This window comes from Myotis myotis, unplaced genomic scaffold (genome assembly GCF_014108235.1).
Source record: "Myotis myotis isolate mMyoMyo1 unplaced genomic scaffold, mMyoMyo1.p scaffold_m19_p_11, whole genome shotgun sequence".
Classification (NCBI taxonomy): domain Eukaryota; kingdom Metazoa; phylum Chordata; class Mammalia; order Chiroptera; family Vespertilionidae; genus Myotis; species Myotis myotis.
This window is the reverse complement of record NW_023416315.1, coordinates 29,864,902-31,018,334: the sequence shown is the minus strand read 5'-3', so window position 1 is coordinate 31,018,334 and position 1,153,433 is coordinate 29,864,902. Positions and strand designations below refer to the sequence as shown.

Sequence of the window (1,153,433 nt, the reverse complement as noted above, 5' to 3'; positions counted from 1 at the left end):
TAGTTTCATAAAGGAATTAATTGAGAAGAAACTAGAAAGAACCCAGTCTGAGGATGTCACAAGGATTTCAAAAGGTTGAATGTGAATAAAAAGAGCAAAAGAGTAGGTGAGGGCTACTTGGTAGGAACAAATTGTTCCCTGAATTAATAACAGAGTTTGTATATTTCTAGGCAGAAAGCTAGGGAAAGAGAGAGCAATGGAAATGGAAAGCCTGTAGGAAGAGTGTAGTTTGGAGGGCGAGAAAAATGTGGCCCCAGAAGCTTTGAACTCATGAAGCTGAAGCATAGCCCAATGAAAGATTCTTTAAATTTGAAAGACCAAGTTACCAGTCACACCACTAACCCGATGCAAAGCAGGGTCTCTTAGGGGCCGGAGCATTGCCACCGTTACTTTTACCGATACAAACAAAGTATAAGAATTTATAATGATACTTATTTTTTATAATGATACTTATAAAACAAAAATGCAAACAAGGGTGAATTTGAAACGCAGGGAATGTAGTCCCTAAAATGCGATATATGTATAACCCATTTCCTTAATTTCATACAGAATTTTAGTCTCTATTTATTCATTTTGTTTTGCTGTTTCCCCTATGCTTTTTCTCTTCTTTCTTCTTTTTTAAAAAATCATTTGAGATATTTACTTTTCAGAGCACCAGAGAAAAGAGTTAACTGAAAATTGAGGAATTAAGCAAATAAACAATGACCTCCCCTCCCCTCAGATATATACACATAGCACATTTACATGCCTTATTGTAAACATTCTGCTACATCTTTCCTCCACCTGCTACAAGGAGTTAGATAATCTGTTTTTAACAGGAAAGATAAATGCACCAAATGTCACTGAGCCTCAGGGGGATCAGAGATGGTAAAACAAGTGCTTTCATGTTCTGATTTCCTTTTTCTAATGTATGTGCTGCATTATATTTTCAACCCAATCTCTGAAACCACACAGCGGAGTCTGGCCCCTGCGTGGGCTAAGGAACATTTGCACCGATGAATCAAGCAGATATTTAATCATCCATTCATTTGTAGGCATGTGAAGGGTTTGGAAGGAATGACATCACTAAATGAGGATGAGATATGATGACATTGGGTAAGGGCTATTTACGCACAGTCTAATAATGGTAGTACTTGTATTATTTCTAAGCTGGATTCTTTTAAGCCCTAGGTATCTTTGTTGGTGGTGTTTCATAGCCGACCTTCAACATAATAAGGCAGGCAATTAATGAGCACTGATAAGCTTGAAGACTATAGTTAGTGTGCTTCACAGATCTCACAACTTACTGCCATTAATGGATATAAAATTTACTTGAAAGGGAAGCAGAATTACAATGGTGATGAATGATATTTAGTCTGCAGGAAGAAGGAAGCAAGAAAGAATTAAAGCAAGACATCCAGAAAGCAAGCTACAAAAATAGAAAGAAAGAGAAGGAGGGAGAGAAAGGGGGGGGGGGAGTTAGAGAAGTAGGGAGGTAACAAGCTACAACATGGAGGATTCAATTTTTTTGGAGCCAGAATGGTGAAGCTGAAATTTACATAAAGCTTTGAAAGATTGTGATAGCCTTTTGACAAGTGAAGAAAATAAGAATCAGTAGCACAAAGGTGATTAATTTCAAACAACATTAAAACTTCTGTGGTAGATAGTGTGTACCATGATTTTGCCATCTGTTTGACCAGTGTCCAGCCTGACTAGACTGACTTGATGCTTTGGGAGTTAACGGGCAAGGGAATGTCCCGAAAGAAGCCTGGCATCATGGAGACAGGAATATGCTTAAAATAACTCAAGTTCAAAGTGGCTTCTTTGAGGTCACTCTAGATTATTTAGATTATTGAGTCTAAAAGACCTAGGCTAGGATGATGCCACTTAGTTCAATTTTATTCTTTATGTAATATGAGTTTTTAAAACTGTATTTAAAGAAAATACTTCTGACAGTTATTTGATGAATGAATTAGAGAAGTAACAGGTATAGAGATATCAGTCAGGAGAATAATAAACCATAAAAAGTGTAAATAAAGACGGAATACTTTTTCTTTAGCCATCATTTAAACTTTCTCAAACAGGAGTGTTTTAAACAAAGTAATTATAGCTAAGTCCATAAGTAGATTTCTTTGTTAGTAAAAAAAACTAAATATATATTAAAATATAATTAAAATGTGGCAAGGAATATATTTTTACATAAAGGTGTGTGTCTATAATTTGTGACTCTATCAAATGTTTTAAGGGCTGGTTATGGAAAATACCAGTAGGCAGACTTAACAATGATTAAAAATCAAACTCACCTTTGCTAGTACGTTAATATTTAAATGTTTATCTCTCCATAAATTAAAATATTTCAGTGTATCCTGATTGCTAGTGTCTGACTCATTTACTGAAATGCTACTGTCATCAGTTTGTTCACCTACTTTCGGTGCCTCCTCACATTTTTTCCAATAAATCCGTATTCCACAACTCAAAATTCTAGGTTCTTCTAAAGTTATACTAGTCTGTAATACCATTTTATTCCTACAATTAAAAACAAACAACACCTTCTGGTTAACTCAAGGTAGCGTTTCAGTATTCACGGACTATAGCATGTGCTTTCTTGCTTACTCTGTGCCTATGCTCAGGTAGTTCTCCGTGCCAGGACCTTTCCCCCATCCTCATCTCTGTCTTCTAGATTTTGGTCCATGTGCCCTTCCATAAATACAATGACTCTTCTTGCATGACCACTTCCTGATCATCCCAGACCATCCTTCAAAATTCTGCACGCTTTGTTTGGAAACCCACAAATGGTACATTGATTTTCCTTTATGTAAGCCAGGGTATATGTAGTACAAAGAGAGCTTTTTACAGAGTGATAACTAAAAGTTTGAAAGTGGGGGCAAATCAGTCTTTTGTTATTTGTAAATATATTTTAGGAGGTTTTTTTTTTTCCTGTATGACAGTCAACCTAGAACTACATGGTGTTTGTGTGTGTGTATACATGTGTGTGAGTGTGTGTGTATGTATGTATATTTGTACATATATTGAACAAGTATCATCCAAAGTCAAATTTTGCAACTAAACTCCTAGTAAACTGCATCACGAGATGAAGATAAATATCTTGATATTGTCTATCCTGACATGTTAAATATGCACAGTTATTGTTAGCACCTTTCTTACTGTCCTACCTCAACCGCAGCCATAATTGTCCAACTAGTCATGCGCCTGGCCTCAGCCATCAAGATTTTTGTACTTGGAAAAATTCAAGGTTCTGCCTGGCTGTGGGGTCCCTGCCCTCCCTGACTGCCATGGAAGTTCTCACTGTGCTGATTGCCAGAGTGATTGAAGGCACTGCACTCTCCATTACTAAAGTTCAAAAACGTTCCGTTCTCAGATAGTAGGTTTTCTGATAACAGGGAATGAAATGTAGAATTATTAGAGAAACACTGTAAAATTAAGATATTCCTGACTTAATAATCAGTCTGGTTTTGGTGATAAACAAAAAGAATGGAACTGTACACAATCACTGAAAAAAATGTTTTCCAGTGAGTCAGTGACTATTTTAATTTATCTCAGAACCAGAATGCTCCAGTAATTAATTAAATAGCGAGACTTAGTTCTTTGTCAACACAATCTCTTGCCTAATAAGAGTTATAATTCTCCTTCTTTCATAATGCAAACATTAAGTGAGTAGCTGCTTTAAACACATCATTGTGTTTGGCACTAGAGATAGTAGAAACATAAAATAAAATTTAAAAAAACTATTTGCACAGCCTGGATTTTAGACCACTTTATTTTGATTATGTGTGCATTTATATAATATCTGGATAAATTATTGGATATCTGGTGACAGGAATTTTGCCATAGTAAAATTTTTTGGATCCCAGCATATTTTCTGGCACCTGGCATATAGAAATCCTTTGTTTTGTTTGTTGAATTGATTGAGTTGAGTGGACTCAATTTCAGTTAAGAAGGGGCTTTCAATGTTTATAGTAAAGGGGCACACTGGTATATATTGAAATATGTATCCATTTCTTTGGGTTAGTTTTCCATTTACTCTTAATCCATCCGTAAACAGCATAATAATATCTAGATGGCATAATTTTAATTTTCATCTTCATGCTATTATTTAAATTCTGCCTATGTGAATGTTTTTCTTTGGTATTTAGTCTTATTAAGGGTATCAGTCCCTCATATTTGACCCATCCTTGAACCTGCTTTATTAAAACTTATGTCATTCTATATGTGCATATCTATAAAGCAATTGCCATGAAGGACACATTGCCAGCTGACTACTTTAGAGATGCTTGGGGCGACATATGCACTAAGTAAAAGTGTTTCTTAGAATACAAGATTTATATTTCAAATCTGTTTCCAGCTGTTCTATTGTAAGGGAAAGTGAATGATACTGAACCAATTATGAAATCATGTGTCACTCTCCTGGTGATGAAAAATGTGCTAGACATTGAATGTCATCAACTCTACTAAGTACAGACATTCCATCAACCTTACAAACTTAGTGTTTCGAGGCAACCAGGGTTACCTAATGGCTGTCAGGTGGGCACAGAAAATTTGGTACTCCCTGAGGGTAATCATCTATAAAGATTTAACTGGTGTACCTGTCAACATGCATAGATCATTTGCAACATCCTCTGTCTTGTATACTGTCAGTTGGGTTTTCACTGGATCACCGTGATTGAGCAAGGCTTTTTGTCTGGACCACAGGCTGTAGTGGAACTGGTAGGTTCTTTCATACTCACCAAATATCTTCATGGTGGAACTAAGAGTAAACAAATGGTTAGAGGAAGACTGAAATGATATCAGACTCTATGGGGGAAAAGCCTATCAATGTTTAAAATAAATACAACACCAAAAAGCTTCCTCCATCAGCATGAAGGAGTAAAATATGTCTTTGAAATATCTGTCAGTAGCTAACCTTTCAGCTACATTTTAATGTCCATATGCCTCTCAGGAAGCCATAATGCCTCTATTTTTTCCATTTATAATTGGGGGAAAATAATGGAAGATTTAAGATCAACCTCAGGAGTGGCAATGGGAAAGTAATTGGAGATTCTGTAACACATACAGTTGTGTTTATCTACACTAATAAACGACAAACATGCAAATTGACCATACCTTCACTATGCCTTAAGCCATGCCCACCAGCCAATCAGAGCAACTATATGCAAATTAACCCAACCAAGATGGCGGCCCGCAGCCACAGAGCTGGAGCAAGCAGGAGGCTTGGTTGCCCCAATGATGGAGGAAGCCAAGCTTCCCACCTGCTGTGGCCTGGCTCTGAGCTCCACTCAAAGCAACAAAGTTTCAATTATAGAAGATAAATAAACCCCAGATACCTGCTTTCAGCCGGCCGTGGCCACTGAGCTGGAGCGAGCAGGAGGCGTGGGTTGCCCCTGGCGATGGAGGAAGCCAAGCTACCCTCCCACCTTCCCTGGCCAGTTCTGCGCTCCTCTCAAGGCTACAAAGTTTCAATTATAGAAGGCAAATAAATCGCAGAATAAAAAAAAAAAAAAGAAAAAAAAGAGAGGCTGGGAGCTTCCGTGGCCAGGGGGGGCGGGGGGTTGGCTAGCCTGAAAATGGCCCTCAGTCCCTCACCCAGACTGGCCAGGCACCCCAGTGGGGACCCCCACCCTGAAGGGGGTGTGACCAGCTGCAAACAGCCATCAGCCCCTCACCCAGGCTGGCCAGGCACCCCAGTGGGATCCCCACCCTGATCTGGGACACCCTTCAGGGGAAACCAGCCGGCCCCCACCCATGCTCCAGGCCTCTATCCTATATAATAAAAGGGTAATGTGCAAATTGACCGTAACAGCAAAATGACTGGGAATGACTGGTCACCAGGGGCCAGACGCTCAATGTAGGAGCTGCCCCCTGGTGGTCAGTGAACTCCCACAGGGGGAGCTCTGCTCAGCCACAAGCCAGGCTGACGGCTGCCAGTACAGTGGTGGTGGTGGGAGCCTCTCCCGCCTCCTCAGCAGCGCTAAGGATGTCTGACTGCAGCTTAGGCCTGCTCCCCGCTGGCAAGTGGACATCCCCCGAGGGCTCCTGTGCTGCCAGAGGGATGTCTGACTGCCATCTTAGGCCCAATCCCCCAGGGAGCAGGCCTAAGCCAGCAGGTGGTCATCCCCCTAGGGGTCCCAGATTGCGAGAGGGCACAGGGACCCCCCCGAGTGCACAAATTTTTGTGCACCGGGCCTCTAGTTTTTTATAAAGACAAAAAGACAATGCTTACAAAAAGGCTTATTCTCATGTGCACATATAAAAATATGTTAAAAGCTTAAGGCAAAATTTGAATTGAATTTTGTCTAAAGAGTCAGTTCTATAGTTCTTTCTGGCACAGTTCAGATATAATCCAAAATGTCAAACTAAATAAACATTCATGATGACAAATCTTTAAAAACATAATATTACAGTCATATCAGCAATATTAATAATATGAAACATTTGAATACATATTTCTATGTTCCTTGCTCAATAATATGTGCCATTATATTTTAGATTAATTCTTACAACACCTATTGAAATAGATACTATTTTCCTCCCCATATTTTATAGATAAGCACACTGAGGTTCAGAGGATGTAAGTAATTTGCCCATAGCTAACTAGGTGAAGATGGAGTTTTAATCCAGACACTGTAGGTCAAGAAGCTGTGGTATATCCTCAAAAGATAGATCATCTATTGTTATTAATTAATAAGATAATTTGATTCTTCTATTCATGTGCAGACAGAAGAGCTGATATGAAACCTCTCAGGTATGCGTAAATTGTCTGTCTAATCCCTTTCTCTGAAAGGCATTAGTACCTACACTAAATTTGTGATATTTAGCAGCGCTGATTTAAATGTATTTTTCTTTTATTTCATTCATTTATTTAAGAAATAGTTATTAAGTGGCAGGTAATCTAACTGGTGCTGGAAAAACACTACTGAAATAAGCATAGCGCAACCCTCGTGGACTCCGGGGGAAGGCAGGCATCGGAACCCATTTAGGTAAGTGTTACACAGGAAAAAGGTCTTTGAGAATATATACTACTCGGACAAATTTAAATGAAAGGCTCGCAGGAAAGGTCTCTCCAAGGAGGCTGTATTTAATTAAGCTTGTGTTCAAAGGATAAGTTAGTGTGTTAGTTAGGCATTTTGTTTATTACATAAACAAAAGAAGCAGTAAAGTCACCAGAAACCACGTCGCTGCTGAATTCAGTGGACATTTTATCCTTTGGTTTTCCTGGCTTCTTTAGTTTTTATCACCCTTGACCACATTCATCACCTTATCCAAGCACTGCTATCAGGTTGCTCCTTTTCAGGTTCCTTTGTAAATATTTTCTTTCCTACACCCACACTGTAAATATTGTATTTCCTCATAATTATCACGTAGGCTCTTTTCACAATTCATTCTCTCTTACCTAGGTAAGTCTGTCCATTCCTATAGCTTCAGCTGCCATTGCTGTATTGATGACACCCACAACTAATCTGTGTTCTATATCTTAAAGCATGTCTTTCATTACTCAGTGGCTTATACCAGACATATGAACATCACCCTTGACTTCTATTTCTTCCTCTCCCTCACTCATATCTAATCAGCCTCTAAGTCCTAAATATTATATTTATAGTTACATAAATACTATTTTTATTCCCACCTGCCATTACCGATCATCTCATGTCTAGAATACCACAGAGCATCAAATTGTGGGTTTAGTTTTATCACCTAATCATTGCTTTCCAAAGAATCCAGAGCAATGTTTTAAAAGCACAAATCTTTTGCCCTAGCTGGTTTGGCTCAGTGGATAGAGTATCAGCCTGCGGACTGAAGGGTCCCGGGTCAAGGGTGCATACCTTGATTGCAGGCTCAATCCCCGGACCCTGTCAGGGTGTGTGTGGGAGGCAACCAATCAGTGTGTCTCTACATTGATGTTTCTCTCTGTCTCTCCCTCTCCCCTCCACTCTCTCTAAAAATAATGGAAAATATCCTCTGGTGAGGACTGGAAAAAAAGCACAAATCTTTTGTTACAATTTGCCTAACCTATCATAACTATATTAATTGGAAATATTTCAGTTATACATGAGAGAAACCAACTCAAATTAGGTTCAGCAGGGAGAGAGAATTTGTTGGCTGTCATAACTGAAAATTTTTAGGATGATTTTCAGCTATCACTAAATTTAGAAAAACAATTAATTAATTGATTAGTTTAGGTTTTTCTCCTGGCTCTTTATTATGTGCCAGCTTTATTCTCAAGAAAGTCCTTCCCAAAAGAGGATAAAGATGAACATGAAAAGCTATAAGCTTTTAGTAAATCAGTTTATAATGTTTAGCAGAAATAGTTACCCTTTTTCCAAGTTATTTTAATAAAATGCTAGCCTAATTGGTACATATTTATTTAACCAGGCTGGGATAAGCACCCGCTCAAAAAACTTGGGAATGACGATGAACTCACATGAAACCCATGAACTGAGATTAGAAAACTATTGTTCATTGAAAATTACATTTCTAATATATGGGCATTAATATGCAATAGCCAAATTGCCAAATATCTCCAAAGACCCGCTGAATTTTATGCTCTTATACCTGCTCACCTGTCCAGCCCATCTGTAACTCTTATCACCTCCTATCTCCTGGTCCACCCATAATGAGCTCTTTGCTGTTCCCCAAACATGTCTCATATATGCAGACATTAACAAACACAATTGTATTGGTCAGAAACAATTTTCCAATTTTCTCAAACTCCCTAAACTTCTTTCATGTTACTATTTTGATATCATTTCTTCCAAGAAACCTTCCTGACCCTCTATTTATAGGTTAGCTGCTCCTTTATTGCCTAACTACCAGCCTGTCTTCCCCTTATAGGTATTAAAGTCAGGCCAAGTGTCTTGTCCATTACTGCATTCCCAGCTCTCAGTACAGTTCTTGGACTCAATAAATATAAATAAATAATCCTGGAAAAAGTAATAAAACTTTCTGGAATTTCTTCATTTGCAACTTCACTGTAACAATACATTACTAACAAGGTTATTTTATGCTTTTAAAGAGACCATGTCCATAAAGTATTTAATCTATTGCTTCATGGAGCTAGAAGTTATATAACTATTTCCTTTCTTCCTTCCTATAAAATGGAAATAACTTGTCAATTCATGTCATGAAGCTGAAAGCCATATAATATTTTAAAGTGTAATTGTTGTTGTAGAGCAGAGTTCTTCAAATTAAAGGGAGAGGAGCCAAATTGAGCCTACTGCCTAATTTGAATTTTATATTTTTAAAATGTTTACATTTTAAATAGTTATATATTTATCTATACAATATCCTTAATGCTATTGCTTGTCTCCCAAAGCCTAAAGTATTTGCTATATGGTCCTTTAGGAAAAAGTTTGCTGACTCTGCCCTGGAGTATTCCATAATTAATTTATATGCGATTGAAAAGTAAAATTCAGCAACCCTTTGGAGGGCTGGGCACGGTAAGTACTAAAGCCCTTTTTGTCATTCAGTGTAAAATTTTTAATTCAAGCCAAAACCGGTCTGGCTCAGTGGATAGAGCATTGGCTTGTGGACTGAAAGGTCCCAGGTTTGATTCTGGTCAAGGGCATGTACCTGGGTTGCGGGCACATCCCCAGTGGGAGGTGTGCAGGAGGCAGCTGATCTATGTTTCTCTCATCGATGTTTCTAACTCTCTATCTCTCTCCCTTCCTCTCTGTAAAAAATCAATAAAATATATTAAAAAATGTTTTTTAATTCAACTTAACATATTGAAAGTCTTATCAATAAAATTATTAAAAGGAAAAAGGAATTTGTTAGTGTGCTTTGAGGCACTGGCTCTTTTTGTAAATCTGGGATTTCTGCTCAGATAAAGGCATGTATGCAAACACAGTAAAATTTTCATAGATTTCCATCCGAGCCTAGCCTTCCTGCTTCCTATCTATGAACTATGCAAAAAAAAATTCAAGGACCATGAACTTAAAATTTCTGCTCTATTTTTGTTGCCAAAAATTTAGTTGTATATTAAGAGTGAAAATGAATGCAAAACCCACAGAGACAGACTTTTTCTATTTGTATCAGATGTTTATTTTCCTTTTAGAGAGGGGAAGTGAGCTGGCCTCAATAAGAAACTGGCTGATAGACATTACTGACTCTGAAGTTGATTTTAGCTGCTCTTCTTCCTTCAACAGCAAGATATTTTAAAAAGTAAATTATAAATATGGGCTATATAGGAAGCTATATTATAATTCTCCAATGGGATTGCCATACCTCATCTTTCATTTGAACATTGGGGAAGCGAAATATTCATGTCAAAGTAAAACTCTTGATAAAGCTTTCAGGAATTTACTTAATGCACTCCAACCTCATGGGTTTGGCTCCATGCTCTGGAGCTGAAAATAGCTAACAAATGGCTTTCCAGCATTGCCTAGGTTTGATTGTATTTCTGTTCTGTTTGTTGGCATGCATGATATAGAGAGATGACTTCATATCTATTTAATTGTTCTCTCATTAAGAAATTTATTTTAAGTGATTCTTAGTCAGAGATACTTTCATTTCATCTCATCCATAGTCTAGACATTGCAGGGTTAAAAACAAATTAAAAATCCCTTCCAAAATGAAAGCAGCAAAAAGACAAAAAATCTGGAATAAATGTTCAAAGTTCAAAACACGCACACACATGTTGAAGTACAGGGTTTTGCCTAGGGATGCTGTACATACCTGGGTAGATATACATGCATGTTTCTCAAAATTAAAATTAATTTATTAACTACTTGAAGGAAGTATGGTCATTTCAAAAAAATGTTCCCAAAACAATATTTACATTGAATTCTCCCTGCCCTGGGGGAGAACTCAGGAAGATGGATTTTAGATGAAATAAGTTTTCTAAATATAAGGTGAGCTCTTCATTTTGCTCCACGGTGGGTGAGAAGAAATTTGGGGAAACTGAGAATTGCATTGAGACACAGGAGGGTTCATGAGTAATGCCTCTGGCTGCAGGTCAGAACAGAAGGTTTCGGGAGAACACAAGACTGTTTCTGTGGGAGTGGTCACTCATTTCCTGTCCTAAAAGTTGTAATGCAGCCTTGGCTAATTCAACCCACAATTGTTTGAATAAACTTTTGGTGAAGTATCATTGAAGGTTAGTGTCAAGATAAATACACAAGCCTTTGTCTTCAAGGGGCTAACCAGGGTGAGAGAGAGGATGCATGTGACTAATTCTAACAGAAGGCATGCTAGACTTTTTAAAATTAAAAGCAGAGATCTGCCTCAAGTCATAGTAGCAAATGTGTCCCCCAAAAGAAGGAAATCACCCAGGATAATTTTTATGCACTCTGAACATTCATTCCTCAGTGACACCTTAAAAATTACATGCTGTGGTTGTTATATTTAGGATCATTTATTTTTACCCCAGAAGGTATCCAACTTATAGTAGAGTCGGTTTTTCAGCATTTTAATTCTCCAGTATCTAATGCCAATTTAGAATCCCTGACTTAAAAGGTAGCTCCTTACTTCTCAAGTTTTCAGAGAAATGTTGAATGTTATTTATAGTTAGTTTTCATTCTCCCACTTCACAATAGATACCATCAATACAAGAAAATTAAAATCTGTCTGATGATTGGCCCAATGCAAACAAATCGTTCAGTAGTATCCTGTAATGATGTGGAAAAAGACCCTCAAAGAAAACAGACTATTTTTCCAACTCCTCCCACACATGGATAGATTTTCATAAAAATAACCCAAATTTTTTAAGAATTTATTAAATAACTAGAGGCCCATTGCAGGAAGATTCCTGCAAGAATAGGGCTTCCTGTGGCCGGAGCAAAGCAGAGAAGGGAGCGAAACTCTCCGAGGCAGGCTTCCCTCTCGCCTCCACTGCCCCACTTGCTTCCCTCCTATCTCTGCTGCCCTGCTTGCTTGTCCGCAGCTTCACTCCCTTCTGCAGCACTTGGCTTCCTTCTACATTGTCTTCAGTCTTCGCTCCGTGCCTGCATATGCAAATTAACCGCCATCTTTGTTGGGTTAATTTGCATACTCATCTGATAGGCTGGTGGGCGTTGCAGAGTTACACCAATTTGCATGTTTCTCTTTTATTAGTGTAGATTTTCATTATCTTAAATACTATGAGCTGGAGAAATACCTTCTATGTTATTGAAAAATATGTACCAAAATATTATTAAAAACACGTTGGAACTGGAAAAGAAAAAAATTAATTATCTGGAAAATTAATTTATGCAGAATACTTTACAATCCAGTATACCAAAAACATATATTAGAAAGCAGGATTAAAGAGAGTGATCACACAGTGATATGTTATTTGATGTAATCCAGTAGATAGTGGGAGTTGGACTTCTCAATGTAATTTCTCTTGAAAACTAAAAGGCATGTTAATATTTTAAAATTCAGACCCTATTCAGCACTACTTTGAAAACAAACAAACAAAAAAGAACTATTGAATCTTCATCTCTAAAATTCAGTGCCTTTAATATAAACAGACAAGTGGTCAGGTTCCTAACCTATATCTCATCTTCAAGGTGAAGAACTGTTTTTATATTTATCGGAGAAACTCATAATGAAAAGTAACGTGCTCTTCTGACACATCAAAGAACATTGTGTGAAGAGCCACATTCCAAACCTTGGGTCTCTTTAGAGTTTTGTTTTTTTCACACAAGGAATTTTGTGATTTGACACTTGTGAAAATTATACCTTGAGCTTACTTGGGAAGTTGACTTCAGGGTGGACTAAATTCAGTGTCTTCCCACTATCCTTTAAATACAGTTGTATTTTTTATAATTTGTAACTGTGATTAATAAGTAAATAGAATGTTTACTCTATTTTATAATGCTCAAGAATTAAATACTATATACCAAATAGACAAATGCATGTAAAAATAAATACCATTCCCTTTTTATTTTTTTTGGAATGGGTGCTAACTTAGATGTTACTGATATTTGGTGAAGAGATTAAAAAATAAAATTTACACATTATTTTTAACAGCATTTTACCTTATATAGCTTTTAAAGCAAAGCTCTCTTCCAATTATCCTGTGAGGAATGTGTGTATGAGGTCAGACACATGATAAACTCTAGGTAGAAATGAAAAATGTTCCTTAAAATGTAATGACATTTGACTATATTCAGTGTATGCATATGTTTTTGATGGGATATACTTGAATTGTCTCAATGGTAAATAATTTATTAGTTTTATATGAAAGCTAGCATATGTTTTAAGTTTTCTTCCTTCTCAAATATTTATATCTGTCACCCTATACCCCCTATCTTCCCTGTCAGTCTCAGTGGATAATCTTTACCAGAAAACAGGTTGGCAATTTATCCTAAAGATAAACATAATGTCATATGACCCAGCAATCTCATTTCTGCAATTTTACTAAGATGTATGCTCACACAAGAAAATGGCCATGAATGACCATTGTAACTGTATTTGTAATAGCAAAACCTGGAAAGAGCTCATATGTTCTTCAGTGGGTGAATGAATAAGCAAATCATGGTTCATTCTTACAGTGGACAGCTACTCAGCCATACAAAGCAAACAAATAATTGCTAAACATAACTTGGGTGGATCTTAAAAGCATTGTGTTGAATGAAAAGAAATCTCAAAAGGTTACATATTGTATGATTCCATTTCCACAACAGTTTTTAAAAAAATATATTTTATTGATTTTTTAAAGAGAGGAAGGGAGAGGGATAGAGAGTTTGAAACATCGACGACAGAGAAACATCGATCAGCTGCCTCCGGCACACCTCCCATTGGGGATGTGCCCACAACCAAGGCACATGCCCTTGACTGGAATCGGACCCAGGACCCCTCAGTCTGCAGGCCAACACTCTATCCACTGAGCCAAACCAGTTAGGGCACAGCAGTCTTTTTTAATGATTATAATTTATTATTTTTGCCTCATCATTCTTTTAGCAAGTTATTTATTTTTGAGCATGTTATTTTTTTTGCCATGTTTTGCTTTTTCTTCTTTTAATCTTTATTGTTGAAAGTATTACATAGGTCCTCCTTCCCCCCCTTCCCATTAACCCCTTCCAGCCTGCTTCCATCCTCCTCTCCCCCTTGGTAAGTCAGTTATAGTAATGGAGATGAGAACATTGATTGCTGGGGTTAAGAAGAGGAGAGTAGTTTATGACTATGTAGGAGTAGCCTGAGGATGTCTCCTTGGGAGATGGCTCATTTTTGTTTTCTGGTTCATGTCAGTAGTTGTATTAATCTATTTATATATGTGATAAAATTTGAATGAACTATACAACTATTGAAATCTAAATAAGCCTGTAGTTTAGTTACTAGTAGTATTGTACTGATGCCAGTTTCCTGGTTTTAATAACGGTACTTTGGTTATGTAAGATGTTATAATTGGGAGAAGGTGGGTGAGTGAGTGATACATAGGAACCCTCTACTATTTTCTGTTGCAACTTCTCTGTGAATCTACAATTTTTTAAAATTTAATTAGAAGCTTGCATAGTGCTCTCTCAGTGTCTCACCGTTAAGCATAACACAAGTCTTCTGACACTTGCACCCATACTGTTTTCCTTCTATCCTGTAAGAGTAGAGGAGCACACCTCTCCCATCTAAGACGTGGCTCTTCAAATGGCTTCTCATCTCATCTCTCCACAATTTATCAACAATCCATCCTATATTTTTTATGTACATTTTGCTCTCCTCTAGATCTTTCCCAAGTGTTTGTAAATTTATTCAGAATATCTGCCCTCAAAAAAGTGTTTTCTTTATTTGACAGCTATATACTATCAGTTTTCTGCCCATTTTCAAAACCAAACTTACCATTTGCGTGTCAATGTGTATACACACAGAATCTACCTCCTCACCTACCATTTTTATTTCAACCTACACCAATGCTCATGCATCGTGTGTTCAATAATCATGGAAGGAAGGACTGGTAGAAGGCAATCAATAACACCCACATCACTAAATCCAATGGACTGCCTCCTACTGCTTGCCCAGGTCTTGTTTCATACTTCTTTGTGTGATTATTTGATTATTATCTATCTTGTCATTAGACTAACATAATAGATTATGTTTTCTTATTATTACTGTACTCTTGAACATAGTAGATGTCCAATTGTCTAAGCCTAAAGTTAACATCTATGCATAATCAAGCAAGAACAATTCTTTTACTTAGACAAATCTGTTACTCCAGTGACATAGATCCACTATTTGAAATATCCACTTGGTAATGGATGCATATACACTTAGAATGCATCTCAAGATGATCATTTTCAAAACTGAATTCAATATTTTTTTTCCTAAAACTTATATATGTCCAGCGCTCTCCAATTAAAAGAATTGCACCTCCATGTATCCAGTTATACAAGCCTGAAATGTAGAAACTATTCCTACATTTATGAACAATAACATCCAAAACATCTTTGTCTTATAAATTTATCTCCTAAATATTAAGTGAATGCAGCTTTTAATTTTCTGAAATGCTAGTATAATTTCCCACCTATCAGTTCTCATTCAAATGGCGAGTTCCTCCTAATTAGTCTTTCCACTTCTACATATTAGTTCATAAAATATATTAATAGATATTATATTAATGTATATCAATATCTTATGTGATATAATCTATTGTGATGTTATGTATTCTATAATAATATCTAACTATATTACATCTAAAATACAGAATGGGGCAATAGCAGTTTTACAGTTGTGACTATATGAAACAGTTCATTATTTTATTACTTATTGAATTATTTTCATATGAACCACTGTAAACCTTCTTTTGCCCCACCCTATATTAAAAATATTTTGTAATGTATATTTTAATTACATATAATATATTATACATCAGTATGTATATTAATATATAGAAGTATAAAGATCAATTCATAAATATACTCATATATGGCTTCCTACCCAAATCCAGTTCCCTTGGGCTCTGTATATCTAACAAACAGGAACTGTGCTTACTCTGTATAAGTCCCTGTGTAAGATATTTGAGATATTAAAAGTGTTCAAGATTCATTTCTAGCCCACAAGGTCCTTAGTCCTAAACTCTACTATAGGTTGTCTGACTGATCTTGCACTTCCCTTTATCCCTGATAATCCTGACATTCTTTATAATGGGCTGAATGTGTCACCCTAAAGTTCAAATATGAAAGTCCTAACCCTCAATACCTCACAATGTGACTTCTTAGGAGACAGGATCTCTAAAGGGGTAATTAATTTTCAAAAAGTAATGAGGGTGGGTCTTAATCCAATATGACTGATGACTTTATATGAGGAGATTAGGACACACACAGGTGCACACACAGAAAGGCCATGTATATACACAGGGAGAAAACAAACATCCACAAGTCATGGAAAGAAACCTTAGAAGAAATAAACTCTGCCAGCACCTTGATATTGGACTTCTAGACTTCAGACCTGCGAGGAAATAAGTTTTTGTTTAAGCCACTAAGTCTGAGACACTTTGTTATGACCACTCTTAGCAAATGAGTAGATTCTCTCTCTGTATATAGGTCTTTATTGTTCATATCTCAGCATGATTTGCATAAAGCTGCCTTAAGACTTTAATAACAAGCACTCAAGCTTGGTGGAGGGCTTCAGAATGTACATTATTGTATATGCGACACCTTATTTAATCTGAACACCAGCCTGAGGACATCGGTGCTTTATCTTCTTTATTCACACGGTTTTCCCTAAGGTCTCTCAGTGAGTGATGGAGCCTGGATTAAAACCTAGGGTGTTTGAGTCTCAACTTGATGAGTGTCTAACAATCGCCTGAATATTCCACAAAGTGTACAACGAGCAACACAGAATTAGCTATAATTGGCTTTCTTCACAAAAAGTGGTTAACACAATAGCTTTCTTTTATTTGTTCTCATCAAGGAGTTCAGTGGTGCAAGTGTGGAGCTGTGTGTGAGTCTGTAGCCTCTGGTGACTAGCTGAAACATTTACCATCAATCGGAATCAAACACCTCACAACAGTATTCTTCAAATGATGTTCATTAAGTGAAGCTTCCTTCTCTCACAACCTAAAATAATCTTTGATTTGTAGAAATAAGCAAGTACAGAGGCCTGGGGATATTCAAAGTAGATTCCACCACAGAAAACAGAATGTGGAAGTTGTTAGTCTTTTTGGTTTCTATGAGCTCTTATGATAACAAGTGATTAAAATTACAGTCTGGTTATACATAGAGATTTTTATTTCCATCCATACTTATTTTTTTTCCCTACATAAACCATTGATATATATGGGTGGGTAAACCGAATTATGGTTGGATGGATGGATGGATGGATGGATGGATGGATGGATGGATGGATGGATGGACATAGAGAGATAGATGATAGATAGATAGATAGATAGATAGATAGATAGATAGATAGATAGATAGATTTAATAATCATAAAATATGTTATCTCTTAGATAAGTTTGGGGTTTGGTCATTACCTGATCTCAGGTGAGAGATTCCATGTCTCTCATCATGCATTTTATTTTTATCATCATTGTAATGTCAATCCCTATTTGGTGAGCTCTTACATCACAAGTTCTTGCATTATCTATACTATTTTCTTATATAGAACAAGAAGAAAATTTTCTTTGTTTTGTGAAAAATTAGACCCCATGTTGTTTCAGAAAGTCATGTTGTTACCCATTCAGTCACAAAACTCCAGTTAAGAGCATATTGTGCAGCTGGTACCCAGTTCTTAGTTGCTTTAATAATCTTAACATATTACAAATTCAACTACCAAGTTTGAAGTTATCTGAAAAATGTAATTATGAATCAATATATTGAACATCCCAATTGACTTTTTAACTTAATTGTCCACTAATAAAAACAATGAACCTTTACATTTAAAAAATGAATTAGAGCCCTAACCGGTTTGGCTCAGTGGATAGAGCATCAGTCTGCGGACTCAAGGGTCCCAGGTTCAATTCCAGTCAAGGGCATGTACCTTGGTTGCGGGCACATCCCCAGTAGGAGGTGTGCAGGAAGTAGCTGATTGATGTGTCTCTCTCATCGATGTTTCTAACTCTCTATCCCTCCTCTCTCTTCCTCTCTGTAAAAAATCAATAAAATATTTTTTAAAAAGTGTTTAAAAAATGGATTAGAACAGTCACATATATGAGCTTTTATTTAGGAGCAAATTTTTGGAGTCAATTATATTTTACACTAAGAAATACATATGCACATGAATACAAATTTATTAGTGAATATTGCACATTTGTACACAGAAATGTAAAGCAGAATGCTTTATGAGTATTGTGAATACATTGCAGACAAAATAATTATATTTTACTGACTTATTTTCAACTTTCACCTGAACATAATTTAGATTGTTGGTGAGAGGAGGCTTAATTATTAGATTTTTCATTACTTAATTTGTTTCAGTTCTCTTTAAAAAATACTGGATTTCAAAAGGCAACTTGCACTTTCCTCTTTTAGACCTAGACAACCCTGTGAACCTTAAAAGAATGGCTCTAGATGGCACATTATTGATGGCTGCCTTCTGATTATGGTTTGCTATTGGTAATGCTCTTGAAAAGCTCTTGATCTGAGAAGAACAAAATGAATTCAGTCTAAGTCTGGGCATCAAACTACAACCAAGTAACCCATTTATACTCACAATCTCATCTGTGCTTCTCAAGCTTTTTTCCCCTAAGCAAATCAATGTATGTCTTGTCTGGCTTTACAGAAAAAAAAAAAAAATTATCCAGCAGTTGGCACTTCTAGTGCCTCTCATATTGATTTATAGGTTCCTTTACTTACAGAGATAATAGAAAAGGAAAGGGAAACTAGTGTTTTTAGGTATCCCATGATGCTTTGTGTCATAATTATAGTTGAACTATTGTATAACTTATGTTTTTTGTTCTGGTTTAAAATAGCAGAGTCTCAGAATTCAAGAGTTTAGCATTTCAAAATATTCATTTCAAAAAACAAGAAAATTGCTTGTTTTTTACTTTTAATCAGATACATGTAATTTACTTATTTATAATGAAGTAAAGACATCACTTGGTTGCCTTTTGAACTCATCTATCCATGAAATGGAAATCAGCTCTCAGTGGCATTATATTGTGTTGCCTGTCTAATTAAATGAAGCTTGGTATGGCTAGCTAAAATAAGAGTTCAAATAAGAAACCTATGAGGTGAGAGTTTTATCAGGAAAAAAAAGCTTAATTGATTGAAAAATTGAGTTCAAAAATTTAATATTTATTCAAATACTATAAGATAGAAAAACAAAAATTTGCTTTGGCTATTTCAAGAGTTTAGAGGAGAAATCATATGACCCCACCCAAACAGACTCATTTGAATTTTAATGCAAGCTTTAAAAATTACTAAATTATTATAGCTCTCAATAAATGGGTGGGCAGAAGAAAGCAAATGATAGGGATTAATGTTAATTTATTTTTGGTCTGCTTTTGCTTTTGCTAGATTTCCAGCGTTTTACTCTCACTTGGAAGTTCTCTTCCTGTAGTTTATCAATAGAGGTAAACCAAAACTTCTCTACTCATAATAAATTATTTTTTAAATATATTTTATTGATTTTTTTACAGAGAGGAAGGGAGAGGGATAGAGAGTTAGAAACATTGATGAGAGAGAAACATCAATCAGTTGCCTCCTGCACACCTCCTACTGGGGATGTGCCTGCAACCCAAGTACATTCCCTTTACCTGAATCGAACCTGGGACCTTTCAGTCCGCAGGCCAATGCTCCATCCACTGAGCCATACCGGGTAGGGCCATTATAAATTATTTTTTCCAGTCAACCTTCTTTCTCTTATTTACAAAAAAAGCATTTTCTAATATATTGATTACTATCATTCCTGGATGAGACACCTGAATTCTATAAATTGAAACTCTCTTTTCTAGATATAGAAAGACTTGTGCTTTTGGAAGTAAATGATAGAGAAAGTAAAGTGCACAGGACTGGAAGGCAGGAATCTCTTAGTTCCAAGTCTTTAATTGACATTAAAACAATCTAGATTTAGACATCTCAAAGTCCAGGTGTTACATCAGAAGAATTAAATTCAGAGATCTTCAGAAGAGAAATCAGATATCAGTATTTTTAAGAAATTTTTAGAAAATACCCTTTACCATAAAATTTAGAAACCACTGTACTAGGTATAGTTCTATCTTTATTATTGTAATGAACTTGGGCAAATCAATGAATGTTATTAGACCCCCAGCTCCTTATCTGTAGAATGAAGGTCAGTGTATTTAATGGTGGTGGTAATAAGAGGTACTAATGCATTTTTTTCTCAATAAAATCTACTTTATATTAGTAAAACATGAATTACAAAACTAGGAAGAATATATTTCTAATCTTTATTCCAGATTAGGGATGGGAATTGAAATTTCATCTTTAAAAACATCTATGGATCTGGTTCTTCATTTAAAAATCTTCCTGCTGTTGCCAGTGTGGCTTAGATGGTTGGGCATGATCCCATGCACAAAAGGTTGTCGATTGGACTCCAGGTCAGGGGGTCCTGCAGGAGGCAGCAGATCAATGTTCAGTCTTACATGGATGTTTCTCTTTCTCTCTCTTTTCCTGCCTTTCTCTCTCTCTAAAAATCAATTAAAAAACAACAACACAAAGAAACCTTTCTAGTTACTCAGCTGTAATTGCCACATCTGTGCACCAATCCCAAATTATTTCCAACCCATTGCCATTTGTTATTTGTGTTGCTCTTTTTTCTTCTTCATAACTCATCACATTTTTTATATTATTTATACATTTACTTATTTAATGAATGTACTGTCTAGTTACAATGTAAGTTTCATAAGAGTAAGGATTTATTACTTTGTCCACTTTTGAACCCAGTATGGTGAATATTTCACATATTTTGTATTTTTATTGTATTGACTAGAGGCCTGGTGCATGAAATTCGTGCACGGGGGAGGGGCCCTCAGTGCGGCCTGTACCCTCTCCACACATAAATACTAGTGCCACAGTGCATGGATTCATGCACAATGAAAGGAAATTAATTAGAAGGTGGCCTCTAATATATATATATATATATATATATATACTAGAGGCCTGGTGCACAAAAATTTGTGCACTCAGGGGGTAGAAAGGTTCCCTCAGCCCAGCCTGTGCCCTCTTGCAGTCTGGGACCCCTCGGGCGATGACCACCTGCTGGCTTAGGCCCACTCCCCGGGGGATTGGGCCTAAGATGGCAGTCAGACATCCTTAGCGCTGCTGAGGAGGCGGGAGAGGCTCCCACCACCACCACTGTACTGGCAGCCATCAGCCTGGCTTGTGGCTGAGCAGAGCTCCCCCTGTGGGAGCTCACTGACCACCAGGGGGCAGCTCCTGCATTGAGCGTGTGGCCCATGGTGGTCAGTGTGTGTCATAGTGACCAGTCATTCCCAGTCCTTCTGCTGTTAGGGTCAGTTTACATATTACCCTTTTATTATATAGGATAGAGGCCTGGTGCATGGGAGGGGGCTGGCTGGTTTGTCCTGAAGGGTGTCCCGGATCAGGGTGTGGGTCCTGCTGGGGTGCCTAGCCAGCCTGGGTGAGGGGCTGATGGCTGTTTGCAGGCTGGTCAAGCCCCTCCCCCCAGTGGGGACCCTCACCCCATGGATGTTTGGCCAGCCTAGGTGAGGGGCTGATGGCTCTTTTCAGGTTGGCCACACCCCCTTTAGTGTGGGGGGGGTCCCCACTGGGTGAGGGGCTAAGGGCCATTTTCAGGCTGGCCAAGCTCCCCAGTGACGGAAGCTCCCAGCCTCTTCTTTTTATCTTTATTTTTATTCTGGGATTTATTTATATGCTATAATTGAAACTTTGTTGCCTTCAGTGGAGCTCAGAGCTGGCCGCAGCAGGCGGGAAGCTTGGCTGCCTCCATCACTGGAGCAACCAAGCCTCCTGCTCGCTCCAGCTGCGTGGCTGCTGGCCACCATCTTGGCTGGGTTAATTTGCATATAGTCGCTCTGATTGGCTGGTGGGCATGGCTTAAGGCATAGCGAAGGTATGGTCAATTTGCATGTTTGTCTTTTATTAGATTAGATAAAATGCAAAACAATGGATATAAACCATGTCATGCTATCAGTGGTATAACTGGAACAGTTAGATTAACAAATATGCCACCATTTTTTGGCATGCTTAATATTTTGGATGTGAAATGAAGTTACATGACATTGTTTAAGTAATACCACATGATAAATAATGAGAAATTATTAGCATACAATGAAAAAGATTAATTTGTAACTAAATGATCTGAAATGCAAATGTGTAAGACCTATTTCAACTTGGTGTAGACTTCCTTCCAAATCTGCACTTCTTTTTTTATTATTATTATTTTTTTATTGCTTAAAGTATTACAAAGAGTATTACATAGGTCTCCTTGTTTTTTCTCTCCTTGACATTCCCCCGGGCCAAATCTGTACTTCTTCAACAGAAAATAAATGTTAAGGATTTATAGACTGAATCTACTGACATTTTAACTAAGAAATGATTATATTTATCATTGCTATCTCCATTTGCCATCAATTGCCATATAACTAACTTTGTGAATCTTTGCAGACTTTTTACAAGAGAAACACTTGCTGCTTCAAGACTGATTATTTTATAATCTGATTATTCACAGCTTGCTAATTTGTAATTGGGCTTTTATAAGTAGAAAACTGCCAGATTTCAGAAAAACTAATTTATTTTTTTCTTTGGTTAATTGTAGTGTTCACACAAAACAGTGGCGTGAGATGACTTCTAGTGGGTTTTGTGCAGTGTTCTGGAACCAATAAAATATATTATTGATTGCCTAATGAAAAGCACCATGTTAATACAAATTTGCTGTGTCTGGGCAGGGATACAACTGCTACTTTTATTCTGTTTAAGGAATCACCTGCCATTTTACCAGGGTCTCTTGCTACATATCAAGCATGCCTTAAATTAGGTTGGGGTTACCTACAGGGTACCTTGTAAGCTGCCCTTTATCCTTTTCCTTTCCTACAGAGCTACCCATTGCTTCTAATTTAGACAAAGATCATCAAAATTAATTATGATTGAGTGGTATTACAACTGAAACAAAGAACAAGTCAAGCACCAGTGACTGTTTTGAAATGATGAAATAGAATCATGTATTTGACCATACTATCATTGAATATTTAAAGGGAACTCATTACATTGGCAGGTTGTATTTGCTTACTTAAAAGTCAGAATTTAAAGAAAATGCTTTACAAAGAGATAGTGCAAAGAAAGTTTGATTTGTAAAGATCAAAGAAAACTATTTTTAAATGAAGATACTCTCTTAAAATTTTTGACTAATGATCTCAAAATACAGTCAACATAGAGTTGTTACATTTGGGAGAATAAAAGCAAATTTGGTATTGTAATCATGGTTCCTCTCTATAATTGCTACAGAGATGCATGGATTGTTATGTACATAAAGTAGTTACTGAAGAATGACTTGGATCTTATACATGCATATGCATTTATTGCTGTGTATCCTGAGCATTTTTTTCAAGTTAGCTTATGTTGTGATGCAGGAGAAGATCCCCAGAGTTACTGAGATTTGGAGAAAGATGAAGTTCTGGCAGGCAAAGAAGTAAATATTTAAAATAGAGTATGTTGGGACAATAATAAATTTTTACTACTAGAAATAATTTGTTTCTCCCTTTTATTCTCTATTGTCCTTTACCTGCAATGTGATTACTTAGTACCTCTATGTAACACACTAGAAGAAAAAGAATGTGAGAGGGTTCCAGTGTCTCCTGAGATAAGTTGAAGAAGGTAGTCCTATCCTATATAATAAAAGCATAATGTGCAAATCGACCAAACGGTGCAATGACTGGACACTATGATATGCACTGACCACCAGGGGGCAGACACTCAATGCAGGAGCTGCCCCCTGGTGGTCAGTGTGCTCCCACAGGGGGAGTGCTGCTCAGCCAGAAGCCAGGCTCATGGCTGACGAGCCCAGCAGCGGTTGCGGGAGCCTCTCCCACCTCTGCTGCAGGAAGGAGGTAAGGAGCAAGGGGTCCTGGACTGCGAGAGGGCACAGGCTGGCTGAGGGACTCCCCCCTCTCACGCCCGTGCATGAATCTCATTCACTGGGCCTCTAATATTATGATATTGTGGAAGGAAGGATGGATTTCTCCAAGTAGCTGGCAATGGTTGTGTATTGGGATGCTCTATTCCCCTCAAAAAATTCATGTTCCCACAGAACCTCGGAATGTGACCTTATTTGGAACTAGAATCTTCACAGATATAATTAGTTAAGTAAGAATGAGGTCCTACTGGATTAGAGTGGTCCCTAAATCCAATATTATTGATCTCCTTATAAGAAGAGGAAAGATCCAGACAGACAGAGACACACCAGGAAGATGGGAATGTAATGAGGGAGGCAAAGATTGGAATTATGCTGCCACTAGCCAGGAGCTCCTGTAGGCCCCCGAAGCTAGGACTAGGCATGCAAGGATTCTTCCCCAGATTCTTCAGAGGAACCATGGCCTTGCTGATACCTTGATTTTGGCCTTCCAGTCTCCAGAACTGTAAGATTAAATTCTCTTTTAAACCACCCAGTTTGTGAAACTTTGTCATGGCAGCCCTAGGAAACTAGTACAGGTGAATGTTTCTGGTAACATAGTTTGTATAAATCAGTGGAAAATTCTACTTTTTTTTTCATAATGTATTGGGTTATCTTTAACTTCATTTCTAAATATAGTTCTATTTATATATTTATTTATAAAGAAAATGAGCTACTACTATATGTGTTTGTTGTCTATGCATATTTTAAAAGACAATGTATAAATCTGCACACTCATCTAAACAGGTAGCTTTATGGACTATTGGGTAATGAATCCATGAATAGTACAGCTGAGCATTCTGAAAACAAAGATTTAATATCTTAATAAAAAAGGACGGTATAATAGGAGTAGTACTGGAATAAAAGTAAAAAGACGGTTCCAGTCCTGCGACTACCAGGTATCCACGTGTGTAATCAGTACCAACGATGTGAGGATTTTTTGAGGAAAAAATGAACCTAATTGGACTACTTTATTAAATTGTTACAACAATACAAAGCATATTATATTTATTAGAAAATTGTTTAAGAAGATACTCAAATAAAATGAGTATAATCACATTTGCAAGCAGTATTTTCTAATATGATAGCAATTCACTGTTTAGCATAATGCCCATCTCAATAGATTAGAAAGGAGCATTCTAGGGACAAAATTTATTTTAATCATTCAGGGTATTATTTTCACAAAGTCATCCAGAGCCATTTTGTAGACCTGAGAGCAGGGGGTGAGTAGCATCTGGACTGTAATTTATAACTGATTGGCTTCACAGTCCACAAACATGTAACCAGTAATTCGCAAAATTTGCAAGTCTTCTGCATACTTCATAGAAACAGCTCTCAAAAGTTCTCTATAAATAATAAGAGCTCATCTTCCCAATCTGCTTTTAAAGAGGAATGAAGATAATGGTGGTGCTACTAGGCATTTTCCAGCCAAACTGCTGAAATGACAGCTCGGTCATCTGGTTGCTCTGTTGATCACAGAGGGAGCAATTTTCATTGTTCATTTTTATACTTTTCTAAAACTCCATATATACCATGATAAAGAAGGAGGGGGACAAATGATATCTTCCTGCAGGCAGAATTAACAAAATTTTGGAATAGATAATTTGTCTCCATTTCCATCATTTTGTGTGCACTACTGGCATTTTGACACCTGCAGATTTTGGCTGGGCCTGCGTTGAGCAGATGCGCACTCCAAGGCACATGGGTGTGGTTTCCAGGCACTACACTTCCCTTCACAAGCGCTTTTCCCCTGGGAAAGGGCTGAACATTGCCATTTATCTTGTGTATTTTTTCAAATCATATTCTGTATGTGATTTTGTTCATTAATATGATAAACAGAAAATTTATCTTCTGTACCCCACCCTGTTTAAATCTAGAATGTGATATTATTTACTTTTTCCCAGTTATTTTTTTATTTTTTATTGTTAGGGAGATGTAAAATGTGACAGAAAGAGAGAAGAAAAAATGAAATACTTGTTTAAAATCTCTATTAATGCTCTTGAACATATTTAACAGCATAGAGATAATTAATGGCCAATTAATGTCAACTGATTTTATTTAAAATGTAATTCTTTATATTTTCAGATCTATAATTCACCATAAAAATTTTAGTACTTTGGAAATGTTCTATAGCCAATGGTATTTAAAACTGCCTACAGTAGAAATCACATGTCTTCAATTAAGTTGATAGGCCTGACATAAAAATTATGCTATATAAATCATAAATTGGAAATCATTCAATAATAATCAAAAGACAAAGCTATTACTAGAGACTTACAGAAATTTAATTATAATCATGTTATTAAATAATTCACTCATTCAATACAATTTTGTTTAATATCTACCATGTGCCAAATTTTGTGGTATTTGTGTGGAAATGAATTATGTTTACTTTCTAAAGGCTTTTCATGATCACAGTTTAGTCAAACCTACAGTATTTATCTATCTCCTGAAGACAATGTGATTTATAAGATCAGTTTTAAATTTTTTTTTCTGATTCTAGTTAATAGTTTTGCTAAAAATAATCCTATATTTTGTGTACTATTGAAGAGTGACTATGAAAGGTATAATCAAGTCAAATAAAAGACAGTATCTCAAAGGCACAGAAGTCATGCATAGGTTACATATGGCCACAGAATTGCTTTCCAAGAACAATAGATGCATAATAAGCTGGCCAGGATTTCTATCACATCAGCTTCTTAGCTGCAAGTTAACGTTTAATTCAGCAATGTTGAATCAAATCAAATGAAATAAACATTTTGGTATGTCCTCTCTGTACAGAGCATTCTTCTGTGTACTATGATGGAATATGTCATATCTTGCAAAGTCCTTAGTATATGTCAATATCAAGATTCAATGAAATCTAACATTTCCTGAGAATTAAATCTACATTTCAGGAACTTTTCTAGGTATTTTGCATTCATTATTTCGGAATACTGAAAAGCTGAACTTTTTTATCCCCCATTCATAGATATGAATTAGCACTCACTCATTAAGATTCACATACAGACTGACTCCAAAGCCTACCTCTGAAATCTTATATATAAGGGAACAGAGCCCTAAATAAAACACATCACATTTAGGAGACAAATAATATCAACAGAAAAAAATCCCCCACATGGTAGCATATGAAAAATTAACAAAATGAGTAGTAGTAACTACTGTGGGAGAACTCATTAAGAACTGGAATGTTCAGAGGAGGCTTCAAGGAAGAATTAAGGGAGAAGTGTTTAGGTTATAGATAAGTTGTTGGAAGCTGGTTAAAATCTAAGCAGACATGATAATATGCCTGGATTATTTGGCACACAGTAGAGGCTGTTTTGTAAGTTCAAAGCTTGTGGATATATTTTGTGGACAACTTTGCATGATAGGGTGTAGAACTTGGACTTTTTTTTCTTGTAGCTAAATGGGTCCAATAAAGGCTATTTAGCAGACATCTGCTAGAGTTTTGGAGGAGAAATGAGACACTGTTATTTAAGTTTATGAAAACACTAGAGGCCTGTTTCACAAAGAGATTCGTGCAATGGGCCTTTCTTCCCCTGGCTGCTGGCACCAGATTTCTTCCAGCACCCGGGACCCAGGCCGTTGGTCCGGCCGCAGCAGAGAAGCCAGGCCTCTTCAGTCTTCAGTCTTCAGTCTTTAGTCTGCCAGAGCCTTCAGTCTTCGCTCCACGCCTGCGTATGCAAATTAACTTCCATCTCTTTGTTGGGTTAATTTGCATAATCATCCTGATTGGCTGGTGGGTGTAGCAAAGTGACACCAATTTGCATGTTTCTCTTTTATTAGTGTAGATGAGACAAGCAGACCATTTAGAAGACAACTGCCACATTCTGGGCATGTGGTCATGAGGTCAGGCGAGCACAAATGAATAAAAGGGGAAGAAATATATCTGTAGAAGGATCAGTGGTACTTGGGGACTGGACGTGGGGTGGGAGGAGTATAATGTGGTTCAGATGAGTCCTGAGCTTTCCAAAGGATATTAAATGCTTCCCCTCTCCCCCAATTGGCTGTGACATTCTGATCCCCAGCTAAAGAGAAAATCTGCTAAAATCCCTGTCTGCTGAAGAAGCAGCTATGAATTTGTCCCAGGTGTTGGGGAGTGCGACCGAGTGGGAGTGGTCTTCAGAGAATATAATCTGAGATACTTTGTCTTAGTGAAACACTTTGGTTGTAATGTGATAGGAAGCTTTCCTCTGACTAGAGATTAAATGAAATAGTAGTTAGGCTTATCATTGCATTTGCTAAGTGCAGGCCAAATGAGTGGGCATCAAATGTGTTAAAATATTGTCTAGTACAGGGGTGGGCAAACTTTTTGACTCAAGGGCCACAATGGGTTCTTAAACTGGACTGGAGGGACGGAACAAAAGCATGGATGGAGTGTTTGTGTGAACTAATATAAATTCAAAGTAAACATCATTACATAAAAGGGTACGGTCTTTTTTTTTTTTTTAGTTTTATTCACTTCAAATGGGCCGGATCCAGCCTGTGGGCCATAGTTTGCCCACGGCTGGTCTAGTATATATGCTGATTTATAGATTACTAGGGTCCTGGTGCGTGACATTCATGCACTGGGGGTGGGGGTCCCTTCAGCTCGGCCTGAGCCCTGCAGGGAGTGGGCTTAAACTAGCAGTCAGACATCCCCTGAGGGGTCCTTAGCACTGCCTCGGAGGCGGAGCAGCTCCTGCCACTGCTGCTGCACCACCAGCCATGAGCCTGGCTTCTGTCTGAGCGGCACCCCCCCTGTGGGAGTGCACTGACCAAGGGGAAGCTCCTGCATTGAGCGTCTGCCCCCTGATGGCCAGTGTGCATCATAGCGACTGGTCGTTCTGCTGTTTGGTCAATTTGCATATTAACCTTTCATTATATAGGATATTGCCCAGTAGAATGGGTATAAAAACAAATGTGACTAAATTTCCTTTTCTTTTTCTGATAGTTCCTCAGGTGTTCTGTGTAATTGAAGCCTAGGTTGGGAAGACATGCTCATAGGAACTGGAAGCACTGCTCATTTAGGTCATATCTTAGAGTGCAATTATATTTTCCCTTTTCTCAAAACATGACATATTCTCATATTTGTCTGCCTTTAGCTTTAAAGGCTCACTCTCTCTCTCTCGTTCTCCTTCTCTCTTTCTACACACACACACACACACACACACACACCATAGAAAGTCTTAGTATTGTTGAATCTAAGGTTCATGTCCTACCTAGTCCGCTATTTGGCATCCACACTGGAACCAGGAGGTAGGTTATAGCAATCACTACTAATGAGATGGGCTGTACCAGGGTTCCTCTAGTTCAGCGGTTCTCAACCTGTGGGTCGCGACCCCTTTGGCAGTTGAACGACCCTTTCACAGGGGTCACCTAAGACCATCCTGCATATCATACATTTACATTATGATTCATAACAGTAGCAACATTACAGTTATGAAGTAGCAACGAAAATAATTTTATGGTTGGTCACAACATGAGGAACTGTATTTAAAGGGCCAGAAGTTGAGAACCACTGCTACTGCAAGTTAGTCAGTCATCGTGAATATTGAGATTGGCTATGAGAAAATTTCTAGTGCTCAATGAAAAATGGCCCCACCTCAGGTCATTTAGACTCTTGCCTGTAAAAGTGTGGTCCATTGACCACTTGCTTTGAAATCATCACATGGCAACTTGTACAAATGCAAAATCTGCCCAGCTCACGGGTTGAGTGTTGACCTATGAACCAGGAGGTCATGGTTTGATTCCCAGTCAGGGCACATGCCCAGGTTGTGGGCTTAATCCCCAGTAGGGGGCATGCAGGAGGCAGCCAATCAATGATTCTATCTCATCATTGGTGTTTTTATCTCTCTCTCCCTATCCCTTCCTCTCTGAAATCAATACAAATATATTAAAAAAAAAAAAACACAAATGCAAGATCTAGGACCCACCCCAGAATTACTGAATCAAAACCTGAAATGGACAAAACCCCTGATGATTCAAGTGCATATTAAAAACCAAGGAGCATGATATTTCTTGTCACTTTGATCATCATATTTTCAGCATATATATATATATATATATATATATATATATATATAATTTTATTGTTTAAAGTATTACAAATAGTAGTACATATGTCTCCTTTTGACCTCCCCCCGGCCTCCCCTATCCTCTGGCACTTGCCCTCACCGCCCCCCCCCCAATGTCTTGCGTCCATTGGTTATGCTTATATGCATGTATATAAGTCCTGCAGTTTATCTCTTACCCCCCCCAACCCTCCCCTGCTTTCCCACTATAGTTTGATAGTGTGTCCAATGATATTTTCAACAAATACTCAGTGAAATAAGTTCTATCCCTGATTTAGTTCACTTGTCAATCACTCAGGACATATCTTGAGGCAATGTAGACACTTATTACAGATTTTATAACACCATTACTTATAGTAATTCTGCTATCAAGGAAAACGCATTAATTGCTTTTCTTCACACCCTAAAAGAAAGCTCAAATCACTATGATGAGAAGGAGAACAAGGCACATACTGCATGTTTTTCAAAAGACCATTTGCATATCTAGGTCTCATGGCTGATGAAAGTAGAAATTTATTTGACACACTTCTAGTTCAGTGAAGTCAGCCTGAGATATTTCTTCAGAAATGTGTCTCAAAGTCGAAACATTTAATCTAAAATATTTATGGAAAATTTATATTTTTGTGGGGCTAGATGGATATTGATTTGACTAAATTAAGTCTGTTAACTACTGAAGTAAAAATACTTAAACATTGCTTGTAAATCACATTAACAATGAATAATTCAGCTGGATTCCATGTAAGGAAGATGTTGAACTTGAAGTATTTGCACATGAAATAAAAATAAGTGTATGTCAAGGAAGTCAATTTCAAAGAGCAAACACCAAAACTATCCTTATCCCTATGTAAAAAAATCTAGTGAAATTAGAAGACATGGGAATAAATTACTGAAACATATCAAATAGCTAATTATACATATCAATTACACATATTCTTCCTATATATTTGCTAAAACAGGTTGCATGGAGAATCAGCATTTAAAGGAAGATGTAGGTCACAGAATGACCAATGGGAGAGCAAGATTCCAAATCATCATGCCCCACATTTCAAAACCGGCTGCTGGTAATTTAACCAGTTTCTATTTCTTTGGCATCGGTGGCAGTTCTGCTAAGGCAAAGTAAATGTCATCAAATGTTTTGTTTTCCAGCAGCCATTGGCAAATAATTGGCATCTGTTCTCTGTTGTCTAGCTGAAGTTGTGTTTTCTGAAACAGAAGCTTCCATTCCTCAACTAATAACTCGTTGATTTAGAACCCTCTAGAGACAAATGAAAATTGTTTGAGGGAACAGAAAAAAGAAAACCTGAAACATGTGGACTTCAGAAACATGGATCGATTCATAATACATTCCCTTATAAGAGTGTATGGACTCATCTGTATCTCCAAAAATAAGTAACAACAGATAATAAGTAACTCTTTAACAAACAAAACCTCAAGCAATGGAGTTTCTATACTTTCTACATTATAAAATTGAAAAGAGACAAAATGTCCTGTGAAAATAAATGTTGTTCTTAATTACCTTCTACTAAAGCCAAAAGGAGTTAGTTGTTATAAAGAAAAGGAAGGGGAAAAACCTCCAGAGTGAAGAAATTGGGTTTGCCTTACATTTAAACATTCTTAAAAGCTCAGTTAAGTGGGGGATGTGATTATTTGTAGAGCAGGAAAGGTACTTACAAATGCAACTGTAGGAGGCTCTCTGTTTTTCATGTTTAAGAGCAGATAAAATGCCACTTTCACTGACTTTAGGCGTTCTTCTGGCTGAGGACTAGGCCATTAATAGTCATTAACACTCTTTCGATGTATTGCCAGAGTGGTAATGAAATCAACACCTTCTAATTTTTATACTGAAGCTCTGCCAAAGCGCATGTGGTCTTGTCACTACACAGCAATGTGCGATGTGCTTGCTACTTAAGATACCAACATAAACACTGAATAAAAACATAAATCTTTTATGACGTCTGGATCTGTTGCTATTTTATTGTAAATCAATATAGATCAATAATTCAAATCTAGCCCATTGTTTACTGGATGAAGGGAGGACAAGCCCTTGACAGGATAAACTGGGGTCTGTGTTCCGATTCTAAGTTGACCATCAATTTAGGTTTTACAAACAAATCATCAACTAAAAAGCTGTCTTTAGAAGTCTGATTCCATGCCATGTTCCCACCATTTGTCATTTAGAGAAATGTCAAATAGTCAGTTAACACAGTGAGCATCCTTTTTTTTCTCATGAAACAATGCTTAACCTGATCTTAAGTGCTGATGGTCGGAAGTTTTACTAAAGTGAACAGACAGATTTAGCAGTTGATAATGTACCCTACCCTCCTTTGTAATTATGTAATAAGAAAAATATTTGTTGTATTTGTTAATTCAGATTATTCCTTCTGACATAAGAGAAAACTATATTGACACATGAACAGAAGAAAATGAGAAAGAAAAAGGAAGGAAGGAAGGGAGGGAGGGAGGGAGGGAGGGAGGGAGGGAGGGAAGGAGGGAGGGAGGGAATAAAAGAGTTCCTTTTTAACCAACTTCATTCAGAATTTTACATTATTTTCTTCCTGACTTTTCTTCATCATGACACATATTTGCAGGGTGGAAATACACTTTCCCTTCACTATGTCCCACATGCAAGCTGTGACTGGTTGAGAAAGAAACAAGTTAGCAGGACAGATGGAGACATCTGTGCCCACCCCTTCCCAACACAGACCATAGCTGCTTCCTCAATATCATCCCATGGTATTCCTGCCCTTCTTCATCTCATTCCTGTCTGTCTTCTTCTTCCTCCTAGCCCCACCAAGAACACAGTCCACCTCTTTCTGGCAAGAAATGTCTAGGAGACTCAACGAATTTATGTAGTTCTCAGAAGAGAAGGTGAATCTTATTTCTAATCTGCATGTTTTCAAAGGCTAATCAAAAGGGCATTACGCTTTTCCAAAGAGGTTCAAAACTATAAATGGAGAAGATTGAGGAACATAACATAAACATTATATTCCCATCTGTTATCCACTCTAGCTACAACAATGGCCTCAGAAGAATTATTTTCTCATTTTATGGGACAGTAAGATTGGGAAGCTACACGAGCAGTAAGACAAAGGTAAAAGGCCTTGTTTGACAGAAGGCATTTCTCCTATTGCCACTATACAGTTCGTTGTTCTATTGGTAGAATGAGTTGCAGATAAAGAACAGGCAGCTTTGGAGTGGGAAGAAAACTGGTGAGTTGGAGAACTAGAGCCAACATTTTGAGAAATGTCATCAAGTAAAACAAAGAACCTGGTAAAGACCCCGAGTCACATGCATCACTTTAAAAATGTACACAAAGGCTCTGCCCTACGAGTGTCAGCAATTAAGGCAAGAGGGAATCAGAACTTAAAATCAAGGAAAGATGAGTTTTATGAATGACCACCATCTTTCAGTACAAATAAACTGGGTCTGGTTATCAAAACTCACTCCCTATCCTTACTTTATGGAAAGTCTGTAGTCGCTGCTCTATGCTGGAGGTCTTTAGGATTTATCCACTTAGAAACCAAGAGTGAATACATTTTAAAAGGACTTCAGGACTTATACTAAAATGGACTAATTTCTTTTCAGATGGCATAGTTAGTTATAAAATGAATTGTTACTATTATGACTGGCCAACAATGTTGGAAAATCTCATAGAAAGAATTGTGGATTTAATAGTTTTCAAAGTCTGTGTCCTTCTACCATCCTATATAGAAAGAGAGGGATATGCTAATTAGCCCTGACATGCTAATTAGTCACAACCAGTATGCAAATTGACCATCACTCAAACACACAAGATGGCCGCCCCCATGTGGTCAAAGATGGTCACCACAAGATTCCTGGCAGGGGAGGGCAGTTAGGGGTGACCAGGCCTGCAGGGGAGGGAAGTTGGGGGTGACCAGGACTGTAGGGGAGGGCAGTTGGGGGTGACCAGGCCTGCAGGGGAGGGCAGTTGGGGGTGACCAGGCCTGCAGGGGAGGGCAGTTGGGGGTGACCAGGACTGCAGGGGAGGGCAGTTGGGGGTGACCAGGCCTGCAGGGGAGGGCAGTTGGGGTGACCAGGCCTGCAGGGGAGGGCAGTTGGGGGTGACCAGGCCTGCCGGGGAGGGCAGTTGGGGGTGACCAGGACTGCAGGGGAGGGCAGTTGGGGGTGACCAGGCCTGTAGGGGAGGGCAGTTTGGGGGGACCAGGCCTGCAGGGGAGAGCAGTTGGGGGCAACCAGGCCAGGATGGGAGGGCAGTTGGGGCGATCGGCTAACAGGGGAACAGTTAGGCGTTGATCAGGCTGGCAGGGGAGCGGTTAGGGTCAATCAGGTAGGCAGGCGAGCAGTTGAGAGCCAGGAGTCCTGTATTGGAGAGGGTGCAGGCTGGGCTGAGGGACACACCCCCCTTCCCAGTGCACAAATTTCATGCACCGGGCCTCTAGTAGATAATATTTTTACCTATTTTATACTGTCATTTCAGCGGAAGAGCTCACATTTTCAGAAACTTCTAGTTCTAATACTAAAGTATCTTCCAGCTTTATTCTGCATCTTATCAAAGTAAGATTCTCCCCCACCCCCAACTTTTACTTGTTCTGTATAGAAGTGATATTCCATGTTTTGTTTTGATTATTAAACAAAAAAGGAGCAATGTTAAGAAAATAACCTGGTAAAAACAGTTTAAGACCTGGTAGGACATGAATATTATAAGAGATATGCAACAAAATTTTAATGATTTATATTTTATATAACTTTTATTATTGTCCTGTTAAATAAAATAAGCTTGACCTAAGGAGCCTTCCCCACAGACATTTCTCCTGATTTTATTCTTACCTGTGATTCAAGTACATGCACTTTACCTTGGAGTTCTTCCTTTTCTTGAGCTGTCTAAGTGAACAAATTTCAAAGAAGAGAAGAGTCCTTCAGGATAATCTTAGAGGGTATCTACTTAAGCATGAAAAAGAGAATACAGTAACTCTAATATATTTCCTGTAATTATTAATAAGTTACTGAAAACTCAGAAATAGGCATAATGATGTTCTCTTCCCAGATACAATATTCTTGTGCGAATATTGGGTATAGTTTATATTTAAGTGTAATTTAGACAGTTGTGTGTGGCAAGGAAGCATGTGTATAATCTCCATAAATTATGCACATGTCTATTTTTCTAAAACATTGCCTTATGGGTACATTTTTATCTTTATTTTCATTAAAGCCTGTACTTTAATTTTATAAACATATTTGTCTTAGAGAGCTTCTAATCATTTTATAGAGGTTATTTTCAGTAAATACATTCATTTTTCAACTCTTATTCAAGGGAATGGTAGATTTAGAAAAGACATTTGTTTTTTTAAAAAACAATTCTCTGTGAAAGATATTAAATATTATTTAATATCTGTCTACCTAAACATGCCAATCACATATCAGAAATTTATGATAAATTTAGATATAATAGATCACAGAAAGTAGCTATTTTTCCACAATGTGACTATTAAAATTATCCTAGTATCTGTGCCTGGGAGAATCTCTGCCTTCATTTTATAGTTGACGAGAACCAAGGAAGGTTACAGGACTCCAATGGCCATACAGCTAGTTAATGGAGTGCCAAAAATAAAACATGGTTTCATTGTATTCTTTCCATAGTAATGCACTTTTGAAAAAAAATGATAAATTATATTGACCCACTTCAAAATTTGTTTGGTGCATTAATACACCAAAGTTATTTACCATTTTTGTAAAAAAAAATATTTTTAATAGCTGTTCATATTACAAGTTAAATGTAAGAACCTTGTTGAGGATGATCTATATTCAGTTAATTCCCTCATCTATTTATCCAGTCATATGTATTAAGTATTTAACCATATTCCAGAATAAGGTACATGTATTCTCTTTAATAAGGTTACATAGTTAATAAGGGAAGTAAGTAAGAAATTATAACAGAGGGAGTGATGTGATTATATTACATTTAAAAAAGTATGGTGAGTGAAGAATTTAAAGACTATGCTAGATATTCTAGGGTCACCTACAATGTCATGCTGACTACTGTGAACTTTATTCTGAGGCCTTTGGCAAACTGTTGACAGGTTCTAGTTCAAGACCAAGATGATTTGGTGTGTATTCAGAAATATCTGTGCTGTCAGCATGTTGAAGAGGAATTTATTGAATCACAACAGCAAGCTGACAGTGTGAGTGTAAATCCAGGCAGCTCTCCAGGCATAGATAACAATGGCTTACAGTTATGACAGTAGGTTGAGTAGGGAGAATAGAAGGAAGATTTGATAAATATTTTTATGTGATTTTGTTTATCTCAAATACTTTATTTGAAAAAGTGGATGCAGACATTATAAGGTTTTCTTGAGGTTGGTGATAACCAAGTGTTTAATGTGTAGACTTTCTCAGAAAGTACCCAACTCTTAATGATCTTATCTTTTTTTGTTTGTTTGTTTGTTTGTTTGAGTGTTAGTGGAAATTTACATACCAAAGTTAAAATTTATGAATTTTAGAGAGGAGCAATCTAGCCAGACCCTGAAAGGTGAGTATTTTACTTTGATTGTTATACCCAATGTTTCAATTTCACATTTTTATTTAATACTAAACTCAAAGACTTGGTGGATGATTCATAAATATAAGAGGAAAAATCATAAGTAAATGAATATGTTGCCTCTGAGGAAAAGTAAAATAATTTTGCTTTGTTAAAAAAGAAACTTCTTAATGTGGTCTTCTCAATGTTTTCGGAATATGTCTCTTGAAATGCAGTCTTAAGTCTACCTAATTTTATGTTTTAGATTTTTGCATTATTTTACATTTTTGAAGATTTTTTTTAAATCATGGTGTTTCAGCTTTTCTTTTCTTTATGTCCATATTGTCTTTTCCCACATATTTTCAAAGGTTATGAACATGAGGATTTATAATTTTTCTTGAATAGTAACTGAGCAGGCTTCATACTTGTTGCAACTCTGAAATTATAATTAGTTTTATATAAGCTTGATATATTGGTTTCTTAGCATTTTTTTCTTAGAAAATTCAGTGTTTTAATTAAATTTATTGGGGTGACATTGGTTAATAAAATGTTGTTTCAAGTGTACAATTCTATAATACATCATCTGTATATCGTATTATGTGTTCACCACCCCAAATCAAGTCTCCTTCCATCACCATTTATAGTCCCTTTACCCTCTTCTACCTCCCCTCTGCCCGCCCCCCTTCAACCTTTCTCTCTGGTAATCACCATACTGTTGTCTGTGCTTATATGGTTTTATTTGTTTGTTTGGTTGTGTTTTTTTTTCCTCAATCCCTTCACCTTTTTCACTATGATAGCTGTCATTCTGTTCTCTTTATCTGAGTCTATTTCTATTTATTAGTTTATTTTGTTCTTTAGAGTCCATATATAAGTGAAATCATATACCATTTGTCTTTCTCTGACTGGCTTGACCTAGAGAGTATTATGCTAAGGAAACTCAATGTTTTTTTTTTTTAGTTAATTTACTAGATATAAAGTTGATTTATAAATAATATGTTGACTCTCAAGGGATTCACTAATGATCTGTTTCTCAACATGTGCATTTTAATCTGGGCAATTCTCTATACTAAACTTTAAATTTCAGAGCAAATATTTAATGTTTTATAAAATATATTCCACATTAGATACTGAATTATTTCTTATTTACTTTTGATTACACATAATTCATTTGTGTCTTTGATAAAAAACTTGTTCACCTATCTATTATTTCTTTTGTTTATTCAAAAACTGCTTGAGCATCTACTATTTGTCAGGCACTGAAATAGGCACTAGACGTATAGTGCTGAATAAAATAATACTCCTGCTTCAGACTGGTTACACTCTTATCTATCACATACTGAAACCTTTTATTGTTTCAACAATTATTTTTGAGTACCTTCTATGTACCAGGCATTGTCAGCACTTTGAATACATCAGTGAAAAGAACAGTTGAAGATATTTGCCCTCATAGAGCTTACATTCTAGCAGGAGGCCATAGTAAATAAACAATAAACATAAATATATAAGTTATAATAAGTCAAGTGTCAGTAAGTGTTATGGAACAACAGCAACAAAAAAGACAGAACTGGTTTAGAAGACTTGAACAGACATGGGAATTAGGAAGAGAGGGCAGGATACAGTAAACTAAGGGGATTGGGGTCAGTCTCACTGGGATAGCTGAGGGAAGAGCATTCCAGCCAGAGGCAGTAGACGGTGCAAAGGCCCTAATGCAGGAATATTTGGCATGTTCGCGTTACAGCAAGGAAGTCAGTGTTCCTTGAGGAGAGTAAACAAGAAAATGGTATCAAAGAGCGTGCCCGCAATGTTTAAAGTTACAGTTCAGTATATACCTGTTTCCCCTCTAGAATCTTTCACAATGTCTTGATCTCTGATTTTTGTGTCTTAGGCTGTGGTCAGAAGAGCTTCCATAGCTTATGTTATGTTGGATTTGCCTTCCGTTTTCACTTTTATCCACAATACGGTGCACATAACTACCTTCTTTAAAAATAACACGTTTGAATGAATTTCCAAACTTTTCTCTGATACATAATGGAATATGAGGACATAGACTCACAATTCTAACAGAGCACGACTTCTGAGTAAGTCAGAGAAAAATAGTAGGAAGATAATTAAATCCACCTGATTTATTTTTAGTAGTGCTCTAAGGACAAGATATGTGTTGGGTTTTAGGCTGAGCCTGATATGTTTATTGAACTGTTTTTTTGTTTTTTAATTCCATGGGTCTGGAAAAAGTCCTGCCACAAGGACCAGTGGCTTTTAATTAGTTACAAAGCAAAGAAGACATTAGCTTTTCAAAGCCCATGGTTTAGTTCCTTGCTTTTAGTGTGAGCCAACAACAACAACATAAAAGAAATCAATGATAAGATCTGGAAACTCAAGTATCTTATTATTTTGGTTGGACTTGAAAGAAATTTTTCAACTGATTATGAGAATAAAGTAGTCAATGGAGGATTTACATCCTATGTAATACAGCCTCAGTTTCCCTTTAGCTACCAGAAGGAGACATACCAGCAACAATACTCATGGACCAAACCTCTAGGCATGTAACTCATTTCCTCTTATGTTTAGCAAAGAAGAATAACACACTGGAGGAAATCAAACTGACCTTCACTCCAAACTCGAATTCCAGCTCTGACTGCCATCACTTTATGTCTAATAGCTGACCCATGTTTGTTTTTTACTCTGACTTCCTCCTGAGCTTTTCAGCCCCTTGACTTTTTCCTTCCTGGCAAACTGCGGTTCCTTCTCAAGTCCTTGACATTTCCAGTGAGGGTCACTGTATTTATTCAGTGCCGATAACTGAGGAATAAATTCTTACATGTTGGGTAGGATCTTCACTATTGTTTTGCAAATTAGCCGACTAAAACATAAGAGTGATAATGTGTTATTATGGTTAAGGTTAATAAGCTGCTGATTACCTCTAGAGGATACAATTGCAGACACATTATTTAAAAGGCCTATTTTGTTTAGCTAACTGAGAAAAAGCAAAACATTTATGTGTATGGTGTGTTAACATGAGCATGGAATATTGAGCCAGATAGAACTCGCTCAATTTCTCTTTGTCTCCTTGCTGCTACTTCTCTAATGTCGGTTTCATATTGAGATCTGGCCCCTGTGTTGTTGTAAACTATCTATCATTTATAATCCATGATATGTCCAGCAAATTGCCTCTTTGAGCCTCAGTCAACTTACTTATACAGTTTGAAAGTGTTTACCTTTCTTCCATTGTTGATAGTAGAGATTGCTGTTTAAAAGACTTGTTCTCCATCTGCAATCTAGCATGATAATCTTTCCACGTCCTCATGTGCCATTTCCAAAGGATACATTTAACCCCTTTTCACTGAAAACAAGGTTTATTAGTCTTAACCAAAATTATATTGTTGCCACCAGAATACTAGTCCATGAGATGTGATTAAGGCATTACTTATAAGATGTCCTGGACTTCCTTGGAATTACTATTTCTAATTTGCATAGCCAGTCATTGATCTATTCCTCAGGAATATCACACTGTTATGGAGAGAGAGTGGTTCCTACCAGGTGAAGAATGCATTCTTCAATTTACCCCCAAAATAATGACTTTGGATATTTTACTAATCCCATTATATAGGTACTGAAAAACTGATTGGACATTTCCCTATTCAAAATTGCCAGTGATGCTAAGTAACTGGCTGTTTTGAATATGTGATGCCATTGCTGATCCAATAATTAACAAGCAAAGATTTAAAATCTATGAATGTGAAGTGTCAGAAGAAAGCATTGCTGGCATGTCAAAAATAACTACTAAGCTTTGGCAGACAAGGATTTAAAAAGAGCTATCTAATGAGTTAAAGATAGCTGTCATTGTCAACTTGGGCTCCCGATTGTATGGGGAGATTCAGTAACCTGGGGAGATATCGGATGAACATTTTATGACAAACTATTTTAGTTTCTCCCTTTCTTTGATCCTGAGAGCAGATCATTTCTCTGGTATAATGGATGTTGTTGAATGTCTATTCCAGAATCAAATCCAGCCCTGTACCTTTTGTAATAGCACACCAATTTCCCTTTAGGGTTTCACCTTCCCCAGGTAGCCTCTACATTTCTGGATGTGGGCTTGATGCCTTAAATCAATCAGTACATTTCATGCCCCAGGAAAGTCATTGGCATGTGACCTGACCCAATTAGGTGATTCAAGGGATTCGTGCTTGTTATTGTGAGGCAGAAAAGCTACCTTTCTAACAGGAATTAAAGAAAAGAATATGAAGCTCCATTCACTCCTGGAAAAAAAAGCCTAAAGCAAAACAGGCAACCAACCGTAGGATGGAACATGTATGGGAGAGGGCAGAGAAGTGACTGGAACAGAGAGTGAGTTCTTTATGCTTTCTGGAGCCTCTGGGCCAACCCACCTGGAAGCACAGTAGAGTTCTGGAATTATAGCTAGGAATTCCTTTTAAATCACCTTGGCATAACTGGGCACACCTACTGGGGCAAAAAGACAAATTCTATGTGTGTACATGCTTGTGCATTGTTGAATGGGGACTCTGGGGAGCAGAACGGCTGTGAAGTCTAAGTGTTGAAACAGGCTCTTCTGTATCTGCACTACCCAATTTGGAAAAATAATTGTTATTCATGAGCAACTGAAATAGTTCCTGGATTGGGAGTCACATGGCATGCTTCTTCCTAGAAATTTCCACATGAAGGGGGAGAATGAACTCCCCCGAATATCTTAGAATTTTCTAAATTAACAAAGTGATGCTATTCATTCAATAATCATATAATTATGATGAACATATATGACATCATTAATTATTATCTTTATTGAAATTCTTATAAAAATAAGTGATGGCCTTGTGGCCCCCATTTCCAAGCTGACCTGTGGCTCCTGATATGGCTGACATACTTTTATTCACACATTTTTTTACTGTTTAAAACAACAGCAGCAACATCTGGTTTAAGGCTTAACCAGGTTGATATAGTCTGTAGAAAGATATAGGGATAATACAACTTAGACAGAAATTTGAGCATAATAACCACCAATTTTGGAAAGCCTCTAGTGACTTCTCGATAGTACAGTTTCCTCTTAGATTTGTTCTAGCTCTGTGTACCACTCTTTCCTAGCATATGTTTTGTATAATTATAGAAATAATTGGTTGATGCCTATTTTATTAACTAATTTCAGATTTCCCAAAAGTAGAGACTATGCATAGAAATACTATTGGCTCCCCAAATCCTAGCACAATGTATGACATTTAGTGGGCTTCATATGTATTGGTATTGGATGATTTGGGAAGAAGGAAAGCTTATAGTAGAGTAGTAGATAGCCAAATGATAGGTAATGCCAAAAAGCAAGTTCAGTGATATTCCCAACCTGAAAACCTGAGCCACTTTTGCTTAATGGTCATTACATAACTACACATACAAGCAAATAAACTTTAATTCACAATCTAGCTACAACTTGAAGGCAGTAAATACATTCTGTTAACCTATTTTTTTTTTTTTAATGTTAAGGATAATTTCAAGTGGATAGTGGTTTTTTTTTATATTTCTGTGTAAATCACTTCAAATATTAGCTCCAGATGGTGCAGTCTCAAAGGTTTTATATATACACACAGTTCAACATTCTTTTCCAAGTCAAATGTGAAATCAGCATTTCATACAAAAACCAGTCATAAAACTGAGCAAAGGTATGGCAGTCCTCAGGCCTAGAGACTACTAGGAACTTCCTTGGTATTTTCAGGATGCAAAAGGCCCCTAATTCTATGACTTTCTCATCCATCCTATGAAAGTATTCAGATATCCCTTTTCTCTCCCTCTCTTTCTCCCTCCCATCAAAAGTAAAAACTAGATAATTGGTTAGTTGGGAAAGGTTTTCTTATGCTAATCCTTTATTTACCACACCCACCCTCACCTATAGGCACACTCAAAGAGAAAGGGAGAAGAGAAATATGTGAAATGAGTTTTGAAATGTGATTAGCAGTAGTTGAAAAATGTTTCATTTCTCTCTGAATTAAAACTTCTCATTGCTTCTTCTTTGTATGTTTTAAAACATTCTACTCATGGTGATAACTCTCTATAAGTGCAAGCAGTGCTCAAAAAATCAGTTACTCCCCAGTGTACCCAATAGCACTATACACAAGAAGGATGCTCTCTGATTTGGTCAGTAGCAACTGCTTTGCAAGATCTTCCCATATGCAGTTGTGCTTCTTAGGCATTTATGAAGTTTACTGATTTTGCTAAAAACAAACAAACAAAAAAAACCACAAACACAAAAAAACGTTGCCAATTCCTTACACCCTTATGGCAGCTTGTTTTTTGTACTACTCCCTACCTCTCAATGCAGATAATACTTGAACATTATGTACAAACCTATGACAGTTTTAAAGCTATAAAAATACATTGTTTTTCATTTAAATGTAAATTATCAACATTGACATAGAAGTTACAAATCTAAATTGACTCTATCACCAAAATTCAGATTGGTAAAGGGCACCAGCATCAGATGAATTCCTAGTTATGTCCCATTCAATCTTGAAGGACAGATAATTTCAAAATTTTTGTAATTTTTCAGACCCAAACTGGAGAGCCTTCAAATTTATTTTATGAAGGCAATATAACTTCAAAATCAGGACCTAAATAGAATAAAATAAACAGAAAATAAAGACAATCTCAATTTTGTTTTTATTGAACCCACAAAATAAATTATCATTTTAAAAGGTAATTTACATTAAAATGATAAATAAATACTTATATACTTTTCTTAATTATGAGCCTTGCAATATAGTATGTTCCAAAATTCAGACATCACAATTAAATTTGACCAGGTATACTTGAACTGTATCAAGATTTCCTAAGCTTTATATTGTAAGAGAAAATTAACAAAGACAAGTTGCCAAAACATACCTTAAATATTCCAATGACTAAATCAAGTACCAGGTTTGAAAGCTGAATTACACTAGTTTGAAATAAATTTTTAAAAATCCTGTTTAATATTGCATAGTGTCCCATTGTACAAGATGGGTCACCATTAATATATACATTTACCCTTTGAAAGACTTTGAAAAATCAGCTTTTGACAATTAGGATTATAAATATAGATACAAATGCATTTGCATTTGTTGTTTATTAGTTTTCATTTTTCTAGACTAAATTATCTCAAAGGACAATTTCCATTTTGATAAAAATCTATATATATAAAAGCCTAAGCAACTGAACAACTAAACAACCGGTCAACCAGTTGCTATGACACACACTGACCTCCAGGGGTAGATGCTCAATGCAGGAGCTGCCCCCTGGTAGTCAGTGTGCTACCATAGCCAACCTCCCAAGGCTGGCCAACCTCCCACAACCCCTCCCTCTGGCCAGCCACTGCTCAATCCGATTGGCCCCAATCGCTGGAAAGGCTGAGGGACACCACCCATGCACAAATTCATGCACCAGGCCTCTAGTACTCAAAATAAAATAACAGAATTCAACCTAAACATTAGGGCCATTAGGTTTACTTCCATCATTGGCAGGGATGGTTCAGAATGAAGATACTAAAGTTGCCTGATACACAATTATTGCTAAGGCTCCCCAGCTAGTGAGAAATGAAACCATTTACACCAGGGGTCCTCAAACTACAGCCCACGGGCCACATGCAAATACAAATATTGTATTTGTTCCCATTTTGGTTTTTTTTTACTTCAAAATAAGATATGTGCAGTGTGCATAGGAATTTGTTCATAGTTTTTTTTTTTTAAACTATAGTCCGGGCCTCCAACGGTCTGAGGGACAGTGAACTGGCCCCCTGTTTAAAAAGTTTGAGGACCCCTGATTTACACCTTTACTAGTTAACTCATAATAATAATGATGATAATAATAATAACAACAACAATGAAATGGTATTATTAAATAGCTAATTTTTATTGAGAATATTATAATTGAGCTATGTTTTATTTTTTAGAAGTTAAAGATTTATCTGATAATTTCGCCTTTAGACATTGTAACTGTGAGAAGAAAGAGGAGCTGCTATATTCGGGGTAAAGCTGTTTTTGAGATTAAGTGTAAAAAAAAATTTTTTCTTTTGCTAGAGAGGAGTATGTGAGGTGAGAAAAAATAGAACAAAGAAAGACAGACTTTTTAGATTTTAACTAGACTAGATACTCATGATCTACTTTCAGCAAAAGTGATAGAGGGAAAAATATACAGGAAGAGGTTTCCCAAAAAGTCAAGGGCTAGGGTAAAGAGTAGCAGAAGTGGCAGTATTATCACTGTGGAAGATGAATCTAGTGGCACTTCTCATTTACTTAGTATTCAGGATTTCAACCTTAATTAGGGTTCCTTTGTCACATCATTCATCAAATATACTTGAAGAAATGGAAATTAACCTCAAAGTTTCTGTCGCCTCAGGCATGCTTTTAATACTTGTACTCATTTCAGTGTATTGTGAAGTACCGCGAGTTGACTTGGAAATGTTTTAGTTGGAGTAAGTAACATCCAAATGAAGAAATAGCACGTTATAAGCAATTCCGGCAGAGTTATCAAAAAGCCACCATTTAAATAGTTACCAACTTGTGTTTCTTTCAGCCAGTGCTAAAAAACGGTAAGCTTTTGTTCCAAAATTGTCTGCTATTGCCACCCAAAGGTTTGCAAAGGTCCTTTTAAAAAAATTACTTTATAAAGGAATCTTGCTTATGCTCTTCCTCAGATGTTTTGTTAACAATGTAACTGTATTTTCAAAGGAATTTGTCTATTATGATTATAATTTACCAAGTCAGATATAGAAAATGTAGGATTGTTAATTCAATAAGAATGCTGGCATGTGCAGAACTCTGCCAGCATGACAACAATCCTTTTTCAACTTTCTCCTCTCTAGCAGTGATCCACCCACCACTCAAAACCTTGTCCTATATGTAATGCCCTTACCCTGTCTTTACCAAATGTGAGGCCTTCTTTGATAACTGTGACCAGGCAGAATAAATACTCTCTCCACTTCTTACTTGTAGCCCTGGGCACACACATATGGATCATCCATGTGCGTAAATGCATTATATATACATAGCATACGTGTCTCCCTATAGAATATAAGCATGAAAAAGGCAGGGACAAGGTTATATATATTTGTACCTCCAAAAACTAGACCTCAGACATTTATTATATTAATCATCTTTTGACTTCACAAATTAATAAGTGAATAAATGAATACAATTAAACGTAAGTCATAGTTCAATAATTATTAGATATAGTAACAAATACAAAATGTGGGGTTCGGGTCTGAGTTCATTGTCTCTCAGAAATGAAGAATGGATTTAGGGACAAACACAGTGATCGGAGGCAAAGTTTATTAGGGGATAGATGGATCCTGCCACAGGGGGCAGCAGGAAGGGGGCCCAAAGCAGGTTACCAGTGAAGCTTTTTTGTCTCAGGTTCCAAAGTCCCATGCCCCTTCTATCAGTCCTGGAAAAGGTGTAGCTGGGGCTCCGCCAGTGTCTAGAGCTTCTGTTCCATGTTGTAATTGGGTATAGTTTAGTATTCAAGCTAATCAATGTCCAGTAGTCCATGTGTGGAGTCCCACAGGGCTATAAGCCACCTGAGCACAGAGGGTAGCACCCCTGCTCCCCCCCCCCCCCCCCGCCACTCAAGCACCTGCCAGAGAGTATTCTCTGTCTAGGGGTAGATAAATGCTTACTAGTTTTTGATTGGTTCTTCCAAATAATTTTGCCATAGCAATATCCTTGGGATTGGTTACAAGTCTTATTGCCTTGTGAATGTTCATCTGTAATCTGTTTGTGTTACCAATATCTGTATATTTTAAACTCATGTCTCCTCTATGTGCTGTTCTTTCCCCACCCAGCTGGGTGCCTTAGCAATTCCATCTAGCTTGGTTCCCCAGTTCTGCTTCCTCCCACTATGGTCCCGGCCCTGACTACCTAGCTTCCTTCTGTCTTCTTAGTAATACCGTATGTGTTTTATTGGGTGACTGTGAAATAAAATGATCGTTTAAGTCTTTTTAAAGTGATATAGAATGTGACATGTTGTTGTTGGTCTCCTCATGAATGCTCTTGGCCACATTTTTAAACTTTTTCTACACTTGGTTTCCATAATATGATATATTTCACAGGGCTGTTTGTTAAAATTAAGTGAGGTAAGTAAAAAATATGCTTGAAAGAATGTTAGACATAAAATATCTTCAATAACTTTTAGTTAATTATTAACATTGTTTGTCTTTTTTAAAATCCTCACCCAAGCGTATTTTTTTCCAATAATTTTTAGAGAGAGTGGAAGGGAGGGTGAGAGACACAAAGAGAAACATCTATATGAGAGAAATACATGGTTGCCTTTTGCATGCACCCTGACTTGGGGCCGGGGATTGAGGCTGCAACCTAGGTATGTGGCCTTGACTGGAACTGAACTCAGGAACCTTCAGTTCATGGGCTGACACTCTACCCTCTGAGCCAAACCGGCAAGGGCTCTTTGGCAATTTTATAGTTAGTTCATTCTGCTGGGCAGATCCCCCTTTTCTACCTATATTTTAAAATAAGAGGCTGGATTCTTAAGGCCTGAATTAGAAGTTTTTCAGATTATTTTAGGAAGTATCATGAACTCCTTTTCCATAGTGAATTCTTGCATTTTAACCCCCGAATACTAAAATAATCATGAAGACAAATAATCACATTAATTTTATTGAAGAAGCACTACAAGTCTATATGGTACTTTCTAAAATAGAATGAAAGCTTCCTATATATGAATATCCAGTGGGCAAAGGCTTTGTGGGGTTGTTAAACCAACTTTGAGTGTTGACTGAAGAAACCCTGAGAATATCCTCACTCCTCTGAGAACCCGTTCTGTGTTTCATACTTCAGAGCTGTCAGTCAGTATTTCTGATCATTAGCCATCTGTGATTATTTTAATGTTTGCCAGCAGGTGAAGGAACTCTTCTCCACCCAGGAGCTCTGCTATTACAATATAATTTATATGTAAAGAGCTCATTTCATCAGTGAAACTTTTACACAGTTTTTTTTTTTTAAGGTTTGAAAGAAACTCAGGGTATCTTGTTTTTTTCTTTCTTTCTTTTTTTTTTTCTAACTCTGCACTACTGTTTCCCTGTCATACCTCACATTTATCCAGTATCTCTCCATACAAAATTCTCCAGCACCTACTCAACAGTTTTAAGAACAGGATGCAGTTAAGCTGATTTCCATATGTTTTAAGTACAAAACTTATTTCTTGTAGCTGCTATTTTAAATTTTTAAAACTCATGAAGAAAAATACAATTTCACTTCTCAAAGATGTTTAGTATTGAAGAGGAAGCCTCTAGTTGAGATTTCCTTATTAATAGTTTATTAAATGGCATGATGACATTTGAGCTATAATTATGTAATAAGAGCAAGTTTGGAGGGAGGCAAAAAAGAATTTAAAAGTACAAAAGTTGGCCTTTTCTGCGTAATATCATGAGTTAGGATTTAGAGTCATGAATAATCACATTCATACCTCATCCACTTCTGCCTCTGATTTCAGTTTGACCTTTGGCAAGTCAAAAACTACCCTCAATCACTTTCCCTATAATGTGGGATAATAATGCTTAAGAGAATATGGTTATTGCAGAGATTAATGAGTTACTGGTCATAAAATGCAATCCTTGTATTAAAAGTCTCTGCATGAAGAGAAGACTGAATTCCTGGGTCATTATTGCAGGGTAGCTTTGTGAATTATTGATCAACTACACACAATTTTAGGTCTTGAACTTTATAAAGCAAGCTTCAAATCTCAGGATAGATTCCACTAGAAATAAGTACATTTTGAGGCCCCATGCCATTTCTTGTAGAATCAGGAAATATATTGTTGTTTCCTTTCCTGATGAAGGGCACATTATCTTCTCAGCAGAGTTGACTCCTGAAGAAATTACTGGTGATCTGAAAACACTCCTATATTTTTGTTCTTTCTTTTCCATTTACTACTTTCTTCTCTCCCATTTTCTAATCCCTAATCTCTTCCTTTGCTTCCCTTTCTCTGTTTTCTTTGAGAAAATGATCTTGGAGTCTTATTCACCTAACTTAAATTGAGGAAGCAAATAATCTCCATGAACCAGGAGGAAAAGTGCAGCAGATGCAACAAACCAGTACTTCCTCTCTGTGGGCACTTAGATGCCTACTTTAAAAGGGTAATTGAAAAGTGGCATCGTGTGTTTATTCAGACAGTTTTAATGATCTTTTGAAATAATCCCAAGAATAAATGTAAATATTTCCTTGTCATTCATTTGTTTCTAGCTAGGAGTCGAGGATGGTGAGGATGGTGTGTAACACATGCACAGGCGTGCGCGCACACACACACACACACACACACACACACACACACGAGGTATGGGGGATGGTTATTTCCTGAAACAGTAATCAGCTTGGTGAGGAACCGCAGCATCTTCTGAGAAATAGCGGGGAAGGTAGCCAAGTACCCAAATAACCCTGAGTCACTAGGTCCGGTCCCATTGAAAACTAACCTAATCTGTATCTAATTTGACATCTGAACTTAATTTTCCTGGCTCTAATCAACCCAGAGCATCTTGCCCATAGAAGCCTTGAGATTAGTAATAACATGCAGAAATATCAAGAGTAATGACAGCCCTGGCTGCCTGTGTGGCTCAGTTGGTTAAGCATTGTCCTGTGCAAATAGGTTGCTAGTTAGATTTCCAGTCATGGCACATACCTGGGTTGCAGCTCAATTCCTGGTGGGGGCAATGCAGGAGGCAGCTTAAACATGGATGTCTCACTCTCAACTCTCTCTCTCTCTCTCTCTCTCTCTCTCTCTCTCTCTCTCTCTCTCTCTCTCTCTCCCCCCCCCCTTTCCTTCCTCTCTCTCTAAAAAAATTAATAAGAGCATTTTAAAAATATTAATGTCAAATAGTTGCTACATATATCTTCATACAACTTGCCTATTAGAGATGGTTTCTTCATTTTAAAAAGCTTTGAAGCATGGAGCTTCATGATGCAACAGAATCTGTTTCAAGCTAATTTTTGCCCCAATAGCAAAACCAAAGGTGACACTTTAGATTAAAAAAAACAAACTATAGCTTACACACTGTAGCCGTCGAAAGATTAAGATATTTTTGCTCATTGTAACATGAGTTTTCATGACCCTGTCCAGGGCTGCTAAAATCATGTGACTCATATTCTAGCTATACAGCCCTGGAAGCAATGTGATACATGGCTTTCCCACAGCAACTTGGGTTTATGACCTGGAAAGCAATTCCAGGCACAAGTAGTCAGAATCCTGAGAACAACTCCCTTAAATCTGTTCTTCTGAGAGACAATCAGGTCAAATAGCAAGTAACTGTAATTAAGCTTTGGAAAAATTTAAAACACAAATGAGTTAATGATTTTATTTCTATGCAAATAACAAATCTTTGGGACAGAGCAAATGCATTTTTTACTTCCATATTGCCAAACTTTGATTTGATTGATTCCATATTTATCCCCATGTGGCAGCTGGAGCCTTACTTTAGAGGGGAACTTTCCTAATTCCAGGCTATCAAGGAAAATCTGCAAGTTAAAAACTCACTTTTATCAGCAGGCATTCGGAGAATGGCAGGTGGCAAATAAAGCTTTCAGTGGATTATTCTAATTGCATTTTCTTTTACCTTCATAGCTTAAAAAGTTGTAGGAAAAGGGAGAGGGCAACTTTTTATGGTTTTGACAGTTGTTTTTACATCTTTCTCTAATACACATGTGTTTGAAGTTTTCATAGTCTCTAAGTACAAAGCAAGTTTAAGAGTATACCTTGTACAATGGATGTATAGAAAGAGGAACTAGTAATAATTGGATGCATTAGATATATTAAAGTATTGATCAATGATATTACAATTTATTTTTATAGCTCTTTTGAATTCTATTTATTTACACAATTTTATTTACTGATTTACCACTTTATACTGAGGGCAGAAAAGTAAAACAATATAATAAAGCATAGAATTTAAATAAAAGAATTTAAATAAAAATTAAGATGGGGCAAAATTTAGGAGCCTAAATGATGCAATAATGATATTTACTTGGATCTTCTCCTTAAAACAAAATATATTTTATTATAAATCAAAACCCCCTAAATCTCAGTTTAAACTGTTACTCTGGGTTTTATGTAATATATCTGAAAGGAATTATCACAGACTAGAGGCCCGGTGCATGAATTTGTATACCAGTGGGGTCCTCAGCCTGGCTTGCGGGATCGGGCCAAAACTGGCTCTCTGGCATCCCCTGAGGAGTCCTGGATTGCGAGAGGGTGCAGGCCAGGCCAAGGGACCCCACTGGTGCACAATCAGGGCCGGGGAGGGACACAGGAGGATGACCAGCTGAGGAGGGACCGCGGGAGGGCTCCAGGGCATGTCCGGCCCATCTCACTCAGTCCCAATCAGCTGGACCCCAGCAGCAAGCTAACCTACTGATCAGAGCATCTGCCCCCTGGTGGTCAGTACATGACATAGTGAGTGGTTGAGCGGCCTTAGCATATTATTAGCATATTACACTTTGGTTGAATGGATGACTGTATGACTGGACACTTAGCATATTAGGCTTTTATTATATAGTATACCAATTGGTTGATGAATATCTGAATATTTCTGAGAATGAAGCTCCAATATATGATAATGATAATTTTTTTCAAAATTTATAAAACAACTGAAGCAAAGAAACTTGAATTTATCAAAGTGACAAATTTGATCATGACCACCTATCCAGTAAATGTAGTTCCTATTAAGATTTTTAAAGCAAATTTGCATATATGGTATATTCAGAAATATGCAAATACCACAAATAGGACTGGAGGAACAAAGAAATAAAATTAAACATTTTATTAAATGTAAAAGTTTGAGGCTAAGGCAGGGCTTCAAATCTTTGAGAGAAACTGTATGATTTTGTTAACCAATGTCACTCCAATAAACTAAAAAAAAAAAAAAAAGAAGAGGAATAGAAACTAGAGATCTCACACTCTAAAACTGAGAAATCAGAAATACAGGTGAACCATGTGGGTATGTGGAAGTTGGAATGAAAAGAGAAGATTGCTGCCTTAGCCAGTTTGGCTTAATGGATAGAGCGTCAAGCTGCAGACTAAAAGGTCCCAGGTTTGATTCTGGTCAAGGGCACATGCCCGGGTTGCAGGCTGGACGCCTAGTGGGGAGCGTGCAGGAGTCAGCCAATCAATGATTCTCTCTCATCATTGATGTTTCTATCTCTCTCCCTCTTCCTTCCTCTCTGAAATTAATAAAAATATATTTTTTAAAAAAGAGAAGATTGCCAAGGGAGATAAAACAGTATACATGGACTTGAGGATGGAGAAAATTGAAGATTCAACACATATTTAGCAAAATTGTTTGGTTAGATCTGACCACACTTAATTAGCAGAAAGACTAATTTTGTGTCAAGTGAAGACAGAATGATTGGCTTTGCCTGAATATTCTAACAACCTTAGTTTCTTCAGAAGCCTAATTTTATGTCTAAACCAGAACTTCTTGTTTAGCTTCAGGGGAGGAGAGGAAAACAATGCATGTGGTTGTTATTTCCATGCACCTGATTAAAATAATGGTTTTCTTTATGTCCATTCAAATGAACAAGTAAATGTTAAACAGTATATTTTTAAAGAGTGCTGCTCAGCGGCTACTGCTTTGTCTGAACTCAGAAGAGAGACCCTGAGGGTGAACAAAGGCCTCTGAAAAGGTATCTGCAAGTTTGGGGAAACTGTGAATTGAAGTTAACTGCTGCCACTGGTACGGACAGCTGCTGCAGCAGGGTTGGAGCACTGATACAGAAATAAGCCAGAGTAAAAATAGCAAATAAAATAAGAGTAGTCAGCAGATACAAAGGAGCACGTCCCTTCTTCCTATACCAGTTACCCAGGCTCTTTCTAGCACTCTGTATTGGCAGAGCCAAAGCGGGTCAGGTGCACAGGAGAAATGCGGTTTGCGAAGTTCCTCCTCTAGGATCACACAGCAAAGCTAGGCGGGTGGATTTAGAACTGGCATACCATAGATTAATAAGTGGCATATCTGCCAAATATATAACTGTCCACATATGCTGTCTGAAATATTAACAGACAGGTTTTTTCAACTAATATAATCACAATGATTTAGGCATAATGAGACAAAAATCAACAGCATTTCATGATGTGATATCCAACTTGGCTATCTAAAAGATAGGACAGATCACACAGTTTAATAAATGACTATGATCCTATATATAAAAATAACATATAATATAAAATACTTATATTTTATAATACATAGCAGTTATAATATATATTATATATTAATATGTAATATATAACAGTTTTATGCCTATATCTATATATAGAGAGATTAATATCATTGTTTCTTTTTCATGTTCTAATGATAGATAGGAAGTACATATAATCCTATATAATAAAAGGCTAATATGTAAATAGAACAAATGGCAGAACGACTGGTCACTATGACTCACACTGACCACCAGGGGGCAGATGCTCAATGCAGGAGGTGCCCCCGTGGTGGTCAGTGCACTCCCCCTGCTCAGACAGAAGCTGGGCTCACAGCTGGGAAGTGCAGCAGCGGTGGAAGGAGCCTCTCCTGCCTCCGCAACAGTGCTAAGGACTCCTCGGGGTTGTCCACTTGCCAGCTTAGGAGTCCCAGACTGCAAGAGGGCTCAGGCCAAGCTGAGGGACCCCCCTCCAGTGCACAAATGTCGTGCACCAGGCCTCTAGTCTATATATATACAAAAGCCTAAGCGACTGACTGACTGACCGGCCGGCTGGCTGGTACCTATGATGTGCACCACCACCAGGGGGCAGACAGCGCAGGAGCAGAAACCACAGGCATGGAAACATGGAACAGACCGATGAATCTCGGAGGGAAGAAAAGAGGGGGGAGGGCAGGAAGAGATTAACCAAAGATATTATATGCGTACTAGATGCCCAGTGCACGGATTCGTGCACCGGTGGGGTCCCTCATCCTGGCCTGTGGTGATCAGACCGAAACTCTCCGACATCCCCTGAGGGTGCTGGATTGTAAGGGGGTGCAGGCCAGGCCAAGGGAACCCACCGTTGCACAAATCTGTGCACCAGGCCTCTAGTTAATAATAAAACCCTGTTAAAAGATGTAAAGAATGTCTATTAAAGAACAACCACATGGATTGGGAGGCTTACTATTATAAAACTATCAATTTTCTGTAAATTGATCTAAAAATTTAATGCTGCCCTAGCTGGTTTGGTTCAGTGGATAGAGCCTTGAAGAGTCCTGGGTTCAATTCAGTCAAGGGGACATGCCTGGGTTGCAGGCTCAATCCCCAGTAAGGGTGGGGGCGTGCAGGAGGCAGCCGGTCAATGACTTTCTCTTATCATTAATATTTCTATCTTTTGCTCCCTCTCCCTTCCTCTCTGAAATCAATAAAAATATATTTGAAAAATAAATAAAAATAAAAATTTAATGCTATTGCAACCAAATTCTCAATAAATTCTTTTCAAGAAACTTAAAATAGAACAAAAAATGTACAAGAGAAAGAAAAATGTAAATTTTACTTTTTAAATACATTTTTATTGATTTTAGAAAGAAAGGAAGGGAAGAGGTAGAAGAAAAAAAATATTGATGTGAGAGAGAAACATCAATCAGTTGCCTCCCGTATGCACCCCGACAAGAGATTGAACCTATAACCTGGGCATGTACCCTGACCGGGAACCCAATTAGAGACATTTTGGTGCATGGGATGATGCTCAACTTTAGAACAGAGCCACACAAACTAACTGAGCCACAGCAGCCAGGGCAAAACATTAACAATTTTAAAGAAAGAAAACAAGATGGGGAAACTTACTTTACCAAATATAAAAATATTTTTAAGGCAGCATGATTAAGATGTTATGATACTGACGTGTGGGTAGACACACCGACATATAAAACAGAAAGGATATCTAAAGTCAGTCCCATGCATACGTGGAAGCTTGATCCATGTCAGAGGCAGCATTACAAATGAAAGGGGAAGAGATTTACCATACTGCAAATGCTATTAGGGCAACTGGGAAAACAATGAAATTGGATCACTATTTTATAGCATGCTAATGACTAATTTTAGGTCAAAATAAAAACATTTTAAACTTTGAGAAGAAAATATAAAACATTTCCAATGGCTTCATCTGACTCTATTCGCATATACAGCAGAAATCATGTAAAACGTGACAATATTATCTGGTCACATTACAGGAGACATCCTGTATTCTGAGTTTCCAGATGTAGACTTTTTCTGTCAATTGAGGGAGAAAAATTATGTTGTGAATAATTGAAATCTGGTAAAAGTAATGGGCTTATCAGAAAACTTTCAGTAGAAAAAAAGAAAGAAAAAGTATATACTATCCCATGTGATTCACTTGTCTTTGTTCTACACTGACTCTAAAATATAGGTTTCCATGGGCTCTAGGCCCAGTATTTTTAAGCAACCATCATAAAAGCCTGCACAGTTTTTGGAAGGTGAGGGTGAAAGCAAAGTGTGGTACCTAACCAAATGACTAAAATAAGCAAGACATAGAGCAGATGAATGCTACATGTTAATGAATGAGTAATCTATTGCATCCAGACTTCTATTTAGATTAATAGATAAAGCTAATTAAAAATAGGTATAATATGATAATGAATTTCAAAAAAGAACACTGATATTTTTTGGAAACATTACATTTTATTTGTGTGGTTTTTTTTTTAACAAACACTGTTTTTGATAGACATTCAAGCATCTTTCAGAAAACACAGACATTATTTCTTCATATGCAAACCTAAAGGGAATTTGGAATAATTTTCTTGCTCTGTAGGAAGATGTTCCTTAGGGAAAGCATATTTAATAGAGGAAATATGTTGATTTCAGTAATCACAGATGTTTATTCCAGTCTATTTATATTTGACTACATTTTTTATAATGTAAAAATAAATTTCATAAAATGTGGTGCTAATGAGAGTATGTGATGCCGATAATCTTGACTACAGTTAGAAAAAGTGCATATGGCTATTCTCCAGGTTTGCTCACACATCTCTACCCACACACACTTTCATACCAAATCTGTTAACAGTCCTGCTATTCAGTTTCTTGGCATGTATTGTGCAAAGACTGTAACCTTACTAAATTATATAGTACTTTGGGGGGAAAAAAAGACAAATTTCTCTCAAGGAATAGCTTGAGATCACTGTGCTTCAAAGCTATTACAGACTTGTTTCTTTCTTTATTATTTTTTAAATATTTTTTTATTGATTTCAGGGAGGAAGGGAGAGGGAGAGAAGAGATAAAAATATCAGTGATGAGAGAGAATCATTGATTGGCTGCCTCCTGCATGCCCCACACTGGGGATTGAGCCCATAACCCAGGAATCAAACCAGTGACCCTCCTGGTTCATAGGTGACACTGAACCACACCGGCTGGGCTGTTTTCCTACTTTAAAAGGTAAAATGTGTCAGTGGCAAGCCATGGTTGCATTCCAGTGTTGATCTGCATCAGATTTATGACAAAGGCGGTATTGCAGGTTAGTGGAGAAATGATAATATTTTCTATATATGTTACTGAAAAATTTGGACATTTGTATGGAAAATATGAAACATGATTTTTTTCTTCATATCATAGAAATGTAATGCTAGTGAGACTATTAATGATCAAGTGAAAGAAAGAATGATAAACCTCTTGGAGATTAAATAAGGAAAAAATCTTTATAAGCTTATGTAGATAAAAATGTCCCAAACAGACATTAAAAACACTAAATGTAATGATTATAACTTACTTTTCATTAAAACCAATAATTATTGTTCACAGTAGACAACCATTAAGAATGAAAAGGCTAACAGCAGAGAGAGCGAAGGTATAGTGTTTAGGAATGTGTATTTACATTGGTAAACCTATAATCTATAGGATGTTACACAGTATTTTTGTTTTATCTTTGTGTTGATTGAAATGTTCTTTTTGTGAACATTTATTGAGCATACATTTCATTTTATATCCATTAATTTATGAGCAAATATTTTACTATAAAATGTTTCATGAATAAATTATACAATACTTATTTCTAAAATAATAAAATTTAGAGGTTAAGAAGAAAAATATAAAATGAAAATTTTTGAAAGTGAGATAAAATAAAGTTTGAAATTACCTGTAATTGTAAGCTACGAACACTAAAAGAAAATTTAAAAAAATAGTTTGTTGGAAGCAAAAGAAAAATATAGCATCCAAATAATAACTTCATATACAAATTATAAAAATGAAGAAAATAAATTCATTTTCATAAAGAAGTTATAACAGCTTTGTTCTTTCCAATATATAAATGCTGTAATATATTGACTGGAATAGTAAGACATTTTGGAAGTTTAATAAAAAGTCATGTTGCACTAATCAGATTCAGAAAACAAAGATATATCAATTATGACAAGTGTAGATAATTAAGTTATAATTATAAGTTATCAAAGCAGAAAAAAATATAGTTTTCATTTCTCTGTAGCCAAATATCCAGTTTCGCTTCCCACTACTACCACCACCAGAGTCAGTTTAAAAAAATTGTGATTTATTTACCAAGCTTAGCAATTTTTATGAAATTAGTTATCGTAAATAATGCTCTTTAATCAATAGAATGTTCCAATAGAGTGTCGTTCTGTTGAACAACAATTGTTATTTGGTATACACCACCACCCAGTACTGTGGGTGTAGTTTCCAGAGAGTTTTCTCTGTTACAAACTTGAATTTGCTTTATTTTAAATCTTAAAACAGAAAATGAATCTGCCATTAAATTTAAAAAAATGAATACCTACATATTTTCTGTGGGTCCATGTCGAGTAAGACTCCCTCCACGTTCTGCGTGGAGTAGGGTTCGGTATCTGAAAGAGGAGCCACACAACAAATGAGAGAAAAAGACACGAGATAATTTTGCAATATTGGGGGACCAGGCGGCAAGTCCCGAAGGACTTCCTCTGTGCTCAGGCCTCACCAAGCTTTTATTGATCTGGGATGCCCCCATAGCATAGCCCTTAGGCAGGTGACCCCCTAGTAACAAGCGGACTAGCCCATCAGCAAGGATTTACAGAATAATAAATGGGGGAGTAGTTTCAGCTACCACTGTCTGGACAAACAGAGGTGGCGCCTAGCTCTGAGTTTTGCTAGGGCTTCAAAGGCACCCAGCCTTGGGGGGGGGGGGGTTTCGGGGAGTTCTCTGTCTATGCTTATCAGATAGTGAAGGCAATAAACAGTTTCCCACATCTCCCCCTTATTTTTTCTTTAAAAAATAATCAAGTCCCAATTTCAATGTCCAAAGGTTCTGAGTCCATGTTTCAATGTCCAAAAGTTCATGTGTACATGCCAGCAATGAAATGCTGGTTCTGGATGGTGGACAAATGCAGGTCCGGTCCTCTCTGGTTTGGTCCTGGGCACCCTGCAGTGAAGCACAGCTGCTGACTGCTAGCATGGCAAGGCGTCTTCCACCAGGTCCACCATATAAATATTAAAACATGATACTGGAATTGGATGAAACATAATTATGTATCAATTAGCACTGCCATTTTAAGGAAACACACATCTTCTTGGATGAGCAAAAGAGATGTTCTCTCCCAAAGTAAAATGAGTATTGATAGGTTCTTTTCACTTTGATTGCCGTAAAGGTTCTAGAAATCGTATAGAAAAATACTGTGAAGTGGTCCTTTTAAAATTATAGGCTATATCTAAATGTGATGAGTTAACTCTTCTCATCATATTTTTGGGGTAAAAGATTTTGTGGGCTTTATCATGATGGAAAGAAGTATGTTTCCAGGGCTCTCCCAGTGGATCAGGCTGAGAATAACCTATCTTGTTATTCAGAAAAGCTCAGGAAGAGGTCTGAAGTCTTGAGGGTCAAATCAGCCTCATAATCCTATTTTTATATTTTCACTTTAATCAAAAATAGAGTTAAACCTCTATCCACCTTTTTTAAATACTCTTTTTCAAATTTCTTTTGAACATATATTTTTGTAGTCCACTGCTTCCCCCCCCCCATTTACCCATTTAAAAAATATAATTTGGTGATCCCCTAAGAGAAAGTGAAATTTTTGTTGAAAGTAAAGGAAATCTGCCTCGAAAGGCAGGACTTAAGAACTTACCTTTAAGTTGTCATCATGTGCCATAGCAAATATGTTTACAGCATAAACTATGTACTCTCTCAAATTTGCCTTTATCTTGTGTTCTCAGTAAGACATCAGCTCAACAGTGTGTGGTTTCTCTGTTTTTGTTTGTTTATATTTTGTTTTTCCTCTTACTAAAGTTCTACTTTATCAGGCAGGACAAATGTCATATCCCCTGGCCCTTTCCGAAACATAATGAAAATAGACCAATTTCCAGCTACACCTTGCTGATTACTTCCTACCTACTGCGCAGGGTAATTTGTTCTGTGTAAATGTAGACTTCAGCAGTTATTGAAGAAAAAAGGCACAAGAAGATACTGTTGTGCGGCCTCTATACGAAGCTGTTGATATAAAACCAGTCCTGATTGAGCCAACCTATTGAAGTCTATATGAGGTCTTTAGGGTTTCACAATTCTAATTAGAGCAGCCATCATCATAATTGCTACAATCTAGAAAATTAATGATATCTGGCAAATTAAAATGCATTTGTTTGCCTGATTTTGTAAATGCATTTTTTACTTTCTGATTTCAATGTCTTGAAGTCAAATGCATTTGTTTTAAAAATCGTTCCTAAAACTGGCCCAACCTCTGGCCCAATAATAAGAGTAATCACTGAGTTGACAAAATCTTGAAAATTTATGAAAAAGAAGCAAAGTGATTAAAAGCATTTAAAGCAGCAAACAGCATAATTTTACTTAGTAGATTCCAGGAGATGATCTGTACAGTAGACCCCCTTACCTGACGAAAATATGTTCTGAGAGCCCCAGTTGATGCCTGAAACCATAGATAGAACTGAACCCTGATATACTATTTTTTCTATACATACATATCTATGATAAGGTTTAATTTACAAATTAGGCAACTTAACAATAACATCTAATTATTAACAATAATATCTAATAATAATAGAATAATTATAATAATATACAATAATAAATGTTATGTGCATATGATCTCTCTCTCTCTCAAAATATGTTATTGGTCTGTACTCACCTTTCTTCTTGTGATGATGTGAGATGATAAATCTGTGTAACCATCCCCTATCTGGCAGTTAATGGCTTGCAGTCACTTGTTTCAGGGGATCTCTTGCAAAAGTCTTTGTTTAGACTCAATGCTTTCTGGCATACTATGTTGTTATCAACTGGGACACAACTTCCACCCTCAAATTTAATGTCTTTTCTATCTTAAGTAAGCACTTATCATGTACTATGGCCATAGTTTTTACACTTTGAAATGTGAGGCAAAACTAGCACAAATTTCTTTTTCCTTCTTCATTTTACTCTTTAGAGAACATTTGTGATTTCAATTTGGCTTAATCTTAATAAGAAATATTATTTACTATATGCAGAAAGTTCAAACCAACATATTTTGAAAAAATCATTTTTAAAAGGTCAATGTAATTAGAAAGCTCAAAAACAAGGGCCATCTGATTTGAGTGAAAACTCTAAAGAGAGAATTCATAGATCCTAAATGAAATGTTCTATATTTGCAACCCAATAAAAAGACTGACATATTTTTTTTCTGGGGGAAATTTATTTTATTTATTTTTATTTTTTTTTAAATATATTTTTATTGATTTCAGAGAGGAAGGGAGAGGAGGGAGAGATAAAAACATCAATGATGAGAGAGAATCATTGCTTGGCTGCCTCCTGCCCGCCCCCTACTGGGGATGGAGTCCGCAACCCAGGCATGTGCCCTTGACTGGAATCGAACCTGGGACCCTTCAGTTTGCAGTCCGACGCTCTATCCATTTAGCCAAACCAGCTAGGGTTTTTATTTTAAATATATTTATATATATATTTATTGTTGACAGTATTATAGATGACCGCCATTTTTCCTCATTTACCTCCCTTCACCCAGGCCAAGATTAACATATTCTTAACCTAAATCCATTAATACTCATTGTGAACTTGACAATGGAGAGGGTCCCTTAGTAAATATACTAAGTTTCCTACTTTCAATGTATATAATTTTATGTGGGAATATATGTAAAAGTACTTTCTACCAGTAGTGTTGAGGACTACATAATATTTTTACACTAAAAATGACTTTTCTGATAGAAATTAAACTTTGTCTATGCAATGAATCAATACTAGGAACATAATCGTGCTGTTTGTAATAGTCTTTGTTTGACTATATTTTAAGACAACATCAAATAACCTCACTCTCAGTTTCCTGACCTAGTCACTTCCCTAATTATTTAGAAGACATAAGCTCAATTTCAAGATACTGTAGTTAATGATTTTTTAGAAAAACAGTCACCTTGTTTCCTAGCATTGTTTGGAATAGTGTAAGTCTAATATTATAAAAACACATGATTCACCCAACTTACAACTAATAAATAAATAAATAAATAAATGGGACCTAGTCTTCATCTAGTTTTAGTCTTTTCCTCAGCGTCAGTGCAGAAAAAGGTATTTGTTTTAGTCTAGCGCTATTAATCCAGGTTATTGAGTGCTTTCCGATTCTTTTACTTTCACATATACTATGAGAGGTAGAAAATAAGCAATTCTTTGAAAAGCCTTGTTCTATTAGCTATGCTGTCCTTTTGGATTTGTTATATGTATAATAAGAATTTTCTTTAAATATTTGAAATTAGACTTTGAGTCTTCTCAGATGCTGGCAAAAAAGTGATTCAGTTTTCACCAAAGCCTCCCTTAGGACCATTCTAAAGTCTCAGGTTATTCTGCAGGGCTGAACCTTGGGCAGGCCCTCTGGTGGTCAGTTGTCATTCATTGATGCTCAAATTCCTACTGTCACAGTGCAGTATTATAGTAGCAGTGTGCCCTGCCTGATTTGTAGACTCCAATTTAACCTTTTTGGTTCTTTCATCCTGATATTTGAGGCCTTGCCAATTGTCCAACATTCTAAGTGATACCTCTTCACCCACTAGACATGGATCCCAATCTCTGAAAACATTCTCTTGCTTCCTTCATCAAGGCATATTTTTTCATTACACATTCTCTGAATCCCCATACATAAACCAGGTATGATCTATACAGAGAGTTTAAGCTTTTACAAAGTGAATGTGTTTCCTTGTAAAATACGCCCTGAAAAAAAAAAATCCACAGGCAAAGGAATACAAAAGACAGAGCTAACCGGAGAGAACGTATCCAGATATCTCTGTTTGATACCATTTATGGAGGCAAGTACCAGGAAATAATAAATTGAGGGCCCCATCGTACACAGTAGCAACAGACCTTTCTTCCCCAAAGAAAATATAGCAGCACGGAAATAAGTTACTTAATAAAGATGTAAAGATCAAAATAGGAACAATATAATAAAAATGGTTATGGACAGCTAAGATCAGTTTTGTTCCCTAAGTGTCTTTAGCTTAGATTGGCTTTATAGCTTGTTCTGGTGATTTAGATCTATAGAAAAATGCAGTTTGAGATTCATTTAGCCACCTTACAAGAAGAAGACTAGAATGCAACTAGTTCATAACATTGAAACGGCCAATCTACATATGGGTAGATGAGCCACAAAATATTTTATGAGCCACAAAAGAATTTTATTTATTCTTTGTGTTTGTGAAGTTGTTTCAGCTAATAAATGTATTATTTAAAATTTCATAATTCCTATGGAAGATATCTTATTTAAGAACCTAGATTAAGGAGAAATATGCTTAGAAGCCCAGAACAATAAAAGGAGGAAGGGAAGGTGACAAAGCAAAGAAGGAAGTATGAAAAAAGTAACTAAAACACAAATATCAAACTGTCTGTAAATATATAATTTCTAAAAAAAAAAAAAAGCAAAAATGTTAAAATGAGGATGGTAAACCTAGGAAAAAGAATAGACAGTCAAGGAGGCAATGTAAAAATCAATTACTATATTCATTTTTCACTCAATAAAAAAGATAGTAAATGTTATAATAAACAAATTCTATATGATTTTATGATAGGGAGACCATTGGGTAGAAGCATCACTAAAACAAGGAATTAATTATAAGTTAAAGAATAATCATTTACATGGTTTTTATAGTTTCCCTTTTCCAGTGTCCATAGTTTATAGTAGATACAAATAATAAAAATGAATCCAAAAGTATAAAAATATAAACCTTCTTTGTTGTTGTTGTTGTTGTTGTTGTTGTTTTGAGCTAAATTCTGTTCTTGGATGAGTTTTATATATTCTATCTAAAGTCAGTAGGGGTGGTGAATGTCCCGCCAAACATTTATTTGGCCTCTGATTTTAAGGGGAAGCAGATGTCTATGTTAGCATTCAAGAAAAATGATTACATTTGTGAAAATATTGTAAAACTTACATAACTTATATGGCTAAACATACTGGAAGAAAACATGTAGGCATAAATTATGCCCAATGTCTTTATGTTAGAAGCAGACTACACCTAGTTATTGTAAATAACGAGGAACAAATGATAGCTGGAAAAAAATATAAGCTTCACAGGTTAGTGACATATGTGTAAAGTCTTATTGGGAGCCAAGGTAATGAAATCAGTTGACATTAAAATAGTAACAGAAAATATTTTTGTACTATTAAAAATTTAGCTACAATTGAAAATTATGTTAACTTGTAAAACATGTATTATTTTATTCCATAAGTTCCCACTAGAGTAAAAATACTACAGGTTAGCATTTGAAGAGGCAAAAATATGTTTTAAAGATATTTGAAGGACATGCAATCTCCTTCATAAATTAATTTCTTCAAAAATCAAATTACCATATAATGAAACATTTAATTCATATATTCATTTCTTCTTCTTCTCTCATTTTTAGAGAGAGAACAGCTGACTATTATGCATTTATTTATACTTAAATAAATAACTTCTGTTATTAAAGTTAAGCACTTACATGTTATCTCTTTTATACATGTTAAAATATGATCTAATAATATAATTAAGTATAATGGGAACATATTAGTCTAATTAACTCAATTTTTCTAAGTATAGAAATAAAGCAGTGAATGTATTGAGGATTTATTTGGAATGATGTGAGATTAATAAAAAGGATTATTAAATTGACAAAAGACATAAATACGTAGAACAATGGTAGAAGAGAAATATAACTAGTGAAAACTGCAGAAAGTCTTTAATACCACTACAAATCAAAGAAATATAAATTAAATGGTTACCCTTGTATGTCTGTCATTGTTAAGTGGCACATGATTCTACAGTGCTGAGAATTTTCAAATATATCTTATTTAATAAAAGAGAAACATGGTAATTAGCGTATGTCCGCTACCTTTCCCATAGGCTAATCAGCGAGATATGCAAATTAACTGCCAGCCAAGATGGCGGCCGGCAGCCAGTCAGCTTGAAGCTAACATGAGGCTTGCTTGCTTCAGTGATGGAGGAAACCAACGTTCCCCGCCTGCCTTGCCGGCCTCTGAGCTTGCAGTTTGAAACATAGTTACAAATATAGAAGCTAAACAAAACCCCAGAAACCTGCTTTCAGCCCACCGGGATCTCAGAGCTGGAGTTGATACAGTGTTTCAACTCTAGAACCCAAACAAACCAGATACCTGCTTTCAGCAGCAGAGGCCTCAGAGCTGGAGCCAGAGCTAAAGCTGGCCCAGAATAAAAAAAAAAGAAAAAAAGGAGCAGTTGGGAACTTCAGTCACCCGCCAGCCTGAAAACAGCCCTCAGCCCCTCACCCAGACTGGCCAGGCACCCCAGTAGGGACCCCCACCCTGAAGGGTGTGTGATCAGCTGCAAACAGCCATCATCCTCTCACCCAGGCTGGCCAGGCACCCCAGTGTGGACCCCCACCCTGATCCAGGACACCCTTCAGGGAAAACCAGCCAGCCCCCACCTGTGCACCAGGCTTCTATCCTATATAGTAAATGGGTAATATGCCTCCCAGCACCAGGATCAGCGGAGCTGAGAGGCCTCCCGGCACCAGGATCAGTGTGACGGGGCAGCGCCCAAACCCCCTGATCACCCTGTGGCTCTGTGTATGACAGGGGGCGGGGCCACAACCTCCCTATCGGCCCTGCTCTGTTTGTGACAGGGGAAGGCGCCCCAACCCCCTGATCGGCCCTGCTCTGTGCCTGATGGGGGCAGAGCCCCAACCCCCTGATTGGCCCTGCTCTGTGCGTGACAGGGGGTGGCACGGCAACCTCCCCATCGACCCTGCTTTGAGTGTGACAGGGGAAGGTGCCCCAACCCCCCAATCGGCCCTGCTCTGAGCCCGACCAGGGGCTGCACCTAGGGATTGGGCCTGCCCTCTGCCAGCAGGTCATTATCTCCTGAGGGGTCCCAGACTGGGAGAGGGCACAGGCCAGGCTGAGGGATCCCCCCCACCCCCCGAATGCACAAATTTTTGTGCACCGGGCCTCTAGTAATATGTATAATATGGAAAAATAAATTGTCAACTAGTTATATGTGGTACTGATGCCCCCAAAATACATTATCACCTTAAAGCATCTGTCTTGATGCTAACATACATGTTAGCTTCACATACTTTATCATATATATGTATATACATCTGTATCTTATTATAAATATATGCATATGTATACACTTATAGGAAAACTACCATATATACCGTCTTAGCCATGGAGAGAGCTTTGATTTCATCACTTACACATTACACATAAATTAAAAACAGGGTGTGGATTTATTTATCAGGTGCCCAATCACAGGGATAAGAATATGACATTTGCCCTGACCGATTTGGCTCAGTGGATAGAGCGTCGGCCTGCGGACTGAAAGGTCCCGGGTTCGATTCCGGTCAAGGGCATGTACCTTGGTTGCGGGCGCATCCCCAGTGGGGAGTGTGCAGGAGGCAGCTGGTTGATGTTTCTCTCTCAGCAATGTTTCTGGCTCTATATCCCTCTCCCATCTTCTCTGTAAAAAATCAATAAAATATATTTTTTTAAAAAAGAATATGACATTTGATGGTGGTAGTTCACTAATCCCCTAAGGGCATTAGATCTATGCTAATTTTAATTTGAAATGGTATTTTAATCAATTACCAATTAACTTATCAATACATTTTATTTTCTGTACTCCAAGGACACATCCCACATTTACTCTGTGGATCTGTACGCGCCGCAGCACAATATCATATATCCCTGGGGAACAGGTGTTCCAGGTTTCCACTACTTATTTTTAAAATAGTGAAACGTTGATTGATGTTTATGCCACTGTGCTGTTTTACGCCTGGTTCTCGGGTCGGGTGTTCTTTCTCAATCACAGTGCGTCCTAATTAGTGTTCTTCTGGGAGGATGACAGGCTTCCCTCCAGAAGCAGTGCTCCCACTTCTGTGTAAGCCCGGGCATTAACATGAAGCCTCCCCCACACACACCCACACACAGGGTCTGAGAATAGCTAGGAAGTGAAGGTAAACAGGTGCACATCTGGTTACCGTGTGCTTTTTTCAAGAGTTGAACCAATTTGTTGAAGATTGATTCCATTTTCACTGTCAAATTGAAGGACATGTCCCAGAGGACTTGGCCCTGGATTCGTATTACCTGCCTGTGCGTTGAAGGCCTTGTGGCGCATTGATTGTCTTTCCTTTCTTTCCAACTGTAGCCTTTTGTTGTATCTGTGCAGACTTGGGTGGGAGAGCTTCGGGGCATTGCTTAAGGAAATGGCCAAGTCCAATAGACAGTTTATGGGAGTTGGGTATCAGCCAAGTCTCTGAAAACATATAAAAATTATAAAAGAGCCAATTTTTTGTGTTTTCTTCTTGGCACAATACAGCTCAGCCGAGTGAGAACAAAACGAGAACTAGGAGTAGGAGGAGCTGCTTCAATGAGTGAATGTGTACAGAATTAGCACAAAACAAGATCAAGTAGCATGTGAAGCCTTAGGCAGGATGTCATTCGCCTTCCTGAAGTATTTTCTCTAATTCCAAAGCCTAGAACACAGGAAAGTTGTGTTGGGTGCACTGGGAGAGAAAGGGGTTCTGGTCACATTTAGTGGAGGGTCTTTCTGTTTGTGTTACGATGTATTATTTTTCACAACTGAAAACTTCAAAAGTCCTAATGGGGTATCTAATGACAATCACACCTAGCACGACTTCACATTTTCTCCATGTCCAGACATTTAAAAGAAGAAAGGAGTTTATGCCATTTTCCTTATTTTTTAAAAAAATATGAACATGACATGAAAAATCTTAAATAAGAAACTTATAAATCTTAGAATCCATGCAATAAATATATTTCTGAGGATATGATAAGCTCAATACAGAGAACTTTAAAGGAACATGAAATAAATAGCTTTACATTAAATTTGAATATTCTGAATATAATTTGAATATTATTTTTACACATATTTTAGATAGTTCTAATGAAAAATAAAAAAGAAATATAAGCATATCCTCTAACCATAATATAACAAATTATATATATCTTATTATTTTCTCAGTGTATTTACTTGAGTCATAAATACTATATTTGTAAATAATATTTTAAAATTCTGTATTACATTTTCTGATATATATTAACAGAAATGCTCTGTATAAATTAGGCAAAAAAAAGTTATTGAATTAAAGCAGAACTTTGCTGATTAACTGTTTTAATAAAAAATAATTTCTAATTTATTTTTTAATATGAAAAATTATTTGTATTGTGCAGAATTAAAAATAAGACATAAAAAATTTCAGATATAAGAAAAAAATAGCTGTTTAAAACATTTTCATTCTCTCTGGATTCTGTGATCTGAAAAATGCATTTGAGAGATTTAAAAAAATCTTTCTTTTTTTGAGGACACAAATAGTAACCTATGCTACCTTAAGTGACTTAAACTCAAGTTTCAGGACCAAATTGTTTCAAAGCAAAAATACCTTTACTCTTCTTACTGTACTCATTAGTAGATTTTGAAAAGTATTAAGTTCAAACTAGTGTTTTGCTTTTAAAAAAAGATGAAAAAGATAGTGGACTTGCTTTCTAAAGAGGAAGAGAATGTATAAACATTTCAAAAATTTAAAAGTTCCTATAGACATGTGACTTATTCCTATTAATAATAGATCCATTAATTTGTTGTGATTGTGAAATTTCGTAGAGGAAATAAATGTGCACAAATAAACACAATACAAAACTAATAAGTGAAAAGTGCTATGAGAGTTATAAAATGTCAAGGGAAATTGGAGGAAATAATAAAATAAGCAAAAGCAAAATATTGGTGAGGGGAAAGAATGAAAATATGTAGGAACAAAACATTTGATAACATCTAATATAAGCCAGAAAAAATATAGAGCATGTGACAAATAGTCTGAGATATAATAAAGAAACAAGATATCATAATAGGTATTTTGAGAGGAGAAGTTTTCAAAGAAAATAGAAAAGTAACCATGTCAAACTTCAGATGGACTTGGGAGGACAATAGCAATAGATTCAGTTGGTCATATATTTGAGAATTAGAAGGGCATTATGACTTTAAGGAGAGTAAATTCAGTAGTTGGTTAGGATATGTGAGATTGCAAAGCATTAAAGAATGAATACATTGTGACCAAATAAACATAGGCAAAGTAGACATCTTTTTAGAGAGGTTTCTGAATTGAAAAATAATTAAAAAATAGCCTTGACATAATGATGCACAATTAATAGATTTACAAATCAAATGTGTCAGCTCAAAACATTTTTTATTTTAATCTGACAATGCTGAACAATTCCAATAAAGTGCATATTATTAGCAGCAATGGCATTGACTTCAACATAAGTTAAAAAAATAAAGCACGTTTCCCAATTCACTTTACTGTAATCATTTTAAAATATGATTTTAAAAGGATTTTTATCTAAACACATGTATATTAACTCATACTATTTTGCATTAATTTGCATCATATTTGCACTTGGCAGTTTCTTTTTTATTTCACAAATATTTTAAACTAAAAATATTGTTTCTCAGAAAATGCTATGGATTGTTAGACAGTGATAAAGTATGGTATCCTTCTGTTATGTCTGAAACAAGACATGTCAAGTATTGTGAGTTTAACCTTGCACAATGCACCATTTTTTTTTCCAGGCAGCACCAGAAACAACACATCACGAGTCATGCCTAGCACTCATTTAAATGAGACCTTGGAGTCACACTGCATGTTACAAATATCTGGGAGCTGTGTGATTAGTTAACATCTTGTGCATAACCCTTAAAATTATAGCAAGTTCTCAGGAGATAATTAGCTTACTCTGTTTCTATAATAAAATGAACTATGTTTTAGCAATGACTCTTAGGAATAGTAGCAGGAAAATGCCTTCAAATCAGATAAATTGAAGAATCACTAAACATTAAAATGGAAGAAAATTTTTTGTTAATAAATTATAAATTATGGCAAAAATTTTTTGTTAATAATTATAAAATTTATTCACATATTTTAAATCCTTTAAAAAATATCATAATGAATATTTTCTTTTCCTGATACAGCTGGATTCTAAGGCAGTGGAGAAGCGAGCTGCTAAATATAAAGCAATTCATATTTGACTCCACTACAGTATCTTTTGCTTCAGGATGAGAAAGCTAAGAAATATATAAGAACTTAAATTCTTCTGTTCTACATAGAACAGAAACCTCCAAGCTGAATGATGCTTTACGTTCACAAAAGAGTCTGATTCCAATGAGAATGAAGTAGTCATTTCCAGAGACAACGTGCTTCAGGTTCCACTCCGTTGCTACATCTTGAGAGTGAGACAGATACAGTGTTGTCATAAGAATTGGAACAATACTTGAAAGGGGAAAGAAGATAGTTAGCTATTCACCTGCCATTCTTCTTACCAACATCTTATGTGGTTGCTTTGGGACTTCAACATCTCATGACACACAGCAAGAACAAGAGCAATGCAAAAGGCAAACCAATAAACAAAAAAGTAAATGTCACATATCATACAGATATATATTAGAGGCATAAAAGGCTTAGAGGAAACATTTGTGCAAATCTGCTTGAGTTTTGTGAGTCTAGAAAAATGTGTGACTTTTTCCCAATCACAGGGTAAATCCTTTAAAGAAAAGAGGAGGTTTGATAAAAAAAAAATAAGTATAAATTAAAGGCTCAGTAGCATGCTTCCCAGTTCAGTTTCCTATTTTTAAGTAACGAGAATTCATCATAGCATCTTTTAGCATTAGAAGGTGAATAGTATTTACACTTAATGGCATAACACACTTAATAGTGTGAGATTTATTCACAACAAACAAGCCACTAGACAGCACTAACCTAAGGGCTCAAGTTACATCAGAAATCAAGATACCATATAGTCTAGTTGCAAAATTTTCACTCAGTCCTGGCTTATGTGGCTCAGTTTGTTGGGCATTGTCCTGTGCATAGAATTGTTGCTGGTTCAATTTCCAAATTTATGAGTGATGGAAGTAAAGCCCAGAAATAAGAAAAATTATGACTTGAGTTGAAATTAACTTGGAGAGTGTTTGCTACACTAAGTGATTGACTCACTTTTAGGTTGTTTCTAGTAGTTTTAATGATATCAGCCACTAACTGGGCTACATTTAACAATATTTATACCCATTGCTTACAATGAAAGGACAAGTCTCTGTTAAGTCTTTAATGAATAAAAAATGCTACAAACTACACACATACGAATTGACAGAGACTTGGATTTAATTTGGTTTATGCCATTTACTGTCTTGTGAATGTCTCTTATTAAAATGATGGAGCTCAAGAGTTTGTGCATAGCTCATTACTTTCATTCTGAGAAGAATAGTAGAATTCCCTAACTGCTTCGTTATATATGGACATTCAATGTGTCTAATATAAAACCTTATAATATTGCCTAAAAACTTACTTGATTATAAAAAAAATTTTATTGATCGGTTAAACTGATTGATCATATATTACCTTTCCCCAAACATGGTCCATGGTTTGATGTATCAGGCCTATGTATTGCCATTCTATGTTAAGGTGTAAGTTTGTTAAGATATGTCTGAAATGCTATAAAAATAGAAACAGTAATACATGAAAGAAAAAATGCACTCAATTATAATAGTTGGCCTCTTCCCTAGCATTTGAAGTTCAAGTCTGATATACAACTCTATTAAAATATTTAGTTCATCATGTTTAGAGTACATTGCTATACTGTCACCTCATTTATGATTTAATATGAAGATTTCTATACATCAATACATACTCATTGAATTGTACTGATATTTTTATCAATACATATTCTTATGAAACTAAAAATGTGGCAATGCAATTCATGTGTTTGACCTATGCCTTTGTTAAAAAATGCATATTTGCTGATTTTTGATTTGTTATGGCTAATCATTTATACAGGGGAGAGCAAAACCAGGTTTACATTTGTTTGAATGGGAAATAATGCAATAATTAATAAATAATAGTAGAAGAATAAACTGCTTTGCATACTCACAATTGTAAACCTACTTTTGCCCACCCCTGTATTTTTAAAACCAGACACAAAGTTCAGACACTTAGGAATTTATTCTCTTCTCAGACCTCATACTTTATAGAATAGCGCCTTAAGCTCTTATTTTTTATAATCTCCTATTTTTAAACATAATTTTAAAATGATACTTATAATCAATATCTGTTTTATTTTGTTTTCTTAAATTACATTTCATAGAAAACTGCATATAAAATTAGTGGGCTTCAGATTAAATAAATATCATTAGAAGATGATGAAAAATGTGTAGACTTAGTCACAAAAATACACCAAACATCTATAAAGAAATACTCCTGTATCAATTTTGTCATTTCATCAAAGACAGTTGAGTTCACAATGAATTAAAATGACAGACTCAAGTCAACCTTTTATTTAAAGAGAAGGCCTCATTCCTTGTATTGTTAGGTTCAATGACTAATGAGCACTATGCCTCTACATCATATCTTACTTTTCTCTCATTTACTCTGTTCAACTTATATTTTATTATTAGGAATTTTAAGTAAAATTTTTCACTAGAATTGAAAGTTCTTACATACGGCTATCCTATGGGGCAGAGTGCACAGTTTCCAGTACCTCTGCTTTGCTCAAAGCCTGTGCTGAAATATTTTTGTTTCATTTCAGGGTGAAGGGATTAGTAGTGTAGTTCCCCAGACAGAAAATGAAGGGTAAGGAAGATTGCTTTTCTCAAAAGGAGAATCGCAGATCTTCCCAGAGTCCAAGGAAAAGGTGTCAAGTTTCCAGGTCACATATGTAAATTATTCATTTTTCTCCTCTTAAACCTCCAACTTTTCCAATCATCAATTTTCCCCAATAAGTTATCAAATTTCAAGATAGCCTTTACTTCCCAAAGATGCTCTTACACATTATTTGTAAACATTTCCATATACTTTGCATCACTGAGCCATTTTCACAACCCCCTGCCCCACCCCCAGGACAAATGTATCATTTTTCCATCTCTAAGTGGCCATAAGAAGAAACACAGATTGACAAAGTCTATTATAATCCGGAATAGCACCAGACAGAAGTAGAAAGAGAGACACCACCCCTTTTTGTTAAAACAGCAACAAATCAAATTCATTAAGAAAAATAATATAAGAAAAGTACATGCTCATAAGTAATATATTCATATGCAAACATTATGCAAATGACTTACCAGTAAATAATGTCCAGTTCTATCACTGATCATTTTGTATTTCTTTCCTGTGATTCTGTCTGGGAAATGAATTTAAATTCATTATGTCTTTGAATGTATTCCACCCTGTAATCATCTTCAATGAAGAAGGAGAAGAATTTGCCCTTTTGTCAGTTTTTGTCTTGACCATGTGACATTTCTTTACTAAAAGGCTTTTGTTGAAGAAAGGATTGGGTGACCTTATGTAATTAGAATCCCTTAGTACATGCCTAAAGCAAAGCAGAGCCGATATGGAGGAAATATCCATGTATGATATTCCTAGGGAAATGCATCAGCTTGTTTTCAAACACATCTCGATATAATTGTGGTGAAGCCCATTCGGAGAAGCACCATTGACCTTTAGCTTCTAGATCTACCAAACCAGTCTAATGGCTTTTCATCATTCATTCTTCAGCCTGCGCGGAGGAAGTTGTTTAACTTTTTTGTCTTTCGGTTTGGGGCATGCATTAGATAGTTGTCTCCCTCCTCCATTTTTATTCTTAACATTTTAAAATAATGTTGTTGTTTGGTGTATTAAGAAAATAGACTTTTGGAGGAACTGGGAAACTTACCCAAATCTGTCAGCATAATTCTGAAGCATTGAGAAAAATATTATAGTCAGACCTTGTGGTTTAGCATATGTAGCTAAAATATATGGGTAATTGCTTTTTAAATATTCATTAGAGTATGGGTTGTATAGTTGTCTAGATTAATAGAAAAATTATGTATGTTAATCTTTTGTCTTTCCCATAATCAACTAATCTTCTATCAGTGATCTATTTATGTTAAATTATTGAAGAAAACAGGCCCAGAGATTTATTCAGCATGTGAACATACCAATAACAACAATAAACACTTGGGATTTACTGAGCATTTTCTATATTCCAGATTGTGCTAAATGCTTTCTAAAACTACCCCTTTCATTTTATCTTAGCAATGGTTAAATTAATTAGGTTGTATATTTACCCATTTCTCTGAAGAAAAAACAGTTACAGCTATAAAATAATTTGTTCAAGATCATATTGATATAGTCAGTGTAGTGATTAAATACTTTTTTTTAGTGGGTAGTAAAAAAAAAAAAATTTTTTTTTTTAGTGGGTGGGAACAAAATTTCTGATCAGTAGATCTAAAGTAAGAATAATTTAATACATATTCAAATTAAAGTATTGCACAAACACATTTACACACACAGTAGAAATGCCTGGATGTTTGGTACAAAACTTTAGAAAACAATGTAGTATTATATTTTAAAATTGAACATTCATCTGCAGTATGCAGCAAATCCATTTATATTTATGTACCTAAAGGAAATTGCATTTGTGCATGAGAATATTATATAATGTTCATACTAGTACTCGTCAAAATAAAGAATTATTTAAAAAACCTCAAATTTCCACCAAAAATAATGAAAAAATAAACTATGGTACATGTCCACAATGAAATTTTATACAGCAGTATAAATGAATAAACTCTATCTACATGTGATCACAAAGAGTTTTAGATCGATAATATTGGTAGAAAATAATCCAAGACTAATAAATTATGATACCATTTTAAATACTCCTTGATAGTTATATATCATTATGTATATTATACACTAAGTAAAGGGAATAATAAATAAGGTCAAAATAGTGGCTACCGCTTAGCTGAAGGCAGGGTGATGGGATATGGGAAAACTGTATAGGGAGATGCATTCTTATCTATAACTATATAGCTTTTAGACAAATCTTAAATTCAGGGTGATTATTATATTTTTGTGATTCATAATATTGCATCTACCCTTTCTTTGATTTTGTTTTACTTATTGATTTTAGAGAGAAAGGAAAGGTGGAGAGAGAAAGAGAGAGAGAGAGAGAGAGAGAGAGAGAGAGAGAGAGAGAGATCAAATTGTTGTTCTACTTATGCATTCATTGGTTGATCCTTGTATGTGACCTGATCAAAGATCAAACCCCAAAACCTGGCATATGGGGACAGTGCTTTAATCAACTGCGCTATCCAGTATCCAGCCAGGGCTGCATTTATTCTTGTTATGAATCAACTATGATATTGTGGGAGGTGGGTATGAGCCAGAATGCAAAAATTCTATAATTTGTGTGGGGGAAATGTCAATAAACATTTTTGGAATAAAAGAGAGGAAATGTAAAGAATCAGGGACTTGTCCTGATATATATTAAAATATATCATAAAGCTTCTGAAATTAAAAGCTTAATATATTAATAAAGAAATAAGTAGATAAGAGAACTAGAATAGAGATGTCAGAAGCAGTTAGATGTATATGGGAATTTAATATATAAGGAGTTTTGCAAGTAAATCTAGTGATTTATGCATGGGATAAATGATGTTGAAAACTTATCTATTTAAAAGAATATAACATTAGATTACTATATCTATTTTTTGAAAAATTTCCAATAGATTAAAACTATAAATATAAAAATGAAAACTATAAAGGCTAGGAATAAACAAAAGTAATATTTTTATGATCTCCATGTGGAACAGTTCTAAGAAAAGCTAGAAATTTAGCAGCTATTAGAGAAAATAAAAGGATTAATCATGCAAACATTTTTAAAATACATCTATTAAAAAAAGAGAAGCTAGGGATGCAGTAAAAAATAAGCTTAAACAAATATTTTTGTTTTAGGCATTAAACAAGTTGCAGTAAATCTTTCTCCTGAAACATTTAAAAATAATGGCTATTTAAATTTAGTGAATTTATTTCTATTACTACAAACATGTGTGTTGATCTTATTAATTAAAAGGAATTTTATTTCAAAGAATGAAGCATTTTTAGTATTGAGAGGGAGTATTTTTGAATATACCACTTTTATTGATTAGAATGCTGTTAACTGAATTTTCATAAATTTAATCCAGCGAGGTGTTAGAGTAGTTTTACAAAGATATGTACAAATTATCCCTATTTGGGCACCAATTGGGTCTTTTCAACAAATAGCTATTGTAAATAACGGGTCCCTGAATAATTAGTCTGTCATAAAAGGGACCAAATTCTAGTTAATAATTATCTGCAAAATTAGGGCTAGTGTAAGAAAATGGGGAGGGTCATTTCAGATTAGGACTTGAAAAACAAAAGTTTTCAACCCCAAATTTCTACTTGATTTTGGAGGGGCAGCATGAAAATAGTGTAGACAATGGCACCATCAGTTCAAGCTGTGCTCTTACAAGGAATACCCAAATTTCTAACACCTTCTTTGTCACAAGTCATCTGTTTAAGAATTAGAATCGAAGTGTTTTACTGACAATGATTTTGCTGTTGTAAATTAATGATCAAAGTGATTTATTATTCAGTTGTTCAACTGCTGCTTTCTTTCTGTTGATCTTTGTTTTTCTGCTTAATTTCTATAAATTACTGTATAGTTTCCCATAAGGTATAATTAAGCAGAATTGCCTAAGTTTTAATTATTGTGTATTATAGATGTTGAAAGCAACATTAGCACTTGGCTTTTAAAAATGTGATCGTATATTTATAAGAGAGCATTTATAAACACATTTACATATAGTTAAGATGAAAAAGGTATTTGAATTGTAGTCATTAGCATTTCTTCAAACATATGGCAGAGCAGCGGAGGCCATGGGCCATGCCTTCATTAACCGAACACTGTTTCATCAGTGTCTCAGCTTCCTGCTGTGCCACCCCGTGGAGTCCCCTTCTGTCCCCGAGGTTTCAGTGACAAGGGACAATATGTCCCCAAGGTGAAAATCTGGAAAATATAGCAGATTAGCCCTTAGAGAAGTTCTTATGATTATTTAATCGTACTTAGAGAATAAACACAGCACCATTACACTGGTTTCGACGCTTTCCTGTCAGTCTCCATTTCTCAGTTGCAGTGGTTGAGACTGTCTGTAATGCACAGGGAACACGGTAAGGTACAATGTGACGTACTTTTGCTGCCATTAGAAGGCTGACCTGCTTCAAATTTACTTGCCTGATGGTCAAGGCCGATGTAGGTACTTACAAGTATCGTTGGTTCACTATAATGTATTTCAGATGACAGGTCAAGGTAAAACTTTCCTTAATAGTGTCACATATGACAATTTCACTTGATTCTCTATAAAAAATTAGGAAATTAATAAAACCTTGTCTTATAAATGTCATGATTATGTTTTCTATGTACGTTTCTCTGGCACATAGAGAGCAGTAAATAAATCTGAGAGACACAGGCATCTGTCTCCTGGTATGAGCCACATTCATGTTGCGTCTGCTGAGCACCTCACTTTATTAGCACCTGTAATATTTCTGATTATAGAATATACACATATGTATCGTTTTTATTAGCTTTTCATTTGAGATTTAAAATTTTAATAAGCTCTGATGACACTTGAAAAAAATATATATTTTATATGTGAATATTTTGACCATATGTTTATATTATCAAGCAATTGTCATTAGTTTTCAATAGTTGGGAACATAAAATCTTAGAAAATTATCCTATTTCCCCTTTAATGAATATTCTTATTATTCTACTTAGGACATTCTTAGGGGAAATGAAGTAATAGGAATAAATGGAATCATTCTGAGGTTTCCCAAAGAAAGGGAAAGAAATATTGATCCTCTACTTCTGATTATACAGGTTTTTAGGATTAGATTAGTAGCAATCTAATCTTAAATTCTGGAAACTTTCCAGTGTTACTTAAACTAATAGTCCTATCAAAAATACTGCTAATGGCATGAGCAGATTCCAATTGTATGCAAGACATGTGTGGACATTCAATGGAATAGCAAGTTCTTACAAGAAATTGTCACATTATAAAATAAATTATTGTCTTGCTATTTTTTTCTTTCACATTCTCCTATACAATACTATATATTATAATACATATTTTGAATTTTCCTTTTGATCTGTAAAATTTCTTCCTTACTGTTCTGGTCATTGAATTTAATTTAATTTTAAGGCAGCATATTATACTATAGAGAAAAAAAAAGAAATATAAAGACAAGGAATACAGCACAATCCCTTTCTTCAAAGAGGTTTTACTCTTCTGTTAGATGCTAAACCAAATATGTAAGTCTTTGTTAACAGAAGTCAGATGATAACACTTCACTTTCTTGTGTCTAGTATAGTAGCTAAAGCACAAAATGAAACCAAACGGCTTGAGAGGGAGAGGAAGAGAGAGATAGAAACATCAATGATGAGAGAGAATCATTGATCAGCTGCCTCCTGCATGCCCCTACTGGGGATTGAACCTGGAACCTGGTTATGTGCCCTTGACCAGAATCAAACCCGGGACCCTTCAGTCTGCAAGCTGATACTCTATCCTCTGAGCCAGACTGGCTAGGGTGAAGCCAAATTGCTTCACTTTGAAACCCAGCTCTACCACAAACCAGGTTTGAGACCTTGAGCACGATATTTAAGGGTCTTGCACCTCAGTTTTCTCACAGAAACGTTGTTATCTCCCACCTCATTCCTTTGTTCAGAGCATTGAATGAATAAATTAACTTTTGTAATGTCCAGAAGACTGCTTGGAACATGCTAAATGCTTTATCATTTAAAAGCTCATTCTTCCATTAAAAAAAATCTTCCTGTATCATTACTTGCCCTCCAGCCCCCCAACTAGGCAACCCAGTTTTGACCCTATCTTTTTCCTCTTTCTCCAAACCAAGGTTCTGATGGAAGCCACTTCATGGCTGCAGGCAATGTGAGGAAGAAGAAATGTACTAAGATAGAATGAAAAGTATAGTAACAGATGCTCTGTAGGCAACAACAAATTCCAGAAGCTAGGAGCAAGTAGGAAAAGTCATTTAGAGTCATCAATTGAGAACTTCATGAAGGTGAACTTTTGACACAGCAAACTCCACCAAGTCCCCTTTCACTGGCATAATCGTTGGTATCCTCTGTGAAAGTACAAGAAGTTAGCACTAAGGCGGTTCCATTTGCATATTTGAACAAAGGTGAGGATAAAGAAAATATAAACAACCAATGGGCATATGATATTAACTACCAGTGTTCCAAAGTATGCTCAATGGTACTGTTAATATTTTCCAGAATATGTTTAAATGAAACATTAATTAAATGTAATATATATGATGAATGATGAATCAGTAAGATAGAGTATCAAATCATATAAATACATTTGCTTTGGGGAATTCCCTTTTGGACCCTTTTATTTTTCATCATCTCATAGCATATCACAAGTCCCCAGAAATATGCCATGCTAATATTGCCAACTGAGTTCTTGCAAGCAGAGATGACATCAGCCATCTGTCACACAGTACTGATGCTCAGAAGCAAAGCCAACTATAGAGAAAATAACTACCTTTCATATCGATTAGCTAAATATTTATGCTGAGAATGAAATGATTAAAATATCACTATTCAAGCTAATTACCCTAAGTGAATATGTGCCTCCAAGTAAATGACATACCACCAATGTACTTGCCTTATTACTTCCTAAAACCACATTTTATTGTGCACATGTGTAGAGCATGAGGGACCTGTGCTAGACTTTGCAAGGTGTTGCAATACACTAGGGTAGCAATCTTTCAGCCTGCAGGTGTGTCTCTTGCTGCCTGGGAAGATTCGATCTCTACCCTGTGCTGCATTGGCATCCAGATGGCTGCTCTCGGGTTTTATTTTAAGTTACTCAGTCTCTGGAAGTCTGATATTTTGCAGTTGGTCATTTCAGGGTTGAATAGTCCGTGTTCCCTAACTCTGACTTCAGGTTGAAGCATTTATTTTTCTAGACGTGCTTATTTCAAGATAGGCTTAATAGCTACATGGCTTGATTATAGTAGATGCGTGCATTATTTTCTAAATTGGGTAATCCTACTCAAAGACTTGAGAAGGTTTTCTAAATTCACTGCTCAGTTGTGGTTACACTGAGTCATCCAGTGTCAATTAGAGAAGACATTGCTGACTGCTATGGCACCAGAATACAGATATATATCAGGGGACAGAATTTGTTTTATATTACATGGGGAAATTAGCAATTTCATAATAATGTTATTGTGTATTTTTCTCTTGGAAATTAAGTGAAATTCAGTGTTTTATGATTAGATTAAGCAGTAAAAGGTGTTTTGAGCCCTTTCCAGTTGACTTAAAGGTCCCAGTATAGAATGCTTCTGTAAACTCAACTATTTCCACTTAGCTTGGCTTGAAACAGTATCATTTTCTAAAATAAATGAAACATGATGATCCAAAAATATTTTAGGAAAGTCTTAAGCTTTTTATAGTAACCAAAGTCAAAGGGTTATGTGACCAATATAAAAGATCAATTACACTTAAGTCACTCTGGGTAGCTAATTTGTATAGTTTTCAGGGGAACTCCAAATACAATTGAATTAAATAAACACTTATGTCATCTACTGTTTCTTTTAAGCATTCAATTCTTCTGATGTATGAAAAATGTGAGTAAAAGGATCACCTTCTTAAATATTTGTCTCAGCCACTAAACATTTCATTGAAAAATTGAATGAAGACCTGCTTAGATATATTTGAAAAATCAATTTTATGAAATATCATATCATTTTGCCTAGCAGGATGCTACTAATTATTATAAGAAGGGCATTAACCTATCATAAAATATATTTGCAAACTATATATTTAAGAATTACTTTGTTCCTTTTTTTCATGATCTTCCATGTTTCTACTAGTGTCATACAAAGAAAGGAAGGGAAGTACAATGCATTATAAATAAAGACATTAAAATGGTATATATAGCAGGAAAAAATTGAAACATATCACATTATTATAGTTTTCACTGTTGGGTTATAAAACATTGACATTTTAAAAAACTTTTCTTCTATACATTGACCAAATTTTCAGAATAAGCATGTTTAATTTTATTAAAAATATTACAATGTCGGTTACTTAAATTTTTTCCAGAATTTACTAATAAAATCTTACTTAAATAACCATTTTTCTATTTCTTTATTTTGAATTATCTATTTTTTTCAAATAAACATCCAATAAATTTTGAAATAGACCTGCAAGAATTTACAGCATAGGATGTATTTTAAAAGACGTTAGACATTTTTAGAAGAAGGAGAGAGCGAGAAAGAGAGAGAGGCTACTGGAATCTAAAATAAAAAAAGAAGTAAATACTACCAAGAGCATTCCTTCTTTTTTAGACCATTTTTTTTATTGTTTTCAGAGAGGAAGGGAGAGGGAGAGAAAGATTGAAACCTCAATGATGAGAGAGAATCACTGATCAGCTGCCTACTGCACACTCCCTACTGAGAATTGAGCTGCAACCTAGGCTTGTGCCCCCTGCAGGAATTGAATTATGACCTTCTAGTAAGTTCATACATCGATGCTCAACCACTGAACCACACTGGCCAGGCAAGCATTTCTTCTTTTTTAAGTTAAATTTATTGGCTAGAATTAGTTAATAACATATAAGTTTCAGGTATTCAATTTTATAGTGCATCATTTGTATATTGCATTGTATGCTCACCAACCAAAGCTTAGCCTCTTTCAGTCACCCTATATATGACCTTCTTTACCATTTTCCTCCTCCCACCACCCTCTTCCCCTCTGGTAACCACCATACTGTTGTCTGTGTCTATGAATTTGTTGGGTTTTTTTTGTTGTTGCTCATTTGTTGCTTTCTGTTTTATATTCTACATATGAGTTAAATCATGTAGTTCTTATCTTTTTCCATTTGACTTATTTCACTTAGCATGATATTCTCCAAAATTCATCCATGTTTTTGCAAAGGGCAATATTTCATCATTTTTTATGTGTGTTTCTTTCATGTCTTGGCCACTGTTAGTAGTGCTGCAATGAGCATAGGAGTACCTATATCTTTACAAATACATGTATGTGGCTCACCAATTTACATCCACAGCAGCAGTGAATAAGGGTTCCTTTTTCTTCACAATCCCTCTAACCCTTGTTATTACTTCCCTTGTTGATAATTGACATTCTAACAGGTGTGTGGTGACATCTCATTATGGCTTTGATTTACATTTTCCTTGTAGCTAGTGGAATTGATCATCTTTCCATATATCTGTTGTTCATCTATATGTTTTCTTGGGACAAATGTTCAAGTCTTCTGCCCATTTTATAATGAGATTGTTTGAGGATTTTTATTGTTGAGTTGTGTATGTTCTTTATATATTTTGGATATTAGCCCCTTAGATATATCATTTTTAAATATCTTTTCACTTAAGTAGGTTCTCTTTTTGTTTTGTTGATGGTTTATTGTGCTGTGCAGAAGCTTTTTAGTTTGCTGTAGTCCCAATAATTTATTTCTATTTTACTTCCCTTGTCTTTGTGATCAAGTTCACAAACCACCCCCTGAGACCAAGGCCCTTAAATTTAGGACCCATGTTTCCTTCTGTATATTTTGTCATTTCAGATTTTGTCTTTAATCCATTTTGAGTTAATTTTTGTGGATGATGTCAGATAGCAGTCTAGTTTCATTCTTTTCAATATGGTTTTACAATTTTCCCAACACAATTTATTAAAGGGTCAAGAGCCTTTCTTTCTGTAAATAAATACTAAATTTAGCTCAAGAGCTGAAAGTTAAGGTAGTTAGAGACATAATCATCTTATTTAATTGTTGTTTTCTCCCATAAGTAAGGAAATATTTTTGTCTATATATATAAACCCTTTCTGGAATCAATCTCAAGTAAGAATTATTAAATCCTTATAAGAGAGACGATCAAGTAGAACACATTACATAAAAAATAAAACAGATACAAAAAAACCAAAAAACAAAAAACAGTGAAATGCTGTCTTTAACCTCATGACACTGAATTTCTCTTCAGGGCACTAAGATAACAGAGTCCTAGATGTTTACTTTGAAATGACTTAAGAATATGAAGAAAAAGTTTGGGAAGGCCAGATATTTTTCCTATAGTGTGTCTTTGTCATCATTGTTTTAAATCAGTTATCAGCTTATGATCTGTTTGTCACTGATTTATATTTCAAGTAACTTTAAAATAAACAGTTGATCTCTCTTGGTTAAAATGATTGTTACATGTTTTAAATGTTTTAAATATTATATGTGGCCTGGTTTTGACTCTAGGTTGCCATCGACAACCCTGTGCAATAACATGCCTTCATTGTGACTCTATAAAATAGTGTCATTTATTCATTCATTCAACACATATTTATTGATTATTACACCTGTTGAGACAGGATGGGTTATGCTGTGGTCATAAACTCCCTAACTCTCAGTGGCTGAACACCACAAGTTTACTTTCCTGTCTTGCAAATCCGTCTCGGTTTGGGCAGTTATCCAGCACAGCTGTCCTCCATGTGTACACTCAGCATTCCAGGCCGCTTCAAACTTTTGGCACCTCCACATGAACATGAGCCTCAAAGATCTTCACGCAAGGAGGTTAAAAGAGAGCTGAAGAGGCAAGAATCGACAGAATCTTCACTCGTGTTTCTTTGACAAAGCATGTGCTATGTCCACCTACCTCTATCTAGTAAATCCCCCGTGTGACAAACAACAGACTGGCTCTCATTGGGCAGTAAAAGTTCTCACCACAATCGCTCTAAAGGTGTTAGATGCTGATCTTAATTTAACAGATAGAGCGGTGAACAGAAAAGTCTAACTCTTTGTGCCTCATGGATCTTAAGTTGTAGAAATGGTGATGTGGGCAGGACTATATATACAATAAACAAGTAGAAATCTATAATACATCACAGAATTCTAAATGATGTAGAGAAGAGATATATGGTCTTAACAGGGGTGGCATGTAAAAGAATGAAGTGGCAAAGGGGCTTATATTTTCCTTTCTATAGTTGAAAGGCATGGAAAACTGTTCTAAGGTGGTATTGCAATACGGACCTAAAGTAAGTAAGGCAGAAAACTGCAGACATTTGGGAGAATGAATAGCAAATAAGTAGCTAAGACTGTAGCTTAGCATATCAAGGAGCAACTTGGGTAGAAATGAATGAGTGAACAAATAAGAAATGAGGTCAGGGTGGCAGTGGGAGGTGAGATCATGTACAGCTTTCGAGGCCTTGGTAAAGCACATTGCTTTTCCTTTGAGTACTACTGAGAATTTGAGCAGAGAAATTACATTATTTGAATTAAATTTAAAAGGGATCACTCTTGTGTGGAGTATAGATGTTGGCAGCACAGTAGAAATGGGAATAAGAAGCTTGTAATAAGGTAAGTAAAAAGTGATGGTTGCCGAAACTGGTTTAGCTCAGTGGATAGAGCGTCGGCCTGCGGACTGAAGGGTCCCAGGTTCACTTCCGGTCAGGGGCATGTACCTGGGTTGCAGGCACATCCCCAGTAGGAGATGTGCAGGAGGCAGCTGATCGATGTTTCTCTCTTATCGATGTTTCTAACTCTCTCTCTCTCTCCCTTCCTCTCTGTAAAAAATCAATAAAAAATATATTTTATTGATTTTTGAGCGACTGACCTCAAAATTTCCAAATTCATCAGGATGCTCAAGTAAAAGAATAATGAAAAATGATTCCAAGTTGTGTGATAAGAGAAACTGGAAAAGTGGAGCTGTCTTTCATTGAGACGAAGAAGCCTACAAAAGTAGATTATGAGGGTTGGAAAGGAAATGTTTCTTATTGGACATGAGCTGTTTGAAATGCCTACTAACTATATATGTAAAGATGTTGAGTAAGTTGCTAGTTTCACAAGTCTAAAATTAAAATGAAAGGTCTATGGGAATCACCAGCATTTCAAATATATTTAAAGCCAGGAGACTGAATAAGATTATCTAAGAAGTGATTGAAAATAGAGAAAATATTTGATAAGTAAGGCTTCTTATACTTCAATGTATACCAGTATAACAAGAAATTCTTTTGGGGGGGTGGGGAGAGTAAGAAAGGATATGAATAGACAGTAATGCCTGGAAAGATATTTCAAGGAGGTTGCGATTAACTGTGCTAAATGCTGGATAACTCAAATATAGGCAAACAGCGAAGTCATCAGTAATAATGGCCAGATTATAAATATTCTTATGGCAATAAATTACATGTTACATGCAAATCACTGTCTAGCATTTAGTAAGCAAGAATTCAATAAATGCTTATCATTATTACTATTTTGAGGCTGGTCTTACTGTATTCTGCTTTGAAAATTTACTCACATACTATGATTGATCCTACTGACATTCAATGGAATAAGACTCATAGAACTAAATAGAGAGAATGCCAATTTCAGCACATTATTTTCAATTGGTGCAAGTACATTGAAGGAAAAGAGAAGTTATGATTTTACATAGAGGACAGATTTTACATGCCCTACCAAAAAAAAGCTTGACATTTGTCCTTTAATGCAAAGGAGGACCACTTGAGGATTTTAAGTGAGAGCAAAGCATAACCTCTCCTGGTGAGTTATTAAAGATTCACTCTAGTAAAAAGAAATAAATAAATAAAAATGGAGAAGGTATTTGAAATATTAAAAAATGGCATCTAAAAGTTAAATATGATTTATGGCAATAATTCAAGTAAAAATATTTAGTACAGAATTACATTATTAACAATACTAGAGGCTCGGTGCATGAATTTGTGCACAGGTGGGGTCCTTGGCCTGGCCAGCTGAGGGGGAGGGACCACAGGAGGTTGGCTGGCCCTGGGAGGTTGGCTATGGGAGTGCACTGACCACCAAGGGGCAGTTCCTGCGTTGAGTGTCTGCCCTCTGGTGGTCAGTGCGCATCATAGCTACTGGTCAGTCATCTGGTCCTCCGGCTGTAATGGTCGCTTAGACTTTTATATATAGAGAAGTTTGAAAAAGAGAGGAGAGATTTGAAAGTATTTACAAGTTAAAATCAATTAGATTTGATAAATTGGGTATATGTAGATTAAACAAGTGTGAAGAGAAAGCTTCTTAGACAATTTCTAAATTTCTAATACATTTTATGGAATAATAATTTTATGCCTCAATATAAAAATACATTAAGAAAAACTGTAAGTTTAGAAGGGAATAAATGAATTGTTTTTTTGACTGATTGACTTTAAAAGAGCCTAGAGAATGGACAGAACACTGTTGGGGGTATGAATTTTAAATCCAGGAAAGAAGATGTGGTATGTGTTGATTATGGTATTAGGAGACATCAGCAAAAGAGTGGTAGCTGAGGCAGTTTTTTTTTTTTCTTTGAGGAAGTTGCCCAGTATAGGTAGTGTGACAATAGAATAGAGTCAGGGATGAACCCCATTATTAAATCTTTTCTAAGACAGGCTATGCCACCTCAACTTGTATATTACTTATTGATTAACTCCATACTATTCTAAGAAAATAGTTTTAGTTCTGAGTCACTAAGAATCAATAATTGAATATTTTAGTTAATTTAAGAATAGATAGTCATTGGAAAGGTAACCAATAGATGAGTATGTTATAAAAAAGGATAAAATACCAATCAGAAAGAATGCACCCCTATGTTCAGAGCAGCACTATTTACAATAGCTAGGATTTAGAAACAGCCCAAGTGCCCATCAGTAGATGAGTAGATAAAAATCGATGTAGTACATTAATATAATAGAATACTATGCAGCTATAAGAAAGAAGGATCACTTACCCTTTGAGATGGCATGAAGGGACCTGGAGAGTATTATGCTAAGGAAATAAGCCAGTCAGAGAATTATAAGTATTGCATGATCTCACTAATATGTGGAATCTAATGAACAAAATAAACTGATGAACAAAATAGATCCAGAGACATGGAAGTTTGAAACAGACTGATCTCAGAGGGAAGGGGGGTGGGGGTGGGAAGAGATTAACCAGAGAACATATATGCATAACCCATGGACACAGACAATAGTTCAGTAGGCCTGTGGGGGGAAGGGAAGAGGGAGAGGGATTAGTGAGGGAAATGGGGGATAGGAATGTCTCCCTATGGAGCACTATTCATTTTGTATTATATTAAGAGGAAAATTATTTCTTAAGAATTAGGAATTATATCCATCTGTTTTCAAGGATTCTCTTTGGCATTGATAAGTTTATTCCATATGTCTAAAATTAGAAGAATATTTTCTTATTGGCTAATGTAGAAAAATGCATATTCAATGTACTGCACAATAATACTAGATACTCAGGATATCACTGCTGTAGGAATGGCTATCTGGATTTAAGAATACAGGCACAGAACAGAGATGTGACTTTAGCTGTTAAAGTGATTTATTTTTTTGACTATATTGAACAGGTCACTTTAGAAATCAAAATGTGTGAAGAGTTTCTAAGAATATTAGATAGTCAAAAGGGTGGAATGTGTGGAATAATTCTCCCCTCTCTCTTAAACACACACACACACACACACACACACACACACACACACACACGGCAACCCAATCATAATATTAGTTCATTCAAAGAGCAGAATAGGTCATGAGGTAAGCCAGCTGGACAATTTGACCATAATTAGGGCAGTGATGCAAAGGCCAAATAAACAGTTGTCTTTCATGCTTAGGTCAGTGTTCGCATACAGAGGGTTATTTGTTCTGTGACGTTATTGTTGTGGTTCAGGCTGACTAAGTTTCCAGATGTCCCTGATGTTTTGACCATTTTTTAGTTTGGGGTTCAATTAGTTTGTGAGCCACCAACATTCTCCTTATTGGTTCCTTTTGCTTAAGTTAGCGTTACTTTCTATTCCTTGGAATTGAGACATAGCTAAATGGTTAAATATTCAAGCATTTGTGCTCTGTTGTAAATAAAAAAGGATACATAATTTATTATTAAACTTAATTTCAGAAAGAGGGATATTCTTAAAAGTCACATCCTACAATATTTCTCTCTGCTAAATTTGCTTTGCAGGTGAAAAAGGAGGTGCTTTCGTCAATCAAAATATAGATTGGTTGATTATTGTCCCTATTTTAGAAACTAAATAAGTAATAAATACTTTTTTAAGTGGGCCAACAACTGCTATTCAATTGTAATGAAGCTATGGTTTCAAAACATATGTCCTGAGATTAATGGTTATTTTGCCGTTCTCTCTGAAAATCTGCTTTATTTGGAATCAGTTGCATAGCTAGTGTTCTGATTGCTTTGGAGCAGCAGAGTTTCCTTGGCTATTTACAAAAGTCTCAGAATGTTTACCTGGGGGAGCCAGGCAGATTTGGTAAAGAGAATGTATCTAAATTCAAATGATTTTCTAGAGACTTTACTGAACTTTTTCTTTGGACAAGGGTTTGTTTTCTACCTTTGTTTTGAGGCCAAATTGAACTACCAAGGGATTAACTGGTATTTCATTAGCTACCATTCACAGCAATTAACTTTAAATACTGGGAATTTTTTGTGTGCGTACAAGTTATCTATTCAGTTTCCTGGTGGGTCTCAGATTTCTAAACTTTAAAGATATGCTCCGTATTTCTATAGAGAATTTTTTTTCTTAGTTGCTTAGGGGAGCAAATTTCACCCATGTCTTTGAGCTTAACACTTCTACTTCCTGGGGTGGGTTTCTGGGGATGGAATGGGTTTTGTTCTTTTCACCTACAAGTAACATTTTTTGTTTTTCTCTTTTAAAGTAACATTTTTTAAGTGGAGTAAAAGAATTTCTTTTTGTTGTTATTGTTGTTTTTATCTTCAAGTACAATATACCACCATACCTATAAGAAAAAAATTTCTTTAAATAGTGAGAATTATTCTACACAGCTTTGGAGGTCACTTCAGAAAACTACTGCTAACATTGTATCTGCAAGTAAATATGACTTTTAAATTTACACATTATTTTAAAATACAGCTCCTCATAGAGGACCCTTAGATCTGGATTCATTTGAAAAAGATAATTCACCTTACTTAGAAAATAACTAATATATGCAGACTTCCTCTTATTGTGATGATCTGTTCCTATTTGGGCAATATGGAGGACTTTTGCAGGTCTTGAGCGACAAGGGCTGTATGTGGAGATAAGTTTTAAATGACACCATTTTGCCGATGATTAAGAACACAATTTGAAAATATTTAGCTTTCATTCCATTCTTAATAAAAATATTCTCATTTTAACAAAAGTGTGATTTAACATACAATTAACTACTATCTCTGAAAAGAACTAAAATCAGTCTTCAATTGGCTCATAAAATTTAAATGTAAAATGTAAATTTTACAACAGCCAAACCACTGCCCAAATCAGAGTAGCTAGCTGTCATGATAAGCAAACTCTAAAATCTTAGTGGCCTGAGATACTGCCTCGTCCTCCTGCTTGTAGTGATGTCCTCTGGGACCAGGATGCTACAGAAGAGCCTGGAGAATGAAGCACAGGGGCTCCTAACCGACTCAACCTCCAACCCCGGAGTGACAAACATCACTTCTGTTCACTCTTCACTGCTCAAAAATACTCAGGTGGCCCCAAACTTACTCTAAGGCTGCTAGGAAATTCAAAAGAGTACATGCAAATTTCTATGAGAACACCAACATTAAGAAAGTCTCTTTCTCCAAAAAAGCTGTCCCATTGACTGAAAATTTTTCATCAAAAAGGGATATGGTACCTAACCCCACAAATGCAAGTAAAACATTGTTTATTAGGGCAAATAATAGAGAGGAGAAAACACTGAATTAAAAATATCCAAAATATGTGATCACTAGTTTTATCTTTATCAGCCTGGAAGAGCAACCTATCAGTACTTAAAGTCAACTTGAGTCATTATATGAACTCGTTTTATATTAAATAGTTCAGTTCTTTTAGAATTTGACATGCTACCCAATATGTTCCAGCCATTCTGAAATAAGATAATAAGATTGAAAAACTGGGAAAAAAAGATATTTGGCAAGTTTAATATATATTTATATATACTAATAAATGAGAAACATGCAAATTGGTGTCACTCCGCTATGCCCACCAGCCAATCAGTGCGACTATGCAAATTAACCCAACAGAGATGGTGGTTAATTTGCATATGCAGGCATGGAGTGAAGACTGAAGGCTCCTGCTGGAATAAAGATTGAAGACTGAAGACTGAAGAGGTTTGGCTTCTCCACTGCGGCCACAGTGGAGAAGCCAAGCCTCGCTGCGGCCTGACCAAAGGCCTAGGTCCTGGGTGCTGGAGGAAAAACAGTGCCAGCAGCCAGGGGAAGGAAGGCCTATTGCATGAAGATTCATGCAATGGGCTTCTAGTATGTATATAATTACCTTGTATTTTAAGGAAACTATTAACGCAGGACTATTCAATGAAATTGTAGCTCAGACCAAGATCAATGGTTTACTCAAAGCAGGAATTACAGAATACCTGGGAATTTTAATAAATTAAAAAGATATTGCATAGACACAATTCTTTTTAATTACCTCTAACTTCTCTAACTACTTATAGAGGAGGGTAATGCAAATAAATATATTGAAAACCATTTTCTCAAAGGGAGGGAAAAGCAAGCTAATGTTTAGTAGGGTCATTACATGCTAGCACAAAACATAAATCTTCTCACATAAACTTCACAGAAAGTAGTACTGTTATTATCATTAGTGTATTTTAATAAATGAAAAAAAAATACAATTAGGCCTTAGAATAAGTAACCTGTCCTGAATGGGTAATGAAAATAGAGGTTCTAATATTTTCCTACTATCTGGCAATAGGTTTGCTTGCGTACTTTTTGACAGAAACGATCTGAGAAAAAAGATTCTCTTTTATAATTTTTATCCTGAAATAATTGTAAGCTCATAAGAAGTTGAAAAAACAATAAAGAAAAGTTCCAGGTACCCTTCCAGCTTCTCTTAATAGTGACATTTTACATATCAAATTAAGGAAATGGCACTGACACACTGCAGTTATTTTAAACAAAATGATCTGGTCATTTAGAGAAATAATAAATAATCCATGACACTTTGGGAACGTGCTTTTTAATTCACCAAGCCCTTTGTAACTTGCCAAAGCCCTTAAAATATATAAACAACCAAATGAAAGTGAAGCGTTCAGGATGTTAATACTTCATAGTTTCTGGGAGCATATGCTCTGCCTTAGAATGAAACCTCCTGTAAACACATATTCTGTGCCTCAGGTTATTCACTCCATAATGGAGCTAATCATCATATAGACTTCACAGAATATTCTATCATAGCGGTAGTAGTCTCCAAGTTACAGGTAAAGAAATGTACTCAGAGAGTCAATCCAATAGCTGAAATCCAACCCTTCATTAAATTGAAAGATGGACTGAAATTTGGTTCTTTCCACCAAGTCATGTGTCTTCTACCCAAACAAGGAGGAAGGAATGACTAAAAAAGACTACACAATAACTCTCATTTCACATCGTACAGGACATTTTTAGACCTGTGTTTCATAGTTTATTGCTTATTTTTTGTTAATTATCCCTACTGAAAACTACAACATTTCTCAAATAGTCAAAGGTCAGTTTGAGTCAATTATTAATAAAATACATTATTGTAAATAGTATTCTCCTGATCTAAGAATCACGCACATTACAAAAGTAATCAGATATCAAAAACATTTTATTTTTTGGGATTAATTATATCCTGAAAAATCTGTTTTTCCATTTAGAGAAAAGGTTCCAAATATAGTTATTTTCATTTAATTATTTTCTTAAATATTAATCTTATAAATACTTTCCTTTTCAACAACAATAAATCACACATACAAAACAAAACAAAAAACAACTCATTATTATTACTCAGAGGCATTGTCTAAGGTTGCTGGGATACTAGTATAAGTTCTAAGTTAAAGACAAAAAGATTGCTGTAGTCTAGATCAATATGAAAACCAGAACATTCAGCACCAATTTTTCTTGTACAAACTTACTCAACCCGAGGTTTTAGGAACACATTTGTATTAAACATAGGCTTATCTGTTTAAAGCCACAGTATGAAACTAAAGCCAATTTCATTTCAAAATCACATGTTGAATATTTTTTCCAGTCATAGGGATAATTTTTATTTAATTTTTGAACATTTTCTTAAAGTAATCTTCACATTGTTTTGATAAATGTAAACATTAACTGTTGCTATTATCCCAGTTTTATTTTAAAAGAATTATATTTACTATACCTACAAATAGTTCACATGAAGCTAAAAATCTAATATTTATATTTTACAATAAATATTATGAATATCTCTCTCAGGAAAAGAAACTGTTTAGATAATCTGCTTTTCACAGAAAATCTTGCTTCTAAATTTTAGAGACTATAATTTTTCTTTTTAACTTTTTTATATTCAAGACAGTTTTTACTCTAAAAGTAAAATAGTGCCTTTTAGCTGTGGTTAAGGAACTTTTTTTTTATTTGCAAAGGGGGGAAATTATGGAAGCTGTAAATAAGTAATGATTGCCAAAGATCAGAGGAATTATACATAAGACCAAAGCAATTTAATCTGCTGCTTTGATACAAGTTTGTAAATAATTCAGCATAATGATAATAATGACATCTTGAGAATTCCTAGCAGCTGAATTGCCCTTGAAGGCATTTAGAAGATGATTAGAAATTGAATAGTTTTAAGTCCTGAGTTAATTTTTGAATTTTTTCAATGTGGGGGGTGAAGTGTATTCTTTTAAATTGTTGCTACCCAATCTCTTTAGTGTAAATACAAAAAAATGTTAATATACTGGTCCTTTGTGTAGTAGCAGAATCCACTTAGCCAGAGGCAGAGAAGTATGGTTGTTTCCCTAAGAGTCAAGAATTCAAAATCCACAGGAGTTTTTAAACTTCTACTCCACACACACTGACTTCTTCATCTAATTTTTCCTTATCTTAGAAATATGCCTGCAGATTGATCCAAAAACGACTGGTTCTCAGACTAGAGTAAACCCATCCCTGCTCAATGGATTAGCGTTGCCAGTTTTCTGACTAGTTTCATCTTAGGCAGGTAACATTTGTTTTTCCCAGTGTAGATTTTCTCATGGGTAAAATAAAGAAGTTGGACTCTGTGATCGCAATGATCTCCTCTAGATCTGAAATGCTTCAAGCCCATTGCTTTCTGAGTAATTTCTAAGAAGAGATGTCCGCTCTTTATCAGCCCCTTCCTATTTGTCCAGCCAGCCAGCCAATTGCTGTCAGTTTTGTAGGCCTGAAGATGCGTCATAAACCTATGTTGATTCTTGTGTAAATGGAAAGTCCTTGCTGCTTTACTTCATAAATAAAACACCTACTCATCTCTTAAAACTCCCTTAATTGCCTTCCCACTGGAAAATCTCCTTATTCTAGCCTTTCAGAGTTCATCATTTCCTCCTTTAAACCAAAACTTTTCCTGGTGTATCTCTATTTTTACACCAATTGTTCCAGGTGTCAATACTCTTTTAATATCAATCCCTAAATAAATTATCATTTTCAAAAATAATAATCATATGTTTGAATCTCCACAGACATTGGATTATATATTGTAAATACTCAATACATCTCTGGTAAATGAAAGATGATTGAGTGGCTCATAAAGCAAGAACATATGAACGATGAAAAGACTGGGAAACATAAGATTTTTATGGTATAAGTTCTACTAGTGATGAATTTGGTAACTTTGTATAATTCACTTCAATTTAGTGAACCTCTTTGGTTAAGTATCACTAATAATGCAAACAATGCCTATCTTATTAGATTGGTTTTATAATAATGCAGCATAATAATTAAATTACATAAGTAGATGTTAATTAAAATGATATACTTATAAACTACTTTAAAACTGCAAAGAGATATACAGTTGTAAAGGATTGTTATCATATCTGGTCACCAGTACGAGGTCATATAATAATGAAAATTCCCTGCTTTTGAGCTATCAATTATATATTTATTCTTTAGTCATAAAAAATGCCTTTTAAACATGTAAGTGGGAAAAACAAATTCAAAGTTCCCACAAGTAAATGAGTCAGTAATAACTGAAAAGTCATAGTAGTTTTTCAAATATCATAATATTCTCTAGAATGGACTTTCCAGCCAGATCAGTTAACACTGTTCCGTTCTTCCTTAAGAAATCATCATCTTCTGCAGGCTATGAAACTGAACTTTTTTTAAAACCTTAGTTTACATATTTAACTAAAAAAAAACCTATTCTCTATGAGAAAGTGACATTTTCTCCATAAGTTTATAAAAAGCTGAAGAATAGAAAACGTGAACATGGTTTGTTGAATTGTCACAGGCAGCTTAATGGAAGATTACAACTCCACACCAGCCTTCACATTAATAGCAAGCAGCAGAAATGGTCAGAATGCCAATGCCCAGGAGGCCCAGCCAGAAGACATCTCCACCTTAGGGTGCCAGACTCGCAGTTCTGACTAATCATGCAATGTGTTTGCAATTAAAATAGCACTACTTAAACTCTGCCAGTGTGAGCTTCCCAATCCTTCATATCACACTAAAATTAAAACAGTGGATGTAGATATAATGAAATAAACCAGGTGATTAACAACATGAGTTTTACTTAGTACCATCTTCAAGATGATATTAATAATCTGAACAATAGGAACAATTAGAGAGTTACATAAATCCATGTTTCTCATTGAAACAGAAGCAACAAAATATATGCCATTTGTAAGTAAAGATCTTTCTCACTCCAATGCAGAATATTATGTTAATTTTAGAAATACTTCATGGATGTGCTCACTTTATATCTAATGAGAAAAGCCGTTCTCATAATGCTATTTAAAATGAAAGTACAACACACACACACACACACACACACCACTTTAAAGTAAGGTGATATACCTGTATATGTGCAAAAGTACAGATATATAGATAAATAACTATGGGTGTAGTTATAGAAATAAATATAGACATAGATATTCATTACTAAATCAGTGTATAACTTTAGAAATAGTGTTGAGCTCCAAGCTCCATCTCTTGTAACATTCTATAGATTCTCAAAGGCCATGTGACTTTTCAAGAGTGCCTTCTTTCTCTCCCTGAGCTCCCTGTTTTCACTTCAATGGCACTCGTCTGTTCCCATATAGACAACACTTTCTGATACGTTGCGGGCATTTGTTTTCTCTAGTATTGCTAAACTACTGTTGGATTGCATACCAAGAACAGCGTCATTGCTCTTGACTCTGCCTGAAAGCCCACTCAACCTTTATTTCCTTCTCCTTGAAAATGTTATAGATGGTGTAGACTTTCTAAATGCCCAAACTTAGGTCCTAAAGATTACTGCCTGGCAGTCTTTCTCACTACATAAGAAATATCATATCTGAGAGAAAATCACTTTTTTATTTCTATTTCACTGAAGTGTTGCAAGATCTAAATTATAACCATAAGTTGCTCCAAGTTATCTTTCATCACATCCGAGTATTTCTGTTGGTGTCTGAGAAAACTTCAGGTTATTTATTTTTAATTTACCCAAAGACATATCCATGCTTATTCTCATTTAATAATCAAATATTTTAATCAGCGGCACTGTCTACTCTTAATTATTCAAAAGAATAAGAGAAAGATTGTCCTAGAACAGCAAATTAAAAAGACCAGTAAATAAATGAAATTTTTTATTTAACTTTGAACTCAATGTATTTTTTTCAGCAGACTTGTCTTCATAATTAGGAACTGCTTAGGTTAAAATTAAGCCTAATTTTTCTCTTGGAATGAAAAATGATACAATAGGAGACAACTAAAATATACTCCACATATCTTTTTTGAATACCTTATTTTCCCTACTATGAGCAGTTAGCATATAAATCACACACCCAATCCTATTATATACTAGTAAAGTCTGCAAATAAAGATCCATTAGTGTTTGGTTGTGGGTCAGGTGAGGGCGGTGGCACTTCTTTTTCTCCCTTCATAGTTCCCTTCACCTGGAGCAAATCCTCCTTGGTTAATCTTCCAAGTCTCTCTCTAACTCCCTATTTCCATTTTCACAGGGGGAGTGAGTGATTGGCTAGTTGGGAAGGAGAAACAAGTTTGATTAGCCTAACTTTTTCTTCTGCTCTTTGCAGGAAGGGCACACGTTCTACTCTACTCATCCATGCCATCAGTTTTATGGGGGCCATCTCTGCCTCTGTGGTGGAAAGTCCATACAGGACTCGGTAGGTAAGTCTTTCTAGTTTTGGGTTTTATTATTAGGAAGTGCCTTTGTCTGCAGATATAACCCATCCTCCCAAGTTCTTACCACTTCCTCTTATCTGCCTTACATAGTTTGTCTTATTTTTCCAGGTAGTTCAACACTCTTGTAAGGAGATGAAGGGTAGTAATCTTTGAACTCCAAAATCCCAAGAATTTAAATGTGTGCTTTTATTTTTAATACAACTTTTCTTTTGTATATAGAATATGAATTTAAAAATCATCTGATAAAAATACTGATTTAACTCAAAACTGCATTTATATTTACTTAGATGACTGCTCTGAAGTGCAGAATCATTCTATATTCTCTGCAAGTGTAGCAGATATGGTTGATAAAAATACTTAGGTCTCCAGGCTCTGACTTGTCATATTCTGCTTCAATCCTTCAGTCTTATTTCTCTTTTTCCTCAAGCTCTAGTGTGAGAAAGAGAGCCTTAAGGGTCCCATCTGCATGAGTAAACTCTAGACAGGCTCGTTCTTAACTCTAGGACCCTAACTCCCTTTTCTGAGAACATTTGCTTTAGACAACTTGTCATTGCACGTTTTTTCTCTGCCCCTTTGAGATGTAAATCTTCTCACAGCCTCTTTCCCATTTTACAACATAGAAATATCTTTTCTCAAGAAACCCTTTGCTTTGAAATGTAATTATTGAAAGTGATAATCTGAGTCCAGTCTCCCTACCATATTGCAATAATCTTAAATATGGTTTTCTTTGCCTGTTGAACTGGTGTTGTGCAATTTTTCTTTCATACATCCCACAGGGAGTATTTAGCTCCCCACAGAGGCCAACATGCACACTGTAGTGGACATCAATAGGTAAATTTCCTGCATGTTTGCAAAAGCAGCTTTCAAAGCTGACATGGCTAAAATCAAACTTTGCCAGAAAGAAGATATTGTGAGATAAGCACCTCTTTTGTATGAGACTAGTCCATTCCCTGACAAATCTAGGAGCTCTGTTGAAATCTGAAATTCAGAATTAATTTGCTAAGCTCAGCTCATCTATACTAATAATAGAGGAATATGCAAATTGTCCGGGACACTGTCAGAGTAACAGTAATGACCAGCAGGCTGCATGGGGCGACCAGGCTGGCAGGGGGATTAGTGAGGGACGACCAAACAACTAAACAGCAGTCTGTGTGGGATAACCAGGCTGGCGGGGCGGGGAGGGGGGGCAGTTGGGGGGGGCAGGCTGACAGGGAGGCAGTTAGGGGCAACCAGGCTGGCATGGGGGGCAGTTAGGGGCGGGCAATCAGGCCAGTAGGCAGAGGTGGTTAGGGGTGATCGGGCTGGCATGGGGTCAGTTGGGGGCGATCAGGCAGGCAGGCAGGCAGGTTAGCAGTTAGGAGCCAGCAGTCCTGGATTGTAAGAGGGATGTAGGACTGCCGGTTTAGGCCCAATCCTGGGGATACCCCTAGGGGTCCTGGATTGGAGAGGGTGCAGGTTGGGCTGAGGTAACCCCCCTCTGTGCATGAATTTCATGCGCCGGGCCTCTAGTCCTATGTAATAAAAGCCTGCTACGCTAAGTGTCTGGTCATCCGGTCGGCCGTTCAACCAAACATAATATGCTAATGATATGCTAAGGCTGCTCAACCACTTGCTATGATGTGCACTGACCACCAGAGGGCAGACAGTTGACTGGTCGACCAGTCGCTATGACGTGCAGTGAACATTAGGGGGCAGACACTTCGACCAGTAGGTTAGCTTGCTGCTGGGGTCTGGCTGATTGGGACTGAGCAAGACAGGCTGGACATGCCCTATAGCCCTCCCACAGTACCTCCCTGGCTGGCCAACCTCCCATGTCCCTCCCCGCCCTGATCGTGCACCAGTGGGGTCCCTCAGCCTGGCCTGCACCCTCTCACAATCCAGGACCTCTCGGGAGATGTTGGAGAGCCGGTTTTGGCCCGATGGTGGAGCGACTGGTGGCTATGACATGCACTGACCGCCAGGAAGCATATGCTCAGCACAGGAGTTGCCCCCTGGTGGTCAGTGCGCTCCCACAGGGGGAGCACAGCTCAGCCAGAAGCTGGGCTCACAGCTGGTGAAGGCAGCAGCAGTGGTGGGAGCCTCTCCTGCCTCCATGGCAGTTGGACATCCCCCAAGGGCTCCCAGACTTCGAGAGGGTGCAGGCCAGGCTGAGGGACACCCCCCTGCCTCCCTGAGTGCATGAATTTTCTGCACTGGGCCTCTAGTTTCTTATAAGAGTTGAAAGATATCATAGAAAATTTGATTTTTCTTTTGCCTAGGAGGAAAATAGCTCTCAGAATAGAGAGAAAAATCAAATGATAAGCACTTAGTCATTTATACCTGAACATTGACCTCCTTCATGTATATGGTATAATGAATTAGTGTTCTAACTCTCCATTCCCTCCTAGGTAATAGGATTATATATCCATTTATTTTGTCATGTAATTGTGAAGGGACCTACCATTTCACAGAGTATCCATCCGAGGCCCTTGATTCTGGACCCGGCCATGTGACTTTGTCCAATGAATTTAACAGGCGTGAAGCTAGTGGAGACTTAACTATGGTTGTGTAGTTAGGCTTGTTCTCTTTCACCTCTGTCACCACCATGAGAGGAACAGCCTGCAGGTAGACAGCTGGTATAAAGACAATAGAAGCACCTTGGAAAGAACCATTTGGTCATGTCCATCAATCATCAATGAAAACAACCGTTTCCCAGTTCACATCATCCTAGATCAATTAAGCCCCAGGTGACATAAGTGTTAATGACAATTAATAAACCCTGCAGATTTGGGGGTTGACCATTACATACACAGCATAATTATAAGAATAACTTACTAAGAAAATTTGCTTCAGAGACCATCATTATAATAATGAAAAAAAATCCTTCAGTTCTTTTCCAAGAGGACTATTATTCATTCTGCAGCTGACATTAATGTGAGGGGCCTCTGTATTTTACACTGAAAGGGAGATGTTTCATGTGGTTTACCTTTCTCAAAATGATTATATAAAATTAATACACTAATGCTGGCCATACAGTTTGAAAGGCCATAAAAAATTAAGGATTTGGAGGAAAAGAATGCACCTAATAACAGTGTTTAGTGGCATTTGAAAATGAGAAATGGACCGAATAGAGAAAGAGCATCAGGTGGGGATCAAATCATGTTCTGGTGCTGATGTTGCTACAGCAGTGTGGCTCTGAGTGACTCAATCTCTTTAGACCTCTGTAAGTTCTATCACCATCTTATATTCCAAGCCTAGAGAATTAAAAATGAAGGATTATTAAATATTGACTCGCATTTTATTCAAATATATTGAGTAAAGAATATAATATATATATATATATATATATATATATATATATATATATATATAAAATCTGTGTACATATCTGGCATGATATTTGTTCACATTTTTCCAATTATATTAAGGCTGGGCTCTATATAGAGAGACAGCTACAGGGACTGAGCCAGATATACATATGCAGATATTTTGATGGTGACATGGTGGTTATAAGACAAGATGGCAGAGTAGACATGAGGGATAAAATTGGAATTTATAAAACTTAAATAATATTATTCGTCAAATCATAGATGAGGTTTGCCCCTTTTGTACATCTTAATCTTAATTTCAGTTTGCTCTCCTATAAAAACAATAACAGAGCTGCTCAGGCTATTTCATTCCCTGCCTTGAAAGTAACTGAGGCCACATCTGTTAATGTGCTTTGTAAATCAAAGGCAGTACATTGCTGTTATTGTTTTTTAAAATGAGAATACAATATAGCTCAGGTGTGAAGGACCATTGGCATTTTTCTATAATCATTTTTTCCTAAGAAAAATAAAATTTTCTATCATTCTACAAAGGCAAAAATAAATCCTTCAAGAATAGTTTATTAAGAATAAATATACTTTGCTTTTTATATATTTCTCCAAAGTACAGTACTCACAGTGAAATATATATATATAATATTAAATTTATTTCATCCTTGAAATTATAACCCGATGTGATTAGGCTAAAAATAATCCAATTCAAAATAAATAATTAGAGACTCCACAAGCAAGGCTAATAGGCATTATGAGATTTTTTTCTCTTCAATTTAATCAGAATTCTACAGATTGTATTCTAAAATCCACAATGTTATTTTCCAATCAGAGCAACTGGTTACAAATATTTGCAAATGATTTGATTAGAAATAAATTTCTATTCATGGAGAAGCTTACAATATAATCACTATCCAATTTCTGAAAGACCAATGAATTCAAGTTCCAAACAAGGACTCTTTCACTGAGATGCTGCCGATAAATTGGGCGTACTCTCTAATCTTATATTTTCATTTTTATTGTGAATCAGGAAATATTTAACAGCTAAACTTTAAATTTAATTTTATTGAGTGTCGTATGATTTTTTTATTTGCAAGTTTATGGAACATCTGGTTATGTAGACATTTTCTCTGGGAACAAATTTCAACAAAATCCCATCTGAGTTACAGGAGATTTAGATTGTCACATAAACCTGTGATACAACTACGGATTCAGAGATAAACATGGATTCTTAGGTGGTTCTTTTCACTATGACATATTTTATATACATAAGTGGACAAATTCAACTTGTTTCCAGGAATCTACTAAGAATTATTCTGTGACATGTTGTAAAGTTTTAAACTGAGTTCATGATGTGTTTAATTTTTGAAATGAAGGATACAGGAGGTTAATTGTAGCTTCAAATTTTTGAATGGATATCTTTAAGAACTCAATGCTAACACTTGTTATGATTTGCTAATATTTTAACAAGCCTGTTTTTAAATTTATTTCGTTATACTATCACCTGCTGTGGAGGACTTCCACTCCAATTCATTTGAGCCTTATGATTTCTGTCTATATGATTCAAATAGTAGAGGAGACTTTAGAGAGTGGGTCATAAATTTCCCTAAACATCATAGAAAAGTATTTTATTATGAGGATTAAAAGGAGAAAAACAAGTAAAAGAATCTTTGTAAGCTGGTCCCATAATCAAATTCCCCATTTCTATGACATTGGCCAAGAAAATAAATTTGAAAAATGTTGAGGGTCTATAACAATATCATGGTTGAGTTGTAAAGTGTGTTAAAAATAGGAGTTATGCTTTTTATGACAGTATCTTGGTGTATTCCTTGGGTCAAGGCTATAGATCCAGTAGTTACATTCCTGGAGTATAACGGTTATACTGCTTACTAACAGTTCAGTAAAGCATATATAACAGTTAGTTGTTTTTGTTTGTAACCAAGGGAAAGGGTTGATTGGATTGGTCATTGTCAGAGACAAGGGAGATGCTCGTGTTGCAGGCGGGGAGGAGAAGGCACTAGCTAGTGGGAGGTCCCGTCTCCAGGGCGCAAGGTCTGGACCAATATGAGTCAGTCGCCTCCTGGAAAAAGCAATATTATCTGTGCCATTATTTTTTAGAATGCCACAGACAATAGTACTCTCTACAAGATTTCCCTTTAAGCATGGAGATATTGGAGTGTATCTTTTGACAGAGAGCATACCAAGACCATATTTATGAAACTTTCTCCTCCCTTGTCCCAGTTACCAGATCCCCTTATCGCTAGGTCCCGGCCACTTGCTCAATGTAGAGTCCTTGGCTACCACATTGTTGACTCTTTCCCTAATATCACCAGAAGTTTGAGCCTCCCCCATAGTGAGTGCTGACCTGCGGAACAGCCCCACCTCAACTCTCATGAAGGGACTGGAACAGGTGAAAGTTTCATCCACCCTGTCTGAATTCAGGTAGATCACAACACAACTGAGGTGTGGGGTCTCTTCGAAAGAGCACAGCAGCATGAACCAGAAATGTGGGCAATTGAATATCCCCTTGAAAAAAAGAATATTTACAAGTAAGAGATAAGAAACCGGCCAGCACTCCTCTATGTCTCTTTCTCTTTAGTGATAAACTGCTGTTAGATACAAAGTCCAATAAGGTCTACACAGAGACATCTCATGTGGCTGAGCAACCGGCTGTGTTGGCATGTTAGGCTGTGGTCAGCTTGGTAAAACATCCCCTGGTTTTGCTTTCTGGCCTTCTCTACCTCACTTACTTTTTTCCCCTTACATTTTGTCTCTAGAATTGTACCCACCAGTATTTGGGATGCCAGCTTTGTTTTAAGCACTGTGTGTAGGAAAACTTAACATCAAAGGTCATATAATAAGACAAAAAGAATTGGAGGAGAGGGTGGATGGCAGCTATCAAGACTATTAAATGTAGCAGCAAGGCTTATAGGGATGAGGGGGCAACAAGACATTTAATATATTGATTAGAAATCCCTCAGAGACATGTGAAAGAGTTGTTTTAGAGTTAGATATTAAAGGAAGAAGTGATTCAATATGAAAGAACCTAATAGTACTTATTGCTTTTTTTAAAAACCCACCTTATATTATTCAGGAAATTCCTCTATATTCTACTGATTTTTCTTAAATAGTAGAAAAATATATTTTTATGAGAATGAGACTTACCTAATTTGAAAATAATTTATTATCTTTTTATGTTTCATATACAAGGTAGCTTTTATTTTGTTTAAAAACACACATACATACAAATAAAGAGCATTTATTATGCTCAACCAACATATATATTATATACATAAACATACATGTGTATATGTGAGTAACTAGCCCATGTACAAATTAATATTTAGGTTCTCATCAAAAGTAGAAAAAGAGGGTTCAACCACAAATTTATTTAAACAAGCAACACATTTCTTGATTGCCTCCGAAATAATGAAGTTCAATGGTTGTTCAAGTTTTATCCAAAATTTCCATATTAAATTAAATCATTTTAAGAATCATTGAAAATAATACCATCGGTGTATCAGAAGCAGCATGTACATGTTACCTTGATGCTTGTTAAAGACAGAACCAGTGATGGTAATAGCCAATGCATGTGAACTTGGTCTTTCCCCACAGTGCACATGGGCTTGCAGCTGCAGCTGCTCTTTGCAGAGCCTGGTACTATTTATGCCTCTGCCTCGTGTTCTCTTCAGAGACCTTATTCTCAGTCACCCATCGCTGAGTGCCAAATGCCAGGTTAAGCTGTCTGCGGCTGTTTTCCCCAACCACTCTCATCTCTTCCCTGACTTTGAAGCTGTACTTCAAATGTGCCGTTAAACCTATTCTAACCTCTTTTATGTCATAACACAGCTTATCATGCAGCCATTACCAGGTTATCTTGCTGTCATCTGTCCTCTACACTCATCCTGAGTTAACTGCATTTGACTTAATATTAAATATGGAATAACTACCCTTCCCCTTCATATAGTACTTTATACTACACAAAGTTCTTTGAAATATTTTATTACCATTATTTTTTGATTCTCACAAATTTGTAATGTTAACAGTGAATTGTATATTTTTTTTAACATTTATTGAATTGGCAGATACTGTGGCAGGTAATTTCTATGTATTATGACATCACATTGAATTTAGTCTTTTCAATATACCACCCGCCACTGAACTAGTGAGGAGCCAAGAGACTAGCAGGTTCACGCAGCCTAGAACTAGGACCCAGATATTTGGTCACCATTCTCACTGCTTTCCCATGACTCCAGGCCACCTTCTTTGGCCTGCACGTGATTCGCTTAAACCAGCCAGTTATAAAACTTAAATCACTGAGTTGCATAACAATGTATGTGCATTTTCTGTAGTATTATTGCAATGCATAATTATTATTTGGGGAAAACCTATTTCCTTTGAAATTTGGAGTATAGCATTGTTATCTTTTATCTGAAGTACTTAGAATGTGCATGATAAATATTTGATAAATAAATGAATTAATGACTATGACATAGAACAGCACTTAATCTAAATACTTTATTTGGAATGAAAATTTAGAGCTATGTTGACAATCTGCTTTTTAAAAAAATATCCCAGCCAGGTGTGGCTCAGTGATTGAGCATCAACCCAGAGGTCACCAGTTTGATTCCCAGTCAGAAAATATGGCCAGGTTGCAGGCTCAATCCCCAGTAGGGGGCATGCAAGAGGCAGCCAATCAATGATTCTCATCATTGATGTTTCTATCTCTCTCTCACTCTCCCTTCCTCTCTGAAATCAATCCTATATAATAAAAGGCTAATATATATATATTGACCAAACGGTGGAACAACCAGTCACTATGACACGCACTGACCACCAGGGGGCAGATGCTCAATGCAAGAGCTGCCCCCAGTGGTCAGTGAGCTCCCACAGGGGGAGCACCACTCAGCTAGAAGCCGGGCTCATGGCTGGTGAGAGCAGCGGGTGATGGCGGGAGCCTCTCCCACCTCCGCAGCAGCGCTAAGGATGTCCGACTGCTGGCTTAGGTCCACTGCTTGGGAACGGGCCTAAGCTGGCAGTCAGACATCCCCTGAGGGCTCCTGGATTGCGAGAGGGTGCAGACTGGGCTGAGGGACACCCTGAGTGCACAAATTTCGTGCATCAGGCCTGTAGTAAAAATATATTTTTTAAAAATAACATATTAGGCCAAAGCCGGTTTGGCTCAGTGGATAGAGCGTCGGCCTGCAGACTGGAAGGTCCCGGGTTCGATTCCGGTCAAGGGCATGTGCCTGAGTTGCGGGTACATCTCCAGTGGGGGATGTGCAGGAGGCAGCTGATCGATGTTTCTCTCTCATCGATGTTTCTAACTCTCTGTCTCTCTCCCTTCCTCTCTGTAAAAAATCAATAGAATATATTTTTAAAAAATAAATAAATAACATATTAGTTTCTATTAGTATAAGTCAAATCAGGAAAATGACTCAGTAATTTGAAAAGTGAAAGTTTCATGTAAAGAATTATTGACTATACAGGGGATTAGAGTTAGGAGAGATTGGCAAATAAGAAGTAGGAGATAGTCTAAAGAATACAGGCAGGAGCAGACATTATCCCCAGAGAGAGACCCTCTGTGTCCCAGGCTGACATCAAGACCTTGCTGTAGAGGGCACAGTTGTGGCTCACTGGTGACAAAGAAATCACTGTGGTGTCACACTAATAGGACTTGCTGGAAATGTGCCCTCAGACCACACAGGAGATCAGCCCTCTAGGGTGCTGGGAAAAGTGTTCAAAGGGAGATGTCTTACCAGAGGCAGTCAACAACGAGCTCTTTGATAGGAGGTGGACCAGGGAAACTTCTGGAATGAGTATTGCTGGCCTGTCTATGCACTGCAGGAGCTAGGCATTGGGGAAGCTGCTGGAGAACCCCTCACGCTGTAAGAGTCCGGTGCTGGAATAGTAAAAATCTTCAGGACCTTCCTAGTGAGCACACCCAACTAGCAAGAAAACCCTTTTTTCCTTCAGTGTCTCTCCATCGCCCTCTACTGACAAAGCTTAACATCCTGCAGCTGACAATGGAAACACACACACACACACACACACACACTCACACTCACACACACACACACACACACACACACACACACACACACACACAGACTAAAAAGGCCCAAATCCATTTTCACAGAGCAGGCAAAAAGGGTGAGTTTATAGCTGAGAGGCAATAAACTAATAATTAGTATCATCTTTCTGATATCACTTTGAAATATTAACACATTTTGATGCCATAAGAGCAGAATGAAGTGAGGGTTTTTGTTCTTACTATTTTAAAAAATGGTGAGAAAAAATTCCCTTTTATTGTTAGTCTTGATACAGATTATTCATTAAAATGATAAAAATGAAAGTTTATGAGATTTTGATTCAATCTTAGATTTCTTTTTGATTACAGCTAGTTTGATTTTGGATCAATTAACTTTACTGAACCATAAATTGTTTATGTAATAAATAAAAATTTCTTTATAGTTGGTAGAGAGATTTAAATAATCTTTATAAAGTCCATACCTAATCTATGACACATAATATCCCCTTCCTTATATGGCTCATGATGTTACTTATATTGTGTTTACAAACGTAATATGAAAAGTCATAATGTTCTGGTTAGTTTCTCAAACATTTTATTCAGAGAACTCAAATATATTTGTTACCAAATTTGTCTCCTAGCCAAAATTAGATTAATTTAGACTGGGTTAATTTAGACATTGTATTCCCTTGTTAGTGAAAGCGCCAAAGATATTTTGAGATTAGGGATACATCAGATCAGCCAAATCTGTTAGGTAACTTGGCAGGTTTAGCATATCATCAACAGGCCCCTGTGTTCAGTGGCTACACCTCTGAGATCGGTATGTTGTTCTTTGCACCTTTCTTGTAATTGATATAAAACATGATACCACTTTGTTCCGTAATGTCATATAACAACCACATCAACATTTGGTGACTTATGGTACCTGGGATCTTTTCCAGAAGGGAGCAAATTAAAATGTTAATGCAACTGATGGAAAAGGATGTGCTATAATTTGCATATGGGTTGAGTCAGATAAATCTGCTTTGGAGAAATGGATATAGAGCTGAAAATGTGATATCTTATTGGCCAAACAAGCACAGTACCCACAAGTATCTGCATATCAGGAAGGATGACTAAGCAAGGCAGGAGAAAATGTAATTTATCTCACTCTAGTTTCTCTTGGCCTCAGAGCTTCTCACATGGAGCATATCTGCCACTGCAAGGGAGAGTCTCACTGGGTCTGGAATGCTAAATACTTGCTGAGGCACTCTTTTTATTTTCAGGGTCACATCACCATTCCAGAAAAATTTACACTATATAATCTACATGCTTTCATTTAAGGTGATGATTTAAATGTTAGCCTCTCTTAGTGCATTAAAACAACAACAACAACAACAACAAAAGACTACCAATAGTGAAACTCTATCCCCAGAGAGTCAGGAATAAAGGAGTGGAAACAAGAGCAGGTTTGGTGGTCTAGTGCCTTTGGATAAGAATTTTGCCTCTAGTTTTCCAACACCTATTGCTCACATTTATTTTCCAGACAATTATAACAGGTATGTGAACCATACACTGAAGATAAAATTTATACAGTTGCAAATTGGCAAGTTTCCTCTCATTAAAATGAGTAGTCATCTGCACAGTGATAACTGGAATATTGAAGATCATGAAAGTACTTTTTTTCAAGTTAAGATTTCCTTTTGGACAATTTATTAAACAGGTTAAGTGTCAAGTACTAGGATGTGCACCAGGCATAATAAATAATAACAGCTTCTGTTCTCAAGATCTTATAATCTAGTTTCTGGACCATAAGTGTATTGAGAGATTGGGACAAAATAGGAAAGGAGGATACCATGTCTTTCTATGAACTGTGGCAGGAAGAGGAGTTATTAAAAGAGATAGTCTCTACACAATGTCATGAATCAGTATTATTACTCTGTGTTGCCCTTGCACCTCCCAACTAAGTGTACCCAAGCTTAATCCTTATTCTTTTTTTTTTTTCACATGTATGTTCTTTATCTACTTCCCTGGAACATCGTAAGTGTTGTTGGATTTATCAACTGTATTTTGTGCTTGCAACATAATTTACCTAAAGCAATGTTGTAACCACAGAAGTATTTTGAGATTATCAAATATGTCATAACATAAGTCTAATGTCATAAAAATAATTACATTCTGACATCATTTCTAAAAATTAGGCCAGGTTATGATGCTAAGAACAGCATTCCGGATATGATTCTTATCCTTATATCTATGGTTTAGCACAGCCAATCTGAATGTCTATGATGTGATTTCCAGCTTGTAAGAATATGTGTTATATTTTTCAGCTTCTCCTGTTGGCAACGGTTATATCAAGCCTCCAGTTGCACCTGTGTCTGGCACACAAAGAATCCTTATTCTTTTCTCCTTTATCTTTACTCATGTTTCCTGGCTATATTCTAGTTTATTACTGGTAATTGTTGGCATCCTATAATATATATAATCACAATTCCTGTAATCTCACTTAGGGAAAGCACTAAAGCACCCTAGATTTGTGGACACCTAGGGCAATTTTTTGAATACCTGTTTCTGTGGAAGAAACACACTTAAAAAGAATCCAGTTTGGAGATATTTAAGAGGTTTAGGGTTTTAAAATCCATTCCCATTTAGCCAACAGTTCTATAGCTATAAGCTGTCCAAACTCCAAATTTTCCTATCTGTCCAATTGACTTATACTGGTCTCCAAATACTTAATACATAATAAGCACTGAGCACATGTTGTGTGAATTTATGAGCTCTATTTCTCTCTCTGTTGCTGTCCCACTCAAGAGGTATCAATGACTTTCTAGTATTCACAGACTATTTTATGACTTTTAAACTACTCTAGAATATAGACTCAATATGCTTATCATTCTCAATATAGTCCCTGTACTAGTCTGCCCAGTCTCCTTTTCTGCATTTTATAGATCATATTCTCGTTTTACACTAACAATTACAAGTATTAGTATGTGCCACCGCCACTAGCCTCTTTTTTCATGTTATTCCTCATGAGGATAAAAACAATCGCTAACCTTTATAAATTGGTTACCATTTACCAGGCACTATGCTAAGAATCTTAATGTCTCAGCACCTTTAATCCTTGAAACAACTTCATGAGGTCAGTATTTTATTTTTCCTGCTTTATTGACAAGGAAATTGAGACAAAAGAGGTTTGATGACCCATCAAAGGTTACCCAGGATGTATATAATAGAGCCAGCATGACCTTAGACAGGAGTATCTCAAACACTTTTGCTTGTTTGTTTGTTTTTTTAATCCTCACCAGAGGATATGCTCATTGATTTGAGGGAGAGGGGGAGAGAGAGGGAGAGAAAGAGAGAGAGAGAGGAGGAGAGAGAGAGAGAGAGAGAGAGAGAGAGAGAGAGAGAGAGAGAGAGAGAGAGAGAGAGGCCATAGATTGGTTGACTTCCATGTGTGCCCCAACTAGGTATCAAAACCAGGGCAACTGAGGTATATGCCCTGACTGGAAATCAAATATGCAACTTTTCAATATACAGAATGAAACTCCAACCAACTGAGCCAGGGCAAACCTTTTACTTTTTCCTTCTGTGTTATTAGCTTTCAAAGATCAATCCAAAGCCCACCTTCCCTTTGAACTTTAGTCCACATGTAACATCTTCTGTCCCAGTGTCAAGGGGCTCTGTATATCTCATAGCCTAAAGATAATCACCTAACTTCTCAGCTGTTAATACAATTCTACCGGTGTTGAGTCTTGATTCCCACCATTTTTACTTGTGAGCAAAATTAAGTCTATAAGAATCACCTTAAATTTGTGAGAAACTTAACAAGGAGAAAGAGAAAGGGAGACCCTGTGTATTTGAATATAATGTATCTATTGACTGTCAGTACCATTGGTCAAGATTAGTAATGTCAAAAAGTTAACATAGGGTAGAAAAAGTCTTTCTGTCAGTAGGCCCCAGTTTAGATGAGTCCCTCATAGAGTGTCCATTGTTAGTGTGATATACCATTGTAACATTCAGTATTGTGCTCCCCTGTCAATGCTATGCAGTGAACTATAACATTAAAATGTTGTGTAAATTCTGTCTTTCCTCTTCCACCCTCTTTCTATCACCTGGTTGACTGACGAGGTTTATGAAATGTGTTTTCGTGTACTTTTCCCAGACAGGCTTCCTTGAGCCACCTCTTGTTTGCTTTTGGCTGCTGTTCTGGGTCTCTCCCCCAGCTTCTCCCTCTTTCTGCCTGTGGCCTTCATTGCTAGCTGCTCATTCTGAGCACAGCTCTGACATTTCCTCAAGCAGTGTTCATGCACTTTGCTGGAAAAAGCAAGATAGCTTATGTGACAATCAAGTCTCCCACAGATGTTCAAATGAGTGTAGGCAGGAGATGTTGGTTAGCTTCATTATTATTGCTGTTTATTAGGCATCTGTTTCCTAAACGACACCAGAAGTGCTTGAGAATAGGGGGGACTGGCTTCATTTATTTACCTGGACTCTCTGGATCTAGTTCAGTGATTTTCAACCTTTTTCCTCTCATGGCACACATAAACTAATTACTAAAATCCTGCAATACACCAAAAAGTATATATGTTTTGCTCCTATGACAAAAAAAGTATAATTTTGATTCATTCAAACTGGATGGCTATTGTTATTGGCTATTGTTATTTTTTTATTTGACAATCTAAGGCAAAAGAGGTCAGTGCCCCTGACTAAATAGTCAGGTATTGCATGTTTTAAAAATTCCTGAGGCACACCAATGTGCCACTGCACAGCTGTTGAAAAATTGCTGACCTAGTCCATTATAGAGGTTTAATAAATGTATAAGCATATGAAAAATTGTAGGCTAAAAATTATTTTATTTTGTCAGTGCAAAAACAATTATTCCATTAGCTTGATTTTAAAATTAGGAGATTTTAGAAACAGCATACCTTTTCTAGATCCTTGGTGGGGGTGGACTCTTTGGTCAGAAAGTTGAGTTCCCTTGTGTTGGAAATTTTAGAGCCCGAGAAAGCCTGTTTTCTACATTAAATATGTAAGTAATTCAGGGTGAGCCTAGAAGTATTACTAAATGTATAATTAAAAAACATCACAAAATACACCATTGAAATAATTCACAAGATATTTAGGCCAATAGGAGGTAAACAAAAACAGGTTTTAACCCAAGAATGATTTTCATGTTCCTAAACTTTCTCCAAGATGAAAGGTAAAGAATCTTGTAGAATATAGCACGTTTCTGTGTCCCTGTTTCTGCATATAGAATATAAGTATAATAACATCCATCTGGGAGGCTGCTGCAAAGATAAAGTTGGATAATGCATAGAAAGCATTTAGCATAATCCCTGTCAAAATATAAAGGCCTGTTAATTGTTAGCTTATTATTAAAATTAATATTCTCTCAGAAAATTCAAATTAAACTAGCCTTTCTTAAGTCCATACACTGGAAGTTGACTTCTGATCCTGGCACCCTTTATTGGAGTTCATTTTCTTTCCAGCCCTGTTGTATAAGAAGTGTCTGAGGTTTATTAGCTGACTCTTCTATGAATAGTCAGGTCCTGTTTAGCATGTTTTTCCAGGAAGAAAACTGTATTTAGTTTTCATTCGTCTCTATGTACAAAATAGCAGCTTGAAAGTTTAAATGAAAATGACTTTTTTTTTTAGTGAACATATGTGTGTGTGTAAGAGTGTTTTGTTGTTGTCATTGTTTAATTTCAACTGCATAGATATTTTTCTTCCAAAAAAGTTCTATTATAATGATAGATCTGATGTTGACTTAAGTAACTTTGGGACCATTTTATGATTTATTTTTCATTGTACCCTTCCCTTTCCCTCTCCATTAATATTATCAACTAAAAACCCCTCTTTTGAAGCAAAGAGATACTTTGACATAGACACAACTGGTCTGCTCTTCCATCAACTAAGTTCTCTGTGAACTTGTGCAGATATTCTTCACATGTCGACAACCTTAATGTTCTGGAAGTCATTTTAGAAGCCATTTAAGGAATGGAAATAGCATTCTTGCTTCTAAGGAGGGCATGATTTACTTGCAGTGACAACACTGACATAGACACACAATGAACTCACTGTATATCTGTAATAATTCTGTGTTGTAGAGCAATTCTGTTCATTAATAATATTCTTTGTCATCATTTTGGAAGATGAGTCTTTGCATTCCCAGATAAGACCATGTATAGACATACTTCTTGGATAAGTCACACGCCCGTTTCATTTATGTAAATGAATTTATGTATTTATTCAGCAAATGTATCTCAAGTCTTTCTAGGACTTGTCCCAGGAAGAACTTTCTATCACATCATATATTACATTTAGTTTATGACAACTTTTGTTTTGTTTTGGTAATCCTCACCCGAGGATATTTTTCCATTGATTTTTAGTGAGAGTGGAAGGGAGGGGGAAAGGCAGAGAGAGAGAAACATCGATATGAGCAAGACACAATGATCGGTTGCCTCCCACAAGTGCCCCACAAGGGCCAGGGATTGAGCTTGCAGCTGAGGTTGGTGCCCTTTACTGGAATCCAACCTTCAACCCTATAGTCCGAGGGCCAACTCTCTATCCACTGAGCCACACTGGCTAAGGCTAACAACTTCCTTTATAACAATTTTTTTCCCTAACTTCTCACTCTGTCAGAAGAAGAATGAAGCCCTTCTACAGCCTCTACACATTTGTCACCCAACTTGATGTTACCTTCTCTAGAGAAGTTACCCTCACCGCCACCCACACCTTTTACAAGGTCTGGCTAGGTTTTCCCCTGGAAGTCATGACACTGTACTTGCCTTCTGACACTCCGCGGTCATAAGTTCTGCTTATGAAACTGTCTCCTTTACCAGACTTGAAAATTGTTAAGAAGAGTTTCTGTGTACTTATGAACATTATATTCCCAGTGCCTAGCACAGAGCCCAAAATGTAGTAGGCTTCCAAAAATGCCTGGTAACTATACTAGGTGATGCTTTTGTCTTTCTGAATATAGATTCTGGGTCATGCACGACCCTTTCTTTATACTAGCAGATAACAGGTAAGGCCAACATTTACTTCAACTGCATTGAAAACCACCAAGAAGTTCAAAATCATGGAATCTGGCTGCAGAAACCATATTCATGCCTCAGAATGCAAAGTCCACATAATCACTCTAATGTTAATTCTTTGATTTTAGGCTGTTTTATTTTCTCACTTTATACTCCTGAATAGGTATGCCCCTAAATGCTTTGATAACTTGAAGTGCAAGTGACACAAAACTCTTGTCTCTATATGCTTGAAAAAAATGGCACTATTTTTCCTTTCCTAAATCAAAGTTGAGCTTATTCATACTTTTATCTTTCTTTTTGCTTATTTAGTTTTTGGTCTTGTCAATGACTCTAGATGAAAACCACATCTGTTTTTGTGTGTGGCTGTGTCTGAGAGATGTCTGCACATCTCTTATGTTAACAATTGAATCAATGTTTTATTTTAAGTTTACCCTTATGTCAGCTTTGATGATATTCACTCACACATCTTAAGGGATAAAATGAAAATATTGGACACTTTTTGAAAACTCTCTATCAGCTTCAAGTTTGCAAATGTTGATCTTGAGGCTGAGGGAGAAAAGTCTCTTTGCCCATTTTGTCACTGTTGTTAAAAATTCCACCCCCACCTCCATTTAAATCTCAGAGGTGCCAAAGAGTCAAGCTTTTTAGGATAAAAAGAAAAACTGACTTGTTTTCTCTGGTTTTTGGCCGTGACTTTAACTGTTTCTTTGTTTTATTGTAATCGGAGACATTGGCATGGAAGTCGAAGTGGATTCCAAGAAGTATATACCGGGCTTTTTATTGGCATATGAAACAGGGAATCATTCAGGCCATACATTTGCAAGCAGCCAAGTAATTAATAATAACACACGTGGAAGAAAATGAATGTTTTGGTTAAGAAGGAGAATGAGAAGTCAGACAAAGGCCCGAGCTTCTTGTCCTTGCCCTCAGCAGCAGCAAAAATAATGTTATGAATAGCATTTAACTTGAATTTGCAGCAAACTGCTGCTTTTATCATAAACAATTGCCAGATGGTATACATTATCTTTCTTTTTTCTCCTTTCACAAAAGCGGCATTAATTGCAGAGCAGCCCAGGGCTCCACTCAGCTCATCAGTGTGATAACACTTCATGACCCTGATTAGCCGTCAGTCTCCTCAATTAAAAAGATCATTTAGACATTCACCCAATCATTTGCCTATCGAGCCACCTGGGCCTCAACCAGGGGCTCCATTTTTAACATTCTCCTGCCCTCTCTCATCTTGCCTCGCTTTTTTACATATCTCCAAAAGACGTAATTGAATTAAATAAAGCATCTCAGGGGCAGCTGCAACATCTGCTGTTTGTGGTATGTCAAGCCTTCAGCATTAAAAACAGTTACATATGCTCCAAATTAGCAGGTCGCAGAGATGAAACAGTCGATGATAGTGTTTTCGTGCCAGCGTGAGAAGCAGCTCACAGCTGTGTGCAATTTACAATTAAAGGCTTTATCAGAGCGCAATTGTACTAGTGAATCAAGTGGTGAGAGGTCAGTTAGTGAATTAGGCCAATTAGAGCTTGTACAGTTAAATTATCTGTCTTATTACCTACTGATAAACAGCCTTGTCATATCTTTACTGGAATGATGAAGCCGAATGAGTTTTATGAAGTGATAATACATGTTCACTATAGTGGAACTTAGTGGTTTGTGAATTCAAAATCTATAGCAACAAAACTGCTTCAGAGAACCTTTTAAAGCAGCCATAAAACAAAATCGTGGAATTGGTTAAAACACTTAAGTTGGTGATATCTACTTGTAAATTCATCTCCAAAGACAAGATTTAAAAAGCATTTTGCAGCAGAATGATAAATGGATCCCCAAACTTTATTTTTATTTAATATCAATTTTTATTTCAAGAATTGACTTCAATGCAGAGGCCAAAAAAAAAACACAACTGAGTCTGATAAATTTAATGAATAAGCACTTAAAAACAGTCCATAAAGAGCAGATTATTTTATAAATGCAATAATTTATCTCTTTGAGGAATACAGATTAATCAATTGTTCTTACAAGAAAAAAAGTATGCATAGTTCAGAATATCAACAAGCCACACCCATTTTTAGCTTCTATAGAGTAAGGATGGAAGTCAATGAATAAAATGTGTTTAAATGTTCTATGGTAAAATCATCAGTGAATTATTTGTATTATGACTTTCCATTGAATGAATGCTTACCTTTAATCTGCTTTTACTCTCTCATGATTAGCAAATAATAGGAAGTTTTCATTAATACTGGTACCATGGACTAGGGCAGATCATTGATATCAATCAGACCAAAAAAGCTAGACCCAGATTCCTTCTGGAGAACACATCTTATCTAGTACGTACTTATATCTCTTAGAACACTTTTTCCTAGAAAAGCAATTCAAATATTTAATATTTGAAAAAATCTCTGGAGACAGATTTTAAATTATATTTGTGAATTGATTCATTATTTTCTTAATAATTTTAAAAATATTTATTTTATTAATTTAACTTTATTTTTATTGAAGGTAGAGAAACAGTTATATTCCTAAAAAAAAATACAAGATTTTGCTTTGTAACAGGTTTCCACTTGGAAACAAAGTTTACTAATTCCAACATTATGGATTATAATGAACATGTTCAATGATATACATGAGACAAAATTACATCTCTTTATTTAAAGAAAAGTATTCCAAAGTTATTTATAATTAAGAACCAATAGCCTACTTATGAAATATGTTTATAGAGAAGCCTGATCAATTCTTTCCTCTGAGACATTATAAAATTTTTTTCAATATTAAGTAAATCTGTGAATATATTGTAGTGCTAATTACAATCATCAGAGTGTTACTGAAATGTATTAGGATAACTTTAAAATTTATCTGGAGGAAAAAATGTGAATAAAGCACCATATAAAGTTTTAAAAAGAAAATTGAGAAGGAACATAAACAACAGCCACAGAGGTGAAAGCAGTATATAACTGGCATAGGCAAATTTAGAGCAAAATAATAAATTTTAAAAGTAAAAAGCAAAACAAAAAACAAACAAAAAAGTAAAAAATCAGATGGAAGTTAATTTAAATATTATATTATAAGAAAATGTGTTTTTTCAAATTCATGGAAAAATATAATTTTTAATATGGTATTAGAAAAATGACAATTTTAAAAACAAAGTTAGAATTATATTTTTTAACAAAAAACTTTTAGGTGGATAAAAATTTAAAGATTAAAAAGAAAATAATAAAGTCATAGAAGAAAATATAGAAGCCTTAAATATTCTGGGTTAGATTACCTCTCCAGGTATGACACAGTAAGAAAACAGAATCGGATTGGAATATAAAAAATGTACTCATATTTATATAAAATATACTGATATTTTGTATAAAAATATACAAATATTTTATTAAATAGGTATAAAAGCAAAAAGGACAGTACTCTTAAAAACATAGATCAGGCAACATTTCAATACTCTTATCATGAAGAAATTTACTGTAAATCATATAAATTTACTTTTTAAAAAGGTAATGGAAAAATAATTTGAAAAAATATATACATAAACACATAAAAATAAGTAAGTAGAAATTCCTTCATTAGTAATCATAGAAATGAAAATTAGGACAAAGATTAGATGACATATTTTACTTTATATAAGGCACACTGTCTGATATAAAAATCTATGTCTTGACTCAGCAGAGAAAACCTATCATTAAAGAGGGGGTGAAAAAGTAAATTTGTAATAAACTGCAAAAGAATAGCTATTTTATTATTGAAAATGGTGCAAAGTACCTGGCATATTACCACATCCTCACGACAATTTTAAAAAAGATATTATTAATGAGTCTCAGTATTTTACAAATGTAGGAACTGAGATTCTAAAAGATTACATGGTAAATAGCGCAGCTTGCAAGTTAAAAAAGCTACTTTCAAATGAAGTGTTAAAAACACTCTCCCAAATAACATGCATTTGAGCAGTACAGTGTTCACTTTATAAAGTATGATTGCCTGATCACTATGTTGCACACCTGAAAGTAACCCTATATAATAAAAGGCTAATATGCAAATCAACCGGACAGCAGAATGACTGGTAGGAGGCAGACACTCAATGCAAGAGCTGCCCCCTGGTGGTCAATGAGCTCCCACAGGGGGAGTGCCGCTCAGCCAGAAGCCAAGCTCATGGCTTGGGAGCGCAGCTGCGGTGGCAGGAGCCTCTCCTGCCTCTGCTGCAGCACTAAGGATGTCCGGCTGCTGGCTTAGGCCCACTCTCCATGAGGACATCCCCCAAGGGCTCTTGGACTGCGAGAAGGCACAGGCCAGGCTGAGGGCCACTCCCCACTCCAAATACAAGAATTTCATGCACTGGGCCTCTAGTACAAAATAACATTGCATGTAAGCTGTAAATGCAAAAAAAAAAAAAAGATTGCATCAAATACTTAAAAATAATTAAATGGTACACTGTTCAGAAGTGACTTGCACACTCACTACTACACACTGTCAGAATTAGTTTTAGAAGAATTTTGTATGACTCTTCTAAGATGACTGAGCCCCTCCAAAAAGGTGTCAGTGTTATATATGAAAACAATTTTAAAATCAATGTAATTCTTTGGTTTTCAGGGTGTTTTGTTTTTTTTCATTCAAATGAAGAGGTATGCAAAAACATTGATTAATCCCTGATAAAGACCCTATATTATTATGACTGTGCTCACTCTGTAAGGCACTGGGAGCTTATGATGCAATTAAAACAAAGCCTTGCCCTCGTAAACCTTGCAGCCTTTGGTGCCATTAGGAAAAATTCAAATGCCCCTGTTTATGAAGAACTGTGTGTGCTCCTTAAAAATCACATGTACACACATATATGGAAATTTGTTTTCTGTGTATATGTGTGTGTGTGTGTGTGTGTGTGTGTGTGTGTGTGTATTTTTCTGGATTAGAAATGGAGATAGTTTTAGTTCAATGTACAAAGCAAGAACTCTATTTCAATGACCTTCCCCTAGTGGCGATTTCGCATATGTCACACATGTTCATTATGGCTGAAGAATAGAGACAAGGGTTTGCAAACTACATTCTATATTGCACTGACATTTTTTGTCAAAATGTGACTTAAGAATAGCAATGTTAATGTGATGATTCCTTTGGGCTTATTGTTCCATTTATTGTAACTGTAAAAGTTATTCTGAACTATTTTAATAATTGGACTTCATCAACAAATTGTTAGAAATTATGTTACATTATTCTTATTTTTTTAATCATTAGTTTTGCCTCCAAACTCTTGGCTGGCTTATACAACTCTATTTGCTTCTTTGGAGGTATAAGATCAAGGATTCATATTGCACATAAAAAATTAATTCTTGGTCCATTATTATTTTCAGCCTGTGTTAATAATGTATTAGATGGGCTTATTGCATAGATATGGATGTATAGATGGGCATACTTTGGGTTAGGCTGGTCAGATGTGATTCTGAGATCACTCTTATTCCAAACCAAATCTATTGCTTATTGTTTTAATGTTTTAAGAAATATGACTCAGTTCATAATAGAGGTTTATTCAAAGTGTACTTATCAAAAACATTGCCCTGGTAGAAACTATATTTCTGATATTGATCAAGCTGCCTTTCCCTGGAGTACAAGTGATGAATATACTATTAAATCTTACATTATGAGTAAGCCACAGGACAACTTTTTAAAAACTATCAAAGTACAAGTACAATTTCAATTTTTTTATAAAAGGACATAAAAGCCTCATGTACATCTTTCCTATTATGCTTATTTTTACAGTATGTAAAATAAATATTTTTAAGATCTAAAATGTTGCACCACAGTAATCTAAGAACACATTTTATATATCTACCTTATACAACAGTATTTCCCTTTTTTCCAAGAAAATCTAAATCTTTTATTCCAAGGAATAAATCAGCAGACTAAAAATAAACGAAGTACAAGGAAATTTCTGACTTTAATAATGAACTCACTTCTAAAATTTTATTTTAAATGAACTTGTATATAAAGAAGTATTTTACTTTTTCCACTGAATTATTTTATAGTTTGATCAAAACACATAATATTAAAATTATATTTTTAAATTTAAATGCTTCTGCTAATCACTTTTTAGAATTTTAAAATGTAGATGTTATTAGAACAAGTGTAAATGAATGATTTGTGAAAATAACTCCTCCATATCTAGGCTACTGTGTGTTGTGCATAAAAAGCCATGTCTATGAAGATAAGTCCATCTCTGTACTTATTATCTGCATGAATCCTCCACACAAGTAGAGCAGCACAAAATCTTCTCTATTCCCTAATAACCTCACCTCTCATCTTTCTTCTATAGTGTCTAATTCAAATATATTCCCTCTCCTAAAATGGTCAAGAACACTAGAACTATACTGATCTCACAATTCCTTCAATAAGTTTTTATCTCTCACCTCTAGGAATTTATTCCAGGTTTGCACACAGTCTCCTATTTATTCTTCAACTTCAAACTAATTTAATTTATAAAGTCTTTAGATCTCTCATTCATTCAATAACTAATTCCCCAGCACCTATAATATGCTAAGTATTATAGCTTCTGGTTATACCATGGTGGTCAAAGTATCTGCAGCCTCTCTATTCTCACTGAGATTTATCATTTAGTAAAGAATATAGCAGAGTTCCATATTTGCCAGTATGGAATTTTCTGAAAATATTATCTGATAAAACTGGTGCTGACTATCTGAGGACTTTGTGAGGAGCTCAACTTGCTATTAACTGACAGAATAGTGGTAGGCAATTATGCCATTGAATCTTGGTTCCTCTCAGCTGTCTCCTGTTTTACAGTCCACAACTAGTTTTTTTTTTTTCTATTCCCTTTGCTCTAAGATTAAGAATCTCTTCTGTACAATGGTGACTATGACAGGATATGATGGTATAAGTGAATGGGTACCAGATTTCCAAAGTGGATGTTCTTTGATAATTCTGTTTCTCCCACTAATCACAGCTAATGTGTGATGGCCTTTGACTTGACAAGAGATTACCAGTCAATATCTCATCTTCGACTACTTCACCTAGAACTTTACACTCCATCAACATGGAAGCTTTTAACTCCCTGGCATCACACTTTGTCACTTCAGTACCTCTAATCATGCTATATCCAGTTCCTGAAATATCATTTTCCTTCTTTGTTGATTTATGGCCTCAAGGCTAGTTTTTTGTTTGGGGATATTAAGTTTAACTCAAGCCCCCTATGTCCACTCTTTCCAGTCTTTCGTGATCCCTACATTACAGATCCTTGCTTCTTGGAGTTGTATCTGTAGTCTTTGTTTCTGTACTTACTGCACGGCAGATAAATAATCCCTTTTGAAAGGAGCCCCTCAGGGCAAGAAAAGGCATTATTTACATACCCCCTCCCTCAATCCTCAATGCCTAGAATGATGGAATCTCAATAGAAATGTGATGAACTGAGTAAAGCCCACATAAGTAAAGCTAGCCTCTGAGTTTAATCATATCATAATGGGACCACTTTGTCCAGTGTATGTAGTGTGTGTTTCTGGGGCTATAACATGGAAAGTTTATCCTTCACAAAGCGTGTTTTGTGTGCCAGAATTTGAAATTATTCCCTTGATCAGATGTTTACTTTTTATAATCTAAAAATAGGAACTCATTTCCTAGCTCAAGTATAGGTTTTACAAATGTAACTGAACCATTATCTTTTATCTAGAACTAGTGGCCCAGTGCACAAAAATTTGTTCACTCGGGTTGGGGGCGGGGGGTGGGGAGATCCCTCAGCCCGGCCTGTGCCCTCTCGCAGTCTGGGACCCCTTGGGGGATGACCACCTGCTGGCTTAGGCCTGCTCCCTGAGGGATTGGGCCTAAGGCAGCCCTCAGGGAATGTCCACTTGCCAGCGGGGAGCAGACCTAAGCTGCAGTCAGACATCCTTAGCGCTGCTGAGGAGGCAGGAGAGGCTCCCACCACCACTGTTGTACTGGCAGCCATCAGCCTGGCTTGTGGCTGAGCAGAGCTCCCCCATGTGGGAGCACACTGACCACCAGAGGGCAGCTCCTGCATTGAGTGTCTATCCCCTAGTGATCAGTGTGTGTCATAGTGACCAGTCATTCCCTGTCTTTCTGCTGTTAGGGTCAGTTTGCATATTACCCTTTTACTATATAGGATAGAGGCCTGGTGCATGGGTGGGGGCCGGCTGGTTTGCCCTAAAGGGTGTCCCAGATCAGGGTGGGGGTCCCGCTTGGGTTCTTGGCCAGCCTGGGTGAGGGGCTAATGGCTATTTGCAGCCAGTCACACCCCCTTCAGGGTGGGGGTCTCCACTGGGGTGCCTGGCCAACCTGGGTGAGGGGCTGAGGGCCGTTTTCAGGCTGGCCAGTGACTGAAGCTCCCAGCCTCTCCTTTTTTTCTTTTTTTTTAAATTCTGGGATTTATTTACCTTCTATAATTGAAACTTTGTTGCCGTACTGCTCGCTCTAGCTCTGAGGCCGCGGCTGGCTGAAAGCAGGTATCTGGGGTTTGCTAGCTTCTATAATTGAAACTTAGTTGCTTTCAGAGCTTAGAGCCGGTCGCGGCAGGCGGGGAACCTTGGTTTCCTCCATCACTGGAGCAAACAAGCCTCCTGCTCACTTCAGCTGCATGGCTGCCGGCCACCATATTTTTTGGCAGTTTATTTGCATATCTCACTGATTAGCCAGTGGGAAGCATAGCGGAGGTATGGTTAATTACCCTTTTTGACTTTTATTAGATAGGATATTTCATTTCTTGTCTCTTTATCTCCCTTTTCTGAGCCAATAGATGATGGAGTCCTTCAAGACCAAATTGTGTTCTCAGCACATTTGTAGTGATTCTTACTATGATCACACCTGTACTTTCCAGAAAAAGTGGCGTCTTGCTGAATCAGTCAACTTGCACTGTATTCTGTTTTGACTGGCCTTATTGTCAAGGTGTATTAGGGCACTGTATGGCAGGATTGCCAAGCTTTTTCCTGCTTTTCAAGGACACCATTTTAAGAGAAACAGTGAGCCTCTGTATGTCTCAATGCCATTGTTTTGCACAGGGATATAAAGCTTAATTTCAGATATTTGGCAAGTCTAAAAGACATTTTAGAAATGAAGGATTATAATTACCAATGAGTCTCTCCCTTGCCTTAGGCAGAATAAATGTGTTGAGAACTTCGTGACATTTTAAAGCCAAGTGCCTCCACTATTTCTTCCTCTGTCATTGAATAACTTATCTGTAATTTTTTTATAAAAAGTGTGAAGCATATACTATATTAAAATTAATCTATCTTACTTTGTACAGTTATAGTAAAATGTTATGTTAAGATTGCCATAGGTGAAAATTCTAATTTAATCCATTTTGTAACTTCAGAAATCACTACTTAACATTAATCACTCCTTTTATTAAAAAAAAAAAACACACCTATTTTTTTACTATCTGCTCTAAGCTAGGAATGCCTTCCCAGAACTTGCATTCTAGTGTGAAAAAAGAAATTATATGCAAGTGTCTACATTTTTAAGAAATCATGCTTGAGAGAATGTCAAGTGCTATGATGAGAACATTGTTTAAGTGGATCAAGTATAACTAGGATAAAGGGTGGTCAAAGAAGCTCCCTTTAAGCAGATGATGCTGAGCATAGATATGAATGAATAATGAATAACAGCCAACAATTAGAATTCCTGGGAAAAACAAATTCTGGTAGAGAAAAACAACAAATTAAAAGGCCCTGAGGAAGGAATGGGTTTGATCTGTCAAAGGAACAGCAAGGAGGCAAGTGTGTCTATCAAGCGAGTGTGAAGGGACAGAATTATAAGTGAGATCACAGGAAGGGACAAAGATGACATAGATGGCTGTACATCATGGAAATCAGCTTGGAATTTACTAAAGTAAAATAAAATAGCGTTGGAGAATTTTAAGTGAGGAAGTTTTGTGATATGGTTAAAGCAAATTTGGCTGATCTACAGAAATGGTCTCTAACAGTTGAAAGGGAAAGACCAGTGAGTAGGCTAGTTCAGTAGCTGGACAGTAATGAGAGGCCTCAGAATAGGCAGCAATGGCATAGGTAGGCGGTAAGAAGTAATAATTCCAAATGTGTTGAAGACAGAGACCACAACTTCCTGATGGATTGGGTTAGGGAGTATTGAAAAATGAGAGTTAAATTGTACATTTAAGTTTTTGGACTGATAAATCGGATCAAGCATATTGATGGGAGAGGATAAAAGATAAAAATAAGATTCAGGGATGGGATTGGGCAGGTTCAAGGGTTCTGCTTTGGACATGTTAAGTATTCATAAGCTTGCATTGAACACAAATGTTCATAAGATGTCATCAAAAAGAAATTTAATTTTTCTAAGCCACCTCCAATGACTGCTTGTTCAAACATACTCTAAGAGTTTCTGTTTACCCACTATTTGGATAAAAACTAGTGTAAAGTTGATGACTTTGCTAGTCATTCTGAGACTTAAAAACAAAATCCTCATTACTTCATACCACACACACACACACACACACACACACACACACACACACACACGTACACACAATATAAGATAATAATCAAAACCATAATCAAAACCCTAATTTCCTCAAACTTATAACTTCTTGCTCCCCCACATCAATGGGAGAATGAATTCGCGGTTGCCTTCTTTCTTCCATCATTCACTCCTCTCCACCCTGGACCAGCTGTGGCTTCTGACATATTCAAGGTCATTGAGAAGCCGTGATAGCTGCCATCAACTCTCTTAAATATAATTTTCTGGAGGGCCAACTAACAGCCACCAATTCCCCTAGTTTCTTTGACTTCACTCCTTTTAAATCCTTTATGAGAGTGACTTATTAAGGGATATAAAACTGATTTTGGGTACTTGTCTCACCATTACCACGGGGCTACCTAGCACCTTGCTATGCAATGAAAGAGTCATTGGTATCTGTTCTTGGGAGTTCAACAAAACAAAAACCTGAAGAGTCCTATTTTAACATCCCATTATACCTAGTTTGATATCTGAACAGATAGAAGAGAGAGGTAAATGTGAGGTCCTTCCCATCATGACTATTCTAAGATTTGCCCTGATGGCAGGCCTTTCCCAATGCTCATTGAACTTTAACAAGCATCACAGCACAAGCAGCTGGGAAACACCAGATTAAGTGTGAAGAGATATGGTTTCACCGCTTCCTAGTGCTGTGACTGTAGACATATTGATTTACATCTCTGATCTGATTTCCTTGTTGGTACTCTAGAACGTTCTTTAGAAATTCCTTATTTCTGTTATTGTTGGTAAGTTATCAGTGTTGTGTTTACCTGAACATTTATTTATTTTATTCTCTTTTTGAAAAATTAGTTTTGTTGGATTCAGAGTTCTAGGTTGACAGTGATTATCTCATAATGAAACTCTTATTTCATTATTCCACTGGCTACTAGCTACTCTTTAAAAGTCTCTTTTATTGTTTCACCCTTGAAATTAAGATGTAGTGAAGACATTTTTTACTTACGGAAAGCAATTGAGATATTTTTTATATCCGTTATTATTTTCAGTTCCTCCAAGTGAGTAAAGAATTAGTCCTTTGGCTATGAAAGAATTAGATGCCTGTGAAAGGAGGGAGAGTGTCCCTACCATCCATGGAATTAATTAAAAAGGATAAAAGGGAAGCAGTGTCAGAGTTTGGGCTCTGTCATATTAATAGTCTGGAAATAAGTGTTAAGCAAAACTGATTTCCTCTTAGTTAATTTTTGTACAATGGAATTTTTTGAGGGTAAAATCCTCTGGCATTCACTTTTTTTTTCATTGCTATTTGATATGACTGAAGTATTGAAATCTTAAGTGTTCTTGTCAAAGGGAATCTTAAGTCATGCACATTTAAGCAGATTTATTTAAAGAAAGGCATTTTCACCTCTTGCTAAAGAAATATTCCCAACTCAATAACTGATGTTCAACAGATGACTAATGAAGGTCTTACAATAGAAATTAGCCTCTACGCTATCTCCTGGATTCATTTGCTCCACTGAGACCCTCTCAATCTGCCTTCTCCATTCAACTGGTTCCCGGGAGAAAGCTGGAAACAGGTGCTAGGGATCTTGTCATTAATTCAGATCAGCAGTGTCAGTTAATTAAGTGGAAGTTCTTTAATGCAGCCTCTAAAGGCAAAGATGGCTAAGGGTCCAGCTCCAGAATGTTGAAATAAAATACAGGTTTCTTTCCACCTCTCAAGTCAATTTTTCCCCTAATTATATTCCTTACATTATTTTCATCATAACTAATTTTTTTAAAAAATAAATGTGGCCAATACAATGGGGGGGGAGAGATACCTCCTAATCTTCTTATATTTAGAATACCATGAAAACACAAATTTCACACATCATCCCTTCACAGGATGTGAATAGATAGATCTTGGAAGGAAACAAGGTGTCATAAAGCAAAATAATAACAGAAATACTGGATTTATTGAAGATTTCTTGGTTGTAGAACTTTACCAAGCCTAAAATATAACATAATGTATATCATATCATTTTATTATTTTTAAATCACTATGGATACATTATGTTGTGCTTCACATTATACATGATAAAAACATATATGTATAAATACATATATGTGTATTTAAGCATGGTATTATTTATTTAAGCACATCTGTATGTATGTGTGTGTGTGTATATATATGTATATATGTATTTTTTAATTTTTGAGCATTTCAGCAATAGAATTTAAATGGAATTTAAGAAAACCCTGGATTGTTCTTTTACAGAAGGTTATGCAAAAAATTTTGTCCAATAAATATACTTGAATTCTTTTTTTTTCTTTAGAAATTTCCCTGGTTATTCTTCTGTGAATGTCACATTAAAAATTGGAGGAGCCCTGGCTGGTTTTGCTCAGTGGATAGAGCATCAGCCTATCCTGGGTTCATTCTGGTCAAGGGCACATGCTTGATTCCCAGTAGGGGGCATGCAGGAGGCAGCTGCTCAATGATTCTCTGTCATCATTGATGTTTTATCTCTCTCTCCCTCTCCCTTCCTCTCTGAAATCAATAAAAATATATTTTAAAAAATACAAAATTGGAGGAATTTCAATATCTATATTTCCCTTAGTGCTAAGACTCTTTTCTGATATATGTGCTTGTCAAGGCTGAACTGTCCACTTTATTTTCCAATCTATTTTTCAAGTGTTTATTTGACATCAAAGGAAAAATAAAAGGGAAATTTTCCTCTAGCAGTTATTTGAATGCTATGAGATTTCTTTGAAGAGTAACCTGGGGCCTATGTGCAAAATAGAAAAAGGCATTCCTTCCTCAACACACTACTCCAGCTGTTGAAATACAGCAGTAATATGGTATGTGAAACTTTCCTGCTGTCTTCTGGAAAAGTACCCTATGACGTGAATCATACAGTGTGAATGAGGCCCGTAGGGTTGTACACTGCACAACCTGCACGTATACACAGTGGCTCTGGGTGCACAATGTTCTTCCAAAGGCCATGCTTAAGACCATAGTCTTCTCCAATGTAGGAGCCTAAAGAACAACAATAAAATCCCGATTTATCAAAATTGTCATTTTTAGCTTTTATAGTTATCCTTAATAACCAGTCCCTTCCTTCTTTGAGCCCCATAGTACTAACCTGTTAAGAACTCAGCATTTCACCTGCTGGTTGGTGCTATGTGGTTTTCTGCACAAACACCTATTCCCTGGAGTCCAGTAAGAAAAGGCTGAAATGTTAGGCTTCCTGGGTGACCTCCTTTTGCTTTGGGCCTGAATCTCATGCTAATTCACATTCCCATGGACAACTTTCCTTTGCAAAATTATACTTTATATCACTTTTTTGAAATATAGCCCATTTGATTATCGAGATGTGTGTCCATATCATAGTGTAAAAATTATTGTGGAATTAGTTTGTTTCATATAAGTATAGCAGTCAAAATGATCAGCTGGAATTTATCTGATCAATTTAACACAGATTTAGAAAGTACTAACAGTAGTACCCTTAGCCCATATTCTGCTGGGCTGGTCTAAATTATGGATGCAAAATATATACTCTCTGAATCAGAGAGTATAGCTATTTTTTTGAGGGGCAGGAGGAAAAAAAAACTCCCAGCATAATTCTTGTTTTGACTTGAGCCGTGTGGATCTAAAATGTTAACCATTTGCTCCATTTGTCTCATATCTGTGCTTCTCCTCCCATTATATTACCTTCAAGATTCTTATATGATTGTCTACACGACTTTCTTTCCCCATTGAACTCTGAACTTTTAAACTTGGGAACTCTCTTCATTTTCTTAGTACCTGCATAAAATGTGGCATAAATGCACATTGAACGGATAACTGATGAAATAGCAGTTCCGGGTGAGAGTTCATCTTTAAGAGCAGAGTTCTAGGTACCTTTTAAGAATCCAGAGAAAACACCAGAATTGTCTACTGATCTACCATACCTTTAATTCCATTTTAAGTTTCTCACCTATAAAATACTTATACGTTACTTTCATGAGGCCTCTAAAGTAAAATTAATAAAATTATTATAAATTCTATGTTTGACCAACAGAAACACTATAAAAGAATATGTTCTATTTCATTATGTGTGTGGTACAAAAGACACAGATGAGGGTTGTTGTTTTTTTTTTTAGAAATTCATGTAGAGTAATATATGCTGAATAATTTGAAATAAATCTGGGGAAATGCTTCATGGTTGTGTTAAGTGAAAGAAATTTGTTCAGTTTAAAATTATTTTGCAGTTGTGCTTGCTTCAGCGGCACATAAACTAAAAAATAAAGTTTTTTAGCAGTTGAAAAATCAATAGCATTTACCCAGATGTCATCTGCTCTCTTCTCAAAGTGCTGAAAGTCATGTTTTCATGTTGCATCACAAATCACTGTTTATTTAAAATAACTTGATTAAAAATAGCAGTCCTTCACCTTATCCTTTCTTATCATTTGTGTAGAATCTCTTCGATGTTTTACACTTAAGACAGATACTGATTTCTATTCTCCCTCTTTGCCTTTTAAATGCTGCTTTATTTTGAGTCAACTCTTATAGGCATGAAATCAGCATATGATGGGACAAATAAACCCAAATGACTTATGTTTAAATAAGCAAAACAGGAGCATCTTCAAAGCACCTAGAGTTTTCTGTAAGGTGTCTTTTACTGTACAAATAATGACATGGTAAAATCCAGACACATGCACAGGTTAGTTGTTTTTATATTTCTAAGTAGTCTACATAATTTAATAGTTGATGCTTTCTTTAGGTCCACTGAAAGTTTTGTTTTTCTTAAGTGTCATTTGGGGAAGAGTATTCCTAGGGCCAATTAAAATAGTCATAACATCCTAGCATTCCAGAAAAAATAATACAGGATGTGGAGAATCAAAGAAATTAGTTCCTAAAATTTCTTTAAACGTTTTTCAATGTGACCATGTCACATTTTACATGCTAAGATTTAATGTGTTGGTTCAGTGGGCGCCAAAGTCATGGGCTCGGCACCCAGGTGTCATGATCAAGCAATTCAGTTAAAGTCAACAAACCAGCAGCTCTTTTACCACTAAAATGTATGCAGTCTCTTTGAAAGAAGGAAGCGTACAGAAATAATTAAATACAATTTTGAGAAGTGCCTACATGAAAGTCATAACACTGCCTTAAGAAGAAGAAAAACATTAGCTAAGAAACACCAAGTTGATTGAGGGAGAAAAATCTGTAAAAAAGAAAAAGAAACAGACCTCGTTCTTTCACAGCAAAGTCATATACCTATCAGATTGCAAATGGCAGCTCTTCATTATATTTTTCAAGGACTACTTGAATCAAGGTGCCCATGGCAGGCAGAAGAATGGCTCCTGAAAAATGTCCACGTTGCGATCTCTGGAACCCGTGACCATGTTAACAGGGAATCACGGTTACAGGTGGAATCAATGTCCTCAATAAACTGACCTGGAGGTGGAGAAAGTATCCTGGATTACCCAGGGCCTCAACCTAATCATGGAGTCTTTATAAATACAAGAGGGAAGAAGGAGAGAGCCTGAGAAATGGCCACACTAAAGGACTCGGTCTGATCTCGCTCTGAATATCGAGAAATGGAGCAGTGAGCCAAGGCACACAGGCAGCCTCTAAAAAGAGGAAATGGAGGGAAAGGTTCTCCCCCGGAGCCTCCAGAGAGGAATGCCACCCTAGAAACCTGGAGTTTTCCCAGCGAAACCCATTTCAGACTTCCGATCTCCAAAACAGTAAGATACCAATTTTGTCTTGTTCTAAAACAGTTTGTGGCAACTTGTTGTAGCCTCTATAGAAAACTAAAATAGTGTCTAACAGCAAAATGATACCAGAGCAGACCTCAAGTATGCCAGTCAAGGGAAAATGAAATTTATTCTCAGTGAAATGTGCTATCATTCAATGAATCTCCTTGATGTTTCTTTGTCCTTGGTCTGATTTAAGAGGAGTCAGGAGCAAAGGGGGAAAGGGGCTCGAAAGGCTTGTTTACATGATCCCTCTATCTGGATTACACAAATGACCAATAAGTTAACTGAAGTGTCCTTTAGCTTCTGCATAAAAAGCCTCTAGAGTTGATACTTATTCTCACACCTTCACATTTTTAATCTCATTACTTGATGAATAACAGGTGGGTTCAAAGAGGCTTAAAAATGTTACTTATTAATATGTATGACTATGATTCTACTTTTGAAGGAAAATAATTGTTTTATAGATGAATTAATTGCAAATATTACTTATAAGACTGTTTTGGAAGTAATGTAAAAGCTTTCAGTGCTTAGGCATAATAACTATATACTCTAACTTCAGAAATGAGTATCAATGACATATGCATAGTGTCAAGAATACAACGAGTTAAAGTCATGGGTTTTCTCTGAAAGCTACTGAAGTTTCCTAAACTAAAAAATAATTTAAAAAATTCATTGGTTAGAGGAATTATCTGCTGACTTAACTGGGACAGAGAAAAGCAGCACAGACACGATTCCCACTGCAGGCCTGTGCACTCTCTGTTGTTTTTCCAGAAGAAAATTTCCCTGACTCTTTTGTGGTTTGGGCCCTCAGTGTTTCCAGGTCAATTTTGCTAATGAGTCTTCTGTAGTTTACCCCATCTACAAGGTCACTGTCTTACGGTGACTTTCCATATTCCCTTACTAGGCTTATTTGTTCGTTTTGGTATTTATTACTATCTAATATACTAGTTGTTTCTTACCTTGTTGATTGTTTTTTGTGCTCATCTGATATGTTCACTATGTGTTATGCTCAACCAGAGTCAGTGATGCTGTGTTCAAAGTTGTAAAGCTCAGCAGACTTCACTTGGTACGACGCTTGCTTAGGCGTGAAAAATAGATATATAGGCTAGGCAAATCGCCATGACATTAACAGCTTAGCCAGTGACGGCGAACCTTTTGAGCTCGGCGTGTCAGCATTTTGAAAAACCCTAACTTAACTCTGGTGCCGCGTCACATATAGAAATTTTTTGATATTTGCAACCATAGTAAAACAAAGATGTATATTTTTGATATTTATTTTATATATTTAAATGCCATTTAACAAAGAAAAATCAACCAAAAAAATGAGTTCGCGGGTCACCTCTGACATGCATGTCATAGGTTCACCATCACTGGCTTAGACAAAGGCTTTTGATTCTCAGGCTCAGTTTCTGAATGTCCCTCATTCCGCACTCAGAATCTGAAGGGTCATGAGATGAGACTGAATGGGTGTGGATCACCTCAGCTCAGGAGACCATGGCTCAGAGCTCTTGTCAGTTACTTATACCTTGCTAATCCTGTCCCTTCCGGGGTATGTGATTATTTTCCATTCTGTGGGGAAGCTTCTTCCATCAATTAGAGCTTACAGGTGCACCCTTGGTACATTGTAGGTTTGGTTCAAGGCCACCTCAATAAAGTGAGTTATACTCTTTTTGCTGGTGAAGGGTCTTCCTTCTATTTATTAAAAGCAGGGTAGAGGGGGTAACATCTGTGAAGCACAACAAAGCAAAGTGCAATGAAACAAGGCATGCTTATATTAACCTGATCTTTACAGTGACATACAAATTAGGTGTTGGTACATAGCATTTAACTTGGATCCTGAATGCTTCTAGAGACTTCTTCAGTTTATTTTTCAAGGGAGGTTAGACCTAAGGTCATATTCTAAGGATAAAAGAAAGACCACAAAGCTGACTTACAATATGTATGCTGTCTCAATGACTAAGAGACTAATAACCTCAACTCTAGGGGATTAGGCATTGAAAGTTTATAATCGGATCAAGAGTGTTTGAGACAAATAATTTATAGTAAAGTCTATTTAAATGAAATGGTACACAAAAAGATCTATAAGTGTCCCATTGGGACTTTTATAGGAATTTGTGCCAATTTAGCTAATAAAGAAGAATCATATCTAGGTATATTTGTGTTAGTTGCATGTTACGGGTTTTCAGTAAAACATTTTCTATCCCAATGTTTTCTTTTTTTTCTGTCTGAAATATTTGGTAAATCATTGTCCATAGAAATTACATTGTCTTCAAGATTATAACACTTTCCGAAATGTCACATATTTATTTCATATATTTTACATTTCCAACTGTTACGTTGTAATGGATTTTCCCTGTTCTTATAAATATTATTCTCAATTTAAGTATCATTTTGAAAATAAAATTCTAAATGTTCTTCACTCTCCTTCCTTTTCCTGGGTATACAAAAACTGCATTTCCCAGCCTCCCTAATAATTTTGGTGCTTTGTGATTGAGTTTTGGGAATGTAGGGCGAAATGATGTCACATCAAGTCCAACACAATTCCTAGCATTGTACTTTTCTCCCATGCTCTCACCTGTTCATGGATGTGATTGAAAGTGAAGGACCCTAAGATGGCAAAGTTGCAAATGAGGCATCCTGGGCACTGATTTCCAGGATAGCTGGAAAGCTAAGCAAGAATTTTACTGGTTGTTTAAAGTCACTGCCATTATGGCATTTGCATGTTTTGGCAGTTTGTGTCAATTATCCTGATTAATAGAATAATGGCAAAGGGAACAATTGACTTAGAGGTTTCATAGAGAGAAGATTTGTCACTGAATATGCAGAAATATTTGAAGGATTGCAACATTATTACTCATACTTTGTGTAATCATGGCATCATTAAGAATAAAAGTTTTAAAAAATCAGTTTTTTAAAGAAAAGACATATTGCATATCAACATGCATGCCTATAGTATAACTATATAAATTGATGCCATGTTTATTTGCACATTTGTTATATACCATGCATATGCAACTTACAAAATCTGTGAATAAATATATTAATTACACTAACTTTAGAACAGCATTTCATAGAAGAGAATACTAAAGGTAAATGATGATTAATAACAGCCTATTTCACAGATAATTGGAGTGATAGACCTATGATTCTAACTTGGGTCTCTGTAATTACAAAGTCTTCACTTTCTCTAGTAAACTATACTGTGTGTGGTGTTTTGTTGTTCTTACCACAAATATGAATGCACACAACACACACAACTAAAGGGGACATTAATTATTACACTTGTTTATGAATTTAACGTATCAAGAATATGTATATTTCTGCCCTAACTGGTTTGGCTCAGTGGATAGAACATCGGCCTGTGGACTGAAGGGTCCCAGGTTCAATTCCAGTCAAGGGCATGTACCTTGGATGCAGGCACATTCCCAGTAGGGGATGTGCAGGAGGCAGCTGATCGATGTTTCTTTCTCATCTATGTTTCTAACTCTCTATCCCTCTCCCTTCCTCTCTGTAAAAAATCAATAAAATATTAAAAAAAAGAATATGTATATTTCTAATCAGGAGTATTATATTTATATATTGAAATGTTTTTGGGGGGATATTAATATCTTTAGAATATATGAACGATAACTTTTCTATCATTTCCATATTTACTATTCCTATTATTTTTATCATTATATATTCACACAGTTGTGGGGGGAAAACAGTAGATATTAGTATTTGCTATGTGGCAATAAGCACATTTTCTGATCTGGTTGGAAGTTTGGGATAGAATGCATCAAGTTGTCGAAGTGGCATTTTCATCAGTAAATTGGGTACCAATTTCAATGTCTTGATAAGAAACTGTTGTTTGGATTTTTATTTTATAGTTTTGGGTCTGCAAACTTACATCTGTTGGTTGGTCTCCTGTTTTTGAATTAAATGCTCATTGGAACACATAATCTTCTTCATTCATGTATTGTCAAAGCTGTTGTTGTGTGTGAAAGTTGAGTAGTAGTGACAGACTGTGTGGCCCTTTAGGAAAAGATTTTTGACCTTGCTGTAGATAAATATTTCTGAAAACTATGTTTAAGCTTCTTTTCCCAGTCACCTCTTCCTCGATGAAGCAACCTTATTACCTGAAATGTTCCTTTTGTGACATTTCCCAGCACCTCACTAGTTAGACTTCTCTCTTCCGTCCCCTCTCTCTTTCTGACTCGCATTCTCTCCCATGCTTGGTCTCACCTAATACCTCTCTGGGAATTTCAGAATTGGAAATAATACTGACATAGAATATAATCACTTTTTTTACATGAATGTGGTTTTCTCTGTATTGCAGATTTGGCAGGGGGAAAAAGTCCTTTCAGCATAAATAATCCTGCCAGTAAAATGGTCTTCATCTCTCCTGCTTCACCAATGTTCTTCTCTCTACAGGTACATTGTCATCAGCATATCAGTATGCCCTAGACGCGTACAACTCAGCCAACCTTAGACATACAGACAAAAATTTGGCCTCATGTCTTTCTCTTTGTTTATTCTTCTGTTCTGTTTTAGAACGAAATTCCTTACAATAGTTGACTATGCACACTGTTTCCATTATAATTCCCCTCCTTCTCTCTTGAACCCAATTCAATTAGATTCACTCTATGTAGAGGAAGCCCCTGCAAAGTCACCAGTGGTCTCCACATTGTGAGGTGGGGTCCCGTCTCATTTTATGTAACCCGTCAGCAGCTGTTGAAAGAGGTGCTCTTTCTCCATTCATTTAAAAACCTAATTTCTATTGTTTCTGGAAGCTCTTTGGTTCTCATCTTACCTGTTCAGTTATTATTCTGAGTCTTTACTGGTTCCTTATAGCTGCAGACCTCTAAACATAGGAATGTCATCCAGAGCTTGATTCCCCCGCGCCCCCCCCCCCAAAAAAAAACACAACAACAATCCTTCTCTAGATGATCTCAACCCAGTCTTATAGCTTTAAATAGTGTCTCTAGGCCAAGGAAATGCACATTTGTATGTGTAGCCAGACATTTTGCTGAAATCCACACTCATAAATCCAAAGGTCTACTTGACATCACCACCTGCATGTGGTTTTGTGCTCTGTCAATTTAGCTAAACTGATATGATGTCTCCCAGAATTCTCTTACCTGTATGACTCTGGGTTAGGGTTGGTTCTAAGAGAAACTGTGAGATATTAAAGGTGAAAATGAATCAGTGGCTTTTACCCTATAATGTCTCTGTAAGGTGCCAATGCTGCTTCACCTTGTGTATATAGCCTTGGCTGCTAGTGTGTGACAGCTGTAGTAGAGAAGGCCACAGAACCCAGTTTCCCTACTTTTATCCAATCATCATCACCTGTAGCTTTCCTGCAGTCCCACTGGAGAGAGTGCCACCTTCTGTGGCATATAATCAAGGTTGAATGTACTGAGAGACAAATGTGGGTTCTAGTATGTTTTTATGGATTCCAACATCTTTTTTATTCCAAATGGTCCTTACACTCTTCTGCCTCACATCCAGATATTTCTCCCAACTGTTAGCACTGCGAACAAAGAGAGACTTCAGGCCCACCACTAAATGCTAAAGCAATGGCCTCTGTATCAGCTTCCGTAACTGTGTCAAAGCAATTAATACTTATTAAGTTCCTATAATAAGCCCTTGATTCTGCATCATTTCATAGAAGTTCTGCTTCCCTTCTTGAACCCTAAAAAGTATCCCTGGTTTTATTTTTCCTTAGAGCTAGGACTACTTGACATGATAAATAATTATTTATTTTCTGATATCCTCCAGTAAACTCCATGGGGCTGGGGAGGTTTGTTTGTTTTTCATGGTCATATCTATAGCATGTATACCTGTTCCTGGCCCACAGTGAGTACTCAATACATATTTGCCTAATCCTATATAATAAAAGGCTAATATGCAAATTGTCCCCTCGGGAGTTCAACTGACTGGGAGTTCAACTGCTTACTATGACGTGCACTGACCACCAGAGGGTGACATGGAATGAAGGAAGGCCCTGGGCAGCAGCGGGAAGGAAGGCCCCGATTGGCCCTGATTGCTGGCCAGGCCTAGGGACCCTATCCAAGCATGAATTTCATGCACTGGGCCTCTAGTGGATAAATAAATAATTATATAGTGTGTGAAGAATGCTTTTGGTTAAACAGAATATTATTATATGAAGAAGAACAGTGATCCAGGATAAGTAAAATGCTTCAAATATGGCTCAGAAATATTAGCATGAAGAAAATAAGCCAATCAAGAAGTAAAAACCAGACAAAAGGGAGTTTTGTCTCTACTAACAACTTAAATGATGAAGAATCCAATTCTATGCATTACCAGGTGCTTGTCATACAACTGGGAAGGTTCTTTTCTGAATGTGTAACCTGCACAGTTTTGTCAACTGCTAAAGACTAATCAGCAGTGGTTCACAGTCAGGGACTGAAATTGCTAGGAAGGGAAAGAGCCTGTCAATTATGCAGTTATGTTTCACTTAAAAAAAAAAAAAAAAGCTGCGTAGGTGCAAACAATGTGGCAAAAGAGTCGAACAAGAAACAAGACAAGCCATCACAGGCACATTATTTTCTTTTTCTTTTCTGTAAAAATATGGGTTCTGCTTGAAATGTGTTTGTTTTGTGAGATAAATCTTCTTCTCAAAAAGGCAGTGCTGTTATTAATTAAGCAAAGGCAGAGGCAATGGAGGTGGGAGCATGCTAAGCCAGAGTTGTTAAATGAATCTGAGCTCTCGTACAGAAAACTTCCCCAGTGGTTATTGAAGCTGTCACCATTTTAGTGCATCCGAGGAAATGTGCTCCAAGACTTGTGTTAGTGTTGGCAAAGAAAGGAACTAATTTTAATTCTCAGCTCCTAAATCTGACATCAATCCAGAAACTTTGCAGCTTAACTTATCTCAGTTTGCTGCACAGGCAACAACTCCATGAAGAATATTACATGAGAAGATAGCAGTCTCTCTGGTATAAGTGGTAAAAGTGGAATTTAGGGAAAAAATTATTTTTACTTTTAAAAATGTTCAAATCTGTTTAAAGTTCTGATTCCTAGAAGGTCATGAAATAACTCAGAAGATTTGTTTTCTCTGGTTGCCTCGCTGGCTACAAAATTAGATGACTTCCTCCCTCTTCTGCCAAAATAAATGTTATTAAAATACTATATTCCCCAGCTGCCCGTCAGAACCAAATGTATGTGAAAGATGGTGTTTATTTGAACATGTGCACCTCTCCCACCATAGAACTCACATGAAATGTTGCAACACTTCAGCTAATCGCAGCTCAGTTTTGAAAAACTGGTTTTCTCACATCTTCCTCCGCATAACATGTAAGATCTTATTGTCTGGCCTAAAATGATAATCCTTCTCAGCAATTTATTAGAAATGAGCTTTTCTTCTACCTCTGATTAAATATTCAAAGTTTTTTTAATCACTGAAATATTAATGGTAAGATTAACTGCTGATTTTGGAAATGGTAAGATACTTCAAAATCTCCATTTTATTAGAATTGCTTCAAAGAAGAGGGAACATGCTGGGAACAAGGAAAAGATCCAACTAGTTTTCTACTGAAAAGAGGGGGATGATTCAAGTAGATTTCGAGTGAGGGAGGAGCAATGAATGCTCTGTAATTTGATGCTGGAACAAAGCCCCAAACCACACTTCCCTCGCTTAGGTGATTCTTTTAAATAGCTAGGTTTTGACGGAACATTTAAAATTTTGATTGTAAAAAAGTTTTTGAAACTTCTGATGGTGTTACCTTATGACCCAAAATGTTAATATTGTTTTAAAAAAACAAAAATAAAATATATCTCTGTTTTTACTGCTGCTATCTTTTAGATTATACCGGAGCTTGAATTTGCCAATAGAGGGCAATAGTCAAACTAAGATAGACTGCATCTATCATTTTTGCAACTTCTAATGAAGTAAAAAGACACATAGAATCCTCATCTGCTTTTATGGATATTGCTGTGTAATTGCAGTGTAATTATGGTACACAACAGCTTCAGAAAATTATCTTTCAAGAAAACAGCTGGTTCTCTTTAACAAACCAGGATGAAATCTCATCAATTAAAAAAAAATCCAAAGAATTCCCTCCCCCCCCCAAAAAAAAATATAAGCTGATACTAAACAAGCCACAAAAAATGAAAGAACATAAAAAATTTAAATGGATAAATCAGAGCTGCTGATATGAAATAAAACAAATGTACAAACACAAGAAAAATATGATGGTAGAAGGTATTTCTGATATATTGTTTTATATTATAGTATAAACAGACTTCTTGGAAAGATTTTCAAATGTTTTTCCATTTTTCTCTTTTCATTTATTTGTGTAATTATGTAAATGCATGGGTATATCTACTCCGTATATGAGATACACACATGCACAGTCACAGATTTAAAGTGTAATGGTTTTGTATAACCAGTGCTTTGGAAAAAATTACAAAACAACTAACATTGGGCATTTAGCATGTAAAATTATAAGTTGATTAAACTTTGATGTGGCAGTAGCCCAATACCTGAGTTATTGCTTTAATAAAATCTCCATGTATAGCCTTGGTGGATGTGACTCCATTGGTTGGGTGTTGATTGTGCACTGAAAGGTTGGTGGTTCAATTCCCAGTCAGGGCACATGCCCAGGTTATGGGCTTGATCCCCGGTAGGGGGCATGTAAGAGGCAGCTGATCCATGTTCTGCTCTCACTTCTGTTTCCCTCTCACAGCGATGTTTCTCTTTCCCTCCCTCTCTCTAAAAATTAATTTTTAAAATCTCTTAAAAAGTCTCCATGTACAAAATTTAGAAGGCACTAAACAGGTCATTAAGAGAATGATTACCCATAATTCAGTTGACAAGTGATTTATTTCATTATTACCTTAAAAGTTAAGTCACTTAGATTAGCTTAGAGATAAATGAATTTATAAAATAATAAAATTTACAAGTTAGAAACCTAAATAGTAACATTTACATGTTCTCATCCTCCACTTGATTAGATATTTTCAGGTGGTCATTTATATTTAGACTCTGATGTCTGCATGAAAAATAAGAATTGAAGTTTTCTTTACTCACAGAGCAGCACATCATGACAGTATTAGAGCTTCGCTGGCAAGTATACCTTATGAACCTTACATTTAGAAACTATTTTAATTAACAACAAATATTAACTGAGAGTATATTATATACAGAATTAGATACTATGTAGTTAAACTTTAAATAACTAAATATTTAACATTAAAACTAATGTATACAGATATGTTCATGTATATATGTATAAAACAGATAAAAACATATTTATTAAATTATGTGTCTTTTAATTGTGCAGAGTAAGTTGAAAATCTACCAATAATACTCTTAAGTGCTCTCAAAGTGAGGCTCCTAAACCATTATCATTAGTATCCCTTCAGAACTTGTCAGTTTCTACTCTGGCCCCATCCCAAACCTACTGAACCACAAATTCTGGGATAGGGCTTCAGCAAACTTCTAATTGCAGTATTTCATAGTGATGTTTGAAATAAATATATGGGTGAATCTTGAGAGTATGGTGCTAATGAAATAAGTCAGATGGAAAAGAACAAGAACCATATGATTTCACTGTTGTCTACTTATACAAAAACCCCGGGTGTAACATCACATCCAAAAGCGCAACCAAGCTGAAGGAAGTCAGTCCTGCAGGGGTTGTCTTGGAAACGGCTGTGCCCTCCCCCAGCTGTTTCCTGGAGGACAAGGTTTCAGGCAGGAACCCGCCTTTGGAGCAGAGCATGGAAGTACTGAGTCTGGCCTTCAAACTAGACCCTGACAGTAGGGAGGAGGTAGCCCCATTCCTCACAGAATCTGCTGTTGGATAGCTTGCTGTCAGTGGCCTGCCATCCAGGAACCCCATTCACCTGCACCCCGGACCATGTCAGGAGGGAGGAGGGAGCCCCATTCTTCACAGATTCCACAGGTGGCCAGCTTGCTGTCAGGAGCCTGCCAGCTAGGAATCCTATTCACCTGCATATCTGTATAAAGTTTTAATACATTATATTAGAGGTCGTGGTGATACTGTTTTACCCACAGCATCTACAGGAATTGCTGCAAATTTACTTCTCAGTGGAAGCACCTTTCCTTCCCAATATAAATTACCGGTTCCATTAAATGAAACTTCAATTTCTAGACTCAATACAAAGAGTGAACTTGCTAAAACTATTAAAAAGGTCCAACTTCTCATTATTGATGAATGCACCATGGCATCCAGTCATGCTATAAATATCATAGACAGATTATTAAGAGAAATTTGAATGTTGTATTTGGTGGGAAAGTTCTCCTTCCTGAAGGAGATTTTTGACAATGTCTCAGTATTGTACTGCATGCTATGCGATCGGCCATAGTACAAATGAGTTTAAAGTACTGCAATGTTTGGGGATGTTGTCTCTTACAACAAATATGAGATCAGAGGATTCTGCTTATAGTGGATGGTTAGTAAAACTTGGAGATGGCAAACTAGATAGCAGTTTTCATTTAGGAATGGATATTATTGAAATCCCCTGTGAAATGATTTGTAATGGATCTATTATTGAAGCTACCTTTGGAAATACTATATCTATAGATAATATTAAAAATATATCTAAATGTGTAATTCTTTGTACAAAAAATGAGCATGTTCAAAAATTAAATGAAGAAATTTTGGATATACTCAATGGAGATTTTCACACATATTTGAGTGAAGATTCCATTGATTCCACAGATGATGCTGAAAAGGAAAATTTTCCCATCAAATTTCTTAATAGTATGACTCCTTCGGGAATGCCATGTCATAAATTAAAATTGAAAGTGGGTGCAATCATCATGCTGTTGAGAAATCTCAATAGTAAATGGGGGTCTTTGTAATGGTACCAAATTTATTATCAAAAAATTATGACCTAACATTATTGAAGCTGAAGTATTAACAGAATCTGCAGAGATAGAGGTTGTTCTGATTGATTCCAAGAATTAATTTGTCCCCATCTGACACTGGCCTCCCATTTAAATTGATTGGATGACGGTTTCCCGTGATGCCAGCATTTGTGATGACTATTAATAAATCACAAGGGCAAACTCTAGACCAGGGGTGGGAAACCATTTTGAGTGCGTGCCAAAACCAGCAAAATCTCTGACTCAAAATTCTTCTGCGTGCCAACCCTAGTTTTTTGAGAACATATTACGCCTACTTGATATCTCTTAAGGTGTACGTATGTGAAGAACCTTGAAGAAATAATAAAATTCATTCAAGCAACAAAAACACAGTATATGATGATGAAAAATACATTTATTTTTTAATGTATACATGTACACTGATAGTCCGACAGAAAACTTTATGACTCCGTTTGATATTATCAGTGGGACTTTTGCTGCTGCATCACTGATGACAGAGATTTTACAACAGGTTTATATTTCGTGAACTTCAGAGATATTCACGAGCTACTACTTTTATCCATCAGGCTACTCTTATTATGAGACTTAACAAAATTTATCACTGAGGACAAAGATTCACAAGCGTATGTGGATGAAACCAAAACACTGGTCAGATCTAGGAAGGCACAGAGAGTTAAGGCAGAGGCATAGAAATTGCTCTTCCCCCCTCTTGTCAATCCATGCCTATGGTTTTTAAGATAACTTGTTATGTAAAATTATTTATTTATCTAAGATGCACCTACACTGAATTTATCTGAAAAAAATGGAAAAAGTCGATATTAAGAAAAAAATTGTAAATAGAAGATTATAAGAGAGGGTTTCGTGTGCCAGCAAAAGTTACTGGCATGCCATGTTTGGCACGCGTGCCAGGGTTTGCCCACCCCTGCTCTAGACAGAGTAGGCATATTCCTACCTAAACCCATTCCTAACATGGTCACTTATATGTTGCTTTCTCTCGAGTTTGAAGAGCATGTGACGTTACAGTTAAAGTTCTAAATACTTCATCACAAGGGAAATTAGTTAAGCACTCTGAAAGTGTTTTTACTCTTAATGTGGTGTACAGGGAGATATTAGAATAAGTTTAATCACTTTATCAGTCATTGTTTGCATCACTGTTGTTTTTATATCATGTTTTTGTTGTTTTCATATCATGTTTTTGTCGTTTTTATATCATGCCTCTCTTCTTGTTATATCCTTTTGTTACTGTTTATTAATAAATTTATATATTATTTTCATATACATTTTACTAATTTCCTTTCATCTCTCACACTTCTATTATAGAGAAAGGGCAAATAGCAATATTAAAAAATCTCCACTAATTAATTCCCTTTTGATGTGCACGAATTTCGTGCACCGGGCTACTAGTGTGGAATATAAAACAGAAAGCAACAGACCAATAAAAAACCCTATAGGCACAGGCAACAGTATGGTGGCTACCAGAGGGGAAGGGTCCTGGGGGAGCATGAAAAGAGTAAAGGTGATCTAATATATGGGGACAGAGAGAGACTAGACACATAATGCAATATACAGAAGATGTACTATAGAATTATACACATGAAACATAATCTTATTATCAAATGTTACCCCAATAAATCGTTTAAAAAAACAACATAAATTGCTAGTGATTTTAATGCATGTTAAGGTTTGAGAACCACTTCCCGTAGTGAGCATAAGTTATTTTCATGATTATTATAATTTGAACAGATCCTACTCTCTTATCTAGGCTTGTTTTCAAGTAAGTTTTGCACTTATTCAATTCAGGAATAGTTAAGATGCTCTTATTAGGTAGGTTGATTTTTTTTTTTACTACAATTGACTGAACTTTTAATAAACTAAGCATGTGATTTAATCTTTACAGAAATTTGCTTAAAATTAGCTGTGGAACTTTAGCCTTAGGAGTTACTAAAAATTATCTAATCATACAGAAATTGGAAAACTGAGAACCAAAAAAGTTAACAATATTTGCCAAATATCAAAAGGCAATTTTACAGTGAACTTGATGTCAAATCCAAATCTTTTTAACTTCTAAGTTAAATTTAATCAGATTAGGTTGGAGGTCATGATTTTCAACCTTTTATCTGTGTCAGTGATGAGATAGTTATCAAATAACTCAGGACAGACAGCTTTAGTACTGGAACAGCCTCATAAGTATTTCCCAACACTAGGAAACCAAATTTGCTTCACCACCAAGAGTGCATCCTCCTCTGCCCTGGCTGGGTAGTTTAGCTGGTTAAAGCATCATCGTGATATGCCAACATTGCAGTTTTGATGCCCAGTCAAGGCACATACAAGAATCAACCAATGAATGCATAAATAATTGGAACAGCAAATCTCTGTCTGTCTCTCTCTCATTCCTTCCCTCCCTTCCTTCTCTCCCTCCCCTTCCTCTCTATCTCTAAAATCAAATTTATTTTTTAAAAAGGAATTGTCATCCTTTTCAATATACTAGTATGTGGTTGGTTTTTTCTTCTAAAAGCTATTATTGGGTCCTTCAATGAGAATGCATTCAAAGAAATGTTCTATAATAAACTACAATAAAATATATAAACAATAATAGATATATTAATATATTAAACCATTAATATAATAAACTGCAATATTAAAAACATTGTAAGGAATTTTTTAAATGACAGGATTTTATCAACATTAATTAAGCAAAAAAATGCTTATGTATAATGACTTGTTGCACAATACTGGAAAGAGTTTATGAGAGATTTCTGAGAAACAGGTAGGCATTGCTATAACCTTACATATCCTTTCTGAGAATGCAAGTTAACAGAAATATTAAGTGGATAAATATTTAATTCTTGTCTAGGGGATAAAATAAATTAACTAGAATGATAGCTATATGAAAATGCACTTGGAATGATGCACCACAGTGTTTAATATCACATGAGGGAATATAGGCAAATGGTTTAATTGAACCAAAAAAAAATGAAATTGCATCAAAGTTTACAGTTCTAGAATGTCTAAACCAAAGTCAACTTTTATTGATATATAAAGCAGTGAAACCACTTTCATTGATCAATTTGTGTGGTAGCTGATGCACTGTGAGAGACACATCTATATAATGTGCTGTACAAAGAGATTATAAGTACTGTTGGCAATATATTAAAAGTAATGTTGATGTTCCAAACAAGTTTTGACTGATAGTTAAATTTTGAAACATATGACTTTCAATGAACTTATTTCACTTTGGATTTAACATTAAAAACAAAACTTGCATTTTTAAAAACTTACCGTTATTCTATTATTAGGTTAAAATTTCCTTTTGATGAAGAGTATTAGAAGTAAAATGCCAATACTATGTGAAACAATATTCGAGTTCCATCTGTGTGTAAAAAACTAAATTATTTATCTTGAAGATTTAAACAAATATTCAACATGGCCTTTCTGGATTAAATTTAAAAGGGACATTACAAGGTACGTGAAAAAAATAAATATATATGTTTTACATAAAATCACACATTATACCTGACCTCATGTGAATAAAGATGTTGCTAATTTTTTCATCACTTTGTTTTTAAATTAGAAAGAGTATCACTAGTCTATACTAGTATTACAATGGGGATACATAAAGTATACCCATATCATTTTTAAAATTCATTTAATCCAAATTTTTTATAGCTACTAGATTAATACAATTTTGATTCAATATAGAAAACATAAAATTACAAAATAAGATTTCATTTTTACCATCAAACAATCACACCTTTATTACATAATCTCATACCCAACATGCTTTTCTCTGAGTTGAATCTGGCCATATACATAAATTTTCTGTTTTCAGCTGTCAGTCCTTCTTCCAGGTTCTCCCACTTGTTTCTTCTTTGTTCTACTAATCATTTCTCTCTTTTTTTCTTTCCTCCCACTTATATTTCATACAATTCACCTGTAAAGCAGAGCTCCCACTGCCATTTGAGAATGACAGTCTGGATTTTGTAGACAATAGCTTTTACAAAAGTATTGCCTCTATACAGTGAGTGAACCTCATAGACTTTCCTTGTAGACTATCTCTATAGACCAGTGGTTCTCAACCTGTGGGTCGCGACCCCTTTGGGGGTCGAACAACCCTTTCACAGAGGTTGCCTAAGACCGTTGGAAAACACATATGATTTCATATTGTTTTTGTGATTAATCACTATGCTTTAATTCTGTTCAATTTGTAACAATGAAAATACATCCTGCATATCAGATATTAACATTACGATTCATAACAGTAGCAAAATTACAGTTATGAAGTAGCAATGAAAATAATTTTATGGTTAGGGGTCACCACAACATGAGGAACTGTATTAAAGGGTCGCGGCATTAGGAAGGTTGAGAACCACTGCTATAGATGCCTCTCTCTCTGCCATTTCTTCTGGCTTCAACTCTGCAGATGCCCTCGCTGGTGAAACGTGCCATCATGAATAATGTTTGCAATGTTACTCTTCTGGAGTAGCACATTCAAATTCTGACTTTGCCCTCATCCCCCGAAGACAATGAATGAATCTAATGGTTTTATTTTAATGGCTGAAGTGGGCTTATGGGAGGGAATTAGACTTTTCCCATCAGTTAAAATCAGATTTTTAGGCAATTTGCCTTAGTTGCAACCACATTCACATTCATTGAGACTGTTATGCTCTCTGTGTTCCAAGCACTGTGCTATGTGTTTTACACAATCAAGTATCACCTTTAAACCTGCGTTTGTAAAATTTCAGATATTACCAACCTCACTGTTGTACCTTGCACTCTTGGATTTTCATCTGCCAAGAGGTCTCATATGCCACCCATTCCTACCTACATTTGTCCTTCTTGCCTTTTATCCCCAGTGCAAAACATTTGAGGTTTGATCAGTACTATAGAAAGTCAATGATTTGTCTTCTCATTCCAAATGGCACAACCATGTGATCTACTAAAAGCTCTTCTGTGGTAATTGATTTATCACTCTTATCATTTAATTCAATGCATAGAGCTGAAATTTTGGTTTAATAGCTAAGTGCACTCAAGAGATTTTCCATATTAATGTAGGGCTGTTGCAATTCCTTAAAGTTCTGAACTTATAATATTGACAAAATAAAAGTACAATCATTACATGGTGTGAGTTTTCTGAAGGAAATATTTTAATGAAAGTTGATATATTAGATCAGCTTTATTATAGTTTGTAAGTATCTATGGATAAAATAAAAACAGAAAGCAATTGAAAGAAATTACCTAGTTCTTAAGCTAGTGAAGAAAACTTGGTGTCTTAATAATATGTGATATTATGAACTATGCAAATTACCACCCACATTTTTAAAATATTGATTATGTTCTCTCTTGTCATTTTACAAGGGGTTAGAAAAAGTGTATCTCCTCATTTGATAGAACTATCTCTTCAAGCTGATGTTAAATATTATTATTTTAAAAAACACTTTAATTTCTTTGTAATACTTTAAATTAAAGGTTTAATTTCTTTGTAATACTTTAAATTAAAGATATATATATATCTTTAATTTGACCAATTATTTTTTAAAGTATATATAAACTTGATTGTAATGGTTTCTGTGCCCTATTGTGGCAGCTTATGATCTAAAGGGACTTTGGGGGGACCATATTATAGTATGAATCGCTCTAGTACTGGCCCAGAAAAGCAGGGTGAATATGCAGAAACTCATGCTCCTTTACTCCAGGTTCTCTTTTTAGTACTCATCAGTTATCTAATTGTTCTCTTCATTATTAGCACCAGAGTCACAAAAGAAAACCTGAGTATTGGGTGATTTAATACGTAAAGATAGAAAAAACACAGCTTGGAAGTTTTACTTAGTACATTTTACATATAATTATTTGAGATCAAATTAGTTAATTTTTCATCATAGTTATAGCAGTCATTCCTCAAAATGAAATTTTTAAAAACAAAAAAATAATTATTTTAATAAGTGTTTATTTGAGATAATTTCTTGGAAGTTCAACCTTATCTTATTGATTGCAAGGTGCACAGTTTTTAAAGTTTAAAAATCAAAATATTTCTCCAGATACGTATGCGCCAAACAACAAAAGCATCTTTTTAATTATATTCTTAAGTACCTGGATATATTAGAAGAATGCAAAATGTTCCTAATGCATTGGATACTTAAAGATAAATAGCAAATTCATAAATTGTTGTGTTGCTAAAATATGAGTTGAAGCGTTATTAAAGAGAATATTTAACAGATTTCCTTCATTATTAAAGCACCATTGATTATAAGATGTGAAAGTTTAGTAACATCTGTTTAGAAAAATGATTATAATAAATGAACACATAAATTATTGCTGTATCTGGATTTCAAAAAATATTCAAGTATAGATATACAATGCACACTATATTTATATAGACATACATATACACACATACATATACCTGTGTGTGCATATATAAATAATATATTTAATATTTAATACACACACACACATACATAGTCAGCCCTCTGCATCTATGAGTACAACATCCATAGATCCAACTGATGGAGAATGCAAAATATTCAGGAAAAATGTGACGTTGCTGACATATACATTGTTGTGTCTGTACTAAATATGTACAGACTTTTCTTGGCATTTTTTCTAAATAATACAGGATAATAACTGTTTACATAGTATTTACATTATATTAGGTATTATAAGTAGTCTAGAGATGATTTAAAGTATATGACAAAATTTGTGTAGGCTATATGCAAATACTATAGCATTTTACATAAGGAACTTGGAGCAGTGCAAAATTTGCTCTTCTTGGGGGGTTTGGTCTTCATGGGGTCCTGGAACCAATTCTCCATAGATATGGAGGAATGACTGCAGGAATGGCTGCATGTATATGCATTGTGTGTGTGTTTGTGTGTGTGTGTGTGTGTGTGTGTGTGTGTGTATACATATGTATAAAGTCTTACGTGTAATATTATTATAATTTTTAAAATTGTAATATTATTATAATATTTTAAAATATTATATGTAACTAGAGGCCCAGTGCATGAAATTCGTGCACTCAGGGCGGGGAGTTCCCTCAGCCCAGCCTGTGCCCTCTCGCAGTCCAGGAGCCCTCAGGGTATGTCCAACTGATGGCTTAGGCCCACTCTTCATGGGGAGCTGGCCTAAGCCATCAGTCACACATCCTTAGCGCTGCCACAGAGGCAGAAGAGGCTCCCGCCACTATGGCTGCACTCGCCAACCGTGAGCTGGGCTTCTGGCTGAGCAGTGCTTCCCATGTGGGAGTGCACTGACCACCAGGGGGCAGCTCCTGCATTGAGTGTCTGCCCCCTGATGGTCAGTGTGCATTATAGCCACTGGTCGTTCCGCTGTTTGGTTGATTTGCATATTAGCTTTTTATTAATAGGATATTCATATTATATATAAAGCCTCCTAGAATCCCTTGCTTATTATTCTGGATCCCTGAACTCTAAGAAAGGATGAGAAACAGGTTTATATCGTTTCAAATGTAAAGCAAACAGGCATCCTGTCTGAATGGACCTTGTTTGAAAAAACACTATGATTAACATAATGTTTAACTAATTGTACATATTATTAGGAACATACATATTATTTAAAGTAATGCATAAAAGAAGTTATTCTCAAATTGGCAATTTTCTTTCTATATCAGTGAGATCTATGAATGGTCTTATAACTCAGAAGGTTGTCTTCTTGTGAACTCAACTGTTTGTTTTTTTGAATTTAATGTGCTTCGGATGTTTGAGTTTGTTCTGTCGCCATCAATGTCTCCACTGGCCTAGCTACAGGTTTTCTTTTCCAAAGAGCCACATGTGCTACCTCTTCCGGGGCCTAAAAAAGTCACCAACTGCTTCTCTTAGTGGAAGATACTGCATGCAATCGGTGGGCTCATTGTGGGATGGCTTCATAACAGGTAGCCATAAAGTAATGTTCTGAAATCAGTGAAGATGGTGGCTCTGCCAAGGTGTTCTTTCCATCCAGAAGCAGAGGTGTCCTGCTTGTTACGGCTGCTAGCATATCTTTTGTTGCCAGCCAAGTAAAAGCATTCCCTTCTGCTCCATAGGCTACTTAAACTTTATGCCATCATTCTTTGAAAGTCTAGTTGTGCTGTCTTAACTGAACTTCTGAAAGTTTAGCTCACTGAAGATTGATTGTACAGATTGAACCTGAACAAACCAATAGACAAGCCCCTATTGCAAAAAAAACGAGGGAGGGAGCAATGAAACCTATTAAAACACAGCAAACATTCATTTAACAATGATTATAGTTTCCTCAAAGTTTAGAAAAAAGGTATGTCAGTGAAACAGAATTTATGTGCAGTGGATACCATTCCAATGTTTCTATAAGATAATATTAATTTAGCTTCTAAAACTTTAAATATGCTTAAAAATATTTACAAACTGAACAAGAAACAAGGCAAATCAGTAATATAACAAAAAATAATTTATAATGCGCTCAATATCCATTCAGGTGAATGGCTCCTATTATTTAAGAGCCAAGCAGAACAAATGTATTTTTAAAATTAAAAGTACTTTAGAGTTAAAGAATAATGGTTTGGCCATCTGGTATAATTTCTTCAGATAATATACCAATTTTAATTCAAGTACAAAACATTATAGTGCATCTGATAAACTATATAAATGAAAACTATTGTCATTTAGATGGTAGGAATATTCTTAATCATGTCAAGTAAAGCATTTAGAGAGATCAGATTGGGAGCTATGGCTTTATTACATACTTAACCCATTTGTGGATTTTGCTAAATTAATTAGTTCAATCATATCCTTCAGCTGGAAAGCATTTGGGGTTAATTTTACTTTCTGAAAACCTTTTCCCTTACCCTTGTTTTAAATGGTTGCTTTTCAATGTTAGTGGATATACTTTATTTTGTAGAAAGGATATAATCAGTTGTGTGTTGATGGGAGGGAGGGAGGGGAGGGGAGGGGAGGGAGCCCTGAGTTTTAGCAGTTTTCCAGTATCTATGATGTGCACAATTGAGTATTGGGAGCTAGTACTTGCTGGCTCCAGCACACCGTTGGATCTAAGTGTTATTTTCATGTTATGGAAATGTCAACATAATAAATTGAACTTAAGAGTCTAAGAACTTTATAAATTAAAGATTTCCTGATTTTTATAATTAGAATTATAACAGATCATGCGCTTTTATTTTCAGAGCACTTTTAATATCTGAAATTATCAATTTTATTTATTGATGAATGTCTTCCAGCCCACAATAAACTGAGGAACACCAAGAAAAGAAAGTTCACATCTGTCTGTTAGACATTGTGTCCTCATAACTACAAAAAATTCTAGTACATAATGGGCCCTCTATAAACACTCTTAAATAAATGTCAACCTTTTTAAGTTAAATGTTACATATTGGGTTCCAAATTAAATTAATAAAGTTCAATTTACAAGCCATTAAGGTTTTATTTAACCCCTGTCCCTCTGGCAACTATTATTTCTCTGTTTTTATGAATCTGTTTTAGTTTTGTTTGTCTGTCTGTTTTTTAGAATCAACATATAATTAAATTCCTACTATTTGTCAAAATATTTGTCTTTTTCTGTTTGACTTATTTCACTTAGCATATACCTTCTTCTGTGTCCATGCATATTGTTGCAAATGACAAGATTTAATTCCTTTTTATTACTGATTAATATTCCATGGTGTGTTGTGCATGTGTTTGTGAGTGTGTGTATGTGTTACCCTTTCATGTATTGATAACGCATAGGTTGCTTCCATATCTCAGCTTTTGTAAATAATACTGCAATGAACATAGGGTGCATATATCTTTTCAAATTATCATTTTTATTTTCTTCAGATAAATAACCAGAAGTGGAATTGCTGGATTTTATGGTAGTTTTGTGTTTAATTTTTGAGTAATCTTTATATTGTTTTCCATAGTGGCTGTACCAATTTATAATTCCATCAACAGTACATATGAGTTTCTTTTTCTCCACATCCTTTCCAATATTTGTTTTTTGTTGACTTTTGATACTAGTCAATAAGACAGGTATCAGGTGGTATCTGGTTGTTGTTTTGATTTGCATTCCCCTGATTATTAGTGATGGTGAGCATTTTTCCATTTGTCTATTGGCCATCTGTATATCTTCTTTGGAGAAATATCTATTAAGGACCTCTGCTCATTTTTAAATTCAGATTGAGTTTTTATTTTATGTTGAGTTGTATGAGTTTCTTACATGTTTTGAATATCAGATATATCATTTGTAAGTATCTTCTCTCATTTAGTAGGTTGTTATTAAACATTTTATTTTATTTAAAAATCTTGGTAATATAGATAAGTGTGAATATATAACTTGTTATTAATCTTCAATCTCTTCTGTTATTAATTTTCCATCACCTCTTTTATATATCTCCTTTGTAAAGAATAGCTTTATATTGAGTAAAAAGAAACATTTTTATGAACAACAAATGCAAATTTGTATACATATTCTGATAACTACCTAAATAACATTTTGACAATAAACTCCTGCAGAAATCACACTGGATCATCTGACTCTGAAATATGGAAATATAGAAGAGAAAATGATTGAAAATTATTTTATTACCACCTGCCGGGGTCCAGCCCCAGCAGGTCCAGGGGTCCCCAAAGGTGTGGACGGAGTCGGCGAAGAAGGAATGACATGGAGACAGCGTTCAGTTGATCAGCAGCCTAGCCAGGATCTCCAGCCAAGTTCTGGTCTGGATCTCCAGCGAAGTTCTGCTTAGGACCTCCTGCCAGGGTCTGTGTCCATGTTCTCTTGCTAGGTTCTCCAGCCAGGTTCTGAAGCCATGTTCCCTCGCTAGGTTCTCCAGCCAGGTTCAGTCACCAGGTTCTAGTCAGGTTCTCTTGCCAATTTCTGTAGTCAGGTTCAGTCCAGGATCTTTTGCCATGTTCTCTCGCTAGGTTCTGTCTCTAGGTTCTGAGGCCAGTTTCTGTCCAGGATCTTTTGCCATGTTCTCTCCAGCGAAGTTCTTCTGTCTCTAGAGAACGTTCTGTGTAGGTTCTGTGCCTAGGTTCTGTCTCTCTTGGTTCTGTATTCTAAGTTCTGTGTCTTGCTGTCTTATTACATCTGTATTTATACCAGTTGATTCAATCCTATCAATCTCTATTACAAAGGTTAGGGCCTTTCTTATCTCCATTCCAGGGAGTAAAGATTATGTAGCTTAAGCATGATTGTTCATAGTTAAAGTGATTAATTACCCACCTGGCACTAGTTAAGAGGTTTTATTCCCTCCCTAACTTCAGGGGAAAATCCCTACCTGGGGAAACAACCTTTCTCAGAGACCTTGGTTAAAACACATAGTGCCAAGAAGGTGAGCAAACATATTAAGAACAGTATGCCATATATGCCAGGTCCTTTGAAACAGCAAGGATGGACCGGCTCCCGGCAAATTCCCCCTTTTTTATTTTTTAAAAGTGGGCATTAAAAAGAAAACCCCGAAATGCTCTCTTGTATCCATTTTAAGAGTAGGATTGGCGCTTTCCGCTATTACCTGAGTCCTGATCTATCACCCCAGGGAGAGCTTGCCAATCCTGCACTTTCCCGGGGTGGAAAGGCTGCAGTGGGGTTAAGGATAAGGCTCCTTGGGCCTACCTCCTCCCATGCCTTTACATTTACCTTTCCTTCCTCAGAAAAGCATGGACATACCTCCTGCATAAAACGTTCTGTCTGACTGGGAGTAACCTTAATTCCTCTGCTAGCAAGCATATGTGTTAAAAGATCAATACAGAGTCTTATTTCTTTAGACTCAGTATGGCACATCTTCTTAATCTAAAGATCAATACAGAGTCTTCTTTCTTTGGACTCAGTATGGCACATCTTCTCAATCTGAGAATCAATACAGAGTCTTCTTTCTTTGGACTCAGTATGGCACATCTTCTCAATCTAAGTTCTGTACTATCCACCTTCTTACCCTACTTATCCTCTATAGGGGGGTCTGCAGTACCCTGGTGGAGTCCTATCCGTCCCGAGTGTGGGGTTCTCAATGGGGGGGAGGGGCTTACCTAGGGGAATCCTGTTCCAGGGGTTCCCAAAGGTGTGGACGGAGTCGGCGAAGACTCTCCACCCTCTTCCTATGGTGGAGTCCTATCCATCCCGAGTGCGGGGGGGCTTACCTAAGGGTGGTACAATCTTCCTAGGAGTGACAGGTAAATGTATCCATTCTAATGGTCCTTCCTGCCACAAGCATCCTGTAGGAGTATATTTAGTGGCTAGAATAATTAAGGCCCAAGATATAAAAATAATCTAGATACTGTAGTTGCTGTTTATTGATGGCCTGCTCTATTTTTGCTATAGCCTTTTCTCCTTCTACAGTTAATTGTCGGGGAGACTTAGGGTTAGAATCTCCCTTTAAAATGTCAAATAGAGGTTTTAAGTCAAGAGTGGTTATTTTTAGATATGGCCTGACCCAGTTGATATCACCTAATAGTTTCTGATAATCATTCAATGTGTTTAAATGATCTTTTCTTAATTGTAGAGGCTGATGGGTGATAGTAGAGGTATGTAATATTCTGCCTAAGTATGAAAAAGAAGGTTCAGTCTGAATCTTTTCTGGGGCTATTTTTAGACCATGTTCTTCTAAAGCAAGGATGGTCTGAGTAAGAATTTCCTGTAAAGTAGCCCGATCTTTATGAGCTAGTAAAATATCATCCATATAATGAATAAGATATAGATCTGAAAATTTCTTTCTAATAACTTGCAATGCCTGATCTACAAACTTTTGACATAATGTAGGACTATTTTTCATCCCTTGTGGGAGAACCTTCCATTGGTATCTCTGATAAGGCTGTTTAAAGTTTTCTGATGGTATGCTGAATGCGAATCTTTGACAATCAGCTGGGTGAAGAGGTATAGTGAAAAAACAATCCTGTAAGTCAATAACAACAACACAATACTCCTGTGGAATTGCCACAGGGGAGGGCAATCCAGGTTGTAAGGAGCCCATATCTTCCATGGTGGCATTTATGGCTCTTAGATCTTGCAAAAGTCTCCACTTGCCTGATTTCTTTCTTATTACAAATATGGGCGTGTTCCAGGGACTATTTGATGGCTCTATATGTCCCTCTGCTAATTGCTGATCAATTAATTGTCGGGCTGCTGATATTTTCTCAGATGTTAAGGGCCATTGCTCAACCCATACTGGTTGTGACGATTTCCAGACTATGGGATCAGCAGTCCTAAGGGCAATGGCCCCAATTACAGATCCTGTCGAGGAGTGTGAGGTATTACTTTCCTTTCCTAATCCCTTTCCTGGATTAAGTCTCGTGTCTAGCATCTGTGATGTTACTCTATCACTGGGGCTATATAATACAACTCCCATTTGAGACAAGATATCTCTTCCCCATAATGTAAAGGGGATAGTCGTAATTACATAGGGACAGAATGTTCCTGAATGTTGATCTTCATCAGTCCAAGTTAGAATCTGAGAACTCTTTTTTACATTAGATGCCTTGCCTAGTCCTACTAGGGAAGTGGAGGTGGTGTGCGTGGGCCATGAAGAGGGCCCGGTCCATCCTTGCTGTTTCAAAGGACCTGGCGTATATGGCATACTGTTCTTAATATGTTTGCTCACCTTCTTGGCACTATGTGTTTTAACCAAGGTCTCTGAGAAAGGTTGTTTCCCCAGGTAGGGATTTTCCCCTGAAGTTAGGGAGGGAATAAAACCTCTTAACTAGTGCCAGGTGGGTAATTAATCACTTTAACTATGAACAATCATGCTTAAGCTACATAATCTTTACTCCCTGGAATGGAGATAAGAAAGGCCCTAACCTTTGTAATAGAGATTGATAGGATTGAATCAACTGGTATAAATACAGATGTAATAAGACAGCAAGACACAGAACTTAGAATACAGAACCAAGAGAGACAGAACCTAGGCACAGAACCTACACAGAACGTTCTCTAGAGACAGAAGAACTTCGCTGGAGAGAACATGGCAAAAGATCCTGGACAGAAACTGGCCTCAGAACCTAGAGACAGAACCTAGCGAGAGAACATGGCAAAAGATCCTGGACTGAACCTGACTACAGAAATTGGCAAGAGAACCTGACTAGAACCTGGTGACTGAACCTGGCTGGAGAACCTAGCAAGAGAACATGGACACAGACCCTGGCAGGAGGTCCTAAGCAACCACCTCAACATAAAATTAATTGGTGCTTATTTTAAAAATCCTTGAGCATTTTAATTATAATATCAAATGGTAATAGTTATTCATTTTTATCATTAATGTAAAATATTTTGTTAGTATTTTCCATGCATTATTAACTGTTTAATACGCAGATTCCACAGTAAAAAACCCAACATGCTAATCTTGGAGTAAATATATTTTAATGTCAGAGAATACAAACAAGAAAGTAAACAAATAGCAATAGTGATTTGTATCCTGAGGAAAATAAATAGGATATAGGGGTAATCCCATATATTTTAAATTGGATGAGCAGGGAAATTTTTCTAAAGGGTGATATTTCAGGTTTGACTCATCTGAAGGGGAAATTGGTAAACTACAGGATATATCAAAAGAAAATTCTCTGTGAATTAAGCTTATAAATAAACAGTACAAAACCACAGAAAACATTCTAGAAAAATAGTAAGAAAATCTAACATATGTATAATTGGCCTCAAAGAGAATGACCAGAATTCCAGAGGGGGGAAAAAAGCAAGCCAGGAGATTGGAATAAAGAGATGGCATATTCTGGGACTTACTGACTTTGAGGCTAATGTGGAGGACCATGAGTTTAGAAACAAATGGCAGTTCTATTCTTCAAAATACCAGATAGGACCTATCGTATCAGCAGTGACCAGGTTGGACTTAGACCATAAGGTAGGGCAGTCATTCCCCTCTACACTATTATTGCTTTCATTAGCACCTAAGTTGTTGACCATAATAATCTTTCAATATACGTTCGCTCATTTGAGTTGTATATTTCATAGGAAGACAACTAGATGAAATAAAGTTTAGATGAATAGTCAATTTTTCCTTGGAGGTAGAAAAAAGTCTAACAAAATATTTAATTGATTTAATGATTCAATGCTTTTGTATCATTTTACAAAATTTTAAAATTATTTTTACAGAACTAAGAATGTTATCTATACTGTTAGAGACAGTTAAACTTCATTTAAAATCATTTGTTGAATCTTTTACATAGCTCTACCCTAGTGGTCCCTTGGCTGACATTTCAAAGACTTTCTTGACATCTGGTCTTACCAGCACCAAATTTCTCCTACTTCCAACCTATGTTTACAATTGTCTATACTCTTTTCTTCAGCAGTTTTCCCCCCCCATGCAGTATTTGCTGCTTTGAAGACCTTCCCACTTAATTTCCTCTTAGCTACATATGTCTACATTATGTCTTCAGTTTCTTTCTCCATCCTAGCATTCCTATATAAAATTTTGCCTATCCCAATAAGTTCCCTAGTTACTCCATTCTCTCCTTCTTTTCACATAATACAATTAAAATCTATATTTACTTCCATGCTTTCCTCTAGAAACTTTTACATTATTATTAAACATTTTATAACTTTCCTTTTATTAAAAAAATACTACTTATAAAGTGGTTGCCTGTCTAAATCATGAGCTTGTAAGACCTCATCTTAGTTAATTTTGTATTTCTCAGGGCACCAGAGTGGTTCTAAATTGCATTGCAGCTTAAAATTTAGCTAAACTTATTTGGCTTAACTGGGTTGAATTTGTAACAATACAAAATTTTTACAAATTTTGAAATCCCGAGGAAGCTAAAATACCTGGTTATCTGCATCTTCCATTAAACATCTCTATTTGATTTTTTTCCACATTTCTTCACTTGACAATGTTCAAAATTGGCCAGGAGCCTGATTACTAAAAGATCTTCTTTACCAACATATAACTGTATCTGAATGATTGCGCTGGACTTGAGTGTGCTCATTTCAGTCTAATGAGGTCCACAGAGGTGACCATATGACTCATGACATGAAGTCATTCTTCCAATTAGCATTCTGACAAATGCATTAGAAGGAGAACCCTTTCAATAGATTTCCACAGCTGCTGAAGGGATCAGGTGTCAGAAGATTTTCAGCTTTGTTCTGTGCTGGTCAAATAACTTATTTTTACCCAGACTCTGCCTCTTGATGCAGCTGGCGGCGACTGTATGTCATCTGAGTCTGAGCAGAGTTTAAAAATGATCTTTGTTACAATACTACAGCTGAAGAAGTTTTAAGAGGGAACTGCTACAAGTTTTGGTTGAGTCATCCATCTTTTTTTAAAATGAGCTTATTACCATATAGTAAAACACACATTTTTCTTTTTCAGCACTACCCCATTCATGAGGTTTAACACTTGGTATAAGACATGTATTTGCAAGCATAATAAAAAGGACTAGAGACACTTCCATTATCCTAAAACTCCTAAATTCACTTTGGCCTTTCACCACCTTTGTATTAAAGTCAGAACATATGTTCTCATTTGGATAAAAAAAAAAAAAAGAAAGAAAGAAAAAGAAAGGATTTCAAAATCACTAGCCCCTCTCAAAACAATCAAATGGCACTGATTTATAGGAATTCTCTTCTGAGTGAGGCCAGGGGTGCTGTAAGGATGGGAAAGAGAATACCACTGAGGGAATGGTCTCAATTCTTCAATGTTTAAATGCTCACAAATATACACTGAGTGGCCAGGTTATTATGATCACCTGACGTTTGTAGGCAAATTAGCTATAATTTCACACTGAAGTTGCTAGAGGGCCAGACCATTATAAATAGGGAAGCAGGTTGTTTACCATGACAGAAGTGATTTTTTTCTGAAAATATGGATAAACAATGCAATTTCACAGCCTTTGAACATGGAATGAATATATATGTGTGTGTGTGTATATATATATATATATATATATATATATATATATATATATATATATATATATATATATTATACATATTAGTGCCTTGGAGCAACTTGAGTTACATACTTTTAAAAAAGAACCATAATTTCTTAAGGTAAGTTTTTCAAATGATTAAGGAATTCACGATTATCTGTTGCATTTAGGATATCATCCCTCAGGCATTAAAAATTTAAAAAAATAATTGTGGTAAATTCACTGACTTAAAGGATAAGAATAAATGAAGAAGATGTGTAATTAACCAACTTGCAGAGAGATGGGATAGTCAAACACAAGGAGATTCTTATTTCCTTGCATGTAACTCACTTAAAAAATGGCTTCCAGGGCTCTTCCACATTAAACTGAATTCCACCTCTGGTCATACACTGTAGGTGTTGTGTGTGTGTGTGTGTGTGTGTGTGTGTGTGTGTGTGTAAGGCATTTCATTTTTTTTATTTTGCACTGAAATTATTTTTAAGAATTTTTGATGCATTATAGTAGCAATTAAGAGTTGCCTGCACCATGTTCCCTTAGGATTTGCAGCAGTGCTATACATATTTCTTGTTCTAGTTATTTAAACACTACAGTACCTATGTGTGGGAAAGGAAAATTACACTAATCTATGTACTCTATATAATTGTTCTCCAGAATGGGATTTAAATTTTCTATAAAGATGTCAAAATATTCCTATATACCATCCTCTTGCCTCCCCTAAAATAAAATGATTTAATTCTATTTTTAAAAGTCTCTTTAACAATAATTTAAGGATTATTATTTGGCTCTATTTTACAGAAGAAAACTAGTGATTCCACTGAGAATGGAAAAGAGGAAATAGAATATATAGAAAGCAAAAGGAGTTTTCTTAAAAATAGGGTATACTTTGAACTCATATACAAATAACTGACTCATTCACACTGTTCAAAACAAGTTGGAGAATTTATCAAAAAGAAATGTAAAAAATAATAGAAGATTGTTCACTATGATCCTTATTTTATGGGAAAACTGTATAAATATATTTCAATATCAAATATAATAATAGACTATAAATTTGGACATCTTTGACATAATATGTAGTTTCTTTCAAGCTATTCTATCTCAGACATATATGCATGCATCTCATTCTTTTTATGTGCTACTCTTCTACAATGCTAGATATTAAGCAAATGTCTACACCTATGAAAAATACAGTGGTCTAAAAATCATACCAATTGTCACATATTTAAATTTTTTTTTCAATTAAGAAGAACTCAATTTGGCCTATTAAGACTAAAAGATATTTTTAATTCTGACTAGAAGTGAGGTCTCACATTACCCAGGGGTGAGAATGAAATTAATTCTGCTTCTGCTTAAGCACTGGACCCATGCTGTCCAGAACCAGAGTCCCAGGCAACATTTAGACCCTCTTCGATCAGCAGCCACCTTAAATTTCTGTGAAAGAGCCAAATCTAGGGAAATTATTTCACCTACTCCTTGAGCCACATTTAGACAACTTGCTTTCACTACTGAGGAAAACTGTTTGCTCACATCTTCTCCTCAATGCCTTCACCCAAGAGTTTCTTATATTCTTAGCCAAACATACTTCCCTCACCGTGAAGAAATGTTATTTATTTTTTCCTTTTCTAAGACTGAGGAAGTACAGAAGGGGAGAGCCCATTTTGTCTCTATTTTTTTAATGGCTATAAATTAGTTGGTATTCACAGTTGTACACATAGCAAAAATATAATCCTATAAAGACACTGAATTCAAATTACTTTACCTATAATTAAACAATATACCAAACTGCCTAGTTTTGTGTTGCAAGAGTATTACCCTGCCAGTGGTCTTCCTGAAATTTAATTAACAAAGTTTGAGAAAGAAAGTTCACAAGTGCTCCCCAGCTTCTTTTATTTTATTTTATTTATTTATTTATTTATTTATTTATTTATTTATTTATTTATTTATTTATTTATTTTTTACAGAGAGATGAAGGGAGAGGGATAAAGAGGGATAAAGAGCCAGAAACATCGATGTGAGAGAAACATCGATCAGCTGCCTCCTGCACACCTCCTAGTGGAGATGTGCCCACAACCAAGGTACATGCCCTTGACCAGAATCGAACCTGGGACCTTTCAGTCCGCAGGCCGATGCTCTATCCACTGAGCCAAACCGGTTAGGGCTAATCCACCTCCTTTAGTTGAGTTGTCTCTTAGGTATGACTTAAACTTAATTTTAAATCAACACTTGCCTTAGGCTGTCAAGATGATATTTAATAGGAATAAATGTACAGTATGGACTCTTAATGATCAATAATTGCCCCCAGAAACACCATGTTAGGGCTTTCTAAATTCAAGGCACTTTAAATCAGATATGACATACATGGTTGTTGTAACAATGCTAAGGGTGGGAGGGTTAGAAAGATCATAGTAACCCAACTGAATTATGGGACATCAGAAAATCATATTACGATTTAACAATCGTATTAACCGAATGGAACTAGAAAAATGAAGCTGGTATTATAGTTGATATCATAGTGCACACCTATAATACCCTGTATATAATTTTTAAAATCTTTATTGTTGAAAGTATTACATATGTCCCCTTTTTTCTTTTTGACAACACATTTAGAAATGAACATAGGCAAAGTAGAGCAAATGTGGTGAATAATGATGTGACAGATATAGATCATTTTAAAAGTCATTTTCTATGAGGAAAGTTTGAAAGAACTGGGAGGAGTCTGTTGAAGAAAAGATTTAGAGAAGACAGAAAAGTTGTTTCTAAATTCCTAAAGGTATGCCATCTGAAAAAGAGATTGCTCTTTAGGGCTCCGAGTGAAAGAAAAAAAGAGTGATTGCATAAAAGTTTCAGGTAGATAGATTATTGTTCAGTGAAAAAAACACATATACTCAGGATCAGGAATGTTCAAGGTAGGGAAAAGCTGCTTCAGAACCTAGTATCACCAGTCTCCTCTCCTTGAAAGTGGTCCACCAGGTGGAGAAGTGGCTTGAGAAGGTTAGTTTACTGGCAATGAAAACCTGGGAGGGATGGTTAACCTAGATGGATTTTAAGATGATCTAGACTTGCCAATTTATCTTCCAAGTTATTTCTCAATAAGAGCGGACACCTATTTCAAACTGAGCAAGGCAAAATAGTAAAATGTAAACTTAAAAACTGGCAGGGCTAATTTTGCATACTGATGTGGAGGTCTAAGATAAAACAAGGAGAGAGAAATATTATGGAGTAAATTTTTTGTATGACCCAGTTTAACTAAAAAATATAAATGGAACATTGCAATGTTATAAAATAGATTATAAGAATTTACTTATTTTCACTTCCAGAAAATATGCACACAAATAATAAAAACTTTCCCTGAGTAGAACATAGTAAATTTTGTAGCTATTCTGATAGGCACTTTGCCATTAAAATCAAATCTGGCTCCAGAAACCTGAAGCAATAAAAGTGCTTTAAATAGTGACAAACCATTTAACTCATAATTGTGCAGAAAAAAAATGACACTTTCATTATATATATGTAACAGCAAAAATAAAGTAATTTAATAGCATAGTTGATTAGATCAGCAAACATCTATGGTCTGGATGGCACTAAATGAATGCAAGTGAAGGCTCGGAGCTTTCCTTTTGCTCCGCATGTGGTGTAGACACTTCCTTCTTATCACCTCAGTCCTGTCCACAGCATTACTTTAGACTGGGCACTAAGACTAGAATTATTGAGTGGTTTTGTGTTTGGGATTCTGACTGTTTCACTAAATGCTTTTTAATGAATATCTTAATGCACTTCATAATCTATAGTTTCTTTATTTCTCTTTTTTTTCCCCACCTGGAGATTAATATCTAAGAAATAGTATATTTTTTTAACTGCCAGGTTTTATTTTTATTACCCTTAGTTAACTATTAATCCTTTAAAATAGTTATTCTTGGATTCCTGCTAAAGAAAGATTCTTATCATCAACATTCCTATGAAAAGGATGACTTATTGAAGGAAGTACTGGAATTTACTAGTACATTAAAGCAGGTATGAATTTGCAAATGGGTTTTACTTATGTCAGGAATACAATGCAAATGCAAATATTCCCCTGTGTAAAATAATAGCAAATGAAAGGAAATGAACATAAACTACTGATTCAACTGATTGCAATCAATGCTAGTAAGGATGTAGAAATAAATGGTTTAGAAATTTTCAAGAAGGTTAAACGATACTAATCCACTGTCTTCAGTTATTTAATATGTCTTCAATAGATTCACCTGCTGATGGACCTATATTTATAGCCTATAATTAATGTCCTGTTTAACATACATATTTTATTACCTCCCTACTATTGAAAAAAGTTCATAGAAAAATAATTTTTTAACTTCTCATTTTCATTTCATTTTTGTGTCTTCTGCTTTATTTCTACAGCCCCCCTTTCCCTTATTAAAAATTGAAGTCGGCTTCTAAGCATTAGTAGAATAATATGCTTTGACCAAATGTAGTTAATAGACTATTGTGTTCTTTAAAAAAAATAACCTCCTACCTACACATTTTTTACAATTACAGTATTAATAAGAAAAGGTAATACAATTTGGTTTATATAATTATTATTGATTTGCTTTCACTTTTCAAATATACTTTTGAAGTAGGGCAGTACTCTGGTGCTTCTACTTCATCAGGTTTAAGTCAGTTTTGCAAAGTGATTTTGATCTTAGTCAGGACTGTTCAGATAAAGTGGATTGATAATCAATAAAAGAAAATCCTATATGAATTATTTTGATCTATATATTGGTTTAAGTATTTGTCCTAATAGCACATTCTCAAAGAACATATCTGAGGCCCATGCTTCACTTTTTAAAACTGTACATTAGGGAAGTAAGATAGAGTCTGTTATGTATTTATAAGGTGCATAACTTTATACCCAGTTATACTGCTTGTGTCTTCAGAATTCCTTACTTAATCATGTTAGGTGAATTCTTAATGATGTACATAATCAAGGTATTAACACCACACATACTAAAAGGTAATGAAAAAGTGTTTAGCTTATCTAGTGAGCATTGGCAAATGGGCCTTGGCTAATGTGATCAAATAAAACCAGAAGAATTCTTAAACAATGCGACATAACAGAAAAGAATAGGAAAATAATATTCTTTCCACCATTTTAAAATTTGACTGCACTAGTCTAATACATTTAAGAAATCGATGATATAGTATTTTTATAAACTTTCCTCTTTCTGGATCCATTCATTCAAATACTATAGCATTGTTGTTTGTGGTTGTTGTTTTAATATGACAGGGTTTACTTTTCTTACATGTTCACAATGACATTATGCTACTCTTGGACTGTAGTAACAAGTTTACCTTGCTTTGAAAAATATAGATGATGAGATAAATTCCTGAAGTATTCCTATAAGTACTTTCCCCTTTATACTTTGTCCCCCAAAATGCAGTTTGTCTGTTTGTGGGGTCCTACACAAGGGCATCTGGCACTAGGACCTATGTGAGCTGAAATCCGATCTGTGTCCCATTCACCAAGCCATGTAGCTTCTCATGAGGCTGCACTGACTTGAAGGACAATAAACTTTTTCTCTATTGAAAAGCATTGTCCCTTTGCCAAGTGCTGTATCCAGGGGGAAAATAAATCCACCAGATAATGTGTGGTTTCTACTGCGTCCCCCCAGAGAGGATGCCTTTTTCTGAATTGCACAAATATGACATAAAAATTATGGTCATCAGAGACTATTCTAATGACTCAGCAGTCTGCATTGCCAAAAGGAAAGACAAAAGAAATCCAGGGAGAAGTAGAAGGTCGGATAGTTTGATTTTGGATGAAATAATAATCTTTGAAATTCAAGAAAGATATTATAGCTTTGAGAGGAAGAGCTTTTATTATGAGAGCCTAGTTGTTTGTTTGTTTTTGAGTTTCAAAAGGCTAAGACCTGAAAAATAGGGGGAAAAAGATTAAAAATATAGTAGATGAAAAACTGAACTAACCAGAAAAAAGGTTGAGGAGACCTTTGTTCTCCTCTTCTCATATTGAGGAGAAAAATATTTAGATACTGGTAGGAGCTTCATAAAGTACATCTAACTTGTTCTCCATTCCAGGCTCTAGTTTCAAACAGGTCAGGAAATAAAATCGTCAGAAATTTGGTAGTCTCAAAAAGAATAAACTGTACCTCAACTCCAAGGGCAAGTCTAGAGATATGACAAGCCCTGCAGAGTTTCGATGACACCCTGATTCAGTACAGCAGCTATGGAACTGACATGGTCATAGTGCTCCTCGTCATGGGTGGCCTGAAATAGTTCTTTCTTGCAGCTACCCCAAAAGCTTTACAGAAGCTTTTTATGTTCAAATATGTTCTGTGTCCCTGGGAGAAGAATCATTAGGGAGCAGAGAGAAAGCTGTTGGACGTGAGAAAGTGTGACAGACTGAGAAAGAGGTAGTGACTTCTGAGGACCTAATGACTCGTCAGTAGACAGTCAATGCAAGTAGCTTGAGCTGCTGGTTGGGATCAATCCCAGGTACAAAAACAACTCAGCAGATGCCTCCCTGTGCTAGTGTCTAGAATCTATTTTATCCAAAAAAAAAATTAGGTGGCTATGGAGGAACTCATTCGACTATGAAAATTCTAGATAAATTACAAGTCTTTCTTCTACTTGAGCTTGCGATAGTCTTAAATTTACTTATTATGGATTTACATAAAGACAGTTGTAGTTTTTATGCCCCAATTTGTGGCTTTGATAATCAAGAGACTACAAAAGAATGCAAAAATCATTGCAGGGGAAAAAAGCTAGAGTGTTACTCCTACTAGTAAATTATTTTACAATAGCCATTGCAATATGACTGCCTTTTAGAAGATTCCATTTTCCTACAGTGTTTTGGGGGATTCAGTTATTGACATAGTTTATTCACTTATAATTGCAACTTGAGGAATCTTATCAATTATATCTTCCCAACTCAGGTGAGAAAAATGAACTGAGACAGATGAAGTGACTTTCTCAGTTTGTTTCTGAGCCTCTAGATTAAGACCTAGTAATGCTTTTTCCAGTTTTCTCTGACTCTCCCAGAAGTGATGAAAGCCCATCTTAAAATTCTAGCTAATATTCCTTCTTTTAAGCAACAAGCAAGCAAAAACATTAATAAAATAAAGCTTTTGGATGAGAACCAGAGCAATTTCTTGGGTTTATTAATATCAAAGAAACACAAAGGGATTCAAATGTATATATTAGTTTGGATATGTATATAATTATATGGATATTTATCTATATATTATATATGTGTGAATAGCAAATACATTGTGAAGATTCAAATATTTATATCTGTGGAGCATTTAGTAATAATTCTTCAAGGCTAAGTATTGATTAAAAAAGAATAAATGATTCTCAGCTTCAGTAAATCACACTGTCATAGCAAATAGATCTACATAAAGGAACCAAATTCTCTTAGTGTCTCAATGTGTAAAATGAAGTATGGCCTTAGGAATCATCACTTCATATTTTAGAAAATATAATTTTTACTTCTTGGATGTATTTGGATAGTAAAATCATGTAATTATAAAGTGTGAATGTGTATGTGAAGACATCAGTGAGAACACAGAATCTCTCAGAAATTTCACCAAGAGTGAGATTGTAGATAAAATACAAGGCATTTTTATGCTAGTGTGAAAAAGCTGACTAAAATATTTACGTATTAATATCTCATTGCAAAGATCATTGTTAGCTCATTGGCCTTAAATTATTCACCAGGTTCAATGGTTATTATTTTTGGCTGCTGCAGTCAGACCTTATAAATACATTTCTAAGGTCACACACTCTACTTTTCATCTAAATCTTTCTCCTTCTTTTCTCTTTTAAAGCTGAACATTAAATGAAATTACCTGACATGAGTAACCTTAGTGAGTCAAACACTTTTTAGACCACAAATGAAACTACAATGATATTATTCTTTATATTATTCAAAGGGTGATTCAGAAGTCAGGAAATAGGGGATTTTAGTATCAACTTTAATAAATATTATTTTTAAATGGCAATCACAGCAGTACCTTTTTTGTTTGAGAACAAAAATTATCATATTGAAATGTAAGTTTCAAATATATTTTTTTTTAGATTACTCAGTGTTGACAATCTTCAACAGAAACTTTATCTTTCTTATTAACAGATATATTAAGGAATTCAGTCCATTAAAAACACACACAAATAATTCTAATCCTCAGTAAATCACACTGTCCTACATGTAAAATGAAACATGGCCTTAGGAATCAGATATATTAAGGAATTCGCTCCATGTTTCTTATATACTGACTGAGCTATGATAAATAGTTCTCTGCAATGTGGGCATCTCACATCACTGTACAACTAGAAGGACCCTTTTTCTTTTGCACCCTTTAAATTTCACTTTGCTTTAAATTCAAACACAGGGAAAGATCAATGTTCTCATTGTAGGGGTGCAGTGGCCTACTAAGCATAGTCTGACTCAGATTAAAGAGTCAATGTAGAATTCAGAAACATGTGTTCCTTTGACTTAAAAACAAGTTTGGGAACCCACAGATGAAACTAAACTCTTGACCTAGAGTTAATCTTGGGAAATCAGTTTCCATTTATGTTTCAGTCAGATTTCCTGTGACATCACCTGACCTCACATCACCAACCACAAGGGAATTTGGCCAGTACCCAATGAACTGTTCCTCAGCCTAGAAAAGTGCAATACGCTGTTGGAGTCTTGTTTTGGACATTCTCTCTGAGTCGAATGCTGTGTCAGTTTCCCCTGCTTCTCTATGAATCTAAATATTTCTGCCTGATTGTGATAAACTTTCTTCCATGTTCAACCATCAATTTTTACCTAATCTTTAATTCATTAGACACATAAATATGGCTGTCAGTTAGGTAGTAGACATAATATTAACTATGCTTCTAAAATCCTTTGCAGGCCCCAAAACTTCTAGAAATGTTTGTTCTTCGGTTCAATCCTGTTTTTCTCTTTCGAATGCAGCGTTCTGCCCCACTGCCTGCAGCCAGACCTCATGTTGACTTCCTCCTCTCCTCTTATTTTCAACTACCCATGGCCACCTTCTCAAACTTCTTTCCTGGTCCTGGAGCCTCATTACCATTCTCTTCTTTGGTTCTCTAAGGAGCAGTAAGACCCTGGCTGCCCCATAGATAGGCCACTTTTTAAGGCACAACTTTAAAAGAATGAACACTTGGTGGGTGAGAAAATCAAATCCTAAAGAAGACTTTATTAATGTGCTTTGGGAAGTGGGAAAACACTAGCATCTCCACAGGAGACAGTGGTAGAGTGTCTAGAAGGCAAGGTACTATTTTAATGTGTTACTTCATTGAAGAGCCATACAAGGAGAGACAAGACTAAATAGAATCTGGAAATCTAAAAATAGGATGACAAAAGGGGAAGAATATGGGAATCAATCTTAAAAATAATTATGGAGTACCTGCTGGAGATATAGACTGAAATAGCCAGGGAACATAACTTGGGTGTCAGAAAATGCTTCTGGATCCTTGATCTTGAAACTAAAATTTTATGTCAACATACAGACACTTTTAAAAGCATTGCAGTGGATGAATTGATGTCTATGTATAGATTTTCACTGGGTCATCCATGCCTTGGATGAAATATCCCTTAATTATGTTTAACTACATTTACTCTGATTGATGATTTCCAAATAGCCACATAATTATTAATTATCACCTAAGATCATGAAACTGGAAAGCAAACACCTTAGAATACACACAAATATCCTAGTTCCTAGAATTATATATTTATATAGCTAATAAATTAAGCAGACAGCATGGTTCATCTTCACTATTTGCATTCTCTAATTTCACTATTGAGTACTCTGTTACCATAGGGACTGAGCACTCCTTTGGCAGAAAACATTTTAGAGATAAAGAGAGCAAACTCTGGTACAAAATCACCTGAGTTATTCTTGCTTTAGCACCTAAATACTGGATGTCCCTAGGCAAGTTACTTGACCTTTCTTTGTTTCTGTTACCTCATCTGGAAAGGGGAGTAAACTGTTACTTTGATCTTTGGGTCGTTATGAGGATTAAATGGTGTAATAAATGACTTGTTTAAAAATATTCCTGTATATAACATTCGATATTTTTTGGTTTAATTGATCACAAATATCTATTTACAAGTTTATCTCTATAAATTCCAAATTCTCTACAGGAATTTTGGTCTAATCCCAGATACTTCTTATAGTTGTGTAGACTTTAGACAGGTTATTTATCCTCTTTCCTTTGGCTTACTCATTTGTGTAACAGGGATAATAAACAGTACTTCATCTATAGGATTGTGAGAATCAAATGAACTAACATATAAACACTTATATGTTAAGTATCTCATATATAAGCATTCAATCAATATTAGGTACTTTATTATTGTTATTGTTACTATATATGTCAAGTATCTACCAGAGGACAGGGCCCATAGTTCATTTATACATGTAAATTACTTTCTCCGTCTTCTCCCAGGTATACTAATTATTTTTGGTCAAGGTATATGAATCTATACTTCTATGCATTTTTTAAAGTAACAATCTTTGACTTCTTATATCCACAGTAACTTTCTCTTTTCAGTCAAAATTTCCTTATAAAAGCAAGTATTAATGGAAAACTTAACCAGACTACACAGAACATCTCAACATATTCATTTCACATGAGTTCTACATAGTCAGTTTTCTGTTCGTGTAATTTCTAACATTTGTCTATACTAATAATATGAATAATAATAATAATGTTAAAAATATATGACTCTGTATAACACATTTATAGAGGATAAATGAGTATACTTAATTTTATATTATAAACTTGGATATTTATCTGAGAATTACATGTGACTTTCATGCATTGGACATTTTCTCCCTGATACAGACTAGAGAAGTATGGGACAAAAATGAACAAAGTGAAAATATTTGGTACTAGTCTAAGCTCATTGACCATATGTTTTTCTAATTGGGGTGGTTTTTTTACAATTAGGTTATGTTATATTATATGTAAACAACTTTGTGGATCTGCACATCTAGGACTGTTTTATAGGTCAATGAAAATATATCATCAGATGGAAATAGATCAATTCTAGGCAAGCTTCCTGTTGACAAATTTTACAATACCTCCAAGTTGTACTTTGATATTTTATTTTCCTGCTTCTATATGCTTTTTTTTTATTCCATGTGTATTTTTCAATAGATTAGTTTATCATCTTTTTCTGCCAAACTCTAGCTGAATTTCAGCAAGGCAGAGAGACATTGGGTAAGTATTGTACCATTCATTTGGAAAAAGTCAGGAGTACAGTAAACTCACATACATTCCTCAGCATGTTCTCCATCACTAGCCTGAAATAACATCTTCTGAGGCAGCATGGCCATCCTCTCCATTAATCATGCCAAATTTGGCTCCTTAGGAATACAATAAAGTTCACAGTGACTGCTATTAAAAGAAAATTAATATCATCGGAGACATAATGTCATACAAAATTACCCAGCCTCTAACATATGTTAGTTCCTCAGTATGTGCAAAGAAAAAAAGACAGAGCTTTTTCTGAAAACTGAAAATAAAAATACTTACTCTCTGTTAAATTTCTACTGTGAAACTAATAACTTTATGCACTTGCAAAGAATAGGCCATCAAACCCTTTGCATCTAAATATCCATTGGCTTAGTTAATACAAAATACTGGAGAACAGAATTTTAAAAAACCACATTTATATTTTTCAGGTAATTTAAGTAATATTTTTTCCTTAAGTGAAGACAGAATTTCTACTAAGCAAAAGCGAATTTGCTACTCAGATTTGAAAGGTCTGACTTTAGAATATAAATGGAAAACTATGATTTGGAAAATCCTGTGACTCAGCTCTAAGACACTTTGGCGCACAGGAGCCATGGAGTGTCATTTTGAATGTGTAAGTGGCTTGATAAACCTCCCACTCTTCTAAGAATAGAGCTATCACTGGACCCTGTTATCTCACCACCCCAAGGTACAATATGATAATGATACCACTTAACATCAGTGCTGAAGGGGGGCGGGAGGGGTGGAAAAGCTGCAAGCATTTTAACTAGAAAGAATATCAAATTGAAATATTAATTTACTGATTAATATAACATTAGCTGACCTATTTTCTGCAGCTTGTTAAACAACAAAGACTTGTGAAGCTAAATAACTGCCTAAAAGATAAATGTTTTAAGAATTCCCAGGGAGATGTTTAGCTCTTTTTTTCAACATCATTAAAGATATGCCTTGCATATATCAGGCAGTTTTATGCTTTCTGTGCTGAAACATCCTGTTTACATTTATTAATGCAGTCTAAAGAATTGGGATTTACAGAAGAGTTCCCCCTTGTCTCAAAACTAAGACCAATAGTGTCAGTTTTCTTACCCTGAGTGACTGTAGAATTTACAAGGATGCAAATTCTTTCAAGAAAGTGAATCAGGTCACTCTCAGAAATTTATTTTCTTAAACTATTCATAAATTGAGATAATATTGATTTTAAAAATAGAAACCAGCAAGTTGCTGCCACATGCTCATAGCCCAAGGACCTTAGAAATTCAAGCTAATCTTCAGAGAAGTGTACTAAAATGAAAGAGAAATAGCTTTTCTGCTGAAAGAGAGGAGCTCCTAGTACAACTTGGTTGCTAATACCATGCGCTGATAGACTGTATTTTTCATCATAAAGTTAAAGATTTTTGAACAAAGTTCTGTCTTGAATTCCAAAAATGCTAGCAGTGTTTTCATTCAAGAAATGATATAAAACTCACTTGGAGCCCTGGCTGGTGTTGCTCAGTTGGTTGAACATTGTCCCATGCACTGAAAAGTCGCCAGTTCAATTCCCCATCAGGACATATACTTAGGTTTTGAGTTCGATCCCTGGTTGGGCATGTGCAGAATGCAACTGATCAATGTTTCACTCTCACACCGATGTTTCGCTCCCTCTCTCTCTCCAATTAACTTTAAAAAACGTATTAAAAACTCACTTTGATTTGCTGAATTCTGATGCATGATCTGAAGAAAACTGAATGGTTTTCTTAGGTTAATCCAATGGTGATCCATGGGACATGTAAATGGTGATGATGGGTAGAGTTAATAAAGTATAGTTGCTAACGGTTTGATAGGAAATGAAGTAAGGTTTCCCATGTAATAGGTTGTTGAGACTAATGGAAAGAACAGTTCTAAGTCATCTTAACTCTTTAGAATACATTGTTGATTAATTACTCATTAATGTAATTTGGAAGAGAATGCTGACTTTTGCTTAACATTTTTATTGAACCTACATGCTTTAACATAAAAATTTATACATGTTTGGGTTTTTTAAAGCCCAAATATGACCTCCTGAGTTAATGGAGGCTATTTGAGTCCATCCCTACATTTTAGTAACTACATTAAGTCACAAAACCTACAGTTGTAATTTTCCTCTCTTTTTTCATTCAGTCTTTCTAAGTTTCAGTTCTGTAATATATGTTTTGAAGCATCACTTTTCTGTCAACTTCTAGAACAGTTTGTTGCCTTTTAAGTAAACATTTCATTTAATTTCAATGCCTATATTCTTTTGGACCAGTTAATAGAATATCCCTGGAATCCCCTGAGATGCCAGGTTTTGTGTCAACTGCTAAACTTTTCTTCAACAGTAACCTCCCTTTATAAATTCATTTTATGCCTCTCTCTCTCTCTCTCTCTCTCTCTCTCTCTCTCTCTCTCTCTCTCTCATCTCACTGTCTCTCACATACACAAATATATTTTGAAAATTTATTAGAATAGTTACCTGTTATGTACAGTGTATGTTCACTTACACTACTGTTCAAAATGATACATGTTTAACAAATTTAATATTTGCTGGTTTTCCAGGTATAAATACTCTCAGCAAGCCTGATCTCTAGCTACTGAGGTGACCTCAGTTAATGTGGGTTTGAGATGAGATGGACATAACTGGCTCATGTGAACTGATAGAAGTTGGATGACTGTTCTTTTACCTGGGTCTCTTAAGGTTTTCCATGCAACTGGTAACCTTAAGAAATATGTTACTCCCTCCTGCCCCCCATCCACCAACCAGGAGTAGGCTTGTTTACTGCATAATAAAAAAAGGATAGATTCTCCAAGCTCAGGCACCCTGATCTGTGACAAAAATCAAATGTGTGTATAGCCTTTTTCTGTGTTATGTCACACATTTAGGACTTGGGTATAAGAGAAAAAAATGAAGACAAGCTGGTGTTCATGCTGACTTCTGTGCCATGACTGATAAAATTTTTGATATCTTACCCAGAAGTCTCTTGTCTTCTGACAGTATACATGAAATAGTTACAGAATAACTTAGTATCTCATAAGTGGGGTAAAATCCAATTCCATGCTTAATGGACATCCTATATGATGAAATGGATGGAAACACACATAGTGAAAATAATCTCTTTATAATTTGGCAATAAATAGGAATTTATTTTCATTGATCAGAACTAATAGAAATGTCTTAAATAATTTTATTAGTAAAAAATATGAAGTTTTAAATTCTAATGCTAAATTTTTCACTTTCAAGCATTCAGTTACTGAATTCCATTGGACTTTTTAAACCTGCTCTAAGCTGCTTTATATCAACATGATGTATTTTTATAGAATTTAGCATCTTCCAACATTGATACAGAGAATAATCAATTGTGTGTTTCAGTTTTAAGTCAGACAATTGACCATCAAAACTTGAAGTGCTTATTCTGTTAATATATCTGGATATATTTCTACCATGTTGAGGGTTCCTCCCTATAATCTTCAGAGTCATATTTGTAACACTAATGATTTTCTGGCAATATTAAGCTATTGTAGGTAATGTTATAATAAGTTCTGGATCAAATTTATTTAACAAATATATATGCAAGATAGCAAGGACGGTGAGATAAATTGACGCCAGAGAAAGGGGCCTTGCTTCCATGCTATGCCCAGGCTTTGAGGCACACCAAAGTACATTTATTTCTTGCCTTCCCCTCCTTTTCATTTCCTTCAGATTTTTCTCTCAACACATTATGTAAAAGATTTGAGGTTTGAGATTTGGTTATTACTAATTTTTTTTTTTAAATCACTGCATACCTGAGTGTAAAATAAGATATCTTTGTTAAATTTTCAATCAATAGTAAAATTTGAAAAATAGTTCCTTAAAGACATTAATAAGGTACTGTTTCTTTATTAGAATATTAAATGTCAAGATCTTGATAAAACAGTGGAAAAAAGATACCTAATAAGCAATAAAAACGGTTAACATATTAAATTCTAAATACTACTCAACTCAAACTAGCAAAAACTGTTGTTAATCAAGTAATGTTAGTTCATGATACTGTGAAAAACCTTCATTTATCTCATATTACCAGATGTAAATAAAACAAATTATATTAAAATAATATAATTTAAAACAGTTATAGATATTAGGATCGTCTCTGGTTTCCTTCAAATGTCTATTATCATGATCAAATGTAGTAATGTCATCTTAAGTGACATTATACCAAATAAGAGACATTTTGAAATGAACAAAAATAAAGTGTGAATTTAAAGATAAATGTCGTTCTATTTTTAACTCCTTGAGGAGTTCACAGTAAGTAACTTCTTCATTCTGTTTCTTGTTTGACAACATCCTTCTCACCCACACTCAAAACCTACTTGAGTTTCATCCTACTGCTATGAAAACATCTTGTGGTATTCTAATAGGGCCATGCCCTTTACCCATTAGAGATAGTATATAGAGAAATGATGCCAAAAATGTGCCATATAAAACTCTAATATTTATTTCAGTTGCTCATAATGCATATGAAAAATGCTAGCTCTTAGTGTCCTTTTTATCAGGGTCTTTGCCCTAATATTCACTCTTAAGGCTAATTTACTCCTTTTTATTTTTTAACTCTATCCAGCTTTATTTGAATCATACTTCCTCATGCCTTAATGGCAGTTAGCCTTCTGATATCAAGTACCCTTAGAATCCATACACAAGATGGGATCTACCATGGAGAGAATTTTTGTACCCAGATTTTAGGAATAAACTATATGCCAGAAACGAATTTTAAAGAAATTATTCAAAAGGGGAAATATAGATTTATGAAATACTTCTAGTATTTAAATATCTATGTAGGTATTTAAACATGTCAATTTTAAGATACTTCTCATACTACATTGGAAGACTACATTTATGGTCAAGTGTAACCCTAAGAGAAAATCGTCACTAACTGAAAGTATCTACATTGTACCTTTTTACTTGCCTTTTTATCTTCTGGATAATAACAATATTTATTCCCTTTTAAAACCTAGAGTTATTATTTTATCTGTGTATTCTTGCCTAAAATTCCACATACATGTTTTAAATTTAATATAAATTTTATAATGTATTAAGGAGAAATCCTGTATTTTCATTAGCATCTTGCTAATTAAGGTTCTCATCTCTGTATGTAGCTTTACGTTGCCTTTCTGGAAGAATATCTGAAGATGTATGTCCACACTCATTTCAGCAGCTAAACAGCTCTGTTCTCTTTTTGTTAATTTAAAAGTAGCCTTTCAGTTTCAAAAATGGAAAGACTTTTAACATTCAATTTTTTTAAAAAAAGAGCACTTTTTATGAGTACTCTACTTGAGACTATCTGCCTCTATAGCAAATTTATTTTACCTTTTCTAAACCAGTACATCAAAGACAAACATGAGGAACTAGAGACTCAAGTCTACTTACTTCATATAGGTTAGCGAAGTTCAGGGTTTATCACCTAAGTTTTGATCTAAAAATAAAATAGAATCCATACAGCTCAATGGGTTTTTCACATGTAAAGACTGAAACTGAAGGGGAGAACAAGAGATGTGACCATTTTTTTCTGGTAATTTCTTTATAAAACCTAAACGGAAGGAAAAATTTATCCAACATAAGGCATTTCAAGCAATAATACATGAAAAAGATCTTAAGAGAACCGGGAAATAGGCAGACAAACCTTCCTGGCCATCAATAGTCATTTTTCATTGAGCTTTTATATGAAAATAAAATAGAATTAATGCACCTGCTTATCGACAGAAAGGAGAGCATTTGTAAAAAGAACAATGAGCTAAAATCAAGGTTTTTCAGAACATCTTTCTCTTATGCAAGCTGGGATGCCACCTTCGCCCTGCTTTTTGTTGTTTTACTCCTCCTCCCTGTTCTACTTGTTCTCTTCCTCTACTTCCTCCTCCTTTCTTCTCTTTTCCTTCTTTAATGCCTATAGTTTTTCGCAAATATAATTTAGATGTACAATAATAAAGTACTACTATTTTAAGTTCTGCTCATCGCTTGCCTATTTTGCCTCTATCAACATAACAATTTTATTTCATCATTTTCCTGTTAGAATGTCAAAGGAGAGCCTAAGATTCTAAAAATATTTGAGAAACATTTTCAAATCATCTTAGGAACAAATTTTATGACATATGACAAGAAACAGTTGTGTGTCTATTTAAAGGTTATATTCTGGATATTATAAATGGGTACACACAAAAAAATCCTCATTCAAAAGGCAGACTGTTAAACTCCTGGAACAATACTTTATTGAGGTGATCTTTTGTGTTGTTTATTGATATTGTGAACCATATTGGTTTTTCAATGTTAAATCAAATTTGCATTCCTGGCAAAAAACTCCCTTGGCCATGATACATAATCCACTTTCTATTGTGTTGAATTTGATTTGTTTAAATTTTGTGTAGAGTTATGACATCTATGTTCAGAAAGGTAATAGCCTGTGGTTTTCTTTTCTTGTAATGTCTCTGTCAAGTTTTGATATCAGGATAATGCTAGCCTCATAGAATAAGTTAGTAAATAATTCTTTCTAGTTTTCTAGAAGATTTTGTACAAATTTAGTGTCATTTCTTTTTAAAATGTTTGGTAGAACTTGTCAATTTAGCCATCTGGGCCTAGAGTTGTCTTTGTGGCAATGTTTTTAACCATAAATATAAACTATGTAATAGTTTGGTTGATTTTTACTATTCCTTTTCTGCATTCTATTTAATATTTGCTCTAATAATTATTACTTTCTTTGCTCTCTTTACTTTGAGTTTGATTTGTTCTTGTTTTTAGTTTTTAAAGTTGGAAGCTGGCGTTATTAATTTAAGATCTTCCTTTTTTTCAAATATTGGCATTAAGTGCTTTAAATTTTCCTGTAAGTATTGTTTTTTGATGTGTTGTGATTTCATTTTCATTTATTTAAAAATGCTTTCTAATTTTACTTTTTATTTTCCTCTTTAACTTAGAGGCTATTTAGAAGTGTACTTAGTTTCCAATAGTTGGGACTTTCCATTATCTATATGTTCTCATTTTCATTTCTAATTTCATTTCATTGTGACTAAAGAACCTACTTTGTATAATTTGATTGTTTTGACATATGAGACCATGGTTTAGAATAGAGTTTGTCTTGGTAAGAATAGAGACCAGAGCTTAGAATAGAGTTTATCTTCATAAGATATTCTCCCTGATTTTCTTTTTTTGTCTACTTCTATCATTTGTGAAAGAGATTCTCAAAATATAATTGTGAATTTGCTATTACTAGTATAGTTAGATCAGGTTTTGTTTGATATATTTTGAAGCACTTTTGTTAGATGCATTAGCACTTAGGTTTTTTCCCCCTCTGATTAATTGAACCCTTTATTGATATAAAATGACCCTTTGATCCTGGCAATAATATTGTCTCTGAAATTGACTTTCTCAGACACTATTATTATCACCTTAGGTTTCTTTATGTTAGTGTTAGCTTGGTATTTATATTTCCACCATATTATTTTTACTAGTAGCCTTTTTGTGTTTTATATAAATATTTTTCTTTTTATGTTATGCATAGTTAGGCACTGCTTTTTTATTCAATGTGAAAATTTAGACCATTTAGATTTAATGTGATTTTTGACATTGTTAGTGTTAAGTCTGTTATTTTGCTCTTTGTTTTCTATTCGTTTCCTCTGTTATTTGTTTTCTTTTGTTTTCCTCTTTTTCTGAGTTGTTTGGATTTCTTCTTTTTTCTCCTATACTTGTTTGTTGGCTACAGTTCATTCTTTTGATAGTTATTTTAGAATTATAGTAAATAACCTTAACTTATTATAGTTAAACCATTTAAACTCCTGAAGTCTTATTCTTCCAATAAATTCAATGAAGGCATAGGTTTTTTCTCTTTTATGTCTTATGCAATAGTTGGCAAAATTACAGTAGTATAGATGAAGTTCCTTTTATACATTGAAAAATGTTTTACATATATGTGATATGATTCTCAACCTTAGCCTGATAATTGTTTTGTTAAGGTTTATTGCTATTTTTTAATTCTACTTTACTATATGTTCCACTTTTCCCAAGTGAGCCATTTCTGCATGCAAAGTTATAAAGTAAGGTACTTAAAATTAATATTTATAGGTTTTGAAAACCTTTCCTAGCTAATAAAATTTTAAAAGTTAATAGAAAAGTTGATTTAAAAAAAAATCTAGAACTAAGTGGAAACATTACAATATCCTTATGCTAATTTATAAAAATAAGTTCATGACATATGTTACTATAATAATTACAGAATATGTTCCCATATTAGGCATGTCATATATCCACATGTTGGAGTATTTAAGTTCATTATGCCCATGATACCCAATAGTGTTTATATATGGTAGAAAGACTCTGTGTTTTACAGTGGTCAAGATAGTTATGCTCCAAGGGACTTCGGTTCTAGAAGTATAATGGTACACCCACAAAAGCACATGCTTATTCGAAATATAGTCCCACTTGAATTAGGAATACTTCACAGTTAACTACAGCCAGACTAAATAGCTGTGTAAATACCAGAAGCAAAGCTGCAGGTACAGCACTCCTTTAGACTGTCTATCAGAAATGGTAAATGTCATAGTGCATAATTTATCAATGCTAATAGCCCTCTGTACAGATCTGAGGGAATTAACCTATACAGCCAAACTATTTATCACATTACAATATATAAAATGCACTTTTAATTAATAAATGGACAATCTATTGTTGTCATGGATGCAGCTGATCAATCTTTTTTTATCTTCTGTCTACAGTTTGGGTCTTTTAAATGGGTTTTAATGGGTTTTCTGAACACTTGCACAGCCGAGTTTTGTACTTACTTCTTGAAACAGTTTCTGTGATTTGTAGCATACTCTCACAGCCTCTTTGGTATTTTTCCACAGCGGTATCAGTTTGAAAATAATCTTGCGTCTTGGTATTTTAAAATGGTATTCATTACTCTTGAGCTGACCTCACTGGCACTAACCTATCTGAAGGTCATAAAATTAGTATAATGCAGTTCCCATCAATATACTAAGTCTATAACGGCCCGAGTTAATAGTTTACATGTGCAAAAAAATTTAAGTACAGTGGCTCACTATACTCATGAAAAATGAAGCAAGCAAGTAGAACAGGAAAGCAGTTTTATACAAATGTTACAAAAGCATCTAATATATTACTTAACCTATTAAGGTAACTACCGAATTCAATTGTGTATTTACATTTGGCATCAAATCAAATTTAGTAAATTTAATGATACTGACTGATTGCCTCATCCAGTTTTACAAATAGGATATGTGCTTTCTAGAAGTTTGATTTAAAAAGATAAACAATTACATTAGAAAATAAATTATTTTGAAGTCATTAATGGTTTCAGTATTTTATACTTGGACAGTCACACATATTCTTATCTGAAAATAGAGACATGAGTTAAAATAAACAAAAAGATACTTAATATGAGGTTTTTATATTCCTAATATTCTCTGAAACATGTTGTTTTGACTCAGCATTTATATACTTATAGAAAAATGATCTTAAACATTTTATCTTATGTAGAACTTAAGTTTAGTAAACACTAAGTAATGAAATGGCAAGACTGTTTTCCCATAAATAATTTCAGTATAATAATCACTTGTCTCATAAAGATATTAATCCTTTTCATGATGCCCTATCATGTTTTTATATGTCAATACTCCAATTTTCATATCCAAATACCAAGGAAGACAGAATGTCTTACAATGATCTCCCTTTACCAGATTTAATGCACCTGAATGACATTTTTCCTTATTTAATATCCCTTACTCATTTCCTCTCCTGTTATATGGATAGCACGGCTGTTTATCTGGCAATTATCTTTGAATCTATTATTGAAAATGTCTAAATTAATCAGACAAAGACAAGTGCATCACAGAATGCTTGTGCTACAAATACAGGACCTCATATTCCTTCTGTCATTTTCACTGGTTCTACATGGCAGCGTTGGTTTCTTGATTCTCTAAACTGTAAATTTGTTTCAAGTAGAGAAAATCCATACAGATTTATTAGGGTCTACTACTTAGTTCTGGTAAGCATATAATTTACCCTAACAATTCAAATATTCTTAATTTAATATACATAATACTTCTAAATAGTCAATAAGAAGGTGTATCTGGGAATTGTGGGCAATGAACATGCATGATCAACTTAAGTAACATATCCAAAAGTTTGACAGATTCAATATTTGGTTCAATGTTAAGGAAATAAGTTTTATTACATTTAATAAACATTTACTGTTGGCTATTTAATATATGTGCCATGGGCAGTCTAAAGATGAGGGAGGAAGATGAAGCATGTAAACTGGCAATGAGAGAATGAAGTAAAAAGTGGAATGCAGAATGTCCTAGAACATAGGTGTACACCAGGTTGTGTCTCTAATCCATTCATTCAATTAAGGAACATTAGAATTTACAAGATGAAATTTATGTGGCATAGTTTAAAAGAATAAAATTTAACCTCAGGGAGTTCAGAGTCTGCTAGGGATGTCAGGTATATAAGGTATAAATTTTAAATACAAGTATAAGTGATGTTGTTGTGACAATCAAAGTGCTATGGGAGCACAAACTGAGGAACCCTTATCAATGCCAGGTCAAGACTGGTAGACATATGATATTAAATATTCTAATGCAATTCATAAGGTCACAGGTGAATTAAAAGGAAGGATAAAACACAACATAACTCAAGAATTAGCCCCCAGGAAGGGGAACCCTAGCGCCCTTACCAGCAATTAGAGAAAGGGAAGGAAATAAGCTCTTCAGACGTTTTAGTCACATCTTACAAACAAAAGTTAAGATTGAGTGACCTTTCAGGGTTCACCCCTTAGCTGGTGTGAGTTGAGAAATGGTTCTTACCTGTTGTATGTATTCAGGATCTCAAAAGTTACAGAAAAAGTGAAAGAAATCCAAGCATTCATTTTTGTGCACACAGAATCCTGATTCACTATTGTTGCTTCTCATACTCAATTATAATTGCTTTATTTATATGAAGCTCTGACTTACTAATGTCATTGTGCCTGCATTGTTAGTGGTTAGGAGCAGTTTAGAACAACACGTGGATGACAAAATGGTTTCCCTCCCACACTGAAGGGGCAGTGCCTACATGGAGGTCTATGTGGAGAAGGATTCTGAGGACATGGGCAGTAACCAATCAGCAATGTGTGGAAGAAGAGGATAGCAATACAAGGGTCCCATGTTTACTAACTTTTAAAAATGCATTGAAAACTGAAGAGTCTGGAAGATTTGGATTCCAATCTGGACTCTGTCACTTACTCGTTGTATATGTTTAAGGAAGTTGCTTAACCTAATTAAACCATGGTTTCTTTTCCTGTAAAATGGGACTAATAATTGTACCTACTCCATATATGCTTATAGTAATAATCACATGAGATAGCATAGGTAAAGCACCACAGTGCCTAGCACATATTATCATCCTATCAATATTAACTTGCTATGCAATTAAATGAGACACTGCTTATAAGAAGATACGATATTGTAGTCCAGATGGTATGACTCAGTTGGTTGAGCATCATCCCATGAACCAGAAAGTAGCAATTCAATTCCCAATCTGGGCACATGTCTGGATTGCAGTCTTGATCCCCAGCATGGGGCATGTAGGAGACAGCTGATAGATGTTTCTCTCTCATCCATGTTTCTCTCTCTCTCTCCCCCTCTCCCTTCCTCTCTCTAAAATCAATAAAAACATACTTTATTTAATAACTAGAGACCCAGTGCATGAAATTCATGCACTCAGGTGTGTGTGTGTGTGTGTGTGTGTGTGTGTGTGTGTGTGTGTGGAGTGGGCAGGTGCCTCAGTCCGGCCTGTGCCCTCTCAGGGCCCAGGAGCCCTCAGGGGATGTCGGACATCCTTAGCCCTGCTGCGGAGGCGAGAGAGGCTCCCACCACACCACTGCGCTCGCCAGCCTTCAGTCCAGCTTCTGGCTGAGCGGCACTCCCCTTGTGGGAGTGCACTGACCACCAGGGGGCAGCTCCTGCATTGAGCATCTGCCCCCTGGTAGTCAGTGCACATCATAACTACTAGTCATTCTGCTGTTTGGACGATTTGCATATTAGCCTTTTATTATACAGGAAGAGTTAACATATTATAGAGCAAAATAATTAATAGGCTTAGTACTGAGTAGACATTTTTAAAAATAAAATGAACATTCTTCTCCCAGGGAAACACTGAGGTAAAAGTATACTGGCATGATATCATTTATCCACTCAGTCATTCACTCATGCTACAAATATTTATTGAGCACCTACTAACTATTCATTCTAAACACTATAGGTGAAATAGTGTGACTGAACTTTTGCCCTTGTGGTGCTTCGTCTCTTATAGACACCTAATCCAGTCCTACTAGATGCCTTGTTTTCTAATAAATGAGCTAATGAGATAGAACTACATTTTACATTTAGTTTTGCACTGAATTCCTATAGGCACTGTACATCCTCATCTTGATTGCAATGGAGGCTAGATGCTGCTAAACCTTCACTGTAAATACACATTTTTAAAAAATTATGTTCACTCAACAAAAGATATACTAGTGTTAAACTTGATCATTTTACTCCTTGCTGTTTTGATTTTCTCTAATTTGAAAAGGAGAATTTCAGAAATAATCTCCACTGATGCTGTTTCCCCACAAGTGATTATAACCAAGTTTTGATATTGACTTTGTAAAACTCTATTTATTCAGAAGTATTATTTAAATTCTATCAATAGAAAAATAGATTTTAAAATTTATTATGTACTGTTTGTAAGAGAATAAATTCAATTATCACAGAAGAAAATCAGGTACACAGCAGAAAAGATTCATTGAGTATGTTTCTAATAAAATTATAAATGCTTATATTATTAACTTCAAAGTGTGGATTAAGGCTACTAGATGAACGTGAGTTGTAAATCAATATTAATTAAAAATAATCATGATCAGACAGCTACACTGAAGTCTGTATTACTGAAAAAGGGTTTGCCCTAGTGACAGATTATTGCTACAACCTCTCACGCCATTGGGTGATGCTTACCATATGTCCCATGATTGATAGTCAAATTTAATGAGTTCTTACAAGCAATTAAATAATCAAGAGTTCCTGCTGTTACATGGCATAGCTTGATAGAACAGTGACAAATGAGAGAATATCTACAACCTAATCAAAGGGACATATTTCCTTGGGAACAAAATAATATTATCCACCAGTGCAATCAAAGGACAAAAGAACATAGAAAGGACACAAACAGAATGAGATATATTATGTTCTCTTTTCATTATTCTGACTGCTCAGTTTCCATTTATTGAATCCTATTAAGTTGAACCCTATTAAATCATAAAGAAAATTAGGCTTGTTAGATGTTTCACTTATGTATTGTTGGAATATATATATCCCCCTAGGCAAAATATAGCAAGAATAAAGACTAACAGGCCTGCCAAAAAGTGCTAGCTGTCTTAGGTAGTTTTCCTTTGGGCTTCAATGTTAAATGTTATTCTACTGGACCCCTTGGTGTTCAACCCAGGTAAATATAACACAATTTTGTTTTTGTCAGTTCATCTGTAAGTGTAAAGTTACAATAAAAGGATCCATTACCTTTGAGAATTCTGTACTTAGTATTATTTCTCTACAGTAATTTCCTATAAATGTCAAATACAATGCCTCTATTGTGAATAGTATTTCATGATATGACTGTTTTATTTCCCATATTGTTAGGAAAGCAGAGGGTTTCTGATCTATTAAATTCTGGTGAACTATGAACTTTTAAATCTATTCATGATATACCAAGTGATCTTATATTTTATACTCCCCATGCTTGGGCTGCTAACATTTAAGTAAATAAGTAAAATAAGAATAATGACAAATATTTATTATAAACTCTATGTTGGTATAGTAGATTTGCTTATTTTATCTTTAAAAAAAAGTCATCACATGTATTACCTTTCCTTTTTGGCAGATTGACTCATGGTTTTTAAAAGAGGTCAAGTAAAACCTTAGTCTGGCAAAAGACAGAGTTCGAATTTTAATACTTCCACTTTCAATGTAGCTCTGTGGCAAAAGCAAATGTTCTGGAATCAGATATGCCTGAAGTTGAATCTGGCTTTGTTACTTACTAGCTGTTTGTCTTTGGGAAATTTATTTATCCTCTCTGAACCTCAGTTTTTTTTTTTTTTTTTTGGGGGGGGTTCCAGCCAAAGGGATAAGATAACTCATAGCATATGTAGCAAATTATTTCATCAGTAAATATTATTATTATTGATTAGCTTATTGAAACAGATAGTGGACATTTAAAGTGGGTTAGGAGATATTCAAGGCAGTTCCAGCCCTCAAGAAAGTCACAATTTAAATAAAGAAATGCTTATCTATAGATTAGAATTGCCTATCTTTAGTCTGTGATTAGAGTAGGCCTAGGGCAACCTGAGCAAAATAATACAAAACAAAGCAAAAAAAATTACAAGAAGCATAACAAGTCTTGGTTGGAGTTAGGACTGTTAAGATGGGGCCTACTAGAAAAGCTGAATCTTAAAGAACATACAAACATGAGTCAGAAAGAGTAAATTTAATGTTTGCTCATGCAAAAGGAATGAAAAAGACCTAAAGGAAGTCAGACAGTGGTAGGTAGATTCAGGAACATGACTTAGTTTGACTGAAGCTCAAGTCACCTCTCGGGGAGTAGTGAATGCTTGAACTGAAAAAGTACACAAAGCACAAATCATGTAAAGACATGTCTACTTGTTTGCTTTTCATCCTAAAGGATATGGAAACAACTGAAGAATGTTAAACACTAAAGCAAGGAGGAAGTTTAGTAGGGAGTCATCCAATTAGAAGTCTGTGGTAGTAATCCCAGCTAGAGATGAAGGTGACCCACATAAGCATAGTAGTAATGGGGATGGAGAAAACTAGATAGAATCAAAATAAAAATTTTTTAAATCATCCCTACTCCATGAATATTGGATATGGGAGGTGAAAGCTAATGGCATGTTATAAAATACAGGAGACAGATATTCTAGGAAGGACTAAAAATTACTCAACCTTAAAAAATGCTGAATTCCACCCTAACCGGTTTGGCTCAGTGGATAGAGTGTCGGCCTGTGGACTGAAGGGTCCCAGGTTCGATTCCAATCAAGGGCATGTACCTTGGTAGCAGGCACATCCCCAGTAGGGGGTGTGCAGGAGGCAGCTGATCAATGTTTCTCTCTCATCGATGTTTCTAACTCTCTATCCCTCTCCCTTCCTCTATGTAAAAAATCAATAAAATATATATTTTTTAAAATGCTGAATTCCTACAGAACATCCAGGTAGAAATGGAGAGCGTGCCTTTAGATTTATGGGTCTGCGGATCAGTAGAGTGATCTCAGCATGAGATGCATTGTGGGACATTGAGCATATAGATGCCATTTGAAGGTGTGAGAAGAAAATAAAATTAATAAGACAAGATGGTCAAGGATAGAACTTCAAACAATATTTAAGTGGTATATAAAAGAAAAGGTACCCACATAGAAGACACCTGCATAAAAGATGGATAAGTAGTCACTAACAGAGAAGAGCAGAGTCCACAGAGATTGTTTCCTAGAAGTCAGGGCAATAATGCATTTCAAAGGCAGAAAATGTTTACCACTCTCATAAGATGACAGAAGGAACAAGGAAGAGAATGTTCTACAAGGAGTATTATATCATCTGTTACGAAACATTTTACAGGCTTTTAGCCTCATCTATTTCTTAGGCGTCTGGCCATCTGTACCTATCCCAGCACTAGGGGTAACCTGTTTTCTTCATGACCTCTGAGCACCATTTTCTGGGCAAAAACCTTGGGGCTTTCTTCCCTATTGATAATGAGTCATGGAACATCAAAACCTGTTGTGTTCCCAGGTGCACAATTAGGACATGCAGGGGAATTTGATGCCTTGTGTGGCTCACCTTTGACCAGTAAGAGAAAGAAGCTGGTGTATATATTCCCCTGCTTCTTTTTGATGCACTGCCCTAAAAAGCAGTCATTTATAATACCTCTTGTGAGACAATCCCAGGCGGTTTTGTGATCTGTGCTTCATACCCAAGTGCTGGCAGGTTGAAAACCTCCTTCTCAGCAACACTCTGTTCTTCTTATTTCTGCTCCTGGAAATGCATTCCTCAGTGAGGGTGTAGCACTTTATCCTTGATTTCGGGCTCTGCTTTCTGATGAAACCAGGCTAAGAGAAATACATACATATTACTGTTGTCGTCAGAAACATTTATTTTAACTGTAGGTGTTCCATACCACAAAATGAAAACCATTTATTGTTGCTGTTGTTGATTTTAGCCTACTATCTAGGATCCTGAAGTTAAAAACAAAAGTTGGTGAATAGATTACCATGAAACAATACAAACTGCAATTAGAAAAAAAAAATAATGACAATATTAAAGTTGAAAAGCAAGAGAAAATATTTAGCCAAAAGGGAACTAATGTCACATTTCAAGGGAATTCAATATAATATTCAGTTATTTGAGCATGATAAAGGAGAAAGGTGACAATAAATTAGGGAACGATTTGGAAATATTGAAACTAAGGTTTCCCCAAGAATTAGAGGTAGTTTAGTCCAGTTGACTTTATTGTCCAGTTCTATGGTATTTTTATGGTTCCCAAAGTGTAGTATCCAGGTGAGCAGCATCAGCATGGCCTGGGAACTTGATGGAAAGGTAAATTCCCAGATCCTATCTCGAGCCTACTGAATAACAAATTTTGAGGCTGTAGTGCAAAAATCTGCATTTTAACAAGCCCTTTAGAGATTCTGATAAATGCTAAAGATTGAGAACCACTGCTATAAGTGAACATGATCTATTTCATTTGGGGTATAGGGTAACTATCTAAACACTAATAGGCCACCTCCTCCATGAAGCATTCTGTGATTTCCCAAAATAAAAATAACCTTTTCTGCCTCTGAATTTCCAGGGACTTCATTTATCCACTTTTTCTTTACATAATTAAAACAAGGAACTTTTGGGAACAATTTGATAAAATATCTGATATATTTGAGTGGCCACTATATATCCTATCAGTTCCCAAAATATCCTGAAAGGCATTCTTTGTAATGGTCACCTAGCAGAGTATACTATGATGGGTAAGATCACAGAATGCTTTCTTAAGAAAAAAGCAATTTAATTTCTGCAAGGAAAAAATGCAATTGTACAATTAGAAGAATAAAAGAGTGAAGAGTAGATGCAATTTACTCTGACTTTTAAAATGCCTTAGACAAAGGTTCTACACTAAATGCTATTGATCATAATGAATCAATAAGAGATAGAGGGGATGTTTGGTTATAGGTAGGAAACAAACATTAACGCCATCAACTTGCCATTAGGTGTGCATATAATTTCTAGTTTTTTAGCCATCTATATCAAAGTATCAATTCTGGACTGGTTATTCCAGTTTTAATTGATAGATCTCCAAGGAATTAAAATAGGTATCAATATTTATTAAACCAAAAGTTTTTAAATCTTTTAAGCAAGGGAACAACCTTTCCTCTACCTTGATTTTTTTTTCTTAAAATAAAAATGTACCCAGAATCACTTTTTATAAAAATTAAATAAAAGCAGAATTGTTCTGGTCTCTATTATAATTACCAGCAAGATCACATCTCATTAGGTATTTTCAGGGTTAACCAGGTGATAAAATATGTCCTGTAGTCACTAAGATTAATTCTAAGCAGCCTATGAGCTAGAACTTGAGCATCCTTTCTTTGAATAGTTTTATGAATATATTAAAACTTGAATGTTATCAATATATAAATATAGATATCACCCTTATATAATTCAACTAATTCATTATAAAATAAAGCAAACACACCCAACATTCTTTGGTTTGTGCTGTATAAATAGCCATTAATGCTGTGATGTGGATAATCATAAAATGTGTGATATAAAACTGATTTTCAAATTACATGTAGTATTTTTTCATGTAAGTTATTGAAATATTTTATGATATCAGACCTTTTAGACTACCAGAAGAAATAGAGAGTAGACTAGTTTGTCCTAGTGACTTGCATGCTTTCTTAAATGGCTCAGAAGCTGTCTTAACTGTCAAGAGACAAGGTATGAGGTTCCTTCTTATACAGATGAAATAAGACATAATACGTCTGCATATTAATCTAGGAGTTCTAGATGATGCAACTCAAAATAGCAAATTAGTTAAAACTATGAAATACCTGAATATAAAATATGGAAAAATTTTAATATGGAGAGGGGCAGGTTAATTTGTATATTCATCTGAAAACATGTCCTATATACGTTTAGAGATAAGTAGTTAAATGTATAAGAGCAATACAGAGAGATCAACAGCTGGCACTAAAATATTATTGTCTTTGTACAAGATAAATGAAAGGTAAAAATACTAAAGTTCAGTAGCATTAAAATCTTTGAATCTCTCAGAATCAATAAGTTCTCAAAAATTACACACCTCATTAAATTCTACACAGATTGCAAAGCAAGCTATAATGTAAAAACAGGCAGACAGTCTGTCTCAATATTATTACAGGAAGGGTTGGTTAAATTAATAGCTTCTCATTGATTAAAAAATCTTGCATTTTACATGTTCTTAAGTTGGTTCCCACCATTACTTTCAATAACAGAATGAGTCTTTGGAGAAATGTGGTTATATTGAACTACTGAAATACAAAGGTAGGCAAAAGAAAATATTTACAATATCCTATCGTTGTTTCCTGTTATAAAATGCTCTTACCTGAAAGAGAAAAAAATGTTTGCTTCCATATACTCTTAGTGATTTTTTTGTGCTTAAAATCGCCAGCTAAAATGCAATTAGTCTATAATGATAACTAAGCATAAAATATTATTACTCCATCAGAATATTCCTAGGCAAGACATCATTTTTCCCAGGTAATATAGTATCACATTGCATGTGATAATGCCACTGGGGTCTTGTCCATTTGAAATCACTGTACATTAGGAAATACTTGCTTACCAGATTACAAGTCAACTTCATTTTTCATATATTCATTCAGCTAGTTTCCGCTTTTATTCACTTAACATGGTACTTATATGACTTAGAAATATTTTGTTATGCATGTGAATTCTTATCAGTTTATATGGTGACTTCTGTCCAGTAGAAGCCCAAACTTTTAAAATGTACATAATCTTTTATTCATTATGTATTCTGCTTCTTCCCTAGAAGGTTTCAATAGGTAGTTTACCTTTGGTATTGTAAAAGGTATAGAAACATGTATATTTATTCTGTACAGCTCAGTTCAGTTAAGTTTCAGAAGGCTTCTTCAATTAGAATGTAGTTGATGATATTGTTATTAGCTCATTGTCACAATAAGGGAAACAGGTGTTATCAATAGACATGGAATCAATGGCATCAAAGCATAGAAAAAAATAAAGAGGGGAAAATTAACTCTGATTTTCCTCAGTGATGGAAATTAATCAAAGCCTACCCCATCTTGGTTGAACACTAAATTCATTTATCTTTTTTTCTTAATTTTATTTTTCACTTACAGTTTACATCCAATATAATTTTGTATTTGTTTCAGATGTACAGCATAGTGGTTAGGAAATCATCCTATATAATAATAGAGGAATATGCAAATTGTCCGGGACGCTGTAATGTCACATAATGTCCTCAGCAGGAGGAATGCACAGCAGGAGTGGGTGGGTGGGGACTGCCATTACCAGGAGGGCCTCTGCACAGCCCGGCCTGGGGTGGCCCCGGCAGAGGCAGCCCCCAGCAGAGGCACATGCAGGCCTGCTGTGCTACCTGGCCCAGGACGGCCCCCAGGGAAGGCGTGTGCAGGCCTGCCCAGTGCTAATGTGATGCTGCCTGCATGCGTCCCCGCTCAGTGCTGATGTGACGCTGCCTGCATGTGTCCCTAGCCTGGGATGTGGCACTGCCTGCATGTGTCCCTGCCCAACGCTAAGGTGAAGCTGCCTGCCTGCGTCCCTAGCCAGGGACGTGATGCTGCCTGCCTGTGTCCCTGACCTGGTACATGGCGCTGCCTGCATGCATCCCCACCCAGCACTGAGGTGAAGCTCCCTGCCTGCATCCCTGGCCGGGGGCGTGACACTGCCAGCCTGTGTCTCGGCCTGGGATGCGACACTGCTTGCGTGCATTCCCACCCAGTTTATTAATAAATTTATATATTATTTTCATATACATTTTACTAATTTTCTTTCATCTCTGACACTTCTATAGAGAAAGGGCAAATAGCAATATTAAAATATTTCCTCTAATTAATTGCCTTTTAATGTGCATAAATTTTGTGCACCGGGCCACTAGTATACTTTATAAAGTGGTTCCCTAGGTACTAGAATTCATGTTTCAAATTAAAATAGTAAAAATTGTTAGCATCAGTATATGAATAAGATAAAAACAGTGATAACTATGATTTGTTAGCATTTATTGTGGGGTATTGTGCTAACTTCTTTACATGAATTATCTCACTAAATTTAGAGAAAATATGAAGTGCCTCACTCAAATAAGCTGTCCATTTTTGGATGAGGAAACTACAGCCGAGGGAGTTTAAACAGCTTCCAAGGAATATGCTTCTTGTAACAGAAACTCGGGTGAGCTGATTCCAGAATCTGTACCCTTAACAATAGCTTATTTCCTTCACCCCCCCCCCCCAAAAAAAAGTGTTCTCACTAGAATTTTGGCATTGTCACAGTGAACAGAAAAAGAGATGTGAAATGGAAATAAGATATCTTCTCAGACTTTTATGGATAGATCACCAAACGCCTTGGAATCAGGCCACCATGGTGCTCAAGCAATGATGTGTTGATCAAGGGATTCAGAAGCCCCACCTTTGTACCACCTTTTCTAACGTTGATTCCACTTGTACTACAACTCCTATAGCATGGAACAAAACCATTTATTGTACAGCGAGAAGCATTGCTTTAAATGCAAGAGCCCCCAGCACATATAGCATATTGAATTAAATATCTCCTTTTCATGAATGGCAGGAGAGTTGCTTTCCAGGGAGCAGATTATGATGGATAATGCAGAGCAAAGAGTGAACAGAGAGAGAGAGAAGTCTGTATGCTACAACAGGGGAACTAGAATGTGAATAGAAAAGGCCAGGTGTGCCCAAGATAAACTCAATATGGCTTGTAATTGAGCTCAGAGACAATCCAGTAAAGAATAATTGCATTATGAGAATCAAATTCAAAAGCAAAGTCAGTAAGGACTACATGTGTGTTTTTTTGGAGGCATTATTATAAATACCTTGGAAATAGTTGTGTGGGATGGTTATTCAGACATGAGCAACAAAAGAACACTATGTGAGCTTTAGATATGCAGCACTTGTGTTTTATTTCAAAAGAGCTTGCCAGAGAAAATTGTGATATTCTCTGGCTTGCTTTTGCAGTTATACCAGTCAGCAGGCCAAGGATAAAGACCACTTAAGTATTATTTAGAAATGAAATGGCTACTAAAAAGGATATAGTTGCCTGTTAAAGAGACACTAAGCCATTTTGAGTCAACTAAGTTAGCTCTAGGGGCAAGAATAAATGAATATAAATGTGAGGCAATATTCTGGTAGATACAGTATTTTCACAATCTTATGTCTGACAATACGGAAAGGCCACTGAGGAGATAGTGAGCTGTCAAGTCCCTGCCATAAATGTATATCTAAGTAGCATTTAAGTTGCCTGGTACTTGAATACATCAAGTGAAAGATACATCTTAGGGTCAAAGAAAAGCATATGGTGTTTAATTGCTCAACACAAAGGAGAATGAACAGAAAAAGAAAACAGTTAAAGCAGCAGGCTTAATCAAAACAGTCTTCAGCCTTGCAGAGAGATAAAGGAAGAGAGTTCAGAAATGACTGGGTTTCCTCCTTCAAGTTAGATAAATTAGAAAGGCAGAAAGAGGTGGGGGTAGGGAATACAGAAATCTACAACTTTGATACACAAAAGGAGCATATACAATGGGAAAAAGGAGAAAGTAAAAGAACAGTTGATGACCAAAATTTTCTCACCAGAAGAACATGATTATAATTTTAAAGAGGTTGTAATAAATATACTCTAAGATTAATTTCAAATTCCTAAAGTCACATCTTTAAAATCTGAAAACCCTCCTCTTTGACTCCCCTTGCAGTGGGCAGGATGGCATGCTACCATATTATGTCTACTAAATACTAATTCCTAGAGATTTCCCAGTATATAGATAAGGTTTTCTGGTTAAATAGTTGTGTAAATAAGGCAATGGCCAAGTGGGCTTTGATATTTACATTAAACATATACTTAATTGTTAAAGAAATTTAAAAATCTGCTTTAATCCAGGGTTTTCCAAATGAATTTGGTCAAAGTCCCCATTGTGAAAATCTACAAAGATCTCAAGAATTATTGGGATATTTTAGTAGTTCTAGGTTAGGAAAATACATTAAAAGACATCCTAATTGATCTAGTCTTTTGAGGAAGCAATTTCTAAAAGGTCAAAATAGGACTTAATTTCTAGGTCATGGGGGGAGAACATTTCCTGCTATAATTATCCAAAACCTGTGGAAAGTTTTCAATCTTTCAGACTGTACAAAAGGCAGTGGAGGAATAATGCTTGTTTCACCAGGGCTTTATAATCTTTTACCTATATGAATGCATTCCTTTATTCATTCACCCAATATTTATTAATCACCAACCTCTTCCTTAGACCCATGCTAGTCATGAGAGAAGCACCATCATGAAAAATGTAAACATGGTCTCTCGTGCATGACATTTATGTGTTGTGATTAACAGTGTCAAGTATTTAGGCAATTATAAGTACAATGGTGAGGAAGAACAGAATCTTATCAAAGTCCCGAGAAGAGTAATATATTCTAAGCTTAAGATATTGGGCTTCTTGGGAGAATTAGTTCTAAACTAAAATATGAAATATACAGTAAGAATAATTAGCCAAAAAGAATAAAAAGACTTAGATATAAAAATGTAAAAAGGGACAACAAACTAAAAATTATTTTTTATGTGTCAGAATAAAACACTTAAAAATAAAACATGAGGAAAAAACAATTTCAAATAGTATTTTTATCCTAAGGACGTGTGCATGCAATGTATATATATATATAATATATACTAGAGGCCCGGTGCACAAAAATTTGTGCACTCGGGGGGAAGGGAGCGTCCCTCAGCCTGGCCTGTACCCTCTCGCAGTCTGGGACCCCTCGGGAGATAACGACCTGCTGGCTTAGGCCTGCTCCCAGGTGGCAGCGGGGAAGGCCCAATCCCTAGGTGCAGCCCCTGGTCGGGCTCAGAGCAGGGCCAATTGGGGAGTTGGGGCGCCGCCCCCTGTCATGCACAGAGCAGGGCGGATCGGGAGGTTGCGATGCCACTCTCAGTCACGCTCAGGGTAGGGCCGATTGGGGGGTTGGGGCACCGCCCCCTGTCACACTCAAGGCAGGGTCGATGGGGAGGTTGTGGTGCCACCCCCTGTCATGCACAGAGCAGGGCCAATCAGGGGGTTGGGGCACTGCCCCCTGTCATGCACAGAGCAGGGCCCATCAGGGGGTTGAGGAGCTCCCCCCTGTCACGCACAGAGCAGGGTGGATCAGGGGGTTGGGGCACCGCCCTCTATCACCCACAGAGCAGGGCCAATCAGGTGGTTGGGGCACCGCAACTCTCACACTCAGGGCAGGGCCAATGGGGAGGTTATGGCTCTACCCCGTCACACACAGAGCAGGGCCGATCAGGGGGTTGGGGAGCTCCCCCTTATCAGGCACAGACCAGGGCTGATCAGGAGGTTGGGGCGCCTTCCCCTGTGACGAACAGAGCAGGGCGGATAGGGAGGTTGTGACCCCGCCCCCTGTCACACACAGAGCCACAGGGTGATCAGGGGATTTGGGCGCTGCCCCCTGTCACACTGGTCCCGGTGCCGGGAGGCCTCTCGGCTCTGCTGATCCCGGTGCTGGGAGACATATTACCCTTTTACTATATATGGTAGAGGCCTGATGCATGGGTGGGGCTGGCTGGTTTTCCCTGAAGGGTGTCCTGGATCAGGGTGGGGGTTCCCACTGGGGTGCCTGGCCAGCCTGGGTAAGGGGATGATGGCTGTTTGCAGCTGGTCACACACCCTTCAGGGTGGTTGGTCCCCACTCGGGTGCCTGGCCAGCCTGGGTGAGGGGCTGAGGGCTGTTTTCAGGCTGGGACTGAAGCTCCCAACTGCTCCTTTTTTTCTTTTTTTTTTTTAAATTCTGGGCCAGCTTTAGCTCTGAGGCTCCAGCTCTTAGGCCTCCGCTGCTGAAAGAAGGTATCTGGTTTTTTTTGGTTCTATAAACGAAACATTGTATAACTCCAGCTCTGAAATCCGGGCTCACTGAAAGCAGGTTTCTGGGGTTTTGTTTAGCTTCTATATTTGTTACTATGTTTCTTAAACTGCAGGCTCAGAGGCTGGCAAGGCTGATGGGGAACGTTGGAGTCCTCCGTCACTGAAGCAAGCAAGCCTCATGTTAGTTTCAAGCTGCCTGGCTGTCGGCTGCCATCTTGGCTGGCAGTTAATTTGCATATCACCCTGATTAGCCAATGAGAAGGGTAGCAGTCATACGCCAATTACCATGTTTCCCTTTTATTAGATAGGATATATAATATATATGGATGTATATACCTATATATATACATACACACACAAACATATGTGACTATACTCATCTGCTTCTTTAGAAACGTGTATTTGGATATCTAGCTACTGAATTTTATATAGCCAGGACATATCTTTATACCTAGAAAGAATTTTGGAGGTAAATGAATGCAAATTATCCATTTGCAGGGACAATTTGGAACCATATGGAAAACCAACAAGGTAACTAGGGCAAAGTTCTTCCTGTGTTTGCTGACGAGTAAGAGGGCAGTGCCAGATGCTTTCATGTACATTACCCCAGGAGGGCAGTGCCAGATGCTCACACGTATGTCACCCTTCGTGGCCTTCTGTGTAAGTCAGTGTCCCAAGGGGTATGCTGAAATGGAAAAGAGAAAGCAGCTACAACATGAGTATGAGGGTGTGGTGTGTTTTCTCTGTTGACAGATTTTGTTAGACCATCACTACAGTTGGCAAGCACCCAGAACAGCTGCTTTATCCTGGAGTGAAGGTCTTTGTGATGCTACAAAACCTCCCCAATAAGTGAGGCAGTGAAGTGAAGGTGATATGCCCTTCGGGAGTGGACGTTTCCTCCCTAGAATGGCATAATGAAAAGGCAGGAATTACATCTAAGACTTAACATTCACACAGAATTTTGTCCTCCTCTCCCTCCTTTGCCACGACGTTCTTATAAAATGAATGAACATCTCTTTACATTGAACTGAAATTCTTCATATATAAAAGAGCAAGACTGGGAGGATAAGACACTTAAAGAACTTTGTTGCTGAAAGTTTGTTTTATTATAATTTAGTGATTAAATATCTATGTTGATTTCTGACTTCTTGGGTCTATATCAAGGCTGTACACATGGTATCATTTGGTTTGTTTTTACAATCTATATCTCAAGAAGTGGTAAAAATGAGGAAAAGCATTTCACAAACTCATAGAAGGTGACTCACCATGATTCACAGCCTCTGAAGAGCCTGCTGAAAAGTTACATGGTTTTATTCATCCAGGCATCAGGAATAAATGAAAAACATATTGTAGAGCCAATCTCACATTGTTGGTCTCTTAGCTATATTCTTTTATAAAACTTATAAATACATTAACTTATATTTAATATTACATTTGGCTCTTTCTAAAATTAATTCACTCAAATATGTTTAAAGAATTAAATTATTTAATGCCATTTTTAATGCTTTACATTATAGTCCTGCTTCTATTTAAAACATATAAGATTAAAACAGTAATGAAGTTAATACTTATTTCAATAATTGAATTACAAAAGAAAAGTTTGAATCTCAAAGTAAATTATTTTCCTTTTTGCTATTTTTAGGCAAAAATAATTTGAGATACATACTTGGAAGAACCTTTTATTGTTGGAAAACTCTGAAGTAATTATTCATTTTTAAAAAAAATTGATTTTAGAAAGGGAGGAAGTGAGAAAAACACACATCTATGTGAGAGAGATATATATTGATCAGTTTCCTCGCATATGCACCCCGACCAGAGAACAAACCTACAACCTAAGTATATGCCCTGACAGGGAATAAGGAATCGAAACCATGACCTTATGAGTACAGGACAACATTCCAGCCAACTGAGTCACACCAGGCAGGGCATTATGAGGGTTTTTACTAAAAAATAAAATAAAAATAAAAATTAAAAATAAATAAATAAATAAATAAATAAATAAATAAATAAATAAAATAGTAGTACCCTTTACTTTACACATACATGCCAAAATTCTCACTACGGTTTTTGCTTGTCTGTTTAACTATTCCACATAGCTAAAATGGGGGCAGTACCAAGATATAAACCCAGGTCCATTTGACTCCAAAACTGAAATTTATTTTCCCACCACACCATGCTGTGTGTTAGGTAAATGGATCAATGTGTCTACCTTTGTTTTCTCACATAGACACAGGGACAGGGCTGGATTGCCTCTGAGAAGACTCCTCAGAAGGCCCTGAAATATGGAGCCCCAGTTATTCATCCACCTTAATAATCAATTCCTGTGTGTCTTCCTCCTTTCTTGTTTCACTTCTACTCTTCTTCACTCCTGTTACTTCTCAAATAAAGTACCTTCAAGAAAGCCTTAGTCTCAGGTTCTGCTATCTTAGATAGCTTCTCTTTCCTCTCTCACTCCTCAGTTCCCTTTCAGTGCCCCCCAAATTATCGCCTACTACATCAACTACTTGCAGATGAATCTTCTCAGAGTCTGTTTCTGAGAAAGGTTAAGTAAAATAAGTACATTTCCTTTTCTTTAAAAACTTTCTTCCATTTCTCTCCTCCTCCAACCCCATCCCCTGCCGGAGCCCCGGGGGCTCAGGGGTTCCCAAAGGTGTGGACGGAGTCAGCGAAGAATGTTTTACACGGAGACAGCGTTCAGAACTCTCTAGCTCCGTGGCCTGGCTGAGGCCACAGAGAAAGATCCTGAGGCAAACTGAGCCTTTATTTTATAGTCAGAGGTAAACAAGGTAGTGGTTATCATAGTTACACTGTTCTTGTGAGTTTCACTTGTTTTTGTTCTTGTTGCACTTCCCTCAGCCCATTAGCTTCCCAGGTAACATCTAGGGAGAGTTATAAGGTCAAGCCTAATTATGCTTAAGAGGACTGTGCCCTCTAAGCTGGGGCTTGTTTGTGACTTTGCCAACAAGTCAGTCCGAGGCTTAGCCCTATACCTGCTCCCCACAATCCCCTAAGTCCTGCCTCCCATTTATTGGCATCCTTTACCTTATTGATAGGCATTCAGGGTCCTCACAATCTCTCTATATTCCTTTTCAAAAAAAACCCTGCCCTCCTAAAAGGATATATGAGTCTGATTTGCTTTGAAGAGTAAATTACTAATAGAGACTATCTTGTGCCTCTTTGTCGCAGTTGTGCTTTAGCATGGGGGCTAGACTCTACCCAACATTCTGAAACTTTGATTATAAAATTTTCATTTTTAATATTGAAGGTGGAAGCTTTTTAAAGGGTGGTAATCAGATGGGTAGCTTGTCCAAAATCGCGACTAAAAAATACCTAGTCTTCTTGCAATACTCTATGAAGTAATTTAAAACAATATATGTTCAGATAGCTTTCATAACAGACATATACCTACAGTTTTATTTTTTTGTATTAAAAATTTCATTAACTCAAAACTTTATAAAATGTATTTTATTTTCTGTAGCACAAAGGCCATATTTTCTCAACCAACCTGGTAATTTTGTTCTGAGTGGTTGTAATTTTCTCTAGGTAAATATAGTTCTTTCGTGATACATGACCAACTCTCTACCATAACATTACTTTTTAAAAGAACAATAAAAAGTGCTGGGAAAAGAAAAGCAACTCAGGTGGATAAAAAACAGACTCCCTAACATATTCAGGATGATTAAATAGCATTAAAAAAATCATTGCATTTCACTTGAAAAAACTCAGATGGCCAATCTGATGCCACAGTTTGTATGCCGAGTAACAACTTAAAATCTGGGTGGTAAACATGGCATTCCTCTTACTATTGGCAAGAGAATGAAACGTGGAAGAACCTGTTAGATCACACAGCCTGTGAGGCTTCCTCACTGCAAACTGACTTGCTGGATTAGCACTGTGACAGAGTAAACAGGAAATCACTCCAAATATTATCCGAGCATCTTGTTCCTCAAATGCCTAGCAGAGTTTAGTAAATACAAACAATACTTTGATCGGTTACATTCAGTGAAAGTCAAAAGCTTCCATAATTTCTCATTAATTTCTATCTGATCTCTCAATAAGCCAAATGGAAATCAATTTGCTAAGTTACAATTTTCTCTCAGAGTTGAAGGTGCTTTGACACAGATGCTTAGAAATCAAGTTCAAAAGAGGATTTAAAATACCTGGAAGATCAATAGGTTCAAAGGCTTAAAGTAATTCGCTGTGACAAATGTAAGTTTTTATAAAATTAAACCCAAACATGGCAAATTTGAGAACATCTCCTTACTCTGATGCTGTCAAAGAGATGCTCAGGGCCAATGATGATCTCTGAATAGTTGTTCCGGTTTTTACTCTCAAAAGTTGAGAGTAGAAACTGATGTAAAAATTGAGTTTATGAACTTTATTTTGAGCATTACTTATTTTAAAAGAAAATTCTATCCTAAGTAGTTGAAAACTTATGTCCAACACAAAACCTGCACATCTTGTTTCTTGCAGCTTTATTAATAATTAAATGAATAGATAAATAAACTGGTATACATTCAAACAAAGGAATATAATTTTATGCCAAAAATAAATGAGCTAGTAAGCCATGAAAAGATGTGTAGGAAACTTAAATGCATGTTACTAAGTGAAAGAAGCCAATCTGAAAAGGCTAAACTGTATGATTCCAACTACATGACATTCTAGAAAAGGCAAAACTATGGAGATACAAAAAGATCAGTGGTTGCCCTGGGGGTGGGGAGTAGGGAGATATGTAGGCAGAGCACAAATGATTTTAGGGCAGTAAAAAAACAGTATGATTTTTTATGATAGATATATGTCATTATAAATTTTTCTAAACCCATAGAATATACAATACCAGGTAAACTATGGATGTCAGTTGATTATGATGTATTGGAGAATCTATGTATCTGTGGGGACAAGAGGTATATTTGAAATCTTTATTATACCTTGCTCTCAATTTTGTTGTAAACCTAAAAATGCTCTAAAAAATAAAATCTTAAAAAAAAGTTAAACTATTTAATTACACTGTCACCTGCATAACCGAATGTTATTTAGGCATTAAAATAATGATGAAGATTTACATTTGCTGGCCTAACAATATGCTCTCTTAATAGTATAAATGAAAATAATTAACTTACACAAAAGTTGGGTACTACACAATTCCATTTTTGTTAAAATATATGTGTGTGCCTAAGAAAAATATATAAGTGCTATTTCTATACAGTATGGTTACAGAAATTTTTCAAAATTTTTAATATTATGCCTTTTGTGCTAGCTAGATTTTTTATAATGACATATTTATATTAGAAATTGTTATGTTTTTCTATTATAGCTAAAATTAAAAATATAAACCTATTTTTATTCTTAATATCATTTTAAAAATTACTAATTCATGAGGGAGGAAATAACTCCAGCTTTAGGACATTTTGATCTTTCTATACAAACTGTCATTTTTTTATGATTCTCAAAATAAAAAATCAGCTAATCAATACATAAAGTCATTGGGCTTTTATAAATGGTTGTCACAATTGTCTGGGTTCACTTTGCAACCATTTCTTTTGTTTGTCCCAACTAGTGTTCTGGAAAAGGATAGTGATTAGCCCAGTTTGGGTATTATCACCTCATCTGGACCCATCGGTTATATCCAGAGGGAATTGTACATCAAAGAAACAAGGCTGCTAAAACCTGAACACTTTAGAAGAAGCAGGTAGTTTTCAGAGAAAAAGTGATAGTCAACTAGATTGTTGTTCAGGACAGTTAAAGGCTTCACTCTCGGCCCTATCTTTTTCTCAATGGGGATAAAGTGAACATAGTCTCTATTTTACACAAGTCTGTAATCCTGTTAAGGAGAGAATAACATGAATATGATCAGGAGTTACATCTAAATAGTTAAATTTTTTTAAAGAGTTCTAAAAATAAGCTGTATATAATAATTACCTAGTATTTTACAATGTCTAGAAACCTCATTAAAATATTGAAATGGAAGGTAATAACATTTCCTTTATCAACAGTATTCAAAGAACTATCAAAAGATGTCCTAGGTATACCTTTCTGACTTTAATGGGCACTGCATGAAAAAGTAGTTATCTGTCTAATGAAATGGAAGGGTTCTGATATTTGAAGCTATAAAGTTGTAGATATGTGAAGAGGGACTCGGTTTATGGATGTCATATAAAATATGCTAAAGACTGAAGTAGTATGACCACTTATTAATCAATTTCTTAGCCAGTGAAATAAAAATTTAACAACATTATACATCCTTTAATGTTTTCTTTGGTTTTGAATCGATAATCATTAGCCTTGAATACACATGTAATAAAAACTCCTGCATAAGGACTACTTTGCAAATAACCTCAGCTCTCACACAGCTTGTGATATCTATCCTGTCAGAAGAGAGGTATCTGAAAATGACTTCTAAAATCTCTGTCCTAAAGCAGGGCCATTATCTTAGAGGATAGAAGTGTGTGACATTGCTTAGGACTAAACTTACCTAGGTTTTCCATATACAATGAATTGTTCTACAACAATGTTCTACAATAATGAATTGTACATCAGTATCAGTATACAAAGAAAGGCATTACCTTTTTATCATAGTAGACTGGGAATATCTGGACAGTTGGGTCTTCTTTTTCTGTTAATCCCAGTGTCTGGCACAATAATTGCTCAATGGGGGTCAAGAAATGCTTGCTGAATTTTTAATAAAGTTGTGAGCATACACTCAATGAATATCAATAATTTCAACTGATTTTGAGAAATACTACCTTTAGTTATCCATTGCTTCCATACTTCTTTTTTAGGATAGAAACATCAAGAAGGTGAAAGCAGATATTAGACAAAAAAAATGCTATCATATTTACTTCCTGCCATTCCTTAATAAAATTATAGCCCTGCAGATCAGAAATTAATACTGGGGAAACAAAAATATTTTTGAAGAAACTGAAAAAGTATTGATTAGGAGTGTTCAGATATCCTTAGATGCATGGAGAAGTAGTACCTATAGCTGGTGAATTAGATTATAAATACCATATTTTGAAATGATACATATTTTACTTTATCAAAATCTTTAGAAGTTTTAATATATTTATTTACAAAATAAATAATACTACATTTGTTTGTGTTTATACATTCAAACTTGGTGAAGTACTTTGGTAAACAATGGGCTGTTTCATTAGTCACTTATGGTATCATATTTCTTTTATTGTATTTTGTATGATTTTCTTCCATAAAATTAAAACTCTTATTTTTTTTTAAATAAAAATTTCCCAGGCAAGTAATACAAACCATAAACCTATCTCCAGTTTGCTAATCCTGAATTGCTCAATTTCCAATTGATTTACATTCAGTTTAGTTCTAGCTCCACCCCACCCCCACCCCCATTATCAGTAGATTGATGTTGGATTAACCTATGGATTGATTACTTGTGTCAATTAAATGTGTTAAATATGAAAATTTAGGTAATAAACCAATGTTTTCTGAGGCATAACAGGATACTAACCTACTTCCATGGAAAGGTCAATATATAGTCACTTTCACTGAAGCATCAAGAAATTAACCACCTTACTCGAGCACACACATCTTTCTGTTTCCTAAAGAGGTAGCAATCATTTAAGATTAGTAGAGTTGAGAAAATAGGCAAATGCACTTTTAAGGACCTGAGATTCTAGTGATGACCTCGTGGTGATCTAATAAAATTCTAGAGATGAAAGAGGTTGAGGATGTTGGTAAACTTCTCAGGTGCAATTCCCAGCTGGCAACACAGGAAAAGCAAAATAAACAGTTCTTTTTGTAACTCCATCTGTTGCTAAATCCTCCATTTCCCTCCTATAAAAAGCCTAAAAATCCCTTTTCAAAATTCTTCATTCCTATTCTAATCCAGGCCAAGGTAATCTTTTAGTTTAAATATTTAGTAGACTATCTGCAAAGTGTACTTTTGGTGTCAACCTGTCAAAGCAATTTTTAGTGTCACTGCCAAAAGTCTCAAATAAAGAATGATGATAATATGTCACACCAGAAACTCGCCTCTTTCATAAGGCAAAGTACAGGCCCATGACATTTAGTGAAAGTAGTGATACAAGCTGACTTCATTTTTTCCTGAGCCTTGGTTGCCCCTGGTTGTACTGGTGAGAAAATCCAATACCTTAGCATAATAGCCCAGGGAGCAAGAACCGGACTCTGGCACTGGGCTCTCTGGGTTAGAAGCATGGTTCCTTCATTTACTGGCTGGGTAAACTTGGACCCATTTCTTAGCTTCTCAGTTACTCAATTTCTCTATAGAGGTTATGTTGTTATTTACGACATAGCATTTATTCGGTTTAACAAATTAATCCACATAAAGCATTTAAAACAGTGCCACTTTGTATAGTAAGAGCTACTAAATGTTCAATGAAGTAATTAATGTTATTTCCTCCCCCAAATTGTTAGTAGTTTTTCTCGCTGGAAGTTCTATAAAATAGCTATAAAATGTGTTGGTCACATGACCATTAAATACATTTAGTAACATGCTACTCCTACAATTTCCCATTCTTTGTAAATGGGAAAAGAGTACATGTCCTTCGGAAGGTTGACATTGCTTCAGAGTCCTTCCTTCTTGCATCACTTCACCTTTTCATGTAACTTCAGGTCACATTATATCAGACAACTCAAGAAGAATACCAGTGACTTTCACCTTGTTACACCTTTTTGTTGATAACCCCTTTAAAGACACAGTATACTATTTACTAAGTGAGCAAATGGGAACTGGCAGGTGAACCGACCCTACAGGGAAGAATAGGAGAGTGGGAGATAGCCTCTGCCACTTCCAATGGATTGGTGTCTGTCCATGTCCCCTTGGTAGCAAGTGCGTCTTTCTTTTTTCTGTTTAAGCTTAGAGAATGTGTCCACTCATTCATCTAACATCTCTATTTTTTATCTCCAAGTATATGCTTCCACAGCATATACAGAATTTCAAATGTGAAAACAAAATTTTATTAAATTTTCTTTAGAGCTGAGTCACATTAAAAAATCAAAACCAAAACTATCAGCACAATTAAAGAAAAAATTATAGAAACTAATATCCAAGTTTTGAAGGATTACCTGAAGTTTCAAAATCAAATCATCTCACTTAAGCACACACAAGCACACATACATTCCTATGGACACAAAATGGAGAGTGCGAATATATTCAAAACTATTGTTATCATTACTAAGTATGAATGAGCACCCAGCACGATCCCACTGTTCTTAGTGATTCTCATTGTTTACTTAGCCTCGGAACACATCTGCCAGATAGTTATTTGCAGTTCAGTTTCACAGGTAAGGACCTGGTCTCCCGGGCTAACAAATGTCAGTAGTTCCACCCCAGAGTTGTATTTTTCTAAAGTTCATCAAACCACCCTAGGAAGTCCTGCTTTCTCTTATGACACCAGAACTAATGAAATAATATAATTTGAAACAATAAAGGAAAATCAGAGTGCTGGTGTACACCGGCTCTGAGGAAGGAAAAAGATCAAAGCTTTGCTTTTATCTGAAAGTTTTTGATTCACATTAAAAATCTGTGAAATGGGAAAATAGGATGGCTGCCAATATTAAATGAGATTTAATATAGAGAAGTGTGTATGAGTGTGTATATATAATTAGCTCAACAAAGAGATAACATATGTAAATATGGTCTAAAACTTAGAATCAGGTGAAGTTTAGTCTTACTCTACCATATCTGAATTGAATTTGTGATGTAATAGTTTATTCAATTATTTAATTTACTTTGCTGTAATCCCTCTAGTTATATAGATTTCACTAAGCTATATTCAAAAGTGTGTGTGTGTGTGTGTGTGGTGTGTGTGTGTAACAACAACCAGCATTTATTTCCAAAAAGAATTGATATATTTTACACAGGAGAGTTTGTGTTGTTTCCATTCCAGAAGAGTCTGAAAATACATTGTTATTCCATCCTGTTCCCTACTCTGTCCTTACTATTAAAAACAAAAAAACATAAATAATTTTGAGAAATGGGCATGAAAAATTAGGGGACTTTAAATGTTAATTTAGCAGACATTTATGATATATGTAGTCAGTGTTTATTATACATATATTACATATTTATATTATATATATTGTTTTATATGTAATATAAAATCATTATTTGGAAAAATAAGTAAATGAAGCTGGAAAAGTATTCAGGACACAAAATGTACAAAAACATTTTTAAAATAGAATTGTTTGCTCAGTTTTTCAAGAATAGTAATTCTATTTTATGAGACATGATTGCTTTTTTATACTATTACTGCTTTATTGGTACAAGAACATTGAAAAAAAGAACATGTAGTGCCTTGTTTCCAATAAGTAACACAAAATGTAAGTCCTGAAAAATACAAAATGTAATAATAAAACAAGTGAAAAATCATGCACACCAACCCCCCTCTCCAGCAGACCCCATTAGAGTTCAGTTTTACTGTCTGTTTAAAGCTTTCTTTGAGTTTTATTTTGCTCTGTTTTACATTTCTTCTGCTGCTGTGGTATCTCACCAGTTATATTTAAGATTACTTTGCTCCAACAAGGATTCTAACTATAACTTTGAAAAGCCTCCTATATAATAAAAGGCTAATATGCAAATCGACCAAATGGCAAAACAACCAGTTGCTATGGCTTGCACTGACCACCAGGGGGCAGTTGCTCAATGCAGGAGCTGTCCCCTGGTGGTCAGTGTGCTCCCACAAGGGGAGCACTGCTCAGCCAGAACCCCTGAGCCAGACTCACTGCTGGCAAGCACAGAGGTGGTGGCAGGAGCCTCTCCCAACTCCACAGCAGTCGGACATCCTCCGAGGGCTCTCAGACTGCAAGAGGGCACAGGCTGGGCTTAGGGACAACCCCCCACTCCAAATGCACAAATTTTGTGCACCGGGCCTCTAGTGTTAAATAAATACCAATTACACATTAAGGGACAAATTTTGCTCTTGAATTTAAACAAAGAATTCATACTTCCTTTATTTAAACCTGAATACCTAACACATTTATTACCAAAAATCTTTAATATTGAGGTTCATACAAAACATGATGATATAGCTGCCCAGGAAATTTAAAATTTTTGTGAAGTATGATTTGAACTGGGCAGTAGGTGTCACAAAAAGTATAGTCCATGAGCATCTTTCCATTTTACATTGAGTCTCTCAATACTCAAATTCAAAGGCTAATCGAATTTACTTATAGAGACCTAAATATCATGTGTCAAAACTTTAATTTTTCAATTACTTGCTTTCATCCTCATGTCTTGATATTTCTTTAAAGTATGAGAGATTAATCCCAGAGAAAGGATAGAAAGCTATTGCCAAGTGACTTTGGCCTTGTCCATGGGAATCCTAGCAAACTATGGGGAAGCGGGGGTGCCTGATAATACAAATATCTTGAAATTCTAACAGATAAGGTTTAAAAAATGATAATAGTCTCCCAATAGGATATTTATATAATAAGATACCTTTTTGGTTTTTTATTACATTTTATTGGGGTGACATTGGTCAACATCAACATATAGGCTTCATGTGTGGATTTCTATGTTACAAAATCTGTATAAGTGTCAGGTAGAATAAGAGATACTCTCTCCTCACAAAACTTATGACTTTAAAAAATGAAACACTAGAGAAGTGAAAACATATGTCCACAAAAAATGTGTACACTAATTTCATAGTTGCACCATTCATAATAGCCAGATCTAAGGGGAAAACTCAAATTTCCATCAACTGATGAATGGATTAACAAAATGCAGTATATTCATAAAATGGAATATTATTCATCCATAAAAAGAAATGAAGTACTGATACATGCTACAACATGAATGAATCTTGAAAACATTATACTCTGTGAAAGAAGCCAGATACTAATGACTACATATTATATTATTCGTTATGAATGATCAAGATAGGAAAATCTATAAAAACATATAGTAGGTTACTATGGGCTGGAAGATGGGGTATAGGATAATGGGTGATAGCTAAAGGGTATGGGGTTTCTTTTTAAGGTTATGAGAAGACACTATAATTTGTCATGATGACAAATTGCAAATATCTGAATATACTAAAAATTATTTAATTCTACACTTTAAATAGTGAACTGCATAGTATGTAAATAATATCTCAATAAAGCTGTTACAAAATAAGATAATTTTAAAAAGTTACATAATAATAGTTTGATCCAAGTTTGATTTGTAGTAATGATCTAGGACATTAAACAGTACTAGAGATTGTGTGTGTGTGCATGTATGTTTAATTTAGCTGTAATTACTAATGTTTTCAAGAAGCCTAATATTTTGAATTGTTATTTAAATAGAGAATTCCCATCTTATAACCCTCTATTTTTAGACTAGAAAACATTAAAAAATGCCATTAGATGTTGAACACATCAAAATGTCCTAAAATGCTTTCCATAAGTAACTATTATTTGTCAATATGTGCTCCATTCTACATAATAAATTATCAGACTCTAATATTCTGAACTGTTACTCCACACCATGCTATTTAAAGCTTGAAGCCCAGCAGGGATTTTTTTTTTAATTTAGTGTAATTTTAAACATTACAAAAATAGCTCTCCTGCAGCTCCCCTGCTGAGTCTCCGATCGTTGCCAAGGCTTTTTTTTTTGTAATATGTTATCACTAGAGTAACATCCTTCTATAAATATTGCACCTTTGACTCTAATGTCACCCAAAATAGCAATGTGGTCTAAAGGATACAGAGAGAAGGAAAGTAAAGAAAGAAACTAAATTAAGTTTATTGTTCTTTAGTTTCTAATCATTAAAAGTCCCATATTATCTTGCCTTCCTATTTTTCTGCATACCTTTCAAATGTGAAAGTCTCCCTTGGGTTTCAGGATTTTTTTTTTCAAGGCCAAAATAATTTTTCTTAGAAAATTAAACTCAGTTGGATAGCTGATGTACCATTTGAAAAAAAAAAAATGTCATTGAACTTTGTTGAATACTTGATAAAAAAAAACCTAACCAAGTCTCAACTGCTTGCAGATTTCTCATTTCAATGACCCTATCCATGTACCATTTTCTTCACTGTACAAATTTTAAAGACATAAACAAAGAAGGATTTGGATATAGTCTAAATATTGACATGCATTCTAAAGAAGATGGAATAAACATAGTTTATTTTCTTTTTTTTTTACTCTGAAATTTTAATCCTTTATGTATTATGATGAAAATTTAGTTCACATGTAACTAATTGTTAATCATATTTTATTCATTACAGTTTATTTTGAAAGAGCTACTTGAGGTGCTAACTCAAATAGCTTTTGAAATAGACTTTGGAAATTGTTTTTTTAATGAGCTTTTAAAATATTGTTCTTGCAAAAAGAGAAAGTCATTATTCTGAGCCTAAAGTCACAAACTCAAGTTCAACTTGAAATGCTCAATAATTCCTACATTTAATAAAACCAATTTGAGTTTCCATTCTAACATTCTGCCTCTTTGGAACATCCCTCAGCACATAGGGCCATGTTAACCGACAACTTTTGCATGACAAGAAGAAAGTGTTTTGTGGTGACTACAAACTGACTTTTAATCTCCAGATAATAACCTACTGATTGTCTCAGCTTGATTAGTCAGCTACAGAGGCCAAAAAATTTTCTCAAGTTCCCACGGAGTTTCTAATAACTCATTTTTGTAGCCTTAAACAATGCATTAGCAAAGTTAACCCCGCAAAATACAGCAAGAAAATGAGTTCTCAGGTGATACCCTCATTGATTGATAACATTTGACTGGATCCTAGGAGCAGCTGTAGACTTATTTGAAAGCCCATCACCACCATCCTCCTATACTTTATGCATAAAACTATAGGAGAATGGCAATTTTTAAAATACAGAAAATGGAAGGCACAGTAGGCAGGGGAAAGATGAGGGAGTGTTGAAAAAAATAAGCTTGAGATTTTAAAAGACCTCAACAACTGTAGATATAAAAATAATCTAGAACTAAGAGGGGCAGATATATTACACACTGAAGAAAATTTGAGAATTGATAACTTACCCATAAGTAGTAAGGAAAGATGTTTCTTGGTTATAGATATAACTGTCCTCTCTGAAGGATCTAATCTAGCTCATAAAAGCAGCAAACACAGTGTCCTACACTTGCTCATACCGCTCCTGCTTTCTTGCTCAATGGCAATTTCACATACATCTTTAAGGCTTTTAAATCCCATGACATTGAAGTCATTTTTTTGGTGTATTTTTCCCCTTACTTTTGGGCCCTTATCGTTTTTACAACTCATCTTCTGCTACTTACTAACTTTAGTTACATGAACCCTCATCGCTAAATGTTTTCTTAGTTCCGCTGCATTTCTTCACCCCGTGGGACCCACACTGCAGAACCACCTGGCCACCCCTGCTGTATGTGGTGAAAGAATATGACTTCCAAAATGCCATGACTTTTCCGTGTTAGTACCAACATCTCTAGACTTACCCTAATTCAATAGCTACCTCCAGTTTCTGGAATATTGAAGTGAATGTCCAAAGTATGGGGGAAATAATAATGTTATTGAAATTAGGTTTGTTTCCTTACATTCTTTGTGAAGAGCGGTACTTCAGAAGGATATTTTGTGCTTAGGAAAATGATACCTTCCAGAGTTATTGTTCATAGATGTGGAAGTGCTTAAAACTGAAAAAATATGAGCTGTAGGAACAAGATTCATTTTGGATGTGAGTGTTCTATTCCCTATAATATTGGCAATCCTGTGTTAGCTGAGGTTCCCAAAAAAAAACTGAGCCTGAGGCAAAATTCACATGCTAATGTCTTATTAGGAAGTTGCAATCTCGGGAACATAAGGATGGGGGGAAAGGGCAATGAGGTAAGGCAACAACAAAATACAATTCCTTATGGAATTGACCACTGTTTCCACAAAAAAGAACAGTTGGTTGCTCCACCACAAAAAGAACAGTCTGGTGAGGTAGAGTGGAAAAGCTGTTTCTCAGAATATTCTGTTAGGGAAAAACTAGGGCAGCATGCAAGACACATTCCCATTACTGGTCTCTCATTGGTCAAAGTCATCACAAGGCTGTTAACCTCCCCTCAACACATGTACGCGCGTGAGCACACACACAGCACTACATTACCATGCCTCTTTGTGCCATGAAATCAACATCCCCTGGCAACATCAGTGCCATTTTCTTTGCTGTGAGTCATAAAGGTGCAGGGTGAGCCAGCAGATGGCCATAAGACAATACCACTACGAGCCTACCTGAAGCCTGGGGTTTGATGCAATAGAAAAGCAGCAAGGCCATAGGCAAGGCACTCTGAGGTCACTACCCAGGAACCTGGAGTAGCTGCTGTATCAGGCCCCATAGACTGAGCACTCAGAATACTGCAATCTATCACCTCTATGGAGATAGTGATGCTGCAATGAACTTCTTAACAAAGATCAATACCTCCTCTCTACGGAGTGCCAAAAAGGGACTTATCCCAGGTGACCTTCCTAGAAGGCCATGAAAGAATTATTAAACATGGGAATAAAAAAATCTAGAGGGTGTTTGGGGAAAGACTTAAGAAAACAATTCCTTTGACCATCCTACAAAATTACCTATTGGCTTGCCACCCTCCACTGTCATCCGGCATTCCTAATCCTCTTTTCTTAGCTTCTCTTTTTCCATGACACTTACTACTTTTTATTGTACTATAATATTGAGCATAATTACTGTTTATTGCCTGTCTGCCCTACTATGCTATAAAGTCCACAAGGGCATAGTATTTTGTCTGTTTTGTTCACTGAACAATATGAGAAATTAGAATAGTCCCTTTAACATAGCAGACATTCAATAAGCATTTACTAATGAATGAATTAATGAGGAGAAGAAAAACGTTATATTAAACTCAGATATTTTCTGCTGAAAATTGAAGAAAATCCTACCTAGAAGCTTATGTAAAATGGGGACTCGTTTGGAACTGAAAAATCCAAATTAGGTCTTATTTCATGTATAGCTTGAGAAGAACTTGAAAAGCTGCCACGGGGCTCTGTTTTCTCCAGTGTTTTAATCTCCCCTCTTCTCTATTTTTCATGGTCCTGAGCCCCTCACAGCTTCCCAGGTCCAACTCTGCTGTGAAAGAGAAAATGCTTTTCCCATAATGCTCCGAAGCCCTAGGATTAGCTGTGACTGAGCTCAGTCCAGTCCCTTGGGGCCAGACAGTGTAGTGGGTCTACTGGCAGAGGCCTTGGCCTCATGCCCAGGATGGCAGCATCACCAGAAATGCATTGTTAAGAGTGGTGCATTAGAGACTTGTATATTTCAAATGTTTTAAATAAAATCATGATTAGAACCTAACAATATAGGGAAGGCCTCTCTAGTTAAACTACAAATTATTTGAGAGATTGAGCAGAAATACCAGGTAGGTGTCAAAACAGGGAAGCCTCAACCAGCCTCAATATCCCCTACCCTGAAGTCTCACATTTAATCCATGGTGTCATCTCATATATGTGTCTATAAAGGCATTATGCAAAAGAAATTGTGGAAGTGCGTAGGACTAGCAATTATAAAGAAAAAAAAAAAGATAAAGAAAAATTCTATCCAGCTCAGTATTCTAAGTATAAAAATAGGAGAAATTTGTTTATTTTCCAAAGTATAAATATATACTTTTAAATATGCTGACTAATATTTATTGCCATCAACCTGTAAGCCTTTTGATCATTTGTTAATCGAGTGTTCATTAAAAAAACCTCTAATTTTAAAATACGTTAAATTCTTACTAAAAAAATATAAATGATGAATGAGATAAACTTTCCCCAACTCATTTGAAGTTCATTTACTATATTTACCTTTTCCTAATAAGAAACCTTAAACTATTTTTAAAATAAAGCAAGATTAAACAAATAGCATGCATAATGCTTCATTTTCTGGTATGATTTCCCATTTTCTAAGATTTTGCATGCATATTTGGAATTTCACCTTATGGTGTTCTATTTTAAGGTTACATAACCAGGAACAGATTATTTCTAATTATAGAGACTAGCTCTATTATCTTTATTTCAGCTTTAAAACTATCATTCAAATTAGAATTACAAATCAATTTACTTATTCTAAAGTAATATATGTCAACTAAATAGTTTTTCCTCTATAATTATCACATTATAATCATTCAAATGAGTATTAATTATTTTGGCATTATCTCCCACAGTGATTTCTTTTTTTTAGAAGTAAAATTGTCTTTCTTTACAATGTTATCATGTACACAGAAAATTCTAATGCATTTAATAGAACTATTAGAAGTAAAAAAAGGAATAAGCCAGTTCACAAGATACAGGGTCAGTGTACAAAAATAATTGTACTTCTAAGTCACTGTGTTAAAAAACATTAGTTTTAAAAATTATATTTTTCTAGTTTAAAAACTAAGTGATATAAAATATGTGGTCATATATATTATTTCTTTAAAGAAATAAAAGCTTTCACTTTCTTCTTGGGCTAACTTACTTGAGAACCAAATTTTTAAAAAATAGTTTCAATTGAAGAATACAGAAATGTATATACATTATAAGTATCTCAGTGAATTTTCACCAAGGGAAGATAGCTGAACACCTAGAACCTTGATCAAGAAATAGAATATCACCAGCACCCAGGAAGATGCCTCATGTCTCTTCCAGGTCATTACCCCCACCCCCACCCCCACTCTGAGTTGGTGATCACTATCTTGACTAATAACACCATTTATTAATTTGCCTATTTATTTTTACTATTTTTTACTATCTACACTAATAAAAGAGAAACCTGCAAATTGGCATCACTCCACTATGCCCACCAGCCAATCAGAGTGACTATGCAAATTAACCCAACAAAGATGGCAGTTAATTTGCATATGTAGGCGCAGAGTGAAGACTAAAGGCTCTGGCCAGAGTGAAGACTGAAGACTGAAGAGGCTTGGCTTCTCTGCTGTAGCCACAGCAGAGAAGCCAAGCCTCACTGCAGCCAGACCAAAGGCCTGGGTCCTGGTGCCAGAGGAAAACCTGTGCCAGCAGCCAGGGGAACGAAGGCCTATTGCACGAATCTTCGTGCAACAGGCTTCTAGTACACAAATAAATTTACATAATAGGCACTCCTTTGTTTCTGGCTTTTTTCACTAAAGATTACCTTTGTGTTATTTACTGTGTAGTGTTCCACCATATGCATAAACCACAATGTATTCATTTTACTGTTGATGAACTTGTTAATTGTTCTCAGCTTTTGGATATAGCAATAGTTCTGTTGGTTACATAGTTAGGGCTGTCTATGCTTGGTTTTACAAACGCTATGGGTTGTATCATAAGGTTGTATATTCTTGGTTTTCTCAGTGGCTGTACCAGTTTAAACTCCATTTAGCAATATATGAAAGTCTTGATTATGCCGTACCCTCACCACGAATTATTGATATTTTCCTGGCTTTTAACTTTTATCCATTCTGATACATTTAGAGTTGTATATAATCATGGTGAATTTGGTTCGGTTTTGTTTTATTGGAGAACTACCTTTTTTCTTTTCATTTAAAACAACAGAATACAGTTCATCAAGGCAAACATTTGCATGTCCTATAAAAACCAAGAATCTGAAATTACATACTAATTATGGAAAAAGTGTTTTAAATAGGGTGATGATATAACATCATTCAAACAGTGACAGTAGATTAAATAAACTAAGATAGTCCCTGACATTTATTGCCTATATCCTCAAACTAGATCTTTTCTTAGAATACCTTACAACAAAGTTATTGCCATGAATTTGGGAAATGTTAATATGTAAATCAACCTTAAAGATTAATAAAATTTCCTTAGAGAACATAGCAGTTAATTTTAGAAGTGGCAGTGCTGCTTCTTGAATCAATAACAATAGAGATGTTTTCAAAACCAATTTATTTGTATTTTTCAAATAAATGTACTTCAATTTTGACTTTAATGTGCATATTGCTGGTGAAAAATGAAATTCAGCATCTTTTCATGCTGATTGGTCATTTGGATATTCTTTTATGGAATGATAGTTCAAGTCTTTTAAATTTGAACAGGCGAAATCTAATGCATTTACACCTTTTTCATTGATTTATAGGGGTTCTTTATGTTTTATTTGTATGCATTATCAACTATACACATCACAAATATTTTTCCCCGCCTTGTAGTATGTTGTTTCACTCTTCTAGTAGTGTTTTAGTAAATAAAGGTTGCTATTTTATTGTAGGCCAATTCATAATTGTTTTTCTTTATGGTTCATCCTGTTTCTGATCTCTATTCAAATGTCAGATATCTTTTTTCCCCCTAAAATCCTTATTGTTTGACCTTTTTACTTTATATTTTCATGTAAAATTGATTTTTGTTTATGGTATGGGGTAGAACTTAGGATTCCTTTTTTGGTATGTGCTTATCCAATTTACACAGCAGCATTTCTTAAACAGACCATTTTTTCTCTCTCTTTTTTCTCATCTCAATTAAGAGATATTTAAAGTTTAGATCCATTTCTGTTTCATTGATTTAGTTGTCTAATTTTATGCTATTCCCCATTTTCTTCATTATTGCAGTTCCATCTAAACTTTGATAGCTGACAGTACATATCCTCCACTTTTCTTTGTCTTCATGAGTTCATTAGTGCTTTTTATTTACAGAACTACCTCCTACCCAACTGAGCCACACTGGCCAGGGCTCAGTTCTAAAGTTTAAAATCACCTTGATCACTTGAAAATAAAAACCTTAATCACCATGACAACGTGAAGGAAAAAAAACCTGAATAAAATCTTTGTCAGGATTGTATTGAAGCTAGCAATTTGTTTATATATAAAGTACATGTTGACAATATTGAACTGGCAATCCATGAAAATGATATTTTGTGACATTTATTTGTATCACCTTTAATTTCCCTCAATATGTTTTTTAGAGCTCTTGTAAATATTCTATGAAATTTTATTGGAGGTATTTAGTATCGTTGTGATTATTATAAATGCTATTTTAAAATTTTATATTCTACCCATTTGTGAACTGGAAGATAAAATGTTTTATATGTATCTGCAAATTAGGATTTAATTTTCAAAATTTGTGTATAGGCTCTTTTGAACTTCTTACTTACAAAGTCACATTCATCTGTGAAGAATGGTGATTGTACTTGGTCCTCCCCATCCCTTTGCATGGCTTTTCTTGCCACGGAGAAGCTATGATCATCAGTGCAATGCTGAATACAGGTGGCAGGACAGGGCATCTTCATCTTGTCCCCAGCTTTGGTGGTTTTGTTAGTTTGTTTGTTGTTTTTCAAAATGTATGTTTGTTTGGTGTTTTCTGTAGAATTTTTGTAGATATGTATTTTTCAGATTAAAATGATTCCCTTCTTATCCTGGTTAGCTAAGAATTTTCATCATAAATGGGAGCTTTATCAAATGATTTTGTTTATATTAACTGTATGCTTTTTCCCCTTTGTTCTTCAAGTGTAATAAGTTAGACTGATTTTTTCAGATGTTAAACCAGCCTGACATTTCTGAAATAGAGTGCTGTACTACACTTTTTATCAATTACTGGACTCAAATAGTTATTTTGGAGGAGGGCACCATAGGAGAAATTGGCAAGCACGGCATTTCCCATTGCAAGCTAATTTGATATTAAGTGCATATTTCTAAAACATTTTTTGGGTTATATGAGAAGTCTATCAGTCATCTGGTTTGCTTCTGTGATAAAAATGCTGTCTTAAAGGAACAAAAAGGTCTTTTAGCAACCCCCTAGTTACTCTCCCAAGCATAGCAAGGTTATAAACATGGAAACACTCCTGTTACTAGGGCAATAATAGTTATTTAGACTCTTAGATACACTTCTACTTTCCTCTGCAGATGGTTTAACTAAGTGCATTAAAATATTGAGGCATAATAGCAGGTAGAATTGTGTAAGGTTATTTTGCAAAACATTTGGTATACAACATTTTTAAAAGCTAATTATAAAGTGGAAGATCTCTGAATGTGAAAACTTTATAGAGAAGATTGATATACAATTTTTCACTAGAAATTGTTTAAAATGTTCTTGTGACTTAAGAAGAAACACCAGAACAAATGTCAAAGGCAAATTACACACTGGAGTATTTCCAGCATCTGTAACAGAGGAGAGGTAAATATTACTCCTAAGGAATAAACAACTTTACAGATACATTTAAATTAATCACACAAGTAGAAAAATGAACAGCTGAAATAAATCAGTAAGACACAACATAAGAAATTAAATAGCCAATATATGTATGAAATATATTTTTCACAATCAAAGGAATATAAGCCAAGGAAAAGAAACACCACTTTTCAGCTATCAGATTGCAAAAATTGTCACACAGTTGACAAGTAGAAAACAGAAATTAACATGTTCAAATGCTTTGTTCAAATGCTTCCTATAGAGATAGAAACTGTGAGGACATTTTTTAATGCATGCTGGAAATTTGAATAGAAAACCTTAAAATTCTAATGCATTTACCAATACCCAGTAATTTCACTTAAACTGATAAAAGCAAATCTCTTTTAAACTTATAAAGAATGGTTTGAAACAATGATGCTTCCATAGTGGAATTATATGTATTAAGGTGGAAAAGCTACAAATGCTTATTATCACATTAAAAAATAAGATATCTGACCTGACCCGTTTGGCTCAGTGGATAGAGCGTCAGCCTGTGGACTGAAGGGTCCCAAGATCAATTCCGGTCAAGGACATGTACCTTGGTTGCGGGCACATCCCCAGGAGGGGGTGTGCAGGAGGCAGCTGTTCGATGTTTTTCTCTCATTGATGTTTCTAACTCTCTATCCCTCTCCCTTCCTCTCTGTAAAAAAAATCAATAAAATATATTTTTTAAATAAATAATAAAAATAAAAAATAAGATATCATTTTCATTTTCTATTGCTGGGTAACCACAATTTTAGCAGCTTAAAACAGCATCCAGTTTTAGCTCAGTTCTGTAAGTCGGAAGTCTGGCATGGCATAACTGGATTCTCGGCTTAAGGTTATCACAATTCTGATACCAATGTGTTTGCTGGAGGTTCTGGGGAAATACCTACTTCCAAACGCATTTTTATTCATAGCCAAGTTCAGCTCCATGTGACAGCAGTAGAGTCCTCTGTAGCCTGTTGTCTATCAGCTGGGGAGTGGGGGACATTCTCAGCTCCTCTAAGGCACCGCCTCCAAACTCTAGCCCACAGTGGTCCCTCAGGTTTCTGACTTCTACCTCTGACCTCTAGATTCAGATTTAAAGGGCTGAGAAGATGATGGTAAACTTACTAAAGATCAACTGATATAGGATCTTAATTACATCTGCAAATCCCTTCACAGCAATAGATGGATTGGGATTTGATTGAACCTAAGAGGTACGTATACCAATGGCAGAAATTTTAATAACTACCCTAGAATTCTGCCTACCAGATCCAAGACAGAATGTTTTGGACCCCCATTTAACTATAAACGAAGGAATTCCACCTACATACATACTTTCTGTAAAGGCAGACTTAACATTGTTTACATATGTGTATATGAGATGATTTTAGATGTGATTTCAATATTCACCTTCTAATTATCAGCTTGGAAGTTTTTATAAAACATTCTTTTTTTAAAGAAGTAAACATTTTTTTTAATCTTTATTGTTAAAAGTATTACATATATCCCTTTTTTTCCCCCAGTGACTCATCCTCCCCCCCCCCCCCCCGCCACCTCCCACCCCAGGCCTTCACCATCCTATTGTCTGTGCCCATGGGTTATGCATATATGCATACAAGGTCTTTGGTTAATCTCTTCCCTCTGAGATTCCACAATCTGTTCCATGCTTCTATATCTCTGTATCTATTTTGTTCATTAGATTCCACATATGAGTGAGATCATCTGATACTTGTTTTTCTCAAGTATTTCACTTAGCATATTTCACTTAGCATAATACTAAAAAAAAAACCCACATTTTTGAGCATGTCTAGAAATTCATTTTTACACAAATAAGAGAATTTTTTTTGAACAAATTATTTATCAAATGGTGTTACCAATGTTATGCTTCCAGAGATTATATTGACAGGATCAGAGCAAGCTTATGGAGAGGCACAAAAATACACTTAGAAATTTTGCAGTGACTCTGAGCAGTTAAAATCCCATTTTGATGCACGCTCAATTGAGAATTAAAAGTTCAAATATTGCTTTGCATAGGAAATTAGCAATTAAGTACCCATATAATTAACTTGCACCTGCCAATTGATGCACCAATTAAGTTGGCAGATACCTTAAAAGAAACTTCTTGAAAATAAAGTTTCTGATAGTTTTTGACAATAATTTGTTGTAGATGTTTAAAAGTACAGAAATAAAAGAAGTCTACCTGTGGAGAGGATTATATAGTTTTTATCCTTCATTTTGTTAATATAGTCTATCACACTGATTGATTTGCAGATATTAAAACATCATTGCACCCATGAAATAAATCTCACTTGACCATTGTGTATGATCCTTTTAGTGTATTGTTTAATTCAGTTTGCTGCCATTTTATAGAGGATTTTTGCCTCTGTGTTCATCTGGAATATTGGCTTATAATTTTCTTTTCCTGTAGCATTTTGTTTAATTTTGGCAACAAGGTAATGCTAGCCTCACAGAATGAGTGTGGAAGTTCCATTCGATTTTTGGAAGAGTTTGAGAAGGAATGGTATTAAATCTTCTTCGAATGTTTTGAAGAAACACTGGCTTCTTCAGAAATTATCTTTGGTTTTCTAATACCTAGGTTAGTGCGGATGGGGGAATGTGTGTGTTTGACTTATCCTTCTTAGCATTCTCTGTGCTGTGGATTGGTGTCTTAACATTAATTCTGAAAAATTTTTAGTTTTTATTGTATGATTTCCTTTCTCTTCTCCATCTGTATTCTCTTTACATGTGTGTTATACCTTTTTGTAGTTATCTTACAGTCTTTGGATATTCTGTTCTCTTTGCTTTTCAAATTCTGGAGACTTTTATTGATTTATCTTCAAATTCAGAAAATTGTTAGCCATGTCCTCTATTGCTAAGCCCATCAAAGGCATTCTTTGTGTCTGTTACAGAGTCTGTTACAGAGTTTTTGATCTCCAGTATTTCTTTATGGTTCTTTCTTAGGATTTTCATCTCTCTGCTTAAATTGCCCATCTGTTCTTGCATGCTATCTACTTTATCCATTAGAGACCTAAGCACAGTAATCATAGTTGTTTTAAATTATTCGTCTTATAATTCCAACATCCCTTCCATGTCTGGTTCTCACACTTGCTCTGTCTCTTCCAATTTTGTTTTTTTGCCCTTTGGTACACCTTGTAATTTCCACATGATAGCCAGACGTGATGTAATGGGTAACGGGAATTGCTATAAACAGGCCTTTACTAATGTTTTGGTAAGGTGTGGAGGGAAGGGCAGCATTCTCTAGTTCTAAGATTAGTGAGTAGTGCTTTAGTGATCCTATGCCACTGGATGTGAACATCACAAGAATTTCTCAATTATTTTCTACCATCTTATGTGGGACAGGACAGCACAAATGGGTTGCAGTTGGGTATCTCCCTTCTTCCAGGTCTATTAAAGACTGAAAATACTCCATTAAGTTAGGCTCTGATGAACTGGTTTCTCCTTGTCAAAAAGGGTCCTCTGGTGTATTTGAAAATGGTTCTTTTTCCCTTTCCCCTGCTGGAAGCATGAGAGGATTTATCTTTTATATTTACTGTGAGAATCAGTTTGAGTTCCTGGAGATAAATCTCACAATAATATGAAGCTCCCCACCCACCCCCTGTGATTGCATCCTCCTAAAGTTTTTATCTCCCAAACTTGTCTGCACCGAGCATCTTACAATTCCTCAACTATATTCAGGTTTTCTTACACTGGCACTGATTCCATGAAAAGTTTCCACTGGTAAGTCGCTGTTCTGTAAGCCATAACTCCTAGAATTTGTCTGTCTCTCTAATCTTGGGAACGACAACTTGTCCTGTGTCCTCCCCTCTCTTATGGATCCAAGAAGTTGTTGATTTTTCAGCCTGTTTACTTTTTTACTTGCTAGGATGATTGAGTCCCACATCCCTTACATGTGGAACCAAAAGCTGGAAGTCCTGATGCTTATTTAGAATTTTACAACTTTCAAAGCTTCAGTGCAATAGACTTCACGCTGGTTTCCCATCCCACCTCCATAATCTTTCAGGAAACTGTTTAAAAGACACCTGACAATATTTCTTCCTAGTTTAAAATATCTTCATTCTTCATTGCCCTCAAATGATGTCCAATGCATTTATGATGGCATAAAAGAGCCTTCAAAACTTAATTGCAGATGATATAATCTTCCACCATAAAACTCTTTTCTATGCACATTATAATCCAAGTTCTCTGAAAGAACTGTGAATTTTAATATCTCCGGCTGTTTTATATGCCTAAAAAATCTCATCCCATTTTTCATTGTTAACATCTTCCCAACTTAAAAGACCCCAGTGGAATATTTCTCCTCAGATCAGTTTTCTGTAATCCCATAGCCCTTGGTAAGTATCTGCGCCAAGAGATACTTTAGTGTACGATTCTCTCCCTATGTGTCCATCTGTTCCACTGGGGCTTGAGTGTTTTAAGGTGAGTCATTTTGTTTTCACATCTTTTGTATCACTACTCAAACATGCTTAATGAATGGATGATGCACGATTTAGACTTTGAAGTTTAAGAGGGAACATGACTTGGTTTCTCATCCATACAACACCATGAAGTGAAAGAGCGGAGGCTACCTGAGTGTGTGTCCAGTAGCAGCCTAGGACAGTGATGGCAAACCTTTTGAGCTCGGCGTGTCAGCATTTTGAAAAACCCTAACTTAACTCTGGTGCCGTGTCACATATAGAAATTTTTTGATATTTGCAACCACAGTAAAACAAAGATTTATATTTTTTATATTTATTTTATATATTTAAATGCCATTTAACAAAGAAAAATCAACCAAAAAAATGAGTTCGCGTGTCACCTCTGACACGAGTGTCATAGGTTCGCCATCACTGGCCTAGGAGAAGCCTTGTGAAACAGTGATAACTTGCATGCTCCTGATTTGGGAAGTAATGACAGGAGGGATAACGACTGGCCTTGGATTATGACTTTCTAAATATCCAGGCATTCTTTGGTTTTAAGGGAAGCAAATACTCTTTGGAAGTAGTATTTCCTACTGAATTATTGGAGCTAGGCATGATGACCAATTCCATTTGAAAATAAATTACAAGAATAACAGTTCTCAAGTATTCTTGGAGAATGAGACACTCTGATAGGCCATCTGTCTTTACCTCTTTGCCATCAAAACTGTAAGACAACTCTAATGGAAAGCTTTCTCTGTCCACCCTGGGCTGAGTTAAGTGATCTTGAGTTACTATGTAATTATGATATTTCATTCACATTGCTATCACTACACTTACTACTTTGTATTACATAACTATTGTTTATATGTTGTGAAATTCTCAAATGCGGTTGTGTCTAGTCATCATTTATTCCTACTTTCTAACACAGCTTCAGGCAAATTATCATGTGTTAGATGAAAGCATCAATTAATTGGTATTATAAAATCTACTAAGTTATTTGAAACTTTAAGAAAAATGTGTTATATCCTGTTCCCAAGTTCAGGATTTAAAAAAATAGAATTCCCAAGTGTAAGAGTTAAAATTTCTATCTTTAGCCTATACTGGCATATTATTCATTGTTCCCATGCATTGGCTAGAGTGCTTAAAGGTAAAATATTCTGTTATTATGAAAGAAAATATTCAAAATGACAATGTATCAAATGCATAGAGGAAAACAAATAACTCTCTTCAAAAGTTGAGAAAAGTCACCAGCACAGAAATATTTTCACAGTATGTTGCATTTTTGAATATTTGGTGCACAGTTTAGTTTATATTTTAATTTCTAAGTTTTCTGTTTTGTGTTTTTTGCTTTATACTGTGTTCTTCGACAAGTATAATAATCTTTGGAGTTGTTCATATACCACATTTTGATTCTATAAAAAACCTTTGTTATGACAAAGAGGCTAAAATTACATTTGGAGAAAAAGCATCTCATAATAGATAAGCAGTTTCTATGAATGAGACTAGAAATACTTCTTTTTATAAATTCAGGTTCTCTGAAAGTGACTATAGATTTGATACCAATATTTTTCAGACAGACCCAATAAAATAATGAAAGAAGTTCTTGTATAATCCTGTTGAAAGCATTATCCACTCTCCAAAATTGAGTCCTTTCTGCCTGTATACACTGACCTAAATAAATGCATGAGCAGGAGTTTGCAGTGGAGGGAGGAAATAATTTATTACAGGATTGGCGGCAATCCAGAGAATGGGTGAGCTAATGCCCTACAAGACCAGACTCCCTGATGGTGTGTAGGTTACAGATGATACAGAGCTGTGGTTAGTGGTTCTGGGTCCTGGAAGGAGCTGATTGGTTAGAGGTGAGCTAAGGGTGCTACATCATTTATTTAGGTCTTTAGGACAGCTCTGAGGTTTTTTTCTTATGTCTTTCTGATTGATTTCAGGGAAAAGTAGCCAAGAGGTCATTCCACCTTAGGAGATGAAACATAACTTAGGTCAAGATGCTTTTAGCCCTCCAGAGGGCCAGCCTTGCGACCATTAGTCAGGTCTGGGCTAGTGTGTGTTGCTGCCTCAGGTGTTACTGATTATCCAGGGGAGAGTCTAGGTCAGTGATGGTGACCCTATGACACGGGTGTCAGGGGTGACATGAGAACTCTTTTTTTTTTGGTTGATTTTTCTTTGTTAAATGGCATTTAAATATGTAAAATAAATATCAAAAAATATGTCTTTGTTTTACTATGGTTGCAAATATCAAAAAATTTCTATATGTGACACAGCACCAGAGTTAAGTTAGGGTTTTTCAAAATGCTGACATGCCGAGCTCAAAAGGTTTGCCATCACTGATCTAGATCTATGAATGTAGAGACAGGAGGAAAAAAAAATGACTTCTAAAGCTATAGTCACAAATTAAATCAACATCGTGAGGACCTTCCTTTTCAAAAGATACTAAGGTAGGGATCTACAACCCAAAGATATGAGTGTAGGATCACAGAAATAGTGTGTTCTGTACTATTGATATAAAAAAATGTGGGTGTTTTGAGTCCAAGTTCTTGTCTCAGGAAAATCAAAGAATGAAGCCACGGACAAAATGAGTAATGGAATCCAAGTTTATTGGGGAAGCCAGTCGTGGAAAAGGCGCAGCTAGATGAGTTCCAGGAGCAGGCCGGTGTCTAGCGCTCCCTTTCCATGTTACAGTCAGGAGTATTCAGCCTCCAAGCTACAGTCTACTAGTCCATGCGTGGAGGCCCATGAACCTCGTGGGCGCTAGGGGATGGGCTCCCCTGCAACAGGAAAGTCAGGTATCCACTGTGCACAGCTGGGGGGCGGGGGACGGGGGTGTAGGAGGCAAAGTGGAGGTAGGAAACAGCCTTGCTAGCTCCTGATTGGTTATCTGCACGCTGTGTGCCTTAGCAATAGCCATACATTTTAAAGTGCATGCCTCCTGCGCCTACTCTTCCTTCCCTGCCCAGTTGGGGTGTCTCAGTAACTCCGGCTAGTTGGGTTACTTCCTTTCCTGTGGTCCCACCCCTATTTACCTAGCTTCTTGCGGTCTCATGGTGAAAATAAGATTTCATTGTTCTTGGTAGTTTACAACCGGGATATACAGAATAATAGGCAGCCTTCTTTCAAACATCTGAAAGAGGCGTTGTTCCTCTTAGGACATTTTTGAGCTCCCTGATAACCATGACAGTAAATTTGTACTGATGAGATACATAGACCAGTTCTCGTATAGATACATAGACCGCCCTTTTCCCTCAGTCTATTATCTAGGAGAAAAGGGGAGGGGGCTTATTTCCTCTTTGAGGGTCAGTGCTCTGTGCTATATTTCAGTCAACCTCCCTCCAGATGTAGTTACACCCATGCTTTATAGAACAGTGAAGGCTCAACTTTGCTATTTTTAATAGCAAAAAGGATTTGGTTTCAGAATTTTAAAAATTTGAGCTGGATTACTTTCAGGCAGTTGGAATAAAAGCTACTGTATTGTTAGCAAGTGGAACTAAAATTCTTGAACTGTTTCTTTAATAGACATACTATAATGGTGAAATGAATAACATAAGAAAAAAAGTTAGATTCTTGTTATGGTTGATAAGAAGGCGTGTGTTACTAACTTGGAACTTACAGCAAAAATACAATTCCTGCAGGAGAGCCCTCTAGAAATGGAGCTGAAAGGTCTGCACACCTTGAGAGGTATTTGGTTTGCTTTCTGTAGGACACAGTAATCACTTGTGACTCTGGTTTACTCTGACATGAATTTGGAAGCTGCCACTCTCAGTCTTAAAGTAGATGTGAAGTACAGAGATGAATGGTTCTTTTAGTACTGAGTGGTTCTAAAGATATCTTTGTACAGGATAAACTTATCTGAGTGGCAAGTAATAAATGAGAGTTATTAAAAATTAGGAATCTTTTACTTACCCTAATTGATGGCTCTCAGAAGAGGATTCGTAACTTTTTTGCAAGTTGCTCTTTACTTTCTTCAGTGTCTAAAGACTTAAAATGGCAGAGCATTTGGAGGGGGTTTTGTAAAGTTAATTAATGTTAATTGGGTCATGAATTACTTTAAGGAGTCTGTTGAGTGATGGACCCAGTGAAGGGGTCGATACCATTTAATGTTCAAGAGGGGATAATGCTGGTCTTTGGCACCGTTTTCCGAACATTAGGGCCGTGCAAGAGCTTGTCAGGAACAGCACTAAAGATCAGTTGCTCATGGCAATTAAAACAATTGAAAATGACCTTGTATTACATTATACATGATGCAACACTGCTCCCCGTATGAACAAACTTTCATTCCATTAGTGATTTTCAATTTTATACAAAGCACTGCAATTTATTTTTCTTAGTTACCTTACTATGGCTGTCTATGTACTTCTAACAGGATATTATTAATATTTATCCTATTATCTCATACAACATTTTATGGTTAAAGCACTTTGCAATCTTAACTAATTAATCTTCATATCCTGCCTAAAAGGATAGTAAATACCTTTTTAGAGTTAGGGAAACTGAGTTGGGAATAGTTAGGAACTGGCCATCAAGAAAATAATCTGAAGGTAAAGGGAGGGGTGGGATGAGTAATAGTGTCAACAATAAATTTAGAAAATAAGCTGATAAATTCCAGAGTCTTGGTTTAAGACTCCCCACCCCCCTGGCACTAAAATTAATAACACTTTGGTCCTGAAGGTCATACTCTGAAATCTGGATAACTCTCCCTACACCCCCATAAGAAAGGTAAGTGGAATTATTTTTAAATGAGAACACAAAGTTTAGTGATTTTTAAAAAAATGTTAAAGCTATTTAGTTAGCAAGATGAGTGAACTAAAGTTTACTGAAAGCACATGAAAATGTGTGTGTATTTTTTAAAAAGATGTTTCAGAGGAAAGGATAATATAAACATGACTAAATGGGTAGTGTTGTCAGGTACTTTACAAATATGATCAACCTATTGTAAATAGGTTGGCATTTGGTTATTCACACAAATTTACTGATAAAACACAGTTTTGAGTAATTTGCTGATGAGCATATAGTTAAAAAAAGACAAAACCAAAATCTGACTCCTTAGTTTTTACACTAGAAAAAGAGCTAGTAATTAAGTAAATAGAAATGGATCTCCAGTTAACAAATCCCATCCTTGATCAACAATAATCTAGTCTTTCTAATCCACTAAAATGCTAGCCACATTACTGAAGACCTCTCTAGATGCCCTGAATTCAGTCCACAAGAGTGATTATCTCCGGACAGCAACACATCAAAACATAAAACGACTGAGTGAGTCTAGTAAAGTAGTGCTCCAATAACTGTTAGAGTCTTGGACTACTATTGAAATCCTGAAAAAGCATGCTCGTGACACTTGTGTGTTTATACTTTTATGATAAATTCAAGAAAAATTAAAATATTTAAATGTATTTTTAGTTTGAGCTAATTAAGGTAGAGATCCAAATGTTAGAATCAAGCTCATATACTTTCTGTGGGAAAATATACCTGTATAATCATATCTGTGTCCATTTAAATGTTAAGAGAAATTAATGAGTCTGATATGAATGGCAGATATGCAACTGTGTTTTGGATTTGCATTGACTCTTTCTAGTTTTAGGCTTGGGTAGCAAATACATGCCATTGCATCCTAAAAGCTGTGATAAAATATCCCAGAGTATTACACAGATGAGTCCTGTTAAAAAAAAAAAAAAGTGCATTGCTGTCTTAGAGTAACCATGTCAAGAGGTGATTTTTGGCTTAGTTTACTTCTTTAGAAAGTAGTCAATGTTTACAACTGTGATGGCCTAAGATACTTATAATTGAACCTGAACTATTAAATCTAACACACCATATTATACCTCATACTAGTGAGGATGGGGTTAGACATTGCTTTCCTTAGACTCTCTTGACTGGCATGAAAAGACAAGTACAGATGTATACATAGCATCTAGCATGTATACAATGCAAATGGTCTTTAAGCCTTTTGACAACAGCAAATATCAGGCTAGCTAAAGAAAAAGATAAATCCCAACAAGTTAGTTTTTCCCCCAAATCTTCCAGTTAATATCAAATATTATTCTCATATTTGATATCATTACCTCCTTATTCAAATTTATTTTGTAATTCATGTTCAAAGCCCAATGGTGTCTAATATATGGGTTTATATTTGATTTCCTAGAGTATACTAAAATAGTAATTTTCTACTATGAGATGTTGTTTCTTTAAAGCCCTGCTTCCTTATAGAGAGAGCCAAGTAATTTTTAAGATTACAACACAGAACATGTAAATTACTCAAGACAAAGTGGAGCTCATCTTCTGAGGGAATTTGGAGCTGCCCATTTGTCCCTTCAGTAATACCTAGTAATGCACAAACAGCTCTGTATTAGATTATTTGTCAATGTTATTTTATGAAGAAATTTAATAAAATTTACTACTCTGCAATCCATTGAGCACTTCCTAACTTAATTGTCATATTCTGCATTTCCTGAGATTTACAATTAAAATTGTGATGAGCCAGACATACAAACTATTCCTAGTGTGACAAGACAGGTTATTTGTATTTTACCAAAATTATCTGAAATATATGGTTTACCAAAAATTGATTCCACTTATCCATAAGTACTTATATGTGATGTAAGTCTGAATATTTTTTTCAGCCCAATTTTCTCTTAATGTCCACCACTACCAAAAAAAAAACCAAAAAAACAAAAAAACCCATAGTTCAATTTACTATTTATGCCCATGCCAGATCCAGTTAATAAAAAATAATGGCTCTGACATTTTATGTTTTCCAAGGATGATCAAATAAGGAATAGTTTCCAGACCAGAATAAACATTTATTTTCATTAAGACATGTTTAGTCTTCCTTATGTTATTGTCACCAATATTACTTCCTAAATTTTAAGACTACATAATGCAATGTATTAACTTACAATATTTTGTGCCATTGTTTTTTTAAGCATAAGTTTAATCGGTACAAAGACCAATAATAATATATTACCAGCATGATTCCAATTTTGTGTGGCAGTTGTGTGCTTTGAAAATAGGAAGCAGTATAGAACTAAAAATCAAGTAGTTTTACTATATAATTTTGAAAACAAATTATCTTTAAATACTATATCAACTTCCAATGGCTAGTGCTGTAAACTAAGAAATTTGAGAGAGGCCAATTGCAAGTAACACTCAAAGTTCCATTTTAGAAATATTTTGACTAGTTTTGGACTTGCTTAGAGAAATTTAGGACACATTTAAATATCTTTATGCAAATATTCTTTGCTTATTTGACTTGAAAACTTAATCTCTTTGAGAGTCAGTATCCTAAATATAAAATAGAATCAGTAAAATAGTACTGATGAGGAAAAACAGGCACATACACGTTGGGGCAAAATTAATGAACAATAATACCAGAACAAACTGTTTCTGTTTCATGTACTCACAACTGTAAACCTACTTTTGCCCCACCCTGTAGATAATATATAAAAAGGTGCTTTGTCAACAACACAAACACATAAATGTTAAGACATTTAACTTGAAATATACAAAGGGCTTATGAAACTCCATGGTACAGGACTATACATTTATATATTTCAATTGTAAAGCAAAAAAAATTTTAAAGAAATCTTAGGAGAAATTAATCTCTCCTACCCAAAAAAAGGAGCAGAAACCACAGAATTTTAATAAGAAAAAGATATATGAAGAGTGAGGTGGCATCAAAAGGTAAATGAGAAATAGAACAGTGTATTCATGGAGCCAGAGATACCAAACTTACCCAAGATCAGGTCCAGGATGGAAAATTGCAACCTCAAGGACAGGTATGAAGGTGTTCTCTTATATTGAAGAGGTTGTGTTCAGCAGAATATTCATGAGGAAAGATTAAAAAATTCAGGTGGAATAAGAGATGTTGTTTTGCCTTTATCTCTAATGTACTCCCTCTATCCTTCATAATTGCCATGAGAATTTGAGAGTGGGAAGGTTCTAATGGATGCTTCTTGTTTCTCATGCTTCAGAGTTAGAGAACCATGCCCATAGAGAGAGGAAAAGAAGCAATATGGAACTTAAGCAGATTTTTACTCTAGGCTTATATTAGTCTGTTCTGGCTACCATAAAATACCACAGGCTGGGTATCTTAAACAATAGAAACATATTTGCTCACAGTTCTGGAGGCTAGAAGTCCAATGTCAAGGTATCCTCAGGTTTGGTTTCTGATGAGACCACTCTCCCTGAATTGTAGAAGACTACCTATCCTTGTTTCCTCATCTGGCCTTTGTGTGCTCACATAAATAAAGATCCCTGGTGTCCTTGTATGAACACCAATCCTACTGGATTAGGGCCTCACATTTAGGTGCTCATTTAACCTTAATTACCGCCCCCCTCAAAGGACCTATTTTCAAATACAGTCTCATTGAAGGCTGGAGCTTCAGCATATGAATTTTTGGGGACACAGTTCATTCCATAACATGATGAGATTATCAAGGTCTAATGATTGATAAGCAATGATTAATGAAAGTTGTTCTCATCCAACATCTAGGATAGTGGTTACCAAATAGCATTGAATCAGTAGTAAAAATACGTCTATGTAAAGAAAGCAATTCAAAATAAGATGTTTAACTAGCATTTCTTCCGTGGTTTGTCTTTGACTTTCCTACCTGTCCTCTACATAGCTATAAGTTACCTTCCTAAACTTTAAGTCAGACCTCTTAACACCTCTCTTGAAAAACCTTCAATGACTCCCACTACTTAATGAGTAAAATCTTTTAATTATTTATTCAGCTCCCAAAAGCCCAGTTCCAACATGTATTTTCAGTCTCATCAAGTTCTCTATTCTTTAGACACAGAGGATTATTCATTGCTACTTGGACTGTTCTTGCTTTTTAATGACACAATGCCAGTGCTAACTCAGCCCAAAACGCCCTCTCTTCTCCAGCTCACTTCTAAATTCTAGAATCTAGAGCTTCAGCAAAGCCTTCTCTGATCTTAGTGAGAAGAAATCAATCCCAAAACTTTTTCAGTATAAGTTAGTTGTTATATGTCTTTTTCCCAAAATACTCTGAGCTTGTTAGAACAGAGAATGTTTTATTCATATTTTAACCAGCATAGTTTTTTTAAAATCTTACATACCTATCATATAAAAAGTGAGTAATTGCTCAATAAATGAAACGATGGTGAGGAATTGGGGAGGCTATGCAGAATATTTATTACAAATGTCTAATAAGTAGAGAAAGGTAAAAAAATAGAAAAGATTCTTAAGAAATACATGAGTTGGCAGTTCCTCTTCATTTTGCAAAAAGAAGCTAAGGAGCTATTAACATGTTTCCTATGACCATCTACATGAAATTACCCCATCAATGAAAGACAACCACACTGTAATTCAGTAGGCATTACAAAATACAGCCTATCTGAAAAGGGTGCATAGATCCATTTTCCTTTTACAACCAGAACAACCACAAAAGAAGTAGATATAAGGGCAAAACACTTAAAATATTGCCTAACTTCATTGACCACATAAAGTAAAAATCTCTATACCTCTCTTTATAACCCAGGAAAGAGGGTAAAGTATTCCTTGGACAAAGTCTGTTGTCATAAAAAAAAGTCTTGTTCAGAGTTCACACGGAGTATCTTTTCATAAGAAATTATACAGCAGCACAATTAAAATGAAATACTAATTGTAACAAGAAAAGATGGTGGCTGCAGCATATAATTCAACCTTAATAGATTTTCTAATGCCTTTCTTTATATCAAAGGGGAGTAGCCCTTTAGCCAATAAAGTAAATTTTCTGATCACCAAATGGGTACTTTATCCTCATTCAGGCTGATATTGCAGCAACATCATGAATTTCTCAGACAGCTTTGTGAATCAGCAGAGTATTTCAGAAGAGAGCATTGACTGCTAAAAGCAAAGTCGTTATTTTTAAACAGCCTTTAAACTGGTAGATGAAACACTTCATTTTGGGGCAAGGATGTATTTGCTCTCGCAACCTGGAAGAGCAGAGAGGGCTGAACCATTTGGGAAGTAATAGAATAATGTTACTGTATCAGCCAGACCTCACCTTATACAGTTTTGTAGGTCAAACTTTTTTGACTTTGTCTTTTTAATATCCCTGTCTATAATTCTTATTTCCAAAGAGCTTAAACATTAATATTCCATGAACTATCACCCTATATTTCCAAAGAATCTTTATAAAGGCATTAACCAACTTGCTCATATTAAACTTTGAGATCTAGAAAAGAACTGGTTTTCTTTCTATTTAAATAACCTCAAAGAAAGAAAATTGTTGCCAAAAAAAAACCAAAAAACAAAAAAAAACCAACAAAACAAAACAAAATAAAACAAAAAAACCTGTGTCCTAATACATCCATTCAAAGAATGTTCTGAATGCTACCTTTTCCCAGGCTGTGTTAAATGCTTGGAATACTGAAGCAATTAGATCCCTTTCCAGGCTCCTAGTACTACTAAGAACAATGGCTCATACAACAATATACAGTGTTCAAAGGCCAAGGGAACTGAACTCAAGATATCCCCACCCCTCTTCCTTTGTATTGGTGCAGTCATGAGTGTTTTTTATTATCTTCAGGGGGTAAAATTCAGATTTAAGTCTGCCTCATAGCTTCTTTCTTTACACAGCAAACATTATATTTTAATTATTTAGACATAAAAGGTATGATACTTTCTAAATAACCTGGTATCAAAATGCATTTTCAGTGGCCACTTTTGAATCCTTCACAAGCACACACTACTCTAGTTCTTTTGATCAAACTTTTCCTCTATAACTGTTTCTTTAGTTTCCAAAAGTAAGCCTACTTTTCATTAATTTATGATACACAACAGCTATTAGATTTCAAAAAAGAGACCACTGTTCACCCTCCGTTTTTACTACCTCATATGCCATCCTTAGTAACCCACGAATGGTTCTACTCACATGAAATTCTCATTCTCTCGGTGCCCTAGCCTGCACTGTTTCATGAACATCTGCTAAAGTTATCCTTTCTTAGTCTTCAGCAGAGGCCCTCAGTCATACCAGCAAACCTAGAGAAGGAGCCATGGCCACAAAAAGCTTGATAATTTTAGGTAACTGTTTTATATCTATACTCTACTACTCCCTAGGCTCTCAGTTGTACCATATTAGATCATAAAATTAGTGCACTCATTTTCTCAGGTTATATAGATCTGAATAAACCCCACTTACTGAAGTAGTTCCTTTCATGTTAGTGATACCTTCCCTAGATCATCATGGTGACTAATGAAAAGCATGTATTGAAAACATACCATCAATAGATTTCAAACTTCTATTGCAAATCATTAATAAGAGTGTATTGTTTTCAAGAAACCACAAACGATTGAGTAAAAACAAATATGAGACTATTCCACAGATGTCCTTCCATCGACACACAGCATTCTCATGAGTTTTAAACAGTTAGTTTTAACTTCTAATTCCCCCTGGAATTTTACATCTGAGGTTGTTCATAGTCTTAAATTGCTTAATAGAGATTTACTTTAATTCAACCTTTGGATATATTTTATTTTCCACTTTTTTATTGATGTAAAATATCTTCATTGGTAGCTCTTTATTCATCAAGCAGTAGCTTTAAAATGTATTGCATATAGAATATACATAGGATATTTATTTTAAAAAACTAATGCTGAAAATGTGTGGTAAGGGAAAACATTTCTTACAGAGAATTTTTCTATGTTACGAGCAAGTACATTGACTGATTAAGTGCTATGGCTATGTGTATCCTTCAGTCTTTTTTTTTTTTTATGCAGAGAGGAAAGGAGAGGGCTAGAGAGTTAGAAACATCGATGAGAGAGAAACATTCATCAGCTGCCTCCTGTACACCCCCCACTGGGGATGTGCCCGCAGCCAAGGTACATGCCCTTGACCAGACTTGAACCTGGGACCCTTGAGTCCGCAGGCCAATGCTCTATCCACTGAGCCAAACCGGTAAGGGCTATCCTTCAGTTTTTATGTGTGTATTCTTGTGTCTTTTCTCTCACATGTTTATGTATGTATCCAGTATAAATAGTTTAAACCATAGATTTCCTATGTCCACAGAGAAATCTGCCTTTAAATCATTATTCTATGCTTTTACTGTTGCCAACCTTTTAAACTAATATAAATAAAAAGGGCTTATACTGTAGAATATTTATTCTGAAAATAGGTTTCTCAATTTAATTTTATTCATAATTTTCAAATCTAGGTATCATTTGTACCATTATTTATATATTTTCAACTCACATTTTATTCTTAAATAAATTTAGCCTTATCCACACAATAATAAATTGCAATCACTTTGATATTATACCTGTACACACACACACACACACATATCCTGTTAAGCAATAAAATTAATATATTACCATAAATATGTGCCATTTAAGCCAAGGATCAAGAATATTTTTCTATAAAGAGCCAGGAAACAAATTATTTAGGTTTTGCAGGACATAGAATCTGGGTCTCACCTACTCTGCTGTTCCAGTGCACCAGCAGCCATAGAAAACAAAGGGGCATGGTTGGGTTCCAATAGATATGTGCATGTATGTACATACTTTTTTATTTTATCTGATGAAAAAACTATGGACTAAAAATAAGATAGAGAATGTATTCATAGTCATTAAAACAGTATTTATATATTTTAATGTCATATTTGATAAAGAGTAGACCTTCAGTTGTACAATATTACTAGAAGCAAGTGGTTAGAAAATAGAGTATTGGAAATAATAATATTTATTATCTAGATATGCCAAAAACTCTAAAAATTAAATAGGGCAAATGGATTACATTATTTAAAGAAAAAGTGAAAAAAAATAAAATAGCAATGATAAAGACATTTCCAAATGAGGAAAATATACTATAATTATTAAATACTCATAATATTAAGTATATCAATACTTATAATGCACTTTCTAGTTTTAAAAATATAGTTATATGTAATCACTATACTATAAGACTATTTCAGGACTAATGAACGGAGTATATTTTTTTTAAGTGAGCAATATATTCACTTGCTGGACAGCACAATTAGAGATAGTTTTTCTTAGTTATTTTTAAAATGTTATGTGCCAAAATATTGGACAACCTGGATAAAATGGATAAATTCTGAGAAACATACAATCCTTCAAGTCTAAACATGGAAGAAACAGAAAACCTCAACAGACCAATCACTAGCGAAATAAATAAATAAATTAAGTAAAGCAGTAATCAAAAACCTCCCAAGAAACAAAAGTCCTGGAAAAAGATAGACAAGAATATCAAGAGGCATTAAAGGGACACTAGCTGAGCTAAGCCATAAGTGCACCATGAGAATATGAACTACCAAACCAGGATCTCCCTAACAGTGTTATCACCCCTAGTGCCAAGAGTGCTAAACCTACACGTCTCTCCACTCCATGGCCAGTTCTTACGTGTGCTTCCAAATGCTACTGTAAGAGCCAGCAAGCTCTGCTAGGAAGTTAGCTCATACACAGGCCATGAGAATGGAATTCCTGCTGTTTGCAGCATGGATAGACTTTGAGGACATCGTGCTAAGTGAAATAAGTCAGACAAAGACATACTATATAATATCACTTATATGTAAAATCTAAAAAAGCCAAGTTTGCAAAAACAGAGAATGATGGTTACAAGGGGTGTGAGGGAATTGGGGATATGTTGCTCAGGGGGACAGTTTGCAACCAGTGAAAAACTAGTTTGGGAAACCTAATGCACAGCACAGTGATCATAGACAATACTGTATTGCAACCTTCACACCTACTAAGAGGAAGATCTAAAATGTATCCACCACAAAAAGAAATAATTATGTGACATGATAGTGATAATCATATTGAAATATTAGAAATGTCTGAAATCAGCAGGTTGTACACTTTGAATTTATATAATGTTATATTTCAATTATTTTAAAATTTGTATTAGTTTTTAACATTAAACAAAACTATATAGTATAAAGTTATTTAATTTTGTATAATCATAAATCAAAAGGAAAGATTTAATGAGCACCTAAGACTACCTCTGGCCATTTGGCATGGATGCATTATTATGTTCTCCAACTTAGCATGAATATAGAGCATTTGATGGTAGAATCAATATATTATAGAAGGCTACCCCTAGAGCACAATCTCAGTATAATCTGACACATATACACACACAAAGAAGTGAACTCACATAAGCACCTGAACACAGCACACAAAGAGTCAAGAATACACAGCCATTAAATAAATAAATACAATTGCTATTAATACAAAAAATAGTTGATAGTTTAATAGTTTCTTTAATACTGGATACTTTCTATAGATCTTCTATAATGAGCCTTTATTTCTATTATATATTCAAATTTTTTATTTGAAATTACTTCTATATTAAGCTATTTAAGATGATTGAATATCATTCCTACAATGTTGAAAGTTAATGAACTCATAATTTCTCATTTAGAAACTTTAAAATATGGAATTATTTTATTAACGGAGAAAGAAATATAACTAGAAAGAAGAAAAAAATGAGAAAATATTTTTTTAAGTTTATAGAATAAATCTTTCCATCATTTGGATAGTGGCTCACTTTTTCCTACCTATCACTGAATGAAGACGTCGAACCAACTTTAAATATATATATTTGTATTTATTTCAGAGAGGAAGGGTGAGAGAGAGAGAGAGAGAGATAGAAACATTAATGATGAGAGAGAATCATTGATTGACTGCCTCCTGTGTGCTCCCCACTGGGGATCAAGCCTGCAGCCAGGGCATGTGCCCTGACCAGGAATCAAACCATGACCTCCTGGTTCATAGGTCAACCACTGAGCCACACTGGCTGAACTGAACCAACTTTTTGTTATAAATTTAACTCAAGTTGAATTTAGTTTGACTGAAGGACTATAAATATAACAAAGGTATTGTATTTGACTTTCAATTATGAAGTATGTCTTTACCAACTAACCAGATATAAAGCTGGTAAATATATTACAATCAGCTCTCTGGAAAGACAGGGAAGCCTCAGTTGCAGTTTTGCTCATTTCCATAGTATAAATACTCCCATTATGGCCTATGTATTGTACAAAATATTGGCAAGAGATGTTCACAATCAGATCCAATAGAAGTCAGCTCTGCTACTCACCAAACTACTGGCCAGTCACACACACACACAACTTTAAAAAGCTTAAGATTTTAAGGAAGAAAAACTTAAAAATCAACTTTTGTATACATAAAAAATATTTGACATCAGAATAATTGTATAATGCTTTTCATAGAATTCAAGTCTTAACATAATGAAAAAATATTAGATTACTCTAAAAGGCAATTTATATTATCTAAAACCAAGTATCACAGTAGCTTTCAATTTACATATTTCCTCCCTTTCCTTTCTTGTAGGCTCAAGTTATTTATAACTTCAAAAGTTCTTTACATTAAATATATTCTAGTTCCCATTTAACCTGCTTACTTTTGCTTTGATGTTGCTTAGTTGATTAAAAGCATTTAGAATCTCAAATGCTATGAAATCTGATTAGTAGTGTCATATTTCTTAAGCTTATTTTGTCAACACTTTGCACATTGAATTTTGATCAAGTAATAGATAACATTATCTTGTTTGCAAATCTGTCTATGATAATTGTCATAAAAATATAGCTCTAGTTTAAATTAATAATTGATCTAGTTACTGAAGAAATAGCAAATCATTTTACCTAATTATATCCTTTCCAAAGAGCTGATGTGGAGAAATTAAAAAATGCTGCTTCATACTGTAGGAAATAATAAGGTACTTTAAACTTCACCAATTGATTTGTTACTAGATGGGTAGATTGGGGGAAAGTAGGTTTAAAGTAAAAATTCTAAGCAAGAGATCTGTTGTCACTAGGTTACTGCAGCTTAAGATTGGTTAACTCTGTCAAATCCATGTTTCCCTTCAAAAATAAGTAAAACTGTAAATAATTCGACAGTTAATATTATTAAAATTATCTAAATTGGTTTGTTCCACAAGACAGTCCAAGGCACTGCCAGTAAAAATGCACTCTCCGAATCACAAACTCAATTGTGTACCTATGAAAATGTTAATTAAGAACTGAGAAGAATTTCAAAGATGTGCCTCTTTGAAACTTTCTTCTAGACAACAGGCTTCTAAGTCCAAGGTGGAGAAGGGCCTTTTTTCAAATAAGTTTCTGTCTCTTTTTTCTAATAGAATGAACTGTATTTTGATACTAAGGCAGCCCACAAAGCTTCTACAAGGGACAATTACAATTCAGAATGAAAAGACGATTTTGAGACCCTCAACTGCCAGCAAGCCGGACACAGCCTGAGAAAGCTACTCACATGTGGGTGCCCTGAGGGGTGGTGAGAGTATTTTGCATGTAGGATAAATTTAAATAATGTATAGCTAGACTTAAGATGGCCAAATACTTCTCATGGCTGATCCCATCAACATGTGGAGTTCATTCCCCTTCCCTCTTGAATCTGGGTTGGTCCTGTGACAGCTTAACAAACAGAATGCAGTGACAGTGCCCCAGTCACAGACGTACTCTTTAAGAGAATTTACAGCATCTATTTCCTCCCTCTAGGATTTCTCATTCTTGGAACACTTCCTGGAACTCAGCCACGATGCTATACAAAGCCCAAACCACATGCACAGGACACATGTTGATGTCTCAATTGATAGTCTCAGATGAACTCCCAGCCACTAGCCAGGATCAAATGCCAGCCATGTGAACAGGCTATCTTGGCTGTCCACCATATCTGAGCCACAGATGATGCAGCCAAAGATGATATCAAATAAAGTAAGAAAGCCAGGCATCCTAGCCCAGTCAACACCAAGACTGAGAAATAATAACAAAATAGTTGTTTTAAGCCACTAAATTTTGGAATTGTTTGTTATGCAACAGTAAATAACTGAAGTAGGAGTCTTACCAGTGTTGGGTGGTAATGAGACCGTGTAAGAATGAAAGAGACTTAATAGGCAAGTTTGTGACATAAAAGAATAGAGGCTTAGAAAAGAATCCTGAGAACTCCAAAATTGCTAGACAGAGGAACAGAAGCCAGTAACAAAGTCTGTGAAATAGGTTCATAAAGGTAGAAGGAAATCAGTGACCCGTAAGCCAATGCAAGGGAGTGGGGCCATGAAGGTGAGTGCTAATGAGAGATCAAATAAGACACAGCTGATAATTGTTTGCTACATTTAATGACAGGGAAGTCAAAGGTCATCTTAGCTAAAATATATTTGCATACTGACAAAAGAAGCCAGATTGGTAGAGATAGTTGAAAAATGAACAGTAACAGAGTAGGGAGAAACAGAGTGTAGATTCAATTGAAGAGTCAGAAAAGATGACAGGAAGAAGCTGGTGTGTGTGACATAGAAAGAGAGAGAGAGATTTGAAAGATTTTTCCTTCTCACCAGCATTAAAAGTATCAAAGTTAGGGGAAGAGAAAAATGTAAGTGAGTAATATTTTACTCTTTCCAGAAAGGATCCTCAAACCACAAAACATCCATTTAGGCACTATCTATGTCCATTGTCTATACACACAGTAACCTCAAAGTAACATTTGCTACAGAGCAGTCTGTAATAATTTAGCTGTATCATGAATCCAAAGGAAATTATTCATTGACATATCAGAATGACCTTGCTAAAATGCCTGGAATAGAATCTATGGTGGAAATTTAATCTTAAGATTTTATAGCTCAAAAAACTATCTTTTTAAATTCTAGGCAAATTCTTCTAATGTCAACAGTGACATTTATCCCTTGAGGAGACCATTCCTTATGTTGGGAAGAGCTGCTGGAGCACTATTCAGAAGCTAAAAAAAATAGCTACTTACAGGTATGAGAAAGAGTTTACAAAAGATTTGCTTGACAGGCTTCTGAAGTAGATTGTGGGTAAAGTTAGATATTGCTCTTCCCAAATGTACGTCTGTTGGTCTGTGAATTTACACACAAACAGTAGAGTCTACTGGGAGGAAGCTGATAACAGTACCATGGTTCTTTCTCTAGGTATTTCAAACAGTGGCAGCATGTCTGATAGTTGCTGTGCTATATTCAACTAAGATCAAAAAGTTGCAAAGAAAAAATGGCACTGGAAGAGCTAAATGGAACAAAAGATTCTAGACTAGTGACTTGGGACCCACACTAAATTAGGGTACCGAGAGAACTTTCTGAGTACAGCATGCGGCTTGGTGCAATAAGACTCCTGACTCATACTTATACCTGGTACTGTGGGGATGGAGGTTGGGAAAAGTACTATGTTACACTAAAGATCTGTAAGCCATTCTTTGGGATGAAGGCAGTTTTCCTAGAAAAATCCGGAGAGAAAGAAGATTCATTCTCTCATGCTCCTTAAAATTCTTTGCAGCCTGAAAGTCATGATGCCTGAACTTGGGTGAGTCAGGCCACCAGCCAACTTTTATTTGTTTATCCCTCTCCTGTTCTGCCTGCCTAAGTTCCACTTCCCTTGGTCAGGTTTTTTTTTTTTTTTTTTTTTTTTTTTTTTTTTTTTTTTTTTTTTTTTTTTTTTCCCAACCTATTTTCTGCTTTAAATTATTCTCTAAAAAAAAAAAATAGCAAAACAGGATTTTCATCAGACCACAAAGAATTCTGCTTTATATTATTCTTTTAAAAAAAAATAGCAAAACAGGATTTTCATCAGACCACAAAGAATTAGATAAGTAAAATTCTCTGACTAGTTAACAAGAGCATCTATAAATTAAAAGCATAATATGCTAATTAGAATGGATAGCCGAACGACCTTCTGGACGAAGCCACGGTGGTGGGGGCCAAGGCAGAGGTGGTTAGGGGCAATGAGGCAGGCAGGCAAGCAGTTAGGAGCCAGCAGTCCCAGATTGCAAGAGGGATGTCCAACTGCCTGTAGAATCAGGCCTATACAGGCAGTCAGACATCCCCTGAGGGGTCCTGGATTGTGAGAGGGTGCAGGCTGGGCTAAGGGATGCCCTCCCTCCCCACTCCCTACTAACACCCCCTGCCCCCCTCCCCCCCCCCCCCCCAGTGCATGAACTTCATGGACTGGACCTCTAGTAGAAGATAATGTTTCCTTTCTTTTTTTTTTTAACCCTCACTCACGGATATGTTTTTATTGATTTTTTTTTTTTTTTAGAAGAGAGAAACATCTATCAGTTGCTTCCCATATGTGCCTTGACCAAGATGGAACCCACAACCTAGGTATGTGCTCTGACTGGAAATCAAACCTGCAATCTTTTGGTCTATCAGACAACTTAAACCAACTGAGCCACCAGGCCAGCACAATAATTTGTTTCTAAAATAATCTTATGAGCCCTAGCCAATTTTGCTCAGTGGATAGAGCGTCAGCCTGCAGACTGAAGAGTCCCAGGTTCAATTCTGGCCAAGGGCACATGCCAGGGTTTTGGGCTTGATCCCCAGTGGAGGGCATGCAGGAGGCAGCCAATCAATGATTCTCTCACATCATTGATGTTTCTATTTCTCTCTACCTCTTCCTTCTCTGAAATCAATAAAGAAATATATATATAAATAAATAAAATAATCTTATGAGGCAAAAGCACAAACCAGAGCAAAATTATTCTTAATGCATAAGCAATACCTTCCACCTGCTTCAACTGAAGAAAAGTAAGCAAAGGGAACATGGGCAAAGTAATTCTTTCAAGCAATAAAATCAAAATTAATTTATAGCCCAGGTAGAGCAAATCAGCACATTTTCATAAGTTCAATGGGTCTCCAAAATTTGCTTTTGTGATGGCTCAACTGCTGCCAAGTATCACACTCCCTATGTGTCATCGGTATTTTGACAATAATTAAGTGCTTGCAAAGTTAAAATGTGTGCATCAAAAATATGTACAACATAGCTATACTTGAACACTTTTCACTGGGCTAACTAATTTTTGGTTTGTGTCCTACTTATTAGCATGAATCAAACACAATAAACAAAAATGTACCAAATCACCAATAATGAGAAAAAAACTTCAAACTATATTAACCAAATGCCCTCAAATTAAAATGAATCCAATCAATTTCCAAATTGTAGAAGATGTATAATCAGTCATTCTCAACTGGGAGGTTTTTTGCTCCCCATGGAACACTTGGCAGTATCTGAAAACATTGTCACAACCAGGATGGTAGAGACAAGGAATTATTCTAAACACCCTCCAATAAATAGGCCCACCCCCTCAAAAAAAATTATTGGCTCAAACATCAATGCCAGATTTAGGAATCTTGAGTTAGAATTATCATAAAGTTCATAGAATAGACATGTAGACAGAAATTTATCTTCCAGTCCATTATGGTTTTCAGGGGATAGAAAGAATTACTATTGTCATATCTGAAAACAATACAAGGTCATTAAGGATTTAAGGGAAAAGACAGTGCCCAAGGCACTGACATCTTTGTACAACTGGATCTTTTAGTTGTACAAAAAGATCAGTATTTCATGCCTTGAAATACTGATAAATTCTCTAGTATCTTCAGTTTACAATGAGCTTTCTAGAATATAAGCATGTACCTTGCTCATGCAAATGAAAAGCAAGACATTAAGGTACTTTGAAACACACTGACTCCAGATTTCTCTATAGGAGTCCAATATTACAATGATTGGTTAAAGGTCTAAAGAATTAATAAGGGAGATTACAGTAAAAGACATACCATTTCAATTAATTCAGTTAAACATTATTAATGGTACCCACTTCCATTAATTTTATTTTTCCAACCATTTGGACTTAGATGCTAGTCTTCAGAGGCAACAAAGAAGGAGAAAAGGATATAGAAATTCTTCACATTGATTCTGTGGCAATGATCTCAAAAAGCCTAGTGGGAACAAGCAATTTAAGGAGGTACGAAAGCAAATTGACTCCATGGGAACTTTATTAGGTAAGAGGCAGAGAGGCTTAAAAAAAATGGCTCCGTCTCTGAAGAGAAGGAAAAGCTTCCCTGGCAACATCTTTTGCTTTCCAAGCATTTCATTTAAAGGAAATGTCATGCTGAAATCTTGGAGACAAAGTCTGTAACCTATATGTTTTATCATTTGTTGACAACTACCTTAAGTATGAAATAATAGGCTAAGGGTTAATCGATACTGGGCTTTAGCAAGGTGTAACTGGATTACAAAATTCAATTTTCTTTATAATTATAAATTTTAATTCTACAGTGGATAGAGTAATCATTTTGGAATTTATGAAACCCTCCATTAATAGAGGTACATTTATTCTTGTCAAAGTCCTATTATTTCAATGTCAAATTAAAGTAAAAATACTCCAGAATGTCTACCACATTGTTCTTCTAACACCATTAAATTAAAATAACTTGAATTAATTTACCCAATCAGGTCTAGTAGCAGATTCCTAATTTAGAGAGGGGAGGGTAATAGATTTTTAAATTAGGATGATGATTGACCCAAAAGTTCCTTTTCTAAAGGGGATTCTTTTTTTTAATTAAATCTTTATCGTTCAGATTATTACAGTTGTTCCTCTTTTTCCCCCCCATAGCTCCCCTCCACCCGGTTCCCACCCCACCCTCTGCCCTTACCCTCCCCCCCCACCAACTGTCCTCATCCATAGGTGTACGATTTTAGAACACTACTTTCTTAAGTTGCCAAATGGAGGGAAAATAGTTCCTGAGAAGTTTGGAACACACTGCTTATGATAACTCAGAGGTTCACAGTCCATATTAGAAGAATAAAGCCCTTGAGAAACCTAATTAACAGTTTGCAGCAAGCGGGCAAATATTTGTTCAATTATCCAGTGTGGTCTGTAACACCAGTTAATATACTTCAGCATTAATACCCTGAGTAAAATTTGGGAAATAGATGTCTGTGACATGGATAATAGTGTTGGATATATTAATTATCCATTGCTATGTAACAAACTTTATTATATCCTGATTTCCATGGGTAAGAGGTCAAGGACAACTTAGGTAGGTACTATCCAGGGTCTCATACAGTTGTACTCAGGGTTGGGTCATGTCTGAAACTCAGGATAATCTTTCAAGATTATGTGGTTTTTGGGGTTTTTTTTAAATATATATTTTATTAATTTTTTTTTTTTACAGAGAGGAAGGGAAAGGGATAGAGAGTTAGAAACATCAATGAGAGAGAAACATCAATCAGCTGCCTCCTGCACACTCCCTACTGGGGATGTGCCCACAACCAAGGTACATGCCATTGACCAGAATAGAACCTGGGACCCTTGAGTCCGCAGGCTGACGATCTATCCATTGAGCCAAACCGGTCAGGGCGATTATGTGGTTTTTTAAATAACTCGTTTTCTTAGAGTTGTAGGGCTCACAGTGGCTTTTTCAGGGCTAGCAGAAGACATAAGATATCTGCTTCTTCAAGTCTCTGATATGAGTCCCTCCTAAAAGGGTTACCTAATTAGATCAGGCCTAACAAGAATCATCTCCTTTCTGATTAATTTAAATCTACTGATTAGGTAGCTTAATTGTATCTGCAAAATCCCTTCACCTTTGCCATAACACATAATCTCATAATTCCCTGGAGTGAGGTCCCTTACATTAATAGGTCCCACCCATACTTAAGGGGAGAGGAGGTGGGAATCACTGGGCAACCAGGTGATTCAATCTACTACATGGGGGAACTTTAAGGAAAGCAACAAACATAGTAGGGAGCTTAAAAGAGAGGATAAGAAATCATAAAATGGTCTTAGACTCACAATTAGTTATGTCCCAAAGACCTTTCCATAACCAGTGTCCCAATAGAAATAATAATGATGTCAAAGACTGTCTTTTAAGTGAAGCGGCCTGAAATATACAAAGTAGTAAAGACCAATGGAAAACAGACCATGTGTGTTCTCTTGTAACTATTGCTAAAACTTTTAAGTCAGGCCTAAATAGAAGAAAATAGCATATTGGAAAACTCGAGAAGGTGACAGAAAATATTTGCTCTCATTTTATTCTACACAAAGAAGGAAAAATATATTATAGCAAGGCTATTTTGTAATTAAACAAACTATCATTCTTTTCTTAAGAAGTGGAAATTATATAAATGGGTAGTTCATAATATAACTAAAAAGCTCAATAGAATTTTTTAGAAATTCTAGAATCTAGAATTTAAAATCTGGAATCTAGATTTTAAAAGTCATATTTTATCAAACTTACCTTCATTAATGGCTGTAAGGTTTTTCGGATTATAATCACCATTTAGACTATTTTACTATCTTGGCATTTATGAAATAATTGTTTTAAAATAATTTGTCTAACCTTTACATTATATTCAAACTTAAGAGAAAGAAAGGGATCAGTATCGCTTCTCGGCCTTTTGGCTAAGATCAAGTGTAGAAAGGGATCAGTAGAAAAAGGAGGTAAAATAATTTTTATCATAATTAACTTTCTTAAATAAATTTACAATTTAAATTCAGAAACACAAACCATATAAAATAACATAGACCTAAGTCTATTACTGCCTTTGTTGTTTTATTAAATCATGCATAATATACTTTTTAAATGAAAGTAAAGTCTCATTCCTGTATTTACAACCATGGTTTTTAGCCTATTGATTTAAAAAATATTGTGCTTCTCTTTTCAACAGGAAATATGAGATCACTGATAAAGCTTAAGCCCATATGTCTTGATAGAGCACTATTCTTTGTACCAGTTATTCTCTGTGCTTATTGTATACTTTTAATTATTTATATTTCAAGAGGAAAGGCTTAGCTACCTGATTTACGTACTAGTTGTAAATCCCAGTCCGTAAAACTAGCTGTACAGAAGACAACTAAAGCTTACTTGTGGATATTATAGGTGGTTCTAAAATTAGGGTAATCATGTAATTCTGAAGAATCACAGTGAAAAACAAAAAACAAATTTTCTTTTGGAGAAATAAATTAAGAAAAAAGAGATTCAAGTTTCAAATCCCCCTGGACTAGGACATACATCAGGGAGAAAGATATAATTTCACATAGAGCCAGTTCTCTATTAGAAAGGGGATGTGGGCTCTGGGAAGCATGCACTTAATTCTGACTTATGCACACCACATTGTTGTCCATAGAATTGTACAAATCACCCCGTGAAAAAGGTTAATCAAATGTGTAGCGTGACTTAGGATAAAATGCCTGGGATGGCTGACCAATTCGATTCATATGTCCTGGTGGGGATCCATAATGTCTCAATTCTTAATTATCTAGTCTTTTGTGCATTAAAAAAATGGCCAATAAAATGTCAGCTGAGAAACACACTGTTCATTCCTTTCAGGTTTATTTTAAACCTATTGCACTTAGGCTAGAGCTAAATCAATTTTTCATGAATATCTACCCCGGTAGATTGCACCTCTAGCCAGTTCAGATCCCCAGAGAATTTTAAAAAAGAGATTTATCAAGTAACAAGTAACACCTCAGGAAAAAGAAACAGGGTTTTTAATTGCTTTATGCGCTCCATAATTGAAGGCAGGCACCTTCTTGAGGCACTGGCTGCCAGGCGGAGTGAGACTCCAGTTGGCCCTGCCTAATTAATCCTGTGATACAAACCTTCTGGCTTCAATTTTCACATTTCTGTCTCTTTTTAGAGGTGATAATAAAACTAAAAATTTATGTTGGTTACTGTATGACTATAACTGTGCCAGCAGAACACAAATAAAACCATATGGGCTAAAGAGACCTTGTCTCCACATTCCTGGTTTCCCTGTGGTCGGAGGCACGGGGGCAAGCTTTGTGCAAACAAGAAAAGGTAGGGAAAATTCAGTGGCGGGTGGAAGTACAGGTCAACTCCTTCTGCCAGTTTACTCTGTTAAGGTGACTCATTGAAGCATATGCTTTTTTATTGAGGAAAAAAAAATTCTCAAAATAGAATTGTGCGCTCTGAAAGTTCAACAGCTCAGTGACTACAAATCACAAAACTACAGTAGAGCTTTTAATGAAAGACAAATTGGGCAGCTTAGCCTTTTGAAAAAGCTGTCAGAGTGACAAGTGTGGGGTCTTGTACCTTAATAGCTTACATATGAAAACTGGTGTAAAATATCCTTCAATACATTTTCTGTGATACAAGCAATGTCGTGAGGCATAAGCATCCCACATCAAGAGCTGACTCCATTGTTGGCACAGCTCAAAATTACCTCGCTTGTATGAAGAACCTTGATTTGTAATGGGATATTATTTTTAAATGTCCTGTGGGATGATACTTATATAAAGAGGTGGTATATTAAAGATGTCGTGTCAATAATACATAGTTAGTCCCAGGGAAAATTTTATAAGCACAAAAGCATATGGATTTGTCCTTAAATTAATGAAATATGATATTTATATTGCTTAAATCATAGTATGAAAACACTAAAGTTGTTCTATTATATGATATTTTGAGCAGTTTTTTTTTCTACAGAATATTTATTCTTCTGTCTTGAAATACCAGTAGCATGGTATTTTCAAAAACTGGAGTAAAAAACTGAAAGGTACATCAGATCATGCTGTTCATTTATACTTCACACATTTTTTGGGAAAGCAATTTTTACTGTGCTATGTCACTCTCTTTAACTTTATCCCTTTTAAATCTATATTTTTTAATAAAATTTCCACTATTATTGCTGAATTTTTAAAAATATGGGAGATATCTGGTGGTCAACAATTATATTTTTTTCTTAAAAATAAAAACAATTTTGTGTCTATTTCAAAATAAAATGTTCTATTTTAAAATTTGGCGGGTATTTTTCTTTCTTTTTAAGCAGAAGCATCTTTTGGTGCTTGGGACTACGCTCCAACCAACTGAGCCACTTGGCCAGGGCATGCAGAAGCATCTTAATACAGGCTCTAATACTCCACTCCCATACACCTAGTTAAATAGATACTAACTTTTAAAATACTATTTTCCACTGGTTATGCTTATATGCATGCATACAAAGAGGTATGTAAAAAAAAAAAAAAAAAAAAAAAAAAAAAAAAAAAAACTACTTTTGTTGCTACTTCATAACTGTAATTTTGCTACTGTTATGAATCGTAATGTAAATATCTGATATGCAGGATGTATTTTCATTGTTACAAATTGAACATAATGAAAGCATAGTGATTAATCACAAAAAAAAAAAAATAAAATAAAAAAAAAAAAAAAAAAAAATAAAATACTATTTTCACTAGATAAACCACCCAATTTTTATAAAAATCAAATGGTCTATTCTTTTCATGTATTTACAGATAAGTGCTTTAAATTTTGTAGATCTAGAAAAATAAAAATATGTTCATAAAAAGCTTTATAACATGTGGACTTTCATACTTTATAAACAATTGAATTTTATAGAATATTCTTCATATTATAGAATATTCTTCATAAAGGGGAAGCTTTGGGAACTAGGTTCAGGATTCCATAAATATAAACAGATATGAACAATTTTAAAAAGGAAAAGTTGCAATGTAAAAACTATAAAGGTTCAAAGTATGGCCAGTGATATCAAAAACATCACAACAGAGCTGACATTAATAGCAGTTGTTGAAATTCTACAAGTCTTGTTCACACAGATTTGAAATAAGCTGTTCAACCTTTTAATGTTGAATATATATATTATATAAGTGTACATGTACACACATATTATAAAATGAGGCCATATACTAATATATGACAATTTTACTCTGATTTCTACTTTATGATTTCTACCTTATAATTAAAATATAGAGGTCTTTTTTTTAACCATTTGTTGGTTAATTGTTTTTACTATTAAAACGAACTGAGTATTTACTATATGGCAGTTTTTGACTAAAAGCTTTTTATATGATCTCATTGAATCCATGTAAATTCCTACCTCAGAGTCACTATTATTCTCACATTTAAGTAATGAGTCATATGGGGCTCACAGAAGTAATGAAATCTCAGTAAAAGTGAGTGGCCTTGGCTTAACCTCAATTCTAACTCCAAACTCTATCCTTTTATCATTCAAAATCAAAATGACAGCTACACACCTAATTGTAGTTTTCCTGTGTTTTCAACAAAACTATGTCTCCAATCAACTTTGAATCAGCACGTAAGGTACCAACCTCATAAGCCAATTCTGTTACTTATCTACCAAGTGATGTGGGAAGTAATTAGTATGAAAAGTCAAAGGATGGCTGTGAACTGTCACCTGCTGTTTTAGTTCATCAGGCACTCTTTCTTCTTCCTCCTGGGGAACCAACTCATCCAATTCCTTCCAGGCTCAACTCTCCTGTTGTCCCATCTCTGGATTTGGGGGGAGGGTGTCAACCCTAGTACTCAGGGGATTAGGCATGTAACCCAGGCCTGGACACAGTGACACATCCAGGAGAGGGTAGGGAGTTCAAGCCAGTACAAACAGAGGCATTCCCTGGAAAATTCTACCTTTGGTCTGGGTGTAAGGATGAGTGCTCTTTCCTGTCAGACCCCAAAACTGAGATAATACACTATAGGCATGAAATTGTATTCAGTCTGGGCCCCTTGCCAGTCCCCTGATGCACACACATTCCTCAATACTTGAAGGAATAGAAGAGAATGAGGGCAACACAGGAGGAAATACAGAAGAAGAAAAGCAGAAAGCCTAGAGACATAGGCTGCTTGTCTGTTCTTAAGAGGGCTAGGGGTAAGGGTTAGGGTTAGGATTAGGGGTAAGGGTTAGGATTAGAGCTAGGGTTAGGGCTAGGGTTAGGGCTAGGGTTAGGGTTAGAAATTAGGGTTAGGGTTAGGGTTAGAGTTAGGGTTAGTGTTAGAATTTAGGGTTAGGGTTAGGGTTAGGGTTAGAAATTAGGGTTAGGGTTAGGGTTTGGGTTAGAATTTAGGGTTAGGGTTAGAATTTAGGGTTAGGGTTAGAATTTAGGGTTAGGGTTAGAAATTAGGGTTAGGGTAAGGGTTAGAATTTAGGGTTAGGGTTAGGGTTAGAATTTAGGGTTAGGGTTAGGGTTAGAATTTAGGGTAAGGTTTAGGAATGTCACAGTAAAGGTTTTGTACAATTGGCTTTGGTACTGAGCCAGCTGGAAAGGTTGCATTGAAGTCAAAATAAGGCCCCTTCTGTTTGGTGGCACCATGGCTGTCCCTGCTTAAAGTTTCCCTGCCTAGGCTGCATTAAATTATCATCAACATCAGTCTTGAAGGAGCATTCACTTACCCAATGCTTTCCTCTCCTGAATCTTGGGCATAGTCCAGGTTGCTTGTTTCCACTCCCTATAACCTTTTGACCTGCATTTCTAGCATTACTTCTTTAGCACAATGCCCTAGTTTACCACAGTTAAGACATCCCCCTTTCCTATTCTGCTGACCAGTGAGCAACATCTCCTTTAATGTGGCAGCTAATACCATTCCCTGAATGCAGGCTGGTCCAGTATCAGCACAAACACGGATAAAATGCTTCCATCTCCAGGTGAGAGACAAGCCTCTGGGACAATATTAAGCCTCTGGTAACCTTCCAGTATTAGTTCCCCTGCCACATAGACTTAATTCAATTTGCTAATTTAAATCAGTCTGAAATAAGGTTTATTGTCTAACTTTATTTGTCCTAGGGTGTGGACAGTAAATGACACTAATTGGATTTCTGCTATCAGTCTTTTTGAGTATATAGACATAAGCTTTGGTTAGGGAGGCAAAATGCAAATTATTTATGTTTAAATGTCCTTGGTTTAGGGAAGATAATATTTACTAAATGGCCCCTGTTTGGCATTTTTTTTTTTAGATGGTTGCAAACTGCTCTTACATGTGAGCCACAAAATTAGAAAATTGACTCTGTAGGTCTTCGCATACACTTAATACAAACTTTCCTAGGATTCCTAAGTACATGGAATAAATTTGTCATTTCTCTCATAGAGATTTTTAGATAAGGTCTTAACTAACATCCTTTAAAAGTCATTTAAGGTCTTGAGGCAATCCTTTTGTATTTCTACCTTTTGAGGCCTAATACATTGATTTATAAGTACAGTTCCTAGGTATTTGAAGGGCATTGCCCACTGTATTTTTTCCTAGAGCAATCTCTAAGTCACATTTAGAGAGTTTCTTTTAAAACCTTTTACTTTCTTTTAAACATAATCAACTTGGCTGCTTTTCAGAAAAACTAAGAAACATGCTGGCCAATACTTCAATGCATACATCTCAAGTAAAAGTAACTTTTTCTTTATGGTGTCTCATTAATGGTGAGATTTAATGCCCGAATAATAACTTTTGGGTTACTTTGTGAAAAGTAGTGGAAGAGATTTTAAAATTTCTCCTTTTTAAATTTGCTTTTAAACAGTATTCTTTTTGCAAATTTTACTGTGGACTTTGTTAGAACCAATTGCTTATATGTATTTAAACAGAACACAGTTATTAATTTTTATTTGATAAAGCTTTCTATGTGATTTTGAGTATATTAGGTCAGCCTAATTTAGTTTAAAATATTTCTTTTAAGAGGAGAGAATAAGTTCTTGAATCATTCCAGGGCCCTTGAAATGTCCCAAAGATATCTCTCAGTTAAAGTCTTGAAATTTAACTTGAAAAGACTATCAAATATACATAACCCAAGGATTATTGTTGTAAATGTTTCCCTCCACATCCCACATAGTTCAGGGTTCAGGGCCTGGAAGAGGAGCTGCACACAAATGAAAGAGAAAAGACACGAGATAATTTGGAAATATTGGGGGACCAGGCAGGCAAGTCCAACTCAAGGAGAAGGACTTCCACTGGTGCTCAGGCCTCACCAAGCTTTCATAGTCAGAGGTAAACAAGGTAGTGGTTACCATAGTTACACAGTTCTTGTGAGTTTCACTTGTTTTGACCATAGTTACACTTCCTGCACTTCACTCAGCCCATTAGCTTCCCAGATAAGATCTGGGGAGTGTTATAAGGTCAAGCCTAATTATGCTAAGAGGACTGTGCCCTCGAAGCTGGGACTTATTTGTGACTTTGCCAACAGGTCAGTCGAGGTTTAACCCTATGTCAGTTCCCCACATCTCACCCTTTTTTTATTATTAAGCTACTATAATGAAAATAAAACTTAAACATCAAGAACAAAATTCTGGCTTTTAAAACAATAACAAAACAATGCCAATCTGTAACATCCTTGAGAAGGCCCTGAGCATTCCTGGTGTTAAGCTGGATTTAGATATAGGGTAGCTGCTGTCAGCCAAGTCTCTGTTTTCTGGGTACCGATCTCAGCTGGGCCAAGTCTCTTTCTGTTATCTGGGTCCCGATCTGAGCTGGGCATGGGAAGCGGGAAGCAGCCATGGGGGCAGGAGACCTCCCACAGAAGGGACGAGTGTTCAAGCCCCTGCATAGTTGGGGGGGTGAGGATCTGTGCCCCACCTGTTGACCCCCAAGTTCTCTCGTGATGGCCCCTCTGCGACTGTGCCTGTCTTAGGTTGTTCCTTCCCTGAGGAATCTTACCCATCTCTGGCTAACCAGCCACCCCCCGGGGCCAAGCAGGGTGACATGAGGTTCAGTTTTGTCTCCTTGGTAGCCTATGCCCCTGTGGCCTCCATGCCCAGCAACTGCCTTGGGATCCCCTTGCCTGCCGTCAGGGCCCTGGCATTCATCACATATCTTGGGGAACCCAGGTTTCTTCTCCAGATAGGGCCCATCTCACGCCATTGGGCAAAAGACAGATCCATGGCACTGGCCACCATGACCTCAGCAAGAACAGAGAGCTCAGGCAACAGCTGTGGGCAATTGTAAGAGGGACCCCCTTGGTAAAAAGGGCAAGAGAGGCCAATATAGAATGCTCAAGTGCCTTCCCAGGGGGCCTTCCACACGGAGGAAGGAATTAAATCCTTTCATGTCCTTATTAAATTGCTGCCAAACATTCAAATAACTAGTTTGTAAGTTTGTTTGGGATAAATGTACAATATGCTGTTGTAAATATCGAAAATTATTAATGACATTGTAGAATAATATCATGTAAGGATATTCTTTGCTCTAGGCCATGGCAATTCAATTTTAAACTGGCTGTCAATTTCTTTTTGTATAGACAAGCTCTTAGTTACATTTTCTGCACCTCTCCCAGGAGCAAATAGTGATAGTCCCCTACTTCCTTGCCCCACCCATGTTCCTACATTAGGTGGGGGGTCAGCCCACATAAGGGTTCTTACCCATGAAGGGTCAGGAGCATAAGTCTGAAATACTTACACATTTGCCCTAGGTAATATTACCGTACAGATGATTACTGCTAGCATAGCAAGAAAGATGTTCTCAGGCATCCGACTTCTGTACCGTCTTCTTTACCATGCCCCAGGTGGTCTCCGGGCTGTTTGTTGTCTGGCTCGTCCTCCTCCTGGATACACTTGGAGAACTTCAATTTAAAAAAAAGATATCTTTCTTTTTCACTAAGTAACCTACAGGGTTACTTCCTGGATGTTGACTGATAGTGCCGCAAGGCCATGTATTTCAAGTCAAAGTCATTAAACATTTATGGTGACTGTACTTATTTTCAGATTTGGTATTTTAACAGCAAATCATTAGATTATCCTATAAATATTAGTGGAAGATATTTCAAAATTTTAAAATTTCTTCTTTTTATTCAATTTAAGATAATATTTTTAAACAGCATTCCCTTTCAGCTTATTTGCATATACAGAGGGATCATGGGAAGCCTTCAGTAACTTTTTTAGAAGAATTTTACTTTACTAGGATTCAACTGCTTACAAAGATACTGGCTTCTTATAGTAGGTACTTTTATTAATAAAGTTAGTAAATTTAGTAAAGTTTTATGTCTGATTCACGAGGTGCAAACGCTGCCCCACCTCCAGCCTAATTTAAAATGCAGCGGCGAGGAGCTTTTGTTATTTTAAATTACATCTTAAAATTCTACTGCTGTATTTTAAGAAATATTAAACAAAATGTTTTTCCCTTTCTTAGAGGCAAAAACTTAAAATATATTTATTAATTTTTATTTGATAAAGCTTTCCATGTGATTTCAAGTACATTAAATTGGCTTTATTAAAAAATCCTTTAAGAAGAGAGAATAAACTTTTGAAAACATTTCAGGGCCCATGAAATGTCTCAAAGTCATTCCTTGGTTATAGTTTTGAAATCTAACTTGAAAGACCATCAAATATATATATGTGTATATATGATTTAAAGATTATATACTTTTTATAATTATTAAGAGATATCAATTAAAACTGATCTTTGTATATAAAAATTGTGGTTGGGATCACAGAATGTATCCTCTTTTTCAATTAGACAAATGTTGAAATTTTACTATAATTATATGATTTCTCCCAATTTATTTAACCAGAACTTTAAACTCTTAGCTGGCAAGTTAAATATTTAGCATTTCTTTGTGTTGATAACATCTTATATTCTTAATAATAAACTTCAAAAATACAAGACACAATCAATAGATTTAATTCTGTCCTCTAGATTTTTCATGAGGGAAATTTAGATTAATATTTTAGCATTTTGTTATTTCAGAATAACTAATTCAATTTAGCAAAGTCCCAAAGCCTTGGGCTGCCATTGACTGGAAACAGGTAACCATTAAAATGCAAATTAGTTACATTCTTTCTACCAAGGATGGGAAACTGGAAAGCAAGCCTGTCTTTAGAAGTTGCCACTGGCGGGAAATTTTTGGCCTACCTGCTTGTTCTGTTGGGGGAAGGGAGGCTAGCCCTTCCTCCATTAGAAATTGCCTTCGGAAGCCAGCCTTAATTAAAGGGCATAGCCGTCTTTTACCTGGGCTACTTAGATTTTTATAATTAATATATTTCAATAATTCTTGAGATTCAAATCTAATTATTATTTTAAGGCATATTCTTTAGCAAATTTTTGTAACAGAGACAATTTTACTGAATTTTCTTTTACCCTTTTAGGTTAACTTTTTAACACCCTTCATTAGCATTTAAAAACTGTTCTTTACTATGGAAATGCAAATCCTGCTGCTAGAATCAGGTGCATTTCTTCCATGGGTAAAATTCGCCATTTTTCTTAGGAAATAATCAGTCTTGGGTTTTATTTTGTACATTTGTAAAGAGATTTCAGCTCAAAACTCTATTTAAATGTCCAAAATTGGACGATGCGCGCATTAGTTCCAAGCCAGTTTTTCTCTTTACATGTACACAGAAATCCCCGACGCATTTTTAAATTTTGTAAAACTTTCCAATTACGAGAAGGAGATTTTAAATTAGAATACTTGGGGAGGGGGCATCCATATTGGATCGCCATGTGCTCCCTTCTTCTCTTCCCCCACATCCTGCTTTGGGGGAAGTTTCAGCAAATGACTCAGATGGCGTATTTTTCCCAAAGTCATGCTTAATAGAAAAAGACATTTTAAATGTTTTCCTATTTCGCTTTCCAAAGTTATAGCTAGCACCCAAGGTTATCTTGGCCGAAATTTGGTTATCATAAGATGTTCTCCGGTAATTTTTAAATAAATCATTAAGTAATCTCATTGTGGGAGAGCTTATAGCTCTGCCCTCTCCTGCCACCTTTGAATCTCTCCACACCAGAGGCGGATTCAGCAGCAGGGTTTCATTTCTTATTACAGATTTTAGATTCCAAATATAAATTACAATTTTAATTTGAACAAGAAACCACATTAAGATGACCATGGCACTCTTTTTTTTTTCAGCCTGATTTAAAGGAGTACTTTTTAATATTCCAATTTCTTTGTAATTTGGCATTTTTGCACAGGTGATTCTATTAACGGAGAATTAAACATTTAAAGATTAGGACATGGAGGTGGAGGGAGCCATGAAGGCCATTCGTCCCGTTTTTTTCTTTTCTTTCTGCTCCTCTTTAGGAGCGGAGGGTTCAAGGGGAGGAGATTTATCCTCCTTGGCCTCTCTCAAAGGCTCTAGTAAATGAAATACTGTGTTCCAGAAGGAAAAACAGTTTTTGGAGGCAAGTTCTTTCCCTGCTGCTGAGCTTTTTTTCAAGTTCTGACTAATTTTTTGGCAAGCATTCAAGATCTAATGTACCTTTTTCAAGAAAACAAGGGTTATGTTCAATAACAACATGCAAAAACTATAAGAGATTACCTTCTAAAATTTTAACTCCTTAAGCATGCAAATCAAAAGTCTATAATAAAGTTTCTTACTTTTTTTTTAAAGCCAAATCTACTTTTTTAAAGCTGAATCCTGCCCCATTAGCCTGGTTAAGAAAAATGTTCCCACCCCGCTTACAGATCCGGACTTCTGCAGCTGATTGTGGGCTTTTGTGTGCAATGAGATAACCCCCTACCTTTACGGTGAATTCTCCTACCTTTATGGTGAATTCTTTGTTCCCCACCTTGCTGGTGAAACTTCGTTTTTTCTCTCTAGCGAAACCTTCACTTCCAGATTTCCCATCAGTGCCAGATGTTGTAAATGTTTCCCTTCACGTCCCGCGTGGTTCAGGGTTCAGGGCCTGGAAGAGGAGCCTCACACAAATGAAATAGAAAAGACATGAGATAATTTGGAAATATTGGGGGACGGGGCAGGCAAGTCCAACTCAAGGAGAAGGACTTCCACTGGTGCTCAGGCCTCACCAAGCTTTCATAGTCAGAGGTAAACAAGGTAGTGGTTACCATAGTTACACAGTTCTTATGAGTTTCACTTGTTTTGACCATAGTTACACTTCCTGCACTTCCCTCAGCCCATTAGCTTCCCAGATAAGATCTGGGGAGTGTTATAAGGTCAAGCCTAATTATGCTAAGAGGACTGTGCCCTCTAAGCTGGGACTTGTTTGTGCTTTGCCAATAGGTCAGTCAAGGCTTAACCCTATGTCAGTTCCCCACAGATTATATTACACACTTTTTGCAATTATTTTGAAAAGACATCAATTAAATTCAAACTGGTCTTAGCATTAAAAATTTGGTTCAGACTATAGAATTAATCCTTATCCTCTAATTAGGCCAACAAAATACTATATATCCTAGGTTGAAATTCCACCACATGCAATACACATAAGGACCACAATACACTCCAAACCACCAATCTCTCCAGAGAAAACACAAGAACCATTCCTCATAAAAAATGAGCCTCCACAGTCCATGCACTCTGCCTCACAACCATACAATTTCTCCCAACCTAACCTGAACGCCAAACGCCCAGAAACCTCAAACTCTAGCCATCAAGCCAAACACCTAGCATTTCTCAAACTAGCAACATTTCCACATCTCTAAGGATATATTTCAAACTAAACACAGGGCACATTCAATTAATAGATTCAATTCTATCCTCTAGATTTTTCATATGAGGCTAACCCTAACCCTTACCCTAACCCTAAACCCTAAACTCACGCCCTAAACTCTAAACGAAACCCTAAACCTAACACTAAATCATAACCCTAACCCTACAAGTTACCCTAATTCTAAACCTAACCCTAAACCATGACCCTAACCTGAACCTAAATGTTAGACCTAACACTGAACCCTAAGCCTAACCCTAAACCAGTGATGGCAAACCTTTTGAGCTCAGCATGTCAGCATTTTAAAAAACCCTAACTTAACTCCAGTGCCGTGTCACATATAGAAATTTTTTGATATTTGCAACCATAGTAAAACAAAGACTTATATTTTTTATATTTATTTTATATATTTAAATGCCATTTAACAAAGAAAAACCAACTAAAACAATGAGTTCGCATGTCACCTCTGACACACGTGTCATAGGTTCACCATCACTGCCCTAAACTAACACTAACCCTAACCCTAAACCAGTGATGGAGAACCTATGACACGCGTGTCAAAGGTGACACACGAATTCATTTTGGGTGACACGCATTGACAGAGACAAAAAATTGCATAATTCAAATATCTGTCTCTTGCAACAGCCAGAGTTGGGCATCACTCGAGTAATATTATTACTCACGTTACTCATGCTCAATAATGCAATTCTAAAACCGGATGTAAACATGTACATCAGTGTTGTGTAGCAAAGATACATAGTGAAAACATCCAAGATACATTGTTCCAATATTGATATTAATATAAAAAGGTTAAGAATTGCACTATAAAGAGATTAATCTTTACTCATGACATTTTATTTTTACTCAAGTGACAAAATGCCCAGTTCTGGAAACGGCCTCGTTATTATCAACATGTGCCTCAGGTAAGCTTCCCGTGTGTTCAGGTGCATTAGGCAAACAGATGCACTTGATCGCATGTTCGTTAGGAGACAGGAGTGGGAGGGTTAGAAGAAAAAGATAAGCACAGTGCAACAGTGCTCAACGGGACATTCTGCATGTCAGATAATTGATTACAGCACCATGTATTTGTTGGCTATACATACTATCTTTGAATTGTTTTGCACCAGGAGTCAGTGCAACAACACTGCAAAAAGTTAATAGGTAAGAAACCTATCAACCTTTTATACAAAATGCTGTGATTAATATTTATTTATTTTTGCAACCTTGTGTTGGAAAATAAAAATAAATAAATAAAAAAGCAAGATTGAATGATAAAGGAAGTGGAAGTAGCAGTAGCCGACCCTTTCAAGACATATGGACTGAGATGTATGGGATTGTCGACAGAAACAACAGATCATTGTGCATCCTGTGTAATGAAACGGTAGTAAGCAGAACATGGGATGTAAAGAGACATTTTGAAACTAATCATTGTCAGCTCTTGAAAAAAAGTATCTATGAAAGGAAGGAATACATTTCTAGGCAACTATACCTCTATAAAAGTCAATCAAATTTCATCATTAAATTTGTAAGATGCTCTACAAATTTAACATCAGCAAGTTACTGTATTGCTCACTCCATAGCTCAGCATGGAAAAGCCCTCAGTGACGGAGAATTTATTAAGGAAACATTTCTAAGATGTGCACCAGCTCTATTTCACAATATGAAAAATAAAGATGATACTATTAAAAGAATTTGAGTTACCACTCAGTAGAAATACTATCAAAGACAGAATAATAGATCTTAACAAAAACGTACAACATCAATTAAAAAAAGACAAATAGTTGTAAAAATTTTTCAATTTCTCTTGCTGAAACTACTAATGTCACATCAAATACTCAGTTGGCCATTATTGCTAGATATTCTGATGGTCTCACAATGAGAGAAGAGTTGATAAAGTTAGAATAAGTGCCAATAAGTACATCAGGAAACGAAATATGTAAGGTTGTTACAAAAACATTCAGTGACCTAAACATTGATATCTCTAAAATTGTGTCAGTCATGACAGATGGGGCACCAAATATGGTGGGAAAAAATGTGGGATTCCTGAAATTGTTTATGGAAGCTATTAGACATCCACCTGTACCTCTTCAGTGCATTATCCATCAGGAGGTGTTGTGTGCCAGATCGGGATTCTCAGAATTGAATGATTTAATGTCAGTTGTAACAAAAATTGTGAATTTTATAGCTTCTCGACCCCTTCACAAGCGAGAATTTTCTGCACTTTTACAGGAAGTTGATTCAACCTACAGTGGACTACTGATGTTCAATAACGTGAGATGGCTGAGTTGAGGTAAAGTACTTGAGCGATTTGTGGAGTGCTTTGAAGAAATTACGGTATTTATTGAGAAGAAGGATCTGGCAAACTTTCTTCAGATTAATGAGAATAAGAAGGTCAGCAATTTGATGTTTTTTACAGATCTCTCTGTTCATATGAATGAACTGAACTTAAAATTACAAGGTTTTGGAAAAAGTATTGACATTATGTTTGGATACATCAAATCTTTTGAAAGCAGACTTAAAATTTTCAAGCGAGATATTGAAACTAAAACTTATAAGTATTTTCCTCGGATAAAAAAATATTTTGAGAAGGCCACTACAACAAGTGAATGGAGTCCCTACTTATGTACCAGAATATAGTAAACTCATTATTTGAACAGTTCAGAGAAAGATTCAACCAATTTCGAAGCCTAGAAAAGATCATTAAAATAATTAAGTATCCAGACATAATTGTTTACAGTACTTTGGAATTAAAGGATTTCCAATGGATGCAAATTGACGATTTAGAGATGCAACTTGCAGATTTTCAAGGTAGCATTTGGATTCATGTGTTTGTCGACTTAAGGTCGAAACTTGAAAATCTGGAACAAAATCATTTGAATAACGAAGAAGAGTGCAACTACGAACAAGAAATTTTGAGTGCTTGGAACAGAGTACCTGACACTTTTTAGCGACATAAAAAATCTAGCAATGGCTTTGCTAACAATTTTTTCATCAACATATTTTTGTGAGACTTTGTTCTCAGCATTAAATAATATTAAAATGAATAAAAGAAACCGGCTAACAGATGAAGTTAGTGGCATTTGCTTGGCCTTGAAGTGCACCAAGTATGAACCTGCAATCGAAGAATTAGCAGACAAACTTCAGCACCAAAAAAGTCACTAATTTCTAGTTTTTGTACCATTTGATTATCATTGTTTTTATTATTTTTTCCTAAATGTACATTGTTTTTCTGTTTTTGTTCATTTTATACATATTTTTTGGTTGATTTTTCTTTGTTAAATGGCATTTAAATATATAAAATAAATATCAAAAATATAAATCTTTTTTTTACTATGGTTGCAAATATATAAAAAAAATTATGAATATTTCTATATGTGACATGACACCAGAGTTAAGTTACGGTTTTTCAAAATTTTGACATGCCGAGCTCAAAAGGTTCCCCATCACTGCCCTAAACACTTACCCTAACACTAACCTTAACCCTAACACTAAACTCTTACACTACACCTAACCCTAACCCTAACACTTAACCCAAACCATAAGCCTAAAACATAACCCTAACAGTAAAACCAAACCATATCCTTAAACCCTAACACTAATCCTAAACCCTTACCCTAACTCTAAACCATGACCCTAGCCCTAACTCTAACCCTAACCCAACCCTAACCCCCAAACCCTAAATCTAACCCTAACCCTAAACTCTAAACCTAACCCTAACCCTAAACCCTTACCCTAACCCTAACCTTAAACTTAACCCTAAACCCTAACCCTAATCCTAACCCTAAACCCTAAACCTAAACCAGCAGTCAGACAACCCCTGAGGGGTCCCAGATTGGAGCGGGTGAATGCCGGGCTGAGGGACACACACCCCCTGCCCCTGCCATGCACGAATTTTGTGCTCCAGGCCTCTAGTTGTACAATAATAATATAATATTAGATTCTGGATGGCAGAAAACAGGGATAACCACTGTTTAGCCAATAGTGTCTTCTGAGTGTGATTTAAAATAAACAATTTCCCCAGGAAAAGAGCCAATGGGCCTGCATATGGCAGGGAAGTGTGACACAAAGCAGCAGACTGGCTGTAGCAAACACAGGAAAGAGCCAATTTCCAAACGCTCAACAGTTTTAAGCCCTACAAGCATCTCATTTTTGTTTTTATCTCACCCTTACATGTGTAAAACCAGACTCAAAGTTTGCTCACTTAAAACCACACACATATATGTACACAGCCCTTCCGGATTTTCACATGACCAAATTAAAAGTCATTCTTAGAATTCTATCTTCATAGTCTACTAAAAAGTGGCAGATGTACTGGAAAGAATAGTAAAGTTGGATAAAGTATAAACAAACAGCTATTGTGACTAGATGAAATAAGGATGAAATAAGCTAAAAATCATATGCTTTCAACTTTAGCTTAGTATCTCAGCTTTGCCACTTATCAGTTATGTCAGTTGATTAGTGTTTCTAAATTTCCATTTCTTTTCAATACAAGAGAGGAATATCAAAGTCAATTTCAATAATGGAAACAAGCTATGAAAAGAACCTAAAATAGATGCTCAATAAATTGAAGGTTATAGCTATTTTTTTATTATTATTATTGATTTTTACAGAGAGGAAGAGAGAGGGATAGAGAGTTAGAAACATCAATGAGAGAGAAACATCGATCAGCTGCCTCCTGCACACTCCCCACTGGGGATGTGCCCACAACCAAGGTACATGCCCTTGACCGGAATCGAACCCAGGACCCTTGAGTCCGCAGACCGACGCTCTATCCACTGAGCCAAACCGGTTAGGGCGCTATCATTAATAATATATTAAGTCTGTGTATATTTCACTAACTAAAGCCCTCGGGGGGGGAAACACATGGCAAAAGGGAAAAAGTTGATTTCATGTACTAATTTTTATTTTTCTGACTAGTCACAATAAGCCTCTTCTAAAGATATTAGCAATCAAAATTAATAGATAAAAAACAATGAAGTATCACATAGTATTATCACTTTTGCAAACATTAAATATTCTATACAGATCAAATGTTCTATTGTGACTATTTTTTTTAGTGAATCTTATAATTTAAGTGTATCATGTTTCCCTAAATACTCCTATTTGTCTTCTGTTTTCTAAAATATGGTGAGAGAAATTTTATGGTCTCACATTCCAGTCCCACAACATTCATCATACGCAGTCTATATCATATAATCTCTATTCAACCTTTGTTATGTATATGTTTGGACAAAATATTACATGAAAATATTTAATTGGAGGAGGATTCATTTTAAATAGAGTGAAGGCAAGTTTGAAAGTGACACCCATCATATATGATAAAATAGCTCAGTGGTTTCCAAACATTATGCTCATTGCAATCACTAGAAAACTAGAAAAAGTACTGATACCCGTACTTAGTTATTTATTAACTAGTGGCCTGGTGCACAAAATTCATGCACATTAAATGGTTTAGTGGTTTCCAAACATTATGCTCATTGCAATCACTAGAAAACTAGAAAAGTACTGATACCCGTACGTAGTTATTTCATGCACATTAATGGTTTAGTGGTTTCCAAACATTATGCTCATTGCAATCACTAGAAAACTAGAAAAAGTACTGATACCCGTACGTAGTTATTTATTAACTAGTGGCCTGGTGCACAAAATTCATGCACATTAAATGGGGATTAGAGGAAATATTTAAATATCGCTACTTGCCCTTTCTCTATAATAGAAGTGTCAGAGATTAAAGAAAATTAATAAAATGTATATGAAAATCTTCCTCCTGTCAGAGTCTCACTCCCCATCCATCTGCTACTTTATCATTTAATTGTCTTGGGTGTGGCCTTGGCTTTGAAACTTTTCAAAGAACACCTAGTTATTCAAGCATTCAGCAAGTTTAGGAAACAGTGGACTAGCTTATTCAGTTTCTGGCTATTTCATTTCTTTATCTCCAAGCCCAAATATTCATTAGAGAAACTTTTATTTTGTAACAGAAATTGAAAACAGACCAAAAAACTTTTTCAATAATTAATCAAATTAATATGTCTTATTCTCCAATATTTAACACACTCTGGGACTAAAAAGGAACAAAAAGGTATAAGACACAGATTCTGTCTTAAGTTTTTAAAAATATTTTTTAAATGCAAGTAGGCCACATAACTACAGCCGTCACAGAAATTCCCAGATAATTTTCCTATACCCACCAAATTTTATTTGGCAAATTTTACTAAAGCTTTGTTAATACTCAGATTGATAGCTAGAAACTCCTTAACTGATATCCATCCTCATTGGACGTGACCAGAAAGTGACATAGATGCAGCTTTTTCTGACTCATAACAATACTCTATTTTTTTAATCTGCCAGCTAGGCCCATCTGTGTGGACACATCAAATTCAGGGTGGAACAAAAGTAGGTTTACAGTTGTGAGTGCCTGAAACACAGTTTATTCTTGTGTTATTTATTAACTAGTGGCCTGGTGCACAAAATTCATGCACATTAAATGGGGATTAGAGGAAATATTTAAATATCGCTACTTGCCCTTTCTCTATAATAGAAGTGTCAGAGATTAAAGAAAATTAATAAAATGTATACGAAAATCTTCCTCCTGTCAGAGTCTGGGGTGCATTGTGGGACCTAGAGTCAAATCCCTGCCCACCCACAGCACCTCAAAATCATGTGAGACCAAGACCCAGTCGGCCCCACCCCCATTGGGTGATATCCAGACCTGGCCAGCCCCAACCTTGTCAAGACCCGCCGGGCAGGGGGCACAGCCTCAGGTCCCCCATCAAGCCCCACCAGGTGAGGGGTGCAGCCTCAGGTCCTCTGCCAAGCCCTGCCAGGTGGGGGGCGCAGTCTCAGGTCCCCCGGCCTGGCGCTGGACAGGGGGTGCAGCCTCAGGTGCCCTGGTGCACGCAGGCAGGGGGCACAGCCTTAGGTCCCCCAGCACACCCTCAGGTCTCTCGGCCCAGCGCTGGGGCAAGGGGCATAGCCTGAGGTCACTTGGCTCGGCATGGGGGCGGGGGTGCACTTTGAGGTCCCCTGTCAGGCCTTGCTGGGCAGGGGGTGTGGCCTAAGGACCCCCAGCCTGGGCCAGGGCAGGGGAGGCACCTTGAGGTCCCCTACAAAGTCCCTCCAGGCAGGGGTTGCACCTTAAGGTCCCCCATAAAGCCCCGCTAGGCGGGGGGTGTGCCTTGAGGTCCCCCATCAAGCCCCGCTAGGCGGGGGGTGTGCCTTGAGGCTCCCATCAAGCCCCACTGGGCAGGGGGTGCAGCCTCAGGTTCCCTGGCCTGGTGCTGGGCGGGTGGCACAGCCTCAGGCCCCCTGGCCTGGTGCCAGGGCAGGGGTCCTGGCCTGAGGTCCCCCGTCAAGGCCTGCTGGGTGGGGGGCATGGCCTGAGGTCCCCTGGCCTGGTGCCACAGTGGGGGGAATGGCCTGAGGTCCCATCAAGCCCTACCGGGTGGGGGTGCAACCTCAGGTTCCTTGCCCCAGCCCAGCGCCATGTAGCCTCAGGTCCCTACTGATTGCTTGTTAAAGCTCGTTATGGGAACTTGGTCTCCACTGTGGGTGCAGCCATCTTGTGTTACAGAAACATCACCTCTGTTGTGGGCGCCACCATCTTTGCGATAGTGTGATGGTCAATTTGCATATTCCCTCTTTATTAGGATTATTGTATTATTTTCCATATGAACAACCATAAACCTACTTTTTCCCCACCCTGTATTTATGCTTAAACTTCGGTGACCTGGAGGCATTAATATGTCTATAGTATTCATATTCTTCATCATCAAAGAACAGAGGGAAAGTTCCACATTTGTACAAATTTCTTTACTACTTTCTAAAAATCCCAACTAACATTGCAACTAGACATTATTCAAAGATGTCCAAGTTTTATGTTCTGAGAATGCAATCTTTATCACCGGCCTATGATGAGGATGAAAGTAATATTGCAAGACAGAACATTTAGCACTATTGCCTAGGACAGTGGTCGGCAAACTCATTAGTCAACAGAGCCAAATATCAACAGTACAATGATTGAAATTTCTTTAGAGAGCCAAATTTTTTAAACTTAAACTATATAGGTAGGTACATTGTTATTAACTTAATTAGGGTACTCCTAAGGCTTAAGAAGAGCCACACTCAAGGGTTAAAGAGCCTCATGTGGCTCAAGAGCCACAGTTTGCCAACCATGGGCCTAGGACATGATAGCCACTCAATGAATGTTTTTTAAAACAAATGTCTAATTCCAATGTCTTGAAATTACTGTTTTTATTTTTATTTTTTAAAATTTATTTATTAAGGTATTACATATATGTCCTTATCTCCCCTTTACCACCCTACCCCCCTCACTAATGCCCTCATCCCCTGTAGTCTATGTCCATTTGTTATGCTTATATGCATGCATACAAGTCCTTTGGTTGATCTCTCCCCCTTACTCCCACCCTCCCTATCTTCCCTCTGAGGTTTGATGGTCTGATCTATGCTTCTCTGTCTCTGGATCTGTTTTTGTTCATCAGTTTATGTTGTTCATTATATTCCATAAATGAGTGAGATCATGTGATATTTATCATTCTATGAATGACTTATTTTGCTTAGCATAATGCTCTCCAGGTCCATCATGCTGTTGCAAATGGGAGGAGTTCCTTCCTTTTTACCACAGCATAGTATTCCATTGTGTAGATGTATCAGTCCCTTTAGCATTTCTTTCATTGCTGGCTTGGTAGTGATAAACTCCCTTAGCCTTTGTTTCGGTTTTTTTTTTTTTTTTTTTTTTTTTTTTTTTTTTTTTTTGTCTGTGAAGCTCCATATTTCCCCTTCAATTTTGAATGATAGCCTTGCGGGATAGAGTATTCTTGGATTCAGTCCCTTGCTTTGCATCACTTTGTAAATTTCCTTCCATTCTTTTTTGGCCTGATGTGTTTCTGCAGAGAAATCATTTGATAATCTAATTGGAGATCCCTTGTATGTAATTTTCTGTATCTCTCTTGCAGCCTTTAAGATTCTCTCTTTGTCTTGAACATTTGCCATCATAATTATAATGTGTCTTAGTGTGGGTCTTTTCGGGTTCATCTTGTTTGGGACTCTGTGCTTGTGTGACTTTTTTCTTCCCCACATCAGGGAAGTTTTCTGAAATTATTTCTTCAAATAGGTTTCCTAACCCTTGTTCCTCTTCCTGTTGTTCTGGAACCCCTATTATTCATATGTTGCTTCATTTCATGATGTCCCATAGCTCCCTTAGGCTCTCCTCCTGTCTTTTAATTTTTTTCTCTAATTGCAGTTCAGTTTGGGTGGGTTTTGCTTCTCTGTCTTCTAATTCGCTAATTCGATCCTCCACTTCTCCTAGTCTACTGTTGAAACTTTCCATGGTGTTTTTTATTGCAGCTATATCACTCTTCATTTCTTCTTGATTTTTACATAAGTTGTTGATTTTTCATCCATCTGGTTTATGAACTGTATGACCTTTATTCTGAATTCTTTTTCTGACATATTTCATGCCTCTGTTTCACTTAGCTTGCTTTTCTGGCAATTCATCCTTTTCTTTCCTTTGGGGGTTTCTTTGTCTACCCAGTTTTTATCTCACCAACTGATCTAGATGTCGAGTCATACAGGGGCTGCTTCTTGGGTGGCAGTGGCTCCTCGGGCTGCAGTTGCTCCTTGGGCGGTCACGGTAGCAGTTGCTCCTCAGTTGGCAAGGGCTCCTCTGGTGGGTGCTGTTCACAGCAATGGTGGCTCCTCTGGCTGTTGTAGGGAGGCTGCTTGCACAGCTACTGTTCCTCGGATGGGGGTGGGTTGATCACAAGGCTGCTTCTCCTCAGGTGGGGGAAGGCTGCTTGCGTGGCTGCTGCTCCTTGAATGGGAGCAGGCTGCTCATGTGGCTGCTGCTCCTTGGATGGGAGTTGGCTGTATGCTGCTGCTTTTACTTGGATGGGGCGGGCTGCTCATGAGGCTGCTGCTCCTTGGACAGGGGCAGGTTGCTTGCAGGGCTGCTGCTTCTCATACAAGCAGGCTGCTCAAGCAGCTGCTGCTGCTCCTCAGATTGGGGAGGTCTGCTCATGTGGCTTCTGCTCCTTGGACAGGGGAGGTCTGCTCGTGCAGCTGCTGCTCCTCGGATGGGAGTGAGCTGCAAATGCAGCTGCTGCTCCTCGGACAGGGTTGGTCTGCTCACCCAGCTGCTGCTCCTTAGATGGGTGCAGGCTGCATGTGGCTGCTGCTCCTCAGACCAGTGTGGGCTGTGCAGTGCCACCGCTCCTCAAGACATGGGTGGTCTGCTCATGTGGCTGCTGCTTCTCGGACCAGGGCGGGCTGCTTGTGGCATTGCTGTACATCAGATGGGGGCAGGTTGCTCACACAGCTGCTGTTCCTTGGACAGGTGCAGGGTACGGGTTGCACGAAGCTACTGCTCCTAGGATGGGTGTGGTCTGTGCGGAGCTCCTGCTCCTCAGTGTGGGCAGGCTGCTGATGTGGCTGCTGCTCCTTGGACCAAGCAGGATGCTCATGTGGTTGCTGCTCCTTAGACAGGAAAGCGGACCGCTCATACAGCTACTGCTCCTTGGACAGGGGCAGGCCACGTGAGGCTGTTGTTCTTAGGTCTGGGGCGGGCTGCTCTCAGGGCTGCTGCTCCTTGGACAGGAGTGGGTTGCTCACGTGTCTGCTGCTCATGTGGTCGCAGTGCCCAGGGCTAAAGCATTGGGCCGGTCAGAGGGAAGTGCGCTTCAGAACTCACAGGAGCCTGCACCTGGGGTGGCTGGAGTCTTGGTGACCATGGGACCACAACTGAGGTAGCAGATACCTGGTAGGGGTGGCTGTAGAGTCCCAGGTGTTACCTGAGGGCACCCTAGGTGGAGGTGAGGCTGGGCTCCCAGTTACAGCAGCTCTCCCCTTCAAAAAGGCAAGGCCTCTGAGGAAGATCCAGCCTCCCAGGACTGTTTGCCATGGTAGCAGAGGCTACCTAGTTAGGCGAGCCCATTTATCCTGCCCCTAAAGGTCTTGCAGGATCTAACTCACACATACAAACACACACCCCACACTACAACACAGTCCTCTTTTGTTCCCTCACTCACGCTCTCTCCCTCACTGCCACCTTTTCCTGCCTCTGTAGTTGGGTCTGGGGTGTTATTGACCCATTTGTGGATGGAGTTTCCTCTCCAGGTATCTGGTTATGAGGCTCGCTCTCCAGCACATTGGCCAGACAGGATAAAATTCACCTTGACAAGACATGACACAAAGGGAACAAAGCATGAATGTACTCACAACACTAATAACCCCAATATAAGTGACCACCTGAGAAAAGAGAATTAGGGGAGAGAAAAGAGAGCACAAATGATATTGAAGAGAGAAAAAAAGATGAGGGAAGAAAAAGGAGAATATATATATGGAGAAAACACCACAGAACCAATAGATAAACCCAAAAAATACAAACACCAAACACCCAGCAAAGAGGGTGGGGACAGAATCTGTAGAGGCTGAGCTTATATATAGAAAATAAGGTTAAAAATGGGATGAATATGGGGAGGACCTCAATTCAGTATGGAGGAAGTAGAAAGGGGATAAGTGGATAAGAATTAAGAGAACGAGAAGAAAATAATCATAATCATAATCATAATCATAATAAATTTACAAAAAATTGATTAACAAAAGCTATAAAAAAGAAAATAGCAAATAAAAATAAAATAGAATGATAGAAAAATAATGCAAAAAGAAATAGAAAATAAAGCAATGAACAAAAAAAGAAGAAAGAGATAACAAAATAATAAAAAAATAAAAATGAAAAAGTGAAGTGTCATTCCTTTGGCTGGCTTAAGATCCCAGTCTTCTGTATTGTCTGTGGTTTCTTGGTTTCCTGTTGCTGGGACTGAAGGCCTCTCTTCAGGCCAGACACTGTGGACTCTCAGGGACTATTCAGATTTTTTTTTATTCCTTTGTACCATTCAGGGTGGAATCTGGGTGTGGCTTTATTGGTTGCCTAGAGACTGGAGGGAGGGGCTATCTCTTCAGGAGAAGATGGCTGCCCAGGTATGGGCTCAAGTATGACTCAGTGCCAGTCTCACTGCCACTTCTCCTGGACCCCCTTCTCTCCCCAGACTCCAAAGTCCGCACCTTCTCTCGCACCTCAGCATGGGTGTTTGTATCCAAAATGTCCTATGAACTAGGTTGAGTGAAGAAAAGCACAGGCCACAGAGAAGGGAAAGGCTTCATCTCTGTGTGCTCCTCTCCTGCCAGCACTGCCCGGTCTGGTCAGCCCTTCAGGCTGCCCCCTCTGGGCTCAGTCTTTCGTCATTGTGGACCCAGATCTAGAATGTCCTGCCTCCAGCAGTCCTGCGGACCTCCTTCCATAGTCAGATGCTGTGCCTGTCCCCAGGGGCGCGGCTTGGTGCTGTGAGGATTCCCTCTGACCCTCTGGGCTCAGAGGTCTGGCACACTCTCCTGCCCAGATCCTTGATTTTACCTTTCTTCAGGGGTCCTCTGCCCTTCCCAGCTGCAAATTGTCTCACCAGCTGAGTCTCCTTCACCAATTCAGGTTGGATGTTATTCGTTTCAGTAGCTCATTCTATTTGCTCCGGGACAAGGCTCGGGACACATTCATCTATTCCGCCACTGTTTTGTCTCCCCCGACTGTGATTTTAAAAGTGTTCATGAAAAATTCCTTGAAGTCCTTTATTAGAGAAGCACTACCTTAGTTTCCTGTAATCAGTACCAGCTACTCCCAAACTTACTGTTGTTTTGTGGGGGGTTTTTTGTTTGTTTTCTTCCCACTTGGGGTAGATTTCCCTTAGTTCAGGCTTTGAAAAAAAATGAATTATGAAGGTATCCAAAGCTATTCTTGCCTACAGGAAGTTGTGAAAGACATGCATAAATAATCGGAGGTAGAATAATAGTTTACTTCTTTGCCCTCATTACATCTCACTCTTTCCCAGCAAAGACAGAGGAAACCAAAGTCATATGACATCTGAACTCTGTCCAAACTTCAGTTGTATTTCAAAATTTCAGGTTAGAATGAATAATACATTAATGCTATACAACTTTTATTGTGCTCACTTTAAAATTTATATTAAGTAGATTGCTACATTATGGTAATGTACTAAATTACCTAAAGCAAAGTAATACAATGATTAACTGACTATAAACATTGGTTTATGGTCAGATTATAAAGTATTACAATGATTAACATTATGCATTTTCATAACAGAAAATTGCAGCATGAAATATCTATGGATTGACTCAGTGCCATTAGGAATAATAAAACAGTGGTATAACTCAGTCTCAAGTTACATCTTGAGAGTAAACTTAGTTTTAAATCTCCTGTCAAGTGGTTGAGAAATTCATTAATTTAAAATGCCCAAGGCTTGCCAAACACAAGGTAGAAAATGCAAGTATTCATCCAAATTTATGATATTAAGAAAAGTAGGGCTTTACAGCTTTTAAAAGTCTTGATCTCTAATACTTGGCTACTTGAAATAGGTTACAATGTTTAAAAAAATACACTCCTTGCTTTAGAGAAACCTAGTCCATCAGTCCTACAACAATGTGACAGATCAATTATTTGTGGAAAAGATAAAGGTCTTTCTCTTCCAAGGAAAAAGGTTGGGAAGCAGTTAGGCACCAATCTAAAGATTTGGACATCAGGGAGGAAGTCTATAGAAAAATCACAGTGATGGACTAATGTTATAGAATACTGTTGCAACACTGTCTCTGCTTGTTCACATGTTGCTACATAACTGCTGTATAATCTTAGATAAATCACCTTAATTTCATCATCTGTAAAATGTGCATATCTCTCAGTCATTGAATGGATTACATAAAAATTGCAGTGAGTAGCCAACATTAGACAGTCAAGAAATCAGAGTTATTTTATTAACATTATAATTATTACTAGTTCTTCACAAGTTGATTATTATTAGATTCTAATGATCGGGAATAATCCCAACAGGAAAAGAAGGCAAAATTGGGAAGACTGGTGCAATCAAAGATTCTCTCTCATCATTGATGTTTCTATCTCTCTCTCCCTCTCCTTTCCTCTCTATCATTAAAATAATATATATATATATATTTAAAAGAATACTGGCTGATGAAAACTGGCCAGTTTAAGAATAGAAGCTTGGGAAGTTAGATTAAAACCTAAAATACATATGTTGACCAATATATATATGTCATTGTGGAAGTCAGAGGCTCTGCAATATATCTGCCTAGTCCTTGGAGAGGATGTGAAACATTTTGACTCTTTTCTGAAACAGAACTTTCATTATAAATACCGTTTCTTCAATGGTTCATATCCAGCAGACTTCAATGTTTGTCCATTTTCCCTAGATAATGAACAGTTTCACACTCAGGCTCATATATTCCATAATCCTAGCTCCCGGCACACTTATAGACTTATAATCAATGCTCAATAAAAATACTAGTTTGAATTAACAAGTAAATTAATGATTGACCAAGGAAAAATAAACATTTTTAAAATAATAAATTTTAATGTTGGTCTATATTTAATTAATATTTTAACTTCCATTGACATCCATATTTCCATTTAGCTGCTCATTTGAAAACCACTTTCCTGCTGTCTATGATCTAACATATTAAAGCAAATATTAACTAAACAGTACAATCACCAATTTCCATGCTGTATTTCTGAGTATTATTAGACTTTTCAACATGGCCACTCTAACACAATGTTCTAGAAAATAATATAAGTAAAACTCATTGGCTCTAACTGCCTTCAAAAATATGTCAATGTAATGTTCTGGGTTTGGGTACATTGTGTGACAGAAAAAATTACACTGAAGTCATTTTATATCCAGAGATAAAAAGAAAATTTTAGTGTTCCTTGATAAAAATAAAGCTATTCAGGGAAAATGTTTAGATTTTTTTTTTTTTAGTTCCATGCCTCTCTACATGTTATCTCAATGCCTCTTGCTGACCTTAATTTTGTTCCATTTTTCTTACCCTAAACAAATGTAGAGAACATATTTTTATACCATTATCAGTATGTAAACTTATACTAATGCAAAACTCTGTCAAAATCTGGTTTGTAACCTATTTTTTATTATTGGTCTGCAAAGAGATAAGTACAGACATTTTAATCACCCACACCACACTTGCAATGAGCAATGTGTCCAGGCTTCTGTGACTCTTTCCTCTCTCCCTACATTATGCTTGTTCTGATTATACTTATGGGAATGCAATTTTATGTCTCTTGAATCTAATAATACAAAAATTGAGGCTCATATTGCATATATATATATAATGTTTTTTATGTTTATTTTCTAAATAATTCATCTGTATTGCATTTCATAAAAGTGTCAGTCTATGACAGATTGGGAAAAAAAAGAAGAAACTAGTCCTCTACCACAGATTGTTTGAGAAGTACTGTCCTAGAATATTATGAATATTATGGCCTTTTCTTCATGTTACATATTTCCTTTTTTAAAAATCTATTTGAAACTTGTTAATTTTCTATGCTGATTTGTATCTCCTCTCAGTGCTGCATCCCACTTGTTATTTATATGGTTGCAAAGTAGATATTACTTTAACAAAGCATAGAGTTATCAAAACTGAGTTTAATAACTATAACAAAAATCTGAATATTGAAGAAGTTACAATGAAGAGCATAAAAATCAGCACAAATCTCTCTAAAGATACCATTAAAATTCCAATATAAAATGGGATTGTACATTATATATGACATAACTAAATTAAATAAAACTCACCTGTCAAACAGAAATAGACCATAAGAAAATAAGTAAATATGTCAATTTAGGCAAGAATATAGTTTTTTTTTTCTCTCTGGTAGTATGCACATGTCATCTCTGCATAGTACCTTAATGTGAAAAAATTTCAGTTCTTTATCCTAACCAATTTACCAAGGTTCAACTCTCCAAAAAATGGGACAATCAGCAAATATGTATCCCTTTCTCCCAGAGAAGACACAAATTTTGTGGTTGAAGTCATAAGACTTCAAAAGACTCTGGTGTCATCAAAATAAAATAAGCACACTATCCTATCCGATATAATAAAAGGCTAATATGCAATCAACTGAACAGCAGAATGAACAGTTGCTCTGATGTACACAGACCACCAGGGGGCAGATGCTCAATGCAGGAGCTGCCCCTGGTGGTCAGTGCACTCCCACAGTGGGAGTGCCACTCAGCCAGAAGCCAGGCTCACAGCTGGCGAGGTCAGTGGCAGTGACAGGAGCCTCTCCTGCCTCCAGAGAAGCACTAAGGATGTTAGAATGATGGCTTAGGCCCACTCCCCACAGATATCCTCTGAGGGCTCCCAGACTGTGAGAGGTCGCAGGCCGAGCTGAGGGATACCCCCCACTCTGAGTGTACAAATTCCGTGTACCAGACCTCTAGTCTATATAATAAAAGCCTAAGAGACTATTATGGCAGAATGACCAGAATGACCAGTCACTATGATGTGCACTGACCACCTGAGGGCAGACGCTCAACACAGGAGCTGTCCTCAGGTGGTCAGTGTACTCCCATAGGGAGAACACCACTCATCCAGAAGCTGGGCTCACAGATGGTGAGTGCAACAGTGGTGGTGAGAGCCTCTCCCACCACTGCAGTAGCGCTAAGGAGCAGCAAGATGAGCAGTAAGGAGCAGCAAGCAGGCGGGTGGTAAGGAATGAGGGGTCCTGGACTTCAAGGGGAATGTCTGCCTGCCAGCTTAGGCCCACTCCCCGAGGGGGTGCAGGTATCCCCCAAACCCCTAATAGTGGCATGAAACTGTTTAGTTGAAATAGCCTATCTAATAAAAGAGAAACATGGTAATTAGCCGTACATCCACTACCCTTCCCATGGCTAATCACGGAGATATGCAAATTAACTGCCAGCCAAGATGGCAGCCGGCAGCCAGGCTACCGACACGAATAGGAGGCTTGCTTGCTTCAGTGACAGAGGACTCCAACGTTCCCTGCCTGCTGCTGCTGGGCTCTGAGCTGCTAAGAAACATTGTTACAAATATAGAAGCTAAACAAAACCCCAGGAATCTGTTTTTAGTCAGCCAGGATCTCAGAGCTGGAGTTGCAACAAAGTTTCAAATACATAAAGTAAACAAAGCCAGAAACCTGCTTTCAGCAGTGAGGTCTCACAGCTAAAGCCGGCTCTCAGCTCCAGTGACAGCCATAAATCCAAGAATAAAAAAAAAAAAAAAAAAGGAAAAAAGGAGCGGTTGGGAGCTTCAGTCACCTGCCAGCCTGAAAACAGCCCTCAGCCCCTCACCCAGGTTGGCCAGGCACCCCAGTGGGGACCCCCACCCTGAAGGCGATGTGACCAGATGCAAACAGCCATCATCGCCTCATCCAGGCTGGCCAGGCACCCAAGCGGGACCCCCACCCTGATCCAGGACACCCTTCAGGGCAAACCAGCCAGCACCCACCTGTGCACCAGGCCTCTATCCTATATAGTAAAAGGGTAATATGCCTCCCAGCACCAGGATCAGCGGAGCCACGAGGCCTCCTGGCCCCTGGAGCAGCGTGACAGGGGGCAGCGCCCAAACCCCCTGATCGCCCTGCGTCTCTGTGTGTGACAGGGGGTGGGGCCACAACCTCCCTATCCGCCCTGCTCTGTTCGTGACAGGGGAAGGCTCCCCAACCCCCTGATAGGCCCTGCTCTGTGCTTGATGGGGGGAGCTCCCCAACCCCCTGATCGGCCCTGCTACATGTGTGACAGGGTGTGGCCCACCAAAGCCCCCATGGGCCCTGCTCTGTGTGTGACGGTGTAGCCGCAACCTCCCCATAGGCCCTGCCCTGAGTGTGACAGGGGGTAGTGCCCCAACCCCCTGATCAGCCCTGCTCTGTGGGTGATGGGGCGGCGCCCCAACCTCCCCATCGACCATTTCTTGAGTGTGACAGGGGGCGGCGCTGCAACCCCCCAATTGGCCCTACCCTGAGTGTGACTGAGGGTGGCATCACAACCTCCTGATCGGCCCTGCTCTGTGCATGACAGGGGAAAGCTCCCCAACCCCCTGATCGGCCCTGCTCTGTGTGTGACAGGGTATGGAGCCCCAACCCCCCTAATGGGCCCTGCTCTGTGCGTGACAGGGGGCAGGGCCCCAACCCCCTGATCGGCCGGCTCTGTATGTGACAGGGGTGGCACTACAACCCCTGATCTGCCCTGCTCTGTGCGTGACAGAGGGTGGCGCCGCAACCTCCCCATCGACCCTGCCTTGAGTGTTACAGGGGGCGGCACCCCACTCCCCAATCAGCCCTGCTCTGAGCCTGACCAGGGGCTGCGGAGCAGGCATCTAGGGATTAGGCTCGCCCTCTGCCACCCGGGAGTGGGCCAAAGCCAGCAGGCCGTTATCTCCCAAGGGGTCCCAGACTGTGAGAGGGCACAAGGGCTGAGGGACACCCCCCCGCCAGTGCACAAATTTTTGTGCACCGGGCCTCTAGTATATATATATATATATCTATATCTATCTATCTATCTATCTATCTATCTATCTATCTATCTATCCATATATATATCCTATATAATAAAGAGGTAATATGCAAATTGACCATCATGCCCTCACACAAGATGGCTACCCCCATGTGGTCTCAAGATGGCTGCCACAAGATGACTGGCAGGAGAGGGCATTTGGGGGTGACCATGCCTTCAGGGGAGGGCAGTTGGGGGTGACCAGGCTGGCAGGGGTGGGTAGTTGGAGGCAACTGGGCTGGCAGGGGAGCAGTTATGTGTCAATCAGGCTGGCAGGGGAGTTGTTAGAGGGTGATCAGGCTGGCAGGCAGAAGTGGTTAGGGGCAATCAGGCAGGCAGGCAGGCAGCCAAGAGGTTGGGAGCCAGCAGTTCCATATTGTGACAGGGATGTCCGACAGGGATGGCAGTTGGACATCCCCTGAGGGGTCCCAGATTGGAGAAGGTGCAGGCTAGGCTGAGGGACAGCCCCCCACCCCAGTGCACGAATTTCATGCACCAGGCCTCTAATACACACACACACACACACACACACACACACACACACACACACACACACACTGAGTGGCCAGGTTATTATGACCACCTGAAATTTGTAGGCAAATTAGTTATAATTTCGTGCTAAATTGCTAGAGGGACAGACCATTATAAATAGGGAAGCAGGTTGTTTACCATGACAGTAGAAGTGATTTTTTTCTGAAGATATGGGTAAACAACGTGATTTAACAGTCTTTGAATGTGGGATATATTTGAACTTGAGTGGCCAGATTATTATGACCACCCCATCAGTACCTGGTTGGGCTACTTTTTGCCTTCAATACTGCGGTAATTCTTCTCAGCATTGACTCCATGAGATGTTGAAAGGTAATGCTAGGAATTTGACACCATGCCTGATGAATAGCACTGTCCAGTTCTGTGAGATTTTATGGTTGTGGAACCAGCTGCCCAATGGCTCTTTTAACTTTGTATAGAGATCTGTCTGCCACCAGAACTACGATTCCCAGCATTCCCGTGCTCTGGGTTTCTGCTTCTGGTCCTGGGGTTGCCATCAGAACTATTATTCCCAGAATTCCTGGTGCTCCCTGCACTGGGAGCAACTGAGAAAACCATGACCCCCCAGGCCTCCAGTTCTCCTGCTCTGCTCTCCGCCCAGTGACTGAGGGAGCCACGTCGTCCTAAGGGAGCAACCAAGGGAGCCACATATGCTCAGTTGGATTGAGATCTGGTGATTGTGGGGGCCACCTAAGCATGGTAAAGTCTCCCTCATGTTCTTGAAACCACTCCTGCACAATACGAGCACCGTGTCATGGCACATTGTCTTGTTGGAAGAAGCCATCTCCATTGGGATATGCCATCAACATGATAGGATGAACCTGATCTATGATACTTAGGTATGTTGTGCTATTCAGACATTGTTCCACACAAATTAAAGGGCCCAAATCATGCCAGGAAAACATGCCCCAAACCATAACACTGCCCCCACCAGCTTGAAGGGTTGTACACATGCATGTGGGGTGCATACTTTCATGCTGTTTCCACCAAATTCTTACTCTGCCATCTGCATGATGCAACTGGAAACGTGATTCATCGGACCACATGACTTTTTTTCAGTGCTCGACTGTTCAATCCTTGTGTTCCTGTGTGAATTGGAGATGTTTTATCTTGGTAACTGCAGACAGCAAAGGTGTTTGAATAGGCCTTTGGCTTCCATATCCCATACAATGCAGTGTATGGTTAATTTGCCTACAAATGTCAGGTGGTCATAATAATTTGGTCACTCACGTTCAAATATATACCATGTTCAAAGGCTGTTAAGTCGCGTTGTTTACCCATATCTTCAGGAAAAAATCACTTCTACTGTTGTGGTAAACAACTTTCTTCCCTATTTATAATGGTCTGGTCCTCTAGCAACATCAGCATGAAATTATAGCTAATTTGCCTACAAACATCAAGTGGTCATAATAACCTGGCCACTCAGTGTGTGTGTGTGTATGTGTGTGTGTGTATCCTATATAATAAAAGAGAAACATTTAAATTGACTATCCCTTTTCTATGCTCACCAGCCAATCAGGGTGAATATGCAAATTAACCCACCACCAAGATGGTGGGTTAATTTGCATACACAGGCGCCAGGCGGAGAGAAGTGGGAGAGCCACCAGCTTGGGGGGACGTGGCTCCCTTGGTTGCTCCCTTAGGACGACGTGGCTCCCTCAGTCACTGGGCAGAGAGCAGAGCATGAGAACTGGAGGCCTGGGGGGATCTTCGCTCCCAGCGCAGGGAGTACCAGGAATTCTGGGAATAGTAGTTCTGATGGCAACCCCAGGACCGGAAGCAGAAACCCAGAGCACGGGAATGCTGGGAATCGTAGTTCTGGTGGCAGACGGATCTCCTAGACACTAGAGCAGCAGTTCTCAACCTGTGGGTCACAACCTCTTTGGCGGTCGAACGACCCTTTCACAGGGGTCGCCTAAGACCATCCTGCATATCAGATATTTACATTATGATTCATAACAGTAGCAACATTACAGTTATGAAGTAGCAACGAAAATAATTTTATGGTTGGGTCACAACATGAGGAACTGTATTTAAAGAGCCAGAAGGTTGAGAACCACTGCACTAGAGCAAAGTGATCCTGGAGCAAGTTACTGTTGCAGTGGGGGATGGAGTGAAAGCAAAGATGAGAGACAAGTAAAATCACAGTGTCTAGGAAAAATTAAAGGGAAGATATCCTAAAACTTCTAGGAAATCTCCACCAATGAAGCAAAGAAAAAAAAAAAATGCCTCTACTATTCTGTGAGCAACAAACCAAATTGGGTTGGGGGTCTCCAACAATTCGTTCATATGACTGCAAAGACAGAAACTCCTGGATTGGAGAAGGCTCCCCTGCCAGATTGGAGAGGGTGCAGGTCAGGCTGAGGGGACACTCCCACCCCACCCCTGAGCACAAATCTTCATGTACCAGGCCCCTAGTATGTGTGTGTGTGTGTGTGTATATATATATATATATATATATATATATATGTGTGTGTATTTATAGAAACACACACACACACACTAGAGGCCCATTGCATGAAATTTGTCCATGGGGTGGGGGTGGGGATGTCCCTCAGCCCAGCCTGAACCCTCTCTAATCTGGGACATCCCTCTCACAATCCAGGAATGTTGGCTCCCAACTGCTCACCTGCCTGCCTGATTGCCCCTAACCACTTCTTTCTGCCAGCCTGATCACCCCTTAACCACTCCCCTGCCAGCCTGATCGATGCCTAACTGCTCCCCTGCCAACCCAATTGCCCGTAATTGCCCTCCCCTGCAGGCCTGGTCACTCCTGTCCTCCCCTGCCAGCCTGGTCACCCCCAACTGCCCTCCCCTGCCAGCATGGTCCCCCGCAACTGCCCTCCTCTGCAGGCCTGGGTTCCCCTGCAACTATTCTCCCCTGCAGGCCTGATTGCCCCCAACTGCCCTCCCTTGCAGGCCTGGTCCCTCCCCTGCTGGCCATCTTTGATCACATGGGGGTGGCCATCTTGTGTGCTGGAGTGATGGTCAATTTGCATATTAACTCTTTATTATATAGGATACACACACACACACACACACACACACACACACACACTAGAGGTCCAGTTTCATGCCACTATTAGGTGTGTGGAATTTGGGGGGGGAAAGCAAGTTACATAGATTTTAAATGTTGTTTTAAACCAGTGAGTTTGTATACATTTATTGAAGTTGGGATGGTAACATAATTACCCAGATCTTGACAAAATTATCTGGGTCAGGAATTTTCAGCATTGAATTTAAATCCATGAATCTAATACCAAACAACTTAAATAATTTTGTCCACTTTTTTAAACCAAGGAATTTTTTTTCATGTCATCAAAATCAGGGAAAAAAACACACCAAGTAACCTAATTTTTGCAAAGCTTAAAATGAGCTAACTCTGTCTCAAGCATTTAGTATTTCCGAATTTATTTTTTATAAATCACATTCTATTTTTTAAAACCTTTGTAGAAAATTTTATTTTTAAAAAGCCCCAACTTTTTTTTCTTTATAATAAGTTGAGCTGCTAATCAGTAGTATCTTCATTGACATATTATTCTCCCTGTAGTTGTTTAGAACTTAATGAAATAACATTTGAGCAATAAATAATATATCAAATGCTTCTCTTCTGATACCACAAACCTTAAAATATACCACCTTGGAAAGTCCAAGTGAGATTTAAGGTGACTCCCAGATATTTTAATGCTATGATATAAATTAATGGCTTCAGCAAATATTCTTATGTTACATTTGTCCTTACAGGCATTTTTTCAACAGTTGATGAGTCCTAACCAGAGCTGATATGAAAATCATGCTCTGGAGTAACATAATTTTAACCTGTCAACTGGTTCAGATTCTTAAGATAAAATAAGAATTCAAGGCAATAAAATTTACTGCAAAAACCAAAACTTTGCAGAAATTATATGATATTCACTCTAAGTCTTGTGTCAGGATGCCTTTAGCATAAATGGTCTGCATTACCCCTTCCTTTTCTGTCTGCTCCAGTCCTTACCCACAATCCATGGATGGGCTTCCCGTCAGGTAGGTGTCTCAAACAAAGGAAAGCATTTGAGAGTTTTTTTATTTTAATGAACAGATAACAAATATGAACCGTTATTCAGCAAGTATGTTGTCATTTCAATACCAACCAATAAAGAATCATATGATTTCACACATATGTGGGATACAAAACTGAAAGGAACAAACAAGAACTCAGACATTGACAAGAGTATGGTGGTTACCAGAGGGAAGGGGGATGGGTGTGAGGAAAGGATAAAGAGGGTCAACTATAGGGTGACGGAAGAAGATTTGACTTTGAGTGGTGGGCATACAATGCAATATACCAGCAGTTGGACATCCCCCAAGGGGTCCCAGATTGGAGAGGGTGCAGGCTGGGCTGAGGGACACCCCTCCCCCCTAGTGCACAAATTCATTATATGATGTATTATATAAATGTACACTTCAAACTTATATAATTTTATTCACCAACGTCACCCCAATAAATTTAACTTTTTGAAAAAAGAATTTACTTATGTCTTTTGCTGCTGTGGGTTAGCTCATTTTTAAAAGAGGTGTCTCTACTGCTGTAGATATTATTTGCTAAAGTATTGCTTGTACAGTATTGCTAGTTGGTTGGTTGTTTGGTTAGTTGTTTTTAGTAGTGACACTGGGAAGGTAACTGAGATTTCTTATTTTCAGAACTTCCTACCTCTTTAAAGCCTCTGGGTATTTTGGTCCCATCAGGACTCAAATTATAGTGGGAGATGGGGGCACAAAAAGAAAAAGGGGGGGTGGGTGGGTGAGGGAGCTCCATCTACTTTATCATAGTTATCCCATACCTGTCTCTGGAATTTGACTCCTGTTTGAACTTAGAGCAATTAAAATGCAATCCTGCCCCAGCTCTCAGCCCAAGCCAAATGCTTTATACTTTTCTATTACAGGAATGTTTGTCTCTTAAGCCAACATTCCAGCTACTGTTTGTCCCTAAGCTGGACAGGCTCTTCATTTACCCAGTTGTTTAGATGAAGCAGAGATAACAGAATGGAGTCCTGACCTCTCACTCCCCACTCCCCATCCTGCGCATATGCCCTCACACATTCACACACACACACACACACACACACACACACACACACACACACACACACACACGGCAGCCCGTAGAGCACCTCTGTGAAACTTCAGGACTTAGTGCAGCACAGTGTGAAAACCACGAGTCTAGAATGGTCTTGCAGAGTTCTTCTAGGTCCTAAACCCTTGGATTCTGTATAACCCAATATTATTGTTTTCTTTGGGTAACAGATGTCCTTCCTCAGTTATTTAGAATTTTAGTATGGTCCGTCATATTCAATTATATGAGGGGTTACATTAGGGACCGAGTTTCTAATACATTCACCATGATTTGGGAACACAACACAGAACAGATTATGATACTAGATTGATACTCCATCAAAAATGCCAAAATGTTTTTACCTCCTTAGGGAGAGGGTAATAAAAGATTATGGTAATAGGTGAATATAAGTAAGCTGCAGGAAAGGAAGTTTAAAGGCATTTATCTGTTGAATATACTAGCAAACTTCCATATTCTTTTAGATTAAGATGAAGATACACACACACCACCACTGATGTATCACAGGGCCTGCTCCCTTGGTGTAGAGCTAGATGAACACTTAGCTCTAATCCTGTAATTGGAAAGACAGCATATTTGTCTGGAGCTGATACTGCCCTCTGGCTGCCAATTTGAATTAAATCCTTACAGAAACAGGTCTATCCTGTGTGAAGCACTTAGGAACTAAAATTCTCTTTGCTGAGATTCTGAGAGTCAGTCCTTACATTTGAGTCATGAAGTCAATCCTCCCTCATACTCTCTTAACAGTATAGCACTGCTAAAGGCCTCGTATTAGCTCTCTCTGTTTTGAGTATTCAGCGTTTCTAATGAGAGGAAGTTGGGTGCTTTCTTTAAATCGCATTCCCTAAAAATAAAATAAGCCTCATAGAAAAATCACAATGAGACAAATTCTCTTACCAGCCTCTCTGAGATGGCTTTCACATGTTTTTGCATAATGAAAGGGCTAATATAACATAACAAATCCTAAACTGTTTTCACAAGGAGTGGAAAAAAGATGTGTAAAAGTATGCTCTGTCTTGCTTCCTTCTGTTCACGATGTATCTAAATAAAACAAATGGTGTGCTTGCTCTTTCTGTCTGTTTCCCAATCTGTTTGGATAGTAGCCACCGTTCCGCAGCCAACCATAATATCTGACACTTCCTGACATCATGAAAGCCACCATCTGTCTGTCACCAAAGCCCTGTACTTTTTAAAGACTACTGGCTTGCTCCTTAATGAGGCTTCATGTTGAATGCACTGATCAGTTTAGAGGGAATACAGGGAATAACCCACACAAGGAATCTGTATAAAATCACATTTCATTACATTCAGTCGGAAAACACAAAATGAAATATTCAGGTCCCTTTGCAGGCAGAAAAAAAGGAACTCCGTTTAGTTTCAATTGTGTTTCATTTCCGATTTGCCTGTGAAAGTTTAGACAGGGTTGAATACCAAGAATAAACCTAAACTAAAACCTAAGCTTTAAATCCAATATTCTCAGTCTTGTAAAATTAAACAGTTAGACATGACTTTGCAGTGTGTATATTTGAGCTCTGGAAAAAGAAGAAAATCCATCCTTGCTTTTCCAAGGCTTGGGAAAATCATGCCATTTAAAATTGAATCACCCTCTTCTCTAACACCTGAGCGATTGTCCAGGAAATAAAAGGAGGCTCTGTATGTCTTCACTTGCAAATGTCACAGGTGAACACAAACAACTGAGCGCTGGCAACGTCAAGTCCCTCTTTGTTTTACTAAGCTATTGTACCTCTATTATATGTGCAACAAGGGAATACGTTAACAAGGGAGACTAAGCAAGAATATTTTCCAGGATGATATTAAGTTCTTGCAGAAAAAGTAAAACTTTCCAGGAAGAAGACAGAATAATGTTTCATATACAAATTTCATTACTACCCTCCACTGTTGGGTTTATACGATATGTTGATTTTCTACCAATCTCCTTTTTCCCTCCTCTTATCCCAATATTATTACCATGCTGCTCTTTTAACAATCTTATAAATCCAAGTTTTGTGAAGTCATGTAATTTTCTCTAGCAAGCAAAAGAAAAAAAGTAGATAGATGGATAAATAAATACATAGGCGATAGTTATTTTTATATATGTAAACATATAAATACAGAGACTGAGACAGACAAAAAGAGAAAGAGAATATGCCAGTAATGTCTTGAGCAAACTAAATTTTAATTTTAAACTGGGGAAAGCTACTTATAGAGTTCTATATGGGAGTTGAAGTTTCATGTCTCCAGAAAATATCTTAGTAAAATAAAATTTAAGCGCTTACTCTATGCCAGGTATAAGGTCAAGAAATTGATAAGTTTGATTCCATTTGATTCTGTGTGTTGAGCACTATTATCCCATTTTATTGAAGACAAAGTTGAGGCTTAGAGAGGGTAGCTAACTCACCCAAGATCCCACAGCTAATAAGTGCTAGTTCTAAGTTTCAAATTAAGGTGGCTTGATTCAAAGTTTGTTCTCTCTCCTACCATCATCCTATATTACCTCTTAGTTAGACTGCATGCCCTGATGTGTTTCAGGTGTGAGATGATAAATCTTGGGGCAGTCAGTGGTAGGAGGGGTGTAGAAAAATAGTGTATACGTATCAGAATCTCTTCATCCACACGAGTGCCAACCTTTAAAAGCCTCACTGTGAATGACCAAACACTTTTTCCTGCAAGGATGCTGATGCTCTGGAAAGGCAAGTGACTCTCAGGCGAGTTATGAGCCTTAAAAGAAAAGATCTTATTGTGCTTTGCCCACATTGTATATATAGAAAGATCCCTGAGTTCATTACAAAGCAGGTTCGTTGCTATTCTTTGCCTGTCCCACTCTACATCCGTGTTTTCAGATGGAAAGTGAAGAATGAATTATCCACTTGAAGTAATAGGGAGGGAGGCAGAATCATTCACTTGAGGAGATAGCCTGTCATAACACTAGACTTACTCCACTCAGACAGGGACTTACAACCAACAGATGCTCAGGGGAACTATATTCAACATGTTACTCAAGGCCCTTCCCAACTTGTCCTGGATATAGCCATGTTCTGAACAAACTCGGAATAAACCATGTATCGTCATATCACTGCATCTTTTTCTTTTTGCTTCTCACCTTTCCTCTTAAAAAAATAAAGTGAAAGTAAAAATATCCAGCCTTGAGCTGAAGCAGCAAAACAAAGATAGGCCGTTCATTGTGTGTGAGGACTGAGTAGTATGGTAGTGTTGGGACTCTCTATACCAGAGGTCCTCAAACTTTTTAAACAGGGGGCCAGTTCACTGTCCCTCAGACCGTTGGAGGGCCGGACTATAGTTTAAAAAAAAGACTATGAACAAATTCCTATGCACACTGCACATCTTATTTTGAAGTAAAAAAACAAAACGGGAACAAATACAATATTTGTATTTGCATGTGGCCCGCGGGCCGTAGTTTGAGGACCCCTGCTCTATACCATTTAACTTTACCCTTCAGTTTAATAACGTCACTCCCTCTCATTTGTTACATACAAACCCATATTTATTTCATGTCACACTTCCCTGTGCTGGGGAATTCAGATTCGTATTTCACAACCTGGGGATGGGGCATTGTAGCTTTTAGAATAGAAATAACACATAAGGAAAAAATGAAAGCAGGTTGCTTAAGTAAAAAGTGAATAATTATTCCGACCAGCTGTCTGGATTTGGAAAGGACTTTTCCATGTTGATTAAAACCTCTTAATTTGTTGTGTGCTTCTGCGAAAGAGCAGGGTATACATAAGTTGGGACCAGAGTGCTACTGTCTACTGAAATCATCTGGTCCACCCTGAGTAGATACGGTCACCTCAATATATCTTAATCTTTCAAACGTGAGAAAAACAGCTCTTCATAATGATGGACATGTTTACTTTAAAAAGGTCCAGGGCGTTATGAAAGGTTGTGTTTGATATTTTAAAAGGGTGGGAAGGTTCCAGGGACTACAATATGTAGACCTATAATAATTTTTAAATCCCATGAGAAACAGAAAGAGACAGAGACAGAAACAGAGGCAGGACAGTGTTGTTCATTGTTCCGCCTTCATAACCTGTGAAAGGCCTTCTATGGTGGGAATCAGTAAATTTAAAAAAGCATTCTCCTCTCCATACAAAGGGCCTCACTCTTTAAATCGCATCTTAATTTTTTTTCTGCATTTTTATTATGTTTTGATTCATATTAATTATAGCCTACAAATAGGAGAATTAGATTAAGAGATTCTCATTTATATATGTGATACCATAAACTGACCTTCTTTATAGCCTTTTAAAAAATATTCATATGATGGATGATCTCTAAGTAAAATCTCTCCTGTAAAGCAATGAATCTCTTCTGACGCTGAATTCCTATGAAATTATTACTCATGATACGTGAGATTTTTCAAATACTTGTTTCATAATTTTTTAAAACTTAAAAAGTGGAATTATTTTTTAACCTTTTGATGAAAACAATATTACAATTCACACTGTAGTGATAACTGTCAATTTTTGGTTTTGCAACTTTTTTGATGGTATTAATATGACTCAATGATAAAATAAAAACTTTGATTTTTCCACCGAGACATGTCAGAAGGATCCTTGCACCTAATATTCCTGTTTGGAGGAAGCCACTGGAAAAAACATCTGTCATCAACCCACCAGGGTGGGTTCTTTTCCAGTAAGATGTACAAATGCCATTTATTGGGTATGCAGGCAATTATAACAGTGCCTACAGTGTAATTGTGGGCTAGAAAGAGAAAGAAAGAAAACAGCATTCATAATTTATAAATAATATTCAACATAAATAGCCCCAAAGATATTTGTAGAAATACCTAGAGTATAGGGAGTTGTGTTGTAGGCTGTTTGTCTTTCATTAGTAATGCAAATTTATCAAGCCAAGTTATATGAAAAAAAAGCCTACATTAAGGAAGAATGTTTATACCATTTAAAAATAAAACCCAAGCTTTGATATAGTACATTTTTAGGCTTCTTTATTTCTTAACCACATGCAGCAAATTGCAACACAGCTATTTTGTAACAAAATTATAGATGCTGATGTTGCTTCCTTCATATAACCAAATACACATAGCATTAAAGGCAAAAGGTGAAAAAAGGTATAAAACACTGACAACATTTAGATTACTATTACCATTTGATTTAATTAAGTAGAAATAATTATCATTGTTAAGAAGAGGATTTAGATTTATTAATATGTTAGAATATTAAATGGCAAGGGAAATAAAGTATATTAAGTGAAAAGCAAAATACTATACACGTAATTTTTAAAAGAATATTCAATAAAAGATTAGATTATAAAACAGAATACAAAATAAATATTCAAAAATTGGTTGCATATTTATACACCAATAATAAACTCAGAATGCAAACTAAGAAAATAATCCTATTCACAATGGCATCAAAAAATAAATAAAATACTTAGGAATAAATTTTTTAAAAACCTTCTATCAAGTAGATTGGATATCAATGTTTTTCTATACATGGATATGCAACATGTGTTTGTGTTTTCAATATGTAGCTATTATTCTTAGAGATAAAAATATTGTAGTGCTATAACTGAAAACACTGCATCTTACAAAAGACACACCCAAACCGTAAGTGTCTACAATGTTTTATATTACTTTATTTAATCTACGTAAGCAGCAAAATACAAAAAGAGGTTTCCTATCCAAATTTTACATCTCCCAGGTTTTTTCTTCCTTCCTCTAATATTGTTTCATTTTACAAATCAAAACAATGCAATGTGGACATCTGCATGCAGACACTCTCATTTGCAAGAAACTACATTTACAAGAACAAACCACCAGGAAATGTGAGAGGGAACAGAGCTGCCACCCAGAATCGTGTAGCTAAGCAACTGGATGTCTTCTTTTCAGTAACCACATTATCCAATCACCCCCTGTGGGCCCCAGAGCTCCACAGGATTTCCATCACTTCACTCTAACTCAAGCCACTTCTGGGCTTTTTCACCTCAATCAATGCTATCCTGTCAAGCTTATGAGATAGAGATTTCCATCCCAGATTGGTCACGACAGTCCAATTGGATGTTCTACTTTAACACACTGTCCCGTGGAATACTCGTTAAAACTGATAAAAATAACACGAACAACAAACATGATTATCCATGAAAGAACAGCTGCACTGAATAGGGATTATTTACTCATAAGATGAGTTACTATTAGTTCTAAGTCTCAATGAATTGTTTCCACACACAAATTTCTCAATGTCAAAAATAAAAAAGAATTTTTTATTCCCAAAATTATATATTAGTGACAGAACTGCCTGTCGTGACCCCATGAGTGAAACTGTTCTCTAGGAGAAAACACTGTGAGCTAAGTTCCCTTGATTTTTTTTTTATTATTATTCTGGAAAATACCTTTAGAAATGTATACACATGCCAGACACCTAGGACTTCTGGAACCTGACAAACCACGTTTTTTTAAAAAAATTTTTTTAAAGGAACAATGCCATCTTAACAGATGGGTGTTAGTGTAGGCATGCCAGGGAATCAAATGTACATCACATTCCACTACAAGGGGGAGAATCTCATCCAGAACTGTCCGTCTGTGCCACTGGCTGAAGGAATATTCCACTTCAACTCCACCTCTGAGCCAGATTACTTAAAACAATAACTTCTCAAGCCACAAAAATGTTTTGTTGTTGTTGTTGTTGTTGTTGTTGTTGTTGTTTTGGCTTTTGAGTGTAAGAATTCACACCACACAGAGGTACATATGACAGGAGCCATTGCAAGGAAATCTTAAGCCCCCAAACTATTATGGTTCATTTAATTTTTTTGACTGATTGGCTTACCTCAACAGAAAAATTATTTTGTGGAAGCCAGCATATAATTTTTGTTAAGTAGCACCCCAGAGACTCTTTCTGACAAGAATTGTTTTGAAATAGTTTCCCCTTTTGGGACCTATGGAAAGCTATCTTAAGTTGTGAATTACTACTGAGTAGAGCTGTATTCATGGTCATAATTGAACATATCGTTCAGGATTATCCTCTGGTTCAAGGATGTTCACCAACTGTAGTATTAAATAAAGATGCTATCCACAGATTCTCTAGCTTTGACCAGAGGATAAGAGACATTCCTGCTGAAAGTATCGGGGGATTACTTAGTAAAGTATATGACTGTCTAACCACTATGCAGTGCACCTGAAATCAATATAAAATAATATTGAATATAAATGGTGATTTTAAAAAATTATTTTCAATTGCTATAAATCTTATTGTATATTAAAAAAAAAACTCAGTCCCCTGAACTGTCTTGGACGCCTTAAAAAATTCATTTTTCCATTAATGTTATCCTTCCATTGTATCAATCAATATTATTTTATTTTAAAAGGCTATTCAGTCTTTTATTTCTGCATTTTCAAAGTACTGTACAATTCTGCCTGTCAATTTGAAGATAATACTCTCATGTTCAACCATCTTTTATAAATAAAAGCCTGAAACAAAAAAAGAAGACATTCCTGAAAGCATGAAAATTTTGAGCTGTTATAATTTAGGTGCCTTGTCTCCCTTGAATTTATGACTTTGTAACACCTACCAAAGCTATCTTGCATTGATATCATACTAAGTCACTCATGTGTAACGGGTTTTAATGCTTGCTGATCATGTCACAAAAACTACAGGTTTGGTTGTGTGTGACAATAGGAGCTAGTATCAATTACAGAGACAATATTTTTTAATTAGGCCTAAAAATAATTTCATTTTAAAATTTGTACTGCTCATATAGATATTTACGTCCCTACAAGTCATATTATGCCAGTTACTAGAATGTTAAATTTTACTAGATATGAAATGTGACTTTTCAATAAATTATTTTAAGAGGTCATTAATTAACATACATTTCCTAATCACTGTTAAGATAAACACATTTTTTAATTTAAGTATAGTAAATTAAAGCCTTTTGGAGACACGAGGTCACAGAATACCAAGGAGCACTGTAATTTTATATGCATAATCACTTCACACAGCCTTAATGTGACTTTTTCATTTTTTAATTTTTTCACTTCTGCAAGTTTTTATTATAACTTATTATGTTAATAAAGAACAATATTCCTTATTATAAACATAGCAACAAAGTTCAAGTAAAACAAATTCACCAGGTAGCAGTAATATTGAAACCATTATAATAAATATACTTGGTACATGTTGTAATACTACATTTACAAGTTCAAGGGAAAATGATATTCAAAATTAAGATACATGGAGATTCTTTGGTTTTTAAATTAAGAGCAAATCAGAGAATGTTGATGAAGCTCCCAAAACTATTACCTTTCTCATCAACCTAATTATAAATTAAATATATTGAAGAATTTTTTTAGAATGACATATTATGTTGTATAAACTATATAAAGGTATTATTCTCCTTTTTTTTTTAGATACACATATCCCAACTAAATTTCTTTTACAACATGAACCATAAAAGTCACCTTGTGATTAATAGCTATAAAACAAGGCATAAGTTTTTCACCATTTCCCAAATATATTACTCCTTTTGGTAAACTACTATGAAAAAAAAATGCAGCTGTCACAAACACAAAGCTATCTCCCATTGGCTATGAGAATTATCTAAATGTTACTTGCTTTCATTTGCTCTTCTCATTTGCAAATGTGCCAAGTTGACTAGCCTTTCTACTGAAATAAAGACTACCTTAGCCAAAGTAGAAATTGGACAGATTCTCAGTTTTGTCTGCAAACATGAAGAGCAAAAAATACACTAATGGAAGCAGCATGATTCTTCATTATGGACCCCTCCAGGTCTTGAAAATCATCCAAGGAGCTATCTCATCAACAGTTGAAAATCTTCCAAGGATCCCTTCTCGCACACCCTTTTTAAGTGGTGAGTTCTGATCAAAGATTTTCTCCATTGAAAGGGGCTTCTGGAATGATTTCCATTTCTGGATCTTGTACAAGTTCTAAGCACAGAAAAAGAGGGGGTTCAATATACCACATTTTACTTGTTAAGGATGGAATACCTCCAAGGAAGAAGTGTCCTATTACCATGATTTCCAAGGACATGTCTTCTCTATCGTTTGGTGGTGGAAATTGTCCAGTGGAGTCTGTCTTTGCTTCTAAATGTATATCTCCCTTCAGTCCCAGGGAAGACCTCTTTCAGTCAAGAATTTTCTCATAGTTACATACACATCACAGACATATGCCCTTTTTACTACTAAAATATTTCCAACTAAGAGCCTGCCAGTTATGAAAATTTTTGCTAATGAAAACTTATTTTCAACCATATTGTTTTTATATTGAAGTAGTATTCATGTTTCAAGTACTCTAACTTTAAATATATAATGAAAATATGTAGCATTTATCCATGTATAGCTGATTATCAGTAATCCATTATAATTTTTATATTTGTTTAAAAGTTTTATTTAACATATTTCTATTCTAAATGATGTGTCTATCAACAAATAAAAATTGGAAGACAAAATGGAAATTATCAGATTTTATTACCAAATAAGAAGCTGATTTTTAAAAATATATTTTTATTGATTTCAGAGAGGAAGGGAGAGGGAGAGAGATAGAATCATCAATGATGAGAGAAAATCATTGATTGGCTGCCTTGTGCATGCCCCCTACTGGGGATTGAGCCTGCAACCCAGACATGTGCCCTTGACCAGAATCGAACCCCAGACCCTTCAGCCCACAGGCCAAAGCTCTGTCCACTGAGCCACTTGGGATATAATTTCTGGGAACAAAAAGGGGACATTTGCAGGTGTTGGGAGATAAAGGTCAGCTCCAGGAAAACCCAAAAGAGATACTGGTGACAATTTCAGAATACAAATACTCAAAGAGAAAGAAAAGGCATGACTACTTTCTCCACGTTAATTCCAGAACCACAGTGTGCCTTTTGATTCAATCACCCTTTGCAGTGCTACCTCTAATGTGCACATGTTCCTTCTGTCGCCAACTCTTCCTATGTGAAGGTGTCCAGGTAACAAGTTTTGAACAGGGCTTTAAGGCACTCTCATGGATACAGGTAAAATTACTTTTGTCATCTAATAATTTTTTGACAGAGTCTTTAGGGTTTTCTATGTACAGTATCATGTCACCTGCAAATAATGAGTTTTGTGTCTTCTTTTCCAATTTGAATACCTTTTATTTCTTCTTCTTGTCTAATTGCTATGGCTAGCACTTCCAGTAGTATGTTGAACAGGAATGGTGAAAGTGGGAATCCCTGTCTTATTCCTGTTCTTAGGTGAAATGGTTTTAGTTTTTGCTCACTGAGTATGATGTTGGCTGTAGGTTTGTCATATAAGGCTTTTATTATGTTGAGGTATGATCCCTCTATTCCCACTTTGCTGAGGGTTTTTATCAAGCAATGTAGCAGGATACAAAATTAACACCCAGAAATCTATGGAATTTTTATACACTAATAGTGAATTTACAGAAAGAGAGTTGAAAAAAAAAACAAACCCATTTACCATTGCAACAAAAAAATTAAGATACCTAGGGATAAACTTAACTAAGGAAGTAAAAGACCTGTACTCAGAAAACTACAGGACACTGAAAAAAGAAATAGAGGAAGACATAAATAGATGGAAGAACATACTGGGTTCATGGATTGGTAGGATCAACATCATTAAAATGTCCATACTACCCAAGGCAATCTATAGATTCAATGCACTCCCCATTAAAATACCAACAGCATATTTCACAAACCTAGAATGAACTCTCCAAAAATTCACCTGGAATTAAAAAAGACCCCGAATAGCTGCAGCAATCCTGAGAAAGAAGAACAAAGTAGGAGGGGATCTCAATATCAGATATAAAGCTTTATTACAAAGCCACTGTTCTCAAAACTGCCTGGTACTGGCACAAGAACAAACATATAGACCAATGGAATAAAATAGAGAATCCAGAAATCGACCCAAACCACTATGCTTAATTAATATTTGACAAAGGAGACAAGAACATACAATGGAGTCAAGACAGTCTCTTCAATAAATGGTGTTAGGAAATTTGGACAGATATATGCAAAAAAATGAAACTAGACCACCAACGTACACCATACACAAAAATAAACTCAAAATGGATAAAGGACTTAAATGTAAGACAGGAAACCATAAAAATACTAGAGGAACCCCCAGGCAGCAAAATCTCAGACATATGCCGAAGCGATTTCTTCATTCATATTTCTCCTAGGGCAATGGAAACTAAGGAGAAAATAAACAAATGGGACTCCATCAAAATAAAAAGCTTCTGCACAGCAAAAGAAACCATCAACAAAACAACAAGAAAGCTCACTGCATGGGAGAACATATTTGCCAATGTTATCTCCGATAAGGGTTTAATCTCCAACATTAACAGGGAACTCATACAACTTAACAAAAGAAAGATAAACAACCCAATCAAAAAATGGACATTGGACCTAAATAGATACTTTTCGAAAGAGGGCATACAGAAGGCCAAGAGACATATGAAAACATGCTCAAAGTCACTAATCATCTGAGAGATGCAAATCAAAATAACAATGAGGTACCATCTCACACCTGTCAGAATGGCTATCAACAAATCAACAAAAGACACGTGGAGATGATGTGAAGAAAATGGAAGACTTGTGCACTGCTGGTGGGAATGCAGACTGGTGCAGCCACTGTGGAGAACAATATGGAGTTTCCTCAAAAAAACTAAAAATGGCCCTGACCAATTTGGCTCAGTGGATAGAGCGTCGGACTGCGGACTCAAAGGTCCCAGATTCGATTCCTGTCAAGGGCATGTACCTTGGTTGCAGGCACATCCCCAGTAGGGACTGTGCAGGAAGCAGCTGCTTGATGTTTCTCTCTCATCGATGTTTCTAACTCTCTATCCCTGGTGGTCAGCACACCTCATAGTGAGCGATTGAACTCCTGGTCTCCCAGTCGAACTCCCCAGGGGACAATTTGCATATTAGTCTTTTATTATATAGGATTCTACAGATTGAGCCATAAATTAAGACACTGTGGTAAAGTAAATTGCCCAGCATTACACATCTATTACCTTGTGATGCTAGGATTCAATACAGACATTTTGACTCCAGAACACATGTAAGTTAAATACATCATTATAATTTTACTCAATATACAATAGAAATTTGTTGACTAATACTTATATTTGAAATAATCTACAAAAATATAACAAACAGAAAACATTATGTACACATTCAGAGAAACAATGAGAGAAAACAAAAATGTTATAAATTAGCAGATGTTGACACTAATTTTGAGTCAAAGCCAATGTTATATTTTTTTTCCAATTACTCAACTGTTTGTGCTTATCTCACATCCCTGCAAAGCAACTACCATAGGTAGCACTGTGAAAGGCGTTATCCAAATGCATAATACTCTCAGTGTTTACTTAAATATTTGATTCCATAATTACAATCTCCCCTGTTAATATTTCACCTTTAGTGTTCTTTATAGGGGTGCATTTATTGCTTGAGTACTTCTGAAGCTTGTTAGAAAAATATATATTACATGTACATTAAAGTGTTCTCCACTCTGCATACTGTTTCAGAAACATCCAATGCTGTATATGCTGAAATGAAACACACCTGGGATTTGTTGACAGTTCATTTTGTTCAGGTAACTGCAATCGTATAAGTGGTCCATTTAATATTCTTGTTGATAGACTCTGTAAGGCTAAAATATGTTTCATTTATAACATGTTTAAATGAATGAATATGATCTTTGTGTATTTTCTAATGGAATCAACCAAACAAGTACAAATAAAGGAGCAAAGACAATAAATGTTTTAATGTTTGCAATTGAGTGATAAAATAATCCACTATTATTAAATACAGTACAAAGAAAAATATTTTTTTATCTCTAATATTTGTGTTGGTGACTTAATGATTAACCCCAAATTTCTGAATACATAAGCGGTATTTACTCTTGGGTTTTTCTTTTCTTTTGTTTCTAAGTTTCCTAGTAATCTGGACATAGGCAACAGTCAATGATAAAATATTTAATAGTCAAAGACAGTTGCCAGAATTGAGCTAACTAGAGCATGGTAGATGGGTTGAGTCATGTACCTGGTCTGTGGAGTCCAACTTTCATAGTAGAGATTATCTAAAACAAAGTCTTTAGAGCATTCTTGCTAGTGATAGTATAAGACATGACTCTGATAAACCTTTGGAATCATATTTTTGACCTTGGAGATACACAATTATAACAAATTGAGCAAGTTACTTAATTTTTAAAATCCTCAGGATTTCAATTTTATCTTTTTTAGTTTTCTCATCTATATAATGGCAATAAACTTGAAGGGTGGGTATAACAACTAAATGACATCAAACATATTAAACATCTAGCACATATCTTAGAAATTATAATATATTATAGTGAAGACCTCAAACCTGTCTTCCACTGTTTGAGCCTAAATTCTAGCTGCAACCTGAAGACTATATAGAACTTAAACCAGTGCTAAGATTGACACTCAAGATGTCATGACTTCTTCACATTCTACTCATCATCAAAAATCCTATTCAACTTAGATTATTATCCTTTCCCTACTCTCTCTCCATCTCTTCCTTTCCTCTCCCTTCCCAGAACAAAATATATAAGCCTTATCCCTCCTGAAATAGTACAGCTTTGACAGTTGTGCCTCATTAACAGAAGTTGTGCAATTTTAATCTCCTCCATTTAGTTCTAACTAGCCAGATGTTTTATTTGCCGTCATCACTGGACAGATCAACTGAAAACAAGAAATGCAATCCAAACTTATTGCCCAAGGGACATCGTGTGACTTTCAATTAGCAAAGTTAGCAATGGGAAAACTAATGCTAGGTTATAAATGGTTAACTATGGAATACTAGTTGACAATGTAGTTTTAAAACAAATCTTTCCAAAATCTATTCACTTTAGCTTCAGATTTCATTGTTCAAAGCCAATTATTTCCACAGACAACCTTATAAAAGAAAAGAGCAACATAATCTATTTACTTAGAGAAGTTAAATGATGCATGTACCATCTCGGTTACACAGTACACAACAGTGACTGACATCAGCCCTTAAATCACACGTGGCACTCACTCTGACTGCAGAGGTCTATTCTTTTTTATGTCAATTTACATCAGATAATGCCCCTCATTTTTCAACTAACACTGAAAAATAAACACTCTCTGGTTAAACAAGAAAAAATCAAATTTTCCAAATTAGCCAATCACCAAAGCAAGAGTTAGTTCACAAATGTACAGTAGTACATGTGTTTACAGAAAGCAAAGCGTAAAATAGTGGCTTCTGGATTTTTCCATTACTTTCCCTCCTTCCTTCATACTCAGTGAAAAAAGTTTAAGTTTTTTTACTCAGTTTACAGGTACAAATCCCATCTCCATTACTTAATAAAATTTTAGTCTTTGACAAAATACATTTCTCAGTACCTGCAATTCTTCACCTATAAAATGGAAATGACAATTATAGCAATATCTTGAGAGACTTGTTGAGATGATTAAATGAGATAATACACTTAAAGCTCTTTAAACAATGATTAGGATACAATGAGTGCTTAATAGATGGTAGTTATTAATACTCTCAATAACATTATCCTAAAAACTTCATGCAGTCACCATGGAGACATTTCTAGCTGATAAGAGTAAGAGGAGAATAATTTATTAAATCACCTAATTATTAGACTCTCCTTAAATAGAGCCAGATGTTAGGTTTGTATCCTGAAGTTGCAACAGAAGGTCAGGAATCAAATGTGTGACTCAGAAAGATCCCTCTGGCAGTAAACAACGAACTGAAATAAGCCTAGATGTGAGATTATGGCAATAACGCTTCTCAACCTGTGGATCGAGACCCCTTTGGCAGTCGAACGACCCTTTCACAGGGGTCGCCTAAGACCATCCTGCATATCAGATATTTACATTACGATTCATAACAGTTGCAACATTACAGTTATGAAGTAGCAACGAAAATAATTTTATGATTGGGTCACAACATGAGGAACTGTATTTAAAGGGCCAAAGATTGAGAATCACTGGAAGGAAAGATTTGTTGATCTTAGGTACAGGCAATGGCAGCTACTGTGCAAAGAATGGGAGACACATGAGATGTTTAAAAGAGACAAAAAATATAAAAGTATATCACTGAAGCAATATGGGTGGTATCAAATAAATCAGACCATATCAAGTTCTATTTTTTACTTTCTAGAGCAGGGCTGCATCTTACTTTTTATGGTATGTACTTCAGATATAACAATTATTACCAACTCAAATTTTATCTTGGTTCTCTCATTTTAAAAATAATTTTAATGTCTCACTGTGAAAGATAGAATGTTTACAGTTGGTAAAATATTATTAGCTTCATTAGTATATCAGCTAACCTATCCACATATTAATTAATATATTTGTGTTAATTGATAATTTTCATGTCTCACAACCAACGTGCAAACTGGCATCATCTGACCTTCACAAGGCACATATGACACCAGAGATGTTTTTTATTCCCTTCTTACCAAGTTTGCAACTGCTAAAATTAATTGCACCCCAGGGCTGTTATATTATGCATGGATTGTCACCCAAATAAATGACAATTTTTGAGAAGGAGTGAAAGAATAGGGATTTAGATATGTTCTCAGTGAATGATGCCAGCTACATGACAACTGACATGATACCAAATACAAGACCACTAACTAATTAAGGCTATCAAACAAGTCCATACATTTTTGACATTGGCTTTTGAATTTTCTTTTAGTAAATGGGGGGGGAAAACCCTTTCAGTATAGTTTTCACTAGATTTCTGAAACTAGAATTTATCATTTAATAAATCATAAGGCATGGTAATTTTTCTGTGTGCATTTTTAACATGAAATGAAATAGCAACAATATGCTTATATGTTATTTTTCCTATCTTGGAACTCAAAAGGAGCTAAGAAAGTCATGTTTACAATAGACAGGTAGAACTTTTGTATGAGTCAAGGTTAAGTTGCTAGACTGTTTTATCTATAAGATGTTTAATGTAAGTTTCCTGGTAACCAAAAAGCAAAAGCCTAAAGTTGATTCACAAAAGATAAAGACCGGGGAATTAGAACATACTACTACAGAAAATCACCAATTCACAAGGACAATGGGGGAAAAGAGAAGGAACAATGGAAATACAAAATAGCATGGAAATACGAAATAGCCAGAAAGCAATCATAAAATGTTATTAGAAAGTCCTTACATATCAATAACTACTCTAAGTGTATAGATTGAATTCACCAATCAAAACGCACAGGGTGGCCCAGCCTTTTTTTTTTCTCAATGGTTGCACCTGATCCCCAGTAGGGGGCATTCAGGAGGCAGCTGATCCATGTTGCTGTTTCTCTCTCATCAATGTTTCTATTTCTCTCTCCCTCTCCCTTCCTCTCTCTAAAAGCAATAAAAACCTTTTTTTCTTCTTCTTCTTCTTAAAGCACAGGGTGACTGGTTGAATTTAAAAAGCGACTCAATTATATGCTGCCTACAAAGGACTCAAGCTTTAAAAATGCACAGACTCAAATTGAGGAATGAAATAAAAAAGATAAATGCAAGTGAAAACCCATAAAAGCAGAGGTAGCTATACTTGTATCAGACAAAATAGACTTTAAGAGCAAAATGGTAACAAGCAACAAGGGGGTCATTATATATGGCTAGAACCCGGTGCACGGATGGGGTCCCTCAGCCTGGCCTGTGCCCTCTCGAAACCGGCAGTGTCAAAGCGGCAGGTGGCCAGGAAGGAGCCCCAGTGGGGCGGGCGCAGCTCTGCTTCTGCTCATCTAGCCCTGCTGCGCCTGCCACCACCACTGCTGCGCTCGCCAGCCATGAGCTGGGTTCTGGTTGAGCGACACTCCCACTGTGGGAGAGCACTGACCACCAGGGGGCAGCTCCTGCATTGAGCGTCTGTCCCCTGGTGGTCAGTGCACATCATAGTGACCGGCTATTCCAGTCATAACGGTAGTTTAGGCTTTTATATATATAGATAAGTGAGTCAATTTATCAAGTAATATAACAAACCTAAGTATATATGCACTCAACATTGTAACACCTTGCTTTATTAAGCAAATACTAACAGTTCTGAGGGAGAGATAGAAAACAATACAATAACAGGGGACTTAAGAAATCTACTTTCAGCAATGGGTACACATCCATACCAAAAATCAATAAGGAAACACAGGACTTAAACTACACATTAGATCAGATGGACTTCACAGGCATTTACAGAAAATTCTATCCAACAGTAGCAGAACACACATTCTTCATAAGTGCACAGGGAACATTCTCCAGGATAGACCATATGATAGGTCACAACATAATTCTTAGCAAATGAAATCATACCAAGTATCATTTCTAACCATAATTGTATGAAACAAATCAATAAGAGGAAAGCTGGAAAACTTACAAGCTTGTAAAAACTAAACAACATATTGCAGAAAAGCGAAAAGATCAAAGAAGAAATCAAAAAAGGGAGAAACTTGTCTCAAAACTAATGAAAATGGAAACACAACACACGAAAACCTATGGGATGCTGCAACAAGCAGTTCTAACAAAAGTTTATGGCAATAAATGCTTGCTTTAAGAAACAAGAAAGATCCCAAATAACCTAACTTTACATCTCAAAGAGCTTGGAAAGTAAGAACAAACTAAGCCCAAAGTGAGTAAAAGGAAGGAAAAAACAATGACCAAACTGGAAAGGAATAAAATAGATACCAGAAATATAAATAAAAAATCAACAGAACTAAGAGCTGGTGTTCTGAAAAGATACACAAAATTAACAAAATGAAAACCACAATAAAATATCTATCACCTCATACCTGTTAGATTGGCTATCATCAAAAACACAAAAGATAATAAATGCTGGCAAGGGTGTGGAAAAAATGGAACCCTCTTGGTGGGAATGTAAATTGGCTCAGCCACTATGGGAAACAGCATGGAGGTTCCTCAAGAAATTAAAAATAGATCTACCATATGCTCCAACAATCCCACTTCTGAGTATATATACAAAGAACATGGAAAGAGGATAATAAAAATGATCTGTATTCCATGTTCATTGCAGCATTATTCACAATAGCCAAAATATGAAAAAGATGGGGTGTGAGTGTGTGTGTGTGTGTGTGTGTGTGTGTGTGTGTGTGAGAGAGAGAGAGAGAGAGAGAGAGAGAGAGAGAGAGAGAGAGAGAGAGAGAAATATCATTCAGTCATGAGGAAGGAAGGACATGGTGAACCTTGAAGACATTATGTGTGAGATAAGTCAAACAAAAACAAATAATGACATCATTTTCAGAATTTAAAAATGTCGAACACACAGAAATAGAAAGGAAAATGGTGGTTACCAGGGGCTTAGGTGGGAAAATTAGGGAGATGTTTAGGGAACATATGAAAATCTAATGCACAGCATATTGATTATAGTCAATAATACTGTTATAAATTTCAAAGTTGCTAAGAGAGTAGATCTTAATTGTTCTCAGTAAGAAAAAAAACAAGAATTATGTGGGAATCATATTGCAATAGATAAATGTATCAAATCAACACACCCTATATCTTTTAAAATATATATATATTTTATTGATTTTTTACAGAGAGGAAGGGAGAGGGATAGAGAGTTAGAAACATCGATGAAAGAGAAACATCGACCAGCTGCCTCCTGCACACCCCCTACTGGGGATGTGCCCACAACCAAGGTATATGCCCTTGACTGGAATCGAACCTGGGACCCTTCAGTCTGCTACACCCTATATCTTAAGATTACTGTTATATTTAAATTATATCTCAATAAAAGATAGCCAGTTAGCCTGGAGGTCAAATCACCCCGGTATTGCCGACATCAATCAAGGCTTAAAGGCAACAAGACTGCGGACAAAGACCACTAGGGGGTGCACCAAGAAAGCATAAAAAATGCGGAGACAAAGAAACAGGACAAAACTGTCAATGGAGGATATTGAGTTCAGAACCACACTTTTAAGGTCTCTTAAGAACTGTCTAGAAGCTGCCGATAAACTTAGTAAGGCCCTCGAAAAGACTGGTGAGACCGCCGATAAATGTAGTGAGATCCTCAAGAAATCTAATGAGACCCTCGATGTTGTGATAAAGAACCAACTAGAAATTAAGCATACACTGACTGAAATAAAGAATATTATACAGACACCCAACAGCAGACCAGAGGAGCGCAAGAATCAAGTCAAAGATTCGAAATGCGAAGAAGCAAAAAACACCCAACTGGAAAAGCAAAATGAAAAAAGAACCCGAAAATATGAAGATAGTGTAAGGAGCCTCTGGGACAGCTTCAAGCGCACCAACATCAGAATTATAGGGGTGCCAGAGGATGAGAGAGAGCAAGATATTGAAAACCTATTTAAAGAAATAATGACAGAAAACTTCCCCCACCTGGTGAAAGAAATAGACCTACAGGTCCAGGAAGCGCAGAGAACCCCAAACAAAAGGAATCCAAAGAGGACCACACCAAGACACATCATAATTAAAATGCCAAGAGCAAAAGACAAAGAGAGAATCTTAAAAGCAGCAAGAGAAAGAAACCCAGTTACCTACAAGGGAATACCCATACGACTGTCAGCTGATTTCTCAACAGAAACTTTGCAGGCCAGAAGGGAATGGCAAGAAATATTCAAAGTGATGAATACCAAGAACCTACAACCAAGATTACTTTATCCAGCAAAGCTATCATTCAGAATTGAAGGTCAGATAAAGAGCTTCACAGATAAGGAAAAGCTAAAGGAGTTCATCACCACCAAACCAGTATTATATGAAATGCTGAAAGGTATCCTTTAAGAAGAGGAAGAAGAAAAAAAAAAGGTAAAGATACAAATTATGAACAACAAATATGCATCTATCAACAAGTGAATCTAAGAATCAAGTGAATAAATAATCTGGTGATCATAATAGAATCAGGGACATAGAAAGGGAATGGACTGACTATTCCTGGGGGGGAAAGGGGTGTGGGAGATGCGGGAAGAGACTGGACAAAAATCGTGCACCTATGGAAGAGGACAGTGGGTGGGGAGTGAGGGCGGGGGGTGGGGCGGGAGCTGGGAGGAGGGGAGTTATGGGGGGAAAAAAAAGAGGAACAAATGTAATAATCTGAACAATAAAGATTTAATCAAAAAAATAAATAAATAAATTATATCTCAATAAAAAGTATTATTATTCTGTATTTTATTGGAAAGCAATCATACCTACCTCTAGGATTAAATTTCATGATTAGGGAGATCAAATCTAATTTGTACTTTCACTTATTAAAAATTGGGTGTTTTTTTTCTTAAAATAGAGACCTATGCCCTGGCTGGTGTGGCTCAGTTGGTTGGATTCTCCTCCCCTACGGGGGAAAGTCATAGGTTTGATTAGTGATCAGAGCACAAACCTAGGTTTCAGGTTCGATTCCTGGTCAGGGTGTATAGAAGAGTCAACAGACTCATATATCTGTCACATCGATGTTTCTTTCTCTCTGTCCATCTCCCACCCACTCTTCTTCCCTCCCTCCCTAAAATCAATTTTAAAAATGGAGCCCCGTGATTATTCAATACAATGCAATTGATATATTCTTAGTGGAATGCTAGTTCATTTCCCAGGCCAAGCTCCTTAAATTAGGAGTGGAGGATGAAAGGGCATAAGGAGAAGAGCAAAAGATAGGAAAGGAATAAAAAGGAGAAAGACAGACAGGGAAGCTGTGAACACCTGCCTTAAAGCAGAGACCTGATTAACAACAGTTGTCTACCAATGATGTGGAAGCAACGCTGCTGTTGCTGGTTGGATACGCGCCTTGTCCTAACAGAAAGCCCTGTTTGGTGCCTTCGCATCCAGCTCACCGTAGAAAACAGCCATCCTGCTCCAGACTAGACTCTCTGCCGAGCTGACCCACAAAACGAGAAATAATAAATGTCTACTGTACGCCCCCGAGTGTGGGGATGCCGGGTGAGAACTGATACATGACACTCATCCACTGAGATTGTTAAATTGATTCAGCAGGTTTTCTTTGGCTGAAAAATAGGACCAATAACACAACTAACACAGCAGAGTGCCACCGCCCCATGGCTGAGTAATACTGGCCTTGATGACAGGAGATCCAATTCTGTAGCTGAAGGTGCTGTTGGTAGAATTTAATGTCAGTGGCATTAAAACTATTTTGTGGGTGCCCTGGTTTTTAGAAACAGCTTCAAAGGCTGTGTTGAAAGAAAGGCCAACATTCTGCTCTGCTTCTCCTGGCCCTACATGTGTTAAATATAGCTCTTTCCTTTCGGGGAAGCTTTCATTTCAAAAAGAGGCCCAACAGAAAATAAAGTTTTATAAAGACAGGAATATCATTAATTTTGTCCAACTGCGTTAAGTATTTCTAAGCCAAGCCCCAGAGAAGTAGGGTGGTTTGTTTAAGTTCCTGTGAGTGGAAAGTCAGAGGAGGAATCCAAACTCCCTTCTCCAGCACCGGCCCCAGGGCTTTGCCTCCTACAACATCCTGAGACTTGACTTGGAGGTCGACAATGGCTTCTGAAACCCCGAAGCGCTAGGACTCCATGAACCAAGTGACTAAGCATCTGCAGTTTGATATTTTTTCATTTAATCAAGTATTTATTAAGCAACCATCATTGTCACCCACAAGTAGGTCCTATTCTGTGCATGTACCATTTTAAAGGAGGAAGCCAATCTAAATATATAAAATAGCAGGACTGAAGTAGCATTTTTACCAATCTCTAAGTCTCAATTACCACTGTGTGTTTAGTAAGGTAAGCAAAAATCCATTCCTCCTCCTCTTCCTTTTTAAAAAATATTCAGTCCTTTCTACATATTCTGTACATATCTTTTAATATTGAGTGTTTGGTTTTTTAAATATTTTTTATTGATTTCAGAGAGGAAGGCAGAGGCAGAGAGAGACAGAAACATCAATGATGTGAGAGGATCATTGATTGACTGCCTCCTGCACACCCCACACTGGGGATTGAGCCCGCAACCCTCATGTGCCCTGACTAGGAATCAAACCTGTAACCTCCTGGTTCATAGGTTGATGCTCAACCACTGAGCCACGCCAGCCGGGCAAGTGTTTGTTTTTAATGTCATCAAATAGAAAGAGTGGGAACTTTACCCCAATACTAAGCCATCATTTTATTGAATTGCCCACACACGAACATACAATTTGAGTATTGTAAATGAGCTCTATTAATTTTGCAAACGGAGAGCAAGTCAATAGTGCTTGCTCACAAGGTCAAGGCTAATGAGTGCACTTTATTTTTCCCTTCTACTCTGCAGTAAGCAATGAACTCTCAGGTGAAATAGGTTCAAAAATAACTATTGAGTAGATGATAAAATTATATATCAAAACAAAACCCCCTTTTTCTTTGATAAGGAACCTCCTGTCTCATGGTAAACTCCATTATCTGGTTTGCCAAAGGTGAATCTTTATCAAACAGCTTTCATTAAAAGTGAACATGCAACCTTTTTACTCACTCTGCTATTTCAAATACTGATCTCATCCAGAAACTCCCTAACAGATACACTCCCAAATTTTGTTTAACCAAATACGTGGGTACTCTGGGACCCAGTCAGGTTGACATGAAATTAATCATCACAATTAGGTTAATCAAGTTAAAGATAGGGAGATGTATGTGTTCTTATTTTTTGAAATTTCCACTTCTCCATTGATTCAACAAATATTTGTTGAACACCTCTAGTTACCAGGTACTGTTCTGCATAATAGAGACAGAAAAGTAAACATAAACAAGACTTCTGATGTCGATGGGGCTTACATCTTAGCTAGGAGCAGATGACACATGCCCTTAAACATCTGTAGTGCGGACAATTAAATAGGCATATTAGCAGAGCGTGACAGGTGGATCCCAAATTGAATGCATGGCCAGGGAAGCTACTCTAAGAAGCTGACATTTGGGCTGAGATCTGAGTGACAAGAAATGGATGTATGTGTTCTTCATATGACATTTTCCATGTTCAGAGTATCCTGAGGACTTTCAAGCTCTGGGATACTGACTTAAAAATTCTGAAACTGTAAAATGTCGTAAGTGATTTATCAACTTTGATGCAAATTGACTTTTATCAAATTATTACTCTAAATGGTAGTAATTTTTATGTATGTTATCAGTAATAGTGGATTAAGTAATTTATCAATGTCATCTCCATAAAGTTTACATCACTTTGGTTCTCAACTTTCTTTTATATCCCAGACACATAGAACCTAAAAAGGCACAATGCACAACTATTTTTCTAAAGAATATTTCAACAAGTGTATAGGATCAAGTTATAAAGCAAACCACTAGCTTTGTATGAGTATATGTTTACCTGGGAATGGGGAGACACCCTGGGGAAACTGATGACTTACGAGTGGAAAACCATGAAAATAAATCCAAATTGTGCAACTTTAAAAAAAAGTGCACATGCCCATTTTCCTACACAGGGTAAATGAATACACACACGAATAACAACTTTACACATAAGTAATCATACTGATCAGTTCAACAAGACATTTTGAAAAGGCTTACCAGAAACCATCAAAGATAGAGCTAGAGCAAATTTTTAAGAGTCATACATTTAAGCCCCTTGGCTACTTCAGAATTGTTAATAAGGAACTTGCTACATGTTAGATAAATGTGGACAGTATGCTTCTCTCTGGTACCCATAGAGACATCTTCACACATTTCAAATGTAATAAAATTGATGCAGATCTTTCTTTATATTTCAAGAATTGATCCCATTCCAGCCTTGGAAAAAGATGTAGAAAATTCCTTAGCTTCAGCTTCAGCTACGATTTTGGGGATCAGATGCCACTTTTACTACATTTGGTCATTTAAGTCTGAGCAGGCTGACAAGGCAAAAATGACTATCACCTCCTTTCCACAGATAAGAAAACTGAGAATCAAAAATATGTCAGAAAAATAGTAACTAGTAGAACAACCTTAAAGATACTACCTGTAGTTGCTAGAGTAATGCCTCCCCACCCCCCTCCCCCCAAAAGATATCCACATCCTACTTATTAAAACCAGTGGCTGAGGGGAGTTAAGATGGCAGATAGAATTAAAGTTGCTAATCAACTGACCTTAAAATAGGTAAATTATCCTGAGTTAATTAAAGTGGGTCCAATGTAATCACAGGGTTCTTAACAGAGGAAGGGGGAGGTAGGAGATGTTGTTTTTCAATAATTATATATGTGAGTCAGAGGGAGATTAGAAGATGCATAGAACATGCCCAAAAACGTGCGGCCCCTGGTGTATGTCTTAGAGATTTCTATGCGGTACGCAATGTGTTAATCAATAAAGAAAAAAATAAAATAAAAAAGAAAAGAGAGAGAAGTAGAAGGAGGTGGAGGAGAAAATGAAGGGGGAGGTGGAGAATGAGGAGGCAGAGATGAAGGAGATTGAGATCACAATGTAGGAACATTAAATAGCTATAAGGTGATTAGAAATGAAGATTTTAGAAACTTTGTATTCCAGTGCTATTTCTAATTCCTCCATCTCTGCAAAGCTGCTAACAAATCCCACTCTCCCAATAGTTATAATTTCATCTTATCTTTAAAAATAAACATGAGAAACTGTCAAATGCCATCTTCTTTCCAAAATCAAGCTATATGTCTATAGTAGAGCATTCCCCAGATTTTCTAGTCCAGTAAACATTGCCTAAAAAGGAATGACGCTGGTCTGGCATTAATTCCTAGAAAATTTATCCTATGACCACTGCATTCTTTTCTAAGGATTCATGAAGTGACTATTTAATAATGCATTTGAGAACTTGACCAGGGGATGATGTCATGCTTGCACATCAACCCTAGTTTGGAATTATCCTATTCTTTGATATTTCAGTCTTTGACACCAGGTTGTTAATGACTTCCCATTGGTAAACAATCCCAGTGGCAAAGGCCATAAAAACTATTTCTGCATGAATTTTTCACTGTTTTGCAATATGAAGATTATTTTCTTAGTATGAAAAGGTATTTTCAAAATAGCAGAACTCCCATCCACATAAAACATTGGGTGCTTCCAAGTCAGGGGATTAAGTCCTGCTGCTTTCTTTTTGTCACCCATGGATTTTACAGACTTTCCAATGGAGTGCCACCCCTACTGCACAAATGTAATGAATTTACTCATTCAACAAATGGTTACTGAGAAAAAAGTTCTTACTTGATTACGATGTACTAAATACCAAGCTGAACACTGATGAGACAGAAAAGGCAAAATCTGAGCCAACAGAGTTTACTTTTTTTTTTCGTCATCACCAAAACAAATTTTAATCTATTGAAAGAAATTTTCTAAGAAATTGTAAATCTATAGGTTAGAACCGAAGTATGATGTTCATTATTAACAGTAACACAAAGGATCACATATTCCACTACAGGACTTCTCAGAGCCTTGAATATGCTAATATCCAAATTTACATGGCCAGGGATTCCCCTTTTGCCCTTGAGAACTCTGTTATCACTGAGCTACTCAAAAGGAATTCTAAGGCAAGCAATGAATAAGTGCAAGAGTAAACAATGCAGATCATATGCACGAGAGAACCAACATAAGGATCTTACAGGAAAAAGAGAAATTAATCTTTATACTAATGTGAGTAGCTTCAGAATATATTCTATATATATGTACATTGATTCCCAAATTTAAGAATCCTGTATACAAAACTGAATGGAGAATTTTCGCATCACTCAGATTTTTTCTTTTAGTAAATTATTTTAAACTCTTCAAATAAAACCCAATGCTATCCCCTAAACAGGGATTCTCAACCTCTAGTCTAGAGAGCACTTATATAGAAACTCTTAGAATGTTCATTAAAAAGTATACATTTATTTTTTTAATATATTTTTATTGATTTCAGAGAGGGAGAGAGAGGGAGAGACAGAAACATCAATGATGAGAGAGAATCATTGATCGGCTGCCTCTTGCATGCCTCCTATTGGTGATCAAGTCAGAAACCCTGGCATGTGCCCTGACCAGGAATTGAACTGTGACCTCCTGGTTCATTGGTCCACGCTCAACCATTGAGTTGCACTGGCCAGGCAAAAAAAAAAAAAGTAAATTTCTTAACCTTCAATCAGAATCTCTGGTAGTGATATCCATAAAACTGCATATTTTTAACAATTCTTCTAGTGATTCATATGCACAACAAAATAGGAGAGGCACTGAACTAGAGTCCAATCTGTCCTACACTTGTTCCGTTATTTTAAGAAACATCTTCCTATGGTGCATTATTTTGAATTTCCCGGGCAATGGGATAAAATGGTACTAGAACTAATAGGAATCCACAGGTGACTGAGAAGCACTATTGTGTCAAGTGTGGCAACCTTATTAAAATTCAAACCTTGTAATGGGTGGGGAAGGTAAGCAATAACAAAGAAGGCTAGTTTGGGATTAATTTCCATCTCATTATTGCAAATTGGAAAAGCTAAGAAGTCAGAGGAAGGAAGATAATGAGATTGAACATAATGAGATAATATATTTCTAAGCATCTTTAATACATATTTATTCCTTAAGAAGTTAAAAATTAGTTTCTGGAATGCAAAGAAGATTCTGGGAAAATGGCATCCTGAACTTAAATTCCTGGGTCCCTTGTCCTTCCCTCAGCTCCTTGTTAAAGAGACTTAACTGTGGAGGGCAGCTACAGTGTTTGGACAGGTTCAAGCCTCAGACTAATGAGAGGGCACAGTCCTCTCATGGCCACATGCAAGTCCCAGCTTGGAGGGCAGAGCCCTCCCAGCACAATTATAGCCAACAGCTATAGTTGTAAGCTTGAACCTATGGTCCGAACACATGGTCCCACGTGTCTGAGTGATAGGGGCTTGATAGAGTTCAGGTGCATGTAATTGAGTAGGATCGAAACCCATGAGAATGTTGTAAACATCTTGACCACACCCTTACTTTGCCTCATGGAATCTGGCTATAAAATAAAGACATGGCTTGTAGTCCATGGCGCTATCTCTCCATCAGAGAGGGCAGCGTCCCACTCAGACCCAGCTTTATTCTCCTCTTCTCTAAATCCTTCACCACCCCCACTCAGGGTCACCCTTGGCCATGCCAGTGTGGCACACTTAACAAATTAATCTGGATGGTAAAAGCACAGTTAGGTATTTCACTGTTGATAATGTCTGAGGAGAACCAATGCTATCAACAAAACTTAGGGTTAAGGCTCCTGAGAGGTTAGGTGGCAGACACTGGTAGGCTGTTTTAGGGGTAGGGAAACAGATATCTACTCTTTGATTTCTTTTGAGGGTGGCCCATTTAATCAATTAAAATAAATCCAGAAGACAGTATACTCACAAACTGAGTCATCTGTGGCCCATTGGTCAAAATGAGCCATTTCTCTTTTGCTTGGTGCTAAACAGACCTAAACGAAGAACATCTCCCGGTTTCCCAGGAGAATACTCACAGTTTTCTGCCTTCCCACCTGCAGAAGATTCCCAGGATTGCCACAAAGAAGTCAGCAGATCTGTGTGTTTCTTATACCTCAGGGGCAGGAAATGAAAAATTACAAATCACCAATGTAAACACCATAAAGACATTGACTATAAGAAAAAACGTGAAGTTACCCAAAAGAAAACATAGTCAAGGGATGTGAAAAAAACAATACAGAAACACCCACTTAATAAAACCTCTAGCATGTGCGTACAAGACAACATGTACTGAAATATGCATTTTATTATTACCAAAAAATGAAAGTAACCCTTTTTTAAATTATTGTTTATTCATGTAGTTAATATGGAATGAAACTGAATTAAATAGAAACATGAATCAATATGGATAAATCTCAAAAACCTAATATTACATGAGAAAAAGCAAAGACGGATTATAAATGCACTATGATGCTATGTTCATAATTTTATAAACCATATAATACCATACAGGGTGGGGCAAAAGTAGGTTTACAGTTGTTCATATGGAAAATACAGTAGTTAATAATAATAATACAAGAATAAACTGTTTTTGAATAGTCTCAAGTGTAAAACCACATTGGCCCCACCTTATATTTATGCATATATATAGACAAAATCTGCATAGAAATAACAAAGAACAAACTGAGTATTATGATTATCTCTGAAAAAGGAGCCAAGAAAATATGACCAGAGAACTTAATGATTTCAGAGACTCACTACTGAAGCTCTACTGTTTTATTTGTACAAAACAAACCAGAATAGGTGGTAAGGGAAAGAAAATAAGGAAAAATTATGATTTCAGTAATGTGTTCAAAGATGTTTATTATATACATTTTTTTCTATATGCTTAAAATGTATTATTTCATTCAAGGAGGATATATATAAGAGACCTTAGCTTAGCAGAGTAACAGCTCAAACTTTCAGTTAGGAAGAAACTCACCAAATCTCCATTTTGATAAATGAAAAAGTCACATCTAGGTCAGCTAATGAAATAACTATACGCTAAAGCTAAAGACAAAATTTACAAGCTTTGAGACAGAAAGAACACACTAAAGCAAAGATAGACTAGAAACAGATTTCTAAACTTCGACCCTGGACAGCAAAATATATCATTTATAATCTGTTTTGAGGAAAAGAAATGTTGATTTCAAAATTCTACTCTTGGCAAAGATATAATTATTATCTGAAAGCTAAAGACTTCTGGTTTCCTGTTCCACAAATAAGGAGCTTGGAAGATGCCAGTCCGTCCTAATAATAAGTGAAAAGCTGAACAAACTGAAAAAAAGCAACACCCTTGCTTGGATGCCTCAAAGGGGAGGTCACATGGCAAAAGTCCGCCCCAAGAATCGAGAGGAGAAACCAATACTGGGCGTCCTGGCTCCTGGAGCAGAGAGATGCACCAGGGGAAACCACCCCAAGAATCCCAGCAGGCAGGGAGGCGAGGGAAATGACACACTGAGTTAAAAACTCTGGGGGGGCACATTCAGAGGGGGCCCCACAATATTGTGAAATGTACCTCCAGCAGCTGACCGGATCCCCACAGCAGAGAGAGGAGAAAATGCTCCTCCAGCATCTGGCCAGGGCAGGGGAGAAACCACCTTTAAATAGGTTGTTTTCTTAACAAGGCCTGAGCACAGGGGGAACTAGTTCACCGAGCCTACAGCCTGTCATGCAGGCACAATCAGAGCTTGCCTGAGCTGGGGGAGGGAACACCAACCCCAGCCCCTTACTTAGCCTTCCAGGCTGGAGAAGGAAAACACCTAGCTCCAGACCTCTCTCGCTGAGGAAAAGGGTAAAAGGAAAAGAGCTGAGAGGCGCTGATGAAGTTCACAGGTGAGGCACAGGGGCTCACTGAGAGTTTGACTCAGTGGGTAGAGCATTGGCCTGCAGGCTGGAGGGTTCCTGGTTCAATTCTGGTCAAGGGCCGTGTATTTTTTTTCTCTCCCTCTTCCTTCCACTCTCTCTCTCTCAAAAAAATAAATAAATAAAATAAAATAATGGAAAAATATCCTTGGGTGAGAATTATATTTAAAAAATTAAATAGAGTGATACCTAATGATATGACTAGATATGGGTAAACAAAATTCAGTAACAGTGATATACACTGAGTGGCCAGATTATTATGACCACCTGATGTCTGTTGGCAAATTAGCTATAATTTCGTGCTGAAGTTGCTAGAGGGCCATACCATTATAAATAGGGAAGCAGGTTGTTTACCACAAGAGTAGAAGTGATTTTTTCCTGAAGATATGGGTAAACAACTTGATTTAACAGCCTTTGAACGTGGGATATATATTATTATGAGTGGCCAGACTATTATGACCACCTGACGTTTGTAGGCAAATTAGCCGTACACTGTATCATATGGGATATGGAAGCCGAAGGCCTGTTTGAACACCTTTGCTGTCTGCAGTTACCAAGATAAAACGTCTCCAATTCGCACAGGAACACAAGGATTGAACAGTCGAGCATTGGAAAAAAGTCATGTGGTCCGATGAATCACGTTTCCAGTTGCATCATGCAAATGGCAGAGTGAGAATTTGGCGGAAACAGCATGAAAGCATGCACCCCACATGCATGAGTATAATCCTTCAGGCTGGTGGGGCAGTGTTATGGTTTGGGGCATGTTTTCCTGGCATGATTTGGGCCCTTTAATTCGTGTGAAACAACGTCTGAATAGCACAACATACCTAAATATCATTGCTGAACAAGTTCATCCTCTCATGTTGATGGCGTATCCCAATGGAGAGGCTTCTTCCAACAAGACAATGCGCCATGACAAGGTGCTCGTATTGTGCAGGAGTGGTTTCAACACATAGAACAAACTGTCAAACTACAGCGGGAAGGCGGGGGAGGGTTTGGGGGGTGGGTAAGAGATCAACCGAAGGACTTGTATGCATGCATATAAGCATAACCAATGGACACAAGACACTGGGGGATATGGGAGGCTAGGGGAAGGTCAAAGGGAGAAAAAAAAGGAGACATATATAATACTCTTTGTAATACTTTAAGCAATAAAACAATTTAAAAAAAAAAAAGAACATGAGGGAGACTTTACCTTGCTAAGGTGGCCCCCACAATCACCAGATCTCAATCCAATTGAGCATTTGTGGGACGAAGTTAAAAGAGCCATCAGGCAGCTGGTTCCACAACCATCAAGTCTCACAGAACTGGACAGTGCTCTTCATCAGGCATGGTGTCAGATTCCTCGCTTCACCTTTCAACATCTCGTGGAGTCAGTGCCAAGAAGAATCGCCGCAGTATTGAAGGCAAAAGGTGGCCCAACGAAGTACTGATGGGGTGGTCATAATAATCTGGCCACTCAGTGTGTATATATATATATATATATATATATATATATATATATATATATATATACACATACATACATGTATATATTTTTTCAAACTTATATGGTTGGAAATTATAATAAAAGTATTAAGTAATGATTCTCAAAATATAAAATTACTAAATTCAGAAATAAATATTCCAAACTACTAAACTTCAGGAACTGGGGCAGTAAATGCATTGCAAACATCTTCCTTTGTAGAGATTTGGGAACTCAGTCATGTGAACTGTTCTGTACAGTTTTAATAATTATTTAATGTTGCTCTGATGGTAGATATACAGGGTGAGGCAAAAGTAGGCTTACAGTTACCTGTATGGAAAAATAATACAATAGTTAATGAATAATAATATAAGAACAAACTTGTGTTTCACAGAGTCACAACTGTAAACCTACTTTTGCCCCAACCTTTATGTGTAGATAGGTGGTTACAATGGGAATGTAAGCAGTAAAAGAATGAGAAATGCAATAATATTTTCAATTTAAAGTAGACAGCAAAAGAGAAAGAAAAAAAAACACAAATCAACATAAGAGAAGCACTTTAGAACTGGACAAAAAAGAAAGCAAAACACAGTCAATAATTGACAAAAATATATCAAAAATAGCATTAAGCACAATACATAATGGATTGAACATATACGAAGGCAAATTGTATCAGATTGAATAAAATAAGGAACTCTAGCGACATGCCATTTGCAAGTGATTCGTGGAAAACCACATTATTAAAGACAATTTGAAAACAAAGAAATGAACAAATCATAGAATTACAAACAAAAAGAGGCAGAGTGATTGTTAACATCAGGTAGTGTGCAATTCAGGGGGAAAGGAAGGAAAAGGGATTAATCAGACCTAAAGCTTACTGCACACTTGCTATTTAAATGGAATAACATGGCCCAGTTGGCATAACTCAGTGGTTGAGCTTCAACCTGTAAACCAGGAGGTCACAGTTCCATTCCAGTCAAGGCGTGCAGGAGACAGCCGATCAATATTCTCTCTCATCATTGAAGTTTGTATCTCTCCTCAATTACTCTCTGAAATCAATAAAAATATATTTTAAAAAAAGATAAATTGAATAACATAAAATTGTCATTTTAGGTAAAAAAAAATGGTCATATATTTGCAATATCAAAAGTGTCAACATATATAACTATTAAAAGACTTTACAAAGTAAATCAAACACATTACTACATTATAATTCTAGTAACGCAAAGATTATTCAACAGTGGGAAATGTTTGACATTATAAAAAAACAAAAGAAATTTGTAAAATTATATTAATAGATGCCAAAACACATTTACTGAAATTCATCAACCATTTATAACAAAACTTTTAAGAAAAGCAGAACTGGGGGGTGGGAGGGGGAGACAGTAAGCTACAGAAAATATTTATATAATTTAATATCAAATAGTTGTTAAACTATAAGACAGACCAAAGAAAATTAGAAATATATGAGATTACCACTATCATTAGATTCATTCAAATTTCTTTAACTAAATAAAATAGGAACAATTTTTTAAAAGCAGCATAAATATACAAAATTGAGAAAAAAACAATATTTTTATTTCCTGTTTTATGATTGGTTTTGGAAAAGAAAATCAAAAAGTTTCTTCTGAAAATTTAAAAACTTAATAAGAGAAGAATTGCACTGAAGCTGAATAAATTTGCAAATATTAAAGTCACCTTAATGTAAAGGTTACTTCTAATTCTATTAATCTGTGGCTGTTAATGGTTTTCTATCTCAATCAAAATTGTAAAATCCTTAAGAAAAAATTGAATGATAAGTACAATACATATAGAAACTTCTATAATATTTCATAAAAAAATTGGGTGGGATCATGCAAATAATTAAAATATGTCCTTTTCTAATTATTTCACAAATTTAATGCAGTTCTAATCAAAATTCTTAGAGAATTTGGTGGGGAGAATAGATTCTAAAAATTGATTTTAAGTTTCTTATAAATAAGTATATCAGTAAAAGTTGATTTTAAAGTGTTAAAAAAAATGAGGAGTCATTAACTCTACATGTAGTTAAGATTAGTCTAACTCTATTCAAAGCTGCGTGAAATTGACCCAAGAATAAATAGCTAAATTAGTAAATGAACTAGAGAGTCTAGAAATAGATTTAATTGTACTTGGGAGGTTAATAAGTTCTAAATGTGGCATTTTAAATGAATAAGAAAAAGATCTTTAATTTGCTATATTGTTCTTGTGCAGTAGCTCTCCACCCCAATATAAACTAAATAGATCACTTCTTCACAATATTCAGTAACATACTCTAGATGACATAAAATTGTAGGTGCTCCCCCCAAAAACAGTTCGTTTAAAAATAAAGAAATTTAGGAAAATATTCTTGTAAACTGTTACCAGGCCAGAAACGCAAAACTAGAAAAAAAAAATTACATATTTGACAACTTTTTTAAAAATTGTATTTAAAAAAGATATAATTATTAGAAGAGAGACTGGGAGAAAATTATGGCAACATGTGAAAACAAAAAACTTAATCTTCATAATAAGATGAAGAGAAGACAACACAGCAGAAAAATAAACACAGGATATGAGCAGGCATTTTTAGAAGAAACATGGCAAATGGCCAATAAATCTGAAAGAATACTTACTGTAGTCATCAGGGAAATGCAGTGAGATACCATTTTGCACACATCAAATCTGTAGACACAGAAAGAAAAACACTCAATAGACCACCTGTGAAAGTAGGCACTCCTTCAGTGGGTAAGGTTCTAAACCGCCACAACTTTTTGAAATCTAAGTTAAAAAGATACACACTTTAAACAAGCAAACCCCCTTTTGAGGATTTACCACACAGGTACAAATGTACAAGTTTATAAGTGATTTTCAGTTGTATTTAGAGTAATGCTATATATTTACAGTATATTTTTATGTATTCCATATCCCTTCCCACTTGAAAAAAAATAGACACAAATAGGACAGTCATCTAATGATGAACAGCTGACCACATTCTGGTACATTTTAAAGACTATCAGAAAGCTATTAAAGGGGAGGAAAATGTCTCTACTATCTTAGGGTCCCTGACTAGCCCCAAGATTTAAACTGACTTAACATGGAGAAACAGGAGAAAAGCATGCCATTTTTTAAAATTTGTACATGTACTAGTACATGGGAGCCTTCACAAAATAAGGAAGAGCCAAAGATGTGACCAGTACAGAAAGCTTTATACCTTTTAGAAAAAGAAACAATAAATTTGTGAATTGACAAGACTAAGGGGTTTGGGCTAGGGGTAGTAAGTGGAATATAAAGATTCGTTTAATAAAATTTGCTTGTACAAATATCCTGGCCCCACATTTCCTATCTCTGGGGATAAGACTAACTCCCTTCCTCCTGATTTGGAGAGGGTACCTTTCACACGAAAGTTTTACCTTCTGCTTTCAGGAAGAAAAACACACCACTTTCATAATAACTACTTTCATGTTGGTTATTTATTAATTCTAAATAACCAATATGTCAAAATGGCTTAATTGGGGTGACAGATTTTGGGTTCTTTCATTATTTAAAAAAATTATGGAGGTTCATATGCATTGATAAGAAGCTATATTTGGATTTAAGTGTAAAAGGATTGCAGTTTAATTTTTACCCAATGATTACATTAAAAATAAAAGAGAGGAAACAAATATATTTGAATATTTGTGTGTGAAAGTTCATTTAAGCTTAAATCAAAATGTGAAAAAACTCACACAGCAGTATCATTGTTTTCCTAGGATATAGCAGGGGTATCAAAGAGAATTGAGGCAAAGGGAGTGTCTTGGGTTTTTCCTTCTAATACATCCTTTGTGTAGGTATCCAGGGTGATTGTTCTACTGGCTAATCTGCCTTTATGCATAAACAGAGGCCTGGTGCACGGATTTGTGCACTGGTGGGGTCCCTCAGCCTGGCCTGCAGGATCGGACCAAAACCAGCTTTCCAACACCTCTGAGGGGTCCTGGATTGCAAGAGGGTTCAGGCCATACCGAGGGACCCCACCAGTGCATGATCGGGACCGGGAGGGACCGCGGGAGGGCTCCAGGGCATGTTGGGCCCATCTCACCCCGTCCCAACCGGGACCCCAGCAATATGCTAACCTACCAGTCAGAGCGTCTATCCCCTGGTGGTTAGTGCATGCCATAGCAACTGGTCAAATGGTTGAACAAACAGTCAGACACTTAGCATATTGGGCTTTTATTATATAGGATTCTTTTTACCTCCATATTCCTGCTTTCTCCCACATGGAATGCTTCCCTCTTTCCTACCCACCTACAGAAATGCAGTATATTCACAAGGACTGGCTCAAATTTCTCTCTCACTTAAAGCTTGTTCTGGCTAAGTCAGAATATATTTCCTCCTGTTAGCAAATTATTGTTCTGTTTCTGCATCATCAATGCCAGTTTCGCCTCTTGATCAGGATGCAAGCTGCCAGGGATCAGGCCCTGTTTCCTTTCTTTTGTGTCTCTCTAAACACATAGCACATGCAGTGTCTCAGAAGAACCTTGAATCAATTGAATGATGCAAGCCATGACAGTTTGTTTGACAGATCAATGTAAAAAAAGTTATAACCCAAAGTAAACATATCTTTTTTATTTTTAATAATTTGTACAATATTGCAAAACAGCCCAATTTTAAATAAAAAGCAATAGACTATTCATTATTTACCCAATACATTTGAAAGTATCACAGTAAAATGGATTATTATATATTTAAATCCTATTTTCTGCCCCAGAGGTACTAGTTCAAACTGTCTAAAATTCAAGTGTTTTAAGAAGGCTCTTCCTTTATATTTGAAGACACCTAACAACTAGCCATTGTGTTTCAATTGTAATAAATGATACATGATGGGGAAATGTAGGAATTCAAGAAATGCCATGGAAGAAAGAAAACAAGGTGAATTTTCCATTAAGAGACTCTACGCTAAATGTTTCTTATATTTTAGATATTCACAGGAGTGCTAGAGGGGAGAATTAGCCATCAGCGATGTGTTCATGAACATGCTGACCTGGGAAATTCATATCAGAGCATATTGACATGAATGTTATATAACAGCTCTGAAAAATTTTTCAGATGGATTTATCTATTTGAGAACAGATGTTTCTTCTTCTTAATTTTTTTCTTGTCAGCATTGAAAAACTGACTTTGAAATTTTAGGTCAATTTATAGATTTCCCATAACGTTAATTCACTTTCTATAATGTTCTATTTGAAGTAAAAATAATCTTTATTTTTATGGCAATGGAATATAAAATTGGATAGTCAGTATAATAAGGGAGATAGTTAAGTAGTACATTTTTCTTAGGGACAATCTGTTTTGTTTGATTTCTTAGAGAAAAAAAGAAAAGAGTCAATTAGTAAAAATTATATTGTAAAACCAGTGCTAATTTAAAATTCTTTTTGATATCAAAAGAACTGAAAATTTTAAGTAAATACATAAAAGTAATTATTTCTTTTTTTCAAAAAAAAATTTGTTTTTAGCTCTAGCCAGGTTGCTCAGCTGGTTGGAGCATTGTCCCATACACCAAAAGGTTATAGGTTTGATTCTCAGTCAGAGAACATACCTAGGTTGTGGATTGGATCCCTGTTGCAGAGCATAAGGAAGACATAACCAATCGATGTTTCCCTCTCCCCTGCTCTCTAAAAGCAATCTTTAAAAAGTAATATATCCTTAGATGAGGGTAAAAAATGTTTTTTTATTTTTTCATCAAGTTTCTAGAATTCTTCTAATATAGCTATGCTTAAATTATTTTTAGAATCAATTTTCATAACTGTGCTTCTAAACTTAGGTTTAACGGTTCAAAGACTGTGGTAATTACAACTAACAATTTTTTAATAAATACAATATTTTAAAACAAACACTAGTGAAAAAGAAAAAAAGGAAATGATGTAGAAAATCAATGCAAATGAAATTGTACCACAAAGTGGAAAACACCCACATTGAATTACAAAACATGGATAGGACAAGTCCATGGTTTTACTGGTTCTAGTGAAGAGTATACATATGCTAGAGGCCTGATGCATGAAATTCATGCAAGAGTAGGCCTTCCTTCTGCCCTAACCAGTTTGACTCAGTGGATAGAGTGTTGGCCTGTGGACTGAAAGGTCCCAGATTCGATTCTGGTCAAGGGCACATCCCCAGTAGGAGGTGTGCAGGAAGCAGCTGATCAATGTTTCTCTCACATCAATGTTTCTAACTCTATATCCCTCTCTCTTCCTCTCTGTAAAAAATCAATAACATATATTTAAAAAAAAAAAAGAGTAGACCTTCCTTCTCCTGGCTGCTAGCACCAGCTTCCCTCTCGCAACCGGGACCTGGGCTTCCCTCGAAACCCTGGCTTGATCTGGAAGGTCGTCCGGGAAGGACATCTGGTCTAATTAGCATATTATGCTTTTAATGTTATACTAGAGGCCTGGTGCACAAAAATTTGTGCACTTGGGAGGGGGGGGTCCCTCAGCCCAGCCTGTGCCCTCTCGCAGTCTGGAACCCCTCAGGGGATAACCACCTGCTGGCTTAGGCCCGTTCCCCGGGGGGTTGGGCCTAAGCTGGCAGTCAGACATCCCTCTGGCAGCCCGGGATGCCCATTTGCCAGCGGGGAGCAGGCCTAAGCTGCAGTCGGACATCCTTAGCACTGCTGAGGAGGCGGGAGAGGCTCCTGCCACCACCACTCTGCTGGCAGCTGGCAGCCTGGCTTGTGGCTGAGCAGAGCTCCCCCTGTGGGAGTGCACTGATCACCAGGGGGCAGCTCCTGCATTGAGCGTCTGCCCCCTGGTGGTCAGTGTGTGTCATAGTGACCAGTCATTCTGTTGTTAGGGTCAATTTGCATATTACCCTTTTATTATATAGGATATATCAACACAAGTGAGCATTTTACTTAAGTGAGGGTTTTCCTAATAAAGTACTAGATGTAACAACACAAGTAGCACAACCTGTAGTAAATAAGTTTTGTTCCTTTTCTACAATAGGCCTTCTCCTTCTGTAGTTAGTATTATGTTAATTAAAACTTAGGTTTGACACTTTCTGTGGCTCATTTTTAGATGTAAAATTCTATGACTATATTCACTGTTTTACTCCCAAAAGGGAAATCAATTTTGTTGATTATTCCTCATTTTTCAGAAGATAAATACCCATTATAACCATCAATCACTTATTGCTTATATATTTTTTCAAATATACATTTTTTATTTTAGAGAGGAAGGGAGATGGAGAGAGAGATAGAAATATAAACGATGAGAAAGAATCATTGACTGGCTGTCTCTGCCATGCCCCACCTTGGGGATTGGGGATCGAGCCCACAAACCCGGCACATGCTCTGATTGGGAATCAAATCATGACCTCCTGGTTCATAGGTAGATACTCAAACACTGAGCCATGCCAGTCAGGAAAAGATATTTATAAGATTTTCATTCATTTAATGATCACTCAAATCACATTTTAGTTAACAATTGTTAAAAGTTAAAGATAAATCGATTGTAGCTTTTAGAATTTTTATAATAAATACAATTAATTTTCCTTAATACTGCTATTTTCCTATTTACTTTTATTCTTTTAGCAATATATATTTAATTATGCAAAAGTAGTTCCAAATGATACGAGGAAGGTGGAAATCTATGCCAGTTCTAACCACCATTTAATATTTAAAATCCAAGAATTCATGAGACCATGTTTTTCCTGACTAAACAGCTTCCACCTTTGGCTGCTAATTGATCACAATGTAAGCAAGAGCAGAGTAAAGATCAATTATCACACTGTGGTACCCATAACATAAGGATAACTGCAATTAGGAGTCTTAAAACCCAGATTCAGTCAGCGTATGTTTTCCTTCTCTTCAATGACTAAGGACAAAATCTTTCTACTCAAACCATGTTTAATTAGCCTAAAAAAGTGACTTATAAGAGGCGAGGCATATAGTCTTTAGAATCTAAAACTTACTTCATTTTATTGCTAAATTCCTTGATCCTTTAGAAACTTTAGTTCTCTTTTTAATGGCATAATCAAACCCATAAGCAACCTTAGAGATATATTAGAGAGAAGATATTTCTCAAATGTGTGAAATCTAAGAATTTATTATAATCAGCACTGCAGTACTTTATGAAAAGTTTAATAGAAATAGATGCTCACATGCATTTTTTAATTTAAAAGAGTAAGCATTAAAAAAATGTTTTAATGGAAAAAATATAAAAGTTGACCCTGGCCAGGTGATCAGTTGGTTAAAGTGTCATTCCGATATACCATGCTTGAGGGTTCCATTCCTGATCAAGGCACATACAAAAATCAACCAATGAAAGTATAAATAAGTGGAACAACAAATAGATGTTTATCTCTCTCCCTTTCTCTCTCTCTCTCTAAAATATTTTTTTTTAATTTTAAAGAAAACAGAAATGACCTAGGCAAGATAAACTTTTCATGGAAATAAACATGTTTCTGGTGGCCTATTATTCCCATTTTCCAAATTATAGAAATATAAAATATTACACACACTTCCAGGTCTGCAGACCAAGCTTAGGTTATGGATTGATAAGGAGAAAGGGCAAATGTCTTGAGTTTAGCCAAAGCAGAGGCATTGGTCATATGTAATGATATAGGAAGGAAAGGAGTAGTCAAAATAGGAGGGAAATGTATTATTCAGTATGTCCATGCAGGTGCGTACAGCAGTCAAAAGATCAAAGAGTGAACATCTGACATCTGATTCTATTTCCTTCTTGGAGTAGGCATTCCTACGTCTAAAAGTATTCCACAGGGCCAGACACTGGTCAGAAATCTTCAGTTCAACCTTGCCCCTTTCTGAGGCAGGGTAATGATAAATAGATTCATTTAGCATTCATCCAACAATTATTTAATGAACATTCATTGCCTATGTGCCTGGTACTCTGTGGGGCACCATGTATACAATGAAGGGCAAAGCACTTTTGATTCCTGCCTTCAAGAGTATAATGATCTATACCAGTCTGCTATCTTGTATTATTTTCTTTAGCTACGCTGTACTACCCAGGTACAGTACTAACTGTACTGCTGGTATAAATAGAGGGTCAATTAATCTTAACCCAAGTTAATGATTTGGCTGGATGCAATGAATAGGTAAAGGTGCAAGAGAGTTAGCTCACTGGTGACAGAGTTATTGAAATAGAATAGAATGCAAACTGGACCAAGAGGTAATAAAGAAAGGATGAGGTTACAAGTATGGACAGAGTGAGGCATCAACAGACTCAAGCTACTGACTGGGAAGCATAGAGAGTTTCCCTACCTGCTGTGTAGAGTTAGTCCAGTTGTTGTAATTGTGAAATTATCCAAATTAAATGAATCAAATTTAATAGCAATAAATCCCTGGAAGAATACATAAAGAAAATTAAGGATACTTTTACACAGGAGGAAAAGTTTGGTTATCCACTATCAGTGTAGACTTGGTTCAACAATGTAATGCAATGGTACTCAAAGCAAATTCGTCCCTGAGAAGGTGGGCCGAAAAGTACTGCATGCTAACTAGGTATCAGTTAGCCAATGTGCTCATCATTAGCACTGTGCAGTACATTCCTCACTGCAACACTAAAACAGATTTTTAAAAAATTGGAAAACCACTAGAGACATACCAAAAAAGTCAAAGTTCATCTTGAGCTGTGCCAGGGGATGAATTGTGAGGTCATGGTGACCTCACTGTTTGATCTGAATGGATAAGTGCTTCAGTTTTTCATTTTTGAATGTTATACACACAGACTTTTGGGTCTTGTGTACATTTTGAAGTCCTTGAATTCCACTACTCTCAAGTAAATGGAAACAAGAGTGGAATCAGAAGGAGAAATCTGCAGTGAGTTCCCTGGAATTGATTGGAATAGCCTGACAGGCTGTACCAATTGGCGATGTTGGATGTTGGAGTAATGAAAAAGGCAGCTGTGTAGACCAGGGTACAGATCAAAGGTTAGAATACCTATTTTTATTTTAATGTTGTGAAAAATTCCCTGGTCCAAGAACCACAGAGATTTTGATTTTTGACATAAAGGCTCCATAGAGAGAAGTCAAAGGCCTTCAGTTCAGAAATCCCTTGGAAGGATCACATATTAGTGAATGGGTGGAAATGAATGGGCTCGGATTTTTCTTTTAAATCATGTAAAATTGCAACATGAATTTTGGAAGTCTAAAAATACCCTTAATGCAAGCAGAACAGATTTTAAAAGTTTCCATACTAAACTTTTACCTCTGAAAATAAACAACATGCTGTATATAGCAACAGTGGGTTGTTGTTCTGTGTTTCTTAGAAGTGATTATAAATGTATCCAGACTACATTTAGGGTTCCAGAAGCAGAGTTGATCTATTGCTGGGTTTAGCCTGCCTCTACATTAATTCTAGTTACGAACAAATAAAGTAGAAAACTATGGTAAGACTGTGACCTGTGCTACTAAAAAAAAAAAAAAAAAATATTTCTTTACAAAAGGGAACAGAGCTGCACTAACCACTTCATGTCCCTTTTCCCTAATATGACATCACATCTTCTCTTCCCGCTGCCTTTTGCCTCAAAATATATCTTCAATGGGGGAAAAAGGAGACATAATACTTTCAACAAGAAAGATTTAAATATATAATCTTCTTAAAGCCAAAAAATGCTGTAAAATTATTTCTGATGACCAGACACCTAATTATTTATATCCACCTATGATAACCTCCTGCAATTGTATAAGCCCCCATAGTCCAATACCCTTTTCTGGCTGTTGAGCTTGTATTGAATTATGTTACCATATAGGCTGTGGTCAACACTGACAGGAAGGACCTCCAGCAGCTGAACACAATAGAACTTTCCAGAGCTTTTGAGGGGGGCTGACAAATGTTGAGAGACTTCACCTGAGTAGCTTTCTGTCTCATTTATTTTTATAGGTTCCTCACTTTTAGCAGAATTTGGCAGAGGAAGGGGGAGGGGTGATTTAGATTCCAAGTGAGAGTCAGTTCTCAAAAATATCTGTTAAAATGTAAAACAGTGCAGGAAGGGCAATGAATTCTTTTAAATAGTTTCTAAAAATGTCCTGTATTTTTTCTGTAATCTATGAGTTATTTAGGGAAGTCATCATAACATTTTGAGGGTATCCACATGCTAATGGGGGTGGACCTTGCATGCATTAGAGTCATATGTCTTAGCAACTTGAGTATATACTATGCCTTTAAACTGACATGTGTATAATAAAAGCAATTTGCTTTTAATTTGAATACATTACTACCAAAGCAATGTATAGTTAAGAGTTTTATCTATAGTTAATTATTTAGCTCAGGGCTTAAAGCTGTGTGGTAAATGGGTTTCTCATTTTCTTAACAGAAGGTTGGTTCAGGCTTTTAAACGCTATCACAAGTTGGCAGCCAGGAGATCTCTAGTTGCCTCCATTCTTTCAATTTGTTCTGTGCTACCTGCTATCAGCTTCAATATCCAGGTTTGCCAGCTGCTCTCAAGTATTCTGGGTAGCATCATGCAACGCAGCTATTATCTACAATTACACAACCATTCCCAACCACTTAAATCTCACATTACCCCTGAACAACAGAGGCAAATAGGTTCAAACCTACCCCACTCTGTGAGCGTACCAGTGTGTCAAATGACTTTAATAAAGGTTTACGTCAAATTGATTAGGTAATTGTGAGAAAGATAAAATGTGACCCTGTCTAAAATCAGAATGTCTCTCTCTCACTGTGTGAATTTGAATATTCTACTGAAAACGAGGGTAGCTGTTGCTCTCTAGTACGCCTGTTTTCCAGGCCTGGAACAGATGGTGCACCACCTGACTCAGAATAGTCTAATGTAAGATTCATTGTGCTTCACAGGAAATCAAAGATCAAGCAACATTACAGAAGGTGACGCAGCACCTCAACAACCAATAGCCCAGTATGATACAGTCAAGTGGAGAAGGGAGTGGAGGAGGGCAAGAAATTAAAAGGAAAAAAAGAAAATAGACAAAGAAGAAAAAAACAAAGAGAGAGAGAGTGCAATCAGTACACCTACTTGGAAAATAAACCTCGGCCCTTGAAGGCTAATATTTGAAAATACTATCAACCTCTATCTTCAACAATTAGCCCAAGACAGTAAAAGCTTTCTCACCAAAGGATTTTAGTTATCTGATTGTTGTCAACACTAAAAGATTGTTCTGAGGTCCTTTAAGAAATGTCTTAAATTCAAATCACCTTTAAGGAATAATAGTGGAGGATGACAGTGAAATGTACATTAAATTTGCAACTTTATCAAAGCTATGGGACAGAATAATTTGGATTACATGGGCTAAGGGCTCCTCCCTGCTTTTTTGTTGTAGTTGTTGTTTTGTTAATTTTCATCTGAGGATATTTTTCCATTAATTTTTAGGGAGAGTGGAAGAGAGAGGGAAAGACAGAGAGAAACACCGATGTGAGAGAAACACAGATTAGTTGCCTCCTGCAGGAGCCATTACCAGGGCCTGGGCCGGGAAGGAGCCTGCAACCAACGTATGTGCCCTGGTCTGGATTCGAACTTGGGACCCTTTGGTCTGCAGGCCAATGCTCTATCCACTGAACCAAACCAGCTAGGGCCTCACTGCTTTTAAAAAAAAGATAATAAGCATAGTAGTGCAAGCATCTGCAAAGCCCTCATCACTTAACCTAGAAATGGAGATGGCAAACTACAACCTGTGCACCAAATTTGGCCCACTACCTGTTTTCTCTAAATAAAGTTTTACTGGAACATAGCAATTCTCATTTATCTGTTTATTGTCCATGATATTGCACATTAGCAGAGATAAGTAGTTACGACAGAAAACTTACAGTCCACACAGCCTGAATTATCTACTATCTGACTCTGTACAGAAGTTTGCACAGCCCTGGCCTCGAACATCTTTTCTTCTTATATTCTGCACATGAACACAAATTGTCACCAAAGCCAAGCAGCCCATGAAAACTCCTATAACAAGAGTATCCTATATACTTGACTCAGTTTCTTTATCTTTTAGAAAGAAATTAGTTCCCATGAGAATATATCCTTTGTCACTTGGCAGTGAGATTGTCTCTCAGGCTTTTCCACCCACTCCCACCAGGCGTTCAAGTCCCCATTAGCAGAAAGGTTGTAAAGGTGGATTCTTCATGCCTCAATGTCAGCTTCTGCTATATATATATATATATATAATAGATATGATGCCTTATGGCAACTATATGCTAATTTGTAGCCTCCCTACCCTTAGGCTGCTAAAGCTTGTTGAATAATTTTTCCTGTGAAGCTGTCACAACAACAAAAAAGTTTTAGTTTTTAGACAAATACCACTGAGCATGTATTCCTAACCTTGTTATCTCAGTAACTGGTTGTCACACAGACTCACCCCCAGAGACAGAGTGGCATTAAAGTGCAGTCAAGACATTTACAAATAAATTACAGCCTGAAAAAAAATCATAATAAGTGAAACAGCATTTCATCCACAAAGAGCACACTTGAAAATTTGTTTTCAAAGTCAATTTGCTATTTCCACCCTACATTAGCCTAATACAATGCACACGAGGCACGGTCGGGGGTGTTCCAGCGCAGGCTCTCCAAAAAATAAGCCTTGAAAGATTTCCAAATATCTGAGAAACGGCATTACTGGTCAAGATAATGGCATTTTTGCAACAAATGAAACATAGCAGCTGAAATGCACAAGGGCATGAGGCAGGGCATGAACAATCTGGTTCCAATACAATCCCATCATCTGCCACTCTATGCATCATTCAACGCTTTATCTATTTTATGTTTTAAATCAGTATTAGCTAGAAGGATGACCATGAGACACAGGAATGCCTTTTCTTTCAACCATCCTTCTCCCACATTGCATTGATAATGAGAATACCACCTTCTGGGCTGACAACCATTCTTCCCCCCAAACCCAAGTCATTTTCTCCTAAAAGAATAAAATAGTGATGAACAGGTAGGTGACTAGTTGGAGTTACTGAGGACAATTTTGTCTTACAGAAAACCTAATACACATGAGGGGAAGAAAGTTTTAAAAATAATTAATTGAATCACTGATAGTACATGTATTTCACTCTGCCGATTCAGCATTTACTCATATTAGGTAATAAGAACATCAAACAGCATTGCAGAAATGGGGAACCACCCTGTTTCTCTCTTTGAGCCTTTTCAGCAGGTCCAGTAAATCTAAGTGAGTCACTATACTGTCTGAAATGAAGACGGGTACTAAAGGAGTTTTCTTGCCAGTAAGGATCACCCTGTCATGGATGATCACTTTAATAATATGCTCCATAGCATAAATACACACATTAATACAAAAAATGCATTCTTTTGTGTATCAAATATTTCATAATAAAATAGGGAAAAAGGAAAATTTTAACAGTTTTTAAAAGGCAATGATTTGACTCTTTTAACTCACTGACCTAATTACATTGGCAGAAACAAATCTGAGACAATTTCTTCAGCATCACTATCCTTGCTGAAATGGGCACAGAATCTAAAAAGATGTTTGCTTTTCTTCTTAAAAGAATCATAATCTATACATTGTTCATTCTATAAGACCCAAGACCTTTTAGGATATAATCTAAAGAGCAAACTTTTTAATAAGTTAACTCAAAACTCAAATGGCCCATCAATATTTTCCTCTATAGTAAGAAGATAAACTGCTGAACCTATCAATATAATTAGGGACAAATGAAAAGTCATTGGTGTCTCTGTATACACTACCTCAATGAGGCATTCATAGCTTCATTTCAAGATTAAGCCTACTAAATGGCTCTTGCTTTTCCCAGCAAAACAAAGGAACCAACTATTTATATTACAGCTTTTAGCAACAAATTCATCTTTGATTCCTTAAATTTAAACAAATGTATATATTTAATTTGTATTTTTTTTTGGAATTTTATACAAGTATTTTCTATTTATTCAAATAATAGCACAGAAAGCTAACTTATGATGCTATAAAGAGAAACTAATTATCAAAGGTTAGAAAAAATTATTCCAAAAAGAGAAGAGAGTTCAGTCTCTCTTTCAAAGCCCCACATGAAATAAATCATTGCAGGAATACTAATGTCATATTGACCTGAAAAATATTAGTATTAGTAGTTCTAATATCATGTTGGTATGTTTTCGGATTGTCTATGACTTAGATCAACAAAACGAAGTGGAGTAATTCATTCAACAAATATTTACTGAGTACTTGCTCTCTCCTGTGAGGAACAGGAGATAGTTCGCAATAAAAAGCTTCTGGAAAAAAGGGGCACCAAAGTGAGTTTTCAGAATTAGCAAGGTCAAGGGTAGAAAAGAAGAGGGTCTTCTCAATAGTACGAGCAAAGACGCAGAGCAGAGGGACTAAATGGTATCTACACAAATGCAAGCAGTGTGGCTTTGCTAAATAAAAAAGGGCAAAACAGTGGGTAGCTAGATGCGTGACTGGAGGTATAGGCAAGGACTAAAGGAGAGAGCTTTTGTCCTCAATTAAGAAGCTTAGGCTGTAGCTCTTAAATTATAAGAAGAAACTGAGAAAGTCTTTAAGCAGAGAGTGTTGTATTTTTAATCTGCATTTCTGAAGGATCATCTAGTAGCTGGGATGAAGATAGATTTGATTGGTATAAGAATGGTGAAATGAGACCAATTAAGAATCTAATAAAGAGCCCTAGCTGGTTTGGCTCAGTGGATAGAGCATCAGCCTGCGGACTGAAAGGTCCCAGGTTTGATTCCGGTCAAGGGCATGTACCTTGGTTGCGGGCACATCCCCAGTAGGGAGTGTGCAAGAGGCAGCTGATTGATGTTTCTCTCCCATTGATGTTTCTAACTCTCTATCCCTCTCCCTTCCTCTCTGTAAAAAAAATCAATAAAATATATTTTAAAATAAATAAATAAATAAATAAATAATAAAATATGTGTGTGTTTTTTTAAAAAAAGAATATAATAGAGAGAAAGCAGCCAGATTAAAGATGATGAGAGTGTGGACCCAGGGGATGGCCATAGGGATGGATTAGAGAGGACAAAAATCAGCAGTGTTCTATAATTAATTATATATAAATGGTTGGTAAAGGGAAGGAGTAAGTTACAAATTTCTATCCAAGTTACCTGAAGGATCTAGAAAGTATAGGATGAGGAGAGAGATTTGGTAGAGGGAGGCAAATTTACTTTCTGACATATTACAGGTCAGTTTTCTATGGGGCAATCACTTAGAGGTTCCCAGTAGGCTATGGGATATGTAAGTCTAGGGAGAGGTTTGAACTTCAGTTTGGGAGATGAAACTATGTGAGTAGATGAGATACTCCAACAAGCATGAGAAACTGAGGTGAAAGAGGAGATGAATAAGAAGACAAAGAAGCAGCAGTTAGAAAGATAGAGAAAACCCAGGAAAATGCCGAATCACAAAAGCCAAACAAATAGGCCATAGAAGGATAATGGCAAAGATAACAGATAGGATCAAAACATAAACAGTAGGAAAGGCTTCAGTTAGTCAGTAGGAATAATTAGAGGTCATATCATAGTGGATCAATGATTAAACAGGATGTAAACATGGAGCACTATTATGATTGGGCAAATTCTCAAATATCACTAAAAAGAAAACAACCCCAACATCATTTTTAGTTATTTTTGTCAGAGACCCTGGTCTGTGTGATACCTCTGCTAACAGGTACTATGTCGGACTTTTCCCAAACCTCTGACTCTATGCTTAATGCATCGTTGGGTACAAGAAAAGGAGTTTTGAATGACAAAGATAAGAACATTAGGAGGGAGATAATCTTGCTACTTAGAAGAGATGGCATCTAAGACAATGGGAGTAAAAAGGAAAACTGAGCTAGGTAGATCAGGGCTTGGAGTGTGGTTAATGTCCACATTATTATTCTTGAGTCCTTTGGAAACACTCCTCCATGAGGGCATTCTCACAAAGGGCCAGTTTCTGTTCATCCTCCACATTATCAGGAAGTGCTTATTTCTAAACTAGGTCAAGGCCAGCACACTGCTTGCACTGGGGACATGTGGCATTCTGAATGAAAAGGGCAACAGTTATCAAGCCACAATATGTTCTAAACAAAAATGTCCTCTAAAATGTGACTGTAAATTATGAGTCACCATGCATTCTCCCATTTCTATATTTTATCAAAGAATAATAGAAGACAATAATAGTTTAAAATCTTATTCATAGGCAAAAATAGCTTCCTTCTAAAAGAACCAATTTCACAAAACCACTGATGAAGTTCAGATGATTCAATCACCATCTCAACCTTACTGTGAAACTCATACTTTTCCCTTCACTTTGCCCAGAATAGATTACTACTGCAAAGCAATTTGCACTTTGCAATTTTAAAGTGAGCCGAAAGGACTAGACTTGCCAGAAGGCACTTGGGCGATTGTCACAGGCAGATTGTTTATTCTACCTAGAAGTTTATTATTATTTTCATAGTATTCTGCAAAGATCAAGCAAAAGTGCTAACAGGCTCTGGTGGGTTTTTTAAAAGGTGGCATTTAAAGTATTAGAAAGCAATAAACCATCAAGTTGCTTGGCAGATCATACACATAGATAGTTCATGTATCAGCAGGAAATACACTTAATTGTCATTCATTCCAGAACCCTGTGGCCCAGCCCACAGAACAATCTGCAGGGATTTTCTTAAACTTTTCCCCAGATTTTTGGGAGAGCTGTGCAAGTGATTCAGTGCTGAGCTGTGGTAAACCAATAACATCTGAAACAGGAATCAATATTGACACTAGAAATCATGATTCTGTCCTTTTTCAACTTCAAATAAATTGGTAAGGATAGGAAAAGTTCACTAATGAAAACAGCAGTCTCAGAACTCAAGCAAGAGAAAAAACAGGAGCTTCTTTCTTCATGACACATAATGAGACAAAATCAAGTTCATGTTTCTTACTAGAAAATAAAATTGCTCAAACTAGGAACCTGAGACACATCTATATTAGTTTCCTGCGGCTGCTGTAACAAAGTACCACAAACTGGGTTGTTTAAGCCACCCAGAAATTTATTCTGTCACAGCCCTGGAGCTAGAAGTCTAAAATCAAAGTGTTAGAAGGGCTGGCTCCTATTGAAGGCGTGTGGAAAAATCTATTCCAGGCCTCTCTGCCAGCTTTAGGTGGTTTGTTGCCAGTCTTTGGTTGTCCATTGGCTTGTGGACAAATCACCTTGCTCTCTGCCTTCATGTTCACATGGCGTTCTCCCTGCGTGCATGTGTCCAAATTTGTCCTTTTCATAAGGACACCAATCATATTGGATTAGATGTCCACCCTACTCTCGTCTGACCTCATTTTAACTATTTCCAAAGTAAGAGCACATTCTTAGGTTACTGCAGTTAGGATTTCAACAAATTAATTTGGGAGAGGTACAATTCAACTCATAACAACATCCTAGATGTTTCTATCCTCCCACATATTATTGTCTCAATGTACAGTTCACCCACTTTCAATCTTCCGCAGAGATTAACTCATTTTTCTCCAGCTCTGCTCTTGCCCTTGTCGTATTGTATTTCATCCTCATTGAACTGCGATTCCATTAAGGCAGAACCCCTGGCCACGATTCTCCTCCATAGATACACAGTGACTCTTGTGCGCTGACTTGCTCTTAAAATAATATATTTAATGAGTTTCAAGTGAAAGACTTGTCATTGATTTTTTAAAAGTTTATTTCTCATTAGGTTTCCTGTTTTTTAAACTTACTCTCCACTTCAACCTGTTCCCTTCACTGTTAACAGAAACATCTTTGAAATCGCTTTACCATGCTCCAAAATTTTCAATGGTTTCTCATGATTTACAAGATCAAAATCGAAACTCCTTAGCGGCACATAAGGAATTTAATCCTTGCTTCAGTTTACCCCTTCAGTCTTATTTCCTCAAATTCCTCTTCTACCCCTTATCCAATAAAAGCAACAATTGCAGCTCTTTGAAAACCATATACTCTCTTAGGCCTCCAAGGAGAAAATTTGTAAATCATCTTTGCCTAGAATATGTTCCTGATCCCATCGGCTTAAACACAACCTCCTGTGTGAATTCTTCATCAAACCCTCTAGTATACCTATATGTACATTTATGTTAGAATGATTTATATATTGTCCACTTAAATACTTTAGTGTCTTACTTTCCACAACACTCTGAATTCCTTTTGCTTTATTGAGGACCAGACACAAGGCATTGTTTTCATCACTGTATTCTTAGCATATAACACAGGGTAAGGGCAGGCACTGAATAAACATTTGCAGAAAAAATAAACACAAATGCATAGCAGAAAAACTCTATGTGTCCAGTGTTCATTTATAGAGCTTACGTGGGACCCTTTTGTTGGAAATAGGATATGAAAGTGATTGTAGCTCTTCCAAATCAGGAGCCAGAGTCAATAGAACACACGCTTCACCAATGACCTCAATGTTAGCATTCTACCTGTCATACCCAGCCAGGTAAGCCAGCAAAGGCAGAGCAGCTTAGAAGTCCCTTTTGTTCCTAATACTTTGCAAATGTTTCCTGAGACTGAGGCAGGGAAAAAAGCTCAATATTCTTTGGCTTATAATCTAAGAATGTTGAATAGAGACCATGACTCTAAAAAATAATATGGAGATGTGGGCTATATTCGCTTTTTCTTTCTTAAACCAGATTGAGTCAGTAATTACTGACTCTTGACTCGGATAATAAAACCAAATTAAAACGACTAGAATTAGCAATAGAGAGGAAAGTTTTCAGTGTGTGTGTGTGTGTGTGTGTGTGTGTGTGTGTGTGTGTGTGTAGAAGTAGTCTGATCATGGGCCATAGAAGTTTTTCTGTTTCGTACCAATTTTCAGATGTAGAGGTTTGAGTTTACTAAGGAATACAGTGGACTTCCTTACATGTAAAGGAAGCAATGACATTAGAAAAACATTTCAAGGGGGTGGAAAATCTGAAGGTGTGTAGCTATGAAACACAGGAAATTGCTACCATGGACGTTTAGCCTTCTATTTCTAGCTTGTGTCATTTAGGCATCATTTAATTATGGGAAATGGTGAATTAATTTTTCATACTTCTCTGTGGTATATACAAGATGATATGGTAGCCATTGCAAATGAAAAGATGGCTTCCCCCCTCAGGAAGAACACAACCTATTGAGGAAGGCATATCTTCAAATAAATAATTATGACCAAACATGAAAAACTTTTGCAGAAAGTATATTGTAATCTCAGAACAAAAAGTAAGTGATGTTATCTCCACTGCACATAAAAAGATCAGAATTCCATGAACATCCCTTATTTCTGCACTGTATCACTGGCAACCTTCCACAATGTGGGAGAGAAGGGACTGGGCAGAGTAAACAGGTGCTGCTTCTGTCTGATATTGATCCAGCTGCTTGATCAGTGAATAGTGGACAGTGGGAGACTGGAGAGCAGAAGGAAGACAAAAGCCCAGTTATCTTCAGCAGTGACTATGTCTCCCCCGTAGCTCTACACAGGCCATGCAGTCCTGCCATGTTTTCTAAATTCCACATTTCCTGGCCCTCCTGCTGGTACTGTTCTCTGGGTAAGGAAAATATTTGGCTTCTTAGCTCATCCATCAGCTATGTAAATTATTCTGTATATTTAATTTTCTTTTTTAAACAATACTTTGTGATTTCTACTTGTTTCTGCACTCACATCGATGTTTCTCTCTCCTTCCCCCTTCCTCTCTCTCTCTCAACAAAAAAAATAAAAATAAAATGCATCATGATTTCTACTTTTCTGTTGGACTTTGGTTGATATACATAATACAAAACAAACCAAAATCAGAATGGGAAATGTGTACTTCTTTCTCCAAGTCTGGGATATTCTATGTACAAAGAATTAAATAGTCAAAGAGGTTACTAATAATTATCTTATTTCACACTTATATTCTTTAGAATCAGCGTTTGAGACCAAATTACTAATATATTTTGTGAAAAATCAATGCCAGAAAATTTGAGATATTTAAAAAATATGGGATGGCACAAGTCAGTAAAAAAAATGGGATTCAAAGGCTATGTGAAAAAGCTAGCAAAATATCACCACAGAAATAAACAACAGTTGTCGTAAATGTTTCCTTCCACGTCCCGCGTGGTTCAGGGTTCAGTATCTGGAAGAGGAGCCACACACAAATGAAATAGAAAAGACAAGAGATAATTTGGAAATATTGGGGGACCAGGCGGGTAAGTCCAACTCAAGAGGAAGGACTTCCACCCGTGCTCAGTCCGCACCAACCTTTTATAGTCTGAGGTAAACAATGCAGTGGTTACCATAGTTACAGTTCTTGTGAGTTTCACCTGTTTTGATCATGTTTACACTCCCTGCACTTCCCTCAGCCCATTAACTTCCCAGGTAAGATCTGGGGAGTGTTGTAAGGTCAAGCCTAATTATGCTAAGAGGACTGAGACCTCTAAGCTGGGACTTGTGACTTTGCCAGCAGGTCAGTCCTAGGCTCAACCCTATATCAGTTTCCCACAAACAGTCTAGTCTTCATTAATAAAAAATGCTAAAAATTTATCTTCTAATTTCAAATTTTGCTATAACTTTGATATTAATAATAATCACCAAGTTACCCTAAGAAGCGGTACTGAATTATCTTTATTATCCCAATTTAATAACAATAACAGAAATAATATGCAACAAAAGTATAATACTAAGATCAATAATAAAAAATAATGATTAAAACCCACTTATGTCATTAACAATAGCAGTACAAAACAAATATTTATGAGTTACTTTTTATGCTAAACATTTACCTTTAAACAGTCGGCTAAGGCATCACTCTTCGTGCCTCAGTTTTCTCATGGGGGAACTGAAGGATTTGGATGAGACTAGTTTGGCTCAACCATTGATTGGTTCACAGGTCTAACAGGTTGCTATCATTAAATATGATATTGATCTCTATTGAAATTCCTATTACTTTAATAAAAATACAATAATTATTTGAGAAATGTTTTCTTTAAAAATAAGTAGTTTAAGACCCTCCATGTGTCCTCAAGTGAGCATATTTGGTGCTCAGTGGAGGTCAGATGAGCTGGCTCATGATTCAGTCACTTAATTTCTTACTCAGTTGGTAATCCTAGCTGGTACATTGGTTTTAAACAGCACATTGCTTTTTGAAATTCTCAAATATTGTTTAATTTATATCCATAATTGACTATTTGTTAAAGGTAGGAAGCACAAGGAACACTGATATGAAATGCAAGAGGAAACTAGGAGCATAATGATATAATTCTGCAAATTTTGTTCAATTTTTTCTTCATCAGATCAAAATTTGTGTGCATGTTTGGTACTTCAAAAATCAATTGTAAAAGCATAAACTAATCTAATGATATTACAATATGGCTTATAATTATGGGAAATAAAAGATTATACTGCATACAACATGTTATTTAGACTTTTCAAAGAACAGCTTGAACCTCCTCTCTTATAATCCAGTTAGAAACAAAAAGTAAAAGATATTTTAAAAGTCAATTATTTTTTAAAGTAAATAATTCTACATATATGAACACAACTATATTTTTTCATATTATAACATGCATTTTAAATATGTTTTTATATTTATTCACAAAACCAAATGTGATACATTATTACATTTTTAAATTTATTTTTCAACAAATGATGTTTAAAATGAAATTTAAATTAAAAACATTTATTTTTACTAAAAAGATTAAAATTTATTTTTTAAATAATATTTCTCCTCTTAAGATTGTATTAAAATATTTTATATTATGGGGTAATGTATGAATCCAAAACTGTGTGTGTGTGTGTGTGTGTGTGTGTGTGTAAACAGAAAAAATTAAGAACCTTATGATTTCATTCATATGTGGGATATAAAACTGAAAGCAACAATTGAACAAACAAGAAAAACAAACAAACCAAAACCTCATAGACACAGAGAACACTATGATGGTTACTAGAGGGAAGGGGGTAGGAGTGTATTAAAGGGTAAGGGATCAAATATATTGTGACAGAAGATGATTTGACTTTGGGTGGTGGGCACACAATGCAATATACAGATCATGTATCATAGAAATGTACAATTGAAACCAATATAATCTTATTAACCAATGTCACCCCAATAGATTTAATAAAAAGAAAAGAACATACATTTTTCAAATTAAAAAAAAATATAATTCATTTGTAAAGGAACCAACCATTGAAAATCTCTGTCTTCCACTTGCTTCTCCTTTTTCTCTCTCACTGTGCTGCCTTTCTGGACTGTGTGATCAAGTTTTATACAGCCTGACACAGTCTTATGAAAACATTCATGTCATCCAACTTTTTTTACAAAAACTTATATTTTTCATATTCAGAAGAAGGATTTTTGTTTGAGATATTTGAGAATCTGGTACCTGTTATTTACGATGGCCATTTGCTCTTTTTCTCTTTCATTTCTAACTGTGCAGAGACCAAAGGAAACTGAGTCCTAATCCTTAGTTACAATGGGACTGAACTAGAGGATGGTCTATATCAGCGGTTCTCAACCTGTGGGTCGCGATCCCTTTGGGGGTTGAATGACCCTTTCACAGGGGTCGCCTTAGACCATCGGAAAACACATATATAATTACATATTGTTTTTGTGATTAATCACTATGCTTTAATTATGTTCAATTTGTAACAATGAAATTGGGGGTCACTACAACATGAGGAACTGTATTAAAGGGTCGCGGCATTAGGAAGGTTGAGAACCACTGGTCTATATAGAAAGATGTTAAATGTTCTTGACTTGAATGTTTATACGGAATTCATTTACATGAAAAAAAGAAGATAATTCTCACAAGCAACATGATCACTCTTTGGATTTCAATCATTGTGTGTTAATTAGAAAAAAAATATCAATGAATATATAATTGAAATTTTTCTGCTTGCTAATACCATTCATCTATTCATCCTGCAAAAAATTAAAATGAAATTTTTTAATATTGTGCTTCTAATGCTGATGACCCTTGTACCTTGAGATCACAGTTTAAATCATGACTCTAATGTAAAATTGTCACTCTTAGAGTTGAGTGGAGATTTGCTCTGTCACCTTCTTGGAAAATGACAGGAAAGCAGCTGTGTACCAGAACTATTACCCATGTAGTTGAGACAGTAGTTTGGTTTCACATTTTTGCATTTAACATGTTTTACATGTAATAATCATTACAGCATCTAATCTGCAGCGTTTATTTTTTAGTAAATGGAAATTAGGGCAATAGTGTGCTTCAAGAGATGGCTGGAGATGTTTGTGCTATCCCCAAAATTATGTATTGAAGTCTAATCCCCAGGGTGATGGTAGTTGGAGCAGGGTTGCTAGGAAGTTATTAGGTTTTGATGAGGTCATAAGGGTGGAACCCCCATGATGGGATCAGTGGCTTTCTGAGAAGAGGATGAAACCAGAGCTCTCTCTCAGCCATGTGAGAACACAACCAGAAGGCATCCAACAGAATCAAGGACCAGGGTTCTTTCCAGAACCTGGCCATCTGGCACTCAGATATTGGACTTTTCAGCGTCCAAAACTGTGAAAAAAAATATATATGTTGGTTATGCCATACAATCTATGGTATTTTGTTATAGCAGCCCAAACAAAGACAGGCTACATAGGGATGAATTATTCTTTGAAAATGGCCCTCTGCTCAAAACATATTAACATTCTTCTGATGAATCTTAGTGAGATTTCAAAATGTATAAAAATATTGACACTGTATAAGGGTATAAGACCTTCTTGTTATGCAAATACCAAGAAGAGAGCATCCATTCCACTAATGAGGAAGTGACATCAAAGTATCTGGGAGAAATAAAATGCATTTAGTGCTGATGCTATATTGAACTGCTTCTAAAACTTGCAGGACCCAGAGTCATCATGAGTATATATAGTACCACTCTACTGATTTACAGAATTTATTGTATTTGTTATATCCTATATTCATCATAAAGAGGATCTTTTGTAGTAATCATTTGATTAGTTCAATACTAAGTAATCCACATATAGCTATACTTGGAAATAATAGATCAGGAAAATACTGTAATATAGGCAATATTTTTGCAGAGATATAATTCTTTGGATATGTGAAATCCCTACATTCCTTCAATCTTTATACTTTAGCTTTACCTAACATTTAATGTATACCTATTTATTCTAAAGTAGACAAAGCCATGAATTGATGTTTATATAAACATCATTTAATTTATTCTTCATAACACTCATAGAGCAGGGACCATAACTTTTTTTTTCCAGAAAGCTTAATACTTAGGAGGAAAGCGATAAACGTTCTCTAAAGTTCTAGCCTTATATTGTTCTTACTGCTGGCAATTTTCTAGAAAGGAGTGTATTTTCCCAAGCGTTCCCTCTGATTTTCCAGATCTAACTCGAATCACTTTGTTTGAGTACTTATATCCATTCCCGAACCATTTGCTGTTGGAGGGGATATACTCTTCCCTAGATGAGCCTAGGCCTTTTACTCCCGCTTCGAACTGGAGGAGGGGAGGGGATTGCCAGTCTACATAAACTCCATGGGCTAAGAGGAGGAAAGGGGTTTTCCCCACAGAGATTCTGGGCAGCAGATCGAAATAAAATATGTCTTCATTATGTTCTGCTCCTTGATTGTCAGCATCTATGCATGTTACTATCTTAAAATAAACACTCAAAGTTATCTGGCCCTCCCTGATACAACTACCCCATATATGACCAAGAGAGTCTCACTCTATCCCACCAGGAGAAAACTCAAAATTGTCCAGTTATTACATCCTGATATCTCATGAACAAACCATGAAAATGATTAATTTAACCACCCCAACCTAATCAATATACCATGGTGGAAGGTAAATAGGGTATCTTTGTTAACAGCCATCTTGGAAGGGGAAACAAGGAAACCGTAATTACAAGTCCAAAGTGGAGGCTATAATCTGGGCATGGGAGAGCAATGATTCTCTGTCCTGACAATGAATAAGTTGCTCAGTTAATTGGGTTTCTCAAAATTCTCTTCCCTGGTAAAATCTCCCGTGACCTAGGTTTTTCTTGACCAAATATAAGCTGTTTATTGGAGAAAGATTTTCTTTTTGGAGGTTGGACTAGATCCTATTGAGCTTTATTTAAATGCAGAGCAATAACATGCTTTGTTTGTCAGTTTTGGGATTTTTTTCACAATATAATCTCGTTAATTTCTTAACTCTTTAATTGCTTATTTTCAAATTCCTTATAAGTGCTATTTATTTAAGCTTATTCAATAGGATCAATCACACATGCTAAGTCTATATAGTGCATTACACATAAGAACACATAAATATATTCTAGCCACAAATATTTAATCTTGTTCAAATACTGTTTAGTTTTTCTATCTATAATAATATCAATATTGCCTAATCCAAGTTGCTAAATGTTACTTTTTAAAATGTGAGCTCTATGAATAGAAAGTGTTACTTCTCATTCTACTTTGTATAAAATGTAAGATCTATGAATGGAAAGTATTACTTTCCACTATACTTTGTACTATCAGCTGATTATTTCCATAAGTTTAGCTATTTTTATTATCATATTATTTCTCTCCAGCCTTGTTCTTTCATTGTCACCGATAAAACATGCTCTTCAATATGTCTTAGAAAAACTGCTGTTTTTGAAATATTAACACTACTGATTATTTTTAAAGAAATAAATCAGCAAATTTGAGTTGGCATCTCCTTAGTAACTGGAAGGAAGCTCCAAGGTTCCTAAAAGATGGCATTCCTCATCAAAACAAACTTCTAGAATGAGCCTGTTGAAAACAACAGTGAGAAAAGAAACAAAATGTCTAAGAACAAGAATCATCTACAGGGACTAGCTTTTTAAAAATAAGAATAAAAAGCTGTAAAGACCAGCTGGTGTGACTCAATGGTTGAGCATCGTTGACCCATGAACCAAGAGGTCACTGGTTTGATTCCTGGTCAGGGCACATGCCTGGGTTGAGGGCTTGATCCTTAGCATGGGGCGTGCATGAGGCAGCTGATCTGATTTTCTCTCTCATCAGTGTTTCTATCTCTCTATCTCTCTCCTTTCCCCTCTCTCTAATATCAATAAAAACACATTTTTAAAAAGAAAAACTTTTAAAAGTCTAATATGCCAAGAAGTTTACCCCTTAGAAGGATAATTTAAACATCTTTTCTATTTAAAAGTAGACCAGGTTCATGAAATGATTAACTTGTACTACTAAACCCTGTTATGTCTTTCCTTGGCCTTTGTTTTTCTTTATTATCTCAGTCTTCATCCTGGACTTGTAAACATTCTACAATGAGCTTTAAAACTTCATTTTTGGCATCAAAGCACAATGTTCTCTCCTATACCTGAAACTGTTGTTTTTGTGAGAAGGTGCTGAGGGAGAGCTCAGCCCAGAAAAAGACAGAACAACCTCAAGCTGGCCAGAGACCCTGGCTCCCACAGAGCCGCTGGGGTGTTCAGTCAGACAGGGGACTCCACTGTGGTTTCCCAACAGCAGGGTGTTATTTATAAGATTTTCAACTTAATCTGTTTATCGCATATATGATTTTTCACGTATTAGTCAATGAAACGTCAGCTGTATGATCATATTGCCTCCCTTAAGCTCCCACTCCATTCTACTTGCTCTGGCTTTTCTCACTGAAATTCCCTGTTTACAGGGACACAAAGAGCTGTTTTAAATAGGAAGCCAACATTCGGGTGCCAGACAGCATGCTGGTGCCACATAGCACGCATTCCGTAGTGAAACTGCAAACCAAGACCTTTCTGTGCTAAATGGCACCGTATCTCCCATCCTACTTCATTAGAGTAGATTTCCTTCACAGTGCCAGCTGCTTTTCTGGCACCAGACATGAAGACTCGGGCTAAATGATTCCACTCAAACTACTGCCGGTGCCCTTGTGCCAGACGCGCCGCTCCGACCGGCCTTCCACCAGGCTATGTTGGAAGGCACATCTCCTCCAGGCCTGGATTTTTTCTAGATTTCCCTGGATTTTGTACTTTTGCGTCCTTTTTGTGGGCGCCGGGTTAGATAAACGTGTTGATTGCTGTTCTGATTGCTGTTACTCACCAAAGTATTTCACAGCTCTTCATGCAGAGACTTGCTGCCTTTTCTTCCCGACTTTCCCCATAATGAGAATACTATTGTTCAAAGAATCACAAAGAAATAGGGAATTCATAGTTTCCATTCAAGGTGAGATAAAAGTCGTTGTGTTGCAGGGAATCTAGCTCTTTGCAAGGGCGTATCTCTATGAATGATTTTGAACCAGTCTTCAGTGTAAATTACTGGTATACTGAAGTTACTTGAACTGTTTTGAGAGTATATTATAACCCATTTCCCACAGGTGGGAGTATTTCATCATGTTCACTTTTTAAAATTTCAGCATTATTGATGTATAATTGACAAATAATAATAATAATGTTTACTTCTTTACCCAACTTAAAAAATGTAATCCCTTCACTGTTCCACAATGGTAAGATAATGGCAAAGAGTAAGAATGACCATCCATCACCAAAGTTGGACACAGGAAAGAGTACAGGCTCAATGATGGCAAAAGAGGGAGAAAGGACCACACTACATCTAAAAACCAGTCCTCACCTAAAAACTCTTTATTTTGAGATAGAAAATCAAAATTAAAATGATTTAAGCAAAAAAAGAATCCACTGATTTATATATGTGGATGAGGCAGAGGTGGTGGACGAGGCAGAGGTAGTGGCAGAGACCAAGGAGATCATTAAGACGCTTCCTTTTCCCTATTGCTTCCCCAACTTCCTTCGTGTCCTTATTCAAAGACCATCTAAATCACTGCCACAGTTCCCTTCCCAAATCCATAGCCACATATCATACCATCCAGAAAGACAGAAAGAGGTAGCTGCAGCCAATCCATCCTCAGTCACTAATCAACATCCATCATGTTTTGTTGGCCCAGATCACCCATTCCTAACCCAGTTTCATCGACACATGGATATCTCTGGAAGCTAGACTTAAAACAGAGCTCTCTGAAACCATCAGCATGGCAGAAGGGAGGACATTTTCATGATAGGATCAATAAGGGCACAGTTATAGGTAGGATGCAAAAGAGGGACCTCCACCCCACTCCAATTCTTTGCTCCTCTATCAATGGAGAATTATGGGAGGGGAACATGAGACAATTGCAAGCTTAATACTTCTAGCAACTACTAACAACACATCATCTTCCCTAGAATCCCTTTCCAGGGCTGCTTTGTGGGAATGTGCTTGACCTAAAGACTATGCAAATCCTACTTTTAGCAGTGAGCTCTCTCAGAACTGAGGAAACTAAGCTTCTGTTCCATACTCAGGGCATTTTTGAAATGGAATCAAAAATTATCTTTAAATATTTTGTTACCTTTAATGTACACAATATCTCCTAAACAAGTTGACAAACACAAAATTCCCTATTTGAGGAACTATCTTGAGCCAAGAAATATTTAAAAAAAAATATATCTACATATATATACACACATGTATGCACTCACATATACATATATACTCATACCCACATATATGCATGTATTTACACTAATAAAAGACAAACATGCAAATTGAGCATACCTTCTCTATGCCTTAAGCCATATCCACCAACCAATCAGAGCGACTGATTGGTTGGTATTCAAATTAACCCAACCAAGATAGCGGCCAGCAGCCACGGAGCTAGAGCGAGCAGGAGGCTTGGGTTGCCCCTGGAGATGGAGGAAGCCAAGCTTCCCGCCTGCCCTGGCCAGCTCTGAGCTCCACTCAAGGCTACAAAGTTTCAATTATAGAAGGTAAATAAATCCCAGAAAAAAAAAAATGAAAAAAGGAGAGGGTGGGAGCTTCCATTGCTGAGGGCCCTGGTTAGCCTGAAAACGGCCCTCAGCCCCTCACCTAGGCTGGCCAAACCTCCATGGGGTGAGGGTCCCCACTGCGGGTGGGGGGCTTGACCAGCCTGCAAACAGCCATCAGCCCCTCACCCAGGCTGGCCAGGCACCCCAGTAGGACCCCCACCCTGATCCAGGACACCCTTCAGGGCAAGCCAGCTGGCCCCCACCCATGCACCAGGCCTCTATCCTATATAGTAAAAGGGTAATATGCAAATTGACCCTAACAGCAGAACGACTGGGAATGACTGGTCACTATGACACACACTGACCACCAAGGGGCAAATGCTCAATGCAGGAGCTGTCCCCTGGTGGTCAGTGCGCTCCCACAGAGGGAGCTCTGCTCAGCTACAAGCAAGGCTGATGGCTGCCAGCACAGTGGTGGTGCAGGAGCCTCTCCCGCCTCCTCAGCAGCACTAAGGATGTCCGACTGCAGCTTAGGTCTGCTCCCTGCTGGTAAGTGGACATCCCCCGAGGGCTGCCGGGCTGCCAGAGGGATGTCTGAATGCCAGCTTGGGCCCTATCCCCCAGGGAGCAGGCCTAAGCCAGCAGGTGGACATCCTCTGAGGGGTCCCAGACTGCAAGAGGGCATAGGCCAGGCTGAGGGACTCCCACCCCCCCCTGCCCCCCCGCACAGCACCGAGTGCACAAATTTTTGTGCATTGGGTCTCTAGTAAATAGATAAATGCAGATATGAGTATATATGTGACAATGCATATGTAAAAGCACATATGTGTGTATATAGATATATACATGCATACCTATACACTTTAATCATTAGCGACATTTGTCTTTATAAAGAAATAAATCTTAAAAGTCTCCTTTAACTATTGTGACTCTCAATAAATTATTGTTTTAGTGCAAGTATCCATCAGAGATTATAAACTGAATGTGGCCCACAAAAATGGCCTGTTTGATGCCTATCTAGGCAAGTCAGCCTTTCTCCTCTTTGATCAAAGGCCACAACTCCCTGCCTTACACCTGGCCAAATTCACAATTCGCTGTTAATCCAGCTGCTACAGATGTTAGCCTTTATCCATTAGAGTTGGGATCAAGATGTGGTCACAGCCTGTCTTAACATGGATATCAAAGTTAGATTAATAGTCAGGCAACTCCTTGGTAAGCAAGAAAAAAGAAATAGGATTGAGTGTTCAGGCCAAAATGAGGAAATTCAAAACTAACAGATATTTTTGTTGTCACTCTACTTTTTTAAGTGCTCTTATAATGACAGACTTTTTTTATTTTTAACAGATATGGTCAAGTAAAATTGAGTATGTGATAGCTTTAGCCATGCTAAGACAGTCACCCAATAATTGAGTCATGGAAATTTGTTGTTAGGTGTTTCTTGTCATGGATTATTACTTTAGATCAGTTATTTCTATAGCTGACTGATCTCAGTTGTTTCATGATTATTGTGTCTAATTTCATTCTCAGAGGGAAACTTTAATTCCAAGAGCCCAGATTACCTAGCTGTTACCTCCAAGGTACTCACTACAATTTTCACTATGGGTGTTAAAGTCAAGATTTAAAATGTTGGTTCAGTATCACGACATGATATTAAATTGATACTGAATTCTTTTCACTCTGTTAAACATTTTCCTAGTTTTTTTCTCTCTGTAGGGTCATGTTTATTCTTCAGATGAAGTATGATAACATTTTTAGAATTTCCATGCATCATACTGTGTCTGACAGTCTTGGCATTAAAACAATCAGCATTGGGTACAGCAGCATTTGAATACTGCCTCACTTGCAATGCTACATTCAGGGGTATGACAAAGTGCAAAAATCTATACACCTTTATCAGTTAAATAATGGCATAAAGTTTTGTGGGCCAAAAAGGACTGAACTACATTTCTTCACGACACTTTCTTATTCAACTTTTTATTCTCCGTACCTAGGACAGCGTTTGGCACATACAAAGGGTTTGATAAATACTTTTGAATTAATTAATCAACCACAAAGGTTGGAAAACAAGCTCAAAGAAAATATATTTTCCTGCTAAGTTACTTAACATGCAGGGAGATTTCTTATAGAATATCTTACCCAAGATGAAGATACAGATCCCAGCAAAACAATGAAGTAACAACTGTTTCCTCTATTTGAACTGATACTTCCAAATTATTATTTAATAACTAATATTACACTTCAAAATTCACAGTAGAAATACTTGTTTTCTATAATTTGTCCTAAAACAAAGTTAAATATTTTTGTTTAAAAAGCACATTGTTAGGAAAAGCTTTTTGTGAACTTAGCCACTAAAATATTTTTCTTCTTATAGACTATCTTCTTAAGAGAAGGGAGCTCAGTGATGAAAGTAAAACATATTTCTGAAAGTAGAGATTGACATTGAAGTGTCCCAAGATTTACCCATGCGGTTATCAAGTTCTTTAGATTTCTTTTGCTGTGGCATACATGTGGGAGAGGACATTTTACTCTACAAACTTTAAGCATACTCTTAAATACATGGGGAAATTAAAATAAAAGCTAATGATATTAGCTATTACATAATTAGATTATTTAGGATTTTGGTCCATACACCTGTTTCAACTCAAAGAGATTATAAAAATCCAGTAAATCCAGTAAATCTTTTTTCAGGGTAATGAAAGTTAGTTGAACAATAATTGGACCAGAGCAACATGACAAAATAGATGGCAGGCCAACACCAATACCACCTGTAACTTTCCTGGGAGTAAGCAATGCAACTTTATTTTACTTCTAATAATACAACTTTATTCTACTTCTAATTCCAGCTTGAATCAAAGCATCTACTACCCCAAGCATCAATGCTCTTCAATATCTAATTTCACAGTTTTCTTAACACGTATCTCATGTTATTTATTATAGTCAGAGGAATCCCAACACCTTTGACTATCCTTGTTACCTTTTAAATGGCTTATCTGGCAAACCATCAATCACAAATCATGAAACATTTTAACTCAAGGAAGATCAGTTAAGAAAGAAAACAAGGCTTGTACAGCCTAATTGGAAACATGACTCACATCAATAAGTGATAAATGCTTGTTCTGAGGAAGAATAGTTCCCCCTCAGATCTGTCTGTAATGTACAATATGGACAAGATTCTCTAATCACCTTCTAACTTGAGGCCATAAAGATATTGATAAAAACAATCCAAAGTTTTGTAAAGATAAAAGTTTCAAAAACTCAATTTCAGGTTCAGAAGATTGCTTATGTTACCTAACAAGTGAGAATATGTATTTTGTTTATTATTCATTACCTGATTAAAATTAGAGCTCACAAACAACTTGAAAAAATTGCTCCATCAATATATGCAAATGTTTTAGTTATGTTACCAAAACCTTGATAAATTGGTTTTATCCTGCATGTCATGGGCTAGAAATTTTCAATAATCTCTTATTTGATATCTAAACTATTCATGTAAGTTTTATTAATGATATTATAAAATGTCTAATTCAAATTTTTAAAATATTACATATAATATTTTTGTATCTTGTGGAGGAAGTATTAAATATGTCCAAGTAAACATTCTCAAAATAGAAAAAGTCATATCATTTCTTTTATAAAATTTTAATTTAAAGAACATAGATGAGCTCACTTATTCCATGATGTCAATTGCACTACCACAACCACAGTAACCAGGTGATGTTCACTTCACTTTCCAGGTAATTTATTATAACTGCAGCACTGTCACAGGGATGGTTCACACAAATGATTTAACTTAAGTAAATACCATTTTCCAGTAATGATAGGACAAAACAAACTTTGGAAGCGTTTATGAACAGTAACATCTTATTCTCAGTACACATTTGCCCACTGATCTATGTTGTTTGCAAATGAATTAACGATGGGTTGGAAAATCATTAGAGCCATCTGCTTTGAGGGTAAGGAAGAACTGCTGGGATCATTTTAATATAGGAGGAGAGGCTAGGTATTATTTTAGCATGCTTTTAGCATCATTTACTCTAAATTTCACATACAATCTAAAAAAAATTACCAGGATTATCCTTTCTCGGTGAGGCTCCTTATAAATCCATTTACTGAGAAACCACTTTTTTTTTTTATAAATGTTGAACGTGGGAAATATCTTTTCTCCCCCTATTAAAATCAATCATTATGGTTACCAAAAGGCTTGACTTTCCATATGTTTTAATCTCTCAAGTAAGCACTGTTGAAAGAAATAAAATCAGATTAACAAATTAGTTCCTCTGGTTGTTTTGAGTCAATGGATTCAAAAGGTACTTTTGTTCAATGTATTTGCTTGTGCAAACAACTTACATGAATGTTACTTTCGATGCTACCAACATTTGAATACCTTTCACTTGCTTGAAAAGCATCTATTGCCGAAACCGGTTTGGCTCAGTGGATAGAGCGTTGGCCTGCGGACTGAAAGGTCCCAGGTTCGATTCCAGCCAAGGGCATGTACCTGGGTTCCGGGCATATCCCCAGTGGGAGATGTGCAGGAGGCAGCTGATCGATGTTTCTCTCTCATCGATGTTTCTAACTCTCTATCTCTCTCCCTTCCTCTCTGTAAAAAATCAATAAAATATATTTTTTTTTAAAAAAAAAAAAAAGAAAAGCATCTATCTATCTTTACTTTCCTATGGATATTTGATTCAGGAACATGTTTGTAATGTAACTTTGAGTATTTGCTTGTATTTGTCAGGTTTATAAACACAATGGGAATCACATGTCCATACACACTTGCAGACATACAAATTAAACTCATTATTGTGTATGTGACTCTCAAGGAAACATGTATTTTTCAAAAGAAAGAATAAAGTAAGAACAAAGGTGGGGTTAGAGAGAGGGAAGGGAGGAGGGATAGAGAAAAAGTTCACTGATGTTTATCCCTGATGGAAATTTTGCAATAACCACCAAGTTTAAATCATGTTTGATGCATAATATTAAGATACATGCTTTATCTTAAGAATCTTTTTTCTTCTCTTAGGGTGGTGGTGGTAGAGAGATGACTGTAAACGAGGACCTGCCCATTTTTAAATGCACTTAAATTCAGTAGACATTCAATAACTAAATATATGTTGAACAATGATGGATGGATAGATAGATGGAAAGATACATCAAATGGTATACTATCTAAAGCACAATTAAAAGTTAGAGGGAATTGTTTATTGCTTACCATAAAAAAAAAAGTTAGAGGGAAAAATCTGCCTATGTATTACGAAGCAGTTCTCTTCAACTTAGAAGAGCATCTTTTCCCATCTGTGTCTGCATTAAGAAGGGGACAAATAAGTATATGGCCATAATTCATCAGATTTGCTGACTCAAGACTGAATCTGTGGGGTGAGAAATACTCTGAATATATCTTCATCATAACTTCATTTAGAATTGTCTTTTTCAGTAGGATATAAAAACTGGTAAGCAGGTAAATTACACAAGTTTCTCATGATCCTAAAAGTAGATAACAAAATGGCAGATATACTTGATTATGAGAGTGAATATTAAAGCATCTTAAAACTTAGGTTTATTTATTCAAATTGTAATTTCACAATCTGGTAACTGACTATTTTTTTCTCTTTTTACATTATTGAGAAAGCTAGCATTACACTACAGGGGAGGTTTAAGTCAGTGAAGCCAAGAGCTGGCCATAGACTGGTAGTAACTGTCTGGTTTCTTCCTCTCACTGGACAAACAATGAGAGTGAGAGCAAGAGAGGAGGCCCAAGATGGGAGCCACTGTCTTTTCACAACCTAATTTTGGAAGCAACACCCCGTTACTTCTGGGATATTCATTACAAGCTAGACACTAGGTCCTGCCCATACTCAAAGGAAGGAAATAACTCAAGGAGGTAAGTATCAGGAGATGAAGATAACTGGGGGCCATTTTAGAAGCTGACTACCCTTGCTCCTTAAATCACAGTCAGCCCCTTCTCCATTGGTTCATTCCAAGGTAACACTCATTTTAAAATTGGAACCATTTATTTTAAATCCAAACCTGATGCCAATTAACCTAACTGGAGATAAGCCATCTCTTCATCTTTTTCCTAGATCTTAGAAAAAGATCTTATCCTATCTACCCTATAGGATTATTGAAAATTTGAACTATGATAATGAATAAATCATCGGCTAGAGCACCTATGATATATAGTAGCCCTTACTTGGCTATCTTCCCTCCCGCTACATTATTGCTCAATATTAATTTCTAAGCCTCTATTCTGGATCTTATTTCTACAAGTTCTTTCAACCCCTCTGTGAATGAATGGTGATAAAGAAACCAATGACTGCTAGTACTACTTGGTGCCAAGGACTTTAGTTGTGCTAAGACACCAGAAATTTTATCCACCATTGTTTGTCTATCATAAAGTTTTCAATGCAGTGAAAATAAGTGGATAACAGATAACCTATTACTGTTATTTAAAAAATTTTTTGACTTTGCAAACTTCCTGAAAGTATCTCAGGGATTACCGCCATCACCCTAAGGACTCTACAGACAATGCTTAGCAAATAGCCAATCTAAGCATTGTGTCTGCAAACCTCATGCCCCTATTTTTACACTCACTGTCCTCCCCCTTTTGAACAGTTATTATGGTGGAGTTGCTAGAATGGCGAGAAAAGCAATACAGAGTTGCCTAATTATAGTAGATAGAGGTAAAGGTTAGTAAAGAGAAATAAAGATCCAGAAAGATTAAACATTATTTGTTTAATCAAAGGTGTGGACAAAAAAAGGTGCTTAATAAATCTAATAAATGTAACCTCACAGGGAGATCTGTTCATAAATTCCTAACTGTGCAGGTCATGGTAGCTAATCAGGCCCCACATATATAATTTCTTTAGTAAAAGGTTTATCTTTACCGTAATCAAGCCCTGTCTATTGTTTCTGTGCATCTAGGTTAGCATGTCTATGAAACCCTATTTTTAAGAGTAATCACCTGCCCTGGCTGGTATGGCTCAGTTGGTTGGAATTTTAGCCCAAACAAAGGGTTCCAATTTTGATCATCAGTCTGGGTACTTATGAGAGCCAACCAATTGATGTGATGTTTCTCTCTCTCCCTCTCTCATATCAACAATAAGTAAATAAGTAAGTAAGTAAATAAATAAATAAATAAGTGAGTGAGTAAAACAAAGGCTATATAAGAAGAGATAAAGAAGCAAGCAGAAATACCCATTTCTGGGTATTTATCTGAAGAAACCCCAAACACTAATTCAAAAAGGCATGCATCACTTATTTCATTGCATCATTATTTACAATCGCCAAGATATGGAAGCAACCTAAGTGTCCATCAATATATAAATGGATAAAGAAAAAGTGATACATATACACAATGGAATATTACTCAGCCATAAAGAAAGAAATCTTGCCATCTGCAACAACATGGATAGACCTAGAGCAGCGGTTCTCAACCTGTGGGTTGCGACCCCTTTGGGGGTCGAATGACCCTTTCACAGGGACCGCCTAAGACCATCGGAAAACACATATATAAGTACATATTGTTTTTGTGACTAATCACTATGCTTTAATTATGTTCAATTTGTAACAATGAAAATACATCCTGCATATCAGATATTTACATTACGATTCATAACAGTAGCAAAATTACAGTTATGAAGTAGCAACGAAAATAATTTTATGGTTGGGGGTCACCACAACATGAGGAACTGTGTTAAAGGGTCGCGGCATTAGGAAGGCTGAGAACCAGTGACCTAGAGGATATGCTAAGTGAAATAAGTCACACAGAGAAAAGACAAGTACAAAATGATTTCATGTATGTGTGGAATCTAAAAAATATAAAAAGAAACAAACAAAACAGAAACAAAATCAAAGATACATTTTGATGGTCCCCAAATGGGAAGGAAGTTGCGGGGATATGCAAAAATGGGAATTAATTAGTCGTGGAGATGTAAAGTACAGCATAGGGAATATAGTCAATAATATTGTAATAATGATACATGGTGTTAGAAAACTAGATTTGTTGGGGTGATCACTCTGTAAGTTATAAAAATGTCTAATCATCCTATATAATAATTGCCTAATATGCTAAGTGTCCAGTCAATGGTCGACCATTCAACCAATCAAAGCACAATATGCTAATGATATGCTAAGGTTGCTCAACCGCCCGCTATGAAGTGCACTGACCGCCCAGGGGGAAGACTCTCTGACCGGTAGATTAGCTTGCTGCTGGGGTCTGCCCAATCAGGACTGAGCAAGACAGGGCAGACATGCCCTGGAGCCCTCCCGCAGTCCCTCTCCAGCTGACCAGCCTCCCATGTCCCTCCCCGGCTGGCTGGCCCTGATCAGCCCTGACTGAGACTGGGCAAGATGGGCTGGAATGCCCTGCAGCCCTCCTGTGGTCCCTCCCGCAATCCTTCCCCAGCCACCAGCCTTGATTGGCCCCAATCAGGACTGGGCAAGATGGCGCTGACTGGCCCAGATCGCCAGCCAGGTGGAGGAACCCCACCCATGCACAAATTTTGTGCACCAGGCCTCTAGTCCTATATAATAAAACCCTAATATGCAAATAGACCAAACAGTGGAATGACCAGTCACTATGATTCGCACTGACTACCAGGGGGCAGACACTCAACACAGGAGCTGCCCCTGGTAGTCAGTGTGCTCCCACAGCGGGAGCGCCGCTCAGCCAGAAGCTGGGCTCACAGCTGGTGAGTGCAGCGGCAGTGACGGGAGCCTCTCCCACCTCCACAGCAGTGCTAAGGACCCCTCGGGGAATGTCCACCTGCTAGCTTTGTAAGAGGGTGCAGGACCCACCCCCATCCAGTACACAAATGTTGTGCACCAGGCCTCTAGTTATGTTATACACTTGAAACTAATATAAAATTGTATATCAACTATAATTGAATAATAAAATTATTCCAAGTGTATAAAAAAACTATAAAACTGTCACTCTCCAGAGCATTTGAGATCTTGCTTCCCAGCACTTGTCCTCAGTTTGGCTCAAATAAACTCATAAAAATTCTCTACAGGTTTGGGTGTTTCTTAATTGACACAGGACTGCAAAAGCAAACAAACATAAAACAAAACCTTGTGAAAAAATCAAAGTAGGGAAGTAATGTTCAGTGGGATTTGACATTGACTCTTGCCAATCTTAAATACATACAACACATACACACACACACACACACACACATACACTAACATACTCTCACACATATTCAAGCATCTTTAATATTCTTCAGGATATTCAACTGAGGCTTTGTGTGTCACAACCACACCCGGTCTCTACTAACATTTCCTATGGGGAATTCCTATGTGCAAGATGATTCATGGAGTATGGGTAGAAAAAGATAAAACATAGATTTATAACTGAATTTTCTCAATAATGAGAAAGGGTTAATAAAGCACCTATTGTATAGGGTTGCTTCCAAGCATATATAAGTTAATTCACAAAAAGCACAAAGAATTACTTGGGAGAAAGTCCCTTGATCAAAAAATGATAGCACTTATTGTTGTAACCATTATTGTTGTTGATTTTTTATTGAATTTACTGGGGTGACATTGATCATTAAAATTCTCTAGGTTTCAGATGCACAATTCTATAATACATCATCTGTATACTGTATTGTGTGTTCAGCACCCCAAGTCAAGTCTCCTTCCATCACCATTTATCCCTCCTTTACTCTCTTCTAATTCCCTTCAGCCCTCTTTCCCTCTGGTAAGCACCATGCTGTTGTCTGTCTATGAGGGGTTTTTTGTTTGTGTTTTGCTTAATCCCTTCACCAGTTTCACATAAGCTGAGCTATACCTATATTTACAGAATGGAACAATAGTGATAACTACAAAAATACATATATTTGGATATTCATATTCCAAAATATTTACTGATGGGTTTCACAATAAAATTTTTGGAGATTATTGACATACAGAAAGAAGACCAAACAAAATCTCACCTCTATCCAAAATGTGCCTAAATTCAGCCAACTTGACAAGGTGTTACAGGAGAACAAAACATCCACACACAAATCTAAAGGGCAAATCTACCTATTGTATTTGGTATGTATTTACATTATATTTTTGTCTCCTATAGTATATAGGTATGTGTATATTATATATATTTATTTACTTTCTTTAGTTTTATTTAGTTAGTTAGTTAGTTAGTTATTTAGTTAGTTAGATGTTTCTCCCAGATCTTAGATTATTAAAATCTGGTCAGAGATTGATTTCCTAATATCTATCTCCCTGGAAATGAAGACCTTACTTTTCCTTCACTTCTGCCTGACTTTGATGTCTAAGCAAGATGCTCAAACTGCTAACCTGGCTAAGGATCCTAGGAAGGTCACATGGTGGGGGGGCGGGGGGGGCGGGATTTAGATATACTTTACAGTCATAGAAAACCTCAGTTTGTATGTTGGCTCTACTACTTGGGAAAATTTGTCCTTCCTTTATTTCACTATTTTAAAAGGAAATTATAGCCCTGGCCAGTGTGTCTCAGTTGGTTGGAACATCATCCAATACACATGAAAGATTGTGGGTTTGATTCCCAGGCACATATCTAGGTTGCAGGTTTGATCCTCAGTTGGGCCAAGTGTGAGAGGCAACCGATTGATGTTTCTCACATCAATGGTTTTTATCTCTCTCTCTCCCCCCCTTCCTCTCTCTAAAGTCAATTTAAAAATATCTTTGAGTAATGGTTGAAAAAAAAAAGAAAGAAACATAAAGTTTAACCCGTAGCTTGCTTTAAATTTTCTTTTTTCTTTTAAGAATTTAACATCCCAGGCACACTACCTGGCATAGATTAGTTTCCTTATACACTGGAGATATCACTGACACCCTGAAATACAATCACTCTCTCCTAAATTGGAACTTTTAAATTATTTTTAATGTTAAATGATTACCTCATTTCTTTAATATAGTGATCTCCTTGATGGCAGACTCAATCTCTTCCTCCTCTTTATTATTTTTCAATGCTAAACCTGGGACAGAGCTTACTGAATCAATATTTGTTCCTTGAATTGAACTGAGCTGGGTGGTAAGATTTTCCTCCCGTTTTGGTTATTTTCATCGTGTGCTAATGTAAGTTGGAGTCTGGATGATCCATTCCCTCAAATATACAGTACATGTGCCCTTGCTCAGCCTGCCAGGCTGTGATCACCAGCCAATTTTCAGCTGCAAGACCACATTTTTTTTTTTATTCTGGGAAGTTATAAAAATAACAATTCTGCCATCACTTTCTAATTCACAGAGTGACTTGAGTCCCTGCTTTCTAATTCTTTTCATTCTCCTTTATAGGGCTGCCAGGAGCCTTGGCCTTTGCTGGCCTCACACACTTAATCAGAGTAACCAATGCTGATGATTTTTACAGGGAATTAAGTTTGATTTGTTTTGAAACATTTATTTATTCCATATGGCATTTGAAGTGACTGAATTATTTTTGGTGTTGGAATGAGGTTGCATGAACTAGATTAGGATGTTCTAAAAAGAAAAAGAAAAGGGGCGGGGGGGGGGGGACACACAACCCCAAAGCCCAGGAATTTTGTAGAAAACATCCTCTGTAAAAGAAATTAACATACTATACAGGGATCAGATCAGGGATTTGGCAAAATCACAAAGGTAATTTGGCAAAACCTAAATCCCCAACATAAAATCTCAGGCTGAAACGTGGTCCCACAGTACAGAGAGCACTGTGGACTGGCCCTGGGAGCACCCTGCGGTCCCTGCTGCTGTCCTCTGCAATGTCAGTGGCACTGGAAGTGACGCTCTCTTAGCTCTGAGGGTGAGGGGCGAGGGCCAAGCAGCCCAGTCCAGTCAGTGCAGTGCCTTCGTTCTTACGCAGCTTCAGGGGAGCCAGGGGCCCAGGCCTAAGCCCCAGCATTGTGCACAGTGACTGATGGTTGGGTCAGACTTAGGGATATGACCTAATTTTGTCCGCTCAGCAAAGCCTAGTATTTTTATTCAATGCTTGGGGAAAGATAAACACTGTTATTACAGATCCTGAGGTTAGAAGACGGGCATCCTGACGCTCCTGCAGCCATTGTCCTACCAGGACCCGACCAACTTAGAAAAACTAAAGAAGCAGAGTCCGAGCCTGATCTTCAAGCACTGCCTAGAGCTCACTAACCTGGATGGGGACCAAACTATTGTCTTTGTTGTTTAAGCCAATGTGAGTTGATTTCTTTGTTTGCATTTCCAAAACAATAAATGATCCTGATGTGCAAGTAGAGATGCAGACTAACACATGCATAGTTCGTAAGTCCTTGTGCTGGGGTTCTTCTGCTGGGGGCCAGTAAAACATGGTGTGTTATTTTACACATTCCCAACTGAGGGAGGCAAGACTGCCCTTCAGCCTGTCGCCATGCTCCAGGGGAAAGGCAGTGCTGGGAAGACCACCGTTCCTAATGTATGCTACAGGGTGATGCTAACAAGCATTTTAAACCAGTTATGTGCATCACTGCTGTTTCCCTTCGTTTGCAGTTAGGGGTGTGAGTCATGCTTCCTGTTAAACCCAAAGACAGTGCCTCTGTTTGAGGTTTTATTATTTGGTAACAAAATGGAAAGCACGCTGGGGCTGTGTCAGTGAGCTGGAAGCAATCAACATTGACTGGGCTTACACACATGAAAAATGCAAATATGTTCGTTTGCAGGGCTATGGGTTGGTGGCTAGACTCAAACAGTTTACACCCCCAGGAAAAAGGAAGTTAAACCACAGGCTTAATCCTTGACTAAATCTTGAGGCATTTCGAACCACAAATTAGAAAATTAAAACCAAAATGTGTCCTGCCATTCCAAAGCTGAAGAGCTAAGCTCTTACTTTAGAGGCTGGTAAACCCCACCACCTTGGCCCATTTCACTGGATTCTTACCCATGGGTTTATTTTACGGTCTACTGCCAGCCTCTGTAACACAGAGCTATGGAACCATCACTTTCAGCTCCAGAACCAGAGGCTGGGTTGCAAGTAGGCCTGAAAGGTCACCAAAAGCTTCCAGTGAGACTTGCTGAATTTCTAAGGTCAGCTACAGGAGGTCTCTGGGCTATCTTGAAAAAAATACTTTAACGCGAGCAATTGGATTTCCAGAATTGAGAATTTCCTAAAATGCATGTTAAAAACCCTCTAGAGCAGAGTTTGGGGGTCTTTTTCTGTAAAAGACCAGATAATATGTATTTTCAGCTTTAGAAGCTTAATGGTCTCCATCACAACTCTTTGACTTTGCCATTGCAATGCAAAAGAAGCCAGGAATGATATGTATCCACAGGGGCACGGATGTGTGCCAGTAAAAGCTTATTTCCAAAAACAGGAGTCAGCTAGATTTGGCTGACAGGATGTAGTTGACTGACCTCTGACTCCTTTAACTGCTGTGGCAAATGATTTGTTCAGTCACGAAAACCTGGCATTTAAACCACACCACCTCTCTGTCCTCCTTTGACTCTTAACCCCTGTAAAACTGCTAGATGTTACTAATCAGCACTGATTTGTTTCACTTAGTGAGCTTAGTCCCTTTTGCTAGAATCAGATGCTTGATGTGAATTTTCCACAATAAATTTTTGCACCTCCTCGGTTGCACCTGTTCATCGCCTGTATGCTGCTGGCCTACATTTCCCCTCGTCTTTTCCTCCACCTGCACTGGCCCATCTCCTTTTTCCCTTTACTTCTAAGCTAACTTCTACTTATGTTTCTGCACTTGACAGTTTTTCTTTAAATCCATGACTTTATTTTTCCATTTATGTCTCTACTCCCTGTATAAAGACACCATGTAAATTCCATAAAGACGAAATGATTAGAGAATTAGCACTGAGTGGGGGCAGCTTAAGAGTTCAGTGTTATTCAAAAGTTTGTGTTAATATAGCCTAAAGGCTGAGAAAGAAATACAAGATGTAACAAACAAAAAATAATCTAATGCGAAAATAAACTCATCACATTCCTTAAAGAGACTCTACTACAGCTGAAAGGGACATGACTGTCTCCACCACTTTCTAAAACAACAACACTGAAATCAAGAAATTTAGAGAAATTTATTGTGCTGGTAACAGAGTTTATCGAGGAGCTGACTGTTAAACCCAAGTCTTCTAATTCACCATTTAGGCTTCATTCTAGTTACATAAGACCTGAAGAGGTGAAGAGAGAAAAAGCACTTCTGAAATGTTCCTCCTTGCACTGATCTAACATATTGCATCATTATTCCTGGTTCCAGTTCCTCAGAGAGAATGACTGAGGCTCCTTCCCTTCCCTACAAAGATAAAGGTCAAAGTTGGTTACATCTTTTTTTCTTAAGACTTGCTACTTTCTATTTATTTTCTTTTTGTCAACCCTCAGTTGAGGATATTTTTCCATTGATTTTTAGAGAGAGTAGAAGGAAGAGAGTCAGAAAGAGAGAGAAACATCGTTTGGCTGCCTCCTGCAAACACCCCGACCAGGGTCAGCATCAAGTCTGCAACCGAGGTTCATGCCCTTGCCCGGAATTGAACCTGGGACCTTTCCGTTTGTGGGCCGACACTCTATCTACTGAGCCAAACCGGCTAGACCAGAGTTGGTTATATCTTTAAAGAAAGTTCAGTTTGAAATCCTCATTGCAAATCAAGCATCCGTCTCTCCTTTCTTGATGACTTCCACCTGCAAAAAATTCCAGGCCATGGGAGATCTGTCCTTCTTTCCTACTTCCGGGCTGAGTCCCTTAGTGACAATTCCGCCCCCCTACTTTATGGCAAATTTCTTGATTTCTTGAAATCAGGGATTGTTTTTTTTCTCAACTTGCTACTTTATCCCCAAAATCTGTCATGCTGCGTGACCTAAAATAGAACTGCCCCTACCCCCCGAAATGTTTGCTGAACTGAGGAGATGGTTTGTACCCATAGGTGACAGGAATGTGTCTGTAGTTGGGACCCAAGCAAAGGTTTTACATCTTCTACCACACATTTACCCCGGTGCTGAGACAGCACAGCATTGTGGGTAAGAAGATGGACTCAGTTCAAATACCGACTTTGTCACCTATGTTTGTATGTAACCTAATGGTGTTAACCTTTTGCAAATTTCCCTCAGATTTCCACATTTCGAAAACATGACCTATATTCCATACCTTGAAAGATTTGACTGAAAGTCAAGAGCATACGTGCAGCCTCCTAAATAGTGGCAGCTAATAATACTGCTGTGTAGGCCGGCTGCAAGCTTAAAGTGCTGACACATTTTAAAGACTGCAAGCAGTTTTTAAAGAATTTAAAGAATGTAGCATGGCTATAGTTCACATAGACTCATAGGAACACTTTTTGAGCCAGATTCGTGAAGAGGAAAACAAAAAAAGAGCCACTTTGTACAATATTAAGGAAATAGTGGTCACTACTAGTCAAGGAGAACAGACAGTAACTGTGCCGAATAAAGCTATAGATCCTACCTTTGACTTTTCTTCACACCACACAATCAGAGGAGCCATTTTCAAATATCAAGGGCAATACAAACAGAGTTATTCTCATCACTCACTCTTCAAAGCAGTGACCTTTACTTTGGGCTAGTTTCTTTGGCAAGGAAGTCTGGCACGAAGCTGCTACAGTAACCTTAAACAGCAGAAATCTATTCTTGTAACTACGCTCCTTAATGGCAATTTAACAAAAAACACCCAACGTCAGGCTCCGTGGTCAAAATACTTAAGATAACTCACCTGAGGCCCTCAGGCAGCCTATTTATCAAAACAAGTTAAAGTCACCTTCTGAGTAATTGCTCTGGAGGTCTTTGAACATAGCACACAGGCACATTTTCTGTGGGTTGAGCAATTGATCACTAAGTTCTAGGAACAGGTGCATCTTGCTTCTAGGGCCCTGAAACATGACAGCCTGGAGGAAGGCTATTAAAATCACTTTGCTAACAAAGAAAAATCAATTGTTCTCCACAAGGAGGTGCCTGTCGGCACAATCGATGTACACTAGTACAGTGCTGGGCGGTAAAGAATGTGAACAGATTTAAGCTTTTGATTAGGTGAAAGGTATAAAGCATCGCTGTTTTTCGTCTCGCCGATGGACTAAGACAGATAAATGCTGCAAGTGGTATTCAGGTTTTCTTCAGTTGATCCACTTGGTAAGAAGGCAGTTTTTTGGATTTTTTTTTCTGTCTTTTTAGTGCATTTTTTTTTTAAATTTTTTACTTGTTTTTAGTACAAAGTTTTTGGGAGAGCGTCAGAGTCAGTAAGAGATATACCCAAGTCTGAGACGAATCCAAGAGTAAAGATGGAGAGACAAATGGGAACAGTGACACTATCAATTCCATTGCTAAGAGCTCTAGTTAGAAAAGGACATATTTGTGATTTTTTTTCTGCTAAATGTAAGAGATATATGAGTTGAGGTGTCAGTAAGGTTTTGGTACTTTTTGTGCATTTTTTTTTACCAACAAATTAAAAATCATTTATCAAGAATAGAAAATGGCATTTTCAACCTCCGTGTATTTTCATAAAGCTTTACCCGGGTGCCAACAATCTTTGAAGCAGGTACAAAACTCAAAATAAAACTCAATTCAGGCTTTTCAGATGGGGGAAGCATATTCACAATAACAAAAGAACTTTATTCTGAGAACATGAAGTGCTTTTTACTCAAAGGGATGCGACAGTTGAATAGTGCAGACAAAAACCATGGAACGATTGTCAGGAACTTTTTATACTTAGAGTGTGTATATGTTAACAGATTTGAAATTTAATGTAAAAAATGTTAAATGGTCTTGATTTTATAAAATCAGTAACATAATTCAGTATTTTCATAGAAAATTATATGCACTGATTGAGCCTAAAACAGAAATGTTGTCATTTAGCTAGTGTTGGGAATTATGCATTATATAGAGGGTAATTTTGTTCAACATATATCAGCTAATAAGTATCGTACACTAAAACTTCCAACCTCATGAGTTTGAGTTTAACCGGGTTAATCTCTTATTTATCTCTCTGGGAAGCTGTTTAGCCCTAGAGAAGTCAAATAGATGGCCAGACAGAAAACCATGTGGTTCTCAGTCTATGAATCCAAAGTCAAGACCTGGAAGTGTGACGGGTAGTGTTAGGAAGTGAGACCAAAATGGAAAGACAGCAGAGAGCTGTGGCGTCAAACACCAGGAGCAGCCTGTGGAAGTATTTGCTCTAACAGCCACATGGATCGCTGCTGCCAACTTTCAGCTGGAATGAACTAGACAGAGCTATGAAGTATCCCTGATCTGCATCTCCAGAGGAAAGCTGGATTCATCCCGGGGCAGATACTCCCATTGTTCACATTCAAACGTCCTCAGTTGTTTCAATGTCTTTAACCAGGTTTCCAAAGTTGGATATTTAGGTTCCTCTTTCTTTCAATACCCATTTCGGTCCTCTACTTACTGTGCCTGTGTACCACAACAGACTATTTACCTTCTGTCTCCTTTGTCTTGTTGCCCGCTGTTATTTTCTCCTCCTTCCTTCTCTGTGTTGCCTCCATGAGATCCAAAGGAGGGTGTCCCCTCCTTTCTCCTGCTGCCCAATAGTCACGCCACTGTGTTTATCCCCTTCTGATACCGACAGTTATGCCCAGCAAGTACTTTGGAATTCTATGATTCTATGGACATGAGATGTTATTCATCCTAAGAATTTTTTTCTTTATAAGTAGAAAGAAGACAATGCCCTCGAATCTTTATCAATATTCCTAAGTCCAGAGTATATTCACATCTTCTCATAGCTAGAAAGAAGTCAACTATGCTAATATTTAATATATCACCCTGAACTTCCAGTCACTTACCTTAACTGAAAAAGTTCATTGATTTGTTTTTGCATGGTTACCTTTTGCTCAGGAATATGGCTTTGTTATTTTCTCTAAAATGACCTTGGTATGATTTTTCTGCCGGTTGATTAAACTTCAGCAAAAGTTAAAACAGTGGCACAAAAGCATATCCTGTGACCCAGCACTTTCACTTCTAAACAGGTAGCAACAATAAGACAAATCCTATAAGATCAAACTACAAAGATAAATCTAGCTGAAATTTATAATAATGCAAAACAAACAAACAACTAGAAGCAACTAAATGTCTAAATTGGGAAAGTAAGTGTTGCGTGAGGTTGTTTGTTTTACCACTGTCCTTTGGTTGGATAGCTAGAGCTGAAGTGATGGGTTAAAGAAGAGGAATATAAACTGTATACACTACTGAGACAGTCTGGTCCTCCCGCTGAGCTTGGTAAGGTCCTGAGTGGACTCTCTGTGGCAAGCACAGAAGCTGAATTGGGGAAGCTCTGAATCTGACAGTCAAGTGGTCATGAGGAAGCTAGTCTTAAAAATGTATAGTTTTATGGAAGGGTCTTAATATATAAGACACTGTATCAAGACTGACAATATTCTCTCTTCCTCTCGCCTGCCCGTCCTTATTATTGGCCTCAAATTGTCTTCCAAATTTATATGCAAGGGTCATCTATTATTTTATCTATAAAGATGTCTCCATATCCATATTCAAACATGATTAACTGCTCTTATAACTGTACTCAGCTATGTGTCAGATATTCATAATACAAAATTTCACACGCTGAGTTACAGTCAGTGATCTGTGTCTTTCTTGCATACTAGCCTAAGCTCCTCAAGATCAGGGGCGGTGTCTTCCTTATTTCTGTCATCTCCAGAGCTAGTTCAATAAATATTGAAGTAATCAAGAATCACACATTTTATAAACACAAAAACACAAAGATCTCAGTAACAGTAATAGGGAAGTCAGTGAGACAAGCTCTAGTGCTGTCTGTCATTTTGACCCTCTCTTCTCCAGACAACTCTACATGGCCAGATGCAAAGCAGTTATGTTCCGTGTTTTCCTAATGTTTTTATTCTGAATGTCAGCTTAGTGATCATAACTTCCATTGAGTGGTACCATTTCCACTTTGGGAAACTTTGTGATGAATTTCAATATGCTGTTCCTTGAAATTCAAAAAGACGATTAAATGACAAAGTGAGTTTATTTATTCATATTAAATGCCCCTCCCCGCAGAAAGGTTACACATGCCCACTCTCTGGAACTTGAGCTGCCGATTGCATTCTGGGCCAGTGGCAATGAGCAGAAGCAACAGAAGCAGCTCCAAGAGCCAGCAGACAGATACCATGTACTTTTTCCCTATGTCATTATGACCATCAGCGTTCTGGCTTGAGAGTGTACCATCAGAACAGAGTCTGAAGCAGGAGTATAGCTGACTCATGGCAGATATGTAGAGAGATAAAGAAATAAACTTTTTTGTAAGCCCCTTAGTATAATCTTGTCTATCCTGATGCAAGGCTCTCGTGACATGGGACTGTTAAACAAGCATAGGTGTCTTAGAATTCCCAAGCTGGTGTGACAATTAGCCTGACTACGGAAACCTTAACTATTGAGCTGACTTTGGTGAGTATGTTTACAATTTCTCCGCCCCTCATGCCCCAAGCTTATTGAGATAGGGGATGCCTTGAGGAGCACTTAAAAAAGTGTGTATGGTATTACACATCCTGGAAGATGTGCTGGCATGTAGTGTCTGGGGGCTACAGATGCTATACAAGCACAGAGAGTCTTGTTCAAAAATCATCTGGCCTACATGCCCGCCGCTCTGGTGAAGAGACACTGGACCACACCAACCACTTGAAAACAGGTGGGTTAATTATATCTAAAAAAAAAAAAAAGAAAAAGAAAAAGAGGGAGAGAAAAAGAGAGATAGAGAACATGCAGATTCAATAGTTATATTTATAATGAACATATGAAAAGTGTATATTGGGATTTGAATTTTTATTCAAATAAGTTATTGAATCCGTTAGTTTGTTAAGATTATTCTTGGAAAATAAAGGCTGTCCCAAAATTCACACAAGAAGTAATTTTGATAGAAAACACAGGTTTATAATTAAAAATTATAAATTGTTTATTGATTCATAAAGCATACAGGATAGGGTTATGTTTGGAATAGCACATTGGGTAAATGGCCTCCACGGCTTTGCTGGCACACACACACTCTTTTGTTGAAATTTTCCATGACCGTATTGCATAAATGTGGCTGAATTTCGATGAGGCTCATTTTCATCTTGATGGCTTGGTTAATTGACAAAATTGTCGCATGTGGGGTTCAGAAAATCCACAAGTGATTGTTGAGAAACAAATGCATCCACAACGTGTCACTGTTTGGTGCGGATTTTGGGCTGGAGGCATCATCGGACCATTCTTCTTCAAAAATGCGGCTGCTCGGGCAATAACAAAAGAGTGCGTATGTGCCAGCAAAGCTGTGGAGGCCATTTACCCAAAATGCTATTTCATACATAACCCTATACTGTATATTTTATGAATCAATAAAAAATTTTACAACTTTTAATTATAAACCTGTGTTTTCTATCAAAATTACTTCTTGCGTGAATTTTGGGACACCCTTTACTTGTTCAGAAAGCCATCACATTTCTAATTTTAAGGCATATTTTTGAGTCAATTCTTTAATCAAAAGGTGAAATTTGAAGACTCATTCTCAGATGTATACTCTACCCCTCCCAGGATGTTAATGTTTACTGTGGGTATAAATTCATTCATTCTCAGTTTTTCCAGTTAAGTGTTTTTCCTGCACTTTAGAAAATATTTTCTGTTGCTTCTCACCTTAACAGGTGTTACACACCTGCAGACTAACTTTATTGTCTCCCTTTTATTTTTATTTTTTTAAATATATATTATTAATTTTTTACAGAGAGGAAGGGAGAGGGATAGAGAGTTAGAAACATAGATGACAGAGAAACATCGATCAGCTGCCTCCTGCACACTCCCTACTGGGGATGTGCCCACAACCAAGGTACATGCCCTTGGCCGGAATTGAACCTGGGACCCTTCAGTCCGCAGGCCAATGCTCTACCCACTGAGCCAAACCGATTAGGGCTCTTTCCCTTTTAATAATACTTTGATCTTTCTTCATGAGTCGAACCTGCCACTTCATAATCATTCCTTGTTGCTTCCAGAAGGGACATGAGCAGTATATTCTGAAATTAATAAATCATTTTCAACTCATCTAATAGATTAAACATCCTGTGACATCTCTTGGGTGATAGCTGACATTGCAAACTCATATACGAGTTGTGGTTTTCTGCCGCTGTCACCTTGTTGCATCCTCTGGCGTGACTGCTGAAGGCTGTTCTCCGTTCCGAGTTACTCTCATGCTTTTCAGTCCATATATGCATTTCTCAGTTGTGCCAGGGTTCTATCATTTTACTGGCCTCCCTACTTTTAGTAGAATCTCACAATTTAGTTTTAACTGTGAAATTTGTCGGAATGCTTCTACCCTTTCCTATTTATTGAATTAGGTATATTTAACTTGCCCCTTGAGGACAGTGTCTAACATGAAGTCCACACACTGTAGTGGAATTCAAGTTTCCTGAACATGAAAAAGTCAGGCCACCAAGAGAGCTTGTGCTACTTTCTTCATGAATCGCTAGCATAAGGCCAGGTAGATTGGGGGACTTAAAGAATTGGCTTGTTATCTGACACAGAAAAAGATCAAATAACAGCAGCATGACAGACTCTTAGAGCATTAAATGAATTAAATGATGCAGTGGTAGAAGTAACTATTTGCAAAATCATTAAAAATGTTTGAGGCCAAATCTATTTTCTTCTTCCTCTAAATCTGAATGGACTGTATAGAATGTCTGAAATCATGGGGTGCATTCTGAATCCTTTATTCCGTTTCTTTTATCAGGTCTGAGAAAGCTGTGTGAATGTTAATACGTGCTGAATAAATCCTGTGATCACTGTAGCACCTTATAATGATGTGTTCCCAAGCTGCCATATCACGGTTGATTATTACTTCTTTTTCTTTGCAATCCTTCATTTAATTTCCATTCCTCACCCTGGTGTTAATATTCCTGACGATTTGAATTCATTTTAGAGTTCATGAGATGCTGTATCAAATGTTTTGCTAAAATCCAAATGTATTACATCTCCCACATTGCATTCATCCACTAATCTTGTAATTCAATAAAAAAAGCAATCAGATTTGTTTGGCATGATTTGTTCTGTGTAAACCCATGCTGCTTATTGCTCAATGGTGCTTAAATGATAAGTAGTGCTCAATGCAAATTTCCTCATCCAACTTCTCATTTAAGCTCAGAAAAGTCTATAATGTTTTTGTTCATAGATTTTCTTCTGGCTTATAGCTAGCTTCTGGTCCTAAAAACCAGAGAACAGAAAGAACACACTAGTTATTTTTTTTATGATAACATTTTTCTCTTTCTGAGTTTGTATTACTTGTTTTTCCCATTTATTACCCATACATTTTTAAATTTAGATTTTCATTAAATTTATGATGGGTTTAATCCCTCTATTCCTATTTTCCTAGTTAATTGATGGAGGGACAAGAAGACTATAAGAATAAAATTTATTTCAGACATCACTATTGAGAATATAGGGCAATGCCTTGGTTATATTTATGCAATTCATATATATATATATTATACAAAGTGTCCCCTTGGGACTTCAACCAACCAACCAGGAGTTTGATCACTTGCTATGACATGCGCTGACCACCAGGGGGTGGCATGCGCTGACCACCAGGGGCAGCCGGCAGCCAGCAGCCACTAGGACTCCACCCGTACACGAATTTCGTGCACTGGGCCTCTAGTATAATATAATAAACAAATAGTTATAATTTACCTCTTACATCTGAATCTCTCATGTAACAGATGAGACATTTCATTTTAATAGATTCTTTCACTTTCATATGATCATAATATAAACTCCTATTTTGGGTTGAGTTGTGTCCTCACCCCATGTAGAGTCTTAACTGCAGCACCTCAGAATGAGACCTTATTTGGAGAAAGGATCTTTACCAAGGTAAGTTAACACGAGGTCATGAGAGTGAGCCCTAATCCAATGAGACTGGTGTTATCCTGAAAAGAGAAATTGGATACAGAGGCAGATGCAGTGGGAAGAGGATGTAAAAATATAAGCGGAAAAGAAGGCCAACAGTAAACTAAGGAGAGAGGCCTGGAATCAATCCAGCTCTCAGAAGGTACCAGCCCTGTCAACACCTTGATTTTGGACTTCTAGTCTCCAAATTTGAGATAATAAATTCTGCTGTTCAACCACCATGTTCAACTTCATGAGGACATATCTAAAGTTCATAAACCTTAAAGTCTAGCCACTTCAGCCTCATAAAAACCCAGATAGATGCCTATGTCCCTTGTAACTGTCCACCATTCCTTGAGTGATAAAATATGATACAGGAATATATAAAATAAAATTTACGAAAAATATTGTGGACCACCACAGATGTAGAGGAGGCGGGAACGGCTAATTGTATGAGGTCTAGGGAATTTTCCCTCTCAAGGATATCTGTCCTGAAGGGAAGTTTTGATGTTTCCATTTGGGAAAGCTATCATTCAAGGCAAACTGAGGAGAGCATTTTAACCAGGCTTTCTTTTCTAGGGCGCAGGTAAAGAATGAATTTATTTTCCAAACATTGAGAGTAAAATTGGGCACAATTAATAATATGCAGAGACAAAATAGGTGAATTGGCCAAGGCCCCCAGGGACTATCCCATGCAAACTGGGATACTTAGGCAAGTATAAACGTATGAGCTTCCTGCTGTAAGAGTCACAACAATAGACTATTGAGTGGGATGGGTCAAGAACTGGAATAACTCAGAAGTATCCTATAACACCTATTGCCCCTTTTGAACACCATTAGGAGGTTTGCAACAGAGGTGCAGCTGTTAGGGTGCGTACCAAGGGTAGCTATAGTGTCTACAAAATGGGGCCCCTTTGGCTTTGAAAGCCTTCTAACCAGTTGGTTATTGTTGCTTGGAACCATCAAACACTAATACAATGTTCCTTTCATAATACAGTGAGGAATCCCAGTATGTATACCAGTACATACATAGCAAGTGGGTGTTCGATAAATGTTTTCACTCACGATGCTCAGAACCAAGGCAGTCTAGAAGTTACTGACTGGGTAGTCTGCCCTGCCTTGATTTTTAGCTAAATTTTTAACATCCTCCTGTATTATGGGCCATGTAGACAAATGCTTCACTTTATAGTACATGGTTGAAGTGAAACAATAATCATATTTGAATAAAAGTATCCCTGCTTCCCACTGTCACTAGCATTCTTAAGGCTACATGTTTACCATATTTCTTTTGCATAGAGTCTATGTACTATATGATAAAATATTGCAGCTTAATAAATATACCACATTATATATTTCTCTAAGTATGTGTTAAATTCACAATGGCTAGTCTACCTATTGGGAGGGAGAATAATTTAGATGCAGAACATATATAATCAACTGATTTTAAAGCAGTATTTAATAACAAATTGTAGAAGACTCATATATGGGGATGTTAAAAGATTAAATCGATGAATTTCCCAACATAAAACAAATGAATAATCCAAAGTCTGTCTACTATGAGTGACTTAATAAATCTATGTGGAGCCGAAACCGGTTTGGCTCAGTGGATAGAGCGTCGGCCTGCGGACTGAGAGGTCCCAGGTTCGATTCCGGTCAAGGGCATGTACCTGGGTTGCGGGCATATCCCCAGTAGGAGATGTGCAGGAGGCAGCTGGTTGATGTTTCTCTCTCATCGATGTTTCTGGCTCTCTATCTCTCTCCCTTCCTCTCTGTAAAAAATCAATAAAATATATTTTAAAAAAATAAATAAATAAATCTATGTGGAGTGTATTTCTTCTTTGGGAATCTAAATTATCATAATATTTATTTTCATATTTTTCCTTGTTTTAGTTTTAGAAACACTGCCTCAGGGTTTCTACATAATCACAATTTTTTTGGTGAAAATAAACAGTAAATTCTGGTGAAGTCTTTTTTTCAATTGATTCTATTTCCTAATATTCTTGATACTGAATTTCAGAGGTAAGCATGTGAAATAATTAAAATGACAATTTTATGGGTTATTTGTAACAATTCCTATTTACACCTGCAAAACCAGCTCCTCATGTGGCAAACACGTAAAAAGCCAACAAATGAATTTGGAATGTATGACATTTGGGCCTGGTATTTCTATCTGAAAAAAATTAAATAATAGAAACTTACTTCTTCAGATGCTGCCTTTTCAATAACAAATCATAATTTACTCTGTAAAATGATTCTTACAAAAGGCACCTTAATCTATATGTGATTAAGTATCATCTTTCAAGGAACAAACTTTGAAAGGAACCTATAAGAGACTTGAAATGTCACAAAAAATATTTGGTTTATTTTAATCTAGCAAGTTCTTAGACTAAACATATGGGCAGGGGGTGGTGGAGAGTTGCCCGATTTATCTTGATAGACTAATTTCACATTAATTAAATACTGTTATTAAAACTAGCATGTTTCTGTTTGGGAATTTTTGCCATAAACTATATCTGAAATTACCACCGTGTTAAAGAATTTAAGCATAGCTTCAGTATGCTTGTGTCTTTATGACACATTAACCAAATTCTTCAATTCAAACTAAAGAAACAGGAGTGCAAAAGATCAGTTCACTTTCATGAAGCTTGTTTTAAGGGGCTATTTTTATTTTTTAATACATTTAAATAACTGAGTTATTTTAAAAACATCCAATAAGGTGGTTACCTAAATGAACTTTTTCCCCTGCAACAATCACTGGGGCTTTGCAGAAATAGTGCTTATACATAATGTTTATTTTTCTTAAATAAAACTATTAAACTCCACTATAAAATTAAGGCCAACCATTAATAAAGAAACCACAAGTAATGTAAATTATTAGAAAGTATAGTTACCTTTTTTACATTTCTAATTCTAATATACTTCAGTATCTCCTGTAGTATTTTTAATAACACTTTAAGAATAAAAGAATCTAAATGTGTTAGAAGTAGTAGCCATAGTTGTACAACATTTTGAATATAATTAACTAGAGGCCTGGTGCACAAATTCATGCACAGGTGGGGTCCGCTGGCCTGCCCCAATCGAGGCTGATCAGACTGGGCTAGCCAGGTGGGGGGCTGAGGGTGGTTGGCAGGGGTGGGGGGAACCGATCAGGGGTGGGGCCGGACAGGGGAAGGGTCTGCAGGAAGTTGGCTGGCTGGTCCCACTCCCTGGTTGAACTCTCAGTGGAATTCCCAGTTGAGGGGACAATTTGCATATTTATTAGCCTTTTATTATATAGGATGCCACTGAACTATACACTTAAAATGACTTAAATGGCAAATTTTAAGTTATAAATATTTTACTATATTTTAAAGTAGAAAACATGTAAACAATTTTATTAGGAGTATTTTTAAGTATAAAGTAAAATATTTCTGTAGTGTTAAAAGGACAGAATGTTTCAGTTTCAAAAGTAGTGCCACATGCATTATCATTTTTCTTCCACCAATTAAATTTACATTAATCTTTCTATAGGGCAATATAGGAAGTTTTACTGGCTATACAGGAAATTAAAAAGGTGTATAAGATGTCACAGTCCCCTTTGCAGCAATGTGACAAGTTTTAAAAATTAAAATTTCATTATAAAATAGTTCCTATGCTTTCAGTTCTACTTTCTACTTTGAAAATCTATCTGTTACTCCTTCTGAATCACATGACTTTGAATCTACTATGCTTTAAACGTTTTCTTGGAAATCTATTCCAAGGGCAGTGTTTACAACTTTCCAAAGAATTTGATCAGGACATCTGTCTTTTGGGAAACCACTAAGTTATATCCCTCCCCAAGAGGAAAACAAAGTGGACTTCAATCCTTTTCACTTCTAGATTCTGAAATGCTCAAAGTAACTACATACACAGATACTTACTATGGTTTGACTTTGGTGTTAAGTAGCACTTCAGTTCTTTTTCAGATTTTTCTATAGACTATTCAAAAATGGTCAAAAAATAAATTTTAAGTAAGACTTTGTTTAAGCAAAATGTGAGTCATTGTTACATACATTTTTAAGTCGTTAAAAACCTACAATAAGAACATAGCAAGGTCCAGGTTACACGAAAGAGTAAGGTTTATGAGTTTGCCGGTGATCACATGACATCAACACAATGACATTTTGGTGTTGCCATTTGCCTCAGCTTCTCAGACTAAGCCAATTCAAGTGATGGGGTTGGAAGCATATGTCATGTTGACTGGCACATGGGAGTCAGTGACATAATTTAGGTAGTTCCTTCAACAAAATTTCTTCCTGACATAGTTACCGAAGAGATTCATTTTCTCAGAAAAGTTTAAATGATTAGATCATAGAACTAAAATAAGTTTTATCAGGTGTCTTGGGACCTGTTACCAAAAAAGGAATAATACCTGGGAATTGATAGGAGTAAAGACATTACTTAAGTGACTTGATTGTAAATTAAATGATTAAGATCTTTTAGATAATTAGAAGCAAGTCAAAATTAGACTACATTTACCAGTTTTAAAATGTTCCACATTCCAGAGTGATCACGATAGTCCAATATTTTCCATTTCTGGGCTTTTATTTTAGATTTAAGTTTTGAGCATATTTATTTTGCTATAATTACATAAATTTCATAGCATGTTTCTCAAACCATAAGTATAATTTTAATACATCCAAGTGAACTAAAAATCTTTCCCATGAAAACATAAATATAATTTTAGAATGGAAGTAAATAAGAATATTAGAGCCTATCTGCCAAAAAGCCTACCTTACATGTAAATTCATAAACCATAGCTATTGTAGATATCTTTTTAATTGAACACTCTAAAATTATCAATATTTCTATAAAGGCATCACTACTCTCATCAAATTCTCTCTTCTTAAACTATATTCTTCCATAAACTGATTTTTTTTTTGTAAATAAATCTTTATTTTAAAAAAAATGTTAAAAAAAAAGTCAAGTCCTAAATGTGCCAGTTGCATTGAGTAAACTGGGTCACATTCTTCAGTGTTATGCCCCACACTGATACCTCATGGAAACTTAGCTATTATGCAATTCTTATCACAATTGCTCAGTGTGTCCATTTGCCTTCTTTAACTTCCTTCTATTATTTTTATCCAAATTCTATTTTTTTTACACCTCTATTTTTACCCTCCTTCATATCAAACTGCAACTGGAAAATGGCTCACACTCACTTCTTATTTTTAAATTTTAGTTTTTCTCTTTTAAGATACCAGGTAAGAAACATTCAAATGGTCTTCTCTGTGATGTTTTGTCATTATAAGCTCTGAAAATGCAAATAGACAATGACTCATTCTTGTAACTACTATGATCTCGCCAAATGGTATATTATTGAGTAATATATTTCTTCCTTATCATATAATGATAAGTTGACTCATATTTCAGAATTGTTATCTTAGTATCAGAGATATTCTATACTAGAGGCCTGGTGCATGGATTCATGCACCGTGGGGTCCCTCAGCATGGCCTGCAGGGATTGGACCAAAACTGGCAGTTCAACGCTACCTGCCGGTCCCACTCACCCAGGCCCGGCTGTGCCTGCTGTGAGCTCGCGCTGTCAGTTCCGACTGCGAAAGGCTCACGCAGCCTGTGTCTGGCGCCTGTTGGTCAGCTGAGCAGTGCTCCTGCTGTGGCAGCACAATGACCACCAGGGGGCAGCTTCTGTGTTGAGCATCTGCCAGTCACTGGTGGTCAGTATGCATCATAGTGACTGGTCATTTGGTTTTTTTAGACTTTTATATATATAGATATCAGTCAGACCTAATAGTTAGTTGCAGATATTATGATTGCATAGTAACAACTCAACCTAGCACCAAAATAAATTTATTTTTAAAAATACCTGGCTTGGACAACAGAATTGTGCTACTATGCTGTAATTATCATGAAGGGGAATTAAATAATCTAAAAGCTTGCTTCAATTATCATTACTTTGACAGAACAGGTGAATTTTAATAAAGAAGGCTTTCAGTACCATTTATGCAGAGTAAAGTGAGACTATTTCAATGGTGATCAAAAATGTTCTTTAATAATTTCTAATCATAGCTCATTCAGTAAAACGTATTTGTCCATCGCTAAGTCAATAAGTATTTTTACTATACAGTGTCTTCATCTGTGTGGTAAACAACCTCCCTCCCCTCCATTTCCATGTTCTAATCCCAGGAACCTGTGACTGATAACTGATCTGGCAGAAGGGACTTTGAAGAGGTGATTAAAGATTTTGAGGTGGGGAGATGACCCAGGTTTATCTGGGTGGACCCTAAATGTAATCATAAGTGTCCTTATAAGAGGGAGGCAGAGCAAGATTTGTCTGTAGTAAAGGAGAAAGGAATATGGCCACAGAAGTAGAGATTGAAGTGATGGAGCCAGAAGCCAGGCAGGTCAGCAATCTCTAAAAGTGGAAGATGCTAAGATGGGGTTCACCCCAGGAGCCTCCGGAAGAAACAAGCCAGGTGGACATCTTAATTTTAGCCCCTTTAGACTTATTTTTGACTTCTGATCTCCAGAATGATCATAGGATAAATCTGTCTTGCAGCCAATGAATTTGTGGTAATATGTTACAGCATCTATAGGAAACTAATACTGGCATACCTCAGAGATATTGCAGGTTCCATTCCAGACCACCGTAATAAAGCCAGTATCTCAATAAAGCGAGGGGTAATCTTTTTGCTGGTGGAGGGTCCTGCCTTCAGTTTGTAAGAAATGCAACACCTGTGAAGCACAATAAAGCGAAGCCCAATAAAACGAGGTATGCCTGCACAATCTGTAAAAAGGTTTAATTAAATAATCTCTGAGATCCTCTATGACTTGAGAAAACTGCTCTGCACTGTCAGCCTTATGAATTTTTATTTTAAGCTTTTTTAATAGGCATAACTTAAGAAAAAATATTTTTCATTAACTATTTGGGACGTAAGGTTCTTTGCTATTATTAGTCTGTTGGGTATCAGCATGTCATCAACAAGAGGCAGCAAACACTAGGGGAGATTTTTTTTTATTTATTCTTACTAAGTTGAAGGAAAATGTTATATGACTGATTTTTATGTTTGAGTAGCCAATTCCGTTAGAAATTCAGAACACAAAATCTTACAGAAATCAGCTGCCAGATTTATTAATCTATCTGAAAATAAAAATACAACCAAACAAAATTAGAATAAGAACAGAACTTAAAAATAAAACTTTAGATTCATTTCCCAAAAGTTCATAATGCAATGTTTTAAATCCTTCTGTATTAGAAATATCCTTAATGTTGGCCAATTACTTATTTCATTCAGTGAGTCACTACCATAAACAGCAAAATATATAGTTTGTCCTTAAATAGTATATAATTAAAACCAATTCTTCCATTGATTTCTTAAGATAACTCATAGCCCAATTCTCCCCACTGGCAAACTATAGAATTTTACAAAGAAAAAAAAATGAAAAATGAAAAGAGAAATTTTAAAAAAAAATCCTTAATACAATTTTCATTTACATCATATTTTAAAGATCCACTTCCAATTTCTCCAAATATGTCAATTCTCTTTCCAATAAAACTTTAGCTGAGTATTTTAAAATCTGTTTTTATTAAATGGCGGGGGGGAGGGAGGTTTCTGATTTTTAAGGCATATTTATTAGCCCACAACGGGTCTAACGATATATAATGTATGTGTAGAATAATCATTGAAATCACAGGTTACATACATATGTTGAAATTAGAATTTTTTGTAGGATTAAATGTAAATAATATCGATTCAGAGATGTGTGGGAAAATGGGTAGCCAGGAGATTATCTTTCCCAATCTTTCCTGTGCTCGGCAAAATGCTTTCAGAGGTTGATTTTGGATTTGTGTGTAAGAATTTTTTTAACATTTTGATATAGACTCTAAAAAGGTTGTTCTTCTGGGATATGGATGGATTGAACAAAATTTATGTTTCTTGCTTGAATTGTTTAGCAAGCTATTCAGAGATGATATAAAACCACTTACTTATGGTTTTTTCAAGGTGAATGGTACAACACAACCTGCTTTAAATATTTTCCCCAAATGCAAAAACAAAAACAAAACAAAAACCTTTGGAACTTTAAATCTTTAAATCTTCTTTCAAATAATCCAATCACATTTATACAAGTGTCCAAAACAAGAGGAGGGACAGATATCAGTGCCAGCACTATGTCATACAGCAACTCCCTCAGATCCTTTTCGACAGTTTGTAAATCATATTCCATTTCACCAAAGTTACAAAAGTTTCCACAGTTTCCCTTAGCAAGCTGAAGCTTACTCTTCATTTGTCAATGTGCATAAAAGCTGCTTATAGCATAGCATGGCGTAAGCTATTTTTTAAGCAATAAATGGTTTGAGTCATCTATTTTGTCCTGAAATGCTATCTGTAGTTAACTGCATTGCTTATAAATGGTCATAGTAAATTCAGCATGAAAGAGAATATTACAGAAAAGACAGCAGCAGAAGCATTAGCATTATCTAATATTTATATATGTTATCAACATAACACAGCAGTAAAAGGTTTAAATGCATATCAATGGGTACCATCTCTAAAAATTACTATAGTACCTATTTAGTGTACTGGATATTTTTCTTAAGGAGTGCCTGCCGTATCTAGAACAGCATAATAAGTGATTTAGTACAGTTAATTCTTACTGATTAAATAATGTTTTCATGTACTAAAATAAGTGAAAAGACAGATTTTTTTTTTTTGCTTCATTGTGATCCCAGATTTAACATTTAAATGCAAGTCCCAAGGCCCGCGATGAATCATTATTTAACTGAAGTGGGCTTCAACGTATTGGAACAACAGTATGATTTGTATCTAAATAGCAAGGTGGCACCAGATACATGTAATGCTACTGGCCTGGGACTCGGTTTGGAGCCAGAGTCCAAAATTGTGCCCCTCACTTACAGTCATGGTGATTGCTCAACTGCAGAGAGAATTACCCATATTATGGTCACCCTCTGGGTGTCCTCTATAAAGCAAAACAAAGCAAAACAACAGCGAACGCAATCTCTACACACCTTTCTACAAGAGGTGCAAATACAGTCATTTCTAACATGAAACTGCCATGTACAGTAGATTTTTTTGTACACCTTGCAGAGACTCCGAAACGATAGGGGAAGATGCCCAAGGCAAATAGTCTCCAAGTGGATATTTACACAATGTGAACTAACTGTACCATAGATACCCAGAGGAAATGAACATCCTCTTATGTTGTTATCAAAGGAACATGATGTAGTTTCATCAAACTTAAAACCTGTAGGACCCCCTCCCGAGCCTAAGTAAAAAGTAATTCCCCGCTCCCCCCGCCCATTCACCCTCTATCTTCCTGTTACACAGAACAAGTGTTTAGATTACTCCCACCCACCCACAAATAAAGTGCGCAGTCCATGACAGACCATAGAATAATGCAACAGGAAAAGCCCCTTTTGTGTATTATTATTTAAAAATAAAATACAAACAACGAAAATCGAACAAAGACTGGAGAGAATGCAGAGATTCTCTGCATCTTCCAAAGAGAGGGCCAGTGCGAGAAGGCCCTGCTGGACGGTCCCGAGTGCCAGTTAGTACACATAGCCTTCGTTGTAGGGGTGGGGGTTGCAGCAGCCCCCTTCGGGCATGTAGGCCATGCTCTCGTCAAAGTGGGACAGGGGCACCGTGTCCTCCTCGTTGATGTGACGCTCCATGTCCGTCTTCAGCAGCGGGCGCTGGTTATCTGGGAAGGCCATGGAGAAGAGGGCTTCTGGATCACACACAAATTTGTAGACATATCTCTCGCCGGCCACCTGATGAGAACATGGAAGAGAAACACCCAACCTTATGTATGTGGTACCGAATATTAACCAGATTTACTTTGGTGACTGCACAATATTTACCAATATCGAATCTTTGTGTTGTATGCCTGAGACTAATATAATATTAAATGTCAATCATATCTCAATACACACACACACACACACACACATCTTCACCATCCCAGATGGAGGACAGGGAAGGAAAAAAAAGAAACATGGTTTCATACATCAGAATGGATGTATAACAAAAGAAAAAGCCACCAAGTATACATAGATACACATAAAAGACCGAAAAAAGTTTTTACTTGGTGGGATAAATTATAGTTCGATCGGAAGAAATGCAAAGTGTTGACCCTGAATAATATCTGCATTCATTCCAGATATAGCTAGAAAGCTGAGCTGGTTTTAATATAAAGGTAAGCTTATATTGTCATTTAGAGGTTTAAAAAAATCAGTGATTGCATGCAGGCATCTCACATTAAGGGTGTTTTTTTCTGTTTTAAAAAGTAATATCTCTAATTGTAACTTAACTGGACCTTTAAGGTGCTATGTCTCCCTCTTAATACTACATTTGTGAAACTGCAGAGAAAGTAAGCTTCCAAACGTAAGAAAAATGTGTTGTGTTCCTAATAAGACCAGACTAGTGATTCACTGATTCACAGGGTGAACTGTGGTGGTTTTTTTGTTTGTTTGTTTTCTCCCTGCTGTGTATTCTCATTGAAAAAGAAAAAAAAAAGACACATAGCCTTATTTAAATGAAAGATGGATCAGGAGGACAGCATTATCCTGGGTACATCACTTTAAAAAATGAAGGCGAGATGCATTAGACAGAAGTTAAGGATGTGTGTAAAGTGTCAGATTGAAGCAGGAGGTGTAAAAAAGTGAAAGGAATTTAAAATACACAATGCATAAGGAGGAAATGAGAGCAAGAAATGTGACAGCTGCTTGAAATAAAGGAGCAGCATAATTTGTATGGAATGAAATGTCCCAAACTTAAATTCTGAAGAGTGATGCTTCTCCAGGAAATTATAAACAATTGAGTGAAACAAATATGGCCCTCCACCCCCTTCCGCTATTAATAAAGAATGTCAAGGTTCTCAAAACCGGGGTGATGAGTGGTGTAGAGATCAATACAATTCATTACATGAACTTTGGTAGTAACTTTCTGTGTGTGTATCCAGAGTTCAGTAATTTTCAAAAGGTGAAAATTAATCACCTCTGGGTTTCTATGCATCGGAAAGGCACTGCTGGTTGCTTTGTGATCTGGGGAACGGTGAGTTCATGGTTTGTGAACTATCTATATGTTTGGAAATAAAGAACTAACTAAGCAAAGAGAAATGCTGTTCTGGACCCAGATTTAGAATAATTTTGCCCTGTTTTTTTGTCTTGCAAGGAAAAACACTTTGCAGTGGTTCTCAACCTTCTGGCCCTTTAAATACAGTTCCTCCTGTTGTGACCCAACCATAAAATTATTTTCGTTGCTACTTCATAACTGTAATGTTGCTACCGTTATGAATCATAATGTAAATATCTGATATGCAGGATGGTGTTAGGCAACCCCTCTGAAAGGGTGGTTCGACCGCCAAACGGGTCGCGACCCACAGATTGAGAACCGCTGCTTTTGAGAATTCTAATAATCTGAATATTCTTAGGTTTGAAAAGGGTCAATGCTCAATTTGTATGAATTTGGATACATTTCTTAAATGGTTCTCAGCTCCCCCTTTTTGGGTGTAAATGGAGGAAGTCGGTTGTATGTAAGATTGAGATGGAGGTCTATGGTACCCAGCAAGGCAAACTGAGGAGCCTGCATAAATGCATTCACTTTAGTCCTTCAGGAAAAGGAAATTACGTTCATAAAGGTGAAACTGTAGAAATAAAAATAGGCAATATCAGAAACAAAGCTAAGATACTAGGTCCTTTTGTTGTTGTTGTGATTTTTGTTCAAAGAATTTTGAGTAAAAAAAAAAAAAGTAAAATAAATGGCTTTCCTATCTCCGAGCGTTTCATCACCTGCTTTGTTTTGTTTGGGGCCGTGGAGAAAAGGTCTCTGCTTTTGGCTACTAGAGCTTTTTTGTCCAACCTGTTGCTATTGGTTATAATTAGAAATAACGTAAATCAATGTGGGGAATTAAACTGTATACCATGCAATCAAGATTATAAAATCTGTTAAGGACTTTGCCTTGATTCACTACTCCTTCTAGTTTTCTTTTGAATAAACATATCTAGAGCTAGTACTATATTTATTAGATGACATTAAGTGCACAGAGCTCACAATAAGGGCTGATAACCAATGTAAGGAAATTATACTTTCCATTATTAGTAATACAATTACAATATGGAAATTGCTATACTTTAAGTATACTCAAATTGTAATGCTGAGATAAATAAAACATGAATTTTGCAGGAGCGATCAATCAGAATTAAATAGAAAGTTCCTTTGGAACTGTGCTTTTTTTGGAAGACTAGATATTTAAATTATGTGTAAACTTAAAATGTCAGAAGTAACACAGGGATCCTGGAGGAAAATTAAAAAGTATAGATTAAGCCAAAAGAAATAATGATCTATCATTTATATCATCCAGAAGTAACCACTGTTAAAACATTTGTATATACTTTTCTAGGCATTTCTAAATGTTGAAATAGAAGTATATACATATATTCTCTGGGGTATAATCATCATTACTCCACTGTTTCTTATTTCTTTCATAACTACTGAAATAATCAGTTAATTTTCACCTGTTTACATCCACTTGGTTATTTTTATTTTCAAATCTTTCCAAACTTGTTTAAACTTAAAACTATATAGTTTTAAGTTTAAACAAGTTTGGTCATATAAGAATTTTCCTACACATCGAAATACACAATTCTACATCATAGTTTTTTTTTTAAAGACCAGCATAATTTTCCTCTGAATAACTATACTAAAATGTGCTTACCCATTAGAATGGTACATATTTTAATAGATCAAGAGGAGAAGGCAGGACATTCTAAAAAGTGGGAACAAAAGTAGAGCAGTGAGGGAGTCACAGGGGTGAGAAGAGTGTCAAGAGGATGACTCAACACGTGTGAGGAAGAGTAAATTCAGAAGAACTGTACAAAGCCTCGAATGTGCTAATTACAAGTACACATTGACTTTTGCATGCTTCATCATTAAATGCCCTACCCTTCCTTACATTATACAATGACACCCCAAAAGGCCTGTCATACTTGCCACTTGCTATCTCATATTAGCTGATGAATAAAGAGTTGCAAATAATTTTCTCTGACAACTACAGCCTAAAAGGGGGAAATGTGAGGAGCAACATTTTTATCTGTATTTCAGCACCTATGCCATTATTTGGTTACTTGATAGCATATCGCCCTTATTAATTTATTAAAATAAAATACGGGATATGGATAACTGGATGAATAAATATGAACATGGAAGTGCTTATAACAGCAATAAGTTTAAGTTTGAACACCGTTGAGAATATTTAAGACCAGGCATGACAGCCTGCCAAATACTGTGTCTAAAAGCTGAGGTGTGATTAGAGATCTTACAATACGTTTTGGCTCTCTGTGAATGCTCCCTTTAACAAGGGGCACAGGGATCAAGACACAAAACCCAGATATGCCCTGGATCACACTGGCTTCCGGGTGTGAGATGCATTCAGAGCTCCATGTGTTGACAACTTTTATTGTGCCAGGTACAATGCCAGTGTCTCAGATCATTAATTTTCATTTAAAAACTGCACTGAGTCTATGAGGTCAGAGTGCACCATTTAGTAGGAGAACCTAGCAAACCTAGATCATGACTGCATTTTCTTTTACTGCTGATCAACACTGCCCAGGGGAACTGCTGAGCACCTCTGTGCAGCCCACCACATGTGCAGGAACTGGGAAGATGGTGATGAAAATGAAAGGAATGCAATGTATCTGAAAGGATGTGGCTGTAAATGGGAGTGGTGAGTAAAAGGCGGGAATTAAAAATGAACTGAGGGTTGTGATCAAATAAAAGGAACAGGTAGTAAATGGTTATACATTCTGAAGGTGAGGTTCAGGGACCGAGGAAGCAATGGAGAATCTAATTCAACCTTATCTTTTAAGGATCTTGGAAGTTTAACTTCTAAGCTGGCAAACTCTGGAGCCCTGACTTGCTTTTGTCCAGCAAACTCCATGATGCTGTTCCCCTCTCTTCTAGTAAGTTTCATGCAGCAACTGGCCTAGCTTTTCTTGGCATAACTACGGTGACATAAACATATGCCACAATCTGTAATAAATAACTATGTTCACGTCCTCCCAAAGCATGCATAATAAAACTGCAATGTTCACAATGGATAAATTGTGAACTTAGTTCAGTAAAGACAATTAAATTGAATACACATGTGAGGCTGAAAATGTAATAATAGCAAATATCCAAATATTTTATCTTTATTTGCTCATGTATTCATTTCCTTCTTCAAAAATTATATATCATGTTCTAAATGTAATTTATTTGTTTTATCTCATTCTTTTTTTTAAAAAAAGGCTACTTTCAAATATTAAGGGAAACTCATTTGAAAGAAAATAAATTTAACTTCATTCTACCAATAAGTAAGATCAAATACTTATTTTTAATAAATGGTTTAGGATGCTAAGCTGTCTGATAATGAAAGCCGGCGAGGTTTCAAGCAATAAAAAAATGTTTTCCAGAATGAGAACAAGAAATATCCTGAATGCTTTAAGAATCAGAATAAGGAATAAAAGTAAGAATTGGGTTAGTATTAGAATCTAAAAGCAAGGGGATTCAAATTTATATAATTCTTGAGACTATAGTTGAATATCAACAACTTTTTGGGATGTATACATGCAATATTAGTGTACGGAAACAACATTTTTACCAAACACAGTGAAATAGGAACTTCCAGAAAGTCTACTATTTTCTACATGATATTATTACATATTTGTCTATGATGCCCATAAATTTATACATAGAAAGTTTTATAATACCCAAACCAAGAACTACGCATATGTTAAAGTGAGTGAAAACCCTGCTTCAGCAATGCAATGTGTGGCTTTTAAAGTATGACAATGCACATTTTATGGGCAACATTTCAATGAATCTTAATGTTCTATTAACTACTCACCTTTTGCATGATACCTTTCTCATAATAATAGCGGAGTGAACGGCTAAGTTTATCATAGTTCATAGCTGGCCTGTTTTTCTGAATGCCCCAACGCCGGGCCACCTGCCACCAAAACAGAATTACATTGTAGTGTTTAGGTATTAACTTATCAAAATATTTCACTAAAAACATAGCTAATTCATTAATTACTTCCAACCCCTCCAAAACACATACAAATGAAAGAGGCAAAAGCCACTGTCATCTGCATTTCCTGTGGCCTGGTTTGGTTTTTAAACCAGGCGTGCAGTAAGCCTGAACCACCACAATAGAATTCTTTGTCACCATTGTTTTGGATACAAAATTAAATGGAAATATGGGGATGTGTTTACAACTGGAATGAACAGGCTGCAATTCACTAAAATGAGGCAAGTTTCCCATTCTGAGAGACACTGCGGTTTTTTCCTTCTCCGTTTCCAGATAAACACTATAGATTAGGAGCAGCTTAGTGATCTCTCTGTGAAGGTGTCTTCTGAGGTTATGATACACCGAAGGAAAAAAGATACCCTATGATCAAAAGATATCCTACTCTTTTAAAGAAAAAAGACTGAACAGTGGCACTGTGTGTGTGTAGCAGAGGAAACAGTATACAAATTAATAATCTGGACTGCAAATAATTTTTATTGCCTGAAGCAGCATCACAATAAAATTGTAGCCAGTACTAACTGGGGAATTAAACATTCATTTAGAGAACAGTAATTGGATGCTCAAAATAAAAAGGAAGTGGAAAAGGTCAGCATGTATATCAGTTCACAAACAAAAATCTCTAAAGCAGACTGTCCACTTTGTTGTTCAGTGAAAAATCATCACAGCTCTTTATAATGTGGCCTTGGAGGAGCAACTTCTCCGGCAAAGACAGTCTCCAGTGGAGCTTTAAGAAAACCCCCTTCCTCAATGTGTAGGTATCCCCCACCGCACCCCCCTGGGCTAGCTAAAGCATTATACGGAACAGTGCCGCCAAAGTCACGTTCTCATTAATTCCCACTTTTTAACTAGTCTGAGCAGAAACTACAGCTGCCATTCATACTTCGCCAACCCCAAGAGAGTATTATGTAATGGGGACGGTGTTTTCTTTCGTGGCCATGAAATTCCAAGTTGTTGCCATGTCACATATACTAAAATGCAATACTTTCTGGAGAGATCGTTCTGTCTCTGCACTTCATTAGATTAACCATTCTCCAGGGTGTTCTGTTTTTTTTCTTTTCTTTTCTTTTTAAAATACTGATCCTTGCTAATTTCCCTCTCACCAATTTGTATTCCCTGAGGAAGATATGATATAATCTAGTCGCATGCATCAGTATACTTTTTTTAAGGCACAGGACTGTGGTGTAACAAGAACAGGACTATATATCCAAGCAGACAGTCACAGTGGCAGGTACATCTTAATTTTCCAAAGAGAAACTGGATATTGATGGAAATGTTCTGAGCAATAGTGGAATGGGAAGGTGGCAATAAGAAAGTAAAGCAATACTTTCTAAACAGAATGTTTTAAGGACCTAACAATGGGCATCTGTACATTCTTAATAGACAAGGCAACTCAACTGCATGCAAACCTGGATGAGACGTGGAAATAAAGTACTAATATCTCGTGAAATTAAACTAAAATTTCTGGATATTTATTCATTTATAAATGATTCCTTTCTAGAACTCAGCAGGATGCACCTGGAAAGTAAAATATTTGCAGCAACAAACTTTAAGATGATATTGTGGGAGAGAAAGATAATTTTGTTGTTGTTAATCCTCACCTGAGGATAGTTTTCCTCCCATTGGTTTTCAGAGAGTGGAAGGGAGGGGGAAACACACAGAGAGAGAGAAACATCGATGTGAGAGAGACCCATCAATTGGTTGCCTGACTGGGTGGGGATCCGGGCAGGTATTCAGCCTGCAACTAAGGTATGTGTCCCTGACTGGAATCAAACCCAAGAGCCTTCATTCCAAGTGCTGACACTCTAACCACTGAGCAACCAGCTAGGGCAAAGATGACTATTTTTTTTTAATGCTAAAATCAGAGTTTAATTTTTAGGACACCAATGAAGTCTCAGCACTGTGGGTATTAGTAAACCATATTCATCATAGAGTTGAGGGAAATGGGACATATCAATATGCTTCTGTGATACAGACAAGTTCTAGAAGCCAACTGTACAACACAGTGACCAGAATCGAACCTGGGACCCTTCCGTCCGCAGGCTGACGCTCTACCCACTGAGCAACACCAGCTAGGGCCAATATCATTTTAAACTGCAAGAAGAAATATAAAGAAATGGAACCCCTGAGTACTTCCAACAAGGATGGCTTCACAGCCATCTTTCATAAGTGTGCTGACACAGACTGCCCAAGATCTGCTGTGTAACAGAGGGAGAGGGTGATCACAGGCCACACAGGCTGACTAAATTTCACTAACACTTTCCAAAGAAATTTGAACATAAACAGCAAAGTCATGGCCTGATGGAAGCAATTGCAAAAGTGAACAATACAGCAATCAGAAATGGGATGTTTCGTTCTGAACAAAGGCCTTAGGACACAGTTAGTGCTTATTGCACAACTGCCATTCAGTTGCTTACTATTTGGATATGGCCTGCTGGCTCTGAATTACCCAGCCCCTTTTGATTTTATGCGTCTGCTACAGACAAGGAGTCCAAATGCCGGTTTGCTGTATGGAACACATGTAACTGTATTGCTTCCTTGTGTTTAAAAAAACACACCCAGAAATTCAGAATTTAATGGAACTTAATGGTCCTCTGGTCAAGTCTTCTACTTAATTTAAAGCTGATTATCATAAAAGTCAACAGCTGCTATATATAGAAAGTAACGCTTGCCTATGAATTTTTACTTTCCTGAATGGATCAATAATTACTGACATAATTCAACAATTCTCCTAACTTAACAAATATATAGAAAGAAATTTAATAACCTGTTTCTCCTCAACTTTGTTTTAATTTCACATGGAGGGGAATAACTGATATAAATTCCAGTTGAACATATTCAGTTGTAACATGAACCAACTCTTGCAATTATTATTAACATCTTTCATGAGGTGGAGAACACATATTCCCATCAAGTTAATGGGCTTTCAGATTACTTTAGGTTAAGTGTTCTCAGTCTCGGTTTATTTCACATTTTTATAATTCTTATCATCATTTAAGCATATCTACATAAAAACTAATTTCCTTTGACAAATTTAGCTTTAGACACATTACAAACTTCAAACACCCAAACATCTAGCCCATACTACATAATGGGCACTTTCACATGGTGATGCTGAGCCCTCTGTCTGCGTGTGTAGGGTGTGGGCAAAGATAATGTTGCCAGGCTAACTCTCTAGTGTCACTACTTTTGACTTGGAGTAGACTTAGTTGTGCTAACCAACTCCTCTGTTTCATACTTCTCTTAATACATATTTGAATCAGATAATCTCCTAAATCTTAATGTGTGAACTAATCTCCTGGCTAACAAGTTAGAGCATGTTATCTTATTATGACTGAGTACATGATATCCTAGCGTAGAAAGTTTAAGATATATAGATGCATTAGCCTAGATTATAGATGTCCAGTCTATATGAAACTAATCACTGTAAGTGTAAAACCAGCTGGATATCTTATTGAATTTTTTGACCTTTCTGAGGTGTTTAACATGCTATAGTCAAATGATCAGTCACAGATAGGTATGTTAGCTACAAGTCTTCTATTGCTTTCTTGGCTAATGTAAATCAAAGTCAGTTTTTTTTTTTTAAATATATTTTTATTTATTTCAGAGAGGAAGGGAGAGAGAGATAGAAACATCAATGATGAGAGAGAATCGTTGATCAGCTGCCTCCTGCACGCCCCCTACTGGGGAGAGCCTGCAACCCGGGCATGTGCCCTTGACTGGAATCAAACCCGGGACCCTTCAGTCTGCAGGCCGACGCTCTATCCACTGAGCAAAACCGGCTAGAGCCCAAAGTCAGTTTTAATGGTAGCAGAGCAAGCCACTTTAATAAGACAAACATTTCATAGAACAGTCACCTTTCCATAGCGCGTCCAAAATGCTATTCCTGAGTTACACTGTAGTAACAACAGTAACCTTCAGCCTAAATCTAGAGCTGGGAAGGAGGCGGGGAGGGGTGTGTGTGTGTGTGTGGAATTAACTGAGAAGTTCTTCAAGAAAATACTCCATTTGTATAGGGGTGGGGACCAGTGGGGAACAGCGACAGCTGAACAGTTAGTTGAATGTGTTTTGCATTTATGCATATTATCTCTATCCAGAGTCCTCTCATTTTGTTAATTTCTATGCATTATGGTGAGTTTTAAACTTCATCCCTACCTTCCAACAAAGTGTGCCCGGGCCCAGCTGACTTGAAACAAATATCACCAAAAATCAAAGGGGAAATAATGTTCCTACCAGGCCTGTGTCTCCTAAGAAACATTTAAGAAGTGACAGTGCCCCACTGCAGCTCTTGCATGTGGCTATCTCCCACTGCTGTTTCTCCTCCATCCCCTATGGCAGACACTTTGGTCTCTAAATATTCCTCTCCAACTCCCTCCATAACATCAAGATTGTACAAATAATAATTGCCAATTAGCAACAACAACTCCTCCTCCTTCAAACCAGTTGAGCCTCACAGATTTCCCCTTTCTGCCCTAAAGACCATCCAACACCCACACACTTAGATGCTCCTTTAGAGATTCCTAAAACCCTGCGTCCTCGAATAAACACGTCTGCTCATGATGCTCTGGTGGATTTTCTTCACGATCCACGCGTAGGATGGTATTCGCCTGGAACCATCATGCAACATGTTTTATCTTAAATGTACACCTGCTTCCCCCCAACAATTTATAATTTGGAAGGATTCCCTAAATTTTAAAAGTTAGAAAAACCTCATATCTGGCATATTAATCACATATGTTTCTTTATATGGTAAGATCGACTAAACCCACCTCTTCGGGCTCAATCAGTTTGAATTCCATGCCGCGCCCAGTCCAGGCAATGAAATGGGAATTGGAGGGGTCATCCAGGAGAGCTACCAAAAACTGCCAGAGCTGAAGGGATCCCCGCCTCTGGTATGTGGGTCCTTCCCGATACATTCCTGGTTCTTGCTTGATGTCCCCTAAATTAAAAGGAAATTAAGTGTCTATTATTAGCAACATGATATTTGCATACATTTACATTAAACCAGTGTTCAATGGCTAAACCACAGACACTTTATGGGTTTCTACGACATGTGTTACCCTTAAGTAGGGCTTTAAAATACTTAGGGGATTGAATGTAAACCACAAAATCTATCCAAACTTACAGACAAATGTATATAACACATAAGGGTCAAAATAACTGCATATAGGTGTGGAATAAACGTATGGCTGTCATTTACTTATAAAAAGTGTGTACTGCTATTTTTTTCATTGATTTCTTTAAAAACCATAGCATCTAATCACACTTCTTTGCTTTTATTGTTAATATCATTACTCACTGCTCTAAGCAACACTGAAGATGGAGGAATCAATTTTCAGCTTTTGGGCTTTTTATTTGTAGAAATTAAATCCTGCAAACTACAATTTATAAATATCTCATTGACCTGGACATGACGAACTTGCATATTTTAATGCAAACATGTCAAAGCAAATTTAATAGCATCTTAAACTCTGAGTTAAGTAATCTGCACTTTATACAATTAGGCAAATCTCAGGGGCAATTAAGGGCAAGCTGGTTACCATCATAGCATCTTTCGTCCACCTCTTCATACAGGCACTAACACTTTTGCAACTGACAACAAATGAAAATTCTTTCTCATTTTTCTTTTACTTGCGTTTCACTCACTTAAATTTAGCTTGCTTCTCTTTTTGTAAAAGTCCAACTTAAAAATGTATATACCAGAGCTTTCAGGAAATTTATATTTTTAAGCAAGAAAGGTTTGTTACATTTATTTGGCAGTCATACATAGTGCAATAACCACTGAAGCAGATTACAGCAATAACAATGTTATTATTGAAATGCTTCTGGTGTAAGATCAGATATCTTGGTTTTTGCAAAAACACAAAAACAAAGTAAAAACAAATAAAAAAAACTACTGATTATTTACTTCTTTTTCCAACCAACTGTCTTTAAAATATATAGAATAGGTCACACTGGAGGTTTAATGCCTAATGCCCCACGAGTATATCATTGTTAATGGATGAATTTCTCTTCTCCACTAAAGGAACAATTTAGACAAATATATTCCAGCTGATCTACTCACACTAAATGTGAATTATAAAACAGACCAAATCACAAGCTTTTAAAAAACTTTCCTTTGATCAGTAAACAGAGATACACCTCTTAAAATAATTACAGCAAGAACACCACTTTAAAAACCTAAACCAAAGTCAAATGATTGTCAGTAGCTGCTAAAAATCATTATGTTGTCTTGGTCTAAGCTAGGTAATATAGGAGTGCCACTCTCTTCATATTGATTCCATGACAGTTTTATTTATCTTTTTTTTCCTCCTGAGATTTACAAATTGTTCATGGGGGCAACTGAGCAATTATGCAGACAGAGTGAAAAACTGTCAAATTTTATAATCTTTAGATTGCTTCTGCCTATAAATGTGACTGACTGTACTGGCCTGGTACAATGAAAAATAAACAACCTTTGTTATTCTTTCTTCTTGTTCTCTACTTCCTATAAAATGTAAGACTCTTACTATCTTCCAGAAAATATTTTCTACTATAAAATTGACTAATATTTAAAAGTCAAAGGTAATAATCAAGACAGACAGCTGCCCTGACCATTAGTCTGATATTGGCCTGTTGGATTATATCATAATCCTGTCCATAGTTTTGAGCTATTTTTCTTCCTTATATGCCCACACTGACTACCAATATTTCTTAAAATGTTAAGCTTGCTAATACTGAACAAAACTGTAAAGGTCATTCCAAGAAGTAAAGGACTCTCAGGGGAAAAAGTTGTATTTTAAGAATGGTGATGCTCTACTAAATGGTTAAAAATAACACAGATCATGCCTCTGAGACTCAATGCTTTAAACAAACATCTATTGTAAAATAAAGTCAAAAAAGTGACCCCATTAGAGTTTTAACCCTGTGACCTTGCATGAACTTAACAATTTAAAGGAAGGCAAAGGAAACAGACCTTCTCAAGACTTGGCATCCCATCCCTTCTGAGAGGCGTAAGAGTAGCAGAAACCTTGAGAACAGAGGAGTCTACAGGCAACTAATTAGAGATTGAGAAGCAATCTGAGCATGACTTTGCTGTTTAAATAATGACAATTAAAAACTTCTGAGAGCTACCAAGTCATTATGGCCACGATCCCCAAAGTTTGTGCAATCAGCTAATCAGAGGGCCCCTGCTCGTTTCCTGTTAAACAATCCAAGCAGGAAACATGGAGACCACTCTGAAGAACCACTAAGTCAATTAAGTGTTCAATTTTTACCCAAGCTGCCTCTGGAGCAGTGGTTCTCAGCCTTGGCTGCACATTAGAATCACCTGGGAATCTTTTTAAACTCCTGATTTCTGGGCCTCATCCTCCAGAAATTCTGTTTCTTTGTTACTAATGTTGTGGCCCCACCCCATGACAAAGAAACAGAATTTCCGGAGGATGAGGCCCAGAAATCAGGATTTTAAAAAGATTCCCAGGTGATTCTAATGTGCAGCCAAGGTTGAGAACCACTGCTCTAGATGCTGACTTCTGCCACCCTTGTCAAGAAAAGAAGATTCTATCTAACTGGCACTCCTTTCTAACACCTGGAACCTTCTCCCGGCAGCAATGAATGATGTTAAAAAGGCAATGCTTTTCCAACTCCTTTTCAAGCAATTACAAAGTAATGCCACTAGTAATGAACATCTTCCCAGAAAAAAAAAAAAAAAAACACCAAAAAGGAAGGACTAGCAATCACTAACCAAATGGGCAGCTATGCTGGTCCCATGTTCCATAATGCATCTTTTCATGAACAATAAAAGGAAAGAGGCCGCATTAGTCATCTGTGCATCCACAGTAGCATGCTTTCTGTTCTGCTTTGTTAATTACGGGATCAGCTTTCAATAAATCTCCAACAACAAGCTGCATGAGCTCAGCAGGGCAATGGAAAGCCCCTCTTACTCTACGCAGAGCTTAGCAAGAAAGGCACTCTGGCTATAGCTCTAAGAATGAGATCTCTTATGGGACAAAAGAAAAAAAGCCTCTTAATGGAGACAGGAAAGAGAATTTATAAAAGGTAAAAGTTTAGCAAGAATTGAGTGCATCATAAATGACGCGTTCAGAAATGTTTACATAGGGATGTTGACTGTTTTCAAGAGAAGCTAGAGTGATCTCTAGACTCCCACTACAAAAAGCAAAACTTGAAGCACAATGAGAAACCTACCATCGAATTTCTCAGGGACAACACAGGTGTCATCATAAAACTGCCTGGGGCCCTTTTCAAACATACAGCCTGTGGGAGAAAATGAGACACATTTAATCATGATAGAAATGAAGCTCACAAACAATTTAAAATAGAACCATGAACACAGTAACTGAGGTAGGACATAACTGCCATTTTTCAGCTCTGTGACCTTGGGCACATTATTTAAGCCACGGGCCTTAGTTTCCTCATCTATAAAATGAGAACAAGAAACCATCTATCTTTTAGGTATTTTGGGAAGATTAAATGTTTTAAAATATACAAGTTTAGACTAGTGTTTAACACACGGTGATATATGAGAATTAGCTATTGATGTTATTACTAACCAAGCATAGCGTTCCCATAAACACTAGGGAACCTAGGGTTTATAACAGCCATGGGCAAACTACGGCCTGCGGGCCGGATCCGGCCGGTTTGAAATGAATAAAACTAAAAAAAAAAAAAAGACCGTACCCTTTTATGTAATGATGTTTACTTTGAATTTATATTAGTTCACACAAACACTCCTTCCATGCTTTTGTTCCGGCCCTCCGGTCCAGTTTAAGAACCCATTGTGGCCCTCGAGTCAAAAAGTTTGCCCACCCCTGGTTTATAACCCATCATCTCCTTTCCCATTTTCTTCCGAATTTTGTTACTCAATGAGACAACAGGGAAATCAAAATAAGTTACTGATATTTGCTTTGCATTACTGCCCTAATGAACTAGTCCGAGAGTCTAGCCTAGATATTTCCTTCCGTGGAGAAATATCTAGGCCAGTCTCTTCATGTTTTCATCTTTAATAGCCAAGGTAGTTAAATAAAAATTTTTAAACTTTCCTTTTTTGCTGTAAGGCCACACACACACACACACACACACACACACACACACAGTGCAAACTCAAGTGACAGCTTTTCACAATCATTTTGTCCTCCAAATAGTCTTAACTGTGGACCTTTATTTAATTGTTATATTTAATCACCAGGAAGAGATTTCACATAGTCATGGTTTTATTTCCAAAATGTATTAGTCTCTATTGTGGATACATAAGATTAACAACAGTAGCAACAATAATTTCATTGCATTTGTGCGGACTTTTGTTCTCAAATATTTTGGACATACTAGCTCATTAAACTATCTCCTAAACACAGGAATTTACTTCTACTAATATAATTTATATTAAACAACCAATATTAGACCAAACCTAGCAGGATACACCTGCATCATGTCACTGAAAATACATATACTGTCACATCAAGAACCATGTGACATAAATATTTTAATGTGAATGATATCCAGATAAAATCATTTTTATTCTTTCTTTTAATATCAAAGTCCTTTAGATCAACGCTTTTCCACATGGTTACCATAAACATATCCACAATAAAAACTCCACCTCTAGTCCTCTTATGCGAATTTCTATTCTTAATAACTTGTCCAAAAATGTAAAATCCCAGATTTTTAAAAGTAAATACCGTGTTTTATTTTTAAGAGATTAACTTAGGTCTGTAAAGCAAAACTGAAAATTCCTCGAAGATACATTTCAGTAGAGAGCAGCAAGGCGGGGTAATCTATAAAGCACATGTTCTGTTTAAAAAGGATGTGGTTGTTGGCAAAAAAAGAACACAGAAATCCACGTTCTAGCTGCTTATGTGCACATGACTCATGTTAACAACCAAATGCAGGATAGCATGACCTGAAAAATCATTCTTTTACTTTAAAAAGATAAAGTTGAAAAGTAATGGTTTAGGGAACATCAGTTATTTTCCCCGTAAAACATCGTCATTAATTAAGTGACTGCATCCTTGGGATGTCTGATGATTGTGACAGGTATTTGCCAGGAATTTCAGTAAATGGAAAACTTAACTTCTGTTCTGCTGGGATGAGCCAGGAAGCCTTCTTGCCTCATATAAATGGAGTGGCAGCTAGGCACTTCTGAAAGAGGAAACAACATCCATCAGGGAGCAGTCTGGAGTTGAAACCTGCTGTTATCAGTGGACACAGTGCAGATAAGAAAGTAACAGGAATGGACACGAGTCTCCATGAGGGGAGCTTGTCAGCACAGTTAACATTTCAGGCGGCCACACACAAGAAATGGGAGAAGCATGTTGAACCAATTCCCTTGAACACATATGGGAATTCCGAGTTTTATCCACATTAATCTTGCTAAAGACTGGCTCTACCTGCAAGTCCCCACATGAATGTGATGGTGTCCCTGAATCAGTGCTGTGAATTAAAATAAGCGTCAGGCTCTTTATGGAATAAATGTATATATCCCATGGCAGTCACAGCAAAAATCAACAAAAACTAATTCATAGCTTATTTCATGAACACTGGATAGAACTTCCTATGACAAGATGAAATTGCTACATCTCCTAAAGTTACTCCATCCCTTTAAGGTAACTGCTATTTTTTCTCCCCAGATAAAAGCATGACTGGCTTTTCATTTTGTTAAGCGCACAGGTCATATTCAAGACTAATTAGGCTATAAAACAGACATCCAAAAATTTCATAGCAAACACTATTATTACCCAAAGAGTGAAGCCTTTACTATGCGACCAAGTTAACTCATCACCAAACTTGGTTAGTGGTTAAACTTGAATCATACTGCGTATTTAATATGTTAAGTAGCTTAGACAGGGAGAAAAGGAAAGAAATGTGGATTATGAGACAGATTAAAATTCCAAGTCCTTCATTTACTACTAATTAAGCTACATACTTTAGACACACCATTTTGTGCTTGTATTTCTATAAAATAAAGGGTTGGGTCAGATGTTATCTAAACTCTATTACAGTCCCAAGTTCTCTGATTCTGAATATAGAAGTTCACTTTCATAACCAGAGGGGGATTCAGGTGAAACCAGTGAAGTTTAAACTGTAGAACCCTGTACTTTCAAATGTCTTCTGAGCCCTGAACCTAATGTTTGTCTATGCAGTTTCATTTTCTTTTCCTTTAAGAAGATTCACCAAATTTTTTAAGTTTTAGTTCCCACAAACCTGAGCCCAATGCTGCAATATATATATATATGTATATATATATATATATATATATATATATATATATATATATATATTATAAGAAGGTATAAATATAAGTGATTAAATTAATTCTATCTTCTGTATGCATTACTAAAGTATTTTGAAACAACATATACAAAAGTAAATTTAGAAAATGCACGCAAGTGTGCTATTTAATATAATAATATGTCCTCTTTTCTACCACTTGCAGTAGGCCCATCACCTAACAAGTAATAAAGAACATTTAAATGAATTGGAATCTAAGGACCACGTCTCCTTTTAATGATCCATCTATAGACTTTCATGTGATAAATAAGTAGCACTCGGTGGCCCAAATGTCATCATTGGCCTGGAATGTTCCATTTTTAAAGTCTATCTGATTTATTTTTAAATCGTTGTAGTGATGAATGGCAACCAAAATATGAGGATTTTTTTTTTCCACAGAAAAAAGGTTTATTGTATATGGTCTCGGTAAAATATATTTTAATGGCAACCCATCATAGCAATCTATAATTATAAAAGTGTAATATGCTAACTAGACTGGACAGCCTTCCGAAGTCGTGGTGGCGGGGGCCGAGGCAGAGGCAGCCGCATGGCGGTCGGAGGCTGAGCCCCTTGCATGAATTTCGTGCACTGGGCCTCTAGTAACATATATAAGTATGTAGGAGTCAATAGCTTACAAGTTGAAAACAGCAAGAAAGTCCTCATCAAACATCTTATTACACCATGCCTTCTTTATATAAAGTATTACATGGTAGACAATTCTGATCCTACAAAAGAGAGTTAACCTTGTTCCATGCTATTGGATTTATAACAGGGTGGCGATGTAGTTGATCTTTTGGGTTGCCAAATTCAGCAATACATTTTATTCCAACTTTTTAACCAATGGAGCCTGAACATACTAGTAATTTTTAGCGTTATTTTGATTTATTGCCAGGTATAAAGTCCCTCCAAGCAGCTGGGCCTGGAGGGGATGGTGTTAGAGACTCTGCCGTCAACTCAGCAGCTGCTTGGAGGCAAGCATTTTGTCCTACCAATGTTGACACCCAGCCACAAAATACTTTTACTGACGCTGCCCAGCTGGAGTGTGGCTGCTTAAAACAGCTGGCTGGCTCTGGAGGCAGCGAGAGGAAAACATATAGGCAAACTCTATTACATATAAGTGCGTGACTAAATGCAAGCTTTCCTCCCCAGCAGAGGAAAAAAGAGTGAGAGAGGAAAAACACAAGCATTTCTAAGAAAACTACTATTCAAAGTTGAAGGAACATCTTATTGAAGTGCTCTAAAATAATACAAAATAAGTATAATCCTTGAAACTAGACACTTAACATCAAAGATAGTATTTGATAGAAAATTTCATAATACTCATGTATCTACTGAATTGGCTGCTTTCATTTTTTAAAAAAATTCTTTATTGTTTAAAGTATTACATATGTCTTCTTTTTCGCCCATTGACCTGTTCCCACTCCCCAGCACATGCCCTCACCCCTCTACTGTCTGTGTCCATGGGTTATGCTCATATGTATGCATACAAGTCCTTTGGTTGATCTCTTACTCCCTCCTCCCTGCCTTTCCTCTGAGGTTGGGCATCTATTCCATGCTTCTTTCTTGATTCTGTTGTTATTATTCTGTAATATTTATTAATCTTTGATATTTAAAGTACTCTTATTTAAAATGTAATAAATTAATGACATAATAAAGGTAATGCCAGGCCCTCTGTTACATTTCAAAAGACCCAACTTGTGATGTAATTTCTAAGGGGGAAAGAAAACAGCACTGAATGGCAATTTAGAAAAAAAATTTCATATGAGAATATAATTGTGTTTTTGTCAGTCCTTAATACTATTTATTATACCCTAGAGTGAATAAAATTAGCATCTAGCTCTTAAAATTCAGACACTTGGCTAGCACTGTTTAAATCCAATCTATCTTTAAAATCGGTGTTCTTTATATGGTCCAGGGAAGCCTGAAAAAGCTAAGAGGAGTTTATTCCCCTAAAGTAACTAAAGTCATGTTATCCTAAAGTGATATCAGTTAATTTATGACTGTCAGAGTAGGTCAGACTCTAATCAAATTGTAGAAACATTTCCAAAGTGATTATTCAATCAAATGACTAACATGGTTAATTAGGAGCCATAAACATTGCTCTGAAGTTCATCAAAGTAATGACTTGCCCAGAAAAATTACTGCTAATTAAATTGCCTGCTGCTTTCATTTCTACCTTATCTAATAAAAAATCCAGCCAATGAAGTTTGGCATTACATTTTAACTTCTGCTAAATGCTCATCTAAGATCTCAACTAGCTAAGCGGTGACTTCAAAGGCAAATGTTTCGTGGCAGGGAAGAGAGGCATTGCATATACATTCACTTGTGTTTTTCTATGAAATAAAAGTTACAAAATTCAGCAATAATAATGAGCTGTCGTTTAAGCTATGTACAAATGTTAAGATGGCAGCATTTTTACACTGTCCTTGTCCATGGATTATACTTTTAAGATTAGTACAGCACAGTGATTACAAACATGTACCTTGTCATCTAATAAAACTGGTTTTGAATCTTAGTTCTGACATTTCAGGGTAGTATGACATTTTATTAGTCCTTTAATATGTCTAACTCTCAACCTCTACATCTGTAAAATGGGAATAATAGTGATATCACCAAAGGGTTGTTGGGAAGATCATATGGGGTAAGTTTGAGGCAACATTTCACCCAATATCTGCAAAAGGTGACGATTCAATATATAGTACTTATTACTAATAAAATAATCGATTTTTAAGTGAACTTCACAAGTATGTAAACTGAGTGAACTACAGTACCTGAAACTAGAATTATGTATCAAAACAGTTTATATCTTAATTTGCTATGCTTAAATCATATATCTATTGAAATAGTTGGTTTGTTGCTTATTACTGTACTTATTCTGTAATAGTCTTCACAAATCTATCTAGTAACCTATGATATTTAAAATATATTGATTACAAATTCACTATAAATTGATTATTTATAAGGTTTAGGTGAGAATTCCCAATACATTTGAAAACTATTTGGAGGAACCTCGTTTGAACTTCTTTTTACACTAATACCTCTTGATATCGGGTACTAAATAACTTTGGTTTTAAAGTTTTCAATTCAATATGTAAACTGAATTATGCAAATTTAACTTAAGACAAAGGATTTTTTTATTACTTAGAAACTTATGTATCAAAGAGCTCTACAACATGGCATTAGTACTGGGCCAAATCAGCTTGCAGAAACTAAATTGCCTGTAATTTGTCACTGATGAGTTCATGGTGATGAAAGCTGATCTAACATGCTGCAAACATTCAAAGCAGAAAAACACTGCTGTCATTTGAATGTACTCGTCAGTGGAGGGGAAATCAAGAAGAATAGTAAACTAACACTCCAAATGGCCCGTTTTGATTATTCTTCATCTGCAGTGACTTTGTTAAAATTCTCTTTAAATTAAGATGTGCAGGTATGAAACAAAAAAGTTGTTTTCTCTGTCTCTTGACCTGCATTGTAAGGCTGTTTTGTGAACCATATACTGCTTTGGGACGCTGCCCCAAGTGTTTGACCACAATGTGTAGTTTTGAGTTTGCACATGTATTATTCTTAGGTGCTGTTCTGATTCGCTTATTTGCTGTCCAGTAGTTCAGAATGAAGGATTCCCTTCAGGGCATGGTTTGCTTAAAGTTTCTAGGAGCAAATCAGGCCAGATCAGAGAGAAAATATTTGTCATAGCCACCTGAGATATGCCTGTAATCTGTTGAAATTTCTTATTATAGAAACCTGGAAATACTCCAGATTGTAAACTCAGAACAAGGGGGGAAAACACCTCTTTCATTTGATATTTCTGCTTACATTCTTGTAGCAATAATCGGTGTGATAACTTAAGAGTAAATCTGTTGTAAACTGTAACTGAAAAATAAAATTTTAAATAAGTAAGTAAGTAAATAAATAAATAAATAAATAATTTTTTTTTTAAAAAAAGAGTAAGTCTGTGAAAGTGAATGAGAAACCCCAGCAAACCAGGAATAAGTGTAACGTATTTTATTTTATTTTATTTTATTTTTAAATACATTTTGTTGATTTTTTACAGAGAGGAAGGGAGAGAGATAGAGAGTTAGAAACATCGATGAGAGAGAAACATCGATCAGCTGCCTCCTGCACATCTCCTACTGGGGATGTGCCCGCAACGAAGGTACATGCCCTTGACTGGAATCGAACCTGGGACCCTTCAGTCCGCAGGCTGACGCTCTATCCACTGAGCCAAACCGGTTTCGGCAGTGTAACGTATTTTAATGAGATTTTGCTTTCATATGTGTGTGAAAAGCAACGATAGAGGGAGTATACACTTGACTAACTCTTTGAGGTGACAAAAGCAATACCTAAACTTGTGTTTTGTACATTGGTGGTGGAGGAAAACTTCGCACATTAAATGCCCAGAGGCAAAATGTGTGTGTTGACATATACCTAAATTATCGGGTACTTGGTGAAAAAAGAATGTATGTGCATGTATGTATTTTGATGTATATATAGGAGCTTTAACAAGTTTTTCAAAAACATATCTATTATCTAAAGAAATATTAAGTTGCATCTAGAGCTAATTAATGACACCAATCTCATTCAAGATGGGCATTATGGCATAATGTGCCAAAGTCTTATTTGTTAAACTTTATACTTCACAGTTTTGTTTTTCTCATTTCCTGGTAATCTCACAGCTTACTATTCAAAATCCAAAGGTTTTCTAGAGTACATAAATAGCATGAGCTTTATGGAGATAAGTTTCAATGAAACGCATTCATGGACATTCTGGTATAGCAAGCATCCTTTTACTCTGCATTTCTACTTGCCACGGGAGTAAATTTCATGTAGCTAATCGAGAGGACTTTATTTTATAATGTTTCCTGAAAAGGATGCTAATGGGAGGTAATTTTCTATACCATATGATCCCTCTATTATAAAAATCCAACTAAAAGGAAATAATCCTACAAATAAGGCCCAGTATTATATGTCTGGATTTGCTTGAGAAATAAAACAAGTGTGACACCAAAAAAGTCAAATTTTATGGGGCCTATGTGTTGTCAGTCACAAATGCATTAAGTGAATATAATAGTTTATCTCACGGGCAGAAGCCAAAAGGTTGGAGTGGGCTGAAATCTCCAGAGAGTGATGACTATAGTATTACCTTATTCACACTTCGATGAGATGGTTCTCATTAGGATTTTCAGTAAACTGTGAATATAGATATGTAAAATCTGGAGAGATATCACTTCCACCACAGCTCACATGTACTGCCTCTACCATTGATAGCCCAGAGGACAGAGAGAGAACTACAATAGTCTGTGTATGCCTAGCATAGCTTTTGCAAAATCTAAAAAAAGAAAAAGGAATGCATCTGCAATTCAGATGCTTTTAAAACTTCAAGACTACCTAACGTGAAATAAGTGTAGAATTTTATTTACAAAACCGCAAGTTTTTGTAAGAATCTGGGTTCCTATCCAAATAATGACCAGATTCAAGTAAGATTAGTTTATATGATCTAATAGGCTCACAGTTTTACAAGTTCGACATGCTTGTGAAGGTTTTATTAAGTTAGAGTTAAAAATAAAGTTGAAGTGGTAGGAAACATAAGCACAACCGTTATGCTGACTATTTATTAGATAGTGGTGTACTCTGAGAATTAACATGATTTTCAAATAAAATATGAGGAAAGATGCCATGAGCTGCCAAAATAGGCCACAAAAAAAATTAAAGAGAAGGAAGTTTTAATGTTGAGCTTTAATACTAAATTGTTCACCTTCTAGAATCTACATGATTTGAAACAACTATATCATGGATTGCTCTGTCTTCTCACTCTCATCTCTCCTTGGATCATCACAATATTCTACTTGCTTCCTACATGAATAATACCAGCAAGAAGTTCAGTAGTAGTACAAGATCTTGTTTGCCTTGCACAATGATTGTTCTTACTTTAAGAATATGTCTCTCATTTTGCCTTATCTCCTTTAGTCCCCCACCCCCAAACGTGTTTGTAAATATTAGACGTAAGAATGGCATCTTATTTAAGGACTAGCAGTCTGAGGATATCTCTAGAAATTGAAATAAATCATAACAGAAATCCTTTATTATTGCCTCTATCCCTAAGACTATATTAGTAACTTTACAAACATATTTAATCATATTTAAGTCATAGTTAATCCTTACAGAAACAGAAAAGTAGGAGAAGTACTTGGTCCTTTTCATAAATAAGGACACTGAGGACAAAAGAGGTAACAAAACATGCCCACTATGACCCAGTAAACAGACGGCAGGCCCAGTCTGTTATTGCCCAGTATAATATTGCCAGTGTCATTCAAAGTGGGTGGTTTTATTTTTTAATGCTAAGAATAACAAAAACATGTGGATAAGGCAGATAATGGTGCCGGCCCGCTGAATGGAGCATTCAGAGATACTTTCCCAAATTTGAGAGAATGAGAATAGTAAATAAATCACAATAATACATGCTTGTCAGTCTTTCAGTTTTGTTTTGTTTGTTTTTCACATGTGTGATATATATATATATATATATATATATATATATATATATATATTCCAGAATTAGAAACATTTAACTGGAAAATTCACATACACTCAAACAACACATGATAAAAACAATATCATCTAATTAACAAAAATTTCTTGAAAAAGGTTTAAGTTTTTCATATGTAAGGTTAAAGTATGTTATTAAATAAAGTCTCCCTTTTTCTCTAAACTATTAAGTAGTTAACTCAAGTAGAGAAATAGTTTAAGTGTAGAAAATTCTGTAACAATTTTCTAAATCTGAAATATATCCAATAAATAATATTTATCTCTCCACTCCTGTTCACATTCAAAACACACACACACACACACACACACACACACACACACACACACACACGGAGGAAAAGATCCAAATATGCACCCTTAAACTGTTTTATTTTATTTCAAATCTTACTTGCACATATAAAAACAGTTGTATGCTCATTTGATCCATGAGCAATAAACAGTTCTGGGCTTAAGCATCCGAGTCGTTTTCTTTAAAAAGAAACTAAAATTCTCACACTATAAAGTACACTCCCTTCCCCCTTCTAATTCCCTTTTTTTCAAGCCAGTACAACTCACAAGCAGATTAGCTCCCCCTTCCCCCTTTCCTGCCTGTAAAATCCAAGTTAGACAAACACTGGGCGGCTGAAATGACATATTTGAATGGAATTCAGACCCACCAGTTCCTGTTTATGTTTCTGATTTGAGAATGTTGTCTTCTCATTCACTATACATTAGGAACCCTGCAAGGCCATAAATAGTGTCGGGTTACATGCAGGCAGGGCCAATGAGCATTAATCATTACTTCCAGTCAACTGGCAAAAGCAGCAGCTGATGGAACACTACACCCTTCAGCTCTGTATAAATGAACATTCCAGAGAAAGAGAGTGAGTGAGTGTGTGTTTCCTTTCAGTCTCCATTTTATGAATGAAACTCCAGGCTCTATAGAGTCCATTCATGTAAGAGAAATGCTTACAGGGCTCTGCCCCTAGGGATCAATCCGTCATGGGTAAAACTGATGTGATTGGTTTAAGACAGCCCTCAGCCTTCCATTACTGACTTAAATGCAGTCCCTGTCCATTTGACCTGTGTTAATGCATAAAGAGTAAATCCAGACCGTAGTCTCAATTCTCAAATCAAATCACTAGCCAATGCCACTTACTGTAACTGTAGATTTAGAGCATATTTAAGTATTTCTTAGAAAAAAACTGATATAGTAGACCAGAGTACTGTTTGGGGATATTTGCTATTTTAACTCAAAAAAAGAATAAGGAAAACCCGTCTGAGATAGGCTAAGCAATAAAAAAACAAAAGTTAAATTGTAAGGCCAATCCATGGCCTCTATTACCATAATAAAGTCAATTAGAAAGACATCACTATCACTTTTTACAATTGAAGCACCTAAAAATCAGAGATTAAGTGATCTGCTAGTCCACAAATCACTGGCTGAGTAAAAGAAAATTATCTTTAGATGTTAGAGAAATAGATAAGATGTTAACATTTTCTGAAGGATCAATTCCTTTAAATTCCCAAGTGATCTTCCACTTGGCTTTCTTGAAGCAACAGTTGTAAAGTTAGAAGAGAGAAAAATGAGCTGCCATGTTTCAGGAGAAAATGTGTCCATAAGAAAATGACGCTTAGTAATTTCATGAAATGGGGCCAGGGCTCAGCACTTGGGAATGCTATATACCAGGCACAAAGAGCCACAGTTCTCGGAAACATAACCATCACTGTCTTAGAAATTACTAATATCTAGAGTTTTGAGGAGGGAAAAATGCTATTTCTGAGCAATTATGAGAATGATTTGTGGAGAGTGATATAATAAGTGTTATCAGCCATCTGTAACTTGATCCTTGACTACAGAGGAAAGAAAACACTTCTCTTCCAGTGACCTGAAGCCTTATGGGAAAACAGATGCAGTAAATACCCCAGTGTATATCTCTGTCTACACTGTTTCTCATGGGATCTTTACCATGCCCACAGCAAAAGGAATGAAGAGAAACATGATAAATGTCTGGGTTTTTGGTTTTAAACCTGTGAAGGACTGTCTACAATGGTGTTATGGCAATTTAAACTTTTCTTCCAATTTCTAATATCTGGTAAATAAAATGGCAGAGCATAAAGTTACCATCATATTTTGCTTTTGTTCAAAATTAAAACGTTTGGCCCAGCCAGGTGGGGAGATGGTAAGGAATCCAAGACTCTAGTATCCAGAGACGATATGGAACTGAGCAAGACCACTGAAGAGTGAACATATATTGGATTACTGATTCCCAAATGCCATTCTTTTCTCAAGGCTTAAGAAAAACTTCAGTATTCTTTTAGGGGTTCCTTTTGTAAGGCGGTTTGAAGACAGGTAGTAAAAAATGATAAGGCAGAATGTTTTCAAATATAATATTTCATATTTTTAAAATTATAATGATCAATTATTGGGGCCTTCCATTTTGAAGTGTATAAGCTGTTAGTTATTATAGACCTCACATTCAAAATAAATATCAGTAGCCTCTCCTTCTACTCCCTTTGTTCCATCTGGGTTTAATTAGCATTTTTTAACAGTTGCCTTTTGTAATCACTGCATTCCTTGTGCTTCTTGAACAATATTTTTGGTTGATTATGCACGTATAACTCAATTGTTCAGAAAGGATGTAAGAAAATATATTAGAAAAAATATATAATTTACCTACAATATATCTCTTCATAAATTAATAAGTAGAAATCATTTTTAAACATAATATACCCCGATGACAGAATTTCTGAGCTATTACATAGTAATAGTAACTAACTATCATAATCGTTTAGAGATTAACTACTGGGTGATTTCAGCCTTCTGAATTTTGTTGTATGTTTTAATTTTGTGCAAGCTGAGTCAGCTGCATGAGACCCTAATAAATCATCCCCAAACACATAAAGCACTGCTTATTCATATTCCTGTGTGGCTAATTCCTATGTGAATAATCATGTTCTTCCTGATCTGTCATCCACTGATCACATCCTAAAACTTTCACTTTAAAACCATATTATAAACCCTATAAGGAGAATCCCAGGCAATGCTTACTAGAAGCAACATTAGAAATTACTTCCAGGCTCTCCCCACTATATGCCTAAGTTGAGTACCCACCAACACAGCAAAACACAGAGTGGCATTTACAAAAAGTTCCCCTCTTGCCATTCTAGAAAGCCATGACTATGTAACTCTCCTGACTAAAGGGCCAGCTTGGGCCTATGTGAGTACCAAATACAGTAGTGAAGAATACATTAATTTAAAAATGGAGGATAGGAAAGGCACATCTTATTCTTCCAAGTGTAAAAATTCCTTCCTTTTCTTTTATATACTGCAGTCCCTCTTAAGCTTTCTGGTGAAAAAAAAAATGGATTTGCTGACACATGTTTGAAAATGACTGCTCTAGTTTAAATTTTAAGCCATCAAACTTAAAGACTGAAGTCCCATAGAAGGCTCAGACAAACTCAAAGCTCATTTCATCACGGAATTTTAGAGCTGGATGCCATTAATTTGCCACTTTTCCTTCCAATTATTAATTCAGACTTTTCCAGAAGAACTATTGGGAAAAGTCACTTCCTTAACAATCTCACCTCTTGTGCAGATTTATAAAAAAACGAAATAGAATGTATTCTAAGCCTAAATATCACCTGAGGTCCTCTATTTTCTTATCTCACATCAGTGAACACCTAACAGGATAAATTTGAGGACTACTAATGTGAAATATACACCTCCAGATTAGAAAAAGCATAGCTCTGGTAATAATACAAACACTTGTATTTCCCTGAATAATGTAGAGCTTTTAAACCTCATAGAAACGTATTTAGTCCAAAAATTAGAGAAAAGGATCAATGATGTATGTAGCTAATTATGGATTAAAGTGTTTATTTTGCACAATTACCTAGAAAGATACACTGTTGAACGTGCACTGAACTAAGAAGAAGAAAACCTTGGTTCTAATTTTGGCTGCTTCAGAAATCATCTGTGTAACTGACCAGTCACCTCGGATGAGCCTTGGACAGATGACAGGTTCAACTGGGACGTGGCGAAGGAATCTGAATGAGGTGATCTCCAAGAGCTCTTGAGTGTAAATATTTATAATTCTATGAAACAGCTACTTGTGTCAATTTCCCAGTCTAAAATCGTGCTGACAACATTTGCCATCACATAAATGTTACAGGCCTTCAAATTGAAAGAAGACCTCATCAGTACCAGCAGGACTGGCTCAGAAAGCACACTTTAAAAAAATACAAAAAAACATTTTCTTCTGGAAACATATGTCAACTTTTTTTCCCACACCCTCCACTTTATCCTCCTCCCCTAGAGCTCAAGCTACGTCCTTTCCTGTACCTTCTCATTTCAGCCAACTTCTTCATGTCCCTGAAAGTTCTCCTTCCTTGTCTTCAACCCCAGCTCTTATGTTATAACTCTAATCAGTTAGAAAGATGCCACCCCATCATGAAACTTTAGTTTCATCTGCCTATCACCCCTTAAAAGTACTACCCTAGGCTAATAACAGAATAAGAAATGAAACAAAATGCCAAACAATCAACGAAAACAACTCTAACAAAATTTTGTGATGAAATATCTAAAATATCTGTTTCAGTGAGTATTCGAACCAGCAAAGCCTCATAGATAAGCATGAAAATGGGAAAATAACTCTGATTCTATGAAAATGGGTACTGCATAAGCCACGCCAAATGAGGCACTCAGTGTATATTCCACTATTTGGCCATAGAGGAAGAAAGAGAAAATCATGTACAATTCAGAAAAAAGCAACCAACCAACCAACCATAAGCTTGTATATTGCTTTGTGCAGCACCATTCAAATAGAGATTAAGAGAAGGAAAACAACAATAGATGTAATCGGACTATTTAGAATTTAATATAATATAATCATGATCACATTGTACTGGTTCACCAAATTGGCCCTAAATATCAATTGCTTATCCCCTCAGTTTGTCTTCTGCTCCAAGCTTTGCTCTTTTCTCCTGAATAAAAATTTCTACTCTACTATTGTGCATTTTTTTAGCTTAAATACTCTGCCGTTGAAATTGCACTCCTGTAATTACAATTATAACTAATAGACCTTCCATTTCCCATGTCATAATTAATGTCAGGCTTTATTAGAAGTATAATCATGCAGCCTTTTCACTTGTAAAGCTTACTTTATATTCACAACATTTACATTATTTTGAATTAAGCAATAAAGAGTTCTAGAGGCCTTCTGAAAAGATATCCTTTGATCACAGACCCTGAGTAAATTGACTATGAAACATTTTTTACATTGTTTGTAAATCACATAAGATATTTTCTAATGTGTATGAGTTCACCATTAGTAAGTGGACCAAGAAATCAATGGTTCAGAGATAAATACGTTAGATTTCCTATAAAGGTCATTTAATGTGTTCTCTGCAAGGACGGAAGAACTACTGACAACAAAACAAATATCTGGACATCATACTTATTGACTGTAATGTATGAAATATACAGATGTGTCAACTTACTTTCAGCAATTCCATAGCCAGTGGAATACTTTGATTCCCACTGATTAATTTTTCATCGGCTCCGGTTACACTGCTGCTACAGTTCTTTTTAGAGCATATCCAGAAGATAAACCCTTGCTAGTCAAGGCTTCAAGCCAAACACTGTATCCTATTGGCAATGTTGCAATTAGAATTCAAAGGTGGTGTAGTTTAGCAATTGGAAATGTAACTTAGGGGGGAGAAAGTAACATAAATTAACTGCTTCTCAAATATTAAACAGATATTTTACCTGTACTTTACAAGGTGTATGGTCTACTTACAAGAGATACCCTAGGTATCTTTAAAATAGGATACTGTTATGGACTGAATCATTGTGTCCTCCACAATCCATTGCAAAAGACATAGTGCCTCATGGGTAGTATTTTGAGGTGTGGCCAATGGAAGGTCATTAGTTACATTAGCTCTTCAGGTAGGTGCCCATGGTGGGACTGGTGTTCTCACGAGAAGAGGAAGAGAGACCAGAGCTCACTCACTGTCTCTCTTCGCCATGTGAGGACACAGTGGGAAAGCAGCCATCTGCAAGCCAGGAAGAGGGCCCTCACCAGGAACCAAATCTGCTGGCATCTTGACCTTGCACTTCCCAGCCTGCAGAACTGTGAGAAATAGATGTCTGTTGTTTAAACTTCCCAATTGATGGTATTTTATTTAGTATAACAATCTGAGCTAAGGCATGGACTATGCTTTTTAGATTATAAGTGACTAAATCTGTGCTTTGAGAGTCAGACAGTGACTAACTCTGAAGTTCATATCATGTATGGCCCATAAGTAATGCAATTAAATCTTATAGCACCAGCTCCTATTTTTGCCCTCTTTGGATTATTTAAATTGTTTCCTTGTTTGGTTCACATCTTCTCAACACTATGTTACATATACTATATATAACCTCTACAAAATCAATAAAATTGTTTCAGTGTTAACCTTGCTAGGATTAGACAAAAAAACAACAACACCACAATCTATAACACACAAAGAAACTTTTCAATGTTATGCTCTACAGTGCTTTTGAACCATTTATTTGAGCTATTTTATATGATTTCCACGTAAAATTTCTGGAAACCATGGTGAATTCAAAAACTATGCAGCAAATTAAAATGTCATTTGGAATAAAGATAACATCAGTTAACAGGATTTGAAATTTACAGAGAAAAATGAATCCTATCTGTAATAAAGTCCATTGTATTGCAGAGTTCTTAATTATGGACGTAAAGCATGGACAAATAAGAAAGATTCTAAACTGAACACATTATGGTACATTTTGGGATATTCTCCAAATTATAAGGTCTGGGCAAGAATTCAAATAAAAGCCTTCCCACCATATGTTTAATTTTTTTAAATAACTGAACCAAATAAACTGATAAGTAATTAAGCGTATTTATCTCCTCTCATTCCTTGAAAATATACGACCATTACAACCTGGAAAGCTAGGTTTAACCTGAAACTTGGGAAAATGTCTAAGATTAGCCCTAGGATAGGATGATTTGGAGCCAGCTTCCAGTCTTCAGACCCCCATCTCACCCCATTTCTTGCTTCTCTTCCTATCCCTCAAGCCTACATTTTGCAATAAATACCATGGGGCCTCACATGTGAACATAAGGGCTAACCCAAGCTCCATCTTCATCCCCCTACAAACAGCTGCCTTTTGGCCACCTCCTTAGACTTACGGGTACACACAGAAGCACTGTGCTCTGCCTTCAGAAAACTAGGCCTGGGAGGGCTGATGGGCAGAGAATTCATGGGTCTTGGGTAGCTGGTGCACTGCCTGGAAATGGAGGCATGGCCTCTGAGTGGGCAGTTCCTCTTGTTAAGTTTCTTTTTGAGTTTCTTGCTCAATGAGGAAGGGTGGCCAGAGGCCAGGGGGAGATTCTCAGTTATAGGGCTCCCTCTTGCCAAGCTTTTAGGGTAGTTTATAACAAAGCAAGTGGTTTTATGCAAGTTGGAAACTCAAGACTCAGACACAATGTTCTTTCCTTGAACAGAACTGAGAAAAACTCAGCAATTATTCCTAGAGAAGCAATCGTTCCTTCATAAAGAACTTCCATAATTTAGCACCCTAACAAAAGAAAATTATTTTGTTTTCAAACATTTCCAAGTCCACAACCATCTAATGACCACGTTTCAATGTTAATAATAAATATCTTGCAAATTCATATAAGCAATGGCCTTTATTTTATACTTTTTTTAAAAAAGTCCCTGAGATGTCTGAAAAGCAGATGTCCTGATTTCGAGGAGAAACTACACACAAATGAGTTAAGTAATTTTTCTAAAGTCTCAAGGTCAAATTTAGCGGTTAACATCTGCAAAAGATTTAAAAGCTCCTTATTTTTAGGAAAACCCTTTCTCTATCTTGATATACTACTTTGTGGGGTCTTTCTGCTTCAGGAAGACTAAAGCTAAGCTCTATGAATAACTCAGAAATCTGTATTTCTGTATTCCTCTCCTAGCATGTAAGAATCTTTCATTCTGGGCCCTTGGAATCTTGCCACCAATAAAGGAAAAAACAAACAAAAAGCTATAAGCAATAAGTGACCCAGTGCAGAACATTACTCTCTGTAAACACTGTTAACTAGATCGTGCTTGAGTAGCAAACAGAAAAGAAGCCCAGAATCCAGAAAAGAATTACAAGGTTACTTACTCTCTTGGGCTGAGAATGTGTCTAATTTTACAAATTGTACTCTTCTTTGTACTGGTTTCACATCTAGACACTATTTCAACCATCAGTTCATGACAAAATGGTTTGATTGCCCCATCCTTCACATATAAAGATTCAAAGAAGTGGTAAAATCAGAAAGATCCCACCCAGAAATAGTCAGGAGCCGCCCAGTCTGATGCCAACACTACTCCAAGGAGCAAGCCAGTGAAAATGTGTCTTAAATGTAACGTAAAACATGGGCCTACCTGAATCATATGCAAAATCTCTGGGTTCCTGTTTAATCATCAGAGGTGGGGGGAAGCTTTGGCTGGGCGCGCCACCAACCATGGTGTTGTGTTCATACACTGGGTCGTGGTACTCCTGCTTAAAGCCTTGAGGTGGGAAGGGGATGTTGGGCTCAGACATCTGCCGTTGGTACATAGGACGTCCTTCCCTTGGCATTGTTGGCAAAGGAGGAAAGGAATTACAGGGTTCAGAAAGCTGGCGGCGAAACCTGGGAAATCAGAGAGCATGTTTCAAATAAAACAATAAGAAGAAATACTCTTTAAAATACTGCACAATTTTTAACTGTATAATGAACATGATACCAACTGATCTAAGACATAAATGTTTAATAATTACTTCATTTCTCCCTCCTGGGTCAGTGGCGCTGTGCTTTTTAATCTTAATATGACAGGTGCTCCCCTTCTAATTAGTCACTATCAGCATCATTTTGGTCCAATACAATACGTTAAAGGTGTGCTCTGAGTAGGCCTAGGAGAACAGTTTATTACTTTGAGAACATACATACCCTTAGAGTAAAAATACCCAATCCTAAATCAATTGGATCATTTACCAGATTTTCATATTAAGAGGGCCTCAAATAATTATATACTAGGGAAAAAACAGGAAAATTTTAAAGAATCTGATCTCAAACTACATCCTCTACCTTTTAATTCTGTTACCTAACTAATCCACAAATAAAAGTAACCAAATAAAAAGCTACCTACTGGTTTTCCTTCCTCCTCCATCAGTTACTGAGGAAGCAAAAGACGAATGACTGTCTTCTCAATGGGGCAGGGCTCTTAAATCTTCAACTATGTCCTAAAGAATACTATATCTACTGGTAAATAAAACTAGACCATGTAGAGACTAAACCAAACTTATTTTTAAAAGACCATCTCATTACTATCAAACAGTAACACAACACATTGGCTTCTAATAACTTCTAATGAAATCTCAAGTTGATCAAGATAAGCATACAATATACAGCAGAGCTCCAAAGATGGAAATAGCGTGGTGCATTGCATAGGTTGAGGACTGGTTGTGCTGTTAGACCCTGAAGAAGTTTGGAGGTCTTAGAAGGAGGCTGAGAGTGAGTCTCTGCTCCTTCCTGCTTGGTAAACTCTATAATGATTGGCTAATCTTGTGCTCGGTCAGTTCCGTGTATCTCATCCATAATATCATTGACCCACCACAAACATGTGGATTAATTAAAGATTTAAAAGTGCTCTAAAAATGCCCAGGAGTGCTTAAAAATAACCAACCCAACATTACTATGAGCAAATAGAAGCCTATTAAATAACTCCCTTCTTCCCCCTCACTCCACTAAAAGCATTTTAGAGGCTTTAATTTGGAAAGTTAACATTTAATTTTGGTAACGTTAAATGAAAATAAGGTAAAAGCTAAAGAGTTACAAAGCAGTTGCTTTAGCATTTCTAAGAAGCCTGAACCCTGGTAAGTACCAGAATCCCACCTACACCTACAGAAAATAAACTTAGAAACCCCGATATTGCAAAAACCATGAGGCTGAATGGCAATGCACTCATTTCCCTTTCCTTGCTTATTTCATTAGTCAAAAAAAAAAAAAAAAAAAAAAGAAACAGAAATTATCATTAAGAATTGTCAAGGAGTGAATCAGAAAATTGTAACTTGAAGTTAAAATAAGAACCCAGCTCACCCGGGAAGCCTTGAAAGGAAGTTAATAACACTTGTGTTAAAAGCTTTGTAAGGAATCAAGCCATTTGTTTTTAGGAATGAACCTGATTCCAGTTGGTACAATCCGAGGACCACATCTTCTCTCACACACATGCTTCATAGGGAGCTAGCTACCAGTTAGTGGTGCCTGGGGATGCAAAGGGGACACATGCTAACTGACTAGCTTAGGGAAGGTCTGCATGGAGGTCTGGCAAACTCAGAGCCCTAAAGGGTGGCCCGGAAATAAAGCTTTTTAAACTAAAAGCAGTTTATGGTGGGTAGTCATATCATAAGTCAGTATCTTCCCTGACAAAGGTCAATCTTTACCTTAACTAAGCCTGTCTATTGTCTTTTGCATATATCATAACATTCCTTGGGAATGTCAGGGTAACTCTCCTTTTCCAGACCCCTTAGGGCACAACCAATATACCAGGGCCAAGACCATAAATTATCTTTGTTTTATCATGTTCACTGTTGACGTAACTATCCTGTACCCATCTAGGTAAAAGATGTATTGTCTATCATTTGACTTTTCATCCAATTCCACTCTCCCCCTCTGCTTTGCTTCCTCCCACCTCCCTAGTCTATCACCAGTGGATTTCACGTAACTCACTTGCGTCATCTCTTTTGATTGCAATGTATAAAATAAGGTGTAAAACTGCCACTCTCCAAGCATGATCTCAGAGATTTCACTTCCTGGCAATTGTGAACAGTTTGGCTCAAACTCACAAAAATTCTTCATAGGTTCGAATGTTTCTTACGTTGACATGGCATTCTTATGAGCAGCTGACCTACTATAAAGAGAAGGTGACTCAAGAAGCTTCTGGAAGAGTGTTAATAGGTAAGGGCAACATGGTGAGGAACTCTTGGATAAAGGAAAACAGTCTATAACGGGTGGGAAAGAGTGAGAAAAGAGACCAGGCTCCTTCGCAGCGGGTTCAGAAAAAAGAGCCAAAGGGCTGACCTGAAGAGCCGAATGAGCCATGCAAAGAACGCAGGGGGCAGCCCAGAGTGGGGCGAGGTGCCCAGGCTGGAGGGGGCTATTTGGGGAAAGGATCTGTTCCCAGAGAAAAGTTGCCATTTATAACTGAGGGACTGTCATTTGTTGGCTCGAGCCCTCCGAGAAATCCTCCTCAGAAACATACGGCTTCAGAGATTTTCCTGGGATTGGCCAGCTGGTACTGTCCTCAAAACACGATGGGGGGCAGTGGGAAAAGACCCTGAGCTTCCCTCTGGTAGTTCCGGACCGGCTGTTCTCAGTCTCAGGTATTTGACTTCAAGTAGAGAAACTCAAATGGATTTGGCTAAAGCATTTCAAGTTAGGTCACCTGAAAACAGGCTCAGTACTTGGTCACGACTCACCTTCCATAGAGATAGCTTTTCTGCACAAAGAGCCAACTCTGCAACCTAGAATTCTGGCACGCGTTCGGAGAGTGAGAGACTCAGGTACGAAGAATTCTGGGAAGTCATCAGAAGTGGACAAAATACAACTGGCTTCTTTTTCCCTCTCAGCCCTGCACAATGTGCATCTGTTTAATGGCCCACCCTGCAGTGGGATTTCTTTCATCTGTATTTACGAAACTGTTTACACAGATGCACATACCACTGCGCTCTGACGAGGTCTCAAGTCTATCGGGTGAGAAGGCAAAGATCACTGGGAGCATTTGGTAACGAAAGCAAGAGAGGGCTGCGTGATGGAAACAAAGGTAGAAACGATGCGGCTTAGTTTCGCATTGGAAAGAATGCTTTCATCTTAGCCCTTCACACCAACAGAGTTTGACTGAATGTGAGACTGAGTTGGTTTAAATAACCTAGAAAAAGCAGATCTGAGTAGTCCCTTCTTTTCAGCGCGTTGCACATCTGCTGATATAGAGGATGACTTTGGCTGAGTTATTTTCCTAATGGTGTCAGAGCCAGTTTGTCCTGGCTTATTATTACATTTTCAGAAATTCTGTAAGTCAATTGTTAAAGACAGCCATTATGAAGAAAATTATGTAAATTTATATTTTTTTAAAAATTACATTACAAAGGCTATTCATATTCCAACCTCATCACTCCCTAATTAATAGTGTTACTATTAATTTTGTTCTTGAGGTTATGACTAGAGTATCTATATGGTAGAAATACTATAAAATGGAGTGCTACTGAGCCTCTCTTTCCAATTCTACAGTCAAGGTTGTCATATTGATAGCCTGCAGTCAGCCATGGGGGGTATTTGTATCAAATGCCTACAGATCAGGTCTTTTGGGTTTTCTCCCATAGAGCCTGTTGTTCAATATTTACCAGCATACTACTGGCTCTATGCAAGTACAAGGTAGAAGGGGAAGGAAAAATGAAGTACATAATCAACCTGTGTTTTAAGTTGTATTAAGACCTTTAAAAGTCTCCTAACGTTTTATTCAAATGTAAATTTCCTCATCTCTAGGAGTCAGGAATAATCTACCACAGCATTCTTCCTAGTTCCATGCTCTGGTCCTTGCTTTCTCCTTTCTGAGTAATAATAATTTGACCTCTATCTCTTTAACTTTACATTCTCAGTGTCCAGGGTCATGTGTCTACTGGCATTAAATATTCATAATATGGAAAGTATGGAAAATGATTTAATCAAATAAGTTCTGCTCTGCAAAACTGTGTACAGCTACGCTATCCAAACTAAGGTAAAGAACCTAATTCCATAAGCCACCTACTAAAATTAGTCTCCCAACTTTATAGAACAAGTACACACATATGCTCATAAAAAAATGCCATGATCTGATTTAAAGTGTAAGTGAAGCAATTTAATTCAGGCAAAGCAAAGGGGAGGTGTTCAAATGTCAGTACATAGATTAATTTTCCATTTTAGCAACAAATTTAAATATTTATAAAAGGACTCTTTATAAGTGACCTTCTTCACAAATTATTTATAACTATAGAGAGGCAAGCTCTTTCTAAAAATATTTTGCCCAGATGCGCAAAATTAATATGTTCACCCTAAATCTACTATAGGTCTTAGGAATTGGTAACAGAGGCTCTTCCACGAATACTAAAAACAATTTTGACAAAAACAGTATTTGCAATATACCTGTGATCCATGGGGTATCTGCTGTCTTGCATGGACTGTGATGGAGGGAGGTGAGCTGGGAAGGTGTGGTCAGGTTTTGGAGTGTGAGTTGAGTTTGGAGATGCATGATGTAGTGGGGACACTGGAGTGCTGGATGGGGTTGGTGGGTTGGAGGGCCTCATTCCCACTTGTGGCTTCTGATCATAGGCACTATCCAAGGCATAAGAAAAAAAAGAGAGAATATTTGTTTCTTTGGAGAACTTTAAAAAAAATTCTAACCTAAGGAAACAACAAAACATTTTAGGTGTAAGTCATAAAGGAGTTAGAATTTCATGTCTTTTGGTGTTTGTAATTCTAGAACATGTAATCTTCAAAACTGGAACACACTTTAACAGAAAACAGAATAAGTAATAAATTGGTAACAGCATACATATAAAATGTATATGTTTAATATATATACAAACAACTTAATATGAGGAAAAGCACTATCTATGAAAGCAGTGGCATAATTTCCATCTATTCTTGATATGTTTCTTGGAGCAAGTTTCATAGATCTTTTCAACTTCATTAAATTACCCTGATATTATAATTCTTCTATATTACATTAGATTTCAGAACAAGAACATCAGTTTAATAAGATGGAGACCATACCTGGCTTGACTTTATTTGTGGTAGAATTTTAAGAAGGCAATGCTTTGGCTTATTTTCATTTTTTATATAAAATAAATGATGCTTGCTATTAACTTCCTCATATGGGATAATAAAGATTAATGGAGCAAATTAAAATCTCTCTGATATATTTAAACTTTCTTAGAGTATAAGAACAAAATGATGTTCTTAGGAATAACATTCTATTGTCATAATCTAAATTCTAAACACTTGCAAAGGAATAAAATGAGTAAGCTTGTTTATGAATTTCAGTTGATTTTCCTATGTGTGCCTTTCAAGGATGTGATCTAACTAATTTTTGTAATCTAAAAAATATTTTACTAAAAACAAATTTTACTTATATTTCCAAATTAAGAAGATATTTCCAGGTTAAAATACTGTATTTCCTTGTAACAAAAAGAATTCATCAATACATATTTTTATTTTAAAACAAAAACATTTCTTTTAGCATTGATTTATGAAATAATTTATTCTGTTGCTTCATCTATACAAGAGAATTACATCCAAATGTAAAAATACTTTTCAGAAGCGAAGTTGTATAGGCTGTTTAAGTCTGTACTTGCCTAAAAGTACAGCTAATGGTACTCACCATGTTCGGTTCTACTTGTTTTCTTTACCAATATTTCTAAATGAGAATCTACTTTTATAAAATCACCTCTTTCCCATGTAAAAAGAAAAAATGATCTCTCCTTTGTTCTAGGATATTACTTCCCCCCCCATGAAATGTTATATTTACAGTTTGTATATAGAAGGAAGTACCAGAATTTAATCCATAGATCCCTGTGGGAATTATTGGTCCCCAGGAAGAACCTCAAAATAGTCAGGCAATTCCTCTACTGTTGATTTATGGATATTAGATATACCATATTAAGCAGTGGTTATTTCATAGGCACACTTTTGATCAATGCTGAAATTCAATGACAATTCTGTATCTTTTGGGCTCATTAATTAAACATTCTTCAATATGTTAAATAATTATTCTGTGAACACATAACACTCTTGAAAAAATATAAACATGAGGAACACTATAAAATGAAACTCGGATCAATACTGTTTTATCTAAACTGAGTATGCTTTAATAGTTAGCTTCAACAGGACATCTTTTTTTATAACAGCTTTGTAGTTTTAATTGAACTGGTTCATAATTTCAGGCTCTGGTAACTCCTAGAAAAGCAGATATAAAAGACAAGTTTGAGTGTGCATAAATAGTAATAGAATAAATAGTAATAGAATAAATAGTAATAGAACATGTAAGCATTGGTCAGCTGCTGAGCGATTACACAAATCTAAGTTTCTTGAATCTTATATACCCTGGTATAGAGTCTAAGTAGTAAACATATAAGAAAATGTAAGATCCACTTAGATCATAACGTATTATGAACTTGAATCAACCTAACTTACAAAACTGCAAATATTTATAATTATTTTTTAAGTTTCCAGCCTAACTCCTTTTAAGAACCAAGTTTCTACTATAATTGAGAGTAATAATACTCAATACACAGAGCCAACTTCTTCCTTATGCAATTAGAGGCCAATGTGAAAAGTAGCAGAATGCAATTTACTGTGAAGGGTTTTTAATGAACATGTATGTTATCAAATTTTCTAACAAATGAACAATGTACTTTTATTGCTCCACCCTTTATTATCATCAGAAGGAACAACTGGCTTTTTAATAGATAATAGCCTCTGCGAGGCCTTATAAAATTCTAACTTTATTACAATTGTCCATAAACACATCTTATAGATCATCTGCAAAGCCTGTCAGATAACTAATGTACTGCTGAGACATGCCAAATGTTTCTTTTTTTTCTACAAACTCTATCTAAAGTGCATAATGCACTCATTCTAATAAGAACTTTCAATAGCTGCTTAGGCCAAGTAAGACCCTCTTTTCCCACCCAGGATACATCACTGAGTAGGAAAAGCAACCAATAATGTGGATGAAAATTATTGCTTTAAAATTATCCTAAAAGTGTGTGACTGGATGGTAAATGGTTTTTTGGCGTTCTTCTAAACACATTACCTAATTAGCTTGTTATATGCTGACAAGATGACTCATAAAAGTTGATTTGAGATTTTATATTAGGTTCTGGACTTTTTGTTTTGATAAGAACCACCATCCTATATAGACACCTGATTGCTTTACCTGACATTGTACAGGCACTTTTCTCCATAGCTGAATTTAAAGGGGTGTTCTTGACTGCAGGCTGAGCCGAGTTCTGAACATGGACTGTGGGGTTCTTTCTTGATTTTCAGTGGTAGGCCATGAAAAGCCACTAGAAAACAAAACAAAAATACAAAAATGAAATGCAGTTAAGAATTAAGTATATTAAGCTGCTCTACTTCTCTTGGTTAAAATGTCACTAACATTACATATTAACTGCCCTAGAAAAGAAAAATCACGTTTCATTAATTTCACCGAAGAAGATTCTGGAGAATCTCTGTATCCTCCTTTTCTGTTTATTGTCTAACAAAATTCATGCTTGAACTCTCCTCACTTTAAGGGAATCACTTGTAATTTGCTTAGCTGATATTAATTTAAAAAGCTCTGCTTTCAGAAAGTATGTTTTGAAAACAGTTCAGGAAGGTTTCCAAGGATTAAAACAGAAAAAAAAAAATAGGAAGGAATTAACTGAAGACTGGAACATAAAAAATACGAAAGAATTAACTGAAGACTGAAACATAATTTTAAGCATTATTGAAAGGAAAATAGCTCAAATCCATCATTAGTAATGGTTTAGTAGAATGGCAACTATGAGAAAGAAAATTTAGGTGCAGGTCCACTGGAAACCGGTGATAATTGGGGCAAAAATCTCCACATCTTTGAAGGGAATGCTTATCTGTAAAATAGACATAAAGTGTCTGCCTATCTACTTACCAGAATTGTGAGGATGACATATGAAAGATATGTGACAATTATTTGTCATTTGTAATCCACCATAAAACAATTATTCTCTATCACGTTTTCTCTTTCTTCATATGACAACATATGGCGATGCTTATATTCATTGTTTTATACAAATACAAAGATCACATAAAATATGAAGGCTAGCAGACATGTATATTTGAAGGAAACCATAGCTTTAAAAACAATTCTTAACACTACATATGTTTTATTCTTTTATATGAAATATTAAAATTACCTATGAGAGATCCTGTCAGACAACTGATGTTTTAGTATACGTGGAAAATTGGTAAAAAGAGAAAACATAGACATGAGAATGGAAAGGGCACCTGTTGCAGTGCTGGAAATATTTTATATCTTGCTCTGTATGGTGCTTATTTGATAATATACACCTGCAAAATTACAATAAATGCATATCTCAACAAAAAGCTTAAAAATGTGAGGGGCATCAAGCAATTCTATACAAATTAAGCTATTTCAATGCACCTGGCTTCCTGTTTCAGCAGACACCTGAGAATGTGCTTCAATGCACAGGATAAATAATTCCTGATGAGGAAAGGGAGGAATGACAAGTTTGGGGCACCATCAGGAGAGGTTGCTAGCATGCCAGTAGCCTCCTATCAAAATGCCCAATAGTATCAAACTAGAAGCATCTTGGTGGTGATCATCCCACTGTCTGTCTTGAGCTCTAGGGCTTTCAGAAGCTTTCAGGCACCTCCTGAATTGACTTTAGAAGAAAGGATATAAGGATTCCCCGCTCGCCGCACCCCCCTCCCCGCCACCACCAAGTGCTATCAGAGGCAAGTTGATACATACACTCAGAATTCCAAATCTGGCCAACAATCTAATTACCCAGGTAACACACACAAAAAAAAACAACGCAAAACAGAGATTTCCAGCCTCCATATTATAGGTTGAATTGTATTCCCCTAAACATTCATATACTGAAGTCCTAACCCTAGTACCGCACCTGTGCCCTTATTCGGTAAATAAATGAAGATGAGGTCATTAGGGTGAGATCTAATCCAATACGATCAATGTCCTTACAAAAAGGGGGAATTAGGATACAGACACACTCACAGGAGGACACCATATGAAGATGAAGGCGGAGTTCAGAGACTGATGCTTCTCCAAGCCAAGGAATGCCAAGAGATTGCCAGCAAACCACCACAAGCTAGGAGAAAGGTCCAGAATAGACTCTCTCACAGCACCCAGAACCCTGCCCACACCTCCACCTCAGACTTCTTGCCTCTAGAACTCTGAAACAATACACGGGTGTTGTTTAAGCCACCCAGTTGATGGTAGTTTGTTATGGCAGCCCTAGCAAACTAATGTACCATTCCCAGAAATTCTGATTCACCGAGGCTGGGATATATATCAGGCTTCTGTATGTTACAAAATTTCTAGGAGATCGTCATAACTGGGTTAACTTCAAACCCGTTGTGATACTCGACACCACCTGGATCCAGTGTGAGCGGCACTGAAATGGGTCCAGTGCTTGAAAAGACTTAAACAAAAACAAAAACAATGTCTTCCTTTTCGTTAGATGCCAACACTCAAGAATTCTCACAGGTTCTCTACTTCCGGAACTTGAGGGTTTCCCTACCCTCTGGATAACACATTCAACGTGTGTGGGCCTCTTCATCATTGTGGGCTCTTGGAACTGTGATTCTATTTTTCTAATCGTAAGCCAAAGAAGTAATCCAATGAATCTGAGTTGGCTAGGATTTTTTTTTTTAATTGCTGCGTGTGAGAAAAACAAAGAGAAGCTACCCTAAAGAACTTCAACATTTTACACAAGGACCACACGCTGCTTTACTGTCCTCATTGTCACTTTCCTGCTCCCTGGAGAGTCTATATCACAAAAGTGACTTATTTATTCTTAAATCAGGGTGATATAGAGACTCCCACGAAAGGGGGCCAAGCTGAGTGTGTGTTGGGTATTTCATCACGGGCCTGAGAGCCTGAGCGTCTGCTAACAGGCAGTTTTCCAGCTCACTGGCACGGGCACAGGCAAAGCAGCATATTCATTTTGTGCAATTTGCTTTACCTTGCCACATGGAGTTGGTGCATGTAAAAGGCTGTTAAGTACTAAATTATTCCTTATCAAATCACCATCATCTGGAGTCATGATCAACACTAATTAAATTAACTTGCGCTGAACACGGCTCCAGCCTGCTGCCGAGGCTGCTAGACATTTCATTTCGCTTACTGTACGGTCCGTGCTGGGTCTGGAACACAGAGCTCCCGGCATCTGCATTGTTTGTAGTCTTAATTAAAGTGAATCATTCCTCCTTCAAGTGTATCAAATCAAGGGAGTTAACTCCTTCATTTCATTTACAAAGAAGTGACGGTTCAAAGGGATGTTCCATTACGTCTGGATCCCTGACTTCAGACTGTTCAGAATCATTTCGGCAGCCTTCCTCAGGCATCCCTCAAACATGTTTCAAAGCAAACTTAAATGACCCACAACTCCTCTGGCCGGCGAGATCTTTACGAGAAAGAAGCAGAAAGAGGACTGGAGAGCTAGCTGCCTCTTGCGTTTCCCTTTGATGGCTGCTGGACCTTTAAAACCACATCTTAAGGCTGACTAGTGATGACTGTGTTCTCCTAATGGTTAAATCTAAGAACTCCAGAATACCAGGGCTTTTAAAAATGCACTTCCAAAATAAACTTAACCACTTCTTAATTCAAAACGTTTACTTGGGGTTATGGTATTCATCGCAAACTATTTGTTAAATCAGTAACTGCTTCGCTTTTAGATTTATGAACTATGAGGCATCATCTTGCTCCCATTTATTTCCGCGGACATTTTAGGACTCAGGCACAATCCTGTCCTCATTCCCCCGGCGCAGAGACATGCGCTGCGCTTTCCAAGCGCAACAGTGCTGGTATAGGACCACATCTTTGGTTGCGGGTAGACAGATATTAAATCACATTTAAACACCTAAAAAGACAGATGAAGATCATGTATTTTTTAAATTTGCACATAGCAAAATAATTTCCTAAACAAACATGGCGCAAGAGCATTTTTTCGTACCATTACCATTAGAATGAAAACAGACCATGTTTGTTATAGCTGACTGGTTCATGTTTAGCCCAAAGACTAAACAATGAAATCTATGAATCAAATTTTGGTTTATATTTCTTACTGTTTTTTTGGGTTTTTTTTTAGTTTTTTTTTTTTAGAGAGAGAGGAAGGGAGAAGGACAGAGAGAGAAACATCAATGATAGAGAAACATCATCGATTGGCTGCCTCCTACACGCCCCCTACTGGGAATCGAACCTGCAACCTGGGCATGTGCCCTGACATAGAGTCAAACCCATGACCTCTTGGTTCCTGGGTCTATGCTCAACCACTAGGCAACACCGGCTTGGCTCAGTTTATATTTCTATAATGAAGAGGATGGATGTCTTGTAAATTTAAGAAAGGTAGTATGTCTAACTATGGGTGTTGACTTAATGAACTGTGGTTGAGTTTGGAACTGTGATAGAAAGCAGTGGCTATGATGCTTTAAAAGGAAAAAAAAAAAACCTCAAATTTACATAGTATTATAACATTTTCAATCATCTTTACCTATTGCATTTTATTCTCATCATTTAAGACAAGGATATTTATTTTCATCTCCCCATTTTGCAAATATCATTAAAGCATTAAGAAACTAAGCTTCATGTCAAACCAAAGACCTAGAACTTACAATGGGTTAAGAATTAAGAACTCTGAGCTTTTGGCTGCAACTCTTGAACCCTTAGCATATAATTCAAATAAACATCCTTATGATTTATTTCTTACATGAACACCACTATAACATTATATCAGATGTTTCTTTATCCCATCCTTTTCTTATTAATCCATTCATTTGCTATTGGCCCAGATACTGTGCCAGGTACTAGAGGGGGCGGGCAGTGCATATGGAACTACAGAGAGAACACGTAAAGATACAGTCTTACCATCAAGAGCTCACAGAAGTTCAGAGTTTTACTTAGGTTTTTCAAAAAAGAGGTTTTCTCTAAAAAGCATAGAGGCAAATCTTCTTTAAGTTCTATTAATTTGTATGTATGAATGCATATTTCTGTATACATGACCTTAATAATACATCCTTGGCACCTGTATCTAAATGCAAACAACTTTGCAGAGCATTTGTTCTTGCTTTTAGGCATTCTTCCTTCTTTCAATTTGTCACTGTGACCAACACCATTTAAAATTTCACACCAGTCAGATTCCACTGAAGGAAATTTGTGGCTATCCAGCATCTACAGCCTCCCCTGGACTCTGGTACCTAAATGTCACAAGTGATGGTCCCCTTTTCCATGTGGACAGTGAACGTAAATACAATGATAAGTTTTCTTGGGGCTGACCTTTCACTCTGCTTTCAACTCATCATAAAATTGAAATAGAGTAGCAATTTCTGTGAGTATAAAACAATTATCGAGGGATGAGAAACATACCACATTTTTAATTGCCTCTCTAAATAGAACCAGGTCTCTGAATCAAATCTGTAGGTTTTCTTTGTTTGTTTTTTAAAATCAAATCTAGCTAGGAATACAGAACCTTGCTGGCAGTCTCCTGATTTTGACGTTGAGATGTCTGGTCTGCTTAAAAATTCTGTTTTAGAATAGTCTACTGTACAAGCTTCTAGAACAGAGGTTTGCAAATTACAGCTCAGGGCCAAATCCGGCTTCCCACCTCTCTTGGTAAATGAAGTTTTATTGGAACACTGCCCACCCATTTGTTTAAGGATAGTCTTGGGGCTCTTTGAGTATCAATGGAGTACAGGCAGTCCTCGGGTTCTGTCGGATTCGACATACGTCATTTCATGGTTATGTCGCCATCTCCCTTTTATTTATTAAAAAAAAAAGTTCTGTCATTTCGACGTACGTACATATGTGCTGTTTTTTATTATTTATTTACCACAAGTAAAGGTCAGGGATTGTTATCTTTCTTTTAAATGTTTTTTACTGTTTCACTTCATTACTGCTGTGTACGTGCGCCATGTGAGTGACATAGGTGCTTATGTAGGTGGGTTCCCTCTTAGGGCAAGAATCGCGTTATGATGCTGTAGGAACGGATCTCCCATGTAACCTGAGGACCTACTGTATATGTGACAGAAATTCTTTGCCAGTAAAGCCTAAAATACTTATTATTTGACCCTTTGCAGAAGAAACTTTGCTGATCCTTGTAGGTTGTGGTCTAGAATGAAAAAGGAGAAAGAAAATACTGAAGTGGAGGAATGGTACAGTGACATCTGCTAGTGACAGGGCACAGCTACATTCACTAACAAAGGACATTTAACTGTGTTTTATTAACTCTTTACTCTGACTCTCAAAAGCTAGTGTGTGGACTTGTGTAGCCAGTCTATGAGGATATACACAAAAAGATGATGAGAAACATACACAATATTGAGGCTCTAAAACATTACAAATGTATGTGCTTTGAGGAATTTCAAGGCATGTACTTAGAACATGGTTATGTATAATGTGGAGAATTTTTTACACTTGTCTGCAAACTATAACTAAGAAAGTCAAAACAAATCATTCTGTGGACACTGAAGTGCTTATAAAAAATTTTTCACTTGGCTAAAGCAGTGCATTTTTTAAAAAATCCCTGTAAAAAGATATAAAGAAGTAAATGGTATACATAAATTAGATTATTTAAGACCAGATACAAGCATGGCATGAAAAATGCATGCAGCCTTCCATGTAAATATATGTTGTCAGGAATACACTCTCTAGATGAAAGGCATTCACTTTACGTTAATATCACTTCAATTTCAGGTGATAAATGGAGAGCCGTGACCTCAATTAGTACTCAGTTAAATTCCAGAAGCAAAGGGGAAGGCTTGTTTACAAATAAGAACAATCGTGTCACATCCTCTTCCAAGACACAAAAAAAGGAGCACGCACAGCTGCTGCCTCTATCAGAGCCGCTCACAGGTCCTTTTCCAGTACATTTACCTCTTCCAAGCCTCCCCACCCCCGCTGCACACACACCACTCACACATGCACACACCCAACATCCATTACTAAAGGGCCTAATCTCAGCCATCAGCAGAGTGCCTTTATGGGGCCATTAAACCATTTCTCTTGTTTACAGTGCCTGAAGAAAGATGTGAATTATGTCTGTGACAAAACAAGCGATAACATTTCTAAACTGCTATCAAAATGCAAACTGAAACACATGCAAGGCCAGAGACCCTGATTCAAGTTTTCGCGATTTCCCATTATTTGAAGCATCTGGAAATACATTCGCCTATACTATTTCTGAGACAAATGTAGACCCTAGCACCGCAAGTTGATATTTATTTTTTCCTTAAATAATATTATGCAAGTAGGGCATTTAGAATATAATCATGTTTTTAAAGGACTGTTATCAGTTGGGATAAATACCATGCCTGGTTTGCCCTTTGATGTGATGCTGGCAACACATTATAGGCAGTCATCGCAAAGGCAGACTAAGAGAGGCTCTCCCCTTGTAGGGAACCTCTGAATTTTTGTATTGAAGAGGACATTAGAAATGAACAAGTTTTAGGGGCTGAGTTAGGTACGCAGGAGCCTTTGTACTAAAGGAGTCAAAAGTGAAAGCCTGAAGGCTAAAAAGATAGAAAGGAAAAGCTACTTTTATCAGAAGGGAGTCATCCACCCACCCCTACACCTTGCTCCCGAAAGTAAACACTCAGCATCTGTAAGGAACTTCCTGGGCTGTTGAGAAACCAAAACCGAGTGTCGGAGAAATCATGCATTTCTCAGAAGAGGATATCAATTTTTTTTTCTGATGCCAAATTCCTATCAGTAATAGCAGATGCACACTCTATGCGGGGACTCCTGAACAGTCTTCCAGGGGCATGCCTGAATGAAGGTGGGGGCAGGGAGAGCTTGAAAAAGTCTGAGGTCAGCCCACGCGGCACAGCCCCATTCAGGACCAGGTGTCCCACAGACTGGGACGCCAGAGCGGAGGACACACTGAAATCAGAAGCCAGGACTCCTTACAGTCCACAGAGTCGCCAGGACTCCTTACAGTCCACAGAGTCAAGCCTTCTGGTTACGTTACAGCCTCACAAGACAGTTATTTCTTAAAAGTACACGTAATAATTCAACTTTCTCTACACTGCAAAGGACCATGATGCCCCCTTAATAGGCAGAATGGACCAGGAAGACAAAGGTTGGGCCTTTCTTCTCTTTAAAAATAGTGGTGATAACAACAGTTTGCCAATGTCTCTGATTGGTTCACAGTGTGGTTTGAAATTACTGGTTCAAATAGTTTTAATTAGTTATGATGATTTAAAAATCAGCTCTGAAACAATTTTCTGGTTTTAAAAATCTAAACTTCTGGTTTCTCTAGAAAAATGCAGCAGCACTGAGTCCATTTTCCAGACTGAAAAGCAAGGCAGCAGTTGGCTGAGCCCAGTCCATGATCAGCTACCCCTTTGGTAAGGGCCTGTGTTTTCCTGTTTGCCATAGTCTCCACCATTCCCAGTTCACACCTCATTATCTCCTGCAATAAATTCACTTCTCTCGTGTATATGCTTGGAATGAGTGTTGACCCCTCATCTAACACAGCTAAGAAATCATTAGGAGTGTGTTTCCACATGTGAACATGCATGTTTGCAGTAGGGGGTATGTACACACACACACACACACACACACACACACACACAATCTCTAGCCAGCAAAAATAAATAAATAAATGTTACCAAACTCACATTACACTGTGGTACAGATACTCGAGTACTCATTCTTGGGCAACAAGGCATAGTGGCAAAGCTGGCAGGCACTTAGATCGGCCTGGTTTCTCATCTTTCTACTGCCACTCACCAGCTGTAAGACTGGGCGAGCCACTCAACCTCTCTCTGCGTTTCAGTTTCATCTATAAACTGAGGTTGATAATAGCTCCTGCCTCCTGATAGGATTAAATGAGACTATTGTGTGGTATGTAGTAAGTGCTCAAAAATGTAGCTCTTGGTTGCCACTCAAACCCAGAATCTTCAGGCTTTACAGCTAAAGAGAGCAGGTAGATCATCCAGAAAAGAGGGTAGACAAGAGCATGGATACTGAATCTTGACTCTGCTACTTGCTAGCTAAAGGACTTCTGGTAAACTAGGTCACTGGTGTGATTTAGTTTTTCCCACGTAATATGAGGCTTATCACCCAGATCTTCCTCATGGGGTTTGTGTGAGAATTAAATAAGGTAATTCACATCAGAACTTAGAATAGTCCCTGGCACATGGTAAGTACTCAGTAAATGTTAGTTATTACCATTATTCATCCAACCACATCCTTTCACAAAAGGTAAACTGAGGCTCAAGGAAGTAAAGTGACTTATGATAGTAGCAGGACTTCCAGCCATCAGACTGTTAGTTCACGTCTGTGTTTATTTCATCTTGCTCTCAATATATCTTTATGTCTGTCAACTACACATTAAGAGCAACAACTTTACCCTAGCCTGTTTGGCTCAGGGATAGAACGTCGGCCTGCGGACTGAAGAGTCCGGGATTCGACACTGTCAAAGGCGCGTATGTTGGTTGCAGACTCCTCCTCCGCCCAGGCCCTGGTCAGGGCTTGTGTAGGAGGCAACCAATCGATGTATCTCTCTCACATCAATATTTCTGTCTTTCCCTCTCTCTTCCATTCACTCTAAAAATCAATAGAAAAATATCCTTGGGTGAGGATTAAAAAAAAAATTACACAAGGAGAAGAATCTGTAGGTAAACAGTGCTGTCTGGTAGAATGACCACTGGATTGGGAGTAAATTAACCTTTACTTAGTTCCTACCCCAGCCCTAACTAGCTGTGTGACCATGGGCAAGCAGTGCAACCTCTCTGGGCTACCATCCCTAATCTACAAAATGAAGGCATTAGACTAAGCAATCTTTCCTTGTAGCTCTAAAATTTAATGTCTGGATCTAAGTACCAGCCAACTTACTAGTATGTCAGAGAGGAGAAAAGTGGAAAGAGCTAATATAAGGATTTAGAGGGCATAACATTCTGAGGCCATACTGAGCTCTACGCCTCTCAAGGGCATTACTGCATTCTAGCAAACAGTGGTCGCTGAAATTTATAATAATGAGCCTTAATCATCATGAAAAAGCAAAGTTGGGTATAAGCTACTGTATTCAAGAAGGGAGGGTACCTAATGCACATTAGAAAGGTGTGCATGCAATATGGTGAACATTTAAACACATTTGGTGCAATAAAGGTGTTCCAGGGACCACCTACTTCCCAGCTGAGGGCAGAAAGTAATGTTCTAGCAATAAAACAAAAAGCAGAATGAAAGAGAGTTATTTCCTCATTTTAAAAGCATCGCACAAACCATTAATTGAAAAATAAAGAAACCAAAGACAGAATGTGTTGATTCATTCCTCTAAATTTTAAAGCCCAATCCTACTATCATAGTACTTCAGCATTTGTGGTACTAAACGATCCTCGTCTTCACAGTCTAATTGCTAGGAGAAAGTACTCTGGGAGGAAACTGGTTCTTCCATCTGGAAAAGGTTAAGAACAGGGAAAGAAAGGCCTAATGTATGAACAATCCAAATCTAATCAGTTTTGCATTTTGCATTGGCTTCAAATCAGATCTTCCTACCCCTACTGGTCCAGTAGATGGAAAGCAGCACGACACTGTTTTTTTGGAAACGAATTCTGTACAGTGAGCCCAAACATACAGTACTTCATATCCAACTGGCAGGAATAAGCCCTGAACAAGCTGCAGCTATGTGGGAAACAGACCTAGTAAATCGAAATGAAGTCTGAGTCAAGATGCCCACCCAAACCTACACCTTTCAAAAACTGCTCTACTTAATAAATTACCTACTTGTGACTTTTATGAATATGGAAAACACCTTTCCTGCAGAAGTCATTCCACTTCGCTTTAATATAAATAGACTTTGTAGCTCTATAAAATTACAAAAATAAATATTGCTTCTCTGCCTAGTGATTCTGTTAATTTCTTTCAAATAATGGACAACACTTTTTGGAAAAGACTTCAAAGTAACTATTATTATTCCCAGCTGAGGAGGGGCTGGAAGATCCCATCACTATCTGGTGTTTCTCAGTCTAACTCGAAGAAGTTCTGAGGAATGCTATAATGGGGGGCGGGGAGGAAGGACAGGGGCGCAGAATACTCAGACACCAAGGTGCTCAGTCCACATACTGTGTCACCATGTAGACAGTCGTTTCCACAGTTAGAACATGCTAAAGGTGGGCTTCCCCTGCCTCCTCCAACTGTCTAGAACAAACCCCAGAGCTCTATCCTCTCTACACATCTGTATGGATCGCTAACAAATGGTTCAGAAAAATAAGTGGTAAAAATATTATTTGAAATCCCCTGACATAAGAAAAGAAGGCAGATAATAGAACACAGAGAAGAGTCAATGATATTTTGGTTACAAGCAGTAAACGATAAATGTGACCTTTAATTTTCCTTCTTTCTTGAATCTCAAACACAGGAGCTCCAACCTAAAGTTTTACATTAGTTACTCTATAGGCCATAGTAAGATTAAAAACTAAATAAATAAAACATGAAACGAAGATAATATTTCATTGCCAAAGAAGAATGACAATTCTGCCATCGCTTTGGAAAAATAATTACTAAAAGGACCAGCAGTTCCTATGATGTATAAATTTAGTCACCAAGAGCAAGTAGGCAAATACATAAGATTTTATGAAATAAAGTATAACCATTTTCTCCAGTATTGTTTTTAAAGCAATGAGCTTTAAAATAAGTAATGTAGATATTTAAGTTTATTTATTCTTGTGATCTTCAGAATTAGACCAGTATCATTTGAAATTGAGACTGCAGCTCAATGCATTAGCATGATTTTGAAAAGTCTTTAAATAAGCCCAGAAATAAGAGAAATGATTGATACATGGCCTACAGAGTCAATACCACTTTCAGAACAACTAAAACTCCAAACCTACATACCACACTCACAATTCTAACAAAACCTTATTGTTCCATTTCTTCAAATGTTTATGCTTTGCTTATTTTAATATTTACCCCTGAATAGGATTGTTCAGTGTTGATTTAGTGAATCTGTACTGCTTGAAAAATTCTATTTTCTTCAAATTAGTGAATCCTGACTTTTGATTCAACATGTCAACATACCTTTTTTTCTAGCCTGTATATGAAAAGAGCCTATAATTTGCATGGTCTTAAATTGTCCACTTTAGCACCAAAATGACACCTAGCATCAATAGGAAGCAACACCTGCACGGCTAAAGTCACCTGTAGCATTCCAGGTCACTCTACTGAAGACACCATTAAGCCAATTCAGACATTATTAGCCTCTTGGCTCCTTGTTCAAAAAGAAGCCATTGGTAGACAATCAAAGTTGAAAATATGTTCTTAATACCAGAGCTAGAAAAGTTTGCCCCAAAAAAGAAAGCCAGCTGGCTAGGCAAAAAAAAAAAAAAAAAAAAAATAGTGCCTTTCAGTAAATGCCAATAAAACTTTACATGCTGCCAAAATAACAAAGACAGAGTAATTACAAAGGAAACTTTGAAATTTCCCTGACAATAAACACCTTCTTAAAAAGAAATTATCTGTCACCTGGCCTCAATTGTTATAGCTGTTAAAACTAGCTAGGGTAAATGCTGCAGACACATTTTATTGAAACCAACTACTAATCTGACATAACATTTTTATAATTTCTTCACCAAAATAAATGTATAGATTTTTCTTTAAAAATGGCTTGTAATCTTTAATATAATGTACTTTAGAGCAGTTTCCACAAGGAATTACTGCTCTAACAGAAAAACTTTTAGCGAAAGTATTTTGCTTGTCTTGAAAAATAGTCATCTAACTCTATTAGATTAAAAAGTCCTTCAAAGGAAAAGGGACATGCATGAGATATAAAAGTAAAACAAAACAAAACAAAAAACCCACTATGACTTGAGAGCCACATTTTTAATCCCAAAATAGCCTTTGTGAAGAAAAAAAAGTCGTTATTATGTGGAAACATTTTTAAAAGTGCACTATTCTTCATACAGCAGACAATATTGCTGTTGGCCAAAATCTCTTATGAAAATCCATGAGCTTTTCTTAAAAAGTAAGACTTATAGCTAAGTAACAGTGTTTGCGTCCTAAACTGTTACAATACCACCAACACTGCCAGATACAAGCCAACCGTTCTGTCATTCCTTAACAATAAACACTGACTTAAAAATATCGATAGCACAAGAATATCAGAATGATGAAGCATAAAACGTCTCTTCTGACACAAGCCCCGCCTTCACCAATAAAACAAGAAGCAAACGAGCTGAACACTGACAATGAAAACCAGCCAAGAAAGCCCTGGACAGGCTTAACCAAGGCCATGAAATAAACAGTCAAGAGATACCATGTCAGATACATTACAGAAGGAACTGATTTTCCTGTGTGTGTCCTAGGAAGCCAATGTAAATGATCAGTGTGTACATATCACATTTCCATAGCTAAAAGACACAATCCCAAGGAAACTTATTAGAACTAAGAGCTCTAGAATTATATTAGCATTTTTAAAGTAATTGTATGATTTCTTAACATACTCATGTTCAATAAATTATTTCCTTTATAAACCTTTTTTTTTTAATGTGTACTCTGTACAGGAACACATCTTCAATTTTTCATTGGCATAACAGTGGGAATTATGAATAGCAAATGAACCAAGTCAGATTGCAGCATTTCATAAGGAGTTGAAGAGATTATTCTTGTCTACCGTCAACAGCCTTTTACAATGAGCAGCTATTGAGAAGGACTTTAATCATGGAAGTACATACAACCTGTTAAATCTGACTTATAGACCCTGCAGCCCAAATTGTTTTAAGACATTCAAACGAAGTTACAAGTCTATCTGACCTAGTTGATATGATATAGGGATATATAATTGTTAGAATATCTGAAAAGAAAGAAAAATCAAGTATTCATTATTTATATACACTTGTAAACTCTTTCTCCATTTTCATCCTATTTACAATATTCCAGAAGGGTTTCTTAAATGTGTAGAAAATTATCCTTAAATTTTAATTACGCATTACAGTTTTGATGAAACATCATAGCTGCTAGTTCAAAGGATGTCTGTTTGTTCTGTTTTTTGCTTTGTTTTGTCTTTTCCTACTCCAGAGCCTTCCTACTGCACTGTCCCACCAGGGCATCCTTGAAACTACATTCCAGAGAAAAGCTCCATAGTAAGATCATTCGGCTCCTCCAGGAACCAGGCGGGCCCTGCCTGCGAGGAACCAAGACACTCACCAGTTACTAAATTTGGCTCCACAGCAATAGTGTCATGGCAACATTCCAATGTATATTTTTTTTACTTCAACTTGCTAACTGCAAATAAGGGGAAATTAGATTACCACATTAAACATAAAATGTAGAGCACAACTAGATAGCAGTGCTGTACAGGTGTTATTGGAAATAGAAAATTGCAGCACGGAGGCAATAATATTTGAAGTTATAATTTTTTTTTACATCTATCTTAGTCAGAGCATTTCGTGGTAACATCAAAATACAAATCAAATCATAGTAACTAATCATAACTAACCAATAAAAGTGTTTATTGAATTCTTTCCTTCCCCTCCCCAGGCCTTCCCAGCACTATTGTCTTTCCAGGGGCTATGCATTTATGCATACAAGTCCATTGATTAATCTCTCCCTGCAAACCCCCACCTCCTTTCCTCTGAAATATGGCAGTCTGTTGCATGCTTCGATATCTCTAGATCTTTTTTGTTCTTCAGTTTATTTTATTCATTAGATTCACATATAAGTGAGATCATGTGATACATTTACTTCTTTGTCAATCTAAAGTACATATTTAAATTTAATTTCTTGAGACTCTTGGATGTTAACAGCATGTCCATATAAATGCACAGATATTACAATGGCTGTTATAAATTACAGATTATACAGGAATAATCATTTATCGATAACTTCGTGACCAAAGAGGATGATACACAATGATGGCAAACAGCATTGTTTCAAGCCCCTTAATGGTTTACCAACACAACACACTGTAGGAAACTCGGCTGTAAAATGGATTTCTTTTTTCTATTTCCATTTTATTTTATAGTCTAAAATATAATCTAATTCTTTAGAACACAGAGCCCTGCTAATGCATTACCTGTAACTCCAGGTGTAAGGTGACTACTAGGTGTGTCAAATACTGTAGCTAGCTGATATATTCAGCAGCTTAGATTAGCACTTCAATAGACAAAGAAGATTTATACAGACCTCCTTTGTAACTGATAGTTCCAAGAAACTAGAAAACTATGAAGATAAAAGAGTACTTTGCTCTCCTTCCATGTGTGCAAATAGAAAAGATAAGCTTTGCAGAAACACATGGATACCACCTGCAAAACAACTGCATGAGCACAAACATAATAGATCTGGTGTGATGATCCTCCTTGCCCCTTTGAAGTTAATAGGAGCTTTGTAAATTGAGGGTGTGCATAGGGATAAACATTAAGTCAGATAAAGCTTGATTCTCCTTCCCTTACAATGCATACGCAAGTTCCTAGCCAGTGTACATTTCTTTGAATTGCCACATTAGATTCCACTGACATAATTATAATGCCTGATGTATATGCATTATTTAATGTCTGTTTTAAATATGGTTTAGTACAGTTTGCCTATATGCTAAAATACCTTTACAAAGAATATGCTATGCTCTTTTGTTTTTTTCTCTCTACTGTCTCTTCTTCAATAACATGCGATCTAATTTTTCACACTGAGAAATTTCTAGGCTGGGGCATTTATTCTTGGAAATAAACCCCAAATATATCTGTTTGACTTTTGCAGAGTCACAAAATTTGACTGATTTTAACCTTTCAAACTTCATCTCTAGCACTATCCAATGCACACCTCTATCTCCAAACACTGCCTCTACCTGTGGACAGGAAATAAATCCTCACGCTCTCTTCAGAGCAATTAACACCTGGTCTTCACCTCAAACCATACTAATCTTAAAGAGACAAACGACTGTAGTTAACAGAGGTACTGACCATTAGGTACCAAGAAAGATTAAGTTCCACTTCTGTCATTACAGTACCTGTCACGCTGGCAAACCTGTTTTGCCTCGACCACCTTTCTTAGCACATAGCTCTACCTAAAACAGTGTAGAATCGTGGTTAAAGTGTAAAATCCAGATTCAGATCTGCAACTTGGCCACTGCATGACCAGAAACAATCCATTTAGCTACTCCGTGTCTCAGTTTTCTCATCTGACAAAGGGAGAGAACAGTACCCACTGCACAAGTTTGTTGCGAAGACTGGATACATAAAGGCATAAAGTGCTTAACGGAGTGCTCAGCACCCTGTGAAACTATGCAAGTATCAGTTATTACTGTCCATTAAGGGTAGATCATCTCTAGGTTCATTTCATTTCTAATTATTTCATGAGCCTGGGTTTCTAGTTCCAGGTTAGATTCATTTTCTTCATGAGGCCATTCTCAACTATTCCAATCTATATTGACCTCTTAATTAAAAAAACAAAACACAAAACCAACAACTATAAACTTTACTGTCTGTAACATTCATCTAAGTTGTAGTCATATAATATTTTTATTGTCAATATTATGAAAGTAATGGTGTTAATAATTATGACCCTGGCTTATTTTATTCTTGTTCCACACCTATGACATCCTCATTATCGGGAGCCCCTTGTAAGCTGAAAAAATGGAAGTATTGGAAGATTAAGTGACTAACCAAGGTCACCCCCTAAAAAGCAGTAGACAGGGGCATGTGCCTAACTTGTGGAAGCTGTTCTCTGGGCTGCTATGCTAACTCCTCACTCTACTGTAGCCTAACTGTCCTCAGGATGGTTTCCCCTTCTCTTCCAAACTTCACAGTGTGCTTTTTGAAAACAGGGACAGTGGGTCTTTTTTTAAAAAACAAAACAAAACAAAAACACACACATATTTTATGCATGCAAACTTTATCCTATATAAATACTTAAATATTTGTCTATATTTATCTTGACATTATAACTATGCAAGTAATACAATTCCTAAAATAAAATGACTCTGAGCCATGTGTTTCCCCCCCAGCCAGCCGCATCCCCTCCCCAGCCCCATAGGCCTTGATTGCCGGCCAGCAGAGGGACACCACCTGTGCACAAATTCGTGCACCGGGCCTCTAGTATTAAACAGATATTGACAATTTCTTACTTCCATAGAGCTACTGAGTTATTAAATACTAAACTGTGTGACAAAATCTTGACATAAAATATCTTATTTAATCGTTACATCAACCCATTTACTCTCTCCCTTTACTTGCAAGTATTAAAGACATTAGAGAATTAGTTCAAGATCACAAATATGGCAATGGAGGAACTAAGATTTGAACTTACACATATTGGGCTCTAAAGCTGACATGTTGCCTTGAAGGTTATAGCTACTTTAAGATCTTTACTTCGGTGCTGAACAAGCCTCTGATGTTAGTAATTCTAGCTTTATGGTGTTGTTGTTGTTGTTTTAGGGACAGTTAGAATCTACTTTTCTTAAATGTAGCATGCAGAGTCCAATTGTTGGGTCAAACATACCTGGTGTGGTAGAAGCTCAGGCACTGCTAATAATTCATTCATTGGAGTAGTAGCTATTTTATAAGGATGATCTTAGGTCATTCGCAATTTAAGCAGCCAATTACTTTTAAATGAGCTTCCAGAGTCCATCTCTAAAGTGGAATACAATTTCATTGCAAGTAGTGTTACAGCAAAGGTCCCATCAATTAATTTTTATTATTTAAATAAGAGATGAACATAAAATTAGCACCCTTCTACTATAGTTCTCATCTTGATTATTGCTATTTAGTGAAAATTTTTCTTCAGGCTGAGTGAACACTGTAATCATTATTGCTTTCCATTGTAAAGGTTGCATCTTAGTTAAAAAATCAACATGTTTAGCCTTTCAATGAATACATCAGCTTCAAAATCAACAAAAACACTGAAGATGCAGTCAATTTTGCTAGAACCACAAATTCAGGTGTCCTTGATCAACCAGAATTCATAACCCATAATCTTAAACATAAGATGTTAACTGATTCTGTAACCAGACCTATACTTCAACTTCCAAATATTTTCAGCTCAACTTTCTGTTCATGAATCCTCCTTGTCAAAAATGACAGTTGGTTTGAACAAATAACACTTCGGAGTGTCTTCTGACTGTATTACTAAGGACGTGCACCAAAATGCTTAGTGTTGTCAACAGTAAAAGGTCAAATTAGTCAAACCATTTTACAGTATGTGTAGAAACAGCCTATAAGTTGATACCAACACATATAATTTCTGAGCATGGAAAAAAAATACACCACAGTAAGTTAAGGTGATCAAAGTGAATGCATTTATGATACATTGTATAAATTATTTATTTTATACATATTTCATGCATATTTGTGTACACATAGAATAAAAGTTTATATATAGTGCTTTCTATATGCCAGACATATACGTATATTTTATATAAATATACACCAGTTACCTTAATACTTAAATTGCTCTAGAGCAGCGTTTTTCAACCTTTTTCATCTCATGGCACATATGAACTAATTACTAAAATTCTGTGGCACACCAAAAAATATATATATTTTGCCAATCTGACAAAAAATAGGTATAATTTTGATTGATTTACAAAAAATAATAATAATAATTACCTACCCTTCTTGCTCCAAATTGACTTAAAAAAATCATATGCCTATACTTGTATATAAGGATTTCTGGTACCAAGAATTAACCAATCAAACACAACCTTATTATGTGACATGACCAATAAGATGCAACTCTATTATATGACCCATATATTTCTGGTTCAAGACAGGGCATTCATACCAGAAAGCTATTGTTATGTTGGCTGTTGTCATTTTTTTTATTTGACAATCTAAGGGAAAAGCAGTCAGTGCCCCTGACTAAATAAACACCAGCTGAAAATCACTGCCCTAGAGGAAGGTACCATTATTATTCCTGTCTTAAACAGGAGGAAACTGAGGCACAATGACCTTAACTTGCTTAAACACGGTCACACACCTAGTAAACAACAGAAATTTGAATTCAGCTGTCCTAGTCCAATGCTTTGCTCTTATGTACTACACTGACTATTCAGTCCCCTGAAAGAATCACATCATGTTTATATGATATGGCTTTAGTTTTTGCAGCATTAATACTACAAAATAGCATGGATAGATATTTAAAAAGTAGCATCAGACAAAATGCCAAAGGTGATGTTCAATCAATCTCAGTATAATCTTAGCAAATGTTTCTGGTCAAATTATACAATGCCCAAAGCTAAAGTGTCCTAAACCAAAATTTAAAAATCTTCTCTTGAGAGCATTTTTTTTTTTTACATAAACATTCAGGATTCCTGAAGCTCAAAGCATGAAGATTTTCATAGACTAACTAATAGGGAACTTACCGGGCTGTCTACTCCAACCTTACTTTATATGTGTGTTATTTTGAACAATATATTATAAATTAGAAAAATTTTAATAATAAATATTATTAAATAATAAATATTTTGAAGTTTTCCATTTTTCCTTGATTTATTATCTATCTATATAAAAGCCTAGCAACCAGAAGGGCAGAATGACCAGAACAACCAGAACAACCAGTGGCTATGATGTGCACTGCAGCAGCCAACCAGCCTGATCCGGGCCCTGATCGGCCCTCCGCCCCCAGCTGACTGGGCCCCCAATGGACCCCCCTGCCTCCACTGGGGGAGGGGCCCACCGGCCAACCGCCCATGGCCCCTCCCCACTGCCAGCCCAGTCCAATGGGCCCCCATCGGGGCGGGCCGGATGGACCCCACCAGTGCACGAACTCATGCACCAGGCCTCTAATATTCTATAAACATACAAACTTATGTATGTGTATAGGCAGGTGGCCAAAATACTTAAATGTTAGCCTTAACATGACTGTTGTTGGGATGCAAACAAGAGGAAATGTTACATGCTGAATCTCGATTCTGCCATTCACTACCTACCTGTGAAACTTTGAGAGTCTCAATAAACCTATATGAGCCTTGTTTGCCCTGCCTACATCCCAGGGTCACTATGAGAAGTCAATGAGATGTGGGACGTGAAAATGAACCCTGAATTCCAAATTGCTAAACAAATATAAGGGATTAGTATTATCACGAATATTGTTTTTATCATCTAGCATAATGCCTGGCACTATGCATGCTTGTTAACTAAACTTATTTTTTGTTATGGAAAAAAAAATCACTGTAGGCATTTAACCAAAAGAGCAAACTACGTTTTTCCAAAATAAAAATGCCCATCTTCCGAGTCTAAAACTGTTATGCATTTTACTATGAAGTTAATATGAAAATAAAAGCAGTTTTTTTCCTGATTTCATAATCACAGCATTTGTGTTTATTTTTCACTAAGTTTACAATTATTGAAATTTTATATTAGGCATTCAGGAGGCATTTAATACCAGTCCTAACAAAAAAAGGTTTTAAGTATTTAGAGAGAAAGGGGTTTGCTGATGATTAGAAACTGACAAAAATGTTAAATGAGAAAACATTATTTTATATAAAATAGAGACGAAGCCACTTGTATATATGGTTCTGCTTCCGTATACACCACACACATAAATTCCTATGACTCCCTCTAAGTGTACATTAGAGGCTAGGTCTATACAGTCCATAAGCACATTATCCAAACCTTCAGAAACTGCCATGTAAAAGCTAAGGGCCTAAATTTCCACTTTGATCAATGGTACAGCTTTATCACAAGAGGGGATGACTGAAGTTTATTGATTAGCTGATAACCTTCTAATGCACCAGCCTTTAATCTACAATAAAACGGTGAGTGGAAGGAGAGCTTTCAGAAAGGCCAATGGGGCTTGATTATCCTAGAAGAAAACAAAAACGTGGAGAGGCTCAGGAAGGCAAAAACATCCAGAAAACCAGAGCAATGGCATCCAGTTACTGGGCTCCCCCCACAGCCCCGTGAGTGGTGATAACTGTCACCTGACATTCTAGCCCCAGTGCCAAGGACTAGGCTAGAGAGTAACATCAAATCAGCATAATGAGGCCGTTGTGTCCAGGAGGACGAAGAAAAACAACCTGGAACAGCAGTACAAGTTCATTTCGCAGCATGACTGCCATTTCAAAGGAAAAGCTAACGCTATTGAAGGGTTTATGTAAACATTATCCATACATCTTGATAGGAATGAGTGGCTTTTAACCACGGCCAGTGGCCTTGATAGCATCTGACAGAACTTTTGCTGACAACTCTGTGGCTGGAAGAAAATCTAAGAGCATCTTATGGTTAAGGACTAAAGTCAGTGTTGAAAAGTTCAGGGGGAAAAGCAGCCAAAGGAGGTATACATTTCTCTCTGGTCAAAATGTATCCAGAATTTTATACTGACTTATAAAACTGGATCATACTTAATCTGAAAAAATGAAATCACGGTACACTAAGAATTACGTAGAGACACACTGAAATTGGTAAAGTAGATAAACAAAAGCCTGGCATAAAGATGTGTCAAACTGAACTCATTCCTTCACCCAGCAAATACACATTTATGCTAGTGAGGCGGCAAAGTTTAAAAGCACTTCTTTAATGAGAATATGGTTGAAAAATTATTTCTTATTCTGGTATTACAAATAGAGATTAGATAAAAGGTCACTAGTAAGTGCAATTATCTTGATTCATATCATGCTTATTTGCTAGTTTCCCAACACACAAGTAAGAACATACAATCTTTCTTTGAAAATCAGAGAGCCCAGTAACCACTATGAATTTAACTTTTTCATCTTTAAAATAAAAGTTTTGGTGTTATTAATCTACAATGTCTCTTCAAACTGCAGCTTTGGGATTTCCGTGAATACTTACTACTATTGAGGAATTCCATGATACTACTGCTTTAAATAGCAACTAGTACTCTACTAACTTCTGCTGCTACAACTATTACTGTCTTTATCACCCAAACAGATCTTCCCCCAGTGAGGAAAATGTGCCATGCCTGAAACATTTCTGAGGTCAAAGACTGCACATAAACAACATGCAAATATACAGTGTGGTCATAAATCTCTCAATCCCTGGATAAGATAAAATAGTAGAGACAGTGTAGCTTAGATGAGAGTTGGCGTAGTTCCCAAGTTCTCCCCTTTTGCTTTTCTACAACTACTATCTTGAACAAGTCCACAAAACATCGCTTTTCAGACAAACACTTAGTCATCTGATTATTTTATGTCCTAGATTTCTCTCTATATAAATGGAAACAATACCAAGTTATCTCAGAGTAGTTGTATTAAATAGAGATTACCGAGACATGTACTGTGAATCTCAAATAATATTTATTAGAGAACCCTAATCTGATAACTGATACTAAGCTCTAATGTTACATAAATGCAAACAGTTTTCCATTACCCTTCAAAAAAAAATGAAACATGGGAAAATAAAAGCAGATATGTGAATTAGATTTCAGACAACTTAAACCATGTGTACATGAATAAGTGTTGTTATTTTTTAAAAAGATTCTAAAAACCCAATAAACTATTCATTCAATTCAATTCAATTCAATTCAATTCAATTCAATAGTCACTGAATACCTACAACATGTGAATTATACAAGCATGAGTAGGACATGATCCATCCTCTACAAGCCAATTGGAATAGAATTAAAATTGAGATGTGTATAAAGCACTTATGGGCACACTAAGAATTATGTAAAATTAATTCTGACCAAAATAATCTAGGAGTAATAACATGGCTCACAAGCATTCCAGGTTTTATTTGTTTGATTTGAATCCTCACCTGAGGATAGGTTTATTGATGAGAGAGAGAGAGAGAGAGAGAGAGAGAGAGAGAGAGAGAGAGAGAGAGAGAGAAAGGGAGAAAAGGAGGGAGGAAGGAAGGAAGGGAGGGAGGGGGGAGAGAGAGAGAGAGAGACATCAATGTGAGAGAGAAACATGGTTCAGTTGCCTCTCCTATGTGCCCTGACCAGGGATTGAACCTGCAACCTTTTAGTGTATGGATGACACTCCAACCAGCTGAGCTACCTAGCCAGGGCATTCCAGTTTTGCAAACAGAAATATAAATATAAGATTTCCCTACAATAAGACATAAATAAAGGAACAATCACAAGTTAAAGCCTCTCTTCCTGGATCTAAAAATCACTCCTAAGAGGACCGTAAAGCCAAAACTAGGAGTAATTGTGAAACCTCTGAATGATTTAACAATGTGGCATCTATAGCAAAATGGACTTCTTTGCTAAGCCTTAGATTTAAATAACATTCAAATAAGATTGCATACAAAATGATTACGCAAACTTATTTTTAAAGTTTAATCAGACGTTAAACTCAATTATTGACAATTTATCCATGATAAATTGAGAAAATGGTTGAGAAGGTAACATCGCCCTCAGCTAATGTCAAATGCTAGTAATTGTTGAGGAATAATTTATTAGATTTAAAAAAACAACCACATTAAACCGACCATTTTTACTAAGTAAGACAAAGCATAAGCTCTCATTAGGAGAAAATTCAATAACAGACAGAAGCAAATATGTCCTGTCCATATTAAGTACATGTTCAATGTTATGAAAGAAAAAATGGGAAAAGACTTAATCTAAAAACTCCTAAAAACACTAAACATAGAATCATGACATAAAGATTCAGTTTAGCTCAGATTATTTCTTCTTTACATTTGATTTCATGAAATTTACATATTCTATGAAATGGTGTCCCCAAAAGGTACTTATTTTCATGACTGCTGTTGCTTTATTTGCAAAAACTAACAAATGTGTTTGCTTTTTTTATTCATCACTATACGTAAGTGTATATATTAAAAATACCTGGTTCTGCAAATAATGTTCTACCTTCATCCCTTAGCAAATTTTCCAACAAACACTGTTTGGCTATTAGGCTAATGAGTCCAGTTACTGCACAACAACATGCTTATTTAATATTGAGTAAAGTTCAACCAAAGATGGCACAGATCGCTTTTCTCAAAATAATTTGTTACTAATTATAGGCAGGGTGAGTGGAAAGTATTTGTTGACTTACTTCCTTTGAGCATGTTTCTGGAGTCAATTTGTAGGATTATTTGTTTTGCTAACGGCAACATTAAAGAGGGTAAAGAAAAAATAAGAAAGAATAAACTAAAAACTTAGGTGAGATATATATCACTTTAGTTTTCAGCTTTAAATGGACCAACAAAGCCCAGCTTTGCAGAAAGGTTTTGTTTTGCTGTTGTTTTGTTTGTTTTGGTGTTCACTTGGCAATTACATCTGAACTATCTATCTAAGGAAGAATGAGCTAGTAAAACCCAAAAAACTGACAGGATCTACTAAAGCAGACTTCCTTAAATTGATGTAATTTTCTAGCTGTGAGTATCTTGTCATTTATAATGATTTCTATTTCCCCATTCTGTTTTTTTCTAAAGTCCACTTTTAAATTCGAGCGAGAATTCACCATAATTAGAGGTTATCCTTTTTGAGTGTTTTTGTCAGAGTGTTGAAAAAGTGTCCTGGGAAATCGTAATGAGTCTTGAGCCTGAGAGATGATTTCCTTGTCATCAATAAATGAAGGATAGCTGACATGCCCAAGGTATCGGCGTCAGACTTGGTTTCTTCTCTTTAAGCGATCGATTTCAGAGAGGTGGCCTAAAACAAAATTCCTTGCAAGATGTAGCTTTTTCCCCCTCTGAGTTTCTATTTTGATTTGAAAAATATGTCGCTTGTGAAACAATCAAGCGCAACCTAAAATGTCTGTTTTGTTGAAAAGGTGGCCGCTGGACTCGGTGACAGGCCCAAGGCAGATGTGTACCAACCGCAGAAGAGCCAACTGTCTGATGACAAGACTCCCTGCTGGATGCCCCTGGAACAGAGTGAGGCACCCAGGGCTTGAGTCTAACCCACATTGACAAGAGTCACAGTTTCCCAGGTGTCCTCCTAAACTAGAATCGATTCTGGCTGGGCAGAATCAACAGGCTGCAGTGACCTTCTCACAGCTGCTTGTCAGAGAACACAAGCAGGAAAATAGTCTGTGCAAGTGGAAAATACACATAACTCTAGCAGAGGCGCCCAAAACAAAGAAACTATTTTTATATGAACTTCCTTTTTAATCCTCTGGTATATTTAAGTAGTAAAATGACAACGCATTACTTACAGAAAAAATTTCAGAAAATCTATTGCATAATGAATTGTAAATAACAGTGTCCATCATACCAATTCATTGCAAAAGAGTGACAGCGCCATCTTTATTCTACAAATGAGCACAATGCCTAACCCTGTGCTCCATGGAAGGCCAGCAGCAGAACCACCTTCCAGCGCCTTAGACATCCCGAGGCCAATTCCAGACCTGAAAAGTCAAACTCTCACAGGATCGGGAACGTGAAGCTGCATCCGAATAAACCCCCCAAATGCTCTTCATTCATACTCAAGTGTGAGTAGGAGTACAATGACACAGCTGATTACTTTCAGAAAAATCATTAAAACGAATCCAAAATGCATCCCTCTCTGAAAAGAGCAACAGACAACATCTAAAACTGACAAATCAAGAAGTTGTAGCTCAAACATATTGTTTAGTATAAGAGATAAAAGGGAGAAAAAGTGGCTGTGTCTAGAGAACCGGGCTGTATGAATTGGAAATGATCTGTGTGTTTTCTGACTCTATGAATGTATTGCTTTAATAAATTATTTAAACTGCAGAAAAGAAAAAAACACACACAAAGCATCAAACAAACCAAAAACCATCAAAACGATAATAAAAAGCATATAAAAAGACACAGAACCTTCAAACGCTAACTATTGCTTGAATCTCAGGTGTACTACCTCAGATGATGAAGGCGGCAGACAGTTCATCCTTGAATAAATTTGTGTCTGACCACATTGACATGTTTAAATACGCCTCAATTTTTTTAAAAAAAATAAAGGAATCAAAACACAGTAACAAATTTATGTTCTCAAATCCCAGAAATGGACTTCCTCTTTCAATGTGTGCTCCACTTCTGGTAAATAAAATCAGAGAAATAAAAGACCAAGTCTTTCTAGCCAGTCCTGTCTACAAATTTAATCAGGCAAGAAAGGTTTCCAAATCAGTATTGAAAAGTAAACTTTTGTAAAGTACTCAGATGTGCAGAAAGGAGCAGAGGGCAGGAAGGTGGGTTAGTAGTAAGTCAGAAAACTAAGAAACACATCAGAAATGGAACTTTTCTCTCTCGGGCAAGTACATGTTCCTATAACAGAAATCGTTCAGTCAGGGTCCGCATAGACCTGTCTGATTTTCAGCTTCTTAAGGAGATTTGTAACAGTAACCTAACATATTTTCCCCCACTTCACTGCTAAAAAAGACCCCAAATGGGATTCTTTTGTAAAACTTAATGCCTAATAAAATAAAGCATAGAAGTAACATATATATACTTGGACAGAGTATCACTGGGTAATAGTGGCTTTAAACATTTGAGTTCCCACACACCAATTTGTCTTGATTATTTTAAGATGGGTCACTAGGATTGCATTACAAAGTTCAGTTCAAGTACAGAAATTTGCAAACTTTTTAAATATTTAATTTCATAAACATATCAGAGCCAAGGTTATTATTCCTTTAGTGACATTCTCATTGACTTGCATTCCCGTGTTCTATCTTAATTTTAAGAGAAAGGAGAAAAGTTACAAGGATCTATCCTGCTGGGCATTTTGCAAAACCCTGGCTCTACCCCTGGGATGCACTGTGTGAATCACGGTAAACATCAAAAAGTATAAATGGGAATAAACTAGTTAGAAAAATCATAACACATAACTTTGTAATGAAGAAATGAGAAGTGGGAGATTGAAAAACAGTAGTGATATAATTAAATTTAAAGCATATCATTTAAAATATGCACTTATTGGTGTATTAAATTTAAAACAAGATTTAGAAAAAACCAGTTTGTATATAAATCTATATCGACTTAGGAAAAACAATGCTTATGTTATGTTCCAAATACTTTTAAAATTCTCTTTTCTGAAGATATATAACTTTACTTCCTCTGGACTAAAGCATATCCTGAAGTAATTCTTTATTTTTCTGCAGAGTGTCTGAGTTCCGAAAAGATTTGTCTGTCAAGAAACTATTTGCCAGAGCCACTTAATTGTCTCTCTTAACCTTCACTCATATCCTAGGAGACACTTATAGGGAGTTTTTTGTTTGCTTGTCTTCAAGTCTCTGTATGTGCTTTAAAAGTCCACGTCTTTCAAAGGTTAGCAAGCTACAGTATACATCCTTAAATTCTAGATTTCCAGTTGACATATTTTTTTCAATAAAAATAATGAATGCTTGGGAATGTTTTTAGAGGGTACCCAACTCTTGTGGCTTAGTCTCACTTTCACAATTTCTGAATGCTCTATTCTCTACTTTGCTACACATACTTATCCATGTTAAAGTCAATTGGATGTTCTATAATCCAGTATTGAGCAGAATTTTGCAGTTCATTCTCCTAACCTACATTTTACCAAAGGGCTAAAGCAATAAAAGCCAAAACAGAAGCATTTTATTTGATTGAGGTATGTAAGGAAATCTGATTATTCAGGTTTGAAAAGATAGCCCCATAGGATTTATAGACAGGCCACACAAGGGGGATGGAGTTTCTTTCTATTCCTAGAGATAGGATCCCTCTGCCCCACTAAGCATTCCCAGACGAGAATCAAACATTTGTAAAGGGTATTTAGGAGACAATATAAGCTTTCAGTTCCAATATTTGATAACCTTCTCCATCCAGAAATCCTCCTTAGAATCTAATCCATATACCCTATTCCTCTTTTTAAACCATTTCCCTCTTGTTCCGTCCGGAATGAAGACTGAAACTGCTGGTCACCATCATCAGAACAATAGTCCTTTATGTCAGCAAAAACTTGAAATAAAACCTCCACTTTCTTTTCATTAAACTATTTCAGATTTCTTTTTACCTTTGTTTATAAGTCGCCGTTAAATTGAGGTGTTATATTCACAGTCCCAGAGCCATATTTGTTAAACTGTAAATATCCACTAATTGAAGTAAAATAAAATTTCAGCATTCTGAAAATGTTTAGCTAAACTTTCATGGTTTCAGCATATTTTTTGCAGAACGAGACCATATAGATAGATAGATAGATAGATAGATAGATAGATAGATAGATATCTATATAGATAGATAGATATATATCTATATAGATCTATATAGATCTATATACATCTATATATATGTATATAGATCTATATAGATATATATATAGATATATATAGATATAGATATTGCTTTAAAGCATGGTCATATGTTTCTACCTTAAGAAGGGAATTAGGACTTTGAAAATACCTCAGAGAAGTTGACCGTGATTATGATGACAATTTTAGTTATTGTGCTTTTAGAACAAGCAAGGCATGGCTACGACACACTACTGATCCTTAAGAGTTCGCAGTCTTATTGAGGAAAAACAAGTATCTAAAATATTATAATATAACAAACACAAGAGACAAGATGTTAGAGTCTAGTTCAGCAGGGTAAGGATGGCAAAGAAGAGGTCAAGAAAGATTTCAATGAGAGGAAGCCTAAACTGAGTCGGGAGTAGGAGTAGGCGGCTCACCAGACTGCAAAGCAAAAGTAAAAACTGCTAAAGCAAAATGAGCATGTGCAAAGGCAAAGAGGCATAAGAGAGCTCACTGTGGGGAACTGAAAGATTGGAAGGGCTCAAGCTCAGAGAATGGGGAGGGACGGGGTGCTGGGATGGCAGGAGTTAAACTGAAACAGTCAGTAGTCCAGGGCTCAGGTTATAGGAGGATGCTCTGGACAGCGAAAGCATTAGGACTTTGCACTGAAGGAAGTTGCAGCGTTGGAAGTAACAAGGTCAGGTGGCTGTGCTTTGATGCCTCTGCAGGGAGTGGACTGAAGGGAGGGGAAACTGAAGGCAAGGATGCCAATCAAATGGCTGGTTCACCAGTTCCTTTGAGGCAGAATGTGGGTGTGAACTAAGGAAGTAAATAGGGGTGAACAAAGCCACGAAATCAAGATAATTTTAAAAGGTGGAATTGGCAACTTGGTAAGCAATTTGAAGTTAATGGTAAAGAACTGGGAGGACTGAGGATAAATCAAACGTTTTTCCCACGTGGGTGATGATGCCATCAACTTAGAAAGGCAAGAGGAGCAGGAGAGAAAGGCAAGGGGAGCAGGAGAGAAAGGCAAGGGGAGCAGGAGAGAAAGGCAAGAGGAGCAGGAGAGAAAGGCAAGGGGAGCAGGAGAGAAAGACAAGGGGAGCAGGAGAGAAAGGCAAGGGGAGCAGGAGAGAAAGGCAAGGGGAGCAGGAGAGAAAGGCAAGGGGAGCAGGAGAGAAAGGCAAGGGGAGCAGGAGAGAAAGGCAAGGGGAGCAGGAGAGAAAGGCAAGGGGAGCAGGAGAGAAAGGCAAGGGGAGCAGGAGAGAAAAACAGTGATGTCAACATTGGTCTTACTGAAAGTCAACTGTCTGTGGGCCACCACACTGCAGACCGGGGTTGCTGTGTAAATGCTATTTAATGCCGACAATGAGCTGAGGGCTGAGGGGGTGAGTCCAGAGGGGCCGCATTTTTCTAATTGCATAAGGACCCAGTGGTGTATGAGGGAAGAAGCCCAGCAGACAGGGCAGAGGGGAGACCCCGGCTAGAAATCACAACGTTGGAGACCTCGCTATACAGAACTGCGCTGGCCACCACAGTAGCCAATAGCTACATGTCTATATAAAGTCACAATAATTAAATTTAAAAATCCATTTCGTTAGCCACAGTTATGTGCTCAGTGACCAATGTGATCAGCGGCTCCTACATCAAATGTTCATACAGATTTTCCCTTCATCACGGAACGTTCTATGGGATTGTGTTGCCTTAACAGATGGAAGATAAGAGGAAAGGTTTGGGGACAGGACCTCAGGAAAGAGAAAGTGAGGAAGATGAGTGGAGTGAGAGGGAGGATTCAAAGGCATATAAAGACAAAGGGAAAATCATACCACTGTGACCAAGAGAGGATACTTCAAGGAGACGAATAGTGAAGAATAAGAAAAACTAAAAAGAGATCAATTAAGAAAAGGAGCAAAAAAAATGACGTTAGGGTAGTTATTTTACCCTGGCATTTGGCATAGTGTGTTGGAATCATTACCAATTTTTCAGATGTGAAATGACTCAATGAGAGGAATTCTCCCACTCAGATGACACGTTTAGCTTTTAGAAAAAAACTCAGAAGCCCAGAGGAAGGGAAATGTTGGAAATATGACCATTCTCTTCCCACACTTTAATGAAGGGGAGGCTTTCCTTGCTTAGCCATCATCCAGCTATCATCCTTCTGGGAGTTTCTAAGAGTCTCTAATTAAGGTCTACAACATTGCCGTATAGGTTTCTTGAAATAGAATATCTAATAATTATACTCAGACATCAAGCAACACAATTCTCTTTTCATATCAAAAAACCAAGCTGATAGAACAGCAGTTACCAGGGGCTGTGGGCAGACTTTTCTTTGTGAAGCTATTTTTTTAGTAAGTACGGAGCTTCCCTCTGGGATGGTGAGAGAGTTCTGGAGATGGGCAGTGTTGATGTTTGCACAGCAATGGGAGTGCCGCTGAACTGCACACTTAACAATGGTTAAAATGGCAAATTTTCTGTTACATAGATTTTACCGCAATAGGAAAGAGATTTTTAGTGAAGCTGAACTAAAACACAATATGGGAGAGAATCTGGAAGAAACCTCTTACAACTCTTGACCCATGGGACAGTGAAGATACCAAACATAAAAGCTGAAAACAATGCTGGCAAACACCTGTTACTTGAAGCAACATGGGGATTTGCGTTAGATTTATGATATTAGGTGGGAAAACATGGGTTTGTAGGTTGTAAGGTATTAAGCATACTTGGTTGCTGCGGATGATACAGCCTCCTGTGGAAATGTCAACGGTCTGGAAAAATGGAATTTGGACCTTTAAAGGGTGCTAACAAAATAACAATGTATTGGGTCAGTTTCATCAGCAAGATGGCATTTATACCCCTTTCTTTACTATTTGCACCTCAGGTCAAGGCAAAGCATAAATATCAGAGGTAAATCCCAAGGCAACCATGTTTGCACAGGCGAAATGCTCACTCTGCAGTCATAGGAGGGAGAAGAACCGAGAATCACTCGCCACGCAGCCTCTGACAGTCCGGCCTTGCAGCAAGACTCCCGGAAAGAAACACTGAAGGGATCCTAAGACAAACTATCAGGTGCTCCCATTTCTGTTACTGCAACCAGGAACAGACTGTGAGGCTAAAAATGCAATCCAAGCAGGTCAAAGTTCATGAGTGCAAAAACTACAATAAGCCAATGAATGTTTGGCCCAGAATTTTTATAAGTTATATAATAATCGTCTCATGGATTTTCACTACTGACTGTCTTCCATCAGCATCTAGACTTGTCTTGGTGAAGATATTGAAAGACTGGAAGTAAACACTTGCATGCCCTGGGCCTCCCCATTCCTTCATCCAGGATATTGACCAAACATAGAGAACAGGACCATCTTTTAATCCGATCAGTTTTCCTGAGCTACTATTCGGAGCTCTGCACAAATCACACGGGGATTCTGCTGATGCCACAACGTGACAAATCACATCACCTCGGGACTGCAAGCTAAAAAGGCATTAACACAATGCAAGAACAGACACTGGAAGTGGAAACAAACCAAAGAGAAAGAATGGAAGAAGGAAGGAAGACAGAGAAAAATTTAAGAGATGAGTCAAACTATACTTACAACTTTCAGCCTGATAGTCTGGCACAAACTGCTCATCATTGTCAGGTACCTGAGCTGAAGGGAAAAAAGAAAATTAAAAAAATAATTAAGAGAAAAACTGCCAAGACTTAAGGAATGTCAAGTAAGATCTTCCATGCCAGATATTTTTAGGCTGGGATAAAATTTATGATTATTTGCCAATTAGCTTCTATTTAAAGTGGCATTGGCAGCAATACTTGAGAGGGGAAATTTCAGCAGCATCATTGTTGTCAACTAGAAAACATGTATGTTAGAAATATAATGGTGGCAGTGCCTCTGAATTTCACCTGCCAGATGGAAATAAAAGAGACATGCAAAGTAAAAGAAGCCATAGGATTTCTATTAGCTGCAGTGTTTCTTTATGAAAGTAAAATATATGCTTTTGGAGTAAAGGGTATTCCATTTACCCACTGCCAGTGCTTAAGGGGCCCGTTTGAAGTAACCACATAATTCTTTCAAATAATGTGCAGTTATTACATCTCTCAGGGATTCTGCTTTCTAGAAATCATCTGATTTTGGTAAGTTCCATCTATTGCAAATTAGACTACCATAATTAAAAATGTTTGCCCTAAATTTGGCCAGAATATGCAACTAAGTTTCTTAAATTATTGTCATCTATCTTGGCCCTATATTATAAAATGTTACAATTCAATGACTATGGTCATATTAATGCAAATAAACTCCATCTTTTCATGCAAAATATTTTCCTGGTTACTAGTGAGAATTAACAAAAAGAACATCATTATTTCATCAGTCTTAATGTCAAACAACTTCCCTATTTTTAGTAAGGGAAAAATTACCGAATAGCAAGGACTTTATGCATTCGGCAGCAATTAAAACACAAGTAAACTTTTTCAGTTCTATAATATTTTCATCATGGTTGATTGAGACATCAAAATAGGCTGCTCCAAATTGACAGAATATTACAAAAACAAGTTTTCACATGCACACTAATGTGCACACTCACACATATATAACTACCTAAAATAGAAGTTAGGTTACTTTTAATTTGGTAAAAATGTAATGAACTATCATCCTAATTAACATTAGTTGTGATCTGATTAGCTAGTATTACTTTACTAATATTATGTAATACTAAACCTTTTTATCCAATCAAGTCATATTTAAACAGATGTCAACTGATTTTTTTTTAAAGAGCCTATTCTGTATGGGGGAATGCTTACTAAAATAATCAGTCTGTTGAAAAAGTTTTGTGTTGGTAATTCAATTGAGTTAAGACAAATTAAACATAAAAAATAAATTCTATATTTTAAAAGTTTAATAAAAAGAGGTTTACAACATACATATAATTAAAGGTTTTTTATCAGCTTATTTAATAATATTTTTAAAAACAGAATTATTTGGTTAAATAAAATTTATATTATTAAGAACAGAACCAATGGCAATTTTGCCTATTATCAAAATATATGGAGCCTGACACCCATTTTATAACAACTTTCCTCTGGACACCAATATTTAAACTTATTAAATACAAACCCCATTCTCTGCCACAAAATGAAACCAAACAAATTAAGGGCATTTTCCAGATTATAACTGATGCCTATTTCTTCAGCCTATATTTGAAGAAGGGTATTCTCTTCATATTCCACTAATATCTGATACCTAACTAACAAAAGTCGTACAAACTTCAAATCACAGTTTTGTAACTTGCTAGCAATGTAAACTGTGTAACATTATTTAACCTGAGTGAACTCCATTTTACTCACCGGTTTCATAGCGATAATAGAGATTTCTGGTGCGGATTAAATGAAATAGTCTAAATAAAATGCCAGACAACGCCAGATACTCAAGAAATGTTGTTTTCGTCTTTCCACCACCCACTCATTTTTTTTTTCATTTCACTCACAATAAAACTGCTTCAATCATTACAATGCAGGTTTAATATCTTGACTTCTAATGAATTATATTAGACATGGAAAAAATTAACAGCTGAAATTTGTACATTGGCATTCTCTTAGCTACAAACATTTTTCTTGCATTGTAGGCAGCTTGGGTTTTCTTATAGACTCACAAATTATAACTAGAAGAGTACCCTTTAAAATAAGTCTCTACACCAAAAAATTACAAGAATGTTTTTGATATCTATTTAATAACTAACAGCAGGTAGACAGAATCAAATCCTACATATTTTTCCAATCATATCCACATGTTTTGGTTTTCCTTCTAAATTAACAGCTAAATAGACATAACTATTGAGACGCAAAAATTATCAACCACAACAATTATTATGCTTTTAAAAAGCCTATACTTACAAGAATTTAATAAAAATGTAATATCGCTTTACAGGAATACTAGTTAAAAAGTATATTTGCAACTGAAAATGCTGGTATGAATGTCCTAAAGGCCAGACTTTTTTTTTTTTTACTACGATAAGACAAAGTTGCGACTCCATAATATGTATCACTTCAAGAAAGGCACAAAAATCTCTGATGAATGTGAGTTGTGTGATGGGAAATGTATGCAAAGAAAAAGGCAAAACTTTAGGAGCAGAAGGAACTAGAAGTATACAGAAAATAGCTGCATACTAGTTATTTGTAAAAAGAATAAAACTTGCTATTTCTGTTCTAACTCTTTAACATACTGAATAAATACTTCACACTTATGCTTGAACATATTACAGAATTTTAACAAAAAACATATGACTCACATATTTCACAGAAGCTAATCTTCAGAAACTGAATGGACCCAATGAAACAGCAGGCTACTTAAATAGACAAAGGCTTAAGTCTACCTCTAATATGAAGTTAGAGTGAAAGGAAAGCAGTTAACAAAAAACACAAGCTGGATCTGGACAAGGAAAATATGACAAAGTATTGCCACACTCGTAGAATACATTTCATTTCTTCCCCTCAATTCATGGGAATTCTGAGAAGCAGCACACTATAGCTGCTAAAAATTCGTGACAAGTCATACTAACTCCAAAGTGGAAAGTTAACAACAGAGGCCAACCTAAAAAAATTTTTTGAGAAGGGTTATTTTTTCCCAACTATCTATTATAACTACGCTTGGAATAATCACCTTCGAGGAATGAATATGTTTCCACACCCTCCATAATTAAAGAGGAAGGGGCAGAGTAGGACATAAGGGGAAAGTAGATACCCAAAGACCAATAAAAGGCTTTCAAGAAGAGTGAGCATGTGGATTTGATTGGTAATAGCTGCAGCGGCTCTATCTGATCATTGCACGTTAATAGACAAGTTGCCATCAAGTCTCAGGACTTCTGCTTTCAAAGGAGAGTATCTGCACCCTCAGCTATTTGCTTTACCTCGATTATTATCCAAAGGTGCGTTTCTCTCTCTCTCTCTCTCTCTCTCTCTCTCTCTCTCTCTCTCTCTCTCTCTCTCTCTCTCTCTCCTACATAGCAACACATATCATGCTAAAGAGACTGATGAACATATCTTTAGCATATCATGCTAAAGAAACTCATGATGCCACAGAATCACTAACCCTAATGCTTAATTTTAATATATTTTCTTAACATTTCCCGGGGAGGATGGGGGGCAGGGCAGTTTTTAGTTTGCCTTTATTTTATGCATATTTTAACCTTGCAAATGGAATAATAATCGTTACTTAAGAAAAGGTGAGCATTTACATATTTTCCAAGGTTGGCTGCAGGCAAGGGGAAAAAAAAGCCACACCTTTTACTTACAAACTAGGAGCCTGTAGGGTTTCTCTTAAAGCGAGAGAGAAAAGTGGAAACATTACAAATGAAACAAATGTCAAGTATCAAAGGGGTTAATATTTAATTAAAACCAGTTCTATCCACTGTTACAATGACCTGGAGCCAAACAAGGCGGAAGATGTATGAGTCATTCTTTCTGCCCGTGAATGAGACAGCTGATCTCCTCAGCAATTCCTCCAGACAAGCAGGCAGAGCTGGAGTTCTGCCTCCATTCACAAAAACACAGTCCAGCATGAGCCATGCGGCCCAACCACAATCTTTTCATGTCACACCCTTCTGTGGGCCGAAAGCTAGTCAACTTGAACTTACAGTATAAACACTGTTTTCCAGCTCTATCTCCAATACAGTGCAGATCCAGGAAGGTACGCGTTTAAAGAAATGACAAGTTTAAAACATGAATCCCATAGATATATTCTCCCTACTTCATAGGGAACTTGCCACAGATACGTAAATGTACAAAACTAAAAAGCAAGGAAGGAAAGAGGCAAAGGAAAAAAAGGACGAAAGGAGGGAAGGAGAGAGAAAAACCATTTTGAAAAATGCTCTTTTTTTTTTTTTTTTTTTTTTTTTTGCCTGTTATTCAAAGTTTCTCTATCCTAAGATTTTAACAGAGTGCTGCTGACTTTGTAGTGTTTCACTTTGAACAAAGGGTTAAAAACAACTTTCTTCAAAGAAAGTGAAATTCTAAGTAAAAGCAAATCAACAAGAAAATCAACCTTCGCACAGTGGTATTCTGTTAAATGCTAAAATGAAGCTGCAGGCCATGGAATAAAATAATCATGAGGCCACTAAGCCTGGCTTTATACCACATCCGCTTTTAACATTAAAATGATTGCACCAGTGTGTAAGCATTAATTAATGCAGAAGTATAAACATATTCAAACAGATAAATAAAGGGGCTATTTCCCCAGGATAGAAACATCATTCATCCTTGCTAAAGACATTCTGTATGTTCTAAAAGAAAGAAAACAGTAAGTTTTAGTTGTCTTTAGTCTAAAATTAGCTTCAATTTCTAACTCTAAATTGACCTGTAGTGACTTAAAAACTTAAGGATAGCTCAGAGCTGTTTCTTGCCAAATATTTTCTCTACAGAGGTCTGATGGTGATGATGATGATGGTGATGGTGATGATGATGGTGATGATTTTCTTAACTACAAGTTTATACACAGGTCAAATGGAATCAAGTCATATTACAAACTCTAAGAAATTACACATTTTCAGTAACTGAACTGGAAAAGCTTAGCTGTATTTCATAAACATTTACTACAGCCCTCTGGAAAACTATATTATGCTACAACATATCCAAATTCTACTCTTGAAAAACATTATTTTGCAAGTAGACCTTAGATGAAAGGTATTTATTTAATTCCAAAGAATACTTAAAAATATAATCCATTACTCTACCTGCTCTACCTGCTCTCTTTTAATCAAGTACAAAAGATAAATCTTTCTTTCACATTTTAGAGAATTTCCTGGTACAATGCAAAGAGGAGTGGTAGCCCTCCTAAAAACAAAAAAAAAACTCTTGTTCAATTATAATAAATAATATAGACTTCCATGCTTTAATGCTTCAATTCTCAATTCCTTTTTTTTGTAAACCTCATAAAAAAATAATGCCATTTTAAAGCTTTTACTTCTTACTGCCTCACCTGAAAACAAAAAACATTCAAGAGCACATCCAATTTGTTCCATTTTAAAAAGTTACAGTATAATTTTTTAAAAATGAAAATGAGTACATTATGATGGAATATTATTGCATGACAATATGTATAACATATTATTTAAGAAACTTCGTAATAAATGTCTCTACTTTTAAGTCAACCTGGTTATTTGAAGGTCAAGGAGTAATCAAAAGAGAAGAAAGAAAAAGAAAAACAGCTTTATCTGCATGATGTAAGGGCCTCTGGTGTAGGAAGGTTGTTCTTGGAGATAAAACTCTGACTCAAGTGTGGTGGCAGTGTGAACCCTGACCTACTACAGTGCCACTGGAGAACACTTTACCCTGAGGGCAGCGAATCACTGTTGGCTTTTCTCCTTAATATTACTGATGAAAGGGAATCTCAAGAGCGTGTAACAGCAAAAATAACATTCAAAAGTTGCTATGTATTTACATTTAATATGCATGAAGTGTATGACGTCTTTCTGGTGTGTTAGTAGGTAAGCTTTAATAACAAACTTTAGAGGAATGCAATCCTTTTAAAACTCAGTTTTACATCCTTCACTTTCTGCCAACCTCCCGCTTCCCCCCACCCCCCTACACACAAAAGGGTCCATTTAACTATGAATTTCTAGGACACCATTCGCTGAGGCACCACTTAAAGCAGGTTCTGAAGAATAAGACATGACCATGATGTTGACAGGATTGATATTTGAACTCATTATTTCATGGGATCAAATAATTGAAATTGCCTTTCTGTCAGTAGCAATCTAATTCAAAAGACAAAGGATCAATAAAAAATTGTACATAGTTACAATTACAATAGAAAGTAGCTATAGCAAAATTTAAAAGTAGGTACATTCTTTTTTTAACTGTTACTGTGTCACTGGAAACATTGCCTTTTCAGTTTTTTTCAGAATGAAATGTGATTATTTTAAATCGTGGGATATATGTTAAAAATCTTTCAACTGTAGTGTTAAGGGCAGTGTTAGTACTTTGAAAGTGATACTAATATAAAGTTATAGTCTTCACAAAAATATTTTTGATCTCTGGAAATGAATTTATTTGAGAATGGAATTCTATTTTTAGAGATAACTAGTGAATTGAAAACAACTGGTTCCAACCCCACCCTCAAATAGTCCTGCCTTATCCCAATTTCTCCTTAGACATAAAACACATTTCTTACTCCATAATAATTTACCTATGACTAAGCCATATATTGCTCTTTGAGTCTAATTCAGAAAATTCTTACAGGGAAAAACAAACATGCTAGGATATATCATCTTCCAAGTATTTAAGGACTTTGATAATTTCTTAACATGATTTTCATATGACAACTAACTTGACTCTCAGGTCCAATAAGATTTTTGGACCTGTTTAACTTCCCAGTGGAATTCTAACTCATGGAAGAAACTGGTTAATTGCCAATGATCTTTTTTAAAAGGGTCAAGATGCTTTAAAATTCCATGGTCAGTTTCTTGGCTACAAAGCATTATAAAAAGAAATATGTAAATGGTTCATGTCAGCCAATTTGGCAATGTTTTAATTTCTGGATGTCCAGAGGGACATAAATGGACAAATCCAGCTACGAAAAAACTAGTGTAATTTTGAGAACCTCTTCTTAGCTAATATTTTTCAAGATGACAATAAATCAAATTAAAATGCTAATGCAAATGTAATTTTGTATATGTAATTTTATATATATATTTGTTAAAAATAAAAATATGCAGTCTACTAACAAATAGTGTTAAAAAAATATATCTCCTCACTCTTCTATTCAATAAATCAGATTAACCACTTTTTTGCTTATATCATGATAGGGTAAATTAATGTGAACTATTTTGAAAAAACTGTATCCATAGTTTGTTAATAGAAGCCCACCCTGGTATTCAATACAACAGTCTGAGGACTAATTCCTGAACTTACTTAACCTTATGAATTCTTTTCTAAGTAAAAGTCCATGTTCCTCCAAATACATGAGTCATTTTCTAGGTTTATTTTATATAAATAACTGAGTAAGAATAGTCAGTGAAAAGATAAACTCAGATAAATTATGCAAATTACTTATCGAGTGACAAACAAAACAAGTTGAAAGGAAAAAACTGTACTAAAACTGACTATAAAATGGTAGGAGTCTGTCACAGATTCCACATTTTAAAATTCCAGGAACAGAGTTGCTATGCACATTCAAAATCAGCCAGCAAGTGCACTGACTTGGAATCAATGAGACTTAAACATCTTGAAGAACAAACCTACCTTCCCGGATAATTTAAATAGAGTATTTTTAATTATTTTGGATAAGTGAATAAATTCCTTCATAAATATAATGGTCTTGCAAGCTTCAACTTTGCAAACTAACAGTAAAAAGTTAATACAAGAACCTCTGTGCAATATTTTCTTTAAAAAGTTACATTGAAATATATGGCTTATGTTGCAATAATAAGTAGTCTATTGCAATAAGTTTCATTTACAGAGACAAGCAGAATGACCTTTAAATATAACTAAAACTTTTATTAATACTTACCTTTCATTAATATACAAATACAATCACCCTTTTGGATGGGCTACCAGGAAAGCTATTTAACTTAAAAGGTTAAAAATATAGCAAAAAGCTCTTTGGAGAACTAGAATATCAGCAAAACAAAGAAACTTATTTTACATGCTAACAGCAACTTGATCAACTGAAAGCAAGACTACTGATAAAACACAGCAGTCAGCTCCAAATAGCAACAGAAAGACTCGGCTTCCACTTAAAGAGACCCTCTCTCTTCTTTTAACCATCTTAAAAATCTGTTCCAAAAAGTGCATGTATCCCATATAATGTAAAGACAGAACAAAAGAAAAAAAAAAACACAATTATACACAATACTTAAGTACCTATAATTGTCTTTGTTTCCCACCAAGTAGATCACAGGATAAACTTAGTATTTCACAAAGCCAAAAGAAAAATTTCAAATTATGAATACCAGCAAAAAATCCCTCAACATTAGGCATTTCTCAAGTTGTATCAAGCTGTACTGAAGCACTATCTCACTGTTCCTATAAAGTTTACACAATAAAAGGTACAACAGATTGCAACACAGATTTTTAGCAAAAAGTAATAAAAAATAAAAGTCATGCCTTTAAAGGGCCCCTTGCTATCTTAGATAAATCCTCATAAAAGTAACAGAACAACAAAGGTCAATTTCAACAAACATCACATAACAGTAACAAATAGAAAACAGTTTAAAATTCCTCAAAGCCACAAAGATTTATTTTAAAGCCATAGATTTCCTCAGTATTGGATACACACCTATCGTTCTGTGTTGCGAACAAGGTGGGAAGAAGACACTTGCACTTAAATCCTGAAGCATCCCGTCCTGATGAACCCAGAGAAACTAATTTCTGCCATCAGAAAAGTCCTCCACCAGAACACCAAATAATGACATGCGCTGCTCTAAAGGAAACAGCTAGCCGGGTTCTGGCTCTAGGAGGTCTCTGGAGGTACAAGAATATAAACCTGATCAATTGCAATTAAAATCTGAACAGAGGCTGAGAACTTGAAGTCTTGGTGCATTAGTTCTTGCCAAAAGCAGATGTGATTGTGAGCTGGAAGCAATTTCTCCTGGTAATTTGTGATGACACTGGGTAGTGCAGCCCCAGATTCCCCAAAGACAAACTCATCAGAGGCTCTAATGTATGCATGACACATGAGGTGGCTCTTTTAGAGCTCAATTAATTGGGCTGAACATTAAGACAGCAAGTTCAGGTCTCTCCCCCCCCCCTCCCCTTCTAGAGGTGCGTTCCCCTCCTTTTAAAGCATTTTTTTTTTTACTTACCTTCTGCAAGCCATGTTTCCTGTAATTGACTTAGGTCTTGAAAGAGTTCTAAAAAAAAAAAAAAAAAAGTCAAAGAAATAAACAAAAGATTTGCAAACCTTTAGGTTTCATTAAATGGAAATGTTTGTCATAAAACTTTCATATATCAACTTAATTTGGGGAAGGGGTCAATAAAAAAAGAAAATATAATTCATACCTAACAGATCTCAATAATCCTGCTCGTTTTGGTGGTTATTAAGCAATACTTCTTTAAAAAATTCTTCTGGTCAACTACATAATAAAGTCAGTATCTACCCCCCCCCCCCCCCCACACACACACACACTTTTTTTTTTTTTTAACAAATAGCTTAAAAAGCTCAGGAACACCAAATATCATATATACAATAGGATTCCAAAAAAAGCTTAGGTAAAGGGATGTCCACAGAAACCTTTTCTAAACATATTCAACTTTGGTAAAATAGGGATAAGTTTAGAAAGACTGAAAACTATTGTATTTATATCTTCTGAATTTTATATCAGAGATATAACAACAGATGGTATAAATCTCAAAGTACTGTATGTTTTCAGGTTCAATGCCTCAAAGAAAATAGGAACAACTTATAAATGCAAGTGTTCAGAGAAAAGTTTCTCTATTAACAGGTTTACAAAAGTCAAAGAAAGATAATTCCCTCGCACCTGTTTATTATCAAGTCCAAAATTTTGTATTCTGTCACAGTGGGGAGAGATGTGTCCTACAATTATGAGGATTTGAGGAAGTTTCAGAATTCACTATACTTTATCTAAATGGCCAACTGAATTTTTTAAATTAAATCTAAGTATATGAAGTCTATTATTAATGCTCCATATGGCTGGAATAATTTATAACCGATTGACTTCCTATGAACAGTTCATAAAAAGAATCTGGAACCTAATTTTCCAAATAAGTATTATAATTATTAATTAGGCCTTAATTATAATTCAGTGAACACTTTACGACCTATAGAACAAGATATAGGACCTCACCATGGAGTCATCAAAATCATCCATGAAAAGTTTTATAACTTTATATGGTTTTCATCTAAAGGGGATGGAAAAATTAAATAATCATCTACATTGTTTAACTTCTAATGAAGAAAGTGGAAATTAAGCACTTTGCATAGTTGCTTAATTTGTCCCACTGGGTTGAATTTTTAAAATTGTTGCCCTAGTGTGTGGGTTACTTATATGCCATATGCACAAGAGTTTTTAAACATAAAAGGATGCCTCTGTTAACTTTTTATTTTCTTCTTTCATTAGTTTGTGACGGGGCTATAAAATATCCTCCAGTGCAAACTGTCACACTATGTTAAATGCTCAAAGTAAAAGTCTTAGTTAAATACAGTAATTTGAATTTGTATTATTTTTAAGGTAAGATTGAACTGCTGCTCTTCTTTATGAGGGTAGGGAATATAGGTAAAGAGAGGGATTCACCCCCAAATCAAACCTCACCTTCTGAATCATGAGCCAGATCTCTGTTAATGAATTTTCTTTTCCTGACATTTGTTGGTTTCTCGTTACAATTTCTCCCACGCTGATTCTACAAAGGGAAAGACAAAATCCTTTAAAAGAAGGTAAACCTCAAAAGTCACACACAAAAATACACATGCATACATACATTTGTGAGGATCCTCTCTCTACATAAAAAAATTAAAGTCTATGGCATCAATTCTAATATTCATTTTCTACATTCATTTCACAGTGAAAGGTTATGCTGAAAATTCGACAGCCTGGAAGAGTAGCTTCCCAGCGCCGATCCTAGCATACTATTTGCTAGTCATATATTCATGGTATCTCAGTATCAAAACAACATGAAGCAGTTATATTTAAAGTCGATTTTAGGCTGGATCAAAGCTAGATTAAAATACAATGGATTTTATTCTGATACTCCCCACTGGAAACCAAAGAAGAAGAAGAAGAGTGGAGAAATAAAAAATATAAGATAAAATGAGAGGGGGGAGGAGAAACAAAAACACCCCATGTAAACAAAAAGTGTCAGCATTTGTCTCAACTTCATTCTTTTCAATGTGGCAGACAAACCCAGCCAAAAACTTTGAGTGCAGCAGCTGCTGCTGCCCTCCATCTCCTCTTCCACTCATCTTGGGCCCTTTAATCAGAAAAGGAGGTCTTAAAAACAAAACTATGCCTTATCCAAATCACTGAAAGGTAAGCTCATTTTGAAGACTGGGCTTCTAGAAGCAGAGTCGCCCTACAGTGGCAACAAAGCAGATAAAGTATCTGCAATCCCAACCTCCTTGCCCCCTCCTTCTCCACCGCTCCCCCCCCCCCCCCCCATCAAGTTTATAAACAGCAACTCTCGAACTGATCACTCACATTGGTGACCATGTAAGGCACTTGCTGGTCATAAAATCCATCCATTCCGCTGCTCTTCGCAAATCTCAGCCCAGTGTTTTATATTTTGAGCATTTAGCTGCAGATTTCCTCGGGATCTGGACGTCTATCAACCTAGAGGGGAACAAGATGGCTTTTAGGCTAAAAGGGAAAAAAAACAAACAAAACCATGAATGAAGCTCTTGAATTTGCATAGCTAATTACCCTCCGACTGTCCCATTCACAAAAATAACCCTCGGTACACCAGCCTCCTTCACCTGGATCAAAAAAGAGCCTAGAGAGTTCACAATTTACATATTTTCGGCTGTAGCAAAAATCCGAACTAGAGGAGATGTATTTATTTACACTCTCGCTGTTTCCCTTCGCGGTCGGTTGCACCCCGGGCAGCTCTGATTCGCAAACGTGTGCAAAACTAGCAATGGCGATCAACGAGGCTAGCTTTGCACCTAACGGGACTAAAGAGACGGAGACACCTCTTTCATAAGGGTAGTTTTTGCAACCCACAACCATGCAATTATCTGGAGAGAGAGAAAAAGTTGCTGGAAAGACCCACCTGAAGGCCACGCTGGGCGAACTGCGGCAAAAAATTCCCTCCAAATTTAATAAAAACATTAATTATTGCCCAGCACTTCCCCTTGGAAGCCGAAAGCGCCTCTGACAGAGCTCAATTCGGTGGTTTTTCCTCTACTTCTCCTCCAGGGGCCTCCAAGCCAAACTGATGGATCGCTGCCTCCCATTGGCTCCGCGTCTCTTTCACAAGATCAGATTTCGGGCTGTCAATCAGGCGGCTGGCTGCCCCTTCTCGGGGATCTCCCGCGCCCCTCTGCCCAGGCGGGTGCTCGGAGGGCTGGCGCAGGGTCACAGCCTGGAAACGCCACACAGGAAACCCGACCGCCTTCCTAACCCGCTGCTTATTGTTCAGGCTCCCGGGGAATGAATCCATGTGTACCCAGTCGCCGGTTCTCCTGACTGGTGTGTTAGGTCCATTCTTGGGCTGATTTCCTAAAGCACGTTTTATTCGGTTCAGGTAGATACCTTGAAGCGTGATCCACTAAACCCTTGCCTCCTTAAACTCTCCCCCCCCCCGCCCCCAAGATCGCCAGCCTCCTACCCCCCACTTTTAACCTGATAGGGAGCCCACTAGCTCTATAGCTTCGTCCCCGCTAAGTTTTTGGCCCAAACTCTTTTGCCGTGTTTTGTGTGTGTGTGTTTTTTATAACACCCACCACCATAACTATGGTTTATCAAAAACATTTTTTAACGGCCTTGCTCAAGTAAGACAAGATCCAACTCCTTCATGGGACAGTAAAATAAAGAATCTATGGGGTCAGTGCCTGAGAAAAGCAGAGAAATTGCTTGTTAGGAGGGGAATTGGGAAGGCGACGGGACAATCTAGGTGAGAAAGAGTATAAAAGTCAAATTTATCCCAAGTGTACACTGGGACAAGGTGCTTCCAGTCCGCCTTGCAGGTGGGGCGGAGCAGGGAGGGGTGTGTGGGCTCAGATATCCTAGGGACCCGCACATTTCCTGAGCTTTTGTTATGTATACACGGAGACAGAGGGTGTCACTTACTGTACTTGATGCTTCCACTTCCTCTTCTGCTTTTACACAGCCACAGCCCAGAGTTGGGGAGCGAGCCGAGAGGATGCTCGAGTTTCAAGGACAATGACTGAGGCTTTAAAAAGTGAGGGTTGCAGCTCTGAAATCACTTGCCCTGACCCTCCTGTGGGGCTTGGAGCTGTAGGGTCACTTAAGAAGCCTCGGCCCAACAGGATATGGGAGGCCGCGGGGATGGGACCAGGGACTCCGAAGTGCTGAAACTCACTGGTGATCCTTATGGCGACCAGAGCTAGAGACCAAAGGATCCGAGCTAGAGACCAAAGGACGCTTCCGGCAGCTGTTGCTTCAGTTCTCAATTTCTATTTGGAAGTTTCCTTCCTTAAATGGAACGGTATGGAGACGCATTAAACTGGAGTGTGAGCACACAAGACTCCACAGGAACTAGGAGAAAGATCAATGTTTACATTTTTTTTCTTAAATAAGTTTTAGAAAAACGTATTACTAGAGAAATCATTGTAGACAGCAAGGACCTAAGTGCAGTCTCTGAAACCCGTAAATCAGAGTAGCTGGTGCTAACGCGCACCTACAAGCATTTTGAGCGGGAACTGCACTTTAACCCCAGCCAGCGAGGCTGCAGGTCTCAGCCCGGACCCGGAGGCTGGGATAGTGAGGCTCCTGGGGACTCTCTGGGGGTGCAATCAGGCAGAGAGCCAATAGCAAGGGTGTCCGGCCGCCCAGCACTCCGGGGATAACCCAGCCTCTGTAATCTGAGCAACAGTTTCCAAAGACCTTCTCTGCAGCTGGAGCCTGACAGGTATCCAGGGTAACCGGGAAGGGGCGGAGCTTAGGCTCAGCCAGCGCTCCCCCCAACCCTGGGGTCCTCGCCTCAGCCAATTACACGCCGTTTGTTCCCAACCCATTGTTGTTTATTGCTGACCCCGCAGCGCTCCGCTAAGAGATTGGCCACTTTAAGGAAGGAGGCGGAGCCTCCCCGCCCCTGCAGCCCCCTTTCAGCTCCATTCACAAAATTCCGGCCTCTCCTGGTCACGTGGTTGGGGGAGTGGCGGGCAGGGGAAATGACACAACAAAGGCCCAAGTTTCCCAAACCACAAAACTTTTTTTCTGACTTGCAACCTTTTCTCCGTCCCTGTCCCAGAACAAATTCTAGGAGATGAGAAAAAGGAGCCTGAGGTCTGGGAGCAACAAGAAAGGGAAGAAAAATCGAAATTAAAGGAAGGCTCACAAAAGGGGGATGATTCCAGGGTGCACTGCATACGAGAAAAGCTGCGAAAGGAGAAAGGAAGAGAATTAAGGAGAGCGGGGCGAAAGCCTTAAGAACAAACTAGTTAACTTCTGATTCATGCTTTTGGACGCGCAAACAGATTGGATTTCTATTTTTCTCATTTAATGTTTTCTAGTTTTCAGTTCTACCTTTGCTTTATCCCACAGGTCCTTGTTAACTTTTCAAAGCTTTTAGGAATAGTGCAGGTTCGCTGGCTGACAGTTTTAGTTTCCATTTCCCAAACCCACACCCACACAGGCCTCAGAGCACTCCTCCTCCCCACCAACTGGCAAACCGCAGCAGTGCACCAAGCCTCCGATTTACTACATATTGCAGCGGCTCCATATTCCCCTTTGGATCCACTCAGCCTTTAACTATTTGATCTTAACAGTAATAGAAAATTCTGTTATATGAATTACCAGACAGCCAGTCTCAATGCAGCTCAGTTTTGTTCAAACAGCGTGAAATTTTGAGAAAAATGAGCCCTTCTAGCAAATACGCTATTGGACTAAGCCCTCCTCTCTCTACCACTTTCTCTTCTGTCTTCTATTTTTGTCTTGTTTGTACCGTGACACTTAATGAGACACTAACTTTTAGTTTGGTTGTCGCTTATCTTCTATGCTTGGCACTGGGAAAACCAATAGATCTCGAGAGGATGGGCTGAAAATTCATTTTTCAGAAAACGTTGCCATTGTGAAAAAATCTCTACAGAAGAGGCTGTCTGTCCACTCAGAGGGACATCAAAAGTTGTACAAAGTTTCCACTACTTTTGAAAGTGAGTCCCTAAAAAAGCAGCTTAGTAAATGCCAGTTCCATCTTGAATGGAAAATTTCTTTTTGGCAGGATTTCAGGCCTAGAATGGCAGAGCAGAGGCCAGGAGGCTTTGACATTTATTTACTTGTATTTTGAAATCCCATTTGGGTTTTGAAATAAGAGCTCTTGAGAGAAAGCCTCCCCCCACCGTCCAGAAAAAAATCATTTCTGAGTTTGGAAAGTTTTAACCTTGCATATAAAGCTATTTAACTCTTTATAGTTCCTTTGCTGTTATGTAATAAGGTAAAATAAAATTCATTAGTGGCTTTTCTGCAGTTAATTTGTATTGAAACATTATATTAAAAATGCATGTGTTAAACCGCTCAAATTTCTAAAAGCTGCAAAAAAGGGGAAGAAACCTAAAGTTAAAATAGTATTATTTGTTTAAATGGTTAATATGATTAAAATTTAATAAAATTCATTCAGGTTGGATTAATTATTAAGTAAAGTAGTAACTTTTATCACCTATATTTTTTTAAAAAATACTATGGAAAGCAAATTGCTAATGGCCTAGTTTGCACTGAACTACATCAAATAGATAAGGAAAAGGTAGACTATTAAATAGCCAAATGGGTAAAGGAAATGAACAGGTGAATATAACTCCAAAGGAGAAGTTAGAGGCCTGCCAGAATGGTAAGGAATAATTAATGGTTTCAGGGAGTTCCCTTTGGGAAGAGAAGCAGAGACTTGAGAGGAGGATAGAGCTTAAGAAAGAGGTAAGGATAACAAGGAAACTGACACTATGCAGGTATTGGCTCCCACTTTCAAGCCTGCCATTGTCAGCCGGAGAACACCCACAAATTCCCAAGGAGAGGAAATGCAAACATGTGATAAAAAAGAAAAAAATTCTTAATTGCACTAGAAGTCAAGCTATACATTAAAAAAAATAAAGAACCTTTTTATAGCATCAGGTTGGAAAAACATTTTTAATACCCAGGATTGCCAGTGCTGTGATAAAGGCACTCAGAAACTGCTGGTTAGAATGTGACTTTCTGCTACCTTTTAAAGTAAGTTTACAATATCAGCTTGATTTCTTGACCATGATTAAAACAATTTCCTAACATTCCAACTAGATGGGAGTCAATTCCTGGTCCCCAGTACCTATCCTGCTCAGGCAGGGGACTGGCACTGGTGGTCAGCTGGCTTGATGCCTGACACAACCAGCCAATTTATCTTGCAGTTAAGATCTCCCTACTGAGTTCAAAAAGTTACCAGAGGGGATGGGGTGGGAGGCAGTAAAGGGTAATGAGAGCCAAATATATGGTGACAGAAGATGATTTGACTTTGGGTAGTAGGCACACAATGTGACAGACCGGCCATGCATCATATACATCTACATAAACTTATATAATCTTATTAACCAATGTCACCCCAATAAATTTAATTTAAAAAATTTCTAAAAATAAGTAAATAAAGGTAAAAAGAAAAAATAGTCTAGCATAGCCATTCGAGGAGCAGAGAAAATGGTGTTTGAGGAGAATGCCCAACAGATGAATTAGTCTCAAGAAAGTGAAGCAGAATAATGGTCCAAAACAGCAGTTTCTGAAAAGGGGGCAAAAAAAATGGCCTCACATCCATCACTTCCGTAAGAGCCAGAGCATCTTCCCTGAATGAGGGTCACCAAAGCTACTTAAGTCAGTTTCTTGGTATTTGAAGAAAAATATGTCTTTGAACTTTGTAATAGTGATTTCACTTCTTTGTGATCTTCCTGAGGTCCCTTTTATATTTAAAATGTTCCTTTTGTCCCGAATTTCTTCTCAACTTTAAAAATAACCATTTGACTACAAGCATTTCATGTGAGCACATCAAAGAAAGCTACAAATCTTTGTATCTGCATGACACATCCTAAATAAAACTCAGGTTTTCATTCTTGATTCCCTTTTGTATTCTAAATTAAAATTACTCCCTGTTTCTATTGTATTAAATAATATTAATGATCATTGGTTTGTCAAATATATTTGGGAGCAACATAGTCTGACCAGAAAACAAATTATTTATGAATGAGTTTTAACCTTTGTTATGAAAGCATTGTATCTCACACTCCTGACTAGAAAGCCATTCTGGAAGAACTCCATTGCTTCAGACATGTGTAGGGTTGAAACCTAAAATAATCTTTGCATTTAGAGTTAAAGATATCCTTTCCTATTTATACACCCATATTCTCACACCCACTCCTACTGAAATCTACTCAGAATTCTTAAAATAATAAGCATTATCGTTAAAATCGAGGAAAAGGCCATGACATTCATTATAAATAGCTTGTTATTTGAATCATTTATGAAGTAATGGGAGCTATCAGTGCTTAGATTCTGGATAACTTCATCTTACAGCAGGAAGAGGCATCAATAGTTCATCTATTTTGTTATCAATGCCTTAACTACTCTTCTTATTTTCTACCACATGGAGCCATACTTAATAAGACTTGTCAATTCTTAATTAAGCCTTCAATATCTGACCATTGATCAAGAATACTCTAGATCATTGTTTCTCAAACTATCTGCAGTCAACAATGCAATGGAACAACTTAAATCATTCCACCTTTATTATCTCACTGCTTCAGTCAATCAAGCATCTAGGAGCACCCTGGCCGGTTTCTCTCAGTGGTTAGTGTGTTGACCTGCAGACCAAAGGATCATGGTTAGATTCCAGGTCAAAGGCATATACCTCAGTTGGGGGTTCCATCTCCCTCCGGTTGGGGTTCGTGCAGGAGGCAACCAAGTGATGTGTCTCTCATTTGGTGATGTTTCTCTTTCCCTCTCTCTCTCTCTTTCCTCCCTTCCACTCTCTCTCTAAAAACCAATGGAAAAGTAAAGATTTAAAAGGAGAGAGAGAGAGAGAATCTAGGAGCAAGGTAGGTATTTCTAACTCAGGGTCTCTAGAGCAAGCGTGTCAAACTTGCAGCCCACACCAAATATTTTTGCGGCCCAGCCAATATAATGACATGTCAGAAACGTTTTAGTAAAATTTCGTAACTGAATTTTTACAATATCCTGTTATACATAATTATTAATAACGAGCTACAATGTTCGCTAATGACTGATGACTATAATCGTGTTGCATTCATTTCCCTATGCTCCATACATGCAGGCGCGCCATTTCTCTCCACTAATACCAGCAGTGAATATTTCAGCAGCCGAATGCCACGTCATTCATCTTGGACTGACTTGTTTGGGGTGCGCAACAGGAAATATTTCACTTTCAGAAAACAGGAAAAATAGGTTTATTTGTGTTACGCTTATTAATCTGTGCAATTATTCAGTGCCTGGTAAGTTAATGTTCAAGAAAAAAATAGTAATTTTTATTAAAATGTTCTACTCTTTTATGTTAACTATTACTCATTTATTTCAGCCCTTTGTATTCAACATGTCTCTATCTAAATAAACCTACGTTTCTATCAAAATTGGAGCTTTCGTTTTTTTGCGACTCACATGAACTTAAAGCTTGTGTATTTGGCCGTGTTAGCCTTTGAGTTTGACATGCTTGCTCGCCGTGGTCAGCAAACTACAGCTCACGAGCCACATGAGGCTCTTTGGCCCCTTGAGTGTGGCTCTTCCTAAGCCTTAGGAGTACCCTAATTAAGTTAATAACAATGTACCTACCTATATAGTTTAAGTTTAAAAAATTTGGCTCTCAAAAGAAATTTCAATCGTTTTACTTGATATTTGGCTCTGTTGACTAATGAGTTTGCCGACCACTGCTAGAGCAGTGGTTCTCAACCTTCCTAATGCTGCGACCCTTTAATACAGTTCCTCATGTTGTGGTGACCCCCAACCATAAAATTATTTTCGTTGCTACTTCATAACTGTAATTTTGCTACTGTTATGAATCATCATGTAAATATCTGATATGCAGGATGCATTTTCATTGTTACAAATTGAACATAATTAAAGCATAGTGATTAACCACAAAAACAATATGTAATTATATATGTGTTTTCAGATGGTCTTAGGCAACCCCTGTGAAAGGGTCGTTTGACCCCCAAAGGGGTCGCGACCCACAGGTTAAGAACTGCTGCTCTAGAGGTTTTACTCAAGCTGCAAGTGAGAGCTGCAGTCATCCGGAGCTGGAAAATCTGCCTCGGGCTCACTCATGTGGTGGTTGGCTATCTCAGTTCCTTGTGGCCACTGGTCATAGTGCTTTATTTTTTACCATATGGTTTCTCCATAGGGCTTTCCGGTGCATATAATCCAAAAGGGACAGAGCCCAAAATGGAGGCCACAGTCTCTTATAATCTAATCCCAGAAGTGGCAAACCATCAATTCCACCATACATTGTTCCCAAAGACCATTATAATGCGATAGAAAAAGATGTGAATACAGGAGGCTGGGATCAGTAAGTCCATTTTAGAGACTGAATATAAGAATTTTTTAAATGTCCATCACAGATTGCACAGATTTGCCTTTCTAATTTATGCAAAATGGCTCCCACAATTCAACCTAAGGCTTCAGGAGAACAGAGACTATATCAATGGTTGTATCCCCATCGCCTAGCTGAGTGATAACCATTGAAGGAATTAGTTAACGTACCCTATATTTAAAGCTGCTATAAAGAAAGTGTTATGAACTGATTGTGCTCTCCCTGCCCCCAACCCCACCAAATTCATATGTTGAAGCCCTACTCCCCAATATGATGGTATTGAGAGATGACACCTTTGGGAAGTCATTAGGGTTAAATTTGGGGCTCTCATGATAGGTTTTGTGGCCTCACAAGAAGAAGAAGGAGGAGGAGGAAGAGGAGGAGAAAGAAGAGGAAGAGGAGGAAGAGGAGGAGGAGGAGGAGGAGGAGGAGGAGAAGGGATCTTCTCCCCACCCACCTCTCTTCTGTCTCTCTGTCTCCTTCTCCTCTCTCTCTCCATCATGAATGCCATGTGAACACACAATGAAAAGCCAGGGTGGGAAGAGAGCTCTCACCAGAACATGGCCTTGCTGGCACCCCGATCTTGAATTTCCAATCTTCCAAACCAATACATTTCAGTTGTATAAGTTGCCCAGTCTGTGATATTTTGTTATGGCAGCCAAAGCAGACTAAGACACAAAGAAAATCCAGAACTTTAAGTTAAAATACCATTTAGGGATTTAACACTTCAGGATTGCTATGTGTTTAGTAATAACTAAACTAAATTCCTTATGTTGAAGTTTAAATTATTTTCTCAAATTATTAATTCCTCATTCATCATCACAGTGTACCAGGCATTGTGTTATGTTAGGGGCACACAAATAATACAGTACCCCCCACAAAATGAAAAGCATAAACTACAAGCAGAGATATAATCACAGCAAAACACCCCGTTAGAAGGGCCTTCTGTGACCATCCCCTAACTCTCTCTCTCTAGCATATTAATTGGTTTTATTTTCATCATAGTGTTAACATAAAAACATTCAAACCTGTAAAGAATTTTTGTGAGTTTATTTGAGCCAATCTGTTGACAATTGCTGGGAAGTAGAATCTCATCGGATTGGGATAATGCTCAGGAGAACGGCAGTTACATCTATATTCATACATTGCAATCAAAGGAAGGGACATCTGTGGATTGCATGAAATCCATTGGTGATATACCAGAGGGGCGGGGGGGGGGGAGAGGGGAGGGGGGGAAGCAAAGCAGGAGGGGGGGCGGGGAATGACCCCTGGGATTGGATAAGAAGCAAAATGATAGACACATTCTTAGGTGGTGCAGGAACAATTAACATGATAACAATGAAGGAATTTGTGGTATCTGTCCTGGCACCCAGGCATATTAAGGTGTGCCCCAAGGAGTCCAGAAAAAGGGAAGTTACAAGTTACTCAGACATTTCAAGGGTATGTTATTATAGATGCAAAAAGACAGATAGGCTCAGTTAAGGTAAAGGTTGACCTTGTCCGTGAAGATACCAGCCTAGGATATAACTACCCACCATAACTGTGTCTAGTTAAAGCTTAATTTCAGACCATTCTTTGTAGTTACTTTAAGTCTCAGAGTTTGCAAGACCGTCACGCAGGCCTTCCCTGAGTTTTTCAGGTCAGCCTGTGGCCCCTTTCCTCCACAATAGGTTTTAACTTGTTTAAACTTTTCTTGTTTAAATATATGCCCCTGGTGTTTTTTTTATCATTTCCTGACCCTTTCTTCCTCCTCTTACCCCACTATAAAACATAAGCTCTAGGGATGTAGAGGTGATCCTGGTGGTCTTATTCATTATTTAATTTACAAGCCTACATAGAACTGAAATTGGCTCCAACTAAGCATTCACCAATCACACATAGAATGAATACAGTTAACTAGAGGTATGTTCATGGCAAGATGGAACCTATTGTCCTAACCAGTTTGGCTCAGTGGATAGAACACTGGCCTTCAGACTAAAAGGTCCCAGGTTTGATTCCGGTCAGTGGTATGTACTGTGGTTGCGGGCACATCCCCTGTAGTTGCGGGCACATCCCCTGTAGGAGGTGGGCAGGAAGCAGTTGATCGATGTGTCTCTCTCATCAATGTTTCTAACTCTCTCTTCCTCTCTGTAAAAAAAATCAATAAAATATATTTTAAAAAAAAGATGGAACCTATTACTCTTTTCAGTAAATCCTGTCTCAGACTATCCTGAAGTTCTCCCTTTTCAGTTATGCTTTCATTTAAGGTCTTGCCTTTCAACTGTTTTGATCAAATTTTTTTTTGTTCCTCCACTGAATTCTCTTCTCCCAGCTTTATAAGCCATGGAGCTACAACATGAGCACAGTATTCTTGTGCCTGTTCAGTGGCCCTGCTTTTATCCTTTACATTACCTAATTTAGTTTAGACCTAAGTGATGTTGATGGGAGTTTTGCATGAATGAGGACTGCAAACACATCTGTTCAAATTAAATGAAAATTAAAGAGACACTTTCAAGGACATTTGCTCTAAAAATTGATCTGCTTTGCAATTAGACTCATGTAAAGTTATTTTTCAGTAGCCATGGAAATCGCAGGTAGCCCACAATCCCAAGATGAGTAAAATAGATAATTTCTTCAGAATTTATTAAAAACTTGAATGGAAAAAAATTTTAATTAGATTTTTTTAAATATTTAACTATTTACTTGCAAAGTGTAGAGGGGAGAAACGGCTGAGAGAAAAAAATCATTTATTGAGTTTTCTGTGCCAAGCTGTGCACTGGGCCCTTAAGCAGCATGGATGCTCTGATTTGGATCTTTAGAACATTGCATCAGCAGTCCTGGTGTGAGGGAAAACGGATACTCAAGAAAGGGGAAGGATTCACCTTCACCCAAAGTCAGAGAGACAGTGAGTGGAGGAACAGCCAAGAACCTCACTGCATTTGACTCCACTTCTCCCGCAACACCATGAATAATTGCTAATCGCTCAAGTCTGATTTTAAGCACTTTCCGATGTGTAGTCTGAACAACTGTGGTTGCAAAATAATAAACAACAGCAACAATAGTTTCCCAAAGTTAGTCTTGATGGAAGGACATGAATACTAAGAGGTGTCATCCTGGAAAAGAAATAGAAAAAGTTACCAGGGTAGGCTTGAAAGTTTGAGAAATGCTGAGTTGAACTGAACACAATAAAAATCAATGTAAAACAAAACAAAAAGAATAACTGCTGGCCGTTATCAGAGGCTCCCATGTGCTAATGTTCCCTAACAATTAAATTGAGGTGGGGGTGGGTTAGTGCCTCCTAGAGATGGGGATAATAAGAGGGTTGCTGAGAGAGTACACTAAACTTTCCAATAATATTTGACCATCTAACATTTTTCCCCCCCAGGTAGAGTATTTTGTAGTAGTAAAACTCTATGGATTATAGGTTGTGAAATACTTTTGAAAATTATTAGAGCAAAATCAAAACAGCAATTTGAAGCAGTTTATTACTAGGGCTGCTAATTATGCTGATTCAATATTACCATGTGGACATAAAAGGTGTTCTTCCCTAAGAAAAGGTTGTAATAAGGACAGTAGAAAATGCTATCAATTAATGTTATCTGAAGTCATAGTTGGAGGGGCCCACCCCCTGCCTTTTCCCCATCTCCATTTCTGTTTTTCTTCTGTGCTGCCCTAAGTCTATCAGGCAACTATCTATAGCCTTGATGAGCTCACCTAGGAAAATGGGGAAATTGTTTCATTGTTTCTCACTTAAACATGGCAGATGGACCACAAGAATTCCCGTGTTTTTATATTACACAGTGTTTTACAAAGTATCATACTTTAAAAAGATATGAGCTTGTAAAAACATGTAATAAATAACTTCAAAAATGCAATGGGTATTTAATTTTAAGGCATGCCTTTAACATTTATGTAAAACGTTTTTTGTACTCATTCAATAGAAACTCATCTGGCCACTGGGTAAAGCTAGCAATAAAACTACTGGTCCACAATGTGTTAAAATACCAGGGAATGCCCTTTATAGAGATTTGATGTGTGTTTTCTTTTATTTATTGATTTTTAGAGAGAAAGGGAAGGAAAGGAGAGAAGGAGAGAGTGAAACATTGATTGTTACACTTATTTATTCATGCATTGGTTGATTCTTGCTTGTGCCTGACCAGAGATTGACCCACAACCTTGATGAATTAGGACAACACTGTAATCAACTGCCACCTTCCCTCCCCAAGATTTGATAGTTCTTGAGTAGCTCTTCAGATTTTGAAATGATAAAATTAAAAAAAAACCCCACCTATTTAAGCTAATAGCTCTTTATTTTGCCAGATAAGAACACAAAAACAACAACAAAGGCAGGGTGCAGTAGTCAGGGGAGATGTAATGGGAACACCACATATAGGGGAGTCATATGCCTATGAATTGCCTATCTCCCCTTCTTGATTGAGGAAGACAAATGTACCTCATTTTGCCTCACTGTCTTTGGAATGTTCATGCTTATGTTAATTCCCTATGCTTACCTATTAAAATTTGATTTTCTCCTATAAATGTGCTGTATGTTGTTTGAATAATTCGACCCTAAGAACTAAAGTCATAGGGAAAAATTTCTTAGCTCCCCCAAAAGTTTTTCACCTTCACATATTCCCTTCTATTCCCCCACACTTTGGAGAGAAAATAAAAAGAGGTGGAATGTATACCTATACTTGGTATTTGTAATCTCATTCTAATGGTTTTGTTCACAAAAAGTTCCAACTTTAATGAAACAGCCCATCTCTAATGGAAGAATAACAAAAAAGGGGGACTTGCATGTTCTGTTTGGTAAAGTGAATACAACATATGGAATTTAGTAAGTGGCTGCTAATATTATCAGCAGGTGGGTTATATAATATTACAAAATATTTGCTTTCCAACTGAAGTTCTATAAATGGTCTTAATTTGGGGGTCTCTAAAGGAAAGAGTTGAGAATTTAAAAACATGGTTACTTTAGGGTATGTGCATACATATAAATATAAAAACATTTTTAAATATAGAGGGGGAGAGAAAAATATGTATGACATTATTTGTTCATATAAGATTTTCCTACAGTTTGACTGCTTAGCTTATTTTATACTAGGGGCTCGGTGCATGAAATTCATGCATGGGGGGTGGGTCCCTCAGCCTGACCTGCACCCTCTCCAATCTGGGAGTTTCTGTCTGTCTTAGCAATCATATGAGCGAATTGTCTGAGACCCCCAACCCAGTTTGGTTTGGTGCTCACAGAATAATAGAGGTCTTTTTTTCTTCTTTGCTCCATTGGTGGAGATTTCCTAGAAGATACAGGATATCTTCCTTTTAATTTTCTTTGACACTCTGACTTTACTTGTGTCTCTCACCTTTGCTTTCCCCCCTCCCCCACCTACAACAGTAACTTGCTTCAGGCTCACTTTGCTCTAATGTCTAGGAGATCCCACAATGCGTCTGCCACCAGAACTATGATTCCCAGCATTCCTGCTGTTCCCTGTGCTCTGGGCTTCCACTTCCAGTCCAGGGGCTGCCACCAGAACTACAATTCCCAGAATTCCTGGTGTTCCCGTGCTCTTGGTTTCTGCTTCTGGTACAGGGGCTACAGAAACCAAAAGGACTGGGAATTTCAGCTGCCCTAGGCTGGGCTGATAGGACCTGACACTCCACTGGCCACAGAGAGCTGTCTGACCAATGGCTGATTCTGGCTGATTCTGTGGGGGTGGGACTTCCCCCTCCCTGCTGTCAGTCTCCACAGCAGCAATGAGGAAGCTGGGGCAACTGAGGGAGCCAAGCCCCTCAAGCTGCCCGCTCTCTGCCCGCTCTCCTACTCTGCTCTCCATCTGGCAGCTTGAGGGGCTTGGCTCACTCAGTTGCTGGGAGCGGCCGAGGGAGCCAAGCCTCCCAAGCCACCTGCTCTCTGTCCGCCCCGTCCCACCCCATCCCTGGATGTTTGGCACCTGCATGCATGCGTGCTGCCCACAGGCCCACCATCTTTGTTGGGTTAATTTGCATACTCACTCCTGATTGGCTGTGGGTATCACAGAGGGGCAGTCAATTTACATATTTGTCTATTATTTGTCTAGATCAGGGGTGGGCAAACTTTTTGACTCGAGGGCCACAATGGGTTCTTAAACTGGACCGGAGGGCTGGAACAAAAGCATGGATGGAGTGTTTGTGTGAACTAATATAAATTCAAAGTAAACATCATTACATAAAAGGGTACGGTCTTTTTTTTCAATAGTTTCATTCATTTCAAATGGGCTGGATCCGGCCCGCGGGCCGTAGTTTGCCCACGGCTGGTCTAGATAGTTAAGAAAACCAAAGATATAATTTCTTTGGTGATTAGATGTAAAAATTTCATAGATATTTCATAAGACAGGCTATATCCCCACCTCTATGGTATTATCTATTTTGTGTCTATTGTTTTGTATTATTTCTTTAGAAGTGGGCATGAACTTGCTTTATTGGTTAAATATTCTTGCCCTTAAGTAAGTACAAAATACAGAGAGACATTTTACTGAGATAATGAATTTATCTGATTTTACCTATTTTCATCGAATAAAAGATAATTGGCTTCAGATTCTTCATGTTCTAGACTTAACATTACTACTTCATGACTTTGTGGAAGTCAGTTAATGATATTCCTGCTTCAGTTTTCTTAAATATAAAATGGAATTACTACCTTTCTCTTTCATTCCTGCCCTTAAATCCTGAGACAAAGTCCAAGTATTCCAACTTCAAATGAATGCCTTTATTTAGTCCCATTAAAATATTGCAAACAATTCCTAATGATGAAGGCTATTGTACAAAACATTTCTATGCATGCTGAAATTGTACAGTTACTGAGCTGATTTCCAGCAAACATTCCAGATCTTTAAATTCAAAAGCATGCTGGCACTTTGATATTCTGGGTCTTTGGTTAGCAGTGAGCACATGTCTAACAGATGTCTCTAAAAAAGGGATCTTCTTTAAGAAAATCATAAATAAGACAAACATACATTCCCTGTGTTTAGTGAATGAATATAATATATAGACTAAAGGATGATGCTTATTTCAAAGACATTGCCATTGTGTGAAACACTTTCAGATCTCATCCTTTGTAGCTGGCATCAATGCTGGCAGCATATTCTTATTGAATAATTTTAATATAAGGGAGTCTTTGTGGATTTTCTTTGAAACAAACCATTTGGAGAGCATCCTGTGAATAAAACAAGGTAGTTAATGTTGCCTTTGTTCAAATATTGGTGTAAGTTTAATGTAGTAGTACTGAATTTACTTTGTGGTGTAATTCAAATGGACTCTGAAGACGATAAGAACAGGAAACCAGTATAGTAACTTCTCCGTCATCTAAGTACATGAATGACAATAAAGATGGCAGTTCATAGGATATTTGACTAGAGGCCAGGGAAATAAAGTATTTGCAAAATCCTATATAATAAAACCCTAATATGCAAATAGACTAAACAGAACAGTCGCTATCATGCGCACTGACCACCAGGGGGCAGACGCTCAATTCAGGAGCTTCCCCCGGTTGGGGGCAGCTTCTGTGTTGAGCATCTGCCCCCTGCCAAGAGGGAGGTGACTGGCAGTGGCAGTGGGGGGAGGGGGGAAAGAGTCAGGGCTGACCAGTGGGAGGCACCAGGCCACCAGCCAAGGCGGGTTCCAGCGGGGACACCCTAATCACCCTGCCCACTGGTCACCCCACAGATGGCCCTGATCGCCAGCCAGGCCTAGGGACCCTACCCTATATATTGGGAACAGTCTCTTTGATTTAAAAATTAAAACCTGGCAAGGCTACTCTAACACAGAAAAAACAGGATGATTCAGCAATGACATGCATGGACTCTGGTTTGCACATTTTGTGGTCAGCCCTGATTCTGACACTTATAACTGTGTTACAAAGCCAATTAATTAACTTCTCTCTGCTTCAGTTTTTCCACCCATAAGATGGGGAAAACAGTACTACTGCCTCAGAAGGATCATGTTATGTACTACTTTTTATAATCAGGGCAAAAAAATGTAGCTGCCCATACAACAGCAAGATGCCTTTCATCTGTATGAAAAGTATGGTCACCGGTGCATGCAGCGTCCCGGATTGCGAGAGGGATGTCCGACTGCCAGTTTAGGCCCAACATTCCCCAAGGAGTCCCGGATTGTGAGAGGACGCAGGCTGGGCTGAGGGACACCTCCACCCCCGGGTGCATGAATTTTGTGCACCGGGCCTCTAGTTATGAATTCGAGTTGGCTGAAACATTGGAATCTCTTATTACAACCTTTTAAATTTATAAATGATACCATTGAGTTAAGCAATTTAACCCAGTGCACAGAATGGAGATCAGAAATTGCTACTCTAGTCAGGATACTTAACACACAGTACAATGTTTTCCCATCACTATATCATAAATGGTGACAAGTTCACCGGGCTGTCTTTTGAAATAACTAAGCTTCATAGAGGCAAATCTCTGGAATGTGTAGTGATGTACAGAAATAAGTGGTAAAGAATGCTGTACTTTGTTTTAAATTTAGGTTTTATCCCTTGTGTTTATAAAAGCAAATTTGAGAGCTTTAAATTTTTTTGTGCATTGAAAAATTCTGAGAATTTGTATCTACAATGATGCATTCTAACACACTACACACTATTTTCACTGTATTGCAACATATACGTACATTTGACATACATAATTTAAACTACAAAAAATGTTTATAGAAGAAAATCATTCTAACTTAATTGTTCAAAATTCTGTTCATAGTTCATCTGCAGAAGAATTTTTATTGCTCAATACTTGCTGCCATTATAATTGTCTGTTCCTAAACACACAAGCAAGAAATGTCACATTATCTCTCTTGTCATCAAATTCAACTGAACCTAATTCCCAGCCTCTTCTTGCTTGGCTGATTAAGAAATTCAGCTTCGGTCATTTTGGCACCATTCATCTGCCTCTCTGGGACCACACAGGAAGCCAGAAGTTTTACAGGATGACTGGAAAACGGGGGAAGCCTCAGTTCTTCAGCCAAGAATGATGCTGATGCTACGCCCAATAAACCTAAGCCAATCTTCTTGAAGATAGGTAGTGCCAGTCAAAGGGATCTTTGTCAAGTCTTTCTAGATCAGCCTTCCTAGAAGAGCCATGGACTTAACCATCCTCCCCCACGTTCTTTCTTACTCTTGGGGGTTCAGTGAAGACTAAGGCATGGATTCCTGTTAATCATGGGTCTAGCCAGCCCTTCATCCCCTCCCTACTTAAGACAATCTCCTCTCTTTACTTCAAGGCTTCTGCATCTGTGCACCTTCCCGCACTCTTCCGCCTTTCTCTTCAGCCTCCAGCATAACCCCTCAATAAATGGGGGCTTTAATAAAAACAAAATCTGGGAAGAGACTTTATCTGTGGGTAAAAAAGGAATACAAATTCTGACTACTTTTTGTACTGAGAAAGGGAGTAAGATAGAGATGGCAAAAGTAAGTAGCTCTTGTTTTTCTAATTCTTTCATAGCCGTGAAAATGAAACACAAATTAACATCTCAATAAATATCCTGACCCATGCTCTATACTTAAGACTGCCAGCAATATACTCTGTATTTTCATCATTATGAATACTGGTATATATAAATAATGACTAAGTACAATCCTTTATTACTATAATATCCTATTATCAGAGGGGACCTGGAAACTGATCTAGTACCATTCCTCATTCTGTAGGATGTTAAATTTAAATACTTTTCCTTGTAATTAGGAATGAGTAATTCTAAGAAAAGCCAACGATTTTTTTAAAAGCACTAATATCACCAAATTTGACAACAGTTTCAGAGTAATTTGCACATAGCTCTTGCATGATACAGACCTGAACCCTAGTTAAAATCAATCAATAAAACATTGGGTAATTATATGAACAACTTATATTCATTGCAAATTTTTTTAAATTAGAACATTCTTCCCACCTCTCCACCTCACCTACGAGAGACAGCAGAAAATCAAAATGTTAAGACAGGAATAAATGACTATTGGTGTTTCTTCTTAAATGACACAATGATAGTTTTGGTGGCCCATTTCCCAATGGGATCTCTCTTACCTCTGCTCCAGCCATGGCAACTGCAGGCAGATAACACACTTCATGGGTCACCCGCTTCAGAACTTCTGGAAAAAAAGAGAGAGAACCAGCAATTATTAGGCTGTATGTGGTAAAAGAAAAACAGTCACAAAGTGGGCTATGGATTTTGATAGCCAGGACAAACAGATATAAAATAGCAGAGATCATTCAAGAGTGAGTCATTCAATTTACTACCTTAATACACTTTAACATACTCTTCATTTTGAGTTTTCAGACCTGAGTTCTTATATGACCTTTTTACAACAGTTACTAGTTACATATTCATTTTCAAGAAAGAAAGAAAAACAAAGAAATAGTTAAGCTCTAAATTTTGCTTTTTATTTTGAACTTCCTAAAATGGTTCCATCTTGTATATAAGGGGATTGAAAGTATTTTAAGGATTTGACCCTTCTAGTATTATTAACAATAAGTAGAGGTAAATGTATAGTTATAGATTTTATTAAGTATCATGATGAATAGTCAAACCGGCTAGGATAGTAGTGAACTTTTTGAAATAAGATTGCATAATGTAGCCTAACACAGTGTTCTTATATAATATTTTGCACAGACTATGGCAGTTCCTGGCAAACACTGAGAGAGGCAAAGATTTGGTAAATTAATAAACCTTGAATATTCTGCTTAATAATGCCACTTTTTACATGGAAGTCAATTTAAATACATATGTTCCAGGAAGTTTTCATTAAGGAGCTTTTTTCAGAAACTGATTTTGGGCAACAGGCATCAGAGTCAACCACTGATATTGTTCAAAGTTCAGATCTTATGCAATTCTTAAGAATTTTATTACAGCAGATTAAATGTTATACATTTTCATTCTTCTGTGTCGCTCAAATAGAAAACAAAATCAAAATCCTTTAATAGTTTTAAACATAGTTTTACTCATTTAAATTACTAGCATGGGTGAAATCATTATAATTTCTTACACTAGTAGAAAATGAGTATTAAAGAGTAATTAGCATAGATCACTCATAAACATTTTGTTAAATCTGAAGATAAAATTGAATATATATTTTTCCAGTTTTATAATGACAATATAGAAACTAAAATTCTACATTGGTTAAGTTGCACCTGTTATAAGAAATATCTATAATTATATCTTTATACATTATTCTGACATATGTTCATATTTCAAATATCAAATATAAATATATACATAATAAAAACTAATTATAAAGTCACATATTGTAGGCAGATCATTGTTCTCAATTCTTTACATTCTTTTTACACATTTATGCACTTCCCCATGTGCCTTTGAAGTCCCCCTATTAGAAACATTGATATTGGGCCTAGCAAATAGAATGTGAGCAGAAATGATAGTGTGACAGTCAGTCTATTGAGGTCCAGTGACATACCAAGAGGAAATAAAACAACAACAAACAACTCCCCAGTTAGCTGCTGCCCCTATTAGTTTGGCCCCAGAAAGAAAAGACACCAAGACAACCTGAATCCAACTGTGTTGCTAAGCCCAGATGGTCCAAAGCAGTACTGAACATAGTTCAGCTGAAGCACAAAGACAGTCTCCTAAGCCTGAAGATCAATGCTTCTTGTTTATACAATATGCTTATCCAAATGTGAGAAACGCACTTAATTCATAATGAAATAAATGTATAAATCATTTGGACAGAGAATTAGTCCAGCATACTTCTGGACCTATGTCTTCCTTAACAGTATGATTTAGGCAAGTCATTGTGATTCTCAGATTGCCCAACTGTAATGCTAATGTTGGATGGGGTGGTTTCTAAGATCCAAATACATTCCATAAAGTAAGAACACCTCTGCATTCCAAGAACAATTACAAGGGCCAAAAGAGAAATAGTTCATAAGTTGAGTGTCTCTAAAAACCATTATTGCAACTTATGTGTTACTATCATTTATTCATGTAGGGGTTACTATAAAATAATAATATTGAGTCTAGATTTTATGCCAGGCACTATAAGGGATGAAGATGAGATGGTATTTTGTAGGAAATGAAAAATCTAGTAGGGGTCATAACACAAAAAGAAAAATGTAAGTGTTGTAAAAATGTGACTAAGGGCTTTAAGAAGGTAATCTCTTCCAGCTGGCGAGATTAGGAAAAGCTCTTTGGAGGAAGTGGTCTTCAAACTGGATCATGGAAGAAATGTAAAGTCATTTGTTGACTAAAGGAAGGACATTGAAGCAGGGCAGAACTTGTTATTTGAAATGGTGAATTTTGCTCTTTCAGTGGAGTTTACTCTGTCAGGGACAGAATGGAGATAGGCTAGAAAGAGTTAGGGGTCTATTTTTGAACATAGGTTTCTATGTTCAGGAACTTAGAATTTATTATTATGTAGAGAATGATTAAAAACTAAAAAAAAAAAAAAAGAATGAAAACAAGAGTGTATAATGAGCTTTAGAAAGATCCAACTGGTAATCCTCAAGGGAGAAAAGAGATAGAGAAGATTCAAAGAAAGCTGGAGGCAGTTTTGAAGGGGCCTGAGCTAAGTTGGGTGGGAGAGGGCATGAGCACTTTAAATACAAACCCCAGCAGAGTGCATTCATTTTGAGCACACTGATAAGATAAAATGATGGAGTGAAGACTGATTTAACTGCTAGATGATAAGAAAGTAGCTTTTTAAAAAAATAAAATTTAATTATTTAAGGAATGTTCTGAAATTTTCAATGTGTATAAACATCATCTAAAGTTCTTGTGAGATATACAGATTTCTCAGCTTCAACCCTAGAGAACATGGATCAGTTGGTGCTGAGAGAGACCCAGAATTTGTGTTTTAGTAAGTGCCTCAGTGATCTTGATACGGGTGGCTTGCAAATCATTCTTTGACACTGGTTGGAAAATATTTTTTAGATTAGAATTATTGTTAGCTTTAGTTTAGGATAAGGGTTAGGATGAGCTTTAGTTTTAGGGATAGGGTTTGGGTTGAAGTTACAGTTAGGGTTAGGGTTGGAAAACAGCAACAATAGAAGGAAATATTTATTGCCCACTTCCCATGTGAGATATTTGGCTAAAGGCATGCATACAGTATCCTTTTTCAAACTCATTGTAAGCTTAAAATATTGCTATTAATATTATTTTCCAACTTACAGAAAACCAAGAATTAGAGGGGTTCCACAGCACTTTGAAAATCACAGAGCCAGTAAGTGATGAATTCAGAGTATAAATCAAAGACTGTCTTATTTTAGAACTCATATTGGAGAAGTGCATGATATTAAAGGCTGTTGCTTTTGTCTTTATTCCTTTACTTTCCCTTTTCAAAACTTTCATCGAATTGGGACCAGTGCCACATTTAACAAGATTGTCTGATTAAATTTACGCCAGTAAAAAATTTCATTCCTAAGTAGAGAAAGACCAGCTGGAACATAATCAGTCATCACAGTGGGATGCCCTAGATATGAAGATGCCCATCCTACCAAGAATAATACATATGCACATAGCAGTAATTTTAAAATAAATATAGAAAATTTCTACAGCATGTGTTATTATAACCATTTAAGTAGACTCACAAGAACTTTAAATTGGGACAATATCATTGCCTTGAACATTTTTCCCCGTCTTAAATTGACATTTCAAAATAAATTTATGATACTAAAGGCTAAGCATTAATTGTCTAAAGGACTAGTCTACAATAAAACATGAAGATCATATTTAACTTTATTCTTCTTAACTATCTTTTAGTTCAAGCTATTTTATTTTTTTAGATTGAAGGACTAGTCACTTATTTACATTTCCTATGACAATGGAAGCAGTGGTAGCTTATGTTGCTTCCAGAAAAGGAAATGAGTTAAATATGTTGTGGGCCATATTCAAAGTCCAATTATCCCAGCACAGATATTAATCCTCCCCACTTTGAGAAACAGGCCTAAAGAGGGAACAATTAATAGTTTTTTTCCCTCCTAAAACTTAAGAACAAATGCACAAAAACAACTTCTAGAGTTGGAGTAGCAACTCATATGTCATCAGTTGTAATTTTCCAATTTTAAACTCTGTTCATTGTTACTTGTTCTTGAAGATGTTGACTGAGCAAGAGGTGATGGTATTATGCTGTCACTTTAAACTGATAGCAGAGTTTTTATTTGCTTTTTTTAATCAGTGACATTCTTTCACATAGTGCCTTTTCTCTTTTGCTCCTAGAAGATGATAATGTTAGAAAAAGTTCCTTTTAATTTAAGAGTTCATAGTCAAAGTCAATTTACAAAGCTTTAATTATTATTTTGTAGGCCTTTATGAAGTGGCTTTTATTGCAAGTTTATTCTGAACTGACTGCATCCCAGACACTATGCTAAACTATATGCAGGGCACCAGTAGGTACTGATTTCTCTGCTTTTCTTTCCTTATGAATACACCTTGCTGTATATCTTATGTCCTCAAGGAACTTATTACCCTTTAAAAAATAAGGAAAAAATAAAAACCTACTCAGTACCATTAGCAGAAAGTTGGATGTATGATAAAGAATATATACTTCAAATGAGAGTTGCATAATTTCTATAATTCCCTTGAAAGAATCATTTATCACAAATGCTAGGCATTTGGTCCTGAGAGGAGATACATTAGATAACCCTATAAGGTCACATTTCACATATGTCCTCTGGTCTCCACTTCAGTATAAACTTTTTGATTGCTTGATAGAGTGGAGAGAGCCAGGTAGTTGTCTATAGAAATGGGAGACCGAAGAGTGTGCAAAAATTATTTATTTAGGATATGGTTATTTATTGGAACACCAAAGAGAATCAACTGAAACTATTTAAAGCCAATGTATAAATACAAAATGTATAAACAAAATAAATCCACCTAAATCAATAACAATCTTGCATTTAATAAAAATACTTTGAGAATATCCCACTCCTAATAAAAATAAAATATGCAGTAATAAACTTTAAAAAATGGACAGAACTTGTATAAAAAATCTATAGAAAATTAGTATCTTTTTATATAACTAGTTTGCATAAATGGAGAGATAACAGATGTGAATACTCAATATTGCAAGGATGTCGATCCATTCCAAGTAAATCTATAAATTTAGCACAATTCCACTCAATATCCCAATTAGATTTTTCTTATAAGAATATGTCCAAATTTTCTGTGTGAAGAAGAGCATTTGAGGTAAAATTTAAAACACATTTTATATTATTAATTAATACATCACCATATGAACACACATAACCTAACATATATAGTAACTCAATTTATTGAAGTATTACTTGAAGTAGAAGAAAATATAATCAAATATTTGGTATTGAGATAATTGACTAATCATTTAGAAAAGCATACATCAATAGTTCCCAATCTCATGCCTTATACCAAAATAAATATAGATTAAATAAAATAAAATCACTATATAACAACTATTTTTTTCTATTAATGAAATTTGACAAAAAATAGAAGAGATGGCAAATATAAATTTGTTGAAAATTTTGAGTAAGGACTTTAGTGACATGTATCAAAAACTTTAAATCACACACAGAAACTAATAATTCAATTTTTAAGAATTTATGTCAAGGTAAGAATGATAAGTGTTATATATGTAAATGGATGCCCAGTGTGGGTGCCATTAGGAGGTGAGGTCTTTGTGAGGTGCTTAGGTGATGAGGGTGGAGCCCTCATAAATGGGATTAATGCTTTTATAAAAGAGAGCCTAAGAGTCCCAAAGCCCCTTCTACCAGATGAGGATACAAGAAGAAGCCAATCTGCAACCCTAAACCAGTCACAGGAACCTGACTATGCTGGCACCCTGACTTAGACTTCCAGATTCCAGAACTCCGAGCAATACATTTTTTCTTTTTATAACCAGTCTATGCTATTTTTAAAAAACAATTTCTTTGGGGGAAAGAGACGAGAGGGATAGGGAGAGGGAGAGGGAGAGGGAGATATACAAATTTATTGTTCCACTTATTCATTGGTTGGTTCTTGCATGTGCCCTGACCGGGGATTGAACCCAAAACCTTGATGTATCGGGGTGATGCTCTAACCAACTGAGTGACTCAGCCAGGACCCAGTCTCTGCTATTTTGTTAGAGCAGCCTGAAAGGATTAAAACTCCTTTTGCTTATGTCATGATTCCCCTACCACCATTCCCCATGAGGCAAGAGTAATCCTTTTAAAATGTTAAGTCATAACTCCTCTCCCTGAAACTTTCTAATAGCCTTCCATCGCATCTAGAGAGAAGAACCGTAATCATAATGACCTAGAAAATCTCAAATGTTTTATATCAACTTCCCAGGAATCCCTTAGCTTAAATTCAGTAGCATGTTTAGTCTTGTTGCTGAGAGTGGGGTATGTAACATATTACCATTAATTTATAGGATTGTGCATGATGAAGAATGTCTGAGGAGTCAGACAGAGTTGACTTTGTGAACAAAAGGATTCTAGTTTCAATTTCATCAGTAGGTAGAAGTGCATCTCAACTATCCTAGATCTTGTTCATTACTTAAGATAAGAATGTTGTGGTGGCTGCAATGGACAGAATGATCAGAAGAGAAATGCTATGTAAAGAGTCAAAGTAGAAATTCAGATAGAAAGCAAAACACTTTTAAGGCTAGACATAAAAAGAAAACAACAACAACAAGAAAAAAACTACTGTAAAAGTTAACTAAATTGAGCTTCACCTGAACTTAAAGGGAAAGCTATAGACAACTAGGAAAATGTTTATAAATGAAGTGAAAGCTTGGTATGATAGGATATGGGTAAAATGTACCATTAATATAAAAGCAAGGCCAGAAATATGGCCCTAAATTGTGACTGTAAATCAATATACACAGTCAATCTGTTTTGATGGAACAGTGATACAAGTAAAGAAATTCTAAAGGACAAAAATAGTATAAAAAGATGTCCATTTTAATAAAATAGTTGCTTTTGCACTCCCAGATCTTTCCCTTTCATTAGACATTTCTTCCTAAGGTTGGCTATGTTAGCATGCACTCCTTCAGACAAAGAGCAGTTCCATTCATAGACACCTTGTAACAAATGATTAATTTCAGCTCAGGGAACAATGATAGGGTCTTCAAAAACAGCACTAAGTTTTCTGACCATTATACAGGCGTTGGCAAAGGTATGTTTACAGTTGTTCATATGGAAAAATATAAAATACAAGAATAAATAGTGATGCAAGAATAAACTCTGTTTTTTTAACTCACAACTGCAAACCTACTTTTGCCAACCCCCGTATCATACACAGATAAGTGGATTTCTAAAAAAAACAACTGACTACTATGTTTATTTAGAGTATTTTTCATTAATATACTGTCTCCCACATTTAAGCTCATTTAATGTAAAAATCATCTTTTCTGCTTAAATATCAAGATAAAATTTGAGTATTATAATTACTAATATAAGTCATCAAACACTAAGAAAGAATATTTAAAAAGAAGTAATTTTACCATATTATTGAAAGGTCTGGACCTTTCAAAATTCTTATTATGTAAAACTTTTACTCTAAGTTAGATTACTAAGGCAAACATTCCCAATTGCTATATAGTGCATAAATAGTAAGGTTTTTAATATTATATATTAATAGGAAGGAAATCATGGCTTTGATTAAATGTATTTAATACTTACTAATCATATCTGGAGTTCTCTTTACCTAACATTGTTTACCTGACATTTAAAAATTAAATAGGAAGAAATGCATCTAAACCTATGCTACACATTCGAAATGGATAGTTTATATTTGGTATAAAAGGGATAAAATTTATAGTCCTGAGTGACAATTTTATGTAACAAGGCATGAGAATGTAAAATTCCATTCAAATTCCTTTCTTATCACTATTCATGAAAACGGCATTTCTCAGCTGGGAAAGCTAACAGTGATATTACATGGTGACATTATTTCAGAAGAGTTGTCTACGATGCAGAATATCTAATTTTTTCACACATGAGCAAGGACTATGCAAAATTTAGCATTTAATTTGCATTCTATATGCAATATTTTAAAGGGCAAGATTAGGTATTTTTTTGAAATATTATAAAAACCTCAACTTAATCTAAAACCAAAAATTTTATATTTATATACCTCTTTGATCCCAAGTGTTTCCAAATAGTGCAACCCCCTCCCCCCCAAAAAGAGTATATTTTGATATACTAAGATACAAATGCTATTATTGCTGCTTTAGTAAAAAGGAAACTGGAGCATGGAATTGCATAAATGATTTTCCTAAGGCAACCCAAATAAAGTAGAGAAGCAGAGAAATCATAACATTGCTACAGATTCAGTATTCCTCATTTTAGTGCTTGACACTGTTCTTTTAAATATTAAAACTAGCGGAACAGCCTAATAATAGTATGTGCAAGGGGCCAAACTGTTAACTGCACTGTTTTCACAACCTTATAGAATCACAGTCCATGCAAGACCATGCAATTTAATCACCTGTCTTTATGGACAAGGAAACTTAAATCTAGAGAGATTGTGACTTGCCCAAGGCCATAGAGTATATTAATAGCAAGATGACTCAAATTGAGGTATCCTTTATTCCCTGCAGAGTGTTGTGTCCACAATGATTAAAGCGAATGAAGATAATCAGGTTGCCAGATCCTTTGATTCTTTATGTAACTAGATTAATGATATAACAAGTTTAGCCCATGTATGAATTTTGACTTTAATATGTTTCAAATATGACCTGTAAATAAGGCATTGTTTTTACTTGCCTTTTATACATAAGAGGCAACATAATTTAATAATCTTTTTTACTTAATTCAGAAATAAAGATAAAATGTTTGCTACTCTTCACATATGATTCTCCACTTATTTATTTTTAACAAAATTGCCATTAACTCTTATATCGCTGCAGCTTAGCCATCTAAAGCAGATGTCAGTAAACATTTTATGTAAAAGACCAGGTAGTACATGTATATTAATAGGAAGGAAATCTGGCTTTGATTAAATGTACATGTAACTCCACAATTCCAGTGTAACTAACAGTGTTTGTAGCACCCAAGCCACCACAGACAATAAGTGAGGGAATGGAAGTGTCTGTGTTCCAATAAAACTTTGTTTACAAAAATAGGCAATTGACACATGGTCTCTCATTTGTTGATCTTGATCTAAATCACAGTGACTGCAGATGAAGGCCCAAGATAATGACATACTGTGGCATTTCAGTTCATGAATATTTCAGTTCTGTAATAAAAATCAAAGTTTTAGTTTTTCTAAGTGATATCTATAGACCTGCTGAGTTGCCATATCTCTTTAAAAATAAAACTTATCTCAACCTTTCTCAGACTTCTTTCTTGCTTTTTAAAAAATGTTGTTTTGCCCTAAATGGTTTGGCTCAGTGGATAGAGCGTCGGCCTGCGGACTCAAGGGTCCCAGGTTTGATTCCGGTCAAGGGCATGTGCCTTGGTTGTGGGCACATCCCCAGTGGGGAGTGTGCAGGAGGCAGCTGATCAATGTTTCTCTCTCATCGATGTTTCTAACTCTTTGTCCTTCTCCCTTCCTCTCTGTAAAAAATCAATAAAATATATTTTAAAAAATGTTGTCTTAGTGTTATCATTGGCATCATTATTTTTAGGAAAGAAAATTGAAGAATTAGACAATATATTGAGTTTAAAGAGCATGCACGTTATAAGCTTTCTTAATGTAAACACAAATATTTCCATAACTTTGACCCCCGCATCCATTTGTCTCATTACTCATTTTTGTCTCCTGAGAATCCTGCTGATATGCCAATAAAGGAATTTATAAAGGTATAAACCCACAAGGTTGAGAGAAAACTGGAGAAGAGAATCGATGGGCTAGAGTTCTTAGCCCATGTTTGGAGGATAGGAAGCAGGAGTGGAGGTAACTCACTCGATTAGTGGAGGAGGCTAAGTGTTTATGAATCTGCTGAAGAGAGCACAGATAAGAAATCGACCAATCCAAACTCCAAACTGTAAAATCTGGGGGAGACTCAGCACTTGAAGTTGATAAGGAATTTACGATGTGAGACATGGGAGTGAAGATAGGGATATTGGTTTAAAGTCTGCACAAAAAATGTGTAGCTGCCTCCTCCCCATCCCGGATTTCCAACTCTCTAACAGCCCTGCATCCCTTCAATGCCTCCATAATCAGGAGTACCAGAAGTTTACTCTAAAGAAACTGTGCTAGAGAAGTTCAGGGCTTGGGGTCACCCAGTCTGATGGGGAGCAGGAGAGAGGAATGAATGGAAAGCAAGATCAAGTTTCAGTCAGCACTCGAGGCTTTGTCTCCTACCTTGCTCCCAGAACACCAGCCATACAGCCCTAAGAGATTTCTCTTGAGAATCCAACAGTCCTGGAGAAAAAATAGGAAACACAGAAACACTATGTAATGATGGATGAGGCTCCCAATTAGCCAACTTAAGCACTCAGACTTCTTTCTTCCTGCCTCTACTCTCCAAACTACCATTTGCTTGGGATGTGGCAGAAGGGATCTGTGTACAGAATGACTGAAGGCTACATGGCCTTTTCTGCTTCTTCCAGTTCTGGACCTCCAGGAATCTTTACAATTTGTAGGAAGTGTAGGAGAGTGATTGGGACTAGATGTTGTATTTGAGAGTAGCTTGTGAAGAAATGACTTAACTCAGTAAGTTTATGAACAGGGAGAAGAGTGAAAGAGAGGAGCAATAGAACCTTGGGAGACACTGAAACCCCAGGGGAGGAAAAAGAAGCAGTGCCACGGAAAGAAAACAAGTATCAGAATCATTGATTTACGTAGTATGTCACTTCCGCATTTGTCTCCACAGGTACAATTTTGTATTGTATTCAGAATATCTATCTCATCTTATGCCTCTCTGATACATGTCTTTTTCATCTGAAATTCCTATTTGTAAAGTTATTACTTGGTTTCAGAGTTATTCAGGCTCAGATGGTTCCCATCCCTCAGAGTTTTCAATTTATAACAGCAACCTAACTAGTATATCTTTCCTGGGAGAATAAATTACTGTAGCTGTGGGTTTAAAATCTATGGTTACCTTCCAACCTCCTGCATTTTTAACTGAGTTTATATATCTGACTCTTCAGAGAGAAATATGAGTAAACAGCCAGGAGAAGTTTGCATTACCTAATTCAATTGCACATTAGTGGCAGGATAAAGATGAACTCTAGGCCCCATAAGCAAGGTAGACAATTTCCTGGAGACTATTGTGTCTCCTGCTTTTCTATTTAGCTTTTACCTGGGACCAACTCGAGTATAACAATGGTGACAGTTACTAATAGAGAGATATCCCATTTTTATAAAATGTGAAGACCCTACTAATATAGTAACAATGTTTGTATTATAAATTTAGTAGATGGAAGACCACAAAAAGAATAAAAAAACTATCAATAGAAGATGAATTGTAAGGAAGCATTTTTCAAATGGAATCATGAAGCCTGCAGGTAAATCAGGTTAATGTAAAAAAGATGACTTTAGTATAAGGAACATTATGAGCAAACAACTTCTGAATGGGGTTCCTACTAAATCAGATTATTCCTTGGATATCATGTCACTTAACTGAGGTGGGGTGAGCAAGGAGGAGGGAACTGCTGGGGCTTGGGAAGAGTGGTTGTCTTAGTCCCATGTATCCCTCTAGCTTTACTGGAGACGAGGCCATGATGTAACAGTGTGCCTGCCTGCCTGCCGGCCTGCCTTGGTTTCCCTACATAGAAATCACCTACTTGACACAATTGGCAATTATTTCCTTGAGAAAGTTCTAATAATGCAGAAATATGTCATAATATACCCAATACTAATATTTTTCTATATTCTCCAACCTGGACACTCTGTCTAAAGTATTTACAGTCTTCTGAATTCGTATGGGAATCTTTTGTGACAAGGTAACCCATTCAGTGCTCTTTTCCATTAACTTTTTAAGTGAATCTGTAAGATAAGAATTTATATATAGATTAATCAAATTTTATTTGTATATTACATATTATTTTTGTATAAAAAGTGATGTAGACGTGTAAGCATTTGGCTATATAATCACACACACACACACACACACACACACACACACACACACACACACATTCACACATGCACACATTTCTAATTTATTTTTCTACCTTAGGAGGTTTTGGAAAATCATTTCTTTCCTGGCTGCTTTTGCCTTTGGCATTTGCCTCAGTAGTCAATAGTCAAAATGCCCAGCAATTTTTTCATGTTAACAATACAGACAAAATATTAGAAATAAAGAAAGATGATGATATTTCAATAACTCCCCCCGCCGATGTACGCAATTTTTTTAAACACTTGAGTAAGCCATGCTTGAATACTTATGCATATTTTTCAGAATCAGCAAGCATACTTCTCACTTATTTGAGAAGCCACTAATTATTATTTTTGTTTGTCCATGTTTTAATGTATCATTACTTAAGGTGAACAACTATTCACCTTCCAAATTTTAGAAAAATATATCAAGTGAAAAGTAAAAATTCCCTACATTCTTCTTCTAACTCCGAGCATTAAAGACAATCACAGTTAACTATTTCATGTCTACCATAATTTCCAACCCCCACCACTGTTTTCTATCCCTCTCACTAACTGGCATTATTCAATATATTTTGAGTTTGATAACTATATCACTGACATTATTCCAGATCAACATAAATAAATGATTCTATCTCCTTATTTTTAATATTTAATAGCTTACAAAATATTCCCCTATTTAATTTATTTATTGATAGAATTGTATATTTTTAATATTATTAATAGAACTTCCTTATGTTTATTACTTTCATCCTTTATGATATCCCTGGTTATGTCCTGTTTCCAAATTGTTTTTTTTTTTTATTCATCTTTTATAATTTATTCTTTTTTAATCTTCCTTATTGGAAGATTATATATTTCATTAGTTTTTTCCCAAAGGATAAAACTAATGAAATATATAAAAGAAATATTGTTTTTTGTTGAGCCTCCTTTGCACTTCTGTTTTTATTTCAATAAGTTCTGTTTGTATCTTAGTATGATATTTCTCCTATGTTACTTAATTTTTATCTGCTTTTAAATAAATTTATTCCTGGTATATTTTATAATAAAGTTTTTAAAAAAATTTTATCAATAACTTTTATGATTTCTGAATTGTGTGTTATTTAAAGGAAGCTGTTTCACACACCCAAGGAAATAAAAGTTTCATCAAATATTTTCTTCTACTACTTTTATCATTTATCTGTTGTTGCTACTCATGTATTAAATCACTTGGCATTTACTTTTGTTATGGTGTGTGTTATTTTTTTTTCCAAACTGATAGTGAATTGTCCCAACATGTGATAGTAAATGTTTTCAATCCTCTTTTGGAAACCATATTTTAAATTCCCACCTCTATCTGGATTTATTTCTGGATCCTTTTCCCATTCCACCTAGCTAGTTATCAATTTGTCTTATGATAATACACTGTTTTAATTACAGTAGCTTTATAGATTTTAATATTTTATAACACAAGTTTCTTCCCATTATTCTTGTCATTTTACTAAAATTTTCTTAGCTATATTCACACACTTACTTTTTGATGAGTTTTATTTCTTTTAAGATTTGATAATATGTGCATATATTCAACATTTACAAAAGGAAAAACAAAGAAAAGTAAGTTTCTTTGTAAACTGCTCCCACAGCTCCTTAAACATCAGACAACTCCTTTTATCAGAGACATTCTATGCCATAACAAAACAAATATATTTTCCTTTTGTCCTCATGAAATAATATCATTTATAATGTGCTTTGCCTTATTTCACTCGCTATCTCGGGCATTTTGTCAACATCAGACATAAGGAGTTATACCTGATGAACTTCAGAAATAAAATGGCAAATTTTCAACAAAGTTTATATCATTGAAAATTCAAACATATGGCCAAATGCCATTTTCAAATGCTGTTTCTAGCAACTTAAGTCATCACATCGTATTGAGGATATGCTCACTTAAAATACCTTTTCCCCCATAAATTTGGGCAAAGTTCTTATTTCCTCTCCGCTTCAGTTCCTCTCCTTTAAAGGCAGTTTTGAAGGAAATAACTGAGATCACTGTTAGTTCTTTAAAAAGTCTACTATTTTATTATATTCTCAAAGTAATTATATTTTTTGAATTGATTTTTAGTGAGAGAGGAAAATGAAAAGAAAGGGAGAGAGAGAGATGGGGGAGAAAGAAAGAGAAACATATACGTGATAGAGAAACACGTCAATTGCCTCCCGCAAATACTCTCAGTAGTGATCAAACCCACAACCTGGGTATGTGCCCTGACCAGGAATCAAACCTGCCCCCTTTTGGTGTGCAGGATTTTGCTCCAACCAACTGAGCCACCTGGCCAGGGCCCAGAGTAATTCTTTCTTGTTAACCCAAACATGAAAGGCAATGTATTGGAAGGATCAGGTAATATATCTTTGACTTCCTAGAAGAAGTGAGTAATTGATACTTAAAAAATTTTGTGATTATGGAAGCTTCAGTGGCCTCAGCCATAGCCAGCCATGAGTGCTCTACAAAGTATTGCCATTATTATGATTCAAGCCTCTAAACCTCCCTTTTCCACGTTTCGGGGTTCAAATTCCTGTGTTTTGGACTGACTTGACTTGAATCTCCAGCCACCTCTGGAACAAGGTAGCAAGATATATAGAATAGCTCCCATTGCTGAAGTACTTCACTGTGAAGTAGGACACCATTGTCATGACCTTAGCAGCTATACCAAGAGGTGTTTATTCATCCAACATGAAGGGTACTCTGAGTATAATTCAGCATACTGAGCATATTCCAACTTGTATTACATTAGGGCACAGTTATTAAGAAAACATGTCGATTTCACAAAGGGAATTTGGTAAACTAAATTTGCAGATATATATAATATATATATGTTATATATATATTATATATACAAAATTCTTGATTTTTCTTTTGAATTTATCTCTTTCTTGTTTTGGTGTGGGATTATTGCCAAATGTACATTTGATTCCTTAAAAGGATATCGGAGTAAGTAGTATTGATTCCACTAGGAACTCAAAACTTATAATTTCTAAGATAACACACTTATGTTTGTTATACAACTATTTGTTTAATGGATATGGCATTGGGATTGAAAATCATGGCAATGTTATTTATGTATGAATGAGGACTAGTAATGTTGACCTATGAAAAGAGAGACTGTGAGGATTTAAGTAATGTATTTAGAGGAATTTAGGAATAAAAAAATGTTAAAAATCTGACATAGTTTTACCAGATAATTACTAGGCTGTGAGCTCCCTATGGACATGCATCGAATGCTTATCACTTGTTATCCATTAGAAATTGTGGCAAATGATCAATGCCTGTGTATTTGACAGAAGGAAAGAGTCTTAGGGCCGAGGGCAGGGGGGTGGGGGGGTGGAGGAAGAGAAATGGAATTACAATACAAAATATACTTACAACGAGACTAATAAAACCATAATTGTAAAGGTGACCTGGCATAGAACCCGAACAGGAATGCACACACAGGGGAACCGGAGTTGGGAATATGAATGTCAGAGCCGGGCTGACCCAGATAACAGGCACTTGGAGAAAGACTTGACTAGCCCTCAAACTCCACAATCCCAGGCACACTCTATCTTTCTCTTGTTCTTGTGCCAGCCTGTCACTCTCCTCTGATTCTTTGAGACCATATAGATCCTACAACAGCCCAAAGAATATTTCTTTTTCATGGCCTTGAATCTTTAAATCATATTCGGTTGATATTTGACATACTTGTCGACAGCCTAAATGGATTTTTTAATAGTGTAGCTTAGATAAATCTTTCTTCTGTTGTAAGGGCAGCCAAAAATGTTTTTATGGCTAACTCTAGCTTAATAAGCAGCCAGAGTTTTAAAAAACTGCAACCATTTAATTTTTAATATGGATTGGTTCCTTTTGGTAATTAAAAACAAACATTTTGTAAAACTGCCAACACGTTAATCAAAATTATATAGGGTTATGTGCGTCAGGCACTTAAACATGTTTTAAACCTTTCTGAGACAGAATCATGAAGTAAAATTAAAACAGATTGAAACAATGTTCTTTATGGCTTATGTCTGGTATAGACCAAAGGTCATAAATAAAGTTCAGCTAGGGCCATATTAAATTTCAGTAGATACTAAGGTTTACTTGGTAATACATTATCTAAGTGTGTGTGTGTGTGTGTGTGTGACTATACTAACATGTAGTACCAAGAACTAAAAGGCGTATGTATCACCTTGGTTATGTAGGCCTCAAAGTTTTTGCCACTGGTCAAGTTTGGTCAATAATGATCGAAATCTCTTGTGCTTTTCACATTAGTAACAATGCTAATATGCTGCTCTTCAGTCAGGATAATAATGTAGCTAGACCTTTCTTGGCAACATAGAGAGAAAATGTCTCTATTTTATCCAGAGAGCAAATAAAAGAGCCCGAAAGGTGAAATTTCTTTCTTTTATGCCTAGATGGATATGTTGTTAGTAAGCCCCCAGACAAAGGGTTATCTCTCATTTCAAGGCCCTTGAAGTGGTTATACTTTGCACAGTTCTCTGCAGTATGCTGGCATTTCATTCAGTTCTATTATTTTTGTAAAGCCTGGGATATTCCAGAATTTCTTTTACCATCTTAGCCATTATATTAGTAAAACAAAAATTAAATACTAGTTATCTTATATTGGTTTGTAATAAAAAATCAATATATTGACATTTAATATTAAACATTATATATTTTACTCTTTTAATAATAACTTACTAATTTTCCAACATCAACTTCTAATACATAAATGTACAGGATGTCCCAAGAAATGTATACACACCTCAACAGGTGATAGCTCAATTTTGAAAATCAAATGTATTTTATTAAATACTGTCTTTATAATTATTCTAAGTGTGTATACTTTTGGACACCATGTGTTTGTGTGTGTGTTATTATGCTACCCTGGCAGCTCTTTGTTTAATTAAAATCTTAGAGTATAAGGACATTAAGAATGATGAGACATTGTACAGAACCACTGAAGATTCCAAACAGCCAAAGCAATCTTGAGAAAGAAGTAAAAGCAGAAGGCATCACACTTTCTGATTTCAAAGTATATTTAAGGATATAGTAATCAAAATAGGATACTTTTATCATAAAACAGACAGGTAATCAATAGAACAGAATATAGGGCCTAGAAATAAATCCACACTTATATGGCCAGTTGATTTTCCACAGAAGAATCCAGGATATACAATGGGGAAAGAATAGTCTCTTCAGTAAATAGTGTTGGGAAAACTAGATAGCTAAATGGAAAAGAATAAAACTGGGTCCTCATCTTACTCCAAAGCAAAAATAAACTCAAAATGTTTGACTAAAGACTTGAACATAAAGCCTAAAACTGTAAAACTCCTAGAAGAAAACTGTAGATAAGCTCCTTGATGTTGGTCTGGGAATGATTTTCTGAATTTGACACCTAAACCAAAGGCAACCAAAAGGAAAAATAAACAAGTGGTACTATATCAAATTAAAAACTTCTGTACAGCAAAGGAAACTGTGATAGTCATTGTCAGAAAAAAAAGATAGTCAATGTCAAAAAAACCAAACAACTCAATTACAAAAATGGACAAAGGGCCTGAATAGATCTTTGTCTGAAGAAGATATGTAAAGGGTCAACAGGTACAGGAAAAGGTGGTCTACATCACTAATCATCAGGGAAATGCCAATCAAAACCACGAGATATCACCTCACACCTGTCATAATGGTTTCATCCATAAATTAACAAACATGTTAGAGAAGATATGGAAAAAAAAGGAACCCTGGTACACTGTTGGTGGGAATGTAAACTAGTACAACCACTATAGAAAACAGTGTAGAGGTTCCTCAAGATATTAAAAATAAGAACTATTATATGATCCAGCAATCCCACTTCTGGATATATATCCACAGAAATTACAATCACTATCTTAAAGAAATGTTTCTACTCCCATGTTTATTTCAGGCAAGATATGGAAACACCCCAACTGTCTGTCCACAGATGAATGGGTAAAGAAAATGTGATATATTATTCAGCCTTTAAAAAACAAGGAAAGAAAAATAAAATAAATAACAAAGAAGGAAAGCCTACCATTTGCAACAACATGAATGAAACCGAGGTTATTATGCTAAGTCAAAAAGCCAGCCAGAGAAAGACAATACTATATGGTATCACTTATATGTGGAATCTTTAAAAAAAAAAGTCACACTTATAGAAACAGAGAGTAGAATGATGATTGCCAGGGGATGGGGTGTAGGGAAATAAGGAGAGGCTCGTAAAAACTTTTAAGATGAATTAGACAAGAGGATCTAATATATAATATGGGGATTATAGTTGATAACACTGTATTGTATAACTGAAATTTGCTAAAAGCTTAAGGTTTTTCCTACATTAAAAGGAAAGTTAACTATGTCAGGTGATGTGCTAATTTGTTAGTGGAAATCCTTTCACAATGTATATAAATAGCAAATCACCATGTTGTGCATGAAATATACAATGATTTTGTCAATTATACCCACATAAAGCTGAAAAAAAAAAGAAGAATGAGACAATTCTGACTACGTCAATCTCATGCTTTCAAAAGTTTAAGCGGAGAATGTGATAAAGTTCTTGATTCTGAACTTAATTTTCCTCAGTAAGTAAAACTAGTTTAATAATATTACATGATGATCACCCAGGAAATAATGAACTCAGTGAAGTTAATTTAACAAACTGAACCGAAAAGGACATTCCCTCTGCTCAAAGACAATGCAGTGTCATTCATTTTGAGAGAAGAAATCCGTTCCAAGTGTTAATAGTTTGGCCCACATAACACTTAGAAGTTTAAAGCACTTTGAAATGTGAAAGTGTATGTGGAGATGGACTTGGTCTGAAACTTGAACTACCGTATAGATCTGTCTGCTTCCTCTGATTGTTAGTTTTTCCATGTATTTTTGCAGGAGTATGAAGGTGAAGATCACTAGACTCTCATTTTCTTTATGTTGATGGAGCCACTGAAAGCCCCAAACTACCACAAAGCCAGGAAATGCAAAATGTGGTCACTTTCCACAACCTATTATGAAACAGAATTGCTTAGTATTCTTGCGTTATGAGAGGTTTCAGTTATTGATCCAGAGCATAGATCATCAACGGTGAATGTGGCTGTCTTTCCCCCCTTTATTCTCTATAAAGAATCAGCCTGATATTGTAGCCAACCACAAACTTCTCGGCCCCCTAAAGATTAGTGTACATGCATTATGAAAAGCAACAATTAATGTGTTTTTTATTATTGTATATTATTAATGTGTAGTTTATTTTGGTGATGAGAGTCTAAAATTACTTCTGAAAGAATGGTTTCCTGTAGTTCTGTGTTTGGAAAATAAAAGTAGCAACATTAAGAAATACTTCAGCTAAAATAGAATGTACTGAGTTTTTGGCCTTTAGAGTAGAAGGCTAAGATGACTTACATTTTGCCTATTAATGCAGCTTTCCAAGTAAAAAATATGTCCTGTATCAACTACTAGATGATAAACCTGTTGAAGTCAGGATCTATGTTTCTTAGCTCCCCACAACCCAGCACAGTGAATAAACTCAACCCCATCATGTTGTGTTCATTGTCATCATCATATCATCATCATCATCATCATCATCATCATCATCATCATCATCATCATCACCATGTCAATAGCATTTATACAGCTACCATTTATTGATCACCTACTATCTTGCCAGTAGCTGAGAATGGTACATGCCATATATTATCTCATTTAATATTCTCAAGACCTGTGCCAAATAGATATTCACCTATTTAAAGAAGATAAAATGGCTGCTGAAAGAGAAGAGCAGATTATTAAAGTTCCCACAGTTGGTGGGAGAGGGGAATTAAACACATTTCTTTGTCTATGCAGTTAGGGCCTCGGTGATAATGCAAATGTTCTTTTGTAAAGCTTTTCTAATTTGTAGCTGCTATACATTCCAGGATCTCATCTATGTTCGGAGTTATCCAAAATGCCCTTACACTTTTCTGTGGGAACTGTGTTATCCCATTAAATGTTTAGTGATTAGATTAGTAATGCTGATAGCTCTCTCTTTTCCTCTCCTTTCACCTCTTCATACCCGCTCCCCTTCTCCACTCCTCTCTCTTAAGGTTAGGCGAAATAAAGTTACTACTTTTTCAATATTATGTAAAATTAAACTTTCAAAAATAAATGTTCATGAATTGGATGATTTAGGCATTAGCTATTTTTATAATTTCCAGAACAAAATAAGGGCTCCCTTAGAAACCGTCGGGGCAACCTTGACTAACTTTCAGTCTCAACTATGAACTAAAGCTGCTCTGTCATTGTTTTCTCAGAAAATGCTCCTTTTATTTCCCACACTAAATCAAGGTTCACTTTATATATTGGAGTAGTACCATGCCCTTAAATCTTTTGTAGCAGTTATTATTAATTTTTTGAAAACTAGTTTGTATGACTCTCCATTACTCTGTAAATGTCATGAGGGTATTACAACTTCAACTTTTATGTTCACTACTGTGTCCCTGGTGACTAGTTCAATGCCTGGTAGGTAAGTATTATTCTAAAAATTGAATAAATGAATGAACAAATGACCCTATGTGCACTGTCCCTCACTTTTTTCAACCTTCATTCTCTTTGGACTCTGTATAATTTGAGCAATTGAAATCACATTGAACAATTTCATGGATTTCAAAGTCTGTATGAACTTGTAGGAGAAAAAAAAACTTTATTTTCATCAGCCTCCAACTGAAATTAAGTATTTCCTCCTTTTAAAAGCTATCTTTATTGTCGAAAGTATTACAGATGCCCCCTCCTCCCTTCCCTTCCTTTTGACCCGTCCACCTTGCACCCCTCCCTCCAGCATTTTCTTTAATTAGGAATATAGGCAACTACCAATAATTTAATCACAAGAAGAAATCAGAGACATTTTAAAATAATATTACAGTTGTTGGTAACATCACAGACTATTGTTAACACTCATTGCTGCTTTGATAGTTATTTTACATATTGCTAGGTCCTGTTATTTAATGTGTTACTAGAGTCACACCATTAAATAACTGCATTTCGACATAATTGGTTACATTTATAAGACTATATGTTTTGTTTTGTGAATTTAAAATATCATTCTGAAAACTTAATCAACTACCAAAAAGGACCGTGGCACAAAAAAAGATTAAGAATATCTCATAGGTTGATATTTTGTATTAAATTAATACTATATGCTAAGATCTGTCTATTAAACCACTTACAGGGCAAAATAAAAATAACTATTAGAATAACCATTTTCTTAAAATCATAAAAATGTGTAATGCAGTCAATATTAAAAAAGCAATATTGCTAAGGATATAAATTAAACTTAGAAATTGATATATTACAAAATGGTGAAAGGGTCACTCTCTCTCAATAAGGTATACCAATATAATCCCGAAAACTGAACCTGCACCAAAAAGGAAAACTTTATGACTTCTCTCAAGCAATTTCTGTATGAATATTTCCCTCCCAGAGAACACAAGCATTCTATTCACTTGACATAGGCCTCAAAGTTACATGTGTAAAAATTATCTAATGGACGATTTAGATATTTTTATATGTTTAACATCAATGCCTATAAGATTTGTACATGTTTGTTAAAACATTTCTTGGACAATATTGCCCTTGTGACAGGTTTTCTTTTATAAATTAAAAAAGTTTTAATTTTAACACTGGATGTGGAGCACCATAAATATGATTCCTATCAATCTCTATTTTTAGGGCCATCTCTACTTCTAGAAAGAGATAACTTAGATTTTTTCATTTACCTTTTTAATTTCTGAGGAATTATTATGTTATTGTTTCTTTCCCTGAGTTTTGCTTTTTAAAGTGGAGGTAAAATGTGTTTTATGTTACCATTGCATTTTATTATTTATTTATTTTAACCTTGCATTTTAAAAAGCTCTCTAGGCAGTGAGAAATCACCAGATTGGTTCTGAAGATGAAAAGAAAGCATATTGACAAGCAAATATAAGCCCCAACATCAATAACAGAAGTGATTGATAGGTCAAATAGTTACTAAGCTAATTAAAAAAAAACCCACACTGGCTTAAAAATAGGGTTAATAAATATTATTTATTTTAGAAAAGTCATACTGTGTTACTAAGTGATTTGCTTATTAGTTGTTATTTGTACATGAATGTGACCCCAAGGTCCTCATTTCTTGTTTTCTACATTGATCTTTCTTGAACTTGTGGGGTGGAATGAGGGCTGAGGAGGACTGATGACGAGATATTTTAAAAGGTCTCTTGGCTCTTACTTGAAAAGTTTAGGAAACAGTGGACAGCATCTCTTTTAACCTTAATTGATATACCAAAATAGATATTATGATAACCTTTAATCTCTCCCTAGGGATTTTTAAGAAGTACCTTTTATGGGAGGTCAAACTTGAAATAAATATTCCCTTTTAAATAATAGGGTAAATATATTTAGAAATTATACAATGAAAGTCACATGTTTTAAAGAACCATCTTCTAGCCTATATTTATTTCTCCACTTTGGTAAACAACACATGAACCATAATATGATAAAATTCATAGAATTCACCAATATGGGTTACTATCTATGCAAAGTGAAAAAAGATGTCACTTTTTGAAGTGTTAGTAGTTAACTCTTTTTCACCATATCTCTTATTGTTGAATGCTACCCAATATTCCAAAAATAACTGATTTACAACTTAAAGGATTCTTTTAGAACTTTTTTAGTTGGTCCTTCAATCTAAGAGAAAAGCATATTTAAACAGTAAAGTTACAAAACAGAAAGATTAGACCTTGACTGCAAAAACAGTTAGTCTTTCTCCATTTTTTATGATCACAAAGTCTTTTCTCTATCTCACCTAAGTGGAAATTTAACTTCTTGTTCATTAACTTGTTAATCATTCTCTGTTTGAGGACACGTGGCAAATTCCAACACAAATAAGACTGGAACTGTACCTTTTGCTTTTCTTACTTCCTCTTAAACACCTCAAGGTAATAATACTTGGCATCTGTATAGTTCTTTACCAAATTTAAGCTCTGCCTCCTACACTTTTTTATTCAACCCTTACTAAAGTGTAGGATTAGATATAGTGCTATCTTAGAGCTAGCTTGCTTCAGCTTCTATTACATTTTCAGAAATAAGTTGAATAAAATGAAATATTAAGTAATATAAATGTATCAATACATAAATTGTATTAGATACAAAGGTACTCAAGACTCATCCTTTTCTAATTACTTTACCATAAATTCTATCACTCTTTCTCTCTCCACTAAGTAGCTAATATTACCCTAAATTTACTAAGGAGAAATGAAACCTTAAAGAATGGAGGAAATAAATGACTTAGTTATCATGGTAGGGACTAGAATGGGGCCTCTGACTCATAGCTACTCTCTCTTTTTTTGTCAGATACATAGTCAACACCCACTGAGTACCTACAATGGGAAAGCCATCATAACTGGAAATTTACAGTCAAAACCTAACACCTTCATCTCCATCCTCACTCTCAGCTGATGACTTTGCTCTCTATTTCACAAAGAAAACAGAAACTCTCAGAACTTTCTCAAGCTCCCTCAACTATATTGGATCATCTTTTCAACATCTGCCCCTCATCTTAGGTGATTTATTAGCATCTGTTAGTGTAGATTGTTCTTCTTTGAAACCCTTTCTTCTCTGGGATTCCAGGATATCACCGTGGGCTAGTTTTCCTCACCAACTTTCTGATGCCTCAACTCATTTACTTTCCTTCTCATCTCACTGGCCTCTAAATAGAGGATCTCATCATGTCTCATGGCTTTATAATCTTTCCATCTGTCTATTTATTTGTCTTTCTGACAATCTCTCAGATGTATAGATCACCATCCCAGACATTTCTAGACCTCAGTCTCTCTTTCTCTGACCTGTTTGAAATTTCTGCTTAGAACTCTAATAAGCATCTCAAATTCAGCATGTCCTAAGCTTAAAACTGAGCCCCTGGGGTACCTGCCCTTGCCTAATCCTACAGCAGCTCCTCCCACAGTCTTCCCATTTCATGCCCCAAATATGAATTCCTGGCTTTTACTCACTCCCCAAATTCATCAAAAAGCAAATTTTTTCACAGAAACTTATTTTAATAAATTTTAAAATTTATTATTTTAAAAATGCATAATTTGATTGTTTCTCCACGCCACCAGTGCCACCACCCTAGTCTAAAGCAATCATTCACTTTCTACTTCCAATACAGTAATAGCCTCTTAACTCATCTGCCTTCTCTTCCTTTAGGCACTTGTAGTCTGTTACCAACATTGTAACTAGAGTGATCCTATTAAAACTTGTTGGAATATGACACTTCTCTGCTCCGAACCTCTCAATGGCAACCCATCTTATTTAGAAAAGAAGCCAAAATCTGTGCTATGCCTGAAAAGGCTCATCCTGCTCTGTACCTCCTCCTCTCACCTTGGCTCTCTGACCTCCGATCCCAATCTTTCACCTTGTTCTTTAAACATACCTGTTCTTCTTTCCCATCACTGGGCCTCTGTGTTTGTTTTCCCCTCTACCTAGAATTTTCCAAGGATGCTTATCGTAATGCTCTTAGTTTCCTAAAGTCTTAATTCAAAAGCAACCGTGTCCCTGTGACCTTCCCTGGCCATCTTACAAAAAATTCAACCCTCCTTTCCCCCTTCATTATTTCATATTGCTTTAATTTTTTCAATTCCCTTTTCTTTTTAGTATTACTATTGTATAAGTATGTTTAATATATTCATCTTCTTTATGGCATCTCCATTTCTATTAGATAAGTTTCAGGAGACCAGAAACTTGTTTTTGTTCAGCATCTTATCCTAAAACCCAGAAGGGTGCCTAATGCATAGCCATTGCTAAATAAGTATTTGCAGAATAAAAGATTAAATGACAAGATAAAATATGGGAATTGGAACACTGAACCATCTAGTTAGTCTGATATTGGTATAAAGAAAGGAAATCTAGCCACGCTTCTGCAAGTTATGAGGAAGTGATTATGAATACATACACCTAGGAAAGCAGGAATTTTGAGGTTTATTACCAGGTAATTCCAGGTCAGTTAATTATAATTTTGTTTGGAAAGAAATTGCTTTTTTTCTAACCAAGAACATAAATTCCAAACTTATACCAAAGTAAAGAGTAATATCATAAATCATTGTGTTTCTAATATTCACTTCAACAATGATCAACACATGTCCCAACTTGTTTCACCATAGTCCCACTTACATTCCCTTCAGCGCCCAGGTTATACTGAAGCAAATCCCAATCAATATATCTTTTAATCTGTAAGTATTTTAGCAAGTATCTCCGATTCTGGGGTGCTGCATTTTATCTTGTGTTTTATATTTTGCTTCTGTTGTACTTTCAGTGTTGGGTGTGTAGGGTCATCCATTGGCTCTCTGTCCCACTTGTGCCCCAGAACATATAATCCCTCAGTCACCTTGTAACCATGGTCCTCTCTCCTAGAATACCACCTCCACACTCTGTGTGCCTGACCACCAACCTGTGCTCTGGACAGTTGTCTCCTACAGCCAACCCCATAAACACTGAGCATTCCAGAACTTGCAGTAGTACTCTGACCCTCTGTACACCTGCCCGGTTGTTTGTGCACCTGTAAGGTTTGTTTCCATGGGCCCTCTTTACATGTACACCACAAGCTCCAGTTCTCCAGTGAAAGCCCCAGCCCTGTACATACTCGCTTAGGAACTTGGCTAGCTGCAACCTTAATTCCTGCTTAGCTAGCCACTGTAGACTAGCTCTGACCTAAGTAACCAAGCAAAGTTATTGGGGGATGCAACCACACCTTTCCTAACAAGGTCTAAAGCTCACCTTGGAATCCCCCTTCCAGCCATGTCTTTCATTGCATACTTTCCCTCAGCCTTGAGTAATCTGTAGAGTTCTCTTCACATCCTTATGATTGATCTCTTGTCATAATTTAATAATTTTATACTAAAATTTTCCTGTTCAAATTGATGTCACTTCTTTGCCCTAATAGAACTTGGATGGATATAAACTATTTATAATAAATTCCATTTCTCTTGGACTAACTTGAATAAATTTCTTCTTGTGATCACAAGATCTGGGTTCAAACAGCGAGGACACACCAAGTGATTTTTCTCTCCATTTGAGATTTAGATGTTTCTGCCCTTGTCCTTTGACTTCCACGAATTTTCATGAAACTGACCTCAAGGTTTAGATCTGACTGCCCATGCCAAGGTGCAGTACACTTAGGTCAGTTTTGATGGACACAAGGTTTGACATATTTGTCAATAGCACCAGGAATAGTTTCCATACTATAATATTTAATAACCACAGGAGAAGGGCAAACCAATATAATTAAGGTTAAGGGTATATGGAATAACCAACTCAGAAAAGCTTAATGTGTCCCTATTTCTATTTTAACTCTATTCAAGTTCATGAATCAATGAGCCAGAGCAAAGATATATAAAAAGAGTAAATATCCTGAGTTTTCCCAAATGGATTGTTAGTCATTCAGGTTAATTTTTCCTTTGAGAAAGCATGTCATTTTCCTGATATACACATATGCTTTGGGGCTGCTAGTCAATACTCTCCTTTAAGAAAAAAAATCACAAAATATCTTCAATGGTTATTTAATGATTGCTTTCATTAAGATATGTGCCCAACAAATTTCTGGAAGATTAGATTTATTGATGTTGGTCCACTTTGGCACAGAAAACTAAAAAAAAAAAAAAAAAAAAAAAAAAAAAAAAAAAAAAAAAAAAGACAATAGAAATGAAGCTACTATAATATCTCAACCCATTCTGTATTTAAATGTTTTGGCCATTAATTACATCACTATTAGGCTACAAATTGGCTATACAATCTCCATGTGCTGTTTTTGATAAGCATTGATATAAAAATATTGAGGAGAATTAGAAAAAAAAGGTAATGAATAGAATGCAATAGATTTCTGGAATTTTAATATAAGTATTTTTTTAAATTGTCTATATATTTTTTAATTGTCTATATTAACAAGAGAGAATTAAAAGTAGTCTGACAATCAATAATTATGCTTAATGCTGGAGAAAGCAAAGTACAATGATTTTCAGTATAGCTGACTCTTTAATTACAGATACACCATCTTATAGAAAATGAAAAGAAGCATTCTGCTTAGGAAAGCTGATTAAACATTAGTGTGCAATCAATATGGTATTTTCAGATCATCAAAAATTAGTAACTAAATATTAACCACTCAAAGAAAATTATGGCTAGGTCATGACACATTAGAGAGTGTCACTGAAAGAGGGCATAAAAAATATCCTCCTGAATTATTTACTGTTGTAGTTGAAAATTATAAGATTAAAAAAAAATTCCACATTGAAAACAAAAGAAAATAAAATTTTATCTTGTGCACACAAGAACCCCACATATATGAGAGGCTCAGAGAAAGAAAAGGGGCTTGAGGTACATAAGACATCCTGAGCTAGGGATGAGCAAGGTGCCTTGGGGGTGGGGAGCATCAGCAGATATTTAGCAAATAGATTGAAAGAATTTCTCTCTGATAATCTCTTATGGGCAAGGCCCCTGATTAAAGTTCTTCCAGGTAGTTTAAAAGGAGGGGCAGAAGTTTCTTTTGAGTCTGAAGCTACAATTGCCTTTAGCTCAAAGTAATCCGCAGACCACTGAGGCACATCTTGGGGTGGCTCATTTCCACAGGGGAAAGGGAAACCAGCAAAGTGTTTAACAACCGTAGTCTTAAGTTATGAATTGATACTTGAAGGATTCCAAATGCCTGACCAGTTTACATTTTGGGATATTTGCTGACTTGGGTGGGGTGGGCACCTGGGACTGGGCTGGAAGCATTATCAAGGTAGAGTGAAATAGTCTGTGGCTTTGTGGTACTTAAAGTTCTGCTAGGGACTGCTTCAAAGTCATGGCCATCTCTGAATCAAGACACATGTCATATTTTAGATCTCAAGGGTTTGAAGGTTAAAAAGCTAAGCTGAAAACCTATTAATGGTGGAAATTAATCCCCACAGTGTTCAGGGCCAAAAAAGCAGAGATCTGCCAGACTCTCAATCAAAACCCAGATGAAGGTGTGGCTGAAACACAAGCTCACCCAGACTCACTTTAAAAAAAAAAATTATATATATATTGAATTCAGAGAAGAAGGGAGAGGGAGATAGAAACATCAATGATGAGAATCATTGAATGGCTGCCTCTTGCACGACCCACACTGGGGACTGAGCCCACAACCCAGGCAGCTGCCCTCGACTGGAGTTGAACCTGGGACCCTTCAGTCCACAGGCTGATACTCTATCCACTCTAACCACTGAGCCAAACCAGCTAGGGCCAGATTCACTTTTTTTTTTAAATCCTTACCAGAGGATATTTTCCCATTGATCTTTAGAGAGAGTGAAAGGGAGGAGTGGGGGGGGGGGTGTTGAAGAGAAAGAGAAGTGGAGAGAGAGAGAGCGAGAAACATCAATGTGTCTGACACGTGGACTGGTTGCCTCCTGCATGTGTCCCCACTGAGGATGGGGAGCGAACTCACAACCGATGTACATGCCCTTAATTGGGAATCAAACCTCAACCCTATGGTCCACTGGCTGATGCTCTAACCACTGAACAACCAGCCAGGGCTCAACATTCTTTTCTTACTAGAATGGTTTCCGAATAGAAATCTAAGGTAAATCCTGTCATGTACCTGTATAGGTAAGCAATATTTTTCCTTTCTGTCTTCTTTCAAGATTTTCTTTTTCCCCCTCTTTATTAAGGTATTACATGTGTGTCCTTATCCCCCCACTGCCACCCCCCACTCATGTTCTCAGCCCCCTAGTGTCTGTGTCCATTGGTTAGGCTTATATGCATGCATACAAGTCCTTTGGTTGATCTCTCCCCCTTACCACCATTCTTTCAAGATTTTCTGTTTGTCCTTGGTTTCCACAGTGTGAATATGATATGCTTAAATTTTCTTTTTCATTTTCAATTGACTTCCCAGTTGTAATAAGAAGGCTGATGTCAATTTTATTTTCATTTTTTTGAAGGTAGGACATGCTATTTATTTTTAAAAAGACTTTAGAACTTCCTTCTTATCTTTATACTTTTTTAACCTTAACAGTAAGTATGTATATAAATACATAAATATATTTTTCCTATATTCAAATTTTGTCTTTGATATGTCCATTTTATGTTGAGACTTAAGTCTTTCTTCAGCCCATGGAATGTTATTTAGTCTTTCACTCTCAATCCTTTCTTTCTTCCGTTAAAAAATTTCTTCCTTTGTATTCTTCCTCTTGGCATCTGCTGGGGATAAGATGCTGGAGTTTCTGAAAAGATTAGGTCTTTCAACTTGATATATATATTGCCCTTTACTCTAAAAATGTCTTTGCCTTTACTTTCAATAGTAATGATTTGTTCTTCATCTACTTATTCTATGATTTCACTCGAGTAAATTTTTACATTGGCAATGATATTGTAACTCTCCTTTATTTATACATTGATTCTTTTCTTTATCCCATCTTTTCTTTTTAATTTTATAGTTCCAGTAACTTCTCAAATGACTATGAAAATATAATCCTTGAATTTTTATTTCTCAAATTAGATCGAATTTATGAGCTTAATTGTTTTATTTAGGCATCTTGTTCCTTCTCTTTCCTGTTGCTGATGTTTCATAAAAATAACCTTAATCATCTATGTATTTTTGCATAAGCACCACATGGAATACCTTGACTTTCAAAAAAGGAATGTCTGGGAGTGATTAAGCATGCTAAAACAAGAACTCTCCCTACCATTTCTAAACTCCATTTTCTTATAGGTTTTTTAATTTTCAAGCAACGATCATTCACTAGAGAGATGCCACAACAATTCCAGGCTAACATAATACCACCTGCAAAACTCCAGCTTGACTTTTGAAAACTTCAGCAAATGCCCCAGAAAATAATCTGCTTAGCCTAATTTAGATCACATGCCATTTTTGAAGAATTACCAAAGAAATACATGTTAATTATAACACATTTCAATCTTAAATCAAACATACTTTTTAAAAATAGACCTCACACTCTTATTCCAAACTATAAGATATATTTTTTCACAGTTTTGGGTTATATGATGTCAATCATTTCTTTCCAATGAGATTTAAAAACAATTATTTTAAAATTGCTGTCACTCTTTCTCATGTAACTGAAGACTTTAGAATTCTGCCTTTTGAGATATTATAAAGTTATAAGGAAGCTTTTAATCTTATTAGAATAAACATCAAGAGGTGACACAGCTATCTTGGTGAACACAGATAAAAGGGCACCACCCTGTGAAAATACGGGGTGATACTGTTTATTTACATCTTCTAAATCTGAGTTCATTTTTGAACATAGATGAAACATTAGAGCAAATATAGAATGAATGAAATTGTAAGATATAATTATTTTTTTACTACAATTGGTTTGTAAGCTCACATTTATCATAGGGATTAGTTTGAGATCTATACATTCAAAAAGATTACATATAACTTATGACCACAAAGAAAAGCTATTTTGCATGATCTAATCCACATACTACCAAATTTGTAAATTACCCAAAGTTCTAAACACCAATACAGTTATAGATTAAATTGTATTGATAGAGCATGGGAGGACTAGCCTACTGGCAAGAGAAATATTTTCAGTACAAAGACATCACTACTAACCACTGAGAAGGAGAAGAAAGAACCTTGAAGATCAGCATGAATCTGGGACAATTGTGTAAGAATTTGGAGAGAAGACCTGTAACTTAGAGATAAAAAAAAAGCCTGTTTTAGAAAAGGATCAAAACCCAAACAACAGAGAGAAAAATTGCAAAAGAAAAATTGTTGGAGGTGATCATAGGAATAAGCTCTCTTTTTTGGGAATGAATTTAGCTGAAATTTTGTTGCGTCATTTAAAAAAAGACTTTGAATACATCACTGAAGTGTTTCTTCAGAGGCTCTCACAGCTAAAAGTCCCTTAGTTGCAAGAGGCAGAAGTAAGGGTTTTGTTATGTAATGTGCTACGCTTGATTTAGAACACTTTGCAGGCCTTGAGATGTCTATTGTGCATATATACAGGCTAGAAAAGGTCCACAGAAACACACACTGTCATCAAATAATACTAAGTCAGTTTCCACCTGTGAGATTCTGAGGTGCAGGATAGAAGATGGAAATAGTAAGGTTACAGGATACTCTTAATATGACCGATTTATCACACAGCCTTCGGTGATTTCTGAGACATGTTGTACACCTACATTACACAGCAATATGGAATTTTGCTAGTTGTGATACGGAGCAACTCACAGCACAGAGCTTGAGGGTAGGAATGGGCGTTAGTGAGTGAGATGACCACCGAGCATTCACATTTCATTGTGGCTTTGTGTTCTGTCTCACATTTATAGCGGATAAAATCCCAGCGAAGTGCTGCAAAACTATGTTTCTTTCTAAAAAATGACTTTGGAAAGAAATCCAGCTGCCAGTGGTAGAGAGTCATTAAAAGTATTAACGTTTTTATCCAGAAATTACACTTTGGATAAATTAAAAATGGATTGTCAAATTATATGTTGGCTTGGAAATTTGAAGTTGTCAAGCCCACCATGAGTTCTATGTGAAGACAAGAAAAAGTGATTTGTGAATCTGATTCAGCAAATGTTCTAAATAGTCCAAAATTTGTTCTTATTGTGAAAGATAAAACTTTAGTAAAATCTGCAAAAGCAATTAACTTGTAGAATGAAACATGTAACGTTAGAAGGAAATGTGCTTTTGGAGGCATTTATCGTAATGGCTGCATAAATAAACCAAAGTCCCATATTATAGATGCATTAAAAGACTGAAGGTGTCATTGGCATTTTTCAGTTATACTTTATTGCATTTGAAAGAACAAAATATGTGCTCAGAGCTGTATTCTTGAATTTGAGAAGTTCTCAGAAAATACTTTACCACAATATAAAGGCTCTACTGTAGTTCACTTAGAATTCTCAGGAAGGTTTCCTGATATAATAGAAATAAAAAAAAATGATTAGAATCCAACAAATCTGGAATCTAGTCTTGATTTTAGTACCAGATAGATGTGTGATTTTGTTCAGGGCATTTGATCTTTCCAATGTTTGGGCCCTTTCTCTTTTAACTCACAGGGGTGAGGGGTAGATGAAGAAATCCAGGTGTGCTCCTTCTAACTCTAAGCTGCCCTGTTTCCTCTGATGTTCTTTGGGATATTGATATTTTGTGGACAAAGTGCCTGCAGATAATTATACATCACTTCAGCTGCTCCTACTTTATATGTTGGCAGCACTACAATTCAAAAGACTTTCTGCCATGAGATGAGTATGAGATTGGGATCCACCTACTCTTTGAGCAGACTGGCTTCTCTCCGCCACATGTCCTCGGAGTGAGTGAGATGTCACTGCCAAGCCAAACCTGATGACACTGTGGATTTGCACATTAGGCTAAACTATAGAAAAAGTTTAATGCTATTACAACTGTCTATGGTTTCAGGTACCCTTCAATTAAATATTCACTGATCTGGCTGTGCCATTTATATACATTTTCGCATTCAAGTATTTCTGTAGCTTTTCCTCCAAGAATAATGCTTGTGGCATTTTATCTGTGAAGAAATGTAAGAAGGGGGAAATGACGGGTTTGTTCATACAAAAATCACTTATGTGCTGTATCACCTGTGACTTTTGTTAGAATTAAAGAAGAGTAAGGCATCCAAAGCTGGTGTGAACTCCATGTCTCCAGTTAAAATCATGAGAGAGAGGTTAAGATGAAGTTCCATTATAAATTTCATTTTAAAAGGCAGACATGTTTATCATACTTCTTGATAGATGAGGTGTTAATTACTGAAATAGGCTGGGGTTTTCAGTCAGGCTTCAAGGCGTATTCAGTTCTGCCCCACTCTATGAGCTTGGCCTGCCTCCATTGAGTGGACCCTTCTGCTCTTTGCCCTCTTCTCTCTCTCTGTAGTCCATGTGGCACATATGCATCCTAGCACTCACCCATCACTTTTTAATGCAATCTACCTTTGTTACATGTCTGCAAATATGATAGACCAGTCTTTGAGGGCAGACTTGTTCACTTTTTCTACATGAGATACTAGGAGCTACCAAACACATAATAGGTAACTTAATAAATGCTTGTTGAATAAATGTGTGAGTTATGTTCCCCAGATTCTACTTGTATGCTCTGAAATTTCTTTGCCAGAAGTTTTGCAATAGGCCATGGTGGAACTCTGCTCAATAAATTAATTGCCACATTTTAAAAGTTGTCATTTCAAAAATTAGAGAAAAAGATTTTCTTCTAGCTAATGTTTATTCCAGTTAATATTTAGACAGAGCTTAATTCATGCCAGGCTCTGTCCTAAATTCTTTACAGACTAATTTAATCCTTACTCAACAATAAGTGAAAGATATTTTATAGGTGAAGAAACAGAGGCACAGAGATGCTAAGTAACTCCACAAAAGTCCTATAGACATTGGCAGAGCCAGGATTCAAAGCCAAGTGGGATCGAGGCAATGTTCATCTTAACTATTATATTATTGTTCCTTGGAACCGTAATTTAAAAACACACAAAAAAAATATGATTTAATTAATTAGGATTGCACGATATCATCCAGAGGAATCTTTAATCAGCTTTACTAGTAAAAATATCCCCTTTGGTCTTATTTTTATAATTTTTTAAAAGTAATTAGCTCTGTAAGATAAATGTAAAGGATTGCCCCATTTAAAAAGGTGATGGGTTTAAAAAAATTTTTTTGACATTAACTTTGGTTACTAAGTCTGAGGAAGTGTGCTACTCAGCTCTCCTACACAGATCTATTGCAGCTAAATTTGTTGAGACAATAAGCAACTCAAGGAAACTTTACAAATTCTCATATGGCTGACCAGCGTAAATTTTGATTTTTATATTGCCTTACTGACCTCCCAATACTGTTTGATAATGTATGTATGTATGTATGTATGTAAAGTATAATGATGCAGATTTTTGTGGTACTGGAACTGAAAATAACCTGGAGTCTGATTATCTTTTCTTTTATTTTTAAGAGAGAGGAAAGAAGAGGGAGAGAAACCTCAGCTTCCTCCTGCATGCCCCATACTGGGTATTGAGCCCAAAACCCTGGCATGTACCATGACTGGGAATCAAACTTGCAACCTCTCAGTGCATGGGATGATGCTAAACTAACTGAGCCACACTGGCCAGGGATGTATGGTCTTAACTGAGAGCTAGTATCTGGGCTTCCCTGTAACACACACAAGCAGATTGCCGCACTGCTTCTCAGCAGTGGGATAAATATATTATAGGGAGAAAGGCAAAAAGTAGATGTACTTGGCATCAGGTTCTTCATTGTAAAACACATTTTGAATGTGTTGTGTCCAGAAGTCTTACGGTACTGAACAAATAATGAATATGCATTTGTGCTGTAATTTTTGTTTGAAAAAGAAAAGTAGTGTTAATAAAGCTGGCAGACTTAAGAGAGACATTTCCTAAATTGTCAGAGGATTTCCTATTGCTTCAACTTCTCTTTGGTAAATTCTGATTATTGTTAACCAGTACATGAGGGCCTAACTGAATCAATAGTAGTTTAAAGCCAAATTCCTTCTGGTTAATAAGTTCTACTTTCTTTACTTTAAGTGGTACTTTTGTTATAGTTTTTGAAAAAATATAGTCACTTAAGGTGTGTTTACTATATTGTAATGATTGTGTTTTATTAGGAAATGAAAATTTATATTACTAACCCAGGAAGTTTTATACTCATTTTTCAAAGATACTACATTTTAATAGAAGCTGCATGAGGACCTTCTGTGGTATATTATTGTAGTTTAAAAATGATTGGTGAGTATTTAGAATATACTTCAAATATTTGAACTAATATCTGTACTACAAATGCCATTTGCAGAGGTTAATATATTAGTTTTAAGCTAGTATAATTAAACATACTATCTAATAGTATTGTTATTTAATTTACTATACTGATACAAACAATACGCACCCCTATGCTCATAGCAGCACAATTTACCATAGCTAAGATTTGGAAACAGCCTAAGTGCCCACCAGCAGATGAGTGGATTAAAAAACTGTGATACATCTGCACAATGGAATACTACACTACTGTAAAAAAGAAGGAGTTCTTACCATTTGCAACAGCATGGATGGAACTGGAGAGCATTATGCTAAACGAAATAAGCCAGTCAGAGAAAGATAAATATCACATGATATCACTCATTTGTGGAATATAATGAACAACATAAACTGATGAACAAAACCAGATCCAGAGACAGAGAAGCATCGATCAGACCATCAAACCTCAGAGGGAAGTTAGGGGAGGGTGGGGGTAAAGGAGAGAGATCAACCAAAGGACTTGTAAGCATGCATATAAGCCTAACCAATGGACACAGACACCAAGGGGGTGAGGGCATGAGCGGGGGTAGGGTAGGGTGGGGAGGGCAATGGGGGGATAAAGACACATATATAATATCTTAATCAATAAAGAAAAAAATGGGCAAAAGAAGATAAAAAACCAATATTTTAAAAATAGATTATGCACTCAGTAGTGAAATTAAGGTATACCTGAGTATAATAGAATGACTTACAGAAAAAAAAATCTAGTAGGGTTTTATTCCAGAAATTTCTATGTAATTACCGCAGTAGGAAATACTTGTGTCTCAAGTCATACAAACTAACTGACACTTTTGAATCTTCTTTCCTATTTAGCTGTCATCTTTTCACCCTACTGATTTCTCTCTCTTTCTTGCAGTATGATTCTTATAGCACAAATCTCTTATTTCTCTGGCTGCTTCTTCTGTCATTTTTGCCTTCCCCTTCAACCTAAATCATAAGTGATGATGTTCTTCTATAGCTATAGCCCACACATCTCTCCCAAACTTCTTTGCAGATATTTAACTCTACATCTCCACCCACATTGGAGTGACTAATTTATCCTTTCCTCCTTCAAAAACAAAAACAGACCATAATATCTGTGCTCCTTAGGCAATGTTTCCTGTATTTGATGATTATACCAATAGCCATTCCATTGCTTACATCAGAAATAAGAAAGTCATACTTTTTTTGTTCTTCTTCCCTCTTACAACCAACACCAATAATTCTATATTCTATCCTTTAAATATTCTCAAATCTGTCTTATTTTAAAAACTTTCCTCCGTGTTCTCTACTCATGCTAGGAGCAGCTTAGAAGAACCCAGAAGAATGCTAAGAGTATTACTTCCGTACAATCCTATAATTGTACCATACTTTCTATCTCTAATAACCCAATTCACACAAGATGTTGGATCTTCCCAGGTTATTCATTATAATTCTAGCCCCATATCCATATGACTGTAGACATCTACTAATCTGACCATAGCACCCACACACCCTTTCTCACAAACCCTCCTACAGCAACTGCTAGATAACATACTCTATTATCAGAAAAATCCCCAGTATTTTACCTGTTCTTGGAATATTCTCTCGTCCTTCCCCTAAATGAAACCCAGATACCTAAAGGAGTAACTTTTTCCTTTTCTTAATGTAAGGTTGTTTCATTTCTCACTCATCACTGTGTATAGATATATTACTTAGAATTTCTTACTTAACATGATTTCTTACAATCCATTTACTTCAAACCACATTTTTTAGATTCATTTCTGTGGATAAATTACCTTATTCTTCTCATTCAGGCTGTCATCTAACAATCTCTGTTTTTAGGCAGCTCATTCACTGATGGCTAGAATTTACAGCTAATATTTTTGTTCCCTAGTCATGTCATTTTCTTTATTACTTTGATATGTACAAATTCTGGCCCCTGGCCTTTCACATTTCTCCTTTTTAATGATCTTTTTATCATTCTATTACTGCCATTCTTATGGTAATATACATAAGACCTGTTATCACCAAAATCTTTTAAAATAGAGATTTAAAGCAATTCTCCCTGAGATAAACAACTTTATTTTTATATCTTCTCTATCAAATATTTTTATGGCTGCATATACCTGACTTTACTGAGATCCCTATGTGCTAACTCCAATATCCATCTCAATATTCATCTGCTTCCTAGATCATTCCCCAGATCAGCCTTGTTTCTCTGGACCATAAATAACATTTCTCTTTTGAAAATATTTTCAGTTAGTTGCTTAACTCTCCCTCTATTTTACTCACTTAGGAAAATAGTAGGGCTAGGTAAACCCTACCATCTCTCTTTTCTGTGTCTAAACTAAGCTGCAGATTAACTATGGAGGAAATAACCCAACTGAGTCAAAGAGATTTTGCTATAGATTTTTGATTAGCACATTGACATTATTAATTTTAAATTTTTTGATTTGCACTCAGTGTGGCCCAACAATCATATTACATTTCCAGTAGGCCGATTTCCACACTACCTCAAATTATTTTATGCAGTTGTCTTGAATGCAGAAACTGCTTAGCTTCTCTCCTAATAGTTTCCTGTTTCAGCTGGACTTAACAAAAGCTGATTGTATTTCCCAGCTTCTTTTGCAATTAGATCCAGCCAAATTCCTGAGTTCTGCCCAATCAAATGTAGGCAAAAGTTATATCTGTCACATTCATACCTATCCCATAAAAAAAAATCTACACACAATCCTTCTCTTCCTTGGTCTTCTGGTTGAATAGAAAACCACTAGGAGGACCCAGAAAATGGTAAAGCCACCAGTTGGAAAGAACGTGGCTCATGAGTGACTATAAGAAGGTAACTTTCTCCTACTCTTCCTTTTAGTTCTGTTCTCAATGGTTGGATGAAGCCCATCCACATTGGTAAAGGCAGATCTTACTTACTCAATCTATTGATTCAAGTGCACTCTCACAGATGCATGCAGATATAATGTTTTACCAGAACCTGGATATACCTTAGCCTAGTCAAGTTGACAGGTAAAATTAATCATCACGGGGGGTGATGAGATCCATGCTTTTCCACTTTACTCTGCTATACAGTCCTATACTTTTACTGTTTCCAGTTTACTGATCTAGGTTATGATTGCCTGTTTGACTACTACTTGTAAGTTTTATTGTGGGTTTTACTATCTGAAGAGACAACAGATATGTTTTATAAGGAATTTCTCAGACGCATGTCCTTCCTACCTTCTCCATGTAATCACAATCCTGAATTCTTTTGATTTTCACTATGGTTATTGCATATACTATTACATATGTATCTGAATATAATTTTATAATTACATACATACTCTTTCTTTCTCTCTCATATATAGATATATATATGCATATATGTATATATATACACACACATACATACATATGCATACATACATACACACTTTTTTTTTAATCCTTAGAAGAAAAAACTCAGTTGGTTTCTCTGCTTGAAGTCTCCAAAGTTTTGAGGTTGTTTTCATGTACAAATAAAACCCATGCCTTCCTCAGGAAGTTTTTTTACAGTATATTAAGCATAATATATATATATATATATATATATATATATATATATATATACACACATATTTATATATATTTTTTTTAATTTCTTTTTTTTTGTTCATCCTCACCTGAGGATACTTTTCCATTGATCTTTTTAGAGAGAGTAGAAGAGGGAGGGAACGAAAAAAAACATTCATGTGAGAGAGAAACACATTGATTGGTTGTCTCCTGCACATACCCTGACCAGAACCTAGGCAGAGAAGGAGCCTGCAACCAAGATACATGCCCTTGACCAGAATCAAACCCGGGACCCTTTGGTATGCAGGCTGATGCTCTATCCACTGAGCCAAACTAGCCAAAGCCATATATTTAATGGGTATTTGGTCCTCAACACTCAGGAGCATGAAGCACCATATTATTAAGATTTAACTTCAAGTTAAGGCTGACTGATATTCCCAACCATGACAGGTTTGGATCTCTCTGTCGCTCTACCACAGACTCTTTGAAGTTTACAAGGTGCTTGGAATACAGGAGGGTTTGCTCCTTAAACCATGGTAAATCCCATCATGCTGTCTCTCCTTGCAATACACAAGCCCTGAACGCCTCTCTTCCTATTGCTCTCATGCTATGGTGCCTCTGAGAGGCTCAGACTAAACCTCTCTCAGAGCAGGCACCGCCATAGAGAAACATTTCTGTTCTTGTCAAGGGCGCCCGTTTAGGAGCTAGGGTTCATGGGCATCATGCCTCCACCTCCCCTCAGGCCTGCTGAGAACAAACAGGAGCTGTATGTCACCAATGAAGGAACTACACTATCCCACAAACCCCTCATCCCTTCCAGGCTCAGGTAAGAATAAGAGTGCTGCCTTTCAAGCCTGCCACCTATGTGAGTCTAGTAGCATCTGTAGAATGTCTCTCCACTTTCTGCACACACATAAGTTATATATATTTAACCTAAATGAAGGAGAATTGCTGTCTCAGAAGTTAAATATCTCCTCAATGGGTCCTAGAAAGACAAAACTATTGACCTTCCTCAAGAAACGGCATAAAATAAAGACAAAAACACACCTTTCATTCCTTCCATCTCTTTCTGTGGTGAAATCAACAGCTGAAGGAGGCGTCTATGTAAACATGATAGTCTTACCAGAATCCCTCTTGTATTTCTCCCTAGTTTTGTGCTATTGACCAGTCCACCTTTGTGTCTCTCCGTGCCAGTGTTCCATGGCAGCATATTTCTGCAAGTGCTGAGACCGGTCACCTGTATTTCTATGGTTCCAGCTGCTCTGGACACTATTGGATTAGTGACACCATCCACTCCTTCAGTGTGTACTCTGCTAAAAATTCTCCTGGCTTTTACCCTTGGGAAGTATAAGGTCCTTTCTCCTTGTCTGCCTGTGTCTTTTCTTTGAATTTTTTTCTTTGCTCTCTTCTATCCTCTTCTCCTACTCAGAAAAAAAAAAAAAAGGCAGGAATAGTATGGTCTGGCCTGCCTTTTAGATGAAAGAAAGTAGCTTTCAGATTGACTTTGACCCTAAGTCTCCTTTCACACTTCTTGAATTGCCATATCAAAAAGCATCTCTGTTCTCCACTCTACTTTAAATGGTACAAAACTTTCCAGCATAACTATTTTCTGCTCACTTTGCTGTCGGCTACATCAGTAGGTCCTAGCGTCCTTCCATATTTTGCCAAATCTTGAAAAAATTTTAATTAGAAACTTACACTCATCAAGAAAAGCTTCCATTTTTATTATCTGGCCCTGTTCTCTTTGTGAAAAACAAATGAAAAACAATGTTTTCGGTTAGCGATGGACTCAGCTCTCAGTCTGACAAAACTCAGGTAGGGCTTCTCTGGTCTTTATTGTATCATCTATTCTTAGGTTTTTCATTGTTCTATGTTAGAAAAAGGACTGAGGAGGAAAAAAGCAATGGCATTTAGATCCTGGTGTTTTAGAAATTATCTAAAAATTGAAAATTGTTTTTATGCTAGAATAATTTTCTGGGTGCCTAAATTATCATTTAATTCCAGTATTATTTTCTTCCAAAGAATTTTTACACTATCTAAAATCTGCCTTCTGGCACATGCTTAAAATTAAACTCAGTGATACTTTCCTATCAGTAGTTTGTTCTAGCCCTCTGCTCCAAGAGACTACAATTCTTTTATTCTTTAGAAACTTTTGAGTGAACCTCTGCAATTTCTTCACAACCTTCTTAAAATCTAGATCCCCCAAAAGGAGGATGAGTCTAAAAATCAATTATCTGTGGTAATTTACTTTGCATAAATCACAAAATTATTACATTAAAACATTTAATATGAGGATGTACTATGCTGTAACACAAAGTTTGTGCTGCTTTCATGCTTACAGGCCATTCTTACTTTTATAAATTGCATAGGCCAAATACAATCATGTTGCTTTTCAGCAATTGGAATTCTTAAACATTCCACTTAAAATGTTTCCCAATGTAAATTGGGATGATAATATCTACTTTATAATTAAACTATGGGGAAATGACTCAGCTGTCTGGATGTAAACTATACATAGACATTCCTGGATAACACCTTTCTGTTATTTCTTATTCTATTAGCATTATTTTTGAAGTTTCTGATCTTCGCTGTCAAAAAAAGTTCTCTTGAAACTAGTCTTTGATCCATGTGCACTAAAATTCAGGAGGAAAGTGCAGCTGATCTTGGCTAAACATTTTAGCTTTCTAATCACATTTACAAGAATTCAAGTATAAAATATGTTAATAATACATATTATAATTATAAAGAATGACTGTATTATATACTTCTTTAAATAGCTAGGCTATGATATTCTCTGAGCTTCTGAAGTAATATTTTTTCTTTGCTCTGTTTTGTTACATAAAGAGAATGACTCTCAATATCCGCTTCTGCCCACTATATAATTTTACCCCCTTATCTCAAAAAATATGACATGACATCATCTCTTTGCATAAGATAAAAATGTGTCCTATTGTTACAGAGAGGTTCAAGAAGCTAGCCACACTGTATACGATTTTGGTTTTTATTGCATAACAAATGCCACAACCTGTATTGACAGCATAGTCCCATCTCTGCCCTGCAGAAGGAAAATGAGAGAACTGGAACTTGCTGTGCTAACTGCTGAGATCACCATCATACATTATTAATTAAAATAAATAAGAAATAAAAGAAAAAATGACTTTTGCTCCTGCTGTTTGAAAGGTCTATAGTGCATTATCTAGTTACCAATTCAATTTCTTTTACCACATCATGCATCCAGGCTTAAACTATGTGGGTGAGAAAGTTCTCTCGATGACCTTGTCACTTGATGTTTTCATAAATCCGCCCCACTTATTACCCTTCTTGTATTCACTGGAAACTCACTTCCCTGAACCTTATGGGCATGATCACAAAACTTGGAATAAAAGTAAAGCTGCTGTCATGGATGGGTTATTTCAAAAGAACTGAAAATATTGTGAGTGAATCTGTCACTTGGAAAACTTAAACTGAGTTCTACATTTTGGTAGGTGACCTAGGCAGAAATATCTGGGCTGTATGAAATATTAAGACTGTATCTACTAGATTTCAAAGCAGATAACTGAGAGGGTCTATTGATCAAAAGAGCAGATTTTTTTAAGGAAGAGGAGGGGGATTAAGAGGAGGAGACAGAAGGAAGGAAGGAGGGAAGGAAGGAAGGAAGGAAGGAAGGAAGGAAGGAAGGAAAGCTAATTATGTTTTAGTGAATTTACCAGCTAGTATACTAAAATAAATAGTCTTTTAAGTAAAAAAAAAATAGGAAAATCATAATCTCCTATGTATATTTGGTGATTTAAAAATATTTCTGCAAACTCACTGACATTCTTTTCTTTAAAAGGAGGAGCCTAATTTCCTGCCATTCACTGTTAGCTGGACTTGTGAACCATTTTTAATAAACAAAATGTGGCAAAAATCAAGGATAGGCCAGACAAAGGACACCTGGCCCTACCTCTTTTATATCACTTCTAGGAGAAGCCAGTTGCCATAATATGATTACACTCAAGGAGCCCTGTGAAAGGTTCATGTGGGGAGCTGAGGCCTTTTGACAACAGGCGTCATCATCATGCCTGCCACGTGAGCGAGCCACCTTGGAATGAAACAATTCAGCTCCAGCCCAGAATTCAGATGACCATGTTTGACCAATATCTGACTGTAACATCATGAGAAACCTCAAGCCAGAATTGCTCATTCAAGCTGTTCCTGAATTTATGACCCATCATAGAAACTTGAAGAAATTAAAAATATGTATTGACCTTTTGAGACAAAGTTTTGGAGTAACCAGAAACGGACACTATAAGAAAAGAAAACTACAGGATAATATAGTTGATGAACATAGATGAAAAAATCCTCAACAAAGTTTTAAACTGAATTTAACAATACATCAAAAGGATCATACACCACAACCAAGTGGGATTTATTCCAGGGATGCCAGCGTGGGTCAACATCCACAAATCAATCAGTGTGATACACCATATTAATAAAATGAAGGCTAAAAAGCAAATATAATGATCTAAATAGATAAAGAAAAAGCACTTTACAAAATATGGCATTATTTCATGATAAAAACTCTTAACAAATAGGGAGGGAATAGAGGGAACGTACCTCCCCATATTAAAGGCTATATATGACAAGGCTGCGGGTAACATCATACTCAATGGTAAAAAGCTGAAACCTTTTCCTCTAAGAAACAAGGCAATGACCACTCTTAACATGTTTATTCAACACAGCACTGAAAGTCCTAGCAACAGCAATAGACCATTAATGCCTAGTCATGATAACATTTTTATTCTTGAGCATCTACACTTTGAGTTAACAATAGAGATAAATTTCTATTTTATATGTGTTCTATTACAAACTTGGTTCTTCTCTTTCTCTGCTTAATTGCAAAAGAAAAACTGTAATTGAAACAAATAGGAGTTCATATGAAAGATGGCTTTTGTATGCGGTGGAGTAAGCAGTCTCAAGAATAGTGCTTATTTCTTTTTTTTTTTAAACAAAATTATTCATTCAACAGACATTAATTAAAGGACATCGCTGTTCCAGCTACGGGGGATCTAGCAGTGAATACAATGGACATTATGGAGTTTACAGAGAAGTTAATCTATATTAGTAGTTAATTTATGAAGAACTTGGAGTGATGAAGCATGTTCACATTGTAGCAAGAAGAGAGGCCCTCTGCACTTAATCTCTTAGGCTGTGCTACTCAAAGTTCTTGTCCACGAGGAGGTCCATGAGTGTGCCTGAAAGCGAATCAACGCACTGCTGCCTTCTTTGAAAAAACTCAGCTTCAATTCTTCAGGAAGTTTGGCCAGATCAGTGTAAGAGTAGAATAGAGAGAAGACAGAATCTCTCAACTCACATAATAATAAAACATCTATTTCTGGCACTCCAAGAGTAGTAATGGTTGCATCATTCTCGTTAATTTAACATTAAATATTCAGCAAGCATTACCTCATCATATAGGTTCAGTTGCTATAGAATTATCAGTTCAACTGTGTTCTAATCTATTTAAATGTATTTTTTTTGAGCAGAAACAATGGCGAAACCCAAGTAATTTGTAGATATATAATGTTATTTTAAGGTTGGAGAAAAAAAGCCACATGATTAATTTAATATAATTGATTAGGCTAAATTTCATTACTCTCAGGGAGTAAATTTTGTTCTTGTTAACAAATATGAATAAAATTAGTAAAACAATTTGATCAACATTGAACAATAAAAATACAAAATCATATAAAGTTAAAAATAACCTAGCCCAGCATTTAACACAATAATGTCCCCTTCAATTTGAATAGCAGGTGGTCATCGATCAGCACTGAGCAAACTTTTTTTTCTGTAAGGAGCCCAATAGTAAATGTTTTAGATCTGAGGGCCACACACTCTTCCACAAGTACTTAAATTTGCTTTTGTAGTGTGAAGACAGCCATACACAATACCTGAATTAATGAGCATGTCTTTGTTCCAACATAACTTTATTTATAAAAATAGGCAGCTACCTGGTGTTTACCCATGAGCCATAATAAGTGTTCTGACCTCTGATTTAGACTATGGCTCAGATACAGCAATCCAGACCTACTGTGAACAAGACAGTAGTTTTCTTTGATTAGTACTGAAGCCATGTTTTCAAAGGATGAAATGCATTAAACAGGTTCTTGACAATACAACCACCTTAGACTCTGTTTCAAAATCAGTCTGCTTTGAAACAATAGTGTTTGCTATACACGTCCAAATGCACTTGAGTCCAACTCATATTTGGCTCGAATGCCTTCTGTGCTTGGTATCTCAGTATTTCTCCAGGTAACTCATTAACTGATTGACTATATTTAAAGTAGAGGCCTGGTGCACAAAATTGGTGCACAGGGCGGTGGGGGAGGGGGTGTGTCCCTCAGCCCAGCCTGCACCCTCTTTAATCCGGGACATCCCTCTCGAAATCCAGGACCACTGGTTCCTAACCACTCAATGCCTGACTGCCTAATGCCCTCAACTGTCTTCCCCTGCCAGCCTGGTCACCCGCAACAGCCCTCCCTTGCAGTCCTGGTTGCCCCCAATTGCCCTCCCCTGCAGGCCTGGTCACCCCCAACTACCCTCCCCTGCCAGCCCAATTGCCCCTAATTGCCTCTGCCTCAGCCCCAACCACTATGGTTTTGCCTGGAAGGAAGTCGGACATCCGGAAGATGGCCGGTCGAGCCTGTCTAATTAGCATATTACCCTTTTATTAGTGTAGATGAATTAATCACCACATTCTCTGTTTGTATTACTTTATCACATGTTAATTTTATAGGTATTAAAGTACATAATACAGTATTGTTCATTATAATCACCATTCTGTACATTAGATCCCCAAAATTTACTGATCTTATAACTAGAAGTTTGTACCCTTTGGCCAACAAGAGCTAAAACTAGTTAAAACAGCCAGTGCCCTCTTTTAGGGTCCTCATCTATTTTTGACTTAAATTCAGGCTGGCAAATGAGTTTGTCAGATGCTACTGGGACTCCTCTGGAATACAAATGAAGTAAGATTCATTCATCTGTAACACATATAACTGACAGAAGATTACTTTTCAGGATATGTAAAAATAATGTCTACAGATCCATAAAAAAGAACTAACAATCAGATTGACTATAAGATTTTAATGATGATGACTATAAAATTCACAGAAGAGGAAATCTGCATGGTCAATAAACCTTAGTGAGAAGGGAAGCCCTGTGACACTGATGTGGGCATACATAGTCACTTACGGTAACATTTCACGTTCATCTTATTTCTCACTTCCTAGGTATTTGTGTGTAAGAACCTCATACTAACATTTGTGTTTTTGACAATCTTTTGAGTTATTTCTATAATAGTTACTCTGTGTTTTTCTTTCTTCTGTGTCTTTTTTTCCTGTGAATTTTTACTCCAGCCATCAACTTTTAATTTTTTTCTAATTATATATACAATTTCTAATTTCTCATTTCTGTATTTTCCTTCTAACCCCCCATTTTTCCCCAACAAAAAAGTTTGAAAGCATCAACAGTGCCCACATCCCAGTTTTTAATCATTAAGAGATGTAAGATGTTCTCTTCTGAAAACATTCCGGCCTTCAGGATTGTGGAAATACAATCAATATTTGTCAAAGTCAATTGAGATACACTATATACATTTTATCTTCACATGATATCACAAAAGGAGATGGCAGCAAGTGTACACAGGGATAGAGAACACTTTCCTACTACCTATCCTTGGCCTCTTGAGGACCCTTCATCCGTGGGTATTTTACAAAGATCTCTAATTAATGAGAATCTTTCACCTCTACCATAACCGAGGAGTCAAGCTTCTCACTTGGATTCCCCTTCTTCCCAAGGCTGAGATGGCTGTTTTCACAAATTACTAGTTGGATCTTACTCTGTGCCAGGTATTGTCCTCAGCTCTTTACATTAATATTTTATTTCTCATAATGTAAGAACTATTATGATTCTCATTTCATAGATTTAACAAAACCAAGGGTACTAAGAATTTAGAAGCCCAGGGTCAAACTGTTAGTAAGTGGAGGAGCTGGGGTTCAAAAGAGAAGTAAGTGTGAGGAAGTACCAAAGAAATAAAATCCTTTATTCATCTTACTCTTCCCACCCAAAGCCCTCTAGCCACGAGTCCCATCATGTGGACCTCAGAGCCGTCCTCTGGAGGGCATGGTGCGGACAATTGGAGAATTTGGCCACAGAGGACAAGTCCTTAAATGTTATCACTTATTTTTTTTTAACTTTTTGGTTCTATTATTACATTTATATTCTCTTCAATTACAGACTCTTCAGATTTCCAAGGAGGGAAAGTCTTAGGTTTCTTGAGAATGGAATCTGTTGGATTCTGTATATTTACTGAGGTGTTTCTACAAACAGCGAGCTTCTGTTTGATACCAGTGTGAAAACATTCATGTATGCTCCCAGAATCATGCGCACCTAATCATCTCAAACATTACTCAGAGCCCGTGCCAGGGAGGCGGTCCTATGAGACTGCCTCACTTAGGATGCCCTTTTGAAGGGGAGAGGTATTTTACCAACTTTGTTTTTTTCATTTCGTTCACTTTCCTGACGAACTTGCTTTTCCGAATATTCTCTAAGGACAGGAGAAATTAATAGTAATGAGCTCACTGGGAAAGAAATGGGCTCCTGATCATTCTGGCTGTGTTCGCTCTGCTGCAACGGCTCCCGCTTGTTTTATTTTAAGGGATTCTGCTTAGGCAAGGATACTGAGTGCAGTAAGGAGGTGTTCACTAAATAAAACTTATTGAATTTTGGTGAGTCTCTGGGACAAAAAAGGAAAGACAATTGACTATAAAACTCGGAACTGTTATCTCTTGGCAAAGATCGGTAGGTGTAGGCAGCCTCTAAGTAATAAACATGTGCGCTTCTAACTTCACTTGTACACCTGCCAAGTCTCCCCAGCAGCTGTCTTCCTTACAGCCATCTGAGTACTAACAGAACAAGTCCCAATTTCCCAAACAACATGCATCATAAGTAAAATTTTAAAAGGTTTTTATGTCATCAGCTGGAAGGTTTCTGACGGTATGTATAGTAAATTTGAGGGTGTAAAGTTTGTGGAGATTTTTATTTCTTTTGTTTTACATAAACACTATGGTTTCAAAGGAGAGCAGGTTTAATCAATGAGAATAAAAATGGCAACAGCTTTTCTCATGTAATGGAGTATCTGTTATTGGTAACACTATCTTGACCTAACAGTCTAAGAAAATGATCCAATCATATCACATATTACACAAAAATAGGTTCCTATTTTTGATGCACACAGCTCTGAGTGCCTGCTTCCTTGTTTTCTTGTAGGGAAAAGTTGAGGGACATGGAAGGCAGAAAATATTCCGTTTCTTGGGATTCTTCAAGGTGATGATCCTAGGCTCACGTTGGACTAGCTCAGGGGTATGCTTAGCCAATGGAAGCATTATAAGGTAGAACGTGGAAAGATCCTTACTGGGGAGGCAATCCTACTGGTTGTCATCCTGGATCTTATCCTAACTCCATTTCTTTGTGTATTTCACTTTACCTCTGAGTTTGCCCATTTGAAATATGGATGACGGCCAGCATCTATTGCATACAGTTAGTAGAACTGTTAATATAGTTAATACAGTTAGATAATACAGTCTGTGCAAAGTGCTTAGCATATCACCTGACACATATTGCTAAATGAAGGAATTAATCAGCTCACTCATGTGAAAACTGAAGAAATTTTTTCTTAAAATGATTCTCAGTGTTTGAAAATTAGGACTCATATGAGTAGGTCTTAACAAAAGGACTGAGAAAGTGTCCTTAAAAGGGACTTGGTAGAAGATCTGGCCATGTTGCATAGTGAGGTGTGATTCTTACTTATCATAGAAGAAAAGCTCTAGCCTCTCTAGAAGGAAATGAGGTAGATGGATCCGTGTGTGTGTGTGTGTGTGTGTGTGTGTGTGTGTGTGTGTATGTGGTATAATGTAGTGTAGTGTAGTGTAGTGTAGTGTAGTGTAGTGTAGTGTAGCATAGTGTAGTGTTTGAATCTGGCATTTGATTGGGGGAAAGGGAATACAAAATCATGCAAAGGTATAACAGCCAGGAACTCTAAAGCCCTAAGTCCTACTTCATAATGTATAGTCCGGCAAAGTTGGGAACAATGGTTAGAAAATGATTCTCAGTCTGTTGTTCACTGATATTACATGACATATTGGGGTTAAGTTGTATGTAAATTAAACAAAACTTGTTTTTCTACCAGAAGAGTAAGTAAAACAGTCCCTTTTATTTTTTGTTTTTTTAAATATACTTTATTGATTTTTTACAGAGAGGAAGGGAGAGGGATAGAGAGTTAGAAACATCGATGAGAAAGAAACAATCAGCTGCCACCTGCACACCCCCTACTGGGGATGTGCCCGCAACATAGGTACATGCCCTTGACCAGAATGGAACCTGGGACCCTTCAGTCTGCAGGCTGACGCTCTATCCACTGAGCCAAACTGGTTAGGGTTATTTTTTATTTTTAAAGTTGCATGATCTTTTGGATTTTGAAGTTACCTGTTATACTAGAAAATGTATGGACTTCTAATGCAGCCAAGTTCAAATTTAGCTCTCATATTGCTAAGGAGTTTTAGTCAAGCCACTGGCTTTGAATTGAGTTTCCAAGCTTAGACAATGGGGTGGGGGGTTGGGGGTTAAGATATCCCTGAGAGGATTCTTATGAGAATAAAAGTGAATAATATATGAAATACCTATGACAGTGCTTGCCTTATTCCAGGTGTTTGAGATATGTCTTTCTCCCTTTAATAACAGAGTTATCGATGTTAACTAGGGAGATGTGGCAGCCAAAACATTTATGGAACTGAACAAGACATTTCATGTAGCCCTGACCAGTGTAGCTTAGTGGTCAGAGAATCCACCCAAGCACCTGAGGATTGCAGGTTCAATTCCAGATCAAAGGCACCGATCTGGGTTGCAGGTTCCATCCCAGGCCTGGTAGGGGCGACTGCGGGAGGCAACCAACCAATGTGTCACTCTTACATCAATGTTTCTCTCTGTCTCTTCCCCTTCCTCCCTTTCACTCTCTCTAAATATACTTTAGATTCATTTATCTAATTAAATTATTCAGATTACCTATAATTTCCTTTTAAGATTTCTCTTCACGATTCTTCTATATTTTTCACAAATCTTATTCATTTAGCTTTAGAACAACTTACTTTCCTTTTCCCTTAAAAAATGCATCTCCATACCTAATGCCTTCTATTACCAAAACCATATACTTTTTTCCAATTAGTTAGAATTTTTAACTTTTTAGAAACCTTAAATTTTAGGTGGCAAGTAAGTACTTAATATTTTTTCAAATTAGCAATACACTCACATTTTAAGAAATATATTTCAGATAAAATACAAGACATATTCATTAACAGATTCAAATCTATTCTCTAGATTCTCTGTATTAGGAAGCCCAAAGTAGAGAAACTCAGATTAATATTTCAGTATCCTGTTACTTCAAAATACCTAGATATTAAATATTTTTACTATTTAAACCAGCAAACTCCAAAGTTTTAAATGACCAAAGACTTTGGAAAACTATGTTTAGGCATATATAATTATCACTGAAAAGCTTTATCAGAAATCCTTCATTTTAGTTATATTTATTTTGCCTAAACAATTTCGAGATTTTAAAGCCAATTATCATTACCCAAGGCATTTTCTTGACAAATTCTGTAACAGATATAACTCAACGACCTTCAGTGGCTTTAATGTGAAAGTACTATTTTCTTTTCTTTTTCCTTACAAAAATGGGAGTGGCTCCCACTGCTATTTCTGCAGCCTGCTGGAGGGCACTTATGCAGATCAGGCCCTCCAGGATAAAGATTTGGTGACTTAGAAAGTTTTATTTCCCAAAATTTTCTTTCTGAGTAGACTGTAACAATATGAAATCCTGGATATAAGAGATCTTAAAAACAGAAATGACAACAACAAATCCTACAGTATATAAATGAGTACTCTCAAAGGAGGGACTGGGAAGTTATCCTTAGACTCTTACCTCACACTAACCCAGCACAGCAAATGACCTTTGGCTCTGAGTGGCACAAAACTCACATTGCAGAAACAGAGGATTCTCTGTGTATATGAATCCGTGAAGAGCAAACTAAGTCTCCAAAAGATAGAAAGCAAGCAAAGAACACCAGTGACCAAAGGTACATTACAGGCAGACAAGAGCTTCACTAGCAAGAGTTTCCAGTGGCTGATGCCTTGACAGGAAGAGCGGGAAGGATCCCCAAGATTAAGAAAGTTTGGCAGCTGCTGGGAAGTTCCTGCAATCCCTGCCACAGGTTCAGCCTGCCAAAAGCAGCTGGGCCCCCAGCAAAGTGGGATGTGCCCCATCTTTAAATAAATTAAACCAAACAACAAAGAGACACAAGACAATGACCAACAGAGACACCCTTACATACAATATTTATAGCTGCACACCAACTCCAGACAAGAACTTCACACCAAGCTCCTTGTCTGTCCAGCCACAGACACCACAGAATGCCCTGCATAGAAACACCCACCGAAGCAGGGCAAGGCCTCACATCCCAGAGTGGATCAGACTAAGGGCTTGGAGACCAGGCTAAAGACCACTGGAGGTCTCTTGTCACCTGGAGCTGATCAGGCTCGCCCAGAGGAGAGGCAGTAAAATGCCTCCCATGCCATACACAGTACATGGTTCCTTATAAAGAAGCCCAGACAGAAAGCAGCACATGCTTCTCGTGCCATACAAACATGCTTGGTTCCTCCTCCTGTCATACAAAAATGCTTGATTCAACTTAGGTCTCAGGTGAGATGACGGGGATTGCTGAGGCTGCAGCTGGGACTCAAAAAAGGAAAATTCCTGGCAGTGCTGCAAATAAGAATCCAGGCCTCAGTTCCGGGAACCCCCAGTGCAGGCAGCAAGTGGAATCCCTGGTACTCACCCCAGAAGAGTCCCTCACTTACTTATTGGTGGCCAGAATATGTAACTGAACAATCAGTGGGTCCATGCTGCCTGTCACGACTTGAGCCAGTTAAGCAGAGACAAGGGTTGAATAATATATGAGCATTTATTCCAATACTCCACAATCAATTCTATATATATAGAATATATATATATCAATATATATATCAATATATATATTATTGATTTTTTACAGAGAGGAAGAGAGAGGGATAGAGAGTTAGAAACATCGATGAGAGAGAAACATCGATCAGCTGCCTCCTGCACACCCCCTACTGGGGATGTGCCCGCAACCAAGGCACATGCCCTTGACCGGAATTGAACCTGGGACCTTTCTGTCCACAGGCCGACGCTCTATCCACTGAGCCAAACCGGTCAGGGCTCCACAATCAATTCTTACTAGAATTTGATTTATTCTTCTACCACCTGACAAAAGAAGGTTTAGACTTGGCATACCCATTATAAGAAGACTTTTGTTTAAAATTAGAGGGCAAGTGAACTGGTCTCAGATTTTGGTTGTATGAGGGAAACATGAACAAATGAAATAAATGTGATTTGGAGCTTTCTAGCACCTAATGGCCTAGTTCACTCTAAATAAGTTATGGCACAAAAACAGACACTTGGTAAATAACAGGAAAGGGATAGAAATCAAATGCAGATTGTGGTATTTGCTCACTTTAATATTGAATTAGCAAAACTCACACCTGGTGGCTATTTGTTCTGAATTACTTCCCAAAGAATAGTTATATTTCTGATGGAAAAAGTAAATCAGGTCATTAACAAATGTCTAAAAAAATTTCACAAGGAAAACAAAAATAATCTTTCTGATCTGATGTTAAACCGAATTGTAGAACGCTGCCAAGAATCTAAAAATCTTTTTTCTTAGAACTGATGAATGTTTGATAAATAGCCAGTCTTATTTCAGTGTAAGTTAATATGTGTTTGTAGAATGAAATATACTACTACCAGATCAGTAAATAAGTAAATACAGGAAATTTGGAAATCTATGTGTGTATATAAATTATTAAATATCTAAGTAAATAAATATATATGTATGTATAAAACATATAAATTTGAGAAAGCTACTGACACACACAAAAAAAGGGAAGAGAATCAAACACTGTGTAAACTACCATGAATTACAGTCCATCTATTCCAAACCAAATTGGAGTTACAGAAAATTTGAACTCCTGAATTATCTCTTTCATTTAATGCATGTCAATCTCCTTTATGATATGCAAATATTCTTGTTTTTAGGCATTTTCTTGTAGTATTCAAGAGATTCTCTTTTCTTTTTACTTACATTGGTTTCTACTCCTGGATTGAACCTCAGACACCATGAGCTTGAATCCCAAGGATCTGGGCAGCCTCCTTTTTCATGGAAGGAAACGGTCATAGGTGATGATTCATTCTATTGCATTCAGCAGTGAACCCTTTCATTGAGATCCACTCCATTTGCTTTATTTGCTATGTAACTGACAGATTTACTTTGTAAAAAGGATGAAGTCATAATAATTTTTTCCCTAGAATTTTCCTTAATGTTTTACTATGCATACTTTCCTAAAAATTTAGTATTCACTATTTATACATCTCAAGTTCATGGCAAACTCCTTTTAAATATAAAAACCACATCATTCATTTCAGTTTCCAAGTGGTAGAATCCAAAAATAATAGTAACTAGAGCATAAGTTCACCTTTTACTTCTTTTCTCATTCATCATAGCACATTTATTGTTACCGCTTTTCCTTCTCTCATTATTTTCTTTTTCTCAGGATTTTGGAATTGGGTCAGGTTGACCAGAAACCCACTGAGCTTTCTGCTACCTAAGTGCTCAAAGAAAGCACTTGGTAAAAACGAAATCTATAACTATATATAAAAAAAATCTAGTTACAAATATTTAGTTTAATCATTATCAATTTCTTGATCCCAAGACAATAAGATCTGTTTCAATGGAAGACATTAGGCATTTTTGATAGAATGCAACCATTTATAATTGGCATTGGCAAGGAAACCCTGGAAGAAGATGAGAAACACTGAAGGAAGCTAAGCTTTGCTGATTTTTCCCTTTGGCCAAGGTCAGAGCAGTATATATCTACTGATTTTAAAAGGTACTTGATCAGGCAGGCCGTATGTACATGTGCATTCTCCAAGAAAGGCTGCAGCAAGTAGACACATACATTATGGAATGTATAGAGGAGATGCCGAGAAGGGCAGAAAACTTTCAAAAGTACCTGTGACTTCCTCATGACTTATTTTCTGAGGTTGTTGCTCTTCCTCACTGGTCACAGGTAATAAGAATAATGCAACTGGCATAAGAGTGGGAGATTGCACAGAAATCTCAACCCCTTCAGATTTAAAGGTAAAGGGACCAGGGTAGAAGAGATGTTTTTATGAAGATCTACTGACAGGGCAAGGAAACCTGGCTCCGAAAAATAAATATCATTGAGAGAAAGTAGAGTCTAAGCTGGTGTTTAAACTTAAGAGATAGGTCTAAGCAGTAATGAAGGAAGGTTGTTGAGAGCACAGCATTCACCTGAAGGAGAAAACCCATCCCAAATACAGCATACTATTATTTTTTTTTGTGGGGGGGGATGACAAAACACTGTGTGTGAAGAAAGAGAAATATAACTTTAGAACCTATGCTTGGGGTGCGGTTAACACTACAGCATCCACAAGAGTCTAGACCAGCATAGGCATCACCACCAGCTTGTTGACAACTTTTAATGATGTCATCACGTGGCCACATCATACAATGGCACAGCTGTATGTGTCAAGATTAATTTTGCTGCCAGGTGGGTTCTGGAAATATCAGAGAGGATGTTTGTAAAGTCTATGATTGTCTAACCACTGTGCTGTGAACCTAAAACTAATACAAAATATTGAATGTAAACTATAATTAGAAATTTTTTTAAAGATGGATATATTTCAAAACACACAAAAGAGATTAATTTTGGTCCCTTTCTGCACCTTCCCTCTACATCCCACTTCTTCTCATACTACAGTGTCCTGGTGATTGATTCCTGCATCAGAAGATATCAGTTAGTTTCTGTGCCAACAGGAACTGTGAAATCATGAGCAATCAATTGTAAAAATAAATATGTGACTATATTTGAATCATGAGTTGATGGAGAAGGTCAAAGATTAAACACATACCCATTTTCTTCCCCATCTGCCATAAGACTCTGTTAGTCCACTGAGAGCACACTAGCAAGTAGTCCTGACACTGTAAGCAGAAGAAAAGAGTAGGACCATATAGAGCATAGGCAATGATGTAATAGAAAATGTGTATCTTTCTGTCATTTCCATGCAAAACTAAAGGTTGAAAAAGAGTCTTGTGATGGCTTTTTACTATAATTTAAATTCCAAGTGAAGCTGGTAGAAAAAAGCTAGAAGTGAGTGAACATATTCAAAACATATGAGATATTTTACTCTTTAAGTGAACTAAGGAGCTCTGTATTATTGCTAAAATTGCTCAAATCCATCTATATATATAAAAGCCAAGCAACCCAAATGCTGGAATGCTGGAACAACCAATTGGGGTCGGGACCAGCCAACCTCCCATGGCCCCTCCCCCTGGCTGGTCTAGCCCTGATCGGCCCCCATTGAGGCGGCTGGGTGGACCCCACCTGTGCACAAATTTGTGCACTAGGTCTCTAGTTTTTAAATAAATAAACTTGTTTTTCTATTAAAATAAAGAAAATATCATCCTTTTTATCTAAAATTAAATTGTAATACAACTTTAGCCACTTTTTCAGATCACTGTGGCTAGATAACATTATACCTGACTATACTGTTGCTTAACCAAGGTTTCTAAACCAAAAGACCTTGAAGGAATCTGAGAGCCTTAACTTTTTTTTTTTTTTTTTATTAGTTAAGGTATTACAAATGTGTCCTCATCCCCCCCATTAACCCCCAACCTCCCCCCCACACACACTCATGCTCCCATCCCCCTGTTGTCCATGTCCATTGGTATGGCTTATATACATGTATACAAGTCCTTCGGTTGATCTCTTCCCCTTACCCCCGCCCGCCCCTACTTTCCTTCTGGGGATTGATAGCCTGATTGCTGTTTCTCAGTCTTTGAGTCTGTCCCTTTTCATCAGTCTATGTTGTTCTCTATAATCCACAAATGAGTGAGATCATGTGGTATTTATCTTTCTCTGACTGGCTTATTTCACTTAGCATAATGAGAGCCTTAACTTTTAAAATACTATTTCAATAGTGAATTTGTGTGTACATGATCAGGTTTCTTGTTATTTTTAAATATTTTGATTTGAACTTTCAATTACCTACATGATTTGCAGTTTTGCATTTTACTCAAGGCATGTATTATTATAATTCTAAAAAACTTGCTAACTCCTGTCAACCCCCCTCCTCAATTATCTCTATTATCATCAGGCATTGTTTCTTTAGGAGAAGCAAAGTACTTTTAATATTTGCCTAATAAAACACAATTATGGAAATTGCCTCTAAAATTAAATGTTCTCTAAAACCAAATATTGTGGAAATAACTATTCTATCATACATATGCTTTTTATTGGATAATTCAGATTTGATGATAATTTTTTTATTTTAATCTCACAGTATTATTTTTATTTATTTATTTATTTTTTTACCATTTTGAACTACTTATGGAGCAGGCGTGGTGCTGGAGTATATGGGTGGTCTAATTCTAGTTGACTGTGAGAATGTGGACAAAGAGCTTAAGCTACGCAGGCATAATTTTTCAAAATATATATTTAATGAGAAGTTCTTTAAAGCTCTAATAAATATTTATTCAAAGTGTTACTGAACTAATTTAGAGAAATTAAAAATATGATAGAAAATAAATAATACTTTTGTTCAGATATAAAGATACCAGAGAATGAGGATCATCTTCAGATATTTAAAATATACATTTCCAAGATATAGAAAAGGAATACATAATTTAAAAATTAAAATGGGATATTGTAATTAAATGTTCACATTTGAAAAAGTCAAATTTGTAATAGCTCTAAAATGAAAGGGAAATTCCAATATTTCAAAAATAGTTACAAAATCAGAGGTTATTATGCTTTTCAAGAAAAATAAATTAAAAACCACATGAATGAGAAACAAATGAAAGATTGAGCTCTAGGAAGGAGCATTGCTATTATTTTCTATTTTCAAATTTCATTGGTCCTTTTCTAAATTTGACAGGGAGAGTTAGTTAAGCACTTATAAACTAGGAGAATAAAATCAACATATGATCAAAGACCTAAGAATTCACAAATTTGAACTTATAATTTCACTCTTATAAAAAGCTAATATTATGTGTTTGGCAGCAAATATAAAAGGTATTTGAAATCAAAGGATCAATTAAAAACTGTAATTGGTGCATTATTAAGCAGGAAAACATTTTTAACTAAGGGTCACCATCCTTCAGCAACATGAATAAATAGGAACCTCTACTTTGCTTTTGTGTTTTCTTAAATGAAAATAAAATAATATATAAATTAACAATCAAATGAGCAGTTTAAATAATATTTTAAATTCCTTTCCATAATATATATTGTAATGCCTTAAAATTAATATAGGCTATATGTTACTCTTCTATCCTTCAAAAAGTTTATTTTGCCAAGTTGTATGTGATGTGTCATGTGTGATGTGTCATGTGTGATGTGAATAAATGAGAGACAAAAATTGTATTTTTCTCTAAAACATGTCTAAGATAGAATACACATGCTAAGAACAAGAAGAAAACATATCTATGATGTAAAAAACTTTAAAAGAAATGTCAGATATTAGAACTACATATGTTAAAGTAATATAAAATATCACAAGCCAAAATCCAACTAATTCTTCATGGATGTGAAAATAGTACTCGCAGCCTGTAATTACTAGAGAGCACAGACAAAATTACAAATATGTACACATATTTTGAAAATATTTCTTAGCCCATCTGCAGAGCTTTATAGATGCTAAGAGCTTCAATGCCTATTTTATCCCTTATTCTTTACATCAAACTTTAATGACTGGATAAAGTGAAACAACCTTTGAATGAACAAGTTCTCCACTAAACAATGTGATATTAAAAGCCATGTATTTTTGAAGATTGCAAAGATATTAGAGGGTAAAGGAAATAGGAGGGCTGTGGCCTTAGAATTCCTTGAAGTGCTCTGAGTTGTTCTGTAAGTCTTCAAGGTCAATATCATTCAATACCTTTCTCTATTGATGTGGTGGATATGGCCCAGGCAGCATCATCACACAGCTAACTTGATGCTGGACTGTGGTTTGGATAAAATATTGTTGGTGTGTGTTTCTATTATTCTTGTCCTTTCTTCTCTCACTCAAAATAGCTCCATTTTAATGCAAGAGAGTAAAGGCATTATCACAAAAGTTTTGAAGCCATTCACATTTACACAAAAATTAATATTTTACCTTATTCAGTCTTTGATCATTTTTAGAATATATTAATAGTAAATTAGTAATATATTTGCATTTTAGAAAAATTTCTTACATCATGTGGTAGGATCAACTGAAATCAGTACAAACTGAGAGCAGATAGATCATTTAGGTTATTATTGAAAAAGTTCAAATGAGAGAGAAAAAAACAAATATTAGAGAATAGCAGCGGGGACAGAAGTAGAAGATGAATGAAAAATACAGTGGGGCCTTGACTTACGAGTGTTCCGACTAACGAGTTTTTCGAGATATGAGCCGTCTCTCGGCCAATTTTTTGCTTTGAGTTGCAAGCTAAAATTCGGGTTATGAGCTAGCTTCAGATACCCCACCACTAGTTGGTGCAGCGAATGTCACAGTGATTTGACATACGAGTAATTTGAGTTACGAGCTCCTTCACGGAACGAATTAAACTTGTAAGTCAAGGCCCCACTGTATATGAAATAAATTGAATGGAAAAGAGGTGGTGACCCATCTATATATATAATAGCTTAAGCGACCGGAACGACTGGTCGTTATGATGCACACTGACCACCAGGGGGCAGACACTGAACACAGGAGCTGCCCCCTGGTGGTCAGTGTGCTCCCACAGCCAACCTCTCCCTGCTGGCCAACCTCCTGAAGTCCCTCCCCCCAGATCTGGGCCAGGCCCTGGCCTGGGACAGGGAACTGGCGGTGGTGGCAGATGTGGCCCCTTTCCCAGGGGGGCCAAGGGCCGGCTCCCTCATCAGGGCTGGTGGCCAACCTCTTGCGCCCCGTCCCTCCGCCCAGCTTGCAGGCCCTGATTGGCCCTGATCGCCGGTCAGGCCTAGGGATATCACCTGTGCACAAATTTCGTGCACCGGGCCTCTAGGTTTCTATAAAAGACTGGGTCATACCTCATTACATGAAAAGCAGATAACAGACAGGAGAGCAGGTTGTCATGTGAGAATGTGAATGAGTGGAGTTTCAGGCACATCGAACCCATGATGCAAATAGATACCAGTGGGCAGTTAGACACAGGTCTGCAGCTTAGAAATGAGATCCAGGCTGTTGGTAAAGATTGGAGTATGGGGCAGTGCTTTCTCCAAAGCACCTTCCAATGTTCCAATTGCATAAACCTGGGAGCTTGGGCAAACATTTTGTGAGTTATGGCAAATCTGAGGTTTCACTTTAATGTTTGAGTCCTTTTACGTAGACATATATATGGATTTGTGTTGGATTTTACATAAAATGTATTTTTTCCAAATTGTAGATAAATATGGGGATCCAAGAAGATATTCTGACTGTTACCTAACCCAACCCCCCATTAAGAGGCACACATGCAGTGGGTAGCGAAAAGCACTTTGTAGAAGGTAAGCCTCTATGCAATCCCTAGTATTTAGCTCTGCGACCCTGAGATTATTGTCAGCTCCACTATTAACGAAGGCATCAACATATAATATAAATAAGCCACCTACCACTTTTTATCCATTTCCTTTTAGTACATGGTAGTAAAAGTTCTGAGTAAGTCAATGAAATTTGATAAAGAAAATTAAGTAGAAAGCAAAGAATAAAAAAAATTCTAGACCTAATACTATATGAAAGTGATTTCTTCTGCTGTAAAAAGACTTGACTGTAAGCTTCCCAAGTATAGAATAGCCTCATGAATGTCTTGAATTGTAAGTTTTAGATATTTCCCTTTTAAATGGCTTACAGAGATGGTTTAATGATGACATCAGCTAGAATAATACCCATCTGAGGACAATGGACTTTGTTTTATTCATGGATGTTTTCTGAGCTCCTAAGCATTTAACAAACACGTATTAAATTTGTTAAAGGAATCAATAAGAGATAAACAACATTTTTGTCCCTTCAGTGTTCTGGCACATTCAATCTCAATTGAAATAATTCACAATAACTATTATTTCTAACCAGGGAAATGGAGGATGATAAGGCAGTAGTGCACTTTATCATTGTCAGACTGTCTTTTACAGAGGAAAAAGTTTCTCAATGAAAGATGGTGAGAACTTCAGGCCCACTGGCTGGGTGATATTTACAGAAGTGTTCTTGCTTGCTTGTTAGACACAGTACTTTAAAGTTAAAAGACTTCATATAAAAATCTTAGTTTGCCACTTCTCTTGAAGAGTGGAAGAAATGACATATCAGTAACTTTCTCATGTAGCAGCACGTGGTTTGCCCTGGGTGGTCACAGACCTCTATACACCAGGTAGGTGTGAGTTGGCTAGTCCAAACATAGTTCTCACCATCATCTAATCGTACCCGTGTTAAAAAAACAAAACAAAACACACACACACATCACCAAAAACTAACATTAAATAAAAAGTAGTAAATTACATCATAAGGAAAACTTTATTCAAGGAGGGACTATTGTGATAAATTATAGGGACCACTACAGTGGAATTTTGCAGTAGGGGAGAAAGGTTGGGCTCAACTTAAATACAGCTAAAGAGCAGGAGAGGGGTCAGTGGATGAAAAATTACTAAGAGGAAACCATAGGGGCAAGAGGGGATTCTTGCTGAAGGCAGATCGGGGGAATCAGACATCACCTGGGAGGTGGTGGAAGGTGAGAAGTCAGATTAGATCCTGAGGGTGATCAGATATGCAGAGTGGGGGGTTCTGGCTAACCTGATTGAGCAGGATTCTTGCTAAAAATGTAACAATGCAGAGAGAAACACGAAGTCCAAAATGAAGGCTTATTTGATAAACAGTTCAGAGGAGACTGAGTAGAGAGTAGTTGAGGAGAGAATCTTTGTCACTAAACTGTACCAAACAAACCACTGAATCGATCAATTTCTCCCGTGTGCGTGAAAGACAATGGAGTCTCTGGTAGCAACATAAACTCGGTTACAAGAGTGAAGGCTCTAGAATAGGAAAAGGACTCAAGTTATAGACAGACATGCTCAGTTTTCATGTGACTGGCAACCTTCCTTGGACTCGGGAAATTCTGATCTAAAAACCAAAAAGTCTTTACACTCTAAAGTATCTCCGAAGTACTTTGATTTTCCCTTTCAAGCACCTAGTAATTGAAACATAAACCAGTTTAAATCCATTAGCATTTGCAAAGCACACTCTGGTTCAAGAACTTCAAATTGGGATAGCGAACCAAAGGCAGGCAGGGCTCTGACCCAGCAGGTAGGGGCCTCTTCGTTAGCTTCCTCTGCTCAGCTGTTGCTCCAGCTCAGCTAAACTTATAAAGCAAATGTGTGGGAAAATGTGGGCAAAGATAAATAAAATTAACTGAAGAGGCGTATTCAAAACCTCCCCTGCACTGTCACCTTTTGTTATTCTCTTATCCCTACAGACCAAAATAGAAAGTGTTCTAAGAAAGGAAAACAAGCATTATTATTCTGCAAATTTCCAAATAACTAAAACCAGGATTATATATATCACTGAAAAATGTTATTGAGATCATTGTCTCCCATGAAATAGATTTTTATCATGACAAACGCTTTTATTTTTTTTCCTTTTTAAAGTGATATCAAAAATGAATGAACTAGGAAATAACCTCTCCCCCTCCCCCCATCAATTTATCAACATTAGGGTGAGAATATGTACACTGGATTTGAGGAATCCACACGCTTTTTAAAGAAGATTAAGCAATTCAAATGCATTAAGGTTTAAAGAGAGGACTTTTGCTCTATTTTTTAATCCTCACCCAAGGATATTTTCCACTGATTTTTAGAGAGAGTAGAAGAGAGAGGAAAAGACAGATAATGATGTGAGAGAAACACATTGGTTAGTTGCTTCCTGGGAGCCCAACCAGGGCCTGGGCCTGGGAGGAGCCTGCAACCTCCTGGGAGGAGGTCTGCAGGCTAATGCTCTATCCACTGAGCCAAACTGGCTAGGGCCTTTTGCTCTATTTTAAAAGGCATCTAAGTGCAGCCACAGGTCCGAATGTGGATAGTCCACCTTCCTACCCACCTATATTTGCTTCCTATTCCTGCCTGAACAAATTACCACTCATGTAGTCACTTAAAACAACAGAAATTTCTTATAGTGCCATGGGTCAGGAGTCCACAATGGGTCTCAGTGGGCTAAAACAAAAATGGTGTGATCCTACTGGAGACAATGTTCCCTTACCTTTCGCAATATCCAGAGGCACCGAGTCTGTGGCCTGTAGCCTCCCTTCCGCCATCTTCAGAGGCAGCAGCAAAGCACTTCCACACTCCCTCCGACTCTGACCACCTGTTCCACCTCCCTCCTTCATTTTAAAGACCCTTGAGATGACATTGGGCCCAGCTGGATAACCCAGGCTACTCACTTAAAGCCCGCTGATTAGCATCCTTAATCTATCAGTAGTCTTAATTCCCTGCTGCCAGGTAACACAAACTACTCACAGGTGTCAAAGTTTAGTGTGTACAGCTTTTGGGGGGCAGGAGTTATTCTACCTACCAACCTACCAACATTCCTTAGAGAATAGAAGACACGTGACCACGTATCCACTACCCCCAGTCCCTTCGGAAATGTAGACCCTGTGCTGGACCAACCATAGCCTTGAGTTGAGTTTTAAACATTTCTGTGCCTCAGTTTTATTGTGAGTCAATTGAGCATGGCCTTGATAATTATAGGACTCAAATGAGTTATTCATTTATGTATAGAACTAGAGGCCTGGTGCATGAAATTTGTGCATAGTGTGTGTATGTGTCCCTCAGCCAGCCTGCACCCTCTCCAATCTGGGATGCCTCAAGGGATGTCTGACTGCCCGTTTAGGCCTGATCCTACTAATTGCTGCAGCTTCTTCATAAAATATCCTGTACCTATCAGTGCCCATGAGATATGTGTTGAAGTCTGTTACACAAAATAAAATTAGAAATTGGTTTAATCCAGAAAATTTTGCTTAAATCCTCACAGACCCCCTGACGTAGTCATTCAATCCCCCATCCTGAAATCTCTGAAATTGCTAGAATAATGTTCATAGCAGCAACTTGGGCCAAAGTACCACAAAGTAGAATGATCTGGCTCTTAACAACACAGACTTCAGTCCCCAAATACTCATACTCCTTCCTCCCCAACAAAAAGCAGGGTTTCTGGCTGGCCTGGTGGATATTCTTTATATGCTTGAAAAGTTCATATATGGACAGAATATGACCAAAATGGCAGTAAGGAATGACACTTATCTGAGCAGTTAACATTTTTATTTCAAAAACAGAATACTATATATAACACTTTCTGAGAAAATAAGATATTATAATTAAATGAATAGCACATTCTTAAACACAATAAGGATGTACAGAATCCTTCCAATGTGGGTTTATCCAAAGTTTATTTAAATAGAATGCAATTTAACTGAGGGATTTAAGAAGTGATTGCTGCCTTTCACAAAATAAAAGCTCTTTTGAAGATTTCTGTTTGCTTTATTTATTTAAACTTTACATTTAAATATATAAGGGCTCAATCTTTTTAAATTTAGAATATATGTACTGGATTTGAATAACTATTTGGGGCTATATGTACCATGAAAATTACATTTTTCTTTTTGTAAGTAATAAGCAGCGGAACTAACTTTGACACAAAAAATGAATGGAGCCATTTAAAAGTTTTGTCTCATTCAAGTACAATATAGTCCAAGATTAAAAACAGATTCTTTCTTGAAAATTGCAATTGCTTCCCATCCCACTAAATAAAGGGGAAAATAACAAGATACAAATCATAAACATGATTTATTAATTCTCATTGGATTTCAATTTCTGCCTATGGTAGGGGTCGCTAAACATCTGAGCCTTTTGCTTTATTCTGGTTATATTCACGATAACCTGTTTAAAAAATAAAATTTTTAAATGTTATTTTTTCTCTTCCTACCATATATCTTCTTCCTCCATAATAAGCTGACATGCACTTTTTGAATCAAATATACATGATATATATATCTAAGTAGAAAAATACATCCTTTAAAATTTCTGGCTCTACATAGAGACCTCATTCCCATTAGAAGCATGGCCATTCAGGTTTATTTTGGAATGTCTTTCTCTGTTTATCAGCTAACTGTATGACAATGCTTCGCACAGTGCATATCTCTTTTTCCCTTTTCCTTCAACCCTTATAAACTCAGGGCTTACTTAAGAGCTTCATCCACTTAAAACTTTATATCACTATGTCTAGCCAACAACTCAAACAGTCACCCACACACATAAGAAAAAATTGTATCTTGTAAAGCTAACATTCATTATTCAATATTTTAATATACCATAGAACTTTCTGTTTAGAAATTTTTTTTAAGTAAACATTCTTCCCTTGAAGCTATCATAAAAATGGGAAGAATATTTTAAAACCATCAAAGTGGGCTTTTATAAAACTGCTTCCCAAAAGCCCAGGAGTAGTGTACTTGAGGGGCAAGCAAATGAGTATCTTTAGAAAATGAGTTTTGAAATGTAAAATTTGATCACTATTTGAATATCTATTATTGATACCAGTGCTTCCCATTGACTGAAAATGTAACTACTAGTAACAGTAATTATAGTTGTGTAGCTACATTGAAGTAAATCTGCATCCCATTATTTCAATTATTGAAGTCTCATGGGCCGATTGTTTGATTTGTCTCATCCCACTGTCTTTTCAACAGCTTTCCACTGCACAGATTGTTAAGAATGATTCACAAAGTGTTGCTGCCTTCAAACTATATACTCTAAAACGTGGCCAGGAAATAATTGCATGTTGTACTGAACATAAAATAATTTGTGGCTTCAGAATATGTATTTGACACAAAGCTTGCCTGACCATTGTACACAATTTTCTCAGTTTATGTGAAAATATTTATTACCTGCAACCGTACATACCACACACAAAATGTGTGTGTTATGTAACATTGTATCAGTAATGCATTTTTTACTGTTTTGAAATTTCTTTTGGTGTAATTTACTGTTCTGCCAAATACCATTTAAAAATATATGTACTAGGGAAAGGGATTTCTGTGCTACATTTGCAATTGTAATAATAATTTTCCTGGGAATGCTAAATTATGTATTAATTTTATTCAAAAGCTTTTATTTTCAAAGCAATTAAACTTATTGTTGATTGATATTTACCACCTAATGTTCCTGGAACACAAAAAAAGAATATGTTTTACACATAATCTTCCATCACAACACAGTGCTTGAGACTAGCTATTTCATACAACAGCATTCACATGAGTTTTCAAACCAAAGAATGAAAATTATAGCAATTTTACTTGAAATCCATAAACCCATGCACAGGATTGTGTTCAACAGAATCACTAAATGCTATTTGTTATGCAAAGATGAATGAATCAATAAAAAAACAGAACTGATAAATCATTAGTACTTTAATGCCGAGCGTTGAGAGAAACTAATAAATCATGCATTTCAAACACTTGTTTTTCTTATGGCATGTTTGAAAACATAACACATGCAAAGATGAGACGCAGGTCAATATGAATGAACAACACTGAACTGCTCAGAATAGCATTTCACTTTATATCGCAGGTTAAATGAAACACTAAGAAAGTACTATTCCAGAATTTCCTTAGACACTCAGAAAATCCAACAATGCCATGAGTATATTAAACAACAATCTAGACCGTTATTTCCAAACACACATTTAAAACGTCATAGAGATGGGTGTGGAGTAGGTGAGGAGGCTAATTGCATGCATGTTTTTCTTCAGTGAGCTCAATATTATTACAGGTATCAATTTATATTAGAAAGAAACTGATACAACCATATACTTTCTCAAATGGACTTAACTGATCCATGAAAAATTACAGACACTTATACTTACAAAGGACCCACAAAAGCAAGAAATCAGCTTTTTGTATATAACTTCTGTTAAGTTAATAATATTGAGCTTTGATTATGTTGTATTGTCCCACTGTCTCTGAACGGTGAGAATTTTAATTATAATTAATGGGTAATTCACTCTCTTCCACAGTTTTAGTCATCACAAAATTAATCATAAGAACCATAAATTTTCTCCACAATAAATTATTAAAACATTTCTCTCAGGCATCGCTTTGTGAATCTTTGGTGGGAAACACAGCTTGTTAGGCACATAGTTTAAAACACCTATTTGGTTACTGATGTGGTTATGAATAATCTCCTAGATTCACATGCAGAAAGGAATAAGGCTTGTCATATTACCACACTTTACTGCCAAGTAACATGTTTTCACTTATTTCTGGAATAAAAAACAAAATTAAAACAAAATAAAAAACCACTTTCTCTTTTCAGCACAAGAAAATTTTATGCCTGACATTTTGAATTCCACTCAGAAGCATTAAAAGTTAAAGAAAAAATAGATACAGCAGGTATCATATACCACTATTTAATAAAATCCTTCAATGAAAAGTTTCTTCTCAAGTCATAGGTCAAAGACTATTGGTACACTGATTCTAAAAGGGAAAAACTAGAGCAATCTGCAACTTTGATCAGTGTAGCATTACTGATCAGTGCTCATTGATGACTGAAATCACACTGAGAGTCACATTTTCTGTGATATTTCCTTTTTTATGTTTAAGCTTGTTTTTGTTGTTGTTTTAATCACAGATTAGGAAACAGAACTTGAGGAGGAATGGATGGTAGTCATAAAAACCTATGGGAATGCATGCAACTAAAATATGCAGTATCACTTCACGTAAACTTCTGCTTTCTTCATGCAATGATGCCCATAAAAACTGAGACAAATTTTCTAATAGATGAATTTTACATGAACTCAGTAACAGAAACCGTTAAACCAATTCCATGAGTTTGCATGAGTAGGAGACTTGAAAGGATTCAAAGATTTCCAGCATAAGTTTTCCATGGCCCAATTATGATAATTAGATCTCTAAGAATGAAACGACACAGGGATTATTCCTTGCTTCGGTTTCTTGTTCTTTGGACGAGGGAGCAGAACAACCCAGTTTTTGGAGGAGGGCCCATCAGCATTGGGGCTTGGTTCTTGTGTGTAATTTTTATCTAGGAAAAAAGAAAGAAAGAAAGAGAGTAATCTCTAGATATCATATCATAGTATTCTCAGTTTCTGAGAATCTGAAATGAATTACTAAAACACCACAAGTATAAAAATGTAGTTTCTGAGTTTCTATTATTTTTTTAAAAAATATTTCTAAGAGAGATAAAGCTATGCATTTGAACCATATTCCAATGTTCAAGGTATAAACAAAACATTAAAGTTAACTGAGATTTCCTTTTAATTATCACGTTACTTCTAACCTCGCTTGTAATGATAATCCCAAATCCCTTGTTTAGGTTACACAATTATCTAGTATAATTTATTAACCACTAGTTATGTATCATTTATTTAAGGCAGGAAAGGATGCATGATTATAGTGTTCGGAATCCCAACTATAGCCAAACATCAAGATGCACTTGGTATCAAGGCAAGCTTTATTTATCTTACTAATCAGATTGTTTCTCTCTTTCAACACGAACTGCAAGGCTTAATTTCCAAACAATCATTAGAACTGAAAGTCACAAGCTAACATGCATAAAAGGTCAGGAATGATGAACTACTTTTCTAATTTGTTAATTAATTGGTAATAGAATAAAATCAAATATTGAAAAGCCTGCTTAAAACACTTTGAGGAACTGTTCTAAAGCTGCTCGTTTTGATTTCTTTGATATAAAACTACGAATCACCTTAAATGAGACAAGCTTAAAGTAGATTATGTCTGTAATTTTCTCTAATTCAAGTCTAAATTAGAGAAGACATTTTGTGAATATACGCTATGCTCAAAGCTAATTGAAAGCAATTATCAAAGTGGCATTTTGTCTGTGACTTTAAGATACATTGGGAGATAATAAATGATTATCATTATGTAATAAAAAGGTCACATCTTGCCTTTGGGCTAGTGATGCTAAGAGTTTTTCAAAAGCAATCTGAGACATTTTCTTTAGAGAACTGTGACTAATACAAGAGCCATCGCTTATTAAATATCAGTTGTCACACCTGCATAGCACCTACATCAGAGATGAGTATTTCTTTCAAAAAGAAACACCACCTCATTAAAAGCTGCAAAAATATATCTCTTAAAGTGCATACCTGACATTTTCAAGTTAAAATGAATATCCTTCACTTGTCATTCACTAATAGCGATGAAATAAAAAAAAAAATGTATGTCATGTGGACAGGATCATTAAAATCAGTACAGGGGCTTTTGGGAAATAGAGATTTACTTCACAGTCTCCAAAGACAGAAATATGTCAAAACCCTGGAAAAATGAACAACTTTGTTTAACTCTGTTGGAATCAGGTTATTCTGGGAAGATTCAGTGTTCTTCTCTTCACTGTAAAAATAAATTGCACCTGTTAAAGGCCACCAGGCTAACCCAGCCCCTAACTCTCTGGATATACAACTTTACTTTATTTTTATCTTATGAACTGGGAAGTTGATAACCATATAGTTAAAATATGAGTGCACTTATATATGTAGGTTCCAAGATATCTCTATCAGATTTTCTCTTAATAATTCAGCTTTGGATTACCATATGCTATTGATTTTATTTTATTTAAAATGTTTTTATTTGTTTGTTTATATTTTTTTTTGAGCAAGAGGAAGGGAGAGGGAGAGAGAGATAGAAACAGTGATAGAGGGAAACCTCAATCGGCTGCCTCCTGCACACCCGCTACTGGGGATCAAGCTCGCAACCCGGGCATGTGCCCTGATTGGGAATTGAACCAGGGACCTCTTGGTTCATGGGTCCATGCTCAATCACTGAACAACATTGGCTGGGAATGCTACTGATTTTAAACTCCTCTGAATCTTAGCTTTATACATCATAGCTAATACTACATCATTCATTCATTTACTCATTTCACAAAGTTGTTTGAGCCCTTACTATGCTTCAGGGACTTAAAAAAATACATAATACACATTCTCTGCCTCCAAGAAGTTACAGTCAAGTAGGAGAGAGAAATTTAACAAGCACAGCAATAATGATTTAGATGCTGAAATAGGAGGCTAAGCAATTTCTTAATGTTGAACTTGAACATGAATCTTTTTACACAAAAATGTCATGTTTTAGATAAGTTCCTTGGGAAGAAGTTGTCACGTATTACTTCTATAATAACCTTCGCTTCCAATAGAACACTAGCAGTTAAAGTAAGAAGGTATACCTTCTGATTCACAGTTGCTGTCCTAAATCCTTTGGAGGGTACAATGGTATTAGGACATGTTGGAAACAAGATCATTATTATCAATGGAAGAAATATACCATCGTAGTCAAAGCATAGCCAAAATACCACAAATGATTGTGTGCGAGGTTTTGTTTGGCTTTTAGGTATTTGAATTTTGTTTGATTATGGCTATCTTTACATTGGCAATCCTTTTTTTAAAAAAGGGATCACAGGGTGTTCTGCCTTCAAAAATAGCACAGATCTCATTCAGTGCTCTTGACACAATGGGACACTTAGTCCATGTTACTGATGAATAGGGAGTTCTAGTTTTTAGTTTCTAAGCAGGAGAGCACCAGTCCTATTTTTAAAATTATCCATAACCTGTCCTCTTTGTTGTTGAATCAATCCTATGGTCAAAGTGCACAACCCTTTCTCTTTATTTCTGTAAAAAATTAAATTTCCACCTTTTATGTCTGTTATTTATGGAAATGAGAAACAATTGGTTGTTACTTAGGGGAGTAACATGGAGGAAACAAGCATCCATGAAATGTCTATTATGTATCTGGGCTCTTTGCATATTATATTACATTGTAAAATTACATGTCTTTTCTATTTGGGCAGAAGGAAAAACCATCCCATTAAGGTGACAATCATTCCAGTCCAGGTGAACTGTTGCTGTGGTAATCACAGAAAGTCCAGGTGTAGGCTTCAGAAAACTGTAATGACTTAAGTGTAGCTTCAGGTTGGAGGTAAACCTGGTTAAGGGACCCTCAGCAGGCTGGAAGAATGACTCAGATGCCTGTTTTGTATATATTCCATACTTTCCATACTCTTACTTGTTTGTTTGTTTGTTTTTGTTTGTTTGTTTGTTTGTTTTGAGAACATGCTATCTACTAGAAAAGCAATGGGTAAGGAGCAGATTCCAAACACTTCAGAATGTATTGTTTCAGCAATCAGAAGACTTGAACCGATCATCAGGCTACCTTTGAGCACTTCCTTCTTTTAAGATGCAGGTAGTTATTTCTTAGTTGTTCCTCAATACATCAGATATTTATTGGGCACCAGCTATGAGCAAGGCATTTTGCAACTTGATTTTGATTATTGAGTTTGGAAGAGAATCTGAGATGATAAATGAGAGAGAACTGCAGGCAAACATAAGCAACGGTGATGGGGCGCCTAGAAGCTGAGTGGCTGCATGGAGGTAGAAAAGCACTGCTGAAAAGAGCCAAGGCAAATATTGTCAGTAACAGAATGGTGTCCTCATATAAAACAACTCTCCATTTCTACATGTCACCCACTCCCTTGGAAAGCCACAGAGGCAGAAGAGAGTCACTTCTGTCCCATGACTCTTTCTAATTCCATCTTCTTATGTCTAATTAAGATGAGCACATCAAAAACTGTAAACATGCAAACATTTGATTTCAGTTTTATAATTAGTCAATATGAAATAAAGGCGTACAAGTATAAATCAGATCAAGAAGCAGTTTTCCTGTTTCTATGACATTGTCAGGGTTGTATACTTTTATAGTTCCACCTCATAATTATAATGTTAATAATAATGACATGAATAAAAAGTAACAAGCTTTGGCTCTGATTGTGGGCTGACCATTATGCTACTAGTGTTTTACACATGTTATCCAGATGCTACCTGTTTCAGCCATTTCTTTGAGTGGCTCTCAGCAAAAGTCTACTCCCATAAAAGTATTTTTATCAGAGTGTAGAATTGAAGTATTATTTCATAAAATAGACTGAAGAGAGAGGATTTATGTCTGGCACCAGACAGTGTCTATTCCCATTAGGCATTTAGGTGATCTCCAAAGACCTTCTTTAGCTCAAATAAAATCGAGGGAAGAGAAGTGGGTCTTCCCTGATTCATACTCCAGGCAGGTTTGGCTCACCTCATTTTCTTTTTAAAAAATTTATCTTTATTGCTGAAAGTATTACAGATGTCTTCTTTGTTTGGGTGTTTTTTTCCTCATTGACCCCCTCTACCTTACACCCACCCCTCCCAAGCCTTCACCACACTATTGTCTGTGTCCATGGGCTATGCATATATGCATAGAAGTTCCCTGGTTAATCACTGGTATTCCCTTTCCTAGCCCCCTGTTTCCCAGCATTGAATATTCCCATCACCCTTTATTGTTAAGGGCAGAATGTCTCTCCCTCAGGTTATCAGAGGGAAAGACACAGCTCAATTTCCAGTCCCTAGAGACCACCTCTACCCACCTAAGGGCCTAGCAAAGCATTCTGATAAGATTAAAATAGAGGGTGGAGCTATTCTCTCTTCAGGGAGTTCTACCAGCTTCCAAAAGAATAATTTTCCCATTTTTAAATTTTTATTTCATCTAATTTTATTATCTCAACAACTCTGGGAGGTAGGTGTCAACATCCTTAATTTTCAATATAAGACAGAACGTATACAGGTTCTGTAACCTCCCATTACACAGCACAAGTTGGTAAGTTCTAGAAGAGACCTGATAGCTGACTCAGATCTCCTTATTTCCCACCCCTGTGCCAGTTATTGCCCTGGAGAACAGTCCCCCTCTTTTCTGCCAATCAAACTTCTGTCTAGCCCAGCTCAAATCACACATTACTGTGAAATTTCAAAGTACGAGGATACAAAGAAGATTCTAAATGCCCTCGGAAAGGAAAAACAGGTCATTTACAGAAAAAATAAAAATCAGCATGGCACCAGGCTTCTCAAAAACATTAGAGCTAAAAGAATATGGAGAAACACCTTCAAACCCCAGAGGCAAAGTTAATTTTATCCCAGACTTCTATACTTAGCCAGTGTATTGATTAGATGCAAGGGTACAATGAAGGCATTTTCAGTCAGAAAAGGATCTAGAGAGTGTACCTTTCCTATGCCCTTTAAAACACATCTGGGGGTGTTCTCCAGCAAAACAAATGAGTGAGCTAAGAAAGAGATTCAAAAACCACAGGGCCACACTGGCAACACCAAAGCCTGGTGAGGCTGTAGAGCAACAGTCCCACACACTGCTGGTAGAAATGCCAAAGGACACACACAGCCACTTTGGAAGACAGTTTGGACCAATGGCGATAACATGTGCAATGAACGCTACAATGTGCTACAGAGATTTTCCCAGGGTGCAATGGGAGCACAAAGCATGACATTCAGATCACGGTGGAAGGACAGGGCAGAATTAAACCTGATTTTAGCGACATCACTCTGGAAGCATAGATTAGGGGCTGGGTGCCATGCCAGAGGCAGGAGAGCAGATGGAAAGTTAATAAAACCCAGAAAAGCCTGCAGTGGACTTCAGTTATGGCGGTGGCAGAGTGGAGAGTTCCCAGGGAGGCATAATTACAGGATATGGTCCTAGTTGATGGGCTCTGTGGAGTATGGGAAAAGGAAACAGTTCTAGTATGCTTTACATGCTTTCAGCTTTATTTGTTGCCGGGAGCCGGTCCATCCTTGCTGTTTCAAGGGACCTGGCATATATGGCATACTGCTCTTAATATGTTTGCTCCCCTTAGCGCTATGTGTTTTAACCAAGGTCACCTCTCTGAGAAAGGTTGTTTCCCCAGGTAGGGATTTTCCCCTGAAGTTAGGGAGGGAATAAAACCCCTTAACTAAGTGCCAGGCGGGTAATTAATCACTTTAACTATGAACAATCATGCTTAAGCTACATAATCTTTACTCCCTGGAATGGAAATAAGAAACCCCCTAACCTTTGGAATAGAGATTGATAGGATTGGAATCAACTGATATAAATACAGATGTAACAAGACAACAATACACAGAACCTAGACACAGGAACCTACACAGAACCTAGACACAGAACCTAGACACAGAACCTACACAGAACCTAGAGACAGAAGAACTTCGCTGGAGAGAACATGGCAAAAGATCCTGGACAGAAACTGGCCACAGAACCTAGAGACAGAACCTAGCGAGAGAACATGGCAAAAGATCCTGGACAGAAACTGGCAACAGAACCTTGAGACAGAACCTAGCGAGAGAACCTGGCTGAAGAACCTAGAGACAGAACCTGGCTACTGAACCTGGATAGAACATGGCAAGAGAACCTGACTAGAACCTGGTGACTGAACCTGGCTGGAGAACCTGGACAGAACCTGGCTGGAGAACCTAGCGAGGGAACATGGCTACAGAATCTGGTAACCAAACCTGGCTGGGGAACCTGGAGAACCTAGCAAGAGAACATGGACACAGAGCCTGGCTGGAGATCCTAACCAGAACTTCGCTGGAGATCCTGGCTAGGCTGCTGATCAACTGAACGCTGTCTCCGTGTTATTCCTTCTTTGCTGACTCCATCCACACCTTTGGGGACCCCTGGACCCGCTGGGGTTGGACCCCAGCAATTTGTGATGTGTGTGTTAATAATCTTACTAGAAAGAGATGCACTTTTGGCAGGGGTAGGAGCCAGGAAGGTGGTGAATGCAGTTTGAGAGTGACTCAGTGCTGGTGAAGGAGCTGTTCAGTCTAGGTCTGGTGTTCGTTCAGAAGGGAGAACAAGTCTTGAGGCAGGTTTAGGTGTGTGATGAGCTTATAATGATATCCACTGAGAAGAGACTACCGGGCAGTGTGGCAAATTCACCTCTCAGCGGTTAGACTATGAAACTAAGGAAACAGACATTTTAGGGGAAAGCGGGGAATGATGTCCTGTGAAGGAATCTAAGCACCAGGAGCCCGAGAAGTGGGAGAAAAGCTAGAAGGAAGCACCAGCATATAAACTTTGCAAATCAGTCCTCACTGTGGCTATGCCTCTTCTATTAATGAGGTTGAAACCATCAAATTGCATGTGTACAAGCTAGATGTGCCTCAATTTGCCACAATGTTTTGCATAAAAGTGATTAAGTTACTGGTGTAAGTTCTTACACCATTTCTAATTTCTTACTGGTGTAAGTTATTACATCATTTCTAAATATAGGAATCATTATATCTGAGAGACATATATTACAGGATGGTTAAGTAGTTGCTCATGTAATTCAGAGGTTGCCAAGCATTTTCTGTAAAGGGCTAAATGGTAGATATTTGGGCTTTCTGGGCTAGAGGGTCTCTGTAACTACTCAACTTGGCCACTGTGCTAGGAAGTATCCACAGACTATATATAAGTGATTGGGAGTGGCTGTGCTCTAGTTCAACTATGGATGGCATCTAAAATTTGAATTTTAGCATTCTTATTTTGACATTTTCAGCCACTTAAAATGTAAAAATAAATTCTTAACTCTTTGGTTATACACAAACAGGCAGCTGTTCAGATTTGGCCCAAAGAACATAACTTGCTGATCCCTGATGTAATTACAGTCAAATATTGAAAATTACATCTAAAATTATTAGGCATATGGTGGAAGCAATACATTTTAATTTAAAATTACAACCTAGTAGGTCAGTAGTTAAAAAATGGGTGAAAGTGCAAGTAATTTAATTTGCTACGCTGAGTGCCACCATTCAGAATTCATTTGGTGAAAATTCTGAATTGGAATATATACTAGCTTTCCCAGTTTTGATAATGAATGCATCAACTGATCAAATTTGGCTTAAATGCATAATCTCTTTATTGCTTTGCACCAGGGTGGGCTTAATAATATTGTAGTTCTTAGAAAGCACCTCAGCAGGTAGCATTTTTCTTTTTAAATATTCTCCCTGAATCTAGCCAATATTTTCCCCTTGCTTCATCTCTCTTTAAGAGTTCATTATCACTGGATTTATTCAGCTACCTTAAAAATGAATGGGGTTTTCAGAGCAAAATAAATGCCATAAAATATCTGTGGGAGAGCTTAATTTAGCAATTATCTGGAACATTAACGGTTACCTAGCTTGATTCTGGAATAAGATTATCTCCTTCCAATAATGGAAACCATTTTGAATTCATGCATGTAGCTGAGCCATATGACAGTAGGAATAAAGAGCATGCTAAATTTTTCAGGTCCATAACTGCCAAAAAGCAAAGCAATGAAACATAACAATTTTCGAAAACTTCAGTGCCAGCTTCTTTATGATTCCAGCCATTATTTTCTGAAATGATAGTAATTTCCAACTTTAATGTTATAGACTTTGATATAACATCAAATCCAGAGAAATCATTGAGGAGAATTTACGATAAATCTTTAAAATATGGGTTTGAGAGGTTTACTTGCTGATGACATTCACAGGAATTTTAAATATGAATCGTAATGAGAAAAGAGGAACTTTTCCCTAAAAGTGAAGGGCTATTTGGCCACACTGCAGGGGAAATACTAGTATTCATACCTGGGTCTGAAATCTCTTTAAAGATAAAAATTTGGTTCTCCCTTCCAAAATATTTTATGTTGTAAGTTGGTTGCCAGGGAAGGTCAACATTTTTTAAAAACTACTTTTTTATAATGCCCATGTCTCTGCAGAAAAATTTAACCCACAACTTTAACCCAGTCATTGTTTTTCTTTTCCCAGGGCCTTCCCAAAAAACAAAACAAACAAAAACACAAAAAAACAAAACAAAAACAAAACACATACACACACAAAAACAAACAAAAAAACAAACCCAAAATACCACAAAGAAATTCTCATCCTTGACTATAACTGGAGAATATTCACAATATTTACTACTTACTGAATGACATTACAGACATCTTTTGCTTTATGGGGTTAAGATCATGAACTTGAGAAATGAAGCAAGGGTTTGAGTGCCAGCTTGGCCATTGGACAAAGTAGCTCGCATTTTTGAGCTTCACTCTCTATTTACTAACGGAAGATAACAATGCACCTACTTTACAGGACTACTGCAAGTACCAAATGAGACTATGCATGTTACCTACTATTTTTAGTGGAATTATGTTTAGTCCAGTGGAGAGCACATTTTGCTCACCCCTCTCCTAGCTGAGACAACCAGGCTTTCAGGATTCCTTGGGTGACATTGGGAGATGGCTTATTACGGCCATCTGCCTGCTCTCTGAGGAGGCCAGAAGCACCTGGTAGCATTCCAGCCACAGGCCTGGTTCCACCTCTACCCAAATAAAAGAGTAGAAAATAGACCCATATGCGACATTTATTAACTCACAGAAAGAATGGGTTTTTAAAAGCAATGGAGACCAGTAAGCACATACTGACATATTATGAAAAGAAAGTTCCTTAATGAGCCAATTGCTAGACTCAGCTATACCCTTGGCTGTTTGGAACAGCATATCACTGATCTTAAAGATATTCTATCAATGTTAAAGTATTTAATGGTAATCCAGTAAACACTTTACATGCTATCCATAAAAAATTGCCATCACAGAGTGTAGTAATGATTGACTTTCGTAACAATATGCCTAGGATATTGATCAGGGAACATAATTTAGTTGGGTTAAATTAGAATGGAGAAAAAAATAACCTACATATTATCCAGATTCTCCTCTTCCAAAGAATTGTTCCATCACTTATTCAATTGTTCAAGTCAGAAATCTGGATCATCCTTGGCACCTCCTCCTCACCTCACATAAACAATCTAGCAATTTTATCCTTCAAATATTTTCCGTATCTCTTGGTTTTTTTTTGTTTGTTTTTTTGTCTTTCTACTACTACCGTTCTCAAGCCTCAACAAATTTACAAAAATCCTAAACCTTCAACTCATTTGAATTTAAGATCATTCTTGCCAGCTAGGGAAATGTAATCTACTTCACATCAAATCATTGACTGTGCATTGTATTTATTCATTAAAGTGATCATTCAGTGGAAATACATTTTAAAAATATATTAAATAGTAAAAGTGATGGGTTCTAAAAGAAAAAAAAGAGTCTCCTAAATGGTTTAATCCATTCCCCACCAGAAATGATTTTATCATCATGCAAATCTGATCACATCACCCTCCCTCCTTCTTAAACTCTCTTTAGTCCCATATGCCTCTTAAACTAAAGCTAAAAATCCTTCCGTGAGCTTCCAGGCCCTGCAGCTCTGATACCCACTAAATCACCTGCCTTACCCCACACCACCTGTCCTTCTGGTCCATATCTATCACATCAGCTTTCAGGTCCTTGTGCACACCATGCCCCTCCCCTCCTCATGCTGTTCCCTTTGCATAGGACAGTCTTCCCTCCCTTGGGTTCTCAGGTCTGTTTTGAGTTCCTTTGAAAGTCTTCTTAGACTTCCTTTGAGGTGGTCAAATTCCTGTATTACACCCTTTCATGATACCACAGCACCATATTACCACAGTGCCACAGTGTCTCAGTACCATGAACATATGTTCACAGAACTTATATCATTACTGGAATTTTATATTTGTGTGACTCTGGGGAATGTATATCTTCACCGAGTTCAGAGGGCATGTCTGTTTTTGCTTTGTTTCCATCTAGCACTGTAAGGCAAAATGTCAGCACCTTTGTCGAGCAGGAATTCAGTAAGTATTTGTTGAAGGAATGACAAAATGATTCTGGCATTCCTGACTAAACTTGGATAACACAGTTGTATTCTATTCTAATTTTAACCTATGGACTTGAAAATCATGTCAAATGATATCTATTTTGTTCACTCCATGGGACTATCATATGGATAAAACAATGTGATATGTAAAATTCTTCAAACTTTTTGTCTCCTCAAATAAAATATGTGCAAATATGTTCTGGATATTCCAGGAAATAAAAACAATGAATGACTAAATTCTATTCAGTGTTTTTTTATTAATAGTTTTTTTAATTCAAATTTTTATTTGAAGTTGGTAACTCACCCTGGGAATCTCTCTATGAAAACATGGAACCCCGTTCTCTGCTGGTGGATAAGAACGCTTATTCTTTTTTTTTTTTTTTTTAATATATTTTATTGATTTTTTACAGAGAGGAAGGGAGAGAGATAGAGAGTTAGAAACATTGATGAGAGAGAAACATCGATCAGCTGCCTCCTGCACATCTCCCACAGGGGATGTGCCCGCAACCCAGGTACATGCCCTTGACCAGAATCGAACCTGGGACCTTTCAGTCCGCAGGCCGACGCTCTATCCACTGAGCCAAACCGGTTTCGGCAAGAACGCTTATTCTTTACAACTTACAACAACTCAGGTTGTTGCTCTTTGAGAAAAAGCTTAGAATGTGTTGGCCATCGTTTCTTATTTTAATCCACAAAATCAGATGAAATGACAAACTAGATAAAGTATGACCACAAGGCAAATGTGGGAAGAAAGTCGGGCTCAGGTCTTGTGATTCTATAGTTTTCATCCCAGGAGAGAGACTTCTAACTGCTCTGGAAGAAAAGACATCAAACCTACTGCTATTAGTCTGACGGTGCCCATAGACTAGGAGACCACCCATTCTAGAGCAATATATTCCTCTTGAACCAGGTATAAATATTTTTTAAATTGATCTTTTTGAAAGCTAATGACACAATTCTGTTAAGCGCATACAATTTTTCCACATTTAGACTGTGTGACAGTCCTGGATCAAATCAATATAAATGCATAAAATATTACATACTTGGTACACTTTTCATTTCAATTTTTTCCCTTTTGTATTTTTGGACATTGTGTTCAGTTTGGGTTAGGAGCTCCTATCAACGAATACTAAGATGAGACACACTATTATATATTTTAGCTGACATGAGACAAATTTTTCTAAATTAAAACTAATGACTAAATTCTTTTGATTTTCAAAATGGATAAAAGAACAATTTAGATTGACTTTGCAGTATTTAATTAGAATGTATTAAAGAAAAGAATGGTACAAAGGTAAGTCTATCTGCAAACATAACAAGTTTGGATTAACTCTTTTCAATATAGTATGTTAAAATGATTTTAAAAACATCTTTTTTGTGTGCAAAATGCAATCAAATTTAATCAGTTTGGCTTTAATTAAGCTCTAATAATGTACTTCAGTGTTTTTCCTAAGTAGTGTGATCCGTTTCCCCATCATCCAGGTCGATTTGTGCACATTATGGTGTCATCATAATTTTAAAACATACTGAGAAAATGACAGAGCTGCAGAATTAAAATAAATGATTAATGGTATTTTTTTCATGTTTTGTACTAATAGGTATTACTGAGCCTTTAAATTAATAGAGCTGTCAAGCTCACGGGTGTTACAGATCCAGCAATGAACCAAAATGGAAATTATATATTCCACAGACACCTAAAGATGACACTTCGGAATATTTTAAATTTTAATTAGTAGGTGCAATTGTTTTGTTCCCCACAACCAGTGCAAATTAATTGGAAATTAGTCACAACCAATCCCTTTTTTAACAGTCTGAAATGAAAGAGATTGGTGCTTTATACCTTAACATACTTGTTTGGGGTCCAGAAAGCACACAGGCAGTAAATTGCATTGTCAATTACAAAACAACAACTGTTGTGAAATTAGGAAAAATTATGCACAGGTAAACAAAACTAATTAATGCATAAGTAACTGGGGAACACACAAAATAACGTCCAACTAAACACTAAAGTGCCAGTCTTTGAAAAAAAAAATGATGGCTTTAGAAATGCAAATTTATGCTCAGCATTTACCAATAAAGTCTTAGGTAAAAGGATGTTTTTAGTTTATGTTTTATTTAATTGCTTTTGGAGTCTCACTACCACTCACACTTTAAAAAATATACCCATCAGAACAGCAGTCTGCTTATTCAAATATGTGTCAAGATGGCAAAAGACTGTTAATTTTCTATTCCTCAAATATCAAGATAAGACTCATTGAATAACAAATGATGCTATTTCCTTCCTTAAGATGTATCCTTATTCTTTATTTAAATAGTAGGCAAAATGCAATTTCTACGCACATCAGGAAAATATTTATTATCTACACAAAGCATTTTCCAACTGATAATTTTTTGGTTACTCTTTGTCTTTCATCACTAAAAATACAAATGTTCCTTTGCTGGAACATTGGTACGGCTTAAGATTACTTGAAAATGGTATGTCTACAAAGATAGCAAGTGCCAAGTTAAAATAGCTGTGTAACTTCTAATGAGAAAATAATATTCGCATCAAACTTTCAAAACAAGACCAATTTCCAGGAAATCAGCCAAGTGTATTCAATATTATTTCATACTATTTAAAGGTAATCTATTTAATGAAAGGATCTTGGGAAATTCAAGAGATAGATAAACCTGCAGGTAACTTTCACAGCACTGCTATTTCCTTTGCATAGTAATTTTCCTTAAGCTGTTTTTCCCTCCCTCTTTATGAAAATGCCATAAAACGTGGCTTTTATGGAGTGAAAAATATTTTAACTTCAGACTTTAGTGAATGTTTACAAAAGTGCTAAAAATGTTGACTATTTCACAAAAAGCTGATATATGGAAGTTGTAATAAATTGGTTGAGATTTTATAATAAAATAGTTGTAAGGCTGTATAATTTCTAATCTGTCTTCAATTCCCCAGTCTGTGATCAGTTAATTTAGGTAATAAGTATAGAAATGCCCACCTATCATATAGATAAGCAAATTCCAACTATTTTCTTACTTCTCAAATTCTCCCTATTCTCCCCATAAATCTTCCCATGTACTATTTATGTTTAGGTTTTGGTAGCTTCTTGTCAGGAAACATAGTTCTCTTCACAATTTCCCTTTAAAATTGTCTCATATCTTTAGTAATCAAGAGAGATATAAACATATATAGTATGAAAAAAAATCCATCTGACAACTTTGCAGTTTCTAACACAATATTATGTGAAATGTTCATTTAAATGATATACCTCAGTAGAAAGGATTTTCATGGTAGTTAACTCTAGAAGTGTGTTGAAAGGGGCATTAAAACAATCTCAGTTTATTTTGATTCTCAACTGTAAGCGCCCTATACTGGGTGTGCTCTAGTTAGATCTGCTAAAGTGCCAAGAGGTCTCATTGGCCTGGCAACTTGTTTTACATTTTTGCTCCTGTACTTAATACTGTGCATCACAGAAAGCTTCAGTCATTGTATTTTGCCCTCTGAACTTTTATCTGTAAGAAGACAAGCTTAATGGAGAGATGGCATGTTTGGGAGTAGAAAAACAAGTTAGGAACAGTTAAAGTCTTATGACTTCTTTGCCTAATGACCTTGGACATTCATTTAAAGTCACTGCCACAATCTAAAAGCCTCCCCTATGATTATGTAACTCACTTGCAAAGTCTTAAAATATGTTTGCTTATATACAAAGTAATCCAAAAAACAAACTCATGTAGTCATCTGTGTCATTACCGGTCTAGAGAAATATCTGAAACTTAACATTATCCTCATAGGTGAGCCTTTTTGGTTAATTATTTTCATTCAAACTGAAAGGTAAATGTTGTCTCAACTGCTTAAATGAAGGACACAAGAATGGGGAAAAAATTTAAAGAAGTTATCTCAAAATGTATAAGATGTAAGATTCAAGGTTTAGGGCAGTGGTTGGCAAACTGTGACTCATGAGACACATGCGGCTCTTTGGCCCCTTGAGTGTGGCCACGAAGTTTCAATCACACTGTACACGCGTGCCCGCACGTGGTATTTTGTGGAAGAGCCACTCTCAAGGGGCCTCAGTTTGCCAACTACTGGTTTAGGACATTTCTAAGACTTATTTAGTACTAGAGGCCCAGTGCACGAAAATTTGTGCACTTGGGTGGGGAGGGTCCCTCAGTCCTACCTGCACCCCCTCTCAGTCTGCGACCCCTCAGAGGATGTCCACCTGCTGGCTTAGGCCCGCTCCCCAGGGGATTGGGCCTAAGCTGGCAGTCAGACACCCTCTGGCAGTCCCGGATCCCTCGGGGGATGTCTGACTGTGGGGAGTTGGCCTAAGCCATTAGCCAGACATCCTTAGTGCTGCTGAGCAGGTGGGAGAGGCTCCCACCACCACTGCTGCGCTTGCAGCTGTCAGCCTGGCTTGTGGCTGAGCGGAGCTCCCCCTGTGGGAGTGCACTTACCACCAGGGGGCAGCCCCTGCATTGAGCATCTGTCCCCTGGTGGTCAGTTTGCGTCATAGCAACCCATCATTCCAGTTGTTCCACCCTTAGGGTCAATTTGCATATTACCCTTTTATTATATAGGGTTTTTTAAAATATATTTTATTGATTTTTTTACAGAGAGGAAGGGAGAGGGATAGAGAGTTAGAAACATCGACGAGAGAGGAACATCAATCAGCTGCTTCCTGCACGCCTCCCACTGGGGATGTGCCTGCAACCAAGGTAGATGCCCTTGACCGGAATCGAACCTGGGACAATTCAGTCCTCAGGCTGACGCTCTATTCACTGAGCCAAACCAGCCAGGGCTATTATATAGGATTTTTGTAAGAGATATGAAAATGCAGACTATACAGTGAAGTCTCAAAATTGGCAGATAAGCAATTTGCCTAATAATATGCCAACTCAATGGGGACAATTCAGGCAGATCTCAAAGTAGCCACACACAACAAACTAAGGAGAGTGGTGAAGTTTTCAGTTCTGGTTAAAAAGAAGTAAGCGCACTCCACCTGGTCCTTCACACTGAAAGCCACCACAAACCCTGCACATGGAGCAGCTACTAGAGGATGCTGAAAAGAGATGCAGGCAGACTGGGAAGGAAACCAGTGCAAGAAGTACCACTGAACCAGTGATGCATTTCATAGGTTTCTCCCATCTCGTATTTCCTAGCCTGACTTAAATGCAGCCCCAAACCTGAAACTGCACACCAAGTACAGAGAGTTCTGTGAAAAGCCTGGTCTTTCTGTTTTAAGGGGTAGAAAATTATAGCCCCAAAAGTCAGAGAGAGTGGGAAAATATTTTGTCCTATTTAGCCTACCAATCTCTTCCATCAGAGTCCCTTGCAATTTCTTAGTAGTAGGTGCCTCCAACTACAATGAAGGAAAGCCTTTCTCCCTGATCAGTGCAACTGTGGTCCCAAAAGCATGGGTGAATGCCTGATAATTTTTCTTTCTCTATCCGCTTTCTAGATGGCCCTGGAGGCAGGTACTATATCAGGAAGTACAGGGAAACTAAGGCCTTAGATTTCTAGGCAACAGAGCAATATGAAAGCCTTGGGAGGCAAACAAATAAACAAACAACAACAACAACAACAACAACAACAAAATACACACAAAAATACTTCCAGGAGATTTGGAGTGACGGGAGACATAAGAAAGCTATCTCTAAAGTTGTATATGATCTCCTCAGTATATCTCTGAGCCTGATATGCATAGGTTTGACCTTGAGAAGCATACTAAAAATTTAGAGAACTGAATTAGGGGGTAGCCTACAACCCAGGTTCCAGACAGGTCTATGGATTGTGTATATGTAAGATAAATCTGATAAACATTGCAAAGGCTTTGAAAACTGAACTGATATCAGAACCACAACTCACAGGAAGCAGATCAGAATTTGTGATCTGAACCTAACTGGGTCAATTACCTACTGAAAGAACAACAACAAGAAGAAATCAACATTCCCTACAAGAATTAAAAAGCACCCAGAGTAAATGTGATATTTAATATATTCAGGATATAATCTAAAATGTCTCAGCATGTGCTGATCCAGGAAAATCTCAAATACTTCTAAGAGGAAAGATAGCCAATGATGTGACCCCTGAGATGATACAAGTGTTGAAATTATCAGGCAAGGATTTTGCAACAGCAATGATAACCAAGCTCCAATAAGTAATGGCAGACCCTCTTGAAAGAAAAGATAGAGACTATTGGCTGAGAAACAGAGGATTTAAAAATGGAATCAATTAAATATTTTACAACTAAAAAATACAATGAAAATTTTAAAAAAGGACTGGCCCAGCCTATGTGGCTCAGTGGTTGAGCATCGATCTGTGAACCAGGAGGTCATGGTTCATTTCCCGGTCAGGGCACATGCCCGGGTTGTGGAGCATACATGAGGCAGCCAATGAATGATTCTCTCTCATCACTGATGTTTCTATCTCTCTCTCTCTCTCCCTTCCTCTCTAAAGTCAAATATATATATATATATATATATATATATATATATATATATATATATATATATAAATTTTAAAGGACTGGATGAACTCAAGAACAGAATGGAAACGACAGAGGAAAAAGTCAGTGAACTTGAATATAGATGAAGATATTATCCACTTTCAACAATAGAAAGAAATAAAGAGGGAAAATTAATAAAGACTCGGAGATCTATGAGATAATACTCAAAATATCTAAAATATCATCAGAGCTTTAAAAGGAATGGAGAATGAGTGTAATGCTAAAATAAATAGTTGAAGAAATAATGTATGAAAACTTCACAATTTGGCAAAACATAAACCAACATATTCATGAAGCTCAGAGAAACTAAAACAAAATAAGCTCAAGGAAATTCATGCCAAGACTCATCAAAATCAAATGACTGAACACTAAAGACAAAGAAAAAATCTTCAAAGCAGCCTGAAGTGATGCATTACATATTGTGGAGCAAAGATTCAAATGACTGGATTTCTCATCAGAAACCACATTATGTAAGACAGTATGCGAGGTATGAAGGGGAATTAAGGATGACTCTTAAGATGCTTACAATGAAGTCAGAAGAGCTGGATGCATATATGTATAGCCAAAACACAGGGCCATGCATTGGGATGCCATTAAGACAATACCAACAGAAAGTCACAGGAATACAAAGGACCAGGCAAATATTTCAGACAGATGGAGAGTTAAAAAGACTTCATGAGGAAATTGCTGCTAAGCTTAGCATTGAGGGAAGGGATTTTATTTTATTTTTAGTATATATGTATTTATATCCCATAGTCTTTCAGAAAGATTTTGAAGTCACTTACAATACATATATGGTGTGAAATGAGTTTTGAGTCCTAGCCAGTTTGGCTCAGTGGATGGAGAGTCATCTGAAGGGTCCCAGGTGCAATTCCAGTCAAGGGCACTTACTTCAGTTACAGGCTCCTCATTGGCCCAGGCCCTGGTTGGGGCTCGTGCAGGAGGCAACCAATTGATGTGTTTTTCTCACATCAATATTTCTCTCTGTCTTTCCCTCTCTCTTCCACTCTCTCTAAAAACCAATGGACGATTTGGCTCAGTGGATAGAGCATTGGCCTGCGGACTGAAGGGTCCCAGTTTCGATTTCAGGCAAGGGCATGTACCTTGGTTGTGGGCACACCCCCAGTAGGGGGTGTGCAAGAGGCAGCTGGTTGATGTTTCTCTCTCATCGATGTTTCTAACTCTCTATCCCTCTCCCTTCCTCTTTGTAAAAAAATCAATAAAATATATTTAGAAAAATGGAAAAATATCTTATGGTGAGGATTTAAAAGAAATGAATTTTGACATCAGGGAGTAAGATAATCATAGTTGTGTTATTCATAAATAATTCTGGCAGTAGTGTGATGGATGGCTTTGACAACTGGGAAGCAAAAAATAATGTATTAAAGAGGAAAATATATGTCTTTTGGCCACCTGTATATCTTTTTTGGAGAAGTGTCTATTCATATCTTCTGATCATCACTAATCATCAGAGAAACCACAATGATATACTATTTCACACTTGTCAGAATTACTATCATCAATAAATCAATAAACAACAAATGTTGGCAAGGATGAGGAGGAAAGGGAACCCTTGTGCACTGTTGGTGGAAATGCAGATTGGTGCAGCCACTATGGAAAACAGTGAGGAGGTTCCTCAAAAAATTAAAGAATGGAAGTGCCTTATGACCCAGCATTTCCTCTTCCAGAATATAACTAATGAAACCTAAAACACTAATTTGAAAAAGTATATGCATTCCCAAGATATGGAAGCAACCCAAGTGCTCATCAATAGATGAGTGGGTAAAAAAGCTGTACTAAAAGGAGCACTACTTGGCCATTAAAAAGAATGAAACCTTACCTTTTGTGACAGCATGGATGGACCTAGAGGGTATTATGCTAAGTGAAATATGTCAGGCAGACAAAGACAAATACCATATGATTCCACTTAGTATGGAATCTAAAACACAAATCAAAACAAACAAAAAAAGAAACAGACTTGTAAATAACAGACTGACAGTTGGCAGAAGGGAGGGGGGTTCGGAGACTGGATGAAAATGGTGAAGGGATTAATAAGTATAAATTGGTAGTTAACAGAACGATGGAATACTATGCTGCTCTAAAAAGGAAGGAACTCTTACCATTTGCAACGTCACGGATGGAACTGGAGAGCATTATGCTAAGTGAAATAAGCCAGTCAATGAAGGAAAAATACCACATGATCTCACTCATTCATGGATAATAGAGACCATTATAAACTTTTGAACAATAATAGATACAGAGGCAGAGCTGCCTCAAACAGATTGTCAAACTGCAGCAGGAAGGCCGGGGAGGGTTGGGGGGCAGGAGGTAGGGGGGTAAGAGATCAACTAAAGGACTTGTATGCATGCATATAAGCATAACCAGTGGACATAAGACATTGGGGGATAGGGGAGGCTAGGGGACTGTCTAGGGCAGGGGGATAAAATGGACACATATGTAATACCCTTTGTAATACTTTAAGCAATAAAAAAAACAAACAAACAAAAAAAAATAAAAGAAAAAAAAAGAAAAAGAAAAAAAATAAATTGGTAGTTAACAGAATTGTCACAGAGATGTAAGTTATAGCATAGACAATATAATTAATAATATTGTAATAATTATCTATGGGGCCAGGTGGGTACTGGAGAGTATATGATTTTCTAACCACTACACTGTACATCTGAAACTAATGCAGAATAATATTTAATGTAAACTGTAGTTAAAAATAAAAACTAAAATAGTTGCTCCCTTATAATACCTTGCTATATAAATCAATCAACCTTTCCCTTTTTGACATGTCTATACTTCCAAAAAAAGAGAAATATATAAATATATTTAAAAATGAATTATGTTATAAAAGTTGTAATTAATCACTAACATTAGCGGTACAATAGAAGCCCTGAGGAGTGACTGAATGAGGCAGTAAAGCATTATAATTAAGAGAAGTGCATTAGAGTCCCTGGTCTGCTCTGCCTCTGAGTGGCCTTGCCAAGTTGCTACATTTACCTGGCTTCAGTTTTTAGTTATTTATTTTTAAAAATGTATGATATGTGGATTATAATAACTTCACTGACCTCTCAGGGCTGGTTGTTGTAAGGATTACATAAAGAATGAATATGAATACACAGTACAGAAACTGGCACATGGTAAACCCTCAATAAACAATAGGCATTATTACTATGGTTTCCTCCAAACATCTCCAGGACAAATGTCTTGAAAATTCAATCAGCCTTCATTTAGATAACATTAAATATCTGGGACTGAAAATATTTAAATTTATAATTTTTTTCATTTTCTGTGTCAATGGCATGAGATTAATTTGTAATTAGCAAATGATTGAATAGTAACTTACACTTTAAATTTATGATTACTTAAAATACAATAACAACAAACACACAAATCAACATTTAATAGGACTCAGAACAGTATTCCTCTTCATAAAGAATTTGCATTTCAAAGTTGTGCTGGAAATCCTCTCTTTGCAAAAACAGTTGTCAAAATGAAGTTAACTCTAGATAATGGCAGTGTCTTTGGGCAATGAGAAAAAGATCCGGTCTTCACAGGAGAGGGTACAAGCAAAGGTGAGGCAAGTAGCCAGTGTCTGAGTCCAGAGGATGCTAGTGCCAAGGAAGTAACCTGGCATTCAAGTCAGAAAATAACACGCTAGAGAATGGCCCACCCAGTGGAAATGGGGATAGCAGGAGACAGTTACATTCAGGGCACGAAATGATCAAGTATCTGCCATTGAAATACCAGGGATCAAGCGTAAGGCAGCAAGACAGCCAGTACCAGGGATTGGCTCGGTACCAGGTCAGACCACAGTTGCATGTTGAAGGTATTTAATGTTGGAAGCTAAGAATGGGCAAATGGATTCAGGGTTCTGAAAGGTATTGTACCAAGGAAGGTATAAAAAAGGCAAAGCTCATGCATATGCTTTCCAGAAGTTGCCTTGACATCAGTTATATGTAATATAGTTAGCTATTTGATAGCTATTTGACATGGCTATGAAGTACCCAGGCTGAACTATTGGATTAATTGAGGTCAGGAAGGAGGTGGAAGAGTGGAGAAAATGATGTTCAGTTATGGAGGGAGGGCAGCATGAAATGAGTCTCAAAAGATAAGTTGTGTTACTCAACTAAAGAATAAAGTTTATTTTGAGAAGAGGAAACTGCATGACGAAATGCAAAAGAAGTAAGAGGAGATATTGGAGAAACAGGAATTATATTGGTGTTTCGAGGTACATTTTATCAGATTGAAAAAGTAAATGATTTTCAGTAGAAGAGTGTCATGGTGCAATTAGTATTTTATGTGATCATTCTGGCAGAAAAGTGAAAGATGAATTTAGATTAAAAATCGAGATAGGGAAGATTGATGTGGTTATTGTTAGGAATGAGAAAGAAGTAAAATGGGAGTGAGAGAAAAATAAAATCTAGAATAGTGGTATTTGGGATGAAAAAAAGGAAAAGATTTCAGAAATATGTCATATCACTAGGTAGGCATGGTCATTGAATGTGAGGCTATGGAGAAGAATAATGACTCTCAGATTTTTAGCTTAGGGAACATTATATACCTAAAGGTAGCTAATTCAATATGGTAAAGGGAGGAGCAGGAGTTTGGGGGGAGGAGGTACAGGGGCTTAGGTGATGAGTCCAGTTTGGTTATACTGAACTTGAGGTTTAGTGTGGTCATTCTCACTTAACAAAACTTTACCAGGCACCCATCACTTGTAATATTGGGGGTGAAAGGGCCGCATATGCATTTGCTAAATATAACCTGACCTTGTTTATGACCTCTTATATCTTACTGTCACCTGCTCCTCCCAAAGCTGCTCTTTCCACCTCCAGACATGAAAGAAACATATTGACAACAGAGTCAGTATGTTGATGTGCTCAGGAGGAAGGATTGTGAAGGAAGAAGAGAGAGAGGGGAAAATAGTTAGGCTCTGGAGTCCAGCCTAAAGAAAGGCTCTTGAATTATTTCAGTATGAAGTCTTCTAGAATTACATGGCCAAAATTTATTCTCTGTTAACTCAGTGACTACTAGAAAACAATAAACACCAGAATACTTAACACATTTCTTGGCTACTTTAATGTAAAATAATTTAAAAGATCATAAAAATTATGCTAAGCAAAATAAACCAGTCAGATAAAGACAACTATCACATGATCTCACTCATTTGTGGAATCTAATGAACAAAATAGATCTAGAGACATAGACACATGGAACAGACTATTAAATCTCAGAGGGAAGAGGGAGGTGGGTGGGTGGGTGGGTGGGTAGAACGAGACCAACCAAAGAACTTGTATGCATAACCCATGGTCATAGACAACAGTGTGGTGAAGGTCTGGGGTGGGGGGCTGGGGCAGGCTAAAAGGGGTCAATGGGGAAAAGGAGGGGACATATATAATACTTTCAACAATAAAGATTAAAAAACACAAAGTATCTATTTGAAGAGTTAATTTTAAGTTCTTTGATTTTTGCTTTTCATGATATTTGAACTCAGGATTTATGAAATTTGTAAGTAAATATTACTTCAAATTTTTTAAGTTACTTTTTTTTTTAATATATTTTATTGATTTTTTACAGAGAGGAAGGGAGAGAGACAGAGAGCCAGAAACATCGATGAGAGAGAAACATCGATCAGCTGCCTCCTGCACATCTCCCACTGGGGATGTGTCCGCAACCCAGGTACATGCTCTTGACCGGAATTGAACCTGGGACCCTTCAGTCCGCAAGCCGATGCTCTATCCACTGAGCCAAACCGGTTTCGGCAAGTTACTTTTTTATTGTGATAAAATATAAGTAACATTGTACGATTTTCTATTTTAACTATAATCACACAGATCAATGGCATAAAGTAATTCACATTGCTGGACAAACATCACTGCCATCAATTTCCAAAACTTAGGATACTTTGATTTTTTAAGGTATTAATTTTTATAAAAATCAAGACCCATTTTATCACCTGTCTTTCCATTTTACATACTCTACTTAAAAAATGGAATTTCTGCTGTGCTCTAAAATTATATCTAGAGCAATTCCTGCATAAATTGAAGATCAGCTTACGGATATTTAAATTCGGCAAAGAATTTTAACATTCTACCAATTCTTATGTTCTATAAGAAAAATACTGTCTTATTGAATCGAGGCAAAGAACACTTTCTATTTAAACCATGCCAATGTTATGAATGCTAAACATTTTCACCAGTTGAAGTGAAATTTAAAGTTCAGAACTCCATGTGGTTCTAGGAAAAGTAGAATATGCCAGAATGTGAAATAACAATAATAAGCCATAGTCTAGTATACTTCTTGGCCCTCTGTAGACTGTAATAAATGTTTTATATGGCCGAAACCGGTTTGGCTCAGTGGATAGAGCGTCGATCTGCGGACTGAAAGGTCCCAGGTTCGATTCCGGTCAAGGGCATGTACCTACCTGGGTTGCGGGCACATCCCCAGTAGGAGATGTGCAGGAGGCAGCTGATCGATGTTTCTCTCCCATCGATGTTTCTAACTCTCTATCTCTCTCTCCCTTCCTCTCTGTAAAAAATCAATAAAATATATTTAAAAAAAAATAAATGTTTTATATGAATAAAAGTATTTACAAGGAGAGAAAATTAAATGTTATTTAAAATGTATTATTAATTCAACAATTGTATAGATTATGATAATTAATAGGTGAAATGAATGTCCAATTACTAATTGAAAGGAAACAACAAATGTATTACAAGTACTCGTGTGAAATAAGCTAAAGTTATTCTAAAACATTAATTAGATTTTAATAGACATAGACTTTTAAAAGCTGGAGCAAAGCAGTAAGTGGTTTCCAAAGGTCACCCTGGAGGGACTGTGTCCTGAGGATGGACTGGGGCCTTTCCAGGTTGAGAGCTGCAGCGGGGAGTAGCTGCAGCGAGTGCAGACAGTGGGGCCAGGCCACCTGTGTTTCAGCCTCTACTTTGCCATTTATTATCTGCGCGGAACAAGGCGAACTATTTAACCTTTGTCTGCCTCAATTGCTTTATCCATAAAATGAAACCAATCATAAGTTTTGTGATCATTAAGCATGTCAATACAGGCCAAGTGTCTAAAACTGTACATGGAACAAATTAAAAACTTAATAATTGTTATATATTATTATTGCCATTGATCCTGCATGATTTAAAACAGCACGAAAGCTAAATTCCCCTTCTCCCTGAGAAGAGTCCAAAGTCATAAAGAGTACTAATGGAAGGTGTTTGTTTTCATGGTCTTTTTTTTATTCTCTTGTTACTCAGGCTGATGAAAAGTGACCTTTTATGCAAGACAAGAATAATGCTATTACCACTACCACTACCATCCTATATTACAAACACCATCACCACGAGCATTGCAACCCCATCACCACTGTCACTGACAGCATCTTCTTAGCTCTTCATGACCACCCTTGTTGCCACCACCACCATCATGATTGTCACAACTGTCATCATCACCATAACCGAAGTTTCTCCACAATTTCCATCATCACAATCATCAGCACTGTTACTCCAACGCCATAATCCTAACCATCGCCACCATCACCACCACCACCACCACCACCACCACCACTCTACCACTCGCAACAGCAACAACACCTTTAACCTCCATATGAGTATAAATGTAAAGTTAAAAATGTCATTGGGAAATGAACAATAACAGACAAGATCTAAGTGTATATATGCTGGTAAAGGGAGAGGAACAGGAAATCCAGAGGGAGGGAGGGAAGAAGGGAGGGAGGGAGGGAGGGAGGGAGGGAGGGAGGGAGGGAGGGAGGGAGGGAGGGAGAGGGAGAGGGAGGAGAGAGAGAGAGAGAGAGAGAGAGAGAGAGAGAGAGAGAGAGAGAGAGAGAGAAAGAGAAACATTAATGTGAGAGTTACATAGATTGGTTGCCTCCCATACGCCCAGACCAGGGATGGAACCCACAACCTAGGCATGTGCCCTGACTGGGAATTGACCCTGTTACCTTCTGGCATATGGGACTATGCTCCAACCAACTGAGCCACACCAGCAGCCAGGGCAGGAACAGGAAAATTTTAAAAGGGTGTTTGGTCCCATGTACAGAGATAGTAAAAGGCATAAGAAGTAGCCAGTCTAGAGTAATTTTTCATATGTTTGTTTTACACCATTATTACAGAACTAATGTATTTCACAAACTTGGGGTTCAAGTAGCTAAAAGGACTATATTAGGAATAAACGAAGAGTCATATGGATGTGCTGTGAACAACGACTGAGCCAATAATTTCCGAGTAAAACCCCTAGAGGGGTATGATTAAAACTTCCCTCCTTTATGCTAAGTTATACTGTTTGGAATCTGTAGCTAAAATTGTTCAAACTAGTGGTTAATCAAAAAGAAGCCTGGATTTGAGTTCCATATCTGCTTCATATCTGACCTTGAGTAGATTATTTAACCTTCCAAAGCATCAGTTTTCTCCATCTGAAAAGTGGTGATAACCATTACTTAGAGTTTGTGTAAATATTTATTAAATACTAATATAATGTACTATGTCAATTATTCCTCAATTAAAAAAAACACAAAACATGCACTGCCAGCACTTAGCAAAATGCTAATACTGACCTAATATTAAGACCTCCCCGATCACGCTCTAAACAGTGTTGCACCCAATCTTAAGGCAAGAGTGAACATCGATTCATTTCTTTCTCTCAGCCCTTATCCCTCACCCCAAGGGAACTCATTAGCAAATTCTTTCTGCTTCAGTTCCAGAAGGTAGCTCAAATCCATCCACTTCCCTGCCACTATCCTTGCCCGGCCCCAGACTACTTTGATAGATCCTGTCTCCCAGCTGCAAGTCAGAACAATCTATTCTCCACGTAGCAGCCAAGGTGAACTTTAAACATATCAATCAGATGATGCTCAAAGCCTCAAGAGTTTCCAATTACACTTACAATCAGATGCGAACACTTTACCATCATTTTTCTACCTGACCTGACCCCTGTCCATCTTTTACTTTACCTCTCACCACTTGCTCCCTACTTCTAGAAGCTTTGGTCATACCACCCTTCTTACTGTTTCTTTAACACCCTGACCTTCGGCTCTTCTTTCAAAGAAGCCTCCCAGATCCACCCATACAGCAGTATTCTCCATATTTTACCCAGTTCCTCTTCATTTTTTTGCCTTGTTTTTTCATAACTCTTGTAATCTGAGGTTATGCTATACTTCTATTTATATTTATTCAATCTCATATTATCAGAAGTAAGTTCCTTGAAGACAATTAAATTATTGATCATGGTCTATTCTGTTTCATTATTTCAATGTTCTATAATTGATCATGATTATGTTTCCATTCTTAGGGCCAACAGCAGTGCCTAGCATGTTTTTGAAATGTAACAAAATGTTCACTCTTCAGATGAAAATAGAAATTTTGGGGGGTATAAATGTCTGACTTAACTAATATCTCATTATGGAAAAAAGTATAGGGGGAATTTTTCTAGAGAGAAGGGAGCCCCCAAATCCCCAAATGGAGGCAAAAGAACAGACGGGAGACTTTCGTCTGAAGGTCTCATATATAATTTCCTCAAAGCTAGTCTGAAGCACGTTTAAGAAAGGTACAAGAAAGTTTATCGATTTTGTTTAGTTTCAGAGTATATAATTGATCTGTGGGGTTTAAAGGTTATACCTAAGCTAACACAAACATTCCAAAGCTAAATCGCTGTAAAGGGAATATAATGCTTAAAACCGGAATGCAATTGCTTTACCACAGAACTAAGAAAATAAATGGTACATCTTAGATATTATGATCAGTTGTAGACATATGCGATTAGTTAGTTATAGGAGGATATAATACCTAGTAAGCGGAAATGAAAGTGACTAGACTTTCAACTGCTCTACTCACAGTGCATGGGGTCTGCATCCATGGTTCCCCATCGATCTGCATTGGCAAAGACTTGCTAGTCCTGGAAGAAAATATTTCCTTTTAAGTATATCACTGAAATACTTTACCCAACAGACTCCATATGTAAGACATACGCTAATGAGACCAGGAAATGCAAATATGCTAACAGCTGGGCTCTAAAGGTATCTATTTTAAAAGGGACTTAAACTCTTGCTTAGTAATGAATATCTTAAAGGTTCCTTGATAGGGATGTTGCGCTTTCTGGTAAATGTGGTGATATATACAAAAACTCTGATGCAAAAAACAGAAGTAGGGTATATATTTAATGGCAAAATCAGAATTCCTACAGCCAGAAGAAGTTCCGTGTTTTCATCGCAAACCTGGAATAAAAGTGTTTGTTGTCTCAGACTTTCCAGTATCACCACTTTCATGCAAAGAACACCACTTATTTCTGTGCTGTCATCCGTGCTTTTACCTTAGTATCAAATACACCTTTTTTTCTATAGGTAAAAATTTTTTGGGAAAAAGTTTCTTGACAGGTTCAAATTTAATACATATATAAAATCTTATTAATTCACAACAATTAATCATTTAATTGTATAGAAAAATGGGTGCACTTTAGTCCATTAAAGAATTTACATTAATAATGCTTCAACAGTGTTTTCTTTGGGTAATTTGCCCAGCAGATACCTCGATGCTTCAGTAAACTAAACTGAGCTTCAATACAGTCAACTGAGCGTAACCCAGGTTGGAGGGGATAAAATGTGTATGTTAGAATTGTATCCTTGGTCTCAACAAAAGATTATTGAATCCAAACGAACTTATCATAATAGCTAAGCGATTTTCAATATGTTGAAATATATCAGTATTAATCATTGATAACTTGAGATACAAATAAGACAAATGTCGTTATCAGAGTCCTGCGTACTTTTAATTAGTTGGTAGTGATGCCAGGTCAACCCCCCTTTTCAATTAGAGAGCTAGAACTACCTGATGACCACGGAGGAGCACTGAGCCAGCCGCCGCCCAGCACTTTTCAGTCCTGTGTATATTTGCCCCATCTCCATGGCTCCTTCCAAGCCAACCACCTCCAGCAGCTGATCACTCAGATCTGAAGGGAAACAGAAGCCTTGTAAGTTACAGTGCACAGGCATGTGTGTACAATGTAATGACATTAGATATGGAGCTGGAAAATCAAAGCTACTTCACAAAGAAAGCTTCCCTGTCTTGGATACTGTCAGTAATGAAAAGATGGCCTATTTAAGACATTCTCAGTTTAACTAAACCTTGAGGTGCTGTGGGAAAAGATTTGCTGTCAGCTTATTCTAAAACAAAATGGGAAGAAGGGATCGCGAGCCAAATAATGCCAAAAAATATACCAGTCGTTTTTAACATCAACAAACTTAATGTTATTCCACATGTATATGTGGAACATTATACATCCCACATCAGACATTTGGCAGCAAACACACATTTCAGCACTATAAATAAAGTATGAGGCTATGCTGTCAAATATGATTTTGTTAACTTACTCCAACAAAAGACCTAAGAGATCATGCAATTACAGTTCTCATTTTAGACAAAAGAAGACTGAGTCTCTAAATCACTGAGAGACTTGTCCAGAGTCATAGGTAACTCTGTGCAGAAGTTCAAGAAACAACATTAATTTCTTTCAATGCTTTCCTGATAATAGGAATATGCTGCAGAAGTAGACTAGATAATTAGCACAGTGCAATCATTTTTTTTAACAGGAAGACAGCAGAGAGAGTCCAATTGTAATAGGCATTGCTTGTTGAGTGTTTACAAAGTGCCTGCCACTGGACTAATCTCTTTCTATATATTATCTCATTTATTCTGCCTGAAAACCACTTTAAGGCAAATATGATTATCCTCATTTTTAGACAAAGAAACTGAAAATTAGAGAACTAATTTATTCATATCCACATACCTAGGAAGTGACAAAGCCAAAGTTTAAACCCAACTACATTTTGTTTCATAAACACTATGTTATATTTGATAAATCAGCCATATCAGAAATGTTTCTTACATAGGAAGAGAGGTTTTTTCTTACATAGGAAGAGAGGTTGGGAGGGACTTTAAAAATATGTATATTTGTATTGTTTTCAGAGAGGAAGGGAGAGGGAGAGAGAGATAGAAACATCAACGATGAGAGAGAATCATTGATTGCCTGCCTCCTACATGCCCTCAACTGGGGATCGAGCCCACAGCCAGGGCATGTGCCCTGACCAGGAATCGAACTGTGACTTCCTGGTTCATAGGTCCATGCTCAACCACTGAGCCACACTGGCCAGGTGGGAGGCACTTTTTACTCAGCCAGAAAACAAAAAGTGCACTCACTTCAGTAGAATCCTGCAGAACTAGCTCTGACCCATAACCTATCAGCTTTCTTATTGAGCAAAGAATGCTTGAACCTTTGATTTGGAGGTGAAACTCTAGGTGCATATATATGGTCCTTTCATTTTAATACTAGAGGCCCAGTGCAGGGATTCGCAATCTGATCCCCTCGGGGGATGTTGGAGAGCCGGTTTTGGCCTGATCCCCGCAGGCCAGGCCGAGAGACCCCACTGGTGCACAAATCTGGGCACTGGGCCTCTAGTATGCCTTTAAGATCTTTGGTTAATCTCTTCCCACCCTTCCCCCTTCCCTTTGAGATTCATTAGTCTGTTCCATGTTTCCATGCCTGTGCATTGAGCGTCTGCCCCCTGGTGGTCTGTCTGTGTCATAGCTACCGGCCGGTTGGCCCATTGCTTAGGCTTTTATAGATATAGGTTCTCATGAGTTTTCAAATGTAAATAGTTTAATATTGTTTTAGTAGCAGACAATGCTGGAGGTTGTGTCAGATTGGGAGGTATGATGATTATATAAGGTAATCATGTAATAGCTGGTCATAGCTAAAGTTCTATTTGAAGAAAAATAAGCAAATGTGTTTCATATGGACTTCATTTTGTATGGAAAACCTTTATTCTCTGCTAATAAATCAATTTGAGCATGCAGTTCAGAGATGTAGATGATACATTTCCAGTATAGTTCAAGTGTGTGGCAAATAACACTTTGAAATCCCCAAGTTTGTTAGGCTCATGATCACTGGCAAATTTAATAACCTTTGAAACAGAAAGTGTGACAAAGTATTTCTTAAGCGAACTGATAAAAAAATCTGTATTTTCAAACTTTAAGCTATAGCTGCAGCATGTTTTTATTCTCTAAATAAAAACAACCTTCCAGCCACAAAGTCAAATGTTAACAAGTCATAATAATTTAGAGCATTCACCTTGCTGTTCTAAACCCTAGTTAGACTTATTTTGCATGAAACTTACTGTTTCTAGTTTAAATTTATGTCGCCAAGAACAGATGGACAAGGAATGGAAACATATTCTTTCAGCTGTAGCCTGCACTAAAATGTGCTTGGCTCTATCGCCTGGGTGTTATACACATTTCTTAGATATGTCAACCAGAAAACTACATTGTGGCAAGCACTAAAACCCCAGATGTGTGTCTGGTGATATTTATAAAACAACCACTACCACAACAAGATTGAAGTTCATATTTAGTATTATACATTTTGCACTGCCTGGTTTGTAAACAGGTGAAATTTTATACCAATTTTTGTAAAGATCTGGTTAATAGGAACTATGCTACAAGAATTGAAACACTTTATCATAAGAGTTAATCTGTGAGCCCTAACTTTTCCATGAATCACAGGGACTTTCTACACCCACGCCATATTGCTACTGTCTACCACTCTCCTCATTTTTCCCTTATTTTAATTTGTCTTCATTTTTCTCCCAGAAAAAAATGCCCTGATACTCAATTTTACCATTAATCATCATTAATGAAGCTTTTTCTTATAGATTTAGATTGGGAGGGTATGATGATTATATAAGTTAATAATGGAATAGCTGGTCATAGCTAACGTTTTATTTGAAGAAAAACAAGCAAATGTGTTTCATATGGACACTTTCAAACTTTCATGTTCTTGCTAACACAAAAAACTGAGTAGAAATACTGGAAAATTTACAAACTCTGGTAAAGGTAAATTAATACATATTCCTTTTAATTAGGTGTACACAAAAATAAAATAAAAAAGAAACGTTAAATTTGTGCTGCACAAATTTGCTTGTATAACACACTCACATTATTTGATGCAATAGTCTGCAATGTCTGTGTACAACTGATGCCTCTTACACATTGTCTTTGAGATCAGGGTCCTGATTGATTTCAGACTAAGATAGTTTCTGTCTTATAAAACTCTGAACTGTTCCTATATGTGGTAACATCTAAAAATATAAAAGACTTGTCGCTTCACAGTCTAGTTAAAATTTCTTTTAAGTGAAAGACCCCTTGGGATGTCATAACCAACCAGATGAACCTACTTAATTGGTTTGCTACCTGGCTATTGATTTCATACTTAACCGTAGGAGTAGCAAACTACAGCCTATGAATAAAATCTGGCTCAACGCCTATTTCTATATGGCTTGTGAGCTAAAAATGGTTTTTACATGTTTACAAAGTGGAAAAAATTTTAAAAGATTAATATATTGTGACATCTGAGGATTACATAAAATTCCAAATTCAGTGTTCGTAAGTTAGTTTTTATTGGAACACAGCTATACTCATTCACTGAGGTGTTGTCTATGTTTGCTTTCATACTACAATAGCAGAGTAGTTGCAACAGAGACCAAATGGCCCTGCAAAGCCTGAAACATTGATTACCTGGATCTTTAGAGAAAAAGTGCCAAACTCTGCTTAAGAGAAACATGAACTCTTCCAAGTCAATGAGGTTTTCACTTTGGTACTGCCACTACAACTATTAAGTGGCATTAAAGTGGCCTGGAAGTCCAAATTCCTCAGTGTATGTCTTTCTGCATAGAATAGCTGTTCTCAACCATGGAGTCTTCTCACCACACGCATGTGCTGTGAGATTTCTCACTATCAGTTTGTTATTAATCACGAAATACCCAAGTTTCCATAAACTTTGTGACAAAAGAAATTAGAGCAGCTTCACATTTAATATTCAACTCAGCCATTGCATCCTGGTTAGCTCTCTTGAGTGTGAGAAGAAGTAGAGTCATAGGTAGGAAGGCAGAAGTTGCATCCAGACTGAACATCAAGGTGAGAGTTGGCTGAATCTGTGCGTTACCTACCAAATATTGAGAAATCCAACATCTTGATAGCTGAAGTATTTGTCTACCCCATGGAAGACACTGCTTTTGTTCAGGGAAAATAGTGCATTTCTGAAAGAGTTAAGCCCAATGGTTCCATAGGGGTAACAGAGGCAAGAGAATCTGCCAAATTTGATATTTTCATATTTAAAATATGAATGTCTAGAATAAGTGCTTCTGAAGGAAGAAACTTAAGGAAATAGCCCAAGTTAGATCATATTAGAGCAAGAGTCTCAACATAGTATCAGTGACTCTGAATGCAGGAAAACACAATTTTTTAAAATATAGTTTTATTGATTTCAGAGATGAAGGGAGAGGAAGAGGAAGAGAGAAATAGAAACATCAATGATGAGAGAAAATTATTGATTGGCTGCCTCCTGCCTGCACCACATTAGGGATTGAGCTTGCAACCTGGGCATGTGCCCTGACCAGTAATCTAACATTGACCTCCTGATCCATAAGTCCATGCTCAACCACTGAGCCATGCTGCCAGGAAAACAAAATTTTATTCATACCAACATGTAATTGAAGATAAGCATTTCTTTCAAGTACAAATTTAGGGAAGAAACCATCATTGTAGTAAAAACACCCATGTTTTTCTCACTGACAGATATCACAGATTTTTCCTTATCACAGCGATTTTCAACCTTTTTCATCTCATGGCACATATAAACTAATTACTAAAATTCTGCAGCACACAAAAATATATATTTGCTGATTTAACAAAAAGTAGGTATTATTTATATTGACTTATGAAAAAGAAAAATAGTAATTACCTACCTTTTTTTTTAATTTTGCTTCAAAGTGACTTTAAAAAAAACAACACACAAACAGACTCAGGTGCCTATACTAGTATACAAGGATTTCTGGTACCAAGAATTAACCAATCAGGCACAACCTTATTGTGTGATGTGACCAATAAGAAGCAACTCTATTATATGACCTACATATTTATAGTTCAAGACAGGGCATCCACACAGAAAGGCTATTGTTGTGTTGGCTACTGTCATTTTCTTCATTTGACAATCTAAGGGGAAAGAGTAAGTGCCTCTGACTAAAGAGTCAGGTATTGCATGCTTTGAAAGTTCTTGCTGTAGTTGTGGTAGTGTTTCCAAATGCTATTGGTACTAATTATTACTTTTAAACCTTAACACTTATTGATGCTCTGTTAATATTTCTTTGCCTTACATTTCAGAAGTTTATTTTATCTTATTTTTGCAATTTGCAAATGGTCCTCTCAAGGCCACATGGACCACCAACATCTCTTTTTTTAAAATTTTGTTTTATTGCTTAAATATTACAAAGAGTAGTACATATGTCTCCTTTTTTTTCCCCCTTGACCTTCCCCCGGCCTCCCCTACACCCCAGTGTCTTGTGTCCATTGGTTATGCTTATATGCATGCACACAAGTCCTTTGGTTGATCTCTTACCTGCCCCCCCCCCCCCACCAACCCTCCCGGGCCTGTTAAATTTTTAAGTTAATTTATTAATAAAGAAGCTCATATATTACTAAATCAAAATTTTAACAGCATTTCAACACAATTGGTTTTTTAACCAGTAAAACTGTTAGTCTGTGTATATTTTTATGAATTTTAAAATATTGCTCCCAGAAGTGTCTGTAGATTTTGCCAGATTTGCAAAAGAGGACTTTAGCACAAAAATGCTAAGAAACCTTACCTTAGAGTTGAATTTGCCTTTGACATTGTAAATCTTTCTTGAATGTTGTTAGTGCCGCATTACTTTGTATACACAGGTACTCGGAGATATGAATGCAAAAATCTGAAAGTCAGGCGTAAGGGATAGATTCAAGAGCATAGGAGCAGCATAGCTAATAAGCGGGTAGTATTTATTCAGAGCTTAATCTCATTGTTTTGACAGTTATGCCCTGTTAATATGTCTCATTATGTAATTGGTTCAGACTGCCATATGTGAGGGAACGGAAGAGGATGCTTCACAAACACAGCCCGACTGTGGGCTGAAGCATTTCAGCATTTCATGGAATAGAGTGTGCACTGAAGTGAGAGGTAGGGGGCAGGGCAGGACATGCTCTTTGTGCCTGGTGTCCAGCAACACGCCACGCCACTGTGGGAGGCCGTGTCCTGGAGTCCACTCTTTGACTCAGGGGGGACACTTTGTAATAACTATAAATTGCTAATTACCTAGCAATTCGTCTAGTGAGTCCTTAGTTGGCAGCGTGAGACCAAGCTAGCTATGGAGCTGTACCTTCAAGTGTGGGTAGACTGTCTGCCTTCCAGTGCTGTTTCACTTATCTAGCAACCTTGGAAACATGCTTAAGGATCTAGAATAAACTTTTAAGAAGCCAAGGTATATATGAAATCCACCCACCAAAGTGAATGCTTCTAGGATTCTTCCTTAACGTGTCCATTTATTGCCCTTGATTTAGAGGATTTCCCACAAACATCAATAGCTGTTTCCCTGGACTTCCATAAACTAGAAAAGGGAGTGAGTGGAGAGAGCTAAAGCAAAATTGTATTAATATGGAATCTGTGTTTCACAGTACATGTATGCAAACATTAATACAGACATATTATGCAATTATAGGTATCTCAAGAAAATGGGAAGGGTAAATGCCTGTTACATATAAATATATATATATATATATATATATATATATATATATATATATATATAGACTTACAGGCATTTTTCCATTTAAGACTCATTACAATCATTTAAGCCTGGTATTAATCTCCTCTTTTTATTAACGAGAAGACTATGTTACTTATCCAAGTCTTCACATATAGTTGAAAATCTGGTTTTCCAACTACGTATGCTTGACTCCAAATTCTGTGCCACTATATATACAGACAATAACAAGAACTAACCGATTAAATGTTATCAATGATGAAAGAGAAAAGAACACTACAAAGAAATGTATATATAACACCTTGAAATGATAGCACTAATTATCCTACCACCAAATAGTTTCAGATGTCACCAAATTAAAATATAGCATAAAACTCTCTTTTACAATGTCTACTGAGATCATGTATGAATTATACTCTGAAGAATCTCTATAAGACGGCTATGAAAAGCAAAATACTTTTTGGAAAAATTTCCATCCCAAATGGTCTGGAACAAAAATGGTTTAACTAGAGTTATTTGGAAAATGTAGCAGTGAGAAATATCCCACTTCCTGTTGAAATCTAAAAGATAAGGGGTTAAGGTACATACACAGAAAAAAAATGTATATATATATATGTCAGAATCACATGCCTGCCTTTAAAAATAACTTTTAAAGAATGGATTTGATCATCTCTTTTAAAGCCATCTGGTTTATGAAAACAACCAGCTAGTTCATTCTAAAAATTCTGAACTTCCCCAAATGAATCCAAAAAAACATAAAGACCAGAAATCACAGTATGGCATATTGTCAACAACCTCCCTCATTGTGACCAAAGGGATTCAGGGCCTTCAAGTCACTTCGTTACCGTGTGCTTGCAGAGTGACCGTCACCCTGGGAACACACAGCCCCAGGAGCATGAGCATTTCATTCACAAGGCTCAGCGAGAGCCAGCTTAAAGACCCCCGCAGCCACGACTGCTGCAACTGGCAGTGCGTGTGAAGGTAAATGCAAGCAGAGTTTATGAGCACACGCTAGCAGTGGATCTGAGCACTGCCACTTCTGGATGCTTGAGTCCGTTTGTTCTCGTTAGCTTTGTGGAGGGACTGAAGGCTGTGGCTTGTTTTCTGTGTAAATGAGCTATTAGTGTGTGTAGGGATGTTTTCACAGATCAATGCTGGGGTCCAACCCCAGCAGGTCCAGGGGTCCCCAAAGGTGTGGACGGAGTCGGCGAAGAAGGAATGACACAGAGACAGCGTTCAGTTGATCAGCAGCCTAGCCAGGATCTCTAGCCAGGATCTCCAGCCAAGTTCTGGTCTGGATCTCCAGCGAAGTTCTGGTTAGGATCTCCAGCCAGGTTCTGTGTCCATGTTCTCTTGCTAGGTTCTCCAGGTTCTCCAGCCAGGTTCTGTAGCCATGTTCCCTTGCTAGATTCTCCAGCCAGGTTCTGTCCAGGTTCTCCAGCCAGGTTCAGTCACCAGGTTCTAGTCAGGTTCTCTTGCCAATTTCTGTAGTCAGGTTCAGTCCAGGATCTTTTGCCATGTTCTCTCCAGCGAAGTTCTTCTGTCTCTAGGTTCTGTGTAGGTTCTGTGTCTAGCTTCTGTCCAGGATCTTTTGCCATGTTCTGTCTCTAGGTTCTTCTCTAGGTTCTGTGCCTCTTGGTTCTGTCTTCTAAGTTCTGTGTGTAGGTTCTGTCTTCTTAGTTCTGTCTTCTAAGTTCTGTCTTCTTACATCTGTATTTATACCAGTTGATTCCAATCCTATCAATCTCTATTCCAAAGGTTAGGGCGTTTCTTATCTCCATTCCAGGGAGTAAAGATTATGTAGCTTAAGCATGATTGTTCATAGTTAAAGTGATTAATTACCCGCCTGGCACTTAGTTAAGAGGTTTGATTCCCTCCCTAACTTCAGGGGAAAATCCCTACCTGGGGAAACAACCTTTCTCAGAGACCTTGGTTAAAACACATAGTGCCAAGAAGGTGAGCAAACATATTAAGAACAGTATGCCACATATGCCAGGTCCCTTGAAACAGCAAGGATGGACCGGCTCCCGGCAGATCAAGCCATTCCTGTCCTCTTCCAAAAACCAAACTATTTCCCTCGTCTCCTCATATCAGCACAGTTAGTAAAAACAAGTGCCCATGAACGATGGCCATGTCAGCAAATCCTGAATAGCTGCTGAAAGGGTGCCCTGCACCCCAACACTGATGCCTGTTAAGAGGGTGAAGTGCCCAGGGAGATCAGCTACCCTTATTCTTCAAAGAATTAAGTAGTTTCAACAATAAAATACAACAACACCTAAATTAAACTAGGCAGTTTATTAGGGAGCAGTGCCATATTACTTTATGTATGACTATGTAGTCTTTACATTCCATTTTCAGAAACACTGTGACAGTTTAAAATACAGTATAAAACTATATTTTGTTATATAATGACACATTTTACTGTCCCCTTATTTTGGTTTCAATGAAATATGAAACACACTTGTGGAAAAAACAGTAACATTGTTTTTGGTAATGGATTTAAACTCATGGTGATGGATTTAAACCCACTTATAAACGTAATGCTAAAAATTAAAGGACAACATAATGATAAAGAATAGTGATTTACACTAAAAATTTCCTTGTATAACAGATCTGGTTTTTATATCCCGTTTGTACCGGTAACATAAATATTGTGTTCCTAGCAAGAGATGGAGCAATTCTATATTGGGGTTACTGTGCTTTCTCAGACCTCTTGCATAAAAGCACACTGCTGGTGAGAAGTCGGTCTCTCTCTCCCAGCAGTATGTCTTCAGAACAGAGGCTACATGACTAAATCGAGTTAAATTCCCAGTAACCTTCATTTAGAACTTTTTGGTATCAGTAAAATCTAGAGTTATATCCCAAAACCTGGTGTCTTGCCAGAGAACCCTTGAAAACCTGCTGAGTTCAAGGCTTTTGCACAGCAGGAATGCTAACTTCCGGTTAGAACAGTGTGTGGGTTTAAGGAGTTTGCCATAACGAAGGACTGAGGACCCTCATGAACAGAAAACAGGACACGAGAACAGAACTGAGACAGGAATGATTATTGTCTCAAGCACCAAGGACACAATATCATTATTGCTTCATCGTTAAAAGATGAGCGGTTTGTGACTGAATCATCAATGCCTCTAGGAAAAAATTATTCAAGTTGGAGAAGACTCTGCTTAATGTGTTTTTCCATTTTTTTTTTTTCCAGCTAATAATACATTGTAGACAGATGGACCGTCATACCTAATAGGCTAATGCTAACAAGTTAGTACATCTTAATATACACCTGGATGCTTCTATTTTGTGTGTCCCCTGCCTTTTTTGCCTTTCTTTTGCGGTAAGATAATTTTATTTTATGACTTTATGGCCACAGAAAAAGAATTATATTACATTTTGGATTACTAAATTGAATTAATGTTGACATAAGTAGTTTTATTTGGATGGGATTTTAAATTAATCCCATTTGTAAATACTTATAAGAAATACAATATCCTTTGTCATGCCAATTACAAAGTTAGCAGACAAACCCATTCAACACATGAAATCACTTAGAGGAGAGAACTTGCAACCTACGGCTTTAGAGGAGATTTTCAGTATCTATTCACCTCATGATGCTTATTAATCATGTACTGACAAGTTTCCAAAGAGCTTGGATTTTTTTTTAAAATAAAGAATAAGCCCTTGTATATAGACATGTTGAGGGATTCAGATAAGCACAAAAGGTCTCTGTGAAAGTTTTCCTTTACATTTTAAAAAGCATGTCATTTTATCTTTATAAAAGAACTGCCCTGATATTAATCCAGCTTTTAGAAAATACAGAAACATTCATGAATGACAGTGATGTGAAAAGTAGGAATGGGACATTCAAAGCGCCTTCGTCCCTAACAACCCTGGTGAACACGTGAAGTTCAATGCAAACTTTCAGATTTCCAACACTGAGAAACCAAGCATTTATCTTCCCTTTCAAGAAGTTGCTTTGGGGGTTGGGGAAGCCAAAACCTCTGTTATAGCACAAACTTTACTAATATAGCTCATTCTTCTCCTACCTCCTCTTAGAAGAGATCTATCCTTTTCAAAGCTAGTTTATAATACTTCCACATTGATACTCTTGGTACAAAGAAAAATTATTCTATTTAGCCGTATTCTTTTAAAATTTATTTGTTTAAAAGGGCTTCACTGTATTGGTCTTGTAGCCCTTCATACAACAGAACAAAAGCAGTTCTATGAAAGAAGTCTAAACTTGGACAAACCGTAAAAAAAAAAAAAAAAAAAAGCAAAGTTCCTCTCTGTTTTTATCAAATTTGATTGCTGCAGCTGTTCCCAGTTTCTGTATTTTAAAAATAGCCTTATTCAGTGCCTTGTTGGCTAAAGGCCAGAGTGCCATTAGAACATGCTGTACGGAAAACCTCTATTCAGTTACAGATACAGAAATATACTTAAGATCAGTGGGGGTCATCTGCAGCAAACAGTTGTAAAGGAAAATAGAATTTTAATGTGTTTGGACCGATCACCACTTTTACCAGACAGTTTAAAGTTCCTGTGCAGAGCCTTCCTATTAACTTTTCTCTCTTAGGTGAAAATGCAGAATGGCTATCAATTTCTTTGGAAAAATATTGTTAGAAAGGTTTGTTTCTACAATAGCAGTGGTTTAACAGAGATAACACATTTCAAAGAATACCTACCAGTGGTTTCTGTTAGACAAGTTCACAGGTATATATCCATCCACTGAGCAAATGAAATCACATATTCTCTCTGATATAGGACACCTAACTAAGGTCATCATATGTGAAATAGACCAATGTGCCCAAGGAAAATGAGTTGAAGGACTCATTTTGGTCCCTATATAGACTTTGAAATGTCCAACTCAGCTATACAACTGCTATTTGAGAAACACTAATAAATTCATACCTTTGGACTTGACATGTGTGGGTATAGGTCAAATAATTAAATTTTTCTAGTACAGTCTCAGAGTTGTACTCGACATCAGTTCTTTCCTTTTTCCTTGACACAGGGTTATAATGAGCATTTGGGACTAAACAGATTTATAAAGAAATGCTAATTTGAGTTGCAAGTTGAAAAAAAGCCTGTTTTGCATGGATCATCAATAAAAAGAAAAGGAATCTGAAGCCAGGAAATGTGAACAGTGAGAAAGAATCAGAAAGCAGGGGCCTAGGGAAACCCCAGGTGAGAAGAGTTTGGCTTTATGGACACTTGCATTGTTGTTAAGAAGTGAAGCATCTGAGATTCTACCTTTTTTGAAAGCTAACAAGGCAGCCTCCACAGTTTTGGGGAGGTTGGCAGAAGGCACGAATCTCTGGAGTCGGAGATCCGAGATTTTATTACCCACAGCATTTATGTCAGTCCGACAAACCCAAGTTTCCATAGGGTGAAGCAAAGAGCATTTCTACAATGGAATTCAAGGGGACTAGTAGGTCAGGACTCTGTAGGCTTCTTGAGACAGGATTGGGCTCCTTGTGAAGCTAAAGACAGAAATAAGGCCCCGATAGGTCTTCTTTCTACAAGGAAATGGGATGAAGAGAAGATGTCCAGGTGTCCTAGGCCCAAGGTGTAGTAGAACCAAAAGCTCAGTGGGACTGAATTGGTAAGAGAAACAAAACTGCACTAGAACCAGGGCTGGTGGCAGCACACTGCAAGGAGGTTTCTTTTTTAAAAATTAGGCTGTTCAATTAATACAATTAGTTTACTAGGTTATTACTTAATGGTTTTGGAAATAATAGTGAAAATTTCTCTCTCTCTCTCTCTCTCTCTCTCTCTCTCTCTCTCTCTCTCTCTCTCTCCCTTCCTCTTTTCTAAACATTTTCTGGTGAGGATTAAGAAAAAGTTATGTAGTATAATTACTGCTACAATAGACATATATTCAAAATATATATTGCCAAAAATGGAAAGTGTTTAATTCTATGAATGATAGTTGGGGGGTGGGGACTTGGGGTGGGAAGAATTTAGGGAAAGTCTTTCTGTAACTGATGAGCAAATTAGGCAATGAGGACTCAGTCATAAAGGGCCTTATAAACCTTGTTTAGGAGTTTGGATTTTCCCTGTAGTTGACAAGATGGGGCAGGGAGGTTGTGGTGGGAGAGGCAGTTAAGATTTCTAAGCTTAAGTAGAGAAGTGATTAGATTGCATTTTAAAAAGAACATTTATCGAGTCGTGTGGAAGATGGATTGTAAGGAAATGAGTTTAGAAGGAGGGTGATCAATTAGAGAAGCACAGAAATAATCTAGTGAGAAATGACAAGGAGTTAAAGTAATGCGGTGACCATGTACATAAAAGGAAGAGTTGTTTAGGAGGTAGAACTGATGGGATCATGACCTGGGGGATGGGGAGTGTTAGAAGGCACAATGATGCCTAGGGTCAGACTTGGGAAAAAGCTGATGGCAATGCCACCAAGATAAGGAAAATAGAGGGAAAAACAAGTGAAAAGGCAGAGAACATGGAGAATTTGGAGTAGGATATACTGATATGTGCTCATTCACAGAGCATGGTGAAAGTCCACATAGTGAATAACTTGGAGAAACCTTACCTATGGATACGAATATTACTTTCAAATTAATGTACAATGTTTGTGGGTAAGAAACTTATGTCATGTTGCTTTGATGTTTATTGTTTTGTTTTTAGATTCCCAAATGCACTACCTGGCACAGAACAGATAATCAATAAGTATATGTTGAATTAGTAATAATGCACTATATTAAGTACACTTGAAATATTCCTGATAGCCTTATATAATTGTCTCAGAAAGAAAGACAGACTCACCTTTGAATTTGTTTTACAATGAGTAATAGCTGGGGGGGGGGGGGGGTGGGGGGGGAAGAGGAAAGGCTCATTATTTCAGAAGAAACTTCTTGAAGTGACAAAGGTATTCCTTTCATTAAAAGTAAGCATTGGCCCTTGCCAGGTTTGCTCAGTGGTTAGAAGGTTGGCCCTTGGACTGAAGGGTCACAGGTTTGATTCCAGTCAAGGGCATAGTCCTTGGTTGCAGGCTTGATACCCGGCCATGGTCCCGTCATAGTCAGGGTGCATGTGGGAGGCAACCAATCAATGTGTCTCTCTCACATGGATGTTCCTTTCTCTCTATTTTCTCCCATCCCTTCTACTTTCTCTAAAAATCAATGAGGAAAAATATATTTGTGTGAGGACTAACAACAACTAAGTAAACATTAATAGATTATCTTTTATATAAGAATTATCCTATATAATAAAGAGCTAATATGCTAATTAGACTGAACAGCAGAACGACCATCCAGACAACCTTCCAGACGAAGCTGGGGCTGCAAGGGGCTGTGAGAGCCGAGCCCCTTGCACGAATTTCGTGCATCAGGCCTCTAGTTTTTTATATGTTTCTGGCACTACTTACTCGTAGTACTTAAAAACTATGCTTAATCCATTGTTAGATGGCTTTTTTAAAAAAACTTGCATCTCAAAGCATTCTTTCCTGATACAATTTTACAGATGGGGATAAGAAGACAGACAAGATGAATTTTGTGTCCACAGTTATACAGCGAGTGTCTAGAGTTTTATTCTCACAATAGCACCATTCCTCCCTGCATTACAAGGACACTGATGGAAAGATTTGTAGATAATTGTCATTAAACAATAATATCTCACCAAGGTGGTTTTCAAAGGCAAATACTGTTGTTTAGTCATTTTGTTTGTTGGAAACTCCTTTGTCATAATTAATTCTGCTTAGTCTCATAATAATTTAAGAATATTGATAACTTCATTGTTTTTACTGAGTGATCTAAAGATTAAACTCAATTCATCACATTCATTTATATCTTTTAAATAGCATACACAAGTTTGAAGTATGTAGCAATATAATATAGCTGTCTGCTAAGTGCTTTGTTTTCAAATGTTTCCGAAGGTGATTAAAATCTGATAGCATTTTTAAAATTTAAAAGTTTTTTTCTTTAAATCAGAAATAGCCAGGTGCTCTGTGTCATTGTAAAATGCTAATTGTATCATAACATTGTTAGTTGTTAGAAGTATTTTATGAATTTTAAATCCTATTAAATGATGATTTACTTTTCCCAGATAAGTCACCATGCAAGAGGCACTTACTTATTACACATGTTTTTCAGCATATGTTGCAAGTTTATTTTAATGCTGAAGAGGCATATTATGATCAAAGCCGAATTCTGCCCAATTTAAACTGTTCCAAGCTATTTTCATACATTCACTCGTGTAATACTGTAAGATTTACATTAAAATGAACACTCCTCTACAATTAAGTGATTCAGTCAACATTAAAAAAAAAGGTGCAAATGTGTGCACCATGAAAAAAAATCAACAGATGTGCGAATAATCTCTGCGTGGGGGCCAGTATCAGAAAGAATAGTAGCCGGGGTGGGGGGTGGGGGGGTGGTGGGGAAATCAACTTTTATTCTTCCTATACTCTATTGTCTTTCTGTACCCATGTCAAAGAAAACATACAAGACAATCATAAGATTTTCCCTGGTGATGATAATGGATCAGCCAATAATAAATTAGAGTAAGAAACAAAAAAGTAAACTATAAAATCAACAAGCGCCCTTAGAGATGGATGGATATTTATCTTGATTTTGCCTCATTCTTGTACTTCTCTATTTGAATAATGAATATATTCCAAGGGCAGCAAATTTTCACCCATGTTTATAGGTGGTTTCTATTTACAAGCCAGAATATTTAGCATAAAAACACTGACATGGAAGTTAGTCAACTAGGATCCAACAATGACAAGAAAAGCTTCTTTTCCTCATGGTCCCTGAGCCTGCAGGCCAAAGCATGATGTGACACAGGTTGTATGCGTAACATGTAACTGTTGGGTCACTATTCACGTCTAAGTGAAGCGAATGGCATCTCCTCCAATTTTACACAGCACATACTGTACAATCATATACATGGGGGCCTAGAGAACACCACTAGGTTTATTTAGTTGTAAAACATGAGATCTAAACGCTTCACACACCATCATTTCTATTTCTATGAGGCATATATTATGACTATGGTGGTGGGCCAAAGAAAAACTTAATGTATCACTGGGCAATCTGAAATCTATACTAATAAAAGGGTAATATGCTAATTAGATGGGGAGACATTCCGGACAAAGCCATGGTGGTGAGGCCAAGGCAGAGGCAGTTAGGGGTGATCAGGCCAGTTGGGGGGGCAGTTGGGGTCAAACAGGCCAGCAGGGGTCAGTTAAGGGTGATCAGGCTGGCAGGGGGGGAAGTTGGGGGCAAGCAGACCAGCGGGGGGCACTTCGGGGCGAGCAGGCCAGCGGGGGGCAAGGGGGGAAGTTGGGGGCAAGCTGGCTGGCAGGGGGTGGCAGTTGTGGGCGATCAGGCTGGCAGGGGGGCAGTTAGGGGTGATTAGGCCAGAAGGGGGGGCAGTTGGGGGCAATCAGGCTGGTAGGCAAAGTGGTTGGGGGCAATCAGGCAGGCAGGCAGGTGAGTGGTTAGGAGCCAGCGGTCATGAATTGTGAGAGGGATCAGGCCTAAACTGGCACTCAGACACCCCCCAAGGTGTCCCAGTTTGGAGAGGGTGCAGGCCAGGCTGAGGGACAACCCCCCTGCCCCATGCATGAATTTCATGCACCAGGCCACTAGTATTTAGGTAATCGGTAACTTCTGATAAAATAACACCAACAGGCATTTCAGTGTCGTTCCTATTCCCTCCTTCCCAGGGATCAGCAGGATATTTATGCTCCTGTCATTTTACCTGAGCTTCCCTGTGCCATCACATGAGTGGGGAAATGGTACTCATTGACATGCATACTTCTAAATAGGAGGAAAATGAGTTAATGTCATTGTACTTAAATATTAACCATTAATGTTTTTTTTTAAATAATGAACATTTCTAGAAGTTGTTGACATATATTAAGCCACATACTTTAAAATGAGGACAGTACTTTGTTTAGAAAAGCCAACATGCTCTGTGATAGTAGATCGAATTTTAACACATGGACGCTTGTATACTGTGGTCTAATATATGCATTCATGTTAAATTCTGAGATGACCCAAAGCTTTAGTTGTTCTGATATAGTCTATGTCTTCTACACATTTCTATAAGTATCCTTGGTGAACCCAACCTTGTAAGTGTGTTTATATATGTGTCTATCTAGATAAATATGAGTGAGAAAATGATTAGCCTAAGCTCTCTGGTTAAGTCACTGACCATCCTTCAATCCATTACATGAGATCACTGCTCCCTCCTCCTCTTTAAATTGAGAAATAGAAAACTTCTGAGAAAACATAGGGTTTATGATTTGGTGAGGAGTTCATATTACCAACATTATCTCACAAAAAATCTTCATCAGCTCTTTGCCCATGAGAACTAAAAGATTCAAGTTTTTAGTCAACTGGCTGAAAAGAAGTTAGAGTGTTTGGGAACACTGTGAAACAGCCAAGACCCGTATTGAAACAACACAACAATAATTCTTTTCCACACAAGAAAGAATATTGACTGCAGGGTCAGGGGTATGGGATTGAAACATGTGCTCAAGTGGATTAACTCAAGGAGAGAAAGAACTATTACTATGGATATTTTCTGTTCTTTATATCAGTTATTTTCATGCAATTCTTTAAAATAAGGGGATATGCTTTTATTTAGAGAAACTTCAAGCATTTGAATAAGCTGTGTGTGTGTGTGCATGTGATGTGTACCAGCCAAATCATTAGGTGTTCAAAAATACTTTTATCTCCTGTTAATCAACTTTATTCTGCCTCCATGTTCCCAATAATCCAGTTTATCAGCAAATTAGATCTCAGCTATGTTACAGGCTGACTTCTTTTCTAAAGATTGTTTAAGACCCAGGAAAATTTGAAAACAGCCTCTCATTCTTAGTGTGCCATTGCTACTGTTATTCTTGTTATATAAGCTTGCATTCTGATACTCTGCACTTGTGGGACTGAGGAAACTTGTCAAGATTTGACCTATGGCCTGGCCAATGTGGCTCAGTGGTTGAGCATCAACCTATGAAGCAGGCGGAAATGGTTCAATTCCAGGTCAGGGCACATGCTGGGGTTGCACGCTCAATCTCCACTGGGGAGCTTGCAGGAAGCAGCCAATCAATGATAATCTCTCATCATTGATGTTTCTGTGTCTCTCTCTGAAATCAATAAAAATATATTTTAAAAAAAGATTTTCCCTGGGGCTGCTACCAGCTCTTCTTCCATCTGAGGGTCTTCCCAAGAAGACTCTTCCATGGAGACAGTTGTGGTTGTCCGCTGTTCTGGGAACCCAGCCATAGCAGACCTTTCCCTTGCCACCCCAGCAGAAACTCTTATTTTTCTGACCTTACCCCTATATAAGCTTCATTTTCTTTGGGAACAATTTGACTCACACCATATTTTATTATAGAGATACAGACAGATCGATGGATGGATAAATGTAAGCAAGAAAATCTATAGACTTTGAATAGATCATTTCTGATATGTAATACTAACCAGGTGATAATTTCCTAATGCACATGTTCAAAAGAAAAAAAAATGTATCCTAACTATAAGCTCTCAAGTTCTTAGAGAGTTCCTGTTACTGAGATAAGTTAGAAAGACGTGTCCTCAGAGAAATTCCCATCTAATAAAGAGAGGAGGTGGTGTGTGGAATCAACAGAGGCCAATATTAACTCACCAACTGAAAAAAGGGGGTAGCAGTCATAACTGAGGTAAATAAAAGGTGCTAGGTCATTTGTAGGAAGGGAAATTAAACCAACTTTATGGAAAATTTTCTCAGAGTATGTCATGTGTCAGCAACAACCTGAGGAATCTGTCAGGCAGCCATGGTGGTTTCAGGCAGAGAAACAGCATGTGCAAAGGCACAACAAAAAACGGGATAAATCCTGATGCTTACACTGACTTAGGAGTTGTTCGGAATGGCTGTAGTATGGATTTTCAGGGGGTAAGGAAAGGGCAGAGTAGGCTCAAAAAAGTAATCAAGTGCATGAATATATAATTTTATAAAACATGAAAGAGTTTAGACTTACCTGACGGGCTGTTTCCCCTCCCCCCACCATTGAAATCTTTTATTGTGGACAACATAATCAGATTTTTGGTGTTGAGAAATCACATGACCCTTATGAAATCTAGTTTCTTTATCTATAAAGCAGAAATAATGTAACATTTCGCTTTTTTTCTTTGGATTATTGTGAAGATCAAGTAATAAATAGATATAAAAGTTAAGCAAACTCTAAGACACAAGGAAACTTTATATTGGATAAAATTCATTTCATGTTTCAACTACTCTCATAGGTGAGTGATCAGGATCTCTGATAAATAAATTTTATTATATAAGGCAATAGTAAAATACAATATATGTCAGTTACTAGCAAATATTCGATTAAGAGTAAGATAAATATGATATAGAAAACAAGTGTTAGTGTAAAAATATGAAATGGAGGCTATAGGTGTTGAAAATAACTTTCAGTTAACCTTTTTTAAAAAATTATATTATTTATCTTTTTGGGTGTTAAAGACACATGTCATGTTTTCTTGCGGCCCAGTACGTTTGAAGCTACCTCCCTATGTTTCAGGAATATAAATTCTGCCTTTAGCAGAAGGCAGCGCTCACTCCCCCTGCCCGACTTGGGGTCAGCATGTGCTCTATCAGAATATGACCCATCAGAGTGTGATCTGTCAGAGGGTGATCCACCAGCATGGGACTAGGCTGCACATCAGGTGCACCAATGTGACACTTCAGTTTGGAAAGCAGTGGCTTGAAAAAGAAGGTGACAGACAGAGACAATTCTTGCCAGGACAGCATGAAGACATTCTATTCTCTAGAGATGTAGTGTCAGGGGTTCTAGGGGTAGCATCCTGTGTCCAGTTTCTCTACAGTAGGTTCTGTACTCATGCACAGAAGCAATGGCGGTCAAGTTCCCTGTGGAAAAGTCAGGTGATGGACTTTGTGTGGCTCCTGCCTTCATGGATTTTAAGCCTGATTCTTTATCCTTTGGAGAGCCGCTAAGGCTGCTAATATCATTAAACAAACTACTTTTTTCTTATACCATGAGGCTGGATCCTGTTGTTTGCAACTAAAATTCCTGACTGATTCTTGTGTCAAAGTAAAACTATGCTTTTTATCCTGAGAGGGCAACCCCTTTAGTTCCATTCTTTACTGTACTTGGGAAGTAGGGCATGAAAACAGTGACGGTGAGAGAGTAAATGTAGAACAAAAGAGGAGAAATAAATGGCTCCAATACTATATCCTCAAAGAAAAGTAAAATAGACTTTTAAAAATTAACAACCCCAAAATAAAAATATGACTTAACGTAATCGATCCTTAAGTTTTGTTTGTAAATTTCTGTTTTACTCCACGATACTCTCAGCAAATTTTTGCTGCAATAAAATATATAGGCTTATGATAGGAGTCTGGGTCCAGACAGTTGCTCCTTAAGTTATCAATTGTGTGACCTTGAAAAAAATAATCTTTGCGAGCACCTGTCCCTTCCTCTATACAATGAAATACAAATGCCTAGTGAGAGAATATATTCAACACATAATAGTACTTAGCACAGAGCAGGAACTCAATAGTTGCTGCTAATATAATAAACAGTAAAAACATTCTTCCTGGTTGGTGTGGTGTGGGGGTTGAGCATGGACCCATGAACCAGGAGGTCACAGTTAGGCTACTAGTCAGGGCACATCCCCAGTAGGGGACGTGCAGGAGGCAGCAATCAATGATTTTCTCATATGATTGATGTTTCTATCCTTCTTCCCCTCTCCTTTCCTGTCTCTGAAATCAATAAAAAACAGAAAACAAAATAAAACAAACAAAGAAGCATTCTGTTGAACTAGAAATAGAAAGTATTCTAAGGATGAGAAGCGGGATAGTGGGTACCAATATGCTGGATTCTTGAGCTGTGGCAGGAGTGCAGTATTAGAGGCCTTAAAAACTCAAAAAGAACGAAGACTAGTCTAGGATAAAATATATTCTATTTAATCCTCACATTTGAAGTAGGAGGCAGGAAGGGTTAATGAGGGTTCAAGTTCTACTTCAATAGCCCCCTGGATGCCAGTGATTGTACATGTTCTCCCTCTCTCTTTCTTCAAAGTTATGGACTAATGTTTCTTTGTGTCTGTGTATATACCTATACTTGTATTTGTTTATTTATTGAGCAACAGAGTCAAAAATGAAAATAGTTGCATTAATTTTATGTCATTTAAAGAAACTGCCTTTTCTTGGCTTCTTTATTTTTCTGTGTTCTTGCTTTATGTCTTTACTTTCAGAATATAGGAGTACATACTAGGTAGCCTCTGCAGTTAGCTTTCCTCTCTAACTATTCACTGAACACACTGATAGTGTTTGTTCAGCCCTATCCTAGTGCTGGAAGAGTTGTCAGAAATCAACAAAAGGACATTCACAGCCTCCTGGATATTTCTTCATTTATCCTCTTTTCTTGTTCATTCTTCCTTTTGGATTCTATTCTTCCCCTAATTAGCTGGCTTCATGATAGTCTCTAATTCTACACAATGAATTACTAAATTTCTGGAGTAATATAATGGCACACACTGTTTCTCTTTCCTCTATGGGATGCATGTATAAATCTCCAACAGAATACAATTGTGGCTATATGCAGAGTGGAAAATGAGCAGGACATTGAGTTTAAACCTGGGAAACTATTACTACTGATGAGAAAAAAGAACTTTACAAACCATCACCACTCATCAATTTTTAAAATGTAGCTCATGTTTAAACATTTATTTGTTTCAAATGAATAATGAAAGGCAGTTCTATCTCCCCCAAACCAAAATTAAGTAGCACTGAAATTCCTTTTCATAGAGAGATGTATTTCAAAATTAGTATTTGGAAAGATACAGGCACTGCTTGCAACTATAAAAACAAGATGGAAACATTTTGATGCCCTTTCCCCACTTCAGTAGGACAGCCACTACACAAGGCTATTCTCTAGAGTAATGATCTTGCCTCCCTCCCAAGGCTTTTTCATCCCAGATGCAGGAGGTCATACCCAGTCTACAGCTGCACAGAGCTCCACTCCTATTAATTTAAAATGGGGTTTCAGAGGTTCACACACAGGAAAATCTGCTCCTTAAGAGGTAAGCTCTACCAAAATCCTATTTGGAGAATATAGCTTTGCGAAAAATAATCTACTTATATAACCCATCTTCTTCACTAATAAAAAATAAATAAAGAAAAGCTCAGAACACAAGTTAATAAAATATATTTTGCTCAACATAGTTCCAGTTATCTCCATGAATCAGTAACAGTATTTTTTAAATCTGGTATTGTTATTTTTATCATCAGTATCATCATCATTTTGTTAAGCTATCTGGCAGACACAAAAGGTTATTCACCCTGTAGCTGTGTCGTTTTTTAGAAAAACATTGAGCATTCATTGAAGAGAATGAAAGAAATCTGGTTGAAGATGCAGGTGCACTAATAAATGGGTGATCTTTGGATTACAGTATTTATGTGTACGATGGCAAAGCTAAACAGAAACCTAAATGTTATACAGACGAAGTGGTACAACAAGAACATCTGTGTTGGGGGGATTGAACTGGCATGGCTAACACCTCCAGTGCCAGGTGCAAAGGAAATTTCAATACAGCTTGAGTAATCTTGACTGCCAGCATCTGCCTGCATCAGATTATCTCCTATGTTGCTAGTCCACCACTATCCATTAGAATATTTATATGATACATCTGGCGTTGCAATGGCCAAACAAGAGACAGCAATGCCTCGATTACTGGGGGCAAATGCCTGGCTCTTTTACTCAATACAAAGGCAAAAAGGAATTCTTTTCAAACCCAGGGCAGCCAGCCAACTCTATGAGACCAAGTAGCAGATAGCACTCTAGCAAGATGGCTGCTTTTTCCTTTCCAATTAGATCCATACCCATGTGCATAATCTGGAGAAAGCGAACTCTTCAGCTTAAATTCTGTCTATAAATTTCATTGCCAGGAAAATCACTAATTTTTAATGTGTGTCAAGAATCCTCACAAAGTTCCAAGGTGAATTGGCTTGATCCAAAGTCTCAACATACATCTGATTTTCAGAATCAATTAGTGCAGTAGGTGAGGATGGTGGAGATCTCCATCCTAATTCTATGCAATGGATGACTAAATTACTGGACTAATATTGATATAATTAATATATTTAATCCTCACATTCGAAGTAGAAGGCAGGAAGGGTTACTCTCCATAACATGAAGCTTCACAGATCACTTCCCTTTCTTCTCATCTCCCTTGCCCTCCACAAATGACAATGCCACCTGGGGCAGAGAAACTAGAAGTCACCCACTTCAACATCCCACCATCTGGGAAGCTACACAAACCAATACCAGTCCTTTTCCCTTTGCTTCTGCTTCCTGGTACAATAGATCGGAGGGCTCTTTATCTTTATAAAGCAAGCCCATCTCCTCCTGCTTTACTCGTATAGCCTCACATTTTCTTGAGGTTTCATGCCCTCTTCCTCTCCATTGGATTCTTGCCACCTAAATTTCACTAATAAAAAATAAAGGTTTTTTTTTTAATTAAAGAGAATCAGGATTCTCTCCTTAAAAGAAAGGCTCGACAGATGCTGTGTTCTCTTACAATGGACACCTTCACCATTGTCCTCTTTCAACAAAACATCTTTTGTTCATCTCTGATACCACTGTCAGTCCAACAGAACTGGAAATAGCTTCCTAATGGTCATCCCACATCTACTCAGGCTCTCTCAAATGCAGATCTGATCACATCCTTCCCTGTTTAAACACATGCAGTATTTCTGATTATCCCTGGGAGAAAACGCCAGGGTCTACATGGCTGCATTATCTAGTCCCTGCTCACCTCTCCATCTTTATCTGTTGCTATTCTTTTCTTCATTCCCTACAGTAAACATCACCTTTCACTTTTTTGACTATGTCATACTCTTCTTTTAGGGATGTTCATTCATTTTATAAACTCAAATTCCATGTGTCATTTCAAATTCTTGTTTTCAAGAAATTCATTATGATTTAATATTTTGAAAAATTTTTAAAAACCCATATGTTTTGCTTGTACATTTCAACACAAATAAAAGAAAAAGTATAGCAAGAAAATATATGGCAATGTTACATGGCAATTATTTCAGGGTCATGGGATGCATACATATTTCTCATTACAGTTACTTTAATTTTCCCCTTTTCTGCAACAAACATTTTATGTTTTTAGTTAGAATTGTTTTTCTAAGAAAGTTGCCTTTTTGTTTCTACTACGTTCTCCTCTATCACATAATTATAACAAAACATACAATAAAGCTTCAAATGTAGGGCCTGATACTACCTACAGGAAGGTAGACAATTTTGAAAACATCAAGAGAAGATTAAGTACATGAACTGCTTCTTTGTCCTCACCTAAAACAACTTCAAATCAGTAAAAACTAAGGAAATATGACACTGAGCTGAGAGGAAATTTTGTTGACTGTTTCATAGGTTTTAGTCACACAGTACTGTCTAGACTTCCATTTGTCTCCCTCCTTCTCCCCACCCTTTGCTCCTCCTCACACTCTACACTTAATTAGCACTAGCTGTGTGCCAGGATGTCGCTAGGAGAATTGAAGTTCATGGTGCCATGGAGGAGTTGATCTACCCTCATCATAAATGCAAATGATAAGACAAAACATGAGGCAATGGTAGCATTTGAGTGGAGTCTTGAAAATGTGAACATTTGCTTGGTGATTGAGGGAAAAGTGAGTTGAATTTTTTGAATCAGGGAAAACAAGAAGAATATTGAAAGTTAGGGCAAATATAAACAATTCCAAAAGAAAGGAATCTACTGTAGCTATGCATGTGTGACAAGATGGTTAATGACAACCTGGGAGAAAATTAGTTTTTCATCCTCATTTTTCTCAAGGGTAATACAATGAAACTATATTAAAAGCACCTCACAAAGCGCAGGGCCCCACGATAAGTACAGATATTACTCATTCTCCCTCTCCCACCTCTTATATGCACATACCCTTTCTCTCAAATTTCAGAACAGCCTATGCATGCAGATGAGTGTAGAATAAAAATGAAAATGAAGACAGTAACAACCAAGTAATAATCACTAATACTTTCAACTTTCAATAAGTGCAGTTGGTATACAGGTGTTTTATCTCTAATCCTCAACAGTCCCATACAATGGCTACTAGTATTAGTTCCATTTTATTTATTTATTTATTTATTTATTTATTTATTTATTTATTTATTTATTTATTTCATAAAAAGGATATTCACATGTACAGCACTGCGTTTTACAAGGATACATTCATATTCAAAGACTTGTAATCCCATCCCAGAGTGGATGCGTGTGGGAGTGGCTGGCGTGGAGGGGAGAGAGCCATGAAACCGGGGCCTTGCATGAGATCCTTGCATGGACTAGGACCTGAGATCCAAAAGGCCTCCTGTGCTCAGTTGTGCCCTCAACAATGCGCGCCTCAGGACGGGGCTCTACAGGTCCTGGGTGAGCTGGACTCCAAGGCAGAGAGCCTTCGAGATCCTTCAGTGAGCAGCCCCGTCTGCCTGCGCGTAAGCTCCTGCCTGCGTGAGCTCGATCCTTTCTTTTCCTGTGTCCGTGCCTCAAGCAGACCTCACCACCTATCCCCACAAAGGCTACGGCTGTCCTAGATGTGGCGCCAACCCCAGGGCTGGAATCCCATTCTCAGCCCCCATTTATTCCCACTCCCTCTTCAAACATGAGCAGTTCAGTGAAGGCAAGGGTGGTGGTGGAAGTGAAAAGGAGGGGGTGGGGAATGGCCCAGGGTGCCGCAGAGCTCAGCACACCATGGGAATGGAGCCACAGTCCACCCCGGGCAGCAATGACAAACACAACTAATCAGGGCACTAACAGTCTGAAACTAAAGTGAGCGGGAGAGGGTCAAATACCATGCCTTGGTTTGGCTTCAGCTTGAAGGTAAGTTCCACCTCAGCTTCGGCTAGCCCTTCGGGGCCAAAGGGGACAGCTGGTCTCCAAGTCCGGTAGTGCGGGTCCCATGAGGGTCTTCCAACAGGGAGTGGGGTTTCAGTCCCAGACCTCAATGAGGTCCCGGATTCCATGCCCAGATCAGCCGGCAGCTCCTTGCCCGAAAGCTGTGTCCCATAAAGAAGGAGAGCTTGCGGCCGGAGAGTTCCAGGGCCTCCGCGTAGTGGGACATGAGGGTCTTGAGGGGAGCATCCCGGGACGGGGCGCCTTGCAGCGCCTGGTGCTTCTCCTTCCCCTGCAGGCGCAGCTGGAGCCGGTGGGAGGCCTCTGCTGCCCCGGGGGTGGGGGGGGGGGGGGAGGCGGGGAGCTAGCCCGCACCACACAGCCAAAGATGCAGCCGCTCCAAGCTGCAGGATCCTGGGGGTGGCGGTAGGGGACAGCCCTGTCTCTCCAAAGAGCAAGAGGATCCTGCCTGGGGACACCCCGAGAAGGGTGGCCATGGGGCCCGCCACACCCTGTAGGGCTCCGACATTGGGACGGGCAATCTGATCGGGCCAGCACGGCGCCGGGCTGGGAGCTGGAAGAGCCGAGGGCTCCTGGGGGGAATGGGCCCCTCCTCATCTCGGCTCAGGTGGCCGGGCGGCTCAGGTGGCCGGGCGGGAACCAAGGTGCTGGAGGCGCGTGCTCACCTCCCTGACCTTCTGGATGGAGAGCGCCCGCGTGTTTTCTGCTCTTGGTCCCTGGCAGAGGCGAGGGCAAAGGAGAGGTGTCCTGAGACAGAGACACCGCCTTGCTCCTCAGCTGCTGCTTCCAGGGAGGGTCTGGGCCGGGAGGTCCCCAGCGTGGGGACTGCCAGAGTCCGCCAGGTCCCCTCTGCCCCAGCCCCGGGGGGCAGAGTGTCAGGAGGGGCAGGTGATCTGGGATGAGCTGGCGGCTGCTCTTGACCTTCTCGGGGTGCACCCGCCGGTGCCTTCCCCGGTTCCAGCAGCCGCCGCCACCTGGCAAGGGTCGGAGGGGCTCCAGCCGCCCTGCGTCCGCCTGTCGCTGTCACTGTCACTGTCATCCGGGTTGGGGGGGGGGGGAGGGCGCGACCCGCACGGAGGACTCCGTGAGCGGGACTTGGACCGCTCATCGCTGTCGCTGACCAAGTCCACAAGCACCGACGCCACGGAGCGCCGGGCTGGACACCGCTGGGCGCCAGGTCGCCGGCGCCGTTTCCTCACCGGCTCCTCCTGCCACGGCGCTGACCCCACCACTGAAGTCCTGTTATTTCCACCTTAAAGATGAAGACACTGAGACACAGAGTTAACTGGCCTAATTCATTGTGAAGCTAGAATTTGCAAGCAACCATTATGGTTTAGGATTTAAGTTCTCATCTAATAAGATTATGTAAGATTATGACAAAGTTACTTCTTTTTAAAAAAATATATTTGTATTGATTTCAGAGAGGAAGAGAGAGAGAGAGAGAGAGAGAGAGAGAGAGAGAGAGAGAGAGAGAGAGAGAGAATGATAGGGAATCATAGCATGGACTGGCTGCCTCCTGCACACCCCCTGCTGGGATGGAGCCCGCAACCCAGGCATGTGCCCTTGGCCTGGAATCAAACCTGGGACCCTTCAGTACCCAGGCCGGTGCTCTATCCACTGAGCCAAACTGGCTAGGCAAGGGCGACAATGTTATTTCTTTGTTCACTGAAATCATAGGTATATGAAAAGACTCAAAAGGCACGCACCTTATTCACAAAGGTCACGCATTTTCACATGTATTTGTTTATATGATGTAAAGTTTGTGTCCTTTTATACGTGTCCCACTGTGTACATCTGGTCTGTATACTATTTCTTTAAGCAGATTGATTTGCAGATTCACTGACAAATAGTTACTAAGCTCTTACAATGTGTCACTAGGACTTTAAAGGGTTGAACAAGTAGATACCATTCTCAGCTTCTTGGGGTTTACTGGCTAATGAGGATAACCGGTTTAAAACAAAAATTAAGATACAAAATTGTAAATTATAATGAAATCTATGAAAGAAAATAAAAATATGTTATGATGAAAAAGAATAAAAAGAGCTAATTTATATATATATATATATATATATATATATATATATATATATATATATATCACATGTTCAAAGGCTGTTAAATCGCATTGTTTACCCATATCTTCAGAAAAAAATCACTTCTGTTGTGGTAAACAACCTGCTTCCCTATTTATAATGGTCTGGCCATCTAGCAACTTCAGCGCGAAATTATAGCTAATTTGCCTACAAACGTTAGATGGTCATAATAATCTGGAGAATATATATATATATATATATATATATATATATATATATATATATAAATCTTTTAAAATTCGTCAGAAACTAGAAGTAAGGAATGTGCTTTTTAAAATATAAATTTAATGGGTAACCCTCTCCAGTTTGGCTCAGTGGACAGTGTCGGCCTGCGAACCAAAGGGTCCTGGGTTTGATTCTGGTCACGGTCACGTAACTCAGTTGCAGGCTCCTCCCTGGCCCGGGCTCTGGTTGGGGCTCCTGCAGGAGGCAACCAATCAATGTGTTTTCTCACATTGATATTTCTCTATGTCTTTCCCTCTTCCACTCTCTCTAAAAACCAATGGGAAAGTATCCCCAGGTGAGGATTTAAAAAAAAAAAATGAAAACGGTAAAATATGGGTGAATATTATTTAAATATCAGCCATGCCTAAATTTTGTTTTGGTTTTCTTTCTTCTTCTTCTTCTTTCTTTCTTTCTTTATTTATTTATTTTTACTTATCAAAGCCACACTAGTGTATTGCTGTCATGAGTAATAAATTTGGTGTAAAATATTATTACAGACCCAAACTATAGAATAAAAAATGGGTATGGCCTTTGACAGCAAGTTATGCTCCTCTCAAGGCAGCTGGATCTCCGCCTCTCTCCCTTTATTCCACTTCCTTTTTCCTTCCTTCATTCATGAGATCCAGGTGTGACAAGTCCATTGTATAGCCCCCCTCCACCCCATCCTGCCCCTACTTTTGTAATAAGTCCCTTTGTAAATAAATGCTTCTCAAGTTACCCTAACTTGAGGGTTTAGTCTGTTTCCTATTAGGACTTTTATTTAAATGTTAAATTTCTTTTGGCTTTGAAATAAACTAATTTTTTTTTTTTTTTTAGTAGGATAGATTCATGTAAACACAGATACACCCACCAGACATAGCTTTGTGTTCATGATACTGCAGTCTTCAAAAAGAATTTGAGCAAAAAAATTATTTGCTCAATAATATGAAGTATTCTAATATTAATCTGTTCAAAATAGAGAACAGAAAAAGAAATGTACTGGTTTACTCAGAGGAAATGGAGAAGGAATTTGAAATCTTTTCCAAATAGATAATAAATTTGAGCTGTAGCCTAACTTGGCCATGACACTTGAAGTTATATTTACAAGGGCATGGTTTAAAACAGAGTTATAAATCTTGATCAAGATTACTCTATGTGGCTCAACATAAAAACATCTTGCAAAGGCACTTAATAGTTAAATAAAAATATCACTCTAATAAAAAAATAATAAAAACCACAATTGTATTTGCTCAACTTCATAGGTGAATTTGTTGGTGGTCTGAAGACCTTGCCAACAAAAGCTCTTTTTTTAATGCTGTGAATTGACCAAAGGCCAAATGCTAATGGGAATTAAGACCTCATCTGCTTTGGAAGTGGCTCTTGCCCATAATGAATAAGAGATGGCTGGAAGGAAGAGAAGGGAAAGCTAATCATACTTTTGTCCATTTATGGACTTTCTAGACTAAAATATTATATTATAATGTATGAGGAAGAAGCTAACCCACCATTCCTGGGACAAAGATTTTTTTTACAGCTTTATAAAAATATGATTCATATGCCATATAATTCACCCATTTAAAGTGTACAACTCAAGGTTTTTCAGTATATTCATAGACATGTGCATCATCACCACAGTAAATTTCAGAACATTTTCTTTCCCTCCATAAGATACTTGATATCCTTTAGATATTGTGCTCTCATTAGTGCTCAATCCTCTAATCCCCCAGTCCTACTGTCTTCATAGCAACTACTCATCTACTTCTCATACCTATAAATTTACCTATTCTGGATATTTCATATGAATAGAATTATATAATACTAGAGGCCTGGTGTATGAAAATCATGCACTCAAGCAGGGGCATCCCTCAGCCGAGCCTGCGCCCTCGCGCAGTCTGGGAGCCCTTGGGGGATGTCCAACTGATGGCTCCAGCCATCACCACTGCACTCGCCAGCTGTGAGCCCAGCTGCACTCCCCCTGTGGGAGTGCACTGACCACCAGGGGGCAGATCCTGGGTTGAACATCTGCCCCCTGGTGGTCAGTGCGCATCATAGTGACCGATCATTCTGCCGTTCAGTTGATTTGCATATTAGCCTTTTATTACATAGGATGTGGCCTTTTGTGATTTGCTTCTTTCACCTAAGGTAATGCTTTTAGGGTTCATCCATGTTGTAGCATGTTATTAATACTTTATTCTTTTTGATGGCTTAATCATATTCCATTGTATAAACATACTATATTTTGTTTATCTATTCACCCATTTATGGAAATTTTGTTTCACACCATTTGACTATTATAAATGATGTTTCTATAAACATTAATGTACAAGTGTTTGTGTGGACATGTGTTTCCATTTCCCTTGGACATTTACCTAGGTGTGGAATTGCTGGGTCATATGCAAACTCTATGCTTAACCGTTTGAGAAACTGCCAGACTATTTTCCAAAGACACAGTACCATTTTCCAGTCCAACCAGAAGGGCGTAAGGGTTAGGATTTTTCTATATTCTCATCAACACTTACCTGACTTTTTGATTCTAGCTATCCTAATGGGTGTGGAGTGGCATTTGCATTTTCTTGATGAGTAATGGTTGCAAGTACCTCTGCATGTGCTTAATGGCTATTTGTATTTTTTTCTTGGAGAAATATTCTTTTAGAAATTTGCCCATTGTTGAATTGAGTTATTTATCTTTCTGTTATTGAGATGTAAGAGTTTTTTATATATTGTAGACATGAGTCCCTTATCAGATATATGATTCACAATTATTTCCTCTCATCTGTGTGCTGTTTCTTCATTTTCTTGATAGTGTCTGCTGAAGCACATTTTTAATTTTGATGAAGTCCAATTTATACACACACACACACACACACACACACACACACACACACACACACACTAGAGGCCTAGTGCATGAAATTTGTCCATGGGGGTGTGAGGGGGTGTCCTTCAGCCAGCCTGCACCCTCTCGCAATCCAGGACTGCTGGCTCCTAAATGCTCACCTGCCTGCCTGATTGCCCCTAACCCCTCTGCCTGCCTTCCTGATTGCCCCTAACCACCTCTGCCTTGCCTGCCTGATACCCCTAACTGCTCCCTTTCTGGCCTGACTATTCCTAACTGCTCTCCCCTGCTGGCCTGATTGCCCCTAACTGCTCTCCCCTGCCTACCTGATTGCCTATAACCTCTCTCCCCTGCCAGCCTGATCGCCCCTAACTGCCTCTTCCTCGACCCCCGCCACCATGGTGTGGTCCAGAAGGACGTCCGGTCTATCCAGTCTAATTAGCATACTACCCTTTTATTAGTATAGATACTTGTGTCTCATGTTATTGATGCCATATATAAAAATCCAGCACTGAACTGAGTAATCAAGATTCACTTCTAGCCTGAGCTGGTTTGGCTCAGTAGATAGAGTGTCAGCCTGCGGACCCAGGCCAAAGAGTCCTGAGTTTGATTCCGGTCAAGTGCATGTACCTCAGTTGGTTGGGGCACGTGCAGAAGGCAACCAATCAATGTGGTTATACAATTAATTTTTATGTTAATCTTTCATTTGATAAGCATGATGAATGCATTGATCAGTTCTAATACTAATTTAAGGGATTCCTTAAGATTTCTATATATAAGATTATGCTATATGAGAATAGAGAGATTTTTACCTCCTTTCCAATTTGAATGACTTTTATTTATTTTTGATTTTTAATTGTCCTAGCAGAAACATCCAGTACAATATTGAATAACACCTATATTACTTAAAGGTTTATACTCTATTTTATAGATTAGATGCAGTCAAGGCCACAGAACCCAACAAATATTTTATACAGACATTAAAAAGACAGTGAGCCTGGCTGGCATCACTCAGTGGTTGAGCATTGACTTATGTGCCAGGAGGTCAAGGTTCAATTCCTTGTCAGGGCATATGCAGTGTGGGACATGCAGGAAGCAGTCAATCAATGATTCTCTCTCATCATTGATGTATCTATCTCTCTCTCCTTTCTCTTTAAAATCAATAAAAAAATATTTTTAAAAACGTAAAAAAAACCAGTGAACAGTATATTATGATGAATTAGTTTGAATCAGATTAGCTAATGACATGTAATCTAAAAGGAGGGATGGATAGAAATGAAGACAATAAAAACGAGTGGACTAAGAGTAGAATTTTTTGCATTTCTAAAATACAAAGGCCGAAATTTATTCTATAAAGTCAGCCAGGTTTATGCATATGCAATGTGCTATTGATATATAAAGAGAATTTATGTTTTATATTAGCAGACGAATTCAGGCTATTCAATCTTATAATTAGTGTCTGTAAAATGAATTTAAAAAAGATTATTCTTTTTCATAGTTAATCAAATTTTAATTTATTTTTCCTTCCCTATAAGTCATTGATTTTTTAGTTCCTAGACTCGTTACTAAGTTTCAGTTTGAAATATCTGAATGTCAAATTATTACCTGGCTATAGGGTTCCAAAGATTGAGAAAATATCTAATCACATCATAAATAAGCTTTCAGAATTCCAATAAGGTATAAGAGAAATGAAATAAGAAAAATAAATCCACATCCACAGACAGAAACATATCAAAATTATTACAAATGGTTGCATTTCAGAGAAAAATACTATTACAAATATGTAACCCCTAGTTACTCATTTTTTCCCCCAGATTCTTAGATTGAAAGCCAGATTCCTTCATCATTTCTGACCTGATATGAAACACCATCTGGCATGTACATGTTAAGAGGATTACATAGCAAAATAGATATTTTCTCTCTTTCTGACTTTAAGACTTTTCAAAGCATGCACGTTATTTATGTTTAAAATGTGGATTATAAACAAACTGAGAAAGACAAAGGATGGTTTTTAGTATCTATTTTTTAAGTTAAGGAAATTATACATTTAACTATTTTTACTGGCATTCTGTAGTTTCTGTGTTAAATTTTAGCCTCATGACTATTCCTTGAAGAAAGATTTTAAAGAGACTTTATAAAGGAAATGTTTTCATAATTATGACATATGCACATGTCAACCTGAATCGCATAGTTCACCAAATCTATGTTGTCCAAATTTTCCAGATAACTAGCAAATATTTATCAATATTCAGTATAAGTTGTTTTACTACATGAAATACTACATGAAATGAATCATATATGAAAAATATAATATGGTATTGGTATCAAAGTCTATGATCACTTTTTTTTTTCACATTTACTGGTTTATTATGGAGGATACAGATGAAGAAGTACATAGGAGGAGGTCTGGAGGGGTCTCCCATCCTGTGGAGTTGGGGGACAGCACCCTCCTACTACATGGATCTGTTCACCAACCAGAAACTCTCTGAATCTTATTGTTTTGAGGTTTTTATGAAAGTTTCATTACATATACACAGTTGTTTAATTGGCCATTGGTGATTAGACTCAAGTCCCTGGTTCCTCTCCCTCACCCAAGATTGGAGGATGGGGCTGAAAGTTCCAAGCTTTTAATCAGACACTGGTCTTTATGGAGATCAGCCCCCTGAAGCGATTTAGGGGAACCCAGCCATCAGTCCTCTCATTACCATACAAAAGACACTCATCCCTCCAGAGATTCCAAGGGTTATTGTAGGAGCAATGTGCCAAGAACTGGGGACAAAGACCAAATACTTTTTATCATATCACAACCACCATCAGGAAATTACAAGGAAAGTGTTACATGATTAGGAGAAAAGAAAGATCAGATGCATTTTTTCGGATCTCCTATTGTGATATCACAGCATCACTTAATGTGGAAGAACATGGATTCTGGAATCCGGATTTGACTTTTGGGGAAAGTCTCATAGCCATTCCCCTGCCTCTTTATTGGTATTTTCAATCACAACATAGAACAATGTCAATCCCCCTGGAAAGTGTGAATTACCTCAGATCTCTCACAGGACAGGGACTTCTTGCTAAACAGTGTTGTTTTGTTTGCTTGTCTGTTTAGTACTTTATAGAACTTAATTATGTTGCCTTTCTACTCCCCTGCACCCCAGAAAGCACAATAAAATGTGGAGATTACTGCTTGAAACCTGCAATCCCATTATCTGTCAGCCTATAAAAGATGGAAAGTGCCACCAGTGTATACAGAATGTCAGTTTTCAGTAGCCATAGGTGACAATAATTACATTTCTTTACCAGGACATCTTTTTTTAAAAAATTGTTTTATTGCTTAAAGTATTACAAAAAGTATTATATATGTCTCCTTTTTTATTTTCTTCCCTTGACCTTCCCCTAGCCTCCCATACCCCCCAGTGTCTTGTGTCCATTGGTTATGCTTATATGCATGCATACAAGGCCTTCGGTTGATCTCTTACCCATCCCCCCCAACCCTCCCCGACCTTCCCGCTGTAGTTTGACAGTCTGTTTGATGTTGCTCTGTATCTATTTTTGTTCATCAGTTTATAATGGTCTTAATTATCCATAAATGAGTAAGATCATGTGGTATTTTTCTTTCATTGACTGGCTTATTTCACTTAGCATAATGCTCTCCAGTTCCATCCATGCTGTTACAAATGGTAAGAATTCCTTCTTTTTTACAGCAGCATATTATTCCATCATGTAGATGTACCACAGTTTTCTAATCCATTCATCTGCTGATGGGCACTTAGGCTGTTTCCAGATCTTAGCTATTGTAAATTGTGCTGCTATGAACATAGGGGTGCATATATCATTTCTGATTGGTGTTTCTGTTTTCTTGGAATATATTCCTAGAAGTGGGATCACTGGGTCAAATGGGAGTTCCATTTTTAACTTTTTGAGGAAACTCCATACTGTCTTCCATAGTGGCTGCACCGGTCTTCATTCCCACCAGCAGTGCACGAGTGTTCCTTTTTCTCCACATCCTCTCCAACACTTGTCATTTGTTGATTTGTTGATGATAGCCATTCTGACAGGTGTGAGATGGTACCTCATTGTTGTTTTGATTTGCATTTCTCAGATGATTAGTGACTTTGAGCATGTTTTCATATGTCTCTTGGCTTTCTGAATGTCCTCTTTTGAAAAGTGCCTATTTAGGTCCTTTGCCCATTTTTTGTTTGGATTGTTTATCTTCCTTTTGTTGAGTTGTATGAGTTCCCTATAAATGTTGGAGATTAAACCCTTATCGGTGATAACAATGGCAAATATGTTCTCCCATGCAGAGGGCTTTCTTGTTTTTTTTTGTTGATGGTTTTTTTTTCTGTGTAGAAGCTTTTTATTTTGATGTAGTCTCATTTGTTTATTTTCTCTTTAGTTTCCAATGCCCTAGGAGCTGTGTAGGTGAAGAAATTGCTTCGGCATATGTCTGAGATTTTGTTGCCTTTGGATTCCTCTAGTATTTTTATGGTTTCCCATCTTACATTTAAGTCCTTTATCCATTTTGAGTTTATTTTTGTGTATGGTGTTAGTTGGTGGTCTAGTTTCATTTTTTTGCATGTATCTGTCCAATTTTCCCAACACCATTTATTGAAGAGACTGTCTTGACTCCATTGTATGTTCTTGCCTCCTTTGTCAAATATTAATTGAGCATATTGGTATGATCAGTTTTTTAGATAAGGAGTTTCTGCTGTTTTTAATACTTATTTAGAATCATAGCTAATAGGCCATGTGGTTAAATTTTTTTTCATTTTATATATAAGAAAGTTGAGGTAAAAAAAGATTATATAACATATCTATGGGCCTATAGCTAGTTATTGAGAAGTCCAGGGTTAGACTGAAGGTTGCCAAAGTCTTGATCCATTCTACTTTGGAACCTACTGTGCTTCTTTCATAATCCGATGAACTTCTCTCTAGAAAAATCTTACTTTGGAGAGTCTGTCCACTACACTGGACACTGAAACTAGATTAACATTTTGGAAAGTTCCTTTTTGTTAAATTTTTACTCAAACAATCATAGTGGCTAAGTGTCTGAGTTTCAAAACACTCCCAAATGTGCAAGTTATAGAGAAATCTGTGAGAAAATTGCCCAACAAAATTAGCCAATGCAATTAAAAAGAATAAACCATCATAAATAAAACCAATAAGCATTGTCTAAGGTCAATTACCAGGAAATAAGAATCAACTAAATTTCCATTTCCAATATGGAATTACTAAGGCTCATTGGGTTCTATCTTGACAAAATTATACAAGAAGGGAGGGAGAGAAAGAAGGAGGTACAGAAGAGGAAAAGAATAAGTGATCTTGTTTATTGATCTAATCCTTTACACTGAAATATATGAAAAAAGAAAATGTGAAAATACTAAAAGTATGGGACAAAGGTATATAATTATATATACATTTCACATATATCTTTGTTCCATTTACCTATCATTCCATTAAAACAAAAAGAAAAAACACAGCAGGAAAAATAATAAAACACTTAAAACTTGAAGTTCTATTAAAGTTTGATCTGCTCTCTTGCATCTCTTGCACACAAAGTCACATCTGTCTTCAGAATTCTGGATGACTATGTGTGCCACTGGAAAATATGAAATAAAACCGTTTAGCAAAGGTCATTTGTTGTTGTTAGGTTGTGCCTGCCAAAAATATGATCAATTAAGCATTTATTAAGCCAGTGTTTATGTTGAACTAGCTACTGAACAGAGTGGTTTAACCCCTCTTATTCTTTAGGCTCAGAGAACTCGATTTCAGCATCATAGAGAATTTCTGGCTTTGAAGACAAAGGTTATTAGTCATTAGCTTCTGTGGATCATTAATTCCAGTGAAGACAGAATTCTTTGTAATTTATTTTAATTTTACAACTGATGCTATTTGCCTTATAGACCACAGAACAGAAACAGCTGCAATACATGCTATTCATGCTATTGATTATTTACTCAATTTGAAGGAAATAGAAGTTGATAACACTGAAGGACAAAGACTAAGTCACTGCTGGACATACTCTCACATAGAGGCCACTTCCCGTTGTAATCTTCTGAAGTGGACGGTCTGTTGTGATAGGGGGTTCTACCTCATTATTGTTTTTGTAAAAACAAAGACTCTATTTGGAAAAGACACTGAGTAGTCCAAAAACATCTACAGGGTCACGTTGATAGGACAAGAAAGAAAGGAACAGATGAAATATTTAAAATAATGACTGAGAATTTTCCTAAATTAATATTAGACACCAAACCACAAACCCAGGAACCTCAGAGAACATCGAGAAGAATAAGTGCCAAAAACAATATACCCAGGTATTTTCATATTACAGAAAATCAAAGGCAAAGAAAAAATGTGAAAGAAGGCAGAAGAAAAGAATATCTTACCTATAGAGTAACTAAGGTTTAAGTATTACATCCAACTTTTTTCTCAGAAGCCATGCTAGCAAAAAGATACCAGATACAATATTTAAAGTGTTGAGAGAAGAAACCCACTAACCTAGAATTTTGTACCCTGCAAAGTTACCATTCAAAAGTGAAGGGGAACTAAGGACTTATTTGGACAAATAAAAATGGAAAGAATTTGTTGCCAATACAACTGCCTTGCAAGAAATGTCTTTAAACAAGTATTTATAGGGAAGGAAAATAATATGTCAGAAACTCAGAGCTACATAAAGAAAAACCACTGAAGAAGGAATAAGGGAAAGTGACAGCAAACTTTTAGTTTTCTAATTATTACTTGGTCTAACAGATAATAGTTTATTCAAAATAATAATAGGCATACTGTATTTAATTATGTATGCTTAAGAATATATCATATACACACAGTTACACTACCTGTGAGTCATTTGACAGTGGACTTTTAGCAACCACTAAATACTACATTTAAAAAGAAGTCTAACTAATACGCTAAGAAAGGAGAGAAAATGAAAAAATGTAAAATGCTCAATTAAAACCACAAAAGGCAGAAAGAGTAGAAGACAAAAATAGGAACACAGATCAACCAAAGAGCTTATAAGCATGTATGTATAACCTATGGAGACAGACAATAGTGTGGTGATGGCCTGGGGTGGATTAGGAGGGAAAATGGGGCAGGGGGGAGTGGGCAGTTGGGGACATATGCAATACTTTCAACAATAAAGATTAAAAAAATAGGAACAAAGAATAAGAGCAAGTAGAAAACAGTAATGACTATGGTAGATGTTAACCTAATATCATTAATCACTTTAAATGTCAAGGATCTAAATGCACTAATTAAAACACAAAGAACACTAGCTGGCTTGGCTCAGTGGATAGAGTGTCGACCTGCGAAAGGTCCCAGGTTCAATTCCTGGTCAAGGGCATGTACCTCGTTGCAGACTCCTCCCTGGCCCAGGGTCTGGTCGGGACACATGCACGAGGCAACCAATAGATGTGTTTCTCTCACATCGACATTTCTCTCTGTCTTTCTCTCTGTCTTCCACTCTCTCTATAAATCATTGGAAATATCCTCAGATGAGAATTAAACAAAAAATAAAACAGACTGTCAGAGTGAATAAAAAAACCACAATGCAACTATATGTTGTCTACAAGAAATCCACTTTAAATATGAAGACACATTTAGATTACTAGTAAATGGATAGAGAAAAATACACTATGCAAACATTAATCAAAAGACAGAGTAGCTATATTGATATCAGAGTAGACTTCAAAACAAGAAAAGTTTTCAGGGATAAAGTGCATCACACAATGATAAAGGGATCAATTTCCCATGAAGACATAACGAATTGTAGTGTGTGTGCATGTAACAACAGAGCATCAAACTACACGAGGCAAAAACTGATGGAAACTGCATGCAGAAATAGATGAATCCACTATCATAGTTGAAAGCTTTAATCTCTCTCTCTCAGAAGTGAGCAGATCTAGCGAGCAGAAATTCAGCAAGAATATAGTTAAACTGAACAATTCCATTAATCAACTGGATATAATTGGCATCTCTAGAGGGCTTCATTGAACAATAGGATAATCCATATTTTCCTCAAGCTTACATGTAATATTCACCAAGATGAAAATTTGGTGCAATAAAACACAGCTTAAAAAATCTTAATAATATAATTTCTGCTCTCAGGTCCCAATGAAATTAAACCAAAAATCAATAACAGAAAGACAAGTGATATGTTCCAAAATAGATGAAAATTAAACACTACACTTCTAAATAACACGTGGGACTAAGAAAAACTAAACTGAAAGGAAATCACAACTTATAATTTGTGGAATTCAGCAAGAGTTATGTTTAGATAGAGATTTATAGCATCAAAAGCATGAATTACAAAAGAAAGATGTAAAAATCAATAATATGAGTTTCCACCTTAACCAACTAGGAAAAGAAGAGCAAGTTAAATCAAAATAAGTCAAAGAAAATAAATAATAAGAATTAGAGCAGAAATCAATGAAATTAAAAACAGCAAATCAAATAGAGAAAAATTAATGAAACCAAAAGCTGGTTCTTTGAAAAGATCAATAAAATCAATAAACCTCTAGTCAGGCTAACAAAGGGAAAAAGAGAGAGGTTACACATTACTAATATGAGTAAATGAAAGAGTGTACATCACTGCAGGTGGCATATAAATTGAACGAATACTATCAACAACTCTGTGACCACACATTTGATGAAATAAACCAATTATTGAAAAACAGAAGACTAAATTCTACCAAACATTTAAGAGAGAAGCTATACCAATTTTCTACAATTTCTTTCAAAGGATAGAAGCAGAGGGAATACTTCCTAACTCATTTGATGAGAACAAGATTACTCTAATACCCATACTAGACAAAGACATTAAAAGAAAACTATGGACCACTATTGCCGGGGTCCAACCCCAGCAGGTACAGGGGTTCCCAAAGGCGTGGACGGAGTCGGCGAAGAAGGAACGACACGGAGGCAGTGTTCAGTTGATCAGCAGCCTAGCCAGGATCTCCAGCCAGGATCTCCAGCCAAGTTCTGGTCTGGATCTCCAGAGAGGTTCTGCTTAGGATCTCCAGCCAGGTTCTGTGTCCATGTTGTCTCGCTAGGTTCTCCAGCCAGGTTCAGTCACCAGGTTCTAGTCAGTTTCTCTTGCCAATTTCTGTAGTCAGGTTCAGTCCAGGATCTTTTGCCATGTTCTCTCCAGCGAAGTTCTTCTGTCTCTAGGTTCTGAGTAGGTTCTGTGTTCTAAGCTCTGTATTCTAAGTTCTGTCTCTTGCTGTCTTGTTACATCTGTATTTATACCAGTTGATTCAATCCTATCAATCTCTATTACAAAGGTTAGGGCGTTTCTTATCTCCATTCCAGGGAGTAAAGATTATGTAGCTTAAGCATGATTGTTTGTAGTTAAAGTGATTAACTACCCACCTGGCACTTAGTTAAGGAGTTTTATCCCCTCCCTGACTTCAGGGAAAAAATCCCTACCTGGGGAAACAACCTTTCTCAGAGAGGAGACCTTGGTTAAAACACATAGTGCCAAGAAGGTGAGCAAACATTTTAAGAACAGTATGTCATATATGCCAGGTCCTTTGAAACAGCAAGGATGGACTGGCTCCCAGCACACTATCTCTCATAAACTCTGGTGAACAAATCCTCAACAAAGTATAAGCAAATTGAATAAAACAAAAAACAAAAAACACCTATGGAAAAAATTATACACCATGACCAAGTGGGATTTATCTAACTTATGCAATACTGGTTTAACATCCGAAAATCAATAATATACTCCATCACATCAACATACAAATAAATATGTCACATGATCATATTAACAGATGCAGAAAGATAATATGATAACACTCAACACCTATTCTTGATAAAAATTTTTAGTAAACTAGGAATAGAGGACAATTTTCACACCTTGATGAAGACAATGTACAAAAACCTATAGCTAATATCATCCTATATAATAAAAGGGTAATATGCAAATTGACCCTAACAGCAGAACGACTGAGAATGACTGGTCACTATGATGCACACTGACCACCAGGGGGCAGACGCTCAATGCAGGAGCGTCTGCCCCCTGGTGGTCAGTGCACTCCCACAGGGGAGCTCTGCTCTGCCACAAGCCAGGCCAACGGCTGCCAGCACAGCAGTGATGGCAGGAGCCTCTTCCACCTCCTCAGCAGCACTAAGGATGTCCGACTGCAGCTTAGGCCTGGTCCCTGCTGGCAAGTGGACATCCCCCAAGGGCTCCTTGGCTGCCAGAGGGATGTCTGACTGCCAGCTTAGGCACAATCCCCTGGGGAGCGGGCCTAAGCCAGCAGGTGGTCATCCCCTGAGGGTTCCCAGACTGTGAGAGGGCATAGGCCGGGCTGAGGGGCCCCCCCGAGTGCACACATTTTTGTGCACCAGGCCTCTAGTACTTAATGGTGAGAAATCCACAACTCTCCCACTAAGATTAGGTACAAGGCAAGGATGTCTTTTCACCACTCCTTATCAACATCATACTGAAAGTGGAGACAATAGTTTTGTTAGAGAAGAAGGGTTAGAGGGGAGCGGGGGATGAATAGGTGGAGCACAGCGTATTTTGGGGGCCATGAAAATACTTTGTATGGTGCTATAAAGGAGGACACATGTCACTATACATTTGTTGAAACACATAGAATACACAATACCAAAACAAAACTTAATGTAGCCCTAGCTGGTTTGGTGTAGTGGATAGAGCGTTGCCTGCGGACTGAAGGGTCCCAGGTTCGATTCTGGTCAAGGAGACATGCCCAGGTTGCGGGCTCGATCCCCAGTGGGGGGCATGCAAGAGGCAGCTGATCAATGATTCTCTCTCATCATTGATGTTTCTATCTCTCCCTTCCTCTCTGAAATCAATAAGAATATATTTTAAAAATACTTAATGTAAACTATGGACTTTGGGTAATTATGCTGTATCAGTGTAAGTTCATCACTTATATCGGATGTACCAATCTGGTGGGGGGTATTGATAATGGGAGAGGTTCTGCATGTGTGTTAGCCTCAGGGGACATGGAAAATTTCTGTATCTTCTCCTCACTTTTGTTGTAAACATAAAACTGCACTAATAATATTTTAAAAAAATAAAGTAATAGACCAAGAGCCAGGACAAAACAAATGTTTAACACAAGACTGCTTAGAAACAGGAGGATTAGATTAAAGTGCTATAAAAAAAGTAGTCCTCTTTAATCCCTCACTTGGCAAATTCACACTATTCAAATTTATTTCATATGACTTATTTTATTAGAAAATGTGACTTCCCATAAATTGGTGAATGCATTTTTGCTTAAAACAGTAATGTCAATATAATACTTCTTATGGTCTAGACACTGAGTGTATTTTTGGGGAAAAAGTCATTTCACTGGGAGAAAAAGAAATCTTGTCTGAAAAAAAAGTATGTATTTTCAAAGCTGTTCTGATGAAAAGTCATTACAGGAGAATTATTATGTGAGGTAATCTGTAAAGTCAAAAATCCTTCATAAAAGAAAAAGGATTGTAAATTAATGACATCAAGATAAGATGGGGCAATAACTAAACTATGCCCAGTGAAAAAATGGCATAACCAGAGAATTACTGTAACATTAACAACATTGCCACATTTTATTAAAGCAATACAGGTTCAAAAGTATTTAAATATGTTACATTTCAGACTAAACTAAACTTGCTAGATCAGCAGATTACCCTCATGAGTTTTATCTCTTTTTATTCTCTTTGCTGTTTACTTTCCTATTCTCACACATGCTATTTTATCTGCCTGGAAAACTACCCTCTTCCTATATTCTTCTAAGATCAAATACCTCAGTGCAATCTTTCTTCCTCTACTACCAGATGAGTTATGTCCCTGACATCTAGGTCTGTTATACATTTCTTCACAACAGTTAACTAATTGCTATATAATCATTTGTATCTTCATCTATAATAACAAAAGCATAATATGCTAATTAGACCAGACGTCCTTCTGGATTTCCTTCTGGGATGAAGCCGGGACTGCAGCCGCGGGATTGAGGCAGCCTTGAGGTAGCCGCTCCGGTTGCAGGGAGGGATCCAGGCAACCGTGGCTGCAAAGGCCTACTCTTGCACGAATTTCATGCATCAGGCCTCTAGTTATTACTATAATCCTTCTGGAGGTTAAGTGTGGAGTCTGTTGGTCATTTTAGGTTGACAAACTGGATAAAGCAAGAATCTACTTTTAAATGACTATTCAGATGATGCTGTATTTTTTCATAATATTCTTTAAAGCTATTCAATATTAATCTATTAACACATTGAAGAACTGACTATATCAGCAATTCATGAAAGATCTGTAAAATATAGGCTATTGTAAAATTAAATTTTAGGTGTTTGTGTGTAGATTTCTGTAAATATGTATGTTGGTATGGAATAGAAGGTAATTTTCTTCTATCCAGGGAAAACATTGCTTAGAACAAATCACTGTCTTATATTCCCTACTAATGCCTGTAGTTTCACTATATTGTGATTGTAATTAAAGATAATTATGTTCATAATTTTCAAAGAGAAAAAAGAAAAGTCTAGTGATGTCCAATTTTGACATTTCTAAGAAAAACATAGTGTTGGCAGCATATCAACAATATTATTCAAATATCCCAAACTTATCAAGTATGTCTAACAATGTTCAATTTGGCCTATGCCCCAACCTAAGGATCTGAGAGAAGTTGATGGGTTTTATTGAAATTTTTTGCTGGGACTTCTGAAAATTCTGAGGGATGCTTTCATGGCACACAATTCTGCCTGGTGCTTATCACCTGCAGACCAGATTCTTCTACTGGTCCACCCCAACCAGCTCAGGATCACTTCAGATTGTGTACTCCTGCATCCTTCTGCTTTTCTGTTAATTCCCCTCCCATATGACGAAATTAAATATTTAAGAGAATGGAAATAAATGAAGAAAAATAAAAGGTTAAAGTGGATATAAGGTGTCCCTCCTCTAGAAGCCATAGCCAGCACGCTTTATCCTCAGTCCTTCAATGCTTTGGTGTTTCCGAAACCACGTGTCTTCTGTAGACAAATGACTTCTCAAAATCCCCTCCCTTCAAGGTGCAGAGAAAGTTTGAGAGAAAGAGAAAACAACAACAATTTAATCCTCCTTGGGTATCCAGGCTTGACTTATTTTTACTTGAACTTAGATGATTGGCAGTGAGATCATGCATTTTCTTCCAGAGAAAACTCCTATCCCATTATATAGAGTGATCCAGACCTTGGAGACAAAGGCAAGGCATCTTTAAAGCAGACCAAATGCTTCTTCTCAATATCTGTGTGAGTCAGTCTTACCCTACCTGGCATTAACATGCACCAAGAGAGAACCTCCTCAAAACTCTAATTTGAAAAGCAAGACACTAACTTCTTCAAGGGCATAGTCCAGCCAAGGAAGCACTCAAAATACATAACTAAACAGAACAGTTAATATTTAGGGTACATTGTCTGATTATTTTATGAGTTCAAGGTTTATCTCAAAGCCAGGAAGGGGTACTTGTAAGACTAAAAAGTGCTCACTAAAGAACAACTCCCAGAATGATGGGTGCGCCTGCTTTAAGGACAAATTCCAGGCTCCCCCTTAGAAGCAAACATTCTTTACAAGCCCTAGGGTGTCAGTTTCCAAGCTCCAACATTTTTAAGATCTAGACCACATCCAGAGCAACAGGACTAATCTGCTGGCCACTTTAAAATAGCATTTTGTCTTTGTTGCACAAAGACCACTCACGCTTGTTATCCATGCTTGATATTTTGCCTGTATGGTTGCAAAAAGGAGAAATCATTTCTTGAGGTGTCTTGGCTACAGTGGAAGACAGAGGGGAACACATGAAGCCCTTGAGACAATGCAAACTTATGTATCAAAAGAGGCTTGCCTTAAGCTATGTGCAGGAAAGAGAAAAGAAAAGGCACATGGAAAGGAAGTAGTGGGGACATGATTTTTTTCAGACAATTCTCCACACTAGTCTGGTTAGCTAAGGACAAGTGGGACCATCTGAAGGGGCTGAGTGAAAAGAAGTGTAAAAGTCTCTCTGTCTTTCTTTTTCTTTGTAATTCCTAGCTTAGCCAAGGGAGGATGTTCCTATTTTTTAAAGCCAGAATTTATGCCAATGCCCTTTTTTCTTTCCCCTTGAGTCTCAGAATTTTCTTTTTGATGTCCCTTTGAGCCGCAGGCCTCATTTTTCATTGCTCCGAGTGGAAAACTTAGTGAGATAAAAGCTCTTACTAGCTCCTTTTGTTTTCTTAGCTGTGAGAGGGTGTGATTAGAGAAAGTCCTCCCCCATCAAAGGTCCCTACAGCTCAGTAATGACTATTCTCTTAGTCAGAGGTGCTGTGATTAATTTCCTGCTGTAATAAAGTAGGAATGCATTTGTATCTATTGAAATGAATACTCTATACACCTGTATAAATCACTTAACGATGATGATGATCTAAGAATATGAAATATAAGCTATACAGAGGTGAGGGGGAAGGGCAGATAGTTCCGAGGCAAATGATCTAAATGTCAAGAATTTGGAACTAGAGTAGGGAGAGTGAGTAGGGCACATCCACAGGTAGATGGAGAGGAAAGTGCCTACCCCTCTCCATGTTCTGCCCACTCGTACCCCCAGGAAGGGAAAGAAAACCAAAAAGAAGGCTCTTTCAACTCCCGAGATCACAACTGAACTCAACTGTGATCCTTCGGTTGAGAAGTGCACCTATTTTGGGTTCAACACAAGAAACTAAAAATGCTAGAAAGCATGGCATCTTCATGATACTCCTTGCTAAGCAAGTAGCAATCATTTTACTAAGAGTTTGTCCTTCTGTCTCTCCTTGGGATGAAACTGTCCAATGTGAAGAAAAAGTCAATTAAAGAAAATAAGGACCTCCACCTCACCTCACAAACACCTTTACTTACGCCTTTGTCATGCTAACTGATTGGCTAATGAAGGATTAGGCATTAACTACAAATTTAAAAGGAAAAAGCATGGCTGGTGTGGCTCAGTGGTTGAGCATGGACCTATGAACCAGGAAGTCATGGTTCGATTACGGGTCTGGGCACATGGCCAGGTTGAGGGCTGGATCCCCAATGAGGGTTGTGCAGGAGGCAACAGATCAATGCAGGAGGCAGCTGTTCAATGATTCTCTCTCATCATTGATGTTTCTATGTCTCTCTAAATTTCCTCTTTAAAATCAATAAAAAATATATTAAAAATAAAAATAAAAGGAAAAAGAAATTTTATATACTAGTCACCAAAAGTAAGTGGGATTTATGAATATTGCAAATACACATATACATTGTTTTGGTTCTTAAAGTTCTTGTCCCTACCTTAGCAATATCTCCTCAATACAATATCCCTCTTCTGAAAAACATGAACCACACAATATTAAGTGAAATACTTATTACAAATATTGTTTTCAGTGACTTAAGTGCTCCAAATGCCAAATTAATTGTTAGGAATAAAGATGATCTTTTTGAAAATAGTGTCATGTGAATGGGTTGTTTATGCAAACATAGATTTAATCATCTGAATTCAAACAATAAAAATAAGTCCAAAGAATACTCATAATATATCATCCTAAACAGTTTTTATCCAATCTATGCCCTTGAAGAGTTGCTTCTTATTAATACTTTTCCATTAACAACAGTAAAATCCCAAGGGATTTAGAAAAGGTGATAGAGCGGGTATATTACCAATCGTATATCATTGCAGTATTCACTTTAAAGCAAAGTAATCCTTTTCTGTTTCTGCCCCAACATTTCATAATTATGTCATTTTACAAGAATTGTGTAATTTACATAACCACCTAAATTGTCATAATTACTAGAAAGTGCTGAAAAAGCATACGTTAGGCGTTTCAGATTCATTTCTGCTCTGTTTTAAACTCATTTGAAATGCTTTTTGCATAAAAATTCTTTTGGTCAACAAAAAAGTAACTTTGATTTTGAAGGAAACCTCTTTCCTCCGCTCAGACTGACTTTTCCTCCAGGAAGCTTCTCCCAGGTGGATGCTGAGGTTCTACTGGGTACTGGTGGGCCACCAGGTAAACAAGTTCCTCCTCTTCACTTTACAGAAGAGGAAACTGAGACCCACAGAGGTCAACGACTGGATCTGAGGCCATCTCCACAGAGTCAAGGGGAGAGCTCACTTTTTTGACTTGCATGTTTTGTTCATTGTCCCATACCTTTATTTACTGCATTTAGAAAGAGGAAACAGGAAAGAAAAAAGAATGGAATGGTCTCTCCACAGTTTTCTCAGCATGCCATTTCCATTATAATTATCTTAACCATCTGTTTTACTTGGAACAGCCAAAAGAATTTGATATTAAGAAACTAAACTGTTATTCTGTACAACGGAGAAGGGCTTCAGAAATCAGCATTGGAACCTTATTTTATATCAATTTTATCAGGATTTCATCAGCATCAGTGAATTTGAATGCCAATATATGGTCATTATTTTGGAAAATAATACTGGCTCATGTAATTTTACAACCATAAATCATTGCAGCATGGTATATATGGTAATTGTTAAAAGTGTAATCAGAAAACATGCGAATTAAAGAACAACTAAAGAGTTAAGTGTATTTGAAAATGCCAACTAATTTTCTTTAACTCTACTTCCATTTCTTCTCTAAAAAGCTTATCTACCCTGCATACTTAAAAGACGATATATTAATGTTTAGCTTCCTGTAGCTAATTTGGCTGTTATGTGAAGCTATAAAATTTTGTGGCAATGTAAATGATATGTATGAATAGCAAACCCCATTTCTGCAGTATTTACCTCTTCATGTGCACCCATATACTATATGGTCACACACTGCAGACAATACACACACAATTTATGATACTACTAATTCAGGCTAGATTTTGAAATGACATTTAAAAACGAGTTTATTCACTTATTTGGTAATTTTTATAAAAAATTTTAATCCTGATTTAAATATATAATTTAAAGAGTGGTGTATGTATTTTGCAGCTGTAGACTTTTCAAATTATAATTATAATGTGAAAGAACAAATAATACTTCATATTCATCATTTAAAATGAATTATAATTGTTTAACTTGAACCAAGCACTAGAAGAAGTAATTATCAACAGAAAAATCAAATTATCACTTCTCAAATAAGCCTGAACAATTTTCCTAGGAAAACTGAAGAGAGTATCCAACTCAATTAAAGAAAAGGAGAAATAATATAATTATTATTTCTGCCAAAAGTTTTGGAAAATATTAGCAAAGCCAAGAGGAACCAGCGATCCTTTCAATAAATAATTTCTTCCAAAACTTATAATTTATCATAATGACACTGAAAAAAAAGGAAAAGGAGTAATACACATATTCAGAATTTAATATTAAGTCCTTTTTTCCCCTTTTGGCCTCTTTTAATTTTTTTCTTTCTTAAGTCTTATTGTAATATTTACTCAAAATTTTTCTTAAATTTTTGGCAGTGTGGTAGAAGACCAATAAACCAATCTGGAGCACTTACTAAACCCAGTAATAAGTTTAGAGTATGAGAAACATCTTTCAGAGATTTTTTTCCTGTTTATACTTTTCTTGTAAACAAGGTTCATTTTAAAGTCACAGGTAAAACCTTGCAGCTCAGCATTACATTTGCCTAATGCTTTTCTATATTAATCACTCATAATAACCAGTCACTCTGTTAAACATATATATACCTATACAGTATATTCACATATATTACTTATGTATAAATATAAAATAAAACTGAAATGGACTTCACAGAAATGAACAGAACAACATAGTTATGAATGGTATGCTCAATTTATTCATAGATTACTTCTCCCTCCTTCTTCCCTCCCTCCCTTTCTAAAATTATTTTATTACTTTCTGGTTTATGTATTGCCTCCCCCACACCCTTCAAGAAGCTGGCTGTGAAATTGCTAATAAATGAGGCATTTATTCTTTAATGTAGTATGTTCAACCTATTAATGTGACAGTGTACCACCAAATAGCCAATAGTATGAGAAAATATTGATTTTAGTAAGTGTAATAAATATATATACTTTATTTTTTCCTAATACTTGACAATTTATTCAAGATAATTTAATGCCATTTGAATATTAATTCATAGAACATTTATGCAACTTATCCAAGCCCTAGCCAGTTTGGCTCAGTGGATAGAGCATTGGCCCACGGACTAAAGGGTCCTAGGTTCGATTCCCATCAAGGACACGTACCCGGGTTGCAGTCTCAATCCCCTGCCCTGGTATGGGTGCATGTGGGAGGCAACCAATTGATGTGTCGCACTCATATCAATATTTTTCTGTCTCTGTGTCTCTCCCCCTCCTTTCCACTCTCTCTAAAAATCAATGGGAAAATATCCTCAGCTGAGGATTAAAAAAATAATAACAAAGCCAAGGTGTTTTCAATAAGAATCGGAAACGAGTCTGATAGCAACAAAATTGTTTCTGTGGAGGAATAAATCCTGCAATAATCTGAGATATGAAAATATGCATTACTAACTAATTTGGCAACAAATATTAAAAATTATCATTTTAAGTTTACCTACTTAAGATGATATAAACAGTAAGTTTTTTTCTTTTCACCTGTATATTATAATCTTTGCAGTGCTCAGTAAATGTTATTCATTCAATACTAATTTGAACATAAAACATAACTCTGTAGTCTCCAATACAATTTATAATTATTGAAAGCACTTTTATTACTATATATATCACTGAAACCTGAGTCATTTTCATGTTAACACATTTTTTAAAAATTTTTTTAGCAGTTTCCATGTGAGGCCCTATTCTTATTTTTTCCCCCTCTAAAAAAATTGATTTCAGAGAGGGAGGAATAGGGGGGGGAGGAGAGAGGGGGAGAGAGAGAGAGAGAGAGAGAGAGAGAGAGAAGAGGAGAGGAGAGGAGAAGGGAGGAGAGGAGAGGAGGGGAGGGGATGGGAGGGGAGGGGAGGGGAGGAGAGGGGAGGGAAGGGAAGGGAAGGGAGGGGAAGGGAAGGGAAGGAAACATTGACCAAGAATCGAACCTGAGACCCTCTGGTGCAGACAACGCTCCAACTAACTGAGCCACACTGGCCAGGGCAATGTTAACACATTTTGAACATGTCTATTAAGTTGGTTGTAGTCTCTCTATATAGAACCATACAATAAGATCTGTCAGAAGTTGGTGAAAGTAACATGTTTTTCTTAAACCCATGAACTTCCTTTTATAAAAAGTAAGAAGTAATGAAAAGTTATTTTTTTTGCCTTGCTTTCCACTAATCCCAGGGCCAAATATTTGACTCTACTAAAATATTCTTTTTTTTAAAGTATATTTTCTGATTTAATAAGAATGAAACTCATTAATGCCTATAGCAAATACTCATTCTCAAAATAGTACAGGACAGAGGGTTAAAGCTTTTCTCTTCTGTGGGGAACAGAGAAGTAGAGATGAAATTTCTAGGCAGGGAAGTTTCAGGCAGTATTCTCTATGTTGGATGTCTGTGGGGTAGTGGGTCCTCCCCTAGCTTCTCAGCCCAATTTCCCTGGATCAGGCTGGCGGGCGGGAATATTCTTGGCATCTTTGCTACTGGCCCAGAAGTGCCAGTGCATCACAAGACCTGTGCCAACCTTACTGATTTTAAACCAGACTAGACCACTGTCTCCACCTGCCAAACCCAACTGAGTTATAAGAAGACAAGGATGGTGTACCCACACCTGTGAATCTCCCATATGTGTGGCTATACCGAAGCACCCAAAGTCATTTAACTTCACAATAATATCACTCTAAATTTTTGAAATTAGATTCACCACATTATGGTGCAAGCTTACAGAATTTTTCCTTATTCTCAACTCTACCGTTTTAACTGTTCACTTTGATCTCTTTATTCCTACTTAAAAGATTTTAAATTGTATTGCACCTGTATCTTTTATTGTAAAGCTTGAAAATCTTATATTAACAGTTATAATCTAAATTCAGGTATTATGAGGACTCTACAGCTCAAACTATTAAACTAGTCAAAGATCTTATAGTAGATGAAAAGAGAAAAATCTATGTTAACTGCACATGATATTCAGTAAATGATAAACATATCTATTACTCAGAATAAAATCAGAATTTTACAGATTTATGAAAAATTAAAGAATAGGTGAATTCAGTTAACCAACTCAGGTAATTCATAGTAAGAACATAATCCAAGTAGCAGTTTTGCACTATTTGAAGAAAGTATTAGTTGATATGCTACATATTTTATGTATGTACACATGGTAATCAATTTCCAGATGCCTGTTGAAGTATCATAGGAGTACAGCTTATAAAAGTTAGCATGCTTTGCTTAAGGTCTTAACATTTTTTAATTTCTTTCTTTTTAACTGTCAAAAGGAGATAGAGACATAAAGCAATGATTATATTACAGTGAAGAGAGATTTTGTAATGTCAGCAATAGAGCATCTTCCCAGGGAGATGAATGCCCACTCCCAATGCCTAACTTTGTAACTGCTTTTGCTGTTTGATTCCTCGCATTCATTTTGCATCCGTGTTAGGCTTGCATCTGTTTATGTACTTGTCTATTATTCATCTACAGGATAACTGCTCAGCAGTCGTTACTTCCTTTCATATCTTTTCTGCATCTTTTGTTTCCATGCGTTGTTTTGGCAATAAAACCAAGAAAAGGGTACAAAGCTTATAAAAAAGTGCAGTTGGAACATCGTGTTTTTATAGCTCTAGGAACATTAGTGCTGATTTTGAAAAGTTTTAAAAAATGTTAAAATGTATTCGGCAAAGTTTAAAGCTCAAAGGTATGATAAATTTGAAAATTTGAGAAAGTGGAATTTAAAAAGTGTTTCCTAAAACAGCTCACTACTGTTTGACTGCCTTGTGCAATTTTCTGTAGACTGTACCTTTTAATAGCAAAATCTCAAGCAACACAGTCACAGTAATTCCTTACATTTATATAGCATTTCATAATTTTATTATGTGTTTACTCATTCATTATGTCCTATGATCTTTGTAGGCAGATAATTAGCATCATCATTTTATGAATTTTAAAAAAAGAGTAACTATGTTAAATGATGCACTAAGGTCAAAAGGTCAATGAGTCTGTGAGCCTAGACTAGAATCTACATTTACGTGACACCCACCCTGCTTGGTGTGGGCCAGAAGAATCTTCATAATATATAGCTGCCTCAGACATCCTGTGTGAGGAAAGGGTAAAATAGAATTTGGACTCCTGGATTATATAAGCACTAGTGACCTGGTGCACGGATTCGTGCACATTGAAATTAAATTAATTAGAAGGTGGCCGGCAGGGCAGGACTGGGTGAGACAGGCCGGACATGCCCTGGAGCCAACCTCCCGCTGTCCCTCCCTAGCTGGCTGCACCTGGGGTGGAGCCATGGCTCGAAAGGTGTCTGTGGAATGAGCAGGGTCCCTCCGGCAGGTGGGATCCCTCGGCCTGGCCTGTGGGGATTGGGCTGAAATCAGTTCTCTGACATCCCCCGAGGGGTCCCGGAGTGCAAGAGGGTGCTCTGCAAAGTTGCTGTCATAAAGGGTGTGGAACACAAATGCAAGGGTGCAGTAAACCAGCTTCAGGGCCGACAGTGCCCCTGCAACAACACAGCCCATGGCCGAGGTGGAATCGCGCAGCCCTGTGAGGAGTCTGGCTCCCTCCTCTCTGTTTTCTGCCAAGTCACTGCAGCTCGGCAGCTACTGCATTGAGCATCTTCCCCCTGGTGGTCAGTGCGTGTCATAGCAACCAGACGGAAGGAGGGACACTTAGCATATTAGCCTTTAATATATATAGATTGCCCCAAGTGTGATTTTAAATTATTTTTGTGTTTTCAAATCCATTAAGTCTCTACTTGTAATTAAGGTCCATTACCATAGAACACAAAAAAATCTGTCTTCTATACAATAGGGCTCATGGGTTCTCTGAAGTCCTTCCATTCACTCCAGAATGAAAACTTCTATTCTGTATGATTAATTTGGTTTCCTCAAGCTATATTGTTTCTAAATATGTGATTCAACATGCTAGGTTGGGCTCCAACTGTAATTCTTAGGTTATTTTTGGCAAAAAAACAAAAACAAACCCTAAATGTACATACAACTAATTCTAAGAATCAAAAGCAGGACACTTGTATAAGCTTATGCATTCAGAATATGCTTATACTTGTTTCTTTGTGAAATCTTCATATATTTACATAAGATACTTTGTACATTATTAGGAATAATTGCTACTTTCCTTAGACATTTGTTAAGTTTTGCAATGTCTTCATAACTATGAAAAATATAAACCAAAGGCAACTGCAATGTAATTCATTAAAATGTAAGGCCCATTAATCATGAAAAAGTAAAATTCCTTAAATTTCGATAAGCACAGTAAAAGAAGCAATCAAAATCATGATGAAATCCTGTACTATTTAGGCTTGGTTAAGTTGAAATTGACATGCAGGGCAGGGGTTTTTATCTGAATAACAAAACTATTCCAGAGTTTTGGAAGCCTAAGGAACTTCTCAGATTTAAAGCTGCACTAATTCTGTCATTAAATGTACTTGAGCCTATTAAGATAGGTTATGATTCCCTAAATAAGGATGAGTTGGGGTCATTGGTGATGAGACCATCCCTCTAGCTGGTCTGATTTTTTTGGGATTGAAGCTTAGTTGGTATAGGGCAGGGGTGGGCAAACTTTTTGACTCAAGGGCCACAATGGGTTCTTAAACTGGACCGGAGGGCCGGAACAAAAGCATGGATGGGGGGTTTGTGTGAACTAATATAAATTCAAAGTAAACATCATTACATAAAAGGGTACGGTCTTTTTTTTTTTTTTTAGTTTTATTCATATCAAACGGGCCGGATCCGGCCCGCGGGCCATAGCTTGCCCACGGCTGGTATAGGGGATTAATATGGGACTGTTATTTGTCATAGTAATATTTACAGACACTAGGGAACTCATTTTGGGTGTAAATGTAGACAAGTAGATATAATTAAAAAATAGTTTGATCCTGTAACCTTACCAGCCACCATACATGTTTCGTTTAAAACATTAATGGAAAGGAAAAAGTAAAGAAATGTAGAAGATACTACAGCAGAGGTCACCTTTGTCCTATATCCTCTCTCTCTAACTACATATTGACAATATAGTGCCATTAACCAGAATAAAAAAAGAAAAGAAAAAAAGGAGCGGTTGGGAGCTTCAGTCACCCCCAGCCTGAAAACAGCCCTCAGCTCCTCACCCAGACTGGCCAGGAACCCCAGTGGGGACCCCCATCCTGAAGGGTGTGTGATCAGCTGCAAAGAGCCATCATCCCCTCACCCAGGCTGGCCAGGCACCCCAGGGGGGACCCCCACCCTGATCCAGGACACCCTTCAGGGCAAACCAGCCAGCCCCACCCATGCACCAGGCCTCTATCCTATATAGTAAAAGGGTAATATGCCTCCCAGCACCAGGGTCAGCAGAGTCGAAAGCCTCCCGGCACCGGGATCAGCATGACAGGGGGTAACTCCCCAACCCCCTGATCGCCCTGCGGCTCTGTGTGTGACAGGGGGCGTGGCCACAACCTCCCTATCCGTCCTGCTCTGTTCCTGACAGGGGAAGGTGCCCCAACCTCATGATCAGCCCTGCTCTGTGCCTGATAGGGGGGAGCTCCCCAACCCCCTGATCGCCCTGCGGCTCTGTGCATGACAGGGTGCGGCGCCCCAACCCCCTGATCGGCCCTGCTCTGTGTGTGACAGGGTAGAGCCATAACCTCCCCATTGGCCCTGCCCTGAGTGTGAGAGTGGCAGCGCCCCAACCCCCTGATTGGTCCTGCTCTGTGGGTGATAGAGGGCAGCGCCCCAACCCTCTTCCCCCACGGGCCCTGCTCTGTGTGTGATGGGGTAGAGCCATAACCTCCCATCGGCCCTGCCCTGAGTGTGACAGTGGCGGCGCCCCAACTCCCCTATCGGCCCTACTCTGTGAGTGACAGGGGGGAGCTCCCCAACCCCCTGATGGGCCCTGCTCTGTGCGTGACGGGGGGAGCTCCCCAAACTCCTGATCGACCCTGCTCTGTGCATGACAGGGTATGGCGCCCCAACCCCCCTGATGGGCCCTGCTCTGTGTGTGACAGGGGGCAGCGCCCCAACCCCCTGATTGGCCCTGCTCTGTGCGTGACAGGGGGTGGTGCCGCAACCTCCCCATCAACCCTGCCTTCAGTGTGACAGGGGGCGGTGCCCCAACCCCCCAATCGGCCCTACCCTGAGCATGACTGAGGGTGGCATCGCAACCTCCGGATCCGCCCTGCTCTGTGCATGACAGGGGGCGGCGCCCCAACTCCCCAATCGGCCCTGCTCTGAGCCCGACCAGGGGCTGCACCTAGGGATTGGGCCTGCCCTCTGCCACCAGGGAGCAGGCCTAAGCCAACAGGGCGTTATCTCTCAAGGGGTCCCAGACTGCGAGAGGGCACAGGCCAGGCTGAGGGAACCCCCCTTCCCTCCCAAGTGCACAAATTTTTGTGCACCGGGCCTCTAGTGTAAATATAATATAATAAAAACAATTGGTAGCTTTTCATTTAGTAGTTCAAACACATGATTTCTCCTAATATTTTTACTTTAGCATTTTCTTCTATGGAGATTCATAATTCTATAAAGGTTATCAAAATTCTGCATACATTGATCATGTGAAGAAGGATCCGACATAATACTAATGTAATAAAATTAAATATGTGGTTGTTACTAAACCCAACTCACATGGCTTTCTAAAAATGATGTAAGTAATATCCTATAGCACTTAATACATGTCTTAAATTTGTTATTAAGAAATAAGCTGACAAAAGACTTTTAAAATTTTAATTAAATCTGAAAATGTTTTGTTTTAACTAATTGCCTTTTACCTAAGAGTAGGAAAGCAAATTAAAATGAATGAATAAAAGTGATTTGGCTGAATTCCAGGGAATGTTTAAATACATCATGGGAACATGTATGTACACCTAAGTAGAGAAAAGAGAAGAATGCTAGAGATATAATCTGCCAAGTGCAGTGGAAAATATTATAAACAAGTGAACAATTTTACACTTATAAAATCACTGCAAATTAAAGGTTAAATAATAAAGCATAAACAAAACTCCTTGCAATAAATTATTTTTAGAAGCAATGAAATAAAATAACTACTTGGGATAATTGGGTAAACTGCATTAGGTTACTGACCTGCAGTAATTCATATATTTCAACACATCTACATAACCAGGCAAATGGGAAGCAAATCAACATTTTTTAATCCATATTTATTACACAGATGATGACCCTAAATTCAAAAACCTAAGCCGATTTCATTTGATGCCCTCAGTCCCTGACCTGCCTGCGGCTGACATAATTTTCCTTCACAGGAACCAGTCTCCGGTGGCTCCCAGTCTTGATCTCATCCAGTGTCGGATGAGTTGTCTTTGAATTACGGGAGCAGGGCATATGCTCGAACGGATAAATCAGCCAACAGAAAGGCCTACCAGGGCAAAGAAGCAGGAGGGCACCTGTCCTCGCATTGTCCTGAAAGTGACCTCTGGAGTGACTTTCCTTGAGGTAAGAGGTAATTCTGTCTGCTTTGGCTCAGCTTCTATCCCTCACAGTGAAGGTCACAAATCGTGACAGCTTTCTGTGCTTAAGGATCAGATTTCTGTTTGTCTGAGAGGGAGCGGAGAGCAGTGGGCCTGCTTGTCTTAGGAATCTAGGTCAGGACTCATCCAGGTAATGCTACCCAGGCCTTTCAAAGCAACTTCTTACATTGTGGAAATACCTTGAGAAAATCCTGACGGTTGTTCATGAATTATATTACAACCTGAAGGGAGAAAAAGTTATGCTGTCCTTTGTGTGACTCCAGTTTTTCATAAGGTAAGTCATAACATTTGATTAGTGACCTCAGAGAAAGGTCAGAGTTCTTCAATTCAACTATATCCTTTATAACTTCCAAGTCAATCACCACTGAAGATGATGTTAGTGCTTCTAAATTCAATAGAAGTGTCAGCAGCAGTAAATATACAAGAAGAAAATCCAAATATATGGGAGTTTAACACATGAAGCTTTCTGGGTATCACTGAGATACTGCAAATAATTTGGAGTTCACGCAAATCGGAAGCTTTTGCACATTCCTTAAGAGAGGTGGTAGCATGAAGATTAGAGATTGGAAGAGGGTATGACAATGGGAGAGAATTACTGCAACAGAATAATCTTTTATTTTATTTACTTTTTAAAATATATTTTTATTTATTTCAGAGGAAAGGTGAGGGAGAGAGAAATAGAAACACCAATGATGAGAGAGATCACTAATTGGCTGCCTCTTTCTGGGGATTGAGCTTGCGACCTGGGTGTGTGCCCTGACCGGGAATTGAATCATGACCTCCTGGTTCATAGGTCGATGCTCAACCACTGAGCCATGCTGGCCAGGCAAATAATCTATTCTTTTAAAAATTTTTTATAGACATGCAATGTAAATAAATGAGAAGGGCCATAAGCAAGAGCATTAAGCCTATTTTTAGAAGATTTACATTTTATGAGACAAAAAAAGAAAGAAAAAATAAAATGGAAAAGGAAAGACAAAGAAAAATTTGCTTGTTGCTCTAAGTTTATATAATAATGTTTCTGAAATTATACCCAGTGCTGACGAACGTGTGGGAAACAGCACTGGCACTTAAAGTGTTGAGGAAATGTGACTCCCAAGTCTGGAAGCCTGTTGCCAGTGTGAATGGCACTGAACTTCTAGTTTCCTTAAGAGGCAGGCAAATCAAAGGTGAATAAGTGATAAAAATTGGTAGTGAGAAAAAAGCAGTGCTGAGACATTTTAAAATTCCTAGAACCAGATGGATGCTAATATATTAGTTTTCAATATTAACTAACTCAAACATCCTAATTTTTTTTTAGATTTCTTAATTTTTTAAATTAAGATATTACATATGTGTCCTTATCCCCACGTTATCCCCTACCCCCCCCCCCCCCCCCCCCGGCCCGCTCATGCCCTCAACCACCCCCACCTCTTGCCATGTCCATTGGTTAGGCCTATATGCTTACATATAAGTCCTTTGGGTGAACTCTTCCCCTTACCCCCACCCTCCCCTACCTTCCCTCCAAGGCCCGACAGTCCAATCAATGCCTGTCTGTCTCTGGATCAGTCCTTGTTCATGAGTTTATCTTGTTCATTATATTCCACAAATGAGTGAGATCATGTGGTATTTATCCCTTAAAGAATATCCTTCAGCATTTCATATAATCCTGGTTTGGTGGTAATGAACTCCTTTAGCTTTTTCTTGTCTGTGAAGCTCTTTATCTGACCTTCAATTCTACATGATAGCTTTGCTGGGTAGAGTAATCTTGGTTGTAGGTTCTTGCTATTCATCACTTTGAATATTTCTTGCCACTCTCTTCTGGCCTGCATGGTTTCTGTTGAGAAATCAGCTGACAGTCGTATGGGTACTCCATTGTAGGTAACTCACTGTTTTTCTCTTGCTGCTTTTAAGATTCTCTCTTTGTCTTTAGCCCTTGGCATTTTAATTATGATGTGTCTTGGTGTGGTCCTCTTTGGATTCCTTTTGTTTGGGGTTCTCTTCACTTCCTGGACTTGTAAGTCTATTTCTTTCATCAGGTAGGGGAAGTTTTCTGTCATGATTTCTTCAAATAGGCTTTCAGTATCTTGCTCTCTCTCTTCTTCTGACACCCTGATAATTCGGATGTTGGTACGCTTGAAGTTGTCCCAGAGGCTCCTTACACTATCTTCATATTTTTGGATTATTTTTTCGTTTTGCTTTTCTGGATGAGTGTTTTTTGCTTCTTCATATTTCAGATCTTTGACTTGATTCTTGGGATCCTCTCATCTGCTGTTGGATCTCTGTATATTATTCTTTATTACAGTCAGTGTATGTTTAATTTCTGACTGGTCCTCTTCCATTTGTTTGGCATTCTCATTAAGGTCCTTGAAGGTCTCACTAAGTTCCTTGGAGGTTTGTAGAAGATTCTTGAGTAATCTTATAACTGTGGTTCTGAACTCTATGTCCTCCATTCGTTTGCTTTCCTCCATTTCTTTCATTTGTGACATGTTTCTTTGTTTTCGCATTTTTGGCTGACTGCGAGGAGCCGCTGTGTCTATAAGAAGAACTGCTACAGTGATATCAACAGATTTCTCTGCTTTGTTTGTAGTTTGGAAGTTTTGGAGCTCTCTGATCCAGCTGCAGGTTGTTCGGTTGCAGAAACGCAGGTGCCTCCTTTGTGCCGCCGAACACAGCTTGGGAGGGGATGTGAATTGAGTGGGGTGGGGTCTCAGGGAGACACCAGGGCAGAGCAAACAATGGTGTCGTCATGTCTCCGCGACTTGGACTCCATGTTTCCTTGATTCCCTGAGTGCTGTGTGCTCCCACCGCCACAATGATCCCTGAGAGCAGCTCTGTGAGGAAGTCACCCTCACTTTCTGACCCGCTGCAGGACAGTCCTGTTTCTCCCTGCAGGAGCCTGGGACCCCAGCGTCTCGAGGTAAATGAGTTCAGTGCGCTCGAGAGCTTGTATCCCCTTCCGATTGAAAGAAACTGCGCACCCAGGTGCAGCTGCCTCACGCGACTCTATACCTCTCTTCTTGGCGCCTCTCCCCTCCTATTCGGTCTCAATGCACTTTTTTATTTCCTTCTAGTTGTAGAACTTCCACTCGGTCAACTTTCCCGTGGTTCTGGATGATAGCTGTTTTGTCTTATAGTTGTGGTTTTAATGTTGTTGTGGGGAGCAGCACGTACAGGTTTGTACCTTATGCCGCCATTTTGGTTCTCCAAATATCCTAATTTTTATCTTTAAAAGTCAAGGTCATATGCTGAAACCACCAATGTTTGGTCCATCTGAGACACTATTGGAAATAGAGGAAATGCACTTTTAGATCCCAGTAAGACATTTCCTTTTCCAAAACAAATGTATCAAGGAATGTCTTTTGAAGCTTTGGGATATCAAAGCACACTGCTTTTCAAATATTTTATTCACAGATAAAATGTTCAAGTTGGATTATTTCCTTAGCATGGTTTATCTGATAAGTAAAACCTCTCTTCTTAATATGACCACTATTCTCTCAATAAAGTTGATTCTACAGTCACTTTTGACTGTAGCCTCTTCCTCAAATTAGTCTACGATATTGATAATTCTTCCTTCAAAATGATTCTCACTCTTCTTTTTATTTTTATAGCCCTTGCTATAATTTGAAACTAAACATGGACCCATGATACCCGAATTTCATAAGGTAATATGGGAGTTGTTTTTTGTTTTTGTGTGTGTGTGTGTGTGTGAGAGAGAGAGAGAGAGAGAGAGAGAGAGAGAGAGAGAGAGAGAGAGAGAGAGAGAGAGAGAGAGAATGTGTGTTTTGTGTGTGGGGGGAAGGTTTATCTACAAAAGAGAGTTATGTTTGGGAAAATGAGAAAGATCAGGGGAGACATAAAGAGAAGCTAGAACTTGACTCAGGCTTTGAATTATAAGAAGAATGTTTAAAAGTTAGAGGAGAGGGGAGTAAAAATGAATTTTCCCACCATCATTGTTTTTGTTAACAGTTTTATAAAAATTCATTATTTTTATAATTCCTTCCAGCACAAATTCATTAAATATCAGCCACTCTGTTTTTTTTTTTTAAAAAATATTTTTATTGATTTCAGAGAGGAAGGGAGAGGGAGAGAGAGAAACATCAATGATAAGAATCATTGATTGGCTGCCTCCTGCCCGCCCTCTAATGGGGATCAAGCCTACAACTTGGGCATGTGCCCTTGACCAGAATTGAACCTTGGACCCTTTAGTCCGCAGGCTGAGGTTCTATACACTGAGCCAGACCAGCCAGGGCAATATCACACTCTTATCATACCACAACTCTTATTGCTTTTACTTTCTGTATCTCATTTGTGGAGAGGGAGACATCTAGAGAGTGATTTTTGAATGGAAGGAGGAATAAGATTCATGGAGATCTCATAGAGAACTGAGTAAGCAGAAACATAGAAATCATGACATGCTTAATTACATTACACTCTGTGGGGAAAAGACCCAGGGACTGAAAAAAAAAAAGAGTTGAGTTAGCCAGGTAAGAAAAGGAAAAGGGACATCCTTGAGGTAGGTGCTGGCCAAGGGGTGAGGAGCCTGTGCATAAGGCTTCTAACATTCAAACACTGTGGTTTTCATGGCAAGACTAATGCTATCACGGAAACAATCACCTCCAGCTATTTTGACTAAGGGACAATTTTACCAACAAAAATTATAATAATTTTACCCCCCATTTAACATGTCTTCATGAAGAAAATGTGCTGGCTAGATCAACGTGAAAGCAGATTTACTTGACAATTATATCTCATGGCAAGTAAGAACTGACATTCTGGCATAAGTTGGCTTTCTACAGAGAGAGACTTCTTAAGGGTAATTAGCTGGTTTGTCTGCAATGTTTATGAAGGTTACAATCAAGCCCAGGGCTCTATAGATCACACTTCTTAAATTTTTGTATATCAGTGTATGATTAAAAATGAAACCTAAGTATAATGGCTAATATTTACTGGGTGGTGATTATTTGCCAGCTGCTGCTCTAAGTGCTTCACATGTAATCTCGAAAATCACTTTATGCTATGCATTTAAAAATTAATCCCCTCTTATGGGTGAGGAGACTGAGGAATGGAAATATCAAGTGCCTTGTTTAATATCACACAGTTAGAAAAGGGACTGGCCCAGATTCAGAAGCTGATCATCTAGGCCAGGGGTCCTCAAACTACGGACCGCGGGCCACATGCAAATACAAATATTGTATTTGTTCCCGTTTTGTTTTTTTCACTTCAAAATAAGATACGTGCAGTGTGCATAGGAATTTGTCCATAGTTTTTTTTTTAAAACTATAGTCCGGCCCTCCAACGGTCTGAGGGACAGTGAACTGGCCCCATGTTTAAAAAGTTTGAGGACCCCTGATCTAGGCTCTGCAGCCACATTCTTAACCAATGTGCCATAGTGCCTGTCAGATTGTGTTGAAAATGCCTACATCCATCCGCATGGTAAGAATGGCATATGATTCTCTAAAACCCGTACAACAAATTATAATTCTAAAGAGTGCACCCAGTAGCTTTTGAAATCAAGTTCTGGTTTTATTAATTTTTAGCTTAGTCCCTGGGAATAGCACAGAGATTAGTTCCTTGAGCTGAGTTCTGGGTCTGTTTCCTCCTCTGGGTCCCCAGCTGTGCAGCCCCAAGCATCTAGCACTGGATTTTTCTAACATTTCCTTGAGGGCTCTTACTACCACCTATTCTTAATAATTGATTATTAACCACTGAAATAGCTCCAGCTCCCTGTTTCTCTGTCCTTAATGTTCTTATGTCTGAAGTCTCTCTGGCAACCAATTTTTTTTTTTGTCTCCTGTGGGATTAGAGTTTTGAATACTGTTATGAGGATGAAATTTTTAAATACATCAATAAAACATTTTTCTGCTTGAAGTTGGAAATTTAAATGACTCCCCTCTCCTTTGTTCTCTCAGAAATATGTACCTACTCTGTGGATGCAATCTCACTCTGGTACTCATGACTCAACTTCTCTCACTCTCTTCTTTCTGCCTTTCCTTCTCTCCCCTCCCTCTCAAAGAAAAGATCCACTTGGGTAAATTAGCTTCTGAAGTGGACACCTCCTTGTGTTCGGCTGCTTCCACAGCCCACTGGTCTTTCAAACACACAGTGTACAGATATGTGCCTTGGGTTTAAATGCTAATGCTCATACCATATAAATTATGATCAATTTAATAGGATCACATGAAAAAAAGGTATTTTATACTCAGAAAACAAAGTGTGGCTGCTAAACTCATGAGGATTATGGGTAAAAAGTTCTTGAATTATGGACTAGCCAGTATAACTATTAAACACTTCTCTAACAATAAGCTATTTAGACTCAATAACATGTGGGTTTCACTTTCATTTATGTAAACTCATGAAGAAGGAGAAGGAGGAGGAGGAGGAGGAGGAAATGAACAATCTCAACTACAACTGCATTTTATAGATGCAATATTTGAAATACAGAGAGAAGGAATAACTTTTCTGAGGCTACGGAACTAACAAGGAGCAGAACTATGATATGAACTAAAAACATGATGCTTGCCTTGTACTATCATGCTGAGTCCCAGATGAGATCTCAGGTTCTTTTCAATAGGACTTCTTAACACTCTTGTGCTTCTCTATATTCTCTCTCTCAATAGTACATATATTTCAATTATTAGTATTTTAAGCTACTTTTAGATATTTAAAAACTTTTTCTAAATGTCAAAATTTGTGTCTCTTTCTTTGCTTCCATGGCTTTTTTCCAGGGCAAATACAACAGCATGTTATCAAGTTTATCCTAAAAATAAATAAGAAATTAAAATTAAAACTCAACCGAGTCCTCCCCTTTTTTTAACCCTATCTCAAACCCGTTAGACCTCTTGAAGAATTCTTCCTTCCCTGGGTATTCAGAGATACCAATGATCTCCCTAGCGTGATCAATGTTCCTTAGCACTGAGCATGGTGAATGATAGGGCTTCTCTCTTCTACTTGGTAAGGCAGCCAATAGAAGCTGGAGGAAGTCTCACATTCAATTTTATTACATTAACCTAACATGAAAAATTCTCAGGTTTTTTAAAGCAAAGAATGAGTTATGGCAGGGAAGAGTATTACAACAAAACAACAATAGACAAATATGGAGGTCAATGTGATGAAGTCTAAGTGTGGTATCAACCCTATTAAGTTAAGCCTTCTCTTAAAACTATTCCCCCCTTGCCTGGCCAAGAATTATTTGCAATCAACAAACTTGAAAAGCCTTATTGAGAGATAGACGTAAATGTAGCAAGAAAAATGAGAACATTCCCATATTAAGCTTTGGAAAAAAAGAAAATAAATTAATTAGAAGTGTTTTAATGATTAAAATATTTTAATATTAATCACCCACCTATTGCTACTACACATAATGCAATCAGCAGAGCCAATATGTGGATACTCTTATGATGATAAAGACCAAGCCACAGAATTCAATTAAAGACATTTCACTCTACTCAAAGTATCTCCCTTGGACCCTAATTAAGTGGGAAGTAGGAAAAAAGTATAAAGACTTCTTGAAAAATTTTTAAAGAACTCTAAACAGAAAGTGCATATAGAGGTTACTAGATCTTTATGCTGTTGCAGGTAAGAGTGCAAAGCAAGACTAACATAATGAAAGCTCTTGCCAAAGACTTGCACACACACAAAGAAAGACTATGGGTACCTATTCCCATCAATTACCTCTCTCTCCCCATGATTCCTGTAGTTTCTGAAAAAAGCCTTTCATCTTTATTGTACCGTCCTTCCAGTTTTTTTGTCTTCTTTTCCTTTCACATCTAAGCTTTTCTGTCACATCGCTGTTTCTCTCTGTCTTTCCCTCTCTCTTCCACTCTCTCTAAAAAAAAAATCAATGGAAAAATATTGTCAGGTGAGGATTAATTTTTTTTTTTTTAAGTGGGAGAGTGAAGTGATTGGCTGTATGTATTTTAAAAGATTACTCTATTTTTTTGTGGTGATATTGGCTGGAATATGGTCAAAGTGGATGTTGGGAGACAAATTGCAGGTTATTACAGTAGGTCATTTGGGAGAGAATGATGGTCTCATTAGGATATTCATAGTAGAGGTAAAGAAAGGGTAAACTAATATAAAATATACCTTGAAGGTAATATGTTTTTTCGTGACAAACATTAATAAAAAAGAGTGAGTGAAGGGTGACCAACGGTCAGGAGCACACAGCTTCTATCTGATTTCTCTATGTGTGCCTCTTCTAATTAAATAATGAGAATGACTCATTCGGTCTAGGCTTTAAGGTATCTGAGCCCTAACAGTACTCAGGATTTCCACATTTAACAAAAACATAGATATGATATTTTCAGTTAACTTAGTACTCAGATTTTCAAATGAGGTCAGTACACAATAATGAAATTCTTTATTTGGAAGTGTCTCTGAGGAGGATAAACACATGAACCAAAGGGCTATGTTGAGTAAAAGTAGACAAACATAATTGTAAAAATCTTTCTTTTAACTGTGAAAGGCTTAATATAAATCCCGTTCACCATTCACTTTTTTTGGTAAACCAATAGGATTTTGTGATACCATTTGTCCAATATATTAGCCTTTAATGGGCCAGGCACTTAGTTTTTAATGGGCACACAGAATAAGAAGACCTTGTGTGTGTTAGGAGCAGGAAGAACTGTGCTTGGGGAAAGTACTTCGGATGAGAAATGAAATACAGATTCTTTCTGTTGGTGTATTAAGATTTTTTTGCACAGTCAAGAATGAATAATAGTCTGACTATTACAAATACATTTTGGATTCACTGCCTGGAGGAATAACTAAAGATACATTTTCAAAGACTACAGATAAAATTTACAGACAGCTGAAATTAGGGTGAAATACAACAGGACCTTCTCTGTTGCTTTGTCCTATAGCCTCCTTGCATCACCCAAGAACATTTAATCAGTTCAAATTTGCCTGAATGGAAGAGAACAAAAATTGCTGGAGGGTGAAAGGGATGGGAGGGAACAACCCAGGGATGGCAACTGCAGCTGTAGCTCTCCAGTGGCAACAAGTGTTATGGAAATACCCGCGCACACAATCAAGTCTATGTACAGCGGGGACTTGGTCTTTGGTGCAAAGAGGAACAAACTTTTCACAGTTGATTTAATTTGCCCATGTTACAAAATGGAATAATGACTTTGTAAGGAAATAAAAAAATCCATAGCTCTAGGGTAAGTGTGTTGCCTCAAATAGGGCCTGCTCCTTAAAAAAAAAAAAAAAAAAAAAAAAAAGTCTCATGAAAATCTGCAGTTTTAAAATTACTAAGTTACAATTGGGAGACATTTATTTTAAACCAATGTAATTTAGATTCTTAAAGCCTGGTTCATGTCCTGCTCTAATTTGTAATGCACATGTCTGATGTATTTGTCTATGAAACATGTTCAATAGGTTTAATGCAACTAACCTATCGCACAACATTTTTTTTTTTTTAAAAAAACTCTACACAATTCCCTGTTGAATGTGGTTTTAAAAAATCCCTCTGATACCTCTTTTTTTACCTGGATTCACTAATATGCATCGACTGTTTCTGTCCTACATAATGATTTTTTTTTTATTTGTAGAAAGACAGGAGTTAAACACAAACAAAAGAGAAAAGTATAACTATGTCCAATAATATTTGACATCTAAAGGCCATTTCATGTATTTACCCATAAGAATTATTCTTTAAAAAAATGCAACACTGGCAATGTAACAAGGCCTATTAAATTAACTTCAATGAGAATTTTTGCATTTCAAAATATAGTAGATGTTCCTCCAGTGAAGTGAGTATATTTAAAATGTTCACTGTCATTGGAGTTGTCTTATAATTATGGGCTATAAGGGATTGCCAGTGGCTAGATATGGATTCCTCTTTTTTTCCTAAGTAACAGGAAAATGTCTCATATTGTCACTGAAATTAAATTACAGAAATTTTTCATTGCATTTCCTCTCATTTCTCTTTTCACCTTTGATTTAATGTTAAATGGCATTTCTTAATTTTACAAGCATCTTATTATGTAAAATAAACACACTTCAAATTGTTAAGCTCTTCTGTCTTCTAAGTTTTTAATTATGCACGTCCTGACTTCAAAACTTTATTGCAGATTAAAAACATATTAAAACGTGTGTGCACACGTGTGTGTGCATGCGCGCGCACACACATACACACACACACACCTTAAATTTGCTTAGGAAATAAATCCATCAAAATAAATAATTCATGTTGGGATGGACTGAAATCTAGTCTTTTAGGAGGTGCCAACAGATGGTTTACATTTATAGAATGCACACTTGCTGACTTCCAAACAGAAATTAAAATTCATAAAGTGTATCATTAGTACTCCTATAAGCAGCATTATGTTTATGATATGAATTTGGATTTTCCCAGGTGAACAGTTTTCTATCATAATTTGACTAAGAAAACAAGTGAGACAAATTGCTCTCCAGTTACTATTTTGTGTTAGCAAGTTTAAAATTAAACCCTGCTGATGGTCACCCAGAAACAAAAGCCAATGGGCTCAGTGCTAGATGAGGCTTTGTGTTAATGTTCAAGCTTTTATAAGATTTCTTAGACATTTGTCAGCATTAATCCAATAGGCATTGTCATAATGAATAAAATAAGGCAGCTTGCTTACCTTATAGTTCTCATGACATCAGTGAGGTTAGGAATACTCAACCAATATAATTAAGAGTGAGACTTCAGCTTATTAAAGGTCAGCTAACTAAGCCATTTTTAGTTAATTTTAGCAAATCTTTGGCTGAAGTGTGGCTACTTAATACCACGAAATTACAGTAACATTTCATTTTTAGTGAACCTTGCTACTAACTAAAATGTTAACATTCAACTCGGGTAAGGTTATGATTAAAACTTGCTTTAAGCCCACAAAAAGAGATAAGTTATTGCTCATTAAGATTTTGTCTACACAGTAGAAAGGGTAATATTGTCAATTAGATCCTTAACGCAATCAGAAAGTCAAGAAAACCATTTTCAAAAATAAGCCCAGGACCTTACTCACTGAATGTTGGTAGTGGCTTACTTGATTAAATTAGCCAATAAATGGCAAAACCTCTTCAGAATGGCTGTATTTATAAATGTAGGCTTTAAGATAATTAACTAAATGAACTGGTCAATTGCTTGATGCCCTTAATCATGTTTTAACTGCCTTAAATTATATAGGCAATTGTTTTCCTTGTCTTCTATGTTTGCTAAAATAATGTAGACAAACATTACAATGGCAGAAATTTGTCATTTCAGCAAAAAAGTCAAATATAAATATTTTGGTATCATAAAAATAAAACAATCAGTGCTTAGGTTGGATTTGTTGCTTTTCAAGCAATAGTTTTAATAACATGTGGATAGTTCTCCCACATTTGTATGCATAAATACTAAGTGCTGGCATGAATCATTCCAGGGCAAACATAACATTCTCTGTCTGTAAACTTTAAATACCATACACCCTGTGGTGAAGGATGAGGGATAAAAGTTTTATACATATCTGTTCAAGAATATATAGAGTTAAGTGGATACTTTTGCCTTTTCAGTGATTAACTTGATGTGCTAAATTAGGGGTGAAAATAAACATTATATTTTGATTAAACAACTCAAAATTTCCCTTCCCATCATGAGATGGTTTAGGCCATACTCCTCTCACCACACAAGAACTCCGAGGAGTTCTTGCACGAATTATGTTAGAATGACTGAGCATTATGGCAAGAGATTCATTAACTGTCTTAACAAGCACATTTTAAAATAGATAAGACTATACTTTGTTTTTCTCCCCTGCTATTCAGCAGATGGTGGTAAATTAGACTCAATTAATTATTGATAAAATAAACTTAAATGTTTTCTACATACCTGAGTAAACTGTGAGTGAGTTTGCAACCCTACAAAACAGATAGTGTTATGACTATTATGTTCTTTATTGTGTGATATCCTAAATTACATCCAGGTGAAGGAGGAAAAACAACTTTTTAGTTCATACACATTTTGTAAGAAATTTCTCTGAAATAGCCAATACCACACACTCTCCAGTTGGCCTTGATTTCTACATTAAATAAACCCAAAGATAGCCCTAGCTGGTTTGGCTCGGTGGATAGGGCATTGGCCTGCACACCAAAGCGTCCCGAGTTCCATTCTGGTCAAGGGCACGTACCTTGGTTTCAGGCCCTGGCCGGGGCTCCTGCAGGAAGCAACCAATCGATGTGTGTTTCCTCTCACATCGATGTTTCTCTCTCTGTCTTTCCCTCTCTCTTACACTCTCCCTAAAAACCAATGAAAAAATATCCTAAGAGTGAGGATTAACAATAAATAAATACATAAATAAATACATACATACATACATACATACATACATACATACATACAAAAGAAACCCAAAGGTAAAGGAAAACACCTGCTTCTAGGGACCTCAGTCACCTGATTGAGGGGCATCTAGAAATGCCCCATTGCTTTGTTTCTAGGCAGGGATCCTAAAGGGATGCTCCTAAGTCCTGATCATAATTAAGGATCTCACTAAGAGTATAAGCTCAACTTTCATGAGTGATAGAGGACATCAATGAGTAGCACTTAAACCTTAAGAAGGCCAAGTAGCTACTGCTTTGGCAATTTTTGGAACCCTGAGTCACCAAGAATTATGGCTATTCTCCTGGAGTGATGTTTAGAGAGGTCATGCGGAGTACCAGAGTCTGAGACTACATGGAAAGATAGGCCACACTGTCCACATGTCCCTGTGAGTGAGCCATCTTGGGTGTGTCAGTCCGTTTGGGCACCCAGATGCTCACAGCCCCAGCTAACATCGCTAGGAGCAGAAAACTGCCATGCTGAGCCCAGTACATTCACAGAATCATGAGAGAGAATGGTCATTGTTGTTTTAAGCCAGTAAAGTTTGGAATGGTTTTTTTTTTCATTCAGCAATAAGTGACTTAACACCAAAACTTGACCAGAAGTAAGGTTTGGCTGTAACATAAACCAACAACACGTGGCGCTAGCATCGTGAGGGAGGCTGGGCAGGATCTAGACTTTGAGGCGACAGTGAAAACTGGGAAAGGCTTCCTTTTTCAGTTTTTACCCTCTGCTTAGATTTTTGCAAGAGCCTACTGATCTTCCTGTTTCCAATTCATTTTTTCTAAGTCAGACAGAGATCATTTTAAAATTGAATTTGATCAAGTCAGATTTTTTAAAAAAACCTTCAAAGACACTCTACTAAGCATTGATTTTTTTTTTTAACTTTTCATACTGGGGGTTTTGTGATCTGGTTTGTGCTTAGTTATCTGGTCCTAATAATTAGCATACACTTTTGGCTTCAGGGGTATTTCTCTGTTTAGAATGCTAACCTTTCTGCTGCATTCTCTTTTCAACTTTTTTAAGATCAGTTCAGATGATCACTTCAACCTCCATACTCTTCTACTACCCTCCACAATACCATGCTAATTGCTCCAACTAATGTATTTTTTCTAATCTCCTGACATTTTCATATTCTTTTTTTTTTTTATGCCTTCTACATCCTTTTTGGGCCACGCTAATTCCCAAATGTCCTTTTTTTTAAAAAAAAAAATTATTTTATTGTTTAAAGTATTAAAAATAGTAGTACATATGTCTCCTTTTTTTCCCCCCCATTGACCTTCCCCCGGCCTCCCCTACCCCACAGTGTCTTGTGTCCATTGGTTAGGCTTATATGCATGCATACAAGTCCTACTATTGATTTCTGCACTTCTTTTAAAAAATCTCTCCCCAATTTTTCAAGAGTGAGGTACCCCTTCCTTGTACCAGAAACTTTATTTTTCCAATTGTGTTTATGTCTATTTTTCCCCTTAAATTCTCAGTATGTTAAAGACAGGAGCTATAGCTATTTCTCTTTATTGTCAGGGTTGAGAATAGCGCCTTGCACACAGTAGGCTCTTTATAACTTTATTCTGAATTAATAAATTACTAAAAAATAAATAAATGATTGGGCCAAGAACTTTTGTACTTTTCCCCAAATACAATGTTCATCCAGGCAAAGTAAAATTACATAGAACCATCTCCCAGTGTGTGGTATGTATGTGAATTTTAGTTTGCTTCTTGCTTTTATTGTAAGAATACATAGAAATGGTGGTAAAATAGAGCAGATTGGGTTGTTGTTGAAGTACCCTCTTGCCCTTAGTCCAGACTAAATAGATAAATGCTATTAAGTATATGTTAGTGCTACATAAAAGACAACCTTTTCTATAGTGGACTATTCTCTGTGCTCAGTAAATTGTTATTTTTAAAAGGCAAGTAGCTACTAGTGTACAGAGAGGCCATCAAGCTCTTAGAGACAGTTTTAAAGTACTGTTTTTAGTTTGTATGCCTTCAAATTGCGCCTAAATAACACAGTTATTTTTGACTGATTGATTCTAAGAATTTTGCTATTACAGCCAAACTATGGCATTTTGCATCATATATTTTTAGCATTTTTAAAGAATGAAATGCTTTTCTATTTTTTAAAATGATTTTTCATTTTGAGTTTCAGCCAAATATCTCAAAAATCCATAGCTCCTAGAACTCAGAGAAAATTAGCAAGGCCCAATAAAATATATGTGGCTCACTGCTGCAGCTGTATATTTTGAAGAAAGCTTATATATCGACTAATTCTTAGAAGAGCATCCATAAATTGCCGTCTTTGAAAAATGTTTGTAGCTATAAAGGCTAGAGATGATGTCATTTGCTGCTACAGGTAAAGAAGCTTTTGTGTGTATGACCTTTTAAGTATTTCTATTGAGATTCTAAATACCAATGTACCAAAATATATCCACCATTATTTACCCAACAAAGCTCAACATAAAATGACAATGTTTCACTGTATCAATTTATATCCTTATATATTTTTACCCTCTGATTATTTTAATGGTTCAGTTGCTTTTCAATACACAAAGAAATATATATTGGTTTAACTAAATGAACAATATTGCTATTGTAATAAAACCTGGTATTTTAAATTATCATTGTCTAATCAATTTCCTTGATCTTGATCATCACTGGCATTAAAATACATTAATACAAAGCAAGATGATGGGCTTCAGTGTAACCAAATTTTTTGTTTGTTTTAATTTACTTGTCATATGAACATTACCTTATATTTTGAAACCAATTTCATTTGAAATATAGATGATAAATAACTTAGTTTCCCTCTAGAGATGCCTGTGATATAAAAGACATATTTATGTATAAGTGTGTGTCCCTGTGTGTCTTCCAGGGTGGCAAATTAAAGATTCCACAAATTATTTGATGCTTTTTCTATCAAATCTTAGGAAGTTCTATCTTAACCAGAAGACAATGGCAGAAGTGATAATGTGCCAATTTCTGAGCCAGCCCTCAGGAGAGACTAGCAGCTTCCATTTCCTGGCTCATGGATCTACATGGAGAAGTGGATGGATCCAGACCAAACCAGCATTCCAGGCCTCCATGTGAAGGTGTCAAGTTGAACACCACCAAGTGACCCCAGTCATGTCACATGGAGCAGAAGAACTACTCACCAAATACTGACCCACAGAACCATGAGTTGCAATCATTGTTTTTAGTTTTAAGCCACTATGTTTTGTGTGATTTGTTATATAACAGATAACCAGAATATAGGATAAATAGACTCTCTGGGCTGACACTCTTGTGATTCACTTTCATCAAACTATTTCAGAGCCATTCTAGTAACTAGGCTACAACAGGACAAATATCTAAATATCAGAAGGTGACTCACAAGATATATGGAAATATTGATACTACTCAGTCTGAGGGGAAAATAATCAGGGTTGCCAACCACATATCACCTGATTTTTATATTTGTTTTGAAGATAAGGCAAGTCTGTTAGCTTCTAGACCACTGATCTAACCACTTAACAGAATTGACTTTTTGATTTTAAACATCTATCTTAAACATTAAAATAACCTTCTCTCTCTCTCTCTCTCTCTCTCTCTCTCTCTCTCTCTCTCTCTCCCCCCCCCCCCCAAATACTTACCTTGCATCACCAGATTATAAAATGCTTTAAAGACATTTTATAAAGATTCTGGGAAACAAGCAGTAAATTCACCCACCACCCACAGGCAGCTGCTTTTGGGTAGAAATTAAACTACAACAGCAATAAATAAATAAAACAAAAATGGAATGAAAAACAACATATGCATTTCAGTATCCATATATATGTACATAAATACTCAGATACTTCAAACATATTCATTTAGAATTCAGCACAAAAAATTTTCAGAATAACAATGTAAAACACATAAGAAATTCTTCTACTTCATTTCTTATAAAATTTAAAATTGAAACTAGTACAATTTCAAAAATGAATTAAATATATTAGAGGATACAGTACATTTGGGGATTACTAGGATTATTAATCAGTTTTGAAGAAAGTTAATTTTGCTTCTCCTTTAAGAAAAGTATGTTAATATTTTGTTAGTTATATAATTTAATCCATTTAACCCCTACAAAGCATTCATATATGGAACATTTTGAGAATATTATTTTATGTTTCATTTCTGGTAAGAAAGGGGTTATTGAAAAATAATTTGAATATTAGAACATTGGGAAATAACTTTCACTTTGACAGTGTCACTGTAGGAGTAAGGGCAGTGCATTAGTGATCTATTATGGGTCAGAAACTACCTTCAAACTCAGCAGCTTGAAACAGCAAACATATGTGGTATCACAGTTTCAGTAGGTGAGGAATTTGGGAGCGGCTTAACAGGATGAATCTGGCCTAGAGTCTCTCAGGAGGCTGCAGCTAAGTTGTCTCTAAGCATCTGAAGGCATACATGGGGCTGTAGGGCTTTTGTGATGACTCACTCACATGGCTATTGGCTGGACGCCTCAGCTTCTCACTGGTGTTAGCAAAGGCCTTAGTTTCCTGCTCTGCAGATTTCAACATAGGGCTACTTGAGTGCCCTCAAGAGAGTGAGGGATCAGAGAGAAAAGAGGGTATTGCAAGGACTTTTATGACCTACTAGAGGCCCAGTACGAATTTGTACACAGGTGGGGTCTCTGGGTGGCCTGCAGGGATCGGGCCGAAACCTGAAGTCCAATGCCATCTGCAGCTCCTACCTGCTGCTCTTGCTCATCACAGCCTCCCTGTGCCTGCCCCGGGCTCGAGCCCAATCAGTCCCGAATGGAAGAGGCTCGTGCTGCCACAGCTGTGCTCACCAGCCATGAGCCCTGCATCTGATAACCTCCCAAGGGGAGTGGTCTGCGGGATCTGGCTGAAACTGGCTCTCTGACATCCCTTGAGAGGTCCCAGATTGCAAGAGGTCACAGGCCAGGCCGAGGGACCCCACGGGTGCATGATTGGGCTGGGGAGGGACCACAGGCTCCAGGGCGTGTCTGGCCTATCTCACTGAGTCCCAATCAGTCAGACCTCAGCAGCAAGCTAACCTACCAGTCAGAGCATCTGCCCCCTGGTGGTCAGTGCACGTCATAGCGAGTGGTTGAGCTGCCTTAGCATATCATTAGTATATTACTCTTTGATTGGTTGTTCAGTTGTTCTGCCATTTGGTTTATTTGCATATTACCCTTTTATTATATAGGATTCTCTGCAATCACATTCCATCATTTTCACTTTATTTTATCCATTAAAAGTGAGTCCATCACACACTCTACAGGAGGGAAATTGGGCTCCACCTCTAACTGAAAGCAATATCAAAGAATTCCTGGACATATTTTAAAATGACCAATGGCTGGCTCACTCACCAACAATCTACTTCACTGGTTTATATGGTCCTGAATTAGAGATGATAATCTAACTAGCACACATTTCGACCTGTGGGCCAGAGAGTATATCTCTGAAGACTATATTTTTTTAGGGCTTTCTTTGAATTCACCATTTCTCCAACACCACCTCTGAGTCTCACAAAAATCAAAGATATCCTCTCAGAAATGCAACGTCATATTCTGGCAGTATACGAGCATCCAGGTAAAGGGCTAGCCACAGTAGGTTGGAGGAATGCCGGGAGCCGGTCCCTGCTTGCTGTTTCAAGGGACCTGGCATATATGGCATACTGTTCTTAATATGTTTGCTCACCTTCTTGGCACTATGTGTTTTAACCAAGGTCTCTGAGAAAGGTTGTTCCCCAGGTAGGGATTTTCCCCTGAAGTTAGGGAGGGAATAAAACCTCTTTACTAAGTGCCAGGCGGGTAATTACTTTAACTATGAACAATCATGCTTAAGCTACATAATCTTTACTCCCTGGAATGGAGATAAGAAACGCCCTAACCTTTGGAATAGAGATTGATAGGATTGGAATCAACTGGTATAAATACAGATGTAACAAGACAGAACTTAGAAGACAGAACCAAGAGAGACAGAACTTAGAAGACAGAACCTATACAGAACCTAGAGACAGAAGAACTTCGCTGGAGAGAACATGGCAAAAGATCCTGGACTGAACCTGACTACAGAAATTGGCAAGAGAACCTGACTAGAACCTGGTGACTGAACCTGGCAGGAGAACCTGGACAGAACCTGGCTACAGAACCTGGCTGGAAAACCTAGCGAGAGAACATGGCAACAGAACCTGGCAACAGAACTTGGCAGGAGAACCTGGATAGAACCTGGCTGGAGAACCTGGCTAGAGAACCTGGTGACAGAACTTGGCTGGAGAACCTTGGCTGGAGAACCTAGTGAGAGAACCGAACCAGAACTTGGCTGGAGATCCTAGACAGAATTTGGCTGGAGAACTGGCTACAGAACCTGGCTGGAGACCCTGACAAGAGAACCCGGCTATGATGATCACCTGAACACTGCCTCTGTGTCATTCCTTCTTCGCCGATTCCGTCCACACCTTTGGGGACCCCTGGACCTGCTGGGGTTGGACCCCAGCAGAGGAAACAGTTCAAGGCTGCCAACAACCAGCTCTGGATTGAAGTTCCCGGATTTAGAAAGCTCCTGTTTTGATGCACTCCATTTGTCTTCTTTATTTTATTTGTGAGGGGAATTTTGTTTTCACTCCTGAGAAATAACATGATTTGAATCCAAAATAAATCTTAAAATCAACTACATAGATAGTACTTTACAGCATTTCTTTAAATAGGTGGCAACTATTGAATTATCTGTACTAAAAACATAACACTGCATAAGATGGAGAATTAATAGGCAGGCATTTTGGAAAGGTGGAAATATACTGACTGGCCTCTCTGAATCAGGGGTCATAGGTTCCCATGCCTTTCACTACGTTTATTATAAAGCTTCTATTGTTGTTACAAGAGAAGGCTATTCCCCTCTTTACCTCCTGGGAAGGGGGTTTCATTTTCAAGATGCCTGCAGATAGTAGTGGAAACAGAAAAGTAAAGTTGTCAATAGCGGCCTGGCTCCAGTTTCAGAATATGCACTGCTTCTTTCTCACAGACTGCATACTCTGTCATGTGTTTCCACTTTTTACTGCATCGATGCTACATATGTCCCCCCTAACCAGGTTCCTCTGCCCACTCACAGTGTCTACTCATCACAACTTTGCTGGCATTGATTTATTGGAGCTTCTCCCACCCTCTGTACAACAGCCTTTTCAGCCTATGTTCTACCACATGTACTTTGGGTGGGGGTGGGGTCCCACCCATCCCTTCAACCGAGCAGCTCTGGCTGTGGCAGACAGCGGCACAGAGATCACAAAACACTGCCAGTTCAGGAAGGGCTGTGGCACATTTGTTCCTCTCTGAAGGGGGTTGTTGGGAGCAGAGGAATTCTGAGTCCTTGCCCGAGTAGTACAATGTTAAATAAACAGGTGACTAAAATGAACACAATATTTTAGTCCTATGTCTTCTACTGATTTCCTATATGACCCGGAGAAAATATTTTTATATGTACATTTTCTTACCTGTCTGTCAAAGAGAAATTCATTTTGTTAATTTGCTAAATAGACATATTAAAAGCCTGTTTCTGGGAAACCATGTGTTAGAACTTGTGGGCTCTTGAAAGATGCTTAAGAAGTTTCTTTACTTTCAAAAGCTTTTAGTGATTAACAGGAGGTATGAAGCATATGGGCAAATAAGTAAAATATGAGTGATTTTAAAAAGCAGAGAGAGTTTAAACATATAGCTATTGGGGTTCAGATTAGAATTAAGCATATCAGAGATAATATCTTCCTTAATTACCTTATAGAAATGATAATATGTTAACTGATATACTCTGGGTACAAACTTTAAAGGGAAAAGCTTATAGAAACAAGTTTTGAAAAGAATAGAGTCTTGTAGGAACACAGGCTCTCTTACAAGTAAGCAATAACTTAGGAATTGATGACTGATCAATTTCTTTTAAAGTTGCCACAAATTATTTAAAAATATTTTATGAGACTCAGACCTTTGTTCAAAAAAGTCTGTGGCCAAGTTTAAATTCATTTTCTTTAATATTTAATAGACATCAAAAGGTTGATTCAAAGAGAGATAATATGTGAAACAGAATATGCTACGGTCTAAGATATGTTGCTTTCTGTTTTAATGTTCTTGTGCAAGACTTTTAATTTCTAAGACTTTAGTCTTCTTTGAAAAAGGAAGTCATCACAAGATGACTAAACCAAAGAATTTGAAGATCCTTGTAGCTCTGTGATTCTATTGAGTCTGGTCCAATTAGTCACACAGTTACCTGCCATTACAGAGGCTGTGGTATATACACATTTTAGCACCAAACCACAATTTAATAACAGGGTGCAGAAGCCACAAGCCTCCTATTCTGTTCCATTACTAATTTATCAGGGGCTAAGAGCAACCGAATTGAGGATCCCAGGCAGACAATGGTGCCTTTGATGGGCAAGGGGAGCATCATTTAAAGGGAAAACATTACCGTCCTAAAATAATGGCAGAGCACAGGGCTTGCATGCTTTGAAAGAGAGCACTGCAGACAAGATATTTGTGGCTCAAAGGCCCCAAACATAAATGCTTTAGTTGGGAATTTTAAGGGAAAAAAGAAAATAGCTCCCAATAAATTGGTTCCACCAGATCCTTTTGGGTGTGTGCTGGTGCTTAGGGAATTTGAGGGTGGTGATGTTGTTGTTGTTGTTGGTGGTGGTGGTGGTCATGGTGGTGGTGGTAGTGCTGGTAGAGGTGATGGTGGGCATGGTGGTGGTGGAGGTGGTGGTGGTGGTGGTGGTGGTGGTAGTGCTGGTGGAGGTGATGGTAGGCATGGTGGGGGGGTGTGGTAGTGGTGGTGGTAGTGCAGGTAATGGTGGGCATGGTGGTGGTTGTGGTGGTGATGGTAGTGCTGGTGGAGGTGATGGCGGGCATGGTAGTGATGGTAGTGGTGGTGGTGGAGATGGTGGTGGTGGTGGTGATGGTGGTGGTGGTGGAGGTGGTGGTAGTGTTGGTGGAAGTGGTGGTGAAGGCAAACTATGATTTTCCAGAATCTAACCATATTATGCTTTTTATTTAGAACAAAATCCCAACATTTTGCTAATAAGAAAGCAAAAGAGACATTCTTATGCTCTTGCCAATTTTAGTTATTGAAAGATCATGATACCACCATCTTTGTTCAGGGTGTTAGCAATATAGTTACATATATTTTTTGCCCTCTATTTTCCTTGATATTCAGATTTAAAACAAGTAAATACGCATACAGTACATATGTGATTTAATTTAATCTAACTTGAAGGGCAACAAAGAGACTAAAAACCAAATAACTTGCTAATTAATCATGTCATCTACATATTATCTCTCATATGACACATGATATTACATTTTATTTGGAGAATTAAATAAATTAATGGTTACTAACTTAAAGAAATAGGGAAGACAGAGGTGAAAGCAATGTCTCAGTGTCCCAATCAGGTTGACAAGGCATTTGTGCACAGGTTCTCAATACTAAAGATGTTTAATTGTGAAAAAATTCTATTTAAATGCCAGGGATAACTATTACCATGCACTTATACATAAATTATAAGTTGGAAGAATAATCTCATATGATAAAAAATGAGTGTGTTTCCTAATTAACTTTAGATGACCATAACTATGAAAGAACTTGAAAGATTTAGATCAGAAAAACATATTTCCCCATCATTTTTCTATTGAGACCTATGTCTTTGAAGAAGCTTTGCACACAGTTATTTGATGATTGCATTATACAATGGTTACCTTTATCTGCCATATCAATGGAACCTCCTTAACTTTGTTGTCATTCTATTTTTGTTGTTTAAGCCAGATGTCATCCATGACTGAAAACATTTTCTCTCTGCCCATATTGTCTCCAAAAACAAAATAAATTCTAGAAGGACCAGGAAATGTTTGTAGTACTCATTGTGGAGTTCTAACTATTTAACTATTTTACTTATCTTGCAGGAATGGCTATTGCTCTAGCATCCTTAAATGAAAGACATACTAGTCCAACTGCAAATCCCTTCTGAAAAATCTAAGTTTTAAAAGGCAAAGAAGGACATAAAGTTTGTAGTTATAATATTGAGAATAAGGAACCTATTTTGGGAGGCAGATGGAACAGTTGAATAAAAGGAGGTTTTTGATAATAGTGAGGCTACTTGGCACAGCAGAACCAGAATATGCAATAATGTAACCCAATATGATTGTCTTATTATTAGTTTTAAATTCACAGAAAGGATCATGGTTTTTCTCAATAAAACATGTGATGATTTGTTTGGCAATCTCATTTGTTTTTTAAATTTCACCCAAGGATATTTTTTCCATTGATTTTTAGAGAGAGTGGAAGGGAGAGGGAGAGACAGAGAGAAACACAACTGTGAGAGAAACACATTGATTGGTTGCCGCCCACATGGCCCTGACCAGTTTTGGGAGCCTGCAACTGAGGTATATGCCCTTGACTGGAATCGAGCCCAGGACCCTTCAGTCCACAGGCCAATCCTCTATCCACTGAGCCAAACCAGCTAGGGCTGGCAATCTCATTATGGATGTGACAATAGAGTAAGGACATGAAACTGATGTCATATGTAGTTTATGGATTTGGGTTGATTGCTTTATACTCATAGCCAATATATTCGTATCAAGCACTGTGGGTTCTCTGGTTTATCATATTATTGCAATGAAAACAAGGCTGGAGTGCTAGGTTATGGATGATTTAGGATCTTAATGTTCAGGTTAGCATAGCTTAATGGTGTATCTTCCTGTGGTATGGTTTGGAGAACAGATTTGAATTGAATGCTACTCTGCATACAAATGCTGAGGATAGCTCCAATGGCTAAGAGCATTTCTCATGGTTTGAAAAGACATGCTGTAAAACAGACATGCTATCACTCAGTAGTTACTAGTAAGTGGTTTTAATTTAATTTTCTTCCTCTCTCTCATCTATTCACATTGAGGAAAGTATATGCATGTACAAAAATATAGCTGCATATTAGCAATATCTCATTGCAGCTAAAGATAGTCAGTGTTAGCATCTAGAATTAATTACTTTAAAATGTTACTGCCCAGTGATGTGGCTCAGTGGTTGAGCATTGACCCTAAGAACCAGGAGGTCACTGTTCAATTCCCGGTCAGGGCACATGTGCAGGTTACAGGCACAAGTCCCAGTGTGGGGTGTGGAGGAGGCAGCCAATCAATGATTCTTTCTCATCACTGATGTTTCTATCTCTCTCTCCCTCTCCCTTCCTCTCTGAAATTAATAAAAATATATTTAAAAATTTTTTACTTAAGAATGATTTTCAAAGAGATTCAAATTATTGGATGCATAGTTGTACTTCAATGTTTTATGGAAGAATGCCCTAGACTTGAGTAGCCATACCCTTTTTGATGGGCTTGAGCAATGTACTTTGGAGGTGGGCTTAGGTTAATATGAGAGTAGCGAGACTTTTATCTTCACTCCAGGAGTTGAGGTAGAAGGTAACCAACTACCCATGTGGTCACTGACTGCTGCTTGCTCAGTAGCTCCCCAAACAATGTCATAGTCCCTTGCTTTACATTCTTTCTTTGGATTTGGGCACCGTATTCAGGAGGTTCCTACATAAAGTTCATATTGTCACCATGCTAACATGTGAAGCTTTATTGTTTCTTAAGTTTGCCCAGTTTCTTAAAAATATATATATATATTTTTTATTTCAGAGCAGAAGGGAGAGGGAGAGATAGAAACATCAATGATGAGAGAGAATCATTGATCAGCTTACTCCTGCAGACCCCACAAAAGGGATTGAGCCCATAACCTGGGCATGTGCCCTGACCAGGAATCGAACCATGACCTCCTGGTTCATTGGTCTATGCTCAACCACTGAGCCACTCCAGCCAGGCCTGCCTTTTTTTCTTTAAACAACTTTTATTGATTTGAGAGAGGAAGGTGGGGAGGATGGGGGGGGGGGGAGTGGGGAGGAAGAGAGAGAGAGAGAGAGAGAGAGAGAGAGAGAGAGAGAGAGAGAAATCTAGATTTTGAAAAGTGAAATAATAATGAGAAAGTATTATGTGAGCACTAATGTCTTGCATAAGAGGATATGAGAGCAACCAAAATTTAGAATCGGATTTCAGAATCTCTTACAGTCTTCAAAAATAGGGGGAAGATATCTGATTTGGAAACTGGGTAAATAAATGTTCATATAATGAAAAGCTTGCTTACAATGGACTTAGTCACTGATATGTTTCATTGCCCTAAATTCTCATTTTTGTAGTCCTTTAAGTATGTTTTAAAACACTTTGGTTTTTTTCAGATCTTTCTGGATAAGAAATATTTATGATTTAACTGAACATTAAATGTCAGAGATTCCAGACTGTGTTTCAATAACTGCAGTTATAAATACATAAGTATATGATATCATAACATTTTAGGTATTATTCTAATTATAAAATATGTGCCAAGAACCGAAGACAATGTCTGAAACATGCTTCAATAAGCAAAATGGTATCAACAGCATAAAATTTTTTTACCTGCAACCAACATATTAGACACTTATAGATATATATTAGTTTCCCCACAGGTCAATCTTCACATATAAAGTGATACATACACATATGGACATTAACAAAAATGTGGTTTTGGTTTTTTTTTTTTTTTGTATATGTGTGGAGGTGGGGAAAAGTAGGACCATGTGATCTCTACCATCTCTTACAACATTAAAATTATGAGGTAACTATGATTTAAAATATATTACATTTGTCCATTAAAAAAACAGATGTGTCATTTTTTACTATGGTGGGATGTATTACCCAGAACCTACAGAGTCTAAAATTCCAATGTGGCTTAGAATGCTAATTAGCTTTTGAGTGTGCTGAATATGTGACAAAATAAAAAAGGAATCAATCAGTTTTAAGGTTATATTGGCTTCTCTCTCATGTGTCATTCTCAGATGTTTTACAGGTTTATTGAGTTCTACATTTTAGCATTTATCTTCTGTTAAGGTCAGTTTTAACTCAAAGAAGTAGGGTTTGTAATGTCGCTTTTTTCTATATCCAGAATTTTTAATGGAAACTTAAAGAAACTTCAGTCATTCTAAATCCCTGCCACCATGGTTGGAATTTACTACATACATAATTAAAATGTGCTGTATTAATACTCATTCATTTATCTACCTCTATTGCATGCCTTACATAATGGGAAAAGAAATGGATTCACTGTTAACACATGGTGAGTGTCCATGGTTAATGTGGTATTAATGTCAATGGATTGACAACTGCTAGACTTCATTTAAAGTTTTTAAGTGAAGCATCTTTTAAAGCTAGAAGGTGTAGTAGTGAGACTGGCTCAGAGAATGTACAGATTTCTGCACACATGGGCCCTGACATAGAACCTTCTAAAACAGTGATGGCGAACCTTTTGAGCTCGGCGTGTCAGCATTTTGAAAGACCCTAACTTAACTCTTGTGCCATGTCATATATAGAGATTTTTTGATATTTGCAACCATAGTAAAACAAAGATTTATATTTTTGATATTTATTTCATATATTTAAATGCTATTTAACAAGGAAAAATCAACCAAAAAAGTGAGTTTGTGTGTCACCTCTGACACGCGTGTCATAGGTTCGCCATCACTGTTCTAGAAGTTCGGGTCAAAATGTTGTTTAATATTTCACTAATATACTTAGGTCTGAAGGCACCTTACTAATTTTAATTTAACAGAAGCTGCTGTGTAGTATATAATTTTACACATAGTTTTATCCCGTGGCATTGCCCCATATCCACATTGGTCCATTTAGGATACACTGGAGCATGCAATGGGAAGGAAATGGCCGAGACAGCTTGGGCTATGCTACTTCAGGGATAATAGGTTTCTTTACAAGAAGTTTTCTTAAGATTCTTATATTTCTTATATTATTAGGATAAGAAATAGAAGACATAGAGCCATGAAGACCATGTTTGTTGGAGCCAAAAAAATGTTTGAGAGCATATAAAAATCTTACCTTGAACTTCCTGAACTGGCTGGGGAGAAATTGAGGGTGTTGGAATTCTGGACATTTTGTAAATGTGGCCTATCTTTGAGTTTTTACTGTTTTGGCCCTAGACTGCTATGACCTGAGAGGAAAAGATGATGATCTATTTATTTTGTAGTCATTTTTAGTGCCATGCCTATCGTTCATTTTGTGCACTGAGTTCATATACTGAATTCAAATTCCTAATTTGAAAAGTAAATACCAGCAATTCCTAATTAGGCCTAACTACTAAAATAATATCCTTGCACTGATTGCAAGGATATATTTTAGTAGTTAGGCTTAATTGATAATTGCTGCCATTTACTTCTGACCAATTAGATATTCTCAGGAATAAAGCACCTCTTGCACTTTTTTAAAAAAATGTATATTTTATTGATTTTTTACAGAGAGGAAGGGAGAGGGATCAAGAGTTAGAAACATTGATGAGAGAGAAACATCAATCAGCTGCCTCCTGCACACCTCCTACTGGGGATGTACCTGCAACCAAGGTATATGCTCTTGACTGGAATCAAACTTGGGACCCCTCAGTCTGCAGGCTGACGCTTTATCCACTGAGCCAAACCAGCTAGGGCACCCCTTGCACTTTTAGCTGTTACCCAACTCCTGTTTTCTCCCTTGCAACTTCTTTCCTGCTGTCCTGATTCCCTTGCAGCCGCCCACCTTATTCACACCCTTCTTCCTACTCTCTTTTGCCTTCATCCTTTTGTCCTTGTAGAGTAGCCAAGGAAGCCATTGCTTGCTAGTCAGACTCCATGGGCACTTCCCTCAATGTTTTCATTGTTTACATGAGAACAGGCAATGTATAGCAAATAGACCAGCTGGAATCTCCCCACAGACAGACGTATCCAGACAGGAGGCTTCTCGATGTGTTGTGGGGGGTCAGTCTGGTTCTGCTACCAGAAAGAACAGCCCACACCCATATGCACTGTTGCTCCTGAATGCAAGGCTTGCGATAGCACCCACATGGGCTGGGCTTCAGCCAACACGGAGGCCTTAGCACATACACTGATACAGAAGGATGTGGCAGCAGCAGAGTTTTGGAATATTGTTTGTAGCATGCTGTTCTTTGGCATAGTTTTTTCAGAATCTAAGAACAGATTTATCCTAATTTTCCCAAGACACATTGTTTATTATAGAATCTGGCTTTTTACATGATGATAGATTTGAAGGCAACTGATACATTTAATAGGAAACTCAATATTTATTGCAGATATTTTGGAAATTGTTTTGAAATGTTGCAACCAAGACTCATACTTTAAAAAAAGCACCTAATTTTTAGAGTTGATTTTTAGTGGTGGAAGAGGAACATTAGGAATGAGACAAATACAATGATCCTTGACTAACTGAAGAAATGCATTGAAGATTTGCAATAAAGGTAAAATGCTTAAAATCTGAAGCAAGTATATTTGAAAAACATTCACAAACATAGGAAGTTTGTGAACAAAAATAACATATCTGTGTAAATATGCATTTATATTACACACCACACTAAAATCCTGTTGCAATGTGATAGGACAGTGTAGTCAGAGCAACATATCTTTAGTGTCTTCTAAGCAAGTGCCTTGATGAAAGACAAGTAGGAACTAGCAACTCTAATACAATTGTTATCAAGAAAAGTACAGCTGTTTTTTTCTCTCCTTTATGTTTGTTACTCTAAGTTGGTCAACCTGAAATATAAACTCATTAATGGACACTAAAGAAATGTACAAAATCAAATGGTATATCCCAGTGGTCGGCAAACTGCAGCTCGCGATCCACATGCAGCTCTTTGGCCCCTTGATGGTGGCTCTTCCACAAGATACCGACTCCTGCACATGGGCCACGAAGTTTCAATCGCACTGTACATGCGCGCCTGCACGTGGTATTTTGTGGAAGAGCTACACTCAAGGGGCCAAAGAGCCACATGTGGCTCGCGAGCCGCAGTTTGCCGACCACTGGTATATCCCCATTTAAGCATATGTAGCACTTTCATAAATTTGGCATACATCTCCACTAATGTGGAACCATCAGCACAGAAGTTTCAGAACTACCTCTTCCTGTGTCATGCTCACAGGCAGAAAATGGAGGGAGGCCCTAGCCTGACCTCAAAGCCCAGCTTTGGCTCTGGATGCAAAGCTGATGCCTTATTCCAAGCACCTCTGATTTTCAAAGCATCACATTCCAAGAGTTTTGGAAAACAGAAGAGTAAAAATTACATCTCTTGTCCCGCTCTGTGAAAAACATAAACTTGAATTCTGGAGACTGACTGATTGAAAGTTAATTCGTCAGTCTTTTGTAATTTGAACAGCTAATATAAAGGTGACTTCTTAGACTTTACTCCTTTTTATAAACTATGGTTAAGAATGGCTAGGTTATTTTATTTCACAAGGAAGGCAACATTTAGGTGGCTTACAAACATAAAGTTTCATTCTTCATTCATGCTACATGTCCAGAATAAGTTGTAAGTTGGCTGCCTGTTTCCTTCCATCTATCTGAAACATTGCTAGTTGCTGTGAAAGGGGGGAAAAGGAACACACCAACTACAGACTGGCTTAAAGGAGATGCCAACTATTTCTGCTCACATGCTATTGGGCAAAGAGAGCCTCATGCCACACTGCAGGTTAGTAGGTTAAAAGAGAAAATGTAACCCTTTCTCCTATCATCGAAAGTCTTTGTGAAGAACAGTAAAGTTTGCTACAGAGAGTATCAGCCGACATGATTTTCAGGAGTAAGGTAGAATAACTGCCTGCTACTGTGGACTAAAATAGTATTAGACTAATAGGCACTTGGATGGACCGTGACTTTATGATTAAGCAAAACGACCACAAATAATAGGCCCACTGGTGTATGTCTTATCTATTAAGTAGAAAGTACCAAAATATTATGCTACATAAAAGCAGACAAATGCTGTTCATTATTAAGCATAGTTTATAAACATTAAGCAATTTCTTAACTTGTAAACTTAAGAAAGTGCTTTATTACTGTCCCAGATAGAGAAAACATTTCATTTATGTTTCAAGTAACCACAACCTTAAAGTGAAATGGGTCCTAAAATGTCTTCTCAGATTATGTCCCTGTCCTCTGTATTTCTAAATTTGGTATTGTTCAGGAATCTTCAATCCTCCCCAGAATGAATTCTCCAATCAGTCTTATAAGGAATCTATAGTTTTAAGGACCTGAAGATCTAGGCCTAATTGTATTGATAAGAAAAATTTTCAGTGCAATCACTTTCATGGGACTCAGCAAAAACCCCAATTTCAAAATTCTACTCTCAGAAATTTTATATAGATTTTTAAATAGGAAATATCAGGAATACATCCTGGCAAACCATTCAATGTGAACTAAACATCTTGCCATTACTAGAGAAAACCACAAACCCAATAAGAGGACAACAACTACCTTGTCACACTAAACATTTTGCTTCTCCAAGCAGGAGACCATACTGTCAGAGACAACAATGCAAACATTAGTACAGAGAGTCAAGAGCTTATCTCAGGAGTTTCAGATACAGTAACTTATAGAAACTGTTAGCATATACTATCTACCTCCTTTCCAATTTCTTCCCAAATGAGCAGCCTCTCTGAGGGACAAATGCTCTCTTTTGAAGTTCGAATGTTACACGTATCCGTGCCGCGGAAAGCAGTGGAAATTACAACTTATTTGTTCTGTTTGTGGAAAGTCATTTTGTGCTAATATTTTTGGTTTTAAAGACATAATTGTGAATGTGTTTTGGAAAGATACTAATGATAAGGTTTAAATCAAGAGTCCTTATCTATGGTGGATATGACATGATTCATTTACATGGTCTTTTCTCCTGGATGTGGTGGGGCTGTCTTTCTTCCAATATTTTCAGGGCATTCAAGCTGCGAGAAGAGTCACAGCAATACTCCCGTTCTGTATCAGCTGAAATCTATTTGTTCATATTCTAATATCCAGGTTGACTAGAGGTCAAACTTGGTTATTTTTTAAAAATAAGTTGCCACAAAATAAAAGAGATATTGCAGCAGTGCTTTGGAAGCCCTGAATAGGAAACCAATTTTTACCAGCCTTGGGCAAACCACAGCCCGCGGGCCGAATCCGGCCTGTTTGAAATGAATAAAACTAAAAAAAAAAAAAAGACCGTACCCTTTTATGTAATGATGTTTACTTTGAATTTATATTAGTTCACACAAACACTCCATCCATGCTTTTGTTCCGGCCCTCCGGTCCAGTTTAGGAACCCATTGTGGCCCTCGAGTCAAAAAGTTTGCCCACCCCTGTTTTAGACCGATCTACACCATCCCCTCTTGGGGAGTATCAGTCTTTAAGCCGGCAGGTGAGAGTGCATTTTATTAAATGGCTCATTCTAATTCAGACCCTGGGTGGACTGACTTAAGGCTGGATTGTGCTGCCATCCCAGGAAGAACATGGAAACCCTCTGCACTCAGAGAGTGCCTCTGCGTACCTGCTATCCAAATCAGGCAATGAGAGGCTTCTGGTTGTGAAATCACGTCTGTCTGAGGTTCTGGTTTGACGGTGGCTACCACTTTATTAAAGAAAGAACACCATAAACACACAGAGCTTTGGTTGCTACTGGTTTCACCTTAAGCCATCTCTACATGATGCAAAATGCCTGACCAAAATGAGTCATCCAATGTTCTGGGCTTTTTCTTTATGGCCAAATCAATGTCTGGGAAAACTCAAGTGACTGAGTGTAAAATAATCTTAGGATGAGAGAAAGAAACAAAACAAAACTTCTGGAGACATTGATTGAAATGTCCTCTGAGTATATGTTTAAAATAATTGTTTTTAAACTTTGATGAGATATTTCCATTTTACTGAATACACACAATATTGGTTTAATAATACATTATGCTTGCCAAAACCGGTTTGGCTCAGTGGATAGAGCGTCGGCCTGCGGACTGAAGGGTCCCAGGTTCGGTTCCGGTCAGGGGCATGTACCTGGGTTGCGGGCGCATCCCCAGTGGGAGATGTGCAGGAGGCAGCTGATCGATGTTTCTCTCTCATCGATGTTTCTAACTCTATCTCTCTCCCTTCCTCTCTGTAAAAAATCAATAAAATATATTTTAAAAAAAATAATACATTATGCTTAGCAAAATAGCAATTATTGAATAATCTGGAAGTAAAGCTTCTTTTATAAATTCTCTTACATAAAAAACCTCAGAAATTATGTCAAGAAAAAAACAGTTTACCTGAGTTGCAGGTGCACGCTATAAATATCTTAGTGCCTAACTTATATTTGTACCTGCCAAGATGAAGGCTAAACTGTGTGATCTTCCCATGGTTTCTGTGCTTCTTTACATTTTGAGTCACTCATTGTTTCCTTTCTTTCTAGGATAGGAAATAATATTTTATATCTGTAGTTGATTTCTTCTCCATAAGTATGTCATTTATTGGTATTCTTTTTTAAATTGCCATGTAAAATGTGCCCAGCAAGGAAACTTATAAAACAGAACAGAAAAAAGAAAACAGATAAATCATCTGTCATGTTACCACCCAAAATAGCTAATGGTAACATATGGCTTGGCCTTCCGGTATTTTGTTCTATATCGATTCCTCATCTCTTCCTGGGCTCCCTTCTCTTTTCTGTCTGCATACTTGTACTAGGTGATATCCTCCGGGCATGCCTACAAGCCATCCTCCACAGAGCAGACGGAGTTTACTTTAGCGAACTCTTCCGTTTGAAACCACCCGTGCCTTCCTACTGCACTCAGAATGCATTTCAAAGTCCTTATGCGGTTCTTGCTGCATCTTTACAACGTGCCTGTCTGACTCTGTATAGTCTGGGTTTCCTACACTCTTCCCCTTTACTTGCTTCCTACTGCTGAAACAAATTAGTGCAACCTAGTGACTTACAACACAATTTTTTTTTAAATCATGCAGTTCTAGAGGGCGAAAGTCCAAGATGGGTCTCATTGAGCTAAAATCAAAGCGCTGGCAGGCTGTGCTTCTCTTGGGAGGCTCTGGGGGAGAACCCACTCCCTTGCCTTTTCCAGTTTCTAGACACCATCTGCATTGTTTGGCTCATGGCCCCCTTCAGAGCCAGCAATGTTGGGTTGAGTCTTTTTCAGGCTATCATCTCTCTGGTTTTTCCTCTCCTACCTCCCTCTTCCAATTTCAAGGACCCTTGGGATTACATTGGGCCCACCCAGGTAACAGTGGTTAATCTCTAAGTCAGTTGATCAGCAACCTTAATGTTACTTCCAAGCTTAATTCTCCCTTGCTACCTCATAACATATTCACAGATTCCAAAGATTAGGATGTGGACTCCTAAGTAGAGAAGGCATTATTCTGTTTATTACACTCCCAAGCTTCCGATCCTTACTATCTCCTCTTTTTTTACCTGAGTTCTGGGTTAGGAGACCTGCAATTTCAGTTAATTTTTTTTTTCTGGATGAGGTTTTCTGGGATATTTTATTTTCAATACACTCTTAAAGCTAGACTATTCTAACTTCTCAGTCAAGAAGTATTGCAATCTCCAATGCTCCCTCTATCTTTATGTTATTTTTCTATAATACTAACTAATTTTCCTAACTCTATTTCATATCTATGCAATGAGAGTGGAGGGTTGGCTGTGAAAGTAGAGTACTGGAGGAAAGGTAGGTAGCAGCGGATAGAAAAAATAAAGGCTTGTTTTATGATAGTTCTAGGCTGGCCACAATATACAGTTTCGAGGGAGAAAAGTAACCCTAACCCTAACCCTTGGCAGGGACTCAAACCTGCCAGCCACCCTTCAGGTCCTTGGGCACACTCTAACCACTGGGCAATACCAGCCAGGGCTGTTTCCTTATTCTTGAACCTCAAATTAATTTTAGCTTTCTCAGAAACCCATTCCTTGGCCATTCATTCTAAACTGAAAATCACCCACCAATTGTTCTACATCACCTTGTTTATTTTCTTCATATTAGAATGCACTATATGATGAAATTATAAGTTTTCTTATATATCTTTTTTTTATCTTTTACTTAATGTAAAATCTTTGGTATAATTTTAGGTATAGCTTTGGCCTTTATTCTCTGCACTGAATGAATCACTGGCCAAGAAAAATTATTTCAGAAGGAACTTTGTACAAATTCTAAAGATTATATATCGTAGATGGTAGAAGCCCAAGATCTAATTATGTAAAGTGGTTATTATAACTATGCCACCAGGCAAGAAGAATGTTTATTTACTCCAGCTATCTGGAATTGTCTCTGATCGATTTTTATATACATCCAGTGCCATTTTAAAAAGATTGTTTTCTTAAACACCTAAGGAAAGTACTTCTTCAGGAGACATTAGTAAAAAAGAAAAGGAAATGCCCTCCGTTAGGTAGTGACGGCAAAGTTGTAGGTTTTTCTTTTAATTACAAAGTTTATTTGCAATTTAATGTAATGTAATGACAAACATTACTGCATTTTTTTTTTGAATTCCCTATGTTCTTTAAGAAAATTTGCTTTGGTCATTATGACTATTTTTTTTTTTTTTGCTCTAAGTTAAGCCTTTTATTTTAGGAAGAATGTTTTACATAAAAACATATTCACCCTTCTAGAAAAATACATGAATATTAGCCCTGAATTGAGAAACTATGTTTTCTTACTGATTAATGATTTTTCTGACACTGTGTCTATTTCTTCTTCATTACATAAAACAACTTACCTGCCATACCTACTATATGAACACTGGTTTACTTTCACACTTAATTTTTCCTTCTTTGCTCTTTGATGTTTCTTTGCTCAGACCAAACCTGGTCTTGCTCCAGCTGCACTGTGCTTGTGTTAAGTTCAAATACAGCCACGGCATCAGGGCGGCACTCTCCATTAACTCACAAGCATCAAAGAAAGTCAGCCAGAACAGGGACAGAAATTCCAAAGGTCAATTACCACTTCCGCTGGAGCACTAGCTGCAGGTAAACACTCAGTCATTTCTTTAGTTGTCAAGTGCAGTGTAGCCCAGGAGCCTTCACTGTGCAGGTGACCTCAGGCTTGCTGCTGAATGTTCATGCACCTGCCTGAGATTTTCATGTACCTTTTTGCCACCATGAAAGTCACTGAGGATGGAAGCATCTATCATGATTAGAGGGGGGAAGCTATCACATACTCAGATAATCTAATGCTTTAATGAAACCCTGGATTATCAATTAGAAAACGGGCTTCTTCAGTCTCCTATTTTTTTAAATATATTTTTATTGATTTAAGAGAAGAAGGGAGTGGAGAAAGATGGGAACATCAATGATGAGAGAGAATAACTGATTGGCTGCTTTCTCCATGCCCCACACTGGGGATTGAGCCCAAAACCTGATCATGTGCTTTGACCAGGAATCAAACCATGACCTCCTGGTTCATAGGTCGATGTTCAACCACTGACTCACACCGGCCGGGCTCTTTTCTATTTTTTTATGTTATCTACCTGCTTCTACACAGCTTCCTCTTGTAGAACTAACATCAACAACACAACACTTCATACACACATACACTGCAAGCAAAGAAGGAGATTATAAATTTTTTTGAGAAATAACAAATTAACCTGCAATTCTCCATGTTAAAGGTAAGGTTTATATATTTCCTTTCAGATGAATTATCTTTTTATTTTTTTTTTTTGAGACCTGCCTAGGCTGTCAGTGTTCTACATTTAGCATCATTACACTCAGTTACTGTAAGACAGCTTACCTTTGTAGTGTGATGTTTATAGATTATTTTATTGTACCACTAAGAGTATTTTGATTTCTGCCATATTCCCAGATTTTCTTGTCATACTACACAACATTCCACAGTTCCACTTTGTGCTAAGCCTCATAGCATTCACTTACATCCACTTTTCTGCCTCAGAAGGCCAGGTAATGAAATGAGCTTCAGAAAAAGAAATTGTTTGTTTGGTTAGTTTTTTGTTTTATTTCCTTTCCCATTTTTTAAAAAAAATTACACTAGAACCCAACCAATTAGATTGCTTGCTCTTCAATTGCTAGCTAAAGCTCAGTTCCCAGACATCTGCCCTGGCAAATATTCATAGTCAGTTCAGTGTGTAGTAGTGGGGCTTACAGTGCATAAATGTCATTTTTTAAAAAATTTTTAAGCTGAAAAATAAAATACTTTTTTAGTCTTATATGAATTTTTATGAAAATTTTTTTAGAATTTCCAACTTCTTGATAAAGCAGATATTTGTCCATTTATGACATAGTAGTCCTACTTAAAGCTTATGATATTTACTACGGAATTTACATTGTTAATGTTTATTAGTTTTGGTAATTAGGGTAAAAAGAGAAGATTTAAAGGAGGAATTAATGATGCTACATTTAATTTATAAGAAATAGATGTTAATGTTGCAAGAATTAGGCTGGGGTTTTAAACACTGATTGTTTTATTTGTTTGTATGTGTGTGGTGGTGGTGGTGGTATTTTTTATCCTCAATCAAGGATATGTTTATTGATTTTTAGAGAGAGAGGTAGGGGGAGAGAGAGGGAGAGAATATCTATGTGAAAGATAAATATCAATCCATTGCCTCCTGTACACGCCCTGACTGGAGGTTAAATCAGCAACCTGGGTATGTTTCCAGACGTGGGAATCGCACCTGGAAGGTTTTGGTGTATGGGATTATGTTCCAACCAATTGAGCCACCCGGCCAGGGCAAACACTAACTGTTCTTTATTCCTGTAACTCCACATCATAAACATGCTCAGATACTAATATCAATAAAATCGAGACAGGTAGGATATTAGCTACTACATAACTATTTTATCTTCATTTCAGGGTTTCAGCAAGTGATGTAAACGTTTTTCAGAATTTGGGGATAGCTCAGTTGATAGAGTAGAGAACTGAAGGGAAATGTTCCCTGATCTTTTGGCTCCATGCATCAGAACTAGGCCTATGCTGTTCCTTTCTACAGTCAACATGTATTTTGGAAACTACATTGGCTTTGAATAGAAGCAAATTGTTACTCTCATTTTCCTATATACCCACTTTTTGAGTTTTAGCACTGTTTTAAAAGCTGAGTCAGTTTCATCAACTATAAAATGTCGATTTTTATGAAGATCAGCATTCAGATATCTCTGTGATGGGCACAAAGTTTCTCTTCAGCCTCATGTCTTTCCAGTCCTCCCCCATTTTTTTCACAAATAATCATTTGGCTACTACTGTGTGCCAGGACCCCAGCTTAATCTTGGGAATATAGGAGGAAGCAAAATAGATATGTTTCCTGACCTCATGGTGTTTACAGTTCGGTAGAAGATAAAAAAAAACAAAAAACAAAACAAAAGCCAAGTAATGAGGCATTGAGTCAATTTCCACTGTGATCTTATACCAAGATGCCTTTGACTCATCAAATGTGCCCTGTTATTCTACCAGAAACCTGGAATAATATGACTATTTCTCTCCCTCTTTGCATACTTTACTCATTCTCATTCTTTGAGCCTTAGCTTAATATCATGTGTTTTTTAACTTCCCTAATATCTTCAACAAGATTTGGTACTCTTAGTATGTATTTCTGTATCAATAGTACTTTCCCATCATAGCACTGTCCAGATTTTATTGTAACTATTGGATTAACTTATTTTTCACTTCTATTAAATCTATAACATTGCCTGGTTCATAGTGTTAGTACAATAATATTGTGGAAAATGGATAAACTGAGTAATATGCTTAATTCTATATTAGGGTTATAGTAAAATCCAATACTTAAAAACTATTAACATTATCTCAAACTATACCTCTCTCTAATATATAAAACAGGAGAATTTTAATAATATAAAAGTGCTTATTGTCATTTAATATTTTCAGACTTTAGTTAATTAAAGTCTTCCATAGAAAGGATGTGGTGTTATAAGTTCTCATCCAAGAAATTTAATTCTAGTTTTAACATATTTCTAATGTGTGACTGGGCATATTGATTGAATAGTGAAATACCAATAAAAGATTAAAGACTAGAAGATGTTCTAAATGAATGAGGAGCAGTTGGCTGCTATATATACATATAAGAAAAGAACAGCTGGAACTTTCTTGGAATTAAAGAAATGTACCCATATGTGCACAAATAAAATACAAATATTTACTATGTACAGTACCGAATGCCAACTTACTAGTATAAATCAGCTAATCTGTGGAGGAAAATTCACTATCAGTAGTTACATAACAGTAATGTTAAAAGATGTAAAGCAAGTAATTGTTTCACTAATACATTGGTAACAAACTATAGCCACTGTGCCCTTCCCTGAAGGTCATATTGCATTAATGACTTTGGTTTTCTTTTTTTTTTTAATCATAATATCTTACTCAAAATTTTATGTAAGATGATATCTTTGTTCCAAATCACTCAAATATCTCCATGTTGACATCCATAAATTATATGGAAATTTTCTTAATTTCAGCTCATATGCATCAATAAATTTATCTAATGAATCTACTGGCTTAGGCATTCAGGAAAAATATCAGAAAGAATTTCTTTAAATAAAATGATTTGAAATAGCACATTTTCCTGATTTGAAGTGTAATATAAACTAATTTTGGCAAATTTCAGTTAAAAAGATGTAAAGCATGATCTATTATCTAATTTTTTGAAATAATGACTTTTTAAATACCTCATATACATGTATATACAAAAATATAATAATAATTCTACTTAAGTAATGTTATCCCAGGAATTCTTCCTGTTTATTCCACATCATAAACATTCTCAGATATTATTAAAATTCAATTATATTGCTATATATAAACATATTAAAAATATGTTGTACACTTCAAACTTATACAGTGTTATATATTAATTATTTCTCAATACATAAATAAAATAAAATCATAAATGTAAATAAAGCAAAACAATACTTCAACCCATAATTTTTAATGGCTATGTCATGATTAACCCACTAATTCCCCTAAATTTGGACATTTACATAATTTCTCATTATGCAATAAATACAGTGTGCAGAAAAAGTTGGTTTACAGTTGTTTGTATAGAAAATAATATAATGATTAATAAATAATAATACAAGTTGACTCTGTGTTTCATGTACTCTCAACTGTAAGTCTACTTTTGCCCCAACCTGTATGTTTAGATATAAATCATTTCTATACTTAGGAACTTATAATAGATTTATTTAACAATGATTACTAAATTAAGACAAACTTTTTTCTTATATAATATTTCTAATATTATTATACTATTTAATTGTATAAAATATATATTCAAAAGGAGAGTAAAATTTTCTTTTAGTCACATGTATCTTTGCCAAATCTTATATCTTATAGCCACAGAAAAAGTAATATTGAAGTATAAACATACTTATGATGTTGAATGATGAGGTTAGGATATAAAATTAGTTACAAGACCACATAGATTAAACAACAGTTAAAAAGCTAATAGGTAGCCCTAGCCAGTTTTATTCAGTGGCTAGAGTATTGGCCCATAGACTGAAGGGTTGCAGGTTCGATTTTGGTCAAAGGCAAGTATCTCAGTTGCAGGCTCAATCCCTGGCCCGGTAGGGGCAAGAAGCAAACAACGATATGTCTCTTGTCTGTCTCACTTTGATCTCTCTCTCTCTCTCTCTCTCTCTCCCTCTCCTCCTCCCCCTCCTTCTCCTCCTCCTCCTCCTCCGCCTCCTCCTCTCCCCCTTCCACTCTGTCTAAACATCAATGGAAAATATATCAGCTAATGTGGCAGGTTCTTCTCATCTGGAGGAGGAAGAGTGAGGAAATTTGAAGAATGCAGTATTCTCAAAGGATGGCATGTAGTAAAGGGAAAGAAAGGAAGACAGAAAGGGAGGAGTTTCATTCTTCCTTTACCTATTTCCATCTTTTTCCCTTGGGATAATGGGATAATGATTTTTAGTTTAGAGAACAACTTTTTTTTCCCTTACACTCTCTTCTGCTATTAAAAATACCCTTCCTTCCTGCTAAAGCAATGCTTTGCTTTCCTGGTACTCTGACTGGGAATTTCAGAATAATATGTGTTCAAGGGATGCTTTTCTTCCATGCAGTATTCTGCCACCTGCATGCCCATTATCCTTATCCTTTTCCCCTGAATGAAGTCAATATATATGCACACAGACTCAGACACAAACTGCCCCTACATATACATGGCCAAGGGGTTTGTCTTACATACTAGAAATACCCTGACTTATTAAAGTCTTCTAGAGAGGTTTCAAATGTCAGACTTTTTTTTTTTTTTTTTTAGTTGAAATCAACTTAATGGCTAGACTAATGCATTCATTTCCTTTTTTGTTTGTTTATAATTTTTGGAGAACTGAATATTTTCCTTGACTAGCAAAGGAAGCTCAATTCCATTATCTGCTGTAACCAGCACATTCATTCCCTCAAGGATAAAAACACCGTTACAGTTTCTTGTTAATTACTAACTTCTGCATGAAATTTGAATAAAAAGTAATATTTGCAATGGTAACATAAAAAATATTCAGAAATCAAACAGCAAAATGAAAGCAAAAGAAAAAGCAATGGAAATCCAAAATAGCCCATCTTAAAACAATTAAAACAAATACTGTAAAGAATCCCTTTAAAGAAATACATTTCATTAATAAAAAGAACAGACGATATATTCACAAAGAATTTAAAAATAATGCCTAACTACAAAAATGTACAAAACCTCCAACTCAGAATAGCACAGTTAGATCTTTTAAAATGAGACATGCAGATTAATTCTCTTTTTATCTCAGAGTTCTTCAAATCCTAGACACATTTAAAATTCCTATTTAAATTTGATGTAATTACTGCCTTTTAAAAATCAAATAGCATCTTCCATAATTTATTTTGTTAATCCTCAACAAAGGACATGCTTATTTGAGAGAGAGAGAGAGGAGAGAGAGAGAGAGAGAGAGAGAGAGAGAGAGAGAGAGAGAGAGAGAGAGAGAGAGAGAGAGAGAGATATTATTTGGTTGCCTTCCTGTACATGCCCCCACCAGGGATCACATCTGCAACATAGGCATGTGCCCTGTCCAGGAATCGAACCCACAACATTTTGTTGTATAGAATGACACTCCAACCAACTGAGGCACTCTGCCCAGGGCATCTGTCATAATTTCATACCGGGTAAAAGATGTGTAGACTTCTTGCTTTCCACTAGGTTCACTAGATATCCTGTTACTTCAGTCTTAGCTGGCCAGGGTGATGTAAGAAAAGACTACAATATAAGGACTCTTAGGGGAGAAACTTCTTATCGTCAAGTATAGAAAGCTTGGCAAAAGCATCAGTGATTAGTCCATTATTTCATTATTGCTCAATTACTCACAAGAGAGATATAAGGCATAAGGTATTACTTGCATGTGACCTTGGATAGCTTATTACACAGTACCAACTGTTCAAATATACAGTGTCGTGTCTTGGACCTGTTTTCTTCAAAGTCACGTTTTTATGCACATGACTTTTTAAATGTTGAAAATACATTTACTCACAAACTCCATGAACCTTCCTTACAGTAAATATAAAACTGAAATGTTCTTTGATATTGGTTGATTTTCTCTTATTTTTCTAACAAGATACTCTGAAAATGTGAATGCCACACTCAGTGAGAAAATATGCTTTATATAATTTTTTGGATAGAGAAGTACATTTTCTCAAGCATCAATAGGGAAAGATGTCAATATGCTAATGGCTTTAACTATCAGAATAGACATGAATTTAAATCATTATGCATAAAAAAATTCTTACTTGGTTATTCAATATATTTTGAAAATATTGTTATGTTTGTTTCATTCACTAAAATTAAATTCTACAAATAGCAGCTGATTCTTTCATTTAATTAGAATCAAATGACTAATTTTGGTATTAATGGTTAGATTTGACATGTTTAAAAAGTGTAGAAGGTACTTAATAGACCTGTCTTCCACCCTAAAATGAACAACTCTTCAGGGAAATGAAATTGTTCAAAGACACATTTTCTTTCTGCGAATCTGTGAAATATAATATAATTATTCTCTTTTAATGAATTTCTCCACGAGGAACAATCTTTCAGAGTTTGAACAGGTGAAATATAATGATAATTGGAGCAGCTTTGTAAATAAAAGGATGAAGAAGATTGCTATTTTGTCCCATATTATGGGATAATTAGAATAACAGTGTGGCATTCATCAGGCATTTAAACTTTCTCAAAAAAGCTCCCTAGGGCTTATTTAAATCAGTCATATTTATTTATGGAGATTTTCAGTCTTATTCCAAATGACTGTCACCTTATAACATTCAGGCCTCAATCTTTAGCTTATTCCGATTAACAGTTGTACTTTACAACCGCCAACAGACACTACCTAAAACAAAACAAAACAAAAATCCCTGAGTTTGTAAATCCACTGTTTATCAAAGGAAGAGCAATAAAAATGTTTTTATTAAGCCAGGAAAATAATTATTCAATGTGGAGGAAATGATGAACTTTAAAAACAGAGTTGGCTGGATACTGTCCAAGAAGTTGTTAACTAGCGCTCTCTCTCTCTCTCTCTCTCTCTCTCTCTCTCTCTCTCTCTCTCTCTCTCTCTCTCTCTCTCTCATATATATATATATATATGTATACACAGTGGGGCCTTGACTTACGAGCTTAATTCCTTCCGAGACGGAGCTTATTAAGGAGCTCGTTAAGGAGCTCGTTAACTCAAATTACTCTATCAACTCAATGCAAAAAATTTGCAGAGAGACAGCTGGTATCTCAAAAAACTCATTAGTCGGGACACTCGTAAGTCAAGGCCCCACTGTATGTAACATTCATGGCAATGGAACTACAGTCTTTAGTTACCTTGGTTAACTCAAATTCATACAGCTCAAAGATAATTTAGTAGATCATGGGATTTGACTCTTTCAATAAACAGGTCTCTTTGCTCTCTACCAGACCCCCTGTCACTCTCTGGTAGTTAGACAAATGTGTGCAAAGAGAACCAGATGCCAGTTTGTAGTGGTTTCTTTGCATGCATTAAGGTAATCAGCAGAAAACAAAAACAAAAAACACCTAAAAAATAGAGATAGAATAAAAGTTTAATGTCTCTCCTGGTAGGACTTTAAATCTCTAAATGCCATTCCACAAGATGGTACAATTGAAGTTTAATTCTTAGTGAAATTATAGTGTTTCTTTTGTATTATTTCCTATCTTGAGGAAAGGAAAACAGCTTTTAATACCAACAGAAAAATTAAAAAATAAAACCATGACTTATGTTTAACAACTTATGTAGTTGATTTCATGTCTTTTTAAAAAATATATATTTTATTGATTTTAGAGAGGAAGGAAGAGGGAGAGAGAGATAGAAACATCAATGATAAGAGAGAATCATTGATCAGCTGCCTCCTGTATGCTCCACACTGGGGATTGAGCCCGAAACCTGGGCATGTGCCTTGGACCAGAATTGAACCTGGGAGTCTTTAGTCCGTAGGCCAATGCTCTATCCACTGGGCCAAACCAGTTAGGGAGATTTCAAATCTTCTTAATAGTTCTTTAATGTTTACTACTTTTTTAAAATCCTCCCTAATTTTTTGTCATATGTTCTGATTATAGTGAGGAGACAGAAGAAAACTGGGTAGACAAGGGAGGGACCATAAGAAGAAGAAGTAGAACCTGGCAACCCAGGTAGGCAGAAGCTACTAAGGCAATCCATAAAATATATGGAAGTTGCTAAGACAGGAAACTTGCAAATAACCAATCAAAGACAAGGAGGCATATAAATCAATCCCAAGAATGTGGATGAGGCAAAATTATTTGAAAAGACCAATCATGAACTAGCAAGGCTGGACCTCCCCCCACCTCTCCCCAGACAAAAAGAGCGTGCTCCCTCTTCTTATTCTCTTCTCTCTCTAGTGTGCAGTGGGTTCCTGATGCTCCTGTGGCAGGGAACACATCTCTGAGCTCACATGGCTTATGGCCATGGACTAACAGACTTGAATTAGCTTGGATGCTAAACATCCGGCCGTAACATGGACACCGTCCTGCTCCTGGAACCTCAGTTGCACCCTTTATTCTCAATAAACTTTGCTCCTGCTAATCATTTTTGTCTGCAGATCCATTCTTTGGTTTTTCGAGACAATGAACTTGGACTCAATACCACCACATTTTGGTTTAAGTAGGACAAATTATTGTAAGTTCCCTGGGACACATCTCTTACGTGAGCTTCAAAACATTACCCTCAAATGGCAAGGTTATGATAGGGTTTTATATTTAGGAACTTCTATGCATAGTCTCATATTTGGAAACTTTATGTGACAACTATTTGAAAGCATGCTTTATGGGTGTTATTTAATTAGTTGAAGCTTGTATAATCAGTCAATATTTATTTAACTTAAAAATACATTTTATATTTTCACCACTGCATAAGTTAAATTTACTTAAAACTATAATGCAGTCTTGGTCTGGGTAGATGATCTACCATTATTTTCAACAGACTCAGGATTGAATACTATGTCACAGAAACAAATTATAAGATGGTTATTTTATCACTGATAGTGGACATCAACATTGTAGAGAAAATGACCTGTTAAAGCATTTATATTTTTCATCCTTCCCTGATGTTACAACTAAAATCAATAATAGAAATATAGAAGTTCTCAAAACAGCCTTGCGAAAATAAGAAGGTATTTGCCTCAGATGTCAGAGAAGATAATAGCTGAGCCTTAATTTAAAACCTCAAGTAAACAAATTTCTTTTCTTCTTCCCTTGCAACTATTAAATTGATTGCCAGATCATATATTTTTCAATCTGTGACTGCTACTAAAAACTCATTTTTCTCAGTCTTTCCCACATTCACTGGGTGAAAGCATGTTGCTCCTTGTTCTGCCATTCCTACCTACCTATTCTTCAGATTTTCCCTGCTTTTCTAATTTCAATTTGTTTTCAAGAATAAGCCCTTAGCTCTCTGTGCTTTTTCTCAGTGGTTAGAGCATCAGCCCACAGACTGAAGAGTCACAGGTTCAGTTACCGGTCAAGGGCATGTACCTAGGATGCAGGGTCAATCCCTGGTACCGGTCAGGGTGCATGTGGGAGGCAATCAATCGATGTGTCTTTCTTCCATCAATGGTTCTCTCTCCTTCTCCTCCCTCCCTTCCATTCTCTCTCTCTCTCTAAAATTCATATGGAAAAATATTCTTGGGTGAGGATAAAAAAAAGTATAAGCCCTTAATAGCAATAATCTCATTTATGTTATTAGAGAATACTATTTTCTTGTTTAAATGAATACTTATATGCTATATTACATCCAAAATAATTTTGTGGCCTTACCAATTTTACTATAAGTTTTCTACCATTATGCTGCATGTCAGATTTTGAAAATTTGATTGCTGACCATGGGAACAAGGAAAAATAATGCTAGCTACAAAAATGTATTTTATATAGCTCCAGAAGGAATATAAAAATATTCCAAAGATCATTTAGTGTTTTGTTTGTAAAATATTAATTTATTCAATTTATGCTTTCTCCTTTCCAAATTTCTCGGAGGCTAGCAGTTTCTATGAAGTTTTTATAGTGTCATGACAAATAAATTTCATAAATGCTTCTTCATAATATATATGCTTTTATAGGAAAGCTAGGCCAAAGATAAGAATACATGGTCTTATATTTTGAAATATAGTTCTAATGTTAGATACATGAAATGTCTTATATTCTCTAATTTTGTTTTATTACTGTTTATAAACTTTAGAAGCATGACTTTTATTTTAAAAAAGTCACAACATTAAGACATCTGAAGTAATGATGCAATCTTTAATTGGGAACACATTTTTATATTTTGATAGCTTTTATTAAGTTTGTGCTCCTGTATGTGTTACCTACTGCTGGAAAACTTCAAGGGAGGTGGTTTAAAAACATACAATTAGGAACTCAGTTTGAGACATCTCCTTAAAGGCTACAAATGTTTGGATCTATCTCTTTTCAACCAATTATCATGATATTAGTATGTCCATATATTTTTGTGAAATGCAACATCTCAAGTGCCATGATCTTTTTTCAACAATTTTAATATCCAGGCAAAATAATGCAGCATGAAATCCTTTTCTTGTTTCTAAACTTAATTGATTTAATCACTGACTTTAAATGCTTGGAAATTATTCTGCTTGCCAGGGTTTGAATGCCAAACACATCATCTACAGTTCTAAAATGTTGCAGTTATATTTAGATAACTTAAAACACTGCCATTTAAATTACCCTAAATAATCCATAGAAATGTGAAGAAAAATTGATAATGGATGACAAATGCCCATTACCATCAAATTTCAAAAAAAGTGTAACTTTTACAAGGTATAGAAAGTGTTGGGGTCTAGCTATTTAAATGCTCCTGTGCAATTGTCCAGGCAATATGACATACAGCACCCATACGTTCACCTCAGCTCCTTCAGAACTCACCATCCCCATTTTAAAGATGAAGACATCAGAGCCAATAACCTTATTTATCTTCAGAGGCAAAAAAAAAAATCAAGTTTTGCCAAGCGTTCATTGACATCAACTCATTTATTCTCTTTGATCAATTTGTTTGAAACTGACCTCTTTCTCCCTACTTCTTCAGAGGTTTCAAAATAATATGTTAATAAAGTCATTTGATGTAAAGAGATTCCTTGACAGCCAATCAGATACACAGACTCTCCTCTCTGGGTCCTAGGAAGACTCAGGGTTTTAGTCTTCTTAGCACCGTGCACAGACAGCAAATAAGGCAGGGTGGGGGCGTGTACGGTGTAAAGTACATGGAAGAGGTTATTCTGGGGAAACTGGTACATAGTACATTTTACACAAGATGACGAAGAATAGAAATATTGTTTATACTAAGTATTCAAAACTGGGGCTGTGCAAATTATACAAAGTGGTGGGAGCTGAAGTATTTGCCTGGTGCAATTTGCCACACTTTAGTATTTTTTGTTCTGCCTTCAATTTTTGCCGTGCCCATGTACTGCCAGTATTATTGCTTAGTTTTGGTTTTTACTTAAGTAAATTTATTTTAAAAATTAAATTTATATTACAATTATGCTTTTAAAATATCCCTTACTATAAAGAGAAAACACCTGTAATAGTACACTATTAAATTTTAAAATATTCATCTGTAACTGCTTAAACCATCTCCAATTTCCATCAGTTGAATGCCTGCTACACTTTGGGAAATTCTGTCCAAATAAGAGAATTAACATTGGTAAATGGGAATTAAGTTATTGAAAGTTTCATAGAGACAGCGTATGTTAATTAGTTTTAATAATATACCTGGCTAACTGCATCCATAGGTGGGGTAGACAGTCACCCAGTTAATGAGGATTTAAGCAGGCAATCCAGCTGCTCCCGAAAGTACCTCCCGTTAGCTTCTGGCAAATGTTTGAAACTATGGCTTAAATATAATTACTTTTGCTCAGTGGTTTTTAAGTTTTTTAAAGCAATCAACCTCTTTTTTTTAAAGGAGCAATTTCTTAGAAACGAGTAAATAAAAGAGAAACTTAGAATGTTATTTGTAAAAATACATTTTAAATGTTTAAATTGCTACCACTTTAATGCAGCAAATCTATGAAAATAATGAAGTTATTTCATGAAGACAGTTGCAGTGTCACAGGCATCCTATTTTTCATTGATTTCTGTATTTTGTTTTGGGTACATCGTATTGGGAATATCTTGACACTGACAGATAAGTACTTGTAAATGGTACACATTTTTTAATCTCACTTGGCTATTTTGTATCATTCTGATTTCAGAGCTGGAGAGTGGAATAGTTGGGCTTATCATCTTCAGAACTGAAACCATTTGAATAACTAAAAACTGATCACATTACCTGAGAGATCCTCACTGTCCGGTTAAAAAATACTTCCAAAAGGTGTCTTTTTAATATCGTATTTTTCTCTTTAACTTTTTCAGTACAAGTGTATGATATGATGTTACTTGCTCTCTAGTTCAGATGTTCACTTGAAATTTCAATTAGTCAAATTTATTTCATTCTGCATACTTAGCTGAAATGTATTTCAATTTCATTGCTGGCTCTTTATTGGCAGTGGTGAACATGTTTATATCACAAATCTGTGATAAAATGCACTTGATATACAAACTAGCAAAGGACTATTATTTTTGGGAGTGAGCTTACTAGTGCAATTTCTTTATAAGCAACAATTTTCCAAACAGTGGTGACCATTTACTTTTAAAGTATTAGCACGGTCACCTGTTTTCATGTCCATTGATTGCTATGCTGTTTGTTGACTATGTCAAACAAAAGTACCTGAGCTTTTGGGCCTTTTAATTATATTTAATTAAGATGTGCTATGGTGGTAATGTACCCATTTGTATAATTATCCTCCTTCAATATGCAAAGATATATTTTATTTATTTATTTATTTATTTATTTATTTATTTATTTATTTATTAAATATATTTTATTGATTTTTTACAGAGAGGAAGGGAGAGAGATAGAGAGTTAGAAACATCGATGAGAGAGAAACATCGATCAGCTGCCTCCTGCACATCTCCTACTGGGGATATGCCTGCAACCAAGGTACATGCCCCTGACCTGAATCGAATCTGGGACCTTTTAGTCCGCAGGCAGACGCTCTATCCACTGAGCCAAACCGGTTTCGGCTATATATTTTTAGATGACCACTGCAGAGCTACAGATTCTCCAGTTAATGTGACTGTTATTGATTACTAATTTACATCTGTATATATATACACCCATATAAACATCTATAAATATACATACATGTATACATGTATACATACATGTAACATGTGGATATGTAAATCTATCTACTGTTATTGATCAATTGAGAAGAAGAGGAGGAAGAGATGCAGGAGAAGAGAAAGTTGTTTTTTGTCTGATAACACAATTTAAAGGTTTGAAAGTCAATATGAAAAAATTATTTTATAGAAACACTTTAGGGTGTTTTTATTATAGTTTTTATTGTTTCAAAATATGGTGATAATGAATTTGAACCGCTGAAGAATTTTAGAGCACCTCTGAAGAATTGGAGTTATAACTCAGTTTGAAAAATAATGGTTTAGCTGAAGGCCTTTATTTCTTTTAAAATGCAAATATCTCTACTTTCATGCAATCAGTCATTTATACATTAATGTGCATAAATTTATTAGACATCTTGCTGATGCTTAGAATTAATTCAGAAGAGGGGGCAGCTAAGATGAACTCAGTAACTGATACAAATGGGAATGATTGGCACTTAAGGCTCAGAGCACTGGAGATGTACCCGGCCTACCTCACAGCTTTGCTTGAAGACCTGCTGTCTATATATTATACACTCATTTATATTTCAAAAAAGAAAGAAAAGAGAGAGAATAAAACAGTAAAAGAAAAACCCACTAAGGAAATGTTCACTGAATTAGATGAGTGTGAGTGTGAATCTGATTCAGAATTGCATCCAACTGTTACAGAATATTTTTTCTGGAACAACAATGTAATTAAATGAATTACTTATAATTTTCATCAACTTGAATGAAATCAACCCCAAAATTTCCAACCAGTGAATTTCTTAACTGAAGATACTCTAATCTTATACTGTGAGTGCCCTCAAATATTGCAAGCAAATGTTGTGCAGGACTTCCAGATCATGTACAGCACAATATAAATGAGAATTTAATGTTCAAAACCCAATCCTGTACCTTTGGTCTATGACATTTTTTTAAATTTAATCTTTATTTTTGAAAGTATTACAAATGTTTCTTTACTCCCCCCCGCCATGGACCCCTTCTAGTCTGCACCCTCTTCCCCAGGCCTTCACCTCACTATTGTCTGTGTCCATGGATTATGCATATTCATATAAATTCATTGGTTCATCTCTTTCCACCCACCCAACCACCCACCCCCACCTTTCCTCTGAGATTGGACAGTCTGTTCCATGTTTCCATGTCTCTGGATCTATTTTGTTCATCAGTTTATTTTGTTCTTTAGTTTCCACATATGAGTGAGGTCATGTGATGCTTCTCTTCATCTGACTGGTTTATTTTGCGTAGCATAATATTTTCCAGGTCCCTCCATGCTATCTCAAAGGGTAACAGATAATTCGTTTTTTTATAGCTATGTAGTATTCCATAGTGTAAATGTCCCGCAGCTTTTTTATCCACTCATCTACTGGTGGGCATTTGGGCTGTTTCCAGTTCTTAGCTATCACAAACAGAGGTGCTATATACATAGGGGTGCATGTATTCGTTCCGATTGGTACTTTGGGCTTCTTAGGATATATTCCTAGAAGTGGGATCACTGGTTATGACACATTTTTTAATTAAAAATAAAACTTGTAAACTTTTTTCTTAATATATTAGTATATCCTTCTACTAAATAAAATAATTTACCTTTATTACAAAAAATCTAGTTCTGCATGATTCCCCAACTCTACCACCCACATCAACAAAAGCTTTCTAAGATTTATGGAAACAAGGATCCATTACAATATATTAAACATTTATTTTAAACTTTAGTGTTTTATGGAGCATATCAGGAAAATTGTTAGTTAATATTTTGAGAAAATGCTCCTGATAAAAAAGTTACACTACTCAATTTTTCACTTTCTTACTAATATAGTAAAATACATTAATTTAAATCTGGGTTAAAGAAATGTGTTGAACTAGAATTATATTTTCCATATTTCATTCTAAAGTCTCTATCTTCAATTATTTTGTGTCTATTTAAAAACATATTTAGATTTAAAATGCTCATTGACCCTCACATTAATATCACTGTTGTTTTTGTGAAATTTAAAACACAATGAAATGATTGAATAATATACCATTTAGGAAAGGGATTCATACAGATATTTTATGTATTAAATTTCACTCCTCACTATCAAGCATAACATTTAATAATTAATAAAATAAATTTGAAATTAAAACTTCAAAGCTTGAAGATACTTAAAAAGAGGAGATATTTTCCACTATTCTGTTGCAAAATATATAAAAATAAAACATTTTCTTGGGAAATTTAATTAAAAGGAAAGAGTAATTAATATATACTGGTCAACTTTTTACATATAGCTGATAAAGTCATTTTTATCAGTGAAATTATACTTATCTTAAAATAAAACTAAACCCTGTAAGCATAGTTTAGTAAGAGGGGAAACAAAAAAATTGAGCCAATTTAGTTATAAACATTCTTCTGTTATTGTTCACCCAATGAGCTTCAAAAACTCTAATTTCTACTGTTTTTCTCCATTTTGTACTGAGAATAAATATCCCTAAATAATAAACCCTATAGATTTCCATTTTCTCCTTTCTCAAGTTTATGAAAATTAGGTCCTGATTGTTTTACACAGCAAGAAGGTAAAATGGGAAGAGATTCCTATAGTTATGAGCACTGATAGTCCATGAGAATAGTTCTGGCTGACATCTCTGTGCTTTATTCCAAATATGTATTATCGAGAAAAGCATACAGAGAAGAGTGAGGCCAGTAAACGGTATGTCTGCAGTAGCTCCATAGAGGGTTTACACACTTGCCTTGGTAAAAAATACCTATGAGTCTTAAGAGTTTTAACAGCTCAGTGGTGAATGTAGTTGGCAGTTGAGCATTGAGAATCAATTCAGATATATAACTGTAATATGTACATGTAAAGGACATGGTAAGTATTGGTATGTAGTGACCAACTATAAAAATAACCCCGAAATTATTACATATATATATAATATACATAAAACTCTTTTTTATTGCATGGACTATATTACTATGTAATGTATATCTACTCATTGCTTCCCTAGGGAGAGAGCAGAGCTTTTTATATTTGATGTTAGTATAGTCCTTGAACTAATTTTAATATTTAGAAAATTTTCGTTAACTTTCTTTGAAATTTACTAAAGTACTATTTAAATATAAATGCAATATTAACCACATTAAATCTTAGAAGTTTATAATCCTATCTAATAAAGACAGAATATGCAAATTGACCATTACTTTGTGACAAAGATGGCAGCTCCCACAGCCAATAAGGAGGGGATATGCAAATTGATCCGACAAAGATGGCAGCGGCCAGGCCAGGATGCTTGCGTTGTCCCATGGCCTCTCAGGGCCTCTGGGCAGTGCGCAAAGGCGGAAGGCGGCTCTGGGCCGGAACAAAGGCGGTGCTGGCAACCAGGGGAAATAAGGCCTATTCTTGCACGAATCTTTGTGCATTGGGCCTCTAGTTATGTATAATTCCCTTCAGATTTAAATTCATAGAGCCCCAAACTACTCATTTTGTCTATGTTTTTCTCCTTTAGAAAACATTTCCCCATGTTTTCATATAGTTGTTTTCATTTTGAGTATAAAGCACTTTAATTAATTTGGTATAAACTTACTTGTATTAAATTACACTACTTTTGAAATAGAAAAAAGACAAATACCATATGATTCCACTTATATGTGGAATTGAAAAAAAATAATGAATGAACGAAATTGAAACAGACTCATAGATGCAAAGAGCGTCTATGGTTGCCAGAGGAGAGGGGGAGGGGGAGAGGGTGAAAGGGATTAAAAAGTACAAATCGGTAGTTACAGAATAGTCATGGGGTGATAAAATACAGCATAGGGAATAGAGTCAATAATATCATGGTTAAAAGCATATGATTCCAGGTGGGTAGTGAAAATATAGGGGAGAACACTTTGTAAAGTATATGATTATCTTAACCACTAAGCTGTACACCTGAAACCAATACAAAATAATATTGAAAGTTAAATGTAATTTGAAATTAAAATAAATAAATAAATTGCACTACTTTTCAAGATGTACTTCTTTAGGATTACCTACACATCTAAGGGGCATCAAAACCTCTGTCATTGGCAGGTTGTAATAAGCACTTCTGTCAAGACGATACCTAATGCTTTCTCCATCAATCTTTGTCATTCTTATAGTCACCAAATTTCACATAACAGAAGTTGCTGCCTGCTACTGAAACTTGAATCAGACACCTGAAGACATTAAAACATAAAGCCATGTCCTATTACCATCAAGCCTAACAACCCTCCTCACATTTATTTTACTTATTAAAAAAATATACTCATTATTTTATTGGGTTCATAACCCTATAACAACTTCACATGTTATCTTTGCACTGGGCTGAGCCAATATGTTTTCTTAGACATCTGAACATCATTAATAGAATTAGGTAGATTCTAAAAGGTAAAGAAATAGTATGGATAATACACATAAATTATTTGGACATGATAAATTATTAGAATGCTACCAATTTATCTTTGCTTATAAAACCTATCAACAGGAGTTAGTTGTCAAGACCCAATGTGATATATATTACAATGTCCTTGAAAATTCTGATCCACAACTATTCTATCCTATTGTGTTCATCCTTTTCCCCCTTTTCCCCAGGTTTCCTCTTTTCTGTTATTAAATTTCTGAATAGCAGAGAATTGAAATTTATTGTGGGATATTTAAACATGCAATTAGATATGGTACTTAGAACAAGAGCTTAATATAAGATACTTCAATATCACAGCCTGACTGAGCAAAGCCACGAATAAAAAATCTTGCAGCACAACCTTAGAAAGGCTTTAACCAGCCATTGTTAGAGCAACTGGAACACACTGAGCAAAACCATCACATTCCAGGATTTAATGTACAATAAACGTTACATTATTATACTCTGAATATCCAGATGTATTTGTTGTCTATAGGATGTTATATACCCAAGGAGAATAAAGGAGTAAAAAAGAAAAATACAGTCAGTGTACATATGATTGTAGAATCTGTTATGATATAATGTAATTACACATGCATATCTGATTATGAAAAAAACAACTTATTAAATCTATAGACGATAGTGATGGGATATTCTTTAATTTTAATGTAGTCTCTAAAAGCAGATTAAAATAAATTTAACAAATAATGTGAGAAAACTTACCTTGACTTGCAAACTTCAACTCTTTGGCATCTGTGAGTGTGGTCCTTTTGTCAGATCCTTTCTTCTCTATCCGACGATGGCTTCTTCTTTTCTTAGACTCTCCCCAAAGATTGGATCCTCCATGCATGCTTGGTATATTCAAGATAGCAATTCCTTCCAGAGAGATGTTTATTAAATCTATCTGAACTCCATCACACTGATCAGTAAGAAGAAAAGAACAGAAAGATATTTTGTCTTTCTTTCCTTGATTTCTCCTTTTGTATTTCTTTATCTTTTAATAAGAACTTTAAAATCCATAATCTTGTCATTTCTAAATAAGCTTTACAAGAACACTTCAATAGTTACCATTAATGTCAATATAAAATATAAAACAGATGATAACGTTAACCTGTTATTCAGACTCTTTAAAAATGATCAAATTGAATCATCAGTTTCTTTTTGTTTATAGAAAACCTTTGGGAAAGAGATGCGTTAGTATCTGCATGTATAACAAGTTATAAATTTCCAATGTGTTACAAAAGCTTGATTCTGGGAAGTTTGGTCAAATTTTAGGTGGAAATTTTAATTATTGCCCCCTTCTTAGAACACACTTCAAGGCACTATTAAGAGAAAGTGAATAAGAAGAGACTTTTGAAAAAAGGAAAGTACAAAACAGGATTTGCAAGAGCTCTGAATTACATTAGAGTGGCCAATGATGGCTTTTTGTTTTTCTTTCTAGATTGAGTTCCAAATACAGTGTTAAAGGCAATGAGACACATAATTGTCTAAATGAATATGGAGGACTAGGCAGGCTGAGTGAGGGAAATGCCAAGAGTAGCAGTAAATATAATCACTAACTCATCATTACTTTATAGCTGCTGTAACAATGAATTAAAAAATAAAAACCATTAATTAGGCAGTTTTTTTTCTGTTTGTCTGAAAAATATAAAACTTGCTAACAGACACAGTGGTAAATTTTAAAATATTTTGAATTTTCTCTTCATTTCCACCAATGGACATGTGTAGAGAGTGACAGGCTATACTGTATTTTTGGAGTCACTCATTTCTTTTGAGTTTTCTAAAATGGTAATAATCCTATATAATAAAAGGCTAATATGCAAATCGATCAAACTGTGGAACGACAGGTAGCTATAATGAGCACTGACCACCAGTACAATGCAGGAGCTGCCCCCTGGTGGTCAGTGTGCTCCCACAGTGGGAGAGCTGCTCAGCTATATGCCTGGCTCTTGGCTGGCGAGAGCCTCTCCTGCCTTCGAGGCAGCACTAAGGATGTCTGACTGCCAACTTAGGCTCGATACCCATGAAAAGCGGGCCTAAGCTGTCAGTCTGACATTCCCTGAGGGCTCCCAGACTGCGAGAGGGTGCAGGCTAGGCTGAGGGACCCCCCCACCCACCCGCAAGGGCATGAATTTTGTGCACCGGGCCTCTAGTCACAAATAAAACCCAGACATTGTTCTCCCATGTTCAATTATAAGTCAATATGAGAAGAGAGATAGAAATACATAAGTTTAGTTTAGTTTATAAAAAACTTTGTTGGGAATATGTATTTCAGAGCTTGAAGGATATCCACAGTGGGGGTGTTTTATGTATCATGTCATAGTCTAAGAAAAAGGCATTGAGAGTAATCATCATTTTCTTCTCATGGCAATCATGATTTCTGAACCTAAAAGAGCTAATGCTATGTCAACACGATAAAAACAAAACTAAACAAATAGAAAATCTTCATCTTTTTCCACTTCTGCCTCATCATACTGAACCTCATACTGCATCTTAGTCACTAAAATGTAAACACTGTGAAATAAAGCATCACATCTTGAGCCTACTTGGCAGGGCTAGAAACAAATTCTAGAGAAGGTGCCAAGTTTTCATTCAAATTGCTTCAATGAGGGTGAAACCAAGGTCTGGATAATGTCTTCTCCTCCCCCCCCCAACCCCCCACCCCAAGAAACAACAGATTTTTTTTCTTCCTTTTTATGTATTAAATTAAGATGATTTCTTTTTACTAAAGAATTCTACTCATGTGTATACTCACTTACCGCTATATATTCTAGATAAACAGATATTAATTTCATAATTAAAAGTAATCTTGTGTAAATACCCTGCAGGCCTCAATGAATCAAACACATACTGTGTGTCAGGCCTCCCACTGTCTTCAAGTGGAATGTACTGGCTGGATAATTAGATAGTACATATTTTTTAACCTTATTTGCATGCATATTATATCTTTTGCACACTGACAAGCAGCAGTAACAACAAAAGTCAGATTACCACAGGGAATTCCCACAAAGAAGTCTTCATTCCTTATAATTTGCAGCCTAAATTAAAATAATTTGATCTTTGACAAGGATGAAATGTCAAGCAGAAGGGGGTCCCCTACAAGCCATGGCCTGTGGCTTCTGAAATCTGCCTAATTTATGTCAGTCACTTCTTAATACATATTTAAGTATTACACGAAAAAGATGATAAATATGCAATCTGACACCTTTGGTATTTCCCTGCTGTTAATTTATAAAGGTCTGGTTTCCCCCAAACCGACTAAAATCACTTAAATAACAGAAGAATTGAGAAATAAACTGAAGTTGGGGCCTGGCTTCCATTTTCACTCAATATTGAACACAGCAGGTAGGACGCTAAGACAATTATGTGACTAGGCCTTAGAACCCCACTGTGACAAGTTACTTTCAGAATTAGTGAAGAAGTCTTCCTTTGTTCTTATGCCTAAAAGGAAAGCACATTGGCAAATAGGCTTAAAATAATGAACTGGGGAAGCTACATGTGACAATTGAAAAATATCAGTAGATACCATTATTCATGTTTTCAATCTTCAGCATCTGGTCACATGTAGTTTTAAGGAAACAGAGTAAGTAGCTCTTTAACAAAGTTAAAAAAAAATCACTGAGTCCCAATAAAGGACTTATGAAGAACACTGAGGTTCCCATGAGAGGAGGACAGTGTACTTACATAAATTGCTATTTATTAGTGATTTGTTTCCACTAGTTCTTGACCCCAGACTACCTTCCTCTGTTTGCTTTAACGTTATGTTCATTAGTCAGGAAACTTTCAGTGCTCGTCCTGATGGAGACCAGGAATTGCCTGGTGCGCACCAGCGGAGTGCATGGAAATAAAAGCTGAGGTGAGAGCTATGAAATATAAACAAGTTATAATACTGTGTCAGATAATATTTTCATCCGTTTCAAAGATTTATGATTTTCAAAAAGGTAGCTACAGAGGAAAAGAATGTAAAAGCTTAAAAGCTAACAGCCTCGGTTAGTCAATAAATCCTGAATATTTTTATTATGTAGAGAAAAGGTCGTTAGCATATAGTACTATATAGTACAATGGGAGCTATTTGCAAAGTGCAAAGCTGGGATGCCATTGTATACTCTTTTCGGTTTTAAAGGGAAGATCTTATTCCATAGAAATTTACCTAAAAGAAAAGAAGATGTTTAAAAAAAATTTTTTTCCAATGCATTTGAATCCTGGTTTACTAATATACCCTGCACCATTCTATACAAAGGTGTTAAGGGAAAGCTTTTATATGTGAATTTAGTGTTTTAGTTTCAATTAATTTGACAGGAAAATTCAAAACATGTGAGGAACACTGGAGAGTTGTAAATGTGGATAATAAATTTGATAAGATAAAATTAATGATAAACTGTAAATAGTTTTTTTCATACTGAGTCTAATTTTATGCTGAGGTCAGATAAAAATCATTCATATTTTGCTCAATAAAACATAAGACCCTTTGGTGCCTTTCCCAAGTAATGTAATACAAACTTTGCTTTTAATATATTAAAATTTTAAAACTTTTAATTTTTCATTTATCTTTGGTAACAAAGTTAGAAGATAACTGATATCCTGAAAATTAAAAATTTCAACTTTGTTAATCTCTCTCTCACCATATACATTATACATCATCAGTTTATACACATATACACACATATTAATATTTATAAAATCCACAATTTATTTGTTTCCTTAGATTTAAAATCTTTGGCAGCAATACAATTCTTATTTCTCTTAAATTATTAAAGAAAATGTTCATCTGTTCAATTCTGCAATGGAAACATAAAATCTCTTTAACTCATAGGATTTTGAGGCAGACTAAATCAAATAATGTGTTTGCATTGCTTAGCACCAAGCATGAGGTTTAATTAATAATAGATAAAACTTAGCTATCTATAATAATAAAAGCCTAATATGCTAATAAGACCGGACAGCCAAACGACCTCAAGGACGTCATTCCAGACGTCCTTCTGGACGAAACCACGGTGGCAGGGGCCAAGGCAGAGGTGGTTAGGGACAATCAGGCAGGCAGGCGAGTGGTTAGGGGTGATTAGGCAGGTAGGCAAGTGGTTAGGGGTCATCAGGCAGGCAGGTGAGTGGTTAGGGGAAATCAGGCAGGCAGGCGAGCAGTTAGGGGTGATAAGGCAGGCAGGCGAGCAGTTAGGAGTTATCAGGCAGGCAGGCAAGCAGTTAGGGGAAATCAGGCAGGCAGGCAGGTGAAGGGTTAGGGGCGATGAGGCAGGCAAGCTGAGTGGTTAGGGGTGATCAGGCAGACAGGCAGGCAGGTGAACAGTTAGGAGCCAGCATCCCGGATTGCGAGAGGGATGTCTGACTGCCAGTTTAGGCCTGGTCCCTGAGGGATCCCTGCGGGATCGGGCCTAAATTGGCAGTCCAACATCCCCCAAGAGTTCCTGAATGCGAGAGGGTGCAGGCCGGGCTGAGGGGAACCCCGCCCCCCCATACATGAATTTCATGCACCAGGCCTCTAGTATCATTATAAACTAGTATCTCATGATATTCATATTATTCTAAATATTCAATCCTTTTGGAAAAAGCTTCCTGTATGAAAGATAAATGTGAAATGAAGGGTCATGCAGTAAATGTGTTTTGAAGAGGATGCTTATAAAATATATATACCCATTACATGAGGCACTCTTGTACTGGAGTGGTTTTAGTCTCTGGTATATATTTTCAAACCATAGTTGGTATAATTTTAGGCCAAATAGGAAGCAACAGGAAACAGAATCGAATTTCCAAATTGCTGTTTTTGTTATATTTAATTATGAAGTAACCTTGAGGGTAGAAAGGAATATTCTACTAATATGATAGACTGGATTCATTAAAAAGTAGAGAAGCAGATTTAATATTACCATCCATATACACACACACACATGCACAAACCCCACATTTTAGAATTAAGATGAATACATAAAATTATAACAGTATTTTAAGATTCGCAAAAATAGAATGGAAAGTGCATGGCTCTGGTTCTGATTTATAAATGTTACTGTAGTGGTTTCCACAACAAGCCAGTCAATGCAGAGATGGTAAGTCAGATGTGGAGGGCATGTAGAAACACAGCCTAAGATAAATAATTTAGTTCTATTGCCCATATTTTTGGGGGGGAACATTCTAAATAGTTATTCTATAAGATGTCAATGTTTTCCACACTGATTTTCATTCAAATATCTTTGCTATATGATACAACCTTTTTCTTGAACATTTTCTATTATGTGACACATAAATGCATAATTGTGTGAATATATGCATCCATTCAGCTACTGAAGAACCCCTTGTTTGTTTCCAACTTTTGGTAATTATTAATTAAGCTTTTATAAATATCCATGTACAGGTTTTTGCATGGATATAAGTTTTCAATTCTTTTTGGTTTTCAACTCTAATGAGTATAATTGATGGATCATATGGTAAGAGTATATTTAGTTTTGTAAGAAAGTGCCAAACTGTTTTCCAAAGTAGCTCTGTCATTTTGCATTCCCACCTTCAATGAATGAGACTGCCTCTTTCTCCACATCCACACCTGCATTTGATGTTTTCAGGCTTCTAATAGGTGGGTAGCGGTAGGTCATTGTTTTAGTTTTCATTGGAGTATCATTTCTTTGCCTTCTGTGTATATTTTTTGGTGAAATGTCTGTTAAAATCTCCATCCTATTTTTCAATGGGATTGTTTACTTTCTTAATGTTGCGTTTTAAGAGTTCTTTGTATATTTTGGCTCAGAGTCCTTTATCAGATATGTCCTTTGCAAATATTTTCTCTCCATTAGTGGCTTGCTTCCTCATTTTCTTGACATTGTCTTTCACAGAGCAGTTTTTAATTTCAACACAGTCCAGTTCATCAATTGTTTCCTTGTATCTTTGGAGTGTATCTAAAAAGGCATCACCATATCCAAGGCCATCTAGGTTTTTTTCCTACATTATCTTCTAAAAGTCTTATAAGTTTGCATTTTACATTTAGGACTTTTGATCCATTTTGAGTTAATTTTTGTTAAGAGTGAAGGTCAGAGGGAAGGTAGGGGATGGTGGGGGTAAGGGGGAAAGATCAACCAAAGGACTTATATGGATGCATATAAGCCTAACCAATGGACACAGACAACAGGAGGTGAGAGCATGAGTGGGGGGAGGTGGGGGGGCAATGGGGCGATAGGACACATATGTAATACCTTAATCAATAAAGAAAAAAATTTTAAAAAATAGAAATCAGTATCCCATTTTTTTAAAAAAAGAGTGAAGATCTATGTCCAGTTTTTTTTTTTTTTTGCTTGTGGATGCCCAGTTGTTTTAGAACCATTTGTTTAAAAGCCTTTTTTTCCTATTATATTACATTCCCTCCTTTGTCAAAGATCAGTATTTATGGAGGTCTGTCTCTGGGATCTCTAGCCTGTTCCATTGATTTATTGGTCTATTTGGTCTATTCCTTCACCAATATCATGCTGTTTTAAGTACTGTAGCTTTACACTAAGTCTTGAAGTTAGGTAGTGTCAGTCTCCATTTCTGTTCTTTTTCAATTTGTTCTGGGTCTTTAACTCTCTATATAAACTTCAGAATCAGTTGTCAATATTACAAAATAATGCTGGGGTGTTGATTGGGATTGTAGTGAATATATAAATTAAATTGGAAAGACTGACAACTTGAGTTTTCCTATACATAAACAAGGAGTATCTCTCCTAGATCATTTTTTTTTCAATCTGTGTTCAATAGTAAGATAAGGCAAGGAAAGGTAGAGCATGTACCCTACATTCAATAAGAAGCCATACTTATAATTTTTTTCATTTTTTGCCGTCTTCTACAGATTTTATTTGAACATTCTGAGGGCAAGACATGTTCAATATCCACTAAATAATGGATTTTTAAAAATAACATTTCAGGAGGGGAAGGGAGATTTAGGTATTTCTAATAAATATATGTGCATATGCACATATACAACAGTATAAATATATAACACTATAAATATATAAATTATATATATATCTTTATGAACAGTAATCACAGAAGGTTGATGTTGGGCCCAAACCCTTCACCTCTTTGTGATTATATTCCTTTCAGGGTTATCATTTAATTCAGTAATGAAGGTCATTTTCCATTTTGTGACCACCAATTCTCCTAATACTTCACTTTACCCATCAACATAATGAAATTAAAGGCCAAAAAAGTTACATTCTGAAATAATACCTGAAATTTGCTGTTCTTTCCTTTAACAGTAAATTAGAAAGGTAGGATAATAAAGAACCAAGCTGGCCATTATGATATGTGGTCCATAACTACGTTTGTTTACCAAACTTTTTACTGAGTCTATGCCACTAATGATTTAGGCCTTAGAAGACAAGTTATGCATTTATTTTTTTATTCACATTTCTCAATTCATATCAGCTAATCATTAAATGTTGCTTCATAGTTCTGTTCCTATGGTTTGTCTTCAACACTTATCAAAAGTTAGCTATTCCTTTTTCTTTAACCCCTAAAATCTCTCAATAAAACTAAGTCAATTTCTACTGTAACCCATTCCCAGAACTTTTATTTCTAGTGTCTATATATTTTGGTAGACCTATTTGTTACAAATCTTTTTCAAATATATCTTTCCTTGCTATCTTTGCTCTCTGTCTTGGCTTTTCCACTTGCTATAAATGTAACGGGGAAACGGCAACCCCAGGAACTGAGAAAATCTAGCTAATGAATGGAATGGAAAAGTATACTTTTTAACCTGCATTCATGAAAGTAAGTACAATTTTCGTGAACTATGTTTTAAAGGTTATAAGATACTGAGACCTGAAAATAATAAGTTTTTTTTTTAATGTATCTTGCAACTTTTCTCTTCAAGTACTTTCTTTCATCTTACTTTTTTTTTGTATCCACACTATGTTCAGTAACTTCTCCATTGTTTTCTAAAGTTGTGTTCCAACTCTCCTTTTATATTGTATTAAAATAACTCATACTCAAACTTAACTTTATACTAATATTTCAGGTAGTACTAGATTCCCAATGACTGAGAGAAATAAAATTTTAGAATCATGGATAAAGCTATATGGATTGCTCAAAACATAACTCCTTCCATGGACTACCAAAAACATATTAATAACCAAACTCAGGCCATTTCATAGTATTATAAAAGAGAATTCATTTTTCTTACTTCTATTTCTACAGATTCATGTAGCTTCTTGCAGGTTGCTGAGAAAGTTTCAGATGTTCCAAACTCAAAATACCAAAATTTGTTCTTCATTCTGAAAAAGAAAAGAACAAGCCATTTGGGCAATTATGAATAACAGAAAGGAATTTTTATATGAGGCAGCCCTGTCTTGTGTTATAATATAAGTGTTAGAAAAGGTTTGAGGATATGTATCATCCATACTGTAATAGATGGCCACATAATTTTCAAAGCTTAAATGTTGGTGTCAAATTGTATGATTGTCCCTGAGGGAATTACAATAATGTATTGATCTGACAGATTCAAGTATATCTTTGACTTTTCTATATATTAGTTGCTCAGATTTTAATATATTATTTTAGTGCTTATTATTCTTAGCTTGTTCGTGGATGACTTCATTTTAGACCAGCCACTCATAAAGAGAAAAATGTCTTGGCTTTTCATGGGGAAAAAAAGAAACTAAGTAAAAATGTTAAGATTTTTCTAGATGGCTATGCATTCAAAAATTGACATAATTGGATAGCATATTAAAATGGTAGTTATCTATAATGATAAAATTTAGTATTAGAAGAATAACCATTTATTATTTCATTAAGATAGTGTCCTCTTTTATACGAACAATAGTGGGAAATTATGATACAGCATAGAAGAGCTAAAGATACAACATTTTATCAATATAACAAAGTTTCAAAGAAAATATAGTTTAAAACATTTCAGTAATTAATATGGAAGTAAGATATTCAAAATGTATTTTCTCCCATGAACCATTGAGCATATCTTTATTTCTTTGTGACAGTTAATTCAATATATGATCATTTAATATAATTTTACAAAAGTTGACTAGATTTTTATGTTACCAAGTATTGGATTCAAAAATTTAATCTCATGACAAAATGCAGTTTTTAATCATACATATCCTAATGAGGTATGGATAGTAGAAGAAAATAGGTAAAATGAGATAATGCTTTCACACATAGAAACCAACAGAAAGAAATTATGTTATAATATTTGAGTATGCCCCTCCCATTAAATTATTCTTTTGGGCATAAATATTGCTATGTATCTTCTTTTACATTACCATGTAAAACATTTCAACAATTAAAAATACCTTTGGCAAGGACCTTACTACTTAATTAAATCCTATTTTATTTATGGAAAATGACATAAAACCTAATACAGTGCTTATTATTATGCTATCTTGAATATAGTTCTCTGATATGACATTATAAATTATGAAAGTAATCTCATCCATATAGATGTAGTACTCAATATATAGCCTCATACAAAGTTCTATTAGTTTAATAAAACATTTCATTAGCTCTTGTATTAATCACATATTCAGACCAATAATGAAGACCAATATAGGTTTCAGTGGATTTTAACACTAGGAATCCTTATTCTTTTCTAGAGAATATTTTTTTGGGGGGGAGGTGGGGTTATGGCCTGATTTCATATATCTGAGTTACATAAAAATAGATGTTGGTAGTTAGATAGAACTGGAATAAACATTTAACACCCAGATCTGTGTGCCTGGACCCACATGCAAATGTATATGAAAATTAATGCAAATACCTACTTTATAGTTGCACTTCTACAAATTTGTACAATGGCTAAAGTTATGTAAAACTAAAAATATTTTCCTAATAAGCCATCATTCTGATGAAAATTATATCACTCAGTATATTGAGAGGAAAAGAATGGTCTGTATGAGGTGGTCTCATGACAACCTTAGAATAATAATTAGTAGACGTTTCGTGACTGTTTAGAACTGTTTTCTACATTCAGTAAGTTTTCTAACAACATTTTTTTATATGGCAGTTTTACCCAGACCTTTCTGGATTCATTTATTCATACATTCATTCATTTAACAAATGTTTAGTGAGAACATTCACCTCCATATGCTACTGTGTCTAGTGTTATAGATACAAATATAAATGCAATTATCTTAGTCTACAAGGATTTCAGAATGTTGTAAGATTACGGGCATATAAGATAATTTAAAATTTAATCTCCATGTGAAATATGAGCAACATACTGTGAGAAAACACTTCAATAAATCAGCTACTTTTACGTCAGGGAGTCCAGAGTTTTAGAAGAGAAGGTGACATTTTAATAGCTAAGTAAAAGGCCAATAGGGAGAAGATGCGACCAGTTCTGAGCATTTTTAGGAGTGCAATGTAACTTCAGAGCATGCGGACTGCAAGCTAACAAGGGTGTGCTTCAGAAACACCTAGGCCAAGTTAAGGTGTTTGGGCTTGAAATTTTTAAGACTATATTTTGATTGATTTCAGAAAGGAAGGGAGAGGGAGAGAAAGAGAGAGAAATATCAATGATGAGAGAGAATCACTGATAGGCTGTCTCCTGCATGCCCCCTTCCCCCACTGGGGATCGATCCCGCAACACGGGAATGTGCCCTTGACCGGAATCGAACCTGGGACCTTTCAGTCCGCAGGCGGATGCTCTATCCACTGAGCCAAACCGGCTAGGGCTGGACTTGAAATTACTGATTAACAGGCTGCTCACAGAAGTTTATTGGCAGAGGAGTCACATGGCTAGCTTTGTTATATGGGCAAATAAGTCTAGCAGAAATGAATAGGTGGGCTGGAATGTTGGAATGCTGGCATTGCGGACAGAAACATGGTTGTTGGAATAGTACACATGTACTATAATTAAAGGCCTAAACCAAGTTGCAAGGGAAATAGAGAAGAGGGTGTCATACCAAGAGAAATAAATGAAACGGAATCGATAGGAACTAGTGATTTTAGGTTAGACTGATTTCTGCCAGACCTAGGTTATCTCTGGAAGCACGTGGAACTGCAAACCATCACCCAACAAAAGGGCTGTGAGCTTATATTTCAACGTGTCCTGTGGCCTAATGTATATTGTATTGCAGTTTGAAAATTAAATATAAATACATGAAGCTTCTGATAGCAGATAAATGATCACTCCTTATTTGCTTTCCATTCTATCCATCAACGTTCCTTATAGCTTAATTGGGATGATGAGGAGCTTATATCAGCTAACCAACATACACCTTCGTAAACACAAGAAACAACATTCTGGGAATTTACATTCAGTTTTTATTCACCATATGAGTTAGCATTACTGCTCATGTGCAAAAGCTGCTTTAAATTCTCCATTATTACAACCATTTTATGCTTCACTTAGATAAATATATGGAGGTAATAAAAAGCACATAGGATCAGATTCCACATGACAAATTAAAAGCTGTTAAATTTTATTTTTTTTCAGCCCAACTGGTCTTTGGGTTGTAGAAATGCAACAAAACCCCACCACATTTAAGCATGTATGCTATTTATTTTTACAGCTCACATTAGAAAATGATAGAAATAATTCAAACTCAAATCTGTTAGAGAAAACATATAGCTTTGGACTTTAAAAATAAGAAAACTGGACATTTAACCCACTGTGAAATGTTCAAACCAACGTCTTATTTACTGCATTCACAGACAGAATTTGTATTTGCAAGATGATGAGAAACAGCCTACAAAAAGAGTTATTTATACTATAATTTAAGTCATCAACATATTAAAACCTATTTCAGTTCATTTAATTGTAAATCTATAGGTTTCAGGCTAATATTTAAAGTGCTTGCCTACCAGAAGTTCAGGTAAAAATGAATAAATTAACTCAAATTTGCCAGGCATTTTCTTAAACAGGGGGATAAAGGAACTATTGGAACTTCTTGCTCAAGTAAAAAAGCATTCTTGTCATAATGAAAGTTAACTAATATTTAATTCTCCAAGTTCTAAACTTTCAAAGAAGTAATTTAATTTCTAGCAAAGTATTTTTCTTGGAATTTTTCTTCCTGGTTTGCATGGGGTTTTGCTGGTTTGTTTGTTTTGTTTTGGCTTTTGTCTGGTAGGTAATTTTAACGCAGCAAACATAAAACAAAACAAACAAAAGGTGAACAGGTAGCGCATTTCCCAAAAAGAACCTAATTAGTTATGAAGCTCATTTCTAACAAACAGGGTTGAAATTGCCTCATTTACCTTATACTACAAAGCTCAAAAGTCATAAACACAGAAATCTTTATTTCAGTGAAATTACTCTTAAAGGTCAATTTTCTCATAGGTGTGTTTCTTCTATTATTTTTTGTATATAGTGACAATATAGGAAGGCCATTTAATATGGATAGGAAAAAATCTTCTATTAGGTTCCTAAATCCATTTTCAAGAATTCTTAACTAAGAGATTCTATCTACATTGTATGGATAACATGCTCATTAAATAAAGTCCTTTTCAATCTTTGCTTTTGAAACAAAAGCAAAAAAAAATAATGTCCTAAGTAGATTAGTGACAATGGATTTAAATGATTTTTTTTTTTTACTCATTAAGGATATTTCAAAAACCTCATCTTTAATATATATATATATATATATATATATATATATATATATATATATATATATTCTTTTTGGTTTCAGAGATGAAGGGAGAGAGAGAGAGAGACATCAATGATGAGAGAAACTCATTGATCAGCTGCCTCCTGCACGCCCCACACTGGGGATCGAGCCTGCAACCCAGATATGTGCCCTTGACAGGAATCAAACCCATGACCCTAAAGTTGGCAGGCTGACGCTCTATCCACTGAACAAAATTGGCTATGGTCCTTATCTTTTTTCATTAGCTTTCTTTCATGTCTGCCCTATTATGAAAGCATTTCAACCACCATTTCAAATTGGTATTAAAAATCATTTTCTCATGGAGAATAATGTTTCTAACAATTCAAGAACTTAATTTTAATAATAAAATTCAGTTTGAAAATTTGATGGACTACCCTTGAAACATAGCCAGAGTTTTAAACTTAGCTAATAATATTGGGGTAAGTCGGAGATTTTTAACGGGTGTGCCACAAGAATTTTTAAAATATGCAATACCTGTCTATTTAGTTGGAAGCGTTAAACTCTTTTTCTTAGACTATCAAATAAAAAAAGGACAATAGCCAACACAACAATAGCTGTCCAGCATAAATGAGTCAAAATTATATCTATTTTTTGTCAGATCGGCAAAAAATATACTTTTGGTATGCTGCAGATTTTTAGTAATTAGTATATGTGTGCAATGACACGAAAAAAGGTTGAAAGTCACTGGGGTGTTTAAAGTGGTACATTTATGTCATAGGATCCATTCAGTTTTATTTGCTTTTCATTGCCAAGAGACATTACACTAAACCTAATTGCAGGTTTCCTCATGTATCCCTAAACATAGTGAGGCATTACTTTTAAAAACACACCACAAATCAAATGGAAGGCCTGGTGGGACCTGATTCCACCAGTGGATGAGCTGAGCCTGAAATCTGTAGCTCAACGCAGCAGCATCCCGGGGTCTCGGCATGTTGGCAGGGCCTTGGGGCCTTGGCATAGCCAAACCCAGAGGAGTGAAGGTGTGAAGGTGGGGGCACTTGTGCTTTACATTTTGGTCGCCTCTTGAAGTCTCCTATAAACTAAATGCCATGTGTATGGACTACAGGAATAGGCATTTTTAAAAAATATATTTTTATTGCTTTCAGAGAGGAAGGGAAAGGGAGAGAGAGAAACATCAATGATGAGAGAGAATCATTGATCGGCTGCCTCCTGCACACCCCACACTGGGGATCGAGCCCACAACCTGAGCATGTGTCCTCACTGGGAATTGATTCACTACCTCCTGGTTCATAGGTCAATGCTCAACCACTGAGCAACGCTGGCTGGGCAGAATAGGCATTGTTAAAGAACTAAGCCCCACACCTAACTCGAATGCAATCAGCAATTCAATATTGATTGGTAACTATAAATTGTCCAATAAATGGTTATGAAAAAGATTGTTCAAGTTTGAGTATCGGAATAAATGGGAAGTTTTACTACAATTTATAAAAATTATAGCATAAAGCATTTAAGTATATAAAAATTATGTATTTGCTTGCAGAAACCAGAAACTACAATTTCATGACAATTACTATCCCTACGAACATTCTAGATGCAGAAGTAACCCAAATTCTATATCATATTTTTAAAAAGAACTACATTTTACTGAAACCCTCAAACCCATGTTTTACTTTAAAATAGCTATTTATACTTCTCTCATAGCAGGAGAATTATGTTAATATTATTTCATAAGAAAGAAACATGGCTGTAATTACTATAGTGGGGGCATTTTATATTCATACCAAAAAGAACACACATTTTTCATGTCTCCAAACAATAAGATATAATTTTTTAATGACATATAAAAATGCCTGTATCTAATGCTCATTCATAAGATATGCTTGTTAAGTCCCAGGAGGCAATGAAACAAGTCATAGAAACTTCAGACAGAATCACATAATACTCTGTCTTAGTTTGTGAAAAAAGATGGATATTCTAAAAATACAATTTTTAACCCGAATTACTTTTACAAGAGCAAAGAAATTTTCTCCTATGTAAGTATATGAAAAGGTGCTCCCAAAGTCAAATATTTTAGTACATTTTTTTCAAATATTTTCCAATTCTCTTTTAAAAAGTAAATGAATATGTGGCTCTATGAGTAATTTTTTTTTGCCTGTAAAAACTTTGTAGCATAATACTAATGAATTATTTTTTTCTAAATATTTCTTTCTCTGCTAGTTATTGCACACTAGGAATAATTAGGAGCGTTAGAGTGGAAAGTATAAAAGCAGTAGTGATACCACATTGCAGTGTCCATGCTAAAGAAGAATATGCATACTAAGCACCCAAAGAGGAATAATGAATTACTAATGACAGCAAATGCAAAACTAAACCTACAAAATAGCTAAACAATGCCCAAGCATGTTTAGAACTCAATAGCTTTCAATAATAATTAGATGTTTACTATTTAAATAACTTAGAATAATTAAAGTTTCCCTAAGAAAACTACCAGGAAGATTAATTCAAGTTTGTGATAGCAACCATTGCTATTGTTACTGAGCATGGCCACAGGTAAACTCAATGAGATTTAGTTTACAAGTCACACTCCCAATATCACATGGTCTAAGACTGTACATAATGAACTGAGTAGCAGGATTTCCTAAAGCAGAAACTTGGTCATGGTTTCCAAAGACTCTACCTAACAGTTTCTCAACCTATCCTCATTCCTTTTCTCTAATTGCATAGTTACCAAGCAAGGTGGGGGTTAATTTGACTTTCCATGGGTTTTGAGATTATGAATATGATGTTTTGAATTCTGAAATTGTTTTCATCCCTGAAAAGGAAACACCACCACCTTCCCTCTATTTTTTTTAATTTATCTGTATTGTTGACAGTATTACAGTTTGTTTGTTTTTTCCCATTGACCCCACACCTACCCCTCCCAAGGCTTCACCACTCTATAGTCTGTGTCCAGGGCCTATGCATATATGCATACAAGTTCCCCAGTTAATCACACCCCCACTTCCCTCTGAAATAAGTGGTATATAATTCTTATTATTTGGTAAACTTAAGCAAGTGAATTAAGAGCTTGATCATTTGGGTGCCATAATACAATTATGTTTTTGCATTTACCAAAATGAGGATAGATTGGACTATGACTATATACTCAAGATACTGCCCACTAGGAGGCCTGCTGGAAAGCCAAAATAGGCTTTGTAGATAGCAGGGACAACTAGCTGAATAACACAGATTTAATATGTTGAGCTAAACAGTAAAAGAATTGCTTGCCATATTCCCTCTCTATTACTTACCAATTGAATTTCTTTATCTTCCTTCCCTCCCTTCCCCTCTCCTTTCTTCCTTCCTTCTTTCCTTCCTTCCTTCCTTCCTTCCTTCCTTCCTTCCTTCCTTCCTTCCTCCCTCCCTCCCTCCCTCCCTCCCTCCCTCCCTCCCTCCCTTCCTTCCTTCCTTCCTTCCTTCCTTGCTTCCTTCCTTCCTTCCTTCCTTCCTTCCTTCCTTCCTTCCTTCCTTCCTTCCTTCCTTCCTATCCTATTTATTTGCTTTTACTGAATGTACTATGCTAATCAACTATTTAAACACCAAATATAAGACTATAAAGTTGTTTTTTAATGTTAATATAGTTCAATAGGTATATAAGAAACACCTATTTAATTTCAGGGAAGTTAAATAAATGCAGGAGTTTCACTAAATTTGATGCTAAAGAAAAATCCTGATTTTCTGTCCTGACTCATGGACAACTGCTTACAACTAAAATATAAATTGACTGGTAACTCTGTCCAGTGAATATGAGGAAGTCAACAAATAAATAACATCTGAAATCACTAAACAAAGCAGTTTCAAAATACAACCTAAGTTCAACATATTAAAAAAAAAAAGATTACACAAATATTTTTGAAAAACATTTACTTTTAGCACTAAAAGTGTCAATTAATTTTTCAGTTACTATCTTTAGTGCCATAGAATAATTTTAAATCAATAATTATGTACCATTAGAACAAATTATACCTTGCTATGTCTCTTAACCAATTTTAGATGCTATATTTTATAAAACTTGTAAAAAAAAAAGGAAAAACTGACATCTCTATAGTTCCTTCACACATCATTTCCCTTACCTATATTCAGTGAAGACAATCATGCTTCACAACTTAAAAAAAGAAAAGGTTTTACTAAAACTTGCTTCTATTCTCTGAAAATTAGTTAGGTGTTTTACCTTTTGTTTTTCTTCACACATCAGCAATCCTTTTCTGCTTCTGTAACAAGAAGCAAAACTTTGCATTTTCAAAATGCTGTTCACCTTAAAACTTCTCTCACACTAGAACTAAAAAATGGGGCAATTCTGCTTTTTCTAATGCTATAGGGGAGTGGCTTTACTAACACATTCATTATCTTGTATAAAAATGATACGGATGGGAATCAGACTACTTGAGTTATATTGAAAATATTGATATTTTAATCAAATTGAAGAATTATATAGTCTAACACATGAATCAGTAAATCCATTATTATTTAGATTGCATTTTTTGGCACTGATATATATCTTGAGGGACGCAGATGACTCCCTGGAATATCATGATCTGTTTTTGTTTCCAGCCAAGATGCTGTAATTTATATAAAATATTCAGGCTGACTTGTGTATAAGCTAATTGACAGATGCAGGCATTATCATTTGGGGTTATTCATTGTGCTGGTGCATTCAAGTACATGGAAGATAATTCAAAGATGGATGGTAAAAGAAATATTTCCTCTCCAGTATTATTACTGCTTTATTTTTACAATACGCCTAGCTCATATGCTATTTTCTCATGTTTGAAATTATGCCCATATAAGCAGATAATACATGGAGATGAATTCCAGTTGGAAAGACTTTTATAAGATAAAACTACTTTCAATTTGCACCACCATCAACAAACCACCACTTTTTTTCTATGTTAAAATAGTTAGCAACATGTTTCATTGGTTTCCAGAATTTAAATAAGTCATCTGTATTTTTCATTGTGAAAGAACAAAAGTGATCTGCTTTGTCCACAAAATAATACTACAATCTCAACCTAGCTACAGTATTGAAGTCACCACATCCTGAATATTATTAAAAGTTTATAGTCACTTATTTAGGTTAATGACTTATAGATTTTTTTCCTATTCTGAACAGATTATAGAGATTGGAGAGAATAAATCATTCTCATTTTGTATTCATCAATACAAAAACAAAATCTCCCAGGGGCTCTTTTTCGGTGAGTGGTCAAATTTTCATAAAATACTCATAAGATTATTCCTACTTACATAATATGTTTTTGTGTCATTTAATCTTGCCAGAGTTCATTATTATGGATTCATGGAATCACATATGTGAGCAAGAACTCTATGTCCCATTCAGCTAGTTCGCTAACCATTTAGAACTTAATCATTTGAGACAGATGAAAACAAAAAGCAATATGAAAGAAAAAGACCAAAGAAAGAAATGTCTTTCTTTCTCCTATTCATTCACAAATATTTATTGAACCCTCTTGTGTCAGACTGTGTTCTAGTTGCTGAAATTTCATCAGTTTCTGCCCTCATGTTGCGGAGTCATTATTTCTCTAAATATAAAATTAGAGCATCTATTCTCTACAATGAAAGAATAATCTATATATATATAAAAGCCTAAGTTACCGTTAAGACCAGTCGACCGAATGACTGGTCGACTGGTCACTATGATGCGCACTGACCACCAGGGGGAGAAGCTCAATGCAGGAGCTGCCCCCCGGTGGTCAGTATACTCCCACAGCCAACCTCCTGTGGCCAGCCAACCTGCAACAGTCCCGCCCCCGAGCCAGCCCCAATTGGCCCTGATCAGGGGTGGGAGAGACAGCCCGATCAGCCCCAATTGCTGGCCAGGCCGAGGAACCCCACCCATGCATGAATTCGTGCACCGGGCCTCTAGTTTTATTCAAAATTAATTAAAGTATTATTGATTACAAAGGTAGACTGTTTAATGGGCACAGATTTTTCCCAATCCTATATGCATGGCCCTGTATAGTGGGACTATGGCAATTCTCCCTTCCAGAGGTAAATTCCTATCTCCACCCCATAAATCTGGACTAGCCTTGGTGACCCGGTTTGGTGACCCTGCATGTGGCAGAGGTGATGTTGTACAAGTTCCAGAGTCTAGGCCTCAAGGGGCTTGTAAATGCCACTTTCCCACTCTTGGAGCATTGTCCTGGACCTCCATATTGTAATGAAGCCCAGATGGAGATGATATGAAGAGGAAGATCCAGTATCCTAGCTGAGCCCAGCCCTCACCTCATCCACCAGCTTCCTGTAGCTGAAGAGCTGTCCGGCCAGTACACAAAAATATGAGAAATAATAAATTGAGGTTATTTTAAGCTATTAACCTTTGGTTTTGATGTGCTATGGGTAAATGGGTAAAACACACAGAATATTTATGATATTTGTCACACTGTGCTAAGCACAACATATACAAAAGTCAGCAAAAATTCTATAAGTTCTGCCTATAATCTCTGCCCTACAGTATAGTAGGAAAGGTAATAATTCCTCAAGTGCTCACACTTACATTGTGAAAGTGCTATGTTAATAAGGGAAGGGAGGAAAATAAAAATATTTCATGAGAGGTTATAATGACTAGAAAGGAAGCCCTTTACGGCGCAGGTGACCGTAAGCACAAAGGCCTCTGTTATTCAAAACAACTGAGAACAGGCAAAAGACCCAGAGTAGAGAAATGGTTAGCTCATTGCAAGATTGTGTTGGTAGATTAGGGCCAGCTATTTAGCATCATAGCAAATCTGTCCTGTGATGAATGCTGTTAGTAGCAGTGCTGATAAAGAATTTGTATTTCTGTGTGTGTGTGTTTTTGATGCAATGATTTGGTGCACGCGCATCAGGAAATGACAGCAATAGACGTTCCTAAAAGATCAGCAGAGCAGGATTTGAATTTCATTGTTAAAACTCCTTGCGTATCCAAACCCTCAGAGTTGAAACTAAGTAACCTACATAAACTTAATAGCGGAAATGAATTAGAGAGAAAAGAACTCTGGTAATTGTGGTGGTATTTGTCTTTCAATTGAACAATTAGACTTTGACATGGAAGAAAAGGAATATGATAGGGCAATTAACTGTAGTAATAACCAAACAAATCAACAAGTTTCTATTGTACACAGGCTGACTCTACTGTGTGGGCAACTTTATTAGTCAGTATAATATAAAGAAAGAGCGTACAAAAATCTGAACTGCAATGACATTTCTCATTCTCTTTTGTTGTTCAAGTAAAAGAAAAGATCAAGTAAAAGAATAAGTCAATTATTTCCAATCAGATAAAACTAGTGAAATATTTCTGTTGGAAACAAAGTCTTGCTTTCCTCTGAGCTCAATATATCTAGACACAGCAACGAACAATCCTAGAGTTCCCTTGTCTACTAGACTCACATAATATTGGCCAGAAGTACTGGAAAGGGACCAGAATGAGGAGGTATTTGGGGTGGGGGAGGATTATTGTTTTAAACAATAACCTCTTAAAGCAGGCAAGAAAAAAAGAAAAATTCGGATTTTTTTTTTGTTATATTCAATCACCACAATAGAGTAATTTTCTCTCATCATCTATAAATCTATCATCTTGCTAATACTTTGGTAAAATCATTTCATTGTAGCACATAATATATATTAATAAGCTACTAGACTTTTTCTAATAATCTACTTTCCTTTCCACTTTAGATTTAACAATCACATAATAATCACTGTTCTGCTTGGGAATGAATCATATGCAATAGTAAGGAAATAGCTAAGAGGGAGATGCAGCCCATGAGAGATTTAATCATAGGAAATGGCTGACTTTTTATTTCCAATAACCATCTGCCCTCGTGGTAAATCAGGTGCTAATGAAGCTCAGACCCAGACTGCACAGGAGCATAAATCTCAAGAACCAAAAGTTGTGGAGCAACAGACTTCAGAAAAACAGAGTTTTCTAAGGAAATGCACCAAGATTATCATATAGAAGGTCACCATCTGCACATGTGTCACAAAAAATGAATACATCTGGTAGTCCTAATGCCACTGGCTATAACCTTTCTTTGGAAATTCAGCACTTGAAATATTCTGATCTTCTATGATTTCCTCCTAGACAGCCAACATCTTGAGGGCAGGGGCTCTTCATGCCATTTTAATCACCTACATTGTGCGTTCGATTTATAAGTACTGAATATTTAGAGAATAACTGATGGGAATAAAATTGTAATTGTGGCCCTAGCTTATTTGGCTCACTGGGTAGAGTAGAGTATCGGCCCGCAGACTGAAAGGTGCTGGGTTCAATTCCAGTCAAGGGCACATATCTAGGTTGCAGGCTCTATCCCTGGCCCTGGTTGGGGCACATGCAGGAGGAAACCAATCGATGTCTCTCTCTCATATCGATATTTCTCTCTGTCTTTCCCTCTCTTCCACTCTCTCTAACAAATCAATGGAAAAATATCCTCAGGTGAGGATTAACAACAATTAAAAAAATTAATTGTGGAACCCCACTTTTCAAGCAGGAAAGTACTGCAGAAATTTTTCATACTCTTTTTTTCCAGCGGAAAAGGCAGCCGAGTCTAAATGGTGTAGGATTTGTGCCAGACATGAAATTAGACTCAAGTTTTCTGAGAATCAATCAGTATGACTGTCTTCTAAGACTTTTGTATCTATCATCACATCATCCTAATACTTAACTTCCTATTTCATCGAATCATTATTGGGATGATATCCAGAGTATGAATCAGGACAAAAGTAGAAGGACAAGGGACCACCCAGAACCTACAGTATAATTAAATTCTGCATCGCAAAAAAAAGGATTCAAGGTTGAGGACTTGACAAAATATTGATTCTTTTCTACATGGTCGTGTAAAACATAGACCCTATCTATCTCCATAATAATTAATTATTATCTTTTTAACCATTTGCAAATAATATGGTACAAAAACAAGGTCCTCAAATCACAGGTAAAGATGACATGAGGGATTTCTATTAATACTTGACTCAACCTGAATTCCACAGCACCCAGCTTAACTTGGCTTCATCATTCTCCACATGCTACAATATATGCAGAAATCTTATTGCAGCACAAAAAGTCTTCTCTCTAGTTCTTATAAAAATAAATTTAGAAAGCATACTAAAAAGAAATCTATATGCTTGAGGCAATTAGTCTGTAAACAGATTTGTGAATTACATAAGGCGATACTTAGAGCAGTGGTTCTTAATTTTCTGTGTGCCAGGGATACATTGAGAATGTTATGAGAGTCATGAAACATCTTTCCTGAAATATACACATAATGCACATGTAAAGGATGATGCCTAAAATTTTGGGAGTTTTACACTTTTCTTGAAAACTATTCATAGTGCCCAGAACTATGGTTAACAAAAATCCTAGGTGGTATGCATCATAAAGGACAGATTTTGAAAGTAAATTATTTTTTATTCAAAGCTATTTGGTACCAGCATTTATTATATTAAATTAAAAATATAATTTTCAAACTGTTTTCCTATATTTACATGAAACCCATGTGAAATAGTTTTCACCTAAAATAGATAAGACGGACATGTGTTATTACTTAATATATATTTGAGAAGATGGTATGTCAAGGTGTAGTTGTGTACCCTTATGACATTCTAATAAGAATTCACAAAATTAGAGTTGATTACATTTTATAAGTGGATTTTTAATCCTCAGTCCATACTCTGCCTCTGGCAAATTTACATTGCTATATCCTAAACACAGTAGCATTTGACTTATTAGCACCTAATTTACTGTTAGAGGGAGAAGGATGTGTGTGGAGATATGGGTATATATGTATGTATATCCTACAATATATTTTCACCTTTACTATTGTTTCTTTCATTTACCTTAATACAGAGCAAAAAATTGACCGATGTTTGTTCCATAATGCAAATTATTATTCCTGAAGCCAACCCCTTATCTATTCACAATTCCACAAGCAATATGGATTTCAAAGATATTTTATAATATCTAATATTGTTATAAGGTATATTTTAAAATAAAGAACTATTATTAAAGATAGGTACTAGTAAAAGCTAAATAGGAGATTTGAACTTAAATTTTTCTTCAAAGATTTCCTCTAGGACAGTGGTTCTCAACCTTCTGGCCCTTTAAATACAGTTCCTCATGTTGTGACCCAACCATAAAATTATTTTTGTTGCTACTTCATAACTGTAATGTTGCTACTGTTATGAATTGTAATGTAAATATCTGATATACAGGATGGTCTTAGGTGACCCCTGTGAAAGGGTCGTTCGACCGCCAAAGGGGTCGTGACCCACAGGTTGAGAACTGCTGCTCTAGAAAGAAATGCACTTTCATAATGGTATCCCTTATTATGTTAAAAACAAAATGTATGGGGGACTGTCCTGTGCATCGTCGGATGATCAGAAGCATCTCTGGTCTCTTCTTTCCATATGCCAATAGCACTGTCCAGTGCGGCAACCAAAATGTCTCCAGACATTGCTAAGTGTCCTCTCAAGAGGGGACAAATGGTCCCCGTGTTGCCTTAGAAACTTTAAGTGATATACTCCTTCTGCCTAAAAGTTTCTTTTTCTCGTTCTCCGCCTAGAAAATCCTTATTCACCTTTAGCCCCGGATGGCCAAAACTAAGTCAGTTCTTCTAGTTATAAAGCCTCTCATACTTTCCTTTCCTTTGTGACTAAACAGGTTTTTAAAAATCTCCTTCTCCTCTTGCCACACACCAAGGCAAGAAGAACAAAATCAGACCATTGGTAATAAAAGGGAAGGCTGAGGAAGAGTCTTCCATGCAGTGTAACAGTGTTAATTTTCGTCTAAATAGGCACTATGCTGAATCCAAAACCTTCCCTGACATTTCCTTTGAGAGTAGAATACATGAACTGAATGATAACAATGAGCTAACACTTAATGAAGATATGCTAGGCGCCTTGCATAAATGACACATTCAATCCTTACAATGAATTTGCTACTGATATTACCTTAATTTACAAAAGACAAAAATGAGACAGAATTATGAGCTCAAGTTCCTTTCATTGTTGAGTTTTCAATCAGGCCAAGCACAGGCCTCTCTCCACTTTTTATACTTGCCATTCTTTCTGCCTAGAATTTTTGGGTCTTTGTTCAAACGCCACCTTTGTCTGACCTTCCATGCCTTCCATTTCTTTTGTACAACTTCCTGCCCTCTGCTATACTGATGTTTTACTTGCCAATTGTCTCCCCCCAAGACTATAAGTTCCTTGAGGACAATGATTTTGTTTCATGGCTATATCCCCAGTGCCAATAACAGTAAGTTCTCTGTAAACATTTGTTATATAAATGACTATATTTACAACTTCACATGAGGGTCTTAGTATTTGAACCAGACCACACAGAGACCTGGTTTGGTATCTTGACTCAACGTTGTTTCAAGAATCATTTCATTTTAATTTTCTACAAATAAGGATACCAGCTGTACACATGTTATACAGAGATCCAACATACAAGAGACTAGAAGAGCAAGGCTCCATTGCAGGTAGCCGGTGAACCCCCAGCTGGCACGTGCAGAAAGCTGGTCTAAGTGGGCACAGAACATCCACGGTAACTGTGGCTGAAATCAAAGGCAGATGAAAGGCTTCTTCCAAGACAACGGCTGTGAGCTGCCATAGTAACCTTTTATATTTCCCAAAGCTCTCCTTAATTTCATGAGTAACCTAATCCATCATGTAATATTTTCAATCATTCCTGTCACAAAGATTATGAAAACATGCATGCTCTCATCACACAAATAACCTTACATGAGATGAAAATTTTACCAAACCCCATTCAAAAAAATTTAACAAAGTTACTCACTATGCCATTTTTCATTTGAAATTAAATCATAGAATAATTTTCTCTCTCTCCCTAAACCCATTAAAAGTCCGGTACTTTATAGCGAAGATGACATTGAATGATTCACACATTAATGAAACCGTGGTTATAATGTTCTAAACTTTAGGGGAGAGAATTGTAAAAGCCTCATAAAACACGGACCCCCACCCCCTTGCCCTGTTACTTCAGAAGCACCTGTGTTGCTTACATTTAAACACTAAACCTATATAAAGCCATTTTCTGAACACTTTTGTGCTAAATAATTTTCTAAGGTGAGTAAGAAGTACTCCGATATTTCCAGGCAATCAGATTGGTGGAAGAATGACAAAACATTCGAATTGTCATGTTCCTTGAAGCACAAGTGGTGCTCTCTGTAAATGAGCAAACGGGAAGAGACATTTTGCAGATGGTGAGTCTTTGGGGCGCCTTCCTGGCCTTTGGAACTTAAGCTGATATTTAGGAAGCATAAGTTTTGCGGATTCAATTAGTGATGTTACAGCACCCGGGTTACAGGATAGGGGATCTAAACCATGGGAATCCTACTTTATTGTGTCATGATAGTCTGAGGTCTGTCCCAGTGGATTTATCTTCTGACCCATTGTGCAGAATTGTTTCCAGACTGGGCTGTTTCAAAACTAAAAGAGATAGAAGTAGAGCCAAGTAGCCAGCCAGCCAAATGTACCTTTTATAAATCTATCTCTACACTGGTAGAGAACTCTAACAATGGTTTCATTAATTTGGCAATCACTCAATGCCATATCTATTATAATGTCCTAAGCTCTTAAGAGAGAAAGAAAAAAGAAAATTGTTTTATTCTCATGATTTAATTTAAAATGAAAAATTGCACTGATGGTAGTTTTGTTAAACTTTTTGATTTGCTTTATGAGTTAAAATATAGACTTTCTTTTCTCGAAGGCCATGCCTTTGTCTTCTATTTTAAACTTCCAAGTGAACATTGTTATTTTTCTAGGACAGGTATGAAAGCACTTGGTTCATTTTAGTAAAAACCGGCAATATGTACTTAAAACTTGGTAACAAATGCAGCCCCAGAAGATGTGTATTAAAAGAGTGTATAGCAAAAGGATACACTAGCCAGGACTCCAACTTACTTATCCAACAAAGCCTCCTGTCTCCCATCATTAACCCTGTATCTTTTAAAAAAATATTTTTATTGATTTCAGAGGGGAAGAGAGAGGGAGAGAGAGATAGAAACTTCAATGATGAGAGAGAATCATTGATCGGCTGCCTCCAGCACACCCCACACTGGGGAATGAGCCCATAACCAGGGCATATGGCCTGACAGGAAATCAAATCATGACCTCCTGGTTCATAGGTCAATGTTAAATCACTGAGCCACGCTGGCTGGCCCAGTAACCATGTATCTTGCATTGGCTGGGTCTTTCTCCTGGATCCCTGCAACCTTCCAGGGATTCTTGCCAGTTACAGTTCCCAACTCCCCGGAGAGCAGGGTTGGGGTGGACATGGTACTGTGCTCCCCATGGCTATGTGCAGAATTGTTCACAGCCAGGGGCTGCGATTTTCCCTCTGAAGTGGCTTTCTAGGGCCCTTCCTCAGAGTGCCCCTAAAGTATTTGAAGGCCTAAAGCATTTGTGTAATTCACAAAGGGTTTTTGTAGAATGGGAGTTTCTTGGATCTACCAGCCTTCTCAGTGCTTCCTATGATTCTGCAGTGTAGTTGAAGAATCCCACAGTACTCAGTTAGACATTCTTTAGATAGTTGAGACTTTACCCGGGATGGCCCATCCAACATTGTGCATCTTACATGGCTGCACAGAGAAAGGCTTCCACCGAGAGCAGAAACTAACAGAAGACAAAGGAATTTGATTCTAGGCTCATGAGGGCCCTTTTGCGACCTACTAATTTTGAAGCTGGCCTCTTAATGCACACTGATTCTCTTTGGGAATTCAGTCATTTCTAGGGGCAGAGAAGATGGCATTCTAAGCCATTTGTCCATACAAACAGTCAAAAATATAGTACTGTTAATTTCTTAGTTTTGAAAGTTTACTTCTCAGCATCATGTATCATGATTTGTAAGATGCTCACTTTAGGGGAAAGTGTGCAAAAGGTATGTAGAAATTCTCTATACCATTTATGCAACCTTTGTGTAAATTTAAAATTAATCCAAACTATACATTTTATTTAAAAATTAGTAGTAGAGGGGAATCTCTAGTGATTCAAAGAGTCAAATATACCCTAGAGAATGATATAATCAGTCTTTATAAAGAACAGAAATTTATCTAGTAACTATCCTGGATACATTGACTATTTTCACTAGAGACTACCATCAAATGCCTCAACCAATTTTTAGAATTTTTATTGAATTTATTGGGGTGGCATTGGTAATAAAATTATAAAGGTTTCAATTGTATAATTTTATAATACATTATCTGTATATTGTAAGGTGTGTTCATCATCCCAAGTCAAGTCTCCTTCCATCACCATTTATCACTCACGTCTACCTTCCCCCAGGCTCAACCCATGTTTTCTACATAAAACACTCACAGATTTAAGTGAATTCATGTGATAAGATATATAATGAAAATTTAATAACTCAAAGGGACCAAAAATATGCATTATTTTAAATAAATTATATTCTTGAAACCATCTAACTATTTTCTTATGAACCCTCCCCCTGCCCTTTTACTAGGTGATTAAGCAAACAGAATTAAGAAGGGAAGAAAACAATCTGTTTGCTCTTATTTTTTCAAAATACTTACACATTTTGGTGAAGTAGGAAAGTGGTTATTAGCAAAACTGACTTGGAAGAATAGAACATTTTGATTAAAATCATGTAAGTCATAATGAGATTTGGGAAAATGTCAGCTGAGGAAAAAATTATTATTTTTTTAGTTTTCATGAACATTCTTTTTTGAGAGTACTGTATACCATTATGCCACATACACATTTTAAGACTTTTCCCATTACACCAGATCTCTTAATTTTCTAATTTTTTTATTTGTAAATGGAATTCATTTATCTGGGTTCATTTTCTTATCTCATTATGCTGAAGTCAGCAAGCCTTTGTTTTTAAACCCTCCTTAAATAAGAGCACCCATGCCTTTCATCATCTGTAACTATGTACAAAATCAGTTCTGTTGAACCAACTTTCCATTTCATACACTCCTGCTACGAGAAATTCTATGATGAAATCCATCTTAAGGTGCTCCAAAGATATGGAGTTATCCCCTTCCACTCCCGCCACACACACTTTCTGTTTCTTGCCTGTACTTGAGAAATTGGATGATTCAAAAAAAGAGGGAAGAGGGTGGCGGGAGTCAGGATTGATGTCAAGTGTCTGGCTACTTGAGGACTTCAGTTGGCTTTCAACAACTGCTTTTAAAACAATAATTCCCCTTTTAATCTTTGCTCAAATAAACCCATGCTGACTTCTAGAGCCTGAGCAGTCCTCCTTCCTGATGGCAAGATGTGCTCCAGGCCCAAGGGCTGGCAAAGGGGCTGCCATGTGCAGGAGTGATGTGCAGACTGGCGGTCCCTGTAGGTGACAGTGGAACTCCCCACAGAGCATGATGGAGCTGAGGCGGGAAAAATCAATTGCTGAGGAAAGTCCATTGCTGAGAGCTGGGCCAGAGGCTAACTTCTTCTGTGCTGTCACCCAGGTTGAGAAATTCTAGAGTTAGAACTTGGCCTTCTATGTTGTTGTGCCAGAGCGATCATATTTAACATCAATAAGTTGGATAGATTGATTTAAAACTTTTAAATATTTATCTATATGGTATGTGGACCTCCATTTCTACTTTTGCTCCAGGAACTGAAAACCTCACATGCAACCCTGTGGATAATAACTTCAGTGGCTAGATTTTACTGGGTGGCTTCTATGTCAGATTCTATTTAAAAAGCTTTGCATGTGCCTGGCCAGAGGGGCTCAGTTGGCTGAATGTCATCCTGTGCATGGAAAGGTTGCCAGTTCGATCCCCAGCCAGGGCACATATAGAAGGCAACTGATATCTCTCTCTCTCTCTCTCTCTCTCTCTCTCTCTCTCTCTCTCTCTCTCTCTCTCTAAGGCCAGGTGAGGATTAAAATACTTTAATAAAACAATAAAATAAATAAAAAGCTTTGCATGTACTATTTTATTTAATTCAGATAATAACCCTTTGAAGTAGGAAACATTCATATAAACATTTTAGACACGAGAACATGGAAATGAAAGGGCTAGAAAGAGTGATCTTACTAACAGATTCCCTCCAGTCACATGCAGTCTTCAGGAATGCTTCTTTGGCATCCAGGAAGTAGGCATCCTCCACTTCCTAGCTTCAGCAATGGCCTAGTCACAAACCTTTTCCTAAACTGCATTGGTTTCAGCAAAATGGTGATGATGTTTGCCACAGTTCCCATTTTCATCTGTGCTAAAGTGAAATAGCACCCAAACTTTGCAATCCTTGGCTTTGGTTATTAATATTACCAACTCTTTGAATTCCTGAGGTATGCATTTACATGGGTTCAAATTCAACTATCTTTTTCTCCATCTTAGTTTTACAAGACAACTTAGTCTTAAGACTGCAAATAGTTTTCATCTCCGATTTCACCACCCACAGGCTGGCAGCAGCTGCCTTGATGGTTCTGCTAAGAACATAGGTTACATGTGGGTGAAGTAGGAAAGAGCAGCTTAGAAAAGGGAGTGGGGAGCATGACTTCTATTAATGTTTTTATCCACAATTAATAGAGCACTTGCACAAATACTCAAAAAATAGCATTATTGTCCACTGCATTGTTATTCAATGAGGCACGTACAATGTCTAGAGAGGAACATGCCTCTGTTGATTCAAATATTACTTTCCTTTTGCATTTCTCCTCATCTATTCCCAGTGAACCTTTTAGTACATGCACTCATGTACACACATATACATATATCCAAGTTTATGAAACTTAAAGTATATGTGGCCTTATAAAAAGGAAAGGCTTGATTCTACTCTCAAGAGTAATCTCTATACATCCCACTGACAGGAATGGCAAGTTAAGAAAACTTACTAAGGTAGTATTAAAAGGAGAATAGTACCTCTCAGGAAAACAAACATTTCAGTAGAGTGTTTACAATATGACACACCAAAAAGCTTATGAGTTTTTTATTGCTAGGAACTTCCCCCTGCAGCTATAGATCAAGAAGGAATAACAGAAGGTGCTGGGCATTAACATGAAGACTTGGCTGGGACATCTCTGAGTCTGTGAATGGCCAGCGGTGGTGACTCTCAGCTGGGTGGACTCTGCAGTAGCCACATGGGCAGTGACAGTGGAAAACAGGGTGAGGAAGAGCCAAGAGGGATTCTTTAGGACAATGTGCTGGTCTGGCAAGAAACTGAATAATCTCCTTCCTGTTCTGATTGCCATTTTGGTAATATTTTCATAGTTCTGAGCAAGAACTTCCTTCCCCTCTTCTTTTAGAGTGGACGGAAAAGCAAGATCTGTGGTACAAACAAGATTCAACAGGACGTTTCCCCCAGTAATAGTTTCTACTTATATTGGCTTCACTCACTCTCAGGGAACATCTGAGGAGAACACAGGGTCTCATTGCTTGTCTCCCACTTTGTTCCTTTGGGGACTGATGTCTTGATTATTTATCTGAGGTATGCCAGTTGCTGAAGCAGTACTTAGGAAGTCAGGGTTTCATATGATCATCAAATGAGTATTATAATTATTATCTTTTTCAAACATATGACTAATCTAATCAATTGTCATTCAATTTTACAGCACATACCATGAGATCCAAAACCACCTTAGCCAAAAGAAGATAGGAGTTTATTCGTGTGTCATTGAGAAGCCACCAGGAGGTATGCAGTCCTGTGTGTTGGTTTCTCAGTGTCACCGGGATCCATGTTCTGCTCTGCCTACCTCACTGGGTGGTTTCTACGCTCATAGCTCAACGGAGCTCTTGTTGTTCCAGCCCTCATATCCATGTCAAGGCCAGCAGAATGAAGAAGCAAAGGTGAGCAAAGGGGGCTCTTTCTGCATCAACATTTTAAAGCATTTTTTTCTGAATGTCTCACACACCACTTCTGTATCTGTTTCATAGGCCATAACTTACTCACACAGTCACATTGGAATGGAAATCGTAAGAATCTGGGATAGGTGGTCTTTTAGGTGAATCCATTATCACCCTAAATTAAACCTGGAATTCAAAATCTAAGAAAGAAGGGGACCCTGGCTATGGAATGGTGTCATTAACCATAGTCTGTTGGTACAGGACATTTTAATTGGTATTCATACTGGTGTTTTAATAAAGCATATAGTTTGTTTAGAAGAACCAAGATTGACTACACTTTGTGGCTGTCTTTGGCCCTCATTAATCAAGGGCTGAGAGGCTTTTAAAGATGAGGCATGCACTGCCTACCATTTCTGTAACAACCCACTTAGTCATTTCCACTTTAATTTCAGGCAAAAGATACCGAAATGTTAACAAATCTGTGATGAATAGGCCAAGCTGATTCATTCATCTATGTAAACAAACGTTTAGATAAGAGACAATGCCAATTCTGAATATTAATATGGTTTAAGGATTACTTAAATGTACATCAAATACATGAAAAAAACTTCTTAGAGAGTACCTCTCCTTTTTTCTAGACCTAAAATTAACAGTCTGTAAGACAAGTGCTGGCAAAAATCATGCACGGGACAGCTGCGCATTATAAAGAACTATCTGGCCTGAAATGTCAATAGTACTAACCTTGAGAAAACCTCTGGCAAGTGAGAACTCCTCAGGCCTGAAGAGGTGGTTGGCGACAACCAATCACTTTTCTCAAAAGGTAGGTGTCTTCTATCTCAGCAGTAGAAGCTTTGCCATATTCCCTGATTATTTTTTTCTCTCTCAATGAAACTATGATTTTTACCGGCACTATGCAGTAGCTCAAAGTTTCCCACTAACCACTTAACGTGGACTGACACAATATTTCACGCATATGTGTCCATGCTCAATGCAAGCTCCTAAGTTCTGTTCTGAAAGAGAAAAGGATCCCATGGCCAAAGGAACTGGGGGAAGGGCACATCATATCACCAGCCTTGAGGTTCACTGTGGACAAGGGTATGAACGGATCTGAGAAGTCTGGGGTGAAGAAGCCTGTGAACTCTGGGCATGGGGATCCTTCCCGTGGAGGCCGCTGGTTTTAAACAGAGTAATAGGGACAACGCAGCAGAGCAGAGAAGCGAAGCTGAAGCCAGAATATTCTACACAGATGACTTATTCCTTGCATGATCATCAGTGGGAAAAAGGAAAGGATTCCTAAGTAAAGAAGTGTGGAGATCGTTGGAAGGAGTTAAATTAGCTTATTCATAGCAACGGTTTTTGAACCAATATTGTGTGACAGTCATAGATATCTTCTCAGAATAATGTTATTTTAATAGGTAAACATAAATGGATAGGGTTTCAAGGGGAAATGAATTTTATTGAAGTATAATTATCAAAATATAAAAATAAATATCTGCCATATTAATGCAAGTATTAAATAATAAGATCTAGTAGTATGTCTAATAACTACCCTAATTTTTAAATACAGGTATCCTCCCTAAAATGTATACACACTTTAACAGCTGATAGCTCAACTTTGAAAATGAAATGTATTTTAATAAATATTGCCTTTACAATTATTCAGTGTGTGTGTATACATTTTTGATACACCCTATAGCAATGAATATAAACAATATTTCATAACATGAAGCACGACTTTTGTTGAGTACAAAGTTTCGGTTATTGCTAATATTATTGGAGCTTGCCTTCACTCAAACTGAAGGAAGTAAGTTCAGAGAGGCTTTAACATGTTATGTTGAATGTGAATTTCCAAGAGGGTTGTAGGGCTGAATCTGAACTTGTTTGAATATGGGAACTATTAATTTATTTCAGAACCACAGTTCCACATGGCATGTGGGAAATTCTGCTCTGAACTCACTCTTCGGGCCTGGGAGCTTCGAATGTCATGGCGCGGTACTGCACTTGTAGTCACTGTTTTGAGCTAGCATTTTCAAATCCAGTTCAGCGCCATGATAACAGCTGTTGTTTTCTTCACTGATCTATTTCACTCAGAAATGATTTAAAAAAAAAAAAAAGAACTTCTTTGAGCTTCATACTTGTTCTGAACAAGTATCTCCTTTTAAATTCCCAGGATGAAAGGAAAAATGAGTTGTCTCACACCTCTATACTTAGGGAATATAGGCTGATTGTGACTTTTGCCCAAACACATGACTTTGTATCAAGTAGTACCCCCTTATAATTAAGTAACCTCATTCATCAAGATAGAGCTGTGGTGATAAGTAATTTTTTTTTCACAAGAACCATGACATAGCCATGTACCAGTAGCTGAAATAGTTGCACATTTTTAGTGAAAAGCAAGAGATAAGTGAGAAACAAAGTGGAAATTGTCAGCCCGTAAATTATCGCTGCCCTTGGTCTACAGTAATTACAGCAAAGTTGGAGCTCGCTGTCCCTCTGGTGAGCTCCAGCAAACATGGTCTCTCAAGCTCATCACACATATGTGTACGGCTTGTCTCCCAGGAGGCGTGGCCTCTTCTAACTGGGCAAATATTTTGGTGGGAAAAGTAAAGGACAAAAGAGGGGGGAAGTAAACAAAAAAGATGATTAACATTAATTTTTCATGTATTATTTTTAAAAGGCCTTTCTAATAGGACCCTTTATTCTTTGGTTCCTCTAAGGATAATAGGCATAACAGAAGCAGCTAAATTTTATACTGTGAAAGTAAAATACTTGAAAGACTCGTGCAAACGCTTCTCAACTACAGACTCATCATTGCTATTTTTTCCTTCTTTACATTTTGTCCTCTCAAAAAATAAATCCCATGAGCAAGGTGCTTTAAAGCATTATTTCCATTTTACAGGTTAGTATTATCAGTTGGAGAAGTGTCATGTTTAAGTTCCTTCTACTAGGAACCAGTGGTACCACAATATGAAGGAAGATTCTTTCGAGGATTATGTAAAATGCTCCTGGAATGTTAAGGGAAGTGATATGCAGTTCTGATTTTTAAAAAAATATTAAACACATTTACATAAATACCTGAGCAAAAATTAAAAAAAAACTAAAAGAAAAAACACTACAAAGAAAACAGTGCTTATTGTAGGCTGAAGGCTTTATGGGTTATCATTGTATTATTTAAAATTTGATATATTATTGAAATTTTCTGCAATACTTAACTGTGGTGTTACCATCAGGAAAAAACATACTAGAAAAGAAATATGACTGTATATCTTTCAAAATTTTAAGAATAAGGAGGTTTGATGAATGCAATGGTTAAACACTGATTATAATTGATATTATACTTTAAAAATTCTTTTAGTAAAGTGAAGAAAATAAAGAGTATTGACCACTTTCTTAAACAACACCATTTCAGAAACTTTACAAGACGTGGATGTGGTGATGACAACTGAGAAAAGAGCACAGAGATGAAATCAGAAGCTCCTTGAGCTCCCTTCTCCCTCTCCTGCCAACACAGAATAGAGAGCTTTTATACAGAATTTCAAGTGCTATCCTTTACCCCTTTGTTAACTTGCTCTAAACATAAAGCGAGCACTCTTGGAAAGATCACTTAAAACACTAACTGCCCTTTCATTACAGCCTCCTCACACCTTATCTGCTTGAACACTAAATCACAAGTCATTTTTGTTGTTGTGATTATTGAAGCATATCATTCAATATTATCACTATTTTAAGAGTTGATGTCTTTTTAAAAGTCAGACTAACGTGGTAGCAAAGGGGGTGAGCCCTCCTTTTTGTGTCTGTTTCATTCCTTTGTTGGAGTTCCACAATTTCTCTGTATGGGATTGAGGATTCATGGAAAATTGCCACTTGTGTGATAAATTACTGTTTTCATCCATCAAACATCGAAAATGCGCCATATGAGCCTTGCACACCATTATGTTGTCCCATATAAGACCCTTCGAAAGTCAGCAGGGTGCATCTGGCTGAAGTTCAGTGAGGCAACTAAACTTATTCAAGCTTGGTGAACTTGAGAGCTTTCAAAAGGAGAGGAGCTGAAGGGATGAGATTATAGTCCTGACGGGGCCCTGGAAAGGTGTCTGACATCTGACTGCTCGAGTGAGGCATGATACTTATTCCCATTGATTTGCAACAAAGTCTTTCTCAATAAGTATTTCCACTTAACATTTCCTCTCAGGGAACCTGTGCAGTTGAAGATATTTACGAGTTGCTTTCAGCTTAAAAATAAATCACCTCTAATTCCTCTAAGCGAAATCAATCAAAAACCTGTAAAAAATGGACTGGTTGTTTGGTCGATTCTGGCAGAAAAGTAAACAGCACTTCAGCTTCTCTCTGCCATTAAGGCCTAAATGGCCTAGAAAGTAAATCAATATCTCCAGTCAGCCTTCTGGCTATTGTTTAGCCAGTAGATATGGATTTGCTCTGGCTTACTGCGCTCCTTCGGGACCAACCTGCAATCCTCCGAGAGGAATAATAAGTTCGTTATCTAGTTCAGCTCTCTGTTGTACATTTAAATGGACCACATCCATCAGCGGCCCTTGTTAAAGTTAAAGGATGAGGGCATCCCATTCAAGCCCCTTCATAGTGAAACACTTCCAAACATAGTGAGGGGGCCATTCTAACTCAAAGTTGTGCTGATTGGCAAGTGGCCTACGGACCCTACATGGGGGTACAAGCTGTGATTTAAGTGTGAGAGGCATACATCACCGCTCTCTCAAGACAGGAAATGCTATTATCCATTTCTGAATAAAGTGTGATCTTCATAAAGCTACATGCTACCGAATCTTTCTTTATTCCTACTAATCCTTCTCTGATATTTCTATTTAAATACAGGTGTGATTCCAAGCAGTAAAAGTCAGCCTCCTCTGCTGCCACAAACCACAATGCCTCCCTGTCTCCTTGTCAGCAAGTGGAAATCTCTCATACTCTTATTAATTTTACTATAATAATTTGCTATCATAACTTGATGATAAAGTTCTTGAGAATCTGGAAGATAATCTTGGGAAAAAGATAATTCCTTGAAGGAATTAGTTTTCACTTGCCTTTTCAACTGATGAACAGATATTCTCTTTTAAGCGCCATGTTTCCAGGCTTAATATGAGGAGATTATAATGAAGGAATTATTTATCTTTGAACTATTTTATACACTTAATTCCTATGTCATTTTATTGATTTTCTGATAAAATCCACAGAGAGATGAATTGTGATCATGTGAAACATCAAAATTTAGATAGTTATAGTGCACAAGACATTCAGATATTTTAAAAAATATATATTTTAACTGATTTCAGAGAGAAAGGGAGAAGAAGAGATAGAAACATCAATGATGCCTCCTGCATGCCTCATACTGGGAATAGAGCCCTCAGTGTGGGTATGTGCCCTGACTGGGAATTGAACTGTGACATCCTGGCTCATAGGTCGACACTCAACCACTGAGCCGCACCAGCCAGGCTCATTCAGAGATTTTTTTTCACACTTTTATTTAAGTAAAATTATCACATCAGACTTGAAAAGGATGAATAGAATTGAGTAAAATACCACAGCAGAATTTAGAAGATGGAATCTGTATGCAAAATATATTAACAAGAAAGAACGTGATTTAATTGACTGATATTGATTTAGAGTAGGTGAAATGACTTGTTCTGTGGAGAGGTTTTTGCTGTGTCCTACGTTAATGACTTAACTCTTCAATTTCTGGAAAGTTTATTTTAGCTTCAAAAAATTAGATATTAAGTTAGAGAACATTTAAATTCTTTAGAATTTTTTCACAGGGAAAAATTAAAGAAAAATCAACATAAATCCAGTACTCATTTTGACAATGTATTATCTCTACTTGCTCATTAAAGGTATTTTTGATTAAAATAATAAATTTAGTAAAAATAGCACATTAATTCATTTTTTAAGAATTCAATTAAAATTAATTATGTGTAAATGCATAATTTTATATATTTTATTTTGCTGCATTTGGAGTAAGTCTATGAGTCAGACATTGGCATTTGCAAGCCAAGCCAACTATCTCTGCCCTAGAGTTTTCATATTCTTCATCCTACCTGAGGGGTGAGGTTCTAGTAGAATAGGAGAAGGTAACTTAAAAGGTATTATAACAGACCGGCATGCATGGCTCAGTGGTTGAGCATCTACCTATGAACCAGGAGGTCACTGTTCTGGTTCATAGGTAGATAAATTAATGAGTATATGAATGTATACAACTATAAATGAACACTATTTCTTTTTTTCTGTAGAAGCTTAAACCATTATCAATGGCTCCTTCAGGTCTCACCAGGGCATTGAGAAGCATTGTCAGAGTGAAGTTGTGAATAAAGCAGATTTGGTGCTGTTGTCTACACTTGAGGAGTGGAGAGTGGTGGCAAATAAATGATTTTGGTCAAATCCTAGTGAAAGTTCCAAATCCTTTTGGCAAAATGGATCTGATACACAATTACAATGAATAAAGCAAGCATTCAAGGGGATTTGATCAGTCACATTTAATGGACTAGAGAAACTATTCTATACAACCAAATAACTATCCTAATATTCTCCCACACTGGAGATAAAACTTCTACAAAAATAGCTCTGGCCAGGCCAGTGTGGCTCAGTGGCTGAGCGTCAACCTATTAACCAGGAGGTCACAGTGTGATTCCTGGTCAGGGAAAATGCCCAGATTTCGGTCTCGCCTTCTGCTTGTGTGCAGGAGGCAGCCAAGCAATTATTCTCTCTCATCTTTGATGTTTCTATCTCTCTCTCCCTCTCTCTTCTTCTCTGAAATTAATAAAAATGTATTTTAAAAAAAGAAGCTAGCTCAATCCTAGGTCAAAGTATGTTAGGAAAATGATAGGCAAACAATGGCTTACAGGGCCAAACATGCCTGTTTATGTAGACGCTGTACATTTACAACTCATTTCATGATGAGGAACACCAACTGGGAACCCGATTCAGCAAAATGACACCTCTCTCAAAACAGAAATCCATGCTTCTTATTAGTAAAATTTTATTACAAAACTAAACACTTAATTCATATTATATATTTAATGTAATCAATAACATGTATGCAAATGTGTTTTCTTATTATATAATAATTTATATAACATCCTTAATTTTGCATCTTGGTCTGCAAATCTAAATATTTACTATTTGGTCTCTCTAGATAGTTTGCTCCTCCCTCCCCCCCCCAACCCCCACTACCCTTTCATAGGATATTGCATTAATTTCTAAAGATTATAAAAATATAAAAGCTCTACATTGCTTATTTAGCTGATACAACATTTTTGGGCCTTTATCTTCTTCCCTTTACCATTTATTCCACTATCTTATTGGCCCACCAGTTGCTTATGGTGCAGCCAAGGATAATGTTTTTATAGTTTCCAATGAAATACTTGTTTTTAAGTCAGGACAAGAAACTCTGTGTCTACTATTTCGTTTAGAACTGATTTTTAATACAAAGATGATGAACACCACTCTTTAGAGCATACAACTAAGAACAATATGAGTCAGATGACAGGCAAAAAGAGAAAAGAGACTGTAGACACAGATGCATGCTAAATAAATAAAAAAAGTAAGTACTTATAAGTTCAGTTCTTTTTATCTTAAATAGAAAAAAATTGACCTTTTTTTAATTTAATTCATAGTAGTATCTAGAAATCAGTGATGGCAAAGAAGATCAATTAGGTCATTTAGTCCCTTTCCAAGGTTCCAATTTTCTCATTCAGCATAATAACTTTGCCCTGTCCAAATTTAAGTGACTGAAGAGATGGGTTTCCACAACTTAACTTGGGAGATATTTCTAAATCAAATTCATCTGTACCAAAGCATCATTAAAGACTTTGCTATTAGAATTATACTAAATTGTTCCGTGCTTAATTGCACCTCATTTGTCCTTTATTCCCCTTGGCTAGCCAAAGCAAACTTTTTTTTTTCTTTGACTAGATTTATCTTAGACCAGCTAGTCCACATATATTATTGATAAAGAATATATCATTAATGGCTTCTGTTTATTGGCTGCACTGCTGCTTAAACATTTGTTTTCCTTTGCTAAGACTACTGTAGAAAGAAGACTCATTTGTAATAAATATGACCACATTTATAGAAAATTCCCTTATATTCTGCAAGGATTCCAGGGGTTTATGTACAACCCTCTCTAGCTTCATTTATCAAGACATTGAACCATTAACATCCATATAACTTGCTGTCATATGTATACTTTCTCACTGCTGACCATTTCCCCATCAGTGCTCATATTTTGATTTTCTGAAACCTCAATCACATTAAGCTTTTCTTTTTCTGCAATAAAACATGGCTCCCATGCCCCTCATTGATTAAATCTAGGTCCAGAAATTCTGAGGATGCTAGTTTCAACAGCATATTGTTCTCTTCTTCCTGCCCAATTGATGGATATCCTGTAACACAATCTTGAATCCCAAAATGAGCTGATTAAAGAAGTATTAAGAAAAATCCATATATATGACTAAGTCAATCCATCAGTGTTTTGCTCAGTAGAGTCAACTTTTTCTGCGTGTAGAAAATACCACTGCCAGGAGATAGTAATGAACTACGACCTCTGAAAGTGTTGCCACAGGAACTAACAAGGAGGAAACGTTTGCTATTAGAGCAAATAGACTCCTAATCAACATATTATCGATCCTTCATTTTTGTCAAGGTCATTTTGCGCTTTAAAAAATGATCCTACAGTAAGGCTTTAATAGGAAAAGTAGACTAATTTGATTTAAAGAGTAAATGCTATTAATTATGAAAGACAGTCAATAAAATGCTTGTTCTCTCCAAACATAAAGGCAAATTTTACAGTGTCTTTGATTTATGGTAATGACTACAATGATAAAATATTTTCACTATTATCTCTTACTATCATCCCAACTTTTACTCTTTCCTTGCTCACACATCAGAAAAACTCTTAAAATAATCTTTGTCATTTAAAGTAAATTTTGGCACAAAATATTTCTTTTTAGTTTTACTATGCTTTTTATTTTCAGTAGGTAAAAATATCTTTACATTATTTTGGTAAAAAATGTAAGAAAACAAAAAATCCATTTGATACAGAAAGATCTAGGTAAAAATATTAAAATAGCTTATTAGAAATTATTTCCGTTCAAATAATATATAGTAATGAGATTTAAAAATAATTTTAGCATTCTGAAATCCAGATAAGTGAAAACATTTTAGAGAATCACCATGTCTAAATAATATCCTACCATATGTACAAATATGTACCTTACCATATGTACAAATACACACAAAAAACAAATATTTCCAATTCTGGAATCTACTAAAGTTATTTTTATATTCAATTAATTTATCATTTACATTAATTTAAAAGAAACAAAAACATACATTATTTAATTTATAATAAAATATTTTTAAATGATTGCCTGTTTTTATTTTAAAATCTGTATTGTTGAAAATATTATATATGTTCCATTGTTTTCCCCATTGACCCCTTCTAGACTGCCCTCATAATAAAATAGCAGTTAACATAAGTAAAATCCTTGAACTCATATGCATAACCTATTGAATTCCTAGTTTCTCTAAGAAATAAAGGTATTTTCCCCTTATAAAATGACTTCAGCATAAGCAATGCAGGCTACTCTATATATCACTTCAATAACATAAAATTTCTTGGTTATAAAATATGCATTTGAAGAACTGCCTTCAATATAAGTTTTCCCAGTGTGAGTCATCAATATGTGAACTAAAGTTTGCTCTTCTGGACTTCAATTATGTGACCATGTCACTGGAGAATGGCAGAGCAGGTCAACCTTACATGTCTGGGAAAATGCTATTTTCTTATTTTTATGAAAGAGTAAGTTAGGAAATAATATATTTTAAATATAGTAAGTAACTGTATATAAATGCCAAGTCTCAAAGTCTAGTTTGTTGACAAATTGTTAACTGAGAATTCCCAAATATTATTTTAAATTTTACTGAAGATTTATTTATTTTGAAAACAATAACAATTAGTGGCAAGGTGAAAACACAGTATATCTTATGGGAAACAAAGGACACAGTATAGCTTTGCTGGTAGAAGGATTAAATGATCAAAACTTTACATGAAATGGACATTTTAGGCCACGAATCTAAATTATGAAATGATTATTTTCTAGAAAAATAAAGCATGGTGGCTTATCATAAGAATCCCATCAATTACGGATTTGTAGGCATTATTAGTTAAAACCGACATATTGGAATTTAATGCCAAGATGATAACCAAGCTCAAACCAAAGCAGGAGGAACCCCAGCTCTTTGTGGCTATGGACCAAAGGCTATTATGAACTTTTGTTTCTTTTTTTTAAATATATTTTTATTGATTTCAGAGAGGAAGGAAGAGGGAGAGAAAGAAACATCAATGCTAAGAAAGAATCATTGATCAGCTGCCTCCTGCCCACCCTACATTTGGGATCGAGCCAGCAACCCGGGCATAGCCCCTGACTGGGAATCTAACTGTGACATCCTGGTTCATAGGTGGACGCTCAACCACAGAGCCACACTGGCCAAGCAATGAACTTTTATTTCTTGATGGGGCTTCCTCATATAGCATAATAGTCAACAACCTTGGATGACATGTAGCTCAAATCAGGTAGCATATTTAAAAAGAATCAGTATTTAATTTAAAAAAATGCAATAAGCACTGTGTTTTGGAGTGCTTCTGGTTGTATTTCATACTACAGGGTGACGATATGCTCCAATCCACACCCAGTTCTCCCATAGCTAAAGCTGCCTTGCTATGCAAATATCTACTAAGTGGCATGAGTAATGAAACTCTAAAGACCAGGGCCAGAAGGAAAACATACAGATTTTTTACTGAATAAAAGACTCAGAATATGTCATCCTATTCTTCACATCTGACTGATTCAGAGGCGAGAGAATTCCCAACTCTAAAATGGGTTGAAAGGTCACCTACTAATGAACTTACATGCCTTATTTCAAAAATGATGTCATGTGGAAATATTGAGGGGATAAAATGCAGGGTGGGAGAAAGGTAGGGTTACAGTTGTGAGTACATGAAACATAGAGTTTACTCTTGTATTATTTATTGATTATTGTATTATTTTCTATATGAACAACTGTATAACCCTGCTTTTGCTCCACCTTGTATTCTGGAAACGGAAGTTTTCAAATTTTCTGAGATAGTTCTTTAAGTTACTCACACACACAGAGACATGGAAATCTCTATAAGAGATATGTTTTCTTGCAATCTTTACATAGGTAGACATTACATGATGCTAAGAAGACTGCGTTGTTACCATTAACAGTTGTGCTGCAGTATACAAAGATCTGGCATTATAAATGTTGTTTTTATTGGTACAGAACTAAATAGTGGCTAGGAATTGTCAGGGCACTGAGCTGTGGATATTTGCTGCCCTTAAACTATTTAATCATAGTGGTTGGCCTACTTTTAACATGCAAACTCTTTGTGGGTCTAGTTATCAGTGCATATTTATCTTTCCCCTTTCCATTAGCCAGTCGTCAGAACTCTTCCATGAGTGTACCTTCAGGTTCTATAGTGTGGTTATTTGGCTCTTTGCTTCTTTTCTCCTTTGAAGGTAGTAACAATCACCTCTGTTTACATTTACACAGGTTTTGGAGACCAGAACCCCTGTGTCCTTCTACCAGCAAAGCTGCTGTTCCTATTGTGCCTCTTCATTATTCATTGTCTTTAGCTCTGCGGTCTCATTCACTACCTCTGTCACTACTGTTGACCTGCATCATCACCATGGTCCAATGGGCCCTTCTTTGCTGTGTAGCTCTTTTCATTATATACTTTCACATTTGTTTGGCTATGTTTTGTTAACTGTAGATTCTTGTATGTATCTTAGCTTTCATGTGATAAAAGGGGCCAGTGTTGCTCAGTGTTTGAGCATCGACCCATGAACTAGGAGGTCACCATTCAATTCCCTGTCAGGGCACATGCCTGGGTTGCCGGCTTGATCTCCAGTAGGGGGCATGCAGGAGGCAGCCCAATCAATGATTCTTGCTCATCACTGGTGTTTCTATCTCTCTCCCCCTCCCCTCCCCTCCCTTCCCCTCCCCTTCCTTCTCCTCTCCTCCCCTCCCCTCCCCTCCTCTCCCCTCTCCTCTCCTCTCCTCTCCCCTCCCCTCCCCTCTCCCCTCCCCTCCCCTCCCCTCCCCTCCCCTCCCCTCCCCTCTCCTCTCCTCTCCTCTCCTCTCCTCTCCTCTCCTCTCCTCTCCTCTCCTCTCCTCTACTCTCCTCTCCTCCTCTCTTCTCTCCTTTCTTCTCTCCTCTCTGTGAAACCAATAAACATAGATTTTTTTTTTTTAAGGGGGGTTGTTCTTATCAGCTAAACAGAATTTATTATTTGGCTGATTCCTTATATAAAATGTAATCTTTGGGTCTTCCCTTCTCTTAGATACATTATTGTTCCTGGGTGCCCTAAAATTAGACTTTGTGTTCCAGAAATTGTAACCCTTTTGTGTCTATATTCTTTCAAGATGATTAGGGGGGCAAGAAGTCTGATTTCAGATAGCCAGAATTTTATTGCAATGGCTGAACACAGTACTGATATAAACACTGGATTCACTTCAAAGAATGCTTTATGCATTGGAGAAAATGTGACATAAGCACCATAAACGCTCACCTACTGCAGCTACCTAAATATCTACTTTGATCTCATTCTCTTGAATGATTTTGATCAATGATAATGACCGGTTGAAAAGATTAAAGATGGGAAAAATAAAGAAATGCCAAGTTTTACAGTACCCATTGTAAAACATTATGCTAAACCACATTTACAAATAAATAAATAGTCTCCTATGTTTCCTATGACCCGAGGCCTTTAAGAATGTCCTTGTGAATACAGAATGAGTAATTAGGAAAATAGAAAGAAATACCTTATCATGGGCATCAGCAAAATTGCTGTAAGGTACTAAAGGCATAATTCATTCAGGTGGCTGAGCAGCTGACAGTCAATACTTTGCACACAAATTCTTATGATGACTTCAAAAAATTCACACTGTCATTTTGAAAATAAATAGTGAGGCAAAGCTACAAACACTTTTATGGGGGGAAAAAACCAACTGGCATGTGTGAAGGCAAAATCTTAAACTCTGTTTTTATTATCGTTTTGTTCTTTGCAAATGAGAAAATCATCCAGGGCAGGAAAGGACTTAGCAGTAATTTCTCTCTGGTGGGTTAGAATGAGGGTGTAGCCAGAATAGTGGTTAGAAACACATCATGGGGATGGAACCAGAGTGAACAGTGGCTGACATTTATTACCTGGAGTCATCTATGAAGTAATGTGAGCTCAGCTTCTAACTCTTACTCTATGATAGAAAAAACGGAGGAACAAAAGTGAAGCAAAGTACTGGTCTGCGGAAGACCATGATTTTGAAAGTCATTAGGTTTTCAAGTTGGTTGTCAGTGGTGGGCCCAGTCTGGTGGCAGGGAAGAAGGCCAAGGGGCTACCTGAACACAACTTGAGCAGGTCATCTTGAGATGAGATACGCCTACAAATCCTACACATTGGGGATGCTACTCACATTTACACCTGGCGAGCACAAGGAAAGGTATGGTGAAACAAAAAAGAAATTTAGAATCAAGAGATACAAGTCTATGAGTTTTCTCTGAAACTTATAAAACATCGAATTTGAATAAACTGTTTAACTTCCTTATACCTCATTTTCTCACTGGCAAAATGGGTGTTCTACTATTATTATTACCGTTACTACTCCTTAAATACTAGTGGTCTCAAACTTTTGAGAATATATTGAAACTATATTTTAAAACACTTTAGTACATAATATAATATACTAGTACCTATTATTATATAAAAAAGAATACTTTAATATCAACAAGCTTTTTGGATATGGAACTAATTTTGAAAAAATAAAATTACCATCTAAACCCGAGTATTCAGTTCTTCAGTTATTATCGATACCTCTATTGAGTGCCATAAACTTAAATACTATGAGGCAAAAGTATCAGAATAATTAGATTTTATTATCAATATAAGATTGCCTTAAATTCTGAAAGAATTCCATAATAGAAACAAAGATGACATTCTGAATCCATATCGAAGCACCTTACAATATTTAGCTAATTTTATAACTAGTACTAAGGTTTGAAAGAAAAAGTAAATTGATTACCATGTATAGTGATTATCCTATATATTTACTTCCATAAAAAAAGTGAGGTTTAATTTCAGCCCAGGAAAAGAAAACTTAGAGTTGATCATGCTTTAATTGAGTCAGGCTATGGGATGAAATCCAAATTATGTTTCTAGAAGGGCAAAAAAAGTGTGCTTCAACAGGGTTTTCTTTGAAAAGGCCTTTCTCTTGAAGTTCTAATAAAGAGACAGAACAGGGAACAGACTATTTTGAAGCCTTTGAATCTAATAAAATGAATTTTTTAAAAACTGCCAGATTTTTTCCCTTTTGATAAGAGAGATACATTGAAGACAATATTAACAAAAAATTTGGGTTATAATGAAAACCAACATGAATTCTGGCAAGAAAAATAGAATTTACTTTCAAAGTATTTTAAGGGGAATTTTACATAAGTATTTAACAGACTATCAAAAAACATTTATACACTAAAGTATGTGTAAAAATAGTTTTCTAAGAATCCGTTTTGAGGTGCCATATAAATCTCTTCAATTAAATTGCAAATTCTAAGATGAAAATACCCTTTATGGTCTCCCTTATAGTCGGGACCATGATTTTACTTTTTTCTTACTGGAAGGAATACCAAACAATTCATATTTAGTAAATAATCAAAATAACCCACACATTTACTTGCATTATGTCTAACAATTTGTAACTCTTAGAGAGGTTAAGCAGTGATTCCTTAGAGAAATCACCCAAATAATTCAATCAAAATTAGAATATTTCAGGCATCTTCTGCTATTTCTACACTGGCCAAGTACAAGCATATACTCTGGCATTTGGACAAATCCTGGTGCCTGTACAGAAAGCACCATATTCTCTGGAGATCTGGCAAGTAACAGACTTCATCTTGCCAGTGTAGAAATAGCATGAGAGCAAGACTAATTGCTGGAAAGCCTGTTTAGAAAGATTTGTCATTCAGGAGGGTAAAAATAATCTCACTTTTCAGAGTACATTCAAACTTTTTTTTAAATTTCCAGTATTTAATAGAGATCAAAACATTTCCATTTCCACAAGTGAATGCATTTTATGTAATACAGCTATTTCCTTTGATTGGAGTTCAAGCAGGGAAGCTAAAATGAAAAAAAAAAATCTGTCTAGACGTACCATGCTTGTCCCTTGTGTAAGATGAAATTTATTAAACTGAAATGTGACTTAAGGAAGTATTCATGTGTTCCATAAATATCTTATTGAAAAGTAGCAATGCCAAGAGGGAGAGACCTCTTAGATATGCACTTGACAATGCAGTAGAGAAGGAGCGATTATACTCTAATGATGAGTCTAGAGATTTGGAGCAGAGGGAGAGTTTCAGGGAACCTATGTGCCAAGGTATGCTATCAGTTTCCTAGCTCAATTCACTGCCCTATGGTAGATGTGATGCCTTTTACATGCAAAAATTATCATCAAAATGGCTGCTTATAGCAGTAGCAGCCAGCAAATCTCATGACTTCATAACCTGATTCTGCCAGTGACAACATCTCTAATAAAATCCATTACCTCTGATTATTTTAATTTGGGGCTCAAAGAATGTTCTCGCCTACAGTTATTATCACAATAAAAAAAATATCTCCCACATGGCCACAGTCTTATCTAACCGAAGTCCAGATTAAGCCAGTATCTTCACTGTCAATTATTAACTGTAATGTGAACATAGTTGTGGGATTTCCAGCATCTAGTTTCCTTATCTACCATCCCACGAGCCTCCAAAAGCATATCTGTCATTTTTAACACAAGACAGCCAACATAACCACAGTAAATAAAAGAGAAACATGTGATGATGTTAAGCCATGTGCACTGTTTGGCTTTCATTCAGTTCACTGTAGCTGAAAGAATAGCTGTGAGGTTCCATATCCCATTAGCACAGTGTTAATTATTGTCATTGTCTCATCAGTGGTTTGTTTATGACAGCTCTGGCTGACAGGAGTAGTGGGATGTTCTGTCAAGGCCATCACCTGATGAGATTTTTATTGGCAAAGATCTTTCTTTCCTTTACTCAACGGTGTTAGGGGAATCAGTGCTTCATTAACTCCAAACATAATCACTTTTATTAGGTTGGTTTTTAAATGTTTCACATGATAGATATAACAGTCCCTTTCTAGCAGTATAGCTAACTAAATCACTCTCTAAAAATGAGAGAGACTCTTCAATGTGTTTTAGCTCAAACAAATTCCTCTCAATGACAGTGAAAGGGAAATAATGCCTTACCAGGGGGGACCTTTTAAAACTGAGAGGATTTTTAATTCCCTTTTGTATGTCACCTGTGAATTAACAGTGATTCCACGTGGGAAAATTCTATGTCGAGAAAAAAAGACACAACACAAAAATGTGTACATACGTACACACACACTGTCATATTATTTAACTAATATGAACCGCTGCCCTTCTAAGTTATGGGGGAAAGACTTCTAAGTTATGGGGGAAAGTATCTCAGTGGAAGGAGCACTTCAGATTTTTGGGCAAGAACTGATAACAATGGCTATCTCTTTAATTCTCTCATTTTCTATCTAGATATAGATTACATAAGAGAAGTAGTTCTATTTCATTCCTTGCATGGTTTTAATGTTTATTTTTCAAAAAAGAAAAAGAAAAGACATTATCATTCTTACCATCAAAATTGGTATACTTTACCTACTTCTATGAAGTGAAAATATTTCAAGTTGAAGTTACTTAAAATTTCAAATTCATAGGGTAACTGTAATTTAATGATAAAGATGACATGACATGACACTGCTACCATCCTCAAATAACTGCTAATTTTAACTCTAACTAACATAGTTTTTTCTTACTGACCACTAATAAAATTCCTTTTATATATATATATTTTATTAATTTTTTTACAGAGAGGAAGGGAGAGGGATAGAGAGTTAGAAACATCGATGAGAGAGAAACATCGATCAGCTGCCTCCTGCACACCTCCCACTGGGGATGCGCCCGCAACCAAGGTACATGCCCTTGACCAGAATCGAACCTGGGACCTTTCAGTCCGCAGGCCGACGCTCTATCCACTGAGCCAAACCGGTTAGGGCCTAATAAAATTCTTTATGATACTTGATGTGGACTTCATTTAAAATTTAAGATTTATATATTTTTAATCATTCTGTCTCCTCATTTGTGTTATTGGAGTTAAATTTGATACCTGATTGACTTGCAATACAGTTGTGAGAATATGAAATTTCTGACTATGACAGTGTGTGATACAGTTATTATCCATAGCACAGACCTAGGCCATAAGTAAGTAAGGTAAATGTGATGGTTAATTTTATGTGTCAAGTTGGCTATAGTGCCTACTCAAACATCATCCTACATGCTGCTCTGATGTAATTTTTAGATGTGATTAACATTTAAATCAGTAAACTCTGAATAAAGCAGATAGCCCTCCATAAAGTGGATGGGCCTCATCCAATCAGTTGAAGGTCTTTAAAAAAGAGATGCAAGTCCCTGTAGAGGAAGGAATTCTGCTCTCCAGGTTGAAACACAGAAATCATGCCTTGAGTTTCCAGCCCTTGGACTCATAACTGCAACAATAACTGTAGTCTTCCAGCTTGCCCTGTGGATATCAGTTGTGCTGGCCCTCAGTTCCTTAAAATAAATCTCTTATCTCTCCAAACAAACAAATATATGTGTACATATGTGTGTCTATATGTATTATACACACACATATATACACATATATATGTATATATATTTATATCACATATAGTGGATATATATAATGTTTTACATATATTTATATAATATGTATTTTGTGATACTTATCTTTTTACATATATATTATATACATCTATTCTATTGGTTCTTTTTCCCTGAAGCACACTAAATACAGTAAATGATTTTAGGAAGAAATTATATAAATTCACATACCCTTCCCATAAACTGAATTCAGAATCTCTCCCTTCATAACAAAATGCCCGACATTCTGGAGTAAGGTCTCTCATTGTGTCATAATTATTTGCAGCTCCTAGAGAGCAGTACGTTTCTGCCAATTGATACCACCTCCTCCTTCCTCTAGCCTCATGCAAGCATGAAAGTAATTAATTCTCATGCTTACTTCAGTTTGGTTTGGCTTTGGCACAGCATGCATTCCCTAGCAAACCATAATTGATTCTGAATAATTGATCAGTGACGAACATTCAATTTTCTTTATCTTCTCTTCCTCTCATTCTCTTATGATATATGTTTTCATTGGGGAACCATTTTCCACTTTAAAAAAAAAAAAAGCCCCAAATGCAAGGCCTTTTAGTGATCAAATCAATGTATGCTGCTTTCTGCCAATTCACATAAACTCCAATGACACTCCTTTTGGAGAACTCTTAGAGAATGCTAATTAGTGTCCCATAGTATCCATTAGGTTTCAATAAGGAAGTAAACTTCTCATGTAAAGACCTCGGAAACTATTTACATATGACTGCTTTGCCATCTATCTAACCACCACGCTAACTTGCTCTTTTCAAATATCCTTTGATAAGGATTGTTATTGAACCTACTAAATCCTATATGAATCATGGAATCTGGCGGAATAAAGACACTTCAATCAGGACTTGCGATAATCACCTAACCTTTGTAATTTGTCTAATAGCTCACAAGTCCCAGGAACTACATCCTCTACTTAAGAAGTCAGAACACACTTTAGCAAATACAGTTGTGAAGAAAAACTATGGTGCTTCTTGACAAAGTAAGCATATCCTTCTCCCAGGGTCTAGTCGTCAGTTACTCAAATGAAGTTTTGGAATCTGAAGGCAAACAGTCAAAGTAACCATGATTGGGACGTCCTAGAGCTTGGCATTAAATACGCTGCGGGTGTCAGAAGCATTCAGGGACAGGTTTATCATCACGGTTTTTTATCTTGGGTTGAGTAGGTACAGCAACAAAGAAAATTTTAAAATCAATAAGCAAACAATTATATATTTATTTACTACTATGTACCCAGTATGACTTACTTACAATGGGGAATATGAAGGACTATAGGACAAAGCATTTATTTTCACAGGGTATATTAGAGTGAAATTGACCACGTTATTTATGTTACTAAGCTTGTGGGTAAACAGGAAATGCTTGAATAATTTATTATATTGAGGTGAGGGCAAAATACCTTTGGGAGATGCATCCAATAACCTTCCAGATTCATGAAACAATTGCCATTTCTAACATTTATAATCCTATTTTTCTAGTTCACTGATTTTGTTTTTTAATCCTCACCCAAGGATATTTTTTCATTGATTTTTACAGAGAGTAGAAGAGAGAGGAAAAAACAGAGAGAAATATCCATGTGAGAAAAACACATTGGTAGGTTGCCTCCTGCATGCGCCCTAACCAGGGCCCAGGCCGGGGAGGACCCTGAAATCGAGGTATATGCCCTTGACCAGAATCAAACCCATAGGTTCACAGGCCAATGCTCTATCCACTAAGCAAACTGGCTAGGGCTCACTGATGTTTTTTATTTCTTTATTTTTGACCATTATAACAATAATTGTTAGATGTTTTTTTAAAATATATTTTATTGATTTTCCACAGAGAGGAAGGGAGAGGGACAGAGAGTTAGAGACATCGATGAGAGAGAAACATCGATCAGCTGCCTCCTGCACACTCCCCACTGGGGGTGTGCCCGCAACCAAGGTACATGCCCTTGACCGGAATCGAACCTGTGACCCCTGAGTCCGCAGGCTGACGGTCTATCCACCGAGCCAAACCGGTCAGGGCAATAATTGTTAGATTTTAACAAAGCACAGTGATATCACAATTAACAAAATCACTATCCTATTGCAAATCTCTTATTCTTCCATCCATTTTTCTGACCTATTTATCACACCAAGCTTGTTTACAATGATATATATATATACATATATATATATATCCTTTAAAAAATAACCTTTCTGCAGAAGCTTTTAACATAGTTTAAAATTTATAATATAGCTATATATTTTTATAAAGTCTGGTTCTGGTTAACTTTCTATTCATTTTGCTCCAAATTCATATCATGTATACATTCATTCTATTTCCAAACCTTTTGCTATTCCTATCTCTAAGACATTTTTATTCAGCAAGACACATTTAAAATAGATCTCATCGGCATTCACTTATATAATAAACCATATTTATAATTTATATTTCCAAGCACATTTCTTTCAAGAATTATTTAACCTTTACTCATCATTAAAATGTTGTCAAAATTCAAATCTCAAATATGTAAAAGCTTAAGGCCCTGAATTATTTGGTTATACAAAAGTAAAAACGACTACAACATGAAAAGTATACACAGAAGTGCACAAACATGCCCCATTAAATATTAAAATAAAACTGACAAAAATTGGAAAAATGTTCAATATATAATGTTCACAGTTAATGTCCTTAACAGGGAAAGAGTTCTGATGACTAAATTATATTAAAAATTATGCAAGTAAAAAAATGATAAAATGATTAAAACTATACAACTTACAGAAAAATACAAATCTACTATAACCTATGTTCAAACATATAGGAACATATTAATATGAGTTTCTATATCTTTAGTTGGCAAAACATTTTTCTTACTAACAATAATAATGATGATAATAATGATAGTGAAGATATTGGCATAGATATGGAAGTACAGAAGTATAGATTAATATAAAATCCCAAGACGGCATTTGACAATAAACATTAATAAATTTAAAACAAGTATAGTCTATTATTAACAAGTTTTATTATAGTCAGACAGTCTAGCACTAAAATTGTTGGCCTTGCCCGGCAGGCATGGCTGTGGTTGAGCATCAACCTATGAACCGGGAAGTCCTGGTTGGATTCCAGGTTGGGGCATATCCCCAGGTTGCAGGCTCAATCCCCAGTGTGGGGTTTGCAGGAGGCAGCCAGTCAATATTTCTCTCTCATAATTGATGTTTTTATCTTTTTCTCCCTCTCCCTTCCTCTCTGAAATCAATAAAAAATAAATATTAAAAAAGGTAAATAAATGAAATTGTTGGTCTACTACTTGCTTATATAATCTCAGTAATTTATTTTGTGCTGTGAATCTTAGCTTACCTTTCTGTATAATGAGGATCATAATAACCATTTTACAGAGTGATTGTACACTTGTAGATTTAGCACATTTTCTGACAAATGATAATTGCTCTTCAAATAAAAACTACTAGTATCTCATCATTCTCCTCTACCTCCTTATTTGCTTCTGGCACGAATTATATATATAAGCAAAGCTTAATATAAAAAAATGTTAACCAAGGTATATCTCTAACAGGAAAGAGGGCACTGATTTAACTCATCTTGTCACATTAAATATAGTGGAATAATATGTAGCCATTTAAGCACTGGTATAGAGAAAATAATAAAATTATTTAGTAAAAGTAGTCAGGTCATACTGATATAATAAGAAAATCAGATGGTAACAATGTATGTGTTTTATTATCACAAAGAGTTTATATGTGTGTATGGGGAGTATGTGCGAGAGCAGGTATTCATGTGTATAAGTCATGAGTGAGAATGATATGATGTGTATGCATGTGTAATGATGTTTACGCATGGGTAAACAGAAAGACCAGAAGTCTATAAACATTGATTTATTCCAAAATATATGATGAATTTCTCCTCTCAAGCAGATACCATTCTAACTTCTGGTGACAAAACTCTCAGAAAAGACAAACACAAAACTTCTATAGCGAACAGTATTTGGGGAAAGAGATATTATTAGAATAATCTCGCAAATAGATTTGAAATTGCAACTAGAATAATGCTACACAGGGAAGATGCATGGGAAAGAATGCAATAGAGGCATTGACTTCTAAAAGGAAGTTTGGTCAGGCTTTCCTACTAAAGCACAATTGAATTGAAATCTGCAGGAAGAGTAGAAGATACATGGCAAAAAAAAAAATAGAGGGAAGATAGATAGCTCAGTGAGACTGGAGAGTCAGGTGGGTGACAGATCCCACAGGGTTTGTAAGGCATTCTTAAGGAGATTTAAGGAGGTAGTCATATAGGTGAAATGATAAGAGCTCTGTGTGAAAAACATCACTCTAGCCACAGACTGAAGGTGAGCAAAAGTCGGTGAAGAGAACTGTGAAGCTTTTTGAGACAAGCAAGTTGAGAGATTCTAGGAGCATAGATCAGGAAGGAGTTGGGAGAAATGGAATGAGGTGATGATTCTAGGACAGCCGTGGGCACACTACGGCCCGTGGGCTGGATCCGGCCAGTTTGAAATGAATGAAACTAATAAAAAGAAAAGACCGTACCCTTTTATGTAATGATGTTTACTTTGAATTTATATTAGTTCACACAAACACTCCATCCATGCTTTTGTTCCGGCCCTCCGGTCCAGTTTAAGAACCCATTGTGGCCCTCGAGTTAGAAAGTTTGCCCACCCCTGTTCTAGGAGCTACTTAAGAGACAAAATTGAAATGACATAGCAATGGATTGGATATAGAGTGTACAATGTGGGATAATACCTAACTCATGTGGTTATGAGAATTAAAAAACAACAAGTTCATGACACAGACAATAGGGTGGTGAAGGCCTGAGGCAGGGGTGGGGAGGGGGGCAGGATAGAAGAGGTCAATACTTTCAACAATAAAGATTTTAAAAATAAAAAATAAAATAACAACAACAATAAGTCATTTAAATACTCGGTACAGGACTAGACACAGGAGGGAAATGACAGAAGGAAAGCGCCAATGAGGTGGTTTAGAGACAGTATCTTGCACAATGAAATGGATAATGTTGCCATTCATGAGATGGGAAATGTTGGAACAGCATCAAGTTTGAAAAGGAAAATAATAAATCCAGTTTTGCATGTCCTGACCTTGTAATAGCTTCAAAATATGAAAGAGGGGATGTCAATGAGGTAGTTGGAAAAATTAGCCTGGATTTGAGAAGAGTTATGAAAATTTAGGATTTACATAGGGAATCAAAAAAGTTTACAGTAAAAGGCCTTTTAATAAATCTTAAGCTATTCCAGATAAAGAAGAATAATGTTGAAGGGGAGGATAGAGAAAGAGTAGCCAGATATATGGTATTATAGAAGCTACGTGATAAAAAAAAAAACAAAAAAAACAAAAAAAAAACATTTTAAGAAGTATCCAACTATTAAGGAATTCTGCAGGGCATTTATGTAAGATGTGGTTAAAAGAAGTGAGATGAAGATTACTGATACCCACATCAAGAATCATTGATGTGTAGAAAAGATTGTATCAGACTTGATTAGTGAAAATAGAAGAAAATAAAAATAAAAAAAAAACTTCAGTAGTTTGTCTATAAACAAGAAGGTCAATGAAGGGTATTATCTAAAAGGGTATGAGTGAAGCAAATGAAAGTAGAATTTGTTTGGAGAGATTTGAGCACATTAATAGTACAGATTTACTCCTAGAACTTAATGGCTAAATCTACATTAAACCTTTGTATTCAATATTTTAAAAAATTCTACTGCTTATTTTCAAAAATATTCATAATCTTTTTCATAGATTGTACATATTTTATGTTTATAGGGTGACAATCTTTCACAGACAATTCAAGAAAAAGAAAGTAAATAGATTCTAGTAAAGGTTGGGAAGTTCCAATATGTAGCAATAACATCATGAAATACATTTAGATGAAGAGGGGCTGTCATAAATCTAACTGAAAGTAACATCACGGGGTAATTTGATCATACATTCCTAACTGCCAGGCTAAAGTGGATAGTCAAGCCCCAGGCATATCACTTCTTTAGTCACTCTTTGCCTTATGCAAATCATGTCTATTCTTTCTGTGCACCTACCTTAAGATACCTTGGAATATGTTTTATTGATTTTTTTACAGAGAGGAAGGGAGAGGGATAGAGAGTTACAAACATTGATGAGAGAGAAACATTGATCAGCTGCCTCCTGCACACCCCCTACTGGGGATGTGCCCGCAACCAAGGTACATGCCCTTGACCGGAATCGAACCTGGGACCTTTCAGTCCACAGGCTGACACTCTATCCACTGAACCAAACCGGTTAGGGCCTTAAGACACCTTTGAAATTCCCTTTCTTCAGACCCCCCAGAAGCAGAACCACCTACAAAAGAGCACTTAATCTTGATAAGTCATCTATCTAATCCAATCCCGACCTCCCCACCTTGTTGCTTTCTCCTACCTTCAAGTAATATTCCTTACCTTATCTCCTTAATTCCCAAATGCATGAAACAGACACACACACACACACACACACACACACACACACACACACACACACCACCACAAACTGTCATTCTGGGAAACAATATTTTTTCCAGACTGTTGAGATCTTGCTTTCAGGTGGATCCTCTGGCTTAAATAAACTCAAACTCATAAAAATTATCTACAGGTTTGGGCATTTCTTACATCACTAAGATGAATTAGTGACTAATGTGTAGAGCTTGGAAAGTGAAAATTTATTGGAAGAGAATGGGAGAGGACAGGTCAGAGATCATAATTAAAAATAAGAGAGATGAAAAGAATCCCATGATATGAAGGAGGGCATTGAATGACTACGTGAGACAAAAATTGTTCTGGCGACGGGAAGGTTGAAAACCTCTTCCCTAGAAGTCAGGTACAGGGTTTGCCCTTGTCTTTGCCAGTAACAAAGAGGAATAACTTAAATAAGTAATTTAATGAATCCAGACTTTACTTTCTTGCATAATTAAATAATTTCTCTATATTATTTATAAGTGTCTTTCAACACTAATTTTCTTATTTCTATTAACAATATACACTGAGTGGCCAGATTATTATGACCACCTGACGTTTGTAGGCAAATTAGCTATAATTTCGAGGTGAGGTTGCTAGAGCGCCAGACCATTATAAGTAGGAAAGCAGGTTGTTTACCACGACAGTAGAAGTGATTTTTTCCTGAAGATATGGGTAAACAATGAGATTTAACAGCCTTTCAATGTGGGATATATATTATTATGAGTGGCCAGATTATTATGGCCACCTGACATCTGTAGGCAGATTAGCCATACACTGTATATCATATGGGATATGGAAGCCGAAGGCCTGTTCAAACACCTTTGCTGTCTGCAGTTACCAAGATAAAACGTCTCCAATTCGCTCAGGAACGCAAGGATTGGACAATCAAGCATTGGAAAAAAGTCATGTGGTTCAATGAATCATGTTTCCAGTTGCATCATACAGATGGCAGAGGGAGAATTTGGCGGAAACAGCATGAAAGCATGCACCCCACATGCATGAGTACAACCCCTCAAGCTGGTGGGGGTAGTGTTATGGTTTGGGGCATGTTTTCCTGGCATGATTTGGGCCCTTTAATTCATGTGGAACAACATCTGAATAGCACAACATACTTAAGTATCGTTGCTGATCAAATTCATCCTTTCATGTTGATGGCATATCCCAATGGAGATGGCTTCGTCCAACGAGACAATGCACTATGCCACGGTGCTTATATTGTGCAGGAGTGGTTTCAAGAACATGAGGGAGACTTTACCTTGCTTAGGTGGCCTCCACAATCACCAGATCTCAATCCAATTGAGCATTTGTGGGATGAAGTTAAAAGACCCATCAGGCAGCTGGTTCCACAACCATCAAATCTCACAGAACTGGACAGTTGTATTCATCAGGCATGGTGTCACATTCCTCGCATCACCTTTCAACATCTGTGGAGTCAATGTCAAGAAGAATCGCCGCAGTACTGAAGGCAAAAGGTGGCCCAATGAAGTACTGATAGGGTGGTCATAATAATCTGGCCACTCAGTATATAGGCATTCAAAGGCTGTTAAATCGCATTGCTTACCTATATCTTCAGAAAAAAAATCACTTCTACTGATATATATATATATATATATATATATATATATATATATATATCTACACTAATAAAAGACAAAGATGCTAATTGACCATTCCTTTGCTACTCCCATCAGCCAATCAGAAGAGTATGCAAATTAACCCAAAAAGATGGCTGTTAAATTTGCATACTGCAGGCGGGGCAGGCAGCACCAGACGCTGCCCACAGGATCCGGGCCCCTGATCCGTGACCTGGGGAGGCAGCACAGGCAGCGCCAGACACTGTCCGTGGGATCTGGGCCTCTGATCTGTGACCCGGGGAGGCGGGGCAGGCATCACCAGACACTGTTCGTGGGATCCGGGCCCCTGATCTGTGACCCGGAGAGGATGCGAAAGGGCACAGGCCAGGCTGAGGGAACCCCCCCCACCCCCCGAGTGCACAAATTTTTGTGCACTGGGCCTCTAGTATATATATATATATATATATATATATATATATATATATATACTCACACACACACATATATACATATAGATATGTATATGTATGTATACATATATACATATATATCTGTGTATGCGTGTATATATATATGCATATATATATATATATGAAATTTGATGTAACCTTAAGCATCTGTATAATATTACCAGAATGTTTCTGTAAGTCCTGATGTAAATGGGGCTAAAAGCTCTGCACATTCCTTGACTTAATTCTAAATAGGTTGACAGTGGTGTGAAATGACATTCTCCAGCCTGAGGGATGTGTGAAGGGCACTTAACATTCTGACAAGCTGAGTCATTTGACATTATTCCCTGTGTAACTTATCCATTAAAATCCTAATACCTTGTGCACATAATTTTTTAACAACTACATAAAATTTAAATACACTGAATAAGGCAGCTAGCTAGTCATTTCGAGATTTTTTGATATGAACTATGTTTAAACCAAAAAATACCTATAATAGAGTATCAGTAAAGAATAAATGTAAAAGTTAAAATGTTTGTCTAGAAGTAAACATTTGCAATAAGCATTTAAATTAATGAATATATAACATGTTTTATATATATACACACATATATACATATATATTTATATATATATATAAAGTGGTTACATGTAAACATATATATTCCTTTTTGGATTTTGCATTTTCTATTGAATATTAAAACTGGTTTGTCTTTATGCATCAAATCAATGATTAACTAAGTCAATTGATACTCAGGTGGCTTACAAATGTGACTTTGCTTTGATTTGATGCATAAAGCTGCTAAATGAAAATAAAGCCTCTAAAAATGATTTCATGGGGGAAATTAAATATTATTAATCTATATTAAAGATACATTTAGCTAGCAATATTTTCATTGTGCTATGCTGAAAACTATATTTTGGATTGTGTGAGAAATCCTTTTCTCACTGATCTTCATTCTTTAAAGAAAATCTGCTGGAGGTTTTCAGATTTGTTTCAATTCACTTGCCAATAAAAGTTCTAAAAAATTATAGAAAGTCTGGGTAAAAGGTCTCTCTGGTTACTATAAAATCGTGAACTAACTTTTGGGGTTGCTATCCTGCAGCTGAAAAAAGGGCTCTATGGAAAGTAACCTCACACAGTGATCTTATCATAAATTCATAAATGGACAGGTCATGGTGGGTTGTCATGGCCCATGCATATAACTTCTATAGCAAAATGTTTATCTTTGTCCATTGGTCTTGTTCCTCTAGGTTCACATACCTTGGAAATGCAGGGTAATCCTCTTCATCAGATCTCTGGGAGGCATAACCTCATTCCAGAGAGCACATAATCTTGTTAACTGTCCTCTAATCCATTCCCCGCCTTTCTCCCACCTTCATTTAGTCATCTTCCTTCACCTCCTTAATTCCAAAAATGCATAAAATAAACTGCAAACTGTCATTCTAGGAAGCATTTTCACGCAAGAGAGATCTTGTTTCCAGGAGTACCCTTTGTCTGGCTCAAAGAAGTTTTTTGTGAAAATTTTCTACAGGTTTGGATGTTCTTATAAATGGGATTGATATTGATACAAATCCCATTTATCTCAATATAGCTTTCAGAATCTGTTCTTTGCCCTCCCCACCCCCCCATACTTCTGAACTGGAAATGAATCATCACCATAGATTTGAATGTGAAAGTGACTGCACTGTCCTTAATCTTCTACCCCATTCATGACATAAACTCAAAAGCCTCAGTTTACCCATAAATTCTTGAAAGCATTGACTCTGCATTCAGTTTCACTTACCTTAAACTTCAAATTTAAGTTATAATTATACATGGCTAAAATGCTATTTTAACTCAAATATTAACTAAATTTTTATCTAGCTGATGAGAAATAAACAAATTGCTCATATGTTACAAATATATGCTCATTTAATTTTCGACATAAATTCTTAGAACTTATTTGTTCAGTCATTGAAAAGTCCGAGAGAATTTTGGAAAAATTCATGCAACTCTAAAGAATAAAGACTTTGATGCTCAAAAGATTTTAAATAGTAAAGTCTTGTATCTGTTATTTACCAAAGGATGTCAGGTAGATAAAAAGATGGATCGTGATAATGATAAAGGGAACATATCTCACAGAATTGTGCTCAGGCTTAAACAAAATTATTTTCAAAGTACTTGGTAAACTGCTTAGTAAATTACCAGTTGTTATTATTCATTTTTTCCAGTCAAGGTAGAAAGTAGATAATATTTATTCTAAAATAAACTATTGAAATGTCTTGAGTCAAAAAAGGGAACATTTTGCCTCTCAACCTTTATCAATGGAAAACACTGCACTCAATCTAAAAAGATAATTTCCACAGGTATTTTATTGAGTAGAATACATTTTACAAGCTCTAAAATAAGAATATGGTAGTAATGGAAAACAATATTTAGTATCAACATTGAATAGGCACAAAGAGCAATCCTGTAATTAGACATATTTAGACATGTAGCTAAAGAAAATACACCTCTGGGAGAAACTCTAACTGCTGTTACTATTTTCAAACAAATATGGAACTCAAAAGTACCTAATTCAGTGCTGATATTTAACGTCTCACCATGTTTCCATTATAAACTCTTCCTTTAGGAGTTTATAACTGGAGCATAAAATTCACTTCAAGTACTCCTTAGCATCCAAAAAAAGCTATCACAGCCTCCTGGGAAAATAATAGGCATATTTATAGAATGCATATATAAAAATATTGATATATTGCATTTAACTATTTTTAAAAATGCACTTGTGAAAACTGACCTCCTTTATCAATTTGCTGAATCATATTATATTCTTCAGTTCCATTAACGTAAAAGGAAAAAATAAAATTAAATTCAGTGTCCTTTCAATTGTTTCTAAATATGATTAATCTAGTGTCAACTAAAGTATCACTATATTTCAGAATTTGTTTACTGGCATCCAAAGAAATTGAGAAGGGCCAATTCTTTTAATGGGAATGAACTCATCTTTATATTTCTGAAGTTTGTCCCCTGTTGTGTGTGAGTATGTTGTTATTGCTGAAAACTGCTGTTGCGAAAATTGTGTGCAATATGCTATTATATTAAAGAAAGTAAGAGACTTAAGAAATACATGAGTTGTTTGGGTGATATCTTTAGAATCAGAAAGGCATGAAATCCATGAAAATTTATTTTATTCAGGTAAAAGATCATCCAATTTTTCCAGTTCTGCACATACAGTATGCCGAGGAAACACAAAGAACTCCCAGAGTATATTTATTTCAAATATCAAAGAACCCTCTGAAAAAGAAAATGCCTTTGTTGTATTTTATTTGATGGTTTAATCTTAAGATTCTATTTCTCTCACAGGATATTTTAAATTGTAACTGCTAAAAAGTTCTCCCCATTAAGATATTTTAGGTGCTTAATCATGTGGTTTTTGTGAGTAAGTGTTGATCATTAAAAGTGTTATAGATATGCCCTGGCTGGTTTGACTCAGTGGTAAAAGCCAACCAATCCATGTGTGTGAGGCAGCCAATCAATGTGTCGCTCTCACATTGATGTTTCTCTCTCTTTCTTACTCCCCTCCACAGTCCCTTATACTCTATTTGAAAATCATTGGAAAAAATATCCTTGGGTGAGGATTTAAAAAAATCTATATGTTATATAGATATAACATATTCTATAAGATATAATAATAATAATTTAGTAATAACAATACAAGAAGTACTAATAGCAAGTGCCGTTTATAGACTACTTATTTAACTACTTTCTATATCTCTGGTATGGTGTATTTATTTGTATTATCTCATTAAGTTCCCCAAATAACTATGAGATCAATGCTTACTTTGATGGAAAAATTAGGCCCTAAAAAACAAAATGGCCCTAGCCAGTTTGGCTCAGTGGATACAGTGTCAGCCTGCAGACCAAAGGGTCCTGGGTTTAATTCTGGTCAAGGGCATATACCTCAGTTGCAGGCTCCTCTCCAGCCTGGAACTTGGTTGGGGCTTGTGCAGGAGGCAACCAATGGATGTTTTTCTCTCTGTCTTTTCTTCTCTCTAAAAAAATCAATGGAAAAATACCCTCAGGTGAGGATTAAAAAAGAAAAGACTTATAAAATATTATATAGCTACTCAATTGGCAGTGCTGGGACTCAAATTTTATTCCCAGGATAAAGCTATGTTTCATAATCATGTCCTACCTAACTTCCTACTCTAGAAGAACACTATTATGATTTGGTAACTAAATGTTCTTACAAAAGGAACAGTGAAGCTGACCCAATTAATAGATGGCAAGATAGCCAGATAACTAGACATTAAATAAAATAATAGAATAATTCCAGGTGTGTGTGTTTTTTAAGTAAGACTATATTTTCCATGATAGAAACTAGACTTAAACCTACTACATACCTTGATATTCTAGGCAGAAATGTAAGATAAAAAAATTGCTTATCTTTAAAATAATTGTCAAAAAGAATAATGATGTTTACCTTTTGAAATAAGCAATGGAATATTAATTACACAAAAACTAATAAAATTATCTGACATTTAGTAAGTTTTAAAAGGCTTCATAACTCTTACCAATATACTTTTAGTCTTTAACAAATTGGTGTTCAAATATCATCTGGTCCATAATTAGTATATAAAAGCTAATGAACCTAGTTATGCATAAATTTTTTATATAACTGTGTAATTGCTCCTTAGTAGTTCATAAAATTGATTTGGAAATATTTTGAAAGGCTTAGCAATTGCTTTGCTTCTTTAAATTCATGAGACTATGATTCCATATAAAGTTTGACTAAAATTCAGACAGAAGAATTAAAAAAAAAGAAGTTAAGTGAAATCATTGACATTTCACACAATGATGATTATATTAAAACTACTGACATCCATTTAACATTTATAACTGTTTCAATCTTGGATTTTGGTACATGGAAATGAGTAGAAAATAAAACTCTTGATCTCCTCTTCATTAATGTGCCTATGCGATAATAGTCTCCTCTTTAAAAATGGTATCTCTGCCCTTTTAGTTGCTCGGGCCCAAATTTTAAATTTATTACTCATTTCACTTCCATATCCCATCCCCTTCACTCAGCACCGTCCCCTTAGTCCGACCAATGTCACTCCCTGCCTGAACTTAGTCAACAGTCTCCTAACCAGTCTTGCACTTAAATCCTTATTTGCAAGTCAGTCTTCCACACAGAAATCAGTTGTCCCTATACAACTTGCCAAACCCCAACATTCAGTAAAACCTAATCCTCATCACTGTCTGGTTATGAGGCCACACGTGGCCTGGGCCTCTGTCTGATCTTTTCTCCTCACTCCCTATCCTTATTTTTCCTTCTGCTCATTCTGCGCCTACCATATTGTCTCCTTGTCTTGAATAAACCAAGCCTGGATTTGTTCCATGCCAGCCTTCCTCCCTCCTCAAATACACTCTTCCTCCAGGTTTCTGCAAATCACACTCTGTCCTTTCCTAAATCTCTGCTCAACTGTCATTTAGCAAAAAGCCTTCTCTGACCACCCGTCAATGCACTCTGTTAATGTATAACATATGCTATCTCATAATCTGCAAAACAATTCTAAGAAATAGGTTTTATTTTTCTTGTTTATACTGAAGGATGGAGAACTTAAATAACTTATTAAAACTCACAATGGATGAAAGACTTAAATATAAGACCCAAAACTCCAAGAAGAAAACATAGGCAGCAAATTTTGACATTGATCTTAGTAATTAATCAGAGAAATGCAAATTAAAACCACAATGAGATTTAACCTGTGAGAATGGCTATCATAAATAAATCAACAAAAAACAAGCACTGGCAAGGATGTGGAGAAAAGGGAACCCTCATTTACTTGTTAGTGGGATTACAAATTGGTGCAACTACTATAGAAAACTGTACAGATATTCCTCAAAAAATTAAAAATGGACCTGCCTTATGACCCAGTGATCTCTCTTCTGGGAATTTATCTGAAGAAAACCAAAACACTAAATCAAAAAGATATATGCATCTCCATGTTCATTTCAGCATTATTTATAATAGCTGAGATATTGAAGCAACCTAAATATCCACCAACAGATGACTGGATAAAAAAATAAATTGGTACATACATACATACAATGGACTATTAGCCATAAAAAAGAATGAAATCTTACGGAGAAAGACAAATACCACATGATTTTACTTACATGTGGAATCCTAAAAAAAAATACACACAAAATAAATGAACAAACAAAACAGAAATTGATTCATAGATACAGAGAACAAACTGGTAGTTGACCAATGGGAGTAGGTTAGGGGGTGGTGGTGAAAATGGTGAAGGGATTAAGAAGTACAAACGACCAGTTACAAAATAGCTACAGTGATATGGAGTACAGCAAAGGGGATATCTTCTATAATAATAAAAGCATAATATGCTAATTAACCGGACAGATGAACAACCTTCCTGACGTCCTTCCAGACAAAGCTGGGACTGTGAGGGCCTAGGCAAGCCACCACGGCTGCGAGGGCCAAGTCCCTTGCACAAATTTCATGCATCAGGCCTCCAGTAGTCAATAATATTGTAGTAACTACATATGGTGCTAGATGGGTACTAGACTTATCAGGGGGATCACTTTATAAGTTACTAGTATATGAATGTATAACCACTATGCTATATACCTGAAACTAACAAAATTGAATGTCAATTGTAATGAAACAATAAAAGAAAAAAAGCCTTGCATCATAATAGTTAACAGAGCTGAGAGGGAAATAATGTCTTTGCAAAGTCACTGAACTAAAACATCTTTAACCTTACCCCATGATCTCTCAGCCCTAACTCAGATGTAAATGATTCCTTTTTTTTTTTTTTAATCCTCACTGGAGGATATTTTTCCCTTGATTTTTAGAGAGAGTGGAAGAGAGAGAGACAGAGAGAAACATGAATGTGAGAGAAACACATCGATTGGTTGCCTCCTGCACACCCCAGACAGGGGCCTGGGCGAGGGAGGAGCCTGCAGCCAAGGCACATGCCCTTGACCGGAACAGAACCTGGGACCCTTCAGTATGGAGGCCAACGCTCTATACACTGAATCAAACTGGCTAGGGCTTAAATGATTTCTTGATAATGAAGTATTCTACTTATCTTGCTAAAATTATGAGTAAAGATAAACTATTAAACCGGTTATAGATTCTCATGAAAGCTACTATAGAGCCTTGAGATTAACTTCATTTACATTTACTAAGGACAGTCATAACCCTATATCCATGTACTTCATCATTGGTGTATTAATAAGTGAAAATGTAACTGTTAACTTTTAAGTGATTTAAAATAAGTCTACCTACAGGTGCAAGAATACAAACCCTGAAATATTATTTTTTTACATCACTAAAATGTATCACTTAAGAGTTTTTCCAACTTAAAGGATTTAAGCCATTTCCTTGTTTTCTATATTTTTACTTTATTTTTCTAAATTAATATGTTCAAGTTTCAATTAACTTGTATTTGTTCCCTCTTGAATGCAATTGTACAATATTTTATTTCTATTTGATTGTTCAGTTTGAATAACTCACATTTCTCTAATTTGAAAATTAAAATTGACCATAATGTTCATACAAATGGTAAACCAATGGTAATATAAATGGATGACCACTTTGTTGTTTCTAATGATAAAGATGTCATTGTAAATTATGCTATTATGCATATTTATGTGAATCTTGATGTCCTAGATCCAATTCTTCTCAAATAAAGATTAAGTGCATCTACATAAGACAAAGGGGCTTAGTGTTCTGGTTTCTCAAAAGCATTTTATCTGAATGTTCTTGAAGTCTCTCTATAAAAACTTTACTGATTTGCTTATTATTTCAAGTAAAATTTTAAGATAAACTAAAATAAGTAATTATAGTAATTGGATTTTATGTATTAAATATATTTTACCTTTATTGCTTTATACTCTATTTTTTATACACTTCAAATCCACATAATGTAGCATGAAATGTTTTTCTGTTGGTCATTTCATTGCAATCTGTCTTTGAACATATTTGCCTTTGTAAAGCTATAAATTCAAGTCTAATTCATTTCTGGAAAGATTTCTTGAAATATATATGTATATTAGTATTATTACTATTTTGTATTTGTGCAATTATCTTCTTCCAAAACATCAATTTGTATAGGATGATTCATTTGTTCAACTGGACATCATCAATAATAGTCAATACTTAATACTTAATGCTATTATGCACTATTCTAAGCTCTATGCTTTATAACTTCGTCTGCCTCACACAAATAATTTGTCTCTGTAAGCTTATTGTTCCACTTATATTTCATTTCAATTGCTTTGCTGACTTTATCAGTTCTGTTGTCTGCATGCTTTACTCTTTCCCAGAGCCTTTTGTACTGCTCTCATTTTGACTGTTATCCTAGATAACAAAAGGCTAATATGCAAATAGACCGAATGGCAGAACAACTGAACACCCGAACAACCGCCTGCTATGACATGTGCTGACCACCAGGGTAGCGCGTGCAGGACATGGTGGGCATCGGCAGCAGGTGGCAGAGTGCGGAACATGGCAGGCGTCGGCCATGGTGATGGGATGGTGCAGCAGGTGAGCAGAGGCACCAGTTGCTGTCATCGGGGCGAGCTGGTGCTTACTGAAAATTCTTTGCTCCCAAACACCGCGGTCTCACCTGGCACTCACACCTGCTGCAGGCGCTGGAGCCGCTGCTCGCACCTGCTGCCAGTACCCAGTGCTGGCCCCAATCGCTCAGAGCCGTCAGTGAGTGCAAGCGGTGGCTGCCAGCCCCCATTGCCCCTCACTGCTTCTCCCACCCGCCCTGTTCCTGAGGGGCTGGCAGCCACCTCTCACACCTGCTGCCAGCATCAAAGCTGCCGCTCGCACCCACTGCCACGGCCAGCTCCACTCGCACCCGCAGTCAGTGCCAGAGTCACCAATCACATCCGCTGCCACCGCCTGGTGCCAGTCCTGATCGTGCGAGCGGGATCTGCACAGTCAGTATGTGGGAGTTCAGCGGAGGGGGGAGTGGGGTTGCCAGCAGACAGGGGACCAGGGCCGTAGTGGGAGGGGCCAGGCAGGGGCCTGGAGGATGGGCCAAGTCCCACATCTCTGCCCACCGCAGCCTCGAGGCCCATAGTTTCTTTGAAGGTGAACAAATTTGTGCACTGGGCCCCTAGTTTTATATTTATCCTCTACATCTCTTTTAATCTCTCTCTTTCTCTCTCTCTCTCTCTCTCTCTCTCTCTCTCTCTCTCTCTCTCTCGTTATTAATCCTTACAGGAGGATATTTTTCCATTGATTTTTTAGGGAGAGTGGAAGAGAGAGGGAAAGACAGAGAGAAACATCGATGTGAGAGAAACACATCGATTAGTTGCCTCCTGTGTGCATCCTGATCAGGGCCTGGACCAGAGGAGCAACCAAAGTACATGCCCTTGACTGGAATGGAACCTGGGACCTTAGGTCTGCAGGCCAATGCTCTACTATCCACTGAGCCAAACCAGCTAGTCTCTCTCTTTCGGTTCAGGTGTATCTTTGTCTCCTACATTCTGAGGTATTGGACTTTTGCTTTAATCTCTTGCACTTAGGTTTTGGGAGGCACCTGGGGGAGAGGGTGGTTCATGATAAGACAGTTGTGATTACTTTCTGCTCATGGAAATGTTTTTCTAGTGGTTTTCTCAGCCTCCTGCTTTTTTTTTCTTTTTCTACCTTTTGTCTCCCTGTATCACTTTACAGCGTCGCACTCATTAATTTTCTTCATTATTCCTCTTAAATGAAATTAAGTACATTTTAGACCATGTTGGTGAGTTGGGAATGCTAGGGCAGGAGAGTTGAGAATTTTCCTGATTTAGAGAATGCTTGTTATGACAGAATTAGATGTTTGTGTGAATGTGTGCACCTACTTAGTATTTGTTTATTACACTATTAACCCCTCCTCTAATCTTCACAGTTAACAAAAGATCTGAGAGAAAAGGAAATTGAACCCTGTAGTCAGAAGCTTTCACTGAGTTTCCACCAGGGCAGTTATCTTGAGAAGAAAAAATTCCATTTTGAGGGAGGAGACAAAAAATTTTGTATTATTGGTAATACAATACTCAATTATAAATGTTTTGGGATGTCTTTGGGCCTTGTAGTCACCTGAAAGATATGTCTTAAAGAGTCTGGTTTTCATTTCACCCATTATACTTTCTGATGGGTTCTAGAGTACATATAAAAGTTTATTTTTGGGAAATTCCCGCAAGCCTACCAGGTATGGTGCATGGGACCACAACCAATCAACTGAGCCACACCTGCCAGGGGTATACTTATTTCTATCATAAAATTCATTCAAGATAGTTTTAGCCTTAGGTCAAATTCCAGGAGCCTGGGGTCTTTGCTTTAATGAAAGAGCTTGCAGTATTACACAGTATTATATTATTACAAATATTGAAACCCCCCAAAAGCTAGACTCATACTTGAAAATAGTTTAATGAACCTCAATAAAATTATATAAGTGAACTGTTAAAAACTATGTCATTGTGAAAAAGTATTTACTAATTAAGACAACTATTTTCACATTCTTAATGAACTTAACTCAATTGGCATTTGGGCTCTCTCTTTTTTTGGTTTCCTTTTTGCTTATTTATATATTTTTGCAGTAAAGAGTTGCAACCTCAGCAAACCATAAATTTTATTTTTAATACACAAAACATTATTCTGGGAACCAAGACTTAATGATTTATGGAGATGCTTTTCATTTGCAAATATATATAAAAAAGCTGGAACAATGACAATGACAACAGAAAAAAAACACACACACACCTTTATTACAGACAAAGAAAAAGTGATTGTAATTAAAAATTAAGACAGAGTTGACTAACTCAGTGACCAATTCCATCAGAATAGAGATTGAATTTTTATATTATTCAGTAATGCAGAATTTTCATAAAATGACTTTAATAATTATAAAACTACTAGGGGCCCTGTGCATGAAATTTGTGCATGGAGTGGGAGGGTGGGTCTCTCAGCCCAACCTGCACCCTCTCCAATCTGGGAGCCCTCAGGGGATGTCCTACTGACAGCTTAGGCCTGCTCCCCATGGTTCTCTGCTCTCTGCGGACCTGCCTGCTTGACGCCATTGCAGGCCCTCAAGTTTGCTCTCTGTGAGGGCCTGCTTGCCCTTGCCGCCAGGGCCAGGGGCAAGCAGGGCCCTGCTGTCTGCTCTCTGGCTCGCTACCACAGGGGCAAGCAGGGCCCTGGTGTCTGCTCTCTGTGGGGTCCCTGTGGGGGACTGCTTGCCCCTCGCTGCCATGGCCAGGGGCAAGCAGGGTTCTGCTGTCTGCTCACTCACTGTGGGGCACTGCTTGCCCCTCACCATCTTGGTGAGGGGCAAGCAATCCCCTGCAGTCTGCTGTCTGCTCACTCTCTGTGGGGGACGTTCCCACCCCAGCCCTGGTCGCTTGCGCACGCCGGCTCAAAATGCCTGGGTCCCAGGGATGTTCCCGCACCACCCCCAGATGCTTGGAACCTGCGAGCGTAGGCCCGGAGTGGCTGGGGCGTTCTGAGACCCCGGCCGCCCTGGGCCTACACGTAGGCCTACAGGCTCAGAGAGGCCTGGGTCCCGAGGACGCCCGTCCCCTGGATCCAGGCTGCTTGGCGCCAGCAGGCACACAAGCAGCCACCCTGCCCCCAGCCACTCAGCACCTGCATATGCAAATCAACCCACCATCTTTGTCAGGTTACTTTGCATACTCACTCCTGATTGGCTGGTGGGCATAATGGAGGGACGGTCAATTTGCATCTTTCTCTTTTATTAGTGTAGATTCATGCCTTCATATTTATTTTGAGTTTCCTACTCATTTATTGATTAGTTTATTGGCTACTGGGTTAGAAAAATAAAATTAGTCTAAGCTGAAGAGCAGTACTGATTCTATGGAAAATATGTTCCACTTTTAAAAATATGCTAAACATATTTTTTAAAGTTTCTCATTACAAATTACTAACTTAGCAAATGCTATTGTATGGGCCAGCTTTATTTTTCTGATTTACTGCTTTGATTTCATTCCTCCTAAATGTTTTCAACTAAGATAATTGTATTAATTTTCATCTTTAAAGAGAACCTTGGAAGACAGAAAACTGTCTTTAAGGTAATTTCCAGAGAGTTCAGAAAATATTTTCAATCTTGCCATGAGATTTTTAAAAATTAATTTCCCACTGACTCTATAATACCCCAAATTAGTATTTCCCCCTCAGTATAGGAAAGATGAAATTATTTTAAAAATTTGTTGAAAGATTACAAAATGACAAAAACCAGTAATACAACATAGTACGTGAGTTAAAAGCCTTATTATCAAGCCTAAAGTTTAGGAAGTTTCAAGGTTTCCACACAAGATTTTCCCACCCTACAAGGATCTACCTAAATCAAACAGAAACTCGGGGATATTAATACCAGGGCAAATTAATACCAGCTTGACAAAGTGCTGATCCAATGTCGGTGTAACAGGAGAATAGCCAGGATTAAGGAAACGGAGCTCAGCCCTCAGCCTTGTTAGCAGGTTGTGTCCTGTCACTGCTTCTTAGTGAGGCTGATGGAGTCATATTAGTAGGTCAAGAGAGCAAGACCAGTCATTAAAAAAACAACAGTCAGAATAGAAAACACGTGACATTTGAAGGAGGACTCGGTAAAGAAAACATGAAAAAACATTTGTGATTTTTATACACTCATGTTCTAAAAAGAAAGGAAATGCAGACTCTCTTATTAAAGGGGTATTGTCAAGCTAGACTTTCATTATGTGTTTCAGAACAATTTACTGCCCAAACCCTCTATATAGTTAACATAGTAATTTAGGTAAAAACAGAGAAAAGTGCAATGAATCTTGCTTCCTGGAGTGACGGAGGTTGGAGCATGGGTGAGATTTCAATGAACTACGCTTATGAGTGGCCATGAATTATAGATGACAGTATAGTTAGATGCATTATTTTGTCTCAAATTAGAGCTGACATTGTGAAGCAAAATGTCCTTCTCACAATGTTAGTAAGTGTTGGCAGCAAGAAAAGGTTCCCATTCAGCAATATATTTCTTAAAGAAACAGACGATTACATACCACCTAATTATCTTCTCCATACCTTTTGAAAGGTTAACACTTCCATATTTTAAAATTCAAGGAATAAGAAAAACATATACAGTGACTGAATATACTCTCTAACCTTTAGCAATTTCTAAGATTTCTTTAACATTTCAAGTACTATACTAATGGGGAAAGCCTTATTATTATTAAATTTTAAGCCATGCTCATTCCAAGGCAAGAGTGCCTTATATTCCATCGGAAATAGCCAGATAAAACATCTCTAATTAAAGTGTGTTTAAGGAAAACAAACAAGCATGAAAGGGTTGTAGTTTTCTTCAAGAAGGTTTGCCTTTATTAAAAATACTTATATCCAAACTGCCCCTTTATGTTTTTTCTTCACATTCATTCCTTATATAAGCCAATGTATTGTCAATATTCTATTTCAGTAGAGAAGAAAATGAGATTTTTTTAATGACATTTGTGAATGTTTGTCTAAGAATTTCAATATGAAAGAAATACAATATTTTCATTTCTTTTTTGTTGTTGCTTTTTGTTAATCCTCACCCAAGGATAGTTTTTCTATTGATTTTTAGAGAGTGTAAAGGAGGGAGGGATGGGGAGTAAGAAGTAAACATTGATGTTGAGAAAAACATCAACTGGTTGCCTCCCGCACACACCCCGACTGGGGCTGAGAAGAACCTACAACCCAGGTATGTGCCCTTGACCAGAAATTGAACCCAAGACACTTGGTGCCCCAGCTGATGTTTTAACCACTGAGCAAAAACTACCAGGGCTTATTCCTTTTTAAATAATATTAAAAGATTTTACTTTTAAAAAATATATTTTTATTTATTTGAGAGAGAGAGGAAGGGAGGAGAGAAAGAGAGAGAGAGAAACATCACTGTGAGAGAGAAAAGTCAATGGGTTGCCTTCCATAGGTGTACTGACCAGGATCAAACCCACAACCCAGTATGTGCCTTAAACAGGAATTGAACCTGAACCGCCAATGCCTCGGTGCACAGGATGATGCTCAACCAGCTGAGCCACTCCAGCCAGACACGAAAAAGATTTTAGATATGCAAAGATGAATTAAAAAATACAAGAAAAGACCTCAGTTCCAGTCTGGCTGGTGTGGCTCAATGGTTGAGCATGGATTCATGCACCAAGAGGTTACTGGTTCGATTCCCGGTCAGGGCACATGCCTGGGTTGTGGGCTCAAACCCCAGTGGGGTTCATGCAGAAGGCAGCCAATCAATGTTTCTCTTTCATGAATGTTTCTATCTCTCTCTCCTTCTTGCTTCCTCTCTCTAAAAATCAATAAAATAAAATAAAATAAATATTAAATGACCTCTATTCCATTCACATATTGAAGAAATACATTTTAAGTGAATTTCCCATGACTTCCTCTTCATTCACTATGCAATCATCACATAGAAAACTACTTTCTTCAGTTTGATATTTACCATTTCTTTTTATTTATGCTTTCTACATAAATGTATATATCTCTAAAACAAAAAATTTTGCAAGTTTTAACTTCATAAAATAGAGACATGTATTCTGTACTTTGCTCTTTTAAAATATAACATTTAGATTTTTGAGGTATATTCAGGTTAACAGATTTAACTCAAAATCCTTCATTATTGCTGCTGAGTGATATTCTATTGATTGAATTTGCTGCTACAGCTTATTTATTGATCCATTGTTGATGGCATTGTAGATCGATTCCAATTTATTTTGTAAGTATAAACAATGCAAAGAGTTTATACACGTATCATGATACACATATGTGACAATTTCTCTAAAATACATACCTAGGAATAAAAGTGCTGGGTCTTAGCATATGGAAATTATTAAATTTAGACCATTGTTAAGTTACTTTCAAAATGTTTCTATTATGATATACATGACTGGCTCAATGCATGTCAACACTTGGTATTGTCAAACTTTTAATTTTTCTGATAAATTTGAAATAATAGCTTTTTAAAATTTGCTTTTTCCTATTTGAAACCAGTTGACTAGCTTTTCTTGTGTTTTTTGAGCATCCCTTTTTTCCTCTTTATATCATACAAGACCTTTTCATATTTTAAATAATAATTCTTTCTCGATTATAAACATTACACTTTTCTTCTCCCTGGAGGCATTTTATCTTTTGTTTTGCCGTTTGGTGTACAGAAAATTCCAATTTTTATAAAATCATACTTTTAAAACTTAAAAAAAATGTTTCTAAATGGTATTACATTTACATCTTCAATGCAGTAGCAGTAAGAATTATTCTGTGTATGTGTATAGCATAAAATAGAAATCCAATTTAATTTTTTTTTCCAAATAGATAACTAATCTCACAATACAAGGTTTTTGTGTTGTTAAGTCTCACCTGAAGGTTTTTTCCATTGCATTTCAGAAAGAGAGTAGTAAGGAGGGAGGGAGGGGAGGAGGGAAGAAGAGACAGAGAGAGACAGACATCAAAGGAAAAAAGGAGAGATATGTACTACTCTTTGTAATACTTTAAGCAATAAAACAAAATTTAAAAAAAAGGGTCAAAGGGATGCCTCTCGCATGTGCTCCGACCTGGGGTTGGGGAGAACAAGCAATCCCGTTATGTGCCCTTGATGGGGAATCAAACCCACGACCCTCGGTGCGCTCTATCCACCAAGTCCCACCAGCCAGGGCTCACAATACAATTTTAATAATGGTATTTTCCTGTACTTGCATTCATACCGCGTTCCACATTATCACGCCATTATAATATTGATATTTTTTAAGGTATACTCTCATACTTTCTTTTGATTATGACTAAACATTTGCCATCCCAGACCAGACATTTTAAAGATAAGCTTCTCTCCTTCCTTTAAAAAAGTACTATTTTAAAATTATGAATGGAATTAAAAATTGAGGAGAACTGATACATTTATGATAGTCTTCTTATAAATAGGATTTTGCTCTCCACTTATTTAATTTTACTTTAATGTTTTCTGTAAATGCATTATTTTTGTCCTTGAAGGTCCTGTACAACTTTGTTAGATACATTCCAACGTAATTTGTATTTTCTGACATATTTGTAAATAGGACCAACTTTGTCTTTTCAATTACGTTTTATAACTACATATTAAATATCAGATGGCTCATATTATTTCTAATAACTTCAATGTAGACTATTTAGTGTTTTCCATGTAATCATGGTAATGACATATAAATGCAATCTGGTTACTTCCTTCCCAATCATTATGAATTTTAATTTAGTTTATTTCATTACATTTCATGTTTTTGAATTACTAATTTGGTGATAACTTCCAGTACAGTATTCTACAAAAATGATGATTGTGAGCATTGTAATATCATTCCCGAATAAAACAAAACAAAACAAAACCTTCCCATTTTCATCATTACATATCAGGTTTGTTAGAGTTGGTTTTGTTTGTGTGTTTGTTTGTTTGTTTAATAGTCAAACTTTGTCTTTCATTCCTAGAATACTGGGACCTTCTTTATTGTCTTCTCTTCTCTTTCTGATACGCTGTAGTTTTACTAAGATGAATTTGGAAGTTTTGTTGGTTTACTTATTTTTGTGTTGTTATCCAGCATAGGATTTATTACAATTCCTGAATTCAGAATTTATGTTCTTTTTTAATTCATAAAATAATTTTATGTACTGTCATTTGCATTATTAGCTCTTGCACCTTCTTTTTATTATTATTTACTTATGTAATGCAATCACTGCTTCTCACCTTAACATTTCTTTTCCCCTCATTTTAAAATCTCCTTTCCTCATGTGTTGCTCCATCTTCCACTCACTAACAGTTTTCAGCTGTGTACTAACATGGTTCAGTGGTTGAGTGCCAACCTATGAACCAGGAGGTCAGAGTTCAATTCCCAGTCAGGGGAACATGCCCAGGTTGCTGGCTTGGCTCCCAGTAGGAGGCGTAAAGGAGGCAGCCTACCAACGATTCTCTCTCATCATTGATGTTTCCATCTCCCTCTGCCTCTTCCTTCCTCTCTGAAATCAATAAAAATATATTTAATTTTTTTATTTGAAAGGTTGATATACAGAACCACATATCCTAAGAATTTAAATATTAAAACGTAATATTGTTTTAGGCACTTGGTCAGACATGAGCAGAGCAAGGGTGTTGGGCCAGGTACAGAAGGTCACCAGGGCGGAACACCTGGACACCTAATAACAAGAAAGAACTGGTGGAGCAGATATTGAGATATTCAATCCAAGGCCTTGCCCCTAGGGCCTCTCTCCACCCTAGAAAGCCTCTGGTTATGCAGGTGGGATTCTCCTGGCTTTGCTCCTCTGGCATGTGGTTATTCACGTGGTAGAGCCCCACTCATAGAGGAGAACAAGGAGGGGGTGCTGGAAGAAAGCCCCATCTAACTTCCATGCAAGGACAGAAGGCGACAGGACAGGCTCTGATAGGCCAGGTTGATGAAGAAAGCAGTTCCTTCCCCTCCGAGGGTTTAAAAGGAATCCTAGCCCACTCCCCAGGGCTGCTGTTTGAGCGGCAGCTGGACATTTCTTTGAGTGTACTTTCTCTTTGCTTGCTCAAATCTTCTCTAGCGAGTTTGGGTCTTGGCTCTGAATACTTTTCTCAGCCAGAACTCAAGTACCAAGGTTGCTGAACCCAGGTTTGGTCTGATCCCACCAGACAGATACCTGGTGCCATTCCCACCACCTACAATAATATCATAGAAAATAAAATCAACTACCAACAGCTGTTCAAAACGTCAATCCCTGAATAATTCCTTCAGTTCATAGCATTATACAAGGTACATTGAATTTTCACAAGAGGGTTATTTGTACGGAATTGTTCAAAGATAAATGAGCATTTCAATGTATTATGACCAAATTAACAACAAAAATTGATTAAACGTTCACATGAAAAATTTCTGAGGGCAAATTTTAGCGGATGACTATTGTGCAGAGACATTTAATGGAAAAGTAACTTGGGTAAAAGGCCCACTTTTACTCACAACTCTGTTTAAAGTCAAAACAACTCTTTAAATAATTTTAAAACATTTCGGAGAAAACAGCTGTAAAAATTTGAACTAACCTTTTCCCTAGCTTATTTTTTGTTGTTGTTGGTGTGTGTGTTTTTTTGAATTCTCGCTCCTTCTTTTCATCGTGGTTCCTTATGTACATGACACACATCTTCTAAAATGACAAACACTGAAAGGAAGTAAAGTAATAGAACCTCGGGTCTTCTTATTTTCTTCATTTCCACTATTTTGGATCTATCTTTTCAGATTGCCCAATTCCCTTTGCATTATTATGTGAAAAGTAAACCCAGCAATCATTATCAAGCATAATTTGACCAATGCTGAGAAAAAATCCAAACTGAAGAAATATACTACAAAGTTTGTACAAGTCTTTAGTCTTAATTTGTCAACTATATGTCTTTTCATTTTTCCAAATGATTTTTAAATGTTTTGCTAGGACACAGAAAATTTAGAAATGTAGTTAAGTAAGTAGAACTAACAAAAAGAAGATAATCAAGAAAAGGTATTAACAATGGAGCCCAAAATGAAGCTAAAATGCATAACATGGGCTTTGGTTTTAATAATCAGTAATTATAAGATAAATCGAACCATTTCTAATCTTAACAGGTAGAAACTGTTTACAAGGATCATAAAGAAAAAAATGTTATATACTAAAGTGTCCCTATTATCATACATACATTAACACTGCCACACTTTTCATGTTTCTTATAAACAGGGCATCTATTAGAATGCTCTTTATTTTTTCTACAACTATGATGTTTCCCAAAACAAGTCCTTTGGTGCTGCGTTCTGTGAAACAACTATTTTTTGCTGTACGATTTTCCTAGATTCAAAGTCCTACTAGAAAAGGATGTCTATACTGCATTGTTCCGGGGCACTTTTCTTACTTCTAAGTTAAATTTCAATCACTGTAATTTGTAACACTACGAAAAGCCATGTTTCATTGACTTCCTCAGCATTTTATTCGCTCTTTCTTACATATAACAATCCAAATGTTCTTCAAACACTTCTTACAATCGCCTCTTTAGTCAGTGTATAGGGTCTCTCCATACTTCATGAAAGAATTCCCTTTGAAGTCAATTTGCACTCTAAAAGGCATGGAAAAAAACCTGTTATTAGTAGACCCAAGAGCCATGCAAACTTTTTGTGCTTTGAAAAGCAGCTACTTAACTGATGGATTTTTCAAACACAATGTGTTCTTTTCTAGGATAGTTATTTGCACATCCTTAAATCCTCTTCTAAGATCCTTATTAAACCTTCCTGAGAACTTCGGTAAATTGGTTTACTTAATATTTTTTTTATCTATTACTCCATTAACACCTACAGAGTGGCAGAATAGGATAAATAAGTTTAGTTTTCTTTAACAGAAACTTGCCTTGTTAGCTTTTATATACTCTACACTGTACTTTGCACATGGCATACAGCCAGAAACGGAGTGTTATTATGAATAACAATTTAAAAAATAGTTCATGATCAAATCTTGAATAATATATATTCAACAAAATATAATAAAACATCCATTCTATGCTATATGTTCTGAGAGGTCTCTAAAATTTTTTTCATATACAGCTCACCATTTGCTCAGTTTGTATCTAAAGACATGTTTAAAGTACCTAGTCCAGGGTTCTGGGTAAGTGTTTTGTCCATGAAAACATAGAAGCTCATTAAAACCAGCTCATAAATTTGGCTTCATTAATGTCATGCTCTATTCCAATAACTTCCAAAATGTGGATCATGAATAGGGTAATCCATATATTATGATGGATCTATAAATTCACATATGTAGGAAAATAACAAAATATTTTTTTGTATTTACATACCATGATAATTTTTAAAGGCATTGGTTTTTGAAATACATCATAAAATTATCTTACTTGTTTTAAAGCATTGGTGTATTTATGTTATTTTGTATCATTTTATATTTTTTCAGTCACTGGGTACTAAAGGTACAACTATCAACCTGTCCAGATCTCAGACTTGAACAATTGAGAACCCTCTTTTTATATACCAAGAGACCTATGCTAATAGCCACACAATGGCTAGCTTCCACACCAGCCACCTTTGTCATAGAACATCTGGTTACTAGGCAATTATAACTCATCAGCTGTTTATAAGCTCCTATGCATATTAGAACATATCTTTAATTTTGGCCATCTCAGGAAGCATCAATTCTATGCTTCCGTTCAGAATTATAGACTAGTTATCTGATTTTCAGAGGGCTCTTGGCTAATGTGAAACTATCTAAATCCTGACAGAGTGACAATGAAATGTCAAGAACTGTAGACCCATGCCGAAACCGGTTTGGCTCAGAGGACAGAGCATCGGCCTGCGGACTGAGGGGTCCCAGGTTCGATTCCGGTCAGGGGCATGTACCTGGGTTGCGGGCACATCCCCAGTAGGAGATGTGCAGGAGGCGGCTGATCGATGTTTCTCTCCCATCAATGTTTCTATCTCTCTCTCTTCCTCTCTGTAAAAAATCAATAAAATATATTTTAAAAAAACACACAAAAAAACTGTAGACCCTTCAATCTCTTTAAGTAAATCCCTTTGTTGAATACACAGTTTATGCATGCATTCATGCATCTGCTCATGAACCATATACTTATTAAGCTCCTTTTGTGTGCAAAGACATATGCGGACTGCTGGTAACATGCTCTCTAAGAATGGAGCAATTTAGTTGGAGAGATTTTATGAAGGTTACAGAATTTTAAAAACATCATGTTGTTATGCAAGTGGCTTAGGCTACTGGTGTTGGAGGAATTTAAAAGGGAAGATATGTAGGAGAAGGGTGAAAAGAAAAGAAAAGATTGTGCGGAAGGTGGAATTAAAGGAGTTGTGCATGATCGAATATATAACCTGGCAGTGGAGATGAGTGTGGCAGTGAAATGTTGATCAGCATCCTAGTTTGAGGGAAAGTACAGGTTAAAAGATGAAAGCAAGAAAGGACAAAAGAGATGGAAAACTGATTGAGTAGAATGCTTGCCTCTGGAAACAAGGTTGGGTAAAACTTGAACGTGGGAGGCAGATGGTAGAGAAGACCTTGAATGCCTGACCAAGAATTCTGACCTTTCTGTTATGCAATGAGGAGATGTAACGTTTCTGCAGCATGATCATGACCTTTATCCAACACTACTGTATACCGGCAATGTACCCAGTATTGTTGAAATGTTTTGGGAATAATAACAAATTTACTTTTCATCACAGGTTTCTAACACAGGTAGAAACCATAATAGTATGATTTCTCCTAACCCAGGTAATTTTATTTTCCAAGTATTTTATATTTGGAGAGCTAAGCAACTTAGAAGATAAGTTGCCCAAGGTCACAACTAGAAAGTAGCAGGACTGGGATTCCAATGTGTGAAGTCTGTTTCCGGATTCTGTGTTCTTACACATGACACTATAAAGTGAATTAACAAAACTAATTTTTAAGAAAAATAAATCTGAAAGCAACATATAGATGTGCTTAAAGAACTGGGAAGACTGAGAAAGGAATTCAATTAGGAGAATTTTCATCAGTATGAGCATGAGGTAATGTTATCTATAGCTCTAAGAAATGGATGGATGGGGATAGATTCAAGAGTCCTTATGAATTAAAAACTGAATATAATGATCACATAAGTTAAACCATGTCATTTCTCACAGAATCTATGCCTGCCAAATATATATATATATATATATATATATATATATATATATATATATGTATATGTATATATATATGTATATATACATACATATATATATATATATAAAATATTAGAGGCTAATATCTTTAAATGCTTGATAAATCAGTCCTTTCAAAAACACAGATTCAAAAGTAGTTTTAGTAAGACTTCTAATTAGGAAATTATTATTTTTTGTTGACGAGCAATAGCAAAGTGTTAAAAGTAAAAATATTAACCATGTTGGCTCTGTTCTATTTTGTACAGTGTTAACTTTCTATTTGTATAACTTTGCATTTTACTGATTCCTTACAGATGAAATTGTGCCTTTGTGAAACGTCTGGAAGCTTTCTGAGATATAAATTCCAGGTTATTTTGAAGTTATGACTGTTTGTATCATTCGCCCACTCAAGACATCACACATTCTTCCAACCACCCCCTCCACTTGGAACAGGCACTCAATTAATATACGCCAGGCAGGCCACCTTGCTCTTCTCCTTCAAAAACTCCTAAAAAACCATCTGCTCTGGGAGGCGTTCCAGCTACAATAACCACCTACTACTTTCAATTGCCTGTAATATCTATATCCACTTTCTTGAGCCTTGATGACATATTTTACCATTAAAAATACCCTAAGACAAGATATCTTCCAAATATCTTCCACTGGCCTTTAACCTCTCCTCAAACATCGACATTCCCTTAAGGTAACAACATATTCTTGCAAGCTTTTCTTTAATGACAAATTAGGGAAATACCAGCTTCAAAAGAGTCAGAGAATTAACATTTAATTTGTGCATGACTCTTGGATCAAAATGTTTAGCCAACCCAGTTAGTTATTCTGATTTGGGTTTTGTGCCAAACTCACATGGGAGAATGTTCAATGAAACTATCTAATTGGATAGTTTATGAACTTACTATAGTATGCAAAGCAAACAATGTAGTGAATTGCTTTCAAATTAGCGGAGTTGTGATTTTTAAAGTTCATTATAGATTATTTTCTACATAACAACAACTAATTCCGATCTTGTGATATTTCTGACAAACGGTTCCAGGGAGTAAAAAAAAATAAAAATGATAAGAACACATTGTATCATTATGTAAAATAGATATAACAGAAATTTTTTTGAAATATTAAATCCATGCATTGTATGCTGGTTAATACCGAAATACTGAATGCTTCTGACTCCTCTACTAATTTTGTCAACAACATGCATATCTTCTTTGGGATGGCTTTATCCAGGTAATAAGCTGAAGACACACATGTTTAACTTTTGCAAACGTCAGGCCATGCTGAAAGATAAAGGCCGTTCTTTATTTCCACACAGGAATTTATAGATCCAGTGACAGGTACCAGAAGACTAAGGAGTAGAAGAACTAATACTCAGAAGCTAAGGATGTTCAGAGGGGCTTTACGTCAAATTAGAAGGACATGGCCTTGCAGTTGGTGGGTGGCAAGATGAGGACCAAAATGTTGGAAATAAAAAGACAAGAGGTTAGATATGTGTTGGCCCCTTATTCTTTAGGCCAACCAACCCCTTTGAGTGGAAAAGAAAAATATCCACGTAGGGCAGGGCAAAGAATCCCAGGAGTAGCCTTAGGAGACCCAACCTGTGACTGGGAAGAACAACGGTGTTTTCACAATTCTGCGCCCTATCTGGCATGGGGGCAGCACAGCAGCAATGGCTGAAGAAGGTGTTCAGTCAAGTGGAGTTTGTAGGGTCACACAGATTTTATTACAGTGAAATAAAAGGAACCTTAAGATTGTGAGATTCTCTCCACAATGTGGACTCAAAAGTGCTAAGAAGATGAAATCGAGGAGGTACAAGTTCAGGAAAAGTAGACGGTGAGTGTGCGACATGGTGAATGTAGGTAACTACACTGTCCACATTCATCAAAACCAGGTATTGGTCACATGCCGGGAGTGGTGGACAGCAGTGGAAGATGCCCAGTGACCTCCTGCCTTCTGCTACACTTGATAGAGACACAGGCTGCCTGAGGGACAGCAGAGACAGTCTTCTTATGTCCACAGGAAATGTAACATGCCCTTTATGCTCAAAATTGCTCTGTGAAGGGGGAAGTAAGGGCGAAACCAGTGCCTAGAGAAAGACAGGGGAGGAAAAACTGGGTAGTTACAGGATAGAGAAAAAGTGTTAACTCAGAAAAGTGAAGTATTTTGATAAAACCAAGTGCTTATTACATCAGGGAGAAGGGTGACTCAAAACAAGATGAGATCAATCAGAGAAATTAAAGAAAGGCATTCTTTTGCACAGTTAGTATTAATGTGGTTATTGATGAGATTAGTAACTTTTAGATAATAATGGAAGATTAACTTAGCTACCCTTAGCATTAACCCTATCCCACAAACTTCTAGATACAAACAGAAAGGCCTCCATTAAAAAGAATAAAATTAGTCAAAAATATAGATAATTTAAAGTATATAAAATGCCCTAGTGTTTGGTAGGCACTTGATAAGCAATGAAGATACAAAGGTGAATAGAGCAAAATTCTTATCTTTAAAAATATAATACTATGATGTTATTTCTAACAATATTCTTAATCTAAAACCTTTCAAGACAATTCCTACTTTATTTTTTGAATGCTTTTTGTAGTCACTGAACAAGTTTGTTTTGAAATTTTTATTTGGCTTTATTTGGAAAGGTACACCTGTTTTTCGACTGTTTAGAAAATATTAATTATCACCATCAATATGCTTGCAATATTTCCTGCCAAAAATAAAAGAGCACGCATGGCATACATCTCTGAGCTTAAACATCTCAAGATCAAATAAAATACAGAAATGCATATGAAAGCAAATTTTAAACTGTAAGTCGCTATGCACATGTATTTTATTATTTAAGCAATGAGGGTAAAAAATCTTAGAACACAAAAACAACAAGATAATTACCTATGAACTGTTAACAAATTTATTCTCATATGGTACCAAACTATTCAACTATATATTTTAAAACAATATTTATTTTGAAACTAAGCAAAAAACCTATGACCTTAGAATTCAAAGTTTGTCCTCTAGTACGAAAGCACTTATGTTTCATTTCATCTGTCAAGGCCCCAAATAAATACTTATATAGCATCTTACATTTGGATAACTATTGTTTGCAAGACATTTTATAATACAATTTCTTGCCTGAAATTATCAGATACGATTCCATTAGTCTAAACAGATATATTTACATGAAGGTAAATTTAAATCAGTGCCCTATAAGGACAAAAAAATGGGGGATTAAATGAGACTGACCAAATTCACACTATGCATTGAAAAACATTGACAATATATCTAAATGAAATAGCTAATCTATGCATGAGCATGGAAATGGGAGTAGCAAGAACTTACTTAGTAGTAGTGATTACTACTCAGGCCACGTTGAGTTTTACGTGTATTAACTCTAAAGGGTAGGAACTATTGCTGTACTTTTTTACAGAGGAGGCAACTCAGGAACAGAGGAGATTGATCTGCTGGCCGAGGGTCACCCAGTTGGTAATCAAAAGAGCCTGGAATTGGATTTAGGCTGTGAGGTTCCAGAATGTGTGCTTGTCACCACTCCAGCCATTTCAAAGATCAAATAATATGGCTCTGCCAGGTCTTGCTTTTCCCACCAACCAGATAAGGAGAGCTGATGTAGATATAGCACAGTCTACTCCAAAGTCTCACATACTGTCTTAGTTCACTCTCTGGGCAGCGCATATGGATTTGAACTAGAATGAACGACATTTTGCAGAGAGTCTGCTTCTCCACAATTGCTTAAAATTCACACACTACTGAAGATTAGGAGTCCACTTAAATTCCTCCTCCTCTGTATTTCTCCAGTGTCTCTCTTGCATAGGACCTTCTATTTCAGAATTTGAGGTTTCCACCCATTTCATGTGCTCTGAAATCTATCCACACTTTTTTGAACACTCTTTCTCAGTTTTTTCATCTGTTGTGGGGGAAGAGGGGTAAACTTTTCCTGTAAAGGCCAGATAGTAAATACTTTAGGCAAAGCAGATCCCATGGGCTAGGTCTCAATTCCACTCTGCCCTTGTGTTTAAAAGGCAGCCATGAACAGCAGGAAAACCATTGAACTTGGCTGGGTTCCAACAAAACTTGTTTTGTTTTTACAAAGCAGGCAGAGGGCTGGAGTTGCCATGGGTGCCATAGTTTTCCAGGCCCCGGACTATATTGTTATGTAACATTGGGAAGCATTCAGATCTTGCTCTGCCTGTTGGGAGGTAAGTATTATGTGAAAATGCTCTTCCTTTTAAAGAGGCCACTTAATTCAATGGCATCTCTGTGAGTCTCTATCAAGCCTGTATTTTCTTCCAGACCACAACTTTGACTGGAAAACCATTGTGAACTAATTTTTGTGTATTCTGTGTTTTTACAAAATATTATTGCATTTGATAGCCACAATAACCTTGTGAGTTGTCTTACCCAAATCATTTCAATTTACAGAAGAGGTCATTTCCACAAAAGGAATTATATATAATATGGCTTTTAAATATATGTATATATTCATTTCAGAGAGGAAGGGAGAGAGAGATTGAAACATCAATTATGAGAGAGAATCATTGATCGGCTGTCTCTTGCACACCCCAGACTGGGGATCGATCCCACAACCAGGGCATGTGCCCTGACCTGGAATTGAACCATGACCTCTGGTTCATAGGTCGACGCTCAACCACTAATCCACACGGGCCAGGCTATAATATGGTTTTTAATCCAAAGTCTGTGCTCTTTTTACTCTATAACACAATTTTTCCATTACATATGCAGTTATTAGGTGCATACTGCCTCTTAAATAGTAAATTTTTCAAAAACTTCCAAGTGCATTTTCCACTTTCCACAAATCACTTAATATTTTTGACCTGCCTTCCGAAATTCCACAGAATTATTGGATCCCCACATTATGACATCAATATTCCTCATGCACTTGAGTCAGATGACAGTTTTAATAGTAAATTCTGATGGGGATGAAGGAAATGAAAAGGTATTACGTTAGCTACATTATGTGCATCATTCAGCTGAACTCAACCTGATAACAATCAGGAGAATGAGGACTTGCTAGTCTGTTGTCACAGTTACTGCAATGAAGGATCCTAAATTCTAAATAATTTACCCAAGATTTCAGAGCTGGTAAAAAGCAGAAGCAGAATTAGAATTTTGTCATAGACAGAAAGGAAGGTTCATTCACTTTGTATGACATCATGACATTTCTCATGTCTGGGTTATCTACATACCCTAATATCAGGTCCAAACTTCCAATCATCAGTGTATTTTGTTGTTGCTAATCCTCACCTGAGGATATTTTTGCATTGATTTTTCAGAGAGTGGAACTGAGGGAGGGATGGGGAGGGACAGAGTGAGAGAGATAGAGAGAGACACATCAATGTGAGAGAGACACATTGATTGGTTGCCTCCTACACATGCCCTAATTGGAGCCAAAGATCTAACCTGTAACCCAGGTACAAGCCCTTGATTGGGAATGGGACCCATGACCTTTCAGTGCTCAGGCCGATACTCTAAACACTAAGCAATAATTTAAAAATATAAATTCTATTTAGAATTTTTGATATCCTATATAATATAACCTTAATTGCAAATCGACTGAATGGTGGAATGACCAGCAGAACGATCGGTCGCTATGATGTGAACTGACCACCAGGGGACAGATGCTCAATGCAGGAGCTGCTCCCTGGTGGTCAGTGCACTCCCACAGGGGGAGCACCGCTTAGCCAGAAGCAGGGCTCATGGCTGACAAGCACAGTGGTGGTGGTGGGAGCCTCTCCCACCTCTGCTGCAGGCGGGTGGTAAGGAGCAAGGGGTCCCGGACTGTGAGAGCCCCAGACTGCAAGAGCCCCGAACTGCGAGAGGTATGTCTAAGTGCTGGCTTAGGTCTGATCCCCAGGGGGATCGGGCCTAAGCTGGCAGGTGGACATCCCCCAAGGGGTCCCAGACTGCGAGAGGGCACAGGCAAGTCTGAGGGATGCCCCAAATTTTGTGCACCAAGCGTCTAGTTTCTTAATACGAACCAGGAAAACTTGATTGCATCATCTGATAGTGAACTTAAAAACCACACAAAAAAACTTTAATGTGAGTTTTACTACTTGTTTAAGTGGAACATTCTGAATGACATTAAAATGCATTTTACTGGTATGGAATTATGAACATTTGTCAAAATTGTTTTGTACAAAACTCTCTAGGTTTTCACAGCTGTATAAAAGTTCCTCAAAGAAATAACTGCAGAATGAATAACAACTGATGTAGCATTTTTGCATATTATCAACAAAAATCTTTTTAATTTTATTTTGCCCGTGTCCTGCAATTACTTCATTTATGTCATAACTCAGTGTTTAACATGTGCAAAGAAAGTACATGACATTCGCAGTACATTTAATGGTCTTCAATAAGGTTTTCTGGTTTCTATATTTCACTAGAGATTACCTTTCCACAGGAATGAATTTTATGTTTTCCAACTAAAACCCACCCTTTCATGCTGTGCACTCAAAGCTATACCAAACATTCTCCACTCTATTAAAAGTAATTGAGTCTGAACATAAAGGTATTTTAAATGAATGTGCACTGAACACTCTCCCACTTGGTTCAGGAAATAGATTCAGGGAAGTGTTTAATACTCTGCAGACTTTGAGAAGAGGAAATTACCTCTGGTTATTTAAAACTAGAGAGGATTGGGCTCTAGAACTTTAAGACAACATGTTACTGTCAACTCCAAGGCAGGGAAAGAGTCTGGTTTTTTTATTTTAAAAAAAAGTCTCTGAGTGTCTTGTTTTAATAAATTGTGTTTTCACTGTTGAAAATTCAAACATCATATAGTATTTAAGCACTTAGGATGTGATATCTAGTTAATTTCTGTGTAATATAATGCTAAAATTGAAATATAATCACTTGTAGTATCTAATAATTTGAGCTCTCAACAACATTCGAAATTGAGAGCATTAATATACATGCACAAAATGATTCTATGTGACTTTTCAAAGATTGAATTGTACAGAGGAAAAATTAAATCAGGATATGAATGAGTTCTATTTTATTAGGTAGATGTTCTACAAAGCCTAATACCATTGCTTCACTTGAAAAGTTAATCACTTCTTATATGATTTTTCCAATTGGTAACTTTTCAGAGAGTCATGCTAGCTAAAAATTAACATCATATATTAGCTGTATTTGCCTAAAAGTTCACAGTGAAAAATATTTTACAACTTTTAATTGTTCCAATTTTATATAAGGGATTACATTTATTTTAAGTATCTACAAAAGTGACATGATTATTTTATTCTAATCTGAAACCTAATTATCACCTTCTTATGTACGACAAGGGGCAACTTTAGAGGCAAAATTAATGTATCCCACCAGTGGGGCAGTTTGTCACTCTATTAAATAATCATCTTGGCAAACAAGATTGTTATAAGCTTCATAGAATGAAGAAAAGAGACGGGGCCCTCTCACACCATAACCCATTAAAATGAACTTCCCACAGGTTTTAAGCTGTTTACTACACTTCCACTGTGTTAGGTCATAAAGTAGGAAGGACAGCATTAACTTCTCTTTAAAACATAAGAAGTAAATATGTTTCAGATCATCTTTTAAATGTAAACAGATTTTAGATACTACACAGATATATATTTCATTGTACACAAGCTTTAAAAAAAAGTATGTTGCATGTGATAGTAACAAGAAATTCTGGTATACTAGTAAAGAGTGTATGTAAAAGATCTTACATTATTAAAAAAAACTACCTAAAATATGCAGTTGCCAATAATTTCTACACATTGAAGAGCTTAAATGTGCTTTAACAATCAATGTTTTCCTTATTTGCTTATCTACAGAAGAAATACAAGAAAAATTATAAAAATATTATAAAATATAAGATTTGCTAGAATGCTTTTAAAAGAAATACAGTATTACTTGCATATAAAATTATATTTTTGCAATATCATTAAATATTTCTAAACCAAAGAGGTATGTGGAAAAAAATTCTCATAAACAAAATAATCTATGTATTAAGCTGGAATAATGCTATTCCTAAATTTAATTACCTAAGGCTTTCTAAACAAGAATTTCTTTTTAGAATGCCCTCAGTTCCAATTAGAAAATTGTTTAAGGAATTGTGGCATTTATTTAGCTAGTAATGCTATAATTAAGAAAGAGTATCAACACTTTGACTTTCAGTTTGACTGAAGTAAAGTCCCTTGCATATCAGTTTAAAACTGGTCTTGTTCATTAAATATAATCAGATTAGCAGGACTAGGGTACACAGATGGCCTTTGACCTCTACCACAGATAGATCAGATTTTGACATTTTCTAACAGATTCTCAAGTCTGCCGGCTGGCATTTAAATACAACTCAAATTATACTTCACTAAAAGAGATGTATATTTCCACAAGAGAAGGACAGGCTACTGGTATAAATATTTAAGTTTGGCTTTAACACAACACTCAGCAAAAATATTACTTTGCCAGTGAGCTTATTAAGAAAGGACTGTTTCTTGTTCATAAGGTTTGCTGCAATGATTGAGTGAATGAGGGCCAGCGCCCTCTGCTGGCTGGTTCTTTTTCTTTCTTTTCTTTTTCTTTCTTTTTTTTTTTTTAAGTACAGTACTTGAGAATTTTTTTAAAGCTTTGCTTAGAAGGATGCATGCCCTGGCTTCTTTCTTTTTTTATATAAGAATTTGGATTTTAAACTGAATTCTAGGCATTCAACAAAATGAGATTTTCTGTGAGAATAATGATAAAGTTATATTTTTAATTTGCTTATCCTAAAAACTAAAGAAACAATTTAATGTTCTGCCTAAATTATACATAAATGCTTCTGATAAAATAGCCTAATAAAATAATTTACATACATAACTGAAAAAACTAGTAATTAATAATTACATAATTACATGTTAGTATAATTCTAAAAATATAATTCACCAGCGATTTTAAGTCAGTCTCCTCAAAAGTCATAACTCAGTTATCATGACTTTGGATTTACCAGTTAAAAGATGATAGAGCAAGAATGGTGTCTTTATTGTAATGATTCCTCATCTCTATCCAAGACATCCCACCTAATTCCAGGCCAGTAAATAATTTATTGCCTGTGAAATTGACCTGGATATCCCACAGATGCCTCACATTCAACAAGCAAAGAACCAACTAATACCCACCACCTCTTCTTCCTACATAAACCTCTTGGTTAGTACAGTCACCATTCGGCCTTCATCCACACATTCACTCATCATTTCCTTTACATCCATATTCATACCCATATGAGTTACCAAGCTTGGTAACAGTAAACCAATTTTTCCTTCTAAAAATCCATTTCCTTAGTCTTATGACTTTGTTTAAAGCCCTATAATTGTTTCATATTACCTTAAGGATAAAATAAAGTCCAAGTTTCCAATGGGACTACCAATTTTTGTGTGATCTGAGTAAAATGAACAAATCCCCTTAAATCTTATATTTCAAACTTTTATCTATCTACCTATATGGAACTATTTATCCTCCCATCACAGGACAATAAGTTTTATGTTACTTTACCCCAGCACATGATATTAAAGCCCTTATTCATATAGAACCATGTCCAAATATTGTTTTCTATAAAGCCTTCCAAACACCACTACTCCATCACCACCACAGAATTATTTTCTCATTTTCATTCAGATGTATACTTTGATTCCTGCATTCATCTCACAGAACTGTATGTCTGCATGTATCTTTTCCCAAATAAGCCATAAACTCGGTATCAAACTCACCTTCTACTCTCAACAAAAAAATATTTTCTGGCTAGTAAATATGAACACTGGACATAGGTATGAGAAGGTTATCATTGGAGGACAATGCTGTGAGCAGTGGATATGGGTATGAGAATAATATCTTTGGGGGACGATGCTGTGAGCAGTGGACATGAGTATAAGAATATCTTTGAGGGATGATGCTGTGAGCAGTACACTTGGGTATGAGAAGAATACCATTGGAGGGGATGTCTTCTCTCCTTCTTAACTCAGTCAAATATAGACACATCCTCCTGGCAGCACTTTGCACTCAATTTTGCACTTAACTTCAGTGATAGCCTTTACCACATTTAATTTTGGTTTTTCTTTCCCACTCACCTGCAGGCATTTCAAGGGCAGGGAGGATATTTAATTATTAACTTTATTTATTTTGCAAGCACTTTCATATTATAGACATGAAATAAATATTTCTTGTGTCACACATTAAAAAATAGAATGAAATAATGTTAAGGGCATTTGTGCTAAAGTTGTGGAATGTTTTTTGGGGGTTTTTTTGGTTTATTTTAGTAAAATTAATAAAAATATGTAAATAATTCTATACTGAATAAATGATGTGTGAGTATTCTTGTAATATGAGGACATTGTAAGAATGATTAATGGAATTAGAACATACTGTAAGGTATAAAAATGTCAAATCACTATATTATACACCTGAAACTAATTTATTATCATATGCCAACTATACTTAAATTAAAAATTTTAAAAGATTATGAATAAAAACAGAGGGGCAGAACATAGAAAAATATTTTCTGGAGAAGATTTTCTGGAAAATATCTCTTTAAAAGGAGATTTTAAAGGCACAGTTTATTTCTGACTATACACACATAGAGACACGCACACATGACTTAAAAGAATGAGCTTTGGTTCTACCACTATGAGTTCTTATGTGGATGGTATCCAACTCTGTACAATGGAAATAGCAATAGTTACAGAGTAGACTTACTTTGAAGATGAAAAATAAACACACACATCGTGTGATAAAAACAACTTAATGGCTTGGAAGAGTCATCCTAAATAAATAGTAGCCTTTCTTACCATTGTATGTTGTGATATCCTTCCCATTAAACTCGGTATTATTCATTGTTGAAACTCCTGTTGAAAATCCTCCCTTTGAAAAGTGGAGTCTATGGCCTCTGCATCTGAATCTGAGGGAGCGTCTGAGCACTTCAATCACAAAGACACAGTGAACGTGAAACCATGCGCTGCCACAACTAAGCCAAGTCACGGCCAAACAGTTCCTGTTTCCTTGGGGTGCTCTTGTTTGGAGGACTCAGCTACCATTTCAGAAGCCTGGCAATCCTGGGCCACCACAGTGGTCAAGCCCAGGCCACCTGGAGAAATCGCATGCACGTGCTTGCGATGGTTAGTTTTATGTGTCAACTAGAGTAGCTACGGGGTGCCCAGATTAACATTATTTCTGGGATTGTCTTTGAGCGTGTTTTTGGATGATAACAGCACTTGACTTGGTGGGCTCAGTAAAGCAGATTACCCCTTCCAATGTGAACCTAACTGGTTCAGTTCCTCTAATGAATCTTGACCAATACAGAGCTCCAAGGAAGGTCTCAACCAACAACCAGCATCAGACAGCAGGTCACCATGCCTCCAGCTGATTCCATCCCCTAGCTGTCAAATCTCTCCCGACCATTGAGTCTTCCCAGTTGAAAGCCCAGACATGAGAAAGCAGTGACTAGCCATCCTGCTCTGCCCTGTTGGAGTCACTGGCCCACAGAAGCTATGCACATAATAAAATGGCTGTTTTATACTGCAACACTTTCGAGTAGTTTGCTGTAGTAATAGCATACAGAAGAGGTTTTGATATGTGGAATGGAGTTGTGATACTGAAAACTAGAAAATACGTGACGTTTGCTTTGGAACTGAAGGGAAGGGAGGGCACTGGCAAACCGATGGAAACTGTTAGTGGGGTCTTAGACAACATGGGGACAATGTTACTGGAAAGGGGAGGAAACTGAACCCTTATCCTTTTGATGGCTAACAGTTTATAACTGGGATACTTGGCAAATCTTAGCAAATTGTGATGTTTTATAAGTGCTTGCCAAATCAAATCTTTTTAAAAAGCCATAAAGTACCCTGACTGGTTTGGCTCAGTGGATAGAGCATCGGCCTGTGGACTGAAGGGTCCCAGGTTCGATTCCGGTCAAGGGCATGTACCTTGGTTGTGGGCACATCCCCAGTAGGGGGTGTGCAGGAGGCAGCTGATCGATGTTTCTCTCTCACTGATGTTTCTAACTCTCTATCCCTCTCCCTTCCTCTCTGTAAAAAAAAACCAATACAATATATTTTTTTAAAAGCCATAAAGTTATGGCATTTCTGGCATTTATTTATTTATTTATTCATTCATTCATTCATTTATTTATTTAGCTAAACCTTAAGTCGCAAGGGAAGATTTCTGAGAAATTAGAATAAAAATTTCACATAAATCAAGATTTTTGTAATGTCTAACTCTCCTGAGACTCTTTACCTAATAAGGAAATGTTTTCTTCATATTTTAGAGCTGGTTCATATTAGCACACATATATAGAGGATGAGGGTTGCTTAAGTCAAATTTTCTATATTGTGAAAACATTGCATATGGAGAAACATAAAACATAAAATACTATCTTAAAAATGTTACCTATGAGAGAATACCATTTTTTCTCTTAAAAATTATTTGTGAGGAAACCCATTTTTTTAAAAAAAGCAAATCAGCCATTCAAGATTAATATTTTAGAATTACTTATATTCAGTAAGAAAAGAATGCTCAACATAGCCTTATATGAACATGTATTCCAAAAGGAAAGGCATTAGCTACTAATGCTGGGGTGGAGCAAGAAACAATGGAGAGCATCTAATGAGTTCCAATTAGCCATGCCAGGGGATTACCTCCTAGGTAAAATTACCTTATAATGATGTGATTAACCCCTTTGGAAAAAATTCGAGATAGAGTCAATTGGTACTTGATATGTCCTATAAAGAAAAGGTATTAACAGGGTCCTCAAAATTATTCCCAGGGATAATTTCTACCAAAAATCAATTGATTTTATTCTAGAAGAACAAAAAAACCCACTTTTATTAGTTTACTGACAGTGTGAAGTCTTAAAGCATCTGGCTATTATACATTAGGTATTTAAACTTCATATGAAATTAACTAACTTATATGGCACTAACTTTATCCGAAAAAAAATATAGCAACCAAAAGCTAATCAATTCCAAATTCTAGCCTATAGATTATCTCAGAACATCAAACGGGGAAAAATGTTTGTCATTGACATTGATCAATGTCACAGACTCATTCCCCAAAGTCAGCTGTCCATTGTCTAATTAGTTTAGTGGATCCCTTCAGTCCCCAGAACACAACTGGTTCTTGTTATAGTGAGAGAGACTAATGCTGCTCAAGGGAGAGGCCTGAACACAAAGGAAACAAGAGCTTCAATGTTTTTCACAGAAAATGCTTGGCAAATTAGGAGGAGGGCTTTTAGAAACGGTAGTTTTTACTGCTGGCTAAGTTCATCTCTGGTTTTTCCTTTAAAATTGATTCTTTATATAAATTAGTCAAAGTTACATGAATTTATATGTAACATAATATATATTATACGTATGTATTTGCTTTCAAATATTTCCTGAAAGTCTTCAAGTAGGTATAGAATCTGTAGTAAAAAAATAGCATTTTTTTTCTTAAGATGTTTTGTTAGTGTATTACTCTTCCCCGTGGTAAAATACTCTATCTTGGATTCTTCGGTTGTGATTCTGTGGAAATCTTTGATTAACTAATGTTACCTCATAAATCGTGCTTCTTAATCTTCTATCCTAGGAAGTGAGTGTGTGCATGTGTGCGTATGTGTTTCTATGTGTATAAAGTCTTTGCATAAAACATAGGCAAATTCATGTAAAGCAAAAACACAAATCCTAGGAATAGAAAGGCAAAAGCAAGGAGGAAAATAGTATTGAGAAGATTTGCATAGAATGATCCTAATAAAATATAAGTATCTTGCAAACCGAAACTAGAAATAAAAGTTTCTTCTTCGGCTACCTCAGAGAATATGTAAGCAACCCTTCCTTCGACATACACCTTTAAGAGCTCAATGGTCACTTTACCTTGGGAGCCCAGGACATGTCCTTCACTATGTACTGCTGCAACACAGCCTTTTCTTCTAGTTTATATTTTTCTACAGAACTTATTACTATCTAAGCTTCAATTAATTTCATTCATATGCCTTAGGTTTCAAAGATTCTATTCTAGCTAGATGCCCATTATATAAAAGGGGCTCTTATTAAATGTCTATAGAATAGTCAACCAAATGAATAGCAGATAATCAATATTTTACCCAAACTTTAGGACCTTGATTAGAAGACAAAGAAATCACTCAATAATAAATAATTTAGGAGATAAACTTAGCAAATATACATTGAGTGTTAAATATGTTCTGTGTGCTATGTAGATACTAAAACCCCAGAAAGAGCCCCATTCCATGATCTCATAAGGCCTACTGTCAGAAAATCAAGAATCATTTCACAGAATCAGTACAATTTTAAAGCATATCACACTTTCTGAATTCATGTTTGCGATTTATTCCTTGGGTAATTTGGAAAGCACTGGTTCTTTTAAAAATTAAAGTTTATTAATATAATAGTATCAAATGATCAGTCTACTATATTAGTCAGTTATATTTCTTCTCTTCACACATTTGGGAGGCAATACCCTCTGACATATCTGATACCAAACCACTATGTTGATTGGGTTGCATTGCCTTACTTAAATTCACACACATATTTAAGCTCTTTAGTTGTGTACTTCTTAATAAAAAGCAGCAATTAGTACAGAAGGGAAGTACATACCTCTGAACCATGGTGAGGGTGGGTGGCAGTGGGGCTAGGAAAATGAGTCTTGTCTCATTCAGGGAGTTAGAGAGCATATATTTTAAAATAAACTGTGGAATTAATGAAACAGCATCTTTGTGGAGTATTGCAGGCCATTAGTGTTTACTAGCAAATGTTATTAAGAATTTGGTAGCCGAAACCGGTTTGGCTCAGTGGATAGAGCGTCAGCCTGTGGACTGAGAGGTCCCAGGTTCGATTCCGGTCAAGGGCATGTACCTGGGTTGCGGGCACATCCCCAGTGGGGGATGTGCAGGAGGCAGCTGATCGATATTTCTCTCTCATCGATGTTTCTAACTCTCTATTTCTCTCCCTTCCTCTCTGTAAAAAATCAATAAAATATATATTTAAAAAAAAAAGAATTTGGTAGAGGACTGAATAAAGAAGTGGTACATACACACAATGGAATACCACTCAGCCATATGAAAGGATGAAATGCTACCATTTACAACAATATGGATGAACCTTGAGAATATTATGCTAAGTGAAATAAATCAGGCAGACAAAGCTAAGAACCATATGATTTCACTCATATGTGGGATATAAAATTGGAACTTGTGAACACAAGCATCAGTGTGGTGGCTGCCAGAGGGAAGGGGTGGGAAGGGTGGGTGAAGGGGGCCTAATATATTGTGACAGAGATGATTTGAGTTTGGGTGGTGGGCACCCAGTGCAATATACAGATGTTGTAACATAGAAGTCCACACCTGAAACCTCTATGATCCTATTAACCAATGTCACCCCAATAAATTTAATTTAAAAAGAATTTGAACTGGTTCCTTGACAACAAGCTATGCCCACAATATTAAAACTTTTTTGTTAGACCACCAATACTTTTTCTATAGCTAGTTCCATTGTGTGTCTTACTTGCAAGTCTTTGTCAAGGTGTCATGTTTTACTTATAAAATATCCCCCAAAATATTATAAGCCTTTATACTTATCATTTTAATAGATACATATTTTAATTGGTAAACAATTGTTAATATCAATATTTATCAAAAGCAGGAATTAAATTGCTCTACCTAAGTAGGAGAGATGTAATGTATGTGAATTATAAGAATGTAAGTTTAATGGTACATAGTATTAGTCAAATTATATAAATAATTTAAATACCAATATTATGTACTAAATGGTTTTAAATTGATGCATAAATTCTTTAATGTTTGTTTTGTTTTGAGTCTAAGAGAATGTAAACATTTATTTAAATTTAGTTTGATTGAAGAATATCTTAAAGTTTAGAAAGTTACACAGCATACTTCCTTTTAACAATACCTTAGATTTACACAGAACTTTTTAAAAGAATACGAGATAAAGCTCTCAACCAGAACTCTCTTAAGCACCGGAAAAATCATTATCTTTCCCAGTTCTTTCCATTTCTGTCATAAGAAGCATAGAGACCAGAACTATATATTTTGGTAATTAATTTCCTTAAGATAATGTTAGAAACATCATGTTCTTTGAAATATAAATGAATTTCAAGGTGAGCATGCTAGAGGATAATATTAATGGCATATGATTTATTGTAACAAGAGATCTGATCTGAAACGCCATTATTAGGAGTACTTAAAAGAGTCCATTTGCAAATTCCTGAAAATATGAAAGAGTGCTATGGCTGAACCTGTCTCAATGTTGAAATCTGAAAATCTGTCCTTGTAAGAAAGAAACTGCTCTGTTCTATAACTGGCATGCCTTCATCATAGAAATTTAGAAAATTTTCATATCCAAAATATGCTTCATTACAGTTTAGGAATTATCTAATGCTTCTAATTCTAAATGAGGACAACTTACAAAAGTGTGGATCAAAATGCATATGCCTAACTAACTTGGTAATATATGTAATTTTAGAGCTGATGGTAATTTTAAAATATTGTTAGCCAATAGTACATTGAGCACCTCCTATATCCCTGGCATTCTTTGAAAACACATTAGACACATGTGAGCTACATCAATCTAGAAGGCATTTTCTATGTTACTATTGTTCCAAATGAAATATTCTCTTTAAATTATATAAGCAAGATTTGCCCATATGCCAAATTTACAAATAATTTGCAACAAGATGTAGTTTTACACTTTATAAGCACATCACATCAGAGTGTACAAATATATGGTTGGAAATGACATCTAACCACATACTGGGCAGTGGGAACGTCATAAAGTAGTATTGCAATTGATAATAAAAATTAAGTGAATACATGTGAATAATATGTTTTTATCATTAGAAGAATGAAAATTATTATAGGGAACAAAATTCATTAGCCTCTGACATGAGGGAAGATCATAAATATTGGCATTCTTATATATGTGCTGTCAAAATTTTAGGTATCACATAAATATATTGATACACGTCTCTATACTTTTAATTCTACTTTCTCCCTCCTCCCTACGCATTTCTCTCTGTTTTTCGTCTCTATCTCTGCTGAATAACTTTTATGCAAAATTGCCTTAAACATCATTAAACTTTTATTCCCATGTGCATTCCTTAAAGCTGTTAATGGGCTATTAAATTGTGAAAATCCTGAAGATGTACACTGCATGCTGCATTTTCCAAACAGCATTTATTTTGCTTGAAACCTATTTTAATGTATGTATATCGACACATGAACACTTTATAGGATGGCATTGGATAAGCATAGGCAAATTGATTTGATCATATGGTTTTATGTACATTAATAAATATGTTCATTTTGAGGACATCCAAGGTTTATTACTAAATGCTAATATCTACTATATTTTCATCTCTTTTATGAAATAAAATTAAATCTTATAAAGTAAAAATGTTCTAGAAATGAATCTTATAGGTACAAATGTGCAATTAGATTACTTTCTACTTAAACTTATAATATGCATGGCACAGATTCAAACGGTACACAAAAACAGAATAAAATATCAATCTCCACCCAATGACTTGGTTCCCTTTTCCAGAAATAACCGGTGTTAAACGTTTTCTATTAATTCCTCTAAAGACATTATGTAAACATGCACACATATACACTTTTTACATTTTCTTAGAAACAAATCTTATAGCTATCTGAGCTAGGAGAGAAAAAGCAAACCCTAACTCCATGATTTATGATTTGTAGTGTAAGAAAGAACTCAAGGCAAAACATAAAATAACTAGTAGAAATGTTGTTGCTTTTTTTTAAATCCTCACCTGAGGACATGCTTTTATTGATGAGAGAGGAGAGAGAGAGAGAGAGAGAGAGAGAGAGAGAGAGAGAGAGAGAGAGAGAGAGAGAGAGAGAGAGAGAGAGGTGAGAGTAAAACATCGATTGGTTGCCTTCCCCACACACCCTAACCATGAACAGAAGCTGAAACCTACGCATGTGCCCTGACCATGAATAGTACTGCAAATGTTGGTATACAGCACAATGCTCTAACCAACTGAGCTCCAGCAGCCAGGGAAGAAATAAGTTTCTATATGTTTTGCTAAAACATTTAAATAGATAAATTTAATAAAAAATCAGAAAGGATCTCACTAATCATGAAACTAATTACTATGATGGTTCTCATATACAGTAGTACACTAAAGTCTAGAGTTAAAAAAATCTAAACTAATTTTAACATTTTAACAATATTTTTATGAACTTACATGTAAGAAAATTATGTCAATATACTGGTGACATTATTAAAATAAATATAAGGATTTTCAGAGGCAGTTGTGTAATAAGTGGTCTTGTATGCATGCATATAAGTATAAGTGATGGATGTGGACAACAGGTGGTGAGGTTAAGAGCAGGATTGGGGGGATGAGGGGACATTGGGGGGATAAGGACACATCTGTAATATCTTAATCAATGAAAGGGAAAAAATATCTGAAGGGATACTATATGAAAGAAAGAACAAACTTATCCTGAACTCTTCCAGGGACCAAAGCTAGGAATAATGAGTAGAAATTTTAGAAAAAAGTTTCTTTGGACTTAATAAAACAAAACAAATATTATAGCAGTTTAAAATTTTAATTCGTTGCCTCATGAAATAAAAAGATTTCCATAAAAAAAAACACAAATAAAAAATAAAATTCATGACACAATATCAACCAAACCAAATACAGAGACCATAGAGTCCTTGGCTCTGACCATTAATATATGTGATTCTGATTATGAATTTGTAACTTCATGAAATGAACTGTAGAAATGGGTATAACTGAAGCCAAAGATAATTCACTTCCTCTGCCCCATTTTTCCGGGAGAGTAGCGATAGCCATATTTCCTTCTAGAAATGGGAGGATGTGAAGCCAAAGCTTTTCCTATTTCCTTGAATATCAGAAAAAGTGTCGATGTCTACATGTTAGAGGAAAATATCACATATAATATAGTGGCTAGACTAATTTTGGTCATCAAAGCTTTTCTCCTTGAAGGAAAAGTTTTTAAAGGCCTGGGTAGCGGCGGGAGGGGGGAGTGGACTGGAAAGGGTCAATGGGGGAAAATAGGGGACATGGTTTCAACAATAAAGATTTAAAAAAGAATAAGGTACTTCATTAGCATTGATATTTCTCTGGTTCAATTTCCACTTAGTTGAAGCCAATATTAGACACACGATATAAGGATTAGAGTCCCACCATGATATCTATGTAATATACAGTTACTCAGCAGCATCAAATCAGAGGCCCATGTTCATTATTCACAAAGTGACAGGAATTTTCAAGTCTAATGCATGAAGAAAGCTTTGTAAATATCCTAATCCAGTTAAAAACTGTGGTTTAAGTTGAGTTTAACTCCATTGAAATAAGTTAGATAAAAACAAATGCCATATGATTTCACTTAAATATGGAATATAAAGAACAAAATAAATAAACAAATTAAACAGAAACAGATTCATAGATACAGAGAGCAAACTGATAGTTGCCAAATAGGAGGAGATTGGGGGACTAGGTGGAAAAGGTTAAGTGATTAAAAAGTACAAATTGGTAGTTATAAATAAACTCGGGAATGTAAAATACAGCTTAGGAAACATAGTCAATAATATTGTAATATATATATATTGTGCCAGGAGGGTACTAGACTTACTAGGGTGATCACTTCATAAATTATATGAATGTGTAACCACTATGCTGTACACCTAAAACAAATGTGAAATAGTATTGAAAGTTAACTATAATTGAAAAATGTAATAAAATATTTCAATTTTTTAAAAAAATTCTCAGGTATGCATATATAGTGTAGGAATATACATACAGGGTGCCACCAGCGTAGAGGGATAGGGTCCTATATAAAGTCCTTTTGCAACATCAATTCAAGGTACATTTTACTTTAAGGAATAAAATATTTTGAAAACAGTTGAATTAAAAAGCTAGTAAAGTGCCAACAATGCCCATGTGGTGCCCACCCACGGGGCTGCTTTGTGGCAGAGTAAATAACATAGGCGCTTCATAAACCTGGAGATCTCTGCCAGTGAGAGTCCACATGTATTGTCTGAGTCATCATACGCTTTGAATGAATCTCACAATCACATATTACTTTACTTTTTCTCTCTTCTCAGCCACTCAAAGTCAGCACACAGTGTGTAAGAATAGGGAGGAAATAGATTATTTAGAGATGCACCACAGTTTATAAAGCTTAGATTTTGAGGGTTAAAACAAACCAATAATATCCTACTCTTTTCACTCTACAATTCTTACAAGTTCTCAACAACTATTCGAGCATCTCTTTAATTTTTACAATTACTGAATCCTGGCTTTCTCCATAAATACTAGTGTTAATACTAGTTTCTGCTTTTTTAAAACTGTTACTAGATTAAAGTTGTTAGATGCTTACCAAATGTATACTGACAACTTGTATTAATTTTTAATTTAAGTATTTCCACATGTATAAAAAGGTAGAATAGTCTCACCTGCACTGATTTATAAAAGTTTGCTTCGATTCATACATATAGTTACATTCATTTGAATCAATTCTTTTCTTTTTGTGAAAGGACCTATCTACACTAATAAAAGAAAAGATGCTAATTGACTATACTTCACTATGCCCTAAGCCACGCCCACCAGCCAATCAGAGTGACTGTATGCAAATTAATGCAACCACGATGACGGCTGGCAGCCATGGAGCTGCAGCAAGCAGGGGGCTTGGTTGCCCGGGTGATGGAGGAAGCCAAGCTTCCCACCTGCCCACAGCCAGCTGTGGCTTCTGCTCATGGCAGCCAAGTTTCAATTATAAAAGATAAATAAATCCCAGATACCTGCTTCCAGCCAGCCTCCACTGGGAGCTTGGGTGTCTGGGGGTTGTGGCCAGCCTGCAAACAGCCATCAGCCCCTCACCCAGGCTGGCCACACCCTCATGGGGTGAGGGTCCCTGCTGTGGGGCTTAGCCAGCCTGAAAACGGCCCTCAGCCCCTCACCCAGACTGGTGAAGCACCCCAGCAGGAACCCCCTCACCCCGAAGGGGCTGTGGCCAGCCTGAAAACAGCCATCAGACCCTCACCCAGGCTGCCCAGGCACCCCAGGGGGAACCCCTAACCTGAAGGGGCTGTGGCCAGCCTGCAAACAGCCATCAGCGCCTCACCCAGGGGGAGCTCTGCTCAGCCACAAGCCAGGCTGATGGCTGCCAGTACAGCGGTGGTGGTGGGAGCCTCTCTCGCCTCCTCAGCAGCGCTAAGGATGTCCGACTACAGCTTAGGCCTGCTCCCTGCTGGCAAGTGGACATCCCCCAAGGGTTCCCGGGCTGCCAGAGGGATGTCTGACTGCCAGCTTAGGCCCAATCCCTCAGGGAGCGGGCCTAAGCCACCAGGTGTTCATCCCCTGAGGGGTCCCAGACTAGGAGAGGGCACAGGTGGGGCTGAGGGAATCCCTCCCCCCGAGTGCACAAATTTTTGTTCACCGGGCCTCTAGTTTTTAATAAAAGAATTGGTCATGCAGTAACTAAAATGCAAAATATGAAGTGAATATTTGTATTAAATTTATCTTCCCATAAAGACCAGTTCATGATCTATTTTACTGAGCAGTAATCAGTTCTGACAGCTGACTGTCTATCCAAAATACATATTTTTTCTGAATATAGCAAGCTTTTCTCAATCATGTATCTCATTTGTTTGCTTATGAAAATCAAGCTTTTTAAATTTGAAGAGGGATGCAATCTATAATAATAAAAGCATAATATGCTAATTAGACCAAAAGTCCTTCCAGAAGTCTTTCCTTCTAGACAAAGCTGCAGCGTGGGGGGGCTGAGGCAAAGGCGGCAGAGGCCCCAGGATACAGAGGCAGCAGGCGGGGGCCGGGGCCAACGCCCTTGCATGAATTTTGTGCCTTGGGCCTCTAGAATAAAATGTTTGAAGTGTGGGTTCTATCCCAGTTCTGTCAGTTCACAGTTAAAAGACTTTGCTCAATGTTTTAACTTTATTGCTTATTAGATAGTACATGATAAATAAAAAGTAGCTATTTTTTAGATAATAACTAGTGGCCTGGTGCATGGATTTGTGCACATTGAAAAAAATTAATTAGAAGAAATATTTTAATATCGCTATTCATCATTTCTCTATAATAGAAGTGTCAGAATCTTTCTTTTCAGCTCATGACAATGGACTATAGATGAACATGTTTCATTTCCCATTATGACCACATTAAAACCTAAGGAGAAAGTTTGAACTCATTTACACATTTGTCTTTATGCTTACACACCAAGCCTTATTCAGTTATCATATGTGAAATATTTTACACCATATGGTGATCCATTTTATGACATAATTTATTAACAGCAACCATAACTATAAATTTTATCATTTGTATCTTACCTACTGTTGAATTTCTCTGGGTGTTTTTCTCTCATGATGTGGAATCTGTGTGCAATGGAGGCATCCTAAGGAGAGAAACAGAAAAGAAGAGCAGGACATTTTAGGATCCTATTGTCTTATGGAAATAAAGATAAAAACGTTCATGAATAATATTTTGTTTTGGATTTTTTTGTTTGTTAATCCTCACCGGAAGATATTTTCCCATTGATTTTTAGAGAGAGTGGAAGGGAGGGGGAGAGACACAGAGAGAGAAACATCGATGTGACAGAGACACATGGTTTGGTTGCCTCCCGCGTGCACCTGGCCCTGGAGCCTGCAACCAAGGTGCATGCCCTTGACTGGAATCAAACCTAGGATTCCTCAGTCCATGGGCCAATGCTCTATCCATGGAGTCAATCCGCAGTGATGGCGAACCTTTTGAGCTCGGCGTGTCAGCATTTTGAAAAACCCTAACTTAACTCTGGTGCCGTGTCACATATAGAAATTTTTTGATATTTGCAACCTAGTAAAACAAAGACTTATATTTTTGATATTTATTTTATATATTTAAATGCCATTTAACAAAGAAAAATCAACCAAAAAAATGAGTTCATGTGTCACCTCTGACACGCATGTCATAGGTTCACCAACACTGGGCTAGGGAATGAATAACATTTTTAAGTTAGCTGCTTCTTAACAATAGCATTGCCAAGAAGATGCTGTGAAATTAGGCAAAAATATGTAATTTACATTTTTGTGCAAGACTGATTTATGTCACCATTTCACCATTGGTCACTTGTTATATTTACTTCTAGGAATTGATTTCTACTTCACTTATATATCCCCTTTAATAACTGGCTCTGGCCTCATACTCCAAGTATGTTTAAGATAGAGCATATGAACATAAATGTTAAAAATTAGTTAAAAATATTGTTATTCCAGAGCCGGAAGGATGGCCTAAGTGAAGAAATGATGAGGTAGAAAAGCTCTTAGTCCTTTGAAAGTAATTATGATAAAGAGATAGTATGAGGATGCCTATCTAGTCAAGGCAAATATACTACATGACTTCAAAGTTTGCTAAGAGTATTTTGGATGTGTCATTATTAGCTTTTTGTTCCACAAGCAACTTTCTGACATATATATCTTACCTTGCTCAAGAAAAATCAACAAATAGAAAAATTTCTTTTTGGAGAATTGGTGACAAGTGTAACTAGGCTCTAAGACCCCAAATTCATGAGTTCTGAATTCTAATAGATGTTTCTTCCTTTTAGGAAATCCATTCAGAGTTTCTTTATTTTTTTAATTTTGAAAAATCAGTTTCTATGAGACAGAATTGAACTGAGTGTGAGAGATTGGTGGAGTACTGTGATTCAAGCTTTTCAAGTACAAACCATTCTTGCTGACTTTTAACAGTAGTCCCTCTTATTCCAAAGGAGATATTTTCCCATTCTTCATCTACACATGATTAATCACTTCAATGAGAACTAATATATTTAGCAGCCATCTCAATAGAAATGGGGCTATTGTTGTGATTAACTGTTAATTCTGTTTCATAGTGGAGATAAAAAAGAAAAACCAAACACAAAGGCAGTAAAGAAGTTATGTATTTGAGAGAATTTTGAAAACACTAATCAAGGACTAAAAGTCTAATGAATGAAATGAAAAGGCTAATGTGCTTATTCATGCATAACAAAGCATGAGGCACAACAAGAGAGGGACCAATGCCCACTGCAGATGGCAGAGCATTGCTTTTCCCTACAAGATAGAGCCATGACAAAAATGCAATCTTTTATGTACACTTTAGCCTCTAAAAGTTGTTGAGTAATTGAATTAATCCACAAGTGAAAAGAATACAAAAGTATGGATGAGTACAAATAAAAGTTACCAAAATAACACTCTATTTTTTGATGTTCTAAGATATAACTTTGTTATGTATACATAGTCAACTTCCTGGTTTGCTACGAAGCAGGAAAATCAAGATGGTTCACTTTTATTGGTCCAATAGTATGAAATTATGGAAAAAATCTTGGCTTGGCTATTTATGATATATTATGCAGCATTATCATTCATTGATTTAAAAAAATAATTTATTTTGACTTTAACACTAATCTGGTCCAAAATCAATTTAGAATACCTCATAATTAAAAGGATACATCCAGCAGAACAATAAAACAAAAGCAAAGGAATATGAATCAAGTACCAAGAATGAATGATCAATATTGGTTATCCATAGGGAGACTATCATTGAATTTACTTCTGTTTGAATTATTTGTTTCTGCAAATTTAGAGAACTCAGACTTTTAAAAATAGATTGTATAGTATAATTTGCTTTATAAGCATATATTTTTTTCAATAACAAAGCTCTTCCTTTCCAAAGGAAGATAAACAGGGATGGAGGGTGGGGATTGGGGGAGAGAAGAGTATCAAAAGAAGACCATTTAAGTAGACTGGATGATAACTGAGCAAACTCCTAAAAACCAACTATTAAATAGCCAAGATAAACTTAATGTTAGCTCTACCTCCAACATACTTAGGCAATGGATAATGCAGTAAATAGAGGGAAAATGAAAGACAACTGAGGAACACTGGCATGCCTTTTCCTTGTATTGAATGAGTTCCACCACAAAAAGAGAGCTGGCATGGCTGACTCCAGAATTGATAATGAACAATGACAGCAGGTGTTCATTTGGATAAGAATTCAGACTAAATTCTCATGGGGGCCTGTCCCTTTGGCATAATCCCAAGGGGCTTGAAAGAGAACTGCCAAACACTATAAACTTATCCAGCAGCCATATTTTGGATTCTCCAAAAAGAGAACAAATAAGAAAAAGCTAAAATAGTGTTGTTGCTTTCTTTCATATGAAGTTTGCTCTTTCTGTCTCCATGCACTGCAATTCTTAGGAAACAAATTAATTAGCATCTCTTACACACCCTAAAATGGACAAACTGTGAATTCAGACAGAGTTCACTTCCCAGACTGGTGACTTTGAGCAAATTGTGAGTCACAGCTTTGTTATCTTTACAAGGGAATACTGGTACCGCTTTATAGTATTATAGTGAAGATATTTGGATATTATTCTGTATAGCAAATGGAATAGTGTTCCTAAAGTGATGGAAACTTTAGATCCTACTAAGAGCCGTATGAGAAAATATAATTAAGTAGGAAAATACATCTTTTTAAAAGATAGGACATGCTATTAAAAATATTCCAACACTTCCAAAATTTATGTATCAAGTCATATGTAATCCAAATACCAAAAGATTTGGCCAAGTGCTTAAAGCAACTTGAATAAAAAATGATATTGAAAAAATATACAAAAACAAAAATGATATTGATTTTATCTAAAACTATTAAACTTCTAAATAACCATCAATTTTTTTTAAAAAAAGAGTAAAATAATTAAGGCAGGTATCTCCAGTTCAATGAGATATGAAAATGTGTTATAAAACTGGAATAATTAAAATAGTTTGTCTTTATGTCTTTCATCAAAGAGGGAATGTAAATGACATATGCCAATAGTATTTTCTGTGATCTATTTAGGTTTTCTGTCTGTACATAAATTAAGATAGTAATTTTCATTTATTAATCTATAGTGGGCTCAAGCCCTCTATTTTAGTTGGCCAACAGTGGGGCATATTAGACATTATCATTCTTTCACACATATGTAGGTGGCCTCATATGCCAGACACACACACAAAGCTAATCAAAGGAACTTCCCAGCATCCTGCTGTCATCAAACCTAACATGTTACTGTTTCCAAACACACCATCTCTTCTGTTATAATAGAAGTTTCCTTCCTCCATCCTAACCCAATTCCCTGGGCTTGTGCGGGGATCCTATCCCTTTTCAATCTCTTAGAAACCACAATTCATCAAGAATTTATATCCTTCGTCTTCTGTACTTCATCCTCTCCCTCTCTACGGGCTCTTTTCCCTTAACATTCAAATTGCTTAGGTATTAATAATGTAAACAAAAATCCCTTAACCTCCTGTGCCTGCAAATTCTGGCACTTCCTACCTTTCACCCAGACTTCTTAAAGATCCTGACTAGTATGTCTGATTTCACTTCCTTTGTCTTCCTAACACACTGCAGTGGGCCTTTCTACTTCACTACTTAAAATTACTGACTGTGACTTCTAACTTTGCCTCCACTACTATCATCATAATGCTGTGTGTAGTGTAACTCATCACTCTATTATCAATTATATCCTTGACCTCATGGCAATTTTTACCCAATTTCTTTTCATTTCTTCCTTCTTTCCTTCCTCCCTTTTCTCCTTCCTCCCTCTTTCTCAATGTTCTCTTGCCTTGACTCGAATCAGAACAATTCCTGGTTTTCCACCTACTTTCCAATTCAGTCTATCTCACTTTACTTGGCCATCTACTCCTCTTCTACCTGTCTCTTCAGTAACGGTCTTCCTTGAGATTCTGCTCTCACATACTTTTTTTTTTCTAACTCTACACAACAGAGAGAAAAGGCCAGTAATCATGTTAGGGAGTTGATACTAGATTCTAAAAATAAGGAATCATGGAAATGGTTTAAACAGGGCATGATATTTGCATTTTGGAGCAGTCACTTGGATACTGTATAGATGATTTATTTGGTGGGCTCAATATTGAGAAATCATAAAATAACTGCTGAATTAGACCAGTAGTAATATGTATTTATGGAGAAGAAGGTACTTATTCATGAAATAGTTAATAGATAAATACTGGCCTTAATGATTGATTGAGCATTGATTGAGTGCTAAGAGGAAAGGAATGGATCAGAAATGACTTGTTGGTGTGTTTGGTTTGGGTAAATGGATTGATATTGTGCCTCCTGCTGTGATAGAAAAATGAATAGGAAGTTCAGCAGATATGACAAAGTCTTCTTTGGTCACATTGAAGCTTTTTGCCTAACTTTTTGTTGAAATTTAAAATCTAGTTTTAAAAAGTGCACACAAAGATTAAATGGATACAACTGTGTTACCCACATTCAGATTTAAAAATTAGCACATTTGATGGTCTCTATAATGAGAAGCTGAGTTTTAGTCCTTTAACATTTCCTATGGAGTCTTGACTTTGACTCAAAGATCACTATGAAAAGTATACACATCCTGGTTGGCATGGCTCAATGGTTTAGCGTCGACCTATGAACAAGGAGATCATGGCACATGCTAAGGTTTCGGGCTCGATCTCCAGCGTGGGGCGTGCAGGAGGCAGCCAATCAATGATTTGTTCTCGTCACTGGAATTTCTATCTCTCTCTCCCTCTCCCTTCCTCTCTGAAATCAATAAAACATATATATTAAAAAAAAGTAGAAAGACACATACACAGAGAATAATAGCTGCTCTCAAATAATATGGTAAAATATGTCTGTTGACTACAGTTATTGCCTATGTCTTTGAAAGGCTGAATGGCTAAAAGCCTGCTTAAAATTATTTATGGAATCCATGAACTTACGTGATTATAATTATGTGATGTTGTGTGTCAATAGCTTTCAAATAAGTAAGCCAGTAGTTGAATAGATTGATAGTTAAAGAGAATATTAGGGAACACTGTGTTAACCAGAAAATATTAAGAAGAATATTAGAATCTCAAATAAAAACTTATATATGTTGCTATATAAACAAAGTAATTTCTCTCCAGAACTTACCTTCCCTTTCAAAAACACAGAGTGCCAAGAAGGTGAGCAGACATATTAAGAACAGTATGCCATATATGCCAGGTCCTTTGAAACAGCAAGGATGGAGCGGCTCCCGGCATTTGTGTTTTTTTTTTGCTGTTGCTCTTCAAAAAGCTTTTCTTATTCTACAAAGTTGTATAGATAACAAGTCTTTATCCTTCCAATCACTTACTATCTTGTGAATACACTGGAGGAGAAGTCAAGGAAGCCACTGTCATATATTCTAGATTAATATGTTTACTTAAGAACTAGAAAGCATCTTTTAGATGCATATGGTATAGCTGGAAAAACATTCCATTTGAATTAAAATACTACAAGGTTAATATCTCAAACTAAAACTATTAGGCAACCACACAGTTTCAAAACTGAAATCCCAGAAAAGCTGTCAAATATTAAAGAGCATAAGATTTAGATTAGTATGTACTCAACCAAAATAAATATGTACCACTCTTCTTTATCCATTTGTCTGTTGATGGGCACTTGGGTTGCTTAAATATTTTAGCTCTTGTAAATAATGCTGCAATGAGCATAGGGAAACATATATTCTTTTGAATTAGTGTTTTGGGTTATTTTGGATATATACCCAGAAGTGGATTCACTGGGTCATAAGGCAGTTCCTTCCTTAACTTGTTAAAGTAACTTCAGACCACTTTCCATAGTGTCTATACCAATCTGCATTCGCACCAACAGTGCATGAGAGTTCCCTTTTCTCCACATACTTGCCAACACTTCTTGGTTTAATTATTGATGATAGATACTCTGAAAAAAAAAAAAAAGAACTCACCTTCCCTTTCAAAATAGCCAATAATGATCAATATTTAGATACAAATTTTAAATTAAATATATGAACGCATTTATGTAATGTTTATTTATGATGATGAGTAATTCTCATTTTGGTACTTCAATAGTCCAATGTTAGTTTTTATTTTATTTGCTATACGTTAAGCAACCAGTTAATTTTTTCATAGGGAAAAATATCAAAGAAACTAGAAATATGGAATAAAATAGTCCTTATTAGAATCCTTTCTCTGTCACTTGCTAGCAGTAGGAGCCTATGAAAACTGTTTCCCCTGTCTGAAGTTATGGTAAGAAATAAGGAAGTAAATAGTTGCATAAATAAGTCAAACTAATACCTACAATATACAGGATATTCAACATCAGTGATGATTATTTCCTTTTTATTATATTTGGATATGCTAACGTAAAACTTGTCTCTGGAAATTTATTATAAGTGTCAGATTTCTGATTTCATAAGTTATGAGATTTTTAAAATACTTACATGTATTATCTTTTAAACATAACAGTGAAAAACAGTCTTCACTAGCAAGTTGCATATAAGCTTAAAAAAAAACACTTTCTAGTTTTTCTTCAGTAATTTCATTCATGAAAATTTGATACAATTGTTTTTATCCCTGGATTTTCCTTATCTTTCCAGCAATTTTTAAAATAAGTATTTAAAAATATGCTATATATTTATTTGAAGACCTTTGTTGAGTGATATTGGGGCCTACTTTATTGACAGTTTTGACGAGAAACCAAAGTTATTAAAAATTTCACAGCATGAGCCCAGCTGGTGTGGCTCAAGCACTTGAACACTGACGTAGGAACCAAGAGGTCACTGGTTCAATTCCTAGTCAGGGACATGCCTGGGTTACAGGCTCAATTCCCAATAGGGGCATGCAGGAGGCAGCCATAGATGTTGACACTTCTCTCTCATGGATGTTTCTATCTATCTCTCCCTTCCTCTCTCTCTAAAAAGTCAATAAAAACATATTTTAAAAATACATAAAAATTTTTTACAGCATGAGAAAATGATCTCAAATCACTAAACACCAAAGCCTTTCACAGGACTGTTCTCTTGATCCCTGGAACATTCAGCACTGCCCACCATTTTCTCCAAACTCAGTCTTAAATTTGCCCTATCTTTGCTTACACTCTCCCTTTAAAAGAAAAATGATTTGAGAGAGACAGGTGGAAGGGAGACATTGACCAGCCGCCTCCCACACATCCCCTACTGGGGATCCAGCCCAAAACCTTGGCATGTGCCCTGATCAGGAATGGATCCTTTGACCCTTAGGTACACAGGATGATGCTCAACCAACTGAGCCACATAGGCCAGGGCTGATTACATTCTCTTTTAAAGTTTTCAACTATTCTGATAAAATCTAATTCAATATCTGCAGCCATTCAGTTTGATGTGTCCAAACCCATGTTTTATATTGCCATGAATGCAATGTGATGAAAATTCAAATTCAACATTATCTTTTCCCCCAAAGTGGATCCTTTTCTCAAAACCGTTATTTGCATCAGTGATGCCATCGTCCAACTCCAAGCTCCTCACAATTCAGGTTATTTATGATTTTTCCCTTTTTTCCTACATTTAATCAATAACCACACTGTCAATCTACTTTTTATCCATTTCTATTGTCCTTGTCTTAGTCCAGAATTGATCACATCTCACCTAAACTACTACAGGGATGCACCAAATGGTTTTTCCTTAGAATAATACAACACAATAATAAAATCCATCCTAAGTACTATTATTTATTTAAATGTAATAATTACTGGTGCCATCAAAGTTCCAAATTTAAGCTTAGCTATTAAGCCCTTCCATCTCTGACCACTCTACCATTCAAAACCTATTTATCTATAGGACTCTATTCAGATATTTGAAAATATTTAGATCTACTTGATATATATCTATTCCCACAATTCATCTGTTTCTAATTAATATTTTAATCCCCTATGCCATTATAAAGTAATTTCACAAACACAAAACTGTTGTGAATACCTCATGTTATTGATTCTGTACACTTAAGACATGTGTCACCTCAAAAAGTAACACTTCAAGAAATTTAAGTCATTTTGGTATTTCACATTCAATAGTAAGAAAAATCACAATAATATTACATATTTATGATACCTGGAAATAAGATAGCTAAACTTGAAGAATTAAAATAATAAAAATATTTTAATTACACTATTTGTATATTGCAACAAATAATAATAACCACAGTCAAATTCTGCAAAAGGTAAAACTATTCAATGTTATATAGACTTAACCATTGCCAATACATCTATTTTGAATGTTAATCAACGCACACTCTGATAGAGACATAATTGCCTATGTTGCTATTTCTGATAAAGTAGTTTTATATAAATGTTTTTAGCAAACTGGTTCTATGATTAGGAAAATAGAAATTTTCAATTATGTTTATTTAAATAAATTATGGGTAAAAAATGGAGTTTCATGTTCCCATTGCTATTTGAAACCTTAAAAGAAGAGACAGTAACTCTTGCTAATCCATGGGTACGAATAGTATAATGTCTTCTAGGATTTAGTACTTACTATAAAAAATTCTCCCCTATAAAATTATTACTATTCACTCTAAGAAGAGAAAAAATAATCATCACATAAATACATGTCATGGCTATGTACACATAGAGCAATTAAAGAGTACTGTGATCTTAATCAAATGCCAAATCCAACATAAGACCTAATATAGGTACATAGCTGCTCAAAAATTCTATATTATTTTGGCACCAACATATTGGTTTCAAGCTTTTAAGGGCTGTGAAGATTTAAAATGTAGGAAAATGTTACTTTATAATGTAAAATTATAAGGTCCCTTTGCTTAGAGCAGCTGTATAACTAAGGTGTGTTGTCTTATGGAAGTTTTCCTTAAAAGAGTATATTTTTATATTACAGTAATTTAGAGTTTTAGCCCATTTACCACTTTATATATTAACTAGAGGCCCAGTGCATGAATTTGTGCACAGGTGGCCGTGGGCAGCAATCGGGGCCAATTGGAGCTGTCTCACCCAGTCCCGATCGGGGCTGATGGGGGCCAGCCAGCTGGGGAGGGATTGTGGGAGGGCTCCAGAGTGTGTCCGGCCCATCTCATCCAGACCCAATCAGCCAGACCCCAGCAGCAAGCTAACCTACCAGTCAGAGTGTCTGCCCCCTGGTGGTCAGTGCGCATCATAGTGACTGGTCGAGCAGTCAACCAAAGGTCGAGAGATCAATCAGACACTTAGCAATCATATTAGGCTTTTATATATACTGATATAATATTTTCATTTATTTAGTGTTTCATAAAATGACCAAATTTTATTTTATAAATATATTTTTACTGATTTCAGAGAGGAAAGGAGAAGGAGAGAGAGATAGAAACATGATTGATGATGGAGAATCATTGATCAGCTGCCTCCTGCATGCCCACAACCCAGACGTATGCCCTGACTTGGAATTGAACTCCTGGTTCAAAAGTCAATGCTCAACCACTGAGCTATGCTGGCTGGGCTAAAATGACCAAATTTTAGATGCCTAACTCCTATATGACAACAGCTTGAGATGATCTATATTTAATACTTTTAATAGATTTTTTTGGTTTTAATTGAGGAGCCCACTACCCAAAAAAGATTTTTAAAAAAAGTACTCAGTTCTGCAAATCTAAGAGCATAAATTTAATCTAAACTTTAGTTCATGTCTCTTTTCAAATAAGTGACATTTATAAAAACGGTTTCACTTACGAATTACAAGCACATAAATTATTCTCACAAACAAAATATTACGTGCCACCTTGGAGAGACATGTTTTGCTAGGCAAAACATCACTGACTGTCTGACATCAAATATGCAAAGTGAATAAAAGGATGAAAGCGCCCATGATATTCAAAATTATACATTTGTAAAGTACTACTTTGCTTCCATGGTTTAGTTAAATCATTTTATGTATGTCAAATTATATGCCACTCTTTTGCTCTCATGTGAAATGAAAATACAGACACTAAATCACTAGGTAGTGCTACCAGTGTTTGCAAGCCGAGTGGGTGTGGGTGACAGGGCTTCAGGATAAAGCTATCCTACTGGTTAAAAAAAAGCTCTTGAGAAAGGAAAAGGTATTAAGGGGTCCTTTAAGTCAGATTTGATAGTATTATTGATTTCTATCACAATCAAATTATTTAATTTTGTCGTTTAAATGAAAAGACCAGATATATATATTTTTTTATATTTCAGGTTGATGCATGAGTCTTTAAAAGTAGTTGTCACTAATTAGTGACACCATACAATCAGAGACAAATCCTTTCTGATACATACAATGGAAAAGAATTTAACAAGAGAATACCTAAGAATCTATAATATCTTTATACAAAGAGAACTATAATAATGGTCAACAAATGGCTTTTTAAAACTGCACCATTTGTCACTAAATACACTGCCATTACAATAAGAAACCTTTTGTGCTTTAAAAGGGTATGTTTCTCTCAGTAAAATATTTATGCTTTTAGCAATTACCAGACTATATAGCTCATGCACAACAATTTCACTGTTATTGCATAAAATTGTAAATTATTTCTTTTAAATTATTAATGCAATAGAAAAGAAAGAATTTTTTTCAGGCTAAAGACTTTTGAAAGGACAGCAAAATAGATGAAACAAAACCAAGATGACAATTTCAGCATTTAAAACCTACACATGATAATTCAAACAAATGTTATGACATTTAAGATAATGAAACCCTTCATTTATTCTACTATCTGGTATGAGTTTTATTTCACATATAAGGAGTCAGAACAGATGTCCAAATATTATAATGCCAAAAGAAAGTTAGGACATATCTTGATTAATACCCTAGGAGCAGCCTGTAGTGTCTCTTTAAAACTGGCATACCGTACCTTAAAACAACTATTCAAAATCTGTTCTAGGAAATATAGCTAAATAAAGCATCCCCAAGACAAAAAGAAAACAATAAAACTCAGTATAACCCTTTTAGCAATGTAAGTTGCATATTATTGACAGACCATTCATTGCAATCAGCAAATGATTAATTGCAAATTTGTTGCTAAGTTGACAAAAAGAAAAAAAAGGCAAGCTTCAGGCTACTGTTAAAGAGGAAAAACTTATGTTAAAAATGACTGGAGACTTTTTGTAGGGAATTAATGCTAATCAATATGCTTGTTGACTACACATTGGAATAATGACTTCCTTAAATAGCAGAGGTCCCCATTATTGTAGACATTCAAATTAATATTTAACCTACTGACTTGCACTTTAAAAATTTATGGAAGCAGGATTTTCCCCCTTACCTTAAGGAAAAAAATAGTCCATGTTTTATCAAACATGAGCATGAGATTTGGTTTTCAATTTCAAATGTAGATTGCAAAATAATGCCCATATGGTCAAACTTATAGTCACTGCCTGAAGCAATTTGCTCTTGGACTTTTAAAGATAAACCTCAGTGACATATTAAAAATATAAAAGGTGATAAGACAGTAAGATGGATGGGAATTGGTTTCTTAATTACAAGTGGCTATTTCTTTGCAAACAGCAACTTTTCAGATTCTTTTACTCTGATCAGAGCAATTTGAGTAAAAAAAAAAAGTGCCGTGGTATGTATTACAATGCTTTGTTCAAAATGAACATTTTTATCAAAGTAGCTTTTAAAGTCATTTTTTAAATATTTTTAAAATGTATTTCAAAAAGGGAGAAGGAGAGAGAGATAGAAACATTGATGAGAAAGAATAATTGATCGGCTGCCTGCTGCATGCCCTACACTGGAGATCGAGTCCACAACCCGGGTGTGTACCCTGACCAGGAATTGAACTGTGACCTCCTGGTTCATAGGTCATCGCTTAACCACTGAGCAACACTGGCCAGACTTCAGTCATTTCTTGAATATATTTTTATTGAGCACCTACTATGTGCCAAACATTGTGCTAGATTCCAAGTTGACAAAATTAAATCTTAGTTCTGTGCTTAGGAAAATCAAATATTTATAAATCTTTTCTGCCCTGTCTTATTTTCTTTAAAGCTTACTGTGGATGCATCAGTGGTGAAGAAGCAGGAACTCTGAAGTTCTTGAAAACAGCAGAAACAATATCTTTGCAGAAAAGAGATTATCCTTCAGCTATTATAGTAACTTAATTACTACTAAAATTATGTCAGTAATTATGTTGTCCCATTTTTGGCAACATATCAAAAACTCAATATACCTAATAGGAATATATCTCTAAAAATATGTGAGGGTACTTCAAGGTGTAGATTGTATAAGGTGGGAGAGTGGTAAGAAGAGTGAGCATGTTTAGTTTTCAACACAAACCCTCCAAACTAACACTGCATTAGACTTGTGGGAAAACTACACCAAATTCTGCAGTCCATTCTCCACATCACAGTGAATATCTTCCATGGTCAAATATACGCTCCTGGGTTCTTCCACAGGGCATGGAACGGAATGTGTCACAGTCCTCAGCACACATCCGGTCAAATGACCCCGTGCTAGTAGGCAAGAATTGAAACTTGGCTGGATCACCCGGAAGAACACTAACTTACTGAAGTTACTGAAAGACTGGATATTACTCTACATATAGTTGAGCAAACTAAGGTGCAACGATGTTAGGTAGATTGTACAATACTGCAAAACCAATGTATGGTTTCAGCTTATATTCAAATCCATTCAATTGCCTGTCTCTTCTCCAGGGGATGGCTGGGTGTCTTATATATGCAATATCACCAACATGAGAAGAAATGCCATCTATCACCGGTGCCACTTAAGTAAGGACAACAGATATCCTAATACTACTAAAACCCACAATAAGAGTTTTGTTGTGCATTTAAATTTATTAATAAAACCATACATTTAATATGTCTTAGTTTAGATTTTTATGCCCCACTTGCATTGATTACATTCTTATACGTTTAAAATATATGAAGAAGTGATCATGATTTATTCTCTCTGAAGGCTTTAAATCCAGTTTAGGACTATGTTCCATTTCAAAAGGTATATACTTTAGATCCCCTCCTCCTTAATTTGTTAAAAATATTTTTTAAAGCAAATAAACGTTGCCTTAGTGAAGCAAATTTGCCACCTTACATATTCTCCTTAATCACTTTTGTTGAAGATGCTTACCTTGCTTAATTTAAATCTCATTAAAATATATTCACAAACTTAAGTGCTCCGTTTTCAAAAATTGCTCCCCTAAGGATACAGTGATATAACCAACTTAATTAGCACACAGTATTATAAACTCATAGCAATAAAAATTTAAAAGAAACAGTATATGTAACAAGCCATGGAAATTTTAAAAATATTGAACTTTTTTAGGAGAGTCGAGCTCAGAGATTCAGACTTAAATAACTTGTCTAAATGTTCGACCAGGAGTCAAAGTCTTCCCAATGAAAATGCAGGCATCGTTCTTATTTTAAGATAAATCATATAAATATAGGTCTATAGGAAGTATTCTCAGGAAATCGCCATTTTTGCCTCAAAATGTGTACTATTCTGTCAGTGAGACCTAGAATTTATTCATAAGCATGTGTCAGCTTTTTGCCAGAAAGGACGAATAGGACTCAACTAATTCAAACTGCACAATGAGAAAATATTCATTAAAACAGTATGAAAATGTCAGAACTGCTAATTACTTCATACAGTAATATGCTAGTTTACTTACCTTAAATTTGCTAATTGTTGCAATGTGGGAAATAAATAATAATTGCTAGGAAAAGGGAGGGTCACTTAGAAATGGAGCTAGAAGAGGAAGAAAAGACATTGGGTTTAAACATGGGGGTAAAGGTTTTAATTTGATTTGATTGACACTGAAGTACTCATCCCAAGTTCTTGAAGGGAGGGAGGAAAATGGAATTTCTTAGATAGGCCTCATTGTAACAAGAGCTTACATAATTACTACATAAATACAAAGCTTTTATATGGATTTCTGAAATGGTAACATGTAGCAAATAATGCCTCAATCTAGTTATACTTAAACTTATTTGCTGTTCTTTTTACTGGTTTTTGAGCAGAATTATAACTTACTTTATTCTGGGATGGCCTATAGAAATTGTTTGAGGCAGAGACTTAGCTTTGGTGGGAAGCAAGTTTTTATTTCATTAAAAAATATATATGGTTTCATTTTTCAGTATGTTTTACACATTTGAAACTTTCAAAAGAAGGTTTGAAGTTACCATAATCTATATAGAAATCATTTTTATTGACTCTCAATATCACTTCCAAAGGACCCATTTTGGTGTGACTCTTCTATCTTATGATTCAAGTCTTTTTGAATATCAAAAGTGAAAATGAAGGCATCCTTGAATTAGGGATAGACAAACGTAATCAACAAAACATAAATTTAGACTCTCACAGATCATCTTGTTTGAAAAGTCCTTTTACAAGAAAGCAAATGAGAGAAACACCATGTATGAAATGATTTGTAAGGAGTTAATGAGTGGGGGAAGAGCTGTGTCTCTTAATTCTTGGTGTACGCTCTTTACACCACATACTATAACTTTAATACCAAGCAATAAAGAAATACCAAGCAATAAAGTGAATGGCAGCAGTTGGCCTAGTGTAGTAAGATATAGGCTGGAATAATTATATATTTTTCCACCTACTGAACACAAAAAGCTTAAGAACAGTTAGACCAGGGCTCACCCACGGTAAAAAAAATCAAAGTAGCTTTCTGTGCATGGGCCATGAAGTTTCAATCGCACTGTACGTGCGCACCCGCACGTGGTATTTTGTGGAAGAGCCACACTCAAGGGGCCAAAGAGCCGCATGTGGCTCACGAGCCGCAGTTTGCCGACCACTGACTAGACTATATTTTACTTTAAGTTTTATTTTTAAAATAAAAATGTTCGTAAAGCCCTAGCCAGTTTGGCTCAGTGGATAGAGTGTTGGCCTGCAGACCGAAGGATCCAAGGTTCGATTCTGGTCGAGAGCATGTACCTTGGTTGCAGGTTCCTCCCTGGCCTGGGCCCTGGTCAGGACTCGTGCAGGAGGCAATCAAGTGATGTGTTTCTCTCACATTGATATTTCTCTCTGTCTTTACCTCGTTCTTCCACTCTCCCTAAAAACCAATGGAAAAATATCCTTGGTGAGGATTAAAAAAATGTTCAAAAATTTTTCATATTTTTATTGACCAGTCTTTCAAATGAAATTGTTTGATCTTTCTCTGCACTTAAAAAGTGCTCATTTTTTTTACTATTAATTAATTTATCATTAAATCCATAATATATGTTTGGTACTGAAGTCAGGGCTTGGGAAAAAATAATGGACATTACTAAAAGTTTCTCACTTTCCAGTTGATATCAAAACCTTCATAAATTGAAATTATAAAAGTATAAGTAGTAACTCTAATAGCATTTGTACACTTTGTAAAATCTCACTTCCACCATTTTAATTTCACTATCATTATTAACAATAATAAAAATAAAGTGTAAATGATATATACTACTCCTAAACTTAAGCTACCTGGTGGTATTGTAAGCATGGTGACCAGAAGAGTTGTTTTGGGGATGACATTGTTCCATCTTGTTACATGAAAGATATAAATGGTACCTAATGAACTCATGATACCATCCTACATTTTTCAAAAATTCCTAGGCAAAATGTTGAAAAGTATCACTTATATCTTCTAGCTGCTCATAAAAAAAAAAAAAAAGACAGAGAGAATTAAGGAAGGAACTTAAGTTTTCAAGCAAAACTTAGAATATTAATGAGCTAGGACTTGATGTGTTTGAAAATAAAACTGTTTCTCATCCTCAGTCCATCCTATTAAAATTCTCAAGAAATGACTTCAGGGAGTAGATAAAATCCAGGCACCACCAATGGCTTAAGACCATGAGGTTGTAACTAAGATTCTTTATTAAAAACTCAAAAATACTCCACGCCGCACCTAGTAGGACTTCTAAGGCTCGTAAGTATATGTTTTATAAACTCTTTCAGTTAATAGAGTATTTAACGATCTTAAGGACATCAGCTTCTAAGGCAACCCAAGTTAGAGAAAGTCTATCCAAAGAGATATACAGGTATGGCTTTCGACCAATTAAGTGGATTTGTAATTTGGCACATAGCAAGCACACCGTTTTTAAAGAAACTCTTTCAGTTGGGCTGAAAGGGACAGAAACAATACAAAATGACAAGATGTTGTTGAAGCCACAGCCTACTTTGGGAAGGTAGGAGTCTGAGAAAACTGCTTAACAGAAAACATGCACTATCTTTTTTTCCTGGAAAATAAATAGGGACTCAGATAGCAGAACTAAGAACTCAGAGAATCATCTCCATAGATGAACCGGGTACCTCTAGACAAGAAACTGGCAATATGTGCTCTGCTGGATTTCAGAATCGCCATGAAACCCTGACTGCTATGTATTTTGGATTTCTCAGCTTTTTGAAAGGGAGTGTCTATGCTGTTATCCTATGCCGTTTTATGTTTGGTGTGTGCTTGGGAGGTAGATAACTTGTCTCGTTAGTTGTCAGGTCTCTATCTCAAGATAATCATGCTCAAGAAGCTGTACCTGAGAAAATACACATACAAACCTCGTCTACTAGGTATACCTGGACCTGATTTAAATAAGGTTCTGGACGTTGGGCTGATGGGATAAGACTCTTGGGAGTCTTGATAGATTGTGAGGATATTTTGCATATGGGATGGCCATAAATCTGGAAGAGGAGCAGCAGGTTGGATGCTGTAGGTTGTCTCAGCAGTGGCTGTCATTGACGCTATCCTTATCTGATTATGCATGTCATGCCCCAGGGGAAGACAGTGTATTTCAATCTCCTTGAATCTGGATTTCACTAAAAGACTGCAATCAAAATGGCATTCAAGGCCTGGAAAATTCCACCTGGGTCTCTTGGAAAGTATTTGAAATGTTTGCTTTGGGGGGACCCAGCCTCCATATAAGAATCCCAACTAACTTGAGACCTTCATGCTGTGAGAATAGAGAGAGCTTCTTTCGCATCCTGGAGAGAAAAAGAAAAGACAAGCAGAACTAAGGTACCAGACATGTGAGGGAAGAAACTATTTTAGAATTAGATCCTTCAGGCCCAGCTGCCAGAGCGAATGTCACTGAATCAGAGATAAATCACCCACTGATCACTCTCCAAATTCCTGCCCTTCAAAACCATGAGCAAAATAAAACGGTTGTTTTAAGTCATTACATTTTGAAGTACTTTGTTATACGGCAACAGATAACTCTTTTTTATGAAAAATATATATTTATTGATTGACTTTAGAGAGAGAGGAAGGGAGAGAAAAAGAAACACTCATTTGTTGTTCTACTTATTTCTGCATTCATTTGTGTATGTGCTCTAACCAACTGAGCTATCTGGCCAGGGTCAAGAGATAACTCTTAAGTAAGCCAAACACACCTATATTCTCATTTCAGTATTCATTTTTAATTCTCAAATACTTTTGATAATAGTTATTTTTCTGGTACTAAAATGTAATTTATAAAAAATGAGGCCTTAAATAGAGTTGACAGAATTGTAAGGATCACAAATTTTGATATTAAACTGATAAATTAGATTTAGGTTATCTGGGTTTATAATTCCAGTTAAAATGTCCCATCACAGTGCATCCCAACTGCAAAATCCCTCTTGCCACTTGCACTAACCATTCAACACTCAGCACAAGTCCTACCATCTTTGAAAAACCTCACGCAGTATTCTGACTCTCAGACTCCCTTTCTCCTTCACCTAAGAGTACTACCCTCAGCGTGAACTCTTTCCAGTTTTCCCTTCAAGAATATTTTACTTATAGAAAATGTTTGAGGAGCCTCGCTCTGCCCTTCTTTGACTTTTTACTTTCACTCCAGTAATTATGTTTTTGTCTTTTCCCCCTCCTGTGATCACATGCCTCTCCAGGACCTAATTTATGTAAGTGACTATACAAGGTGGGACAAAGTTGTTGTATGGAAAGTAATATAATAATTAATAAATAATAATACAAAAATAAACTGTTTCATGTACTCACAACTGTAAACCTAATTTTACCTAGTCTGTGTGTAGTTGTGAGTCTTTGCTTTAGAAACGTCTGCATGCCTGTACCTCTACCTTTCTTATTACTCAATTTCTCAAAAACAAAACAAAACTTCTTATGTATTTCAATATCTGTATAAGAACTATTGTTGAGGCTCCCTAATATTAATTTTTCTAATAAAGTGACATGTTTGGTAAGACACGCTTCTTAAAATTCTTTCCCAAAATTCACTCCATATTTGCATGACTATCTTCTACAGTAACTGATCAATCCTTCTCTATTACACCATCCTGAGAAGGAGATTGGGGTTTTTAACTGCTTCCTCTCTCTCTATAACAATGCATGAATGATGCACATAATCTGAATTTCCACAATTTGAAACTTATATCATAAACTGTATTTGACTCATCTTTTTAAAAAATATGTTTTTATAGATTTCAAAGAGAGATAGAAATATCGATGAGAGAGAATCATCAATCAGCCTCCTCCTACACACCACCTACTGGGGATCAAGCCTGCAATCCAGGCATGCGCCCTGACTGGGAATCGAATCGTCATGACCTCCAGGTTCATGGGACGATGCTCAACCAACTGAGCCACACCAGCAGGCTTGACTCATCTTTACGTAAAAAAGTGTTGATCATTTTATTAGATTGCAAATACACTCAAGGCAAAAATTAGAATCCGACCTAATGGTAAAGCTGCCCAGTGCTCTTGTTATAGGAAAGTGGTTTTCAAAGGTTAGTATTAATAAGATTAACTCAGACTTATTCAGTGGTTCTGGAATAGGGCAAAAATCTGTATTCCAGTTGCTTCTGAGGCAGAATGGCGAGAAACTATACTATAAAATATTACTTTATGCAATAAGAAGGAGATTCAAGACAATTTTCTACTGGTAATATAAGGTGGTGAGAGAGTAGAGGGCCAACTCCAGTTAGAAACCTTTATAAAAGTGCAGAGGTGAGCCAACACAGGCCTGACCTCCACAGGCACTGGGGAAAAAGGAGGGGACAGATGGAAGGTTAGCTCTTAAGTTCTGAAAACTGTTTTCTATTAAAGCTGCCTTAAAAAAATGAAAATGCACTGTTGTAAGCACTAAAACAAACACAACCAAAAAGATGTTTTCTTAACTGGGAAATTATGATGCGCAGTTATGTTTGGTATCTAAATGCAAATTTTGTATGTAGGCTGCATTTATGGAAGAACCGAAAACAACCATAATATACTATATCATAGTAGAAACACAACAAACTAGCTGTACTTGGCATAGTGATGATAAGCCCTTTAAATTAAATCTTTATGCAGATTCTATTTTATACTCCAAACTTTTCATGGAGCCTTGTGTAATTCTGATGTGTAAACCAACAAATAGATATGCTCTGTGTATTGAGTAGCCTGTTTGGGTACCAGCTGGCTTGGCTGCATGCCTTTCTAATGGTAATGAAGTCACACAGCTGCTAGGACAATCAGCTGGAGTTCAGATTATCACTTGCTAAATGGATATCCATTGACTAGCTTCTTATCCGGACTCATTAAAGTTCAGTATTGACAAATGAAGAGTGCTAGAGGTTTACAGCTAAGAGGCATCTAGAAATGAACTTGTTGCCTTTTTCCCCCCTCATAGCTTTTCCTTGTGATTCACAGACCATCATTCATCTATTTGAGATGTGTGATTACTAATGCACTGTAAAATTTTAAGCACTCTTCCATTTACTGTTTTTAAAGTGAGTGAATGTTCTAAAGCAAGCAATCACATACATCAATTAAGTTGCAGTATATAAAACCAAAAAATATTGTGTGTTGGTTTTTTTTTTTTTTTTGAAATATATTCTTATTGATTTCAGAAAGGAAGGAAGAGGGAGAGAGAGGTATAAACATCAATGATGAGAGAGAATCACTAATTGGCTGCTTCCTGCACGCCCAACACTGGGGCTCAAGCCTGCAACCCAGGCATGTGCCCTGACCTGAATCAAACTGCCTGCTTCAGAGGTTGACACTCAACCACTGAACCACACCGGCCAGGCTGTTGTTTTTCTTTAAACCAAATAGAAAAAGACATAGTTCCCACAAAAATGTACAGTCGATTTGAGATTTTTACATTGCAGACTCTTACTGTAGGTATTTAATGTATAATTTTTAAGATTTGACTCCTCAAAACAAGTATGTCACTGCAAACTAAATTATTTCTCTCAGCCTAACAAATTAGGTAAAGTGTGATCAAGGTAACTTAGTTAATTCTATCATCAACACTGACATGTTCAAACTTTCCCAATTCCTCACGGTAACAGAGTGAATCAACACGTTGCTCTCTAGAGGTGAGAAGCAGAGAACAAACCTTCACGTTATGGTAAAGCTGCCCCATTGCTCTTCCTCTACCCCATGCTGCAGTTACGGCACAGAGCTCAGACAAAAGGCCCCATTTTCTTCCATTCATATCCTACTCATTCCATGTAATTAATTTTTTTTTCATTTTGTTTCAAGATCGCCTAGCCTTATTTCCCAAACTCATCCAAATCTTCCCTCATCTCAAAAACTACCTTCTACTTGTCCCAAGTTTACTGCCTTGTGAAGACTTTTAAAATGTGTAGTCCACGTTATCCAATTTTTCCTCCAAAAATCCATTTAAAATTGCCTCCTAACCATATGTGTGTGTAATTATTTGCCTTAGACTTTGATGAAAGTAGACTCACCTCTAGAAACAAAAAAACACACTTTGGCAGACTTTCCTCAAGATGCAGAAGTAGAAAGTGCTGTGGCAGAATGAATGTGAATGACTCTCAAATACCCAGGTTATTTGCTTCTTCACAATGTCCTTGTGTAAAGTCTCTGTCCTCTCTCTTGATCTTCGGTGTGCATATTTAATTTCCAGGTCTCTGTACTGCAGATTCTAAAGACAGATCCCTATTATTTCCCTACTAGATATGCCCAGATATTTCTGTAGGTCATTCCTAATATTTTCAAGTGTAAATGCTACAAAGCAGAACTTATGGCATTATTAAATGTATATTCTCTAGCTCACAGTGTATGCTACACTATGACTAACCACATTTCCTGGTAACTCCGAATAAAGCTTTTGGCAGAATCTTCTTATTAGAAAAGAACAAAATTCCAGGCCTCCTACAAACCAATAAATGTAAACTCACCCACATGAAGGATACTGTTCTGACTCCAGAGAGCATGCTCAGAGCAAGTCCAGACTTCCACGTAAAGTACATTTTTGGGGGAGGCAAAATGGTACACTCCTACAGTCAAAAACCACTTCTTAATCATTACTTCAACATCTTAAATGGAATAATTGAATTGTTTAGCTTCAAATCATTTATACAAAAATAAAGGTAGACAGTATACCCTCAAATTGCACAGAATTGCACCAGGAGTCAGAAGATCTAGCTAACTCTGGGAATTTTTGAGAGTCATTTAATCTCTTTTTTGATCTGATAAGTAAAATAGGAGGTTTGTTTTCATTCATTCATTTATCCATTCACAAAATGAAGGTGCACTGTACATGGTGTAGGTACTGGGACTCAGAATTAGAAAGCCATATGCATACTTCTGAAGTGATCATACCTAGATTCCCTAGGGTCCCCGGCAATCCAAGACTATATACATTGGTAAATAGGATATCATTACTCCCTTGAATTTTCCATACAATACAAAAAAATTTACTGTGGACATTCTCTGCTATAGCAGAGGCTGTTGCTAATCCCTGATACTCTGTTCAATGCTCTATTTCCCAGCAGGTGGATCACTGACTAGCTCTGGCCAGTAGATTGGAAGTGGAGGTATAGGAGATAGGCGCAATAGGTGTCACTAGCTGCAAGTGCCAGGTGCCTGGGTTACTTAAAAGACATCTATGTGACCCATGGACAGATAGAACTTCTGTGGTAAGCCACACCGTCCTGGAGGCTTGTTTGTTGTTGCAGGATAACCTAGCATAGTGTGCTTAATTCAACAACTATGTAAATCCCACTCACTGGCATAAAAAAATTAAGATCAAGATATTTTTCAGTGCTTTTCATAACAACTACAAATCATAATTCCATTTTTCTTGAAAGATATTAAAATGCTAAGAAATAGGCTTACTCTTAAAGTTTAACTTAAGCATTCCCTGGCCCTCAAAATTTAAGAGTAGCATTTAAGCTCTGATATTTTCTCCAAGGAATATCGCCAACTTTAATGAACTACTGGACTCCCTGGAGCACACTATCAGGAATGCTCCTGAAATATTAAATATGTCGTGTAAAAACCTTGGTCTCTCACTAATCAAGATTTTGTTGAGTAATCCACATATGATTTAATGTTAAGTATGTGAAGCCATTTGGTACGTGAGGATGTTTTCATTTTGTACTTTGCAGAGGTTTCACAGTATTCTAATTTTTCTTGCCATTTGGGAGTGTCTGTAGATTCCATGTCTTTCTTCACCCTTTCTCCTCAGGTATCCACAGAAGGTCTTATGCTGAACCAAAGTGGCGTCCCCTGAAGCAGGTCTCTTCTTTAAAATGCTACATTTTGCAGCATCCTATGTTCCATCCATCGGCATTCCATTATGTTGGCACAGGTCTGACCAACTTGCAAGCAGGCATAATGCCAAGTACACAGATGGCATGAGGGAAAGAGCCAAAAAAAACATGTGAATCAACTGTGTGTATTGATGGCAGGGTTCCCAGACATGGAGGTCCAAACACTTGTCCATCCTGAGCTTATAGTACATACTTATAGATACACAGGTTTGTCAACAACAATCTAGCACTGACAGATTAATTAAAAAAAAAAACCCTCAAAGCCACCTTTGGAGGATAACTACAGTGTAATGACTCTACAAAACCTGGTGTTCAGTCTTTAGTCTTTACCTAGGTGACTCTTCAAAAGAAAAGCAGGCAGCACATCTAAAAAAATTATTTCTAATAAAATAGTTGTGAATAAAGGAGAAAAGTGTTTCTTGGGTTTATTCATATATACTGTACGATAAAAACAGAAGACAAATGTCAATAAAGTATGCACTAGGATCAAAGGTTGTTTTGCACATGAGACTTGAAATTGTGGCTCTATTAAATATTCATCTTTGACTCTTCTGCTTGTGTGATAAAAAATATATATTTTTTTATAAACTAATAAAATTTAGTATCAGGATTAGACCTGTGAGCACATAAAATGGACAGTACAAGATTTGAGGATATTTATTTTATTTTTTAAAAATATTTTTTTATTGATTTCAGAAAGAGGAAGGAAGAGGAAGAGAGAGATAGAAACATCAATGATAAGAGAAAATTATTGATCGGTAGCCTCCTGCCCCTCCCCGCACTGGGGATAGGGCCATCAACCCTAGCATGTGCCCTTACTGGGAGTCGAGCTATGACCTTCTGGTTCATAGGTCCATGCTCAACCATTGAGCCAAACCAGCCAGACAGATTGGAGGATTTTTAAATGGAACATCCAATTAAAGAACCCCTTACCTGCTATTTTGTCAGTTTGCCTAAAATGTCTTAAATCATTGCCACTTAATTAGATTAAGCTATTGTATCTCCTGAAGGTTCCTATTAAAAGTAAAGCATTTCATTAGGGATAGAACAAGAAGTAGATTTTGAATTATTGGGAAGTATGAGGTGGAATTACTGCAGCAAATGCCCTGTGGCTCTATTGAGAAAGACGCCCCAGAACCTTTTGCCATACCCATAAGTTGACTAAGGACAATTCCTATTAAATTGGTTTTAGAAAGAGTATCTATTAGAAAAGTTGACCGTAAACTTTTCAAGGATGAAAATATTTAGAGGGTCAATTTAATAATCTATTTAGAGGGTTAGATAATCTATTTAATATGTTCAAAGTGACTTAGTGAGTCATACATTTAACCCAGGTTTCCTGACCCCAAATCCAGCGCTATTGTTATTATCTGAGCTTCTGCCACTGCAGAGTTGAACTAGTTCATTTACATAACTTTTATAGTTTAAGATGTGAGTAGCAATATCCCATGCCGTTTTTTCAAGGCAGCATTTAGTATAGAATTACTGATTTGTAAACTTGGGATTTCAATCTAGCATGAAGAAAATAACTAGCCTTTTGTAAGTGGGTAGTTAAATCCTGTTGCATTTCCTTAATTTACTTAAAGTCCATATGTGTATCTTGTTTACTGAAGGCTGAATGAATACTTCCTAAACAACACATTCATGTTTGCAGGAAATCAAACACAGTCACAGAAACTGGTGTTTCAGAAGTTCACTGTATCCCTATTTTCTTACAATGTTTGGCTTTATTTGAGAATCAAGGAGGATTTTAATAAGTAACATATATTCAAAGATTACTCAGAGAGTAAAGTTTTCTCTATCATAACTGTTTTCCTTGAAAGATACTAAAATGTTAAAAAAAAATAGGCTTCCTCTTACAGTTTAACTTGAACATGAGATAGGATTAGAATTGCCTTGGCTAGCTTGAAACTTCTTTCTAAAATCTCATCCTGAAAACCCAATCTACCGTTTATTTTTAATTTTCCTTAAACTATTCATATATTTAGCTTAGGTATTAGTGGCTGGCTTCAAGCCATTCCCAAAACAAAGAAGCTAGTATAGGACAATATGGTTTTCTCAAAATATAATTAACGTAAAAACTCAGTTTCATCATTTTTCCCTACCAAATGTAATTAAGAAGCTGTCTGTTAATATACTATAGAACTAAAGGATAACATCATCAGTTTTGAAACACCATAATACAAGTTTCCCTGACAGCAAAAGTTCACACACCGAAACCTGAACAACTTATTTGAACTAAACAAAGAAATTCTGCTTTGTGGCAATGCACATATTCTCTTTTCCATTCCCTCCTTCATTCAATCATATGGCCGTTATTCATTCGCCAAGTAACTGTTGAGCTTTTACTACAATTCAAGAACCAGGATAGATACAAATATGAAATGACATGTAGTCAAAAGAAAACTCCTTTGGTACAAGATTCCGAATTTAAAAGACTATATCACTTCGGCAATGAATACATGAAAAGAGACGGGGTTTTCATTCAAGGTAGAAAATGACATCTATTATAAAAGTGCTATTATTAATAATAGCCCTTTAATATTTAATAGAGCAAAGTGATTAAGACAGAATCCATACTTTATTATTCTATCTTCTACATGTATTAAGTAGGTTTGACCACATTTGGGGGTATTACATATAATTAAAAAAAAACTAAAAAAGTTTTGTTTTAAAAAAGTCCATATGGAACATAATATATGGTTGTGTCTATTTAAAGCAATTATATTTATGTCAACAGCTTGTTCTGCTTTTGTCAAATGCAAACTTGTTGTGTAATTACCACTTTCTTACCAAAAATTTAAACTTCAAAAAATTTAATATTCCTGGAAAATAGCATTTATTGCCAGTGAATTGGTTATAGTTCCTTTCTCTGAGTTTAAGTAGCTGCTCCCAGTCTTGATTGAATTCAGGAAGCAGGAGCAGCAAACGCAATACTTTCCCCAGATCTGAGCCAGGCTACTGAACCACCCCTTGTCACTTATGGTATCCCCAAACCCTATCTATCTACTTTTTCCAAAATAAAATTCATTTATTAAACTCTATTTTAATTATTATATTTTAATCCTCACCCGAGGATATTTTTCCATTGATTTTTTTAGAGAGAGAGCAAAAGAGAAAGGAAAGACTGAGAGAAATATAGATGTGAGCGAAATACATTCATTGGTTGCCTCCTGCACACATCCCTACCAGTTGCCTCCTGCACACACCCCTACCATTCATTGGTTTCCTCTGCAACTGAGGCATGTGCCCTTGATCAGAATCAAACCCAGGACCCTCCATTCCACAGGCCGATGCTCTATCAACAGAACCAAACAATCTAGGACTGTTAAACTCTAAATGATCCCAATTTAAATGTGCTGTTTCTTATTGAAATTGTGAAAATATTAATGAATTGTTGTTAATTTTGTTGATAAGATCAAAGCATGGTAGCTGTATCTATAAATAAAAACCTAAGCAACCAAATGACTGGTCGACTGGTTGCTATGACACACACTGACCACCAGAGGAAAGATGTTCAATGTAAGAGCTGCACCCTGTTGGTCAGTGCGCTCCCACAGCCAACCTCCCATGGCCAGCCAACCTCCTGCGGTCCCTCCCCCTGGCTGGCCACCCCAATCACTGGCAGGCTGAGGGAACCCAACCATGCACAAATTCATGCACAGGGCCTTTAGTAATAAATAAAAAGCATTTAGCAGTTGGAGATACATACTATAATATTAATTGGTAAAATGAATATTGGCAAGATGTTAGTAAGTATTCAAGCTGCTTGATAATTAAGTCACCTTCATTATACCCTTCTTTCCATTTCATGGTATGGTTGAAGGTTTCCATATTAAAAAGTTATTTTTTTTTACTATTGCTATTTTGTATTACTAAGTTATTTTTAATTATAATATCTGGCTTGGTGGCTCTGCCATGAATACAAATAGAACAACCATTTCTAAGACAAATAGGTAAGTATTTCCTCTGTTGTCCATTCTGTTGCCCTGATCTTAGTAACATTCTCCAATTCCAGTTAAAAACTTATTTATGTATAATCCAATGTTCATCTTCATTTGCTCCAGGGTAGCTCTAAGGTGCCTATGTGACCATAGTCCCAGATGAAAAAGAAGACATTCTGAATGGTATAAGTTAGACTCTTTTGGAAACAAGAAAGAGTGTTCTGGAAATTATACTCTTTTGCTACATTTATACCATGTCCTGAAAAGTGTTATCAAGTTGTCTCCATTAAGCAGCAGAGGAAAAATCATTCTGCCCAACAAGGAATCCTCTCTCATTCAGCTAATGATTGGGTACGTGTCCTTGGTAGGTCACGAAGTGACTTGGTCTAGTGACCTTTAAGTTAGAGTCATAACATTGCTGGTAGTAGGCAAGATGTAAAGATCCAATTGCCGTTAAGTATGTAGAGAAACTGACAATTCAAAAGAAATAATCAGTAGGTAGAGTAAAATTGTTATTATATGTACAATAGAAAAATATTTTATATTACTTAATAATCTAACTACTATCTCAACATATTTTCTAGGGCTCATTAATCTGTATTAATAGTATCACAACAATTAGGCCTACAGTTAAATTATGAAATAAAGGAACGATATTTGAAGAAAAAATAGTATTAAAAAGAAAAAATTTTAAAGGTGTTGTCATTAAGAATAATGACCTAAGTGGATTTTTATTTATGCTGAAAATTATGTGTCCACTCCCCAAAATGTTAGGCAGCCTAAATTTTATTTTATGTCTTATGTAATACTAGAGGCCTGGTGCATAAATTCATGCACGGGTGGGGTCCCTTGGCCTGGATGGCAATCGGGGCCAATCAGGGATTGGGGGGGCGGCTGGCCAGGGGCAGTGACCACGGGAGGTTGGCCGGCCATGGGAGGTTGGCTGTGGGAGCGAACAGACCACCAGGGGGCAGCTCCAGTGTTGAGCGCATGCCCCTCAGTGGTCAGTGCACTTCACAGCAACTGGTCAACCAGTCGTTCAGTCGTTCGGTCGCTTAGACTTTTATATATATATATAGATAGATAACTTTCAAACACAATTACTTGTAAATTTTTTTGCTTCATTTGTGTATGTTTTAAATAAATTTGAGGCAAAACAAACATTCTGTTAAAATTCCATACTATTTTTTTATAAACTATTAAAGTCAGTGTATGCTCATTCCTTTAAAGCAGGGTTTTCCAACCTCATTACTATGGAATTTGGGATGGGCAATTTGGTGGAGAGCTGTACTATGTATTATAGGATATTTACCAGATCTCTGGTCTCTACTTAATGGAAGTCAGTAATACCATCCCTCCCATGTTGTGACAATCAAACCTGTCCCCAAACATTGCCAGATGTCACTCACTGGAGAAGCAAACTTACCCCTTTTGTGAACCAGAGCTGTAAAGTAAGTTTTCCTTTTGACTCCCAAATCACTCCCAAAGCACTATAACTTAAACAAGGGGAAGAGTCAAACAAAAAGAAATTAGGAACTTGAGGGAAGCATTGTTATAAGAAATAGCTTTTACATTAAAAACATTTCTAAACTGAATAACTTCAAGTCATGTGTGATGAATGTGAGGATTTTCAAGAGAACCACAATGAGCTGCTGTTTAAAGACTCAAGTTGCAAATAAAGGTCAGGCAAATGGTAGGATGGTAAGCAATGTATTTTTCATCAAAGTGCTTTGAGCTTTTTCCATGTGGACTAATTCATTATAGAAAAGAATATTAAACCTTCATACATATGAACCCAAATTGGGCAGATGTAAATGCACACAAACACGCACTCTGAGTAAATACTATTTTTTACTTAATTAACAGTTTACCTATTTTTCCCAACCTCCTTTTATTTTTAGATCATAGGATAAAGTTAAGTATAGTTGCTTAAAGAGCTATAGACCTTACTCTTATGTACTTACAAAGCCTATCTAATAATACACAGAGTGGGGCAAAAGTAGGTTTACAGTTGTTCAAGAAACAGATTTGCATACTCACAACTGTAAACCTACTTTTGCTCTGCCCTGTATTTAATTCATTTATTTAGTTTTCAAGGACCTTTATCTTGTTCCAAATGTTGTCAGCTTTTATGTGGCAAGATGGTCTTGAACTACCTTGAACTTGCTAGCATATCTTAGCATTGATGGCTGGGCTGATTTATTTCATCTCTACAGCTGCATAGGAAGCTCATTTGCTTCGCATCGCCCACTGTATACAGAAAAGCATCGGGAATAGAATAAAACCTGAATAAATATTTGAAAGCTTAAATGGAGGGAATTTTTTCTGCTGTTTTGTGGTTATCTTATCTTTTAGCATCTCCATCACAGATAAGCCGAAATTTAAAAATTAGAAAAAGTAAACAGGTAAATGGCTAGTAGACTAGTGACTGCAAATTTTGGCACTAAATAAGGTACTGAGAGAATTAAAGTTTAAATCAATTTCAACTCAAAATTTTTCCAAATATTCTTTTATATGTTTAACTATATCTAAATCATTTGTAAGTGTCAAAGGAAGTGTAGGACAATATCACCATAAGGTGTTATACAGTTCATTGTTAAGATATGTATTTTCCCTGTTGACACAGATAATGCTACCTTCTTTTAATAAAATTTGATTGTAGTAGAAAATAAGACATTACAGAATTAAATGAATTACATACTTTGGTAGGAAAATACAACCATGTACTAGTAAAACTATTTTTAAAGAAACATTTCTTTAAACTCTCAGCGGAAAATTATCAATTCCTGCCATGCAGCAACTCAATAAAAAGAAAATGTGCTAAGTATGATCTTTTGCTGAGATGCCAGGTGCTGGCACTTAAAACTTCTTGCTATATGGAAGTGAGATGGAAATTTTTAGTTTGTGAACCTTGCACTATGTAATTTAAAATGGTTTCTTTTTCGCCAAAGAGAGAGAGAGAGAGAGAAGCATCTTTGGATAAAGTGAAAAGAAATATGTTGGTGAAAATGACTTGCCTTGACGAACTTCAAAAAACTTCAAAAATCAGCATAAACTCTGCATTTTCGCTTTCTGTACATATTTTGTATTAGCCATGCCAAAAATCGTCCAAAGCAGTCACCGCCACTTTCCCGCGCCAGGCCTCTACACTGCATTGCTCTCACCTTTACAAAATGCTCTCCTCTCAGGCAGATTTTCGCCAATCCAGCCTGCGGTGACCTTTCTGTGCCTGAGTCATAAATCCCTAAACATAGGGGATGGAATCACTGACAGGGTCTTACATACGGTGGTGTGAATGCACCATGATAATTGCTCTGTAATTACATGGTAATCACTGGCCATTTGAGTACATTTAAGAACAGGGTGAGCACTATGCAATCAAAGACTAATTATCTGATTATTTCTGTCTTTTAAACGGCAGGCTTACAACATACATGGTGATTAGTCACTGAACTGCATGGTAACTTGGAGGATAATTATGAAGTATAAGGTAGAAATTGTATTTGTACTGTGATTCTCCTGAACAGTAATTGCAGAGTAGTATGTTGTAATACACATTTTATAAAGGGATAACAGAAAAAAATCACCAATATATATTAATAGAGCCTAAATACATTAACCAAAATATTAGACAACTCAAAATAATTAATGGGGATATATATTTTGCAAGACATGTAATCAGCATTTGCTATGGTTCACCTAGAAAACACGTAAGTGCTACTGTATCTCTTCATAGTCTTGTGTAATTTTCCCTGTATACTTTTTTAAAAAATGTGATAGGGTGAGTAACCGAGGCAGGGTAACTGAGAAATAGAATTAATACTCAAAGGTCAAAAGCGGTGGAGTTCAGAAATTGATCAACTGCACTGGAATTTAGTGGCTGAATCCAGACCAAGAGTATAGCTTACCTCCATTGCTAACTAGTGCGTACTAAGTTGGAGACATTCACACAACTTCACTATCTTTCTCCTGAAATTGCTAAGTGACGTGAGAACTGCCCGAGTAACTATTTACAATGATACTGAAACACACTAACGACATTTACTTAAATTATTTTCAAAGCTTCTACTACTTCAAGTTTGAAAAGGGGACAATTAAATATCCTCCCCTAAAAATTTATCTGATATAGTGTGAGTGTAGAAACAAATACAGAAATTGTAGATTGGTGAGGATGGGAACCAGGAGGAAATGGAGGAATTATGGTTTATACATGTTTGTTATAAAAGGTGAAGATCAACTATTTTGTTGATCAGTGGTGCTGAAAATTAATAATCTGTGAAGTCTACTTAGGTAACTATTTTTCCTTTGGTAACGCGAGTGAAAACACCAATAACATGAGCACTGAAATAAAGATAATATTGATCCCATCACAAAATAATTATAGTAAGAGTTTATATGTAATGTTGGCATGGAGCTCTGAAGTGTTAATATTATCACTCTCCCTGAAAGATAACCTTGAGCGAAAACATTCCTTACCTACGGGAAAAGGGTGATTTGACAGCACTTAAAGAAATTATAAAACTATCATAGTTGAATTTGGTTACTTTCAAAATCTTTGTTATATTTTTCAACATAACCTTAATGTCGGCGTTTTTAGTCTTTGTCTACTTTCTCCCACAGTTCCATGAAACACAGTATACTTTTAAGTATTTTTGCCTGGTTTATTTTGATTAAGCATTGATTTATATGGTCTTGCCTTCTATGTTCCTTCTCCAAGGAATTCCACACAACAATAAATTGCAATCTGAAGTACTTTCAAATATTGTCTTGTACAATTAGCTAGATACAAAAGCATACTCAAGTGAAATGCTATTAGTAGTCACTTACGAACTTGTTAATCTTTTGACCTGAGCCGCTACTCATAAAGTAAAATCCAAAATGCACTGGAGTAGATTTATTTGATCAGCATTGATTAATTCATGTATCATTACTGAACTATTTCCTTTGATTGAGATCTCATTAAAGGTTTCTTCCTTATATAAAAATGTCAATATTCCTTCTAAGACAGGAATGCCATTTTATTAAGGTTATATTTTCTATCATAGTAACTGAAAATTATTTACAATTGCTTTTCCAAAAGTGAACCTTTACATTTTTATTTTTTAAGATAAATGACTATACACTGTTTATATGAAGCATTAAAAATTGGAAGTAATAAGCAAAGATCATGTGTTGAATAATGCCTTTGGTCAACCCAAGGAAACGAGTTAGCAAGTAATTAACATTGCTTGCCATTTGGTATATACAATAACTCATCTCAAGTTGCTTCCTCCATTGATCACTTCTCAGCTGATATAGCCTACAGTTTGAATTCCTTTATAGAGGGGTGAACGTTGAAAAGTAGATGGCATATATAAAACATGAAAAGATGCTTTAAGTGAGTTTAGCATACAATATTGGGTGCTCCAAGGAAACATAGATGAGATCAAGCTATCCATTATATTAAGTTCTTAAGGATAAATACGCCTTCATACAAGATATAGCAAGGTGATTCAAAATGACTTCTTAACAATCTCACCATGAATCATTTATGTAATTTACCATTAGACTAAATCTCGCCTTTGTCTTCCCTTGCCCATACTAGTTCACTGTTCTTGCAAAGCATGATATTTCTCATAAAATAAAGAAGTGAGCAGAACATTTCCCAAGTGGGTACAAACCAAGTTCCTTAGTTCATTTTATCTGGGTTGTTTTCTCTATAAAATAACTTAAGAAAATATATAGTATAGTTAAATTATCTAAATCCAAAGCAAAATATATAAAAAGCTGTTGGACAATATGGAATAAAAAAGAAAGTGATTTTAGTCTGTTTAATCACATTACTAAATATTGGGACAAATATTTTACAATTATCTCTACATGTCTATATAGGCAAATGCATAGAAAGGCTTGTCCCTGAAAGACTAAATGCTTTTTTCCCGAAGACTGTGAACCAGGAACGTACACCTGCTCCCTGGTAACTAACCAGGGCCATCAGGCAAGGACATGAAAATGATGGAAAAGAGATTTGGTGGTTGCCTGATGTTGGAAATAGGAGCAGGGACTGACTGTAAAGAGCATGAGGGAAATTTTGAGATGACAGAAAGGGTTTCAAACTGTTCTAGTGCAATGGTGCCGGCGCTGACCAGCAGACCCTGAGCGACGGATGAATGATTAACACACATTTCTGTGAAAGAGAGGGCTAAGGCACCACTTGACTATCACTGAGAAGTAGCCCTGTTCACCTGCCTCCTTTGGCTTTTATTGTCATAACATCTTGAACTAAAATTAACCTCTAGATACAATCAGCAAGGTAAGCATCCTTGAGAAAGTATATGCTTCTACAAGGTCGGGTCTTTAAACACTAAACACAGAGATTCTAGCAAAACACCCACACACCCGGGGGATTGGACTTGTTTGGAAAAGTCAAGGCAGGGGCTGCCGTCTTCCGCAAGGTCCCCGGAGAGACCCCTGACCTTTCAGAGAATCCTCCTTACAGACATTCCAACCAAGTCCCGTGCTTCCCCACACAATGGTTGCATAATTTCTAAATTTACTAAATAGTGAACGGTATCCTTATAATGGAAAAATTCTCTGGTATGTAAATTCTGTATCCTAAAACAGGTTTAAAAAGATTTCTAAGATATGAACCTCCAGCAAGTTACTTACAACTTTTCTCTGCAAGAATTTTTAAATGTTTCATTTCAAATACTCATGCAGTGCGTATTTTTCTTGACAGCCATGGTAATTCAGTAATAAAAAAACATAATCCTAGAGTTACTATCCAGCTCCTCAAGCAGCACATTAAGAAGGGTTATACTTAGTACATGTCCTTTGCTCTCCTTCAGATTATTGATTTGTTTCAATACTCAATTTAGTTAGATGCAGAGGTGAATATCTGACCACTAACCGAATAGTCATAGTGTGTGGATTGTTTTTCAGGGGTAACCACTTCTGGGTGTAATATTCGGGCTTTTTCTTTACTGATTCAACATACCTTTCTAATTTTCCATAATAAATTGCAAAATAATTTTGACAATCTCCTATAGCAGGAATTTATGTGATAAGCAAAGCAAAAGCATTAAGCCAGTTTTCCTCAGTTATGGACCACCCATTTGTGGACTTATATCACATCAGTGATTTGACTTAAGCGAAATGCCTGTTAGCATGCACAGACCTTGTATTTGCTCCCCCAAGATATAAGCTAATGATATTATGCCAGAATCAACAGTATCCTATATAATAAAAGCGTAATATGCAATCAACTGAATGGTGGAACTCCTGGTCGGCAGGGGGCGGGGCTGGCGAGCAGGAGGCACCAGGCGAGCCAAGGCACATGCCAGCGGGCAGAGGGATGGGATGGTGATCAGGGGGCGGTGGCGACCAGTGGTGGCCGAGGGGTGATGGGGGGCAGGGCCAGCTTCTTGCCTGGCAGTGCCGGCCCCTGATCAGCCCACCTGGTCACCTCCCGCCCTGTCACCTCCCACAGAGGGAGGCCACCAGCAGCAGCCAGCAGCCAGTGAGGGGAGGCGGGGCTGGCCACTCACCAGCAGGCGCCATCCCCTGATTGACCTGCCTGGTTGCCACTGGCAGAGGGAGGCCAGTCTGCAGCTTAGGCTTGTCAGTCCAACATCCCCTGAGGCTCCTGGACTTCGAGAGGGCAGAGGCTGGGCTGAGGGATCCACCCCCCACCCCCCACCAAGTGCACGAATTTCATGCACTGGGCCTCTAGTCATTTGATAAAGGAATATTCTCATAGATCATTTTGGGGGTATAATATTTATTATAACTTTGCAGTTGTTATAACACTCTCAGAGACCATGTGACATATTTACTATGAAAATGTAACTTTAATGTTGCCTTTGAAGTGCTGGCCTCTTTCCTGCCCTTGGCAAAAATAATAGTAATCAATTTTATTAACAGCACAGTTCTGAAATAACTCAATTGGCTTACCAGGGAGGTTGTTGTACTTTGTTTGAAAATTAAGTGAAAGTTCATGCCCCAAATTTGCAGAGATATCTAACCTAAAAAGCTCTAGGGTAAAGTAAAAAAAATCATCAATCCAATAAAATCTAATTTTAAAAGATTGTTATCTTCATAATTCCTTTCATATCATTTTGTTTTTCCTGCTTGAACAGTCATCATACTTATTTATCCACTACTGTGAGAATATATAGTTTAACCTTCTGCACTTATAGCATGATTCACAAATTGGATTACAAGTTCATGATTTTATCATTCTATTCACATTCTAATAGTTTATTTCAAGGCCTTGGTTCACTTCTAATAAATTGTGGATAACAGTCAACATAATATTAACAATAGCTAATGCATATTTAAAACACACAAGCAATAAATGGAAAAATGTGAACATATTGAGAGGAAATTTATCCTGTTCCTGTATATGTTTTGAGACAAATGATAAACATTGTCTTTTTAGCACAGATGTAATCTTTAAAAGGCAAAGATTATTAATATAATAGAGTATCTATGAAAATAGTAATTAATCTTATTTTAAAATTTGTGCAATATATGGGAACAAAACTACTTCATTGTAATTTCATCTAAAGTCACCACAGTTTGTTGACATCTGACAAACTATAAAGATCCACCTGTGACCAATGGTTTACACCTTGAGAAATACTGTATTGAAAGTGTTATTCCCTTTTTTACAACGGAAATTTTCCCTGATACCCTCATATGAAAAGTGATGTCCTGTTCAAAGACCTGTGAGATTCCTTCACTCCTGGGAGCAGAGAACAAATCAATTAATGATGGTAATTTTCAAAATGAAAATGAAAATCATTCACAAACGTAGGTGAGTTTTGCTGCCACTTCACCTGTGAGGACACCAAAGTGCTACTAACCTGGATGAAAAATCTGGCAATGCATTAGAGCCCAAATGGAAAAGCAGTACTATCAGCAATATATCCTGCTACTTCAGCGGTTCTCAACCTGTGGGTCGCAACCCCTTTGGGGGTCGAACGACCCTTTCACAGGTGTCGCCTAAGACCATCGGAAAACACATACATAATTACATATTGTTTTTGTGAGTAATCATTGTGCTTTAATTATGTTCTGCCAGGACCCGGTCCATCCTTGCTGTTTCAAGGGACCCGGCATATATGGCATACTGTTCTTAATATGTTTGCTCACCTTCTTGGCACTATGTGTTTTAACAAAGGTCACCTCTCTGTGAAAGGTTGTTTCCCCAGGTAGGGATTTTCCCCTGAAGTTAGGGAGGGAATAAAACCTCTTAACTAAGTGCCAGGCGGGTAATTAATCACTTTAACTATGAACAATCATGCTTAAGCTACATAATCTTTACTCCCTGGAATGGAGATAAGAAACGCCCTAACCTTTGGAATAGAGATTGATAGGATTGGAATCAACTGGTATAAATACAGATGTAACAACACAGAACTTAGAAGACAGAACCTACACAGAACCTAGAGACAGAAGAACTTCGCTGGAGAGAACATGGCAAAAGATCCTGGACTGAACCTGACTACAGAAATTGGCAAGAGAACCTGACTAGAACCTGGTGACTGAACCTGGCTGGAGAACATGGACAGAACCTGGCTGGAGAACCTAGTGAGGGAACATGGCTACAGAACCTGGCTGGAGAACCTGGAGAACCTAGCAAGAGAACATGGACACAGAACCTGGCTGGAGATTCTAAGCAGAACTTCGCTGGAGATCATACCAGAACTTGGCTGGAGATCCTGGCTAGAGATCCTGGCTAGGCTGCTGATCAACTGAACGCTGTCTCTGTGTCATTCCTTCTTCACTGACTCCGTCCACACCTTTGGGGACCCCTGGACCTGCTGGGGTTGGACCCCAGCAATGTTCAATTTGTAACAATGAAAATACAACCTGCATATCAGATATTTACATGACAATTCATAACAGTAGCAAAATTACAGTTATGAAGTAGCAACAAAAATTATTTTATGGTTGGGGGTCACCACAACATGAGGAACTGTATTAAAGGGTCGCAGCATTAGGAAGGTTGAGAACCACTGTGCTACTTGTTAGCCAGGACAAATTCAGGAATGAACTGACCCCACTGAGGATAAAGAAGTAAAAAAGATAAAATATCACAGAGATGCCCCCACAAATACATGTACAGAATAACACGTTTAAAGTTATTACTTGTGTTTTAGAGGTCTTTTAAGAAACAATAAACTGCTATCTGTAGAGAGCTGGACAGAAGCAATGTCATCTAAACATTTTCAAATTCCCCAAAGATCGTAAATACTTATTCTCTAACTCAGTCATAGACTACTTTCATTACATTCTAAAGGATTTCCCTAGCAATTACATCAACATCAATCTACTCTCAATTTTCATCACCACACCCTCTCTTCTGAGTTGCAGACCTCAATTTCCAACTTGACATCAGGAAGTTGGAGAAATTTTCTGAAGTCGTAACCTTTTTAGTAGACATGTCAACCTCAGCACAAGTCTATTACCAAATTATCTTGATTGTTCTGTCCCTAGCAAAGTTCGATTTCTAATATTACCATCCTAACAATCCTGCCCCATTTCATTACATCTACCTTATACCCTGGAACCATGCTACCCTTTGAGGCTGTTGTCACCCTCCCTGCCTTCATTTTTAAATACCTTTTCTTGGCTGCAGTCAGATTATTCTTACTAAAACACCATTCCTTTCAAAGGATCAACTGTTTCTCCAAAATCTTCCAATGGTTCCTTGGAGGCTACATCTTAACCTCCAAACTTTTCAAGGTGCACCATACTGGTGTTCTCAAGCTCTCTCAGGGTCATCTGCTTCTCCCGGACAAGAACCTCTGTGGAGCCACAGTGCTCACTCTTCTCCAACATAGTTTGTCCTACCTGGATTCTCCATTTCATAACTTTGTTCACATCATTCTTCATCCTTTCTTATCCAGAAAACACTTGCATACGCTATTTTCCTACTTAGTTCCTTTGCTTCTTAAATGACGCTGGAGGAAAAGATTTTCTGTATAATTTTACCAGTCTTGCATTTCGCTTTCCACTATTTTGCCTGGTCATCTGAACCAACTTGTAGCTGCCTCTCTCTTGAAGAGGCAAATGATCCAGACATTCAAATGTGGATATAACACGCCTGCCTGCCAGTGGTCCAAGTACACAATGTGAGGGTTCTCGGTTGGGAATATTCCACACAGGAATATCTTCCAAAGACGTTAACCATGCCTCCCTTCTTACAGCCAAACACCAGCTCAATTATTGTTGTGGCAAGAGGACTTCCGGGTACTTTGGTGCACAAAGAAAATACCTTATCTCTACTGCCATCTGCTCCCAAATCTATGTTTATGGAGACCCTAGAGAGTTGTGTTTATAGCTGAATTTGCTAAATGGCTGTTAAAAGAGTAAATAAATCCATTGGGACTACTTAAGAATTTTGAGATATAAAGTTATTGGTACAGTTTCACACTATGGGCTGAAACACATTACTAATCTATGTCATGTCTTATTGTCTTAAAAATGTGAGAAATTAAAATAATTTTCTATATACACAAAGCTGGACAAATTTCCATTTTATCAATGGCAAAGTGTGTAAAAATATACTTATAATGTTATAACTAATTATAATGCAGTTGGATGACCTGCTCAAAGTATGAAATAAAACCCTGCATTTTGATATCACCCTTCCCCTCATCAGTTAAATGAACATGGGAAAATTAACCCCCATGAACCTGTTTCTCATCAGTGGAATGAGACAAGAATAGTAATGACCAGTTCACAATGTGAGATAATAAGATGAAATAATATTTTTAAAGCAGCCAGAACAAAGTAGCTCTCACATGTAGTAAAATCTCAATAAATAATAGCTCATTGCATGGCCATGAATTTAAATTCAAGACACTGCTTGCTCAGAAGGTTCTGATTGGTTATTAAAAAATTGAGAAGAAGACCCACAAATCCTTTCTGGAACTCTGCATATTCCTCAGGGATTTCAAGGGAACAGAAAGGAAAATTTTAAATTATAGGATATCATGTACATTAAAAATAATTTTATTTTGACAAAGATAAATATATTAGCTAAAGCTTTTTTGTGTATCATTAAAGATATTACACTGCTTTGGGGGTGTATTTTATTTATCTATAATCCAGTGTTTAATAAAAACATTTCAAATTATCTCAAAATAATTAAACTATTCCTTTATTTACAGTTATAACACACCATCATGTATGTAAAAATCACACGTTTAGGGAGTTTCAGCAGAACATCAGAAGAAAGCCTTGCGATGGTGCAGTTTATACTAATAAAAGAAAGATTTCTCACTAGTTAGTTCCTTAAAACTGAATTAGATGCAATCACTGAGAATACTAATTGACTAAAGTCATATAAAAATTACACAATATAATGATTTTGTCTTTGTAAATGTTTAGTTGGTGGGAATATAAATTATTATATTTATATTCCAGACACCATGGAAAATAAAATGGAGATTCCTAAATAAATTAAAAATAGAACTACTATAGGATTAAGCAATCTCACTTTTGAGTATATATTCAAAATCTGGATCTTGAAGAGATATCTGCACTCCCATAATCATTGCAGCTTTAAAGGGCAAGATAAGAAATAACCTAAATATTCATCTGTGGATGAGTGGACAAAGACGATAAGGCATATATGTATACCATGGGATATTACCAAACCATGAGAAATAAGGACACCCTGCTGTTGGTAACAACATAGATGGACCTTGGTGGTATAATGCTAACTGAAACATGTAAAAGTAAGACAAAGTATTATATGATATTAGAGGCCCGGTGCACGAATTTATGCACCAGTGGGGTCCCTTGGCCTGGCCTGCAGATTGGGCTGAAATCAGCTCTCTGACATCCCTGAGGGGTCCCAGATTGTGAGAGGGTGCAGGCCAGGCCGAGGGACCCCACTGTTGCACCATCAGGGTCTGGGAGGAACACAGGAGGTTGGCCAGCCAGGGAGGGATGCGGGAGGGCTCCAGGGAGTGTCAGGCCCATCTCGCTCAGTCTCGATCAGTTGGACCCCAGCAGCAAGCTAACCTACTGGTCGGAGCGTCTGCCTCCTGGTGGTCAGTGCATGTCATAGTGACTGGTTGACTGCCCCCTGGTGTTCAGTGCATGTCATAGCGAGCAGTTGAGTGGCCTTAGCCTATCATTAACATATTATGCTTTGATTGGTTGACTAGATGACCAGACGATTGGACACTTAGCATATTAGGCTTTTATTATATAGGATCACATATATGTAGAATCTAAAAGTGCTCAACTTATAGAAATAGAGACTAGAACGGTCATTACCAGGGGCTAGTGTGAAAATGGGGAGACATTTGTCAAAGAGAGAAAACTTCCAGTGATAAGATAAATAAATTGGGATCTAATATGGCACATAATGTTTATAGTTAATGCTGCATTATATACTTGAAAGTTGCTTAAGGTGTAGATCTCAAATTATATCACCACAATAAAGAAATAGTAATTATATGACATGTGCAGATATTAGCTAATGCTATGGTGATTGTTTTTTACAATATATGAGTATCAAATCAAAGTGTATCCAAGTATATAACTTATAAAGTGTTATATGTCAATTGTACCTTAATAAAGCTGGAAACCTTTCTGTGATTTTTTTATTTGTAAATGTTTTGTAGGATAGCAGTGGATTTCATCACCTTGAAGGTATTTACCATATAGAACAAAGTGAATAATTCTAAAATACAAAATCATCAAAATAATAGAAAACCTGAATAACAGGAATTTTAAAATTGTTAACATATTTAGGGATTCACTCATTTTTGTATAGGTAAATGTCAATAACATGTTTATTCTCATGGGTCTCTAACATTACTAACATGTTTGTCAAAATTTGGTGTCTAAGGAAAAGAATTCAGGTTATTATATTTCAAAGAGTATATAAATTAAAAAAGGGGATTTATTATATCGATTACATGGATAGTCAAAAATACAGGAGCCTGAATAGTAATGATTAAAACTTCACATTCTGTTTTTTGACAGGAAAATGCTTCCTGTACAGGGTGTTAAATTCCTTAGTAGTGCTGTTTTCTTTTACAGAAATTCATTTTTGCTTTTCAGGCCCATCACACTGTTTTCCCCTGTAAGTCAGTTCTTTCTCTTTCTCCGTTTCTAGGCTTGCTACCAAATGTCAATTTTCCCCCTCATTCACTCCCACTTGTATTTCTACAATCAGATGCTTCTTCATGTCAATGCCAAAATATATTTTTTTAACTCAGCTTTTGAAAATTCTCCCATTTCCTTTATACATGCTACTATTTCATCCTTTCTAAAACCATCATTTCCACCTGAAGCTACTGCTAAAAGTTTTATCTGTCAGATTTAAAAAAAAAATTTGTTGTTTACTTTACATTTTCTACTTCTCTCTATGCTCAAACTAAGATAGTCATTAAGGCTGTTTCACTATTTTTCAATTCCCCACTTTTTGGGACTGACAGAAATTAGGGCTGGCCATGTGATTTGCTTTATTAAAGAAAAAAAGTGAAACAAATTGATATATATCACTATCAGTCCAATGCCTGAAGAGTCAGTGGGTGAGTCACTCTATCTCTTTTCTGCTGCCAAAGCAGCCATCAACTTTCTAAGTTGAGATAACAACCTCCAGCTGGTTCTATGAATGAGGATGACATGGATCAGAGAATTCTGGCAACACATGCTGGACACAGAGCTTGAATGAAACATAAAACTGTTTCTAAAGAGACTTGTGGTGTTTTTATCACATTGTAACAGAAATTGCTACTCTCCAGAAAGTGTTGTTATTATTTAAAAAATAAGAAAATATAGGACACTGGCTTAGCAGTTAGGCACAGGATGGTGCACAGTGAAGAAACTCTTATCAGAAGTAATAGGAAAGCCCTAGCTGGTTTGGCTCAGTGGATAGAGCATTAGCCTGTGGACTGAATGGTCCCAGGTTCGATTCTGGTCAAGGGCACATGCCTGGGTTGCGGGCTCAATCCCCAGTTGGGGATGTGCAGGAGGCAGCCAATCAATGATTCTCTCTCATCATTGATATTTCTATCTCTCTCTCCCTCTCCCTTCCTCTCTGAAATCAATAAAAAATATAACTTAAAAAAAAGAAGTAATAGGAAAGAAGGTAATGAGCCATGGCTTACCATGGCAAAACAAGGGGATTGATCATGTGCTTAAATATCTTAAGCTCCAGGAGAACATAGACTTTAAATGTAAGCAATGTGCACTGGCTGCCAACGGTGGTATTACAAGAAAGAGGTGAGCCCAGAAAAGAATTAGAGACTTTGCAATAAGGAATAAAAGAACAGAGAGAGAATTCATTAGGACCGGAAGAGGAAATGTCTCCTCATCCCATACAGTACAAGATAAAACCGAGACAGCTGAAGAGAACATATGTAGATTAAAAACTCAACTTTTGTAAGGAACAAAAGTGAAGTCATACCTATTCGTAAAAACTTTGAAGTTATTAAACTGCCTCTGGGCAAGGATGTGATTCAAGGTATGGCCTTCAGTCTCATTGCTGGAACCTCTGAAAGATTAAGATGCGCTGAGAAAGAGTTAGGCTAATGTGTGCGGCACAGAGAAATTCTTTTCAATTGCAAAAGATGGCTCAGGGGGAAAAATTAAGGGTCTCCCAGTGAGTATATATAATTAAACTATTCTAGAGTAAAAGGAATTACAGATGGAGGTATTGGACCATGTCGCTGACTGGAATACAATGTTGGGTTTTGGCCAGGTGAATTCCAGACAGTTCTAACCAAAGCACATTTTATTTCTGTGCTGAGTCTCATTTGATTTCCTACTCCCCTAGAATACTCTTGAATCTTATAGAAAAGCGCCAGAGTTAGCATATAATAAGCTCTTTACTGGTTAACTAATATCTATATTGATCACTGAATGTGTGAACTTATTACAGATTCAGTGTTCAATATGGAATGATCTGGTTATGGGTTTGAAAGGTAAAAGAATTCCTTACTCTATTTCCTTCAGTTTTTCTTACTAACAGACACTCAATGTAGGTTGAATGATTTGCATTAATATTTATTATATACACCTCCACAATCATAGCAATTGAAAATAAACCCGCTGCAACCAGTGCCAGCAAGAACTAATCTAATCACAATAAAATAAGACTTTATATTTGATTATTCCTTTCTGTACATTCAGTGTTAAGAATACACATACATTTCTGCCTTTCAAACAGAAATGTTGAGTGTAATACAATAAAATGTATGACAATTATATTATGATAATATGACTAAAATATTAACATGAATTGTTAATCATTACTTAGCAAATTACAACTTTACTATGGAGAAAATAATACCTTACATATATAATGATCATATTACACTTGGACTAATACGGTGGTAAGTTAATTACACACTACACAGCTAATTCAGTTTCATTTACCTAAGGAGCTGTTCTGACCCCATTGCAGATTAATTACATCTTCAGGAATACACTCTCATTTATCACTGTCACTTGCAGTGTTAGAGCTCTTAGCAAAAGTATAGGGCTTTTCTTTAATGTTAAAAAAATTCCTTAGCTGTGATATATTTTACAAGTTTAGTCATTAAGAATGCATGACAGCTAAGCCCAGGTAAGATTAAATTAGCTATGGAACATTAGGAAAGTTCATGTCCCAAAAATTAAATGACTGTAAGGAAATCAAAATTCTGTTAAAATCATTCAAATCAGACAAAAGCCTCTCTCCTATGTTATATAGCATTTTTAGAAGATCCCATGTTTTGAAATACATGTATAGAAAATGTGTTGCACGTTATGAATTCCTTTGTGCACATTAGGCAGTTTTTTAATAATCTGATAAACTAAAACTGTAAGAAATACTCAAAAGCATAACATACTGAACTACACATACAGATTTGTTTAAATTATGATGGGGATTTTATCCTATTTGCTTTCCTCTAACAATGAGAATGTCCTTAAATATGAGCAAGATAAAGAAACAAAGAGTTCTGCTGTAGCTTGGATGAGTGGAACATGTATTCATTCATAGCTAACTGATCATTTAATATCGACCCAGAACGGCTGTGTGCTAATGCATGTGCAAAAAGTAAGGATACTTGAATAACTTACATTCCTGATCTCAAGGAGCTCAGATTCCATGAGAAGAAAAAGGAACAGATGATTACAAAAACAACATGGGAATGTGATTAATGTTAACTAAAGATGTGTGGAAAAGGAGTGGAAAACCCAATCTGGTAACTCAGGAAAGACATGTTGATATAAGGAGGGCTTGAGATGATGACCCAAATATAGTCAGGAGCTAATCTAATTGCTTGAAAATGAAGAAAGTGTGGGCACACTAGGGGATATTAAAAGAGGGGGACAAAGGTAGCCAGTTCCATCCAGAGTTGATGGCATCAGCAAAGCCAACAGAATGAACAAAGACATTTTGAAAACTACAGGCACTGCCCAAAAGGGAATAGAGGCTGAAGAGGAGAGAGGACCAGTACAAGATAAGGGAGAATGGAATTCATCTGTTTGCAATAGCAGCCACTAGAAGCATGGTGGGCTAGGTGGAGCATTGGTCCCAGCAACAGAGAGAGCAATGGGCAGACAGTGTAACAGAGGTGGTGAGAGTCTAAATTAGTTAGGGGCTAGAAAAATATTTAGAGGTTAAAATCAACAGAATTCATTGGTTAGTTGTGTTGGTTTATGAAAATCCAGGAAGAAACCTGGATATGTGAAGTAGAAAATGCTATCATCTGCATAGAAAATAATTGAAACCATGAGAAGAAATGAAACAACCCTGGAAGTTGTGCTGAGAAAAGAGCAAAACAGAAACACAATTCTGATGATCATCAGTGATCAAAGGGCAGAGGAACTTAGAGGCCATGAAAGCTGACATAGATCCCTCAACACAATCAGAGAAGCATCAGACTCGAGAGGGTGTGGGGCCTAAGAAAGTAAGAAAAGAATTTGAAGGAAAAAAGAAGTATGTGAAGGTTAAGTGCAGAAAATACTGAGAAAGATATTGCTACTGGACTTGTAAGTTTCGACATCAAAGGCGAAAATAGCCAAAGTTTTATAAAAGCTTCTGCACAGCAAAAGAAACCACCAACAAAACAACAAGAGAGCCCACTGCATGGGAGAACAGATTTGCCACTGTTATATCTGATAAGGGTTTAATCTCCAAAATTTAGAGGGAACTCATACAACTTAACAAAAAGAAGATAAACAATCCAATTAAAAAAAAATGGGCAAAGAACCTAAATAGGCACTTTTCTAAAGAGGACATACAGAAAGCCAAGAAACATGAAAACATGTTCAAAGTCACTAACTCGAGAGATGCAAATCAACAACAATGAGGTACCATCTCACACCTGTCAGAATGGCTATCATCAACAAATCAACAAACAAGTGCTGGTGAGGATGTGGAGAAAAAGGAACCCTCGGGCGCTGCTGGTGGGAATGCAGACTGGTGCAGCCACTGTGGAAAACAGTATGGAGTTTCCTCAAAAAACTAAAAATGGAACTCCCATTGGACCCAGCAATCCCATTTCTAGGAATATATCCCCAGAAACTAGAAATACCAATCAGAAAGGATATATGCACCCCTATGCTCATAGCAGCACAATTTACAATAGCTAAGATCTAGAAACAGCCTAAGTGCCCATCAGCATATGAGTGGATTAAAAAAGCTGTGGCACATCTACAAAATGGAATACTATGCTGCTGTAAAAAGGAAGGAATTCCTACCATTTGCAACAGCATGGATGGAACTGGAGAGCATTATGCTAGGTGAAATAAGCCAGTTAGAAAAGATACATATACCATGATCTCACTCATTTATGGAATATTCTGAACAACATAAACTGATAATGGCCGGGGTCGGGGGAGGGGTAAGAGATTAACCAAAGGACTTGTATGCATGCATCTGGGCATAACCCAGGGTCACAGACAGTAGGGGGCTGAGGGCATGTGGTGGGGGGGTGGGAATGGGCTGAGGGAATGTGGTGGTGGCGGCGGGGGAATGGCCAGAGAGAAGTCAATAGGGGGAAAAGGAGACATATGTAATAGTTTAAACAATAAATAAGTTAAATTAAAAGAAAGTGGTATGGGAGAGAGTAAATAGCAGAGCCAATTTGTATTGATTCTGGTATTGGATGAAGTGGTGGCAACAAAAACAATTGTTTTAGACTTCTAAATTACCTAGGAGTAAAGATTTCCTTTATTAAAATTGATGTTTTATACATTTTCTTCTTTCCCCAAGTATTTTGTAGACTTATTTTAAATATCATGACTCACTGCATTTTATCTTCTTTAGAGCACAGAACTGTTTGTCAATAATCAAAATGCATTGTTTCTTGGGTGATGAAGAAAGTGCAGAAAAATAATTTGTAAAAATATTTAAGTTTGAATATTTTTTAAAAACTAAACATTTATCTGGCTGAGAAAAAACAATTAAAAATATAGCAATCAGTTTCTTAGTGAAAGAGCAATTTTTGCAATCTTACTAATAAAATTTTGTTTTAGCCTTCTGATACACTGTTCTAGTTAGGATTTCAGTTTTGGCACTGAAATAAAATTATAATATGCATTATTGGTTTTTATATGTTGGGTGTATTTTGAAATTTTTCAGTTCTATTTGATGCTTAATGAATATATTTTTCATAATTCATTACAAAATAAGTTACTCATTTTTCAAAAGAGTATAATTTGACTTAGTTAATAAAAGAGAAATATTATATAATTGTAAGAAAATGATTTGAATTAAATTTCTAATAAAATCTCGTAAGTAAATAAACTGATTTGAGATAATTGTCAAGTATATGAGATTAGTGGTCTTTTTATGATTGACAATTTCCTCAAATTATGTAAATCTTTCTTGAGATAAATAATCATTTCAGGAGCATATGTTCTATGAAAGAGTATCCTCCAACAAAAAATATGAAGTTGACTTTCCAACATTTTATACCCGTATAGCATTAATGTCACTATAAATTTCTTTTTGTCATAAAATAAGAAAAAAAATATGTTTTAAAACAATGTCTTCCTATGATGAAAATTATAGTTTTCATTTGATTAACTGCTTTAGTTTCTCAAATATATAATCACAGATCCTCATTTAGAATTGCATAAAAAGTATTGTTGTCAATGTAACAACAGAATTGCCTTTAGACCAATAGAATTTGGCCAAAATAAACTTAAGTAAAAAATGGTGATCATTTAAAATTATATTTACAATAAATAGTTATATGCTGTAATTAAACCAAAGAAAATGAGATTTTGATCATGTTGAGAGCCCAATTTTGTTGACTTCAAGGTTAAGGGGATGTGGGGGGGACCCCTCTATATTCTTAATCAGTCTGGGATCCAAAAGGGACATTTGTAGAACGTTCAACAATAAAGATCATTTTTTAAAAAGATATCTCCTTTGCATTTTCAGTAAAGGTATAGAAGAATATGTAAGAAAAGGCTGATGACCAAAGGAATTCTTATTGGTAACTATTCCACTAACTTGAAATTTATGGTTATGAGAATTAAGTAGTCATATTTTTCCTACACTGGCGGAATAAGAGGCTCTTAGTGACTGACTAAGGCTGAAGGCTATTAAATCATAACCATGCAAATATCTATTTGATAGGACATTTGGGCGGTAATATATATGGTGCACTAAAAGTCCACTTGTCTTTGTCAGATTTCTTCCTTCTCGGAGAGTAATGCTACAGTGAGCAAAGACTTATGTCCAATTTCAGAAGTACTCATGTGGATAAGGTTTTCATTTTCATATTGGCTTTCGCTTTTTTCACAGCGTGTGATGCTAATTTGTTTCTGGATATGTTCTACAAAAACTGGAGGACCTTTCCAGAAGCCTTTGAAATTCTTATTGCCTTACTTGTTTCTGCTCACAGTGCTGACTTCTGTGTTGAAGAGTGTCCAAATTGGAACTTACTGGGATGATTAACAGCTGCTACAAAATCAATACTCTATAGAGAGAAAACAGAATTGGGCTAAGATGGTCTTACATGAGCACTATTCTGTGGCTGAATATCTTTCGATGTCAGCAAGCCAAATATAATTTATATTGGTGGGAGCATTTCCATGAATATAATCCATGGGATTTTCAGATTGGGCCTCAAAGATCTAGGGGGTGGAGAAGATAATTCATAGGTGTTAATTATGCATAGTTATGCATATTCTCAGTTGTAAGGATAACTGTTCCACTTGGTGAGAAATGGGTTTGCTTAAATCTTTCATTATTTTAACATTTTTTATGCTTGAAACACTAAATCATACTATTATTGTTACTGCAATCTGCCTCAAAAAGAGTTTTAAAAATTTTTCTCCACAAATTAAATTGAAAGCTAATATAGATGTTTGTGTGTTTGGTTTTTATACCCTAATGCCCAATTATAGAACACTAAGGTAGTTGCTGACATATGACCTAAAAATCCATTATATCTATTTTTATAGGACTACATACTCTTTACAATAACATGCTTTTACAATAACATGTTATAACAACTTTACAATAACGAGATAAATATGCTAACAGTTTAAAAGGAAATAAATTAATTCCCTGAATCACTACTTATTTGTACCTCTTCCAACTACATTCAAGAGAAGATGCATGTAGTAATGTTTTACCTCCTATATATTGGAATTCACATTTCTTTTTGGCACAGTGTTCATCGTTGTATCTACTATAATGTTTATCCCAGGAATTAGAGGATGCACTCAATAAGTATTTGTGGAATCAACTAATAAGCAACTCCTTTGTAGCTAAAATACTAATCAGCATGGGGGCACCAAATGACCATAGTAACTCAGTATTTTAGAATTTTTTACTAATATAACTACAGCATAAACCATAAGGAAAAGTTAAGAGACCTTAGTCAACAACACCATTTATAAACCCCAGGAAATGGCCCACAGAAGGAATATTTTGCTGAACCTGCTCAACTGAATCCTCCACTAGGAATATCTCTGGGTAGCAACAGTCCTCCCTCCCTGAAACTACATGCGATACACTTATGATAGTAATATGGCACATGTTGCTTCAATGAATATATCACAGGAAAGGAAAAAAAATAATGTTTATAGGGACTTAAATAATTTTTCCTAGTGTGTGAGCAGCTGCCATTAATTTGAACTACACCCTTTCATATTGAGTATGTAAACACTCATCCTTTCTGTGCTGTTAGAAAGAGTGAATGCTTTTGAACAGGGAGTTATCATGGAGTATGGAGTCTAGTATAGTCCCCAGATGTATGCGCTTCCTATCAGCATTTTATCCAGATATTGACTCTCCAGCTCAAAGCCACAAGGACTAAAACAGGACCAGGTAGGATCAGTATTGGAATGGATTAGGGAAATCACTGCTATCAACAAATCCAGAAATCTGGAAAATAATACTGAGGGCCTTGAGGCCTTTAGAATACAGAAAGTCTAATCCCCAAAGGGGAGATAGCTGAAGAGAATGTGGAGTTTGAAGAAGCAAATGGAAAAAACAACATGTGAAATAGAGGATATACTGTGGTCTTTAATAGGCAGTTCAGCACAGCTGAATTCATTATGCAAAATGTATCAAATAACGTAGGGGAAAAAAAGATTTCTCATCCAGCAGTGAAATAAAGACTCAATGCAACATGCATAGTCATTTCACAGTACAGTAGTCCCCCCTTACCCATGAGGGACATGTTCCAAGGCCCCCAGTGGATGCTTGAAGCCATGTAGAATACCAAACTCTACACCCACACACTGTTTTTTTCTATACATATATACATTTATGACTTCGTCACTGCCCTTTTACTTTGGGGCTATTGTTAAGTGAAATAAGGGTTACCTGGGCTCAAGCAATGCAGTGGCAGTCGGTCTGATAACTCAGGCATCCCACCTGGTAGGATGTCTATCTAATAGTTGGCCCTGCAGGTTGATTTAAGTTTTATTTTAGTTGATGCCATGTTTACCTTATATGTGATCATATCACATTCAAATAGTAATCATAGATCTTTTCAATATTTATACGGCTTATTAAACTTTTTTTTTAATTACCTCACTTTGTAAAAGTATTAACTGAAGTTGGTGACATAAAAATCCCTGTATTCTTCCTCATTTTATTTGGAATGTCTCTCATATGCCAGTATTATTCTGATATTAACTACTGATTTGTTTTTTAAATGGTGTACATATGTTTATTACATTTTAATCATAAAAACAGAAAACCTGGTTTTCATTTAAATTAAACAATTATGCTAACATTGCCCCATTTTGATGTTCTTGAAAGAAACTCTACTTGGTTAATAGGTTTTAGTACTTAAGTATATTATTTTAACTTATTTGCTAATTTTGTTGTTTGCAGCAGTTCATTTATATTCAAGTGCGTATTTTCTTTTTTGGGTTATGTTTATGAGGCATTCATATTGAGGTTTACTGGCGATGTAAAGTGAATGGGATTTTGCTTTTTAATTTATATTCTGGGATTTTTTTTTTTTGTAAATATAAGAATTACTTGTGCTGAGAAAGATAATTTGAAATGGCAACAGTTTTAGTAGTTCTTTTACTACAGTTTTATTTTTTCTCTTTTGTTATATGCTTAGAACAGTGGTTCTAAAACTATGAACCCAGAAAAGCAATATTGGTATCACCTGAGAGCTCTTTAGAACATTAAACAGCTGGATCCCGTCTCAGACGACGGAAATAGAAAGCCTGGGGATGAGAATCATGAATCTGCATCGTAACAAGCCCCCAGGTGATGGTGATACAGGCTTACGTTTGAGAACTGCTAGCTTAGATTGGCTACTCCTTTTTCTTGAACAAATTTTAGCTATATATTCAAACAAAAAAGATTCCATTTCATCTACAAGATAAAGCTTATTGGCATAAAGATGCAAGTGATATACATATTTAATCATTTAAATATTTTCCGTAGCTGTGGTTATATCTTCAAACTTATTGCCTGTGTATTTACTTCCATCAAAAATATTCTTGGAAAGTGATGTCAGCAAGATAATGAAATAGTTTTCAGCCATAATCCCCATCCAGACAACATGAATTCTGACAGCCCCTCACCCACGAGAGTACCTTTGTGGTAGTCGGAGTCCAGCAGAGAAGTCCCAACATATGGCTGGAGCAACAAAAAATATCCGAGCATAGATGCATTGAAGAGAGTAAGAGAGCACGTTCACTTTGCATGGGGCACCCCTTCCCCAAGGTGGCACAGCTCAGGGCCCAGAGAGACGCCCTCAGCCAGAGATTTCTGCAACCTGAGAGGGTGAGAGTATCCTGAGTGAGCCATCACGTTCCCAAACCTTGCAGGACTGGCCTAAGAGGCGGCTATTTCTAGCCTTGGCCAGAATGCTGCAGGTGGGGCTCATACAGCTCAATGGTTAGGAGAGACTGGGAGCTGGTTGGAGAGGCCAGGATTCTCAGCCCTACATGCCTGGAACTCTCTGAAGGGAAGCGCATTGTCCAGATCCCTCCACAGACCCATCAGGAGGCCCATCCACAAGCTGCTTGGCATGCCTCAACGAGGACCCTGCCTCCACTGACCCAAGGGGACCCCAGTGATTTGAGCACCTCACCCCACTCCCACAGCAGCGAAGGCTCCCGGTGCCTGCCCCATGCGTGTCCTCCTGAGTGGGCGAGCATGTGCAGCCAGCTGGCTCAACTCGGGGGGATTGTAGGGAGGCCCCCAAATTTAAGCATTTCAGGCACCGCCTTAGGCAAAACACACAGGAGACAATCAGCATCCAGCCAGGTTTTGCAGGATCTAGAGAAGGAATACAGATGATTCTTTTTATTTCATTGTTTTTTTGGATTTACTGATTGGGGTAGAGCAGTGGTTCTCAACCTTGGCTGCACATTAGAATCACCTGGGAATCTTTTTAAAATCCTGATTTCTGGACCTCATCCTCCGGAAATTCTGTTTCTTTGTTACTGGGGTGGGGCCACAACATTAGTAACAAAGAAACAGAATTTCCGGAGGATGAGGCCCAGAAATCAGGATTTTAAAAAGATTCCCAGGTGATTCTAATGTGCAGCCAAGGTTGAGAACCACTGGGGTAGAGGAATACAAGTTGCTGAGTAGAAGGTGGCCTTGCTGAGTAGAGACAAAGCTTGAAATCTCCGTCAGGTTTATTGCAATGGCTGTGACCTTGAGTGTTGAGCCTGTGTCCTCCTGAGGCACAGGCAACAATTTCAGAGAAATATGCTCTTCACACGTTACTTAGTGAAGGAGGCGCCAAGATAAATGAAATAGGACCCAAAATCTACCTTATTTCATTAGTTTTGTTCTACCTCAAAGCCATAAATATATTCTACTACATATTATTTTATTAGGTCCTAAACTTTGCATTTCAAATTTAGTACTTAAATATATCTAGTAATTGCCTATGTAATGTAGAGAGAGTTCTAACACCATTTTCTCCTCCTAAGAAGCTAGTTTTTAAACACTATCAGTGAGCAATTTGTCATTTCTCTAATGAGTTTTCTGCCACTCCTATACTGAGCTTCAATATGTGTCTCTCTACTTTTCCACTGACTTTTTCATTTATCCTTTCATAGTACCTTCTATAATAAAAGGGTAATATGCTAATTAGACTGGACATCTTCTGGATGTTATTCCGGACGTCTTTCCTGACTAAGCTGGGGCCCAAGGGAAGCCAGCCTGGGTCCCGGGTGCCTTTGGGCGGCCGGAGGAGGGAAGCAGCCTGAGTCCTGGGTGCCCGAGGGAAGCCGGTGCTGGTAGCTGGGGGAAGGAAGGCCTACTCTTGCAAGAATTTATGTGCATTGAGCCTCTAGTTCTATTATAATAATTCAATCTACTGGTAGCATGTCTTATTTGGTAAAACAATTCTTATTTTTCTTTATTAAAATCAATGTACCTATTTTGTCATATATCTTTTGGAATAAGTTTTTCATAAAATTAATATCTAATCTTGATTAATTATAGATTGCATGTATACATTAATTTGCATATTAAGCTAGCCCACCTTAAAATAAAGAGGCTCAATGTATTCTGATATTTTGTCTTTCTAGAAATTTTTAACATTTTCGATATGTAAGTCTTGTATATTCTTTATTAATTCCTATATACTTTTAACTTTTGTTGTTTTTTCAATTCATTGCTGATATAATGGAATAGCATTGAATATTTAAGCTGATATTACATTTCTCAACTTTGGTACACACCCATATTTAGTCCTCATATACTTTCAGTTGAGATATTACTTTTTTTATGTTTATGGGCTTTTTTTTTGTTTGTTTTTGGTTTTCACTCTTTATTGTTTAATTGCAATTCTCTGTGCAATATTTTTATAAAAATAATTTTGAAAAACATCTGATTAACTCTTTTCAATAATCCAGTTTTGAGTTTTACTAAGATTCTCATTTTATTGTTGTTATTGTTATTCTCTGCTATATTTCCTGTTTTATTTTTATTATAGCTTTGCTTTACACTTTGGGTTTTTCGCTGTTTCTCCTTGAGTTTTTCATTTAATTTTTCTCTTTATTGATGTCAGGGGATCTTAACCTCAGCACTTTTGACAATTTGAGCTGTAATATTCTGTCTTGTGTATTTTTGGGACTTTTCTTATGAACCGGAATTATATAGCAGCTCCCCTAGTTTCTATCCATTAATTGTCAGAAGCAATCCCCTCTCAGTCATGACAATCAAATGTGTCTCCAAATATTGCCAAATGTCTCTTGGGGTGGTGGAGAAATTATCCTATTTTGAGCACCACAACAGAAGTTCCTAAATTAACAAAGCCATATAACAAATTACTCAGTGAAGCTCACTTCATTTGGAGTGCAAGCAAAAAATATTCCATGGCCCAAAGAGTGATCTAGAACAGTAAAGACTTCGGTATCAAATGAACAAGAAGACCAGTGTCAGAGCTCAACTATGTTTGAAAAACTAATTAGGGCAAGCAACTAACCAGCCAACTAGCCAGAAATTCAGCAGGAGATCTTAGACTTAGAATGAGACAGCCCTAACGGGCCTTGATAAATTTCCACAAATCCCTGGCTGTCTGAAAGACCATATGCAGGGGTGGCTGCATGAATGTTCATGAAAGACCAAAGAGGGCCCTTGTTATTTACATTTATTTGGCTAAATGAGAGACGTTGTATATTAACAGAGGAGACAAAAGAAGGGCGAGGAGATATTAAAAGCTGAATCAAATTAATAAGTGCCTGGAGATTTTATGTGCTTCCCAATGAACACACAGATCCAATGGCAAAGGGATAAACACTCACTGGCTCTACGTTTTTCAATACAAACTCTGATTAATCATGCTGACACAGGAGTGATTTCTAGGAAGCCAGAATTAAAATAAGAACAAAAATTAAACAAGAATAACAACAACACACAAAACACTGAGGCATCCATATCCATACACCATAGGAAGAAAGTTGCTACATAATTAGTGCAGGCAAGTCACTAAATAAACTCAGGAACAACTCGAACCTCTATGGAAGGACCAGTTCCAGAGTTGCACAATATCTTATATAAAATAAAATCTCTCGTTTCCAGCAAAACCTGTCAGACATTCAGAGGAATAGCAGCATGACATGTACTTTGGAAAAAATAAAACAATGTCACTGACGTGGCCAAAATGTTATCAAATTCTCTAATAGTGTCCATATATTGGGCTTACCAGACAAAGACTTCAAAACAGCTATTATAAACATGTCATAAGAACTAAAGTAGCCGAAACCAGTTTGGCTCAGTGGATAGAGCGTCGGCCTGCGGACTGAGGGGTCCTAGGTTCGATTCCGGTCAAGGGCATGTACCTGGGTTGCGGGCACATCCCCAGTAGGGGGTGTGCAGGAGGCAGCTGATCGATGTTTCTCTCTCATCGATGTTTCTAACTCTCTATCTCTCTTCCTTCCTCTCTGTAAAAAATCAACAAAATATATTTAAAAAAAAAAAAAAGAACTAAAGTAAACTGCATTTAAAAAACAAAGGAAAACATCACAAAAATGACCTCAAATATAAAATATTTCCTGAAGATATAAAAATTATAAAAAGAGAATCAAATGGAATTTCTGGAGTTAAAAAGTACTGTAGCAAAAACAAAAAAATTCACTAAAAGGACTCAAAAGAATGGCATTATTCATAATATACAAAGACTGGAAACACTTTACATGTTCATCAACTGGTAAATGGATAAGCCATATGTGAAATACCCATACAGTGCGATACTGCCCAGCAACAAAAAGGAAAACAGTATTCATGCAGTTCATACTGGCAAACCTCAAAAATGTGACATGGAAGATGCCAGATGCAAAAGGCTATATTGTATAATTTCTTCTATATAACATATCCATGTAAGGCAAATCTTAGAGGCAGAAGGAATATTTATTGCTTGGAGCTGGGGAAAGGAACCAGAATTGACTGCAAATAAGCATATAAATTCTTGTTTTAATGATAAAAATGCTCTGAAAACTGATAGACTTATTAAAATAATTAAACGGTTTACTTAAAGTGAGTAAACCTTATTACTTTCAATAAGTTAAAAATTTTTATATTGGTATCAAATATAAAGCTGTTAAAATATTTTTATATCAAATATAAGTAGGAGGACTTTTATGGATCAAGATGCATTACATTTTTTCTCACGAGTATGAAGAATCATTTATAATATTAGTAATGCTTGCATATTTAGCCTTTATTAATCATCATTTGAGGCTTTTAGATACATAATCATTATTTATAACTAGTTGAGATGAAAAAAACATTATGATGCAGATAAATGAACGATACACAGAATATAAATATTTGCTAAAGCCCTGGGTGGTGTTGCTCAGTGGTTAAGTGTCATCCTATGAACCAGGAGGTCTCGGTTCAATTCCTGGTCAGTTCACATACCCAGATTACTGGCTGGATCCCCAATAGGGGATTTTCTCTCATCTTTGATGTTTCTATCTCTCCCTCTCCCTTCTTCTCTGAAATCTATAAAAATATTAAATATATATTTAATATATATTTGCTAAAGAACTCTTACCCAAATGACTTTACTCTTAATTCCATAGACTCAACCAATGCTTTGTATAGTCTACTAGTCGAGTGTGTATGTGTGTGCATGTGCTCATGCACATGCCTATGTCATAAGATAATATTGCATAACATATTAAATGAAATGGAATGCTGTAGACAATATACATTTTAGAATTCATAATTATTTGAAATCACTGTTGCATTCCTTAAGAATTAAAATTTTGCCAAAACCGGTTTGGCTCAGTGGATAGAGCAACGGCCTGCGGACTGAAAGGTCCCAGGTTCGATTCCGGTCAAGGGCATGTACCTGGGTTGCAGGCACATCCCCAGTGGGAAATGTGCAGGAGGCAGCTGATCGATGTTTCTCTCTCATCGATGTTTCTAACTCTCTATCTCTCTCCCTTCCTCTCTGTAAAAAATCAATAAAATATATTTAAAAAAAAAGAATTAAAATTTTAATAACTCAAATGCCAAATGATATTTTACTTTCAGTCTAAGGTTTTCAAGTAATTAAATAAAAAGTTAATCTCTTAACTTATTTCACACTTGACAATAGAGAAACATTTTTTTTTTTAGATTTCAGACCTAACCATAAATGAAACATAATGTCTTTAGTAGGTTATGGCATTATAATGCAGACCTGAAAATAAGATGCAACATGATGAATTGTTTTCATATTTTCACTAAATATATTCTAAAACAGAACTAAAACTTATATCTAAACCCTTATCATAAACCACTCTAACCTACAGTTTGCTAACACAAATGGTCAAACCAATTACAAAATAATAGTTTCTTTCCTTTAGCACATGAAACATTTATCTATTGCTATACTCTAACTTTAAATAAATTCATAATCTTTATTATTGCCCATTAGAAGAGGTGTTTTGCTGACACTAAGATGAAATAAATTCTTTATAATCAGTAAAACCTTCATAATGTAAGCTTTACATACAGTGATTATCCAGGATTGGTAAAAAAATAGCATTTAGTGGAAAACTTACCACGCCAATGGAAAAGTAGTTATTGATGATACTGTAAGGCACTGGGTCTCCTTTTTCATCTTTGTCATTAGGTATGACCTCGAACATCCACCTGTCTAACAAGATTTCTGTGCTGTTTTCAATGTCCTTTAGGATTTTCATCAGATTTTCACCTTCATAACCTATTTGAAAACATTATATTGAGAAAAAAATTCAAAAGCTGTATTTATGCGTTTGAGTGTGTATCGTTCATAGGCTAAATACAATTCTTCTCAAATTTTGCTGTAAATCAGAGTTACTTCGGAAGTTTGTTTAAAAAGAAAATCATCTGCCTATGTCCCACCCTCAGAGATTTCTATTCAGCATATTTGGGGTGAGGATAGGTCACTATATTTTTAACAAGATCCCCATGGGTTTCTGATTCCTGCTGTCTTAGTAGAGACTTTTCAAACATCTCTGAGTTTAAGATGCTAAACTTAGTATTCAATTCTTGCTGCTTTAGCAAAATCTGGTTTACTTTGGTATCATCAGTTAATTATAGCCTATTAATGACACTTGAAAACATTTTAAGACTTCACCTTGAAATATTCTCCCGTTATTCACACTGTTCCACATATATTATTTCACTTACAGTTCCAGAAATATGTCAAGTGGCTTCCTATCTCTCTGGTCCTTTGAACTTGATGTTCCTTTGCCTAAAAGGTCCATTCCCAGGTCTATATGGTTCTGTCATTATCCCTCCATTACAATTCTCCCTATGTCATCTTGTCATTGCAGGGATGAGTCCTTTCATTATGTTGGTTATCTGTTTACATATGACATGATGTGCCACTAGACTTTAAGACCCTTTTGAATACAGCCTTTATTTTCTATTCTTGATCCTGTATCCCAGTACAGAACCCACTGCCTGCTGTAAAGTGGGTTTCAAAATATATGTTCCTTCCTGGACTAGTCATTCATTAGCCTTTAGATGTTTTTCTTAGTTTGTCCTTTTAGCACACAACTCAGAAATAAAAATCTGTATATTACTTTAGAGTTAATTCATGCCTATCTTGTTTCTTACATTAGAAACCCCTACACCACAGAGGTCAGGAAGTCTGCATGCCCACTGAAGTCTATAAATAGTATCACATTAAAGCCCAACACTTACAGTCTAACTCTTGGTCCACTATTTGTTTTTCTACTCCAGACTATTGTTCAAAATCATATACTACATATCTGACAGCAATTATATTTGGTAAAATCACATGGCAGTTGTCATGCAATAAAGAAATGCTGGCTATGGAAGGGGCAGTACAGAACATAATATGTTCTGTACTATATTTCTATTTTACTAAGATTGTCATTGTTGTTAAGGCTGTTTTACCTCCTCCCCATCGCAGGCATCTTGCTAGATCATTACCGGTCCCGAGGGGCAGAATGGCAACTGGAGGATGCTTGGCTACATTAGCTTTTTCTGTGGAATGGAAAAAGTAAAACAAATTAAAATTTTGATCACAGATAGAACAACAGTAAAAAAGATAGGTTGGCATGAAATGAAAGCATTTCACTAGGTACTATAAGCAGAGAAAGTTATGTTTTATAGACTTATACAGTTATAAATTATGATTAATCTCTATGAATTTGTAGCAATTTATAAAACACACACAAAAAAACATTATTCACAAAGTGACAGGAATTTTCAAGTCTAATGCATGAAGAAAGCTTTGTAAATATCCTAATCCAGTTAAAAACTGTGGTTTAAGTTGAGTTTAACTCCATTGAAATAAGTTAGATAAAAACAAATGCCATATGATTTCACTTAAATATGGAATATAAAGAACAAAATAAATAAACAAATTAAACAGAAACAGATTCATAGATACAGAGAGCAAACTGATAGTTGCCAAATAGGAGGAGATTGGGGGACTAGGTGGAAAAGGTTAAGTGATTAAAAAGTACAAATTGGTAGTTATAAATAAACTCGGGAATGTAAAATACAGCTTAGGAAACATAGTCAATAATATTGTAATATATATGTATTGTGCCAGGAGGGTACTAGACTTACTAGGGTGATCACTTCATAAATTATATGAATGTGTAACCACTATGCTGTACACCTAAAACAAATGTGAAATAGTATTGAAAGTTAACTATAATTGAAAAATGTAATAAAATATTTCAATTTTTTAAAAAAATTCTCAGGTATGCATATATAGTGTAGGAATATACATACAGGGTGCCACCAGCGTAGAGGGATAGGGTCCTATATAAAGTCCTTTTGCAACATCAATTCAAGGTACATTTTACTTTAAGGAATAAAATATTTTGAAAACAGTTGAATTAAAAAGCTAGTAAAGTGCCAATAATGCCCATGTGGTGCCCACCCACGGGGCTGCTTTGTGGCAGAGTAAATAACATAGGCGCTTCATAAACCTGGAGATCTCTGCCAGTGAGAGTCCACATGTATTGTCTGAGTCATCATACGCTTTGAATGAATCTCACAATCACATATTACTTTACTTTTTCTCTCTTCTCAGCCACTCAAAGTCAGCACACAGTGTGTAAGAATAGGGAGGAAATAGATTATTTAGAGATGCACCACAGTTTATAAAGCTTAGATTTTGAGGGTTAAAACAAACCAATAATATCCTACTCTTTTCACTCTACAATTCTTACAAGTTCTCAACAACTATTCGAGCATCTCTTTAATTTTTACAATTACTGAATCCTGGCTTTCTCCATAAATACTAGTGTTAATACTAGTTTCTGCTTTTTTAAAACTGTTACTAGATTAAAGTTGTTAGATGCTTACCAAATGTATACTGACAACTTGTATTAATTTTTAATTTAAGTATTTCCACATGTATAAAAAGGTAGAATAGTCTCACCTGCACTGATTTATAAAAGTTTGCTTCGATTCATACATATAGTTACATTCATTTGAATCAATTCTTTTCTTTTTGTGAAAGGACCTATCTACACTAATAAAAGAAAAGATGCTAATTGACTATACTTCACTATGCCCTAAGCCACGCCCACCAGCCAATCAGAGTGACTATATGCAAATTAATGCAACCACGATGACGGCTGGCAGCCATGGAGCTGCAGCAAGCAGGAGGCTTGGTTGCCCGGGTGATGGAGGAAGCCAAGCTTCCCACCTGCCCACAGCCAGCTGTGGCTTCTGCTCATGGCAGCCAAGTTTCAATTATAAAAGATAAATAAATCCCAGATACCTGCTTCCAGCCAGCCTCCACTGGGAGCTTGGGTGTCTGGGGGTTGTGGCCAGCCTGCAAACAGCCATCAGCCCCTCACCCAGGCTGGCCACACCCTCATGGGGTGAGGGTCCCTGCTGTGGGGCTTAGCCAGCCTGAAAACGGCCCTCAGCCCCTCACCCAGACTGGTGAAGCACCCCAGCAGGAACCCCCTCACCCCGAAGGGGCTGTGGCCAGCCTGAAAACAGCCATCAGACCCTCACCCAGGCTGCCCAGGCACCCCAGGGGGAACCCCTAACCTGAAGGGGCTGTGGCCAGCCTGCAAACAGCCATCAGCGCCTCACCCAGGCTGGCCAGGCACTCCTATATAATAAAAGGGTAATATGCAAATTGACCCTAACAGCAGAACAACTGGGAATGACTGGTCACTATGACACACACTGACCACCAGGGGGCAGATGCTCAATGCAGGAGCTGCTCCCTGGTGGTCAGTGTGCTCCCACAGGGGGAGCTCTGCTCAGCCACAAGCCAGGCTGATGGCTGCCAGTACAGCGGTGGTGGTGGGAGCCTCTCTCGCCTCCTCAGCAGCGCTAAGGATGTCCGACTACAGCTTAGGCCTGCTCCCTGCTGGCAAGTGGACATCCCCCAAGGGTTCCCGGGCTGCCAGAGGGATGTCTGACTGCCAGCTTAGGCCCAATCCCTCAGGGAGCGGGCCTAAGCCACCAGGTGTTCATCCCCTGAGGGGTCCCAGACTAGGAGAGGGCACAGGTGGGGCTGAGGGAATCCCCCCCCCTGAGTGCACAAATTTTTGTTCACCAGGCCTCTAGTTTTTAATAAAAGAATTGGTCATGCAGTAACTAAAATGCAAAATATGAAGTGAATATTTGTATTAAATTTATCTTCCCATAAAGACCAGTTCATGATCTATTTTACTGAGCAGTAATCAGTTCTGACAGCTGACTGTCTATCCAAAATACATATTTTTTCTGAATATAGCAAGCTTTTCTCAATCATGTATCTCATTTGTTTGCTTATGAAAATCAAGCTTTTTAAATTTGAAGAGGGATGCAATCTATAATAATAAAAGCGTAATATGCTAATTAGACCAAAAGTCCTTCCAGAAGTCTTTCCTTCCAGACAAAGCTGCAGCGTGGGGGGGCTGAGGCAAAGGCGGCAGAGGCCCCAGGATACAGAGGCAGCAGGCGGGGGCCGGGGCCAACGCCCTTGCATGAATTTTGTGCCTTGGGCCTCTAGAATAAAATGTTTGAAGTGTGGGTTCTATCCCAGTTCTGTCAGTTCACAGTTAAAAGACTTTGCTCAATGTTTTAACTTTATTGCTTATTAGATAGTACATGATAAATAAAAAGTAGCTATTTTTTAGATAATAACTAGTGGCCTGGTGCATGGATTTGTGCACATTGAAAAAAATTAATTAGAAGAAATATTTTAATATCGCTATTCATCATTTCTCTATAATAGAAGTGTCAGAGATGAAAGAAAATTAGTAAAATGTATATGAAAATAATATATAAATTGATTAATAAATAAACAATAGAAACATAATATAAGAACAACAGATATTATATAAAAACAACAAAAAGATGATATAAAAACAACATTGACAAAAACAAAGACTGATAAATTGATTAAACTTATTCTAATATTGCTCTGTACACCACATTAAGAGTAAAAACACTTTCAGAGTGCTTGGCTAATTTCCCTTGTGATAAAGTATTTACAACTTTAACTTTAACGTCATACCCTCTTTGAACTCAAGAGAAAGCAACAAATAATTGACCATGTCCGAAAATGGGTTCAGGTAGGAGTATGCCTACTCTGTCTAGAGTTTTTCCTGGTGATTTATTAATAGTCATCGCAAATGCTGACATCATGGGAAACTGTCTTCACATTAATTTAAATGGGAGGCATAAAAACAACCAAATTCACGATCAACAATGACAGATGGAAACATACGCGTGCAATTGGCTCCAGCGAGTTTCATATGTATCATGCATGCGCTAGTCTACATTTATTTTTAAATTGCCAGTGTGCGTCATATATACCAGCTGGTCAGTCAGTCAGGCAGTTGGACAGACATATGATCAGTCACTTAGCCTTTTATTTAGATAGACTAGGGGCTCAGTGCACAAATTTGTGCACCTTGAAAGAAACTGTGGGCTGCAAGGCTGTGTTGGGCACAGGGGTGGGTCTGGGCCCATGCTCCACGCCTCTTCCTGCCCCTCCCACTATGGCCCCTGGCCCCCTGTCTGCTGGCAGCCCCACTCCGCCGCTGCCACTCCCACATGCTGACAGCACCGGCCCTGCTCGCACCCGCTGATGGTGCAGAGCAATTGGGGCCTGATGACATGGAGCGATTGGGGCCGGTGCCAGCAGTGGGTGCGAGCGGGTTCGGCACTGTCAGCAGGTGTGAGCGGCAGCCACTGGCTCCAAGTGATTGGTACTGGTGCTGGGCACCGGCAGTGGGTGCAAGCGCTGGCTCCAGCGCCAGCAGTACATGTAAGCAAGGCCATCACCAGCAGCTGTTGCAAGAGGCAGCTGCCAGCTCCGATCGCCCCTCAGGAGTAGGGGGAGGTGGAGAAACCCTGAGGGGCGATCGGGGCTGGCAGCTGCCACTTGCACCTGCTGATGGCACCAAACGATCGGGGCCAGTGCTGGGCACTGGCAGTGGGTGCAAGCAAGGCCAGTGCTGGCAGCAGGTGCAAGCACTGGGTGAGACCAAACCATGGGAGCAAAGAATTTTCATTAACTACCAGAGGCTGGCCCCAATGACAGCAACCGGCGATCCGCCTTGGTCTGGCGCCCCCACTCACCTGCTTCACCATCCCACCATGACTGACACCTGCCATGTTCTGCGCGTGTCCCCTGGTGGTCAGCTTACGTCATAGTGACCAGTTGTTTGGTTGTTCTGCCATTCAGTTTATTTGCATATTAGGGTTTTATATATAGAGATGATGGATGATGAATGTGTACAGAGGGTAAGGTTTGAGTTTTCATGTTTATACCAAATGAGTACATCTATTTGACATAGACTTGATAACAAATGCTAAAATCTTCTTTGGCTCCCTCTCTAGGACAAAGGAACAAATGGAGCCTCATTTAAAAAATAACTCTGAAGGTTTAGTCAATTCCATGAGAAATGGATTAGAAAGGGAGTATTTCCATATACTTGTAAGTTATTCTTTCAATTAAAATTTTATAATATAGTATAATAAATTAAACCAGTAAATAGTATGCAATTATATCTCTGCAGCATCCAACATATCAATGCATTGATAAAATAAATCAATAAAATACACAGAACTTAAGGTTACCACTCTCACCCCAGCCACATTAAATATGGGTCTTCATTACCTATGCAGTCCAAAATCCACCCCACGGTTCCATCTCCGCCGCAGGCTAACACTCTGAAGTCAGAAACATCACGGAAAAAGTTCAACCTGAAAAATAAGCATGTCATTGCACATGATTGATATTTGAAAACTAGGACTTTTGTGTCCTTAGAATTTCATCTAATAAAAGTATTTTTATTTTTTGAAAACTAAAATCTCAATTATTTTATTGAAAAATATTAAATTATTATCTAGAATACAATTCTAAAAGTATTAACAGATCTTAATTTAAATATAATTTAATTACATATACTAGATCTATAATATATATTCTTTTCAAATTTACTCTAAAGTTTAAAAAATTAGAAATGACAATTTTTATTAAGATACCTCCCAGATGTGATCTGCAGTTTACATAATCCAAAATAACATATACTACAGTATTTCATGTCATAATATTTATTAACCAAAAATTCTCTTGAATAATTACATAAATGTGACTAATTTGTCAGTGAATATGTCTCTGAGAAGATCCTGTCTTCTCCATTACTGGGAGAAACTGAGCAGGCTGCTTTTGAGGTTCTAGCCAACTATTCCAGTGTTTCCTTCTGACTTACAATCTGCAAATAGGAGGCAAGTTTCTTCTTTTCTTTTTTTCATTTTTTTACAGATGCCTCCCATTCCACCCGCCCCAACTTTTGCCACCCTCCCTCCTGCCCCTGTGTAAGCATTCACCACATTATTGTCTGTGTCTTTGGGCTATGCATATATGAATGCATATATATTCTTTGGATGATCTTAACCTGGCCTACCATGTTTGGTTTCCAGAAACACTCTACCCTAATTGCTGGGTCAGCTGTAATAAATGCCACTGCTTCTGCTGCTACTGCATGAAGCATGCCATTAACGCAACCTGCTTTTGGGGAGTTAACTAGGGCAAGTAATGCAGCCAGTTATTTAATCATATATTCCATTTTCTTGCAATAAGAGAATTGAAACAGGACATAAATATTTGGAATGTGTCTCTGTACTTCCCTTGTCCCAGAGATAACCACTGGTTAGAATAGAATAGAATAGAATAGAATAGAATAGAATAGAATAGAATAGAATAGAATAGAATAGAATAGAATAGAATAGAATAGAATAGAATAGAATGGAATATTTATGTGTATTTATTTACATATAAATGCACATATAAATCATATTATATGCATATTTTAACATGAATGGGATTATGCTATGTCTTGTTAATTTATTTGTGTGCATTTTTTTTTACTTAAAAAATTCCAAACATCTTTCTGTGTCAGTACACAGTGTTGCCTCATGATTAATAGTAAGAGAATATATTATGTAGGTAGTACATTCCGTGACTTAAATCATCTTTCTTTATGTACTTTAAAACTGCCTCTTTCTACTGTTTCACTATTACAAAAAAAGTAAGTATTGTAGCTAACATTTTAAGCACATTTATGTGAAAATGTGAATGTTTTGAAGGCTATTCTTCTAGAAAGGGAAAGTTCATATGAACCTCTAAATGGCTCCCATTATAGATGTAAGTGTCCATTTATTGTAACTCAGAAACATGACATATAAACAAGTTTGTGACATTTCTGTAATAACAGCAGAAGAGAAGATCATTCTAATGACTGTAAAATCACACATCCCTTTTTACTGATGGGTTGAGTATATTTTTGTAGGTTTAATAGATGTGACTTATTCAGTGAACTTCATCTTCAAAGTCTTGTGCCTTTTCCATTGAGTTCTCATTCATTATCCTATAAACTATTTACACTTAAATTAGCATCAATAAAAACATTTTTTACAGTAATACAAATAATGCATTAAAAGAAATGTATAAAAATTAAATATTTGATAAGAACCATGAATATTTAGGACATAAAATTTTCATGTATTTCCTTATTTATTATACTGTAAACATTAACCTTTTGTTAGATATGTTGCAGTATTTTCTTCCAGTCTATTACCAATTGGGTTTCTTGTATCACATAATATGTATTATGTGTAATATAAACACCTATATTATGTATAATATAAATACCTATATTATAATATAAACAGCAATTGCCCACCCCAAAGGTGGAACATTTTGGTAATTTACATATAGCTCTATGCTCATTTCCTATAGCACCCCACCTTCTCATTCACAAATATGAGCACTGTTCATAAGTATGGCTTATCATGTGCATGCCGTAAACAACATATTGTTTGCATTTTGATTTATCTACTAAGCATTGTTAATAAAATTTATTTAGGTGGAAGATCTCTCCATATGCAGTTCAAGTTATTTGATTTCTACTGCTAAATGCAGTTTCTGTGAATATGCTTTTTTAAAAGTGGTTAGTTTTATGTTCTTATAAAAAACTGCATTATTGGACATGCCTTCTACTGGTCATGGGCAGTGGCTACTTTCAAATAAAATTAACATATATGCAACTTTTGTTTCCAAAAGAAGTTGTACCAGTGCATATGTTCATTAGCAAATAAAGATTAGACAGAGCCTATATTCTCTAACAGTTATATTACTAGAGGCCCAGTGCACAAAATTTGTGTATGGGGTGGGGGAGAGGCCATCAGCCCAGCCTGCACCCTCTCGCAAACTGGGACCCCTTGGGGGATGTCCAATGGCCAGTTTAGACCACTGGCTCCTAACCACTCTCCTGACTGCCTACCTGATCCCCCCTAACCACTCTGCCTGCCTGCCTGATCATTCCTAACCACCTCACCTCTGCCTGCCTGCCTGCCTGCCTGCCTGATCATTCCTAACCACCTCACCTCTGCCTGCCTGCCTGCCTGATCACCCCTAACCCCTCTGCCTGCCTGATGCCTCTAACTGCTCCCCTGAGGCCTGAACGCTCCTAACTGCTCTCCCCTGCTGGCCCGATTGCCCCTACCTGCTCTCCCCTGTCAGCCTGATTGCTTGTAACTGCCTCTGCCTGCCTGCCTGCCTGATGATCCTAACTGCTCTCCCTTGCTGGCCTGATCACCCCTAACACCTCTGCCTTGGCCCCCACCACCGTGGCTTTGTCCAGAAGGACGTCCAGAAGGAAATGAGGTCTATCTGTTCTAATTAGCATATTACCCTTTTATTAGTATAGATAGTATTCCATAGTATATATGTAGCACAGCTTTTTAATCCATTCATTTGCTGAATGGCTATCAACAAATCAACAAACAAGTGTTGGTGAGAATGTGGAGAAAAGGGAATGCAAACTAGTGTAGCCTCTGTGGAAAACAGTTTAGAGGTTCCTCAAAAAATTAAAAATAGAACTAAAATTTGACCTAGTGATCCCATTTCTAGGAATATATCCCAAGAAACCAAAAACACCCATCAGAAAGAATATATATACCCCTATGTTTATAGCAGCACAATTTACAATAGCTAAAATTTGGAAACAGCCTAAGTGTCAATGATGGTATTTTAAAATTAATTTTAATGTTTTCGTTGCTGGTGTATACAAATATATTTAACTTTTATATTTTTTTAATCTTTTTTTAATCTTTATTTAATCTTTTAAACAGACACATTACTGTTTTGTATATTGCCTGTACTTTGTTTATAAATTCATTTGGATTTCTATGTAAACAACGGTTTCATATGCTAATAACAATGGTCCTATTAGTGATCTCTAATTGTTATAATTTTTATTTCTATCCTTGTATTGTGTTGTCTGGAGCACTGATATATTATTGAATTGGTGTATTCATAGGTAACCACCATATCTAGTTCCTGAATTTAACTGGGATACTTTCAGGATTTCCCTGTTCAGGGTGATATTTGCTGTAGGGATTTTCTTTTTCATCTCTGAATGACTCATTTTATAAGGTTAATAAAGCTTTCTTCTATTCTTGCTTTGGAACTTTTATTATGAATTACTGTGGATTTTTTCTGCATATTTTGAGATGGATGATCCCATTTAATCAGTAAAATTATATATTTCTGCATTCTCATTATTCTTTCATGTACTAAATTGGGTATTGTTTATTAATAATTTTATAGGGAATTGGAGCTGGTTTTGATAATTTGCTTAGAAGTTTTGCATCTAATTTTATGAATACAATAGACCATTTTTATTCTTGATACCATCTCTAATTTTTATCACAATTATATCTCATGAACTAAATTGCAGCGTATGCCTTCATTTTCTACTTTTGGAAGCATTTTTAGAATTTTGAAAGTTCCATAAAATAAGTAGCACTTGTATATAGACTATTCTGGTGAGTCTTTGATTTCATTTTTTATTTTTATTTTTTAAATATAAAGATCTTAATTGTATAATGTCTATAACAATTATTGACCAAAATTGTGTTTCTAATTTTCCTAAATCATTTTTGCAAGTTAAATTTCAGTATGAATTTATCAGTCTCCTTTAATAATTACTGAAAAAAAATCATATTTTCTAATTCTTCCTAAACCAGTCATATTTCTGCATCACTTTGTCTATCTCCTAAGTTTTCAAATATTTTGTCATTGAAGCCTACAAAAGCTTTCAAAATATGCCAGTGACTGAGAAGTTTACCATAGAGCTCATTGTTTCTGGTGAAAGCCTAACTGTCCATTTGACTCACCATTGTTCTTCTATTCCATGATGATGTGTCATCTCTTATTCATTCTTGTTTTCTTTAAAAATTGTCATCATTGGTTCTTCAGCAGCATCCTACCCCCAAACATAAATCCCATGTGACTGTCAGACCAGCTTACTCTTGGTAAATTGATTGCTAAATGGGTTGGAAAATTGATCTCTCTATCTCACCCTCTTAATCCACTCAATGTTTTCTCTACATTCATTCATTCCTTCGTTGTTTTTTTTTAATTCATTAAATAGTAGCCGGGGAGAATTATTTAATCATTCTGAGCATGTTTTTAGCTTTAAAATGAAATTAACATCTCCATTCGACTGTTTTAAGATATAAACAAAATGTATACGCAAATAAGTTACACTGTACTATTTACAGATAAAAGGATGGGGCAAAAGTAGGTTTACGGTTGTGAGTACATGCAACAGTTTATTTTTGTATCATTTATTAAGTATTATATTATTTTCCATATGAACTATAAACCTTCTTTCAGCCTACTCTTTATTACTAATGTAATTATTTTTTCCTTTATTGAAGAAGTATATATGTTTGCTACTCCTCCATTTTCCTAACTCCCCCACATTAAAAACGATATCTAATATTTTTTTGGCATGTCTACACTTAGGGAGTTCTTCCTGGCTTGGCCTATTAAAAAAATACACAGAATACTCACTGCCAGTGCTCACTAAGTTCACCTTCTCAACTGACATAACATATATTTTATTAGTTTAATTTGCCTTCCTCTACTAAAACATAAGCGCAGGAAGGCAGAAAGTGTCACTTTTTTGCTCAATGTGCTTTGAGAATGCTAAAACTTGTTAGGGGCATCTGGTAGTCATTTGAATAAATATACACTGAATATACATTACCCTTGCTGTTATTGTTAAAAAGCTATCTTTACCCATTTTACTTAGTTGTTGCATAAATATTCTATTTTAGTGTGGACTTCACTGTAAACTATCATTCTTTCTAATTAAATTATAGGAATGGGTTACTACATCATCATTCTTAAAGGATTCTGAAATAATAATCTACTATCAGTTTACCTATTTTGGCTCATTGTCATTGAACTGCATGTTACATTGGACAAAGATAGAAATTGCTAAAGATCGCCAGTTTAAAGGAGGTTGTGGAAAATCAGGATTTTCCTGCTGCTAGGATTGTAATTTAGTACATACTTTTTGTATAGCACTTTGGAAGAACTTTATATAATTAAAAATTTGTCAAATTTGAAAATATTGTCAAACAATTCTACCTATATCAACCTATTCAATGAATATATTTGAATATGCTTTTAAAAAAACATACCTAATTTGATAGATATTAACTTAACATGGTTTACAGTAATTTAAAAGTATAAACATTCTAAATGTTTATCAATAATACAATGCTTAGCCTGGCCAGCATGGCTCAATGGTTGAGTGTACACCTATGAACCAGGAGTTCACATTTCAATTCCTGGTGGGGGCACATGCACGATGAACCGGTTGCAACTCGATCCCCAGTAATGGAGGCAGCCAATTGGTGACTCTCTTTCATCATTGGTGTTTCTATGTCTCTCTCTCTCTCTCCCTTTCTCACTAAAATCAATAAAAAATACTTAAAAAGTAATAATAGAATGCCTAACAAAAATATAGAACATTGTGTAGCTTTAAAAAATAATGTAACTGGTATTTATCATAAGCTTTTGAATATAATAAAAGAACTATTCCGCCCGGGCTCAGTGATTGAGCATCAACCTATGAACCAGGAGGTTGTGGTTTGATTCCTGGTCAAGGCACATGCCTAGGTTGTGGGCTTCATCCCCAGTTAAAGAGTGTGCAGGAGGCAGCTGATCAACGATCCTCTCTCATTACTGATGTTTCTCTCTTTCTTCCTCTCCCTTCCTCTATGAAAACAATAAAACTATTTAAAAAGAAGAACTACTCTAACTAATATTAAAATATCCATCTTTACAACATATATGTCTAATATGAATGTATTATATATATGAGTATATTATATGTGAATACACTACATACATACATTACATTTTATGAAAACGTTCTGGGAGTATACATACAAACAATTCACAGTGGTAATCCCTAAGGAGTGGCAGTGCCTCTAGGTTACTTTCTAAATAATGTTTATTGTAGTATGGGTTTTTACAAGTACATATATTACTTTATTTTTTTCAATCTATAATAATAAAAGCATAATATGCTAATTAGACCAGACGTCCTTCTGAACGACCGTCCAGATGAAGCCAGGACTGTGAGGGAAGCCCGGGCCCCAGGTGTCTGCCAGCGGCCAGAGGGAAGCCTGGGTCCCGGGTGCCAGAGGCAAGCCGGTGCTGGCAGCCAGGGGAAGGAAGGCCTACTCTTGCACAAATTTCGTGCATCGGGACTCTAATATTAAAATAAAGTGGAGGATAATAGGATGCCTAAAATTAAAAGAGTGAAAGGGAACATGTAGTATATATTTAGAGTAAGGAAAAAATAAAATGAGTAATCAAAGCTAAGAGCAATGTTATGGCAATATATTTACATAGAGCTAAAAAGTGGTCATGTTGCCTGGCGACTGTTGCTCAGTGTTTGAGCGCCAACCTATAAACCAGGAGGTCACGGTTCGATTCCCAGTCAGGGCACATCCATGGGTTGTGGGCTGAATCTGCAGTAGGGGGCCTGCAAGAGGCAGCTGATCAATGATTCTCTCTCACTATTGATGTTTCTATCTCTACCTTCCTCTCAGAAATCAATATATACATACATATACTTAAAAAAGTGGTCATGTTAATTCCTATAAGTAGTATTGATAATAAATAACATGAATTGAGGATATATTATGTGATACATTTTATGGGCATCATAGAATTTAACTTCAGAACTACCCTATAAGGCAGCTACTATTTTTCTCTTACAACCAAGATAATAAAGACATGGAGAGTTTAAGTTATAAGGCTCGTGATTAGCAGAGTCAGTAGGCATCGCATTCAACTATGAAACACAGGGCAAATCCTGGATGTACGCAGTCTAGGTGGAGTGACAGAGATCTTGGAATGACTACATTTTTGATTGCACAATTTCTTAATTCTGCAGAATGAGACCTACTTCTTTTAAGTTCAGAGGCTATTGATAAAGGAGAAAAATAGCCATCCTACCTGAGTTTATTTGTTAATATCAAGACTTTAACTTTTGTTTGTCATTATCTAGATAAGGACTTCCTGTGTGTGGCTCACCTACCCAATCATCTGATCATGATCCTTGGACTCTGGAGTCTGGAGCTTGACAATGGCATTTTTCTGAACTAAATGCTCATGGTGAACCTTTTAAAGCCAGTCCCTTCCACAGATCACTGCTCTGCATTTGAAAAGAGGCCCTGGTCAGTAACAGGGAGTGCAAGAAAGAGATAAGTGTAATTATGGGAACCTGTGCTAATGATCGCATTGCACCGATATTTATTTAACATACACACATTAGTATACATTTTACTCTGAGCACTTAAAATAGTACAATTTCAATACTTGATTTCTAGTTTGTGAGAATAATGGAGGAGACGTATTTTTACAAACTACCTGTTTGTAAAAAAGAACCTTGTGTAAGGTTATACAGAGCTTCTCTCCCCTCATCGGGTCTAATGTTTACTTTCAGGGTGAAAGAGAGAAAGTAGGTCAGTGGAAGATGATGGCATTCATTAGTTAATGAGGCCAAATTAAGGACAATTTATTTCAGTGCATATTTGTGACATTAAAAGTATATGGTTTCTGTTGTGAAAATTATTTTATTTTTCTATATCTTACCTATTAACAACAAAGTATCTAGTAAGAGATGATACTCTTTAGATTTTGAAAGTGCTAAGTTAATAAAATCATATTATGATTTTGTTTCTTTGTTAACTAGCCTTTTCTTTACTCTTTAGATTTATATGCTAGATTTTCAAGGGAAGTAGTTTTTCAAACAGATGGTTTAGAAGTTGAAGCACCCAGCTAGTGTGTGTGTATGCATTTGTATGTGAAATTATCATTATTAGCACTAGTATTAATATTACCTCAAAATATTTAGAAGGGAGGAAAATATATTTGAAGCAGGCTATTTTAAAAACCAGCATCTGCATTGCTTTCTTTTATGCAGTTGATATTCTATGTTGTTGTTATTTTTGATATAGTGATCTAGCTGCTGTATTCAAATAACATTATTTTTAGGTATGTCAGGCTTATTTAATTTATTTATTAAATGAGTCAATGGTTATGACATTATCCTTGAACTTACCCTGGCATTGGTCCATTTCCAGCAAGACTGTAAACCTGACGAGGATTTAGTAGATATTGGAATTTTCTGTAAATTCTATACAGATGAAATATGGAAGAAAAAAAAATTAGTGGTACATCAACATTTTAAATAAATAGCACCTCTCAATGTTATAATTACATATATGGGTATAACTGTATACATTTGATAAATTTTGTATTAATACTATTAAAAATATAAAAGCTTAATAGAAACTAGTGGTTCTTTTCGGAAAAGCAGCTTAGTAGTCATTTATAAAGCAATCTATATATATATATAAAAAGCCAGCTACTGGAACACCATAAAGATCACAACGGCCGGTCGCCCACTGCAGCCAGTGAACCTGCCCCATCGGGTGGTGGGGATGGCTGTCCAACCTCCCATGGCCCCTCCCTCCAGCCGTCCCTGCCTCTAATTGGCCCCTCCCACCCTGATGGGGGTCAGAGTGGCTGGCCAATCACCCTGCTGCCCTTTCCCCCCACCCCCCCCCCCCGGCTGGCCCCGCCCCCAATCAGCCTGCCCCACCCTGATCAGCCCTCAGCCCCTTTCCCTGGCTGGCCCAACTCTTGATAGCCCCCACCTATCCCAATTAGGCTGCAGGGCCAACCACCTGCAGCCCCACCCCAGCCAGCTCCACCCCCGATCAGCACCCACACCCCATTCGGGGACAGGGCCGACCAAAACACAGCCCATACCCCCTCCCAACAGTGGACCCACCACCAATCGGCCCCCCCCACCCCAATCAGGGGTGGAGCCCACTGGCCAATTGCCCACGGCCCCTCCCCCCAGTCAGCCCGGCCCTGATGGGCTCCAATCAGGGTGGGCCAGCCAGCCAACCTCCTGCCATCTCCTCCGCCCAATAGACCCTGCCCCAATCTGCCCTGATTGTGCCTCTAGTATAGTTTATAAATAGAAATAATGATATTTGTATTCTATATAGGCATTTAGAACATTATTCTGCATTTAAATATTATTTAGCTAATTAAATTTTAAATAAATATTTTGAAATTATCAGTAGACAATTGCTTAAATAGCTTCTCTTAACAGATCCCTGTGAAAGTTATAGGATACTGAGCCAACTTAACAGAGTTGAACACTATTTATTCCATTTATAAAATCAGATTATGCAAGTGTACGTATGCAAGCAAAGAAAGTGAACCACAACTGCCTAATTATTTTACATAAACAACCATTCAGGTCTTAAAATTGGTAAACATTTCAATAGCACATATTAAAAAATTCATTTTTTTCTGAAAGAAATCAACCTTTTTACAACAAATGCAACAGAAATGTTCCTAAGCACATATATTGCCCATATGCTTGGAAGTCTTAGACAAAAAAAAAAAGAGAGAGAAAATTTAGTGTTTTTACATTAATTTGATATTCATGTACAATATTACTATATACAAGGGTGGGGAAAAGTGGGTTTGCAGTTGTTCATATGGAGAATAATACAATAATTAATAAATAATAATAATAATAATACAAGAAAAAACTCTGATTTGCATACTCACACCATAAACCTACTTTTGCCAACCCATGTATTTTTATAAACACATTCCTATAATGTTTGCTAGCAGAAACACTCTAAATTCACTATGTAATGTCTGCTTTATCCCCACTCCCCAACTCACAAATCTGCTAGAACCCTAACATTCTAAATATTGATTAATCAGATCATCTAGTTTCTCAAGAAAAATCTTAGAGTCAATCTCCTTTTTCCCAGCACCTGAACCTGGTTGTGGATAATCCTGTACCTAAGTAATATCTATAATAATAAAAATGTAATATGCTAATTAGACTGGACATCCTTCCAGGTGACCTTCCAGACAAAGCTGGGGCTGCAAGGGAAGCCCGGGTCCCCGGTGCCTGCCGGCAGCTGAAGGGAAGCCCGGGTCCTGGGTGCCAGGGGGAAGCCAATGCCAGCAGCTGGGGGAAGGAAGGCCTAATCTTGCACAAATTTTGTGCATCAGGCCTCTAGTCTATCAGACTTGGCTAGGCCATCTCATGCTTTAATTCAGGCTTTCATGTTCTCTCACCTGTTCTACAAAAGTCATGCCTCGCTAGCCCTCTTCTATATTGCTATTTAAGTACAGTTATGTTATTTCTAAGATGAAAGGTTAGAGTAAATTTATTCACAATGTAAAATGTTTTATTATATTTGGAATAGTTTACATCTCATCTTGTCCCTCCTCCCCCTTAATTTTTAACCTCACTGACTATCTCCTGGTTCCTTGAAAAATGCCACGCCATTTCACAAATCTTTCTTCTTTTACTGGCAAACATTTACTTATATCAAAACCAATTCAAAAGCTAGTTCTTTTCCAAAAACTTATCAGTCTTAAGAAATAGTCATTTCACCTCTGAACTTTCCTAGCACCTTTATCAGAAACCTTTTCAGTTTAGCATTTATCATGTGGCATTGAAATGTATCTGAGTATTGATAAAAGAAAAAAACTTTTAAATAGAAATAGTATCTTGTTGATTGAAAAGTGAAACACATTCTTCCTTTCATTGAAATACAGCTGGAAGTTAAATACTAGGAAAGAAACTGCTTTACAAAATTTTGGTTTGTGGAAATATTTCAACTTCATTATTTGGTAACCTCAAAAGTAATTTCTGTTTGATTATCATAATGTTTGTGTTAATATTTTTAATATTATTGCTCCTTATTTGGTTGAGAGTAGTAAAAACTTCTAGAAATTATTAAGGCAGATAGAAGCACATATTTGTTTATAACTATCCTCTTTAGAAGGATATAAGATTTGTTCCCCAATGTGGTGATTTTCAAATTTTTATTAAATATTATGAATTAATTATTAATTCCATTCAAAATGACATTTTTGTATTGTTAGCCCAAATATTGAGATATCTGATATGCAGCTCATCATTACTCATATTAAATGTGTTTCCCGTATGTGTTTCTTTGGGAAATATGGCATCATGTTCTACTAAATGCACACACGGGAAATCTTTATACTCTTTGTCTAGAAGCTGGATATCAATTGTGTTCCTCAGTACTGGGTAATGGCTTACTGAAATCACCTATTGACCATCAAGGGCTAGGGGTGATAGGTATGGTAGAGAAAATTCAGATAACTGAGCTATGATAAAAATGTTTATAAAAGGACATTGTTATTTTCAAATTCCAATTGTAAAAATAAGGAGAGGTCATACCAATATACTACAGATAGGTGCTAGCATTACTTGTTTCACATCAAAATTAGTAAGCCATGAGAAATAATGCTTTTAAATATTGTACACCACAATTTTAATTAATCTATTTACATAAATATGACATAGAAATATGACTTGAAAAAAACATACCGTTCTCCTTGCTTCCCACCACTTTTGGGGTTTACAAAAACTAAAAGCGGATGAGTGCCAGGAACAGGAGTAATCTAGGAGAAAAATTTTTTATATAGACAAATTACTGTTAGTTCTACATCATGGAATACCACTTAGCAAATTCAAAAATGTAGCTCTTTCATTCTTAAATGTGGATACCTAGATACACCGATCTATTTAGTTATTCAGTTAATCACTGTGCTTTTGATACATACATATCAATAGGAATGCTCACTCCACAAAGAGTGGTAGGATCTAACTAGGTAGGTATAGGTCAGAGAGAAAGACAGCTCTGAGAATGGAATAAGTGTGAAAAACTATAAGATGAAAACAAAAGGTGCAATTTGTGGGACAATGAGTAAACCAGAAAGAATACAGTAGAGTATACTGGGGGAAATCTATATATATAAAAGCATAAGCAACTGGCCAACCGTTCGACTGGTAGCTATGACATACACTGACCACCAGGAGGCAATTCACAGTCATGGAAACATGGAACAGACTGGTGAACCTCAGAGGGAAGGGGGGAGGGGAAGAGAGGAAGAAATTAACTAAAGATCTTACAGGCATCATATAGGCCGGGTGCACGGATCCCTCGGCCTGACCTGCAGGTATCAGGCTGAAATAGCAGTCTGATATCCCCCAAGGAGTCCTCAATTGTGAGAGGGTGCAGGCCAGGCCGAGGGACCCTGCCAGTGCATGAATCCGTGCACTGGGCCTCTAGTATTAGAATAAAAATAATCATACTATAGCGTGCCCTACTTTTATGGAAGAACTGCACTTGGTGGCATGTGTGGAATCCATCTTCCCAACCATTTGTGAATAAGATGGTTTGAGGCCCCTGTCAGCCTAAAAGTCCCATTTTACATAATGTTTCCACAGAGCTTTGTTTTCCTGCTTGGAGGCTACAGGTGCAGGTATTCTGGACTACTTGGTAATCTGGAGTTCATTAAATTGGCCATGTCCCTACACTATGCCCTGCACTGCTTTCTTCACTTCTCATTTCTCAGTGGAACAGAAAAGGGCCTGTCCTACTGGATTTTATGTTCTAGTGGAAAAACGGACAATAAACAAACAGACAGACAAGCATATTTAGGAGTGAAATATCCCACGAAGAGAAATAACGCAGGTAAGGTGATAGCGCTTTATTGGTGGGGGATAACATTATTTTTGATAGTATGGTAAAGGAGAACTCTTGTATTTTACATGACTTCAATGTTAAGAAGTAAAATATTAAAAATATTTTACCCCTACCAAGATAGCTCATTTAAATACAGTTTGACAAAACAGTATTTTAATAAGAAACATTTACAACTAATGGAATCCTCTCAATATTAAGATGAAAAGTTTTAGGTCATTTACATTTTCAAAATAGATACAAAGTATCCTTTGTTTTTACTTCTACCCTAGAAAGTATCCTTAAATATTTAATATGACAAAAACAACCATGGCATGTCCTTCCTTCCTCTTGGATTAAACAATCAATCTAAGGTGAAAAATTCTGCCCACACAATTCTCTCCCATTCTTAAGTGAAATGGAGTTTTTTCTAATGACCACGTTCAAGCTAAAAATGTTAAAATCTTCACATTGTTGTATGAGAAGTTTGTGTAAGATATTCATAGTTGCTCTACTGTTATCAAACTAGTTTTCATTACAATTTATTCTGTTTCTGTTTTATTTTACTTTGAAAAGACGACAAGGCTTTTTGTTCCTGAGTTGTTTCTAATTCAGTAGGAAGATGAGATGAATGAGCTGGATCTGTAGTAACTTTCCAGTTTGTCTCCCTGAGCTACTAGTAAATGCGCTTATTCAATTAACGTATAGAAGTTCCTGCAGGTCAGGCCATGGTGCTACTAGAAAGTCACACATACCTTTCTTCTCTGACTAAAAGCCAAAATAACGAAAAACTGAACACCTTTATTTCCCCTCCTATTATAAAATCAGATACCACTCCTAAATTTTTCACAGGCAAAATAGCAAGGCTACCAGATGTGAGTTTTAGTTGATTTCTGCATGTAATCTGAATTCTCACTCCTCATTTTTAATTAGAGGTGAGAATCTCAAGGTAAATAAACTAATTTTGAGAAAATCATTAAATCTAAACCCAAATACACATTGTGATGATCCTCCACAAACTCCACATTCAGCTTACCATTATAAGAGACTACTAGAGGCCTGGTGCATGACATTCCTGTACTGGGGAGGAGGGCTGGGGGGGGGGGGGTGCTCAGCCCAGCCTGTGCCCTCTCACAGTCCTGGACCCCTCAGGCCTAAACTGTCAGGTGGACATCCCCCGAGGTGTCCTTAATGCTGCTGTGGAGGTGGGAGAGGCTCCTGCGCTCATCAGTCGTGAGCCCGGCTTCTGGCTGAGCAGCACCCCCTGTGTGGGAGTGCACTTTACACCAGGGGGCAACTCTGCCCCCTGGTGGTCAGTGCGTGTCATAGCGACCAGTTATTCCACTATTCGCTTGATTTGCATATTAGGGTTTTATTATATAAGGATATTAAATTCACACTGGGTTGAATATTTGGAATGTATTTGAAAATACGTTTTAGAAAACCTTTCAAAAATATTTATTTATTGAAATATGTAAATGAAATACGTAAATCATTATTTTTTATCAAATAAGTATCACACTAGAATAAATTACAATATGTACATAACCTCAAAATACAAAAAAATAATGATCTCATTTTTATGAGTGGATAAATGGATAAATAGATCAAGTAGTTCATAATTTAGATAAAGAAAACATTTGAAAGAATGGTGCTACTCTACAAGATACAATAGTCAAATACCCAAAATGGAAATATAGGATAATAAAACCAATAACAACCTTTTCCTTATATATCCCCTTTTAAGAAATTAGGTTTCGGAACCAAGATGGCGGCGTAGGTTAACGCCGGAGTTTGCTGCCTTGAACAACTACTTCAAAAGTGAAACTAAAAAACGGAACAGACATCACCCAGAACCACAGGAACGCTGGTTGAGTGGAAGTCCTACAACTAGGAGGAAAGAGAAACGCATACAGACACTCAGAGGAGGTGTAGTGCTGAAGTCAAATTCTGAGGTGCGGAGTGCGCGGAGCGGGCTGGCGGCGGAGGGCGCTGTTGGCGTTTTCAATCGGGAGGGAGTCGCAGACTCTGAGCTCCAGATACGGGCGAGTCTTTAGGGACCCAGACTCAAACGGGAGAAGCGGGACTGTCTGGCTTCGGTCAGAGCGAGTGCAGCTTTCTCTCCGGGGTTTGCAGCGGGTGCTGGGACTCAGAGAGGCAGAGCCCCTGGGGACAGGACTGAGAGCCGCCATAACTGCTCTCTCTGGCCCACCCTGTTGATCCTGTGCAACCCGCCATGCCCAAGCCCTGCACAGAGGCATTTGCCGGATAGCATCAGGCAAAGGCTAAATTAGCACCTCCCTAGAGGACAGAAGTTCTCTCACTGCAGACACAGCTGATTCTCATAGCCACTTGGCCTGGAGGTCAAACCCTCCCTGGTATTAGCTACAACAATCAAGGTTTAACTACAAGACTGCGCACAAAGACCACTAGGGGGTGCACCAAGGAAGCATAACAAAATGCGGAGACAAAGAAACAGGACAAAATTGTCAATGGAAGACATAGAGTTCAGAACCACACTTTTAAGGTCTCTCAAGAACTGTTTAGAAGCCGCCGATAAACTTAATGAGATGTACAAGAAAACTAATGAGACCCTCGATGTTATGTTGGGGAACCAACTAGAAATTAAGCATACATGGACTGAAATAACGAATATTATACAGACTCCCGACAGCAGACCAGAGGAGCGCAAGAATCAAGTCAATGATTTGAAATGCGAGGAAGCAAAAAACACCCAACCGGAAAAGCAAAATGAAAAAAGAATCCAAAAATGCGAGGATAGTGTAAGGAGCCTCTGGGACAGCTTCAAGCGTACCAACATCAGAATTATAGGGGTGCCAGAAGATGAGAGAGAGCAAGATATTGAAAACCTATTTGAAGAAATAATGACAGAAAACTTCCCCCACCTGGTGAAAGAAATGGACTTACAGGTCCAAGAAGCGCGGAGAACCCCCAAAAAAAGGAATCCAAAGAGGACCACACCAAGACACATCATCATTAAAATGCCAAGAGCAAAAGATAAAGAGAGAATCTTAAAAACAGCAAGAGAAAGAAACTCAGTTACCTACAAGGGAATACCCATACGACTGTCAGCTGATTTCTCAACAGAAACTTTGCAGGCCAGAAGGGAGTGGCAAGAAATATTCAAAGTGATGAATACCAAGAACCTACAACCAAGATTACTTTATCCAGCAAAGCTATCATTCAGAATTGAAGGTCAGATAAAGAGCTTCACAGATAAGGAAAAGCTAAAGGAGTTCATCAACACCAAACCAGGATTATATGAAATGCTGAAAGGTATCCTTTAAGAAGAGGAAGAGGAAGAAAAAGGTAAAGATACAAATTATGAACAACAAATATGCATCTATCAACAAGTGAATCTAAGAATCAAGTGAATAAATAATCTGATGAACAGAATGAACTGGTGATTATAATAGAATCAGGGACGTAGAAAGGGAATGGACTGACTATTCCTGGGGGGGAAAGGGGTATGGGAGATGCGGGAAGAGACTGGACAAAAATCGTGCACCTATGGATGAGGACAGTGGGTGGGGAGTGAGGGCGGAGGGTGGGGCGGGAACTGGGAGGAGGGGAGTTATGGGGGGGAAAAAAGAGGAACAAATGTAATAATCTGAACAATAAAGATTTAATTAAAAAAAAAGAAATTAGGTTTCAAAATAAAACTATATTAAGATGAAACATCACAAACTTAAGATATTTATTTGTAAGTTCTCAGGCACTGTGGAATACTCCCCTCTTGATAATGATGTAAACAGATAAAACACCTTATCTAATGTAACTTGTATTTAAGAAGTGATAGGCTATTAAATATCAGCACCATTAAGACTGGTAGTAAGGGATCATTTAACGGTGTTATACTAGAAATGTCAAGGTTCCAGGCAGATAAGGCATCTCTTTCAATGTTCATTCAGAAAGCTTTAAAATTCTGTAAACTTTGTGACAATAAAAAAAATGCCAATCCAGCAGTGTGAATTTAGGTACCAGTAGACCAAAGGCAGAGTTCTTAGGTTGGAGACCCAAAGAGCTCCAGTATTATAGAGCCATTTTCAATTCTGACAAGTTAAAAACAAACAACTACTGTGTTCATTAATAATTCTATATAATAAGAGGCTAATATGCAAATGAACCAGATAGCGGAACAACTGAACAACCGAACAACCAAGCAACTGGTTCCTATGACATGCGCTGACCACCAGGGGGCGTGCACAGAACATGATGAGCATCGGCCGTGGCATGATGGTAGACCAGGTGAGCAGGGGTGCCAGACCAAGGTGGGGCATCGGTCGCTGTCTTCAGGGCAAGCCTCTGGTGGTTAATGAAAATTCTTTGCTCCTGCATGCCATGGTCCCACAGGACACTCACACCTGCTGCCAGTGCCAGCCCTGCTCGCACCTGCAGCCTGCCCTGGAGTATCTTAGTAGCAGAGTATCTGCTATTGCTATTTAGTTCTCATATTCCTCTTCATCCTTAATAAAAGAATGCTGGGCAAAGGGTAATTTTGTAAGGTCACCCCCTCTAATCACAGCTTTCATCTATAAACCGAGAGAAGAGGCCTCAGAATGTACATGCCAGCACCTTGACCTTTAACTTTCCAGCCTCTTGCCAGCACCTTGACCTTTAACTTCCCAGCCTCTAGAACTGTGAGAAGTAAATGCCTGTTGTTTAAGCCACCCAGTCTATGGCATTCTGTTACAGCAGCCCGAGCTGACCAGTACAGAAGTGTCCCATGGAAACTCAATATATGCTCTTTATAAAGGAAGAGTGAGAGCTTCTAGCCACCTTTCTCAGGATGCCAGCATGGAATTTGATGTCATGAGGACCAGCAGCCATCACTGAGAAGGAGGTGACCTTGAAGATATCATAGGTGGAGGTTGGAAATGATAGAACCAGACCTGATGAAAGTGTGAAGCTGCCTTATTAGCCCTGCTTCTAAAGGTCCTACTTCTGGACTTCATTTATGTGAGAGAGAGAAAAAAATTATTTTGTCTGAACCACTGTTATATTTTGTTTATTCCTTCTCTACTCTGCCCCCCCCCTTAATTTCTGCAGAACCTCACTGTAATTGATGTGAAAAAAACAAGATCCAAAGGAGAAAAGACCTGCATGCAGATGAAATCAGGCAGAGAAACTTTATCCTTCATCAAATTTGTAATTATTTCTAGTCCCTGAGTGAATAACCAAAGAAACTTGATTTCAGAGTGTATGGATAGCCTCTATATTTCATGTTATCTTATTCTCATTATTTTATGTTCTCATTATTAAATGTTGGCACTTTTCAGTTAATCCTTTTGCAATGTAAAATAATAGCCTGAGAGTTAAGGGGAAACGTAGGTATAATTAGATGTGATATTTCAATTAGTATAATCAATATATTTCATTCCAGATCTTGTTTTCCAGAGCTGTCTAAATCAGATAAGAACTCACTTCTAGAATTCAGTCTATGGGAAGTCATTTGTATTGTGATGCAAATCTTATATACTTAAAGGGATTTAAGTAGACTAAAGAAATACAGTTTTCTTAGTTTCTGAAAGTGAGTATATATGATCTCCATGAATTACGTTTTATGGAAATATCTTACAATAATCTTATGTTTTATATTTTGAAACAATTTCAAATTTACAGAAAATTTTCAAACATGGTAGAAACTTTTTTTCATGAACAATTACAGAGTATTTTGCCAAAATGATTTTTCATCACTTTTGCTTACTTTAGGATTGCCAACAAACAAGAACATCTTCTTACATAAATATAACACAACTTCAAAATCAAGGTAATAACTTGATTCTAGACTAGCTTCTTTTGTTATAAAAGCCATTACTGAGACAATTGGTGAAACTTGAATGGAATTAGGATTAGATAACACTAAAATGTCAAGTTCATATTTAACTTTACCATTCTTTTTTGAACTAACTACATTTTATATATGTTTTAACATAAAAAGTTGATTTTTTATATTTGAACAATAATTCATTTTCCTTTCAAAAAATTATGTTTAATGTGTTTAACTTTTTTTCTCTGTATTGAATTTTTTTGGGTGACACTGGTTAACGAAATTATACAAGTTTCAGGAGCACAATTTTACAACACATTATTTGTGGTCTATGTCCATGAGTGTTTTCTCTTTTTTGCTCAATAATTGTGAAATAAGATGTACACCTCAGTTATTTTGAAAACTGATTTATTGCCATCCTAAAAATATCACATTTGTTTTGTTAAATATTTTGATAGACTGAGAGGTTGAAGACAAAAATATGAATATATTAAAAATTGGTTATCCTGAAACTATTTGATCTTGGAATAGCATTTGAAATAATTTTAAGTGGAAGATTATATAAAACATATGAAAGGTGAGTTACTCTGTCTAAGGTGTAAAAAAATACCCTGAACTCTCAGTCTCACATTACCTACCACTGGACTTGAGGCATCTGTACAGAACCTGATGCTTCTCAAAACAGTTTTTAAGAAACATTAGGATTGGGTAATGCAGAGTAATCTAGAAAATACTAATAACAGGAAAAAGCATTCAAGGAATGTTTTTGAGCATGTGTGGTACTTAAAATCTTGAAGAATAATTATAAATTAGGTGTGAAAAGAATTCACAAGGAAACATTTTATACTAGATTATTCTTTATCGAGAATAGAGCTAATCAGATAAAGTCATATTCACTCACATAGAGAGGCAATTTCATACAGTAAATGTTAAAGGACATGGCTTTAGGAGCAGGCTGATTTGGAATCCCAGGTCAACCACTGCTCTCTATATAATCTCCTTCCCTTAGTGATCTCATTTTAAATGATGGCTTTAAGTTCCATCAAAATGCCTTTCACTTCCAAATTCATATCTGTCTTCTGTCCTAAATTGTAGATTCACATATCTGTCTGCCTACTTGACATCTCCATTTAGATATCTAACAGGATCAGAAATTTCTCTCCAAACCTTACTCACGGAGATCCTTCTCCATCTTTTCAATTGCATGAGTCAATCATTTTTGAGGTGTCCCTGAAGTCTCACTTCTAATCTAGCCATCTTACATAAAATTATAGACAACCCCAACCCTCTGCCTGGCACTCCTTACCTTTTTTCTCTCCATTGTCCCATATTACTTATAAACTAGTGCATTATATGTACAGAGACAGGGACTCACTTTAAAAGTCGTTGTACTGCTCAAAGTTGTTGTAATACTCAAATTATCTTGGACAGAGAGGGAGTTAAAATGACAATGAGGAACTGATTACAAAATAATCAACAGGCTTGAGCCCAAAGTGGGAAAAAGACAATGGACACACACACACACACACACACACACACACACACACACACACACCAATCAAAAAAAGGGAATTAATTGTTATACACACACCATATAGTTGTGTATAGTGCACAGGTGTTGTACAGTTTATTCTTGTGCTGATTATAAGAAGGAGATACTGCAAATAAGAAAGAGTAGGAAGAGGGAGAAGCAATTGTGGTAGGTTCAACACTGGTTTACTTTTAGGTATCTCAGTATCAAGTTCCCCTCTTTGTCTTGTGTTCGGAATATTACAAACTACATTTTTTTTAATCTTCAAGTGATCGTTTTTTTGAAAAGTTTCCTCAAAGAACAATTAGGGACAATGTACCTTTTGTTTAATACACTTTAAACAATTGTTCTGTTTTTCTACTTATTGGTTCACCTGGGGATAGTCACCTGTATCTTCACAGCTCCTGCATGCTAAGAAGTTGCAGTTTCTCTTAAACTTGATCATATGCACTAAAAGTAAACCTATGGTGTGGGTGATGACAAAGACAGAGTGCCTAACCACCTCTATTTGAAGTCCCCTAGGACTCGGGTTAATTAATGAGACTCATCCTAAGGTTATACATGATCTATTACTTCCTCTAATTAGAAATAATAATCCTGATCATTATGCTGGTTAGCTGGAAAGAAGTAAGATGAATGTGCTTAACTATGATTAATAGTCTTCTTTAAGCCGTGTAGATCTCTTCTGTCACTGAGTTATATGCAAACTGGAAAGCAACTCAATATTTTTAATGATATAATTTTTTTAAACTCACAAAAAGTAATTTTCTTGTACATCTATTTACCTTTTCTGATAAACAAATATTTTATTATTTTAAAATTGATTACCACATGAAAATGAATTATTTTTACCATTTTGTATGAAATAGCTATCCAAGATTTAAGCATTTTACCTTTTTAAATGTTATCCCCAAAATTTTCTGTTAATACCTATGTGTATCATGTCTTACTACATTCTACTGATATGAAACAGTCTATTTTACCTAATTATGAAGTAATACTATTAAATTCAAAATATTATAATGATGATTGCAATAAGTTATATTTATTTGCCACTGTTTTGTAAGGGCCGATGTCTATACTTTGCTTCTTGACAACTTTCCCTGATATTTTTATATGCCACAGAAAGTGTGAAAAGTTATTGTCTGGCTAGTGGGGTGAAACTCATAGACATAAAACGTTAATCGTCTACTGTTTTTACTGTGACTTATTTAGTTGGAATAAGATTGAATATTTACAATTATTTTTGAATAAAAAATGCAACTTATACTGACATGTCAGTGTAAAGCTTCTAAAATACTGCACACACATTTAATTTTAGTTTAAAGTCTGGGTAAAGTATGGTCTGATTATTCAAATCTTAGGAAACTGAGGGGAAAAAAGGTATCATTCTAGTACATACATGATTTTTATTTAAATCTGCAAAAGTAAATGGAAGAAAAAGGTGGTCAGGAATTTCGCATTTATATGCCTGTTAAAATGCTGTAGCCAACGAGATGGGGTACGTTAAAGTGAAAACACATAATAAATTCAGATGATCCTCATTCAAAACTCAGCTTTACCAATGACTAACTGTGAGGCCCTGAACATAATTTGACTTCTGAACACCAATATGCTCATTTCAAAAGTATTAAATAATTATGATATTTATCATATTATTATTGAGGAAAATTAAGAATAATATTTATCTCATATGTTATAAAGCAAATTCACTTACTACACCTAAAATATTACTATAGTGCCTAGCATAAACTTTTTAAAAACAATGTATATTTTCCTTTCCTGTTGAGACGTGCCTAGCCAAGTGTGAAACATACTTAAATGAAAAAAGCATCATAAATGATTAATCTGACCATAATGTCACTCTGTTAATCAGCTATAAAACTGATATGTTGATAAATTAATAAAGATTTTTCAGAAGACATCTTCAGAGCTATTCTGCACATTAAATAAATGCATTGATACCTTGACATATGCCCCTCTAAGAAGAGCACAGCAGTAACAAATATGAAAGATACTAAAATTTATACTTTAAAAAATCATACCTGCAGTCCTTGTCCATCCACAGTGACTGAATTGGCTCTTTGCATTTTGTTCTTGTCAGTCACTTTGTTTGGCTGCTGGGAACCAACTTTTTCCTTTTTCACTGTTGCTTGTCTTTCCTGTAATAAAACAAAAAACTATTTAAAAAATGTTGAATCATTTTACTAGAAGGGGCAACATATAGATTTTCATGGCTACAAATTTGGGCCCAAATTACTAGTGACTGATACAAAAGCAGTTACTTTCAACTGGCTCAAACTACTAGTAAATGAGAGATGCATGATCAAAATATCAGTTAAAGAAAGAATGTGAAAGAAAACCAAATTGTATTATCTCTATGGGCCCACTTATGACTCTATCAATAGTTATTTAGAAACACTAAAGCTGATTTTTTCATAAACAATGATAAAGATATAAATAATATAGGGTTATGAATTAAATATTCATAACAAGCTCTAAACATAATGCTTATAAATAAAAGCAACATTGAAAATGAATTCATGATAGACTTTTAAGCTGCTATGAAGTTACTATCAAGAATGGCATAAACCTTAAAACTCACATTCCATCCCATTGAATCTCTTTGTTCACCATAATAAAAAAAGTTTGTTGTAGTTATCCGCTTCGCTTTCTATTTCCTCTCCTCTTATTCTCTCTTCAGCTCACCTCAATAAGCGCTATCATCATTAATTTACAAATCAGCTCATAGCAAAATTATCAATGACCTTTTCATCGCCACACCTGTTTATCAATCTTCATCTTCTCAACCTTTAAGCAGCAATGGACAGAACTAACATCATCTTTCCTATTGAAAGCTTGTCTCACTGGGCTTCCAGGTCATCTCTCTCTTAGCTCTCTTCGTACTTCACCCACTGTGCCCTCATAGGCTCTTTTGCTGGTTCCTCCTTCAGCGTGGCAGTCCTTAACACTTAACCTCATCTACACCCACTCCCTAGGTTAGCCTCATTTAATCCAAGGCTTTCGATTTCAATTCTATCGGGAAGACTTCCAAATTTGTTTTTCCTGTTCATATTTCTCTCTTGAACCTTAATACCTACACACAAATGCCCTTTCTATCTGTCCACATGGGTGTCGAATATCCATATCAATCCCCAAAGGGTTGAAAAGTATATATTTTTTAAAAATTTCTGTCTAGCCCCCTGAAAATAAGTCACCACTTCCATCATTATAGGAGTTAAGCCATCATTGTGCTATTTGCCTATTGTAACCATAACCAAATGGATCAATTCAATTTCAACTTTGCCTCCATACAATCAATTCTCTATACAATAGCCACACTCATTCCTTCCACTCCAGCTACACTCACTTCAGTGTGCCTTGGCCACAAGATCATGCTCTTAATTCAGGGCTCTTGCAATCACTTTGCACTGTACTAGAAAGCTCTTATTTGTTGAACTTGCTCCTCAATTACTTTGGGTTTCTGGTCAAATGTCAGATATGGTTCTCTATTCCCTTTAGCCTCCTTGTGAGTGTCATTTAATACAACCTGAAATGTTATCAATTTCATTCATTTAATTCCGGTCTTCCCCTGCTTGATAAAAGCTTCATGAGAGAAAGGACTTTGTGTGTTTCATTTTTCTACAATAGAACCTAGATCAGTACCTGCCAAAAGTCAGGATAAATGGGGAAATACATGAATTTTAACATCAAAACAAAAATAAATTAAGTGCTTTAAGAATAGGCATATAGATCAATGGAATAGAATAGAGAGCCCAGAAATTGGCCCGAACCAATATGCTCAATTAATATTTGACAAAGGAGGCAAGAACATACAATGGAGCCAAGATAGTCTCTTCAATAAATGGTGCTGGGAAAATTGGACAGATATATGCAAGAAAATGAAACTAGACCACCAACTTACACCATACACAAAAATAAACTCAAAATGGATAAAGGACTTAAATGTACGACAGGAAACCATAAAAATTCTAGAAGAATCCAAAGGCAACAAAATCTCAGACATATGCCGAAGCAATTTCTTCACTGATACAGCTCCTAGGGCACTTGAAACTAAAGAGAAAATGAACAAATGGGACTACATCAAAATAAAAAGCTTCTGCACAGCAAAAGAAACCATGAACAAAACAACGAGAAAACCCACTGTGTGGGAAAACATATTTGCCAATCTCATATCTGATAAGGGCCTAATCTCCAAAATTTATAGGGAACTCATACAACTTAACAAAAGGAAGATAAACAATCCAATCAAAAAATGGGTAAAGGACCTAAATAGACATCTTTCAAAAGAGGACATTCAGAAAGCCAAGAGACATATGAAAACATGCTCAAAGTCACTAATCATCCGAGAGATGCAAATCAAAACAACAATGAGGTACCATCTCACACCTGTCAGACTGGCTATCATCAACAAATCAACAAACGACAAGTGCTGGAGAGGATGTGGAGAAAAAGGAACACTTGTGCACTGCTGGTGGGAATGCAGACTGGTGCAGCCACTATGGAAGACAGTATGGAGTTTCCTTAAAAAACTGAAAATGGAACTCCCATTTGACCCTGTGATCCCACTTCTAGGAATATATCCCAAGAAACCAGAAACACCAGTCAGAAAGGATATATGCACCCCTATGTTCATAGCAGCACAATTCACCATAGCTAAGATCTGGAAACAGCCTAAGTGCACATCAGTAGATGAATGGATTAGAAAACTGTGGTACATCTACACGATGGAATACTATGCTGCTCTAAAAAGGAAGGAACTCTTACCATTTGCAACGTCATGGATGGAACTGGAGAGCATTATGCTAAGTGAAATAAGCCAGTCAATGAAGGAAAAATACCACATGATCTCACTCATTCATGGATAATAGAGACCATTATAAACTTTTGAACAATAATAGATACAGAGGCAGAGCTGCCTCAAACAGATTGTCAAACTGCAGCAGGAAGGCCGGGGAGGGTTGCGGGGCAGGAGGTAGGGGGGTAAGAGATCAACTAAAGGACTTGTATGCATGCATATAAGCATAACCAGTGGACATAAGACATTGGGGGATAGGGGAGGCTAGGGGACTGTCTAGGGCGGGGGGATAAAATGGACACATATGTAATACCCTTTGTAATACTTTAAGCAATAAAAAAAAAAAAATTAAGTGCTTTAAGCATGATATTGAGAAAGATTCTTCGCCATGTCTAGGCTCAGGGAAAAAAAAAAAAAATTGTCCTGATCAATTAGTAATGTTTTCCATGTGTGCGTGCCTAAATGATTGAATGCCATTTTCTTATCACTTATTCAGATATATATTTCCTAGATTCTGTATTTATTTTTAGAGTACTATTTCAGTTCTGTAATTTAGGAAAATGTTTGTAAGTGGACTTAAAGGTAAAACTTTTAAAATATACCCGGGACAGATGACTTCGAAAACGTTTTGAACCAAAATAAGTGTTAATCAGGGTAGATAATTTACTTAGCAATTTCATGGTGCACAGACACTACATATATATATATATATATATATATATATATATATATATATATATATATTTGTGTGTGGTTGAACATGTATGCTACAACAGGATGCCTGAAATTCAAATTCTTTGGAAAATAATGTACTTATATATAAGCATAATTTCTGGCAAAAATATTGACATTATAAAGATTGATAATGCTTTATAAGATTATAAATTATAATTTTGACCATAAATAGTTAAGAGTATAATGCATAGAAAGAGTTAATTATAGGATGAGGTTTGGACTAAAAAAGCCTGAGATGAATCCCATTAATGCTACTTAAATATTCTGCAACCTTGGAGAACTTATGCCTCCTCTTTCTCAGAGTGTGTAAGGATTAGCAGAGAAAGTACAATGTCCCAATGCTCTGCCTGTATTATGAATACTGTAAAATGAGCATGGGTCTGCCTTTAACGTGTTCATCCATATTCCCATTATGCAAAGTGTTTGTTATATTTCCAAATGTGTGTGTACACGCGCGCGCGCGCACACACACACACACACACACACACATATATATGGAAATAGTTATATTAGCATCGGTTTAGGTAAGTTAAGCTCAATGTTTATATTTGAAAATCTACAGGTTGTGCTAAAAGTTCAAAAATGGAATACTATGAGTAAATATGGGAATAGCTTCTTCCCAGGTCCTTACATACAGGTTAATAAAACACGATAACAAATGCTATATAAATATCTATAATGCGAAAGATATACTTAAGTATCTTATATTCTAGCATTCCTTTATAACTTATATATTGCCATATAACCCAGCAATTGTCATTTAATTTCTAAAGTACTTAGGTTATGGGAATTAAATATAATTTGAGTTGGCTTGTCTCATTGTAAGTAGATATTTGTGACCTTGCTATTTATAGATGTAGTTCTGGAAAGTTAAGACATGAATGTCTGTAAAGAGTTACTGTACCACCTATTAGCATTATTTTATCCTTGGCTGTGCATAGAGTTAGGGGAATTTCTTCGTGGTAAGAATCTCCAACTAGCATATAGCAGTTGATTAAGTGGCTTGATGTCTCTCCAGGGCATCATCCCTCTGAGTAAACTGTGGCTAAGACTAAGCAAATCCTTTTTGTAACAATTATAAAATACAGGGTGGGGCAAAAGCAGGTTTATAGTTGTTTGCATAGAAATTAATGCAAAAATAAATAATACCAGAATAAACTCTGTTTCGTATATTCACAACTGTAAACCTACTTTTGCTCCCACAATGTATATGAACAAATTTTAAAAAACCTAAATTAAATTTTCAATCAATAAAATTTCATTTTTGCGATCTACAATTACAAGAAAGAGGAATATAACAAGTTTAAAAATTTTCAGTATGTCATCTAGAGCAGTGGTCGGCAAACTCATTAGTCAACAGAGCCAAATATCAACAGTACAATTGAAATTTCTTTTGAGAGCCAAATTTTTTAAACTTAAACTATATAGGTAGGTACATTGTTATTAACTTAATTAGGGTACTCCTAAGGCTTAGGAAGAGCCACACTCAAGGGGCCAAAGAGCCGCATGTGTCTCGAGAGCCGCAGTTTGCCGACCACGGATCTAGACAATACTAAAATGGTAAACATTTGTTTACACACATACATACTCAGAAGACCAAGTGGTTTCTTTGTTTGGGGAAAAATGCTTACTGCATTGAATTTGTGGAATTAATCAAGCTGAAAATTTTACAACAGAAGAGACTCAGGACCATTTAATTTTCCAGGGCTTTCTTTTTATTATACTTATTTGTTTTATGTTTATTTCCAAATTTTGTAGCACTCTCTCTGAGATACTCAGTATATTTTATTTAAGCGGCGTAAACTAACAGGAGGGTAGTCGGATACTTTTCATATTTCCACTGAGAAAATATTTACTTCTGTCCTATTTTATATGAGGGGCAGGAGAGGGTGGGGAAAGGCATGTTTCCAAATCTGCTGTCCACAAACATCTCACTGATCTGTTTTGAGGGTTAGTTAACCCTGACTATCAGAGCTCTACTGGGATATCTGAGTTACTCTCACTGTTGCAGTTATTAAAAAACTGTCAGGAAGAGCTCACGGACATTACTGTGCATCACTGTTCAGAATAAAATAGCTCTCTGATAATAGGGGGCAGTGCTCATCACTCCACCTTCAGGATTTTGTTTTCAGTTTGGGGCCCTAAATAACAAAATAAATTGGTTATAATTAAGACAAATTTTGTTGTACCAGATAAATTATCCCAGATACAAAAAGAGCTGGACAATTATTGTTATAATCAATAGAAGTTATTCAAACACTGAAAAGAGCCACTCTAACCTCCAAAATATGAAAGAATATAGAACGTATAACTACATCTAAAACACAGGTATTGATATTTCAGCATTTTAGAATATCAATCATTTGTGTTTGCTATGTAGACATTTTAAATACAAAATTCAATGTTTTGTGATCCTTGGACTCTACAAGTAGCACAAGAGATCTTAACTGGGGAATTTATTGTATTAGAACTCCCAAGAATAATCACCATAATGCACGCAGAAGAAAAGCTACAAAGACCATTCACAGAGAACAGAACGATGAAATAAATGAGATTAAAAAAAAATAAAAAGACCTCACTTTAAATATGTGCTCTAAAAAAATCTTTGCCCGTATCATGCTGATTCTCAGATGTTTTTCGTATCTGTTCATGGCCGAAAACTGCTTTCACAAAAGGGATGTTTACCGCTATCAGCCTGCTGGGATCGATCACTCACAAGCTGCAAGCAGCAAAGGATGATTCCCTGGAGCACAGGGTTTTCTTCTTTTTGTCCAGTCTCAGCATGAGCGACAGGCAGCAGCAAAGCACCTCCATTGGTACAAAGCCACAGAGAAGGGGAGGGGCTGCTTGGCTGCCAACAGCCTCCTTCAAAGAAATCCTGCAACTCACCTTCTCTGCTGTTGCACCACTTGACTGAATGGAGACTCAGCCCTTTCTGCCACTAGAGCTGGGCCGCAAGAATTTCCCAGAAACTCTCGAATTTTCACCCAAGGTGACCCTTGGATAGTCATAACATAAAAAACTCCCCGAAACAGAAGTGTCACCATGTCATTGGGTCTTATAAGGGTTATGATCTCCAAGAAACCAGCTTACTGACAGTGGCCAAGCTATACCTTTGATTACTGTGACCCTTCTATGGGATTTGAACATTTCTCTGCCCAGAGAAACGATTTCATTTCAAAAATGGCAAATTCTCTGAATCCTGGGGCAAGTTATTTACTTTCTCTAACTCAACATTTAACACATCTATAAAATGAAAAGTTTCATGTGATGATAAACTGAGAAAATGTGAAGTACTGGCATTACATTGGCAGTCGATAGATGGCAGTCATTTTTCAAATATAAAACATAGTGTTACATGTCATCAGTAAGTTTAAAACAGGTATGCTGCTTGGGTCGTAATAGATAAAAGTGGGCTCTGTGAAGGCCAATGCCAAAATCATGTAATTTGGGCTGCTTACTGGCAAATGGTAGTGCCATTATAAAACGAAATGTGTGTATGTGCCTGAAATTCACTCACGCTCATTCCCTTTGTAAACCATACTAATTGAAGCCACAGTAAGCCGAAGGTTAAAAGAGGGCGCAGGACTCTTCTCTCTGCACATTCATTATCTCTTTCTATCAGTTGAGTTAAATGGTCAACATAGTCATTCCTGAGTATTAACCAATCTGTTTATTCCAGTTCCAAGTAGATTTTATCTTGTCATTGTAACTGTAAACTTAATTATTACTCAAGCCATTGAATTGTGTGTATAAAATGGGTTGGTCTATGAAAATAACTTGTATGCTTTAAACAGACAGACTAACGAGGGGTGTGTGTGTGTGTATTAGTCAAGTTGGGTTTGGGCACAATGACTGTAAAAGCATGGAGAATTACTAATCAACATTAAGATTGTTATTTACTACAAATTGATCCATAGATATCCTTGACTTTTTGTTATACTCTAAAACAAGTGAAAGAAATTGAAAACAGTTGCTTTCACTAATATTTGAATATCTTTAAACAAAATAGGAGCACTTTTGTTTTACTTTAGAAAAGAAAGACTCATGACACAGACAATAGTACGGTGATGGCTGATGGCTAGAGGGAGAGCGAGAACAAGGAGATAGAAAAGGGTAAAGGGGGGATGAATGGTGATGGAAGGAGACTTGACTTAGAGTGATAAACACACAACACAATATACAGATGATGTATTATAGAAGTGTACACCTGAAATCTAAATAATTTTATTAACTAACTAGAGGCCGGGTGCACAAAAATGTGTGCACTCGGGGTGTGGGTCCCTCAACCCGGCCTGTGCCCTCTCCTAGTCTGGGACCCCTCAGGGGATGAACACCTGCTGACTTAGGCCCACTCCCTGGGGGATCAGGCCCAAGCTGGCAATCAGACATCCCTCTGGAAGCCCAGCAGCCCTTGGGGGATGTCCACTTATCAGCAGGGAGCAGACCTAAGCTGCAGTCGGACATCCTTAGTGCTGCTGAGGAGGCGGGAGAGGATCCTGCCACCACCGCTGTGCTGGCATCCATCAGCCTGGCTTGTGGCTGAGCAGAGCTCCCCCTGTGGGAGCACACTGACCACCAGGGGACAGCTCCTGCATTGAGTATCTGACCCCTGGTGGTCAGTGTGTGTCATAGTGACCAGTCATTCCCAGTTTTTCTGCTGTTAGGGTCAATTTGCATATTACCCTCTTATTCTATAGGATAGAGGCCTGGTGCATGGGTGGGAGCCAGCTGGTTTGTCCTGAAGGGTGTTCCAGATCAGGGTGGGGGTCCCGCTTGGGTCCCTGGCCAGCCTGGGTGAGGAGCTGATGGGTGTTTTCAGGCTGGTCACACCCCCTTCAAGTTGGGGTTCCCCACTGGGTGCCTGGCCAGCCTGGGTGAGGGGCTGATGGCAGTTTGCAGGCTAGTCAAGGCCCCCTGAGTGGAGACCCTCACCCCATGGAGGTTTGGCCAGCCTGGGTGAGGGTCTGATGGCTGTTTTCAGGCTGGCCACACCCCCTTTAGGGTGCGGGGTCCCCACTGGGGTGCCTGGACAGTCTGGGTGAGGGGCTGAGGGCCGTTTTCAGGCTGGCCAAGCCCCCCAGCAACGGAAGCTCCCAGCCTCTCCTTTTTCTCTTTTTTTCTTTTTTATTCTGGGATTTATTTACCTTCTATAATTGAAACTTTGTAGCCTTGAGTGGATCTCAGAGCCCATCAGGGTGGGTGGGAAGCTTGGCTTCCTCCATCGCCAGGGGAACCAATCCTCCTGCTCGCTCCAGCTCCATGGCCATGGCCGGCTGAAAGCAGGTATCTGGGGTTTATTTATCTTCTATAATTGAAACTTTGTTGCTTTGAGTGGAGCTCAGAGCCGGCCGCAGCAGGCGGGAAGCTTGGCTTCCTCCATCACTGGAGCAACCAAGCCTCCTGCTTGCTCCAGCTCCGTGGCTGCCAGCCGCCATCTTGGTAGGGTTAATTTGCATATAGTTTCTCTGATTGGCTGGTGAGCATGGCTTAATGCATAGCAAAAGTCTGGTCAATTTGCATGTTTGTCTTTTATTAGTGTAGATAAATTCAATAAAAATTTTTAATTGATAATTGAAACTTATGGGTGTGAAGACTGATAAATTCAAGAAAAACCATGCCATTTTCCAAATAGTGACTATGCCCTCATAACTTATCAAAAGTGTAGCCAATGAATATTTATTTGCATATTATAAGTAAAATGTTAAAGGTATGTATATATCTTTCTGTATAAACTTTAAACACATTTTCAGTTAACCAATAAGCAATTAAGCAATCGTTCCTGATAGTACAACATTAGGTTCTCTCTCTCTCTCTCTCTCTCTCTCTCTCTCTCTCTGAAAATATGTTAAAAGAAAAAGAAAGCCATGTGTGAAGATTTTTTAAAACTTTATAGCAGAAAACTTTTTAAACAAAATTTTTAAGTGCCTATTATGAAAACAACAATTCTGGTTCATTTATTCAAACTATATTAGATACATTATATGGTTGAATGAGAGGCTTTTGAAATTAACAAATCTAAAGAAAAAACTTTAAATTTTAAATACAGTGCCTATGTTCACTTGGTAGGCTACAATATGGGCAAAAGCAAACTCTAGGACAGTGATGGCGAACCTATGACATGTGTGTCAGAGTTGACGCACGAACTCATTTTTTTGGTTGATTTTTCTGTGTTAATGGCATTTAAATATATAAAATAAATATCAAAAATATAAATCTTTTTTATACTATGGTTTCAAATATCAAAAAATTTCCATATGTGGCATGGCACCAGAGATAAGTTAGGGTTTTTCAAAATGCTGACATGCCGAGCTCAAAAGGTTTGCCATCACTGCTCTAGGACCTAAACAGATAAAATTAATTCTTTTATGCTTAAATAATTAGACCACAAGTTTCATTTTTCTAATACCTTTGTTACTTGAGTATGTAGTTTAACATATCTCTTTTATAACAATTATCATAATGGTATCAACTAACTTAAACAACTTAAAGCAGTTTCATATTTCCTGTAGATCAGAAACATATTTCAAGCATATCTCCAAGTATATTTTCAAGTAATATCTCTAGTTAGAAAATGAAATTTTTTAAAGTCTCCATGAGGACATCTCCACCTTTTAGAATACTTTTTAGGGAGGAGTAGAAAGAGCTTATTACATTTTTTGTGTGCAATTATGTTATCTTCTAAAAAAAATTCATACTCTAATATGTTATACTCACATGCAATAACTAATATTTTCCTAAGAAGTGGATGGAAACTGTAATTGTATGGAAACAATACCATTCGAGCATATCCTTCAGAGATGGTAACCACTGAACAGGATTTTGTCACAGAACACGTGGCGGCTTTGCTGCATTAATGCACAGGCAAAGCTAGCACTTCACTGAAAATAAATGTGGCAACACCTGCACTTATTTTCAAAACAAGTCATTTATTCTGTAACTATATTTTATTAGCATGGTTTTCCATGTGATGTCACATGCTAAATAATTCATGCAGGTGTACTGTTTTAAAGGGATGAGCACGTCTTCCCCCCCCCTTTTCTTTTGCTCAATCCCTCCACCCTAACCCCCCCACCCCCCAAAAAAGGAGAGAGAACTCAAAGATATAGACAACAGTGTACTGGTGGGGGCAGGGAGAAGAAGGAATTGGGGGATAAATGGTGTTGCAAAAAACTAAATAAAATAATTTTACAAAATAAAGGGATGGGCACTGCAAATGAACAAGTTTCTCAACACGTTATCATTGAAAGCTGTGTTTTAATGGCTCGGAGGATTTGCATTAGGTTTTCTGTAAGGTATTTATATTTTAACTGGACAAATAAGAATCCCGCTACGTTTATACCTTGGTCAAAATTCTTTGCAACATGACCTTTCTTTTTCTCTGTATACTATACTTTGTTTCACATAACTACTTGCTTATCTAATGTTTGTCACAAATGTAGATTGAAAATGCTTCCTGTCTATCCCATCATGAAAATCTAAAGATCCCCGAGGATATGAGAAAAAATAAAATATATAAATTAATATTAATAGGTCACTGACACAAGCCACAATCCCTTTAACAATACAAGGTGTATAAAAGACCTCTAGCTGCAAGTGTGAAAACCTTTTTTGCTTACTCACCTCAGGGACTGAAACTCCTGATGTGGGCAGATTCTGTTGAAAAAGAGAAATTCATATTAAAGCGGGAACAAAAGTCAAACTGAAAACAAATATCAATGAAGGTTCTTATACAACTATTCTCCTGTGGGGAAAAAAAAATTAATAAACATGAAATACATTTGTTGTCATAATCTGTCCGATTACATTCATTCACTAAATAAATATCTTTTTTTTTTAAATATATTTTATTGATTTTTTACAGAGAGGAAGGGAGAGAGATAGAGAGTTAGAAACATCGATGAGAGAGAAACATCGATCAGCTGCCTCCTGCACATCTCCTACTGGGGATATGCCCGCAACCCAGGTACATGCCCTTGACCGGAATCGAACCTGGAACCTTTCAGTCCGCAGGCCAACGCTCTATCCACTGAGCCAAACCGGTTTCGGCTAAATAAATATCTTTTCACAAAATAAGGAATGCTCTAATACAGAGTCAGATTGTAGAATCACTTATCCCAAATAGAATTTCATCCGCTCAAAGCAGAATGACCAACATCATTGGCCAGCTTCACCAACTTCTCTGCAACAACACTGATGTATTGTAGAATAAGAACTCATCTCCAGGTTCCATTATCTTTTATAAACAACTCCAACTCATTTTTGAAGTTGCCTGTTTACCCAGCCCCCTTTTCCATTTTCCACTCCAACTCTCATTCCTTCCTTAAAATACTCAGTGTCTTTTTTATGTAGCTATAGTTTATGCTGTTGTTTTGATTTTGTGATTCTCTGGAAGAAAAAAATTATTAATCAGTAAAAACAAAAAATATAATCAGTAAAATAAGAAGCAAGATTTTTCTTGAGAGTAATTTTTCTAATGAGGTTGAATACACTGAAGCTAGTTTTCATGAGAGTGAATCCTCAATGACCACCCCTCCCCCTCCTTTTCTGAATCACATTGGAAAGGTTTGCTTCTGGGAAGAAACAGATCAAAGGTTACTGAATTCCAAAAGCATGTGTCCTGAGGGCCTGAGAACACAATTGGAAGAATAGACACTCATCATATGAGACAAAGGTTTCCAATAGTGTGTGTGGCGGGGGTGGGAGAGTAGGAACCTTGGGTTAGACGTAAGGAGTTCTGCCCGGCTCTGACGGCTCAGTGGTTGAGCATCAATCTATGAACCAGAAGGTCACGGCTTGATTCCTGGTCAGGACACAAGCCCAGGTTGCTGGCTCGATCCCCACCCAGTGTGGGGCATTCAGGAGGCAGCTGCTCGATTCTTTCTCACATTGATGTTTCTATTCTCTCTCTCCCTCTCCCTTTCTCTCTGAAATCAATATATATATATATATATATTTTTTAAAGCCAAGGGTCCCTAAAAAAGAGGGAGTGGGGAGTATATTCCATTTTCCTCCCCAGGACCAACAAGCTATGTGAGGAGGACTTTGAATAGATCCCAAAAATAGGTCTGAAAAATCTCAGTACATAGTTATTAGTTGATATTCTTACCAGATAGAGCTTCAGAGCAACAGCAAGAACCAAAAGAATAAATAGGTATTTCTGATTTAAATGAGGCCTTACAGGGCTTCACAGCTGCTCAGTGTACGGATGGATTAGGAGGATCCAATGCACCCAAAAGGATCCAATGCACCCAACAGAAGGAGAAAGGGTCTAGGACCGTCCTAGAGAAAATTAAGGTGTCCAGGAATACAAAAGAAGGATCAACTGGAGGATAAACTTGGTTTAACTATTCCATTAACAAGAGAACCCTGTGGAAGTGACTGTTGTTATTTCTCAAAAGGTTTGAAAGAACTTTCATTGAAAGCTTTCTGATTTGAGTAATATTCTTGACTTAAGGAGTCCAAGTCCATCTACATACACATTGGGCAATGGGTGGTGGGGAAAATATTTGTCCTAGTTTCAACTTGTCAGCCTGCTACTCTCCTTTCTCAGCTTTTGGTTGAAGCTTAGATCTGAATAAACACTTTTAAGACATGAATGCATACTCCCATCTCTATTATAATATATAAATGTTTGTTGTCCCTCAAATCCATATTAATTGCCTTAGCCTATGAGTCCTTACCTATCCAATGCCATGGACCAGGAAGAGTCCTGGAGACCCTCAAGCAACCAAACTAAGACACCCATCAAGTGACCTTCAGGGCATAAGTCATAGATGCATGCCACCTTGGGAAGAGTTTATATTAACTATACATATGTCTGCACAGAACAAGGCAAGGAAAAGGCACGGGGAAAGATTATAGTTGCTAGAATAACAACCAAGTGCAATGCAAGAATTTCAAATAGACCCTATCCACCCACCTCTACCACCAACCCTCCCCCCAAAAAAACTATGAAAGGCATTTTAAAGATAAAGCAAAGACTATGCCATGTTGGATGATAAAAATTTCATTTTAAGGCATCACCACCCTCCCAAAACACACCAAGGGATGAAATTGAGCCCTAGTTGCCACTTTCCCAGCACTTGTGTAGAGAATTTGTAATTTACAGATATTCATGTGAGCAGGCCTCTTCCTTCTAGAGCAGTGGGAATGTGGGTTATTTACTGAGAGCAAATGAGGCTGGCAGAGAGAGAGAGAGCGAGAAAGAGAGAGGAGAGAGAAGAAAGTAGTGAAATAGTAAAGAGTTTGTCACTACTTCTCTGAAAATGGGAAAGCAGTTGGCTAAGGATGAGTAACAGGATCAAGCAAAACTGAGGGCTCAGCCTGGCTAGAAGTCAAAAATAAGTCAGACAGAAAGCCACCAGCTTTGAGAAGTTTCTTTAGCAACACTCAGACTCTGTTTGACAGCAACACTAGAAATGCACTCCAAGAATAAGGATGATGAAACTCTATTTGAGCTCACTTGCAATTAAGATCTATGAGCAATGGGTATATAATAAATTACACGCCCACCACTATCTTCTCCCTGAGTTACAATAAGAAAACCATGATATCTAGGTAAATTGAAAAAGAAGCAACTGGTTAGAAAACTAATTCAGCTATTATATTACTTCATTTTTATTCTTCTGTATATGATTTTTAAATATCAAGGATGAGCAGAGTAAATGTTTTAGTTTTTTTTTAAATTACCATGAGTGTATAATTCTAAATGTAATATATTTTTAATCAGAATTAATACAGGAACTGTATGTTTGTATTTAATCAAATGTGAGGTGTGACTGGAGAGGAATGTGATTGATTTTATTTAATCAGTATCATTTTAATATTAAATAGAATACACAGTACAGATAATTAGTTTAAAAGATGCATTTGCCTTCAGGGCACTTGTTAAGTTCAACCTAATATCCAAGAATTTTTAAAAATCCTATTATTCTAAAGTATTGAGATATCTCTTGTCTTCATATTTTCTAACATGTAATCATTTTAAATTGACAATTTAATCCAAATTGTCACAGGACAAAGAAAAATCTTTGCTGGAGAGATTATTAAGCTTTGACTTAGTTAAAAATATAATAAGAGAATAGTACTCACATTAAAAGGGTCATCAGTTATTTCAAGACTAAAGTACAATTAAGAGAATTATATCTCATACCTATATAAGAACGTTCCTATTTTTAACAAATTTGCTTTCAGGTTTTTTATTTCATTTAATTCTTCCACTAAACTGATATTTACTCCATTTCTCAGAGCAGGAAACTAAGAATCAGAAAGATTTGATGACTAACCTAAAAAGATAAAGTTAGTGACAGAATCCAAACAGAGTGCTTTTTATGTCCCAGGTTTTATTGAATTCAAACAACAGCAGGTTCAGCAACAATAAAAATGTTTAAGTCTGTTTGTGAGGCTCCCTCCTGAACAGGCCCATCATTTCCCTTGTATTCCTGTGTCTCTATTTTTTTAAGTGATTTGGAAAGTAAATAATTTAAAAAGGTGTAGAACACAGCAAAGCATGCAGTAACCACAATGTCTCTCTGTTATGCCTGAAAGAATTAGCTTGATATCAATATGGATTAATTGAACAGAATAACTTCAGTACACTGGTAAGTTAAATAGGCCAAAAAACAACAACAACAAAAAAAAACCAACAACAACACCCTATTTTCAATAGTTTCTTTTTCTTACATACAATCAGATACCTCTGGCATCAAAGAAGAGAGAGACAGGGAGAATAACAGGTTCCGGCAAAGAACAACCGCCTTCCTACAATGGGATATTGCCTCAGCCTCAGGCCAACTTGTTCATGCTCACAGATGATAATAAAATGTATCAATGACAATGCTGAGGTATAGAAACCAAACACGTTTTTTATTTCTATGAACTTTACTTCCACATCCCAGCTTCGCAAGTTGTTTAACCTTTTCTGATTTTGCAGATCCGGAAGTGTGTACACTCACATATATGCACACAATACAAATTTTAAAAACAAGTGAAATCAAAATAATTGTACTACCACTGTCACTGTCTTTATTAACATCTTTAATCAATGATTATTTCAGTGTATGGCATACAGCTCACTTAGAAAAATTACAAAATGTTTTACTTTTCCAGTGGCACTTTGACATATCTAATCAAGTATAACCAACAAAAATAAAATATTTTAGAAAATACACATGTTATAATCTTATCGAGGAGCCCTTGCCTAACCACTTCTCACTGGAGCCCGTTTTTAAGCTCGAAGCCACTTAAATTGAATGGTAAAAAGATTTGTGCCTGAGATGACTTTACTCCCCTTGTAATCGCTCAGAAAAATATTCTATTCTTACTTCTGTAAATGTGGTGATTTGTGCGTGTTTGCAGAGTTTTGGTCAGGGATGTGGAAGAGGAGGGAGAGCGAGGCTCCCTCCCGAATGGCTCCCTCAGGGCGTGTGCACGGCTGTGTCCAGAAGGGAGCACACAGAGCCTGCAGGGAGGTGTGCCTAGGGCGACGGACATTGGGAAACTTTAGGGGCAGCAAATGTTCTCAGTGAAAATGTTAAAACTGTCTTTTTATGGAGATATCCAAATGATTTCAAACATAGATTTCTACATATTAAAGCCATCAGCCAGAATCACTAAAATCCTCTCTAATGTTACTATTTATTGTTCTACCTACTGAATAGCTAGTGAAATTAAGCCATTAGAAATATTATCCTAAAATCATCAGAAGCCAATATGATTGAAAACAGCTTCTTCAATTTGTTTGTTTTTAGCTCTGCCCCAGAGAGGAATGTGTGTGTATTTACAGAGTTCTAAATAATTTCACAAAGAAGACTTACCCTGTGTGCCCCACTTTCTGATACCTTCTATTCTCCTCTCTCTTCACTTCTAATCTACTTTTACTCCATTGTTTTTCTTCCCATTCTTTTTTGAAATATGGTCTAGATTCCCCTAAATGTATTTTACCCAATTGTTGGGGACTGCGGCATAAACATTAGAAATAGGTTTAGAACACGGGATTTGGGGTAAGGCAGATATCGCTTCAGCCACTTGCGTGCTGTGTGACTTTAGGTAAATTTCTTAATTTCTCTAAACGTCACTTTCCTCAAGTGTACAGTGAGCATCATAACTATACCAACCTTGGGATTAAAAGGATGCCTGGCATATTTAAATTCTTAATAACATGGTAACTTACTAACTTTAGAACCAAAATGATCCCCTTAGTTTCACTGCCTGCTTAGAGCTCAGCCAGCAAACACTGATTGTACTTTCTTCATCTGGAACTATTTTTATTGCTAAGGAGACGATGGGAACTAACAGACTTATATTTTCAAATGAACTATCTGTGCTACGGCGATTAGAATAGAGTGGGAGAAGGGAAGATGCAGGAGGGGAGAGAGGGGACAGAAGAGAGGAAGCAATGGGGAAGAAGGGAGAGGGAGGCTTAGAAGAAAAGAAGGAATAGAAAATCCTCCGTTGTTCTCCATCCTGAAGACTCTTTCCAAGATTCGAGCAAAGAGAACGATGGCATTGAGCAAGGGAAGGATGGAGCTGATGTTTAGTACGCGGCATCAGTTTGATGTTTGCAAATTTCTTAAACATCAGATTCAAACTTTTTCAAAGCACATTTCAAAGTGAAATGTACATGCTTACTGGCTTATTCTTTTTTAATTAGTCTTTAGCACTCATAGTTTAGATATAGATGACTAATAGATGTCTATTTATGAGTTATGCATATGTACATTTGAATGTATTTGTGAATGTTTGAGACAGAGGTCTGAGTGGAGTCAGTGATTTGAAATTTTTTTTTTAAATCACCCTGGGGGGAAAAAACCTAGTATGATAGATTAATACCTCCTGAAGTTTAATTTCATAAAATTAATCAACAATACTTCCTGGTATGGGTATTCTAGTGCTCAAGAAGTCCATGAACCCATTCTAGAAATGTATTGCTGCATCCTTAGTGTGCTGCTGCTTTCCAAAATCACTGTAGGTAATGAGATAATATTGATACTAATATTTAGAATTAAATCATTAGGCTGCTAAATTTTCATTTTCATCAATCTTGGAAAAGACCTTAAATTAAAAAAGAAAACAAATAAGTGAAAATGAAATTTGTTCTCATCCTTTGTCCCTCTAAATATCCACTGATCTCACACCAAAGCGCTTTCTAACCAGGTTAAAGTCCAATTCTGTACTCACATTAGGCTAAGATTCAATTGACTTAAAATTTTACACTAACCGCCAGTCAACCTTATCATGAACTTTCATTATGTGCATGTAATTAATTGGGTCCAACAAACAATATCAGGACTGTGTTATAGACTCTTTTCCCCTGACCATATAATTAGAATATAATTACCCACAGGATATCAGAATGATGCAAAACCTTTCCTCTAAATGCGCCCTCATTAGGAAACAAGTCTCAATGTACATTTATTCAATCATGTGAATTAATTAAAATGTTACTGAAATAAAGGAGGGCAGCAATAAAAAGTATCTGATGTTTATTAAGAGACTACCACTTGAGATCGCCATGCAGTTTATATTTAAACCCATTTGACCCATGTAAGAATTTGACCATGTAATGTTACGCACATCCAATATACTTGAAAATCTGGATGAATGAATTATTGTGTGTCACTGTGTTTTAAAGGAACATAGTACACAACGCATGCAAAATGTAAAGAATCTGCAGAGGATTTTAGAGGCCCCATTATTTCCTGGTGAATCCAAAAGGATGTTTTCATGACACAGCAGTGGGCAGAAATCACTTTTAACTCAAAGCACCAAGGGAAATACTTGTTCATCCCAAACATTCCTATTGCAAATTTGACATATGTATTTTGCTATGAGTCAGGAGACAATGGTCTGAAAAGCCTAGACTTACCAAAGCTCTAATCATTTTTGTTGTTGTTGTTGTTGTTTAAATAAAGAAAAAGAGTCTCAATTACTTAAGGAAGCTCAAGTTATTTCAATAGCATATTTTCTTTAAGCAGACATTCATATGTACCTAATAATATGTTCTTTTAAGAGGATGAATAATATACCACACATTCGTATTATCTAAAACGTGAAAGAATAAATGTAGAAAGAAGCTGAGGAACATATGATGTATATCCCACAAGAAGCTGCTGATTCATACAGAAACATTCTTCTTTAAAACTATTTTATCTTGATTTCTCTAGTGCCTGCAATATTGTCATATGCAGTGAAATTTATATATTAAATTAATCAACAAATAACTCTAATACAAAGGAATACACAGCTTTTTAAAGAATATCATAAATAGTAAAAAAACTTAAAAAGGTGTATGTAATATTTCAAATAAGATACGCAGACATTTTCTATATTATCAGATAATGCTTTAGACAATTTAGGTTTGTGTATAGGTTTTATAAAACTTATTTCTGGTAATTAAAATTTGACCTTAATCTTACAAATATACATGTGCCACTTTAAAATGGAAATTTCAAATGAGCACCAAGATAAATGAGGCTATGTACAAATTGCAACTTTTAATATGCTACTTAAGAGCAAACTAACCAATTTTTAAACTGTTGCTTTTTTTAAATAAATTTTTTACTCCATAATATATTTGTATATGTTTGGAATATGTGTTATATTTACAAAATAGTATAAAGTTTCATTCAGATATTGGACTACTCTTGATAGAAACCAAAAATGAAAGAAATAATGGACGCACTCTTGCTAAGTAATAAGGGAGATGTTCTCACACAGGCTGGCTTAATTTTCAGCATAAATGCTTCAGTCGAATTTTGTAACAAAGGCATGCAGTTACAGTCACTTATTAAAAAAGCTGTGACTTAAGTAACATTAACTAAAGTAATATTAACTTAAGTAACATTAACTAAAGTAACATAAACTAAGTGTAATCACCACACAAAAAAAACAAACAAACCCTACAATAAACTCCTACTAATAGAATATGAACAATGTGAAAGTTCCATTTAATAATGAACACTGATGTTCATGTTCTGAATTACACTAGCAGTGAATCTGATGATATTTTGACATGGGCTGCTGTACCATTTAAGCTATACTTTTAAAAAATAACATTTAAATATAATTTGATAACCAGAGGAAAATTCCTTGATCCTACTCAGAATTCTGAAATGTTTCCTGTAAGGTCTCTACTACTTTATTTGGAATATTAGGCATTTCACAGTACCATCTATTGGATATTTTATATAACTACAACAGTGTAACCATCACTAGTTTTTTAAATTTTAGTAATGACTACAAAATACTTCAAGTGCCACTTCAGAAACTAGGCACAATGCTAACTGGACACCCACTAATGCTACCTCATCATCATCTACTTTAAATCTGAAGTTTATTAGCTTATAACAATAAAATTCAATTATCATAGGATATTGATGATTTTTTTAAAATAAGCTTCTGTCACTTGTTCATTGTAATTTTTATTTGATATTTGTTACTGTCTGATGTATTTCTTTTCAACAGAAAAAGTGATAATGGATGAGATTCAAAAGAGCTGACTGAATGTTATTCATTAATCCAGTAAACATTGCTGAGCATCTATTCTGTGTCCAATTGAATTAGATACTAGAGATAAAGATTAAATGATTTTAGTGTGAGTGTCAGGAATGATGATGGTGCTATGGACTGAGCATAGGGAACTATTGCGCAAGAAACAATGTCTCATATATGGACCACAGAGGCTTCCGTGGGACATCTAAGGGGAAATTGACCACATGAAGCGGAATATTTGGGTTTAGAGGGGCGAGGGAGAACACACAGAATGGACATATTTCAAAGTGTTAGTTGTAGTCACAGAACTGGATGAGACCCCTTACAGAGAGCATAACATTAAGAGGCAGATAAAGATCACATCCATATACAAATACAGAAAATAGCATTACACCGGAGAACAAACAGCTCCTTCGCTAGTATGGGTTCTAGGGCACACACACAACTAAGGATGAAAAATGAGAAGTTCAAGTGCTGGACTCGAATCATGAGTTCTACCAAATATAAGCATGTTGGATTACGCTGTGTTTGAGTTTTTCCTTTGTAAATCAGCATGTCACCAGTATATTATTACAGGTCATGAGAAATGCCATGGGAGGACAAAAATGAGTTCTGAGAGAAGCAGAAAATGCTAGAAAGAAAGATATTAAGAGAAATATAGGCATTAGAAGACTCAAGAATATTGGAGAAATGGTAACCAAATAAAAATATTTGAACATTCATTTTGTGGTTGGGATGAAATCAAAGTAATGTAATAATGAACAGAACACTAGGTGGTATGCTGTATTCCTCCAGGATTTGGGTTTCCTTTGGCAAATAAAGCTGAATTGATTAAAGCTCCCATAAATATTAGCAACCAAATTTGAAATGATAAATTGTATCATCAAATTGGATAGCAAAGGGTAGGCATGGAGGTCTCAACAGAACTAAACTATCCTATTCCACATGAAGGGGACATACAGGTTTAACTAAGGAACAAAGTGAGTCGACAATCATTGCGTATGTTGTATACGTGAAGTTGATGTATAGGCAGACCTCAGTTTATTGTGCTTTGCCTAATTATGCTTCACAGGTGTTATGTTTTTCACAAATGGAAGATAAGACCCTCCACCAGCAAAAAAAAATTATGCTTTATTGTGATACTTGCTTTATTACAATAATATGGAACCGAGACCACAATAACTCCAAGATATACCAGTAACTCACTTTAATTCAGAGTTCTGGAACCAAACCTGCAATATCTCTGAGATATGACTGTATGGACCAAAAGTTATACGTGAATCTATGTTGCTTTGGTTCCAAGTGAAGTTGAGACTAGACAAGTTATCTATATATATAAGCCTAAGTGACTGTCTCACCATCCAACCGGTAGCTATGACGCGCACTGATCACCAGGGAGCAGGCGCTCAGTGCACTGGCATGGAGACATGGAACAGGCTAATGAATCTTAGAGGGAAGTGGGGAGGGGGGAGGGCGGGAAGAGATTAACCAAAGATCTTATATGCATACTAGAGGCCCTTTTCGGGTCCCTTGGCCCGGCCTGTGGGGAATCAGGTCAAAACCGGCAGTCCAATATCCCCCGAGGGGTCCTGGATTGCAAGAGGGCACAGGCCAGGCCAAGGGACCCCACTGGTGCACAAATGTGTGCACCAGACCTCTATATCTAATAAAACTAAGGAAGCATGTATATGAATATTTTATGATCACCACCACCATTTCATTAAAACCAACATGTTACCTTTGCAAGGTGACATTTAACCTTAAATATCTAGTGATGAAAAGATTCAAATTTTTATTGCACTTAAAATTTAAAAGTTAGAAGATGGAAATGATATAAAGCATTTATTTCCACAGAAATTCAATTAGACCTGGATATCTGACCTGCCCTAACCTTGATCTTCCTATAGAGGGCATAAGTAGAAACACCAACCCAGAGGTTCAAATATTTGGGATCTTTTATGTCAGTTTGTGGTAATTTAATCTAACTAATATTTAATGAGAATGGCCAATTTTTCATATCTTTGACAACAATATTTTCTAAAAAGGATAGAAAAAGTGTATCTAATTCTTTTAATTTGCATTTCTTGATTATTCATAAGATTTACATTTTTTAAATATTTTTTAATTTTTTGTATTACATTTACAAAATGGTTTTCTTTATTATGCCTATGTTTACCTTTATTTATATATTTACAATTTTTTAAAGAAATTTTGATTTTTCAAATCTGTGAACATTTTCTTTTATCTTTCCCATTTCAGGAAAAGGTAAAAGGGCCTTCCACAAGGCTAAAATTAAATCTTTAAGCCATGAATGATTTGTTTTGGATAGGTATAAAGTAGAAGTTATATTACTTTAGTTTCCATCTGATTATACAGTAATCTCAACACCACTGATCCCTACCATTCCCTGCCAGATTGGATACGCAACCTTTATCAAATACATTATTACATAGACTTCAATATGGTTTGACCTTCTATCAGTTCTGTATATCTATTGCTTTATTTTGATCATTGTATCTTGAATAAATATATGCTTGAGATTTGTTAAAACAGGTCTTTCCTTATTACTCTTCTCAGAATTATAATGTATTTGTGTAACATTTATTCTTCCTAGAAAACTTTGGAATCATGTTGACAAGCACAAAATATTGCATGGAAATTACATTAAGTAATTTGTAAATTTGAAGAAATGTATATTCTTTGTAGTTAAATTTGCTTTTCTTCAATATAATTAGACCTCATAACTTTGTTTTAATTTTTTGTTTTAGGATAATATGATCTCTTTCCACTTTGGTCTGATTCTTTCTTGTACTATGGATTTTTTTCATCCTCTCCTGAAAATTACTGATTCAGTTGGCCTCAATGTTGATTTTCCCACCTATGCAGATACTGAGATATTTTAGTTTCTGATAGGCATTATTTTTTCTCAACACATTTTTTGACCTTTGGGTTTCCCCTTTTAAGTCAGTATATTATAAAATAGGTGCTTTCCTCAGTATTCTTGATTATGTAAAACAATTGCTAGTAACCTGTGCCTCTGCTCAATGCAATAAATCTTTATTCATGACGCCCCCCTAACTTTTAACTACTATGCTTGTTTCTTGTCTTGTTGCAAAATTATTACTATTTTACTTTGGCAGCAGGCAGACTTATTTTTACTAATATGCACTTTGGCCATAAGCCATCAGTCTGCATTGATAGTTGCTGCCAAAAGGCAAAACCAAGGGAAACAAACACTACTGCGTCGATTTCAGCATTATTGTTGAGGTGTAGTTCCCTACCAACATAATTTCACATGGAAGAAATTAATGTCTGATCTCAATTACAACAGTAACAATAAAAGTGTTTTCTCTAAGTGAATGGTTTATTTTTATGCCTATATTTCCTCCTTTTTCTAAGGTTCCTAAGAAACTCAGGGACAAATTTGCAAACCACCTCTATCAACTTTGCAGATTACTGTGACATGAATTTCTAAGTCTAACTTAATTTTGTCAAAGCAGTATGTTTCCTATTATTGCTTACTGCATATTTACATAAACTGCCTTGAATATTGTTGGTAATAAGTTGTAGGATAATTTAATTCATTAAAACATGAACCCATATCCTCACTTTTGAATCAGGCGCATTATATTCTTTGTTTTGTTTGAATCTATCTCATCGATTTTACATTTTGAATATTTTAGCCCTTTTTAAGGTGATGTTCATTCTTTGGCTACAGATTTTAGATTTTCATGAGATTTTAAAGTAATTGAACTTCCCATTATGTCATATCAGCTTTTGGTTTCTGGTATTCTATAAATCAGAACAAAACCAAAGAGGTAAAAGTTGGTTTCCCTAAAATATAACTTGCTCTAGATACAACTATATTTTAGGCATACAATATCATAGAAATGTATAGGAATATTTTATAAAATTAACTAAAAATAATATTTTAGTCCTAAAAAATAGAAATCTAGCATATTCATTTAGGTAAAAACAAATAGAATTAGCCATAATAGATTAACTTTTTCTCTAGGATAGACTGTTTATTAGTCTACATAATAGGTGAACATAAAGATGGGTTCTTCAGAAACCAATAAAAGGAATCTAACTAAAACAATGCAACATAAATGGTTCATCTCACAATGTATGATAGAATCAACACTTAGTTTTGATGGATCATTTTCCCATTTCTTATACGATGTCCCTTTAAAGTATATGTGCATGAATACTGTGTGCAACCAAACTAAGTATACACATTTTATAAACATTAAAGCTCTCCAGTGCTTAAGGTGTTCCTTATTAGAATTTAAAGCAGAAAATGATTGTCCAAAAAAAGGAACATACAGAATTTAATTTTACACATTAAAAAAAATTAAAAATACTTAAAAGCTGCTATCCTTTACAAACAATGCCATGAAACTGAGTCTGAGTTAGATTTCCAAAATATAAAAAAAAATGAAATTCCTTTTTGCCTATCATTACTGTGATGACAATTATGAATTGATCTATAATGAATATTAATTAAATGAATATTAAGAAATGACATTGATGAAACATTTATTGAGCACTGCCAATGTGCTGTGTCCCACTCTTTAGACAAAAAAGAAAATTGCAAAGGCACAAACCCATGGTACATTACATAAAGAATCTCAAGAAAATTGATGACTTCAGTAACTGTGGGTAAAGGTTAAAGAGGTAAATGGAAAAGAATGGGGAAGCAGCTGAAAGGGTGTTAATGAAAACTAAAGTTCAGTGCAGCAAGTCTCCTCCTTATCCAACTGTTCACACCTTCCCATCAGACTCGACACTTCTAAATATGCAACTAGGAGAGGAAATAAGGTTACAGAGAATCCAAAATCCAAACTTCAGAGGCACAGGGAATTCAAATATCTCCTTCCCTCCTTTAACTGGATGATGTTTAGTTTTGAATTAGTCACTTGTTGCTGTTTGGAGATGAATGGCCAAACAGAAAGAACCCATAATACTTGGACTATTAGAAAGAAACACACACTAAACATTGCTGAGTTGCAATGACTTGGTGAAACACATGTTCTAAGGAAAGATTGAACAAACTCTATGCTATTTAAGATCCAACCACCATACCTACAACGCATACTTCTGTAGAATTCTTAGCACCAGGGAAGTGCAAGCAAGATCGGAAGAAGGGAATATAGACATATGGTTCTCTGAGGGTGTTATACGTAGAGACAAGGAGACTGCTGCTTCAGCAACACAAGTTGGCCAAGTTTACAGTCACAATGAAGAAAGAAGAGAAGCAGAACTGGAACCATTTGAATCAAAGCTAAAGAATATGTTTAAAATGTATATTTTCCAAATAGTTTTGTTTTCCTTTGTCTGAGCTAATGAGCTTTGTTATTTATCTTGTTGGCAATCTTAAAGGTTAATTTTAAGTAAATTTGGATATTATAACAGAAGAAAATATTGCAGGAAGTGCACACCACTATCTGTCCAAAAGACATGATGATAAACATATTTTTTGTTTTATGTCATATCACTTCCTGTCAATGAATATTACTTTTACTATATATTCTGATATTATGTGTTTAAAAGTAAGATAAAATAATTACCTAAAGTTAATTTTTAAATGTTTAAAGAATCAATAGTTTATTCTAATATGAATTTTTGGTTTTAGAAAGCAATCCACTCACTACGTTCCTGATTTGAAAATGTGTTTGCAGTTCTGGAAGAACTAAACTGACATCTGATTCACCTGTAGAACAATATAATACATTTTAGGAAAAATGATACTTTGCAATATTAATTAGAGAATAACCAGGAGTAGCCACTCTTCATAAAGATGTTCACAAAAATGTTACTTACAATAACAAAATAAATAAGTGAAGCATGCTAGATATACTGTTTCAACTAAACTATGATATTTTCACATGAGACAATAAACGGCCAATAACAGTGATGTTCTGTAGTATACAGAAATAAATATTCAATGATATAAGTTTAAGTGTAAAAATAGGAAGTCACATGATATATTAAGTTTAATGACAAAAATGTCAAAAAATGTACACCTAAAAATCAAGAGGAAAACTTTAATAGTTGTTCTATTTATATATAATCATTCTTATATAACTGGTTACAGATTTTTAAAAGTTTCTCATTTTATATTGTATTTATAACTTTTACTTATAATAATAATAATACTTAACAGTAATTATAAAAAATGACTAAGTAATTAACTCCTTAAAGTACAGAATACGGAATCAAAAGAGAAACATGGTAATTAGCATACAACCGCTACTCTTCCCATTGGCTAATCAGGGCGATATGCAAATTAACTGCCAGCCAAGGCAGCCAGGCCGGCAGCCAGGCAGCTTGAAGTTAACATGAGGCTTGCTTGCTTCAGTGACGGAAGAAACCAACGTTCCCCGCCTGCCTTGCCGGCCTCTGAGCCTGCAGTTTGAAACATTGTAACAAATATAGAAGCTAAACAAAACCCCAGAAACCTGCTTTCAGCAAGCTGGGATCTCAGAGCTGGAGTTATACATTGTTTCAATTATAGAACCCAAAGAAACCAGATACCTGCTTTCAGCAGCAGAGGCCTCAGAGCTGGAGCCAGAGCTAAAGCTGGCCCAGAATAAAAAAAATAAAAATAAAAAAAGGAGCAGTTGGGAGCTTCAGTCCTCAGCCCCTCACCCAGACTGGCCAGGCACCCCAGTGGGGATCCCCACCCTGAAGGGGGTGTGACCAGCTGCAAATAGCCATCATCTCCTCACCCAGGCTGGCCAGGCACCCTAGTGGGGACCCCCATCCTGATCCAGGACACCCTTCAGGGAAAACCAGCCAGCCCCACCCATGCACCAGGCCTCTATCCTATATAGTAAAAGGGTAATATGCCTCCCAGCACCGGGATCAGCGGAGCCGCGAGGCCTCCTGGCACAGGGATCAGCGTGACAGGGGGCAGTGCCCAAACCCCCTGATCGCCCTGCGGCTCTGTGTGTGACAGGGGGCAAGGCCACAACCTCCCTATCGGCCCTGCTCTGTTCGTGACAGGGGAAGGCACCCCAACCTCCTGATCGGCCCTGCTCTGTTCCTGATAGGGGAGAGCTCCCCAACCCCCTGATCGCCCTGCGGCTCTGTGTGTGACAGGGTGCGGCACCCAAACACTCCCCCCGCATGGGCCCTGCTCTGTATTTGACAGGGTAGAGCCATAACCTGCCCATCGGCCCTGCCCTGAGTGTGAGAGGGGCGGCGCCCCAACCCCCTGATCAGCCCTGCTCTGTGGGGGATAGAGGGCGGCGCCCCAACCACCCCCCCCACGGGCCCTGCTCTGTGTGTGATGGGGTAGAGCCATAACCTCCTCATCCGCCCTGCCCTGAGTGTGACAGTGGTGGCGCCCCAACCCCCTGATCGGCCCTGCTCTGTGTGTGATAGTGGGCGGTGCCCCAACTCCCCTATTGGCCCTACTCTGTGCGTGATGGGGGGAGCTCCTCAACCCACTGATCAGCCCTACTCTGTGCGTGACAGGGGGGAGCTCCCCAACCCCCTAATCGACCCTGCTCTGTGCGTGACAGGGTAAGGAGCACCAACCCCCCTGATGGGCCCTGCTCTTTGAGTGACATGGGGCAGCGCCCCAACCCCCGGATTGGCCCTGCTCTGTGCGTGACAGGGCGTGGCGCCGCAACCTCCCCATCGACCCTGCCTTGAGTGTGACAGGGGGCGGTGCCCCTACCCCCCAATTGGCCCTACTCTGAGCGTGACTGAGGGTGGCATCGCAACCTCCCAATCCGCCCTGCTCTGTGCATGACAGGGGGCGGCGCCCCAACTCCCCAATCGGCCCTGCTCTGAGCCCGACCAGGGGCTGCACCTAGGGATTGGGCCTGCCCTCTGCCACCCAGGAGCAGGCCTAAGCCTGCAGGGCGTTATCTCCCGAGGGGTCCCAGACTGCGAGAGGGCACAGGCCAGGCTGTGGGACGCCCCCTTCTCCCCGAGTGCACAAATTTTTGTGTACCACGCCTCTAGTATTGTAATAATTTTGTATGGTGCCAGGTAGATACTAGATTTATTTGGGTGATCATTACATAAATTATATAAATGCCTAACTACTATACAGTACACATAAATCTAATATAACAATGAATGTCAACTGTAATTGAAAGAAAAACTAAAATAAGTAACTAGCACATTATTTAAAGAATAAGAACTTAAGTTTTAAATAATAATGTACACTAATCCTTTTGTGTCTATTGAAAACTAAATTAAAAAAACAAGGTAAAAGTAATAAAAATAATATTTAGCCCTGGATGGTGTTTCTAAGTGGTTAGAGCATCAGCCCATGAACTGGTGTCCTGGGTTTGACTCCTGGTCAAGGGTCAAGGGTATGCACCTGAGTTACAGGTTTGACCCCTGACCCCATCAGGGCGTGTGCAAGAGGCAACCAATAAATGTGACTCTCTCCCATTGATGTTTCTCTATCTCTTCTTCCCTCTTATTGTCCCTTCATCACTCCCTTTCAGTCTCTCTATAAATAAATAGAAAAAAAAATATCCTTGGGTGAGGATTAAGAAAACAACAAACAAAAAGACATTTATGATAATTTTCTTCATATTACAGTTCAAACATAAAGTTTAAAATACTACTCCTCATGAGACATCTCAAATCCTCTTTTGTTAATAGAGATACAAGAAATTGACTGCTTTCTTCAAACTGAAGGATCATTATAAAAACTTGTATATTCCTAGATACCCAGTTTGCCTGATCATAAAATATATATAACTTGGCAAGAATGTAAGATAAAACCATCATTCTATAGAAGTCTAAGAATCAAGGGGACTTTATCTAGCCTTTTCACTGATTTTTGTGACCTAACAAATTTATATGCTATCAAAAATAATTATATATTACTAAATGAGGCCATTATAGTGAAGGAAGATTTGTGGATAGGATAGTCATAAAGTTATTGGTTAACACATAGAAGTAAAGAATATTTTTACCAACACCATAGTCTACTGTGGGTATAAATTTCACTCTATGCTTTCTGAAGATAGAGGATAAAATGTGACAGTAATAAGAGTCATAGGTCCAAAAGATAATAAACTATGATACACAGCCAACAGGGATTTGTTAGGTAATGAAGGATCTCTAACAATATATCCTTCTTTGTCATTGATTGTTTCATGAGATTAAAAAACAAACAAACATCTTTTGCCCTAACCAGTTTGGCTCAGTGGATAGAGTGTCGGCCTGCGGACTGAAGGGTCCCAGGTTCAATTCTGGTCAAGGGCATGTACCTTGGTTGCGGGCACATCCCCAGTGGGGGGTGTGCAGGAGGCAGCTGATCGATGTTTCGCTCTCATCGATGTTTCTAACTCTATCCCTCTCCCTTCTTCCCTGTAAAAAATGAATAAAATATATTTTTAAAAAACCACCGTTTAATGCAGATTAATAACATAAAAATGAGTACAAATTTAATGACAGCAAATGTGTAAGGGACCAAAACAAATGGAGCCAAATCTGTCTTGCGTTGGGGTAAAATTTAGAACATAACGAGTGAGTGGATTGCATGCTAGTCGGGCCATGTTCCCAATGGAATTATTGCAGTTTTTTGTATTGATCTTCCATTGGGATTAGACAGCAGAGGTTTCTGAATGTGATCTAGGAAAAAGAATTAAGAATGCCTTTTTTAATGAAGTCCATGAAACAAAGAACATCTGCTTTGGCAATCAGTTGGTAAGGATTCATGGCCTTTTATGGAAATTAAGTGGCTTATTAAGAAACTAACTGAATACATTGAAGTCACTTTTTATTTGTTTGGAGGAGGGATGAGGGAAGACCTTCAGGAAATCTACCTTTGTACACAGTGCTGAATGCGCTTTCACATAGCAGTAATCCGACTGTGGTTGTAATCAATTTTGCTGAAAGATTTTTCAAAGAAAGCATTATAAGTACCTGCACACATAAAAAAAACTCATGAAAATATTGATAAAATTCCTACACTACATAAATTTTAAGCAATGCAGTTTTATGACAGTATCCTCAAAATATGCTCGATGCCAAGTGCAACCCCCAAAAAACAGTGATTATATCTGATGTATGGGATCACTGAAGATTACATTTTTATTTCCATTTCAGAGTAGTTGGTTTTAGTCCATTTTTATGGCAATAGGCACCATCAAGAGCAATTGTCTGTGGAAGCCATTTGTAGTGCATGCTTATAAAAGCATGTCATCGGTGCAGAAAAGATGCTTACCTTAATAATTTCAATAACAGGAGAATGCACATGTATGGTTAATAACAAGTATTAAAGTTAATAACAAGTATTAAAGTTAATAACAAGTATTAGGGAGAAATTGAAAGGCTGAGAAGGGTATTACAGAAATGTTGAAAATATGATGTCCTAAAACCTGAAAAGATGTCCTAAAATAGACAGCTTGACCTGGTAATATATCATTTAGATGCCTCAATTATGAGTTAGGGGTAGATAGTGAGTTTATACCACTCATCCAATAACCAATTCTTGACCACAGAGCCAAAACAAAGGAAAAAACAAACAAACAAACAAACAAACACTGCAACAAACTAGATAGCTTAAGGCTTCATTTTATATTTCCTAGAATGTGACGGATATAGTTATTGCCATTTGCAATAACTGAGTCTGAACCTCACTTGCTTTTCTTAGAGAACATTAGCATGACAAACTAATAATTTTTAAGAAAGAAATGTTACTAAAGAATAAAAAACAAAACAAGTTATATTATTTGTGAGTACTAATAACGTTCTTTAAACAAAAGATTAAAAATTTACAGCAGTGATGGGGTATGAATCATTCCTGGACTATTAACGAGAGTTTACAAATTGAAAAGCCTCAGAGGCCATCAGTCCAGAGCAGGTTAAGCAGTTTTGTGGACAGAACAACATTATTAATTTGTCTAATTTACTAGTATTTAAACTGTTAATGGGTTTAATAGTTAATGTAATTATTCCATGATAAGAAAGAAAACTTTGATTTCTACTTTACCAGGTGGGGAAATTTTAAAGCACCGTTTAGGCTGATTAATTAACATATATAAAAAAATCCCAAAGGTTTTATAGAGCAGGTGTACTTAGAGAATTACAAGTAGTTCAAATTATTCTTAATATCTAGTATGTAAGGTGATATGTAAGGACTGGGTGGGTTGCTCTAGTTCGAGCCTTGTTTACCGTTCTGGAGAGTTTGGATTTCAAACAAGGAGTCACTGAAAATGTTTACTTTAATACAGCTAAGCAGAAAAATATTTTGTTGCATTTTTGAAAGTGGGTACAGGAAGCAGAATGGAGGGTCCATGGAAAGGAGACAATTAGGAATGATGCTACTAGGACAAGCCAGGGGAGCAATTTGTGAGGGTGACCTTTCAGGTGTCACGGTTGGGCTGAAGGAAAGAAAAGGATTGAGAGCATCACTATGGGCCTCCTAATGATGAATTTGATATTCAGGACGAGGCAGCATTAATGATGAGCCTTAGGTTTCTGGCTTGGGAAAGTAGGGGTTTTAAGATTCTATTCACAGAGATGAGACATATAGGAGAAAGTCCCTTTAGGAATTTAGAGAAAGGGTGGGAATGATCAGCTCAGTGCACAAGTTCTGGAGTGGCACTTCCTGGGTTCCAATCCTGAATTGCTACTGCATAGCCCTGTGACACGGGAAATTCACTTAACCTGGGTCTCAGTTTCCTCATATGTAAAATGAGAAGAGTCATAATATTAATCTTAGCCCCAGCATTTCTTCTCTCCTTCTCCTGCTTTAATTTTCTTCTTTACATTGAAAATCCAATCACTATTTTAATATAACTAGGTACTAAGTAATTTACTTATTGCATTGTTTATTTTCAATTTCACCCCATTGGAATGAAAACTCTATGAAGGTAAATACTTTATTTAACATTTTACTATTTCCCCCATCTATAATATTTTTGGCACATAATAGACACTCAATAAATACATGTTTAATGAATGAATAAAAGTTTGGTACAGTAGCTGGCATAGTACATGTGTTCAGTAAATAAGTTATTTTGATTACATTAAGTAAAAATAATACATTTGGCACATAAAACATCATGGGCCCTATAGGTTGCAGGTTTGAGATTCAGAAAAGGAGGATGAACTAAATATAAATTAGGTGGGTAATGAAACAAATAAACAGGATCCCACTGGTAAGAAGTTAAGGGTGGAAAGCTTGTGACATGCAAGGGCAGAGCACAGAAATGCATCAATATAGGGCAGGTTGGAGTCATGAAAGCCAGAAAAGATACTACAATGCAGCATCCAGAGAAACACAAGAAGGAGCAGGAGAGTGTTGTATAAATGAAAGTCAGTGAAAGGTAGAAGTTGAACGATGAAACGGTCAATAGTGCCTAATACTTCAGAGGAGAGAGTACCAAGAAAATGATAAAACAGCAAATAATGAGATACATATCATGATTAAAACCGCAGTAGGATTCTGTGCCTAAAAATAAATCTTCAGAATCCAGTGAACAAAAAGCAATAGAAGGGTTTGCAAGATTAATAGAAGAATATTCACAGGACACACATTCTTTACCTTTACTTCTCTCAAAGAAAGAAAGGACAGAGTAACAGAAAGAGTCTATCTCATGTTTGACTTTATGTGACCAGAAGTTGGTGTTAAGTGGGCCAAAGAAGGAGTCCTCCTCTGGCTCACACAATAGAACTCACAAAGGCAGCTGGATGACAGGATGACATAATATATTAGTTCTCAGAGATAAATTCTGAGACCAAGAATGCATCTAAACTAGCAAATTACTCCACTTTTTAAAGAGCAAAAAAGTATGAAAACTCTACAAGTCTTTTCTCTTTAAGAAAATACTATAAAAGTATACAAACAACACCCACATTCATCTAAAATAAAAACTATTTTTACACGGCTCTCATTAATTTTAATTAATCTTTTTTACTACAGGATGTCTAATAAATTTTACATGAAGAAAGGAAAGTTAGAATTAGTTATTGCTAGTCTCAGCAAGGTGGACGTATTTTCCTTTGCTTTATATTTGCAGTTTGAGAAAATGGCGAGTTTTTAGTAATTTTTTTAAAGGACATTTAAAATACAACCAGTATTTTACAGATAATTACAAAATGAATCATAAGTGGGTACAAATTGAGTAATTTGATTAATTTCTAAGTTGACCTTTAGAAAAGTATTTGTCTAACGTTTCTTAGTTGTATTTTTATCATATCCAACTGAAGTTGCAGCTACTTAATTTTCATGTGATTTTTAAAAATGAAAACTGCATTGTGGATATAAAATCATTTGTTTTGAAAAATAACTGTTTCGCTTCAGAAACAGTTTGGGTTTTGAAATGTATCATGAACATTCTCATTGACCATTTGCTTCTCTTTCTATCAAGGCTTGCTCTTTTCAGAGTTACTTTGTCTTCCTTATCCATTTTTCACTTGTAAATTTAATGCATTAAGTAGTTACTTTTCTGGTAGTTCAATGTATTGTTCACTAATATAAAATAAAATACTATTGATGGCAATGCATAGCTTTCTTCAAGGTGTATGTCCTCATGCTAGGTAGCCTCTGACCCAGATGAGAGACCTTCACATTGCAGATATATAATGTGCATCCCCAGCAAAATTGTCCATAAGAATAAATTCATTATTCTGGGAAGCTGGATCTATAAACCATGTAAAATGTAGAGGGGTTCTGCCTATACAATTTCTGGTAAGTATAGCATGACTCGGTGTTAAAAGCTGAGTCAACTTCAGGTAGACACACCTCACTAAAATGTTTATTGCGCCATGAAGGAGAAAGAAAATACAGTGGGAAAAGGTATCTTCTCTGAAGCAATAAAGTGTTTTATATCCGTACAGTTCTGCCTTGATCAATGGACAATTAGCTCTGGAAGCGTTTAGCGGTAAGGTCTCCGAGTCAGTCATAGGAACCCCACGTTATAGTAACATGATGAGAAGGGACTCACCAGTACCACGGGACAGATTGTTGTGGGTGGTAGAATATGGTCCTTCAAAGGTCCGCAGTCACATTCAGGTTTTAGATGAGAAGCACATTTATTATGCAGCTGGGAAAGGAGAGAGAGGACACTCTCACATTTTGCACGACAACAGCAAATATAGGACAGATTGTATTTCAACTCAGAAACAGTAAATACTTTAAAGGTACCTTAAAAGAATTATAAGAACAAACAAGCAGGATCATAATCAGATGCATATTGCATTTGCCCTTATATATCTACCGTAAATAAACCATGCAGCAACTTTCGCGACACAGCCTATATATTTCCTAATTCTCAGAAATGTTTATATTAAAAATGGGCTTTAGGTTTTATACCAAAAGAAACCTGATTTCTTTGACAAACACACATTATTGTCCATTAAAGTTCTTCCTTAGCATAATCTTGCAACCACTGTACACTGTAGATGCTTTTTTTTTTTTTTTGACCCTCCTGTTTTCTCAAAGTCATTCCAAAGTGCACAGCTCAGTATGGGGCATAATTGATCCCATCATTAGTTTTAACTTTGTAATTCAATATGTAAATGTAACCAGAGATTCATCTCAGTAGGAGCAGGATATAAATATAAGATGATTATCATTATAAAAATGTACCTTTATACTGAATTTATCAGCTCTACATCAATCTAGTGCATAATCATACAATGTATTACTTACTTTTCAACATATATAAACCTAAACAGATACTTGAATCGATGTTGGCCATACATTTAAATTGAGATGTTATAACATAGTACATTAAATAGTGATTATGTTAAAAAATTGAGGTGGTAGGTTTTATTGGAATCATACAGATTTGCTAAAGTAACAGTTGTTTACTTAAATGCTTCTAGGGACTTCTCCTGCCCCATTCCATATCAATTTAATGTGAAATATAATTTTTAAAATTATACATGTTAAAAATGATTTAAAAAATAAATAACATCTCTTATTTAAAACAAAAAAAAGGAACTATGTACAGCTTATTGCAGTTTTGACTCAAAAGCTCCCCCTTTTAAGTCACAGTTAAATTAAATTTCACAATAAACTTACCTCTGTAACAGTTACTTGGCAACCAAGGATAGGAGTATAAAGAGTGCTGACTTACTGTGGCTGATGACACTCTATGGAAGGGGGTATTTCTATTGTCCTTCAGCCTAGAAAGTCTTCTATGCTAACTCCCTGCCTTGGATTTGGAGTTAAGGCTACTTATACCATAGCCATGCACATTTGGCTGCATTATCTGAAATAAAAGCACCTTTACACATTCATCCATAATTAGCAGCTCTGCTTGTCAGCAGCATGTTAACTTCTTATAAAAAAAGTGGCTTAATCTAATCAGGAACTGCTGATCTTTGTCAAGAGGCAAGAGATGTTGAAAATAAAGAAGCAGTTGAAGCCCCAGGGAAAAAAAAACAGAGCTAATTAAATGAACACTGATTTGGGAAATGCATATTTTCTTCAAAATAAAATTAGTGACTAGCTTAAATGTATTATTAACTTATTGTACTTAATCAATTTTCTTAGACTAAATAGTAGCCCTGGAATTTGGGATTTAGAGATAATGGATTACCAAGTGTTATGGGTTGAATTAGATCCCCCAGATTAGATATGTTGAAATCCTCACTCCTGGTAGCTATGAATGTGTTCAAGTTCAGATGAAGTTACACTGGAATAGTTTGAGCTCTAATCCAATGACTGGTATCCTTATAGAAAAAGAGAAACCTGGACGCAGAGAGACAGACATGGAGGGAAGAAGACCATGTGTGACAACAGAGTTCGGTATTTGGTGATGAAGCTGCAAGTTGAGGAATAGCAAGGATTGCCGTCAACCACCAAAACAAGGAAGAGAGAGGCAAGGAAGAGTTCTACCCTACAGCCTTCAGAGGGAGCATGGTCCAGTTGACATCTGATTTGGATTTCTAGCCTCCAGAACAATGAGAGAATGAGGCTACATCACGCATTTTGTAATATTTTGGTATGGTAGTCTTAGGAAACAAGCATGCCAATCAGTGTGAAAACTGAACCAAAACCAAGGACAGACGATGTGTCTTCAGGCTCTTAAGTACCAGGGTTTCCCAGAGTAAAAGCTTCAGCTTTCTGAACCTGCACAACCTCTCTAAAACTGAGAATGCAGACTCTAAGAAGCCCTTATAAATAGCAGGATCCAAGATAAAAATTCTTGTGTGCACAGGGTGAGAAAGTACTGATTTTTAATCTTGGCTGCAGTTTCCAGGGACTCTGAAGGACAGAGGGGCAGGACCCTTTGAACATCTTGCCAGCATTGACCACACATGACCTGTTATAACAGGATTTTTCTGTTTTTAATTTCCTTAACTGGTTAGATTTACTGAAGATAGAATTCAGTTCAAAGAGCCTATCTTTATAACTACAAATGGCAAAATAGAATAACATCAAGAAATCAGAGGTACGTACTTACAGGAGGTGTTAAAATGGGTTTATAACTTTAAAAATTTATCTGAACTTACTTGCATAGCTGATGGATATTTGAATATTGCAAGATTTCTTTAAAAACTGAATTTAAGTCACATATGTAAAATACACATTTATAGTAAAAAGAGTAGTATATCAGTCATTAAATTTAACTTAGAGAGGGCCTTCTCTAAATTAAGCATTCCATCAAGGAATTAGGGAAATAACGTGTATATTGGACCAGAGCTGGATCAGATGGTAGTCTAGCAGTGTAGACAATGTAAGCATGCAGACATACAACCACTGGAGAGCATCCAGACTTTCCTTTTGGTGTGGATTAAAAGTACAGAAAGTATTCAGAAAAAAAGAAATAGTATGTCAAGGAAATGTTCAAGAAAGTTATAGAATTTAATATGTTCTTGAGATGTAGTAAAAATGTAAAGTGGGTCTACTGAAGGGATTAGAGTAAGCACAATATCAGGTAGCAGGGGAGCATGGCCTTCCCAAGGGACTGTCAACCAATATGGGGAGCTCCATAAGGGGCACCATGGAAGGGAATAGTATATACGCCATGTGCCTTAGCTTAGGGTCTGATATTTGAGGAACTGAAAGGCAGGTCAGGATAGGAGGTGAGGGTTGCATTTATTATCACAGAACTATTAGAGGTTGCTGAAGGTGGCATATGATAATAAACTAGTATTTTCAGAAAATGATTCTGGAGGTGATAAGCAGCCTGCATTATAGGAAAAGTACCTTCTGTTAAGGTGATAAGCCAAGAGATTCAGATCTAATCTAGTTAAGAGGTGCTAAGAGCTTGCACTTGGGCTGTGAACGATGGAGACAAAAACTGAAATCGAGAGATAGAGATGAGAGAGAGAGAGAGAGAGAGAGAGAGAGAGAGAGAGAGAGAGAGAGAGATTTTAAGGAGAAAATTTCAAGTCTCAGTGATGGGTTGGCTATAGGAGATAAAGATGAAAGACAAGAATAAAATAAGTAGACTTCTAACTCTATTCCCAATTACTAGAAGTATGATGATACCAAGTCTGATAGAGTTACAATAGATGCTATCAGCTTCACCTAAGATTTTGTGAGAATCAGTATCACATGGTCCTGGATGTTTTCAGAACTGGAACTACTGTTCCAACTTTGACTGGGCAACCACTGATCCCTCCAGAGGGGAGAGAGAAATGGCATGAGTAATATTCATGGCGTGTCTTCTGAGAGCCAGGAGTTGGGTTTTGTGACCCTACATAATACGTTACCTAGGTTTCACTATGATAATAATTATAACTTTCTGAGCACCTAGTATGTATCAGGTTCTGTCCTAAACACATCTACTTATTGAATTATTATTAACAATCCTACAATACAGATATCATTAACTCTATTTTACAAATTAGGAAATGACCCAATACCAGGCCCAAGATTACACAGCTACTATCTTATTAGATGGAGAATGACCATCTTAATAATCTAATTAATCTGACTTCTAAGACTCGAGCCATCTCCAAAGGTAATATATAAAAGGAAGTAATAGCATTTGGAGAACCCTGAAATGAAGTCAACTTCTAGTCTCTGTTTCTCTCTGTACTCTATTCCTCCTGGACTTCATTCAGATAGGCTTTCTAAAAGCTCCACATCGATGGTGCCATATTCCATCAATGTCACACCTTCTGCTAGCTCTTTGCTACATGAATAGCACTTTCTGGGATGTATGAAGACATAAGAAAGAAGATTCTGTTTGTTTAAAGGCAATCAGTAGTCATCGGTGAGCATCGGTCAAGAGCAAATCAACGACACTAAAATTTGCAGACCGTGGTTAAAGAAGAAAGTATGAATTATACCAAATATATAAATGGTCTTAGTAAATTATTCTGTTTAACCGAGGCACAAAATCAATATATTAATTAGTTCTTATAATTGCTTAAAATAAAAAATCCAAACGTACTCAGAGGCTAGAGTTACTTTTGATAAGGTTATATATTTTTCTGAATATATGAGAAGTCTCTTATTTTTTGTGTGATTCTTGTTTCACAACCCAAATACCCATGGGGCTCTGGAGACCATGGTTTACAGCAAATAAGTTTGAGGTGGGCCGGAAGCCTCAGGATGGAAACGACTTCGTAAGAGGACAGCCATTTTTTCTGACTCTGCCTTAAACCACGGTGCCTTAAACCATGGTTGGCTTATTTTCTGAGTAGAACTGAGGGATATAAAGACATTTACAGTTTAGACCAAGCATGTCAAACTCACGGCCCACGGGCGCATGTGGCCCCACAATGAATATTTTTGCGGCCCAGCCAATATAACAGTATGTAAGAAATGTTTTAATAGAAATTTCATAACTTAATTTTTACAATATCCTGTTATACATAATTATTAATAACGAGCTACAATGTTTGCTAATGACTGATTACTATCATCGTGTTGTATTCATTTCCCTTATGCACAGATGCACCATTTCTCTACACTAATACCAGCAGCGAATATTTTCGCAGCCGATTGCCACATCATTAGTCTTGGACTGACTTGTTGGGGTGCACAACAGGAAATATTTCACTTTCGGAGAACGAGGAAAATTGGTTTATTTGCATTACGCTTATTAATCTGTGCAGTTATTCAGTGTCTGGTAAGTTAATGTTCAAGAAAAAATATTAATTTTTATTAAAATGTTCTATTATTTTATGTTAACAATTACTCATTTATTTCAGCCCTTTGTATTCAGCATGTCTCCATCAAAATAAATCTACATTTCTATGAAAATTGAGGCTTTTTTTTTTTGCAGCCCGCATAGACTTAAAGCTTGTTTATTTGGCCCCTGTTAGCCTTTGAGTTTCACTTGCTTGGTTTAGACTGTGTTCTGCCATAGTGAACAAATAGAGTTATCTTCATGTACACATTGAGCTTTAGTAAAATGTTAGGGCCTGTTGTCTGAACTGATTTAAACATAAAGATCCATAGATTTTTAAAAAGTAAAGCTTATTCGGAAGTGAAACTCTTCCGTCTTGTAAAAAAGAAGGACCTAATTTCTTGCAAGGCTGGGGCCAGGATCAAGACCAAATATAAATGTCTAATTGGTAAATGGTTGAGCTAGAAATGTAGATTTTGGAGTCATAGATGAAAGAAATTATTAACACAAAAGAAATAAAATGAGAAAAACAAAATGGAATACAAAACGAAAATAATTTCAAAATGCCATATCAGTAGGGAACCACTAGTAATGGGAACTTTGTGAAGAGTGATTCCCATAGAATGGAAAGGGTGGTAGACATACTTCATAAAGATTAAATACAGATGGGAGGAGAGGCGTCAAATAAAGAAAATTCTGAAACCTCTAAAGCTCTGCTATTAGGAGAGGTAGCAATGTATATTTTTAGTGTTCAAGCTGAGTACACATTTAAAACACATTTTTTTTTTTTCGGGAAAAGAAAAAGAATGAACTTAAGACAAGACATTTGAAATTTATGAAGAATGAGAAAATAACTTGAAATAAAAAGAAGAAATAAATTCTAATATTCTCTAGTTTCAGTTTCTGTTAAAAATGTAACTAGGAAAAAAGTAACTAATGAAAGATGCAGTATATAGAAAAAATAAGAAGAGCAGCCTCCTACAAAATCTATATATTTCATAGAGGTACAAGAAAAAAATAACCATTTTTAATATGCATAAATTTTTAATAAAATAATATCCTGGTTTTCTTAAAACTGAGGACTCAGCATGTTTGAGTAATTTTTTTAAAAAAATATATATTTTATTGATTTTTTACAGAGAGGAATGGAGAGGGATAAAGAGTTAGAAACATCGATGAGAGAGAAACATTGATCATCTGCCTCTTGCACACCTCCCACTGTGGATGTGCCCGCAACCAAGGTACATGCCCTTGACCGGAATCGAACCTGGGACCCTTCAGTCCGCAGGCTGATGCTCTATCCACTGAGCCAAACCGGTTAGGGCTGAGTAATTCTTATGTGTAATTTAAATCATTGTTGGACACCCTATTATAATAACTAAACACTTCAAAAAATAAAACTGTTTTTCATAATCGAGGAAGTTTCAAATGTAAATACAATTTAATATCTGAAAACCATTGAAGAAAATATGTTCGCATTAAAAAATATTTAATTTTATTTTTGAAAAGCAAGTCACAGTTTGTCTCATTATCCTATGTGTATGTGTGTGTGTTTAAGAAAAAATTTTTAAATAGGGTGGAGGGAGTGAAGGACACTACAAAGAAACTCATTTGCTTAACTGAGAGCTCCTACCTGTTTCATTCCCACAAAAGCAAGAACAATTTGTCCTACAACAAGAGAACTCAAATACTAGCTAGAAGCAAAACAAAACAAAACCAATTGGCAAAAAAAAACAAAAAAAAACAACCCAAACACACCCAGGCCTATAAATAATTTTTTATTATGTTGTCAAAAATGGCTATTCTTGAAAATGTCCATTCTAATTAATCCCCAGAAAATAAAGATGAAACATCAGTGGTACCATCTAACAAATGCATTTATTCCAGAGGTTATTTGAAGTGGGCTTCAACAATTATGCAAACCAGGTAAAGTCCTAAAGTTTTCCAGGAAAGACCAATTTGCCTCTTCTTTTCCTATTGTCAATACCATAAATGAAGTTACCTCTACATCTCTTATCTTTCATTTTATGATTGAACTAACGTAACAGCATGTTGTAAAGAAGGGATAAGTGAATTCTTAGAAGCATCAATACCTAAATATGAACCCACTTGCCTCTCTACTTAGCCATGTGGTCGAGGTCAATTTGCTTATCTTTCCTTGACCTTAGTATCTTTACTATATAATTAAGCTTTGCACCACATTGTTCATTCTTCTACCCTTTTCAAGTCCAGAGATTATGAGATTAAAATGAATTTACATATGTAAAACAGAAAACTCTACCAAAATAGGGTTGTGGAGGGGAGGGGAAATGAACTCTATCCAATCAGGATCCCATGCTCATTGCCCACACCTGGCTGTGGCTCCACTGAGCACAAGTTGCAAAGTGTGTGACAGTATTGCCTCTGAGGTTGTCACTAGCTCTAAAATTCTGGATTCTATGAGGACAAATCTGACTCCAACCTTCTCCCTTTGGGAGCCAGATGACATAATGCTTAGTCTGAATTCAGAGTGCTCTTCCAGGGTCGAACTGGGAGAGTTTGGATACAGTCTTCAAAGTGAGTGGATTCTAGAGATTTGTTTTCCAATGTTACTCACTGTGATATGACACCAAACACAATGCAGTCCCGTCAGGCCCTGGTAACATTTGACAGTTTTATGGCACTTATCACACTTGGTTGGGCAGTTGCCTTCAACCCAATAATGGTGCATGACCTAGAACAGAACAAGAATGTGACGGTAAGAGGAGAATTCTATGAGCCATTAAAGACCGCCCTCAGGAAGCCGGCCCGGCCACACACTTACATCAGTGTTCTTCTTGGACTTCACATAGGTCTTGATGCAGGAAGGAGGCGCTCTAGCCACGCAGCGCTCGTGCACTGTGTACTTACAAACTGCAAGGAAATATGGACACACATTCAGAGCTCATCCTGGCCCTGGCTGCCATTTTACAGGGAAAGAATGACATTAACTGAATCTCATTTCATATCCACTGCTCCCTAATCAATCCAATCAGCCACATCAAGGAAAAGTCCAAGTCGACTGTTTTTACCATGGAATACAAAAGACCAATTAGCACAGGAAATATTATGCATGTGAAAACCCAAGACTCCTCTATCATGGCATAGCAGGAAATGCTTAATGAAATCAGAACTCCCTCAAATTTTTCACAATAACTTCCAGATGACAAAAAAACAAATATATTAAAGGCAAATTGATGACTGCCAAATGTCTTGGTGTCATTTGCTAGAAAAAGAGATCTATATTTTACAAAGTATAGGCATGAGAGCAGCTGGCAGTCATGGGAATAAAAGTCCGTGAGTTTATGCTATTTGGTCTATTGATTTATCTAAACCTTAAATGGCTGATTAGTCTATTTCCAGACAATAGATTTCGTCATACAAGCCAGGCCTTTAGAGACAGTCCATCCCTCCTCGTTTGTCCTCATGGCATTGTTTGTCCAAAAGGAACAGCCTTCGTGAGGCAGCTTGTCATAAAAACACACAAATGCAAAGAAAATTTATATTTATAAGCAAATATGCATCTATATAAATAAAACATATCTACATATCTATGTAAATTGTGACATAAGACCAAGATATATATTTCATTGACATCTTCAAACTATTTCATGGCGTGGTTATGAAAATAATTTAGGACTATATACAGATATTCTTTTAATAACAGAACAATTTAGAGTTTTAAATGTATTAATGTATGGAATAAAAATTAAATAGAAAACAACCATGTAGCCCTCTTAACAAAACAAAAACTAACCACTGCATAAAATTTAAACAAAAAACATCTAATCCACATAATATTTATAAAGTAAAACTTTTCCATTTTATCCACATTTGCACCACTGAGGAAGAAAACACACGTTCTCTCTTTCTTTTTAGAGGGCTACTTGGTTGTCTTTTATTTAATTTTTATTCCATACATTTATTCCATACAACTAGTTGCAGTAGGCTTGTCTTCTATATGGACAATTATATGAAGAGAACTGTATTTACCACACTAATCACTTAAAATTTGTGAGCAAAAATTCTCACCTTAACATCTCTCACCTTACTTGAAAGTTATTGTGTTTCCTATGCTCCCATCAATGAAATCTACCATGAGAAATAATTTTCCTTACAAATAAGAGAACTTTAAAACAAAGTACTTCCCCTGAACATGGAGAATGTTCTAGTGAAACGAGCCTTTCAAATGGAACCACCATTTAGAAGCTGAAGTCAACACCTGACAATTTCATGTAACTTATTAAAATCCTTAAACACTTAAATGTGGCCCTGAAACATGTTTTTTAATGAGCTAACACATCTGAGAGAAAGTCAGTTCTCAAATATACTACCAAAGAAACCACTTGCTAAAAATAATACCTGGAAATGACATATTGTATGAAAGCCAAGTAAGAGATTAGATTTAATATCAATACACAAAAACGGCATGTGTTTAATAAACTTGACAGTTCCATAACGGACAAGGGTGTAGATGGACAAATCACCTGACCAAGACAACTTCACACTTAGGTGAGGAGGACACAATATACCCTCTGTTTTAAAAGAGGCATCAGGGGATGTAAAAGTTTCTCAGACATACATGGTGCAGATTTAAAAACTCTTAGGTGACTTATAAATTAATTTTAAAGTAAATTATTAGAAAATTCTATTGGGCATGACTCACTTAATAGAATACAATGAAAACTGCAAAAATAAATGTACTGAACTGAAAATAACACCCACAACTCATGAACTGGCAAAGCTTTGGGTTCCAATATACATTAATCACATAGGAATTTTCCTCACAATAGCATTAAAAATAATGTGCCTATGTTGTAAGATTAGTGTATATTTCTTGTGATTTCTTAATTTGAATGCAAAGTGAGTCAATTAATTTACCTGTTTTTTTTAAAGACCTGAAGGAGGTGACTCATGAGAAATCAATGTAAATAAGGTGGCTAACTTAGAAAGAAAGAAAAGGAAAGAAACAAAAAGAAGAGAAAAGGATACATCTGAAATAGATATAAATAGGAGAAACTCTTGGAAATTTTTATAATAATCTCAGTGGAAATGGAAACAATGAATAAATTAAACTACAGTGAAAAGAAAATGGCTAATGAACTGGAAAAATCTCCTTAGCTTTTTTCTAAGAGAGGGTTTTCCAAAACTGAAGAAAGTTAAAAGGAGAGTGGCCTCCACATTCAGAAGTATACCACAGGGAAGTATAAATCATAGTTACAGGCAGGGTCAGGATCGTTCCCTAGGTCTCCATCTACAAGTGGGACATTTCCATAAATCTCCACCTTTCCTGGCTGGAGGTGCTGACGTGCAGGCGGAACGGCATACTCACAGGAGCAGCAGAGGCCCTGCTTGCCCACCCCGATCAGCATGTTCAGGCAGAGGTTGCAGTAGGCAGGTTTGTTAAAGTGCTTGAGCCTCCACACATGCTGGCCATCATCTTTCACGTTCTGCACGGGACGTAAGAGAAACAGATTGCACTTAATGAAATAAACAGTGGAATATGCAACTGCCAATAACATTCAGAGCTGGACTGAAGCACTTGAAGACAATCTGTTATTTCATCCCTGACTTTCTCCAAGGTCGCCACAGAGTCTAGAAAACCACATGTGAGCTAGTGGAATGAGGCCCTGCTAACAAATCTCGGATGCTATAGCAACCCACACGTCTTTGTCTAATGTCAGCAGTTCAACAGCATGTCCCAAACTGTCATGATGACCTACCAAACGGAGGGACCTGTCTGCCTCGACTTTGAATGCCTTCTCCTTAGTACAATCCCATAAACAGATACATGCATAAGCAAAGAGAGATGCATGAAAGCGCCTCACAGCTGAAAGCCTGGAAAGAGAATGTTAACCCTTGCTTAGTAGTCGGAATAGGCAAATTTTATGTCGGTGGTTAGATCCTGTCAGAAGGCTGAAGGATGGTGTAAGGAATAACACTTAAAGGTCAGTTATTTGTGCTGGTCTAAGGCTATTCTAAGGAATTCCCTTTATGCTATAGTTTATATTAATATATTTTTGTATGTCTCCAAGAATAAATTTTTTAAAATTAACTTTTTAAAGACCTAAATTACATAATCATGGTTTCCTCTTTTTTAAAATGAAATATGAATAATAGTAATCTATAGGAAGATAGTAAAATATTAAAACTGTATTACTGTATTTACTTACAATAATCACTATAGCTATTTGCCACAATAAAACCTTAAATTTATATTAATTCACATTTTAACAAAACATCTGCAATTATTATTTATTCTTCTAAGTAAAACACTATATAATATCATAATAGCCACCTCACTTAATAGGTATTTAATCACATCTGCATTGTTCAAGATAAAGTAAAATGAAATGATGATGCTTATGAATGTCCTGAACTCCTTATGAGAAGTTTACATGTACTAAGTAAAGTTATTACATATCATTACTTTTGTTAACATTACTTTCTCATTAATATCTAGTCTTTATGTATCACCCACCCAATTGTATCAAATTCCATTAATTTCAGATATCATGTATTGTTATTATATCAAAACCTTTATAGGTCATAAATGGTCAAGTTGTAGCAAATGAATATTAAGAACTACATTAACCTAACAAATTTTTGAGCACTTATATGTGCTGGGGCACATACTCTCTAACAGAGAGTGGAATAATAAAAGCCTACCCAGACCATCTTGTTTCTCTTGATTAAAATATATTAATTATGTTTCCTAGCCACTTTTTTTATTTCCAGTGAAGAGATACACCACCAAATTTATTGAACCAGACTAGATCCATAATAATTAGTTTTTACATTAGAACCAGAAATGTCAAATTTGCATCAGAATATGAAACATTAGAGGAACCGCTTCCTGGGAGGTGTACATTTTGTAAGCACAAGAACTGTCTTTTTTCCCAAGACTATCTTTTCAAAGGTGTTTGAGTGACAAACAGCTTTAAACTATGGAGTTGTATGTCACCTCCAGAGCAGAGGGTGGGTTAAAATAAAATTCAAAGCTCATCCATCTCAGCAAAGTTTAAGCAGGTTTATTTCCTGCACAATATAAAAAACTTAGTTTCCCTAAGACGTGGTTCCACGCTCTGGTGGTCTGCACAGGAATTACTTGGGCTGGACTCTATCACCCTTCTGAGACTTCTTGGGTCCAGAGGGCAGGCTCAGGCATGAAACTCCTGCTTGCTCCACTGTGAGCTAAAACGTCCTTAGTCTCTGACTCAGGAGTTTCATGTCCTCTGTTAGCGTCCAGAATGACACTGGCAAGCCTACTTGTTCACTTGTAAGGAGGCTAACATTTCAGACCCCTCCCAGTTCTTGACAATGCTGACTCACGGTTCCAACAAAGAAGAAGCGAGCTCTCCACAAAAGCACTTGTATAGAAGGTGTCACGGAGGGGGCTTCAGAAAACATAAGTGTTTTAATTTTCTTCCAAAACATATGAAATAGGCTTTGTAGCAATTTTTGGACCCAGCTCTGGTTTGCTTGAGTCATAAGATTTCTAGTATGTTTATCATATGAACAGAATGCTTTATGTAACTGTTCAACTTGGCTATATTTTTAAATTTCAGTTTATATTTTTAAATTTCTGTTCCTTCTAATAAGAATAAAACACCCTTGATCTCACTCATTCATGGATAATAGAGACCATTATAAACTTTTGAACAATAATAGATACAGAGGCAGAGCTGCCTCAAACAGATTGTCAAACTGCAGCAGGAAGGCCGGGGAGGGTTGCAGGGCAGGAGGTAGGGGGGTAAGAGATCAACTAAAGGACTTGTATGCATGCATAGAAGCATAACCAGTGGACATAAGACATTGGGGGATAGGGGAGGCTAGGGGACTGTCTAGGGCGGGGGGATAAAATGGACACATATGTAATACCCTTTGTAATACTTTAAGCAATTAAAAAAAAAAAAAAGGGTAAAGGAGGTCAAATATATGGTGACAGAAGGAGACTAGACTCTGGGTGGTGAGGACACCTGCAATATGTAGATGATGCTTCATAGAGCTGTATAGTTGAAACTTATATAATCTTATTACTGAATGTCACCCCAATAAATATAATTTAAAATAATTTAAAAAAAAAAAAAAAAAAAAAAAAAAAAAAAAATAAACAGTTCCCAGCTGACTCTAATGTGCAGGCAAGTTTGGGACCCACTGATCTTGACCAGGCTAAATGATCAATTTGTCCTTCAAAACTCCCTCACATACCTCAGATCTGCCTGTTAACCCACACAAATGTATAATCATTTCCTGCCACATTGGTGGCCAACCTTGATTTACTTAAAAAAAAAAAAAAAAGTGGAAGTGGAGGGTTAATTTAAGAACAGTATTTTCATCATAGTTAAATTCTACTCTGTTACTCTGCTGAAATTCAAAGTCTTCTAATTATAACTACTCAGGAGAACATTCTGGGTCTGCTAATGTCATGTCTTTAAATATAATAACAACACCTGATATTTGTCCAGACCTTTATGGAGTATTCTATCATTTTATGTCTTCAAAGCTTCCACGACACTGTCAGCATGCAGAGTAGTTTATATGAGGTATGAATGGTTAACTAAGCCAGGGAAGACACAAGAAAAGCATATATTCTCTAACTTTCAGAACTGTTCTGTTTATCTATTTGCTTATTTTTCCCTGAGAAAAACTTAAGACAACCAAATACTGTCTAAATGCAAGAAGACTAAACAGAAGGAGAGAACAAGTTCTGAGTACTATAAGTTTCTGCTATGAACTATACAAAAAACTGTATTTTTCCTTCAACATTTAATCATATATCATAAAATAAAAATATCTGGCTTCTTCCTATTTATAATAAAAAAAAAAAAAAAAAAAAAAAAAAAAAAAAAAAAAGAATAAAACACCCTGATGGGAAAAGTTTAAGTATGAGGTTGTTAATTTTTCAAAAACATATTGATAAAGCTAATGGTTTAATGTTTAAAAAACATTTTAAGTGACAAGAAGAAAGGAAAAATCCAGTTTTCATATGTACTGCTGTTCTTATCATCCTTGTCTTTTTATTTTTAAATGATTGTCCATTACATGGGGATTAGCCTCATCCTGTTAAGAGCACATATGGACTAAGCTAGCTGGCATTTCCCTTATCAAAAATAAACAGGTCTGAGTGTGGGTGTTCTGTCAATCAGAGCCCTTAGCCATGTTACAGGCTGCACGTGATGTACAAATGCATTACCCAGACATAAAATGCTTTACCAAAAAACAAATTAAATAGCTTGATAGCTCTTCGCCGGCTATATTGCCAAACTATGCAAAAGATGACATATGTATGCGACTTCAAGAGCAGAAATTGAAACTAGGAGCCAACTGCTTCTCAGCAGCGCGAATTACACTCCAACTCTGTATTTTCATGTCTTGTCTTGTTTGTCTTATTAAGATTATAAACTTGTGGGGGGGGGGGGGGGCGGGGAGAGAATCTGTCCCTTGCTATATTCCATCAGCCAGTTGAGCATGTTCCTATTAGTACTTCTGTTGCAAATAAATATTTATTGTCATAGAAAGGAATTACTTTTGTAAGAAAGGAAAGGGGAGGAAATGTGGAAGGCTTGATGCCTGGCTTCCTCTGAAAATGTGGATAAGCCATTTCACCCTTCTTGCCTTCCTCTCTACTAAAATGAAAGTACCCACTCTCCTCTCCCGGGCCATGGCGTGGGCTTTTATTATACAATACCTGTGAAGGCAATTTAGCTCCTCAGAAGCCTGGTGTTATATCAACAGCAAATATGATCAAAGCTATTGGGTTGAGCTTTGGAACATTAAAATGTTTCAGCCAAAAGTTTTCAGAAGGATGTCTGTAGGTTTACCATACTTTATTTCATAAAAGTCTTGTTCTTATAGAAATGCCTTTCTAATATTTATAAAATACTGTGCTTTATAAGGAAGCAGCAGCTCAGTGATGTGGTTGTGACGGAGACATGCTCGGTGAAACCGAGGCAAGTTCACAAGAAGCGCCAGGTCTCCCTCTCCCTTTCATCCCCTGGAAGTCAAACGGAGGTTTCAAAGGAAAAACGCCCTTTGGAACATTTGAAATGTTTTTCATTATCAACGGTAATGTCTAAAGTTTTTGTTATTTTCCCTGAATACATACATTCAAGATCACATATAGTGTTCAACTGTACCAGGACTATTATAAATAATACCAGGTTTGCAAAAGACCTCCAGGAGAAATTCCACCAATGTTCCCGCAGAAATGCCCCTACTCCCGCACCCAGCCAGGTACCGCTTCGACTGACTTCAGGTATAACATAGAGAAGAGCTAACGTTGCAAATTAATTCCAACTCATTAAATAATAAGCGCTATTAAATTACCTCACTTTTCTAGAAATACGAAAGAAACTTCTGTTTCAGACTAAATGATAAGCTCTATCAGGTCTGAGCAAAGGGAATGTAGGGAAAGGTTTGAAAATTCTGCCTGGTGTGCAATCAGCTCCTTATCTCCAGATCACACTTCCGGAAGACGGGCTCAGACCCTGCCATCCTTGGGGTTCCAATGCGAACTCAACAGTGAGAACACCCCGGTCATTCTCCTTGAATGACCTAATCTGGAATCTCAAGAACTGTTGGATTTATCCAGGTTCACAGCTTTCTAGATTGAGCCATGTAGGAACAAAACGACTCAAACAAATTAAATTTTACCAAATAAAGCAGGGGTTCTCAACCTTCTGGCCCTTTAAATACAGTTCCTCATGTTGTGACCCCAACCATAAAATTATTTTCGTTGCTACTTCATAACTGTATATTTGCTACTGTTATGAATCATAATGTAAATATCTGATATGCAGGATGGTCTTAGGCGACCCCTGTGAAAGGGTCGTTCGACCTCCAAAGGGGTTGTGACCCACAGGTTGAGAACCGCTGAAATAAAGTGTGGAAGGTTAGTTCTCTGAACACAGCTTAATCTATGAATACACCCTCTCTTCCTCTCCATTGTACTCAAAACTTTTCTCAGGGATCTCACTTCATCAGCAATCAGGAGGCAAACCAAAGGATTCCTTTTACTTTATTGAGTCAAGCCAAGAAAAAAAGTGTCCTAAAGCAGTCCAATCAATGGCAAAGTATTAACTACCTATAGGGATTAAAGAGCAGGATTTTGTGAGCACATATAGCGAAATCATATATATATATATTTTATATATATATATATATATATATATATATATATATATATATATAATTTTAAAATCATACAGGTCAGATGTGAGTACAAAAATTCAAGATTAAGAACTCAAGGTAGCCCTAACCGGTTTGGCTCAGTGGATAGAGCGTCGGCCTGTATACTGAAGGGTCCCAGGTTCGATTGTGGTCAAGGGCATGTACCTTGGTTGCAGGCACATCCCCAGTAGGGGGCGTGCAGGAGGCAGCTGATCGATGTTTCTCATCGATGTTTCTAACTCTCTATCCCTCTCCCTTCCTCTCTTTAATAAAAAAACAATAAAATATATTAACAAAAAATAAAGAACTCAAGGTAGCTGTGTTACAAGCAAAGCTCCAATTTAAATGTGTATTTCTATGTATATAATAATATAAATTTAGGAATTTTCCTTGAAAAATCTAGTAAAGATCTAAGATTGCAGATTTCAGGAATTTATGCATTATTTATTATCTTGTTTTTCCATGAAAAGGAATGTCTGTACTGAAAGAATATTAGAAGGAAAGGGATATCCTTGACTAACTTCTTTGTATGTCCAGAAAGGATGACAGGCAGGCAAAAAAAAAAAAAAAAATGACCTAGTTAATAACAGAGCCAGGATGGAGACCGATCCGATGGTATTCACTGTTTCTGTGCACTTTCTTCATTAGTTCTCATGGCTTGCTGGGGTTTTCTAATTGAGATAAATAAAAAGTACTAGATTTCTTTCTCCTAAGTGACTAAAAACAAAATTTAAAATATTTATGTTTGCAGATTGGTACAACGATTATGCAAAACAGTGTAGAGTTTCCTCCAAAAATTAAAAATGGAACTGCCATATGACTCAGTGATCCCACTCCTAGGAATATATTCTAAGACGCCCAAAACACAAAGCAGAAAGACTATATGTACCCCTATGTTCATAGCAGTGTTATTTACAATAGCTAAGCTCTGGAAACAGCCCAAGTGCCCATCAGTAGATGAGTTGATAAGAAAGCTGTGGTACATTTACACTATGGAATAGTATGCAGCTTTAAAAAACGAGCTCTTATACTTTGAGACAACATGAAGGGACCTGGAGAGTATTATGCTAAGCGAAATGAGCCAGTCAGAGAGAGACAAGTATCACATGATCTCACTCATATGTGGAATTTAATGAACAAAATAAACTGACAAACAAAATAGATCCAGAGGCATAGAAGCATGAGACAGACTGATGATTCTCAGAGGGAAAGTGCGTGGTGGAGTGGAAAGAGATTAACCAAATAACTTATATGCCTATATGCATAACCCATGGACACAGACAATAATGCAATGAAGACCTGGGGAGGGGGTGGGAGGAAGGAGGAGAGGGATGGGGGGAAAGACGGGCATTTATAATACATTCAACAATAAAGATAAATTTTTAAAATTTAAAAGAAAAGAAAATCTTTATGTTTATAACATGACAGATTAACGATAGAATAAATCAAGGGTTAGCAAACTATGGCCCTTGGGTCAAAACTAGCCATCAACCTGTTTTTGAAAGTAGTTCACTAAAACAGTCATGCGGTTTCATTTATGGAGTGTCTGTGCTTGCTTTTGCTCTGAACTGTACAGTTGAGTAGATGAACCTATGTCCCACAAAGCCTAAATTATGAACTAACTCCCCCTTTATAACGTTTGCCAAACACTGGAGCAGAGTTTCTTACAAAATACTGTGTTGTTGTTTTTTTAAATTAATTCAAAATCGAGATATTTTTGAACAAGACAAATACTAGAGAAAGAATAAGTCTCAGGTATAAATGTTTAATGTAATCAAAATCACATATACCATGCAAACTCTCTATTTTCCATCAGATCTAAGAGACTGTACCATTTCCTATGGAATATCATAAAGTTTGAGGAACTTCTTCTAAGAGAAAAGAAATGGCTCTTACTCTCAATCATTTGATATAGACATGTTCTGATAAACTACATCTTTGGCACAGCTATGATTTAAAATAGAGTAGCTTTTAAAATTTGGTTAATGGAGAAAAATAAATGACAAAAAAAATCGCAGCTGCTCTGCCTTATATTAGAAGTGAGGATTGCTCTCCCAGGGCAATATTCTTGTCTGTGTAATTTGGCTAGGACACCACAGTCACTTTCAAATACACTGTGGGACTTCACATGCAATGTCAATTAGAATCTACTCCCTGAACTCATAATTGACAACAGACACGGGTATATAGGACAACATAACAAGACTGGCCCCACACTAAATGGCTGAGTTCAACCCAAAGCTTCTAGAGTTCCAATTTGATAAGCAAAAGTGTACAGGGGCGGGGGAGGGAGAGGGATGGCCTAGAGGGAAATGACACCATGAATCAAATTCTCTACAGGTAATAACATAACACATTAACTGCCTGCAGAAAAGGAAATAAATCTCAATTACAAAAAAAAAAAAAAAAAGCCCTCCTTACTGCGCCATTCCTGCTTTGTAAAAACACCATGCCTTGGGATTAAAAAGCAGTCCCTAAAAAATAGATGCTCTGTGTTGCAATCATAATTACATAGCTTATGAATTTTCATTGAATAAAAATTTAAAGGATTGCTGGCATATTGTTTTTTAAAAAACTAGAGGAGAAAGGATGTTCTTAGAATTGTTCAGTACAGGGGAAAATCTAATCTCAGTGGTTGAACATAAATTTTAAACAATGTAGCCCTGCCACCCAGTGGCCATCACTGGGATTACAGCTTTGAGCACATTTGGTTACTTTGAAACCCTAAATTGCTTTTTCCTATTAAGCTCCCAAAACAGGTCTTTTGACTAAAAATAAAAAATATCAATTTAATAACATGATTATAAAGTAAATTATGTATCACCACTATCCTGACGAACATTTATTGCAAATAAATTTACTGCTATACTAGAAACTGATGAGGTATTGTATACTTATTTAAAACATTTTGAGGTAAATCCATATAGATTGTGGACTATATTTAACCACGCTATTTTCATAACTTCACAAATACCTAAATTTATGAGTCAAATTATAAATAGTGGTTTTCAAAGAAAAACATCATTTCAAAATCTTTCTTGATATTTAAAATATAGATGATTTAGTCTTCATTTATGCACTTTCCAATCCAACCCCCCCAACTACCAAATGGTTTACGTACTCATTCCTTCATCTTCTCTCATTCGCTCATACTAGAATTTTCATCAAAGTTTAGAATAAGCAAAACTTTAGCTTTAAAAATATAAAAATTCCCTCCAGGGAACCATTACCATTTGCACTTCATGACTAGTCACTTGACAACTATACACTAAAACTTAAACTGTTAACATTCTGTCGAATTTTTTGTTTTCTCCCAATAGTCTTATTTCATATTTATTGATCATTTTTATTCCCCTAAACCAGGGTTTGATTACTACTGGAGGCACTGATATGAGAAAACTTTTGACAGGCTTGGAACAAGAACCTGGCTGATCTGCTCATATGTAAGAAAAAAAGTGTGTGTGTGTGCGTGTGTGTGTGTGTGTGTGTGCATGTGTGTGTGCGTGCGTGTGTGTGTGTGTGTGTGCATGTGTGTGTGTGCATGTGTGTGTGTGTGCATGTGTGTGTGTGCATGTGTGTGTGTGTGTGCGTGTGTGTGTGCATGTGTGTGTGTGTGCATGTGTGTGTGCATGTGTGTGTGTGTGTGCGTGTGTGTGTGTGTGTGTGTGTGTGTGCGTGTGTGCACGCGCACGCGCACGAGCATGTATCCTCTTGATCACCTTGACATATAATTATCTCCTCCAAGTATTATTTATTAACTAAGTAGATTATCCTCCTGGGGAGGGGAAGGGGCTATATGCTGTGGGATGAAGAACCACAGAATGCAGTAATATCAGGGTTTCTTGCGAGATAGCCAATAACATTTGTAAACTAGATTACACGTTAAACAGAGGAAAAAGAGAGAAGTTAAGCATTATGACAAGGTAAGCATTATTACACAGGAGTTACTGTTCAATTGCACTGGGGCATATGTATTGAAAGGTCCAGGCACCTACTACATGCTCAGTGGTAAAAAAATAAAAAGTAAAAAAAAAAAAATAGCCAGATAACTTCATTACCAAATTATGTAAGAACTCCAGACTTAGCACCAAGGCACCCGCTCTGAGGAAATGCTTACGTTTTCCAAGCCTAGGAGCACAAGGAGTGGGATTGTGGTCATTCCCCCTTGGATCCATTCCTCCAAAGAAACGGTCCCATCATGATCGTAGTCAATTTCTTCCATCATTTCATGAAGGATCTGAAGCAGAGTAGAGGAAAACCTTGCAATAAATCGATAAAATACATTTCAGATGATACAACAAACCACTACATGGGACTGCGTTTAACTGTGACTAGCAGCTAAGCGGAGAGTTGAGATACGGTAACTATCTAGGCAATGTTGTACAATATTAATCCTATTACTGAGAATATAGTGGCTTTGTTACGATTTCCAGAACCTGACTACTTTCACTGGTCAACTTTTAAAAAGAATTGCTCAACTTTTTAATATGCCATCACTGAATGGTACAGCTAAAACAAGACGGTATCTTTAATTTAAAAGTAAAAGTGAAATTGCTTTCTCTCAATTATTTTTTAAATTCAAATATATGCTAGATAATGTCTGAAGAAATTAACTTCATGGCAAAGAGCTGAAAGGATTCTTTGCTAAGTGATAAAAGGTGAGGAAATGAAGTTGCATTTAATTGCCTATCAGATCTGAATAGAGCCAAGAAGTTAAACAATCAAATCATTTTTTATTAGATTTTTTCTAAAGATGACTGGTACAAAGTGTCCCAAAATGCTCTCCGCAGTCTGTATCAGTAATACCCTTGGTTGTGTAACAGTAATAACAAAGTTTGTTATAAGGATTAAATACAAGTATCTTCAAAGAGCATCTAGCATAAATATTCAGTGTGATATAGGCATTATTAGTGTTATATTTGCAGAAATTATATGTGAGCACCAAATATTACCACTGGCTCTGGGTACTCAAAGTATTTCTCATCTAAGTTGTCTTCCTGCAGAAAGTACATGGAAATCAGATTCCTTTCCTTCAGAACAAACTAATCGGTATTGGAAAAAAACTTTTTCTGGAATAAAATGATGGTGAACTAATTATTTCATTATTCTCAAAATGAAACTCAACAGAAAGTATTTAGCATTTGGCAAATGGCATAAGATCTTGTTAAAATGCCCTGTCCCGCCCTGGACGGTGTTGCTCAGTGGGGAGAAAGTCCACCTGAGCTTGATTCCATGTCAAGGGCATTACCTGGGTTATAGGTTCAATCCCCAGGCCACATTCAGGAGGCAATCATTGTGTCTTTCACATCAATGTTTCTCTCTGTCTCTCTGTCTTCCCTACCTCCACCCCCCACACTGTCTCTCTAAAAATGAATGGGAAAAAAATATCCTTGGGTTAGAATTAAAAATAAATAAATAAATAAATAAATTTATATATATATATATATATATATATATATATATATATATATATATATATATCTCCTGCCCCTGGAAGGCACTCTGGTGAACTAGGGGAAATGAATAAATGAGAAGAGAACTAAAATAGAGCATTTGATTCACATGCCTAATGCTTTCATTTCCTACCTATACATCGAATGTTAAAATCGGGGTTAAGTTTTGTTTTTTCCATTCCTTCCAAAGACATCGCAGTCTTCCCTACTACCAGCCATAGACCTCAAATGTTTAGTTTTCTTTATTCATATACACACACTTATCAGGGGTCTGACAATGTGCACAGGAGCACACACACACCTTTAAAATGGGGAGAGCAGAAAAAAATACAATAAAAATAAAATGGGGAGAGCTGTTAAGTCATCAGGGAGGATGAGGCAGTACCTTGACTTTCTACTATTTGTACCAGCCAGAGAAATGACAGATTATCTAGGTGTGCCACAATAGACAAATAATGCTATATAGCTTATTAACTGTATTTTTCTGTAGGTATTTATCATGTTAGAGTGCCTAGGCACCAACTGTTTCCTTCCTTAGAGCATCCAGGTCCCCCTTTTCTCAAACCCATGCCTCTTTCCAGAAATATTTTGTTTGGAAGTGGTGGAGCCCACTTCTGCTTTGAAAACTGATAGAAAACGACCCCCCTTCCCTCTACCACTCCAGCGACGACAAGAGGCTTGACTGATAGATAAATCATGTTCACAGGTATGAAGGCAAGTGAGATGGGGAAAGTTGTGTTAGATTAACATAACCAAAAAGGACAGCAGAATGTCCAAGTCCCTGGTGTCAGTGCAAGTAGTATTAAGATGAATCAAGCAGAATTCTTAGAGTTAGATACATGTTACCGTAAACTTCAGTCTTCCATATACAAACTACAACATTGTTATGTCTCCTAATTCACGGTGCAGGGAATGTGCATTTCCACATCCCCAAAGAGAAAAACATCAGTTGAGTTAAAACTTGAGGAGCCATGTGCAGCAAGAATGGTGCCCTCCTTTGTACATGACATTGCACATGACCTTGGTGTACTTTACTGGCAGGAGTTTGCAAAGCAAGGAAATGCTATCTCAGCTCTCACATCCTATCCTCATGCCATTATCATGCCATTAACTGCATAAATGTGAATAGAGTTTGAAGAATAGGCCTTTTGAATTCAAATAAACTGTAAGTCATTTAAATACAATTGATTTGTATTTGCTTAAATCGTGTACATGTTGCTTAACTTAGTTGGTTTAAAAAATAAATGAAAAATCAGTAACACTTATTAACTCTCCCCAAAAATATTACTTTTGGCTAAAGGCAGTTTCTAATTAAGTATGTTTTAATATACATTTGAATTATGTTGTAACTTTGGTATAAACCTATTAAAAATAATAAGTTTTTTATATGCTATAAGCATTGATACTATTTCTTTAAATGATTTGATTAAAATCCTAGCTCTGACTGAAGAGCTTTATACAAGTAACTTTAACATTTTGGGATCTCAATTTCTTCATCTGTGCAATGAATAAAATATTAGTATCTACTTCAGAGGGTTGCAAGCATTAAATAACACATATACAAAAGATAGTACAATACTCTGTGCACAGTAAGCTATCACCACCATCATTTCTTTTTTAATTTTTAAAAGATTTTTAATTGATTTTTACAGAGAGAGGAAGGGAGAGGAGAGATAGAGGGCGAAACTTCCACGTGAGAGTTAAACAACGATAGGCTGCCTCCTGCATGCCTCCTATTGGGAACAGAGCCTGCAACCCGGGCACGTGCCCTGCCTGGGAATCGAACCAGGAATCAAACCAGCAACCCCCTGGTGCACAGGATGATGCCTATCAACTGAGCCACACCAGCCAGGGCCATCATCTTAATCACCTTCATCCTCTTCATCCTCTTTTATAACAACTACTTTACCAATTTCCACATATCAATTCTGGCTGTTTGGTGGCATGGCATGACAGTGGCAGTGTCTGCGAGCATCTTCTATTTATCTACACATTTGTAAGACCACCATTCACATTAATTTCCACAAGGAAAAAAAGTTAAGAGGTTCAGAACATATACCCTCCTTGTTCAGGATCCACTTTGACTACTAATTAGAAATTATATCTTAGATTGATCAAGAAAAATCAAATGACAGTAATGTATTAGGGTTCCAAAAGAGAGAGAGAGAGAGAGAGAGAGAGAGAGAGAGAGAGAGAGAGAGAGAGAGAGAGAGAGAGAGAGAGAGAGACACCTTCTAGAATTTAGCCAACAGTTAAATCATTCGTATACCTACTGGATTAAGTTCAGTGACGTCCCATTCAAGGTACTCTGCCACATGCATCATCTGGCTGATGATGTTTTCTAGTTCCTGGAGCAGAGAGAGAGGGACAAAGAGAAAGGGAGTAAGAATGCAAAGACTTACTAAATTCTTTAACTTTGACTTAGGGCCGTGGTCAGCAAACTGCGGGTGGCAAGCCACATGTGGCTCTTTGGCCCCTTGAGTGTGGCCACTAAGTTTCAATCGCACTGTACGTGCGTGCCCGCATGTGGTATTTTTGTAGAAGAGCCACACTCAAGGGGCCGCGGTTTGCCGACCACTGACTTAGGGGAATTATTGGTTCAACCTGTTCCTCAAAAACTAAGAGTCATATAATTAATTATATAAATATTTTAAAGGTCTGATTATACATAAAAGAAGAGCTTAAATATAAACTCATTTTGTACTTTGTCTAGAAATCTTCACCAGGAGAGGGCACAATTATACAAAGAAAGAGTTTCTGCCAGTTTAAAAAAAAAAAATTAACAGGAACACTCTTTGGGCAGGAGCATCTGATGAAAGTAGGAGCATGCATATTTCCACAAGATGTGACTTTTAAACCAGTGAGTAACCTGATCTTTTGGCTTGGAAGCAGGTGTGGAAGGAAGTGTCTGAGGCAAAGGAGAGGTTTATTTTTATTCGGAGACACTGAGAATGCATACTGACTGCTCTAGCCATTTATTAGAATAATTTGCTCTATTAGAAGAGTCTTCAGGGTCAAGATTGGGAGGCTAAGTATGTGTAGAGTTTATTTTATGAGGGGATAGAATTTTAGTTTGAATTTCCACATTATTCTTCACAAATGTCCACTCTTTGAAGAACTGCTAGTAAATACATATGGCTTTGCTAAATAAATTAAAACATTTTATACCCATTTATTTAATGTTTTAATTTATTCCCATCTCCAGAAAATATTAAAGGTATATTATAATGCTAGTAATTCTTAATGTGTTCAGTGACATAATTAAAAGTGGTGTTATATAGTCTGACAATGTAAACTATAAGTATAAAAGAATAATACTTAAAGTATATTAATCAAAGATCGTTCTACTGAAATTTCTGATCTAATGTACGCAGTTAATATTCATAGAATCAGGACAGAAATACGGTAGAGAGGTTTTCTTTTGGAGGGCCATGAATCCCTCTGATAAAAGCTATACTCTCACCAGAAAAGATGTAATCATGAAAATGCTATTTATGTAACAAAGGTCACCCCAGAAACAATACAAATATACATGTGTTTATTTACTACAGATAAAAATATTTAAAACACACAACCCTCGGAATTAGAGACTAGGATTTTGTGTGTGTTACTATCTTTCACTTACAACATTTTTTTGTTTATGTATGCCTGAATGGTTTGGGATGGTTAAAATCGCTGGATATGTTTTTAAGAATGGAAACTGTTTGTGGTGGACTATTATGTAGGTTTGTGGCATTAGCTAAGTCATTTAACCTCTCTTAGACTCAGTTTCTTTCTTTTTTTTTAATCTTCAACCGAGGATATTTTCCCATTGCTTTTTAGAGAGAGCGGAAGAGAGAGGGAACGACAGAGAGAAATATCAATGTGATAGAATCACATTGAGTGTTTGTCTCTTGCATGAGCCCCAACCAGGGCCCGGGCTGTGGAGGGGCCTGAAACCAAGGAATTGCCCTTGACGGAATCGAACCCAGGACCCTTTGGTCCTCAGGCTGATGCTCCATCTACTGAGCCAAACCAGCTACGGCTAGCCTCAGTTTCCTAATCAGTAAAAACATTACTGCTGTAATTCTAATCTTACCTAGTTTATAGAATTGCTACAAAAATTAAACATGCTATTACATAAAATGTACTTGTCTGACATATTGCAAGTGATCAATAAACATTAACTAGTATTATTTAGACATAGTAGTCATTTTTCAAAGTGTCAATTTTCCTCTGTTTTGCCTTCAATATGCAAACTGCTACACCTTTAAATTTCTAAGGAAAATTTCATCAGAAGATGCAATTTCATGCTAATATTGAAGGAAATATACTGGGACAGTAAATGTTGTGGAGGAAACCATAGAAATTAAAACCATATTTTTTAATTACAAAAGAAACAAACAAACAAAAAACACTAGTTTTATCATAAACAAATTAAACAACTCATTGTTTAATATTGTAAATATAGCCACAATTATTGCTAGTAATTTGCTATATTTTAAAGAAAATGGCAGAGATCAAAAAAAGTATTTGATTAATTTTTTAAATCAGCTGCCAACCCATGGCTAAAAACCTACTGAAGAAACATTCTTATAACTTAATTAAAAAGAAACATTAAATAAAACAAAGCAGCAGTAAAAATGTAATTTGCATTAGTGTAATTAGAAGTGCTACAATAAGCATATTGAAATATCTAGAAAAAATACCTAATCTCTTAGCTGTGAAATGCCACCAGAAAATGAGCAAATGTATCATGTAGTTTAATATTCCCAAATAGAAAAATGAACACCACTAGGCACATAACAGTAGGAGCATGTGAAAATATAGAGACACTTAAACATAAGATATCCTGCAGTCATAACATCAATTCAGATTGGAGTTCATTTCCTAGAGTAGAACTGGATATTTTTATCGCTCTCAGGAGAAACTAATGGACCATTGTCCTACTGAGTGTTACAGAAGTATGTTTCCAACGTCACTGCTTTGGGTGTAAAATAGCCTGTTTGAACCCTGGCATAGGGAGGACCCCAGATGATGAGAGATACTCATTATCTGAAATATTGTCTATTTTCATTGGTATTAATTATATCAAATCATTTGTTTTTCAAAGTGCCTGTGCACCCATGGAAGGACCTAGAGAATATTATGCTAAACAAAATAAGCCAGTCAGAGAAAGATAACTATCACATGCTCTCACTTATCTGTGGAAGCTAATGCACAAAATTAATTGACAAAATAGGTCCAGAGACATGGAAGGATGAAACACTAATGAATCTCAGAGGGAAAGAGGGAATGGGGGTGGGGGATAGGGGGAAGATGGCAGGAAGAGATTAACCAAAGAACTTATATGCATATTTGCATAACCCATGTTCACAGACAATAGTGTGGTGAAGGCTAGGGGAGGGGACAAAAGGGGCAGTGGTGGGAGGAGGGGTCAATGGGGGTAGGGGACATATATAATACTTTCAACAATAAAGATAATTTTTTAAAGGTCCCATAGTCTGACATTCTTTTATTAATATTCTTATATATCTTTATATAACAGGAAATATTGCAATATGCAAAATGTTACTAGCAAATATAAAATATATTATTGGATGGAACCTGAGCTAGATAAACAGATGAGTCCCTGACTTGAGCAGTAGAATTGAGCCCAACTTCTCTCTTGGAAACTATTAATTATTTGCATGTATTAAGTGTAAAATAAACATTTAATTATTTCTTTCAGTTAAATCATACATAGATGGTATTTTTCTTCTATTGCTTTTTATATCTAAACTATAGAGTATGCAAGTTTCATTTAAAATTGAATGAGACATTTAAAAAACAGAAGTTGGTCAAAGCAATTTGTAAATACATTTAGCTATTTCAAAAGCATAAATGATTAAGAATACTTTTAAAAAGTAGGAAAATAGCCCGGCCAGCGTGGTTCATTGCTTGAGCACTGACCTATGAACTAGGAGGTCACAGTTCCATTCCCAACCTGGGTTGTGGGCTCCATACCTAGTAGGGGGCATGCATGAGGCAGCTGATCAATGATTCTCTCTTATTGATGTTTCTATCTCTCTCCTTCTCCCTTCCTCTCTGAAATCAATAAAAACACATTTTAAATAAAATAAAAAGTAGGAAAATAATAAAGTGATTAAATTGACTTTATAATTCCTTTAAATTCTACTTGTATTCTCAATACTTTCACTAGTGTCAAATCTCACTTTTTTCTTTCTAGATCAATGGGCCATAACTTTCTCATGTTTTATTCAAATAAGTTAGTCTTTTTTAAATCTTTCGGTGCATAACATTTATGTAGTAAAATTATTCAATAGATAAATTGTGATCCTAAGTTTTCTCAGACCACTCTCTTTCAAAAAGTCACATGATAAAAATACTGTGTGCAAGTGCATGAAAATTATATTAAGCATGTCTTCTGTGGTAATAGCTATAAATTCATTCATTGCATTTTTTTCTGAACCAACTACTTTAAAATTTTCACAGAATATTTGAAGAAAAACGTTACCGAGCTGTCCAGGAAGCCATTCCCATCCGTGTCGTAGAGGCGGAACATAACTAGAAATAAAAGAGATGTTGAAAAATAAGATTATAGGTGAGTAAGATCAATGTTATTATAAGGCATATTCTTCAAAACTTTATTTTCTATTGAACACAAATACTAAATCCCTCCCTTATTCAAAGCAATTAATCAGTGAGATCATTTCTCAACTGAAATTGAAAATGAATTAGTCAGTTAATTAAAAATACTGTCTATCAGATATAAATTTTATCAATGTTATATATTTAGAAAATACTATTGTCTAATACTATTGAACAATAGTATTAGAAAATACTATTGTTCAAATTCTTTATTACAAGGTCACTAACTGGAAACTCAAAAGTAACAAAAGAGAAGGAATTTAGACATTCAGAGTCTGGATATTAAGCTATAACTGAGTCAGAGGACTAGAAATCAATTATAATTTGGGATCTACCATCCACTATTATGTGAACTCATATGGGCTTCTCAAACACTGTTTTCCTCTCTGCAAAAAAGAATACTCACCCGGTCATAAGACACACATTTGCTGTGAAATGATGCACACAAATGCCTATCAAAACCCAGAGGTCACTACACAAATATAAGCCATTATTTTGATTGATCCCCAAGCAATATGGGGAAGGAAGGAATGTTGCAAAATCAGAAAATTTTTCTGATGGAGGATGACAACAGACAAAATGCATTATTATCATGGCTATACCATTGTGTTTAAGTCTGAGATATAGTTTTTAGAGTAGCCACTCTTTGAACTGGTCAAGTAAAGAGATGGCGTGTTGGCTTGGAGGTAGTGAACTCAGGAAAGCAGGAGGCAGAGTCCGTGACTGGCCTCCGGAATCCCGTGTATAATTCACACGCCACCAGGAGACCACGGAAGTGGCTGCAGGTGCCGTAATGAGATCAACAAAGAAAATGACACAGCTGAAAAAATAGACAAGTGGAAGTGAAGGTTTGTGTTGGGTTTGCATAATTTCCTGTAGAATCTTGATGTCTGAAGTCTATAGTATCAAATGAAGACATTGATCACTAGGAAGCAGAGTTACACAATGATCTTGATCATATATTTGTAACTAATTTTCATTTTTGTATTTAAAGTCATTATTATGTCTCACAAATTCTAAGATATGAGTATTTGTCAGATGCAAATTAGTCTGCATATCACTAAAAGGAAAAAATACTGCCAATCTATCATATTCTATTTATGGGCAAATGCAAACAGTCTTTAAAGATGTTAAAATGCAAGAGAAACATGTGTACCTATTGAATTACGGAAAATAGTGGGCTGGCTAAGAGACGTAAATGTCTTTTAGCCATTTGTGCAAACCATGATGATTATTCTCTCTCATCTATACTAATAAAAGGGTAATATGCTAATTAGACCAGGAGACCTTCCGGGATACCGAACATCCTTACAACAAAGCCATAGTGGCGGGGCTGAGGCAGAGGCAGTTAGGAGCGAGCAGGCCGGCAGGGGGGGACAGTGGAGGCGAATAGGCTGGCAGGTGGGGGAGGCAGTTGGGGGCAATCAGGCCAGCAGACAGAGTGGTTAGGGGCAATCAGGCAGGCAGGCAGGTGAGCGGTTAGGAGCCAGTAGTCCCAAATTGCGAGAGGGATGTCCGACTGCCGGTTTAGGCCCAATTCCTAAACTGGCAGTCGGACATCCCCCGAGGGGTCCCAGATTGGAGAGTGTGCAGGCTGGGCTGAGGGGACTCCCCTCCTTGTGCACAAATTTCATGCACCAGGCCACTAGTATATTCAATAAGTGAGAATAAAATTCAGGAGGGAAAAAACACCTATCACCACAAGGCTACTAAGCATTTCAAGATTTTCTAGTACAGCAGAAAATGGTAAAAATATATCTTTGTAAATGGCAAGATTTCACACACCTCTCAGAGAATGGGTTAACTACCAGGAACAAGTCCAGGACTTGGAAAATCCTGACTATATTTTAGAATGAAAGACACTTGAAACTCTACTGAACTGTTGATAAATGACTGCTAAACCAGTTCATACAGTTCAGATATATGGAAACCCTATACCTGTTGACAAACCTTGTTGGAAACATGAACTCAAAAGCATACACACAAATGGGAGAAATGTGCTGGTCACCATCATCCATTCCCAGCAGCATCTGAAACTTCTTGCTATGTCCTGAGAGCCACATCTTACAAAGCACCATCACAGCTGAAGTGCCAGGCACCTTTTCTTTGCTAGCTTGATTTGAAGGTAGACTTTACACATGACCCAGGCTCTACCAATCAAAGCACAAGCCAAAATGATCAATTAGATGCTAGTAACCCAAGAAAAAAGGAGCTGCTCAGAATCGATTCTAGTTTTGGGGTCAGCAGCAGCAGTAGCAGACACTGAGGAGAGAGCATCGGGGTCCTGGATGGGTCAGAGGTGCTGGCCTTGAAATGTGCACTGTCTGAGCTCAGAGAGGCAGCAATGGATTTCCCTCCAGTCCAGTTTATACTCCATATGGTCATTGTTCCTAAAGAAGTTGCACCCTAATCTAGTTTTCTGCCTCTCCTAAGGATTCAGCATGTTCCTCAGTATCATTTAAAAAATGAGAACCTTCTTTATTAAACATAAACTTAATTAAAAACGAATCCGTTTCTCTAGCTCCCTCTGTGATACTATGAACTAAAAATTGGTTTTTAAAATAAACACATTATTATTGCCCAGCTGATGTGGCTCATTGGTTGAGTGCTGGCCTATGAACCAGGAGGTCAAGGTTCAATTCCTGGTCAGGGCACATTCCCAGGTTGGGGGCTAAATCCCCAATAGGGAGCATGCAGGAGGCGGCCAGTCAATGAATCTCTCATTGATGTTTCTCTCTTTCTATCCCTTCCCCTTCTTCTCTATAAAATAAATAAAAATATTTTTTAAAAATAGACACATTATTGAAGTATTATAGATAAATATAACATTTAATAAATAATCTAAGTGAATACACCAGTGTAACTAATTATTCAAGTCAAGGAATAGAATTATTATTAACACAGCAGAAATCCTCTCATGCTCCCCCATCTTTATTTCTTCTCTCCTTTACAAAGTTAACCACTATCTTGGACTTTTATGTGCATTCTTTTGATTTCAGCATCACTTACTGAATATCATGCCACTGACGTTCATCTGTATCGCTATGTATAGCATTAACTCATTCATTTTCTTTTCTACCTATTTATCTAATATATAAAAGCATCACCGTTTTTTCATTCTAAACTTAAGATATATTTAAGTTGTCCCAGTTTGCTATTTCTAGTAAGGCTACTTCAAAAAATTCTGCTAGAAATTTTCTCTTAAATGGTGCTTGTGCTTAGATGAATATTTGCCAGTTAGTTACAAACCAGTAAAAGATTTGCCTGGGTCTTAGGATTTGCAAATATTTACTTTTAGTAACATTGCCACACATTTCAAAAGTGATCTGACAGAACTAGATTTTAAACAGCAGTCAATAAGGGTTTGAGTTGCTCCATATCCTCACAGCACTGGGTGTTGCCACTCTAACCTAAGCCATTCTGATGAAGGTATAGTGCGTGGTATGCACTGAGGTTTCAATTTCCATTTCCCTGATTACTAGTGATATTGAGCTAATTTTCATTCATTTAGTTCCAGAAAGGCTGGAACTTTCTCAGGATATGCCAGACTCGCATCATTCCAGTTCTAGCCTGCCTGGTGGCAATTACATGAGAGATTTATAGTGAGAACTGCCCAATTAAGCTTTTTCCAGACACAAAAAATGAGACATAATAAACTGAATTCTGTTGTCTTAAACCACTAAACTTTGGTGGTAATATGATGCAGTAGAAAAAGGAAGAGTATGGAAATTCAATTATGCAAGTACTCTTACTGGAAATCTAATCTTTACTTGCGCTGGAGTGCCAACATTGTCATAATCAATGTATCCCTGTAAGTTTGGGTCAATTTCCAAATTCCCTATTTTGTTCCATTGACTTGTCTATCATTACATCAATATCGCACTGTCTTAGTTACTGAAGCTTTTAAAAAATACCTTGATGTGCAATCAAACATATCCTCTAACTTTGTTCAACTTCAGCTTTGTTTCAGAAATTCAATGCTCATTTTAAACTTTATATCAACTAAAAAAAGACTAAGAATGCCCAAAACAACCTTAAAAGGAGAAAATGAATTTGGAAGATTTACATTACCTGACTTAAGAGTTGCTAAAAACCAAGGATAATCAAGAGTGTGAAGTCTAGCTAAAGGAGAGATAAATAAAATAATGGGAGAGTCAGTGGAAGAGGATATAGTGGGGATAAATGGTGATTAAAAAAAATTAAATAATGGAAGAAAATAGAGTCCAGCTATAGAACCACACACATATGGTGAACAAAATACCAAAACAGTTCAATGAGATAAAAAAGGTGTTTTTTTAAAAAGAAAATGACAATGGAACAACTAGACAGATATCTGTATATTTAAAAAAGAACCTTACACTTAAAAAAAAAAGAACTCTAATTTTAACATTAAAGCTAAACTATAAAGCTTCTAGAAAATACCTTCACAACCTTGATCATCCATCATGAACCATCAATGACAAATAAAAATAATAGGTAAATTATTTAAACTTCATGAAAATTAGAACTCTGCTCATCCAAAAAAAAAAAAAAGAAAGAAAGAAAGAAAGAAAATAAATAAGCCAGCCACCAACTTGAAAAGTTTACAGAGCACATACATATACTGACATGAGAAAAAAAGTTGGAAAATAGGGAAATATAGGAAAAATAATAATTCAAGGTTCTGTCATGGAGTTTAAACATCCAAAAATAGTGGTCCCAAAGGACTGAATAAGTAAAATAAAGGAGGCGGTAACTAGCAAAGAAAAGATTAAAGAACAGATGAACAACTTCCAAAACAAATATTTATGGTGAAGGACTGGGGAATTAATTAGCTCTACAGAAACTCATTAGATAAGGGAAAAGTCAATTATTAAAACTATGGAAAATAAAAATTGGTTTGATAATCATATAGAACCTTTCCCTTTTAAAATAATATTGATAAAATTAACACCTACCATCAAATATTATGATTATTCCTTTGTGCTATTTAAAAGTAAATTTAGGCCCAGAGTCAAGTGAATCATTGAATGAATATATCTTATTTTTAAAACTAACATAATAAGGATATAGATTTTTAGGTGCAAAAATGATTTAAGCCCAGTATTAAAATTATTCTGTCAATGCGATAGCTTTCAAAGGTGGGCACCTATTACAAAGTTACAAGCTACTTTTTAACCCACTTTTTTTCTATTTTTATGCTCATGTAATTGTACTTTATATAGAAACAATTATGTGCTCACACATGAATTTGGTTTAAAGATCAGAGCAAAGACATATTATGCCATATAAGGGCAATTCTTTAGCTCTAGAATTTTCCTTCTTCCAGGAAAGAAAGCAGGGTTTTATCTAGCTTTTCCTTGAATATCATTTCAGTATACTCTGCTTTTTGTACTTTGCATTGTTATTGATATGAAAATACAAACATCTAATTTGTTATTAAATATTAGAAAGTAATGTATTTTTAAAAGGAATTAAACTTGAATTTCTTTAATCCACTTACTTTTTTTTTTTTTTTTTTTTTTTTTTTTTACCATTTTATATATTTCAAGACCTGTTTTCTAAACCTTAAGGGCAGAGGTGAAAAAATTAGCTGTTTGGAGTATCTGAAGTAATGGAGTAATATCTTTTTTCTACAAGAGAAACAATAATAAAAACAATGAAACAAATCTTTTCAGGATAAAAAGAGCACTTACAACTAGGTCAGAAATCATGAGTTTTAGTCGCAACTAGATAAACTATTGGTATGATGAATGCCTAGTCTCTAGGCTTTGTTCATTGACACTATAGAAAAGTTGGCTGCAAGATCATAACAGTCTCCTCAATGTTAAATTTCAGTGATTCTGAGATTAATATACACATAGTGCATATTAACATGCAGGTTAGTCTTCATCATCTGTATATCAATTATTGAATTTCTGGTTATTTTCCTATTAGTTTCTCTTTAGTGATATCTTTTCAGTAAATGTAAGCTAACTTACATTCTAGTTAAGTAATGAATATATATATATACTCTAATTAAGTAATGAATATATATATATATATATATATATATATATATATATATATCCATATATATAAAAGGCTAATATGCAAAGTGTCCCCTCAGGAGTTCGATCACTTGCTATGACATGCGCTGACCACCAAGGGGCGGCGCGGAATGAAGAAAGGCCCTGGCCTCAGCCAGTAGCCAGGGGAGGGAGACCCCAGCCAGCAGCCAGAAGGCCCCAATCGGTCCTGATTGTCAGCCAGGCCTAGGGACCCTACCCATGCACGAATTTTATGCCCTGGCCTCTAGTAATGTATAAACACTAACCAAAAATGAATACCATGTATTCAAAAGTTACAGTATAAATGAATTTAGTATTATTTCATGCCTTAAATATTTACATTATCTTTCTCAAGCACCCATTAACTTAGATACAATTTCATTAAACTATTATTTTCTGAGCATTGATCTGTTGAAACATATGCATGCACATGCAAACATACACATGCAAGTGGTAGGTACTAAGGTGGGAAGTTCCACAAAGTGCAAGGGCACAAAAAAAGAGCACAATAAATCCAATTAGAAAATGGAAAGAGGACTCATGATATGAGCAAGGCCTAGATCTGATATACATTGGGAATGAACACCCCCAACAAATGCACATGATAAGATGGAAAAGTTCAGGTTTTGTCCGATGACTGAAAAGTAAGTCCACGTGACTGGGATATCATTTGTGGAAGTGCGGGCAAGTCAAAGCCAAATGCAAGACTGGCAAAGTAGGTTGTGGTCAAATTGTGCAGCCCAATCAGTTTATGGATGCCAAGTTAAGGGTTAGTTTTGTGTATTGTTCAGTAGGGAGCTATAAAAGGACATTTATAAATCCTGAGTCAGAACAGAAAGAGGAAAGACTAGGTCTAGATGCTGACAGATTTTAGGTAACATGAGAGGAAGTTATAAGAATTTAAATATTTTATGTGGGAAGATGATTAAATAGGTGGGTCTTTGAAAAAACAAAGCACCGGGTTAACCTTTAACTAAAAGAAATTGATGAACAGAGGAACACTGGAGACCAATTGAGGTGAATCCAATTGAATCATATTTAGATAATGTGACAACTCTGCCACCCCAGTATGTGAGCAAATATATTGGGTGCCAGAAATTAAGTATGAAACAATGATTGACATCATGGGTTATGAGGTCAGTCTATATGGGAGGGGAGGCCAAAAATCCACAAGTAAATTTAGGAGAAAGTGAAATAGTTTAGGAAAAAAAATTGTGAACTTACTTTTACTTTACTTCACACAAAAAATTATGTAAACTAAAAAGTATGAAGGAATTTATGTGAGCAATTTCATTTAAAGATGATTTTTACTATTGATTTTTTAGAAAGAAGGAGAAACATCAACGTGAGAATGAAACATCAATTGACTGCCCCCTGCACACACTCTACCAGGAATTGAGCTGGAAATCTAGACGTGAGCCTTAACTGGGAACAGAACTGGCAACCTTTTGGTGCCGGAGATGATGCCCAACCAAATAAACCACACGGGCTAGGGCAATATTAGTTCATTTAATCCTTATAGCAAACATGAGAGACATTATTATGATCCAAATTCTACAGTTTGGAAAAAGGAGGCATAAAGAGGTTTTTTAAAATGTGTCCAGGTCACAGACAGTAAGTTTTGAATGCATTTAGATTAGGAAAATCAAAATCCAAAATAAGCATGCAGCTGCAAAATTATTTTAGGTGCTTCATCATGTCTATGTATGTGATAATTGTAAGTATTTTTTTTCTTTTCTTTTCTCTATCTTACATTGTGTTTAATAAGTCATAACTATTTGGGGAATAAGTATCTATTAAATTAATAACCATTACATTTCTCTAAAGTCTTCCTGAAATTTTTTTTTCAAAATTCTATAACTATAAAAAGAATAAGTGATTATTAGAAAATTATAAATTTGCAATTGTAGAAGGATAAAAATGTATGGTACTACACAGTGCTAAGAAAGTGGGTGAGGCCGAAACCGGTTTGGCTCGGTGGATAGAGCGTCGGCCTGAGGACTGAAAGGTCCCAGGTTCGATTCCGGTCAAGGGCATGTACCTGGGTTGCGGGCACATCCCCGGTGGGGGATGTGCAGGAGGCGGCTGGTCGATGTTTCTCTCTCATCGATGTTTCTGACTCTCTATCTCTCTCTCTTCCTCTCTGTAAAAAATCAATAAAATATATTTAAAAAAAAAAAAAAAAAAAAAAAAGAAAGTGGGTGAGAAGAATGAATTCTGATTTAATTGATGTAGGAAAGGGCCAAGCATTGGTCCTTAAAAACAAATGCAAGCTCCAGGTGATGAAGGACCAGGTTAAGGTCTTCCAAATTAGAGGGAAGTAGAGAAGAGATCTAGATCATCAGTGTACTTTAATGTGCTTCTGAGGTTGCAATTCTTTAACTTTGAAGATTCTGACGAAAATCACAATAATAGTGCCAGGCCATACCAACTCTGCCTATGAGTCTGAAAAATGTTTAAGAAAAAAGGCCAATACAACTAAGTCTGGTGTGAGCTTAAAAAGGGAGCTGGAAAATACAAAGAACAGAGAGAAGGGGGTGGATAGCACTGAAGAGAGGTAAGTGGAAGGTCAGGGTTGACGTGATTCATCAAGTGTTTTTGAATGATTTGTGGGTCAACTTCTGTCTGTAATTGTGGACAAAGACTGTTGACTCATAGACTCAAATTGAGAACTTAAAAGCATGCCTCAGAGGAATTCTATCTAAGTCTTTTTTTAAAAAAAGACTTCCAGTTGACCTAAAAATAATTAAACTGCCGCACAAAGACCATATTTGGGGAGGCATGATGGTGCCTTTATTCAGTCTCGAAAGTGGGGTTAAATGTCTTTGTATTTTTAAAACCATCGTTAACATGGTCCTGATAACACCTGCGCAAACTTTTTCTCTGGCTGTAACTTCAATAGAAACCCACTGAACATTAATATTTATTTTGGAAGAAGAGAGATTTCTATAAGTTCTTAAGAATACAAATAAATCTTGAAATGCAAATGTTAAACATTTAGGAATAAGAAATATTTATTTAAAGAATAATGTTAATATAGCTTATTCATAAGCAGATGTGACTCAAATAATCATATTATAGTAAATTAATTACTAGTAAGAGAAATAATATCAATAACTTACTATTAAATTTAATTAAACATACTGTACTTCTTAATCATAATTCTGAGACATCCCAATGCTCTATATTTTATTGGCTTTGGAAATGTCAAAATTAGGATTCATTATCTTCGCTCTCATTTCAGTAGCAAAAGTTTTTAATTCCTTTACATAATATCCAATATAATCAAGTGAATTAGATTATTGAACAAACCACCAGTTCTATATTTAGCAAGGGCTTTGGGGACATAATAGATTTACTAAATAAATGATCGCCTAGGCTTAGTGTTAATGTTTAAAAAATGTGTTCTTGCATTGCAATGAGTAGAATTTGCCACCAGAGAGAGCTCAAACACTATCTTTTATTAGAGAGCAATTATTTCCTTTCAATTAGAGAGAAATCCTCTATCTCAGTGGTTCTCAACCTTCCTAATGCCACGACCCTTTAATACAGTTCCTCATGTTGTGGTGACCCCAACCATAAAATTTGTTGCTACTTCATAACTGTATTTTTGCTACTGTTATGAATCATAATGTAAATATCTGATATGCAAGATGTATTTTCATTGTTACAAATTGAACATAATTAAAGCATAGTGGCTAATCACAAAAAAAATATGTAATTATATATGTGTTTTCTGATGGTCTTAGGCAACCCCTGTGAAAGGGTCGTTCGACCCCCAAAGGGGTCGCGACCCACAGGTTGAGAACCGCTGCTCTATCTGCATTACCAGCTACTTTGTAGATGAAATAAACAGTCGCTATTATTTAATTATCAATAATATACAGAGTCAGCTTCCATGAATGAAGCTCTCATGTTTGGCATTTGAGAAATAATTTGTTCCTAGCAAAGAAAGCATTAGGGCTAAAGCTTTTAAGAAAGATTTCTCAGGGAGAAAGCTCTAGCTGCATGTCTGCTGTGAATGACGCCTCATACTGACCAATAGGAAGATCTCTTCATATAATAGGAATAAATGTGTTTTTTTCTTTTTCAAAACAACCTCAATAGACACTTTCCAATATCATCTTGGTATCAAAATGAGCAACATTCATAGTAAAAATGTCATTTGATAGACAAACAAGATCAAGAAATACTCGGTAATAAATGAAACTTGATAAATAACCTGAAATTGATCAGTTATCACTATACTTTGATTTTCAATTAAAGGGATTTTTATTATTCATCAACATCACTGTACTTAACCAAAATTTGTATAACCACAGTCTCTGCAATTTGTAGTTGATCAGTATTCAGCCCCTTTCCCTATACCCCAACGGCGACAAGTAAACTAATGAAGAAACACATACACTCGAGTTTATCCTCAGGTCTTCCTCTTTCCAGGAGAGACAGGTAACAGACAATGTCCTTCAGATGGATTACTTCTGGGGAACACGTGTTTGCAGGTGAAGTGCGAGGAGGGGTGATGGCACCTTTATTCATTCTCAGGCCTGAAAAAAATATATATTTGTCTTTATATTCTTAAAAATATTCACAGCGCTCTGAAACAAAAAAGCAACCAAGAAGAGATGGAGTTAGAGCATGGACCATGTAGAGAGCTATACATTTCCATGCATAGGGTAACCATTCTCTCTGGAACTCCAGACATATTCTGTGACTGCTGTAAACAATGGAGTTGCTTGGGATTTGGGGACGTAGGGACCATACTAGCTGCCTAATGGAGGGTTTTAAAGACAGGACCCTATTTTCTAGGGGGAGATGGTGGATAGATTTGAATGTACCAGGAAAAATGTTCCTATTCCAGATCTCTGCTTTAGACAGTGACAGCTATAAATCAGCTGGGAAGATACATAAAATTGGTATCATCTCACTTAATTCTCACATTAACCCCATGAGGTTATTACTCCCATTTTACAGATTAGAAACAAGCTTACAGTGACTATTTTCCCAGAGTTACATAGCTAGCAAATCCATACTCTTTTTTTCTACATGAATGGTTTACAGACTATTGTTAGTTCAATACCAATAGTAAGAAGAAGAAGAAAAAAATTACATCTTAATCCAGGATGATCCTTTATACACACACACACACACACACACACACACACTTCATTAATTAGTAGGTTTCACAACTGGCCTAATATTTTCTTTTCTGTATTATCCTATTCTCTTTTCTCCTATTCCATTTCATACTTAAAATTTTATCAAAAGACACTCTAAGTTGAAGTCATTAGCCACTAATGTGCCCCTGACCCACAGTTTGAAAAATACTGCTTTATCTTTCCTTCATTTTCTTTACCAAAGCCTTACTTATGTCAGAAACATATCTATGCTCTACATTAATTCTACTCGTTTATAGTTACTGAAATATATGTACACTTAATAAATTGATTTTCCTCCCTAACAGAAGTATCACTGTATACCTAATGCAAACGAACTCAGATATTTTATAAGCCAAAAAAGGCAAAGAATTGAGCACAATATTAATTTTTAAAAATATTACCTTACTTATTATTTCTAATTGACTAACTAAAACTTCTCCAGCTGCAGGAATAAGCAATTTCAAACTAGTATAAAAGACATTTTGGCGCTGACAGTTGACAGGACCATAACTTCCAGCCTCGGAGAACAGAGTCCTTGAATTATGGTCGGCTAAATCATGACCTAACTCATCCTGCCTGATGAGCTAATCCTCTCTTCTTAGCTTCCCCTTATGGTACTGAAATGATTTAATCAGCCTGATCTAAACCTTTTATACAAAAACTCAGAACAAAACAAGAAAGCATAAAAAGAATATGTGACATTCATTTGAAAGAATACCAAACTTATTATACATTTCACTTATGTAGAACACCTTATGATCGTTTGTTTGAACTTATAAAACTAAGGTACATCGTATTCCATTATCAGCTTTCATAATACTGAATATAAACAATTAGAGAATGTGAAACATTCAGAAAGAATAATAAAAGCAACCTGAGTAATCCAATCCAATATATTCAAAACAATTTAATAATTAAAGGGGAAATTATGGGGTAATTTTTCCTTTACTGACAGCAATTTTATCATAAATGGGTACTTAAAGTTGTGGGAGTTTTCTCAGGTTATGTAAAGGGTTTTCAGGGTTTCACAATGGAAGATATATTGGAGTAAAATAATTTGTGAATAAATACTACTAATAATAATAATTTGGTACTATAGGAGCATAAGAAATGCACTGGCCAATATTAATAAATGCTAATTAGCTAATAGAAATTCTTTTCTATTTCTACAGCATTTTTATGTAGGTATGTAAGCTATATAGACTATGTAGAATCATTATTATCAACAGTAAAAGTACATCAACATTAATAAATGTATACATCCATTTTAAGTGCCAGCTGTGTGCTAAGAACCTCCCTACCTCATAGTCACATAACCTTGACTCTGTCCACTCTGTATTTCTCAGGTCTTTGCCCTTTTTAGCATAAGAAGTAGCTTATTATACACAACAGACCTATAAAGCCACCCACAGTAAAAAAAAAGTACATACAGAAATACATACACAATTTTTAATATCCTCAAGACAGTCCTGATAAGACTAATAGTTTCTTCTCAGCACAACTAATGAAGTGTGTCTTTTGGCAAGAACATTCACTAAAGTCATTTGGCAAAAGAATTTTCCCAAAGGTTCAAGTACCTAATTTTCTCTGGGCAATTTTCTGTTCTTAATTTGATTAACTTTCTTACGGACAAAAAGAAATTGGTTTTACTTTTCTCCATAAAAGAAGTTCTTGGTGTTGCCATGCTCTGGTTTTATGGCTAAACTCCACTATTGATAATGTAACTTAACAGCACAAATCCAGTGTCCTTTGCCACCTGGAATGGACAATGAGAGGTGACCAAAGAAAAAGTAGCTTTACTTTTTATTATTGGTATTATTCTCTGCTGGGGTCCTGCCCCAGCAGGTCCAGGGGTCCCCAAAGGTGTGGACGGAGTCGGCGAAGAAGGAATGACACGGAGACAGCGTTCAGTTCATCAGCAGCCTAGCCAGGATCTCCAGCCAAGTTCTGGTCTGGATCTCCAGCGAAGTTCTGGTTCGGTTCTCTCACTAGGTTCTCCAGCCAGGTTCGGTCGCCAGGTTCTGTAGCCAGGTTCTCCAGCCAGGTTCTGTAGCCATGTTCCCTTGCTAGGTTCTCCAGCCAAGTTCTGGTATGGATCTCCAGCGAAGTTCTGGTTAGGATCTCCAGCCAGGTTCTGTGTCCATGTTCTCTTGCTAGGTTCTCCAGGTTCTCCAGCCAGGTTCTGTAGCCATGTTCCCTCGCTAGGTTCTTCAGCCAGGTTCTGTCCAGGTTCTCCAGCCAGGTTCAGTCACCAGGTTCTAGTCAGGTTCTCTTGCCAATTTCTGTAGTCAGGTTCAGTCCAGGATCTTTTGCCATGTTCTCTCCAGCGAAGCTCTTCTGCCTGTATGTTCTGTGTAGGTTCTGTCTTCTAAGTTCTGTGTGTAGGTTCTGTCTTGTTGCATCTGTATTTATACCCATTGATTCCAATCCTATCAATCTCTATTCCAAAGGTTAGGGCGTTTCTTATCTCCATTCCAGGGAGTAAAGATTATGTAGCTTAAGCATGATTGTTCGTAGTTAAAGTGATTAATTACCTGCCTGGCACTTAGTTAAGAGGTTTTATTCCCTCCCTAACTTCAGGGGAAAATCCCTACCTGGGGAAACAACCTTTCTCGGAGAGGTGACCTTGGTTAAAACACAGTGCCAAGAAGGTGAGCAAACATATTAAGAACAGTATGCCATATATGCCAGGTCCCTTGAAACAGCAAGGATGGACCGGCTCCCGGCAATTCTCAACCCTAAATATCTTCTGGATATAGTACAGTTCTGGGTTGAGTAGGGAATAATTGAGCCTATTTTTTTTGTATGACTTAAAAAAAAATGTCATCTGTTGAGAATGAGAAGAAATATTTGAGTAAAACTAAAAAGGTTAGAAAACTTAAACCTAATTGATCTAGCAAAAAATATCATGAATAGATCCATTTACAACTGATGTTTTTAAAAACTGAAGAGGTGTTAAGGCCATGTTAATGCAGGGGAGTAAGAATCAGTAGTGGCAACAATCAGAAAAATTATGAGATTTCCCTCTGGTGATTGTCAAGGTTCAAGTTGTAGGAATTGGAATATGAGATTATCATATTGATTCCTAGTTAAGGGTTTAGAAGCCAATTTCAGAAAAACAAAGGGTCCAAACGCTTGAAAAATTCTGTAAAGAGAATAGTTCAAGTGATAGATTTTAGGGATGGCATGAAGATCTAAAGTTGGTGATTGGTGAGGGATGAGGGACCTGGCATTTACAATGAAATAGAAGAGACTATGACAAAGTTGGAAAGTGAGTGCACCAAGAACGCCTTCAAAAATGAAAAGTCCAACATGGGGACAGTGGAAATAATCACCTTATATTTAAATAGGTGATTAAAGCAGTCACATTGCAACAAGATGTTCCCTAAGAAAATAAATCATTCACTACACAAAATGCCAGATGAATCATTAGGTGTTAAAGTTCAATAAAACAAAACTGCACACACAACCTCTATACCCATTTGCAATTAAGTAAAGACATGTCATTATATAATAACTATTTTTTTATTTTTACCCTATCTTCTATACTTGATTATTGTTCATTAACAAGAACAGCATTGTTTCCCTTTATTAATTTTTTTCTTTTCATTGAGAAGTCCTTATTGTTCAGTTGATATATAGTCAAGAATAGCTACCATATTCCTGATGGTATTGTGGTAATAAAATATGGAGAATTCTAAGCAGGGATACACAAAGTAGACAATAGCACCTCTCATCTCAAAAATAATTTATGACGTTTTTAACCACAAATACATCTTGGGTAGATAACATATTATTGCAAAACAAAGTTCTAGAAATAAAAATATATTTATTTTTCAGTTTTAGATTCAAGGATAACCAGGACTTGAAAATTTCAATATCGTGTCTTCTTTATTCCCCAGAAAAAAAGTATCAAAGCATGACAATTACATAGCGTTTAAAACAGTCCCACAAAGAACACTGCACTCTTATGTTTCAAAAGGGCGAGGCCTGCTTTGAAAAGGCACCACCGTTTACTTTATTTTTGCTGCATGAGGGGTACACAGTCTCACTTTTAATTCCTTTCAAGCAGGTCCTTACAGAATATGTGAATGCCCCAGATGAAGTACCAGCTATTATTCCTTTGTTTCCATTTTGAGACCTGACTTGATTTCTATTCCTTGTAAATTTGTCATCTTCTATGTAGTACTTATTGCATGATTTTTTTTAAAAGAGGTTTTAAGATTTGAATGTCTGCAACATGACTCAGTAATTTATGTCCTCTATCCTATCTGACAGTTACTCAGACAGAAAACATTAAACATGTTCCCGCTCCTCCTTTCTCAAAACCAAGGACAGTGTTGCTTCGTGTAAGTTAAATAAGGAAAACGTTACTATTGTACTGTGCTTAAGGTAGGTGAAATCCATATAAAGCATGGAACGGAGAAATGGAAGTATTAATTTTGAGATCAAAGTAAGCAATTGTCCCATTTTAAAATGTTCAACCTGGAACACGCGTAAGCTCCGGCTCCATACCTTAAGGACAGACCAAATGAACTGATTCATAGAAAAACAACATTGTGAGCCCTCTCAACTCGTAATAGGAGGGGAATTATTTTAGGGACTAAAAATATTTGATGGGTAGTTGAAGGTTAGGATATTACATTAATGTTTATATATGTTAAAGGGATCATAATATATCACTTGGAAGGTATACACTTGTTTTTACAGAGCTTGGACCAAAAATGCTCTAGGAAAAATATATTACTTTGTTAACAGAAGGGGACACAGCAAAACATAAGGCTTAATAGTGTGGACTCTTTGTCCAGTTGCCCAAGTTTTCTTTATGGCTGAATCACCTATTTCCTAATTATAGGTGTGTGTTTTGTTGTGTGTGTGTGTTGTTTTTTGTTTTTTGTATCTGAGTGTCAATTATTAAACTTCTCTTCTTTACTCATATGTCCATATGCTACTTTGTGGTGCTTGGGCTGGAACTCTCTGGGCCAGTGGCTCCCTTGGGATTCCCTGGGCCCCTTTCAGGGGATGTGTGAGGTCTAAACAATTTCAGTAGGGATTCTGAGATAGCATTTGCTGTTTTCACTCTCATTCTCTCATGAGGATACTGTGGTATTTCCAAGAGGCTACATAAGATAGATATGGCAACAGAGATGCAAGTGTGGTTACCGGTATTTAGCTTCCTGCTGGGAAGCCAAATGTTAAAGGCAATATACCCATGGAAAACAATGCCACTTCTCCGTATTTTTAAGTCTTTTTATAACAATAAGTAATTTTTATTAGCATGTGATGGGCTACTCATAGTTATTTTTAAAGTGTCTCGCCTTTAATGTGGTAACAGCAAAAGATGTCACCCACATAACACAGGTCCTTTGGAGTCCTCAATAATTTTTAAGGACTCAAAAGAGACATAAAATCAAAGAGCGTGAGAAAAGCAGCAGTAGACCGCATTTCTCCATTGCCAGCCAGAAACCAGTTGGGTTCACAGGGCGCACTACAGAGATGAGGAAGCAGGAAGGAGAAGGGGCAGCTCTGGCTGGTCTACCTGCACTTCCTGTGAGATGGCTCCAGCATTTCACTCGTGCAGCGTGCGGTTCCAGTAGCCATGGGCTCTAGTCTCTGCTTATTCCCACTCCACCAAAGGCACAGTGAGCTCTCTCTACAGACCTGCACAGACCATCATGACGCTCCTAAGGGGTCTGACACCCAGGGCTCCAGCTCCTCCTTGAACTCCTGAGCTATCAAAGCCAGCGAGGACATATCCTCTCCACAGAAGTGCGTCCCAGCTCAGAGGGCCCTTCTTCCAGCTTCTAGGATGTGATTACTCCAACCTCGGGGCAGCGTGTGGTTCCACCACTGCCTCACCTCAGTGTTCCTCTTTGCTTTCTCAACCCTTCAACACTGTTTAGCCAGTTTCCTACTTCACATTCTCTAAGTTACACAGTGAGATTTGGTTTTCCCGACTGGATGGAGAATGAGATAATTAGCAAATGGTATTATTGTATTAGACATCTTTAAAAAGCTATACATAATGAAAGAATTAATCATCTCTATGGTGACAAAAATTTAAGTAAGTATCTAAGAGAAAAAATCAACTCCTCTGAAATTACAAATATAACATTGTAAAAATATACTGGTAATTTGCACACTTTATATTAATATTATTCTTTCTATACAACTGGCTTGTGGCTTCATTTATGTATAAAACATTTAAAAGAGAACTTTTCCACATTCGATGAAAGTATCTCTTAAAATTACTACCTAGACATACACTGTTACAACATTGAATGGTAAGTGATGGATAATGATAAAGTATATTTTCTCTAATGGTCAGTTATTATCGTTTTGGAAACATTTTAAATATTGTGCATAATATCAGTATGAGAGTATAAACCCTACAATGAAGGTAATTTTTAAGCAAATCATCTCTTCTGTTATAGAGAACTTTGATACTCATTTTTCTCTTCAATTTTTATTGTTTTTTTTTACTGTATCTACATTTTTTCAAGTAAAGAATTACACTTACCACCTGAAAGGAGAGCAGGCTTACTTTTGACCATGGGGCTGGCATGAGGAAACCTGTTGCTAAATGACATGAAAAGGTGTGCTGTGAAGTCATCGGGAAGCTCAGCCTCCAGGAATGTCTTCATAAATAGCTTGAAACCTTCAAAATCTATTGTCTGAAAAAAATTAAATATATATTTTCACTCAGCCAATGTCAAGATTTTATGCTTTGTTCAAGATCATTAATAATAGAAATGACCTTATTTCAGAACTATGTCGGGCAGTCCTGGCTAACATGGGGATTAAGCGGATATGTCTTACCTGCAGCAGTGTAGCAGGAAAAGGGGGAGCTGTCCAGCAGACATATTCACAGTTTCTGTATGACCTTAAAAATTGACTTTGAATCTTAGTTTCCTGCTCTGTAAATTGGGATTAATAGTCCCAGTTCCACAGAGCTGTTGCAATGATTAAATCAGGCGGCCACTAAAGTGAACGTGCCAATGCAGATTCATGAGTACTTTAAAGGAATGTCTCATATCCTAGTCATGCCTTTAATGGCGAATATTGTTTTCAACAACTAGAAAAAGTGGTTAACGTTATAATTGCGCCCTAACACCAAAACCACTAGATACAAAATTCCAAAGAGAAATTCTAAAACTCCCTCTGCAGACTTTCAAAGTAACCTATTTCAAGGTCCTTGTCCACCCTTACTCACTGCAGGGCTATCAAAAAGTACACATTTTTTAGAGACAATCATTACTGCATTGAGAGGCTCTGGGTCCACTTGGGGAAACAGTGATGGAAGCCACCTTCCATGATCAAATTAATAAGAGAACTTTACAGGAGCTACCCAGAGAGCTGGCTTTCTCCAAGCAGAGGGCAGTGAGCCAAGGTCTGACTCCTGCCTGGGAAATTGAGGGCAAAGGCAAGTAAATGGTACTATATTAGGCTCAGCCAACAATCCCGTGACTGCGGGCACAGGGATGAATAACTGTTTCCTCTGAAAGAGAGGTAGCCAACATGGAACAGAAGAGCAGTGAAGCTGTGCTGGGTCCTGTCCAGTAGGCCATTTGGAAAGACAAGGAGACCTACAAAGAACCTGGACTCAAGCCATGTCTATCAGATCAAGAGAGTGCAAGGACTGTAGTTTTTCATTACTCAGTTTAATGTGACTGAAATGAATCTAAGAATAGGGGCAAAAATAAAATTTGGCAGACTGATGCTCATAATTTTACTCCAAATTCTGGAAGATGAGAATAAAAGTAATTCCTTAAACTGATATTTTGGACAGAAAAAAAGGCTATTTTTCCTATATAATAATATTAAGGTAAGGTCATAGAGAATGACCAATTTTATTATTATACTAGAGGCCCAGTGCACAAAATTTGTGCACGAGGGGTGGAGGGAATGTGTTTATCAGCCCAGCCTGCACCCACCCCAATATGGGACCCCTTGAGGGATGTCCAACTACCCTCTCACAATCCGGGACTGCTGGCTCCCTACCACTTGCCTGCCTGATTGCCCCTAACTGCTTCTGCCTGCCAGCCTGATCACCCTCTAACTGTTCCCCTGCCAGCCTGATTGCCCCTAACTGCCCTCCCCTAACTGCCCTCCCCTGCAGGCCTGGTTGTCCCCAACTGCCCTCCCCTGCAGGCCTGGTCGTCCCCAACTGCCTTCCCCTGCTGGCCTGGTTGCCCCCAACTGCCCTCTCTTGCTGGCCTGGTCGCCCTTAACTGCCCTCCCCTGCAGGCCTAATCGCCCCCAACTGCCCTCCCCTGCCAGCCATCTTTGACCACATGGGGGCAGCCATTTTGTGTGTTGGAGTGATGGTCAATTTGCATATTATGTCTTTATTATATAGGGTTCATTTGAATAAGCCTAAAATGGAATATGGCATGCAGGGATATCATTAGAGAAAGGTAATTTTTTGTTGATTAGATCATGTGCAAATGTAGTATATATACTATGTATGTTTTTGTCCCTAATATAATCTCAAACCAGTAAAAAACAAACAAACAAACAAACAAAAAAACAAAGTCCAAAACTTCACTTTGTTTACTAATGGTTCTAAGACATTAATGTGAACTTGTAGTTTAGTTTAGTCTATTTTGCTTATTCATTCTCAAAACGGCACTTCAGACATGTATATTTGCGGCAGTAAAAAGACTTGATTTTTGTCCATTTTTAATAAATCACCCCTACCACAACTTTGTGTAAATTCTACTAGTAGACTGACCACATAACTAAAAACTATGAATCATATAGCATGCTCAAGTAACAGAAGGATTTTTTAAAAAGCAATTTGCCATAATGAATGAGGCCAACATTTTAACATACACAGATGAAGCCAATGGCCAGACCACTGTGTATAAATACATTCTCTTGGGTGGGGGCCCCTATTTCTACTAACAGGGATTCTGAGAGGTGGCCTATGGAAAGAGAATTAATCCACTTCCCATTGGATGAGAGGCAACCCTTACCATGTATGAAGACACAAGGAAAACCAAGAGTTCATTTTATTGCAAAATTAAAGGAAGTTTGTGTGAGCAACATATCCCTAGGCATGGTGGTTAGCAGTAATGATGTTTACAGTTGCTCTTCCTTCTGCATCCTAAGCCTTTTGTTTTGTGGCCAGTAATGTGTTGAAGTCAGACTACCTGTATCAGCTCTGATGATGGTGGGTCATGGACGGCGCCTCTCATAGTAAGCAAAACATTACTTCTCAGGCCTTTTATTTTTTCAGGTATTAGGAAAGCTTTCTGAACTCTCTCGAGTGTTGCAGCTCCGCCTTGCTCAGCGAGCAAAAAATAGCTCCTTAATTTTATTCTCTGACAGCTATGAGCCTTAATTTTCTGCATATAATATCAACCATTCAGGGTTGTTGCCTAAATGTAATAAATCAATATAAATTCATGTAAAGGGTATGTATTAACCCTAGGGCACATGGTATGTAAAAAAAAATTAAATAAAAAAAATAAAAGGAAGCATTGGTTTATAGTAAGAGGGATTTTTTTATTGTCTTAATTTCCCTCCTCTTTATTTTTCAAAAAAAGAAACTGGAAAATTTACTATATCTATCTTCCCACATCACACCTGCAAGTATTTATATCTTAGACATTTTACAGAAACTATTCCATATCAGATAGTGTTGGCAAATTACTGCTTTCACAAAGCAATCATTTAAAAACAGATTATCGTACTTTAAAAAGTAAAAGCCTATTACAGACATAATAATGGAACATAAATTTCCTCATTTCTTAAATGATTTCTATGAGACAATGCCATCCTATTTATTTCTCAAGTTTTACTCCTAATGTAAATTTCTTTCTTCAAAATCTTTACAGTGTCGGAGGGGGCAAATTTCCTTCTTACATTTCCTGTCATTACATATAACTACCAATGTTGCAAAGCCAAAACTTCTTCAAAGCAAAAATATATATATATATTAATTGCTTCGGTATGTCCTGGTACATCCATCTTCTTTTTACTTTATTAGTAAAAGATTTTCAAATCTCTCCTAAAATTTTATGTCATCCAAGATGTCAAACATTTCTGTATGTGGATAGATACTCCTCAACCTGTACATTTTCTTTACCTTATGATTTAGCAGAACATTCCCAAAATTAGGTATTGTGTATTTTAAGGCTGACAGATAGCGGGATTAGAATTTGTTTTTGAAGACTGTGACCTTTACACAGAACGAGATCATTTAAGTGCATATAAATGGAAACACTAATAAAAAAAAAAGTTGGGACACACTTAATTGAATTGGCTGTTAAGCTCAGAAACACACACATCAAATAATGTTTAACATTTTGAACGGCTTTTTTAGTTTTTCCCCTATGGAGCATCCACAGACTATTCAGGGAGATGATATAGAGAATCTGTAAAGAATGCAAACTGAGGAGGCAGCTCAGATGTTGCTGCCAAATTGGCACACATTTAAAACACGTTTCTATCTGCCTTTCGTTATTATATCTGACCATCTGGGTCCTTTGTTTTTAAATCCCTGTTAATACAAAAGAAATAACACTACTACTCATCCAAGCAGATTCCAAGTGGATGAAAACAAATGTTGTCATTCTATCGTTACTTTAATTTATCCTGGCAGTTTCAGGATGGAGAGTCTGTCATATTCAGCCAGTGTTCACTGTGCACCCACTTTGCACTGGGTTCTGCTGTAGGTGTTGGGTTAATGATGTTACTAGAATATGTAAAACCCTTCCATCAAGGGCTTATCTTCTAATGAATGGAATAAGGAAATAACAAAACAAATCAGCTAAAGGTACAATGTCTGATGGTACTGCATTCCGTTTGTTATAAAAAAAAATATAGATGACAAAGGTTTCTATATTTGGGAAGGGAGTACTTACAGTTTTAAATCTGATGATCAGAAAATGAGAACTTGTTCTTTGAATAAAGATTTAAAGGTGATAAGGGAGAGAGCTTTGCGCGTATTTGAAGAAAGAACATTCCAGATAGACAAAACAGGCAGTGCAAATGCCCTAAGGTATAAAAGTGCTCCTGGTGAGAGGAATTTCTATAGGAACCAGTGAAGAGGAGCAGGAGACTGGATAAGGGGTGAGGGAGCATTAGAATAGTAGGAGATAAGGTTAAAGTAGGATCTTTGGTGGTGAGTGAACTGGCCTAATCAAGCAAAATCTCAGACCACCATGCCCAGCCAGCATGGCTCATGGTCTGTCTATGAACCAGAAGATCATGGTTCAATTCCTCAGCAGGACACATGCCTGGGTTGCAGGAGGCAGCCGATCAATCTCTCTCTCTCTCTCTCTCTCTCTCTCTCTCTCTCTCTCTCTCTCTCTCTCTCTCTCCCCTCCCCCCCTGAAGTCAATAAAAATATATTAATAAAAAAAGATATCAACCTTATGGCTTCAAGGTAGAGGGAGAGGCATAGTTATTAGAGCATTTGTAGCAGGAAATCACATGATCTGACATACTTATTAATTAGTTGTGCATACACACGTTTGCTAGGAAATGTGAAAATTGAATGTGGACTAATTTTTGTCTGGAATAAAGGAGTGTTATTATAGTCATATGATCCTGTTAATTAATAAATGATCTTTAAAAGATAAAAATGAACCATTTAACTATTTCTTTAACTCATTTTTCAACATGTATTGCATACCATCCTATGTTAGCAACTGGAAAAAAAGATCTCTAATCAAACAAGCTAGACAAAAACTTAACTTAGCCAGAGGTTTTCTTTCACCATTTCCACATCAATATAATTAACTAATTATGTTAAATAAATTAAAATAATATAGTTCTGGCCAGTGAGGTTTAGTTGGTTGGGCATACTCCCATGTACAGAAAGGTTGCTGGTTCAATTCCAGGTCAGGGCACATGCCCGGGTTGCTGGCAAGATTCCCTTGTAGGGGGCAGTCAATCAATGTTTTGCTCTCACATCAATGTTTCTCTCTTTCCCTCTCCCTTCCCTCTCTAAAAGTCAATTTTAAAAAATTATGTAAAGGCCACTGAGCCAAAGTGTATATATAAATTAACATATAGCATGGCTAACTTCCCGAGATTTCAAATTCACATTTTTAATATTAAAATACTTTCAGGAAAAAAGTGCATATTAAATGTCTCACTTCTTATGCTTATCTGTACTATAGTGGGTTATTCATTACTTGAAATATCAGAGAGCTGCGTAATAGTCCTCTGAAACTACCATGGAGGAACTTCCTTTATAAAGAAAGAGTGAAAAGTGTGGACACCTGGAATTTTTTAAAATTAGTTTTGGCAAATGAAAACTTTTTTATCACCTCCGAGGCACATAATCAATGAATTGTAGCTTTACCTAAGACTAACAATTATTAAGACTCAGTAGAAAGAAAATTAGAAATGTATTTTATTGTAAAGGATTACAAGTAGCAATAAAAACAAACAACGCTATTCTAAGTTATTTTCGTGGGTAATTACAAAATGCAATTAATGAATTAGACAAATTTCAGCAGAATGTTTTTAATCATGCTTTTTGTATAACTTGTAATCAAGGGTCTGTATCCAACTAAGTTGTATTCAACTAAGTTTTGTGCTTCAGTTGGAATCCATTTTAACCCAGTATGACACTCTCTTATCTACTGTTCAGGGTTGTCACTAGGACGGGTGTGAGCTGTTAGCGGGGCACACACACGCTCTCAATGTGTTTTCTCCTCAAAAAATAAAGCCCAGTAAGAATGTCTTGAACAACTATGAATGTATAACGTTAGTTGGTAACGATTGCTTACTTGTACATTCACCTTTAAAGAAAATGTCAAGATGGGAGTGCTCTGAATGCAGATACGTGTGCGGGCACATTGACAAGTTTATCTTCTTTCCTGCTGGACTACAAGATCTGACAACTTTGTATCACATAATGTCTTTTATATTGTAGAGCCCCGTAATATATATAGTTGAGGTATGGACACTGCAATTGCAAAAATAACACAATTTCATTCACCTGTCTCTTTTGAGGCAGTCTAGCAAGGAAAAAATTTGATTTAGATGGGAAAAGATTTTATAAGATAGAGTAAATACGAAAAATGTTTCACAGCAGGAATATATTCTTTTACTTAATAAATCTCAAATAAGATGATTTTAAAGTGTAATTGTGTATAGATCTATATTTAATATTGAACCACATTAAAACAAATTCAATAAAACTAATGATAAAATTATCAAGACTTTGATGAAATGATTTAAAATATATGCTATCCCATGGATTCTATTCTTTTCAATCTATCAAGGCCCAAATGTCCCAAGGTTAGCGATGTGAGAAACATCAAGTTGAGAAGGATTAGAAGACCAGGGAACAGCCAAAGTGTAAGAGTGAGAGACTGAGATTTTACAAAGGGGACAGGAAACCCACTCATTGTTTTAAAGGCTTACAAATTCCCTGAATTGAAGCATTCTGTCAGCAATCTGTAAAATAGATTTATTAGTTTTACCCTCCCTGCTAGCAAAGATCATCTTGACCATTTGTGTTCCTCCCAAAGGACCAAACACAACATCTAGTGCATATTATACATGCATTTGGGATGCAATCCACACTAGCTTCTTTTTGTCCCAAATGCTTTGCTCACTTTCTGTACGTTTATCTCTCATAGGCGATTGTTCTAAGCCAAACTCCTCCTTAGAGCTTCATCTCTCCTTATAATCTTTATAGTCGGGGATACACTCCACTATCCATAATAAGAAGATGATATTAGACATTTGATTAAAATGTCTGTTGCATGTAATGGAAACAATATCTGTCACTGTTCTAGGAACTATGCTACATTTGTTATGTGTATTACTATATTTTAGTCCTCACAGTAACCCAGTAGGTAGATGCTATTATCACTCCTGTATAACTGAGGCTGAGAAAGTTAAATAAATCGCCAAGGTCTAAAAACTATTAGTACCAAGGACATAAATATTTCTAATTTCAAAATCCACTATGTGATAGTTGACCAAAGGACAATTTTATGGACAGATTTTCCAATATTCACACATAATACAAGATACTCTGCCACTTGTTTATCTCTATCAAATGCATTGACCAAACTATCACCACTTCGGAATACAAAATTATATAAAATAAAAGTAATGATCACTTCATAAGGTATATAAATATCTAATCACTATGTTGTACACCTGATATAGTATGTCAACAATAATTGGGAGATAAATAAAAGCTTTAGACAAAATAATAAATAAAAGTAATGATATTATTATCTACTTGTTTACACAATCTTGAGCTGACTATAACTCTTTTCCTATCCTTTGACATTCTAAGCTAACCTATTACTTTTGACCACATATCAGAAATGTGTTCTAAATCTGCTCCAGCCTCCATTATAATCCTACTGCTATCCCAGTTTTCACCACCTAATTATACTGCTTCAATAACTCATACCTAGTCTACCCTTCTACTCACATCTACTGTTCACACTGTTTTTGTGCGTATTTTTCTAAATGGGAATGGTAGCATGATCTTAAATATTTTAATTTTCTTTACCTATTAAAAACCTGAAGACTTCTTTCTACCCAAATCTCTACTTTTATTTTCCCTAGTATATTTTATATTTCTACTCAAAAGAACTATTTGTGATAATGAAAATGCACAAACAAAAACAATAGACAAACCTAAAAATAAACTTTAGGTGTGACACATACCTAAAGTGGTTGTTGTACTTCTCCGTGGGAAAATGCAAAAAAAGATCACCTGAAAATCCCAGTATCACTTTTGTTCTCTAAACTGGATTTTAACTCCTATATGAATTATTTAATAAATGTTATAAAATAACAATATGCATAGTGTGTTTAAATTCCACAATTCTAAGTAGGCTGTTATTAAAACTATAGAGTTATCAATTTATTTTCCAAATTATTTAAGCTTGTTTTTAGAACTCACTTTTAGAGAAAACAATTGAAAGCAATTAGTAGTATCTTAAATACTTATTTTTAAATTTCTGCATGTTTAGTATAGAAGTTTAAGGGAGAAATAGATTAATTGTAATTAGGTTTTCATTATCTAGCCACAGTCAAATTCAGCTAAGCTTTCAATTTAGCACAAAATGTAGCAGAGGATCCATTCTCAAAAATCTAAATGTTCCCATGGATAAAAGATAGTACATTTTTTATAAATGTTGAGATTTGATTCTCAGTGCAATTATTAGAAACCTGTAATAAACTATTCAAATTAATTTGTTTATTTATAACATAAGAAATCATTCTCATGGTTTTATGTAAATATCTTTTCAAATTATTGGGCATAATTTCATTCTAAATTACCATTATATTCTGAATATCAAGATATAAAATTAAGGTCACATATTGAAATAAAAGATACTATATATTTCAACAATGATTAGTGCATAGTTAAAATCAGATTAATACAGAACTCTAGTAGGTATTGTATTATTGAATTTGTTGGCGCGTTTTCAAAACTGATAAGAAGAGGAAGATGACTGAAATTGTGTTGATAGCAAGAGAAAAGAAAAACAGAAACATTCCTTAACATGTTACTGCCTTTCCTTGCTAACTGTCCTGGCATTTCTGCAGTTGTGGTATATGGAGCAAACACAACAGACACAATAGCTCTCCTACAAGGACATCATTCTGGATTGTGGTCTGGCTTGGCAGGCAAAGCACATCACATGTCATGTATTCCTCTCATCCCTCACAGTACAAAGATATTAGAGTTGGAAAAGGCATCGAGTTACATTTTTTCACTTTATAGATGAGAAAAATGAAACTGAGAAAAATCAAGGTTACAGGATTAGTTGGGGGTGTATCTCAAATATTCTTACTTTCACCTTTCATACATACTCTTGAACTTTTGTTATGAAATCCTATTGATCACTAAAATGTGACCAAGAGCCACTGCCTCTAAATATCAATGGAACAGCTGTATGTCAGACATGAAGCTAATTATTTCACATAGAATTTAACCCTTTTAACAAATCAATAAGGCAGACACTCTTTTTTTTATAAGTAAACACACTGAAGCTAGGAGAGATTAAATAGCTTGTTCAAGACCTGCTAATATGTGGCAGATGTGGAATTTGAACTCAGTTCAGTTGAACTCCTAAAACCACAATTTCTGTTATACTTTCCAGATGCTTTCTTTAATGGGAAAGGTTGCTTTGGTCCTGGAAGGACAATTATAGCTTACAATAAAAGGGTGTTTATATCACTGCTAATAATTGTATCAGTGTCAATATCCTTGTTAAAGACATTTAAAATATCACAGTAGGCGGCAGCAGTACAAAATGTAGGTTCAGAATTTCCAGATTACTTATTAAGGGATTGAAGCAACCTACTTATCTGAATGTAAAGGGTATATATCGTAACAAAACTATAGTACACAATAGCAAGTGCAAAGATAAGGGAAGCTCAGGGAGCTATGAAAACATAACTCAGCCTTGGGCCAAGGATCATCTACTGACAGGAAATATAAAGAGAAAACCCTACACCAGAATACTGACAAAGAACACATACAGAGCAACAAATACACATGCCCTCATTCTATATTTCTCTTTGGCTAGCCCGAGTTTCTCCTATTATTTCTATTCTGCAACTGGAATTACCTGCCTAAGTAACTGTACACAGAACAAAGCCTGAACAATGCGGGTGGGCGGAGAAACTCACTCTGCTAATGCCAATAAGAGGCAGAATTAACTTTGACACCAGTTTTCATGCAGCTTCTAGTGGGCGTGCAAGTTGTGCAGAAAGGTGTGTTTGTTGACCGGGTGCTCAACAAATGCCCTATTAATAGCTAAAGACTGCTTCAGAAAGCAGCTATAAGGAGTTGCCTCCGACTACCTTAAAGCCCATAGAGCCCGTCTTTGGAGGAGCTAGTAGGTTTGCACAAAGTTTAGGAATGAGTTCAGGGAAGGCCCTCTGAGAGAGGCTAGTAAAAGGCATCACAATCAATGAGTTGCCATTTCAGTTGTGCCTTATTCTAGGAAGTGGTCGGCAAACTGCGGCTCATGAGCCACATGCAGCTCTTTGGTCCCTTGAGTGTGGCCACAAAGTTTCAGTCGCACTGTACATGCGCACCCGCACGTGGTATTTTGTGGAAGAGCCACACTCAAGGGGCTGCAGTTTGCCGACCACTGTTCTAGGAGACTGTAACATGTGAGACCTCTATCTAAGTCAGGCAAGAGCATTCTGATGTAATCAGTTGGACTGTAATATGTTCCGGATGAAATTATAGTGTCATTTAAACCATAGGGAACCTTGTGAATAAGAAGCTGCCAGTACATTTCTAATACTGTCCAAGGAGACAATATTACGGTTTTAGACAACACCATATATTCCTAGTATGATAGAAAAATCCATTTCGAGAACCTAAAAATTGTGTTGTGATTCTCTATACCCAACTAAACTATGGACCTAAAACTTGTTTTCAAAATGGATTTTACTTGGAGAGAATGGTGAGAGTAACAGGTAGGTTACTCTTTTCCCCAACAGAGCAAAATTCAATATTTTAGTTATATTTCCCTCTCAGATTCTAACAGTACTAGCGACCAAATTTGAAAAATCCTTATTGTATTTAAATACAATTTTAAACCTCCCATTGATAAATTAATTAAGGCTTTCATAAGTAAATTATTCTACCAGAGCCTGATTATGTTAAGAGAAATTAGAAAATTAAATTCAAATATTGTAAAATTAAAGCCCACACACAGGACTTTCAGATTCCATAATTAATGTATCAGTCCCTCCATGACTTTGATTTGAACAAATATCAGTAAATTATAACATCCCAGTATTATAGGTAAACTTGTATATCCTATAAGTATTATTGGTTAAAGAAGTATAGCTCAGTGGTAAGGATCTCAGCTCCTTATTCATAGCTCACACCAGAGGTAAGAAAGACAGATTGGAATAGAAAAGAAAATGTCTTACTTGGTTAAGAATGTCTTGTTTCTGTGCATGCAGGGAAAGAAAGAATACATGTATTAATGTAAGATCATTTATATTCATTATTTCGTTATCACTGATCATTTAAAAGAAAGATAGATTTTAAAACATACCCTAGATCCATGGGTCACAAAATGTGCTTTCAAAGCAGCAGCATCAGAGTCAACTGGGAAACTGATAGAAATACCAATTTTTAAACCCCACCCCAGGGACACAGAAACTAAGGGGAGGACTGAGGGAACTGGCAAAAATCTGTGTCTTATAGGACACCTCCAGGTGATTCTGATGCAAGCGGAAGTTTGAGAATCACGAACTGGATCTAGCTTTGATGTAATAAGCAAGCAGTTCTAATTGGCATGCGATAAATACAATGAATAACACACACAGTATAATTAAAATTTTCTGGAGACGTTTATGAAAATAACAGCATGTGTAAAGATATATTAATGAGTACTTAATTCCCTACTCTTAATGTTTCTTTCTATTAGAATAACATGCCTACCCTCTTTCCATGTTTTTAAAGATAAATGACTTTTCATTCATATGCCACTACCTCATGTCTTCCCATCATTTTATTTTTTAATATATTTTTATTAATTTCTGAGAGAAAGGGAAAGGGGGGGGAGAGAGAGAGAGAAAGAAACAGAGAAACATCAATGATGAGAGAGAATCCTTGATTGGCTGCCTCCTGCATGCTTCCTATTGGGGATCGAGCCCACAACCTGGTCATGTTCCCTTGACTGGAATCAAACCTAAGACTTCAGTCCACAGGCCAATGCTCTATCCACTGAGCCAAACTGGCTAGGGCTCTTTCCATCATTTTAGATGTCAATGGAACAATTTGGAATGGAATTTGAAATCCAGGCCAAATTTAGATAGATGATAGATACAGATCAGTGATGGCAAACCTACGACACTCGTGTCAGAGGTGACACACGAACTCATTTTTTTGGTTGATTTTTCTTTGTTAAATTGCATTTAAATATATAAAATAAATATCAAAATATAAATCTTTGTGTTACTATAGTTGCAAATATCAAAAAATTTCTCTATGTGACACGGCAACAGAGATAAGTTAGGGTTTTTCAAAATGCTGACATGCCAAGCTCAAAAGGTTCGCCATCACTGATTAGATAGATAGATGATAGATAGATGCAACCCACCCCTGGAACACAGATCTCTCAAGTTTTATGGCCTAATTAATGTAGTGAAGAGTAAAGAGCACCATTCTTAAATTGAGTTTCTAGATAATTAGGTTTTATTATGATTAATGTCATGAACTTAGCTTAGCTAGTTAACTTTGGGGAATTAATTTTACTTTTCTTAAAACAAGTTTCTTTACTTAAAAATTCTAAAATCATATTTTGAAATCTCAAAACCTTTTAAACTTCCTATACTTACAGAATCTTTAAAGCAATTGTTTAGACTTTATGTATTATGATTGATTCTTTTGTTTATTTTATCAAAGAATGATCATCAAATGATCTTTAAAAAATTAGAATTAAAAATAAATCAATCATTCATATATTATACTTACTATATCTTCTATATTAAAATAGATTTAAACAGGTCATATTTTCATTGGATTATTAAGTTTTTAGATACAGTGCTTTTTATTCATTCAGTAATATAAGTGAACCATAATAAACATAAAAACTCTAACATAAGTAGCTTTACTTTTAAGGGAAGAAGTAATTTTAGAAATACTTATGTAGTTCTCTCTTTGTAAATACATTTTATGTAGATGATGTAACTATGTTCATGTTAGAAAACGAAAGGTTAGTTATTTATACTAATGGCAGACTAATAACTTTTATAATTTTTCTTCTATAATTGACCATTAAGTATCATCTATGCCAAGCAATTCTGTGTTCAACTTGTCCAGTCAATATGTGAACTGATAGTATGCATTCTTCATGAATTCTTTCATATGGTTAGAATGACCTTTTATAAACTGGACTGAGTCATGTTCTGAAGAGAACCTAAGGCCTTAAATATTTTTTATGCAACATTGAATATTCCCAATTATTTCCTATTGGCTTTTGTGAAATACATATAAGTGTTTCAAAATCATATAAACTTAAGAGAAATTTTCTCCTGAAGGGAAAATGCATACTAGCATTAACATTAGAAAGTGATTCTACTCTTAAATTAGAATTACTTTTGGATCATAATGAGATCTAACTTTTTTATTTTTCAAATGTTCATTATTTTAATAACACATTTTAAGAACAGATCAATGCATTATGGAGAGGTGTTGCATTATTGAAAAGGCTGACATCACATGTGTGTCTAATACTGAACATAGCAATTACCTCAATAAATCCAGTGTACAGTGACTGATAATCCTCATTTAATATATATTATCAGTAAGACTAAGTCTTGAGAATCCTTTAGATAAGAAATCACTGAAGTAAAAAAGCTACTATGTGAACATCACATTTCAGTTGAATTTAGAGCCAGCAGCTATGTTTAGCGATAAAAAGCAGTTTCGTATCTGTATATAGATTAGATAACATGCATGTTTTTAAGTATAGTTGGTAATGTCAATATTAATGACATTTTTGGGTCTTATAGTTTTGCAGTAAAGCTGACATGTTTAACTTTCCCACTTTGCATTCTTGGTCTTTGGGATCTTCAATTCGACAAATTTATCTGCCAACACTTTTCTCTCTATAGCATCTTGGAAAATAAAATGTGAGGAAATGTAGGTCAGATGTCTACTTCTTTTCTGTTAATAGGAAAATGGGAATAGCTTTCAATTACCTAATTTTCCCCATACTTTGTAGATACTAAATATTGACTTTATTTTTTCAAAAGAAAATAGCTCATAAATTAAAGATTTTTAAAAGATTTAGACAGCAGAAAATATGACATGAAAATAGCTAATTATTAGAAGTCAATAGAAAATTATAAAACAATATGAAAGCTTTAAGGTTGGAATTTAGACATTGGGTTTTTACTAAAATTAAGTTCTATAAAAATCCCAGAGAAGTACAATGTTGAAAGACAGCCAGGAGCTCTGCTCCTCTAAACATTCAAAACCACAATGACAATAACAAAAGACAAACCACATTTTAATCAGCAAAATAAATCCATCTAGATGGCTAGATAACACATTCAGGCAAAAGGGTCCTTTGCAAAGGGCAGTGTGTTTTAACTGCCATAAACCCTACTATGACTTGATGAAGCTGTAAAAGCACTCACAGCTCTGATGATCAAATATTTAAAATGTAACACCTCTCAGCTGGCGTTAAATGGAAGGTTATCTAACCATTAATTAGGAAGGGAAAGGAATTCATTCAACCATGGTGTTCAAAAGCAATCACCAGGACATTAAGTTTTTATAAGGAAAGAAATTCAGGGACTGATAATAGGTAAAAGCAAGATAGGGGGAAGGAAGTCCCCTCTTTTTGTCCCAGCTGGCTCTTTAAAGTATTAGATTAGTTATATCAATCACAATATCTTTCTCCAGTTAAGGGAATAATTCCCTGAAAAGAGTAACCCCCTGACCTACACTGGTGTTCATCTGGGGTTTAAATGTCTAGGTCATAAAGAGTCAGACACCCTTTCTGTCCCCTTCTATCTAATACTGTTTCCTGACTTCCAGAAAAAGGGCCTAAAAACTATATTGTAGATTACCTATATCTTTCATGGACAGACTATAAAAATGTTATTTACACTTGCAAAATATTTTTGTATTAAAAGGATAGTAAGTACAACATTTAATGTATCTCCCAGGGTACATTTCATTATAAATTTCATTTTCTTTATGTTATGGTATATGGTATACAGCATATATATTTTTAAGAACTATTCATTAAGATATTCCTCCTCCATGCGCTTAAATGAAACCAAAAAAAGAAAAAAGAAGTTTTACCCCTTCCGGATTATACTTTGCAAGTACACCATTACCATGGAATTCTTCAAGAACATCTTTTAATTTCTTTGTAGAATCTATAAGAAACAGAAAATACAAACATTGTTTATACATGCCTACTCTGGTTATGAAACCCTATCCAGAAACAAAGACCTCTTAAAATATAAGCACCGGCAGATTAAAACTTAAAGTGAACATGTAAAATGTTCTTTACTATTTTTGAAAGACTATTTAATTGAAAAAGGAAATCACAAATAAAGGAAGGAACAAAAAAAGGATGTTTTGCCCAAGTGCAATACCCAAGAATGGTACCACTGCCTATGTAGTATATAAATTGATGAGCAAATAAATAAGTAGGCAGTATGTTTTCTCCTTTATCTTGGTAATATAACATCTAAATGAATGAAATTAGTTTAAAAAAAAGAAAACATAAGTATTTGTTAAACTTTATAATTTACACAGTGCATTTTTCATATATTGCTACATTAACTAAATAATAACCCTGGTGAATAAACAAGAAAAATAAAATGTGTAGCTAAGCCTCAGTGGTGAATCCATTCAGAGGCAAGCTACAGATTTTAGCATTTTGCAGGTCTTTTTGGAGAGAACTTTCTAAATATACATAAAGCTCAACATTAAAGCTCATTTTAATTCAATTATTAAACAAAGTTTAGATACATTACCACAAGTATTTTAAATAACTTTTTCATATTTTTAAAATAAACCTTAGGACTTTAATCATATTTATAAATATTTCATTTTGTGGACATACCACTTTTTGTTTATCCATTCATTAGCTGCTATAAATGAGTTATTTCCAAAATTTGGCTATTATGAATAGTGCTGCTCTGAACATTCCAGCATACATATTTCCATGCCAATGTTTCAATTCTCTTGGGTATATACCTAAGAGGAAATTGCTGTGTCATATGGTTAACTCAATGTTTAACATTTTGAGGAATTGCCAACAAATTTTCACAGGACTACACTATTTTACATTCCTACTGGCAGTGCATGAGGATTTCAATTTCTCAATAATTTTGTGGACACATTATTTTCTACTTTTTTATTATGGCCACCCTAATGGATATAATGGTTTTGATTTATGTTCGATTAGTGCTTGAAGCCTATAAAGCTTCCTGTATATTTTTGCAGTATATATTTTGCTAGCACTTCCAATACTGTGCTCATAGTTGATACAATATAGCAAGTTCCTTACTAGATTATAGGTTGCCCTTGAGAAGAATACACACATTTTAATTTCTGTACTTGCATTCAGACTTATTACACAGCTGAAGCAATAGAATTGTAATAAATATTGGGGTTGATCAGAGCTACTCCTACACTACAACAAATTACAGATATAGCTTCAACATATACTTTATCAGAAACTTACACTACTTCAGAGACTAAGTGGTATATTAAAAAGAAACAAGAAGCTGATTCCCAAATTGTTCTTTGTGGATACTTTTAAGTTTGCAAAATACCTTTTACTTCCTCTTATTTATAGATGTAGACCATTCTGTAGATACCTACAGAGATATACACAAATACGGATGAATAAATTCTGGGATAACATATCCCAAGAGACTATGCTTATTTTAACCATCCCTTAGCCCCATAATAAAATAAAAGGGGGAGAAAAAATTTTGGTTTTTTTTTATACATAGGCCTTCCTGTACTGCCTGAAAATGGGCTTTTCAGATTTCTATAGAAGTAAAAAAAAAAACAAAAAAAAAACCACATCCACTAATCATTTTTAAATGCCTAGAGAAGACAACAACTCTTAAAATTACTCATGTCATTTTTTTTAGTTTTTTATTGGTTATTTACATTGGAATATTCTTAGTGAGGTAACTACCTGGAATAAAATAATAAATTAAGAGCCAACATCTGTGACTGCTGTTTCCAGGAACTAAGGCTCAAGTCTGATCTTGGTCTGAGACAATCTAAAGAGCTCTAATTCATATTCAGATGAACCGCCATCAACTCACCTTGCTCCTTTTCCAATCTCAAGTTCCATTTTTAATATTTTGACATCTGTAATGTACCCACAATCCAATACCTACCTCACAATATAGTTCAGATTGGAACACGATCTTGTTCTTCTGTTTCTGTTGCAATAAATTTTCTGGGGCCTAATCTCTCTAAGACTGAGGTCTTGACTTGCCCAACCAATATTCTATCGATGGGGATTTGGGTATAGAACACCAGGGAGTCTCACAAAACCTCTCTGGGACCAAATAACCTTTAAACAGAACCCCGTACATGAACTGTCTACATATCTGCTTAGATTTCCAAATTCCCCTTGACTGTGAAAATCTTTTTGCTATGTTCTACCACCCTTCACAGGAGAGTATACATTTACTTTGTAATTCAGCTGCTTTTCTGGATTCTTCCTATTAGCTATCACCATACACATTCCTATCTATTTACTATGTCAATTCTAAATCATGTCTGTTTAAAACAACAATGGTGCAATGGAGAGGAGAAAAGATGCAAGACTAAATCTGGCCTACCCTCTGGAACAAAATAGATACTAAGGAAATGACGCCTAGATGGATAGATAATAGGTGAGTTAAAAGATAAAGTCTCAGTCATATTTCAGCTAATATTGGAGCCTCAAGTACAAGAGCACAGTGACAGATTCTGGGCTGAGCAAGGCTGAGAAATCCGGGCAAACAGCCAGGCAGGCAGCTGTAAGCTGGGAGATCAATTCACACTTAATACATATCTGCAAGAGAACAAAAGTCTGGCATCCAAGAAGATTGACAACTGAAGTGCAGGGCAGCCAGGTTCAAACAGCTAATTTAATACTTGGGACAAAGGATCAGTACAGATGCTCAGCGCAAAATATTTGATCTCCTAGAAAGCAAAGAAGGGTCGCAACTTTAGGCAATTCTGAAACACGGGGTTAATTCCAGAGGCACTGATGTTTGGCTTGGCTAATAGGGCAGAGGACTCAGAGAATACTGGATGCCAATATTTGCCCTTTGACTAGTATATTAGTCCTACCAGGAAGTAGTTTAATATTGACAACCACAACAGAGAGAATGGGGTCATTTTAGATGGTCTTTTCCATTACCATCAGTATCATCTAAGTACTAAGGTGGAACAGAGCCTAACAGTGGGAGTAATTTTGTTCAGGAAACACCTTTTTATATGCTGGGACTTATGAAATGTATATGGGACACATAGGAGTAGTATAAATTTTCTTATGGCTTGTCTTCCTAGCACCTGCTCTAGTGCAGGAGTTGCTCCTCTGTGAATCCTCTCATGTTTGGCTGACTCACATAATATACAATAGCAGAAGAGTGAAATTGGTACATTGTAGGAATTCACAATTGGAAATGTTCTGATTTTTTAACATGGTTTTCAAAGAAAATTTAATTCCCTTTACATAATTCTAAGATAAAAATAAATCAATAAGTGCATTTGGCACTGTTTAGAAATTAGAAGCATCAAACTAATGGGTCCTAAAAAAAGCTACATGAAAAATGAGGCACATTTAGTTTACCTCATGCCCTTTTAGGTGTCTGATGCATCTTGAATGGGCTGCCTTTGTGATTTGAATGCCTCTCTGCATGCACTTGTCAGATTAATCACAAACGCCCCGTGGAGCAATAGAAAGATTTAAAGCCAGATAGATTTGGATTTGAATCCTGGCTCTAGAGTTTTTGGCCCAATGTCCTTGGGCATATTTTTAACTTCTTTGTGGCTCAGTTTTCTACTACTTAAAAATGGAATAATGATAGGGACCATGCAACTGTGTCTTGCAAAGTGCCTGGTGACCAACAAATTCCTGTTCAGTTGTTCCATCCTACACATGACTTCAAACATCTGATCATCATTCAAGTTTCTTGCTGTTTTGGATGAAGGCATAAGCCCTTCCTCTTGGTATCATAGGTGTATCAGATTCTGATCCAAACCTACCTACCAGTAATTATTTTATATGCCTTCCTTATTTTTCTAAATTCATTTATTGTTGTTATGATTACAGATGTTCCACATATTCCCAGTCTTTGCCCCACTGCTCTGATCCTTAAAAGGATGCACAAAGAAATTGAGAGTGAATAAGCAATTTATTCCCTGCTACATTTTCCTATGTGTGTTTTTGTGTGTATATATATTTATATTCTTGGTTGTTGCTAAGGGGGAATTTTGGGAAAAGTACTGATTAGAGCATTTTATTCAAAAATTTACTTACCCTGACTTCATGTCACAAGTATAAAAAATAGTAATTTGGAAATCCAGAAGATCTGAAAATTGATATTGTTATTAATGCAATTCCCCAGGTGATATAACAGATGTTCTACTTAAATTGTAGTCAGCAGCCAAAAAGAAACACCTACAGAACTACTGAATAAGATATTTGGAGAACTAGTCACCAAGAGACAGAAGTTCATATCTACTTGTTGGAGAATTACAATAGAAGTAGAGAGAGATTGAAAACAAAATATAAATATGTTGTTAAAAATATCAAGAGTTGCTTTGTAGCAGTTTATGTGCTAATTAAAATTAGACACCTGGACTTTTAAACATTCTAAAAAAAACCATTCCAATGTTAAAGGTTCGATTCCAGATCAGGGCACATGCCAAGGTTGCTGGCTCAATCCCCAGTGTGGGGTGTGTAGGAGGCAGCTGATTCTGTTTCATCATTGATATTTCTCTCTCTCCCTCTCCCTTCCTCTCTCTCAAATAAAAACATATTGAAGAAATAATAATAATAAAAGAAAGCAATTATACATAAGAGTAGAATTCAGGAGAGGATCTGGGTTAAAGAACAAAATTTGAGTGTTATTTATAACTTCACTCTCCATGTGCTATCATAGAACTGTGTGATAGAAATATGTGATATCACACAGAACTATATGATATCACATGGAGAGTGATCTTAGAAAAGATACCAAGGACTGAGACCTGGAGCACTCAGAGGTTCAGATGCCAGGAAGAGAAAAGGGATCTGCAAGGAGACAAGGAATGCATATTGAGTAAAATAGTAAGGAAACCAGCACAAGCAATGTGTCATGGAAACCAAGTGTCATATAATATCAAGTAAGATGAGGAGCAGAACCTCATCATTGGATTTAGCAAAAAGAACGTCATTCACGTCCCTGTTTAGAACCATTTCAATTTAGAAGTTAAGGCAAAATCCCAAGCAGTGGTGTGCATTAAGAGGAACATAAGATAGAAGAAATGAATGCAGCAAATATAGGCAACTCATTTTAAAAGACTGGCTCCAAGAGAAGCAAAAAATTGAGCAGTAGCTGGATGGCAAGAAAGGAACTTAAGTTGTTTTTGTTTTGTTTTTTAAGAGAAGAGAAAAGAAAACAGCATGCTGATAGAAATGATCCAGTGGAAAAGGAAAATTAAAAATGCGGGGAAAACTATAGAATGGTTAACGTTTAGTGGGTAAGAAAAAGGCAATCTGATTCACAGAAGAAGGCCTGGCTTCGCATGGGGGCATGGGCAGTTCACCTACATGGGAAGGCAGAGTAGTATGTGGGTTCCTATGCTGGAGGGAGGTAGATGTCCAGTTTGTGCATATCAAGTTCTGTTGTTGTGATGACGTTTGTTTTAGTAGGTGAAGGAGGAGTAAAACCACCAGCTGAGAAAAGACATGAGGGGATGATTTGAGGAGATTTGAGGAAAAGTACTAAGAGGTGTTGAAAATTCTCCAGGAGCTAACAAAGGTGAATGGACAATGGAAAAAGTTAAAATTCACCAGGATTATGGTTTCTCCACCCACGTGTGAGGGCAAGAAAGTGAAGGAAGAAAGCAAGAAGATGGTTTAATGACTTCTAGGGGATTGCATTTGAGTTGCCCGTGATTACCTCCATTCAGGAAGACTGTGTGCTCTGCCAGTCATCCTCTTCAGCATGAGAGAGAACAATTGCTGGCAGCTATTGTGACTTTTAGAGCTTTATGCCTTCTACTCAAACACCCACCTTCTCTGTACCTGCCACGAACGGAGGTGGCAAGGAGAGACTTTTAATTCAGTTTGCTTTTTATGTGTGTTTCCCATGAGTTAACAGTACTTCTATGAGTATTATCTTCTTTTTTTGTCCTTCTCCTTCATTTTTCTCTTTATTCTGTTAAGTGGCTAATTACGCTTGGACATATTTAATTCTGGCTAATAACCATCTTTTCAGCCTTCTTTCTTTCAGTCCAGGGACTGAAAAAAATAGAGAGCCTGAGTAGTTCAGCTCTATATGGAGCCATCATTATTAGTGGTGTAAAAAGGGTGTTTCTCTGGCAAAATAATGGAAGTCCCATGTCCCCACTTCACCTCCTCTGCTCCGCCCTTGCCGTCTGATGAGGCTGTAACATCCCCAGCAGGCACTCACTTGATTCATTTTGGAGAGGTTGAAAAATCACAGTGAGATAATTCTGGAGACTTTCTGAGCCTTGATGACACGCTCTAACTTTTATGGTTGTAGTTACATATTTTTTCCTGTTCCTTTGGTTTAAGACTGCTCATTTATCCTTTGTATTTTTCTATCTTTTAAAAAGTAATTTTAGGACATCTACTAGATTTTAACAATTTATATTTATTCTATTTCCCCAGAAAGACAAGCTAGAATTTAAAATATATATAATTTCAAGAAATGATTATTTCATGCAGTCCTGTTCAAATAGTTTCTTCACAAGTCCCAGGTGGAATCTCCAAATGAATGAACCCATTTTTAACTCAATATTCAGATTTTTGAGTTGGTGAGTGCTGCTTAACTACTATTCACTATTTGTGGTTACCTTATTGCTATCGGTAAATGGGGCTAATAAAAATATCTTCTTGTTTCTGCTGGGATTAGTATCTGGCATATATATTTTAATTATCAATTTTAATTTTTTGTTATGGGAAATGTACTTTCATAGCTAATAGAATTAAGTGCAATCATATGCATTTCAATCAAAATATTTAATGAAATGCAACTCTGAGTTATAATTTTGAATCTGTACCTTATTAAAAATTTTTAAACCCACACTAGTTCAGCAAATGAAAGCTTCATTTCATTTATTTTTAAAGTTCTTATGTGGGTTGCAAAACACTTACTGAAAAACTAGACATTCTGACAACAATAGTGTATTCTCTAGTCGCATTGCTTAAAACATCCTATTTTAAGACAATACAAAATACCTGAACTTTACTCTTAGTCACTGACCATAAAATTCTCATCTCTGTACATTGAGCAAGAAACATAATATTTGGCAATCTGGGAAAACAAAATTCTACGTATTTTTTTGGCATACATATTCTTACATGTAACATGCTCATGTATGAATTTTAAAGAACATAAAACCCCAAAATATTGCCCCCTGATTTTTTAATTCAAAACAGAGCTCAGAGAAATGTGCCATATTTATTTTGTGGTTTGATGTATCTGCTCATCTTTTTTGTTTTTGTTGTTAATCCTCACTAAGGATATTTTTCCATTGATTTTTACAGAGAATGGAAGGGACGGGGGGAGTCAGAGACAGAGAGAAACATCAGTGTGAGAGAGACTGCAACCGAGGTACATGCCTTTGACTGGAATCAAACCCAGGATCCTTTAGTCTATGGGCTGATGCTCTACTCACTGAGCCAAACAGGGTAGGGCTCTACTCACCTTTACCATGACTCTGGAGACTGAAAAAGCTTCAATGTGAAAAGAAGAGATACCACTGTATATGGAATTAGAAGTAGTTGAGAGATTTGCTTCCAGATCTGGCTCTTAGGTGATCTATAGGATAGTTCTGTCATACTATCGATAGTATTATAAATACTATGAATAGTAGCAGAAGTCCCCTCCATTTTCTTCCTCTAATACTGGGGAGATTAGAAGAGACAATATCTAAGGACTCTTCCAACCATACCATTCTATGATTCAATGTTAAGCATACCCTAGAACAGGGGTGGGCAACCCCTGGCACGCGTGCCAAACAGGGAACGCCAGTAACTTTTGCTGGCACCCGAAACCCTCTCTTATAATCTTCCATTTACAATTTTTTTCTTAATATCGACTTTTTTATTTTTCAGATAAATTCAGTGTAGGTGCATCTTAGATAAATAAATAATTTTACATAACAAGTTTTCTTAAAGACCATAGACATGGCTGACTTTGAAATGCAGTTGATTGAATTTCAGAGTACCTCAATTTGGAAGCAGAAATTTATTGACCTTACAGTTGACTTGGAAAACATTGAAAAAAAGCGATTAGGAGTACCAGAGAGAAGTGTCAAAAACAAACTATTGAGGACTTGGAATGCCATTCCAGAACATTTTTTTCTGTTTAAAAAACTTTGCAACAGCGTTACTCTCCATGTTTTCATCCGCATACGCTTGCGAATCTTTCTTCTCAGTGATGAATTTTGTTAAGTCTCGTAATAGGAGTAGCCTGACGGATGAAAGCAGTAGCCCGTGCATATCTCTGAAGGTCACGAAATATAAACCTGATGTAAAATTTCTGTCATCAGTGATGCAGCAGCAAAAGTCCCACTGATAATATCAAACGGAGTCATAAAGTTTTCTGTCGGACTATCAGTGTACATGTATACATTAAAAATAAATGTATTTTTCATCATCATATACTGTGTTTTTGTCGCTCGAATAAATTTTATTATTTCTTTAAGGTTCTTCACATACGTACACCTTAAGAGATATCAAGTAGGCGTAACATGTTCTCAAAAAATTAGGGTTGGCACGCAGAAGAATTTTGAGTCAGAGATTTTGCTGGTTTTGGCACGCACTCACAAAAAGGTTGCCCACCCCTGCCCTAAAAGGATATTCAGTCCCACACCCCGAAAATAGTTACCTTCATTGATGTTTCTAGCTCTCTCTCACTCTCCCTTCCTCTCTGAAATCAATAAAAATATATATATATTTTAAAACTGCCTTGTCTCTCTTTTGTTTTTATTTTGTTTAAGGGTCTTTAACATATTCACACTTCAAGTTTCTGCTTAGAAAGAAAGGTGATTTGTATCTAATATGTTACACAGCAGTATCATTGAGTACTGCACACATGTGCACTAATAAGCTCATAAAGTGCTAGATAGTTATGTGTTAAATGATTAAATAATTGGCGCTTTAGTGCTTTGTATTATGAAAAAGTCTCTGTTGAGTTTTCTATAGGTGTTTTAGTATTTATTATTACTTGGGAAAATTTGGATGGGTGTTTTTATTGGCTGGAAATTCATTATTATTTTCCCTGTTAAAGGATCATTTAGTATTTAAAAAATCAATAGTCCTCACATTTTCAATAATGGGTTAGATTCAGGTAAGGAGAGATGGATATGTTACACTTATTAAGCAGAAATAGAATGTATATAGGCAGTGAATTCAGTCAAAGTAACTGAAGAACAAAGGAGGTAACACAAGAGATCACAAGAGTGAGAAAAAACAACAGCAATGAAATTTAACCAAGCAGATCAGAGGGTCCAAATAACCCTGAACAATACTGTCCCCAACAGCAGCTGCTCAGAATAAGGGGCCTCATCCTCAGGTTTACAATTTTTTTAATGTAAAGTAATCCATAATGAGGAGCACAGAAACATATAACCAAACTACCTCCCCCCAGTTCTAGAAAGGATTATGGGAGGCTTTAGCAGTGGACAAAAATGAGATCACCAGGAATGGAAAGAAACCATAAATAGAAATGATTATATCGATCTACCTCTGCGAGAAATTTTTTATATTGCAACCTGTCAAACATCATGATAAAAAACATGTCTAATATTAGACAGTTACATTTTTATGAACGCATATTGCCTCACAAGTTTTTTGTGTGGTGTCTACTGCAAAGGGGGAGGGGGAAACAGACAATAAGCTCATTATTCTGATGGTGTGACATTTGTAAATTGGCTTGAATTACTGGAATGTGTGACAGCCAGCTGCCTTGTTTGTTTTTTGGCTCTTACTTGCATTAGTGTTATTTGCTCTCACCTACAGAACTGGGAGGAGTACCAGGACGCATTAAAATTCTGTCTGAATAATTGGGCAGAAAAGTTTTGATAGCCGTGGAGAAATCACCTGTAGGTTGTTTTGTGATAGAAAGGCCGGAAAAAGACTGGGGAAAGTTTATTCTCCAAAGTTAAAGCCGGTCTGGAGAAAAGCCATTTAAATGAAGAGAATTCCAAGAAATTAAACTTCTGATTAATACCTAGCAAAAGCTTTGCCTAAAGCAAGTTATTCAAACACCTGCAAAATTATAGATGACTGTGAGTGGTTCCACTTAAAAGCTGAAATTACAGAAAATCTGGGAAGAGGCAGTGTAAATGAAAATATCAAAGACCATTATTATCATCACTGTATTTTGTTAAAGGTTTTGCTTAAATGTTACTCTGAATGAGGTTATCGATTGAAGACATTTTAACAACTGGCCCTTTGCAAATGTTATTTAAGTCTTAATCAGATTATAATTGGAAATCAATCATCCTTTTCTTCAATTAAAAAATCTATATAGTCATATGCAATAGTCTTCTTCAAATTATATGATTTTTAATTAAATTCCCAATTAATTAAAGACAGATGGCCAGCTAAGTAAAATTGACATTAAATTTATCCAAATTTATGAGATTTTCCAAAAGTAATTTGTTATTGTCTTAGAATTCTCTAATTTCTCTCTTCCTTTTCCCAGGCCTTCTTTCCATCACAGATTGCTTTACAGGCCTGGGAATCACACTATCTACAGTGACATCATGTTAAGTGGCATGTATCCGTTGGCTGTTAAGATGGATATAATTTTAATATTTAAAGGCAAGATCACTGTATTCTTTATGATTATATAGTTAATAATGCCTATTTTAAAAAGGAAACCAGAAAACACTTACAATAAAAGGATACAATCATCGTTAATTTCTCTACCTGGAAATGACTACTATTATTACTATAGGGATATCCTTCTGGAATATTTTCAGTATGTGTCTAGAAATACATATTTACAAAACTAGGATTAAAATTATAAAAATGGGATTAAAGATTGCATAGCACTTTAAAGCTGCTTTTACATTTAATACACTTTAATTCTCTTTACATTAATAAAGATCTATCCTACCATCACTAATATTGGTCCAATCGTGTGTTCTTGTGTGGCTGAACCATAATTTCATTTACCAGTCTCTTATATTTGACTTAAACTACTGTTAAATTTATAGTAATATTAAATGTATAATAATCTACACTAATAAAAGACAAACATGCAAACTGACCATATCTTCACTACACTGTAAGCCATGCCCACCAGCAAATCAGAGCAACTATATGCAAATTAACCCAACCAAGATGGTGGCCGGCAGCCACACAGCTGGAGCAAGCAGGAGGCTTGGTTGCCCCAATGATGGAGGAAGTCAAGCTTTCCTGCCTGCCGCACCAGCTCTGAGCTCCACTTAAAGCAACAAAGTTTCAATTACAGAAGGTAAATAAACTCCAGATACCACAGAGCTGGAGCAAACAGGAGGCTTGAGTTGACCCTGGCAATGGAGAAAGCCAAGTTTCCCTCCCGCCTGCCCTGGTTGGCTCTGAGCTCCTCTCAAGGCTACAAAGTTTCATTTATAGAAGGTAAATGAATCCCAGAATAAAAAAAAAGAAAAAAAGGAGAGGCTAGGAGCTTCCGTCACCAGGGGTGCTTGGCCAGCCTGAAAACGGCCCTCAGCCCCTCACCCAGGCTGGACAGGCACCCCAGTGGGACCCCACCCTGATCCAGGACATCCTTCAGGGCAAACCAGCCGGCCCCCACCTATGCACCAGGCCTCTATCCTATATAATAAAAGGGTAATATGCAAATTGACCCTAACAGCAGAATGACCGGGAATGACTGGTCACTATGACACACACTGACCACCAGGGGACAGACGCTCAATGCAGGAGCTGCCCCCTGGGGGTCAGTGCGCTCCCACAGGGGGAGCTCTGTTCAGCCACAAGCCAGGCTGATGGCTGTCAGTACAGCTGTGGTGGTGGGAGTCTCTCCTGCTTCCTCAGCAGTGCTAAGGATGTCCGACTACAGCTTGGGCTTGCTCTCCGCTGACAAGTGGACATCCCCCGAGGGCTCCCGGGCTGCCAGAGGAATGTCTGACTGCCAGCTTAGGCCCAATCCCCAGGGAGCGGGCCTAAGCCAGCAGGTGGACATCCTCCAAGGGGTCCCAGACTGTGAGAGGGCACAGGCCGGGCTGAGGGACATCCCCCCTGAGAGCACAAGTTTTTTTGCACTGGGCCTCTAGTTATATATTTGATTCTGTTGTTAGGATAAACTCCTAAAGGCAGCATAAATGGGTTCAAAATTTTATACTTTTTAAAGGTTTTTTTGCATCATGCTAAATTTTTCTTCAGCAATTTTGAACTAATTTAGTTTGTCATAACAGCCTGTAAGTGGGAAGTGTCTATTATTGTGTATAGAATCTGAACTTAATTCAAATGTAATGTAAATCAACTTACAGTCTAGCCACAATAATCATATGCCAAAGTAAAATGCCACACTCTTCCAGATTTCATATCCCTATGAATAAATTAGTAGGATAGGTATTACTTGTAAATTCTGTCTTTCTAGCACTGTAATAATTACTGAACACCATGCTCTTAAAGATTATCAATATAAAGTGACTGAAGTAGAAATGTGCTCTGAAATGTAAAGAGCACAGGATTCAGAGGGCAAAAGTGTTCCTTGGATGCTTATCTGTAGATACAGATAATAGCTTTGTCAATTTCTCAGCCTTTTCCAGTTGTAAAACTTTCTATTTATGCTATCCTGCAAGCTCCATTAAGCTAATAACCATGTCTTCTTTTCTTAGTTGTTTTCTGTAGCACCTAGCATAAAATACTTGGCATAAAATTGACATTTTTATGTCATATGAAGATCATATTACAATCTATTTTTAAATGTATGCTAGCTGCTTATTAATTACATTTCATTGCATTGTATAAAAATAATCCATTTCCAGTATTAATAACTCTATAACTTTTGGCAGATGGAACCATTCTTCAAGTTGCCTGTTGTGTTTAGAAAGTAATGAGAAAAAAAGTTGATGTCGCCTGCAACATTCACAAGCACAAAATATTCAGTCAACTAAGAGAGCTGTGGTTTCCTATTGCTTGCCTTCAGCTAAGAGAGGTGAAGGAGCTGACTTTTACCATTCATTCATATACAGACGACTGCATTTTAAATGTATATGTGAGTTCATCTTTGTAACTTTTAAATAAAATATTAGTTACTTACTAGAAAGAAGAAAATGTGGTTTTGTTTTTATTCCAGGTGCTTAAATTAACAAAGAAAAATTTTGAAAGACTTGTGATCTTTAAGAGAAATAGCTGCACTCTGCTAACGTTATTTATTTTTTAATCATAAAAGTACTGCAATTATAATCATCATTTATGAGTAATATGGTTAGCCCTGGACGGTGTGTGTGGATCCGTGGTCAGAGCGTTGGCATGCACACCAAAAGGTCTTGGGTTTGATTCCTAGCACATACGGGGGGTGCATGAGGCAACCAATGGATGTCTCTCACAGAGATGATACTCTCTCCACCTCTCCTTTCTTCCTTTCACTATATATATATATATATATATATATATATATATATATATATATATATATATATATATATATCAAGGGGAAAAATATCCTCGGGTGAGGATTACTAACAACAAAAAAGAGTAATATGGTTAAAATAACTATTAAAATATCCAATCAATACCAAAGGAAATTAAATTTTTTTTAAAAATCAAAGCCTTTCACAAACCTCAGAATTCACAATTTTAGCCATTTCTGTTGTGTGTAGCCATTTATTTCTCATCAACATAACTATTTATATTACCTGACATAGAAGAAAAAAATGTTACATATATTACCTTCCACCAAAATACACATACATATTAAAAGTTATGCTGGTTATATTGCTAATTTTAGTTCTTTTGATTGACATTTTAGAACTAAATATTTCATTAAAAACTTTATTTATTGATCCTTTGATTTTAGAGTGTTGGTTATCTATTCTCTATGGAGATGGGAATATTGTTTAACTACATTCACTTCACTATCCTTTTCCTAACTTTTCTTGACTATACCTTTAACTTGTACATTTTTACTCTGCAATGGAGATTCTGCTTCTATCAATAATATTACAGCTGGGCATATGACCAACTTAGATGTAAATAAGGACCGTGGGATGAAAGGAAGTTAATTCCATATTGTAATACTGTTTTGAATTTCAGTTTCCATGTGCTCACTACTAATGGATAGAAATACAATTGACATTGAGATGTTTATTTATATATCCTGACAGCATTATATACTCCATTAATAATTCAAAGAGGGTTTTTAGTTTTGTAGATTCCTGGGGATTTTTAATATAGACAATTATGTTATCTGCAAATAGTGACATTTCTGATATCTATGCTTTTTATTTCATTTTCTTCCCCTATTGCACAGTCTAGAAATTCAAACTACTGATACATGCAACAATGATGCATTCAAAAGCAGTATGCTAAGTAAAAGGAGCTAGAAAATAGAAAATAGCCATACAAAAAACTTTTTTTAAAAAAAATCACTTATTCATTCCATTTTTATATCATTCTTGAAGACATAAAACATTATATAATAACAAAAACCAACAGTGGTTGCCAGCTGCTGATTAGATAGGAATGAATTGACTTAAAATAGGCTAAAGGGCTCTTTGGTATGATGAAACTTAAAAATTTTAAAACATTTAAAATAATGCTTTGTTATGTGTCTAAAGCATTTTGCAGGTGACTTCATACATTATCTCATTTAATTACCATATGTGTTCTTCTATGTAGCTTATCCTTTCCTTGTGATTTTAACTTAATGAGACTAAGTGAGAACCCATTTTTCCCAAAGCCTCATGGGAAAATTAGTAAAGGCAGTAAAGTAGCAATTGAGCTGACTAATCTAGATGATTTTTGTATATCACTTGCTATAGTCCTTATACTGCTATGCTATGCTATGCTATGCTTTGCTTTGCTATGCTAATGTATGCTTTTTAAAACTTTACACCTCAGTAGGGTAGGCATTAATATAAGTAAAAGAAATCCAACAGTGTGTTTTAAAACAATACCTTTACTAGTGTGGTTATGAGAATAAGAGGGAGACAGCATAACACTGTGGGGTCGAATAAGTGCAAACCAGTCCTGAAGAGAGACAACAGAAGTACAGTTAAGGAAGCATATTCAGTGTTGTTTTGTAATACAGTGGGGCCTTGACTTACGAGTGTCCCGACTAACGAGTTTTTTGAGATATGAGCCGTCTTTTTGCTTTGAGTTGCAAGCTAAAATTCGGGTTACGAGCCAGCTTCAGATACCCCACCGCTAGTTGGCACAGTGAATGCCACAACATCAGCCCAGCATCACGTGTCTCACTCGTTCACTGTTGATTTGACATACGAGTAATTTGAGTTACGAGCTCTGTCAAGGAACGAATTAAACTTGTAAGTCAAGGCCCCACTGTATTCATAAATATATTGGAAATAAATAGAAAAACTATCTGTTGCATCTTGAAAATTAAGTCTTTGATGTGCTTTTCTAAAAGGTTCACTAGAAGTTATTTTCAGCTTTAACATAAAACATCTAATTGTTACCATCAGAAATGAAATATGAGCACATCTGTCTTCTTATTGGCAATTCCTTTGCCAAATGTTCCAAAGCAATAAAAAATGGACAGTAAAATGAATCACAGATCAGAGGGCAGTTTGCCAGATGGAACTGTCTAAAGAATATTCTGACAGTTTTCAATACTGCATTACTTAAAATAGCCAGCTAGGTGGGTGGGGTTGTTATTACTGTTCCAAGAAGGAATAGGTTTGATTACAAAGGCAGGAAGCCTTGACAGAATCCTGGCTGATAGTTGTACTGTCATTTACCTTGTTTCAGACCTATCATTTGCTTTGCCTTCCCACAGCAAAATGTCTTAACAGTCACCAAATATGAGAAATGAGGAAGTACTGTGGCTTATTCACTCCACTCTAATCCCCAAATCCAATTAGCATTCAGCCTTGTCATGTAGAGACCCATCTAATGCTTTTTCAGCTACATGCAGTTCTGCGGCTCTGATTAAAAACAGTGGGTGGCCTTGATCACTTAAAATGCTTCTTATAAAATCATTGGGAGCCTAGCAGTGAAAGAGAATGAGACCCAACAGGAAGACAGAAACTATATAATAGTCCCAAAGAAAAACAAATTGACAAATGCCAAGATAGGCATTTTCATCTTAAAGCATCCATTCACAAGATTAGGTGAAGAAGATGGAAGTCCGGTCATACTTCCATTCTTCCAATATTAATTTGAGCAATACAATCTAGAGAAGAAAGGAAACATAGTTATTGTGCCTACTCTATGTCACATACTCTTCATATTTATATTAATCCTGTAATTCATCCTAATAATGATCTTCTGAAGGACATGTTAATTTCCCCACTTTACAAAGGAGGTAAATGAAGTTCAGTGATGCTAAACAACTTACCCATGTTTGTGGATCCAGTAAGTATCAAAGAAAACTTTAAATCCACGTCTCTTTGATCCTAATGGCCAACCTATATTTGGAATTTTTATTTTTTGCCTCTAAAATCTATCATTACATAATCCTATTTTCTAATCAACTAACCTTCTAGATTCTCAATAACTCCCGTTTCTTTTAATCACCCTATTATGCCTTTGAAATTATCTATTTTAAATGACTTTATCTACATAAATGTATGTAAATATGAGACAAATTTGATAACTGCCTGGATTGAAAGAAAGGGACTGCCCAATTAATAAAATAAATAAATTTAGCTTTGGGAGTGGATGACAAAGGGCTATTAGGGAAGAAGTTTCATTAGGTAATAAAGAATACAATATAGCTGTTAAGAAAGAATGAGAAAGGTCTCTAGTTACTACTATGAAAATAAGTTCCAGGATTTACGTAAAAAAAGTAGAGTATAAGAGAATATATTTAGAGATATTTTATTTAATAAGAAAGAATAATAACATATATTAAATTTTGCTTGCATTTGCAAAGAGACACTGAAAAATTAAATAAGAAACTAATAAAAATAATTACCAATAGAGAACCAGAGATAAGGAAAGAGTCCCTCATTGTTACAGATCTGAGATGTTACAGATCATTGCCGTTATTTGGGGATTTAACTTAACCTAATCAAAATAATCAAAAAGAAAATGTTAAGGACATGCTTGGATACTTAGAAGAGTTGGGTCAGTAGTTGAGAAGGGGTATCTAGAGAGGTTTCTAGCATGGGGTCTCAATAATTTACTGTTCCATTCAACTAATGGGGTCAGGAGGATTAGGTGAAATCTCAGATGGGATAAATTTGGACCGAGGTCAAACAATGCTGAATTTAAACATTAGTTCTCTTGTTCACTAGCTATTTATCTCTGCAGGTTATTTAACATCTCTGAGTTTCTATTGAGTTATTTGCAATAATTATGGTATCAATATCAAAAGATGTAATGAAAATTAAATAAAGCAATGAATGTAAGGATGTTGGCACATAGAAAGTATTTCATTAGAGTTATGAATTGTACTTCTTGGAACCACCCAAAGGACTTGTACTAGGAGTCTCAATTCAAGCAGTTGGACAATAATAGGCAGAACTAAATGAAGGGTTTTATATGTTTTAGGCAAAATCAACCTTTTTTTCTGATGTTTCTATAAATAAAAACACTGGTAGCTTGAGAAATCTTAGTACTTACAATAAAAATAGGCTGGTGAACTCAAGCCAAAGATAAATACTCACCCAAACAAACAAACAAACAAACAAACAAAATCTGTTGAGCAAATTTTAGAAATTACTTTTTAAGTATAACTTTAGAAGACCTTTGGTTTCTTTAATACAGTTATACCCCCACTTTTTGCAAATGGCTTTAAGGAAAAGGCACAATATCTACAATATTAGCATTAATCACTTCTTACCTTTGCTAGATAAATACTTTCAATTCAATCCACTAGAGAAATTTTCCCCATGGGAATATAATACTGATCTTTCAAAAAGAAATTCTATAAGAAATAAGTTCCACAGTAAGCTAAATTTCTTTATCAATTAAGAAGAAACAAGTTATTTTTTTGATGCAACTGTCAATGGGATTATTTTCTTTGATTCCCTGTCTGATAATTCATTAGTGGTATATAAAAATATTCCAAGTTTCTGGATATTTATTTTGCATTCTGCTACTTTACTGAATTTAACTGCAATTGAAAATTTTTTTTTCTTTTAAAAAACAGAAAATATGTACAGTCATCAGCCTTTGAATTTGTAAGTAGAGGATTCAATTAACATCAACATCCAGTCAAAATGGAAGTTCTCACCTATCATGAATATAATCAATAATAACTTTTATGACATTCAAATGTACTCTACATTATTTTTATTTTTATGCAAACTTTGAAAAATGGAAATATATCAGAATTTCCGTGTTATAGGACATGACCACCTAGCAGTATTACAAATGGTGATTATGTCTATGTTGATGTTTCATGTTTTATTTTTTTATGCATCTCACTATTATTAATTAAAAACAAATTAAATGAATAAAAAGAATATACAAATTAAATCTAAAGAAAAAAGTTATTTCAGCAGTAGCACTAACATTCTAATAAAGGAGAAATGAAAAAGCAGGTTTGTGAAAAAAAAACAGTCATAAAAAGTCATGTGATAAAAAATCACCAGTTGAAATTCTTAAAAAAAAAAAAAAAGACTGCACATATCAACCGTACTTGATATAATATACATTTTAGAGGCCAGAGGAAAGTTAAAACATAGATAACAAGACTTAACAAAGCTTTCTTGAATATGTGCAGGAAAAAGATACATTAGTTATTCTACATAAATATTATGGCTAATAACTAATAAAAATTTATTAGTTATTGTACATAAATAGTATTAAGAAAAGTAATGATAGTCATTTGGAAAGGGCTATCGGAAACATATTCTATAAGAAATGTGACATGAAACTTCTTAGATTCAGAAGAGAGAACTCTTAGAATGGGATTCTCCTCCTCATCTTGCCTAATTGGGACCGGGCATTCCACCACTACCAACCCAAGGAAACATTCTTACCTTTTCCAACAACACCTCTCACTTGTGATGCTCAAATGCGACATTTTCCTCTTTCTGTTTCCTAGAACCATTGACCTACTTTGCCTTCTCTGTCTGGGTTTCTGAACCTCATTGGGATATTCAGCTTTCAGAAATCAGGGAAGATTAAATGCTTTTTAAATCACTCAAATATTGTGTGTACCTAGTGCTTAAGAGTTTTTAGGAAAATGATTCATACTACTTGCCAAGAAGCAGAGAAATGTACAGTTTTTACAAAAAGTGTATGTATAATCTGACCTTAAATGAAAAAAATCTATAATATTAACTGTCTCCATGAGAAATTCGTGTATTATATCTAATGTTACAATTACAGTCAAAGTCTGGGATCTCACCACTAAATCATTGTCCTTTTAAATCATGAGTGTGCTATTGTATTACAAATTAATGATGATTAAGATCATTTTAATCATTTCTAGACTTGGTTTAATTTTCAATTTACAAAGTCACTGCACCACAGTCACTGCGATCATTTTGAAAGAGCAATCAATTCTATAATACTTTTTTGCCTTCCTCTATTGTCATTAATTTTACAAATGCAACTATTTTTCTGCAAATGTTCCCTCCAATAAGTAGAAAAATGGGGGCTATAGTATTTGCATTGGTAGACCCATTAAAATCTAGCCAGTTCTATGTTAATACAGTTAATACTATATATTTGGCTTTTCTTTGCCTATTTGTGAAGATTTTGCAAAATATTATTTTTAGTTTCTATGAATTCCCCTGAATATTTAAAAATCTTCACTTAACAGTCTTAATATATTTTTTATAAAACTGTTGAAATTTTACCAAATTATGATGCATGAGATTATCATTCTATTAGAATAATCCTGCTATGAACCTGGGTATATAAATATCTATTTGAGTCATGGGTTTTCACTTTTATTTACTGTCCTGAGTTTCAGGACCACTTATCTTTCCTATTTTTAATTTCCATGAAAATAGCAGCAGAATATTCTTTTACTTTAAAGTGAAATAAAATAAAATATTTCCCTTTTGTCCTCATATATGCAGTCTTGATTCCTACAATAGAACAGAACAATTTACTCCCTAAACACTTGGAATTTTTTTTCCCACCCCTTATTTCCTGGTTTTTATTCCACTATATTCCTCTAAGGTCATCATTCTCTAAAACTAAATTATTTCACAAGTGGAAATATGAACATACTAAATTCTGAAAACTAAAAGTATCTATAGAACAGTCTTAGCTACAGGTCTCTAGGTTCCAGATAAATGATCCCAGTTTCACATTTTTATTAGAATTTATCTTGTCACATATTTCAACCTTTCAATCCTTGACACTGTATTAGTTCTTCTCTCAGCTCCCACATGTGAACTATTCTTGGTATTAAAAACTCATTTTTAAAGCAATATGATTTCAACAACTAAAATACCATGTATGCTCGCTCAGGTTAAATTTAGCCTAGTGAAATTGCACCTTAGCAATTTTGCAGCATCAGTAAGTGCTTCCCCTATCTTCAGTTCCTTTTCCTTCCCAAGCCACAATCATATTCAATTGTCATTTTTCCCCTCTGGTAAGTATGGTTCTGAGGACACCTGATCCAAACCAAAGAGAATAATCAACACAGTGATGTACCAAATATGATCTAAAAATAAATAAACCTCATGAAATCTTGAGAACTGATATTCCCAGCAAAAGTCAATTGTTCTCTTTTTCAATCCATGTTTAGTGTTCAAAGACTTGAGAAGCATATGATGATTTTATTAATAACCAGAACTAGTCCAAGGACCTTCACTGTCTGAATTTCTAAAACATTCTGCATTCCTTATTTCCAACTATTTCCTTTAGCAAGTCTCAGTAGGAAAGGAAGGGAAATGCAGGTGAGCAATGGTACGTAATAGAGCATTTAATGTTAGCTTCAAAGGCAACAGAGGAACTACTATCATTTTAGTATACCCATTAGACATATCCCCCCAACTTTCCCCAACTAGGATTGCTTTTGGGAATATCAAGATATCACAGAAATAAACAATAATGAGAGAGAGAGACGACATGGGGAAAATATAGACATTTATGCACTGTAGTCACTTTGAGTCAGGATTTCTGTTATTGTGACTGAAATTACTAGCTACAGTAAGAATTTCTTCAAGTAGTATTTCTTTATTAATACAAAGCTAAGTGGTTTTTGAGATCACAAAATCTCATATAAGTACTTGGGTCCTGGTCTCTATTATACTCATTTATTAATGGGAAAGCGGATGGATTTGACATTTTAGAGTCATTTTCCACTACCTATTTAACTAACCTAACTTCACTTTCTTCTGAAAATTGGTTCTGAACAGCTAAATTCTGAAACTAGAACAAATTTTATTTTTTAAATTTTATTAATTGATTTTTTTTTTTTTTTTTAGAGAAAGAGGCAAGGAAAGGAAGAAAAATACTGAGGAGTCACCTCCTGCACATGCTCCACAGGAATAGAACCCGCAACCTGGGCATGTGCCTTGACCAGGAATCTGACTGTAGACCACTTGGTGCACTGGACTATGCCCAACTAATTGAGCCACACCAGCCAGGGCTAAAACAAATTTTCTTAACTTTAAAGATTACCTACTTAAGTGCCTGTTCTCTTCATCACTCAAATTTAAAAATATTATGAAAGTATTCTAGGTGTTTTTTTTAATTATTATTAATTCTATTTAATTAACGTATTTGGTCAGTAAACTTAGTTCTACTTTGCTCAGACAAGCTTATTCTAATTATCCTATCTAAAAAAGAGGGAATATGCCAATTGACCCTCATGCTGTCACAAATATGGTGGCGCCCACAGCCAATAAGGAGGGAATATGCTAATTGACTGCCCTGCCCTCAAATATGGCAGCACCCACAGCCAATAAGGATAGAATATGCTAATTGACTTCCCAACCCTCAAAGATGGTGGTGCCCACAGCCACAAGACAATGGCACCCAGTGCCCTCAGCCACCCAGCCTCCCAGGGCTGGCCCAAGGCACAGGCAAGCCTCGGATAGCAGCTTCCCAGCCAATGCCTGCGGCACAGGCAAGCCTCAGATGTTGGCTGCCCAGCCACCCAGGGCTGCCCGAGGCTCAGGTAATCAGAGCTGGCCGAGGCTTGCACTGCCGGCAGTGGCAGCAGCAGAGGTGTGATGGGGGCGTCACCTTCCCCTGAGCGCTGGGTCACCTCCTGCCCCTGAGGGCTCCCCGACTGTGAGAGGGGGCTAGCCAGGCTGAGGAACCCCCCTCCAGTGCATGAAGTTTCATGCACTGGGCCTCTAGTAATTAATGTTTATGATCGATTCCTTCTGCTCTCTTTTTCTGTCATTTCAATTACAGTATTTTATAGCTTCACTAATCTTCATATTTTTATATTTTCTTTCATATTTGATTATTTTCCTATTTTATACATTATTATAACTACAACATTATGAATGAAATATGAACTTCAAATGAATACAGAGAGGTATAAACAGAAAATGAAAGAATTAGGAAAGGAGGTAAAATGTTTGTTTTATTTTCCTTGATTGCTTCTCTGTTGCTTCCTTGTTTCCTCATGTCTGCCACTCATTTTCCAGCTGCTCATTTCTCAATATTTTTTTTTTCTTTTCCTTAGGTAGATATATCACACATTACCAAGCCCACTGCCTAAGCTGAGATCCCAACAGAGAGTCATGTCTTGTTTTCTTCTACCAGCCATCCTCACCTCTAGGACTGGATCTGTTGGAGACCCAGTATCCTGGAGTTAGTATTTGGGGATGAAGAACTTCAACCAAAAGATCGACTCACCAGGCAGGCTCACACTGCCCCTTCCTCTCCTTTGTTATTTCCCTATATGATTGATAGCACAGAAAGAGGTGATAAGATCCAGACTATACACAATCATGAAAAGAAAGGAAATTGTTGAGAACATATTGTGAAAGACAATCTCCTGGACCTGACTAGTTGGGCATCAGGGAATGAATAAAAATATAATCTCAAGTTAAACCTATAGAGGAAGATGCAGATTTTAACTATCAGAGGCCTATGTTGCAGGCTGTTATAATATACTTTTATTGTAAATAGAGAGAGAATAGCCATAAAGTTTCTCTGCATGCGTTTTAGGAGTTATCTTTACATTCCTTTTCATTGTTCATCAGAATGTCACCCTGCCCCCACTTTTTTATGAGCTCTTACCCGTGTTGATAGTTGGAGGTTACTGAAACAATCATTGATTATTGTTTTCAGTCTCTAGTTGTTGTTAGGCAGAAGAATTATGGCCACTTGTTAGAATAGCAAGTGAATAAAGAACATGGACCATAGAATCAGACCCAAGTAAGTTCCATTTCTGACTGCACCTCTCTAAGTCTTGATTTTATTGGTCTAAAATATATAAAATAATACTATCTATCTCATAAGTTATGCAAAGATTAATTGAGACAATTTAAACAAAGGACATAGCACAGTGCTTTGCGTATGGATAAATACTCATTATTATTTTCAGGAGGATAGCTACATTTTCTGCCATTGCTTTTACTGTAATAGCCAAAACAAACAAACAAGCACACAAAACAACAACAGAAACACTGAACCAACATATGCAGATAGTACCAATGACTTCCTTTAGGTTCCCAACATATTTATACAAATGTCATTTGGGGATGAACTTCTGGTAAGAAGTTTGACCTTATGGTCTATGATGCTGATGGGACACACAAAACACGGTTCACGGATTATTGATCGTTTTCTTTGAGTAGATGTTCCCTTTGATAATATGTTTGTCTTTTTATCTTCCTCATTTCAAATCCCTGCTAAAGTTCAGAGCCAGCTCCAGTTTTTGAGAATTCAGGAAACAACTTAGGGCTAAGAGTAGCTTAGAAGTTCATCTTCAATTCACTTTAATTTGATTATAATCTCTCTCAGGGATCTTGACCTTCACTTCTGATGATATTGATTTATGGCTGCATCTGCCACACATAAATGTGACTAAATTCCATTTGGGTATTTAAAGTTATTTGTCCCACTGAGAATGCATCTCATGATCCAATGAATGTTGCACGATTTAATTTGTCAATCATAATAGATGTCTAGTTATACCAGAATAAGAGCTAAATTACAAAAGCCCAGGTTCAAAAAGTGGCTTTAGTTTGAAAAGAATAAAATCTTGTCAGGTATTATAATGAGAAAGAAAAATTAAACAACCAAATAGAAATAAAAATACAAAAGCTTCTAAGGATTTAATCACAATAAAAATGATTAAGGAGAGGATAAATAGTAATAAAAAGAAATTGAGTACACATGGATTTTGATTTGTAGAGTTTTTTATTATTTTTCTTTTTTGAGGTAGCTAATTTCTGTTTCTGCAGTAATTTAGCCATTTTTAGAATTTGAATCAGTTACACATTTTAATTAACATACATTTTTCCTTCTTACCAAGAAAATGTATGTTTTCACCTAAAATAAGTGCAAATGACACCATGTTTAGATTACATTGTCAAAACCAATGGTCTACTTAGTGTCTACTCCCGTATCCCTGCCATAGATATTGATAATAATGATATAGTGCAAAGTAAGGTCTATTTTTAATCACTTTCCAGTGAAATATAATAATATATATTTGTACATGTGCATGTAGCAGCACACAAATTATGGCATGATGCTGATAGCAAGAATCATTTCTGGTAACAACAACAAAAATCAGTAGGCATCTCATGTATCTGCCAAGTGTAATTATGAATTTCTACTATGTGCTAATATAAGAGGGAGCAACTCAGAAATCACCTGGGAAAAACTCCAGGTATTCTCATGGGTATACAAATCGTGACTTCTGCTAGGGAACTGTGATAATACCAATGTTCCCGAAGATTAGAACATGAATTCTTAAGAGCCTTAAACCTCTGTAGGTAGGCTCATTGAAGGGGGGCCCTTAACGACTAAACACATTTGTCTCAAAAATATCAAGGGTAATTAGGCCATTGTCACAGTGCTCCTACAAGGGACTATTGAAAGTAGTTGAAAGGTATTTTCCAGAAATATAAATAAAATGGCTAAGTCATAGGTGGTCCGATTTCAATTCTTTATTAATTCAAACACTTAATTCTTCCCCCTCTAATGCATGCTGTTCTAGAATCTTGAACCAGTAGGCTATGAGAATTCCAACCTGCCCACACAAAGGAAGAGTAATAAACAGGAAGGCAGGGTGGCCTGCTATGTTCCCCAGCCTCACGGAGAAACCACCCATTAGACTCCTGCAGGTTCCTCTTTTCCTCTGCCTGATGTCATCTTGCCGATATCACAAAGCTGGGTGAGGCTCTATGTCAGTGATGGCGAACCTATGACATGCATGTCAGAGGTGACACGGGAACTCATTTTTTTGGTTGATTTTTCTTTGTTAAATGGCATTTAAATATATAAAATAAATATCAAAAATATAAATATTTGTTTGACTATGGTTGCAAATATCAAAAAATTTCTATATGTGACACGGAACCAGAGTTAAGTTAGGGTTTTTCAAAATGCTGACACGCCGAGTTCAAAAGGTTCGCCATCACTGCTCTATGTAGAGGGCATGTAGAAAGGAATTATAAAATAGCTGTCACATAAGGGAAACAGATACAGAGGCAATGGCTCTTTAGAGAAGAGAAAGAACTAAGGGAGACAAATGCCTCTGGTCAATCTTTTCTTTTAAATATATTTTATTGACTTTTTACAGAGAGGAAGGGAGAAGGGATAAAGAGTTAGAAACATCGATGAGAGAGAAACATTGATCAGCTGCCTCCTGCACACCCCCCACTGGGGATGTATCCGCAACCAAGGTACATGCCCTTGACCAGAATCGAACCTGGGACATTTCAGTCCATAGGCCAATGCTCTATCCTCTGAGCCAAACCGGTTAGGGCAGGTCAAATTATTTTATGAATCAAGAACTTTTAGTTGTCAAATGGAAGTTCCCATTTTGCAAGTGAGAAGGGAATAATGACAAAGACAATGACATCAATTTTTCTGAAATGATATTTGGACTACTGTATGATCAAAATGTATGTATTAGAGATGTTTGAGTGAAAGAGAAAATAACTAGAGAGGGTAGTATTTTAAGGAAAGGCAAGAGACAAAAGATTAGACAAGTGCCTACTACAAAAATAGGCATAGGTCTGCAATTTGAAAATGAATATAAATTAGCAAATATTTAATTATTCATTAAAAGAACTGATTACATCTAACTATTAAAATATTTGCTCTTTCCCTTGTGCTACAACTCTGTCCACCTTTCTCTTTTTTTTTTGGTTTCCATTAACCTATGCCCCATCATTTCCAGATGCCAAGGATTCATTCACTTTCCATATTCAACTTATTTTCCCCAATGCCTTTCATTTTTATAGCACATACAGAGTATCTCTAAGTATCTTATTGGAGGATAAATGGACATAGAGGCCCTGCCTTCAAGTTATATGTATTCCATTTACATAAATCAATTGTATTATTGACCAGTAATAATAAGTGGACATAATAACAATTACTAGCATTTTGTTCCTATGACATATATACTGTAATTACAGATGAGAAAACTGAGGACCGGAAATTTAGTAAGTTGCACAAAGTTGCATTAATTTGGTAGAGTTGAAATTCAAACCTAGTCATTTTAATTCTAAGTCCATATTCTTAGCCACAAGAGTTTTATAACTTTCAAGAGTTATAGAAGTACATGAACTAAACACAATAGGTTAAGTCATAAAAGTAAATGAAGAGTCAAATGTATTGTATAACCAATAAATGTAATAAATTTTGAAAAGTTGGAGATAAGTCAAAATATACAGAGAGGTCTTTATAACATCCTTCCTTCTCACCCCATATTATGTTTTGGGATCTGATGCATAACAGAGACTCATGAAGAAAGAGAAGGTAGAAAAATAAAGGTAGATATTACCAAAGAGGTTTTTTTAACTCTTTCAATACAATACCTAATGCCAGCTCATTGTAGAAATTACCTAGGAATGTTCAATCATCAATCATCCAATGATTCTCTATGCTTAAGGCATTCTTGGTCACCTTTTATATAAATCATAAAGAATAGATCAACAAAAAAAAAACCCTTCTAAACCCATTTCTATTTATATTTTTCAAAACACCATCTAGAAAATCCTATTCCTTTACTACAATAATTTGTAGGCAATCTTATTTTATATGACACTGGGAGATAGTAGTATTTTGTGGGGGAGCAGGGTTTTGTCACCCTAAAGTATGTCTTTGGCATGAGGATTATACCTTAAAAATAAGACTCAGAATGAACTTTTTACATCCCTCTTAACTGCCTAAAAGAATTTACACAAAAAGCCTGCTCCAGAAAAAGCACTATTACCAGAGATATATACAAGGAATATGTGCCAGATGTGGTAGGAGGGATTCAGCAGGGCTTGGGGATCAAAGTCCGGTGTACCCTTGTCACTGCATGGCATAGCAAACATTGTTTATCAAACACTTGTTTTCCCATTTTCATGTGAATTACCTTCCTCCCCTTTAAAGTCCCAGACTCCTATCCCTTCTTAATTCAGAATGGCATGTAAGACCCAATTGCCTGACTGCATGTGGACCCCATATTCTTATTGAGCCCTTGTACATACAAAGTTAAATTTGTTTTATCGCTTGTTAATCTGCTTTATGTTCATTTGATTATTAGACAGAAGAACCTAAAAGGGTAGAGAAAAGTCTTCCTCCCTGACGCTAATTGCTTTTCAAACTGCGTATGCCATACTTCATTTCAACTTATAGTTAACTATTTCTATAATCTAGTTCAGTAAGTGCTAAAATCCTGAAAAAACACAACCTTGGCAATGGTGTTCTATAGTGCCTCATATTTTAACACTTGCAAAGATTCCCATGGGTTGGGCATTTCAAATCATTTAAAAAATGTTTTTTAACTTTACATATAATCAAAAAATGGTGTTTTATCATTTATGGATTCCAATGAACTAAAATCTTATATTAAATAAGCTTGTTGAAAATTCAAATTATTTCAATTTACCAAAGATAAGTACAAAAAAGAAGTAAATGTTCTTAATAAACTTACAGTTGGTCATTGGATGGATAGTTGGAAATGTATTGTATATGAAATGCTATGCATAATAGTGTTCCTTCCTTTATCTGACTTTTCTATTGGGTTTAATTCAAGAAACTATAACAAAGTTAATTAAAAATTATCAGAAATTTATCTCAGAACTAGAACTTGGTAAAGTCTGAAGCAAAGTTTGGCTCTATAATTGAATCAATCTAGAACTGGAGTTCTACAGTAGGTCCACTGCATATTTTTTGACCCAACTTCCACACTTACAATCTCAGACCAGACGTTTTAGAAACATCACAAGATTTATAGTAAGTATGCTAAGCTATCTATCCTCTCTGTGAACCTGTTAAACCGGATCCCAGAAAGGTTTATACCTCTGCCATATAGTTACTTATTTAGAGATTTTTTAAAAAGTCTTTTCACATCTAAGTCCATACCAATGACTAGGAAGAATGAAATCCTGAAGTCAGAAATGTTTATTTTCCTATCAAAAACTCTTTGAACATCCTACTGTGACCCTTTCTCTAATAGATTAAAGCTATTTTCCCTATTTATCATCAATTCCATTGATTCATGACATCCATAATTCCTGAGTGCCCATTTTGTGTTAAATGCTATGTTTACAAGTTGAATATGTATCTGTAAAGAAAGTAAATACCTTCAGGAACTAGAAATTATCTATACTAATAAAAGGGTAATATGCTAATAAGAGTGGGAGTCCAGACATCTTCCAACTGACTTCCTTCCAGATAAAGCCATGGTGGTGGGGGCCGAGTCAGAGGCAGTCAGGGGCCATGAACTGGCCGGGGAGGGCAGTTGGGGGCCATCAGGCCGGCTGGGGAGGACAGTTGGGGGCCATCAGGCCGGCAGGGGAGGGCAGTTGGGGGCCATCAGGCCGCTGGGGAGGACAGTTGGGAGCCATTAGGCCAGCAGGGGAGGGCAGTTGGGGGCTATCAGGCCGGCTGGGGAGCAGTTAGGTAGAAATCAAGCCGGTAGGCAGGCAAGCAGTTAGGAGCCAGCAGTCCCGGATTATGAGAGGGATGTCTGACTGCCGGGGTCCCGGGTTGGAGAGGGTGCATGCCGGGCTGAGGGACCCCTGCCCCATGTACGAATTTCATGCACCAGGCCTCTAGTAAAAATAATGAATAACAAAGACATAAATCCAAACCATGTTCATTGTGATACAGGACATGCCAAGGGGATAGAGGTAGATAATATCAGGAAGGAAGAACTCAAGTGACCAGAAGATGCCTCAGATTGGTTAGCATTCGGACTGAAATCTAAAAAGATGAAAAGGAAGCTTCCTGTGGGAAAAATCTAAAGCAAAATATATCCAGAAAAAGGTAACAGAATATGATAATACTAGTGTGGCTAAATATAGTGTGCAAAAGAAAGTACTACCAGATAATTTAGTATAGTTCATCAAAGCCTACCCACACATGTCTTAGAAAGAATGGTAGGCAATATGGATCCCACTTTACAATTAGATATCATTTCATGGTTTAATGTAAGTTAGTGACATGGTTGCATTAATGTTTTCCAAAATTTCCTCCAGCTTCTCTGTGGAGACTATATTGAAGAGGAACTCTGTGTGGGGGGGGGGGGGGGGGGGTGCAGGAAGACCAAGAAGAAGGATAGTCTGGTAATCCAGGAGAGAAACATTGGTGACAGGGTTCATGGTGGAAGCAGCATAAATTAAGGAAAATGGAGAAATAATTTTGGAGAGCTGGCTTGCTGACAGTATGTTGAGAAGAAAAGTTGAGCATCGAGTATAAGTCTTAACCTTTCTTCCAAAGTTATGAAATGGTAATAACACAAATTTAAAATGCAATAACCCAAGGGAGGAACAGAATTATGTTTTATTTCTTGTTTTATTTTGATGGAGAAGGGAGTCAAGAATTCAGAAGTGAAATGTCAATGTGACATCCAATTGAAGATGTCAACTAGACAGCTGCATATTTAGAGCTGAAGTGGAGAAGATTGGGTTAGAAATATACCTTTGAAAGGCACTGGAAGGCATTTAAAGCCTTGGAACAGTGAAAGTTGGGTTTTAGAAGGGAACATAATCCAGAATCCAGACAACGTTTAGAGGACAGTTTTAGAAGAAGAATCTACAAAGGAGGATGAGACAAATAGTCCAGAAATTGGCTAAGAGAAAGGAAATTATGGATCTGCAAAAGAAGAGACATGAGTGTTTTAGGAAGGAATAATTGGTTATCTAATTCAATTAATTTAAAGAGTTCACATAAAATAAACAATTAATATTGATCATGAAAACCATTAATGGCTTTCCCAAATTGCTGAGAGCAGAAGCCAGGCAGATAAATGGAACAATATGGAGGAGATGTTTAGTCAACTTTTTACAGAATAAGTAATTCTAGCCTTAACTGGTTTGGCTCAGTGGATAGAGCATCAGCCTGCGGACTCAAGGGTTCCAGGTTTGATTCTGGTCAAGGGCATGTACCTTGGTTGTGGGCACATCCCCAGTAGGGAGTGTGCAGGAGGCAGCTGATCGATGTTTCTCTCTCATCAATGTTTATAACTCTCTATCCCTCTCCCTTCCTCTCTGTAAAAAATCAATAAAATATATTTTAAAAAAAGAATAAATAATTCTAAAGAACATTTGTAGTTGAGAGAGATTTGTAGAAGAGGAAAAACTATTTTCCCTCTACTTTTCTACGTTTTTTGGCTGTGACTCCTTATAATAAAAAACACATTATCACAGAAAAACAAACAGAAATTCAGTAATATGTACAGGGTGGGGCAAAAGTAGGATTACAGTGTTCATATGGAACATAATACGATAATTAATAAATAATACAAAAACAAACTCTGGCCCAGCCGGTGTGGCTCAGTGGTTGAACCAACAGGTCACTAGTTTGATTCCCAGTCAGGGCAAATTTCCAGGTTTGGGGCTCACTTTAAATAAAAATGGTGAGTTGAACACTATTGAAATATCACTAAAATAACAGGAAAACAATGTTAGGTTTTTAAGGAACAAAATCTCAACTAAATAATATTGAAAAAAAGAGAATAAACTCGCCCCAACTGGTTTGGCTCAATGGATAGAGCATCAACCTGTGGACTGAAGAGTCTGAGGTTCAATTCTGGCTAAGAACACATGCCTCAGTTTCAGGCTCGATCCCCAGTAGGGGCATGCAGGAGGCAGCCGAACAATGATTCTCTTTCATTACTGATGTTTCTATCTTTCTCTCCCTCTCCCTTTCTCTCTGAAATCAATAAAAATACATTAAATAAATAAATAAACACTGTGTTTCATGTACTCACAACTGTCAATCTACTTTTACCCCAACTGGTATACTTCCTGTATACATGAGAGGTGCTCAGGAGAACTGAGTAACTGCCAAATGACCAAGCCACCGCCTTAAATACCATTTCCAGGTAAAGACAAAGGGAAGATGCTGGGGGCTGGGGACGCCTAGTTCTGGGGGTTTCTGGTTATTACACAGATGTCCTTATTAGAGGCCTTTCCCATTGCTAAGAGATTCTAGAGATTTGGTCATCCTCCTCTTTCTGGTACAGGGATGGAGACACCCTTACATGGAGATTTTCCTTAAAAATGTGTTTCCTACAAAAGGCAATCTTTAGTCTGTTTTCAGAGCTTCTCCTGTGTCTGCACAGTTTTTTAAAAATAAACAGCTCAAGATGACCCTTATGCCAAAAGGCATATTTTGCGGTGGCAAATTCTGCTCCCCTTGGGAGTAACGAAGAATTACGAAGGTGAAGGGCTACAGAATGGGGGCAGTCCTTGAGAGCAATGAACAAGGGAGCTAGTGGCTTATGAAGCTGAGGGTCTTTATGACTTCTATTAAATTTAGCTTTGAATCCTAGATCTAGAAATCATATTCCTCTCTCTCTCTCTCTCTCTCTCTCTCTCTCTCTCTCTCTCTCTCTCCCTCCCCCCCCTCCCTCTCCCTCTCCCTCTCCCTCTCCCTCTCCCTCTCCCTCTCCCTCTCTCCCCTTCACAGGCCTAGCCTCACCCCTGGATAATCAGCAATCCCCAAGGCAGCAGAAGCAGAAGACATTACCCCAGACCTGACTAATGGTCACAGATCTGGACCTCTGGCAGGCGCAAGGTAACATCTTGACCTAAATTATATTTCAGCTCCTGAGCCCTAAGGTAGAACGATCCTCTAGCTACTTTTCCAGACAGAGGGATGCTAGAGCAGACCTCAGAGCTGTCGTCAAGACTTAAAAATATGATCTATTAGCCTTACCTCACCTCTAACCAATCAGCTCCAAACACAACCCTAAACCCCTAACCCACAGTAGCTTGTGATTTTGCTCTATATAATCTGTAACCTCCATACCATCAGAGAGTCAGGTCTTCAGATCACTAGCTCCCTGCACTCTGGTTAGGCAATTCAATATTAAACTTTGTTTTTTCTAAACTGCAAACTTCTGTTGGTGCACTTCCTTTGGCAAGTTAGCACAGGCACACGGACCCAAATATTAGGGCCTGGTAACACTTATGAAGGGATAAGTATAAACTCCGAAATAACAGATAAAAGTGTTAGATTCTTCCACAGCTGTTCTAACAAGCACAAAACTACAAAATAAAGCCTAGAAGTTTTCATTATGAACATAGCTCTATTTCTAGAAAGATTTTTGTTTTATCTCATAAATTAGAATTTTTTCAAATATAATGTTAAGTACAGTTGGTTAATGTAATCTAGTTTTCATCTTAATTCACTAAGGATTTTAGTAAGTTTATATATTTGTGCAAATTTCCTCTATGCATGTATTAAATTAGATTTCTTTCCTGTTAAGGTCTTTTGTTATTTTAATTATTTGACCAGCCAAAGGAACTAAGGGGGAAAAAATTTCGCTCCCAGACTATAAAGGAAATGGAGGGCTGGAGGGAGAAAAATTGGAGAGAAGTAGAATGAAGAGGGGAAAAAAGATGAAGAAATAGAGAAAGGAGATGAATAAAACTTATTTATTTTGGAGAAGGAAAATAGTAGCAAAATATTGTTATTACTTAAGTTTATTTATAGTTTCCATTTTTAAAGTTACTAAATTGACCTAGTCCTCGTCAGTCAAGATCATAATACAAAGCATCTATTTGTGGTCTATGTCAATATAGATAAAGCATAGGTACCTAGAAAAATCTGACTTATGATAAACTCTTAAGCTGTTTATACGTGTTAGATATTATATTTTCCATCCCAGGTATGTTCTGAGTGATGATAAGTATCAGAATGCAAACATTTGGCTTGCTTTAAAAGTCTACTACTTTGCATACTCTAAAATAGAGCCATATTTTGCCCTCATGGGATGAAGCCATGAATAATAGCTGAATCTGACTACCCAGGACTCCAAAATAATGGTCTTGCCAGCTGTGACCTTGCTGAATTCAGACAGGATACAGCCAAGACACTGCAAAGAGCTACAAAAAGCAAACAAAAGGGAAACAGGAGAAGAAAGGGCATAGGAAAAATGAATAAATGCTTTGCTCCATTCTTTGTATCCTAGGTATGTCTTTGATCAGGGACTCCTAGTATTAGTTCTTTGTAAAACATGGACTTGGGCACACTTTGAAAGACTATATGGAGAAATTGCATGGGGACAGTTAGAGAAGCATTACCTAGGATTTTCGACCTGTGGAATGGCCACACCTAAATGCAAACATACCATAGGAAGTTCAAGAAGCTCCCACACTGGCATTCAAAGTGACAGTAGAGAAGTGTAGAGCATTTTGAGAGTCCGTGACAACACGGGAACATCTTGGACTCTGCAGTAGACCTGCTAAAGGAACATAAGCTTTGAGAATGCTGTTTCTATTCTGATGCTATTTCTACAGGACCAAGCTGTATTATGTGTGATTTTCAAGGTGATCCCTCCGAGAAATTCCGTGCAGATAATACTGGGTAAAGAAACATGCCATTTAATGACTTATTCCTATTTATTATACACTGTTTATAAAGAAAATTGGGGATCGTTTATGGAGAAAAAGACACATGAAGGATATTGTATAAGTTCCAAAGAAAGATAATTTGAACTATTTATTGAAGAAGTGATAGTTATACAACAGAAATGGAGCTCTAAAATACAAATGAAATATGAGATTAGAAAGCCATCTTATAGAAGAGAATCTGGAAAAGTGGCAGTATCTCTGTGCCATTAGTAGTTTAGAAAGCAAATCTCCATTAGGTTAGAAAACGCCAAGATATAGATGATAAGACCTAGACCACGTAGATAAGAGAAGTTAAAATAGATGCAATTTTCTGATATACTAGAAAGTTTGTAGAAGGGATACCACAAAGGAAGTGTCCTCTTCTTATCATTAGGAAAAGAAAGCCAGTTGAGACTCTAACAAGATATGCTGGGAGCAATTAAGGCCCAGTGCCAAGCTTTGCCAGCCATCAGTCTCCCCAAGATAGCTGAGTATCCATGAGGTTTTTTTAATTCAGGGAGGATCAGTCAGAATTTATGGAGAACCAGAAAAAAAAGTAGAAATGGTTAAAGAGGCAGGGATCATATATCAACTGAGAAGACACATCTGATTGAAAGATGAGATGGTGGCCACTTTAGATGGTTGGAATGAGAACTTCCAATCTTCACTTTCATGAGTAAAGGTGGTGTCATGGGCAAGATATGGGATACCCAGAGTCTGCAGCAAAAGCTGGATAATAATGAAAGCAATAATTCACTTTTGTATGGTGGTTTGCAGTTTACAAAGCATTTCCACACATATTATTTTATTTGAGTCTTACAACAATCTTGTGAGATAGGCCTTATTATTTTCTTAATTACACAGTTGATAAAATTAAAGTTTAGAAGGTTATATGACTTGCTAAAGTCAAAACTAATATACTAAGAAGATAAACATTAGAGATCAATTTAAGACAATTGAATAAAAGCAAAACAAAAATCAATATTTGGCCGTAAGCTCAGAATCTTTTATCACAAGTTATTTCCCCATATGAACCATAATAAACATGAATTTCTTTACCATGTGAAAAAACAAAATCCCTCTTTTTAGCCAATATATATATGGTGACTATATATATAATTATTATTTATATATGTATTATATAAATAATAATATATATTATTACTAATATATATATATATATATATATATACACACACACACACATATATATATATATATATATATATATATATATATATATATATAATTTAGCCATGGGAAAGAAGGACATCCTGCTATTTGTAACAACCTGATTAGACCTTGAATACATTAGACTAAGTCAGAAAAGAGAAACAAATATTGTAAAATCTCACCTATATGTAGAAACTACAAGAAAAATCTTACAGACACAGAGAACAGATTGGTGGTTGCCCAAGGTTCAAGAGGGAGCGGATAGGAAGAGGGGTGAAATGGATAAAGGTGGTTGAAAGGTACGACTTCCAGTTGTAAGATAAATAAGTTTTGGGGATGTAAAGTACAGCATGGTGACTATAGTTAACAATACTATAGTATATATTTGAAATTTCCTAAGAGCTTATACCATAAAAGTTCTTATCACAAAATTATGTATATAATAACTATGTGGTAATGGATAGTAACTAAATTTATTATGCTAATCATTTCACAAAACATCAAATTGTTGGACACCTAAAAATAATACAATGTGATGTCAATTATACCTTAATGTAAATATAGTCTTGCATATATTACATTCAGAGAATGTATTTCATTGCTTTATCATTTACCACCTTATTTGTTTCTCTCATTAGACTAAGTTCTTTGATTAAAAGCATTACGATATTCATTTTCGTATTACCCAGGGCCAATCAATACCTAAGAGTAAAAGATACTAAATATTGTTAGCAAAGTAACTATCAATGAGTCAAATTAAGGTCCTTTAGTATGCATACTTGTGGTGGTGGTGGGGAACTTCCAGCTAAAATAGGGGGAAGGGAAGGCAACTGAAGGAACATCCACTGAATAACAACCTTTAACCTATAACTGAGTTAAGAAAATAATTTAATATGCATGAATATAGTGGGAACTTTTTATTATAACTTGTCATACCAATATTAGTGATGGAAACAAGAGCTTTATTTATAAACAAGGAGGGAGTATTTTCCTCATTTTATAGCTGAAGAAACAGAAGCTTAAAGAGGCTATGTTGACTTGCCTAATGTTCCAAGGTAACTGACAGGTTATATTTTACTTATGTGATACTGGCCACATTAGTAGTTTTCACCAAATATTTTATTTCTCCCCTGACACTGAGCTGACAGAAGGAATGCATTTCTCGACTCCATTGAAGTTAGATGTGGTCATGTGGCTCGCTAAGGCCAAAGAAATGTAAGCATATCATTCATTGCCGGGAGAAGCCTTAAGAGCCAACACCCAATTCTCACTGCCACAGCATCTGCCAATTTTTAAAGTTGATGACTGCTCCATTTGACTGGGACTTGATGGAGGACAAAGTGAAATAAACCCTTTACCGACTCAGATTTGGAAACGTAACATGATCAAGAAATACACGTCTGTTTTGTTAAGCCACTGAGATTTTATGAGTGTTTCAGCCATAGCCTTAATTTGGCTCACCTTAACTAATACTTCACAGAAGGCCTAACTTAAAGTTAGTTTGACCATAAATCTTAATGAAACTGTTTTTTGTCAAGTTTCAAGAGTTGAAAAAAATAGATGTTTAAAAACATTGAAAATTAGGTCTTTTGCCCTAGCCAGTTTGGCTCAGTGGATAGAGTGCCAGCCTGCGGTCTGAAGAATCTTGGATTTGATTCTGGTCAAGGGCACATACTTTGATACCTGGTTGCAGGCTCAATACCTGGCCCTAGTCTCAGTGCGTGTGGGAGGCAACCAATCAACAATGATGTTTCTCTCTCTATCTCTCCCTCTACCTTCCATTCTTTTTATAAAAAAAAAAAAAAAGAAAGAAAAAAAAGGAAAAAAAGTCCTTGGGTGAGGATTAATATAAAAAGAAAAAGAAAATTGAGTCTTTGTAAGATGAAAAAAATAATGAAAATTTAGACATTCATAATTATTATTTTACTATTGTAAAATTTAGATATTGAAAAATTTAAGACATATGGATCCAGAGAAACCACCAATGGGATATTCAGTCCTGAAGCAGTACAACAAATAGGAACCAGAGCCAGAGATGAGGCAAAAGAGATTATGCAGCCAACATACATTCCAGAAATAAAATCTGGGTCAGAGCCAGGAACTGCTTAGTTAATCAGTGTGAATCAGAAGAATCAGGGTCGGAAATGAGAGACACATATTACCTAAAATAGAGTCGCAGATCCCAATTTCAGACCAAGTGTCAGGGCAAAGTCAACACATTTCGAATAAGTAGTATAAGTGGTAGGCCTAAATCAAAGGGAAAAAGTCCTCTTTTGCTATTAAACTACCTCAGTCACCACCATTCATGAGCCTCATCATAGCAATAACATATTGAGTCCTGGGCACTTTACCTGCATCTTCACATTTAATCATCATTGCATCCTAGGACACAGATGAGGAAACTAAGGTGGACACCACAACACTAGCACTCAAACCCAGTTTTCTCTGACCAAATAATGTGCTCCCAGCTACCTTGCCAAATAACCCCGGGCCATTTATTTTTATAAGTTGTACAAAGAGAGTACTTTTCAGTAAGTGGCTTGGCCTCCCAAAATAGAGCCAATGAATCACAGGATAAGGGTCACAAATAAAAGCTAATCCCTGCAAGACAAATGAGAAAGAGGGCTAGCAAGTGATCTAAATATGCTTAACAAGTAATGGAAGACCCGTACATGGGAGGTGGTCAAGTCTCTCACCTTCCACTGTCCTTATCCCATCTGGTTTGAATCAAGCAGAAAACATATCTCAAAAGACACCATAGATCATCATGCTGGAAGGTGGAATTTGTCGGGAGAATAAGGCTACTTAAAATGGAAAAGAACTTAACCATATTTTTTATTACAACTGCTTCATGATTTTTTTTTCCTCATCTCTCTTTCCCGTCCCATGTTTTCATAAAGGAAGAGTGAGGGAAGTTCCAAGTGCCGAAGGAATGAGTGTGGGTAGAATGCAGGAATATGCTTCTACTGTAGGCAGAGCATCACTGAGGTTAAACAGAATCAAGTCCAATCTTCCAGGATAAGAGACCAGAAAGACATTTTGGGGCCAAAACCATAACTAACAGCTTTGCTTCTTTGTTTTGCCTTATATGCAAAAAAACCTTTGAGTGATGGCTGTGGCTGATGGAGAGGTAAGGACCTGATTCCCAAATTCCAGATTTCACTATTTTGGAAGAATGATTAATAATAACCTATTTCTTAATATATTGATGTTCATTAAGAAACATAAATGAGTTACTACTGTTTTGATCTTTGTTATAACTTACCTTGCCATTGCAATGGGCCAGGTGACCTGCCTGGAGGAGGTTTGCTTCCCTCTAAGGTTTATTGTGAGTAATAAATAAATAAACTGGTGGATATTGTTTACAGTATGGTGCTACAACTCCAGGATTTATTAGGAGGAGGATTACTGTCTCATTAAACCCTACAACCACACGTTGAGGTGGGATTCTACTCTTCCCAGTGCAAAAGCTGAGGCACAGGCAGCTCATGTCACATTTTCAAGGTCATACCACGAATAGGTAGAAGGCGGGGCTGCTGTACAACACTGTCAAATAGTGGTTTTCTCACAAAGCCTGTGCTCTTTCCACTAAGCCAGGCTGCATGCTTCTCTTCAGTGGGGAAAAAAATTATACAATAGGTCCAAAATTAGGCACATCATCAGTCCTTATTGAAAAGAACAAGTTCATCATAATTTTGCAACTCTCTACATAATACCAGCTGCTATAAACAGTATGCAATGTATGAACATTTGAAAGTATTCCCTCCATAATAACACAGTATTTTTTTAAAAAAAAAAAATTTACAAGCTATGCAACACGCTTTATATATAGCAAATAAAAAGCATATCCTAAATGGCAATATGTGGGCAGATAATGGATCATTTGAAAATACCATGTAGATTTCACATAGAAAATAGTGTTATCTATGAAGAGATTTGGAGTTTCTTTACCCTTCCCTGTGCCATGAAACCACAGCAGGAAGCACTGACAAACTAATAATGTGCAAAGCTCAATTCTCTGCATGGCAGGAGTGAGAGCTATCTTATAACTACAGTTTGGATGACTTTATATACAGAGTGGAGATGAAAATTATACTCCTCTCCCACATATCAATGGAAATCTTTCCCATGGAGTGACTCAGCTTGAAGCCCTAAACAGGAGCATGCTCTCAGCATGCTGTAGGCAGCAACAGCGGGCTTCACATTAGCTGCCTTCAGCATTTGTGGGGACAACACAGAAATGAGGCTGCCAATAGCACCAGAAGCTTCTACCTTGTGGGAAGAATCTAGTCTTATAACAGAAAATAAGACACTGACTCAATGCTCCAAAACATGACACTTTTCTACATGATCATCAGCAGTGTGTTCAAACTCACTCCCTCTCTATTAAAATAATAACGCTATATCATTAACAACGTGCCAGGCAATGTTCTTATTACTTGGCATATATTAACTCCTTCAATTTAATACATACAATACTTGATAATTATTGATTGTTTTCCCCATTTCACAAATGCAAAAAATGGGACACACAGATGTTAAGAAACTTTCCCAAAGACAGAAATCTAAATTATGGTAGGACCAGGATTTGAACCCAAGCTGTCTGATGTGCTAGCGTCCTAACCAGGAATGCTGTGCCTATATCAATCACTCTATTTACCCCAATTAATCATGAGAAAAGCCTAGAAGTTGAGAAATCAGTTATAGTTTCAGAGTATAATAGACTATGTTAATTATATGTTAAATAAATATGGTAAAACCCTACTCTCAACGTGAAGGGTCTGTGGGAGATAATTGGGAATAGAGAGGTCATGAGGGTAGAGTTCTGATGAATTAATTGGGTTAGTGCCCTTTAAGAGTTCCTGGAGAGCTTGCTGCACCTCTCTTGCTCCTTCCACCACGTAAGGTTACAATGGGAAGTTGACATTCTGCAACCCAAAAGAGGGCCCTTGTTAGTACCCAACCATGCTGGCACCCTGATCTCGAACGTCCAGCCTCCAGAACTGTGAGATATAAATTTTTGTTGTTTATAAGTCACCCAGCCTATAGTGCTTTGTTATAGCAGCCCAGATGGGGTATATTGTGCCAATTATAGAGAATCCAAAATCAGATAACTTGAGAAAATGTCTAAGTTAAACTTAAATAATTTGGTTTTGCTGGGGTAGGTATTCCATGAACTTACGCAACGTGACCTAGATTTCCTCAGCCCAACCCCATTCCCCAAAAGCATATACAATACTTGTTTGATATATACCACATATAATCCTAGTATTTTGCAAGTTAAAACTGAAATCAATAACCTGTTTTTTAATTTAATCATCTAATACATCTAAATTGTTTCTTATTGAAAGGTACAAAAATTAACATCCAGAAAGCATATCCAATATACCACTTCCATATATATATAGTCACTTTGCCAGAATTGTATTGCAACATGAAAAATATGATTCTTAAATGCGGCTGATGAACAGATCACATGCACTGAATAGCATGGAAAATATACTACTTGTATAATATTCAGGATAAATGTGTGTCCTAGTATATTTTGACAATGGAGATTTATGACATGAGGACACATTCTAATCATGATAGTCTTTGCTTCTTAATTATATAGGAAAATTCATGGGGCAGCAATCTTCAACCCTTTCCATCTCTTGGTGCACATCAACTAATAACTAAAATTCTGTGGCATATCAAAAAATGTATTTGTTGCCAATCTGACAAAATTAGGTGTACTTTTGACTCATTTACACCAGACAGTTATTGTTATGTTGGCTGTTATCATTTTTTAAAATTTGACAACCTAAGGGAAAAGAGGTCAGTGACCCGGACTGAATAATCAGGTATTGCAAGTTTTAAAAATTCTTGCAGCACATCAGTGTGCCTGCCAGGACACACCAATTGAAAATCACTGTCATGAGGATTAAATCTAACATTTCTCATGTTGTCTTCGTTATTTCAAAAAGAATAGCAAGTCTAATAATCATGGAATCAGCACTATTTGTTTCACTCAGTTAACCCATTAATTTATCTTCTCATACAATCCATTTTAATGATGTCCTTACATTTACCATGTTACTTCTTAACTACCAATTTATTTGCTCATTAATCTTTGTCTCCGTATGTTACTTTTACATTTCTGACAATTTTTATTACTTGTCTTAGACACTGACAAAATCGATTACTAAATCAAGCATTCTTATATAATTAAATCTACCTCCACATTTCCTAGCCACTAAAAGTAGCAGTCTGTGATATATTTGAGGCTTTGTTAAATTCTGCTTAACAATTCTAATGGAATTTGAAATATCTGATTAGTAATTATTATAAATGATATTTTAGCTGTATGGCAATAATTTGCCTATTTTATATTAAAGCTTCCTATAAAGCCTTTTTCCTGTAAGTACCCAAACACTGGAAAATATATTTTAATAATCAAGCCAAATTCAACAAACCTAAATCAAATTAATTGTTTTCTTTACTTGGGGGATTATGTTACCCAAATCCCCCATCCATCTCTAGCTCTCAATTCTCATATTTTATTATTTCCTAAGCTTCCTCTGCTAGTTCCCATCTGACTCTCAACTTTTCTGGTCATCATTCATCATTCATTCACATTATTTAGTCTATTCCAATAGCCTACTGGCCTGATTCTAGTCTCTTTCCGTTACCACATACCATTCTCATAATTGCCCAATTTAACTTTCTGAAGCACAGTATTGTTGGTGTGACCTATCCTCAAAAGCCCGCAATTAATTCTTACTGCCCAACTCGAGTTTAGCATTGTGTATGGTGATTCTGTGTCATTTTTCCAACCTTAATTCCACTTACTCCCTTAATCTGTGGTGTGGCTAAATGTGGCCACCTTCACTCGTCCTCAAATATATGCTGAATATCCCTTTATATCATTTCCTTCTTCATTAAACTGAAACCTATAGTTCAAGATTCATCTCAAATCCTACTTCTTCCATGAAGATTTCCCTTTTCCAATTTAAATTGAACACTTAAGTCCTACAGAACCCCAAGATTGGTTCGTGGCACTTACAATATTCTGCCTAGAAATAAGCATCCATTAGTTTTTAGCCTTCAATCCTCCATTAATTAGCATTCCTTGAAGGAAGGGTCCATATCACTTCGTATTTGCATTTCCTGCAACTGCAACATCAAACAGAATACTACCTCTAAGGAAGACACGTGGAAATACAGGGTGTCCCCCAAAAATGCATACACACTGTGAATGATTATAAAGTAAATGTTTATTAATATAGTTCATTTTCAAAATGTAAAAGAATCTACAGAAATGAATAATTGTTTTTGTAAATGCCAGTTTTCAAATGGATGAACTTTCTAGTCCAGGCACTGCTGATAACACAAAGCAATGGAATTGCAAACATCAAGAATCATTTTGTACCATAAATTTATATTTTATGTATCCCCATTTTAAAGGCCTAGTAGCACTTTAGGATAAAGTTGCTTTGTTCAAAGCTTAGTCTGGTTTCACCCATTATTTAAAATCAGTTAAACCTGAAAAAGAGTGAAAACTGAGTTATCAGCTGTTAAAGTGTGTATACATTTTTGGGGATATCCTATCATTATTTGATATTTGGATATAGTGCAAACAGCATATAGAAATTGGAAACGATAGGTAAATCATTGTAGTTGATTCACTAATTATTATGTATAAGGATATAAACAATAATGTAGCCATCCTGGACCAAATATTCTTTATGTGATCAATGAATGAACTGTGCTTTCAGCAGCTAGAAACAGTTTTTGAGTATGAGGACCATATACTGATGTCAACATTTTATGACACTTCCCCCTTCCATGTGATAGTTTTATTTTTATTATTATTGATGAAAAAATGGCCGAAACCGGTTTGGCTCAGTGGATAGAGCGTCAGCCTGCGGACTGAAAGGTCCCAGGTTCGATTCCGGTCAAGGGCATGTACCTGGGTTGCGGGCACTTCCCCAGTGGGAAATGTGCAGGAGGCAGCTGATCGATGTTTCTCTCTCATCGATGTTTCTAACTCTCTATCTCTCTCCCTTCCTCTCTGTAAAAAATCAATAAAATATATTTAAAAAAAAAAAAGAAAAAGAAAAAATGCACATGTTCTTACGGATTTCTGACTTCCTGGCAAATACCCGGCAACACTCTTTCACCCTCACCCAGAATACTACAACCCTCAAGTTAGGAAAGGTCTAGAAAACCTGTGAGGTTAGACTTTTCAGAAAGGATGCATGAAGTGTTTATCAATGTTCCTGACTTATAATATGTACCTTATACATGTTATTATTCACTGTTATCATCACATTTATTTATTCCTAGAGGCCTGGTGCACACAATTCGTGCACGCGGGGGGGGGGGGGGGGAGGGCGGGGGGGGGGAGTTCCTTCAGCCTGGTCTACACCCTCTCCAATCTGGTACTGCTGGCTCCTAACCACTCGCCTGACTCCCTGCCTGATCGCTCCTAACCATCTCTGCCTCGGCCCCTGCCACTGTGGCTTTGTCAGGAAGGACATCCAGAAGATGTCTGGTCTAATTAGCATATTACCCTTTTATTAGTATAGATTCTAAATCCCTCTTCTGTATTTAAACATTTTCTCTGCCTCTCCTTCATAATATTCAAGTTGGTCCTGAAACTTATCTCCTACATGCCATACCTTATATCGGCTTTTGCCTCACCAGCTGCATCAGTTTTTGCCTTTCTCACTATTATGTGCTATTGATTCTTTTTCCCTTTCCATTTCTTGCATTTTGTTCTCTCAGTACCTTGTTATTTCCTTCACTCTCACCATTTTTATTATATTCTCTATGGATTATTTTTTCTCTACTCATCATCTTCCAAACCTTTTAGTGCCTCCTATGTATTATTTGCTTCCTTTTTTTTTCCCTTCAATACCTTGACCCAGTTGCTATGCGTATGTATAGCTGACACTCATTTCATGAAAGAGACATATTCCTGAAACTCTATGGTAAAAACAAACTTCTTGTAAACAAAATCTTTGTGTATGTATGAATAAACTTAATATTTAGCAATACCCCATTATGAAGCAAATTACCATGGCCTATCTCTTCTATAATTACACACACTAAACAAGTTATCCTAAGGTCCTGACAGCTCTTCTTTTTTACAACCTCTAAAGCCAACTCCATAAAGTATCTCTGACTCCAAATTTCCAGTACTTTTTGAAATATTAGGCTGAAAAATAGGGGGGGGGGGGCGGTGCGGAAATCCTGCATTTCCCCTTCCTCCTGATCTCTGACTCAGGTCCTATTGACTCAAGTATGCACCATTTTTCCCCCTTTTACTTTATTATTACTGTCTTTCTGCTCTTCCTGTTGTCATTCTTCTTGGTTCCAGCCTTGCCAGTCTCCACTCTCCCAGGCTGTCTCATCCTTTGCTTTACTTCTATTACAGATGGAGTGTTTCTAAGTTTAGCTCTATATCTAGCACCCTAGCTCCTTTTTTCCCAGAGTTGATGTTTGATTCAAGCTTACCTTTTCCTCATGCTTAAAAGGTAGCTTCCAGTTGACCTACTTGCAAACACAGAACACATACCTATGTCTATCCTGATGCTGATTATAATCTGTAATCTATTCCTATAAATCGATCATATCTTCTTTAGCACAAATGCCAAATAACATGATATTGTCAATATGAATACTTACACTCAGCATATTTCTGAAGTTGAGAAAATTCTGAGGGGCTCAGGTGGGCCCACTTCTCCTGGTTGGTCATGGTGGTGGTGAGGTGAGAAATTCTTTATTCGGGTGTTTGGCAGAATCCTATGCTTCAAATTTTCCACCAGGCATGTTTCATGATAAAATACCTCAAGCTTTCAATATATGGGATATGTCAACAGGAAACCACTGTAGGTGTGTTTCTCATTTCAATAATGCATTAAAACACTGCAAAAAGAGAAGCAGAAAGATCAAGAGATTAGCAATACTGCACAAAGGAAAACATTGACAAGCTATAGAATGTTAAGGATTTTTAGTTCCTAAATAATGTATTTTAAAGTTATCTATTTTGCATAATATTCCATCTTTAATTGCTTACTCATTCTTTTTTAAAAATATATTTTTCTTTATTTCAGAGAGGAGAGGAGCGAGAGATGGAAACATCAATGATGAGAGAGAATCATTGATCAGTTGCTTCCTGCACACCCCCTACTGGGATCAAGCCCAAAATCTGGGCATAGGCCCTGACCAGTAATGGAACTGTGTCCTCTTGGTTCATAGGTCGATGCTCAACCACTGAGCCACTGCAGCCGGGTTCAGTCACTCTTTAATGGCATTTACTTACATTTCCCAATGCAACTTCATAGAAATAAATATGATTAAGGCTACAAGATGTAAAAAAAAAATTAAGTCTAGATTCAGAAAAGGTTTTTTGGCTTAACTTTATAAACTCTACATTTGAAGAGTTGACAAGGATGTCATTTTTATTAATCTGAATTTATCAGTTTTTAATATCTAAACAAACAGTGTAAAACAATTCCAGACCTAAGTTCTTAAAAGAGGCTACATAGCCTTATAGTTCCCTGCACATACACTTTACTGGTGTACAAAATTTCCAACAATGGTTTGGAATGGCGCTCAGTAGCAGCACAAATATTCACAATCATGCAAATCACTTTAGGTGAATCATGTAAATTAGTTTTTTTCTAGCAGTAAAATACAGAGAAGAACTTTGTCCCGGCCAGTTGGTTGCTCAGTTGGTTGAGCATAGCCCCATGCACCACAAAACCACTGGTTCAATTCCTAGACAATGCACATGCCCAGGTGGTGGGAGAGAAGGAGGTAGCTGATAGATGTTTTTCTCTCCCTCGCCCTTCCTCTCTTTTTAAAATCACTAAAAAACAATAACTTTAATTTTATAAATATTTTAATCCCAATGAAATTTACCAAATTAAAGCAAATTCCAAATGTCTCACAGACTTGATAGTGACAGTAGATGATACTATTGGGAATCATGCTTAAAAATAAATCCCTAGATTGTCACAGACCTATATGCAGTGCTACATCAATAAAAACAAAGTGAAAAAACCTTGAGGTTTCAACAGAGACAATAATCAACTGCTCAGCAATCAACCAGACTGGCAGTATGATTGATATAGAAAACTAAAGGCCCAGTGCATGAAAATTTGTGCATTGGGGGTGGAGGGAGGTCCCTCAGCCTGGCCTGTGCCCTCTCACAGTCCGGGACTCCTCGGGGGATGTCCACCTGATGGCTTAGGCCCACTCCCTGGGGAATCTCGCCTAAGCTGGCAGTCAGACATCCCTCTGGCAGCCCGGGAGCCCTCAGGGGATGTCCGACTAAGCCGCATCAGACATCCTTAGCACTGTCAAGGAGGCAGGAGAGGCTACCACCACCACCTCTGTGCTCACAGCCATCAGCCCAGCTTGTGACTGAGCAGAGCTTCCCCTGTGGGAGCACACTAACCACCAAGGGGCAGCTCCTGTGTTGAGTGTCTGCCCCCTGGTGGTCAGTGCATGTCATAGTGACTGGTTGTTCTGCCATAAGGGTCAATTTGCACATTACCCTTTTATTATATAGGATGAAGTCTTTAAAAACAATTACTTAGGAGTTGATGCAATTTTATAATTAGAAGCAAGTTTATACAGATGGCATTCCTTAAAGCCATGGCACCTTTATTTTTCTTAGTCCCTAACCTTTTTCTTTATCTCTTTACTGTTTTCCATTATCAATCCCAGAACCGCACTGTCATATCCTGTCATCTTTGCCTTAGAAAACTGGTCTCATAGGTCTCATCTGTTCAGGGTTTCTGCACTCAGTTTTACAAGGTGATGGTTTTCTATTTAATTGGAAAGAAATGAAGATACAGCTGTGTTCACAGAAGCCAAAGTGCTAGATCTCTTTTTCCTCCCAGGGGATGCTCTTGCATCACAAGCATGACTCCGGGAAGCCACGCAAACTCACAGGAATGGAAACGTGTGATGGGCATTTCTTTGTGTCTTCTACCTAGTTTCTTCCTGCTGATTTCATCCTGCACATTGATTTCATCCTAATTATTTGCTTCTGTCTAGTTACATGCAGTTTGTGGGACTATGAAACAAGGTGTCCTGTTCTCTCCATCCACAGAGAGAGAGATGATTCAGTCACACTTGGCACATTAGACTTTGCCTCATGGGGCTTTCAATGTTGAGTGGATGACTCAAGGACAGAGTGAAAATAGTTGGGCCTACATAATCACAGCAATAATCGGATACTTGTCCCTGTCTGAGACTAACTCACCCGCTATCCTGTCACTTCTGGAAGCAAGCAGTATTATTTTAATACGTAATTAAATGGCCCAAAAAACAGTTTCTGCTTCCGACAACACAAACAACTGATGCTAATGACTCTTCATTTCTTTATTCAAAATGTTTAGTCAGCTCCTCGGTATGCCTGAAAACATTCTAGGCATTAGGAATACAACAAAGATCAAAATACATAAAAGATAAAAAATAATGCTAACGTCAACAATGTCAGCTTTATTAAGATTTTACAGTGTACACAGCACAATCCTAACAGAATTTGCATGTTAGATCACTGAATCTTCACAAAATGACTCTGTGAGGCACTGATTCTCCCATTCTGACAAATGAGGACACTGATGGGAATCTGTGATGGGAATCCGGTAGTTATTACAGAAACTTCTACAAGCCCATCCAATATTCAGTCTTTCTTGCTTCCTTGGTAACAGAGCCCTAACTGTATTGAATGAAAATATATCCATTCATACAACTACATTCCTCTGGTTCATTGCATGGAAAAGTGGCTACTAAGATGTAAGCAGATATTGGGTGAGGCTCTATTTGAGCTAACAGCTGGTGAGTGCCCTTTTAAGCATTTCCTCTTCTGCCAACTTCCTACCTGGAATGTGGACATGTTGGCAGCAAAATGAGCAGTTTATTGTACTACTGAGGTAACTTTTAGAAAGAACGCCATTTACTAAGAATGGTCACATTCCATAAAGTAGACCAGGGGAAGGCACACAGCTGACTGCGGAAATTTGGCCAACAACCAATTTTGTAAATAAAGTTTTATTGGACACAGATGCACCTATTAGAGAATCCAGCAAGAGGCCAGTTTTTGAAGGGAGATTAATGTAACATAAAAAGGTATGGGCTTTACCATGAAGGTAGTAAGGAACAATGAAAAGTACTATAAAAAAAGGCCAGATGGTTGATCACTTTGGAAAAATGTCAATGTCTTCATTTACTTTCTTGCCTTCTTTCTCACTTATATTGTTGTGATAGCTTCCTAACTGCCCCCCTCAACTCCCTCTGTTCCTTTATAAGGCCTAGTCCTTGAAGTCCAGGAGCAGTCATAATAAACTAAGTCTGAAAAAACACCACCAATAAGTTAATTAAATGACTAATTAGTTAATTATAGCTTTCCACTGACTCTAGAATTTATTACATTTTTTCAGTTAATTAAGTATAAGAAACTCAAATTTAAAATGACTAATTATGTAAATAATTCATATTTTTACAGGAATGCTGTTTCTCAGCAGTCTCACCTGGTCAGTCAATTTAAAATTGAACACTTAATTATACCATCTTTCCATTTTGCTTTTACTTGTTTGAATATGACACCTTATCATTAAATATTTAACTTATTTATAGCACTTAACATTTGTCTTCCCATTCAGGAATTATGGGCAGCATGAGTGATTTTGAGTCCTGATCCACAAAAAGGACAAAGCAACTAAAAATATTTATTGGTTTTTCCCTTGATAATCATCTAAATGTATTTAGTATATTCTGTATCACCATCCTCTTCTGTGTGCTAAGATATAAGCCTGAAGAGGGCAGATTTTTGTCTGTAATCTTCATTGCTATTTCCTAAGTGCTTAGAAAAGTAGTTGGTATATAGTAGTTGGTCAATAACTATTTGTAGAATAAATTCACTTATATGCTTTTTTCATAAACAAAAACTTGGGTAGGAGAGTTAGAAGGAGCCTCTGAAATTGAGAACGAGAAAATGGTATATAAAAAAGGGGTACAGGGACAGAAGTCCCTATGGGTTTTACTTTCCTTAGAGGCTATACCCCTTTTCTTAAACTAAATGGACATAAACAAAAGAAGATGTACTTGGGGATAAAAACTTCCATAGCTGCAAACAAAAAGGCTTTATTTCACATGGTTTGTAAGGTATTTTCTTTGTTGTTAGATATTACTAACTCCATATAAACAAACATCATTCCCAAGGAATGCCATAATTAAGATGTAAGTTAACCAATTTATAAAAAGAACAAATTACACATGATCATCAGAGCTATATTTTTATATTTTAAATATATTTTTTATTGATTTCAGAGAGGGAGTGGGAGAGATAGAACCATCAATGATGAGAGAGAATCAGCTGCCTCCTTCACCTCCCACCCCCTTACTGGGAATTAAGCCCAAACCTGGGCATGTGCCCTTACAGGGAATAGAACTGTGACCTCTCAGTTCATAGGTCGAAGCTCAACCACTGACCCACACTGGCCAGGCAGAACTATCTTTTTATATATGAAAATATTTTTCAATATCTAACAAAATTACTTAGTTTTCTTTTCTCTAGCATGATCTTTTCAACTTAGGTCTTCATTTTCACTATCAAGAACAGCTTCTCTGAATTGATCTAATCATCCAGTTTGCATCTTAACAAAAGGTTGTTTTTTTAAAAAAATATATTTTATTGATTTTTTTTTTTACAGAGAGGAAGGGAGAGGGATAGAGAGTTAAAAACATTATGAGAGAGAAACATCAATCAGCTGCCTCCTGCACACTCTCTACTGGGGATGTGCCTGCAATCAAGGTACATGCCCTTGACCGGAATCGAACCTGGGACCCTTTGGTCTGCAGGCTGATGCTCTCCACTGAGCCAAACCGGTTAGGGCTATTTTATTGATTTTTTACAGAGAAGAAGGGAGAGAGATAGAGAGTTAGAAACATCGATGAGAGAGAAACATCGATCAGCTGTCTTCTGCACACCGTCTACTGGGGATGTGCCCACAACCAAGGTACATGCCCTTGATCGGAATTGAACCTGGGACCTTTCAGTCCGCAGGCTAATGCTCTATCCACTGAGCCAAACCAGTTAGGGCTTAACAAAATGTTTTAAGATAGTAAAAGGCACCCCTGAAGGACTCTTTGGATTTTAATTTGGCTTATTTTTAAGACCAACAAGCTTAGAATACAACCTGTCTTTCTCATCCTACTCCTAGTGAAAGTCTTTAGCTTCTCACAATTCTGGGAGTTCCAACTCTCATTATGTGATGCAACATGTAGCAGATGATAGATAGATAGATAGATAGATGATAGATAGATAATAGATAGATGATAGAGAGAGAGATTAGATAGATGATAGATAGATAGATAGATAGATAGATAGATAGATAGATAGATAGATAGATAGATAGAGGTATAGATGATATATATATATATATATATATATATATATATAGAGAGAGAGAGAGAGAGAGAGAGAGAGAGAGAGAGAGAGAGAGAGAGAATGAGTAGGGAAGAAGGTTTTCCCAGACAAATCTTTTAAACTAGTTGAACTGGCATATCAGAAGTCTGTGTATAGAGAAATGTGGCATGTGTAATATTAAATCAAGAGGTATAGCTATTCTTATGACTCAGAAAGAGATGGGAACAATGATAGCATTTCTATAGCCTCTGCCCCTTCGTAAATGTCTAGAAAGAGAATGGCAATGTTCAGCTTGGATTCCCTTTGGTGCATTCAAAGACCCCCATTGCTCCCAAAGGGGCTTTCGTTAGGCACATAAATGAATAGCAGAAAGGATCCACTGCTGGAAAGCAGTCTGATTCTGGCATTCTCATCTAATCACTGGATGTGCTACTTATGTTGGTGCAGTTGGAGAAGGCTGTTTGGCCTATTTTACCTTGGCTAAAGCACATTCACCATAATTAGGGAAGGAAACCAATCTCCTCATGAAGAAGCCACAGGCGATGTCTAAATAAACAAATCTGATGGATTGAAAGCATGTTTGTTAGTCACATTAAGTGTAGATTTCTAAAAAATCATTAAAAGTAAGCATTGTTATAGCTGAAAATCACTGAATAAAGCTAATACACATTAAGGTACACTGAAGACTCTGTGCCTATTAATTTAAGGTAGTTTGAGGACTGAAAATATTTACTGAGTCTCAAGGGTAATGAACCTCAACATATAAAGTTAAGTAATGAAAAAATCTTAGGAGTGAAAAAGGATGAGGGCCAAAATATCAATCATAGAACTTCTGAAAGAAAAGTAGGATAAACTTAAATGAGATATTGATGCTATCACTTGATTTATAATTTCTTGTTCATTTATCCATGAAAAGAAGTCTAAATTAAAACCCAATGGCACTCTGCCAGATGCTAGGGATATAGTTATAAGTAAAACAGATATGGTCTTCGAGCTCTTACATCTTGGTTAAGCAGCTCTTACACTAAGCAAACCACCTACACAAATAAATAACTGAGAACTCTGATAAGTTACATGGGACAAAAAGGCAATGGAATCCTATGAGAGAGAATAATAGGAACACTGATATATATTAAGAGATTCAGAGCATAAACCATCGAGAACATTTTATTTAAACTAAATGATGAAAGTTGAGTAACAGCTGTAAACGAGAGTGAGAAGAAAAACATTCTGAGCAGAAGCTTATAAGTGAGAGAGAAAAGAAAAAAGAAGAAACTAGAAATAGAAGATCTGCAAAGAAGGCAAATGTGACTGGAATCTGGTGAGCAAGAGGGAAAGTGCCACAAGACCAAACTGGAAAAACAGATAAAAGCTACATCATGAAGGACATGTGAGAATTTATCATAAGTAAGTTATGAAGCCCTGGAAGTATTCTGAGCAGCAGATATACATGATCCATACTTCTGTTTTAGAAGTCTGTTCTGATCAATGGATTAGAGGACAAGAATGAAAATGGGAGGACAAAGAGGAGGCTGTTTCCGTATTGGATGATAGCTGGCAGTAACTTAACTGGGGAAATGGTAGTAATAATAAAGGTTAAGATGCCAAACTCAAGATATATTTTTGAGGCAGGATTTGATAATAAATAGGATATATGGTATGCAGGATGAAATGACCAAGAATGACTCCTGGATGCTAAGCAAAATAAGCCAGTCAGAGAAAGGCAAGTATCACATGATCTCACTCATAAGTGGAATCTAATATACAAAATAGATCCAAAAATATAGAAGCATGAAACAGATTGCTGAATCTCAGAGGCGGGGGCAGGAGGGGGCAGGAAGAGATTAACGGAAGAACTTATTTGCATATATGCATAACCCATGGATACAGACAATAGTGCAGTGAAGGCCTGGCAAGAGGTGAGGGGCGGGTATAAGAGGTCAATGGGGGGAAAATGGGGACATCTGTTGAATACGTTCAACAATAAAGATTAAAATTAAAAGAATGACTCCTATAGTTTTGGCTTGAGCACAGGGTACAGAAAGGTGGAGTTTTGAGAATTCTAAATCCTGAATTAGTGCCATGTTTGAGAATAAGACAAAAAACAACAGTTTTGTTTTGGGATGTGTTAAATCTGAGAAGACACCTAAACTGGAAGGACTAGTAGCTAATGAGACAAGCCAAGGGCTAAAAAGAAGAGAGCAAGAGGTATGATATTGTGAGTTGTCTGGTATAGATGATATGTGAAGATGCAGGGAGGCATAAATGTCCCTCGTGTGGCAGCTATGTAGCTGTATTGTTAACCTCTGCCTTCCAGAAAGAACTTGTATTTAGCAGCAAACAGTGCAGTTATAGCCCATAGTCTCCTCTTATAGCCTTCAGAATCCAATCAGCTTTTAAACCAAGGTCACAGTCAGGGGGGCAATGACTAACGATGATGAATGTACTAAAGCCATGACATTTTGGTACAATGGAAGGACTCCTTTAATAACCCAAATTTGCTTCAGAACTCCCCATTGCATGGGCTGAGACTTTGTCAGATCTGTATTCTGATCTGAAGCTATTCACGACCAATCCTGCATACCCCACCTCCTTTCTTTTCTTGGGTATCATGTTTGAAGACTCTTTCTGCCCAAAGGGCTTTACTTCCTTTTAATTTTTCACAGGAATAATTTCCTTATAAGCCTTTGTATCCCTAACTCCATCTCAGTGTTTGTTTCCTGGTGAAGAATCCACTTAAAATGGGTAATGTGAATTTAATAAAATTATCATTTAGGAAGTGTACACAGGGCTTAGGAAAGCTAATAGCAGCTGATGCAGTATTCTGCTCTAGCAAAACCTGGGATTTTATTGACCCTAAACCTGAAAGGAATAGGGCTATTGCAGCAAAGAAAACCCAGAGTAGCTATATATACAGGATCATCTAATAGAGCCACAGACGGAGATAGCAGGGCACACCCCTCTTTCAATTGACTTAGCTGGTAAGAGGTGGGGAAATGACTTCCCTGACCTTGTCCTCCTCCAACTCCCTAGTCTCCTCCAGTGCCTCACACTGATCAAACCCAGTCAGAAGCCAGAGGTCAAAGAAACCATTGGTACAGAGTCTGTAAAATAGCCTCATGAGGCACAGAACAAAATGGGAAGAAGATGGAATCTGAAAGGGCTGGGGAGTATGGTGTTGACACCCCTGTTTAATAACCTGGTTATTATTTAACAGGAAAGGTGTAAAAGGAGAGACCAAATAATAAAGGCATGCCATTCACACAGCTTTGCCCAAAAGTTGCTTTTAACATTCTCCAAGTCATTCCCGCAGATTGATGGGAGAAGGGACTGGAAAGAGGCAGCTTTAGAGGCATGCCCAGTGAGGTCTGAGAGACCTGGGAAGGTGCCTTCCTATCTACCCCTCAATCACACCTGAAAGCCAGGCAGTGGCCAAGATGGGTGTGGTCTCTGCAAGCTCCCTAAACCTGAATAGTTAAACTTCCAAACAACAGAAGTTCCAGCTGCACCTTTTCCAGGACAGGCTTAGGGGGCAGGGGGCTGTGGAACCCAAGAAATGTAACTTGACACAAATAATTTTCTACCCCATCCTCCTGGGGGGTCGGGGGGGGGGCTTCTGAAAATGTCCCAAGAACTTCTACCTCTCCTCCCGCTGCCAAATGACAGGAGAGTTTCACCCTCCAGCATCAGCGTGAGAAAGTGGGCCCAGGACAAAGCTCCACGGGGTTCCCATATTTAGGGATTCAAAGTAGAAAAAGAACCCCCCAAAGCAACAAGCAACCAAACAAAAAACCCTAAAATATTGTATCAAAGAGACAACAGAAGAGGAAGAAAAAAACCCTTCAAGGAGATGTTAGAAAAGCACTTTTCAAGAGTTGCTGAGCACTTAAATAAGACGAAGTCGGAAACATGCAATATCAACATGATGGGCACTGGCGACCTTAGCATAACAATTTCTCTGAGTCAGAGCAAGTGAAATTGGAGTGGGTTGCATAATAGAATTGAGTTTGGGAAGACTGTGAATGTTATCAACTCTTTGAGAAGTGTGATTTTGAAGAGCAGTTAACAGCCAAAAGTAGCTACATGGAGATGAATGTGGAATCAAGAAATTTTTGTTGTTGTTTGTAGGAATCACTGAAACACATTTTAAAATTGAAGAGAAGGGTTTATAGTGAGAATGGTTCAAGTGTCTGAAGAGAAAAAATCTGATCGCTGTTTCAAAGTCCTTAAAAAGGACTTCAAAAAGTTTCCAAGAGCACGATGAGGTAAGTTCCAGAAAATATGTGAGGGCCAACATTGATCTTAACAATGAGTACAGATGCAAGCAGTTTTGTAGATTTGGTGCTCAGAAAATGTAAGCTTTCTGGTTGATGACTTCTGGTTTCTCAATGATATAAAAGTCTCAGTGATTAGTTGAGAGTGTACTTCTGCAATGATGGGGGAAGAGAACAATAATGGGGAAGATATGAAAAAAATATATACAGATGTGGTAAAGTGAACTCGCTAAAAGCAGGTAGTAAGAACAGCAGAGTTAAAAGCCAACGGGATAGTACTATTTATTCATTTAGAACTCTAACAGCTTAATTTTAAATTATTGATTTATAGACTAAGGCATCAAATGGGCATTATTCATTTTCTTATCCTACCACTTTTGAATCAGATAGACCTGTACTCTCGCTCAAGTTCCAAACTGTCTCTCTTCCCTATGTAAAGTGAATCACTTAACCTGTCTGAGTTTTAATTCCTCTCTCATGACAAGTGGCTAATACCACCTACCTCCTGTAGGTATTTTAGCATTTAATAAAATAACATGTGCATAGTACATAAGATTCTCAATAAAGGCTATTTTCTCCTTGCTTTTGTAAGCAAGGTTTTAGGATTAAATGTGAACATATATACATGATACATATGTGGGAAATAGATTGGAAGTTAACAAACCTTTCAGAAGATTTATATGGGTGGCTTAATATAAGATTCATAACTTATCTTTGGACTCCACTGACACATTAAAAATCTAAAATAATAAATTAAAGGGAAATCTTTGGTGACACAAAACAGGGATGTATATCAAGTTTTATATTGTCTACATTTTGGAGTCATAGTTTTGAACTTGAATTATTTTATTCTTAAGTAAATTTTCAATTTTCTTTCTTTTCACATATAGATTTAAGGAGAACAACTTTTTTTATTTTTTTATTTTTTTATTGATTTCGAGAGGAAGGGAGAGGGAGAGCTAGAAACATCAATGATAAAAGAGAATCATTGATTGGCTGCCTCCTGCATGCCCCACACTGGGGATCAAACCGTGACCTCCTGGTTCATAGGTCAACACTCAACCACTGAACCACGCTGGCTGGGCAGGAGAACAACTCTTAGAATAGAGACTGGAGAGTTGGGTGAAACTGGTGATCATGCATGGGGTAGAACCTTTATCAATATGAAATAATGAATGTAAAAGTACTCTGGTAGCTTTTACTTTTCAAGAATGACCACAATAACTCACATCTCATATACCCTTCTAGAAGACTGCTAACCCCATTTATAACAGATGGTATCTCCTCCCCTTGTACTTGTGAATAGCTTTATGATGGCCTTAACCAAAAGATTATCGCAGAAGTGATGCTTTGTGACTTCTGTCATTAGATTCCCAAAATATCACACTTTAGTTTTGCTTGCTTTCTTGGGACACTTGCTCTAATTAGCACATTCTAAAAAAGCCCAATCTAGCCCATGTAAAGAGCCCACTCAGAGACACCATGCACAGGTACACCAGCCAACAGCCCAGATGAAGTCCCAGTCAACAGCCAGTGTCAACACCCAAATATGTGACTAAAGAAGCCTTCAAATGATTCCAGCCCAAGGTGTCTTCCCAGGTGAGGCACCAGATAGAGTGAAACAGAGACAAGCCAATTCATTACGTCCATTGTAAAGCCTGACCCACTGAATCCATAAGCACAACAAAATGGTTGTTTAACAGAACTAAGAATTTGGTGGTTTGTTATGAAATAGTAACTACAACAATTGACTTAGGACAATATTGAACACATAAAAAGTACCAAAAATATTATTACTTTAATATTATTATTACTAGAGGCCTGATGCACGAAAATTCGTGCAAGAGTAGGCCTTCCTTCCCCCGGCTGCAGGCACCAGCTTCCCTCCAGCACCCGGGACCCAAGCTTCCCTCCTCCGGCCGCCTGCAAGCACCCAGGACCCGGGCTGGCTTCCCTCCAGCCCTAGCTTTGTCAGGAAGGACTCCCAGAATGACGTCTGATCTAATTTGCATATTACCCTTTTATTATTATAGATATTTTTGCATATGCTGAATATAGTGTGGTGTGTGTGTGTGTGTGTGTGTGTGTGTGTGTGTATTTAACTCTTCAATTACCATTCTTACAGTTTATGGTCAAGTTAATATTGTTATCAATTTTCCATTTCCCTCTCAAGTGAGGAATAAAGTCTTTGGGAGTTGAGTATAAATATTTAACCTAAGTTTTCATCTAACTTTGAACTTTAAAGCACTGTTTTGCTAAAAGACTAAGAATCATGGAATAAAAAATAAGAACCTAGCAGAATGAAATAGAAAAAGGAAAAGACCTTGAACCTAAAAAAAAAAAAAAATTCATTTTGCAAGTCTTTTTTTTTTTCTTTTTTGGTTGTTGTATTGACAGAAAACAAGGCCTATTTCCATTTATGTCTTTTATAAATATTTTCCAAATACAAATATAAGCCCAACTAAAGAGGAGAAAACAAAACAAAAAAAAAGAATAAAGGTTAACCACTTACTTCCACCCTCAAGAAGGAATACTGATTAAGGAAGAAGCAACTAGGTGACTTTTTCCAATCTATCTGACCTGGGACTTTTTCAATAGGAACAGGTATTTCCTAGAATGTTGACTATTCTATATTGATAAATTTCTCATTGCTTTTTTCCATGCCCAGCTTAAGAAAGCAAAAATTCACTAAAAATAATTATCAAACCATCAACCCCTCTCCAGAGCAGTCTCTGATAAAATACATGCAGGCTTTGTATTGAATTAAGGACACATGTGCTTATACTTTTCTTCTATTAATTAAAAAATAATAAATCCAGCCCCATGTACTTCCTGGAAATTGATGATTGCTGGGGAGGAACTAATATCGTCCAAACCTTTAATCCCCCGAAAATAATCAACTCTAATGCTGTTATTCAACTTCAAGTTGGAGTACAAAACAGCCGAAGGGGAATCATTATTGAAGTACGCTGGGGACCTTTTCACCAAATCAAATTTGATGTCTGTTCTGAGAAACAACTATTGCTTGCAGTAAATCCGCAGTAGAAAAACAGAGAGCTGTATTTAATTTACAGACACAGAGATAGATGTCAGCAATAAAACAATACATATTTTGGCCATATCTAGTTTTGTTTTCCTCTAAGAAAACTCTTTCTTAAACTTTCCATGTACACCATGGTTCAGCAAAAGCAGTGTTAAAAAACAATTATTTTCTCTTTCATTGCTCTTTTGTTGTTAATATTTGTATATAAAATGTTGTTAATATTTGTATATAAAATGTTACCCTTCCCTGCTTTATAAAACATTAAATATTTAATTACAAAGGGTTCAGATTAGTAATGTTTTAACCATAAACTGTAGAAGTAAACAGGTGGAACTTCTGGAATATAACCAGTTTTCTTTCAAATGTATCTTACAAATGATGATTAGTTTAAATTTCTCTTGATATTCTGCAATCAAAATATACATTGGCTCCATCCCTCAGGTCACTGTATAACTGTAACACCTTTATGATAATCTCCCCACCCTCTTTATTCAATTTTAGGACTTTAATCAAGCACTTTAATCTCTCCAAAAGCCCATCCACATAGTGACTCCCACATTGGACATCCTTTAATAGTTCTCTTCATTACCTATGGATAATGCCCAATTTTCATAAAGCTAGGTTATTCAACCACAAACTTTAAATTAGCTAAAAGGGTGCCATTTTAGTAAGGTAAGTTGGGAGCCATATCCTAAAACTGTCACTTTGAATAATATTTAACTTCTTCATATCCTATTCATACCTTGGGCAAAATGACAGTACAAATGGTCTCAGGAAGACTGTTTATTATGTAAGGCTTCCAGTGCTCATCACATCCTCCATGTTTATTACCGACAATAACTGAACTGAAAGAAGGATGGTTTCATATGTTTTTTGTTCATTTGTTTGTTTATTCTTAACCTGTAGAACTATCTACATATATAAAAGGCTAATATGCTAAGTATCCAACCTTCCAAGTATTGACATCAAGTAGCAACGCCCAGCTTCCTCTCCCTAGCAACTAGCCTCCTTGCAGTTTCTTCAGCCCAGAAACGCGACTTGCTTTATAAGCCGGTGTAACCAAATGTCTGTAAAGCATTTTCATGTGCCTCATTTGATCCTCACAGAAGTTCTGGAGTAGGTAGATAAGAGACTCATTGGAATCCTATTTTCTTTTCATTAGCCAGAAAAAGGAGATTTAGAAAGCTTAGAAACTTGACCCAACTGAAAAGAAGTAAGAAATGGTGGACCTTGAAAATAACCTCAGATTTTCTCACTGTGCAGAATATAGTCAAACACTGCTGCAGTTAAATATTTTACCTTTTGTTCTCCCCTGCATGATCTAATTGTAGATCATGCTTTGTGTTGACATTTACTGCTGTGTTGCTGACAATTACCTGAAAGAGAAGTTGGGGTGCTTCACTGGGCTGGAAAAAGTTTAGCTAAATCAGAAAGCGGGTCTAATTAATCAAGTTTATTCTATATCTATAAAAGGCTAAGTTGACTTGCACATGCATTATACATAGAAAGCTCTCACTGGTGCCAATTACACACGTGTGTTTCCATATGTCATTGTCAATTGTGAATTTGGTTGACATGTCTATTATGAAGGGCATACAGTGATATTAAAATATTTCTTATAATTAATTTCCTTTCAATGTGCATGAATTCATGCACCAGGTCACTAGTATCAATATAATTACAAAAGAACAAATTAACTAATGAAATTAGTCTGCTGTGCATGTTATTTGGCCTAAAGAAAAAAAAATACATTAAAAGTTTTTATAACAAAAGACAGATCTTAAAATATTGAGTAAAATTCAATGAATAATTGCTGGGTGGAAGCATGATAAGGTACAATACATTGAAGAGAGTCTGCAGAACATCCTTCAAAAACCAGAAATGCTGACAAACTGAACCATATGACAAAGGTTTTAATGTAGGTTCCTAAAAAAAAAGGTATTGAAATTAAATTACTCTTTTTGAAAAAGATCCAGGGGGTGAAATGTGGTTGTAGTATTATAAATCAGGTCTGTCTCAAAAAAGATTGGCAAGCAGCAGTAGCTGTTTGGAGTAACACCTCTGACACCTCTGGTTAGAGTGGCCTAAATTTAGCAGCCCTTGGAAATCCAGGGAGAACCTGCATCACCAGTGAGATCTGCTTTCAACTAACAGATTCCTTCTTCAAGGTTCTTTCAGAGAGAGTGTAACCAGACAATCAATGGGTCCATGTTGCCTGTCACTACTTAACCAGCGATAGGGTTGAATCATAGGAGTGTTTATTCCAATACTGCCTGCACTACGGGAGAGCAGCAGGTCATCAACAAAAATCTGCTCTGCCCCTCCCCATAAGCCAGCTGCTTATATTGGGTGCCAGGGTCCTGCCCCAGCAGGTCCAGGGGTTCCCAAAGGCGTAGATGGAGTCGGCGAAGAAGGAAGGACACAGAGACAGTGTTCAGTTGATCAGCAGCCTATCCAGGATCTCCAGCCAGGATCTCCAGCCAAGTTCTGGTCTGGATCTCCAGAGAGGTTCTGCTTAGGATCTCCAGCCAGGTTCAGTCACCAGGTTCTAGTCAGGTTCTTTTGCCAATTTCTGTAGTCAGGTTCAGTCCAGGATCTTTTGCCATGTTCTCTCCAGCAAAGTTCTTCTGTCTGTAGGTTCTGTGTAGGTTCTGTCTTCTAAGTTCTGTGTGTAGGTTCTGTCTTCTTCCTTCTGTCTTCTGAGTTCTGTCTCTTTCTGTCTTGTTACATCTGTATTTATACCAGTTGATTCAATCCTATCAATCTCTATTACAAAGGTTAGGGTGTTTCTTATCTCCATTCCAGGGAGTAAAGATTATGTAGCTTAAGCATGATTATTCATAGTTAAAGTGATTAATTACCGGCCTGGCACTTAGTTGAGGGGTTTTATTCCCTCCCTAACTTCAGGGGAAAATCCTTACTTGGGGAAACAACCTTACTCAGAGAGGCGACCTTGGTTAAAACACATAGTGCCAAGAAGGTGAGTAAACATATTAAGAACAGTATGCCATATATGCCATGTCCCTTGAAACAGCAAGGATGGACCGGCTCCCGGCAACTGGGTAGAAGGGCAAAGAGTACATGGGGAAGTAGACAAAAGGATATGCCAAATGGGAAGTTAACAGGTAATGCAGGCTGGAGATTTGCAAAGGCCTGTGGGTATGCAAAGGCTGGGGGTCTTCAAAGGGCTGTAGGCTCTGGTTTCTGCAACTAGGTTGTTAATCCTTCCATGATAATAGGCAGCTCCCTGATGGGGAGGGTGGGCTGCATTTCCAGGTGAGCTCCCAGGTTCCATACAACTCTCAGCCAGGTTAGAATGTGCCTTCTTTAATCATAAAAAACAATCACAGTTAATAGAGCACAATTAATATTTCTTACAATTATAGCTGGTCCCCAAAATTCTATTTCTGCCCCTATCAAGAGGATACATATTTCCTTCCACTTAGGTATTTAATTTTACTCTAGAGATTTTTGTTACAAATATGTGTCTATGACATATTGGAAAAGGAACAGGAACTAGAAATTTGATTATGTAAATCTGTATTTCCATTAACCAAAATACCCGACTCCCAACACAAACACATGTACATGCCCACACACATATATACACAGACTCATATCCACACAAACACATACATGTCCACATTTGCCTTCTTAGTCTATAAGTTGTTATACTCCTTAAGTAAAGCCTCAGATATTTAACTAGAATTTTTTAAAAATACAATGTTTGTGGAAAGCTCAGATTCTTTCCATATTTAATTTGTTGTTCTCTTTTTTAATATTAATACCCTATTGCATATTAAGTATGACTTTTGATGTAACTTCCTTTCTTTTTATTGAGGAGCAGCTTATATGTACTTTAAAAAAATATTTGTATCGTAAAAATAAGGCATAAATAATAAAAACATAAAATTTAATGTAAAATATGCTTAAGATAATATATAAAATATAACTTTCATAGTAATACTAATAGTATTTGCTGTCAATATAGTAACTTTGATAACATATATGAATATTAGCAATTAACGTTTTCCTAAACTTATAATGCACTTGACTCTTTGAGAGGTTTTTTGTTTTGGGATGGTGGGGTTTTATATAGATACTAGAGGCCTATTGCACAAAAAGATTCATGCAGTAGGCTTTCCCTTCCCCTGGCTGCCAGGACCCAGGCCTTCGCTCCAGCCGGAGCCGCCTTCAAAGCCTTCCCTGCTCCGGCCAGAGCTACCTTCAGTCTTTGCTTCGCACTTTGCACTGTATGCAAATTAACCGCCATCTTTGTTGGTGGTTAATTTGCATATTGCGCTGATTAGCCAGTGGAAGGCATAGCGAAGGTACGATCGATTACCCTGTTTGTCTATTATTAGATAGGATATATATATTATTGATTTTAGAGAGGAAGGGAGAGGGAGAGGGAGAGATAGAAACATCAATGATGAGAAAGAATCATTGATCAGTTGCCTCCTCACACTGCCCATTGGGGATTGAACCCACAACCTGGACATGTGCCCTGACCACAAACTGAATGGTGACCTCTGGGTTCATGAGTGATGCTCAACCACTGAGCCACGGTGGCCAGGCACACTTGACTCTTTGAAGCACTTATTTCTATCAGTTGTAATGATACAAATAATGCCTTAATCAAATATAAAATCTGATAGCATTCAAGGTACTTATTATAAGAGGACTCATAAGTGAACAACTTTCAATTTATAAACTTTTCCCTACTAGCCTGCAGAAACTTATTTCTGAGAGCTGAAAAATCCCAAATTAAAAATTCCAGATTTGAAAACTAATCAGTGGAACATAAAGATCCCAAACTATCCTTTAAAAAAGATTCTCATAGAAATACAAATATAAAGTTTATGTTAATTGATCTTTTTCCAATTGGTAAACACATTGTTTTCATTCACACAAACTCATGTCTTTTAAATTCCAGATGTTAACACTGTGTTTATTATTTCTATGCTCCTTTTATTCTTTTACTAAATGTCATGTACACATATCTATCTATCTATCTATCTATCTATCTATCTATCTATCTATCTATCTATCTATCTATATAAAAGCCAAGCAACTGAAATGACCAGAATGCCTGGAACAACTGGTCGATATGACGCGCACTGTGGCTGGCCAACCGGCCAGATTGGAGCTGGGGTCAGCCAGCCAACCTCCTGCGGCCCCTCCCCACAGCTGGCCCTGCCCCAATCGGCCTAGAACAGGGTGGGCCAGCAGGACCCCACCCATGCACGAATTCGTGCACCAGATCCTCCAGTGTATATATAATGAACACTTTATAGCATCTTTTCATATTTTTTTAAAACTCTATGTAAGTTGTCTTAGACTGCCTATCTTTTTCTGCAGCTTGCATTTTTCACCCAGTTTTTTCAGATGTATAAATATTAGCATATGTGGCTCTGATTCATTCATTATTAGTGCTAAGGAGTAAAAGTATTCATCTTATAAAATACCAAATTTTTTCATCTCTATTCATAGGTTTTACATAATTTTTCATTATTAAAAATAATAATGCAATAAACATTTCTGCATATGTCTGCTGGGCACAGATCTATCTATACATGGAATTGCTGGATTTGAGAATACATATGTTTTACTATATGCTGCCAAATTCTCTTTCACAGTGGACTTATTTTAGTCAGCTTCTCAAATTTTTGCCCATAAGATGAGTGTGGGAGACATATGCTAGGGTGCAATTCAATGAGTCACACACCTTGAATTCCTATAGAGTCTATGACTACCATCTAATCAATAGACTACACTCATGATCACTTCCTTGATTAGATTAAATTAGATTACAGGGCAAAGATAAAGGGATTTGCCAATAATGAGAGTCCCTAATCAGTTGACTTTAATTTCATCAAAAGGAAGATCACCCAGAATGAACTTGATCTAGTCAGGTGACCTAGCCTTTTAGAAATAAGTTTAGTGATGTTGAGCATTTTTTCATATCTCTTGGCCATTTGTGTATCCTCTTTGGAGAAGTAACTACTCGGGTCCTCTGCCCATTTTTTTTAATTGGATTGTTTGTCTTGCTTTTGTTGAATTGTATGAGTACTTTATATATTTTGGAAATTGACCCCTCATCAGATGTATCACTGGCAAATATGTTCTCCATACAGCACATTCCCTTGGAGACAGTGTGGAGGGACCTGAACAGTGTGCTAAGTGAAATAAACCAGTCAGAGAAAGACAAGTATCACATGATCTCACTTATATGTGTAATCTAATGAATAAAATAAACAGACAAACAAAATAGATCCAGAGACATGGAAACATGCAACAGACTAACTATTCTCAGAAGGAAAGGCGGGGAGGGAGCGCAGGAAGAGATTAACCAAAGAACTTATATGCTTAACCCATGGACATAGGTAATAGTGTAGTGCAAACTTTGGGGTGGGGATGTTGGGTACAGGGTGGAGGAGTTCAATGTGGGGGGGGGGACAATAAAGATAATTTTTTAAAGTTAGAAATCAGACTTAAAACCCCTTTCTCAATTTCTCTCTCTCCCTTTCTCTCTCTCTCTCTCTCTTTCTCTCTCTCTCTCTCTCTCTCTCTCTCTCTCTCTCTCTCTCTCTCTCTCTCTCTCTCTGTAAAGCAAGTGTGCATTAATTATATAGCCTCAGGGAAATGAATTCTGCCAACAAATTGAGAGAGCTCAAAATTAAATAGATCCTTCCCCAGTCAATCCCTAGTCAAACCTCCACATGAGAACACAGCCCAGCAGATATCTTGATTTCAGCCTTGTGAAAGTTTGAGCAGAGAATTCAGCTATGCTGAGCAAGATTACTGATCTACAGAAACTAAGAGATAATGTATGAATGCTCTTTGAAGCTACAAAATTTGTGGTTTTGTTAAAAATTTATTAAAGTGGTATTGAAAACTATTTCAATAGTTATAACACATTATTTTTGTTTAAATTTGCATATTTCATATTCTATGTCACTGAGCTCCTTTTCATGTGTCCTTTGGGCATTCAAATATCCTCTTCAATTATACTGTCCATTTATTTCCTTTTACCATGTTCCTAGGATTGCTTTTCTTTCACATATGTAAGCCTTTTCACATATAAATCTATTGTTTTAAGCATATTTCAGTTGATGATGGTATTTTTCTCAGGATTTTAAATTTTACCATATTTAAATGTACCAATTTTTATTTTATAGCTTATTATACATTTATAAGAGTACATATAATTTTAAATATCTCAAAAGAGAGAAAGTCTAAAAAACATGAATATCCAAAATAAAAGAATCTTCTGCTATATGGATAATTTCTTAGTTGACCTGTGACCTTTTAGAATTCATACTCAAAGGATACTACTAGTTCTAAGTTATAATTACAGTTCATATGTACTCAGTCACCTCTCACCATATTTTTCAATGTAATGAAAAGGAATATGCATGATTCTGGTGAATAATGAGTATCTGAAAGTAAGGCTGGTTTCCAGTATTAGCCTACAGCATTTTAAAAACATACCCAGGATTCATGCTTTAAAATGTATCTTTTGTTTTCAAATGCTGCTTCACGGGAAATAGCCAGCAATTCAGTATGCTTATGGTCTTGAGTCTCATTGCCACCACCAGATTGTTCAAAGCAGATCTCTGTTTAAAAATGACTACAGTTAAAACAATTTTGAAGACCAACAGTAATATACATCCAAGAACTGGCATATGATTATATTCTCCTCACAGTCATTTTAGAATCTGAATACACTTCTTCTGAGAAAAATAAAAATATGTATAGAGACAGGAAAAATGTAAAAGCAATGGAAGACAGATATAAAACGAAACAATAAAGTCTACATTATATTAAGCTTCTTCCATGTAGAGCAAAATCTGTTCAATGAGGTGGCACCTTCCAAGGGAGCATAATTACTTGGCCAGCAAAACGTGCATTACCGTTAGGTGGCAGAACACCTTGAGGAATATTAAGTTGTCACGGTGTCAAATGGCAACAGATAGAGGAAGAATGGGAAAGAGAAAAAAGCACTGTAATGACAGAAAGCCAAGAGATATGGATAGGAATCTTAGTAATTGACCAAGATATAGAGAAAGAGTAGATGAGCAAGGCAATTGATAAAAACTAGCCAAGGTAGTTAAGGTACCGATTTTCAAATCAAACAGTCATCAATGACTGGGAATGTCACTGTCATAGGTTCTGGGAGAAAAAAAAAGACATGATTAGTCAGTGGCCCAGGATCTTAAAGATCTCAGAGCCTATTTAAGCGCAGAGGTGGAAGTGTGATTCTGACTGAGAAGGTAAGGGAAAACTAAACAGGGAAGGTGTACATATCATTCAAAGGTTTCGTTGTGTGTGTTTTTCAGCAATCAAGAAATGATTCAGGCAGAAAGTATGGGTTGTGGGTGGATGTCAGGAACAGAAACAACATTCTGGGCAAAAAGAGGATGGTATCTGGACAAGAGATCCGAATGTCAGGGGAAGAGGAAGAAAAGGGCAGACAGGGTCAGAGTCCTGTCTCCTCTGAATCTTGGTAATGAAATTTGAATCCTTGACCACATGTGAAAATATAACATATTGTTCCTGACTTCATTAAATATATATTGACTTAGAATCAGAAACAGGCTATAGAAGTGAGCCAGAAAGGAGACAGGAAAGCTTGACCTCAACAAGTGATCCAAGAGAGCTGAAATACAGGGGACTACTTCTTTTAATTGTGCAAGAATGGAGAGTTACCTAGTAGAATAGAAAGGTAGAAAAAACATGTTTAGGGTCTTTTTGTCTTTATGTTTTTGTTTTAAATTGTTTTAAAAGTTCAAAAATGTCCTCCATTTTTCTCCATTGAAGATTGCTGCTATATTCTCTTAAAAAAAATGTTTCTATTGATTTCAGAGAGAGGGGGAGGGAGAGAGAGAAACATCAGATGAGAGAGAATCATTGATCAGCTGCCTCATGCATGCCCCCTACTGGGGGTGGACCCCAAAACCCAGGCAAGTGCCCTGACAGGGAATGGGACCATGAATTCCTGGTTCATGGGTCGATGCTCAATCACTGAGCCACACCAGCTGGGCATTGATGCATTCTCTTGAAGCAAGAATTACTTTGGTCCTTTAACTATAGAATTTCCATGACGTTTAATAAATATTTTCCTTTCTTGCCTCACTTCCTTTTCTGACTAAATGCAATCACCTGGAATGCATAAATGCATATTTCACAATAGTTACATTAGACTAATCCCACCTATGTTATACACTATATATAATTAAAAGGAATAAGCCCTAGCCAGTTTGGCTCAGTGGATAGAGCATTGGTCTGCAGATTGAAGTGTCTCAGGTTTGACTGCAGACAAGGGCTTGTACCTTGGTTGCAGGTATAATCCCAGGCCCTGGTTGGGGCTTGTGCAGGAGGCAACCAATCCATGTGTCTCTCTCACAAGGATGTTTCTCGCTCTGTCCTTGTCCCTTCTACTCTCTCTAAAAATCAATGGGAAAGTACCCTCAAGTGAGGATTAAAAAAAAAAGGGAATAACACAGGATGGAATCCAGGGCAGAGTTCTAGGTTGAATTCAAAGGCATGAAGTCATAATATATACATACTAGAGGCCCGGTGCACAAAAATTTGTGCACTCGGGGGGGGAGGGGGGGTCCCTCAGCCTGGCCTGTGCCCTCTCGCAGTCTGGGACCCCTCGGGAGATAACGACCTGCTGGCTTAGGCCTGCTCCCGGTGGCAGAGGGCAGGCCCAATAGCTAGGTGCAGCCCCTGGTTGGGCTCAGAGCAGGGCCGACTGGGGAGTTGGGGCGCCGCCCCCTGTCATGCACAGAGCAGGGCAGATTGGGAGGTTGTGATGCCACCCTCAGTCACGCTCAGGGGAGGGCCAATTGGGGGTTTGGGGCACGGTCCCCTGTCACACTCAAGGCAGGGTCAATGGGGAGGTTGCGGCACCACCCCCTGTCACGCACAGAGCAGGGCCAATCAGGGGGTTGGGGCACCGCCCTCTATCACCCACAGAGTAGGGCCGATCAGGGGGTTGGGGTGCCGCCACTGTCACACTCAGGGCAGGGCTGATGGGGAGGTTATGGCTCTACCCCATCACACACAGAGCAAGGCCCGTGGTGGGGGGGGGGGTTGGGGAGCTCCCCCCTATCAGGCACAGAGCAGGGCTGCTCAGGGGAGTGGGGCCCCGTCCCCTGTCACACACAGAGCCGCAGGGCGATCAGGGGGTTTGGGCGCTGCCCCCTGTCACGCTGATCCCGGTGCCGGGAGGCATATTACCCTTTTACTATATAGGGTAGAGGCCTGGTGCATGGGTGGGGGCTGGCTGGTTTGCCCTGAAGGGTGTCCTGGATCAGGTGGGGGTCCCCACTGGGGTGCCTGGCCAGTCTGGGTGAGGGGCTGAGGGCTGTTTTCAGGCTGGCGGGTGACTGAAGTTCCCAACCGCTCCTTTTTTTCTTTTTCTTTTTTATTCTGGGCCAGCTTTACCTTGAGGCTTGGCTCCAGCTCTTAGGCCTCCGACCCACGGCTGAAAGTAGCTTTCTGGCCTTTGCCTACAATGTTGCGAATCTGCTGGCTGAAGTCCGGCGGTATTTGTTACAATGTTTCTTAAACTGCCCGCTCAGAGGCCTGCAGCCGCAGGCGGGGAATGTTGGTTTCCTCCAACGATCCTCCGTCACTGAGGCAAGCAAGCCTCATGTTAGTTTCAAGCTGCCTGGCTGCCGGCCACCATCTTGGCTGACAGTTAATTTGCATATCTCGCTGATTAGCCAATGGAAAGGGTAGCGGTTGTACGCCAATTACCATGTTTCTTTTTTATTAGTGTAGATATGGATGACATAACTACACAAAGAGAGGTGTTGGGTGAAAAGAGGGTCAAGGATTGAGCTAAACTGGAATGAGGTGGAAGAGATTGGGAGGAGGCATAGTATGGCTCAGAATAATTTGAAATGAAGTCATAAAAAGCGAAATCTAAAGAGAGCACTGAAAATAACTATAATTTTCATGAGCTGCAGTAGAAAACTAAGGCATTCCTGGTGACATAAATTGGAAAAGCAAAAGCAAAGAGACGAATACAATTATACAGACAGTGACGGAAGGGGTTGAGAGGTGGTGATGGACACAGGTTATTTCCCAGACTGAAGAGTCCTATCTTAGAGGAGCATAGACTTAGAAATGTTTTATTAGGATCAATATTTAGCAATTAGTTTTGGGTAATCTGTTATCAAGATGCACACTGACACTTTTTAGATATTGACATGCATAAAATTAGGTGGATTATATTTTTATAATGCTGGTGACTATTTCATAGGTCATTTAATTATCTGAATATTATAGTCCTGTTTCTTAATATATTCACATATATTTCAGACAATACTCATTTTCTAATTAAACTGTTTTTCTGGAATGTCATACATTTTGTGTTTCAAGTGCTTTAAGAACTAATTTCTTAATGCATAATATATTAAATCCTACATTTTTATTTATTTACATGTTTTAAAATAATAAATTGTTAAAATGTTTTATTTCCTTTTCCTGAGATGACAATTGTTAAATTACCCTTTAAATTTAAAAACTGACTTTGGTATTTATTAAAATTGAATAACTCATTTTTTAAACTCATTTGCTTAACAGTGTTTGTGAAAAACACAAATAAAGCTTAAAATATGTGTAAATTATTAAAAGCAAATTTAATTTATTTCTATATATATTAAATTAATCATGTTTTCTCCTTTCCTTCTAAAAGAAATGAAACTAACTTCGGCTGTTTACTCCTTTGAGAACTGTCTTTATAAATATTACTACCAGAGTGAAAGAAATGGTACCTTGGGATGCATGAAAGACAACTAGCATTGATTCCTTGACTGAGGTCTAATTCTGAGATGTCTGCCAAACAATCAAAACAGTTGTCCACTCAGACATCCTTAACAGGACATGAAGGTATATCAATAAAGAATACAGCACCCTAACCGGTTTGGCTCAGTGAATAGAGCATCAGCCTGTGAACTGCAGGGTCCCAGGTTTGATTCCGGTTAAGGGCATGTACCTTGGTTGTGGCCACATCCCCAGTAGGAGGTGTGCAGGAGGTAGCTGATCGATGTTTCTCTCTCATTGATGTTTCTAACTCTCTATCCCTCTCCCTTCCTCTCTGTAAAAAATCAATAAAATATATTTTTTAAAAGATAAAGAAAGAATACAGCAATGTTCTTGAGGTGTTTCCTTTTGGGTTTATAGCTGATTTCAAATTGTGTGCAAAGTAATATAGTAACAAAAATATGAGATCTGGAATCAGACAGACCTGGATTGAATTCCACCTTTAATCATAATTAACATCTTTGTTTTTCCCATTCATCATTAACATGTAACCTCTATGTAACTGGGCTTTGTTGTGGTTCTGATCAGACCAAGACCGTGCCTGGAGTCAGTCTTTTATTAACAATAATGTGAGTTATAGCCCTGACTGGTGTGGCTCAGGTGGTTGAGAGTTGTCCTATGCACCAAAGGACTCCTGGTTTGATTCCTGGTCAGGGCACATGTCTGGTTGCTGTCTCAATCCCTGATAGGGGACATGCAGGAGGCAGCAGATGGATGTTCCACTCTCACGTAAACGTTTCTCTCTCCCTCTCTCTTCCTCCTCCCTAAAAATCAATGCAAGTATATAGTATATTTTTAAATAATGTGGCTTATATGGAGGTGGTGTGGTAAAAACAGAAAGAGATATTGCACACATTTTTCAAAGCAAAACGTCTCCTTAATCATTCCCATGACTGCTCCCCTCTCCAACTGTCCCTCACACTCACCTCTCTCCCCTATTCTAGGAGTCTTATATCAGAAACCTCAGTTCAGGCTCTGCTCCCCATTTCATGCCTTCTCACCTTTTCCCCTTTGACCTCCTCACTATTTTACCTTTAATGAACAATTTATCTTCCAACTTCTCTAATTTTCCATTTTCTAGTCTCCCTCTTTAGAAGTGAGAAAATTGTGAATTTTCTCTCACAAATATAAAAAAAAAAAGCAGTACCGACTTCAAGGGACTGTCGTGAAGTTAAGTGCCTAAGCATCTAGCATTGTCTCTGTTATATATTTAAGCACTCACTTAATATTAGTAAATTGTTAGCTCCTTGCTTCCTTGCATAAATGCAAATTCCAAATTCCTCAGGGAAGAAGACATAAAACAGCTCCATGAAGACTTTTGGGGGGAAAAAATCCTCACTGTTGTCCTAGAGGTAAAGATAGAACATTTCTATCAAACTGCAAAGACAGTCCCTCTAGATATTGTAGTCTAAACACTGTCAGGATCCTTCTTAACCACGTTATAAATTCTATGCTGGGATGATGATCTCTAAGATAACCAAGCCCATAGGCATGGGCAACGGGCATTTTGCCAAGGAGATTATTATATACAGAGAAAAAAGTCATGTTACTCATCAAAATGAGTAATGAGTAACTAAAAACAACCTACTAGTATGTAAATCTTGGGAAATGAAATTCAATTAAGAATTGAGCACTGCCTGGCCAGCATGGCTCAGTGATTGAGCGTCGACCTATGAACTAGGAAGTCACAGTTCGATTTCTGGTCATGCACATGCCTGGGTTGGGGACTTGACCCCCAGTGTGGAGCATCCAGGAGGCAGCTGATCAATGACTCTTTCTCATCATTGATGTTTCTTTCTCTCTCTCTCTCTCTCTCTCTCTCTCTCTCTCTCTCTCTCTCTCTCTCTCCCCCTCCCTCCCTCCCTTCCTCCCTCCCTCCTCTCTGAAATCAATAAAAAATATTTTAAAAAGAATTTAGCACTGGCTTGGCCAGTGTGGCTCAGTTGGTCTGGCGTTGTCCCATGCACTGAAAGATTGCAGGTTCAATTCCCCGTCAGGGCACATGCCTGGGTTGCAGGCTCTATTCCTGGAAGGGGGTTTGCAGGATTCAGCCAATTGATTTTTTTTCTCTCTCTCCCTCCCCCTTCATCTCCCTCTTTAAAAAAATCAATAAAAATAATTTTTAGAATATAACAAATTAGCACCGGTGTCTACTTCCCATTGGGGTCCACCATGGAAACTTTGAGACTATCATGTTTTGACAGGATTAAACATTTAAGATTAACTGGGTCCATCATTTGCTATGCATTTGAAAGCTTAACGGTTTCCTTGTCTTCCTTTTCTCTCTTTTTTTTTACTAACGCATTTTCTTACAACTTTGTAATTGAGCACACACTCCGCCAAAGAGGGAATATTCTTTCTATTTTTAGAAAACTGTTCAAGCTGCCAGGCTGCATTATTAATGCATTTCCTTAAATAAATAAATTCGTGTCCAACAATTAAACACATTGTTTTCCAAAAAAGTATGATCTATCTTAACCTAAAGCTTTTCCAAAAGTTTATTCTTATTGAGTTATATAAAAGTAGTTTATTAACAGAGAAGAATAGATTGTAAGCATTTACTGTGCATGGGCATTTTTCTGTTCTAAACCTAATGTCTTGAAACAATTCTATGCACTATATACTCATATTTTTAATTAATTCTGATGTGTATTAACAAATATTTGCTCATTATCTAGTTGGCCTGAACAGATCATGACACAGTAATAAACAAACAAGAGTTACCCACTTGGGTTAATGCTATACCAGAAGATAATTTATGATTTGAAAGATATTAAACAATGTTTAATATTCTAAAACAATTTTTTTTTAATATATATTTTATTGATCTTTCACAGAGAGGAAGGGAGAGAGATAGAGAGTTAGAAACATCGATGAGAGAGAAACATCGATCAGCTGCCTCCTGCACATTTCCTACTGGGGATATGCCCGCAACCCAGGTACATGCCTCCGACCGCAATTGAACCTGGGACCTTTCAGTCCGCAGGCCGACGCTCTATCCACTGAGCCAAACCGGTTTCGGACTAACACAATTTTTTAATTGCACTGTTTCTTGATTATGTTTCTACCTCTCTCATTATTATATAATTTTCCTTAGCAATAATTTTCTTTTATTTAACACCTTGACCCAGAGTTATGTTTTGGGTATGTTTTTCCTGAGTTATTTCACTCACATCTTCAGATTCCACTGCTACCCATGTGAAAAAGCCCTAAACCTTCTCTCAGCCCATAATTTTCACCTGACATCTAATCTCACAGAGTCATATTTACTAGGGATTTTCATTTAGGTGCCCTACTGATTGATACCGTAAATGAAGTATTCTCTCTACATCTTTAAGATTTACCTTGTAGCTTCCAATAACCTGCATCATAGATGTAAAAGCAATTCTGTTTTGACATTAAATAAACAAGTAAAATGAAATAGACTCAGGAACTAATGAGTTAATTCTTTAAAAAATACCTTGACCTTCTGATCAGGATATTTTCCATACTATCTCTGAAAATCTGTTTCCCATTTTCTCTAATTGTGGAAAGTCTGGCAAAGACCAGTTTAAGTCTGGCTTTCTTGAGATAATTTGTCTGTAGCTACCGTGGTTCACCCTACTCTGACTTACTATCACTATGGTCAGTCCTATATAGCTTACCACTTATTTATAAAATGTTTGTTGTTATCTGCTTTTGGTAATGTTAATGTGCCTAGGTGTTTGGTATGCTAACATTACCTAGACTGAAAAGGAGTAGGACTCTTGCTTCTTATAAAACATGCATACCACAGTCCTGAAAAAAATTCTTAGAACATACAGATCACTCTCCCATAATATCATTAACAAGCATTTAGTGAGACTTGACTAAATGACATTGTTTAGATTTTATAAAAATGTTAGCATATTCATGATGATGTTGTCGATATAGGTGGCCATAAAGATGGATGGCATGAGACAAGCATTAGCTGATCATTATCCAATGAATTTTACTGTCTACCCATTTAGTTTTTGGACTTTTAACAACCTTTAGAAGTTTGACATGTAAGCATTCTCTGAGTCTAATGCTTTTTGCTGAAACTTCAATCATCGATATGGCACTTTGCCCAAAACAAAGCTATGGTCCAGAAGGACTGGGATTCTCAAGAACATTAACCTCTCTACGTTTTTTTGTGAAGAAAAGGGCCAAATGGTGATTCATTGGTTCTAAAAATAGAGATGAGTTTATAAACGAGAGAAATGGCACAAAAAGTCACTTCTGCAGTTTCATATAAGAACCTATGATATACCAATCTGCTCATATTACTCATTATATGAATATGCTGCCTGTAAAGTGCACCTATTATTTGCCAATGAACTGCTGGTTTTAAGTTAGAAAATGATAGAACAAGGATCACAATATATGGCATATACATGTCAAATGTATACCTGTACTACAAGCCCTCCCCTCCCCAATACTCAAGCAGCTAGTCTTAAATGAATGATTAAAATAGAATCCATCTCTACCCAACATTAGAGGCAAATACTGCCAGTGGGGTAATGTTGGTATATGTAATGAAACCTACTTTTCACCTTCTCTAGATTCACGGAATTTATAGAAAGTAGCTGGACATAGTGTTTCTCTTATATTGTATTGCACTCCAAATGCCTAGCATAGTTCCCGATTTAAGACACTAGCTAGATTGCACCAATTAACTTCTTATGTATCATATATATGTGTGTGTATGTATGTATATATATATATATATATATATATATATATATAATATATATATAAAATGTATGAACATGCTTTTCAATTACATGTACATGCATATGAACAACTTAGAGTTAATTTTGAGCTCTACTATTTCTAGGCAAAGTTACCCTTACAGTCCAAAATTACAATTTCATTATTACTAAAGATTTCTGAATTGAGTGAAAATGATATAAAAGTCATTTAGTTTCTTAAAAGAAATGTAATCAGTAGAATTCAGTAATGGCATTATATATGTGTTCTATAAGTAATTTGTTTTTAAATTACTACATAGATAGTAAAAATATAGAATAGTTTTATTAATCAACATATTTAAAAAATAGAATGTCATTACTAAGAATGAGATGAAAATATACAGTAGTATAGAAGACACTTTTTAAAAAATCTGTATTGTTGTATTACATACATCCTCTTTTTCCCCCATTGACCCCTTCTAGCCCACCTCTTCACCTTGCCCCCTGCCCCAGACCTTCACCACACTACTGACTGTGCATGAGTTATGAATAGATGCATACAAGTTCTTTGGTTGATCTCTCCCCATCCACCCCTGCCTTCCCAAGGATATATTTTCCATCAACTTTTGGACAGAATGGAAAGGAGGGGGAGAGACACAGAGAGAAACATTGATGTGAGAGAGACACATCAATTGGTTGCCTCCCCCATGCGCCCAGACCAGGGCGGGAATTGAGCCTGCTATCGAGGTCTAGGTATGTGCCCTTGACTAGAATCAAACCCAGGACCCTTCAGACCAAGGGCGGACACTCCAACCACTGAGCCAAACCAGGTAGGGCTATAGCAGTAATTTTAAAAGATTTTTAGTAACAGCATTCTTTCCTTGAATAAAATCCTGTAGTACAGCCAGTGTATCAAACAGAGGTTGAATTTCTCTAGTTGAAGATGAAGATGTACCCAGCTATCCTGTAGTACCACTTAAACACACACACACACACACACACACACACACACACACATACACACACACGTCCTCGAGGAACCTGTTTTGAAAATGCTCGGAAAAGCAGGACCAGAGTTCTTCTATCTCATACTCTTTAGTTGCTTCACCCACTTCTCATTAATCACAAATTTTTTAATCATAATTTTTTTAATCACAATCATGATCGTTTCAGGAGACTTGCCTGTAATAGAATGTAATGTTTGTGGAGACAAGTGAGCTGATATTGCTACACTGGGAAGAGCATATATTTCCACATTTCCAATTAAATGCATTAAGGTAAAGAATATAAACATATTATTTTCATTTATTTATATTAATAGATCAGATTAGCTTAATGTATGAGAATCTTAATGTTTTAACTACAAACTCTCACTATAAGGTGATAATGAGAAAAATAATATACTATTTTATAGTACTATTAATAACATAATACTATTGAGACAACCAAGATGGTGGCATAGGTAAACACCTGAAGTTGCTGCCGTGCACAACCACATTAAAAATACAACTAAACAACAAAACGAATATCGTACAGAACCACGGGAAGGCTGGCTGAGTGGAAATTCTACAACTAGAAGGAAAGAGAAAAGTGCATTGAGTCTGGTAAAGGTGCAGAGGTGTGGAAGTGCAGAGGTACAGAGGCAAGCACGAAAGGGGCTGGCAGCTGGGTACGCTGTTGTCTTTTTCAATCAAGAGGGAGATACAAGCTCCTGACTGCTCTGAACTCCAGTTCCGGGTGAGTCTCTGAGGACCCAGACTCACACGGGGAGAAACTGGACTGTCTGGCATTGGCCGGAACATGAGGGTGGCTTTCTCTCAAAGGTGCTTGCAGCGGTCACTGTTCGTGCATGAGGCTGTGAGACACAGACCCCAGGACCGCTCTGAAACAGAGCAGACTGGCAGCCATTGTGGTTTGCTCCACCCTGGTGATTCCCTGAGGCTCTGCCCCACCCAATTTACAACCCCACCCAAGCTGTGCTCAGAGGCTTTTGCATATGAATGGCCTGGCCTTTCTCCACCTAAAAACCTGGGCAGTGTCAGTGAGCAACAAAGCCCCACTGAAGCAAGTCCTGCCCCATAAGAGTGTCTCCAGCACAGAAGTTCTCCCATTGTAGACACAACTGCTCCTCACAGCCAATTGGCCTGAAGATCAATTCCTCCCAGTGATACCAATAACAACCAAGGCTTAACTACAACATGACTGTGCACACAGCCCACAAAGGGGTACACCAAGAGTGTCTACCTCAGGTAATTAGGGAGGCTGAGCCACTGGGCCCTATAGGACACCTAGCACACAAAGCCACTCTATCAACACAGAGACGCAGCCAAAATGCAGAGACAAAGAAATAGGTCACAAATGAAAGAAATGGAGGAAAGCAAACTAATGGACATAGAGTTCAAAACCACGGTTATAAGATTACTCATGAATCTTCTAGAAACCTCAAGAAATATAGTGAGGCCCTCAAGGATATGAAAAAGGACCAATTAGAAATTAAGCATACACTGACTGAAATAAAGAATATTATACAGAAATCCAACAGCAGACTAGAGGATCCCAAGAATCAAGTCAAAGATTTGAAATACTAAGAAGCAAAAAACACCCAACTGGAAAAGCAAAAGGAAAAAAAATCCAAAAATATGAAGATAGTGCAAGGAGCCTCTGGGACAACTTCAAGCATACCAATATCTGAATTATAGGGGTGCCAGAAGAAGAGAGAGAGCAAGATATTGAAAACCTATTTGAAGACATAATGACAGAAAACTTCCCCTACCTGGTGAAAGAAATAGACTTACAAGTCCAGGATGCGCAGAGAACCCCAAACAAAAGGAACCCAAAGAGGACCACACCAAGACACATCGTAATTAAAATGTCAAGGACAAAAGACAAAGAGAAAATATTAAAAGCAGCAAGAGAAAAATAGTTAGTTACCTACAAGGGAGTACCCATACGACTGTCAGCTGATTTCTCAACCGAAACTATGAAGGCCATAAGGGAGTGGCAAGAAATATTCAAAGTGATGAATAGCAAGAACCTACAACCAAGATTACTTTATCCAGCAAAACTATCATTTAGAATTGAAGGTCAGATAAAGAGCTTCACAGATAAGAAAAAAACTAAAGGAGTTCATCACCGCCAAACCAGTATTATATGAAATGCTGAAGGGTATTCTTGAAGAAGAAGAAGAAGAAGAAGAAGAAGAAGAAGAAGAAGAAGAAGAAGAAGAAGAAGAAGAAGAAGAAGAAGAAGAAGAAGAAGAAGAAGAAGGAAAAAGGTAAAGATAAAAATGATGAACAACAAATACATATCTATCAACAATTGAATCTAAAAATCAAGTGAATAAAACATCTGACAAACAGAATAAACTGGTGAATAGAATAGAATCAGGGGCATAGAAAGGAAGTGGACTGACAATTCTCAGGAGAAAGGTGGTGTGGGGGATGCAGTAAGAGACTGGACAAAAATTGTACACCTATGGACGAGGACAGTGGGGGGGGTAAGGCTAGAGGGTGGGGTGGGAACTGGGTGGAGAGGAGCTATGAGGGGAAAAAAGAGGAACAACTGTAATAATCTGAACAATAAAGATTTATTTTAAAAAAATATTATTAATATGGAATACTAAATTTTAATATATAGTATTGTCTACAAACATGATAAAAATGGGGGAGTAGTGCCACACACAAAAAACTATTAAAATTATCTGAAATATTGCTTTTTTTGTTGTACTGTAACAACTGAAAAAAAAGTAAAAATTGCAACAAAATCCATTATACCCTGAACTTCAAGGCATTATTCAAAAATCAATCCCCCCACATAGATTTATTATTAGATACAATATAAAGTGTTTAGAACACACAGTCTCCTGCATGTAAATTTTCAAGTTGTTTCGCCAAAATAAGTAGGAGGGAAAATAGCTTTGCAATATCTTCCCTTTCCAAACCCTTTTTCATCTTGTTAGATTAAGGAAAAAAACAGATTTTTCTTCTGTGTTAGCAAATACCAATTTTCCAAAAAGGAGTTTGGTGTGCAATTAAGAAGTTAAGCAGATGTGATATAGAGTTAAGATGACTTCCTCTGAAAGTTATAGACAGCATAGAAAGAATACGATAATTTCACAACAGTTTGATCAACATTATATAAAAGAAGTGTTTATGAAGAAATGAAGCTGTTCTCTACAAGCCTGGGATAAAATAAGTTTCATTCTTCTACAGTTATTTGCCATCTAGGACTTCCTATTCTTTTAAACTGTCCTTATTTAATGTTTTTATTATAAGTTCCAAAAAAAACAAACATCTCAATATAACTTAATTGCCTCTCTGGACTTATTTTTTTCTGTACAACTAATAGTTGAACTGAATTATATAATTTTCTATATTGTCAGTTAATAATTTATATCTGTCTTCTCAACCAGCTTATATACTTTGTACATTTTTAGTCTTCTGTGCCTAGCACGATTGTAATTCATTCAGTATAAGTATTTGTAATCAATTGAATCAAATCATAAATAAAAATTTAACTCACATTTTAAACTCATGCACCAAATTTTATTTTGAGGAAAGAAAAACTAACCAATGTCTGAGATTTCAGTATCTCCATGCTTTTTATGTGCTAAGCACTGTGCTTAGTGTTGGAGAGATAATTATGAAGACATTAATATTTTTAGACTTGCATGTAAAAAAGAAAAAATGACATATGACCATGGTTAACGAAGAGGTGTTTTTTTTTTTCCCCTCACATACCAATGCTGGGATGCTAGGGGAAGTTTCATAAATATATACACACTTTGCCACTGCAGTCTCTGAAAACTCACATATGTGATTTACCTTCTACAGTATTATTGCTGAAATTCTGCCAAATTTTTTAGCTCATTCTTAACTGAAATAATTTTTTGGAAAATTCCGCTCTGGGCATTTGCTGACATTGCATTTCTAGCACCTTTGTGAGCAGCCCGTGCTGGTTCGCATCTGTCACTGGTTCATAACTTATGTAGAACTTCTTTTGTTTTGAAATGTTCTCCAGAAAACCAAGCTAGTGATAGAAGTTTCATAAATGTTTTACTAAGGTAACTTTCAATTTTAAACTTTTCCCAGAACATAATTAACTCTCCATAGTGCAGAGTTTTACAAACTATAGGGCGCCCTTGAAGCTTTTGATATGGCTTAAAAATCATATATAGGGGAATTAAATAAAACCCCTTGCTTTGAGGGACTGATTATCATTCCATGACTTTTTGTACCTCTAGACCAGTGGTCCTCAACCTTGGCTGCACATTAGAATCACCTGGGAATCTTTTCAAAATCCTGATTTCTGGGCCTCATCCTCTGGAAATTCTGTTTCTTTGTTATGGGGTGGGGCCACAACATTAGTAACAAAGAAACAGAATTTCCGGAGGATGAGGCCCAGAAATCAGGATTTTCAAAAGATTCCCAGGTGATTCTAATGTGCAGCCAAGGTTGAGAACCACTGCTCTAGACCCATGGGTATGTGTTCAAAAAAGAGAATTCCTATTTGTGGTGATTCTTACAGAAGAGTAAAAATAGCTTTTCTGTTTCGTCTAACTTGGTGATTTTGAGCTTGCCCACTAAACGGGGGGGGGGGGGGGGGGGGGGCGGCAAAGGCCAATATTTTATCAGTGAATTATGCACACATATAAATAGTGTCAACAAAAGTATTTTGTCTGTCTGCCGAAACCGGTTTGGCTCAGTGGATAGGGCGTTGGCCTGCGGACTGAAAGGTCCCAGGTTCGATTCCGGTCAAGGGCATGTACCTGGGTTGCGGGCACATCCCCAGTAGGAGATGTGCAGGAGGCAGCTGATCGATGTTTCTCTCTCATCAATGTTTCTAACTCTCTATCTCTCTCCCTTTCTCTCTGTAAAAAATCAATAAAATATATATATATATATATATATATATATATATATATATATATATATATAAAGTATTTTGTCTGACCTGTACACATACAAATCTATAAATTAAGCTAAACAGAAATAAGTCAGGCCAATAACTCAGAAGTTAACATGCCCACCTGTTCCAATCTGCATTCATAAATGGTAATGTAGAGTAAAAATGTTACCAATGGCTTTCTTTCTTTTTCAATTGCTCTAATGTACCTGTACTGAATCTTTAAGACTGTCAGCAACTAGGGTCGGTATATGACTATACACTTTACTGTTTAATTTTTAAGTTGGTGAAAAATCTATATAAACTACATTTTATTAGGTATAAAAAATCAAATAGATATTTATTACTAATATCGTGATCAATTAAAATATCTTACAAACTAACTGCTTTTCGCCTATGGAATTATGTATCTTGCATACTATTTAAAAACCACCACCAAAATAAATGCTATAGTATTATTTCATTTATTTTAGTGCTCAAAAATCCATGCTTTTATTTTATAATAATAAATTATATACTCATGGCCTCATATTACCAGACAGAGCTAAATGTCATACTGATTTCTATTTATTTTATTAAAGAAGTAAAGCAAGGGTTCAAGGTTCAAAGTAATGTAACTCTTTCTAAATAATGACATACAAAAGTAATCTATATTAATGTATTTCAAGATATTCATGGCCTGAGGTAAAGGACATCCTATGCAGACACCTGATTTGTCTATGTTAGCTAACCAAGTGTATCTAATGAAACAATTTAACAGGTAAACTTGCACTGTTTGCATTCAGTAACTGCAGTCAGAGCGTGTGAAAAAGATAAGCTGTTTCTATCATTTCAGATGAGTTTGTTCCCTAAATATAAGACATTTTAACTCTCCTTCCAAGTTATTTGGATATTTCATACTTTGTCTTGTGAGAACCTCTTAAATTAATACTTGTATTCTATCCAAATATTTGTGTCTTTAGAAGCTTCTAATCCAAGTGGCCAAAACTTTTTTTTTTCTATCTGAAATGACATAGGCTATAAGGTCCAAAGAATATGCCTATGACCCTAAATATTTATGTTAGTAAACAAACTTGTAAAACTCCTTTTATCCAACAAAAATGTCCATAGTTACAGCTCCTGTAGCTGGACAGAAAAATAAAAAAGGGCACTCATCCATTTCCATGGTAAATTAAACCTACATTGAAATAACCCTGACATATAAAATTTTTGTATGACAAGCTGAAATTCTTTTTAAGTGAAATAATCCAGAAACTCTCAATGTAAGTAATAAGTGACCATTGTATGTGCGACCCTTGTTTCTTTTCATAATAAGATTGTAGATTTTTAAAAATACATTTGATAAATAGTTGTTTAGTTCATCTTGTCCAACATACTCAAACATCCTCATATTAGAAATTCTGAGTCTCATAAGATGGCACCGAAAGGTTGTCGTTCCATCACCAGCCAGGGTGAATGTGGGAGGCAACCAATCGATGTTTCTCTCTCACAATGATGTTTCTCTTTCTATCTAAAATCAATAAAAATGTATTTTAAAAAAATAAAAGTCCTCACACAATTGATACAAATAAACTACATTCCTCAGAATCCTTATAAGAATTTATAATGGAGAACATAATTGCTAATGAAGGATCAAAGTGACACTTCAACTGAATCAGCCAAACAGAGTATAGGAAAGCTGGTTCTGTATGGGAGGGAATGGGGAGATTTTAAGGTAAGAAAGAACTGCATTTTTTTTTTCAAAATAAATGAAAAAACTGGATATTATTTCTAGATGCAGCTAAGAAATGCTGGAATTGCTCAAGATCACGTTGGGGAAAAGTGAATCACAAGAGACTTATGGATTGGGGTAAAAGGTTTGGATTGTATTCTATATTTGGATTTGGAGTATGGGGGTAGAATTATAACATGAAATAACAATTTAAATTTATATGTATAGCAATAAAAATTCATGTTCTTTTAAACAAAATGTTAGTGTCAAAATTAACAATGTCTTTGCCCTAGCTGGTTTGGCTCAGTGGATAGAGCATCAGCCTGTGGACTGAAGGGTCCCAGGTTTGATTCCGAACAAGGGCACATGCCCTGTGCGGGTTGCAGGCTCGATCCCCAGTAGGGGACATGCAGGAGACAGCTGATCAATGATTCTCTCTCATCACTGATGTTTCTATTTCTCTCTCCCTCTCCCTTTCTCTCTGAAATCAATAAAACTATATTTTAAAAAGGCAAATGTCCTTAGGAGCCTCATACTAATCTCATAACCTTAATCTAACCACTGATAAAGCTTTGTGTATAACTTTGCTTATATAAGCCATCATAAATAGAGAATATTGCTTTGCCATTAGTTTTTATTTCTTTAAAGGTATGATCATATGTTACACATTCTATAACATACTATTCTTATTGTAAAAACAGAATGAACAGACAGGCAACTATAACTCATTCTTTATGATAGCCAAAGAGCATTACACAGTAGGGAAGTATAATTTACTCAGCCTCATGTGTACTGATGTTTATTTGATCTTATTTCCAATTTTATACTAAAATAAATAATGCTCCAATGAAAAATGTAGCCATATGTTTTTATATTCTAGTATCTTTACTGTATTGAATAAATAACTAATCATGGAGCTATTAGGTCCAAAATGATGGGAAATTTGAATTTTCATAGGTTATAGCAAAATGCTTTCCAAATATTCCACAGCACTTACAGAATTGCTGATTGTTTAGAAAACAACTTTTTTAAACCCTTGTCAGCCTGGGTATTATTAAATGTTCTCAAATGCTTCCTATCTGGTGGGTGAAATCTGGATTATATTGGTAGTGGTGGTGGTGCTGTGGTCATCATTTCTATGACAACTGTTGAGATTTGGCATATTTTCAGAGGCTTGGCCACTAGGATCACTTCTCATTGTTCTTATCCTGTTGAGCTATTTCTATGGCTCTGTCACTCTCTTTTATTTATTTTTTTAATACATCTTGAACATCAGAGAAATTAACCCTTTGTGTATTATAAGAATAAAGAATATTTTCTCCCAACAAATGACTCATTCTTGGTTTTAATTAAGATACTTTTTCCATAAAGGTGTTTTAAATTTCGATATAATAAAACTGTCCTGAGAATATTCTTGCAATTTTCTAGAGATTACACAAGGAGGTCGGAGCATATGCAGAAAAATTCATGTCAAATCATGTGGCTGCAATTTTCGAACAGGCAGAAGGATTACTTGGTGTCATTTTTTAGTCCCGTTGCTGGGTGTTGCTTTTTTAGGGTTACGTACCTTTGTTTCACTTCCTGTCTACTACTGATCAGGATATACTGCAACTAAGAGTAAAGGTGAACTTGTAGAACTGATGAAAATGACAACGCTTCTTCTGGGAGAAACTTTTAAATAATTTTTGTCCAAAATAAACTCAACGACCTGCTCTACTATCACCCAAATATTCCGTTGTATGACTTGAACCACTGTTGTGTGGTTTGGTCAATTGATGTCTTCCTTCCTTTAACACCCTCCCAGAGGCACAGCTGCTCCTGCTTCCGCAAGGCCCTGCCTGGAGAGAGTGCACACACCCAGGTTTGCCAGATCTGGTTTCTCAAAGGATGGCCGAAATGCAGACCTGCTGCTTTGCAAACGTCAGAAACTCCATGTTTTTAGAAGCTTCAGATTTGGATCTCGGAGGTTAGAAGTCAGGCTGCGGTTTTACCTGAAGAATGAGCACAACCAAGAGAGGACACGAGGGGGCTGCCAGAAATATTCGCCTGGGCAGGCTGCGTGGGTGTGCGCAGCTCCTGAGCATTTCCTGGAGCCAGAGACGCAGGATTTGTGCGTTTCCTCTCAGACACCAGGGTCAGAAGAGAAATGGACATACAGCGTATTTACAGCGTGCTCAGTATCCGTCCTCCCCAAATAGGAAGGCCTTTTGCTCCCCTCTAGCAGCTGGCACATTGCTAATCTTTAGTCATATGAATATTAATGGGTGCTAGTGAACAGCAAACTAGAACACAAAACATGCAGATGTATGCAATATTTAATTCAAATTTTCTAGTTTCTATAAAAAGTATTTAGGATGGAAGAATACATAAACACATATACACAGGGAGAGAAATGTTGAGTAGGGATAGGGATAAACATAGTGATGGACACAGACACAGACATAATCTACCAGGTTTTTACTGGGACTCCACACTCAAAGCCCTATGGTTTTATATTAACCACTGTGGCCATTCATATTTTTTGAAGAAATTGTGAAGAGAGTCACTTTTTGAAAGCTCTTAGACCAGTGGTTCTCAACCTTGGCTGCACATTAGAATCACCTGGGAATCTTTTCAAAATCCTGATTTCTGGGCCTCATCCTCTGGAAATTCTGTTCTTTGTTATGGGGTGAGGCCACAACATTAGTAACAAAGAAACAGAATTTCCGGAGGATGAGGCCCAGAAATCAGGATTTTCAAAAGATTCCCAGGTGATTCTAATGTGCAGTCAAGGTTGAGAACCACTGTCTTAGACAGAAAGAGAACCTGAATCTACAGGTTTAATTAACATTTGGCTCACACGGGTAGATTCAGTAGCTCTGCAATCAACACCTAATTGTGATAGCTAAGTAGCCACTCATACAAGCTTTACTTGCATGAAGAAGATATAAATGTACTTTCTTTTCACTATTCTAAACCCACATATACGGAACAAACAAATGAATCAGTAGAATAACACTACCAACTAATAAACAGACACTCCCATCATGATTTTGCATCCACCACAATTAGAGCAAGCTTATTGATGTCATTATAGAAAACAACATGGAAACTTCCATTTATGACAAAATTTCCTTCTTGGCCAGAAAACAACAAATGTTTTCTTAAAGGACCAAATAACAATTTTAAACTCTGTGGACCAAAGGTCTCTGTTGGAACAACTGTTGTTGTTGTGCAAAAGAAGCCGTAAGCAGCATGTAAACAAATAAATTCGGCCACATTCCATTAACAGTTGCTTTACAAAAGCAGGTAGACCTCTACTTTAGACACACCTAGGAGAATATTTTAATGTAATTATTTCTCTGATATCATGACATCTATTTCAGAAACAGAATGAAATAGACCATTTAACAATCACGTTTTCCTAAGTACTATATTACCACAGGGGGGAAATGTTCACCTTCGAATGGTCATAGATTTCAGATTATTCTCTATGCCTAAGCAGCCTGTAAGCTATAAATAATATGGACAGAAAGCCATGTCATATTGACCTTCTCCCTTACCTTAGAAAGTTTTCACACGGGTTTTGTGAAGATTTGTGCTTTTCCTGCTCTGCCTCCCAAATGTGGAGATAAATATGTTCTCTGACAGCCGGCGTTTTCTGAGTCAGCACTCGCTTTATCACTGCCCCTCAAGCACATTTTCCAAAACCTGACAAAAACATCCCTGAAACCTTCAGAGGGGAAAAGTAAATCCTCATCTCAGGCTGCATAAATTGCCACCAAGTACAGCCATGAATAAAAGAAGGATCCATCCTGATTCATGCTTTGGAACATCCTAAAACACGGCAGCTCGTGCTCTGGAGGCCATTGCTCGGCAGAACTCGGACCACAGGAAATTAGACAGGAAACAGAAAAGATATTAAGCACTCTTTTTTATGCCAGTTTTTAAAAAGAAGCCAATTATTGAAGATTGCTAAGTGAAATAGTATTAAACTGGTACTTGGCTTCCTCTCCTAAAACTGCTTCCTTCAAATTATATGCACCTGGGCGAGGGAGGCATGATGACTTTGGAACATAAAGGCAGGGCCTCATTGCCAAAGGACTTAGTCCTATGCACTTAGAGATCCTGAGAGGGCGGGAAAACGCATTAGCCCTGATTGGTTTAGATTCCTGGCTTCTAAGCTCCTGTCTTTAAGGAAAAGGGTCTGGTACAGGTAACTTGATGGGGAGTAGAGCCCAAACTAGTCTGTGTGGGAAGGAAAATATCTACAGGTAACTAAAGGGATTGCCTACTTGATTGCAATCATTTGTTCACAAATATTGGAGCTGTGGATGTTACGCAAATGAATTTCCCATCCTCAAGGACCACCATGTAGTAAACTTAAGAAAGCGACAAACGCATCCTTATATAAACAGCTGACAAGATATGTCAAAAACTACACAAATGTATGTATGTCATCAAGACATAATGTTGTTCACATATCCCCATCTCCCTTAAAAGTAAATCAAATTATATCCAATGTTCTAAGGCCAAAGACAATACAGACTTGTGACAACTGACTTCTCTTTAAACTCATACGCACCCACTTCAAACAGTCAGTCCTTAAATTCGCCTTACTATAAAGTCTCTATGAGCTGCTCAACCTTTGCTTCTTTATTATCTCCTTAAACCAACTCATCCGTCAGACCTCAGTTCCTGAGCACTTTCTCATAAAGCCTTTCTTGACTAAGTGAACTAATACTGATTTGAAGCATTCATTTCAGGTGCAATTTCCAATTTATTTGTATTGTTATTTGAATTGTTTTCTCTCCACTTCAACACCAACAAGTCATAATTTAATCTGCTCCAGTCTGACGTTTGCTCCACCACTTCACTGAAACTGCCCTTTTCAAGCTCAACGAAGACTTATCTTTTCCAATCCTATAGGCAATCTGAAGTCATCCTGCTGGTCCTTCTCAGTTGCAATTCACAAAACTGAACAGCCTGTTCTTCTTGAAGCGCTTTGTACTTGGCATCCAGGGAAATACATTCTCCTGCTGCTCCTTCTCACGTAACTTTGCTGATTCCTGCACCTTCTCTCCATCCCGTGAACTACTGGTTTACCCCAACACTCAGCACTGAACCTTCTTTATCTGCACCTAACCCTTAGGTGGTCTCTCCTGCTTCAGTGTATACACAACTCCCCCATCTTTGTTTCCAACTACTTTCCTTAAATTTGGCCTCATGTAATCAATGGCCTACTTAACAGCTCCTCTTGGATATCTTAAAGACATTTAAAATGTGGAGGGGGGGAAGAGATCAATCAATGAACTCATATGTGTATCTGCATAACCCAAGGGTACAGACAGTGTCCTTGGTAGTGATGGCTTGTGGGGGTGGGAGTGGAGAAGGCAATGAGGGGAAAAAGGGGACATGTGTAATACTTTTAACAATAAAAAATTATTAAAAAATAATAAATAAATCTAAAATCATACATTATTTAAAATAGCACCCACTCTCTATTACCCTTCTCTTACCCTGGCTTACTTTTCTTAATTGCACCCAAATGTAAAATTATATATTTAATTGTTACTTTGTATCTGCTCCAAGATACTGTAACTTTTCAATGTGCTATTTTTACATTGTATTTCTGATGTTTAGAACAGAACCTGGCATCAAGGAGGTGCTCAGAATATGTTTATTAATTAAACAATAGAATCTTAATACCAATCACTCTCAGGAAACTGTAAACTCACTGAGGACAGAAGCTACTTGTGTGCTTGATTAGCATTGTTTTTTGAGTGTCTGTCATATGGTAGTCATTGAATGCTTTTTAACTGCTTGAATAAAAATAATATTGTAACAGCACAGTTTTACCAATGGTAGAATGTCAACAATGAGTGAAGCTATCAAAAGGAAAATGCTCATAAGAAGCTGATGATGACAAAAGGTAAATGCATTTGATAATTTGGACACTGATATAGCTTTTAAGGCCAATTTAAGTTTAGGTGCATAATGATGGCAAATTATAATTGACTAAAGAATCAGTGGGAGACACAGTGACAGAGGTCTAAAGCATAAGCGTGATTTCGTAGATATTATTCCCAACACCTGGTTTCCCTTCATTCTCTATGCCTTCTTGAAGTGTCCTGCACCATCATGTCAACTAGGACTCCCATGCCTCTCTGCCCTGCACTAAAAGACTCCTCTTCACTATTGGTGCCCTAAATCGGAAAGCACTGGCCTTCTTCTTGTTCATCTTTGTGTGCATGAAGAAATCTGAAAGTTATGAGGACAGGTCCTTGCTTAGAGTGCAGATCGTTGCTCTGAAGTTTCAAAGTTGTCTACATGGCTGTAATGTTTGGGTCTTCTTATTTACATATTGAAATTGGGAAGTATAAGTAAATTAGGGCTGGTAACTGTGATGTTTCCTTACCTGTCAGAACTTTGCTAAGCTTAATGATTTTTAAAACATTAATAAGACAATATAGCTTGTACCCTAGTGGGTCTGATAAGGATAAAAAGGAACACCATGCCATAGAAAGTGTGATTCGGTGGTTGAGCGTTGAGCTACGATTTAGGAGGTCGCCATTTGATTCCCTGTCAGGACACATGCCCAGGTTGCAGGCTTGATCCCAGTAGGGATGTGCAGGAGGCTTCCAATCCATGATCAATGCTTCTCTCTCACCAAGGTTTCTATCTCTCTCTCCCTCTCTCTCTAAATATCAATTTTTTAAAAAAAAACAACACTTTTTTTACTTTTTTAAAAAGGAACACCATGGAATTGCAAAAGCCAGGAAGTGCTGATGTTATTCAGGAAGTGGCAAGAAATCTATGAGCCAGCCCAATAAAGATCTTTTTCTAAACTGGTCAGAACAACAACAACAACAACAAAAACTACTTTGGGTTCTAGCACTGGCAAGAATTGGGACCGTGACTCAGCTATGGTTGTCTTTCTCTTTGATTTACAATTACACTAGCAAATAATCCTTGCAAAGAATAAACACAGAATTAAGAATGCAATTGAGTAGATGCTCCCTGAGGCTTTGTTTTATTCCACACAAGGGCTGAGCCAAAATTCAGAAATACCCGAGTCCCATGTGGAGGGAGAAATCCTCCCAATCAGCACACAGGGAAGGACGTGGAATTTTAGTCCTTACTAACCATCTGGGTGGGGCCATGCCAGCACTAAAGGGCCAGCCCTCTTGTTTTAGTGACATTCTTGCTCCTCCAAAGACATATACTTCTATATTTCTTGTGCTTCATCAGGCCAATCAAATTTCCGGTGCAGCCGGCTTGACAATGGTCTACCACACACATCATTTGGAAAATTGCCCCCAGCAGATGGGATAGGAAGCTCATCTCACAAGTACTCAGTTTAAGAAAAACAACTGAATATCAGCTAACAGAGAATAAACAGTCCTTAGGTATTAAAAAAAAAGGGGGGATCAATATTTTGCTCATCGTATACGAAAGAGCAAGTCCACAGAAATCAATTAATTGTTGGTACTTAAGCTCTTGGCAATCTAAAGTAGATATTGAATGAAAAAGATTCCTAAAAAAGTAACATAAAATTCCACCCCCAACCTACAAAAGCAAAAACTATATAAAACAGAGGGAACCTTGACCTCTTTCTCAAAACTGAAAATTCGTTTTTTAATATATTTTATTGCTTGACCTGGAATAAATATCATATAGAAATACAGCAATTTCTTTCAGTGCAGTCTAAAAACAATAACATTGCAATGTATGTAATCAAACATGCATGCATTAAAAATATATCTGCTTATCAAAATTTAACCATAAAATCTAATAGTGTCCTAGCCTGAAAGTTTTCTCTCTCCATGATTTTCATTTCTTTGTGGAGCTATACTTTTAAAATCTGACAAATAAAATTTATGAGGCCAGAGATTATACTGTGTTGTAAGCAAAATGACAGAGTATCCGTTTTATTTTCAGGTCACAGTTAACCTTATTTATATTGCTTAGGTGAAATCACATAGAAACAAATCACAGAAATTAAAAAGCTATTCCAGGGGAAACCTCCCTCTGTGGTTTCTGAAGCTACTCATAAGTTTAAAAAGCACACTTGCCAAGTAGACTACTGTACCACCATGGATGAATCCACTTGAAGGTAATGTCTTATATGTCATGTTTTCCCTCTAAGAAATGCCTTCATTTATCTTATTAGTTGATTTGTGCTTATATGGTAAGAATGGAGGAAGGATAATGTTATGGGAAAGCAAAAATCTAAACGCCTGACCAACTACTGTTGAATTGCACCTGGAAATCATGAGTAAAACACCTTCTATAATCATTTTTTCACATCTCTTTTGATAAGTACTTGATGTGGTTAAGAAAAACATTTCTGTTGTCACTGGCACATCATCATTTAAATGAGACTGAGAAGGTGACACAGCACTGGGAAAATAGACTAGGTTATTTTCTATTTTCTTCCACTGTGTTACCTCTTGACCTTCTGTTTACCTCCTATAAGCCCTCAAAGTCTACAGGCTTGTTCTTGTCCAATACAAACCATAACCCTGATCCTTCTACTTCTTTATATCCAGCTTTAAAACTGAATGCCAATAATCAATTCACGGAATGGGTCAGAAATAAAACAAATACCTAAATCTAACTTAAGCTGCTAATATTGGAGAAATAAAGTTCCAATTATTACACTTGGTCAAACCAAGAATAATCTCATTCTCTAAAAACAGAATAACATGATTGAGTATTATCTCCAGAATAAGCACATACAGTTATTACTGTTATACACCAAGGGGAATATACTAAAAGAAAGGAGCTTGTTCAGAATCAGTATAAACTATATTGAAAATGGACAGAGAGGAGGTAAGAATAATGTATTAGAATGAAGGAGGTGTTCACTTACCTCTCTAACAGAGTAGATTTAAAAATTACAAAAAAATTTTTTTGACCCAGGAAGACATTTGATGAGACAATTCATCACCTCCCAATCACAAAAAGAGCCATTTTCAAATTTCACTTATTTATTTAGTATTGTTTAGATACTTGTTTGTACACTGAGAAAATAAAAACTGGAGACACAATGAAGTGCAAGTAAGATGAGAAAGAAATGCTGACAGAAAGGGAATTTGAAGCAGCTTCATGTCAGAGAAACATTATATTGGAAGAGAAGAGAGTGACAATAGACATTCTTGAAGAGATAGAGGGGGGCCGTGTTATGAAGCATTGTCTAGAAGCATAGGTACACAAAAGGTGGGGAGTGATGGAAAATAGGGTTGAGGCAATTTTGGATATTAATAATTTTTTTAATCCTTACCCAAGGATATGTCTAGAGAAAGGAAGGGAGAAATGGAGGGAAGGAAAGGAAGAGAGGGAGAGAGAGAAGGGAAGAGAGAGAGAGGGAGAGAGCACATAGGATCAGACCAGCAGCCTAAGCATGGGCTTATAAGGAATCAAACCTGTAACCGTTTGGTGTATGGAACAACAAAGGACACTCTAACCAACTGAGCTATCTGGCTGGTGCTGATATTAATAATTTTTAAATTAAAACCCAAATTTAATTTAAATTATTATGCCAATACCAAAAATAAAAATAAATGATACAAACAGGAAGAGGTTAAATATACCAAGTTTTTCTTTTCTTCAGGAAATATGAAGCATAGGTGGCAGGGCTTTATAAGGAAGCTACTGTGGAGAATGCAAAGGAGAAGAAAACACAGGCACTTAGAATCATCAGGGTCAGAATGAGAAAGGAGATCACAAATGTATTATGACACCCGTTTTCATGGTTTTGTGATTTTCAATAGCATTTAGTACTCCAAGCAAAAGAGCAAAGCCAGATTGCTCAATTGAGAAAAGGTAAGGATTTTCTTAGATGTAAAATGGAAGAAAAGGAGTACAGAGAAATGAAGATTTGGGCAAAAGAGGTATTTAAGTTTTATCCTAGTTCTTCTTGCCTGGATAGTAAAGAGAGAGGGTGAATGAAAAAAATCATGGAAGAAAACAAGGTGTGTCAAGGTACTGGAGACTAATGGGAGGTAGAGAGAACAAGGTGATTGATTGTTGATTGGTAATTCATGATTTTAAAGATAAGATGTTCCAGGAAATAACAAGATTCAGAATGGAATTTATTGCCTAACATGGAAGTGGAATTTCTGTAGGGTATTAATTGTCTTGTCAACTTATACCAGTGATGGCGAACCTTTTGAGCTCGGCGTGTCAGCATTTTGAAAAACCCCAACTTAACTCTGGTGCCGTGTCACATATAGAAATTTTTTGATATTTGCAACCATAGTAAAACAAAGACTTATATTTTTGATACTTATTTTATATATTTAAATGCCATTTAACAAAGAAAAATCAACCAAAAAAATGAGTTCGCGTGTCACCTCTGACACGCGTGTGATAGGTTCGCCATCACTGACCTATACACTTAACCAATAATAATGATGACAGCATATATTGATAAAGGAAAATTGTCATCCAAATTTCTAAATCTGAAGGAGTAATAAGATGGCAGATGATACTGAGGGGATAGGTAATGATATTATAAAATTCAAAGAAAATTAAAGCAATAACTCTTGAATGAACTCTGTGTTTTCTTTGTCACATCCCAAGCAGCTGAATGGAGTCACACATTGAGGTAAATTGTTTTCACTGTAAATTCGTAATAGTCTACCTAAATGCCCCCAATAATGCTCAAATCCTAGCAGATACATATGGCTCATAACCTCTCCAAGCTTGTCCAAACTTTAAACTTTCTTCACTTTATTCAAATTCTACCAAAAAATAAATTAAATTCCAGAAATATCCTCAATTTAGCACTAACTACAAAACCCACAGAGCTATCTAGATTGCTCCTTTCTCTCTTCCTCCTCTTTTTTTAGAGAGGATGTTACTTCTGGTCAAAATCAACCCATACCTCATATGTCTTTGATCCTATTCAATTGCATGTTCTGAAGTATCTGTTAAGTGTCTCTTTTCTGTATTTTTAATCACATCAACTACTCAGGTAATTTAAACACATTAAAAAACTCCCATCTCAGTAAAGTAAAAGCTCCTTCAAACTTCTATCATTCTCCAGAAACAGATGTATAGTCTTTTAAACCTTCTGTCTTCATTTCTCCTCCACACATTTTCATCTAGGTTTCACCCCAATCACTACAGCAGAGCATTCTTAGCTCAGATCACCAATGATCTCCTTGTGTTGAAATCCAATGGATATTTTTCATTCCTCATCTCAATCTCTCAGCATAATCCAGCAGTGAGGATTACTTTGTTTTTCTTATGTTTTCCGTCCTGGTCTTCGGGATACCACACATTTCTGTTATTATTTTCCTCCTCTGAGACAATTTATTTTCATTCTTTACAATCCATATACTCCAATATACTCTAAAAATATTAGATTTCACCAAGATGTTTTCCTAAAATTACCGTCTCTCTCACTTTATATTCTTTTCCTACTTCAAAGGAATCAAGTATTATCTGCACCACCAAGGATTTATCTCTTTCCCATTTGCTGCTCTCATCTTTTTATTCATGTAGTCATTTGTTTATTCAAGAGTTATGCTTGTATGAATGAAAGGAGTACTGGCTTTTATAATAGGGTAAAAAAATAATTACCTCTACACATCTTTGTAAGTTAGTTTATTGTCTTTGTTTTTTTATATTCCTTTCCCTCAAGATCCAGCTCAAATTCTAAATTATCTGTAATTAATTTCTTAATCTCTTACTCTCCTATAGCACCCGACAATGTACCTACTTCTATTGCTGCATGTAGCCCACGGTGTTACATTTCTACATCCATGTATTTCCTCCAACCCCCTAATTTAGGACTAGAACCTGTCAATGCCACACATTCTAGTCAACATTTTCTTCCCAGAACCTACTATTCAGATATACCATAGGTGCTCAAAAAATTTTAAATGTATTAACTGAATGCTGATAGGCCCCCCAAATTGTATTGTAGGGTTTTCAAAGAAAAAGTACTATTCGTTCCCAGGAGGAGGAATTCTGTGATTAAATAAGATCAGGGAAGTTCGTGCTAAATCCCACTCCTGGAGATTCCAACACACACTTGCATCTGAGGAACTATAAGAAGTCCTTAAAATAGAAAACTATTTAACTTTGTTTAATGTTTAGATAAGAAAAGCTTTCCTTCCCTTGTCTTTTTTTAACACGGATATTAGCATTCCTCAAACAATGTTTCCATATGTCTTAACACAGTTTGGATTTTAACTCATTGGGATCAGCAAAACAGATGTTAAAGAACCAGAGAGCATGCACATTCTCTCCATCCCGGATGTTCCCAGTAGTAGGTTATAGCTGCTAATTCCTTCAACATGGCTTTCTATATTATTGATATACTAGAGACCTGGTGCACAAATTGGTGCACAGGTGGGTTCCACCTGGCCCGCCCCGATCGGCCGAGATTGGGGCCCAGCTGGCCAGGGGAAGGGTCCGTGGGAGGTTGGCTGGCTGGGGTAGGGGCCATGGGAGGTTGGCTGGCCAGCCCCACCGCCAATCGGGCCTGTTGGCTGGCCGCAGTGAGTGTCATAGCAACCAGTCGTTTTGGTCATTCCGGCTACTTGGCTTTTATATATATAGATACATCAAACAATACCCTTATTGATTTTTTTTTTACTATTATTGTTTCTTTTTTACTAATTTCAAGAATTAAAGAACATTGCCTAACCATAAAGAATAGCAATATTATCACAGCTACATTGAAACCATTGGTCTCATTTTTTTAAAGTGCTCTTAGAAAGATCATGTAGTTACAAAAACACCAAATGCACCACCAAGCTGTTGTGCAGGTGGCCTGAATGAAACTCAAAAACCTCACCGCTTCACTTTCACACTGTTTTACAGTAGCATTTAGAGTGCATTCAAAACCAGGGACCCAATACAGAACAAAAGTCCTCCCCTGAATGGCTTTCATGCTATGCTTTCTTCCATGTGTGACAGCAAGAGGACCTCTATTTGGCAAACAGAAATTTCTGACATGTGGCGTGGCAAGTAACATTATGGAACAATAAAGCACCCACCCTGGTAATCAGAGCTCTTATTAAGAACAACAGGATAGCAAAGTGACTCATCAGCCTGTGTGCTCTTTCTGGAGTCTAGTAATTTGGGGCAAGTGTGGGGAAGTTACAAGTTGTTTATGCACTGCCCAAAATGACAGGCAAGAGAAGTTACTAAGCAACATTAAGTACTTGCATTTTTCTAATCCTTAAAGCTGCCACAAGCTGAATAATCTTATAATATAAAGGTAAAGGAGAAAAGAATGTGGGAGTCATGTTTTTGACTGAATGAAAATGTTTTGCTCAGTAATTCTAAAATTCTGATTCACTCTGAGTTCAATTGTCTTGATTTTAAGGATTAGTTCTCATGTATAATCCCCTTCTCACCAACAACACAAGAAATTTTAATATAGATAATAATAATAATAATGCATAACAGGACGGTGGTAGGGTTCCACAGTGATTTCAGCTTTTTCTTTCATAGCACTTATTATAACCAAATAAATCAGGTACTTGCCTTTTTTTTTTTTTTTGGAGTATTTGCTTCTCTATTTCTCTTTCATTGAAGTCCCTTCAGTACTGTGTGTGGGTACTTGTCTGTTATTTTACCTTCTTTCCCTGATCCTGGCACAGAGTAACCCCTCAATGTCTGAAGGATGGAATAGGATATGGGGTCATGGTGTTCACAATTCTGTTTCTTAAGGTGATAGTGTTTAATAACTCTGTCTACTTATATAAACCTCAGACTCCCCAGAAGTAGCTGAGTGTTGCTTACAATCTCTAAAATACTTGCTGTGAAAGGCAGGCATGTCAAAATTCCCTAGCCCTAACTTCTTCTCATTAAGGACCCAGCAAAGGGATTCCTTGGTCAAAAGCCCAGAAAGAAACATTTCCTAACATTCTGTCTCAGCAAAACAAGTTGCTGAATAAAGTACAAACTCATCTTTTCAGCCTGAAGTTCTGTTTTCAGGTCAAGGATCCTGCAATGCTTTTCCACAGCACCTCTATTTTTCCCTCCTTTCCAGTTCAGTTATTTCAAAAGGAGTCGATTGAAGTAGTCATAGAGTTCCTCCCATAAGAGGTCACATTTCCCCGGTGTGCTCAGGTACAAATAGCAGAGTAGTCAATATAGATAAAAACAGAATATCATTTTGTACTATTAAGTGGATAATAACTGTGACTGTTTTAAAAATGTCAGAGGAAGAAAATGAAAGAACTTTCTTTATGGTTTTAGGAAAGGGGAAGGGAATGAATTTCTGAGGGCTCCTTGGGCTCCAGCAACTCTCTAGAGGGTGTTTACATGTGTTATCTAATTTATCTTCATTAAAAATTATCATTTTTTGTAGTTCAATAAAAACCTTTTGGAAAATATAAAGAAGACCCTATATAAGTAGGGTGTTTATTACAACATTTAATAGGTTTTATGAGTCTCATAAATATTTATTAATTATAAAACTAAAATTAAATCTGCTTTTAGATTTAGATTCTATTTAGAATATCTTCTTTGCTATTGATACTTTACTTTTTACTTGAGACAAAACCCCAAGTAAATAGAAAATAATAAATTGAAAGTATTTACCAGCAACCTTTTGGTGCATGGGACAATGCTCAACCAACTGAACCACACTGGCCAAGGCAAACTGTAAATATTTTTGAGTATTCATGTGCTTTCTGTTCAAAGCCCCTTATATGCTATTAACTCATGTAATTCTGCAAATTGGATATCATTTTCATTATCCCTGTTTTACAAAGAGAAATGTAAAGCATTAAATTTAAGTTACTTGTTCAAGGTCATCCAAGTAGTAAATATGTAAGGTCAGGCAATTTGAATGCAAAGAATAAGTTTTAACCCTTTACAGTGCCTAAGAAGGGAATGATGAAATTCAAATGAGCATCTCTGCATATTGAAAAATTATACATCAAGTCACTGTCTCCACATCTTAATCCACAATTCCATCATCATGAGTAATCAAACATTATATAAGCCAAGACCTTTTAAAATAAAATAAATTCTATTTTAAAAGAAGGCCCAGCTACCTCATTCTGAGATTACCATGTTTAAAGAACTCCAAAGAGATTTTAAATAGTTATAACACTTCTAATCCCATCTGTTATTCCATTGGTTTAAAATTGAATACTTGATACTTGTGGATTAGAAAGAGAATAGAGTTGATTGATCCAAGATGAAACTTTTAATAAAAAAAGTGGAAAACCAAATATATGTGATGTCCGTTCAGTTAACATGGTTATAATAATCAAATATTAAATGAAAGAAATTTATACAACCATTAATAAGTAAAATCCAAATTATCCCATAAACTGAAAATGCTTCTTTGGGGGAAGGGAAGTAAGGATTGATTTTCCTACCACTACCCATTTATACATTTTTCTTTAATGGTATCCAGTTTCTAATGTCTGCTCTCAGATATGACTCAATATTTGTCAGCTACTTCTGAATCAAAAGCTTCTCAAGATTCTTCCTCAAAGGAAACAAGGGCTTAAAAAACAATTTTCAAAAAGCACCATTTTACAACTTCACTCTATTGTCCCACAAGAGGGAAACATCTTTTAGGAACCGCTTATTCTAATATTTGTTCCTCCCACCAAAGACACGTTAGTGCCAGAAATTAGTTATCATTAAAATTTTCAATAATGTGACCTAGAAATGAATATGCCAACTGTCATATTCCCAAATACTGTGCCCTATATTTTAAATATTCAATACTATCCAGCAGGGATGGGGAACATCCAGCCCATGGGCAATATAAGGCCAGCGAAATCATTTGGCCTGGCCCTGCCAGGCATTACCAGGGAGTTAATTAAATGTTTGAACAAATATAGCAGGCTAATTTTTAAGTTAATAATTACGTAATTATATATGGCCTGTGAATGATGTTATAAATATCCAAATGGCCCTTGGCAGAATAAAAAAAACAAAACACAAAAAACGTTCCCCACCCCTATTATAGAGGATGGTAACTGTCTTTTGAGTAATTTTATACTAATTATAAGTTCAACTAATTAAAATCTACTATCTGCCTCAGACCTTGGAAATGCATTTAAAAGACCATTCTATAACATTTGGGGGCTAAAGATTGTGGTAGTGGAACTACCTATCTCTTCAGGGAACTGAACTAGAGCTTTGAATTCAGTTTATAAAACAAGTGTTTACTGTCCAGCCTGTGTGGCTCAGTGGTTCAGTGTCCACGCATACACCAAGAGGTATGCCATTCAATTCCCAGCCAGGGCATATGCCTGGGTGGTGGGCTCAATCCCCATTATAGGGCATACAAGAGGCAGCCAATTGATGTTACTATCTCTCCCTCTCTCTTCTTCTCTCTCTAAAATCAATAAAAACATACTTAAAAGAAATTAAAAGAAGTGTTTACTGATCTCCAACATTGTATTAGAAACTATGCTCAGCACTAATGTTCCAAAGATAAAGTTTGGTTTCCTTCCCCAAGGGTAGAAACTCGAGTATCCCATCCCTCTGCGGCACACTCATAATTAAAGCCTGCACATGTTTCAGTGGAACCACAGAGGGCAGTTGGGCCGGTGGTAGATCCCAAATAGGATCTCAGAAGGTCATGAAGCTTAAGGGATAAAGACACATCAGGTGAAACACTAATGAAGTGTGGGCAGAGGAATTTGGGAGTCAAGAAAGAAAATAAAGTGATAGCTGTAAGCAGAGACAAAAGAGGCGAACAAACTGGAGTGACTCAGTGGTTGAGTGTCAATCCAGGCACCAGGAGGCCATGGGTTCAATTCCCAGCCAGGGCATATGACTGGGCTTATCATTCAGTCTCACAGCAGGGGGCATGAAGGAGGGAGGCAAACAATCAAACAGTGGTTGATGTTGATGTTTCTCTCTCATCAATGATTTTATCTCTCTCTCTCTCTAAAAATCAATACAACTTTTGTTAAAGGTGAACAAACAACATGAACTGTGCAGGATTGTAACAAACCAGTGATCGTTAACAGTGAGTAGACTTTGAACCTTTTGGTTAAAAGCATGGGTTCTAGAGCCAGACTGTCTGATTCATGCCCCTACTTTATTCCTACTCATTTCTAACTGAAAGTCATTTAACCCTGTTTCCTCTTTTGTAAAACAGGAATGAGGATGATAAGTGTGTTTTCAAGATTAAATGTACAAGATGCTTATACAAGCAATGTACTAAGTACTTAATAAAAGTTCCTGTCATTATTTTTAAACAACGAGAAGAAGAGCGCTCTGGCCAGTGAGGCTCAGTTGGCTGGGCGTTGTCCTGTGCACCTCAAGGTTACCAGTTCAATTCCAGGTCAGGGCACATGCCGGGGTTGCAGGCTCCATCCCCAGTAGGGGGTGTGCAGGAGGAAGGCAATAGATATTTTACTCTCACATCAATGTTTCTCTCTCTCCCTCTCCCTCTCTCTAAAAAAATCAATAAAAAATATTTTTTTAAAAAGAAGAGAGCTGAAGACCCACATTCAAAAATCATCTCTATTCCTAACTTTAACCTGTAGTGTCATAACAATGTGATTGTATTTTATATATATATATATATATATATATATATATATATATATGTGTGTGTGTGTGTGTGTGTGTGTGTGTGTGTGTGTGTATGGCAATAGTTCAGTAGCACCAACTTTCCTTATGGAGCATATATATACATTCATACTCTGATTTGGGATGTAACAGCTTTTGTGCTCTTTGGTCTGTACTGATTGGCATATTGCCAATACCAAACAACTGAGTCAAAGACATCTTGTTTCAAACTTACAATATAGATTCTCTGTGAAAAAGTAAATCCTTCATTTCAAATTGTTGACTCAGATAACACTTTAAAAAGAATTGCAGCTGTTTAAATTTAGTGTGCTGAGAAAGACCAATCTTAAAATATTATTTGGCTTTACGCCCATTACTTTTTTTTAAATCTTATTCCTTGTTAGTGCCTGTCTTCTATGATAAAAAGACAAGTGACAGTAATCATGTTATTGTCCTTAACACTTCAAATTTTTACCTAAATGAACCATTTTGGTTTTATCCCCATCAGTTAAAGATGTCTTTTTTTTAACTGGCAAATTTTCTAAAGTGATTATGCAAGAACCAGTGATATTTTCATGCACTGTTTTACCTCTTCAGTCATCATCTGGCCTTTCTCCCCTACTTTCCTTTGAATCATTATTTTTACTCTTAAAAAAAATACGTAAAGATCATCTGAAGACAAGACTAATCTAATTTCCATAATCAGACCTTACAACTATTTAAAGAGATGTTTTAAGTCTATGCTACATCTGTTACATTAAAAATCACACACAGCCCAAAGAGTTTGTTTTTAGGACTCCCACAGGACACAGAATCTAGACAGGATCTCACACCAGCCTCCCACCCTGTGATCCCTTTTTTCCCTTTATCCCTCTTGGTGTTCGGAACTTCCAACTCCTCTTCTCCCATCATCTTTCTTGGCAAAGATGTCCCAGCTTTATTTCCACAGTTCATGAAGCCAGAGCAAAGCACTAAAATTGGAATGGTTGAGTATGCCAAGTTTTCAGGTCAATTTAGGTTCTAATTTAGGTAGATCTAATCTTGGGTATCAATAGAGCAGGGAATTCTGCCCAGACTGGTATGATTTCTCAAGCACTCTCAACAATAAACTCCCTGAACTTGATCTATAACAAAATGAGGTGGCAAAGTGTTAGCCTAGTCACACGTAGGGGCTAATCCCAGCCCACCATTGACTAGACATCTTGCTTTAGGCCAGTGATGGTGAACCTATGACACGCGTGTCAGAGGTGACACGCGAACTCATTTTTTTCGGTTGATTTTTCTTTGTTAAATGGCATTTAAATATATAAATAAATATCAAAAATATGTCTTTGTTTTACGATGGTTTCAAATATCAAAAAATTTCTATATGCGACACGGCACCAGAGTTAAGTTAGGGTTTTTCAAAATGCTGACACGCCGAGCTCAAAAGGTTCGCCATCACTGCTTTAGGCAGTTTGCTTATTCCTCTGGGGTTGAGTTTCTTATGAATGAGAGAGAAAGGCATCTCCGTTATCCCATACAGACAAGACATTCAAAGTGTTTAACCCAGTTCCAGCCAAGAGTGCACTCGCAATAACTGGGCACTAGTCATGCATTGAGTGGCAAATCATACATGCAAATAACCCCAGGAGCTATCAAGGAGTTGAATTTGCTTCATAGTTAATACCCAAGAGTGAGCAGGTGCAGGGGATTCTCACTTGAGGTAAGATTTTGTGTTGGTGCTTTGCAAGAGAGAGAGAAAGGGGCAACTGGAAGTGGCTTCTTTAAAATTTTTGCCTGGAGCTTACTGCAGGCAAGTGCTCCTAGGCTAAGAGGTATTACTTTTAAAAGGATACTGCAAAGTAGCATGACTACATAAGTGCAGTTCTGTTTCTGAAGTCAGCCAGGAGGAGAAGCATTTAGATAGGATATTCTTACAATGTCATTCCAAGTGTCTATGTCAGCATCACCGTCATTATTAGTAGGCAGAATTAGATTGAGGGACCAGAGATTATCTCAGTCTGGCTGGTCTGGCTACAAGTACATATTCCTTCGTTCAGTGGTGTACAAGGAAAACCAGGAGTCATAAAATACTTGTCCAATTCAGACACTGCCCCAGCAAACCTTACCAGTGGTTTAAACCTTAAAATAATTGTTCCATTTCCAAAATGGGTTTGAAAATCTTCTCAGACATAACATGAGGTTTGCCTACCATTAAAACAACCAAAAGTATGAAGCAATGTAAGTCCCAAAACTCAAACTCCACCTACCTAAAGTCTCTATCTTAAAGGAGTTCTGATAAATTCCTATTCAAACCAAATTCCTGTCAATTCCAATCATGCTCTCAACATGATTTTTCCTCTCTTTAGCTAAATACTCAAGGTGCAGGTAAATGACCTGCTCTAGGTATCAAGGGACTGCCTACAACTTGCTCCAACTATATTATTTGAGTTTTTATGTAGATATTTCCTTTTCTTTTTTATTGCTGTCTAAAAGTTTTAGCTGTCCTCATACATGAACTATCATAACAAATATATTCCCTGAAATATATATTTACTCAGTGACTTGCAAATTCATATGTCGAGTTTTTGCACTGAGAAATTGTGTTTATGTGGGATGAATTGCCTCTAACAAATTGGATATTTCAACAATGGCGGAAATATTATATCTGGAGATACCCGACACGAGTAGGCAAAGTAATGCATTACATTCAGGATATATTATTTTTATTAAAATAATGAAAATTAGGTAGGTTAGAGAAAAAGGTAACACAATTTAAAACAAAAATAATAGGATAAGAGTGATTCTTAGTTTCCTCTTTTCTATTGACGGAGAATTTCAGAAGCACATACTTTGCATTTCACAATAGTTATTTCATAAGTTTTGATACCCCTTTATCCTATAGAAGTTTTGGTAGCATGTTTAAGTATCCAGCTTAAAACTCTGCCTACTAGTTTGGATAACGTGTTTTTCTTTTTTTCATAATCTTTCTTGGAGAAGACTATAATAATACAGTAATTTCTTCAATGATCCTACAACTCACTCTAACAGTTTTCCATAATATAGCCTTTCTGCTTGAGGAATTCATTTAATTTTTCTTCATTATTAAAATCTGGTCAGTGTAAAAGAGGACTGACTAGATACTCCAAGTTTTTTAAATTCATTATTTATGGTTTTCCTGATAGAAAAGACCCTTGGTGTTTTGCTGGCATTCACATTTGCTTTACAATGGGCTGGCCCTGGCTGACCTATTTTTACCTTCTTTTAGAAGAGTTGGTTAACTGCAGCTGGAGCAACCAGTTGAGGTTGTTTTTTAAAAGTTTTTAAAACCTTCGTTTCTTTCTTTTCTTTTTCTTTTGCCCGTGCACACAATGCTTCTTAGTTCTAAGAATAAAGTCATCAGTTAAAACCACCACTTTGAAGTCACAAGGAAGGGACCCTTTAGCAAGGAGAGGAAATCAGTGCAGTGCTGAGAAATCAGGGGAGCCTTGCACGGCCCACCCACCCAGGACTATTTGAATGTTTATCATATCATCAGTGTCGCCCAGGCTGTTGCCTAGCAGTTATCTAGAGACCTACTTCACGTTTCATTCTGATTCAATAAAGTAAATCTAAGACTTTGGGGTTTTGTTTGCTGGCTTCTTTCTTTACAGATGAGGAATCAGTCCGCAAGGAAACTTCTCACAATTAGCACAGCCATTTGAGAGTCAAGGCCGGCCGGCCTCTTCGCCAATTTCCTTTGGAAAAGCAACTTGCACCCATTCGTAACTTTCCCAAGACCACTCTCGCCAGGCCATTCACAGCGCAGTGCCCGTTTTGGGGCCTCAGATCACAATGGACAGGGGGCTCTCTGCCTGACGCACCAACCAGAGCATCGGTCCGCAAATGCCTGAGTACCCGATGGCAGCACAACGAGGGCCAGCGTCAGCGTCGGGCAGGCAAACCCAGGTACCATCTCCCGGGGAAGCCAAAGCCCTGCTTTTCTAACTTTCCTGGCCATTTCTTCTCGGCTTCCCTTCCCCCACCCGCCTACCCAGAAGCCACTCCAACTGCTACCCTACCCACGTCGAGTTGAACTTACTGCAGCGCGATGCAGGCGAAGGCTGGGCGCATCTCGGCGGCGGGAGCAGCGGCTGCTCCGGGAGGAGCGGGGACTAGCCAGCTCCCGGGATCCTTCCCATTGACACGCCCGGCTCAGCACCAGCTCCCTTGCCGCTCCGCGTCCCCGGAGAAGTGGCGCTTCAAGAACTCCGCTCCCAGCATCTCCTCCTCCCTCCTACCCCCTCCCAGATCACAGGGCCGGTGCTAACTAGTGCCAGAGGAGATGGAAATCCAGTCCCAGCCCACCGCAGCGAGGGCTGCCCGAGGCTGCCAGCCCCCGAAAATTTGCAACTCAAAAGCAGCGGAGCCTGAAAGTCATCTTGGACATCCCCCTCACCCCCGCCTCCTTCCCCACCTCTCACTCCTCCCACTTCCCTCTGCTCCCGCGGCCACCTCCAGTCTCCCACTCGAGCTATTACCCGGAGGATGGCTGTATGATCCACACCAACAAGCGTCGCAGGGAAACGGCATTTGTCAGGGATGAAATACCTGTTGTCCGTGACTCATGCTGTTCTCGCGTCGCTTTGAGTCCTCGATTTACATCCAGACGCTCTGATATTGGAAATCTGGGGAGTGTGTGTGTGTGTGTGTATGTGTGTGTGTGTGTGTGTGTTGAGGGGGAGGCGATCTGCGTGGCTGCCACAGCCCTGCCTCGCTCTGGCTGCCGCTGCTACTATTGCCGGTGCAGCTCAGAGAATAATGAGACAGGGAGGCATGCTTTATAGCTGTTGAACTGCGGGACCCCTTGCAAGACGAGGCAGGAGACTGTGCAGGTAGGAGGGGCTATTGTTGGGACTTGAAGCTTCATTCAGTGCAATTACTGCCATTCAGGATTCATTTCCACTCGGACGGGAAACCTGATACCTGTCTCCTCTCTCTAACTCTAGTCCTTGGTGGCTCATTGTTCATCAATCACCTGCTTCACCCACTTCCAGTGACTGTAATAGCGGCGCACTCTATTTCCACAGTCGAACTTGGTAACCTGAGAGCAGGTGACTAGAGGATCTGTGAAAAGAAAAAAGTAAAGAAAGGGGAAGCACTGGATAATTAAAAGGGAAAGTGTATGTATGTGTAACCAATCAGGGTATAGATAAAATGATCATTTTGAGTCCTGTGTGTAAAATAATGCATTGGGTTAAGAAAATTAGAAAGGTAAACTATTATGCCTATTTTATAGAATGTGTACAAAACTAGTTATTAAAAAGTGCATTTACCAGCTTAAATATAGGGTGTCTTCATATATATATAACACCACTGTGATATATTTCAGTGCAATCATCTTTCTGTCAGCTATAAATGCTAGTGAAAACCACTGGTCACTGTTGTCCATGACTCGCTTTCTCTCCTTATTGGCTGCTCAGTCTCTGCCCTGATTTGTCTCCAGTACATTCTCACAGAAGATGATATTCAGCAGAACCTAAAAGTTAAAGTAGTTCTCAAAACCCCCAAAGACTAGAATACTTCTTAATGACGAATTTAATTTGCTCTAGCAATAGTTTTATTCATGTTATTTTCTTATTCTGTAATAGATTGGATAACCATGAATAATTCCTCCTAAACACACACACACACACACACACTTCTTAATTGAATAGAACTATTATTTCACTTTCAGCATTCAGTTGTCTGAGCTAAAAAGCAACTTAATTCCTTTTGACTTTATTTGCAATGCATGACTTTCATTATTTCTGTCTTGCTCTGAGCAATTTTCGTTTGTGCCGTATATTTTCCCAGGTGTTAGGGTTTGTGTAATCGGGGTTAAATTGGACAGATGTTAATGCAGAGAGACCACAGCCCCTGGAAAGATAACAGGGAACCCAGAAGAAAGAAAAGAACTCAGAAGGATTAATGCATCTTCCCCTGACCTGTTTACATTAGAAAACCAGTGCCTTTAGCTAAACAAAGGCCAGTTAATGTGCAAAGCACTTATCAGTTATCCAATAAATATCAATTTACCAAAATCAACCTAATGATAATTATGACAGAAAACACACAAGCTAATATTTTGCTTTAAAATTTGTACAATAGCCCTAGCCAGTTTTGCTCAGTGGATAGAGCGTCGGCCTGTGGACTGAAAGATCCCAGGTTTGATTCCGGTCAAGGGCACGTACTTTGGTTGCAGGCACCTCTACAGTGGGAGGTGTGCAGGAGGCAGCTGATCGATGTTTCTCTCTCATCGATGTTTCTAACACTCTATCCCTTTCCCTTCCTTTCTGTGGAAAATCAATAAAATATATATTTTTAAAAATAAAAATCATACAATATATAATACAGTTCAAAAATTATCCAGACATTTTTAAATGTCAAAATCCTAATAAAACATGATGCCAAATAGCCACATATGTTTACCTCTTCATTTTTTTTGTCTGTTAAATAGCTATTATAAAACACACTATTAATATCACTAAAAATCTGAAAAGTAAGCCTGGCCAGTGTTGCTCAGTGGTTGAGCATTGACCCATTAACCAAGAGGTCACTGGTCTGATTCCCAGTCAGGGCACATGCACAGGGTTGCGAGCTTGATCCCCAGTAGGGAATGTGCCGATCAATTAGGTTTTATAAATGTTTCTATCTCTCCATCCCTCTCCCCTCCTCTCTCTCTAAAAGTCAATTAAAACATATTTTTTTAAAAAATCTGAAGAGTAACTGCACATTTTCATACTTATGTACAATACAATGTAAGGAAATAGGTAAAAGTAGTCTTGACCACTTAGAAATACATTCGATATAGAAGGTCAACTTAATCCATAGGTGATGTGATTTGAAGCTTATCGTACCCCTCAAACTCATCCATTACTAAAATTACCAAAGCCTGAAAATTCCATAGTTTAGCATTTTTGTTGTTTGTTTTGCCTTTACGTTTATTTTAAAATTCAAATATATTTAGAAAGAGCATTTATAATTTAAACATTCTTGAGAGAGGTTATTATATATCTTTATTACATATGAAAAAAGACACTAATCTACCAGTCTACTTTAAAAAGGAAGAAACAGGAAGTACTGAAGGAGTTGGCAATGGACATTAAATATAAATTTACTTGGCTTTTGAAAATTGCTTATAGCATTACTGAGATTTAAGAACACACATCCTTTTTAAACAAAATCACCACACAATTCCCATTTGGTAATGGAGGAAGAAAATTTTTAGTCAGGGACTGACCCTTAATCTCTGACTCTTCTAATTCAAGATTTTTCCATTTTGTGGGAAAGTTTACAAATTGTTGCTTTATAGTCCTGTGCTCATTTCTCTAAGATGTCTCTCTGCCACATCACTGGATTTTCAAAACCTATGGGGATCTTTGTATAATTAGTCCATGTCAAACAAAAGTGGTAAAAAAAAAAAAAAAAAAAAAAAGAACTTACTCTACAAATTCCCATTGATCAACAAAATCAATTTATGGGACTATAGAAAGAAATGACATTTTAATTTTCAATTAATACTTTTTTTTCATTAAAGCATTCATTCCCTGCCCTGATCAGTGTGGCTCAGTTGGTTGGAGCATTGTAACTTGCACCAAAGGGTCATGGGTTCCATTCCCAGCCAGGGCACATACCTTGGATGCAGGTTTGGTCTCCATTTGGAGTGTGTGTGAAAGGCAGCGGATTGATATTTCTCCCTCACACTGATATCTCTCTCTCTCTCTCTCTCTCTCTCTCTCTCTCTCTCTCTCTCTCTCTGCCCCTCCCTCCCTCCCTCCCTCCCTCCCTCCCTCCCTTCCTCCCTTCCTTCTTCTCTAAAAACAATCGGTAAACATAAAAAATTAAATTTGCATTCTCTAACTAAATTATGATTTTAATGATACTTGTTCACTGAGAAAGAACCAAAAGATTGTAAGCTTTGTGATCGTAAAAGCCATGTTCGTTTAGTTCGCTAGTGTAATTTTAGCATCCATCAAAGTTTATAGATTGTGGTAGGTGCACAGTCAGTAGTTTTTAAATAAAAGAGTGAATGAGTAAATGAATTAATCTCCGAATGCAGAACATAGGAAAGATAAGTGAGCTGGAAATAAGGATGTTTAAATTCCTCCAGTCCACTTTGCTAGTAAATAACTCTGGCACTTCAGAGAAATGACTCACTTCTTGTGGTCTCAAAGTATCCTTTCAGAACTATCAGAGACTCCACAAAACTTTGTAATAAATGTCTGTCCCAATACTCCAAAATGGTTTTCTACTATAAAAACCCAATCAATAAAATTCCTTAGAATCTCATTTCCTGAGCATTTTGCAAACCAATAACATCAGGATGTATTAATCACTAAGAAATGAACGGTTTACGCCACTTATTTCCAAATCTGCACCTAGTTTAGTGGGTACTGGACTAGATACTTAAAGAAACTTGTTACACAGTTATTTATGTGTATACTAGAGACCCGGTGCACGAAATTCATGCACAGGTGTGGTTCATAGGTCTGGCCAGTGAAAGAAGCGTGAGCATCTGGCATGGAAGGGCAGGTTCCAGCTGACCTCTGGGCCCCCGGGCCCCTGCACAGCCCCCCTCCACCTGAGTCATCGGGCCCCACCCAGCTCACCCAGACATTATGAAAATCTTCACCAACTTTGACTAAGTAATGAGAGGAAAGCACTTCCCAACTTAAGCAGACTGTCATATGAGAGCTTATTCACTAATTCCCCATTGATGACTCTGTAGATATAGACTGGGAGATTAGGAGAGATCCAGAAAAGACATGACTTTATGTCACCACCTTTAAAAAGAGTAATAATTATAAAATCCTGAATTTGAATAGGCTGGTCAATGATTCTCTCTCATCATTGATGTTTCTCTCTCTTTCTCCCTCTCTCTTCCTCTCTGAAATCAATGAAAATATTTTTAAATGTCTTCAATAAATTTTTAGATAATTAAGTAAAGGAGGCTCTGCCATTTGTAACAACATGAATAAACCTGGAGGGTATTGTGCTAAGTGAAATAAGTCAGACAGAGAAAGACAAATACAGCATGTTATCACTTATATGTGGAATTTAAAACAAAAAGAGAGTAGAAAAGAGGCTGATAAAGAGTACAAAATTTCAGGTATAAGATACATACTTCTGAGGATCTAATGTTAACATGGTAGTACAATTGATAATACTCTATTGTATAATTTCATTATGAAAGAGGATAAAACTTAAATATTATAAATAAACAAATAAATAAAAGTGATGGATGTGTTAACTAGATGATAGAATCATATATGTGTGTGTGTGTATGTGTGTGTGTGTGTGTATAGATATATATATAGTTACCGCAATGTATACTTTAAATATGTCACAATTTTACGTGTTAAGTATACCTCAATGAAGATTAAATTTACAAAATTAAAGTAACTTTTCTGCTATCGTCCTGGTGGAGTTGAGAATGCAAGCCCCATTGCTATCAGAGTCAGGTGATCTGGGTTTATGTTCCCCAGGTGGCAGCTCTAAAAGCTGGAGCACCATTTGTGTGTACAAGCTCCTTCCAGAGAGATGCTGGTGACCTGGTTTTACCATGGTTGCGGGCTGTAGGGAGAAGACAGCAGAAGTGCCCTCTGGCTCCCCCTGGACTGTGGAAGACAACAGCCAGTTCCTAGATATATGAAAATTAGAAGCCCGACTCTCAAGCAGCAGCTTGTAAAGTATGTAATCAAATCCCTTCCGAGGAAAGGCAGGGAGATGGGCATTTTGCCTGCTTCCTCTGTGCTGAGCCTGGGGGCGGGGAGAGGAAGGGAGGGAGGGATATTTGTGGCTGGTGCCCCTGTGCTCATTAAGAACTGCTTGTTTTCTATACTCCTGTAGGTCCTGTGGACACCCGCCCCTTTGGCTCTCAGAGCTAAGTGTTTGGGGAGCCCATCCTTGACTGGGCACTAGACACGTGTGTCAAACCTTTCTCTGTGCCAAGGTGGGGTTTATGAGAAAGGCATGTCCGAGTTTTCCTAAATGCTTAGACGTGGATACTAGTATTTTCTCATCTGCCCAATATGTAGAATTCACTCGGCTGGTTTCTGGATTTCTCTCAGCTCTGTATGCAGCTGAACATTTGGTGTATCCATGAGAGGAGGGAAGTTCAAAAACCTGCTCTGCCACCATTTGGTCTCTCTCAAAGTGAGAATAATAATAGCGCCTAGCCCATAGAGTGATTTAGAGAATTAAAAAATTGGCACATTAAAGCACACAGTAGAAGAGTTCTGCATGTGTGTGTACACATGGATGCCTATGCTCACACATGTATGCATATATGTGTCCATGCATGCACACACACATGTATATGAGCAGTTTTTATGACTATTACCTCTCTTCTTCATTGGAGTAAAAATTTCTAAGGTTAATGTTTAAGTACATGACTTTCCATTTTCTTTTTTTAAACTGAATGATGTTGGCAGATGCTGCATGATTCACTTAAGGGCAGCAAGCATATTGCTGACCCAAGAGATGATTTTTAAAATCAGGGAGAATTATCCTGCTACTGCAGGGAAGGTCACTGGAATTGAAAAGAGGTCTGACTACACAGTGAGTGATAAATAACATGAATTACAGGAAAAGCCATTCAGTCAAACTTTCTTAAGCACCCATAATTGAAGTCCTAAGCTGCACACATACTTAAGGAAGCATAGAAAATGCAGCAGAACACAATTTTAAGCACAAAATAGGAAGCCTATAAAAAAGCAGCAGTAGTTTTGAAATGCAATTTTTATGTGGGAAATTAGCAACCCTAATATAGCCTAGTAATTTATTTGGCTGTCTCCATGATGAATGAGGATCACAGCATAATTGATTTAGCAATGGCCATCCACACAGTGTTCCTGAAAATGGCCGTATTTTATATTGTATGACCTCACTTTCTTAGACCACCAGTGTTTTTTTTTAAATATAAAACATACATATTCTGCCATGGTATTTTCTTATTTTTTTCCCTAAGGAATCAGACGGGTAAATTTAACTAATTGTTTTTCTGTGCCTTCTCTAACCCTAGAATAACATCCAATCACTCTCTCTAATACCCTGAAAGCCATTTATTCATTTATCTCTTTATTGGACTTAGTGGCAAATTGTAACTATATTTGCAAAGATCCTTGCAAAACAAAAGGCACTAAAATTTTGTTCAATTGATTGATATGGAGTTGTGACAATAATCATATTAAATGCTATGTTTTGAAAGAGAGCAGATAGTCTTTATCTAACAACTAAATATTTAAAACAACATGGAATGAATTTCAAGCCAATAGATACTTTAGCTTTAAGCTATCCAACTGGTTAAAAATGGTTTACATTGACCTAACTGCTTTGGCTCAGTGAATAGAGCGTCAGCCCGCGGACTCAAGGGTCCCAGGTTCGATTCCAGTCAAGGGCATGTACCTTGGTTGCGGGCACATCCCCAGTAAGGAGTGTGCAGGAGGCAGCTGATTGATGTTTCTCTCTCATAATGTTTCTAACTCTCTATCCCTCTCCCTTCCTCTCTGTAAAAAAATCAGTAAAATATACTTTTTTAAAAATGGTTTATGTTGTCTACAGTTTAGAAAATACTGTCAAAAATTCAGGGTTTCTTATTTTATTTTTTTTATTTGTTTCTGTAAATGGAATAGCTTTCTATTGTACCTTAGTCTTAAATAAAATTTGTATTAAATTGAACCTTGGCCTGGCTGGTGTTGCTCAGTGGGTGAGCATTGACCCATTCCAAGAGGTTGTTGGTCCAATTCCCAGTCAGGGCACATGCCTGGGTTTTGGGATTGATCCCTAGAGGGGAATGTGCATCTTTCTCTCAGCATTGTTTCTGTCTCTCTCTACCTCTCTTCCTTCCTCTCTCTAAAAGCAATAAAAACATATTGCAATATTCTTAAAAATTGAAACTTAGATTTCAATAACTTCTAGAATGACAGGTAATCTAAAGGGAAGAGTTTGTATTAAAATTTGTAACAGTAATTATAACCACCTGCACTATGGATTAAAATATATATGTACATATACATGTTTTTATATTTTATAAATATAGAAATTGGTTTTGGGTAAATTTGACAAAACATTTTATTGAAATGACATATGCTATATGATTGTGGAAATTTGATAACAAGATTCAAGATCTTTATCTTCACTGTTCTAAAATCAGCCATCTGGGTGGTTGTGCCGCGCCAGCATAGCCAAGGGTTGGGTGAGCCTGAGGAGGGGTGGTGAAGGATTAAAGAAAAGACAGACAAGAGAATACAGCTGGGGCTTGGCGGATCTCCTGTGCCTGGATAAGGACACAGAAAGACCCAGCCTGCAAGCCGAGGCTTTATTTTATAGTGAGATCAAAACAAGGGTAGAGGTCAACATGTTTATAATGTTCTTGTGAGTTTCACCTTGTTTTAGCAGCACTTGCTGCACCTCCCACAGCCCATTAGCTATAAGGTTAAGCTTAATTATGCTAAGAGGGCTCTGCCCTCCAAGCTGGGACTTGTTTGTGGCTCTGCCACAGGTCAGTCCGAGGCTTAACCCTAGAGCCACTCCCTACAGGTGGTATTTGTCCTTGAAGTTAGTTTGAAAAACTGAGGATGCATTTCTTCAATTAACCTCCTCAGTATATACTGGCTGAGAAATAAATATAAATACAGGAGAGGGCAAAAGTAGGTTTTCAGTTGTTTGTGTGGAAAATAATACAATAATTAATGAATAATAATGCAAGAATAGACGTTCATGTACTCACAACTGTAAGCCTACTTTTGCCCACCTCTATATTACAATAAAACACGTTTGCTAAGACATTATTGACTGAAAAATACTGTGGTGAAGGCCTGGGGAGGGGCAGGAGCATGATGAAGTGGATCAATGGGGGAAAAAGGGGAAATCTAAAATACTTTCAACAATAAAGATAAATTTTAAAAAGGAAGAAAACACAAATGAATGGAAAGATATTTCATGCTCAGGGATTGGAAGAATTTATATTCTTACAATGTCCATACTACTCAAGGCAATATACAGATTCAATTTAATCACTATCAGAATTCCAATGGCATTTTTTCATAGAAATAGAACGAACAATGCTAAAATTTGTCTGAAATCACAAAAGACCAAAGCAGTCTTGTGAATAAAGAACCACACTACCTGATTTCAAACTATAGTAATCCAAACAGCACGGTATTGGCACAGCAACAGACACATAATCCAATGGAACCGAATAGAGTCCAGAAATACACCCACCATATGTGGTCAGTTAATTTGCAACAAAGGAGCCAAGAATACACAATGAGAAAGATGGCCTCTTCAATAAGCGGTGCTGGAAAACTAAATAGCTACATGTAAAAGAATAAACTGGACCAGTATTCTATAACATACAGAAAAATCAACTCAAAATTAATTCAAGACTTATATGTAAGATCTGAAAACCTAAAACTCCAAGGAGAAAACATAGGTAGTAAGATCCTTGACATGGGTCTTGGTGATAATTTTTGGATTTAACTCCAAAAACAAAACGAAAAAAGAAAAATAAGCAAGAGAAGCTATATCAAACTCAACAGCTTCTGGACAGCAAAGCAATCTATCAATAAAACTGAAAGCAAGCCCTAGCCAGTTTTGCTCAGTAGATAGAGCATCGTCCTGCGGACTGAAAGTTTCTGGGTTTGACTCTGGTCAAGGGCATGTACCTGGGTTGCAGGCTCCTTCCTACCCCAGGCCCTGGTCGGGATGCATGTAGGAGGCAACAAATCTATGTGTTTCTCTGACACCGATGTTTCTCTCTGTCTTTCTTCTCTCTTCCACTCTCTCTAAAATATCAATGGAAAAATATCCTCAGGTGAGGATTAAAAAAAAACAAAACAAAACAAAAAAAGCAGCCATCTGTGGCATGGCTGGTGTGGCTCAGTGGTTGAGCATGAACCTATGAACCAGGAGGTCCCAGGTTGATTCCCAGGCAGGGCACATGCCTAGGTTGTAGGCTTGATCCCCCGTGGGGGGTGTGCAGGAGGCAGCACATCAATGATTCTCATCATTATGTTTCTATTTCTTTATCTCTTTCCCTTCTTCTTTGAAATCAATATAAAAATATTTTTTAAAGAAATTGAAAGGCAACTTACAGGATGGAAGAAAATATTTGCAAGTTATATATCTGTTAATATGCAAAGTATATAAGAAACTCATACAACTCAAAAGGAAACAAACAAAAATATCCTATTACAAAAAGGGCAAAAAAATGTGAATAGACATTTTTCCAAGAAAGGCATACAAAAAGCCAACACTTACATGAAAAGGTGCTCACCATCACTATTCTCAGGGAAATTCAAACCAAAATTACAATTAGATATCACCTCACACCTATTAGAATGACTATTCTAAAAGACAAGAAATAATTTTTTGCAGGATGTGGAGAAAATTGAATCTTTGTGCACTGTGGGTTGGAATGTAAACTGTTTCAATCATTATGGAAAACAGTATAGGTATCACTTAAAAATAGAACTTCCATAAAATTCAGCATTTTCACTTCTGGTTATTTATCAAAAAAAAAATGAAAACTCTAATTTGAAAAGATAAATGCACCCACATGTTTACTGAATCATTATTTACAATAGCCAAGACATGGAAACAACCTGTGTTCATCAATGAATAAATGAATGAAGAAAGTGTTGTGCATATATACAATGGAATATTATTCAATCATTAAAAAAAGAAAGAAATCCTGCCATTTACGGCAACATGGATGGATTGTGAGGGCATTGAGTTAAATAAATCAAACTGACAAAGACAAATGTTGCATGATCTCACTTATATGTGGAATATAAAAACAGAACAGAAAGACAAGAAAAAAAAATCCAAGCATATAGACACACAGAACAGATCGGTAAGTGCTAGAGGCAGGAGTTTCGGGGTGGGTGAAATGGGTAAAGGGGAGTCAAAAGGTACAAATTTCCATCTATATATATAAAGAGCCAGGGGCCATCACATCTGAAACAACCGAACAGATGACTGAACAGGCTGTGTGGGGTGACCAGGCCGGCAGGGGGCACAGTTGGCGGCAACCAGGCTGGCGGGGGGGGTGAAGGGGGGGCAGTGAGGGGTGACCAGGCCAGCAGGGAGGCCATGAGGGGTGATTAAGCTGCAGGATGGGGCAGTTGGGGACAACCAGGTGGGCAGAACTGGGCAGTTGGGGATGACCAGGCCAGCAGCGGGGACAGGTAACGGCGATCAGGTCAGCAGGCAAAGGCAGTTAGGGGTGATCAGGCTGGCAGGGGGGCCAGTTAGGGGTGATCAGGAAGGCAGGTGAGCAGTTAGGAGCCAGCAGTCTTAGATTGCGAGAGGGATGTCTGGCAGTCGGACATCCCCTGAGGGGTCCCGGATTGGAGAGGGTGCAGGCTGGGCTGAGGGGAGCCCCATCCCCGTGCATGAATTTTGTGCACCGGGCCTCTAGGTTATATATAAAATAAAGTTCTGAGGATATAATGTAAAGCATGCGACTATCTACACTAATAAAAGAGAAACATGGTAATTGGCGTACGACCGCTACCCTTTTCATTGGCTAATCAGCGAGATATGCAAATTAACTGTCAGCCAAGATGGCAGCCGGCAGCCAGGCAGCTTGAAACTAACATGAGGCTTGCTTGCTTCAGTGACGGAGGACTCCAACGTTCCCCACCTGTGGCTGCAGGCCTCTGAGCCTGCAGTTTAAGAAACTCTGTAACAAATACCACGGGCTTCAGCCAGCAGGATGGCAACATTGTAAGCAAAGGCCAGAAACCTAAGAGCTGGAGCCAAGCCTCAAAGCTAAAGCTGGCCCAGAATAAAAAAAGAAAAAAAAAGAAAAAAAGGAGCGGTTGGGAGCTTCAGTCACCCACCAGCCTGAAAACAGCCCTCAGCCCCTCACCCAGACTGGCCAGGCACCCAGGTGGGGACCCCCACCCTGAATGGTGTGTGACCAGCTGCAAACAGCCATCATCCCCTCACCCAGGCTGGCCAGGCACCCCAGTGGGGACCCCCACCCTGATCCAGGACACCCTTCAGGGCAAACCAGCCAGCCCCACCCATGCGCCAGGCCTCTACCCTATATAGTAAAGGGGTAATATGCCTCCCAGCACCGGGATCAGCGGAGCTGCGAGGCCTCCTGGCACTGGGATCAGCATGACAGGGGGCAGCGCCCAAACCCCCTGATCGCCCTGCGGCTCTGTGTGTGACAGGGGGCGGGGCCACAACCTCCCTATCCACCCTGCTCTGTTCATGACAGGGGAAGACGCCCCAACCCCCTGATCAGCCCTGCTCTGTGCCTGATAGGGGAGAGCTCCCCAACACCCCCCCCCCACGGGCCCTGCTCTGTGTGTGACGGGGTAGAGCCATAACCTCCCCATCGGCCCTGCCCTGAGTGTGAGAGTAGCGGTGCCCCAACCCCCTGATCGGCCCTGCTCTGTGCGTGACTGAGGGTGGCATCACAACCTCCCAATCTCCCTGCTCTGTGCATGACAGGGGGCGGCGCCCCAACTCCCCAATCAGCCCTGCTCTGAGCCCGACCAGGGGCTGCACCTAGGGATTGGGCCTGCCCTCTGCCACCTGGGAGCAGGCCTAAGCCAGCAGGTCGTTATCTCCCGAGGGGTCCCAGACTGTGAGAGGGCACAGGCCGGGCTGAGGGACCCCCTCTCCCCCGCGAGTGCACAAATTTTTGTGCACCGGGCCTCTAGTAGTTAATAATACAGTATTGTATATTTAACAGTTGCTAAGAGAGTAGTAACTCTTAAAAGTTCTTATCACACAAAAAAGCTTTTGTAGTTATGTATGGTGGTAGATGTGGTGATCATTTTGCAATATATATAAATATCAATTCATTATGTTGAACACATGAAACTAATATCATGCCATATGTCAATTATGCCTTAATATATTTTTCAGTTTTTTGCATTCTTAAAAAAAAAAAAAGTTTATACCAAAAAGCTCATTCTAAGCCTCAATTAAATGTTTCTTTAAAAATACACTATTTTGTGATGTTTTCTATTGTGTGATTTCCTTGCATACAGCTTAAAGAGTTTGAGGGTGAAAAAGGAATGATTTTGTATGTGACCTACACAGTCCCGCAAAGCTATGTCCATTAAAACCATTTCATTTCATGTGAGAGTGAATAATTTCTTTTCTTTATATTGTAACCATATTTTTAAATGTCAGATTCTCAAAACACTCAGTACAAAGGAAAAATTCCTGAAAGAGGTGCAATGTTGCCTCCTTCTAATACTTTTATATGCTTTTTTGTAGCCTGTTCATTTTTATCTATACCTATATTATGTGACATCACATTATTGTGACTCAGCTTTGTAGCTCTTTTTAGAATATCCTGAAGAGGAACTTTAATAATTTGTAAATAGAAAGAAAAATAGTTCTCATTAGAGATTTTTTAAGATACTTATAAATATACCTAGCCTAATATTTAAAACTAAGGTTTCTTGGCCAGTATGAAAAAGAATAAATTTAAAAATGGACTTCATTACATATCAGCTTGCAAATTAAAAATAAGTCGCATAATTAAAACAATGACCGAATATGTTTTTTTAAAAATCAGTGATTTTTTTTCTTCCGTTGATATGACCTGAATTCAGAAGCCATTATTGCCCCGAATGATTTATCTAAAAATGGCCTTTGAGGTTGAATAGTTCCATGAAACACTGGTGCATAAGCACTTTTACGTCAATAGAAATTGACGTCAAAACTGTTAGGGAAAAATTATCACCCACTGTGATAATCCTAAAAAGCTGTGACATCCTACAACTTTATACAAACAAAATGTGTATTATTTTTAAAAGAACAACTAATGCCTAAGTAAGCATTTTTTTTCTTGGAAAGATTCATTCCAAAATATTTTTTAAAAGCTTGGAAGAGCATATACCTTTTTTCAGTCTGCCAAAACATGTTCATTTTTATTAAGAACAAACACTTTTATGCTAGGCATTAATCTCTAAGATATATATACCTCCTTTCATTATCAAAAGTATCTTATTAAAGAAAATAGTAAAGAAATAGTTTACTATTTTCTTAAGAAAATAGTAAAGAAATAGTTTACTATTTTCTTTACAATAAATATCTTGTAGGAAAATGAAAAATACTTATTAATTAGATACTGTTATTACATCCAATTTTCTTTTTTAAAAAAATATATTTTTATTGATTTTAGAGAGGAAGGGAGAGGGATAGAAACATCAATGATAAGAGAGAATCAATGATCGGCTGCCCCCTGCACGCCCCCTACTGGGGATCAAGCCCATTGAGCCCACAACCTGGGCATGTGCCCTTGACTGGAATCTAACCTGGGATCCTTCAGTCAGCAGGCTGAGGCTCTATCCACTGAGACAAACTAGCTAGGGCTCCAATTTTCTAATGAAGAGAAAGAAGTACAGAGAACTTAATTTATGCCAGGACCAAAACCTGTGATGATTGGCAAGAGCACTGGATTTTTAGAAGCTGGCTCCAGATGACATATTCATAACAACTCTGCTACATTGCCTCTCTACTTTCAACAGATAAATATCACTTAAGATATAAAAATAGAATGCTTAAGTCAACATAGAGATAATTGATTAATCTGTGTATAGGATATAACTTAGACTTAAAATGTCAATAACTTATATTAATGGAGGTAGAATTCTTGATAATTTAATATCTTCATTAAACTACAAATTCAAGATTCCTTATATTTTTAATGTTATAATCTATTTTAACTTTAGGAATAGTTATTATAACTTATAGTTTGTATTGAATATTCCTTATGTCAAGGTAAAAATTAATTAGTAGAGCCATTAATTTATGCATCTTAATAAATTATGTTAATTTTACAATGTGTAAATGTAGTGAAACTTGCTATATTGTTATATTTAGTTTTTCTGTGGCTCTCCCTCATTACACCATAAACTCAATGAGGGAAGAGCTCTATCTTATTTGCTTTTGTAGCTTTAGTTCTTTGAAAAAACACTTGGAATAAGAAACATTACCAAAATTATCACAGCATCAATAAATGTGTTTGTGTAAGGATCTGTCCAAATGCTGAAAATACTTCAAACAGTTGATCTTGAATTATGTATACTTTATAGTCTGATGTTGAAGTATTTAAGTATATTTTCCTATCATAGGGCTTAGAATAATTACTGATTATATAGTGTATTTATCATTTACTTGCTTAATATTAGTCAATCTCGCTAACTTGTAAATTCTATGATATGCAGGACTTTGAACTTTTCTTCACCAGTGTCACTCTAACACTTAGTCCAATGCCTGGCAAACAGCCACCTAGTTTTAATGATCTAGTAAGAACCAACATCTAAGTAAAATTAATACATTTAGGAAGATTTAGTAAATCTTTTTTTTTTCCCCCTCAAGAAACATACCAGCTTTTTCAAGTCTAAATCATCTGAGAAGGATATGTATGTTCACCTGAGGCTATCATGAGAGCCTTAAGCTACAGGGTAAGCATTTGAGTTATGTGACCCAGAATTGGAACAACTGTGTGTTGCATTTAACCTAAGATAGAAGATTAAAAATGTAAAAATAAAAAGGAGGCTAATTAATTCAATTAATGGACTATTCTCTGCTAAGCATTTTCTGACCTTTTATATATATACACAAAAATATGTTGAAATATTGTTTAACAATAAAACAGTATACAGAAGCCAGGGGAAAACAAGACCACCAGGCTAAGATGTTGGACTAAGTTCAAAATACATCTGAGTACTGATTGTTTTGAATTTGTTTTAGTTTATGTTTACTCCTACTCAGTGCCCAGTTCCCAATCTTAGGGTTCAAAAAAATATATACCTGGTTTTTATTGGATACAATTTTGTTGGAATATAAATAAAGGCACCTGAACCCAGGGCCAAGTGGATTAAGTTAGGCCAACTAGACTCTTTCCCAAGAAACTTGAGCTTCCTAGACCATGTGAAGCTATTGGAATTGATAAATCTCAGTAAAACATCCTCAAATGTTTCTATCTGGATCTTCAAATTGGCCTCTTTTAACCTTTCTAAGCTTGGTCCTGCTGTGGTTTATTTTGGTCTATGAACTGCTTTATATTTATTGAATGATACTATCTCGTATCAAGAAGTCAGAATCTGCTTAACTTGCCTTCAACAGGAATATCAGCAGCTAGATCAAGCAACGATGAAACGTTCAGAGATTGCATCAGCTGAATGAGTTCATTGGGGGATTGGCTAGGTGATTTGTCTGGTGATAATGAGTAAGATGTATTAGAATAGATGAGAAGGCAGAACCGTTTTAATGGAGTTAAAATGAAAATTATTTAGAGTTATGTAGATTCAACCACAAAATTCATCATTTTCTATTTCCCTAGCTGCAACTGGACTAAGTAGATGCCAAGGTCAAAGCTAAATTGGAGGGAAAACTGATGAGTGGTCTGTTTCAGTATCACTGTCATTCCCGTGATTTTAATGGTTGCCCCAGGCTCTATTTCTCTTGTAGGGTGCTGAATGTCTCACACATATGATTACTTCACACATATCTACTTCTTCCCTACCTACAAGCCATCTCTCCTGTTGCCTTGTACAGGAAACTCTGCTCCCTTCAAGTTGCCCCTTCTTTTTTTAAAAATATTTTTTATTGATTTTTTACAGAGAGGGATAGAGAGTTAGAAACATCGATGAGAGAGAAACATCGATCTGCTGCCTCCTGCACACCCCCTACTGGGGATGTGCCTGCAACCAAGGTACATGTCCTTGAATGGAATCCAACCTGGGACCCTTCAGTCCACAGGCCAACGCTCTATCCACTGAGCCAAACCAGTCAGGGCAAGTTGCCCCTTCTTGATTTATATCACTGACGCTTATTTAGTTTGTCAAAGGTCATTACTCTAATTTCTTTAATATACTATTTCAGACTCCCTGGTGCTCTTTGAAATCCCCACTTTTCTCAACCTTCTATTTTCTGGAAGAAATTATATAAAATTTGTATTAATGCTTCTTTAAATATATGGTAACATTCTCCGGGGAAACTCCCTGGCCTAGAGATTGCTTTTTCAGAATCTTTTAAGTCACATATTCAGTCTCTTTAATAGACTACTTAGATTATCTATTTCATCTTGGCTGAATTTTAATAATTTGTATTGCTCGACGAAGTGGTCTGTTTGTTCTAGGAAATAGGTTATCAAATTTATGTGTACAAAGTAGTTAATATTATCTCTGTATACTTTGAATGGTTGCAGTACTTACAGTATGATCTCTTGTTTTGTTCCTAATATTGATGATTTGTTTGTTCTGTGTGTTTTTTTCCTTTAAAGGGTCTTGCTAAAGTTTTAATAAATGTACTTTTTTTTTTTTTACAAACCAGCTCTTTGTTGCATTGACTTTATTTTTATCTATATTCTTTTCATTTATTTCTGCTCTTATCCTTATCACTGCTTCTGCTTGGTTTGGACTATTTGCTCTTTATGATTTCTTAAGTACAACTTATATGAGTAATTTTTGAGTATTTTTATCTTTTAATGTAAACATTTGGCACTATAAATTTCCCTCTCAGCACTGCTTTCACTGTGTCACACATATTTTGATATACTGAATTTTCATTTGGTTTCACGTACTTTTTTAAACAATTCTTTTATGACTTTAGCTCATGAGATACTTAAAAGTTGTTCAATATCCAAATGCTCAGGGAATTTTCTGGTTTTCTTTCTGTTTGTTTTTTTTTATTTTTTTTTATTTCTAGACTGATTCCATTATAATCAGAAAACATCTATTTAATATAGGTAATGGGTTACTCAGATAATTAAAAGGCTAAAGCAAAAATTGAATCTACAAGAAGCAGTTATGGCCATTAAGGCTTGAGAAACAAAGGAATGGAGGTGTTACCAGAAACTAGAAATTCAGCACAGCCACTGTGCTGACTAACAACGGGCTTCCAAACGCTGTGTAAGGAACAGGCTGGGGACCGGGGGAGTTGGGGAAAGAGGAGGTGAGGGAGGGTGGTGGGAACTTTATGGGTAATTCTTGGGCCACCTTAGAAAGTGGCCTTTGGGGCTGCTGCTGTCTGCTGATGCTGAAAAGATGTTGACAGATGCTGAAGGCAGAAAGAGTTCCTTTCCCTCTCCTCTGATCTTTCAATCACACAGCATTGCTTCCCAGACAGTAAAGAAATTATAAAAAATAAGTTTATACATTTCTATCCCCAATATCTCAGAGCATATTACAAATTGGTAGCCTAGCACTTATCTAAACCACTTATGACAAGCCTTTGCTTCCAGATTAATTGACCACTGAAGTATCAGTGCTTATTCTCTATCACCTGAACACACTTAAACTTGCAGTTAGCACATTGTTTTATATTATACTATAACAATTTTAGATCCCCAGAGTATACTTCCTCTTCTGTCTCAATTGCTGAAAATTGCATCTATCAATCCTTCAGTTTCTCTGTTAAATTTGACTTGCCTTTAAAGGTTTTTTCTTATCCCCAGAGTTAATTTTTTATTCTTAGCATCATATTTGGCATATAGTCTATGAAAACTTTGTGTGTTACATCAATGAAGTGCATTTTCCATCTACTTTTGTATCTCTCTCAGGGACACTATATTCTGCCCTTTTCTTTCAGGGGTGGGGAACCTTTTTTCTGCCAAGGGCCATTTGGATATTTATAACATCATTCTCGGGCCATCAAAAGTATCACTTAAAAATTAGCCTGCTATACTAGTATTTGGTCAAACATTTAGTTTACTCACCCCTAGTCCCTTGCAGGCCAGACCAAATTATTTCGCAGGCCTTATACTGCCCTCAGGCTGGATGTCCCCCCCCCCCTGCTTTAAATAATGTTTGGCTTATTACATCACGTTACACATTTCTTCAAAGTAGAAATAATGTCTTACTCATATCTTCAGTTCACAGTACTCTCCAATTGATGGAATTTCCAAAACTGATGTATACAAAGATAGAAACACTATCAAGTTCTTATGAATATACAAACTTTACTTTTAGGAAGGCAAAAGTTTAACTATCTCCTTTAGAATGCAAATTTATTTAGTTTTTCCACTTTATGCTTTGCACCTCCTTAATGATGATTAATATTTAAAATATAAAACAAACCTAATTTCCAACAGCCCCAGAAGTTTTTCTACTAGATTGATGCTTGAAAATTACAAGGCATTACTTTACTATCTTTTCCTTTATCAATTATGGCACATAAGTCCAGTCTACCTAACAATGTGACATCTCAAATGTTCTTCTATGGAACCCACCCCATGGCTCTCTAGAAAAAGGATATGCCATCAGTAGTAATTTTCATAATATAGCAAGGACACAATACACTTTCGGAATACCATTTCATTGTTTAAATGTCCTCCGATAAAAGTGAGCATTGAACTACCTGTCAGCTCCGATTGGATAAACAAGCTTTCAGTGCTTCCATCCCATGAATAATTTCAACTTCCATTTAACCAAAAGAAAAACAATTTAAATTATGTTTACCATTTGACATCACTTTCATTCAAAACCACTATTTTAATAAATTCCCCACAGGACAGGAAAATCACTTTTTAAATTTTAATGATAAACATTTATTTGCATGCCAATATTCAAAAGAAGTGTTTGTAATAAGAATATAAGTTATGCTATATATAAAAGCAAGCAATTATCTGATAATCTACTAGGCCAGTGGTCGGCAAACTCATTAGTCAACAGAGCCAAATATCAACAGTATAACAATTGAAATTTCTTTTGAGGGCCAAATTTTTTAAACTTAAACTATATAGGTAGGTACATTGTTATTAACTTAATTAGGGTACTCCTACGGCTTAGGAAGAGCCACACTCAAAGGGCCAAAGAGCCACATGTGGCTCGTGAGCCACAGTTTGCCAACCACGGTACTAGACCATCAATCCTTTGAATGCAAGAGTGCTTGGCATGCTATAACCTATCAACCTATGACCCCATTGAACTAAAACTTTCTTTTCATTTATTATTTTTTCAGTCATCATTGTGAGATTAAGCTATTGTTTTTTTAATATGCCAATTCAGAACCCTAAAGTAGAGAATAAATACTATATAATAGAAGGCTAATATGCAAATTGATCAAAAGGTGGAACGACCGGTCGCTATGATGCGCATTGACCACCAGGGGGCAGACGCTCAATGCAGGAGCTGCCCCCTGATGGTCGGTGTGCTCCCACAAGGGGAGCACCTCACAGCCAGAAGCCCTGAGCCAGACTCACAGCTGGCGAGTGCAGCAGCAGCAGCAGGAGCCTCTCCCACCTCTGCGGCAGCACTAAGGATGTCCAACTGCTGGATATCTGACTGCCAGCTTAGGCCCACTCCCCCAGCAGTAAGACATCCCCTGAGGGCTCCCAGACTGTGAGAGGGTGCAGGCCAGGCTGAGGGAGCCCCCCACCCCGGTGCACAAGTTTTGTGCACCGGGCCTCTAGTAAGAAATAAAAAACCATTAAATATTAAAGAACAAACAACAGTGAATATTTTTTTATATATTCCACCATAAATTACTTCTGTTTATATCTCTAAAATATATTCTGCCTAATGTAATAGATTTTATACAAAAAATAATGTGCAAGGATGTGTATATTTCAGAATGAATGCTTGTTTAAGCAGATGAAAAACAGACAAAGCCAAATAATTACAATAAAGAATGTCTGCTTCAATCCATCACTCCCTTAACCTGATTTAAAACTCCATGTGGTATATTGATCGGTGCTTGACATCTACCCAACTTTTTTTAATTCAATGATTTCTTTCGGTGGCTGAAGCAAACAAAAGTAAACCCATATAACTGAATTACTTTGCAGTCATAATTTTACCTACAGCCTAATGTCACACTTGAAGTCTTGTGGTTTTAGAAGTGTGTTACTAAGACTGACACAAACCTTACTGCCAATTTGAGTATTGAACAAAGAAGCATCCATGTGCCTGCTTCATTCTGAGCATGTCAGTTGACAAATCAACGGTGACCAGGTCCTGTCTCTTTGTGGGTTTTAATGAGCCTGCAAATGAGATTCCAATTTAAAGTGGCTTCAGCAGCCTTATCAATCTATGAATACTCCATGTTTTCTATAGGGCATCTCCAAAAAGGAAGACGTTTATTGTGAAGATGTGTAAGAGAGGTGGGTCTGTCACACTGATTTTTTTTTATGCAGAAGAAAAATAATTTTCTCTTATAGCAACAGCAGGTTGATCTCTAGATTTTGAATAGATTATGAAAGTTTCACCAAAACTCAATAACACACCTCTATCATCAGAATGTTTTCTAAAAACATCCCACCAGACACTTCCTGAGGAAGAAATGTTTATATAAAAATAACATAATAAAACTATTACATTTTTTAAAATTCTCACCCAAGGATATTTTTCAATTGATTTTTAGAGAGAGAAAGACAGAAAGAAATATCAATATGAGAGGAACACATCGATTGGTTGCCTCCTGCACGTGCCCTGACCAGGGCTCAGACTGGGGAGGAGCCTGAAACTGAGGTATGTACCCTTGACTGGAATCAAACCCGGGACCCTTTGGTCTGCGGGCCTATGCTCTATCCACTGAGCCAAACCAGTTAGGGTGAAACTATTACATTTTTTATTAAAAGCATTCAAATAAATCTTTCCATTGGTTATTTGCAGGTAGAATATATTAATCATGAATAACAACAGTAATTCCATATGAAAATAGAAAATGAACAAATCAGTAAATATAGAATGGTTGCTATTTGTATAGTGCTCATTACAAAATTTATAATGTATATTAGATGCAGAACTTTATTTCTTTACTGTAATACCTTAAACAGGCTAATGTACTGTGAATGTGTAGAAAGCATGCATTCACTCCTCTCTTCCTCTTGTTCTCCTTCCTTTCCTTTCTGCTTTCTTGTCTCCTTCTCCAGTGAGCTTTTTCTGTCTGTGTGTATGTCTCTCAAAAAAATCTCATGAACTCAAATTCAACAGGAAACTACTTCTCAAAACAAACCATCCCCAAACAAAGATCTTGTTAAAATGTAGATTCTGACTCAGTAGGGTCTGAGGACTCACTTCAAAGACCTCCCCTGGCAATGCCTCCATTGTTGGTCTCTGTCAACCACAGTTTGAGAAACAAGATGAATGATAGATAGAACCTCGGTTGAGAAATGAGAACCTAAGCAAAAGTTAACAGGTAGCTAACCTGGGAATGTTGACTGGAAAACTGAGAAGAGTGATTTTTCAGAGCCATGAGCTTGAGTGATGAGGAGCATCTCCAAATATTTAACATGATTAATAAGAAGAAAGGTGCTATTATTAGAAGAAATAGAGATTTAAGTATTATCAGTAGATTTGACCAAGAAAAAAAGTTCCATTGGGCATGATTGAGACACCAGCATGACAGTACGTGAAGACCTCTACCCAATATTTAGAAATAAAGTTTGTAGTAGGGAAGAGAAATCAAAATTATACTTCTAAATTTAACTAGTGTCTAAACAGTGGCACACAATGAAAATACATATTTGAAGAATATAGTTTAGAGAACACTCATATTATTGAGGTGGGCAATAAAAGAAATGTCATAGAAAAGAATGAGAGAAGAAACCATCAGAGGTAGGAGGATAACCAGATAATGCCTGAAAAGTGAGAGAGAAAAGAGTATTAAGGCAGGGGCTTAAGAAAATACTGAGAACTCGAGAGTATAAGGAAATATATAAAAGGATTTTATTTGTTCCTTTAAAACTATTTTTTTATGGCAACTTCTGGAATGTTCAGGATCAGACCCTGAAGTGTAAATAAGAAATGGGGAAGAGTAAATGAACATAACAGGTATAATTTTCTTGGTAAAAAGCAATAGGAAGAAAAAGATTGACTAAGCAGGTAACAAAGCTGAAAGAAAGATTCTTTTTGTTTTGCTTTGCCTGCAACAGACAAGCCTGAAGGTATTGTCTGAGGCAGGTGAGGTAACTAGATAGGGAGACACTGACTGTACAAACAAGAATGAAGAAAATGGATATAGACCAGTCCCTGTGAAGATTGGCTAAATTAGTTCAAAATTACATGTGTAAGATTTACACTTGGGTGAAGCGGAACCCTTATTTCAGGAGCAGAATGGAAAGGAGGATAAGGGTAAAAACAGTCTTGGGAAGCTTCTCTAAATGGTACAGTAGGAGGGACTAGCATCCTGCCTTGTTTTTAGTCCTGTGGTGTGAAAGTTCAACTTTGATTCTCATTTTCTTCTCCCATTTTTTTTTTTCTAACTTAAGTTGGACAAAATTGATTTTTGCAACTAAAGAGCCTGAACTAATGTAGTATTAAGTACTGGACATAACAATTTGACTTATCAGTTGGAGGCTTCCTAAAGCAACCAAAGAGACATTTAATGTAGAGAAAGTTACTTTTACTCATTCTTTCTGGGAAAATAACTTCAAGCCCCCAGGTGCAGTTGAATGTTCTTCTTGCATTATCTTCTAGCATTGTGTAGGCATACCTTACATCACAGTAAATTAAGATTATACGTTCACCTCCTCACCAAATTTTAAATTCTTTAAAGGTAAAGAATTTAATTTCTTAAAAGATAAAGAAGTTAATGTCTTAATTATATTTCTAATTCGTGCATTTGATTCTGTGCCAATCATCAAGTAATGGCTCACTAAATATGTCTTTTTCCAAAGTGTACTAGTAAAAGGGATAGTAACAAATCAGACCTTTTTTTTTGTGAGTGTTATAAAGAACCAGTCTCAATATTAAAACCATCACTTGCACTTATTTTTGATAACATATAAATATTTAATAGCTTGTGAAACATCCAAAAATCCTGTATATTGCTTTATTCTTAACCTTGGTAGTAAGAAATTTTTCCTCCATTCAAAATCTTTTGCATGCAATGCTCAGGTTGCAGGAAAATCTAACAAAACTGAGACCCCTGGGCGAGTGGTAAAACTGACATTTCTCGGGTTGGTAAAAAGGATATGGTTATTAAAGAAAGGCAACAGACATGGTTTAAGTATTTTCTAAAATTGGGGACAAGGTTCATTAATGAGAGCAAATAGAATGGCCAGTCTCCCATGTTAGTTTGCCAAAAATGATAACATTCTACTCAATTTTGTTGTTTAACTAGTTTTAGGCAGTTTAGTTTTAGTTTGATGAAATAGAATTTTACTTTTATGTAAGTTGACACTGGTGACAGTTAAATATCCCTTTATAATGCCTTTCTGCTTACGCATTATTAGAACAACTTTTGATCTCATTCATTTTTTTTCATCTCAAATCAGCTTGGCCTACCTTTTTCCTTAGACTACTGAATATCATGGTAATAATATGATTACATTTACATGATTAGGCTTACATTATTCTATGTTTACCATTATTTACATGGTAAATTTTTCTACATTTTCACATTTTTATTATACCAGGTAATACATTTTCTCTGCCTTTGTACTGTATTCACTATCAGTGCTAGACATTTGAAGTATGCTTGAACAACAGAGCTGAGTTGAAAGAGAAAGATGTAAAACGAAAAAGCCAGCCAGCAATGAAGAGTGACTTGAGCAACTAACTTTAGTATATACATAAATATTTGGGGGAGAATTTTAAATAAGTACTTTTGCAGCAAGATTGAATAGTCATTTGCCTGGACTGATTTTTACATTTTTTAATTATTTCAACTAACTTTATCTTTTTATAGTGATTATAAAATTGTCACATATGCCAAAAATATGCATTTGAGATTTGTCTTCCCAAATAACATAAATTTATTTTTTGGATAAAGGTTTTCCTTCTAGAAATTTTTTTTTTTAATTTTTAAGTTACTTATTTCCAAATGAAAGTATTTAAATTCCCGAAATGCCAAAAAAGCTATTGATTTTTAATAGAATTAAAATAAAAATCGAGAGAAACTAAGATGGCGGCATAGGGAAATACCGAAATTGCTGCCTCCTACAACAACTTCAAAACACAATAAACAGACAAAATGGACATCATCCAGAACTTACAGGAAGGCTGGCGGAGTGGAAACTCTACAACTAGAAGGAAAGAGAAAAGCACATTGAGGGTCAGGAGCTGCGGAAGTAAAGTGCAAAGGTACGGAGGCTCGAGAGTGCGCGGAAGGGGGCTGGTACCTGAGGACGCGGCTGTCTTTTTGAATCGGAAGGGAGTCACAGGCTCCCGACTGCTCTGAACTCCGGTTCCGGGAAGTCTCTGGGGACCCAGGACTCATACGGGGAGAAACTGGACTGTCTGGCAGCGGGCAGAACTCGAGGGTGGCTTTCCCTCAGAGGTGCTTGCAGCAATTGAATTGTCCAGACACTGAGATGCACGCGGCCCCTTAGGGCAGGGCTGAGGATCTTCCATAGTTCCTTGCTCCGCCCGTTGATTCCCTGAGACCCCGCCCCACCCAGGCTGCAGCAGAGGCTTTTGCATATGAATGCCCTGGCCCTTTGCAACCTGAAAATTACCTAACAAATTGCAGCTGGGCCACAGACCCAGAACTTCCAAGAGAAGGCCCAAGGCCCCACAGCAGCTTGCATTGCTTCACAGCTGGGCCTCATCAGGGCACCTCCAAACTCCAAAAAAGGAAGGGGAATCTGAAGTTCTCTTCATAGCTCCTGCTGGGTAACCTCCAAGAGCCAGTGTACCCAGTGAACAGAGGGGGACCATCCGGATTACAACTCCTCAGATCCATAAGGGACACACCCAGGGGACAGACTCAGTGAGCACCAAAGCCCCGCTGAAGCAAGTCTTGAGCCACTGGGCCCTACAGGACACCTAGCACACAAAACCACTCTACCAACACAGGGAAGCATAAAAAATGCGGAGACAAAGAAACAGGTCACAAATGACAGAAATGGAGGAAAGCAAACTACTGGATATAGAGTTCAAAACCACGTTTATAAGGTTTTTCAAGAATTTTATGGAAACCGCCGATAAATTTAGTGAGACCCTCAAGAAATCTAGTAAGACCCTCGAGGATATGAAAAAGGACCAACTAGAAATTAAGCATACATTGACTGAAATAAAGAATAATATACAGAGATCCAACAGTAGATAAGAGGTTCCCAAGAATCAAGTCAAAGATTTGAAATACAAAGAAACAAAAAATACCCAACCGAAAAAGAAAAAAGAAAAAAGATTCCAAAAATATGAAGATATTGTAAGGAGCCTCTGGGACAACTTCAAGCGTACCAACATCAGAATTATAAGGATACCAGAAGAAGAGAGAGGGCAAGATATTGAAAACCTATTTGAAGAAATAATGACAGAAAACTTCCCCTACCTGGTGAAAGAAATGGACTTACAAGTCCAGGAAGCGCAGAGAACCCCAAACAAAAGGAACCCAAAGAGGACCACACCAAGACACATCATAATAAAATGCCAAGAGCAAAAGACAAAGAGAGAATCTTAAAAGCAGCAAGAGAAAGAAAGTCAGCTACCTACAAGGGAGTACCCATACGACTGTCAGCTGATTTCTCAACAGAAACCATGCAGGCCAGAAGAGAGTGGCAAGAAATATTCAAAGTGATGAATACCAAGAACCTACAACCAAGATTACTTTATCCAGCAAAGCTATCATTCAGAACTGAAGGTCAGATAAAGAGCTTCACAGATAAGAAAAAGCTAAAGGAGTTCATTACCATCAAACCAGCATTATATGAAATGCTGAAAGGTATTCTTTAAGAAGAGGAAGAAGAAAAAGGAACTCTTACCATTTGCCACAGCATGGATGGAACTGGAGAGCAGATAAATACCACATAATCTCACTCATTTGTGGAATATAATGAACAACATAAACTGATGAACAAGGACTGATCCAGAGACGGAGAGGCATTGATTGGACTGTCGGGCCTTGGAGGGAAGGTAGGGGAGGGTGGGGGTAAGGGGGAAAGATCAACCAAAGGACTTATATGCAAGCATATAGGCCTAACCAATGGACACGGACAACGGGGGGGGGGGGTGAGGGCATGAGCGGGGGGGGGGGGGTAGGGGGTAACGTGGGGATAAGGACACATATGTAATATCTTAATCAATAAAAAATATATTTAAAAAAATAAATAAATAAAAAAATAAATAAAAATCATCTTCATGTTTACGAATATAGTGTAATATTACAAGTGAATTCAAATCCTGACTGAATGGAATGTTTATTGGAAGGAGGATCTGCTATGGAAAGATGCTCCCCTTTGAAAGGAAGGAGGCAATTATGCACATTCACACTTATAAAAATCTAACTGGATTTCATAGCCAGCATAATATTGGCAAATCAGCTAGAGCAGCTGGATGATCATAATCACATGTACATTTGGATCTAAATTTATAACTCCTAATCTTTGTTGTCTCTTTTATAATAGTATTACATGCTTATGTATGAGGTGGTACAAAAGTAGGTTTACATTTGTGAGTAAGGGAAAAACAGAGTTTATGCTTGTATTATTATTTTATTATTTTCCATAAGAACAGCTGTAAATCTATGTTTGCCCCACACTGTCCTAAATCTAATCTACTATTTCATTTATAAAATGGGAAGATGATTAATACCAGCTTCATATCATTGTTACAGATATTTAATAAAAGAATGTATATAAGATGTTGGGTCAGTACTGACACACACTGAGCAATAACTAAGACATTTGTTGTTTATTTACCCTTTCCTCTATTGTTCTGGTGGCCCCTCTGCCCAGCTCAACATATATATGAAAACATACATGCAAACACACAAGTACTCAAATAGGCACATATGTTAGTGTACAATTACATGCAAACAATGATCTAGGAAACTATGGACATTCTGCATGTTATTTTCAACTCTTCAGAAGATACAAAAATCACAAATAGTTTAAAAATGTGCATATGCTGCCCATTTCCTAAAGGCTGTGAAGGGGCTTCTAAATATACCTTTAACAATAATATTTAAGAGATAAAACAATATAGAATAAATAAGAACCCTTGGAGTAGACATACACTATTAAGCATTTGAGATGGGCTGATTACAATAAGTGAGCACATAATCAGGCTGCAATTGTAAGTAAATATTTCATTTGCATTGTTGTTATTGTCAGATAAAATAAAATGTATAAAAAATTCATAGAGACAAAGACAATGTTTTTCTGAAGTATATAAATATTTCTCTTCAAGACACATTCATCAGGGACCACATTTTGCCAAGATCACAACTTACCATTTAAAATCTAACAAAACCCATGTTATTCAATGAAGACTAGAGATGTCAATAAATTCTATTTCAGTTTAGGTCTATATCTTTAGATAGTAAGATGAGATTCCAGATATTTTATTTTATTGTAGCATATTAATTGATTTTAATAATTTCCTAGACTGTTTATTTCAAGGAACATGTGTCTGAAGTAAGGCTTATAGAAGAGAATATATTTATTATTGAATTATCAAAGTGTCTCTAAGTTTCTTTGTTATGGTAAGATTCATGATTTAAATACTAGATGTAAGGATGACAGAGCTATGTATTTTCATGAAAAATTTTAAGATGAATTACTTATTCTTGCTCAAAGCAAAGGTCAGCTATCTTCAATAGGGCATGGACAGTAGGAATGATTACAAATAGAACTAATATTGTCATAAAAATTACATCTTTCAAGCTCTTGAAAAAAGTAATTGAAACAGCAGAACTCCACCTAATGAAAAATAATCTTAGTTTGAAATTGTATGGTGTTGGTCTTGAGAAGAAAATGCATTATCCATAAAGTATTCAATGTGTGATTTTAGATACAACTATATTATTATGGAATTCAGCTACTTAAAATTAGCTCAAAAAATTGAAAAAGAAATAAATGATTTTGAAAAATATTAACTTAAATCTTACCCTGAAGCCCACAGATTTATGGATTATGTAAATGGCTTTCATGGAGAGTATTCACTCTAGACATTTTTCTGTTATAGTATAACTAGAGGCCCGGTGCACAAATTCGTGCGTGGGTGGGGCCCAGCTGGCCCTACCCAGATCAGGGCGGGGGGCGATTAGGAGTGGAGCCGGCCAGAAGGGAGGGGTCATGGGAGGTCGGCTGGCTGGCCCCATCCCCCCAAAGTGCGCATCATAGCAACCGGTCATTCTGGTCGTTCTGGTCACTTAGAGTTTTATATATATAGATGTTGTTTTTAAAAGGAAGAAAACATGTATTATTAAAGTTAATAAAATCTCAGTTTTATAAGGGAAAAATCATGTTTTTATACATCAATTAGTTTCTTTCCTGAATTCTAATACTCTATATTATATTAAAGAAAGAAGAAAAAACACACTCCACAGTCAAAGTCAGACTAGCACAATAAATCAAGTTAAATGACTATTTCTCAATGGTTATTTTATAGACATATTTTGTGGTCAGGAAATGCTAAAGCACATTAGCTAGAAGAAACTATCTACATTGTTTTTATTATTATGAAATGAGGGAAATGAATCTCAGACTCAGATTTATATTTATAGATATTTTGATAATACAGAGACATTTTTGGCCAGTTTTTGTTGAAAAGAAGTTGGAGTTGTAATGCATGCTTCTGAGATAAGAAAGCGCATGTGTATGTATTGCTAATGTATTTTCACAGTCAAGTGTTTTTCAGTGATTTGCTGAGGGCAGTTTGTACCAGTTCACAAGAGCTGGTTGTTGGGGTTTCAAGAATCTTGTGATCTAGTTGTTCAAAAGAGCTATCATAAAAATTAAGTTGTAGTTAAATAAGATACAATAAAAATAATGTGGATAAAAACTTGAAATTCATTATCTCTTAATTGTTTTGCTACTTTTTATTATTATTAAGTCAAATTTGCTCTTTCCTGGCCCCCACAACTCATTCTTTTCTTGATTCAGTGTCATCTGATTTCTCTTTAGCAGTGGAAGGCTGTCCCTCATCCTCCTGACAGGCAAATGTGTCCATTAAAGATCAGTTTATTATTGCAACAGGCGTTTTCTGAGAGCTGATTAATTCAAGTTTATTACCAATGGCATCTTAATTATATTTCATGGTATTATTCAATACATTTAATAGCGTTAGGTGTTTTAATATACCAATGCTTTACGCATGTCTCACACAGAATCACATTTGGACCTCGTAAGAACTCTTCATGCTAATGCAACATCATGGTAGGTTTGAGAAATACAGAGGCTAACCCACTACTATAAAATTAGTGAATAGCAGATTCAAGAATCCAGAATCATTTGGTCCCACTTAACTACAATAGCATGTATTAGAATGAGCTAATAAAAGAGAAAGTTTGTGACATTTGTGCAGAGATATGGTGGGCAATAACTACTAATAAGAGATTTTGAAATCAGGATAAACAGTTTAAATAATATTGTTTTGGAGCTGATTATTTTTGAAAATGGGAAACTCATGTTCAGATTTATTTCTTAAATATGGTTTTGTTGATTTTTTAGAGAGAGAGGAAGGGAGAAGGACTGAGAGATAGAAATTTCCATGAGAGAGAAACATAGACTGCCTTCTGCACACCCCCTACTGGGGATTGAGCCTGCAACCAGGGCATGTGCCCTGACCAGAAATCAAACAGGTGACTTCTTGGTTCCTGGGTCAATGCTTAACCACTGTGACACACCAGCTGGGCTCAAATTTACATTTAGGAAAACATTTAAAAGCTATTGTTGATAAAATCCTCTTTTCGAGGCCAAACTCACAGAACATTTTTTTCTGTAACACACATAACCAACGGTATTGATTAATTTTTCTGGAAATTCCATTCTAGTGATTCTAAACCCAGGGTGATTCCTTCTCCTTTCCTTCCCTCTCCCCCTGAGACATTTGGAAATGTTTGGATATGGGGCGCAGTTACAGTGTTTTGGCCAGGTTCAAGCCTCGGACTAATGAAAGGACAGGGTCCTCTCACTGCCACGTGCAAGTCCCAGCTGGAGGGCAGGGCCCACCCAGCACCATTATAGCCAATGGCTGTGGTAGTAAGCTTGAACCTATGGTCCAAACACGAGGCCCCACGTGCCTTGCGCTAGAGTTCAGATGCATGTAGTTGATTAGGGATGAAACTCACGAGAATGCTGTAAACAACGTGATCACGCTCCTACTTTGCCTCGTGGCATCTGCTATAAAATAAAGACACGGCTTGTGGGCGCTGGCGTTGTCTCCTCATCAGGGAGGCAGCGTCCCACCGAGACCCAGCTATTATTCTCTTGTCTGTCTTTCCTTAATCCTTTCACCCCCCGACTCAGTTTACCTTTGGCCGCAACATTTGGAGACGGTTTTGGTTATGACTGTGTGGAGGCTGCTATTGGTGTCTCATATGGGCAGGCCAGGACTACTGCTAAACACCCTCAAATGCATGGGACAGACCCCTATAACCAATAAATTTCCAGTTCAAAAGTGTTAATCATGCTAAGATTAGAAAACCTGAAGTAAATCTTCCTCTTACTTTGCATAGACAATACATTTATCAGAAGGTAACATTGGAAGTATAAACTTTAGGAAGGATGAGAATAATCTATTTTTTCAGATGACATGGATATGTACTAAAATTGATGTACACACATGATTAGAACAGCTTATACATCAAACCTCAAAAGTGAAAATAACCTAAAATGTTCAGAATATGAAAATTAAAAAAAATAATGTCTAATCACATAATGGATACTATGCATCAATAAAAATTAATGAACTATAACTAAATGAAATAATAGGGATAAATCCTCACAAATAATGTTGAAAAAGATACAATAATGTCTGTATTAAATAATTCCATGTATAAATGATATTGAGAGTATTCTGCTAAGTGAAATAAGTCAGATGAAAAAGAACATAAACCATATGATTTCACTTATATGTAAGATATAAAACAAAAGGCAACAAAGGAATAAACAAACTCATAGACACAGGCAAGAGTATGGTGGTTACAAGAGAGCAGGGATGTGGTGGGGGGGAGGTTAAAGAGGGTCAAATAAATGGTGATGGAAGGAGACAACTTTGGATGGTGAGCACACAATGAAATATACACTTAATGTATGATAGAGTTGTATACTTAAAACAAATATAATGTTATTAACCAATGTCACCCCAATAAATATAATTTTAAAAACAAGAAAATTTCATGTATACTGTTAGAAGTCAGGAGTCTGAAGAAGGGGAGAATAGGAAGTACTTCCAGAAAATTGGTAACATCTTAGTTCTTGAACTTGGTTCTAGTTATGTGTGTATTCAATTTGCTGCAAGAATGTTTTGATCTGTACAATTAAGAGTTGCCCAATTTTTCTTTATATGTTATCAATTAAATAATTACTTACAAAATTAAAGATGGATTTGGCTACAAATAAATATACTATGATCAGATCTTTCATGAATACCCATGACTGTTATTAATTATAGTGGTTGTGCTCATACACTCACACACAAACACAAGTATGTACATCCCCAAAGGAACTAAATTTGAACACATTCCACTCATCCTCGTATGCAAATAACAAGCATTTTAGACACAGATGAGGATAAATGAGAAAATAAGGCAGTGTCAAATATTAGTAATCTAGTTACTAAAATTCATTGTACTTTCATCATTAAAATGAAAAAAAAAATGTTAGTCTTTGATGACTTATCAGTATCATGAATTAGGCAAATTACAGTGGAATAGTTATAACTTTTTTCCTGAAGTTTTCCACATCCACAACTACCTAAAATAAAAATCTTTAATTTCAAGGGGAAACACCTTATTATTAATATTACTGTGGCACTGTGGAATTAAATACTTTTCTTTAGATATAGCAACGTGAAGACCGAAAATCATCTAATATAAGCTTGTGCTTTTAATAGATAAAATATCATTAATATATAAGTACTCTTACTCTTCTAATTTTGGTTTGTTGTGAATGTATATACTGTCTATAATTAATATTTTTCTTGCTAAGTTTTCTTTACTTTTACCCACTTGATTTTGTAATGTAATTCTATGTAGATTTTACAGTATTTGTGTTTTTGGTGTGTTTTTTTTATGATCTGCTTAATAGCTCCAGTAATTTTTTAAAATATATTTTTGTTGATTTCAGAGAGGAAGGGAGAGGAAGAGAGAGACAGAAATATCAACGATGAGAGAGAAGCATCGATCAGCTGCCTCATGGAGGCCCCCTACTGGGGATTGAGCCTACAACCCAGGCATGTGCCCTTGACTGGAATCAAACCTGGGACCTTTCAGTCCCCAGGCTGATGCTCTATCCACCTAGTCAAACCAGCTAGGGCTCCAGTAATTTTTAAGCTTGATTTTTGACACAGAGTTTTAAGAAGTAAAAAAAAAAAAAAAAAAAAAAAAAATCATGGACCAATTATTGCAGATAGAAATCAATTAACTCTCCATTTCCCTAACCTTTATTTAGGCCACCGCCCCTTGCTCTCACTGTGGCTTCTTAATATATTTCCTTGTAACCTGATGATGGCAATCTTTGGCTCAAGCTAACCACCCTCTCCTTCCAACACATGCACATACTGCAAATCAAACCAAATCCACATTTACACAGCGCTATGTACACAGTTCCCCAGTACCTCAATAACCGCACCCTCACCCCCACTTCAAAACTATACACATACACACAAACACAGATATCAGACCCTCGTGCTTCTGAATGTCTAGCACCCAAAGGGATCTATGTCATTATATAAATGGGGAAACTGAGACGTCTCAGAAGGAGACTTGAATTGCCCACAATCACACAGCCATTGAATAATCAAAAAATAAATATCACTTAGTCTTCTGAAAGTCTATCTTCCTTTTTCAATATTATTTGCTGTGGTATCTACACTACTTGGCAAGATTCTTCTAACATTTAAATCAAGTTCTTTAAAGTTAACCTATTTTTATTATACCTGATGGATAGTATAACCATCAGGCATCCATCTTCTATCATCAGATAGAAATAATTTAAAAAAATACTTCAAAATAAATAAGTTGTTTATAACAACCAGGAAATAATAAGCTATAATCTAAGAAAATATTTAAGGGGCATTATATTTATAAAGAGATTAGGTCACATAGCTAGGTTGTGGTTAAGACAAGGATTAAAAGTCGGGCGTGAAACCTAAAAAAGGAATTAACATCTATTGTATACAATGTCAAGGACTTCTAGTAGGAAAGAGAAATTCTAATTTTTCTGATGAGTCACCTTCTATTTGACTAAGCATCTTTATAATGTTTCAGTTTATGTTTAAACCTAAAAAGTATAAGGTCTGTTTAGGTATCTAAGAGCCTAGCAACAAGATTGTTTTAAGCCATTTGTTAGCTTGCTTGTAAAACAAACTCCTTTATATAGACAAGAAAAAACAAAACTGCTCTGTTATAAATCTTTTAATTTATGTTTCTGGCATTCCACTTGTTTCTGGAGATTGTTCAAATGTAAATTTTTACTTAATAGTATTTATTCTTACATCCTTACCTTTTTGAATCATATAGAAATTGTTTATATATTTAGCTGGAATTCTTACACTAAAGTAAGAAGATGATACTGAGCACACTGGAATCAAAGCAGTGTGTACTGAGTCATACCCATAGAAGAAAAACACTCTGAGGTTTATATATGTGAAGAGCTTTAAAAACAAGGAAACCTGAAAATGTGTATCTGTAAGTGTTAATTTATACCATATATATTTTTTATTGTGCATGTTCAAAGAGAAGTTTGGGAAAAACAAATGTGGAAAGAGTTACACTATTTCATACAGCAGTATGTACTCTGTAGAGACTATGTACTCAGTTCCCCAGATTCTTTCTTTTTGTCCAAGCATGTTATTTTTTCCATATCAATGGGTTCAATAATCCCACTCAACCCATTCTCACTAATCTACTGCTTTCATTGAAGAACTTCTATTCATATTAATTCTTACTTTTTCCCATTCAGTGGTTCTACATAAAACCAATGTGTTATAAGGATTCAAAGGCAAAAAATACCACATCACACAGAACCACTCAAGTCAAAATAATAAAGGGTGAAAAGCCATCTGCTCAACCAACACACCTGGAGAAAGACTTTAAAAAGGCAGCTCATTCCTGGCCGGCGTGACTCAGTGGTTGAGCATCGACCTATGAACCAGGAGGTCATGGCTTAATTCCTGGTCAGGGCACTTGCCCAGGTTACAGGCTCTATCCTCAGTGTGAGACATGCAGGAGGCAGCTGGTCAATGATGCTCTCTCATCGTTGATGTTTCTATCTCTCTCTCCCTCTCCCTTCCTCTCTGAAATCAATAAAAATATATATTTAAAAAATTAAAAAAAAAACACAAGTAGGCAACTCAAGAGCAATAGCATATTATCACGAACCTAAGAATAATATAATGGCAGTTGTGTTTTTCTTACCTAAAGAACTTGTCAACAGAAGAAAAAATTTATGGGGCCTAGAAAATTAGATTAAGGAGCAAGAATGTATCAGAGCGCTTGAAATAAATCAAAACGGAGATTACAAATGCTAACCTTATCACTTCCTGTCTTCACTGCTTCCTTCTTCTAATCTGGACCAAAAGATCATTTACTTTAAATTTATTTACTATGAAAATTCTTAACAATCCCCCCCTTGTTTCTACCGAAATTTTCTTGTAAACTTTCACCAAACTAAGCAGTACGGTGTTTAAAATGGTGGTTTAGGAGACCAACCCTCTGGAGGTCTCCTCTCCCTGCTAAACTATATTAAGCCTCTGTATTACCTACCACACACAACCAAGTTTAACACTCTACTGGGTTTACTAGAATGTAAAGGAAATTTCTGGATCATAAAACAACAACAAATATGTAGTTCCAATTTTAGCAGAGATAAGAGGCAAGGAAAATATAAAACATAAAATGTTTTACCTTAAAGTGTCAGCAATGAGAGATCAGTATACTAATCGTAGCTCCTACAGGAACCTGAAGAAGCTGAAGATAAAACTCGCACACTGGCTTGGGGTGCGGTGCAGGGACCAGGATGTTGAAAAGCTGCTCCCGGTGAATCTGATGTGCAGCGAAGGCTGAGATCCACTGATTAGAGCCATGGTGCTGGCACCTGCAGCATCAGCAGCACCTGGAACTTGTTAGAGATGTAAATGCCAGGCCTCCACACCAGCCCTACCAAATAAGAAGCACTGTGGGAGGGGACCAGCAATGTGTGATTTACTATGCCCTCCAGATGACTTTAATTCTGCTCTTATTTGGAAAACACTTCATGAGGGGATCAATAAAAGCTTTTCTAACGTTTTATCTATTTTGGGGCCTCTGGAGTTACAAGTTCTGGGGTTGGCAGAACTTAATAAAGATGAGAACAGGTCCACCTTTTCACTGAAAGATAAAGTTAATCTTCTGAACCAAGAACAGAAAAGCCAGTCCCAAAAAATTTCACTTTGTGGAGTCATGCTCGCTTGTCTGGAAGGACACTCAAGGTCACTCAAAGAGGCATCAAAATCTCTCCAGTCCCAAGCGAGTCAGTCCAAAAGCATCTTGAAGTCATCTCAGGAGAATGTAGAATGTCAGAAGAAAAGAGTTAATTACATTCCTGTAAATGTTCAGATTCAGTAACACTGCTTGTCCAAGAAGACATTAATGAAGGAACGAAGGCAGGGGCTCAAGGAACAGAAAGAAATGCTGGAAAACTTCAACAGGCAATGGAAACAGGAGAGCACTCCTAAAGAGAGCCAGTTAGAACCTCTGACTCAAACTGTGCTAAAAGGATAAACTTACAGATTATAAAATGACACACATGATCACAAATATGTAGGTAATCACCATGTAAGTGGTTATCGCTAAAATAATATACATGGGACACATATCTGAAGGGTGGGCACATCCTAATTGATTTTAGACCATCAGAGTTTATTTAGAAAGAACTATTAGAAGTTACATCAAGAGGCAAGTATGAGATGTTTGCGTGCTGGAGGTATAGCACCTGCAATGGACAAAAAATGATCATTTTTAAGAGAGATGTTAAAACTAGGGCTGGCAAAGCTCAAGTGATAATAAGATGTATCAAAATATGAAAAATTCAAAGTATGCTAAGACTAATCTACCCAGTTTCTTAAAGGTAACTTTTTAAAAAACAATTTCTTTGAATAGAGACTGACAGACTACCTAAAATGCCTTTGGTGGGTGGACAAGAAGAGATAAACCAAAGAACTTATATACTTACTAGAGGCCTGGTGCACAAAATTCGTGCACCGGGGTGGGAGGTGAAGATGTTCCTCAGCTCAGCCTGCACCCTCTCCAATCTGGGACCCCTCGGGGGATGTCCGACTGCTGGTTTAGGCCCAATCCCTATGTAGGACACTTGACACTTTTAAAGGATTTTGAATACATTATTTTATGCTCCAAGATCTTCCCAAGACCAGAATGAGTCCTTTCCCCTACAGTTAGTCTGATGTCCACATAGTAAAGGATACACCAAATTGTTGAAAAACTGAGTACTCCTAACCAGCACACTTATATGTTATGTTTAATTAAACTTTTGCTCAATATTTGGCAAAGATTTTAGGGAGCCTTTATAAAATTCAAAGTCTTCTGTAGACTAGTAACATTATAGGGGCCATATTTTTAGGAGATGCAAATGAGCTAATTCTATTTATCTAAAAATTAATATACATTCCATCTGTTTCAAAGAGGCTACATGAATAAGTCCACTTCTCAGCCTTTAAGGAGCTCTTAGCTTGCAGCTGCATTCCTGAATCTGTACAACAAATATAATAACATCACAGAACAATGAAAATAAAAATATGTGGGCTCTTCGAGAAGAAAAAAGTAAATATACCCCTGGGTGCAACAGAACAAATGTAGAAACTCAAGAAGTATAAGCATTAAAGTGAATACTATGCTGCTATAAAAAAGAAGGAACTCTTACCATTTGCAACAGCATGGATGGAACTGGAGAGCATTATGCTAAGTGAAATAAGCCAGTCAATGAAGGAAAAATACCACATGATGTCACTCATTTCTGGATAATAAAGACCATTATAAACTTATGAACAAAAATAGATACAGAGGCAGAGCTGCCTCGAACAGACTGTCAAACTACAGCAGGAAGGCCGGGGAGGGTGGGAGGGCAGGAGGGGGGTGGGTAAGAGATCAACCAAGGGACTTGTGTGCATGCATATAAGCATAACCAATGGACATAAGACACTGGGGGGTAGGGGAGGCCAGGGGATTGTCAAGGGCCGGGGGGAAAAAAAGGAGACATATGTAATACTCTTTGTATTACTTTAAGCAATAAAAAAAAATAAAATAAAATAAAGTGAATTTTTGGTTGTGTCTGAAGCGCGAGAATTCTCTTAGGTGGAAAAGGGAGAAAAGGCATTTCATAAAAAATATATAAAAAGGCAAATGAGCAGCTAACATGAAGTTAAACATTCTTGTACCTTCTGTCCCCCTTCTTCTGTCTTCCACCCTCTGGCCCAGCCTCCATAATCCTTCACGAAGGAATCAAGTCTCTAACCTGAGACCTCTTCTCAGTCACATTCTAACCTTTTTCAGCAGCTGCAAAAGGCCCAGATCTGAGTGTGAGTCCTTTCAGTTTTCTAGTTCCATGTTTGAAATTTTATATTTCTAACTTTACTGTCTTATTGAATACTTTGCTTCATTTTTCTTCACAAAGAGGCACAAAAACATTTAAACAATCATCATAGCCTGGTCCAATGCCTCCAAAAAGGAATCCACAGACAGAAGTTGAAAATTCCTGAATTTTTTTCTTTCTTTTTTTTTATTTTTTTAATTAAATCTTTATTGTTCAGATTATTACATTTGTTCCTCTTTTTTTCCCCCATAACTCCCCTCCTCCCAGTTCCCGCCCCACCCTCCGCCCTCACTCCCCACCCACTGTCCTCATCCATAGGTGCACGATTTTTGTCCAGTCTCTTCCCGCATCTCCCACACCCCTTTTCCCCCCAAGAATTGTCAGTCCATTCCCTTTCTATGTCCCTGATTCTATTATAATCACCAGTTCATTCTGTTCATCAGATTATTTATTCACTTGATTCTTAGATTCACTTGTTGATAGATGCACGTTTGTTGTTCATAATTTGTATCTTTACCTTTTTCTTCCTCTTCCTCTTCTTAAAGGATACCTTTCAGCATTTCATATAATCCTGGTTTGGTGGTGATGAACTCCTTTAGCTTTTCCTTATCTGTGAAGCTCTTTATCTGACCTTCAATTCTGAATGATAGCTTTGCTGGATAAAGTAATCTTGGTTGTAGGTTCTTGGCATTCATCACTTTGAATATTTCTTGCCATTCCCTTCTGGCCTGCAAAGTTTCTGTTGAGAAATCAGCTGACAGTCGTATGGGTATTCCCTTGTAGGTAACTGAGTTTCTTTCTCTTGCTGCTTTTAAGATTCTTTGTCTTTTGCTCTTGGCATTTTAATTATGATGTGTCTTGGTGTGGTCCTCTTTGGATTCCTTTTGTTTGGGGTTCTCCGCGCTTCTTGGACCTGTAAGTCCATTTCTTTCACCAGGTGGGGGAAGTTTTCTGTCATTATTTCTTCAAATAGGTTTTCAGTATCTTGCTCTCTCTCATCTTCTGGCACCCCTATAATTCTGATGTTGGTACGCTTGAAGCTGTCCCAGAGGCTCCTTACACTATCCTCGCATTTTTGGATTCTTTTTCATTTTGCTTTTCCGGTTGGGTGTTTTTTGCTTCCTCACATTTCAAATCATTGACTTGATTCTTGCGCTCCTCTGGTCTGCTGTCAGGAGTCTGTATAATATTCGTTATTTCAGTCCGTGTATGCTTAATTTCTAGTTGGTTCCCCATCATAACATCGAGGGTCTCATTAGTTTTCTTGTAGCTCTCATTAAGTTTATCGGCGGCTTCTAAAGAGTTCTTCAGAGACCTTAAAAGTGTGGTTCTGAACTCTATATCTTCCATTGACAATTTTGTCCTGTTTCTTTGTCTCCACATTTTGTTATGCTTTCTTGGTGCACCCCCTAGTGGTCTTTGTGCGCAGTCTTGTAGTTACACCTTGATTGTTGTAGCTAATACCAGGGAGGGTTTGACCTCCAGGCCAAGTGGCTGTGAGAATCAGCTGTGTCTGCAGTGAGAGAACTTCTGTCCTCTAAGGAGGTGCTAATCTAGCCTTTGCCTGAGGCTATCCAGCAAATGCCTCTGTGCAGGGCTTGGGCGGGGCGGGTCGCACAGGATCAACAGGGTGGGCCAGAGAGAGCAGTTATGGCGGCTCTCAGTCCTGTCCCCAGGGGCTCTGCCTCTGAGTCCCAGCACCCGCTGCAAAGCTCAGAGAGAAAGCTGCACTCGCTCTGACCGAAGCCAGACAGTCCCGCTTCTCCCGTTTGAGTCTGGGTCCCTAAAGACTCGCCCGGATCTGGAGCTCAGCTTCTGCGACTCCCTCCCGATTGAAAACGCCAACCGTGCCCTCTGCCGCCAGCCCGTTCTGAGCACTCTGCAACCTCAGAATTTGACTTCAGCACTGTGCCTCCTCTGAGTGTCCGTATGCGTTTCTCTTTCCTCCTAGTTGTAGGACTTCCACTCAGCCAGCGTTCCTGTGGTTCTGGGTGATGTCCGTTCCGTCTTTTAGTTTCACTTTTGAAGTAGTTGTTCAAGGCAGCAAACTCTGGCGTTAACCTATGCCGCCATCTTGGTTCTTCTTCTTTTCTTTCTTACTATATTATTTTGGGAGTTTTCTGGAAATGTTCCAAGGAGAAAGGTTTAGAATGCTGCTTTGGTCCACTTTAGGTGTTATTTATTCGGTGCAACCCAGGGCTGGGGAAAAAATAAATAATGTTGTATAGTACTGGAGACAGTTTCTTATCCAAACAACTAGAATACAAAATACAGTATTTTAAAAATGACCTTTGGGGAACGAGAGCGCATAAGAAGAAATAAATGGGGAGATTAAATATAATTGAGAAAAATTGAGAAAGACTCTATAGAAAAGTATCTAAGAAGATGGGAGGAGGTATGAATGTACTTCATGAGACTGGTTTTTATCCACCTAACAAAGATCTTGAAATTCTTTTCTTATATTACATTTTAACATATATTGGACTTCCTTTTTTCTTCTTTTTTATTATTGTTTAATCCTCATCTGAGGATATTTTTCCACTGATTTTTAGAAAGAGTAGAAGCAAGAGGGAAAGACAGAGAGAAATATCAATGTGAGAGAAACACATAGATTGGTTGCCTCCTTCATGACCAGGGCCCAGGCCAGGGAGGAGTCTGCAACCCAGGTACATGTCCTTGACCGGAATCGAACCCGGGACCCTTTTCGGTCCACAGGCTGATGCTCTATCCACTGAGCCAAACTGGCTGGTCATATATATTGGACTTTCAATGCTTTTTTTTTTTTTTTTACAAAAGACTGTCATAATTTATTGCCATGCCTATTTTCTATATATTACAAATTTTTGATACCTACACCAAAATATTATATGTAAAATGCCTGAATTATATAATTTGACAGTAAAGCAAATAGTCTCATTTATAGAGTTATAAATGAATTGTATAGGTAAATACTAGCATATAATGAAATTTCAAAATTTAGTTCCTCTGCATAGCATTGTAAAAGCAAAAACTTTATATGTATTGCTTTAAAATATTTTTATCAGAAATATAGCTTTGGTAGCAAGTAATTATTTGATAAACACTTGTGTTTGTGTAGAATCTGTCATATTGTACGTGTATAATTTAAATTCATTGATTTGAAACCCTTGTACAAATTCTAAATTGTTGTTACATTATTCAAACAATTTTGGCAGCATCAGTTCACAAGAGTTAAATCCATCAATATCCAGTCACCCCCTGGAACCTAGATCAGCATCTGCACAGGAGGTGATAGGCATGAGTTTCCCCTCCGTATGCAAAGTTCTCCATCATGTAACTAAGAAAGCCTCCAGGAGTTCTTACAGTGTCATGAGATGAGGCCAGTTGAGGGAAGTGTACATGTGACCAGGTCGTTTAGTTTAAATACATAAAGAGAGTAAGTGGCAGGTCCTGACAATGTACAAGTAAATTAGGTGGTTTCCTAAATTGATAAGCACCCCTTGTTGAAAGGTAATAGAGGCACATGGAAGTTTCCAAGGGATTATTTGAGCGTGCACCGACATGGATCGGGCACAGCCAGACCAAAGGTGGTTAGGATCTCTTCACTGACAGGAGCTAGAGGGAAGGTTTTTAGAGAAGTTGTGGAAGCAAAGCAAGAAAATTACTTGATTGGCTATAGGTTAATAAATTGCTTTCTGGCCCAGTCAGTGTAGATCAGTGGTTCATGGACAATCCATGAACCCAGAGATCACTGGTTCAATTCCCACCTGGGTTGCGGGCTCGATCCCCTAGGGGGCGTGCAGGAGGCAGCCAGATGATGTTTCCATCTCTCTAGCCCAGTGGTTCTCAACCTTCCAAATGCCGAGACCCTTTAATACAGTTCCTCATGTTGTGGTGACCCCCAACCAGAAAGTTATTTTCGTTGCTACTTCATAACTGTAATTTTGCTACTGTTATGAATCGTCATGTAAATGTCTGATATGCAGGATGTATTTTCACTGTTACAAATTGAACATAATTAAAGCATAGTGATGAATCACAAAAACAATATGCAATTATATATGTGTTTTCCGATGGTCTTAGGCGACCCCTGTGAAAGGGTCGTTCGACCCCCAAAGGGGTCGCAATCCACAGGTTGAGAACCGCTGCTCTAGCCCTATTCCTTCCTCTCTCTCTAAAAATCAATAAAAACAATTTTTTTTAAAAATTGCCTTCTCACCCAGCCCCCAGCACCCGTCCTTCGGACAGCTGACAGTTTGTTCTCTGTATCCATAAGCTGTCTTCACTTTGTTAGTTGGTTTTGTTTATGAGATTTCACATATAAGTGAAATCATATGGTACTAAGTCTTTCTCTGGCTTATTTCACTCAGCATAAAGGTGAAGGGATTAAGCAAAGAAAAAAAAAGACTCATGGACACAGACAACAGGATAGTGATTGCCAGAGAGAAGGGTGAAGGGAGAAAGAAGAGGATAAAAGGAGGATATATGGTGAAGGAAGACTTGACTTGGGTAGTAAACACACAATACAATTCAGGTGATGTATCGTAGAATGTAAACTGTAATTTTAAAAAATGAAATAGTAAGGAAAAGAGGGAGAGAGTATAAGCTTCAGGGACCTTAATCATTATGTTGTTCATCTGAAAAAAAATATAATATTGTATGTCAAATGTAATTGGAAAAAAATTAACTTTTTTTTTTAGAATTTTAAGCCAAAAAACCAATTTCCTTTCTATATGAAAAAGATGTCCCAAATCTATTATTTCTCTTTTTTAAAGTAACCTACATTTTTTATTACTTTAAGGTAGCAATTTTCAACTTCTGTGCCTCAAGAATTTTTAAAACATGCAATACCTGACTATTTAGTTGGAGCACTGACCTCTTTTCCCATGGATTATAAAAAACAAACAAACAAAAAAACAATAGTCAACATAACAATAGCTGTCCAGTGTGAATGAATCAAAATTATACCTATTTTTATTGTCAGATCGGCAAAACATTTTAGTAATTATTGTGTATGCCAATGATACTGTTGTAATAACCTGGTTATAATTTAACAGGAAAGGGGTGAAAGGGGTGTGTGGCTAAATAGCATAGGCATTTATACAGCTTTGCCAAAAAGCTGCCTTTAAGTCTCTAAGCCAGTGGTTCTCAAACTTCTGGCCCTTTAAATACAGTTCCTCATGTGGTGACCCAACCATAAAATTATTTTCGTTGCTACTTCATCACTGTCATGTTGCTGCTGTTATGAATCGTAATGTGAATATCTGATACGCAGGATGATCTTAGGCGACCCCTGTGAAAGGGTCGTTCGGCCGCCCAAGGGGTCGCGACCCACAGGTTGAGAACCGCTGCAAGCACTCAAAACCTGAATACGTCAGTTTCTAAAGGAGCCACTCTCTCCCTGCCGGTGCGGCTCCCTGGCTGAACCCTGACCTATGAACCCCAATCAGGGTATGTGCCAGGGTTTGGGGCTCCATCCCCAGGGCGGTGCAGGAGGCAGCTGATCAGTGATTTTCTCTCATCATTGATGTTTCTATCCTTCTCTCCCTTTCCCTTCCTTTCTCTGGAATGAAAATAAAATAAAATAAAATAAAATAAAATAAAATAAAATAAAATAAAATAAAATAAAATAAAATAAAATAAAATAATAAATAAAATAAAATAAAATAAATAAAATAAATAAATAAAATAAAATAAAATAAATAAAATAAAATAAAATAAAATAAAATAAAATAAAATAAAATAAAATAAAATAAAAAACAACAACACATAAAGGAGCCGCTTTCTCTTGGCTCCGGGGGCCTGGCTCCTGTGGCTGCTGTTGCAGGGCCCCTGCCCTGTGCCCACATAGCTCAGGGCCATGTGGGGCTCCAGACTCCGAAAATGCACTTAATCTGACCTGAGCGCTGAGCCACCCCCGGCTGCAACACGGAGCGGAAGCTCTGGCCACTGGCTTGTTCCTGGCTCTGCTGAGCTCCCAGCTGCTTTTCAGGACTGGCTAAGGGGCCGGGGGCTTTGGAACCCGAGTAATGTAACTCCACACCAATAGAGTCGTCCACATCCCATCCGCCCTTGGGAGCGTCTAAAATGCTGGTCAGCGGTGCCCCAAAACAGCAGGGGAGTTTAATCTTCTGGCATCCCCATGAGATGAATAAAGTTGAAAATTGCTACTTTAAGGGTTTCAATCTCTTCCTGTTTGTATAACATTTTCACAAGAGTTCCATGCATAGCTTTGGCCATCTTGTTATTATTTCTTTTTAATGTGTGACTATTTTTGACAAATAACTGTTATATAAAAATTTTGACCTGAAAAGAAAAAGAAAAAGAAAAAAGCAGGCAAAAATAAATATTTTTGCAAATTTTTGTAGAAATAGCCCAAATGTGTAGTAAGGCTCTCCCACTTAAGAAATGGGGACAAAGCTGAAGTCACAGTCTGGTTTTGCTACTGAATAATGTACAAAATAATAGTAACCCCAGTTAAGGTCAAAGGTTGTGAGCCCACTACCTGTACCTGCCTACTCCCCATCAGGGGAAAGTTGATAGCCACAGTGTAGGGCAGGGCTTTCAAGAAGATTCCTGCCATCCGCTGGGCACACAGCTGGATGTTGTAGCCACAGGGCTACTGTGCTGTGGCCTCGCCCTTCACAGGAGCGTCTCTTGAGAAGTACCCTTTAGGTGGGTTAAAGTTCTAGGCATTGGAAATGTCCCAGGTCATGCCTGAAAAAATAATCTAGATTCTTATGTCAGAAGCCAAAAAAAGAACCTAACCACATGCTTTCAAAGTTTCATTCTGAATATTGTTTCTGGAATTCATCTCTGTCACTTGGTTGAAATATCCCTGACGTTGATTTGGGATTTTGATGGGGATTGCATTGAGTTATAGAACAATAGCAGGGATGGGGATGAGGCTGGATAAAACCTGACATCTTTACAGATGTGTCTTGACTTTTAGGAATACTGCCCATTTCCACATGCTCAGAGTTTTATATTTTTAGTAAAATATTGTAAATTTATTTGTAGAATCACTGCATATTTATTGATAGGTTTATTCCTAGGTATTTATAATTTTTCAGTTACATTTTTCTAATTGGTGATAGCTACTTTATCTAAGAGCCACTGATTTTGACAAACTGATTTTATTATACCTGGCTCATGACTCTCACTTGCCAGTTCAGTAGAGAATTTTGCTTTAAAAATAATTTTCATCCTTTCAGGGCATTTTTATGAGGGAGAGGAGTTATATTCTTTTATTCACTCAATCTGCATTCATGATCCATTTTCTCGAATTTAATATTTTTCATTTGGGGGAGGAAACTAATTTGGGTATTCATGGCTCTACAGTTCACTAAGGACAGCATAACTCATTTGTAACCTAGTAACCACGTTTGTCACTGAATTACATTTTGCCTTGCTAGCTAAGTAACTGCTCCAATGTGTCACCCTGAAAGAGGTTACTGGAAATCTCAGTAATTTAAACAGTTTAGGTCTGCAGAGGTGAATGTAATTCTTCCACAATCATTGCTCTGAGGAGAAATGAAAAACTCTATAATATAAAATTAGATTTTATTACTGAAAGTAAAAAATAAAAACATAGTACTTTCCTCTAGTAGTTTCCCTTTATATTAAATCAATTTACCCAAAAGATTTTCTCTCACTTCAATGACAATAGCTATATGCACAGGAATATCTACATCTACATCCATAACCATATCTATATCCATATGCATATCTATATATATTTACATATATTTATTATTTGCCTAAAATATATCTATATTTTTCTTTAAGCAGAATGGTTTGATGTCTAATTCGGAGTGAAACTATTTTCCTTCATGGCTTCTCCACCAAGTTGTTATGTTTTTCTGTATTTTCAAAGTGAAAACAAATTTCATCATCAGCTATTTGTGACCAGGGGGATGAGTCATACACAAGTTAGAAAACTAGTTCAGGGTGTTATTTAGAGGCTAATTTATCTTCTAAATTACAAATATGTGCTAATTAAGATTGCCTCTTAACTTTGATCTGTCATTCTTACAGATTTTGAAGATCAATTTGTGAAAGAATTTGATTCAAGTACTGAGGTGTAGTGAATACATTTGGTTCACTTGCTGGAATATTGTGCTGCCTCAAAATAGTGCTTGAAAGAATATATAACAGTTTAAAATATTGTGATGTAGTAAAAGAAAATAATAATAAAAACCAAATTTTTATGTACTGCTTTATTACAAAAAAAAAGAATATTTGTCTTTAAAAAATTATAAAATGATATGAAAAATATTAGCAGTACTTGCATTTAGATACTGAAACTACAGGTAGTCCTCTGATTGTATTTCTTTTTGTGTTTTACATGATTTACCTAATAACTGTATTATTTTAAACTAGAGGCCTGGTGCATGAAATTCATGCACTGGGGGGGGGGTTTCCCTCAGCCCACCCTGCCCCCTCTCACAGTCTGGGAGCCCTCAGGGGATGTCCTACTGATGGCTTAGGCCTGCTCCCTGCAGGCCTAAGCCAGCTGTGGGCAAACTACGGCCCTTGGGCCGGATCCGGCCCGTTTGAAATGAATAAAACTAAAAAAAAAAAAAGACCGTACCCTTTTATGTAATGATGTTTACTTTGAATTTATATTAGTTCACACAAACACTCCATCCATGCTTTTGTTCCGGCCCTCCAGTCCAGTTTAAGAACCCATTGTGGCCCTCGAGTCAAAAAGTTTGCCCACACCTGGCCTAAGCCATCAGTAGACCTCCCTCTGCAGTAGGCAACCTGGCTGATCAGGGGAAGGAACCTCCCCCATCACCCCACTGCTGCTGCCACTGCCAGCCGCCACAGCTGCCAAGGTGTTTTCATCAACATGGACTCCAGTCCCTTCACCACAAAAAAATGACAACTTTCTTTAGGCATTTTTAAGATGTCTCTTTCATAGGATATGACATTTCTTTCTTTTCTTTTCTTTTTTTTATCCTCACCTGAGGATATTTTTCCATTGATTTTTAGAGAGCGTGGAAGAGAGAGAAAAAGACAGAGAGAGACATCAATGTGAGAGGGACACTCTGATTGGTTGCCTCCTGCATGAGCCTTGACCTGGGCCCCAGGCAGGGAGCTAGCCTGCAACCTAGGTACATGCCCTTGACCAGAATCAAACCTGGACCCTGTGGTCGGCAGGCCGAGGCTCTATCCACTGAGTCAAACCAGCTAGGGCAGGATATGACATTTCTTAGCCCCTCCAGCAGCAGACCTTCATTTTTTTCCTCCAAGAATAAGGTGGAAAAACCCTAAATCACCTTTCTGGATTCTTATTAGGCAAGTTACCAAGAATACTGCGAGTAGCGTACGGGGAGCTTAGCCAATGAGAGGTCAGAAAAGGTGTTTCCTCTGCAGCTCATGCTCAGAGGCAGGACTGCTGGCAAAGGCCTGCCCTTGGCCATGGGCAGGCCCTATCTCTCTACCTCTTCCTCTCCCTCTCCCTCTCCTTTTCCTTCTCCTTCTCCCTCTCTTTCTCTCTCTCCCTCTCCCTCTCCCTCTGGTCCACTCTCTCTAAAAAGCAGTGAAAAAATATCCTCTGGTGAGTATTGAAAAACAAAACAAAACAAAACAAAACAAAACAAAACAAAACACAGAATAACAGGCTTCCTCCTTGGAGATGCTGAATATGTAGGCCTGAAAGAAAGAATTTTTCGCTCTGTGAAGATCCCTACATGAATTTTATTAACAATATTTGGAAAATTAGCCTAAGCCACACCAATGATTCAAGTTTGTGCTTTTCTGTGTTCCAGGGAAGAATCAAATGATCTTTGTTTTATTGTGTCAAAACAAAATTTTGCACGTGTTAAATACATAATTCTTATTCAAATACATAATAGCAGATGCAAAAGTTCTGTTTAAATCAGTGAAGCAACTGGCAAAATGATAATGCTGTTCAAAGGAGATTGCCAAAGATGAAAGCCTGAAGTAAAACTGCTAAATTAGATACACTCTGGCTAATGTCCTATAGGACAATAAAACCATCACTTTTTGAATTGGCTTGTCTTCTAGACAGAAATTAGTTACATCTTTAAAAGCCTAAAAATTCTTTTCATCTTCTCACTTTGCTGGCCATTATATGTAACTTTCCAGGGCTGTAAAATGTCAAAATATATGAAACTTATTTAATTGTAAATAGTGTGTCAGAGTTATGTGTTTCATAGGAAAGGAAATGATCATTCTGTGGGCCTCTAATGGCCCAATTACACTGAAAGGATTTGCTGTCAATGTTTTACTCAGGGCCTGCGCTCGGCCGCGGAGGCTACGGGCAGGCCAGCCCTTTTTTTTCAGGGCCTGCGATGGGCCACGGAGGCTGCCGGTGGGCTCGCCTTCTCCTCTCTCTGCCTGTGCTTGGCTGCAGAGGCTGTGGGCCGGCCCTCCTGTCCTATCCGTGTCTGCTCTGGCTCCGGGGGGCCTGCCCGAGCCTCAGCGTGGCGGCTCAGGCCAGCCCCCTTGTCCCTGTCCACGTCCACTGTCCACTCCGGCCCCAATGTCTCTGTCTTCGTCTCCGCTCTGGGCCTCAACTGCACATGCAACCTCCTCCTGTCTGGTCATGACCCATTACGGCATCCCGGCCTACTTTGAATATTACCTCTTTATATATATAGATTAAAATATATTTCAAAAGAGACCAACCGAAGGACTTGTATGCATGCATATAAGCATAGCCAATGGACACAAGACACTGGGGGGTAGGGGAGGCCTGGGGAATGTCAAGGGGGGGAAGAAAAGGAGACATATGTAATACTCTTTGTAATACTTTAAGCAATAAAACAAAATTTTTTTAAAAAAAGAAAATAAAATAAAAAGTATTGTCAACAAAAATATACCATGGTAAAGGAAAACAAAAATAAAAATAATGTAAATATAAACTTGTTTGTATTATAATTTGAGAAAATTTATTCTACAAATATCATTTTGTATCACAAAGTTGGAGCAAATGCAGCCAAGGAGTGACAATGACAATGGTGGTTTTCCTCTCAAATTTCATCTGATATTGTCAATGTCACCTAACCGATCATCTGTTTATCCATTCTAAAGTTGATGTGAATATACTATACACATAGCGCTGTGAATTCATTTATCTTCTCCACGATTTTACAAGTTCCACTACCAAGTACTTACCTTGCTGTCAAATCAAGTCAAATATAAGTCATCGGTACATTTCTCATTACCCGGGAAGGCTCAGGGCAAACACCAGAGAGCACGATATACCATTTTAAGGATTTACTACATCTTGTGATCCCCCAAACCCCTTTGCACATTGTGGCTATCTCATTCTTGGAGGTAGTAGCTATAGGAGTTGGACGAGGCACAGCCACTTTCCAAACAGCAGTGCAGAGTGAAGGTCTCCAAAGATTGCACAGCTTATTATAATGTGTTCTGGTGAAGAAATTTTTCCTAGGTTCTCTCTTTACTTCATTCTTCTCTGACATGTATCCAGTTTTATTCTTTTCCTATTTCCCTTTATTACAATACTAGAGGCCTAATGCATGAAATTTGTGCAAGAGTACGCCTTCCTTCCCCAGGCTGCTAGCATGGCTTCCCTCTGGCACCTGGGACCTGGGCTTCTCTCGCAGTCCTGACTTTGTCTGGAAGGACGTCCAAAAGGATGTCCAGCCTATTTAGCATATTATGCTTTTATTATTATAGATTTTGAAAACGGCCTTGTGTTTGTTCGCTTTGTTTTAGAGATTGTTATGAATGAAGGTTAGCTTTTTATTCTATTCTATTTTATTTTACATAATAAAGTTTTATTGACTAGAACTTTGGCTTCATTTCCCTATCTCTCTTCCATTTTCCACTCAAGCACTCCCTTTTTCCACTTAAGCATAACCTCTCTCGTTTAAAAACACCCATTATAGAATGTTAGTCATGGTCCTCTCAATGAATTGTTTACCAAGTTAAAGTACTGTAAATTAGCTTTATGAATTTCAAATGTGGCAGTTATGGTGAGGCACCATGAAGATGCAAGGATAGACTCCCTGCCAAGCTCTGAAGAACGAGGTTGGAGGACAGCTTCCAGCACTAACTCTTTCTAGTTCATCACAGTTTCTGAGCCCAGGTCACTCTTTGGATGCAGCAGGGAACTGTATAAACTGTGGTATCAACTCAGGTCATTTTTGCTTAACACAGGACTCATCTAACAAGCAAGCTGCCTTTCAGACCTCTCTGTTGGCTGGCAGATTTATCAAATCCAAAACATGGTCTGAAAGTTCCTCCTGCACAATCTTGCTTCTTCCACCCACCCACCCACCCCCACACAATTTTTTGTACAGATGTTACTCCACAGTAAACCTTTGCATTCCTTCTGAACTTAAATCTCAGCATCTGCTTCTCAGAGGATCCAAATTTCATACTTCATATAAATTTCATATATACTTTCAATGCTTCCATACAAATATTATCATTGACTAAACCAAATTATTATGCACTAAGTAATTATAATGCCTATCTACTGGTAATAAAGTATATTAGTGGGCTAATATATTTGTGAATTCTTATAACCATAATCTCACCAACCAACAGCCAGAACTGTGTTTTAAAAATTGTCAATATAAACTATATGACATAAGTCTATAATCTTCAATAATCATCAGTTAAATTTATTATTAAGTATATGGTGGTTCATTTTTATAAGGCACTTTCAAACCCTCAAATTTGAAAAATAAATTATACACACATTTTCTAATTTCTCCTATTTCTTTAATTTCAGAAGTATAAAAATCAGTTTTCAATTTGAGAATAACCAGTTATTGACATTCTTTATTTCAGCTGCAGAATTTTAGAGAACATTACACGTTTACCTTGAAATAACTGAAGCAACAGCAGCAACAAAAGAATGGAATTGCCTTTTTCAAAGATGAAAATCACATTAACATTTTATGTTTTGAATAAAACTTATGCTAGAAGAGAGAGTACATGTTTATATTAAAACACACACAAGTATTTCATTATAATTCTGGCAAATCAAGATTGTGTCTGTTTTTTACTCATTTAAAATATAATAACGCATCTCTCTGTGCTTCTTCAGAACACTCAATGTTTATAGAATTCTTTATATGTAGATGTGTGCATGTGGACACATAAAACAAGACAGTACACTCAAAACAAGGCTAACAAATGTTCCTAAAATGTTTTCAAGTGATATTTTTCATTTTTCAGCTTCCATTTTATCATTTTCATCAAACATATGAATCTCATAGCTGCTAAGTATAAGCTATTAGATAATTTAGTATTCTATTGGTTGCAAGAGATAGAAACACAATCAAGACATTAACCTTATCTATCTATATCTATATCTATATCTATATCTATATCTATATCTATATCTATATCTAACTATCTATCTATCTATCTATCTATCTATCTATCTATCTATCTATCTATCTATCATCTATCTACACTAATGAAAGACAAAGATGATAATTGACCGTACCTTCGTTACGCCCAAACCACGCCCACCAGCCGATCAGAGCGACTATATGCAAATGAACCCAACCAAGATGGCAGCTGGCAGCCACAGAGCTGGAGCAAGCAGGAGGATTGGTTGCCCAGGCGATGGAGGAAGCCAAGCTTCCCGCCTGCCCACAGCCAGCTGTGGCCTCCACTCATGGCAACAAAGTTTCAATTATAGAAGACAAATAAATCCCAGATACCTGCTTCCAGCCAGCCTCCACTGGGAGCTTGGGTGGCTGGGGGACGTGGCCAGCCTGCAAACAGCCATCAGCCCCTCACCAAGGCTGGCCAGGCACTCCTATATAATAAAAGGGTAATATGCAAATTGACCATAACAGCAGAAAAACTGGGAATGACTGGTCACTATGACAAACACTGACCACTAGGAGGCAGATGCTCAATGCAGGAGCTGCCCCCTGGTGGTCAGTGCACTCCCACAGGGGGAGCTCTGCTCAGCCACAAGCCAGGCTGATGGCTGCCAGTATAGCGGTGGTGGTGGGAGCCTCTCTCATCTCCTCAGCAGAGCTAAGGATGTCTGACTGCAGCTTAGGCCTGCTCCCCACTGACAAGTGGACATCCCCCGAGGGCTCCCGGGCTGCCAGAGGGATGTCTGACTGCCAGCTTAGGCCCAATCCCCCAGGGAGCGAGCCTAAGCCAGCAGGTGTTCATCCCCTGAGGGGTCCCAGACTGCGAGAGAGCACAGGCTGGGCTGTGGGCACCTCCCCCAGGTGCACAAATTTTTGTGCACTGAGCCTCTAGTATATATATAAGCCTAATATGCAAAGTGTCCCCTTGGGAGTTTGACCAACGGAGAGTTTGATTGCTCACTATGATGTGCACTGACCACCAGGGGGTGGCACAGAACATATACCATTTAGTTATAAATTCAAGATTAATAAACTTACATACATTCATTAGTAAATTTGTAATTTGGTTTAATACATAAAACAATGAAATAGAGCTCAGTGATAATAGCATAGTAATGCACCATCTATACCCTGTTAAATTTACATAGGCCTACTATCAAAAGAATAAAACATTATGAAAAACATTCTTATCAGTTCTAAAATCATATATTTGACTTTTTAATGCTCTTCATTATTTGGCAGTACTTCTACATGCTGAAAACCATTTCCAGCTCACACATATAAGGCACACGCCAAAGTAGGCATTTTTTTCTCCCTCTTTAATACTCTATTTTCTTCTTAACTCCATACTTTTAATTACATTTTCTCCCACCTTGATATGCCTTTTATTCCTTTGTCAACAAAGTATATCCTCCTACATTCTTAGGGCCAGGCTCAAGTATTTTTTGTCCATGGTGATTTTACTATAATAGCCCATTCTAATCATTCCCTTCTTTTATTTCCTATGAGTGAATGAATAAGACATAATTTAGCTTTTAAATTTCTCTCCTTAATTAGACACATAGTTCCTTGCCGGAAGGACTAAGCTCCAAAAGGCTTTTTTATATCTCACATGGCACAGCGCTAACGACATGGTAAAGGTTGGTAAATAACAGCTTTTTAGTGATTCATGCTGCTAATATCAGAATGGATAGGCATCATTTTTTTATTCAAGGAAAAGTCCTAACTAGGTAAAAATGGTAAAAGTTTTTAAGGGGATATTCAATCAATGTTGTTTACTGCCTGAGCTTGCACTGATTCTATTAGAACAGACTGACCAGATGAGAGATCTAGCTGGATTTTTTTTTCCTTGGCCCCATTCCACAATAACCTCAGGCAGTCTAATTAACGTTTGATTTTCTCTTTTTGTCAACTCAAGTACAGAGATGTTGTAAAGACAAATAACAAAACTGGAAAAGGAAATACTTTTACCATTTGCATACTAAGAAAATATTGCTAAAACATTCCATATAAAATCTACATTACAGAAAGTTAAATTAAAAAGAAAATGATGGAAGATGCTTAATATAGAAAATTCTTTAAAATTTAATCTTACAGGGTAATATGCATAAATCATATGTTTACAATAGATTCTGATACATTTTATTCATTCTACCTATAATGCAAATCTTTGCAATGAGTCAGTTATTTGAAATAAACCAATTTAGTGATATGCCTGATAGCAGTTGTTAGTTTATTTAAATTACTTTATTAACATTAACATTTATTTTCAGACAGAAACAGCTGGTTAGCTGCAGAATTTTTATTTTATTTTACATGAAAAATGAAAACAACATTTTTAAAATGAACTATTTAATAGAAAAGTGCTAGGAAAAATCTGAAAGGATTTAGACATTACTATATAATGTAAACAACTCTTTATTTCATCCACAATACACGCTAAACAAAAATGCTTTTTAACTTCAGAAACATCTGGTTGATTCTTTTAAGGATTATGCCTTTCATAATTAAAAAAAAATCTTTAAAAATTATTTGATTTGACATAATTTCAGACTTAATTTTTGGGCAGAATGTAATTTTAGACTTTAAAATATTTGAATTATCCTTGATGTTGAACATCCTTGTTTAAAAATGTTAAAAGGCAGTCAAGTATATGAGATTAATACATACCACAGGAGAATATTATTGAGAAAAATAATTAGAACAAAAGGTGTTTGAGAAAGAGAGAGAGAGAGAGAGAGAGAGAGAGAGAGAGAGAGAGAGAGAGAGAGAGGCCTAAGTTTAGTCCACAGCAATAACCTTCTGATAATTGCTGGGGATCAATGAGTATCCCTCTTTCTAACAAGGGCATGAAGAGGAGTGGGGTGACCCACTCAGCCACATTCCATATGTTAAAGAAACTCAACTGAAATACCTTTGGCTACTTTCTCCTTAATGTTAATACTGGTAGCAGAGAAATTATAAATATTTATATATTGTTTCTTATATTTTTTAAATCTCATAAAATTTTATCTTTTTTTCTACTAAATATTTTTTTAATTAAATCTTTATTGTTCAGATTATTACATTTGTTCCTCTTTTTTCCCCCCATAACTCCCCTCTTCCCAGTTCCCGCCCCACCCTCCGCCCTCACTCCCCACCCACTCTCCTCATCCATAGGTGCATGATATTTGTCCAGTCTCTTCCCGCATCTCCCACACCCCTTCCCCCCCCAAGAATAGTCAGTCCATTCCCTTTCTATGTCCCTGATTCTATTATGATCACCAGATTATTTATTCACTTGATTCTTAGATTCACTTGTTGATAGATGCATGTTTGTTGTTCATAATTTGTATCTTTACCGTTTTCTTCTTCTTCCTCTTCTTAAAGGATACCTTTCAGCATTTCATATAATACTGGTTTGGTGGTGATGAACTCCTTTAGCTTTTCCTTATCTGTGAAGCTCTTTATCTGACCTTCAGTTCTGAATGATAGCTTTGCTGGATAAAGTAATCTTGGTTGTAGGTTCTTGGTATTCATCACTTTGAATATTTCTTGCCATTCCCTTCTGGCCTGCAAAGTTTCTGTTGAGAAATCAGCTGACAGTCGTATGGGTATCCCCTTGTAGGTAACTGAGTTTCTTTCTCTTGCTGCTTTTAAGATTCTCTCTTTGTCTTTTGCTCTTGGCATTTTAATTATGATGTGTCTTGGTGTGGTCCTCTTTGGGTTCTTTTGTTTGGGGTTCTCTGCGCTTCCTGGACCTGTAAGTCTATTTCTTTCACCAGGTGGGGGAAGTTTTCTGTCATTATTTCTTCAAATAGGTTTTCAATATCTTGCTCTCTCTCATCTTCTGGCACCCCTATAATTCTGATGTTGGTACGCTTGAAGCTGTCCCAGAGGCTCCTTACACTATCTTCGTATTTTCGGATTCTTTTTTCATTTTGCTTTTCTGGTTGGGTGTTTTTTGCTTCTTTGTGTTTCAAATCTTTGCCTTGATTCTTGCGCTCCTCTGGTCTGCTGTTGGGAGTCTGTATAGTATTCGTTATTTCAGTCCGTGTATGCTTAATTTCTAGTTGGTTCTTTATCATAACATTGAGGGTCTCATTAGATTTCTTGAGGATCTCACTACATTTATCGACGACTTCTAGACAGTTCTTAAGAGACCTTAAAAGTGTGGTTCTGAACTCAATATCCTCCATTGACAGTTTTGTCCTGTTTCTTTGTCTCGGCATTTTTTACGCTTTCTTGGTGCACCCCCTAGTGGTCTTTGTGTGCAGTCTTGTTGTAGTTAAGCCTTGATTGTTGTCAGCAATACCAGGGGTGATTTGACCTCCAGGCTAACTGGCTATGAGAGTCCACTGTGTCTGCAGTGGGAGAGCTTCTGTGCTGGATCTCTAGGGCAGTGCTAATCTAGCCTTTGCCTGAGGCTATCCCGCAAATGGCTCTGCGCAGGGCTTGGGCGGGGCGGGTCCCTGGGGATCTACAGGGCGGGCTGGAGGGAGCAGTTATGGCTGCTCTCAGTTCCATCCCTAGGGGCTCTGCCTCACAGAGCGCCAGCAACCGCTGCAAACCTCGGAGAGAAAGCTGCCTTCGAGTTCCGACCGAAGCCAGACAGTCCTGCTTCTTCCGTTTGAGTCTGGGTCCCTAGAGACTCGCCCGGATCTGGAGCTCAGAGTCTGAAACTCCCTCCCGATTGAAAACAACAACCGCGCCCTCCGCCTCCAGCCCGCTCCGTGTGCACTCTGCACCTTAGTATTTCACTTCAGCACTGTGCCTCCTCTGAGTCTGGGTATGATATTCTCTTTTCTCCTAGTTGTAGAATTTCCACTCAGCCAGCCTTCCTGTGGTTCTGGATGATGTCCGTTCCGTCTTTTAGTTGTTTTTTGAAGTGGTTGTTTGAGGCAGCAATCTCCGGCGTTAATCTATGCCACCATCTTGGTTTCCTCTACTAAATATTAAAGTATTAAGAAAATAATAATAAAAAAACTAGCTTCCTTTGGCTTACTCTCTCTTATTAGTCAAGAAACTATAAATGTAACAAGCCTGCTCCTAGCTGATAAGGAAAAACTAGCAACAACTATAAAAACAAATGAGTTTCTATCTTGAGGCGTTAGAACATTTTATTTGAAATATCGTTGATTTATCATGTTTGTATGTCTGGTTAGCTGTATCAAGCTAAATGCAATATTACTGTGTTCACAGTGAAAAGTAAATATATGGTAATAAACTACCCACATGTAGCTCTCTTTAAGGTAACAGGTGAAATTAAAATCACAGGTGATCAAGAGAGGTGACCTTTCCCTAGCCGGTTTTGCTCAGTGGATAGACCATCAGCCTACTGACAGGAGGGTCCGAGTTCAATTTTGGTCAAGAGCACATACCTCCTACATGGGTTGCAGGATCCTCTCCAGCCCACGCCCTGGGCAGGGCGCGTGCAGGAGGGAACCAATTGATGTTCTCTCACATCCATATTTCTCTCTGTCTTTTCCTCTCTTCCACTCTCTAAGAAATCAATGGAAAAAATATCCTGGGTGAGGCTAAAAAAAAAAAAAAAGAAAGAGAGAGAGAGAGAGAGAGAGAGAGAGAGAGGTGATCTTTTTTTTTTTCCTTTTTCTTTTATGCCTTGAATAATTTACCCAATAATCAAATATTGGACTTGAAGGGGACTTGAGTATCATCTACTCCTTCCTACCATTCATGGCATGTATTCTTCCTATAACCTAAGAGAGAGACAGTTAATACTTAGTTAAGATAACACAAAAAAAGTAATTTTAATTCCTGTCAAATACAAATGTGCCTGCTGGATAATAAAGAGGAATGATTGTAGGTACCCTCTGACTGTAGGAAACTTAGAGTTATTTGGAAGTGAAACTTTAAGGGATCAATTGGTCATTGTGTGCAGTTACATGATATGGGCCTAATTAATCCCAATGAGTCCTAAGTTATGAATTCATTCATGCTTTCATTTATTAAACAAAAAATTTTAATTTCAGCAAAGATCAGCTTCTGTCGATTATTATTATTATTTATTATCAACACTGCCATTCCTAGATGTCAGGCAACCCCCAGGTCTGGGAACAACACAGAACTTCTATTCCTCATAAAGCTTAAACTTCATGAAAGGGAGACAGACAATGTAGTAAATAAACAACAAAAATTCCACATTTTCAAGTACGAATGCTGTGAAGCAATAAATCAGGGTAATAGAAATATGCCAAGTCTGGAGGTAGAAACTAACTTGGCAAACAAAGTAAAAATAATGCTACAACATTCAATAAATATTACTTGAATGAATAAATGAAAAAAATGGTTGACACAAGGGAAATAGGAAATTAATGAATGAGAGACTCAAAGAAGAAAGACAAATAGGATAGAATCCTACCTACACATGTCCACCCTGTCATCAATCACAAAGAGAAAGCAGGTACAATTGCCCCTCGGGGCTCCATGCCCATTCCCCAGAGTCACACAATTACCTTGTTGTGACACGCCCACCCCTGATGAGCTACGCTTCCATTTTATCTTGATTTGAGAGCACATGTGTTGTATTCCTTAGACTCATATTCAAACGATAGTCCTGAACTCTGTGGAAACGACTTCTAGATGGCAGTTTGGAATGCCCTGGTGTGGAAATGGCTTAGACTGCAGTTTGGAGTGCAGGTCAATTGCATATACTAGGGTGGCAAGGAAAACCTAGGGCAACAGTTGGTGAGAGGAGGGAGGATAGAGGTGTCCCAGGGCTCTTGAACCATTTTTTTTTTAATTTTTTACTTCTTTTATTGATTTTTAGAGAGAGTTAGGGAGGGGGAGAGAGGGAGAGAGAGAGAGAGAGAAGAGAGAGAGAGAGAGAGAGAGAGAGAGAGAGAGAGAGAGAGAGATGAGAGATGAGAGAGATCAATCAGTTGTCTCCAACCAGGGGCAGAACCCCCAAACTGGATATGTACCCTTACTGGAATTGAACCCTCTAACCAGGGGTGTGGCTAGGGCTCTTGAACCATTTTTGTGTGAAACTCTTGAACCATTTTTGTGTGAAGCCCTAAAGTGCAATTTCAAATGCAAATCTGAATGAAAAATAATTAGCATTTTCTTCCTTTCCAAAGGAGTTAGACAAGGCAAACTATTATATAATGATGAAAAGATAAACACATGCTCCTAAGAAAATGATTTCGATTGTTGGCATTAATTTATCAGTTGAATAGCATCTACACGTGTGATTTTATTTATATATTTATTTATTTGGGGGGAGACCGGAGCTTCTTCATGGTCCTGGGTCAATTTGATTTTAGTGGACTTAGCCTGGAAGAGCCCAGCCAAGGCCAGAGAGCCAAATCTAGTCCCATAGGGCTGACACTAGCTCTGAAGAGCCGAGACTAACCTCTAAGACCACAACCTAGGCCCTAATAGCCAAGGCCCCAACCTAGACCCCAATAGCCAAGGCCCCAACCTAGACCCCAATAGCCAAGGCCCCAACCTCGACCCCAATAACCAAGACCCGTCCCTAAGGCTGAGCCTAGTCCAAAAGAGCTGAGCCCTGATGGGAACATGTGAAGCCAGTCCTGAAGAGGTTAGCGTAGCCCTAGCCAGGTTGCCTCAGTGGATAGAGTGTTGGCCTGGGGACTTCCCCAGCTGGGCCCTGAGGCAACAATACTATGTGTTTCTCTCACATTGATGTTTCTCTCTGCCTTTCCTTCTCTCTTCCACTCTCTCTAAAATCAATGGAAAAATATCCTCATGTGAGGATTAAAAAGCAAAGAAACAAATAAAAAAGAAAACAACAACAAAGAACATAGCATAGCCCGTTTTTTTCTTTTCTTCATTTTTTCTTTTTTGCTGCTTCTATTCAATTCAAAATGTGTTCTGACAGATGGTGATAGCAAGTAAATAAGACTTGTGTATTTCAAAGGCTGGGGAATGTCTGGGCTCATGAAGAGGAAAATAATCATAAATAAACATATTTCAAGGTGTTTCTCTGTTTACTAAGCTCTGAGTTAGTAGAAGAAAAATTCCCATTTATATTACTTCCTTTGTTACTTCTGATTAATTCCAACAAAAGGCTTGTTGTGAGAAAACTCTGGCTCTCAGATAGCTCTTTGTGGGCCCTAAATATAGTACTTTTTAAATGATTATTTGGCTTAAGATTTGTAAATGAATAACAATAATTAGCATATTTTCTATATCCTAACTCCAGAATCAACTGAATTAAAACATATATTTGTGAAAATAATTAGATTAACTCAGGAAAAAGCAAGGAAAATATAGGTACATTAACATTAAGCTTATGGAATGCAATCCTAATAGTGGAAAAATTCCTGGCTGAATGAAAGCCTTTTATTTTTATTTGTTAAAATCACAGCAATGCCTAAACTTGCTCTTAAAAGAACACTGAATATAATTTTAAGGCAAACCAAGATGATATTGCTTTAGCAAAATAATGACAGGCTACTTTGCCTTAGTATTGCTGTGTGACAAAATATGGTGTCTGGATTCTCTGTCATTCTTTCACAAACGCCATTTTTACCATGCATTGCAAATAAACTAAGGTTTGATACATATAAAAAGTTTCTGTTTTAGCTTTACTATCTGGAATCAATCAGACTCTGTGTATATTCTGTACATAATTTAGAAAACAAGTGGTTTACTTAAAAATAGCATGATCAGAATATGTATATCTGCATTCTAATACAGAAAGTGATACAACAAAATATAGAATGTGTATTAAGTTAACCCTGTCACTTCTCACAGAAACCTCAGGCTGCTTATCCATAAATAAGCTTGTGGGTTTTTGGAGTTTTTATGGAATTATTTTTCCCAATAGTTTTACATAGGTAATTGACTGGCACAGAAAACATACTTGAGTTTTTAATCAGATAATAAACTTGGAATGGGCACCCTTCACCAAGAATATTCCTGCTTTTTTTTTTCCAGTATCTCTAACACTAAATGATTTAGTACAAAAAAATAGCCTTTCAATTATGTTCATCAATAAGTTGGTAATTAAGAAGTTATAAGGAAACACAGTATCCATCTCTATAATGACCTCCCATATTTATATATGATGTCTAAGAGTCATATTGGATCAAAATGAAAAGCAGACTTTTAAAATCAAGACTGTTTATACCTTTGTTTTTCTTAAGTCAACCAAGTCTTAGAAGGAAGCAATGCCTCTAAATAGTTTCAGATTTGGCCCAGATGAAATAAAAAGGCAAACATTACTGGGAAAAACTGCCATTTGTCAAATCTTCCATGTCATATCATGTGGTGATATAGTTCTCTAAACAGAAAATATCAGAATGCTGACACTACTGTACAAACTAAAATAAGTACAAAATTGAGCACAAATGATCCAAAACGATTGACAGTAGTGTATTTCTGGATGAATGGCACTTGTGATGTCTAATATTTTCTTCCTAAGGTTCTAGAATTCCTTCATTTATTTCTATAGGACATCCCTGGGCGCGGGGGGCGGGGAGGGTAGGACGGGCAGGAGGGACATAGAACACCTGAGAGTCAAGTTATTTTTAAAGTTAACAAAAATTTTGAATTCTTGTTTAATTAAAAATGGAACAGTAAAAGAGGGTGACTCACTTCTCTCATAATAAGCTGAAATTTAAAAATTATATAATCTTAAAAATATAAAGACATTCAAATATTGCTTCACATGAAAACCTTCAAGTAGATTCCAAATCTCACCAATTTAGACTGTTTACTGATATCACTGCATTGTGCTGTTTTAAATGCAAAATATAAACAAATAGGTAAAGAGTTCATTTATTACATCAAATCATTCATGTTCTAATAAAACAATTGCTTCCTTTCTGACTGAAAGTTAAAGTACACATTCTTCAAATTTTCAAATCTTACCTTTAGAGGAACATTAGCATGAATTGTTTCTTCATCCAACTGTGATTCAACCCTAACCATTAATGTACTATTTTATGTAAGAAAGGAGAGGTCTTATATGTGCTACATTTTATTCAGAAATATAGATGACAATTCCTTATACTAGGTAGCTTGGAGTGACTAGTTCTTGTCATAATGTTGTCATAGTGATAGTGACATCAATGTACTTCATCGTAATCAGTGCAGAGATGAGAAAAATATCAGTGCTTATTCCTAGTGCATTTTATATCTCAAAATGCTGTGAAACATACTATTTAATATATTACAAGTAAACAGGTTTTACTTAAGTTAAACACTCAAACTGTAATGGATGGGTATACATCTGTGAAATATAGATAAAGACACAAGTGTCTGAATAGATGATGGGGGATATTGATGAACATTGCCAGGAGATCATGATTAACCGGTTGCTAAGGAAAATTCTGCTCTCAAGTGCCTTTGCCAAATGCAAAAGCTCCTCAAATCATGAGCTCAGTTTAATTATTTTGTTAAATCCTTTTTAATTTTTTTTTTGGATTCCAAGGGCGATGTGGCAGTGATAGTACTGAATTCTGGATTCCATCCCTCACAATCTTGGCAAAACACTTCCAGTCATCACCTTTCATGCCAACTGATGCTCACTTAGTGGTTGAGTTACCTCGTACCCCAATGCCGGGCAGGTTGCCATCACAATAAACAAATAGAACAACCTTGGTTGAACCTCTCAGAGATGGAGTGGAGCCCCGTTTTTTAGGTCACCAACATATTAAAAATAAAAATAATATCTACAAAAAAGGGTTACGTTTTGTATATTTAAAATGTATTTTGAACTGAGGCAGGAAGAAGTTAAGTAACTTGCTGAAGGTCTCATTATCTAGAGAGAATGATCTGGTTTCAGAATCTGTGCCTTTAGCCACTAGCAAATACAACAAATGATAGCAATCAATCTAAAGTGGTTTATAATTTGATGTTTTGTCCTTTTTTGGTGGTAGTGGCCTCAACAAATGTCACATAAATAAACCTAAACCAAAAGTGACAGTGGAAAATAAATATTTTCATATAAATAGAGTATTTTAGCTCCAAACTATTATACAATATAATTGAGATTTTCACACAAAAATTACTGGATTTATTTTTAAAATAGTAATCTGTAATGAATATTGACGAGTAAGGTATTCCATGAAAAAATCTAGGAAAAAATTTCTCCCTCCTTGAAAATGGAAACCTCATGCACTGTTGGTCAGAATGCATTTGTTGCAGCCACTATGGAAAACAGTTTGGAGGTTCCTAAAAAAATTATGCACCCTTATGTTCATTGCAGCATTATTTACAATAGCCAAGCTATGGAAGCAACCAAAATGTCCATCAACAGATGTGGATAAAAAAAGATGTGTACATTTATACAATGGAGTAGGGGCCCGGTACACGAATTCGTGCAGGGGAGGGAGGGGTGAGGAACCAAGGGAGGTTGGCCTCGAGGAGGGAGCCGGTCTTTAGCCCACCCTGGGAAAGGGGTCGCGTCTGCTGCCACCCACCCTTGGTTCTCCATCCCAGCTCGGGCCCAAAGACCCCAGCGGGGTCAGGAGAGAAGGCAATGGTTGCCAGGCCAGGTGCGGAAGGAACGAACACCGGCTGCCGCTGCCACCACCATTAGTGCTCCACCACCACGAGGTTCCTTGCCTCCCCCCTCCTTCTTTCCTTGCGCTGCACTGCCACCCGGTGGGTGGGTGGCCTCTGGGGAAGGGAGAGGACAGGAGTGAGACAAACCCTTGTGTCAAGGGCTGACTTTCAATAGATCACAGAGAGGGAGCTGCTCTGCTATGTGGGAAACCCTGACCCAGAAGCAGGTCTCTACAAATGGTTTAGCTTGCTGGCCAGGGGGAGGGTCCATGGGAGGTTTGCTATAGGAGCACACTGACCCCCAGGGGGTAGATACTCAATGCAGGAGCTGCCCCCTGGTGTTCAGTGCACTCCCACAGCCAACCTCCCATGACTGGCCAACCAGTTGTTCTGGTCATTCAGTTGTAACAGTCACTTAGGCTTTTATATATATACTAGAGGCCCAATGCAGGAAAATTCGTGCAAGAGTAGGCCTTCCTTCCCTCAGCTGCCCGCACCAGCTTCCCTCTGGCATCTGGGACTCAGTCTGCCCTCCTCCTGCTGTTGTAGGCACCCAAGACTCCGGCCCCGGCTTCGTCAGGAAGGATGTCCAGAATGACATCCAGAAGACGTCTGGTCTAATTAGCATATTACCCTTTTATTAATATAGATAGATTATTATGCGGCCACACAAAAATGAAATATTACCATTTGCAACAACATGGATGGACCTGGGGGTATTATACTAAGTGAAATAAATCAGACAAAGATAAACACCATATGATTTTGCTTACAAGTGAAATCTAAAGAGCAACATAAACAAAAACAAAATAGAAACAGACTCATAGATACAGAGATCAGACAAATGGTTACAGAGCAGAGGGGGTTTGGGGAATGGGGTGAAAAAGGTGAAGGGATTGAGAAGTACATAATAGTCATGGTGATATAAAGTACAGCAGAGGGAATTTAGTCGATCTGTATGATGCAAGTGGGTACTAGAAATATTGGGGAAACACTCTGTAACATATATGGTTCCCTAACCATATGTTGTACACTTGAAACTAATACAAAATAATATGAATGTAAACTCATTGAAAAAAAGAAAATTACGCCCTCTTCCAATCTGTGAGGCACGTCTCCGTGACAGATTGTACAGCCCCATTTAGAGACAGCCTTAATGCCCTCATGAGTGCTAATTCCAAGAGCCTAGCATTGGGTATTCTAAGTAAAATGTGTGTCTAGGTTATTGTTACTAAGGTCTGGAACTTCAAAGGGGACAAGCAGTGTCCTGATGAGGCCTTATATGATGACCTTAGTATATGTAGACCTTGGTTAATATTTTAGGTATCTGTGAGATAAGAGGTTCGCAGAGTTCGTTACCCTGAATAGAGAGGACAACACTTAGGCATTGACTCAAGAATTTGTAAAAAATGTATACATGGGGTAACTTGCAGCCTGGGGCATCTAGTGCTAAGATGGCTGTCTGAAGATCTCCTGCCACTTGGGCCCTGTCCTTTATAGGGACATGCCAGTGAGGGGATAGAGAGCAGCACCACTCCACTGAGCTCCATCACTTATGATAGCAGCAATGCCGTTCATGTAGTCAACCATTTTCCACTGCTTGCTCATTCAGTCAATTCCAGGGGACTCCCCAGATAGCTAGGTTGTCTGGGAGAAGGGCAAACTTACCCAACATTTGGCATCTGGCAAAAAAACTAAGACAAGAGAGGCCATACTATTCTCTGGGTAAAATAGGCCAGATGACCCAGGTTTGGCTCCATCTTGTATCAGAAAGGTCTCAGTACCTAACCAGTTTGGCTCAATGGATAGAACGTCAGCCTGCGGACTGAAAGGTCCCAGTTTGATTTCAGTCAAGGGCATGTACCTTGGTTGCAGGCACATCATCAGTAGGGAGTGTGCAGGAGGCAGCTAATCGATGTTTCTCTCTCATCGATGTTTCTAACTCTCTATCCCTCTCCCTTCCTCTCTGTAAAAAAAATCAATAAAATATATTAAAAAAGAAAGAAAGAAAGGTCTCAGTAGAGGTGCTGAGCTTGGGGGCACTGCATTTACTAGTATGAGCCAAGGCCGAATGGGCAACGAGGTGTAGGGGGCCATGGGCCCAGGGGCCTGTGAGAGCTACTATTCATAGGCAAGGCCCGGGCCAGTAATTTTTGCTCTGATGGTGTGCAACCCATATCCAAGACCAGTTCCTAACATCAGAAACCCAAGGGCAATGTAAGGCCGTCTTAGGTGTCCAGAGGCTCCCAGAGGCATGGACGAGGCTATAAAGCCTATACAGTGAAGGAGTCTCTGTGGAAATGGGAATGCCTGTCAATTTCTTCCCCCTTAAATCAGTGATTTTAATAAAGAGAAATGTGCTTCTGAGAGAAAATAACCAAGCTTGTCATTCTGTAGTCCTTTAAACAGTACAAACTGACAGTCAGTTGAGAGTAAATATTGCAACTGTTGAGATGACTAGCACTCAGTAACTCTGTTTTTAGGCAAAGAGAAGTTGGTATTTCCTTTTAGAAGGAATGTATCTGCTAAGATGAGAGGACAAACTCTATTTTTTTTTTTCATGAGATGGTCTTATTTTCTTCCTGTCAGGATCACAAAGAACCACATGACTCGTGACAGCTTTCATTGCAAACCTTTGCCACAGCCAGCACATTGACATAAATGGGTGATTTTCCTCCTGAAAAGAGAGAATATGGCTCTGAAAACTAAGCACATTTGTGTAGCTTATCAGTCTTCTCTTTCATTTTTGCCTTTGAATGTTTCCCAGGATACTTCACATATTTCCTTTTTATGGGATTTTCTCACAAGCTTTTGCTACCGGGGTACATCTCTTTTGATACAGACAGCCCTCATGGACCCTCCTAGAACTTTCAGACTGCTGGGTGAAGTGAAGTGCCTTCCCCATCATTCCAGGCTTCACTGTAATTCATTTTCTTTTTTGCTGGCACTGATGGATTTTCAGCTGCTGATGTTTCTCACAGGTCCTCTTACAACCTTCAAAACTGCATCCACATTGTGTTCGCTATCATGTTTTCATTCAAAGTGTTTCTTTAAGTTTGGTTTTGTGTTGAGTTTTTAAAAAGGATTTTAAATGGACTTTTAGAGAAAGAGGAAGGGAGAGGGAGAAACATGGATGTGAGAGCAAAACATTGATCAGCTGCTTCCTGTACACAACCCATGGAAGATCAAGTGCACAAACCAGGTATGTGCCCTGATGGGGAATCCAACTGGTAACCTTTTGGTGCACAAGATGCCACCCAACCAACTAAGCCACACTGGCCTAGGCTTTGCGTTGAATTTGTAATCACAGCCACTAGCTACACAATCGAACATCATTTTTCTAGTGTGGATCAGGAGGTGGTTTCTCAGGTAGTAGTAGTACTCACTGATAAAGAAGACTTTGTCACACTCTTCTCCATCACAAACAAATGATCTCTCCTCCATGTGCTTGTACAGGTGCATATCAGCCTTCCAGGCCTTGTTGTAATTGGCGCTGCAGTATGGTAAGGGCCACTGTGATGACCGGGTTTTAGCAACCACGGTTCTGCCATTGAAGACCATTCTAGACTACCCTCATGCATGATTTAGGTGTACTTTCTGCCCATTTCAATTTGGATAGACTTTAGAGACTTTTGTTGGAGGGGACTTTCACGTAAGGTGGGGTTTTTAAAAATAGATATGCTTTCTGATTGATTTTTTTTAGAGAAAGAGGAAGGGAGAGGGATAGAGAGATAAAAACATTGATGAACTGGGCTCTGATTATATGCTCCCTACTGGGGATTGAGCCTGCAACCCGGGCATGTGCCCTGACTAGGAATCGAATCATGACCTCCTGGTTCATAGGTTGATGCTCACCCAATGAGCCATACCACTTTTAAGTAGCAGCAACAGGGAGGTTAAGTTGAATCTGGAAATGAGAAGTATGTTCCCTCCTGAATGCAAAAAGACTTAAAAGAACTTAGACTTTAATCCCCTAAAGGTGTGTTAAACAAAAGTCCTGGGAGGAGGAGGCCATCACTGTAATGTCAGATATCTGTGCTAATGGAGAAAGGCCAACTCTGTTAAGATAGGGCGGGGAGATTAGCCAAAGAATTTATATGCATATATGCATAATCCATGGACACAGGCAATAATGCGGCAGGCCTGAGGTGGACTGCAGGTTGGAGGGGCAGGGTAGAGACACAAAAGGCAATGAGCACGCTTTTAATCTTTTTGCTATAAAAATTACGTTTGTTATAAAAATTATTTTAGTACATTCAGATTTTCAACTGGATTAAATTAGAAACCTTTTAAAAAATATATAATACATAATTTATCTTTAATTTTCTACCCCATATCTAGTTATTTTTCCTTTTCCTCACATTACCCCCTACCCCCCTGACCCCTACTGGTTTTGGGCTTCAGCCACCTAAAGCTGGATTTTAGTTTTTGTCTTTGTAACTCCTTGCAAAGCTTCTAGGTGGTTACAGGAAAGGAGGGTAAAAGGGGCCCGGTAGCCTGCCTGGCAGGCAGCCAGTTCTACAGGATTCCAGGTCACCTCTAAAGGGTTGGGGTTTGCACCTGGCAGCTATAGCAGACTCTCCTTGGCCCAGTGCAGTGAGCCCATTGTCAGAAGTATCAATATCTTCACGTTATGTTGGGGCACTTCCTAAGGCTCAAGCACACTGGCTAGGGAGCTAGCATTATTTAAGTAATTGAGTGACTGGCAGGTGTTCTGAAGGGGGTTGCTGGGATGAGATATTAGTCCTTGCCCCAGAGGCTCCCTTTGGATTATACATTAGGTATGTGATCTCCAAGGGTATACACACCCATGAAGTTCCTGAGGGCCTAGGGAATATAAAGTTCCCTGGCAACAGCAACAGGTGTGCAGCAAAGACAGGTAGCTGGTATCCCATCAGAGCCCAAGCAACTTCCTGCACAGCAGTCTCCTGACACACATAGATAAACTAGAGTTCTGTACCAAATAATGTTTAAGAAATGCCAACGTCCAAGAAGTGACAAGCCCCAGAACAGGAAGCACACCAGAACCCTTGACTCTGGAAACACAGGTCAGGCGGCCTACCATTCCATCTGGCCTGATATCTGGCCCCCTGATTTGGGCCACTTTGCACTGTTTGTTTAGAATATTCTGAGAAATGTGGCAACCACAAGCAGATACAGCAGCAGGCTGCAGGACTAAAGCACCAGCTCCAGTTTCCTTCCCAAACCACCCTAGCAATGGTCTGGAACCAATTAGTAAACCAAGAGCAGTCTCCCAAGAAGTTATCCAAGAGTCAGTAGTTATGGTCACAGCACCAATCTATCTATATAAAAGCCTAATATGCTAAGTACCTGACCATTTGAACAGTTGCTATGACACGCACTGACCACCAGGAGGCAGACGCTCGGACTGGTAGGCTAGCTTGCTGCTGGGTTCTGGCCGATCAGGACTGGGCAAGACGGGTTGGACACACCCTGGAGCCCTCTCCCTGTCCCTCCCTGGCCCCAATCATGCACCAGTTGGGTCCCTCGGCCTGGCCTGTGCCCTCTCATAATCTGGGGTCCCTTGGGAGATGTTGGAGAGCCGGTTTCAGCCTGATCCCTGCAGGCTAGGCTGAGGGACCCCACTGCTGCACAAATCCATGCACCATACCTCTAGTTGTTTTATAAGACTTTATGAATTTTTTTGAGGGTAGAATGCAACACGCATTCATGAAGATGAAAGGTTGAATTTTCTGTTACTTACAGCTATGACAGAGAGATGGGGGATAGGAAGGGCCACACAGGAAATTGCACCCAGAAACCAGTGGGTAAGAACAAACCAGCTTAGCTGTAGGGGGCAGCCATGTAGAGTAGTTATGGCCAGCAGTGTTGGTTAGTTAAGTTTTGCAGCTTTCTGAGGATTAATTTGAATAATTAGCATAGGGGTTATACCTAGTTCTCTGGTACTTGAACCTTTAGGTTGGTGCATAGTAGCTTGGGTGTGAGAGCCTGACAGGGAAGGTAACTTTTCAGAGCAAATTGGCTGGGTTTAGCAAGGTGGGTACAATACTCATGGCAAAGCAGCCAGACGATAAGGGTGAACGCACAGCATTGGATAAACACCAGGTCACTTCACAATTTATAGGCACCTAGAGATCTCATTAAAAAATAACGGTTAATGATGTAGAAATGCCTACTTTTTTTTCACCCCTTGGCACATAAACTGAGTGTTAATTTATGCACTCAATTTTCTTAATGACTTTTTTTTATAAACATGAGGCATTCATTCGCTTCAAGAGTTTTTTTTCCAGAATTTTCTAAAATTCCAATGAAATACAGACAAGTGATGTCAACTTTTTTAACCCCCCCATATGAATGTTCTTTTTGAAGTCTTGAGAGAGTAACTGAATTTCACCAAGTTCTATATTTGTTATAGACCTATTGACCAGGGAATTTCTAACACAGGTTAATTAAGCAGGGTTAGGCAAAAATCAAATCTCGAGTTTTCCTACTCTTTGCCAATATTAAAACAATTAAGAGAAACACTAATAAATGTAACTTTTAGGACTTATTAGCATCCAAATTAAGATAGCGACCCCATGTAACATTAACATGCTGTTGCAATGATTTTATGTAAATTTATGCAAAGTGAGTTCAAATAGGTCTTCAATACTGCTCAGCAATCCATCTGTGTTACTCTAGAAGCATCCTCTCTGTTTTCCCATTGGTTACTTCAATTTCCCCCTCTCTTCCTATATGGTACTATCTGTGCTGTTACATTAGAGGCAGTTTTTTTCATTTCCTATCCATGGCCGCTGCTCCAGTCTGTGTGATTGGACCCCATGATACTTTCTCAGGAACACCACCCACTTCATATTCCTCAAAATTCAACCACACGTTCTCAGCTAGATCTTTTTCACCAACATGTAATCGTGCCTAGGACTTTATCCCATGTTATCCTTCACTTAGGGCCTTATCTTTTCACCATGCCACAATCAATCTTTCTTAGAAACTATATTTTGCTGTCTTCGTTCTCTCACCTCGTATGCACTTACTAATATACTCTATGCCAACACAACTTATGTACCATTATTTTATGGAACGATCCTTTCTAACAAAATGGCCTCCATTTTGACAAATCTAGGGGACAATTTTAGCACTCATTTCAGTGATTTGATAGTATCTAAAACTTAACTGTTTACTCTTTCTTGAATCACCCTCTTACCGCATCTTCCATGATGTAATCCTTTGTATAATACCAGAAATTAAAGTACCTGACTGAAAGCAACATCAATAGGAATGAGAGAGAAGAGAAAGTGAAAGAGGAGAGAGAACACATCACCAATAAACAAGACTGTGGGAAGATAATTATGTAATTGTTTCAGAGACTAGCATTTGTCTGCCAAAATCCCTTCTCCTTTCTTTTGTAGTAACTGGGCATATTATGATTCAGCTGCATTACATTTTTCAGCCTTCCTTGTGATTGGCTGGGGCCACATGTTGAAATTTCCTCAAAAGGTATGTGAGAAGCACTATAATCTTCTTATGAAACTTCCCACATGCCCTGCTCTGTGCTCTTTCCCCTTCCATGTTGGGCACATGGAGGTTGGCAGGGATACAGTCACCTTGGGTCTTTGAATGACACACATCTCACTGGCATACACACACATCTCCCTGGATTGTTAAATTGTCCCATAGACTTCAAACTTTCGGGTGCATTAGAAATATCTGGAAGGTTTATTTAAACACAGACTCTGGCCCTAAGTACCAAAGTTTCTGATTCAGTAGATCTAGAATGCAGCTCAAGAATCTGATTTTCTCATGGCTCCCATGCTTAGGAAGAGTTGCCCTAGATAACTACTTAGAAAGAAATAAACACCTTTTTTTATTTTTCAGCCATTATGTTTTGAATCTATTACTGAAGCACTCTACCGTCCCCTACCTAATTCAAAAATGATGTAAAAACTTGGTCAAAATTATGTTATTTTCATGCTGGTATGACCAACTAATTTGACACAAAATTCAACAAAACCTTGTAAGTATATTGAATGATGGCAAAATGAGTTAAACTGTTTAAATTCTTCAGTTTGTCATCTTCCTATAGATTGTCCTATTTTCCCTACAACTGATCTCAAGCTCCCAGGCCACAGTATGCTGTCCAAAGATATTCAAATGTGTGAATAATTAGAGAATTAAGGCTTAGAGTAGATGAAATAGGAGACAAAAATGGAGGGGAGGGAGAGGCGGGGAAGCACTTCATGAAGAAACATGATTATGGATTTTGAAAATAAAAAATAAAATTTTGCTCATAGTTTATCTTGTATTTTGGGGTGGGGGTGGGGATGGAGTGAAGAAAGGAAGGAAAGGGAAGGAATGTGTGCTGGTTGGAACCAGAGTACAAATGACAAATGCTCTTCAGTGTATGAATTCATTGGAGAGGAGTCAGAAGAGCTAGTCCCTGATTCTGTAACTCATTAGAGGAGAAACCTTGGACAACTGACTTCAACCATGAAGGGGGTGACCTAAATGCGATCCAGGATCCCAGCCAGATTTGACAATCTGTGACTCTGGTCCTGACCTGCTTATTTTATAACAGAGCAAAGGAAAGAATCTTTATTGCCTTGTAATGGCACATGCACAGGAGACTCAAAACATTTTTTATGAACATATACTAGTATGCATTTTTATGAAGTTTAACTAGCGTAGAGACTTACAGCTTTAAGCTTGACATATTTTAGTTTATACGCCTTGAATATTTTATTGAATACAATTTAAGGCATAAAATGGGAAATGGAAAAATGCTATTTCTTAGCAATTTCCAAGTAGTACAGGATAAAAAGAGTTTTCACTCTTTTAAAGCCAATTTTGTGTGACAGCTTTACTAATATTTAGTGTTTCATGTGTCTCGGGTTTAAGAGATGCTTTTATTTAATTGTCTTCTAAATGTCCTTGGGCCATTTAATGACTGAACACAGGTTTTACTTTTCCCATTACTATTCTTCATCCATTTCCTATAACCAGGATTGAGTTATCTAAATTGATAGTCTCTTTATTGGTTGACATTTAAGACACCTTGAATTTTTCAAGAGACAATTTAGACAAAGTAATTATCTCCAGCATTTCTCCTCTCCTTTGGTTTGAATCATAAACCTTAAAGGCCACACAAATATTGTCTCTAGGCTATCAGAGACACCCTAAATTTGCTCCTGTCACTGTATTTTTAAAATATCTTATCTTCTGAATTACCTATTCCAAGAGAACAAAAAGGAAAGATTTCCATGTAAGAACAAACTGTGGCAAGTTAGGCAAACCAGAAATTAAAAGAATACATTGAAAAACACCCACCAAAAACATCTAAAGATAATCTGTTTTTGTAAGGCAGGGAAAGAATTGACGGATGACTAGTAAAATGAATGCATTATAAAAAGTATAACAAAGGCACATTCACTGAAAATAAAAGACACGAGAGACTAAGTTCTAATGTTAGGGTGATATCTAAGGAAATTGGGAGCTGAAATGCTGTATATGTAGACTACTTGACAGTAATGGGGGAGATCTGATTGCAAGTCCCAGCTGTTCCATCCACAGCTCACGAGGTCAACTGGTTTGTTGAGTGAAGTTTGACAAAGATGTTTTCTGAAAGTCCCTTAGTTTTTCACCAACTATTTCTTTTAAACTTCCTTTTGGATCAACCTTCCCTGAACCCCTGATAGCACATTATGCAAATCTCATAATTTCTAAGTCACTTCTGTTTCCTTTTTAGTCATTATGACTCACTGTCAGTTATTCAAAAGTTCACTCCAGTCTAAATCAGAGCTTCAGTCTCTCATTCCATTTGAAACTTCTTTCTTCTCTATAACTCAAGGCTGACCCATAGCTCTTGTGAGAAAGGGCATTTTGACTCTTTTTTCCCCCCACTTTCCCTCAACCTTCTCTTCTTTCTTTTCCTGCTTCCTCTTAGAGTCAGGAGAGAAAGGTGGAAGAGGAACAAAAGCATCTCTTCCCTCCTATTTTTGCCACCTGGCCTTTGCTGTCTTTGCACAACAGCATTTATATTCATAACCGACAGCTCCCTTAGAGCGGATGTGTAAATTTTTTCAGCAGGCTAGTGGAAAGCTTCATAATGTAAATACTGAAACATGGGTGTTAGGCTCTGGGAACTCTCCTCTAGGTCAGCTTCCCTGTTTATGGGGCACAATCAAGAAGGCTTAGGCTGGGCTACTCTATTCTGCCTCTATTGGCCCATGAATCCAATGATGGGAAGACAAGCCACATCCCCACCTTGGGTCTCTCCACAGCAGTGGATGGTTTGAGCCATATATGCTCCCACCATAGAAGACTCCAGGCTAAGCCTTCCTGGACATGAATACCTCAATCCTGTAGGGACTCTGTTAAGCACTGTCCTGTGCTCTGCTCCACGGGAAGCTGCAAAATGGCACTGGAAGTTCTGCAGCTCATCGGGTTCAGGCACAGTGTGAGACAGAGTCTGCCTCTCTACTGCCAGGCTCTCCTAATGCTTTCCTTGGACCACTTTCCTTGGGAGGGAAAGAGCTTCCATAGCCCAGTACTCTCTTCTGGACTCACAGTGCAACCACCAGGGGAATCCTCTATTTCCATTCACTTCTCCAGACCTTGTCTAGGCCGAATGGGGTGTGATTGTAGCAGGTAAAAAGACCTTCCCTACCATCTCTTATTAAGTACTATAATAGTTACTGACAACGACTGGACACTCTTTAGAATATGGGAACCATGTCTGCCATGATAAGCTCTGGGGCATTGGCTGAGAGAATAGGACAAGAACATTTAACTTTCTGTTACAGCGGTGTTGTCACATTGAACAAGATGCCTCCGCTCCCCGCCTGGGCTGCTGTACTGACTTCCTATTGGTGCTATAGCAAATGACCACAAACTTGGTGGCTTCAAACAATGCAAATGCATTCCCACAGCTCTGGTGCCTCAAATCAGTTTCACGTGGCTGAAGTCACGGTGCTGACAGGACAGGTTCCTTCTAGAGCAGCGGTTCTTAACCTGTGGGTTGAGACCCCTTTGGGTGTCGAATGACCTTTTCACAGGGGTCGCCCAAGACCATCTGAAAACACATACATAATTACATATTGTTTTGTGATTAATCACTATGCTTTAATTATGTTCAATTTGTAACAATGAAAATACATCCTGCATATCAGATATTTACATTACGATTCATAACAGTAGCAAAATTACAGTTATGAAGTAGCAACAAAAATAACTTTATGGTTGGGGGTCACCACAACATGAGGAACTGTATGAAAGGATCGTGGCATTAGGAAGGTTGAGAGGCTCCAGGGGATTATCCATTTCCTTGACTTTTCTAGCTTCCAGAGGCCACTGGCAAGCATGGGCTCAGATCTCTTGCTCACATCACTTCAAACTCTTGTTTCCAACCTCACATCTGCTTCCTGTCTGATCTCCTGCCCCCCGCTTATAAGATCCCATGTGATTGAAATACCAAGAAAATTCCTCTAGTCAGGTTCTGATCCAGCAACGCAACTCCGAGCAGCATATTTGCCCACGGTTCACAGCCTTATATGGTGGTTGCAGCTGCCTGCTTTAGTTCTGCTGTTTTACTTGTTGGGTTTAGTTCTCCTGTTTTCCATAAAAGATCTGAAACCGGTCTTCAACTGCTCTGGTGACCAAGGTAAGCTTGAGATAGCAGTTGATTTAAGCCCTTTGCTTTAATTATTAGTTGGCTAAGATTACCTGCTTTTTCCCATACAGACACTTCCAGTGAAAGGCTAGCTTCTGCTAAGACAAGCATTCTTGGCCAGTAGTCATATATTAAACATGAAAAAACAGCATCTTATAATTATAAATTGTGATTTTAAATAAAAAGTGCATTTTTTGGTTTTTATTTCCCAACAGAAAAGAACCCCTGTGATTACATAGGCCCACATGGACAATTCAGGATAGTCCCAACATCTCAAAACCCTCAGTGAGATCATATCGAGTCTCTTTTTATTATCAGGTGACATTCACAATCTAGAGATAAAAATGTGAATATCTGGGGGGCCAACCAATATTTAGTGTAATATCAAACTAGATAATATACATAAAAAACCCTACCACAATGTCTGGCACATATTAACCATCAGCATATGTTCCTTTTCTTCCTCCTGCTTCCTCATTCTATTTACAAGGTTGTGTAACTTTGGTTAAGGTACTGATCACTAAAGGGACTTTGTTGCCAAATGTAAACTGAAGTAGACTTCAATCTATAAAATGTGAGTAGATAATCTGTATATATATAATTTCTTTAAAAGACCTAATACACATAACTTGGAAAAATGTTGAAGATGTTTCTCTCATAATTATTTTCTGAAAATTAAATAACGATAGAATATATGCAGGAGAGAGAGTAATTTACCATAGATAGGATTGGAAGTATATGGTATTACAGACATGTATGTAGATGTATAAGAATTATGAAAATATGAAAGCATATTCATTTTAGTTAGACTGCATATTTTAATCTCTGGCATTTTTATATGCAATTAATATAGATCATTCATAAAACATGTTTATTCAAATGGAAGCAAATAACAGCCTTTACATTTTAAAAGTATTCTAATTGTGATTCAACTCTATTTATACTGGTTTTAATTGACACTTTAACTTGGCATCATGTTTACAAACCAGCAACTCTTAATTTATGGTTTTCAATATGTTGGCATTTAAACTGATGTCCTTGTTAATGAATTGTTGATTGAAAATAAAAACACATGGTACTTATCTGTTAGTTCAATTAGTCACCATAGATATAATATTTTTTGCTCAGTAGTGGGATTTGAGATTTGGAAATATCTTTTCTTTAAAATTTTTTTTATTGATTAAGGTATTACATATGTGTCCTTATCTCTCCCTTGGCCCAACCCCCCCCCCCCCCCCCCCCCCCGGCTCATGCGCTGACCCCTCTGGTGTCTGTGTCCATTGGTTATGCTTATATGCATGCATACAAGTCCTTTGGTTGACCTCTTACCCCTCCCCCACTTCCCTCTGAGGTTGGATGGTCTGTTCGATGCTTCTCTGTCTCTGGATCTACTTTTGTTCATCAGTTTATGTTGTTCATTATATTCCAAAAATGAGTGAGATCATGTGATATTTATCTTTCTCTGGCTGACATAATTCGTTTTGCATAATGCTCTCCAGGCCCATCCATGATGTTGCAAATGGGAGGAGTTCCTTCTTTTTTATAGCAGCGTAGGATTCCACTGTGTAGATATACCACAGTTTTTTAATCCACTCATCAGCTGATGGGCACTTAGGCTGTTTCTGAATCTTAGCTATGGTGAGTTGTGCTGCTATGAACATAGGGGTGCATATATCCTTTCTGATTGGTGTTTTTGATTTCTTGGGATATAGTCCTAGAAATGGGATTACTGGGTCAAATTGGAGTTCCATTTTTAATTTTTTGAGGAAATTCCATACTGTTCTCCACAGTGCCTGCACCAGTCTGCATTCCCACCAGCAGTGAACGAGGGTTCCTTTTTCTCTATATCCTCGCCAGCACTTGTCATTTGTTGATCTGTTGATGATAGCCATTCTGACACGTGTGAGATGGTTGGAAATATCTTTAGGTAAATAATATTCAACAGAAAAAATACTGCTTGTTTTAAAAATTATCTCATTCAAGTATCCAATTTATTATCAAAACTGAGGTTGGTATACATTATCTAAGTAAAATTCAAATATTTTTTCTAAAATAAATATTGCCAGACCTACAAAAACTAAAACAGAGTTCATGTATTATTTAAATTATCTCAGATAGTACCATTTGTTTCAACTTTTTATGTTATAACTCAACTTGACTGTTTTGGGAGAATTGGTGAATTTGAGCACTTCAAGTTGTTTATAAACTATATTTTTCCATGATAAGAACTGATGGATGTGAGTACTCCAAATTGTTCACAAACTACATTTTCTTATGTTCAGCAAAAAAATAAAGAGGGCATCAGGATTCGTGATCCTCAGTGAGTATAGCCTTGCAGGCATCCTAACTCCTTACGGTTGATGTGCTCAGAAGGTGGTGAGCAGACTGCATATGCAGGGAGATGCCCTGTCCAGGTGTGACAAGCAGTGAGTGGAGGCTCACCTAACTGCTCACTCTCCTATGGCAAAGTAAATATGACCACAAATGCTTTTGTACTCTTCACATCAAGAGCTGGGAACGCCTGCCCACCCCTTTAAGTTGGGTTGGCCTATGACAACTTTGACCAACAGAGTCTGGAACAAGTGAGCCTATTCCAGTTTTGTGCTTAGTTTTATGAGTTCAGACAGCTTCTATGTTGGTCTTTGGGAGCCCTGAGCTTCCTCATAAGTAGTCCTACTATCTTGCTAGACATATCATATGGTGAGGCCTTGAGACTACATATGTATATGAAAGTATCTCTACTAAAAATCCATAACCAATCAGCATAGTACCATTTGCTCAGCTCCTCTCAGCCTACTGATCTAAAGTGATACTCTTTTTGTATAACCCATTTTATAACAACTACATTAAGTAGCCTATAAAATTCTGTCATAATCTCCTATAACACGCTAAAAAACCTTGACATTATATTACTACAGGTGTACTCCCGGAAGCCTTTAGTCTATAGGCTTCAAAACTACCTAAACATGTAATCTTGGCCTAGTTATTTAATAGTCATGAATATCATTTCTCTTTTCTTGCATAAACCTGTATATATCCATATATATATATATATATATATATATATATATATATATTAGTAAATAGTGGATATTTATTTTATTAATATTTTAAGCTATTTTAGAATTGGCAGTGCTCATGATATAACTGCTAGTTTACTTCTTTTAAACTTAATATTTTTAGTAGCCCATATCTGGAAATATAAATCTAAATGAATAGTCAGACATGGATATCTTGAATAAGGATGACTAATGCTAATTTGGATTACAAAATCTATTTTGATTAGAACATTTTATGAATGTTCAGAGTCCGGTGGCTTTTGAAAACTATAAGTAAAAACTGGATTCAATGACCTTTAAATTTTTTCTGTCCTTATTAAATCATGTGTCTAGAAATGAAAAAGTCAGTGCCTTGTATTCTTGCTGTGGTCAGAATTTGATCAAGAATGTGAGATAGGAAGAAGAGGAAAGCATTAGAAGGCTTTTGAGACAGTAAGCAAAATATTTCAATAAAATTACGGTAAAGTAATGAGAAAATGCAGAGCTTTCCTAATTTCCTGTGACAGTACACGCCGTTTCAGGTTATAATTAATTAAGGAGGAGGTGGATGCCAAGGTCAGGTTCCCTAGGAGGCAGATTCTGAGACTGACATTTGAGGGCACAAGGCTTGTTGGCGTAAAGCTCTCTAGAGCAACACCTGAGGAGGTGATTTAAGGAAGCAAGAATGGGCAGTGGGAGAAGATTGAACTGCAATGGGGTTAACACTAAGGACTGAGCTTACCCGTTGGGGGGCTCTGGAGTTGGGGTTGCCCTTCAGAGGTTTCGCAACTTGAGTCAAGGGGCCTTGGCCTCTGTACCCTTTCACGCTTCAACCAGTTTGTGGAAAGAGAGCTCCCTTTGGTAAAAGGTAATTCTTGGGATGGCCTTGGCTGTGAGCCAGGCAACACTACCAGCCTCCGTGGAACTCGTGCCTTGGTCCTAAAGGGGGATCTGGGATCTGGGCAGTGGGTCACAGCATCCACTACAGTGAGTTCAGAATATTATCCACATTTGTGTGCTAAGGACAAACTATGTCCCATTTAACCTTTGAAGAAATAAACCAAGTAAATACTATTTAAGATTTATTTAGGAAAGGGAGTCTATATCATTAAACCCAATGTTAAGACTGTCTTAAAATAATTACCTCCTCCCCTTTTGTGCATATAGATTTTTGTACTGTGGTTTGATGGCTATTTTTACCTCATTTCTGGCTGCATTGACTCTTTGAAATGTTAAACCAGGCTTATGTGTGGTGGAGATGAATGTCTTCAGTACTAAATTGCCCATCCTTTTGTTCCGGCACCATATTTTATTTTTTGGTTCCTACTAATTGTTTTGTCAATGACATAACAGTTTAGTTCTAATTTTGCTCTTTTTCTTACTCAAAATTGGTGGGAAGCTGCATGAGATAAATGGTACACCAAGTGCAGCATAGCTATTAAATTATTTGCATGGAATGTTCAACTGCTTTTGCATGGAAGATAGGAATAGCTTTAGAGGTGTTTGGGTGAGACACACATCACTTACCAATTTATGAGCTCGAACGTATCCAAATGCATCTGGTTTATATAGGAGACTGCTACCACTTGATTGCTTTATTTAAATGGTATTTGCTATAACATAATGTGAAACAACTATTTATGATATTTGTATCTGTTTTTGTTTTTCCCTCAGTCAATTTCTGAATGCCACTAAGTGCTGAACTACATTGGCCTATTTCCTACTGCAGTTCCCAGATCAAGTCTAGTACTTTGTAAAGCAAACATGGGGCTTAATAAATTATTTTTTGATGTGGATCATATGAGCAGGTACCAAATTCTTTTCTAATAAGAAATGCTAGTTAATAATGTACTCCATCATATTTAGGTATTTTTTCATATTTTAGCATTAGTTTTTGTAAAATCACCTGGAAGTTTTGGGACCTTGTATGGGAAATACTAAGTAGGTAAAGATAAAATGCTACCCTACAAATATTTCAAGTATATATTTTTAAATAAAACACTTTTCTCAGCAAGGCACTTGAACTAGGATGTTCTTGGAGACAGAGAGAGTAAAATATGAGGCTAATGTTCAGCCAAAAATGATGGCTTTTTCTGCCCGAGATGAGTGATGGGCACTTAGTATATAACCTATGCTTCACTCCACACTGAGCACTGCCATTATTTATTCTGCCCAATGGAGTCTTTAAATTGACTGTGGAAGGTTAAAAGACCGTTTTAACTTATCTGTGAGGATAGAATTTGGGTTAACACTGTTCATTTTCCATTCTCTATTAAGACTCTAAAATCTCAGTGGGCATTTTATTTCATTATCTCATTGAGCCTAACAAATCCTGAGGAGTCAGTCGATGGCACCTGTGGACCACTTCTGTCACACCTTTAGGAAAGCTCTGAAGGTAATACAATGCTAGAAATAGGGAGAATGTGCTCATAAGTTATTTGTGCTGTTGCGGATGTGTAAAACTCTCACTCTAAAATGCACTATTCCTTGCTTACCCTAATTTAGCTAAGCAGAGGTAAACACTTTTTCTTTTCTGTCTCTGCTTTGAGTGTGTTAATCTGATTTGCCAGTACCAAAGTAAAAAAAAAAAAAAAAAGAAATGAACTGACAGATTTTTAGGACTTTTCTCACCTGATATATTTGATGAATAAAATGAGGTGATGATTAAAATTTTAAAGTTAATTTAAAGCTATTTATCTTTCTATTCTTTTAAATGTGTATATATAAGTCTACAACAAATATGACTGCTATTGTTAAGACTAAGAATTAGTGTTTTAGACTTTAGTATGATAGAACACACTTTTAGAATTTAGAATGATAGTAAGATGCACAATTTCACAAGAGCCTTAATATTATTTCAAGAGAGAGCCATTCATAGGCTCCATTTTACATGTGAGGCCTCAACTCTGACAACTAAACAAATTACTTGAATCCACAATACATGACAGGGCCAGAGCTTAAGCTTTTTTTTTTTTTTTTAAATATATTTCTTTATTGATTTCAGAGAGGAAGGGAGAAGGAGAGAGAGATAGAAACATCAATGATGAGAGAGAATCTTTGATTGGCTGCCTCCTGCACACCCCCTACTGGGGATCGAGCCCGCAACCCAGACATGTGCCCTTGGCCAGAACGGAACCTGGGACCCTTCAGTACTTAGGCTGACGCTCTATCCACTGAGCCAAGCTGGCCAGGGCTAGAGCTTAAGCTTTTGATTCCAAATCAAATTACTCTAAACCATGACATCTCTTTTTATTGAAACGCACTGATCTAGTTGAAAAATCCTTTGTCTACACAAAACTAATTCACAATTACAGTGCTAGGCAAGGCTACTAACAGTTAAAGAAGGAAAATGGCAAGTAGTACTCAATGACTGGTTTTAAACATGTGAGGCGTGACACTTGTTTTGGAATTGCATTTCTAAACATTCTTAGGCAATACCACACCCTAGTTTTCTCTGAGTTAGTACATTCGATACATAGAGAGTAGATACGAAACAGACCATAAGCAAAGCTCGTAGGCCTAGGACTGCATTTCTATCCCCAACGCATAAAGCAGTGCCTGGCAGATAGGAGGCCTATTACATGTCTATTTGGCACATGAGCGTTAATAGCATTCAAATAGCCCACCTATAGAATGATTTTTACAGAATCTCAGTTCCTTACCAAGTGAAATACACTATTTGGAAATGACTCACTGAGAGCTAATTTTGACCACACAATACATCCTTTGTGTGAACAATAAATAAGTAAATATTTGATTGATTTAAAAAGACATGAATTGAATTAATGTGTGACGCAAACTGGGGAATCTGCCAGTTATCTACTTATTTGGTGTGATACTTTCTTTAACTCTTACTCAGACATACTGAGGAAAACTGGTACTTTAGATTTTAATTCATGTTTCTTCTTGATGGTTAATATAAGGCTAAAAAAGGCAACAAGAGAATCTTTCCTTGGGGGAAGCAAAAATTGCAATTCATTCAAACTTATGAAAACACAGTATTGATATTTCCTTATTTTAAACACATATCTCTGTGGTTCTTCACTTAGCGCTTTATAAATTTCTACAATTTAATGGAAAGGTAATGCTTTAAAATAATCCTGCTTTGTTTCTGAAATAAAATGATTTTTGAGTTCATTTTGACAGAAAGCCATTTGATAATCTTATGTGTGACATTTTTATAATTATTCTCAATTATATATGAAAAGTGAGCTATTTGCCTTATGAGAGAGGAACTTTTCCTCCACCCTCTAAGTTCTTCTGGCTGGTCTAATAATTAAGTCGACATGAGACAGATTAGCAAGAGAAAATAACCAAATTTAATTACATATGTATGTATGGGAAACCCACATACATGAGAGATTCAGAGACACCCTCCCCCCCAATACATAAGAGGTTCTGTGACAGAAAGAGAAAAGCAGGTATATATGGCATACCAAGTGGAGGTTTCAGGTGTCATTCACAAGACACTAATAAGAGCAAATATTCAGTAATTAGAAGTTTGCCCTGTCCTATAGATAGGTCATACAAGGTTATCTCGGGTAATAACTCTTACTATAGGCAAGTCCAACAATTTAGGTTCTTCTAGGTAGTTAAGGGAGAGGCAGACATTTCTCCTGAACCCTGAGGTTCTTGATTGTCTTCAACCCACATCTTGGTGAGCTCTGTTCTGAACCCCTTCAGCCTCATCAGATAATAGACAAAAAGAATTATAGAACTTTGAGTCTGAAATGGACCTCAGATAATCTGGTAAAGCCACTTTCTTATACATAAGAAAGAGAATGAGATCCAGAAAGATGATAGGACTTGCCCAAGGTAACCAAGTTAGATACTAACAGAGCCAAAATTAGAAGGCAGAAGTCTGCCCCCCATTTTAGTAGATGACTCAATCACTATAGAAATATGGCCCTTACAAATTATACCTTTTCTCTATATTTTCTCTATATTTAACCTATTTCCACTTCAGTGTACTTGGAGGATTTGTTAATTCAACAAATGTTACACGAATCTCTAGCAAGTATCAGGCATTATTCTAGGTCAGTGATGGTGAACTTATGACACGTGTGTCAGAGGTGACACTCGAACTCATTTTTTTGGCTGATTTTTCTTTGTTAAATGGCATTTAAATATATAAAATAAATATCAAAAATATAAATCTTTGTTTTACTATGGTTGCAAATATCAAAAAATTTCTATATGTGAGACGGCACCAGAGTTAAGTTAGGGTTTTGCAAAATGCTGACATGCCGAGCTCAAAAGATTCGCCATCACTGTTCTAGATACTAAGGATACATCAGAGAACAAAATGACAAAAATCCATGACCATAGCACTACCTATCTTACAACAAACGAGCTCTAAGGACAGGTTTAAATGTGCAAAAGGCATACTTAGAGCACATAGTGAATTGCCTTGGTTCCATCTCTCCATCTGTGAACACTCATGTCAAGGGGAAAAGAAAGGCATTTTTCTTGCCAGCTGATGGTCACAAATAGGAATAAAATATCCCCAAACAGGCACAGGCTAAATCCTGTATAGAGTGCGAACCTACAAGAAAATCTTCACTGCAAATCCTAGGTCCTCCTCACCCTTCTGGTCCGTTTTTGCCTTTCTCCACTCCAGACACCTGTGAATCAGGTGCTTAAAATCAACTCCAAGGGCAGAGACAGTAAGAGAGAAGGAGCTGAGGGTGGTTGGAAAGGAGGAGGCAGGAGAGGAGGAGGCAGCCCGTGTTACCTTGGCAATACAAAGGATAAAGTCAAGGGGGAGGGATTGATATGCTGATGATAATTGCATTTGCTAATTACATCTATTGTGCTGACCTGCCTGCTTCCCCAGTTCATCATTCTGAGTCTTCCTCCCTGTTCCTGGAGCTCCCCTCAGCACTGTGTCCCCTCCTGGTCTAATTTTATCCCCTGTTCCAGTCCCCAGGCTCAGTTGCGGAGTGCTACTTTGCCAAGGCACTGGGGAAGGCTCTGTTGTAACTGACTATGTAAGGACTTAGAAATCCCATAGGAAAATCGTTCCCTGCTGGAGATTGCTGGAATATTGGTTTGCTGCTCAACCATAGCATAGATTTACAACTAAAAATAAGCAGCTGAAAAGCCAGAGAAAATAAATCTGAAAGAAACTTCCCACAGTAAAAATGCAGGCTGCAAATGATTCACAGAGGGAAAAAAATAAAAATACTGAGCAGTTCCCTCTGGAATCTAATGTTCCTTCCATTGGAAATGTGCCTGGACTTAGGGCTTTGAGATTTGTTTCCTTGCTCCCCCTGGTGGGAGTTTGATTTAATTACAACAAGAGTCTGAGGTTAAGCACATCTGAATGCAAAGGTACCAATGTGAATAATGCTTCCCTATATCCCCCAATCACTGACATGAAGTATTAGCTTCCATCACTTCTTGCATGTGGAAAAAATTTAACAAAGACATTACACAGCATGTCGTTTCAAAAGCTATGTGGACACATTCATAAATCATGCAACATATTTAAATATTTCAGAAGTAATACAAATGAGATCTATGCTCGTTAGGTTGCTCACATAATGCCTTTTGTTTCTAGTCATATTCATCTTTCCCTTTTATCTCTTTACAAGCAGGGTGTAAGACATGGAAAAGTCTGTCTTCAGTCTAATTTTATCTTATTTTATGCCCCTTGCTTTTTTAAAAATATATTTTTTATTGATTTCAGAGATGAAGGGAGAGAGAGAGAGGTAGAGACATAAACATCGATGATGAGAGAGAATCATTGATCGGCTGCCTCCTGCACACCCCCACTGGCAATTAAGCCTACAACCCAAGCATTGCCCTGACCAGGAATCGAACTGTAACCTCCTGGGATATAGGTCGAGGCTCAACCATTGAGCCACACCTGACGAACTATAGCCAGCCATGGGCAAACTATAGCCCGCGGGCCGGATCCAGCACATTTGAAATGAATAAAACTAAAAAAAAAAAAAAGACCGTACCCTTTTATGTAATGATGTTTACTTTGAATTTATATTAGTTCACACAAACACTCCATCCATGCTTTTGTTCTGGCCCTCCGGTCCAGTTTAAGAACCCATTGTGGCCCTCGAGTCAAAAAGTTTGCCCACCCCTGAACTATACCCTTGATTAAAATATTTGTTCCCTAGGTTGCTCCATATCTACTAATTTTCTAAGAGTAAGATTTCTATTTTGTTCCAACTCTTGCATTTTAACAACAGACCTCTTCTGAATTCTCACCTGGTATTTCTGTATTTCTCAAGCACTGATGCACTTCACTGCTCAGAGCTCAAATTGGATCCTGAAAAGCAGTAAAAGGCAGGTCAGGCCGTCTCTTGCATGCTCAGTGTCGATCATTCTGTTTTGCATTTTGGTCATACAGCAGGGCCGATTTATCCGAGTGGGAAATTTTTTCTATGGAAGAGGTTAGTCACTGTACACATCAAATAAACATTCCTTACAAAGGAGCAGGCCCTGCAACATCCCCAGTCTTGGGCCTCCCCTCTGTGGATTTGGTTTTTGCTTTTCCCTTTAGAAGCATTTGAAATTCCTTGCAATCACCATGGCTGATAATGGGAAAGGGAGAAAGAAGAAGGCTTTGGCTGGAATCCCTCATGATCATGATGGATTAGTTATAAATATATCTGAAACCTATAATGGCTCTGCAATGCTGACACAATATTAATTATTTTGTCTTTGTGTAGTGTCACAAACACACCAATTCAGGGTGACTCATCGTGCTAGAGCTGTGAAGGGAAGCAGAATTTCTCACCCCAAAATACCCCCCTTCAGCATAAGGATCATTTTAGATGGATTATTTTTAAAAAGTGCGGACCTTGAGAAAGCTCTGAGAACTGAGTAAAGGTCATCCTTTTCTAAGAGACGTTTACACTTACAAGGCAAGTCTCCATTTGTCAGGGTGTCGTCCTCTTTGTTCCGGGAAGAGAAAGATGGCTAAGTTTCTAGAAACTTATCTACGGAGAAGGCAAGGGTTTGAATCTGTATAATAACTTCACTTTCCTTTGCTGTGCTTTTCCTGGTAACCTCCAAAACTGGCCTCTCTCACCTACAGCATCCTTTGTGTTTATCTGAAGATGGCAGTTAAGGTGGTAGCTTGGGGCATTTTGGGGAGTTCCTCAGTTTTCCTGGTTCTCTCCCATGTATATAATAACATGTATTAATATATGTTATTAAATTTCCGTTTGCTTTTCTCCCGCTAATCTGTCTTTTATTACCAGGGATAGGGAGGGTGGGTGGGGTGGGTGTGTATCTCAGCCAAGAATCTAGAAGGGTAGAGGGAAAATTAATTTTCCTTCCCTATAATTGCAAAGCATTTTTCATTCCATCTCAACACAGGACTGAAAATGCCTGGCTGCCATGTTTGTTAGTTTTCTTACTGAAACAGAATTGGAGGGGGATGTGAGGGCCCTTCATCGTATTTGTGTCTGGGAAGTGGATGAAATGTCTTCCAGGCATCTCTGTGTGTGAGTGATGCAAGAACAGCCTCCTGGGAGAGAGATGTGTTTGAACCACATCAAAGTGTCAGTTATCAGAAGAGGAAAGTAATTCTGAGGAAAACATGGAAGAGCCACTGCATTTGCGTCTCACTCAGACTCTCGTGGATTGCCGCCTGAATCCCAAGAGAGGGAGCTATGCATTTTGAAAGTATAAAGCATTGAATAATCAAACAAACTCTTCTCTCAAATATCTAAGAGCACTGGAGTCTACGATGTCATTATTGTTAGGAGGTGTAATTCAGAGGAGAGCAAGGTGCCTTTCCCCCTTTTCTGGAGATAACTCAGCAGAGAAGATCCACACAGAACATTGTATGGCCCTCAGCACTTCCCGAGCCCCAGGAGCTCCTGGTGGCAGAGACCGGCAGTGGCACCTACAGGTAGCAAATGTTTGCCAGTGAACATTTATTTAGTCTCAACTCTGCTCCAGGAAGTTTGTAAGAAGCTGTAACGTTGAAGTAAATGAAGCCTGGTCCTTATAGACCAGGGGTGGGCAAACTTTTTGACTTGAGGGCCACAATGGGTTCTTAAACTGGACCAGAGGGCCGGAACAAAAGCATGGATGGAGTGTTTGTGTGAACTAATATAAATTCAAAGTAAACATCATTACATAAAAGGGTACGGTCTTTTTTTTTTTTTTTAGTTTTATTAATTTCAAACCCGGCTGTAGTTTACCCACGGCTGTTATAGACAGTAAACAAATAATAAAAAGGAAACAGGTTAATTACAATTGGCATAAGGGATATAAATTTCACATGTCTGAACCAAATAGGGAGAAAATAGGTAGTTCAAAGCCCCTGTTTTATTTGTTCCCAGCCTGCAGCATTCATTTTATTTATCTGTTCCCTGTGAGACACTTACAGGCATTCGAGGTTACATCCCCCTCATATAAATCAGACTTCATAGCATAGAAGAGAATGGGAATGGAGACACAGGGAAGCAGAGAGCCCCATACAGAGTTCAAAGTCCTAACACTTACAAATGATGTGCGTTTTCCCGAGGTGTATTTCATTGTGCTGAATGGTCAGATCCTATCAAGAAGGGAGCCAGCAGAAGATGAGAAGCAGGGGGGGGGGGGGGAGGTAGAGAAACAGACTTCAGGACAACAAGGCAAAGAAGAGTAGAGAAATATTAATGTTGGAATTTCCCCAGAATGGATGGAAAAGGATGGGATTACACACACACACACACACACACACACACACACACACACACACACAATTGTGTCTCAATATCTACTTCAGAATATTGAAGGACAGCCACAGTAAGGTTTTTGTCGTGGTAACAAGGTTCATTGTAGAACTCTTGCTATTATAGTTGTGATCACTAATAAGAAAGCCCATGACAGTTTTAGAAAAATGAATTCTCCTTTTTTCTGACATAATGAAGAATTGTGGTGTTCTGATTAGTCAACTATTCGATGGAATACATAGAATACACACATTACACACATTAATATCTCATATATACCACAAATGTATTTCCATATTTTAAACTTATGAAAAAGCTGCCTAGTCTTTTGCAGAGGAGGGAGCTGCCTCCACTGTACCCATGTTTTAAAATATTTTTATCACCAGGGTGCCTTAGGCATTACACTCCTATTATTCCTCAGACTAAGAGTAGCACAGCCAAGATAAAGTATAAATATTCTATCTTGACATTCCCACACTTTCAACATCTGAGGGTGGTTATACAACTATCAATTTTCAATGTAACAGGAGCTGAACGGTCAGATCCTATCAAGAAGGGAGCCAGCAGAAGATGAGAAGCAAGTGCAAATGTCAAATAAATGGATATTTCTATATGATAAAATAGCAGGTATTAGCTGCCTTTGCATGTAATGTTTTGTGTATATTTGTGCATCATGTAAGAAGCTATAAATGTTCACTTATTAAGTGCATTTCAGAAAAATAAACATAAAGCAGTAAAAGATCATGGGTCAGATATGGTTCTAAACCCTGCTGACCTATCCACTACCATATTGTGAGGGAGGAAGAAATTTTCCTCTACCCTTCTAGGTTCTTCATTGGTCTAATGATCAAATGGACATGAAACAACATAACAAGAGAGAATAGCCACATTTAGTTACATATGTATGTATGGAAACCCCACATACATGAAAGAGTCAGAAACCCCACATGCATGAGCAAAGTATACTGTAAGGTACCTTGGGGCTTCAAAGGGAATGAAGGTCATTTACAGCACAATAAGAAGAGAAGTTCAATAATTAGACATTTGCCTTGCCCTATAGATAGGTCAGAAAAAGGTATCTTTTGTAATGACCCTTGTTATGGGTTAGGCATCAAGTTTAAATTCTTCAAGAATAAGGTAAACATTTCTTGTGAGTCTTTATTGCCTTTGGCTCAAAATAATTCACCTGCCAGAGTGGCACATCCTGGGAGGCCTGTTCCGAATCCCTTCACTACCAACGATAGAATCTATTTTTCCTCCCCTTTGCCCCTGTGGAGATCTTATGAGTACTTTGACCAATAGAATGCAAAGGAGATGATGCTGTGCCAATTCTGCTGATTCGGCTTGATGGCTCCTCCTCTCTTGGTAGCCAGGCACCATTTAAGAAGAGTGACTACCCTGAGGTCGTCATGATGTGTGTGCGAAGTCAATGGCACATGCAGAGGCCCTAAAGTATGTGATGCAAGAGAGAGAGAGAGAGAGAGAGAGAGAGAGAGAGAGAGAGAGAGAGAGAGAGAGAGCCAGAGAGAGAGAGAGAGACAGAGAGAGAGACAGAGAGAGAGAGAGTGAGTCGCCCAGGGGCATCAAACACCAGACCTGTGAGAGAAGAGCCATATTGGAAGTGAATCCTCTGGTCCCAGCTGCCCAGCTGACACCATGGTGGATCAGAGACACATCTCCCAGCTGAGAAATTTCAAATTCCTGATGCACAAAACTGTGTGCGAAGGTTTTAGCCACTAATTTGGGATTGTTTGCTATGCATCAATTTTGATCATGAAAATACTATTCAATAGAGTTGCTTGAAAAAGAAAGCAAAATAAGATATGTGAATTTATTGGGGTGAGATTATTTAATAATTATATAGATTTCAGGTATACAATTCTACAGTACCTCATCTGTGTATTGTACTGTGTGTTCACCACGCCAAGTCAAGTATCCTTCCATCATCATTTATCTCCCCTTTTATCCTTTCTCCCTGCCCCCTACCACTTCCTACCCCTCTGTCAATCACCATACTGTTGTCTGTGTGCATGAGTCTTTTTTTTTTCTCTTTGCTTAACCCCTTCACCCTTCTCACCCATCCCCAACCCCTATAAATTCAACGAAAAAATTATTTAAAAAAAAAAGAAATACAAAGTGTTCTTGTTAACACTGACTGCACTATTTCTGGATAAATGTAGTATTCTGTTAGAATACCATACAAAAGACTGTATTTAAAACAAACTTCTTTCAAAAAAAGATATGCTATATAATTAATACCTCATGCACTCTGGATAAATTGTAATAAAAATAGTAGTGTAAAAGTTGAAATAAGTAGAGTCATTTCAAAACGGATTCAGAGTCACCATGCCAGAGGAACTACCTTGCACGTCTTGCTCCTTGAATCTTTGGACTATTTGAATTAAGCAAAACAACCTTTGGACTGGGCCAAACCAATAATGTTTTATAAACATTATTTACAAAGCCAGCAGTATGGGAGATATCCTGACCACAAGGACTGATGATTGTCGATTCCATCTGAAGACAGTAACCAATCATTTATAGCTAAAGAGTAATTCGGTTTTACAACATCAATTGAAATTCTTTCACCTTGGCTGGTGTGGCTCAGTTGGTTGGGGCATTGTGCAATACACCAAAGGTCTGCGGGTTCTATTCCCAGTTAGGGAACATACCCAGCTTGCGGGTTCAATTCTGGTCAGGGCCTGTGCAGGAGGTAACCCACCTGTTTCATCCTCACATTGATGTTCCTCTCTCTTTCTCAAATCAATGAAGGCATGTCCTCAGGTGAGGATTTTTTTAAAAAAAGAAATTCTTTCTTTTTATGTAATTACTAGAGGTCTGACACACGAAATTCGTGTGCGAGTACGGTCCCTAGGCCTGGCCTGCAATCAGGGCCATCTTCCCTGGCTGCCCGCAGCCAGTCCCACCGACACCCTGGTTCCCTGTTCACCATCGGGAGATTGGAGCCTGATAGCTGGGGAAAGGGTCCAAGAGGTTGGCCATTCCCACCTGCTCGCTGGCCCCGTCCCCACCGTGGGTTGCCCTCTGTGTGTGGGGCGACTGGCAAGGCGGGGCCTTGGCCTGGCGCCACCTGCGCCCCCTGCCACCATTCGGTTCCCCATTTGCCATCGGGCAATCAGAGCCTGCCAGCTGGGGAAAGAGACCCAGAGGTGGTCAGTGAGCCTCATTGTGACTGCTCAAGCAGTCGTTCTGGTTGTTCTGCTGTTAGGGTCAACTTGCATATTACCCTTTTATTATATAGGATAGGATAGAGGCCTGGTGCACGGGCGGGGACCAGCCAACCTGCCCTGATGGGAGCCCTGGATTGGGGTGGGGGTCCCCGCTGGGGGGCGGGGCCAGCTGGGGTGAGGGACCACAGGCAGTTTGCAGGCCAGCCATGCCCCCGATCTGGGTGGGGAATCCCTGCTGGGGGGTGGGGCTGGCCGGGGTGAGGGGCCCTGGTCATCTTGGTCTCTGGTTGTTCCGCCGTTTTGGTTGCTGAGCTTTTATTATATAGGATTCTTTCCCTATTATCATAAAAGCCTGAATCTGTGCTCTCTGAGTTGCAGTTCTTTGACCCCACATAAATGCTTATTGCTTCATTTCAGCTTTTTAATTTTAGGTTAACAGTAGCAAACAATCATTTGCAGAGTTCACAACAGTTTACAAAGAATTAAAACATTTAATCCTTAAAATTTCTCTATGAAGCAAAATTATTACCTTCATTTAAAAAATATATATACTTTTTCAGAGAGGAAGGGAGAGGGAGAGTGAGATAGAAACATTAAAGATGAGAGAGAATCATTAATTGGCTGCCTCCTGCACACCCCACACTGGGGATCGAACCCACAACCTGGGCATGTGCCCTGACCAGGAAGGGAACTGTGAACTTCTGGTTAATTGGTTGACACTTAACTGCTGAGCCATGCCAGTCAGGCATTACCTTCATTTTATAAGTGAGAGTTTAGAGAACCTGAAAAGATAAATGATGGGCCCAAGATACCATGTGATTGTGCTAGAAATAACACCTATTCTTCCAATTCTAAGCCAGATACCCACCCACAGCTGTCCTCTAGAAAAACAATTTTCCAGGCAGTGAGTGGACTACAGGATTGTCATCATTAAGTGAAAAGCAGCTAATCATCTTAGTTTTTGTCCCTTTTTTTCAATTGAATTTATTGGAGTGATGTTGGTTAGTAAAAGTATATAGGTTTCAGCTGTACAATTCTATAATACATCATCTGTATATAGTACCGTGTGTTCACCACACCATACGTCTCTTCTTTTATACGGTATCTAATTTTACAATGAAGGAAAGGATTTCTAAGGAACATCCCTATGATTAATTTGTAAATCCCATGAACTAGCATCTATTTCCATAATAAAGAGAGGGTAAATCAAGGACAATTTCTTCTTTGGAGTAAAGCACTTTTTGTACAAGAAATGTGATTTAAACCCAGTCAAGTTTCCAACTAGGACCAATGATGCCTACATTAAAGTAAGAGTAAATGGATTTATAAACATGTATGTGTTAACATGTACATCTATATCCATTAAAGTTTTTTAGGAACAAAATTTTTCACATTGTGACTTTATTAAACTGTGGCATTCAATCTGATTCTATAACTTCTTGAAAATTTGCTCAACCATCATTTGAGACTTAAATAAAATGGGGGTGGGCAGAGGCACTCCTCCACTGCTGAGTATACTGTGCATACTCATCAGTGGCATCTGTCAGGCTTTACTATAGCTATGACTTATGTCATTACTGAATAATAGCAACCACTTCCCAGCTTCCCTCTAGTTCAGCGGCTCTCAACCTGTGGGTTTTGACCCCTTTGGCGGTCGAACGACCCTTTCACAGGGGTCGCCTAAGACCATCCTGCATATCAGATATTTACATTACAATTCATAACAGTAGCAACATTACAGGTATGAAGTAGCAACAAAAATAATTTTATGGTTGGGTCACAACATGAGGAACTGTATTTAAAGGGCCAGAAGGTTGAGAACCACTGCTGTAGTTGCATACTTCCCCTCAGATGCCAGATGACAGCAGCATCCACCTGCGATAGCTCATACTCTTTGTCAACGCATTTGCTCTCATTCCTGGGGAGGGTGGCACTGAGAGAGAATCATGTAGAAATATATGTACACATTTATAAATTATGTATATTAAGATTTCTAGTTCATGTATAAGGACTGTACACCTACTAGCCAAACTTCTCTAAAATAATATTTCAGGAAAGAACGGGTATTGCAAATCATCACACGAGTTTTATTTTTTTAAATCATCTTTATGTGACTGAAAGAAGTAGGTATTGTTGCTTTCAATTGCCAAAAGGAAGTGTCACCATTTCTTGGCATGAAATATCATGCAATTAGGGAAAGGAGATAAAAGGAGGAGAAATTTAGTGTTAGTGTCCCCTAAAATAATCTTAATTTGAAAAGACTGCAATGCTTTTTTCCACATAAGTTATAGTTACTTGATCATTTTATTTAACTAAACAAAATTATAATTTTACAAACTTATTTAATCTAAAAAGGGCTAATATAACTCATATGCTGTTTTTGAAATTATTATATTTCACCCAATACTTATAAAATTATATTACCTTTTTTAACAATATATTTTTCTTCTCTGAGAAAGCTTTCTTTTTCTCCCCCCGCCCCCACCCACCATTCTCCCTTTTCAAACCATGCACATGCACATCTGAATGGGAACGGAGATATTTCAGCATACCTTGGCTCTCTGACTCCTTTCTTATCTTTTTTTTTGTTAATCCTCACCTGAGGATATTTTTCCATTGCTTTTTAGAGAGCGTGGGAGAGGGAAAGATAGACAAACACATCAATGTGAGAGAAACACATCCTTTGGTTGCCTCTGCAACCAAGGCCTATGACCTTGACCGGAATCGAACCTGGGACTGTTCGGTCTGCAGGCCAACACTCTATCCACTGAGCCAAACTGGCTAGGCTCCTTTCTTATCCTTTGATGCCTTTTCTGTTCTTCCAGTTTCTAGTTCTTTAAATCTCAAATCCCAAGGTTTGATGCTGTTTGTGAGCTCAGTCTCTAGAGCTCTAATGGGAATACAGGCATATCTTGTTTCATTGTGCTTTGCTTACCTGCACTTCGCAGATATTGTGTTTTTTACAAATTGAAGGTTTGTGGCAACTCTGTCTCAAGAGAGTCTATTGGCGCTATTTTCCCAACAGCATTTGCTCATTCTGTTATGGTGGCCTGTGATGGGTAGTTTTTGATGTTACTATTGTAATTGTTTTGAGACACCACAAACCACACCCATACAAGGCTGCAAATGTAATCGATTAATGTTGTGTGTGTCCTGACTGCTCCACCTACTGGTGTAATTCCCATCATTCTCCTTCTGGAGTCTTCCTATTCCCTGAGACACAACAATATTGCAATTAGGCCAATTAATAAACCTATAATACCCTCTAAATGTCCAAGTGAAAGGAAGAATCTCATGTCTTTCACTTTATTTATTTATTTGTATTTTCTTTCTTTTTTAAAAATTCTAACTCAACGATATTTTTCCATTGATTTTCAGAGAGAGTGGAAGAGAAACAAAAAGACAGACAGAAACGTTTATGTGAGAGAAACACATCTATTGGTTGCCTCCTGATGCGCCCTGGCCATGGCCTGGGCTGGGGAGGAGCCTATAACTGAGGTACATGCCCTTGACCAGAATCATACCCGGGACCCTTCGGTCAGCAGGCTGGCGCTCTATCCACTGAGACAAACCGGCTAGGGCCTCATGACTCTCACTTTAAATCAAAAGGCAGAAATGATTAAGCTTATTGAGGAAGGTATGTATAAAGCCAAGATAGGCCAAAAGCTAGGCCTCTTACACCAGTTAGCCAAGTAGTGAATGCCAAGGGAAAGCTCTTGAGGGAAATTAAAGGTGCTATTCCAGTGAACACATAAATAATAAGAAAGGTGAAATAGCCTTGTTGCTGATATGGAGAAAGTTTTAGTGGTCTGGATAGAAGATCAAAACAGTCATAACATTTCCTTAAGCCAGAACCTAGTCCAGAGCAAAGCTCTCATTCTCTTCAATTCATTGAAGGCTCAGAGAGGCAAGGGAGCTGCAGAAGTTAAGTCTGATGCTAGCAGACATTGGTTCATGATGTTTAAGGAAAAGCTATCTCCATAATAAAAGTTCATGGTGAAGCAGCAAGTGCTGATGTAGAAACTGCAACAAATTGTCAGGAAGATGTAGCTAAGATAACTAAGGAAGGTGGCTACACTAAACAACAGACTTTTGATGTAGACAAACATCCTTCTACTGGAAGAAGATGTCACCTAGGACGTTCATAGCTACCTGGGAGAAGTCAATACTTGGCTTCAAAGCTTTGTAGGACAGGCTGGCTCTCTAGTTAAGGGTTAACGCAGCTGGTGTCTTTTTTTTTTTTTTATTGCTTAAAGTATTACAAAGGGTATTACATATGTGTCCATTTTATCCCCCCGCCCTAGACAGTCCCCTAGCCTCCCCTATCCCCCAATGTCTTATGTCCACTGGTTATGCTTCTATGCATGCATACAAGTCCTTTAAGTTAAAGTCAATGCTCATTTTATTACTTCCAAAACCTACTGCCCTTAAGAATGATGCTACAGCTATTCTTCCTGTATTCTATAAATGGAACAACAAAGCCTGGATGCCAGCATATCTATTTATAAGCCCACAATTGAGACCCACTGTTCATAAAAAAATTATTTAAAGAATATTACTATTCATTGACAATTTACCTAGCCACACAGGGCTCCTGAGATGTAAATGAGATTAATGTTGCTTTCATGCTTGCTAAATTCACATCCATTCTACAGACCATGGATCAAGGAGTAATTTCAAATTTCAAGTCTCATTATTTAGGAAATCCATCTTTGAAGGTGATGGCTGCCAGAGATAGTGATTACTCTATTGGATCTGGGCCAAGCAAGTGGAATATGTTCTGGAAAGGTTCCCCCATTCTAGATGCCATTAAGAACATTTGTGATTCATGGGAAGAGGACAAATATTAACATTAAAAAGGAGTTTTTAAGAAGCTGATTTCAACCCTCATGGATGACTTTAAGGGTTCACGACTTCAGTAACTGTAGATATGATAGAAATAGAGAGATAATTAGAATCAGAAGTTGAACCTGAAGATGGGTAAAATGCTATCACACAGCATTGTACACTATAGAGGAATCATGTGTAAAAGAGTCGATTGATGCAGCAAACATAATTGTTGTTTTTCTTTTAAGAAATTGACACAGTCAACACAAGCTCCAGCAACCACCACCCTGGTCAGTTGGCAGTCATCAAAAATCAAGGCAAGACCTTCCACCAGCAAAAAGACTATGACTTACTGAAGCTCAGATGATGGTTA

At 36.8% G+C, this 1,153,433-nt stretch overlaps 2 protein-coding genes and 1 pseudogene across 8 annotated transcripts; 1 reads left to right on the top strand and 2 right to left on the bottom strand.

Moving 5' to 3' along the window:
- The first annotated feature begins 239,163 nt into the window (after positions 1 to 239,163).
- On the top strand, positions 239,164 to 239,253 carry LOC118666717 (annotated as a pseudogene).
- A 125,765-nt stretch (positions 239,254 to 365,018) lies between these two features.
- Positions 365,019 to 450,818, bottom strand: ETV1 (ETS variant transcription factor 1). Of its 5 annotated transcripts, none has more exons than XM_036328015.1 (13): positions 450,424 to 450,817; positions 449,853 to 450,011; positions 448,971 to 449,058; positions 447,504 to 447,551; positions 438,308 to 438,361; positions 406,889 to 407,018; positions 404,095 to 404,283; positions 399,323 to 399,570; positions 383,165 to 383,233; positions 381,284 to 381,352; positions 377,869 to 378,038; positions 372,920 to 373,021; positions 365,019 to 367,805 (listed from the first exon to the last, which is right to left on the bottom strand). In XM_036328015.1, the coding sequence occupies exons 2-13, from the start codon at positions 449,895 to 449,897 to the stop codon at positions 367,584 to 367,586; spliced, it is 1,434 nt and encodes a 477-aa protein (XP_036183908.1). In that variant the 5' UTR covers positions 449,898 to 450,011; positions 450,424 to 450,817; the 3' UTR covers positions 365,019 to 367,583. The 5 variants fall into 5 exon arrangements, with proteins under 5 accessions (XP_036183908.1, XP_036183909.1, XP_036183911.1 ...); XM_036328016.1 differs by having other exon boundaries at positions 449,853 to 449,984; XM_036328018.1 differs by lacking the exon at positions 450,424 to 450,817 and adding an exon at positions 450,128 to 450,273.
- Positions 450,819 to 530,651: 79,833 nt separating this feature from the next.
- On the bottom strand, positions 530,652 to 1,058,530 carry DGKB (diacylglycerol kinase beta). 3 transcript variants are annotated; one of them, XM_036328013.1, is made up of 26 exons: positions 1,058,026 to 1,058,530; positions 998,733 to 998,972; positions 953,892 to 953,968; positions 949,997 to 950,017; positions 938,619 to 938,772; positions 931,346 to 931,486; positions 920,777 to 920,826; positions 916,554 to 916,628; positions 912,945 to 913,064; positions 902,988 to 903,105; positions 900,441 to 900,529; positions 900,234 to 900,350; positions 892,547 to 892,645; positions 869,745 to 869,777; positions 858,613 to 858,729; positions 848,108 to 848,181; positions 844,763 to 844,837; positions 835,942 to 836,027; positions 830,742 to 830,831; positions 829,397 to 829,557; positions 772,573 to 772,637; positions 679,982 to 680,072; positions 671,554 to 671,749; positions 562,299 to 562,419; positions 561,309 to 561,369; positions 530,652 to 534,435 (listed from the first exon to the last, which is right to left on the bottom strand). In XM_036328013.1, exons 2-26 carry the CDS (start codon positions 998,800 to 998,802, stop codon positions 534,328 to 534,330), a joined length of 2,409 nt encoding a protein of 802 aa, XP_036183906.1. In that variant the 5' UTR covers positions 998,803 to 998,972; positions 1,058,026 to 1,058,530; the 3' UTR covers positions 530,652 to 534,327. The 3 variants fall into 3 exon arrangements, with proteins under 3 accessions (XP_036183906.1, XP_036183905.1, XP_036183907.1); XM_036328012.1 differs by lacking the exon at positions 1,058,026 to 1,058,530 and adding an exon at positions 1,057,517 to 1,057,814; XM_036328014.1 differs by lacking the exons at positions 949,997 to 950,017; positions 1,058,026 to 1,058,530 and adding an exon at positions 1,057,517 to 1,057,814.
- Between the last annotated feature and the right edge of the window lie 94,903 nt (positions 1,058,531 to 1,153,433).

Excerpts from the sequence above, each read along its gene's own strand:
- ETV1 (XM_036328015.1), bottom strand. The coding sequence starts at position 449,897 with ATGGATGGATTTTATGACCAGCAAGTGCCTTACATGGTCACCAAT. Across the intron at positions 449,059-449,852 it reads TGCCTTACATGGTCACCAAT|AATCAGCGTGGGAGAAATTG; the intron begins GTGAGTGATCAG and ends TTCCCTTTGTAG. Across the intron at positions 378,039-381,283 it reads TGTCCCTGAGAAATTCGATG|GGGACATCAAGCAAGAACCA; the intron begins GTAGGTTTCTCA and ends CTTTTAATTTAG.
- DGKB (XM_036328013.1), bottom strand. The coding sequence starts at position 998,802 with ATGACCAACCAGGAGAAGTGGGCCCACCTGAGCCCCTCAGAATTTTCT. Across the intron at positions 931,487-938,618 it reads GCCTGCTCTCCTTTCAGGTG|GCCTGAGAATGAATAAAGGT; the intron begins GTAAGTGTAATT and ends TATTTTTTTCAG. Across the intron at positions 913,065-916,553 it reads ACGTCACTGAACTTAATCCA|ATCCTTCATGAAATGATGGA; the intron begins GTAGGTATACGA and ends ACTCTGCTTCAG.